This window comes from Mesoplodon mirus (assembly GCF_964341445.2).
Source record: "Mesoplodon mirus genome assembly, chromosome: 9".
NCBI classification, from domain to species: Eukaryota; Metazoa; Chordata; class Mammalia; order Artiodactyla; family Ziphiidae; genus Mesoplodon; species Mesoplodon mirus.
In genome coordinates, this window is record NC_138985.1 from 76,982,769 (window position 1) to 78,019,195 (window position 1,036,427).

Sequence of the window (1,036,427 nt, forward strand, 5' to 3'; positions counted from 1 at the left end):
ATGCCCCTTGTCCTACCCCATCGCTGGGGGTTCCTCCTGTCCCCTTAGGTGTCCGTGGTCCCCCACAGGTGCCTGGTAGGATTCCACGTCCTCCTAGTATGCCGTCTTGACTCAGCCTTTTTTTCTTTCATTTTTAAAATGTTGAAAACTTTCAAACCTGTAGAAAAATTGGAAGAACAATGCAATGGGTCTGTATATGCCCCTCATTTATATTCAAGGATTTAAACATTTTTGTAGAATACTTTAACCTGATATACTTCCACATATATTTCCTAAAAATAATTACATCCTCCTACATAGCCAGAATATGTCTATCACCATTGTCATTATATTGATGGTTGTGGGAGTGGGTGTAGAATTAGTCTCATTTTTCTATTCTACAAAAAAGATACCTCACTAAAGAAATAAGTGGTGCTTGGTGCTTTACATTTAATTAAAATAAAAACTATAATAGGAAATTCAGGTTTCTTCACTCAATGAATATTTTGGAGTGATCTTTTCTCTGGACATAAGATTTGAGAAGATTGTTCCCGGTGATTTTGATACTCATATGTAGTTTTGAAAAGTCATAACTGTATTTTCCTCTCCATTTTTTTCCAGCTTCATTAAGGTATGATTGACAAATAAAAACTATATATTTAAGGTGCACAATGTGATGATTTGATATACATTGTGAAATGATTACCATAATTAAGCTAAACACATGTAGGACTACATCAAACTAAAAAGTTTCTGCAGAGCAAAGGAAGCAATCAACAAAATGAAAAAGTAATCAATGGAATGGGAGAAAATACTTGCAATGCAGTATTTTTCTAGTTGTGATTCTCAGATGGCTCCAGGGCTCAGAGCAGCCTGGGCAGAAAGCTTCCTCTCTCCAAGGCTCAGGGATTGTCAATAGAATGATCATAGACAGAAGAGGTTGAAAGATCCCTGGAGGATGCTCATAGTTAGAAGTTGACAAGGTGAGAAGGAACCCACCAAGGCTACTGAGTAGGAATTGTTAGTGAACTATAGGGATACCAAGAGATAGTCAATCCCCAGGAGGCAAGTGAATAAAATATATAAGTGAGGGAGTGGAAAGCAATATCAAATGTTGTTGAAAGGTCAAGTTAAATGAAGGCTGGGCATTGACTTTGGCATATTGGAGGTCTCTGGTGACCTTAACACAAAAAGTTCTAGTTGAGTGGTAGGGGTCAAAGCTTGAATGGATTTGGTTTCAAAGGGAATCAAAAAGGAAGAAATAGAGACAGAGAGTGTGGGCAACTCTTTTGAGGAGTTGCTTTATAAAAGGAGAAGGGATTGAAGAGAGTGAGTAGAGTACAAGGGGGCATGTGTCAAGGGAAAGAGTTGTCAGGTGGGAGAAATTACAGCATATTTATATGCTGATGGGAATGATGCATAGAAAGTGAAAATTGGTAATGTACAGAGGGGGGTCAATTACTAGAGTAATTTCCTTGACTAGGTAAAAGGGCTTGGATCTAATAAAAAGTGGACATAAGAGAATTCTTATATATACATTTTAAAAGTAATTTGTACTGCAGTCTGGAGATATATATATATATATTTTTATGATAGTCTATTTTATTTCACAGATTTGTTCAGACTGTTTTGTTCTGTAGTTGATTTGCAGTGAGTTACCATGTTTTAGTCAGAAGTTGCCTTTCTGAGTGCTGACAGAATCCATTGCCTTTAAGTTGTTTTTTGCTTTTTGCGGTACGTGGGCCTCTCACTGTTGTGGCCTCTCCCATTGTGGAGTGCAGGCTCCGGATGCACAGGCTCAGCAGCCATGGCTCACGGGCCCAGCTGCTAGACGGCATGTAGGATCTTCCTAGACTGGGGCACGAACCTGTGTCCCCTGCATCAACAGGCGGACTCTCAACCACTGTGCCACCAGGGAAGCCCAGTCTGGATATATTTTCAGATTTATCTTCCTAGTCATAGATTCAATTTTCTGAAATGGAAAGGTGCATTTTAATAAGTTTATCTATCAGACATTCAGGAAGCAGAATAAATGGATACAGGTACACATAGGCTATTAGACATGGTTATGGCAGACTGAGGAAGTCCTCTTCTTATTCCTTATATATTCTCATTAAATTGGAAGCAAAATCATTAGTTCAGGGAGAGCATTAGGAGAAGGTGTAAAAGTGGAGAGGGTATGAATTAATCTTCGAAGAAGGTGAATAGATGAATTAGATAAATATACTGGGAGAGGGATAGAGACATGTTGTGGTTTTGAGTCTGGGCAGTGTTTTTATCTATGACATCACCCAGAGAGAGTAAAGCTCTGTATAAAGACCACAGAAACTGCAACAATATGAGAAAATTGGAGAAGTATTTTGTTCTTTCAAAAAGGAGGAATGGGGTTAGGATGATCTGAGGGGAAAATATGTATGCTTAGGGCTCCCATGCTCCTTGAAGAAGTAATGTTTCACCCAAAATAGAGGATATATGTTTTGTGAGAAAACTGAAAAGAGTAGAACTAGAGGCCTGCTTTGGAGAAGGTCAGTGGGACCTCACTTCTTGTCAGCCCTTGGATGCTGTGTTTGGATATGAAACCTCTTATTAGAGTCCTCAGGTTCTTTGTATGTACTCCCATCTCTCTAGTGGGTGGATCTGGACTCTTTGCAGCTGAGGATTGGACACCACCCTGTTAGTAGGGCTGATTAAAGACTTGCTAATCTTGTGATTTAAAGTATATAAAGTAATGAAAAAATTACTGTAGCTTCAACTTAAATGTCAATAAGATCAAACTAATGTAAAAGCCCAAATTGAATCTCTGTCATCGTGTAAACTAACATAACAAATTCCTCCTGAATTTGATATATTTTCCTAGGTGAATTTGATACCCTTCCCATTTTGCCGTGCCAGGTGAAAGTTTCCATTCTATAGTCTTTCCAACTGTCAATATACTAGAATGGTTTGTAACGTTGTCTTTCCTATTTGAAGATCAAAAATTAAGTAATCAGGGCTTCCCTGGTGGCGCAGTGGTTGAGAGTCCGCCTGCCGATGCAGGGGACACAGGTTCGTGCCCCGGTCCGGGAAGATCCCACATGCCGTGGAGCGGCTGGGCCCATGAGCCATGGCCGCTGAGCCTGCGCGTCCGGATCCTGTGCTCCGCAATGGGAGAGGCCACAACAGTGAGAGGCCTGCATAATGCAAAAACAAACAAACAAACAAAGTAATCAGCTGATTTTGAGACTGAAATGCATATGAAATTTGTTATCAAATTTTGGAGATAGAGACCTTAACCTTTGAAAGAGAGGCATGATAGTCTTGACTCAAAGAAGAGCTAACTCAGAGACAGTCCTTTAAGCTATACTAGGAATCCTTCACTGTAGGAATCTCTATTAATTAACCTATGTTAGTTAAGGGAGACTTGGTTGTGTTAACAGACTTCAACATCTCAATGACTTTACAGAATAGAAATGTGTTTCTTGCTCACTTAATAGTCCAGGGAAAATGTTTCAGTTGTGTTGGCCTTTTTTCAGATAGTCACTCAGGGACCCACATATTTTCCATCATGTGCTTCTGTTACCCTTAAGGTCTTATAATCATAAGCCTCCCACTGGAAGACATGGGAAGAGGCTGGAGGAGCCCATGAAAGGTTTTATGTGTCAGGTACATTAATCATTTTTAATCATAATATGAGTTGGCAAGAACTCAGAAACATGGTCATAACTAACTGCAGGGGAACCTGGAGAACATAACTTAGTGGTATTTCTAGGAAAAAGAGGCAAATGATTTTGGTGAGCTGCTTAAAGCCTCTGCCATACTAATGAAGGAAAGAGTGACTGTGGCAAAATAAGGACATTGCTGAGGATTTTGTTTATTGGAAGTCAGTTGTAAGAGAGATGCTCGAGAGATTTCTGACTTTTAAAATATAAATTTTTAAGAGCTTTATTCTCATGTGTTTAAGAAGGAAAACTGGTAGTGTAGGAAGGCAGCTCTTGGTGAGAAATTTATAGTTTGGATCACTTTCACTTCTTAAATTTAGCAGGAGAGGAGAGAATTTAAAAGATAACAAGAAATCAAAACCCAAATTGGAGAAATGGGTGTCTCCAAAATTTTTTTTAATTGAGGTATAAGTGACATATAGCATTATATTGGTTTCAAATATGCAAAATGATGACTCAATATTTCCATGTATTATGAAATGATCACCACAATAAGTTAACATCCACCACCATACATAGTTATAATTTTTTTCTTGTGATAAGAACTTTTAAGATCTATTCTCTGAAACAGCTTTCATATATGCCATACAGTATCATTAGCTATAGTCACCATGCTGTACATTGCATCCCCATGACTTATAACTGAAAGTTTGTACTTTTGACACCCTGTATCCATTTCACACTTCACCACTGCCTGCCTGCCCCCACCTCTGGCAACCGCCAATCTGTTCTCTGTATCTATGAGCTTGTTTTTTTTTTTGTCTTTTTTTTTTTTTTTTTTGGTTTTCACATATAAGTGAAATCATACAATATTTGTCTTTTTCTGTCTGAATTATTTCACTTAGTATAATGTCCTCGAGGTTTATGTTGCCATAAATGACAAGATTTCCTTTTTTTAAATGGTTGAATAATATTCCATTGGATATATATACCACGTTTTCTCTATTCATCTGTCAGTGGATACTTAGGTTGTATCCAAGTCTTGGCTATTGTAATAATACTGCAATAAAAATAGGGGTGCCTATATCTTTTTGAGTTAGTATTTTTGTTTCCTTCAGATTAAATACCCAGAAGCAGAATTGCTGGATCATATGGTAGTTCTAATTTTCTGAGGAATGTACATATTGTTTTCCATAGTGTCTGCACCAATTTACATTCCCACCAACAGGGCATAAGAGTTCCCTTTTTTCTGCATCCTTGCCAACATTTATTTCTTTTCTTTTTGGTAGACATTTTAACTGGTGGTAGGTGATATCTCATTGTGGTTTTGATTTTCATTTCCCTGATGATTGTGATGTTGAGCCCCTTTATATGTGCTTGTACCTGTTGTTCACCCATATGTCTTCTTTGGAAAAATGTCTATTCAGAGCCTTTGCCCATTTTTTAATTGGATTTTTTTGTTTTTTGCTGTTGAGTTTTATGAGTTTTTAAAAAAATATATTCTGGATATTAAGCCCTTATCAGATATATGATTTGCAAATATTTTCTCCCATTCGGTAGGTTGACTTTCTCTTTTGTTGATGGTTTCCTTTGCTGTGCAGAGCTTTTAGTCTGATGTAGTCCTACTTGTTTATTTTTGCTTTGGTTGCCTTTGCTTTTGGTGTCAAATCCAAAAAATCATCACCAAGACCAATGTCAAGGAACTTACCACCTATGTTTTCTTTTAATGGTTTCAGATATTACAGTTAAGTTTTTAATCCATGTTGAGGCAATTTTTGTTTATGGTGTAAGATGGTGGTCCAGTTTCATTCTATTGTGTGTGGCTGTCCAGTTTTCCCAACACCATTTATTGAAAAACTGTCCTGGAAACTATTGTATATTCTTAGCTCCTTTAGTCATAAACTAATTGACCATATATGCATGGGTTTATTTTGGGGCTGTCTATTCTGTTCCATTGATCTATGTGTCTTTTTTATGCTAGTACCATAGTTTTGATTACTATATCTTTGATATATAGTTTGAAGTCAAGAAGGATGATGGCTCAAGCTTTGTACTTTCTCAAGATTGTTTTTGAATATTCAGGATCTTTTGTGGGTCTTTATAAATTTTAGAATTTTTTGATCTATTTCTGTGAAAAATGCCATTGAAAGTTTGATAGGAGAAATGTTCTAATCTCATTTTTTCACATGTACCTGTCCAGTTTTTCCAGTGCCACCTATTGAAGAGACCTGTCTTTTCTCCATTGATTAATTGACCATAAGTGAATAGGTTTCTGGGATTTCTATTATGTTCCACTGATCTATGTGTCTCTTTTTGTGCCAGTACTGTACTGTTTTGATGACTGTAGTTTTGAGTATAATGTGAAGTCAGGAAGTGTGAAACTTCCAGCTTTGTTCTTTTTTCTCAAGGTTGCTTTGGCAATTCAGGCTCTTTCATGGTTCCATATGAATTTTGGGAGTATTTGTTCTAGTTCTGTGAAAAATGCCATGCATCTTTTGATAGGGATTGCATTAAATCTATAGATTGCTTTGCGTAGTATAGACATTTTAACAATATTAATATTTCCAATCCATAAGCACTGGATATCTTTCCATTTATTTGTGTCTTCATCAATTTTTCCCATCAATGTCATATAATTTTCAGTGTGTCTTACGTCTCAAGTTAGTATCTTGTAGGAAGCCTATAGATGGGTCTTTTTTTTTTTTTTTTAATCCATTCAGCCACTCTATGGACTGAATTCTCCAATCAAAAGACATTTACATTTAAAATAATTATTGATAGGTTTGTAGTTATTCCCATTTTGTTGTTTTCTGGATGTTTCATAGTTCCTCTGTTTCTTTCTTCTTCTCTTGCTCTCTTCCTTTGTGACTTGATGATTTTCTGTAGTGGTGTGCTTAGTTTCTTTTCTATTTTCCTTTTATGTATCTAGGTTTTTGCTTGGTGGTTATCATGAGCTTTACATAAAACAATTTATAACAATTTAAGTTTGAATGCAATCTACAGCTTTTTATATTTTTACTCCCCCCCATGTTTTATAGTTTTGATGTCACATTTTACATCTTTTTATCTTGTGTATCCTTTAACTAATTGTTGTAGCTATAGTTATTATTACCATTGTCTTTTAACCTTCATACTAGCTTTATAAGTGATTCAGCCACCACCTTTACATTATTCTGAATTTTACTATATATTTGACTTCTCCCATGATATTTATACTTTCATATGTTTTCCTGTTACTAATTAGCACCATTTCATTTCAGCTTAAAGAAGTCTCCTTAACTTTTCTTGTAAGGCTGGTTTAGTGACAATGAACTCCTTTATCTTTTGCTTGTCTGGAAAACTCTTTACCTCTCCTTCAACAACTTTGCCAAGTGGAGTATTCTTGATTGGAAGTTGTTTTTTTTTGTTGTTGTTGTTGTTGTTTTCTTCCAGCATTTTGAGTACACTGTGTCACTCCCTTCTAGCCTACAAAGTTTCTGCTGATGATCTTATGGGGGTTGCCTTGTGCATAACATAACAAGTTATTTGTCTCTTGCTGCTTGGATTCTCTTCTTGTCTTTAACTTTTGACAGTTTAATTATAATGTGTCTTGGTGTGGGTTTATTTGAGTTCATCTTTTTTGGAACTTTCTGGGTTTTCTGGATCTGGATATCTGTTTCCTTCCCCAGGTTAGGAAAGTTTTCAGGCATTATTCAAATGAGTTTCCTCCTCTCTCTTCTCCTTCTGGGACCCTTATAATGAAAATGTTGGTCTTCTTGATGTTGTCCCATAAGCCCCTTCAACTATCTCTACTTTTTTTCGTTCTTTATCCTTTTTGCTGCTCATATTGTGTGAGTTCCACCACCCTGTCTTCAATTCCATTGATCCTTTCTTTTGTTTCATCTAGTCTGCTGTTGAATCCCTCTAGTGTATTTTTCAGTTCAGTTATTATATTCTTCAGCTCTGTGACTTCTCTTTGGCACTTTTGTATATTTTCTGTCTCTTTGTTGAAGTTCTCACTGTGTTCATTCATTCTTCTCCCAAGTTTGGTGACCATCTTTATTACCACTATTTTGAAATTTTTTTCAGATAAATCACTTATCTCTGTTTCATTATTGACTTTTTCTGAGGTTTTATCTTGTTCTTTCATTTGGAATATATTCCTATTTCTTCATTTTCCTCGACTCTCTGTGTTGGTTTCTATGCACTAAATAAAACAACCATCTCTCCCAGTCTTAAAGGAGTGGCCTTGTGTAGGAGATGAACCTTATTGTTCTACTCTGCCTTAGCTCTTGGTTGTCTGTCAATCCTTTGTGATTGTTCATGCAGCCTGTTTTATTTTTAGTGTCTCCTTGTAGTTGAGGGTGTGCCAAGACCTGTCAGTGGAGGGGAGGATCTCAGTGAGTACCTAGATTCAAGTGGTTTGGAAGCCAGGCCCTCAGGCAGCAGCTTTTAAAGTATGTAAATACATGTAGTCCACAAGCATAAATCTCCTGGCCACCAGAGCCAGGAAATCTAGAGGAGTCTTCTGGTGGCAGTTACAAAAATCAGGGTGCCAGAAAAGCTGTCTTCTGGGACATGCTGGTAACCTGAAATGAGGCAGGGGGAGAGCACAAATATGGCATCCACCCCCCTCTGTCCATGCTGTTCTTACCTCAGTAGGCCCCTAGATGTGTGCTAAACCAGATCCCTGCCCTCAGAATAAAGTTCCAGGTCAAGCAAATAGGCCTCTGTCACAGAAAGACTGGGTGCAGGTTTCAGTCTCCTGACTGTGCAGTGCCCTGGGGATGGTAGCCAGCCAAGAAGTGACTCTCCAATTATTATAGTCCCATGGGATACATGAATGCCAGCCCTGCTGGCCACCACAGCCTGTGATCAAAGGGTGTCCCATGGGTGGCAGTCACAAAAACCAGGGCACCGGACATGCATAAAGCTCTTCTCTGAGAGATACTTGTGCTCTGCAACATGACAGAGGGAGAGTGTAAAGATAGTGCCTGCCCTCTGAGGTCTCTGGAAAGGATTACAGTCAGCCCTTATATGTGTGTTTCATTAGAATCCTGTCCCTCGGGTCATAACTATGAATATAAGCTAACAGGCCTTTTACACGGAAAGACTGGGCTCCTGGGTCTGTTGCCTCTTGCTGGCCCTGGGAGTGTTGACAATTAAGAACTCTTTCTTGGTTGGTTAATAGAGTGATTGATGCACTCATGAAAGTACATACTAGGTAACACAGTTATAAACTCTACCTGGAGTTTCATCTTTGAGGAGGTAGCTTATGAGCTGAGTTGTTCAACAAGCATCAAGAATTAACTCTGCTGGTGATATGCTAGATGGCTTGAGAATACAAAATTAAATAGAAGGAGCATTTGTCTCCTGTCTGAAGATTTACAATCTTGAATTAATAGTTTGAATAGGAAGACACAAATAGTCAATAAGGTAGTAAGGCTAATAGCCAATTTGCTGAACTGTTAAAATACCAAATTCTTCCATACCAGGGTAAGTAGTAGCTAATCCAGGTACCCCTTTATTTGTTCTCTACTCTGTCCTGCCTCATTATCACCCCCAATCCTGTCTTCCATAGTCCCCGAACTTTCCTGTGTTCTAGTAACTAAAGGTTTAATACTCTTATGCATGCAATATTTTACATATAATCCCAGGGGATGCACTTCACCAAGGGGTAAAAAACTTTCAAGCCTTGAAATATCAATGAGAATTTGGTGATCTGCAGTTTAAGACCAAAGTGTGAAGTTCAAGTTGGGGAAGAGAGGGAAATGGAAATGAGGAACTCATAAGGATAATATAGATCCACGGAGAGATATTAAGCAGATTTTTTTTAAATGATGATTTTGACCAACCTTAGTATATAAGTACTCATTGATGTGTGTTGAACTAGCTATTATGATGCTAATGAATTATTATTAGTAACATATACTCTTAATTTGCATATTTTTTTTGCTGTTGCTCTTTCTGTTCCTGCCAGCTAATGAGTTTGCATCCACATTTGCAAGATAGCTAATCCTTGTTTGGGATCTTATCTGCAGATGAAACAAAAGAAAATGAGACGAGGCACACAGATGCTAGAGATGTAGTTTCCATAAGCACAAACCTCCAACCAATGGGAGGAAAAAAAGAAAAGCTTCATACATATAAACTTGCATGCAGGGAATTTACCTCCTTAGCTATACAATTATAAAATCTATTATGCCAATGTTACTCCACTTTTCAATAGGTGATTTCAGATTTACAGACATGAGCACTGAAAAATCATTGGGAGGGGAAAAAAATCAAACTTGGTTGATCTGGAGTGATTTTTCCATTTCACTCAGAACATTTTACCATTTCACTCAGAACAGTACCTGAGCAAATTAGTGTTTTATTTTTACATCATAGTTTACTGTCCTTCCTAACTGACAGTCACTGCATTGTAGATACTGTCAATTATAATTCCTAACACTATGTGTATAATGTTTCTTCATCTTCCATCTTAAGAGTAACTGAGTAATGTTATTTACTTCCATCACATATTAATCTTCATATTCTTCCAGCAGCAAGCTCCAAAATCAAAACCTATCAATAGAATATGTATGCATAAAAAATCCAAAATTTATCCCCTTTGAGACATATGGGAATAAAATTTTCATATTCCCAAAGGTCTGCATTTTTTTGGCATTGAACAGGGTATTACAATTTAACACAAAGTCAGGTAACATTTAGTACTGTTTAATATTTTAAAACTTTCTCTACTAATACAGATCATCTTAATGTGATAGAAATGTTTCTTGCACAGCATCATCTTGGGGGAAGCTTTGCCCCTATGGTGTTCCTCTTCTCCATCCCTCTTCCTGGGGTTGGTGGTGGTGCCTCCCCATCGCAGCAGCTCAGGGAGATCCATGCAGGCAGTCCTCTTCACTCTGAATGGGCAAGCGCTCTGGAGGAAGAACAGATTCCAATTTCTGCCAGCGCTCTGGAGGCCACAGGATGTGAGTAGCATGACCATGCAGGAGTCCCAGGGAAACCTGAACTCATGAGACACAAAGTGAGAAAGATGTTCTTTTATATAGGATCATCATTAATATCTTGGAAACAGAATTTGATCCAGGCCTGATGTTCCATGGAAAGATAATTATGATGATTAAGAGAGTAAACCCTTAGTGGCATTTTTCCTAGGTGCTTTATATATGTAAATTCCTTTAATACAACCATTTGAGGTAGGTACTGACATCCCCTTTTTGCATAAGAGAAAACTATGCTCAGGGAGGTTAAAGCACTAGCCAGAGGTCACATAGCTCTCAAGCCACAGAGGCTGGCTTCAAGGCTGAGTAGTCCAACTTCAGGGGCTGCCCCCTTAACCTCTATCTTCAGTAGACTGGTTGCATAACCCCCGGAGGCATGAATCTGGTTTACATTCTCAGAATTTCCTCCAGCGTTCCCAGCATCTCTGAGAGGCTTTTTCTTTTTTTGGTGGAAAATCAGAGATCCCTTAAAAATATCTATATTTTGTAAAAAAAAAAAAAAATACTGTCCCACATACTGGATGAGCAGCAGAAGTTAGGTGTGAGACTGTGTAGGGTGCCTCCACCGAAAGTACACTGAGCAATTCGGATCTACTGCTCACGAAGAGAGGTGGGAAACCAAGGGGAAAAAATCCAGTATATGGTCTTCTACTGATGATGGTTCGACTTATGACTTTTGACTTTATGATGGTGTGAAAGCAAGACGCACTCAGTAGAAACCATACTTCCAATTTTGATCTTTTCCCAGGCTAGCAATATACGGTATGATACTGATACTTTCTTGTGATGCTGGGCCGTGTCTTTGAGCTGCACAATTACAAGGGTAAACAATTGATACACTTACAACCATTTTGTTTTTCACTTTCAGTAGAGTATTCAATAACTTACATGAGATATTCAGTACTTTATTATAAAATAGGCTTTGTGTTAGATAATTTTGCCCAACTGTAGGCTAATGTTAAATGTTCTGAGCACGTTTAAGGTAGGCTAGATGAAGCCATGATGCTTGGTAAGTTTATTAAATGCATTTTTTTACTTAAGATATTTTCAACCTTCAGTGGGTTTATCAGGATGTAACCCTATCATAAGTGGAGGAAAATCTATATGAAAATCACTGCAGATGGTAAAAGACATACCAGGATGAAAGAGGAGGCAAGGGAAGGGAATTTTTCCTGGAGGATATAAGACTGAGTCCTGAGAGGGAGGGAGCCCTTAAAGACATGTCAGGGCTCCCTAGGGACATGAACTGCAGTGCTCAAAAGAATGTAGCAAACCGGTTTAAAATGCAGATCAAGGCCCTATACTCAGAGATTTCCAGGCCCTCCCTCAGACCTGTGAAGGGTAATCTGTGCCTTTTGTTGTCGGTGCTATCAGGTAATATTTTAATGGTATGTAGAAGCTTACAAAACACACTCATATTTAGTGCCATCTATAAACCAGATACTGTGTGTCCATTTTATTTTCAAATGTTTTTCCTATAAATTGGAGCTCCATAGTGATTAACATATGACACTGCTTTCATTAAAGTTCTTCTATTTATATGCATTTGAAAAATCACACTGCCCAGAGCCTCAGAGCTGGATGTCAAGGGAGACACTTCCAAATAGATAACCAGAAACATTTTAAAAAAAAAGTAAACATTCACAACAACTTGAAATACAAACAAGATAAGCCCAAAGGGTACCAAGAAGCCCATGGGCCCAATAAAGGAATTTTTCAACTTGTTACTGTAAAAATCAAACCTACAGAAAATTGGAAAATGTTGTATAAAAAGCAGCTCTATTCACCAAAATTCACCAGTTATTTACATTTTGCTGCATTCATTCCCCTCTCATATGTGTATATATGTATTTCTACTTTTTCCTGAAACATTTGAAAGTTGTCATCATGCTGAATTTATCCCCAAATACTTCAGCGTGTATCACCTAAGACACTTTCCTACATGAACACAATACATTATATGCAAGACATTTAATATTGATACAATATTACTTAATATACAGCCCACATACAAATGCTTTCAATTGTGCAAATGTGTTTCAGAGCTATTTTATTTTTTAAATTTTCAACTGAGGATCACAAATTGCATTGATTGTCACTATGATGCTTCAGTTTACATTTGACTTAATCTAGAGGTTCTACATCTGTAATTACCCGATTTTTTTCCCCTCCTGATTAGAGTCAAGTGTTCTTGGCAAGAATACCATATAGTTATTATATTCTTACCATTTTATCACATCAGGAGGCACAAAATATCAGTTCATCCCATGTCATGTGAAGTTTGATCATTCGATTAAGGTGATGTTGACCAGGTTTCTCTTGTAAACCAATCATTTTCCTTTTGTAATAAGTAATCAGGGGGAGGATATTTTGAAATGTAAATATCCTGTATATCAACAACATATCATCTCACTGTTCTCTGAAGGAAGCTGGTTTCTAAAGCATCTAAAATAATTTTAACAACTATTGATTATCCTGCCTGAAACAGGATAATCAATTATCCTTTCTAAATTTGTTATTTCTTTTACATTTATTAGCTTCCCTTCTCTTAAGAAGTGCTGTCCCCTCCAACCTCAAATGCCTATATATATATATATATTTATACACACGCACATACACATATATATATATATATTTTTTTTCTTCTTAGTTGTGGCACATGGGATCTTTTAGTTGCAGCTTGTGGGGTCTAGGTCCCTGAACAGGGATCAAACCCAGGCCCCCTGCATTGGTAGCATGGAGTCTTAGCCTCTGAACCACCAGGGAAGTCCCCAAATGCCTATATTTTAACATAAAAGATCCCTTTTTAAATTCAAAATCTTACTATCATTTGGTTTGTTTGATACTCAGATGTCCTACATTGGGCCAGTGGGAGTCCTCTGTTCATTTTTGGATATGTCTCCATGAATCTTTGAGCACTGCCTAACTTTTTGGTACCACTAGGTGTTGTGGGCTTACCTTGTACTTTATACCTGTTCCTTCTGAAATTAGACTTCTTTTATCAAGGAATGCTATTTAGAAATCAAGATCTGGTACTAGACATGCTCATTGCTCCTGGGGGTGTCAATCTTCTATGCCATTTCAGGGGATAAACATAAAAAGCCCCAAACCACAGGATTCTCTCTTACCTTCCTCCATTCCCTATTTCTATCTCCCTTCTTCCAGAGTGAGCACTCTGTCTCCCCATAACAACACATTTACACTATCCTAAAATATACAAACAATAGTTTTGAGATCACTATACTGTAAATACTACCAACAACAAATTTCCTGAGTAAAAATCGAGATTTCTTTGCAATTATTTTGGTCCTTAAAATCTCATTTTAAGGGTGTATTGGCAGAGTCCTGTATTCAAAACTTAGTTGAATTCAGTCTTTTTTTCTTCCCAATATACAGTTATATTTCTATTCGATATATAGTTAGGCCTATTTGTTTTTATTTGTATTCAATTTTAGAGTTTGCTTTTGTTATCCTTTTTGATTCAATTTAACTTGTATAAATATTTAAATGGTTTAAGAGTAAAATTATTCTTAAAAGGTATGACATGCAGAATAATGTCCCCACACAAACTCCAAAGATGCATATCCTGATCCCCAGAAGGTGTGAATATGTAATGTTCCAGGGCAAAATGGGAATTAAGATAAGGAGACTATCCTGTAGGGGATCCCATGGACACAAATGTAATCACAAGTGTCTTAAATGTAGACCAGCTAGGCAGAAGGGTCAGATTCAGAGAGATATTTGAAGATGCTGATGCAGAACAGGGCCATGAGCCAAGGAATGCAGGTGGACTCTGAAAGCTGGCAAGGAAACAAATTAGCTCCTAGAGCTTCCAGAATAAAGGCAGCCCTGTGATACCTTAATTTTAGCCTAGTGCCCATTTTGGACTTTTGGCCTCCAGAACTGTAAAATTATAAACTTACGTTGTCTTAAGCCACTAAACTTGTGGTGATTTATTACAGCAGCAATAGGAAATAATAAACTAATAAAAAATATACACAGAGAAGTTCCACTCCCATCTGCTACCTTACCTCTCTAATAGGCTAACTATATTAATTAGTTTCTGGTTTATCCAGTTTTTTCCAAAAAAGAAACCCAAATACATATTTTTATCAATTTTTATCTATTACATTCTTATTTCCCTTTTTTCTCACACTGAAGGTATATATTCCCTTTTGCTTGGTACTTTTATTCTTTTTTTTTTTTTTTTTTTTTTTTTTTTTTTTTCTTTTTGCTGTATGCGGGCCTCTCACTGCTGTGGCCTCTCCCGCTGCGGAGCACAGGCTCCGGACGCGCAGGCCCAGCGGCCACGGCTCACGGGCCCAGCCGCTCCGCGGCATATGGGATCCTCCCAGACCGGGGCACGAACCCGCATCCCCTGCATCGGCAGGCGGACTCTCAACCACTGCGCCACCAGGGAGGCCCTTGGTACTTTTATTCTTAACAGCATATCCTGGAAACCACTTCCTATCACTTCATAAAGATGGAGCCTGTGGCTTTTACAAAAGCCCTATCTCACATCCAAGCGATTCTGATTAACCCCACTAGAAATCTAGATCTGAACTTTCCACTTGGCTTCACACCAAGAAAAGGTAAACCTAACCAACTTTAAAAACTCTCTTGAATATATCTGGAACTCCTAAGTAACCATTCTAACCATATTAACTGCAGAAGCCTAGATCTAAATGGTCTGTCATGCTGCCGTTTTTTTAATCTATTTTTGTTCTTGTCTGGGTTCAGCTGAGCTAGAGAACAGCTGGTCCCCATCCCCTCCACAATAACCCTTTTTAGGTTTGATAGCTGCTACTCAGTTGTTCCTCAAGCCTTTATTTGCTTTTCCAAGTTGTTTAACTTTTTTCATAAGGTTGATCTGCCAATCTTTTAACTGGGCTGAACTCTTGCCAATATTTTTGCCTGATTTCCTAGTTTCGGAGCTCAGTCTTAACAGAGTGATTCAATTTTTTTAAATCAACATTCGGTTTACCAAAACCTACTATAATTTTATTCCAAATATTTATTAGAGATGCTACTCTAACTTCCTGAAAAAAATGATTCATCTTCATAATTATAAATAATGGTGAAAATTCCCACAGATGGATAATGTCAGTATCATTTTAAAACATGGTATGGGAATGCAAAATATAACTGTTTTTTAAAGATTGAGATTAAGATAGAGAGTGCCTAGTCACTCTCTTAGCTATCTTGTCATGGATCTTTTTTTTTTTTTTGGTTGGTATGTACATAGACATGCAAAGAACACAGTGAATTTAAAAGGGCATAAAAATCCAGAAATATATTAAACTTTAAACAAATTAGAAGTTCTCTTCAGGTACAGCATTGGTGTCCACACATACTGCGTTAGGCATGGTCTTCCAGAGAAACAGAACCAATAAGATGTGTGTATATATAGGAAGAGATTTATTTTAAGGACTTAGCTCACACAATTATGGAGACTTGGTGAGTCCAAAAATCTGATGCAGAAGACCAGTAGGCTAGAGACTCAGGAAAGAGCTGTAGTTTAAGTTCAAAGGCAATCTGCTGGTAAATTCCTCCCTGGTTGGGGGAATGTCAGCCTTTTGTTCTTTTCAGGCCTTCAACTGACAGATCTGCAGTACGTGAGTGTGACTTATCCAACCTGCTTTCAAAGTCCACCCATCTAAATGTAAATCTCATCCAAAACCACTCTCGCTGAATGATGTTTGACCAAATATCTAGGCACCTTGGCCCAGCCAAGTTGACACACAAAATTAACCATCATACCTACAAAAATATAATCAATCACCTCTGACAAACATATTTCCTCTGTGCTTACTCAACGTCACACACAGTTTTCACTATATTTGGGGTGATGTTCCAAACGACTTACTTATACACACTGACTCATTTAATTCTCACAATAACCCTGACACAGGTACTATTATTGTCTCTACTTCATAGTTGAGGAAACTCAGGTATAACAATACATTTTTTGAGCTGAGGCTTTAATACATGCCCTCTGGCCCTCGAATATCTATATCAGGATCATCACCATACAATTTATCATACAAATGACACACTTCTGACAGTCATTGGGGACACTTTTAAAATTAAGTCAGGATAATAACTTGTCCAAGACTGTCCTGGACAAATTAAGATACGGTCACCCTAATCATACTACTTCTTGATATTCCTAGGTCCCACATACTTTCCTGAAACAAGTAGATTTATCAAAAGGAAATGCACATTATGGGCAGAATTGTGTTCCCCCCAAATTCATATACTGAAGCCCTAACCCCTAGTACCTCAGAATGTGGCTGTGTTTGAAGATAGGGCCTTTAAAGAAGGGACTAAGATAAAATGAGGTCATTAGGGGAGGCCCTAACCCAATCTGATGGTATGTTTGTAAGAAGAGGAGATTAAGGCACACAAAGGGGTAACTAACAGGGTTGCATGTAGACAGGTGAAAGACCATGTAGGGACACAGCAAAAGGACAGTCACTTGCACACCAATGAGAGTGGCCTTGGAAGAAACCAAACTCACCAACACAGTGATCTTGGACTTCTAGGCTCCAGAACTGTGAGAAAATTTGTTGTTTAAGCCATACAGTCTGTAGTATTTTGTTATGGCAGCCCTAGTAAACCAATATAGACATAAAACAGGAACACTGTGCTGGAAGCCAGGTCCTGAGATGTCCCAATATTCACACAAAATAGGGGAACAAAGGAAAAGGATGAGAAAAAAAGGAAAAAAAAGTCTGTTATTAAAGAGCGAGAGAGAAAGAGAGATGCTTACGCATGTATGGAATACAATTCTTTTCAATAGCTTAAATACTTTGACCAACCAACCTAATATTTTATTGGGACTCAACGCTCCCCTCTTTGCTCGTTTGTGTCCCCTGTGTAGATGTGTCTCCTCCAATGGATTCACAGTATTTTTAGGCTTGAGGAATTCACTTTTACAGTAAATTTTAAAACACAACACCAAAAACACATTAAACATTATAAACCCTTAGCAGATCATTGTACTTTTAGTATCTACTGAATGAGAAAGTAGGTCCATTTACATGTATTAATGAGCCTCTTATAATAACTCTTTTGCCCAAAGATGGGGAATCAAGGATCTAGAATATTTGTCACCAAACTATTTTGATTGTATACCCCACTAGCAAAAATACTTGAGAATTCACCTTTGTATTTATATATTTAAAATTGTATTATATAATATATAAATATAAAATTATATAATATATAATTTTATAAAAGTATATTAAAATTATATATACATATGTATTAGTATTAACACTCTATAAAACCAAATGTTAGTAAAGCTCAAATTCTTATTTTTCAGATCCAAAGTTCTAATTATTTATTTACTTTTTTTTTGCATCCAAGGGATCACTATAAACACCCCCTATATATTTCTGCTCCCTCTTTAGAAATCCCTTCTCTGGCAAACACCAAAATTACTGTCTGGAAAGTGATCAGTGCTATCAGGCAACTGGTTTGTTTTGTCCACATGATGCCAAGGAACCACATGGACTAAATTTACAGTGAACTACCTGTCTTTGATTGAATTGGCTCCATTAAGAAGTTATTTTGGCATCTGGCAGACACAGCCTTCATGGGCCCAGCCTTTGCTTCAGGTGCCAGGGGCACAGGTGTGTGTTACTGTGGTTCCCTCCACCCATTTCCACAGGGCTACAGTCTACAGAACACGCTTCTGATTGTTGGCTTCAGGGCACCCTCTGTTGAAGGAAGAGCTTGCAAGGACAGTCTGTGAGTACTGTGGTAAAATAATAAAAATAAAACCAGTTACTTTGTACTGGTCATTGCTGAGCAAGGACAAACATAAGCACATGAGTCTAGAGATAGGACAGAGGGGGAAAAACACAGAAAAGAAGTTAAGGAAGAAAGAAGATGACTGTTAATGGGAGCAAACTTTTTTAAGAAGATGTTCAGAACTAGAGCCAGGGTCAGAAGAGGACCAATGTGAGAAATCAGATGAAGCATAAAACTTCCAAGTTTATTTGATTAAAATGTTTTCTGAAAAGGATAATGTTTTATCCAAGATTAGGAATTACTTTTCAGCAACAAGTATTTGTTGAATGAGTGGATGTTCATTAAGGAGGAAAGCTAAAATCTGGAAATGCTATATTTTCTGGTCTGGGCTTCAAGGAAATTCCCTAACTTATCTTAAGAGAAACATCCGTAGTTTGCTGGAAAACAATATTAAGTGACATAAGAGTTTACAAATGATGTGCCACAGTGGATTGACCACAAACTAGTGCTACCAAAAAACTGTGATACAGTTCTTGATACAGTTCTTTGGCCCAGTCTCACAAGAATTTTTTAAAGTTACAGTATGGAATTTAAAACATATACATGAAATACATAGATTTTAAATTTTTATATTTACTGCTTCTTCAGAGTTTTAAAATATATTACACAGGCAAAGAAAATTGGTTTGGATTGCCTCTGGTGACCACCATTTACCTCCAAAACAAATGAACAATATTAGGGAGGAGAGAAATGTATAATGACTGGTCCTCAGTCTCCTGGGATGAGTACCATTGGTTTTTGAGTAACAGATCAAAATCCTGGCTACTTGTCCTCTTCCACACATTAAACTTTTCCTGAATACAACATCCACATCAGTCTGCTCACAGCGGCAGCCAGGGAACACTGCTCCCTGCTGTATTGACAGATTCTTTCTGGACTGGAGTACCACAAAAGAGGATGTTGTCTTGATAACTACTGATAAGACCAGAGATCGGAGTGGTACCTGGAGAGCAGGACACTGGAGAGAAACATGGGACTTCACTCAGGGCCCGTGCTTTGGTACTGTGCATTCAATATGATGCTGCAAGTGGATCTGTGCACTGGTGATCAATCCCGAGGGAGGAGAGCACTGTACACCAGTTACGAATCCCGTGGAGGAACTCCAACTAAATGGAGGACGGCACAGATCATCACAATGCCAGCCACAAGGAACAGACGTCTAACATCTCACCCGCTGCATCGTGGTGTCAGTCCCCAAGGAAGACACAACGCCATCAAGCACTGGATGGAACAGTGCATCGCTCCCACAGAGAAGAGACAGAGCAACACTGGCTTCCACTGTGGGTGTTGCTGGTACTCTGCTCCACAGAGAAGGACGTCCTGATAGTGCAGAGATTTGCCTTCCTGGCCCTGCCTCTGTGGTCACCATTTTCTGGGAATGTCAGTGTTACACAACAGCAACACTCAAGGCAAGTACTTAAAAACAACCTAAAAGACTAAGAGAGAGGTTGAGGAGAACAAAATAATTCCTTTATCAGAGAGCATAAAAGTGAGCTCTCTTGAAAATATGAACAAAAGTAGATGCGTGGTCTAAGTGAATCAAAAAGAATTAGAAATAAAGACAGACATAAACATACCATATGGAAAAATAAGCAACGGCACTGTTCTAAAATATTATGAAAAGGATATTTTTTATAAGCCTGAAGGATAGAAATGATAGCACCTACTTTATTTTTACACATGGGTTAACATACACAAATTTGAGGCTTTCATTAACATTGTTTGATACAGTAGACAAGGGTCAGAAAGAGGATAGTAGTGGCCTGTCAACCAGCACACATTCCCAAGATGCTTATCTACACAGTGTTGAGCAGATAAACACAGTCCTCTAAACAAAAACATGTAGGGAGACTGCTTGCAGTCTAAGCAAGCACTGACTGGCATCTACTCAAACACAAACTAGTAATGGCAAAGCTTTGGTTGTAGAGGTGAATGAGAGGCATTGCTAAAGAATTATGCAGAAGACAAACAAGGAAAGTATTAACACTCCTAAGACCTAAGCTGGTGAGCAAAAGAATATATAGGAATAAAGGAGGGGAGAGGAAAGCTCTAGAAAAATGGAGAAATAAGTTAGAACAGAGGGGAAGCAGCAGCAGGTAAGGTAAAAGGCACAGAGGCAGTGGTGGCACACTGAGAAAACTTTATTTGTGGGGAATGGACCACTTCCATTGCCCCCCTTCCACAGGGACCCTAGTAGCAGCACCAGTTATGAGAACACGTCACCATCCAGAAAATCCCAGCGCTGTTCTCTTTCTCCTCCCTGAAGTGACAAGAGTAAGAGTCCTTGTACCTGGGAATATTTCCCTTGGATGAGAACGCTTTCCTTCCTAAAGATGTATAATACAGGCTCACAATACCTTATCTACAATTCCAAAATCCAAAGAGCTCCAAAAGTTCAATTGTTTTGTAACTCTCTGGTAGCAAAACCAGACATGACCTAAACTGTTAGAAAATCATACCCTTTATTTTTCCCCTGCAGTGTGCCTATTCATAATTTTTGCTGCAGAAGTATTAACGTGCTTGATTATAGAAGTTGCCCCAGACGCTGCTGGGAGCGTTATGTTACACGGTATAGATATTGTTTAGATGCTGTGTATAGACACTGATACCACCTTTCCAACATCCAAACAGTCTGATTTCTGAAACATATTTGCCCTCCAAGTTTTAGATATAGTATTACTATCTTTAAATATCTGCAAAGATGAATATTTACCAAAGAGGATAAATGTAACCAGAGTTTTGGGCTCAGTCCTAGGTGGGATGGGACCCCATCTAGGATCTCACCAACTGGCAGGAAAGACAGATGTTTAAACACAGCATCAAAATACAATCCAATACGACAGACATATAAAGGAGCCAAGTGCCCTGGGAGCAGAGACTGCGGTCAGGCCTTGGGAAGGTTCCACTGAGCTGATGCATCTAAGCTGGCTCCCAGGAATGATGGAGACTTCCCTCTCCTGAGGGTAGACCTTTACCCAATGACATCCCCTGCCAGATTTCTGTCTAGAACATTCTCCTAATCCTCCTTGCCCCCCACTGAGTTGCAAAATTGAGACAATGTGATAGGTTGATACAACCCAGTACTTTGCCATCGAAAAGGAAAGCCATATGCTTTACAAAAGATTCAAAATGAGATTCTCTCTTCTAAAGACCTCATTCTAGGACAAGTGTTTTCCTTCATTATCAACAATTTTAACTTTAATCATTTCAAAGCAATTTTCCTGTTCAAGACTGAGCTTTAATCAGAATGCATCTTCAGGTCACTTCATGGCCTCTTCAGGATTCTCTCTAGATAACTACAGAATCATGCATAATCATTCCCGTCCCCCCCCCAACCCCAGCACCTTCAGTAAGTAGTTAGTTCAACGTGTTATGCAGAAATAGATACAAAACAGGCCTCTAGGGGTATCTCCAGCTAATTTTCATGAATTAATTTCTCAGGATTAATGTTTATGCACCAGTCTCTTCACCACATAATCAAATCACTGGAGTTGAAGAGGTCTAACTCCTTATTTTGCAGCTTGATTAAGCAGGTGATGAAATACTTGAATATAATTTGGATAGTTAGAAACTCACAGTATCAACAATTAACCACAGTGGAGGATGACATTACTGATGATGTCTCATTGCTTACTTGTGTTCTCTCTAGTAGCTCGTGTCCCACAAGCTATTTTTATGTAGGAGATAAAACAGTTCATATAAATACATGAGGGGAGAGGCGTAAAAGTCTTTATTGTTGTTGACATTGCTTTAAACCATATTTAGGCCACTGGGCAGACAGCTGCTGAGACAAACCAGACTGCCATTGGTAGGAGAGGATTTGGGACAAGGTATTCAGTAGCCGTTGCCAGACCTGCTGCTATGGTGGATGCAGCCACATCCCTACCATGGTTACCTCTGTTCATTTGGGTGGTTATCTGGCATCCAGTCTCTATCTTACCATCTCTCCCTCCTTCCCATCCCTCTTTTATTCTTTTTTCAAAAAAAAAAGAAATCGAGGAGGCTTACAAAACAACCAACCAGGAACAAAAGAAGATAAATAAAAGTGACAACTACAAGAGCCAAGATAGTTGCTGTGGAGAGCACACTTGGTACGTAGCATGTTTTCTTCTTCATGGTGGCTCTCAGATAGCTAGCTTACACAGCTCGCATAGGAGAGGGGGAAGTGTCCCAATTTTTAAGGGAAGCTAAGTTTTTAATCTGTTTAAATTTCTGCAAGCTATTTCTCACATGGGCTCTGTCACAGGATACTCGAAGCATCAAAATGGACAATGTCCATGGACGTAGGTTCCCCCTAAAAGACAGTAGGACAGTTCAGCTTACTGGCAATTAGCTGTTCTGCCAAATGATTAAGGCGATGTCGTCTTGTATGGAATCTAGAGACCTAACTTATTCCAATGATAAGTACTTAGATTACCTGGCAGCACAGATATATAGAATGCCCTTTAAATGATCTTTTCTAAATATTTCTTTCACCTGTGTTTTTGATATACAAGATCTGGTCTGTGTTGTTTGTGGCTGGAGATAATTCCTGATCCAAAAATCTGGCTGTGTATCTACAAACGAAGGATGAGTTGGAATTGATGATCTACTGCACTCAGCCCTTCTCCTCATCCCAGAACAATATCTTAGTGGTCAGAGCTATAACTACTGTTCTTAAACTTAAGCTTACCAAAATCCAAAGAATTGTGTTGATAAGGAAAAAAGAAATTATGCAGTATAATAAAAGGTATTTGAAAGAATGGTCTAAACCCTAGCAAAACTGGCTTCTCTAGAAGAAATATCCACCAGGTATTTGAAGTGATAAAGGTACACATGGTGAAGCAGGATCTTAAGGATTACTGAGATCATTAGAGGTATGGGTGTGGCGTGCGTGGGTACCGCCCATCTCAACCACCTTTTTGTGTCTGTACAAGTCTTGGTGAGAAGAAATGCCTTCATCCACTGCCTACACCCCAAGCTGGATGATCCAGATATTCCTTCTCTCCACTGCCAATAGCTGAGGGTAGGCACATGACCAGGGCTCAATCAATTAGATACTCACATCCAGGGCTATGAATGTAGAGGGAGCAATGCAAAGACACAGGAATAGTCAGAGATTACTGGCAGAGATGAGAGTGCCAGGAAGTGTGCAGTGACACCAATTGCCAAACCCGTCATCCTGCTCCTATGTGTGACATAAGGGTGTCCTATGTTGCTAACTGTCTAATTCCCAAGCCTTGTTTTCACCCCATCCATTCAGTGATATCCAATATCGATATCCTTCCAATGACATCTTTTCTACTTAAATTAGGATGAGTTTGTGTTATTTGCAACCAAGATACCTGATGAATACACTGCCATGGAAATCCTTACACATGAATAATGTTTATAAGGATATTTAGAAATTAGGTCTCATCCCCAGTCCCACAGGTGAGGAAATCGAGGCTCAGAAGTGCTGCCCAGTCAGTTAGGGCTGGGACTCAGCACTGGCTCCTAGTTCAAAGTCGTTTTCACCATACCTGTTAGCGATACAAAGTGTAGAGCCCTGGAAATTGTAATGTTTGGCATGGGGCCCTGCATTGATGCTTTCTAAACCTGCTTTCTCCCCAGGGGAAAGTGAGGCCTTTCATTTTCTGCAGGAAAAAAACCAAACATTGCACATGAAGCTTTGTACACATCCATGCCACTTTGGGAACTGTTGCTGATTTGTAGCAGCAGAACACGTTACAAGTCACTGGGCTTTAAGGAATGCTTGCTGGCGGTGACAAGAAAGGCAGTGCTTACTACAGCAATGCGGTTATGTGCATGTGCATAAAAGAGCCTGGAAAACGAAGAAGTGGGGAAAGACTCTAAAAGACACTCCCTTTACTCAACACCATAGATACATAAAAGCCTACAAAAAAAAAGAAAACTTAATCATAACTATTATTCTTAATATATTTACTCTTCAAATTAATAAAGGACTTAAATATTTTTTTAAAAGCCTACTATGTGCAGAGCACAGGGCATGATGTTCTAAATGTACCAAGATGTATGAGCCATAGACTCTGGCCTTGAGGAGCTTACAACTCAGATGGGAAGACGGTTGTCACAAGCTTGATCCATAGGATGTGTCTGGCAGAAGGAGATGAGAGTGATCTGATGAGCAACACAGGCCACTGAAGGATTAGGAGGAGATATATGTCCAACCCTGTAACAGGGGACACCACCTCTGCCCACAGTCGAAGGAAAGAAAAGGCAAGGCAAGGAAGTGGAGAGCAAGAGAACAGTCAGGAGATTTTTTGCAATGGTGCTGCCAAGAGATATGATTGTGTATAAGAGAAAAGAAAAGAAAAGGAGCCTTCGGGAATGGAATCCACATTTCCTAGCACGGTATGTCTGGTCCTTCATTAATGGACCTCCGCTTTATGTCTCAGTGCTCCTCAACTTGTACCAGAATCACTCTCACACCTCTGCCCATTTGCACATACTGCTTTCTCTGCCTCTCGAAAGGCTTTCTTTCACTGTTTACCTGGATAACTCCCCTTCATCCTTCCAGACATAGCTTACATGGTACTTCCTCCTGGAAGCCCTCCAAGCCCTCTTGCCATTCTCTGCAGTCTGGGCTTACTTATGATAACTAGTAATTACCACCCTGTACAGTGAGGGTCTATTTAGTTCTTTGTATCTTACTAAGTATGAGCTTCTTGAAGCAGGCACTGTCATATTCTAAATCAAGGGAATGAAAGTAGAAAGAAGCTGAAAAAATGTTGACTGATTATATTAATGAAACAGGAGATGATGTGGATTTAGACTAGATACAATTTAGCAACTGATTGGACCTGGGAGCTGAGAAAAGAACAAGGTGTAGAGATGGCTCATTTCTCACCAGCCTGGGAAGATGGTAATGCTATTAATAATAGAGGGATCACAGTAGAAGGAGCAGATGTGGGAAATGATGAGTTCAGTTTTGGATTATCAATCTGAGGATCCTGTTGAATGTCACAGGAAGACATCCCGAATGCAACTGAAAATTCTGTGCAAGAGTCCAGGCAATGGTGGCAAGTAGAACTTAGACATTCAGGAATCACCCAATTGTACCCACGGGAATTAATGTGCTCACCTAGAGAAGAAGAAAGTAAGAGTGCTAAGGACACAGACCTGGGGGGACATTGCAGTTCAAAGGTAATGCTAGGAAGCTGTCAGCTACATGCAAGAATCAATACATTTTGCTGAGCAGTAACACACCCACCTCCAAGGCTTGTGAGACTTTTGCACAAGTAGAGACATACTGCTCTCAGCTTGTAAAAAGGTGAGCATTGACAATAGAGCAGAGATTAGGGGAGGAAATAGTTGTAAGTCACCTTTAAAACTGTAGTTGCTATTTTTTTTTTGACTGTGCTTAGAGAACATGTAAAGATACAGAAAAAACCTATTAAAATTCTGAAAATGATGTTCACCTAGTGTGGTTATACATTTGTATATATGTATGTAACTCATGGACTAAATATATAATATAAAAACAAATCAGCAGATTGATCAACATATCTCCTCTAACGGAAATAAATGTTTTGTTACTTTTAAACATTTTTTCTTTCAGAAGGGTAAGTAAAATGCTTTCTAAGATTTTGAGCTGAGTTTTAAATTAATTTCACACTCTTAATACCACTTTGGTCAGAAATAAATTGTGTGAACCAAAAATGCTACTTAAATGGCTGTATTATTTATGAGGAATAATACTATTTATGGAGGGTAATTATAAATCTTTTAAATATTATGATCTATTTATTTTTAATCAGGTTCACTACTAAGTAAATAAAAACAAAAGAAATGTAAACTATTGAATAGATTTTTGCTACTTTTATTAGTTGTAAAGGATCTTGTTGCCTTCTTGAGAAGTCATCTTGTTAGTATAGTTTGAAGCAACAAAGAAATAATGATACTGTGATCGTGTTAAAAGCACACACACAAAGAAAAAGTTAACTATGTGAGGTGGTGGGTGTGTTAATTATCTGGATCTTGGTAACCATCCCACAGTGTACATGGGTATCAAACCATCCCTTTCTACATTTTAAACATATACAATTATATCTGTCAGTTATCCCTCAATAAAGTTGGGAGGGGGAAGCATATTGCCCAATGTCAATTCTACTATTGATATTAAGTTCCTGAATTGCCTCTATGGTTTTTTTGGTTAGATTTTGAGCTCCTGCAAATAATAGTTTTCTTGCTTTTGTACTTTGATTACAGTAGATAATTCAGAGAAATCTCTCGAGGGTTATTTGACATTCAATCAATAAACATGCTAGCACAATGCCAGGAGCTGGAATGCTCTGTATGAGATAGCAATTGCAGTATATTGAAATTAGGGTAAATTTAGTCTTTTGACTTTGAATATGCACAGTTATTGTCTGAAAGTTAATTATAGATGATGTTTAAAGTTCAAGTTTATGTAATGATAGATGATCCCTGTCAAAGATGGCATAGCAACAATAAGAAAAATACTGGTCGGATTACTAAGAAACAAAAAGAATTCCTGAGAGCTAACTATGGACAGTGTGTGGCTTATTTACAGAAAATTTCTATATTCCAAACTATCTGCTCAATTAGATTGAATGATTCGAAGTCATATCTCTTCTCTCTCTATTGGCCGTATACACACACACACGCACACACCTTGGAAAAGGTTGATAAGTTCAGTAGTAGCCTAAGGAAAATATAACAAGGGCAAATTTATTTTTCCAGCGCAAAGTTACAAATTATCTTTGATCTGACACTATGGATTATACATGACTTTACTCCACTGACTCAGGTAACTGAATGCTGGCTCTAATTTATAAATTCTAAGTGTTGTACCAAACAATTAGGTTGTTTTACATATAGGTTAATGTTGAGAGTACAATAGGTTGATACGTACTGTTAAAACTCTTGGTGCTTTATAAATTCAGAGATAATGTTAAATTGTCAGGACTTCAGCCCAAAGAGAGACTGGGCTTAGCCTTGTGGCCCCACTGCTGGAGACACTCACTGCCCTGGGGAGAGGAACAGAGACTTGGCTGATGATGAAGGTTTCCACATATCTGGTGCTCTGTCTTCATCTCTGTGCCAGCTTCCCAGTATTAAGAAAGTGGCATCAATCATTTTCCTTACCAGAGTGGGCGTGGAGTGCACAAAGCACCAGGAGTAGAACCTGCCCTGCCTTTGGATGAAGCCTTTTCATGAGGATTCCTGGCCATATTTAGCCCACTGTAGCCAGTACTAACAGCATTTGAAGCAACAGTTCCAATTAGCTTTCCCTTTCCTTTTAGCACTTCCCCCCAACCCCGCCTCGGCTGGCTTTTCCATGAAAAGACAACTGCTTCATTACTTAAAAAAATTTTTTTTAACACAAGAAGTTGGAGGGGATATCTCAATGCAAACAAATTTGTTAAAGACAGACTCCAAAGAGATCCTCTCTAATCATCAAAAATCCTGATGATTCAGTATCAGTAGCACGCTGTCCCTGTTCCTGAAATAACATGATACACAGATGGTCCAAGGGAGAGGTGTAGAGTAAGTAAGCATCAGTAGCAGAGTGCCAAGAGAGCATAAGCTTTGGAGTCAAGAAATCACAGTGGGATCCAGACTGGAAAAATGAAGAGCTGCGCCACCTTTGGTTAAGTTACTCCACTTCTTTCAGCCTTACTTTTCTCAGTGTCGAAATGGGAACAAAAATATCAACTTTGCAAGGTTGCCACAAGAATGAAAGGGTGCAAAGTGCACAGCTCTAGGGCAGAGCCTCGATACATACTAATTACTATGCTACCCCACAGTAAATCAGGTGCAGAGGAAGCCTGAAGTATAATAAAATAACACCAAAAGAGAAGAAAATGAGGTGTTGAAAATAGCTACATTATATTGTATCCCATTGTTAACCGTGAATAGTGTCCAATTAGGGGTTATGCCTTTGAGAAAAAATGTTTTTGGTTAGCTTATGATGTCAGTTTATAAGTACAAAAATGATTGCAAGAATTCTTGTTCCAATAAAGTTCCTTCTTAGGAGCTCTATCAACAATAGCAATAAAACATGGGTGCTGTTATATTTCATTTTTTGATACAAGGCTAAACTTTGAAGGAGCTTTTCTATATACTGAGATGAGCTCAATAAAAACAAAATCCTCTGGATTAAGGTAACATCCCTAAGAAGCATCTAGCTCTGGTAAAGGCATTTGCAGTAATGAAAAACAGAGAACCAGAGGACTCCATTGTTGCTTTAAATTACATGTGTGACAGATTACAAAGAATTGCTTTTAGGTAAATGAGCAATATTTTCTTGATTTTCTCCCACTCTTTAACAGCAGTTAAAAGGTCCCCAAGAAGTATGAATTTTCTTAACAAAATAACACTGCACTATAAATGGTGCCAGTTCCTGACCACTGACTCATTCCTTAACGTTTCCTGACTTCTGTTTACACGATTCTGTTAAATAGTGACCTTAAACATCAGTGGCCTGCCTTCAGTCTCCATCTTCCTCTGTAATTTTCAACCCTGCTGATCATTCCCTGCTAGAAAGTCACCCCTGGTGATTAATCTACTTCTCTTCCTAGTGCTCTAAAGGTACTCCAGTTTTGCTGGCTTATCATCATCCCATTTCCTGAATCTAGGTATTCCCTGTGGTTATATTTTTTCTCTTTATATGCACTCCCTTGGTAAGCTCATCCACTGCCGTATCTTGAACTCCCACCACTTTACCAATAACCCTCAAATCCCTATTTCCAGCCTTACCCTTTTTCCTGACATCCACACTTCATTCTCAGTGGCCTGTTGGACACTCCCAACAGGGAGTCCTCCTCATTATGCAAATATGATGTACACGACACACCAGCTCATCAGCACTTCCCCACCAGTGAGCGTCTTACCCTGGTTTTGTGATTTGGGGGGCTCCTTGTTGCCCAGTCTTAACTGCAGTCTTAGAGCCATAATTAGACTTCTGGCTTTGCTTCACCACCATCTTACTAAAATTAGTTGCCAGATTCTTCCTTGCTTGAATCCGTCTGCTCCTTCCCATTCTCACTGCCATCATCCAGAGACAGGTTCTGATTTCCTCTTCCCTGAATGAACACAGTAACCTCTATTCCAAACTCCCCAGTTCCAACCTTGTTTTGCCCCAGCTGCTATACATACTGGTACCAGATTAATTTTCTAAAGCTTGGCTTCAATCAGATAATTCCCAGGATTATCACACTTCAGTGGTTCTTCACTGCCTACTCGTGTAAGTAAAAGAGGAACGGCCTAGCAGGCAAGACAGTAAGAGGCCCACTTACCTACCTTTCCGTTCTTTTCTCTCACTGTTCCCTTATCATGTACCCTACACAAGCTCCGTACAGGTTCTCCAGGGTGACTTCAGTGTCCATCAAAGCTGGAGAACTAATGCCCTAAACTACCTAAACCACCAAAGTGAAATGGTCACAACGATTTCCTGGCTCCTCTGCACCTACGGCTTTACTCTTGCCACTCCTCTAAGCATCCTTCATCACCACCTCCACATCCTCATTCTACCCCTCCCTTGACTTCCAGCAACATTTTCTTTCTTTTTTTTTTTAATTTAATTTAATTTATTTATCTATCTTTGGCAGCGTTGGGCCTTCATTGCTGCGCAAGTGCTTTTCTCTAGTTGCGGTGAGCGGGGGCTACTCTTCGTTGCAGTGCAAGGGCTTCTCATTGCGGTGGCTTCTCTTGGTGCAGAGCACAGGCCCTAAGTGCATGGGCTTCAGTAGTTGTGGCTCACGGGCTCTAGAGCACAGGCTCAGTAGTTGTGGTGCACGGGCTTAGTTGCTCTGTGGCATGTGGGATCTTCCCGGACCAGGGCTCGAACCCGTGTCCCCTGCATTGGCTGGCGGATTCTTAACCACTGCTCCACCAGGGAAGCCCTCCAGCAACATTTTCCATACAGCTTTTTAAAAACGACTCTCTTCCATCCTCAATGCTATAATTTCTCTCTTGTTACCTTATTTATCATTACATATTATGCCCTATCTTCCCTAGCTGACTATATGGTCCTCTAAGGCAGACCCGTCTAATATGTCTTTTTATTCCTTACTCAGTGTAGCATTTTATCCATGATGGGCACTCAACAAATACCTTCTTCATAAACAAATAATACAATGTCAAAAATAACCACATTCCCTTAGACAAGACCAGTTTAGGAAAGAACCATTAACTGTGTGGCTGACAACATGGACCTGTTTATTAATTGTAGCATGAAGTACATTTCACAACATTGATTACTTCAAAATATAGATCTTTTATTGAGCAAAGAACTATATCTTTAGAAATAAGATTTTAAGATTTTATACTTCTTGGCAAAATAGTCAAAGCTTGTATACGTAAATGAGTCTAATTATTTCTTTATGTAAACAAACTACCTATGGCACATTGTATTTTTCAAAGATGACCACAAAAGTACCTCACAACTCAAATGCTCTTCTGCAATGTAATCTTTCCACCCCACTCTCCCTTTAAAAGGTAAAGTCTATTTCTTCATCTGGTTGGGAGTGGGTACCTGTGACTGCTTTGATCAATTCTGGGCATAGCACTTAAGTGATCTGGCAGCTTGTGCTTCCTAGAAACTATCCATCATATGAGAATTGTGACTCTGTGAGATCACCAAGCTGTGAGAAGCCCAAACCACACTGAGAAGCCTCGGAGAATGAAATGTCACATGGAGAGTGAGAGAAAGAACAAAGAACACGGAGGCACCAAATATCTCAGTGAAGATGTTGAAAGTGGGTCCTCCAGCCCTTCCCACTACAGTTGATGCCACGTGAGTCAAACACACACCACCTAGCTGAGTCCTTCCCAAATTCCTGATGCATAAAATTGTGGGTAAAATAAAATGGTTGTTTTATACCAGTAATTTTGGTGCAGTTCGTTACACAGCAATATATAAACACTACTATCACCACTTTGGATATGTAGAACTGTGTCCATGCAAATACAAAATTAAACTGGTATGCTGACAAAGCAGACAGCTAATCTTACAAATAGTAAACTTATATGTTACACAACCTAAATGCTGAAGAAAACCTAATACTGATCAATTTATGAATTCCCCTTTAATTATGTCCTTAGCAAAAAATTAATATGAAAAATGGATTACATATCTCTAATATTTTCCAAATCAAGCCTCCATTATGGAAGGTATACTAAAGAGTACGTTAAAAAATAAGCTGAAGACTATAAAAGAAACATAGGATATAAGTAAATAATTGGAAAAGTTTGCAAACATGTATTCTGGTAAGTACATTATTAGTTTATGTGAATTATGATGTATCCCAACACTAAAATTCTACATAGCCATTTAAAATGATGATATAGCTATACTGACAGTAAAAATGTTCATAATATGTTAAATGGAAAAAGCCAAGTACAAAACTGTGAATAACACAATCTCATTTTGGGTTATTTAAAAAAAAAGTTATGTATTTGTCCCCTCTTCCCTCTTCCCTCAACCCCCAACACACATACACATATTTTTTCCTGCGGGGAAAAGAAGACTAAAAAGGATGCATATTGGGCTCCCCTGGTGTCACAGTGGTTAAGAATCTGCCTGCCAATGCAGGGGACACGGGTTCGAGCCCTGGTCCAGGAAGATCCCACATGCCACAGAGCAACTAAGCCTGTGCGCCACAACTACTGAGCCTGTGCTCTAGAGCCCATGAGCCACAACTACTGAGCCCACGTGCCACAACTACTGAAGCCTGCATGCCTAGAGCCCGTGCTCCACAAGAGAAGCCACTGCAACAAGAAGCCCACACACCACAACGAAGAGAGTAGTCCCCGCTTGCTGCAACTAGAGAAAGCCCGCATGCAACAATGAAGACCCAACGCAGCCAAAAATAAATAAATAAAATAAATTAAAAATTAAAAAAAGAAAGATGCATCTCAATGTCATTATCCTTAGGGGGTTATATTACAGTTCATCCCTATTTTCTTCTCTTATTTTAAGGCAGTAATTCTTAAACTATGCTCCCCAACCACAGAATCAGTATCACTTGCGAACTTGTCAGAAATGCATATTTGTAGCCCCTACCTTGGTCCTACCAATCAGAAAGTCTAGTGTGGGGTTCAGCATTCTGTGTTTCTATACCCCTACTGGTAATTCTGATGTATGTGAAAGCATGGGATCTACAGCTTTACTTCTATTTTCTAATTTTTAAAAAGTGAATGTGTTTCCTTTATAAAAATTTTAAAAGGCCATTTTAAAAAAAAAAACTTAGGTTCCATTTGTTTATTTTTGTTTTTATTCTCATTATTCTAGGACGTGGGTCAAAAAAGATCTTGCTGAGATTTAAGTCAAAGAGTGTTCTAAGTTTTCCTCTAAGAGTTTTATAGCATCTGACCTTACATTTAGGTCTTTAATCCATTTTGAATTTATTTTTGTGTATGGTGTTAGGGAGTATTCTAATTTCATTCTTTTACATGTAGCTGTCCAGTTTTCCCAGCACCACTTATTGAAAAGGCTGTCTTTGCTCCATTGTATATGCTGGCTTCCTCTGTCATAGATTAGGTGACCACAGGTGCATGGGTTTATCTCTGGGATTTCTATCCTGTTCCATTGATCTAAATTTCTGCCAGTGCCATATTGTCTTGATTATTGTAGCCCTGTAGTATAGTCTGAAGTCAGGGAGCCTGAACCCTCAAGCTCTGTTTTCTTTTTCCTCAAGATTGCTTTTGCTATTCAAGGTCTTTTGTGTTTCCATACAACTTGTAAAAGTTTTTGTTCCAGTTCTGTGAAGAATGCCATTGGTAATTTGATAGGGATTGCACTGAATCTATAGATTGCTTTGGGTAGTATTGTCATTTTCACAATATTGATTCTTCCAATCCAAGAACATGGTATATCTCTCCATCTGTTTGTGTCTTCTTCGATTTCTTTCACCAACATCTTACAGTTTTCTGCATATGGGTCTTTTGCCTCCTTAGGTAGGATAGACATTTCTCCAAAGAAGACATATAGATGGCCAACAAACACATGAAAAACTGCTCAACATCACTAATTATCAGAGAAATGCAAATCAAAACTACAATGAGATATCACCTCACACCAGTCAGAATGGTCATCATAACAAAATCTACAAACAATAAATGCTGGAGAGGGTGCGGAGAAAAGGGAGCCCTCTTGCATTGTTGGTGGGAATGTAAATTGATACAGCCACTATGGAGAACAGTATGGAGGTTCCTTAAAAAACTAAAAATAGAGCTACCATATGACCCAGCAATCCCACTACTGGGCATATACCCAGAGACAACCATAATTCAAAAAGACACATGCACCTCAATGTTCATTGAAGCCCTATTTACAATAGCCAGGTCATGGAAGCAACCTAAATGCCCATCCACAGACGAATGGATAAAGATGTGGTACATGTATACAATGGAATATTACTCAGCCATAAAAAGGAATGAAATTTGTAGAGATGTGGATGGATCTAGAGACTATCATACAAAGTGAAGTAAGTCAGAAAGAGAAAAATATCATATATTAACGTATATATGTGGAATCTGAAACAGTTGGTATAGATGATTTACAAAGCAGAAATAGAGACAAAGACATAAAGAACAGATGTATGGATACCAAGGGGGAAGGGGGGGGCGATGAATTGGAAGATTGGGATTGACATATATACACTATTTTTCTTTTGAATTTTATTTTTTTATACAGCAGGTTCTTATTAGTTATCCATTTTATACATATTAGTGTTAACACATATATACTGTTGATACTATGTATAAAATAGATAACTAATGAGAATGTACTATATAGCACAGAGTGCTCTGTGGTGACCTAAATGAGAAGAAAATCCAGAAAAGAGGGGATATATGTATACATAGAGCTGATTCACTTTGCTGTACAGTACAAACTAACACAACATTGTAAAGCAACTATACTCCAATACAATTTTTTTAAAAAACTTAGTAAAAGAAGGTTAAAGATGGTATGTACATTAAGTTTTTCTCTCTTTTATATTCTATTTATTTCTTTTATTCTCCTTTTCACAAATTTTAGCTTTTCTTATTTATTTTTAACTCATCTCCCTGTACTTAGTTCCCAGTTCACTGATTTTTTTTTTTTTTTTTTTTGTGGTACGCGGGCCTCTCACTGTTGTGGCCTCTCCCGCTGTGGAGCACAGGCTCCGGATGCGCAGGCTCAGCAGCCATGGCTCACGGGCCCAGCCACTCCACGGCATGTGGGATCTTCCCGGACTGGGGCACGAACCCGTGTCCCCTGCATCAGCAGTCAGATTCTCAACTACTGCGCCACCAGGGAAGCCTGATTTTCTTTTTAGCTTTGTCAAATCAGCCTATTTTACCTGTCCATTAAGTTTTAATTTCAAACTGCTGTATTTTTCATTTCTAAAGGTTCTATTTTGTTCTCTTTCAAATCTATCTACTTTCTCTCATAGTGACCTCATTTTCCTTTCAGGGTGTATCCCTTCTTTTATGTCTTTAATTCTTATAAGCATACATTTTTATTAGTCTCTTTGAGATCACACGTGGTTTATAACTTTTGATTTTGACTTGATCTTTAGAGAATAATTGTTTCATCTGTACATGTCTCAAGAGATAGGTTGTACAAGTGTTTCAACATGGATTTGCATATATTTTTGCCAGGTACCTGAGGAGTTTCTCTTGTCTAAACCACTTTGTTCCCTAATTTCTAAGTATAGAATCTCATGCACCATGCATGCAGTGTAAATTTAGACTATACTCTCTCCACAGCGAGAACCTACGCCTTCTTTTCTTTTCTTTCTTTTTTTTTTTTTTGTTGTTGTTTTTTGTTTAATTGTCATTCAGAGTCCTGAGACAAAACAAACTACCCGAAGTATAAGGAAACAACTAACTAAAGTTTGCTTGTTAGACTTTCCCTGAAGGGGTCAGGCCTTTAAAGCCCAGGCCTTCTGCAGAGGTTTCTGTCTCAACTCTCATGCACACCTCAGCTCACACAAAGCCACATCTACTGTCATAGGATGCTAGGACCTGTGTCTAGTTTGGTAACTGCCCAAACTGCAACAGCTTCACATCCTGAGTTCACTTCTCTTTGTTTTCTCTACAATTTTTTTTCTCAAGGTCAACTTTGTATTATATTCGGCGTTTTTAAGTGTTTATAGGAGGGAATTTAACGTTCAGTCTGCCATATTGATGGAACCTCCACATTTTCTTTAATTTTGTTACTATATTGCTCTTGCAATTAATTTTAAAAAACCTCAGTTATTGAAAATGGGCTCCACTTAATATAGTACCTTTGATTCTAAGCTATAGATTATTAAATAGAACCATTGCATTGATTTTAGGAATTGAAAAGTCTTTTATTAAAGAAAATAAGTCTCAAAACTTGATGATTTTATAAGATTTGTTATTTAATTTTCTTGGTATAGATTATCATTGGAGGTATAAATAGCTCTTTTTAGGAAGAAAACTCTGAGGAATCTGAACCAGTGTGAAAACAGCTAGAAGCAGGAAATTAAAATATTGCTTATTCCTATGAAAGGCAGGAGATCCCGTTACATAATGTAAGTGCCAGTGTAATCAGTTAGTGATTTATTAGTTGCTAGCAATATGACAATCTATTAGTTTAGCAATATAGTACAGAGGAACCAGCACAGTTCAAGAAATAGGACAGAGTAGGTTTGAATCCTATATCTGCCTGTTACTAGCCATGTAAATTCAGACAAAACTTTTAACCTAATATTAATAATACATTCTTTTAAAGTTGTGATGATCAGAAGGCAGAAGTTGCTTAATAACTTATTTTATTACTTTTGTTATTGATAGCAGTCTGGGACTTAGGAGAGACTGAAGCTAAAAGGAGTGTTTCTCAAAGTGCAGCCCAAGACATCTGCATAAAACTCTCCCAGAGTGCATATTTGAAGGTCCATTTTAAACAATTCTTACTGGTGATGCTGCTCCACTTTCAAGCTTGAGATCAACTGGTTAAGTATGTAAAAGAATTTTTGTGAGAAAATACAAGGCATGTCAAAAAGAACTGAAGTTCCATTTGAGACCAAGAAGAATGAAAAGCAAAGGCACATTTTATGAACTATAGGATATGCACTAAATGGTCTGCTTCTCAGGAAGGGCAGGGGTTTTGTGTGCTCTAATGCAAAGTGATCTCCCAACAGAAGAGAGCAGAAAAGAAGAAAAATCACAGCTATCCCAACCACTCTAGACCGAGACACCATCATCTTATACTAGGACTATTTCATTAGTCTCCTTTGGTTTCAAAGGTCACCTTGTCAGAAAAGCTTTCTGTGACTTCCATATTTAAAATAGCATCATCTGGTTCTCCTTATCCTGTGCTACTTTTCTTCAGAGCATTTATCAATTATCATATGAGATTGATATATAGCCACTCACTAGATTATAAAACTATGAGAACAACGACTTTATTTCGTTAACTGCTGTATCCCTAGTGCTTAGAAGACTGCCTGGCACACGTCAAGGGTCAAGAAATACTTACTGAATAAATAAATGAATGGGCTTAAGGAAGTCCTCTCTTCCTTTTGGCTTATTAGAGAGGATAGGGGATTCCTAGAGAGAACAGGAAAATAATCCAGAGAAGGACCAGAAAGGAAGATGTCTTGTGGATGTTGGGAAAACCCAACCAGGGTCATGAGTTTGATGTGGAGAGGAATCTCACACCAAAGGGAGAGAAAGGAAGAACTTCTGCCCTCCTGGAACTCTTTGACAGAAATCAGTTTCTTGTAATATTAGGTTAAACCAGTCCTTCTGGAATAACAGCAGTAGCAATGATGCAAGGGAAGCTATAGAGACCCTAGCAAGTAGGAGGTCATGTGCTCATTATGGATGCTTCTCTTTTGAGGGACGATGGGTGGACCATCATCACAATCAGGTGCTATGTTTCCTACGGGATGAGTATCCCAAATATAGAAGAATGAAGGCATCACCATTCCTGATGTCTAACCCTGCAAGAAAAAAAATATATAAAACCATTTCCCTAAAGATTTGTGAAATGCTTGGATACATAAGAATTAAGTTTTTTTCTTTCTTTTTCCAGTTCAAGCTCTGGCCTTTGATAAAAAATCACATGTAAGTGAATAGCTGGCTGAAAAAGAGGAATAGAGTAGAATTTGTTTCTCTGGATGGTGACTTCTAATTTTGGAATGATTGGCTCCTGGCAGGGACAGAGCACAGTCGCAAGAAGACAAGGAAGAAAGTGTTTGGCAGCCTTGCCCACTGGATAAAGATGTTCTAAACCCAGACAAAATCAGATACAGAAGAGAACAATAGATGTGATACAGAAAAAAGAACCACATGGCAGAGAGTCTAGTAAGTCTCAGGGGAATATTAAGGGGAAGGGAAATTAAGTCTAGTATTTAGGTCCTTATCCGTCTGTGAATCAGAGCATAAATTCTGACACAGAGGAGTAAATGTGATCTCTTAGATATTATTAAGGCTTTATGAGAAAGGCACTCAGGACTGAACACACCACTGATTGAGAGAGTGCGTGTGTTTGGTAGTTCCTCAAAAAGTTAAACATAGAATTGCCATATGACCCGGCAGTTCCCCTCCTAGGTATATATCCAAAAGAACTGAAAACAGGTACTCAAACAAATACCTGTGCATGAATGTTCATATCAGCACTATTCACAATAGTCCAAAGTGGAAACAACCCCAAATCCACCAGTGAATGAATGGATAACCAAAATGTGATATATGCATACAATGGATTATTCGTTATAAAAAAGAACGAAGGACTGATACATGAACATGGATGAACCTAGAAAGCATTGTGCTAAGTACAAGAAGCCAGACACAAAAGGTCGTATATTATATGGTTCCATTTACATGAAATATCCAGAATAGGTAAATCCATAGAGATAGAAAGTAGACAGATCATCTTGCCAGGGTGGTGGAGGGGAAAATGGGGATTAGTTCCTTAATGGGTGAGTTTCCTTTCAAGGTGATGAAAATGTTTTGGAATTAGCTAGGTGGGCTGATTGCACAGCACTGTAAATGTACTAAATGCCATAGAATTGTTCATTTTAAAATAATTTCAAGTTATGTGAATTTTATCTCAGTAAAATAATAGTCTCAAAGGTGAAAAATATTTCTTAAATAAATTTTTTAAAAGACAGTGAGGGGTGGGGAGGGGAGGAGAGGGAGTGGCAGGTGGTACATGATAGAAAGGGATATGCTTATAGGAATAGCCCAGACCTAAGTGTAGCAGCATAACGTGAGGTACTTCACAAGGCTAACAGCGTAGAGACACGCGGAAGCCACCAGATGATCAAAGGAAGACACAGACAACCCAGCCAGCCAGACCATTAAGAATAATGCTTTCTAATTAAGAATGCAAAATATAGAGACAAAAGATGAATGATGTATTCCGATGGCGACATATACGCTGAACACTGCAAAGGTTAACTAGGGGAGCAGACCCAGATGGATTCAGAGTGGACTGAGTAATCGTGCCTGAAACACATCTATTATGACATGACCGCAAACACAGGAGAACCTAAAAACGCATAAACTTTACACTAAAATGTCCATTACCTTAAAGGAATGTCTTATTTATCTCATTTAGTGGTTGAAAGGAAACTCCAATAGAACCCTACCAAAATATTTTGTTGGCTTAAAGTGCTATTCCATGGTCTGGAATTTTAACTAAAACTGAACACAGAAATAATTTCTAAGAAATCATCTCGAATAAGATACTTGTTACTTGTGAGTATTATTTGGAAGGAAACTGCTAAACACAGCATGTTGTCTTTGTACAGTGTATACATGTAAGTTTTCCTGTTTAATAATCTGGAAGGCTTAATTTTTTTTTTGCTAAAATACCATGGCTAAATGTACATGTCACTATATGTTAATCTTTGTCAAAATATTTGTTATAAAAATGTTGCCTCTCAGTATTCTGCCTCTCAGAATCATCAGCAATTTCCATTTGAAGAATTTATCAGTAAAATTCCATGAGGAGTCATCAGGGCCTGGGAATTAAGCACAAGGGAAGATGCAGAGATTGAGTTCCTATCCAAACTCTCCACCATAAAGTCACTGACTATGTACTGGAAGGAAGAGCCAATATATAATTTGCAAGATACACTGAAAATAAAGTATTAGAAAAGTGCCTAACAAAGACAACATGTTCTCTGCAAAGAGAAATCCATCATCCATAACTGCTGCCTAATGGAATAAATAGGTTTAGTCTTTGAGATATTAATGTTATGTCTCAATATAAAACATAAGTTACATTATCCCTTACTAATGGCACTTACAAAGTAGTTACCCCTAAATATATGAGTCATATTATATCATTATAACTCTACCTTTAGAATCCAGAATTGTAAAGGATAAATGGATGGATAGATAAGTAATCTTCTCCCCAGTTTAGACACCACTACAAGATCAGAGTTTACAGTATGTGGCAGAGACTGCTACTTGCAAAATCAACACGCTTCCTCTCCTTATTACAATAACACTGATTTTCTTCCTGTGGCAATATACCAGTAAAGACTGCGTTTCCCAGCCTCCTTCATTACCAAGTTTGGTCAAGGAGATGAAAATGGAAGTTAATGGGTAAAACTTCCACAAATTAAAAGGGGGCTGAGAGGATACCATCTCTCTTACCCTCTATTGCATTCCTCTTTCATCCTTCCTAGAATTCAGAAGTGATGGCTGGCATCAGAAACTCAGCAGCCAGAGAAATGGACATAGAAATTTCAGTTGCCTGCCATTAGGACTAAAAGTTGTGCTCTAAGGATGGCAGGGCTGGAAGATAGATGGAGTTCTGGACTTCTTATGAGTGGGAGAAAGCCAAATACGGTTAACTTTAACCACAACTAATACACACGTTATGTATCCAGTATTCACCTTCTCACCTTCTCACTCCACCATTCTAGGCATAAGATGCTGCGTAATTCAAAGCTATAATGTTTGCAATTCATTCGAAGGTTTTCACAAATATCCAAGTATGGAAAGACACCAGCACGTGCCTGGATAGTCTGTGGCCTTGTGTCCATCTAAGCTACTTCGAGAAATACCTTGAATTCATATATTTTTAAGTAAATGCGAATAACATAGTAATTGTTCTTACATATTTGCAATGAAGGGTGAAGTGCTTTGACAGCTGTCAGTAAAGTGTTGAATAGACTGTGGCAGTGAAAGGTGAGGAGATTTAAAAGCCCTTATTCTGGGCTTCCCTGGTGGTGCAGTGGTTGAGAGTTCGCCTGCCAATTCAGGGGACACGGGTTCGTGCCCTGGTGTGGGAAGATCCCACATGCCGCGGAGTGGCTGGGCCTGTGAGCCATGGCCGCTGAGCCTGCACGTCCAGAGCCTGTGCCCCGCAACGGGAGAGGCCACAACAGTGAGAGGCCCGCGTACCGCAAAAAAAAAAAAAAAAAAAAAAGGAATGGCAGAGAAGAGAAGGAATAATAAATAAAAATAGAGGAGGAAACATTAGTGAGAACTGTTTTTTGTAAGTTGGGGGAGATCTGAGAAGGTGTACGTGCTGGGAAATAAGCCAAAAGGAGGAAGAATGGAAAAGGCCAAAAAGGGCATACTTGATAAAGTATGGTCACTGGGACATGGAGGAGATAAATTCTACAGCAGAGATGGAAGAATCAGTCTAAGACCAGAGGCACGTCCCCTCTATCCATTTAGCAATTAAAAGTCAAGAGTGAGGGGAGAGAAGAGTCAAAGATCACTCCCAGGCTTCTGGTATACGGCGGTGGTCCATACCTCTTACCTCAAACCTCCATCAATAGGTAAGAACAGGGGCAACTACAGGCATGTTAATTGGTGTAAAAATAGGAAGTTTGAGGGCACTTATTCCTCAGATTTCTCAGTGAAGCAGCAATGAAGCCATCTTTTTAGAAGGGTTAAGGGTAAAGTAGGGATTTTGAAGATATTTGGGGCAAACTCTGACACCAGATTAGGGAAGTTAACAGGGATACATGGAAAGGGCTGCCACTATGCAGCTGAAGAGACGATACATTTGGGTTGACAGTACCAATTGGATTCAACGGTTTGGTTTTCTCCACTGGCATTCAGCAGTCCTGGTATAGGGACCAAAAGGTGAAGGGCAGGTTTAATCCAAGGCTGGACGTTGGCAGAGAAGTATGATAGGATGGGTAAGAGCTGGGGACTTGACAGTGCTGAAATCGACACACTTGAAAGTTAGGCTGCATGGTGAGAGAGAAGTTGTTAGTATTTTAGGTTTTAAAAGGAGGGGGTGGAAGTGATTAAAGGACTTCAAGAGTATGAAGGGCAAGAGGAATTAGAGGGAATAAGGGAGTGTGGAAGCCTCAAGGATAAGAAAGAATTATGTTTCTGAATCCTTCCCTTAGGGAGGGAGAGAAAGGGCCGGGAATAAATGGCAGACTTATCTGGATGTGGTTACAGACTGAGACGGGCTCTTCAGTGCAGACGGTAGGTCAGCTCAGGGCTTAAATGAAAAAGGCAGAAGCAGCAAGAACAGGACGATGGGTGTAAGCACCTAAGGGCAGTCAGGACACACATTAAAAATGCTAATATTTGTCTGGCACCCCTGAATAAAAGAACGAGGCTGCCGGAAGCTGTCAGTGACTGCTGACAAGGCGTCCTACTCTGTGACACACATCCCAGACACCTATCACTCATTCCAATCTATTCACTGTCTGGGCAACAGAACACACTTGATTTAGGAAAACTCTGCCTTAGGAAACATTGAAGGTCAAAATCAGGGAAATCAAATTACTACTGACATAGCTCAGAAAGGTAATGATGAGAGGTTCAAAACAAAGATAATAGGATCTAAATCCAAGCAAACACTGAAGTAGACCTAGGAGAAAAGAGCAAGGATAGGATATAAAGTAAGAATCTATGACTGTTGTACTGATGGCCTTGTGTGCCATCTGACGCGGGCCTCGTGGTGCAGGAATGAGTCAGCACAGAAGTGAGCCCAACATGGAGGTGACATTTAGAGTCCTTGAATTCAGGAATGAGTATTTCAAGGTGGTAAGAAGTAAGGCTTTCTCCTAATTTTAATTACTCATATAATACACAACCAAGTATTACAGGCAATCAGGAATTTTTTTTTAAGATAGGTAATTTAAAAGCTGTAGAGTTTTTACAAATGAAATAATAGGGCTCTGGAAAAAAAATCCAACCCATTGTTTAAATACAAAAGTTCACTTCTCAAAATATATCCTAACATTTTTCTCTTTGGCAATTGCACAAACTAACAGAAAGTTCTTTCAAGTCTGGGATGCTTATAAGAATAACGTTTTTTGTGTGTCAGTATAATATAAGATGCTTTATTCTGCTTGAAAATCTTTGAAGGAATGATCAAAGAAGCAGAATGGTATTGGTATTGTCAAATGACCTTGGTCTGTGATCTTCACAGAAAACAAACAGCTTTAAATGAGAAAAAGCTATCAATTTGGCCATATTACAATACGAGAGCTCATCACATGCTCTATCCTGTGGTTCGGAATTATAGCACTCTTTTATGTAGTTACCCTGTAAATCACTACCCACTATTTATGGTATTTTGGCACCTCTGGCCAAAATATCCAGTAAATCAAATTGAAGATGAAATATTTTTGGCATAAACCAATTCAATATGTTCTTGCTCCTGACAGCTGTAAAACCAGAGAGTTATTTTACATTTCAGGGTTTGAAGTGTAAAAAATCACAATTTTGGATGACCGGATACATTCCAACTGAAATCCTGGAAATCTCATGATGTCTGGGAAATTAGCTAAGAGGGCCATAAGCAGATCATTGTTACTGGATGAAACCCACAGGAGAATCATAGTAAGGGGCCATTGACTAAGAAGCCAAAAGTAAGAGATTATAAAAAACAAAATTTTAAGAGATACCCAAACTGGAATGAAGGCTATTACAGGATGATAAAATACAGATATATTGGTTTATTCTAGAAAGTCAGCTAAGGTGAAAGAGTCAGAGTCCCTGGTGAGTCTGGTAATTATACTAACAAAACATTTATGTAGAAAGTAATCACTCTTATTTAAGCCTGTTGTAACAATTAGTAAAAGAAATAAAAGAGGACAAAAGGGATGTGCTAAAGCAAGAATATAAACACTAATGAAACAGTTCAGCACCACAGGGGAATACTGTTATAATTGTTTGAGGTTTTGTAAATAAAAATGACTGTCAGTATTATTATCTGAAAATAATTTAATGAAGCCACAGGATGATTTATACACATGCACTAAAACAATTTAAATTCTGGAAAATAAGATGTAATGTAGTCTTTGCTCTACTATTAATGGCTGAGAAATACACTGACAGCAACCAGAGGTGGAGAGCTGGGCCTGTGGCCCTTCTGTTTTTATGTGAGCTGTCTTGTATTGATGGGAACATAACCCTTGGAAACTCAAAATTTATGCTGAATATTTCTGAAATCTTTTAAGTGCATTTCTCTTAGTGGTTGTGACTACTACTTTAAAACAACACAGAAATATTTTTTGATTCATGCCACCCTGGTTTTCCAGAATTGGTGGCATCCAAAGGTGAACTTGCGTTAAGTACCTAGGAACCCAGATTTCTACTTCTGACTCTGGATTGGCTGCAACTGTACAACGAACTGGTGCTTTGGGAGGGCTTAGCCCTCCCTCTTTCTCCCAGCTGTCTCACTGCCCCCCCACACCCAACACTAATCAAGATTAATACACGATACATAAAAATAGTGTCTGTTATGCAAAATCAGTTTCAGGAAGAGTTCTCTTGCTTCCTGTCCAATGGAATCACTATCCTAGACCCTTCCTATATCTGGTGTCATCACTGAGTGGCAGTTGTAGTATACTGGTCAAATACATGGACATGGGCATCAGATAGACTCTGGCCTATACCAGAGACAAGCTAAAAGGGACCGACACCATCTCTTTCTATAAGTGTGTGACCTTCAGAAACTTTTTTTTTTTAAATTAATTAATTTATTTACTTTTGGCTGTGGTGGGTCTTCATTTCTCTGCGAGGGCTTTCTCTCATTGTGGCAAGTGGGGGCCACTCTTCATCGCAGTGCGCGGGCTTCTCTTGTTGCGGAGCACAGGCTCCAGACGCGCAAGCTCAGTAATTGTGGCTCACGGGCCTAGTTGCTCCACGGCATGTGGGATCTTCCCAGACCAGGGCTCGAACCCGTGTCCCCTGCATTGGCAGGCAGATTCTCAACCACTGCGCCACCAGGGAAGCCCCACTTCAGAAACTTTTAACCTCCCTAAGTCTCAGATTGTTTAGGGTAGTTGCAAGGACTAAATGAAATAATGCTCTGTGAAGTGCTTGGGCAAGTAGGAAGTACTCAATCAAAGCCAGTCATTTTTAATATTACTGTTACCAGTATTATTCATGTTTCTTGCAATTTTCCCTTGCAAATTGTTTATCCAATGAAAAAATTGACAATAATAACCATGAAAAATTATAGGAAATGAAGATATAAGGTTTTTTCTTACTAATAAGCAGTACACAGTACCCCACAGTTACTCTTATTCTATTACTCACTTTGAAAATTTCATGTGTGAGGAATCATAGGGCCATAAGTTATATTATGATGAGGGGGACTAATAGGAAATGAGGTTTTCTGGAAAACAAAAAATTCTGATTAGAAAATGAGTTGTCATCTGTTATGGACTGAATTGTGTTCCCCCCAAATGCATATGTTGAAGTCCTAACACCCAGTACCGCAGAATGTGACTATATTTAGATGTAGGGTCTTTCAAGAAGGGATTTACTTAAAATGAGGCCCTCAGGATGAGCCCTAATCCAATCTGACTGATGTCATTTTAAGAAGAGATTAGGAGAGACAGAGAGATACCAGGGGTACATGAGCCCAGAGGGACAGCCACATGAAGAAGCAGCAAGAGAGTAGTCATCTTTGAGTCAAGGAAAGAGGCTTCAGAAGAAACCAACCCTTCAAGAACCTTGATCTTGGACTTCCAGCCTCCAGAAGGATGAGAAATAACTTCTGTTTAAGCCACCCAGTCAGTGGTATTTTGTTACAGCGGCCCTAGTAAATTGATACACCATCTATGGGTAACCAACTAGCAAAATAACAGTATGACAAAAATCCCCCCACAATTCTAAAACATGTTGAAGGTCATTTGATTATTTAGAGAGTATTTCAGTCTCTTATATTGTCTTAGAGTTATCTGTATGACCATCAATTTTCATTTTACCAGCAAAGAATGGAAATCCTTGCTATTAGAGAATTCTGGATAACTATTTATTTTAATAAGTATTGATTGAGTTGTAACCAAACAGAAAAGTTTTGTACTCACTGGTGAGGATTGTATGTAACGGGAGAGAATAAAGATAAGTAAGAAAGTATTCAAATACTTTACAATATAATGAGAGAGAGAGAGTTGTAAACAACCATAAGATAAGAACAAATAAAAATGCTATAATAAATGTGAAGACCTAGGGATTTGAAAGCACAGCTGTGTGAAGGATTGATTTTACCTCGGTACACTGATGAAGATTTAGTTGAGAAGACACATTTCAGCTGGTACTTAAAAGATGAATAGGATTTCAACAGGTGAGAAGGAAGAGAGCATTCCAAGGATAAACAACAGGATAAAATTATTTTGGGATATTGGGAAAACATAGGTAAGGGCAATGGTCAGATAAATAGAATAGGGTGAGGATGGAGCAATGGAAAGCCTGAAGGGTTCTGAGTAGCATGGTGGACTAATAACAGATATTAATAGAGGGGGGATCCTTCAAGATGGAGGAGGAGTAAGATGTGGAGATCACCTTCCTCCCCACAAATACATCAAAGATACATCTACATGTGGAACAACTCCTACAGAACACCTACTGAATGCTGGCAGAAGACCTCAGGCTTCCCACAAGGCAAGAAAGTCCCCACGTACCTGGGTAAAGAAAAAGAAAAGAGAAAAAAGAGACAAAAGAATAGAGATGGGACCTGCACCTCTGGGAGGGAGCTGGGAAGCGGGAAAATTTCCACATACTAGGAAGACCCTTCACTGGTGGAGATGGGGGTGAGCAGCGAGGAAGCTTCGGAGCCACAGAGGAGAGCACAGCAACAGTGGTGCAGAGGTCAAAGCGGAGAGATTCCCACAAAGAGGATCGGTGCCAACCAGCACTCACCAGCCTGAGAGGCTTGTCTGCTCACCCACTGGGGCAGGTGGGGGCTGGGAGCTGAGGCTTGGGCTTCAGAGGTCAGATCCCAGGGAGAGGACTGGGGTTGACTGCGTGAACACAGCGTGAAGGGGGCTACTGTGCTACAGCTAGCCAGGAGGGAGTCTGGGTAAAAGTCTGGACCTAAGAGGCAAGAGACCATTGTTTCAGGGTGAGCGAGGAGAGGGGATTCCTTTCCTGTTTGCCCACAGAAGGCAGAGCACCATCTAAACAAGTTCCAGAGACAGGCGTGAGCCACAGCTATCAGCTTGGACACCAGAGATGGGCATGAAACGCTAACGCTGCTGCAGCCATCAAGAATCCTGTGTGGAAAGCACAGGTCACTATCTACACCCCCCTGGGAACCTGTGCAGCATGCCACTGCCAGGGTCCTGTGATCCAGGGACAACTTCCCCGGGACAACACACGGTGCACCTCAGACTATTGCAACGTCATGCTGGACTCTGCCACTGCAGGCTCACCCCACATTCCAATTATAACTACCACACCCCTCCCTCCCCCTGGCCTGAATGAGCAAGAGCCCCCTAATCAGCTGCTGCTTTAATCCCATCCTGCCTGGGTGGGAACAGATGCCTGAGGGTGACCTACACACAGAGGTGGGGCCAAAACCAAAGGTGAACCCCAGGAGCTGTGCGAACAAAGAAGAGAAAGGGAAATTTTTCTGTGCAGCCACAGAAGCACTGGATTAAATCCCCACAATCAACCTGATGTACCCTGAATCTGTGGAATACCTGAATAGACAATGAATCATCGCAAAACTGAAGCAGTAGACTTTGGGGGCTACTGTAGACTTTGGGTTTGCTGTCTGCAACTGATTTGTTTCTGATTTTTATGTTTAGCTTAGTTTAGCTTTCAGCGCTTGTTATCATCAGTGGATTTGTTTATTGGTTTGGTTGCTTTCTTCTCTTTATTATTATTATCATTATTTTTTATTTTCATAATTTAAAAAATTTATTTATTTTCTTTTTTTCCTCCCTTTTACTCTGAGCCATGTGGCTGACAGGGTCTAGGTGCTCTGGCCTGGTGTCAGGCCTGAGCCTCTGAGGGGAGAGAGCTCAGTTCAGGACATTGGACCATCAGAGACCTCCTGGCCCCACATAATATCAGTTGGCAAGAGCTCTCCCAGAGATCTCCATCTCAACACTAAGAGCCAGGTCCACCCAATGGCCAGCAAGATCCAGTGCTGGACAGCCCATGCCAAACAACTAGCACCAGTAACACAACCCCACACATTAGAGACTGCCTAAAATCATACTAAGTTCACAGACACCCCAAAAAACACCACCAGATGCAGCGCTGCCCACCAGAAGGACAAGATCCAGCCCCACCCACCAGAACACAGGCACCAGTCCACTCCACCAGAAAGCCTACACAAGCCACTGAGCCAACTTCACCCACTGGAGGAAGACACCAAAAACAATGGGAACTACAAACCTGCAGGCTTCGAAAAGGAGACCCCAATCACAGTAAGTTAAACAAAATGAGAAGACAGGGAAGCACACAGCAGATGAAGGAGCAAGGTAAAAACCCACCAGACCTAACAAACGAAGAGGAAATAGGCAGTCTACCTGAAAAAGAATTCAGAGTAATGATAGTAAAGATGATCCAAAAAAATTGGAAATAAAATGGAGAAAATACAAGAAAGGTTTAATAAGGACCTAGAAGAACTAAAGAGCAAACAAACAATGATGAACAACACAATAAATGAAATTAAAAATTCTCTAGAAGGAATCAATAGCAGAATTACTGAGAGAGAAGAAGAGATAAGTGACCTGGAAGATAAAATAGTGGAAATAACTACTGCAGAGCAGTATGAAGAAAAATGAAAAGAATTGAGGACAGTCTCAGAGACCTCTGGGACAACATTAAACACACCAACATTCAAATTATAGGGGTCTCAGAGGAAGAAGAGAAAAAGAAAGGGTCAGAGAAAAAATTTGTAGAGACTATATTTGAAAACTTCCCTAACATGGGAAAGGAAATAGTCAAGTCCAGGAAGCAAAGAGAGTCCCATACAGGATAAATCCAAGGAGAAACACCCCATGATACATATTAATCAAACTATCAAAAATTAAACACAAAGAACAAATATTAAAAGCAACAAGGGAAAAGTAACAAATAACATACAAGGGAATCCCAATAAGGTTAACAGCTGATCTTTCAGCAGAAACTCTGCAAGCCAGAAGGGAGTGGCAGGGCATATTTAAAGTGACAAAAGGGAAAAACCTACAACTAAGATTACTCTACCTAGCAAGGATCTCCTTCAGATTCGACGGAGAAATTAAAACCTTTACAGACAAACAAAAGTTAAGAGAATTCAGCACCACCAAACCAGCTTTACAACAAATGCTAAAGGAACTTCTCTAGGCCGGAAACACAAGAGAAGGAAAAGACCTACAGTAGCAAATCCAAAACAATTTAGAAAATGGTAATAGGAACATACATATTGATAATTACCTTAAATGTAAATGGATTAAATGCTCCAACCAAAAGACACAGACTGGCTGAATGGATACAAAAACAAGACCTGTATATATGCTATCTAGAAGACACCCACTTCAGACCTAGGGACACATACGGACAGAAAGTGAGGGGCTGGAAAAAGATATTCCATGCAAATGGAAATCAAAAGAAACCTGGAGTAGCAATTCTCATATAAGACAAAATAGACTTTAAAATAAAGACTATTACAAGAGACAAAGAAGGACACGACATAATGATCAAAGGATCAATCCAAGATAAAGATATAACAATTGTAAATATTTATACACCCAACATAGGAGCACCTCAATACATAAGGCAAATGCTAACAGCCATAAAAGGGGAAATCGACAGTAACAGAATAAGAGTAGCAGACTTTAACACCTCACTTTCACCAGTGGACAGATCATCCAAAATGAAAATAAATAAGGAAACACAAGCTTTAAATGACACATTAAACAAGATGGACTTAACTGATATTTATAGGACATTCCATCCAAAAACAACAGAATTCTCTTTCTTCTTCTGACATATATACACTAATATGTATAAAATGGATAACTAATAAGAACCTGCTATAAAAAATAAAATTTCTAAAATTAAAAAAAAGAAGAAACAAGAAAAATCTCAAATAAACAACCCAACCTTACACCTAAAGCAATTAGAGAAAGAAGAACCAAAAAAACCCAAAGTCAGCAGAAGGAAAGAAATCATAAAGATCAGATCAGAAATAAATGAAAAAGAAATGAAGGAAACAATAGCAAAGATTAATTAAATAATTAAGTGTCCATCGACCGATGAATGGATAAAGAAGATGTGGCACATATATACAATGGAATATTACTCAGCCATAAAAAGAAATGAAATTGAGTTATTTGTAGTGAGGTGGATGGACCTAGAGTCTGTCATACAGAGTGAAGTAAGTCAGAAAGAGAAAAACAAATACCGTAGGCTAACACATATATATGGAGTCTAAAAAAAAAAAAAACTTAGGGGCAGGACAGGAATAAAGATGCAGATGTAGAGAATGGACTTGAGGTCACAGGGAGGGGGAAAGGTAAGCTGGGATGAAGTGAGAGAGTAGCATGGACATATATACACTACCAAATGTAAAATAGATAGCTAGTGGGAAGCAGCCACATAGCATAGAGAGATCAGCTTGGTGCTTTGTGACCACCTAGAGGGGTAGGATAGGGAGGGTGGGAGGAAGATGCAAGAGGGAGGGGATATGGGGATATATGTATACATATAGCTGATTCACTTTGTTTTACAGCAGAAACTTTACAACACTGTAAAGCAATTATACTCCAATAAAGATGTTAAAAAAATATTAATAGAAACAGCAGTGGGAGCAGCAGCAGCAATTTGTCAGGAATAGTAGGACTAGTTAAGTAGCTAATGCTTATTTAGTTCTCACTACATGCCAGGCACTTAATAAGAGTTTCATGTTCCTGATCTCAGTTATTGCTTAAAAACCCCTCTTTTCGATGCAGGGGACATGGGTTCATGCCCCGGTCCGGGAAGATCCCACATGCTGCGGAGCGGCTGGGCCCATGAGCCATGGCCGCTGAGCCTGCGCGTCCGGAGCCTGTGCTCCACAACGGGAGAGGCCACAACAGTCAGAGGCCCGCGTACCGCAAAAAAAACAAAAACAAAAACAAAACACTCTTTAAGATAGATACCATCTCTGACTTTTAAAATGAGAAACCAGGTTCAAGGGAGTTAAGAAACTTGCCAGAAGTGATACAGATAATAAATGGTAAGTTGGGGTTCAAACAGATCTCACTGACTCCAAAACCCATTTACTTAATTCACATGAATATTTTCTCTTTGATATGAAAACTAGGACATCATATAATCCATCTTCTCCACATAGTTGTATCTACTATTTTTTTCTTTTCTTTTTTTTTTGCAAATTACAATTCTATACATTGTAATCAGTCTGAGAATATATTCCAACTTTTGTTTTTATGAAAAAATGTTATTAAAAATTTAAAAGGCAAACTTAAAATATATCCTTCTTTCTGGCAAGGAAATAAAGGCATACCTTCTAGGTCCTTGCTACAATGAGAAGAGAATAGATCCTAACTCAGCCAGTTTTTCCTAAAATAACCAACTGGGATGGTTTGAAGATATAAATGGTAGGAGGTTGGGTTAGGGCGTTGGAGCACAGAAGTGTGTGGGCAAAACAATTTTCTGAAAATAAAAGCTTTTCATTCTTCACTATTTTGCTTCTCATGCCATTAAAATCTGGAATTTGGTACAACCTGAGCAGAAAATACCCAAGCTGGGGTGCTGGCAACCTTGGTAAACCTGTCAAAGCTCTCTTTAGCTGTGTCCTACTCACCAAGTCCTCCTTAAAAGGAAGATTTCCTGGTACGTAGTATATCGCAGTGCTTTTCTAAAATAGACATACCAACTGAAAGCTGAAAAAACACTTTTTAAAGTAATAAATAATAAAATGGCCGATACACTATAGTCTGAAACTTTAGTCATTGGACCATAAATGGGGATGCCAAACTGAATTACGGTGAGGCTTTTGAGGTATTCACAGATAGGGACACAAGTTATGCACGTCCTCCAAGCAGGAAGAATGGCTGGAAGTCACTGTCACACCAGCTAATGGAATAAGCCACCACCAGTCTGATACAAAACCCTGACCCAAGACTTTGATCCTATACTTGGTATGTACCTGCCACAGGACAATCCTACTCACAAGCAAACTGAAATCCACATGTGTATGAGTGTCCAGTTTTTAATTTTTTGAGATTGATATTTTCACTGACCAAAGGGAATAAAAAGTAACAGGTAGTGACTCATCCTTTGGGGTTATTATTATTTTTTATGCTCTTAATGAATCTCTGTTGATTAGCAATTGAAGCAGTTCTTAAAAATGACTGATGGAGAAAGACACAGGCCATACGTCTGACAATATGTTTAAAAAAATGCTTTCTGTCAAAAACATATTTAAAAACACCCACAGCATTGAGATATACTTACTGGAACCTTTATTTTATAGTCTCTGGTTATGGCCATGGAGACAAATGAATTAGAAAACAGAGGTAATTATAGAGATAAACCATGGAACCCTCAGCTTCAATCTTGAATGATTCCCACACCCAGGGATATTCTGGATTAGTAACAACAAGAAATTTAGGAGGGAAACACTACTTAGCAAATATTTAGTGCACACACTTGCAAATGATTAGTAGAAAGGACTTATAAATAATTTATAGAATTATAATAGTAACTGAAGTGTTTATGCTACATTTTGGTATCTTTGACTAATATCATTTCTAGTTACTTTTTGTTCCTTATGCAATTCTTATTAACAACCCTCAAAATACTGTAGAACTCATGATATTTGAATTGATTTGTTGTTGTCAAAATATCTTTTCATATGTTAAGCATGCATAGTATTTTGATATTTATAACTATAAAACAGATTTCAAACGGTCACTGTTTATTTGGTTCGAAGTTTTTGTTGGTGCGCTATTCCATGTGAAATAGAATTATGCTTCAGTAGTTTAAGAAGAACTATTAGCTAGATCCTTCCCATATCCAACTCCCCCAAACTAAGCTTAATGGGTAGGCTGGTGGAGGAACTACTGTCAGACTCATCCCCGTAACTTCCAAACTGATTCCTGTCAATGACATCTTTGGCAAAGCATTCCTATCAAAAAATTTTACTGAGTTGCACTCAGAAATATTCTGGAAACAAAGTGTCTGTTTGTTGCAGTGTAGGAAAGCAATTGTCAGGGACACTGATATACAATAGTATAATAGTACACTGGTAAAACTTCTTTTAGAGTAATATTGCAGATTCCCTGAGGAATAGTGGTGTGGACTCTTCAAGGTTGCTAAGGATGAGGGGAAAATGTCCTCATCCTTTTTTTGTGTGTGTCAAAAGAGGTATTTTAAAAATTAGATTCAGAAAAGAAAAAAGGCATTCCAATAATCTCAATAGTTTCGTAAATGTGTTTTCAGAAATAGACTTCTTACCCCTCAGGTTCTTTTTTAATGACTACCAAATTCACAAGAACTAAGCCTCTTTGCAATCAATGATTGTCTGACCCCTCCCTTTTCACCCCAAAATTATTAACATTAAGGGCATCTATACTTGTGAGTGGCTTATCATGACTTGGCTGTGAGATGTTAAAACCTTCATGACCTTGACTCAAGTGAAAGCATTTCCAAGTACAAGCATTTAAGTAGACCATTATACTGGATGACAGGGCTGAGACTGAGGGAGTTTGAGAATAGTAAAGCTCCAAGCCCCTTGGAGTAGACAGATAAAATGAGGCAGAACCTGGGGCTTCCCTGGTGGCGCAGTGGTTGAGAGTCCACTTGCCGATGCGGGGGACGTGGGTTGGTGCCCCGGTCTGGGAGGATCCCACATGCCGTGGAGCGGCTGGGCCCGTGAGCCATGGCCGCTGAGCCTGCGCGTCCGGAGCCTGTGCTCCGCGGCGGGAGAGGCCACAACAGTGAAGAGGCCCGCGTATCGCAAAAAAAAAAAAAAAAAAAAAAAAGAGGCAGAACCTGTTTAAACGACACATTTGTTATAACTAGTTGTGGTGTTTTCAAAGTCTTTGTTCTGGAAACTATGCTGATTACGCCAGGGTTCACCTTATCACTGCTGCCACAAAAGCATTTCAGGCAAAGATCAGACTTGCCCATCTCTGCTTTATACGGAGAAAACCAAAGATGACAATATGTATAAACAACTGAATCCAGGCTCACATTTTTCATTAACATGTGCTCAGTTACTAAAGACATTCTTGTTCTAAATATTTTGCTTTTCTATTTTCTTTAAGAAGCCAATATTTTGGTAAATGTTGGCTTTTGTTACTATATGTACAAAACAGAATGTTTTCTTGGTCTAATATTGGTTGCAAATATTTGGCAGACATTATTAATAATTAGAAAATTCTTTTCTTTTAACTTACATGGTATTTGCCTTCTACACACATTTTTAAACGACTATTCCTATTTTATAATATTCTTTAAATATTATAAATTAAGTTTTAGATCTTAAGAGTTAGATTAAACTATTCAACAAAAACGAGAGGGGAAAGAAATTATCGTTTGTTGACCATGTCTGCTATGTTTAAGCACTGTGCCCAGAAAGAGGTACAATGACCTTGAAATGAACACTGGCTAGTGGAGAAGGCAATATGCTAGCACTAACCTGGGTACCTTGCGACAAGGCTGGCAGCAAAGCAAAGAAAGTGCTGTGAGACCACAGATTAAAAGCTAGCCTATTCTGATTGGGATGATACCCCAAGAATTCAGAAAGTAGGAGATATTTAAACTGAATCTTAAAAGAGGAATAGTAGTAGTAGTGGCAATAACAATAATTACAACTACTGCTACTACCCCTTACATAGTTCTTGCTATAGGCCAGCATTGCTCTAAGAGCCCTATGTATATTATGTCATTTAATTCTCACAATAATGCTATAAAGCAAGTGCTATTATCCCTATTCTTCAGATGAGGAAACTGAGGTTCAAAGAGATTAAATGACTTGCCCAAGGACACCCAACTAATAAGTGGTGGGGCTGGGATTTGATCCACATGATCCAACCCCAGAGTCTGTAGTTCACAACTTGTATAGCAAACTGCCCCTCCTATAAAAAGTCACCAAGGAAGAGAGTCAACAAGCCAACCTAAACACAGGGAATAGTAATACAGGATGAGTTATGAGATAAATGATGGTGCTGTCTTCAACCACTGGAACATCTCCCTCGCCATGTGAGTGGATATGTGAAATATACAGCACTCCCTTATTCCTCACACCATATGCCTCCAATTCAGTTCTCGATAGGAGAGAGAGAGAGAAAGGGAAGAAAATGGTTGAAGAAAAGAAAGCACGCAATGGAAATCCAGTTTATCGGAAAGTAATTATTATATACATAACAGAATATTAAAATAGGAGTTTTGGGCTGAAGCACCAACACGGTAATTAACACATTCCAAAGGAGGAGTTAGACCATATGCTGAATTCCCAAAGGAGGATTCTAAGAACCAATTATGCAATTCTTAAATGCCACATCCCCATTCGACTTCTAGAGCTGGAAATTAGGGAGGAGAATTTTTTTGGAGAAAGTTATTGGTAAGCTGTGAATTCAACTCTGGAGGATAGGAGATGTCTACCCTTTACCTCAGACTGGGGAGAGACTTCAACAGGACCTCATGGAGACCTCAATATTTGTCCCCTACAGTTTGAAGGGCATGTGGATTGGTGTCTGACTCATGCACAAGATACCTAAATGCCAAGTGATTGGTTAGTTCCATTTATGGTAGAGCAAAAGGAAGATTGCTAAGTTAAGAATTACCAATTCCCAGCATACACTGGGGTTCCTATGTGTGAGTGGTTTCTTTGGACTAGATGTGGGCATTCTGGAAGAGGGAATCAGAATGGGTCATATCCAAGAAGACCATCTGGATAGGGTCAACAGATCTCAAAAACTGGACAGACCACTTCCTTTCTTAGCCAGAACAGAGATGTTTTGCCCTATTAAAACAACTGCAGCAGGGAGAGTCTACACAGAACCAAGGGAAGCTTTCACAATGAAGTCGCTTTAATCCCACGTCCCCAAGTTCAGAGAGCAGGAATGCTAGACTAACACTATGGCATTTATTAAGGAAGAACTTTCCTATCCTTCCCTCCATCCCAGTGCTCCAAACCCAGAGGAGTCAGAACCCGATATTACCAAACAGGATGGAGAAGCAGAAAGCCAGGTGGTGAAACAGACAGGAGACCACAGCAGGGAAGGGGATAGTTCCTGTCTCTGGGAGCCCTGAGCTTGGAGCTCGAGCAGAGAAACTTTAAATAAAGTTTAGAATATTAAATATTACATGGCTTGGAGATTTAAATTATTAAATTGAATCTGTGATTTTACCTAAAAAGTACTATAGGACATATTATTATCCAAGAGTGTCCAGAAAAGTCACGAGGCCTGCCTGAACATGTATCAATGGGCAAGGAAAAAACTTGCTGCATAGAGTGGACGTAAGGGGATTTAAAGAAAATTTGTTTTATAATTACATTTAACAAATTGTGCTTAGTCAACTAGGCAGCTACATATGTGACAACCTCTGCACTGAGCACACGTACACATGGAATTCTGCTCACTTCTATTCACAATGTAAAAGGTGGCACAAAGAGCTTCAGGGTCTGAGCTCTGGAGCCAATTTGCCTGAGCGTGCCTCAGTTTCTTTATCTGTAAAACAGACGTAATAACAGTGTATACTTCTTAGTGCTGGTGGGAGGATTACATGAAGCAATAAGTGGAAGCATTTAATGCAGTGCATAGTAAGCACTCCACAAATGGTATTTGCCATGCTACTTGTCGTTATCATGATTAACAGTAAAAGGTTCTTTTGGACCCACCTTACCTGCAAAGAACAGCCAGAGCAGGAAGCTCACCACTATCATGTTTTATCTAACCTTCTAACCACTTGCGAATCAACAGACCCAAATACTGCCACTGCCGCCCCTCCCAACCAAGACGGTAGTAAGTCCAGCCACAAAAAAACAAAAATAAGAATACTAACTGCTAATGTTTACTACGTGCCTGCTATCACCACACATTGTACTATGGGCTCTGCACACATTCTTTCATTCATTCCTTCCCCACCCCTGGAGGTGGCTACTCTTATAATTGCATTTTCTTCTTGAGAAACGAAGACTTAGAAAGGTTAAGAACCTTGTCCACGGTAACAACTGTGTGTGGTTGATCCAGGATAAATGGTTATTGTCAACATTTTCGTCAATTTATGGTAATCAAAAATTATTTTGCTAATGAAAACTAGTTTCTTTTTGGGGCCAGATATGTAATATGCTACATGTTCATAGGGATTTCACTAAAGACTACTAGTAACTCAAAATAAAGCAATGCAACTTTTATGAAGAAGCAATCCTTCTTTAGTCATATCAAATAAGTATCTTTAGAATATATCGGACATGATGAAGCAAAATCAAACAGACTGCCCTTTAATTTCAAGTGAAAGGTTTTCATGTTAGAGCACATACAAAACCAAACAGTAATTAAACACATATGGTAACTGATCGGTTCACTATTTAATGGGTGTGAATAAGAAGAGGTAGTAATTTAAATGAAGTTAAAGCACAATATCCCATCAGGTAAACCGTTCAAAAAAGTCATTTTTCACTTCATGCCTTCTTTTAACCTCTCTTAGCCTCAGGTCCCTGATATTTAAAATGGGGATTATTTAAATGAAAGTATATATATATATATATACATATAAAAGGAAAGTATTATGTACATATAGAGGAATTAAAGTATGTATATACATATAAGAACTACTTTTTTAGCTGTAAAAGGCTGTAAAATGTTAGCATTTGTTTATTATGAGACACTACTGTATTTTAATATACAGAATATCATCAAAAATTTAAATATAAATATTTAGCTGCCCAAATGTATACAATGCTTGAGATACAGAAGGTGCTTCAAATGTTAATAAGTGCAGATGCTCTTAGATCCTTACTAATGGCACGAACGCATCTAGCATTCAGAAATGAGGTGAACAGTGACTTCATACATTTGTTATTATGATAATGAGCTCTACCTAGAGCCTCTGTAGTTTAAGGAAACACAGGAGAGAGAAGCTTACAAAGACACACAATATATACAACGGTTCTGAATCTGGAATTCAAACTTGTGTTACTGTTTTTGTAGCTTTTATCTTCTGTGAGCACACTGGCAAGTGTACAACTACAACCATGAAAAGTGACATTAAAAATAATACCTTGCAATATTAGGTGAAGGATTATTGACATGCTCAAATATTATGGTGTTTATGTCTTGAGTATGAGATGGAGAAACCTATTCATGAGAATGAGAGAGATAAAAGTGCCGTCACTAATAATGTATAATGTATTCATCATTCCATTGCTATTAAGTATCTACTATGTGCCAGGTACTAAATTAAGTGCTGGATAAAAGAGTGGCCCCTTTGAGGAGTTCTCAATTAGTGAGGAACACACACGATCAACCAGCACTTAGGAAAGAGTATGATATCTGCTGGGAATGGGTAAGTTCTGAAGGCCATAGGAACCCATGAGAGGGATTTTTTGGAAGAGGTCCCTGTGCAAAGTGATGTCAAAGCTGAGCCTTGGATGGTGGGGGAGGAGCGCTGTACTGGGAGAACATGTACGATGGCAAATGTTCAGGGAGCTGGACAGCATGAAGAATTCAGTGACCTGGGCGAGTGTGAGTGGCGAGGGGCAGGCAGAAGAGGTAACCAGGGACAGATTATAAAATGCCTTAGGTGCCATGACTCCTCAGGAAACACTTTAAGAATCCTGAATAAAAGTATTTCCCTGTTCGTCAAACATATTCCTTTCTTGCCTGCTATTATTATTAACAATAGCTAGTTGCTTTTTTAAAAACTTCAAAATTTAATCAAAAAGAAAGAGTGTAAGACCTAAAAGAAGCCATTCTAAATCCTTTTCTAATCAACAATAAAGAGATCGTTAAAACTGCATCTTGGGCTTTCCTGGTGGCGCAGTGCTTGAGGGTCCGCCTGCCGATGCAGGGGACACGGGTTCGTGCCCTGGTCCAGGAAGATCCCACATGCCGCGGAGCGGCTGGGCCCGTGAGCCATGGCCTCTGAGCCTGCGCGTCTGGAGCCTGTGCTCTGCAATGGGAGAGGCCACAAAAAACTGCATCTCTCCACTTTTGGCAATGTACATTATGATTTGCGAGCTTGGAAAATGGTACTGATTTCACCTTCTCTTAGAAAGAATGGACAGATAGCAGAAAGGAGCCTTTTCCTTTGGCCTTATACTAGTGTGCCTTTATAAAGATTTTATACTCTGTCCATGAACACCAGGAACTCATGGAAAAATTAATGTTCCTGAAGCCAAATCATGGACTTTTAGAAACATCGCAACAGTTTCAATTTATTGATAGACAATGATTTCCTAAGTGCAGAACAAGCACCTACATTCTCCCTGCCTAATAAATGGCTCAGGCATCTGGTATAAGAGTTGTTAAATGGAAAGGAGAAACACTCGAGTACAATGGACTCCAAATCTTTGATACCTTATCAATTAAGATTGGATTTGCATGCAAGAAACAGAGCCCCCAGCCCCCAAAACAGTGGTTTAAACAAGATAAAAGTTGTAATTATGCTGGTGGGTGCTAGTATGACAGCTCTACAGGGTTATCAGGATTTAATCTCCTTCCATCTTAATTTTCTACTAGGGTAGGTGTTATTCCCCTCATAGTCACCTCATAGTCCAAACTAGCTGCTGAGATGCCAGGCATCACGTCTGGAGTTTAAGATGTAAGAGGGAGGAAGAAGGTGAGGAATGGCATGCCTTCTCCCTTTCAAGGCACCCTCTGGGAAGCTGTACACAGTTATGCTGAAATTTTATTTGCCAAAATTTAGTCATGAGGCTCCAGCTAACTACAAAGAAAGTCCAGGGAGTGCGATTTTTTAGACATGTGGCAAAGTGCTGAACTGAAAAAGTGTGTTTTTCTAAGTAAGGAGGAAGGAAGGAAGGATAGATGGATTTTGGAAGGCAATTTTCAATCTCTGCCATAGGTACACACTCATGAGTTTAAAAATGTGAGCATTTAACCCCATTATATGTTTATTTATAAATTATATACACACTCTATTATACTATTAGTTTATAGAATTTATAAAATCTGGACAAAGAATTTTGTTAAAAACTAAAATTAAAAATATAAATAGAATTTCCTATACTGTCTTTTAAACCTCAGGGGATTGTAATGTATACATCACTTTAAAGACTACTGCTCTACAAAGTAATCAGTAAAAACACTTAGATTCTACTTCTTCAGATTGTCAAGGAAATAGTCACGGAATCTACAAAATCTATATGGATATGAGCTATTCCCCAGTTTATTGAGGAAAAGCCTATCTCCACTGAGAAAAGTGGCCACTCAGACAGCTGGGCTAATTCTGAGCACTGGCAAGACTAGAAAAAAGCCTAAGCATCACTGCAAGAATCAGAACGTTAGCATGCAAAAACGCCAGTCCTACAGAACAATGTGGAAAGCAGAAACAATATAAATTACTAGGTGTTAGTACACGAAGACTTTGAGGTTATTTTTGTATATTTCTCTAAATGGGGACTTGTTTCTAAAAATGCAACTATACCAATGCTTTTGGAAAGTACAATGGCAGTATGTATCCAAAAGCCTTACAAATGTTTTTACTTCATGAATAAAATTCTAAAAATTAATCCTAGGGTAAGAATCTGAGATGTGGTGATATATTTATAATGCATTTATAAATAAAGATGTGCATTGAAAACCAATGTATAATAACAATATGATAATTAGAAACAGCTTATAAACCCAAAAATAGGCAAAATATAGTTAAGTGAATTATGATATAGCCATACAATGAAACATTCTGCAAGTACTAAAAATTGTACTTTCAAAGACTATTTTATGACATAAAAAATACACGATATAATATTAACCGGGGAAAGAAAGTTATCTTGAAAGAAAAGGTAAGCATGTAGATTCTCATAGTTAATAAATATTAAAAAGAAACCTATAGGTTTATAATGCTAGGCAATGGAGAGACACATGGCTTCTGGGTCGGAGAAGGGGTAGTTTAAAGGACATTTAGAGAGTCAATTTTACTTCACGTGGCAGGAAATGTCTAAATTATAATTTAGATAGTAATCATTCATATTGTAGTAACAGTGTATTATCAAATAATGCATTTGACTCTGAATATGCAGAAGCCATACCTATATTATTTCAAGGTAACTTTCAGAGCATTAAGTAAAAGTTCATCAAAATAAGGTATGCTATTTATTTAAACTGTTATATCAAACAACAGCCAATATGCTAAACTTCAGATCAGAGCAAACCTTTTGCAGCTAAGATTCAGCTCCAAGAAAGTAATGGTTTTACTTAGAAAAACTGCTAGGACCAAACTATAATAGCATAAATATATCATTAATATAAAAACTTTTCAATAGCTAAACACTACAAGGATTACCTGGCTTAAGTTTCCAAGTGCAAATTCAATCTGAAATGATATTGCCAAAAATCTGTGGTCTAAAGGATTTTTTTTTTTCTAACATCTACAAAGAGAGTGTACAGTTATAGCTTCTACTCACTGATCTGGGCCTTCAGAAACACATCAATACATGCAGTACATAAGAAGCAGCTGTAAGAGATATTTTTGTCAATACAAAGCAAGGTCACTGCATTATAGGAAGACTCAGCACTGTTTATTTCACTTCCAAAAGGGATTGTTCAAGGGCAGATTCTAAAAGAATGATTCTGAAGAACACTGAAACCCCTGGAAGAACAGACAACTTTGGAGAAAACTCAGAATATCTATTGGGATATTTTTGGATTATATTACAAATTAAAGCAAAGAGTGTATTTTAAAATATATATGTTTTGCATATATCTTCACATAATTAAAAGTCCTTATTTCACAATAGAAAGAAATATAAATACCATAAAGAAAATAATAAATCAGTGGCAATTACAGTGATTCATTCTGGAAAATGTAAGATAACACAAAATAAGGAAAACTTGCAACTAAATGCTGACCAAAACGTCAATTCAATTTAATGAGGTTCTGCCCCACATTAGATACCTCGCTGGTTGCTGAGATACACTGTTAATGCTTCTTTAATACTGTGCTTTCTCTCTACAGAGCATATTACTAATAGGGAATAGGGCCGGTCTAGGGTAAGGCCACTTAGGCATTTACCTCGGGCACCAAATTTAAGGGTCATAAAAAATGCTTATTAATCAAGATACACGATACTTTAATGAAATATTAAAAAATAAAACTAATGCAAGAAATGCATGATAAAAATATCCAAATTTTAATATAGATAAGACCTGTCAGAAAGCATGTACCAAACACTACTTATTTCAAGTGGAAATGATAAAAAAAAAAATTGCATGTCGGGCTTCCCTGGTGGCGCAGTGGTTGAGAGTCCGCCTGCCTTTGCAGGGGACACGGGTTCGTGCCCCGGTGCGGGAAGATCCCCCATGCCGCGGAGTGGCTGGGCCCATGAGCCATGGCCGCTGAGCCTGCGCATCCGGAGCCTGTGCTCCGCAACGGGAGAGGCCACAACAGTGAGAGGCCTGCGTACCGTAAAAAAAAAAAAAAAAAAAAAAATTGCATGTCAAAAAATGCTTTTAGGTACTAACTTCCAGTTATAAAATAAATGTCATGGGGACATAATATATAGCAAGGTGACTATCATTAATAATAGTGTAATTCATATTTGAAAGTTGATAAGAGAGTAGACCTTAAAAGTTCTCAACACAAGAAAAACGTTGCACCTATGTATGGTGACAAATGTTAGCTAGACTTACTGTGGTGATCATTTTACAATATACACAAATGTAAACATTGTGTATACTGTTGTGTATACACAAAATAGTATACACGATGTCAACATCAAGTCAGTATGTTGTATACTTGAAACTAATATATGTAATACAATATTATATGTCAACTATATTGCAATTAAAAAAGAATTTAAAATTATAGGAAAAACGTTCTTAAAATGAAGAGAAGATAAACCTTTTTCATAGAATGTCTTTAAGACTTTAGGATCTTCACATAATTCTCTCTGGAGAACATCAAGATAAAACACCATCTAGAATATTTCAGCTTTGTCCCTCATTAAGAGACAGAAAGGAAACCATGTGTAAGATAAGGTGGGTCTTCAGAAGAAAGCCATTATGGAAAAATAACACATTGGTATTTACAAAGCAAATTTCATTATTTATGATGGATGGTTACAGAAAGAGAAATTTTTTTTAGAAATCATTATGATACTCCTTTAGAAACATGCATTTAATATTTGGCTAACCTCCTTTTTTTTCATTGTCTAGACATTTCAACTTATTTCCCCATGCTTTTCACAAACAATCCTTTTGAAAGCCAACATTCAAGCCACTCTGAGAGGCCTTGAGGAAATAAGATGAAATATACACAAGAAACAAAAGTAAGAACACTGACTAGAAAAAAGAATAGCCCTGATAAACAGCCAGTGCTCCAGGAAATTTTCTCTGGAACACTGAAACAAGATCTAGCTGTAACATAATATGTTATAATAAGGTAAAGAACGTAACCACACAGCTGTGACATATTAAATTAAAAACTAGGAAACTGATATTTAGTGAACTAAAGACTAGTTCGTTTAAACCTGTACTATATTCTTTGAACGAAAATGGTCACTTCCAAATGATTCAGTGATTACATGTAACATTTAAATACTTCATTTATATTAAATGTTGGAAGATTTGTAAAAGTAAATTACTACTATTTTAAAATAAATGAATATATGAATATGACTTCAGATGATTATACATATCCAAAAAATTGATTAACCTCTGAGTCGCTCTATTCCACTCTAGATTCTCATCTGATAAATTCTCATCTCCTTGATGAGGTAAGATTATTGAAATTGCTAATTCCTAATTCCCATATCAAATTTTCTCAATCAGTATCTCTAGGGTTAGGACACGAGAAACTACACTTTTAAGCAGCACCCCTGGCAATGCTTATACATCCAAGTTTGAGAACCATTGCTGAGGGTAGAGTTTTAATTTGGATTTTTAAAAATAGGCATGATGGAAATAGTTCATGGGACAAATTCTGAGGTTTAGTACTATAGAAATGGTCAGCTACAAAGCATTTTATAGGATTTAAGATCTCTTCCTCTGATTCAGTCGTACTGAGGTTGACTGATGGTAATTACAAGAGCATAATTGGCCATTATTGCAGGGAAAAAAAAAAAACAACCCTAAAAAGTGTGTTCCTGTGCTTCACTGTCTTGGTCTTGGAATGTCTAAGTAGAGATTACAGTGTTTTGGTGATTTTTTTTTTTAATGTGTCAGTGTCATACATTATGAAAGCTTATGATTACTAACTTGTTCACTATTTATATATAAAATAATTTTATTTATATTTTTAAATCTTGGTTTCAATTCTGTTAAAAAACAGAAAATGACTGGGACACTCACTGTTAATGTTGCTATTGTTTTCAAATCTAATATTTCAAGATCTTTGGACCCTCAGCCTTCCACTGCCATGGCAGCATGGTTGTTTTAGCAGCATGAAGATCCTCTGATACACACTTGGCCAACACTTGAGGGAGGCACTGGTGGAGGCAGGCGGGCCCACCTTTAGCCAGTCAAGGAGGAAAGCCCCACTGCGAAGAGATGTGTAGGAGAGAAGGGACAGCTTGTCTAAAGAGGCTGGTAGTGCATGTATGTCTATGCCACTCTCTCACTTCGTCCCAGCTGACCCTTCCCCCTCCCCATGTCCTCAAGTTCATTCTCTACGTCTGCGTCTTTATTCCTGTCCTGCCCCTAGGTTTTTCAGAACCATTTTTTTTTTAAGATTCTATATGTGAAAAAAAAAAAAGAATTAACAAGATATCCTGAATAAACAATGTAAAAAAAAAAAAGAAGAGGCTGGGCTGAGAATACATCCCCATCCATCAGTGGGAAACAGAAGGAGAACAGAATCTGAAGCAAATCAAGCATCATAGATTATAGACTACTAATGCTAGAACGGATTTAAGGGAACATATAAATAAGGCCCTTCATTTTACCAATGAGAAAGTAAAAGCAGGGAGCAGTTAAGTAAATTGTTAGATCCTTTAAAAGAGAAGATCTTATGGATCACCACAGTAACACTGTTTCTTACGGTCTCCATGAAGTCTCTTTAACCCATAATGGAATATGTAAGCTTTCCCTCCATAGTAATTATACTCTATGGGCAATGCTTGATCAATCTTGGGAAAGTTGAAGGTAAAGGGATGAAAGAAAAGACTGCAAATGTTCCCTAAACGGATCACTTTTTTTGTAAATCAAGTTACATTTTAAATCTCCGCGAATCTTTCTACCTCAAATAGTCTACTTAAGGAGTCAAATTAGCTTTCAAACTACCTACTCAAATAAAAGACTACCCAAAAAGATCTTACATGTTAGAAAAGGAATAGGAGGAATTATAAATGATCCATGATGGCTTCCCTCGATCAGAATACTTTTTTCATTTGCTAATTCATAACCAAAAAGCTGAGATTCAGTTTATTTTCATTACTGACCCCTGCAAATGGGCACTTGCCATCTGACATTTAACTCTTATGACAAGATCCCACACAATGTTATAATGGAACAATATATGAAGAAGCCCATGCTTCAGTGAAATATGGAATCCTAAACTATCAGAGCAACGTCAAGATATCTTAATTTTCTAACAACCATACACAGGAATCATAACTTATTCATGACTGATGGCCCTTAAATGGACATGCATACTGGGACATACCAAGGACATGTGATAGCACATCATGTCTGATTTTTCAAAGAACAGCCAAAGGGAAATGGCCACAGAGGTGAGAACCTTTTGTTTGAAAGTTTATTTATGTGTGTCAGTGTGTGTGTGTGTGTGTGTGTGTGTGTGTGTGTAGTTAGGGAAACAAGAAGAGAGATGAAATAGAAGAGAATGTGAGCAATAGAAGAAAATCGTGTCTGAACATCACTATAATGAATAGTTCTTATTCAGGAGAGTTGAGTCACTTTACAATGAACGTGGAGAGACAGATGGAGGCCCAGCCATCCCTACTTCCTGTCATAAAGGCTCTGGAGTGCCATCCAAGCTTCCCAGTAGACTGGTATTGAGTTTCTTTCTACAAAATTTGGTGCATAGAATAAAACCACCATCACATGTATTACAGTATCAGGGAAATTTTTCCAGCTACCTTTTTTCCAAACCTTCTCCAAGCTTACACATCCCTGTCAAGTAATGTATCTCTTTTTGAAGCCTGTCTTTAAAAATGGGGTCAAAGGGTAAAAGATATCAACAGAAAAATAATGTAATGATTTTCCAGTTCTTTTTGTATATTTTACTATGTTTTAAATAATCATTATTCAGTTAATATAATCAATGAATATCACTGCTACTCTAAGATGAATAATATCTTATTTCAGAGATGACTAGGGTTAGCTACACTGTGTTTGTTCAGAAAGTTCAGATTTAATAGCCTGTAGATACAGTTTTTCCATCTTCGAACTGCACTTTTTGTAGAAATCTGTCAGCTTTACTCAGCAGCTATCTCTACCCAAAGGCATATCTATTCTGGATTAAATGTCAGTCCTCCCTTCTCTTCTCCCTGCTTTTCTATGGGTATAGAAATAGTATATAGAAAGTGAAAAGTTATTTTTGGATCTAGTGATATTAACTTGGATTTTGAATTTTGGTAATTCAGTTTAGGATCCTTTTCAGTGTACACATCTGCTACTGCTCAGTATAAAGCTAATAATAATCAAGCTCTTAAAATAATGTGTTATAAAAACTAATATATCTCTAAAAAAAACTAATACACAAAAGGAAATTTTCATGGTACCATAACATATTTGCAATAAGAGCCTTTTGCTGGTAATTGGAAGATTCGGCTTCATTTCACTGTTTAATTACCCACAAAACTGTTTATTGCCCTATATATTCCTCCAACAAGAATATAATCCTTTTAATGGGCCCCTCAGAAAACCAGGGAACATGGCATGGTTATAGCACATGCTATTCTTTTCAAATATGAGAGCCAAATTTTAATCTGACTTTCAGGCTCTGACAATACATTCTAAAATTAGTATATATCTGAACTAAAAGGAGTTATTATTTGAAGCAGAATGACAAAGCTATGGGGTTAAGACATAAATAATAATTGCAACATAAACTATGTGTCTAAAATATAAACTTTTAATTAAATATGACTGATACTCAGTTTAGTCTTTACAACTATACTTTTATAAACTCTTGAAATATTTTGTTCCTAAGTGTGATTAAATATTGTGTACTTGTGTATATACATTTGAAGAGATACTGTATTTTCTTTTTGAAGCTTATAAACAAATTTGACAGTTATAAACTACTAATTTTTTGTTTAAAAGGTAACTTTTTCACAGTCATTAAGAAAAAAATAAAATTAGCTTCCTTTAGTACTTTCTAGGCAAAAATCATTACAGAGTAGTTAATAGTTACTTAGAATATTGTTTAGAAGACTTTAAGACTTAAGTATTTCAAATTATGATTGTGTAGTTCTAGACCTGTGGTTTAAATTTATGCACACATGCACACATATGAACATTGTGTAATAGCGAAAATGGAAATGTAGCATCTGTTTGTCTCATTTATTTAGCACTTACTGTGTGCTGGTCACTGTGCTGGACATGGGGCTACACATATAAAAAGATGTCTCTTCTCCAAAGGAACCTAGAATCTAGTGGAGAGCCAGATATCTAAACCAACTGTCACAATGTGAGATGCAAAGCTGTAATGGGCTCATTACAGTGTGCAGGGGGCATAGAGGGAAAGAGGTGGGTTTAAAGGAGAAGCAGAAATTTGCTGGGTTGGATACACTGGGGAAAGTATTCTCTGTAGGAGGAACAACACTGGGTGCTAAGGCAGGGAGAGACATTAGAGACCATGGAAAAGATTTGGCTGGATAAGTACAAGTCACTCATTAAAGTATCATACATTGGCAAGACATCGAGGGAGATAATACATGGGAGGATTCTACTCGCCATCTAAAGAAGCTCAGGTTTTACGTTATAGGTGAAGAGAAGCTACTGAAAAAATAACAGAAGAGACATGGTAAGATCTACATGTAAGAAGCCTGCATTAGCAGCATTGTGAATGACAGATTTAACAGCATGGTTAAAGGCAAGAAGGCTACTTAGGGGACCACTGTCAAAATGAATTAGGGTAACAGATGTGAAGATGAGAAGGAGACTCAGATATGAGAGGTATTTAGGAGGTGAAAAACAATAGGCTGTTGGGCTAATTAGATGGTAAATGAGGAAGAGGGAGATGTCAGCAGAGACTCCTAGGTTTCTGGCAGGGATCATGAGGGATGAAGATACTGTTCTCAGAGGCAAAGCAGGAAGAGCAGGCTGGTGGCTGGAGTGGGAGAAGGGAGATACAGCGACATCCGTTCTGAGTGGGTTTGCTATCCCTATGAGACTTACAAGTAATGATATGTAGTAGGCAGTTGGACTGTAGCATACACATTTTGAAGCCCAGGTGGAAGATACAGGCTGGAGATCGTGTTTGTGCCTCATCTACTTTAAGTGCTATTTTGATTCACTGGCTACAGATGAGTTTGCTGCGAAGTGTGTATAATGAGAGAAGACGTAGGCCAAGCACGGAACTCTGAGAAACAATCATTCTAGGATAGGCAGACCACAAAGAATAAATATTAGCTAAGTTCATAACATGGAAATAATCCTTAGAAAACTTAAAAATTATACTCATGCACACATTTCTATTCTAAATGCCAACTGTTAATTTAAGTTAGAGGTCTTGTTTTGATTACTTCCTCTATATAAGAAATTATTAAGGCAGATGATCTTAAATACTGAGAATTTTAAAAATTATCCTTTCCAATGAGAGATACTGGCCTGCACTCAGCTTTGGGTTTTGGCTTATGAAGAGAAGGGCTATGGAAAGGGAACCAAGCTAAATCAATAAGTGTGATGATCCCTTTCTGTGGCCTTTCTTCTTCCCTGTTCCAGGAGAATTGTATATATTTACACATATTTATTGCATTTACTATGTACCAGGGAGTGTTTAAGACATTATATGCAGCATGTAACTAAAGAGATTAAAATCTCTGCCTGGGGGCTCAAATTCAAGTGCAGCAGAGGGATAATAAACTAAACAAATCAGTTAAATTATATAGCATGTGAGACTGAGACAGGTGTAGTGGAGAAAACAAAGTAGAGAAGAGGAATAGGGAATTCCGTGCTGGGGAAAGGGTTGAAATCAAGGCTGGCTTCATGGGTGCGCAGCCTATGCAGTTACACAGGGCCCCAAGATCAGAAGGGCTCCATGTTGGGTGCAATGCTTCACTCCCACTGTCTTGAACTTCTTAATTTTTAAACAAGTGGCCCCTTAAATGATACACTTGGTCCTGGTTGTAATTTTCAATATGGTGGATGAGGAAGCCCCTTGTGAGTATTATCTTTCCTTTGGCTCATCAGATATACTCTCCACCTTTCTCTGAACTCTTCTGTCCCAGGAGGCTGACCACATGGACTGTATCAGGGACCTCCTTTGCCCTGTGGCTGAAGATTTGGTTCCAATGATAGGGCACCCAAGCAGGAGTTCAAGAGGTCACTGCCTCTCTCAAGATATCCTGGCTACCCACTTCTCTTGTCCTAGGTGCTACAGCTGCTTCTACTCCTTGTCCATCTAAGGCCCATCTGCTTACCAGGCCTGGCATATACATATGCCTCCTGGTCTACCTACTCCCTGCCCATACCTTCATTAGACCTTTCTTAAACTTTTCTCATTTGAGTATGCCATGTGTGTCCTGCCAGTACTCAGGTTGAAAAACACCTCGTTAAGAAGGTGACACTTGAGTAGATTCTGGTGAGAGGTGAGGGGGAAGCAATGTGGCTATCCGGAGAAGACAATTCTAAGCATTGGAAACAGCCAGGATTCTAAGGGAGGGGTTACCTGGTGAATCAGAAAGGGTCTGCAAACCACAGCCTGTACACAAATCCAGCTGCTGCCTGTTATTGTAAACAAAGTGTAATTGGAACAAAGCCACATCCATTCATGTGTGCATTGTTTATGGCTATTTTCATGTTACAATGTCAGAGTTCAGTAGTTGTGACAGAAACCACATACCCACAAAGCCTGAATTATGTACTATATTTTCCATTACAGATAGTTTGCTAATCCCCAAATCAGGGGAACAGGAAGGAGGCCAGAGAGAGTGGAGTTTAGTGGGTGAGGGGGAGAGTTATAGAAGACAATGCCACAGAGGAAATAGGAGGACAGATGATTTGGGGCCTTATGAGCCTTATGGAATGCTTTGAGGCAAGAACTTAAATTTTACCAAGATAACTATGGTTATTGCCTTAAAAGTAGTCTTAAGCAAGGATAAAAGCTGAGAGATGGGGCAGGGGGAGGGGACACCACTGCAATAAGCTAGGAATCAAGTGATGATAGCTTAGTAGCAGCAAAGCTGCTGAGAATTGGTCAGAGTCCACCACAGTCATGACAGAGCCAAATTAATTTGCTGACGGATTGAATGTAGAGTGTGAGAAAAAGGAGCTGAGCCACAATTTTCTTTCATGAGGAACTGCAAGTGTGGAGCTCTCGTGAACTGAGGTGGGGAAGTTGGTGGAAGGGGAGAGGGATATAGGGTTAGGGGTGGGAGTCAGAGTGGCTTAGCTCATGAGGTCAGACATTATGAGCTTTAAAGTTTGATTAAACATCCAAGTAACTGTGAGATAGGAGGAAAATATGTTGTCCTCCTATCTCATAGGAGAGGTAAGGAAGAAAATGTTTCAAGAAGGAAGGAAGGTGGCTCTACTAGAGCAGGAGAAGGCTCTACTGCATTGGCCTTTTACTGCTCAGTGCAGCTGCAGGTCCATGACGATGAGGTTGAAGAAGGGACCACTGAAGTCAACAACTTGGAGGTCACCGATGACCTTCACAGGAGCAGTTTCTGTGGAGTGCTGTGGGTGAAAAGCCTGATGGGAGTGGGCTTAAGAGAGAATAGGAGGAGAGGAAACACAGACCAGGAGTACAGACCACTCCGAGTTTGGCAGTGATGAAAATGAGAAAAATTGCTAGAGTTAATCTCTGCACTCAGCCTCTTTTTTTTTTTTTTAACAATGGAATAAAAACCAGCACGTTGGTATGCTGTTAGGAAAGATCTTATAGACAGGAAAATATTGGTGATGAAGGAGAGGGGGAAAGAATTGCTCAAGCTATGTCCTTGTAGGTGAAAGGGGATGAGATCTAGTAAGTAAGCACCAGCCTTAGCGACCTGCAGGGAGACATCTCAGGGCATGTGACACTGTGCTATTTAGTAAATACTCAGTCAATCAATATTGACTTTCAGTCTTCCTACAATTAAACCTTCTAATACTTTGTGAACAGTTAGGGCATTAGTATATAACCAAGAGCTTCAAGTTCAATTCACGGTTTTGTCACTGATGAGCTCTGAGACCCCCCCAAACAAGACATCCAACCTTTCCTTGACTTAGTTTGCTTTTAATTATGAAATACAGCATCTACTGGTCATTGTAGTGCCTGGCAAATTAATAAATTATCTAAGTAAGCCTAGCCAGGCACCAAATCTCTCTGATTCTTGCTTCTGTAGAACTCCAGATAGAGAGAAAAAAAAAAAAAAAAAGAAAGGTACTTGTAGACTTCAATGTCTACCTAGCAATAGCCACGTACAGGTCTTTTCATAGTGCATTATTCCCACTTGTATATCTTAAATTTCCTCCAAATGAAAGATATTTACTCTCCATGTCTTAACACCCACTACAATTAAGTTTAATTTCTTTGAAGACTTATCTTTTATATAAACAACATACGTTTACAACCTTCTAGTTGCCATTATTTCCACAAGGCTCTCACATGCTGAGTTGGACTACAGATTCTAAACATACCCTGTTCATCCTTGGAGATACAGCTTAAGTATCACCACCACTGGGAGGCATTCCTAGGTCCCCTTGAGGAGACTATCTCCTTCTCTGTCCCCACTGCACTCTGTTTACACCTGTGCTATGACACTGACCAGGCTGTAATCTGTTGACATTTCTGTCTCCTCTTCCAGATTATAAGCACCTTATCCTATTCTTCCCTGAGTTGTCAGTGGCTGGCACAGAGCAGATAGGAGATAAATATTTGCTGAATGAATGAATTTCAATGTATACATTTCCGAATGGACGCTGATCAAATAACATGGCATGATACGCAAGGAAGGAAATGGAGTAAATGGGTCCTAAGATAGGAGACTTGTGTAAATGTTCACAAGAAAGGGAGACTCGTGGTACATATACTTACCAGTTCAGAGTGTGTTATGAAAAGACTCTAGTTTTCAAGGACTGCTTTGGTAAAGAGTCAGGAGACATTTTCTTGACTCAATATTAAAAAACAGATTTCTGACCTGTTCTACTTCCTCTCTTGGTAACTACGTTAAACAGACTTAGGGGTTTATTTCCTTAAGAAAATACACAAATGCCTTTGACCACCTTTTATTTTAGGAGAATATTGACAGCAATGAACTATTGAAGCCATAGCTCTAATACTCTCAAATAAGAAAGGATATAAATAAATTGAGTTTTCATAATGTGAATTTTCAGCATTGAACTTCCTGGCAGAAGGAAAGTTGACTTATCACTATTAGATTCACTCTTTCCCAGCCTAGTTACTCTCTTTGCCTTGCTGTGAGGTTTCTGTCTTCAAATTCTCCATTAGGCTTTTTAATAGACAATCTGCTTCAGCATTTTCTGAAGGAAAAAAAAAAAAAGCTTCATTTCCCCCACAAAATGGCAGTTAAACCTTCCATTTAATATGAAATCAAGTGGAGACATCTGTGCTTTGTCATCAAATAAGCAAACAGTTTTATTTTTCTCATTATTATCTATTTATCAGCCTTGGGGTAAGAATTCACTTGCCTTTGTGCCACCTTGAGAATTCAGTCTTAATTCCCTCACGTCCAGGCCTAAGATAGATTCATTACCTTTCTGTTAGTGTTTATCTGCATCTGCCTCAGACGCATGCTGTTTATATCCAGTATTGAACCACCCTTCACATTGTTTAAATTGGAAACATTTTTTTCCCAGTGAAGATAATCTATATCCCACTAGTCTCCAGGAAATATAATTATTCAGCAATAGATGAAAATGTTTCAGAGCCATGAAGGGTTTTGAAGCTGATGTCTTCCATTTACAGAGACTTGTGGAGGTAAATACACTGAAGGTCAGAAATGAAATGCCCACACTGATCACTAAGAAGTCGGAGGCTCTCATCTACTACTTACTGCTTTCAACTTATTAAAAAAAAAAAAAAAAAGAGCTTTTGTTGTCCCCATCTCCCAGGAGGGCAACTCCTGGGAAGGAATTAAGTGTCTAGAAGATACCAGACCACAATGAAAGGGAGAAAAGAAAGCTCTGGTTTTGTTTTCCTCCGAACACACCACAGAATTGGTTTTCTGTGTGCACTTTATTTTTGTTCTGTGACATGATAATTTGAAAATCTCTCACAGCACTCCGTACCTCGGAAATCTGCAAAGGTCTGTTGACTACTGTAACAGCTCTGACTAAACACCCATTTCTTAGGACAAGTGTAGAACACTGCATATGGTAGTAGCAATCAGTGCCTCACAAGCGTCATGCAGACCCCAGAGGAATTCTGGGCCCAACAAACCATAGCAGTCAGACCCGTAAGACAAACCAGATTTCTATGTTACATAAATGGGCCTACTGGGGTGAAGGAAAAAGTGACAGCAAATATCGCAATGCAGTAATAGCAAGGAAATTAGCAAATTAAGAGCATTTGCTGGTGGATCATGGAGAAGGTGAGCTGTTGGTTGCATCAGAACAGCGCTCTCTGGACAGCTGAGACTAAGGTAGTCCACTGTTCAACCAATCAGATTTTAAATTGTTGGTCTCTGCAAATACCTCTAACAATGTGAGACTCCAGATTAAGTGGTTTCTCCATCTGTGGAATACTAGCACTCCACCAGAGAAACAAGAGACTGCTTCGTAGAAATCATGATATCTGGAGGATGGAGATGGTTAAAAAAAAAATAGAAAGAAAGGAAAAGGAAAAAAAGGAAAGTATAGCCATTCCTCTTTATCTACCTCACATCAAGCCCTGAATAAGTACATGCTGAATAAGTACAGCATGAAGCTTTCCATTGATCAGTGATGCCATTTCCATGACAGAAAAATGTTGAACTCTCCACCTAGATTGAGATATAGAATTAGACCCATCTACACTAGTTATAAGAAATCAAGAACAATATAATAGAATCCTTCAAAATGATCTCCAAAATTCAACATATTCTACTGGGTGATCCATATCGCCGTAAAGCTGAAGTAGATATGCATCCACTTAGTACCTCTCAAGAGATTTTGGATTTTTACAAAAGTAACTTTCATATTTATCAGATGCTTACTCTATGCTGGAACATACTATGTGTAAATGGCTAACCTAGTTTACACATACTGTCTAATTCCATCATTACAACTACCTTATGAGGTAAATACAATTATGAATCCAATTTCACAGATGAGAAGGCTGAGGCTTAAAGAGTTTAAACAAACACTTAACCATTAATTGGAAGGCTGAGCTCTTAACCTCTGTTCCATGCTATCAGTCACAACCTGTTCATTTCTCTAACTTCTGATCCCTGGTGTCACAAGGACAATTGTCAGGTCTATGTAGCATACCTCGTGTTGTTTGTGCCAAAGCTAAATACTGCTCCTGGCCAACAATGGGTCCACACCCCAACTCCTAGCACCTGACACACTCCTGAGTTTCTATCTAGACCAAGGTCCTAGACTCAGAGAATGTTTTGAATTCTGTCTCCAACAAAGCTATTGTCCTTTTCTTTCCAAAGAATCAGGAAACTTGACAACTATCTTAACAGCTATTTTAAGACATTTTGAAAGATTTAATTGCAGCTCATTTTGTTTGCTCCTAATGCATTTCTAAATTTCTTTTCTCCTAAAAGTTGTAAAATAATAATAACTTTTCAGAGGTTTTATCAGGAAAAGAGACTTTTGGTAAACATACCATTTTTTCTTCCATCATTGATGTGCTTCAAAGTGCTACAAAATGGACAAAATACTTGAAATAGAGTACAGCTGAAAAACTCTGAACTGTTAAACTTGTGGGTTTACAAAAACAATAAATCCTGATCACTCAATCCATGTAAGAAAAAAGATCACAACCACCACAGTAGGATCATTACTGGCTGCAAAGTGACAGGGTCTGGGGCTGATGCATAGCTTATCACATTGCCTCAACATCAAGTCCCCTTCAGACTTGCCTCGGTGTCAGGGTTACCTTTATTCTCAAAGTCACCTCTGCTTCAAAATCTTGTGTTTGTCTTTCACTCTTTTGTATCCTTCTTGACCTCCACACAAGCACTGAATCTTATAATTTTTTCTTTAAGTAGCTTTGTCTGGGAGGGCACAGGTCAGAGGCAGGTTGGTAGGAATGGACTAGTGGAGTCTTCTGGAGGTCTCTACGGAAATCTGATCTGCTGAATTGAGTTAAAGTCCACTTGTATTTTGGACATATGCCCAGAAGCTAGTAGACAGCAGCGTCTTTTAAAAACAACACAATTACCACAAACACAAAGCAAAAAATAAGGGTAATGTTTTGCCCTTATTTTTTGCCCAATGTTTCGCCCTTAGGAGAGAAAGGGAGACCATAAAAATGCATTGTACTCCACCATGTATTTGATTTTAAAAACATTTTCCCCATTTCCATTATTAATAAGGATTTTTTTTAAGTTTAGTTTTTATCATTCTCTTTTCCTGTAACACTATGCAATAAAACCATCCTTTGAGCTGGGGAATAGCTCCATGGTAACAGATTCTCAAACATCAGCTCAGGATGGAGCTTTCAGTGTGTGATCACAGTTCAGAAAAGGAGGATAAGGAAATGATGAGTTTCTTTCCTTCCTTGGGATAATATCTTGAGAAAGAAATCTGCAGTCTCAGGAGGTAACTGGGAGGCGGGGAAGGAAAATATGGTCAAGTGACAGATCATGCTTAAAATGTTATTAAACTAGTTATGGAATTTCAATGTTTGAAATAAATCCTTTATTTTAGTTCCCTAGAGAGATGAGAAAAGCCTTTCCTACTCAAGAGAGCAGAAAAGAACTCTCTACCATGATGCCACACTTTCCAGCACATACAGAAATAGACTAATTCATTCACTCGCTCAAAATTCACATGCCTAGTATTTGCAAGCAAAGCCCCGTGGTAGGTAGCGTGCTAGGGTCCAAGCCTGTGGGTTTTTATATGACAAGTCTTTGTGAAAAATTATTGTAAAGTGTATCCAGACAATGGACTATTATTCAACGCTAAAAGGAAATGAGCTATCAAGCCATGAAAAGGCATGAGGGAAACTTAAATGTATATTACCAAGTGAAAGAAGCCAATCTGAAAAGGCTGCATACTGTATGATTACAACTGTTTGACATTCTGGAAAAGGCAAAAGTATGGAGACTATAAAAAAGATCAGTGGTTGCTGGGGCAGTGGAGAGCAATGAATAGGTACAGCACAGAAGATTTTTAGGGTAGTAAAAATACTTTGCATGATATTATAATGATGGATACATGTTCTTATAACATTTGTCCAAACCCATAGAATGTACTGCATCAACAGTGAACCCTGAGTTAAACTACAGACTCTGGCTGATTATAATGTAGTAATGTAGGTTCATTCTTGGTAAAAAAAAATGTAGCATTCTGGTGAATGATATTGATAACGGGGTAGGCTTTGCTCGTGTGGAGACAGGGAGCATATGGGAGACTTCCGTACCTCCTTCTTAATTTTGCTGTAAACCTAAAACTCCTCTAAAAAACTGAAGTCTTTAAAATTTGTTTAAAACCTTTAAAAAGTATTATACGCAGAATGATTTGAATGTTCTCATCTCTAACTGACTGTTCTAGAAGCTGGACACCAGAAGTCCACCTGAACATTGCTCATTGGGAAGGATCATCTCCACTTTGGAATCACTTTATAACACTAACAAGCAACCTAGTCTTTACACAAACTTAATAACTTGTTTGTCAAGTTCAACCTAGCCTCAGGGATTTGGAATAACCGGGTTTAAAGCAGGGGAATAGTGAAGTAGGGGACTATTCCAAATAAAGGACATTTAAAATTCTCATCATTGTTGCTGGACAGTGATCCTGCTTTAAGAAACTCTGGGAATATTTTATATTTTGAGTTGAGATAGGCCTTAAGTATATGGGTGCTCTTCTAAAGTGCTTTAGGGTGTTTAATACCATTTGTTCTTCCAATCTTGTTTGCACTATTAATTTGGTTGTTGGGTTAGTAATCCTTTCTTTATAGATACCAGGAAAGGAAATTTCAGCCCAGCACTTTTCTAAATTATTACATCCTCTGAACAAATGGGGTACAGATTAATGAGGTTTTACTCAAAGCTTTGAATTCACAGGAGGCTTAAATGAAGCAACACATCCTCGTTTCCATTTAATGAAAATAACAATCAGGAAATGTAAATCTGACTTGATTGCAGGGTAACAGAGCTGGATAATTACGTGCCAACATTGAAATCACCTTCGAAGTCTAACCCCTGGCAAAATGAGAGGGCTCTGACCATCCACTGACAGTGCACCTACAAAACCGTTTGAAGAGGAACAGAAAGTCACATATTCTCCTTTCTCATGTGCAGTCAGGCTCACACTATTACGTAAGTACTGATAACCTTACGGCATATTAACTAAAGACAGTTTCTGATTGTCAGGGCTTTAATTCATTTAGTCATAAAACAGCATAAGAACCTCTCCTCCTCCAAAATGCCAAAAATTCCTATTTATATGATTTCACCAAAAAGAAAATGAGTAGATGAGATAATATAGTTACACAAAATATTTTCTACCGCATCAGCATAACATGTTTAAGCTTTTCAATAATGCATTGGTACTGGGAATCCTCATTACAAGGCACAGCTAATTTCATTTCAATAAAACTTGTGTAAAAAAATGTGAACTTACCAAATCAACAAACATCTATTTTGAAATGATTGCTCATAAAGTAGCACTTAATTACAATAATAAAAATTCAAGTGTAGGAGAAGTGAGTATGTCAGTGAAAGAGAGTTATGACTCCAAAGAGGGAAAACAGATATCCAGCTTCTTTTCTGTGTTACTAAATTACTTGGGGAGAAAATGTTAGTATTTAAATGTAGCATCACTACCCCCGAATGTGATACTCATAAATCCATCAAACTCAAAACAAATGCTACTATTATTTTACTTCTAATCTTCTAGCCAAACAAGATGTGATTAAAAACATTAAAAAATGACATAATATCTTTGTGGTTTCTTGTAAGGATCCAAGGTGACAACAGGAAGAGACTGAAAACTGCACCATTTCAGTAAAGGCTCAAATCCGAATCCCAACCTCTATGTTTTCACCTGTAAAATGAAGAAATACTGCTGACCTAGACATTCTACTGGTATAATCTTAGTCAGCAATCTGAAGGGAAAAGACTTAATGTCTGTATTATAGCGCAAGATCAAGGTGCCAGATATTCTGTAGATTTGAAGGGTGCATAATTGCTATGCAAAACTGGGTAGAAGAAGAGGAACAGTTTCCTCTTCCCTTCATAAAATATTATATGCCTACAATAAGTCAAATCACTAAGGTTAGTGATGAACAGAAGTTTCTGACCATAAACATTATCATAGGAAATTAAATACTTATAGAGGAAAGTGACAGACCTGTTTATACCCCAGAAGAGAAGGCAAGATTTCTAATGAGATCCCAAGTTTGCAAAAATTGTTGGGTAGGCTGAAACAGTTATCATGACTCTCAATACATGCCCATTAAAAATGATGTTGGAGGGAGGCAGTATGGACAGAAGAGAATGCCAAATATTTTTCAAATGACTTTCCCCAACCCGACATTACCGTGATTACTTAAGAGTATAAATTCAGTATTCAGTGCTTTGCCTATAATTAGGGTATGCTGTCACTAGATGGCAGTAATGGTTAGGTCATTACTACTGGGGATAAAATTCATTCATTCAAGAAATCTCTAAAGTACCTACTAAAAATTCTGTTTATATTATATAAAGCTTACTTTTATATAAATCTTTACATGACAACTAAGCTGTATTAAGACAACAAATTCCATAGTCGTGGAGAACACATTTTTTTAAAAATCTGAATAATGAGATTTACCTTATTTCTGATTTAATCCCTAATCATTCTTATACGTTAATCAGAATATCCTTAATAACTATTTTGAAACTTTTTTTGGATTTTGGCCCTTCCTATGGTTGATTCTCAAATCTGGGAACAGTCCTGAGACAGTGTATTTTGGTGTCATAAGCAGTTTCTATCAATAACATTATTTCTTTGAAGTATTCTTCCATTTTACCTACAGGATTCTTATACTGCTAAAATTGTTATATTAATTTGAAAGGAAGGGGTTTATATTTTAAAGCTTCTTAGGAAGTTTAAATATATATACTTTAATTTTATAATACTTGATATATAGTTTTTCACTTATTTTTATAATATTTGGTATAGAGCATACGAATAAAAAGAATACCCAAGGCCTCATCAATATATATCAGAATTAGATAATAACAAATACTGTTTAGGCTATCTATGCTTCATCCCGATTCCATTCTTTGCTGCTCCACCAAGAGGCAATCCGTATCCAGCCTTTTGTGTGTATCATTTTTTGATTTATTTTTTTAAATGTTGGTTTTTAACTGATTTTAGCTCAATTTCATTTACTTCCATTGCTGATACATGCTGATTTTTTCCAGCATCTTCGTGTGCATGTGTGTGTATATGTGCGTGCACACACTTTAAATCCATTCCACCTTTCCTGTTTTTCTATGTTTCTCCCTCTTGGTTCTTTCGCACTGATTATGTTGTACAATTTCACTTTTTTCTTTTACTGGCTTGGCAGTTTACATCTACATGTACTCCTTTAGTGATTTGCATAGAAATGTAACTATGCATATTTTATTGATTTCTCCCTTTCCAATTCTTTTATTTCATTCCTTTTTCTTGCCTAAGTCCTCTGCTACTAGGTGAACAAAAGTGATGGCAACGGATATCACTTTCTTCCTGATTTTTAAGGGAATGTTTCTAAACTTTTACCTCAGAGTAGTATTTGTTGTTGGCTTTTGGTAGATACATTTTATTAGGACAACAGGGCCCCCTTCTATTCTTAGTTTGCTTGGAGAATTTTTACAATAATGAATCAAGGTAAAATCTTAGCAAACATTTTCTTCATCTAATGAGAAGATCACATCTTTTTCTCCATTAATCTGCTAATAAAGGTGAACTACATTTTATATTTTCTAATGTTAAATCCTTTGTTTATGTAATAAACCCACGTGGTCATGAGAGATTACTTTTTTTTTTTTTTTTTTGGCGGTACGTGGGCCTCTCACTGTTGTGGCCTCTCCCGTTGCGGAGCACAGGCTCCGGATGTGCAGGCTCAGCGGCCATGGCTCACGGGCCCAGCCGCTCCACGGCATGTGGGATCTTCCCGGACCTGTCCCCTGCATCGGCAGGCGGACTCTCAACCACTGCGCCACCAGGGAAGCCCGAGAGGTTACTTTTTATTTAGCGTTGGACTTGGTCTACAATATTTAAAGAATTTTAAAATTCTTTAATAATTAAAGAATCTTAAATATGTTTATGAATGAGATTTGTTTTAATCTGTGGAAATCTCTTACTTTCTTCTAAGTCTAGATGGCATTAAAAAATAATTTTTGGCGCACTTTTTCCACATCTAGTTGTAGTGCTATAAACGTGCTTCAGAACTTACAGTTTCCTACAATTCCAGAAGAAAAACTCATCAGGGAGGTTTTTGTTTTTCAATTTCTGGCTTTTCTGCTCTTCCTACAAAGTTCATGGCAGAGCAATTAATGTCATAAGACTGTACAGTAAAACTCCATCATTATTACTTGGTAAAAAAGAAACATTCCATTCGGTATACTATCCTTTCAGAAGTAGAGACCAAAAGAATCCCAAAGATCATTTCCTAAGATTCTTTTCTGGGGGCTGGGGGAAAAGTCTATATTATAAATATCTCAAAACAAATCTAAATTTACTACAAAAAGGAAAGTTTATCAATTAAATCTAGACTTTTTTTTCCCCCTAATTGCTCTGATTCACAGTGAGGAAATGCCCCAAGGGGATCCATCATTTGGGGATAGAACTAGGACCCATCTGGATGTTTTTGGAGACCTAACCTGCTCCTTTGAAAAAAGCCTTTGGTGCAAGGTTGACCAGGATGACATCCTCTGGCTGAAAATGGGGATATTCTCTAAGGAAAGGCCTTCTTGGTGAGGAGTGAATGTAGCCAGTTTGGAGGGCTGACTGTCAAAAGGAGTTTCATTTAATCATAACAACATAATTTATGGAGCATTTTCTGTGGGTTGGCTACTGTGGCAGTGTCTTCTCCACATTATCTTTTCTAACCTTCACAACAACGTAGGAGACAACTGATGCTACTTGCTCTGTTTTAAGGATAAGCAACAGACAGCGGGTTACAGAAGTCGTGCAACTTGCCCCAAACAACCCAAACTGGAGGAGGATAACCCTGGACTTGAAATCAGGTAATTTGTCTCCAAAGGTGATGCTGTTCCTCTCTCAGAAGTCAGAAATTATAAACTTATTATTTATAATTTATTATAAATTATAAATGATCTTACCCAGAGATCATTAGGGTAAGAACTTTACAGCTTTAGCTCTATTTTATGTATCAATTTGAGCCTCCATTATATGTTACATATATGTGGTATATGTTATACCAGTTACTCAAATGCAGGTATAGTTTCCTCTGCTATGGAATGAAGTCAGAAAAACATGGATGTAACTTTGTTTCATACACAATTTTCTAACATTTTCCCCAGCAAGAATTAGCAGCTAAACACATCTGAATACAATACTGTGCACCCAATCATCTCATTCAATCCTTCCTAACTCAGGTTGGCTACACTACCTATGGGAAGGGCTTGCTGTTTACTTCTCCCACACACTGCTTCATTTTGTCTTTTTTCATAGTCGAACAGCCTCAATCCTTCCTCTGCCTCTTCCATCAAGCTACCTTCCATATTTCTTCCACACTAAGTCCTAGATAAACTATAATACTCATCTATTTATGAAACTGGAATTTAACATGCCTTTTCAACTGGGCTGGTATTTTTACTAGATTTTTAAAAAATTGTTTTTGGTAGTGTTCTGGTTGCAAAGTTTTCAGTGGTCTATCTTAAGTCTATTTTTCCCCATAAACTTTGCTATTTTTGGTGTGTGGTCTTACAGATTGTGGGTATTTTCAAGCCTACATATATCATGCTATGGCAGAAATTCTGTATTGCTTGGCTATAATTTATGTGATATATAATTATTGGTTCTGATAATTGTATTAAATGCTAGAATTTGTTGTGACTGTATTGGCTATTGAGTTATCTACAAATAGAATAAATTAAACATTTCCAAATAACATGGAAATTATTTAAATGAATTAATTGGTGAAACACAAGCTACAGATAGGTTATTTCCAACTATTTTCTGGCTCTTAATAAACATATTTGACTCCAATCCTGAAGGGCTTTATTTGCCAAGTATTAGTGAAACAATATAAATGTATGTGACCTAGAAAAGTAGTTTTTCATTTCTTATTTGGGAATAGGAGATTTTATGGTGGGGATGGAGATAGGGAATAAAAATCACACTAATTTTTAAATCCCGTTAAACTATGTTTCCCTTATGAAAATTGAGAATTTACATTTGGTTGTTTAGTTCTTCAAGAGAACATGCTTAATATCTTGATTTCTAGTCTTCTATAAAGAAAACACAATCATAACTAATTAGAAATTCTGATGAACTTGGCGAGTTGTAATCAGAAACTTCCAGCAATATGTATTCAGAGGGTAGGACCTGGTGTCTGAGTTCCCGGTGCTCATGATGAAACTTCTGGCAGCTTTCATGCTTAATTGGGCCACTGGATCCTGTCTGTATGAGAAGAGGAAACAAGGTCTTGCTTGTTTGGCATTTAAAATGATTTGATTAATGATTACCTGGAAGCATTAGAGTATTATGATGCCATCAGTATTTCCTGTTTTTCTTGTGCTAATATTTATTTTGCAAGATGCAAAACTGGCGTTTCAGTCTGTCACATAATTTATTTATCCTATTAAGCCATACTGTTGTTGCTTATGAGTCAGGGAGACTTACCTCAATGTAACCTTACCTACTAGAGAACAGGTTGCCTATTTTAGCGAAGTTAACAATTGACCAGAGACACAAGCAGGCGGAACTAGAAAGAGACTTCACACAAAGGAGAAATTTCTAAAATGTAAATTTTAAAAATGCTTTTGATATGGGCTTAATTTTTTTTTTTCAATTTGATTTTGGACTTACATGTGTACCTCAGAATTTCAGCCTTAACCCTCTCAGTCTCATTCATGCCACCCTCTCCCTCAGAATGATCTCATCCATTTTCGTCTCTTTGCTGATGACTCTCAAATCCAGATCTCTTGTTACATCTCTCTCTCTCCCTCTTCTCAGTTATACAAGAAAAACACCTAAATATCCCTAAATATAATCTTGACTCCTCTTCCCTCCTATGCTTATCCAATTAATCAAGTACAATATAAAGCTGACCTTTGAACAATGGAGGGGTAGTACTGCTAACCCTCCATACAGTGGAAAATCTAAAGAGGAGTTTACAGTTAGCCCTCCATATCCATTGTTCTGCATCCACAGATTCAATCAACCACAGATGGTGTAGTACTATAGTACATATTTGGTAAAAAAAAAAAAAAAATCCACATATAAGTGGACTCATGAAGTTCAAATTCATGTTGTTCAAGGGTCAACTGTATTTTGTTTCTACCCCACTCTATTTCCAATGCCATTCCCTTGGTTCAAGTCAGCAGTTAGAATGGGGAGAGGACTGGAACAATCTCAGCACTCTCCTAACCAGTCTTTCTACTTTCATCCATCCCCACATTTGTGCTTTATGATACTTCCAGGATGACTTTTCTAAGGCACGCACTTGTGATAATGCCCCTACTCTGCTTAAAAACCTAGAATTTTCGGTGTAAAGCCCTAAGCATGGTGTATAAGGCACTTTATGGAGTTGATCTATGCTTACTCTCCTATCAGTGCTTGAGGAGAATTTTATTGAATACATATTATGTGCCAAACACTGTTCCAGATACTGAGAATACAGCAGTAAATTGGTATATAGTCTCTGCCCACCAAGTCTCACTGTTAGTGAAGAAAGGTAGAAAACAAATATACGAACATATATTTTCCAATTTTAGGATTGATAGGTGTTATGAAAAAATAAGACATTACAGAGAGTGGGTTAGAATGCTGGTTTATTATAGACTACTTGGGGAAGGCATCAAAGAAGGGGTGGTATGTGAGTGGAGTCTTGAATAATAAGCAGAAACGTGAAAACCAGAGAAAATCCTGATATAAAGACTCTGGGGCTGACATGAGCTTGATATATTTAAGGGACAGGAAAAAAAAAAAGCCAAAACAAAAAATATGAAGTCAGAGTGTTAAAAAGGGGCCAGATGCACAGGACTTTGAAGGTCATGATGCAGAGTTTGAATTCTATTCCACTTGAAATGTAAAACCACTGGAGGGTTTTAATTAGAGAGAGGGGTGACCTGATTTACAAGATTAAAAGTTTTCCTTATCTATATACCCAAAACTGTAAGACACTGATGAAAGAAATTGAAGATAATGTAAATATATGAAAAGACACCCTGTGTTCATGGGTTGGAAGAGTTAATATTGTTAAAATGTCCATACTATTCAAAGTCATCTATAGATTCAATGGAATCCTTATCAAAATTCCAATGGCATTTTTCACAGAAATAGAACAAACAATCCTGAAATTTTTATGGAACCACAAAAGACCCCAAATAGCCAAAGAAATCTTGAAAAAGAAGAACAAAGCTGGAGGTATCATGCTTCCTGATTTTAAACTATATTACAAAGCTATAGTAATCAAAATAGTATGGTACTGGCATAAAACAGACACATCAACAGAACAGACTCAAGAGCCCAGAAATAAACCCATGCATATATGGTCAACTAATATTTGACAAGGGATCCAAGATACTCAATGGGAAAGGACAGTCTCTTTAATAAATGTTGTTGGAAAAATTGGACAACCACATGCAAAAGAATGAAACTGGACCCATAACTTACACTATTCACAAAAATTAACCCAAAATGGATTAAGAACTTAAATGTAAGACCCCAAACCATAAAACTCCTAGAAGAAAACATAGAGAAAAGCTCCTAGACATCAATCTTGGTAATGACGTTTTGGATATGACACCCAAAGCATAAGTAACAGAACCAAAATCAACAAGCAGGACTACATCAAACTAAAAACCTTCTGAACAGCAAAAGACACCATCAACAAAATGAAAAGACTATCTATAGAATATGAGAAAGTTTTTTCAAGCCATATATCTGATAAGAGGTTAAAATCCCAAATCTATGAGGGACTCACATAGCACAATAGCAAACAAACAAAAACAAACAAATCTGATTAAGAAATGGGCAGAGGAATTAAATATATCTCTAATAGTTTTTCCAGAGAAGATACACAGATTGCCAATGGGTACATGAAAAGATTCTCAACATCACTAATCATCAGAGAAATGCATATCAAGAAAGTCAAAACCACAATGAGATCACCTCACACCTGTTAAAATGGCTGTTATCAAAAAGACAAGAGATAAGAAGTGCTGGTGAGGATGTGAAAGAAAAAAAATTTTTTTGCACTGTTGGTGGGAATATAAATTGGTACAGCCACTATGGGAAAAGTATGGAGGTTCCTCAAAAAACTAGAAATAGAATTAACATTTGATTCAACAATCCCACTTCTGGGTTTATATCTGAAGGAGGTGAAATCACTATTTTGAGGAGATATCTGCACTCCCATGTTCTTTGCAGCATTATTAACAATACCCAAGATGTGGACACAACCTAAGTATCCATTGTCAGATGAATGGATAAAGAAAATGTGATATGTGATCTTTATATGTTAAATATAAATATGATATATAATGATATATATGTGAAATATAGTGATATACATACATATATATTTAAAAATGGAATGAATATAAAAGAATATTATTCATTCACAAAAAAGAAAATCCCCCATTTATGACAACATGGATGGAACTTGAGAGCATTATGCTAAGTGAAATACATCAGACAAATACTGTATGATCTCATATGTGAAATCTAAAACATCAAACTCATAGAAACAAAACAGAATGGTGGCTTTCAGGGGCTAGCGGGTGAGGGAAATGGGGAGATGTTGGTCAAAGGGTACAAACTTTCAATAATAAGATGAATAAATCCTGGGGATCTAATATACAGCATGGTGACCATGGTAGTTAACAATAGTGAACTGTACACTCGAAAGTTGCTCTGAGATTAGAGCTTTAATGTTCTCACCTTAAAGATGACAAAATGATAATTATGTGAGGTGAAGAATGTGCTAACATTAGGTGGTAAACATTTCACAATATATATGTGTATCCAATAATCACATTGTGTACCTTAAACTTACACAATGTTCTATGTCAATTATGTCTCTATAAAGCTGGGGAAAATTTTTTTTAAAATATCCCTTCAGCCTTTTCCACTTCCTCCTCTCTCCTCATATGATGCTGTAGCCATGCTGAACTACTTTTGGTCCCACAAAGCTCCAATGCTCTCTCTCCAGGCTTGTGTGCATGCTGCTCCCTCTGCCTAGAATATCTTCATCCACACCTGCCTTCCTCCATCTCTTCCTGCTGGCTTCCATTTATCCTTTGGACCTCTCAGTGCAGACATTATTGCCTGGAGGAAGTCTCTGCTCCCTCCCAGAATGAGACACGTATCCCTCCTCTATGCTTTCAAACTTCAGTTTCATAGCAGTTATTCCAACACGTTATTCCAACACGTCTCTGTTATTCCAACAGAGATTCCTTAGCTGTCAGTCTCCCTCACTAGCTCATCAGCTTCTTGAAAACACACATTGCCTAGGCAATTCCTGTTTATTCTGCACCAGCACAGAGCCCTGATGTACAGCAGGCATTCAAAACATTTTCTGAATGAATATAGTGACTTTTTAAAATAATAGTGGCTATTGAGTGCTTACAGGTAAAGATGGCTTTATGGAAACAAGCATAGAAGTAGGTATGCTTAAAATGTTTCAAAGAAAATAAACAGAGTATGCTCCAAAACTCCTTGTAAATGTCCTGGTTCCTCTTTGTCTCATAGCACAGTTTCTTAAGTACGTCAGTACCTTTGGTCCAACCCTTTGAATGCATTTTCATTTTCTCAGCACACATTTCTAAAGTGCAACTGTATTCTCCAACTCTTCTGTACTATTTTTCTAAATTATTCCTTGATTGCCAGTGCTCTCTCCTTGTTATTTCCTTTACCTTCCTAGACTAGTACTCACTGTTTCCTGGTTGCACCTCTCATTTTATGTCCAGCCTCTTAAGCTCATGAACTGCCACGCTCCTGAGCCATTCGGTATCATCTGGTGTGGCAGGAATGACCTCCAGCACAGGGAACCCTCGCTTGCCCCCTATCACCCTTTGTTTGCATACAGGCTTGTAATTCAGTAGTCAGCTAATTCCTACGTAAGGTCTCCTCCTTCATTTTCCCACTTCACTCTCCATCTTCTGGCCACAGCATGTTTGTATTTTCACTAGATAATATGAGGTGAAGAGAGGCAGTGAAATGCAAGTGAATCCATTTTGATCATTTTGAGCAGCCCTCATAAAAGGATTTGATGGAAAACAAGGATGAAATAATTGGTTTAATGGAGAATTATAAACTGTCAGTGGATGTCATTTATCCATGTTATTTCTGGCCATGATTTAACGTGGATAATTGGAAAGAAAATGGACAGAAGGGAGAAAAATTCAGAGATAACTGAAAAGAGAGAGCAAGAAGTGAGAGAGAAGTTATAGTACAATACAGGTCAACCAAACATTGCGTGGAGACTGCCCTGGGTTTGAAGCAGTTTCCACTGTGTTTCCTGATGGGGAAACAGTGCAAATCTGTGGATAAGCATCCGTCTGATGTTATATTTATCTGCTGTACTGATTATCTAGTGCACTATAGACTAAAGAGCCAACAGGTTGACTGTCTGAACCATTCTGCTCTATAACGGTCTTATTTGTTCAAGTAGATATGAGCCATTGAAGAGTCCCCAGTCCCCAAACGCTCACACAAACAGATGCACACACATACACACACAACTATATGGCATGTACGTAGTGTTTTCCTAATCCCAGAGGGACCTAGAGACGAATTTTTTTCTTAAGAAAACCTACAAGAAAAATCGAATAGTGCTATGAAGTCTCAGGCACTTTTAAGTAAAGCAATAGCTAACTATTTTCTGTGAAGAACTCAGAGCATGGAGGGTCTCATCCTTAATTCCCTTATAGCTAATATGAAGCCATCTGTATTTATGCAGGGTCATTCCTGCATTAATGCAATCCTCTGTGTGCAATGTGCCCCTCAATATAATGGTACTCGTTAGCAAACGTACACGTCTGTGAATATATTAAAAGGTTTAAAAAAATTAGCCTTTGTTTATAATTAGAAAACATCAGTGAAAATGTATTTCATTTCATGTACTTTTATGAATACATTAAGATTAACAATGAAGTATGCCCTCTCCCACCTCCCCGTCAAACCTCATAGAAGTTCAAGTCCTTACACTGTCACGCATTGTCTTGTTCCTGTCAAAATCTTTTTGATGTGTTTGGTGGTAGTAGATGTTTCCAGAGTTATTTTTATATATACAATATGGCAAATGTACCTTTTGAACTGCTCTGAATCTTCAAAGGAAGGTATTGAAAGCTGTGCTTATTTGGGTAATTATTACCTTAGGGATATATAGAAAAAGGCCATTGTTGGGTGAAGGAAGTTTACCTGGAGGCATTGTGTTATCAGGTGGATATAGCATTCCTGGAATATCTGACCCTACTGAAGATATTCCAGGAAGATTTGGGGCTCCTGTGCAGCACACATCACTTTATGGTGAAAAGAATATCCCTCTGGCAAAACCACCATGTAATTAATGACTCCCACAGAGCCAATTTGTCCTTGGTAATATTTACACACTTGCTCCGTGGGCCTGTGCTATACTCCTAGGGTCCATCAGGGACACCTAAAGTTGGCTTAACCATTGAGACCTGGGCAGGAGACTGAAATGCTGATAGTAAGAAGGGGAAGAAGACATGACAAGGGCCAGGGAAACTTCATCTCTGGAGGATCCCAATGGTAAATAACTTGAATTTCCCTAAAGAAGGGATTGCTGTTTATGTGATTTTATGGCAGAATTACTTCAAGTTGGGAGGTGAGATTAGGTCAGGAAAGCCACTGTGGGACTGAGATACTGGAAGAGAATCTCATGAGTAGATCCAGCGGAGTATAACTGTTGATGCTGTTATTAAGTAGGATGAGGGAGTTGCCCCGGGCCTCCTCGCTAGGGAGCAATACCTCCAACCAATGAGGCTATCTATACCTTTGAGAAATAATGAGAAAAAAACCAAGGCTGATCCTAATAGGGGAATATGGGGCTGCTAAATAAATAGAAAAGACCTTGGAAGTGGAGATTTAGAATGGCAGAATGGTGAGGAACAGGGACCACCAGACTGCCTGACACCCAGCTCTGCCACTTAGCTGTGTGCCCTCAGGCGAGTTACTGAACTTATCCGGATCCCAGTTTCCTCATCTGAAACAAGGACTAACACTGGCAGCCACCTGCTTCCTTAGCCCACAGCTGTTCCACAGCTCAAATTTCTATCATCTCACCCCTCACTGGCCATGGCCAGCTTGGCTGGGCATCCCATCAATGAATGTGATGCTGAGGAGTCAGCCAATTCTCTCTCAAAAGGAAAGATGCTGCTTTAACATTTGTGGTTTCTGCCGGAGGGGGCATTCTGTTCAGGATTCTTGGCTTTGGACAAAGCTCACCAAGGTTCTATGCAATAGCCAGGGCCTCTTGACTACTGTGAGATAGGACCAAGTCAGTCTTGATTCCCTTGCTCCCGTCGTTTGTAAGCACCACACAACCCCTAGGGTGTAGATCAGTGGGAGGGGAAAACTCAGACTTCCAGTCTTCACACTCTTACTGGTAGGAGGTCTCAAGCACAGCATTCTAGGGACTAACTGCTGTACATTATTTGCATTGAATTGTGTCCAGGGAAACCCTAGAACTAGAACTATCTGCCATTCTCATTTCTTTCTTCCTTTGTCCTTTCAAATGTGTGTTACTCCTGAAGTAATTACAAACATAGAATCTTAGAAAGTAATTCTACTAACGTGTGAATATACATATATATACATATACACACACATAAATGTGAACACATACACATATGTACACATATATGTGTGTGTGTATATATATATATGTACATGTACATAGACAGTCCCAAGGCAATATATATATTTCAAATAACAAAACCTAAAAAGGTTTCTGGTCATCTTGGAGCAAGGTTTCATATGAGACTGCCAAGCAGAAAAAGTGGCATTATTAGTATAGTAGGTGTATGATAGAAAACCAAGGATTTTCAACTGTATAAACAAATGAAAGTTTGAACCTTTCAATATTTCAAGGTCTCTATACTGACAAAATGTTCACAACCTGCCTGAGGCTATAATCTTGCAACTGCTTTAAGCCAACAGTGCTAAATCTACCTCTTAATTGGCTGAGACACACAGAAAATTCCGGTATTTCAGAAAACAGTTAAAATGATTCATTAGATCACTCTTTTCTGAAGGTAGCCTGAACCAGCATATCAATCGAATATTATGGAATACTTTACATCGGAGGTCTTGTCTTTAAGGTTAAAAAAATCAGTCATTAAGTGTCAGGTGCAGAAATAGATTAAATTTGGAAATCTGGCCAAATGCTGTCTTTTAATATATTGCTGTACAAACCATTTTCCTTCGACTCTATTTTCAAAGAGCTATAAACATAAAAACAACAACCACAACAAAGAAGCTATGCTAATATTATTACACAATCTAACCTGGTTGTCCAGAAATGTATCTAGCAACCCAGCCTAAGAGTTGTAGGTGAGAAGGACCAGCATATTCAATCATCCATTTCACCTGGGAGTTAGATCATCCTGGAGGCTAATCAGGCAACCTCAATGGCAACTGACCAGCCTGCTGTTTTTTTCAATTTTTTAATTTTCTAAAGATTCTGCACTCGTAATTTTAAAACTTTTTCACTAGAGTTCCAAATCATAACATTGGGGAAAATAATTTAAAAATTTCTATGAGTAGTCATTTTAAAAAGGGTAGTATTGGAAACATTTATTTTCTGTATCTTTTGAAATGAAATTACTTCCTTTTTGTCTTTGATAACTGTTGCTGTTTGAGATGGTTTGTATTTAAATGACACGTGAGCCCCACAAAAATATTGTCTAGCAGCTTGTAGTTTCACCAAGTTTAAAGACAACTAGTCTACAGAATAGTGGAAAGTGCTTTGCAAGGGAAAAGAAAGTGGAATCAGTGATTGGTAAACCCTCGGTTACCCAAAATTCGATCATGCTCTTTGGTTAGCTAGAAGTCGAAACTGATAGGGACAGAGTAAAGGGACAAAGTAGATGACTAAATAGTTAATCCCACTAAGGGATCATAAGTAAAGAAAAAAGTATGGAAGACCCCTGTAAGTTAATGATCACTCAAGGAAGCAGGCTTGCCTAACAACAAAACCATGCAACAGAAGCATGAGACATGCCCCCAAACAATAAAATAATTGTAAAATGAGACCCACATCCTGTCAGCGAGGTCAGTAAGTTAATGATTCCCAGGACATACTCCTCTGCCCACACTAAAAACAAAAATATAGGGAAAAGATGTCATTAGACTAACACCTGAGATGATTTCCCATTTTTAGCATATGTTACCACCTTTTTGTTCATTTCCATTGCGCTATAACAGTCCCGGCTTGACCATGTAGGGACAAGAAAACTCCCCCACCTGCTGCGGAGGAGGAGCTGATGATGGAAGCCTGCTGTCTACTCAAAATTGAGGAAGGAGGTGGTCTTCTCCCCCTCTCCATTCCTCCTTTGATTATGAAACTGTAGCCCACTAAGTTCTCAGGGCAGCATCCTCTTGCCCACCCACTTGTAAGCCTCACAAGCATCCTATTCTAATAAATCACTTACTGTCTATCGCTTTGCCTCTCTCCTAATTCTTACCGCACTGAGACATAAAGAACTGGAGCTCCTCAGAGCCCCCCGAGACACATTTCTGTGGTTTCAAAACTGCTTTTCAGCACTGCAAATCTCACCAAGCAAGGATGGAAAGGGCAAAATTCCTATGTAAATGTGGCACTAAATGAATACTCCCAGCTGCCTTTCCACATCCCAAAGCAAATGATCACCTATAAAAATATTATTTTATCTCTAAAGATAATTTTTATTACTTTTACTTAGATGTAAACAAATTAACCATCATTGCATCATAAAATAATTTAAATCTGTTTTAAAACCTTTGTTTACATTTATGCCCTTGTCTTTAGAGACTAAATTTTAAATTGTAAACAAAAATTCAAAGTGTCAAGAAAAACAGCAAAAGAGCTAAATAAATCATGGAAAATCCATAGGATAGAATATTATGCAGCCAATAAAAACGATACCTCCTTCACTGATTATTTCATGATATAAGAAGATGCCCATAGCAGGTCAAATGGAAGACATAAAACTTTATATGATGTATTACAATTTTAAAATAATAATGCATGCACATAAAAAATACTAGGAGGAAACATTAGTGTTAACCATTTCTTGATAGTGAGATTATGCATGTTTTCTTATACTTTTCTGAATTTTCCAAATTTTTTACTGTGAGCATGTAAAGCTTAAGTCAATCATGTGTACGTGTAGTTCTGATTTAACATTAGCTTGTGTTTGTTGCTTAAGTGTGAACAGTTTCAAATACAGAAATGACAGAGGGTCAAGTTCATTGTTAAGGTTAATGTCACCTGAAATAGAAATACTCTATTTAAATTCCAAGTAAATACCTGAGAGAATTGGAAACCTAAAGAAGGAGGCAATTGTATGAAATGTTTTCTAGACCTAAACTGGATAGAGAAACCATTACTAGAGAAAAGGCCATGCAGGTTTCATTCTGTCATTCCACCCTATAAAAATGTATTTTGAATTTAAACTCTCAAACACATTTGTCTTTAGTTCAAAGCCACTCCTAGAGGAACCCTCAAATACTTTCCATCTTGTTCAAGTGCTATTCTTTCATAAGTGAAAGTGCTGAAGAAAAAGATACTCTGTTTTTGCTGTACCTAATGTTATTCTTCTTTACTTGAAAATAAAACATTAAATGTAAAGTAAATGTACAGTTAAAGTAAATCAGCTATCAGAGATGAAAAGAACTCAGCTCTCTCCTACAGAAAAAAAAAATATGGAAGCTGCTCTTGAGAAGGAAAGCTATCTCTCCTTTAGTATACCCTGCCCACACATCAACCTGGTTTTGCACAAGCCCAGAGCAACAAAGTCAACTTGCTGTTGAAGAACAAAAACAAAGTACACACACACAAACAACAACAACAAAACACCCACGAAAAAATAACTTCTTGAGGAAAGAACTTATAAACCCCCAAACAGAGTTAAAAGTCAAACTCTGGCCAATAATAAATTGTGTGTAATTTACAAAAAAAAAATAAACAGTGACTGTGCACGTGTAAATTATCTTTAACCTATACCATGTGTAAGTTTAATGAACACCTAAGTACTCTAATCAGAATGCACACTCCGTAGTTAGCATCTGAAGATCATTATCAAGAGTTCACAGTCTAGGGATGGCTGTGTCATACACTTCAAATATCACCAGTATATCTGTACCACAGGGTCAGAGTAATGTTAAAAATAACTATTCTAATAAAATGAGTGGTATTTGAGAGGTGGTTTCCTGGAAAAATTATACAGACATCTCTGCCCTTCCACATACGAAATTGAAGAACTCAGCGGGACAAGTAGCGCTCAAGGTGTAGAATCTCTTGTAGCTGTGTGCCCCTTTAATGGAGGACCCTATCATCTATCTGAGAAAACAGAGGGCCTGTGATCTTGCCACCTTTAATATCTTGCATTTTCTTCCGAGGGAAGCTTGCATTAAAGCTAATTGTTAGGAGTTCCTAAGTGGGCAAGGAGTAGACTGTTTTTATGCCTGCATGATAATAAAAGTATGGCAGGACTCAGACTAAGATTTGCTTTCATTTTAATATAGGGGGAAAAACCTGTATCTCCCATTTACCTTCAATTTCTGGAAGTTACTGGTATTTAACACAAAAGCCTGACAACTACATAACTCAGCTCAAGGGTCACCTTCTCGGCCAACATTTCCCTTTTCTCCTTTATGCTTCCCACGGTACAGGGTACTGTATTTATTATATCATTCTGCAGAGCATTGGCTCTTTCTTTTTGGCATGTATGTCTTTACTGATTGTGTGTTTCTTTACACTTAAAAGTTTAGAGTAGGGACCATTTTAACTTCATCCCAGAATGGTGCACTTTAATATTTGTAGTTATAAATTTGACAGTGGCTCTATGTGAAACTTTAGTTAAAAAAAAAAATAGTGAGGGCTTAGCATCGCTGAAAATTCCTGGGAATGTCTCAAATCCTTTTCCACGTGCCTTCTTTTCATCAGCACACCATTCTGAGCTGTGGGCTTCTTGGATAAAAACTCTGTATCCCTGTGCAAATATCATAGGAGCCCACCTCACTGCCTGACAATCACCTGGTCAGGCCATATTTGTAAGATACAGACAACAAATACATGAACGCAACCCCTCTAGGCTATTGCCACCCCACAGGCTATTGTTTCCCATGAAGGGAAAAAATGAGTTTGTAGCAATACTAATAAGCAAGACACAATTATTTTGGAGACTTTGGGAGCAATCAAACCTCCCACCCATACACATTTCCTACACTATATTTTTTCCTTAGAAAAAATAGTTTAAATCTTGCTGCTCCAATAAGACCCCATAAATTGAATAGTTTCTTTAGCCCGTTAATTTAGTAAGAACATTCTATACCAAAAATAATATTGAGGAATGCTGCTGAGAAAGCTGCAGAGCTAGAGAATGAACACTGCTTCTAGAATAGGATGTCTTATATAAGCTTCATTCTATATATATGTTTGGCAGAAGTGTCATTCTGCATTATTTTTGCTACAATATGTGTTATTCTGAGGATCTGTTATAGTGGTGGCTTGCAGATCCACTATACTAAAATTTCCATATTGACAGTTACAAGAGAGAAAATAATCTTAATACCAAATAAACTGCCAAAAAAGATATGGTTTGGTGGTTGTGGGTACAGTCTCTTATTTTAAAATGAATATATTATTTTAATTTTAAGAGGCAGAAAATAAGTCTTTCCTGTTCTAGAGTTTGACTTGTTTTTCATTTATTGTTCTGCTAGTCTAAAAAAGGAAACCTAACATTTTCTAACTGATGGACAGCAGTGAATTCTTTTACTGAAACACCCATACTTAAAACTTCTTGGCAGTTTTTAAGGCAAGGCTGGGTTAGAAAGAAGATGATGAGAGTATGTCAACTTAACTAAGATGAACATCTGGCTTCTAGAGGCACCAAATGAAGGCAAAAATGTAGGATGTAAAAAATATTTTGTCATGTAAAAGTTTTTTGGTGGAGAAACCTAATGGACAGAGAATCTAAAAGCTTTTGTGGATTAAAAAAATAGAGTTAAAATTTGGTGTTTTTACAAGTGAGTAAATATAGATCTTAAAGAAACTAGTTTTTTTTAAACAAAATTAGCACATAGAAGACATTGAACAATTCAGAATGTTGTCTTCTATTCAAGAAACACCTACTTAGCACCTATGCCATATACTGAAAGCAGCCTTGGAGATATAAAGATGAAGACAATCTCTTAGGATATATATACATCATCATTTACTTCTGTTGTAAGTTAGTCAATGTTTTTTGTCCTCACTGCTCTGATATTACTCTTATCAGTTATCCTTTTTCAATGTAAAAATAAACTAAAACAGAGCAAAGCAAAATTATTTTTATTTCCTCCATAATTTAGAAACCTCTAAGACAATGGTTCTCAAGTTTTAGTGTAGAAAATAACTTACTTGGACAAAAGAACCCTATTGAGAGAGTCAGGGGTGGGACCACAGAAACTACAGTTTTAAACAAGCCCAGGAGAGGGCTGTAACATAGGTGCTATAAGAACCACCACTTGAGATACCACCACTGCCCTAAGAACTGTAACAGCGTCTATTCTTTTCCAACATGTTGGAGGTTCAGACACTGATCAGGGTATGACTTGGAATGAAGCATGGCACAGGAAATATTGTACTTCTAACTCATGGGCATTTTTGGTCATGTGCTACTCTATGTAGCTAGCTCTGAAACTCTGAACAGTTTTCCATGGGCCGTGGTAACAGCAATAATTACTATTGTTCTTTCCACAGTAAAGGAAACAGAGGAATAAATTTCCTAGAGAACTTTCTACCCAAGAAGTTAGTAGCAGATCGGAACTTTGAGGTCAATCGTTTTTTAAACCACAGGTTGGCTGTAAAGGAAATACATGGAATGAGTATTTCCTACAAGCTTTTTAGCATGAGTACTATTAAGAGCATATCCTCTAATGCTAATTAAATAAAATTGGTAGGTCATATTTTTCTACTTTTTGTACTGTCTTTAAAGTCATCTTTGATACACGATTTATTTATCTGGCTGGCCTAGATATGAATCTCTTTAGGAAGCTCTGAGATCTCCTTGTTCCCTTTCTACTTCATTGTATTTTGAGTGCCTTGCACCAAAGCTTCAGAAGCAAAGTTGATATAAATTAGTATTCAGAAAATTAAGTGCACTGTTTAATTCCTGTAATTGAATTAGAAGCTGACTCTCTGGATTATTTCTCTATACAATAGATGGAAAAATGATATTGTGTTTAAAAACACCAACTGTTATGGTTTACACTGGTGCTATAAAGAGATGTGACAATTCACCACTGGAAAAAAAGAAAAGTACTACTTTAAAAAACCATCTTCCCAATGTCTTTCTCTGCAGATGTAGAACTAACTCCCATGTAGACATCAAGAGTATATTCAGAGGTAAACTTTCAGAAATCGATCGATCCTATTATTTTGGGCACCTCCACCCACTCATTTCACAATTCTTCAAGCCCACAACCTGCCTACCCCCTCACAATACCTCTCCCCATTGCCAGTGCCCCTTCTCCATTCTCACTGTGGTTTGTTCTTAATTAGAAGTCAGTCAATTGATTCCTGGTAAAGTGTAAGTTGATTTTTTTAAAAGTCTGGAAGTCTTACCTTAAACCTATCTGCATTTAAATGTGACTTTTATTTACCTAAACTCAAGTGTACCTATCTTATTTAGAGAAGGAGGCTGCCTTCACCACACCCTTCTAGTTCCTCACAGCAAAGAGGCAGGTGCCAGGCTTCTGCAAGAGTCCCTACCTCTTATGATTTGGCTTCTCTGTCTCCTGAGTTTACAAGCTGCATAAGACAGTAGCTCCACTAGTGTGGGCTTATTACGTGTTAATGCAGGATTTTCGGTAGGAGACTAAAATGTTCGAAGTTAGGATTTATACGTATACACCATTTGTTAACCTTGCAGAATGTAAGAATAATTTTGATCATGATTTTATAGGAACTCATGGATCGCTGAAGAGGCTTTTAGTTATATATACCAGGTTTGACATTAATACAGGGCAAACCAAAAAGTTATACACTTTCCTCAGTAATGTATATGATCCTGTGCTACAAAAATCATCCATTTATTAAATTAGCAGTTGAAGAAACGTGCTCCTTTCTTTTCTCCAATAATGTAGAACATCTGTATTCACTAAACTAAGTAAAAATTCTCAGCCTAGCACCGCCTATATTTTGTTCCACATATTGCAAATATAAGCTAAAAGATGTACATTTTTCAAATAATTTTAAATGAATTAAATGCATTGCTTTTCCCTTAATCTCCAGCTTCAGAATGGTAAAAAATAAGTTACCAAATTTTAATTTGCCATTATGGTATTATTAGTTATCAATAACATCAAATATTAGTTCAATATATTATTTTTATTTCTAAAATAAAGATATTTTATAATTTATTTCAAGCAAATCATCCACAGGATGTGTTCCCAAAACGGAACTAAAATATTCCTTTTCCACATTCAAATAAAATTTAGGCAAGATATAAATGGAACTTATCTGACAACACATTATGAATTGTCAAAAATCTTGATCCAAAATAAAACAGACCCATATAAAATATTAACAATAGCCTTTGCCTGAAATAAAACTTTTAAGAGATAATTATAAGGGAAGTCAGCCTAATTATACTTATTTTAATAACAAAAAGTACATATAAAGTTTCATTATAATTATATACCTGAGGTGATCTGCTATATAGCCTTTAAACTTCTTTGGAAAATTAATAGGCAATAGAAATCATATTCTTTCTTCCAATAAAGGAGAATAATCCCTTTATTCAATTAATTTAAAGGTACCTTCTTTGAATATGAAATGGGAAAATATTAGCTTGTTATCCAAGTTTCTTTCTAACCTGGTTGTGGGTAGAAGAGATGAGACCTGAAGATTAATTTATAGGGTTGAGTCCACCCAATAAGGACCTAGATGGGGTATGGTTGAGTCCAAGGCAGAAAAATCTCCACTCCATTCAGCCTTGTTTCAGTATGACTCCTTGGCCATCTCTGGCCTTTAAATCCAGACATATACCAAAAAAAAAAAAAAAAGATTCTGAGACACTCACTGGACTTATAATTTATGACTGCAAACATATTTTAAGCCTGAGGCGGACAGGGTACAAACTTCAATCCTCAGGAAGATTATATATTCAAAAACAGACAATAGACATGACTACTTTCAATTAGAATTAACAATAGGGGGAAAATCAACAAACATAATGTCTCTTCAATTAAAAAAAATATATGAGAAAGTTCTGTTTATATTCATATAGACTCAACACTTAAGCTAACAATAGGTACTCAGCCAGATATCTAATTTGTTTAAGAGCACCAGATCCTCCAGAAATTCTTGGTTTAGACTTGCATTAAATCTTGAGTGATGTACAAAACTCTCACTTGCCTTGGATAGATAATATGGCCAGGTGGTATTTTCAGGAGTGTGGAGATTTGTTGCCTCCTGGGACTAAGAGAATAAAGAGTGTTGCAGAACAGAGGTATAGAAAGAACAGAAGAGACCCTGAAAATAAAACTTCAGAAAAGATAACAACCCAGAAGCCTTAGTGAAGATAAATAAATTTCAGTGCATAGGTTCAAGTAGTAGAAGAGGAATAAATAAGGAAGAATCGTGATTTTTCCGGGGAGGATATGAGCTAGGGATGGGAGCAGTGGAGTACATTGGGGTTGGCATAGGAACAGTGAATTTCAGAGGAGTATATGCTAACATGTTTTCTTGTTCCCTATCTTGGGTCTAACTAGCTTAAACTCAGCTATCAGGGGATATACAGAACAGGGAAGACCATAACATGCTCTAACTCTGGAACAAATAAATCTTTTCTGCACAAGGACCTTAATAAATCATGAGGCTGACAATCGAAGAATTAACCCTCCAATTTGCCTTTCCCCTGGATGACTTAGGCGACAAAAATAAAACAGGTAATATTCCTCTTCAATGATAAAATTCTTAAACTCCTACAGTGTTTGTTAATGAATAAATACTTAACAGCAAAAACCTATAAGCTCCTTCAGCAATGGAAAGGTCTTATTGTACATTTTTAAGTATCTGGATACACAGACTCAAAACTCATGATATGCAAAAACTTTCATATTTGCCTTTTAAGATGCTCTCTTCATAATCTTCCTCTGAAATGGAGAACAGAAAATACAAGTGTGCAAAGTTTCTTTCAGATCTACAAAATGAATAAACAACTCATAAATGATAGCACAATTTAACTATCAAAGTTTTATCATTTATTATCAGTAGCCAAGCTATTAAAGTTTCCAATTAAAACTAACAATGCAAAAAAAGCCATGTAAAAATCATGTAACTTTTGCATCTTTTTTTGCAGCTTCCTCCATCGCACTGAATAGCATCTCTCCCCTCCCACTCCACATTCAATCTGTAATCAAGACTCTTTATCTTCTAAAAAACTCTTGATTCCATCTCTATCTACCATGAAGTCATTATCTCTGAACTGGGCTACTGCCAAAGCCACCTAAAGGATCAGCCAGCATTTTTATCTACTTTTTTCCCTCTCATCTGTTCTCTGTGATTTCACCAGAGTGCTCTTATAAAAATGTAAATCCAATTATGCTGTATCCCTGTTTAAAACTCTTTAAAGGTTTATCATTGTTCTAGGATAAATGCAAAACCCCTCAACAAGGTCCCCAGTCCACACAGTGGTCCTCATACTTGACTGCACACTGGAATCGCTCAGAAAATTTTAATAAAAACTCTGATGCTTAGGTCACACCCTCAAAGATTCTGGTGTAATTAGTCCAGGATGGGCCTAGGCAGCCAGATTTTTACAAGTTCCACTGAGAGCTCTCCTGTTCCACCAGGGCTGAGAAGCAGTGTTCTAGAGTCCAATCATCCGATGTGGTAGCCACTTACTATATGTGGCCATTATGCACTTGAAGTGTGGCTGGTCTGAATATTGACATGCTGTGACTATAAAACATATACTAGATTTTAAAGACAGTGTGAAAAACAGTAAAATATCTCAGTAATTTTTAATATCGATTACATGTTGAAATAATATTCTGGAAATACTGAGTTAAATAAAACATTATGAAAAGTAATTCCATGTTCTTCCACTTTTTAACATGACTAACAGAAATTTAAAGATTACCTATGTGGCTTGTATTCTATTTCTATCAGACATCACCACTGAAGAGCCTTATCGAGCACTACACTCCCCCTCTCCTGCTTTGCCCCTCGCCTTCTCTTAGTTTCCGATACTTTCCTTCTTCTCACCACAAGGTCTTTGTATGCTCTCTGCTGAGCTTTATTCTTTTCCTTCTTTTTTTTTCTAGTTAACTCCAAGTTATCCTCCAGATCTCATCTGAAGGGATAATACACCACACACCCTTAATATGGGCATCTCTCTCTCCCACACACATATTTCAGAGACTATATAATGTCTTCTCCAATTAGTAAGCTCTGTAAACACAGGTTAATATCTGCTTTTGCATGACTCAGATTTAAATATCTGCTGAATAAATGACATAATACCAGAAGCAAAAGTATAGAAACTATCATATTAGAAATACTGAATCTACAAAACATTTGTCCATGTGCCAGACAGTCCGTTGCTAATATGTAAAATAAACTTTAGATAACTTTGTGGATTAGAACACATATACTCTTCACCTCCCACAGTGATACCCTGGGAGTGTAAGCTAATAATGTACACATATATTCATATATACATACACACATTTCTGTACATATATATTTACATGTATACTTGTGTTCTTAAGGTTATTTTTCATATTTTTATATTTTATTGCTAAAATCTATTCACAGGGATAAAAATCTGCTTTATCATGGCAATAGAAACTTTATTTTTTATAAAGATACTAAAGAAAAATACTACTTTCTATATGAACAGAAGGAAATATCTCAAAGAATGCTGTTGATTCTTCAGAAAGTCTGTCAACATTTCAGAGTGGAAAGCATATAATTCTCCAACATTTTAACAAATAATCCTCTTTGCCTGAGTAAAATTTGCTCAAGAGTACCTCCCTCTATGTTCTTTTATTTTTTTATTATTATTATTTTTTTGTGGTACGCGGGCCTCTCACTGTTGTGGCCTCTCCCGTTGCAGAGCACAGGCTCCGGACGCGCAGGCTCAGCGGCCATGGCTCACGGGCCCAGCCGCTCCGCGGCATGTGGGATTCTCCCGGCCCGGGGCGCGAACCCGCGTCCCCTGCATCAGCAAGCGGACTCTCAACCACTGCGCCACCAGGGAAGCCCTATGTTCTTTTTTAATGTGAATCATTGTTTAGCTTTGGAGTTTACTGCCAAATAAATATATATGAGTTCTATTTTATTATCTTTTGAAGAGGCAATGATGATACTCAATGCAAGAAGAGACTTGAAAAAGAGCTAACGTGACCCTCGTCCCCGGTCTTACTCTACAAACCAAGCTGAGGAGTCTCCATCAGCTCCTTGCTCTGCTAAACTGGGTCTCCCTGAGGGAGGCCAATGAGGTGTAAGCCTTCTTCATTTTCTTCCTGATTTGCCCATTACCAAGATCCAATTTTTCCTATTTTAAGAGTGTGTGATATAACTCCCAAGAGGGTGATCAAGGCAAAAGTATCAAACTATATGGTCACTGACCTAGTTGGAGAAATACTTTGTCCTATGTAATCTCCAATAACTGAATTCAAATTCTCTTCTGAAACAGCAGAAAAATTAACCTCCCCTCATTCTTCATTAAATGAGATTCAGCTAACTATGATGATTTAGGTCAGAAGTCAGTGAACATTTTTCATAAAGAGTCAGATGGTAAATATTTTAGGCTTTGGGGGCCCAATGGTCTCCATTGCACATATTCATCTCTGTTGTCATGGCATGAAAGCAGCCACAGACATCAGGTTAATGAATGAGCACGGCTGTGTTCCAATATAACTTTACTGCAATATAGGTGGTGGGCTGGGTTTGGCCTATGAGCTATTGTTGGCTAATTCCAGATTTAGAAGAAAAGTAAATGGCTCTAGAAAAGTAACCATGGACTCATCAAAAGGCAACTATGCAGACAACTTCCCAGCTGAAATTTTATTACAATATTTAATTCTTAGAGGTCAATGTTTTTTCTTATAACTGCATCTTGCTTTACATATGCTTGCATATATGTTACCTGATGACTTCTAACAAGAACTCTGTAAGGTAGCTCTCACTGCTTCCCATTCAGTAATTGAGGAAATTGAGGTCAGCTATATGAAATGATTCCTTAATATCATACAGGCATAGAAAGCAGAGCTGGAAGCCAGACAGTTCTAACTTGAAGTTTAGTGTGTGTGTGCATGCATGTGTATTTCTCCACTGGAAATCTTAAAATTTTAATTATATTCTCCTGTTAAATAAAGTCTTAATACTTCTTAAATAGGACACGTAACCATATTTGTAATATATTTTCTAATACATGAAATTAGAAGTTATATTTTGTCAGAACTAAAGTCAATTGTAATTTGTCATTAATTCCATGATATGTTCTTTTTAGAGGATTAGATTCAGATATAATACATAAATTTTGGTATTAAAATTACAACAGGTAGCAGAAGAATTCAGAATGTTCAATTATGTCTGAGGTCCTTTTGACCCAAAAGCTATTGGTAAAGAGATTAAAAGTGAAAGCTGTGTTTTAACCAGACAAATATCCTTGAAACAAAACTTACCATCTTTTAAAAGTCTGCATCAATGTAATCTTCCACTTATCACTTTGTTATTTTTCAATAGTATATCTTCGTATTATATATTTCTAGTTCTGTTGGTGGTGATTAAGCATTAACATGACTGGGCTTAGAAATGGTTCCTGTAAACTTGAAAATCAGATGTTCTCACTCTCTGCAGTGGTAAAGAATCCCATGGATCTTTTCCAGTATTAGAACTATACAATCAGTTGGGAGAGCAAAAGTGAGCTCTAACACGCAACTTCCCATTTTATTACTAGATAAATAATCAGAAAATAACTGACTTCTACTATATATAAAATAGATGATTAATAAGAACCTACTGTATAGCACAGGGCACTCTACTCAATACTCTGTAATGACCTATATGGGAAGAGAATCTAAAAAAGAGTGGATGTATGTATATGTATAAATGATTCACTTTGCTGTACAGCAGAAGCTAACAAAACATTGTAAATTAGCTGTACTCCAATAAAAAAATTTTTTAAAAAAGAAAAGAAGTGACTTCTTTAAGGCCACATAGCACAAGTGGTGAAGCAAAGATAGAATCAATGTCTTCCATCCCCTATTAGTCTTTTCAAGATAATACCTTGGATCACCAATGACAGAAATGCATATTTATCAATATAAAGTAACTATAAACCATATAGGCTTTATTTTATTGGGGCAATGTCTTATGTGTCCAATAGGCTGTATCACTAGGTACCTATCATAAGTAAAAACCTTTAATGATGGAAAGTACTGCAACAAAATGTCTTTACTCTGATCTGTAATAACACCTGTTTGGTTCCACATAATTTGTCAACTGTACATTGATATTTCTCTTTTTCATACGTTTGTACCTAGTTTTTCAAAGATACTTTATATTCCTTGAAAGAGAGAGGCTATCTTGTGTTTTTTTTCCCCACATTTTCCACAAGGCAGCCCAGACCTTGGCACATAAGTCCTTTTAGAAATGAAAATGATGAATTCAGAAAAAGGATACTTATTAAAAATATTGTCATCATGCACAAAAATAAACTCAAAATGGCTTAAGGACTTAAACATAAGACATGACACCATAAAACTCCTAGAAGAGACAATAGGCAAAACATTCTCTGACATAAAACATACTAATGTTTCCTTAGGTCAGTCCCTCAAGGCAATAGAAATAAAAACAAAAATAAACAAATGGGACCTAATCAAACTTACTAGCTTTTGCACAGCAAAGGAAACCATAAAAAAAAAAAAAAGACAGCCAATGAGAAAATATTTGCAAATGATGGGACAGACAAGAGCTTAATCTCCAAAATATACAAACAGTTCATACAACTTAACAACAAAAAAAACCAAATAACCCAATCCAAAAATGGGCAGAAGACCTTAATAGACATTTCTCCAAAGAAGACATACAGATGGCCAAGAAGCACACGAAAAGCTGTTCAACATCACTAATCATTAGAGGAATTCAAAGCAAAATTACAATGAGGTATCACCTCACACCAATCAGAATGGGCATCATCAGAAAATCTACAAATGACAAATGCTGGAGAGGGTGTGGAGAAAAGGGAAATTCCTAAGCTGTTGGTGGGAATCTAAGCTGGTAGAACCACTGTTTGCATGGATGCAAAACAGTATGGAGGTTCCTCAGAAAACTAAAAATAGAATTACCATATGATCCAGCAATCCCACTCCTGGGCATATACCTGGACAAAACTATAATTCAAAAAGATACATGCACCCCTATGTTCACAGCAGCACTGTTCACAATAGCCAAAACATGAAAACAATCTCAATGTCCATTGACAGATGAATAAATAAAGAAGATGTGGTACATATATACAATGGAATACTACTCGGCCATAAAAAAGAACAAAATAATGCCATTTGCGGCAACATGGATCCAACTAGAGATTATCACACTAAGTGAAGTAAGTCAGAAAGACAGACAAATACCACATGATATCACTTATATGTGGAATCTAAAATATTGCACAAATGAACCTATATACAAAACAGAAACAGACTCATTGACATAGAGAACAGACTTGTGGTTGCCAAGGGGGAGGGGAGTTTGGGGTTAGTAGATGCAAACTATTACCTTTGGATTGGATAAACAACAAAGTCCGAATGTATAGCACAGGGAACTATATTTAATATCCTGTGATAAACCATATGGGAAAAGAATATTAAAAAAGAATGTATATATCTGTATAACAGTCACTTTGCTGTACAGCCGAGATTGGCACTATATTGTAAATCAACTATACTTCAATAAAAAGTAGTATTAAATAAAAACAAAACAACAAAAAGAAATAATGCTGTATTTTTTTGCACATTACCTACCAATATATATTTAACTACTGTAAGTTTTTATATTTGCTCAACTATTCCATGATGGAAACAGCCACATAAAAAGAAAGTAATTATTTTAGTCTAATGTTCCTAGAGTTATTTTTCTAATAAACTGTATTAAGTATAATACATGGTTACTTGAATCTAAAAGTATATCTTTCAGTAAAAAGATCAGATGGATTTTTAGTTGCAATTGGACATTTAAAAACATTTACATGCTAGCTAAACATTATAATTTGCAGGAGTATTATGGCTTTGGAAACACATGAGAGTTCAAATAGGATCTGTTCTATCTTCTTCCAGAGTGAAGATGCTAAAAATAGTGTGGGCTTAAGCTGGGCCACAGTTTTGTGAAATTGCTATCACTTCACTGGAAAATGGAGGAAATGAAACAAGTCTGTTGGGTGGGCAGGGAGGGCCTGTGTAGATGATGGATTGGTACTCATACATCACCGCTTCAGTGCTGTTATACCAAAGGCCTTTTACAGCTTATAGTTAAATTTAACACTAAGCGTAATCCAAATATACGACACCTCATTGTACTTGTATTACCGTATGCAAATATAAATAGTTACCACAAATTGGTGAACAATTAATGAGATTCATTGCAGGGATATTTCATCACTGAACGCTGTTTTCCTGCCAACTGAGACATGATGTATTTAATTTAAATGACACCACCTGCTCCCACCTCTAAGTGAAATGAAAAAGCTGCCAAAGGGCATGTTGGGAATTTACTTGCAGACTTCCTTTTAATCAGGCATTTCTCCATAATACTGAAAGCCAAAAACATCATGAAAAATAACACAGCTTTGTAAGTCGATAGTTGAATTTGGAGTGCTCGCCAAATAAAAGAAACTCAGGATATACAGGATGATATTCTACAACAATACTATTCTTTTCTTGCTGTGAAATTACTTTCTTACTCTAAAGAAAAAAAAAAGATGTGTATGAAAATACAGTACTGCCTGACATGACAAATCAATAAGAAGTGACTTATAAGAGAGGAAAGTAGAGTGAATGTTTTCATTTGTCATAGTTACCAAGATAATGATACTGTGAACTTACGACTGTCTGAGGAAAATGTTTCCCTAACATTAATTGGAAATGTCTCAATACCCTCTTCACCCAGTGAACTACCAACATGTTATCATGCACATTTTCCTAGCAGGTAAGATGAGTTAGAGGATGGACAGGTACTTTTCTAAGAACCTTGCAGGACCTTCCTTATATCTTTCCTCTTGATATTCAGTTCCCTCTCCTGAGCAATTGAACTGCTATTTAACATGAACACTGGGGGGTGTAGGAGGGTATTAAACAAGTGTATATGACAATTTCTTATCTAGGGAGTCTGTCAAATGAGGATCCATTTTCCAAAGTCATCAAGTTGCTACGGATAAGTATTATGCTGTATAAAATCTGCCAAATTATTTTCCCATTAAGTCATGCTTTCATTCCTAGAAGTCTCAAAATGATGTCCTAATTAAAAAGTGATGTCAAAATCACATTTGAACTGCTAATGTTTATAAAATAAATTTTAAAAAGTACTAAGCCAAACAAAAAGATTCACATAGAAATACACACTCTTCCATTCATTCAGCAGTCATTCACTCCAAACATTTTTCTAAATACCCTCTACACGCCAGGTTCTAGATGCTAGGAATAGGTCCATGAACAAGACAGGCAAAATCCTTGCTCTCATAGAGCTTACGTTCTGATGGGTGATAGGAAACAAATGTCTAATGGCAGAATGCCATGAACAATAGAGCAGGTTGAGAGAGAAGGGTATGAGCTTCTACATAGTATTTAGAGCAGATTTTTCTGAGGAGGTATCTGCATGAGCTGAGGAAGGGAAACAAGCAAATATTGATTATACTGCATGCCATACCCTCTTGCCTGCTCAAGGACTTCACTCTTGCAGATGTCCCCTCTCTATTATTTATTCCACTTTCTTCCCCACTAGCATACAAATATGCACTAATATCTTCCATCCTGAAAATAAAAATAGATAAATCATATTTATTTTTGACCTAATAGCTCCCTCTAAAAACCATTCCACACCATTCATCTATTTCCCTTTGCAGCCGAAATCCTCAAAATAGTCCTTTCTACTCAAAGTCTTCTTTTCCTCCAATTTGTTCTTGAACCCACACCAAGCTGGTTTTGAGCCCCACCACTCAAGGAGATAGCTCTTCAGAGTCATCAATAACTGTCTTATTGCAAAAGTCAATCCAGTCTCCATCTTCCAACAGCACTTGACACAGTGGATTCTCTTGAAATTTTTTCTTCTTTTGGTTTTGAGCACACCACCCTCTTAGCAGGACTGACTACCCATCTCAGTCTTCCTGGATGGTTCCTTCTCATCTTTCTGACTTGGAACAATGAAGTGGTTCAGGCCTCAGTCCTGGGGATTTCTCTTCCCTATATACACTCACTCTGCATCATCCAGGCCATGTTTTTAAGTAGATTAATGACTTCCAAATGTACCTGCAGCCCACAGACCATCTCCAGATTCAGGTATCCAACTGCTTACTCAACGTTTCCACTTAGTTGTCTAATATGTATCACAAATAAAATGCTTCTAATTCTTAATTTTGAGATCCCACATATACTTACTACTCTCACAGTCTTCCCCATTGCAGACTGTATTGCAAAGATGGCTGCCACAATATCATCCACCAGATGTGCTCTTCTTGCCTTGACATGCCTTCCATTGAGTGGTAATGTGTCTGTCCCCTCTTCCTTTAATCTGGGTGGAACTTTGTGACTGCTTTGTCCAATAGAATATTGGGAAAGTTGCCTTATGTGATTTCTAAGACTAGATTATGAAAATTCCATGCACCTCCATTTGGTTTTCTTGGGTCACTCTCTCTTAGAACCTAGCTGCTTTGCTGTATGGAAGCCCAAACTGGAGACTACCTGGAGAGGCCATGGGTAGGTGTTCCAGCTAACAACAAAGCTGAGGCCCTAACCAAAATCTAGCATCAGTTGTTACACATGTGAATGAAGGTACTTCCAGATAACTCTAGTCCCCTATCATTAAGTTGTCCCAACTGAGGCTCCAGATATTGTGGAACAGAGACGAGGGCTCCCTCCTTGGCCTTGTTTGAATTCCTAACCCATTGAACCTGAGAGCAAAATAATATGGATATTTTAGGTCACTAAGTTTATTACAGTAGTAACTAGGATGGATTTACCAACTGCTGAGGCCAAAATCCTTAAAGTTGCCTTCCATTTTTCCTTTCTCTCATACCCATGCTCAATCTATCAGCAGACCCTGTGAAATCTAGGTCTTCCTTTGAAATACATCCAGGATCTATGACTTCACACCACTATCCCTCTTGTCTTGACTATTACAGATGCCTCCCAACTAGTCATTTTTTGCTTCTATCTTCCCTCTTATACTGTCTACTCAACAGAGTAGGAAGATTACTCTTCTAAAAGTTTAAGTAAGACCATGTCACTTCAATGCTCAAAACCTTCCCATGGCTTTCTTCGTGATATAGCTTAAAAGCTAAAGTCCTTAATGGCCTACAGAACTCTTCATGATCTGTACCTCCACCACCTTGCTAATTCTGATTCTCCTGCCACTCTCCCTGCCTTGCTTGTTGCATTCTAGGTAAACTGGTCTACCTGCTCTTCCTTAAAAGCATCTAGCACTCTCATGCCTCAGGGCCTTTGTACTTGCTGTTCTGCCTGGAATACGCTTCCCCCAAATAGCCACGTGGCCACTCATTCTTCCCTCCAGGTCTTGCTCACGAGTCATCTTGTCAGAGAGGTCTTCGCCAAGTAGTTTACATAAAATAGTGTCTTATACCTATAATTTTCTATTCTTCTTATCCTGATTTCCGATCTCCTAAATTATTATATATTTGGTTTTTTGCTTATTGTCTGTTTTTCTCCTATTTGATGAAGGCTTTCTGAGAACAAAAATTTTGTCTTGTTGAAAGCTCTAGTTCCCAGGACTGGGGTAGTCCCTAGTATAGCAGGAACTCAGTAAGCATTGCTTGTTGTTAAAGACCGTTCCAAGCAGAGGGACAATGAAGTGCAAAGACCCTGAAAGAGAAACTAACTTGACTTGTGTGAGAAACAGTGTGACCATGACAGAATGTGTATGGGGGAGAGTGAATCAGATGAGGTAACAGAACAAATCAAAGGCCAAATCAGGCAGGTCCTTATAGGCTATGATAAAGACTAATGGGAAGAAACTGAAGGACAATGATGCGATCTAATTGGCCTTTTAAAAATATAATTCTGAATGTCTGCAGAAAATAGTCTGTATGAAGAACAAGAGGGGAAGCACTGCTAGGGAGACTAGTCCTGAGGCTTTTGCAGTAATTCAGACAAGCAAGAAATGACAGTACCTTGAACTGTGATAATAATGACAGAGGACTCCAAGGTGGTCAGATACAAGATATATTTTGAAAGTAGACTTCAACAGACTTGATAGTTTAGATACAAGATAATAAGAACAATCAAAGATTACACCTAGATTTTTGGCCTTAGCAAGTGGTTAAACAGTGGTATTGTTTTAGGAGTAGTTTTACTTTAAACAAGGGTCCTATTTTCATAGGATGGATTCAGAGTTGGCAAGCAAGTTCCAAAGCAATGTTCAAACATATGATAGTTTAGATGAACAGTAGTTCTAAGAACTGATGGGTAAATTCTTTGATTCTCAGAGACCCCTGGATACAATACCTAACTGGAATAAAAATATACCAAGAGATTAATAGTGACACCCACACATAACAGAGACCTGTGTGTGCCACTGTCTTGAAGAAGCACCCCTGACACCTGCATGCACAGATGGCCTAACTGGACACCCTGAAGACCGACAGGATTTATATCTGGCAGGCGAGCCATCAAGAAAATTTCATAGACAGACTTCTGTCCACAGAGACACACCTCTTCAGAACATTTACAGATACTCTGGGGGAAAAAAATCACACTAAAACCCTAACATGAAACCACTCATACAAAGAACTAAGTACTCACATGTCTTTCTCCCAACATGCACATAAAAGAAAACAAATTTGTAGGGCAGCTGCTGACCAGGGCTAAAAAGGAATGTAAAATATTGAAACATCATAAGAAATACAGCTCTGTAGGGAGCAGCCATTAAAATGGGCTCTGCTGACTTGGTGTTACCCCAGCAGAAAAAGCAAGCTGACCTCAACATCCTTTCTCTTCTCTTCCTTTAACGTATTAGTCATTCAATTTCCCAAAAATATTTTGGCAGTGATATTTCTCCTTCAGAAGTAGAAATGAAAATTATTACTACATTATCTTTAGTGATAATTTTATATATAAAATTCATAAATATATGTATACATCTATATATGAATTTTTTTTAAAAACATTGATCCTCTGGACTTTGTCCTGCTTATTTCTGAGGTTTCCAGTAGCCAAAAAATAAAATAATTTTCTTTTCCCAGTTTGAAACCAGCTGAGAGATAGACGAAGAAGATCAAAATGTCAGCTTTCTTACTGACAAAGCTGATCAAAGAATGTGGCTTAAAGATGCCACCCTAGTGATCCCTCTAATACCTTCTAATCCCTCTGAATTGCAGTTTCCAGCAATGTTGGACAATTGCCAACCAGTCCCTCAGGGGAGACCCTGGACTGAAAGCTCCCCGAAAAGCAGAGAATGTCTGTATTGCAGAAAAGAGTGATTTGGGCACAATCATTTCCTTCTGCCAAACTCCACTATAAAAAGAAGCCATTCCTCCTGTCCTGGAAGGAGCAAATAATGAGGTGGAGAGAAGAACACACCTTCCTCACAGGTACTTCCCTCCTGGAGAGTGGAGTGGAAATTACCTTCCTCCATGAAAACATGAGGAGTTAGGAATAAATGTTCCACCTCACCCTCCAAAGTTGGAGGAGGGAACTAAATTTTATCTTCAACTGTAGAGCTGGATTTTTGCCAACATCTACATAAAGCTCCCCCCTTTCATTTTTCTTCACATACATGAATGAGGCAGCTGGTTGGGCAGAGACACGGAGTGGTTTGAAACCTACTCCCTCCATCTACAGCTTTATGAAGTTCAGCAAATAAACTGTCTTCCCAGTATCTTTTTTTTTTTTTCAACCTGAAAAGCGCCTATACTATCTCCTAGGGTTTTGTTAGAATTAAATGGAAATAAATTTGAAAGGCTTGGCATATGAGTGCTGAATTAATACCACTTTCTTCCTTTTCCTGCCTGATTCAGTACTAGGACAGGGATTAAAATTTGTACTGAACCAAATTCCACAACTTTATTCTAGACTGTGTCACTTGGTTGACGTCCATAGTCATCGGGACTAAACCTTAGGCTTATATAGTCTTGTTTTCAGTGCTGATGAAAGATTACCTTAAAAAAGAATACATCTTCCATTTTTCTCACCTAGTGCTTAAATTCTTTCAGCTATTTCTTCTTTTTTTTTTTTTTTTTTTTTAGTTAAGACATTTAAGACGTGTCTTTAAAGAAAACGCAACAACAACAACAAAACAAACCACTACCACAAAACACACATCCTCAGCATCCTGATGACTCTACCACAGTAGATGACCATTGCCATTTCCATCTTGGGACACAGTACTTTCCAGGTTTACTTATAGTGGGCGTGTGGAAAGGAGAAGAATGTTTTGATCATAAGATGAAGATCCTACAGAATCATACATATTGAATTAGAAAGAACTTTATAATTTCAACCCTGTAATTTAAAAAATTACATACATATAAAGTTTAAATGAGTTGATGTTACACAATTAGCAGTTAACAACAGGGCTTGGTCTTCTGACTCTCAGCTCAGTGTTCTTACCTCTGGTTCAGACACAGGGAGAAAAACATGGAGGAGGGGATGCACTTGGGACTCAGGGGTGACTAGAGACAAGTGCTTTGAGAACAGAGAGAATGAGAAAAGAGAGGACTGCAAAAAGTGGCCAGAACATTCTGAAAACAAACTTGCCTAACTTTGTGATGGGGTCCCAAACAAAATATGCTTTGTGATTACATTGTGCTCCTGAGTTTGCTATTTGTACCTGGCCCTGCTTCTTATCCTGATCACAGAAGCAAGCTAGTACAGTTGCCTTGGCTGTTGACTCAACATTTGTCACAGGATTCCATATTCTTCTGCTTTGCGACTAAAAACCTAAAGCAAGCATACCATTTGTAAAAATCAGTATCCTAGGATGGGTTAAATAAGAGATATTGAGCAAGTGGACTAGAAATAGGCATGGGACTTCCTTTCCTGTATGAGTAATGATGAACACTGTCATACAATTGTCTCCTGAGGGCAAGGTAGTGTGCTGACAGTGCTTTTTCCTAACAGCCCTGATAACCAATTCAAGCATAGGCATAGCAGCCATAGAGAAACATCTGCTGAGACAGAAATATGAAGACACATTAAATCTATGACCAAAAGAGAAGACAGCTCTGGAAATACAGGCACTCTGGGATTCAAGTCTATATCCTGCTTTTTAGCCCCAGAGCTGATGCTCTGTGCATTGAATCAGGGGATCAGTCTAAGACTGGTTATGCATCTGGGAATTCAATAGTAATTAACTAATATTCAGGAAGCAGCTACTAAGTTCCAGGCTCTGGGATACAGAGGATGAGGCACCTTTCTTACCCTCAGGAACAGCACTACAAAGCAATGCTTAGTCTTGCAGTGAGGCAGAGATAGATGGGCTTAGAACTCATCCAATGCTCCCCCTAGAAGCCAAAGTACAGAAAGATAATGAGTTCAAGGCAGTGGCAGAAACAGAACTCGAGTCTCCTGACTCCTGGCTGAGCGCTGTTTTTAATGCACGAGCTCAAAATGAAAATACACTCTATTTGACCATCTTTTCTTTTCTTCAGGGTTCAAAATCTTTGTTTCTGACTTTTAAAGAAGGTTTGCTAGCCAAAACTTTTTCACTGAACCATGTCCTCACCCTATGATAACTTAAAACAATTTCAATTTGAGAGGTTCCCCCCAATATTAAAAATATACCCTATGTTATATCACATAATATATTTAAAAGGGAGAGGAAACCATTGAAGCTAGATATGAAAGAACTTGAACAGATTCTGCATACCAACAGGAATCTGATGTCACAACCCACAGCTCTTGTTACAGGTGAAGATCACAGGTGAAAAGACAAGATCACAGGTGAAAAGACAGGGTTTCTTCTTTGAATATTTGATTAACATTATCTATTTATAGGGTGTTACCCAAGACCTCCAGAAAATATTGCATTTGCAAAATATACATAGCAGAGCTAAATGCCTTAACCCACATTAGCTGCTCTCTTAATGAGAATTGGAAGCTCAGCAAGTAATGAGTTAATTTATTACAAGCCCCTCTCCCAGAAAGGTCCCCTTCAGTATCTCATTTTCCTCACCCCCTATAAGTAAACAACTCCTAGGTAAGTATTAAAATGCAGGGATCTAGAGAGCTTGACTTCTCAATTTAAAAGGTAAGAGCAAGGTTATCTTTCATGATCCTTTTGCTCAGGGAATAAGCTCTGTCTTTGCTTCTGTCTCAGCTCATGCAAAAAAAAAAAAAAATGCTAAGAAACTTAAATTACCGTTATCTTTTTTCAACATACTGAAACATCTAAATGAAAAAAACAAAAAACACCACCTCTAAATGGACCATCTCACCTAATTTGAATCCTCACCACAATCATATGATATGCCATACGCAAAATACCAGAAGCAGCTTGAGGGGGGAAATAATGTTAGTTTTAAGAAACTGCCATTATATAAGGATAAAAAGCTATGAGAAAAAAAGTTCAAATTTTTAGTGTGAATTAAAATATACTTTTTATATCTTTCTTGTCCTTGCTTTAACTAATTCAGAAAGATAAAATTCATCTTATTTTGAAACATTCAAGTAAATCAAGCCTGAAAATTAGTTAAGAGAAGAAGCAATCAGTTAGACAACACATTTCTGTTGTGCTAGAGAAAGCACATGCCTGTAAGTGTGAGCACACTAGGTACTAGCGTAAGAATGCCTAACGTTTTACACACCTATATTATACATTAGGAACTAATTTATTCATCTGATATTTATTCATTACTCACCATTTGGAAGACACTCTGCAAGGCCCTATGGGAGAGTCAAGTTATAAGATAATCCTTGACCTCTTAGAAGCTGAGATCTACTAACAGAAGTAAAATACATATGTGAATGCTTACAGTGCGTGACTGTGTAAGTGTCATGTCTGCCTCAAGAAATGCCAAATCACCTAACATAGGTTATTTGTTTTGAAATGAATTCCTCCATTTGCCTATGAAAATTAAATGACCAGGAAGACAGATTTAAAGAATAACTACGATCCCTGAAGTAACAGAAGGGCAAACAATGGTTATTTAAGCAAAAGAAATATCAAAGTACAAGGTATGCTTTTCAATTAATCACAAAGTCTTAAGAATTCTTGGACGTCATGGAGTTTATGCCTAATTTTTATTAAGCAAGATATAAAATATTGTGTTTGATTCTAACGATACCATGACACAATACAGAAAAAAATGCACATATATTTTAAAGTTTAGGTGCTATAATTAACTATACAGACTGGTGAAAATTCATCTTATTTTGAAACACTCAAAGAAAGCAAGCCTGAAAAATAATTAAGAGAAGAGGTAAGCAGATAACACAGATCTGTTGAACATTCACCCTGTGCCTGCCATTATGGAAGGTACAGAGAAGAATCAGAGGGGAAGCTCCTTGAGGTAGGGAATATACCTCATCCACAAGTCTATCCATAGTGCTTAGCACTGGCCCAAAGGAGATAATCAGTTAGTACTTTTAGGAAATAAACTTAGAGGAATGAATGACTGACTGAATCCCTAACTTCTGGCATTTATGTTAACTTATTTTCAACGTATTCCTAGAAAAATAGCTTTCCAATTGCAAGTTGGTACAATAAGGTCAATGCTAAAAAATATTAGAACCCAAAGAGAAAGGAAAGACAAAAAACACTCAGAGCTGAGGAAAGATGGTTAAGTAAACTGAATATCATCTCTCTTTCTGAGATACCTAGCAGTCAAGGAAAAAGGGAAGTAATTTTGCAGTTCTTATTGTCTGACTAAAGGAAAACACCAGTCTTCAGAGAAAGATATTTTCTTGGAACTATACTATAAGAAAATTTTTTCTTGTGGAAAAGAAACTCTGGGTAACTTAATGGGCAATGATGTCAATACCTTCTTGCAGATGGAGAAATGCTCTTCCTGTGGTCCATTGTTTCAAGTGTCTTTTGATTAAAAATTAAAAGAATGGTAATAAACTGTAATCCAAATAAAGCATTTTTATTGGTAGCTAAGCTTGTTGCTTTCTGGTGGTGGTTTTAACATAAAGTTGGGGAAAATGTAGAGGAATAAGTGGTGATTGTGACCCCTCTCAAACACCAGTAGTTTCCCTGTTATTCTATTGGCAGGAGCTAGACAGTAGTCACTTCAAGGTTGAGGTCTTGGTGAAGAATGCTCAGAGAATAGGCTCCTATGCTTGTTCACTGAATAAGCTTTAAACATACACGTGGTAAGCAGAGTTGGGAAATAAAGGCCTGAATTTGAGGGTGTTAAAACCAGTTTTTTTTAAAAGGGAACTCTTTCACTAAAACCAAGTGAAAAGGAACTTTAAAGATAATTCAGTACACTTTAAATGAACAACTTGCTTTTATTTCTGAAATTCAGGTTGGAACATATCTTTGAGACTAATTTATTGAGGATATCATAAAACCAATTTACATTAAGGTTTTTTAAAAGATATTAAAACTTTTCTATTTTTATATCTTTGAACTTATTTTTGGAAGCACTTCATGTAAAGTATGAATTATCATCCATGTTTAACTATCTACATAATTTCCCAAATACTTTAGTAAGGAGGAACATAGTAGAGTGACATTTACTCAAGGAACTAGAATATATAATTTCTAGAAGAAAATATTGAAAATGACAATTTAGTTTTTCTTTACTTTCAATAATTTTATTACACCAACTAAAGATAGAAAATGTTCAGTAGTAGCATGTGCAGGCAAAGTCAAGGCACCATAGGCCAAGGAGATTGGCAATATTGATGACTTTGTCTGAATTACCAATTCTACTGGTTGAAGCTTTGCTGCAGTTAACCCAAGAGTCTCTAAAATAACCAACTTAGCAGCAATATATGCCAGTCCAACTCCATTGTACATCATCCAATGACAATGAGGGTGGATTCTGAAATTCATTTCCATAAAAGTTCCCTAAAATTGTGCTCTAAATTATTTTAACATGAAATTGACCTTAAAGATTTGCTAAAATATTAAATGCATAATGTTTAAAATATTTATTAATCATTTTTTCTTTATTGCAAGGTCATATCTGTTCAAATAGAATTCACACACTTGAAAGAGGAATCTGATGGTTTCTTCTCTGATCCCTGTTTTCTTATAACTTCCAAGTTTCTAGTTTGTTGTGGCTGTATATTTCACAGACAAAGCATTTATCTAACAGAGAAGATCATCAGGAAATGTGAGGAAGTATTAAGTGAGAAATCTGAGGAAACAGATACAACTGGAGTATTAGAAGCAGTTTGAGAATGAATATGACATTACAGAGAGTAAATAATCAAGCTCCCTCCCACCCACAGCTGAATGGCATGTGCATCTGATCTAATGATGTCTCTTTCCTGTGTAAACTAATTTTTAGATTTTCCCATAGATCTGTAGAGAATTTTTGAATAACCAAGTAGGAATGAGAACAAAACCAGAAAACTTGCAGACACATCTTAAGCAACAAAAAATATTAAATCTACAAAATTCATAAAGTGTCTCCTGTGTATGCATACCCACCAACTTCTTGATAAATTATAAAAAGAATGAACTATGGTTTCATCCCACAAAATTCATATTCATGTTTGAATGAAAATATATTTATATAAACCATTCTTCTCATAAGAAATTTTCCCTAAGATAATACTTTTAAGATTATCATAGTATTTTTACTCACTGTCACAAAGGGCATCTGTACATTTTCTTGAAAACAATGACAGGTTAGCACCATTTGGCCCCAACCATTGCAAGACTCGTGTAACTGGATATTAACCAATCATAACTTCTTTACATGATGCAGTTAGTAAGGGTAGAATGCCAATGATGTAGGGTGAAGGAGTGGCTCCCAAGATGAACCTGGTCTGTTCCACAGCCTTAGACCACTATTTCATAAATGGGAGCCACTGGGCATAGGGGGGTACCTTAATAGGGAATATGAATCAAGTATTTTTAAAAATCCTAATCAAACAAAATCAAAGCACATGGCTTACAGTCCATGATTTGATAGATTCGTTTTTTATGTATGGATGGCAGCAGGCTATTATCTGTGATTCCTTTAACTCATTGACTTTGCTGTACACAGCTGAAAACAATGCCAGTCCTAGGTTTCTACCAGCTTTCTAGATCTGGCTAGAAAATCAAAAATATGCACATCTGACACAGAGACCACACACATATTAGCATGTTCTTTCTTATGGGCCATAAAAACCACCAACTATATACAAAGTTCCTTTATTCAGTAAGTGTTAATGGAACATCTGCTTTCTTCAAAGTGCAGCACTAAGAACCATGAGAACATAAAGCTAAAAAACAAAAGCTTGTCCCTGAGGGACATGTAAAGAGAATAAAGTGCAAAGATATGTAAGGAGTAGTAGTAGAGAAATTACAAGGCAGCACGAGCACACTGAGTGGCCCCGTGCAATAGGACACACTTGTGGGCCACTTATCTGTTCATGGATAACTAAAGGTATGATCCTTGCCCTCAGGGAGTTCACTGTCTAGAAGGATAGACAAATGAATATTAAAAATGTTCATTTTTCAATACCACATAATGTTATAGAAATATGCACAAGTACAGATTATAAACGTAATTACTAGGAGATTCTCAAGATCAGCTCTACAGTGCTTTAATAGGGAAGGCTTCTTGAAATAGGCAAGTTTGGATCTGAGCCTTGAAGGACACATAGGATTTGGACAGGTAAAGGGACAGCTCTGCAGAGGCATTTTGGGTGTTAAGAACAAAATAGATAAAAACCCTAAGGCAGGGGCTTCCCTGGTGGCGCAGTGGTTGAGAGTCCGCCTGCCGATGCAGGGGACGCGGGTTCATGCCCCGGTCTGGGAGGATCCCACATGCTGCAGAGCGGCGGGGCCCGTGAGCCATGGCCACTGAGCCTGCGCGTCAGGAGCCTGTGCTCCGCAGTGGGAGAGGTCACAACAGTGAGAGGCCTGCGTACCGCAAAAAAACCAAACCAAACAAAATACCCTAAGGCAGGAATCCATAGCAGGAGCTGTGCAGGGGATGGTGAGATCAGACAGACAGGAGATGGGGGTTAGAAAGTGGCTGTGAGCCATGAGCTGCAGAGCTTAGGGATGGTTAGTTGAAGGTCAACCTTGAGTATCAACTCAGAGAGTGGACTCAATTTGATGGGCCACAGAGAAACACTGTGGGCTGAATCATTCCTGTTACAGACTGAGGTCTCTAGAAAGAAAGACTCTGAACAGTCTGGTGTTCAGGGTGTTTATTAGAGAGTGCCCTTGGGGTTAACACTTAGACAGGAAGGAGCAGAAAGCAGAATGAAGCCCAGGGAGAAGTCAGCTGACTCCATAAGGAGCTCTGGAGCTGAAACTGGTAAAATGGGTGTTTGAAAGATGAGTGAGTCACTGAGTAAACTAAAAAAGAGTGTCTCATTTCCCAGAGTTCTACAATTAACTTCTTAGTTGTACTGCTGTGAATATACATGTAAACTCTCTAAAATTAATGAAATAGGAGATACCCTCCCTGTTTTATTATCTACATGCTAATAGACTTAAATATTCAGGATTTGGGTGGTAAATGCTCACTTATGATCATGTTGTTGGAGATTTAATATTCATTTAAATGCTAGATCCTTCTTCCACCCCAATTACTATTTTCAGATGAAAAAAACATCCGTGCAGCATTCCTAAAAGAACCTTCTCGACACTGAATATCTGCATAGCAAATGTTCATATCACGATGAACTCTGGTCCTAGGCTACAGGAGCAAAACCTAACTTCACGGAGTCTCATGTCTAGAAGAGTAATAATTCACCTATCCCCCGTAGGATTGACAAAACTGAGTCAAAAGCCCCAGTATTTTGGAACTCTGATTTCTGACGTACACTGGATCCTCCTGTGGCACACTAGTTGTCCTCCAAATGCATTCTGCTATTATTCTTCCTGGGCACATGGTGGCTCATCTGGAGACTACATGTCCCAGCCTTTCTTGTGATGTGGAGTAGCCATGAAAGTGTGGGTCAACAGGATATAAGAAAAGTGAAGCATGAAACTTCTGCTTATCTTCAACTTAAAGACAATCAGTGTTCCCTGAAACTCCTCCCTAACTCACTCCCATTAGGGGCTGGAATGCAGATAAGGTAGCAGTCTAGTTTCAACTAGGCAGATGAGGACAGTTTAGAAGAATGGAAGTACAGCATGTAATGAACTGGGCCTCCAAATGACCTAAATGTGCAGAACAAAACTGTCACTCTAGGACAGAACTGTTAGGTGAGGGAGAAACAGACGTCTATTCTTTTTGTTTGACTGCTTAACCTTTATTCTAAATTGTACATTTATGGCTGTGTCAGAAAAAAGTACTTATAATTAAATAAGGAAATAAGGTCATTGATGTCCTTCATGCTCCTTAACTGCTTGGAAAGAAGTTCAACTTAATTTTAAGTATCATCATAGATGCCATATGGAAGTATTTCCTGTTCTCGAAGAGAGTGCAAATTAAGTCAAACCAGTTTTAAGATAGGTAATTCAGATGAATAAGTAACAAAAGTATGCAGGAAGTGCTTTATCTATTACTGACATAATGTAAATTACTTAAAGTTTAACAGAAAACTTAATAGAAATTTTCTGTAAGTAGAACATTTATAAGACCAAGCCTTACCAGCATGGTATCTGATAACTTTTGGTTAATAGTATAAATCACTACCACAAGGTAAGCTCCATGAGAGTAGAGAATGGTTTGTTTGCCAAATACACAGAACCTAGAAAATATTCCTGGTACATAATAGGCAGTGTATAAGATTGCCAAATGAATGAATGATTTCTTTCATGGTCTAACATTTGTAAAAAACCAGAACAAATACCTACAGAGAGAGTATTGAAAGATTTTCATCTATCCTGAAATACATTAAATCTTCTCAAAATCAACCACAGTCTATTTGTTTAAATTACATAAAGAAAAAGAAATCCCATGATTCTATAATTAACAAAACTTTTGCTATTGGACTTACTGATTAAATTCAAGATTTATGAGCAGTTGTGTCATTGGAAAAAGGAACTCCTAGAACTCTTAAGAAAAATGTAGTAGAATATAAAATTGTATTCTATCAAATAAACAGTGAATTCCCTTATAATAATGGACTAACACTGGCCTTACAATCCTGGCTTGTTTTAAACATGGCTTTTACTGTATATACCTATGTTTTAGAGAGAATATTTTGAAACTTTTCTTAAATCTACAAATGAATGAAGTGGTATAATGCTAAACCCAGAGCACATACTTTATACCAGGTAAAAAAGATCAAAAAGACTTTAGGTTCCGCATTACCTAGTCTATTTTCAGGGCTTCAGTGAACTACTCTAGTAGGATCAACCCTTGCTAAAGTGGGCAAAAACATTAATTCAATAAGTCAATAAGTGAACCAGTTATCTTTGTTCCATTTTAAGCCCAAAGAATACACTCAACTAGGAATGGTTGCTATTGATCACAGAGGGATCCTATGGATAGGTAAATCTATAAAATTATTAGGAAAAGCTCAACCCCATTGCTCTGTTTAAGGTAATGTGCTCAAGTGTCAGTGTAAGTTTAAAAGAGTTAGCTCACATAGCACAGGGAGATCAGCTCGGTGCTTTGTGACTGCTTAGAGGGGTGGGATACGGAGTGTGGGAGGGAGACACAAGAGGGAGGGGATATGGGGATATATGTATACGTATAGCTGATTCACTTTGTTATAGAGCAGAAACTAACACACCATTGTAAAGCAATTATACTCCAATAAAGTTGTTTAAAAAAAAAAAAGAGTTGGCTCATGTTCTGGCTCTGAGGTTCATCATTCATCATTAGACTTCACTATGCCATAAGTTTTCAATATGTTTACTGCAGACTTTATTTCCCATCCCTTAACTCATAGGAACATTAACAGAATAACAGGACAAAATGCATTAAAATAGAATAGGGACTATGGAAGAAAGAGATGGTATGGATCCAAGATAGCATTAAACCTATTTTATTACTGAGAAGATTTATCCAGTTTTAAAAGTATTCCATGTCTCAGTCATTGCTTCTGTGCTTTAGAAGATAATGCTCTTCATTCTAAGTTAAGCATGAAGAATTTTTAACAAATTTTCCAAAAATAAAAAAGAAGAAAGAAAGAAAAATGGTCTGAAAAATATGTATCCAATTCAAGGGATACTACACATTAAAATAGCAATTGATTATGATAATAAAATACTTCTGTGCTCAGATCTATGACTGCCAATGTCTGGTTAACTTCCCAATACAGAAATATGCTCTAATTCAAATGCCTTTTTTAACCCCCCCCCTTCAAATATCCTGGCATATTCAGAAAATATTAATCTTGCCAGAAAGTATAATGGAATCTTAGAAAGTACTGGGTTGGCTAAAAAGTTTGTTCGGGTTTTCCCTTGACATCTTTTTCATAAGATATTATGGAAAAAACCAAACAAACTTTTAGGCCAACACAATAAGAAGCATTCAGAAAAAAATGTTAAATATTTTCTTAGGATGAATTGTTCTGATAATCAAGTAGTCTCCATTCTCCGCATCACTTTTTGGTCACTGTTGATAAGGTTTATTCTGGGTCTTAGTGTTAAAATTTTGCTGGTGTGTACATTAAAGCCAGGAATGCTCTAATTTTATACACTCCTTGTAGATACTTACTTTGGTTTCCCTCTTCTCAGCACCTTTATTCTTGGAGCTGATTCTTCTAGTCATCATGGAGTTCTGCCCAATTTTAATGCTGATACAGTTAGCTGCATTCTGTCTAATGCATCCTCTTTCTTACTCTCAACCTAGGAGGACATTTCTCTGTTTGGCCATAGAAAAACCAATTTGAGCTGATGATCTCAGTACACTTGCTGTCATCCAATACTTCAAATCTTTAGCCTATCTGAATTGTCTGTGTATTAGAAAATCCTCTGGGTTTTTGTTGTTGTTGTTTTTTTATTCAAACAGAAAGTCACAAAAATCATAATCATCCTCATCAGTTCACTCAGTCCCATGTCCTGTGTTTGTTTTACCCATCTCCATCTTGAACAAAAAAGAAAAAACACCCCCATCTCTTCCTAATGACTTTCCTTTGTTAGTGGCACCTTCCTTCTTGTAGTCAACCAGACACAAAGACTAATGTCTGCCAAGTAAGTATAAGAAAATTTGAAATAAATTACTTAGGACTCACATGAAAGCTACTGGTATTCCCTAAACAGTTATTCAGGAAAATCATTTAAATACATGTATACTTATGTTTTAAAAATGATTAAAACTCTATGTATAGAAATCTAAATTTATCCTTTGAACACTACCTTATTAATCTTATAGTTAGTTATTAAAGGTGTCATCCTACCTAGGAAAAAGTAATTTTTAATTTCATATGCAAGTCCTGTCATCCTCACAAAACTGACCCCCAGCTATACCACTGACTCATTCTGGACCTTCCTTCAAACCAGATATAAGTCACAAGAAATCAGTGTAACTTCTGCTCCAGTTGATGGTATGCATTAGCTTAATATCTGTGTGTTATGACTACAATGGTTTCTAAAGCTGCACACTGCCTAGAGGCTTTTGCTTAAGAAAAAGTTACAAGCGAGTTGGGTGTAATATTTTCAAAGCGTTTTAATTTTACCTTAAAAAAAAAAAAAAAGATTGCCAAGGTAAAGATGGCAAATTGTAAAATAATGAATTTTCACTATAATAATGACATTTCACTATACATTCTTCACTCAAGTCTGCTTAAAATATATATTTGGATAGAGAAAAAGCGATCAAGATACAGTCAAATTTCATTTAAATATGTTCTGTTAATAATTTCATTTTTATTTTGTGCCAATATCTTACACACACCTAGGAATTTGACATGGTGGCAGAAGGCTGTATAAGCCAGAGCATCCACCAGGAGCTGATGATCTCAGTACACTTGCTGTCATCCAATACTTCAAATCTTTAGCCTAAAATTATAATAGGGGCAGGGAATCAAGGGTTTCGTTATTTTAGGCAGCAGTCACTAAAAGGCTAACTGTATCTTCTGAGCTATTAATTGACTTAGCTCCAGGATGACTGTATAAAACATATGGTGTAAGATCCAAGCAACTGTCCAGGGCTATGCACAGGGGGCATTTGGCTTCTTTTTGAAAAGAAGAACCGAAGGTAATCCCTTTGCAGCTGCAGTGCAGATGGTTTTCTTTACACCATTTCACTGAATACTAAACAGAAACTGGAAAAAGTTTGAAAACATAACAAACAAACAGCTGAGTGTTAGCTTAAATGCTCTTTGCATCTATCAGAGAGAAGCATTCAGAAACCCTGGATGTTTACCAGATAGTTTAAAAGAAAAACAGAGATGTGAAAACAGAATAAAATGATTTGGAAATTGTACCTAAATATGGTTCTGTGTGGTTTTCTTCAAAGTAACAATATAATTAAATCTCTCTGAAACTTCAATTATGGGTGTCATGATTCATAATCCTCGACATCATCAAAAGCTTAGGTTTCCCTGAAAATATGCTTAGATGAGTAAAGCTAAAATCACCTTGCCCTAAAGGAGGTACTTGAAAATCATGGCGACATCTGTTAACCTTCATTCTTTCTCTTTGGTGCGGCAGCATAACGTACCGACTTCCTTTTCAATAAAAATGTACCGTGAAGCTCGGTTACCATTTCAACTTCGCATCGTCTATTCTACTGTGACAGAAAGAAAATACTACACTGCAGACTGGTCAGTAGGCAGGAAGAGAGCAAAGTCATGTCAATGACTGGGTTTGGCCTGTTAACATGCTAGGAAATAATAATAGTATATTAAGTCCACTGGAAAGCACTAAGATATTAACACTAAACACAAATCCAGTTATCTGAACATGCTTGATACTCTTCTAGACACCTGGGTTGCAGCAGTAACAAAATACTGTCATGCATATAAATACACATGCATAGTATTTCATACATAACTAGAAAGAAGAACACCAAAATACTACCACTTTTAGTTTCTAATTATGGATAGGATTATGGTGAGTATTTATGGATAATTTTTCTTAACTAACTTGTTTTTGGTCTGATGCTGTCTGGACTTTCTAAAATAAACAATTCACTTTCATAGTAAAAAGTTATTTAAAAAACTATGTCGGGCTTCCCTGGTGGCGCAGTGGTTGAGAGTCCGCCTGCCGATGCAGGGGACACGGGTTCATGCCCCGGTCCGGGAGGATCCCACATGCCGTGGAGCGGCTTGGCCCGTGAGCCATGGCCACTGGGCCTGCGCGTCCGGAGCCTGTGCTCCACAACGGGAGAGGCCACAACAGTGAGAGGCCCGCATACCGCAAAAAAAAAAAAAAATAAAAAAAAAAAAAAATAAAAAACTATGTCATATAATTTATTAATAATAAGCAGGTCCCAACCAAAAGGTGGTATTACTTTATGTAAAAGTAAGTTATGCATTTGGTAAATAGAATACTTTGTGTTTCCAAACTTCCTCAAAGTCAAGTGTTAAAATGAAGAGCTCCTCATAACTGAAATAAACAATTGCTGCATTTCTCTAACAGAGCAACTATGCAGTTCATCAGTTGGACAGTTCTCGAGTTGTAAACAGCAAAATGATTCAGTCAAATTATGTTCTGAAGCCCTACTATCCAATGAGATCAAACCCAAAATAACCTACATGAGAACGAACTCTTCCTCTTCTCCACTGCTCTGCTCTTCCCCATATTTGTGTTTCATAAGCTTTTCACACATTTTGGCAAATAGCAATAGACTTGCATTATGAAAAACAAGCAAAGACAAAGCACGCCAACGCCAGCTCTGAATGGTTGGTCGCTGGTGTGATGTCTTTTTTCCTAAATGTCTGCCATCTGGAGCCGGCATCCTCACTGCTCTGCCTTGCCAGCATCCATCTCATTCCCAACTTCCAGCTAAAATTGTTTTGCTTATCCCTTGTTTACTCCTCTTAAGTCCTTTCTTCTCACTTGCTTGCCTTTCGCTTAACTTGGTAAAACACTACCACGACTGCATTTAATTATCTTATCAATGTTCAGCTAAAAAGGACTATACAGAATTCACATATGCCTGCTGCTATCAGTTGCAGCCCAATGAGTAAAAAGATGCTTCACATTTGAATCCTTCAACCAGAAAAGTTGTGCTATAACACACTGAAGAAATCACTGATTAAAATTTGATAGACTATGTTTCCAAAGAAGCTGGGAAGGTGATCTTAATATACTGGGAGGCATAGGATCCCTTTTTGGTTACATTAGTTACTAACCAGCCTAAAGAGAAATGCTGAATTGTTGACATGGGAATTAATGCTTAAGTCTAATACACACGGCTGCTTGTCAGTCCCTTGGCCATGAGGAGGGCTTTAATGGGCCTCAAATATCCTAAGGCTGCTAGTGCTTCTCAGCAGAACTTGAAGCTGGAGGAGAAAGAGTCTATGGCCTAATTCAGCTTGAGAATGGATTAGTCATGATGAGAGATACCTTAATTCATTACATAGTACTGGGAAATTATTTGAGTCTCAAATATGTGGTTTTCTTCAAAATAATAATATAGTTAATCTCTCTGAAACTTCAATTATGGGTGCCATAACTCATTATTAAAAGCTTATGTTTCCCTGAAAATGCACAGAGATGGGTAAAGTTGAAACCATTTCCATTTCTGTCAGGTCTGCAACACAGAACACCTTGTACCTACCCTAGGATGACAGGAGAAGCTCAAGTGAGGGCACAGGGAACAGAGCCTGGGGTGAATGAGAGACTTTCCAGACAAGTTTCTGATGATGCCACGCACCATATGCTTGGATAGTTTTTACTTGCTTGGCAGGTAATGATGCTTAAGTAATGAAACCAGTAAAATTTATTAGTTCTTTGTTAGATTGTTAGTCCTTTTTCCTAAGGAATGCTATTACTTTTTAAGCAATTTTCTCTATTCCTAAAACATTGCAAAATACTTTAATTTTTGCATGAAATCCAAAAGCACCATAAGGTTTAATGAACAGAAAGACTCTCACTTTGCCAATTCTAGAATAACCTTATCTACTAATAAAGACAATGTCACAGGAAATCCTAAAACTCACATCTACATGGCCTTAATGCCAAACATCAGTCTAGTGAAAAATGTGATAAAGGGTAATATATTCATAAACAAATAAGGGGTGGCAATTTATTACAAATAGCATATTGGGCTTATTCATCAAAGTGTCTATACAGGTGAAAGGTGGGTGTACAAAAAACTTTTCCTTTTCTTTACTGTTTATGTTTATTCTTATGATTTGTCATAAGTGTTAGTTCAACGTGCATAAAAAATTTACTTCAAAATGAAAATCTTCTGTGTATTTTTTGTTTTATATATATTTTAAGATTTACCCTATGAACCCTTTGACTGCTATAGTAGTACACAAATGTTATAAACAAAGCAAGAAATCCGGGGAGAGTATTATCATGCACAGCTGCTGTATTGACTGTTCAGCATTGATTGTCCCTTCTGGAAACAGCCTCCTGGTGTTGCTCATGGAAAAGCCACCCTTCCCCAGCTGTTAATGCTTGTGGTTTGGGTGGACCACCTCCCGGCTTTAGGGTGAGCACACCTAATAACAGTACTCTAATCCTCTGGCCAAAGAGACTGGCTCACATGTAAGCCAATGACATAAGCCATTTAACAAGATTCAATTTTGTAACTCTGCTGCTTCTTCTGCCTCTATTTCCATTCTCCAGGTATAATCATCGATATTAGTTTGGTATGTTTCCATCCAGACTTATTTCTCTGTCACATATATTTGTCAATAAAATAAGCCTATACATACATATGTATATATACTGATATTTATGTATATACACATATAAAGTTTCTCAATAGAGTGGTAAAGTATGTGAAACTAATTTACTTCTTTTACTTAACATCTTTTCATTTTAAGGCAACACAGGTAGCTTAATTTGCTTAATCACAGATAATATTCTATCATATAGAAAAGACATACTTTATAACATAACCAGTAGGGTATTCTATCCCACAGTGAGCTATGATAGGAGATAAACACTGGCTAAAGCAATAACCTCCTTTCTGAAGCACTATCATTACTTGGCACCTCAGGAATGCCATAAGATTTAGAAGTAGTCAATGCTGAGGGGAGAGAGTCCTGTTGAATAAATTGGGCCTGAGAAAAGGTAAAGAAACTCAGTAAAACTCAGGGAAAAAAAAAAAAAAAGATGTCATTTGCACCCAGTCTCACTGCTATCTTCCTCAGATTCCCACCCAAGAGAGCAGAATTTAACATCAGAAGGCTTTATTTAGCAGGAGGACAAAAAAAATCTTACTTTGCTTCTAGTAAAACCAGACTTAGGTTGGCCTTGGAACTGAGCCCCAACTCCTGAATCAGGATTGGGAGTTTGGGATCAAGATCTCAGTTGACTCAAAGGAGATGGAAGTTGGTGGTGAATGAATGCAGGATCCAAGGAAATTATAAGTATGTAAAGACTGAGACCTAGGGGACCACTGGCTGTTCATAGGCTCACATGTAAAACATGTGAGTTGGCCTTATCAAGTCCAAAACTGCATGTGTTCATCTAATTGATCGTTAAACAGAAAGTTTCTGTATGTGAACCACAGCAACTAGTATATCCTAAAGTATTAATTCCTTAGGTCAGGACTCATGTTTACTTAATATTCACAAAAATTATGTTTTTACGTACACACAATATATTATATGCAGAGCAGTTACTGAAGGTTGATATCCCTCACCCTTTACTTTCTCATACTTACTGAAAATTTAATTAACTGCAATGATTTGCTTAGTCTTTAGTTTATGAGATTAAGTTCCTTTGGGACAGGAACCACATCCATTTTATTCTGTAGTATATCCCTGGCACATATGCCATGTGATTGGCCTAACCAATACATTTGGTTCAATGTTATCTGTGAGCAATAATGAGTGGGGGAAAAAGGAGAAGAAAAGAGAAAAAGGGGAGAAGAAATGAAAAAGGAAATGGAGGATAAAGAGCCTAAAGAAGAAAAGAAAAAACTCATTTCAAAATCAAGTACATTAATCCGTAATACTATTCCATGAAGATGAGCTCTTTTTTGCAAAGTAGCTAAGAACAGGATAGTTTGAAGGAAGGAGACTATAATGGTTCCATTTTGCTTTTCTTCTATTCTTATCTAAAATTCTATATATAGACCATATTTCCTTACACATTTCTCCCTTCTCAAAAAGGCAGATCAAGCAAAATGCCAATTCTATTTTTATTATATCAAAATGCATGTATACTCATGTAAGTGGTATTTTCAAATGGTATTGAGTTTTTCTTGTGCCAGCTAGTTTACTTAATAAACCCCTCAGGAGACCTAAAGCACCATCAAACTGAGAAAGCGTTATGTAAAATCACTCTGCAGTAAAGTGTTTTTCCCTTTGCTTTAGCACTATCCTCTCTTTTCAGGATTAAGTACATTGTAAAAAAAGTTGTCATAAAAATCAAAGGATATTGAGTAAAAAGAAGTACATGAAGAGTTTTTCTAACTTTCTAGATCATCTTATTTTTCTACCTTATTCAATAACTAATTCCCATTCTAAGTGGAAACTTCTCTCATTTGAGCAAGAGAAAACGAGGTCAAACTTTTGTTCCTTTTTGATTGAACCATTTTAGCAGGAAAAATTTACCATTTACAGCATTTACTTCATGTCTGTACTTGGTACGGTAATTCTTAATTGTCTGTAGATTTTGGATTATCTAAAAACATCAAGTTTAATCAGAATGGAGCTGCCAGGGAGAATGGGAGAAGAATGTATTACTGCAGCTAATTGTAGCTCTGACATAAAGAAGCTAAAGATTTTAATTCTGCTTAGAAAGATCAGAAATTCCAAGTAAATACTCAGGAATTTAATCATTTCCATATAGATACTGCCCCAGGCTAATTTAATATTTATTAAGTCCTACTAAAGTACATTTTTAGTACTTTTTAAACTGAGTTTAAGATAAAAAAGAACACTCTAAAATTACACCCAAAGGGAAGTCATTTTACTGTGCTGTTTCCTCAGATAAAATAATTTCATCGAAACTAACTTCCTAGACAGAAAAATATTTTCTATACTTAATTCAGAACATAAACTATCTTTTATGCTTTTGAGTGTAGATTAATTAAAGGCATCAATCCCCAAGGAAACAAATAGCACAAGTCTGTTCATTTGATGGGCCAGATTGGGCTCTCTGTGCTTGTGCAATTAGCCAGGAAATTGCTACATTTCAATTTCACTATATTCTTTTCAGGACCAGTTCTTGATGGAGAGTCAAGCAACATTCCAAATTCCATTCTACTTTTCCTCTAAGGGGAATTTTTCCAGTGTCAGAGAAATGATGGTGTATAATGTCTTTATATGCAATTCCTGTTTTTTTTTTTTGGTTTTTTTGGTAGACAACAAAATCTTTGAGGGCCCACTTGAATTTTATATTGTGATCAGAGTCTTGCATATATTGGCATCTAAGTATACTTCCTTATGACTAAACAAAAATTAAACGCATCTACTCTCAATTTACTCCTCTCTAGGATTAAAACATCCATGACTTTGAGAAAACAGTTCTATGTAGCAGAAAAAAAAATTATCAGAGTTAATATTCTAAGAATTAAATCAGGTAACGCTTTTGTCTAAAAATGCTAACACAAACCAATAAACTATCTTGGTTGTTAGTATATGTCCTGTATTTACCAAAAAAAAAAAAATTCTGATTTCTTTTTCAACAAAAAAATTTGTCAAGTATTGCACTATATATAATTAAAATTTAATTTCATGTAGATTTCTAGTAATTTATTGCTCAGAAAAATTTAATCTCATTATAAACGGGTATTGTAAATATATAATGAACTCTAAGACACAATGCAGTCACAGTACTTAACTTGCTAACAGGCATTTATTATGAAGCTTAATCTATTATGAAGTTTAATCTGTCTCTTCCTCACTGTGCTGGGTACTATGCAGGTTACAGAAATGAAACACATGGTCCTTTTCCTTTAGAAGCTTAAAATATAATTGAGATAATAGCAAGCCTCATAAAACCACACTGAATAATAATTGCTCAGCTGTGAGGTACTGGTAAAAAGTGCTCTGGGAGTATGACACAGTAAATCAACGTGGACTGTAGGAGTCCACAGAAGGTTCATGCAAGAGCTGAGACTTGTGTGGGCCCTTGATGGAAGGAAGGGTGTAGGTGAGTGAAAGAAGAGAAGCAGCTTGGTGTCTGTCTGGGGAGGCTCAGAGGGCTGGGGTGGGGTGGGGAGGGGAATGAGGCTGAGGTGGAACTGAGCAAGGCCTTCAAGCTGAAGCAGCTGCTGTGTGATCTGGACATTACTCTACCTGCAAATGTGAGGCACACATTTTGGCTCATCGGCAAAAGTATGTCCATTTGGGAGCAGGTGAAGAGTGCTCAGGAGGTCTGGCAAAAACACGGCAAAGGCAAGGAAAGGGACTCGATAAATGTGTTGAAGGAAGGGTTGCTTTTATCCACTTGCTTTCCACTGTTTCATCCACTTGGTCAAATCCAAGGCCCCAAGATCAAAAGTAACAAAAGCAGTGACCACAGCAGGTGAGGTTGTGAGATATTCATTACGAACTTAAACTACCCAGGATATTTTTTTTTAATAAGCAAGGTCCCAATGATCTTACTAAATAAAATGCCCCACTGCAAAGAATCCTGTGAATTTTAGAGCTAAAGGAGCTCAAAATGAGAAAGAAATGAATGATAGTGCAAATTAAAAGGAAGAAGAGGGTGAAACTCCTAGTTAAATAATTATAAACTCCACTTTCCAAGTAAAACTGTAATCATTCATTTTCATGGTGTGCTTAAATTAGACTGGATAAATGTGTGTTACTTAGATCAATTCCATAATATCCAATATTATGAATAGATAATTCTGACATACACACACACACAACCATAATAGTTAATGTCTAACTTGAACTAATATCCACAGTGAACTTCTGACCATTAGCAAATTCATTAATAAAGAATAATATTTTTATTCTATCGTGTGTAACACATACAAATTATCAACTAAAATTACACATTTTCTTAACCTACTCATGAAGGCACAAGGTCCTATTTAACAAAGGGTGACAAGAAAGACACTGAGCTGCGGTGCTTTGTGACTGACTGGAGGGGTGGGAGGGAGGGAGATGCAAGAGGGAAGGGATATGGGAACAGATGTATATGTATAACTGATTCACTTTGTTATAAAGCAGAAACTAATAAAAAAAAAAAGAAAGAAAGACACTGAGCTGAGCAGTACTAGATCTTCAGGCCTGTCTTGCGCTAGGTGTTCATGCTTGAATATATCTTACCGATTGCGGGCTTCCTCTTTCTCATCTATAACACTGATAGGATTACTGTATCTCCAACATCCCCCTCACTGACTAAAATCCTGCCATTTTATGATAATAAATGATTATGATGCTGCTACTGCCTCTAATGATGTCAATTACACACTGAGGCCTTAATTATTGGTCAGCCATTATCCTATATACTTTATATATACTCATTTAATCTTCACAGCAACCTGTGAGGTAGATACTCTGGTTATTTCTATTTTAGAACAGAGGTTAAACAACTTGCCTGAAGTCAAGAGCTAATAAGTGGCTGACACTCAAACACAGGCAGTTTGACTGGGAGCCCACACTCCTAACTGTTATGCTAATTTACAATATCTGATCATGCTTTTCAGTGTAACTATTGAGTCCTTATCAATGAATTTACTAATAGTTCCATTTCTGCTGATATTAATCTAATTTAAATCTTTAGGTGCTACAGCTATAACTCTCTACTTATATATGCAACATTTTACAGGGATTTCAGTTGTCAAAAAATATGTTTCTTAAAACAACCTTGTGAAGGATATTTAGTGGTTTTTTACATTTTCATTTCATTTATGAGAATTTAGAGCTAAGACCTAGACATTTAAAGACTTCCAAATTACAAAGTTAAGCTGCGTTAAATCTGTAATAGAACAAGGAAAGGTAAAACGAACTAGTCACAAAGCCAATGGACAATGCAGCTCAGTTAGAAACTTCAGATTCCTGGCTTCTACTCTCGCCTAAATGTTTAGCCCTCTCAAATTGTTTCTGCAAGGTAGGTCTCTCTCCTGCCTAAGGTCCTGACAGATCAGAATTGATAAAATGAAATAAAGTATATCATTTTCTCCTCAAACCTACTTTTTCTCCTAAATGCCTTCTTCTGGTTAATGATATCAACAATTACTGACCCAAACCAAAAATTGGGAAGTCTATTCTTACTCTCCATCAATCCCATGTTGTCACTCAATTCCACAAATCCTACCTTGAAAATACTGCTCACATCTGGTTATATGTCTCATTCCCATTGCTGTTGCTAAAAATCTTGAATCATTTGCAGGCTACGAAAGGTCCTCTGTGATTGAGGACCATAAGCTCACCATCCTCATTTCCACTCTTCTATACCCTAGGCTATAACCTCACCAAACTATTCCTTAGATTTTAGCACAAGTTCCATGCTCCTGTGAGTGAAAATCACTCTGCCTGGAATTCTTCTCTTGGTTATGAGCACCTCCTTATCTTAAACATCTCCTTCTCTAAGAAATTTTTCCTTTTCTGTCCCCATCCCCACATGAATTACTCTTTTTTGTCCATGCCCATATTATGATACCGTTCATATTGTAGTTTTAGGGTAATATATTCCATTTGATGAGATTTAGTTCTAGGCCTTGTGTTTTGAATATGTTTTCTTCAATCCATAAAACAGCCATGCAATGAAAATATTTTCCCATTTTACAGATGAAATTCCTGAAATACAGAGAGATTAGAAGGCTATATAATTCAGAAGTGAAGGCCAGGTTTAATATTTGTTGATATCTCCAAAATCCCATGCTCTTCCAATTTTACCATAGCACTTTATTATTTGTTTATATGTCTGTCTGCACCACTGGCCATTGAACTCTTAAAATACAAGAAATATGTCTTATTCACCATGGAGGCCTCAGTACCTGGTACACAATCTGGCACTCAACAAGTATCTGGTGAGTAAATGAATGAGCCCATGAATTGTTTGCCTCACTATATAAAACCTTGTTTTATTAAATATCATTTAAATAGAAATGCCAGTTTCATAAATGTGACTGATGGGGAAAGAAGATTTGAACAATGTTTGAGTTTTTAATGTACTTTTTATTGAGTTTCTTATATCCTAACTCATTAATAAAAGAAATAAAGAATAATATTGGTATGCTTCATCTCCCATTATTCAAATTGGCTTTTTTCTTTCTATAAGATGTTTGGGATAAATTATTACTCTGTTCTTCCAGAAAGGTAAATCCATTTTTCACACAACGACCTAAGCCCTGATTTATAAAAACATATTGCATATACAGTCTATATGTGCAATCATATTTTGACTCTTCAAAAGGCAGTACTGGCCATCAGTAAGTAATTTTTAAAGGAATACAGTAAAATCTGGAATGTTCTCTATTTTAAGAAGGCAAATTGTGTCATTTTTTTCTTACCCTCAACCTGTTGTAAAATAAGTTTATCCTGAGAATGGGGGCATTCTACTAATAAATTCTATTTTATGGAATTGGCAATTGTGAGACAAGTACACTAAATTCTTGTCATAAGATTATAAAAAAGCACTTCCTGCCATGGCATAGTACAAAACTAAGAGAATATTGGCGTATTTGTCCCAGTGGCCCCTCTATTCTTTGAGAACAAAATTGAATGGGAAAAGTGAATGCTATGACAATTAATAGCCGCAAATGAAATTCTGAAAAATTTTAAAGTTGCTCAGAGATCTGAAAGACATTTGGTATAGAACTTTCATTTTCAAATGTTATGGCTATTCTTTCATAAAAAGGCAGGATCAAAGGTAATCAGAATTCAACCCTAGAGATCAATTATGCAGAATTCTTTATGATATTTCTATCAAGCTATCCTTCAGTAATTGCTTGGAGAATGGTCTATTGATGGCACCACACAAATTCATGAAGCAGTCTTTTACTTATACAACCAATACTTACAGAGCAATTTACTACAGGTCAGGAGATTAAACATTATCTCTACTAGTTTTCATTACAATTACAAGTATTATCACCTCAATTTTTTTTTTTTTTTTTTTTTTTGTGTGTGTGTGGTACGCGGGCCTCTCACTGTTGTGGCCTCTCCCATTGCGGAGCACAGGCTCCAGACGTGCAGGCCCAGAGGCCATGGCTCACGGGCCCAGCCGCCCCGCGGCATGTGGAATCTTCCCGTGTCCCCTGCATCAGCAGGGGGACTCTCAACCACTGCGCCACCAGGGAAGCCCTCACCTCAATTTTTTATACAAAAAATTGAATGTAGTAAAAAAAAAAAAAATCAAACTTGGAAAGGTATGAAATGAAAAACGAAGGCCTCCTTCCACCCTTCTCAACCCCTAATCATTTTTTCCCCCAATAAAATTCTGGTTTCCAGTTTCTAGGCATTTATCTCTACAGAGATCCACTAATTATTTACACATAATATCATATTCAAAATAATTTTCTGTATCTTTAAAAAAGTACTTTAATATCTTGGAAATATTTTCATAGTTCCAAAGAAGTATATGAGAATATCTGTTTCTCCACATCTGCTCAAGACCTCTTCCTACTCTTAAAAATGGAGGAACTTAAAGAGTTTTCATTATGAGTTGCATCTATCCAAGTTTACCATATTAGAAGTTAAAGTTGAGATATTAAAAGTTTAACGTTATTATTCTTTTCCATTTTAACCATTTTTAAAATTTAAGTATAGTTGATGTAAGTGTTATATGTTACAGGTGTACAATATAGTAATTCACAGTTTTTAAAGGTTATATTCCATTTATGGTTATCATAAAATATTGGCTATATTTCTCATGTTGTACAATATATCCTCATTGCTTATTTTATATCTAATAGTTTGTACCTCTTAATCCACTATATTGCCCCTTTCCTTTCCCTCTCCCCACTGGTAACCTCTAGTTTGTTCTCTGTATCTGTGAGTCTGTTTCTGTTTTGTTATATTCACTAGTTTGTTGTAGTTTTTAGATTCCTCATATAAGTAGTATTGTACAGTATTTGTCTTTCTTTATCAGACTTATTTCACTTAGCATAATACACTCCAAGTCCATCCATACTGCTGCAAATGGCAAAATTTCATTTTCTTTTTTATGTCTGAGCAGTATTGCATTGTATGTGTGTGTGTGTGTATATATATATATGTATATATACACACACATATATATATATATATGCCACATCTTCTTTATCCATTCATCTGTTGATGGACACTTAGGTTGCTTCCATATCTTGGTAATTGTAGATATTTTTAAAATATTTTGAATTATTTTTAAATTAAATATTTTAAATATTATATTTTCAATTAAATATTTTTAAATTAAAATGAAGATCCCATTACATATGAACATAAATAACATTTTGATAAGTAATCATAATCTGAACTTTGAATTGAAGTTCAAAGATTAAGTAACCTACACTAAACAAAACAAAATTAGTGAAGCTAATGGCTTTGTTTTACATTTTTTATAAATCTTTTTAATGTTTACTTTAAGAGATGACAGCTGAATTTCCATATCTGGTTCTGCATTCACTCTCTTGCAATATGTAGTTTTGCTTGAAGTATATGAAAAGAAATTGGCCTCACATAGCAGGTATATAGTTGGAAAAGGGAGGTGCACTTTAATAGTCTTTTTACATAATTGCAGATATTCTTCTTTGATAGAACACCAAAACTTGACAGTGGTAGTTTTAAAGAATAATTGCAATGTAGAATGTGAAATCCCACCAAAGAACTTAATGTAATAGCTCTGTTACATTAAAATTTATTTATTGGTCTCGAGGCATCCATATTGTAACATGTACTTTGAATGATCTTTACCTATGCATGATTTTAATGCATACTTTTGTAACATCATGTACTGGTCATTTGGAAATCCCAGTTCACTATATTATGCAGATCTTCCAAATGCTGTTTTATTTCATTATATAATATTTTAAAATAATCTATAACATCACTGATATTTTCACAGAAGTCCTTAAGAATTGAGCAGCTCTAAAGCTCATGGTGAAAGATATACGTTTTCCAAAATTAAAAATAATGCTTAGAAGCATAATTCAATCATTGGAAACAAATACTATTAGTCGTTTTCCTTGAAATGATAGGTTCACTTCATCAACTTTTGGGAAGATATCTGTCAAACACCAAAGTCTGGATAACCATACTGTAATTTATCAGTGAATCAAGTAAAAATGGTGTTACCATGTACAGTAGTGGCTAGTTCAGCTGGCAACTCAATAGCACAAGTACTTTTCCTCAAGATAGCCACTGTACTTCAAAATGTAGCAAAAATGTGTACTTTTGAGTTCATCACACAGAGTATTAGAAAGGACATTGTACCCAAAGGTTGAGACTTAATAAAATTAGTAATTTTACTCCTTCATCCAGGACATTCTTAAATGAAACTGGCGTACTTTTTTTTTTCTGCCAGTGTATAATGAAGAAAACGTTAATACTAGTTCAACTTTGTGCCTTGATTTGTGCTAAAGCACCAGTAGTTTTCCCACCATCGCTTTTGCACCATCAACGAAACTCAGCGAAAAAGGTAAATACTGCCTTAGCATTCTTATAAAAATAGTTTTGACCTCATGGACATCTTAAAAGGGTCTTTGGGATGCCCAGGGGTCTGCAGACCATAGTTAGAAAACTGGTGCCTAAATCATCTCTATTTCAAAAGTAAGGAAACTACGACATTAAGTAACCTACCTAAAGACAAATAGTAAACAGGACAGCAGAAATTCAAACCCAGGCCTTCTAACCCCAAGTTCCGGTTTCTGATGACTATGCAGCACTGCTTAGGACATATTGTTGCCAATATTGTCACAAAGTTCTTTTCACTGAAATTTCACATTGGCCCTTGCTTTGCCTTTCCTCTGATATCATAATATACATTCATTCATCAAGTATATAGATTGCTTCTACTATGAGCCAGGGACTGAGCCCCATGATGGGGATGCCAAAATGAATAAGGTATAGTCCTCACTTTCAAGGAGTTCATAATTGACTGGGGAGATAAATGTGTAAACAACTACCTGTAATGTGTGTGATAAATGCTATAGTAGTACTCCGTACAAAGTATTTTGGAAGCACAGAACAGTGATTAATTCTGTCCAAAGAAGGGAGGAGGAGGAGCGGGTGATCAGGGGCTTAAGTGCATTTGAGTCAGACTTGAAGGACAAATACATCTTCTAATCCTTTTATTCACAGGACAGTCCTTCATGTACTTGAATACAGCTACTGTGTGTCCTGCATAAGTTTTCACTTCTTTGAATTAAGTATTTCCATTGCTTGAAGAATGTATTATGGATGAATATAGGAAATAAATCCCCGTATTATGGGAAATGTCTTCTAAAAATATGTATCTATCATTCTTTTGCAAATATATTTTCCTTTTAAAAAAAAATATTTTATTTATTTATGGCTGGGTTGGGTCTCTTTTGCTGCACACAAGCTTTCTCTATTTGCGGCAAGTGAGGGCTACCCTTCACAGCGGTGTGCGGGCTTCTCACTCTGGTGGCTTCTCTTGTTGCGGAGCATGGGCTCTAGGTGCGGGGGCCTCAGTAGCTGTGGCATGCGGGCTCAGTAGTTGTGGCTCGCGGGCTCAGTAGTTGTGGCGCACGGGTTTAGTTGCTCCGCAGCATGTGGGATCTTCCCAGGCCAGGGCTCAAACCCGTGTCCCCTGCATTGGCAGGCGGATTCTTAACCACTGTGTCACCAGGGAAGTCCCAAATATATTTTCACATTTGTTAACATCAGCCTGTAAATAATCATGAGAGCCCGCTGATTTTGCCTAATATCTAAATAGCTTATGCCAAACCACAATTAGGGACAAATGCACAAACTAAAGAGACTGTTTACAAAATGCCCCAACCAGACTTTTTAGCCATCTTTCCTCTAATCCAGAGGTCAGAAAACTTTTTCTGTAAAGGCCCAGACAGTAAATATTCTATGCTTTGTAGGCCAGATGATCTCTGACAGAACTATTCAGCTCTGCCTTACAGTGTGAAAACAGCCAGAGACAATATGTAAATGAATGGACATGGCAGGGTTCCAATAAAACTTTATTTACAACACAGGCAGTGGACCACATATGGCCCACAAGCCATAGTTTGCTGACTCCTGCTCTAAGCCATCTTTCCTTTTATGCCCTCCTCCTTTTCACTGTATAATGCAAAGAACATTAGATTTGGAATCAGGAGAACTGGCTTTTAATTCTACCTCACTCATAACCAGCTGGGTGATCTTAGGCAAATTGCTTTACTACTCTGGCCCACGTTTTTTCTATCAAATCAAGGATCTTTAGATTATATGATCAATAATGGCCCTTCCTAAATTCCAAAGAATTACCTCAAAGTAACTCTCTTCCCCACAGTATTCCTAATTCATTCCATCATGAAATAAACAGTGTGACCTTCAATGATATTAATAGAAACGTTTATCTCAAATGAAAAGAGGGCAGGTCTACTTCACTCTATAAAGGTAAAGTTCAATTATGAGTAAAACACTAACAAGACTGTCCATAAGAAAGCAACCAGGGACCTAAAAAACTCTGGAAATTTTAGCAAATCAAATAGGTTTGAAAGAACTGTGTAAAGAGTAAAGCAGAAATATAGTAGGCATAATATTCTTCTTCAAATGCTTGGAATCAAACAAAGATTAGAACTTAAAACATCCTAGGTCTGAATGATATTTCTGAGTCCTTGGTTCTGACCAATTTTAAGTTCTGTGCCTTCTGAAACTTTGTAATATCTTAAGTCTGTAAAGTCATTGCTAGTAATAACGTTGAAGTAATATCATTTAGAGTTTATATCCCTGTGTAGTATATCATTCGAGCTCCCTGGCCCTATGAAATTGTCAAAGGTAAATACTATTGCCTTTTTACAAATAAGGAAACCCAAATTCAAAAGGATTGCCCTCCACCTAGAAGACTCTTGACATGTCATAAAAAGGGGAGGGGCTAAAGCTAAGCTCCCAAATCAGCTTAGACAATATATACTGAACACTAAAAAACAGACACCAAAAAATATTTTGTAAAGCATCACCTCCTTTGTATTCTAGGAGGAAGGAGAGCTTGGGTGAGTGGGATTTAACAGCTTACCAGCAACAAAGCACTGTAAATTTGGAAATAGTTGCCTAGCCTTTTGCTTTAGCTCTTAGCGTTCAATTTACCTAGCTTTTCTAAGTGCTCCAACCAAATGTAAATGCTCATAAAACGTACGATGGAGAGAAGGGGTGTTCTATATTAAAACAACCTCGACTAGGAAGGATGTTAAAAGCAAAGAATATTCCTTTCAATTTGATTGGCTTCAAAGACAAAAGCCATATTCTTATAAAAATAAAATACAAGCAGCTGTGAATAATTCAAATCACTAAATGGCATGAATGGATTAATATTTTAATGTTATACTTGTCTTTTATCCAGACACTACTTTGAACATAATAAATTTGGTTTCAGAACTGAAACCCTCAATATTCTGAGTTTGGTTTCTTTTTTTTAATATGTATAATTAAATTCATCTTTGAAGACTCCTGAAGGTCATAGAGGTCAGAGAAATGTATTTTTATTCAAATGAGTCCATCTGTGGGAGGCCGCCACAGTTTCCTACAAAGAAAACTACAAAGAGATTTGAGAAAGCAGCAATTCGAAGCTTGGTTATCCAAAGAGAAAGGCTAATATGGATGAGGAAATTCATCTCAATCAGTTTATTTTCCCTGGGTTTAGAGGATACCAAGGGGGGAACAGCACTGGAGCAAATCATATGTATGCCTGGCTCTCTTCCGTTTCACTCACTCTCCAACTGTTCACAGATTAAATCTGATTGTTTACCACTAATGTCCCAGGTTACCTTTTATGAGAGAAAGGTAAGAAAGGAATACTTTGTGGAATCCTTGGAAAGGAGAAAGGTACATTCATTCCACTCTTGTGTGGAGCAAGTTGGGGGAATTCATGGGCTGACTGTGTGCACATGAGTCAAATGACTTCCTAAGCAACAGAGAGTGAGGCTACTCCACTTTCCTGCAACCTGCCTCCCACTAGAAGCTCAAGTTCTCCTAAGGCTGTGGCCAGGAGAGGTAGCACACAGGACAATGGTTGTATCTCACGTGGGAGTTGGTTTCTAAAATCAGCCCGTTAGGCAAAAATAGCCTGAAATCAAAATACCCTTGAAAATCCCTTATACTTTCTTTAAAGTACAGTAGGTATGGTTTTCCAAACATAACCCTCTAATTACACATAAATACAATGTACTCGATAGTATACAGTTTATAATCAAGAAGTCCATCTTGTACCCCCCAAAAAGCCATTGAAATATTTAAAGATTAGAATCAGTCTTGTGAGAAACTAATACCATCAGGCATGCAAGAAGCCACTTGGGGTCACAGTCTCCTGAAAAGGAATGCAGGCGAAAGTGCCTCCACTTTATAATGTTAGACCCCTTCTCTCCTCCTTCTGCTTTAATTCTCTCTTTCCTCCATTCAGCCACCCCTCTCCTGACTAGTTATAGTCGAATTCAAGTCACCCTGGGCACTAAGGCACTCCTAGGAATGCTGAGCCTTACGTGTATCAGTTTTTTATCGCCGCTCTAACCAATTACGCAAACTTAAAACAACTTATCATACACAGGCGTGAAACAACACAGATCTATTACCTTACAGTTCTGAAGGTCAGAAGGTGGGTCTGGTTGCTCTGGGTTTCCCACAGCCGAAATCAAGATGTCCGCTGCCTGGCTCTGGGGGAGCATCCACTTGGAAAATGATTCAGGTTGTTGGCTGAATTTACCTCCAGGCAACTGTAGGACGGAGGTCCTACTTCCTCGCTGGCTGTGGGGCAGGGGTTATTGTCAGCTTCTAGAGGCTGCACTTTGTCTCCTGGACCCCTTTCTCCATATTTAAAGCCAGCGGCAATGAACTGAGTCCGTCTCATGTTCCACATCTCTAGACCTCTCCCTCCGCCTCTGCATCCCTCTAACTGATTCTCTGGTCTTCCTCCTCTGATTTTAAAGCCTCATGTGATTATATTGGACCCACCTGGAAAAACCCAAGCTCCTTGCCCTCTTTTAAGATCAGCTGATTATTAACCTTAACTGCCTGTAAAGTCCTTTCACAGCAGTTCCTAGGGGAGGGTTTGATTGAAAAACGTCCTCTTGAGAGGATACCTTTAGTATTCTGCCTACCGCACTGTAATGACAAATTCTTAGCCCCTCAAACACATTCCTTACATCCCCTAAATTATATTGCACATTTAGCCAGAAGTCACAGGCGGCCAGGTTGGCAACTAAGATCTCACTGCAAAATGAAGAACCAAATGAAAACATATCAAAGAGGACTATTACAAGACGTTACAAATATTTGAATAAAACTTAAAAGAGTTGAAGTAGCAAGTATGAAAATAAGCATGCACTAAAGGAAGACTGACAAAAACTCTAGAGGGAAGGAGCCTTTAGAAGTTTCATTTGCTCTTTAGACATTTGGGGTCACTGATTTATTGAGAGGTGCCCAGATGTTACTTATTGCCAGGCGAAATCTAAAGTGCTCAGCGCTTTGAAACAAAGACGTTTAAAGGCCCAGGTGAAAGTCCTTAACTGAATCTAAAGATTCCAGCTGGGGGTTGAGATGCTGCCAAACTAACTTGACTTCAAAACCACTCTGTCATTCTGATTTGAGCCAGTGTTTGCACTGTACTGCCTTTATCCTTGCATATTCTTGGGTTTTGCTAAATGACCTCTGAGCAGAGTCAGCCATCCTGGAAGTCAGGGATTCCCAGGAGCTAACACTTCCTTTGTCTGGAGCCAGTGGTCAGAGGTTTCGCCACTGTCTTCAGCAGACAAGCTGGCCTCTTTTAATTCTTTCACAGTCTGAAAGGGGACTGCTGGTGGCATGTTTTGTAGTTTCTCTGTTGCTTTACCTGGTCTGGGGACCTTGGGTTGGCTCAGAACATTGTGAAACCCAAGCATGCTCTGTACCTCCTCCCCACATCTACCAAGAACTGAGTTTATATCACATGACCTGCCAGTCAACCTTAAACAGGCATTTTATAGGTATTTGACACAGAATGGTGAAAATAGTGAAAAGGTTCTTTTTCCCCTACAAGTACCAGCAAGCAACTTAGAATTTTTCATAGAAATTCTAGAGATCAAAAATCACTGAGCAGTAAGAAAATGGGGGAAGGGAGCAGGATTCAGTTTATTCTCCCCATCTAAAGGACATAACCACGTATGATGTAAAGATGACTTTCTGACCTGAGAAGCTGACGTTAGGAACCAAGTGAGTAGGAGAAAGGACTAGACGTGTTTTCTTTGCTCCTTCCGGTGCATTCCTGACCCGTTTTCCTCTGGGAACTCTACAGATGATGTACAATGCCTGCCTCATCCCCGCTATCCCCTATCTCCTACACAAGATGTAATCAATACACCTTGAATGGCGCTGCTCTTATTTAACTGAAGGGCCGCAGAAGGTTGTTTTTTTTTTTTTTTTTTTTTTGCGGTACGCGGGCCCCTCACTGTTGTGGCCTCTCCCGTTGCGGAGCACAGGCTCCGGACGCGCAGGCTCAGCGGCCATGGCTCACGGGCCCAGCCGCTCCGCGGCATGTGGGATCTTCCCAGACCAGGGCACGAACCCGTGTCCCCTGCATTGGCAGGCGGACTCTCAACCACTGCGCCACCAGGGAAGCCCCACAGAAGGTTTTTACACTGCTAACTCAAAATCATGGGAGATATTCCCTCCAGAATAAGGGAAAGTGGGTCTCTTAGAAAAACTCTATCACTAAATGGAAGTATCCTTAATTATGTCCTTCCACCTACTGGCATTCTTAGACCATTTGGGGGCATGTCTGATTTCTAGCGACTTCATAGTATATTCATTAAGGCAAAACAATAACATTAAATCTTCAGCTTTTTCAGAGGTTCAATATTAGAAAGACCTTTTATAGCAACAGCCATTTCTGTGCTCTTTCAATAAAATAATTTATACATTATCCATTGCATTTTATATTACAGAATGCCAAAGAGACAGACCTATGTGGTAAATTTCTCCTGGATTTCAATTCTAGCTCAGGAGTTATTAATTGGTATCTATCCCTATCCCCACCTCTGGTTTTATCTGGCCAGGAAAGACTCGGTTTTGGTTTGGTTTTAGTTTGAATTTCTTTGCATGGGGCAAACACAAGCTGTACCATTCTCTACGGTTCACACCAAGCCTCTTCACACCTTTACTTACCGGCCTGTGCACTGCGGACCCCTGAGACGAATATGAAAGCTCTCTTGAGTTCAACAAGGAGAACTAGGTAAACCAAAGTATTTTCTTTTTTTTACTTTAGTTGCCAGTAACTTCAGAGTCAGGTTTAGTGCTCATCCACATTAATAAATCCATTTGAAGTTGCTTCTAACTTTTCCTCCATATAATTTCATTGCTTGTTCTGAGTTTATTTTGAATTTCCTAGTTTTTACTGCAATTTATTTATAAAGTTTCCTCAAGTTTTTATTATAAATAATACATCTGAATGATATTTTGTAAATAGGGGCCTCCAAAGAAACATACCAGATGTAGTTACCTCTGTAGTACACTCAATTTAGTACAGCCCTTCCCAGCCTAGCACAGCAGTCTATTGTTTAAGAAATGGCCACCAAACATAAATCAGGCCTCATCTGCCATGTTAACACAAAAAAGTTAAGAGGGGCTTAAGCCAATGTACACATTACGTACCTAAAGGGATCAGAACGTGCCACTTTGGCATACTGATTATTTTGAGCTAAAGGCACTTAAGAGACAGCAGATGTAGGAAGGGCTCTCTCTTCCTCCTTTATACTTAAAAGCAGGTCATACAATTTCCCAAGCAAGAGATGACCTCCCTCTACCAGGAAGAGAACATTCTTATCACTGGAAACTGGGAACCTATGCAGAAATGGATCTATACAAACAAATGCACTAAAATAACCCTTGTCTTCCATTAGTTTCCCCCATACACTTCCTAATCATTTCCCCACAATTTACTGCCCCTAACTGAAACCCCTTTGTCTTGTCATTTCTCCACAAATTTATCACTCTTTGTTAAAAAAGTATATAAACTCTCAGTCCTAACTGCTTCTTTGAGTCTTCCCTTTTCTTATGAGGACTCTCATGTGACCATAAAGTATTTAAAAACTTTCTCTCATTAATCTGTCTTATATCAATTTAATTTTCAGGCCCAGCCACAGAACTTAAGAGGATAGAAGGAAGATTTTCCTCCCCTACAATGAATGCATATACAAATTAGCCCAAAACAGTCCTGCAAGGATGTTTCTAATCGTTGTTCTAGCAACTGATCATAAGAGAAACCAGTGGCAAAATAGCAGACAGTCACAGGGAGGAAGAAAGCTTTGTCTTCCTTCCTTCCAACTGTGTCACCATTATTGGAACAAAGAACTAAATATTTATGTTTACTGCTTTTGTAGTTTAGTATTTATTATATAATGAAAAATTTATCGCTGAATTCCAGTCAGGTTAAAGGAGAGAAACTTATGGCTTGTGACAGCACAGGCTATGAAAATAGACTAGGGTTGAGTTTGTCTCCTGCTACAAAGAGAATTATAGGGATTAATAAAACCTTAACAGAAAGCAATAGAAGAACTGATCACAGTAGGCAATGGTGAACCTTTCAGAGATCCTAACTTATTGAAGCAAACCAGAATATGGTTCCATGACACAGGTGCCTTTTGCCACCTGCCAGAAGTCCACTCCCTTACCATGTAACCAGTCAGTCTCAGAAGAACAGATGAGAGGTAAACACTGAGAGCCATCTGCAGGGTGGGCTTCAGGTGGAAATACTCATCCGGAAATTTCTTCCTGACTATGGACTAGTCATCTGTGGCATGTGAGCTCATAATGTCACCACAAGACACCCCAGGAAGGAATAATTATGTAAAATAGGTAACTAAATCACCTCTAGGGCTCAGAGCAGAAGAAGCATTTGCTTCACCAAAGAAACAAAACAGAACAAAAGAAAACAAAAAACAAAACAAATCCTTATTGCAAAAGTCTCAAAAAAAAGTAGGGCTGAGGGACCCATTTTAGGGGTGATGTGAAAGGACTTGTCTGGATGGGGGTAGTATGACTCTATTATTGTATGCTGAGGAATAAAGGTGTTTATTACCTGAGACCAAAGATCTGATCCACCAACCAAATATGGGGTATGGCATACAGACTCTGAAATTTTTGTCCTCAAAAGTCTCAGATTATCAAGCACAGACTCTTAGGAAGCTGCCAAAAAGTCTCCCCAAACATTCAGAGAGCCTTGGGACCAAGGAAAACCAGAAAGTGGAGAAAACGACCAGGGGTAGCTGAGCCAGGAAAATGAAGCTGTTTGGTTGTAAATTTCAAATTATTTCTCCTAACTGACATACTTGCCTTTGTTCCCTAAAGATAGTTCTGAGCTAAACTTAGTAGCTATATTTTTATTCCTAAATCTTTTTTCTTTCTTTGTGAATTTAACTGGGCAACAATAAGATCTATTATTATTGCATGTATGAAACTGCATTCAATAAATGCTAAATAATAGAAGATTTAAAATCTTTTAATAATCCTGTGAATTACTCTCATTGTCTCTTTTCTCTTGCTCTTCTCATTTAACAAATCTTTCTTCAAATATATCACATTAGGGGGGTTGCTGTCTACCCTGATGGGTCATTGACTTTGTAGAGCATGGCATATGCTGAATTGAACACTGTAATTACATTTAGACCCAGGGCAACACCCAATTGTTCACTCTCATTTGTAGCTGGAAGCACCTACAAATGACATGTTTTAATGAATTACAGATCCTGTGGTGAGTTAATAGGATAACAAATCTCAGTCAGTATTGCATAAATTGGGGTGAGGAGAAGCTGAGCTCTTTGTAAACATATGACTTGGTAGGATGGAATTCCTCTAGAGACAGTTAAGAAATGATAAGGTTGAATTAATATTGGCCCTTGTATTCTCACTGTTCTGTCAGCCTACTCGATTCATATGTTCCAGTTGACTGTTTCCCAGAATTTCTCTGAGGGTAAGACCTGAATATACAAGTATTGTTGTAATTGGGAGGGGGGGGGTACATGCATAAACACACATGGCAAAATCCTCTCATGCATCATCAATTATTAGAGAAAACCCTTAAAAACTTCTGTGATCCTAGGCCTTCTATTTGTTGCCCTTGTACCTCAGGTAGCTGGTGTGGTATAATGAAACATAAAGCATTAACGAAATTCTATTTTATTTTTACCTGTCAAATTGGAAAAAATGGAAAAGATTGATAACATCCAGTATTAGTAAGGATGCCTAGGGATGAAGGGAAACTCACTTACTGCTAATGGCCATGTTTATTGCCACCACCTTTCTGGAAAGTAATAGGATAATATACATTACAATTTAAAGGTAAAGGTACCTTTTGAATTGGTAATCTAAATTTGGGGGATTTTTTTCATACACATTTAAAGGAGCATACATCAGGATTTCTGTACAAAGGTGTTTATTGCAGTATTGTCAGTAGAGGCACAAAGCTAGAAACAACCTGAATGTTCATCAATAGAGGAATGATTAAAGGAAACATGCTACCTCCATATTATGGAATATCATACAGCTATGAAAAAGAATGAATTGCATCTATAGGTATTGACATCAGGGGAATGAATGTGAAACATTGTACAAAAAGGAGCAAGTGACAGAATATATGTAAATTGTATCATTCCAGTTTAGGAAAGGGAGGGAGAAAAAGAGGGAGGGAGGAAGAAGAGAAAGGCAGGCAGGGGGTTGGGGGAGAGAGAGAAGGAAACAGGTAAGTGAAGGGAAAATGCAAAAATCTGTTTCGGTGGGTATGTATCTATCTTTAAATGAGCATAGAGAAGGGATGCTATGCTGCAGCTAACTATCTAACACTGGCTACTCAGAGGAATGAGATGAAGAAGCAAAGGTGAAGTTGTTCATTTGTCTTTACATAGATAGCTTGGTACGGTTTTATTTGACACAGAGAACAATAACTGTTGTTGCCCACCTTTGTTTAAAAAAAAAAACAGTAATACAATCTAAAGAAGATAGAGTGATTTACACCATGTAGGGACCTCCAGCTACTTTTTAGTTGGTTGAAGCTATAAGATGATTGGGGTGGAGTTGAGGGTGAAGACTAAACTGTGCTTTCTTTCCCAGCAGGAATTCCAGCATGGTTTGGACATGAAAATGCCCAGAAGGCCTGGCAATTCAGTCTTCAATTTCTACCTCTCAATTCCAATTTATAGATTGGGGATGACTCATGGTGACAGATCAACAGACTATAAACATACTGGTTTTGGGGCCTAGACTAGGGGGATCCATTTTGTTTTTTCCTAATAAATAAATCTCTGGAAGAGTAAATGTTACTGTTGTGCCAGAAGAAGCCTTGGCTTAAGACATATACTTATGGTCTTAGGTGGAAATAGTAGTTACAATTTTTAATAGACTAATTCTTAGCCTCCTAAATCATCAGGTTCAGTCAGTAGTTATCTGGGCCTTCAATCATATATTCCTAAAGAATCTCTGAGCATGCCCTCCTAATAAATGTAAATTTATTTATAACCAATATATATATTCTACTGTTGATCAACATTTTGACTTAATTTTTGATGAAATTAAATAGAAGTAGATATATTATTAGTTTTTCTTAATGCATCCCAATGGATTGTTCTTTGTGTTTCTTGTGATTTGTATACTCCTCTTTGGGATCTATGGTTTTATAGGTCCTAATGATTTATTTATTAAATGCATTTATAAGTTCCATTAGAAACATGAAACAGTTAGTTCGAGCCGGAAAAAACAAAAAATCACGAGGAAAAATCTCTGTCATCAATTAATGTAGCCTTAAATGTTTTAAGATCTAGTAATTTTATTTCCCACAAATACCCAACACTTTAGGTCTATTAGATGTCCTTATTAATATGACTGATTTAACAACACAATCAATATCACTGCATTCTTCAGTTCAACAATTCATTTCAGTGTTGTTGCTTGTCCCTTAAATCCCTTGACTTAAGCCATTTTAATATACGAACATACAGACGTAAACAAAAGATAAATTAGGAGATGTTGATTCACATAATGAAGGGATTATTTTGTTCAGTGAAAGACAGATCTTGGAATATCTTTAAATAACTAACTCCATTAGTTATTTGCAAAAGTATGCTATTTATATGCATTAGTTATAGATAGACATCAGCAGAAACATCAAATGAACAAAGTAATCATTAGGACTTGTAAACAATGCTTAGCCAATCAATCAAACAAACAAAAAACAGAAGGCATATTAGACTAATACAGGCTGTGCTAAAAGGTTAATTCATTTTCAACTTAGGTTAACACAAATTTCATTCTCTGTTGACCTGGGTATAGATTTACCAAAACTCATATTTATGACAGAAAAGATCAGTCCTTAAAAGTGTATGTGGGGTATGTCTCCCTGAACTGCTGCCTTCTCTTACAGCTTTCCTCTTACCCAAGTACTCAATTATATATACACCCAGATTAATGGTTTGAGAGAGTGCAGTGAAATTTAAGCACCACAATTAAGCAAACATATCTGAGTTAAAACATGACTTCATCATTGTCCCACTCATTAACTGAACACCTTCTAAGACAGACATTCCCTGCTTGCACACAACCCTCCTTCCCTTGTTTCCATCTACTCTTTACCTTTCTCCATCTTTCTGTGTGCTTGTGGATGCAGTCTTTGATAGAGTATATTGATGGACTTCTCTAGTCCCTGGCTTTTGTTTGGGTTTAGCCAGTAATAGGCCAGTGAAAAGCACTGAGAAGGCATAAGGGAATGAGGCTCTATTTCTGCTGGGTTTCACTTCTGCCATAGCCTGAACCCCTCAAAAGGCCACAGCTCTTGCCAGCAGTTTTCTCCTACAGCTACAATCTCAGCCACAGCTCTTTTCAGATCCTAGTAATCTCTCCCCACTTTTGGCCCTCAGACCTAGGAGTGATAATAGCTTCAGGCTATTGCTAGCCCAAGAGTGCTTCACCATCTTTGTTGTCTCTCCCTTATCCCTGCTCATATCTTTATAACTAGTCTCCTTACTAAACACTCCACAATTACACCAATAAAGTGTACCATCTCTTTCCTTACGGGATCCTGACCCACACATTGATATGCTAATAATCTATTAAGAGCTCTATAACATATAAAAATAAATTAGAAATTGATTCTTTTCTCAAACAATTTACAGTCTGGTACAGGAGATAACTGTGGTTCATCCGATATTGGTTGAGTTCTGTTTAGATATGATTGAGAAGGGGAAAAAAGAAAGGTAGAATATTCCATGGGATGACTTGTTATCTATATGCTGGCTTGAAATAATTTAAATTTACATGTGAAAGAATGAAACTGTATTTAGAAACATTATATCAAGACTTTAAAGTGTCTGTCTTTTATAATTTGTGCACATACAATGTGATATTTGAAAGGGCAATTAAAAATTATGTGCCCTCGCCCCAAATGATTATTTCACATACACATTCATCTTAAGAAAAAACTTCTTGTTTATTTTCTATATGCATTTTTTTTTTTTTTTTTTTTTTTGCAGTACACGGGCCTCTCACTGTGTGGTCTCTCCTGTTGCGGAGCACAGGCTCTGGACGCGCAGGCTCAGAGGCCATGGCTCACGGGCCTAGCTGCTCCGTTATATGCTTTTTTTTTTAAACTTCTGCATACAAGCCCACAGACTAAACTTTCCTCAAAGGATACTTAAAACTATCTGATATTAATGGAACTGTTAATTACACATTTTAGCAATCTGGTGGGGATAAACTCAATTTTGGTAATATTTAATTATAACAAACAATTGGCTGGGTTCTAGCAGTGAGAAGGCACTAAGTGTTCAAGCAAAAAGGATACTATGTAATGATGTTTATTTAATTCAGGGGTCCATTCAATAAAGTAGAAAAAGGTAGCACTTTTACATGTATAATTAGCTTTAAATTTTAAAGCCCTGGATTTTAAAGTCCATACCAGATGGATTAACAAGCATTTAATACATGCTTCTCAATAGAACATTTACTTCAAAAGTTTTGACAAAAGGGCTTCCCTGGTGGCGCAGTGGTTGAGAGTCTGCCTGCTGATGCAGGGGACACAGGTTCGTGCCCCGGTCTGGGAAGATCCCACATCCCGCAGAGCAGCTGGGCCCGTGAGCCATGGCCACTGAGCCTGTGCATCCGGAGCCTATGCTCTGCAACGGAGAGGCCACAACAGTGAGAGGCCCGCGTACCGCAAAAAAAAAAAAAAAAAAAAAAAAAAAAAAAAAGTTTTGACATTTATATGTTCTCAATATATAAACAACAGATGAGATGACTGAAAAGAGATAGCTCTTATCCTTAAAGTTTATAATGAGAAATCTATGCATGAAAATTAACAATAGATTACAAAGCAGGATCTTTTCTCTATAGGTATTTATTTCTAGATAACTAGTAAGGCTAATCTAGAATCACTTAGTTTAATTAGACTTTAGACAAATATTCCCACATGAATATGTTCATGCTTGCTTTATAGCTTCCTGGCTTTCCTTCATCATAACAGATTTGCCATTCACACTGCATTTCAAATCAAATTTTACATGACTTCAGGAGACATATTATAGAATTAACAAATATTGAAACACTATTGCTTGAAGTCTTCTTTTAAGAACTGGGGTTTAGGGGGAAATTAATTTGTAGGTAAGAGCTACTGAGTACAAGTTGGATAATATCTGGATTGGCAAACAGAAGGTGCTTAAGCATTTGCAGAAGTAACCGGAAAGAACAATGAGTCCATTTTCAAATTACATCTAAGAACAGATTTAAGACTTTAAAATTTGCCTCTATCCCAATGGCCTACTTTTCAAAAAGGTACAAACATAAATATGTCTTCGTCAAAATAAACACTAGGTCAGTAAATCTCAAATTCATAAAGTACACTCAAAGCTTTGAACTGTAGAGCCTCAAGTGATACATATATACAGACATATATTAAAGCACTTAGCATGAAAACCGTCTGCTGTAAAATAGGGCAGAAACACATTAAATATTCTTATCAATCTCAAGTCCAAAAGGGTTACAATTTAGAACATATGCAGGATCAGTTATGCAAAATGGACTCAATAGCTTCTCCAATAATTTTCTCACTATTCAGAGATTTTTTTCTCCTATACTTTTGAATCTGATGAACAGGGAGAACAGAAAGGAAATATTTAAATAATTTAGTTTTGTTTATTTGGCTAGAATAGCAAATCACGAAACACTCACAGAACATAATTAGCTCCTCTGCACTGTGATTCCAAATCTCTTTGGATGCGGGGCCAGCTGACCAGATGGTGTGCCGCAGCATAATGCCTTTGAAATGGAGGCTTGAGTTCAGGTCCACAGGCCACAGGACAACAGAGGCAGATTGTGATGGTGAAGTGACATATTCAACTAGGAAGGCCTGGGGCTGGCAAGTGCTGCTGTACTCTGCAGCCAAAGGGCAAACCACAGGCCACCTTCCTCAGCCCCTGCCTCTTAGTATGTGGTCGCTACTGTGTTTTAACCTTTAGTGGGGGTTGGAGGGACAGGCGATTTTGAGAGGTCAGAGACACAAAAGAGGTGAGGAAGAGGAGGAAGAAAAAAGTTTCCAAAATACCCGTAACTGGCCATGCTGAACAAAGGATATGTGGACATTTGCAAAATGACAAGTCATTCCTCTAAATTACCTTGTATAAAAGGGAATTTCTTAAAAAATCTTCTTCTGCTCTTAATTAATGAGACTGATTGGCTAGCAGTTTGCTTTATGATGAAGTCTGACAGCGTTTAATGGAAGAGAAGCTTAATTGCAGAAAAGCAATGGAAGAAATTCATTAGAGAGGCTTGAAACCTGAAAATTATGGGCAAAGCAGACTACCCAAATGGAGATGGAGCAATTTAAGATGTCTTAATTAGATTTAAAACCAGAGCTTAGAAAAACTAAATTAGCTTTATTGAATCAGATAAAAAAAAATCTGAGATAAAATGCATGGTTATTATTGGATTACTCATGATGGTCTGTACAGCATTGTACTGGTGAGGCTAAAAGTCAGCTTTTATGAGGAGTAACAACAATAACAAAAAGACAAAGAGGATAGTGAGCATGACCTTTAAATAGTACTGCATTCATTCCTAACATTACAGTAAAGGTTTTAAGAAGATGGTTTAGCAACTGCCTTCTGCCATATCATCTTGAAGAAATCCAAAAAAGGTAAGCAAACAAAAGCTTAATTTCAAGTTTGTTGGGCAAAATATTAGAAGAAACACACCAATTTATTATTCATCTGAGAGCTAGAAATTTATATAACACTGTGTGATTCAAAGGTGATAATAGTATGGATATGGAGGGGGCGAGCCAAACAGTTAACAGAATACTATAATTATTAGATAAGTATGGGGCATTAGGGTTAAAAATAAAGAGAGACTAGAGGAGGAGAAAAATATCTATAGTAAGTACAATCCTAAAGCTTGTTACTTATTCATTCATATTTATTGGACAAGTAAGTCTCAAGCACTATGCTGGGAATACATCTTAGAACAAAATATACAAGGTCCCTGCCATAGTGGAGATTAAAGGCTAGTAAACAGGATAGACTTTAAACAAAAATGACAGAGATAAATGTAAATTACACATTGAAATAAGCACCATAAAATGTATAAAGCACCAAAGTGAGATGATGCTAGGGAAATAGGATTTGAATAGGGCCTCAAGGAGGAAGTGGTATCCACACTTAGACCTGAAGTTGGAGGAAGGAACAGCTAACGAGTGCCCAGGGAAGAATATCCCAGGCAGAGGGAGCCAGGACAGCTGAGGCCTGCTGACTGGTCGGGGAAGGTGAGGAGAGACAAGCCTGGAGGAGGAGGAAGGGGAGACAGGCCAGTAAATATTGTGGATTTCACGCCAAGGCTTAGGATCTAAGTGAAGCATGAAGCCTTTGGATGGATTTAAGCAGAAAAGTGACATGATTAGATTTGCATTTTTAAAAGATTGCTGTCATTGCTGAGCCAACACTATTTCCAGAAAGGTCTCTGGATCCCTAAAGCACACCAGTTAGTGCATTCATTTAATATCCATTTGAGAAACATTTTTCCACATCTATTGTTTGCCAGTTCCACTGAAGAGGTGGGAAATGCAAAGATGAAATGGGCTTAGATTTTGCTTTCCAGAAATATAACAAATTATTAAATAAATATGACTTATTAGAGGTAAATGTGTATTTAGAGGCATGTATAAAATGCTAAGGGAGGGCTTCCCTGGTGGCGCAGTGGTTGAGAGTCCACCTGCCAATGCAGGGAACACAGGTTCGTGCCCCGGTCTGGGAAGATCCCACATGCAACAGAGCGGCTAGGCCCGTGAGCCATGGCCACTGAGCCTGCGCTCCGCAACAGGAGAGGCCACAACAGTGAGAGGCCCGTGTACCAGAAAAAAAAAAAAAAAAAAAGCTAAGGGAAACAAGGGGAAACGTTACAAAAATGATAAACTTTTATTTGATAAACATTTTTTTAAATTAATTAATTTGGGCCTCCCTGGTGGCGCAGTGGTTGAGAGTCCGCCTGCCGATGCAGGGGATACGGGTTCGTGCCCTGGTCTGGGAGGATCCCATATGCCGCGGAGCGGCTGGGCCCGTGAGCCATGGCCGCTGAGCCTGCGCGTCCGGAGCCTGTGCTCCGCAACGGGAGAGGCCACAACAGTGAGAGGCCCGCGTACAGCAAAAAAAAAAAAAAAAAAAAAAAAAAAAAAAAAAAATTAATTAATTTTATTTATTTATTTTTGGCTGCATTGGGTCTTCATTGCTGTGCACGGGCTTTCTCTAGTTGCAGCGAGTGGGGGCTACTGTTCTTTGTGCACACGGGCTTCTCATTGCAGTAGCTTCTCTTGTTGTGGAGCACGTGCTCTAGGCGTGCAGGCTTCAGTAGTTGTGGCACACGGGCTCAGTAGTTGTGGCTCACAAGCTCTAGAGCACAGGCTCAGTAGTTGTGGCGCATGGGCTTAGTTGCTCTGCGGCACGTGGGATCTTCCCAGAGGGCTTGAACCCGTGTCCCCTGCATTGGCAGGAGGATTCTTAACCATTGCACCACCAGGGAAGCCCAAAAGTAATAAATATTGAACTGTGTCTTATAAGGGGAAAATATTCCAGCCAGTAGCAACTGCAAAATAATGGAGGCATATAAGAGTATGGAATGGAATGGAGACAAAAGAAGTTCAGCAATGCTGGACTTAGAAAAAAAGTAAAGGCTGGGAAAAGTAAACTTGTGACAAATGCTGAGAAAAGTAAACCTGTGACAAATGGATGGGATGGATGGGACGATTTTATGTGCTAAGGGATTTGAACCTTATCCTATGGTTAATGAGGACACTTGGATGAATTCAAGTCAGACTAGACATTGTATTTTAGAAAGATAATTATAGACCCATGCAGAAGAGTAATGAGGAGGAAGGTACTACTGTAGTAACACAGAGGATAGTTAAGAAAATTCTCCAGTAGTTCAGAGGACAGATGTTGTTATGGACTGAATGTTTGTGTTCCCCACCCCCCACCCCCACCACCGATTCATATGTTAAAATCTAATCCCCAGTGTGATGGCACTTAGAGGTGCCACCTGGGAGGTAATTAGGTCATGAGGGTGGAGCCCCCATGAATGGAATTATTGCCCTTATGGGAAGAGGCAAGAGACCTGACTAGTTCTCTTTCTGCCATGTAAGGACACAAAAAGTCATCAGTCTACAACCTGGAATGTCTTCACCAGAATCTGACCATACTGGTACCCTTGATCTCAGATTTTCAGGCTTTAGAAATGTAATAAATTAATTTCTGCTATTTATAAGTCAACAAGTCTGTGTTACTTTGTTATAGCAGCCCAAGCTGACTAAAACAGATGGTAAAGGCATAACCTACCACATGGGAGAATGTGGAGACACCAAGGATGGAAAGAATTGCTCTCCCGATTCCTTTATACTTCTATCTTTGCTTCTCCCACAACCACCTATGGCCAGGAATTTTACTGGAGAGCCACGGGTTTCCATTATATGCACACCAAAGATAATATAAGAACCTTTGGAGTCAAGATGCAATGAGGAAGATTAGAAGAGGAGTCCCAGAAATGGAGGCCAGGGAGCCCCAGGCACAAATTTCCCTACTTCCTCATTTTGTCTAGGAAATTGGATGGCTTGTGTTTCTACCTCCGAACTCTCAGAAGCTGAAATTTTAAAGTAACATGTGCCATAATTTTAGCATTTCAGCCTAAAATCCAAGAGAGCAGCTGGTTCTGCACCAGAACATGCTCAGACCTCTCTCTCTCACCTTTTTTTCCCCCTCTCTCTCATTCATTGTCTTATATTATTTATTTGCATATCAGTCTTCCTTAGCATCTAGCACAGTTCTTAGCAAGTAGTACACACTTAATATCTGTTTAATGTTCATTTATAATGGTAGCAATTGATGAATGAATAGATGAATGAAAATACATGTTCATTATTTATTTTTGTTTCAGTCTGAGAGCTTTGGAAAAGTATCAGTTCCACTTCCCAAGCCCCAGATTCAGAATTATCTTGGGTGGGGCCTGGTCACTGGTATTGTTAAAAAGCTCCCAGGTAATTCTCCTCTGTAACCAGGTTAAGAACTCTTGTCCTATAAACTCCTGTTATGTTGCATTCTCAAATATTGCATTTCTATATATTTCACAACATGGGCACAAAAAATGTTGCTTATCACACATACTCAGGAAATACTTGTTGAATTATGCCAATTTTTAAGAATTAAAATACATTCTATTAAACTAAAGTTATAGGATTGTTTCAGTAAGATTTAGAAAATTTTTGCCAGTATACATTAAAAAGGTTTGTTATAGAAATAGACTCACAGACATAAAACAAACTCATGGTTACCAAAGGGGCAAGAGGGGAGAGAGATAAATTGGGAGTTGGGATTAAAATACATACACTACTATATATAAAACAGATAATCAACAAAGACCTACTGTACAGCACAGGAAACTATACTCAATATCTTGTAATAGCCTACAATGGAAATGAATCTAAAAATTATATATATATATATATATATATATATATCACTGAATCACTTGGCTGTATACCTGAAACTAACACAACATTGTCAATCAACTATATTTCAATAAAAAAAAGGTTTATTGTAAAGCTTTTAAAAATGTACAGCATGGGTGGGGGAAAATGTAATATAATACATGTAAAGCAACTGACTTTCTGCTTGTATTTTTGTACTAGCAACATATATTTTATTCTAAATATATTTCTTTTAGCCTGATTATAATAAATGTAACACATACTTACTTGAAAAAATTTCAGATAATAGAGAAAGTACAAAGAAGAAAGTAAAATTCATTCCTTTCTCTATTAATCACTGTAATATATTTTGGTATATATGGTTTTCCAATTTTGTTTCTCTGTAACAGGGCAAATGAATGAGTCTTGACCCAGAATTAATGACCAGGGCTGAAAGTTGAGGTTAATGAGATGCTAAGTTCCCAAGGGTATATCAACCCCACAGCAAAGGAGAAACCAAAGTGGAAAAAAAAAAAAAAGAGCTGAACTAATTGCAGGACTGAGAAATTGGAATGGAGTAATCTTAAATGATTATTACTACATGAAAGAAGCCCATCTGAAAAGGCTGCATACTGTGATTCTGACTAGAGGTGACCCTTGAAGAAGTAGTGTTTGTCTAAGTCTGCACATATGTTTTTCATTTCTCATTTCTCTTTTATTTTAATTTTGTTTTTCATCTTTTATCAAACAAAGAATAAAAATCTATCAGTGTTTTGCTTTTGTTTTCTATTAAGCATTCAATTTTACTTTTTATTATATTTTCTAATTTATCATACCTGGTATATATCATTTTTTTTTCTTCCCGAATTTATTGAACTGCACAGGTCCACTTGCATGTGGATTTTTTTCACTAAATACATACTATGGTACCACATGATCCAAGATTGGTTGAATCTGCAGACGTGGAACTGCAGTTAAGGAGGGCCAACTATAAAGTTACAGTAGGATTTTCCACTGAGTTGGGAGTCAGCGCTCCTAACCCCACCTCCACCCCCAAGTTGACTCTTGAACACCCCCCTCAGTTTTTCAAGAGTCAACTGTACTTTACATTCTGGAAAAGGCAAAACTATGGAGATAGTTAAAGAATCTGTGGTTGCCAGAGGTTGGGGGGAGAGAGGGATGAATAGGCAGAGCACAGGAGATGTTTAGGGGAGTGAAACTGTTATGAATGTACCACAGTGGTGCATTCATGTTATATATTTGTCAAAACCAATAGAAAGGACACCACCAAGAATGAAGCCTAAAGTAAACGATGGACTTTGGGTGATAATGATGTGCTAATGTAGGTTAATCATTTGTAACAAATACACCACTGTGGGGCAGAATATAGACTGGGGGAAGTTGTGCATGTATGGAGATAGATGGTATAAGGGCACTGTCTATACTGTCTCCTCAGTTTTGCTGTGAATCTAAAACTTCTCTAAAAATAAATGCTATTAATTTAAAAAAATCAGTGTGTTTATCCATCTGACCTTTTGATGAAAGAGAATCTGCAAGAACCAAAAGAAATCAGAAAGGTATAATAATGAAGAGATTTGACTTTACTAAAACAAAAAGTATATTTGTCTATGAAGTTAAAATGCAAACTACTATGTAGGAAACATACTTGCCCCCAAGTATAACTCATGATTGATTAATGTACTTATTATATAAATGAATATTAAAAAGAATTGAAATTTTAAAATGGACTAAGTTCATGAAAGAAAAAAATCCTAGATGAAACACAAATCACAAATGAGCATATGAGAACATATTCCACTGTACTAGGAATCAAAGCAAAATGTAAAATAAAACAGTAATATTTATCACTTATCAAATTAATAAAAATTAAAATAAGCGATAGAACACAGTGGTAATAAAGTACAAGTGAGATGGACATTCCCATACACTGTCACTGGAACTAAATAGCAATAAACACTTCTGGCAAGCAATTTGACAATATAACAATATGCATTAAGAGGTGTAAAACTGGTCCTACTTTTAACCCACTAATTCTGCCTCTAGAAGTTGGTTCCATGGCAATTTTCAGAAATGTAGAAAAGATTAATTTATAAAGACAACTATTATAGCATTACTTATAAATGTTAAAAAATACTAACAAACTGAGGGTCCAAAATTAGATTATGGTACACAGGTAGAAAATAATTCATGAATTTAAATTCATATTTTTAGTGGTCTGAAAAAATTTTCATAGTGTAATAATTTAAAAATATTAAAAAAACTGAAAATATGTACATGTAAATATATAGAGAAAATAATAGTATTTAAAGCTGATATAATTATCTAACTAGAAATTCAAAGAAAATCAATGGGAAAACTACTAGAAACAGATAGTATAATGTCTAATGAACAAATAAATTCAGGGGAAAAAAAGATATTTACCAGGCATGATAAATTAGAAAATATAATAAAAAATAAAATATAAGATCGATGGGCTTCCCTGGTGGCGCAGTGGTTGAGAGTCTGCCTGCCGATGCAGGGGACATGGGTTCGTGCCCCGGTCTGGGAAGATCCCACATGCTGTGGAGCAGCTGGGCCTGTGAGCCATGGCCGCTGAGCTTGAGCGTCCATAGCCTGTGCTCCGCAACGGGAGAGGCCACAGCAGTGAGAGGCCTGCGTACCGCAAAAAAAAAAAAAAAAAAAAAAAAAAAAAAAAAATATATATATATATATATATATATATATATATATGATCGAATGCTTAATAGTCAGAAAGCAAAAGACTGATAGATTTTCATCCTTTGTTTGATAGAAGAGATGAAAAACAAAATTAAAATAAAAGAGAAATGAGAACTGAAAAACATATGTGCAAACTTAGACAAACACTACTTCTTCATTATCCACATAGCTAAACTGTCAAAAAGAAAAATGAATACCCTCTATGAAAAAAATTTTAAAAATATGAAAAACAACTTACTAAAGGAAAAATGAAGATAATCCATAAGCACGGAAAAAGATGTTCATCCTCAGAAAACAAATCAGACAGAAACTAGGAAAACAAAAAAATTCTTTTTTCCTTTTAGATTGTTAGCAGTTAGGACATTGATTAAGTCTAGAATATGAGATTAAGTTCTCTGATTCCTTGGTAGAGTATAAATTGTACAGGGGGAAAATTAGTAATATTTGTCAATAGAAAGCAAAATTTAAAATGTACATGTGATAATCTTGACATTTCAATTCTGTAACTTATTTTAAGGATATAATTTGGCAAGTACACATGAATTTATGTAGACAGATGATCTTTATACCAAAATTCAGGACATGTTAAAAAAATATTCAACATCTCTTGTAAGTACTTCATATTTACTGAGTCTAAGGTAGAAGTGGCAGCTCCCAAGCACACACGTGATGCAGAGAGGAAAGGATGTCCCACGAGAAGATTTTGAACAGTGTGAGATGGGAGTCAGCAGATAAATTACTCTCCCTTCCTTCCTTGTCCTGAGACAATGTTTATATCGCCTCTTAGAATATGGTTCTGCAAGACTGAGTGATCAATTGTGCTGGATAGTGAGCAGTGGGCAGCTCAATCAATCATCCCCATTTTGGCTCTCCTGCCATCCTGTCTCACTCCCCTTTTCTCTCTCACTAACTCCCTACGATTGGACAAACCTATAATATTATGGCATATAAGTCTTTGCTTTACACATTACTATCTTAGGAATCCCAAGCTAAAGGAAAAGTGGAATTTCTCAGTGTCCATCAATAGGAACTTAAACTATGCAGAAGTTAAACAGGATGAGATAACTTCAGTTGTACTGATACACAACTTGTATTGATCATATTGATCCAAGTTGTATTGATATTTCCAAAAATGTGCCAGCAATATTTCTGGTCTCACATTTTCTTCCAGAATCTTACCACTCTCCTATTAAGAGTTTGTGTCTACTTCCTCTAACCTTGAACCAAGACAGGCCCTTGTGAGTGATCAACCAATGAAATCCATCAAGACTGACATAGCATGGCTTCTGACGCTATTATATTCAAAGTGATACTTCTTCCACCTAGTTCTGTCTCTCTCTAGACAATTGCCTTTTGAACACAGTGACCACTTTGTGAGGAAACTGTTGTTAGATACTGTGAAGGGAATGAGATTTAACCTTATCTGCAAGTAAATGATTTAGACTGCCACAGTATGTATGTATTTATGTAGCATGTACATACATAAATACTTTTGAGTACTATCTCTCTCTCTCTCTCTCTCTCTCTCTCTCTCTCTCACACACACACACACACACACAGAGAGAGAGAGAGAGAGAGAGAGAGAAAACGTGAGGCCTCAGGGATAGAAACAAAGCTAGTTTATTATTCACAGTAAAAGCAGCAACCAGAGCAACATCTTGCATGAGTTTCCCAAACCCCCGTCCCTTCAGGGTAACATGGTGGAGGCCAAATGGTACCTGCCCATGTAGTGGGGTGCACTGTAGGAGAAGAACCCACACATTAGGAAACTCTGATCTAATATAGGGCTGCTGGTGATGTCCAGTCCTCCCCTCGGGAGAGAGGGACCTTATCTCTAGATAAGGCTCTAGAATGTAAGGAAAACTTCTGGGGAAGGGAAGGACAGGTTTTTATTTTCACTATCTTGGACTGTCTCCAGGGAGGGAGATGTCTCTAAGCTTTACCATCCTGGAATATCTCCTTATAAAATATTCTCAAGTTGGCTGTAAATGCCTTTGTTCAGAAGACCTGGACCATGCAGAAACATGAAATATTCATGGAGAATTGTCTCCCAACAGGAAGCCAGGCCACATGGAGAGCACAAGTGGAGACATTCCAAAGGACAGGCCCAGCCAAGAGCCAGCATCAATTGCCAGATACATGAGTGAACAAGTTTTCCCATGATTGCAGCCCCCAGACTTCGAGCCATCTCAGCTGATGCCAAGTGGAGCATAGATGGGCTGTCCCCAGTAAGCCCCGCCCAAGATTGGAGATGCTGCTGTTGTTTTAAGCCACTAAATTTTGAGGTGGCTTCTTATGCATTAATAGATTATGGAACAACAGGGGAAAATGTCTGTGACAAATTAAATCATACAAGCAGTTGTAGAACAAAATTATAACTTGGTTTCATTTGAAGATATATCTCTGGGTACATACATGCATACAGAGAAGTAGGAAGAAGACAAACACAAACATATACAAACACAAAAATATTATGATGATATACCAAAATTGTTCATTCTGGTGGGATTTGAAAATTCTATTTTATACATATATGTATTAGTTGATTTATTTTTAAAAAACCAAAGATATGTATTAGTTTCATTAGAAAAAAATTTTTGCTTTTATAAAATAGTGTGTATACACCTTAATCTCTGGATTATGAGTTCATGAATTTTTATTCTTCCTTATATTTTCTTCCTTCCTCCCAAAGTTTCTATAAACAGTAGGCATTGAGTATATCTATAGTGATGTGAGGTAATCAGGATAGCAGTGGGAATGCTTTCAGACAGTAAAAGCTGGCTTCTTTTAAAGTAGAAATGTCAGGCCATTTTCTATAGCATACTAGATGATAGGACCTTTAGGGGACTTTTAAAGAAGAAAGTGCTCTGCTATACATGAAGATAGATATGTCCTGTTCTATCATTATTTTGACACTTGATCTTGACTATCATGTTCCTGTTTTTCATTTCAGAAGTACCTGGTTAAAGACAGATTTAAGAAAATGCTAAAAATTGAAATTACAATTGTTAAAAATAAAATGGTAGACATAATTTTATCTAACTTTCTTCATGAAATAAATATTCCATTAAAGAGAGTTTCAAAGCAAAAGAGTCAATAATGATTAATTATGTAGGTTATCTGGCTTTAAATATGAAATAGCCGAAGAAACTATAACTTCCATAGTAAGTAATAACCACAAAAATCTATTGACTTTAATACATATTAAAAATGCTATTCTCACATTAGGCAGAATAATTTTTCTGTTTAAAACTGTGGGCTCAATATTTACTAAGAATATTATTAAATCAACTAAAGACAAGACTGTATTTCTTATAATCATCAATAAATAGCTCCAAATTCTTAAAATGAATTAGTGTTACTCAGTGCATATATCTTTTAAATATATGCATTCTAATATTCTACAAGTATATAAGAATAACATAAATTTAGAAAGTAATAGTAACTACCTACTTTTTTCATTTAGCATATTTATATTTGCCTTTTTAAAAAAATTTTGACAATTGTTATGTATCAGCGGGAAACATAAAGGACAAATTTAATATTAAACCCACTATACTTTACTAAATCCCTCTGGAATGAATCTGGAATAGTAACAGTGAACACATACTTACTCTGAGTAATTTTTGAAAATCCATAGGAAAGAACCATGTAGTCTTCTTTTATTATTAATATAAAATGCTGGTCTTTAAAAGTGTTCTGCTTTAAAATATATTGTTTCAAAATAATACAAATGTGTATTTCGCTCATCCGTCTTAATCATGTTGTAACTTGAAACATACACTTAAAACGTTACTGAATAGAATGCCGTATGACTAGACCTTGGGTCTCATGACAAATAGCTAATCTAGCCAAATGAAATAACAATAAAAACTAATTGATATGTGAACACATTAAAATCTCAAGATTATCACTTTACAAAACATATCTAACTCACACAAACTCTGAAGACATTTACATAAAAATCAGCTAAAAGGAGTTTTTATCAAATGGTCAGACCTCAAATTGCATGCCACATTCTTGAAATAAAATGGTTTGCCTGTCTCTAGCAATTGTCTGCTTACTCATTCATGTCTGTCCCCTACTAGACTGTAATGTTCTAGAAGACAGTGGCTGTCCACATACAGCTTTGTATTCTCAGAGCTTAGACAAGGCCTGATATATGGCAAGTGTAAAACAATCTGCCCTTGAATAAAGAGAAAAGAAAGTGAGGTTTCTATAGTTGTGGGGCTTTCTCCCCTAAAGAATATTCATCATATTCCAAAATCAAATCCATGTTAACAATAAAACCTAAGAAGGGACATTTACATTTTTGAAGGCAATTTCCATCATGATTTAAGAAAACACACCAACATGAGACAGCCCCAAAACATTCAGTCAATCTGAGAAGATACACTTAGAAGATAACAGGCAAAATATACCAGTGTGGTGGAGAATCAAGGTCCATCACAATTTAGAAAGAGATCTTAAATGAGTACCAAAGTTTCTGCCTAAGAAGAAATAAGATTGTAACAGGAAAAAAAAAGGGGGGGGGCAATTGAAGTTACATAACCTAAAGCCCTCTACAATAGACACTTCTATCTTCTCTATAAGACTACAATGTTTAGGATAATAGAGACCTAACCCCCAGGGGGTGATACAGTACTGCAATGCAGCATAATAAACTCTATATTAGAATTGGGCATTCTGGCTCCACCTCCACCACTGCCAGTAGTTTGGGCAGGGGGGAAGTCAGATCACTTCTCAGGGCTTTGTTTTATACCGTGCAATGTGCAAGATGAATGAGACAATCTTTCAAACACCCAATTCTACACTAAAAACCATTCTGAGCAGAAGCAGACTCTGCAAAAGAAGGAAGATAATTCTTCATGATCCTAAGGGAACATTTGGTATCCCTTGTACTCTTAGCCATCTGTCTATTCAACTTGAATGATATTTCTATTTTCCCAGTCCAAATCTGTCCCTCCTCTTTCTTTCAAAACTCTGCCAAAACTCATCTTCTCCAAGGTTCCTTGCCAAACATCTCACCTTTATTTGATCATTATAATCAGTCCCACAATAATGCAGTTAGATATGCCACTCCTTAAAGTTAAAATTAGACGTGAACTTGTCAATCTATATTTTAATTTATATATGGGTACCTATCTGGGTAATCTCTTTACAACTTATACTTAATATAGGAGCATTGACTAAACAATCAACTCAAGGCTCATAAAATAATGTGACAGACCCATCAGTGGAAAACGATATGCTTATAGTAAACTATATTTTTCCTGAAGTTTTAGAAAAAGTTTTGAAAATATGTAAAGTCTCGATCTGCTTTTTTCACATAACTCTTATAGGCTTTGAGCAGCTCATCCACTAAAGCAACTATTCTTCTGACTAAATGTACTTTCTTCCAAAACTACCAAATAATTGAACTTTCAGTTAAAAAAAAAAAACAGTGAGAACTGGATCAAGACTACCACTTAAAAACACTCATCATCAAGTCTGTTAAAATGAGATTGTACAGAAACGCAGGTTAAGGGACTTAATCTACCTTTTTAAGGCAAGGGTTCCTTTTCATGTCAAACTTTTAAAACAGTCCTCAGCTAAAAAGCATGTACAGATTTTAAAAGGTTATAAGTCTACTTAGTTAAGGGCAGAGTGATGCCACTGCCAAGATAGATAGACAAAATGATGTTAATTTCTAAAAGGGAAACCAATCACCTACAACATGCCCACTTAGAAATGAAGGCAAGACAGAAGCAGCCGTCCATAAGCCTGCTGATGTATAGTGAACGTGACATTATTTTATCTGCTACAAATTCATGAAAAGGGAAAATCAGGGTGTTTTCTTATAAAAGATCAAAAATTATATGTATCTTGAGCAGCTAGCAAGACCTGACATGTCCAATCACTTTTCTACTTAAGAGAAATTGATTTGGAAAAGGGAGAATGTCCATTTTCTCTTTCTTTCTGGTACAAAAATAAATAAATAAAATAAAATAAAAAATTAAAAATCAGTAACGTATGTGAAATGAAGATTTATATGATGATATTCTTTGGAATGTTACCAGTTAACCAACAGAGGCTGAGACCAGGGGCCTTTAATTAATAAGGAAAAAAACCCAAAAAACCTCAGTATTTTAGGTCTCCTAAATGCTAATGAAACGGCTTGATGTTCATTAAACAGGAGTGGTCTTAAGAGGCAAGGAGTTCTGGGATCCACCAGCTGTTTGGAAGAATGACTCTTCATTAACCTTGATGTAACAAAAACCACTGTCACTGGCAGACATTCATCTGATCGATATTAAATCACACCACGTAACAGGTCAATGTGTTCAATTGTCTGGGGAACATTTAGCAGCTCACTCATCCCGGCAGACACATCTGGACACCTGCACAGGGTCATATTAAGGCTTTGTGGATAGCTATGGTGTGACATTGGTAAAACTTTCTTCAAAGATTTCCAAATAAAAACTATCTCGGACTTGTTCTAACTTGACATTTGAGTTCATCAGTGACCCAAGTGCTGGAGCAAACTCAAAACTGTTTCTTGAGGAAAATCTGGCCTTGACCAGAAGAAACCTTTGGGTGGCTGGCCTGTCTAGCCTAGGGTACTGGTCTCATTCTATAATTTTCATAATAGAATGAAAGCCCTACCATCTGTTTGATCACTCATAGTTTTGCCTTTAATCAGTACTATAGAATATCTGCCATCTAGGCTGTCTCCAGATTGTATAACATTGAGCTAATCGTTATCCAATTCCTATAAAAAATTTAACTCACATAAAAGAAATCTGAAAAAGAGAATCCAAGACAGTAGTTCTCAAATGCCAGACCAGTTGCATTAGAATCCTACCACGGACCTGTTAAAAAATCAGATGAGGGACTTCCCTGGTGGCACAGTGGTTAAGACTCTGTGATCCCAGGGCAGGGGGCCTGGGTTCGATCCCTGGTCAGGGAACTAGATACCACATGCATGCCACAACTAAGAGTTTGCATGCCCTAACTAAGGAGCCTGTGTGCTGCAACTAAGGAGCCAGCGAGCCACAACTAAGGAGCCCATGAGCCGCAACAAAGAGGCCCACCTGCCACAGCTAAGACCCAGCGTAACCAAATAAACAAACAAATAAATAAATAAACATTAAAAAAAATCAGATGACTTGATCTCATCTTGAACTGCCTAAATCAGACATTCCAGGAATAGAGCCAAAGAACCTGTATTTTTAACAAGAACTTTATATGATTCTTATGACTGACCAGTCTGGTCATGAAAATGACCAGTCTATGGGATTCAGAATCCAGTCAGTCCTCAGGGTATGCAAGGCTCTTATGTCTTTGGATTCATTAAACCTCTGCTGAGATTAACTACAACTTCACCATATGAAATATTAGCTTGATTTACAAGTGTTTCTTTCAATGTTACATCATAATCTTTTATTTTGATCACTATCACAAACAGCTATGTGATTTCTTCTTCTGCCTTTACCATAAAAATGTTAAGAATGACACTGCTAATACATCACTCAGGGTAAACTCTCTCTCTTTATAAGAAATGGTATGAATTTATTTTCCTGATTATAAAAACTATGTTATTCATAATATCTCTCTTTTCTTCTGGGCTGCCAGGAAGCTCAAACCAAACTGATGACTAACTATAGCAATCACACTCAACTTCACAGTAAGCATATTTGTTTCCTCCCTTCTCTTCTATCTCTTTACCCTTTCAATGACGTTTGTATTAATAGTTTTTAGGCAAAAACAAAACAAAACAAAAAACTCCCAAAGTTCTTTTGGAAAAAAAGCAAGATATGAAAAAAATCTCAAATAAAAATTATAGTGGTTTTATAATTTTTGTCCTCTTTCATTTAGATTATTAATTGGTATCAATTTGGGGATGGGCTTGTTCTATTTTTCTCCATATATTTACCTGTACAGAAATGTAGTAGGTCTAGATTAGTCACAAGCCATCCTTAGTCACTAAGAACTCCAGAGAGATGATTACTGTTTCCAAACTAAAGGTTTTGGAGAATTCTAAAAGAAATAAAATTCCTTGAAATAGCAGAGGGGGAGAGAATGAAAAACAATTATTAACCAGTTTGAAACCTATGGTCCATGGCCAATCCAAAGTCATGACTCAGAATTCAGCTTTGTGTATTAGAAATACCTGGAACCCACAGGATTAACTGAAGCCTGTTAGCCTAGCTAAAAGCCTGTACCAATTTGGAAGAACTCTGAAATCACTGTTCTGCTTTCTGATCACATCCAAGATCATTAGATCAAATATTTTGGTGCACAGATAGTCCACAACACATAAACAACTGGCTCATGTTCTTTTCCTTTATTGTTTCTTTTTCATTTAACTGGAAATGACTAGTGGGTTACCTCCTTTGATTAATGTAACAGGGGAATTTAGAATTCTTTAGGCCAAAATGACAATTTCATAATAAAACTGAGAGTGCTTATCAAAATTCTGTGGATTTCAAGGTCTCTTTAAAGGCTTTTAACTGAAATAACTGTACTATTAGAGAATTTAGAGTTTTCCAAAGTCTTTTTTCAGTCTTTAACTATGGTAGTCTTGTATCTTTGCCACACAGAAAAACCTAAATGCAAAATTTTAGAAATTCAGGCAAAGAAAATTCTTAGAAAATATTTCAGAGCCAAAAATGAGATTAAAATGTTTAGTGCACATACTGTTTTTTGCCAATAAAATTTGATATGTCAGTAAATGGTGCTGGAACAATTGAATATCCACATGCAAAAAGGTGAATCTAGACCAGACCCTATACTATTTACAAAAATTACCTGAAAATGGATCATAGACCTACATGTAAAACACAAAACTATAAAACTCCTTGAGGACAACACAGGAGAAAATCTAGATGGCTCTGGGTACAAAGGAGGACTTTTAGATAAAATATGAAGCCCATAACCCATGAAAGAAATCATTGAAAAGCTGAACTCCATTAAAATGAAAACTTCTGCTCTATAAAAGAAACTGTCAAGAGAATGAGAAGACAAGTCACAGATTTAGAGAAAGTATTTGTAAAATACATGTCTTATAAAGGACTGTTATCCAAAATATTGAAAGACCTATTAAAGCTCAACGACAAGAAAACAAACAACCCAATTTAAAAAATGGGCAAAAGACCTCTCAACAGACGCTTCTCCATGAAGATACATAGATGGTAAATAAGCATATGAAAAAATTTGTACATTACTTGTTATTAAGGAATTACAAATGAAAACAGCAATGAGATACCACTATACACCTAGTAGAGTGGCCAAAATCTAGAATACTGACAACACCAAGTGCTGAAGAGGATATGGAGCAACAGGAACTCTCATACATTGCTAATTGAAAAAAAAACAAAAATGGTACAGCTACTCTGGAAGATAGTCTGGCAGTTTCTTATAAAACCAAACATACATTTACCAAACAATCCAGCAATCACACTCATTGGTATTTACTCAAATTAGTTGAAGACTTGTGTCCACACAAAAACCTGCATATGGATGTTTATAACAGCTTTATTCATAATTGCCAGAACTCAGAAGCAACCACGATGTCCTTCACCAGGGGAAAGGATAAATAAATGGTGGTACATCTAGACAATGAAATTTTATTCAGTGCTAAAAAGAAATGACCTATCAAACCATGAAAAGACATGAGATAACTTAAATGCATATTTCTAAATGAAATAAGTCAATCTGAAAAGGCTGCACACTGTATGATTTCAACTATATAACATTCTAGAGAAGGTAAAACTACAGGGATAACAAAGAATCTGTGATTGTCAGGGATTAGGGAGGAACGAGAGATGAATTTGGTAGAACACAAAAGATGTTTAGGGCAGTGATACTATTCTGTGTGATACTAAAATGGTAAATACAAGTTATTATACATTTGTCAAAACTCACAGAATGAATGTACAACACCAGGAAGTGAACCCTAATGTAAAACAGACTTTGGGTGATAATGACGTATCAGTGCAAGTTCATTGATTGTAGCAAATGTACTACTCTAGTGTGGGATTTTGATAGTGAGGGATATGGCACAGGGAATATAAAGGAAATTTCTGTACCTTCTGCTCAATTTTGTAGTAAACCTAAAACTGCTCTAAAAATTAAAGTCTACTAAAAAATATGTATTTTTTGAGTAAAATGTCATGCAAATAAAATCTTAACCATCTCCTTTCCAAGGGGTATAGTTTTTCAGTTTGAAACTTAGAATAAACAAAGTATCCAAGTTATTAGAGACTGTTCTTCACAACCTTACAGAATTCTGAATTATAAATTTATTATTTGATCTTATCTATCATGGACTTAAATGGCTGTTATATTTTTAGCCTAAAATATTAATATTAGGAATTCATGAACTAATCTGCAACATGAATCACTATTTATTTTTGCCATTGTTATAATCAACATTTAGTCTATTCCAAATTGATTAAGTAGAGATCAACATCAATGTTTAGGCTGGTCAAAATAAACAAATCAACTGCTGGGCAGCATTATGTTCTATTGTGTAGAATAAGCAAAGTAAACAAACTAGATTGGGGGAAAAAGGAAAATACAAGAAGTTTAAACCACCTAACTTATAAGTAACACATTTTCCACTTTCCCTCATATTTGTAAAATATTCCATATATGTGGCACATATATACAATGGAATATTACTCAGCCATATAAAGAAATGAAACTGAGCTATTTGTAATGAGGTGAATAGACCTAGAGTCTGTCATACAGAGTGAAGTAACTCAGAAAGAGAAAGACAAATACCATATGCTAACACATATATATGGAATTTAAGAAAAAAAAATGTCATGAAGGACCTAGGGGTAAAGCAGGAATAAAGACACAGACCTACTTGAGAATGGACTTGAGGATATGGGGAGGGGGAAGGGTAAGCTGTGACAAAGCGAAAGAGAGGCATGGACATATATACAGTACCAAACGTAAGGTAGATAGATAGTGGGAAGCAGCCGCATAGCACAGGGAGATCAGCTCGGTGCTTTGTGACTGCCTGGAGGGGTGGGATAGGGAGGGTGGGAAGGAGGGAGATGCAAGAGGGAAGGGATGGGGGAACAGATGTATATGTATGACTGATTCACTTTGTTATAAAGCAGAAACTAATAAAAAAATAAAAAAATAAAAAATAAACCACCTAACTTATAAGTAACACATTTTCCACTTTCCCTCATATTTGTAAAATATTCCATTCATTTGAATGTGCTATGACTAAAGAGGTAAGTTGATAGTAAATATTATCTTCCATAGAGAGGCTTTGCATATATAGTGTGTTCTTGGATTCCCTGATATTAGTTAAAATAAAATGCCAAGTTGAGGGTAATATTTTTTATTGGCGAATTTAACGTTGACAGACACACTTATGAGTTGAAAAATGTACTTCCTGGAAGCCAAAGAAAAAGTTTCTTATTCCCTGAAAGCATGTCTGTCACTACTGTATAGTTAGTACAATAAAAGTATTATCAGAAGCTTGGTTTTGAGCTTTAACTGGATTAGAAGTGATGTCATTTTCTATACAAATGGAGGAAAAGAATGTATCCTTTCACTGATGCTACGACTGTACTGACAGTTCACTAATACAGAGATTCAAGTTATAGTACCTGCCTTTACATCTGTCATCAACAGCTCCAAAATCATAATGTGCTCTCTTTTAAACAAAGTTTGTAAGTGAACTTACCTACTTCCTTTGCATTTCTTAAAGCCATTTTGGAAAAAAGAAAACCTAAGAAAACTAAAACAGAGGTTAACTAAATTTCCTTGTTTGTTTAAAAAAATCAGAGTAGTGCTTTCAATTTTGAAAGCTCAAATAGACACACTTACATGGAATTAATCAAATAATATTAAGGAATTAATCAAATAATATTAAGTCATAATTTTGGGATTCTAAGAACTATGTCAAGCAACTCCATTCTTACCAAGTCTTTTTACCCTTAACTATTTTCTCTTCAATTTAATAATCCCATGTGCCTTGATATACCGACCACATCCCTCCTTTTTAAACTGCCTATATTCCGTTCAGGGGATATTTTCTAAATTATCTAAGTGTTTAAATATCTAAATATTTAATATCTAAATGTTCACCTGTTATTATGCAATTTATATAATATTATTTGGGATATTCAATTGTTTCACTATTCTTTTTTTGTTTTAATTAATTAATTTATTTATTTTTGGCTGCATTGGGTCTTTGTTGCTGTGCGTGGGCTTTCTCTAGTTGCAGTGAGCGGGGGCTACTCTTTGTTGTGGTGTGAGGGCTTCCCACTGTGGTGGCTTCTCTTGTTTCAGAGCACGAGCTCTAGGCCCGTAGTTGTGGCATGCGGGCTCAGTAGTTGTGGCTCACGGGCTCTAGAGCACAGGCTCAGTAGTTGTGGCTCACAGGCTTAGTTGCTCTGCAGCATGTGGGATCTTCCCAGACCAAGGTTCAAACCCGTGTCCCCTGCATTGGCAGGGGAATTCCCAACCACTGCGCCAGCAGGGAAGTCCTGTTCCACTATTCTTATCCATGTTTAATGTAAGTGCTTTTACTTCAGTATTTGAAATTTATATATTTAAAAGTAAATTTTAGCTATATCCTGTATTACTTATGAGACTTTAAGGACAAGAAGTGCGTATTTGCGTGCACACACACACACACACACACACACACACACACACTCTCTTTATTCATTGTTGGGTCCAGTAAGTATTAATTGAATGAATGAAAAGACAAATTAAAACAAACCCTAAATTTGAACCATCTTCTTAAAGTAAAAACTAAGACAGACTTTTCTGAAATTTTTCCAAAAAGAAATGTAAATATACTTCTTGTCCTTCAGCATTTTCACATCTTGTCTCAACTCTCCACTGTTATCCTTCATTTCATTCTTATCAACTGCATTCAGTCGGCATTTACTCTGAGTTCTATTTCTTAATTATAAACAATTGTTTGAAGCTCTAGCTATGGCTGATGTATTTTTACCTTACAAATGCTATTCTCTTGAACTTCCTGCTGGAAGAATGTTAGTAACAGATGGTGGAGCTTCTTGAGATATAAAATGGGACTTTACATATCAGTGCAAATCTGACAAGTGACTTAATCACAAAAGACACTCTCCTTCAAAAAACAATCAGCTAGGCAGCAGTGATGAACCCAAAGAAAAAAGTCATCTTAGATACACACTTTTCTGTATTTTTCTCTTTTCATTAATTAAGCAGGCTCACAGTTAAAGCAGGTTTCTATTTATAGGATTTAACTTGATTTCAGCTTCAGTTTTCATGGGGGAAATAAAGCAAGAATCCTGTACTTATTCCTCAAATTAATTGTTTTTCAAGGAGTATGTGGGCATCAGTGCACTTAAGTATAGAATAAAAAATTTATACAAGGCAGAATTACTTCAAAAATCATCTAGGGGGCTTCCCTGGTGGCGCAGTGGTTGAGAGTCCGCCTGCCGATGCAGGGGACATGGGTTCGTGCCCCGGTCCAGGAAGATCCCACATGCCGCGGAGCGGCTGGGCCCGTGGGCCATGGCCGCTGAGCCTGCGCGTCCAGAGCCTGAGGCCCGCGTACTGCAAAAAAAAGAAAAAAAAAAAAGCATCTAGGCATGTCAAGGTGCATCTAAGTATTCAGAGCTACGAGAATAAAGGGGTAGAAAAAAGGCAAAAGTATCTCTGAAAAAAAACCTTCAAATGATTCTGAACAGCAAAGAGATTTCTATAATTTTGGGGTAATATTTTAAGAACATAATTGACATGCTTTAAAAATTGTGGTTTCTTCCAATAGCAAAGCCTGATCACAAATCCTTATCCATGAGTATCTATTATATTTGTTGTTTTGGTTCAAACTTAAGGCTCTTTGCTATTATTGTACTTTGGGGGATTTCTTAGTGGCATAAAGAGAAGAAAAGATGAAAATCATTAATTTCAGCAAGAAGCCTAAGTGACAGGAAGGGAAATGGAGGTAAGCACAGTGCTAAGAGTCATGTAAATATCTGGAAGATGAGAGCAAGGATTAAAAACACAAAGGCAGTGGTTGGAGAATATTCACAGTATAAAGTAGAGGCAGAGAGAAGAAAAATCGAGCCACAGAGCAGACAGAACAGAGCATCTCCTCCTCTTGGCATAGTCCAGTCACTCTGTGCCAACAGGCTCTCCCTTTGCCATCTGAGCTCTCCCGTGGGTGCTCTTCCCTCTAATACCCCACCTTCTTTGTGAAACCTCCCTATTCTTATCTCCTTTTTTTTTTTTTTTTTTTTTTTTTTTGCGGTACGTGGGCCCTCTCACTGTTGTGGCCTCTCCCGTTGCGGAGCACAGGCTCCGGATGCACAGGCTCAGCGGCCATGGCTCACGGGCCCAGCCGCTCCACGGCATGTGGGATCCTCCCGGACCGGGGCATGAACCCGTGTCCGCTGCATCAGCAGGCGGACTCTCAACCACTGCGCCACCAGGGAAGCCCCTTATCTCTTCTTTATCAGAGTCTTAACCACCACTTCTAAAATAAAAACTTGACAATCTTAAAGATTACTCTATGCTGAGAAAAATATTAGTGAAGTATCAATACATTATTCTTTGAGGGATATTGACATTTGACTGAGAGTTTCCCTGAGACACAAAGCCTTAAACCTAAAGAAATGAATCTCACATCTTGGGCATTTCACATCTATTGACTGGTTCTTGGGAGATTCCAGTGTTCCCTAAATCAAATCATACATGTGCCGCTGCCTGTTTTTCTGTACACTGGCCATGCAGTATTTTACAAGATGTTCAAAGAACCCAAAGTGAATGAAAAGAACCTCAAGCTACAATTACCAATTGCAAATACAATGATAAATTTTCATCTACCAGAAAAATTACACTCCTATATACACTAATGGTTAAAGGAAATTTTATTTAGATGAGATCTTTTTATTCACACCTCCTCAACTAGTAACCTATTCCTATGGTAACTAATTATTACCATGTGAGTGCATTAGTCTGCACAGGCTGCCATAACAAAATACATAGATTGGATGGCTTCAACAATGGAAATGTATTTTCTCACAGTTCTGAAGGCTGGAGGTCAGAAATCGGGGTTGGATTTCTGGAAGTCAGAAGTTCTGGTCAGGTTCTAGTGAGAGCTCTCTTCCTGGTTTGCAGATGGTTGCCTTCTTGCAGTGTCCTCACATGGCAGAGAGAGAGAGAGCAAGCTCCAGTATGTCTTCCTCTGCTTATAAGGGCACTAATCCATTCATGAGGGCCCAACTCCCATAATGTCATCTAAAACTAATCACCTGCTAAAGACCCTATCTCTAAATATAATATAATCACTTTGGGGGATAGGGCTTCAACATATGAATTTTGGGAAGTCACAATTCAGTCCATGACAGTGAAAGAACACTCTTTAAAATAAAAATTTTTTAAATGTATGAGCAATAAAATAATGTATGTGTATGTGGGGAGATTATTATCCCCAAAATCTTACCATGTATTTTTTTTTAATTTAATTAATTTATTTATGACTGTCTTGGCTCTTCATTTCTGTGCGAGGGCTTTCTCTAGTTGCGGCAAGTGGGGGCCACTCCTCATCGCGGTGCACGGGCCTCTCACTATCGCAGCCTCTCTTGTTGTGGAGCACAGGCTCCAGACGCACAGGCTCAGTAATTGTGGCTCACGGGCCTAGTTGCTCCGCGGCATGTGGGCTCCTCCCAGACTGGGGCTCGAACCCGTGTCCCCTGCATTGGCAGGCAGATTCTCAACCACTGCGCCACCAGGGAAGCCCCCATGTATTTTTTTAAGAAGAACTTTCTGTGAGTTTAACTGTTCCTGAGTATCTTTTCTTTGCCTTCATCTCTAGATTTCACTTCGGATCAAGCTGAATGGCAAGGCCATTCCTGTGCACATGGAAGCAACTGTCAATCCAGTTTCCTCCAGGCTTTTGTTTGAAAGCTCTTTATTTTAGCAGGTGAGCCTCAAGCTCTTAAATTTCAAAAATGAGCATGACTCCACTCAAGTACCATTCTCAGAAGCTGGTTGGTTTCTGAAATGCCTGAACTCATTATCCTCATTTTGAGGTTTCCGAGACTGACATTTCTCAGCCCCTCACCCGCACTGCTCAGTCACAGCTCTGTCACCCTAGGAGCTCCCCGTGGGTCCTTAGGGCTCCAGATGAAAATAATCAACATACAGAACCAGAAAACAGAGCAATTAACTAAAGGCAGCTGACCTTCAAAGAGACACAAACTCAAACTGAAAAGTTTCTATCCGGAGATCTTTTTATTTTGAATACGAGATTCTTGTGAATTAAAAAAAAATGTGTAACCGACTTTAAAATTCAGTGACAGATACAGACAAACATGAGGTATTGGATGAGCAAGACTAAGTCAAGCTGAGGAAAAGAACACCTGGTGTATATTATGTTGGCTAAGGGTTTCTTTGTTTTTCTTATTCCCCTAGCCCATTTTTCTGTTTGAAACAAGAGGCATGAAATTTGTTGATTCAGTCATTACAGCAAGAGTAGCTATGTGATAGTGGGAAGCAGCCGCATAGCACAGGGAGATCAGCTCAGTGCTTTGTGACCACCTAGAGGGGTGGGATAGGGAGGGTGGGAGGGAGGGAGATGCAAGAGGGAAGGGATATGGGAACAGATGTATATGTATAACTGATTCACTTTGTTATAAAGCAGAAACTAACACAATAATTATACTCTAATAAAGTCTTAAAAAAAAAAAGAGTAGCTATGTGAGATCAAGACAACCCCCTGAGCTAGTTTTGCCACAAGAACCCAAATCAATCACCCCAAGTATAACTGTAACCTTGTAGGTTATATCGTTATAATTTTGATCATCAAAAGGGACTAGGGTTCAAATCATAGTACAATGATTGCATATTGTATTCCAAACTGCAGTGGTCTAACCTAAACATGCATTAAACCTGTGAGTGTTAGGATTTGGGCTGCGCAAAGAGAACAGACACAAAGGTTACTCAGGCATGTTTTATCTTCAGAAAATCTCTAACAGTAGTATGTATGAACTGGCATAGGGCAGGCACTGCTCTGTTTATGCAAGCAGTCAGCTAGCCACTGTCTTTAAAGGAATAATTAAATGCACGGAATACCCACTAAGCACTGTATTTGGTGCTTTTTACACATACAATTTTCCTTGAATCAACTAGCCTATCTCCATTATTCTTCCTACAGTCTAATCAATTTTTGTTTTGGAAAATAGCCAAGTTTTAACAAGCTCTGAACTGAATATAAAAATAAACTTTAAAAAAAGAAAACAAAGGGACTTCCCTGGTGGCACAGTAGTTAAGAATCTGCCTGACAAGGGAGGGGACACGGGTTCAATTCCTGGTCCGGGAAGATCTCACATGCCATGGAGCACCTGGGCCTGTGTGCCACAACTACTGAGCCTGTGCTCTAGAGCCCATGAGCCACAACTACTGAAGTCTGAGTGCTTAGAGCCTGTGCTCTGCAACAAGCCACCGCAATGAGAAGCCCGCACACAGCAGCAAAGACCCAACGCAGCCAAAAATAAAATAGAAATTTTAAAAAGTAAAAAAGAAACAAAATGTCTGGAAAAAAAATTTTTTTAATAAGGAAAATTTCAATTATTTTAATAGTCTTGACTAAGAAGCTCTAAGTTTTTCTAAGATAATTTTTTTTGTAGAGTATGCAATCATGTTTACAATTTAAATAGTTTCTTCAGTGGTCATACACAAACCACTTACACAGATACCAAATAGTGGAATTTCTGCTCCCAGAATTCAAAAAATCATGTGGGTAGAAGCAATTGTATGTGGGGCCATTAAAACTTCTAATAAGAGAAAATATAACATACTTTCTCATTTCTCCAATCTAATTTTATAATTTAAAGTCTGATTCTATAAATTCAAATAATTTGTAAGTTATCTGAAACTCATTACATTTTTCAAAACTCAACCAAAAAAGAAAAAAGGCAGAGTATGCATAACTGTAATAAAAATGAGAATGTTTGAGCTTTAGAATGAGACATGTCTTAGAGTCCCACTATATCTAAATAACCAACAATTAAAACAAAATGAAACTTCAAGCATTCACAACATTTTTGAACTACGTCTAAATGCTATGTGACAATAAGTAAAACTTTGGGCTCCTCTAAGCCACTGTTTATCAAGACATGGCTTGACCTTACACTAGAACAGCATTAGTTTGACTTGGGGAATACTTGCTGAAATGCAGCTTGCCAAAACTCACACAAGTACTACCAAATCAGTGTCTCATGGAGGATGGGAAATCTCTATTTTTAATCAAGCACCACAGGTGATTTTGACACACTAAACTTTGTAAAACGGTGCTGTAAAATTTTAGTTACGGATAACAAGGATTCGGTTTAGAGAGCTTCAGAATGGAATCAGAAGGTTTGGCTCTATCCCTCTTTCTATCTTCTCAGGGAGATGTGTTCTTTTAACACCTAGATTTCAGGTCATTCTGTACTAAATGAGACTTTGTATTCTTAACATCCCAGTAATACCTTGATAGCACCAATTTCTTATAATCCTACTTCTGGCTCTCTATATAAGGAAGGCATTTTTTTGATGTCACCAAAGATTCCTACCACCCTTATCTATACTATGTCCTTCTTCCAGGTTTCAGCCAGCCTGGTCCACTTACCTATGATAAAAGCCTTGTGCTCCATCTATGAGAAACCTCGGCTGTTTCTCCTTGTCCTGTTTGCTTTAGTTAAATCACTTTTTTTTTGATCAGCTTCTTTTATTGTTAGTATTAGAGTGTGAATGTTTTAGAGCAAAAACCTACTTAGTTGAGCTTTATTTTATTTTCCCTATCATCCTTTGAATTAAAAATTATTTTCAACTTTGAGGTATAACTGACAAATAAAATTGTAAGATATTTTAAGTGTACAATGTGATGATTTGATATACATATTGTGAAAGGATTCCACTCATCTAGTTATCAACACATCCATCACTATATATACAGTTTGGGGGCTGTGGTTGATGAGAACATTTAAGTTCTACTCTCTCAGCAAATTTCAATTATACATACAGTGTTATCACCTGTAGTTACCATGTTATGCATTAGTTCCTCAGACCTTACTCATCTTATAGGTAAAAGTTTGTACCCTTTTACCACCCTCTCCCTATTTCCTCCACCCTCCAGCCCCTGGCAACCACTTTACTACTCTGTTTCTATGAATTTGACTTTTTTTCTTTAGAATCCACATATAAGAGATACCATGCAATATTTATCTTTGTCTGATTTATTTCAATTAGCATAATGCCCTCAAGGTCCATCATGTTGTAGCAAATGGTAAAATTTCCTTCTTTCTCATGGCTGAATAATATACTTGTGTGTGTGTGTATGCATGTGTACATATATGTGCGTGTATATATATACATGTGTGTAGATATATATATATATATATACACATTTTCTTTATTCTTCATTTATCCTTTCATGGACACTTAAGTTGTCTTCATATCTTGGCTATTATGAATAATGCTGCAATGAACATGGGAGTACAGATACCTCTTCAAGATAATGGTTTTGTTTCCTTTGGACATATACCCAGAAGTGAGATTGCTAGATCATCATTTTGTTTTTAAGATGGAATACATATCACTCTCTCATGACATAGTTCCTGGAAAGTGCATCATGCCATGAGCCTAATTCCAACCTCTAATAGCCACTATAAGCAGACAGTCTCTTTTTTTCAAAGATGTCCTTGTATATGTTCCACTAACTTCTTATTTCTGAACCAGGAGGCACCATTAGAGCTAAGCTCATTCACAGATCAGAAATCCACTTATCCATTTTAAAAAGATGTATTAAGTGCCTGTAATGAGGCAGGCACTGTTTCGTAGCAGTGACCCCAAAAGACATGGTCCCTGACCTCATGAAGCTTAATTTCTATTAAAGGGGATTAAAAAAAGAAAGAAAATAAAAAAGTAAAATAATATAAGATAGTGATAAGAGTTATGAAGAAAATAACAGTAATGATAGTGATGTGTGTGTGTGTGTGTGTGTGTTCCATTTTAGATTGGGTGCACAGAAAAATCTTCTCTGAAGTGGGGAAGATAGGAGCCAGCTATAGAAAGATCTAAGGGAAGAGAACTCAAGGAAAAATATCCAGCTAATACAAGAGACCTATGGCCTATTCAAGGAACTGAAAGACCTGAGTGGTGCAAAGCATAGGCAGGACTGAGATACAACAGCTGCATGGTGTGAGACCCCTGAAGGCCATGGTCAAGTGAGTCAGAGAAAATACTGTGGGGGAGACTTTTAATTCTAAGAGCAACAAGAGGCCACTGAAGTGTTTCATGTAGGAGAGGGACCTGGTTTGAGGGTAAGATGACCCCAGCTGCTATCTAGATACTGGAGTTTAGAAGATGAAGAAGGAAAGGCTGTGGGCCAGTTAGGGAGCTCTTGTGGTGAGACACGATGATGACTTGGGTCAGGGAAGCAGCAGCAGAGGTGGATGAAAGTGGGCAAGTTTAGGATATGATGGTGGTAGAACTACTAGGCTTTGATGGTGGGTTGCAGGTGGGAGTGATAAAAAGTAAGACATTAAGGATGCCTCCTAACTTTTTGGCTTGAGTAACTGGGTAGACGGTGATGTCATCTACTAAAATCTGGGAAATCTGAGGAAAGAAGACAGGAGTGGGAAGGAACAAAGAATTTCTATCTAGACATGTTAAATTTGAGATGCTTATTGAATATCCAAGTGTGATAAGATCAATCTGGAGATATAATTCTGAGCACCAATGCATAAAAACATCTTTTAAAGACATGGGATCCATTTTCTTAGGGAGAGTTTAAATAGGGATGAAAGATCAGGGTAGAGCTCAGTGGCAGACCAAATTTAGAGGTCTCACAGAGAAAGATGAAAGTGAAAAAGAGACTGAGAAAAAAATGGCTGGTTGTACGGGTTCAAGAAAGCTAAGAGAAAAGAATTCTCAATATGTTTTAAAGAGGAAGTGGTCAACTATATCGAACATTGCTGAAAGGCTGAATAAGAGGAATACCTCGGAAAGATCACTGGTTTTGGCAACACTAAAGTAACCCTGACAAATCCTGAGACAAATGAGTGAATTATTTCTTCAAAGCCTAGGCATCTAGCTGGGCTGCAAAAGAAAATGATCGAAGAAAGGTAGAATGGTAAAAAGGAAGGAGATACAAAGAAAATCTTAGCACAGGTTCAGACCCTTATCAGATTTTAATCTTCAACTGTCATACAAGAACAACAAACAATAGAATTAAAAACAAAACAAATATAACATACTATCTGGCACATGCCTTAAATCAGTCCAAAGATGGAGCTTAGAATTTATCAGCACAGGATAAAAATGTTATTGCTCCTAATTCAGGAGACATAAGGAGATTTTTGAAAAGACTTCTAATTAATTATTGAACAAAGAATAGCCAAGCAAAGTCTACTAATGCACTGCATCTGTGTAAGTACCCCTAGGAGGACTTACCACTCCACCCTCTGCCCAGAGTGAAACTCCAAAAACCTGATGATTAATACTAAGCCCCCATTTGTTAAACAGCCCAAATCACCCTGTCATTTAAATTGCACTGAATTTGAATCTGCATAGATTGCAAGTAAAAAAATGGAATCTTGAAGCCACATAAAATAATCACACTTTGTCTTAAAACAGAACATATTAATCTTTTCTGGCACTGCTCCCCCACTGAAACCACATATCTCAATGCTATTCTTCGGGTGAGTCACGCTGTAAAATTTCCAGTTGACTTATCCACAGAGAGATGGCACCACCTGAAATAGAGCCCACGGAAACTTTAGAGGGAAGTGAACCTTCGTGTCTTCACCTTCTGCTTTGGCTCTGACTTCAGGATATATTACACCAAGACCAGGGCGGAAATCCAGAGCTCTGAAAGCCCAGCAAGTTGCAAGGGTGAACCAAGGCTCTTTCATACTCAATTCTTAAACTGATTCTCCAAATTATATCCCAAGATCTGCTTTCCTCAAAGTGTGGTTCTTTTGCCACATCCACCTGGTCATTGGTGCTTAAAAAAAAAAAAAAAAAGCAAATCCCAAAGCCCCACTTCACATACACCAAAATCTGCAAGGGGGAGGCAAAGGCAGCTGCATTTCTAATAAGCTCCCTTAGTGTTTTCTAGGTACTCTGAAGCCTGAGAACCCTTATCCTAATTTGTGTACTGTGAGATGACACTGCAGGATTTTTGTAGGGTAAGTTTTTTCACCTTTTGTTTCATTCTCCAGCTCATTTTACACCACACTGCCAGATTATTGTTCCTAACTTGCTGTTGGAATCATTTCTCTACCCTGACCAAAAGCCTTCTGGGTGCTTCATGAAGAATAACGTCCAGACTTCTTTTTGTGATGTTCAAGGTTCTTAGTCATAGCTTCAGAATTTCCCCTTCCCACAGTTGAATTTTCACCCAAATAAAATTGCTCAAATACCCAGTACCTGTCCTACAGGCTTCTACCTCCCTGCTTCTAACTTGCTCTTTACTTCTAGAAAGTTACTTTCCCATTTGCCCACAAGCCCGAATCCTGTCTTTTCTTTGAGGTTGAACTCATGGAAGCCCATCCATTTCTTTCCTGCTGGAAGTAATCATTTCTATGAATGTCACAGTGTTTTATCTCTGTCTCTTGCTACAGGGTGTATGATTTCTACCTTTTATTATATAATAGTGTGGATTATTCCTTTGTCTGCCCAGCACCCTGCAGAAGCTGGGAACAACAGCCCCTTTCTCTATGTTGGCATCAATAAAATAAGGTTTCCATGGGACTGTCACAATTTCTATGTAATACTGCCTTCAGGCCACATTAGTTGATCTAGAAGTAGATGCCTGATACAAACTATGGATCCATAGTGTTCCACCCCTTGACAATGATTGATTGTTCCAGGATGGGCACCTTGGGCCAATCATAGCCCTTTCTCATCTAGATTTTGTTCCACAGGTCATAGGTAATTTGTTCAGGGTTGGCACATGACCCAAACTGAACCTCTGGATTGAGAGTCTGAGGTCAGAGTATTCTCTCCTCTGGCTCCAACTGTGCTGTGTAACACTGGGAAGCAGTCCACAGCTGTGACCATGGGATTGGGCTTCCCCCAGTTTAGAAGGCCTTGGGATGGGGGAGACAGGCATCTAGTCAGGGTGAGGCTGGAGGCCACTTCAAAGTGTTATTCACCATCATCCTCAGGGACAAGCAAGGGGACCTTGTGACACTTTGGGGGAGCCATCACCACACAAATAATTCCTCTGCTTGCTAGCTTATTTCTACTGCTTTATTAGTTTTTCTTTGCATGGTGATGTGAAGTGGAGGCGAAAGGTTCATGCTACATTTATAAAAAGTTGAAAGTAATATTTGCAAAAGATAGTATTTATTTTCCCCCAATTTTTCCTGATGCCTCCACACTTTCTCTGTCTTTCTTTTTGTCTCTGAAAAGTTATTAGATTGCCTCCTTTGGGGAGGGGTAGGGAAGAGAATTTTGAGAGCAGGAGAGATCTGGATTGCTACGGCAGAAGGAGGGGCTTCTACTGTGGGTTAAAAGAAATAGGGGCTAAGAATATAGAATGTATAATGAGCTTTGAAGACATTATAATTTACTCTAGGCCCAGTTTATTTTCAATTGAGCAGGAAGAATATATAGAGTATATTTCCCATACATCTGTAAATGATTCTGCTTTGCATGATTCATGATGTTTTTGGTTGGTTTATTTTTAAACCAGACTGAAGTTATAGAAAAGCACATTCAAACAGATATACTCATCAAAGGATCATGGTAATAGTCCCCATAGCCATGTTGGAGCCTTTCAGGAATTAAAAAAAGAGAATATGGAAAATAACTTCATAAAGAAGGCAATCTTCCTAAACCTAAAGGATAATGATATATCAATTTAGGGTACTGTCCTCATACACAGGCATATCCTATTTAAACCCTTTTCATAAAGGGGCCTTTTATTCATATTCTTCCTTAAAACCAAATACTAAATTTCCTTTGGTAAAACAAACAAAAAAGGTGTTATGGACAATGAACTCCAAAAGAATGAGGAGTGAGACAGTTACGGGTAGTGACAGAGTGAAGAAGAATATAATAAAAATTCACATTAATACAATATTGTTATGTGAAATACATAAAGGCTGTAGAGAGACTTCCCTGCAATCAAATAGTAGTTTCATCTAAAGGGAAAAATACTTCAGCTAAAGCATGGTAGGTTTTTGGTTTTTTTTTTTCCAAATTAAAATATAAAGAAGTATTGTGTGACTATAATAAAATCAAATGAGAACTCACTCTTAAAAATTGTTTAAAGTTCTTATAAAGTATACTTTTGTGACTCTACAGTATAATACTATTTGAAAAGATGTAACAGTTAACCAGCAATGCCTATCTGGGCAAAAAAAGGTTATTTAAATACCATGCGCTTTGATAAATGACCTTTAAATGGCCTTGCCCATTTTGTACTATTAGTTTTCAGTCATTTCAGGGTAATGCACTGAATCAGAAAACAACAGCCCACTGAAACCATGCCTTTAGATGTAAAGGATTTGTTCATTTAATGGCATTACCATTCCCTATGCAGTACATAAATTTTCTTTGTTTGAAAGACTGAACAAATACCTTTTTTTTTTTTTTGGTTTGTTTTTTGTTTTAATGTCAAAAGAGGCACACAATTCAGTTTGTTTTAAAAGCCTCTGGACCAAATATTTTAAGATTAGAACTTTTCCTTGACCAGAGACTAGATAATTCCATAATGACTTGGAGAAATGACATAATCTATAATCTTATTAGTTTATTTTTGAAGTGAAACTTAATTTAGTGAACAACCAAAATAAAATCATGGCTCATTTGAGAGGAATCTTTCATTTTCCTGCAGCTTCTCAGCAAATACTAGGCAGATAGAGTTTAAAGCCTCTGCAGGAAATAGGCAAATACATTTCACAACGAGGGAGATTTAAGTAGCTTTGAAATGGTTCAGTTAAAGCTCTTCAACTATAAATAAAATCACTGGAGGTCTATGTAAAACTTTAGCCTAATGTTGTTAGTCTAAAGTAAATTCTAGTTAATAATTATTATCTTTCTGAAAATCAGGTTTAGTGATTAAAAAAAGACTAAGCCCACAATTCCACAACTTGATGAAGGCTTATAATTTCCCCTTTCCTTACACTGATCATAATACCATTATATTTATTTTAATATTATAATTTTATTTAAAGGGAAGATCAGTTAATGTAAATTGAAATTAGTGCAAATATTCTACATCATTCCTTCAGTGAAACTAAAAATTTCTTTTTGCTTTTTAAAACTATTTAAATTTTGAACTATATCCTACATGTTTACATTTTAAATAATAATATTAAATAACAACAGTGAAAAAGAAATTTTTAAACTTGCTTTTCTATCAGTGAGTTTAACAGTCAAAGTATTTACATAATTTATTTCCTTCTCATTAGCCTCTGCATTCTTGGATTCACCTGTCACCTTTTGAAATACGTGAGAACTTTAGAAAAAGAGCAGAGAAGGCCTGTGAAATCGATGGGTAGTGGATCAGCTGACATGGATGCTAAGTGTAAGAGAACAGAATTTTCATGGAATAATACCTGCCTTTAAGCTTTAATGAGTCATGAGCAAGGCTCAGTTCTCTCTCCCAAGGTCAGAACAGCAAGTCTAATCAGTATGATGCAGCACAATTCTCACCAGATAGCCAGGCTGCCCGCTGCAATGTCTCTACAAGTACTTTGCAAACTAAAGAAGCTTGGAGACATCATGTTGTCACTTCTTTAGGTCTTCCACATAAAGGTGATGACAAATATATCATTGTGATTTAAGCTTATCATGCTTAATTTTAAGGTTTGATCCAACATAGGTGAACGTGAAGGCAGCTCAGTATTTCAGCTGGGGAACTTGTCTAACATATGGTGAGTTAATTCCAGTCAGTGGAATCTAACATGCATCCAATCAATTCTTGGTTCCTAAGAACTCTCAAATCAACACACTTCTTCATATTTTTTATTATTGCCACCTTAGGCTGGGGACTAATCATCTCCCACTTGAACCAATAATATCATCGAGTAATTGCATTCTCTACCTGTAGTCTATTTGCAATCTAATCTTTCATTCATAATGTGCCCAGATCAGTCTTGCTGACATGGCTCTTCTTAGTCATTACCCTCCTGAGCAAAAAATTTAAATGGCTTTTTAATGCCTCTTAAATTTGCATGTATGTAGTTCAGGATATGATATGCATAAAGCCTTCTACAGACTCTTTCTGTGGAGAACTATATGGAAATTGAATCCTCAAACTGTAAAAAGATTTACTTTTATAAAAACATGTAATAAGATTTAATCCTTTAAATACTTAAAAATTCAGTTCTATTCAAATAATATTTATATAAGTTTTATGTTCATTAGCAGTTATTTTATTTTGCCTTTTGATTTTAAAAGGTACTTTAGATATTTTACAAAAAAATTTTACAAAAATTTGAAAATATTTATTTTCCAATTTTTTTCATTTACTTTTCATTTACATTTCAATAAATATATATTCAAATTTTCTATACTCTAATTCAATTAAATATTTTAATCCTTTATATAATTATTAAAAGTAAAATGCAAATTATGTGAAAATCTTTATTATAGCAAGATAGTGATTTTGCTAAAATGGAGGTCAGAAAAATTTTATGAATAAACATATAATAATTTATGAATTACATGTGCTTTTATATTACACTTCCAAACATCCCAAGCCTTCCAGCAGAATATATAGACTTACAAAAATTAAATTCAGTCATTTTTGATATGTTTGCTGCTTTTAGCCATGTGTAGGTATATTTATCAAGTGAAGAGAAAGGAACACATTTAACAGTTTATAAACTTGATTTACAGCTATAAAATATTTATATACGTGGTAAGTGGACCTCCATGCCCTAAGCCCCACAAATATTAGAAAGAGACCTGCTGTGAGTAATGTGTAGTCATTGAGGCCAACTTTTAATATTTTTATGTAGTTATTAAAAATATTCTATTACATTTCAGACATAAATGGTATACAGAATATAATGAACAGCTATATACTCACCAGCCTGCTTAAGATTTGAGACAGTACCAGTAATCTGGTGTCACTGTACACCCATCTCCAACAACATTCACTCCCATCCCTTCCAAAGGTAAGCACTATCCTGAGGTTTTTTTTTTCCACATATATATATATAATTTTATTGGAGTATAATTGCTTTACAATGGTGTGTTAATTTCTGCTGTATAACAAAGTGATTCAGCTATACATATACATATATCCCCATATCCCCTCCCTCTTGCATCTACCTCCCACCCTCCTTATCCCACCCCTCTAGGGGGATACAAAGCACGGAGCTGATCTCACTGTGCTATGAGGCTGCTTCCCACTAGCTATCTATTTTACATTTGGTAGTGTATATATATCCATGCTACTCTCTCACTTCGTCCCAACTAACCCTTCCCCCTCCTCGTGTCCTCAAGTCCATTCTCTACATCTGCATATTTATTTCTGTCTGGCCCCGAGGTTCTTCAGAACCATTTTTTTTTCTTTTTTTTAGATCCCATATATATGAGTTAGCATACGATATGTGTTTTTCTCTCTCTGACTTACTTCACTCCATATGACAGTCTCTAGGTCCCTCCACCTCACTACAAATAACTCAATTTCATTTCTTTTTATGGCTGAGTAATATTCCATTGTATATATGTGCCACATCATCTTTATCCATTTATCTGTCGATGGACACTTAGGTTGTTTCCATATCCTGGCTATTATAAACAGAGCTGCAATGAATATTGTAGGAAATGACCCTTTTTGAATTATGGTTTTATTAGGGTATATGCCCATAGTGGTATTGCTGGGTCATATGGTAGCTCTATTTTAAGTTTTTTAAGGAACCTCCATACTGTTCTCCTTAGTGGCTGTATCAATTTACATTCCCACCAACAGGGCAAGAGGGTTCCCTTTGCTCCACACCCTCTCCAGCATTTATTGTTTGTAGATTTTTTGATGATGGCCATTCTGACTGGTGTGAGGTGATACCTCATTGTAATTTTGATTTGCATTTCTCTAATGATTAGTGATGTTCAGCATCCTTTCATGTGTTTGTTGGCCATCTGTATATCTTCTTTGAAGAAATGTCTATTTAGGTCTTTTGCCCATTTTTGGACTGGGTTGTTTTTATCATACTGAGCTGCAGGAGATGCTTGTATATTTTGGAGATTAACCCATTGTCAGTTGCTTTGTTTGCAAATATTTTCTACCATTCTGAGGGTTGTCTTTTCGTCTTGCTTATGGTTTCCTTTGCTGTGCAAAAGCTTTTAAGTTTCATTAGGTTCCATTTGTTTATTTTTGTTTTTATTTCCATTTCTCTAGGAGGTGGGTCAAAAAGGATCTTGCTGTGATTTATGTCATAGAGTGTTCTGCCTATATTTTTGTTTTCCTCTATGAGTTTTACAGTGACTGGCCTTATTTTAAGGCCTTTAATCTATTTTGTGTTTATTTTTGTGTATGGTACTAGGGAGTGTTCTAATTTTATTCTTTTACATGTAGCTGTCCAGTTTTCCCAGCACCACTTATTGAAGAGGCTGTCTTTACTCCACTGTATATTCTTCCATCCTTTATCAAAGATAAGGTGACTGTATGTGTGTGGGTTTATCTCTGGGCTTTCCATCCTGTTCCATTGATCTATATTTCTGTTTTGGTGCCAGTACCATACTGTCTTGATTACTGTAGCTTTGCAGTATAGTCCGAAGTAAGGGAGCCTGATTCCTCTAGCTCCGTTTTTCTTTCCAAGATTGCTTTGGCTATTCGGGGTCTTTTGTGTTTCCATATAAATTGTGAAATTTTTTGTTCTAGTTCTGGAAAAATGTCATCGGTAGTTTCATAGGGATTGCACTGCATCTGTAGATTGCTTTGGGTAGTACAGTCATTTTCACAATGTTGATTCTTCCAATCCAAGAACATGGTATATCTCTCCGTCTGTTTGTATTACCTTTAATTTCTTTCATCAGTGTCTTATAGTTTTCTGCATACAGGTCTTTTGTCTCCTTAGGTAGGTTTATTCCAAGGTATTTTATTCTTTTTGTTGCAATGGTAAATGGGAGTGTTTCCTTAATTTCTCTTTCAGATTTTTTATCATTAGTGTATAGGAATGCAAGAGATTTCTGTGCATTAATTTTGTATCCTGCTGCTTTACCAAATTCATTGATTAGTCTTAGCAGTTTTCTGGTAGCATCTTTAGGATTCTGTATGTATAGTATCATGTCATCTGCAAACAGTGACAGTTTTACTTCTTCTTTTCTTATTTGGATTCATTTTATTTCTTTTTCTTCTCTGATTGCTGTGGCTAAAACTTCCAAAACTATGTTGAATAATAGCAGTGAGAGTGGGCAACCTTGTCTTGTTCCTGATCTTAGTGGAAATGTTTTCAGTTTTTCACCATTGAGAACAATGTTGTCTGTGGGTTTGCCATATACGGCCTTTATTACATTGAGGTAAGTTCCCTCTATGCCTACTTTCTGGAGGGTTTTATCATAAATAGGTGTTGAATGTTGTTGAAAGCTTTTTCTGCCTCTATTGAGATGATCATATGACTTTTCTCCTTCAATTTGTTAGTATGGTTTATTACACTGATTTGCATATATTGAAGAATCCTTGCATTCCTGGGATAAATCCCACTGGATCATGGTGTATGATCCTTTTATTATGCTGCTGGATTCTGTTTGCTAGTATTTTGTTGAGGATTTTTGCATCTATGTTCATCAGTGATATTGGCCTGTAGTTTTCTTTTTTTGTGACATCCTTGTCTGGTTTTGGTATCAAGGTGATGGTGGCCTCGTAGAATGAGTTTGGGAGTGTTCCTCCCTCTGCTGTATTTTGGAAGAGTTTGAGATGGATAGGTGTTAGCTATTCTCTAAATGTTTGATAGAATTCGCCTGTGAAGCTATCTGGTCTTGAGCTTTTGCTTGTTGGAAGATTTTTAATCACAGTTTCAGTTTCAGTGCTTGTGAGTGACCTGTTCATATTTTCTATTTCTTCCTGGTTCAGTCTTGGAACTTTGTGCTTTTCTAAGACTTTATCCATTTCTTCCAGGTTGTCCATTTTATTGGTATAGAGTTGCTTTTAGTAATCTCTCATGATCCTTTGATTTCTGCTTGTCAGTTGTTACCTCTTTTTTTTTATTTCTAATTCTATTGATTTGAGTCTTCTCCCTTTTTTGCTTGATGACTCAGGCTAATGGTTTATCAATTTTGTTTATGTTCTCAAAGAACCAGCTTTTACTTTTATTGATCTTGTCTGTCGTTTCCTTCATTTATTTTTCATTTATTTCTGATCTGATATTTATGTTTTCTTTCCTTCTGCTAAGTTTGGGGTTCTTTTTTCTTCTTTCTCTAATTGCTTTAGGTGTACAGTTAGGTTGTTTATTTGAGACTTTTCTTGTTTCTTGAGGTAGGACTGTATTGTTGTAAACTTCCATCTTAGAACTGCTTTTGCTGCAGGTTTTGGATCATCGTGTTTTGGGTCATCGTGTTTTCATTGTCATATTTTTCTAGGTATTTTTTCATTTCCACTTTGATTTCTTCCGTGATCTCTTGGTTATTTAGTAGTTTATGTTTAGCCTCCATGTGTTTGTATTTTTTACAGTTTTTTTCCTGTAATTCATATCTAGTCTTATAACATTGTGGTCAGAAAAGATACTTGATAGCATTTCAATTTTCTTAAATTTACCAAGGCTTGATTTGTGACCCAAGATATGGTATATCCTGGAGAATGTTCCATGAGCACTTGAGAAGAAAGTGTATTCTGTTGTTTTTGGATGGAATGTCACATAAATATCAATGAAGTCCATCTTGTTTAATGTGTCATTCAAAGCTTGTGTTTCCTTATTTATTCTCATTTTGGATGATCTGTCCATTGGTGAATGCAGGGTGTTAAAGTCTCCTACCATGATTGTGTTACTGTCGATTTCCCCTTTTATGGCTGTTAGCATTTGCCTTATGTATTGAGGTGCTCCTATGTTGGTGCATAAATATTTACAATTGTTATATCTTCTTCTTGTATTGAGCCCTTGATCATTATATAGTGTCCTTCTTTGTCTCTTGTAATAGTCTTTATTTTAAAGTCTATTTTGTCTGATATGAGAATTGCTACTCCAGCTTTCTTTTGATTTCCATGTGTATGGAATATCTTTTTCCATCCCCTCAGTTTCAGTCTGTATGTGTCCCTAGGTCTGAAGTGGGTCTCTTGTAGACAGCATATATATGGGTCTTGTTTTTGTATCCATTCAGCCAGTCTATGTCTTTTGGTTGGAGCATTTAATCCATTTACATTTAAGGTAATTATTGATATGTATTTTCCTATTACCATTTTCTTAATTGTTTTGGGTTTGTTATTATAGGTCTTTTCCTTCTCTTGCATTTCCTGCCTAGAGAAGTTCCTTAAGCATTTGTTGTAAAGCTGGTTTGGTGGTGCTGAAATCTCTAAGCTTTTGCTTGTCTGTAAAAGTTTTAATTTCTCCGTCAAAGCTGAATGAGATCCTTGCTGGGTAGAGTAATCTTAGTTGTAGGTTTTTCCCTTTCATCACTTTATATATGTCCTGCCACTCCCTTCTGGCTTACAGAGTTTCTGCTGAATGATCAGCTATTAACCTTATGGGGATTCCCTTGTATGTTATTTGTTGTTTTTCCCTTGCTGCTTTTAATACGTTTTCTTTGTATTTAATTTTTGATAGTTTGATTAGTATGTGTTGTGGTGTGTTTCTCCTTGGAATTATCCTGTGTGGGACTCTCTGTGCTCCCTGGACTTGATTAACTACTTCCTTTACCATATTAGGGAACTTTTCAACTATAATCTCTTCAAATATTTTCTCAGCTCCTTTCTTTTTCTCTTCTTCTTCTGGGACCCCTATAGTTCGAATTTTGGTGCATTTAATGTTGTCCCAGAGGTCTCTGAGACTGTTCTCAATTCTCTTCATTCTTTTGTCTTTATTCTGCTCTGCAGTAGCTATTTCCACTGTTTTATCCTCCAGGTCACTTATCTATTCTTCTGCCTCAATTATTCTGCTATCGTTTCCCTCTAGAGAATTTTAAATTTCATTTATTGTGTTGTTCATCATTGTTTGTTTGATCTTTAGTTCTTATACGTCCTTGTTAAATGTTTCTTGAATTGTCTCCATTCTATTTCTGAGATTCTGGATCATCTTTACTGTCATTACTCTGAATTCTTTTTCAGATAGACTGCCTATTTCCTTATTTGTTTGGTCTGGTGGGTTTTTACCTTGCTCCTTCATCTGCTGCATATTTGTCTGTCTTCTCATTTTGTTTAACTTACTGTGTTTGGGGTCTCCTCTTCACAGGCTGCAGGTCTGTAGTTCCTGTTGTTTTTGGTGTCTGCCCCCCGTGGGTGAGGTTAGTTCAATGGCTTGTATAGGCTTCCTAGTGGAGGGGACTGGTGTCTGTGTTCTGGTGGATGAAGCTGGATCTTGTCTTTCTGGTAGGAAGGACCACATCCAGTGGTGTGTTTTGGGGTGTCTGTGACATTATGAGTTTAGGCAGCCTCTCTGCTAATGGGTGGGGTTCCTGTCTTGCTAGTTGTTTGGCATGGGTTGCCCATCACTGGAGCTTGCTGGTCACTGAGTGGAGCTGGGTCTTAGTATTGAGACGGAGATCTCTGGGAGTTGGTGGCCCAATGTCCTGAACTCTGCTCTCTCACCTCAGAGGCTCAGGACTGACAACCAGCTGGAGCACCATGACCCTGTCAGCCACACGGCTTCAGTCACTGCTCTGCAGCTTCAACTTCAATAAGTAATTTCCAATGTTTTCCTTCAGATTCATCTTCTATAACATAAGAGGAATTATCTTATCTTGAGGGTCTTTTTTATTTTTATTTTCCAAAAATAAAGAGAACACTTTACAAACTTACTCAACCCGGAGCAACTCGCTGCTCCATACACCAGCAGGCAAGGCCTCGAGTTGGAACTCGAAGCCACTACCAGCCCTATCCTGAGTTTTTTATTGCTATTTTAAATATCAAGTTCTTTAAAAGTGTGTTTTCTGTTTGTTGATGAAGTCTAGACCTGTTTGATCACTGTATATGATTGCTCTTATACTAATAAACTAGCAGAACTGTCTTAGTAATTCTGCAGATGCTTCTTAGATTTTCTTTTTTTATTATTAATTATTTATTTTTGGCTGCTTTGCGTTTTTGTTGCTGCATGCGGGCTTTCTGTAGTTGCAGCAAGTGGGTACTACTCTTCGTTGCAGTGTGCGAGCTTCTCATTGTGGTGGCTTCTCTTGTTGTGGAGCACAGGCTTTAGATGCACAGGCTTCAGTAGTTGTGGCAGGCAGGCTTAGTAGTTGTGCCTCATGGGTTATAGAGAGCAGGCTCAGTAGTTTTGGCACACTGGCTTAGTTGCTGCACAGCATGTGGGATCTTCCCGGACCAGGGATCCAACCTGTGTCCCATGCATTGGCAGGCGGATTCTTAACCACTGCACCACCAGGGAAGTCTGCTTCTTAGATTTTCTAATTAGACAATAACATACTTGAGAGAAAAAAAAAGAAACTTGGAATTTTCCTTTCCTATTGCCACATCTCTTCTTTCTTTCTTGCCTTAATGTGCACGGGCAATGATCTTTGGCACAATGTTGAACAGAAGTGGTAAGAGAACCTTCTTGTTTTGTCTGATTTAAAAGGGAAAGCCTCTTGTCTTGTCTGATTTAAAAGGGAAAGCTTCTAACATTTCTTCATTAAGTATGATAAGTGCTGTAGGCTGATGATATTGTTTTAAGAAGTGTAATGATGTGATCAGAATTCTTTTCAGAAAAATTCTTAGCAATAGGAGGATGAGTTGGAACAGAAATACCTAGGAATCATGTTACAGGAATCAATGTTTTTCAGTGAAAAAGCCATGGGGCCTGTGATGCCCTATCAATAGAACACACCACATGGTTCTAATTCTGACCACTGAAATAAAGAACTGCATTTTCACTTGCTTGGTTCACCAAGTTAGAAAAATTTTAACATAACACAAACCCACATGGGTCTTCCCATGGATAATATATAAAACTGTGGTTACTGTGATTCATTACAAGCTCCATTACACAGAAAAAAGTCATCCAAGTCAATGACAATCAAACTGATCTTTTAATTCTCTTGTAAGTTTTCTTTTTCAGGAAAACAAAACAAAACAAAACCAATAAGATGCTGACACAAAGCAAAGTCATTTTTAGGATTACCCAACAAAAGCTTTAGGAAAATTAAAAATTTCTAAAGAAAATCATCTCCCAGAAGCTCAGTCGAAATACAAAGTCATTTCCATAGTTTTGTGCTTGCATATTATGAGTAGAGCCCAATTACTCAGTAAATATTTCATAAGTAAATATCTATTTAAATGAGGAAATTCAATCTCATACCTTGAATCACTGTATATTCAATAGCTGATTTTTTCTCCTTGTAATGTCTAGGCTAGGCAGTAGAAGATTTTCCTTCTCTTTTGGGCTCCTTATACCTTCCATTTTATTTTTCTATGTAGACATGTGATGTAGACACTGATTATATCTTATAAATAATAAAATAAGGATTTCAATCCCACTTAAAAAAATTTGAGAACTTATAAAATTGCTAAATTAATAATACTGAATATATTTCACTAAATCTTGTTTCCTGACCCACTGTCAGTAAATATAACATTTCTGGTGTAATGGACATGCTTAGTTCTAGCTAAATGGCCCAAAGGAACAGTATCTGCCATAGCAATGAAGTCTAATGACAATTCTGCTGACATCTCTCCTATCTGAAAATGAAATCATGTGGAAAATAATTTCTACACTAGCAGAATAATTAAGACAGAAACAATAGTTGATTTGGTAGAAATGGAAGCTTAGTTTGTCTCTGTGTTCTCTAGTTGATATTATGTTTCCTTGCTCTTTTTTAAAAATCTTATATATTTTTTGATGTTCTAACTGTATTGTAATTAGAACCAACCAATAGCGATGCTAAACCTTAGGTACTTTTGTGGTTTCTTGTTTCCATTTCTTTTTTTCCTATATGAGCATTTCTTTGTTTTGAATATTGCTCCAGAGGATGGGCTCTTTTCTGAGACTTAACTATCTTTGGATATACAGATATTTTAATTATTATGGCATTTCTTTTCATTGCCTTTGGCCTTTTTATGGAATGCATGCCTTTGTCTACACCAGCCAAATAAGAATTATACCTGAGTAAAATGTGTGAGGTTGCTAGGTTCTGGCACTGTTTAAAGGAATTGTGAAAAACAATTGAAGGAAAACCCCAAGGTAAGGTTTTATGATTTTAGGAACCAAGGGACTTTTGTCACAAATATTTCTCTATAAATAGAGCTTGCTTTAGTTCCTAACAAAATTTTTAATGAACAAAAGCATGTACCACAAGGAAACAAGAAAATACAATCAATTAAAGTCCAAGTAACGTTTTAGAGAAAGTGTGAACAGAACACTTTCCTTGGATTCTGTCAACATAGTCTAATGACCTTTTTCTTTATTTGAAAATGGCTAATTTTAAGTAAAAGTTATTCTAGCTGCTGAAGAGAATTTACACAAGGAAAATACTACAGTTCAACAGTACATAAAATGAAATGTCAATTCATTCTCATATGTCCACAAGATTATTTTGCACTATATAAACAGAGTGTTTTTAATGCAGCTGAAACATATTAACCACTCCAGGCATAAACCACTTCATTCACAAAACATGCAGCATCCAGAGTGTTTTATGCAATACAAGATTGTACCAAATAGTTATTATTTTCACGGATTTCAGAACACTGTTCTACCAAATCCTCCCAGAAGATTTCATAGGTTTTTCTTATGAGTTTTCAGTACACAAATGTCTATTCCTCTAAGAGCCTCTGACTTACACCTCTACTTAGACTGCTGTGTTGGTTGTGCCCTATTATTTGTCTGCCTCCTTGCAGGTAGGCCTTATATACCTCAGTCACTGTTGTATCTATTGACCATGTTATGATCTTCCTAGGCATCAGGGCATCTCTTGATGACAGTGGGAAAAGGACTGGGAATACTCACAGGTGTAGTGCACTCCTTATTATCCACAACTTGAATCTCTGTCCTTATACTCTCTGAATCTTTTAAACATCTCCCCAAATTCCATTCCAACTCAACCCTTTGTCAGTTGGTCTCAAAAATGTCATAACTTCGCTTCCCTTTCTCTTCCTTTCAGCCTCCTTCTCTCTCCAAGAATCTTGTTTTGCTACCCTAGTTAATGTCATACTGTATTTCGTTTTTACCAAAAATGTGTAACATAGGGAGAAAATTCAAAACAGGCATGACTAATAAACCTCTTTGGAAGTTCACTTCCCACACATTACCTAATCTAGCACCCTCTTTGTAGTTAACACAATCCTCATCTCTCCTGATCCATTCCACCCATTGGAATCCTGGCCAAAATCAATTTGGATAATTGGTAGATGCTCAAAATGTGTCTTGAAGACATAAATGAAAGGTCTGAATGATATGAACTCATAAAGTTTACTTTTGCTCTCCTTGACTTTTTCAGTACTTCTTTAAAAAGTAAAAAATGTTTTGAACCTCACTAAGTTCAAAAGGAATTCTATGGAATGTTAATCTTAATTTCAATGCTTTCTTATAGATTATCATTTTCAGATCATTAGCTCATTTAATTAACAAACAATATTTCTAATACTCATTTATTTGAAAACTATCATCTATTAGGCATATTTCATTCAAGAAAACATTCTAGGGGTCTAGTATTTCATTTAATTAGGCATCTATGAAATAAGAGATTAGGGTAGCTCTTTTCCAAATGATTTGGAACTAAAAAGAATTCATATTTTGTATAACTCCCAGTTTCCACTCTCAGATAGAGGCAGTATATCATGCATAGTTTCTGCACCAAATTGTTCAGTCCTGCTTCATGGTTCCTACACACAAATTGTTAACAAGGTGACACTAAGACCACAAACTTAAAAACCAAAATACTTTTATACAGCATGGAAAGGTTATCTTCACCATGAAATGTTTAAGCCAAAAGTTTTTTTTTCCTAAATATACTTTGCTCAATAAAGTAAAAATAAATTATTTATTTTAGATACTAAAAACCTAGAATTTCTATTATGACATACATCAAATCATTATACAGCAAGCAGTGAACATATTTCAGTGGTTTGTGACTTAAAACTAGATTAAAATAATAGAAAAAAATCAAAGATAGGAAATGTACAAGATAAATGGAAGCCATGGAAAGGGTCCATCTGTGTTTTCACCAAAAGGAATGGAAATCTATGAGACCATTTCAAATATAAGTAAATAAATGAATATTTATAATAAATGGAAGAAAGAACTGCTGCCTTCACTTTTAATTTATGAAGAGTCTGCTAATCTGAAATAGTTAAGAATCACTATTTGAAAATTCACAGCTATGGAAGATGGTGGAGTAGAAGGACATGAGCTCACTTCCTCTTGAGAGAACACCAGAATCACAACTAACTGCTGAACAATCATCGACAGGAAGACACTGGAACTCACCAAAAAAGAGACCACACATCAAAAGACAAAGGAGAAGCCACAATGGGATGGTAGGAGGGGCAAAATCACAATAAAATCAAATCCTATAACTGCTGGGTGACCGACGCACAAACTAGAGAACAATTATACCAAAGAACTCCACCTGGTGGAGTGAAGGTTCTGAGCCCCATGTCAGACTTATCAACCTGGGGATCTGGCAACGGGAGGAGGAATTCCCAGAAAATCAGACTTTGAAGGCTAGTGGAATTTGATTTCAGGCCTTTGACAGGATTGGGGGAAACAGCGACTCCACTCTTAGAGGGCACACACAAAATAGTGTGTGCATCAGGACCCAGTGGAAGGAGCAGTGAACTCATAGGAGACTGAACCAGACCTAACTGCTAGTGTTGGAGGGTATCCTGCAGAGGTGGGGCATGCCTGTGGCTCACCGCAGGGACAAGGATGCTGGCAGCAAAAGTTGTGGGAAGGACTCCTTGGTATGAGCCCTCCCAGAATCCACCATCAGCACCACAAAAGAACCTGTAGCCTCCAGTGGTGGGTCACCTTATGGCAAAACAACAGGGAGGGAACTCAGCCACACCCATCAGCAGACAAAAGGATTAAAGTTTTACGGACCTCTACCCAGCAGAGCAACAACCAGCTCTACCCACCACCAGTCCCTCCCATCAGGAAGCTTGCACAAGCCCCTTAGATAGCCTCATCCACCAAAGGGCAGACAGCAGAAGCAAGAAGAGCTACAATTCTGCAGGCTGTGGAACAAAAACCAATTCATAGAAAGACAGACAAAATGAAAAGGCAGAGGACTATGTACTAGATGAAGGAACAAGATAAAACCCCAGACAAACAACTAAATGAAGTGGAGAAAGGCAACATTCTAGAAAAAGAATTCAGAATAATGATAGTGAAGATGATCCAGGACCTAAGAAAAAGAATGGAGGCAAAGATCAAGAAGATGCAAGAAATATTTAACAGAGACATAGAAGAATTAAAGAACAAACAAACAGAGATGAACAAACAATAACTGAAATGATAAATACACTAGAAGGAATCAACAGCAGAATAACTGAGGCAGAAGAATGGATAAGTGACCTGGAAGACAGAATGGTGGAATTCACTGACACAGAACAATAAAGAAAAAAGAATGAAAAGAAATGAAGACAGCCAGCCTAAGAGACCTCTGGGACAAGAATAAACGAAACAACATTCATATTAGAGGGATCCCAAAAGGAGAAGAGAGAGAGAAAGGACCCGAGAAAATACTTGAAGAGATTATAGTTGAAAACTTCCCTAACATGGGAAAGGAAACAGCCACCCAAGTCCAGGAAGCACAAAGAGTCCCAAGCAGGATAAAGCTAAGGAGAAAGATGCCGAGACACATAGTAATCAAACTGACAAAAATTAAAGACAAAGAAAAATTATTAAAAGCAACAAGGGAAAAATGACAAATAACATACAAAGGAACTCTCATAAGCTTAACAGCTGATTTCTCAGCAGAAACTCTACAAGCCAGAAGAGAGTGGCAGGACATATTTAAAGTGATGAAAGGGAAGAACCTAAAACCAAGATTACTCTACCCAGCAAGGATCCCATTCAGATTCGATGGAGAAATCAAAAGCTTTACAGACAAACAAAAGATAAGAGAATTCAGCACCACCAAACCAGCTCTACAACAAATGCTAAAGGAACTTCTCTAAGTGGGAAACACAAGAGAAGAAAAGGACCTACAAAAACAAACCCATAACAATTAAGAAAATGGTAATAGGAACATACATATCAATAATTACCTTAAACGTAAATGGATTAAATGCTCCAACCAAAAGACACAGGCTCGCTGAATGGATACAAAAACAAAACCCATATATTTATGCTGCCTACAAGAGACCCACTTCAGACCTAGGGACACATACAGACTGAAAGTGAGGGAATGGAAAAAGATATTCCATGTAAACGGAAATCAAAAGAAAGCTGAGTAGCAATACTCATATCAGATAAAATGGACTTTAAAATAAAGAATGTTATAAGACACAAGGAAGGGCACTACATAATGATCAAGGGATCAATCCAAGAAGGAGATATAACAATTATAAATATATATCCACTGAACACAGGAGCACATCAATACATAAGGCAAATACTAACAGCTATAAAGGAGGAAATCAGTGGTAACACAATAATAGTGGGGGACTCTAACACCTCACTTACACCAATGGGCAATCACCCAGACAGAAAATTAATAAGGAAACACAAGCTTTAAACGACACAACAGACCAGATAGATTTAATTGATACTTATAGGATATTCCATCCAAAAACAGAAGATTATACTTTCTTCTCAAGTGCACATGGAACATTTTCTAGAATAGATCACATCTTGGGTCACAAATCAAGCCTTGGTAAATTTAAGAAAACTGAAATCATATCAGGCATCTTTTCCAACCACAAAATTATGAGATTAGAAATAAATTACAGGGGAAAAATGTAAAAAACACAAACACATGGAGGATAAACAATGTGTTACTAAATAACCAGGAGATCACTGAAGAAATCAAAGAGGAAATCAAAAATTACCTAGAGACAAATGACAACGATAGTGTGATGATCCAAAACCTATAGGATGCAGCCAAAGCAGTTCTAAGACAGAAGTTTATAGCAATACAATCCTACCTCAAGAAATAAGAAAAATCTCAAATAAACAACCTAACTTTATACCTAAAGGAACTAGAGAAAGAATAACCAACAAAACCCAAAGTTAGTAGAAGGAAGGAAATCATAAAGATCAGAGCAGAAATAAATGAAATAGAAACAAAGGAAACAATAGCAAAGATCAGTAAAACTAAAAGCTGGTTCTTTGAGAAAATAAACAAAATTGATAAACCTTTAGCCAGATTCATCAAGAAGAAGAGGGAGAAGACTCAAATCAATAAAGTTAGAAATGAAAAAGGAGAGTTACAATGGACACCACAGAAATACAAAGCATCCTAAGAGACTACTACAAGCAACTCTAGGCCAATAAAATGGACAACCTGGAAGAAATGGACAAATTCTTAAAAAGGTATAAACTTGGGAGACTGAACCAGGAAGATACAAAATATGAACAGACCAATCACCAGTAAAGAAATTGAAACTGTGATAAAATCTTTCAACAAACAAAAGTCCAGGACCAGATGGCTTCACAGGTGAATTCTATCATTTAGAGAAGAGCTAACACCCATCCTTCTCAAGCTTTTCCAAAAAATTGCAGAGGAAGGAACACTCCCAAACTCATTCTACAAGGCCAGCATCACCCTGATACCAAAACCAGACAAAGATAATATAAAAAAAGAAAATTACAGATCAATATCAGTGATGAATATAGATGCAAAAACCCACAACAAAATACTAGCAAATAGAATCTAACAGCACATTAAAAGGATCATACACCATGATCAAGTGGGATTTATCCCATGGATGCAAGGATTCTTCAATAGACACAAATCAATCAATGTGATATACCATATTAACGAAGTGAACAATAAAAACTATATGATCATCTCAATAGATGCAGAAGAAGCTGTTGAGAAAATTCAACACCCATTTATGATAAAAACTCTCCAGAAAGTAGGCATAGAGGGAACCTACCTCAACATAATAAAGGCCACATACAACAAACCCACAGCAAACATCATTCTCAATGGTCAAAAACTGAAAGTATTTCCTCTAATGTCAGGAAGCAAGACAAGGATGTCCACTCTTGCCACTATTATTCAACACAGTTTTGGAAGTCGTAGCCATGGCAATCAGAGAAGAAAAAGAAATAAGAAGAATACAAATTGGAAAAGAAGAAATAAAACTGTCACTGTTTGCAGATGACATGATACTATACATGGATAATCCTAAAGATGCCACCATAAAATTATTAGAGCTAATCAATGAATCTTGTAAAGTTGCAGGATACAAAATTAATGCACAGAAATCTCTTGCATTCCTATACTCTAACAATAAAAGATCAGAAAGAGAAATTAAGGAAACAATCCCTTTTACCATTGCAACAAAAAGAATAAAATACCTAGGAATAAACCTACCTAAGGAGGTCAAAGACCTGTACTCAGAAAACTATAAGACACTAATGAAAGAAATCAAAGATGACACAAACAGATGGAGAGATATACCATGTTCTTGGATTGGAAGAATCAATATTGTGAAAATGACTATACTAATCAAAGCAATCTACAGATACAATGCAATCCCTATCAAATTACCACTGGCAATTTTTACAAAACTAGAACAAAAGTCTTAAAATTTGTATGGAGACACAAAAGACCCTGAATCGGTAAAGCAGTCTTGAGGGAAAAAAACGGAGCTGGAGGAATCAGACTCCCTGACTTCAGACAATACTACAAAGCTACAGTAATCAAGGCAATATGGTACTGGCACTAAACCAGAAATGTAGATCAATGGAACAGGATAGAAAGCCCAGAGATAAACCCACGCACCTATGGTCAACTAATCTATGACAAAGGAGGCAAGGATATACAATGGAGAAAAGACAGTCTCTTCAATAAGTGGTGCTGGGAAAACTGGACAGCTACATGTAAAAGAATGAAATTAAAACACTCCCTAATACCATACACACACACAAAAAACTCAAAATGGATTAAACAGGGCTTCCCTGGTGGTGCAGTGGTTGAGAGTCTGCCTGCCGGTGCAGGGGACATGGGTTCATGCCCTGGTCTGGGAGGATCCCGCATGCCGCGGAGTGCTGGGCCCGTGAGCCATGGCCGCTGGGCCTATGTATCCAGAGCCTGTGCTCCGCAATGGGAGAAGCCACAGCAGTGAGAGGCCTGCATACCGCAAAACAAAAAGGATTAAACACCTAAATGTAAGAGCAGACACTATAAAACACTTAGTGGAAAAGATAGGAAGAACACTCCTTGACATAAATCACAGCAAGATCTTTTTTGACCCACTTCCCAGAGTATATGGAAATAAAAACAAAAAGAAACAACTGGGACCTAATGAAACGTAAAAGCTTTTGCACAGCAAAAGCAACTATAAACAAGATGAAAAGACAACGCTTAGAATGGGAGAAAATATTTGTAAACAAATCAACGGACAAATGATTAATCTCCAAAATATATAAACAGCTCATGCAGCTCAATATTAAAAAACAAACAACACAATCCAAAAATGGGCAGAAGAGCTAAATAGACATCTCTCCAAAGAACACATACAGATGGCCAAGAAGCACATGAAAAGCTGCTCAACATCCCTAATTACTAGAGAAATGCAAATCAAAACTACAATGAGCTATCACCTCACACCAGTTAGTATGGGCATCATCAGAAAATCTACAAACAACAAATGCTGGAGAGGGTGTGGAGAAAAGGGAACCCTCTTGCACTGTTGGTGGGAATGTAAATTGATACAGCCACTATGGAGAACAGTATTGAGGTTCCTTAAAAAACTAAAAATAGAATTACCATATGACCCAGCAATCCCACTACTGGGCATATGCCCAGAGAAAACCATAATTCAAAAAGACACATGCACGTCAATGTTTTTTGAAGCACTATTTACAATAGCCAGGTCATGGAAACAACCTAAATGCCCATCGACAGACGAATGGTTACAGAAGATGTGGTACATATATACAATGGAATATTACTCAGCCATAAAGAGGAATGAAACTGGGTCATTTGTAGAGACATGGATGGACCTAGAGACTGTCATACAGAGTGAAGCAAGTCAGAAAGAGAAAAACAAATATCATATATTAACACATATATGTGGAATCTAGAAAAATCGTACAGATGAACCTGTTTGTAAGGCAGCAGTAGAGATATAGAGAACAAACGTATGGACACCAAGCGGGGGACAGTCGGGGGTGGTGGGATGAATTGGGAGATTGGGATTGACATGTATACACTGATGTGTATAAAATAGATAACTAATAAGAACCTGCTGTATAAAAAATAAATACAATAAAATTCATTTAAAAAATAAAGAAAATTCACAGCTATGTACACACACATAAAAATATAAAATTTGACTTTTATGTGATTTCCTTTTATAGCAAGCAGAAAATGCATCAATATTAATTGTAATCAGTTACTTTTGGGTGCTGGCAAAGAACATGGCCACAATAGAAATGTATTAATGTCATCTACATGGAAGCAGGGATGGTAAAGGGAAAGGCTAATGTCTTCCACATAGCAAAAGAATTACTAACAGAAGTTGTTTCTGAATTTTCTAAGCAATCATCAGATATCTTTAATACCCAATCCAGTGACATCAAGTAGTAATATGCACTGAAAAACACTTCTAGACAACAATCTTAAAGGATACTAACAAAATATATTTCTCAAACTAGAAATCTGAGCTAAAGTCATACATTAGTGAATCCATATTATGATGCAATAGGACATTTTCTATCATTGTGCAATGATGATATATTCAAGAGGTTTGGCACAGAGATCTTCCATGGAGACAAATTCATAACTGAAACATTTCCTACCCAATCACATCTGTGATATTTTTCCCTCTGGCCATAGCACCATAAAACACTTTAACAGAATTTAGTCAGAATAAAACTTAGAAGTCATTTACTTTACTCACCTTTATCTTATTTTTTTGACTAATTTGTTTTCTTCTGATTATAAGGTAATAAAAATTTGTTGCAGACCTTTTAGAATATAGAGAAGTACAAAGCTATAAAAAAGAATTGACCATAATCATAACAACTGGCACAATTAACATAATACTGTGTATTCTCTTCTTTATTTTCACGTATTCACCTAAAACAATATCATGAACATGATGTTATTAAAATTCTTCACATATATAGATTTTTAACAACTGCATAATAGTTCATCCTCTGGAGGAAACATAGTTTAATTGTATTCCTATTTTAGGTTGCTGAGGATGTTCATTAAAACCTTTCTAGGGCGGGGCTCCCCTGGTGGCGTAGTGGTAGAGAGTCCGCCTGCCGATGCAGGGGACACGGGTTTGTGCCCCGATCCGGGAAAATCCCACATGCCGCGGAGCGGCTAGGCCCGTGAGCCATGGCCGATGGGCCTGCGCGTCCGGAGCCTGTGCTCCGCAACGGGAGAGGCCACAACAGTGAGAGGCCCGCATACCGCAAAAAACAAAAAAAACAAAAAAACCCACAAACTTTTCTATATACATAATCAAAAGATTTTATATATATTTTTTAAAAATATATATTATTAAATTTTTAGTAAACATCCTCAGCAATGTAAAATAGGAGTACATTAAATAAATTATATATTTATATATGTGTGTGTGTGTATATATATATATATATATATATATATATATATAATATATGCCCATTTTATTAAATAATCATTCAAGATGAATTCAGAGGAGAGGAAATTCATCCTTTTATACATGAGGAAATGTAGACCCATACAAGTTATGTGACTGATGAGGTCCAAAACTAAGGTTATCTGATTTTCTGTTTTACTATATCCATGTTCATAAAGGAGTCTACTAGTTTATTTCCATAATGTCATCCTCTACAAGTTAAAAGCGCAGATGTAGGATCTTATTCTGTTGTGATGCATTCTATTACTATAACTTAACATTGGTATCTTTAAATTCATAATCCATTATTCATCTTTCACTCATAAAACTCTTTAATTCCCTCTCCAGCCTACATATAGTGGCAATAAACCAAATCAGAAAAGCAAATCAAATATTAAGAAATACATAGGAAATATTAAAACAAACTAGGAAAAAAAGAGTAAGATATTCTTTTCTTATTTTTCACTAGATTACAAGTAAAAATCTACTCAAATATGGAAAAAGCTCCATTGTGATTACCCATAGGCAACAATTTAAAATACACTGATGAGATGCTATGATATAGTATAATTACAATTCAAAGAGTTAAAGCATATTAAACAGATTTGGATACAATTCTGAAGTTATTTGGGAGGGATATGAAGGGTAAAGGCTTCAGTGAATTTCTACAAAGTCAAGATAAGCATTCTGGAACAATGCGGGCTGATTTTTAGATAGGATGTTTACTTTCTGGAAAAGTGCATTCCCTGCTTCCAAGGGGAGAAATGAATCAACAATCCAGAAAGCCTGAAACTTAACTGACCTTTCACAGACAATCTCCAAATATATTGATGGATAAGCCAAAAAATACAACTGAGAATTCCTGGAAAAATATAACAACTTTCAAGTGTATATGCAGTGTAAGATTCAAGATTATTCTGGTTTTTTTAGAATTGTAAAACTTGAGTTTTTATTTCTGAGAATTATAAAAATATTAAAATAATTTAATGATTCAGATAACCATTAATTAATAAAAAATAAGAAATCTCTATACTCAAACATCACAACTTAGCTTTAAATAAAAATTGTAGGGCTTTAATTCAATTTTTTTCCCTCTGTCCTTTTGAAACTTATTTGGGAGCATCATTATTAATTATTTTTCCTAATCATAAATGTTACTGGAACATAAAACATGAGAGCTCACTGTAAGGGTAAAAATATATGTACTAAAACTCATCAAATACAAGTAGGTTAGTATATGATGTGACAAATGTTTTCCTTCACCCTAGTACAGGTTCTTCATTTAATTTTGACAAGTAAAAACAATACGAATTAAGTGAATGGAAATCTATATTTAGTCCAACTTATGAACCAAAAGCCATTCTGCATCCATATATTTATATCCATTTAAAAAAAAAAGAAAACAACCACTAAATTTCAAAATGGTTTTGTGTCTCTGACTCATATTACTGGTTCAAGTTATAATTAATGAGTAGATTTCTTTTAAAAACTTGATGTAAACCAACGGCATTAAAGTCCTGCACAGAACGTATTTGTCAGTGCTTTGCATATCATAGTTTCTTACTGTAATAAACACAATGAGATTGGCCTTCCCACATGGTTCTCACTTTTTCTTTTTCTTTTTTTTAAGATATAAGTGAGAGAGGATATTTCCATACGTGATATATTTTCAACTTTCATGTGTCTACTTATACTTCAGTGGTTCATAATACTATTATTAAGTACACAGCAGGAAAGACAGCCCAGAAAGAACTACACAATAGATATGATATTGAAGGTTATGTGCAAGTCCCAATATTCTGGCTATCAACCTTATCATTTTTCTCTCCCAAATAAGAAAGCATCTGGAATATGAGTGACTGACAATTATACAATTATATAGATAAGATTGCACTAGCTTTATTTACTAATAAAGAAAAAGCAAAGCAATCTCAAACTTTAGTACTTTATTATTAGTAATTATTTACCCCACACCCCACAACTAATAACAAAACAACAACATTTTTAGCACTTCATTTCAGAGTCACTATCCTACCAATGAAAACCCAAACTAAAGTTAACATTTTAATGTGGACTTGGCCAACATGCTACATTTAATAGATTTAATCTTATTGATGAGAGAGAAATAAAACTGCTTTTAGGTGATTTATTTTCACTTTCAGGTTGCTACTAAGCTTCTTCATGACAGTCACTTCTACTATACTCTCTAAGTGATCTACAACATTTCCAATCTGTTCATTCCATCTTTAATATACCCTACAACGATTCAATTGTATTTTTATAATAAGTACTACTCAAAAGCAAGAAAGACCTTAGATATTTTTCTTATCATCACTGCAGCTAGAAAAAAGAAGTAGGGGTCATCACCTAAAGTTCCCTTCCACTTACGCACAATACTTATCCAACCTCAAGTCTCTTGCTATACTTTTAGCCAAAAGTGAGTCAAGTGACTGCTTCTCCCGTGACAATAATAGTGGTCCCTCAGGATAGGTGAAGGAAATTGTTTTATAGAGACCACCAACATTTAGTTTTAGACAAAAGGATGTGGCTAACTTTTTTTGCAAACCTATCTAAAGGTGCTCAATATTAACTTCTACATACATACAAGTATGGCTACATCTAGATGTAGGAAAATCTAATGGGTTGAAGATCCAAGTTTTTAAAGAGACATAGGTGACTAGAAATCAGGTGCAGTTTCCATTAACTAAAATATTCTTCACTTCATATAATTATTTGTTGCAGGGGTTCATAAATAGAGAATTTCTGTACATATTCAAAAATGAAAAAAATTATATGAATTTAGTCACATATTTTATGGAATGTAAACATGGTATAAGGAATGTGGGCATTTCTGTTATAAATTAAAAGCTGAAAAATGTTAGTTACCAATATGATTTCTATTATACATGCCTTTTTAACTAATTACTTAGAAAATTGATGTCTATAGGTCTTTTATACATTATTTCTGTTAAATACTAACTAAAAACATAAAGTACAAAGCATTTATGTGAGGAAAAAACAACCATTGCCACTGGGATCGGGTAGTCAGCTGAAAGCATCTTTTGGCATTTTATTGAGTTGTCGAAGTTCTTTTCTAGATACACACACACACACACACACACACACACACACCCATTGACAGCTTACATTATCTATATGATATTTAAAAGGAAATTTTCAAATATAATCTATTCCATTATAAAATTCACAACTACTCTTGGCTGGGCTACCTGAGCAACCTGTGTGACATACTTTTGTTCCTACATTTGAAATCCAATCATATGAGTAATATGAAGACTTACCGGCCCAAACGAATTACTGTCAAAACTGTGTCCATGATGATCACCTTCAACCCAGATGTGACCACGGGGGACTTTGACATAGCGGTTTTTGTGTCCAATAGTTCTAGAAATAAACAGCATAACCATTGAGAAAAGATCAGAAAAGAGAGAGACCAAACAGCTAAGCATACAAATTCAGGAAAGGTAAAAATACTACTGTAAAGATGCAACAGATTATTATAGGTTACATGTAAGGCTACTCTAGAATTTTCTTTTTAAATAAGATGTGGTTAAGACCCTGTAAACCTACCCACAGTATTTTTTTTCATGTTTCTGTAGGTAGGAATTTTGTGCTTAAACAAGATGCACTAGCACCAGATAATGGTTTGCTACTTAACTTAATTCATAATATCCTATGTTTTTATAAAACTCAATAAGCCCCAACAAAATGCAGATCTATTTTATTTCTGACATCTGCTTTTACCTCAATGGTCAACTTGGCCAGCTGCAATCTTCATTTTTTTAGTCAAATAAACTTCTCAAACCAACTGACAGAATTTTCATAACCTCTTAATACTTTAAAATTCAGAATATATAAGAAAAAAAAACCCTAGATGATCTCTTGTCAAATATAAGCTATCAATGTCAACTGAAAATTTTTGATTAGCACCATTCAATTTCATAAATAATTTTTTTTTTTAATTTTTGGCTGCGTTGGGTCTTCGTTGCTGTGTGAGGGCTTTCTATAGCTGCAGCGAGCGGGGGCTACTCTTTGTTGTCCTATGTCAGCTTCTCATTGCGGTGTCTTCTCTTGTTGCAGAGCATGGGCTCTAGGTGTGCAGGGGGCTCAGTAGTCGTGGCTCGTGTGCTCTAGAGCGCAGGCTTAGTAGTTGTGGCACATGGGTTTAGTGGTTCCATGGCATGTGGGATCTTCCTGGACCAGGGATCGAACCCATATCCCTGCATTGGCAGGCGGATTCTTAACTACTGCACAACCAGGGAAATCCCATAAATCATTCTTGAAAATGAGAAACTTTTCAACAATTTTGAAGACAATATTTGGAGAGCAATGATCGACGATATACATTTAGTGGAACATTCTGTCTTCTTAAGGCTGACAAGGAAACCAAGTAAGGAAAGGCTCTCTTGTACTGTGTTGGTGGCAATGTAAAGTGATACAAGTTTTTTCCTATTTTGACATTGGGGGCCCATTTTTGTCAAATTTATTAATAGACTAAAATGTATGTACCTTTTGACCTAGTTATATTACTGATAGAAATCCATTCCAAAGAAATAATCAGAAATATGGACAAATATTTATTACCAGAGATGTTCAACACAGGCCTTTTGTAACAACAACAAAAAATTATCTTTCTAAATAATCAACAAGAGATTGGTTACATAAATTATAATATAACTAATTAAATAAAAGGGATGGAATTAGATTAAATATTATCCCAAGCTTATAATAATAAAGTCTTTTCAGGGAAGAGACTATTTTTTTCTTCTTTCATTCCCCAAAGAATTCCAGACAATGTCTAGCTTAAAGAAGCTTCTCAATAAATAATAGTTGAATGAATAAATGTTACCCCCAAGTCTACAGACTTAATCCCAGAGACTGAGCTTTATACACTGTTCTTTGAGGTGGAGTCCCAATCAGACCATTTCTGTTAGTTACTAAGTTGTATATATGCAGAAGAATACATAAAAAAGGAAAACTGCACATAAGTTGGTGCTATAGAAATTGAAACTATTCATTATCTAGAATGGTTTTTAGTTTTCAAGATAATTTCAGTGTTGAATTGCTTTGCTTTAGATCACTCACTCATGCAAGGTGTTGTGACCACTAGAAGCCCACAGTAAGTAAATGACTGCTGTTTATTTTTAATTACTACTGGGAAGAAGAGTTTCAGTTTTTTAAAGAAAAGCAGAAATAGTTGAATACATCATACTGTCATATAAATGTTCTTCAATTAAAATCAGTCAATTAGTTGCTGACATCACTAGTCATTTTATCATGAGATTCCTTCTAAGAACTAATATCCCACATCAAGTATTAATGATGGGGAGAAGACCCTTTTACTTAACTGTTGGCAAGGCACATTCTCCTAATAAATCCAAATATTTGTTTACCTTATTAAGCTGGTTAGTTTGGATAAGTACTTAGAAAGGAAACAATTACCTATTTTGTCTCCTCAAATAACCATTCAAGCAGAAATATGAAATAAAACCAATCATTTCTGCAATGAAATGGTAGGTTCTAAGTCAAGCATATTCTTCTGGAAAGTGAATCTGATATAAAACTCAGATTCAGTTTCAATGTCATATAAATCAAGGAGTCAAGATACTTGTGATAGAAAATAACAGTATCATAAAATTACCAGTGACAGTTGCACATTTCCTTGCATTGACTATCTTATTTTAAATTTTTAAATATATCCAACTTCCCATCATTTTCTAGCCCCTTGCAATGCTTTATTTTTCTTCATTGCACCCACTAACATGATATTTACTTCCTAGTTTATTGGTTTACTGCCTATCTTTCCTCCACTAGAATGTAAATTTTGGAACTTTGTGTTTCATGTTCACGAGAGTATTCACAGAGCGCAAAAGAATGCACCATACAAAGTGCTCAATAAACATTTGTTAAATGAATGACCAAATGAATGTATAACTGAAGAATGAAAAACACTTTCACAAAGGTTGAATAATACAGTAGAAAGTGCATAGATTCTGGAAACAGACTAAACCAGTTTTAATCTTTATGCAGTTATAAGTAATCTTGTGCAAATTACTTAGTTTCTATCTCCATTTGTCTACCTTTGAAATGGGATGGATTAGACATGCCCTAACTGGGTTGAGATGCAGGTTAGTAGTTAGATGAGAATATAATGGAGAGGTTGTCATAGAGCATGGTCTCTGCAATCAGCCTGTCTTGGCTTTGAGGTCTGACTTAACACTTCCAAGTTTATGTAATCTTGGACAAGTTGATAAAACTCAAGCATCAGTTTCCTCATTTGCAGAATGGGGCAAATAATAGTACCTAACTCAAAAAGTGGTTCTATGGATAAAAGTGGCATGTATTAAACACTTGATAAATGGATTCTCTTACAGTTGAGACTTTTTAAGTAAAGCACTCAATCTAGTTCTTATGTACAGTAAGAACTCAGTAAGCTATAGTTATTATTGCTATTATCTTCCTTTGTCCACTGTTTTCTTTCATTTTATAATTCAGAATGTGTTCAGCCTCTACTGTCTATTAGCATCAGTCTTTTAAAATTACCTGAGTTATGCTTCAGTGATTTCTTTCCCTCACATTTGCACTGGGGCTATAGACTATCTTTAACGATACAGTGAATCTTATTTTTCTTTTATTCTTATGCCCTTCTGGGATATTCTAAAACTTACATGTGAAAACACAATCTATCTATTTGTACATATACAAGCATGCAGAGAGTAGCAGGTGAAAGCACAATCTATTGGTTTTCACTTACTAATCACTTACATATTTGAATGTTGCTATGCTAATAGAGAATGGTTCACCTAGACACTAGACAGGGTGTGAAATAACTCTTTGAGCTGTAGAACCCTGCTAAAATTCATGCCATATACACATATTTACTTTCTCAGGCTTCAATCTAACTTTTAAAAAAATAACCCAAAGTAGCTTTAAAATATATGACGTTAAAATATTGAGCTGGTTCCTTTTAGGACTGCCAAAGAAATATAATACTTCTAATAGAATCTCTCTAGAGAAGGAATTTTAAATAGCTTTGTGCTCCTGAATTCACATAAAAGAAAGACAAGGTAATATTTTAGGTGATTTAACAGTTAAGTGAGGTGTCAGCCTACAAGGCTGTATGTATCTATGGCTTGCAAATAATTTTGGTTTTGACTGTCAAAAATGAGTTCTGTATGGTATTCTAACTACCTGTCTACAAAAAGGCATTTTTAGTACTAGCTTTACCAAGACAAGTTACCTAGGTCTTATAAATGGAGTGAAGAATGATTTTTTCCAATTTGATTTGACCTTGAAAACAATGGTTTGTTGTTTTTTTTTTAGGTCTCAATGTTTTGAGTGTCATCAGTTGAATACAAAATTGTATATGTAATCCTTGATGTCACAAGCAGGAAACAAATTCATATTTAAAGTATTTCCCAAATACACACACACACATTCTTAACATAGGTAATTAGTATTAATAATTCATAATTGATTAAGGTGCTTTTATTTATTTTTCAAACCATTCTATTGAATTTTTTTCATTGTCCAAAGTAGTGGCTGCCCTGAAGGCGTTTACTGGACACTCCCTGGATCCTAGACCCTCTGGGTTTTCATTGTCCAGAAGGGATCAGGAGTATAGAGCTCAGGATTCAGTAAGATCAAGAGTTGGAACTAGATCTCTTTTATCATCATTAATAGACTGACTAGAAAAAAGTAATCTACCATCAGGAAAGGAAAATGAAAAGGACATTTGCCTATCTAGGGTGACCTCTGGAAGGGAAAAATTCTCTTGAGAGTCCACATCCTGCTCTCAAGGTGAGACGGGTTCAAATTCACATTGCTTATGTGGTCTGGGATAGTCAAGAATTAACTTTAATTGGCTCCAGGAATCTGGCAGAAGGAACTATAAATCTCTTCAGTGATAATCGCTCAATTCAGAGTTTTCAAGGTTTCTACAGATAAGTCCTAGTCAATAGGCACTCACAATCCAAAAAACAGAACTCACAAGGAAATAACCAGCATTAATGAGTCAGAACTCATTAACAAACAGCAGAATTTGACCACCAAGGACTTAAACTGCTAGATTTCTCAAACATAGAATATAATTTATACAAATTCAAATATTTTTAAAAATTAAAAAAAGGGAATGAAAAATATGAACAAGGAACAATATACGTTTTTAAAAGACAGATATTTGAGAAAAAATCAAACAGAGCTTCTAAAAATTAAAATATACTATTAAATAGGTGGATTAAAAAGCAGATGAATATAAATGAAAGAAAGAGGAACTGGAATATAATCTAAAAGATTTACTTAGACTTTAGCACAGAGAGGTAAGGAAATGAAAAGTAGGAGAGACGGAGAATATTATTAGAAAATGTAATATAAGTGTAATGAGAGTCCCAAAGGAAGAGAATAAAAAGGAAGAGATAACATTTGAGAGATAGTGATAGAGAATTTTCCAGAACTGATGAAAGCATGAATTACAGCTTCAGTAACCAAAGTGAATCACAAGTAAGATAAATAAATGGAAAGAAATCACACCGTGATATACTGTAATGAAACTGCAGAACACTAAGGAACCCTTCTTCCCTAAAAAATTTTTGAAAAGCTGCCAGAGAAAAAAGAGTAGATTATCTTCAAAGGAATAGCAAACTGACAGCAGAGTTCCCTTGTTAGGAGATAAATATAATCCAGCAATTTTAAGTGTACAGTTCAATGAGTTTTAAAAATCTACCCAAGCCCATAATCACTAGATCAAGATATGAAACATCCGATCACCCAGAAAAGGCCCCTCATGCCCTTCTGCAGGCAGACCTGCCTCCCTTCATCCTCAGCTCCCAGAAACCACAGCTGAGCTTTTTGTCACCATAGTTGTGCCTCTTCTAGAATTTCACATAAATGGGATCATGCTATATGCATTCTTTGATTTCTGGTTTTCTTTCTTTAATGTAGTTTATTTGCTTTTGAGATTAATCTGTGTTGTTGCACATGTTAGTCATTTGTTACTATTTCTTAATAGTCTACTGCTATAGAGATATACCACAATTAGTTTATCAATCAATAGTTCAAGGACACTTGGGTTCTTTCCAGTTTTTGGCTATTATCAATAAAGCCACCATGAACCTACAGGTATTTATGTGGATACATGTTTTCATTTCTCCTGGGTAAATATCTACAAATGAAATGGCTCAGTCCTATAGTAACCAAATGTTTAGCCTTGCAACATGTCAGACTGGCTTCCAATGCAGGTGTACCAATAATGTGTGGGTTCCAGTTGTTCCATACACCATTAACACTTGATAATCGCCATTCTTTTAAATTTTAGCCATTTTAGGGGCCTACCAAGATTATAACTTATACCATGATTCAAAACATAAGCCACAAAGCAGTCTATTATATATATATATATAACAGATAACAGTCTAAATAAACTACCATAGACAAAATTTCACAAGCTGGAAACATCTGCAAGAAAATAATTGGTGAATGGAGGAATAAATAAATGAACGAATGTCAAATGTTGCTAACTGCAGAGGTGTTCAAAGGATGATATTGTTTTAGGCTGGAATAGTCAGAAAAGGCACTATGTATATTTGAATCTAGATATGAAAAACAGATAAAACCTAAAAGGTAAGGAAGATAGTGTGGGTTTCAAATCCCATTCGCTTATAGAAAAAAAGATTTCTTTTTCCTTAGTACATTATTTTCTGGAGATATACCACTGTAAATTAAGGGAGATATTTCATAACTCACTTTCTAATGCGGACATTCAATTATTATAATTGTATAGAAAAATTAAATATATTTAAATTATTTTATTCTAAAAATGTATTATTGATTTTTCTCTTATATATTTTATTTGTTATTACAATATACCCAATATTAACTTAGATCATATTGAGTCAAAAAGTTTAAGGTAACTATATTATTGAATTATAGCATAATTATAAACATTATGTAAGCTATCTAAATATATAAAAGATAACTCCACAAAGTAAATAATGTATCTAACTTACATATATTTATAATTAGTTTTTGCTAAAATGATCACCAATTACATGACATGTCAAAGGTGTAAATACCATAATCAGTTTACCTATTGTTAACTGGATCTTATCATGTAATATATATAGTGATTCATTCCATGCATGGCTTCCTAGCAAACAAATTTAAATAGAACAGTGAACTTGTAAGGCATAATTTTATTTTTCAAAAAAATCAATATGTATTATAAATGGTATTGTTGTGCTTATTTACAAAGTTCTCTTTCAAAATGATTTCCTGGGTGTCCACATCATTCATCGTTTAGTTCCACAGGTTTTTCCCACATGCTAGTTACAGAAGGGGGTGGGGTAAACATATTTCAGTGCTTTCCTAACGTAAGGTCCAATAATACTTAGATATTAGAGGAACTATGAACAATTTTCCATCTGTTTCCTCTTATCCCAGTCTTATAACTTTAACTTTTTAGTATTAAAAGGAATGGTTACTATTCTCTTTATTTCCTACAAACAAAATTAATGAGCCTTGGATTAATTACTAGTAAAACAAAAAATAAATGCCTCAGAGCTAAAGAGATCACCAAACAATGGCTCTTCTTTAAAAATATATCTTTAGAATAGGAATAATAGACAATTTTGAAGGTGGAAAGCAGTGTGGCAGAGAGAAAATTAATATAGGCTTTCAAACTAGCCAGACTCCGACTGAATTCCAATTCTGCCACTTCCTACTTGTATGGCCTTGAGCTCATCAGTTGTAATAGAGGATAACACGATCTGCTTCATAGAGGTGTGATGAGATATGAGATAAGGCATGTAACATTTTTAGAATAGTGCCTGGCAGAATAGACCCTAATAAATGGTAAACTTCATTATCAGAATTAGTGAATAAGCTTAGCTGTTCTTATAATACAATAATTAAGGCAGCTAGAAAAAAAAACTTCTCTAATTCAAATTAATTCCACAAATATTTATTAAGTACCCAGTGGTATCAAGAACTGTTAGGCACTAGAGATGTAAACATAAATATGACACAGACCTACCCTGGGAGAATTTTTAGCTTAGCTAAGTAAATAGACTATTTTTTAAGCATAGAACTTCAACTCAAAGTGGTAAGTCAATGTTACAGGTGCAAATAGGGCAAAATAAGGAGCTGGACAAGAGATATCCAACTCAGCTAGGGTTACAGGGTAGTCTTCAGGGAAAGGTAATACCTTTCATATATTATAACCATATTTCTGAAATTATCAACATCCATGTATTACATGATGAGTATAAATTATCAGCATCCCTAAACCACCAAATTTAAGCCAAGGAAAAGGTACATAATATTGCAACTGTGAATGAAGAATGTCACCTGCCATATCAGTAAACAAAGGGTTTTGCGACCATCAAGCCATCATCCACTATAGCCACTCCCGGACTGTGCACCCCGAGAGGATTCAGGGTGGGAAAGCAGGATACTGGCCCTAGTTAGATAAGGTACATATCAAAGGAATGATTTCAATGAGCCCAGACAGACTCTGGTATCTTCCCATACATATAAAAGCTCTAAATTCATTAACTTGAGATGTCTGGCTTTCTTTAATTAACAGTAATCTTTTGATGTTCTGACTGCCTGGCTTTTGTTGCAAAAACTCCTATATATCCGGGCTCCTCCCTTACCTCTTGGGAGCCATCCCTCAGCTCTATCTGAGAGGCTGCCTCCATGTTTGAGTCCTCAGAAAGTCGGCCAAAGAAAACATAATTCTTAAATTTTAGGCTGTGCATTTTTTTCAACTGACACAACCAATTAAAAAAATCAGTATTTAAAAAAATAAAAAAAAATCTGAAAGCTTCATGTACAAGCTAGGACTGAGGAAAGCCTTTTTAAGCAAGACTAAAAACCAAAAGTTATAAAATATACAAATATCTGAATATTTAAGAATTAAAAACATTTTTGTACCATACAAAGTCAATACACTAACACTAGCTTTGGAAAAAAAAATTGTCCAAATGACATACAAAGGGAAAATATCTACACCATAAAAATATCCTCACAGTCACTCACATTAAAAAAAAAAAAAGACAAACAATCCAACAGAAAATGGGTAAAAGATATAAATAGGCAAGTTACAGATGAGACATATGAAAAACCACTCAAATTTGCTAGCATTCAGGAAAATACAAATTAAACACAAGATACTACTTTACAACCAACAGCTGAAAAATTAAAAAGAGCTTTAATACCTACTGCTGGCAGAAGTATAGGAAAAGTATACTCTTTCACATTACTGGTAGAAATATGAAGAGTTATAATCTTTTTGGAAAGCAATCTGGCAACATCTATAAACTTTTAAAAATTCATTTGCCTTATGACTAGCAATTCCACTCCTGGGATTCAATGCCATAAAAATAATTGCATAAGGACACAGGTACAACAATGTTTATTACAATGTTGTTCATTATGGCAAAAAAATTGGAAGCAAAGAAAATTACTAAAAACAGAGGAATGGTTTAATAAATGATGGAGGGCCCATACCATGGAATACTGTACAACCCATAAAAAGAACAAAAATAAAGCCATTAACTGACTTGAGAGATTTTTCAAAAAGTATTATTGAATGATAAAAGTAGAAAAGTACATGTGATATGTTTCCACTTTTGTGAAAAAAATGTTGACAAAAAGTCAGTATACATATAAATGTGAATATAGGAAGCACTGTTTCAGAATAAAGAAAATCATATTGGGGATACACAAGAGGCTATAGATCTGAGTGAGGGATGGGGAAATTAATATAAGAGAAAGGAGAAAGAAGGAAGAGCAAAGACAAAAAAAAAAGAAAAAAAGGCATTTCTAAATAAGGCATTATGATATTACCATATTCATGCCTTCATGTAAATTTTAAGTTGATTCATATCAAAGCTAACTACAATAGACAAAATACAAATATATTTATATGTACATATATAAATGCAAAACATAAAATAAACATTTAGAGAAGAGTTAAAAAGCATGGCTTCATAGCAGTGAAACTAGATAAAAAGTAACAATAAAGAGTAAAATAAATACTATTTTATAAAAGCCAGAAGTGTTAATTGGGTGTAATATTTCCAGGGGTCCTCCCATCTCGGGTCTTTCCTCTTAGGCTGCATGCATCAGCAGATAAATGTTGCAGGGGGGCAGGGAAAAATGGTATACCAGTTTATGGAAATATCCTTCATTTTGTTATACCTAAGTGTCCTCAATTAGCCACTCACTGCACTAAGTAAAGGATCTGTCAAATCTTAGTTCCAGTAGGATGCCAATTAACATAAATTATTTCTATTGAAGTAGTGGTTATGAAATGTCTTCACATTTAGAAGTCCAAAAAATTTGGATTCAGTCCACAGATGCCAAAGGTATAGTGCAGGCAAATTTTCACCTCTGTCCTCTTAGAATTTTCAGCTGGGCCTGAGAAGTAAACTGACAGAAACTGATTAACTGGAGAAAAGCAAGGTTGGCACCAGATGTGGAGGGCCAACTGTACTGCACCATCGTATATAAGGGACTTGAGCATCCCTGGATATTGGTATTTGAGGGGGGTCCTGGAACCAATTCCCCTCCGATACTGAGGAATATACTTGTATAAATATATACAAATTTATATAAACTTTATGTTACACAGGAGCCCTCATAAGGAATGAAGACACAAAGAAAGGCAGAATCTACATGATTTTTTATAGTTGGCTGAACAAAGAGAGGTAATTATGGAGAAGTAAATGAATTATGGGCAGAGGCTAAAGGAAGATAAGAATTATTATAGAAGGTCCATTTGTGTAGAATTCTCTGGGTCTCAACTTCTTGTCCTTGATGATAAGAATGTTACTTTGCTTCTATTACAGAGGACATAACTCACATGAGAATTTCATCTCCTGCTTTTAAGAAAAAAAAGGGAATAGGATTTGCTATTTTTCAAGTCCTTTTAAATCAAAATAATCCTTATGCCAAGGTGGCATATTTTAGAGTGGCATATTCTGCCACCCTTCACAGGCAAAAGCAAAACACAAAAACAAACAAAAAATATAAAACACAACAAAACCGCCAAACCAAATACGAACAACAACAAAAGAAACCATGTTCTTGACTTCCTGAGAGATGGCTCCCCATCTGTGATTAAAATTAAGAGAGAAAGATATAAGAGTGGGGGGTACCTACTGATGGGCTGAGGCTGCTCTGGTCCTCCCTGACATAAAATTCATAAAGAATCAAAAGAGAGCCTCTAGCTGCAAAATCAGTTGTTTTTCCTGGGTTCATTTTAATGAAAAAACTTAGCCACCATTCAACATAGTCATTAGAATGAAACTTATTATCCTCTGTGGGGTGGAAAGCTCTGGAAACCTTCTGCCTCTGCACTCCTGTTTCAGAGTTGATGACTTAATGTTTTTAAGCCACTGTTTAGGCCTTCTAGGACACAAAGAACAGTCTAATCAAGGCATATGAACTGACCAATTTGCTTTCTTTTCCTCTATTCTTTGTGGGGGCCTGCAATTTTATTTTTTAAGAATCTGTTCCTCTGTTAACTCTACTCATTATTTATTGCTTACAATGGTTATGAAAATATTTGATCTTCAAAGTGTAGCATGATGCAGTATCTTTATTTTTTAACATCTTTATTGGAGTATAATTGCTTTACAGTGTTGTGTTAGTTTCTGCTGTATAACAAAGTGAATCAGCTATATGCAAATGTATATCCCCATATCCCCACCCTCTTGCATCTCTCTCCCACTTTCCTTATCCCACCCTGCTAGGTGGTAGCAAAGCACTGAGATGATTTCCCTGTGCAATGCAGTTGCTTTCCACTAGCTATCTATTTTACACTTGGTAGTGTATATATACTACTCTTGCACTTCGTCCCAGCTTCCCCTTCCCCCACCACCTGTGTCCTCAAGTCCATTCTCTATGTCTGCATCTTTATTCCTGTCCTGCCCCTAAGTTCATCAGAACCTTTTTTGTTTATTCCATATATGTGTATTAGCTATTTGTTTTTCCTTTCTGACTTACTTCACTGTTGGACAGACTCTAGGTCCATCCACCTCACTACATATAACTCAATTTCATTTTTTTATAGTTGAGTAATATTCCATTGTATATGTGCGCCACATCTTCTTTATCCATTCATTCATCGATGGACACTTAGGTTGCTTCCATGTCCTGGCTATAGGAAATAGTGCTGCAATGAACATTGTGGTACATGACGTTTTTGAATTATGGTTTTCTCAGGGTATATGCCCAGTAGTGGGAGTGCTGGGTTATATGTTAGTTCTATTTTTAGTTTTTTAAGGAACCTCCATACTGTTCTCCATAGTGGCTGTATCAATTTACATTCCCACCAACAGTGCAAGAGGGATCCCTTTTCTCCACACCCTCTCCAGCATTTAATGTTCGTAGATTTTTTGATGATGGCCATTCTGACGGGTGTGAGGTGATAGCTCATTGGAGTTTTGATTTGCATTTCTCTAATGATTAGTGATGTTGAGCATCCTTTCATGTGTTTGTTGGCAATATGTATATCTTCTCTGGAGAAATGTCTATTTAGGTCTTCAGCCCATTTTTGGATTGGGTTGTTTTTTTTTTTTTGATATTGAGCTGCTTGAGCTGCTTGTAAAGTTTGGAGATTAATCTGTGTCAGTTGCTTCGTTTGCAAATATTTTTTCCCATTCTGAGGGTTGTCCTTTCATCTTGTTTATGGTTTCCTTTGTTGTGCAAAAGCTTTTAAGTTTCATTAGGTCCCATTTGTTTATTTGTGTTTTTATTTCCATTTCTCTAGGAGGTGGGGCAAAAAAGATCTTGCTGTGATTTATGTCATAGGGCATTCTGCCTATGTTTTCCTGTAAGATTTTATAGTGTCCAGTCTTACATTCAGGTGTTTAATCCATTTTGAGTTTATTTTTGTGTATGGTGTTAGGGAGTGTTCTAATTTCACTCTTTTACATGTAGCTGTCCAGTTTCCCCAGCACCACTTACTGAAGAGGATGTCTTTTCTCCATTGTATATTCTTACCTCCTTTATCAAAGATAAGGTGACCATAGGTGAGTGGGTTTCTCTAGGCTTTCTATCCTGTTCCACTGGTCTACATTTCCTGTTTTGGTGCCAGTACCATACTGTCTTGATTTCTGTAGCTTTGTAGAATAGTATGAGGTCAGGGAGCCTGATTTCTCCAGCTCCATTTCATTCTCAAGATTGTTTTGACTATTTGGGGTCTTTTGTGTTTCCATATAAATTGTACACTTTTTTGTTCTAGTTCTGTGAAAAATGCCACGGGTAGTTTGATAGGGATTGCACTGAACCTGTAGATTGCTTTGGGTAGTATAATCATTTTCATAATATAGATTCTTCCAATCCGAGAACATGGTATATCTCTCCATCTGTTGGTATCATCTCTAATTTCTTTCATCAGTGTCTTATAGTTTTCTGCATACAGGTCTTTTGTCTCCTTAGGTGGGTTTATTCCTAGGTATTTTATTCTTTTTGTTGCAATGGTAAATGGGAGTGTTTCCTTAATTTCTCTTTCAGATTTTTGATCATTAGTGTATAGGAATGCAAGAGTTTTCTGTGAATTAATATTGTGTCCTGCTACTCTACCTAATTCATTGATTAGCTCTAGTGGTTTTCTGGTGGCATCTTTAGGATTCTCTATGTATAGTATCATGTCATCTGCAAACAGTGACAATTTTACTTCTTCTTTTCTGATTTGGATTCCTTTTATTTCATTTTCTTCTCTGACTGCTGTGGCTACATCTTCCAAAACTACGTTGAATAACAGTGGTGAGAATGGGCAACCTTGTCTTGTTTCTGATCTTAGAGGAAATGTTTTCAGTTTTTCACCATTGAGAATGATGTTGGCTGTTTGTTTGTCATATTTGGCCTTTATTATGGTGAGGTAGGTTCCCTCTATACCTACTTTCTGGAGAGTTTTTATCATAAATGTGGTTGAATCTTGTCAAAAGTTTTTTCTTCATCTATTGAGATGATCATATGGTTTTTCTTCTTCAATTTGTTAATACGGTGTATCACATTGATTGATTTGCATAGATTGAAGAATCCTTGCATTCCTGGGATAAACCCCACTTGATCATGATGTATGATCCTTTTAATGTGCTGTTGGATTCTGTTTGCTAGTATTTTGTTGAGGATTTTTGCATGTATGTTCATCAGTGATATTGGCTTATAGTTTTCTTTTTTTGTGGCACTTTTCCTGGTTTTGGTATCATGGTGATGGTGGCCTCATAGAATGAGTTTGGGAGTCTTCCTCCCTATGCTATATTTTGGAAGAGTTTGAAAAGGATAGGTGGTAGCTCTTCTCTAAATGTTTGATAGAATTCACCTGTGAAGCCATCTGGTCCTGGGTTTTCGTTTGTTGGAAGATTTTTAATCACAGTTTCAATTTCAGTGCTTGTGATTGGTCTGTTCATATTTTCTATTTCCTTCTGGTTCAGTCTTGGAAGGTTGTGCTTTTCTAAGAATTTGTCCATTTCTTCCAGGTTGTCCATTTTGTTGGCATACAGTTGCTTGTGGTAATCTCTCATGATCCTTTGTATTTCTGCAGTGTCAGTTGTTACCTCTCTTTTTTCATTTCTAATTCTGTTGATTTGAGTCTTCTCCCTTCTTTTCTTGATGAGTCTGGCTGATGGTTTATCAATTTTATTTATCTTCTCAAAGAACCAGCTTTTAGTTTTATTAGTCTTTGTTCTCGTTTCCTTCATTTCTTTTTCATTTATTTCTGATCTAATCTTTATGATTTCTTTCCTTCTGCTAACTTTGGCATTGTTTTGTTCATCTTTGTCTAATTTCTTTAGTTGTAAGGTTACCTTGTTTCTTTGAGATATTTCTTGTTTCCTAAGGTAGGATTGTATTGCTATAAACTTCCCTCTTAGAACGGATTTTGCTGCATCCCATAGGTTTTGGGTCATCGTTATTTCATTGTCAATTTTTTCTAGGTATTTTTTGACCTCCTCTTTGCCTTCTTTAGTGATCTCTTGGTTATTTCATAGTGTATTGTTTAGCCTCAGGTGTTTGTATTTTTTACAGTTTTTTTCCCTGTAATTGATATCTCATAATGTTGTGTTCAGAAAAGATACTTGATATGATTTCAATTTTGTTAAATTTACCAAGACTTGATTTGTGACCCAAGATATGGTCCATCCTGGAGAATGTTCCATGAGCACTTGGGAAGAAAGTGTATTCTGTTGTTTTGGGGTGGAATGTCCTGTAAATATCAATTAAGTCCATCATGTTTAATGTGTCATTCAAAGCTTGTGTTTCCTTATTTATTTTCATTTTGGTTGATGTATCCATTGATGAAAGCGGGGTGTGAAAGTCCTGTACTAATTTTGTGTTACTGTTGATTTCCCCTTTTATGGCTGTTAACATTTGCCTTATGTGTTGAGGTGCTCTTATGTTGGGTGCATAAATATTTATAATTGTTATATCTTCTTCTTGGATTGATCCCTTGATCATTATGAAGTTGTCCCTCTTTGTCTCTTGTAATGGTCTTTATTTTAAAGTCAACTTTGTCTTATATGAGAATTGCTACTCCAGCTTTGTTTTGCTTTCCATTTGCATGGAATATCTTTTTCCATCCCCTCAGGGCAGAGGATTAGCCAACAGGCTTCCCAGTGCCTAAGTGGACAGGGAAAGCACTGGCCCCATTCCCTTCTGTTCCTTCACACCCCTCCCCCTATCTCCCCCAGGGTCTCCCTGTCACCATTGGATCCCTAACCATGGGTGGGTCCCGCTGGGTGTAGGAACCCCTTCCCTCCCCCAGCCACCCTTCAGGGGTCCTGGTCCGGAGAGCTGGCCTTTACTTTTGCTCCCCCTTCCCTCTGTTCCACTCCCTCAAGACCCCCATGGCTGGAGGGGGCCGAGGTGGGCAGAGGATCAGGCCTGGGATCTCAACATGTTCCTGGGAGTCCAAGTGGGCAGGGGACACCTGGCCACGCTCCCTTTTGATCCTCTGCCCTCCCAATGGACCCTCAATTTCCCCCTTTGGGGGTGGGATCCCTTCACCTCTCCCAGCCAACCCTGAGGGGCACCAGTCCTGTCCCGCCTCCACTTCTCCTCCCCCTTCATTCCCCCGACACCCCATGTCCTACCCAGTCACTGGGGGTTACTCCCGTCCCCTTAGGTGTCAGTGGCCCCCTACCAGTGCCTGGTAGGTGCCCTAGTTGTCATGCAGTGTCTTTTTGTGTGTGTGTGTGGTACGTGGGCCTCTCACTGTTTGGGCCTCTCCCGTGGCCTCTCCCGTTGTGGAGCACAGGCTGTGGATGCACAGGCTCAGCGGCCATGGCTCACAGGCCCAGCCGCTACGCAGCATGTGGGATCTTCCTGGACCGGGGCACGAACCCATGTCTCCTGCATTGGCAGGCGGACTCTCAACCACTGCGCCACCAGCGAAGCCCCATGCAGTATCTTTTGAAATAACTTTACATTTAGGTTATTTTATCACTGTTTTTTTTAAGTGTTAATTACCTACCAATAACATTTCAGTACACAACTATATCACAAGGACCAATTGGATTTTGGTTAAATTCAAATTGAGATCCTTCTGTTTACATGATCAACATTGCAAAATAGTAGAACTAACTAATCAAAGTCAGCAGGGATTAGTTAGTCATCAGTCATTTTCCACCTAAATATTCCTTAATATGTCTTTATTTAACACTTTCATTCAAACAAAGTACTACAGAGAGAGAATATAATGATTTCTTAAAAGAATTACCATATTAGATTACACATTCGATAGCTATAGACTATTCTTCCTAAAATATAAATATGAATAAAACAGGTTTTATGAAGTACAAAATAAGGAATCTTGCTAATTTCAGTCCCAATTGCTTCAGCCTACAAGAACCTGTATTATAAATCCAAATTATAATGTTTAGAATGCCAGCATTAATATATAAATAGGTGAGTGAATTGTTGGAAAGTCACAAAAGATGATGTTTTTCCTTCCCTAGTCATAGAACTATCACATGGTGGCAGAGCCCTTACCTGGGAATTCTCTGGGCTGCAAAGCATGAACGAGGTTATGGGTCGAATACCTGGAGGCCAAGTGGTTTACTGTAAACATAAAGTTTACTTAAGGCTTCCTAGGATATTTTGTTTCATAATTACCTTTGAATATTTGCTACCAATGACCTAAGTTTCAAGGAAGTACACAGCAATTTTATCAGCTTCCAAGGAATGTGCTCTGGAGTAGAAGCCTGACTTTTCCATTGTGAAAGAGAAAATACAGGGAATGTTCAATTCAGGTAGAAAGAACAGGAAATCACTTTTAATGAGGTCTTATTAAACTTCTAATGCAACCCAGAATAATATTAAGCAGCATAAAATTGACTTCTATATCCAGAGTTCATATGGTGAAGGCTGACCTGTAAGAAACTGGATTCATGTGGATAAAGTAAATCTTAAAAAGATGTAATTTTTTTCATCTTGTTGTGAAGATATAAATTGACAAGTAAATCCTCCCTCCATAGACACATCCTCTTGATGTTCTGCCATGTAGGCCAATTGCTATCCTCATAAAGTAAATTTTTAAATAATATAAATCACCTTGTGAAACTTTGAAACCAGATGGAAAAGCCACAGCTAAAAGGAAAAAAAATCATTTTTATTTATACCTGGGGTCCAACAACTACTTGCGTCCTCCTTAGCTCCCACACTGGTCCAAACCACCAGCATCTCCTTCCTGGACTCCCACAGTTACCTCCTCACTGGTTTTCATGTCTCTACTCTCCTCTATCTTTAGTCATTCTCCATACAAGTCTAATCATGTCATATTTCTGCCGTGTTGAAAAATTTCCAGGGGCTTCCCCTCACACTTAGAATAAAGTCCAAATTTCTTACTGTAACCTACAAGCCCTTACATCCAAGATTCTGGGCCTTGGAACTATAGATATTTTGAACAAGATAATTCTTAGCCATGAGGAGCTGTCCTATGCAATTTGGGATGCTTAGTAGTACCCCTGGCTTCCACCCACTAGATGCCAGTAGCATCCCTTTCACAGCTGTGACAACCAGAAATGTCACCGGGCATTGCCAAATTGGGGGCATTGCCAACTTGGGGGCAAAGTCTCCCCCTCCAGGAATCACTGCTCTGTGTGATGTGGCCCCTCACAGCGCCTCTGTCCTCATCTCTGGCTCACTCGACTTCAATCACAGAAGCCTCTTCCATGTCCCTCCCACAGACCAAGAGCCCAGTTGACTCCGGCCCTTTTCTGTACTTCCTGTTCTCTGCATGGAATGCTCTTTGTGTTCTATGTCCCTGCTTAAATGTTCTCCCTCTTTCCCTAAAACAGCTCCGCCTGCCACCCTCTACCCCTTAGCATACTTTTCCGCATAGCACTTACCTGCTCCTTAGCTTAATAATCTATCTCACTGTTTACTTGATTTTTGTCTATCTCCCTGACTTGACAAAATTCCACAATGCCAGAGACTTGAACTGTTTTGTTTAACACTGTCTCCCTAATTTCTAAAACAGCACCTGTCTATATTTTCTATAGGTGCTCAGTAAATATACACTGACTAAATGGATGAATAAGTGTGAATTCTGGTAGTAGTCCTCTTTAGAATACTGTAAACAATTTGTGGTTGCTGTCCCTCTCATTTTGATAATAGCTTCATATAATATCCTAAATTGAAGAGGATTTTAGAAGTCTTCAGGTAACACAGTCATTTTACAAGTAAGAAATTTGAGGCCTGGAGAGGTTACTTTGTCAACAATGATTAGACTTAGTTTATCTTAATTGATCTTTAAAAATCAAAATGATGAAAACCAAAATTTTTCAGGGCTTCTCTTATAATTTTCCTTTTGGGTATTTTACTCCCATTAATGGACACTTCACTTACAAACTAAACTTTTAGAAAATCTGAACTGAATGTGGATATAGGCATTGAGTATAAGATCATTATTTAAGAAGGTTATTAGTTGCCATCTTATTAAGTAAAGACGATTTGTCTTAGATATTTAGATAGGAAAATCACTCAGTAACATATCAGATCGTAAAAGGAATCAATGAAAGAATATCAATGGCCTACAGTTCATAGAAATTGCATTAATTTATGGTTATAAACTAAAATAATTCAGAATATGTAAAGCATAGAATTAGATACTTGGCATAAGCACTATTTGAATGGATTCATTTTATGGATTTTATAGACTGATTTGCATCAAAGTTGTAGGACTACATGGGAAATAAACATTACTGAAACAAACATGCACTGTAGTTTATGATAATTTTTAACGTGAGTAGTGAGATTCATTCCTATCAATTCAACTCAATTTACATTTATTAAAATGAGCATCTAAAACATACACTATTTTGGAGGGTTCAGGAGGATTAAAAAGCTAAGAATGGCAAAGTGTATGACCTAAAAAACCTTATAATATAATATAGTACAAGAGATGAAGTAAGTACATGGAAACCACAACACAAACAGAATCTGATAAATGCTGGATTTGAGACATAATAATGATGATAATTGACTACTATCTGTTGAGTCCTTATTATGGACCAAGTAGTAGACTAAATGATAGTAATTTAGACTTTCTCAAGCAAAGAAAATAGTAAAAGATTTGAACACAGATACACAAAAACCTGTGTACTTAACTACTATTCTGCACTCCTTTAAGAAAAAGATTAATTCTGACTAGGCTAATCCTGATCTGGGAAATTAGATGATGATAATTGCATATCTACTACTAACAGCTTTCCCTCCTACAAATGATCAGCCTATAACCATAATACCTAAAAAAAGTAAATAAAAAACAAAAAAACACACAAGTTTTTGGAGCTGATTATTCCAAAACCAAAATTCTGCATGATTCCCTTGTTATAAACAGTCTATCCTTAGCACAATATTATTAATCTTTAAGTCATGGTCAAGTCTGTGATTGCCCTGTAAATTTATTTTGGTTAGGATATTAGGATTAGAAAAGTTTCACTTATTACTTATCCTTATATTTTTTAAAACTATCCTATTACTTCTTTCCCATAAAAGAAACAAAAGTAAAAAGGATGAATACATTCATCATTTCCCCTAAATTTTCAATTACAATAAATTTTTTCTGGGTAGTTGTTTCTAACAGACATTTAGAGGAGCACACAGCCAGTCTTGGGAGATCTGGAAAGGTATTGCAGAGCAAGTAATATCTAAAACTAAGAGACGAATCAAAGGTAGCAAAAAGAATGTTAGGAAAAGGCATTTCAGGCAAAAGGAAAGCATGTTCAAAGGCAGGAAATGAGAGACCAGAAAGTGCCTCATAGGTTAATATTAGAAGAACTCTGAGTTCTGTGGTTTGTCTGGAGCATGGGTATGATGGTACATATGGTACCATATTTCAAAGAGATTAGAAATCCTCTCATCCAACACATTCCAGATTGATAAGTGTCAGGTAATCTTTTTTAAGTTGGCAAGGCAAGGAATTATACCAAAATCTCATACATTCATTTCTTAATCATATCATTGTATTATAAAACATATAATGCCCAATTAATTCACCAGTCATTTGAGATAAGAAGTCGTTCTCTTTGGGTATAAGTGCACAAGTTGAAATTCTGAGAAGTCTTTTATAAACCATATTCATACTACACTGTTTATAATTCCCAGTTTTAGTTTCTTTACATTGGAGTAAAAACTTAAAGATATTTGTGACAAAATCTGAATACAGAATCCTTCCAGACTTTTACAAATTTTCCCCAGGCTTTCACAGTTGTCTCACCATATTTGACAGCCATTTAGAAAAGAAAACTCATTACAAGTTAGTCTTTAAAAACATCTGACAGTTTTTTTTTCTTTTCCACGTTTCATCAATTTGTATAACATTTAATTAAATTAGATGTGTATGATAATAGGTATAACTAGCATAAACATGCATGGGAATAAACACAACTGATTTCTTTTAGGCATACATTTTAGCTGGTAGGAACGAAAGTACATAGTATTATAGAGTATAACCTTTTAGCTGTGAGTATTCTGGGTTACAGGGCTGAGACAAATGTTTTATAGAAGGAATAGAGAGCTTGAGTGAATCAAGCTTGTCCAGCTGAAGGTTTCATTTAAGAGAGCATCTGTTTAGTTCAGTGTGGCAGATCAGCCAGACAGGAGGATGCAACACCAAGGAAAATGGAGGTTGGAGAGAAGAGCCAGTTGAGCCTTGCTCACGGGGCTTGTGAGCAAGCCTCTAGAACTAGGGAGCTTATTAGGAAAGGCAGTAGGAGCAGTGCTTCAGAACATGCACTCAGGAGCTAGTCTTCCCGAGTGTGAATGCTATCTCTTTATTCATTAGCCATGTGACTTTGGGCAAGTTCCTTACACTATACAACTCTTAATAGTCAATCAGTCCCCACAACTTTAAAAAAAAGTCCTTATTCCTGGGATGTTGTTAGGATTAGAAGAGCTAATATTGTAATTATGTGCTCAAAAGAGGCACTCAATTAACATCACCTTTATTATTATTATTATTATTTTTTTTTTTTTTGCGGTATGCGGACCTCTCACTGTTGTGGCCTCTCCCGTTGCGGAGCACAGGCTCCAGATGCGCAGGCTCAGCAGCCATGGCTCATGGGCCCAGCCGCTCGGCGGCATGTGGGATCCTCCCGGACCAGGGCACGAACCCACGTCCCCTGCATTGGCAGGCGGACTCTCAACTACTGTGCCACCAGGGAAGCCCTCATCAACTTTATTATTATGCCAAAGTGTAGACCAATAAGTTTCTAGATATACTGTCCCAGGGCATAGTCATGACTTAATATGTGCAAAGTACTTTGAATAGGGCCTGGCATGTAATAACATTGGTGTATTAATTTGTTGTTACGAGCCATTTAAAAGTTTTAAATGAAGGAGTGATCAGGTTTGCACTTTAGAAGGAACCATGCCAACAGTGAGAGGGAGAGATTGGGGAGTGAGGTGGGGGTCAAATCAGGAGAGAACGCTTGGTAGGTGATAGGTGCTGAGCTAAGACACTCCGAGGGCAGACAGGTAAGAGGACAAGTAGGAGTCAGGACTTACTCATGTGACAGAACTGGGAGTGCTGGCTGCCTGACTGGATGCAGCTTAGGAGCGAGAGGGAGGAACTGAAGACATTTATCACAGATGCTTTTTTCCATGCAGCTGCACTCAAATACTACATCTCTTTTGGTTTATAGGTAAACTCAGGAAAGTAGTAAGAAAGTCAAAGCAGGTATTTCTAAGAAATTCACAAAATCAGCTACAAAAGGAGCAAAAGCCTTATTTTTATCAACAGTCTCTCTGCAACCTCAGTGACCAGAATTAACTAACCCCTTTCTTATTAAGCCATCAAACTTCTCTCTCCCCTCCAAAATTATTTATACTTTAGGATCACTAAACCATGCAGGCAGGCAGTCTTTGAAGATCTAGACATGAGAAGTCTTGTGGAATAATTCTTTGAACATCTTTCTTTTAATATGAACTTGCTGGATAACTGATTTAATGTTCATTCTGAGAAAACTCTGTACAACAAAGTCAAGTAGTAAAATCATTATGCTCCCTCTATTGAAATGTGAAAGCTTTTCAGGATGTTTCAGATTTTTCGGTGTATAATCTTCCCTAGAATTAGGCAAATATTTATCCTTAAAGTGTAATTAAGTTTTCTAAAAACCACACAGAGGGAGAAACATACCCTAACCTTAAAGAACTGCCAACATGCCCTCTTTACTATGTAAAAGACAAAAACTAATATTTGGCTAAATAGGTAACCATGTAACTACAGAAGCCCTGTTTTCAAATTTTTATGCATAGAAGGCTTTTCATATGTATTTGGATTCCTTTGTGTTTTAGAGAGTTTAGATAATAGGGTAACAGTTTACACAATAAATCTGGGTTTATGGAGTAGTAAAATAACTGGATTCACAAGTGAAATTTAAGTTCTCAGTTCACTTAATTTAATAAACATTTATTGAGTACTTTGTAGGTGCCATACACTGGGACATAAAAATGAACAAAGACAGATACAGTCTATTTTTTCAAGGAACTTCAAATTTAGTGGGAAAGATGGACATTAATCAAGTAATCATTTAAAATGTAATATCATGCACGACTGACAAGTGATTAAGTTCCAAAATATACAAACAGCTGATATAGCTCAATGAAAAAAACAACCCAATCAAAAAATGGGCAGAAGACATAAATAGACATTTCTCCAGAGGCATATAGATGGCCAACAGACACATGAAGAGATGCTCAACATCGCTAATTAACAGAGAAATGCAAATTAAAACCACAATGAGGTATGACCTGACACCAGTCAGAAAGGCCATCATCAAAAAGTCTACATATAATAAATGCTGGAGAGGGTGGGGAGAAAAGGGAACCCTCCAACAGTATTTGTGGGAATGTAAATTGGTGCAGTCACTATGAAGAACAGTATGGAGGTTCCTTAAAAAATACTAAAAATAGAGTTACCATATGATCCAGCAATCTCACTCATGGGCATATATCTGGAGAAAACTCTAATTCAAAAAGATACATACACCCCAATGTTCATAGCAGCACTATTTACAATAGCCAAGACATGGAAGCAACCTAAATCGACAGATGAATGGATAAAGAAGATATGGTGTGTGTGTGTGTGTGTGTGTGTGTGTGTGTGTGTGTCGATATATAATGGAATATTACTCAGACATCAAAAAGAATGAAGTAATGGCATTTGCAGAAACATGGATGGACCTAGAGATTATCATACTAAGTGAAGTAAGTCAGATAGAGAAAGACAAATATCATATCACTTATACGTGGAATCTAAAAAAATGATACAAATGAACTTATTTACAAAACAGAAATAGACTCAAAGACATAGAAAACAAACTTATAGTTATCAAAGGTGATGAAGGTGGGGATACAGATACACACTACTATATATAAAACAGATAAACAAGGATCTACTGTATAGCACAGGGAACTATATTCAGTATCTTGTAATAACTTATGATGGAAAAGAATCTGAAAAAGAATATATATACATATATATATATATGTATATAACTCAATTACTATGCTGTACTCCTAAATCTAACACAACATTGTAAATCAACTATATTTCAATTTAAAAAGATGTAATATCATAGCTATGCTAAGAACTGTAAAAGAAAGGAACTTGAAGCCACAAATACTTATAATAGAGGAATCCGACCTAGTCTGGGAGAATGAAGGGAGGTGTGAAGAGAAAGTTATCTTCAGGCAGATTGAGAGCATATGCAGAAGTCCCATGTCCAAGGAAATCCAGGACATGTGGGAGACTGAAAGAAGGCCAGAGTAGCAGGAAGGCAAAAGGAGTGGGAAAGGAGAATAAAATGATGAAAGAGTGATGAGAAGGGACCAAACTGTGCTGCACTCTGCTGGGAGAATTAAGAATTATTGTCCAATGATTTTCTTTATTCAGTTGATTAGGTGCCTAAATAAATAGTTTAGTTAAGGTAGATGAAATAACTCCATATTTAATCACAAGAAAATGAGTTCATGCTTCATAGAAATGCAGTTTTTAATGGCCCTAAAAGAAGTACCTGAGCAGAGAGGACTGTGCAGCAGGACAGGGTGTAATGAGGTTACAGGACTTTCACCTAAAGGTACTGGAGAAAATTTCTAATGCGCTGACACCCAGAGAACAGTGCCATGAAATTACTCTACTTCTACTGCCCAGGAAACACGAGGCTAGGCTCTGTTAAGGTAAAATCCTGAAGAAGGAAACATTCACCTCTATAGCCTTTTGTTGGTGAACATTCTTCTCTTTGAGAAACCACTCTCTGGTCTAACATGAACTATCCCCACCTCCAGGCCCTCTTGAGTGCCTCTCTGTCCTGACGCAGCCCTCCAAAAACAAACTCTCACTCCATTCATCTAGCATTCCATCCCTCTCCATCTTCCACCTGCAGACGCCCAGGGCTTATTAACTCCATCTACCATTCCCACTATTCAATCAACTATATCTGTATTTTCCAAGGAAAGGGAGGGGTGGGTTCTTACTCTCATGAGTTTGGAGAAGAAGCCTTACCTTCAAGAAAAGTAGCAGTGCTAAAAAAAGAGGGATACAAGAGCTTCCCTGGTGGCGCAGTGGTTGAGAGTTCGCCTGCAGATGCAGGGGACACGGGTTCGTGCCCCGGTCCAGGAGGATCCCACATGCCGCAGAGCGGCTGGGCCCATGAGCCATGGCCGCTGGGCCTGCGCATCTGGAGCCTGTGCTCCGCAATGGGAGAGGCCACAACAGTGAGAGGCCCGCGTACCGCAAAAAAAAAAAAAAAAAAAAAAAAAAAGAGTGATACATTAAATCAATCAGAGTGCTAAGGAAGAAAATACTAGTATGGGCCAAAGCTAAGAGAACTTTTAAGTATGGAAACTTGAGTTAAGTCTTAGGCTTAGAGAAGGAGACTGAACACTCTGGGTCATTCTAGAGTAAGTAACCCAGGCATGAAAACACAGAATAAAGGAATGATGCATGTCAGGCTTGGGATAAAGCATGAAATACTAGGGAAAATTTAAAAACTACCATGACTGCAACAGAGCATTTACAGGGAGAGTAGTGATAACAATAAAATAAGGAGAGCAAAATCTTAAAGAGCCCCAAACACTACAGTGAGGAGTTTGGTCTTTTCCCCTGTTTTTATCTGAGATCCATAGGGAGTAACATGATGAGAGCTGTATTTTAATAAACTACAACAATGAACCTTGTAGTGTTTATCCATACATTCAATACATATTTATTCAATTCCTATAGTGCCACCAAACACAGTGCTACGGGCTAGGAGGATACACAATAAACCAGTAAGGAGGATATTCATTAACGTAAGTGTTGAAAAGTCTGATGTAGTGATAGAAAGGAGGCATCCAAGAGACTGTGAAATTTTTATCATAGATTAAATCATAGAGTCAAAAGAGGGGAATTAAAGGTGACTCCACTGTTGGAACTCTGAAATGATGAAACTATTGTATCAAGCAGAAAACTGGGTCATATTTGGGAGAAAAGTGATTAATCTCATCTATAAAATTTGAGTTTCAGGTGATGAGTGATTTCATCAAGTGGGGAGGTCCCACTGACAAATATAGAACCTGATAATCCTCTCTTTTCACTCATTATTTTTGGTTGACAATGCATAATGCCTTTACATCAATATCCTGCCTGCGTGTTCATGTTAATGAGGTTTAATAGAGAAGGTACCTAATGGGAGGATTGCAGAATGTGTGAAAATCAAAGATATTTAGGAAAGAACATTTTAATTTACTCTTAAATATATGTGAAGTATGTTTATGTGTTTATGACTATATAATCACATATATGCATATATGTAAATAAATGTGTCTGCGTACACACACACAAAATATATATATTCATGTCTGTACATGTTTCTTTCAACAGATATGTAGATGGTGGAGCTTTTCAGAATCCAGCAGTGGAAAAGACCCAAACATTTATTCAAGACTCCATCCAAATTCCATCAATAATTCCACATATACTTTTAAAAGGTATTTTTACATACTTTTTAATTATTTAAGACAAGTCATAAACATGGGTTTTTATGAGCAACTAGAAATTAAAATTATAATATATACAAAGCCACAAAAGAGGAAATGACTCAACTAAGAACTGCAGGCTTTCTAACCACCATTTACCTAAACTATCTTGCATAGCAAGATAAATCTAACAGAAGTTATAAAAATGAATTCAAATTCAGCCTTAAAAGTAAAATTAAAAATACATTACAAAATGTAAATCAGACAGCATTATTTTATGCTAAAATTGCCTTTCCCTCCAAGGATTTTTAAGCACGCAAAACCCTGATTTTAGCAGTCATGCTCTAATTTCAATTGAATTGAGAATTATTCTATCTTCATGAACACAAAAACAGAAGAATAAAGAATAAATGACCTGTCCCTGATTTAAACAGTACATCAGAAACTGAACAAATAAAGTGATTCATACTTGTAAATACTAAGTACTTCTAATAAACCAAACTGGCTAAAAGACAGTGAAAGGGCAGTTTTGAAAAATCCTCTGGGGGTCGGGTATCAAATGGATGCCATGAAACAGAACTGCATATGTTTTTACTTACCTATCTTGACAGCAATATCCCTATTTTCTGTTCTGGCAGTACAAACAAAATATTTTATCTAGCTTCAGCCACATTTATCAAGGAATAAAGAGGCAAATATTACTGCTATCTACTTTAACCTGTCTAATTCTTCAAGTTCTATTCAGGACTTCCTGAAAAATTCATGTACTTATTTTCAGGCACTTGATGGAATAGTAAATATGTATCAAAATAATTTCCTCTTCTGAAATCACAGTAAATGCACTTAGAAATTTCTTCTCCTGGAAGGTAGAAAAAGTTCCTAGAAGAAGGTGGCTTTCTATAGCACATACAATGTTACAAATTACAAACATTGGTTAGGCAACCACATTCTAAAATGGTAGGTCTAGCCTTTCCTGAAACCCAGTTAAAATGCAAAAGAAGAAACAAATATACAAACAAACCAAAGACAGAAACTCTCAAGCACATGGAAAATGAAAGAGGGCTGAATCATTTATTCCTCTCCTCTTTTTTTAAAATATGCAAGTTGGCCGCACATAACAGATTTTAACATGTGTGAATCTTTTGACCCAGCAAATCTGAAATTCTATCTAGCAGAAGGAATTGCAAAACTGCATAAGGACATACGTATGAACATGGTCACTGAGACATAATTTGTAATAGCAAAAAAAAAAAAAAATGACAGACAATGTAAGTGTTGAACAATAAATAAATGGCTTAAAAATTATAATACATTTAAACTGTGGAATGCTGGGCATGGATTACAAATAATGAGTTAGATTTGTGATGCTATAGATAAAGTTCATGATGGATCTCAGATTGGAAACATGGAGTTACAGAAAACCCACGTTGTAGATTAAAAAAAACCAAAATACACCCAGGTACATACCTATGGGTTCTTATGAGAATTAAAAATTATGGAAGGAAACACATTTAAATGTTAAGATTGTTCATCTTGTGGGAGTAGGATAACGGGACATTATTTTAGGAAGAAAACCTCTTACATTTCTTTTATACAATTCAGTATTTTGAATTTTTTTGAAATGTCATGTACGAACAAGGAAGCAAAAAAATATGTTGACTAAATGCCAGAGACTGTCTGGGAAGTAGTTGCTATTTGCTCCTAGATGATAATCAAGGTCTACCACCATCTGAAAATTGAGGCAAACACCTTGCCTACTGCCCTGGTACCCTGAGACATCAAAGCTGGGGCCCCTCCCAACCCACGCTATGAGTCTGTTATTTTGCATCCATTTACTGACTACAATTCCCAGCACATGGCAATGGCAGGGAGAACAAACCTGGATAGAGAGGGAATGGACAGGGTCATAGGACATTCTGGAAGGCTGAGATCCTCTCCTGATAAAGACATGCAAGTGAGGGGAGTCAAGAAGAACTCTGGGAGCACTAACGTCTGGAAGTTGTAGTTTTACATGTTCTGTCACCAAAGACAATCTCAAGTCTGACTTAGGATGGCTAGGATATGTCTAGTCTTCCTCATAGTCTTCCTTATGGTTCAAATAACCATAAGAAGGAAACAGGAGCAGATGTCTTACTTCTGCCTAGGAAGGTCCTGGTAGATGAATAACCACTGGCTAATGGACAACAAGTGAGAGGCTATACACAGAGACACGAAGGAGCACAACACATAGAGAAGAGAGAAGGCAATGTAAAGAGAGTGGCAGAGATTAGAGCAATACAGCCACAAATCCAGGGATGCTGATGACCAGCAGAAGCTGGAGGTGGCAAAGGATAGAATGTCTCCTAGAGCCTCTGGAGAGGGCACAGCGCTGTAAACACCTTGATTTCAGGCTTCTGGCTCCAGAATTGTGAGAGATGACATTGCTGTTGTTTTAAGCCACCAAGTTTGTGGTAATTTATTTGTTCTGGCAACCCTAGGGAACGAATCCAACATTTTTTTCTTTTCATGCCCTTCCTTTCATTCGAAGGTGATGAGTAATGATCATCACCCTCACCAAGTACTATTTGTATGTCAGAAATAGTGATAAATTTTTTTACAGTCTTTTTATTATTTAACTTCCTAACAACCCTGCGAGGATGACATTATTATTAACTCATCATAGAGGAAGAAACTGACAACTGGAATTCAGACCCAAGTCAGTCTGATTTCAGTCTATCATCCTCCACTAAAAATACTAAAGAATAAGGGAGAGTATAAAGTAAATGAATACTTCCTTACCTGCACATGCATTAATAAAGTCTCTGGAAGAAGGGGGGAGAAGGGGGAGATGGAAGGCAAGGTGAGAGGGTATCGTCTATTCTATTACATTATTAAAAATTTCTGAATCCTGTTAATGTACTGTATGGATATATTAAAAAATATCCAAAGCAAATAGCAGTTGCCTAGGGAAAAAAGTTAAATCCCCAAACGAATAACAAGAAATTAATAAAAATATAAATTTATGAGCAAAAGAAACAATTTTGAGAATAGAACTAAAATCATACTGGACTTAGAATACAAGGAAACAGGTCCAGAAAGTATTAGGTGACTAGCGGAGTTCTGCTGACTTTTTGTAGTTATTTAAATAAAGTCAACTCTTTCCTACAATATGTGCTAATTCCCTGCCTTCTGCTCCACTCAGAAGTATCCACTGACCATATGCCAAGAGTGGCCAACAGTGACTAAACATCCCAGTGTTCAATGCACAGGTCTCTCCCTCAGGCATCTCTCTGCTGTCCTTTTGCTGTAATTCTTAAAAGTTTATGAACATACCCTAAGAGAGTGTAGAAATTAAGGGTCTCAAAACATAGATTATGAAATTATTATCAAGGGAGTTATAAATCTGTATTCTTTGGATGTTAATTAAGAAAACTGAAATTTTCTGTCATAAGTGATTTTCATCTAGACTTAGAATTAGGAGACGGGAATATTTCTGATCTCTAATAGCTATTCCTGAACCTACAATTCTAAAATTTTAGTGCCTTTCACTGTAATCCTGCTATCTGAAATGAGTAAGCTACAAAAATGCCAACAAATTGGATTCTTATTGTTATATTCCTCTTCCCAGGATTCTTCCTTACTAAGCACTTTTTTCATTAGAAAAGAATTTCTCTAATAATTTTCAAAAGAACAAGAAAATAAATTTTTATCAAAACAGTGACTCAGTTTTTCATTATTATCAATTAGCATTTTATCAAATCTTTACAACTACTCAATATGCCACCAATCATAGCCGGTGCTTCATCTTTTCCAGAGACACATGCAAACCCCAAAAGATAATTGAGTAGATTAGAGTGAACACCAATAAAATCTAGGTCAAACTTAATAACCTTCAAACAGCAGCAACCACGATGCATACTAAATGCACCAACCATGAACAAGATGTCTTGATGAAGCCAAAACCAATTCAGGGACTTCCGAGAATGATGTATTTCCATATGGTGACTTTTGTACGACTTTCTTTTTTCAGTATATTTACTTGCAAATGTAACCCTTATTTCACTATTTTCAATACAGTATTTTAAATGACAAACTGATTACTGATCATTAATCTTTGATTGACTTGCCCTATTATGACCCACTGAAATGAAACATTAGATACAGAAACTGGCTGGGGTGGAAAATTGTGGCTAAGGTACAGTCAACAAACCTAAGCCTTCAAATAACCAGGATTTTAATATTAGGAATCACAAACGGAACTGAGAAAGGGCAGAATCAGCAAATAAATTGAGCCTATACTACCCAGGGCTTTCTCATAGCGGCGCCAGTTGTTTTCAGAATCATTTACATCTAATTCTATGGAGCAGTGAGGGTGTGTTTTCAGCACCCTCAGGATGGCAAGGGCTTCTGTGAAGTGTTTATCTCATGGCTGTTCCTCCCGTGAATTCTCGGGAGGACCCTGAACCAAAGGTGCTCTTACAAAAACGGTTTTACCATGTATACATTTTTTTTCCCCACAATTCACTGATCCCCTGAAAAAAAATATTCTACAAGTACTTACTATGGACTAAGGTATTAGTGAAGATAAACAATTAGGTGCCTGTCTTGCAGAGTGGGTCCCCCGGTTAGGGACACTGTGGGATGTGCTAAGTGGTGGCAATGTGTGAAGCCAGGGGCCTACAGGGGACAGGGTAGCTGATTTGTTCTGGAGAATTCAGAAATTTTCACAGATGTCTTAGACAGAAAGGCCATTCAAAAGCTATTCTTTTAAAGGTTTTAGAAGTAATAATGGCTTTTTGCTTTCAGATTAGGTATCCCATAATTTACCCTGTATTATTGAGGTGACTGCCAGCTATCAGGTAAATTTGAAAGTTGGAATGCTAGGAATTGATCCTATGAGTTCCTACATTTTTGAAATAGTATTTTCATATTTAATATGCTTTTCTAAGCTTCTAGCTCTCATTATACTTGTAGGTTTTAAAAAAGAAATGATCACTATGGGGTATGTCGCATTAATTATCATAGTTCTTACCCATGCCACACCTTTTCCCCAGTAACCAGTCTGAGTTGTTGTTAGAAAAAGTATTTTTACATAATTATAGAGTTGCAGTTAGAAAAACAATAGAGAGAGTACCCATATACCTTTCACCCAGATTTCCCTAATGTTAATATCTTACATAAACATAGTACAATTATCAAAATAATTGTATCAAAATAAGAAATCAACATTGGTTTAATACTATTAACTACAAACTTTATTCAGATTTCAACAGTTCTTCCACTGATGTCTGTTTTCTCCTCTGACATCTTGATGCTTTAAAAACTAATTTAGTGAATGACCAGTTATTTGAGAAACAAAAAGGAATAGGAATTAGAATTGTCAGCTTCTTAAATGAGACATACATGATTAAGAGTATTTTTTGTTTTATGTTTGAAATATAATTGTTCAATGGGATAAGCTTTGTTCAATGTTATTTTATGTGTTACTTATTATATAACCTTGGCTGAACTCTGACATAATAAATAGATGCACAAAAATATATTTTTCACATTCTCTACTCTTCCCTGTTATTTAAAACTAAAGGTAGTTCGTTAAACTGGGGATGGAAAGCTAAGTCCTGTCTGGCAAGGTTTCACAAGAGTGTAGCATCTAGAAGTGCCCCTCCTAGTAGGAGAGGGGTAGCTGCAGACACCCACATTGAGATCCACATCTGCTAAAAACACGAGCTCCTCCTAACATCAAAGCGAGGTGATTTGCTACTAGCACCTATGCACATCCCTCTTCTAACTGTGCATTAGCTCTTATCCAATTAGCCAATAGAGGCCAATGTGCTTTGCTTCAAATTACTATCCCTTTGAGGAATTTCAATGTAAAGGGCACGTAAGAATTCTAGAAAACCAGGCCAGGGAGAGAACGGCCTGGGATGACACCCCCTGCTTGTTTCTTCTTCTGTTCTCCTTTTCAGACTGGGAGCACTGGCTGGGATCACATTATATTTTCATGTATTCCATAATGTGAAAGCTTGAATCTTGGAATACCAAATGTGCTTAACTACCCATGGCATACCACCAGGAACATTATTTTGACACATATGAAAACTGGAAGTATAAATTGCTCTGGTACGAGGAGGACACTCCATCTCCCCTAGAAGTTAACAGTAGATGACTTCAGTACGACTGGTCGGGGAGTCACTTTTTACTAATTCTCCAGAATCCTCGGCATTAGTCAGAAATTATCTTTTCTTGTAGTGTCATTCTAAAGCACCTGCAGCTCTACTGAAACTTGGAGCCCTATTATAGATTGGGTTCATTAGGTAGAAAAAAATATTAACAGCTACAGTATTTATTTTGGTTAAATAAGAATAAAGTTCAGTCCATTAGTATTTTCCACCACTCCCATACAACACTCACAGTGCCCAGATGCTATGAAAATAATAATTCCACTCTGCTCTGGAAATAGAAGCATTCATAAAATTGTGGAAATAATTGTTACTTACTTAAGAGGTTGTTAGGAGGCCTAGCACTCAGGAAAGAAGGTATGTGCTCATGTTAATGAACTGTACAAAAGTATGCAAACTTCAGGCTTAAATGCAGTTCTACTTCTTCCATGGATAGTTGCATATAAAAATCCTAAAATGTTTGTCAGTTGTCTATTGTCTATTGTCTATTTGGTCCAAAGGACCCTGGTAGTAAAAATAGATGCCAAAGTTATAAATTACATTTAAATAAACACAGTAGAAACATATATACAAGATATAAAACCCTCAATCAACTTGGAGCTTGCTATAATTTATCATATTTTAGAAGGTTATTTTAATATAATTTACGTGAACCATCTAAATCTGTTTGACATATTCATATCCCTAGAAGAAGACTTTAAAAATAAATGGCTTGGGACTTCCCTGGTGGCACAGAAGTTAAGAATCTGCCTGCCAATGCAGGGGACACAGGTTTGAGCCCTGGTCCAGGAAAGTCCCACATGCCACAGAGCAACTAAGCCCATGTGCCACAACTACTGAGCCTGAGCTCTAGAGCCTGTGAGACACAGCTACTGAAGCCCAAGAACCTAGAGCCCGTGCTCCGCAACAAGAGAAGCCACTGCAATGAGAAGCCCACACACCACAATGAAGAACAACCCCTGCTCGCTGCAACTAGAGAAAGGCTGCATGCAGCAACGAAGACCCAACACATCCAAAAATAAATAAATTTATTAAAAAAAAATTAAATGACTCAAAACCTGTAATAAACGTTTGAAGCTTTAAAATGTCATTTTTCTCCTCTTCACTTACTCTGTTGTTTGGGTTAGGCTGAGGGGACCACAGAAATTAGAAAGACTCTGGTCTAAAACTGTGTCCTGTTTTATATTCTTCAAGCAGGATTTAGAATTATGAAAAATTCTACCACCCATTGTGAGAATACAAGGTGGCTCTGGTGCTTCAGATGTATAATATGAGCAAGCCATGTGATTTCTTGCTAAATTCTGGATGTAATGATTTTCTCATCAGTTTGACAGTCAAGACTTTCATTTAATGTGTAACAGGGTAGAAGTTGTAAACTGGTGGAAATGGACTGATTTTCTGATTTGCCCCATTGCATGGCACAGTCAATAGATTAATTGTGTCAGTTTCAGCATTCCAAATCTTCACCTGGGAAGAGGCAAGCCTGGGGCAGTTGCTATGGTGACCATGTCCATGGCTAGGCCCCCAGGCATAAACACACTGCCCCACCAGTAACCATCTCTTGAATTTTAGTTATTTGACTATAGTAAGGACAAAGAATATATAAATGATGAATCATTTATTGATCATGAATCAACTTTACCTGATGAAGAAACAATGAATACAACTATTATTCTAGATTTTATTCTCAAGAATAAGTAATTCTTGTACTAATGGAGAAAATTTTGATTGCTTGACCATAAATACAAGAAAAAGACAAATTCTTGTTATAAAGTACCATTCTGAGAATTAATTAAAAGAAAGCATTTGATAGGGTCACTTACCAGCAAATTACCTTTCTATATAAAATCAAAGTACATGTGCATTTGGTGTCATTAATGCCATGAAAAAAGAGAAACAAATAGAAGATAAACTTTCAAAAGAAAAAGAACATAGAAAATGAACTCATAAAAAATGAATTCTTGAATACAGATATTACCTGAAAGTAGGCTTTACTATCATTTCACTTTTAAGGAAGATTCTACCTTTTGATGACTAGTGTAACCAAGCAGGACCATATGGGGCCTTCCTGGGACAGACCCCTCCCCCATATCCTCTGTATACCTAGATAGCAGTATCAGATGCACATTTCCCAAGTTGATTTACAGAGGCTAAAACCCCCACCAAATGGAAGAATTAACTACTTGATGACTGTGAGCACATAGCCCCCAGGTCTACTTGAGCCTTAGGATTGATAATGTTAACCCCTGTGACACCACCCTGTTACCTCACCATGAACCAATCAGAGTATTGTGCATAAGCTGATCACACACCCGGGGATTCCCCTCCCTCATTTGGCCTTTAAAAATGCTTTCCTGGCTCACTACCTCTTGCAAGAACACCAGAATCACAACTAACTCCTGAACAATCATTAATAGGAAGACACTGGAACTCACCAAAAAAGATACCCCACATCCAAAGACAAAGGAGAAGCCACAATGAGATGGCAGGAGGGGCTCAATCACAATAAAATAAAATCCCATAACTGCTGGGTGGGTGACTCACAGACTGGAGAACATTTATACCACAGAAGCCCACCCATTGGAGTGAAGGTTCTGAGCCCCACGTCAGGCTTCCCAACCTGGGGGGCCGGCAACGGGAAGAGGAATTCCTAGAGAATCAGACTTTGACTAGTGGAATTTCATTGCAGGACTTCAACAGGACTGGGGGAAACAGAGACTCCAGTCCTGGAAAGCACACACAAAGTAGTGTGCGCCTCGGGACCCACGGGAAGGAGCAGTGACCGGATAGGAGACTGAGCCAGAACTACCTGCTAGGGTTGCGGGTCTCCTGTAGAGGCAGGTGGTGGCTGTGGCTCACCATAGGGACAAGAACACTGGCAGCAGAAGTTCTGGGAAGTACTCCTTGGTGTGAGCCTTCCCAGAGTCCTCCATTAGGCCCAACAAACACCTGGGTAGGCTCCAGTGCTGGGGCGCCTCAGGCCAAACAACCAACAGGGAGGGAATCCAGCTCCACCCATCAGAAGAGAAGAGGATTAAAGCATTACTGAGCTCTGCCCAACATAGCAACACCCAGCTCTACTCACCACCAGTCCTGCCCATCAGGAAACTTGCACAAGCCCCTTAGATAGCCTCATCCACAAGAGGGCAGAAAGCAGAAGCAAGAAGAGCAACAATTCTGCAGCCTATGGAAGGAAAACCACATTCACAGACAGACAGAAAAAATGAAAAGGCAGAGGACTTTGTCTCAGATGAAGGAACAATATAAAACCCCAGAAAAACAACAAAATGAAGTGGAGATAGGCAGCCTTCCAGAAAAAGAATTCAGAATGATGAAAGTGAAGATGATCCAGGACCTTGGAAAAAGAATGGAAGAAAAGAGAGAGAAGATGCAAGAAATGTTTAACAAAGACCTACAAGAATTAAAGAACAAAGAAACAGAGATGAAAAATACAATAACTGAAATGAAAAATACACTAGAAGTAATCAATAGCAGAATACCTGAGGCAGAAGAAAGGATAAGTGAGCTGGAAGACAGAATGGTGGAATTCACTGCCGTGGAACAGAATAAAGAGAAAAGAATGAAAGAAATGAAGACACCCTGAGAGACCTCTGGGACAACACTAAATGCAACAACATTCACATAATAGGCGTCCCAGAAGGAGAAGAGTGAGAGAAACGACCCAAGAAAATATTTGAAGAGATTATAGTCAAAAACTTCCCTAACATGGGAAAGGCAATAGTCACCCAAGTCCAGGAAGCACAGAGAGTCCCAGGCAGGATAAACCCAAGGAGAAACATGCAGAGACACATAGTAATCAAACTGACAAAAATTAAAGACAAAGAAAAATTATTGAAAGCAACAAGGGGAAAATGACAGATAACATACAAGGGAGCTCCCATGAGGTTCACAGCTGATTTCTCAGGAGAAACTCTACAAGCCAGAAGGGACTGGCATGATATATTTAAAGTGATGAAAGGGAAGAACCTACAACCAAGATTACTCTACGCAGCAAGGACCTCTTCACATTCGACAGAGAAATCAAAAGCTTTACAGACAATCAAAAGCTAAGAGAGGGCTTCCCTGGTGGCGCAGTGGTTGAGAGTCCACCTGCCGATGCAGGGGATACAGGTTTGTGCCCTGGTCCAGGAAGATCCCACATGCTGCGGAGCAGCTGGGCCCGTGAGCCATGGCTGCTGAGCCTGTGCATCCAGAGCCTGTGCTCCATAATGGGAGAGGGCACAACAGTGAGAGGCCCACGTACCGCAGGAAAAAAAAAAAAAAGGCTAAGAGAATTCAGTGCCACCAAACCAGCTCTACAACAAATGCTAAAGGATCTTCTCTAAGTGGGAAACACAAGAGAAGAAAAGGACCTACAAAAACAAACCCATAACAATTAAGAATATGATAATAGGACCATACATATCAATAATTACCCTAAATGTGAATGGATTAAATGCTCCAACCAAAAGACACAGGCTCACTGAATGGATACAAAAACAAGAGCCATACATATTCTGTCTACAAGAGACCCACTTCAGACCTAGGGACACATACAGACTGAAACTGAGGGAATGGAAAAAGATATTCCATGCAAATGGAAATCAAAAGAAAGCTGGAGTAGCAATTCTTGTGTCAGATAAAATAGATTTTAAAATAAAGAATGTAACAACAGACGAGGAAGGACACTACATAATGATCAAGGGATCAATCCAAGAAGAAGATATATGCACTCAACATAGGACCACAATACATAAGGCAACTGCTAACAGCTATAAAAGAGGAAATTGACAGTAACACAATAATAGTGGGGGACTTTAGCACCTCACTTACACCAATGGACAGATCATCCAAACAGAAAATTAGTAAGGAAACACAAGCTTTAAATGACACAATACACCAGAGAGATTTAATTGATATTTATAAGACATTCCATCCAAAAACAGAAGATTACGCTTTCTTCTCAAGTGCGCATGGAACATTCTCCAGGATAGATCACACCTTGGGTCACAAATCAAGCCTCAGTAAATTTTAAAAAATTGAAATCCTATCAAGCATCTTTTCTGACCACAACGCTATGAGATTAGAAATGAATTACAGGGAAAAAATGTAAAAAGCACAAACACATGGAGGCTAAACAGTATGTTAATAAATAACCAAGAGATCACTGAAGAAATCAAAGAGGAAATCAAAAACTACCTAGAGAAAAATGACAATGAAAACACAATGATCCAAATCTTATGGGATGCAGCAAAAACAGTTCTAAGAAGGAAGTCTATAGCAATACAAGCCTACCTCAAGAAACAAGAAAAATCTCAAATAAACAATCTAACCTTACACCTAAAGGAACTAGAGAAAGAAGAACAAAACCCAAAGTTAGCAGAAGGAAAGAAATCATTAAAATCAGAGCAGAAGTAAAAGAAATAGAAACAAAGAAAACAATACAAAGATCAATAAAACTAAAAGCTTGTTCTTTGAGAAGGTAAACAAAATTGATAAACCACTAGCCAGACTCATCAAGAAAAAGAGGGAGAGGACTCATAATCAATAAAGTTAGAAATGAAAAAGAAGTTATAAAAGACACCGCAGAAATACAAAGCATCCTAAGAGACTACTACAAGCAACTCTATGCCAATAAAATGGACAACCTGGAAGAAATGGACAAATTCTTAGGAAGGTATAACCTTCTAAGACTGAACCAGGAAGAAATAGAAAATATAAACAGACCAATCACAAGTAATGAAATTGAAACTGTGATTAAAAATCTTCCAACAAACAAAAGTGCAGGACCAGATGGCTTCATAGGTGAATTTTACCAAACATTTAGAGAAGAGCTAACATTCATTCTTCTCAAACTCTTCCAAAAACTTGCAGAGGAAGGAACACTCCCAAAGTCATTCTATGAGGTCAGCATCACCCTGATACCAAAACCAGACAAAGATACTACAAAAAAAGAAAATTACCGACCAATATCACTGATGAATATAGATGCAAGAATCCTCAACAAAATACTAGCAAACAGAATCCAACAACACATTAAAAGGATCATACACCATGATCAAGTGGGATTTATCCCTGGGATACAAAGAATCTTCAATATATGCAAATCAATCAATGTGATATACCATGTTAGCGAAGTGAACAATAAAAACTATATGATCATCTCAATGGATGCAGAAAAACCTTTTGACAAAGTCAACACCCATTTATGATAAAAACTCTCCAGAAAGTGGGCATAGACGGAACCTACCTCAACATAATAAAGGTCATTTATGACAAACCCACAACAAACATCATTCTCAATGGTGAAAAACTGAAAGTATTTCCTCTAAGGTCAGGAACAAGACAAGGATGTCCACTCTCACCAATATTATTCAACATATTTTTGGAAGTCCAAGCCCCGGCAATCAGAGAAGATAAAGAAATAAAAGGAATACAAATTGGAAAAGAAGTAAAACTGTCACTGTTTGCAGATGACATGATAGTATACATAGAGAATCTTAAAGATGCCACCAGAAAACTACTAGAGCTAATCAATGAAGTTGGTAAAGTTGTAGGATACAAAATTAATGCACATAAATCTCTTGCATTCCTATAGTCTAATGATGAAAATATGAAAGAGAAATTAAGGAAACAGTCCCATCTACCATTGCAACAAAAAGTATAAAATACCTAGGAATAAGTCGACCTAAGCAGACAGAAGACCTGTACGCAGAAAACTATAAGACACTGATGAAAGAAATTAAAGATGATACAAACAGATGGAGAGATATACCATGTTCTTGGAGTGGAAGAATCTACGTTGTGAAAATGACTATACTACCCAAAGCAAGCTACAGATTCAATGAAGTCCCTATCAAATTACAAATGGCATTTTATACAGAACTAGAACAAAAAGTCTTAAAATTTGTATGGAGACACAAAAGACCCCGAATAGCCAAAGCCGTCTTGAGGGAAAAAAAATGGAGCTGGAGGAATCAGACTCCCTGACTTAAGACTATACTACAAAGCTACAGTCATCAAGACAATATGGTACTGGCACAAAACCAGAACTATAGATCAATGGAACAGGATAGAAAGCCTAGAGATAAACCCATGCACCTGTGGTCAACTAACTATGACAAATGAGGCAAGGATATACAATGAAGAAAAGACAGTCTCTTCAGTAAGTGGTGCTGGGAAAATTGGACAGCTACATGTAAAAGAATGAAATTAGAACACTCCCTATCACCATACACATAACTAAACTCAAAATGGATTAGAGACCTATATGTAAGTCAGGACACTATAAAACTCTTAGAGGAAAACATAGGAAGAACACTCTTTGACATAAATCACAGAAAGATCTTTTTTGATCCACCTCCTAGAGTAATGGAAATAACAAAAATAAACAAATGGGACCTAATCAAACTTAAAAGCATTTGCAAAGCAAAGGAAACTATAAACAAGATGAAATGATAAACCTCAGAATGGGAGAAAATATTTGCACATGAATCAAGAAAGGATTAATCTCCAAAACATATAAACAGCTCATGCAGCTCAATATAAAAAAAACAAGCAGCCCAATCAAGAAATGGGTAGAAGACCTAAATAGACATTTCTCCAAAGAGGACATACAGACGGCCAAGAAGCACATGAAAAGATGCTCAACATCACTAATTATTAGAGAAATGCAATCAAAACTACAATGAGGTATCACCTCACACCAGTTAGAATGGGCATCATCAGAAAATCTACAAACAACAAATTCTGGAGAGGGTGTGGAGAAAAGGGAACCCTCTTGCACTGTTGGTGGGAATGTAAATTGATACAGCCACTATGGAGAACAGTATGGAGGTTCCTTAAAAATCTAAAAATAGAATTACCATATGAACCAGCAATCCCACTACTGGGCATACACCCAAAGAAAACCATAATTCAAAAAGACACATGCACCCCAATTTTCATTGCAGCACTATTTACAATAGCCAGGTCATGGAAGCAACATATTGCCCATTGACAGATGAATGGATAAAGAAGATGTGGTACACATATACAATGCAATATTACTCAGCCATAAAAAGGAACAAAATTGGGTCATTTGTAGAGATGTGGATGGATCTAGAGACTGTCATACAGAGTGAAGTAAGTCAGAAAGAGAAAAACAAATATCGTATATTAATGCATATATGTGGAATCTAGAAAAATGGTACAGATGAACCGGTTTGCAGGGCAGAAATAGAGACACAGATATAGAGAACAAACATACGGACACCAAGGGGGGAAAGTGGCGGGGGGTTAGGGGGGTGGTGTGATGAATTGGGAGATTGGGATTGACATGTATACAGTGATGTGTATAAAATGGATAACTAATAAGAACCTGCTGTATAAAAAAATAAATAAAATAAAATTCAAAAATTAAAAAAAAAATAAAAATGCTTTCCTGAAACCCACAGGGGAGTTTAGGTTTTTTGAGCACTAGCTGCCTGGACTCGTTGTACAGGGCCTTACAATAAATGCTGCACTTTTCTTCACCACAACCCGATGTCAGTAGATTGGCTTTATTGTGTACAGGCGAGTGGACGCAAGTTTGGTTCAGTAATACTAGGACATTTAAAAATAATTCACCAAGCCTGCTATATTTAAGCATTACTTTTTCATAAAGTAAAGTTTATCAAATAAACTTCACACATAAATATTTTGGCCACAGTTAATTTTTGGGTAATAACTGAAATATACTGTTAACACATTGTTAATTTGGTCTATATTGTGACTCAAAAGATCTCATTTTTTAATTAGAACATTATTTCTTATCACTATAACATTACAGTCTTTATTTAAGCTATCCTTTGAGGAAGACTGAAACCGATTTCCCAGAACTTAGGTTAATGAGAACTCCATATCCCAGTGCACTGCAGATTATTTCACATTGTAGCCTTTTTTCTAGTGATTGACAACAGAAGTGCAGATTCACACTTGCCTAGGAATAGTCCCCCCTGGATGGATGTACAAGGGAATTAAAAGCCTACCCTGTTCAGTGGCTTTAAGGTAGCATTCAGCTCACCTTGTCACTTGGTGGCAAGTTTACCTAACTGATTCTTATGTGTGACAAAGTAACAGTTCACAGGATTACTTTAAATTCTGTCTCCTAAAACTTTTTTCCTCTCACTTTGTGATTTTACATGGAACACTGCTTTATTTGAACAGTCAGCCTTTATCAGCATGAAGCCAGGTTTTGTCCGATGAAGACAGGGACAGAGCTGCTTCTCTTTCTCCCCAGCGTTTCTTCAATCCACTTTATTAAAGCAAAATTGAGAAGAGGTTTCTGGTGACAACATTTGTAGTTCTTTAGGCAGATAAAAATGTGTACGTATGGATCAGGATTTATTCAGTTTTATTTCTGCCTGAATATTGTAGAATCAATATTAATTCTCAGGGAAAAGATCGCTGGGATGTGAGAAGGCCTCTGGAGGTTCCAATTTGGTAGAACCTTTGCCAAAGGATTCCTGCAAAAGATGCACAAGGGCACCATCGTCTCGTGTCACAGGGTACTCTGGCTGAAGGTATCACATTTATCATATGTATCTGTCACGGTGGGAAACCAGGCGGGTTGGTTTTATTTTAAATATCAAATATTCGAATAATATTAATAAACGATAGATAGTAAGACCCTCACTTGGAGAACAGGATTCTCAAGTTTGAGAAAAATATAAAGATAGGTGTTGGTTGTTTCACTTTTTTTTTTTAAGATTTTTTTTTTTTTGATGTGGACCATTTTTAAAGTCTTTAGTGAATGTGTTACAATATTGCTTCTGTTTTATGTTTTGGTTTTCTGGTCGTGAGGCATGTGGGATCTTAGCTCCCCGACCAGGGACTGAACCCGCACCCCCTACATTAGAAGGAGAAGTCCTAACCACTGGACCTCCAGGGAAGTCTCTGTTTCACTTTATATCACATCTATGTGTTATAATTATTACTCCAAAATAGAACTGCTATACAGTCAATTAAACAATTTGGAGAAATGCTTTTTTTATGCCTCTGTCCCTATACTGCCCTACAGCCTTTCATATATATATTTCAAGAAAAGGTTAAGGATATCTTCTTAAGAGAAGAAAAAACAAAAGGAACAGTTGAAAAATTTTAACTCCATCTAACCATTCATGACTATACATGATAATGAAGGCAAAGAATAGAAGCTGGCAGGGAAGGAAGGTCTTGTAAAACTTGTATTGCTGGGGTAAACAAATCATGGCACAAGATGTGGGAAAAACAATTATAAAAAATATTTTCAAGCTAAAGAGGAAGAGCAAAGGAAGACCAGCTTTTATTTTCTATACAGAGCTATTCAAATAAGTAAATTATGTTGTTTTTAGTAGGTTGAATGAATGGAAAATAAAGTTACACATAAGTTCAGATATTTGGTCTTAATCAGCAACTCTCACTTCAAGGGCATGGCCTCAAACAAGGACATCAGTCTTTACAGGCCTAAAGAGTATATGAGGAGCTATCTATAAAAATGAAAACAAACTCCAAAGGGTCCCACCCCCAAATACTCTCATAGCTCCACTTTGCTGTAGACTTTTAGTGCAGACACTGTATTCAGTTTCCATGTAGATCTACTGACCTTATATCTGTGATAAAATGGTGTTAGGTTATTTGACAGCATTCAGAAGTTCTTTGTAATTTCCTGTTTTATTAGGTAGCAGTAGGGAAAAACATAACAATAATCAAGTATGGATACTTAAATGAAAGAACATTAAAAAGCTGGTGAACTTGGCTTTCTATAAAGTATGCCATGTAATTACCTTTTATTCATTCATTTCACAGTCTGTGTCCTATATTACTTAATTGCAAAGAAAAGAGCAGACTGCTCATGTGTACACTAACTGTAAGTGATTGAACGATCCTGTTCTCAATTCTTGAGAGAAAAAAATATATTAATGAAGACAATATAAAGAAGGCAAAAATAGGATATAATCCACAAAAATATATACTGCCCTCTTAGAAAAACATGATTTAAGAACAGATAGTCTAAGAACTAAGTTAGTTAGCTCCCACACTTGATCTTACTCATTTTATTCATTAATTTTATTCTAAATTAAAAAAAATATTTCACATCAGATTCAAACATCTGCAAAGAAATATTAATGATGAAAAGCCAATTATTATAATCATTTTATGTGCAAGGATGGGAGCCCAAGAGTAGCAAATGGACATTTGCTAAAAGGCTGTTCCACTGAAACTTGAAAACAACCATGTTCAAGGTGATATGTTTTCATCCTCCATATATTAAAAATGGTCTGTGTTGATTTCTGTCTGAAATTGGTGATTACATGAGGAGGAGCACAATTTATTGATTTCATCTAAGAACTCAACACCAAAGTAATTTAAAAACCTAAAGACCTGCCTTTAGCCACAAAGATTATTCTTACTTCTGGTTCTTGTCAAGAAATACAATCATGATCTCTTTGATGCCCAAGTCTTTTAAATGTTTTATCATAAAATATAATATTCATGGAGGATCAGCTGAAGGATGCATAGTCCATTAATTTTTCTGTAGCCTTTAAGTTTTTGCCTGGATTCTCTTTAGTCCATTAGAGACCTTGGAATAACTTTAGAAACGTGTACAATTTTTTTTTCCCAAAATGTACTTTGGTACTAGCACCTAGAAATGCCATAAAAAATATCTCTATGAATTTTATCATCACACTTTTTTTTTGTACAGACATTGGTGAGGCCATCATCTTTTATTTCACACATAGTGTCCTTTTATGAGACCCATGAAAAAAATATTATTTACTTGTTATCCCCCAGAAAAGCTGTTCAGGGGACACTGTAAATATTTTAACTGACTGTGGTAGTGTTAAAACATGTGTGCAAATTCTTTGACATTCCTTCAATCTAATTTCCCTCTCTTGACTATGGCCTTGCTTTAGTGTCTCAGTTCTAGTCGGCAGAAAGTGACAGAAGTGATGCTGCATGATTTGGGAGGCTAGAATATAAAAAGCAACACAACTTCTACCTATCTCTTTCTCTTTCTCTCTCTTTCTCTCTCTCTCTCTCTCTCTCCTCTCCCTCCCTCCCTCCCCTCTCACCCTCATGCCTTGGAGACCTTAGCCAACATACAGATGTTCAGCTACCTGAGCCACTGTGCTGGAGAAACCACATGGAAGGACCAAAGAGACAGACAGAGATGCTCAAGGAATGCCAACTGTTCCAGCCTCTGCTCTTTGAGTCATCCCAGTATCAAATGCCAAGTTTTTGAGTGAGAAAATGCTGAGATGATTCCAGCCCCAACTTTCCACCTAAACTGGCTAATGCCAGGTAGTACAGAAATGAGCTGCCCACATTAAGCTCTGTCCAAATTGCAGATTCATGAGCAGAATAAATGTTGTTATTCTGGTGTGATAGGAATAGTAATGGCCCCCCAAAGATGTCCATATCCTGCACCCTGGAGTCTACAGGTATGATAAGTTATATAGGAAAGGAGAATTAAGGTTGCAGTTGGGATTAAGTTTGCTTGAAATTAGCTGCCCTCAAGATAGGGAGATTATCCTGGATTATCCAGGTAGGCTAATGTAATCACAAGGGTCCTTAAAAGGGGAGGAGTGAGGAAGAAGAAGAGAGTCAGAGGGAGATGTGAGTACAGAAGAATGGTCAGAGAGATGCAACATCACTGGCTTTGAAGATGGAGGTAAGGAACCATAAGCCAAGGAATGAGGTAATCTATAGATGTTGGAAAAGGCAAAGAAACAGATTCTCTGCCAGAACCTCTAGAAAGAAATAGGGTCCTACTTGATTTTAGCCTGATAAAATCTATGTGAGACTTCTTTCATCCAGAACTTTGACAATAAATTTGTGTTAAGTCACTAAGTTTGTGATAATTTATTATCGTAGCAATAGGAAACGATATACTCTTAAGTCTCTAAGTTTAGGGGGATTTCTTATCATTAATTCTATAATTAGAACAGAGACCTTGCTTAATTCTCAGTTTTGGCCTATAGGAAGTTCAAACCCAATCAATGAGCCATCTTGGACCACTCCTCAGGATCTCATATCTCCACTCTAATTTTCCCTTTCTTTTGCTATGTTTTCTCCCTGGTACTATGCTTATTTTTTATATACTACCTCAAATCCTTTTAGAACAGGGCCAGAAATAAATAAATAAGACTGACTAAAATAATATATTTACCATGACCTATCACAAGTAGTGAAATAGACAGAATGAAAAGTATCTTGTCTCTAGCAAAAGCCAAACCAAACCTCTAAAGCAGATCAACAGCTATGGAGGGCATCAACACAAGACAGAAGCAAACATTTAATTTAATTTAATGTTTTCTAAAATTAGAGAAATAAAGTATTTAACTCTTCTGTTTTTCAATTTAAGAACATGAAATAAAACTTCTTACTCAAACTACAATAAAAAACTATATATGTGTATGTATATGTGTACATGTAAACACACACTTGATATATATACATTTCAGCTTTGTATTGTATCTGCTTAAGAGAGTATAAAAAAAGACAAAAATCAGGAGTTGACAGAGAAAGACATAGAAACAGAAGGAAAAACGAGATGATTAGAAAAAAAAAAGTATGGTGGGGAGAGAGAGAGATCCTCACAGAGACACATAGGAGATAGTCAAACAGAAATTTAACAAAAAGAGGTACATTCAGAAAGAAGAAAAAGGCACTTTCATGGCATAATTAACACTCCCAGCATATGCCTTTTCTTGATATTCTTACTGAGGATTTCTGATATTACACTGGGTTTTAACATGATATCTCTCTCTCTCAACAATTACTCTATAAACCTGGTGCATCTGGCCTTTCTCTGGTCTTCTCAACTTCAGAAACCAAGTTCCCTGAAGGAAGCTGAGCCTCTCCCAGTTCCTGAGCCAGAGGTAACCAGGGCAGAGTGCGGAGTAGCAGCAATCACCTGACAACTAGGATCCTTCCTGTTGCTTTAGGTGACTCTTCTGTACTTGTCTGCTCCACTACCTGCCTCCTGGCTGCAACCATCTTTGCATGGACCACATCCATGTCACTAAGCTTCTGCCTCCCTCAGTTGCCCTCACCTGCCCTTACTCTTACCTGCATATGTGGTCTGGACAACCTTTTAAATGTGTACCTCTGTCTCTCCTATCTACTTAATGTTACTGGCCGGAGTCCTGCTCCAAAACATAGGCATTAAGCAAAGCCACTGTATGTAATGACCCAGCCAAAGACTCCACCTGGCGGCAATTTTCTACTCCCTTTCAATATTATAATTTGTAATTTTGGACACCTTATTGAGATCTCTGTAATTTTACCCATAAAAGAAACGGCAGAAGATTCTCCTCACATGGAAGCAGAAGCAGAGTTACACTGCTTGTCAACTACAAGCCAGAAAAAGGAGAAGCAAAAATGATGCTTAGGTGTACGTATTGTCCCATCTCTGCAGAGTCCCTTGATTTAGCAAAGCTATTTGCCTATTGGGAATCAGTGTGTAAGGAGAACAAAGTCTTGGGAATTCTTAAGGATTGTATCTTTGACTTCCTTGTAACTCTGCAATGGTTGGTATTTAATGCCCACAAGATTTAATGACTACTGAAATTGCTCTCATTACCATAATCAACACAACGTGGAAACTTGTGAAGCAGTGTATAGGATTAAGTAACACTAAGATATTTACCTCCATTTGAGAAAGTAAGGTCTCCTTTAATCTTGGACATCTGTAGGAATTCCTCATTATCCTTGAGATAGGTTCACCCATGGTCACATAAATGCTGCCTATAAATTCTATTTTGTATCAGAAGAGTGCTTCCCAGTTTATAAAGCACTTGTACGTTAATCATATAGAATGAAGTCTCTTTCTGTTCTGGCTGTTTCAGTATAAGTACAGAGTATTATTTGGAGATGATGTGCTTCACTGAGCCTGCACTGAATTGTTCACGCAACAGCTGTAAATCAAGATTGACTTTTTGAGCCTAACTTTGCATAATTCAACAAGTTCCTCAACATCTTTTGCCTAAGCACGCTCATGACGTATAAGAATCTGCAGAGCTAAATAACTACCCATGACTGTCTCAAAATGATTAAATAAAAAAGGTTTTGCATTAACAAATCAGGAATGAGTCACTGTCTGATTCTTCACTGATCAAGAAGTGACAGAGAAGGTGCCATGTACAAAGAGAAATGTCATAGAATGATTGAATTGTGAATTTCTTCTAGTTCCCAAAAATAAGAAAATGACCACAAAAGGAGGTGGTAGATGGGGGATGATAACTGCTATTAAATACTGGTTTGTCAAGAGAAATATTTATCAGAGTCTTGGTGATGGATTTAGTCTTAGCTCTGGAGAAGTAATCAGTTCTGGAGCCATTGAGTATACTGCTTTTAATCATTTCACTCTATTTAGGACTGAGCAAAGTAAATCAGAAACCCCATTAAGTCAATATATAGTTAGTAGGTGCTTCAACATCGCACGATAATAAAACTTCATTAGTGTGCTGAAACCTTTACCTCCTTTTCCTCTGTGGTACAATTATTTGGAAAGATGGTGACCAACTCCTGTACCAACCAGATTCCTTCATTGTCTCCTACTTCTTTTATCTTCTTTTACCAAGGTCATTATCCTTCCACTGTGACCTGGCCTTCGGAGATAGTAAACCTTTTGTTACCAGTTGGCCCATCCTCAGGCAGCCTGTACCTGAAAAAGCTTTGTTGACACCACTCATGCCAGCAAGGGATAATGGTGATATCACCAGGAGGAGGAGAACAAATGTTCATTTAGTTCTCACCATGTGTCAGACAATTTTTTCACATTTTTGTCACAAACATCATACAGAGGGTTATATTATTATTCTCTATTTTACAGAGGAGGACAGTGAGGTTTAGAAGACTTAGGAAACTTGCCAAGGGTCACAGGAAGTGACACAGTAAGGGCTTAAACTATTACTTAAAACCCAGTGCACTTAGTCATCACACTAGTAATTTGCACTACTAGTAAAGTTTGAAGTCATAAGAGGAGATCAGAATCATCACCATGTCACTCTCACCATACTGAAGTATGTAACCATACCATGCTGGATGATCATCTCAGCCCTGTGCTTTCCACATAAGCCAAATTACCTAGTATCATTACCTAGTTATTTCATAGGAATGTGTTTATATCTTCAATTATATTCTAAGTTTATGAGGAGCAACAGCTATGTTTACAAGTTAAAATTTCTTCTTTAGTGCCAAACACAGTGTTCTTCATAAAATTGGTCAGTATACAATGATTGAATCAATGGTATATTGTATAATCTCAAAATACCCTCTGAGGGCCTTAAAGGGATAGGTTCCTGAAATCTGACGAGTGCAATTTTTCCAGGGAGGGGAGGTGCTGAGGGACAGAAACAAGAGTTACTGTGGTCCAGGGAAGGGAGAGGGTGGGGGGATAAAAGGTGGGGCACTATGCTTAGGAAGAGCTCAGACAGACAAGCAGATGATGGCAAGTAGAGTATCAAGACTAGGATGAGAGCCCTGGATTGGAAATACATAAGAGACATAGTTTATTTCATTCTGTGTTTTACAGGAGTGTTCCAAGTGTTTCCTTGGGGACAAAGAAGAGCATCAGGAATTTTCCTGGCCTGAAACATATGGAAATGAAAGGATGTCATTAACCCCGAAGACAGGATGTCATTGGCAGCAGCAAAACTAACTCTTCTTAACTGAGTACAGTGTTCAGGTAATTTATACCTCATTTCCATTGACCCTTATTCCTGTCTAACTTATTCTCTTCCCCACCTTGAATATCCCTTCTCAGTAACCATTCCTACCATGTACCTAGTTGTTCAGACCAAAAGCCAAGCTTAGGAACTACCTTCCATTCCTCTTTCCCTCAGTCCCTATATCTAATCATTATCAAGTCTTTTGACTTGATTTTCAAAACATATCCAGAGTCCTTCTACAGCAGTTTATTTCCATTTCTTTTCTATCACCCTGGTTGAAGTTGTTATCATCTCTTATCTGGATTATTATAGCCCCTCACCCCCACTACCTAGCTTCCTGCTTCTATTCTTGCCCTCTCCTGTTAAGTCTGATATATACCAGCCTCATGATCAGTTAAACATATTAATCATATCACATAACTCCTTTGCTTCAAAGGCTAGCACTGCCATGGCCCACAGGCTTTAAGTAGTCTGACCCTATCTCCTTCTCTGGCCTCATTCCACTACTCTCCATACCCTGTCATAGGACCCTGCTTTGCCTCCCTTATACATGCTGAGCCCATTAATACCTGAAGGTCTTGCCTTTCCCTCTACCTTAAATACATCAACCCTGTATCTTCGCAGGACTACTCCTTTCTATTCATCAGGTCTGGGCCACCTTTCCTGACTGCTTAAGTGCTCAAACACTCCTACTCTACTGAATCCAGTCAATGGATGTCACCACACCCTCTTCTATATCTTCATAGCACCTACACCTATCATTTATTTATTTATTTACTTGCGTATGGTCTGTCTGTGTGTCCTATTTCTAGATCCCACTTCCTTATGTAACTGAGCAGGACCCTATGGGGCCTTCCTGGAACAGACCCCTTGCCCCAGGTCCTCCTCCTTCCTCTTGTCTGTAGAAAAACCTTAGCCTCTTAGGCCTTCCCTGAGTTCCAAAGAGTAAATTTAATCAGAGAAGTGAGACAATGCAGAAGAAAGGAAAACAGTCAAGCAAGACAAAAAAAATAGTTTAGCCATTAAATAAAGTCAAGGACCTTTAGCTCCACTTCAAGGGCTATAGATAATATTCTGAGCCATGTCCTTCGAGCTGTTTTGCTGACACTGAAACCCCCACTAGGTGGAAGAAGTTAAGTGTGTGCTGCCCACAAGCACACAGACCCCAGACCAGGTGGAATCAGAAGGTTGATGGTGTTGACTCCTGATTACCTCACCACCAACCAATCAGAAGAATGTCCACAAGCTGATCACACACCCCACAGCCCCCCTTCCTCACCCTGTCTTTAAAAATCTTTCCCTGACAGCCTTCAGGGAATTCGGGCCTTTTAAGCACTAGCTACCTGGACTCCTTGCTTGGTGTCTGCAATAAACACTGCACTTGCCTCCACCACAACCCAGTGTCAGTAGATTGGCTTTACTGCGCGTGGGCAAGCAGACCCAAGTTTGGTGTGTTAACACTTATACCATAGTTCACACAGACTCATGAGAGTAGGGACACTTACTAATTTATCCACATTACTTAGAACACCAGTTACATAGTAAGGCTCAATAACTATTTCCAGAATAAATAAATCACATGAAAAGTCTTTTGTGCTTAAGCCTTCTCTGAAATTGCTGCTTAAGAATTTACTTTAAGGGCTTCCCTGGTGGCGCAGTGGTTGAGAGTCTGCCTGCCAATGGAGGGGACACGGGTTCGAGCCCTGGTCCGGGAGGATCCCACATGCCGTGGAGCAACTAAGCCCGTGCGCCGTGACTGCTGAGCCTGCGCTCTAGACCCCGTGAGCCACAGCTACTGAGCCCACATGCCTAGAGCCCGTGCTCTGCAGTGAGAGAGGCCACCGCAATGAGAAGCCCACGCACTGCAACAAAGAGTAGTCCCTGCTCGCCGCAACTAGAGAGAGCCTGCACGCAGCAACGGAGACCCAACACAGCCATAAATAAATAAATGTTTAAAAAAAAAAAAATCTTAAAAAAAAAAAAAAAGAATTTACTTTAAGCATGTTGAATATTTTCTTACATTCTCAGATGATAGCAGAGAAAATATCTGATATATTTGCCACAGCAAAAAAAGGGAGGACATGTCTCCTATAGTTTTCTTACACACATATTTTGAGTACTGTGGTCCTTCCTATGGGAATCTAACCTTAGAATTATAATGTAAGGATGAAAGAGATAATTGAAATAGTGTAAAAAATTTCATGTTGCCTTTCTGGAGAATGCAATAGCATTTTCTAAAATGACATATTACTATACATGCCCTCAGTAACAAGGGGAAGCTGCAAAAATGTTATTTCAGAATATTATATCAGGGAAGAGCTCTAACTCTCTTCACTTTTGCCACAGGGTTTTTAAGATTGCTGTTACCATGCTTACTTGAAACAATCACAAATAAGAAGTGTGTGGAAACAACAGCTATATTAACTTTATCACGTACAGTTAAGTATTCCACACACTTGAAAGCACTGCTCCTTCGTTTTCATAGTGTGCTCCCTAGAGAAACAGACTTGGAGGAAGGGTCTGGTGGAGACAGAGCTGCAGTAAACTTGAACGGTACAGCCAGATGCCCATAGACTGGAGGCGGGTAACGAGGCATTGATCAAACACTGGGTTTTCTGGCTCACACCACAGGGATCAGATGAAATATCTAGAAGTGCCCCAGGCAGATGACCCAAGGGAAGGTGTGGTTAAGTCCACAAGGTTTGTCTTTGCATAACTTCCACCTCATTTTAAGAAATCCTCCACCCCACCTATTTCTCCCTCTACTCCAAGGTACTTTTCTTTGCAGTAGATACAAAGGGGAGAATTCCCTGAATTAAGCCTTCTTGTGATATCAGAAGAGAGAAATTATATGATGCTTTTGTAATAAGTACGTGCTCTTTAAACACAGGACTCTTAAAGGTTTTTAAAAAGCCTTCAGCCTCACTCCGTGCTTTTCATCTTTGATGCTAAAATTCCAGGCTGTATGATTATTGGTTCAGGAGATGTTTTCAGTCTTTCCTCAAATCTTCCCCCATGGATTAGGCCCTTCGGCCTCGACTATGTATAAGGCCAGCCCCGGCCCTAGAGGCTCTTTTTCAATAAGGAGAAAAAACAGATTCTCCCTCCTCAGACTTCTGTTCCTAATTAATGATGAAAACAAACAGAAAAAGCAGATGGAAAGAAATGGCATATATGACAAAGGTCCCCTCTCTGGCTGTGAATGCTGGTATTAAGAGGAGTGGGCCCCAGTCTGCAGGATGGGGGTGGAGAGACTCGCAGAGTAGGGGACTCCAGCTGAGAGAGTTACATATCTGAGGACAGGTTCAGAGTACTCTAAATTTCAGGAGGGACTTATACCCCTGAGACTTAATGGCAAGAGTCTCTGTTGAATGATTCTAGTCGTTCTAACCCTGAGGTCAGGCAATTGCTCACACTAGACTATTTTACTTCTAAGACGGCAGTATCATTTGGTTCAACCACATACAACTAAGTGTAAGAATGGGAGTGGGAAGAAGGAGTTCACTTTCAGACTTGTTACGCTTTGCAAAGCCAGTTCAGTTTAGCTCCTATAACCGGTCTCTCACTTGTGGAGGTACAAACTCATTTTATACTTTATCCTATGTCCTGGCAGAAGGGACCTTTGATGTTCTCATAATAACTCAGCCTCTGGATCCTCCTTCGGTGATTCTTGTCTAAGTGTCAACTGTACCAACAAGGATGCATACAGAGCCCCTGCTCGTTTCTACAAGAAATCCACATACATTTGGATTTTAAAAAGGCTTATTAAAAACCTGGGAACCCTAAGGAGTATCCTCCTGCCATCTGAGCAGCTCTCTTTATCTCACCGGCCCCCTTGACTCTTTCCCGCTCCTTTTCCTGCTCGTGTGCCCTCCCTTCCAGGCCTACTCCAGATCTGTCTCCTTCTTTTATGGTATCAGTTCAACTCTTCCTGGCTTATGATCTCCCAATTTCCATGTTATCATCTATTAGGCAGATGGCAAAACAATTCAACAGGATCTACTCTCTCAAAATGCAGTCCGAGTTATCAGTACATGAGTCAACACACATTTATGGCCTATTAATCTACTTGTCTGTGGTCAGCACTATGTTAGGTGCTAGCAGGGAGGGAATCATATGAAACAATGGCTCCAAAAAGCCTCATGGCTGAGGAATTCAGTCTGGTTGGGTAGGCAGACATTTCATTAAAAAAGCAACTCAGTCAAGGGACAGGGGATATTTTGACATTTGTGACATCTGTGACATTTTTTGAGCCAGACTGACTGAGAAGAAATAAGACAGGAAACACATATCTTTACTGAAAAGATACACCCAATGAACACCTTACTTTAAATGAAACAACAAGAAATCCAAACAGTCCCTCTAATACGAATTCATATATGTATGCCAATGATGGCTTACACATTTGAATAAAGTAAGTGCTGATGGAGTTTTGATCGAAAAAATTATTATTTTTTCTAATGGGAAAGAGGAAGAATATCCTTAAAATATAATACTTAGTTACTACTAGAAGATGAGATAGCAGAGAGACAGAATGGAGATCTAAATGTTAGATGATTTTATATGCAAATCACTTTCCTTGAATCTATAAGAAAGTCTAAATATACCACTAAATTTAAGCTTCCGATAGTACAGATTCTGCAACTGGCATGGAGGTTACCAAACCACTTCACTCAGGAACACACAAATGATAGTCAGGGATTCTTTTATTTGCTCTTGAAGAGCAAAGCTTATACAGCTAAATCCTCTAAGCAAAAAATGCTTAAGAGATGGAAGAAAGCTTAGAGCCTTGGTTTTCAACCCTGGTTACATATGAGAATCCCTTAGGGAGAGCTTTTAAAATGCTGGGTCCTGGGGCATCACCTCCATTGATTTGGATTTAAATGGTCTGGCATGGAACCCAGCCTTTTTTGTTTGTTTGTTTTTAAAATGTCCCAGGTAAGCTCTTAAGAATTACAGATTCCTGGGCTCCATTCCTGAGTATTTCCAATTCAGTTGATTTGAAATGACTTCCAGGAATCTTTGCTTTTAAAAGTGTCCCAAGAATCCACCTGCCAATGCAGGGGACACAGGTTCGAGCCTGGGTCCAGGAAGATCCCACATGCCATGGAGCAACTAAGCCCGTGCGCCACAACTACTGAACCTGTGCTCTAGAGCCTGCGAGCCACAACTACTGAGCCCATGTGCCACAACTACTGAAGCCTGTGCGCCTAGAACCCATGCTCCACAACAAGAGAAGCCACCACAGTGAGAAGCCCGCACACCGTAACGAAGAGTAGCCAGCCCCCACTCAGCACGACTAGAGAAAGCCTGCGCGTAGCAACGAAGACCCAACGCAGATAAAAATAAATAAATTAAATAAATAAATTTTAAAAATAACCTTTAACAAAAACTTTTTTAAAATAAATAAATAAAAGTGTCCCAAGAGCTTCTGTGCTTAGCCAAGTTTTAAAAACCACTGATCTAATGCAGAATTGCAGAAAGTGGAGTTGGTTGGTTCCAAAAGCATAAAGCTAGTACACAGGGGTCAAAATGTAATGTACTGGGAATTCTTTTGCTATCGGACAAAGGCTGTCCTAGGGCCCCTGAAGGCCTCATGATTTCCTGGGTTACCGGGAAAGTAATGTTCACAACACTATGAAGCAGTGAGTAAGCCTCCCCTTCTTGAACCCTCAGCTCTAAAAAGGTAGACCAAATGACTTCTCCTCTGTCCCTACTTAAGGGAAGACAAATCTATCTCCCTCTAGAAAAGCATGCCCACAATAAGCAGCCATATAAACAGGCATTAAGGTACAGCTCAGTGATTGAATAAAGTGTGGGCATCTCACTGTACTCATTGTATCAACAGAGAATGATCCAGTGGGCTGTTACTGAATAGAAAAGCTGCCACCCCAAAAGCATAAGTGCAACAAAAGAAATTTTACACAGAAAAGACCACTGATAGTTTTGACACAGACACTCAACAGAGGGGAATCCTCTGCTGAATTTTGTTGAAAGGTGAAACAGAACCTGACATTATAAATTCAATCGGACAAGATAGTAGTACTATATTATGAGCCCACAATTGGCCCATAGACTTATTTGGAAATAAAGGAGATCTAATTTCAGAAATATCACAGTGGAGGAACCATCAAAAAAGTTAAAAATAACATAAATATTGTGTAATAATATAGACAAAATTTCACATATGCATAGTTGGTGGTTATTCATTAGAAATCACAAAATTACAGTATCTCAGGAATACAAGGGTCTTCAGAGATTCAACTGCCCATCAACCCAATAGAACAAAGGACAACTGTGGTGAAGTTTACAGATTTCCAACGAGTATCATCTGATCCAGCTAGACCAAGGGTTAAGGGAGTTGAATAACCTACCCACATTTAATTCATTAGCTAGCTACATAAACGTGGGCAAGTCACAAAACTTTTCAGGTTCCGATTTCCTCATCTATGATATGAGTGAACTGAACTTGATCTTTGAAATTCTTGGATCCAGTTATGCAAATGTATTTCACTAAGTTTTAGTAATTTAGTCATTAAACAAAGAAGACAAACATCTTTAGATGTGTTGGCCCACCCAGCAGGTGACCTATAGAAGTCTGACATCCTGGAGTAACTCTCCTGACTATCAGGAAATGTCTCAGGTGTCATGAGAAAGAAAAACCACAAGATTATATTTTAGAGTACTAGATGGCTTAAGGAAAAAATGGAAGAACTTAGAAAGTCTTTCTGACTAATATGCTTATAAGTGGGGTTTTAATCATGACCTCATCACATGTCGACAGTGTGCTACATGAAGAAAGCAAACCTGATAAAATACTTAGGGGACCAATCATCACTGTTGCCATTCATCCAGCATGACAGAGTAAACTGCTACTATGGAGAATTACATCCAGCATAATCAGTGATAATTCTGTCTTTAAAATGGAAATCAGAACCTAGAGTAACAGCCCCCTTTTAGATTGAATGCATCTCTCAGAAGAGTGGTTTGTGCATGCCTCATCTCCAACAGAAGTAAAGTATTTCATTTTATCCAGAAACCTACTAGGAGAAACATCCCATTTTCAGAGATATTCTGTTGATGACAGTATTATGGCTACACAATATATCAACTGAAGCACCACCAGACAACATGCCACACAATGTACGTTGCTCAGCATAATGTTTCTAAATCTTTGTTTATTTGCAGCTTTTGTGACTGTCTGGAAGAACTATTGATGGTCTCAAATATCTTCCTATTCTCTGGTGGTCTTTTGAATGAACAGTGCCTGTGATCCTTTTGCTCAACACAGCAAAAGAGATCTTTTCAGTTATGATTAAGTAATAGTTTGAAATTCTCACAATTATATTAATGCATTTAAATATACAGTCAATGCTTAATTTATTGGTGATAATTCTATTTAGAGAATAAAAGAGGACACATCGTTCAAAGAGAAAAAAGAGCTTTCAACTTGTGAGTAATGGAAAAAATCACAATTTGGTTTTACTTACTGCATTCATTCCCCGCAGGCTTAATTTAAACACCTTTAAGCTTTGAAAGTTTTTCCTGTACGCCTTCCTCATTGAGAAGGTAAAATCTAAATCTTAAAAAGTGTTTCATCACAGAGTCCGTGCACAATAGAATACAAAGGAAAACATAAACTCAATTTCATAACTGAATGTATCTGCAGGTTTCTTAGCGTCCAACAGTGAGGCAACAAGTTCTAATTCATTAGGTTTATTTTGTTCCTCTTCCTTCACAGAATTCTGAGTGCACTGTTGAGCTCAATTTTTTTGTTAAAATGGCATAGCTACCCGTTAGTAATTTTTTCAAAAAATCATAACTTGTTGAAAAGACTTAAGAATAAGTTCAAAAACACCACTACTGAATATTAAATCTGTTTTATCAGTCTTGTTTTGGCGCACAGAATGTGTCAGTAATCAAATAATTTTTTAAAAACCTGTGGGTTACTCTGGATTATTTTTGTGGATAACATAACAAATTCTACTTCCAAGGTATAAATTCACTGTTTATTTTCACTGATGAATTGCATTTCATTCAAGAGTTAGGTTTCTTGCAATAAATATTAACATAATTAACATAATGTTAATAAATATTAACATAATGTGGGAAGATCTTATAATTTTTCAATGGACTAGGAATCCTTGACATCCAAATGCTGAACTGAAATTGTAGAATAACTCATTAGGAAACAAGCAATAGCAGTGTCAAGATTTACAACAAATATACTGGATGTGTTCTAAAAATTAATATTAAGCTGCTATGCTTGGCTTAATTACTTTTCTTCTTCATTTTCAAAGCATATCTGTCTGGTTTTATGAAGTTGGTCTCCAATCCCCTCTCCTACAAACCTGTTTAATTAAAGTTTAACAGCTGTGTACACTTTAGAAACAGAATAATGATTTTTCTCCCTTGAAATACTTAATCCTTTCCTAAAATATGATCCTTCTGAATATATATTTAAAAAGCAATGGACGTGGAATAGACTTCCAAGAGGAAAACACTGACAGCTTAGGGTATCAGCACCATGTATTCAGTGGGTAGACAAGAAAGTAATTCCCAGGCCAGAAAATCCAAGGCCCGCATGGGGCACAAGCAGATCTCTTCCTTCAGAAATAAAATGAGAGCTACACAAAACAACAAATAAGTAAAAAGAAAATTAAATAAATAAGCAGAAGGTAAAAAATACTCTAAAATATAATATTTAATGGTTTTTGTAAGATTTCTGGATATGACTCTACACATCCAACACCCAAATAGTATGACTAATAAGGTAACACCAGCTATTTTGATCAGCGTTACCACTTTATCACCACACATGCAAATATTTATTAAATAATTATATATGTGTGTGTATAACATAAATTTCTGAAATGATGACAAGAATTAGAGGACAAATAGACGTGATGAATCCTTGAATAGTACACCTTTACATGTGAAATTAAAAAATAATAATACAAAAATCTGTTCAGATATCAGTAGCAAATGCATACAATTTCACACTATCAGCTTTCTCTCCTCCAAGTGTTCTTCCCAGCATACTGAAGTGACCACTGCAGAGGCAAGATCACATGTATTTTTAGGCCCTTCTGATAGATCCTTAAAAAGAGTCTGATTTCACCTCACACCCTGCCATTGTGCTCTGTTTGTGGTGCACATTCAATTAATGTGTGTTGAAGAAGCACATTGATGCAAGAGCAAAACCAATTCATTTACAAGAGAAGAACTCTAAAAGAGGCTTTAGTAGAGCATGTTATTGTTCAAAATATTTGCTTCCCACCCCTGAGGAATGGTTGTATATACCCACCCTGCTGAAAACAGGCATGGCCATATGACTTGTTTTGGCCAATGACATGTGAGTAGAAATGATACGTGCCTCTTTGAAATAGAAGTGTTAAGGTCCGTCCCATGGTTGCACCATGCTTCCTCTTCCATCTCCCCTGTGACTATAAATACCCTGTCAGCCTGAGTCCCTAAGGGAAGGAATCATGGAGCAGAGCTTCATGGAGCCGAGTGAGAAAAAAGCTATTACAATAAACCATTGAGATTTGGGGGTAGTTTGTTATCACCAAGTAAGTCAGCATAAGATGACTGACACAGGGCCTGTGCAAGCCTTTTCAATAATAAACAAGCACATCCTCATCCCTCTTGCTATGCAGGGACAATCCCTGCAGCACTGATGCTGCTGGAGAGAGTAAAGGAAAACAGATGGCTGGGACTCATGTTCTTTACCACTTGCTTTCCTTAACCTTCAGCAACATGAAAAACTAATGTTCAGCAATTTACAGAGTTTACATTTTTAAAGATAAGGAGCTGGGACTGATGCTAATTGGACTAAGTTGAAATATTTCCGGAATAAATAGAATCATTTCAGAGAGTGAGAGGCAGGATTGAAATTTTATAAATATTGCACAGGAGCCTTCTGCAGTCATTAAATATGACAAATCCTTGCTGAGCACATGTCTCAGTATGCTAGATTTCAGATGACTGGACCCTGCTAAATGCTGGGCTCCAGACATGAGTTGTTGCCCTTGACTTCAGGGTGCTCACAGGCAGAGAGACATATGTTCAAATGGTTGTAATACAATTAGATGCATTGTATACCTGTAAGATCAATAAAGTACTATGGCAACAGAGAAGAGGACAATCATTTCTGTCACAGAAAGGGTACAGGATTTTGTTAAATGGGTCGGGGATGGGGAGGTCTGCCAAGCACAGGATAACATGTGAGTGTATGTAGAGAGGCAGCACATTTTTTAAAAGTCTGGAATAATACAACTCTAGTACACTGTGTGTGTGTGTGTGTGTGCACGCGCGTGTGAGCATGCGCATGCGCACATATACAGCTATCCTTTTCTTTTTAATTGTTCCAGAGTGTTTTATTTTATGACTGTACCATCATGTCCTTAACTATACTGACGTACCTTTAGAAGGCTGCAGTCTTTTGCTATTATAAACAATGATGCCTTGGAAACACTCCTTTTCACTCATGTGCAAGTCCATCTCCAGATGAATTCATAGAAAGGGAATTGCTGAGTAGAAGTTACCCAGGCAAAAACAAAAGGAACAAGACAAAAGGAAGGGTGCTTCCTACATATGCAATGGTATGTGAAAAGGTGCATAACTGCCAGGAAACTGCAAACTACCAGGGTGGCTAGAACTTACTGGAGAAAATGCAGCTGGAGAGACACTCAGGGGTCATCAGATCATGAGGGGTAGTACATGCCGTGCTCCTGAGTGTGGGAGATATAATAAGACTAACATTTTAATGAAATCATTCTTGTGGAAGTGTGGGGGATGGATTGGCAAGGGTATAATAGGGTAACCAGTTAGGATACAGGCACAGTAATCTGGGAGGAAATAACAAAGGCCTGGTAAATCATCTTTTGGGCACTGTGAAAGAAGGGTCTCCCTTGCTTGCCTCTTGTGCTTTCTCCTTTTGGGCACATCACATCCAAGGCCAATGTCTAAGATGCCTCAGGGTAAAGCAGCAGCTGTAGGGAATGACCCAGTGTTGGGATCCACCCTTCTACCCTGGAATGGGGAGAGATTCTTTGGGTGCTAATCCATCTACAAAAAGTTAGGTACGGACTGCTTCCTTCTTTTCTACAAAAAAAATACCTATTATAGAATTTAAGAGCTGGAACACATGTCAGAAATCTTTGAATCTCATTTAGTCCAAGGGTCCTCAAATTTATTGTGAGCTGCTTTCCATTTTCCTAAAGGTGTGAGATCCTAGGGAGGTCATTACAAAGAAAGTGGAAATGAATTCCTAAAACCTGACACTAATGTTGTCATCTGGAGATCACACTTTGAGAAACATTCTGCTAGAACAATGCCACCCTCCATGTGGTAGCTATGTTGCCTACAGAAAGTACATAGACATATGTATGGTCTTCTAGAATACAATGTTTCTAGATTTTCATAGCTTTAAAATATTGAGAAAAACATGTTGGAAACTTTATAGTGAACTCCCATTTCTCTATATTCATTAAATGCATAGATTAGCATTAACACACTAATAGCGTTAACTCATAGTAGATAAATGTATAAAAGTTATTTCAAAGAATTCAGGTTCTAAAGTTCTGTATTTTGGACCTTTAATCGTCAAAAATAAGATGAAATAACTTTAAAAAAACTTATCTCCTTCATCTATGAGAATGAATTAAACTAAAAGGCAAACCACAAACTGGAAATATATTTGATCTAAATATGACAAGGAGCTAACATACATAATATATTCAAACTGAGAAGAAAACATTTACTACCCTTTTAAAATGGCCAATTCTGGAAAAGACAGTTCTTAGAAAAGGAAATGAAAGATTAATAATTGTATAAAATGTTCATTCTTTTTAGTAATAATAATAATAAATGAAAACAACAATAAGAAACATTTTTTTCACTTTTCTATTAGCAAAGACTAAAATGATGTTAATACTCGTTGCTGGCTCAATGCACAGTGAAATTTTTATACTTTGCTAGCAATGCGAAAAGTAAAACTTTCATATAAATTTTCTTATATACTCCTTGATTCCCTCCACTTTATAACTAAGGATACTGCAAGTTTTAATAAAAAAGCATGATTTTTTTGAAAGTCCTGTGAGAATACTAGAGCTCAGAAACATTATAAAGTTAGGAGTCATTTCAATTCCCATCATGCAGTGAGCATTCTCTTGATTTTAATGATAGCTGTATTAGATTTAGAATTCAGGCTTGATTTACATAATCCCCCAAAGACGGTCCCAGAAATCCATTAAAGGTCACCTTAGTTTCCCATACATATACCAAATTCTAATCCGCTCATTCACTCCCTCTTCTATTATCATATTCCATGGTTTTGTAAAGCCTACTGCTTATTATACTTTCATCTCAAATAGAAAATCCTTCAGTTTGGCTTTCCATCTTACTAAACTCCATTCCAGTATATATTACTTACTCCTCTTCATGTGAGAGTAAAAGATTAAATAGCCATTTACTTTTTAATGTAAAATTACATCGATTATGTAAAATTGAAATTCAGACTGCAGAAATGTTCCTTGGAAGTATCAGTACACCTGGAGATGCAGCACCGTGGGACTCAGTGTTTATCACTTCCTGCTCCAGGCTGCATATTAAAATCAGGTATTGCATAATAGTCAGGAAGTAGAATTTATTTGTGTAATAAGCAAAGTGGAAAACCTCCTGGGTTCCCAGGTGACCAGTTGCAGAAGCCTGAATTTAATGACTTGCTATTCATCATAAACCAAACATACAAGTTTCATCACACAATTTCCCCTTCTGAAAGAAAATATCAACAACTATCAGGCTCCTAATAATTAATAAATTTTTAAGTATTTTCACTCCGATTCTCATTTGAATCACAACAAGGATGATCAATTTCAAAATCTTATTAGTTCTGCTAGCATGAACCATTCAGATTCTCACACAGGATCACTCTGCAGTAAAAAAACTCGGAAGACATCCCTTTTTAGTTTTTATTTTTTTTTGTCCACACCACTGGGCATGTGGGATCTTAGTTCCCTGACCAGGGGTCGAGCCCACGCCCCTGCAGTGGAAGCTCGGAGTCTTAACCACTGGACCACCAGGGAAGTCCAAGACACTCCCTTTTTAATGAATAATTTACAATTAATATTTCTGATAAACAAATATTTTCCAATTTTATAAAACTGCATAGACTTCAGTGTCAAAATCAACATTTTAAGTAAGGGAATAATTACTGCTTGTGATTATGATGCTATTATACACATCGGTATCTATCATAATGAGTTAGATAACATTTGAATGTTTTCCATAACACAACGAAATGAACTGAGGAACTAAATTACTTAAAGGAAACAGATCCCCTAGGTTACTACCTCCTTCTCTGGACTCTCAGTTTGGTCCAGCATAGGCAGACTGAGCTAAAATTAAAGCCAAAAGATAATTGGAATTCTATGTTGGGCTTATAAGATGAGATATAAATAGCATGAGGGTAATATTCTGATACAGAGCTTTTCCAACTGCAGGGCTGTTCCTTTTGTATTAAAAGAAACTATCTGGGCAATGAAATTTATTCTACTCTTTTATGAGCATTGGGACTGCTCTCCAGTGAAGATGTTTTGCAAGGTTCCTATAGTATATTAGCTCTTCCCCATCCAGCTCAAGACAAATATCTTTCTTTTTTTGCGGTATGCGGGCCTCTCACTGTTGTGGCCTCTCCCGTTGTGGAACACAGGCTCTGGACGTGCAGGCTCAGCAGCCATGGCTCATGGGCCCAGCCGCTCCGCGGCATGTGGGGTCTTCCCAGACCAGGGCACGAACCCGCGTCCCCTGCATCGGCAGGCGGACTCTCAACCACTGCGCCACCAGGGAAGCCCAAGACAAATATCTTCATTGTAGAGGTCCACCCATGAGGCTTCTAGCAATTCCGCAAAGATCTCAAAGCAGCAACTCAGTATTTTCTCTCCCACTGCCCTCTGCCTCATCCAACAAATAATCAAAGAACCCATGACTTTTAGGCTAATTCTTCTCTTCTATTTAAACTATTGGCCAGGACTAGAAATAAGTTTTGTATTTTCTATTGATTTCCAAGTTAAGGGAATAAAAGTAGATAACACAGACCAAGGGTTGGCAAACTATGACCTATGGGCTGAATCTAGTCCAACATCTGATTTTGTAAATAGATTTTTATTACACCATTCATTTTATGTATCATTGAGAGTCGCTTTCTTGCTACAATATCAGTGTAGAGTATTTCTGACAGAGACAGTATGGCCTGCAAAGCCAAAATTATTTCTTATGGGCCTTTTACAGAGAAAGTATACTGATCCCTGCTGTAGGTATAATAAGAAACAAATATCACAACTGTGAAATATCTTGCCAACAGGTAACAATGTGCAGGAGGAAGCAGGTCAAGATCCCAAAGATATAGTATAGCCAGCCTTTGAGTACTTGCATGGAAAGTTTTAAAAGTGTTTTTTCTTCCACCTCTTGGATTCACTAAATATGGAGCTATGTCTTAACCTAGCAGTACAATCAAATTATTTCAACAATGACAAAAATATGATAATCTAAAATGGGCAAGACATTCTGCTAAGCTCTGGGTTAACTCTGTGCTAACCAAATTATATCCATTATTTCATGCAGAAAATTAAATTACACTAAATTTTGATAGTGTGTTGAAATTCACAAAGGATTAGTACATACATTAAGTTACCTCCTTTGGTCTTCAAAATAACCCTGAAAATAGGGAGATTTAAAAAAAAAATCAAAACTCAGAGAGGTCAGTAACTTTCCCAAGGTCACCTAGCTTGTAATCTCCTATTATCTTAGCTCAAGTGTAACACTCTTCTACTTTATCATGCTACCCCTTATTGTTCTTAGGCATCTTTAAAAAAAAGATACTTTTATAAGAAAAAAATTAACAAAAATTTTAGAGCAACCACAACTAATTAAATCAATACCTCAAACACATCTGCTCCCTACATGAAAATCTTCCTTCAAACATTTTAAAGAGAAACCACGGTCAATGTTAAGTTTAAACAAGGTTAGCTGAAATTGCACAAAAATAGAAGAACTATCTGTTCCTTAATTATTAAGTAATTATTCAGCCTGAAATATTCTTGAATCTTCCTGGCATGCTTCTTAAACTTAGTTAAAAAGGTACTTTAAGACAATCTTTTTAGTTTCCTACTGAGATAATTATACTTATATGTCTTTTCAAAATATTTGACAGACTTACATTACTGTGAGCAGAGGAAAAAAATCAATATTTAGTTCAAAGAAGTGTACAAAAGTTAGCATTTGTCTATATTTTAACTTGGAGTCCACAACTTCAGAAAGTAATACTACTAAGAAAGGTAATTAAGCCAGCAGCAAAGAAGGCTAATACACTCATGCAGCAGCCAGCTTCAGATGTGATGTACTTCCTGCCAGGAAGAAATCAGATTCCAAAAGAGCACTTCACATAATCTATCTGTACTGGGGGAGGGGGATGAGACTAATGGCAGAACCGAGGAGCAAAGTCCCAAAGCCAGCCCAAGAAGAGAGAAAAGGAGGTTAGTGAAAAGCATAAAGTTAGAAACTGACTACTATCTTTGAAAGAGAAACAAGGAAATGTGGACGAGGATGGAGCCAGACCACAGTATCCTGCTAGGCTTTCTGTTGCAAAGATTTTCCCTAATGAAGCTAAGCCAATGGGTTTCCTACCTGAAGCACCCCAGTTATTTCAGTCCATGAACTACCTAGAGAGGCCATGACAGTGCTAATATTTCCTTTTAGATATGGCGAGTTTAGTTTGAAGAACATTAAATAATGAGGATATCAGTTAATAATTATTTTCATGTTCTCCCCTTTAGTTTTCTATAAATGGTTTTGTCTAAATCATAAATCATTGCTACCCAATAATACGCCTATGGTATCTTTGTGTACGTTACTCCTAGGACTGTTACTTATTATTTAGGACTTACTAAATAAGCAATTCTGGAATTGTCATGTTTACAAATAACTACCTAGTATAGACATATGAGTATACTAGTATAACATAACATACACACTGGGAAACATAAATACTTACAGATATATCTCAAGTATATGTTTTTCTTTATGGAGTATTCAAGGAAAAAACTGCTGAAAGATAAATATTTGACAAATCCTTTCAATATCCTACTATGAGACACAGATTAGAAGGATATACACCAGATATACCTCTGGGAATTCAATTAGGGCTAAGAGAAAAAAGGACCTTTCCTTTTTTCTTCATACGTTCCAGTATTGTTTGTACTAACCCTGTATTATTTTCACAATTAAGGAAGAGGCTGGAGATGTCCTCTTCATCTCAAACTTCAACCTGAAAGTTGTCTCTGACACAGCCCAACTCCTTAGGTCGACCAGATGTTCCTCTTCCAATGTTCCAGGGACATTTGGCACATCTCCATGGTGGCAGTTCTTTCATTATGTTGTATTTTTTTTGTTTGTTTGTTTGTTTTTTGCTATTTTTGTTGTTTTCATACCAAACTGTAAGCTTTAGAAGGCAAGGACTACCTATGGCTTTTTATAATCTCAGAATTCTGCACAATGTCTAGCATATAGTAAATATCTTAGGCACTCAATAAATGATTAAATCATGATGCCTACTAATAATAATATCTAATATTTACTGAACACATACTTATGTGCCAAGCGCTCTGCTAACCAAATTATATTCACTATTGCATGTAGTTCTCAAGAAAACTCTACAGAGTATGTACTATTATAATTTCTGTTTCACAGACAGATGAGAAAAATTAAGTTTAGAGAATTAAGTAATTTGGCAAAGTAACACAATAAGAAGCAAAACTGGGAAACGAATCAAGGAAGTCTGAATTCATAGTTTGTGCTTGTAACTTCTACATCATAGTGAATGAATAAATGAATGACTATGCATGAATGAATAAATGTGGAAGAGTTTCATATCTAAAGAAGACTCCTGGGCTTCCCTGGTGGCGCAGCGGTTGAGAATCTGCCTGCCAATGCAGGGGACACGGGTTCAAGCCCTGGTCTGGGAAGATCCCACATGCTGCGGAGCAACTGGGCCCGTGAGCCACAATTACTGAGCCTGCACGTCTGAAGCCTGTGCTCCGCAACAACAAAGGCCGCGACAGTGAGAGGCCCGCGCACCACGATGAAGAGTGGCCCCCGCTTGCCACAACTAGAGAAAGTCCTCACACAGAAACGAAGACCCAACACAGACAAAAATAAATAAATAAATAAATATTTAAAAAAATAAAAAAAATAAAAAAATAAAGAAGACTCCTCTTCAAGAGACAAGATGACTAAGGTAGAAGATGAAACCAGAGAACCACCGATGGGGGTGGGGAGAATACCACAATAATAGATGTTATCACTGTTGGAAAAAGCAATTCAATCTAAATATTCTAGTAACTTCCAGCAAGTACTGCATCCTCCTAGGTGGAGGTATACATACTATGTTTCCAGAGGTAGTACCTCTGGAAATCTCCCTATATTGCTAAATTGATGACAGAAACGATCTCAACTTTAGAAAACCAAGATCAACATTTCTATATGTAAACTTAAGGTAACTATCACTTTGATAGTTAGAAAGAAATACCTATTGCTAGGGCATAGAGCTTTTATTAGCAATTCCATTTTTATTCATGGATATAGCAGTAGTGTGATAAATAATCATTTATAACTACATAAAAGAAAGAAATATTTCCAAAAAGGTATGGGTTACCTACCAATCCCTAATTCTTGATTAAAGAAGAATTAAAATTCTTTAGCAAGAAGAAGGTAAAAATGTTCAGAATATATTAATAATTTTTCAGGTTCACATCAGAGGGAAGCTGATGATTTTTCACAAATGTCTCTTATTTAGTGGTAAATAAACCCTTGGACAGACTCTGGGACACTTACTTTCACAATTCAAGCCCTTACCTATTAACTAACAGCACTGGTTAGATCCTAAGTACTAAGCAAGGATGTGCCATGCTATTTTGCTTTGGAAAAATTCAGGGTTCAAATTAAACCAGGCTAAAGGGCCTTAGAGCATTCTGAAAACTTGCTGTTCAAGTTACCAACAGCTAGGACCCAGTGTGTAAATATCCTTCCGTCCTCAGAAGCAGCCATCTATCTGGCTCCCATTTGAGAAGTATAAAATAAAACCATTATTTTTCATGCTCTAAAACATTGCCTTCACCAATCTTTATCAGGGTCCTGGACACAAGCTTCTTTTCAAGTTTCTTTTTCATTCTATTCTTCCTTTTAGGACAGATACATTCTTAATTACTAATCTACCAAAAATGCCATAAATCAATGCATGGTCTTCAAAGAGAGCCATATAGACACATTAGACTTCTATTATTCAGAGCTTCTGCACCAACCATAAAAAGAAGTTATTAAACAGGCATCATTTTTAGTTTTACTGGGGAAAACTCAATTTAGTTCTCTTTTTCTTCCTATAAAGCTTCATCATTTGCTGGAACATAATATGTTTCAACCATCTGTGGTAGGTTAATATTGATTTCCCTATCTTTCCCTATCTTTCCCTAATAGCACATTTAAGATCAACAAGCTTTAAAATGTTTAATTTCTAGTGATTCAATGGATTTTTTTTTGTTAATAGCAGAAAGTTATCTTTAATAAATCAGGATGTTTTGACATTTCACAAAATAGTCTCTGGACTTGAAGAGGAATTATTATTTAAATATTTTTCAGTGAGAGAAGTCTCATGATTCTCTACCTCAGACTACTTTGCAATATCAATACTTGTGAGAGAAAGTCTTGCACTGTACTTCGCAGCAGGAAAATCACTGTGCTGTGAGCACAACACCATTGATCCCACCAGACTTAATTCCTCCCGGAGGCCACAAAGTGATTGTTTTCTATGAACACTTCTTGGAATTCTCCTGAACAAAGATGGCCACAAACAAAACAAAATCAAATTATATGAAGTGAATTAGAAAGTAGATTACATTTACTGCTAGGGTGACCATTTGGCTCAGTTTGGGCAGTTCAGTTTATGCTGATTATTCCAATGTAATAATTAATATCATCCCCTTTCACTCTCGAAAGTGTCCTAGCTTAGGTGATGAATTATATGGTTTCCCTCTTCACTGGAGACTAAAAAGACTACTCATTTACTTCATTGAGGTTGCTAACTACATGGAAGCCTAGATTCCAGATGTCTGTAAAGTGTATTTCATCAGGGACGAGGAGAAATGATGCTAGATTTCATTTCTGACTGGGCTGACAAAATCTGTGAAACAAAAATACAAGTGTCCCAATAAAAAATGCTGATGCCTTCGAAATTTCAACTGTGGTTGATTCATATTGACTTGCTGCCGTTTAGTGCTTTGTATTCATTTTATGCTTTTCTAAAACAGGGCTTCTCTGTGAGTCATAACAAATTAATGAGAAAAAGCAAATAACTATGAAAAACATTTTGGTGGAACTAATGGGTCTAAATATTACTTTCATTAGCTTTTGACTGTTCATGTTATAGATAAGTATCCCCATTTGGGTTAACTTTATGATGATAACTAACATTCCTAGCTAAGCTATCCAGAGAATCAAGCAATTGCCTTGTGATTTTAATCAATGTTGACATCAAGAGAGAACATTCAGACCCCTGAATGTCTCCTCTTTTACTATATTAGAAACAGTCATCTGAATTCTTTGAACAAATACTTCAACTCTACTTTTCACCTTGCCAATATAATCATAATGACGGTGATTACAAATAATGTGACTACTTTTATGAGTCACTCCGAAAATAACAAAATCAAAGTAGTCATCATTCATGTCATAAACAAGGACACTTAACTACTGTTAGAAGAAGCTAGATGTCATTTTTCTCAAGAGAAAAATACTTTGACCAGTTAATTGGGTCAGATTGCCTCGCTTTAACCTATTCTCACAGCAGGCAGAGTGAGTCTCTAAAAACACCAATACAGACCTACTAGAGAATGGACTTGAGGACACAGGGAGGGGAAGGGTAACCTGGGACAAAGTGAGAGAGTGGCATGGACATATATACACTACCAAATGTAAAACAGATAGCTAGTGGGAAGCAGCTGCATAGCACAGGGAGATCAGCTCCGTGCTTTGTGACCACCTAGAGGGGTGCGATAGGGAGGGTGGGAGGGAGGGAGGGATATGCAAGAGGGAAGAGATATGGGCATATATGTATATGTATAGCTGATTCACTTTCTTATAAAGCAGAAATTAACATACCATTGTAAAGCAAAACCAAACAAACAAAACACCAATCAGATCATACTGCTCCATGGCTCAAAACTCTCCACCGGCCTGCCATCCCACTAGAGTAAACACCTGCCATCCTTCCTATGACCCACAAGGTTCTGTGAACCTCTCAGACCTAATCTTCTACTTCCACGGTCTTCCTTCCCAAAGGTGCAACATGCTGGCTGGCATCTTGCAATTCCTTATACTCACCCAACCAATGTGTATCCATCTCAGAATTGCATTTGTTATTCCTTTGGGCTGAACTGTCCTTCCCCAGATTCTAGTATGGCTCTCTTTCCCCTCCCCTCCCTTAATTTAGAAGTCTGCTCCAATATCTTCTCATTAGAGAGGTTAACAGTAAATATCCTACCTAAATATCCTACCTAAATAGCAATCCCAGACCCTACCATCACCCTACACATCCTTTCCTACTTTATTTTTCTTCACAGCACTTCTAGCTCATGATATTGCATTATGTGCTGTATGTTTGTCTGTTCATTATTAGCTTCCAACCACTAAAATGTAAGCTCCATGAAGGCAGAGACTTTGTCTCTTTTGTTCAACTACATCTCTCCGGTGTCTGGACTAGTGTTCTAAATGAATAGTTCTAAGGCCTACACTGTCAGTGAACTGATTACATTAAATATAACCTAATCATCTAGAACTATTTCTAAATTTTGTGTTGCCATGTTTTGGTTCCTGAATCTGAAGCCCACAGCTTTCCCACTGCACATGATATTTAAATCAATTTCCTCTGAAAGGGTATTTCATGCAGTGTTGGTAAGAGTATAAACATACACAAACCTCTTGGGAGGGAAATTTGGCTGTATATATATTAGAACTAAAAACAACAACCACAGCAACACCAAAACATATGTCGACTGAATATTTCCACTTCTAGATGTCTATTCTGTAAGAATAGACACACAAGTGTATGAAGGCATGTGTACAAGGATGTTCATTAAAGCACTTTGCATTTTTCAAGCTTATGTTAACTTCTATAATTTAAACAAACAAAATATCTTCCCTAGAGAGTAAGGTCTAAGCAACTACTAAGGAGAGCAGATTACAGTCTAATTGAAAGTGAGGTTTTGGGTTCCCCTGGTGGCGCAGTGGTTAAGAATCCGCCTGCCAATGTAGGGGACACAGGTTCGATTCCTGGTCCCGGAAGATCCCACATGCCGCGGAGCAACTAAGCCCGTGCGCCACAACTACTGAGCCTGCGCTCTAGAGCCCACGAGCCATAACTACTGAGCCCGTGTGCCACAGTTACTAAAGTCCGCATGCCTAGAGCCCGTGCTCCTCAACGAGAGAAGCCACCACAGTGAGAAGCCCAAGCACTGCAACGAAGAGCAGTCCCCACTCGCTGCAACTAGAGAAAGCCGGCGAGCAGCAATGAAGATCCAACACAGCCAAAAAAATAAAATAAATAAATTTAAAAAAAAGAAAGTGAGGTTTTGAAGGGTAGTGCTGAGTAAAGGGCTGCTAATCTCACTGCCAGAATCTGGGAGGCCTCAGGGTACCTGCCATAACTACAAGCTCTTTCCAAGAGGTTCCTTATAATTACAGGGTTTGTACCAGGTAAATGGCAGGCCTAGACACAGCTGACTGGACCAGGGAAGGGCACCTATCCCAAAGGCACCTGATCAATTGGTTGACAGTGGCCTGTCAGGTGGACAGATTCTAGATCTATACCTCAAAGGGGCACGCTCAGATTTCTCTCAGGTAGTTTAAACATGGGGCACACCCAAGGAAGTCAGCAGTTGACAATGGGGCAAAAGCCAACTGAAACACAGACAAGACAGGCAGAAGCAATGTGACAGCAGACAGGGCACAAATGTACAGAAGCCGGAAGTGCTGCACTGCCATTCCTGTTCTTTAGTGAGGCTAGGCTGCTCCTGGGCTCTATCACCCTTCCTTCCCTAGGTAGCTTTAAAATGAGTGCTCTTTAAACTATACTTTACTCTCTATTATTGTAATCTGAAGGAGTTTAACTAAAAGAACATTAAATTGAGGATGGATTAAGCCTTTTAAGGGCTTAACCTTTGAAAAGATTATGGTTCCCTTTATAGCCTCTAATTATGTGTAATTCAAAATAAAAATAATATAAAACCCACAGTAAGTATAACCAAGTCCTGATAAGTCCAATTTGTTTTTCTTTGGTCATTTAATAAAATAACAATTTTTTGCAAAAAAATACTCTTCTAGAGACCTACATCAGTGCTTAGCTTGCCTGCTAGGTAAACCAGTATTAACCAAGACAAAGGTGGGACTGGAAAGTCCTATCACAGACCAAAGCACCTTGTCTACTACAAGTTAGGACACCAGCCGACTAATGACTTCCAGTGGTAGACAGAGAGCATATTAAAAAAATTTTTAATATGTTCTTATATTTTTAAAAATGGGTCACAGAGAAAAGAAGCACATGAGTAAACAGTATTTTATTCCCTAAATGTCCCTTAATGTTTTTCAATGCTGTTAGAAAATCATTATAGGAATATATTCAATTATTAATTGAAAGTCCAGGAAGGTTAGGATATTTAGGTACCAAAGATTCAGAGAAATGAAATTTAAAATTTTCTTTTAAAACACCAAATACAAAGGTAATTTTCTTCTAATCAATTATTTACTAGTCTTTAGAGGCCACACAGTAGAAAAGTCTTGAGCCTTGCCACTTCCATTCTTTATATTATTCATTGCTGCATGATAGAGGCATAGTGAAGGGGCCAGAAAGGGATGCATGTCCAAAGTGTCAGTTTGCAGGATGGAACAAAGAAGCTAGACTTTGCACACGTGGGTTGCAGCAGTGGGGAAAAAAGGTGTAAACCTACTACATTCCCATATCCCCTTTTCTCACCCTTCAATCCTGTACCATTAGCCCTTTTTCTAGCTCAGCCTCTCCTCTGTGAACCCAATATTTACATTTACTGAGGAAAGCAAGAACCCATCCTTTTTTTCTGAGAGGTCTGTTGTAGGACTTCTGATTGCACAGAGGTTTCTTTTTATTTTTATGTCTGAACAAGCTTTGCAATCTCACATTGTTGACTGGTCAGCTAGTGAGCAATAATGATACATCTGAATGAAATTTGTGTTACCTTTGGATTATACTATAAAATGTATCTCTTGACATTCCTAATCCTGTTAGATTACTTTAGATGAAATTTTTGCCTACTTTATTGATCTTTCTTTTGTTTTGTTTTTTAATAGCTTTACTGAGGTGTAACTCATATAACATGATTTACCCATTTGAAAGGTAGAACTCATTGTTTCTAATATATTCATAAGAGTTGTGCATCCATATGATGGAATGTAATCAATAATATAAAGGAACAAACTACAGGTGCACAACACGGAGGAACCAAAAAACACTATGCTAAGTGAAAGAAACCAGGTACAAAGGACTATATGTTGTATATTACCATGTAAGTAAAATTTCTAGAAAATGCTAACCTATAGAGACAGAAAGCAGATCCATGGTTGTGTGGCACTGGCAACGGGGAATGATGGGAACCAGAGTTAAGGGCAAATCAGGTGAGGGAATGTTTGAGGGTAATAGGAAGACTCAAAAACTAGATTGCAGTGAGGGTTGCACAACTGTATACATTTATATTAAAGCTCACTGAACTGTATATTTAAAATGGGTGAATTATATATATGTATGTAAATTATACCTCAATAAAGATTTTTTTTAACATCTTTATTGGAGTATAATTGCTTTACAATGGTGTGTTAGTTTCTGCTTTATAATTGAATAAAGATTTTAGAAGAAAAAAAGACCAAACAAATACTCATGGATATAAACTAAACATACCATACCTCGATAGCTCCATTGATACCATGCAGGCTATTAATGATTACTTAATCTGGACATGAAAATGTTTGCCATTCATTACTGCATCAGCAAGTTCTCAAACTGTTTGGTCTGAGGACACCCTTACACTCTTAAAAATAACTGAGGTCTCAAAGAACTTTTACGTGTATATTAGATGTCAATATTTATCATATTAGAAATTAAAATGAAGAACTAAAAAAATCTTTAGTGATTCAATGTAAAATAACAATAATAAACTTGTATGTTAACACAAAGAACATATTTAATGAGAAGTATAGTTGTTTTCCAAAACAAGAGAAAAAATAGTGAGAAGAGTGGCTTTTTTTTTTTTTTTTTACATGTTTGGCAATCTTTTTAGTATCTGGCTTAATAGAAGACAGCCACATTCTCTTATCTGCTCCTGCCTTCAATCTGCTGCAATATCATACATCATGTAGCCTCTGGAAAACTCCACTGTACACTCATGAGAAATGGCAATGAAAAGGCAAATAACACCTTAGTATTACTAGGAAAGTAGTTTTGATCTCACAGAACCCCACAAAGGGTCTTGGAAACTCCTAGTGGTCTTTGGACCATCCTTTGAGAACTGTTGGTCTAGATTCTGCTCTAGATCATTTTAATTAAGGTTCATTTTAATGAGATTGCTTAAACTGTATTGTCAGTAATACAAGCTTTTTGGGAAAATAGGATTAAAAAACTTTCTGAATATAGTTTTCAAAGTATATTTAATCCCACATTGTATAGACTTGGCTGTAAATTAAAGTAAGCAATCAGTATGAGACATATCAGGCTACATGAATATTTACTTGTTGAATCTCAAACATTATTCTAGACTTATCAGCAAGTAGAATAAATAAGATGTTACTACACATTGTTAGAACACCTGATTGTTACAATGTTATTTTTTAAAGCTACTGTTTTTTTCACTGAATCAGAAGCTTCTGTTTCACATTCTTTTCCATCTTCCCCCATCTCTATTAATAATAAAAGCTCCCCCTTAGTTCCTGTGTTTGCTTCTAAAATAACAAAATGTTATTGAATTTTTTCTAAAATGAACCTTGACATCATAACCTAAAACAATCATACTAATTTCAATACCTGAAAAACAGTTATTTAATGGTCTTTTTATAAAATGTGGTTAATTTCAGCTTAATTAATATTTATTTCTCTTGTGCTTCCCAGTAAAGGGTAACAATACCATCAGTCAGTTTATTTACCTGTTATATCCTGAAATGGTTGATGATACTCACTAAAGATGTACCAGTTCATTTTGAAAGTCTCCAAAGGTTTGAAGACTTCAGAGACAACTCTTTGGACTGAAATGTACTTTCCATGTGATGTGATTTAAAACTCAACAAAAATCTAGATATTTACAACCTAAAATAAAAAAAAAACCCCAAAAAACAAAAAAACAAAAAACCCAAAAAACAGTTTAAGTTCTTACTTTACAATATCTCCTTCGAGAGCAATCACTCTCTTAATGATCTTCTGTTCTGGGTTTTTAGGAGACCTAGAAAAAGATAAGGTTATATAATCAGTTGTGTCTCTTGTTTTAAGAAAATGAGAAGAAATTTTACAAGAAAATACACTATATTAAAGTCATTATAGGATCCTTTGCAACTGTGACATGACATCAGTCCTACTTAGGTCCCAAGTGAGATAGAGCTAAGAGTGAAAGAATCCTTATTTTAAACCTCTGAGGGAAAAAGATCACACTGAAACTTTTCAAAAATTAAAAAAAAATTAATAAAAACCCAGAAGTATAAAGATTTTCATTATAAATCTAAGTACCTGTAAGAAAGAGGATTCATACATAAAATAATTAGGCATTTCTTTAAAATGATAACATACTTAAGTTTCTTCATTTTATTTAAAATAAACAGAGGAGTTTGATTTAAACAAAGAAAACAATGAAGAGAGAAATTTTTTTGAAAAAACAAACAATTAGGAAATTCTTTTTTTTTTTTTTTCATGTTGGTTTATTTCTAACAAAGCACTTAGACCAGGCCCATCCAGAGGAGGGGATGTCACTTCCTCAAGGACTTGAAGTTTGGGGCTGTTCTTAACCCCTTGGTCCCTTGCCACATTTCCTACTTAAAGCTGCTTCTGACCCTTGTGCAGAAGGATCAGTTGGAGAGGGGCAGGGCCCAGCCTTGCTGGAGTATTGTCACTTGCACTCGCATCATTCCACAGAAGCACAGAGGACACAGTGTTTGAGATCCCCCTAAACTCTGTGTTTTCCTTCCTCCAAGACCCTACCCTCTTTGGGGCATAATACTGGACAAGGGGAAGAAATTCCTCCCCTTGTCCCTCCAATCCCGGAGGGACAAGGGGAGGAAATTCTTTTAAAACACAACTAGGTTTAGCCATTTAAAGATTATGTAATTCAGAGTGCTAAAACAAGACTAAAAGAAATTGATAGGTTGTGATACACTTAATGCAGACATCATTTATTTTAATCTATGATTAGTAGCTTATGGTAAATGTTTACTTAAGGTAATACTATTTACTCAAATAAATACTCCCCTCCCCTTCTCTTCCCTCCTCCCCCCTTTACTCTATCTCTGGGATTCCTCACTCTAGGAGAAGCCATGTCTGTTTCTCAGCAGTCCTACTGAGAAACTCATTTAGTGAGGAACTAAGGTTGGCCAACCTTCATGTGAATGAACGTAGAAGTAGATCCTTCAACACACTCATAGATAGAGAGAACAAATGGGTGGTTGCCAGGAGGGAGGGGAGTGGGAGGTTGGGTGAAATAGGCAAAAGGGATTAAGAGGTACAAACTTCCAGTTATAAGATAAATAAGCCACTGGGATGTAATATACAGCAAAAGGAACATGGCCAATAATATTTTCGTACCTTTGTATGGGTACAAATGGTTACTAGACTTATTGTGGTGATCATTTCCTAATGTATGTAAATGTCGAGTCACTAGGTAGTACACCTGAAACTAACACAATATTGTACATCAACTACATTTCAATTAAAAACAAACAAACAAAAAAACCCCAGTAGATCCTTCAGCCCCAGTCAAGTCTTCAGAAAGTGCAGCTGTGGCCAATAGCTTCACGGCAACCTCATGAGAGACCCTGAGCCATACCACCCACTGAAGCTGCTTCTGGTTTCCTGATTCTTAGAAAAATGTGTGAGATAATGTTTGTTGTTTTAAGCTGCTAGAGGTTACACAGCAATGGAAAACTCAATCTTAATATGTTCAATTTCCTGCCAATAACAGTTTCAGTCTTTTGATTTAACATGTGTTTCAAGAAACAGCTCACATATCACATAAATGATCACTTAAGATGTACTTAAAAATCAGAAATAGATAATATTTTCAAGTCACATTTTGAATTGAATTACCTTTAAAAAGGAATGTAAATGCACAAATACTAAAAAGATGAAATACATTCAAAATGTAATACTTCATCAAAGGAAATATGCAGTTTCAATAAGATTTATATTTCACATTATATCTTGTAGAGAAAACAAAATCATCTAAACCATTTGAGTCTACTTGTGAAACTTAGTGACATAACTTTCTACTAAATTAACTATTAATATTCTTTATTTTAAAAGGAAATTTGATCAGAGTTTTTGACTGAACTGTCCCCTTCACTGAATTGACTAACCATTATATTTATATAAATTTAATGTCATTTATTTACAGAGTGAGGGATCTGGGCACATTCAAGATGACGGAATTCATATCTTCTGTGCAGGGTTACTTATAGATCTTTAGAAAAATTTGCCCCCATGTCTCTCTGTTTAGATAACCAGAAATGTATAAAAAAAAATTCAACCTCAGTGATCACCAAAGAATTGTATATTAAAACAATAGGACACCATTTTCCTATTATATTGACAAAGAAATAGTAATAATACTATTAATACAGTTTGTTGTTGAGCATTTAGTACGTCCTAAAGTACGTGATCATGTAACATACCTTTTGGTAAATAGGTTAAGATTTTATATTCTCTTTAACATATCAATTATGCTTTTAGGAATGTATCCTTATGAAATGGTTGTGGATGTATACAAAATTTTAGCTACATGGATGTTGTCTATTTTAAAAAAGAGAGAAAAACTCAACAAGAAAAGATTGGTGAAATAAATTATAGTCCATCCACATTATAAAATATTCTTCAATCATTAAAAATGACATTATAAAAGAATTTTTAATGATGTGGAAATATCAACAGGATACAGAGATTTAACATGTGAGCTAGAAAATTTATGTGTACCATGACCTTGCTTCAGTAATTATAAAGAGAAAACGTGCATGCAGCTGTCCTGGGAAAAATTAGGAAGGATATAAAGCAAAAGTTGGGGGCATAGTTCTGTGTGTGATAAAAGACATGCCTGGATTTTTGGTTCAGATTACTGGGAAGTCCATTAGAAAATGACAAATATTTGTGTCACATGATGTTAACTGAGAAGAAATGTTCCAAGACAGGAGTGAGACCTGAACTAATTATCAAGTCTCCCCACCTAATATTGATGCGCTATTAACATTAATGAAATAACATGAAATGCAACCCTTATTAGCGTAAAATAGTATTTATGCCACAACTTTTAAGCTTTTGAGATATACTTGAAAAGTATTTTATATTTTAAAATAACCTACATAATAAGATCATGAGGCAAAATAGAATATACAAAGTGAGCTACATATATAATTAAAGTCTTATGAATTACTACTTCAAATGTATCTATAAATTTTAATGTAATATTAATCTCATGAATCTAATCACATGATTCAAAAATTTTTATAAAGGCTATTACTAACATTAATCCCATTACTGTTCAAAATCTATATCTATATTTTAATCATTAGGCTGTTGAATGCATTACTTGGATGTAAGTACAAGTGGTACGAGAGTTATTACAGATTTATACTGTGAAAGTCACTGAACTTCCCTTTGTCTACATTTTCTTGGCCACTTGCCTGTCTTCTAGAAGTAAGAAAAATAACAAGTGAAGGATTATGCCTTAGTTTAGGGACACGATGTATGCTGCCCAATAAAATTTGCATTTACATTTGAAATTTTAGTGTTTTCATAATAAGCATTGCTTTACAATATTTATTTCTGGAGTCTGAATTTTAAGCATTCTGTTTTATGCCGAAGATTTAATTAGGCAAGGTTCTCCAGAGGTTTGGACAAGATGCCTAGAATCGTCTCTCTATTGCATAGGTCTCAGAAGATCAGTTTGTTGTGGCAGAACTTATCTCTAACAAGAATGGTTGTGGGGAAGGGTGAAGGGTTAGCATAGGCATAATAAGATTTCTGTGATACGTAATGTTCCTCTCCTTGAATTTCACTTCCTATCTTGATCGAAGTGTTGCCATTTTTACCCTGTGACAAGCCAACAGAGCCATGTCTTCAGTCTCATAACCTTTGTAGCTAATTTCATGTTTGTGTATGTTCCCAAAAGGTTGTTATTTTGATCCTGTTTGGAACACTGGGAAGGTACTCTGGAAAACTCAAGAGAGACCCTCTTGTGTTCTGTGGGAATGAGGAGATTAGCAAGTGTACCACCCTCTCTGTTGGTACACTTGTGTTCATCCTGATGTCAGACATATACCTGAACCCTGTGTCTGAGCACGTTCACCCTTCTCCCATTTATAGTAAAATTCTAAAACCTCCCTCTGTGGGTTGTGTAGATTTTTATATTTATATGGTTCAGGATTGGCCCAGATTATTACAGAATTCATCTCAGGATTAGAAGTCACCTTGGCATATATCACAGAAAGGTCTAAATTTTAACTCTTCATTAATGAGGTAAAACTAAGAACTCATATTCTAGGAATGACCTATAGTAGATAGACTATTTTTTATACTGTCAAAAGGATGGACATGCATTAAATCAACTAATTTTACATCATCAAAGTGGTAAAAAAAGAAGTATTGGTGCTTTATTATCAAAATGAAAATGAAAAGTCCACACAACAGAATAAAAAGTCATGAAAAACCTTAGCAAATGATAGCTTCTCTTTTCTTCTCTCTCTTTTTTTTAATTTTGGAAAATATTGCCTGGGTTTCATATGAGTTTCATAGGTTAAAGCTAGAAAAGGCCTATGAGTGTACCTAGCCCATTCCTGGCAATATTCAGTCTCACCCATTCTCCATGGCTTAAGCATTTCTGCTTGGGCGCCTTGTGTCCTACAAATGCATGGACTTGGGGACATTGGAAATGGAATCCACGATCACTGTTTCACCTTTGGTACAGACAGCTGCTGACTGTAGGCAAGCCCTGTAAACAATCTGGGTCTCATTTTTGGAGAGATAAGGCTAGATCAGAAGTCCTAAACCAGAAGTCAGACAATCAGATCTAGCTTGTAGAAATGTTTTGTTTGGTCCACACATCATTTATTTATTTATTTTTAAATCTGGAGCTGGCCAAACAAATAGGAGACTTCACATAAAAATTCTAATTTCTTGTTCCTCTTAGAAAAATACAAAGATCTGGCACCCCAAGCCTACATTCTTCCATGGATCTGAGAAGCAGATCCTGAGAAGTTGCCCCAGTGCCAACAGCTTGTTTCATGTGGGTCTCAGTGTCTGAGGACACATGAGTTTGGGAACCCCTAGAAATCTTGATGATCTCTTCCACCTCTAGCATCATATAACAACTGAGAGAACACATGAAAACTCCAGCAGAGGGTCTAACACATAGTAGGAAATCGGTAAATCTTAGAGGCATCTCTTCCTAAAATAAATTCATAAAGGAGATCAATTAACTGGATACAAGCAAATCGTTAGGATTTTTTTTAAGACTTACATAGATAGAATATTTATTTCAAAAACCCTCCAATAATTTCAGAGTCTGTTTCATTAGAGGGCAAGAAAGGCCTTTTTAAAGGTTTGGTCAAATTTTATTACACAATTAACTAAAGAAACATGAAAACTAAATATAACTCTATTCATATTGGAAAGTCACAGGTCAGTTTTAAATTAAATGGGTGTTATCTATAAAATCATGATAAAAATGACTTTTTTCTATGTTGAATTCTGTATTCTTGCTTCACTATCAGTAGTAGCTCAAACTTTGTGCAAACAGCCCCTTTTATAATGATCTATTTTCTAAATTCAATGCAGTTTTATTAATTAGCACTCTAAAAGTTCTTACTTAGGTCAGCATTTCAGCTACATTTTTGCCCCTTGCAGACTTCTCTTTGTATCATGTGAATCTTTGAAACTTAAACAAAAGAAATTATCAAGACTTTTTTGTTGCTCTTTGGGTTTATTCTTGAAATCTTCAGAAGTGTGAAGTTTATAACTTCAGATACAGTTTCAGAAAAGTGTATGTATGGGATTTCCCTGCTGGTGCAGTGGTTAAAAATCCACCTACCAATGCAAGGGACACGGGTTCAATCCCTGGTCCGGGAAGATCCCACATGCCATGGAGCAACTAAGCCCATGCGCCACAACTACTGAACCTGAGCTCTAGAGCCTATGAGCCACAACTACTGAGCCCTTGTGCCACAACTACTGAAAGCTGTGTGCCTAGAGCCCATGCTCTGCAACAAGAGAAGCCACCACAATGAGAAGCCCAAGCACCACAACCAAGAGTAGCCCCCACTCACCGCAACTAGAGAAAAACTGTGTGCAGCAACAGAGACCCAGTGCAGCCAAAAATTAATTCATTCATTTAAAAAACAAACCCAAAAAACCTATATGTCATAGAATAACCTTTAAAAAAAAGTGTATGTATGTGTGTATATATGCAATTCCTAACAATTACTCTTGCTCAGATATCTCATAAAATGCTCCAATCCAAGGGCCTCATTGTTAGAAAAGTGAATTACAGATGAGGTGGCAAGAACCCAGATTAATGCTTTAAATTTTTCTTCTATGATACCATATTTTCTTACATAGGGAACAGGTGTTGGGGGAAGGGAAATCCTGGGAAAGGATAACCATCAGGCGGGGCAGAGGGTTGTTATGTGTGTAGAAAATCCTAGTGGGAAGTGAGTAGAATTTCAGAACACTGGGGACAGTGCTCTTGGGCAGACATATTTTGTGGGTGGGGATGGGGTATGGAACGGATGGCTTATTCTCTCAAAGCAAACCCTCCCTGAATCAGGCTCCTGAGCAGTAGCAATATGATCCTATAGAGACCCTGAGAGATTCCAGTCAGGGTTCTAGTGATCCAAGAATGTAGCAGCAGGAACAATAAGCTTATGTTTCAGATTTATGGCAGATAATTCCTTATACAAATAAATGTATTCTAATAGTACTTATGAAACAACAAAAGCATGAACTTTAAAGAATTAAACTGTTGTCTATTGATAAATATTTTCTTGGTTAAATTTAAGAGTTGTCTCACCGTCACTAACTACGATTAGAAGAAGTTTAATACGCAAATAGTGACAACGTGTCTTATTAGTAAATCAGCCTTGATTATACAAAATCAATTAAATGTGTATTATGACTCTAACTTCTGTAACTGAAAAAGCTGAAATAGTTTTGTAATTGACTGTTTTGATTCTGAAAAATAAATGTCTTCACTTAACTGTGAAAAATCTAAGAAATTTAGTATAATCATAACAATGAGCTAATTTCTACCAATGTTTATTAATTCAAGCATTTCAAAACATAGAACACTGCAATCTTCAGTTGTGAACATAACTGCACTTACACTTCACTGTCTAGAATTGTATGTAAATGAACATATATAGTACATACATAAAATATATAGCACTTATGTAACACACATATGTGTGTATGTGTGTGTATTCCACCATACAATATGGAATCATACTATTTAAAGAAACTCCTCTGAACTATAAAGAAACTTCTGGGCTGAAAAATACATTCTCTCATTTATTTATTTTATAAATTTGTGTTTTCACACATTGAATATGCTTAAAGTTGACCATATCTGTGGAAGTGGAGGAGATGCATACCTAACATAAATATAAATATTGACTATTCTTTCAGTATAGACTCTCAAAGTGCAGACATTCGTATAGAAATACTACTACTCTGTCTCCAAAGTATACACTCAGGAGTGTCTGAGCGGTTTTTGCTGTACTCAAGACAGGTTTTACCCCTCTAGCCGCACTATCTCATTGAGTATGGCTTTTTAGTAGAGTAGCACTTAAGGCCATGGAATAAAACAAAATTAACTGGTCTTCAAATGAATTAAAGCCATCAGTCTAGTCTCATAACCCTAATATCATGAATAAGCTAACTGGATTTATACTTTAAGCTTTAAACAGGTTGGGAAATAGTGCCACATACTTGTGGTAGGCTTGAAGAATATACAAACAACAGAACTTGAAAGTGCAAGGTATTGATATTTTCCATATCAAGCCATATATATATGCATGAATATGGCACAGAAAAAGCAGACCAACTGAAATGCAAAATGAATAAATTCAGTTCTCTGTATCCCTGGGTTCTGCATCCACAAATTCAACCAACCACAGGTTGAAAACATTTGGATAAAAGAGAAATTCCAGAAAGTCTCAGAAAGCAAGACTTCAATTTGCCGTGCATTGAGCACTACACTAAACCCACTGAATCGAGTGATGTGTAGGCTGCTGCAGCCTCCTGCCATTCCACAGACACTCAGTCTCTCTCCAGTACCTACTCGTTTGAACACTGTTCACCTCGCATCTTGTTCGTTGGCTGCTGATGCTGTAGGCACCCTTTGTTTCTGTGAAGCAAATGGCTCCTAAAAAGCCATTAAGTGGTCAAAGCATCCCTCCAAGGTTAAGAGGGAGTGTAAAGTGCTTTCTCTCGAAGAGAAAATGAAAATCCTAGATCTTTTGAAAAGTGGCATGTCGCTGGCCAAAGTGGGCAGTAAGGTCGGTAAGAACGAACTGAGCATTCACACCATAAAGCAGAAAGAAGCTAAAATTTGCACAAGTATTAGTGCTTCACCTACAATTGCAACAATAGTCTCTCTGGTTGATGTTAAAGTGCTTGCAAAGACTGAGAAAGCATGAAGTGTGCGGCTAGAGGACATGTCACAGGAGCATATCCCTGTTGATGGCAAAGTTATGCGTGAAAAGCACTTCGTCTCTACGAGCCTTACTGTGAAGGGGCTGGGGAGAGCGAGAGGAAGGAGATGAAGGCTGCTGAGGGATGGCTGGCGAGCTACGAGAAGATCATGGGAGAATCAGCATTGACTGATGCCAAGCGTCATCAGTGCCCCCAGAAGAGCTCAAGAAATTCATAGAAGAGAAAGGCTACCTTCCAGAGCAAGTCTTCAATAGTGATGAAATGTGATGAAAGCCCCAGATCGCCTGCCTGTGTTCTGGCAACACAACAAGGAGGCTTGGGTGATGGCCATCTTGTTCTTGGGATAGTTCCATCAGGGCTTCATTCCTGAAGTGAAAAAAATACCTCAAAAAGAAGGGGCTGCCATTCAAGGGCCTCCCCATCATTGGCAATGTTCCCAGCCACCCCACTGTCTCTGCTTCACCGACAAGAATGCAGAAGTAATGTTCCTCCCTCCTAACTCTATGTCACTGCAGCAGCCACTTGATCAAGGCATCATCAGGTGCATTAAAGCAACTTACACTTGCCTCACCTTCAGGAAGACTTGTGGATTTATGGAAGAGCTTCACAATTACAGAGAATGTAGATGTCCCAATGCCCAAGACAGGAGTGCATGTTGGCAGCCATTATGGACTGAGGTTGTCTATGATTTCAGGGGCATCCCCACTACTGATGCAAAAGTCAGGAATGTTCCAAGGGAAGTTAGTGGGGAAAGCTTCTCTAACATGATCGAGGACAATGTTGAGGAATACCTAGTAGCATACAGAAACTTTTACCAACAAGGAACTTAAAGATCTGCTGAAATCCTCTACAGACGATGATGATAGTGATGCAGAAGACTTAGAGGAGGCAGAGCTATCAGTTTGGATGCTTGAAAAATCTGCAGCAGTTTTTTTTTTTTTTGACAGTTTCATGCATTAAAAAGGACACGAGCTTCAAGTATGATTCTTTGATGGAATGAAGCCTCTGTATTACCTGAGGGATAATGATGCACCTAGAACCACTGCAAGATTTGTTTGATGATGAAAAGAAAAGAAGAAACAGCTTCCTATAACAATGTTTCTAACTAAAGCACCTGCAATTGTGAAGCTCTAGCCTTCAAGCTTGAAGATCCTCAGCCCTCAGCCTCTACAGATCCTGACATTAGTATCACTGAGCCTCCTCCAAAGTCTCAACATCTGCAACTGAAACCCAGTTCATCCTTCTGACGTCCTGCCAGAAGGTTCAAGTTAGCCTGGTGTCTCACCACTTACCTACAGTGCCAGACATCTCATCCCCTCACCCCATCAGCACGGTACAATAATACAACAATCATCATTGTCGTCGTCATCACCATCATCATTATCATCATATGAGGGTTATCAAGAGAGAATAATCAGGGTTTTGATGAGGGTTAACACAGTGTGTGTGTGTGAGTGTGAGAGAGAAGTGAATTTATATTTTCTCTGTTTATAATTATATTTTCTATATGTATTTGTATTTTAAATATTCTGTGTTTTATTCTATATATTTTTCTTTCAGGTCATTAAATGAAAGCAACCTGTAAGTATTCAAAGAAGGAAAATGTTACGTTTTTGCTGACGTGTACTGTGCAGTTAGGCCTGCCATGGTTGCATCTGTAGTGAATGTATACAGATTTTTCTTGTATATAGATTTTTCTTGTCATTGTTCTCTAAACAATATGGTATAACAACTATTTACATAGCATTTACATTGTATTAGGTATTAGATGTAATCTAGAGATGATTTACAGTACACAGGAGGATGTGCATAGTTATATGCAAATATTACCCCTTTTTATGTAAGGGACTTGAACATCCGTAAATTTTGGTATCTGAAGTCCTCCTCAGATACCGAGGGACAACTGTCCTAGTATGTAAGAGCTGAAGTGAGGACATTTACACCGATGCTCATACAAGACGTTAGTGGTACCTGCAGTCACCTGAAAAAGGCTATTGGAAAATGGCACAAGGATCATCCTGTCTCTAACTTAGCTCACTCACAAGTTTGCCATGATGTTGGTCATATTGTGAAGTGTGAGATGCCAAGCTCAGGGCAGGGGACATCCTAGTAAAAGTGAGGAATAAAGACAGTCTCGACCATTTTACCTGCAGCCAGCACTTAGCACCCACTCACTTTTTCACCCATAATTCATTTCTAACCAGAATGAATAACCAAATATCTGGAATAAATGAGACAGAATTTTTATCCTTATAAATACAAAAATGAATACTTTACCTATGGTGCATTAAGCTTTTGAAGTTTGCCTAATTGAGCCCAACAGGTGCTTGCAATGGACAGAAGCTGTTAAATTCACACGTGCCCATCAGAGGTGTGCCCTCCAAACAACATGGCCAGAATGTCTTCAATGTAACTTTCTATGATCAGATAAAAAGGTGACATATAAACTGATGTACTAAACCCCAGACCTTTTGTCTCATGACTGTGGTTACCATGTGATACTTTTCAGGGTCAGGCAATAAATAAATAAAGAGTCGGATGGGAATGGGGGTATTTCAGTGGATACCAGCATGAGAGCAGAGGGTGATGGGTTGGGGGGTGGGTTTACAAGTGAGAACCAGACAGGCCAACATACCTCTCAGTAGATACCAGCATGGACTGAGGTCAAGCTGTCCTTCCCCTGATTCTATCACAATATAAACGCCCCAATGCCAAGATGCTACTCTGACAAGACACAGAACCATAAACAGACTTAATTTGCTCTGAATTGCCTCAGAAGGCTCTTAAGTTTACCTCAGCTTGAAAAGACTAGGTTTCGTTAGCAATAAGAAACTTAAATCCAGAAACGGCAAAATAAAGGTATATACTTTTGCATACCTGGTTTTTATGGCCTGAGAATTTGCACCCATTCCATTTTCTTTTGTCTACTGCATATATCTGTGGATTACCATTTCTAGTTACTCTGATGACATGCATTATTAATGTATCTACTGTGCTGCAGATTCAAAATTTCCTAGTAAAATTGAGTTAGGTATATGCATGAGGAGAGGTGAAATTCCACACAATCATGGAAACTATCCTAATTTCTCTAAAATGTTCGATTACATGGAGGAGGTTGACAATGTAGAAGTTAGAATATAAGTACAATATGAAGCTTCCTGGCTCATTTCTGTTCTAACCCTGTTGGACTTATTAATTTTTAAAATACAGTACTATTGTTTTGAGGAGGAATTCTGTTAGGTTCCAATAACTACACACAATTTGCTCCCTTGAAAGTGTCAACATTATGCCCCCAGTAGTACACTGAATAGCATTCATGAACTGTCTTCAGAAAAAATACATGAGGTTTGGGATTTTGCAAAATCAACTCAACTGGTCACCTCTGAAACCAGCATTATCATTTACTTACTCAGCTTGATAGCCACTTATATAACTCTAGTTTCTAAGTTATCAGAAACTTTTTCTTAGTATTTTATTTCCTGCAATTTGTACTGCAATAACTTGTTACTATGAGAGTTTATTTATGAAGCTTTAAACTAAAAAAAAAAATGCTACGATTAAATCAGATGTCTAACTCCTATTTGTTTCTAAGCCTCCTAGTATTACCTCTTTCCTCTCTGCTGGATGGAATACACAGAGTTACAGAAAGGGTAAGAGTTTAGTGTCCGATAAGCTAGAAGGGCTTAAATTTAAAATGGGTTTTTAGTGGCTGAGAATAAATGTCTGATAAAAGGAGGCAGGTTGAGAATGGTACTTTGGAGGGGTTAAAAGAATTGTGAGAGATTGTAAGGGAATTTTGGGGACAATAGAAGGAAAAAGGGGGAGAATATTTCCAAGGACTAACAGAAGTTACCAAGTTATTAGGGTAAACCAAGCCACAGAGATACAGACCAACAGGTAAGTAGGAAGAGAGTGCAGGGCCAATAGATTCACCAAAGAAACCACTTGAAGACAGAAGACCCTTAGAGTTGCTAAATTTGGTTTCTAGCCAAATTGGTTTAACAGAGCCTCAGAATCCGACAAAGTCAGTTAGTTATGCTGTTGTTACCATCTCGTGACTGTCCTTTCCCATTTGGTTATCCTGGAAAAGTATTATCCTTTGTAAGAAAATTCAGAGGTCAAAATATCCCTAGTTGCAACTGTTCTAGATACAGAACACCAAAAGAATCCCGTTTCAAAAATTACAACTATATCTCAACCTGTGATGCATTCTTTCACAAGGCTAAAGATCACCTTGCTATTTTTAGTTGACTGTATACAGTCAGCAATAACTATAAAATATGTTCAGGTATGTCTTTTTAAATAAAAACTGAGTATGCTGAGGCTACAATTTGCCAGATGATTTACCCTTTTCTATCATTCTTTAATATAAATATATGGTAGACACTTTTTTCTAGTCCATAAAGTTTCATTGCAAATAATGGAGACCCACTTAAAATGGAATATACAGTATCTACCCACATGTGTTCTTCCTTACAGAAAACCACTTCGATTCTACTTTAAAAGACATTGATTAATATGAGAAGGCTTGCCTGCTTTTGTGAGCCTCAGTCCTCTAATTCTGTACACACACAAAATGGACTCTAATCTCTCCAGCTGTCACTTTGATGCTCTTCGTGAGCTGTACATTTCACAGGCTCTGAAACCACTCTACAGCTCAAACATGATCAACGGCTTTCCTCAAAACCAGAACAGCAGTGAGAGATTATTAAGTCAAAATGGAAGCAAACTCTCCTCTTCATGTGTGCAGGAAATTCATAGGGGGCCTGATTTCCATATGGCTCCCACAGATGAAGCTTAATGAACATCTTCCAGACACAGGTATAACCATTAATAACTCTCAAATACCTCTACAATGGAGTAAAACAAGGCCAAATAGAATTAAGGGAAATAATCTCCAACTGGTTTAACATGCCTATCAGTTAAATGCATGAAGGAGGCTTTGATTTAAATAAAATCAGATTCTCAGAAACATATGCTCACCACCCACCATTCTTCATCTGAATGGTAGAAATTTATGAGTTTCATTTCACTGTAGCAGGGGAGCTTTGCCAAGAAACAAGAGCACAAACATCAGTGATTAAGAAAGATCTCCAGTATAGAATACGTTTTCAGGGGGCTAATCTTCTGTAGAGTGGGTTTATAGGCAATGGCATCATGTTTTGGACTGACCACATGGAGAGATGTTTTCACTAATGCAACATTATTAAACTTTGTTTGGGACTTTTAACTAACCTAAGTCAACTCCCTAAAATAAAATGCCTTTCTTGAAAAGATATAACAAAATCACAAACATACTTCTCACAAAAATCCTCTGATTCAACTTCCTTTAAAGATGTATAGCCCCAAAGCCTTACTAATGCACACCACCGTATCTCTCCCACCTTTTATCAGCTCTTTCTTGCCACTACCATCTGTTTGCTTGCTTTTTTCCAGCGCATTGCCCATCCCTCAAGGCTGTTCACTGGCACTCAGATGCCTCCCTCTAATTCTCCATCGCACCATCCAAGAAATGCCCCAGGTCTTTTCCAATTCTTCTTCCCAAAGCTTTTCTTCAACACTACCCCTGTATAGTTTGGACACTATCCTCCTCAGATATAATTTTTTCAATGACATAATACCTAAGTTTCTTCTGGCCTTCTTTTTCAAACACAATTATTTCCTCTTACACTGTTTTGTGTTATACATAGGAGGAAAACTTCCTAAACATCTCATCTTTTACAATCACCATTCCCTAAACTCTTATCATTCCAGGCTTTAAAGGTTTAAATACAATACTCAGAGAAGGTATATGATGAAGATGTAGCTAATTCAAGTGTTTCTGGAGATAGCCTCATCCACCAGAGGGCAGACAGCAGAAGCAAGAAAAACCACACTCCTGCAGCCTGTGAAACAAAAACTACATTCACAGAAAGATAGACAGGATGAAAAAGCAGAGGGCTATGTACAAGATGAAGAAACAAGATAAAACCCCAGAAAAACAACTAAATGAAGTGGAGATATGTAACCTTCCAGAAAAAGAATTCAGAATAATGATAGTGAAGATGATCCAGGACCTTGGAAAAAGAATGGAGGCAACTATCAAGAAGATGCAAGAAATGTTTAACAAAGACCTAGAAGAATTAAAGAACAAACAAACAGAGATGAACAATACAATAACTGAAATGAAGATTACACTAGAGGGAATCAATAGCAGAATAACTGAGGCAGAAGAATGGATAAGTGACCTGGAAGACAGAATGGTGGAAGTAACCTGGAAGACAGAATGGTGGAATTCACTGCTGTGGAACAGAATAAAGAAAAAAGAATGAAAAGAAATGAAGACAGCCTAAGAGACCTCTGGGACAACATTAAACGCAACAATATTCGCATTATAGGGGTCCCAAGGAGAAGAGAGAAAGGACCAGAGAAAATATTTGAAGAGATTATAGTCGAAAGCTTCTCTAACATGGGAAAGGAAATAGCCCCCAAGTCCAGGAAGTGCAGAGAGCCCCATACACGATAAACCCAAGGAGAAACACGCCGAGACACATAGTAATCAAACTGGCAAAAATTAAAGACAGAGAAAAATTATTAAAAGCAGCAAGGGAAAAATGACAAATAACATACAAGGGAACTCCCATTAGGTTAACAGCTGATTTCTCAGCAGAAACTCTAAAAGCCAGAAGGAAGTGGCATGATATACTTAAAGTGATGAAAGGGAAGAACCTACAACCAACATTATTCTACCCGGCAAGGATCTCATTCAGATTCGATGGAGAAATCAAAAGCTTTACAGACAAGAAAAAGCTAAGAGAATTGAGCACCACCAAACCAGCTCTACAACAAATGCTAAAGGAACTTCTCTAACTGGGAGACACAAGAGAAGAAAAGGACCGACAAAAACAAACCCAAAACAATTAAGAAAATGGTAATAGAAACATACATATCAATAATTACCCTAAATGTGAATGGATTAAATGCTCCAACCAAAAGACACAGGCTTGGGCTTCCCTGGTGGCGCAGTGGTTGAGAGTCCGCCTGCTGATGCAGGGGACGCGGGTTCGTGCCCCGGTCCGGGAAGATCCCACATGCCGCGGAGCAGCTAGGCCCGTGAGCCATGGCTGCTGAGCCTGCGCGTCCGGAGCCTGTGCTCCGCAATGGGAGAGACGACAACAGGGAGAGGCCCGCGTACCAAAAAAAAAAAAAAAAAAAAAGACACAGGCTTGCTGAATGGATACAAAAACAAGACCCATATATATGCGGTCTACAAGAGACCCACTTCAGACCTAGGGACACATTCAGACTGAAAGTGAGGGCATGGAAGAAGATATTCCATGCAAATGGAAATCAAAAGAAAACTGGAGTAGCAATACTCGTATCAGATAAAATAGAATTTAAAATAAAGAATGTTACAAGAAACAAGGAAGGACACTACATAATGATCAGGGGATCAATCCAAGAAGAAGATATAACAATTATAAATATATATACACCCAACATAGGAGTACCTCAATACATAAGGCAACTGCTAACAGCTGTAAAAGAGGAAATTGACAGTAACACAATAATAGTGGGGGACTTTAACACCTCACTTATACCAATGGACAGATCATCCAAAATGAAAATAAATAAGGAAACAGAAGCTTTAAATGACACAATAGACCACAGAGATTTAATTGACATTTATAAGATATTCTATCCAAAAACAGCAGATTACACTGTCTTCTCAAGTGCGCATGGAATGTTCTCCAGGATAGATCACATCTTGGGTCACAAATCAAGCCTCAGTAAATTTAAGAAAATTGAAATCATATCAAGCATCTTTTCTGAATACAAAGCTATGAGATTAGAAATGAATTACAGGGAAAAAACGTAAAATACACAAACACATGGAGGATAAACAAGATGTTACTAAATAACCAAGACATCACTGAAGAAATCAAAGAGGAAATAAAAAAATACCTAGAGACAAAAGACAATGAAAACACAATGATCCAAAACCTATGGGATGCAGCAAAAGCAGTTCTAAGAGGGAAGTTTATAGCTATACAAGCCTACCTCAAGAAACAAGAAAAATCTCAAATAAACAATCTAACCTTACACCTAAAGGAACTAGAGAAAGAAGAACAATCAAAACCCAAAGTTAGCAGAAGGAAAGAAATCATAAAAATCAGAGCAGAAATAAATGAAATAGAAACAAAGAAACAATAGCAAAGATCAAAAAAACTCAAAGCTGATTCTTTGAGAAGATAAACAAAATTGATAAACCATTAGCCAGACTCATCAAGAAAAAGAGGGAGAGGACTCAAATCAATACAATTCAAAATGAAAAAGGAGAAGTGACAACAGACACCACAGAAATACAAAGCATCCTAAGAGACTACTACAAGCAACTCTATGCCAATAAAATGGACAACCTGGAAGAAATAGACAAATTCTTAGAAAGGTATAACCTTCCAAGACTGAACCAGAAAGAAACAGAAAATATGAACAGACCAATCACAAGCAATGAAATTGAAACTTTGATTAGAAATCTTCCAATAAACAGAACTCCAGGACCAGATGGCTTCACAGGTGAATTCTATCAAACATTTAGGGAAGAGCTAACACCCATCCTTCTCAAACTCTTTCAAAAAATTGCAGAGGAAGGAACATTCCCAAACTCATTCTATGAGGCCACCATCACCCTGATACCAAAACAAGACAAAGACCACAAAAAAAGAAAACTATAGACTAATATCACTGATGAATATAGATGCAAAAATCCTCAACAAAATACTAGCAAACAGAATCCAACAACACATTAAAAGGATCATACACCATGACCAAGTGGGATTTATCCCAAGAATGCAAGGATTCTTCAATATATGCAAATCAATCAATGTGATACACCGTATTAACAAACTGAAGAAGAAAAAACATATGATCACCTCAATAGTTGCAGGAAAAGCTTTTGACAAAATTCAACACCCATTTACGATAAAAACTCTCCAGAAAGTGGGCATAGACGGAACCTACCTTAACATAATAAAGGCCATATATGACAAACCCACAACAAACATTACTCTCAATGGTTAAAAACTGAAAGCATTTCCTCTAAGATCAGAAGCAAGACAAGGATGTCCACTCTCACCACTATTATTCAACATAGTGTTGGAAGTCCTAGCCATAACAACCAGAGAAGAAAAAGAAATAAAAGGAATCCAGGTCAGAAAAGAAAAAGTAAAATGATCATTGTTTGCAGATGACATGATACTATACATAGAGAATCCTAAAGATGCCACCAGAAAATGACTAGAACTAATCAATGAAGTTGGTAAAGTTGCAGGATACAAAATTAATGCACAGAAATCTCTTGCATTCCTATATACTAATGATGAAAAATCTAAAAGAGAATTTAAGGAAACACTCCCATTTACAACTGCAACAAAAAGAATAAAATACCTAGGAATAAACCTACCTAGGGAGACAAAAGACCTGTATGCAGAAAACTATAAGATACTGATGAAAGAAATTAAAGATGATACCAACAGATGGAGAGATATACCATGTGCTTGGATGGGAAGAATCAATATTGTGAAAATGACTATACTACCCAAAGCAATCTACAGATTCAATGCAATCCCTATCAAATTACCAATGGCATTTTTTATGGAACTAGGATAAAAAATCTTGAAATTTGTATGGAGACACAAAAGACCCTGAATAGCCAAAGCAGTCTTGAGGGAAAGAAAATGGAGCTGGAGGAATCAGACTCCCTGACTTCAGACTATACTATAAAGCTGCAATCAAGACAATATGGTACTGGTGCAAAAACAGAAACACAGATCAATGGAACAAGATAGAAAGCTCAGAGGTAAACCCATGCATCTATTGTCAACTAATCTATGACAAAGGAGGCAAGGATACATAATGGAGAAAAGACAGACTCTTCAATAAGTGGTGCTGGGAAAACTGGACAGCTACATGTAAAAGAATGAAATTAGAATACTCCCTAACACCATACACAAAAATAAACTCAAAATGGATTAGAGACCTAAATATAAGATCAGACACTATAAAACTCTTAGAGGAAAACATTGGATGAACACTCTTTGACATAAATCACAGCAAGATGTTTTTTGATCCACCTCCTAGGGTAATGGAAATAAAAACAAAAATAAACAAATGGGACCTAGTGAAACTTCAAAGCTTTTGCACAGCAAAAAAAACCATAAACAAGATGAAAAGACAATGCTCAGAATGGGAGAAGATATTTACAAATGAATCAACGGACAAAGGATTAATCTCCAAAATATATAAACAGCTCATGCAGCTCAATATTAAAGAAAAAAAACAACCCAATGCAAAAATGGGCAGAAGACCTAAATAGCCATTTCTCTAAAGAAGACATACAGATGGTCAAGAAGCACATGAAAAGCTGCTCAATATTACTAATTATTAGAGAAATGCAAATCAAAACTACAGTGAGGTATCACCTCACACCAGTTAGAATGGGCATCATCAGAAAATCTACAAAGAAGAAATTTTGGAGAGGGTGTGGAGAAAATGGAACCCTCTTGCACTGTTGGTGGGAATGTAAATTGTTACAGCTACTATGGAGAACAGTATGGTGGTTGTTTAAAAATCTAAAAATAGAATTACCATATGATCCAGCAATCCCAGTACTGGGCATATACCCAGAGAAAACCATAATTGAAAAAGACACTTGTACCCCAATGTTCATTGCAACACTATTTACAATAGCCAGGTCATGGAATCAACCTAAATGACCATCGACAGATGAATGGATAAAGAAGATGTGGTACATGTATACAATGGAATATTACTCAGCCATAAAAAGGAACGAAATTGGGTCATTTGTTGAGACGTGGATGGATCTAGAGACTGTCATACGGAATGAAGTAAGTCAGAAAGAGAAAAACAAATATATTAATGCATATACGTGCAACCTAGAAAAATGGTACAGATCAACTAGTTTTCAGGACAGAAATTGAGACACAGATGTAGAGAACAAATGTATGGACATCATGGGGGGAAAGCGGGAGGGGCATGGGGGTGGTGGTGTGATGAATTGGGAGATTAGAATTGACATGTATACAGTGATGTGTATAAAATTGATGACTAATAAGAACCTGCTGTATAAAAAATATATATTATTCAAGTCAAAAAAATAGAATACAATGAATACATTGTTCAAAAAATAAATTAAATAGGGCTTCCCTGGTGGCGCAGTGGTTGAGAGCCCGCCTGCCGATGCAGGGGACACGGGTTCGTGCCCCGGTCCGGGAAGATCCCACATGCCGCGGAGCGGCTGGGCCCATGAGCCATGGCCGCTGAGCCTGCGCGTCTGGAGCCTGTGCTCCGCAACAGGAGAGGCCACAACAGTGAGAGGCCCGCATACCGAAAATAAATAAATAAATAAATAAATAAATAAATAAATAAATAAATAAATTAATTAAAAATACTACACCTAGGCATTTCACATTCAAGCTAGAGAAAAGAAAAAAACATAAAAGCAAGAGTGTTTCTGGAAAAGTCTTATTTCCTTTTTATTAACTTTTAATACATAAAAGTCTAACTGTTCATAGTTACACTGATCTAATCACATAATCAATATCCTAGAGTAGAACTATTAGTTACAGATTTAAAGCAAATATGTAACATAATTTAATGAAAGAAAAAGCAAGGAAATGGAACTCAATGGTCACAACTCTACAGAACAAATGAGAAGACAAAAAGTAAATGATCATCTCTTACAGTATCTTTCAAACTATATTACTACCTTTCTAAGTTAAAATCTCATTTTAATGAGTTCCCAACAATGCAATCTAATCACTTTCAAGTCAAAGATGCAGCTGTTTAGAATGCAGGCTGTGTGGTTGCTGTGGGCATGTGTACTTGACCTCCTGCCTGTTAACAGAGACTCAATTAATTATTTGCTGTTTTGAATGGTGATTTCATTTCACCTCCACCTTTCTTTGAGTGTTAAAAGGCTCAATTACTTTATCACCTTAACCTTAACTTTGGAGAACGCATGCAGAATTTCTTAACTGCCAACTAATAAACCATCTTGACAAAGAGAGCTAATTTTCAGGACCATAGCTCCTATATGTCTTATGCTGGAGTCAGCTGAAGTAACATATTGACCTGGTGGCACATCCCCTTCCAAGAGAGCCCCTTTGATTTGAACGGCAGCTTGGTGCTAAGTTGTTTCCTGGATATAGGTAAGGAGACAAAACTAGTACTGCAATGGGTTTTATTGTCACAGTTACAGTGAAACTCTGGTTTCATTAGAAATATTACCAAACACAAAAATGGAATGCTCTCAGTGTAAATGGAAGGTATGCTGATTAACAGCGTATTGGTTTTTCCTGTGTACTTTTAGTTTTTCCTATATGCTTTCAGGTTACATTAAGCTCAGTTGTGTAATCTCATATTTAAATTCTGAAACACCAAACTAGAACATAACAGCTTCAAAATAATGTAAAAATGGCTTTTGCAATGTATAGCTAGAGCTGATACCATTTAAATTCTAAATGTGAAACACTACCCATAAAGCCAAAAGCTAGTCTGGAATCTATCAAGAATATTCTCGCTCCTCTTAAATTCCTTTAATATTGATACCATGAAGCATTTTAGAAGTTCCCATTTGCTACTTATTTATTTTTAGATTACTTGGTCTCCACAAGTCGAACGGAAGATATGAAAGTAGTGATTGTCTGAACTTTCTCATTGTCAACAGTCCCAAGTCAGTTACTAGGGCTTAAAAAAGAAACAAGTAGTATTTCATAGTGATTAGTTTATAAGAAATATACCAAGAAATTGCTACTAGGTATCCCATATAAGTAAAATCATACAATATTCTTTTGTGTCTGGTTTATTTCAGTTAGCATAGTGTATTCAAAGTTTATCCATGTTGTTGCAAGTATCTGAATTCTGTTCCATAATTGTCATTTTCATGACTGATACTAGTCCTTGCTCATGAATATTCAAAATGATTTATTAACCTAGTAGCAATATCTTGGTATATTTCTTATGATCTAATAAAAAATGGCAGCTGAAATTTTGAAAAAACTCATAATTCCTTAATTCTTTCCAAGAGAATTTATACTGACATGAAAATGAATGATTCTATATAGTCTATAGATCTTAGTCTATGGATTAGTGGTTCTGAAACTTTAAAGTCTAGGGTTGAATCCTAGGAATGTGAAATCCACATTTTAAAAAGCACATAGATGATTCTGATGCAGATGTTCCTAGCCCACCTTTGACAGACACAGCCGGAAACCTTCACATGAAGACTCTATGAAATTCAGCATACTGGATCCCCACACATTCAATAAGGACATAAGCCACAAAGAAAAGCCATAAAATATTTCCAAAATGAACAAGACAAAAAATATTGATTTCAAAACATGTATAAAATTGTAAACTAGTGGGAAAACAAAATTTCCTACTAGGAAAAAAACCAACATTCTAATAATTCCATATTTAACTCCAACCTGGAATTGATCTAAAACTAGTATGGAACAACATAACTCAAGTAAGAAAGAACAAAACGTTCCATTTCCAGGGTTCCTTAGAATATAAAAACCTCACCCAGAGTAGACATAATGATGAGAAGCTATGATGTAACAGAAAGGCTATGGTATTAGATATAGAAGAATTTATTTCTTACAATCATTAGTTCATTCAACAAATGTTTGCTGATCTACAACCAGGTACAAGGCACTCTGCATGGCACTAGTTTACAAAACAGACCTTATTATAATTTACGGCACTCATGGTATTTTTAGGATTCAGGCCCAAATGTGAGCTGTATCACCTCGATCAAGTCATTTACCTCTCTTAGCATCTATTGTGTCATGAATGAAAAGAGGTGATGACAATTGGCACTGCTGACCCCCAAATCTTGCTTCAGAGATCAAATGAATTACTAAACAAAAGCTTCTGAGCATCTGCTTTTTATAAAATGAGCCTCAGGAGATAATAAGTTGTATTGACAGACCCCAAGGGTCCAATTCCTACTTAAGGAAAGAAGTTATAATCTCTGAAACTGAGACCACAAAATGAACTTCTCACCGCAAAGATCAAAATGAAACACTCAGTGAGGTGTGTGTTGTGGTCTATTACATGTAATGATTCTGCTACCAAGGAGAAAGCTTGAGTCAACTTCCAAATAAATGTCAAATAGCTTCTCTCTCTCAGCATCCCCAGCTCTCTCCCTGCCTTCCTCCTTCTTTCTACACTCCCTCCTTCCCTTCTTTCCCTTCCTACCTTCCTTCCTTCTTAGAACCTTCTTCATAAAACCTGTTAATAACTGAAGATGGTATAGAGAGATTAAGCCATTTTTAGGCCCAGTAATTTGTTGATTTTTTTCATTAGTTCATGAGCTGTTAAATTTGTAGCTAAATGTATTCTTACTGGGCAATTTAATTGCTCCAGTGAAATGCAAAATTTCAATCAATCAACTCTGTGCGGAAAGCGAAGGGAATCTAATTGTTCTATGTGTTGTGTATTTTAATTAATTGTTCCTCACTCAAAAACTAGGTAACAAAAACAATGATATTGTATTAAAAATGCTCAGGAAATTCAGCAAATGGGTCATAAAGCATCCTTAAAACAAGCACAAATGGAGAAATCCAAGGCCTAAGAGATTCAGAATAAGCCACCAGAAAGTTGACACATGACAGGCATTTGTCCACCTTTTAGTCTCATGTTTACTGTTTCCTGTCTAGGATAATGGATTATGCCATTTATTAATATATTTTCTAGGCTTTTATCCTGAGTATTTTAAAATGTCCTAATTGACTTAATTATTTGTAAACTGAAATAATGGGTACCTATATTTTACAATAAGAAAGGTATGCCATAGACAAATAAATGTTTTCTAAAAAGCACAAACCAGATTGTTAGAACTCAGACCAGAACCATGTGTATGAGACTCTTCATCTATTAGTCAGAATACTTAATTATAATTTCTCATGGTTGCCATTATTATTTGCAATGGGATTTCATTTTTAAGAAATCAGTATAAAGAAATGTATAAGTAACACCAAAGAAAAATTGATGGTGATAGTCTAAAATTATTTTCATTCTTTCTAAAAAGTTGTATATTCACAATGAATTTTGATATGAAATAAATAGATCAAACTATTAATTGTTAAAAGGGACAAATCCTACTTAAAATAAGATTATCATCTATACTAAACGTTCCATATTTCCAAGTGAGAAAGATAAAAGTATTTAATCCCAGTATGAATAGATTAATGATTGATATAAAGACCCCATAGAAGCCTCCAGTTAATTTTCTAATGCTTTGATTTCTAAAGTATTCTTTGATAAATCTTTCTAAGGTGTATATAAAAAACACTAATCCCTCTTTTAAAAAAAGAAAAATCTATAATTTTGCTAAAACAGTTTACAATTTATGACTTTAAAAACATACATAACAAAAAAATACATATAACTTTAAAAAAATCGATATAACTTTTCTAGAATATATGTACAACATGTATATCCACACGAATCCATGTAGCATATGCTAATTTTCTCTGGGGCAGAAGGTACAATGTTGTCTGGCTATCACTACAAATTGCTCCAAAGACTTTTCTAGTACTTTCAGTTTCCCACTATTTATTTTTAAAATTTTTTTCTGAAAACACTCTTTTCCCCATCACCCAGACATAAGTGCTAGTAAACATTTTGGTATTTACCTTTTTTCATTTTTTCTAACTCTATACATACTTAACTTTTAAAAAATAGAACTGTATATACTGTTTTGTAACCTTTTTTCAAAATTTCATAGTTTATAATGACAAGATTTTCCAATTCTTAACTCGCAACAGAATGAGAAGTTTCAGGTGGGACTAACACAAATTAAAAGTGATCTGTGATTATCTGATTAATTCTATCAATACTGGTGTTCAATGAGATAATAACCCAAATTAGAGCTTCGAGAGAACTGAATTATTGGGTTTGGCAGCAGTCACACTGTTAAAATTATGTGGGTAATTAACAATTCTTGCCTACAGTTAGGTTTATATTTGGCAAATCAAAACAATTGGTCATGCTTTACACAGCATTTAGGAAAACCTTGCTAAACTTACAATTAAGATCAGAACTGACAAAATAAACAATTAAAACTACTTTCCTGGGGCATGACAAAGTGTTTAAAATAAAATTTGAGGACTGTCTTACTAACTTTTCACTAACTTTTTTTCCCTGCATCTGGTCCTCTTCCACTTCTGCTGCCCTCCTTATTTTTGCTCTGTCAAGACAAGCACTGCACAAAATCAACACCTGCCACTTTCTCAGTTAGGAGAATTGAAACAACTGTATTCAATGTCTGGAATAATAACTACCTTCTCTTAACCTTTGTTCTCTCGTTTCTTGGAAAAAATGTATGCAGAAACTAAATATAAAGGTATTAATTAAAAAATGATAGTAGGACATTTAAGGTGAAACATACATTGCAAGACCTTTTTCAAAGACTTTTCAAAATGTCCCAGTGAGGATTGCTCATGTATAAACTGGGAAAATTTATTAATACCTGCATCTGATTTCAGGTTCTATTAGAAAATCTGAGACAACATAGTGATTTCCCCTATTTAATTCTCATGTTATCAAAAATAACACAGATACATTTGAGCTACTGTCTTCCAAAGCAAGACCCTGCTGCGTCATTGAGGCAAAGGTATAAAACTGAATTAGGTCACATATCCAAGTATATACTCCATGAAGGAGCCATTGATTCAGAACTCCCTATTTAGGGCAACATTTTGACCCTGGCTAGATCACTAGTTACTCAGAGTCAAGTAGTTTTAGTTGAGTTCTTACTGCATAAGTGCTCATATTAGGAGGAAAAGGATATACAGAACATCAAAATTTGCACCTCTGTTGGCAGTCTCAGTAGAGAATCCTGGGGCTGAATAGACATGAAGACCTAGCAACTCTCTGATCCCTGGAGGAGGTCCCATTAGGTCAAAAATGAAGCAAATTGGTGGGCACCATGAAGAAGCTAACACAACAGGGTCCATGAACTACCTAAAAAGACTCTACTGTCACTGTACAAGTATGCTTTGTGAGGACTAATGGATATTTGAAAAGATATGAACAGCATATACCAATCATATTTATTTTTTCTTATAAATTAAGGTTTTCTTAATTATCATAAATTAAATAATCTAGTTTCAACTTCATCATGTAGATAAAGGTATTTTTTTAGATAGGATTTTTGCAATTCAAGTCTCTTATGGAAATGGTAGTTTGTGAATTTCCTTAAGTCATATAATTTTTCTCATCTAATTTGAAAAGTCATAAGATAGAACCATTAACTATGACCCCTTAATCACCCAAAACAGAAAGCCATAGGTGAAAGATCATTAACCTCTTAACATTAACTATAACCTCTTAACATCCTTCCCCCTCAATTTAGGACCATATTTTTTAAATTATGCTTATTGTCATTAAACATCACACATGCATAATTTTGATTCTATTTATCAAACAAATCCTCTTTGAAGTGAAAACATCTGATAAACTCCACATAAGCAATTTTTATAAAGAAATATAAATAAATTGGTCAGCTCTGTCATTAAATAGAAGTTATTGGCAGTTACTGTATACAAAACAAAAAGTTACTAAGTTTTGAAAGGAAGTAGAGAAGCAAATTATTTGACCCCAGACTTCAAGGAAGCCTAAGAGCCTAATTGTCCAGGTAATGCAGACACGAATAAAAGATCTGTCCTCCTTTCTAAAAATAATAGTCTATCTAGTCCTAATGCTAAGACTTCCTAGGTCTCTTGCAAATCCTGCCAAAGAGATTGTCCTCTACTGTCCCCAGAGTGAAGCCTGTCCCAGCTAAGAGAATTTTTAAAATATAACTAAGAAACAACATAATATAGAGGAATGAACACAACTTCAAGTAGGGGAACTTAGTTTTGATTCCTGCTCAAATCTCAGAGCCTCTCTGGGCCTCTGCTGGCCTGTTTGTAAAACACAATCTCCTCAACACCCCCTCCAGGGCTGTGACACTATGATTAGGGTAGGGTGAAACACATCTTCACACTTGATTAAAAAAAAAAAATCACACAATAATAAATTTTCCCCCCCTTCAAGAAAACAACTTAGGACTTTATATAATGCTTCACATATTTTATCTTTTAATTATTTTTCCTGTTAGATTACCTATTTTCTTAAGGAGAGATAAAGTACTATATAATGTTATGATTGGGACCTCCAGTTACTCCCAGTGAAATAGTAAAAAATTCTTAACCCAAATGACAAACAGCAGAGTATGAAAAATATACATCAAACTAGTGGAAAGGGAGAATAAAAAATTAAAAGTTATCATAAATGTTTCTTTTCAAGATCACTCCATCATTTTTATATATACCTATAACGTATGGGCAGGTAACAAGTTGAAATTCAAGAAGAGACAGGTTGAAGAATGTACTTAACTGAATTAAATAATCTTTAATATTTATAAAGATGTCAAGAAAGAAAATAATATTTGAATTCTCACAAAAGCAAGTGTTTTTGTTATTTTTAAACTCTTGACAGAGAAAAGGATAATCAGAGTTGACAGGTCTTCACAATGCACTGTATTCCACCCAATAAACCTGTTTGTGAAAATACAATGACAACTCTATTTGAACTGGAACAGTTATCTTTTTAAAACTACATGCAAAATTTTAAATGTTCCTTTCCATTTGCTTTTTTGTTAATCCTTTCAAAGGTTTCTTTGACTCTAATATCCTGGGATGGTATTTCCCAAGCTGTGTTTCATGGAACACTAGTTGTATTGATTCCAAGATGTTAATGGTAGAACCTTAAGGCAAGGCTCCTATGGGAAACTAAGCTTTGGAAACACTAGGTTAGAGAAGGGAGATGAGTTTCTTTACTGCAAGGTTTCTTAGAGCCTTTCAAATGCTAACATGAACTGCACGTTGCAAACAGATGGGTATAGTAAGCAGGTGTCCAAAACGTCTTTAAGAATAGAATCTCTTTTATGCCTAAAATGTGTTAACATCTCACAGATGGTATGGATGACACTGCTCTATGATTTAGTTAAGAAGCATTACATTCATTTAAAGATATTAATTAAAAATTATAGTTGTTCCTGTCAACTAATGTCCCTAATCTCCCAGAATATTCCATTAAAACAAAAATACTCTTGAGAAAGATGGAATATTACCCCATTATCAATCTCTAACAGCTTGGTTCTAGATCAGTTTAACAGAGAATGCCAGAAAAATAAATGGGAGAAAGGAAAAAAGAGATACTTAAGAAGTAGGGTAAGTTGAATATGTAGGGCAAAGCAGAGCCTCAATTCTCAGTCTTTGGAGGTTTAAGGAAGAAGCTTTAGGGTTACTATGAAGTGTAGGCTGTTTTAACAAAGTGACCCCATAATGTGTCATGATTCAAACCTAAGCAAAGTTCATTTATGGCTCAAATAACAGTGGGAAGTGCTTCGGTTTGGTAGGAGTCATGGGGGGTGTGCACCTCAACTCTGTTTGTTGTCAATGGCTCTTCCATTTTCAACACATGGCTTCCAAGGTCACCCTTGGGGTTGCCTCCATCCCAGTCAGTGGGAAAGAACAGAAAATAGAGGTACAAGCATGGGGGATATTTTGAGCCAGACCTGTACTTTATGCACATCACTTCTACTCATATTTCTTTGGCTAAAATACAGTCATGTAACCACAATAACTACAGAAGAAACTGTGAAATGTGGTCCAGCTGGTGCACAGGAAGAAGAGAAAAACATACATTTTAGTGAACAAATAGTAGCCTTTGCTATATATGTGTAAGGAAAAAGAGGTTGAATGATGTACAGTAGCGAAAAGTCACAAAGCACAAGGACAACAAAAACAAATGTGGTCTATACAGTTGCCCAGTGTTAGAATTGTTTCTACCATCAAAAACAAACAAACAAAAAAGAACATAAAAAGCTATTATTGAAAAAATATAAGTTAATCCAAACATCAAAAATGGAGCAATTAAATGAAGTATAGTATTCCTGTTCCTAAAGTAGAGTATCATGTACTCAATAAACATCATATTGTGAAATGTCATAATGTCTGAAAATCTACAGAGGATTTCACAATATTAAGATGTACACATAGAGTAAAATATATATGGTAAAATATAGAGTAGGGGCTTCCCTGGTGGCGCAGTGGTTGAGAGTCCGCCTGCTGATGCAGGGGACACGGGTTCATGCCCCGGTCCAGAAAGATCCCACATGCCGCAGAGCGGCTGGGCCCGTGAGCCATGGCCGCTGAGCCTGCACGTCCGGAGCCTGTGCTCCATGACAGGAGAGGCCACAACCGTGAGAGGCCCGCGTACCACAAAAAAAAAAAAAAAAAAAAAAAAAAAAAAAAAAAATATATATATATATATATATACATATATATATATATACATATATATATATATATAGAGAGAGAGAGAGAGGGAGGGAGGGAGTGAGAGAGAGAGAGAGTAAAATATAGAGTAAAATATATATGCTCATGCATATGGAAAAAAAGCCTGGAAAGACAATCATTAAGATATTATTTCTGAGTAGCTATATTTGGGAGTTGGAATTATAGATGTTCGATTTTTAAATTTTTATCTGCAATTTCTTCTTTTTGAAATTAAATATGTAGTATAGTTATAATAAGCAATATTTCTAAATAAAAATATCAATATGTAACTAAATACGTACCAATGACAAAATTCTGAAGCTGTTTTATAGTAAAAAGCAAAGACAAAATTAAAAAAACATATATTTGATCTCTTTCCACACACATCTGATGGGCACATTCTTTTAAGACATGAGGAAAAAATTGTAAAAGTGATTGTTGGTAGGGAAAAAATTAATAACTTCAACTTTTATTGCAATCTTTATTTTATAACTTCAACAAACAACAACAAATATTTCTGAGCTTTCACTATGAACCTATAGAGACAAAGACCAATGTTATTTTGTGCCACCAATTATCTGTGTTGACTGATGGACAAGCAATTACTTTCCATCCAGAGCCCTGCTCAGTAAAAACCCATACATTATTTTCTGCTTATTGATTCTGATGAGAAGCATACAGCAGCACATACGGCTTATAAAGCAATGATTCAAATATATACATATATATCTACATAGCCACATGAATAAGGAATTTTAGTAATATATATTGTGACAATATCCTTAACACTTTGTAATTATAAGTTAATTTATAATTATCTCCCACAATCATGAAGAGATTAAGTTATATTTAAGTAACTATATTTGTGAACTTCTTTCAGAACACTGTAAAATTCATGGCCATTGCCTTCACAAATAATACCAGGCAAAAATTTAAATTTAAACATGTTGATACAATAGATTAATAAGAAATATGAACAGGCCATATTTAAGGTCACAGGATAACTATTTTCCCACCTACATCTATCACCCGTGCTGTACTCTGTACTTCTAGTTAGCCCCATTCCTCTAAATACTTAATCTCCATTATTTTAGTTATATCCTAATTACATGGTAAGTACCAAGAGGATAGAACTCGTACGTATTTTTCACAAGCAACCTGGAATAGTAGAAAGATCACAGGCATTGGGGGCATTGAGGGCAGGATTTTTTGCCTTGGAAAGCCTCCTTCTCCTTGCCACTTTCTAAATCCAGGCCTTTATTATATGACACCTACATTACCGCATAAACCTCATAACCAACCTCCCTAACTCCAGTGCCGATGTTCTCTTGGCTACCATACTACCAAGAGATGGCTGTTAAAGACATAAGCCTGGGGACCCCATTTCCTACTTGAGAACCTTTGTTGATTCTCCAGTTATGTGATATATAGAAAGTTAGATCTATTAGACCTGACCTTACTTTCCTTGGCTATACAATCTTAACTATGGCAGATTCTGATGTGTTGCTGGACAAGAGTAGACTCATAGTCATATGTGGCACATTTTTATTAATGGCGCATTTTAAAGTTTTTTCTTTTTTCTCTCTTGGATAGGAAAATTTTCTAATTTTCATGCAATAAGATAAAAATGTGTATTTCATAATTAAAAGTAAATTTCATGAGTTACACTGGATTAGCACAAATCCTATGAACTGTTTACATAGTACTGGTATTTCCAACCACATCACTTAGGATGATCAAAGCAAAGTCTACAGAAGATTAATAAATGACAATGTTCTGTACATACAAGAAAATGTTATAGCCCTGACACAGTCTCTCAGAAGTTGAGAAAGGATGAGGCCACCTTCATTTTTTGAGCCTCTCAGCATATTAAAAAAATGGAGAAGGGCCAAAACACAACTACGTATAGTATGGCTTGTTCTAAGTGTTTATATTCAACAGATTAATGCGTTCAACATTTAAAAACGCAATGCCATACAACTGTGCTACTCGTAAATTAAGATTCAGTATCATTACAATGAATATTTCACAGTTTACTAAAGGTGGTGTGGCTCGGTAATAGGAGCAAAGCTTAAAGTTTTTTGATGATCATCTTTTTGCAATCTTGTCAGTGTGTCTTTATCACTACATGATAACATCAAAATCACCCACTTAGGCCTCTTCTGAATGGGAACCTGGGTCCACAGGGCCATCCTGGCCCTCCCTGAGATGTTTCTGGTTCTTGTCCTCAGACACAGACTATTAGACCCTGCTAATTGCATAGGAAATGCATGGCTCTAACAACAATAATAACCACCACCACAATGGCTTCCTATTATCTGTGAACTGAAATACTCCTAAGGACCTTCTTCTAGTGAACATGCTTTCCACAATCACTCCCTACTTATCACACTTCATGCTTACCTTTTGCACCTGGCCTATCTATTCAACTCCAGATTTAGATCCTGCTATCCTCTTTGTTTCTGCTGAAGCTGTTCATTCTGCCCTTCCCATTTCTGCCACCAAAATCCCACTCATCAGCCAAGCCTCTTCTTAAATATCTGCTCTTTTGGGAGGGAGGGAGAGGGAAGGGATGTGGGAACAGATGTATATGTATGACTGATTCACTTTGTTATAAAGCAGAAACTAATAAAAAAATACTGAAAAAAAATATCTGCTCTTTTATGAAACTGTCACCTTCTGCTTTTTTCATCCTTGATTGTATTTCATATATTTTTCATTACATAAGTTATGTGATACAATTATATGCACATTTATTTTATTTCTCTAAGAGATTATAAGTCTACTGAGGGCAAGGAAAATCTTGTATGCATCTCTACATTCTCTGTGTCCCCTGGCCTAATGTATTAGACATGGTAAACATTTGATAAATATATATTAATTAGAAATTACAATAGCCACAAGATTTTGGCAACAAGCTTATTCAAGTAAATATTTCTGGTGGTTTCAGTAACTTAAATACCCAACTATGTACTTAACAGCTGCGTTATTAAATAACATGTATAATAATTATAGATTTACCACCCATTTCAAATATAACAGGCATAAAGTATGTACTTCATAAATATTAAACAAAGAAGAAAGTATAATGATAATGCATCAACAATGCTATCAGCCCTCAAAATTTAGATGAATCATAATCATAATCTAGCTTAATTTTCCAAACAGAATCTCAGCCATATTTGAAATTCAAATTAAAGATGCATTACTTTTTTTTTTTAACTTAACTGAGTTCCGAAATGTATTGGCAAGAGCTTTATAATATACAACAGATTCATTAGGATGTTTAATCAGATCACTCAAGCATTTGTTCATATGGAAAATTCATCCAAATGTATCAAAACTCTTAGCCAATATCAATATAACTATAATTAAGAATATATTCAGAAATAATGCCATAATTAATGCTTTATTCAAATTGCCAAATTCTTGGCAAATAAATTAATGTTGCCCTTGTAGGCCACTTGTATTCAGTCCCTGGAGTTAAAGCAACTTGGCTGGACTCCAACGACGAATCACTTAGGAGGGAAAAAGATCATTTCTTTAGTGAGAATTGACTGCATCAAATGGGACACACCATGTAGAAAATAATAACCTACTTATACTTACTGAGTTCTCAACCTCATCTTGTTATATAAAAACAAAAGCATATACTTTAAAATCACAAGGAGAAAAATGCAATTGAGAAAGAAATGGTATTACAGTATCTTATCAAATAATTTAAAGAAAAAGGCCTGGTTTTCGTAAGACTTTCCTGCCTTTCAACCTTTCAACATACGTCAGCTCCTTACAGCTCACAATCACAGACAGACACATGCCACGTGAACAGCCTAAATGAAAAGGAAAGGAAACATCAGCACAGCATCCTCCTCTCCTTCCTCCCGGCTGCCAGCTCTGCACATTAGTTAATTGCACGGCTGGGGCTCATGCTCCTGTCACTCTACTAAAACTAGTCTCTTAAAAGTTATAATGATTTCCCGATGAGTAAATCAATTGGGCTAATTTCCTTGTCCTTGTTTTCTCTAAAAACTCTACCCTGGTGACTGAGCCTCTCCTTCCTGAAAAATCTTACCAACATTAATGAAGATCCATGGATTTGTTGTTTTCTTTTTGAAGTTCCCTTTCCAGACCTTCTTGCCATCCCCCAATAAACAGGTCTTCCCCAAAGTTGACCTTTTTCTCTCTTTGCCCTGGTATTCTCATGTCTTCAACTACTGTATTAGATCTATTAAAAATGACAGGAGGATCGAAAATCTCTAACCCTCAAAGTTCCAGAGCTCTCCTTACTTCCTGTCCAACAGTGTGACTTTCTTGTGAACATATAATCACCTGGGTGTTGCACTGATACCTCAGACTCAAACAGTCAAAAACAAAATACACCTCTCTCTCTTCTTCCCTACTGCCACAAACCACAAGCAAAACAAACCACAGAACAGAAACCCTCCTCCAGACTTCCTTATTTCTCTTGCTGAAGACACTCTCTTTCTAGAGAACCATGCGGGACATTACAGTCAGATTGGACTTTTCCGGTTCCTCTCTGCCCATTTCAGGGGACCCTGCCTCGCCAATGTCTCTGCTGTCTGTCCTGTCTCTGTCCTTATCACTATATACACTCCAGAGCTAGTTCTCACTGGCTCTTACCTGGAATAAAAAGAAAACAAGTCTCTTATTTGTCCCTCTGCATTCCATCCCTAATGCCAGTCCCATGTTAATACGCTGGGGGATAGCTGTGAGTATTCATCCATTCCCTAAATATTCACTATTATCCTTGTGTCATGTCATCTTGTGTAGAGAAACCACACACCTGGCTTTCTACTGACAACCCCAGGTGTATTTGTTCAGGTCCAGATCAGTTTCCTATGATCTCTCATCTTTTGCTGCAAGCCACAGGAAATCATCCTACATTTAACTCTCTTCTTGGGGTTATTTTCCCCACCTCAAACCAAAATACGAAATAAGATAAGTTGTCCCTGAATGTCTGCTCTCACTTTCGTCTTTTTATCAATAGGAAAAGTGCAGTCCTCAGCTAAACACTACATTTCCTAGCCTCTCTTTTTGCTAAGTGTAACCATATGACTATATTTTGGCCAATGGAATATGCGCAAAATCACACATACAACTCTCAGGTCGTGCCTGTAAAAGTAGGCCCCCCACTTCTTTCCCCCTTTCCACCTTTGATCATGTAGGTGCCAGAAACACCTTAGAGGCTGGAGACCAACAAGGAGTCTGGTTCCTGAACAGCCTCTTGAAGCAGTGCCATGTTCCCCCATCCTCCTTTTCTGGACCGGTTGTAATTTAGATGTTTGTTTGTGAGAAAAATAAAGTTTGCCCTTGTTTAAGCCTTTGTTATTTTGGTTTCTGTTAAAGTAGCTAATACAACAGGCTATCAAATACATAGACACAATCTCTTCAACACCTCTCCTACTTGTGAACAACGATGACACATGTGGTTCATGAGATACTGTATAGCAAGGAATCAGGCAGTCACTGTTCTGAGCTTCTAACGCCAGGAGAAAGGTTTAATTGGTATTACACAGAAAGGAACATAGTGCAAGAAATAGAGGAACATATTTTCAGTTTGGGCTCAAATAAGAAAATACATCTTCCTAGAAAAAGGTCCACAGCTACAGTACATTCGATGTAGATAGAAAATTAGAGAGCTACAGCAATCACACCATTTCTATTAGAAAGAAAAGGAGACATTTTGAAGAGCACAACAGAGGGAAGTAAAACTAACATGAACATTAGTCATTGGCTCATACGAAGACTCAGAACTTGGAAATGAGAATCAGGAGAAACAGAAGCTACAGTCCGAATGAAGACTAACATGGAGTTCGAACATTACCGGGTCTATTAAAGAGGAGAAATGGAATTGGAAAAGCCCAAGAAGAGGAACTTAGAGTAGATCTGAACAGATGCTAGAACCTAAGATAAAAGTTAAGACAATTTCCGTAGAAAGGAAAAATCTTGAGTTACCTGAACTCCACTGAAACCCATTTATAGTCATCTAGTTACTGATAATACTTGTACTTACGTTAAAGAGTAGTTGTAAGCAAACTTGTTTTCCCCAGATGCTGATCAGCAAGAGGAGAAAAAGTCATCAGGGACACAGATAAGGAAGTGAGTTGCTGTTACTGAAGTTTGATTCAATGACAAGGGGAGTCCAACCTCCACAAAGAGTCCTTGAAATGGACAGGTCTAGTGCATAGATTTTGTATTTCAGTTCTTTCTGGTTCAAGTTTCTAAGGATTAGGTGTTTTCCCATATCTGGCAAGGCTAAATATTCTTGCATCATCACAAGCAGGCCTGAACCCCATTAAGGATCCTGGATAAAGAAAAACCAGGTTAAGATGTGCTACATCTCCTCCCTAGTTTCTGCCAGTCTTTGTATTCTTAGCCAAATGAATCACAAGTTGCATGTGTGTGTTTTCTACCTATCTATAAGCCGCCAGAAATACTACAGTAGTAAAGAAATATAATCCTACAGGTTAGGTGATTTTCAACAAACCCTTATGCAGCATTTATAAAATCCCGAAGTAAGAAATCCCTCTAGATGTAAAACATATAAGATGCCTTAGAGCATAGTGGTAAAAGCATGGGTTTCACTGTCAGATGGACCTGGGGTTAAACCCCAGCTTTATCATCTTAGTAGGTGTGTAACTCATAAAACGTCTCTAAACTTCGGTATATTCTACTGCAAAATTAAGATCAAGTAACAACACAGACAAGCATACAACTGCATGTATAATAAGCGCTATGAGGGGACTTCCCTGGTGGCGCAGTGGTTAAGAACCTGCCTGCCAATGCAGGGGGCACGGGTTCAAGCCCTGGTCCAGGAAGAGCCCACATGCCGTGGAGCAACTAAGCCCGTGAGTCACAACTACTGAACCTGAGTTCTGGAGCCTGCAGGCTGCAACTACTGAGCCCACGAGCCACAGCTACTGAAGCCTGTGTGCCTAGAGCCCATGCTCTGAAACAAGAGAAGCCACCACAATGAGAAGCCCGTGCACCACAAGGAAAAGAAGCCTGCGCTCGCTGCAACTAGAGAAAGCCCACAAACAGCAATGAAGACCCAACACAGCCAAAAATTAATTAATTAAAAAAATAATAAATGCTATGAACAGTCAAAATACTGCAGGAAGATGTAACAAGGCAGTTTGGAGAATCTGGGAAGGCTTCTTGAAGAAGTGATATTGCAGCTAAGATCTGAAGGATGCAAAGGGTTAACCAAGGGTTGATAAAGAGTGTCCTAGGCAGGAGAACGCCAAGGCAAAATGGCTCCTGGTGGGAGAAAAAACAGCTCACATTAAAGGCAAGTCTAGCTGGAGAACAGAGGGTGAGGGATAGCTCAGTATAAGGAAGCTGGAGGTGTATGCAGGTGCCAGACAATACGGGACAGCATAAGCCATCGTTCAACGAAGGGTTTGAACTAGCAGGTGACGTGCACGTACTAAGTATTCAGTAAATGTTACTTCTGTCATCACTGTTGGGAAGTAACACCTGGGCTGGGGAGACACTGCCTTATGGTCATTGATTCTGGGACCAGGAGAGAGAGCATTTGTAAGCAGTCTCTTCTTAGAGAATGGTATCTTTAAAGCCTCCTTCTCTCTGAATGGGCTACAAAGACACACAGGCCTTTTTCTTATTTTTCTCAATTTAAAAATTTTGAGATAATTGTAGACTCACATGCAGTTGAAAAAATAATAAAGAGAGGTGCTGTGTAGCCTTCATTCAGTTTCCCCAATGGTAACCTCTTGCATAACTACAGTACATTATCACCACCACAATACGGCCATTAATATAATCCACTGAGGGCTTCTCTGGTGGCGCAGTGGTTGAGAGTCCACCTGCCAATGCAGGGAACACGGGTTCGTGCCCCAGTCTGGGAAGATCCCACATGCCGCAGAGTGGCTGGGCCCGTGAGCCATGGCCGCTGAGCCTGCGCGCCCGGAGCCTGTGCTCCCCAACGGGAGAGGTCACAACAGTGAGAGGCCCGCGTACCGCAAAAAAAAAAACCCAAAACAAAACAAACAAACAAATATATATATATATAATCCACTAACTTATTCATATCTCACCAAGTTTACATGTCTTTGTGTGTGTGTGTATGTTGGTGTGTATACTGAGTTCTATGCAATTTTACCACACATGTAGATACATGTGGCTATGGCCACAGTCAAGATACAGAATAGTTCTACCACAAGGGGCCCTCATGTTAACCTGTAATAGCCATGACCACCTCCCTCTGCATCTCCCTAAACACTGGTAACCACTAACCTGTTCTTCATCTCTATAATTTTGTAATTTCAAGAATGTAATATAAATGGAATCATATAAAACATAGCTTTTTTGGATTATTTTTACTTAGTATAATCCTTTTATGATCCATCCAAGTCATTCCATGCTTCAGTAGTTCATTCCTTTTATTGCTGAGTAGTATGCCATGGTATGGATGTAGCAGAGTTTTGTTTAACCATTCACCTGATGAAGGATATAAAATTTTTTCCCAGTTTTTGGCTATTACAAATAAAGTTTTGTTATACATGTTCAGGTTTTTGTGTGAACATAAATTTTCATTTCTCTGGGATAAATGCCCAAGTGTACAACTGCTGGTATGTAGTTGCATATGGTAGTTGCATGTTGTTATATAAGAAACTGTCAAATTGTTTTCCAGAGCAGTGGTATCGCCAATAATACATGAATTGTCCAGGGACTCTACGACCTTGATGACATCTGATGCTTTCACAATTATTAATTTTAGCCATTCTAACACTTGTGTAGTAATATATTATCTTGGTTTTGATTTGCATTTCCCTAATGACAAATGATGTTTAATATCTTTTCATGTGCTTATCTATCATATGCATACCCTCTTCAATGATTTTTTCTTCATGTCTTTTGCATATTTTCTAATTGGATTGTTCGGCTTTTTTTTTTTTTTTTTTTTTTTCTTTTTGTGGTATGCGGGCCTCTCACTGTTGTGGACTCTCCCGTTGCGGAGCACAGGCTCCGGACGCGCAGGCCCAGCGGCCATGGCTCACGGGCCCAGCCGCTCCGCGGCATATGGGATCCTCCCAGACCGGGGCACGAACCCATATCCCCTGCATCGGCAGGCGGACTCTCAACCACTGCGCCACCAGGGAGGCCCTGTTCGGCTTTTTTAACTGAGTTTTGAGAGTTCTTTACATATTCTAGATACAAATCCTTTGTCATATATGTGTTTTGCCATATTTTAGTCCAGTCTTTACCTTGTCTTATCAGTGATTATAAACAATAATCATTATGAAGAAGCAGGGAATTAAAAAGTAATATACATGTGGAACACTCAGAACTTGCAAAGTTCCTTAAATACTGGACCCCATCAATAAAACTATAGTTTCTGACATGCTCCAGAAACAGAAAATGGAAGCTTTGTTGCACTTTAACCTGTGTTTCCCCCACTACCACATCTGCCTAATGTTCATGTGGACTCTTTCCTTCCATAATATATCATTATTCTTAATGAGTAATCAATATAGGTGGTTGCATATCTCCTTGCCAAAAACTGATGTTTGCCAGGATATCTGCCTAGATGAGTCTCAGATCACTGGGCTTTTGCCATTTTCTCAGTATGACCAGAAAGAGACCTTGCCTTCTGCTTACCAGCTGAAAAATCTTCAGGTGTTCCCACTGCCTACAAAAAAATACGAATTTGTAAACCTTGTGTTTAAGGGTCACCACATAATGACCCAAGGTACCTCTTTATTCTTACTTCCTCTGTCCTAAAATTTCTACCACAGTCATTATACCCTGCAATTTACTTCCAAAAGTCTAATGTTTCCTGATACTAAAGACTGGACTTGCTCTACCAGATTGGGGCTGTTACTAGAATGAAGAGCAGGTGGAGTTACATAACACAAGGCACATAATCCTCTTACTATGAAACTGAATGTCTCTCCCATATCTACTTTCCCCAGCAATTACAAGCTAAACATTGCAAAGTAATAAATATTCATCTAAGTAAATAAAAGTTCACTTACTTGGCAATATATATTCTGCTCTAACAAATTTCATATGTTTAAGTTGTTTTCCATGAAAATCTGGTTAATTCAAATATGGTATCACTCACATTCCCATGGTAGGGATGACTGGAGGGCTGGGCTCAGCTACGATTTTCAACTAGAATGCCTAAATGGGGCCACTTCAAGAAGGCAGGCACAGGATAGTTGGACTCCTTACATGGAGTTCTCAGGGGATCTCGTAAAGAGTTTTCCAAATGATGGGAAATGAAAGCTGGTAACTTCTTAAGGTCTGAGCTAGGAAACTGGCACAGTGTCACTTCCACTGCACTCAACTGCTTAAAGTGTTCATAAAGCCCACTCAGATTCAAGGGGGAGGGGATACAGGATCACATCTCTTGATGGGAAGAATTTACAGTGACCTTCACTTCACCACATGATTTGCTGGTGGATTAGGGGAGAAATGTTCTGAGTTTTTAGATACCTGAACATGTCTTCAGTCTGCCATTATAGAAGGGATGGTAAATACCACCTAAATTTGCAAAAGAGATTTTCCCTCATAACTTTGAAAACAATGCTCTGTCTTCTGATGTTCAGTGCTGGGCCTGAGAAGTCAGATGCAAATCTGATCTATGATCTTTTTAAGACATTTTTTTTTCTTCTCTTGAAACTTTTATGATCTCATGTTTATCTTTGGTGTTCCAAAAATTCAGTATCTTGGTGTAGATTGCTGTATGGGAGCAATCAAATGAGAAATTTCCATCTTCAGATCTAGGTTATTGTCTTCTACTATTTTCTTACTAATTTTTTTTCTCAGATTCCTATACTGTACCTCCTTTATTGGTATCTATGCCGTATAGCTTTATTTTTCATATTTTTCATCTATTTGTCCTCTTGCTCTATTTTCTGCATGATTTTCTCAAAATTGTTTTCTAACTTTATTGATATATTTCCATAATCATTTTCTCTACTCCTCTAATGTGTCCTTCATCACAGTATCCTTAATTCTTATTTTACAGATACAATATGCTCTCAAGTATTTCTGAATATATCAGATTAAATTTTAAAAAAAGAGACAGGTTCCCTGAATTATTACATTGTCATCTGGAATCAACTTTCTTCCTTCCTTTTTTTTTCATCTTTTACTTTCATGTTGTTGGGTCATAAGATGGAGTTGCTAATATAGGTTTCATCCATTATTGTTTAAGAAGGACTTTTCCCTAAGTCTTTTCCTTGAGTGGAAATTCTGACTGGGATATTTGTGTGGGGTAGGGCAGCATCATGGGAAAGAATCAAAGGCAAAGAGCGAAATTTGCCAACTTGCAGGTTAAGGTAAAAGCGCAGGGAGCCACCAGACAGATTTAGTCCAATCCCCTCAACTGACAGAACAAGAAGACTTTACTCCCTTTAATCTGGAGCATCAATAACCATCTAGAAGCCTTAGCTTTCCCAAGTCGATGCCTTCAATTTCTTTACAGAAGAACCATCGGTTTTGTTGTTGTTGTTTTAACTGAACACCTGCCACATGACTTTGTTCTAAGAACAGAAATTAGGGAGAGGGATGGAGGTTCTCTCAATTAATCTCTGTTTATAGCCACACTCCTTACCAAAACCTCTGTGGACCTTGCTAACTTTCAGTCCAGAGTTCCTCTCTTCTGTTAAAGGTTTATCTTTTTAAAAATATTTCACTAGGGATGGAAGGCAAACACATATTCCTGTCTACTGCTTCTAGCTAAAAGTTCTTAATAGTCAGTTATGTGTAGTCTCAATTTAGCCATGGCAACAGCTCTTGCCTTTAGAAGAACAAATTTCAAAGGATCACCAGAAGATGATATAATAGAAAATGCAATTAGGTGATAATATATTTGGATGAAGGGAGACTTCATTTTGTAAATACCTTTTATTATATACCATTTACAATGTATCTGTTATTAACAAATGTTCATTAGAAAACAGATGGGTGATTCCCCTGTGGTAGGCTGAAAATATGGAACTTCTCACCAATATTTCAAAACATTTTTGTTTGTCTGGCAAATATACAAAAAAAAAGGTAATAAAAGAGCTAGAAAAGCCAAAGTTAGTAGCAAGAGCACTGAACAAGAACTACTTATAGACATTCTACATAGACAGTGATATTCACTGGCCAATTCATCAACATGTCACAAGACGGTGGTAAGGCATGAACAGAGCATTATCAATGGAACACAAGTAACCTTATGCATGTAGAATCACAGCATAAGGATTCCAGTGTCACAGAGGATTTGCAAAGACACCCTTTTTAAATTTCTAACACTGGTGCCAAAACACCTATCAGTTGTTCTTGTACAAAGGATTACTTTGCTCCTATAAAATAAAATAATGTAATGTTAATTATTTCAAACATCTTTTTAAGCCAGTCTTCTATTAGGGTCCCAATGTAATTAAAATCCATTGACGCATAACTTCAACTTACATATTTTTCATACCTTATATGATTGTATTCAATCATGTATGAAAGTGTGATAAAGATATAAAACTATTAAATAAATATAGTGTCCTTTATAAAAGCTTTGACAGATTAGTTCCAAAGACATTAAAGAAAACTTGAGAGGGCAGGTTAAAATCAGCTGCTTTTATGTCAAAAGGGAGAACTTGTTTCATTATAACTAAGTATTTGAATAAAAACTATTATGAAATTTGGAAGGTCGTTCATTATATCTCACATAGCTCAATTAAAGAAACATTTATTAGAATTTCTCAATACTCTGACAAAATCCTTCATTTCTAAAACATAATGAAAATGATATTTAAGTGTCAGGCCAGGTTCAAATATGAACAGTGAACAGTGAGCATTAATGGTAAACTAAAGTCAAACTATAATTCCCAATTTGTAATAGGATTAGACTCTTTCCTCACCATGAGATTTCAGTCCAACACCACTCCCAAAATCAGTGATCAAGAAAAACAGACAGGGACTTCCCTGGTGGTCCAGTGGTGAAGACTTCGCCTTCCAATGCAAGGAGTGCAGGTTCAATCCCCGGTCGGGGAGCTAAGATCCCACATGCCACGTGGCCAAGAAACCAAAAGGTAAAACAGAAGCAATATTGTAACAAATTCAATAAAGACTTTTAAAAAATGGTCCTCATCAAAAAAAAAAAAAAAGAGAAACAGACATACAATCCATTTCGACATTTCAATGTTTGTGAGAAAGAAGTAAGCAATTAGAGGTAGAGAATTTACAACAGCTAAGGGTTACAAAACTGACCACACCAAAGTTCTCCAGCAATGCCAATATAATCTAAGGAATTACAATTGAACTGAGCAAACTAAAATTGAACTTCAGTACCCACTGGTACATAAAACATTAAGTGAACTTCCTAACACTATGAGAGTGAAGTACAGGCAGAGAAGAATGAAGATGAATGAAGAGACCTTGTGAAGCACCAGCAGAATTCTGAAAATAATTTAAAGATAATCAGCATAGAGGATACGTAAGATATAGGTAAAAGTTACCCTAAAGTGACAGAATTCTTTTCAGGCCCAAAGAGGGAGGATCAAGGCTTACTATTATCCAATAGAAGGCATAAACATCTCAAGAGAAGGAATGCTTAACTACCAATGAGGCTGGTCAGAAAAAAGAGCAAGAAAAAAGTCAGGGAGCAACCAGATTGGCCAAAGTTTCATCCAGCAAAGTCCTCAGGGAAAGAGATGATGAATTTTGGGGGAGTTGGGCCACCTGCCACTTTCATGAAAGATACATATCTGTTTTAAGGTAGAGATACTTCTTTATAATTCTCTAGAGTACAAATAAGTGGTTTCAAATCTTAGGGCTTGAGTTCTTGTAGCCCCTTCAGAAGCTGCAACAAGCAGGGGTGAGGTGCAGGGTATGAAGATACAAGCACAGTTCTGTGTCCATCTGTTATACATTTGACCAAGGGATCCACGTCTTTTAAAAAATGGGAAAACTCCTGGCTTAGTTCAAATTGTTTCTGCTATTCTGACTGCAGGTTCAGCACATGGTATTCCAGACAGTTTTCCAGTTTCCATGCATCCTGACTCTGGAAATTACCCTGGACAGCAGTCTCAAGCAATTCAGGTCACTAGAAAGGAAGAGTCCTTTTGGAAACAACACAACTGCACTCCGATTATTTTGTTTTGTTTTCATGGACTCTTGTGAGTTTGCCGAGGGTGAGTCAGGGCCCAGGAGATTGAATACAGTAGCTCGGGAAATGAGGGTAAAACCAAGTTTCCCAAGCTGCACACTCCAGGACTGTGGTAATGACACCATGCAGGTAATGCTTCCATATATGTTCTCCTGAGAATCCAGAATACTCTCTTGGTGACAAAGACATTCTGTCTGGAACCCTCATACCATAAATGACCTTTGGGAGGATTTTTCTACTACTGTATCATTATTGTTACTATTGTAATTAGTTTATGTTAGCATTTTATTATATACTGAATCAGAACATACTGGGTTTAGTCTGGTGCTAAAAATTTATTACTGATAACTTTTCTTAACTGTAAGTGGAGATAACACTAATCCATATCCTTTCCTCTCCCATCTTAGATACTTGTATGATACAAAGGCAAATAACATATTCTTTATAAAACAATATATAAACTATAAAACTACTTATCCATTACTTAATTACATATTCACCCACTTACTTAATTGAAATATCCCTTAGATAAAGCCAGAGGTATAACAAATTCTTTTGTAAACTATAAAGTACTATGCAAATAAAAAAATTGTTACTGACAGAAAAAAGTTAGTGTTCTTAATTTTTTTAAATCTCACATAGATTAAAGTATCAAAATAAACATTAAATTTGGTAAAATAAGAAAAAGATATTTGGGTGATTCACATAAAGCAGATTTTCTGAAAAATACATACTTAATATTATAAATTGAGATATACCACTTCATATATTCTCAACTAATACATATTGATAAATTTTAGAAAGAAAGCAATAAATCATTGACAAACATCATGGATTAACTGAATGAAAGGGCAGGAAACAGTGAGAATAGTGTACCCCAACACAGCTTAGTGGAGGCTATGAGTCTGGAAGCAGACTGCCTAGGTTTGGAAGCTTGATTTTACTGCATATTACCTTAAGGACCTTATGCAAGTTTTTCATAGGGCTGTCGTGAGGCTTAATTCTCACAAAACACTGAGGTCAGTGCTTGTCACTGAGTGAAGATCTGGTAAGTGTTAATTAATATGATTGTTATTACATTACAGTCTCAAGTTTCCACTCCTACCTCCTTGCAAAAGGGGTGTTCTATGATCTTCTGAGAAACAAGTCATTATCCCCAGAATAAAAACAATACCATGGCCCCTAAAATCTGATCAGAGCTGAATAAAATACAGAGAGTCCTCAGCCAGCTGTCCCTTTCAAGGGATGCAAAGCTCTGCATGAAACATGTGTTTCTGCTTATATACTCAGCACCTGCTGGATCTGGGCATGGTTATTCCTTCAACATATGCTATATGAGCCGTTTATTTCCTTACCTTCTAGAAATAAGTCCATTAATAAAACTAGGCATTTAGGAATACAAATAAAAGTTGGATTTTGAAACCTCAGGGTAGATGTACACGGAAAACAAAAATATTCTTACTTATCACATCAAAGTTATTAAATAAGTGTAGCTCAAACTAATTCAAACTGTCCCAAGTTGCAATAAGATCCAATATATGGTACAGCTACTAAGTCATGAACAGCTTGGGAGCCCATCCTATGGGAAGTTACTTTTATCATGAGAAGGGCTGGAATATGTGAATTTAATAATCCAAGAACTTGTGCCCATATTCCTATTTATGTGGCTGTCACTTCAGCGCTTCATTCTGTTGCTTTCCCAGTCAGTAGTTACATTTAGAATCCCACCTGCCTTACTATAGGTCTGCTATTGGTCCTCCCAGAATGACTGGTGTATATCCAGTCAAAATTGTTTCATCATTATGCTATCTCTCCCATAGGCTGAAAAAGAAGAAAACCAGACACAGTGTCTCTTATTAGCAATAATACTTCTACTGTTTCATAAAATAGATCTTGGAAAATAATGTTTGGACCTATATGTCAAGCTAAGTAAGACCCAAATCACCCAGAGAGAACAAACATATGCAAACATTTGCATACCTTGCTATGATAAAGTTTGGGGAAACTATTTAAATCCAGCATATACATCACCAATGTACAAAACAACTAATCACATGCAATCAGAGTCCTGAAACTGCAGTTGCCTCAATTAAACAGATACTTAGTCTACATAGTTCATCACCTACTAATGTCCCTGTAAAGAGAGTCAAAATTATGAATGGCCTGATTAGTTTCTGTTCTAGAAAATCTAGTCTCCTGCAATTAAAGAGTTACTAAAGGACTCCTTTATTCCTTTATTCAGATTCGATATTAAGACAACGGCTCAGTAGAGTGCAACTGCAGTCTTTGAAAACAAGGTCTTCCTTTCTAGTCACTAAATGCTAAAGACTGCCCTCCAGGATAATTCTTTCTAGCTTCAGGATGCACATGAACTGAACTAGCAGATGGATCACTGCTCAGTGAATGACATAATATGAGGCAGATAATGGAAACTAATTTCACCTCGGGTAGTGGTTTTTCCAATTTGTTAAAGTCATAGACCCCTTGGTCAAGTGTAACCAATGAAAACTGAGTTGCTCTTGTCCTTCCACATACCCTTTCCCTAATACCAACTCTCATGGAGATCATCTGGGCCTGGGAGGCATGCACATGCTTTAGGGTGAATTTTGCCTATAACTCACATGTGGTTTAGGAAAGACTTAATTGTTGCTGTCATAAATACATACTAGTGATGATATACAGATTTGACCTTGAATGCCAACACCAATCAAAAAGTAGTGACTGACTGACATGAAATAGATTCTAAGGACAACTCTTGACTCAATGAGAAAAAAAAACCTACAATGATTGATTTGCAATGATCGATAAAGATATAACAAAGGAAAAATGATGACATTTGTATGATATATTTTTGTCTTTGCATTGTGTAAAGGGCTTTTTTTTTTCATATGCTCATAGACTTTTAACACTAAAAGTGATTTAAAAAAAAAACAAAACAAAAACAAAACCACCAACCAGTTTAATCCCCTAAAGCAAAAGCACATTTTCCCACAGTAGCTATTTACTTTAATATTTATTCATTTACAAGACATTTATTAAGCACAAATCTTTAACAGATGCCATGCTGGGGGAAGCATATTTGCCTGTTTTTCTATTTCTTTCAAGAGCAATAGTTTTATCCAGTGTGCTTACATTCCAAAGTCCTCGCTGTCATCAGGTGACTGTGCCACCAGTCCCTTTGAGAATCTCAACATCTGATTGTTTCAGCTGCTTCCTTTAAAAGCACTGCCATCAGGCTCTCACATTTTGAGTCTACTTTCCTCTCTATTTCTGAAACCCCATCGTAATGAAGTAAGCTCCCTGAGATCCACCTACCATCAGGGAAATCACTCTATCACCTCTATCACAGTCAAGGAAATCACTCTATCACCTCTATCACTTTTGCTCCATCAACTTCTCTCTCTCTGCTAGATTATCCCTATCAACACAAAAATAGGCTCTCTTGACCCCATATCTCTGCCATATTTCTGACTTCCCCAGTTTCTTGTGCTTTTCTCTTGAACTTAAGTCACTTAGACTTTGGTTCCTACCACTCCATCAAAATAGCTCTTACAGAGTCAGCTCCGTTTGGCACAGCTGATCACTCCTTGGAACATGTACTTCATCTGGCTTCTGAATTACAATCGTTGCTTAATTCTCCTTCTGCCTCATCAGCTGTACCTTTTCAGTCTCCCTTGCTGATGTGCCCTCCTCTCCCTGACCTCTAAATGTTAGAATTCCTCAGGACTCAGACCTCACACCTCTCTTCATCTACACTCACTTCCCAGTTAACTTCGTCCTGTCTCATGTGTCTAAATGCAGTTCATATGTATAATGTATGTGTATACATATATACATACACACATTTGTCAGTGCATACATACACATGTATGCATGTATGTAATATATTCATTCCCAACTTCTCTGAATTTAAAATTCATATATCCAACTGCCTATCTATTATCTCCACTTGGATGTATCCTATGCATCGAAAACGTAGCATGCCCCTAACCAAAGCCTGACTCCTCACTTTCCACCCTGTTCCTCAGTCTTCCCAGTCTTCCAAACTGCAGTTAATAACAACTCCATCCCTCCAGACTAAAAACCTTAAGGCATTATTGGCTATTCTCTTTCTCTCTCACAAAATCAGCAAATCCTATTTGCTCTCTCTTCAAAATTTATCCAGAATCCAACTACTTCTCACCACCTCTCCTACCATTGGCCCCAGCCATGATCATCTTTCTTCTGGACTACTACAATAGTCTCCTGATCCTTTTTTCTATTTTTTTCTCTTGCCCTTCTCTATTCTCAATTCTCAACACAACACCAGTGTGAATCTTTCACCAGGCCAGATTTGTATATTCTTCTGCTCACATCCACCAATGGCTTTTAAGGCCCTACACATCATGACTCACCTGATACTTGTCTGAAGTCATCTTCCATCTTCACCTGATCTAATCTTGCTGTTCTTTGTGCAGAAAAAGACTGCTACTGTCTCAGGGGCTTGGCAATTGATGGTTCCTCTGTCTAGACCACTCTTCCCCCAGATGTCCACACAGTTCCCTCTCTCATTTCCTGCAAGTCTCTGGTCACATGTCACCATATTAGAAAAAGTCTTCCATGACAATCATGTAAAAGACGCCTCCTTCCAGGCTTCTAGGCACTTCTTATCCCTCTTGTACCTTATTTTTCTCCATAACACTCATATATATGGAGACACACACACGCGCGTGCACACACACACACACCGCTGCTGTTACTGTTTATTTTTGTTTCCTCCCCCATCTCCACATACACACAAAACAGTGTCGGTTGCACGTTGACAGGGACTTGGATCAGGTGGGTTTACTGCTGTATTCTTAAGGGCTAGAATGATGCCTGGCACAAAGTGAGAACTCAAAACTATTTGTTGAAGTAGTAGTGAATAGGAAATCATACAGGAAGGTCCAGCAAAGTTACAATGAAAAGATCCAATAATGGCCTGTTGAGTTACAAAGAGTAAGTTGGAGATTTTCAGAAATGGAATAGAATATTCTAAGCAAAAGCAGGGAATATGTGCTGATCTTCTGCCACTTTGGGTCACCAAGGCGGTCAGTTATTTATGAATACCCCTCCCCCACTGACTAGTCTCAGCTTATAGTGATTGTTCTCATACAGAAATTTCTTTGGCATGTGTGATCTATAACACAGAATCTAGTATTTACTTCAGTATTATTTAATACTTTTTTCTGGTTGTTCTTTTAATAAAATCAGTAAGTATTTATTGTTTATCTACTATGTGCCTGCCATAACAATCTGCCAGGGTAACTTCTCTCTGAAAACAAAACAAAACTTGAATATCTGGCCTTATCAGACTGTTCTAGATAAGAAAATTGTGCCTGTAAGTAACTTTACTGTTACAAACCATTTCTTTAGTTTAGCCAAAATGGGTGTCCTTAATTTAGTAAAAAACTGTAATTGCAATGATTTCATTAACACTGTATTAGCAAGTCAAATAATTGCAGATTATGCAGAGCAGATATATATTTCTCAGTCTATTTTTTTACTTTAGTTTTGATCTTAACAATTTTTCTAGGACTATAAATTCTACGAGGGCAGAGATGATGTATTGCTCAGGGCACCTAACAGAGGACCTCACACATAGAAGGCACTAAAAAAATGCCAGCAATGATAAACCCTGGCATGAAGCACAGGTAAATAAAAGTATCTTGCTGATGAAATATTTCCAGTTTAAGTTGTTAGTATGTGAAACATTAAAATTTTGACAAACTGAAAAGGCACGTGTTATATTTGGCTTTAACCATATTTAATTTTGTTTTTGTCCTCAGGCTGTCTCCAAAGTGAATAAAAAGAGAAAGTTGACTTTTGGCAACACTGTAAGTGCAGTCCAAAAGCTCACAAAACCACTCGCATTCATATTCATATTCCATTCTGGAAAAAAGGATTTAGGGTTCTTGGAACATCCTGAGTAGAAGTTATAAAACAAATGCTGTGGTTTTGAAAGTACTGCAAAACTGTTGAAGAGAAATTAAACAAAAGCGCTGAACCTTATTTGTGTTCTGTAACACTGTTCAAGGTAACATTTTTATTTTTAAATGTATGTCCTCATTTACTCAGGAAATTAAGAAATGAGCTCCCTGTGTCAGTGTCGCTGCTACTAAAACAACCTAGACATGGGCTGATTTACAATGGAATCCTAATCGAACAGTTATGGTTTTAACTATATCAGCATATCTTCAGGTTCTTTAGATAAATATTCCAAGCATTTCCCATAGATTTCACAGGCAAAGTAAAGAGTAAAGAGAGCCTTAGAGCAGACAAGATTCTCTAGAATACTTAGCATATCATTCTGCTTATTTTTCTTAGTTATATCTGACCCATATTTTCTTAGTTATTTCTGACACACAATTTCAAAGACCTGCTATTCAAACTATAAATGTTTTCATTAACACCAAAGAAGAGGTTTTAGAGAAATCATAGAGTCTTATGTCTTCAGTAACGTAGCAGATATTTTAGTTTAATGATTATTTGTATGGAGACAGAACTTAACTTTCTCCCTGTTATACTGGTTCTTTTTCCTTCTACCAGCAATAGTCATCTTTAAACATTCTAGTGAGTTCCTCCATTTACATGGCAGTATATTCACTTAGATGCCTTCAGACTAGAAAAAAAAAAGAAACAAGCAGCACGTGCTCACCGGTATAAGGGGTCAAAAACGGATACTTTATATTAGTGCTATAAATAATTTATAATTTGACTCATAAGCATGCTTACCTCAAAAAGACTCTTACTACTGATAAAGTTTATAAAATTTTAGAGTTGGAAGGGCGCATACAGGCTCTGGCCAGACAACTATCTGACACAGAAGGAGACTGTGGTTTGTGGGCATCTGATGGATTTCTTAAGGTCACAGAGCCAGCTGGGTGTTCAACCACAGGTACACTGAGAGAAATCAAATGAAGCTCATTCTAGGGCATAGGGTAGGCTCTGTGAGTACAAAAGGAGAGAGTTGCAAGAATAGGCTGTATTTCAGACAGAGAAAGAACGCTCAGGGCTCAAGACTATAAATGTAGCACAATTTCAACTGAAGACAAATTGCAGGAATGGCTTCAAAGTTGTCTTCTTAATGAGGTTGTCAGAGTTAAAGCCAAGTTGCAGGCCCAGGTGTTGAAAGTGTCCGTAGGATGAGATGTGTCAGGTGCCCATCACCACGGAAGGCAAGAGAGTGCTCCAGAGATCAGTAGATGAGGGTGACAATTAGGAAGGGAAGTGAATGGCACTGATGAGAGGTAGAGATGGGAGAATGGGCAGTGACTGAGGAGAGAAAGAAAAGTATCCACCAAAGAGGATTTTCAAATTCATGGGTCCAGTCGCCAGTGTAAAGTGAATCTGCAGTGTGCTGGGTTAATCACGTTGTGTTACTGAAACTAAATTTTAAATGGACTTCCATTTGCTGAGAGCAGTATTCATTAATACCTAATTCAGTCTTAACACTTATAAATAAGTGTTGGCCAAACTGTATACCTGGAGAAATGCTGCTCTTGCCCTTTTCCTGAAGCCACGTGCACCCAAAATGGGTAGGTGTATGTGCTATCATTAAAGAATAAAATATACATAAAAACACATGTTCAAGAAACATCTTCCTTCAGGGATGCAGCACATTTGAAAAACAGTTTGCTTGTGTTGTCATCCCTCTGAAAGGAAACCTGGGAGAGGGAAGTAATAAAGGGAGAATCTGTGGGATCCTTTATTCTTTTTTTTGTGGGCCAGGATCATTTCCAATGGCTCAGTAATTATACTCCAAGCCAAGACATTTCCTTGGCATGATCTGACAGTCTGCAACTTTGCCGCTAGACAAGGAATGAATTTTGGCACCGTCTTGTGTTGAAGACTGAAACAACTATGAAAGAGTGTCAAGTGATTAAATTCTCCATAAAAAATGAATGCATGAATAAGCAAATGAACAAAAGAAGAAACTGTCCATTGCTTGCGTGATTTGGGTTGGTTATGGATCAATTCTCACCAGGAAGAAACTATGCTTCGCGTGGGGAAGGGTACGACAAAAGCTTGGAATTGCTATGTCTTTGGTAGGAGAATCAGAGGAAAATCTCATGGTCAGTACTCCCTTTCATGCCACATGTCCCTCTGGGACTTTGCAGCCTGGGAAGCATATAACTGGAACTCGCTTTTCTAGTCATTTCTGCTCTTGCGTAGGATGGCAAGAGAGCAAGTATGTCAATTCTTATAGTCTCCTGCCTATGCTGGGTTAACTCAGGTATTGAGTGAGTTAGAGTGGGAAAAGATATGCAAGGAAAGAAGACTCTATTAAGAAAGAAGATGAAATGTGATGTAGATCCAAGGTACACAAATAAAAGAAATGTCTATGGCTATTTCAGTTAATATTCGGTCTAGCTAATTCTAATACACAACAATTCTGATGAGCTGTACAAGCATGAGTTTTCCAAAGTAAACAATGCAATTATTTCCATTATTATTTTGAATTTATATTATGTTCTTCCTTTAGGGAACTTCAGTGTCTCATACAATATGGCAATTACCCTCAGAAATACCTCACTACAGTGGTAATAGTACATCATATTATGCAGCTGGTAAAATAAAAACAAATACATATTTCATATAGGTAGGAATATATTCATTTCCTCTATTTTACAGTTTCTCAGTTTACAATGAAGGTATTCACATATAGTAATCTTTACATGATACTAACATTGAGACAAATCAAACATAAGTTGAAAAAGACATATTTCACACTGGAAAAGTTTAAACAAACATTAATAGAGATTAAGCTTTAGAGGTTAATAGGTATAGAACTACCACATATATAAAATGTTTAATAAACTTTATTTTATAAATATATATACATATATATAAATATATGTGGTAGCTACTCTGGAGTTTTGGTAAAGTTAGGTGGCTATGTATATATAGGATCACAGCATTGAATTTCATGGATGATCTGGCCCAACCCCTTTAGATTACAGATTTATCTGCCAAGGATTTAGCTTTTATCTTACAGAGGAGGAAATGGTGGCTGAAAGGATTCACTGTATCTTATTTCTTGAGAACTTGTTCAAGCCTCCTTGGAAGAAAGAAACTAGTGAATACACTAAGTTACTGAAAGAAAATTTGCAATTAGGAAGAGGACAGGGGTTCCATATAGCTTACACGCACTGCTGCTTTCATTCATTCAACACACTTTCATTGCATGCCTAATGCATTGCACGTTGTGCTCGGTAGGCAAGAGGGCTACAGCAGTGGGCTAGACCACAAGGTTCTGGACCTCAGGGAGCACACAGTCCCCTGAAAGATACAGACAAGTAGAGAGGCAGTTAGAAGAACCTGAGATAAAAGCTATAAAAGGGGTAAGTAAATGACAGCAGATGAGATTGTTGGGGTAAGCATGTGCCAGACTGCAGAAGGCTTGTGAGCCATGCTAAGAAGTTTAGTATTTGTTCTAAGAGTGAGAATCATGTAAGAGCTTTAAGAAAGAGATAGACATGAGCAAATTATGTATTAGAAAGTTGACTTCTGATTAAAGAAGGCAAGTCAAGGCAGGCAGATAAATGAGAGAAAGGCTGCCACGGTGCTTTAAGGCACAACACGACCCCCTGCACAAGGAAAGCAGAAGCTGGGATAGAAAAGTGGTCTTAGATTTTTGAAGGTAAAATTGAAATAATCTGGTGACTGACTGGATGTGATGTGTGAGGGAGATGAAGACTGAGGAATGGTGTCCAGGACCTTGTTTTAGTAAGTGGGTGACAGTAAGTCATTCACACATAAAAAGATAGAAGGAGAAAGAGCAAGCTTTGAGGTTAGGATATGCCTCATTCCAAACTAACCCCTCCCACATACACACTCACATAAACACCCCTGCTGACAAGCGGGAAACAGAATTCATTTTATAGCAAACTAGCCTAAGTCCCTGTAACTTGAGCATTATTATAGAGTTAAACCTTAATTATGCATATCTTTTATTTGAGTTTAGTTTGCAGCCTATCTCAACAGATTAAACAAACTAGTCAGCTTACATTTTTTTTTCTTTTTTTTAATAAAACAAATCAAGTTTACTTCTTTGTACAGTCTGCGTCCTACCAAGAAAATTCTTTGAAAGAAGGATATGTAAAACATTCCCTCAGGGGGTCAAGCCATGAAAACCAAATATATTTCCAGCTTTTCTTGATCATATAGTCATATATTCACAATAAAGCTGCAATTACCTTTTAGAACTCATAATCAGATATAAATATAAATTGCATTTTAAATGTAAATATAAATGACTCCTGGATTAAGCTTTGTTTGAATGACTGACCTCAGTTCTTATAATCAAAACTTGGCTATATATATATGAATTTGTAAAAGGCTTTTGGAATGACTTCTTGAATAGAGCACTTGTAGCACAGGAAACAAAGCAAAAATTAACAAATGGGACTACATCAAACTTAAAAACTTGTGTATCAAAGGGCACAATCAACAGAGTGAAAAGGCAACCTAGGGAATGGGAGAAAAAGTCATATATCTGATAAGTGGTTAATATCTAGAATTTAAAAAAAATTCCAACAACTCAACAACAAAAAGTCAAATAATTCAATTTAAAATGGGCAAAGAACTTGAATAGATATTTCTACAAAGATGATACAAAATGGCCAACAAGTATATAAAACATATACAAAAAGCTCAACATCACTAATCATTAAAGGAATGCAAAACAAAAGAACAATGAGATACCATTTCACACCATTAGGATGGCTACAATAAAAACAAGCAAAGAAAATGACAGGTGGTCATGTGGATGTGGAGAAATTGGAATCCCTGTGCACTACAGGTGGCATTGTAACATAATGCAATTGCTATGGAATAACAGTATAGAGGTTCCTCACAAAATTAAAAGTAGAACTACTATATGATCTAGCAATGCCACTTCTGGGTATACATCCAAAATAACTGAAAGCAGGGTCTCAAAGAGATATTTGTACATCTGTTCATAGCACTATTCACAATAGCCAAGAGGTGGAAGCAACCTAAATGTTCACTGGCAGGTGAATGAATAAACAAAATGTGGTATATACATACAATGGAATATTATCAGCCTTCAAATGGAAGGAAGTCCTGTCGCATGCTAATACATAGATGAACCTTGAAGACATTATGCTAAGTGAAATAAGCCAGTCACAGAAAAGCAAACACTGTATGATTCTGCACCTCTCAAGTAGTCAAATACATAGAAACAGAAAGTAGAATAGGGGTTACCAGGGATCTCGGGGAGGAGGGCAAAAGGGAGTTGTTATTTAATGGGCATAGTTTCAGATTTGCAAAGCGAGAATGTTCTGGAGAACTGTCTCACAACAGTGTGAACATACCTAACACTACTGAACTGTACACTTAAAAATGGCTAAGATTTTCTGAAACTGTCAATGTTAAATTTTGTGCTTTTTACCACATTAAAAAAAAAAGACCACATATTGTATGATTCTATTTACATGGAATGTCCAGAATAGGCAAATCTATAGAAACAGAAAATAGATTAATTGTTGCCTAGGGGTGGGGAGATTGACGTAAGTGGAGAATGACTGCTAATGGGTATAGGGTTTCTTCTGAGGGTCATGAAAATGCACTGGAATTAAATATTGGTGATGGTTGCACAACTCTGAATATGTTAAAAACTGTTGAAATGTACAATTAAAAACAGGCTTTTGACGTCTAGTGATTGACACACTTGTCTCCCTCTACACAGCCTCTTTTACCTGCCAGACAAAGGCTATTAAGCAATTTCAAACCATTCAGCAACCCCTTCAAACACTAAGAAATATTATAAAGTAGTTCTTTCAGATATCTCAATAATTACTTTCTTTGAGTCACTGCATTCAACTCCCTAGGAATCCTAAGGCAACAAACTAGAATGCAGCATTAATAATGCTGTGCTAAAAACAGTGCCATAATGCCAGAGAATTTCAAGGATAAAAATATGAAATCCCCTTGCCTGAGATTGAGTGTGCATTGCAAAACACAACTGTATGGATCTGTCACCTTGAATAACATGTTTTGACATCTTATCTCAGCATCTAAAATTAAAACTACATCTTCAATTTGCACTAAAAGCCTTGTGTTTCATCTAGGTTAAACTCAGATAAGGATTTAGTACGAAGAAGATTAGTTACAAGAATACTTATTTGTCTTCTTTCCCCCCCTCAAATTTGAAAAAAATAAAAGAAAGTTCAATACTTTGTAAATCTCTCAGAGTAATATAACTGTTTTGAAGATGTATTATGTTTACACTTTTAATAACATTTTGAGCAGAAAAAATAAAGTAGGGATTTCACTAAGATGACAGCATTCACTTCATCTCAATAGACATTTCATAATGATGATAATCAATAGAACTTCAAATTCTATTTTCTAAATATATTTGCATATCTGTAACTCTATTGCTGTTACTTATTTTCCAGTAATCTCAAAAGCCCAGGATAATGTAATACCTCTTGCTTTTAACAGAAATGGTCATGTGGGTTGGCAGGAAGGAGGGTTAGGTATATCCCAACCTTGTGCCTTTCATCCCGAAGACCATGGATCAGTGAGCAAAAAACAGGAGGCTAAACACCCCGGTCCTGGTTACAGAGATTTTCTTAGATCCTCTTACTTTTACACTGTCCTTTCTTTTTACTCCGCATTCAGTTTACTCTCAACTGGCCTTTATGTTTGATACGATTCCTTCTTTACCAGTCCTACCATAGGTGGAGGTCTCTCTGGTTCTGACCTTTGATGCGGTACTCATATTCTCTCCCCCAAGAGACTCAACTCAGACCCCAGCACAAGTCCTCCACCCAGGGTTCAGGAAGCTTTAGACAAGCCCCCTAGAAGGTAGACAGACATAGCAGGAACCTCCAGGAGAACAGACCCTACAGAAACAATGCCAAAGAAAACACTCATTGAGCAGAAAGAAAGGTTCCTGACTTTACAAAAAGATGTCATTCTGAATTATACAAAGGCTTATTTTTCCAAGGCAAGAAACCCACTTAACAATATCTTCTAGACAAACTATTATCTTGCAAAATGAAAGAGATGTGTATCTTTAGTGCACTTAGATTCATATGGAATATCGATCACATGCAAGTTACAGCTATTCTTAAACTGTCTGCTTTTCTATTTTTCAAATCTAAGGCAGCATCATTATTCTACTATTATTTGAACTCAAGTTATTTCTCAGAAGTAGGAAAAATCTAATAATTGTCTACAAGCACATTATTCTGAAAGGTAGCAAGACAATTGTCATTGATGCAGAGCCAGCTTGGGTGTTCATTAAAAGTACCAGGCGGAGCGTGAGACCCAGTATTAATGGGACACAGTGTTAGCAGGTCTTCAGAAACAAGCATTGATGCTGATTGCAAATTGCACATGATAACATATATTGGAATCTCTAGATCTTTCACTGATGAAGTGTGAAATTGTGTGTAAGAGATAGGGCACTGAAACACAGGGCAGTTTCTAAAGAAAAGAAACATTTTCTCTTGTTCAAATGAGGAATTTAACTCCAGGCTGTTCCATGGTTAAGACCTTAAAAAGTAGACACACTTTCAACAGTGACTAACATTTGTATAGCACTTGGTATGCACCAGCCACTGCTCTAAGTACTTTGCATATACTCATTTAATCTTCAAACAATCACCCCAACAATCCCAAAAGGTAGGTAACATTATTGTTCCCAATTCACAGTAAAAAACTGAGGCTCAGAGAGGTTCAGTGACTTGCCTAATACCACACAGCTAGCCAATGGAGAAACTAAAATTTGAATTGCATAGTTTGTCTTCAGAGTCCATGCTCTTAATCAGTAAAAAAAAAAAATCAGTGTTTTTTTTAATAAATATCCTTTTCACAGTGGCATTGATTTTTTAAAAAAATTACATAGGCTGGGCTTCCCTGGTGGCGCAGTGGTTGAGAGTCCACCTGCCGATGCAGGGGACACGGGTTCGTGCCCCGGTCTGGGAAGATCCCACATGCCGCGGAGCAGCTGGGCCTGTGAGCCACGGCCGCTGAGCCTGCGTGTCTGGAGCCTGTGCTGGCAACGGGAGAGGCCACAACAGTGAGAGGCCCGCGTACCGCAAAAAAAAAAAAAAAAAAAAAAAATTACATAGGCTGCACTTACATATACATGGCTCAATCTTTCCAATAAACGTGCTTGGTTAATTAAGATCAACTGCGTTAGTGAACCCGCTCAGACTAGCAGGGGTGTAGACAAGTCAAATGATGGAGTCCATTGTGATGACTAGTTATTTTCTATCTAGATACCACACTGATAATTCTCCTCTTTCAAAGAGGAGATTACTGTCTGTATTCTGAGCACCTAGTATCAACGCTCAATAAATGTGGATATTGAATGAGGATAAAAGGTAAATAAGTCAACACTACATAAAAGAAATGTCTGGAAGCACAAAGGGGCCAGCACATTAGCGCGGGGGTAGGAAGGGGAGACAGAGGTGATGGAGAGCTCCTCCTTGCTGCCTTGGCTTCCCTACTCTCTGCAGAGCTCCACAGCCTAGGCGCTGCATCCTTGCTATACTGGGAGGGAGTTCAGACTGCAGGCCAAGGGGCCGGGGAAATGAGAGAGGGTCCCACGGCAGGGAGGCGGCGGTGGCTAGAGTCACACCCGCATCTGGGAACACGCGCCGGGGAGGCATCCCGGAGGGGGAGTCAGGCAGCAAGGGGCCCCCCACGTCTTTTTCAAAGAACCAAGAAGTAACTGAAAGAACAAGGATTTCGCCTTCTCTTACTCAGGGTCTTCTGTCTTCCTTTGAAAATGATGTTAGAAAAGAAAAGGCAGAGTTGAAATGGAACACAGAAGAAAGTCAGATTCATCCCTAGAGAGTTAACACATTTTCAGAGCCAGTGTAAATCAGCAGTTAATGTCTTTGGAAGGAACATGCTACCGCAGGGTACTAGAGACTGGCCTGCTGACACTATTAATTATTCCCCGAAAAAAAATTATTGCAAGAAGGGCATAAATAGAAACTCAATGACCTTCCTTCCCCCTGCTTTCCTGATTCATACCTTCACCTTTTTCTGAAACACTGCCACACATCTCCATTTTGTTGCCACCAAAATGCCATCTTTTCCATGAAACCTTTCCTGATCACTGGAATGACACTTGGTCTAGAAAGCTCTTAGCTGTCACTTGTGTATCCTATTCACTTATTCAACATACATTTATTGCATGCCTGTCACGTGCTGGGCATCCTTCTAGACACTGGACATAAAGTGATGAATAAAGCAGACACAAATTCCTGCATCCAGGGAGCTTACCTTCTATTTACTATAGTATATCTTAAATTATGGTTGTTACACTTTGTATGACATAGCTTATAAGCCTCTTACTGGACAGTAAGCTTGTAATAAGCAACCTTTGTACTGCTTACACTTTCGAATTCTCACCTTGCCTAGCAGATTGTCTTGCACAGAGCAGGCATTACCTTAAAAAAAAGAATTGAGTTCGACCTTTTTAAATCAAAAGGAAATCTATATTTCCCCATACAGTATTAGAACATGCTACCTTTGATGGACTTTCAGGAGAATATTTCACCTGTGAATTTGGTATAAATTCTCATATTTTACCACATATTCTAGACATTAAAAAGTGGATACACACACACTTGGTCAGAGAAAAGAAAAACTTCATTCCTCTTCCCAGTGTACTAAAAATGATGTGACAAAAAAATTATAAAGGCAATATTATTAAAACTATTTCCGAAAGGGGTGTTTATTAAAATAAGTTAAAGGGAAGGGGAGGAGGAAGCAAGTTTAAAATCAGTGACTGACATAATTCAAATTATTTTCAAAGGAATCTTAAAAAGTGTGTCACGAGGTGTTTCTTAAATTCCTGTTCATTTTGAGAAAGCATGACAATCTGTAATAACTAGAAGAGATGGAGTACTTCCTCATCTGACTTTAATCTCCAAAACAGTCAAGTGCATTGAAAGAAACTGCAACATAATTAATACCTCTAATACATTTGACTCACTCATAAATCATTTAGTAAGTGATCACGCTATTGAGAGAGATACTGTTTGATCAATAAAGATGGTGAGTCTACAACACACTATTATTTACACCAGGAAATCACCATCAAACACTTAAGTTAGTGGTCACCCAATTCCTCAGGGGAGATGAAGCTCTTTCCGTGACCCAACCCATCTTTCTTCCTTCTCTTCTCTCTCTTCTCATTTCCTTTTCTATTCTATTTAGCAAATATTTAATTTTTCATAAGCCTTAGGAAATTCTATCTGAAATCAAGTAGAAGTAAATAATAACTATTTTTCACAATTTGATTCCTCAGTCACCCTAATCCATCAACAGTATTTCTTAAGTAGAATGATTTGCTCTAAGCATTATGCTACCCTCCTTCCAAATGAACTAAAGCTCATCCTGTTCACCCAACAAAACCCAGTCTGAAGATAAAGCCATCGTCTAAATCTCATTTCCCACCTCAGTACAGGTGAGACATGGCCTTAACTTTAAAAATTTCTAAGGAGACTAGGGTGATAGGGATAAAGATAGGTTGGCCACAGCAGAAACTGCAGCTCTCTGGCATCATAATTTCAGGATTTAAGTGGCATCCTTAGAATGAAGTCCCCCCACTGACCCAAGAAAGGAAACAACACCTAAGCTTAAAGCTTGGTTTACGTCACCATTCTTTTCTGACAGATTTAGTGTCACGAGTCAATCTACAAGTGTTTTTCCCATCTGGGGGTATGGAGATGAATAGGCTCTCCAGAGCATTGCGGGGTGGGGGGGACTTTTTAAACTCTTTTCCCTGCAGACATTCTGAGACGCCCTGTTCCCTTAATAATTTAGGCATTAGCTGCTGTTGATGGGAAGGTGTCATGCCCCTAGTGGGTGTTGGGGGGAAAAAAGAGAAACACAGAACTGCACTCACTAAAAACCTTGGCCCTCCTCAAGGATGATCTATATCCCGTAGCTCCAGGACTAAAAACAGAAGCAGAGGGGTCACCAATTCGTATCATGACATCCAATTTCTGGGTCACCAAATCAGCTGACCCTTTCCCCAAACCCCTGTGTAAAAGACCTGTGATGGTCTTTAAAAACATCCTGGAACTCTGACCAAAAATAAATTTTATTCATTTCTAATGTTGAACTTCCTTTTTTTTTTTTGATGGGAAAATGTTGCAAAGCTGAATGAAAAAGACAGCAAATACACAAGGCAGATCCAACTCATTTCTGAGCTCCGAATCAGACACAATACAAAATCACCCCTGCAGCTTTGTACCAACTGCTCATGCCCTCAGTAGAAGAGAGTCATACGTAATGTAGCAGTGAAGCTGTTGACAGGGCTACATGGTCACAGAAGACCCTGCAAATTTGTTGCTGTGGACATGAGGATGTGATATGTAAAGCCAGCCTGATGAGATTTCACATCTCTTTTAACAGTGTCCTGGAGGCAAGTTCTTGTTGTTTACTTAGCATCTGCAGTAATGTAAAAGCTTACTGAAAGTAAACTTTTGAGTTCACACATTTTCTGTATCAGCTAAACACATGTGCACACAAAATGACATCATTTCCTTGTTAAATTGATAAATATTCAAGTGTTTATGGCCTTGGTAAATAATATATAGACAAATCATCTAGATTATTATATTTCAAAATGCTCTCTTTCAAACAGATATAAATTTGTAACTTCATTCAAGTCATGGGTTCTTAAAGTCCGTGACCATTATGGGTGGGGTGGTTAGTGTATGGACTTTAGAGGCTTATGAAACCATCAGGAATCACATGTGCATGTCTATGGGCCAAGAGTCCATGACTCTGATCAAATTTCCAAGAGGGTAAATGACTTCAGAAAGGTTAAGAATCACTCATTTAGAGATATGGGTGAATAGTCAAGGGTATTTTCAATTGCAGAGAAATACTGACATTTTGGTTACCTATAAATAATCCTCATCAAATTATCAGATTCTCCAAATGGGAATGAAGATAGTTCTGAAACCTCGCTATTGTCACTTCCAGATTCATCTACGGGATCTCTTCAGCTCCTTCCATCCCATCACCACTCCCACTCTCCCACCACACTCCATTTTGCATATCACTCTGAAATTTGTCAATTATACCACATGGGGCTTGTGTGATCTTGATCAAACCACTTGTCAAAAACTCATAAGTCTACGGGCACCAGGCAAGTAGTGTAAATGATCCAGTTTCATTGTCTATAAGATGTGGTTAGTGATGCTATTGATACATGAGGATTAAATGACAAAAAGGTTTCCTTTGGTAAATCTCAAAGTTTTATGCCAATACTAGTTATTTTTACCCATAAGAATTAGGAGAGTCAAACCAGCTATTTTTCATGGTATAGCCTAGAATTTTAGTGTTGTACATAACGTTTGTAATCCACAAAATTCAGAGTGTCTTGCCATAAATACTAACAAATATGTTCTTTGATTTACATTGAATTGTTGTACTGCCATCCTTTTGACTTGATTTTCTGAACTGGTAAAAGTATTGTTAAAATAGTGTTTCATCTGTTAGGAATAGGGCCAAGAATACAAGTGACCCTTGAACAATACAGGTTTGAAATGTGCAGGTCCATTTATATGCAGATAAATATATCAGAAAAAGTTTGGATATCTGCGGCAATTTGAAAAAACTTGTAGATGAACCACACAGTCTAGAAATACCCCCAAAATTAAGAAAAATATAGGTATGTCATGAATGCATAAAATACATGTAGATACTGATATATTCTTATGTAGGCTTAAGGTGAGTGATATTTAATATAAAATTAATAATGTTAGTTTTCTTACTGTTATATAACTTTGCTTTCAAGGAATTATATTACTATACAAATGCCTCTCTCATAATTAGAGAAACTGTGTATCAGCCTATCATCACAGGTAAGTGGTTTTTAAAAAAAAGTAATAATGTTTCCACAACTGTATTATGAATACGACTGTAACTCTGTATGCCATAAGCATTTTATAATGATTCATTCATTAGTGTATAGGTTAGGCTACCATGAAGCAACCACATCAATTACACTAGGCTACCATACAGCAATCATATTGCTCCTTGTTCATTATTAATGTATGAATTGTTACTCCTGTAAAGAAATATAAATTTATTTTTTACATTATCTTTTCATTTTTGATGTCTGGTGTTAATAATGCATATAACATCTATAGTGTTTTATTTCATATAAGACAATATTGATGTAGGTACTGACAGATGATTCATCTTGTAAACAGATGACAAATTTACAGTATCAGTAAATACAGAATAGTACTGTAAATGTATTTTCTCTTCCTTATGATTTTCTTAATAGCATTTTCTCTAGCTTTATTGTAAGAACACAGTATATAATACATATAGCATACAAAATATGTGTTAATCAACTGTTCATGTTATTGGCAAGGTTTCTGGTCAACAGTAGGCTAGTAGTAGTTAAGTTTTGGGAGAATCGAAAGTTATACTGGGAATTTTGACTGTGCAGGGGTTGGTGCCCCTAACCCCTGCACTGTTTGAGGGTCAACAGTAAAATGAAAAACCTGTAGGCAACAAAAATAAAATTTGCAAAGAAGATGCATTTTATTTACAGGAGAAGCCATCTTACTTTATAAAGTGTCTCTTATATTGAAAATAATTGGAATAATTGTAGTAACCCTAGGGAACTTGTATCCATATCCATGAAGAATTAGAAAGAATAATGGGAGGAGCAGAGGAAGCAGAGTTCTGCTACAGAAGTGGACACACTAACTAGCAAGAAGATAGTCTTGTAGTCAAAAATGAACTACAAATCAAAATCAAATATAATAATTCAGTAATCAGTAATTCTAATAATCTAGGTTATTTAGATGTTGAATTCCAGGTCAGTATAATATCTAAAACCATGATCCTGAGAACATAAAGAAAGATTATAGCCAATACTTTCCATTTAGGGGTCATACATTAGAAAGAGATCCAACTAAAGCATGCTGTGCTTAAATGGATAACTATTAACCATCTAGAAAAGGCAAATATTCAGAACCATGCGGTTCTTGAAAATGGGAAACACCTAAATTTTTAATGTAACTTTCATTCAACTACATACTTTGGTTTACAGTTCTAATTACAAGAAGGTTCTCTATATGAGGGCCACGTGAGTTTCCTGCTTGCTCTTGTACTCCCAGCATCCAGCCCACTGCTTAGGCCTAGTTGGGCATGATATTTACTGAAGGAATGGATGAATGGATAAATACCTGAATGGATGGCTATATGGCTGCATTGAATAATAAATCTCATTTTAACTAATTTAGTAAGAAAACTTTTTTAAAATATTGCTTGCTCCAGAATGCAATTTGGGACTCAGGTATTTTTTTCCTCAGGGACTTTGAAGTTTAAACATCCCATGATTTATAACAGGAATATAACAAGTTCCCATGGTATTTAACATAGTTAAATGTCCTTGTCTACCTGATCAGTCTTTTTGCTAATATTTCCCCCAATAAACACAAATTAGGAAAAGTGCAAAACCAGAAAAGTTGTTTCAGTACCATTGTCACCAAAGTCTCAAGCAGCACATATTTTTAAAAATAAAATAAAATTCAATAAAACAGTCTATCACAGCCAGAACAATTGTGCAATTTTACTTTCATTATACTACCTGAAACAAATAATTTGAATTCCTATTCCTAGTAGTTAGAAGTTAATGATATCTTTTTGCTCTCTATAAAACCTGGCAGCTCTGTCTAAGATGGTGTGTCATAGAAAAATTTCAGCATTTAATCCTTAAAACTAAGTTTACCTATTCTTTCCCTTATTGCAAAAGAGAATGATGTTGACATAAGGATCAAACTGTTTGCCCTCAAATGCCATTATGAATGTATAACAGAGAGGAAAAATAAATGTACAACTTAGAGTAGATTACTGGGCTTCTAGCAGGCCTTCCCTGTGCCAATTACAGAAGACTTTCATTTACATATAAATAGCTCAGAAATTCCAACACAAGTGTACTTGAAAACACTGAATCAAGTAGTTCAGAACATGGACTAGGTGCATTTCAATTTAATTTTAAGGTGTTACAGCAAGCATGTATTCAAGTAAATAAAAGAAATGGAATCAATGTTTATTACAGCAAGCAATGTCTTTTTAAATTATTGAAATTTTTCCCACACTACTCTTAAGCCCTTCAGTCAAGGTTTCTTTTAGCATGCTGTTAGGTTTTTTTTTTTTTTTTTTTTCTGGAAAAAGAAGAAGGATTGAAGATTGTACAGAGTTGTGGTGTCACGTTTGGGATTATATACTGCTGGTTTTTTGTTTATTTTTTTTCTCTTAGGTTTTTCCTGTCTACATCAGAGACCGTTCTTGAGCTGGCTAGCACCTTACAAAAGATATAAATGAAACAAGGTGCATTTGTCCAACTTTAGGTGCTTTTATCTTTCTGTTTAACTTGGTTTAAATTTTCAATCCTTGTCTTGCTCTCTCTCACTGGAAGACATTTTTTAATGAGTATAACCTCATTAGCAGTCTCTAACCACTAACTCACCACAGATTAACCACTCCATTTACTGATCCGGTGCTTATAAAGAGCCACTTCAACTTCTACTGCAGTTTCACAGTTGGATTTGATAGATGGTATAAACAAACAACTCAGTGTGGCAGAGAACAAACAACTCTGTATGTGACCAATATGTGCAGATTTCTCATTTTCTGAGTTTACTTGTGGATCTAGATAGATACATAGAGAAAAGGAGGCTACTTTTGCTAACTATTCATGCACTGAAATAACACTGGTGATGTTTTATATTTTACAAATGAGATTACAATGATTTGTTTTGTGTAAATACCTGAAAATATTAATTCACTGAATTTCACAGATAAAATGACACAAGCTAAAATGGCTAAAATGTCTCCTCCTAGTAATGGGGGGTATGTGTGTGTGTGTGAAGAGAGGAAGAGACAGAGAGAGAGAGAGAGGGAGAGACGGAGAGAGAGAGAGAACAAGAGCTGCTGAGCATTCTGTAATCGAGATGACTGAGGGTGTTTAGTGGGAAGCCCTTGGTCCAGGGAGAGCTTCTGGCCAGTGCACAAGGAGGAAACACTACTGATCTACAGACACAGTTGAAGGACTTGCAAAAATGACTACTCTGATAAGTTTCATCTTCAGCGGATAAACCACATACATTATTGAGTATCTACCATGTGCAGGGAATGCTAATACTGTTCATCTATGAGTTCAACAGTATTCAGACACAAACACTGATACATGTATAGGAAGGACCAAAAAATCTAACTTTATATTTCATGGGATAGAAATTCAGAAAAGGAATAAATCTAAATTCACAGACTAAAGCAGGATTACTGTTATTTATTTATTTTTTTACCACAAAAGCTTCTCGATGTAGAAAGACAGACTAGGAGAAATGATTTCTTAAAAATAAAAGGCAGAGGCAAAATTAAACACATATTTGGCTAACAGATTTGAATACATGGGGGCAAAAATAAGTCTTATGTATTTTATAGAATTAATTTCTTTTTTTGAATTTTATTTATTTTTTTATATAGCAGGTTCTTATTAGTTATCTATTTCATACATATTAGTGCATATATGTCAATCCCAATCACCCAATTCATCCCACCACCACCACCCCCACCGCTAGAATTAATTTCTTAAAGCTTATAGTTTAAAGGTCCATGTTCTTAAAAATTTAAGAAACTCGAAAACACATAGCAGACAAATATTAAAAAAAAATAAAAGTACAACAATTGTTAATCAACCTCTGTTGTTTCTTTCTTATTACATACATCTGAAAAACTCTGAGGGGTAAAATTAATCTTTATTAATGTTTGCAAACAAGTCACCAAATTCAGCATGAAAAAATGTGATTTTTTTTGGTAACCTTAGCCAAATCTTGGTAAAATGAATTTGCACTGTCAAGTCCAGTAATCATAAACTCGGCAGCTCTGCCATTAGCTTCCACATCAAACAAACTCATACTGAACACCAGGGTCAGTGACAAACTGAAAATACATTGCTTGGCATGTGTTTTTCTCTTGTACTCTACCACATTCTGTCTCTCTTGCTCTACAAATTATACAAATTAGATTTTGTAATCAGCATAGAGAAATCTCTTTGTCTGCCATTACTGCCAAATATACTTAATAATCACCTTCTTTCTAAACAAAGATAACAGCAAAAGGCTATGATGAGATTTTTATGCAATGGAAAAACTATGTAATTTATTTTTAATGAATATGGTACAATTGTCTATAAAACTGCTTATTAAATATACCATCAAAAAGAGATTCTCTGGGAAAAAATAACTATACTGTTTTTCAATATGGGCCTCATTATTTGAGAACTCATTTCTCTGATATGTACTAGATGCTGCTAACATACTAAGTTTTTTGTTAGTTTTCCTTGCTCTCTCTTATTTTCTCTTAATATCACAATATGTTGCCAAGGAAAAACTATGTATTAAAAAAAAGAAATGACATATATTTGTAAACTAAAATGATTGGGTTTAGAATAGGGAAAAATATCTTACGTGTAGCAATGTGGAAATTAAGTTATATTTTCTTCAAATGTCCCTGGAATCTGAACCTTCCTCCTAAGAAAACCTGAGCTAACCTAATGGATTAGGATACACTGTACATCAATTAAAATTATCTGATCTTGACATAAAGTAACTACTACTCTTTAATATTCAAGGGGAATGTTTAAATCAATTTTTAAAGTATTTCATATAAAATTCTAGTAAACAGTTTTTATGAAAGTCTTCTGAAAAATCACTATTTAAAATATATTAAACTACACAGAATGATTTTAAAGTAAGAAATATGATTCTTCTAAGTAGTTATAGCCGATCAGATGTCATTGTAAAAGGATCACTTAGGACAAGAGTTTTCAGCAGATTAAGAACTCATGGGCATTGATCCAATCGATTGGATCCATTGATCCAATTTTCATACAGCAGTGGCATAATGTAGGTGCAATAATAGAGTTTAACAACTTCCATGGGACATAGTTCAGGGAAGGTCGAGCAGAGAATTACATCAGGGAGAGCTGTGGTTTCAGCTCACTCCTTCCTCAGGGCCAGCTCAGAGCAGAGGAGACGATGTCTCCACACTTTCCGAAGTGCTCTTCTGAGCACTGGAGTCCTCTGGGGAGGTACTCTCTCCATTTTAGAGGTGAAAAAATGAACTACAGAGAGGTCAAGTAATACAATTAGAACAAGCTACCAGTAAGCCTCCAAAGAGAAAGAGCTACCTGTCTCTCCACATCAGGTGGTTCTGGCCAGACAGGAACGAACCTTCTCAGACTTGTTCCATCCGAAGAACCAAAGGTTGTAATTAAAATCACTTAGCCTCAGCAGAGAACTAAATACCCCAAATTAACCTGTCATATCTGGAGTCCACTAGTAACTAGTTTGAGTCCACTCAAATGCCTTAGGACTCTTTTGTGGTGAATCTAAAAGCATATATAAATCTAAGCCTACCAGGTTAGAAAAATAAATTAAAATGACTCTTATACTTGGAAAATAAGGTATTTGGGCATTTCAATTTACTGCTTGCCACTTTCCACAGCAGCTATAACTTGAGCCACTTCAATACAACAATATATTTCCTACACAGCTGAAAGAAAGAGTGAAACTGATAGTCCCGATTTTTAAGAAAACCCTTGTTAGTCAAAAAGAAAAACAGCTTTAAAAAAATACTGACAGCCTGAGAGTGGTTTCAGGCAAGATTCCAGATCATGTTTCACAGGCAATGTAAAAAGAGAACAAAACGGCAGTCATTCCAACGGGATAGTGACAGAATCACAATCACAGAATTTTAAAACCTAATCTGCCAGAATCGATTCTTCTCCCAAATTCCCGATTCCTTCAAGGAGGCCAGAATGTAGCTAATTCCAGCTCATCACTAAGTTTAGATCCTGCCAGGTACGATTCTACCTCAAGAGCCAAATGGCAGTGAAAAAGAGGTTCAGAGTTTTGGATTGAGACTATTGCATCTAATCACTGTAAAGAAATTAGAGTTCAGGCAATTACTTAAAAAAAAAATCAGTCACATTCTACAATATCATCACCTAAAATGAAGAAATATGTGAAAAAAAAACCCATAACTGTGCTGAAAAATTTGCCACTTAATTTTAAAAGAGTTTTTGTTCCTTTCACTAGACAAACTCTTATTTCCCAATTTTCCCATTTACGTGTGAAAACATATAATCATATAATGAATGTCAGTAGATTATGAAATTCATTTTGTTACAAGGAAATATCTTTGCTTCTTTTCCTTTTCTTCACATGGGCTTTGTACAGTTGGAATGATCTACAGAACAAACACAGGGAAGTCACAGACGATGCCAATTTTGACTTGGATTAAACATTTAGTTTTGCAGCTCCTAAAGAAATCACATTGAGTTGTTCTCATTAAGACTCAAGCCCAGAAACTCCCTGGAAGTGGGGATGGGCTACTGAAGTTATCACTATGAGTAGCTGTTAAGAATAATATTAACATTATCTACATTAGTAAAAAATTATTAATTACATAGTTACCCATTGTATTTACTATATTATTAAGCAAAAATATATGGTGAGAAAAGATGAAAGCTAAAGAAAGTCATCAGTGATACTATTCTGTATAAAATGAAATTCATGCTGAATTACTGACTTCATAAAACAACAACATAGAAATATTGATAATATTAGTGACAATTGGATAACTACCTCATATTATCATAGTACTTCCCAAGGGAAAATGCATTTTCTTGTACATTTTCTCACTTGCCCAAACAGATTTCTACTTCTCGTTTGTATATTTTGTATAGCTGACCCTAGAGTAAGCTGATAAATGAAGTGTATCAACTTACAAAATGTCCAAGAACTTTGGAGAAAAACGGCATCAAAATGAAGATAACAACAAAACTGAACATATACACACACAAAGATACACACAAACTGAACAATTAATAAATGAAAGATGGTGGGAGCCAGATATTATTACTGTTGGAGTGGTAGGTCAGGGACAAACAAGGGAGTAGTGGTGATTAGAATGATACACATGGGATAAGCAAGAAGAACTACAATCCTGCAGCCTGTGGAACAAAAACCACATTCACAGAAAGATAGACAAGATGAAAAGGCAAAGGGCTATGTACCAGATGAAGGAACAAGATAAAACCCCAGAAAAACAACTAAAGGAAATGGAGATAGGCAATCTTCCAGAAAAAGAATTCAGAATAATGATAGTGAAGATGATCCAGGACCTCGGAAAAAGAATGGAGGCAACAATCGGGAAGATGCAAGAAATGTTTAACAAAGATCTAGAAGAATTAAAGAACAAACAAACAGAGATGAACAATACAATAACTGAAATGAAGAATACACTAGAAGGAATCAATAGCAGAATAACTGAGGCAGAAGAACGGATAAGTGACCCAGAAGACAGAATGGTGGAACTTGCTGCCATGGAACAGGATAAAGAAAAAATAATGAAAAGAAATGACGACAGCCTAAGAGACCTCTGGGACAACATTAAATGCAACAACATTCGCATTATAGGGGTCCCAGAAGGAGAAGAGAGAAAGGACCCAAGAAAATATCTGAAGAGATTATAGTCGAAAACTTCCCCAACATGGGAAAGGAAATAGCCACCCAAGTCCAGTAAGCACAGAGTCGCATACAGGATAAACCCAAGGAGAAACACTCGGAGACACATAGTAATCAAATTGACAAAAATTAAAGATGAAGAAAAATTATTGAAAGCAGCAAGGGAAAAACAACAAATAACATACAAGGGAACTCCCATAAGGTTAACAGCCAATTTTTCAGCAGAAACTCTACAAGCCAAAAGGGAGTAGTAATGATATACTTAAAGTGATGAAAGGGAAGAACTTACAACCAAGATTACTCTACCCAGCAAGAACCTCATTCAGATTCAATGGAGAAATCAAAAGCTTTACAGACAAGCAAAAGCTAAGAGAATTCAGCACCACCAAACCAGCTCTACAACAAATGCTAAAGGAACTTCTCTATGTGGGAAATACAAGAGAAGAAAAGGACCTACAAAAACAAACCTAAAACAATTAAGAAAATGGTCATAGGAACATACATATAGATAATTACCTTAAACTTGAAAAGATTAAATGCTCCAACCAAAAGACACAGGCTTGCTGAATGGATACCAAAACAAGACCCACATATACGCGGTCTATAAGAGACACATGTCAGACCTAGGGACACATACAGACTGAAAGGGAGGGGATGGAAAAAGATATTCCATGCAAATGGAAATCAAAAGAAAGCTGGAATAGCAATACTCATATCAGATAAAATAGAATTTAAAATAAAGAACGTTACAAGAGACAAGGAAGGACACTACATAATGATCAAGGGATCAATCCGAGAAGAAGATATAACAATTATAAATATATACGCACCCAACATAGGAGGACCCCAATACATAAGGCAACTGCTAACAGCTATAAAAGAGGAAATCGACAGTAACACAATAATAGTGGGGGACTTGAATACCTCACTTACACTAATGGACAGATCATCCAAATAGAAAATTAATAAGGAAACACAAGCTTTAAATGACACAATAGACCAGAGAGATTTAATCGATATTTATAGGACATTCCATCCCCAAACAGTGACTTACACCTTCTTCTAAAGTGCACACAGAACATTCTCCAGGATAGATCACATCTTGGGTCACAAATCAAGCCTCAGTAAATTTAAGAAAATTGAAATCATATCAAGCATCTTTTCTGACCACAACGCTATGAGAGTAGAAATGAATTACAGGGAAAGAAATGTAAAAAACACAAACACATGGAGGCTAAACAATATGTTACTAAGTAACCAAGAGTTCACTGAAGAAATCAGAAAATGCCTAGAGACAAATGACAATGAAAACATGATGATCCAAAACCTATGGGATGCAGAAAAAGCAGTTCTAAGAGGGAAGTTTATAGCTATACAAGCCTACCTCAAGAAACAAGAAAAATCTCAAATAAACAATCTAAACTTACACCTAAAGGAACTAGAGAAAGAAGAACAAACAAAACCCAAAGTTAGGAGGAGCTTCAAGATGGCGGAAGAGTAAGACGCGGAGATCACCTTCCTCCCCACAGATACATCAGAAATACATCTACACGTGGAACAACTCCTACAGAACACCTACTGAACGCTGGCAGAAGACCTCAGACCTCCCAAAAGGCAAGAAACTCCCCATGTACCTGGGTAGGGCAAAAGGAAAAAGAGAGACAAAAGAATAGGGACGGGACCTGCACCAGTGGGAGGGAGCTGTGAAGGAGGAAATGTTTCCACACACTTGGAAGCCCCTTCGCGGGTGTAGACTGTGGGTGGTGGAATGGGGAGCTTCGAAGCCGCGGAGGAGAGCGCAGCCACAGGGACACGGAGGGCAAAACGGAGAGATTCCGACACAGAGGATCGGTGCCGACCAACACTCACCAGCCCGAGAGGCTTGTCTGCTCACTCACCGGGATGGGTGGTGGCTGGGAGCTGAGACTCGGGCTTCAGAGGTCGGACCCCAGGGAGAGGACTGGGGTTGGCTGCGTGAACACAGCCTGAAGGGGGCTAGTGCACAACAGCTAGCCAGGAGGGAGTCCGGGAAAAAGTCTGGAGCTGCCAAAGAGACAAAAGACTTTTTCTTGCCTCTTTGTTTCCTGGTGTGCGAGGAGAGGGGATTAAGAGCACTGCTGAAAGGAGCTCCAGAGACGGGCACGAGCCGCGGCTATCAGCACAGACCCCAGAAACGGGCATGAGATGCTAAGGCTGCTGCTGCAGCCACCAAGAAGCCTGTGTGCAAGCACAGGTCAGTATCCATACCTCCACTCCTGGGAGCCTGTACAGCTTGACACTGCCAGGGTCCCATGATCCAGGGACAACTTCCTCCAGAGAATGCATGGCATGCCTCATGCTGTCCTCTGCTGCCGCAGGCTCACCCTGCATCCGTACCCCTCCCTCCTCCCAGCCTGAGTGAGCCAGAGCCCCCAAATCAACTGCTCCTTTAACCCCGTCCTGTCTGAGCAAAGAACAGACACCCTCAGGCGACCTAAACACAGAGGTGGGTCCAAATCCAAACCTGAACCCTGGGAGCTGTGTGAACAAAGAAGAGAAAGGGAAACGTCTCACAGCAGGCTCAGGAGAAGCGGATTAAATCTCCACAATCAACTTGATGTACCCTGCGTCTGTGGGATACCTGAATAGACAATTAATCAACCCAAATAGAGGAGGTGGACTTTGGGAGCAATGATATATATATATTTTTCCCTTTTTCACTTTTTGTAAGTGTGTATGTGTATGCTTCTGTGTGTGATTTTGTCTGTATAGCTTTGCTTTTACCATTTGTCCTATGGTTCTGTCTGTCCGTTGTTTTTAACTTAAAATTTTTTTTTGTAATAATTATTTTTTATTTTAATAACTTTATTTTATTTTACTTTATTTTATTTTACCTTCTTCTTTTTTTCTTTTCTCCTTTTTATTCTGAGCTGTATGGAGGACAGGCGCTTGGTGCTCCATGCAGGCATCAGGGCTGTGCAACTGAGGTGGGAGAGCCAAGTTTAGGACACTGGTCCACAAGAGACCTCCCAGATCCATGTAATATCAAACGGTGAAAATCTCCCAGAGATCTCCATCTCAACGCCAAGACCCAGCTCCACTGAATGACCAGCAAGCTACAATGCTGGACACCCTATGCCAAACAACTAGCAAGACAGGAACACGACCCCATCCATTAGCAGAGAGGCTGCCTACAATCATAAGGCCACAGGCACCCCAAAATGCACCACCAGACGTGGACCTGCTCTTCAGAAAGACAGGATCCAGCCTCATCCACCAGAACACAGGCACTGCTCCCCTCCAACAGGAAGCCTACACAACCCACTGAACCAACATTGGCCCAACCAACTGGGGACAGACACCAAAAACAACGGGAACTACGAACCTGCAGCCTGCAAAAAGGAGACCCCAAACACAATAATTTAAGCAAAATGAGAAGACACAGAAACACACAGCACATGAAGGAGCAAGGTAAAAACCCACCAGACCTAACAAATGAAGAGGAAATAGGCAGTCTACCTGAAAAAGAATTCAGAGTAATGATAGTAAAGATGATCCAAAATCTTGGAAATAGAATGGAGAAAATACAGAAACGTTTAACAAGGATCTAGAGGAACTAAACAGCAAACAAACAGTGATGAACAACACAATAAGTGAAATTAAAAATTCTCTAGAAGGGATCAACAGCAGAATAACTGAGGCAGAAGAACGGATAAGTGACCTGGAAGATAAAGTAGTGGAAATAACTACCACAGAGCCGAATAAAGAAAAAAGAATGAAAAAAGAATTCAGACACAGTCTCAGAGACCCCTGGAACAACACTAAATGCACCAACATTCAAATTATAGGGGTCCCAGAGGAAGAAGAGAAAAAGAAAGGGACTGAGAAAATATTTGAAGAGATTATAGTTGAAAACTTCCCTAATATGGGAAAGAAAATAGTTAATCAAGTCCAGGAAGCAGAGAGTCCCATACAGGAAAAATACAAGGTGAAACACTCCAAAACACATATTAATCAAACAATCAAAAATTAATTACAAAGAAAAAATATTAAAAGCAGCAAGGAAAAAACAACAAATAACGCACAAGAGAATCCCCATAAGGTTAACAGCTGATCTTTCAGCAGAAACTCTGCAAGCCAGAAGGGAGTGGCAGGACATATTTAAAGTGATGAAGGAGAAAAACCTACAACCAAGATTACTACACAGCAAGGATGTCATTCAGATTTTATGGAGAAATTAAAACCTTTACAGACAATCAAAAGCTAAGAGAACTCGGCAGCACCAAACCAGCTTTACAACAAATGCTAAAGGAACTTCTCTAGGCAGGAAACACAACAGAAGGAAAAGACCTACAATAACAAACCCAAAACAATTAAGAAAATGGTAACAGGAACATACATATCGATAATTACCTTAAATGTAAATGTATTAAATGCTTCAACCAAAAGACAGAGATTGGCTGAATTGATACAAAAACAAGACCCATATATATGCTGTCTACAGAAGACCCAGTTCAGACCTAGGGACACATACAGACTGAAAGGGAGGGGATGGAAAAAGATATTCCATGCAAATGGAAATCAGAAGAAAGCTGGAGGAGCAATACTCATATCAAATAAAATAGACTTTAAAGCAAAGACTATTACAAAAGACAAAGAAGGACACTACATAACGATCAAGGGATCAATCAAAGAAGAAGATATAACAATTGTAAATATTTATGAACCAACATAGGAGCACCTCAATACATAAGGCAAATACTAACAGCCATAAAAGGGGAAATTGACAGTTACACAATCATAGTAGGGGATTTTAACACCCCACTTTCACCAATGGACAGATCATCCAAAATGAGAATAAATAAGGAAACACAAGCTTTGAATGATACAATAAACAAGATGGACTTAATTGATATTTATAGGACATTCCATACTAAAACAACAGAAGACACATCTTCTCTAGTGCTCTTGGAACATTCTCCAGGATAGATCATGTCTTGGGTCACAAATCAAGCCCTGGTAGATTTAAGAAAATTGAAATCATATCAAGTATCTTTTCGACCACAACGCTATGAGACTAGATATCAATTACAGGAAAAAATGTGTAAGAAATACAAACACATGGAGGCTCAACAACACACTATTTAATAACCAAGAGATCACTGAAGAAATCAAAGAGGAAATCAAAAAATACCTAGAAACAAATGACAATGAAAACACGATGACCACAGGGAAGGTTGGAGGGAGGGAGACGTAAGAGGGAAGAGATATCGGGATATATGTGTATGTATAGCTGATTCACTTTGTTATAAAGCATAAACTAACACACCATTAAAAAGCAGTTATACTCCAATAAAGATGTTAAAAAAAAAAAAACATGATGACCCAAAACCTATGGGATGCAGCAAAAGCAGTTCTAAGAGGGAAGTTTATAGCAATATAATCCTACCTCAGGAAACAAGAAACATCTCAAATAAACAAACTAACCTTACACCTAAAGCAATTAGAGAAAGAAGAACAAAAAACCCCCAAAGTTAGCAGGAGGAAAGAGAGCATAAAAATCAAATCAGATATAAATGAAAAAGAAATGAAGTAAACAATAGCAAAGATCAATAAAACTAAAAACTGGTTATTTGAGAAGATAAACAAAATTGATAAACAATTAGCAAGACTCATCAAAAGAAAAAAAAGGAGAAGACTCAAATGAAGAGAATAATCAATGAAAAAGGAGAAGTAACAACTGGCACTGCAGAAATACAAAGGATCATGAGAGACTACTATGAGCAACTATATGCCAATAAATTGGACAACCTGGAAGAAATGGACAAATTCTTTAAAAAGCACAACCTTCTGAGACTGAACCAGGAAGAAATAGAAAATATGAACAGACCAATCGTGAGTACTGAAATTGAGACTGTGGTTAAAAATCTTCCAATAAGCGAAAGCCCACGACCAGATGGCTTCACAGGCGGATTCTATCAAACATTTAGAGAAGAGCTAACACCTATCTTTCTCAAACTCTTCCAAAATATAGCAGAGGAAGGAACACCCCCAAACTCATTCTATGAGGCCACCATTACCCTGATACCAAAACCAGACAAATATGTCACAAAGAAAGAAAACTACAGGCCAATATCACTGATGAACATAGATGCAAAAATCCTCAACAAAATACTAGCAAACAGAATCCAACAGCACATTGAAAGGATCATGCAGCATGATCAAGTGGGGTGTATCCCAGGAATGCAAGGATTCTTCAATATACGCAAATCAGTCAATGTGATACACCATATTAACAAATTGAAGGAGAAAAACCATATGATCATCTCAATAGCGGCAGAAAAAGCTTTTGACAAAATTCAACACCCATTTATGATAAAAACCCTCCAGAAAGTAGGCACAGAGGGAACTTACTTCAACATAATAAAGGCCATATATGACAAACCCACAGCCAACATCATTCTCAAGGGTGAAATACTGAAACCACCTCCTCTAAGATCAGGAACAAGACACGGTTATCCAGTCTCACCACTATTATTCAACATAGTTTTGGAGGTCAGAGCCACAGCAATCAGAGAAGAAAAAGAAATAAGAGGAATCCAAATCGGAAAAGAAGTAAAACTGTCACTGTTTGCAGATGACATGATACTATACATAGAGAATCCTAAAGCTGCTACCAGAAAACTACTAGAGCTAATCAATGAATTTGGTAAAGTTGCAGGATACAAAGTTAATGCACAGAAATCTCTTGCATTCCTATACACTAATGATGAAAAATCTGAAAGAGAAATTAAGGAAACACTCCCATTTACCACTGCAACAAAAAGAATAAAATACCTAAGAATAAACCTGCGTAAGCAGACAGAGTTTGACCCCTATCAAACTACCAATGGCATTTTTCACAGAACTACAACAAAAAATTTCACAGTTTGTATGGAAACACAAAAGACCCCGAATAGCCAAAGCAATCTTGAGAAAGAAAAATGAAGCTGGAGGAATCAGGCTCCCGAACTTCAGACTATACTACAAAGCTACAGTAATCAAGACAGTATGGTACTGGCACAAAAAGAGAAGTATAGGTCAATGGAACAGGATAGAAAGCCCAGAGATAAACCCACACTCATATGGTCACCTTATTTTTGATAAAGGAGGTAAGAATATACAATGGAGAAAAGACAGCCTCTTCAATAGATGGTGCTGGGAAAACTGGACAGCTACGTGTAAAAGAATGAAATTAGAACACTCCCTAACACCATACACAAAAATAAACTCAAAATGGATTAAAGACCTAAATATAAGGCCAGACACTAGAAAACTCTTAGAGGAAAACATAGGTAGAACACTGTATGACATAAATCACAGCAAGAACCTTTTTGATCCACTTCCTAGAGAATTGGAAATAAAAACAAAAGTAAACAAATGTGACCTAGTGAAACTTAAAACTTTTGCAGAGCAAAAGAAAGCATAAAGAAGAAGAAAAGACAATCCTCAGAATGGGAGAAAATACTTGCAGATGAAGCAACTGACAAAGGATTAATCTCCAAAATACAAGCAGCTCATGCAGCTCAATATCAAAAAAACAAACAACCCAGTCCAAAAATGGGTAGTAGACCTAAATAGACATTTCTCCAAAGAAGATATACAGATTGCCAACAAACACATGAAAGAATGCTCAACATCAGTAATCATTAGAGAAATGCAAATCAAAACTACAATGAGATATCACCTCACACCAGTCAGAATGGCCATCATCAAAAAATCTACAAACAATAAATGCTGGAGAGGGTGTAGAGAAAAGGGTATCTTCTTGCACTGTTGTTGGGAATGTAAATTTATACAGTCACTATGGAGAACAGTATGGAGGTCCTTAAAAAACTAAAAATAGAACTACCATTCGACCCAGCAATCCCATTACTGGGCATATACCCTGAGAAAACCATAATTCAAAATGAGTCATGTACCACAATATTCACTGCAGTTCTATTTACAATAGCCAGGACATGGAAGCAACCTAAGTGTCCTTTGACAGATGAATGGATAAAGAAGATATGGCACATATATACAATGGAATATTACTCAGCCTTAAAAAGAAACGAAATTGAGTTATTTGTAGTGAGGTGGATGGACCTAGAGAGTGCCATGCAGAGTGAAGTCAGTCAGAAAGAGAAAAACAAATACCGTATGCTAACACATATATATGGAATCTTAAACAAAACAAAACAAAACAAAACAAAACAAAACAAAAAAACTTCTGAAGAACCTAGGGGCAGGAGAGGAATAAAGACACAGATGTAGAGAATGGACTTGAGGACACAGGGAAGGGGAAGGGGAAGCTGGGACGAAGTGAGAGAGTGGCATGGACATATATACACTACCAAATGTAAAATAGATAGCTAGTGGGAAGCAGCTGCATAGCACAGGGAGATCTGCTCGGTGCTTTGTGACCACCACGAGGGGTGGGATAAGGAGGGTGGGAGGGAGACACAAGAGGGAGGAGATATGTGGTATATGTATATGTATATGTACAGCTGATTCACTTTTTTATAAAGCAGAAACTAACACACCATTGTAAAGCAATTATACTCCAATAAAGACGTTAAGAAAAAAAAAAAAAGGCATTGGCTTCTCCAAGTGTACAAAAGTGAGTATTTTACTAGAACTACTACTACTTCTTTATTCTGTATCTTTTGCATCACTTAGACCAATAATGCTCGTTGATGCCTAAAATTGGAAAGACAAGGACAAGAATAAAATGGTATCATCAGTTAACCCTGTTGACATCTTCTCACATAAACAGCTGGTGTTGAGTAAACTGAAGTGAAAAAGCTAAATAACATTTTCTAAAGCAAGCAAGGAACAGAAGAGACACACAACTGGAAATAAAAATATGGAGTATTGTGTATTAGTAGTTAGCCATAAATGCTTTCAAAGATGGGGTTGCTTAGTTAAAATGACACCTTGAACCCTGGACACTCAAATTACTAACTGTTTGCAGCTGCAGAAATATTGCACACCATCATTTTATGTAACAATAAGGAGTTACTAGGTTGCTTTTTTTTTTTCCCCTCAAAAAATTTTTTTCCCTGGAGAAACCCTTATCTCTATTCATCAACATAGTAGTTCTTCTCCTAAACGTAGTCACCTGACATTGACTGGGCTGGTCATTCCACATATACATACTCTTATAACATTCCATGTTTGATATTGGGCAAGTTACTTCTCTGGGCCTCAGTTTGCTCATCTGTAAAATGGAAATGAAAACAGCACTTACCTCATAAGGTTATTGTAAGATTAGATGAGCTAATGAATGCAAAGTGCTTAAAGGAGAGCCTAGTACATAGGAAGTTCTGTAAATTTTAGTCCTATTGTTCTTACTACTTTTCATTGTTATTTACTCCTATTATTCCCTCTTTCATATCAATCTAAACCAAAAATATGGAATTTTAGAACTAGAAAAACCTTAGAGAGGACACAAGAAACCCAAATCTCTAGATCTAGCTCCTGCTGTTTATAATGTTATTTCCTTTAAGCTCAAGATTTACATTTTCTAGAAAGCCTTCTCCTGCATAAACCAGCCCCCTTAAGGACAGTCAGAAAACACTGAATTAAATTCTGGGCTCATCTTTACCAAGTACTGCCAGTGAGCCCCAGGTAAATCACCTTCCATTTAGTGGCTTCAGCTTACTCATCCCTAAAATAAAGTGTTTGCACTTGAGAATTGCTAAGGTCCCTTTTAGTGCTAATATTCTGATTCAGTAAATCCGTTAGTGTTCTTTAATGTATTTATATGACATTATAAATTTGACATTTTGACACTTTAGAATTTATCTCTAGACACTTTGGATTATAAGCATCAAGATCCTCTAGGGCAGGATCTTTATTCTTCTTTTCCTTTCTCTCCACAGCACTTTGGTCATTCAGAAATTAGATGATTAGCCAAAAAATGTCCAGGGACTGAAAAATAAAGGACTGATACAGCCATCAGTAGTTCCAGAAGTAATCTAGAATTTTACTGATATTACACTTATCTTTTACTAATACTACTAGTTACCAAAAAGCTGTTCAATTCTATCATAGAAAAGGGCATTTTTAAGGGCAATACACCCAGTTATAGGGTATATTAAGGGTATTTTACAAACCAGATAACTTTATTGTTTCTGTAGTTTTGGATAGGTAAGTAAGGGGCTTAATGTGTTCAAAATCAGTAGCCACATATTTTCCTAATGCATACATTAAGATTATAAGCTTCTCCCTAATATCATAAGAAATCACCATGTGGGAGTTTTGTCAATAAAAGGAAACATTTTTGTCTATTAATGTTTTCAAGTGATACAGTATTTTGCAACAGAATAAATATGAATAGGAACTAAATGTCAAGAACCAATAATAAGCAGTAGTAACTCCTGAGTAAATCCCTTGCTCTTAGTTAGTAACACTGTTGTGTAAGCTCACTCAGACTGAAAATGAATCTTTTTACAAGGAAAAATTTAATTAACATTTTGTCATCATTACACTGTTTCGTTGTAAGGTGATTTACCTCATCAAGGTGTTAGGTGCTTATATACTTAAAAGGCTAAGATAACCTTAAACTACCATATCTAGTATAGAACATTAATCTTAAGAATTAAGTGCTCAAATTTGCACAGGTCTAAAGGATTTCAAGGCAGCTGTAAACACACAGTCTTTCTGAAGTAGAGGTTTCTAAAAAATCTGGAATGCAACCAGTAAGATACATTGTAAAGTCAGAGAAGAAACAAGAAAAGTAAGCATAGTTCAAGAGAATCGCAAGATGTAACTGAGGCCAAAAGCAAGAAGTCATTAATTTCACAACTATGCCTTGGATGGTTTTAAAGCCACTTCAGATACATTAGTAGGATATCATTTTCTATTTCAGGAGGAGGAATATCAAACCGAGGCAGCTTTGTAGTAAATGAATCCTACAGCTGTATTTTGTGAAAAGGGGTCATTTTAATTTCAGGGTCTTTATTACCCAGTAAGGTAACTGACTGAACTGTGAAATAACATTTACAATGTAAATAAACTCAGTTGTCTTCAGAGCAGGTAGTTACTATTCAAGTATTTACTTTTTGGGTTCTCTCATGTATCAAGATTTACATAATAGAATCTTGGCCTTTTCAATATTAGACAGAAAGTAAACTTTACAAAAGCAACTTAAGGTACTTAATTGTGTATAATTTAAAATATTACGGGGGGGCTTCCCTGGTGGCGCAGTGGTTGAGAGTCCGCCTGCTGATGCAGGGGACACGGGTTTGTGCCCCGGTCCGGGAAGATCCCACATGCCGCGGAGCGGCTGGGCCCGTAAGCCATAGCTGCTGAACCTGCGCATCCGGAGCCTGTGCTCTGCAAGGGGAGAGGCCACAACAGTGAGAGGCCCGCATATCGCAAAAAAAAAAAAAAAAAAAAAAAAAAAAGAAAGAAAAAATCTATCACAGAAAAACTCCCATAGGTCAGCATGAGATTATTAACAAACTGGTACATCAACCACACCATAGTTATCAAGTGTTGCAATGAAGAACCCTAATTTGAAGTTAAAATATTTTCTCATGATCAGCAGTAGGTATTTGCATCATATCCTAAGTTAAGAGGGTAGCTCGTGTCAATCCAAAAGGACTTACAAAATTTTAAAGGCAAAGAAAGAGAGTAAGGGTCCAAAGATCCTTATTTTTATAAAATCCAAAGTTCCTTGGTGGCAGAAATGGAAAGATAGCAGTAGATTAGTAGATAGTGATCTGGAAGAGCAATAGAAAGAGAGTTAATACACAGCGCTGTCTGGTTCAATTATTTTTGAGAACTTTATGTTCATCAATAACTAAAAGTAAAAGGGAAGGAGGGGAAGGGAAGGAGTGAAAATCATTCTCTTTTCCACCCTGCTAAAGCCATCTGCTGGTTGGAGACAGACACGGTGGGTTCAAAGACCCTAACCTAGGTTAGCAAGCTTACCAAATACAACTGTGACCCTGAATGGTGTGCACCAAGCAGTCGCAATGACCTAGGCACCAGCAGTTAACTAAAACGGTGAGGTAAAGAGTTCTAGCTCGTTCAGTAAAATGAGTGCTTGGGCATACAACTACACCGCTTCCAGCACTCAGTGGAAACACAATGAACAGTAAAAAGGGTATACTGGTTCTTCAGTATGTACAGAAGAGAGTACCATTTCTAATACTTTTCTGGAGCCAATGTTTTATCTGAAATAAGTTGAAATGAAGCACAGTTTAAAATCAAAGGGGCTCATTCTCATAGATCATGCTATTAATAGAAAACAAGTTTAAAACTCTGGGGAACAGCATATTGGTAAATTTCTCATAGTATAGGTAATAGTTAGGTCAACCTTGGGAATGATAACTCACTAACTGAAATAAGGCTTCCACTCATGACCTAATATAAATAAGAAGGTAATTGAAACACATTTCTAAGCCTTGGAATTCAGGGAATTGTTTTCTTTTTCATCTCAGATTTAAAATATTTGGGAAACTGGTGTCATTTCCTTTTGAATGTAATTTCTATTCCAAATTCTGGTAACCGCACTATACAGAATAGGAGAGTATGCAATTAGTAACATGAAGATAATTTTGATCTCATATTTTTCATCATTATTTTTTTATATATGAGGTCACTGCATCTGTTTCAACCATGAATTCAGTATTTCATTTTAAATTTGGAAAACATAAAATCTCAAATTAGAAGGCTCAAGTTTTAGAATTTATTTATTGACTCACTTTTTCATATGCCAACTGGGATGAAAAAATATAGTGGGGTGTTCCACTTTAGGAATCATAAAAATTTTCAAAACAGCTGATTTATTCTTTAATAAAAGTAGAATATACTTCTCTAAACATATTATAAGCAAATCTACTAACCTTTATGATTAACATAAATATTATACTTATGGCACTTTAAGGAAGGTATGTTTAGATCCTATGTTTGGCAATGCTCATTAGAAGGCAGGTGTGTTACCTGCACAGTAAAACATTATATTTAGCATCAAGTATAGTGAGCCCAATTCAAAGAAATTTATGGAAGTTCAGGTCAGTGAGCTCTCCTCTTTGTATCCCCTATTTATTTAATGCCTGTATAATCAAGTATAAACATGGTAATGATTTTTTAAAATAGCAACAAAAACTATCAAGTTTTACTGCATTAATCCAAAGTTCACAAAACTATGGAAGTCAGGAAATAATTCCAGCTGCTCTGCTGCTCTCTTAATCATGTGCAAATATCACCTAAAGAATGTTTTTCCATTTCTCCATGTATGCTACCAGCTACCATTCCAGACCAACAATCTATCAGCCCAGTTCTATACGCCAAGGCCCACCTATAAAAGGATACGGTCACCACACTAGATGGTTATTTCCAACAATGAGAATTTAAGCCAAATTCCCTAAAATAATTTATTTGAAGAGAATTTGATACTTCCATTAAGGAACTAATCTCCTTACATAGTTACAGGAGTTACCAAAATGACCAACAACATTTCACAAACTGGCAAATGTCAGTATACTTAAAGTGAGAACAACAGTGGCATTGAAAACTTAATTCAAAAAACTTGAGTTTTCATTCTTAACTGAAGCCAACGACCAGTTTAGGGGACTTTCCTCCCAAGTTTAAAGAAATGTATCATATTAAACGATTATAGCAAAGAGTATTTAATCAAATTTACCTAACATTGGATTATACATCCTGGCTTATCTTTTAATCTGAAACTCTCTCTTCCTTTATTTAAAAAAATCTATTACTGCTCCCAGGTTTTCAGGACATATTCTTCAAGAATGACACATAACAAAGATGTATAAGACTTTAACTACAGCAGTAAAGCACTGTATGATAAATCAAGTTCTATTTACATCAGAAAAGATCATAAATTAATACTGATGCCATTATTTGGCTCAAATATTGCACTGAAGGGAAATATTCAAATTGCTCACTTTAGCATGTATTCAATTACAAATGTATAATGTCATCATGTAATTCTGGTTGTTCTGAATAATGATTCACAACTAGTATTTTGGTATGATAAATATTCCAGAAGATAATCCTGCTTAGGGATTAGTAGCTAATTCTGATGGCCATGCACCACCTAAGGAAACTTCAATTATTGTTTTCCTGAGGCTCAAATAAGCTTATTTTTTTTAAAAGCCTTGAAATCCACTGAATTTGTTTTGAAAATGAGTAATAAATATGTTTAAATTAAAAGTGTAAGCATGTACTTATGTTTTCTTAAAATGTGTCTTTGTGGCATTTCATTTCTATCTTCTTCGCTAGAAACATCCAACTCTAGCAAAAGGCATCAATGACCTCAACTGCCAGATACAGCATCTTTTTCAGCCTACATTCTTTTAACCTCTCAGGGGTATGTGGCAAAGTTAAACTCTTGTTGAAAGTCTATCTTCCCTTGGCTTCCAAGATACCATTTTCCTGGATTGCTTCATTCTCAGTCAACATTTCTGATTGTTCTTTTTTCACCAGTCACTTAAATGTTGCTAGATCCCAGTGCCACATACTTGAGAATCCCCTTTCCTCATTCTATCTGTCCTCTCCTAATGGGATTTTATGTACTCCCATGGCTTCGACCACCATCTCTATATATGTGAATTCTGATCTGTTCTCAGCCCAAGTCTTTCATATGAATTTCCAGTCCATACATCCTACTGGAGCATGGACATGTGGATATCCCATGCATAATTATAGAGACATAAGGCAACCTATTTTAGTTAAGGTTAAAAGCATAGATTCTGGAGCCAGAATGCCTGAGTTGGAATCCCACGTCCACTAGGTGTACGAACCTAAGCAAGCCATTAATCCCTCTGTGCCTCAGTTTCCTTATCAGTAAAAAAGAGATACTAATAATAATTTACCTTATAGGGCTGCTATAAGAGTAAAATGAACTTAGAATGGAGCCTGTTATATAATAAGGGCTACATAAAGCATTTGTTAAATAGAATAATTAATACTATAATTTAAGATTCTTAAAATATTCCCTATAATTCTCTAAGTATACTTGTATCTGTAAAACCACCTGTCTTGATTTTTAATATGGCCATCATATATAACACTTAGATATTTTATCTCCTGTAAAGGTCAACCTATTGATAATATCTAAGCTTGAGGCACTTGGGAAAACAATAAACTCAAGCAGGCAGATAGATGCTGGCAAGAGTCATGTGGTCCCTGGGTAGGCAAAAAGAAACAGGGAGGTAGGGCAGGCCAGGTAAGAGAATGATCTATTTAATACTCTGACAAGGATCTTAGTGATGACCAAGACGCCCTGAACAGCATGGTTTGCCCTGCTACAACAGACAGCTAACATCTAAAGTGGGATTTCAGGGTTTGAAAGAAGCTTACAAATCTCAACTTTCCTCTATTCCCTCTAATCCATGACAACCTTATTTCTTCCCATGAACTGGTTTTCCAAGGCTAGGAAAAATGATAAAGAAATGAAAGATGGCTATAAGTTTCAAATGGGGTCCACATCTTGTTCACTATACCCCAGCACCTAGCAGAGTGCCTGGCATATAACTGGAGTTTAATGAATATATCTTGAATCAAAGAATAAAAATCAAAAGTGAATGAGGCAAAAGAAGTTAAATTCCTAGTTCTATAGCTGATTCTACTGACTATACTTTCTTTCGAAACAATCACATGCCACAGTCCTATTCCACCTCACTCCATCCACATACATTCCTATAATTCTTTTTTTTAAAGATTTATTTATTATTTATTTATTTAATTTATTTATTTTTGGCTGTGTTGGGTCTTAGTTGCAGCACGTGGGATCTTTTGTTGCAGCATGCAGGCTTCTCTCTAGTTGTGGCATGCAGGTTTTCTCTCTATGGCTGTGGTACACGGGCTCCAGGGCGCGTGGGCTCTGTAGTTTGAGGAATGCAGGCTCTCTAGCTGAGGCATGCGAGCTCAGTTGTTGTGGTGTGTGGGCTTAGTTGCCCCATGGCATGTGGTATCTTAGTTCCCTGCCCAGAGATTGAACCCACGTCCCCTGCCTTGTAAGGTGGATTCTTTACCACTGGACCACCAGGGGAGTCCCTCCTATAATTCTTAATGGGAGCTGTGGTAAGTGCCAAGGGCATTCTATCATATCCTCCTTTAATTGTCAAAAGATGGTTTCTTAAAGGTCTCTCAAATTAAACACACACAAAAAGGTGATTTTTAAAAAGCTGTGAGAAATTGACAAAAAGTATTAATATAGTACAGTAATGTGGAATTATAATTAACTCAACCAAGAAGCCTAGAATTTCATGGTTACTTAATGTCTCACTTTCTTGTTCCTCCTCCCCCCAACATTAACATCTTAACAGTTTATTTATACAGTACCCCAAAATGCCTGTAGGAAATACATGAACATTAAAGGACATACAAATTCGATATCTGCCAGTTCAGTCTTGCAGAACTTTATATTCTCCATCTTAGTTGAATTTGAGATTATTCTTTAGGTAGAAATTCATTCCTTTATAAATGTTATGGGTTAAAAATTAGGTTTTTTAAAAAAGAGAACAAACAAAACAGTAAAGAGCAGTGTTTCAATGCTAGAATATGCTAGTACTATTGTGTGATATAGTAGTTTTTAGTCTAAAACAAATAACTGTATCTGTGGCCTTCTTCATGCCATCTTTGCAGAGGCATAATGAAAAAGTCTTAGTTAATATGTACTGGACAAGAAAGTTGCATAGAAGGAAATGTTTGAATTGCTAAATATGAGACAAAAAACCGTTGTGGACAGGAATATTAAATAGAGATCATTACTCTACCTTCAAATATGAGAAAATGACTAATAATTTGTCAGCTGTTTTGTCAGTGAAGGGATTTGATAGGGATGTGTAAGAAAGTTCATAGTCCAAGAGGTAGTGATCCTTTAACAAAAGAATAAAACACTGAGGCATTCACCAAGTTGATTCTTGTCATTTCAGTATCAATCAAAAGATGTCATGTCAAGCAATTGTGTTCTCTGAACCATTTTTAGTAGAGTGAACCTACTGTTCCCTAGATGCCTTCTGATCTATTTGGAAGTTTCCTCACCATCATCATTAAAAGCAACATTACCATCTCATCTTTACACAGCATAGGATCGAAAGAATGGATAAAATTAAATCAACAATGCCTTTGACTTCTACAGACTTAGAATCTAATATTGTAGTCTTGGATATTATGAACAAACTAGATCAACCATTTGTCAGTCTATTAATGTCTTATTTCTTAACTATTCAAAATTGGTGAGTGACAGAACAATAATAAATTTAGATAGACAACACAGATGCAAGAAGGAACAATAACAAACAAAAACTTAACAATTGATCAAATCTGATACTTTTTTGTACCATCAGCAAGTTAAGGGGTGTGTGTGTGTGTTACATAAAGTAATGAATGATGATCATTTTAAAGGTTACCTATGTGGACAGTTGATTATTGAAAACTCAGGTTGCTATCTGATTATGATTTATTTATATTTACTTATAATTTATTTATGACCTACCCTGATTCAAGGCAGCTTACAGAGATGTGAATAATATAATGAGAAAAATAATTTAAAAATGAGAAAAATGAGGTAGAATATAAACAGAAAAGTAGTAAGGAGATAATAGTATGACGAACATACAAATTTCTGTAATGAAACCCTGCTAGAAGAAATTGCTAAAAGCAACTCACAAACTTCATTCTTTGCTTCCAGACACAAAGATCACAATAGCTATAGTAAAGCAAAACCTGCTTCTCTGTAGAAGCACAACTATTTGGATGAGGAGAGAGACAAGATGGCAGAGTAGAAGGATCTTGAGCTCACCTCCTCTCATGAGCACACCAAAATCACAACTAGCTGCTGGACAGCCATTGATAAAAAAAAGACTGGAACCTAGAAGCGCAAGTATTTGGCTTGCTCGTTAACCTATTCAGCCAAATCAACAAGAGTCAGCCATGATCTTTCTTCTCCCCTCTCTTTCCAGATTTTTCCATTAGTAAACCCTGTAGGCTTATTGCCAAAATATATCCTCAACATATGATCACTCTTCTCCATTTCCAACGCTGCCACTCTACTCCAACATACTACCCTCTCTTATCTAGATTATTCAAAAGACCTACTGTCTGGTCTCCTTACAATTTATTCTCCACATAGGAGCCAGGGGGGTCATTTATAAAACACAAATCAAGTCTTGTCACTCCTCTGTATACAACTATCCATGGCTTCCTAATGTACTTTCAATGAATTCCAGCCCTTTCCCATGACCTTTGTGATCTGTACCTCGACTTCCTCTTAGAACACTTCTCCTGTGACTCTCCCCCTGGCCCACCATGCTCCAGCAAATTCTTTCTCTTTTTCAGTATATGCCACACTCATTTATGCTTCAGAAGCTTTGCACTTACCCAGAACACTCAGTCTTTGAACTTCAGCGTGACTAACATTTTGCCAGAACTCACTTGAAATATCACCTCCTTAATGAAACCTTGACTAGAAACCCAAATAAATGTGTGTATGTACACACTCACACCCATACAGTCATATAACCCAGTTTTATTTTCCTTATAACATTTCCTAATGAAATCATCTTATTCATTTCCTTGGCTGTTGTCTGTCTCTCCGCCCCCAAATAAAATGTATGCTTCATGTCAGGAGAGAACCTGTCAGCCCCATAACATGGAATCGTGCTCAATACAATGAAAATTCCAGATACTGGGATCAAAAAACTTCTCCACAATAAATAGAATTTCCCTAAAATAGAGGCCAACATTTATACAACAGCATATAATTCAGTAAGGTAGCTGTATAGGAGAGGTGAACACCAGTGCATTTAATCCCTGCATTCAGCTCCCTGTGGTCTGACGTAATCAATGAGTAGGTCTTAAGAGTATCTAGAAGGAGCTGTGAACTGTATACCCCCCCCATAAACTTCTTTCTCTCAGCCAAGACTCTGAAAGGAGCAGCAACGAGTTTCAGAGGCTGCTTGCTTACCAGACATGAAAAGAAGCTCCTCTAATCAGCCAGGTAATGGCAGAGATGGTGCAGTAATAATTAGTCACACTAGTGGAAATTCAGAAAAAAATCTAATTTAACTTCCATTCCTAGTTGAACCAAAGGACTGACAAATATATTTCTTAGAAGGTAATTTGGGGAAAATTTCCAGCCAAGATGACACTGTGATTTACTCTTTAAGGCCATGTCTATGTGACAAACACAAAGCCACAAAAGGTAAATATGTGAAGAAAAACTTAGAAATTTCTGCATTTAAAAAATAATCTCAGAACAAGTCAACCCTCTTAACCCTTCCACCTATACAAACATTTTTACCACCAAAAATAATAAGCTACACAGCTTAAATGTAAATGGTGCCCCTTTTGAATTGTCTAACACAGCTTCCACGAACAGAAACATCAAGTAGTCAAAGAGCCTGAGGTGCTACATTACTGGCCTCCAAACTCAGAAGCATGTAAAGGCAGCTGGGACTTACAGACTGCAAGACCCAGGAGGCTGGCTAGAGGCAAATACAAATTATTTGCAAAATAATTTGCAAAAATAGTGGTGGTTGTATAGCAGACAGGATAATGCCCTCATCCGCCAAAGATATCCATGTCCTAATCCCTGGAACCTGTGAAAATGTGACATTTCTGGGCAAACACTTACTACGTTGTACATAGAATTAAAATTGCTAATCACATGACCTTAAAACAGGGGAACTATTCTGGATTACCAGTCAGCCCAATATAATCATCTAGGGTCCTTAAAAGTAAAAGCAGAAGGCAAAAGAAGAGGCAGGGTCAGAGTGATGTGACATAAAAAAGACTCATCAGGGGCTTCCCTGGTGGCGCAGTGGTTGAGAATCTGCCTGCTAATGCAGGGGACACGGGTTCGAGCCCTGGTCTGGGAGGATCCCACATGCCACGGGGCAACTAGGCCCGTGAGCCACAGCTACTGAGCCTGCGCGTCTGTAGCCTGTGCTCCGAAACGAGAGGCCGCGATAGTGAAAGGCCCGCGCACCGCGATGAAGAGTGGCCCCCGCTTGCCACAACTAGAGAAAGCCCTCGCACAGAAACGAAGACCCAACACAGCAAAAATAAATAAATAAATTACTAAAAACTCCTACCCCCAACATCTTCAAAAAAAAAAAAATTAAAAAAAAAAAAAAAAAGACTCATCAGGCTTTGAAGATGAAAGGGGGCCACGAGACAAAAATGCAGGCAGCCTCCTGAGACTAGAAAAGGTGAGGAAACAAATTCTACTCTAGAGCTTCCAGAGGAATGCAGCCTTACAGACATCTGGTTTTTAGTCCAATGAAACACATGTCAGACTTCTGACCTACAGAACTGTAAAATAATAATCTGTGCTGTTTTAAGCTACTAAGTTTGTGGTAATTTGTTATAGCAGCAATAGGAAAATAATACAGATTGTAATTAAAACCTCCCACATGAGATAAGAACAAAGTCAAAAATTCCAAAATACATTTAAAAAAAATAAGGAAAGCAAATAAAATAAAATGTGGGATATTCATCAGAAAAAATAATAATATAATCTAAAATGATTTGAACATAAGAATAGCTTTAAAACTCAAAAAGATAAAAGGAATAAGTCCATAAAATAGAACATAAAAAGTTTAAAACAGGTAGAAATTAATCAACACCAAGTATGTATGAAAGAACTAATTAGAAATTTGGGGGGCTTCCCTGGTGGCGCAGTGGTTGAGAGTCCGCCTGCCAATGCAGGGGACACAGGTTCGTACCCCAGTCCGGGAAGATCCCACATGCTGTGGAGCAGCTGGGCCCATGAGCCATGGCTGCTGAGCCTGCGCATCTGGAGCTTGTGCTCCGCAATGGGAGAGGCCACAACAGTGAGAGGCCCGCATACCGCAAAAAAAAAAAAAAAAAAAAAAAAAGAAATTTGGGGATGAAAATATATAGTTACTGAAATAAAAAAATAGATTGAATAATCTGTAAATTTACTGTAGTCAAAGAGAGATTTAGTAATTACTAATTCCAGAGAGTATTGAGCAGAGACTCAAAATGCATTCCAGGAAGATAATGCAATAAGAAATATAACAGAGTACTTAAAGGACATGGAGGAGAGATTGGGAAGTTTCAACATACATCCAGTAGAAGTTATAGAAGAAGACAAAGTGAGAAACATAGAGAAAACTAGGAAAGAAGGTGGATAAGAAGTTTCCAGAACTGAAAAAAGTTGTGTGGTAAACTATACACTGAAGACCAAACAAGAAAACAAAAATAAATCAACCTGTAAAACCACCACAGAGAAACTGTAGTACACCAAGATAAAGAGAAAAGCTTAAATGCTACCAGAAAGAAAGGACTGTCTATAGAAGAGAACAATTAGACTGGTAGCAGATTTCTCATTAGCAACATCACAGAAGACTACTAAGTATTACCTTAAACATGTTGAAGGAAATAGAACTCAATACTGCCTAAATTATTAATCAAGAATGAGCCAACCTATTCCCATAAAAATGTACTTTAATTCTTTGTATATAAAAAAAATTACTGTAAAGTTTAACTTTACTCTTAAAAAAAAAAGAATGAGCCAGACTTAATATAAACTAATGAAACTTAAATATAAACTAATGAAACTTAAGCTGTAAACCTTCACATTTGCACAGGGCTCTACCCTATTATGCTGGAAGTTGTTGGAAGCTGAAGAGTGTTCCAGACAGAGAGGGAAAATATATCAATCAGGCATTTCTGGAAAACTGCCTACAGAGATTTCAAAAGGAGTCTTCAAGTACTGGGTCTTCTTTCCCTGTTTTTAAAAAAAGACACTTCCATTCCTAACTTTGTATTTTATAGGGTTGGCCAAAAAGTTCATTCAGGTTTTTCTGTAAGATGTTACGTTTTGGCCAACGCAACATTAAAAGAAGGTCTCAGAGTGTATTAGCTGCATACTCCACAAAATCAGATCTGCCCTGGACTTCAGCAACAAGAAAAGTGAACCCAGAAACAGGAGTTGAAGTAATAGTAAACATAGAAATTGGTAAAATGTTTTCAGAAGCTGAACTGATATTAAAAATAAGTAATTTTATAATAAACAGACTAATCAAAAATTCTAATTGAGATTAACATGGCTAGTTATTATACTAAAGTCCTTTGTTAAGGAAAATAGTGTAAATGTATAAAATCATTGGCCTCAAAAGTCTAGGCTTACAGTTTATATAGCAAAAAATCTGACACGTCATTAGATGGGATAGCTATTAACTGAGTCTTTTTATAATCTGGGGTAATGAAGAATTGCTCCCTTTCTAAATGAGATTCTTGGCTCTGCACCCAAGAATGCTGGGCCACACTCTTAGCATTGGCAATGGGAAAGTAGTTAGCAAGGCTCAGCATCGACTTTTAGGAGGGAATCCTCAAACCCTCAAGAGGGCAAAACAGCTTCCCTTGGTGCTTGTTCTGCTTAAGATGGTAATAGCTGTATAGTATAAAGGACCCACTCAGAATGGTCTGGAAGCCCTTCATATATTATATGAAGGAAGCTCTACATAGAACAAAGTCTTACATTAACGACTTTTCAAAGTTTACGTCATTAAATAGAAAAGACACTGGACTGTAAAAAAGGAAGCTGAGTTTTACCCCACATTCTTTAACATCTGCTATATATTTTTTTTAATGTAGATTCCTGCTATTCCTATCTAGAAAATGAAATGAAGATAACCACCTCAGAGGAAGTATTATAAAATAAATTAAATGAGAATCATAAACTAAAGTGAGCCTAGCATTTCAGAGAATATACTCCATTTGCCATTTAAGCTGTACACAGAAAATGTGTGTGAACCAACATACTAATAGATAGCAATGCTACCAGTGTTGAGATTATATTTAAGTCTCTCTCCTCAGGGGACTTCGGATCAGTTTAAGGAGGAAAAGGGATACAGGAGGGTTATGCATATCTCTGCATGAGGACAGTGAAGTAACCTGCTGAATCCAATTTCAAAAAAGGAACAAGAGAACAAGTGTTCATGGCCTGCTGAGCCACTTTCCTAGTGGTCACGTCAAAAAAAAAAAATAGGTAATTGGCATCTGTATTTACCACTTTCTTAGCATTCATCATAATGAATTAGAATAGCCTGTGAGTCCCTTGAGGCCAAGGACTATGTTTTATTCATAAATTATATTCCCAGTACCTATCACAATACACGGTACATAGAAAGTGCTAACGACACTTGCAGAATTAATGAACTGAATCTCTAGGTAGCTGGAAAAATCCTTGGTAAGGAAGGGTGGTTGCTGACTACAATACATTTGGTCACAGGTGATTCTTGAGCTAATTCAACGTGGGGGAGGATCTATAAACCTCTAGCAACATCTATAGCCACAAGTCAGTGGCACTTCAAGAGATGACAGGGAGTCCAGCAAGAGAGACAGTTATTATAATGACTATAAGCGAGATACCCAGCAGCCAGGAAACCCAGCTCTCATGACTTGTCAATTGTTTTTATTAGGAAGTATTAGTGAGCCAACCCATACTCATTTTCTCTAGGTTACTTAGAGATAGGATGGATAACACACATTCTTAATTAATTGCATGTTTATCTAGAATGCTTAGTAAATTAAGTCATAGACCTAACTATTTAGAAACTATTCAATAATTGACCGAAGGACTAGTAAATAAATTACCAGTTTAATTGAAAGCCTCCGTTTTCAAGAAAGATATCAACTTTTGAGTTTCCCTGAAGCAGTGGTTGGCAATCTTGGCTATACTCTAAACTTAGCCTTAATCCCAAATGTTCCAGTTTGATTGGTGTGAGCTGGGGTTTAAACATTTAGTATTCTTCAAAGCTCCCTAGATGATTCTAAGGCAGTGATCCCCCAAATTGTCTGCATATTGGAATTACTTGGGTTCTTTTTTAAAATTCCAAACCCAAGCCATACTCCCAGATAATTAAACCACCCTCTGGAAACGGGGCCCAGGCATCAGGATTTCTTGAAGCTTCCCAGGGGATTCCAATGTGGAGACAAGTTTGGGAGCCATTTATACAAAGAGCCTAAATCCTGGTGAAACTTTCCAACCATTTAATCACTAAACTGGTAACTCACCAGAGACCTACTATCCCCAGAAATAGTAATGCTAAAGATAAGGACATAGAGCAACCAAAGGAAATAAGATACATAAGAAACGTTTCAAGTGTCATGAAGAAATATTTTTATGAGATTTTAGTAGAGGAGATGGAAAACAGCCTGAGTATAAAGAGTTATTCTAAATGTTTCTGAGAGTTGGTATCATTAGGTAGTACAGACCTGTTCAGCATTTTATTGGAAAATACTATATATAAGCAACTGTTCTTCATTTAAGTCTGAAAATCAGGACACGCATCTGATGAATATTTTGCCAGTTCCCAGGTGTCATTTCCTTAGAAATTTGCAAGTGGGATTCAAATGTCAATGTCCATCCAAGGAAAAGGAGAGGAGCGAGGAGAAGATGGCCAATATCACAGAAGTTGACAAAAGGAACAGGAAAATGATATGCAGGCATATTTCACCTTGCAAGTTATCTGGTTATTTCCCATAGGACAACAATGAGTTGGTATTGACAGTGATCTCATGGCGGGAGCTAAGTGACTAGTCCCTTATTAAAAGATCATAAATGATTCCTTTGTTAATTGAGGAAACCATGAGGCACAAAGTGAGTTGGGATAATGCTGACCAGAATTCCCTCCCCAGCTCTTGAGAGTGGGTTTACAAATCAGCAGGATACCCAACCCCCAAACTGTAATCAGGGAGGACTGCCCTGACGTCTGTTTAAGCTGACAGTCAGTTGCCCCACAGAATAGAATCCCAATAACTTCATCTTCTTAGTCTCACTCAAATTTAAAACTTTTACCTTTTCTATTCTATGTTGGAAAAAGAACATAGATTCTTTTTTTAAAATGACTATAGTAATCTTAGAAAAAGGGTAATTGGGGTAGAGCTATGTAATGAAGTCTGTCAGTTTTTTATTAAAAATATACTTCTCTAGGCTCATGGATTTAATCAATTATAAGCAGTATAAGCTAAAAATGCTGCTACAGCCACTGAACTGATATAACAGACTGATCCCAAGACCCATTCTTGGGCAGTGAGACTCTGTAAGCTGTGCCCCTCTTAGACAAGCTGGTAAATGCCACTAAAAGGGATCAGAATATTCCAATACTATATACATCAGTTTGAAATCAAAGAAAAATCATCTAATAAGTGGACCAAGAATTGTTACATTGGCATGTTCACAACCACTAGCAGACACCAACTTAAATATATACCGTTATATCTGATAGCCAAATACCTCCAGGGCATCTTATAAAATTACAATACTAAAGAAACTGCCCTGTTTAAAACTTACGGTATTTATCTTTATGATACTTTAAAAAAGTGTTATAGGATATCGTGACTTCACCCACAGTTAACTGACGTTTTTATCCCTTTAAAATTCTGATAACCAATCACTCTTAGTAAGAAGCTGGAACAGTTTTTCCCTTTGATCCACCTAAATTCTGTATTACTTAGTAAATTTTCTTTCTTTGTAAAATGGTGTATAACAACAAGATAGTTAATTGGCTCTCTTTGTCCCAGTTGATCTGAAGCCCCAAAAGGTTGAGAACAAAAGTTCCCAAAGTACTTCCAAGGTAAAGTCAATACTTTTAAAACAAACTCTAAAGCACAAGTAAAATGCTAGCTCACGTTTGCAGAAGTTGCAAAGAAAAGTAGTCAAAAAATGCTTTTGCAGTTCAACACCCACCTTGAGGGTATAAAGGTTTCAACCCTTTGGAAGGACTAGATCCTTAGGGAAAGTTTACTGAAGGATTGGGAATCAAGGAACCACTGCAATACGCCATTGGGAGCACAGTGGACATAGTGGTCTGTCCCCCACCTAGAAACCTAAGGGACATAACTCATCTCTCCCTGGTCAAAGGTTTGAGTGTTGAGTTTTCCTTGGACCAGGTATGAGGAAGATTGATTGGGTGGAGGTGGGCGGATCCCCAAATCCTAAGATTTATTTTCATTCCAACCATGCTAGTAAAGTAAAATGACTGTGTTCCAACAGTTCCATTTCTAGGAATAAAGTATATAATAAGCATTCAATAAGCACTTGTTGGATAATCCTGAATTGCCCATTCACAAAAACCTTTTTCTAATTCCCCCAAAGCTTTTACTACAGAAAAATATGCTGCTGGGGGCAATAAAAAACCTTACCTATTTTGAAGCTAAATTCACCATATTTCAAGTAGTTACTGTCATCTCTCCTTTCTAAAACTTTGGGGGAAATTAAATTAACCTCTGTAAGCTCAGTTCCCTCATCTGTAAAACAGGGATAATAAAACCTAATTGAAGTTGAGTTGTGTCAAACAAAGAAAACAACCAATGTGCGGCATCCTCATAAAATGTTAGCCCACCCTCTCTCACCTCCTTTCTATTGATACATTCTTTCTTTAGGTGTGTTAATGTTATATAATCTGGATTAAAGTGAAAATCTCTGTTTTCTACTTTTTGTCTGGCAGATTGCCAGTCTTTTTAAAGTGATTTTGCCAGGTGTGTGAATTATCTACTGTGTGTGGATTTAAGTAGTTTAAGTCTACTTTGAGTTTATAGATGACTCAATGTTGGGCATAATTACTGCTTAACTATTGATGCAAGCCTAAAAAATGCACCCTTTTGGGTTCAACCACATTTTTGTCTACTATGTACCATATCCTTTCAAAAGTTTTTTTCCCCTCTCATAAAAACATGCATCTGTGGTATCCATGGGATATGTCCAACAGATTTAAGAAGTAGGTTAGGTGAGTTGAAAAGCACAGGATATACTCAATCTGTTTTAGTCATCATGCCTCTTGGCTGAAAAACCTCAGTGAAAGCAGAGTGAGCTGATGGCAGGAAAGGAAATTAACAAGTGAGAAAGCTGACTTAAGAGTTATGGGGAAACAATGGATAAAAGAAAAATATTCAGCATTCTACAAAGGCAGGATATGGGGTAGTGGTTTTTTTTCTGTTTTTGTTTTTTTTGTTGTTGTTGTTGTTTTTTTTTTTTTCCTTTTTGCGGTACGCGGGCCTCTCACTGCTGTGGCCTCTCCCGTTGCGGAGCACAGGCTCCGGACGCGCAGGCCCAGCGGCCATGGCCCACGGGCCCAGCCGCTCCGCGGCACATGGGATCCTCCCAGACCGGGGCACGAACCTGTATCCCCTGCATCGGCAGGTGGACTCTCAACCACTGCGCCACCAGGGAGGCCCTGTTTTTGTTTTTAAATGGTCTAAGTGCTTTTATGCATCTCCTCTACTCCCCAAACAAAGGCAAAGAAGGGCTAGTATGTCACTGCTTATTTCTATTTTGTCAGCATTTTTACTAAAATGATGCTTTGGTTTTTCTCCTATGTCGCTAAGTTATTTTGTCTCTGAGACCACTGACTATTTCCCCTGAGGAGCCTGAGAAAGCCTCCAGGAACTTTCCTGACCACATGCTTCCAGTGAATGGAACACAGGACAAAGAAACCTGAGGTCAGTCTTGGATCTGTGCATTCTGACGAGTCACATCTATTTTCATTATCATCAGGAAACATTTCTAAAGTGTTTTAGAAAGCCTTAAATACAATTTTTGCTACAAATATAAGGCTGCTGAGGTCAATATAAAAATTCTCAGAGATTCACAAGAACTCAAGCTTTCATACTTTAAAACCTCCTAGGAAAAAATATTTGAGATAGGTCTACGTTTTGAGATATAAGTTGGCTATAATAAAAAAAAGTAGATTCACTCTAATTGTGACTAATCACATAAGGCACCATAAAAAAATCTTCAAAACAGTTATATATTGAAACACCTTTTTTTTAAAACCATAGTTTGTACCATTTTAAGAAGAATCATGATTGATTATACCACAAGTGGCCTCTTTTTCAGAACAGGTAACAAAGAGTATTGGTAACTATCAATAGCCTCCATAGAAAGGAGAAAGTGTTTATGGTCTGGTTCCCCCTTCTAAATAGGTGCTTCTCCAGCTCTAGGGTCTAAATAAATAACCAGCTTCTAAGTTTGGTCATTTCCCTGCTCTTTCCCTCTCCTCCTACTGGGTTTCTGTTTTCTCCCACCAAAATTCAGCACCATAGAAGCTTAGCTCTGTATCAGAGAACAGACAATAAAATGTAGTCAAGAAAGAATCCTAAGAAATGCAGCTTGCAGAGAAAACTCCATTCAGTGCCAGTACACCAAATGATCTTCTGATAAATAAGTGTATCACTGTTGAATCAATTCCACAAGACTTAGCAAGAGGGAACTATATCAAACTACAGAATATTAAAACCTTTAATTGCTAAACAAATCAATAATTTTGTATTTAGTATTTTAATTCAAATCAATCAAGGTCTTTATGGTAGTGAGGTAAGGTAATCCAGGAAAAAACAAACCTTTTTAAGGAGAAGTTAGATTTATGTGACTTGTTACTAAGAGAGGAATCAGTGAAGTGGTAATTTGTACTAAAAAGAAAAGAAAAAAATGGGTCACTAGGGAAAGAAGCAAATCAGTGCACTAAAATCTTTAAAACCATCATCATCTTGGTGAAAACACATCTTTAAGACTGCACTTAAAAAGAATCCTATTTGATGTATTTTAATATATAGGCATTTAGAAATTCGACTATACATAGATACCTCGGTTTTTTAAAAATCTATGCCCTAGAGACAAGATTTTTTAATCACTCTGTTGTTTTGACTTTTTAAATGTCCTTTTCTCTCTTTCAGCTGTTTTTTTTTTTAACCATAAGAGCTTCCCTATCTTGAAGACATTTAAAAATACTTCATTTTGAAGAAACTATCAAAGGGACATCAGCTGGCACGTATGCTTGGCATCAGGGCACACCAAATGGCCCAATTAAACCACTTGCAGTCTTTGCAATATGCAATTTAAATGCACCCAAGAAATGTCAAATGGTTTTTCATGCAGAATTATCTTTACCAATGTGCTATGCCTCAGGAATCGAGCACATAAATCCCTGCAGATGTTTGCCTCAGACACACACTGGGGGATGTTAGTTACCACACAAGAGAAGAGACTTTTCAAGCTGTACAGGATGGCAAGAAATGTCTTCTTCAGGTGAAGCAGTGTGGCCAGGGGAAATGACCAGCACCTCTCTCTATTATAAATAGTATTCCCTGCATCAGGCCCTAAAAAACAACAGCAGGAAGAAAGCCTCTATACATTTTCCTTTCTCCACCAATTCTTCAAAAGTCTTCTCAATGTGATAAATTTGAAGGAGAACATGGTAAAGGATAAAAGAGAATGATTAGTAAAATTACAGTCTCAATGTACAGGTTCTCTATTTGAAAAAAGAAAAATGGCAATAAATTAACAAAACAAAATAGCTGGGCTGGCTCAAAAGGGGCCACTGAGAATAGCAGAAGGGCACTGACTCCACCCTCTCTCCTTTCTCCAGTCGAGGGGTTGGCCTATCTCCTAATGTGGTTCTAAGCCAGGAAGCCCCTACCTCAGAAGGCAGGAGCTCTAATTAATACCTCACTGCCCTTACTTCCTCTTTGGAAGCTTCTTTCTGTAGCTAAGATACCTGTCAGAAACCCTACATAACTTGTTCCCAAGCTGTGCCTGGATCTATGCTCTCAGCTGTACTATCTGCCTTTCTGCTGGGGGCTGGTTCCAGTTTTGTTCAGACCCCTGCCTGCCTTAGTGAAGCTCAGCCACTTTATTGGATGGGATCCTGGGAACACAGTTCTATGCGCCTCTGCCCAAGCTTAATTATTGTCCATGGTTTGGAATGTATAACAATGTCTGATGGAAAATGATCCATTAGGCTTCAAAGGACAAAGTGAGCAGAGGAATGAGGGAATTCAGGGGAGGGAGAGGATGACCTGCAAGGCTCTAAGCACCAGCCTAACCAGCAGATCCTGGTATTTAAACATGCCTTCTTATAACCTTGGGATATGATGGATAAATTCTAGGGGCTTATACATGTAAATATCAGACATTTATTAGATTGATTTTTGTGTGGGAATAACATGCTTAGGCTGGTGCTTTGGGAATTGGCACGTTTAATAATAGCTCCTGACACAACTGTTTTTTAATATTTATATGATTTATATTTTATCAATTATTAATCTAATTGATCAATAGCTGTTATTTTTCATTCATCTCTAATTTTATATTTAAAGATGCATTTCAGAGTGAGCTGTTTATTTTAAAAAGTAATGTGTCTTTAGCGCCTATTAAGATGGCAGAGTAGAAAGACATGTGCTCACTCCCTCTTGCAAGAGCACCAGGATCATAACTAACTGGTGAACAATCATCGACAGGAAGATACTGGAACTCACCAAAAAAGAGACCCCACATCCAAAGACAAAGGAAAAGCCACAATGAGATGGTAGGAGGGGCGCAATCACAATAAAATCAAATCCCATATCTGCTGAGTGGGTGACTCACAAACTAGAGACCAATTATACTACAGAAATCCACCCACTGGAGTGAAGGTTCTGTGTCCCATGTCAGGCTTCCCAACCTATGCGTCCCGCAATGGGAGGAGGAATTCACAGAGAATCAGACTTTGAAGGCTAGCAGGATTTGACTGCAGGACTTCAACAGGACTGGAGGAAACAGAGACTCCACTCTTGGAGGGCACACACAAAAGTGTGTGTGAATCAAGACCCAGGGGGAAGGAGCAGTGACCCCATAGGAGAATGAACCAGACCAACCTGCTAGTGTTGGAGGGTCTCCTGCAGAGGTGGGAGGTGGCTGTGGTTCACCACAGGGACAAGGACACTGGCAGCGGAAGTTCTGGGAAGCACTGCTTGGTATGAGCCCTCCCAGGATCTGCCATTAGCCCCACAAAAGAGCCTGTAGCCTCCAGTGCTGGGTCGCCTCAGGCCAAAACCAGTAGGGAGGGACCTCAGCCCCTCCCATCAGCAGACAAGAGGATTAAAGCTTTAATGAGCTCTGCCCACCAGAGCAACACCCAGCTCTACCTACCAGCATTCCCTCCCATTAGGAAGCTTGCACAAGCCTCTTAGGTAGCCTCATCCACCAGGCGGCAGAGAGCAGAAGCAAGAAGAACTACAATCCTGCACCCTGTGGAATGAAAACCACATTCACAGAAAGACAGACAAAATGAAAAGGCAGAGGACTATGTACCAGATGAAGGAACAAGATAAAACCCCAGGAAAACAATTAAATGGAGATAGGCAACCTTCCAGAAAAGGAATTCAGAATAATGATAGTGGAGATGATCCAGGACCTTGGAAAAAGAATGGAGGCAAAGATCGAAAAGAAGCAAGAAATGTTTAACAAAGACCTAGAAGAATTAAAGAATAAACACCTAGAAGAATGAAAGAACAAACAAACAGAGGTGAACAATACAATAACTGAAAAGAAACATACACTAGAAGGAATCAACAGCAGAATAACTAAGGCAGAAGAATGGATAAGTGACCTGGAAGAGAAAGGGTGGAATTCACTGCCACGGACTGAATAAACAAAAAAGAATGAAAGGAAATGAAGACAGCCTAAGAGACCTCTGGGACAACATTAAATGGACCAACATTCACATCATCCGGGTCCTATAAGGAGAACAGACAGAAAGGAGCCAAGAAAATATTTGAAGAAATTATAGTGGAAAATGTCCCTAACATGGGAAAGGCAATAGCCACCCAAGTCAAGGAAGTGTACAGAGGCACAGGCAGGATAAACAGAAGAAAAAACACTCTGAGACACATAGTAATCAAATTGACGAAAAGTAAAGACAAAGAAAAATTATTAAAAGCAACGAGGGCAAAACAAAAAATAAAATAAAAGGGAACTCCCATAATGTTAACAGCTTGTTTCTCAGTAGAAACTCTATGGGCCAGAAGGGAGTGGCATGATATATTTAAAGTGATGAAAGGGAAGAACCTAAAACCAAGATTACTCTACCCAGTAAGGATCTCATTCAGATTCGATGGACAAATCAAAAGTTTTACAGACAAGCAAAACCTAAGAGAATTAAGCACTACCAAAAAAGCTCTACAACAAATACTAAAGGAACTCTCTAAGTGGGAAACACAAGAGAAGAAAAGGACCTACAAAAACAAACCCAAAACAATTAAGAAAATGGTAATAGGAACATACATATCAATAATTACCTTAAACGTGAATGGTTTAAATGCTCCAACCAAAAGAAACAGGCTCACTGAATGGATACCAAAACAAGACCAATATATATGCTGTCTATAAGAGACCCACTTCAGAGCTAGGGATACATACAGAATGAAAGGGAGGGGATGGAAAAAAATATTCCATGCCAATGGAAATCAAAAGAAAGCTGGAGTAGCAACACTCATATCAGATAAAATAGACTTTAAAATAAAGAATGTTACAAGAGACAAGGAAGGACACTAGATAATGATCAAGGGATCAATCCAAGAAGAAGATATAACAATTATAACTATATATGCACCCAACATAGGAGCACCACAATACATAAGGCATCTGCTAACACCTATAAAAGAGGAAATCAACAGTAACACAATAATAGTGGGGGACTTTAACACCTCACTTTCACCAATGGACAGATCATCCAGACAGAAAATTAATAAGGAAACACAAGCTTTAAATGACACAAGACCAGATAGATTTAACTGATATTTATAGGACATTCCATCCAAAAACAGCAGATTACACTTTCTTCTCAAGTGCACATGGAACATTCTCAAGGACAGATCACATCTTGGGTCACAAATAAAGCCTTGGTAAATTTAAGAACACTGAAATCATATCCAGCATGTTTTCTGACCACAATGCTATGAGATTAGAAATCAATTACAGGGAAAAAAACATAAAAAACACAAAAACATGGAAGCTAAAAAATAACATTACTAACCAAGAGATCACTGAAAAAAATCAAAGAGGAAATCAAAAAAATACCTAGAGACAAATGACAAAATAAAACCACGACAATCCAAAACCTACGGGATGCAGCTAAAGCACTTTTTTTTTTTTTTTTTTTTTTTTGCGGTATGCGGGCCTCGCACTGTTGTGGCCCCCCCCGTTGCGGAGCACAGGCTCCGGATGCGCAGGCCCAGCGGCCATGGCTCACGGGCCCAGCCGCTCCGCGGCATATGGGATCCTCCCAGACCGGGGCACGAACCCGTATCCCCTGCATCGGCAGGCGGACTCTCAACCACTGCGCCACCAGGGAGGCCCTAAAGCACTTTTAAGAGGGAAGTTTATAGCAATACAATCCTACCTCAAGAAACAAGAAAAATCTCAAAAAAACAATCTAACCTTACACTTAAAGGAACTAGAGAAAGAAGAACAAGCAAAACCCAAAGTTAGTACAAGGAAAGAAATCATAAAGATTAGAGCAGAAATACATGAAATAGAAATGAAGAAAACAATAGCAAAGTTCAATAAAACTAAAAGCTGGCTCTTTGAGAAGATAAACAAAATAGATAAACCTTTAGCCAGACTCATCAAGAAGATGAGGGAGAGGCCTCAAATCAATAAAGTTAGAAATGAAAAAGAAGAGTTACAATGGACACCGTAGAAATACCAAGCATGCTAAGAGACTACTACAAGCAACTCTATGTCAATAAAATGGACAACTTGGAAGAAATGAACAAATACGTAGAAAGGTATAATCTTCCAAGACTGAACCAGGAAGAAACAGAAAATATGAACAGACCCATCACAAGTAATGATATTGAACTTATGATGAAAAATCTTCCTACAATCAAAAGTTCAGGGCCAGATCGCTTCACAGGTGAATTCTATCAAACATTTAGAGAAGAGCTAACCCCCATCCTTCTCAAACTCTTCCAAAAAATTGCAGAGGAAGGAACACTCCCAAACTCATTCTACAAAGCCACCACCACCCTGATACCAAAATGAGACAAAGATATTACAAAAAACCAAAATTACAGAACAGTAACACTGATGAATATACATGCAAAATTCCTCAACAAAACACTTGCAAACAGAATCCAACAACACCTTAAAAGGAACATGCACTATGATGAATGGGATTTATCCCAGGGGTGCAAGCATTCTTCATTAGATGAAAATCAATTAATGTGATACACCATAGTAACAAACTGAAGAATAAAAACCATATGATCATCTCAATAGATGCAGAAAAAGCTTTTGACAAAATTCAACACCCACTTATGATAAAAACTCTCCAGAAAGTGGGCATAGAGGGAACCTACCTCAATATAATAAAGGCCATATACGACAAACCCACAGCAAACATCATTCTCAATGGTGAAAAACTGAAAGCATTTCCTCTAAGATCAGGAACAAGACTAGGATGTCCACACTTGCCACTATAATTCAACATAGTTTTGAAAGTCCTAGCCATGGCAATAAGAGAAGAAAAAGAAATAAAAAGAATACAAATTGGAAAAGAAGAAGCAAAACTGTCACTGTTTGCAGATGACATGATGCTATACGTAGAGAATCCTAAACATGCCACCAGAAAATTATTAGAGCTAATCAATGAATTTGGTAAAGTTGCAGGATACAAAATTAAAGCACATAAATCTCTTGCATTCCTATAGTCTAATGATGGAAAATCTGAAAGAGAAATTATGGAAACACTCCCATTTACCATTGCAACAAAAATAATAAAATACCTAGGAATAAACCTACCTACGGAGGTGAAAGACCTGTACTCAGAAGACTATAAGACACTGATGAAAGAAATCAAAGATGACACAAACAGATCGAGAGATATACTATGTTCTTAGATTGGAAGAATCAATATTGTGAAAATGACTATACTACCCAAAGCAATCTACAGATTCAATGCAATCCCTATTAAATTACCAATGGCATTTTTTTACAGAACTAGAACAAAAAATCTTAAAATCTGTATGGATACACAAAAGATCCATAAAAGCCAAAGGAATCTTGACGGAAAAAAACAGAGCTGGAGGAATCAGACTCCCTGACTTCAGACTATACTACAAAGCTACAGTAATCAAGAAAATATGGTACTGGCACACAAACAGAAATATAGATCAACAAAACAGGATATAAAGCCCAGGGATAAACCCACACACCTGTGGTCAACTAATCTATGACAAAGGAGGCAAGGATATACAATGGAGAAAAGACAGTGACTTCAATCAGTGGTGCTGGGAAAACTGGACAGCTACATGTAAAAGAACGAAATTAGAGGAGGAACCACGATGGCGGAGTAGAAGGACGTGCTCTCAATCCCTCTTGCGAGAACACCAGAATCACAACTAGTTGCTGGACAGTCATCGACAGGAAGACACTGGAACTCACCAAAAAAAGACAACCCACAACAAAAGACAAAGGAGAAGCAACAATGAGATGGTAGGAGAGGCACAATCACAGTAAAATCAAATCCCATAAATGGTGGGTGGGTGACCCACAGACTGCCGAACACTTATACCACATAAGTCCACCCACTGGAGTGAAGGTTCTGTGAACCACATCTGGCTTCCCAACCTGGGGGTCTGGCAATGGGAGGAGAAATTCCTAGAGAATCAGACTTTGAAGCCTAGTGGGAATTGATTCCAGGACTTTGACAGGACTGGGGGAAACAGAGACTCCACTCTTGGAGGGCACACACAAAGTAGTGTGTGCATCGGGACCCAGGGGAAGGAGCAGTGACCATAGGGGAGACTGAACCAGACCTAGCTGCTAGTGCTGGAGGGTATCCTGCAGAGTCGGGGGGTGGCTCTGTTTCACCCTGGGGACAAGGAAACTGGCAGCAGAAGTTCTGGGAAGTATTCCTTGGCGAGAGCCCTCCCAGAGTCTGTAATTAGCCCTGCCAAAGAGCCCAGGTAGGCTCCAGAGTTGGGTTGCCTCAGGCCAAACAACCAACAGGGAGGGAACCCAGCCTCACCCATCAACAGTCAAGTGGATGAAAGTCTTACTGAGCTCTGCCCACCCGAGCAACAGTCAGCTCTACCCACTACCAGTCCCTCCCTTCAAGCCTCTTAGATAGCCTCATCCACCAGAGGGCAGAGAGCAGAAGCAAGAAGAACTACAATCCTGCAGCCTGTGGAACATAAACCACATTCACAGTAAGACAGACAAGATGAAAAGGCAGAGGGCTATATACCAGATGAAGGAACAAGATAAAACCCCAGAAAAACAACTAAATGAAGTAGAGATAGGCAATCTTCCAGAAAAAGAATTCAGAATAATGATAGTAAAGATGATGCAAGACCTCGGAAATAGAATGGAGGTAAAGATTTAGAATATGCAGAAATGTTTAAGAAAGACCTAGAAGAATTAAAGAACAAACAAAATGAGATGAACAATAAAATAACTGAAATGAAAACTACACTAGAAGGAATCAATAGCAGAATAACTGAGGCAGCACAATGGATAAGTGACCTGGAAGACAGAATGGTGGAATTCACTGCTGCGGAACAGACTAAAGAAAAAAGAATGAAAAGAAATGAAGACAGCCTAAGAGACCTCTGGGACAACATTAAATGCAACAATGTTTGCATTATAGGGGTCCCAGAAGGAGAAGAAAGAGAGAAAGGACCAGAGAAAATACTGGAAGAGATTATAGTCGAAAAGTTCCCCAAAACGGAAAGGAAATAGCCACCCGAGTCCAGGAAGCGCAGCGAGTCCCATACAGGATAAACCCAAGGAGAAACATGCTGAAACACATAGTAATCAAATTGGCAAAAATTAAAGACAAAGAAAAATTATTGAAAGCAGCCAGGGAAAAACGACAAATAACATATAAGGAACTCCCATAAGGTTAACAGCTGATTTCTCAGCAGAAACTCTACAAGCCAGAAGGGAGTGGCATGATATACTTAAAGTGATGAAAGGGAAGAACCTACAACCAACATTACTCTACCCAGCAAGGATCTCATTCAGATTCGATGGAGAAATCAACAGCTTTACAGACAAGCAAAAGCTCAGAGAATTCAGCACCACCAAACAAGCTCTACAGCAAATGCTAAAGGAACTTCTCTAAGTGGGAAACACAAGAGAAGAAAAGGACCTACAAAAACAAACCCAAAACAATTAAGAAAATGGTCATAGGAACATACATAGCGATAATTACCTTAAACGTGAATAGATTAAGTGCTCCAACCAAAAGACACAGGCTTCCTGAATGGATACAAAAACAAGACCCATATATATGCTGTCTACAAGAGACCCACTTCAGACCTAGGGACACATTCAGACTGAAAGAGAGGGGATGGAAAAAGATATTCCATGCAAATGGAAATCAAAAGGAAGCTGGAGTAGCAATACTCATATCAATAAAATAGACTTTAAAATAAAACATGTTACAAGAGACAACGAAGGACACTACATAATGATCAAGGGACCAATCCAAGAAGAAGATTTAACAATTGTAACTATATATGCACCCAACATAGGAGGACCTCAATACATAAGGCAAATGCTAAGAGATATAAAAAAGGAAATAGACAGTAACACAATAATAGTGGGGGACTTTAACACCTCACTTACACCAATAGACAGATCATCCAAAATGAAAATAAATAATGAAACAGAAGCTTTAAGTGACACTATAGAGCAGATAGATTTAATTGATATTTACAGGACATTCCATCCAAAAACAGCAGATTACACTTTCTTCTCAAGTGCCCATGGAACATCCTGCAGGATAGATCACATCTTGGGTCACAAATCAAGCCTCAGCAAATTTAAGAAAATTGAAATCCTTTCAAGCATCTTTTCTGACCACAACGCTATGAGATTAGAAGTGAATTACAGGGGGAAAAAAGTAAAAAACACAAACACATGGAGGCTAAACAATACGTTACTAAATAACCAAGAGATCACTGAAGAAATCAAAGAGGAAATCAAAAAAAACCTAGAGAAAAATGACAATGAAAACATGACAATCCAAAACCCATGGGATGCAGCAAAAGCAGTTCTAAGAGGGAAGTTTATAGCTATACAAGCCTACCTCAAGAAATAAGAAACATCTCAAGTAAACAATCTAGCCTTACACCTAAAGGAACTAGAGAAAGAAGAACAAATAAAACCCAAAGTTAGCAGAAGGAAAGAAATTATAAAAATCAAAGCAGAAATAAATGAAATAGAAACAAAGAAAACAATAGCATAGATCAATAAAACTAAAAGCTGGTTCTTTGAGAAGATAAACAAAATTTATAAACCATTAGCCAGACTCATCAAGAAAAAGAGGGAGAGGACTCAAATCAATAAATTAGAAATGAAAAAGGAGAAGTGACAACAGACACCGCAGAAATACAAAGCATCCTAAAAGACTACTACAAGCAACTCTATGCCAATAAAATGGACAATCTGGAAGAAATGGACAAATTCTTAGAAAGGTATAACCTTTCAAGACCGAACCAGGAAGAAACAGAAAATATGAACAGACAAATCACAAGTAATGAAATTGAAATTGTGATAAAAAATCTTCCAGCAAACAGAAGTCCAGGACCAGTTGGCTTCACAGGTGAATTCTATCAAACATTTACAGAAGAGATAACACCCATCCTTCTCAAACTCTTCCAAAAAGTTGCAGAGGAAGGAACACTCCCAAACTCATTCTATGAGGCCACCATCACCCTGATACCAAAACCAGACAAAGATACTACAAAAAAAGAAAATTACAGACCAATATCACTCATGAATATAGATGAAAAAATCCTCAACAAAATACTAGCAAACAGAATCCAACAACACATTAAAAGGATCATATACCACGATCAAGTGGGATTTATGCCAGGGATGCAAGGATTCTTCAATATGCAAATCAAGCAATGTGATACACCATAGTAACAAATTGAAGAATAAAAACCATATGATCAACTCAATAGATGCAGAAAAAGCTTTTGACAAAATTCAACACCCATTTATGATAAAAACTCTCCAGAAAGTGGGCACAGAGGGCACCTACCTCAGCATAATAAAGGCCATATATGACAAACCCACAGCAAACATCATTCTCAATGGTGAAAACCTGAAAGCATTTCCTCTAAGATCACGAATGAGACAAGGATGTCCACTCTCACCACTATTATTCAACATAGTTTTGGAAGTCCTAGCCATGGCAATCAGAGAAGAAAAAGAAATAAAAGGAATAGAAATTGGAAAAGAAGAAGTAAAACTGTCACTCTTTGCAGATGACATGATACTGTATATAGAGAATCCGAAAAATGCCACCAGAAAACTACTAGAGCTAATCAATGAATTTGGTAAAGTTGCAGGATACAAAATTAATGCACAGAAATCTCTTGCATTCCTATACAGTAATGATGAAAAATCTGAAGGAGAAAGTATGGAAACACTCCCATTTACCACTGCAACAAAAAGAATAAAATATCTAGGCATAAACCTACCTAGGGAGACAAAAGACCTGTATGCAGAAAAGTATAAGACACTGATGCAAGAAATTAAATATGATACCAACAGATGTAGAGATATACCATGTTCTTGGATTGGAAGAATCAATATTGTGAAAATAACTATACTACCCAAAGCAATCTACAGATTCAATGTAATCCCTATCAAATTATTGATGGCATTTTTTACGGAACTAGAATAAATCATTTTAAAATTTGTCTGGAGACACAAAATACCCTGAATAGCCAAAGCACTCTTGAGGGGAAAAAACGGAGCTGGAGGAATCAGACTCCCTGACTTCAGACTATACTACAAAGCTACAGTCATCAAGACAATATGGTACTGGCACAAAAACAGAAACATAGATCAATGTAACAAGATAGAAAGCCCAGAGGTAAACCCACACACCTATGGTCAACTAATCTGTGACAAAGGGGGCAAAGATATACAATGGAGGAAAGACAGTCTCTTCAATAAGTGGTGCTGGGAAAACTGGACAGCTACATTTAAAAGAATGAAATTAGAACACTCCCTAATACCATACACAAAAATAAACTCAAAATGGATTTGAGACCTAAGTGTAAGACCAGACACTATAAAACTCTTAGAGGAAAACATAGGAAGAACACTCTTTGACATAAATCACAGCAAGATCTTTTTTGATACACCTCCTAGAGTAATGGAAATAAAACCAAAAATAAACAACTGGGACCTAATGAAAGTTCAAAGCTTTTGCACAGCAAAGGAAACCATAAACAAGAGGAAAAGATAACCCTCAAAATGGAAGAAAACATTTGCAAACAAAGCAACGGACAAAGGATTAATCTCCAAAATATATAAATAGCTCACGCAGCTCAATATAAAAAAACAAACAACCCAATCCAAAAATGGGCAGAAGACCTTAATAGACATTTTTCCAAAGAAGACATACAGATGGCCACGAAGCACATGAAAAGCTGCTCAACATCACTAATTATTAGAGAAATGCAAATCAAAACTACAATGAGGTGTCACCTCACACCAGTTAGAAGGGGCATCATCAGAAAATCTACAAACAGCAAAGGCTGGAGAGGGTGTGGAGAAAAGGGAACCCTCTTACACTGTTGGTGGGAATGTAAATTGATACAGCCACTATGGAGAACAGTATGGAGGTTCCTTAAAAAACTAAAAATAGAACTACCATACGACCCAGCAATCCCACTACTGGGCATACACCCTGGTAAAAACCATAATTCAAAGAGTCATGTACCCCAATGTTCACTGCAGTTCTATATACAATAGCCAGGAGATGGAAACAACCTAAATGCCCATCGACAGACGAATGGATAAAGAAGTTGTGGTACATATATACAATGGAATATTACTCAGCCATAAAAAGGAACAAAATTGAGTCATTTGTTGAGACGTGGATGGATGTAGAGACTGTCATACAGCGTGAAGTAAGTCAGAAAGAGAAAAAACAAATATCATATATTAACGCGTGTATGTGGAACCTATAAAAATGGTACAGATGAACCCATTTTCAGGGCAGAATTTGAGACACAGATGTAGAGAACAAACATATGGACACCAAGGGGGGAAAACCGTGGTGGGGTGGGGATAGTGATGTGCTGAATTCAGCGATTGGGATTGACAGGTATACACTGATGTGTATAAAATTGATGACTAATAAGAACCTGCAGTATAAACAAAGAAACAAACAAGGAAACAACTAATACTAAACTTTCTTTGGGTTATTTGTATGGAAATATGTTAATATAAATGTTTCAGGCATTACATGACATGTCTAAAAATCTTATATGTTCTGGTATAATGTTATAAGTCATAATTCTACTTATTACTTTAAAATGTATATCTCAGAAATAACTAAATTTCCTTGTCAATTGCATTATTATGAACTTTTGTCAAATCTTTAACCATGGTCATTTTTAAGTCTTTTGTCATTTACACACAGTTCTGAGTATACTGTGGTGTTTTTGCAAAAATGTTCCTATAAAAGGGTTTCATCTTCAAGGAATTCATGGAAAAGACTCTGAAAAGTATAGGTTTCTGGTAACTGACTATACTGTTGAACTGAATGAATAAGCATTTTCAGAATTCTATTGGAAAACTGATGAATTCATAAAACTGCTAACAAAAGATCAAGATGAAAAAGAAAATTCATTACATGGGACTGAGTGAACTGATGAGGATGATTATAACTTTTGTGACTTTCTCTTTGAGTAAAAAAGAAAAAATCCCACAATGACTCCGAGGCAAAAAATATACAAATCAATTTTCACCTCAAAGTAAAGGAGCTGTTACAGTGGCAGATTAGTGGACTGAATGTCAATATTATGACATAGTATAAGTGTGTTTCATGTTTGGTAATTGCAATCATTGTTGCTTTTGTTGTGGTCATCCATTTACAATGCTTGGTGTCAGTTTATTTATCTCTTGTAAAAATAAAATACAGTGTGTGTGTGTGAAAAAAAAAGAATGAAATTAGAACATTCTCTAACACCATAAACAAAAATAAATTCAACATGGATTAAAGACCTAAATGTAAGGCCAGACACTATAAAATTCTGAGAGGAAAACATAGGAAGCACCCTCTTTGACATAAATCACAGCAAGATCTTTTTTGACCCACCTGCTAGGGTAACGGAAATAAAAACAAAAATAAACAAATGGGACCTAGTGAAACTTAAAAGTTTTGCAGAGAAAAGGAAACTATAAACAAGATGAAAAGACAGCCCTCAGAATGGGAGAAAATAATTGCAACTGAATCATCGGACAAAGGATTAATCTCCAAAATATATAAACAGCTCACGGAACTCAATATTTAAAAAACAAACATCCCAATCCAAAAATGGGCAGAAGACCTAAATAGACATTTCTCCAAAGACATATAGATGGCCAAGAGGCAGGTGAAAAACTGCTCAACATCACTAATTATTAGAGGAATTCAAATCAAAACTACAATGAGGTATCACCTCACACCAGTTAGAATGGGCAACATCAGAAAATCTACAAACAATAAATGCTGGAGAGGGTGTGGAGAAAAGGGAACCCTATTACACTGTTGGTGGGAATGTAAATTGATACAACCACTATGGAGAACAGTATGGAGGTTCCTTAAAAAACTAAAAATAGAACTACCATACGACCCAGCAATCTCACTACTGGGCATATACCCTGAGAAAACCATAATTCAAAAAGACACATGTACCCCAGTATTCATTGCAGCACTATTCACAATAGCCAGCTCATGGAAGCAACCTAAATGCCCATCGACAGACGAATGGATAAAGAAGAGGTGGTACATATATATAATGGAATATTACTCAGCTATAAAAAGGAACGAAATTTGTTCATTTATAGAGACATGGATGGACCTAGAGACTGTCATACAGAATGACGTAAGTCAGGAAAACAAATATCGTATATTATCATATATATGTGGAATCTAGAAAAATGGTACAGATGGAATGGTTTTCAAGGCAGAAATAGAGACACAGATGTGGAGAGCATACATATGGACACCAAGGGGGGAAGCGGGAGAGGGGTGGTGGTGGTGGGATCAGTTGGGAGATTGGGAATGACATATATACACTATTATGTATAAAGTAGATAAGTAATAACCTGCTGTATAAAAATAAAATAAAATAAAATTCAAAAAAATAAAAATAAATAGAAAGTAATGTTTTTGAGTACATTCATACCAATTTAGCATGCATAGCATTTAACAGAATTAATGTTATTAATAAGAGTCTTCTCATAAAAATAAAGTGAATAACACTAATTCAGGCTTTATCATGTATAGCATACTCAATTACATAAAACATTACAGTAATGTCATTCTGCCAACCACATAAGTCTGGGCCATGGCACTAATGATTTTGCTCAGTGGTATCTTCTTCCTGCCTCTTAGACCTGGAGTTAAGATGAAGCCCGAGCTAAAAAAGTAGAAGAAAAGGAAACTCTTATATTTGTATACTATTTTAACTATTTACTTGGAAAGACATTCATAGGGTTAAATATCTCTAAATATATTGATATTATCAACATTGTTCCAAATAGCTATAAATTTTAGTTATTTAAAATGTTTAATATGAAACTCTTTTATAATCATTACAACAGAACCCCATATCCATCAATACTTAATAGAGTTTATTGTATTCAGCTGGATTTCACTGCCAGGTGTAATTACCTTGAATTCTATCATTTTTGCTCACTCACAGATATAATTTTTCCAAATTGTAAATAACATTCTTTTTTGACTTCATAAAGGACATGACATTTTGACTTCCAGGAGTAGTTAACTAATTTAAGAATGTTCGCTCCTGAATCATATTTCCCCTTCTCTGCATTTTCCGGAGCCCACTTCCTAGATTTGATTCATTGACATAGTACTTTCATCTAGTACAGACTGATGCCTTCCATGAGGTAGGCATTAGCCATCTGCCTCTTTCATCTCTCCAGAAGGTTGGAGGGACTTATATTGCTTTGAGTCAATCATCCTCAGAGCAGAAAAGCTGATACAAAGTAGACCTCAAAATAATAAACTTTTTCAATTGTAATTCTTATTCATTATAGCTAAACACTAAAACAAGTCTCACTGAAGAAAAATTTAAGAATTAAAAAAATAATATGACAAATAAAATGGATCTCTTGGTTAATATCTTATAGACAGTTATTTTAAAGAGGGTTTAATAATATTTACCATTCATAGGAATCTGCATACATATTAAATGGTAACTGAATAAATGGTAACCTATAAGTCAAGACTTTTCAGTGAAATAATACTTGTCAGTGGCACCAGTACCTTTAAATCTAATAAATGTATCTTTTGGGATCATAAATCCCTCAGGTTAAAACTCTCATCAACTGGATGTTCATTAAGCATTATTTGGTCCTTTCAAGACAGATGAAATGCCACATTTACTCAGAAACAGAAAGAAACTAGTCACTGTAAAAACTTCCTTCTTTAATATAAAACATGTGTAACTGTAAAACATTCTTATCCATGAGAAATGTCCTCGGTTCTGTACAGCATATGTGTGTATATTATATATATTCTAAATGAAAGATTATTCAAACTACACATTCTTCAGCAGATTCTCTCACCATCACAATATACAAGCCCAAAGTAACTAACATTTCCATTTCTGCAAAAGGCAGAATTTGGTCAACTAAAAATTATAATGCCTTGAATTTCTGCAAAGAAATGTAACTCCTTTCTTCTACAAAGTCATATAAAAGTATACACAGGCACCCCAAAGGGAGAGTAAAGCCACATTCTTTCTAACTCAGGCTGTCACTTCAATCAAAGGTAACTTCCAGTTATTATGAGTTCGAATAAAAGACAATAAAAATGTATCTATAAAAATTTATACCGGGACCTCCTTGGTGGTGCAGTGGTTAAGAATCCACCTGCCAATGCAGGGAACACAGGTTCGAGTCCTGGTCCAGGAAGATCCCACATGCCACAGAGCAACTAATCCCATTTGCCACAACTACGGAGCCTGTGCTCTAAAGCCTGAAAGCCACAACTACTGAGCCTGCATGCCACAACTACTGAAGCCCGCAAGCCTAGAGCCCATGCTCTGCAAAAAGAGAAGCCACGGCAATGAGAAGGCTGTGCACTGCAACGAAGCGTAGCCCCTCTCACCACAACTAGAGAAAGCCCACGCACAGCAATGAAGACCCAATGCAGCCAAAAATAAATAAATAAATTTATTTTAAAAAATTTATACCATGACTATATAAAATTATAATGTGTATTTTAGACTTCTTTCTTTTTAAAAAACTTTTAACCTGTTTTTAAAATTGAAGTATAGTTAAGTTACAATGTTGTGTTAGTTTCAGATGTACAGCAAAGTGATTCAGTTATTATATATATATATGTATTATTTCAGATTCTTTTCCATTATAGGTTATTACGAGATTTTGAATATACTTCCCTGTGCTATACAGTAGGTCCATGTTGTTTATCTATTTTATATATAGTGTGTATATGTTAATCCCAAACTTCTAATTTATCTCTCCTCACCACCGTTATCCCCTTTCATAACCATTAAGTTTTCTGTCTGTGAGTCGATTTCTGTTTTGTAAATAAGTTCATTTGTATTATTTTTTTTTTAGATTACACATGTAAGTGATATCATATGATATTTGTCTTTCTCTGTCTGACTTACTTCACTTAATATGACAATCTCTAGGTCTATCCATGTAGACTTATTTCTGAAATGTGCTGGCTAGCCTATTTGAAATAATTCAAACTTCAGATATGAAAGAACAAACAGTTCTTGTAAAGAATAAGCTTAGGTTAAGAAGAGTTCTTTGTGTTTGTAGGACAGTCTGTACCCAGTAAATATGAACTCAGAAAGGAATCATAAATAGTATTACAATTAGAGGCAACATGATTCTTTATGTTATATATTTTTTAAAGTTAAGTTTTCAATACATATGAAAATAGATAAACAAAAGATAGACAACTAAGGGCAGAAGAGTAAATCTACATAGTTCAGCATGCCACACTACCTCTTAACCCATTTTTCTTAAGTGTGAAGCTTTAAGAACCCCTAAAATACATCAGCATGTAGAAACCCAAGAACTATCAAAATTATTGTCATCTTCTCTACCCTTCAGAGAAATTAACCAAAGTCTTAGGGAGCAACGCATCTTCAACAAATGACCCAGCATATACTGACTTGAGCCCTACTACCAAATTTCTGCTTTAAAAAAACTAAACCCTTGAAAACTGAAAAATTGAAATCATTACCTTGATTTTTCTTTTAAAGAATTAATTCTATTTTCTCACCTTGATGCTCTCTCACCATGTTTCGTGTCCCCTTTCTCACAGCTTATCAGTGGTCATTAAACAGGCAGTACCTTAGCCTTATAAAATAGGACCATAAACTGAAATGAAATTAACTATGCTGTTTAAAGTATTTGAATTTATATATTTAAACATACGATTATGGAAAACTTAACCCTTCTCTAATTGTTCCAGGGAAAATTTATTTCTCTTCTACAGCCCACTGTAACAGTCCATAGTACCCAGCTTCTAGTTCCCTAAATATTTATTTACAGACCTATCTCCCCTGTTAGATTAGACATTTCATGAGGGGAAGACTCTACCTTATCATCACCTCTCTGCTCCCAGGGTCTAAAATAGTGGCTAGAACACACAGGGCACTCAATAAATGTTCAATGAATTGACTTTATGTACTTTGGCCCAGATACTTGTCATTTACATATTCTGCTGACCATGTGGGATAGGCATTGAGCTATACTGCTCAAAATTTTAGCAGGAAATCACAGAACAAATTCTCCCCAAGGGTGATCAATATCCTTGCCTTTTTCATGTTGGTGACTTCAAGTATGTAAAGTTACAGCCTTCTATATACCATAAGAAGGTAGAGCCTCTTAATTCAGAATATGTACACAAATATATTTTTGACTCTGTAGCATACAGTAATAACTTTAAGTTTAAATAACTAATGGTGAAAAAAAGAGCTGTTCTTGCCAGAATCCAAGTCCTCTGAAAGTAGCCAATGCTGTCTTATTAATTAGTAAGCTAATGCAAATGTTGCCAGAATTTCTTTCAGCGTCTAGAAAACGGAGTCTGCAACATGCCAAGTCTTCAGTGATTTGTTTTTGTAAATAGCGGTGTAATAAACCCGAGGAGGCCAAAAAAACCAAATTTAAAAAAAATAAGTATTCATTTGTTATCAAGATGGATATGGCCTTTTTACCCAAGCCTACTACTGACAATCCAGAAAGACTATGTGAAGTAGTCATTCATTTATCTTAATTGCATTTGCAGGTACTTCCACAACTTGAGGTTTAAAATGCCCTCAATTTTGCATCCCTGTGGCTTTTCTATAAGGAATCACATTATTTTACCCACATACTTTATTATTTTTCTGACCTTTCAAGAAAATTCAATAATATAAATCTACAAAATGAAATAATACTCAAGAATTCTACCTTCCTCCCTCAGCGTGCCTGAACAAAAGCTTCAGATTTACATTCATTGTATTGCATGGGGATTTTATGAAGAGGCACCATTGTGGTGTTCAGAGCTGCGCATGCTCTGAAGTCAAACTGTTTGAGTCCTGGGTTGGAGCACTGACTGGTTTTAAGACACTGGGGCAAGTTATCTTAATTTTCTAAGCCTCAGTCTTAAATCTACAACATGGAGATCATTTAGCATCCATCACATTGTTTTCTTCAAGTGACTAAATGAATTAATTCGTGTAAAGTGCTAGGACAATGCTTGTGACACAATAAGAACTCAATGAAAGTTAATTAGTGTTATTATATATCAATATGCATCACTGATTTAAAATTAAGCTGCTTGGGAAAATGAATATTGTATATATTTTCAAAGCCTGCTTTCTCTGTTTTGATTCAGATACTGTCTTAAGAGTTTAGGTATTTTACTTAGATGAATTTCACTCTCACAAAGTATAAGAAATCTATGGCATTAGGTTTCCAGGATTCAGACTAAGTCAGGACCCAATGCCCTTTTTTAAAAATCTCGAAATTTCTGTAATCTCTTATGCATGATACAAGGTTAAAAAACTTGAAATATAATGGTGCTTATTTCCATGTATCTGGTTACATTCCTGCAGTTCATGCCTACTAGTCTTTATATAAATATTTTTAGTCTAGTTCTTTAATTACACAGGGAGGGTCGGGAATGGGGGAAGAGTTTCATGCAGGGGATGGCATATCACTTAGTTTTCAAAAACAAATAAGATTTCAATGTTAAACATGGCAGATAGTCTGAGCTAAGTCAGGTTCACAGACTGGAGAGAAGTGGGCAAGCCATTCAGAGCGTAACAACTAATCAGACTGCCTAGTGAAGCATATACACTAGTGAAGAGGTGGTCAATAAAGCAGGAAAGGCCAGGACCAAACCACAAAGGGCCTTGACTAACTGGCTGAGTCTGGAATTCATTATCCAGGTGACAATGATTGTTGGTCTTGGATAGTTGGAATTTCAGGTAGGATTGTCTAGAGACACTGGAAATGATGATGCTCTGATTTTATGGGGAATTCCCTTCTAGCACAGGGACTGGTATCAACTTCTCAAAGAGAGATGGGGTGAGTAATATGGGTGGCTGGGAGTCATGATCCATTCCTACCCCTCCTCCATGTTCCTCATCTGCAAGTCCTATCAAACCTACCTCCAAATATATCTCAAGTCCACAGGCTTAGGACTCACCATATTCACTACCACCTCAATGTCCAAGCTACTAGCATCTCTTTTACTGCCCAAATAGAATTCTAAGGGGTCTTTTGGATTCCAATTTGCCCTACTCCTTTCCACTTTCTAAGACTTGATGATTCTTCACAGTGCAACCAACATAATATTTTAAAGTGTTAACTGAAGGCCTTTTAACAATTTGCCTGTGACACTTCCATTAAAATCTATGTTCTTCTTCATAGCTCTTCACTCACAATATATTCTACCCACCTATATATTTTTTCACTTACACTTCATACCGAGCTCTTTCCTGTCTCAGGAAATATTATTCCTTCTTTATGGAGTGTTTTTCGACCACCACCCAAATCATTTCAGAGCTGGCTCCCTTCCAGCCTTAGCATCTCAACTTTAAGATTTTCTCCTTCCCCATTCAGTGGGGTTCCAGTGCTATTCTCTGACATAGCACCTTTTCTTTTCTTTAAAGGACTTTCTGCAATTTAGAGCTATTCTATTTTTTGTTTACCAGTGTGTATGTTAAAGTGTATATATGTCTACATGTGTGTGTGTGTGTGTGTGTGTTTTGTGTGTGATTGATTGATTGGGGTTTTTTGTTGTTTGTTTCCCATACTAAGCTATAAATTCTATAAGGGCAGAAACCACATCTGTACCAGAATAAAGTAGGCACTTAATAAATACTTAATGAATAAAATAGATGAACAAAGACTAAAAAAATGAATGAGATTTTAAAATATGAGAATCATTAACAAAACAAAGGAGAAGTCATAGGAACATATGCTATTTTCAAAGTAAAAGGAGAAAAGGAACAAAGAAACTGCTTAGGAAGATAACACTTTAAATAGATAAGAGTCATGTTCCAGGTACCACAGGAGGTGATTTACATTGGTTATTTCCTTTAATCTTTGAAGTAATTCTTAAAGGCAATGGGCCTGATAGCTCACTTTTGCCCCTCTAGATCCATTCTCTGTTCTTTTCACTGTGTAGTAAAACTCTAACCTTGGCCTTTGCCCTTGGCTTCTGGGAAGTAATCTCTGTGCCCTGGAAAAGTTAGGAGTATCTTCAATTGCCTGGGAGTCTTGAGTCATGCTGGATAGTCTAACTATATGATTTAGGGTAGGGGTTGACCATGACAGAAAAACAACAATGGGATTTAGGGTGGGCACTTTGGGTCACATAGTCTCAGTCAACCCAGAGACTGAGACCAACCACTTGGGCAATCAATCAATCTTGCCTATGAATAGAGACTCAATAGGAATTCAGAATGCCAAGGCTCCGGTGAGCTTCCCTGGTTGGCAATACTATGCGCATACTGTCACACACTGGTGCCAGGAAAATAACGTGTCATAATGTGACTCCATAAGGACAAGATAATAGAAGCTTTGCATTTGTACTTTCTCAGACGCTGCTCTCTGTGCTTCATCCATGGGCCGATTTTAATCAGTATCTTTTCCCTATAATAAACCATAACTGTGAGTATAAGAGCTTCCAGTAGGTTATGTGAGTCCTCCTAGCAGACTATCAAAGCTGAAGGTAGTTTTGAGAACCCCCTCCCCAAAATGCAGTTGGAGGCAGAGGTGCAGGCAGTTCCCTCGGACTCTGTAGTTGGCTTACACTCTTGCATCCACCATGATCTCTGACTTGGGAGCTGAACTGTATGGATTACACAGATGAGCTCAATCTTTAACTGAAGGTTGAGTACAGCCAATGAGGAGCCCAGATGAAGGCTAGAGAGAGGGAGGAGAGAGAAGCTGGTATTTATTCATGTGGTTCCCTCCCAGCAGGACTGCCTCAGATTGGCTGTGTCCTTGATAGAAAGTCACTGCTTCTCTTAAGGCAAAATGTTCTACATGATTCCATTAACTCTTCCCTCCCTTTCTCCCTTTGGCTGGAAAAGGAAGATGCAGAAGTGAAGGTGAGTGACAGCAGTTTCAATGGATTCCTGCACATCCTCCCATTGTTACTCCCCCATATCCCACATACTTTCATAATTAGTCTTTCTATAAAAAAATCCTTCTCAATTTTTCCTAAACTGAGGAGGTCTTTTTTTTCTTTTCCTGTCAGGAGCCTCACTCATACAGGAAAGCACTATAACATTTTACAGATGAAAAAAACGAGCCTCAAAGAGGTAAAAAGAACTTGTTTAAAGTCACATACTAAGGGTAAAAGTGAGACTGGAACCTGGGTTTGTCTAACAGCAGGGCACATGCTCTTTCCATGACAACAGGCAGAAGAAAAACTGACAAAGGGGATAAAGAAGGAAAAGCAAGGGAATAAGCAGAGAACCAGGAAGATGCATGGTTCACAGTTTCTAACAGAATTTTAGCAAGAGATTGAGGATGGGGTGGGGCTCAGTGTGAAGACATAAAATCCTTCAAAGAAGACTGAGCGCTTAGTAAACCCTGAACTAAACCAATGTGACACCAGGACATTTGAAGAGTAAAAAAATAAATACATAAAATATAAATAAATAAACAAAATTATGTAAACATTATGCCAGTCAATTAATCATGAAGAATAGAGTGTGTGAGTGTGTGTATGTGAATCAGTATATGCACACATACTTACCTACATACATACAAATGCACATACATAAAGAGACCACAGGGAATATAGAATATAGAATAAGAGAAGGAAAGTGTGTGAGAAGGCAGATGGCAAAATTTGTTTCATGTATCACTAATAATTTTGTAGAAATGTCTGTGACTGATGGGCAGCATTTTTCATTGTGGAAAAGGAACGTTTCATGATAAACTTTGGCAGAGAAAAGTGTATTCTGTATGAAATAATTTCTCACATTTCCAAGCTGGTTTAAATTAATATGCAAAAAGCAGCAAGAAAAAAAGATTGATTTTCATATTTTTATGAAATCAATATGCAGCTTAAATTTGTCACTTTATTCGTATTTTGTAAAACAGTACTACTTTCCAGTTCCGGGGGTAAAATGACAGAAAGCACAGGGTATAGGCTCTAAAACTGAGCAAAGATTCTGAAATGAAACAAAAAAAATGTTTAAGAAAAAACATCAAACAATAAATTATGATCTCTCCAAGTTATTATTGTTTTTATATTTTTAATAGCGTATATATCAACTTCAGGCAATTGAAAGATAAATCTTAGTGCTATCAAAAGCAATTAAAAAGATCCCTTTAATTTCCAACTAAAATTTAATATAGACGATAGCAATGTTGAAAGACACCCTATTCTCCAAACTTTAAACTTCCCAGAACAAACCATGAGGCCATTCTAATTTTAGAAAAGACATCTCAGAAGTCTAACTCAAATCCCTTTTGTTCTTTTGTTCATTGAATTAATGGGCTAATCAGGCGGTGAAGCCAGCTATCTCTCTGCCCATAACAATAAAACAGGAATTCCTTGAGAGACTAGTTTTTTACTCAGCTTTCAGTCTGGTATTCAGCCATGACAGAGGCTGGGTGCGTGGATACTCTCTGGCAAAGTAGAATGGATGCTATACCAGGAGGCAAGAGGTCTGCTCAGCAAATGATTTCTTTTGCAACCTAAGCAAAGAACCTCACTATTGTTCTTCTTTAATCTCTTCTTTAAATTGAAGGGACTGGACTAGATCTGGTAAAGCAAATAGATTCCTTACCTTTTACCAACACCTTTTTACTGGTAATGACGGCTGAGCATGTAAGAAGAAGGCTTTGTGCTCAGTAGGAAGGAGCACTTTGATCTATTAGCAATGTCTGCGGATGGGCAAGCTGCAATAGACATGTTGTTTAGTTCCTAGACAATTGTTAGATGTCCTTTGAACACAAACATTTGGTATAATTAGGATTAATAATGAACTAGTCTATAACAATAGGCCATAAAGAACACTGGACTTGAGTTTTTTTGTCTATAAAATTAGAAAATTATAGTGAATAACATAACATCTAAGGTCTCTTATAACTAGAACATTCTGTGCTTCTAGGTAGAAAAGATTCTGAAATGTGTCTTAATTGCTATTTGGAGATTAATAATTATAATGAACACTGATGATTATATTGACCAATGTTAAGTAGCATTTAGATTCTAAACATATAGATATACAAAGCAGTGATTCTCCTGGGACCCTTGCTGTACTTCTCACTAATCCCCTCCCAGTTACCATTTAGGGCCCAGATGTCCAGGGGAAATGGGGCCATCTGGAACTGGTCTCCTTCCTGGAGAGATAGCTAAGGTGGAAAGACAGCCGCACCAATTTCAAAGAAACAACCACGAGGCTCTCTTCACATCTGTCTAGAATGTACTATTGAACGAGTTTCCGGGGCAAAGACAGGACAATGTCCCAATAAAAGTTCTTTTCTATTTGCAAATATATGATGAAACAAGTCACATTTCTGTCTCTAGTACAGCCATCCTGGAAGTTTCACATCCAGAATCTCTGCCACCCCTACCCTTCTCCAAAGATAGTCCATATGTAACAGAAGAGAGGTGATAAATATTACCCAGAAGCTCACAACACAGATTTGTAGGTTGAAAGGAAAACAGTTTTTAGCAAAAGTGGTTCACATTTTTGTCTGAAATATAAAACTAGATGTAAAACTATAGTGAAAAAAACACCTGCCAATGGGTAAAGTCAAAGAAACTTTGAATAATGAAAAGAAAGCTATAAATTCCATTGGAAAAAATAGTGAGCAACATAAAACTGTAAAGGGTTGCAGGCTCCACCTCAAAAGGCAGCCTCTGCATCTGAAAATGACAGCATTGATATGCTGCAAAACATTCCACCAAAGTTTGAAGCAGCATATCCCATGGTGGCACTGCTGATAACTGTCAGGGCAAATAGTGATTAGCATTCAGTTGATGAATAATAGTTTAGGGAAGTAATTATATATGGAGGTGATGGTTAGAAAAATCTGTTTTTTGTTGTTAAATAAAAACATTATCTGACTAGAAAGGAACTGGTGATTGGAGAATTTTTATCAAGAAAATAAGAAAATTTGGTCAAAACTTAGCCAGAGTAAGTTGTTTTTGCAAACTAGACTTTAACATGTCTGCCACATTGAACCTCACTGGGGAAATACTGAGTGTAAAGTGATTTTCCCCAATGAGTTTGGACTCCTGATTCACTGGGGATTCTAAAAGTCTCTGCTGCACCATCATAGCCACACTGAAGGAGTCTTGGACAACAGGCATATCATATAATATTTTAACTAAACCCCAGATAGAACAAACCTACATTTCTTGGTTGTATATATAAATAGACTTATTTTCAAATTTCAGTTAAGCAATTAAAAATGATTACCTATTTGACGTTTTTCTTGACACTATTGTTTTTTTTTTTTTTTTTTTTTTTTTTTTTTTTTTTTTGCTGTACGCGGGCCTCTCACTGCTGTGGCCTCTCCCGTTGCGGAGCACAGGCTCCGGACACACAGGCTCCGCGGCCATGGCTCGCGGGCCCAGCCGCTCCGCGGCATGTGGGATCTTCCGGGATCGGGGCACGAACCCGTGTCCCCTGCATCGGCAGGCGGACTCTCAACCACTGCGCCACCAGGGAAGCCCGACACTATTGTTAATTCAAGTCCCACAACTTAAATTTCAGATCAGAAAAAATCATGAGTTTAAAAACATTTGTACTTTTTAGTTTTTAAGTAAATGATGTTATGTATTACTAAAAGTTTATAACATATAAAGAACTCTTACAACTCAACAACAAAAAACCAAACAACTCATTTCAAAATGGGCAAAGAACTTCAATAGACATTTCTGCAAAGAAGATATACAAATGGCCAAAAAGCATATGAAAAGATGCTTAAAATAATTGGGCATTGAAGAAATACACATCAAAACTATAAGATACTACTTCATACCCACTAGAATGTTGAGAATCATAAAAATGAAAATAACAAGTGTTTGCAAGGATGTAGAGAAATTGTAACCCTCACATACAGCTAGTGGGAATGTAAACTAGTACAGCTACTGTGGAAAACAGTTTGGTGGTTCCTTAAAAAGTTAAACATAGAATCACCATGTAACCCAGCAATTCCACTCCTAGCTATATACCCTCCAAAACTGGAAGTAGGTACTCAAACACATACTTGTACACGAATGTTCATAGCAGCACTATTCACAATAGCCAAAAGGTAGAAACAGTCCAAATGCCCACAAGTGAAGAATGAATAAAAAAATGTAGATATGCATACAATGGAATGTTATTCAGCCATAAAATGGAATGAAGTACTGATACATGCTACAATGTGGAGGAGCCTATAAAAAATTATGCTAAGTGAAAGAACCCAGACACAAAAGGTCACATACTGTATGATTCCATTTATATGAAATATGCAGAGCAGGTAAATTCATAGAGATAGAAAGCAGATTGGTGGTTGCCAAGAGCTAGAGCAAAGGGAGAACAAGGAGTGATTACTTAATGGGTTTGGGGTTTTCTTTTGGAATAGTGAAAATGTTTTGGAACTTGATGTAGGTGGTAGTTGCACAACACTGTGAAGGCACTAAATGCCACTTACACTGGACACTACAAAATGGTTAATTTTATGTTATATGAATTTAACTTCATTTTTTAAAGTTTATAGCAGACTTCCCAAGACTTTGTTGATGATAAGTACCCATAAAAAATGATGGGGTCATTACAAATGAGTGAAATAATTTTAAAAGGAAATATTGCCCACTGCCAAACCTGGGACAATGAGAATCATGATGAATAATGATGGTTATGACTCACTGTGGGGAAGATGAATCTACTAGTCCTTACTGGTACTAAACAAAAAGGGAGAAGAGAAAGCTATTCCTTATAAGAGCTAAGGGCCAACTAATAAATATACTGTTGGCCCTCTGTATCCACGGGTTCCACATTTAGAAGCCATGGTTGGTTGAATCCCTGGATTATGGAACCTCCAGCAACTTGAGGGCCAACAGTGCTATGCCATCTTATATAAAAGACTTGAGCATCCACGGACTTTGGTATTTGTGGGGTGGGGGAGGGAGGTCCTGGGACCAGTCCCTCATGGATACTGAAGGACAACTGTAAAAGGAATGATAGAAATGACCATTGTGCAACATCATAATACTACTTGATTCAGGCAAGAATCGTCAATGAATGCTAGACCTACTGCATAAGAGTTTATAAGGAATAGACTATTTAGACAAAACATATTACTTAATACCAAAAAACAGTTAATGCTACAGTGGATAAACCTGGCAGATACTACCTTTGCTAAGGGATGAATCTTGACATCACTAAAACTGAGGCAAACTGACATTGTGTACCTCCTGATATGAGGTACTAAAGTTGTATTACTTTCAAAATGCAAAACCTCAATCCAATCATGAGGAAACATTAGAAAAACCAAAAATAAGGGAAATGATACAAAATTCAAAACATGTCAGTGTCATGAAAAACAGTGGAAAGAGACCTGACAACTAAAGGCAATGTGTGATGCTCAATTGGATTCTTAGTTAGGACAGAGAAATGGCTAACATGAACACTATTAGAACAATTGATAAAACTTGAATATGGACTATACACATTAGATAATAGCATTATGCTATTGTCAAAAATCCTGAATCTGATAGTTATACTATGATTATATAAGAGAAACAAACGCTTCTTAGAAAGGACTTAGCGCTAAAGGGTCATCATATCTACAATTTACATTCATGTTGGTCAGCAATAATGATAGCAATAAAAATGACAATATATGTGTGTGTGTGTGTGTGTGTGAGTGTGAACGTACATATACAGAGAGAGGGGGCAAGCCAAAATGCTATCAATTGTTGTGGGTATTTGGGAATTCATTGTACTATCCTTGTGGCTTTTCTGTAAGTTTGGAATTTTTTACTTAAGAACTAAATTTTTAAAAATTGTGTTTCTGGGGCTTCCCTGGTGGCGCAGTGGTTGAGAGTCCGCCTGCCGATGCAGGGGACACGGGTTCATGCCCCGGTCTGGGAAGATCCCACATGCCGCAGAGCGGCTGGGCCTGTGAGCCATGGCCGCTGAGCCTGCGCGTCCGGAGCCTGTGCTCCGCAACGGGAGAGGCCACAACAGTGAGAGGCCCACATATCGCAAAAAAAAAAAAAAAAAAAAAAAAAATTGTGTTTCTGAAATAACTTTAATTTCATTCAAGCCTATATGCTTACACAGATCAGAGAATATGTTCATAGCCATACTATCTCTTAATTGCCATTTTCCTCTTAGAAGCATGGCAAACGGAAATGAGAAATCCCATTTGCTTATCAAGTCTATCTGCTTGCCAGTGCGAGATTATTCCCCATGGCATCACTTTTACTGCTATTTTGGATCCACTTTTAGGAGGCTCTAATGTGTGGGATTCCACCATTCCCTTGAGAGGTATCTTCTGTTAACTGTCGCTTGCTGAAATAGAGGTCTTCCTTAAATGTTTCCTTAGTTGTGCCACCAATTATGTAGCATAACTTGCCGCTCAGGAAGATAATTCTTATTTCCAATGGTCTGCACACCAACCTCCTTTAATTATTAACCTCTGGCTTCTTTGTGATTTTGACTATTGAACTATAGTCTCACAAAACATCAGAGCTGAAAGGGACCTCAGAGACAACCAGGTTTAATCCCTTCATTTTTTAGATAAAGCACAGGGTCCAGAAAGTTTAAATGACTTACCCAAACTAAGACATTAAGTTTAGGTCAGAGCGAGAGTAAGAAACCTGGTCTATTCATTCCCTGACCTGTAATCTCTCCACCTACCACGATGCCTCATCAAAGCGTTCAGGGTCTTTCTTTTAACTGATTTCCGCTTTAAATGTCTGAGAAAAATTAGAGAATACTAATTTGCTTTTCATAAACACTACACGTACAATAATCTTTCAAAGCAAGGTTTATTTCTAACCAAGCTGAAAGAGCTTTATTTCTTAAGGTTCAGAGCAAAACCCAGTTAATCCTGGTCCCATGTAAAATACATGGGCCCATGAAGCATATCTTTAGTTCTCTCAATTTTGAACATAGTTCTGCCTAAATGCTTGTTCCTCTGCCAGCTATCTAGAATTCTCTGAACAGCATTTATCACACTCTGGAAAGGGAAGTTGGCTCATGGAGATTTCATCCATACAGGCACTGCTGGAAACCAACATCCTAATATTCTTGCTAATGAGGCTTGATTACAAAAGAAGAGGGTAACAGAGTTCCAATTTTTCTTAAAATACAACGTTTTTTTACTTCCAGAAACATTTGAATGTTTGTTTTTCCTTCCACTTCTGATTCTGACCAAGATTGTAATCCCATATCAAATTTCAGCAATAAGGGTAGTCTTGTAGTCCTTTTTGCTACAACCAAAAAACAGAAATGCTGAAGATCTCAAGAAAACCTATTCGTATAAAATCTGTAAAAAAAAAGAAATCTGGGGGAATTCTGGGGCAACATACAGGTGACTGATAAGAACTATGCAATGGAAGGACAACAATCAAAGGCCAATTAGAGTGGAATGGAAAGATTAGGGGAAGTCAGGAAGTAAAGACAATGGCTCTAAGGCAATATTCTCAAGAATTTTGATTCTACTGGGAGCAGAAAATTCTAGAAGTTATATTTTTAAATAGCTTGCTTCCAAACTCTTAAAAGTTTTCTTGATATACATCACAAATCTCTGTTAGTAGTGGCCAAATCTGATGGTCAATATTTTGTTTTCCTAATACTTAAAATCGCATGAGCATTAAAACAGCTAGCCACTCCATTCTTCTTTGGGTTTCCCTAACACTGAGGTCTTCTGGCTGCCTTCTTGCTGGTTGTTCCTTCTCCTCCTCCCTTGGCAGCTGTTCCACTTTCGGTGCACATTAAATGATAGACGGCCTCAGGTCAGATCTCCGGACCTCTTTGTCTCTGTACACTCCTTCCCCAGGAAGTTTCATCTAAGGACAAGTGGATGACTTCCAAATTTGTATCTTCAACTCTGACTTCTCCTCTGGGCGCTATGCTCATACATCCAAAATGTGATGTGGCCATTATCTAGCTAAAAGGCAACCCAAGCTTAACTGACTGTTCTGGAAAGCACAGAGAAAATAAATGAATGCAATGCTTTTATTTACAGCCAATGAAATTGTTCTCCCCAGCCTTCTACCTGCTAGCTAGAAGAAAATCACATGAACAAAACATCTTACCTAGTTTAAACTTGGCCTAGTCTGATAGTTGGAGAGATCCTTCAGATAATATTTAATTTCTCTCAAGGAGAAAAAAGAACACTTGATTCTTCAAATATCTGCCCTCATGACATTGGTGGGAGGGGTCCACTGGCTTTCATGATGACCCTTTTATGTACTAGCTCCTTGTTACTCAAAATGTGGTCTGTGACCAGCGGCATTGATATCACCTGGGAGCTTGTTGGAGATGCACAGCCCCGGTCTACACTCCAACCCTACTGGATCAGGATCTGCATTTTAACCAGATCCTTAAGTGATTCACAAGTCTGAGAAGCACAGCAGAGCTGGCATCCACTCTGGATGCCCCTGGATGCCTCTTACCCTGATGATGTTCTGAGCTGCAATCTATGATTGCTACAATTTTTGTGGGATTTTGGTTGGTTGGCTTGGCATTTTTGTGTTTGGTTTTTTTTTTTGGTTTGTTTCCATCTGTTCGCTCAGAGCCTGGCAGTTCTGAGTAGCCCAATCATCCTCACCCCAGCTCCCACTAGTGGCAAACTCTGGAATGACTGACTTGTCCTTCATTCAGTGTGTAGCTCAGGCACCAGCCCAGCCTCTGATGTAGGGACTCTGGCCATTAGACCACTGTCGCTCAACCCAGCTCCTGTGGCTCAGGAAAGCTAATTCTTCTGGCCGACTGTGTGGTGTGGTGAAATTGTTGTGGCATGGTGTAAGAGAGATGGGAGAGCAAAGAGGTGATATGTTACCAGAGACATAAGCAATGATTTTACTTACTTAATTCATTCACCCATCTCCAAGAGGGCACTTTGGAAGACACCTCTCCAACCACCTAATTGTCATCTCTCTCCCCTCTTTTCTTCTTATAAATCCTCAGACTAGATCAAAGAAAAAGCTTTTCTTTTCCTTCCATGACATCTTATTTTTCTTCCTTCTGATTTACCAAATAGCAGATAGTCTCTTCCCAACTTGGGAAAAATTATGTGAGCTGAGACACTTGAGCTCAGACGGAATCAGGGAAATCTTATCTCAAGATGAAAGCCTAGCTTGCCATATTTGGTCTAGAAATCCACACCTTAGGGCCTTTGTACTAATTGTTTCTTCTGATCATTGCATAATTATATATCTATCTCCCTTTAGGGAAGTGAATGAGTAGAACCAATGAGGGCAACATTTTTTTGGTTTTTGCTTTATGCAGTTGAGCAAAATATGAAAGCATTTTAAGCATTTTGCAACATTATGCCTCCATTATATAGGCCATACAGAACTCTGGGGGTGGGGCAACTCATTCTTCCTGCAGAATCCCACATCTCCCTTAATATCATCACCATCCATCCATCAAGATAGTTGTACCACAACGTAGGAGTCATGCTTAAATCATCTTTTTCTATATCCTTTACATACAATCAGTTAACAGTCCTTTTATGTCTAAATTTAAAATATCTCTAGAATCCAACCATCTCTCACCATCTATTCAGCTCCCATGGAAGTCTAGCCATTAGCGTCTGTTTCTCCCCTTAACTCCTATCTTCCTCTCACTAATTGTGAATGCAGCACCCTTATGATTTTTGAAACAGTGAATGAAAATGATATATCCAATAATATCTCTCCCTTAATAAAACCATTTAATGGCCGCACATTACAATGAAAATCCAACTCCTTCACGTGGTTTGTAAGATCATAGATGATCTCAGCTCAGGACACCATTTGGGTTTCATGTCCTACCAATTCCTCTTTGTTTATTACACTTAGGCGCACTGGCCTTTCTCTATCCCTAGGACACGTTAACCTCATTCTTGTCTTAGGACCTTTGCATGCTCTGTTCTTCTGCCTGGAACACCACGGCCTAACTGACTCTCCTTTCAACATTGATGTCCAAGCTCAAATGTCACCTTCTCAGGAGGAACCACTTTAATACTGCATGTTAGATATCCCTCTTTGTTATTCACCATGCTATTATTGTTTTAACTTAAAAAAAAATTCATACCAATCTCTGGAATCAACTTATTACATACTTGCATGTTTATCATTGCCTATTTATCATCCATCTCCTAAATCTCCCCAACAAGTAAAATTTCTAATATCAGTGACTTTGTTTTTCACCTTTATATTCCCAGCACCTAGAACAATACCTTAGTATTCAAATATATTTCTTAAATAAATGAATGAATGGATGAATGAGTGAATGAATGAATGCTGGCATGGGCATGGTAGGAAGGAGATTTACACATTGCTGTGTGTGGTTTCAGGAAAGTTAGCTCTAATACATATCAGGAGTCTTAAAATGCCCAAATCCTTTGGTCAAAAAGTTTCTTATGGTAATCCTATCCTATGATGTTTACCATAGCATTATTTACAACATAAAACAATGAAAAAAAATTTAACAAATATCCAGTATTTGGGGAATGGGTCATCTATATGGTATTAATATATGCACTTGAAATAATAAAGATTCTCTTATTTTTATGATATAACTTTTTTAAATGGAATATTTTCTGATATGTAGTAACAAAAAAGCATACCAAAGTATACACCTCCTTTGAGGGCAAAGGTTTTTTCTCCCTTCTTGATCCTTTCTAAATTTTCCAAATTTTCTAAAGTATACCTGAGCTATTTTGTTAATAAACAATCTTAAACAGACATATATTTAGTTAAACAATGTAAAAGGAATAAAGAATCAATACAAGTCTCATTCAGTTAAAAATGGCATTAATTTTTTCTAAACTCACTCTTTCTAAGTACAATACTACATGGATGGGTGTTTACTTATATTTAACTTCACTATGTTTTAATCACCCTCACAATGTTATCCGTCCTGTGAAGTTGTTTTGACTTGGGTGTTAACACAATGTCCTAAATCATATATGAGATACTTCAAGATTCAAAATGTATGTATGTTTGAAGATGCATAGTAAAGACTATAACTTCTCTAAAAAATTACTAAATGAGCTTCTAACTTTACCAAATCATAGATATGTACTAGTAATTTTAACAAGAACTATAAATTCTCCATTCCTGTTCAAATTAAAATCTCTTTGGTCTACTAACAAATTTAGGTCTTCTAAACAGGACTTTCTTCTCCAAATAAAATGATTCTTGGTGTTAATGGAAATGTATGATTGTTACAACAGACTGCAAATATATGGCTGCAGGCAGAAACAGAATTATAATGAATATCTGATGACTTGCGGTAACTGGAGACGTTTTGAGAACTCACCCATTAAGAGAATGAAATACAAATATAACCATGCATGCTTGAAACAAAGCAAAGGCTGTATGACAGATTTGATTCAATACTTTCAGTGAAATTTTATCACATTTATATACACACAAAAAATATTTCAAAAAGGGCTATAGGTGATTGAAGGGCCATGGAAAAACCAGACTTTATTAGCTAAATGTTAAAGCAGGTTAAACATTTGATGTTTCCATCATTTCACACTCAGTTAGGCCAGGCTAAGAGTCATTAAAAATGCTGAGTTTGCTGTATTTTTCTCATATCAAATAATTCAGTTCAATCTCCTCTGCTGAATGCTTGCTTTATGCCAGGCCTCATGCTGAGTACTAAGAACAGGAAGATGCATACATCCTGATCTCTGCCAAACCTTGAGGAGATAAACTATAAGGAACCAAATGTATATTCATTTTGAAAACAAACTTCATAATAAGTCTGAGTATTAGAATTCTCTTGTCAGCAGCCACAATAGCTAAAGTGCTAAACATACACATTTACTATGGAGTAAATACTCCATAGGCACCTCAGACTAGAAACAGCTGGCAGCTTCAGGCTGTTTGTTTCAAAATGAATTGAAGGCTCGTAATCAGAACTAGTGAGGAGATTACTGATAGGGTAAGTATTTACATACTTTCATAAGAATAAGCTTTCTTTCAAATCTAGGGCCATTTAAGTGGTGTTGGTATGCAATTGAATTCTAGAAAACATTTGTTGGTATTTCTTAAACTTGGTCAGGCAGGAAATCTGTAAAAGACATCTACTTGAAATACATGTTTATTAAACATGCATGACTGGTGAAAAAGGAAAGTTCTATAAAAACAAGACCTGACAATGCTGTTGGTTTTGTATGATTATTAAGGAAATAAACCTGTACTCGCTTTCTATGCTTGTTTCTAGGTCTTAGACTTGATCGCATCTCTTTGTAACACTGGTATTCCAAGGAGAGTCCTCAGTATCCTCTGTCCACAATGCAGAACTAAAGTGCGAGGCTACAAGTCCAATACCTCATTTAGCCACTGACTCTTGTTCAGACAAGTTATCTTACTGCTACAAGCATAAGCAAAACAGTAAAATGGCAAGGAATCTATAAATGTATGTTAATTTCTGCATTTGTGGATTAGTTGATGTACTGATACACCTCTTGTTTGCTGAAAAGGTTAAAGTAGGTCAAAATGAAGATAACAATGCCTTCCTTCCTTGCAGTGGTGGCTCCTGACTTTCTTTATGGGTTTAGAGGTGGCAACCTCTGCTTAGGGTGTCTGTACAGTGCTTTACGTACATTTAAGAAAATGTCAATAGCCCTTATCAAAGAATGGGGAATGGGATGATAAAGATTATATTGTAATCGAAGCCCCATAAACCCTACTTTCCAGGGTGAGGAAGAAAGAAAGATCATCTGATTGTCCAGCAGGAGCTACTTTCTTTGCTGTGGGTCGCCAGAAGCTAGAGAAGGGGGCAGGAGCCTTCTAGAAGCAGGGTTTTGTCACTCAGAAACTGAACTGGAGTCTCAGTAAAGAACAACAAGCACCACTTTGCAGTAGCCATTCTGAATTTAACAGCGACAGTTTGGAGGCTGCAAATTCAGAGGTCTGACTTTGAACATGCGTTTGTTTATTGGCACAGAGCTAGCACCATACATTTAGTTACAAAGCACAATGGAGCAAATCTAGATTAATATAAGAATCCATATTTTGTTCTTCCTATGCTATATGTCACACGTCTGAGTGAGACCCTAACAAGAGCAAGAATTAAGAATAGGTCAGAAGAACATCTGCTCTGCTTATTTTGATTACGTGGGCAGGCAAAGGAATTTGCTTTTATAACACCAAAATAACTTGGAATGCGGCAAAAATAAATGCACCTTCTGTCTCGTGGAATGTTATTACAGTACGACGCTTTGTGAATGCTTGGTGGCATTTTCAAACAGTTTTTGTTCCCCTCATTTCTTTCTCAGCTCCATAATGCAATCCTCATGGTTTGAGCACTAGACTTCAAATGAGACATCTATTCAGAGCATGTTCAGACAAAACGAGTGGTTTCCTTAGTGATGGGAACTATGTGAAAGCGCTCAGCACAGCCCGTCCGTCCAGGCTTCTTCCAGCACTGCAGTCCACACATAGGCTCTCAGTGAGCATTATACAGCTGGGGAGCACTCCCAGAGTCTAAAATAGCTAAAACACTGACTATTCATTGCATTTCTAATAAAACATACCCTTTATAGAAGGTTAAGGATGTAAGAAGAACTCTTACTATTGCGGGTTAATGTACTCATGTTTTGCATCATGTCTACGGAATGGAAAGAAAGATAAGGGATTTCACAAAAGAGACACATTTTGTTCATTCATTTGAATGTATTTTAAAACATTTTCTTACCTTAAAGCCTAAGCTTGCCTTATTCCTTTTCTGTCTATGCCTAAAGTCTGCTGCTTCTGATTTTCCAGTTTTCTGCATAGCAGTCATCTTTGATAAAGATTTGAAATTCTGTTGTTAGGGAAAGGTGTAAATTTTGCCTTTTGATAGTCTCAAATATATTTTTAAAAATAAAATAGTAAATTAGTTTTATGTATAGCAATGTTGAAGTTTTATGGAGCTGTTTCTATTTATCCATTGACTTATCCATTTCCAGGCCAACACAACAATTAGAAAAAGAGCTGGCTTCTCTAATACAACTGTCATTAATCTTAAATATTGACTCTAAAAGGCAGCCAAATACAGACACTACCCTAGAGTAATAAAAGCCAACATGAAAACTTTTAAAAAATTATCTGAGTTGATATAATGCTTGCTTTTGAGGATACTTGTTTATAGGTATCGCCACAATACGATGAAATCATCCGGTTAGGAAGACAGGAATGCAGTCAAAGATTCTGAAGTGAGAAAAGTGAGATACAGCTAAATTACTGTTAGCATTCTGCTATGAATGTGCTGTGTCAATCTGGTTACAAATAAGCAAATACAAGAAGCACAAGCTGTTCTGTAAACATGCAAAGAAGAAGCGAATGAGAGCCTCAGAAGATACCTAGAGGCAAGAAGATAGTTTTAGGAGTGTTGGCTTTGGAGCTCGACCTGTATTCCAGCCCTAGTTCCTCGCTGCCTCGATGACTGCAAACATTTACCAACCTCTCTGAACCTCAGTTTCATCTTCTGTGAAAAGGGGCAGGTGCCTGAATGTCTCACAGCATTGTAAGAATAAAACTGAACCTATGCAGAGTTAACCACACTTCAGTGTCTTGCACATAGTTAACTCTCAATGAATATTATTCATTATTATTCTAGGTACTTTTATTATCTCAGCACACATAATTTCCACATGTGTAGAGCGACGTATTGCAAATTCTGATCTATTCCCTTGTGTTTTGTGGAGAGCTCAAGGAAAATCATTTGTATTTCCTTAACCAACAACAATAATAGATATAACAACAGGCTTCCCTGGTGGTGCAGTGGTAAACAATTCGCCTGCCAATGCAGGGGACATGGGTTCGAGCCTTGGTCCAGGGAGATCCCACATGCCACAGAGCGACTAAGCCTGTGTGCCACAACTACTGAGCCCACGTACCACAACTATGGAAGGCCACGCGCCTAGAGCCCGTGCTCCGCAACAAGAGAAGCCAACGCAATGAGAAGCCCGTGCACCACAACCAAGAGTAGCCCCCGCTCACTGCAACTAGAGAAAGCCTGCGTGTGCAGCAACAAAGACCCAATGCAGCCAAAACTAAATAAATTAAATAATAATAGATATAACAACGATATTAAATTTGCTATCAAAGAGAATATTACATCCCTGTCATTGATAGGTGTGAGCTCTTCTTTTTCTCTGCCCCCCCCAAGAAATTGTGATGGATTCCTCCTCTTGGTTCATATTCGCACAGTGGTTCTCTATGTAATTAAGAGTAGATAACTCTGACCCATTAGCAGTGGATTATGGCTTAACTGTCTCACACAAGAACCAAAGAATAACTCTGCTCTCATTTATACATGGCTACACATCCACAATTATAGATTTAAAGACTTAACGCTGCTGTGCTTAAACACTTTGCAATTTTACTTTCTTATCCATTGAACCTCTATTCAAATTTCACTCAACCATTTATTCAATAATACATTCTGAGCAATTATTTTGTACTATGGGCCCAGCGGCAGAGCACTAAACCCAGCCTCTTTTGGCAGGGGACAAATTTGTCACAAGAAGGAATATTTAAAGTGAGCATTAAAGGTGAACCGTGGGAGGCAGTCTTGCTAAAGGAAGTTGTGTGCCTGACTGTGTTACAGGTGGCAAGCGCTCCAAGTGTCCTGGATGGAATCAGCAAAGACACAGAGGAGAGAAAAGCCAGCATGGTGCTTGAAGAGCAACAAACGCTGTACATGACTGGAGAACAATGCGACCAGTAAAGAGTATCTGGATCCAAGAGGCAGGTTACAGAAGGACCTCAACGCTAAGGAGCTTGGAATAATATTCTGTTTGTGATGAGAAACAAATTGGTTGTTTTGCAGAATGGACTACAGGGAATGAGAATGGAAGAAGGCAAGTTTGGAATGATTGCAGCGACCAGGGCAAGACAGGCTTGAAGGCCTAGCTGATAGAGAATGTGATTTAAGAAAATCTGAGAGTAAAATCAGCAGAATTTAGCAAACGGTTGAATGAAGGCTATAAGAGAGAAGGAGGCTCAAAGATCCTGGTCTCCTCCAGGTAACTGGGTACTGCTACTACAACTAAAATAATTTTTAAAAAAAAGGGGGGGACTTCCCTGGTGGTGCAGTGGTTAGGAATCCACCTGCCAATGCAGGGGATGTGGGTTCGAGCCCTGGTCCGGGAAGATCTCACATGCCACAAAGCAACTAAGCCCGTGTGCCACAACTACTGAGCCTGCGCTCTAGAGCCTGTGAGCTACAACTACTGAGCCCATGCGCCACAACTACTGAAGCCTGTGCGCCTAGAGCCCATGCTCCACAACAAGAGAAGCCACCGTGATGAGATGCCTGTGCACTGCAATGAAGAGTAGTCCCCGCTTGCCACAACTAGAGAAAGCCTGCGCACAGCAATGTAAACCCGATGCAGCCATAAATAAATAAGTAAGTAAGCAAGCAAGTAAAGTTGCTAAAAAAAAAAAAAAGAAAGAAAGAAAAATCACTTTAGAGACAAGCTTAAGACATCAGTTTTAGACATGGAGAGTATGAAGTGCCCATGCTCATGCAAGTAGAGACATTTATCAGACAGTCTGAGGAGCATATCTAAATGGATATGGAGGAAGTATTTGCAAGAGCAGGGATATACATTGGAGAGTAATGAATATATAAGTAGAAGAGATTATATTATCTAGGAGAATATGAAGAGCAGAGGCAAAAGACGAAACCTAGGATAAATATTTAAAAGGTAGATGAGCCCACAATGACAGCAGAATGAATGTGTAGGCAAGACTGGGAGGCTTTGATGTACAAGAACCAAGTTGGGAGGGCACTGATGAGATTCCAAAGGGAAATTTTGGTAGCATGGCTAGAGCAGAAGTCAGAAAAACATGAGCTGGAAAAGTAAGTAGAAAGTGATGATGAAGTAATCTCAAATGCTGATAGCTCTCTTGAGAAAATTCTATGAGGAGGACAGATATAGAGTGACAGAGTAGGATTAAAGGTTAAGAGAATGTTGTTATTAATTTAGTATGAGTAAGAATTAAGCATGTCTATGAACTTCATGGCAATTTGTCAATTACAGGGTGGAATGGGGATAAAGGCTTCTAGAAACGAATTCCTGTGAACACAGAAGTAGATGAATTTGAGGGAAAAAAGGGAGGGCTGTAGAGAGAAAAAGTCTCATCCTTTAAGACTACGAAAGAAAGATAATGATGAGTGTGGATAAAGAGTCATCAGTATGTTGCAAGGTTGTGAAATAAAGGGAGTTCACACCTCCAGGCCTGAGTTCAATGAAACTAAAATCAATGGCATGTTCCTAAGAATATTCAGAGAGTGACAAGGGATGCTGAAGAGGCTGCAAAATTTGGAGTCCTCTCTGAAGATAACTGGATAAAGAGCTGACTTAGGACAAATACAAGAATGGGAGGCCACTGCTGAAGACCCAGCTGAAACAGGACACTCTGCACTTACTATGATTTCCTCCACGACCAATTTACCTCTTGGAGACAAGAGCAGAGAACAATCATGGTGTTGTTCAGAGGTTCTGACTGGGCAGGTATGGTGGGAGACCAGAGCAAGAGACCCAAGGTGACTGAATGGTGAGTAGTTTAGATGATCAACCTTGGTGGGTAGGAAAGGAAGAGAGATAAGAATGACTAGGAGAGAAATGGCCTCAGAAGATCTGAGGTCTCTATGGTGTCAAAAAGCAGACATAGGAGGAGCACAGCTCTAAAAGAGCCAGATAGATAGAACTTTAATGGTAGAAAGCAGGACACTCAAGTTCAAGATTTCCAAGGTAGAATAATTCCAGTTACCAACGTCATCAATGGAGCATACCTGGGAGTGGCTTTTTGAAATGCAGGGAAAGTGAAAGTTATTTTCATTTAAGGAGATTTAATAATTTGGGGCTGGTTTTATGCTTAAAAATTGAAATTTCCCAGTATTTTAGCAGCAGCCTGGGTGGAAAAGCATATCATTTTCCAGATATCAAGACAGGACTCTAGGGCTTCACTGGTGGCACAGTGGTTAAGAATCCACCTGCCAATGCAGGGGACACGGGTTTGAGCCCTGGTCCGGGGCTGATGGTTTGAGCCCTGGTTCAAGCTCTGTTCGAGCCCTGATCCCACATGCCGTGGAGCAACTAAGCCCGTGAGCCACAGCTACTGAGCCTGTGTACCACAACTACTGAAGCCCGCACGCCTAGAGCCCGTGCTCTGCAACAAGAGAAGCCACCGCAATAAGATGCCCACGCACCACAACGAAGAGTAGCCCCTGCTCACCGCAACTAGAGAAAGGCCACACGCAGCAATGAAGACACAACGCAGCCAAAAATAAATAAATAAATTTATTTTTTTAAAAAAAAGACAGGCCTCTACTGAGAAGTAGGTGAGTGATAGCCAACTGGGCAGGTAAGGAATGGTGTGCGCCTTACAGAAGAGTTAATAATTAGTGGCTTGATATTGGTACTGGGAAGCCAAAGGAGGTGCAGAAACATGATCCTCCATCAATATGCACACATATGCATGTGCACACACACATACACACACACAGCCCTGAGGGGTGGGAAAATGAGTGGTCTCCAAGCAGAGATGGCCATAAAAATAATCAAGTCCCGAAAGGAGATTAGATTTCAGCTGAAGCAGGAAATAGAAGAAGAGGTCTGGGATATCATTGAAAGGATGGGAAATCTGCTTACAAAAGAAAAATAGAAAAAGCGGAAAGAATTGGGAGGATTTGTGTAGAATGAAGCATACAGCAGCTGGATGATGGTATGCGAGAGGGTGCTGGAGCCGTGTTATCTGTGACGAGAAAAGTACGTGGAATGAGAGGCAGGGTGAGGAGAGACCTACCTCATATAAGGATGAGTCTCAGAGAGTGACTTGCTGAGAATCCAACAGATGGCGAAGGTTACAAAACTTTGATCTCAGTTAAAGGCTATTCACAGTTCAGAGGACCGGAGGGAGGACATGGTTCAGGCCAGGCAGGGGCTCCAGTGCCCACCCTGTCTGACTCTTAACAGTTCCAGGGAGGACACAAGGTGTTCAGCGGGTCCTCAACCACTGGCACTGTGGCTACTGATGGCAGGAAGCATAGCCTGACTGGCTGTCCAACACTGCCATGCTGAGGAAAAGCGTTAAGTGTGTGCTCCATGGACACTGCTCTAAGTTTCATTTGATAACCACGTGACACTTAGCACAGTGAGTGGTTCCAGACTCAAGCTTGGGAGTCAGATTGATGTGGATTCCAACCCTGGCTGAGCCATTCACAAGCCATGTTATCATAGGGAGTGAAGAAATCTGCTTCCTCTTTATCTGTAAAAGGAGGAAACAGTATCTGCTTACAAACTAACTCTAAGACACTAAAGAGATGCTGTAAGCAAAGCGCTTATTTAGCTCAGCATCTGGTAGACAGCACTCCATAAATAGTATCTAATATTATGAAGTCCTTATTGCTTACCTAGTGGACACCTTCCTTTTCCTGGGGAACTTCTCCTTGTCCTCTACCCTTTAATTTGGGCAGGGATGACAGAATAGTGCTTTATCCAGGAATAAACATGTGGCCCAAGTAGGAATTCCCTCCAAATTTTTCACATTGGAACTAAGAGAAAGGGATAGTCTCCCTGGTGGTAAAATTGCGAGATGAAGAACATGAGAGCTGTTGGTGGTCATGCTGTCAGACATGTAAAGAAAGCTGACCAGCAGTAGAAGAGAATAAACCCAATGCTCCAAGAAAAGCAGACACAGGAGAACAGAAAAAGAATCTCCTGGCATCATGTGAGTTCACGGCCAATTTGTCTCTGAGGTCCAGTTTCTCTCCCGCCCATATTATTGTTGCATGTAAGACTACACTACCCTGCCCATAACCCCACCTTATAACTTGAGCTGGTTTAAACCTAAGCTAATTTTAACCTACGCTAGTTAAAATAGCATTTGTCTCCCTGGCAGCCAAAAGTATCCTGATTAACACACACACTTAGTATGAACAGCTACTAACAGTTTTAAAATAGAAGACACTGGCAGGGACAGTCTCGTAATTCCTTGAAGAATTCTCTATACACACTCAGAGGTCAACAAATGCCACCGATAGACAAAACTCGAATTCTGTCAGGCAAAGTCTGCACATTTATCCACCTGCATTTGACTAGATTTCACTACTTCTTATATTACTCAGAACTTCTTTTACCCTCCCCAGCTCCTGAATCAGAAACCAGCTGATGAACAGGCCAAATCCAAAGAGAGCCAGGCCTGACTTAAATATACAGAGTGATAATAAATGAAGCAGTAACTGTCAAAAATAAATAAGTATGGAGTGTCCAGAATCTGCTCAGAACTACCTTTACCTGCTCATCTTATCAACTCATTTCTGAAAATATTCTAAAGACCAAAGGTTGGAGTAGAATCCACCGCCCCAAATAGTCCTAGTAGAATAGAGTAGGATTATAAGATAGAGTTGAAGAAAATTGTAAGATTTAAAGCTGAAAATTCAGCAGTGGCATCAGTATAAGAAGTAACTACAAGAATCTCCCATCTCTTCCGCCATCGTTGCTAGTTGCAGTAAATGGCTTTCATTCCTGAAAACACCTTCCCTACCCTAAAAGGAATAACTCTGCGAACAATCACTAAAAGATCAGACAGAGAACTTTGGCTCTGGGCCTCCTGTATGCTCCATCAATGAAGGAAGAGAACCAGATGAGAATGATAACAGTCACCTTTGTTCTCCCATTTAGTAGAAGTCAAGCAAAAGTGACATAAAATATTCATGAAAATTCAAACAACTCTTTAACCTCTATGGTGCAATATAAAAGGATGCTTAAATATTTTACTGACAAAAAAAGCTTGTTTTCTCTGGCTCAGAAATCACTGCCTTGATCTCCTGCTTAGACATAAAAAACTGATAACTTTCATTAGCCCACCTTACAAAATAACTCATGTAAAAGCAAGAAAATACCAGCAGATTTTGCCTAAGAATATTGCACAAAGTGTTATCTCATGCCATGTTGGTTCTTAATTTTTGCCTAGAATTCTTTTTTTTTTTTTTTTGCGGTACGTGGGCCTCTCACTGCCGTGGCCTCTCCCGCCGCGGAGCACAGGCTCCGGACGTGCAGGCCCAGCAGCCATGGCTCATGGGCCGAGCTGCTCCTCAGCATGTGGCATCCTCCCGGACCAGGGCACGAACCCACGTCCCCCGCATCGGCAGGCAGACTCTCAACCACTGCGCCACCAGGGAAGACCCTGCCTAGAATTCTTATGAACCTACCTGCCATTTGGTTCTTGGAGTTTAATTTTTGCCTAGAACTTACGTGAATCTTAGTAGTTATATGAACACAACTGCATTTAACATGTACTAATCAAAGAATAGCAAAAGAGGAAGAAGCTAAGTCAAGAGACCCTCTATTCTCCCATAAATAACAGCTCTCTTATGAATAGTCTCATGTGTAACTGATCTGACAAAATCTACCACCTTGAGAGGCAGGTTTTTTATTAACTAAGCAATTCTCTGATTTTACTCAAATGCTTGGAAGAAAACCAGCACACGCGTGAGAGTAGTAAATTATTCCTTCAGTCACATGATGGGATTTAATTAATCAAACATTGACCTTTTAATATGTAAAATTCACTACTGAATATACAAAGCAAATAGGACATATTTTCTGCCTTCAAGTTGCTTACTATTTAGGCACAAATAAACCATAAAAGATAATATGTATTAGAGTGAGAGAAATACAATAATAAAAGGTAAATTTAAATTATGATAAAATAAGGAAATACTTATCTCATTGAGATGGAGGGGGGCTTCTTAAAAGATGGGATTTTTGAGCAGAAGCCTTGTAGACCTGATACACTTAAGAAGAAATAAACTGTGAAGAATCCAACAGACAAGATTTGTTCAGGAAATGATAAGGCATTTGATGTAGCTGAGGGATGGGATGTGAAATAGGAATACAGAGAATGACTGGACAGCGATATGGGAAACATATCAGAGTCAGTGTAGCACAGTGGTTACAAGTGTTAGCCTTAGACTCAGACAGACTTTGGTTTGATTGCTGACTCCACTAATAAGCAACTAAGTGAGTTTTTGCACACTCAGCCCTCAGTTTTCTGATCTGTAAAATGAGACTAATGGTTACCTGGTATTCTAATAGGGAGGACTGAATGATACAGTTCATGAAAAACTCTTAACAGACCACTTGGCACAAGACAAGAACTCAATAAATGGTGTCTACTATTATTACTGTTGTGTTTCGATTTAAATTATTATATCATAGATAGAATTGAAATTAAGTTAAGAAAGTTAGATGTTTTACTAAACAAAACAGCTCCAGGTATAGAAGTAAAATTTTACCCCAAAAGAAATTCATATCTTTTTTTCAAAAATAGCTATTATTTCTGATTATAAAAATACATATTGACTGCAGAAAGTCTGAGAAGCATAAAAAGAAAATTAAAAACCACCCATTATCATGTAGAGAAAAGGGAACCCTCTTACACTATTGGTGGGAATGTAAATTGGTGCAGCCACTATCGAGAACAATATGGAGGTTCCTTAAAAAACTAAAAATAGAATTACCATATGACCCAGCAAGCCCACTCCTGGGCATATAGCCAGAAAAGATGAAAACTCTAATATGAAAAGATACATGCACTCAGTGTCCATAGAAGTACTGTTTACAATAGCCAAGACATAGAAGCAAACTAAATGTCCATCAACAGATGAATGGATAAAGAAGATGTGGTGTGTGTATATATATATATATATATATATATATATATATATATATATATATACATACACACACAATGGAATATTACTCAGCTGTAAAAGAATGAAATAATGCCATTTGCAGCAACATGGATGGACCAAGAGATCATCATACTTAGTTAAGCAGAGAAAGACAAATATCATATGATATCACTTAAATGTGGAATCTAAAAGAATGATATAAATGAATTTATTTACAAAACATAAATAGACCCACAGACATAGAAAACAAACTTATGGTTACCGAAGGGAAAAGGGTTGAGGAGGGATAAATTAGGAATTTGGGATTAACAGATATACACCACTATATATAAAATAAACTACAAGGTCCTACTGTATAGCACAGGGAACTATAGTCAATATCTTGTAATAATCTATAATGGAAAATAATCTGAAAAAGAATACACACACACAGAACTGAATCACTTCACTTTGCTGTACACCTGAAACTAACACAGCATTTCAGCTATGCTTCAATTTTAAAAAATGATGTCATATACAGGTCAGCACTTTATCAAAAACAAAACCAAAAACGAAAAACAACCATTATCCCATCAAAGATAACTACTACCAATAGTTTAGAATATTTTCTTTTTCTTTCTTTTTTTTTTTTGAGGTACGCGGGCCTCTCACTGTTGTGGCCTCTCACTGTTGTGGAGCACAGGCTCCGGACGCGCAGGCTCAGCAGCCATGGTTCACGGGCCCAGCCGCTCCGCGGCATGTGGGATCTTCCCAGACCAGAGCACGAACCCGTGTCCCCTGCATCGGCAGGCGGACTCTCAACCACTGCGCCACCAGGGAAGCCCCATATTTTCTTTTTTGATAGATTTCTTTCCAGTTATTCCTGTGCAACCTATGAACTACCTATCTGGCTACTTACCTATCTATTTACCTGTATATATTTTCTAAAAATGTACTTTACTATTTCACTATTTTTTACATGGCTAGAGAAGAAGTTAAAGTCAATCCTCTGAAAGGGAAGACAAAAGGGATGAGCAGAGAGAAGCCGAGATGAGAGACAATTTTAGACTTAGAGAAAGACAAGGAGGACGAGAGGGAAGAAGAGAGGAATCTGAGGAAGAGACAGAAAGACAGAGATTTATCTCCTTGACTTCTGACATCTTTCTCATTTTTGGTTGTGAATTTCCTCAAGGGGTGAAATTACTTTTGTCCTTCAACTGGAGTCATATCCTGTATTAAAAAACAAGACCTAGGGCTTCCCTGGTGGCGCAGTGGTTGAAAGTCTGCCTGCCATGCAGGGGATGCGGGTTCATGCCCTGGTCCGGGAAGATCCCACATGACGCGGAGCGGCTGGGCCCGTGAGCCATGGCCTCTGAGCCTGCGCGTCCGGAGCCTGTGCTCCTCAACGGGGTATGCCACAGCAGTGAGAGGCCCGTGTACCGCAAAAAAAAACAAGACCTATAGTTAAATAAGGATCTCATTTTTTTTTTTCCAATTCTACTTTTCAAAACTCCCTTGAAAAAGAAAATGAGAACACTGCTCCAACTTGCTTTAGTTCAACATTCTAACAAACAGCCAAGGTTCCTCACTTTACATCCTGTTTCTAACTTACGAGCAAATCTGGCATCAGAATCAGACGAGGACGGACAGTGCCACTGAAGATCTTCTCAGCTCAGTGTCAGCCCCTCTTCATCAGTGGCCATTCACATGTATTTAACATGTCAGTTCATCTTTCTAACCAGGCACTGCATCTCTTCAGAGCTCTATTTCCCAAATGGTGCCAGCAATAAAAATTCTGTCATTAACACTGAACCAACAGTAACTATATAAAAACATCCACTGTCGAGTGCATAAAATTTATTCCTTTTTTAAAATAGTATTTTTATTTTTAGCATCCCTTGGTGCTGACTACATTTAATTGGTTGACTCAGTCATCAATCAAGCATTCGCTTATTTTACAAATGAATACTGAGTGCCCTGTGCAGTAAAAAGAGCCTTGGCTCTGTAGGCAGACCAAACTGAGTTCAAATTTTAGCTCCATTATTTAATAGTTTTGGGACACTGGGCAAGTAACTTAACTTCTCTGAGCCAATGTTTCTACACTGTCAAATGGGGATAAAAATATCTATCTTATTAAGATGTTGTGAAGATCAAATAATTTTTAAAACAAACAGTATGCAACAAATGTTTTTTTCTCCATGTTTTTACATGCTATAGATATTAAACATGATTAAGACACAGACACCTCTCCCCCATGCAGGAGAATCTTAGAGACTAAAAAGGGTCAAATTACAGAAACAGTTGTAATATATTAAAAAAAAGTGATAAGTGATAGCAGGGATAAAGAATGCTAGCGTGGGTCAAATGAGAGCTCCTATCTTGTTAGAGGATCAGAGAAGATTCCGCAGGGGAAGCAGCATGTGAACTGAACTAACTTATTTCAGAGTATGTAGACAAAGTGAGAGGCAGGGACTTAGAATGGAAGGTAGAAAGGAAACCCCAAACAAAGGGGATAGTTGGAACAAATGATGATATGATGACAATGACAATGATAATAATGAAAATAATAGTGATGTCAAACATTCATTCAAGCTTACTATGTTCCAGGTACTTTTCTAAGCTTTTAAATATATTAACTACTTTAATCCTCAAAACAATCCTAGGAGGAAACTGAGATGCAGAGATGTTAAGTTCTTGCTGAGGGTCACAAAGGTAGAAAATGGCAAGGTAAGCGTTCAAACCCAGGTTGTCTGTCCCCAGAACCTGCACTCTGACCCACTACCCAGACTACTTCTCTAACAAAAGCGCAGAGGCAAACACTGCCTAGGATTCCACGAAACAGCAATAAACCTTCACAAATGAGTAGCTTTAACTTCAACCATTAAATCAACAAATACATATTTATTGCACCCTTATATTTTCTTATTTGATGATCCAGGCAGAACTCTTTCAACATAATTTAAGGGCTGTAATTACTCATTTATGGTTAAAAATCATTTCAATACATTTTCATTAGAACTGAGTACTCATTCAGGAAACCCTGTAGATATTTATTACGAGGCAGCTGACATGCACATCCATGTAATACACTGTATTTGCAATGGATTCTAAAGGAAAAAAAAAACTTGGAAAGAAGAAGAAAAGGGAAGGAGGAAAAGAAGAAAAAGCAGAGACCTATCAATCATAAGAGGGTGATATAGCGGAAAAATCTTGGAAGACCTGTGGGGTTCTAGTCTTGCTCTCTCTGACCAGCTGTGTGCACATATCACGTTTCTTGAACTTTTAGGACTCAGGGCATTAGAGTTTTAAGACTTTGTTTCTCATTTGATGACCATTCACAATTGTACTAATTCAAAAGCCCCCAAATCCTCATCCTGTCACAATTTAATGTCTTCACATGGTACTTTATTATATAGATATGATAATTAAATAAGTTCTTAACATATTTTTTGGAGGGCTACCTTTCATTACTAACAAATGATTGACCTGATGCAAAAGTAAAAAATCACCTGAAACATATACTGCTTCTACTCAGCTGCTGGTGCTCTTGTATCAAAAGGAAACTACAGCCAAAGAACAAAACCCTCACTCTTTTTATCCAAAGGCAGAGTTATTTTCTCTCTCACATTGAAATCTCATTTCTAATGTTCCATGATATTAAATTTATAAAAATGAGTATGAAATCTTTTGAATTTATCATGTGCCTACACCAAAAGGACAATTGCAAGAAAAGCTATCTCATCTCCCATATGCCAGAAAGAGGTAATCACAGGAAGTTAAAACAACTTCCTATGATAGAGCATAAGGTAGCATTTAAAATATTCCACTCTCACGGAATTAAAACTTAGATTTTTATATGATTTCTGAAAGAGACTGAAATTTATAATATTAGTTATGACTGTTGGTTTCATTTATAAACCAAGAAAGTAGTTTAATCATCTATCTGTTTGATTATCACCACTTCCTTTCATTATGGGAGTCCATTATAATTGGTTTGATAACTGGATTTGTCAATTATACAGTCAACACCAATCAACCACAATGAAATGCTTAAGGAACCAATGGTATAAAACTAAAATTCCTTTTCCACGTAGTTATCACAATTTTAATATAATTCTTCCATATGCGGAAATAAAAATCTGCCAGTGGTGAAATTATTTGGAATAGGCAAGAAATTGGCGCTGGAGAGAGTAAGATTGGGTGAGTTACTATTATCACAAGTACATTAAAGTAAATGTAGACACAGTGCATCACAACGTTCCCGACACTGGACCGTAGGTGCCTAACATTTACGGTGTAAGTGCTAGAGTGTCTAGTAAAGAACTTTCTTTCTTTCTTTCTTTCTTTCTTTCTTTCTTTCTTTCTTTCTTTTTCTTTCTTTCTTTCTTTATTATTAGTTTCTGCTTTATAACAAAGTGAATCAGTCATACATATACATCTGTTCCCATATCCCTTCCCTCTTGTGTCTCCCTCCCTCCCACCCTCCCTATCCCACCCCTGCAGGCGGTCACAAAGCACCCAGCTGATCTCCCTGTGCTATGCGGCTGCTTCCCACTATCTATCTACCTTACGTTTGGTAGTGTATATATGTCCATGCCTCTCTCTCGCTTTGTTACAGCTTACCCTTCCCCCTCCCCATATCCTCAAGTCCATTCTCAAGTAGGTCTGTGTCTTTATTCCTGTTTTATCCCTAGGTTAGAAGAAACTCTTACGGTAGCATTCTGAAACAAGTGTTACTAGGTTAAACAAGATACTACTTATGTCTTGAACTTATTTTTATTCAAAAGGTTAAGAACCATTTGAATAAAGTTTTATAAAAGAAAAAAATAAAGCATTTGGGAACATTTTAAAGAAAACCACAGAGAGAAAACTGGTATTATGATTATAATAAATGTAAACTCTTGGTCTATATCATTTCAATAAATACTTAAGGAATAATTAGATGTGAATGTTTTTTTCCCCTCCCCAAGTAAATCCAGTAACATGAAAAAGCCATTTCTTTTTACTCCACTAGAGGGTAGTCTCTCAAAACCAGGGCTGGAGTCATGAATCCAGCCTGTTTTTGACCTGTTGATAAATTAATCCTCATGTTCTGTCCTTTTCAACAAGATGTTTCTCTAGGATGCTAATTAAGGTTGTAAAACATGCATTTTTTAAAATTGCTGCCTATTTACTCACAGGTGTCCTTGCAGAAACATACATCACTATGCTTTTCTGTGTTTCTTTTCAAATTTCTGATAATTCAGTGGGTGTTTTGCATGTGGTGTATATAGTATATTTTCCTGGTAAATATAAATTCTGAGTTAATAGGTCTAAGAACAAAGAGAAATCATTTTCTTGAGGGTTTAATTTTATTGCAGGTGAAATTCTTCCCCAGAGTTAGTAAAGCATGCACCCTAAAACACACACACAGATACCCACTAACACCCTGACACACGTACCCATTCATATGTGGCTGGCAAATTAATTTCATCACATAAGGAGAAGTGAGTGAATGTTAACTGAAAAAAATATATTTTTTAAAAATACCCTCTTAATATGCAATGTTGTGAATTATAGAGAAGCAAATATATGCTTAATTTAAAAAACTGGTCAGTCCAGGTAAGAAATGTCATTGCTTTAAAAACAAACAAAAAAAGTGTTATTAAACAACAAGCACATATGCTAAATTAAGTAGGACCTACAAAAAACCAAATGCCACTCAAACAGTTTTAAGCCGCTCTGCTTAACTAATACAGCCCTTGGTGAACTTCACAGAGAAGGAGTCGGAAGCTCTGCATCCCTCCCAGGTGCTTTTAATATTTGGGAAATCCTTATTAGTAATGTGCCCTGCTATTTTCAGAGAGAAAACACAGTTTCTCTGAATGACTGAGAATCCAAAAATGGGAAAACTTGTCAAAAATTCCTCCCCCTCAAAAAAAGGAAGGAAGAAGGGAGGGGGGGAAGGAGGGAGGGAGGGAGGGAGGGAAGGAAGGGAGGAAAAAAGGGAGAAAAGAAGGAGGGAAGGAAGGGAATGATACCTAGGAAAATAAGCAAGGCTGTTCCACTTATTTGTATCCTAAGTAGCAGTGTCATAGAACAGACAGGTTGTTTCAGCCAACCAGACGGGAGCAGCTGCGAGCGCTACATCTTGGCAGTCCGAAGCGATTGGCCCCTCTCTGGGGAGTGGAGGGTGTTCAGTTATTAATGACCGCTGAGCAGGCAGCACCATGTCAGTGTGACAACTGATCGGGTGAACGATGCACCACTAACCACCATGGAAACAAGGAGAAATAAAGCCAGCTCCCAGGATCTCTCCTCACTGGATTGAGGGCTTCAGCCTGCCGACTGAGAGAAAGAGTTCCAGGAAAAAGAAGGAATCCTAGCTGTAGCCTCCCGCCTTCGTTTACATTTTAGAATACAGAGATAAGATTGCTTGCATGTGTGCATATCTATAGTACACGTTTGTGTATACTTTAGTACACACACGTATGCACCTATTTACACCCGGGCAAGAACACAACCATGTGATTATAGCAACTAAGGAACTGAGGAATCCAGCACGCAGGGACACAGAAGGTGGTGTAGCACAGAAACTGCTTTTACAGGGTAAGTTTGAAATATGCATTTCTATATAAATACGCTCTATTTCTTGTTTAGTGGATGCTCTTTTTTTTTTTTTTTTTACACCTAAATTCTCCTCTGATGTTCTCTTCTGGTCTGAGTTCTGAGAGCAGTTTTCTTTCCATTTCATTTTTGAGAGGAAATTCAAATACAAAAGCCCTCCGGCTCTGTGTATGCCTAGCTGTGTCTGTGGGATTCTCCAACATGAATTTTACTAGCTTGAACGCCCATCAGAGGATGTGAGTGGGAGAGAAAAAGCAGTGCTGGGGTGGGGGGGAGGAGGAGAGAAAGGAGGGACAGAGAAGATGAGGGGACAGTGGGAGAGAAGACCAGAGGAGAAAAGGAGAGGGAGAGGGGGCGAGGGAATTTTGCTTTTTCTTCACAGTACTTGTAATGAAAAGCAGATCACACATCATTCTGTGTTTTGAAAACAACCTCCCAAATGGGGCATTTTTCTCCCTTTCACCTAGTGGTTGGAGATTTAACACAAATGCTGCTGTATGTCAAGAGCCAGAACCACTAAGCAGAGTGGCAGAATAAGCATATCACAAACAGTTATTGAATTTCTGCCAGGCTACATCTTACGGATTGGGGTAAATGACTTCCCTTTAATAACATCCCCTCGCTGGTCTGAAGGGACAGTGCAAATGTCTGATTGCTGCTTATGCAGCTGCAACCCTAGGTAAAAGGATCCCATGAACCAGAAGACTTCTAATCTTTTTTGGTAATTAACAGGATCACAGCAGGATGGCTTTAAAATACATTTCCTATTTAAGAAGATTGTTTGTTCAGACCAGCAGCTATATTCCCTTTGCTGTTACTGAGCTAGAAGGCTTAATTCTCCTCTAATTTATTCATTTTTAACAATATGTCCTTGTTTCCGTGCATCTAATTTTCGTGAAAGCAAGCGAGGAGAATGAGTCGAACCTTCCTCATTTAGTGAAAAGGGGACAATGTGAAAAAAAAAAAAAGAAGGATTCAAAATATCTATCTAGAAAGCAGTGTGCCCTGGCACTATAAATACTGTTTATACCCTATATTTCTCCTCATTAGCCTCAGAAGCAATGTCTTTGAGACAGAATTACTCTCAGTAAACTATGAGCATCTATGCAGCGATGATTCATGGTATACAGTGTGGGTTAATTTATACTTCCAGTCGTGTGAAAGGAAGCCAGCTACTTAGAATATGCTTTCAAACAGACAACGTCAATTGAGGATGTTCATGGAAACATTGACGACCCCCTTTAATGGATCCTGTAAAGATATTAAAACAAACCAAGTATTTACATTTCATCTTCTGCAGCTCCCTCCTCCTTTCCTTTAGGTCAACTAACCAAATAGTTAATGGAGACGGCTTCTTTCGAACTGCACGTTATTTTTTTCTACAACTGTAATTTCAGAGTTTTTATTGGTTTTCTAGTTTATAAATATGAGCCAAAACCAAGAGACAGTAACCAGCCACTTAGACCCTGCCACTTTCCCATAAATGTGTCAAAAAATGAGTCACTTTACAATATGTAATGTAAGAGGTCAATTAATTCCAGGGACCTTTGTAAATGATGACAATAAAGCAGCTCTGACAATACGCCATGGGCTTCGATTTTCCCTCTGTAAAATGAACAAGTTTAAGAAGAGGTTTCCTGCTCAGAGTGAAAAATGAAAGGTGCTGAAGCATTCGCTCAAAATATTGGCAAGTTTGTTCGCTCTGCCTCAAACGCCACACGCAATCTATAGGAAAACAAAATGATTCATTACAAGGAGGAAAAGGTCTATTTGCTCTTCTGCTATTCATTAGAAGTATGCCTTCTGTCACAGAACAGATGTGATATTTTTGAGGCACCTCCTAAGTTCCTAGCCAAGAGAAAAAGCTTGAAGCAGATATTCAACCTCCGGATTTCAAACTCCTGTATAATGTAGCATTGCAGTATTGATTTCAGTTTTTCCTAGACCTTTTCTGGGGAAACTTTCCATACCAAACACACACACATTCTTAAATCCTACCCAACCTATTTTAAAATTGCAATCAATGACACCTAAGAACAGTGGATTCACTCTTTAACCTTGGTAAAGCTCACATACATATTTTGTGGATTACAGAGATCAATACTGTGCCCACTTGAGTCTGAGAAATACAATCACTCCAGAACCCTGGGGTTGTCACTCATTGTGTGCCAGGGAGTTTGGTGATCTGATCAGCATCTACCAATGCCAGATGATGGACATATGAGCGTGCCTGCAAGACTTAACCACAGTCTCCCCCAATCATGAAGCTATACCAGAAATAATAGCTTTCTGGCAAGACAAGCTTCAAAGAACCATGTTTTCAGAGTGTTGCTTTTCACAGGGAACATGCTGAGTTAGAATGCTGATTAGTAGGTGGAATTTTTTTCTTTGGTTATTGTTGCTGCTGTTAATAGCTTAAAAACAGTGATATCAGCTTTCTAGCCCAGCAATTTATGGACTTATGAAAATAGTAATCAACTTATAATTCACTAACTGTATTTTATTATTTTTGATCTTTTTTACACCTACTCCTTTTTTTTTTTTTCTGGCCACAAGATGGGTTCAATGTTTTACTTTCTTCCCCCAACTCTGAATTTTTTCTGGTGCAAAATGCCTATGTAAAATGACACTGTGATATTTATTACAAAATAATTATGTTGATGAGAAAGGTTTGTAATCTGAATTTAAAAATAACACTTATGTAAGTTAAATAGTATTACTTAATTAGCAGCCCCTGAAGATGGTCACAGATGAGACATCTGTTGGGGAATCTGAAGGAGATCATTTAAAAGGAAGCTAATAGCATGCTAAAAAATGAGTCCCACTTCTAGCCTCAGTGAGGATGCCCCCGAAGAATGATTTAAAATAATGTAGCTCCAGCCAATCTGGAGAAACACTGGACACATCTGCAGCCACTTATAATGTTCCATGGAGACCTGGTTCTGAGGGTGTAATCACTTATGTATCACTCCTCGGTCCCATGCAACTAAATAAAGCAGGTAAACATGGGCAATAGATCAGTATATCTTGTCAGGGCTGCCAAAAGTAAAGCTCTTTTATGCTGGCTGCGAGAGCAGCACTTAGGAAAGCTTCCCAGCGTAGCAACTGAACACAGGTCCCACGCACTGTACAGTGCATGCCTCCCTGGCTCTCTTCTGATGAAGTGATGTCTGGTTGGACACTTAGCAAGTAGTACATGACAGCAATCATTCCCTCGGCCACAAAGTAAAAGGAAATCAAACTTCATATAAAGAAAGTAGGTGGTGCCAGAGGACAGAAAAAGTAACACGGAGAAATATAAATGTTTCTTTAACCTGATGGGAGGGGTAGAAATAGATCTCAGTTGGCGCTATTTAGAAGTCATTAAGTCAAGGGGAGCAGAGATGACAAGATGTTCCTCTCAAATTTTGTGAAGAAATGCAGTGCCCACTGGGCCATCTACTGTATTTGCATAATTGTCATATTTGTATATAACTGTTTGCTACTATGTTAATTTATCTTTAGGTTGTGATGAGGGAGGGCTAGTTTTTAAGGTGCCATTCATAAAAGCACATTACACAACCTCAGCGTGGGGAAATGAAGAAGGGGAAGAGATTTTCGTATAATAATAGAATTGTAGGATTGAATGGGACCTTTGGTAAATGGTCTAATATGCTCGTTTTTTTACTGGGGAAGAAACTGAGGCCCAAAGGGTTTAACATCTTTACCCCAAATCACCCAGCTCTTTATTGGAGGCCTAGGGTGCTCCCTCCAGCAGTCTGTTAAAGGTCTGCCTGCTCACTCTTCCAAAGATAATATTCTTTAATAAGTAAAAGAAAAGACACATAGGTATATGCAAAAAAAAAAAAAAAAAAAAAAACTTAAGGAGGTGTTTATCCAGATAATCAAGCACTCTAAAAGTAAAAGCAGACATTCAACAATAGAAGCAATATGATTTGTTAAGTACCTCACAATCAAATATTTGTCTTTGGGATGTAGTCTACTATATTCTGTAATAAGTCATAAAAATTAGAGATTTGCCCTGTTTTTAAAACATCTTATAATAATACTGCTCTCCTTCACCTATAGAAATTCAGCTATTGATCAGCCACTGTAAGTTTCCCCAGGAATTCTGAAGAGACTCTCCAATCCTTTTTTACTGGGTTTACCAGTAATATTTTAAGGCACTTAACATGTGTCTTCTTTATATGCAGTGTCCATTCTCATGCTTTGCTTCTACACCTCACAGAGGAAACTCTCAGAATAGCAATCCCTACTTTCCTCTCTCCATCTCCCCCATTCTGCCTTACCCTTTCATTTCCAAAGTTAAAAGTAAGAGCCTTTGTAGACAGTGACATACCTCCTTAATTTCACAGCCCTATTTTTTCTTCTTGGCAAATTTCTCTGTTTCTAAATGTGCTCTCCACATTTCGCTAAGATAATAGCAATGAACTGACCCAAAAACTTTGGGGAAGTAAAGGAGGATACAAAATTAACACAGTAATTGTGACTATTTGTTTAAGAGCTACACTGTGTACAGAGTAAATGACATTTGCTACTCCCAACAACCTGCTAAGGGAGTAATGATGATCACCTCTCTTTTAAGATTGGAGAATTAAGTTCTGTGAGGTTAGAGACTTGTGACAGTCAGGGAGCTAACGTGTGGAGGAGTTGGGTAGCCTCACTCCAAAGACGGTACAGCAATGATCATAGTACCTGGCACTTTGTGAGCCCATTAGTAAATATTCATTCCCTTTTCCCTGAAATCCCACTCTAGCCTAACCCTTTCAAGTTTTATGCCCTTTGTACCATACCACACTATATGTGGATAGATTTCTTCAATTAAAAATCTGTACTTCTTAATTTACATCACAGCTAATAATATGCCCAAGTTAAATTTTAAAAAACAACAACAACGACAACACACAACCAACATCTATTCTTGGATAAAAAGATTCATGTCTTCTACCTACTCATCCATATGTTTGTCTGACAGCATTAGCACTCTGATAAACAGATACTTGACAAAGGTCTCAAACATTGGATAAAATGGGATGAGTAAATTATTCAGGCATGTTCCAGGTTGTTGGAAAATTAAGAGCAAAGTCCTCAAAGTCATTTGAAGCACCACCAATGGATAAAGTTTACTAGAAAAGCGGCTTCTTTGGCATCTCCTTTCTAGTTAATCTTGGAGAGAAAATGGCACACAAAGACCTCAAAATGCCAGTAAATTTATTCAGATTATTCTGAGGGCCCTTTCTAAGGGAGATTTTATCTTTCAAAAGTAGTGTCATCCTTGGAATAAATGAAAATCCCTGAAACACATGTTCTAAAGGTTACCATGTAAAGCTTTACTTGCAGAAGGTGAAGCATTCTACAGATAATCAGCTACTCTGTTTAAGAAGGGTTACGTAAACATCACCACTCTTTTCCATGTCTGCATTGAAAAGGCCCATGGACTCCCCAGTGCCCCACTTGAAAGGCTTAGCATCAACAAGCAATATTTTCTATTTCCAGAGTCCTGAAACCCCTGGGATTTAATTCCCTGAGAAGTGAGAAAGGAGGCAGTGTTTCCTGACTTGTACAAAGCAGTGACTCCAGGAAGGGGAGAATGTATAACTCCTGGAACTGAGCCTGCTAACGGGCCATGGCTAAGCAATGGCCTTCAGCAAGTCTCAGGACTTTCAACACTTGCCAATGACATGAATAATACTGACTATTTTGATTACAGAAAATACTTAAAGAGGCCTCATTTGCATTGTGATAGAGAGGACTGAATGTGCTTTATTACAAACGCTTTCTAAAATTAGGAAATTAAATTAATAAAATGACTATAAAGGAACAAGGGCAAATATTCTAGTAGATTCATTCCACTGGTAAAATTTGCTCCATAATATCTTACAGTCTCATAACACTGAAAGGTCAGGGCATTTAAATTACATTGTCAGAAATTTACTTTTGTTACGAAAAACTAAAAACTCAAAAAAATGCTAACAGCAGACATGTATTTTCAGAGGTACAATTCATATTGGCCTCTATGTCATTAGAATAGTTTTCTCACCGCTATATTCATATTCCCAAGACATACTGGTCTTATCATTGTTTGCTAACAATGTCTCTGGGCTCCATGTTTAATTCTATTGTCATCAAACAATCAGTCACTCAGAAACACCAAATACTGAATATATTCTACAGAGTATATGGGACCACAATGGACTTTTCTGAAATTTCAATAGTTGCAGGAGGTAATTTCAATATACATCTAGACAGATCGTATTTTGATTTCTACAAAGACCAAGGGGTTAATGGCCTTACACTGCACATGTTTAAGGCATTGACAGTAAAACAATGGAGTGGATGAAAATGGGCCTGAGTGTAAGTTGCAATGCTGTATCACTGAAGAGAAAGTGCACTAGAATGGAATGAGTAAAACAATGCTACAACCATATATGAAAAAGAAATATATTCTAAGCATTTAGAAAACTTGGAAGCTCTTTTCCTAATAGTTCTGGAATGAAAAACATGTAAAATGCCATTATAAGATAGAGCTTAGATTGTATTCATTCAACAAGTCAATTCTTTGTGTGAATAGCTGAACTGATTCACTTACCAAACATACAATTTATATTTGTTCCTCTTACCGTAGTTTATCACCCACGCATTTTTTACACAAACACTAAAGCGGCTCAAAGAGTGTCATAAGGTGATGTTCAGCTAACTTTTTAAAATCAATGAGGCATTTGCCAACGTACCATTTCCTTAATCAGTTACTTTACTTTTAACAAGCAAGCAAATTCCATGTAAATATCAAAGTCTCATTTTTCATTTACACTATAAACTGTGTCACACTCTGCTGCTGTTGGACAAAATGATCAAAGAAATGAAGAATTACATGTTTTATGATATAAAATACTGTTAGCAGAGACCTTATGAGTTCAAATCACATTATGTCTCTTTGACAATCCCTTATTGGCTAAGGGAATGATCACAGAATTAGCAGATCTCATTTACTACATACCGGCATTTTCCATGCCCAACACTGCTGAACACTTCATGTGAATTTTCTCATTTAACCCTCATAATAATCATATGAAGCAAGTTTTTTATTATTATTATTTTAATAGTAATTATTATTAATCCCATTTTACAAATGAGAGAAATAAGGCTTAGTGAAGAAAAGCAACTTGCCTCATCTAATTAAAGGCAGAACTGAATAAAGGAACCAGGTCAGTTTGGCCCTAAATATCATGCCTTTGTACACCAGGCAACACTGCTTCCCTGTTGGTATTACCTAAATATAACTAGTCTGTACTGCCTTCCAGGAGTCAGATTCTCTATCCGAATACAATCAACTCACTTAGCATTTCATAGCATGCGTTCTTCTCATACTAGGATATTATCTCTTGGCAGGATTTATTCATATTTTCTTCTTTTCTTGGTTTCTGAGAAAAAAGTGATGATTTACTTAGTTGTACTTGAGTATCACTATCCATTTGATTAACTAAAATGATTTCTGCAGTTCACTAGGCCAACCTTTGACTGGTGGCTTGTAGGCTTACAGACTTCTTCCTTCACCATTTTTCTGTCAAGTAGAATTCAACATGTTTCTTTAACCGAGGTCGCTCGGCGCAATAACTGACACAAAGGAGAAATGCAAAATTTAGCCCACAGGTCTCAATTTCCATTATTTATAACAATCCTTCCTGGGTCCAACTCCAATCTGTGGATCCTTCCTTTCCTCATGCAATCTCCTTTAAACAAGGAAGGTGAAAACAATCTGAATACTACTTCACTGCTAATATGATTATCAATTGTCAATGAAATGCATCAATCCTCCTCATTATCAATAAGCTTCCAGCTCTGTAAAGATAATTGATGAAAGCCATAATCCATTTTTCAAAAGGAGCATGCTGAGGAGCCAAACCTAAAACTTCAGCAGAACTGTTCTATCCCAGCTGCTTGCAAAACTTCAGCATTTCTCGCTGAGTGACCTCCTCAGAGAACTATCAGGGGAGTCCTTCAATCTGACTGTCCTACATAGAAAAAGCTGAATGTGAAATTAAGGCCAAAATATTACTGAGGATTCTTCCAAAGATAAGGAATAGGGTTTAGAGAGCTCATGCTCAGATGTCTTTTCTTATCAGAATGAAGTGTTTTTTTTAACCATTATAATTAGGCAACTGAAAAATGAATTCAAGCTGAGGGTGATAAAAGGTTAAAATATCTGTGCATCATGAATAACCTAACTCAAAGCAGGTACGAAATAAAGAAAGACTTTCAGAATTTTAAATTAAACTTTTTGATTGTTTTATTCCTGCTATTTCTTACATTCATACATAACAGTGAGGCAGAGGAGAAAAAGGGGGATGCTGGACAACAGTTATTCAACATGTACCACAACCTGGACCCTGGTTAAGCTTTTTACACGTCTCATCTCACCTAACGTCACAGCTCTGTAAGGGAGCAGAGGCTCAGGATGGGGAAGCATTTGCCCAACTTCCCATTGTATCAGGGTCCTGATTTGAACCCTGAATGTCTGACTCCAAAGCCCATGCTATTAAAATCATGCTATTTGCCTCCCATGTCATATATATATATTAGAATAAGCATAATATATTTCTCCTTTGGGAAGCATTTTACTTTTCATACAGAAGCATCCAACAACAGCCTCTTTCTATAGTTGTAAGTTTCTCAGCAAAGTTCAGAAAGCTTGTATAATAATTAATCAAACTTCAGTTTTACCACATGGAGCAACCTGATTAGTATTTCATGAATAATATAATGAACACTTAATATAATACAACTAATCTAAAAGAAAAGTATTATTTGTGGATTTTCTACTTGAACATTGCCATTAATCTGTGTAATTTCAGAAGTGTAATGAAAAAAAATGATCATAGTTGAATTCCAAAAGGACTTGTGAATATCTAAGATCTTTACCATATATCAGGAATAAAATGAGGAACGTTTTCCAGGCCACAAATTCCTTGCAAATTGAACATGTAGAACAACGTTTTAACCCGATCCTTCCCCACTGAATGTAGCTCACCAGATTTAGGAAATATTTGAAACTTCTTTATATTTTTCTATATTGTGTTCACCTAGGAAAGACGACAAGCACTTATAAGCTCAAATCTGCTCCATAAAGAATTTTTTCCTATCTAGAATAGTAACTCCTCCTCGACCACCACATCCTGACCCCATCCTTCCCACACAACACTGAAAATCATAGTATATTCAGTTCTTAATTTCATTTAAGCATGAGGTTTTCCTTTTGAGATAACTATGTTTAATTATAAATCAATGTGCTACTCTGTACTTTACTTGATAGAGAATTCTATGAATCTTTGAAAGGAAAGATATTCTACAATAATTTATCTTTTAGTCATTCATTTAGACATGTCCCATCATGGTTATTTAATCAATGACTGTGGATACATCCGAAATCAATGAAAAGAACCTTGAGGTATTGATAAGAAATGATGTATAACATCTATTTGCTGATGTATAATACAACAAATAGAACCATATCTATCTATCTATCTATCTATCTAAATTTTCTCATCTTAACAGGTGCCATTCTATCAAGATTTTCCAAGGCATCATATTCCAAAAGTATTGCGAAACACATTGTCTAGATGTAATATATCGATATATATATGTTTGTACATTTTGACTCATTTTCAACATTAAACAAAGTTTATTAACTTGTAAGTACGATGATCAACATCGAATTCACAGTGCTTATTTTTAATACAGAATCTCAATCTATGAGAGTGACACCTAATTATTTTTCAAAGTTTCAGAACTTGTGGTTAAAGATTCAAGTCTTTTTTCATTGTCCATTGTCTGCCATTTTTGTTTTAGGTTTAGAAAAATTGCTTATTAGCGATGAACAATTACTTGCTTTATACAGAATATGCATACAGTAGGAATACTGTGTTGTATTTTTCCCAAGAGAAGACCGGGAATAGGGTAGGGCTAAATGAGATAGGGGTTTGACTGTTAGGGATATGACTGAGATATTTAAGTGGATGTTCTTAGTTAATATACCTGTGAGACTATGGTAAGAATAGTCCCTAGTCTAAAGGGGACCACCACCTATAGTCATTCTTGGCTCTCAGATGATGTCTATATGGTGGTAGATCAGGTATCCTTAGGAGGAGTGTCTACCAGAAATGGACAAAACCCTTTTTCCCACATGTTCATGAACTCCTGTTTTCAAATGCTATATCACATTCTACATGGAACTCAACTGATGGTTACCCAGAAACCACCACTGGCATCATTAATGAATGAATTCTACACTGCCTATTGATTTGCCTTCAAATGCCATTGAATAATACAAGTCAGACCTGGTATAACAGAATCGTGAAACTGAGAGAAATTTTACAGATATTAAGTCACTTGCTCAAAGTGACCTCACTACTTAAATACGTAATTGGAACCAGAAACCAGGTGATTCAATTCTTGCCCAGCAGTTATTGCACAGCACACTGACTGTGATGGCAGAGCTTCAAAAAGATTGGACCACATGCTCCTATCAAATCATTCCTTTTCTTAAGCACCATTATGACCAGAAGTTCCCAAACTCAACCTTGTAGAGAAATTCAGCAGTGTCTTCCCTGTGAAGGGCCCATATTTGTACAAGTGTTAGCTGCTGGAGTCTGGCAGAAGCCCAACCCTCTATCATCCAGTCACTCTTCAAGATGCCTCTTTAGATTGACATTTTACTGACATTAATGTGTTGCTGCTTCTCTGCATCAAGCATGTTAATTAATTGAGACCTGGGTTTTGAATTTGTGCCGTAAAGTGGTTTTAGCTGAAGAGTTGTTTTGTTTCATTTTTAAATCAGTCACATAAGAGAGAGAGAGAGAGAAATTATTAAATGGAAAACTCACAAATTAAAAAATGGCAACCATACAAAAAGCAAGTTTCATAATTATCCAAAATAGAAATAGAATGATACAGTTCTCTGTGCTATTCTATTGGAAATTTCTACGCCTCTTGGATATTCCATCCCAAATTTAAAAGCCTCTGAGATCATTCTGCCTTAATCCTCTTTGCTGGGAACATAAGAAGCCTTATAACATACAAAATAATTACAATTTTTGAAATTATAAATCTCATTTCAGTTATTTTTTTAACTTTTTATAAAAATCCTGTCATAAGTTTTCTCCCAAAAGAATGCATAATATAGAATAATGAGCACTAGAAGCTCTGAGTTGCTAAATTAAAACATTTAAATTGCTGATGATAACATGATCTTCTTTTAGAGTGTAGAGTTTCCATTTATCAAAATGACTTCAGAGATAGTTTTATTTTCTCTCATTTGAAAAATCCTTCTTGCAAGTACTAATGAAAGATGTTTAAATAACATTTTAACTATCTCTTTAAGATTTATTTCCCCCCAAATGTAACTATATCTCAAGAAATGACAACTGTCCTATCCCATCATCTCAAAAAAGTTATGCTATCACTTTTGTAGATTTATATAGTTAACCATTGTACCTCTATAGCTCTATCTATTTCAAGGCCAACTTAATACAAGCATGTAGGCATACATGTATACACTTGCACACACACAAATACTGGATTTTTCTTAACACCTGTCAACTGTTAATAATTCTTACCAGTGTATAAATATTTCAAATAAGTCTAGCCACACTTACCTGTACCTGGTTTCCAATAATTTTTCATCTCCTAAGACATGCCATAGAACTGAGATGACAAATACTGTGGTGTGTTTTAAGAGTTATTCTCACAGAAATAAGCAAAAAAAGAAAAAAATCTACAAGGCAAGTAAAATTCTACAACCTTTTATGCAAGTCAGTCAAATGCCATTCAAGTAGCTCTATTTTGCTCTTCCACTTCTGTTCTCACCTCACCACCTCCAAACTAAGTTACAACAAATTCTAATAAATTTGACCATTATTATGACTATTATTAATTTGATAGTGATTAATATTTAGTAATTACTTTGTTTCCTGTTCAGTTAACATTAAGAGCTCTTTTTTTTAATACTAAGAGTTTTTAATGCATTATTTAATTTTCATGCCATCCCTCTGAGGTAGGTACTATTATCACCCACCATTTAATAGAGGAGAAATCAGTGACAGATGAGGAAGAAGAACTAGAGTCTGTGTCTGATCCCTTAACCACTAGACTGCCTCTAAGGAAAACCACTGAGAGTACTGGAGAGCAAGAGAATACAACAAAGCATTTGCATTGGCTACTTAAGACGTATTGGGGTTAAATGTGGGGCAAACTGGGAACAGTAAAAAGTGATATGTCTGTAATACAGGTTTGGTGGAAAGGCTACAATTTCACTTTCACTTCCCAAGCATAACACCACTCATATCTCTGGGTTTGGGTCTATATTCAGGCAACCGTTCTGAAAACCAAATTTACTGGAGAAATGTCTCCTGCTGTTGAAGAGTTCCATCTTTCCTTCCCTTCATGCATGCACATACACACCTCCACTTTTCACAGCTTGAGCTAGTTTTGTAGAGGGGAAATGATGAAACCCCAGGTAGAGAAGAGACCGTAGTCATACAATTGTCTTTCTCCCACTCCCTCTTTCCCATAAATATATAATTCTATAAGCCTTAATTCAATATTATTCTAGAGAGTGAAACAATTTCTTCTGTCATCTGCTTTAGATTTACCAAATGCCATCTTTTGTTCTAGAAATGTTTTCACATCTGTTGCTAAAGCTCCAAGTTTATATATTTCATGTATCCTTATGCTGTCAGTGTAGCAACAAACACCATCACTTTGATTGCTGCTGATAACAGTTTTAAAAGGAAGGAGGGGATATTATACATGAAACTACTCAATATGGTTGTCAACAGTAGTTGAAAATAGTTCTAAATACTAGAAATGTCTCATCATGAATTCCTCTGCCTAGTCTTTTCAGGTTTTGGCTTTTTGGAACAAATGTTAACGAAAGATTCTTAAATGTAGGGGAAAGGAGGGTTGTTATTAGGAATAGAAAAGGTGGAGGACTTGCCAATGGGCAGCAGGGGAAGAGATACTAGTGTATCCTAATCAGCTGTAAGCTGCACTACTCATCAAATTTAAAAATACACGCACATCCAGGATCTCATTCCATTGGAAGCAGGGGCAAAATCTCTTTGGGAGGAGAGGATCATGACTTCTGGAATAATGGGGAAGAAAGTAAAGGCAAGCAGAGGGAAGGGGAGAGTCTTATACACAAGAACAGAGAAAAGATAAAAGGAAGGAAGAGAAGGTGCAAGTACAATAGCTGTTAGAAGTGAGTTGGGCCCAAAATGTGGGTCCACTTCCCAGGACACGGAAAGCAAAAGCATGGCCACAGACTTCCAAACGTTCCCAGTAGAGAGCAATTTCAATTTCCACGGCAAACGAATCATGGAGACAAAAGTGCACTCATCTCTGTAGACTGAAACTATGTATTTCCAAATAAAATAATCACAATACCTTTTAAGGTGCCCTTTAAAAATTAATTTGACTCTTTTCCATGAGATAAACCAAGGAATCCATGTGTCAATATGCTGAAAAAATTGATGTCAAATAACCTTCATTTTGCAACAAAACCTTCTGTGATTCTGACATCTAGTTAGTCCAGTTGACATCATGTATGAAACTCAGAAATTATGCAGCCAAAGAACAGAATACTAATTCCTGACAGTATGTGGAAAGGAACAGATGAGAACAAAACACCACAGAAGTTTATAAATTGACCAAATAAGACTACATATGTTACCATCTTCTGTGATAACAGAAATTTATTGACTGACAATTTACATTTGATTTGCTCCCTTATTCTGCAAATCACAAAAATGGGTTGCTGTGGCAACTGCTATTTAGCTTGCTGGGAAGAAAACAACAACAATAACAACAACAACCCTCCAAGCACCTTCTAAGACACAAATACAGCATGTATTTTTTTTTTTTTTTTTTTGCGGTACGCGGGCCTCTCACTGTTGTGGCTTCTCCCCTTGCGGAGCACAGGCTCCGGACGTGCAGGCTCAGCAGCCATGGCTCACGGGCTCAGCCGCTCTGCGGCATGTGGGATCTTCCCTGACCGGGGCACGAACCCGTGTCCCCTGCATCAGCAGGCGGACTCTTAACCACTGCGCCACCAGGGAAGCCCCAGCATGTATTTTTATTGTTCCTCCTACCCCAAGAGAACAAGTCTCATGACAGAAACTATTTTTTCATAGTTTTAAAACTGGGCTTGCTTTCTGTCATTTGCATTTTTAAAATTATGTATACTACCAATTTATGCAAATGAGAAAGAAAAAAATCCATAGAAATATAAAAGAGATGGATACAGATTGCCTGAGTCACATGAATGTGATTGGGCCATTGTCTTTTTTTTTTTTTTTTTTTTTTGCGGTACGTGGGCCTCTCACTGTTGTGGCCTCTCCCATTGCGGAGCACAGGCTCCGGACGCGCAGGCTCAGCGGCCATGGCTCACGGGCCCAGCTGCTCCGCGGCATGTGGGATCTTCCCGGACCGGGGCACGAACCCGTGTCCCCTGAATCGGCAGGCGGACTCTCAACCACTGTGCCGCCAGGGAAGCCCTGGGCCATTCTCTTTTACAGCATCCCCACTTTTATAATCGACAGCTCTTTTAACCAATTTAACTCCGTTGATGTATCAAATCTGTGCATGATACTCCCAGGAATACACCGAGAGCTCAATGCTTAAAGCATCAGCAAGAGCAGTCTTATTTTTCTGGACCAAAACCAAAAGCAAGGTGCAAATAGGAGATCATTAATTTTCTGGGAAGCATATTCTTAACCTCACAATAATGCACATCAGAGTCTGTTCACAAGGAGACTGTGCAGGACCCTAGAATACATCACGCCACCAACATCTGTGCACAGTGGAGAAAGCAAATAAACATCTCTACTCTGAATAAAATGGGAAGAAGAACACTCATCCTTTACCAGCTTACTTCTCCAATGGGACCTAAAAGAATGGACACAAATTAGTTGATCCTTTAAGGCCTTGAAAATAAAAACTTGAGTTATTGTTGTCCTTATTCAGTGGCAAGTTTGATAAATTTTTAAACTCCCCTGATGCTGTTCTAACTGGGAAGGTCAACTTTTCTTCAAAGAGCTCAATTACCAGCCCTTGAAACAACACAAGTCTCTTCTTTCTGGAAGTTTACTGATTCTGAGAAAGCTCTTTTAGAAAAATGGCCTACTTAAAAAGCAAAGAAATAAAACAAAGCAGATATGTCCTCTTCCACCACCACTACTGCCATATGAAAACTCTCTCTCTAGGGTTTCTCACCACCCAAGGCTTGAGTTAAGGGCTGACTATTTTGAGGCAGGGACTCAAAGAGGGTAAGGATTGGTGAGGTATGGCAGCTAAAAGATACTAGAGATTTATAATATAAATAACAAGATAACAGGAACTAAAGTCTCAGTGTGTGAAAACGCTATGTACCCAAGATGCAGATAAAAGTGTTCCTTACAGATCTTGGAGGCAAAAGTTCCTGACTGTATATATTAGTCTTCTGTCGCTCCAGTTAATCACACGAAAGATTAAATGGAGTGAACACACAAATAGATTCTTTTTTCACTTTTCCTCTGGCAACAATAGAGAACAATCATTTTAAAAATAATTGGAGAAATCTGTTTTGTTCATAAGAGAAAAGGAAAACATTCATTCAACAGTACCACATAGAATCATTTGCTTAATAGCATTTCTAATATGTTATGCATTTATTCAATCTACTTCTTACTACATTAAAATGCAAAAACAATTACTCTGGATGTAAATCCTAGAAAAACAATCAAAGTTTCTATTAAATCAGAGAAGAGACAGTTAAGCTGAAATGTGATTTGCAGAAGCTCATGAATAGACAATACTTGGAGTTTCTCACTAGAAAGTGAAAGAGTGGTACAGACCCAGATTCCTTCCCATTTTCCCTTCCCTCCTCTCTCCCTCTTTTTTCCTTCTCTCCTTCTCTTCCTTCCTTTCTTCTTGGACTCAGACTAAGGAGAGTCTTTATTTAAAGCCTAAAAATTCAAATTATGTAGGCATGTAAAATCATCTTATGTTATAATACCAGCCTTAGCAGATAGAAACTTCCTTTCACATTCTGTTATAAATAGTTTACATTCAACTGAAGAGTCACAGGGGAATATGGGCAGCTTCAACCTTCTAGGTCCATTGTTACACACACAAAAATTCTTGGTTTGTTCTTTGTATACTTATATTAAAGCCATTTCTGTTCATTAAAAACTCAAAATAAGCATGTTAAAGAAAAGGCAACTGAACGTGAAGCAAAGAATAAAAAGAATCTGCATGTATAACAAGCATTGTGCACTTTACTTTGTCTGAAAGGAATTTTTTAAATCCACATGCTTTAATTGGGGCGCTTCTGGAGTAATAATCTCAAATATGAGATTCAGTAAATATGTTCATGCTCTGATTAAATGTCAAAGCCATAGATTTGTTATTTCAGATATAGTGAGCAATAATTTTGTTGGATAATAATGGACTCCCAAAGATTTATTTGTAACACTCGCTGTCCATTTCAAAGCTCTGAGTTGTACTGTAGAGTACTTCCAATTCTGCTGATAATATTACAGAATCTGGTATACAGAACTGACATTTAAGTAAATTTTACTCATTTTTACATGTGCTGCATGGATTCTAAGTACTTCTGCCAAAACTTGGTACCAACAATCTTTGCACATCTTGACTAACAGCAGATATTGTTTTGGTTTGCATCAACTTTTTCCTTAACAGGGTATATATGAATTTCTTTACAACAAGGGTTTTTTTTATGCCCCGAAGTATTTAGGGAAACACACTATTTTCTGTAAGTACCATTTTCCAGCAGATTCTTTACTCCAATCTAGGCTTCCCTAAAGATGCAAACTTCACAGATTGTTGATGTAAGGACCACTTCCAATTTGATCACTATCAGCTGGCCATGAGCAAGGCCTGCCAGCCACTCCAAACCAGTTTTCTAGAGAACTTTTCTCAACACTTACATTCAATTATCTTAATGTTTATTATTATTCTTTTTTATTGTTGTTAGAGCATTTTAATTTTTTTAAGTCTGTGACAAGTCCAGATATTAAGAACATACTATGACCAAATTTACATGGTTTTCTCCGTTCTCCAAGTAGAAATGCCACAAAATTTAAGAAATTAATCCACATCCCTTACACCCTCATTACACTATACTACTACTACAGACATAATCTATAAAAATCAAATGAAAAAAACCTATCTCATTTTCACAAAATGTTATCTTCATTAGTTCTCTCCAGACATATTTATTCAAGATACAATTATGAGGGTGAAGATTGGATTAGAGGTATTCTCATGATTAGATTTAAGCAATCTGTATTTAACTATACTTTTATACATGCTACTATTTATAAGTGGCTTTTGCTACAGTTTCCTTAGTCGCTCAAATTATAAACACATACATATTTATTTCTCAGTTTGCCAAGTTTATGTTATTCAATATTCCACTCATAGAAGCTATTGTCGGGAACTCAGCATTCATCAGCAAAACCAAGATCACGAATGAGTGTCTTACACACTAAATATTTCTTATAATGCTATTTCGGGAATCTACAATTAAAGTCAACTGATATGAATTCATTCATTCAATACTTTCTTAACTAGCCAGGCATTATTCTAGCTAGACATTGGAGACATAGCCATGAACAAAACAGGAACTCTTTAATAAAGGTAACTTTCTAGTTGGAGGTGGTGGGAAATAGGCAATAAACAAAAAGTAAATAAATAAATAGGTTCCAGTGGTCCTGAATGCTATACAAGGAAAACAAAACAGGGACTCGAAGCAGTACTTTTGGTAAGGTGGTCAATAAACATCACCAAATAGGAAAATTAAAAGCCAAATTAAAGAACAAATGTCTAAAATGCCTAAAATAATTTCAGTACAATGTAACATGTTCATTGCCAACTATGTGATGAACCATTAACTTTTCCTTCATAAGTTTTAAAAAGAACTATCATCTAATTTTATCATACAAAAAAAGGAATATTCAGCCTTGTGTATGCTGATGAAGTAAATAAGACATTGGTGTAGACCTGGAAGTACTTTATTAACAACTAATAAAGGGGCTAATCAAGCACCTATGCATCTATAACACAAAGCTTCATGCAGTACAGCTTAACAGAAAGATGACCGATAATGGAATCGGGAATCTGGGATCAAGCTCAGGAGCCATCACTTACCAGCCCTTAGACTTTGACCAACTCGTTAAATTTTTCTGAGCCTCACTTCATCACTGTTAAGCAGGTATAAAAGCACAAGCTGACAGGATTATTCTGGGACATATCTGAAAAATGAATTTAGGTTTTTTTTTGCAATGTAGCATATTATGACTGCTATTACTTTCACTGTTTTGTTATTTGTTGCTATTGTTATATGATAGCAAAAAATTCATGGAAATGACAAAGATCTTTAAGAAATGTTAGGATCAGAACTACAGTAAAATATGAAAGTAAAGCATCAAAGACCTTATCTGCCCATGGATATTGGAATTAAGTCTACATTAGAGAAAATTATATTCTTTAATCTATGTTTCTCCATATAATTGCTGGGGATCAGTCATTAAAGAAAATCACAAAACTAGAATTTTCAACTCCGTATCTTTCATCATTCTGACACAGTTTAATTATTCTTCTCATACACTGAGGATAGCTTTCATTCACTGAAACAAAACTATACCTTCCAAGAAAACCTACACAACGCCAGGAGTAATGACAAAGATATATCTTACTAACCAGGGTCATGTATTACAATTTTAAAACATCATGAGAAAAAAATTAGTTTACTTGAAATTTAGATCTTAAACTCCAACTCCTTAGTGGTTTAATCTAAACTTTACTACATGGCTATCTCTGAAGAAGACATCTAAAATGTAAATATGATATAAAAAATATAAGTATTAAATACAAAAATTCTTAAGCTTCAAAGAAAGTTTCTTCATAATATGAAAGTAATATTGAATAATTCTTGGCTGAACAATGTGAAATATTCCTGCAATACAAATTAATGGTAAATCAACTTTACTTCACAAAATAATTTTGTTTGGGCACATGGGAATAGTAAATTTTGGTGAATGTTCCAGATCAAATTTAAAGGATTCTAGGTTTTGAATCATGCAACTGCGTGAAGGGAAAGTTTTTTCTCCTAACTCAAATTCAGGAATCAAAAACAAAAACATATTAAATCTGACCCTGTGAAGCTGTTATAACATAATGTAAAACTATTTGCTTCTCTTAGCTTAAAATGATAGTTTTAAATGAATTTCTAAATTTTCTGTAGAGAGTTTATCACTAAGAAATTCTTCCAAACAGGTGATATGTCACCGAGTTTTTCACCTAATCCATATATTAGATGAATACCAGGCTTTTAAGTGTAAAGTGGATGCAAATTTACAACCTTGTTTTGAAAGAATCCTTTCTCCCAATTAAGATTTAGAATCCTTTCCATGACTGGTCCTCTAGCCAAAGTGAAACCTCAAAAAAAAGCTTAAGTTGGCATATTGCCCAAGCTCCTCATGAGGTAGCTGTTGTAAAAGAAGTAATGTTAGCAAGAGCCTATACTGCCTGCCTATTAACACAATATCAAAATTTGTAGGCATCACAAATTGTACTACTTTCCCTTTCAAAGAAATGGCCATTTTGTCTTTTTTACTTCCTCCTTAAACTTTGATCGTTTTTACTCAACACTTAAAGGCAATACATGCTGCTTTATTTATGTCACCGTTTTCGGGCATCTCATATCCCCCAAATGTTCTTTACCAAAATGTAGCCTAATCCTTAAATGGTATAGTGGTTGAATATTACTGGAAACTTATTAAAGTAGAATTAATCATAAAGCCTATTATGAGCAGGTAGAATATGAATCAAATCGTGTCCCCTCTGTCAAAAATAATATTAGGGCTTCCCTGGTGGCGCAGTGGTTGAGAGTCCGCCTGCTGATGCAGTAGACGCGGGTTTGTGCCCCGGTCTGGGAGGATCCCACATGCCGCGGAGCGGCTGGGCCCGTGAGCCATGGCCGCTGAGCCTGCGTGTCCGGAGCCTGTGCTCCGCAACGGGAGAGGCCACAACAGTGAGAGGCCCGCGTACCGCAAAAAAATAAATAAATAAATAAATAAATAAATAAATAAATAAATAAATAATATTAAATGAATTCAAGGAGGTTTCAGGCAACGAAATTTCACAAGTTGTTTACTTAAGGTAGTCCTACAAAATTAACTCCAAGTAAAGAGCAATTGGGAGGCTACTGGAAAGTTAAGTGGCTATAAGTTGTTAAGTGACAGGAAGAAGGAAACTCAAAGCTTTAAGTTGCATATAGTACCTTTTACTTCCACACGAGATAAATAATAAAGCTTCACTGACTTAGGGTGCATCAAGAACTAACTCTGTCTGCCCCTTCAGACTTCCTCTAAGTACCACCAGATCATCTCACAATGATCATTTGTCAACACAAGTGTTAAAGAGCACACGACGTGTCCAGTAGCGAGCTTCTTCTTACTGAGAGATGCACAAACATGCACACAGGCATGAAAACTCCCCCTATACCTTGTTTAGATGATTACTTTTGAAACTCAAAATCGTAATTTGGAAAGGTTTTCTCAAACTTTCAAATGAGTTTTTATTATTGCTCTATTTTAAAATCTTTCTTGTAGTCCCTGGACTCAAAGATAGCACTTGTCTTAAACAGTTTGACAAGAGTATAAGGGGGAAATCACAGAGCATGAGGGAAATCCGACACGCTTTTCAAATAAAAATATACAAGCAATTCCACGCTCATTATAAGGAACTAATAATGCAGACCTTATCTGTATTATCAGCTCCCTCAGTTACAGTAACAGAAAAGCATCATCCATCACTGAACTCACTGGCAGACAAGCGCTGACCCATGGCACACCTGAAATGTGATGCTATGATTCATCCCCTTGTTCACTGCATTTGAAGAAATGAGTTGACCATAGGAGTTCATTTTATTTCAGTTCTTTTCAAAATGTGTTTTATTTTCACAATTCTTAGTAAAAATATAAAACTCTGGTATTTATGCTGTTTTGTTTAATAGCAATGAAAACCAATTTTTTTATTATATGCAGAACAGAAGCTGAACTACCCAGAGACCCTGCACTCTGAGTTCCTGTCAGAGGAACATTCCTTTCTAAAATGTAACTTTCAGTTTTCTGTAATAATATTGCAACTAAAATATTCTTCACTCTCTATCTACAGTACATCATCGGACTCTTGTTCAGAGGCATCCTTATCTTCTTTACAAAACAAAGACTTTCTGTTCTGCCAAGCTGAGCTAATGAAAGAACACAAACATGATGAAAATCTTTTTCCTGTCATCTTTTATGGCATGTCTCTGCTTCAAAAACCAACCCTCCTGAGATCAGGATGAAAGCATTTACTTGTACTTGTGACAATCAATATAGAACACACTTTTTTCTTTTTTTTTTTTTGTTGGGGGTGGTATATATGCCTATCATGTCCTCCCATGTATAAGATGCCAGGGAGAGCAGTGCTTGTGATCAGAAAGCACTGAGCAGCATACGTGTACCTGGTCAACTCAGGCTGGAATCACTCTATATTTCTTTTAACTACACCCGGGAGATGGACAGTCTTCAGATGACTCAAAGAATGGAGGCTTCAAAGACAGGTTAGGGTATTTGGCTGCCTTATAATGAAGAATAAAATATTTAAAAATTGTTTGAATTGTCTGGAAAATTACCCCAAATGTTTTCATCAGAAATGGAGGGTAATTGAAAGTAGGTCTACATTGAGACATGCATTTCCAAACCATCATACTGCAAGGTACCATATAAGTATTTCTCCTGTCACACAATCAGGGGAATTTGCTAGAGAGACTGTCTCTAAATGCAGCTGGAAAATGCCTCTTAAGACAGAAGGATGGCATCATTTACAAATCGTCCCACTGCACTACCCAAATAAACTGGAACTGGACAATAAGAACAGGCTTTCAGAAAACAAAAGTATCAAGGGAAAAAGGAAAGTTTATTTAGGCAGACTTGTCCTCTTTATCCATGTGAAAGTTTTCAAATACAAATCAATGCCTAACTAAGTCAATTACCCAAAACTCTACTGATAGGAGTAAAAGTTGGAACAAAATGGGAAACCTTAGTACATAAGTTTAGTCAATCACACTGGGAATTTTCTGAACTAATGGATCTTACACATGTGCATGTACATGAACATTTTGCAAAGAGAATAATTATTTTTTACACATATATAAATTGTTCCTGACACACAAGTAAAAAAAAATCTCCAAATTTCCTATGAATTGTACAGGTCCTAAGAATCCTTTTATAGACTACTTCTGATCCTAGTAAAATTCCCACCCTATCTATATGCCACAGTTTGACACACATGTAAAAGATGTGGATAAACATCATGAAAATCTGAAAATATCATGAAATATCCATGTAAATTCTGTCACTCTCTGTCAGTAATATGTTATATTTGCTCAGGAAATATATTTAAACAGTTTTGAACTTATTTAAGATTATTACAAAAATTATTTAATTATAGAGCATGGAGGGACCTCTCATTTTAGAAATCAAGTCACTAAAGGTCATGAGGTCTTCTTCTAATTTTTGGGTCTACATGCTTTCACAATACCCTGCTGCTAAATTACTATTAATCACCCAAATAGAGATCTATAGTTTAATTATAACTTGAAGCAAATTTTCCATTATTCTGTTTTCTAATTTGGAAAATAAGATAATTATACTTCAATCTAAGATGAGTGAATGTTAAGGATAATGCATAAATGAGTGCTTTTCCCCACAGACACCTACACTTGGGACTATACAAATGCTAAATAACAAGAGAATGATAAAAAGGAAGTTAAAAAGCAAATCAGACAGTCAAATTCCATTGGCTCTCACACAATATTGAGTGAAGTACTGTTATGCTATGTTATAAATTAGAGCTCCCCAGTACATGGAATGATTCTCACTGAAGAAATACAAGCATAAATAAACAGAACACGTTCCGGCTTAGAAATATCATTTGTTTGGCTAATTACATACAAAAATCAACTTCACAAATAATGCTATTAATGAAATGCTCAGTTGAACAAAAACTGTAATTAAAAATAAATACAAATCAGAATTTTTTTCATGATAAGAAATGACAGAATCACAACAACCTTTTTTTTAATTTTAGAATTTTACTTATTTTTTTATACAGCAGGTTCTTATTAGTCATCCATTTTATACACATCAGTGTATACATGTCAATCCCAATTGCCCAATTCATCCCACCACCACCACCACTACTCCCGCCGCTTTCCCCCCTTGGTGTCCATACGCTTGTTCTCTACATCTCTGTCTCTATTTCTGCCCTGCAAACCGGTTCATCTGTACCATTTTTCTAGGTTTCACATATACGCATTAATATACGATATTTGTTTTTCTCTTTCTGACTTACTTCACTCTGTATGACAGTCTCTAGATCCATCCATGTCTCTACAAATGACCCAATTTCATTCCTTTTTATGGCTGAGTAATATTCCATTGTATATATGTACCATATCTTCTTTATCCATTCATCTGTCAATGGGCATTTAGGTTGCTTCCATGACCTGGCTATTGTAAACAGTGCTGCAATGAACATTGGGGTGCATGTGTCTTTTTGAATTATGACAACCTGTTATTTTTAAGTATACAGAAATCACTACACCAATATGAAACACTCCTGAGACTCAGAAGGCATTCCCCACTCTCTAAAAGAATATTATAAATGAGGAATTTCTGCACTGCGAATTATCCTTTCTGATCGTAGCTATGCTATAACTAGCTGCCACAAATCTGCTGTTTTGGGGTGCCATGTTTAGCATTATTTTTTAAAGAAAACTATCTTGATCCTTTTTTATTTTATCCCTATGGATCTCCCCACATAGCACAAGCCCCAAATTTTGAAAACAGCAGAAGAAAAAAGATAAAAAATCTAAAGACTACCTCACAATCTGCCCAAAGCGTATTTTAAGAATCGGGAGGAAAAAAAGAATTGTGCTGTTTAAGTTACTCCTGGTTTCTCTAAAAGAAATTCATTGCAAGGCCTACATTTTAATCTAAGGGAGTCAGCTGAGCCTAGTTTCATGAGGGATGAAAATAGTACATGACTTGTTTAAGATCTGCACTAATATTCTCTGTTCAAATAGAATGTCCGGAATGTGACAAGGACACAAAATAATATCAAATCTCCTCTCTTTTTTTTTTCTTTTTAGCTACAGCTATTCCTATCATAATGACAAAAGAGCATGTTATCCAGTTTGAGAATCTCAAAATATCTGATTTGAGATTCTCAAAATATCAGAATCTAAGGAAATCATCCTTAAAAACAGTATCCACTAAATATATGGGTAACAACATACATTTTAGCGCATAAATTCTGTACAATAACAAAAATAATTTTGCTCTAAAAGAGATTTCTGTATAATGGTAACTCTATAAAAAATCTTTATGGGATTTCCCAGAACATTAACAATCAATTTGGAAATAAGAGTGAAAATTTTGTCCAAACCCCACATTTTGTGGGAAACTAAGATTCAGAGAGCAATATGATTTATCTGAATCACACAGCAAAACTAGGCCTAGAAAAAAGTTTTTCTTATTCTAGCTCCCTTCTGCAACACTCAACTGCCTTCTAAATTTCATCTGAGTAAAACTTTTCTATCAGAGAAGGAGAAACAAACAACAAAAGCCAGTGTACTCATCCAGTTATAGGAAATACATTTCTGAATAGTTACTAAGATGAGTGGTACTATGTTAATAAACATTTGAGAGGAAGTAGAGCTTAGTGGTAGTGAAAGATAAACTGAGGATTATTAAGATTTTAAGAGTTTGAGCAAAAATCGATTCGAATAGGGTAGAGCCAAACTGGAAGTGGTTAGGAGGCTCCATTGGCAGGAGCTCAGAGAGAGGCTTTGAGAGAAAAAATGTGGAAGCAAAAAAATGGAGTTATTGATTGGCTATAGCTTAAAGTCTAGTAAGCTATTTGCCTGCTTGTCCTTAGCATTTTGATTTTGTAACCTTGAGGCATTTACAGGCTGAGATTTTGGTTTCCTTACATAGGTCACCATAGAATTAGAGTCCTATCAGTTAATGGCCTCCTTGTTTAATTAATTTAACAGTGGTTCAGAGGCAAAATAAAGGGATTTGAATCTGAGGGGGTATAAACTGGCAAGTCATTTAACCTCTTTGGCCTCATGTGAAAATTAAGGACGATATTAGCGTCTACAAAAAGAGATGACATGAAGAGTACCTGTGAGAATTTACATGAGGCATGAGACCAGTGGTACATGGGACATGCTTGCCATTGATGTATTGTTACTAACTGCTCTTATCATACCCACCCTCCTCCAGAGCACTTCCTTCTTCCTTGCCCCATCCCTTACTTGGCAAATACTTACCATGGAAGCTGAGTGCTATCATAACACACTTAGGGTTTTTTCACTTGAAAGGAGAAAGACCAATTAGGATTCAGTCAAGGTCAAGGGAAAGAGACCTCACTGTGGCAGGTCTATAGACTGAGATGACAGTGGGGGAATTTGTGTTAGAAAGAATGCCTAAACTCTCTCCAAATTTTCAACACCGTTTTAGAATGAACCACTTTGTACGAGTCATTTCACTCTGAGAGCCTCCTTTACCTCATTTCTAAGAGAGGATGGGAATAAATGGATGGTTCAGAAAACTGAGGTCTTTGGAGCCTCTTCAGGATCAGATGTTATGGGCAGAAAGGCTAAGCTGGGTACCATCTAAATCTTTCCAGAACCACACTCTCCTCCACCATCCCACGTCCCATGCTAACCAGAATAGATCTTCCTTTCTATGTTTGACTTCTTCTGAATCTAGGTGAGACTTTATTTGAACAAAGGTTTTCACATTTGAGATGAGGTTGAGAATCAACAGATCTGTATGCCCATTTCCAGATAAAAAATTTTATGGCATCAAAAATATGCTAATTTTATATGATACTAAATTTACTCAGGTGGCTGGAACTTGATATTATTAAAAATCCATATCTTTCAAATTAGCAAAAATATCATATTGAATATATTGTTCATATGTCAATATTAATACTTACTGGCAACTCATTTTTGCCTCAGTTATTCCATCAAGGGACATAATCCAGGCAATATACTTAACCAGTGGAGTGTGCCTCAATATGATGACTAAAGTAACTCTCTTCCTCATTTACTACCAGCTAGATGTAAACGTAAAATGAAATAGGAATAATGGCAGGTAATTAATCTGATAGCATTTAAAAGCCCCATAATGACTAAAATTCAGTGATCCTAATGTGTCTATGACATAGGGTTACAGCACTAAACATAAATTAGTGATCAATTAAATACAAAGGTTAAAACTGAATAAGTAAGCTTACCCACAGCTATTTTTTGGACATCTTTTAAAATATGTTTCATGTTCAGAGTAGTGTCAGTTTAGAATATGAAGAAACCTTAACTATCATATAACCAATTTCTAAATTTTAATGATCAATGACTTGAGGCACAGGAAAGTAAAATGTCCTGTCTACAATCACACAATCGCCTAGTAAACCTGATCCATATTTCATAATGCAAAGCAAATTTTCTTCCCCTATATCAATTTTTTATTAACAGATAAATATTTTAAGATAGTATCCATTAAACTACTATAGTCATCATTATCCACTCCCTGAAAGTTGACTTAGATATTTAGACAGTTAATTCTGAAAAACTGGAAAATAAGTATTTCTCAAGGAAAAAAGAATAGCCTTTCATAGGGATGCATTTAGAATAATGTAACAATACCTTTGGGATATGGAACCTTCAATTAGAATTGAAGAAAGACTGAGTCTTACAACAAAGGAATATAAAGTCAGATAATGGGAGAATAGAATTTAAGTACTTTATACAAATGAACTTAGCTAGCAATTTGCTATAGAGAAAAGGAAAAACTGGGCTTTAATGTAGCCATAGCAACCTCCTATCTTGAACAATTTTTTATCTTAGGCATCCAAATGTTTCTCTTCTTCAGACTCTGTAGTCTATATAATACACATAATGAGGTATGGGGAAGGAGCCACACTTTGTTCTTAAGCTTTAGGATTGTAAAAATTCACCTGAAAGGTACTGGATTTTACATTTTCTTACCCATGTGTTTCCCCACTACTTCAGTTGATTTTTTATAAGCATCATAAAAGAACACAGAACATTCAGGTTACTTCCACTGGATGGATAGAACTAAGCCTCTTCCTTTGTGCATCCATAGAGTAGTACACATACTACTATTACAACAAGTCAACTCTACTGTGCATCATCCTCTGCTATTTTCTCCTTCAGTAACTCAGAACTTGGTGAGCAGATAGCTCACCTTATTTATTGTTGACTTTGCAGTAGCTACAACAGTGCCTGCCAAAAAGGAGGTATCTGGTCAATGTTTCATAACTGTAGAAAAACAGAATAAGCTAAAGAATTAAGATCTTTTTACCAAGAAAAAAGTAGCTTTTGCTCTCAAAAGTTGCATACATAATTATATCTAAAAATAATGTCTATTTTTATTTAAAGAAATCTAAAGTTACGAGTGTCCACAGGTATTAAAAAAATATAAGATATAAGAATTCTTAAAATTGTTTTCTTTTAATGGCCTAAACTGGGAGGTTTCATGCTGCTGGTCAGAGTCTAATTATACATATATTACTTGTTTAATTTAAAACACAGAAAACACTTTAGATCTTTGACTCTCCCTTAGGCAAAATCTATGTGGGGAAGCCAACAAAAAAATTAAAGACACCATGAGAAAAATTCAGAAAGCACAAAAGGACATATGTATTCGGAAAATTCCACATATTAAAATGCTTTCTAAATTAAAAAAAAAAATTTGAATTTACCACCCACACCCCCAGAAAAAGGGCCTTAAGTTCACTGCCAATTATTCTGTCAAAGAAAAATCACTTTTAATCTTTCAATTCTTAAAAATCTTATAAAATGTAAAGATTAGAAATGCAAGCACAGTGACTGATGCAGTAGGCCCTCAGCAAATATTTATTGACAGATCAAATGGAAGAATAAATGAAAAACTAGATAGATGATAAGCTCTATATAAGGGTTGATTTTGGACTGTATGAGTCATTCATGCAAGTCATTTAAAAGAGCCTTTATATAATACATTTCGTTGATATGTCAGTTTTCATTCCTGGTGACATTTCATTAACGTTGTCTTTTGAACTTGTATAATATTCAATTATAACTTATTTTGCTTTAATATATGATTCTGTTGCCTTTAAAACTAAAAGAAGGGGGACTTCCCTGGTAGTGCAGTGGTTAAGAATCTGCCTGTCAAGGCAGGGGACACGGGTTCGAGCCCTGGTATGGGAAGATCCCACATGCCATGGAGCAACTAAGCTCATGCGCCACAGCCACTGAGCCTGTGCTCTAGAGCCCATGAGCCACAGCTACTGAGCCCGCATGCCACAACTACTGAAGCCCACACGCCTATATCCCGTGCTCTGCAACAAGAGAAGCCATCACAATGAGAAGCCTGCATGCCATAACGAAGAGTAGCCCCACTCAAGGCAACTAGAGAAAGCCCACGCATGGCAACGAAGACCCAATGCAGCCAAAAATAAATAAATAAATAAAAATTTAAAAATAAATAAATAAAAATAAAAGAAGGTACAAAAATAACCTTATAAAATAGTTCTAGATGAAAAAACAACTGAAAAGAGCAATAGTTAGTTATGAGTTGGTCCTTAGCTCCTACATATGACTATATATATGAATGTGTACCCTAACAACAAGAAATCATTTAATGAAAATTCATCCACTATTAAGATTTACTTGCATATGGCTTAACTTATTTTAAAGAAGAGAAGCAAAATATTTTATCTACATGTTATCTACTTTACATCCATCCATCCACCCATCCATCCATAATATAATATTTATTTGAAGACTTATTACGCATCCATCCATAATATAATATTTATTTGAAGACTTATTATGTCCCAGTCCCAATGCTAGGCTCCAGATCATCTACCCAGGCAACAGGCCTAAAACCTTCAAAACCTAAGTTGAAATATTGACTTTTTGAAGTATAGTTTTCCTACTCTTTAGAAGAAAAAATAATCCCAGCAAATTGATGGAGTATGGGAAATTATGTAAGTATATCAATAATTACACAATACAAATTTTCTAAGTTTGAAAACATTTTTCAGAGAGTTTATTTTTTTCATTATATTCAAAAAGTAAAAGTAGAAGAGGGAAAGATGAGGGAGGATAGAAGTGAGAGGGTTTAGGGCACATGCATTAAAATTCTCAAAAAGTGGCTGGTCCATCTATTTTTTAATGACATAGTTTATTTTAAAAAAAATTTTACACCAATGCACATAAAAAAACAAACGACAATATCTCCTTCTAAAATCAACATGACCATTATCACTGTTACCTAGCCCAAATCTCAAAATAGCCACCAGCAGAAACCATTTTCTCACTGATAAAGCTAAAGTGTACCTAAAGAACAGCTATGTTTTTAAACTGGTGCTGGTAAAGTGAACCACTTTCTGTTTTGCCAGTGGAAAAGTGGCAGTATAACTGTGTTACTTCTACTTTCTTTTTTTTAAATAAATTTTTATTTTATTTATTTATTTATTTTTGGCTGCATTGGGTCTTCGTTGCTGCACACGGGCTTTCCCTAGTTGAGGCAAGCAGGGGTTACTCTTTGTTGTGGTGCACAGGCTTCTCATTGCAGTGGCTTCTCTTGTGGAGCACGGGCTCCAGGCACGTGGGCTTCAGTAGCTGTGGCTCGCAGTCACTAGAGTGCAGGCTCAGTAGGTGTGGCGCATGGGCTTAGTGACTTCGCATCATGTGGGATCTTCCCAAACCAGGGCTCGAACCTGTGTCCCCTGCATTGGCAGGCGGATTCTTAACCACTGAGCCACCAGGGAAGTCCCCTATATCTACTCTCTAACCACCAAACAATAAGAAAAATATTCTGTAAAAATCTGGGAGCATATCTTTTTCTCTTTATTTTTTTTCTATGTTGTTAATTTTAAGTTACTTAAGAAGGGAAACAGTCATTTTAATCATTATTCCATATTCTATCATCCAACATGAATTATAGAAAGACACAATTGTGAGTTAGCATGCAGCAAACATTTGTTTAATGACCTATATACTGGCCTAGGTACTAATCAACCGATCAAATGTACTAATATAATCAAAAGTAAGCTGAACACAGTTCCTAATAATAATAATCTCATAATCTAGTAAGAAAATAATAATCTAATAATCTTATATCTAGTAAGGAAATAGTCTAATAATCTAATGTCTAGTAATAATCTACTGTCTAATAATTTTATGGCCAGTAAGGGAAAAAAGAAGTGTAAACAAATGATTATCATGACACAGATGAGAGGTGACCAAGAATGAATCCAGGAAGTTTCCCAGCATAGATGTTTGGGGGTTGAGGTCATGCTAAGGGCCATGAGACTCAAGAGGTCCAGTTTCTGGCGACGATATACTCTTTACTAAAGCAGGTATGTCAGGCTATCATTTCTGATGATGATGATAATTAAGAAGTCTAACCTAACTTCCCTGAACCTGACTCTATAATTACAAACAAATTGCAGATTCATAATTTGTATTTCCAAGTAGATTTTTTAAACGGAGCAAAAGCACTGACCAGCAGATTCAAGTATTTGTACTCTCTTGACAGTCATATTTCTCATTGTAATGTATTGGCATTTGGGTTTTGTCCCTTGTGAGTTTGGTTAGTGTGAATCACACCCTAGTGACTATTAGTAGGTTGATAAAATTAATTTTCTAAATTTGAAAAGCTGAAGTCAAAGGCAATGCCAGCCCTTCCTAAGAAAAACATCACTACATTACCTTCTGTTAAAATAATTTCATAGCATCTCTATATATGTATGCAAGCCTAAGGATAAAACCTGGGTTCTAATCCCACCTCATCAATTATTAGCTGTGTGATTTCAGGCAGATAGGTGTCAATACCCTTACAAATAAATAAATAGTGGTTAAAATCCCTCTCCAATCTGTTTCAAGGCCACTATTAACATAAAATAATGAATAACAAAGGGCTTGGAAAACCACAAAGCTCTAAGATATAAGATATTATTACTGCCTTACTATCCTGCAAACAATCCATGCCAAATAATCCAATAGTGAAAGTATCATAATAATTTTCAAATACATGAGAAAAAAATCAATATTACAATAAAGGCAAAATTTACATATCCTCTGTTGTACTTCCCATACTGACAATTTCTTCCTACAGACCTGGAGAAATAAAATTTGAATTTGTTCACCACTTTAAGAACTCTCCTTATTTTCAAAAGCTTGCAGAATAAATATAGTTCAGATAGGGTTGTTTCTGGCATATGGCTATGCCAAAATGATGAAACGAGGTCAGAATAGAGTTTCTAATTTAAGAAAATACAAAAATTTTAAAACAAAAAGTGGTATTATTAGGTTAACATCCCCCCAGAAAGAATGTTTCACCTTGAACATTTCTAATCTTCTAGTTAACATAAAGGAGAATATATAGGAGTCTTTTTGCTCTGCCAGAGAAAGTGGATATAACTGGTTATTTGGCAGAAGTTATGATTGCTCAGTTCTCAACTGAGTGATTTATGGCAACATGCAGAAATTTATACTTTGTACCTAGGTTTTTCTCTTCATTTTGAGAATAAAGAGGCAATAGACTTCTATTTTAAGTTTTATCCAGATGCCTCTCCTATGTGCTCCCATTTCATCTCTGACACTGAATTGTAACCATCTGTTTACCTGTGTCTCCCCAGAAAGACTGAAAACTTATGAAGGGAAGAGACCATATTTAAGTCATCTTTTTATCCTCCAACTATTAACCCAATAACTGGCACAAAAAAGGTGTTCATTAAATGTTGACTGGATAAATTGAGGAATAAACTAAGATATAATATTAGATTGACTTTAAAGTCTAGTTCCTTTGTATTACACTCAAATTTAATCTTTGGATTTTAGTAATAAAGGTAACACACATTCTGTGTAACTAATAGATTTACCCAAGTTAAACCAGTTGAATACTAAAATTAGGAAATCAAACAAACCGAACTGCTTAAATTGTATGTAGCAAACATGAATATGTACATTTATTAAGTAATATAACTCATTTATCAGTTCACTGAAAACATTTCTTGAGCATCTACTATGTTCTAATTACCATGCCCAGGAGCTGGCAGGCCTCCTCAGGCTCTCAAGGAAGTGAGTGTCTGGTGGAGCAGAGAACCAACTAAATATTCTGACAGAGGTGTGTGCTGGGGCCACTGAACGACCTCAGAGGGCAGCTAAAGTGCAACTGGGGGGAGGGGTTATATGGAAGGATTCACAAAGAGGTGATGCTTGAACTGAGGGTTGATAAAACAGCAATAATTAATGTAAAACAAAGAAACAGGCAATCCAGGCAGAGAGAAAAGGGTGAGGCACCCACAGTTCTACTGGCAGAGAGAAGGCTGCATGCAGAATGGCAGAAAATGACAAGAAACACAGAGAAAAAGAGGAGGGACCCCAGATCGTGGAGGGTTAAGGATTTATAAAACATCTTCAGGGAAGAAGCAGTTATATTAAATTCTTTCCTCAAGGGGCTTAGAGCTTACTTAAAACAGATTAAGAGTAATAGGTGAACAGTATTTAAGAAAGGAATTTTGATCAGCGAATAGGTGAAGTAACAAAACAAAACAAACAAAAAAAGCAAAGACACTTAATTCAAGATAACTTAGGAGTTATCTGAACTTCATGATCCAGTTTTATCACATCTCTTAAAGGATAAGAGGAGAATTAGGTGTGACTTTGAACTATAAATATTCCAACAATTTTGAAAACCAAAGAATGTTTTAAATTAAAAAGAAAGTGTTTTATCTCTCTGTAGAGACCATATCTCCAAATACATTGATCTCTGTCACTGAAGTACCTACCTTAGAGTCACTCAACAATGCCATTATGAATTTCAATATTGGGCAGAGATGAAAGAAAAGAACAGTATTCACAGACTGATTATTCAGCAGACCATTACTGCTGGTAGGCAAGAAGTCTCAGAATGAACAGTCCAGCCGTGCTCCAGCTGTCCTGCACACCTGCGGGGAGAGCTCACCGGCAGTCCAACGGATGGAGTGTACATGTAAAAGTAATGTGGTATTTTACAATACAGCACATATCAAAATTGCAACTTGGTTTCAGATTGCTTATTGTTATGATAAAGACGTCAGTAACCATTTAAAAGAAGGTACATCTAAGTGTCTGTATTAGCGATGTAATCAGTTACTTTTTCATTGTTAGTAACTAATGGAATGTAAGTTATTTTCAGGGAAAAATAAAACAGTCTAACATTAATCTGAATTTCAGTTAAGTATGACAATATACAGGTACATCTACAGCAAGTTAGACTACCTTTTCCAAATGCTGCAAAATTCAAGTCACTTTATACAAAGGAGACTATGGAGATAAATATGAATTAAAATGAAAAATTCAGCAAAATTCCATAATTTCTAGTTCATTTTATAATTTTGTTTCTAAATGTCATCTCCTGGGAACCTGAGGAACCACAGCCTAACTCATTTGATTGTAACTGAACAGTATTATTTATTTATAAACTTTTAATTTTGCCTCTCTAAGAGAAAATAAAAAAGCCATCACTGAAAGGTTTTCTTTTTTTTCCCCTATAACTAATTGTCAAAGAGAACGACAAATAATAAATAAAATTACAGGCTATAAACAAGCAACTATTTGAAAACAAAGAAAAATTCTGGCAGCACAATTTTTACATTTAATGCAACTTCAGTCTTCTAAAGATCCACTTTCGCAGCGATAAAAAAGAATGAAATAATGCCATTTGCAGCAATATGGATGGACCTAGAGATTGTCATACTGAGTAAAGTAAGTGAGACAGAGAAAGACAAGTATATTGCTTATATGTGGATCTAAAAAAATGGTGCAAATGAACTTATTTACAAAACAGAAATAGAGTCACAGATGTAGAAAACAAACTTATGGTTACCAGAGGGGAAAGGAGGGGAGGGATAAGTTGGGAGACTGGGATTGACATATACTATATATAAAATAGATAACTAATAAAGACCTACTATATAAAACAGGCTAGTCTACTCAATACTCTGTAATGGCCTATATGGGAAAAGAATCTAAAAAAGAGTGTATATATGTATATGTATAACTGATTCACTTTGATGTACACACCTGAAACTAATACAACATTGTAAATCAACTATACTCCAAAAAAAAAAAAAATCCAGCCTATCCAATGTCTGGGCCAATAACTATTAAGGACAGTCATAACAAGGATAAAGTCATCAAAACATACTGAATTAACTGTAAACTAAGAATATTATATATAAGATAATCAAAATTAGTTAATGGATATTGTGGGTTTTTCCCTTTGGACTAATTATTTTTCTCTTTTTTCTTTTATATTTTATTTTATTATAGTTAGCATCATGCTGCTATTCCTGCAAGTACTGAACAAGCATGGGATGTGAATATTACACCGTTAAATAAATGAATTGCTTAATTTCCTGTGACCATCTATACATACTCCATCTTCAAAAAGTATATCAATATTCTATCATAAAGGAGATAGGAACCTTTTCTTCAACATGCATGACATTTCTGGACAATGCAATTGTGGCACTGGCACTTATCTCCATGAAGAAAATCTTTGCAGTTCTATGGCATTCATCATTTGACAAAAGCAACTATTTTCCTTATCTATCAGCTCTTACTGATCTTACTAGCAGTGACCGTGGAATCCTTAAGGACCCATTAAATCTCTGAAGAAGAAAGCTAAGATGAAGGACCTGCCACTCCAAATTCATGTGCTACTTGGCCTAGCTATCACTACACTAGTACAAGCTGTAGATAAAAAAGCAGATTGCCCACAATTATGTACATGTGAAATCCGGCCCTGGTTTACACCTAGATCCATTTATATGGAAGCATCTACAGTGGATTGTAATGATTTAGGTCTTTCAAATTTCCCAGCCAGATTGCCTGCTGACACACAGATTCTGCTCCTACAGACTAACAATATTGCCAAAATTGAATACTCCATAGACTTTCCAGTAAATCTTACTGGCCTGGACTTATCTCAAAACAATTTATCTTCAGTTACCAATATTAATGTAAAAAAGATGCCTCAGCTTCTTTCTGTGTACCTGGAGGAAAACAAACTTACAGAGCTGCCTGAAAAATGTCTGTCTGGACTTAGTAACTTACAAGAACTCTATATTAATCACAACTTGCTTTCTACAATTTCACCCAGAGCCTTTATTGGCCTACATAATCTTCTTCGACTTCATCTCAATTCAAATAGATTGCAGATGATCAACAGTAAGTGGTTTGAGGCTCTTCCCAATCTGGAGATTCTGATGATTGGGGAAAATCCAATCATCAGAATCAAAGACATGAACTTTAAGCCTCTTATCAATCTTCGAAGCCTGGTTATAGCTGGTATAAACCTCACGGAAATACCAGATAATGCCTTAGCTGGACTTGAAAACTTAGAAAGCATCTCTTTTTATGACAACAGGCTTATTAAAGTGCCCCATGTTGCTCTTCAAAAAGTGGTAAACCTCAAATTTTTGGATCTAAATAAAAATCCCATTAATAGAATACGGAGGGGTGATTTTAGCAATATGCTACATTTAAAAGAATTGGGGATAAACAATATGCCTGAGCTGATTTCCATCGACAGTCTTGCTGTGGATAATTTGCCAGATTTAAGAAAAATAGAAGCTACTAACAACCCCAGGTTGTCTTACATTCACCCAAATGCATTTTTCAGACTACCCAAGCTGGAATCACTCATGCTTAACAGCAATGCCCTTAGTGCCCTGTACCGCAGTACCATTGAGTCTCTGCCAAACCTCAAGGAAATCAGCATACACAGCAATCCCATCAGGTGTGATTGTGTCATCCGTTGGATTAATATGAACAAAACCAACATTCGATTTATGGAGCCAGATTCACTGTTTTGCGTGGACCCACCTGAATTCCAAGGCCAGAATGTTCGGCAGGTGCATTTCAGGGAAATGATGGAAATTTGTCTCCCTCTTATAGCTCCCGAGAGTTTTCCTTCTAATCTGGATTTAGAAACTGGGAGCTATGTTTCCTTACACTGCAGAGCTACTGCAGAGCCACAGCCTGAAATCTCCTGGATCATACCTTCTGGTAAAAAACTCTTGCCTAATACTCTGACAGACAAGTTCTATGTCCACTCTGAAGGCACACTAGATATAAGTGGCATCACCCCAACAGAAGGGGGTTTATATACCTGTATAGCAACTAACCTGGTTGGTGCTGACTTGAAGTCTATTATGATCAAAGTGGATGGCTCTTTTCCCCAGGATAACAATGGATCCTTGAATATTAAAATAAAAGATGTTCAGGCCAACTCAGTTCTGGTGTCTTGGAAAGCAAGTTCTAAAATTCTTAAATCCAGTGTTAAGTGGACAGCCTTTGTCAAGACTCAAAATTCCCATGCTGCCCAAAGTGCTCGAATACCATCTGATGTCAAGGTATATAATCTTACTCATCTGAACCCATCAACTGAGTATAAGATTTGTATTGATATCCCCACCATCTATCAAAAAAGCAGAAAACAATGTGTAAACGTCACCACAAAAGGTTTGCACCCTGATCCAAAAGAGTATGATAAGAGTAACACCACAACATTTATGGTCTACCTTGGAGGTTTTCTGGGGATTATTGGTATGATATGTCTTTTCAGCTGCCTCTCTCAAGAAATGAACTGTGATGGTGGACATAACTATGTGAGAAATTACTTACAGAAACCAACCTTTGCATTCAGTGAGCTTTATCCTCCTCTGATCAACCTCTGGGAAGCAGGCAAAGAAAAAGGTACAGCATTGGAAGTAAAAGCAACTGTTATAGGTGTGCCAACAAACATGTCCTAAAAACAACTAACTAAATCTACTTCAAAGAAAACTCAAAACTGTGGTTGTACTTTAAAAAAAAAAAGGCAGAGAAATATTACTTTGTAGAAGGAAGTTTAAGCTTCACCAATGCTGCTCCTGACCAATGGACATATGTACAAGTTCAGCATTTTAATTAACTGGCTTCGAAGGGTACTGTGGCAACCAAATAAAACAATTCCATTTTCTAGAACTTTCATGTAACTTTTATGTCTGGACTACAGTTAAAGTGGACAAAAACATTTCTGTATTTTTTTTAAATATATAAGAGTAGCTGAACTGAGCAATACCTCCTCCTGTGTTGTATTACACATGTTAGCCACGAGTTTTTGCATTGACCAGATAAACTTGAATTGACACGTGGTGTAATAAAATGGACAAATTCTGTAGAGTAGACACAGTGAATATGTGGACCTCTTTTATAAGGAAAAATACATTTTGGATTAAAATCAATTGTTTTTGTCTTGTTTTTGTTTCTAAATAAAGAATAATTTCTGGGAAATATCATTTGACCAGATATCATTTAAATGACAATGTTTTCAAAAAGTGTTTTTCTATAATGAAATTTGGAATGCTAAGAGTAAGACACTTTTACTGGGTGATGTAACTACATTTTTATAATGCACAAAAATGGATTTTAGAAGGCACTTTATCAATATTGAAAGGCAATAATAACATTGTACTTAACACTTTATTGACAGAAACAAATCCTCTTGGAAATTATGTATTCACTTATAGATTTTCTTTTCTTAACAAGCAGCTTTTGGAGTGGATTTAATTATTAAGTTCATATAATGTAAACCCAATATCTAAGGAAATGAAAGTCTTATTTTAATAATTGGTAGTGGCTCAACATTAGGCTGCTTGTTTTGCAGAAAATATCGCCAAATTTCCGTAGGACTTATGATCTAGGTGTAATTTTCAAATCTTGCTGTGATTGTAAACACTTAATGAGCTTCACTGCAATAACAAGCAAATAATCTAATAATCTTCTATGTTGCAAATACAGCAAGGAAACATGTTCTACATGACCCCCAAAGAAGGAGGTTTATATACTTGTATAGCAACTAACCTAGTTGGTACTGACTTAAAGACAGTTATGATCAAAGTGGATGGTTCTTTTCCCCAGGATAACAATGGATTTTAGAATTTTAGTAAACTAGAATTTTTAAATTTTATTTTAAGATATACTGAATTCATAGTGGAAGAAGCTCCAGAGTTCAATAGAAATTTAAGAGGACAGTTTTGCTCATGAAAAGCTTCTGAGACTTAGAGTAAAAGAAAAAAATTAAGTGCAGTTTTCCATGACTGTAAGGCACCTAAATAACACAGCTTAGAAAAATTGAGAATCACTGAATTGAAGTGCTAATAACATTACTAATTATTTTAGAGTCTTATACAGAAAATACAAGAATTTTACCTGGAAAAAACAACCAAGATTTTTAGGGCTTTAGTCATATTTACAAACAAAAACCCATAGTCCTACAAAACCAATGTATTTGTGTACAAAGAAAACATCTTGAAACACTAAAAAAAAATTTACAGAAGGTAATAAGCCTTACTTTTTATAGGCAAATTGCTTATCTCTACAAAGCTACAAGTCTTCCATGTTAACTGCTACTTAATCTGTTCATAATCTAGTGTTTAAGTTCTCTTACCATAGCTTTCTGCATATCATCAACATGTCACTGGCCTGTAAACATTTCTACCACTGAAATCATATCAGTTTATTTGTTAATACTAGACATTTGCTTTTGTGATAGCACTAACAGTTTCTAATTAAGTATTAGCTGTTTTTGACAATGTTGGAAAGTAATTGTTATGAACTCTTTAAAACGAAAGGACAACTGTGTTAATTTTAACACAACCAAAATATGAAACTTGTTAATTAAATGTGTTTCCCAAACACAAACTTTACAACCTGATGAATCACTATCACAGAGAGGCTGACATTAGAATTTATCAGTAAGACATGCTCATACATCCTAAGAGGTTTCAGCACCACGGACAGAGCTTTTTAAAAGAGCCAGGCTATTTATCAAAAATATAGGAGCTGAAACATGACCTATTAGGATGCAGGTATTGTATAGGTCAGGAAGAACTTGCTCAGATTTCTTGTATGTTTCTATCTTCATGAAGAACTATATCAAACATATGGTAAAGCTGAGAATCCACTTCAAGCTACATTTTTCTTAGAGAAATTGCAGTAAATAAGTACTTGGAATAGATACCTAACAGTGAGCACTAAAATGAAGTATTTTTGTTACAGCGGAATAAATAGAGATACTTAAAGCAAATCATGATCCTATTTACTTGCTCAAATTTTAATCTAAATTGCCAGTGAGAAAAAGAAAAAAAAGACATTTGTTTCAACAACAGAATGTCATTTCATACTCCCTATATTACCTCCTAAACCTCACATAAAATTAACTAAGCACTGGTTAAAGTACTCAAAGCATGTAACTTACAATTTGGTGATACCAAATGGATACAAAGGCAAACTTTGCCTATAATAAATAAAATTCTAAAGTTTATATCTCTATGAATGCCACATGTTCCCCTCACATTGCATGAAGGAAAACATTTTTTTAGAAAAAAATAATTTTACAAGAATTATATGTTATAATTTACACTACAAAATAAATCCAAATTTTCTATAAATAAGCATGTCTAGTTGAATACAAAAATGTATACAATGTGAAGCAAAATGTGCAACTGTCAGCAAAGCCAAGTAACAATATGCTGCCAGTCATATGTAACCATTTTACTTAGAAAGAAATGACATAGATGTATGGTACATATGTCAGTCCATTGACACTTACTGCAGTTCTTAAATTTATTCTAATTAGGTAAAAATTTCTTAAGCAACACTATATAACATCAAGCATAATTTTAACATTATAATTCCTTAGTCTATTCATTTAACTATATTTTCTTTTGTTTATATTCAATATATATGTATTGTATGGCTATTAGTCACTGGGAAAATAGAAGTGAACAGGACAAATTCCCCACCATTAAGGGGCTTATATTCAACTGGTTTGCATTCTGGTTATGTATCACTGATTTCACAAATATGTGTTAACTATGTTACCTAGTGGAGACCCAGCTTCAATCTATAGTTTCACAGAATGGTAATGTTCAGAAAATCAGATTTTTTTTCTTTGGTCTAAAATATTTTATTTATCACAACATGTTGATATAGGAACTTAATTTAAATTTATTATTGATTTTATTCATAGATAGATAGATAGATAGATACTAGCCTAACACCATCCTCAGACTGGTTAAATAAACAGGCATGTCTACTTACCAAAAATTATTTCTAGGCACAAAACATGGATAACTATTATGTTTCCCCTATTTTCAACATAGAATGATCACCCAAGAAATATAAGTTAAATTCAAGAAGGTAATCTAGCACTGCTAAAATGTTTATGTATTTTATGAGGAAGACCAACTTACTCTATCCACTCTTATAAAATCTTCCAACAACTATGAAGAAAAACTCCACAGATTAGCCTTTTACATGAAAAATTAGAAGTGATAGGTCAGTAACCAATAAAGCAAACAAAACAACTAAAAGTTTGAGCATATATTTGCTAAAGAAAGAGAAAATTCCAATAAAATGTTCTCACAGCTGTCATAAACAGCAAGAAAAAATTCTCATTGTATATATAAACATAAAGTAACATCTTTAGCTTCATCACAATGCTGACTTTCTAGGAGACAGGGAATTATAAATAGTAATTATATTGTGGCTACATTTTCTTTGATTCAATGTCTGTCTCTCTTGTCTCTCTTTCTCTACCTTTCCAAAACAAATGATAACAAATAAGTAAAAGATTTTTCAAAGAATATGGTTGTTATAGGTATGTTTAGTATACCAAGCATCCTAAATGGTCATTTGGGGATAAATCTAAACAGAAAGACTAAAATGATCTTCTCTTTCAAATGGTAGTATCTGCACCCTGAGTTCTATAGCCCCCACCTTTATAATATCATTTTACCCTGACTAATGCATTGTTAACTAGGCTGTGCTTGGGAGCATGGCAGTATTGTACTGGAATGAAAAAGCCATGCCTGTCATGGAGTTCTGGAAAGTGAAAGAAACTGACTCCAGTTTCAACACAATAGTGGCTACTTTCGTGTGTTAATTTGAAAAGTGAGGACTTTATTGTTAGGGGTGACCACCAATTTGGTTTATATTATTTCTCTGAAGCAAGGGAAAAATAAAAACACTGTTTGTACACAGGAATAAAATGGCAAAATCTGAGTTAATTGTAATAGCCACATATATCCAATTCCAAGTAAAATTATTAAAATACAAGCTTTAAAGAAGAATATTCTAGTAAAATATAGATTTTTTCCAAAATCTGGCCTAAACATTCCATTAATGATATAACAAAGGTGCTTGTGAATTGACTAGTAAGCGTTCAGTATTCTCAAGTGAGAAAATACATGAAATAGAACACAATTCCTTTTTATTCCTACTGAAAATAGACAAGCCCATAGAGATTTGAACCTACCTATTCTAGTTCACTTTACATATATATCAGAGGGCTCTTAGCTTACCTTTGAATAAAGCCATATAGTCAATACCAAATAAGGGGTCATGTATATAACAGATACATCGATACAGTTTTCTCTTAAAAGCAAAGTGAGGTATTTAAATAAGTAATAAATTCAGAGCAAATTTATCACATATGATTTCAAAATTATTGTAGTGTGGTCCAGAGTAAGAAAGCATAGCAAAAAGAATTGTGGTTAACCTTGGCAAGTCTTTCAGAAGAGTGAACTACAATGGCATTTGAAGACCTCACAGTGCTTTGTGTCTTTATCTTTTCTAACTCTAATACATCTTCAAGAAACTAATACCATTATGTGACCATTGTAAGGAAAATCCAGCTTCTCATTAAAATATATGGTTTGGTGTCAAGTCATTGATTCAAAATCCAATTGTGATATCCATTTATAATGTTTATCAGCCTCTGCAACAAACAATGGAGTAAACTTAGGACATAAATTGACCCTCCTAATCCTAGCACTGAAAGAATCAGAGTGTAATAAAATAACTTCCCTGTCAGTTGAGGTACCAGATTCAAGGTTGGTAAAGACAAACAGTTCTTAAACCATCAGAGGTGTTATCACTACAGGAATATGATCAAACACACTGAAAGAGTTCTTCAAAAGAATACTATATAAAATTGAAATTCACTATCAAAACTGGGATTAAAGACAGATACCTCTGGTAAACATCTCTTTAATAATGATTGCAGAGAGGAGTCATGTAGTCAATAAAGAACAAAAAAATCATGTCCCCAAAATAACTTTAAGGCTTCTGGGATTCCCACCCCTGTTTCCTAGTCAATCAACAAACCAACATTCCAATATATGATTTTTACATTAAATTGTTTATTTTATTAGAATTTAAAAACACATTTATGTACAAAATGCATGAATTTATATAACTATGTGATTCTAACTACCCAATTCAAACCCTTGAGTGTAAAAATAAGAATCCTTCAATAGAGAAAAGGTATAATAAAAAAACATTTATTTCTTTTTTCTGTCAAAATCCGTATCTATATATACTCATATAGATTTAATAGACTGCATTGAAAAAATGAGCTACATCAAAAACAACCGTGTTAGATAAGGGGAGTTAGGTTCTTCCATCCAATGGGTTACGTGCATCTCAGTCCAGGCTCAGGCCTGAAGTCATAATATGATGCTTGAGAGATTTTCTTGGCACATATAATGTATAGCAATTAATAAATATATTATCAACATTATTATATTTGAATAAATATACATTCATATTTCCTTGAGTAACAAGATAAAAACTAGAAAGAAAGGAAACAAACACTTACTGAATGCTGAATATGTGCCAGACTAAAAATTTGCTATGGTTGTAAGAAATCCACTACAGATCTAAAGGAGAAGGGGTGTGGGAAAAATGAATATTTACCATCTTACTATGTGTTAGGCATACTGAGGAATGTGCTTGCTCACCCTCCTGGTCTCTGTTTCTCTATATGCACGTCTCTCTCTCACATGCGTGTGACACACTCACACACTTATATTAATTCAATTTTCATGAAATCCTTGTGGGTTCAGTGTTAACACTCTCATTTTATACATCAGTCTCAGAGAAGTAATTTTCTTTCCCAAGATAATAATATCATAGAACAGAAAAACCAAAAGGTACAACATCATGAAAAATAATAATACCCAGGTACTTTTCTGGCATGCCATACAAAAAATAACTAATAGGTGGTATTTTAAGGAGGGAACACTCCATCAATAATATACCAGATTCATTAATTGTGCTATTGTCTTCTAACTATCTCCATCAACATGTTCACTTATAATATTCCTATGTCGGTTCTGCATGAGGGATTGGGGTAAAGGGCTCCAGTTTGCCAACTTTCAGTTATTACTTGCCAAAGGCACAACTGTGAGCACTGGTTTAGCAAACAAACAAACAAACAAACAAAAAAATACACACACACAAAACAAAACAACCTCCAAAAACCTGCATATATTATAAACTGAACTTTTAAAATAAGCATATTCACTAAGTACTCACTGGCTGCAAGGTACTTCTAGAAACTTATAAAAGAGTCTTCTGTAATTATTTCCAAGCATCCATTTCACAGTCCCCATGCATAATGCTCTCCTGTTTTTCTATCCCATTACAGAAAAGTAAAGGATAGTCAATTACCTGTTTTACTTGTTTTCTGACTCTAGCTTATATTTGTCATACATGATAATTCTGACCTTAGAAGGAGGTGCATAAAGAGTAAGGACTGAGGGGAAAATTTTTTCCCTTCAACTTTCTGCCAGCATCCCCATCCTTGCATGTATTGGTGCCATAAAAACTAACAGCTTAGAGGGTCATAAGTCAGTGCACTCTGACACAGTTCAGTGTGTTGGACGACTTGTAGTCTATTACAAATGGGTTCTGAAAAGTTCCAAGTTATGAATTGGAGTTTATGAATTGATTCTGAGGAGTTCTAATAAATGAATTTGTTCTAGAAGAACAAAACTAATTAATATAGGATAGATAACATGGATTATTTGTTCATAAATGGGGCAGCAAAAAATATTAAATAAAAACTTGACACCATCGAACTTATCCCTGAGATTAAAACCTCCAATGCCCATATAGGAAGTTGATTGTCTCTATGTCCCCGTAGAAGAAACAAGGTGGTTCATTAAAACAAGCAAACATTTCCACAGACTAGTAAGCTTCTATGAAATTAAATTGGCATGCAGATTTTATGTGTAGAGAAGTATCTCAGTATTTAATGAGTACTAATTTTTGCTTGTTAATATTTCATAGTCACTATGCTGAATCCTGTTCTCATTCAGAAGATACCACCCCATCTTGATTTTTTTTTAATGAATCATTGATATGGCAGAACTCCTTTGCTACTATTATTTGGAAAATAATAGTAGTAAACTTCCTAAACAGAGAAGCAAGGAGTGGCCCATGTTTTCATTCATACATGATTTTTTCCCATGCGCTCTTCATTTATTGAGGATCTACTATGTGACAGACATGGTATTAGCTGCTAGAGATGCAACACTGACTGTGATAGACAAATTCCCTGACACCATAAAGCTTAGTCTACAGGTAGATACCAACAAATGAATCTGGTAATTGCAATATAAGTTAATAGAAATATGATAGGAATGAGGATAGCTTACCCATATGCTGGGGTACAGGTTATTATAAAGGATCCCAGAAAGGGTTCTAACAACTAAGACTGCCTTTACACAATCTCCCAATTAAAAAGCTGAGAAATGTTGGGAGCAGGCTAGGGATAGTGTGAAGATGACAACAAGCTGAAGAATTTGAATAGCAACAGCATGCTGAGTAACTGGGAGAAAGTTCTGAAGAAGGAAAAAGCCAGAGCTGGCTTCAAAAGATAAATGAAGATATGGGTAAAAAAATCAAACTTTACTTGGTGCTAAACATGGTGGAAACTAATGTCCCAGGGAAAATGACTAGACCAAATTCAAAACACCAGGACTAATTTATAAGGCTACAAATATTAGTTTTCCATATTTCACGCCTGTCTCCCTCTATAACTAAGCCCCAGTTTCTCATCCAATCCCTAGTCCTCCATAGTTGGGAATATGAGAAGTGGGAAATAAAAGAGAAAAGGAAATAGATACGGCACACTCTATACACTACTGCTCAGGTCTCCCCTCATCTGAAGCCACATCCCACACACACACAGACTCTCAAGACCCTTAGAAGCATACACTCAGACACAAACTATTCATGTTCAGAGTAAGTATGGTCCATTATATGTAAGATATCCTATTTTCAAATATTAAAAAAATACACCTCCCATGAAGTTAACAGAGGGTCAAAATGTTACTCCAGCTCTCCACTATTTCCCCAAAGAGAAAATAAATGAAAGAGACCTTAGGTATTCTGGCCAGTTTTGTACATTAAAACCCATGTAATGTAAAATTAGGGTCTATGTGTTTGAATTTAAGACCGATCTAGTTCTATTTCCACTGTTAATTGTATTTTTCTTTCAGAAATTTCACACATATGGTACATAGAGTTTAATAAGTATGTAAGTATAAAAACATATTTAGAAACACCAGGAACAAATAGTGTGTCTCATTTCCTTGGATTATGTTTTCTACCATACCAGACATAGTTCTAACTGGATCTCACAGATATCATTTTCCTCAGATAATAGAAAATAAATTGCTCTCTTATGTTTCCAGTTGAGATCCTGAATTCAAAATAACTTAAAATAAGAAAGAGTAGAATAGGTAGAAGTACTCACCCATGAATAGGACACTCACTCCACATTTTTTATGGTTTCTCAAAACTGAGCTCTCTTAAGAAGAAAATTTTATTAAGATTGTCTAACACAAGTCTAATATAGATTACTAAAGAAGTATATTATGTTAATAATTTAAAGTTTAAATTTGAAGATGTACTTAAAAATTAATAGAGGAGATAAGCATTAATAGACATAAACATAATAGACATAATAAACTTAACAGAAAAGATAAGCATTAGCATAAAAATTTGGAAATACTTTTGCTATTAAATTTTCTCAAAAAGGTTTTGGGGAACTGTGATACAAAGACTATTAAATTAGTTACTTTTCAATCCTTCAAAATCTTTTGTTTGAAAGGTCTGTTGGAGGTTTTTACCTGAAACCAAGGGGGAGTGAAAGCACATCCACCTTCTCATGATATTTTAAATGCTGGGGTCTTGGTATGCCCAGAAAGATTCCTACAACACTCTGAAGTGAGCTCCTAATTGTGTAGAGGACTACAATTCACCATGGCAAGTGTGTCTGTTCCATTTCACTCTGGTATGAATAATAGAGAAGACTTTAGACAAAATGATACTAAGTAAATGTAAAAACAGAGTGATTTTTGTTTTACTGATACGAGTAACTCTGCCCCAGCACTAGGCTGTAGTACTCAGGTCAACTGTTTTTCAGTGTGACTACTCACACCAGGTAAGAACATGTATGTGGCTCAGCACAAACTCTCATCTCATTCCGGAAAAAACAAGTCAAGTTTTAGGTTCACTGAAGCCAGAATATATAAAATACTAGAAGGTCTATGAGATCAGTAGTCCTAGATGTCGAACTAAAGTTACAATCTTAAATGTCATAAACCTCTGATTACACATTTGTCAAGTACTTTCTAAGATATAAGACATTTTTACATATGTCTGATATTTGAATATATCCTCCGTAGCTACTCTGCGATTTCAGAAAAATCATGCTAACCTACTTTGATGAATTATTGGTCCTGGCAATGGAAATATCAAATAAAATTATCATCAAATTTGCAAACGCACTGAATCTTTCCCCTGCTCCAAAGTGAGCACTGTCAAACACCTGTGCATGCTTTCACAGGGGTTATCAATAAAGATTTTTGCTATAGTGGGAAAAGCCAACCCTATGATCTTTAAATAACCTGGTTTCAGAAATGAATTTTTATATTAAACCTCTCCTAAAGATCTCCTTGACTTGAAATTCCAAGCTTAAAATAATGATGTCACATTATTCCTTTAAAATATATTATTTTAAAGTACATAATTTTATATTATTTTGCCTTAATATACTTTACTACTAAAGTAACGTGATTATTATACAAAATCAAGAAAATACAGAAAAGAGAACCCCACATTCTTCCTGTCCCCTTCTTACAAAGCCTGTCATTCTGTCTTCCACGAAGTTTATATTATCTGACTCTACTACCTTCACTCTTAGTACAGACTAGAGGTGCCCAGACTGTAAAATTGGCATGAAAGACTTCCAATCTCAGGATGAAAGAAGACTTCATTGCTCACCCCATCATTTCCTCACCCAGCCCCAAAGCTCCCAATGACATGATTGACAGATATTACCATCCTCTAGTATTATACATCAGTCCCTTATGTATCAGCCTATTACATTTTTGCAAAGCTTTAGGAGTAAAAAGATTTTCACTCTCATGTTCAGCTGAGAATTTGCTTCTTTCTATTTTTCACTAGTTTTATTTTAGGGAGCAAAAAAGGAATGAATTTAATGTATGTACTACAGGGCAGCCCTGCAAGTTGATCATGTTATCATGTCCCTATATGTTCTTTTTTTTTAAAATTTATTTATTTTTTATTTTCGGCTGTGTTGGGTCTTCGTTTCTGTGCGAGGGCTTTCTCTAGTTGTGGTAAGCGGGGGCCACTCTTCATCGCAGTGTGCGGGCCTCTCACTATCGTGGCCTCTCTTGTTGTGGAGCACAGGCTCCAGATGCGCAGGCTCAATAGTTGTGGCTCACGGGCCTAGTTGCTCCGCGGGATGTGGGATCCTCCCAGACCAGGGCTCGAACCCATGTCCCCTGCATTGGCAGGCAGATTCTCAACCACTGCGCCACCAGGGAAGCCCTGTTCTTTGCTCCACACTGAAGAAGTCCATGTCCTTAAAGCTATTCAGGTCACTCTTCTCTGAAGATGATCCAAGTCATCAAAGTCTCTCTTAAAATACAGTACCGGAAACAGAATGCCACCCTGTAGGTGTGCTAAGCTCTCTATTTGGTTGGGGAGCAATGCTAACAAAATTCCTGCACTATTTTCAATCGAAAGCAGAGCCAACTCTAAGCAGACAAGGGTCTTCATACTTGACGCCAAATCTTGGGGTTAGCAACATCACCAAGACCAGCATCACCAGCACTTAGTAAATGCTAAGCCCTAGCAGACATATAACCTAATTTAACCCCTATGAGGAAGGTTCTATCAGTAGCCACATTTTATATGACAGGTGAGAAAATTTAGGTTTAGAAAGTTTAAGTGACTTACCAAGATTTTGCTAGTAAGTTTTTATGGGTAAGAGGGTTTTGGTCTCCATGTAAAAGCAAATTGACAGGTTGTTAGTTTGCTAACACCTAATATAAACCTTGGAATTTCTCATATGAACTGATATGACCTCTTAGATAAAAGTCACTCAGCAGGTAGTAGGGGTGGGTATTATGAAAACTTAATTAGCATCAGCAATTATCACAAGAGCAGAAAATTAAGAATCTCTATAGTTAGAAATACTATTTCATTGATAGCATGCTTTTGGAAATAAAGCCTGACACCAACTAAGAACCGGAAAACAGAAACAGAGCAATTACACCTCCATGATGCTATGGTCATTAGAGAAATTGATAGAACTACAAGGCTTTCAGTCATCAAAAGAAAGACAATCTAAAAGGAAAAACTAATGAAAGGTATTCCCATACATCAAGGTTATTCCATTGCTTAACTTACTAACAGTAGTCTAACCCCATCCTGAGTTAACAGGATGCTGAGGAGAAAAGTATAGATGAGAATAACTAAAGCTTGTTTTTGTTTAGCTGTTGGCTTCCAAACTTGTTTTTAACTGTGCTCCACATTAAAGTAAATATAATACATTGTGACACACACATAAACAGAATTTTAAGTTTCACAAAAAGAATTCTAACTGTGCAATTCAAACTCAGTATATTTTCTATTCTATTCTAGTTCTTTTTTTAAAAAAATGCTGATATGATCTATTAATTGATTTTATTAACTACCAATTAGTCATAACCTGCAATTTGAAAAACATTAAACACCTACCAGTACCCATGGTCAGAAATAAACCACTAGTCAAGAAATATCTGTGGAATTGCCATTTAGCTCCTCTTTTTGTAGTTATTAGTTCAAAGCTTAATATTATTTTTTTTTCATTCCAACACAATAAGGGAAAGTAGAAGAGAGGAAAAGATGGCCACAGCAGCTACTGAAGAGGTGCTTTGTGAAGGGGAAGAGGAAGGAAGAGCATGTTACATACATATTGAGGCTTAGAAGAGTAGAATAACTTGCCCAAAGAAGGGCTGGGATTAAAACCCAAATCTACATGATTCCAAAGTTTGTAATTTTTACATAGGTTAGAGAATAGTCCACAGGAATATAGTTAATATTTCTAAAATGCATCTGTCTGATGATACTACACTAAAAACCTCTCAAAGGGTAGAAAAAAAAACTTAAAATAATTAAATCAGGAGATTATCAGATAAACTTTTTATAGATTTCTAAATAAGAACGTATGGTAGAATGGTAGAGCAACTAGGCCCGTGAGCCACAACTATTGAGCCTGTGCGTCTGAATGGTAGATTCCCAGGCTGTCAGCTGGGAATGTTTTCTTGAGTTCCATTTAAGGAAAGGAGGAGTCATTTCCTAGGGCCGCCTTAAGAAAGTACCATACAGCCTTCTCCCCTGTGCCTATACCCAAATCTCCCACTTTCTCTTATAAAGGAACTAGTCATTGGACTAATTTGATTATTCTGCAGAGACCTTATTTCAAAATAAGGTCATATTCACAGGTATTGGGGTTACGACTTGACTATGTCTTTTCTAGGGACACAACTCAACCCACTACAAGCAGATAGAAATGCATAAATCTAGGATGTCAGCTATATAGTTCTCAAAAATTGTAAAGTTACAAAGATACACAGCAGCTCAGTTCAACTTCAAATGGCAACAGGGAATGGATGGAACAGTGTTAAACCTCCTCCATCTCAGTTCTTTGATAGCATTTACAACAGTATAACAAAAAGGCAAACCAAAATAAAGTAAAATTAATTTTCAAGGATTCATTCTGTGTTCAATTTATACTAATTATCATGCTGAAAGAGCCATTTAGATGCCTTATAAAATTTTTTTTTCTGTTTGAAGAAATTTTTTAAATCAGTCTTTATTTAGTTGCTGATGATCCATTTCACCATTCCCTAATCATAGCAAAAAAAGGTGTTAAGCCAGAATTACAGTTTTCCATCATGCAAAACAAAACTTATACAAAACACTGGCATATTCCTTTATAAACTTAGGAAGATCAATTTTTTTCTATTTCACACTTTCAGACCACACTGCTCAAAGTAAGAAAAGGCAAATGTAATCAAACTTGATAAGCCAAGAAGCAGACAAATGACACGAAAAAAAATAATTTGAGGAGTAAAGATATTAAATTACCACCACAATGTTCTGAATAATAAAAGCATGGAGTCAAAAGCAGTTCAGTTTCTTAAGATCAAGAGGCATTTCAACAGCTTTACCAAAGACCAGAAGTCAGTGTTTATTTTTTGTAAGAACTTTAATGTGAATGAATTAAGAAATTATACTTTTTAAAATCTCACTTCGAAATACAGTTGGAATACAGATGGATTCTCTGATACTTCGTGCCCTACATTAACTCGTGGGGCCAGAGGACCAAAGTAAGAGGGAAATAGTGTGCCTCCCTGTTTAGTTGTGGTAGCTACTTTTTATTACATGGGCAATATAATTCATTGTTTCTTATGTAACTGCTAACCTATCTTAAATTTTAATAGCCATCCATAAACAAACAAATGATATCACTTGTTCCAAGTTAGGTGTAACTTACAGATGGAAAACCCTGCAAAATGACTTGCAATAAATTAAAATAATCCTGAAGGAAAAGTGGAACATAGCTAGAAAAAGATTAGAGATAAGAGATAACTTACTTGTAAAACCCTCTAACACAAAAGAGAACTGCCTGCATCTATATTCTAGGAAGGAAAAATCTTGAAAATTAGGATGCATTCAAATGCCACAAATATATCAGAACATACCATACTGCTAAAAATGTTTCAGTTAACATGATTTTAAAAATTTATCTCCATTGAAACCTTTATTTAAAATTGTTTGGCTTTGTGGAAAAAACCAGCAAACAAATGAATATGGTGTCCATTTGATGTCAAGTATTTCATGAACAGAGGGATAAATCTGGAATTTTTATCTTTGCCCTATATACATTGTACATTGAAGAAAATTTTTTGGAACTGAGCTAATAAAAGGCTAAATTAAGACACAATTTTAGTGCTCTGGGAACCTCAGCACTACTACCCAGAGGCAAAAAGCCTAAATGATTCCATGAACAGGTAATAAATGGTAACAATGGCCAGAGACTGGACTAGGTTGATATTTCTTTATTCATTGGTATTTACTATGAAATTAAAATGTTAGAAGCTGCAGGATATACAAGTTTGAACCAGATATGTACTTGCCCTGCAAGAGTCTAGAGGATTATCTATGATGGGAAAAACTACACAGGAGGAAAGAGAGTAAGAAATGCTACAGCAATTAAGTAGCTTCCAGATATATTTTGTGAAAATTCCAGATAATAGTAATTAAACTGGCCCTGATATGCAAGATAACCATCTCCCCTATCTAAAAAGTTGTTTTTGTAACAGAAGACACATAAACTAGTGCCTGTTCTCTTTATAAAAATAGGAATAAATCTTCATTTTCTAAAACAGAAAAAAGTACATTTTCTTCTGAATTAAAAAATCCTATTTTAAGCTAGGAAAAGAGAACACCTATTAAGATATATTTAACCTGCTACAAATGTGGTTCACCTCACAATTCCCCAGCAAAAGGAAAAACTAGGATATTCTTTCTCTGACAAAATTGCCTTATGCTGTTGGCATTGCTACTTCGAAAACTGAAACTCTAATTTTATTTCTACAGCTACCTTCCAGCTTTCTATTGTCTTATCTACTAAACCCCAGTTACCATTACAGTTCAATTTCCCAGTTACCATTACAGTTCAATTTCCTAGTTTGTTATTTTCTCCAAGAAAAATGAACAGGAGCAAAAAAAAAAAAAAAAAGAGCAGAAAAGAAAGGAGGAGAGACAAGAACAGAACACATCAACCCTGAAAAAGTGAGACGCAAGAAACTAAAAAGCAAGGTAAGAAAAAAGGAACAGACAACGGGCAGAGTTGGGGTGAGAGAGGCAGACAGAGAGTCAGGAGGCGTTAAGAGGTCAAAGCCCTCTGTCCACTTGAAGTGTTAGCTTATTTGCCCTCGTTAAATATTGCCTTGTCTCTGTTATCACCCGCTCAATACTGCCCTTTAGAAAATTGGTTGGCAAAGGCAGATATGACACGAAGTGGCAATGACCTGGCTAATATGAACCTTTTGGAAAGGAACACATATTCCTGAGCCCAGGTGAGTCATATTAGATGTTTTCTGCTTGCACATTCAATCTACAGGGTTCTAAAATCTAAACAAAATTCAAAGTCCTAGCTGTGTGCCTTTCAAAAATACTAGACTTCACTTAATATTATAGATTTGCTGTTGAATAAACAAAAGCTTGGAACACAAACGATGAGAAAGCTAAAAAATATAATTGGGCAGGGGTGAAATAAGTTAACAGGGCCAAGGCATTTTGGCCAGATTGCATTTTGCAATTTGGGAAATATCTGAACTCTCACAAATGTCATAGGGTGTGAGAACTGAAAATATTTCCATCTGCCTAAACGAAAGGAACTATTGCTCCTCATTCATATGCTAATGATAATTCCATGCTGTTCTCCAAGTTATTAAGACTATTTGGCTGCTTGAGAAGAAAAATTGTCTATTCTTCCCCTGAAAGGGTAATTTTAAAGCCACTTGGGTAAATGGCTGAGTGACAAAGCAAAGCAAAATTTAATATCACTGAGGGAGCTACTAGAAATTGTCTCTTCTTGTCTACTCTACTTACAACAGAGGAAAATATCTATGACACATAGTATAGAACTTGGATGATAAAATGGTGTAAGAATCATGGAACATTATGCCTTTTTCATTGAAAAATACATGGTTCATTGGTGGCAGAGTAGGACTAGCACACAGATCTTCTGACTGTTAATCCAACAGTCTCTACACTGTGCATCAGTATCCACAAATTCTGGCATATTTGGGACTGAGAGAAAGCAAAAGAGAGAACATTAACTCAACTATTGTTTCTGGTGGTACTACCGCATTCCAAACCTATACCACTAATACTAAATATTAAAGTCTTAGATACAATTTACTGACTAGAAATAATATTTTGAAGAATGAGAATTTAGTTCCCTTATATACTTCCACATTTTCCCTCTCAATCTTTGCTCAAAATATAATTTTACCACAAACTTTTTGTTAAATCAACACTCATATACACATATTATAAACTCTGAGTGCTAAACCACATAGTATACTATGACTATGATTACACTGTTTCCTGTACAGTTTTGGATTCCCTACAGATAATCATTGCCTTTTTTTTTCACTTGCTTAATTTTCAATGTACCTAGAACATTTCATTCTTAAATTCTGTACAGATCTATAAATCTGTTAACATCTCTTGCTTAATATAGTATTCTTCCCATTCTCTTTATCATTGTGGGTTGACGTTTTCTTTTTATTCCTTATTGCTATTTTAGTGACATTTCAAGAAGAGAAGATAAATGCATGTGTTCAATCAACCATATTTAACAAGGAGCTAGAGATTGATTTTTAACACCTGTATGCAGAGATTGATTTTTTTTAACGCCTGTATGCAATATTGAAACATTAACGATGTTAACAAATGCCCAAAGTCATGAAAGACAGTACCATCACAGTAAGTAGGTGTGGAAGAATTTACCGATTACAGATTGATTTTGATTATTGAGGAAAATAACAGGTCAAAAATATAAGTCAGAATTTTCATCTTCATTTTTTCAAGAGAAGGGTTTGGATTTTAGTTTAATATAAATCTTTCTCATCTCCAAATTTTAGATTAATGTTTCTCAAACTTTACTGTGCTTATGACTCATCCTGGGAGCTTTTTACACTAAAGATTATGTTTAAGTCTTCATTTCTAACAAGCCCCCAGATGATACCAATGATTCTGGTCTAAGAACTACACTCTGACTAGCAAGGCTTTAGAAAGTATCATTTAACCATGTTACAAGAAGGGTAGAAACTGGAGGACACCTACTCAAACACGGAAAATATTCTTAGCACATACCTTAAGTTTTCCAATTCATGTTTCTAAGCACAAGTTCCCTACCAGAGAAAGCACAGTGTCACCCAAAGGAAGAGGAACAGGCATTCCAGGTCAATGCTCACAATCCATGGTCAACTTGACTCACAGTTGACCAGTTTTTCTGCACCAAATCAGCTGTCAACAAAAAGATCAGGTGGAGTACTGGGGAACTGCATAGCATGTATGTTTCAAGGCTTCTATTCTGACACCAACCCCAACTGGCATTTTGCAATACATTTCAAGTCTGACGCTAACCACTCAAAGTTAGTACAGACCCCACAAGTTAAGGTCTTCAGGGCTCCACAAGTCTGCTGTCACTTCAGAAGCCAGCCACAAGTGGCCTCCCAGGTCACCGGCATATCTGACTAAATAGCTAAATATGGGGGCTTCTAATGACCACCCTCAGGATTGATAACTCTATAGAATGATTCACAGAATACAGAAAAGTACTATACTTACAATTATAGTTGTATTATAAAGAATACAAACCAGACCATCCAAATGAAAGGAAGCATGGGGCAAGGTCCCGAAGGGCCCCAAACAGTTTCTGTGTTCCTTCCCCGTGAAATCCGGGCATGTTACCCTTCCAGCACATCAATGTGTTCACCAACCAGGAAGCTCCACTGAGCTCAGTGTCCAGTTGCTATTGGGATTTTGGTCATGTGATTGAACTCAGTCTCCAGGGAAGTTGGGCTGATATCATGTGGCTCAAAGCCCTAACATTCTAATCACATTGGTCTTTTCTGCTGACCAGCCCCCTCCTGATGCTATCTAGGGGCCATCATCAGTCACTTTATTAACATAAACTTAGACGTTGTCCAAAGGGCTCATAAATAACAAAGACATTCCTATATATCCATAGCCCAGGACAAAGACCAGTCAAATTACTATACAACAGCTTCCATTCATTATATTTGGTAAATTTCACTGCATTCCCTTTTACCTTAATTAAGATATAAATACATTCTTATTAGAAATGAGTTAAGAGAGAAAGTGAGGTGATAAAGACAAACAATTTTAAAAACTGAATTCTAGTTTGTCTCCTCACTAACCTGGCAAAATGTACATGACAAATCACTGTATCTCACTGAGTCTTAGTTTCCTCCCAATGTCAGTAAGGGACTGAATCGAATAACCTCCCTAGCACTTTCTGACTTTAATATTCTATAATCCCATGAGCTTACAAAATCTGCTTTATTCATTTGCCCAGTTATAGAGTGATTTTGCTAGCTGCCAACAATATCACTTCCTAGGCTGGTCAAAATGAGGGCTATTAGAAATATCTTTGTGGTAATTATAGTAAAATGATACTCCAACAGTCAAGTCAAATGATGGGGGAGAAAGAAAGGTTATAGTATCAGCTTGCCCTGAGCTGCATAATTTAGAGAATAGGGCTTAGAAAATTATCTTCTTCCCTAACTTTAAAAACTAAAAATTGGGCTTCCCTGGTGGCACAGTGGTTGAGAGTCCGCCTGCCGATGCAGGGGACACGGGTTCGTGCACCGGTCCGGGAAGATCCCACATGCCGCAGAGCGACTAGGCCCGTGAGCCATGGCCGCTGAGTCTGCGCCTCCGGAGCCTGTGCTCCGCAACGGGAGAGGCCACAACAGTGAGAGGCCTGCATACCGCAAACAAACAAACAAACAAAAATTAACTCTAGCAATTAATTATGCAGATTTAGGAATACATTTATTATCATTTTCTAGGACTTTACTGCAGACATTATGGATTTGGAGTTAAAGCCAAATTCCATACCTACCTGTGTCAAGGAAGGCAAAACAATATGAAGCTATTTAATCCACCATAAATTAAGAAGAACATAAAATTAGACAGAGCCCTCTAAACTTATCAGTTATCCTTCATCTGTCTTTCTCATTCCAACTCTATTGTTATTTGAACAGCAAGTATCTTATTATATGAAATAAGAAACTCATGTGTTATCTCTAGTATCAGAAGTATGACAAAGCTGTCTGCATAATTCCAATAAATGGAACAATTTTACACACATATTGAAGAAATCAGAAAAGGTACAACATTCAGGGTTCATTTTGCTATTTCTCTTTCCTGAGCAAGACAAGCAGATGACTACAATGAATATCTACTGTGAATTTACAGGGATTCAGTTGGAAAATAATTCATGTTAAACAGAGGTTTTCAACATCATTAACAGAGACTGAGAAACTGGGCCAGCGTGCATGAGAGCAGACATCATAGAGGTCATGTGTGTTAATGAGAAAAAGAACATTTATTAGCCTGCAATTTAAAATATAAAGCACTTCTCCCTCAATGGCTTAAAATGGAACAATATCCTGTACCTGAGGACAGGAGAAGGCAGTGCCCTCAATTAGATGAACAACTCTCCTGGTCCCTAAACTTTTATTGTTGTAACTGAAATTTATCATTCTGATTTTATTTTTAGATTGTGACCTCTTTGTTGTTGTGGACAGAGAGCAGAACATAACCCATCCTATATTACTGCCTACACAGGAGAGTTGTGTACCTTTTTTTCTTTAAGTTTAAAAATGGACACATTTTCTAATTACTCAGTAGCTGAAGCACCCTATTTCCTAACTGTTGTGTGAGCTCTGATCAATGTTTTATGTTTGCATGTTTGTTTTGAGATCAAAAAAGACAGAAAAATGTTTTCAAATATAATTTTAAAAAATCAGAGTGTCTTAAGAAAGATGTCCATTAGAAACTGCTCTTTTATTATACAAATGAGAAATAAGAAAAAGCACTGATTTTAAAAAGAGGTGACATATTACACAATTATGGTAATATATAATAACTTCATAAGTTACCAAGAAGTAACTTACTTTTCTGATACATCCCCCACCTATTCCCCCAACCCCCTCCCAGGCTAAATAAGTGGAATAGATAGCCATGACTCCAGACCACACAGCAGTGACTCTTAGGTCAAAAACTCCAGGAATAACTCTGTGACACCATGGGTTACCCTTAAAATACTAAGAAGCTATTCCCTGTAAAAGGGCAACAATTGTTGGATTATATGTTTTAAAAGAAAAATACAAACGCTCTATCCTGTCTACATTTAAAAAATCTCACCTTGGATAATTTTACAAATACTTATGTCTTAGGAATTTATTTCCTTTGCTTCCAAGTTTCTTGTTCCACTGATTTCAAATGAAAGCATTCTTTACAGACACTTCTTACTGAAGCTAAGAGAAGGAATAATACCTTGAATGAAAATGGCTCTCACAATTGAAGGACACCAAAGTAAGCTGAAACCACACCCAATAACTTTCATCAGGGCCATTAGGAGACTCAGTATATCTATCTTGCTCTCCACTGTGGGAAAATACACTCTTGTTTTAAATGATAACAGTAGTAATCATGTCATGCCTTAAGAGAAACCAACTCAGATACTGTATATTCAAAGCTGCTCTTATGCACAAACTAATGATTTAATCAAATCTTTAAAACAGTTTTATTTTATTCATTCTTTACCCTGACTTGTTTTGTAAAACTTTTTAGAAATTATAATTTCTGTTTTACTGTCATAACATATACTGCAACCTTGTCAAATGAGGAGATTTAATTGCTGGACTAACAAAACCTCCACACTGTAAGACAATTTTGCTTGCAAGGCAAACCCACCACGTTATGATGAAGTCCACAATATTTACCAGGCAAAAATAGCCAAAACTATGAGCGCAAATAACACTTCTTTATGCATCTCCACTATTTGCCTTTAGTGACAATGTGCCAGTGTCCCTGAATAACTGTTTATTCCTTTTCCTACAATACTTCTAAGTCAATACACAATGCCTCCACAATCAATTTAAATTTCAAGTTAGCAATATTTATTTAGTGCCTATTTGCCAGGCACAATAGTAAGCGTAGTCTGACCTCTATATCCACGGGTTCCACATCTGCAGATTCAACCAACCACAGATCATGTAATATGTTTACAATCCATGGTTGAATCCCACGGATAAGGAGGCCAACTAAAGGACTTGGGCATCCATGAATTTTGGTGTCCGGGGGTAGGGGAGGAACAGGAACCAATACCGCCCCCCTGATACCAAGGAATGACTGTACTGGGGATAGAAGCATTGAGTAAGACAGATGACAATTCTGCTCTCATGGATCTTAGAGGTGAAAAGCCATGTAAGCCAAAAGTTGGATATACTTGGAGAGTTTGCAAAGGAAGAAATCATGCCTTCCATAGAGAAGTAGATCATAACGCTGACTGGTAGAGTAGCTTAAATACAACTTGTCCACCCCCAGAATCATCCTTTCCTTGTGCTCCCATAGTTTTCACTTCTTTTCCCCCTTTCTTACTATTCAAAATACTTACCACTGCTTATTTGAGGGTTGCTTAGGGAAATACATTAAACCCACAGAGGGTGGAAGTTCTGGAGGGCTGGCTGTGTGTAAAGTAACAGCAGACAAGAAAGAAACTGAATGGGTTACTTGGAGAGGGATGCTTCCCAAAGGCAAACTAGCCCTCTCAAGCTAGCACTCTCAAGTGTTTATCCACTATTCATGGGCTAACACTGAATAACAACATTGAGCAAAATACAGCCCTAAAGGCACCTGTAGTCTTGCAAAGGCGAAAGAAATTAACCAAACAATCACTGCATATATAAACACAAACAGTGATAAATGCTATGAAGGCTAAATATGAGATCCTGTTTCAAAAGGGTCAGATCTGGACTGTGGGGTCATGAGGATTCCCCCGGCAAAGTACGGTTTAACTTGGAATATTAGAGCTGAATGGGTACACTATTGCTAAATGAAGAGAAAGAAGAAGAACCTTCTGGTAGAGATGTGCACAGCGTGTGTAAAGAGTTTGGAGAAAGCCAGGCAGGGTCAACAACTGAAAGAAAGGATGAAGGCACAGCGTGGTTAGAGGCAAGGGGACTAAAGAAAGTGCTGAGAAACACAGCTAAGGAAATAACACTCAGGCAAGTACTTCAAGCAAGTCCTGAAAAGCCAATTTACAGATTTAGGTCTTACTCAGTAAGAAGCTGTTTTGCTAAAATATACACATGGTATGTCTGAAGGGAATACAAGTAGTGCCTCTGAAGAGAGGAACTGAGGGGCTCTGGAGGACAGAGGTCGGAACGAGATTTACTTTTTTTTTTTTTTTTTTTTTTTTTTTTGTGGTGGAATACATTTTCTTTTCTATTTTTTTCAAAGCAAAGGAAACACATTTTATTTTATTTTATTTTTGGCCACACTGGGCAGCACATGAGCTTAGTTCCCCCAGCCGGGATCAAACCCATGCCCCCTGCAGTGGAAGCATGGAGTCTTAACCACTGGACCACCAGGGAAGTCACTGGAATCACACCTTCATCAGCCGCTCCTCCATTTGCATTATATGAAATTTTATGTATCTGTCTTTGGAGAAAAGCATCAGTGTCAAATCTAGCAAGGAAACATTTGCCCTCAGGACATGAGTCTGAACTAGCACTTGAAAATGTGACAATAGAATTTTCTGATCACGTTTTAACAAAGGATTTACTTACTGATCACTAAGAAGTAAAATTCAGAAAACAGTTCCCCTCCCCCACTGCAAGAATAAATCTATAATAAAACATTTTCAGTCACCCTCTCCCCTCTTCCCAAGGTGTGCCCTTTCATGTGCACTTCATCGTAGAGCCAACTGACATCCAGAAATACTCTGAAAGGCACCTGGCACTGTCGTGTTGCTCATGCCTCTGGTACACCTCCCTGGCAGGCAAGTGGAACCTTTTCTGTAGCTTCCCACTTTCAATAGAAATTTATTGAAAAATTTTCTTGATAGCAAAATACTTAAAGATTCCTTTCCCCTGCTCATCCTTCAGTTATCTACTGGAAAATTACAGAATTGAAAAGGTTTTTGCCCCCAGTTGTGACCAACACATGGAATATTGGAGAACATCTGGGTTACTCTAAGTTCTTAGGTTACATACGTAGGTATATACAGAGGAAGTTGAACCCCAAGTTCTATTCCTTCCCAAAATGGGTAACAGAAGAGAGGATTTGATTAGAACAGCTGAAAACACCTGATACTCATTCTACGATGGAGCAAAGCAGGCTTTTTCAACCATAAACTGATACCACCTTGTTGGTCATAAACCCTTCAGAGATCCAACAAGATGAGCCTCAAATTTCAAAGAGAGTCAGCAGAGAATGCTAAGATATATGAACAGAAGAGAATGCTGCTAAAGGCACAGAGCAAAGAATCCCAAGGAATTTTTAGTGCCATTTTCATTTAATAAGCCAGTAGTATAGCGACCTAAAGACCTTGGCTGTGATCACACCAGGATGTTTTTATGGTACTGCTGCAGGAAAACATGATGGGCAGCTGGCATCCTCTGGCTCACGGTGCTCAGTGAGCAGCTCCAGCACCAACTCTGTGGAGAGCCTACGGCTGGGGGGTGTAACGGAGGTATTTCTTGCCAGATGGGAGCTCTTTGGTGAAGACTCCTTTAGGGAAAAGTTTTTTGGCTTCCTCTTCAGGGATGGTTGGAATGACCATCACGCTGTCTCCATGCTTCCAATCAACTGGGGTGGCAACCCTCTTTTCTGCTGTCAGCTGCAGAGAGATAACTACTCGGAGAATCTCATCAAAGTTCCTGCCAGTGGTAGCTGGGTAGAGGATGGACAGTTTTAGCTTCTTATCAGGACCAAAAATAAATACCACACGAGCTGTTACAGGCATGCCCTTTTCGTCCTTCTCTGCTGGGTCCAGCATGCCCAACTGGATGGCAAGGTCCCGATTCTTATCATCAATGATGGGAAAAGGTAACTTTTCTGTGGGCTCATCACCATTGTAAGCATTGATATCCTTGCTCCAGGCAAGATGGTCTTCAACACTGTCTATTGAAAGGGCAATCATCTTAACGTTCCTCTTGGCAAATTCTGGTGCCAGCTTTGCTGCTCTGCCAAGCTCCGTGGTACACACTGGGGTAAAGTCCCGAGGGTGGGAGAAGAGAATTCCCCATGAGTCTCCCAGATAGTCGTGGAAACGGATGCGGCCGATGGTAGTATTGGCCTCGAAGTTGGGAGCCTCGTCCCCGAGAAGGAGCCCTCCGGGCATGGCGGCAGCGGTGACACGGAAGGAGGACTAGGCACAACGGCTACAACCACCACCTGGCTGGTTCTGGCGTGTGTGCTGGGGAGCGGAATAAATGGGGCTTCGAGATTTACTTTTCACTGTACAGCCTGTTGTGCCTTTTGAAATTTATCTTTGCACTTTTATTATGTGTTTAAAGGAAAACAATGTGAAATATATTGAAATCACTGGCTCTGTTAGGAAGAATTGATGAGTGGGAGGGTGAAGGCTAAGAGAACAAACAGAAGGCTACTGGCAGTGGCGTGTGTAGGGTTGGGTGGCAGTGGAGATACTAAGATCAGAATGATGACAGCTTTACAAGAAGAGGTCAACAATTCTTTCTCACGGATAGCATAATGGAGGTCAGAGAGAGAATCTGTCAAAAATGAATCCTACATCTCTGACCTGAACCTGTATGGATGGCAGTATCACATTCACTCTGAGGAAACACTAAAAGACAGATTTGAACTGAAAGTCAGCTTGGCACATGCTTCCACTTGGGAGGCCTTTAAGGAATCCAAATAGAGAAGTCAAGTATGGATACTGGGAGTGCAAAGGAGAAAGCTGGGCTAAAGCCACACCTCTGAACCATTAACATATAAATGATAACTAAGCCATGGGTATAAATGGTATCACCTAGAGCCATCCCCTATTGCAATTTCTTTTAACATATTAGCATTAAATTGAGAAGATCTATTTCTTTTTCCAAATAACTACATTTTAATAATATATACTGATCTTGGTAAAGTCTTATCAAAAGTAAAGCAAAGAGGGGCTTCCCTGGTGGCGCAGTGGTTGAGAGTCCGCTTGCCGATGCGGGGGACACGGGTTCGTGCCCCGGTCCCGGAGGATCCCACATGCCGCGGAGCGGCTGGGCCCGCGAGCCATGGCCGCGGAGCCTGTGTGTCCGGAGCCTGTGCTCCGCAACGGGAGAGGCCGCAGCAGTGAGAGGCCCGCGTACAGCAAAAAAAAAAAAAAAAAAAAAAAAAAAAGTAAAGCAAAGAAAAAACAGATGTAGGATCTCTTGAGCAACACAAAATGGAACATGAGTCAGCATGGGACTGACTTTTTGGACATCTGGATCTAATTATAGACAAGTCACGGATGGCAAATATCCACTGTAAGTATTAACGTGAAAGGAATCACCCAGGATGGATATATGAGTCAGCTGGACCACCTAAACCAGGAATTGACAAATAAGAAGATATCATAGGAATGGTGTGTCTCCTAGATGAGTCATTACGTGAACTCACCCACTCAGTCTGACGGTGTCAAATGAGCATCAGGGCAAATGCTTAGTCTGGTAATCACAGACATTAAAACAATACTAATGCACTATATGGATTATGAGCCACTTCTTATTAAAGAGCATAATTCTGTGAAGCAAAGTCTGGGGTAGTGGGAGAAACAATGTTAAAAACTCACAGGCAGGGCTTCCCTGGTGGCGCAGTGGTTGAGAGTCTGCCTGCCGATGCAGGGGACACGGGTTCGTGCCCCGGTCTGGGAAGATCCCACATGCCGCGGAGCGGCTGGGCCCGTGAGCCATGGCTGCTGAGCCTGCGTGTCCGGAGCCTGTGCTCCGCAATGGGAGAGGCCACAACAGTGAGAGGCCCACATACCGCAAAAAAAACAAAACAAAACAAAACAAAAAAACTCACAGGCAATTAAAAACAAATTAATAAATAAAAACATAATTCCAAAGGATGGCTCTGGAACATGCCATTAGAGCAAATGCAAACGGGCAGCTGCTATCTGGACATGCTGGCTCTATTGTCATTTGAAGTCAAGTCAGAGTAGTTACTGAATAGTATGAAAGCCAGGACAGTTGAGTTGCTAGGAGAGATTAAAGGAATACCAACCAAAAATAATTTTTTCTAAAGAATAAAAAAAATCAGACGAATAGAAAAAAAAAATGAAGAGAGGTTACAATGTGATATACCCACAAATGAGTTTAATAGCTAAAAATAGCTTTCAGGTAGCTAAAAATTTTAACCAAAACTTTTAACTAAAAACATAAAAGGCTATTAATTCAAAATGAGTGGATCTGGACCATCCTTGTTACTATAACAAATCCTTTTATGAGAACTGGGGAAGCATGAGAACTGGAAGCATAACATCAATGTGTATAGGAAAAATCAGAAAACGCATTGGTAGCATTTATGAATGTCCCAACAAAAAAAGATCTATCCTATGGGTCACTGCAATGCATGCTTTCCTTAGGCACAGCTCCTATCTCCTCTCTTTTCTCTCCTATTATGAGGTTCAGAGACACCTCAGTCTTAATCCTGCCTTACTCTCAGGTACTGAAATCACATTAGAGGCCTTACCCCTCCCCCAGGCCCATTTTTTTCCAGGAAACATTTATGGAACACAAAGTAAGGACCTCTGAAAACCTGCTTTTCCATAAAAGCAACCAAAACATGATTGTTAAACTCTTTCACAATTCTACAAATTAACCAAAGGTTTGAACTAATCTGAGAGGCACCTACTGAACAAAAATGGATGAATCTTGCTAAGAACCGTGAACTTAGTGGCATTTTAAATTGCCATTTTGGTAAACAATCTGGCAGTTCTTGAAAATGTTAAACACAGAGTTATCCTATGACCCACCAATCCCACTCCTAGGTATATACCTGGAGAGTTGAAAACATAATATCCACACAAAAACCTCGACACCAATGTTCATAGCAGCATATTCATAACAGGCAAAAGGAGAAATAACCCAAATCTCCAGCAACTGATGAATGGTTAAGTAAAATATGGTACAGCTATACAGTAGAATTTTATTCGACAATAAAAAGGAATGAAGTTCTGACACATGCTACAATCTCAGGAACCTTGAAAACATGCTGAGTGAAAGAAGACAGTCATAATAGGTCAAATATTGTATGATTCCATCTATATGAAGTGACCAGAAGAGGCAAATCCATAGAAACAAAGTAAAAGTAGATTAGCGCTTGCTAGAGCTGCAGGGGAAGAGAATAGGAAACGAATGCTAAAGAGCATGGACTTCTCCTTGGGATGATGAAAATGTTCTGAAATTGCAGACTGGTGATAACTGACCAACTTTGTGAATATACAAAAACCCACTGAATTATACACTTTAAAACACTGACATTTATAGTATAAGAATTGTATCTCAATAAACTTATTTTTAAAAACATTTCAGTAGATGACAGTTTTCACCTGAGGCAAAAATACCATTTAAAGAAGACATCTTAACGTGAAAATATGAAGACAATTATGTATTTTGAGTTTAGCAGAAGTCACCTGACAGATTTATTGGCTTCCAACTTTATTCATTCTACAAATTCCATCTGGGAAGATAACCTCACAATAGCAAGCATTGTGGGTGGGGGAGAGAGAGAGTGTAGAGTGGTATTATTACCAAATGCTTATATTAGTTTATTATCAAATGCTTACACTTAGTCATCAAACACATAGTTTTTTTAAGTGTTTCACATGGAATAACTCAATGAATTCTCAAAGTAACTCTAGCTGGTTGGTCCTGTTATTAACTCCACAGGGAAACAAAAACAGGGTTAACTAGGCCAAAGTCACAAATGTAGTAACTGATGGGGCTGAAATCTGAATCTAGGCTGACTGGCTCCAGAGCCTGTGCTTTTAATGACATGCCATGCTGCTTCTGTAATAAGAACTTTTGAGGAATATGTTAAAAGCAATACAATAAGCAATTATGTTGAAGACATCACAAATATATAACACAGGAAAAATTTAAAAAAAAGAGAGAGAGAGAACCAAAAACAATTTCCTAATGTTTTCTAAATAGGTTCTCATAGCTTGGGATATAATTTCCAATTAGAACATCATGTGTAATTCAACTTAGACAGAAAGGAAGATCATGTGCTCTGAAAAACTCTGTTAAATGACTTGGAGAGGGGCTCTAATGATGAAAACACTGATGATGAAGATACATGTAAAAAATTGAAACTTTCTTCATGACAGGTAAGAGCAGAAAAAAGAAATAAATTTAAAATAATAAATTTTACATGTGATTTTAAATAACTATTGTAACAAAATTAAATTGTTAAGTAGACATTTGAGTCACCTACAGTTGTGTCTATGAAAAAACAGGAGATCACTTTATGTTCAAGGTTACTTTCCTTTGAGAGACTATATGGTATAAGTAGCTAGTCACTTTTCTATTCAAACCATCCAAACAACTCCTGGCTATTCTCATACTCCATGAAGTAATACACTGTTAGTTCACCAGTAAATTTGGATAATGTCAGAAAGCCAAACCTTAGCAGTACTTTATTTCACTTATTTTTATTTTATTTTCAGTACTACTTTGTTTTATTAATTTTATCACACCTGCCCTTATCAAGTGGTAACTTTCAAGAAATCTTAAAATCTCATCCATGACATGGAAACGATACAATACAATAATCCCTTTTCAGGGTTAAATATTGCATTCAAGTTTGACAAAGGCGCTGATATAAACCATCATAGATACATGCTCTCTATTTTGAATTTTTAAAAAAGGCTTCTCATGTCTTCAAGTAATTCCTTAAACTCTCAGTCATCTCCAAGACACACAGTGTGTTCTCATCCCTAGGCAGTCAGTCCACGGGCCCTTGTTCTGACAGGCTGACAAACCTCCCTCTGTAGCTATATGCTTTCACCACAGGCAAATGAACTTCCTGGCATTAAAGAGTACATTACCTGCCGTTACCTTTAAGATGATGTAACAAACCACGCATCTTGACGGTACCATCTTGGACCATACCTCTGACTGAGTCCTTAGGACTAAGTCTGACAGACTTTTGCTTTCATTGGCTCTGCCACTGGGCTGGCTTTGCATGTTGCAAACAGGAAACAGAGCCAACTAAGGAGAAGCAAGGTTTGGATATTTTCTGTGCTTTGTTTTACTGCCAAATACTCAAAATAGTTTTCATAACTTTGCATTCGAAGTAAAAACAATACCTATATAAATATTTATGTATGTGTGTCTACAGACATACCTATGTATATATTCATTTTATGGCATAAAAGCAAGCCTTATTGCTAATCCCATCTCAGAAAAATGATCCTATTTATTTCAATCACTCTCCTAATCTTTCTGTGGTTCAGTTTTCTCCTTGTGGATGACTTGAGGTTACCTGTTCTTCTGTTTGACTTCCATAGGACCAACTGTGCCATTTCATTAGTCACACTCCATTCCTGATGCCTGAAGAGATTATAAACACTGATGGCTTTCATGCCTTAGGAAAAGCTGTTTCCCACCAGAGAGCTGCTCTGTCTGCCTATGTTAGGGTCAGGATATTACAGAGAAAATAGTCCCAGGGAGTCTTGAGCAATCTGGCCAGCATTGCTCCTGTATAACAGGGAATGATTATAAGCACTTGAAAACAGAACTTGAATTTTATTGATGTGCACAATGCCTAGGCCATGTGTCAGAGGACCTCAGCATAGAAAAGATTCAATCAGCATTTGTTAGACTTAAATAATACTTGCGAGAGGGAAGGCCTCAGTTCTACTGACACTTAGCTGGGATAATCCAGGTGATTTTTCATTCATTTCTCCAGATCTTTAAAATGTCTAGAAAGATCTAACTACTAGCTTGTATGAAATATAGGGCACTGAGAATTAGGTTCAATGACCACATAGGGATTTAATCAGCAAAATCCAACATGTGAGAAACTTTTCACAGGACAACTAACTTGGTTTCTTCAACAAATTAATTGTAATGAGAGAGAGAGAAAAAAACGAGAGAGAAAGAAAGAAAGAAACTGACCAATCTATGGATTTTACAATCTATGTAAAGAACATAAAGTTCAAAATGTGGATCTTTTTTAGGATCCTGATTTGAACAAACCAAATGTAAAAAACCAAGCTAAACAAATATTTACAAGGCAATCATGGAAATTTGAACACAATATTTGATATTAAGAAATTACGCCCAACATTTTAGAAGTGACAATGGTATGATGGCTATGTTTTGGAGACCTTATCTTTTATGGATACAGACAGAAATATTTACAAATAAAATAATGTTATGTCTGGGATTTGCTTTAAAATAATCTTGGAAGGGAGGAAGCAAGTGGAGTGATTGAAGCTGGAGTATTAAGTACTCTCTGAGTACTTAATGTTACCACCACAGTGTCTTTATTTACACCACCTGGCCTCTTATGTGTAACTTTTCCATAGGTTCCTCCTTAATTCAACAAAGTGTGGTGCTTGTTCCTCCCACTGCATCCTGCACACATTTTTACTGCATGCATCATACTTTAGTGTGGTTAGTGTCTCATACTGGCAACTTCTTCTGCAGAAAATATTTTGGCAAAGTCAATCTTAATTTACCCTGGAATAGTAAAAACCAACAGCTACCCAGAATCATTCCTTCATCATCCTCACTAACAAAAAGGATTACCACTTCCTTAACATTAGCTCTGCCCATCAAACTTTCTGTGAGAACACAGCAGACACTAGCAGGATGTTCTGCATTCTTTATCCATAACTCAGCTCCTCCTCACTAATAGGCCATTATTTCATCCTCTCTGGGGTTTAATTACAAAAATCATCTATCCCTATTTTCTTCTAATCCCACCTCTTCAATTTCTCTTTTTAAATTATTATCTCTACTGGATTGTGAGCTAACAAGTTAGGAACCAATTGTTACTCTTAGTATCCCATGACAAGAACAAAAAATATATTTTTTAAAAATTTGGATGAGGCTTCCCTGGTGGCGCAGTGGTTGAGAGTCCGCCTGCCGATGCAGGGGACACGGGTTCGTGCCCTGGTCCGGGAAGATCCCACATGCCGCAGAGCGTCTGGGCCCGCAAGCCATGGCCGCTGAGCCTGCACGTCCGGAGCCTGTGTCCCGCAACGGGAGAGGCCACAACAGTGAGAGGCCCACGTACCGCAAAAAAAAAAAAAAAAAAAATGGATGGATGGATATCAAGCTCCAAAGTAATATTCTGTGTGTAACTTAGCTAAATATAAATGCATTAAAAACCTGTAGTTTTACTATAAAGAATTCTGAAGGTCCTCACATAAGCCAAAAGAGAATATCTTACAATGAGAGAAAATAATCATATCTCTTTAAAATAGCATTTTATGTGTTTGGGAGTACTACCTTATGACAAATAGCTAGTTTTTCAACTTTTTTTAAAAAGCTCTTATCAAAGCACTATCTAAAAGTCATGATGAATCTGGGAATTTGAAAGCAGATTAATTCACAAGTACTCAGATTTCTCTGTCATTAAAATGTCAACACGAGGCATTATACCTATTAAAGGTAAATTATTTGTTTTACGAACTGTGACATCCTCTAACGATAAACACTACGCTACTATGTAGAATTAGTGCTGCACTTTTATTTCCAACACAGTCAATAAATAGTCTAACGTTCTGATGAGTAATCTGCGCTTTGTAACCTTTTCAACTGCTAAAGGATGTCTTGATTTGAAATATAAACTAAACTATAACTAGCTTCTCTTGCTAAGGATGGAAATCAGCCAGTTTATTTATAAATCCACTCATGACTAAGAGAAAAGAGTAAACTCTGGAGCCATGTTATTTCTCTTTACCTACACTCTTCTTAGAAACATAGTAAGAATATCTAAAATTGCAAAAGAAAAATGTTCGCACTTTTAACAAATATCTATCAAATATAGGAAAAAAATGTATTCACCTTTTAATGAGAGCTATATATTTTCTTTATGGTACTTGCACAACAAGCACACAAATCTCCAAAAGTTACCAAGTCTAGGACACTATAAAAATCAATTTTTCATTGAATGACTGCTCATAACCATTCAGCATGAATTATTGCCTTATTAAATACCAGAGACTTTTTCTCCCTAACTGCACACCCCATTGTTCCAAATCTAGTTAGATGAAGCAGAAACAAACTCATATTTCCTAACACTTATTCAAATTCTTTGGACTAGAAACTACACTGCAGATAGTCTTCACATTTCATCAAATTATTCTCTCAGTCAGATCCATACTAACAAGGCTCTGATGTATCACTGCTTTTTGCTTTTTATGAAAAAGAAAAGAATCCCCACTAATTTCACAGTACAAAGATTCATTCATTACTTAATCTTGTTTCTTAGTCTATTAAAATTAAAGATGCATATGCCCTTTTGTGCCACAGTGTTATATTCAATAGTTGGCTAAAAAATATGAAAAATGAAATTAAAACTATTCTACAATATCTTTAATGGCTATTTCTAAAACCCTTCTGCCTTATCTTTCCTGATTTATCCTGGACTGACTGACTGGCTGGCTTTCTTCTCACTGAGATTTTTAAAGTTATGTTAGAAAGATAAATCACAGTAGATAGACAGGCATTAGCATTTTATCTACCATGTGTATATATATATATAGGATTTGCCCAGTGAGGATTATAAGTACTACATTAACAAATACAATAGAATTTTGTTTTTAAAGTACAGTAAAAAAACACCACCAAGAAAGTCCGCACTTCAACATGGGGGGAAAAGAATCACTTTTTATCATTCAGGTTGTTGGATCTGACCTACAAATTAATTTCACAAAGGACAAAAATGGTGATGCTGGGCCAATACAGGTAATATCTACAAAAAGGAATTTTAACTGGAATACAGACCCTCATTCTCTGAATTCTAATTGTTGTGAACTAGGGATAATCAATAAACCCCTTAGTAGCAGCTTTAGTTTACACTTCACTCAGGACACTGTGAGGATGTAAAAATCACTGTAAATTAGACATCATTAAAACTCTGCTGGGGGAAGAGATATATTCAGAAGTGTATGGGCAATAATTCTGCCTTCTTCTCCAGGGTCAGGATGAATATGGTCTTCTGAATTTGTTTCAAGAAACAGAAGACTCCAAAGTTTGTGATAGTTTCTTGTGCAGAAGCAGATATCAGTATATGCCCTTTCTTTGGGGTTGGTGACACAAGCCCTGAGGATAAAAGGGCAGTTGCAAAGCTGGATCATAACCTTCAACACTGGCTAGCTCTGCCTAATGGTACAATGTCATTGGCAACTGCGTGTCCACTAAGAAGCTAAGGGGCTAAGGAATATCCACTCTAAAAGAAACCGTGTTTAGACCTGTTCTAGGTAGGCATTATCTTTCTGTGAAGTCCTATAACTTCAGCTAAATAAATTGGGACTTTCTCACGATAGTGAGAAACTATCGTCTCTTCCAACCAATCCCTAATTGACCTGAAGGGACAAAGTGTTCAATAAAAATTGTTTTACTAGAAAGCCTTGTGCTTATATTCTGTCTCTTGGTCTGTATGTATATAATTGTATATTATTTTCCATCACAATGCATGTTTTCCACTGAACTAAAATAATATATACTTTTTAAAGCCTTTCATTGTTGTATAACATAAAAACTATAAAAAATTTTAACACAGCTTGGATGGATTTTCATGAAGGGGACACATTTGCAGACACCAGGAGGTGTATGCCCCATCTCAATCATTACCCCACTTCTAAGGTAACAAAAATTTCTATTTTTGTTAAAAAATTTGTTAAAAATTTCTACTTCTAACATCCCAAATTAACTTTGTCTGTCTTTGAACTCATGTAAATGGAAATACGTTATACACACTCTTTTTGTTCCTGACGTCTTTTGCTCTGTGAAATTTATACATGTTGTTTGGGTTGTAATAGTTTACTCCTTTTCATTGATCTATAAAGTTTAAATTTATATCCCCAATTCACTTGTCAATTCTATTCTTAACAGTAAGTTCAGTTGTTTCCAGCTGTGGGATATTTAAAATAATGTTGTTTATGAACACTCTCATACAGACTTTTTGGTGTGCTTACATACATTTTTCTGTTGGGCATATATCTAAAAGTGGAATAGCTTGGTCATAGGGAATGTTTAAGTTCAGTTTTAAAACACAATACCAAAAGTTTTCCAAAGCAGTTATACCAACCTACATTGCCGGCAACAGCTTAAAAGTTCTAGTTGTTCCATAGCTTCCATTTCTAACACTTGATAACTTTCAGTTACTTTATTTTTTAATATTAGGCCATTCAGGTGGGAATTAGGTGTCTCTCTTAGCTTTAAGTTACATCTTCCTGAGAACTAAATTGCTGATTACCTTTTCATATGCTAATTGACCATTAGATTAGCTTCTTTGTAGAATGTTTACTTATTTCTCCCATTTTCATTATATTATGTTTTTCTTATGGATTAGTAGGAGTTCTTTATTCTAGATTTGACTTCGTTTCAGATATACATAATTCTGTGGCACACATTTCCATTATTTTTCCCCACACTATATTTCAGTGATACTTTGTCAATAAATCAGATGATCACAAATGAATGGGTCTATTTCTGGATGTTTTATTCTGCTCCACTGATCTCTTTCTTCATACTTAAACCACTATTACATTCTATTACTGCAACATTATAATAAGTTTTGGTATCTGGTAATGTTAATCCACCCACTTTGTTACCTTCTTCAAGACTGACCTAGTTATTCTTGACATTTGCATTTCCATTTGCGTTGCAGAATCAGTGTGTCAGCTTCCCCATAAATCCCTACTAGATTTTTAATTGGGATTGCAGTGAATCTATAGTCAGTTTGCAGCACTGACATTGACACAATACATAAACACATGGTATATCATTCCATTTATGTAAGTTTCTTTTCAAGCCTTTTGCTAGATGTTTTTCTAACTTTTTTTTTTTAGCATTTCTTCCTTACATAATGGAAAGATACACTGGTGAAGTCTTCTCCTGAGGTTTGTTCTGTGAGGACATTTTTATTTATGGGTTTTCTTGAACAAACATCATGATTCAGATTTTCCATTTCTCCTTGTATCAGTTGTCATAAGTAGAGTTTTTTCAATAAATTTGTCCATTTCACTCAAATTTTTAAAACCCTTTATTTTCCCTTAAGGTTTATAGGATTTTTAGCATTGTCCTTTTAAAAAATTCCCCATACTATCAAAGTGTACTTTTCTTACCTGCTTTAACTGTCCTATTAAGGGCTCATCAATTTTAGTAATCTTTTCAAAGAACCGTTTTTTTTTTTTTTTTGGCTTTCTTGATGTAATGTACATTTGTTTCTGTTTCATTGTTTTTAACTCCTTATTTCCTTCCATCTAATTTCTTTGCCATTTAATTTGCTGTTCTTTATCTAGCTTCCTTGAAAAGAATACTTGGATCATTAGTTTTCAACCTTTCTTCTTTCTATTATGTTCTTTTAAGGCTATGAGTTTCTCTCCAAATCTTTCTTTCCCTATATACCACTAGCTCTGATGTTTTATCTTAATTCTCATTCAATTAAAAATATTTCATAATTTGTATTATAGCTTATTCTTTGACTGAGGGATATTGAGATTTGGATTGTTATATTTCCAAAAAGTAGGACCTATTTTAGTTACTTTTTTGTTCTAGAATTTTAGCATGATTCCACTATACTCAGTGTACATATTCTGTATAATTTCAGTTCTTTTATATTTATTGAAATTTGGTTTCTGACCTAATATATGGTCTATGTTACTAAAAGTTCCATGTGAACTTGATAAGATATACATTCTACAGTTACCAGTTGCTGACTGTAATGTGTGTATTGATTTAATCTTGTTAATTGTATTGTTCAAATCTTCTCTATTATTGTTTGTTAACTGTCTTACTGTGAAAGCTCTGTTTAAATCTCCCATGATTGTAGGGGCTTTTTCTAGATTTCTCATTTTAGCTCTGTAAAATTATGCTTTATCTCATTTGAGATTTTATAATTAGGTACATACAAATTTAGAATTTTTATATCTTCTTGAATTGATCTTTATTATTATGAAATATCCAGTAATACTTCCCTTAAGGGCTACATTTTTAATATTATAGATACATCAATATCTCTTTCCATCCTTTTACTTTCAAATTCTGTGTCTTTATTATTTAAGTAGTATCTCTGAGTTAGCAGCAAATAATTCTTTTAATTTTAATCTAGACAATCTCTGTCTCTGTTAGATTACTTTTAACAAATTTAATTATGAATTAAGTCAACCATTTTACTATTTCTTTCAATTTATCACTCTTTCCTTTCTCCTTCCTTATTTTCTTTGGATTATGTATTTTTAATTATATTATTTCCTACATCTACTTGCTTGTTACTAATACTTTTTTTTTTTTTTTTTTTTGCAGTATGCGGGCCTCTCACTGCTGTGGCCTCTCCCCTTGCGGAGCACAGGCTCCAGGCGCACAGGCCCAGCGGCCATGGCAACTGCTCCGTGGCATGTGGGATCTTCCCGGACCGGGGCACGAACCTGTGTCCCCTGCATCAGCAGGCGGACTCTCAACCACTGCGCCACCAGGGAAGCCCACTAATACTTTTTTTAATCTTTTCAATATTACTTTAGGGATTACAACATACATTAGTGACATTATTTGAGTTTAATCCAAATTAGTGATTTCAACATTTCCTAGAATATTAAAAAAAAAAAATTCACAACATTTTAATACTGTTAATTTTCTTTTGCCTTTAGTTGTTACATTTTAAAACCCAGGACATATAATTATTGTTTTATAAACATTAACTTTGTTAATATTTTTTATGGCTGGCCTTTCTTCCATATTACTGTGTTTCTTTCAGGAATGATTTCCCTTCTGCTCACAAACTGCCTTAATATTTCTTTAAGCACTGGTCTACTAGAAAAAATTTCTCACAGGTTTTATTTGCAACTATATTTTACCTTACCCTTTCACCACTATTTCCCATGGGTACAAAATATTGCATTGGCAAATATTTCCTATCAGCACATTAAAGATGTCATTCCATTGTCATGGCATGGTTTCCATTTTTCTATTGAAGTGCCAACTAACAGCCTCATTGTTGCTCTACTGAAGGTAAAATATTGCTTTTTCACTATGGCTGCTTTTAAGGTGTTTTATTTTGTTGGACTTTGAATTTCAGCAGTTTTACTAGGATGTGTCTAGGAATTAATTATTCTGTTGGCTATTGAGAAACCTTTCCTGATCTCTAGCTTGGTATCTTTCATTAGTTTGAAAAATGACAGCCAGTACCTTTTCAAACATTTCTTCTGTCACATTCTCTCTTTCCTCCCCATTTGGAACTCTAAATATACAATTATTCAATCTTTTTACCATGTCCTTTATATCTTATTTGTATTTCTTATTTGTATTGTCTAAACTTGTTTCCCTTTGCGCTCAACGTAAATATTTCTTACTTATATTTTGTAGTTGTAAAATTTGCTTTTTATGGCTTTTATAGAGTCCAGCTTTCTGGTGACATAGTCAATATTTCCATCTATTTTCTTATCATATTAACAATAGTTATTTTAAAGTCTGTGTTTGACCTTTCTAACATCAGGATCATCCTTTGCTATTGCATTATCCTTTTTCGCCATATTTCCAGGGCATTACTGGTAATTTTTCAAAGAATGCTAGACAGTAAACATAAAAACTATAAAGACTCTGTGTGATATTATCTCCCTAAAAAGATGATATGATATTTTTTCTGGCAAGTAGATAGAAGACTGAAAATTACCTTGGAGGGGCATGATTTCAAGATGACGGAGGAGTAAGACATGGAGATCACCTTCCTCCCCACAAATACATCAAAATTACATCTACATGTGGAAAGACTCCTACAGAACACCTATTGAACACTAGTAGAAGACCTCAGACTTCCCAAAAGGCAAGAAACTCCCGACGTACCTGGATGCCCTGCCTGGATACCCTCAGGTGACCTACACACACAGGTGGGGGGAAATCCAAAGCTGAAACCCAGGAGCTGTGCGAACAAAGAAGAGAAAGGGAAATTTCTCCCAGTAGCCTCAGGAGCAATGTATTGAATCTCCACAATCAACCTGATGTACCCTGCACCTGTGGAATACCTGAACAGATAACGAATCATCCCAAAATTGAGGCGATGGACTTTGGTATTAACTGTAGACGTGGGGTTTGCTTTCTGCATCTTATTTGTTTCCGGTTTTACGTTTATCTTAGTTTACTGTTTAGAGCTTATTATCATTGGTAGGTTTGTTTATTGATTTGGTTGCTCTCTTCCGTTTTTTATTTTATATATATATTTTTTTTCTTCCTTTTTCTCTTTTTGTGAGTTTGTATGTGTAGCTTCTTTGTGATTTTGTCTGTATAGCTTTGCTTTTGCCATTAGTCCTAGAGTTCTGACTGTCTGTTTTTGGGGTATTTTTAGTATAGTTTTTAATGCTTGATATAATTGGTGGGTTTGTTTTTTGGTTTCACTGCACTCTTCTTTCTCTTTTTTTATTACTTTTTAATTTTTAATAATTTTTTCCTATTTTAATTATTTTATCTTATTTTATTTATTTATTTATTTATTTATTTTCTTTCTTTCTTTCTTTCTTTGTCTTCCTTTTCTTCTAGGCATGTGGCTGACAGGGTCTTCATGCTCTGGCCAGGTGTCAGGCCTAAGCCTCTGAGGTGGGAGAGCCAAGTCAGGACATTGGTCCACCAGAGACGTACCAGCCCCACATAATATCAAACAGTGAAAGCTCTCCCAGACATCTCCATCTCAACGCTAAGACCCAGCTCCACTAAACGACCAGTAAGCTACAGCGCTGGACACCCTATGCCAAACAACTAGCAAGACAGAAACACAAATCCACCGATTAGCAGAGAGTCTGCCTAAAAATCATAACAAGGTCACAGACACCCAAAATCACACCACTGGATGTGGTCCTGTCCACCAGAAAGACAAGATCCAGACTCATCCACAAGAACAAAGGCACCAGACCCCTCCACCAGGAAGCATACACAACCCACTGAACCAACCTTAGCCACTGGGAGCAGACACCAGAAACGGGAACTACGAACCTTCAGCCTGTGAAATGGAGACCTCAAACACAGTAAGTTAAGCATAATGAAAAGACAGAGAAACACAAAGCAGATGAAGGAACAAGGTAAAAACCAGACCAAGCAAGTGAAGAGGAAATAGGTGGTCTACCTGAAAAACAATTCAGAGTAAAGATAGTAAAGATGATCTAAAATCTTGGAAAGAGAATGGAGAAAATTCAAGAAACATTTAACAAGAACCTAGAAGACCTAAAGAGTAAACAAACAATGATGAACAACATAATAAATAAAATTAAAATCCTCCAGAAGGAATCAACAGCAGAATAAGTGAGGCAGAAGAACGGATAAGTGACCTGGAAGATAAAATAGTGGAAATAAGTACCACAGAACAGAATAAAGAAAAAAGAATGAAGAGAAGAATAGAGGACAGACTCAGAGTCCTCTGGGACAACATTAAACACACCAAAATTCGAATTATAGGGGTCCCAGAAGAAGAAGAGAAAAATAAAGGGACTGAGAAAATATTTGAAGAGATAATAGTTGACAACTTCCCTAATATGGGGAAGGAAATACTCAATCAAGTACAGGAAGCGAGGAGAGTCCCATACAGGATAAATCCAAGGAGAAACATGCCAAGACACATATTAATCAAACTATCAAAACTTAAATACAAAAAAAAAAATTAAAAGGAGCAAGTGAAAAGCAACAGTTATTAACATACAAGAGAATCCCCATAAGGTTAACAGCTGATCATTCAGCATAAACTCTGAAAGTCAGAAGGGAGTGGCAGGACATATTTAAAGTGATGAAAGGGAAAAACCTACAACCAAGATCACTTTACCCAGCAAGGATACCATTCAGATTCGACCGAGAAATTTAAAACTTTACAGTCAAGCAAAAGCTAAGAGAATTCAGCACCACCAAGCAAGCTCTACAACAAATGCTAAAAGAACTTCTCTAGGCAGGAAACACAAGAGAAGGAAACTGTTTGTTTTACAATAACAAACACAAAACAATTAAGAAAATGGTAATAGGAACATACTTATAGATAACTTATTAAATGTAAATTAATTAAATGGTCCAACCAAAAGACATAGACAGGCTGAATGGATACAAAAACAAGACCCATATATATGCTGTCTACAAGAGACCAATTTCAGACCTAGGGACACATACAGACTGAAAGTAAGGGGATGGAAAAAGATATTCCATGCAAATGTAAATCAAAAGAAAGCTGGAGTAGCAATTCTCATATCAGACAAAATACACTTTAACATAAAAACTATTACAAGAGACAAAAAAGGGCACTACATAATGATCAAGGGATCAATCCAAAGAGAAGATATAACAATTGTAAATACCTATGCACCCAACATAGCAGCACCTAAATACAAAGGCAAAGGCTAACAACCATAAAAGAGGAAATCGACAGTAATACAACCATAGTAAGGGACTTTAACACCCCACTTTCACCAATGGACTGATCATCCAAAGTGAAAATAAATAAGGAAATAGAAGCTTAAAATGATACATTAAACACGACAGACTTAATTGATATTTACAGGACATTCCATCCAAAAACAGCAGATTACACTTTCTCAAATGCTCATGGAACGTTCTCCAGGATAGATCATATCTTGGGTCACAAATCAAGCCTTGGTAAAGTTAAGGAAATTGAAACCATTATCAAGTATCTTTACTGACCACAACACTATGAGATTAGAAATCAATTACAGGGAAAAAAACGTAAAAAACACAAAGACATGGAGGCTAAAGAATACACTACTAAGTAACCAAGAGATCACTGAAGAAATCAGAGGAAGTCAAAAAATAACTAGAAAAAAATGACAATGAAAACACAACGACCCAAATCCTATGGGATACAGCAAAAGCAGTTCTAACGGGGAGTTTATAGCAATACAATCCTACCTCAAGAGACAAGAAAAATCTCAAATAAACAACCTAACCTTACCCCTAAAGCAACTAGAGAAAGAAGAACAAAAAATCCCCAAAGTTAGCAGAAGGAAAGAAATCATAAAGATCAGAACAGAAATAAATGAAAAAGAAATGAAGGAAACAATAGCAAAGATCAATAATACTAAAAGCGGGTTATTTGAGAAGATAAACAAATTTGATAAACCATTAGCTAGACTCATCAAGAAAAAAAGGAAGAAGACTCAAATCAATAGAATTAGAAATGAAAAAGGAGAATGAACAACTGACACTGCAGATATACAAAGGATCATGAGAGATTACTACAAGCAACTGTATGCCAATAAAATGGACAACCTGGAAGAAATAGACAAATTCTTAGAAAAGCACAACCTTCTGAGACTGAACCAGGAAGAAATAGAAAATATAAACAGACCAATCACAGCAGTGAAATAGAGACTGTGATTAAAAATCTTCCAACAAAGAAAAGCCCAAGACCAGATGGTTTCACAGGCGAATTCTATCAAACATTTAGAGAAGAGCTAACGCCCATCCTTCTCAAACTCTTCCAAAATACAGCAGAGGGAGGAACACTCCCAAACTCATTCTATGAGGCCACCATCACCCTGATAGCAATACCAGACAAAGATGTCACAAAAAAAGAAAACTACAGGCCAATATCACTGATGAACATAGATGCAATAATCCTCAACAAAATACTAGCAAACAGAATCCAACAGCACATTAAAAGGATCAAGTGGGGTTTATCACAGGAATGTAAGGATCCTTCAATATACACAAATCAATCAATGTGATAAACCATATTAACAAGTTGAAGGAGAAAAAAATATGATCATCTCAATAGATGCAGAAAAAGCTTTTGACAAAATTCAACACTCATTTTTGATAAAAACCCTCCAGAAAGTACTCATAGAGGGAACTTACCTCAACATAATAAAGGCCATATATGACACACCCACAACTAACATCGTTCTCAGTGGTGAATAACTGAAACCATTTCCACTAAGATCAGGACCTAGACAAAGATGCCCCCTCTCACCACTATTATTCAACATAATTTTGGACGTTTTAGCCACAGCAACCAAAGAAAAAGAAATAAAAGGAATCCAAATTGGAAAAGAAGTAAAACTGTCACTGTTTGCAGATGACATGATACTATATATAGAGAATCCTAAAGATGCTACCAGAGAACTACTAGAGTTAATCAATGAATCAGGTAAAGTAGCAGGATATAAAATTAATGCACAGAAATATCTTGCATTCCTATACACTAATGATGAAAAAATCTGAAAGAGAAATTAAGGATACACTCATATTTACCACTGCAACAAAAAGAATAAAATATCTAGGAATAAACCTACCTAAGGAGACAAAAGACCTCGATGCAGAAAATTGTAAGACACTGATGAAATAAATTAAAGATGATACAAACAGCTGGAGAGATATACCATGTTCTTGGATTGGAAAAACGAACATTGTGAAAATGACTATACTACCCAAAGCAATCTACAGATTCAATGCAATCCCTATCAAACTACCACTGGCATTTTTCACAGAACTTGAACAAAAAATTTCACAATTTGTATGGAAACACAAAAGACCCCGAATAGCCAAAGCAATCTTGAGAACGAAAAACGGAGCTGGAGGAATCAGGCTCCTGGGCTTCCGACTATACTACAAAGCTACAGTAATCAAGACAGTATGGTACTGACACAGAAACAGAAATATAGATCAATGGAACAGGATAGAAAGCCCAGAGATAAACCCATGCACATATGGTCACCTTATTTTTGATAAAGGAGGCAAGAATATAGAATGGAGAAAAGACAGCCTCTTCAATAAGTGGTGCTGGGAAAAATGCACAGCTACATGTAAAAGAATGAAATCAGAACACTCCCTAAAGTCATACACAAAAATATACTCAAAATGGATTAAAGACCTAAATGTAAGGCCAGACACTATAAAACTCTTAGAGGAAAACATAGGCAGAACACTCTTTGACATAACTCACAGCAAGATCCCCTTTGACCCACCTCCTAGAGTAATGGAAATAAAAACCAAAATAAACAAATGGGACCTAATGAAACTTCAAAGCTTTTGCACAGCAAAGGAAACCATAAACAAGACAAAAAGACAACCCTCAGAATCGGAGAACATATTTGCGAATGAAGAAACTGACAAAGGATTAATCTCCAAAATTTACAAGAAGCTCATGCAGCTCAGTGTCAAAGAATAAACAACCCAATCCAAAAATGGGCAGAAGAGCTAAATAGACATTTCTCCAAAGAAGATACACAGGTTGCCAACAAACATATGAAAGGATGCTCAACATCACTAATCATTAGAGAAATGCAAATCAAAACTACAATGAGGTATCACCTCACACCAGTCAGAATGGCCATCATCAATACATCTACAAACAATAAATGCTGGAGAGGGTGTGGAGAAAAGGGAACCCTCTTGCACTCTTAGTGGGAATGTAAATTGATACAGCCACTATGGAGAACAGTATGGAGGTTCCTTAGAAAACTAAAAATAGAACTACCATATGACCCAGCAATCCCACTACTGGGCATATACCCTGAGAAAACCATAGTTCAAAAAGAGTCATGTTCCACAATGTTCATTGCAGCTCTGTTTACAATAGCCAGGACATGGAAGCAACCTAAGTGTCCACTGACAGATGAATGGATAAAGAAGGTGTGGCGCATATATACAATGGAATATTACTCAACCATAAAAAGAAACAAAACTGAATTATTTGTAGTGTGGTGGGTGGACATAGAATCTGTCATACAGAGTGAAGTAAGTCAGAAAGGGAAAACCAAATATCGTATGCTAACACATATATACGGAATCCAAAAAAAAAAAATGCTTCTGAAGATGCTAGGGGAAGGACAGGAATAAAGACACAGAAGCAGAGAATGGACTTGAGGACACGGGGAGGGGGAAGGGTAAGCTGGGATGAAGTGAGAGAGTGGCATGGACATATATACACTACCAAATGTAAAATGGTTAGCTAGTAGGAAGCAGCCGCATAGCACAGGGAGGTCAGCATGGTGCTTTGTGTCTACCTAGAGGGGTGGGATAAGGAGGGTGGGAGGGAGATGCAAGATGGAGGAGGTATGGGGATATATGTATATGTATAGCTGATTCACTTTGTTATACAGCAGAAACTAACACACCATTGTAAAGCAATTATACTCCAATAAAGATGTTTAAAAAAAATTACCTTGTATCCATTTGAAGTTAGTATATTTCTGATTTGCCTTGATTCCCAAGAAAAACTCTTTTCAGAGGATTCCATGAAAAGTCTGAGGTGTTAATCAGGACTCCTCCTTGCTCGGCCTAAAATCTACTTTTTATGTCCTATGAAGCAACATGAGCTCTACTTGGTTTCTGGGAGTCTCACTCTCCATATACGCACTAAGTAAGTAAATACTTCAAAAAGATATTGTAAACTAAACACTGGGTTGCTTTCCCCTATCTTTGCTTTTTCTCTAGGACCAGTAGGTTCTGGCTGTTTCAGAACCCTCTACTTCAATTTTTGATCTCTAAAACCAGTGCCTTTCCTGCTACAAGCCACTGTTTTCTATTCCTCCATGCTGCCCTATGATGAGAATTTCCAAATGTCCTTGGGCAAAAAGCTGCTGAGAAGGCAGTGCTCACACATCTACCCTGCTCTTTTCTCCACAACTTTGGATGTCTTAGTTTTGCTCTAGTGCCTTTAAACAGGTTCTTCTTGTTATTTACCCTGTTATATTTTGGTTCCTTTAGGCAGGAAGGAGAGACTAGTACCAGCTCCTCCATCACAGCTGATTCTTTCACAATTGTATTTAATGAGAATAAAATCTAAACCAGAAGGACTATTAAAACTTTAAGTCTATATGAGCACTAAATGGAGTAAATTTAGGAAAAAAGTCAGATGATTCTTTGTTCAAAGCCCAGTGTAATCACTATTTACTGTGTGATTTTGGGCAAGAGACTTAACACCTTTGGAGTTGAATTCACTTACATGCAAATAAGGAATCCTCATATTTCTTCACATATTTCATAGAATTAAGTTAGCAAGTACCTTGCCTTAGGTCCTGTACCCTGATGGCTCATCATTAATAATTAACCTTAGAAATACAGTCGTTTCACATCAAAAACTTTTACCTATGTGTGTCACTATTTTCTTTTGTATTATCTACAAAGAGAAAAAAAGAGATGGTAACAATTCTCTGTGGTGTAGCTATAATAAATTTATCTGGAAAAGAAATATATATAGGCTGGCTATCCACTTGTAAACTTTTTTGTTGTTGTTGCTTTTATATAAGAAAAGAAAAGTTTTTGGCCCAAGGGTTCTATCTTATTTTTATTTGTATCCTCCCAGGACATGACATATAGTAGGGAAATAATTAATAACTCCTAAAGAGAAGAGGGCATAAATGTGTTTTATGAAATATAAAGAGGAAGCAGAGACTTACAATTCAAGATCCTAACCTTTAAGAAATTCACAGTAAAATGAACTAGAATCTTGCTTTCACCATCAAGGGCTAAGGCCGCCCAGTCGCCTGGTGACTGAAAATGAAATGCAGAAGCAGCACAACCTGTAAGAGCTTTTGGTTTTAGAAATAATACTTATGGTGACTGACTCTGATTATAGAAGTAACTCATAATCAATCTAAACAAAATTTCAAAATCAATCAGTCAAAACAAGAAAATATTAAGCATGCTCCTATTGCCTCAAGATAACAAATCCCATATCAAGGTTGAATAATTAGGATATATTTGGTGCAATTTTTCTCATATAAAATTGACACCATACAGGATATATTTATGGTTAACATTTTATTTCACTTGGCATTATGTACCATTTTTAAAATTATCAGGCAACCTTTAACAGGACAGTATTAAATAACCACACAGTAATCCATTACATTAGAAGTCCTTTATGTTTTTTAAATCAATCATGACTTTTTTTCTGGAAGTTATATTGTTTCCAAGTGCTTACCATTTAGAAATAAATGAAATATAAACACTATTGTATACTAAATCTTTGTATACATCTTTGATTATTTCCATAAAATAAATTTCTAGAAGTTAATATTAATCTTAATGATATTGCTAAACTCCTGTCTAGAAAAATTGTACAATACCAATTTAGTCTGGAGAACATTTTGGATTAAAAAGAGAAGCAGACTTGCAGTGAAATATTACGGTTTTAAGTTTAAAATACCAAATTATGACAAATATTTTGCACATATACGATGCTCTAAATCACAAAAATGTTTTCTTGCCTTGAAAGGGTTTGATCTCATGGGTCACAGATACACTATGGAACAAAATATCAAATCATTGTCTTATACGAATTCAGCCCCATAGCACTAAAAATATAAAAAGACTCACACGTACAAGTAGTTTAATATTTTATAATTATTTATATAACAGATCATAGAAGCATGTAAACCACTTATTTTTCATTATAAATAATGCAACAGGTATTTTCTTCCTCTCATGCATCACTAAATACTATGCATATGATAAGACTTTTATCCTCTGACAGATTTACCCTTCTATAATCAAAATAATCCTGCAGGATATTTTAATGTCCATAGAACTTTGAATGTCAAAACTTCTTATTGATAAGACCCACAAATTGCTATCCTTAGAAATAAGTAAGAATGGTCAGAACGCAATCTGTCTTATATGTGGATTCTCTGCTCTGGCTGGAGGAGTGGGCTTTGGCAAAATGCTGTGATTCTGAACAATTACTCAGAAGCATCTGTGATGCTGAATTCTGCCCAATGAATCTGTATCTCCTGGAGAAAACTGTTTTAAATTTCTCTCTATTATGAATAATCTTAAGCACTCATTACTGAAAATTGATTTTTCCCACACGGCAGAACACACTTCACAAAGAGGGGGAAAAGGTAAAAGTTTATAAAGTGACAGAACTCTACCTCTATTTTTGAAACAGCATTCAATTATAGAATTTTAAGTTCCAATAAAAGAAGAAAAACATAATTTAATAGAAAGCACATCTTCTAGAAACTACTGGTTATTAAACACATATTAATTTATTCTGCTACACAGTAGGACAAGTAGGGGAAAAATCTGGCCTCAATGATGACAACATTAAAAGGAATTACTGCCAGCACCGCTTGTCAGAATTTATATTACACTTTTCTAGCCTGTAAGTGTTCTCTGGTCCCCTATTCTATTTACAAAATGAACATTTTATTTTAGCTTTTTACTATTCAAGAAGCAAACATGCATTATGGCACATAATTAGACAATTATAAAATAAGATTGCTGCATTTTTTCATGTGAAAGAAAACACATTCCAGTTTCTCCAGCTCTGCAAAGTATTCTGATGATAGATATAGATACATAGATAGATAGATAGATATAGGTATACAGAGATACACACACACACACTCTCCAAACAGTGTTGCATTCAAAATAAACCCAATACCAATGACAGTCAACACAAAATGCATAAGGGTGAGATTTTTTAATTGTGTAATATAATCCATTATAGCACTTAACAACTAAACACTGTTCGCTTCATACAGAAAGTAGTGGCAATTAAGCTTAGAGGTAATTATATGCTTTTACAATTGCTAAGTGTAATTTTAGAATGAAAAACTGCTATGAAATGCAAATTTAACTTCTATCCAAAAATGCTAATTTTTCAAATCACACTGCTTTCAGTTATTTCAGGGCATTGCCACATTCACAGATGCTATACAACACTCTGTGATATCTTTTCTAAACAGGTAAGAAACCACCCTGTGGACGTATTTTCTCAAAGATCCACACATAGCTATGTTTCTCTTGGTTAATGTAGATATTAAATAGAATTGTTTATTCCAGATTTCTTGAATTACCAAACAAAAAAACAATGAAATTGTTCTGTAGAGTAGAATCTAAGCCTCCACTTCAAACTATTCGGTCCATGGATAACACAAAATCTAATTTGAAATCAGAAGCTAGTTTAACCTTTCTTCAAAAGATAGTTTGTGGATACACCTAAATGTATAACGGCAATGAAATAAGCATGACCAAAATTAAATTGAGACTCTTTTATCGTATGTGCTTAATATCTAGACACTTAATTCACTCAGTGTCATAATGTAACTTTAGAAATTCTAAACTTGGTTGCTTAAAATTAAAGCTATTTTGAAATTTAAAATATTTCTGGAAGCATTCTACTAAGAAAGACTATTTTCTGTTCATACTGTTGCTTACAATGTTTATGATTTAAAACTTTTATCTGGTTCATGTGCTTTATTTGAGGAAACAATAGCCTTTATTGTGGTGTTTTATAACTTCTCCAAATTAAGCCAGCAAAAATAAACTCACGGGCTTCCCTGGTGGCGCAGTGATTGAGAGTCCGCCTGCCGATGCAGGGATACGGGTTCGTGCCCCGGTCCGGGAAGATCCCACATACCACAGAGCGGCTGGGCCCGTGAGCCATGGCCGCTGAGCCTGCGCGTCCGGAGCCTGTGCTCCGCAACAGGAGAGGCCACAGCAGTGAGAGGCCCGCGTACCGCAAAAAAAATAAAAAATTTAAAAAAAAAATAAATAAATAAATAAATAAACTCACTAAACAAAAAGGAAGAGAAGAAAATAAGTTGCTTTTTGAAATTGTCGAAATGTTTTAGGGAATCAGTAGGTTTGTGCTTTGTTTCTAAATTCCTCACTAGTTGGCGCTGAGGTTTACATAGAGAAATAAAGTCTTAGACCAGCACTGTCCAATAGAAATTAAGATGAGCCATATATTAAGTTTTTAAATTGCCGCATTAAAAAAGTAAAAAGAAACAAAATTAATTTTGATAATATATTTCATTTGATCCAGTATAAACAAAGTATTGTCACTTCAACATGTAATCAATATAAAATTTATTAATGAGATATTTTATATTCTTTTGTTCATACTTTTTTTTTTTTTTTTTTTTTTTTTTTTTTGCGGTACGCGGGCCTCTCACTGCTGCGGCCTCTCCCGTTGTGGAGCACAGGCTCCGGACGCACAGGCTCAGCGGCCATGGCTCATGGGCCTAGCCGCTCCACGGCATGTGGGATCTTCCCGGACCGGGGCACCAAACCCGTGTCCCCTGCATCGGCAGGCGGACTCTCAACCACTGGGCCACCAGGGACGCCCTAATTATACTTGTATTGGAATTTTTCCCTAAAATCATCTCGAGAAGCAATGACCTCAAGTAACCACACACTCTTCACAGAGTCATACAGGATAAGTAAGTTTGGCATGATGAAAAAGAGAAAATGTGGCATTTTAAAATGTTGGTGAACACAGCACAAACAGATAAAACTTTGTAAAAATATGAGAGTCACCAAATGTGCTCAGCTAAAGAAGGACAAAATTTCCAAGGGGATTGATTAATTTATCATCTGATTTTAAGTTGCTTTTCCCTTTATAGTAGCCATGTCTGTGAAGCTCAGAAGATTCTAGATGTTGAGTTATCATACTCTTTCTTACTCATTGTGGGTGCTCTCCAAGCTCCAATGCTGGCATGCTCTTGCCCAAGACTTCCTCCTTTACCAAACTATAGTCAGGATTCTCTGAGCCCTCTTGTCAACTAGGCCTCAACCTTGGCCTATAAAAACAGCACTTTGGGCATAAATGATTTTGTCTACCCCATGCACCCTGCCACCCACTCCCCCACCCATACACACACTGAGAGACTTGAACAAATATTAACATCATTTCTAATAGCTCAAGCGCACACTCCAGAATGACCTAGCCCCCCTCCCTTAAAATGCCTGCCTGAAAAAGTTCAACACTGCCAGGAAAATTTACTAGTATTGAAAAATAAAGTTTTCTTCTTTGTAAATTCATTTAGGCATATTTAAGGAGTACCTTTACAGTGAAATCTAAAACCTGATTTTCTGTTGGATATGCTTTCTGTAAAAATAGACTTAATTCTGAGTGTTAGAGAATTATTTATGAATATAGATTTACCAAAAAAAAAAAAAAGCCTTGAAAAAACTATTTGCATATGATATATGATCTAATTATCTGTGATTGGTTTTCACTTGTGGGTTTAAGTTCTTCCTCTTTTTTTTTTTTTTCCATCTGAATTTGGCTTTTATTTGAACAATCCAAACTCATTTAGCTGGAAAACCAAATTCCCTGGGGTCCCATTAAGTATGTTGCTAAGCAAACTACCTAACAGCATCTATAAACAGGAGGTCTGGATGTGAGCCAGTCTTGTAAGTTGAGAGCGGGTCAGTGCATTTTAAACCAGCACATCATTAAAGAAGAAAGGAGTTTTGATGCTTAGCCAGCTTACATTTCTTCCTGGGCCAATATACACAGTTATCAACCTATGCTAAATTTACTTTGGTTTTGTACTCCTGCCTTTGAAGCATCTTCCATGTTGCTGTATAGATCTGACTTAACAAGTACTTCCTTATTTTGAAAAACAGATCTAAAGATAATCTTCAAGATCTACTTGTATACCTTTCAAGCAAGGTTGTAAATGATAGTGGAGACTTTCCCTGCATTCTTTCTACAGGAAATAAATTGTCATGAGAAAATAACCTAGATTTTATACCTGACACTAAAAGTAAAGTAAGTTTTTAAATGGATATTAGATTATCTGTTACTGAATTAAATCTAATTAGTCTGCTAGGGGTACTGTAACAAAGTACAACAAACTGCCTGGCTTAAACAACAGAAATTTTTTGTTTCTTTATGCATACATTCAGGACTTGTTTCAAAAAGCAACCCAGGGTTTAACAGCGAAACTGCTAAAATGGAATCATTGTATTTTGGCACTTATTATGAATTAGCATTAGGAAGGAAAAACTAATTCTAAGAATGTTTTCCTAAAAAAGAAACTAAGGTCTTTTTCTTTGTTAACTTGGGTCCCCCAAACCCACAGAAGATCCAACAACTAAACTAAGAAGAAATCAAGGACCTTCCATGCTGGGGAATTTGGATATGCAGCAAACAGATGGATTGGCAAGGAGACCAAGGCCAATTTAAGAACAGAGTTGTCTGTTTCTGTAGTTTCTCCAGATGATCCTGGCAGGGGCAAAAGTCCACAACAACTGTCAGGAACATAAAGGCCAGAAACACAGTTGTTTGAAAGAAGGCTAAGGCCTGAAGAGGAGCCCATGATAAAAGAGTTTAGGCGAGTACATTTTAAGAACTACAGCCTAGGGCACCCATTTCCAGAAGAAATTGATAGCACTGGAAATAGACATAAAAGTAGAGAATGTAGACAGGATAGCTCCAGCAAGGACAATCCTACAAACCTACCCACTAACTGGCATGTCTAAATAACAAGTTCTGAACTATGGAAAACACTATGGAGGTTCCTCAAAAAACTGAAAATAGAACTACCACTTGATCCAGCAATTCCACTCCTGGGTATATATCCAAAGAAAATGAAAACACTTAATTGGAAAAGATACATGCACCCCAATGTTCCTAGCAGCAAGACTTATAGCAGCCAAGATACGGAAGCAACCTAGATGTCTGTCAACAGACAGATGGATAAAGAAGATGTAAGATATATATACAATGGAATACTATTCAGCCCTATGAAGAATGAAATCTTGCATTCTGAAACAACATGGATGGACCTGGAGGGTATTATGCTTAGTGAAATAAGTTAAACAAAGACAGACAAGTACTGTATGCCATCACTTATATGTGAAATCTAAAAAATATAACAAACTAGTGAATATAACAAAACAGAAACAGACTCGCAGAAATAGAGAACTAGTGGTTATCAGTGCAAAGAGGTGTAGTGGGGAGGGGCAGGATAAGGTTAGGGCATTAAGAGGTGCAAACTACTATGTATAAAAATAATAAGCTACAAGTATATCCTTGTAAAGCATAGGGAATATAGCCAATATTTTATAATAACTTTAAACAGAATATAATCTATAAAAGTATTGAATCACTATGTTATACACCTGAAACTAATATTGTAAATCAACTATACTTCAACCAATAAATCAACAAATAACAGGGTCTGAGGTTTCCCATCACTGCCTTCCTAGCTCCTGGTCACCAATGGTATCATTTCACCTTCATTTGTTTTCTTGTACTTGGAAAGATTCTTAAAACAGAAAAACAAAGCTTCAGACACATGATCATAATGTACTAAAAGACAGTGATTTTATCTTATAATCAGGCTATTCAGAAAAGTTCTGGTTGCTCAGAGAGCAAGAGAAAAGTTCTGAGCATGTGTTTGATATGCATCTGTATTTCATAGGTCCAGTTTTACTTCCAGGAATCAGTATAAAAATCCAAAACTTTTCTAAGTATCCAGCAGTGAATGAAATCAAATTTTTTCACAAGCACTGCAACAATCGTTTTCTGAACAGAAAAATATGACTACAAGACAGATAGACAGACTGATAGACAGACAGAAACATACACATACACTGAGGGAGAGAGGAAGGAGCAGAGAGGGAGAGAGGCAGAGAGTGAGGGTACCATACGACATACATTTATATTTTAAATTACCATGTATTAAATTTTCCCACCAGACATTTTCAATACTGTACCACCTCACAATTATTCGAAACTCATAGGGTAACATAAAATCAATGTTGGGGATCACTGATCTCAAGGGAAATACTCAACTCTCCTAATTTTATACATATCACAACAACTATTTAAGTATTTGCCTTTAATGACCAGAGAGGCAGAGAGAACCATAAAGAGACAACCTGTAGAGAATAAATAACTTCAGCCTTTCTTGCTTCCATTCCCAAGGTTCAAGATTCTTCTGCCTCGAAAGAACATGATCAGTCAAACATCTATGCTAAATACATTGCATAACATTGAATGTTTAAAGACTACAGTCATATAGTTTATAATAAAGGAATCTGAGGGAAAAAGTGCCTAAAATCCTGAAGGAAAATTACCAATTTCCTGATCAAGCTGGGATTTGCTTAGCATATGTCTTAAGATGCTCTTTAGACAAGAAGCAACATGAACAGTTTTCCTTTTCCGTGATAATCCTGCTGCTTCCAAAAACAACAGCAACAACAACAAACCTTCAGGTAGCTTACACTAAAGGCAGATAGAAATGTAACTAACAAATATATTCAATCAAGAATTAAAAGATAAGGGCCGGGCTTCCCTGGTGGCGCAGTGGTTGAGAATTTGCCTGCCAATGCAGGGGACACGGGTTCGAGCCCTGGTCTGGGAGGATCCCACATGCCGTGGAGCAACTGGGCCCGTGAGCCACAACTACTGAGCCTGCGCGTCTGGAGCCTGTGCTCCGCAACGAGAGGCTGCGACAGTGAGAGGCCCGCGTACCGCGATGAAGAGTGGCCCGCGCTTGCTACAGCTAGAGAAAGCCCTCGCACAGAAATGAAGACCTAACACAGCCAAAAATAAATAAATAAATAAATAAATAAATTTAAATTAAAAAAAAAAAAAGATAAGGGCCAATGAATAAAGTAAGGTTGGGGTGGGAAACAGAACAAGGAATCAGTAACTTGAAGGAAAGCATGAGTGAATATTGTGGGCTTGATGAAAAAGGGCACAGGCATTCAGTAATTTCTTTTCTGGTTTAATAGAAACCAGTATTAATCTCAATCAAGAAAGTAATGTATGCCCAGAAGAATGTCTTCAGTATTCTGAACACAAGCACTGCTGAGACTGTTTTGAAGATAAAGAAATCATGTATGTCACTTGCTAAATCTGCTTGCTGAACGGTATAAAATGTAAGGGACTTTTGTAATACAAGTAGCATCGTGGTGCTGGTTCCTAAGCAGAATCCGCTCAACTTCAAGCTCTCTGGAAAAAGAAGAAATGAAACTTCACAGCTTTATTTAGTACTGATATCAAATCCATATTAAATTTAATCTACAAATTGAAACACTCTAGGAGGCGATTTCTTATCTCTATCAACATTTCTTCAACGTGGAGTTGTATGTGGAGTATTTTTTAAAGGCAACATACCATTAAATTAATAAAAATCAACTTGAAGTTGACAAAATGACAGAGAATGCATGGTAAAATGTTGGAAAAACCACTGTGCGATAATCTATGTAAACAACAGAACTACTCTTCTCTATATGGCTAAGAGGGAAATGTAACCTGCTAAGGGACTGTTACTGCACCATATGCTACAGACAAATGAACAATACATGAAGTCAGTAAGAATTCCAGCAGAGAATAACTGAGAGTTTCAGTCATAAAAGCCCCAGGAGATCCTAATCTCCTGGAAGTAGAGCTTTCTCTCAGAGCCTTAACATCTCTACCAAATTGCTGTAGTCAGAGAAAGGGGATTTTTAATAATTGAAGTTTCTTTTTCAGAATTTAACATAATTAGATAATTGTAGCTGAAAACGTGTTCTCTCTTTAGATAAAATACAAGTCTATTTGTCAAATAGTACATTTTTCCGATAATTTTTTTACAAAATGACTTTTTGAAAGACATTTCTAAAACAGCTTTTCTACATGAATAAAAATTTACATATTAGGGCTTCCCTGGTGGCACAGTGGTTGGGAGTCCGCTTGCCGATTTGGGGGACGCGGGTTCGTGCCCCGGTCCGGGAGGATCCCGCGTGCCGTGGAGCGGCTGGGACCGTGAGCCATGGCCGCTGAGCCTGCGCTTCTGGAGCCTGTGCTCCGCAATGGGAGCGGCTGCAGCGGTGAGAGGCCCGCGTACAGCAAAAAAAAAAAAAAAAAAAAAAAATTACATATTAACAGAAAATTAGTAACTGATTCGAGAAGGAAAGACAAAACAAAAAACAATCTAGTATCTAACTGAGACTCATTAGTGTTACATATGCTCACTTAATTTTTATTGTATTTAATCATGTTATATTGAACTGGCAATTAAGAAGTATTATACATTACAAAATATGAGCAAAATAATCCCTTCACTTTATAGACCTAGAGTCTTATATCCACACAACAAATTAACTTGCCAAAGGCCACAGTGCTCACCACTAGGCTGTAAACTGCTCTGACATTGTATTAATCTCCATTATGTGTCCTATGTTCAGAATAGTTCCTGGTATCTAGTCGAATCAAGGCAGGATTCAGCCAGCTCTCTCACTCCTCAAGCTACTTAATCAGAGAAAGAATGGCAACACTAACATCTCCACCCCCCACAAGAAATCTTCCAAACAAAATTTAAACTGAGAAACTGGAAAGGTGCCATCATCTCTCTCTCCCACATGGGCAGACACTCTACTGGCTACAAACACTCACAATTGTTGACTGGTACGCCCCATGGTCTAATTTCCCCATTGATGACATGTATGATAACTCATGTTTTCTAAGTATCGTTTAACTTAACGAATGATTTGATGAATTGACCAGAAAGGAACATAGAACAGTAGTTAAGAGCTTGGACTTTAGAGAGTTTACCATGTAGCTCTGCTACCTGTGTGAAAAGTTAATACAACACCTCTTTGCCTTAGTTTCCTCATTTGTAAAATAATAATAAACACATCATATGGTTATTATGAGATTAAAGGAGCTAATATTTGTACAATACATGGGACATACCTGCCATGGAAGCACTGTGGATCAAGTGCTACAACATACATACTATCAGGGGCACACTGTCATGCCTATTATTAACAATTTCTACAGAAGAGTTTGAATAATATCCTATAATAATTTACAAAGGATTGAGTACAAATGCTGACAAGGGAGAACACATTACTGTTGCAAGAAGTAAATTGAGGTCACCTAAAGCACTGAATACTCATCCAGACTTTGGCCTCTTACACTCATTCTCTTACACATTGATTATGACTTACTTAGTAAACTTTCTAAAGATGCTGCAAATGGTAAGTCTGTGTCTGCAGGACAGAAAAAAGCACCACAGATAAAGTCTGTGATTTTTATACATGGCTTGAACCATCAGTGACCACAATGGTTTGGGGATACACACAGTAATTCTTTTTCTCAGGGTTGGTAAATAGTGAACTATACTCTGTATGTGCCCTATCAGAGGGCAAGAATGAATGAATTTCAGGTGTAACAGTGTAACTTTCAATCCCTAGCAGAATAGCAGATACAGTGTGCCTCCTGGGATGTTTATCGTACTATCAGAAGAACAAGCCAGGATTGAAATGTAATCTTTATGTTAAATGGGAGTAAGAAGAATTTAAGATTTATTGATTACAGAGAATATCTATCAAGAAAATGGAGACGAACTATGACAAAAAAGAGCTTCTAAGATTGTTTTAACTTTTAAGAGAACCACAAGCAGCAATCAGCCTTTCTCTGTTTTAGCATTTCATGATCTTCTCATCTCCAAAAATAAACACACCTAAAATTTCAAACTTTTCTAAAAACATCTGACTTACACTGAAGTTAAATATATTAATGTAACAAAGTTTACTTGTAACTTTAAACATCTCTTAAAACGAATTCTAAACATCAACACTTCTCACAAAATGAACCTCCGCTGGGCATCCATCTGTGTGGAATATCTTCCTTCAATTTTTTCTACCTGCCTCATATCATAAAGAAAACTTATAGACACATACACACATTCATGTAAGATTTTTTAAAAATCTTGGGACCCTGGCCTCAGTCTCATTAAAATGATACTACAATCAACAGTGAACTGGCTATAATAACAATACTATTTCACAATTTAACAACTCTACAGTTTCCAGCCCTTTCACATAGTAAATCTCATTGCACAGTTAAAAATGAGGTGAGGCAGGTACCAGGAATTAGAAAACTGAGGCAAACAGGGATTAATGGCTTCCTATAGCTGACGAGTGACAAAACCTAGTCTTCTGATTCCTGGTTCAAGGCATATTACCATGCACACACACAGATACACACACACTGCCTAGAGCCATAATCTATATTTTTATTGTACGTAATATTTTTGAAGCTATTACCTCACCCAACGCAAAAACATATTGCTGGTTTCAAAGTTCACAGTGCTTACAGAAAATACACAGCCTAAATCTTCTGGCCCTTGTTTGCATATTTTTAAATTTCACAATTACATTCTCTCTGCTTCAGAAAATTCTATTACTGTATGAAAAACTATTAACCAGCCTCATATCGACTCTGGTAAAAGAATTATTGAAAAAAAGAACATAACCCCATAAAGCATGTACATGGCAACAAACATAATCCCTTCTTGGCACAGATGCACAAATTTAAATTGCTGGGAAAGAATGTGAAAGATGTTTTGGAATCAATGCAATAAATGTTCAGAGAGAAAGATGAAAAGCAGGAGAGGTATACATATATAAAGTTTAACATTAAAAGAATTCCTCTAAGTGGGATGGACTTTCCAATAGAGAATAAAAAGCCAACAAATACTAAGCATACAGTAGGCACTTAATAGCTTCTCATTGCCTTAAGGAGCCTTTACATTTTATAAAAGCAAATAATGAGCTCTATTAAACTGAAAAGTGTTTTTGTTTTTGTTTTTAATCTACCAGAAATAAAGTCAGAATAAACTACTGCCTTAATTTCGGAGTCCTCCTGATACTATGTTTTCCAACTCTGTGCAGGCCAGTTCGGATTAACTAGCACACTAGTAACTTCTTGCTTCCACATACAACTCATTCACTGTGAGGGCCCGTAGAAGGTCAAGGAAAAGGTTTTACTGAAGCAGCCAACATTTCCCCCCAAGTGTTTTGTAATGCAAAGCCCCAAAAAAGTGTAATGCAAAGGATGGGGAATAAACAGCAAAATCAAGCACTTTCTGGTAACCTTTCCCTCACATAATGATCATCACTGCGTTATTCTCAGAATTTATGCATTTGAGTTTTATTTTTTGAGGTATCTGAACTGTATTACATAACAGTTACTTCAAATCATTTCACAGAAGTTTCTTTCCCTGATGCACAGACTGTAAACTCACTGAAGTTTAACTAGACTGTCTACTATTTTAATTCCTAAGTTGTACTATATATACACTTTTGAGTAATAATATAACATAGGGGTGGGTAGGAAAGACCATCCTAGGTTCGTTGTGAAGAGGAATCTATAATTTGTTTATGCTAAGTACATACTCCATTAGGGACCACATGATTCATAATATCAGAAATTATCTGAAGAAATGCAATACGGATCTGCAGCTTGGAACTTTAACGACAAAAATGCACAAAATAATTTAAATAAGAGGTGGAATATTTTTCAGTGTAAGAAATATTTTTTTTTCTTTTATGAAAAGCAGAGTATTTTACTTTATATTGTGAAATACATTTCTACACAAGTCAACAGAAGAAATGTATTTGCCTCATTACAAGCAAAAAGTATCTTTCACTGTTGAAGTGTCATATATGCGTTATATATGAAAAGAAGGATCAGAAGATTGAGTTTTGTCATATGGATGTCATTTGTTGAGTCTACAGCATATTGTAAATCTACTCACAAATGTTGATGGACAAAAAAGCATCATACTCCCACCTTTTGCTAATTCATGAAAATTAAAATATGCTGCTTAAAAATAATATAAAATCACTTAAATCATAAAGAAAAATAAATGATCCATTGTGTGGACAATCTTATTGCCTATGGCTTCTCAGTGATTCTCTTCTAGTTATGGAATATTGTTTAATATAGTTTATTTTCTACACATAGTGAAAATTAGAGAGCAAGTAAGAATGTGTCCCCTTAATATCTTTTCCTTTATTCATACAATTCTTTTCATCCAGAATATGCACTTCATTTGATGCCTATCCATCCTCAAGTTCACTGATGAATGTGGATGAAAACAATAATAGGAAAAATGTTGAATCTTCAAAGTACCCCATGAAAAATTCATAAGAAAATGGTCAGGGAAAGTTTGTTACTACAACAAAAACCTGGTTTAATTACTGAATTTCAAACTGCCCCACTTTTTGAAAATTTATCCTCTTTTCTTCGCCCTTCTGTTAATTATTACTTTCTGTCTTTCCACATCTCCAAATTTAAAAGGTGTAGATATCAAATAGAGTAATAGAGAGAATATAAAACTGAAGATCAGTTAATGTTGCTATATACTAATTGTAGATCCTTTAGTCCATGAAGTAACTAAAACATTGTTACAAGGACCTTTGGAGATGACCCATAAATTTAATTTACCTAGATTAGTTTTTGCCATAAAATATTCACTGAAAGTTAAGTACCTGTGAGATTTCTTTTATTTACATGTGGGTACATCAAATATGACAGGAAGATGGGGTTTCCTGTTACAAAGAGTGGAAAGGGCCTATAAGGTACTTGGAATCAGAGGGCAGAAAGTTGAATCCTAGCTTCCCCATTCCCTATGTGTATTTGCCTGGATCTTCACTTTCTTTTATTGTAAAAATGGGGTCCTACTGATGATCAAAGGAAACAAGAAAGCACCTAATACCATGAGAGGGACATAGTATGTGATTGAGTATGCTAAGTGCTCTTATATTACTATTTCCAACTAGCTAGCAGACAACTACATACTCCTAAGAACCAGCAAGCATCTTTCCCATGAACCACAGAACCAAATAATAAAATTGTGCTGAAATGAAGATACTAATTACTTTCAATTCAATTATGCATACATATTGACAAAACCTCTACTTTTTCATTCTGGCTGCTCCATTTAAGACACGTGCTTCATTTTATAAATTAGGAAGAATTTTGACATACTGTTTATTAGGTTCTTACGATGTTTACAGGATAGAAAAAATGCTATTCTTTAAACTTAAATCCAGCACACCAAAAAAACATATTATAGTGCTTAGTTGATGCTACTGAAAAAATAAAATAATACTTAGATTTTACAACCACCAAATATCATACCATTATTTCTATAATATTTTTCTATCATACAATTATGACTATATCAGCTTACCATTATTATCACTACATGTAAACCTATTTAACTACAATTAGGAGTATACATTACCTGATTTCCTTATTACCATACTATTTTCATTGCCAGTAAACAAACTGCACCTATGTTTGAGATCCACATAATAAGAATGTCTTAAAATCACTGAGCCCAATTTCCCCTGCTGTGATTTGCTGGAGAATAAGTAAAGCAATATCTTCATGTGATTTTCCAAAGTAGGGATGGATAACAGTTCCCCTAACCACATACTATAAAACATGCTTCTAACGAATAGTCTTGTACCTTTGTCACCCTATCACCATGCTGATACTTTCTTATTTATGTTTGGATAATAGAATGTAACCTCTGTGAACTGGGATCTTGCCTGTCCTGTTCATTGTTATATACATACAATCCTCTACATACTCCCTGACATATCATAAGTGCTCAATAAATAGATTAGAGAAAGGAGTGAATCATGTACTGGAGCCCCTTGAATTGCTGAAATAGGTAATGGTTTGGAAAAGAGATATGGAGGAACTAATACACACATCCTATGGGTGCCCCCAGCTTGATTCATAGGCTGTGGCCCAACATACACAGCTAATATTTGGCAGCACGACAATGAATCCAAACCCAGATGATCAGTAAGAGGCACAAAGGAAGGCTCTGTTGCCCTAAAACACACTGTTGCACTTTCCAATTTTGAAAGTGGATACTGGGATAAATGCAAAGGTTTTATATAATCCTAAACAAATGACCAGCATTATTTAATCTAGTTGCATGCCACAAACAATAACAAAGAATTGCCCTTAAGGCTTTTCAATAGCATGATAAAAGCTAACACAAGAATAAAGTAGTATACTGAGGGCTTCTTATCGTTGCTTCCATGCTGTTGATTACCTCTTACAGCTAAAACCTATAGCTATAAATTTTGTAACTAGCTAATCTGTCACTTTAGATATGCTCAAACCTTACTTACATATAGAACAAGTATTGAACACAATTCTTTGGATTCAAAAGCTTTAAGAATAAACATTTCAATACACACAGTCATTTCTTACTTCAAGAAAAGAAATAAGCATAAAAAAAGGAGACTTTTAAACTTCTTTCCCCTAAGTGGCAGAAGAGGGAATGAGTGTAGAACTGAAATATATAATACAGAATCTTATTTATTTCCTTCTGAGTCTCATTCTCAGTATAGTCAGTTCTGTTTAGGTGCCCATCACCTTTATGTTTTCAGGACTCAGAGTGCGGAACTCTGGGACAGAATTCCCATTTACCAAGCTAATAGCACTAATGGAACTAAATCCATTGTTTGTTTTCTAGTTCTACTACCACCAGGTGTTTACACTCCTTTGAGCTTATTAGATCTAAGGAAGTCAGAGGCTGTCCCAAGGCCTCAACATGATTCAGTCACAGAGGAGGCAGGCTGCACCTGAGTCCAGTCCCCCCACCCTCTGTGATAGATTCCACTGAAAGGAATCCTCACATTCTTTGAAAACTCAAGAAAGCAGTCATCTTGGATTCAAGATAGAGTTTGTCAGTTGATTTATCAATTGAAAAGGAAAATAATAAATTTGAAAAATTATAATTAGGAAATAGAGTATAAAGTATCCCCAGTGATGAAGTAGTTAAGAAAATGACTTAAGGGGATATGAAAACTTAAAACAAAAATCAATCGTGCTCCTCAGAGAAAATAGCTGGGAGTGGAGGGTAGAGGTGAGAGTGTGTTGTGAGTTGAGGACAGTCATCATTTTAAGAATGGATTTAGGCACAAATAAGAAAGGAAAAAAAAAACCTGATCCAATAGATATACTCAATGGACCTAGAAGCAGAGACAAGTACAAGAAAAATAAGATAACTCAGGATAGTTTCCAAATAGTTTGGATTCTCTCAAGAGTTTATGTAAATTTAAATTTGGAAGTCAGCAATTCATTAATCAAATCAACCCTAATTTGTACCATGATTTGAATGATAAATCTTACAGACATAGATTGGCTTGGCAGCTCTCTCTTAAACTGGTGCCTTGCTAGATTACATAAACTTTTATATTCATTATTATTTTATAACAGAAATTTAAATGATCATTTATATTAAATGCTGACATTAAGTATTAATAAATGCATCTTAAATGTTTATTTTGTGGCTGCATCTAAACTAAAAAATGAAGAAAAGCCATTATGTTCTGCTTAACCCCATGCTGCCTGAAGATGGATGATGTGATATTCCAAATCAGTAATAATGTATAAACACCGTGTTTTTGTGAAATGCATGTGAAAATTATGCCAATAAAATATCTCCAACCTGGAATGGAAGTAAACCATTTTGATGCATGTTAACATAAGACTTTATAAGGGATATTAGTCATATACTCAAATTTAGTTCTGATTACCAAACAAAAATATGCTGGAAATTCCATAAAGATCAAACTAATTAAAGTACTTAATTGCCTCTGACTAATTATGGAAATTGGCAAGCTCAGTAAGGAAACAAGTTTTTAAAAAGAGTTTATATTTTAGGCCATAGCTTCCTAGGCTTCACTTTACTGGGAGCCACTTCTATCATCTCACATCTGATACTGCAAACTCTGTCCATAGAGAGTTATAAAGGGAAATGACTACATATGCATTCAAAGCTTAACTGGGACAAGCAGAAGCTATATTCTCAGACTTAGTCAGAAGTTGTGTTGGCACTTTCCTCAACAGCTATATTATGTCTTGTTTCTCATTAGCATGACCTCTCATTTCTAAGTTTTGGTTGTTGTTGTTAAAAGAGCACTTCCTTCTATGCGGCATATTTGGAGATCATTGTGGGTCTTTTAACTCAAAAGAGCAAAGTGCCTGAATCAGGAAATTGCAAATCCCTATGAAATATTTGCCATGAAACAAAAGACAGAATTTTAGACATAAGGAAAGAAGATGGACTCTGGAGTTCAAGTGATAATGGTTTTTTAAAAGCCAGTTCTGCCTCTTAATAGCTATGCCCGTGAGAATTTGAGGAGGTTACTTGATTTCTCTTGGTCTCATTTTCTGCATTTATAAAATGGAAATAATAGCACCCAGTTTGCATTGTTGTCACACTAATAGGGAAACCATAAGGGGTGTAGCTTATTTATGAAAATAGTAAGTGCCCATGAATGGAAGTTCTTATATTTTAAATCCAATGAAACAATTTTTCTTCATATGTTTGGTTCACTCCTTATTATAGGTATATGAGCAGCCAGGAAGAATCAAAGAGTACTCTGGGGTATTCCTGAGAGAAATTATAATTCTGCCTTAGGAATCAAAGAGAAATTGGGGGAAAAATAGTGAAAAAGGAGTCAATAAATAAAGTAAATAAGTAAAGTAAATGTTCTTCTATGTTTAATCTTTACTTAAAATTATTTGCAGTGTCAATTTCCACATAAAATGATAGCCTCCATTTATAGAAAACTACATTACATAACGTGAATTATGTACAGTATTCTATAGTAAGTATGTATTAATAATTTGAAGTCAGTGACATAGTAAAAATATTCAATTTCTCCAAATTCTGTTAAACAAGGATATAATCCATTCACTCTCTCAAGTACTGAAAAAGCTTCCCTGCCCTCTCCTTCTCCAAAGCTTCTGGTCTTACTACAGAGACCACGAGACACACTTGTCGCAAGCAGTACTGCAAAGGCAATTCTTTCCACCCTGCCTCAAGGAAGGTATAAACACACTGTGGTGAGGAAGGTTGCTGTGCTAACGGTAGAACTCAAGGAACAGTGTGACTTTTGGTGCTACCCCAGCAGGCCGCAGACACTGCCTCTTAATGGCTATGCCACCATTCAGAACTAACCATAGATGTGTGTGTGTGTGTGTGTGTGTGTGTGTGTGTGTGTGTGACATAAAATCTGAATATAGGAGTATTTAGTTAGTATATAGGAAACCAGTACATCTGTATCTCCCACCACCACCCCAATTACCCCACAATAGTATCTGTATAAAATTTTTTAAATGTGTCAATATGTGAAAAAAAAAAGGTTTGAATCCAATAAAGACAGTGTTAACAAAGATGCTCTTTTTCAGGCCCTATCACAATAAGTATATATTAAAACGAGAAGTCTCTTTCTAGATGGTTGATGGTTTGTTCTCTTTTAAGTAGCTTTATTGCCAATCTGTACATGAATGTCATCAGTGAATGGAAACAGTCCAAGGACTCATATCACTCCCACTAGAAGGAGAAGCTTCAATAAATCTCTACAGCTATGGCGGTGGTCCAGTCCCTGTGCCATATGGCACTCCACCTGCCCCAAGAAGTTTTGTTAACATCCTTTAAAGCTCCACATAAAAATACTGAGGCATAAACAATCAAGTCTGCTTTGCAGTTGGGTTTTTTGAGCTCTGTGTGGTAGCTGCAAAAATTCCCCATGCTGTGCGTGTTAATGAGACCCTCCATAGGCACTGTTAATACAAAAAAGCAATCACCCATAACTTACAGGCCTTTGCCTTCTGACTATGTCTGACTGTGTTCATTGCATTTAGCAACTGGAAATAAAATAAACCGGGAGACGTCAGTCTGGATGTCAGGAGGCAGGGGGAATGAAGATCTAAAGGTGACAACAAAATTTCAAAAATCTAGAGCTTCTTGGCACATTACCTCCAAGGATTTATTTCTAAAAGAACTTAGCAATTAAACATAAAAATATATTAAAATCAACATATAAGTAAACAGCAACTAGTGAAACTGAAAACTCACTTTATGTGAATTCTTGGGGGTCAGAACAAGAATAGAAAATTTCAGTTTCTATAACCTAATGAAAAGAATAGCAAGGAAATTAGAGCCAACTGATTGCCATATCCCTTTGGATTACTGTCCAATGACTTTGCTCATTCAAATATTTATTTCAATAGTTCTAAACATTTTAGATTAAATAGCATAAGTACAAACAGAAATGAGTGATTAGCTTGCCTAGTTTTTTGAAATGTAAGGGAATACACTTTAATCTAAAAACTATAATGAGAACTACATATATATATATATATATATACACACACATATTTGCGTGTGTCAGAATAGAAAAATACAATCCTAAGAGAAAAGAAAAATACAATCCTAAATTATCTCTTATTACAATATTACATATTCAATGTTTAAGTTAAAAAGATCATAGGGTTCTATAAATTTTACAGGTAAGTCAAGGTACTAATACGGAAAATGAAAAGGCCCTGAAGTTTGAAGAAAATCTTATTAAAAAATCATACACCTTTGATTTAAAAAAAAAATCCAAAATGGAGGACAGGTTTCCTTTATCATAAAGCCTATCAACAAACAGAATTTTCCACTGTCTTCATAGTATCTAACGTAATACCTCTCACTCTGGCAGTACTGCCTTCCGTGCTGCTTCTAAACAGGAGTTCTCAACCTGGGGCTCATGGACCCAGGGGTTCACACATAGAATTCAGGGATATTTGTAAACCTGGGCAGAAAAAAAATACATCTTTATTTTTGCTAACCTCACCCTCCAAGTTAGCATTTCATCCTACTGTGAATGTATGCAAAAAAAAAAAAAAAAAAAAAAAACACCACTACAGTAATACTAGCAATTCCTGTGACTTGGTCACCTACATATCTTGAAGTAATTTTTTCCTTTCAACGCCACCTTGAAATTATAATCATTTTTACACTAAATGTTAGATCACATCATTTAATACATTTATGAAGAAGCACATATATAGTACATACAAATTTTTTAAATTTTTGATAAATGTATTCTATACATATAACTGGTTTCCCTTGTAATCCTGTATATTTTATTCATTTAAAAATTTATTCTGAGCTTCCCTGGTGGCACAGTCATTGAGAGTCCGCCTGCCGATGCAGGGGACACGGGTTCGTGCCCCGGTCCGGGAAGATCCCACATGCCGCGGAGCGGCTGGGCCCGTAAGCCATGGCCATTGAGCCTGTGCGTCCGGAGCCTGTGCTCTGCAACGGGAGAGGTCACAACAGTGAGAGGCCCACATACCAAAAAAAAAAAAAAAAAAAAATTTCTTCTGAGAAGGGGTCTATAGGCTATAGAAGATTCCCACCAAAGGAATCCATGATACAAAGAAAGGGTACAAGTATCTTTTTTAAAGAAAACGTCACACAGTGATGCCAGTGTATATGCTTCTGACACACAACTGTCACCACAGCTGAAGTCACAACCATGGGACTACTCATTCCCTCATGCCTACTTAGGCCTTCATTATTCCTCTCTTCTGCCTACTATATATCCTAGTATCATTCCACTCTATTGTTTTAAGCACCCAGGACCGTATCTCATCTTTTATCAGGCAGGTTGAAGAGGAAATCAGTTTCAATATATAACCTAAGAATGGTTCTTACTGCCCAGTTCTTTGAGAACCCCCGGGATTCATGTATCAAGGACAGGGTCAGACCGAGGCAACACTGGGAAGAGGCCACATACGTTTTCTGGAAATCTCCCCTTATAATTTTCTGTAATTCTACCCTTTTTTTCAGTTTTAGTATCTTCTTGTCTCCCCAATAGAGTATAAATTAGTCCACTTATCTCTGGGAGTAGAATTTGTAGTAGGCTCTATTTTCCCCCTAAATGTGTACACTTTTATACAGAAAAAAAAAAGACTCAAAAAGTATGGGAAAAATACAAGTAAACAATAATGTTGGAGACCACTGCACACGTGTGATGTGTGACATAAAATGAAGTAGGAGAAGGGGAGTAAGGTGGGGCTCTTCCAACAGCCTGTGGGTCCCAAGGAAACTAGGTCCTTTCTTTGCTGGTTAAAGGGAGTCTTAGCCCTTAACTCATCAGCGAGTCTCTGGCAGCAGAGTAACTCCACAGAAAAGGGGGAAGTTTTGCTGCCTGTGGCTATAGGGCCACCAGGCTCTCCCAATTAGGATCAGCTGAATATGATCCTGTCGCTTAGCAAGAGCTCCCAGACATTCAGGTCAATACTACCCAAGCCCAAATTATGCACTTTACCTTTAAGAGTGTGAATAAAAACCATCTGCACTCTTAGATTTCAAATGCAGTATTGGGACAGAAATTCAGGCTGCTATAATATAATTGGGTTCGGGTCATACTCATAGTATGAAGCCTCCTGGGAATGAGACAGACTAACACGCCTAGCACATAGTATGCTCTTAATAAATATTTGTTGAATGAGTGATTGAATGCTGTATTCAATAGGACAGAAGAGCGTGCCTTAGACTTCTTTCAGGATTATATTTAAATCATCAATGATAATAGCAATCACTTATAAACAGCTTATCATATGGCAGATATTGTTTTAAAGAGCTTTACAAATACTAACTCAGCCAACTCTCTTTATAAGGCTCACAAGGGCTATTTACAGAAGAAGTAACTGAAGCACAGAGATCTTAAATCATCTGTCCAAAATCACTTCATCAGTAACTACAGATCCGGGAAGCAAATGCAGGCAGAGTCTGGGGTCTTAACTACTTCACCATACTGCCAAGTCAGAATACGGTTTACCTCTATGTTGATGATATTGCATTGAGAAGGAAAAATTAAAATATTTTTTAAGGGGGTGAGAGATGAAGGAGACCAGGTTGATGTACACCTGTCAGAGAAGGAGAAGCTACATTAGGAAGGGCTGGGGCCTGCTGGGCAGGGTCCCTCTGGAGAACACAAGTCGCAGCCGGTGCTTGTCCTCCCCTGCCAGCTTCTACTACTCTTTCTCCCTCTGCTGCTCTCGTCAGCCTCGGTTTTACGGGTGTGACTTAAATTCTCTGTTGCTGTTTTAATAAAGGCTTCAAATAAAGGTGGTATTCCACATTTCAGGTCAGTTCATGGTGCTCACCAGCAGGATCTGCCTTAAGTGGCTGGTTCCTGTAGCTCAAGGGAAAAAACTATTTGGTCCTGGGAGGAGCTAGGGGTCAACCTCCTGATGTAATGGAGAGTCAGGCACGTGTGAGTGATGGGAAAGGGCGCAGAGAGTGGCCACTTGACAAACTTGGCATTTCTGGCATCCCCTAAAAGAGGGAGACTTAGGGCATTACTCACACTAGCTTGTACTTTAGTTTTTAATCCTGTAGAATAATTGCTACTCATTTAATAGGAAGATTTCTGATTTTTAAACCTATTTTTAAGCCAAGAACCTCATTCCAACTGGTTAACTTCAAGTAAGACCAGACCTATGAAGACAGCTTACAAAACAGTTTCTCGTGTTCAAGCACCATTCTTACTTTATATTTATATAGTACCATGCTACTGACAAAGCACTTTGACACACTGACTGGGGGAGGGGTGGGCAGGTATGCACAAGATGGAAAAGAGAGATCAACAGTTCCGCTGAAGAGAATCCAGTACAAACCAGTGAGAAGTCCTTCACCAGAAAAATTAAGAGTAGTGCTTCCTACAAACATCTGCCAGCTATCCTAATCACACTGACTAAGAGTACCGTGGAGAGAAAATTGCCCTCAAGCAGCAAAGGGGAGAGAGCTCTAGTAAGTAGTCTATATGCACCATAAACTCAAGTGTGCCACTTGAAAAAACATGAGAAAATTCACATTTTATTGTGGCCATTTCTCTAATCAAAGCTCTAAAGGCGTATCTCAAAATCAAGGCTTATCTCAGGGGGGATAAAAAGAGCAGAGAAACCTGTCTCAAAAGCAGAAACTCCGCCTCTGTGGTCCCAGAGACCTGAGAGTCCTCTGCTTCGATTTTAACTATTGTAAGACATTAATGCTTTCACAGAGCCCACCTTTTTAATGAAAAAAATGAAATACTGCAAGGGCCTGCCAGAAAGGAAATTAGCTCAACATTAATGACCAGGAAAACCACGCTATTGCTTAATAAATATGGCAGAAATATTTTCTCAACAGCTTTCCTTTAACGTTTCTACATTCTACTCATGGACTCTAACTTTCCTATCGCTGAGAACCCACGTATAGAAAGTAATCAGAAGAAGAAAGATGTATTGGTCCACATTCCCCTAAACCCTACAAATATCGAAGAAATGATGGCATCCTTCAGCAAAGAACTAGGGCAAAGATAAGGTAAGAGAATAAGGATGACATTTTTAATACAGTGAAGTTTCAGAGAATTGCCATTCTTCATACCTTTTATGATCTTGCACTGACTTGGCTTAAGGTGATTTCTCCACCTCCAACCCAGCCCAGTGATGGAGAAGAGACGGGCTTGGGGGTGGGAAGCGAAGACTCACTATACATTTTAAGATGAAAGGATGCCTTTCCCAGTCTAAATGCTTATTCAAGCAAACTGCTATCATAGATTATCCTTAATATATCTGTTCAAGTATAATAAGGTTTTGTTTACAGGACAACCCAGTGTGGGGCGAGGGGTGCTGATATATATGTTCATGAGATAATTTCAGTTGTATTACAAGTGCAAATTAAAGTGGCCAGTTGTCAGTATGTCAAAATAAATAATGACACAAAAACTGTCTGCAGATACACGTTTTAAAGCATTGTCTCACACCATTTTTTACGTAAATTAAATGTCTGGCCAATAGCTAAAATCACTGATCACTGAGCTTGTAGGTATATGCTTTATCATTTCCTTTTACTTCAGGGCAGCATGATGGTTATTATTTTTTATTCCTCTAAGCTTTCTAACGACTTGCTCTATTTTTCATGCTCAAGGTAAACAATGACATCTAAGAAAAAACAAGGTTTTCTCTGATTCTACTAGACCTTCAGGCTCCAGTGTAAAGTTAAATCTAGCATCACCATACTACCAAATTCTAACTACAGATCTTCTTTATCATCAAATGTACTTTTAGACTCACCAAAAGTGAAAATAATTTTTGTTTGGCATAAAATGTGACATACATAACAGAAATATAGGATTTTAGGAAATATTTCACTCTTTCATGTACTAATAGAATAAACAGAAAAGCAGGGTAGAGAGCAGTGATTGAAAGGAGTTGGAAGAATGGGTACTGGAGTCAATCACATGCAGGTCTGAATCCTTTTAGTAGATATGTCACTAATGATATGTGACCTTGGGCAGGTGACAATCTCCGGAGCCCTGGTTTCCTCAAGTAGTCTGGCTTCAAAAGCTAAACTCTTTGCCACTGAGGGAACACTACTTCTTTACACAAAACAGGATTATTAATCTACCTAGGTAGGTAGGTACATATATATGTATTTGTGTGTATCATCATGTGATGTAAATAAATTTCATAACAAACTTGACTAGACAGTTTGACTAACTAGAATTTGAAGCTGGGGAAGGAGGGCTGGTGTCACAAGTTTGACTGTCATCTTAGTTAACTAAATGAAAATACAAGTAAAACTTCTAATAAAAAGGCTGACACATAGTGAACATCAATCATGCTACTCCCTTTTCCTTAGAGCAGGCTTTGAAGAATAGAAATGGACTGACCACAGCAGCCCTGAAATGAGAGATAAGAGAACACTATAGAGACGGGTAAGGGTGAGAAGCAACAAAAGCATACTGCCTTGCTCACAACTTTTTCCAGGGCTAGTCTGGCTTACAAGTTTTCAGTTTAATATTGTTAAATGACTTAATATAATTTACAGTGTATTATTTTGCATTCTCAATGATATTCCTTTTTTTAAAAAATATTCTTTGCCATATTCCTCCCCTAAACTGCAGGTAAGAAGACTGAGGCAAAAATAGAGTAACTGTTTTACTTAGCTTCACAGAGCAATTTAAATTTCATTACTGCATGTAAGACGCATTCATTACATCACAGTTACATTTGCTAACAGAATACTTCCAGAAATACAGTTAAAATCTCCAGCAGGGTAAAATGCTGCTGTACACACACAAACACACACACACACACACACATACTCCACCTGCATACTTTTACTTCTAAGCAAAGTGCCCTGACTGGATCTGACTTGTAGTTCACTCTTAAAAACAAACACCCTAAAGGCAAGTAACTGTATATTCCTTCTTCCTCACTTGGAAGTGTTTTAGGTTAGTAGCACAATCCAGTTTCTTAAGGTAAGGAGATTCCAGTATCTCTTACCCTTAAACATGTCACAGGGCTAGTGAATGCCTTTAGAAAATGAAGTCAGGCCAAAAAATAGTTGATTTTCTATGACCTAAGCAAGAAAACCTTTTTTAAAAGCCACTTCACGTTTCACATTCTTTCTGTACACATCCCCCCACCCTATCACATTACCCTAGTTCTCCATTGCCGTTCAAGGATAAATGTACTTATTCTGCAACAGAGGGCAGCTTGGTTCTCTTTCTAAAGCTAGGAACTACGTGGCATAAGGAGGTGAGGGGGATTATCGACAGAGGCAGAGGAGGGAGGGAGCCACACAGAAGTCTGGGTTCATCAAGAGCTGGCAAAAGGCAACTGGAACAAATAGAAGTTGCACTTACACAGAGCAACCTCATGTCTGGTATCACCTAGAGTTTGGCTGATCAACTATGTATCCAAGTAGAAGAAGTAATTTTCTCTCAGACTTACCCAGAAGCCAACAAATTCAGAATACAGCAATGAACTTTCATAACACCATTCAACCATGATCAAATTACCTTAAGCCTTGAAAATACCATGAGGTCTCATGCCCCGATGTATTATTGAAAGCCAAAGACAAATATTGCAAAGTAAAAACACTACACCATGATGTAAGTATAAGGAACTGCACCAAATTCCTTGTTTCCTAGGACAACTTTTAAAAATATCCTAGGTAAATTTCTTTTAAAAAATTGTACTTTTTGTTTCCTGCTTTACTAGTGCCCTAACTTTGTATTTAGTCTGCAAAATGAACAATCGAATACTGCCACCAACCATAATTCCTTCCCTTCTTCCTCCAATAAAACTTAATATGTAAAATATTTCATATTAATAAAATTGCATGAATTGTTTGTTTTGAAAGAGAGAAGTCTCAATTCTAGTTAACAGCAGATATAAATCAGTGAAGGGTTGGAACATTCCAAGTTTGAAGTGCCTGGTCCATCCAGATGGAGCTATGAGTCTGGAACTCAGGAGAAATCTGGACTGGATTTGAGAGTCATTTGGGCAGTTTAATCAAAGAAAAGTGGATGACAGCCCAAGGGAGTGCAAAGTATAAAAAAGAAAAGATCAAATACAGAACTCAAGTGAATAGCCACATTTTTAAGCAGGATAAAGGGAAAAGAAACAACTAAGACCAAAAACAAGTCACAGAGGTAAGAAAAGGGGAGTGGTAGCTGATGAGGCAAGGGAGGAATTTAAGAAGGGATGGCTGACCAGGTAGATGGGGCAGTGACCAAGTACAAAAGGAGAGGCTGAGTCTGGCAACCTGAAGTCCATGTCAGCCTTAGCGAGCTCTCCTGCAGTCAAGTCGATGGTTTGGGCAGTGGATGGAGTATTAATAGGAAATGCATAGAGATGGTGAGTGAGAACAGCTATTTAAAGATGGAGGTAGAAAGAAAAAGGAAAAGTGCGACAGGGAAATATGTATAAGGAATTTCCTCCTTTTTTTTTTTTCTTTTCCTTTTTGAAGGATTTAACCTGTTTCAAGACTAAAGGGAAGAAATTAAACTACAAAAGGAAGTTGGTAAGAATCAGAGAGTGACAGATGAAGAACGTAGGAGGAAGCTTTGCTTTTCAATCTGAGTTTGTGTGCCTTTCTCCCACTCCAGGAATGAGGGAGGTAAGAATGAGTAAACAGATCAACAAATTTAAAGGCCTAGTAAAAATAAAATTGAGCAAATTTATGTCCAATGGTGGAAAAGTGTGATAGAGATTTGCAATGAAAGACCTAGAAATGTTCTTAAAAACAGAATAAAACCTTGAGCAAGGGCTTCCCTGGTGGCGCTGTGGTTGAGAGTCCGCCTGCCGATGCAGGGGACACGGGTTCGTACCCCGGTCCGGGAAGATCCCACATGCGGTGGAGCGGCTGGGCCCGTGAGCCATGGCCGCTGAGCCTGCGCGTCCGGAGCCTGTGCTCCGCAACGGGAGAGGCCAGAACAGTGAGAGGCCCGCGTACCGCAAAAACAAACAAACAAACAAACAAACAAACAAAAAAAAACACCCTTGAGCACACACCTGCAACCTTTTTTAAAGAAAAAAATAGTTTTTATTTCACCCAGGTTTTAGAATTCTCAAGAGTGATTATTTGAGATGAAAGAGAAGAGGGGTGTTCAATACAGTTCTGTGCATGGGAAGTCCTCAACAACCAGAGATCTTGACTAGAGAGCTGGGGCCAGATTAGGAAAAGAACTCATTTACATGGGCAATGACTTAGAGATCAGTAGGGAATCTCTTTAGTAAATATGTTGACTGGTAAACCTAGTTAAGAGATTCTAGATGAGATAAGCAATAGTATCTGTAAACAGCATAATTTTGATTCCTTTTGATAGCACAGTTTGTACCTATTACTTTGACACTTACTTTGGCCTTACTATGGGTCAGCTTCCCATTATTTAAACCGTACCCTATTCATTAACTGACTTTAAGCCTTCAAGACTATGTCACATATGTTTTAAGAATACTATTAATTTCTTAAAATTTCTCTCCTCTCTCATGTCAGTTCTCAAGAGGCCGAATTACTTACAAACTCACAGCTGCTCTTTGGGATTCAGCAGTTATGCTCTGGCCTGGTCAGAAGGCAGGAAGTTCCCACAGCACCGTCACTCCACCCCTGCCCTGGGGCACAGCTCCTGCACATACATGCCAGACTGTGAGCTCCTTTAGAGCAGGCACCGGACCTTGGCAGCTTTGTAGCCCCTCGGTGGCTAACACAGGGACTTAGCCCTTGTAGCTATTCAGTAGACATCTCATGAACTGACTATTGTTCTCCTTCTACGTTTAGTATTTGTTCAACACTGAAGTAAATATTTAGCTAATTTCAGTCTACTTATGATCACCATTATCCCATTTTGCTGTTAACACTCTTATTTATCATGCTTCAAGCACGGCCACTGGGAAGAATTCCTGAGATCCCCAACAGAATCAATTCCTCCTTTGTCCCACTACATCTGTTAACCACATTTGTTACTGTATATCATAATTATTTGCTTTTAATGCTCCACTCCCTTTTAACAAAGAGCTCTATCAATGCCAGAACCTCATCTTATCACTATACCCACTGCTGGCACAATGTGTAGTAAATACCAAGTACTGAATAAATGTTTGGGAATGAATAGTTCTTATCTCACAATCCAATAAAACCATATGCAGTTGATAAAAATATTACTCAGTATTTGTTTCTAAATAAAAGAGTAACACCGAAAACGCAGTATTTCCTTTATGAAATTTCTTTTACAAATTATTCTCACCAACTCTGTGAGGCAGGAGATTTACCATTATTTCCAACCTTAAATCACAAAATCACTGATACAGAACATAACTGTCTAGCTCCAGTCAGTATCAACTTATAATTAGATTTAAGCATGCAGACACTAAACTTCCAGTTTATTTTGCTATACACTTAAACTGCCCCCCCACAATAAAACAATTTTTTACTTATTATTTTCAGAGGTAATATTTCAAATGCAGAAATAGATTTTTGTAGGTATAATAAGCTTCAAATAATGCATTTTAGTGAATTGTTAAAATGAATAAATTATTTTAATAAAAAACTGCTGATGTTTGGTATGTTATTTACTATGTCAGTTTTTAAACATTAATTGGCACTACATAAAACTTACATTGTAAAGTGTATGAAAGATCTACCAAGTAATAGATTTTTGGCTTCCATTTATACTTACATAGAATTACAAAGATTTTTATTAAATCTGATGAGTTAACAGCATTTCTCTAATTTAAAGTAATAAGGACAGTAGAAACCTAAATCCCATTAATATCTTTGGAAGATGGAATGAGAGGCTAGAAACATTTTTTTTTAACTTATCAGTTCTGTTTCAAGTGATGCCAGCTTCTGTGAACTCATTACAAACTGAGCTGACTTTATCAATTGCTTTTGAAGACTAATCTCATCAAAGCATAAAGTTACAAGGAATAAAAGTGAGACAGGCTGGGAGAATATAAGAGGCAACACTAGCCAGAGAAGTCAATACATTCAAAGTAAAGAGTCAAAAATCAGTGTAAAATTTTAATTGCATCACTTTACCAATTGCCACACTACCTTTTACACTGTATATGATTTTTATCATGAATGAAGTTTTGTTTCTAAAAGTAGATGCATACAACTATTTTTACTGAAGGTCTGTTATGTGGCCAAGTCTTTCTTCAGGGTACTTTACATATGTTATCTCGCTTATTTTAATTTTAACCATCCTATGAGTACTTTTTACAAATATGTATGATTTCAAAATTCATGTTCCTTCCAGAACATTATGAACTTAAGGTTTAGAAATTATAGAAAAATGTGAAATAAATTAAAATTAACCCACTCAAAAAAGTTTGTCTGAGTTGTCTCCAAAACTGTAAATTTAGTTTGGCAATGTGGATAGAATGCTGCAGTGTTCAATCAAATTTAATTTTTTAAACCAAGCTTAATTCTGGCCTTACAAGAACTAACTAATCAAGATAATTAATATTTTAGAATGAAGTAAAAGATTACATTGTTCATTCTGAAGAACAAATTGCTTTAGGGTAGTGACCTTTCACGGGACACCTTATAAGCAGAGGCAGAGCTCTACTCTTCATTTTCAGAATCAAACTGTAAAAGCAAACTAAGAAAAAAAAAAAAAAGAGTTCAATAAAATGACCTACTCAACACTAGAAGTTTCAAATGAAAATCAACATGGCATTTTTCTTAAAGCTTTCGTGACAATGATCGGAAATTAGAAGATAATTTTCATTCAAAAAGGTTATGGAAGACACCAAAAGAATAGTCTCCTATTCATTGTTTCCTAAGTAAATGGGTACTTTTTAAAAAAAGTTTTCCTGTATTAAAAATAAAACCTGCTCATTAGAAAAAAAAAGGCATAGAAACAGAGGCTAAAGAAGAAAGAAAAAAAAGAAAAATCAAAGCAGTGCAGAAAAACAGGAAATTAATATGAAAATGCAAATTATTCTCATTTTTCCTAGTTTCTTTCCCCAGAGTAACCATTGTTAATGTTTCTCAGAAATCATTTAAAATTTTTCTCTGTATATATGTTTGTTATTTACATATCTGTACAGCTTTAGCTTTACATAAGTGCACTCAAACTATTTGCATTCTACACTTTACTCATTTTCACTTAATATATACCTTAGACATCTCTCTTTAACAGTACATACAAAACTAGCTCATTAATTTTCATAGCTGTGTAGTATTTTATTGAGCGGGTATTTCACAATTTATTTTGCCCCTATTGAGGATGACTTGAGCTGCTTCCACTTTTTCACTATTACAAACAAAGCTACCCTAAATTTCCATGCATTCTCTAGAATTCATAAAGACTACTTAAAGTAATGAGTTTTTTTTTAACATGACCTGAAGAATACTGAAAAGGTTGAGGAAATACAGCAGCCATCAATAAGTTCCAATAAGCCAATCAATTACTTTGTAAATTAACTAAGCATTTATAGGAAAATAAATCTCAGAGCAATATAGTTAATTATCTGATGAAAAAAATCTCCATACATCTTTAAAAAGACAAAAAAAGAGAAAAATAATTATGGAATAGGGGTTCAACAAACCAAACTGAAGTATGTCATCAGTTAAAAATGAAAACGGTACTTCTCAAATATAAACCCCAATTCCAAGAAATTTTAAAGGAGGTGTCAGCTGGAAGGATAAGAAAAATAATCATATTAAAAACTCACCAGAACTAGTACACCATATGATAGCATTCAATGTGCTTACTTAGTACTGTTACATTCTATCAAATGATAAATTGACCTAATGCTGAAATTGAAGTTTCAAAAGTTTAAAATGATTTTGCTCCCCTGAAAAATTATCTTGCTGCCAAATCATGACTTTCAAATTAGAAGATTTCTCATATTTTGGAATTTTCACACATTAGAAGAGATTTGGAGACAAATATCTGCCTTACAGTAATAACAGCAACCAACAAGAAGGAAAAAACACTGAATATAATTTAGAAATTCAGACAGATGACATTAAACAGAGTAATGAAGAGTTTATAGATGAGTTAAGATTAAGGATATTTAGGATTTAATTAAAAACTTTCTCCAAGGATTCTAATACATTTTGGGGCAAGTACTCTTCTCTTGTTCTCCAGGACACAAGAACACAATTACTAATGGGAGAATAAACAAGGCTTTCCTTCTACTCATTTTTTAAAAAAGATGAAAATGGGGACTTCCCTGATGGGCCAGTGGTAAGGAATCCGTCTTACAATGCAGGGGATGCAGGTTCGATCACTGGTCAGGGAACTAACATCTCATGTGCTGCAGGGCAACTAAGCCCGTGTGCCACAACTACTGAGCTTGCGCACCTCAACTAAAGAGAGAAAACCCACAGGCTACAACTAGAGAGAAGCCTGCGCACTACAACCAAAGATCCCACATGCCTCAAGGAAGATCCCACGTGCTGCGACTAAGACCCAACGCAGCCAAAAATAAATAAAAATAAATAAATCTTTTAAAAAAAAGAAAAAGAGGAAGAAAATGTTCTCTCTACTCTGCATAAACTGGCTGAAGGTTTGGCCTGACATGACAATTCCTCTAAATATGGCTCCAGATCTGCCCTTAGAATCAATCATATAATTAATTTATTTCTTTGTGGGATGCGTTTCAAGAAAGCAATTGGAATGAACACACTTAAAATGTTTGCCACCATTTACCAGAAACCTTGCCTTATTTTCTGAATAAATCAATACAACCTATGCATGTTAACTTAACTACTTCAATTCTCTCATTTAAACATGCAAGTATCTCTGTTTAAAGTTAGTTGATTCTAAAGCTAAGAGTAACTGGACAAGCTAGCTGTCATCATTTTTCCTTTTGAGCTTTAAAAACACCTCATCAATATAACTATAATCAATTTAAAAATATGGAAATATGTGTATGGAATATGCAAAATAGAACCAAATATGAAATATGTAGAAGTGAAAAACATTGAAAAGCAGCCAAAGACTAAAAGAGAATGATTCTCCTGTAACACATTAAAAACAATACTGTACCTGAAGGGAAAAAAGAAAGGTCAATGGTAATCACTAGAAAGTTGATATCCTGTGACAGTGTTAATCTATATAATTTGACTTGACTAAGAATTTTACAGGATGATAGGATGATGTAACACACCAACTAGTAGAAACATAAGCTTTATCTTTCACTATTGTTCTGTTTCTTCAAGGAACATAGAGTAGTAAGTAATTTACTACGGTCATTAACCTGGTCTGGGTGCATTATTATCAGAAACTGCAAACTCTGCTGAAGTAAAAATTCCAGTCTTTTAACATGAATGGTTATCCATTAGGGATCCAGTTAAAACCACCAACCTCATTTCAGTAGATATCTTATCTCACAGAATGTATGTTGCTAGACATAAAGTGTCACTGGTTTACCTCTAAAGATCCAGAGCCTTCAGGAAACTGGGTGTAGTTTTAATAAAATGGGACTCATAAGTTTTTATTATATTTATAATGAACGCTTTTCAGTTTTATAGGCTCTTTGAAGGAGCAATTTAGTTTATTAAAAGATGACTTTACATCCTTCACAACTCTCAGGTTTTCAATTTTATGTTGCTACCCCTCTAAATACAAATGAAGATATTGAAGTTTTAATAAATGTAGTTATTTTTATTGACGTGTATGGGATGCAAGTTTACAAATTACAGAGAAAAGTACAGAAGGTTAAAATCTCTTTCTAGTCTGATTCTTTCAATATCCTTTCTATCATACAAAACTTCTCAAAACCAACCAATGGCTATACAAGGTATATAACATTTAGGTATTAATAAAGCAGGATTCATGATACTGCCTTTTCAGAATCAAGTATAATAAAATCTTTTTAAATTGACTTACTGATGCAGTGGAGAGTATAACTGTTTAACTTGGTGGATCTTTAATCAGTCTCTTTATTATATCTAACACATCCATATGAAATTTTCAGACATACTGGCTTTATTTACACCATCATACTCTAATTCAAGCCCCAAAGTAGGGATTATTACAAGTGAACTAAAGGTAGACACAGGAAATTTTGTCTGTTTACTTTCCCAGCAAAAAAACCTACAATATATGGGATCCTAATCAAGGAGCTGATTAAAATAGTGACTAAGGCATCATCTCTGCCCCAAAAAACCTCACTATCTGCTGGAAAAAAGAGACATAAAAATAATTATAATACATTACAATATGGCTGTAATAGATATAATAGATATCTATATTTATAATAGACAATTCCAAGCAATAAAGGGATCACTGAGAAAGAGCTACCAACTCTGCTTAGCAGAGAGACGAAGACCTCATGGAGGTGATGTGCCACCTGGAACTTGAAAGATAACTAGGAGTTCACCAAAGAGATAAAAGACACAAAGGCATGGCAAACAACAGAAAGAACACTATGTTCGCATGATTGCTAATCAAATGTAGTACCCTTGCATAAATTAATATTTTAATTAATATTTACTTTAGTCAACAACAATCTCAACAAAAATATAGTATTACAGCGGGAAAAAAAAAAACTTCCTATATATTTTCTTCCACAAGGGAAAAATCAGATCCTAATCATGAAATCTTGATTCCCATCTTAGCTTGTTCGGATATTCAGGAACAATTCTTATCTATTCTTCTAAGAAATTCATATGAAAAATCTAGCATCACACATAATTTGCTTGGAGGGCCCAAAGACATCATTTAAACACAAACAGTTCATTAAATGAATATGCAGAGCATGCCTACGTCCTACAGCTACAAAATGAAAATCAATGTGTTGTCCCCAAGCAACATTTATCATGTCAAATCCACAGGCAATTGCCTCAATTTTAGGAATTCAATCTTCATGCAATTTTTGGAGATTTACACTACCCAATCTACATGAAAAACTAGATAGTAATCTCAAAGCACATCTTTAGAGAAGTAGCTTCTTTAACTTGACTAAACATGTTTCAAATGTGATAAATGTATCACTCCTAGGATAAAGCAGAATTGTCACTGAGAAACAATCAGAAGCCAAATGAAGGATTTCTACTGACTTTTCTTTTTTTTTTTTTTTTTTTTTTTTTAAAGAAGATGTTGGGGGTAGGAGTTTTTATTAATTAATTAATTTATTTTTGCTGTGTTGCGTCTTCGTTTCTGTGCGAGGGCTTTCTCTAGTTGTGGCAAGCGGGGGCCACTCTTCATCGCAGTGCGCGGGCCTCTCAGCATCGCGGCCTCTTGTTGCGGAGCACAGGCTCCAGACGCGCAGGCTCAGTAGTCGTGGCTCACGGGCCTAGTTGCTCCGCGGCATATGGGATCCTCCCAGACCAGGGCTCGAACCCGTGTCCCCTGCATTAGCAGGCAGATTCTCAACCACTGCGCCACCAGCGAAGCCCCTCTACTGACTTTTAATACCAGGTTATTAACTTCCATGATCCCCACTCTTGGCAGAAAAAGTCAGTGCAATTAAAATCCATTAATGGAACTTAAATTTGTCTGGAAAAGGGAACTATCAACTGACGTGCTGGCCCCAAAGTCCACCTGGCTGATAATTCTCTGATGACAAGTTTCAAGAATTAAGAATAACCTAATTTGTCACACACTCAGAGTTTCCCATCATGTAGAATTCATTGTTAGAGAAGTGCCTTCCTTTATCCCATGGAGACCCATCATTTAAAATGATCTACTCCAAATATACCCAACGGGGCAAAGATGAGTGTCCTCACAGTTAGTTTCACTTGATGAACCCAGCCAGCAATTCAATTGTCGCTGCTTTGTTCTAGGTGGCTGCCCTCTAATGATCGACAGTAAAGAGGATATGTAGAATTGACTCTTCACAGACACTAGTTGAAACACGGCTAAAAAAATAGCATCAAAGGAAAACATTACACGAGCAAGAAGGGAGTTTGGGGAAATGGACTACTTCTCTATAGGAATGGGATAAAGAGATAATAAGCGATTTTACTCTTGAACTCTAGTTAACCCAACACTGATCGATTAGTAGAGTAGAAACAGAGATGAGTGTGTATGGAACTTTGCGGATTCAGAGACAGCTGGCCTCCTGAAATTCATTTTGGAAAATGGTGGGTAGAAACAAGCAAACAAGTAAGCAAACAAAAAAAGAAATCCATAGGTGCCCACCATTTTGGGAGACCAGGCACAGTACAGACGACTTGAGAGCTGGTCTCCTGCCCCAAACTGCAAACACTGATAATCGTGGGGAAGCAACCTAACTTTCTGCAAAAAGGCCATTTGCTATCTGGAAAGTGAGAAGTAAAAATTAAAACCTCCCGAACTAGAACTACATATTCAGACAGATACCAGGAAAAGGAAATGGCTAATGTTTAAAGGTATATTTAAGATGAATTGTTCTTGAAACAAATGCTTTCATAAAAAGAACTACTCAGTCATACAAAAAAGCAAGGCATAGGTTTTCTTTTGTTTGTTTTGACTTCATTCATGCAATAAATATTTATTGCCAGCATCCTATGTGTCAGGTGCTATTCTTGGCACTGGAATACAACAGTAAACAAAACAGATACATGGTCCCACTCTTGCACAGTTTTTATAATAAAGGAGACAGAAAATAACAAGAAAAATACATAATATGTCAGATGGCAATAGTGCTATGTAGAAAAATAAAGAGGCCCAGAAGGATAGGGAACATTGGGGACTGTGTTATTTTAAATAAGGTGGTCAGGGAAGGTAAGGCATATGTTTTTAAAGAAAAGAAGAAAAGTAATAATGTTTGGGAAAAAATAGGCTAGGATTATATTACTTTTTAAAAAACTATTGGTTCTTTTAAAATTAAAATTGAAAAACCAAAGAAACCCAAGAAATTAGATTTGGAGTGCTACTTGTTCTGCCTCTGTCACTGTCACACATGAGGTAAAATATTTTATCTCTGGCTTCCTCTTCTCCATTTTTTAGAAGGAGCAACATGGGTTTGACACAAAAAAACATAAAAACTAAACGAATTCTCAGGATATCACACAGTACAATCAGTAGCAGAGCAATGAAATGCCCGAAAGATAGCTCCCAATTGTTTGAAAAATCACTAAAATCTAAAACTTCTCTCGGAAATGATTTCCATGTCTTTGGAACCACATTACATGTACTACCCTTGTAAGAACTTTGTTAGAAATAAATTGTAAATGGTTGCTTTAATAATGCCAAGGATCTAAACACTATAGAACTGCTGAATAGATGAGATTCACTGATCAGTCATGCTCTTAAAGTCTAACCACTCCAGTCTACACTCAGAAAGGAAATAAATCTCACTTTAGAATAGTCATCTATCATCTTTTACAGGATCTGCATTTTAAAATATTATTCTAAAATAATATCATTTCTCTAGTGGATGAGAAATTATTATGTCCTGTCCAAGAATTCTTCAATGACTGAGACAAATCTTCCTGTGAGTAGTTTTGAAAATACTTTCAAAAGTCCACAGTGTTCAGTGGTGCAAATGTCTCATGAGAGGTATCTGCTTTAAAATGCAATTTAGAGCCCCCTTCTGTTTAAATAAATTACAATATGAACTGCGAGGCATAAAACAAAAATCTCATTTTAGTCTCTAATTAACCCCAGAGCATATAGTCACCTCTGCATTACAACACATATTTTTAAAAAATCTGATTAAAATATAATATTCAGTACAACTTTCCATGCATACTAAGTATTCAACAGTGCTGATATACATTATGATTATTAGCACACAAAGTAGCTATATCTAATAATACTGTAATGATTGATAAGCTCTTTTTTCCCATGAAAATTCTATAATACTATACTTTGCTATTTAGGTTAAAAAATAACAAGTAATTAAAACACACACACACATACACAAACACACACAACTTCTTGGCCACCACCAACATTCAGGTAACATGTTGAATACTTTCATAAAGTAAGTCATTTAGTCTTCACAACAGCCTGTGAGGTATGTTTTGCTACCCCTGTTTTAAACATAAAGAAACCGAGGCTCAGAGAAGTTAACTGACCTACCCAAGATCACAGAATAAGAACCTAGTATTCCAACCCCAGTTTTTCACAGAGTCAACTGCTAGAATCCCTCGAGGAAAACAAACAAACAACCAACCTTAGATCAGAATTATATAAATTGATGCTATTTTCTCATAGAAATAAAATTATAATATGCAATTATAATCCTTACCAAAGGCCTGATGCTAAAGGAATCCGGAAACATAGAAGAACATGTTTAATTACCTACTGCATACACTATAGTTCAGAGACATCTATAAATTAACCTAAAAATAATCATCTCTGTGCTACGTGTCTTTTACCACAATAAAAAACTAAAATGTAAAGTATGTAAAAAGAAAAAACTAATAATAGTCTAGATTTAATTCTATTTACTTTTCCATTCCAAGTTTCCACCAAGCTACTACTGCCTTCTAAAAGTCCACCTGACCTATTTTTATAGAAACAAATAGAGGAAAAACGTAAAACAAACAGACAAAAATACTGCAAGACCACAGAATTTAGAAAGGTTTTTGCAGAGATATTTTGGGAGTCAGATATTTATTGAACAGAAGTATTCTGAGCACCTCTCTGTACCAGGTACAACGCAAGGCAGGAAAAGCAAAAAAAAGATGAAAGCAAGGCTCTTACCTTTGAAGAAGTCCTTTTTGACATTAAAAAAAAGGCAAAAAAACAAATAATCACAACATAAAATATGAAGTGCTGTCTATAAGTGTAAGGACAGAACGCTTTAGAGGAGATTCTGGGTGAAACAGAATCCCTGTTGATTTTTCTTTTCTCTTCTTTTTTTTTTTTTTTTTTTTGAGAAAACCTCCTTAATGGTTTGTTGTAGCACTCTCATTTTCCCAAGTAAGTTTCTCTGGACGAAGAGCTAATGTCCTGCAGTGTCCAAGCTGCCAGGTCAGCAGCGCTCGAACACTCAACTTGCCCTTTACTGACATGCAAGAGCTTTATGTGTGAATCAATCCTCACTGGCACCGAACTGTCCTTGTTCTGAGCTCTCTCATTATTTCTTCACAATGTAAAAACAAACAAACAAACAAACCTTTAAAGCTGTGACTTGAATAATGGCAAATACCAAAGGTACAAAATGGACACAATCAAGTCTTTCTATCCTAGCTAAAAAAATCCTTTTATTAGTGTAGTCATTATTGCTGGGAGATCTGTTTATATTTTTATTTGGAGGGTAGATTGGGATGTGAGGTGTGACTATACAGTGCTGAGACTGAATTCTTTTCATAAATACATCAAATATAATACATACATGTAAGACATCAAGATCTCACACATCAAATGAGTGCAGCCTTTCAACGTATTTTACTGGACAGCCTATATATTTGCTTCAAGGGCACTGTCGTTGCCACTTTTAGACCTTCTCTATGGGAACTGTCACAGAGCCAATTTACCAACTCCTCTGGGAAATCAGTCCCACTGAAAGTCACAGGACATTATAGGTCAAAGAGGTCTCTTCTGCTAGCCAAACACATTTTTTTCTCCTTCTATCTTTACCTCTTTGATTTGATTTCACGAGCGAAATTTATAAACTAACCATTTTGGTACAAAACAATAAATAACACTAAGTTACAGAAAACAGCAACAACAACAAAAACACAAGGAGGTTTTATACTAGAAAAAGAAAATCACCTCAGGAGCTGTGTGGGCACCCTGCTATTTTGCTCCTGCTCTGCACTCTCTCGGCTGCTGCAGCTCTGGAGCTGGGTCTAATCCTGTCCAGGGTTTCACAGAGCAGCCCATGGGGACAAAGTAAGGCTGCCGATGAGGGGGCCTTATTTGATTCGCATCAGGAATCAGACTAGCTGGGGCAAGTTCATTTGTGCCCTGCTTGCATTAAGTGCCATTGCACAATAACACTGGTAAAACTGGCTGGAAGCCTTTCTGCATCGTCTAGAAGCACAATCACCCTAAGTAGAGAACTGCCTAGACAGCTCCCAACTCAAGCACGTACAATTAAAACAAGCTACAATACATAGTGTTAAATCTCCAAAGACGCTCCAGGACACTAAATCTGTTTTCCTAATGGTACACCAGATTGCTTTAAAACTACCCCATATACTAGCCTATTCTTACCCAATTGTGATTTTTAAAAAATCAATAAACTCCTTCAGATCTCACTATTAGTAAAATCCTGAGGTTTTTCATTACCTCTACCCTAGAACACTATATCGTGCTTGCTTTAACTTAAGCCTATTTCTTCTCTATTCATCCTGAGGAAACAAACAAGAACATGTTTCTTTTAATATCCCTTCATGCAAGTTAAGTCCCCCTTAGCTTTCCAGCTGTAAGCTACATAAGCCCAGACTTGCTAGGCAATTTTCCAGTCTTTCCGTTTGTTCCCGCAAATCAGCTTCTCAAACTGCAGTAAAGGTAGGGTCTACGTTTATGTCCTTTCTGGTGTGTAGTAACACAATCAGTGACTCCGATCTTCAGATTGTTTCAAGTGAGAGCATAGCCTTAGAAGCTTATTCTCATCTCACAAGCAAGAGAAAAAGAAAACAAAATAGAACAAAACAAATAAGCAGACAGTAAGCCTCACTGGGGGAGACATCTTTGCTGAGGTGTTACTCTTAGGGGCCAGATGGGCACAACAAGTAAACATTTCAAGTAAGTACATAAAAGAAGACCAGCACTTGCCATCTACCATTCTTTAATTGTTTCTGGAAAAAAATAACTTTTACAAAATTTTTTTTTTTTTTTTTTTTGTGGTATGCGGGCCTCTCACCGCTGTGGCCTCTCCCGCTGTGGAGCACAGGCTCCGGACACGCAGGCTCAGCAGCCATGGCCCACGGGCCTAGCTGTTCCACAGCATGTGGGATCTTCCCAGACCGGGACACGAACCCGTGTCCCCTGCATCAGCAGGCGGACTCTCAACCACTGCACCACCAGGGAAGCCCTACAAAAAATATTTTTAAGGCACTTCCCTAGTGGTCCAGTGGTTAAGAATCCACCTTTCAATGCAGGGGACACGGGTTTGATCCCTGGCTGGGGAGATCCCACATGCCACAGAGCAACTAAGCCCGTGCACCGCAACTACTGAGCCCCTGTGGCCTAGAGCCCATGCGCCACAACTAGAGAGCCTGAGTGCTGCAACTACTGAACCTGCGCGCTCTGGAGCCCGTATGCCACAACTAGAGAGCCCGCAAGGGCCACAACTAGAGAGAAGCCCACATGCCACAACGAAGAGCCTGCATGCCACAATGAAAGATCCCGCATGCTACATGAAGATCCCACATGCCGCAACTGAGACCCAACGCAGCCAAGTAAATAAATAAATAAATATCAAAAAAATATTTTTAAGATTGTCAAGAAAAATCTATTGTATGAGTTAACCTTGGCGGTGGGGGGGGGGTCTCTCCCTGTTATGGGATATCTAATGTCAAACTTTCTACAAATCCCTATCTCTCCATTTAGTAATAGCCATTTAAAAACTATCATTAAGATACAGCGCTGGGCTGAAATGTACTTAAAGCATCACTACCAATTAAATTTCCCTTGGAAGGGACATACAATGGTAGCCAAACACTCGGGCTTTGGAATTGGGCTGCCTGAGTTAAACACCTCAGCTCAGTCACTTAATAAAGTAAACTTTGTGCCTCAGTTTCCTCATGGGAGTCTGACCTATTTCACAGGGGTGTAAGAAGAATTGAGTTGATAGACTAAAGCACTTACTGTAGCCCCTAGAACAAAATAAAAGCTCAATTAATGTCAGTGATCATTATGTTGAGTTCTAAGTCATTGCTCACCCTTACCATTCCCAGACTTCAAATGTAGCTTTAAAACTATACAACCAACCAATTAATTCCTAGCAAAAGACAGAGCTTTTTGTTTTGTTTGTTTGTTTTCTTTGTTTTGGGGAGTCGTTTGTGGTTTTTTTGTTTGTTTTTTGGGTTTTCTTTTTGTTTGTTTTTTTTTCAGCCAGGCTGCGCAGCTTGCAGGATCTCAGTTCCTCAACCAGGGATTGAACCCGGGCCACAACAGTGGAAGTGCCAAATCCTAACCACCAGACCACCAGGGAACTCTGGAGCTTTTCTGTTTTAAAAGACTGACTTTACTACATCACCCTTCGGTTTGCTCTCAAAACTAACCCTTTCCCAGAATGACCACTAGTTAATCCACACCTCATCATTACAGTACCCAGCACTTCACACACTTGTCTTCCTCCTGCTGCTCTCAGCTCAAAGGACTCCCTACCAAACAAACTATGATTAGCCTCCAAAATTCAATTTTGCACTTTTTTTCAGTCTTCGATCAGGAAGTAACGGCTTCCAACAGAGTCCATTACAAAGTTTTATACATTGCTTGTATCACTCAGCTTTGCTTTTAAAGACTCACAGCTAAACATTTTGTTCCTATCTAATATGTTGATATTTTAACAAGACTCTCTCAGGAGATTAATCATTCAGAAATAAAGTAAAACTTTTATTGACACAGTTTCATTTAATATTTTTAAATCCAAGTAATGGAAATGGTAAAAGCAAGAAAGATTTTGTCCATAACACAGCTTGTTACTGATTAGAATTCCAAAATCAAAGCAAGTACTCAATTAATAATCCCTTTTAAATTACTTTATTTTGCGGCTGAATTACCACACTGATACTTATTTAATTATGCCAGGGCCCAGAGAACTGAAATTTTTACTGGCAGGTTATGAAATGTTTCTTAAAGCTGTGAAGTCCAATTACAAAAGCCTTCTTTCAGAGGTTCAACAAAAGGTAGAAAAGAGGGAGAAAATTATTTCCCTGGTGCCAAAGGAAGCGTTATAAAATAAATGAAAACAAATAGAGTGAAATCAGATGAATGAAGCATAGTGTAGGTGTTTAGTGTCCACACGTATGAGAGGCTGGGCACAGAATACAGAGTAGAAAATGGAAAGACTGGTCTGGTGCCATCCTTTAGGTCTTTGTATAAAATACTGTCAACATATTTACTTTTTTTTTTCTTCAATGAGGTTGGCTGTAACTTAAGTTTCATAGTTGCTAATATGTGATCATTACTCAAAAAAATTAGACTTGGGAGCAATAGATATTTTTAATTAGCTATCTCAAAGCAAGTACCATTATAAACATCTAATTATCCTTTGAGGCACTTTACGTACAGGGGTGCTGGCTCCATGTTTATAGTTTAAAACTAAGAGCGTTTATGAAAATACAGTGATGAGAAGGAAAAGAGCGCAAATTTCTTAAGCAATTTAAAAGTTAGTTTCAGAAAGTAAGCAACCACTAACTACATTTAAACTCAAAAATTACTACGTAACTTCAGCTGTTAAAACTGGTACAACTAATACTCATGTTCCATTTACTCGTATACCAATAAAGCCTAAAGGTATTTCTTAGCCTGAAAGCCAAAGGTTTAGCTATATTCAATCAACAAGATTGCTTATCTAGATAAATAATTACCACCTTTATCACGGTAAGATGCCCTCCAATAATAACACAAAGTATGGTTCAATCATCCCTTAAGAGCAAATGACTTTTTGGAAGATATAATTGTATTAAACAAGTCTTTAGAGATCACACCTCCTTATTACTCTAGCAATAATACAGAATGGTATTTGAGCTATAAAATAGCCTTTCTTCACTTATCTTTATTGTAAGCACAAGTATCTCATCCAGAACCTGCCCAGAAATAGATAAGGAGGACACTTATATGTGGGCCTGAGGGTTTGGCTCAGGTAGAGAAAAACGACCCAGTGTTCCTGGTCTCTAGGCCCCATACTACCTGCCTATCAGCCCTGCTGCAATCTGCAGAGAGACACCTCATGTTCTCCCTGTCCGTTCAGATTCTAAGAGCTAACAATCAATCCCGTCTCCTTTTCCTCCCTTCCAAGTAACGCCTTTTGGCTGAGACTTTGTTTTTTATGTTCTTGACTCCCTGCCTCATCTTAATTAAAATGACCTCAGCCTCAACAGTTCCATAGGAAGGGACCCCTGACGTGAAGATTACTAGAGATTTCGGTGGCATATTTGTCTTAAAAATTAAAAAGTTCTTCTTTACAGATAGAGCATATTTCCAACATAATTATGTGGCTCTCTCTACCTTGTCAGTTTGAAGTTTTCAAGCTGGGTTTGTTTGTTTCACACATAAACTGCAAGCTGTAAAAACTTATAAAATTCATCTAATCTACTCTGCTGTTTCTAGATAGAAATCTCCTCAACCAGGCAGACTCTAAGGACTATCTGCAAACCTACTTGTAACCCCATTAAGGTGTCTCCTTACTGCCATAGGCAAGAAATATTTCCCTTTCTCTATGCCTAATATAGTTAAGTATCACCCATTTTAAAGTGTGTTTCCTTTTCTAGGCTCACCAACTGGTAAAATATAAGAAATATTGCATCCACTTATACTCTTACTCATAGTACTGCCATTTAAGGAAAAGTGTAAAAGAAAATAAAAAATTGCCATTGTACTATTATAGTATTTTGAGTATTGAAGGGAGAAACCCAGTTAAGAAATCTTCAAATTTACAAAGAAGAATGTTTTCTTAGAGTGAGAAGTGGAACACTAGTCAAAATAGGAAATACCAAAACTTGAGAATCTTGTGATTTGTCCTCCAACTGTATAGATATGGACAGGGACTCTGGCCTTCTGTGCACCTACCTTGAATGAAAAGGGGAAAAGACAGAATAAGAAATTTAACTTAGGCAGAAATTATATCCTTTTTTATAGGAGGAAACAAATATTCAGTTCAGTTACTCTCTCCAACAATTAATTTAACACATATTTATTAAGTGTACTCTTTATACAAGACCTTATGTAATACATGAAGGATATAAAGAAATATAAGAAAACTACAAATACTTCAAAGCAATGACAGAGAGAATGAGTGCTTCAGAGACCATGTATGATTGGTCTGCATAAATATGAAAGCATTTCAGATAGGCCCTACAGCATGAATTGGATTTTAACCAAAGGAGATAAGACAGAGAACATTCCAGGGACTGCTTCAATGTGGAATTACAGGAGCAAAGGTGTGCAAAGAGGATAGCAGTGGCTTGTTCATGAAAAGAAAGGAAGAAATGAAAGAAGGAAGGAAGACACTTTGAGTTTGAAGCATGGAGTGATTCAATGGGAATAGTAGAAAATGGAGCTGAATCACAGGTTGGGCCAGATCAACAAGGTGCTGAGAATTAGGCACAGTCTATTTTACTCTGAAAGTAATGGGGAACCTGAGGCTTTTGATGAAGGGCACATCAACAGAAGCTTGGCAGAGAAATATAGTTTTAAAGCATATTATGTAACAAGGGGACAATCGGAGGGTTATTGAAACACAAATCTTAAATTGAAATTAGAAAAGAAAAATTTGTAATATTCAATGATCTGGTTCTTGGACTGGATAATGGGTTCATGAATTTTTATTGTGTTACTATGCCTCATATACGCATATACACAAACACACGAAATTTATACTGTGTGTATCATGTATTATTTTGTGTGTTTAAAATAATATATATAGTGCTATTTAATTTTAGCTTAAAGTTATTTGGAACACATTTCAGAACTGACATAACTGGGAAAATAAATAAATATTAAGGGATATAGAAAAATATGATAGTGACTCCAAGGTATTGCCCTTGTGCCTGGGAGGTCATACGCATTAGCTGAAATCAAATAGAAGATGTTTGGTGAGGCATCAATGAGGTAGAATAAGCACAGTTTAAGAAGCTGAGAGACACCTAAAAATAAGGAAGATATATTAGATATAGGCAGTAAAAATAAGGGAGAGAACTCATAAGAAAGATTAAGGATGGAAAAATATAGATTTAGCAAAGTTCAGCAGACTACCAGCATAGAATCGATTTTTTTAAAAGGGATGAGATCAAAAAGGAGAAAACAGAGAGACAGAAAAAAAAAAAAAAACCTTGGAGGTGAATCTAGGAAATCAGGAAATCCAAAACAGATTTCAATCAGAAAGATGAGCAAACAGGGAAGTGAAGGAAAGGAAGGAAGTGGACCTAGGGAGCCTGAAGCCAAAGAAAGTTGAAGCAGAAAATGCTGGGCAATAATGTAAACATCATAGAGAGTTCATGGAACAAAAGCAGCAGGAAAAGGCCACTGAACCTGACCATCTGTGACCTTCAAAAGCAAACACTGCAGTGGAGAGGCGAGCATAGAACCAGATGATCAGAACGAGAGGGTGCAAGAGGAAGCAACTCCCACAGCTGCCTCCCCCCTTCCCTTGCAGAAATCTGATAGTGAATGGTAAGGTTGAGATATGAAGAGGTTTTGAGATAAAGGGGAGGAATTCTGTGTATTGACTTAGAGAAAAGGAAGCAATGGAAGATATAGGAGTGAGGGGAAAATCATTTCTTAAACAAGATCATGGAAAAAGGTGAAAGGAATAGGCTAAAAGGTCCAGGGAAATTTCTTAGGAAGAAAAGGGATGGTGAAGGATGTTAAACCAAAATGCTTTGCTGCTTTTTAGACAACGGAAGAGGCAAGATGGTCCACTATGGAAGAGTAGAGTATTGGAACTTAGAGAGAGTGGAAAGTGTTGGAAGTAGCCTTTGTGAGATATGGAGAATAATTTCTCAAGAGGACACATTCCAAAGAGCAAGAATTAACTAGATACATCACAGCATCCCTGGACTAATTTTTCTGTCATCCATTGTCATGTAGAAGTAGTCATTAGCCAATATGGTGAATGCAATGGGACTTAACATTCTACATTTTAGAAACTCATGCTCTTGGAGAAGGTTTTTTTGATCCTCAGGGATATTGACAGAATCTGCTTCAATCAAGTTATTGAGAGGGACAAGAACACCAGACAGATAAGTCTGGAAACAGTAAAGGAAAAGCCCAGAGTACAAACAGGTAGGTAGTCTTACAATAAAAGAGCAGTGGGAAAGCCCTGCTCACCTTCCAGGAGACATGAAAATGAAGGAGACTGAGCAAAGAGAGGTTCAAAGTTTCAAAAATCCAGACTAGAAGGCTGAAATCCTGCTTAATGCTGTCCTTGTTTTTTCTTATCATCAACAGAACTGGGATAATCACTAAATCATCTTAACCATTCATACCTCCGGTCTTCATCATGCTGTATTGAAACAGATTCTCTCTCTCTCTTTCTCTTAAATTTCCAGGGAATTGTAACAATGAGTCAGGTCTGGGAACCCTTATCTAGAAGGTTAATTTCACTTTATAAAATAATACATCACAGATTTTCCTTTAAAAAGCAAGCAACTTGGGCTTCCCTGGTGGCGCAGTGGTTGAGAATCCGCCTGCTAATGCAGGAGACATGGGTTCAAGCCCTGGTCTGGGAAGATCCCACATGCCGCGGAGCAACTAGGCCCGTGAGTCACAACTACTGAGCCTGCGCGTCTGGAGCCTGTGCTCCACAGCAAGAGAGGCCACGACAGTGAGAGGCCTGCGCACCGTGATGAAGAGTGGCCCCCGCTTGTCCCAACTAGAGAAAGTCCTCGCACAGAAATGAAGACCCAACACAGCCAAAAATAAATAAATAAAAAAAATTTTAAAAAAAGCAAGCAACATTTGTTCCCTAATTATGTATTACTCCTGCCGTCAAAAATACAGATGCTTTAATACACTCAATGGATAAATAAAATGATGGTAAAACCCAATTATAAAAGAATATGACTATTACACATATGAAGGTTCAGGTAAAAAAGCAGAGCAATGGTGCTGAAAGTAAAAGACAATTCAATGTGAGATTTGTGAATACCAAGGGACATCTGCTGTTTGTGTCTGCCTGGTGCCATCCCCATTTTCTGCTTTCTCCTTGGGTGGACTTCCCATTCGGGTTCTCAATCCCTATACTTGAATTCTGCCAAGGGCCTAGCCAACTACATATCTTTGAACCCTTATCCACAGAGTCTAAGCCAACAGTTGGCCAGAAGAGCAAAGCAAAGTCAATTAGAGTTGTTCCCTGGGATTTTATAAATGTTCAATGAGAGAAAAAGACTGTCTTCTTTCTGGGGAACTGAGCTAAGGCAATGTATGTCTGAAAATAATTGCCACCATGTGTCCCTCTAAACCTTGCCTCATGTAGGGAAAAATAAATAGAGAGAAGCATAGCTGAGAAAGTTGGGACAAAGAGGAAGAAGAATGTGACAACACCATTTGAGTACCTCAACTTCTGAGGTCAGTTTCACCCCTGGACCTCCCAGTTTCATGCATCAATACACCATCCTCCAAATCCCTTAATCCGTCCCTTTTCACTGTTAACGTAAGCTAGATTGACTTAGATTTCTGTCATCTGCCATCCAAAAACCCCTGAGAGACAAATATATTATGATGGCCAACCCAGAATAAATCGGTCTGTGCCATCTAAATATCATCTCAGCTTCTAAGAACCTTGGTGGTAGAGGGGCTGTGGTCAAGAGGGTGAGGTGAGGGGGACAACTGACATTAGATTCGCCAGAGAAGATGAAAGAAACGTGGTATCTGCTAGGGTATCCATAGTCCCTGTTTCAGGCCACTCTCATTTTTCCAAATTCATCGAGAAATTGCATATTATTAGACATTGCCTGTATTATCTCACCGAAGGCATACCTTCAATACTTAACTACACAGACTAAAACTGACCAGTGCTTCTGTCTAGGCAAACACATTCTGCACAGCACACTTCTCAAGGGTCAACTGGAAGTCACATTTTGAAACTGAAGTGAATTCTTCAACTTGTCCTCATCTTTGCTTTTAATCTAGTCATTCAGGCAATTATGAAAAAACAGCCCGTTATTCCTGAGAAACACAATTAAGTACACAGGCTAAACCATGATTTGGAAGGCATTCTCATTAATGGAAGTGATATAAGAGAGAAAAGACATCAAAGGCTCAAATGGAAAAAAATAAGCACAGATCTTACCTTTACTCTAAGGAGCTTGAAAATTCAGTGTTAACGAAAAAGTAGCCATCCTTACATTGAGATTTCTTTCATGAAACTCTTAAAGCCCCAAAGGAAACTGCTCAAAATTAGATTAAAATGGTTCTATGGTTATTGCCTTAATACCCAAGCCCAAAATGAAGTAGAGAATGCCTTAATTTACCAACTCACTAAATCTTTACTCAATTAAATAATTTATAATGCTGGTGATGAGTCTCTCTGTTACTTTTCTTTCTTTTTGTATATTTGCTGACTTATGAAAAAAATCCCTCCCATTACATAAAATGTCTCTGACTTTGACAATCTATAACAATAACAATATTTATTAAGTACTTACTATGTGCCAGATACTATCCTATGTATTTTCCATGTATTCATTCATTCAGTCTGCCTATAAGGTAGGCACTAATTATTTCCTTTTTACAGATGAGAACACTAAGGCAAAGGGAGGTTGCATAACATCTCTGAAGCCTCAGAATAAGAAGTAGAGACAGAACTGTTGGAATTCAAGCAGTTTGGCTCCAGGACCAGTGCTCTTAATCACTGTGCTTAAGAGAAGTGTAAGATTAAGCTCTATTCTATTTCCTTTTCTATGTGAGACTGTATGTGTTATGAAAAACAAAAAACAAGCAAATCATGGCAGAATGGAAGAAGCAGCACCCTAAAAGACAGCTAAAAAAAATTTATGGGGGTAGGGGGAGGAGGAAAGCCAGAAGATGGTAATGGAATGAAGAGCGGTACTGGGAAGGAAAACAGTGGAAGCAGCCAGTGGTTTAATTTGGTGCCCTCAGAATCCTCACGGGTGAGTACTGGTCAGAAAAGGTACAGGAGACTAGATCCTCACTTTGGAAAGTCTGCAATATTAGGCTTAATTAAATTAGAGTTAATTAAGTATCAATTAGAGATTTAGTGATAATTTTTGAGCAGGGTGATATGATTTTCTCCTTTACTTTATGAAAAAGGATCTGAAATTCTGGATAGGGAAAACTGCAGTTAGAAAGTTACTTCGAGGCTAAATCCCATGATCCAAATGAGATAATGGGGACCCAACACTGGGTCAGATGGGATGGAAAAAAGGGAAGACTTGGAGGCTGTAAACATGTCTGACAGGGTAGAAAGAGGGGAAAACTGAGAGATCATAAGAAGGGAAGGGTCAAAAAATAGAGATGGAATCAATTCCAGGAAGGTTTAAAAACATCCCATGGTTTTGGAAAAAAAAAAAAAGGAGGAGGGAGTCAACAAAGGTTTCTAGAAGGAAAAGAAATCTTGAGTGAGACTTGCTGAATGAGTAAGAGCTCGGCATAAAGGGAGTGGGAGAGAGTAAAGGGGTGAGGGGAAGGAGAAAATTGGATTAATTGAAGAAGAAGGACCAGTGTGAGCACCTAGGGACAAGAGAAAACTCTGTGATGGAAGAACCAAGAAAGAGCCTTGACACAAGAATGGATCAGGTAGTGAAAGGATATAAGGGAGCTTAGAGACTTCAGCCTTGAGGGTTCATGGATCTTTGTCCTGGTTCACTGCATTAATACTGCCCAGCTATTCCTCATCTGCCTGCTCCCTGGAGTAGGAATTTTTTATTTTGTCTTGGATTCTTCTAGAACACTCCTGCCCCTCACATTCTGCATGTTTTCATTTCTCTCATATAATGTCTTCATCCTCATCTTATCCACAGTTTGTTTTATCATAAAGTTTAGGCTTTCCATGATCCCTCATGGCCATCTGATACTCCATGGCATTCTTTCAGCTTCCTCTCAAATGTTAACTCTTTCTCTTGATCTGTCTAATCCACTACTATCTTTTAATCAGGCTGTGTCACAGGACAAGTGACCTATAGCTTGATGATCTTTGGAACAGGTGCCCACTCCAAAAACAATCACCTGAAAGGGTAATTTGATTCAAATCATCGCAGCTTCCTCTATTTCTAGAGTTTTCCCTAAAACCAAAAAGTTATCAAATGACCAGAATAAGTTATTATTCTTAATTTGCAATTCTATGGCCAAAAAATAGTGGGAAAAATAGAAGGATTTGAATCACACAAATAATGAAGAGTTGTAAGTATCCATATTTTTCCAACATAAAACGCATCATCAATAGTTAACTTTGGTAAGCCTGAGAATAGAGACATATTTTTAAAAATACATAAGTCAATTTAATAGTGAGATAATGATTTTATTTTGAAGAGACTTTTTAAAAAATAAATATTCACCATCTTTTACCTTTGAGTGTCCGTAGGACCTTTAAAACATATCTTTTCTTGCTTATTTAGAAAATTCTGTAAGAAACACTGATGACAAAGTTTATGGTAACAACTCAACAAAATTAAAGATATGAAATCAGTCATCCTTTCCTTTATAGTCCTTCCCATGCTTCAATAAAATGTGTACTATTAGGAACCTTACTTTCAATCCCATAATATTTTTTTCCAAATTTATGTAAAGGTTTAAACATCACCTAAATAAAATATAGGTTATTAGGAATTTCTTGGAATATAATTCAACATTTTAAGAGAGTCTAGTACAAAGCCATGCAACCTATCAGGATCTCAATAAACATCTATGAAAAAACAGATTAAAGAAGAAGATCTAAACTGTAGCCATAGGGCACATCTGGCTCAAAGACTTGTTTTGTTTGACCCACACCAGTGTGGCAAAATTGTTTTTTAATTAATTGCATATGTGTGTGTGTTTCTGTGTGTGTCTGTGTGTGTGTGTCTGTGTGAAATTTCACTGAAAAAATGCAAATTTCAGGGTTCTAAAAATCAAAACAAAACAAAAACTGGAAGTTCTGGCAAAACTAGGCCTGCATTCTCACATGTCAACAATCACCTTAAGTTAAAAACTACACTCTTTAATCTGGCGTTCGGATCAGTTTGTCACGGTCCCCACCACTCTTCATAGTTTACCATTGGTTAAAACAGTCTGTGGTTGCCTCCTCACAGAGACATTGTAAGTGTAACAGAAAAAAGAAGTACTATTTCCTCTGCACTGTAGGTACTTTCCAGATCACCTACAAGAGCCATTCCATTCCTTCGAGAGTCTCCCATCCATACTTCTGAACATACCCTTCTATTTAAAGTCATTACGTATCTCCCTCAGACTCAAAAAGCTGCTAAGTCACAGACTTAACTTTAATCTGCACGTTCAGACCCAAAATCCAGTGCTTATCTGGCCTTGGCACAGCTAATATGGCTAGCAATGAGTAAGACTCATTTTTTCAAACGGGAATTAGGAAGATGCTCTTATCTATATGAATATAGCCATTTTTACATCTGAGATTAAGTTTACTACACACAATAGGCAAAATAAGAAAGACATCCATTTAGTTTAACTTCAAAAACCATATATATTCTCTCCTCTCTGAATTCTCATCTTATTTCCCTCAATAGTAAAAGAAAAGTCAGATACAGAAAGCATCAGACTACCCACAAATAGGCAACTATGAAAGAGAAGTATGTCAATCTTCAGAGAAGCCTCAGAAGCAAACTTTGGCAAAACATTACTTTTCTCCTCCTTTCAGAAACTTCTCTGTTCAAATTCTACTTTTATTCTTTCTAATACAAACCTAACATTGGCTCTCACACAAGTCATCCTTTTGTTCCTTCTACATTTCTCATCTGTAGAAGTGCTCATCAGCTTGTCAGCCAAGGCTGTGAGAATTTATACTTAATCCTCACATTCCCTCTCAGCTGAAATTTTCTCCCAAACCCTTAATAATTTCCTATCTTGATTACTATAATTTCTTTTTTATTGTCCTCTTGAAATTCATACTCTTTAAATTATGTACAACCAGAATATGTGGCTAAAATAACATTTCCCCCCAACTGTCTCTTTTTCACTAATGTAACTTCACTCTCTGGGAAAATTCCAGTTTACCTCTAAATTACTCTGGAGACCTTGCTGCAATTATCTTCTCTGTCACTGGAGTGTGGAGTCACACATCACTAGTTTTGTCATCTCACCTTCCTTCCAGAAAGCCCCAAGCAGATATTCTTTGAGGTATTCTCTTTTTAAGAGCATTGTTTTAAAAAGTTGCCTATCAAGATGAAGAGCAGGAAAACATGTGAAGGACGACCTATATCTGTATTTTCCTTCTTCCCTAAGAAAAAAAGGAGTGGTTCAAAGTGTATCCCACATTTTACATTTGCATTGAAATTTAATTTTAAGGATATAATTTCTAATAAATCGAAATTTGCAAGTAAATGGTTTCACAGATTCAAACATCTTTTGGGCAAAAGATGAGAAGTCCAATTCTACCATATGAGGCACCAAAAAATGTAAATATTAGAAAACTAACTATATCATCAAAAGAACATCATTTTAGGCAATAAGCCTTTCAACTTCAGAAGGCTTGGCTTTATGACTTTATACCCAGTCAACCACATTAACATTCTGAAATTTTTCAGTAAGAAAAATAAGCATCTTTGAGGGGGAGCGGAACAGAAAAAAGACATTTTATCAAAAGCATGCAGATGATTTGGTTCATACAGGCCTTTAAAGTAAAACCCCAAATGGCATATTTTAATTTTTCCTTTGTAAATTTCTGGGAAAAAAATGCAAACGTACATTCTTACCAAGATGTTCCTCATCTACTGATACCTGTCTCTGTCATTCTCTCTTTTTCACACACACACACTCACACACACATACACACAAACACAGTGGAGTTACAATGTTCCTGGTTGGGAATGTTTTTCTCTGCTCTTTAATCCACAATGAATGTTTATCATAAAGCTAGTTCTCCCTTTGGTATTAGGATGCAGCCAGTAGCCCAGCAGGAGAGAAAGGGAATCAGTTCTGGAAGGTCTCCAGGTGAAGATTAGGATGACTTTTCCAAAAAGGCACCAGGAGCACTGCACTTAGCATCAGTAGGCTAAGTGTTCACCTGACCTTTTTCAGATGAAACTGTTAGAGGTACAAAAGATGGTGTTGGCTTTAGACAAATCAATCCCACTCCTGGAGCTGGGATAGGGCTCAGCTTCTCCTGAAGCATTTGGCCTACAAGAGAGCAGAACAGCTGCATGAAGAAAATAGGAGTACTGTAGGGAAAGAAGCAAAGTGAAATGGATGCTAAGTAGACATCTAACCAAGGTCCATTGATCAGAATCAAAGGTGTAACTAAATTGTTCTACTTCCTTTACTTTTTCCATTTAAAAACAACAACAAAGCCAGCTATATCTGATTAGAATCAAACTATAATAATTTCAGGAAACCCTTCACCTCAAAATCATGAAGGTGAAAAATAACCACTACGAATGAAATTCTAATACAAGGCAGAAAAAGTATTAGAGGTGTAATTATCGACCTTCTCCATATACTCTAGAAATCATATATTTAATATAAAATTAAATGTAATATTTTTGACATGCTTAGATCTCTACTATAAATTGAAGGCCTTCAGTACTTCTCTTGGGGCCAGGGTCTTAGAATGCTGAGACGCAACAGTATTTTTCATTTCTCACTTTCCTTTTCAAAATAATGAGCTACAGAAATGCTATTGCCTCTTTGTACTTTTATAAGCAGTAAAATTCAAAGGACTATGGTGGACAGAAAATTTGAATCATAAACACAATAATAAGAATTTTCTCTTAGTCATCCTTTCCCTATGTGAAAATAGTTTAGCCTAGCATCTATGATCTTATAAACACCAAAATATAAACAAATGTTCCAAGCTGGGAACTAAGTCACTGCTCCTGTTCTAAAGTTGTCTTGCACAGGTCATCAACCAGGCATGGTAAAGCAATGTTTTACAAGTCTTACCAATTTCTGTGCACACCTTTTAAGCTGTACAATCCTTATAAATGGCACGTTTCTTATGAAAATAAATGTTTTCCTCTTGAAAGAGCTGCAAATCAAGAATGCATGTACCAGTGCTATTATTATATGCTACATTTAATAAAACAAAGGGGTAAACTTTCAGCATATTTTCAGAAGTTTTATCAGTTGTTTCCATTACAGTGTCCAAGAGAACTGCAGCAATAAATCCCAGGCAACAAATAAAATGTCTCCCATACAGTCTTAAGAGAAATCACAGAACAGTACAAGGCTTATACATTCAGTTATACCTAAAATATTTTCATTAACCAAACAGCCATTGTGAAAGTCTCTGCTGATGGAAGATTTCCAATAAACCTACTTTATAAACTGTAAGGTTGGTATTCAGTGTTACTAAAATAGTTGTTGTTTTTGATTATTTCAGGCTGACCAGGTGTAGGCCAGAGCTATGTATGTCAAAGTCACTCACTTAGTTAACAATGACACCAGTGGAAATTACTTTCTATGAACAGTTCTGAAATCTTGGCCCCTGGCTAAAGCCAGTTATTGCAAAAGAGGAATAAATCTTGGAAATTGGTGGCCTGTCTCTTCTAATCCAAAATAATGAATATTAAAAAAACAAACAAACAAACACCTAAGGTTCTGCTTAAAAGGTGAAATAACAGGGCTTCCCTGGCGGCGCAGTGGTCGAGAGTCTGCCTGCCAATGCAGGGGACACAGTTTCGTGCCCCAGTCCGGGAGGGTCCCACATGCCGCGGAGGGGCTGGGCCCGTGAGCCATGACCGCTGAGCCTGTGCATCCGGAGCCTGTGCTCTGCAACGGGAGAGGCCGCAACAGTGAAAGGCCCACATACCGCAAAAAAAAAAAAAGGTGAAATAACAAACACTTCTACTTGGAAAATGTACACAAGTTAAAAAGTCATGTATGTTGAGCCACTAAAACTAATGAAGTTAATAAACTAATGAAAAAATAAGGAGGTTATGAAAATACTAAGGAAGTATGGGTATTAGGCTGGAGTGGTAAAAGACTATACTACTGACTTACTAAATCGACTACTGGTGTATGCTCTAATGGTTCAGTTTAGCTATTTAGCTGTTTATTTACTACCCCAAATTATTCATTAATAGGAATTTCTAAGTTATTATACTGTAAATATGAGACTACTGGAAGAATTTTACAAGCCTCTTTATAAAGTCTGCAATACTGACTTGATCACAATAAAATCACAACTTTTGTGTTTTTCTTTGAGGTACTGTTTCTCATAGTGTGATCTTAGGATCACCTGTGATGTTCCCAGGCCCTTCCCAAGACCTAATGACCCAGAATCTCTGAAACTGAGACCCAGGACCCTAAGTGTGAAACAAAAGTTCTAAGTAAGTCTGTACTGGTTGGAGCTATTGTTTTTACCAGTGCATAAATTTTCAATAAATAGAGCTAGTACAACACAAAAATTAGCCCTCCTGGTGACATGAAATTAAGTTATATGTTATTCAAATTAAGTGAGCTTCTATTCTTGCTTATATATATTTTATTAAGCTCTTATAAGATGTTTTGTCTTATGAAACAGTGAAATCACATGTAATTTTATATGGCTGTCTCTTTGGCTTAGCTGCTGATTTTCTATGATCCAAACTCAATGTTCAACTATAATGATTAAACAGTACCACTAAGTTAATCATGATTTTTACCTTTTTTGTCCTGTTTTATTTTTTTTTTTTTTTTTTATTTTTTATTTTTTGCTTTATAACAAATTTAATCAGTTATACATATACATATGTTCCCATATCCCCTCCCTTTTGCGTCTCCTTCCCACCCTCCCTATCCCACCCCTCCAGGCGGTCACAAAGCACCGAGCTGATCTCCCTGTGCTATGCGGCTGCTTCCCACTAGCTATCTACCTTACGTTTGGTAGTGTATATATGTCCATGCCACTCTTTCACTTTGTCACAGTTTACCCTTCCCCCTCCCCATATCCTCAAGTCCATTCTCTAGTAGGTCTGTGTCTTTATTCCTGTCTTACCCCTAGGTTCTTCATGACATTTTTTTTTTCTTAAATTCCATATATATGTGTCAGCATACAGTATTTGTCTTTCTCTTTCTGACTTACTTCACTCTGTATGACAGGCTCTAGGTCCATCCACCTCATTACAAATAGCTCAATTTCATTTCTTTTTATGGCTGAGTAATATTCCATTGTATATATGTGCCACATCTTCTTTACCCATTCATCCGATGATGGACACTTAGGTTGTTTCCATCTCCGGGCTATTGTAAATAGGGCTGCTATGAACATTTTGGTACATGTCTCTTTTTGAATTATGGTTTTCTCAGGGTATATGCCCAGTAGTGGGATTGCTGGGTCATATGGTAGTTCTATTTGTAGTTTTTTAAGGAAACTCCATACCGTTCTCCATAGTGGCTGTACCAATTCACATTCCCACCAGCAGTGCAAGAGTGTTCCCTTTTTTCCACACCCTCTCCAGCATTTATTGTTTCTAGATTTCTTGATGATGGCCATTCTGACTGGTGTGAGATGATATCTCATTGTAGTTTTGATTTGCATTTCTCTAATGAGTAAAGATGTTGAGCATCCTTTCATGTGTTTGTTGGCAGTCTGTATATCTTCTGTGGAGAAATGTCTATTTAGGTCTTCTGCCCACTTTTGGATTGGGTTGTTTGTTTTTTTGTTATTGAGCTGCATGAGCTTCTTGTAAATTTTGGAGATTAATCCTTTGTTTTATTTGTTTTATTGTGTTTAATTTGAAAAGTTTTCTCTAATCCTTAACAGAAGTGAGGTATAAATTAATCAATAAGTGATCTCAGAGTAGTTCTAGATTGATTCGGGCAATGGGAATACCATTTTAACGTCTATTCTCAGAAGCCAACAAATGGCTAATAGGAAAATAAATTTCACAAAATAAATCCTGAATCTAATATTTAGACTAAGAATTCATGCTCACAAGTATTTCTTCAAGTTCAACTAAAGAACTACGTTACTATGTACAGAAAGAACAAAGGAATAATTCAGTTAGAAAATCACAATTTTCCAGCTATAGTAGTAAAACGTGATTCAGGCAAGCATGATCAATAGATGCTAAATCTAAGGGGAAAAGGTTTAATTACAAACAGGATATTTAAAACATCTCAAAGTATTTCCCTATAAATTACTTAAATTTCCAAAGGAAAAAAGTAAATATGGTAGAGAAACTGAATGACTCTTGAAACAAATAATCAAAATAATGCCAACAATAATACTTTTAAGTTTTATTAAAAATGAAAGAAGTCCAGAAGAACAACTTATATGCAACTAAACAATGTTTTAAGTGGCTTTCCTATTCCTATTAAAGCTTTATATTTAAAATGTCTACATGATATGTGCTTCACAGGCTTGAGACTATCAAACTTTACCACCCATGTGACTTTAGCAGTTTTATTGCATAACGACCCACATAACACTGCATATTTGTCTAGTTCAGCCTATGTCATAAAGTGCTATTCATAGGGGGGAAAGTAACAAAGCTTACTAAGCACTGAAATTCTCCAAGGTACTTGCTACTTGGGTCAGGGAAAAAAAGCTAATTTAGCACTACCAGCCTGAATAACAGATTTCCATTTATAGGTACATGGATATATATATATATATATATATATATATATATATATATATATATATATATATATATATAATATAATATTTCCATTTATATATACATGGATATATATATAATATAATATATATATTCATATAATATATGAATCTGAATTCCATTTATATATATTTATATATATATCAAAAAAAGAACTAAGAGTTTTAGTCAATTAAAATATGTCAAAAGCATCCCAAAATAGTTAATTCTATTAATGCTAATGATTAATCCTTGAGAAGGATACATCATCACTAAAACATTAGTTTTATTCCAGCCAAAGCTGCATAATCTGAATCTAATCATGAGAAAACACTAGATAAACACAAATTGAGAAACTTTTAACTTCCTCTATTCTTTAGAAACATCAATGTCACAAAAGATCAAGAAAAGCTAAAGAATCGTCCAGATTAAAAAAGCCTAAAGAGATGTGAAAGGTAAACGCAATGTCATCCTTGACTGAGCGGTGCGGGGGAGGACTGCTCTAAGGACATTACTGGGACAACTGACAACGCTGCAGTACGGACTGCAGATTAGATACAAGTATTTTCAGTGTTAAACTAGACTTGATAACTGTACTGTGGTTATGTAAGAGAAGGTTCCCAGTTCTAAGAAAGACACACTGAAAGATTAAAGGGTGAAGAGACATTGTCAAAGCAACCTACTCTCAAATGGTTCTGGTGGGGAAAAAAATACTTTATACACACACACAATATAAAGACAAAATGTTAAGATCTGGACAAAATGTTAACATTTTTTAATCTGTGTAAATGGTTTATAAGCATGTTTTTGTACTATAGTTACAACTTTTCTATAAGTAAAAATTGTTTCAGACTTCCCTGGTGGCACAGTGGTTAAGAATCTGCCTGCCAATGCAGGGGACACGGGTTCAAGCCCTGGTCCAGGAAGATCCCACATGCCGCGGAGCAACTAAGCCCATGCGCCACAACTACTGAGCCTGCACTCTAGACCCCGCGAGCCACAACTACTGAAGCCTGCGCATCTAGAGCCCATGCTCTGCAACAAGAGAAGCCACCACGATGAGAAGCCTGCGCACCACAACAAAGAGTAGCCCCCGCTTGCCACAACTAGAGAAAGCCCACACACAGCAACGAAGACGCAATGCAGCCAAAAATAAAATAATTTAAAAAAAATTTTTCAAAGTAAGAAGTAAAATCTGATTTTTTCAAATTAAAAAGAAGAAAGAAAACAATTTGGCAGTAGTACTCAGTAAAGCTGAAGAAGCATACATCCAGACTGGGCAGTTTTACTTGTAGGTATATACCTTAAAGAAACTCTTGACCATATACAGAAGGAAGTATATATAAGAATGTTTCTTGTGACTCTGTTTCATATAGCAATAATTGGAAGCAACCTAAATTGCCATCAATCATAGAATGTATATGTGAATTACAGCATAGTCATTAATGAACACTATGCATTGAATACCTCCATCAGAGCTACACATGTTAAAATGAATAATCCCAAAAGCAATGTTGAGGGAAAAAACTCTTGCCAAATGTACATAATGATACCACATTTTTAAAGTACTAAAACACGAAAAATCTTAGATATTTATCAATGCAAATACATGTGTCAAAATATAAAAAGCATTATGAAAACTGAATAGCAAATTCAAAATAATAATGAACTCTGGGGGGTGACCAGCGTAACCTAGGAGGGGTACAGAGAGAGCTTCAGTTGTCTCATAACACTATTTCTGTAAGAAAAGAAGCAAACAGCAAAATGCTAAAATATGAGAAAACTGGATGGTGGCTACATGGATATGTATTATTATTCTCTATCGTTTGCAGTGTTTCAAAAATATTACCTAACAAATTCTTTTTTAAAACTTTAGAAGTTCTAATTAAACAAAATGAATGCTGAGAAGCTCAGTTCAACCCTCTTGACCAAAAAGGAGGACCACGATGAAATATAATAAACTAGTGTTCAATTAATTTTTACAATATGCAAACACTCTTTGCTATTGTAAACTCGTCAAAACCCTTTTTCATTAACTCACACCATGTACTTCAGCCTTTTGTATTACGAATCCCAGTGTATGATTATAGATTAGTCAGTCACGTTTATTTTGTAATATGCTTAATTACCCAGTAAATCTCCATTCTCTGTACTGTTTTGCCTTACACTGACTGATTGCTTTCTGTGGTTTCCCTTGCAGGTGAAAATTTCATACCTGGGTTGGCTGATATTTATTAAGGTTAAAGAGGCATTAACCTTCATGGTTACAACAGAATTCTGAGCAGCATCAGGCCTCCACTGAGACCACAGTGCCTATGGTAGTCACCATTTCTTCAGCTGCACAGTATTTTTATCAAAGTCAGCCTGTGCAGGCATCGTATGACATAAATGATAACAGAAATGTGCTGCATAGACCAGGGAGAAAAGTATGAAATGCCTTTTAAATTGTTACAAGAAAAGAAACAGTGCTCTACAGTGGAGGAAACTGGAGATCGATAACAGAGCATCTCAGTTTTGTTCTGCCACTCATTCCTTGTGGCCTTAAGCAACCCACATCCCCTCTCTCAACCTGGGATTTCTCATGCGGAGATAATGACAACGTCCTGCCAACCTCCCAGGATTGGTGTTAGGCCTGAAAGAGATGACACATGCAGAAGTGCTTTGTGAAAGATAAAGCATTCAAAAACCACAAAGTGTGATTGTCATTATTCTGATCCTTTCAGAACCAAAAAATATCCTTGCAAAATGAATACAATAAAATTCTCAGAAACAGATAAGGAAAATTAATTTGGTAGTTTCAGCAAGCTATGCTTTGTATGTGAGTGAGTAGACCTGCTACAAGAAAATCTCCAAGAGAAAATAAACAACTGCTAATGATATTTTAGTATGGAACTCTGTTCAAAGTAGGAGTACACAAGGAAGTTGAAGGAAGGTGTCTGAAGTACTCTCTTCCAAAATTACTTAAGGACTAATTGGTGATTGCAATTTGTGTGTAAAAATTAAAATGGACACTAGCTGAAAGGGGGTGGCAAGGTGGAGAATACCAAGAGTTGTTGCCTACCTTAAAGCAGTGGTTCATTAAGTGTGCTCAATGGACTCCTAGGGTCCCTGAGAACCTTCCAGGAATTCATGATGGCAAAACTATTTTCATAATAATATTAAGATGTTATTTGCCTTTTTGCCGTGTGGTGCAAAAGCACTGATGGGAGAATTGCTGGTGCCTTAGCACAAGTCAATGCCATGGCAGCAAACTGTATTAGTTGTCATTATACTCTTCACTGCCACATACTTGCATGCCTTAAAAGAAACAAACAAAGCTTGTCTCATTTAAGAATGCCCTTGATGAAGCAGTAAAAAAATCTTAATTCTGTTATATCTCAACCCTTGATTCAATTTTTTTTATTGTGTGATAAAATGGTAAATAAAAACAAAGCAATTGCTACATACTAAACTGTAAGAGGTGTTTCAAGGAACAGCACACCTGTGTGGTTTTTTTTTAGTTGCCAGCTGAACTAGCCACTTTTTTCATGCAACACCATTTTTACTTGAAGGAACAACTGACAGACAACCTACAACTTTTCAGACTTGGGTAATGGGCAGGTATTTTGCAAAAATGAGGGAGGTAAATCTTTTAGAAATTTGAAAAACTTCTAATGGCCTCTGGGAGCATAAAAGCTTCCCGGTGCAATTTTTTATGATTAGATCTGTAGTAATATTAACAAATGGGATTTGTTTATGCTGTATAATGAAATGCATCAACATTTGGAAAATCTATGAAACTCAGTGAATTAACATTTTCTAAATGACCAATAGTTGATGTTACAGTATTATGCCTGGGTAAAGTATTTGTTCAAAGTGCATGGTAGATCAATGGATTTTAAAATAACAAAATACAAAAAATTCATTAATATGTTTATAACTATTTTTTAAGAAATTACCACTTATTGAATTTCAGTATATTACTAAAGAAGAATGTCCACAGTTATCCAATAGTGCTATGAAAATACTCCTCCCTTCTCTAATCAATCAATGAAGTGGGCTGCAACCAAAGAAAAGAGAAGAAAATGATGTAGAAAGGAGTAGAGTTATGGAGTGGAAAGGAAAGGAAATTATCTAATTCTATCACAATTCTTCAACAAGACCTGTGCACATTATAATACATATTGTGCCTCTTACACTTCAGTGTAATTTTGCTTCAAAAAATAGCACTCATAAATGTTGTTCTGTCCTAAGGCTAACTAGAGCCCTTTTGTCCAACTGTGGCAAGCATCCACCTTCCCTTACCCTGTAGTCCTGTGGTCCTTAGTCAGTGGTTGACAGGTATGGAAGTATAAATGTCCAGTTCATTGAACTTGGGTTGGAACAGTGGCATAATTCATACTACAGAACTTCCATGAAATTTTAAACTTCAGCTGCACTTGGACAGACTTTGCCTGAAATTACACCCCTTCTTTCCCTTCCCAGTCCTGCCTTTCCCATTTATTACTCCCTAACTCGTTTCTCACTTTATTATTTGCAAATAAATCCTCATCTTAGCATCAGCTTCTAGGGAATCCAACATCAAACAGCTAGTTAAGAGCCATTCAATTATTTGATCAATGCTGCTCTTTGAATTCCTGGTATATGATGATCAACTTGATTATCACAGTAATAGGAAGGTTAGGGTACAATTTCATTTTATATCAACATAATTCTAGCTAAATATAAAGTGAATGAAATGTGAAGGAAGAAATTTTAACTCTGCCAACAAAAAAAAACAGGCAAATTTTGGTTATGATCTTTGGTTCATTTTCCAGAAAGGGCATGATCACATGTGATATTTGAGTCCACAGCATTGTAACATTCTTTTAGAAAATAGGCTACAAGGAAAAGGAAATAATAGAGCAACACTGTGATGGGATAGAAGGGACAGGACTACATAGAACCACATGAGCAAGATATGGGTCAAGATATGTGTGAAGATAATAATCAGCGGAGAGGAAATGACTGGAAAATGCCAACTTCCAAGGGTTAGTTGACTGGTGAATTGATATCCCTGATGAAACGGGAGGGGTCAGGATAAAAAAGGAATGTAATAGATGAGAGGGCAAATGAGCACACAGAAAATGTTGACATGGAAAAAAGGGAGGGGAAGGAGAGATGAGGTGAGCAAGCAGCATTCGAAGGTTCCAGACATCTTTTCTCTGGCATTGGTAGCACAGAAAGCAGCACTTACCGGACACTACTGCCAGTTTCAAGGTACAAACAGCCACACCACCATGTCCTTCTCAGCAGTACTACATTTAGACCAGTGTGCATTTTCTCACGCTATTCTGCATTATTCCATTAACATTGCTTCTTTATCTTCTTCCCTTTTTTCTACATTTCAGTTGCTCCCCAAATCATTATGTTAAGAGACCACAAACTTTCTGCCTCTGGTCAACATATGTTCCCAAAAATCAATAAGCAAAGAAGGAAGTGGGATATATTACACACTTTCTATCTGTTTTCTTTTAGGCTTACTGTAAGAGCCAGGTTTTTTTTAGCACCCAAGAGGAAAAAGCGCATATTAGAAACCTGTTCTGAACAAAACCATATCTACCTACAACTTCCTTTGCCAGTCTCTAAGGACAATGGTAAAAAGGAATCCCAAAGCATATATGTGTCTATAAAGTCACTGCCTAAAAAGACAAAAACTGAATAGAAACCTTCAGTAAGTCTGCTCTCATAATTCTGCATAAGTCAGGAATGAATCACTTTTAATACTGCAAGCACGTAACAGACATCTGATGATGAGTATGTATGTTTGTCAATACATATCTCTTTACATTTAAATATGTTAATAATAAAGCATTCTTATAAGCAGAATTCTAGCACATACAAGAAAAAAACATATCACATGGTAGCCCATTTTAAAGTTAATCCAGACTAGTATTTATAACATTTCAAGTGAATCAATACTTTGAAAATTTCTTTTTTGAAAATTTCTTTCTACTATTAATCTGTTTTCTTATTAGTTGTATTTATTAGAGAGTCTAACATGACAAATTTTGGTTTCAACAGCACGTAGAGATTCCTAAACCGCTTCTATTGAAATATAACACTAGGCCACAGAAATCTATCAGAAATAAAGTCAGGATTGGCTTCTTTGGGTTCACCAGAAATCCTCTCATTAAGAGATTATCTGCTGTTGAAATAGTTTCATCTTTGCACTTTATAAAAAAAACTTTATTGAAAACAAAATAATTCTCTTCTCCTGAATTTAAGAGTAAGTACTAGCCACATGATGCCAGCATATAAATAAAAGTCACAGACCTAAAAAGCTGTCAAGGTGGGGACAGGAGCATTTGGGACGTGTGCCAGGATACAACATGTGTCTGGCATCAGAGTACTTAATACAACTAAGTCTGTTTCAATCAATTTGTATCGGGAGAACATTAGGTTATCATTAAAAAAAAAATCAGACTCTACAAGAAGAACTTTCCTTTTATGGGGGCAGGGGGGCGGGGGGAGTCATAAAGCAAAAAGGTCTCTATCTGGAAATATCTTCCAAAAGCCAGGCAGCATGGAGCTTCAAGCACAAGAACCAAGGTAGCTTCCTAATGATCCTGGGGACTAAATGGCCAAGACCAGCACATCCCACAGGTCAGCTCTCAAGTATGTGTTGGATGTACAGAGGACTGGGGAACAAGTTGAAGTTCACAGCTGTATCCATTCCCAGAAACCGACCATATATTGAGCGAGTCCAGTGAATTTTGTATGAGATTTCCTAACTTGAGCAAGGGCAGCTTTTCTGCCCCTGAAGCTTTGTCCAAACTGCATAAACATTCTATAGTTATTTACAAAAGAAAGACTATGATTAAATATAGCCGCTGCTCTTACAGTTAGCTATCAATTTTTAAAAAGAAATTTAACAAAGGGCTTCAGCCATTTTAGGAAAGAGGCAATTTATTACATTGTAAAAAATATGGATATACGTAAAAACAAAAGGGTAAAATAATTTATACCTTTGAAAAATGACCAAGACATAACAGTAAGCATTAAAGTACAAAACAGGTAAGTCAACAAGTACTAGCAATGCCAGTTTTTCTTTTAATTACCTCTTAACAATCCCATATATCTGAAATACTAACAACTTGCCAACACACCAACAGCGCACAAACCTTCAGTGCTTCTACTCAGTCACCTTTATTATAAAATAATTTCTCTCCAAATTGATGACAGATATATTCCAATGGAAACAAAATCAATTCTTAATAATTACATGTTTAATTCTTAAAAAAACTATTGATTTAAACAATGCTTAATTTCTGTTTCAAAGAAAATACTGAACATTATTTCTTAAGAATCCTTTCCCTTTTTATATTGAAGAATATAGTTGACTTACAATATTATTCATTTTATACCTAGTAGTTTGTACTTCAAATACGGCAATTATTAAAAGTATGTAAACTATGGGTTAGAATAGTGATACATATGTACCAGCTATGATTTTATCAGCTCTGGCTATGAACATTACAGTCAGGCAATCAAGGAAACCACTTTTCCTTAGAGTTGAAATCCTCCCTGGTTTCTGATAGGAAAGGTCCTGCTGAATGTGCTACACATGTTCCAAATGCTCCCATATCACCTCACCCCAGGCCCCTCCCAGCCATCTTCCATCTTTCTAGGATAACATGTGTCATTTAAGTGCTTAATTTATCATGGGGAATGACCTCAACGAGGGATAAAATCGGATTTAATGAGGAATTTCCAGGGTGTTTGACTAAAAGAGAAAAGGAATTATTGCATATATTAAAATACTCCATGCCATTAGGGTGCACTAGCCTTTTGCATTTCAAAGGCAAATGTTTGATAAGGTTCAATTAGAAGCATTTTTTCATTTATTATGTCTAAATATACAGGAAATGTTACATTGGAGAAATGCTCAGAAAAAACCCAAATATGAAGACCTGAAGATTATGTAAGCTTTGGTAAAAATCTCTGTGTTACATTTTCTCAGCTCTTAGATGTAATTCCAAAAAGGACCCTGGATAGTGTAGGATGGCTAGCATATGGTTTATTTTGAGTTTTATGGAACAGGGATTTGCATGTTTTAATAAATTTCTAACCATAACCACAGAAGATCTCTTTGGATTTCACCAAATAGAAACCAAACAATAATGAGTTGATGAAGTAACCAGGTCTTTGTTATGATGGCATAGAAAAGAGAAAGGTGTGCTGAGGGCATTGTTTTAATGATGAAAGTGGGGTACCTGGTGCTCAGTATTCTTCAACACTGGATCATTCTACAACCAATTTAATACACGTGAAGGATAGCTTCTTGTCTTGTAAATAATTCACTTCTTCACTTCATAAGGACCTACTGAGGTCTGATATCAACTCAAACATTAGCAAGGTCCTCCATACTCTAGATCACATAGGGATCTGAGGAATAAAGAGATTGAAAAGCAAAGAAATGCAGAAGGAAGATCAACGAGATCAAATACTTATTTTACCCTTATTTTTAAAATAGTTTTGATGACACTATCAATATATTATAAAAGTGTTGTATAATTTCAAGAAACCTTACACTTCATAGCTTATCTTGAAAGAAAATGAATGTGGGACAATGCTAGCTCTGTTTTACAGGAAACTTTCGGCTGAGGTAGAGTTACATTTACTCGTTCATTTCTTCACTTTTCTTTTTTCACTAAATAATTGCTGTGCACCACTCAGATGCCAAGCTCTGTGTCAAGCCCTAAAGATATTATAATGCTATGATACCCTTTCCTCAGTTTAGTGAGTGGGTGCGGGAGAGAGAAAGAGAGAGAGAGAGGCAGTAATCAAACACATTATCAACTATGCAATTACAAAATAAGGTACAATCTAAAGAAAGGAAATGTAGACCTAGGAATATCTGGAATAAAGGAAACTGACTTGGGCTTGGGGTTACTGAGGAAGGGGGACAAAGAAAGCTTTATTTGGAAAAGAAATGCTTGAGTTGGGAGTAAAGAATGGGCAGATGTTAACAGGGCACAGGCGAGATCCGACAAAAGCAAGAGAATCCCTATGATGGGCAGGGATTGGAGGAAGGGAAAAACGAGAGATCACCAAGGAACAAATATTAACAGTCAATGAAGCTGGAATATAGACAGCTAAGTAAGCAAAGGAATCTGAAAAAGACTTTCATCTCAGGTTACATAGGGACTAACTCTTGAGGAGACCTTCAATGGTCATACAAGTAGACTCAGTTACAAAACAGTTTTAATGGGGGCTTTCCTAGTGGCGCCGTGGTTGAGAGTCTGCCTGCTAATGCAGGGGACACGGGTTCGAGCCCTGGTCTGGGAGGATCCCACATGCCGCGGAGCAACTAGGCCGGTGAGCCACAACTGCTGAGCCTGCGCGTCTGGAGCCTGTGATCCGCAACAAGAGAGGCCACGATAGTGAGAGGGCCGCACACCAGGATGAAGAGCAGTCCACGCTTGCCGCAACTAGAGAAAGCCCTCGCACAGAAACGAAGACTCAACACAGCAAAAATAAATAAAATAATTAATAAACTCCTACCCCCAACATCTTTTTTTTTTTTTTTTTTTTTTTTTTTTTTGCGTTACGCATGCCTCTCACTGTTGTGGCCTCTCCCATTGCGGAGCACAGGCTCCGGACCCGCAGGCTCAGCGGCCATGGCTCACGGGCCCAGCCGCTCCGCGGTATGTGGGATCGTCCCGGACCGGGGCACGAACCCGCGTCCCCTGCATTGGCAAGTGGACTCTCGACCACTGCGCCACCAGGCAAGCACCCCCAACATCTTCTTAAAAAAAACAGTTTTAATGCACTGCTGGTAAGGGAAATCTCTAAGTAAGGAAAATCAATCTCTCTCTCACTCTCTCTCTGATCATGCTATTTGTTTTTGTAAAGCAAAGGTTTATAAAAATACAAATACCAGGATAGTGTTTACATCTCAGCAGGAAGACATAATGATAATAAAGATAATGAAGAGGCACCCACAGGGAGATGCAGTGAGTGAGTTTTAAGTTGGGGGTCAGATTCGTGGTTGTTCAGTTTTTTGTTTGGTTTGGTTTTCTGGTGTTTTTGTTTGTTTGTTTTACAACTTATAAGTTTTTTTGCATAAATTATTTTATTTCAAATCTTACATGAAAATGGGGAGGGTGAGGCTAGAGAGGCAGGCAGATAACAGACTTTATGGGGACATTTAGGCTACCTTATATAACTACAGTCTTCATCTTAAAATAAGTGAAGGTGATGAAGGCTATTCACATGATAGTAAACTTGCATTTTCAAAAGATCACTTTGGATCAAGTGGGACAAAAGGTTATATGAAGCTGAGTAGATGAAGAGACACAGGTTAATCAACGCCTGTAGCCGTCCTGGACTCAGATAATGTCACTGGAGATGGACGGCAGTGGACGAACATAAGATCAATAGGACTTTGTGGTGGAAGCAATATGAGGGATGAGGTAGCAAGAGGTTTCAAGGATAAATTTGAGACATGGCGCTTATACAACTGGATGTGTTGTGGTTGTTCTTCACTAAGATAGAAAACACTGGCAGAGAACCTGGTCCAGTCTGCAGCATGCTGAGTTTGAGGTGCCTTTGAGACATACAGGTGGAGATGGCAGGCAGATAATTAGATGCAGATGTCAGGAGCTCAGACGAGGAATTCGGCACAGCAATCAGATAGGATAGCAGAATGGCAAAAAATGCCATTTATTTATTTCAAAATAAAAATTTTGATAGAGATTTTCTTAAACACTTTAATAAACAATACAAGATTTCCTTAAAAGGAAAACAGCTAAATAAGTGGTATATGGGTGTACATGCAAAACCAAAGGAAAAATATTTATAAAACTAAAACCAAGAATTGTTCACAAGTCCTACAGCAATCAAATTACTTGGTCTGTCTACCTTTCCAAGTATTTAAAAACTGACAACTAACATAACACGAAGCTGTCTCCATTTTTCAAATGGTTAAGGTAAATTATTCTGATATTTACACCATCACATATTTCCTACTACTATAAACAATGCATGAAAGCTTGGCAAACTTCACTTCATGCTTGGAAATGAAAATCGTCAAATGGCAAACCCCATCTTGCATAACTTTAGCCTTTACTCTAACTTCCACACAGGTTTTCTTTGGTTCTTCCAAAAAGGCCAGTTCGTTCCCTCCTTAGGGTACAGTCCTCCCTCAGTATCTGTAGGGGGATTGGTTCCAGGACCACTCACGGACACCGAAATCTGCAAATCTCAGGTCCGTTATATAAAATGACACAGTACAGTCGGCCTTCCTTATCCCCAGATACAAAAGCTGTGGATACAGAGGGCTAACTACATCTACATAGCCTTTCTCCCAAATCTTGATGGAGCTAAGTAACTCTTAAGCATCCATCAGATCTCTGCTCAATTTTACTTCCCCAATGAAGCCTTCCCTGCTTGCTCATTCTCAAGTGGGTTGCTGCCTCTCTCATAACACACTGTCCTTTTCCTCACACCAGTTGTCAACTTAGTGTGTTTATTTGTTTAATCTGTCTTCCCCAACACAGGATAAGTGTCATAAGGGAAATATATCCATTTCATCTGCCAAGAGCAACACATATGTTAGGGGCTTAGTAAGTATTTATTAACTGAAAATTAATGAATCAACAATGACTGAGTAAATGAGCAAAATAAAGTAAGTCAGAGAATCATGAATAAATATTACTATAATGCTCATTAAAAAGTTTTTTAAGTGGAGACACTTTGAAAATAACTGAGGCACTCCTCTGAGAATGTCTCATAGAATATCACATAATACAACTGTCAAGTATAGTAATTTTTTCTATAAGGAATACTGCCAAATTTCAGAGTGCCTTCTAGAAAGTCAAGTTGAATCGTAAGAAAATTCAAAATGGAAAACACCCCTCAAAAATAAAAACCCCGAATAAACAAAATCATTTTCACACACAAAAAGATTCAATATCACACATGATACAAAAGAAATAATAAATGTGGAATGAATGAATACATGCCTAATATTCCTACAACTATTTTCTTCACAGTTTTAAGTGTAGACCAAAAAAACGTGAATTTACATAACGACACTTCAATTATCCTTCTTATGAAATTTAGATAGAAGCTAGAATGTAGAATTTTTGCCAGTGTGTTTCTTTCTGTGGACCTAGAAGCAGTTTAGAATGTCAGGAACAAAGAATCTTCAATTTAAAGCATTCACAAACACCAATAAAAACAGCTTACAAATCTCACAGAAATGCATACTTTTTTCCTAATTAATTCACCATACTGACTCATTTGGGGGGCTTTTAAAAAAAAAAAAAAAGAAAAATCAAGAGGCGTAGAGTTGGTGGGGTGGGATAAACCGTGCTCCCGGTGGAAGCAGAGGAGCCCAGCGGGAACCATGGTAGTTCCCATGGTAGTTCCCATGGTAGTGGGAACCAGTACAGTGGTAGCAGCTGAACTGACCATTGCTGCTGCAGGATTTGCAGGCTGTTTGTTACGCTTTGCAAGCCATGAAGCATATGGAGCCTCAAGTAAAACAAGTTTTTCAAAGTCTACCAAAATCTGCCTTCAGTGGTGGCTATTACAGAGGTGGGTTTGAACCTAAAATGACAAAACGGGAAGCAGCATTAATACTAGGTGTAAGCCCTACTGCCAATAATGGAAAAATAAGAGATGCTCATCAATGAATTATGCTTTTAAATCACCCAGACAAGGGAGGATCTCCTTATATAGCAGCCAAAATCAATGAAGCTAAAGATTTACTAGAAGGTCAAGCTAAAAAATGAAGTAAGTGTATGATGAATTTTAAGTTCTTACTCATTTATGTATATGAGTACCAGCTTTTTATAATAAAATGCCTCAAAGCTAAAACAAAAAGAAAAAAGAAAAATCACTTAGTTGTATATGAACTCAGGAGCCACCACTTGGGAGACCTGAGCTCAGTGGGAAAGTAACACAGCCAGCGCACCAGAGATGGAGTGGTAAGGTGGGTTCTGAAGTAAACCCAATCTGTCTCTGAAATGTTCAATTTCCCAAACTAACAGATTTCTTTCTTCCTTCCTCTCCCTTTTTCTCCTTCTTCCGTAATTTATTGATTTAATACTATATATCAGAGCCTTATATATGGCACACACTCAATAACTTAATATTATAAAAGCCTGGAAGATTGGAGACGCAGAAAAGCATCACTTGCAAGCTGGTAGAGACAGATAAAACAGGGCAGGGGTGATTCCAGAGTCAGTCTAGGAAAAGAATCCAGCAGCTGCCTGCCTTTTAAGCCCCCACTCCAAATGACCTAAAAGAAGAATATGAGTGATAAAGATCTATTAGAAGGTAAAATAGTCATGTGGGAAAATAGCTTTTATGATGTAAGCTGAACTGAAAGCTGACCCAATATAGACATGTTACAGAGAAAAATTATTCTAATTTTTTTGATAATTTGTAATAGTGGTGGTGGATGGAAAAGTCAAGGTTTTGCAATCAGACCTAGTTTGAGTCTAAATTTTGCCAATTATTAGCTGAATGACCTTGATTAAGTTCTTTAAATTCTCTGAATCTTAATTTTCACATCTGTAAAAATAAGAATAACAACTACCTTTCAGAATTATTCTGAAAATTAAGTGGGAATGCGTGCAATACTTGCCATAATTGCAATAACTGTAGCTTTCATCATCAGAGTGGAGGAGGAGTAGAGAAGATCAAGATGTACCCCCCAACCTAGCTGAAGAAGATGAATCAGGCTTGTTGTCATTAAGCCCAAAGCAGCAGCAACCCTTCCAGGGCCTCTGCCTCAGAACATCTTCCTCATATGCAAATTTGGACTCATTCCAGGTCTCTGCCAATTGGAATGAGAATGACTGGCTCAAATCCCCATTAAATTCAACACTATCCCATAGCCAGTTTGCTATCCAAGCTACAGCTGTGACTAAATACTACCTACTGTCCCTGAAACCACCCCCTTCATTTATTTGCCTTACACAAATAGACTTTATTATGTACAGCATTCAGTATGATCAGACCCTGAAGCCAATATTCAATATCCTAGACACTAATTTCAACAAGGCCTAATTTATGCAAATTAAACACTGTACCCCTTTCCACTGTTAATTTTCACAGACTTAATACAATTAGAATCTAAGGTTCTGACACTTAATGACAAGACAAAGACAAATCAGGCAAGAATTATAAACACCTTCTTTGTTGAATCCACCGTATTTATCAAAATATGGAAAACAAAAATAACTCTCTCTTAAGGCAAGGGTTCTAAAATTAGGTCTAGGTGATTGTAACTGAAAACAGATAATTCGTAATGCAACCTATCAACCCGTTAAGACCAACTCTTTTTGTAATCTTTCCCTCTGATGACCCTCTATGAAATTCAGAAAACTTAATCTCCCACATTTTCAACTGCTTATTTTTTACTGCCAACTCCCATCAATTTGGCAAGTAGATGAGAGCAGTAATCACTGGAGAAAATGTAGGAGAAAAAAAATGAGCCAAATCAACTGATTTTGTTTCGATAGTCTATTTAATCCGCACAATGAGTCGGCCCACGTGTTCCTACTAAATGTAATTAAGTGTATTTTGTAATTTTTCCTTTAAAAAAAGAGGTCTTGTGTATTTTAAAACACCTTGTGTCCTTAAAGAACAGTGGTAGAAACAGTTGCTAAGGTGATAGTTTGGGATTAGCATCTTATTTTCACAATAATGAACGTTTTGACTTCGACTATGCAATAGATTTCCTTATCAGCACAACCAAAATTCAATTTGAATAAAGTTTTGGTAGTGGCTTTTAAGGAGACAAAGTACATCTATAATATAGAATGTTTCCTTAAGGATACACAGTTACTGCTATGTTTCCATTTCTTCTAGTCAAAAATCAATGTCACACTAGGCCATAATGAATGGCTGCTTGCCAGCTGCTCTTAACTGACTGAAACTCATCATTCCTTTAAAATCTATTCTTCTAGCAAGAGTAATTTAATAACTTGACTTAAGTTTGTGATTTGATTCAGACATATAATCTAACCATGGTATGGAAAGTAAGGGAAAAAGGTTGTCTTGATTAGTATTACAGATGCTTACAACATAGCCAATTTTTAAAGGAAGGACAGAAACTACAGTCATTTATTAGATACAGATTCACAACTGTTGTCTGTCATGTTTCAAACCCCTAGGTGTGAGATTTAGTCAAGGCAAATGAAAATGAAGAAGGACGAGCTGCAAAACATGATTTTGTTCTCATACGGTAATTAAAAGGAAAAACTGCACAACGTGTTGTATCTATGACAATCCCATTTTTTCATGTCAAGGACAGTTCCATTTTCTTTTAACAGATTTGTGTTGCTGTCAAGTCTGTTATAAAGGCTAGTACTCACAAGTCTAAGCTATAGACCTAATTAATAGTATTGGTAGTCTCCAATTAGCTTTGCTAAATTTCTTTCTGAAGCACACTAGTGGCGTCAGAAAAAGTAAACATCATCATTCCCATTCCAACCCCCACTCCTAAGTCTCTGCCACAATGAACTGTTTATCAAAGGCACATTAGACATCAGACCTACTCAGACCTTATACCTTATGAACACTAAATGCTTTTAAAAGGTAAACCATAGAGCACCTAAAACACATGTGGTACAATAGTAACAGCACATCAGCACAGGTCAACCCTACAGTGTTATGTGCACATTCTTGCTCAAAACACCTTAAGGTAACAATACCTTATGTTTTTATGTTTGAATTAGGCAAACATTTAATTCACATTTGCATCTTATTTTCTAAAACTATTAATTTAATATGCTTTTGAATATTATGAATAGGAGTGTATTCATCTAAAACATGTTAATATACTCCAAGTCACCATGGGTGTGCCTCATTTGAGGAAAATAACAATTCTAATTTATAAACAGATCTTTCCAAAAAAAAAAAAAGGTCGCTTTAAACACATTCACCACTGTTATCTATCATGTATCAAATTGAAAATACGATCTGCTTTGTCAAAACTTTATCTCTATACGAGACAGTGAGTAGAAAGGAAAGGTGAAATACATAAGCTTTGGAGCTAGACAGAGATGTAAATTCTCGCTCTACAACTTACTAGCTGTGTGGTTTGAGGGTAAGTCAGTTAACAGTTCTAAATATGTTAATTTTTTCACCTGTAAAAAAGGAGATAATATTTACTTCAAGTTAAGTAACACACGTAAAGTGTCTCGCAAGAAAAAAACAATGTATAAGAAAATTAATGCCAACTTAGCCTACTTACATGAAATGATTGTTACTGACAGTATAACTGACCACAGTAGCATTTATGAATCAAGGAAGCAAAGTGCTACTTATTATGGCATTTATAGTTAAGGACCAAGGTCTAAGCAAATGTATGCTCAGTTTTCACTTCTATCTTTATATGTAAGTACAAAGTACATGCCATATGCACACACATACATACATACACACATATATATTTTCCACCAAGGAGGAAACTACCAGATTTTCTATGTCTCCAGATGATTTATGCACCAAATAACTTGAAGCACTTTAATGGACACTTTAATAAATACACTTTAATGGACAAATATATATATATATATATTTTTTACAGTCAATGAAAGGAGGTGCTTACAGGTATTGCTTAGGTATTTGAAGCCTGTAGCAAAAAACATAATGTTAAATTTCAAAATGCCCTAACATTGTATGTGGAAAATATGATTCACCTAACCCAACCATGAAAAATGCCCTTAACCAATCTATGAAACAGGTTTTTTCCCCAGATCATGAAGAAGTATTCACTGAAAGGTTGTGCATTGTAGAACTATTTTGGTGTTTTTTGTTTGTTTTTTAAGTGGAGGCTAAAATGAAAAGAATAATTCAGAAAATAGAATATTTATTTCCCTTACCATAAACTTTTGCTGAATACACTTTAGGGAATTAGAGACAGCAAAAGAGAGCAGGATGAGGACAGGTGTATGTTGCTCAGCTATCACTCAGATCATCAATAAATCAATCCCTTTGAGATTTTGATTTTAACATACAGCTGAAGTATATCAGCTAGGAAAGAATCCAATCTCTTCCAAGATTATTTATAACAAAGCACTCTTAACTGAAGTCCAATTTGTTTGTGGAATTGCAGTCATTCTGATTCAACTAAACAATAAATGAAGCTGCCTTTAATAGCTCCAACTCTCGAGCATAAAAGAAAACAAAAGGGAACTGCAAGACAACAATACTTCACAACCCACGGGCCCAGATGATTTTCATTTCCAAGCAGTTACTGAAGTGGAGAAAAAAATCTAACAGGCCACAGAGAACAATTCATTCACCTGAACTGCCTGTGTACTTTGTGCATCAGCTGTATTTCACCTAGTGAGCCATTCATGTTATACAAATGAGCTGGCTGGGGCTTTTTTTTTTTTTTAACCATTTCTCTTAGTTCTGAAGGCCTCACGCATCACCAAATTTCCAGACATGTCAGATGACCACTCTAAATGTTCCTCCAACTCAACCAAAGCCAAAAGCACAGCTAGACCATGACTACTGATTGAAGGAGAGCAAATTTGGGAGGCTAGGAACAGGAACATGCTAGAATTTTTCCAAAAAGCAAAGAGAAGTAAACGTATAAATATTCCTCAATGAATTAAGTTTGGGTTCTGACATACTATTATCTTCCATAATGATTCAATTATTTAGAAACAACCTATCATCCTGTCTTCCATAACCATTTCTTATTTTGTTATATTTAGTAAGCTGTATTTTACTAGGGAAGAAAAGAGGACTGTATATTTTTTTGTCCTATAACAAATCTTTTTGTGCACTTTTCTTCTGACTCAAGTGTCTAAAGTTGAAAAATACTGTTACCGAAAAGCCTGCCTTATTCTTTTTATGCCAAGTAAACAGCAGTTCACTTCAGAATAAACAGCATTTTTTAAGCTTGATGTTGCCTTGTTCACTTGCCATTCAATCATTCCAGAAATATTTATTATTCTGAATATGAAATATATATTAATATGTTGAATTATGAAATACTTATGCTGAAAGTGTTCACCATCACTAGTAATTCTCCATCTAAATCTCTTATAGAATTAAAAGCTGCAGTATAACTGAAGCAAACTGTCAGGAACAAACACTGCACTAGCAAATTCTCAAGTTGTTAAGGTTGATATTCTTGCATGGAGAGTAGACATTTCAACAACAGATCTTAAAGTCCTTCATGTATTGGGCTATAATCCTATATGACAGGGAGCTTACATCCATTACAGAAGTAAAATTTTCAACTTCAGAGAAGTAAAAGACTTAACTCCGTACATCTGCTTCTTGTTACTAAAAATTTACAAACTGCTTCTAAAGATAAAAGCTATCCATTTGGGGGAACAGTACTATTTCTATTGAACTTCCATCTTACATCTAAAAACATAATGCCACTCTGTCACTGCTTTCTTCATGTGTTTTATTCCCTAATACAAGATCTGCTCTGAAGGTCCACATAGTATACTCTCTTCTAACAAAACACCTCATATCTGTGAAAGCTATGACAAGAACAGAAAAGAGAAACAGAATTTGCTTTAACAAAGGAAGAGAACATATCTCAGAATCTTACCAATAATCGCTTTTTTTTTAATTTATTTTTTTATTTTATTTTTGGCTGTGTTGAGTCTTCATTGCTGTGCACGGGCTTTCTCTAGTTGCAGCGAGCGGGGCTACTCTTTGTTGTGGTGTGTGGGCTTCTCATTGTGGTGGCTTCTCTCATTGCAGAGCATGGGCTCTAGGCACGTGAGCTTCAGTAGTTATGGCACGTGGGCTCAGTAGTTGTGGCTCACGGGTTCTAGGGCACAGACTCAGTGGTTGTGGTGCACGGGGCTTAGTTGCTCCGTGGCATGTGGGGTCTTCCTGGACCAGGGCTCGAACCCGTTTCCCCTGCATTGGCAGGCGGACTCTTAACCACTGTGCCACCAGGGAAGCCCTCATTGCTTCTTAAAGTAGGTCATTCAAGAGTATGAAGAATGATCTTCCTCTCTATCCCAAACTCTCATGAAGGATTCTCTCCCTCAGGAATGGGTTCAAATGAAGCAATGGTTTATTCATCTGGTGGTAGGGATGATCATATATCACATAAAAGGTAAGCATCATCAACAAACAAGAGAAAGTCAAATAGTGTGTGTGTGTGTGTGTGTGCATGCACATGCGCACACCCGCATTTATGAATGGGTATGGGGCCATTAGAAATATGCCAATGAAAAAAATTCTGAATTGAGCAGTATCAACTCAGACTTGGCAAACAGATTACAGAGATATGAAAGTATTATGACAGATGAGCAAGCACCCTAAATGTTGTCACAAGGGTATTTTAAATAGCTGTCATAAGATTTGAGAAGATAAAGGTTAGTGGACATTGCCATTGGAAAAGGGATAAAGGACAGGGAATAACTTGAGATGGAGGGCAGGAAAGGAAACGAATACCAGCCTCTAAAGAATAATACGTGACTCCAACATTGCATTAGGCTTGAGCCAACACTAAACTGGGCATTTTGAACATTTAAATTAAAATTAAATTTTTGAGAACCCGTGAAGAGTCTATTTAAAATTAGTAATATTGGCACAATATGAAGATAATTATTCAGAGATATCTTTTGATATTGTTTCAGATTCATGAACTTGTGTTTTCCAAGTCCCAATCATTAGAAAATGGTGTCTTCTATTATTATTCTAAAACCTTAGAGTCTCGCTGGAAATATATTTAAAGAGTTACTAGTTTCTAAGATCGACAATGTCATTATTTACAAGAACGGAGATTTAGTTTGAGTCTATATAAAATGTTTTCTAAAGTAAAAATGATATGATGAGCATTAAAAAATTTCACAAATTTTACTAATGTTGCCTAGGCTTCCTCTAATTTCTACAAATGTTTCCAACTTTATTATAAGTGGAAAATATGGTAAGAAAGAGAATATGGAAGATAAAAGACATTGTAATCCAATAAAATTCTATGCGATAAAAGGTCTCGCCTAGAGTATTTACAGGAAGCAAGAAGAGGAGGGGTAGGGGAGGAGGTGGGGGGATGTGGTGGGACATGGTTGGGGGAGGTCTATCGTTCCTCCACTAAAATGAAACACTTCCCTAAATGTAAACTACCTAAAGGTCAATGCCAAGAGGGAACTATGACTCATAAATAACACGAGAAAAACTTAAGAATCATTTACTAAATGAATATTCACCTGCAGTGAGTGGGTATAGAATGCAACAAAGATGGCGCCTGTCAGGTCTCAACGCGCCCTCAGCCAGGCATGGTGGGCAAGCTAAGAAGAGGGAGTGTGAGGAAGGCTGTCCAGGGAGGAGGAGGACAATGTGAAGCCAGATGAACGAGGGTGGGCGAGTGCTCCAGACATCAGAACACACGAGGCTCAGAGGTAAGAAGCTAGACGTGATTCTGCTTGGCTGTGGGGACTGCCAGAAAATAAAGCCCTTTACAGAAAGGCAAAGCCAAGGTCATGAAAAGCAACATCAATGATATATGGAAGGAACCCCTCCAAGAGCTTTTGTCAGGGGAATCTAAAGGTTGTGTTTCAGCAAAATCATACAAACTAATTGGGGTCAACGTTAGCTACCAAAGAATCACAAAATATGTATCAACTTGTATTAACACTCTCAAAACCTGCTACAAACAACTTTATCTAAAGTCAGACAAGTATTTAGGCCAAAGCTCATGAAGTCAAATGCTTTCAAAAGCCAGGCAAGTAATATAAGCAAGTGAACAGGCCCAGTGGTGCCCTTAGTGAACTCAGAAGGACTTGTGATAACTCAGCCCCCAAAACCACTGCCAGGCAGAGTTTTAGGTGCAGCATGCCCTGATATAACATTTAAAGAAAACCAGAAATCAAGACTCTTAGGTGAAATACATTAATTTTTAAACAGCAGCAACTAAATCAATGTTTCTCAAAACGTTAAAGTACCACACAAAAATATTTGCAGAAATTATGTAACTCCACAGATAGCAAGATCATTTAGAACAAATTCATTAAGACACAAAGTACAGGTATCAAGTCATCTCAGATTTGAGCTAAACATTTTTTCCCCAAATACCTTCATTGGAAGAGATTTCTGAGTGATAAAAGTTTGCTTTGGTGGCTATTAATGGTAGAGAAAAGTAAGTTAACCTGTTCTCATTTGGGCAGAAATCTGTTTGCCTTTGTTTGGTTTGAATTTTCTCATCTCAAAGTAAAGTGGATGGTCCTAAGCATTCCAGAATGATCCTAAAAGTCTTTGAATATATGCAAATCTGCAAAGAGGAAAGCTTACAAATATAGACCATAGCCATTATGGAACATTTTTTAATTCACCTACCAATCTCTGATCTGGTAAACAGAAATGAACAAAAGGATGCTATTTCATGGATGACACTCTGAAATAGGACATTTCACTGCCCAGTACTGTACTCAGAGTACTACTTCAATCTTCATGGTGGACTGTCAGTATATCTAACACTAGTTTATTGGATAATTGATGAGCCCAATGTGTTAACATTTTATAGACAAAAAAAAAAAAGAAAAAAAAGAAAAATCAAGCTACATACACAAATGCTTATCTAGTGTGTATACTTTGTTTCTGGAAAATAATCTTCAGCTCTTATCAATGCTAATTTACATAGTAAACTTATATGCAACTCTCAAATGAAATTCAAGTAATATGATATAAAAATTTTTAATTATCCACAATCCCATATCCAGATATAACCACTTCCTATTTTTAATCTATATTCCAAACTAATACATCAAGTAATTCTAGACTGATGAAAACTTCTAGTTATGTAAGCAATTCCACCTGCACTCCAGCAACCCCTACTATTATAATCACTAACATCAGTGCATTTTTTTCCATTTCCTCACATTTTTATTTTTAAAAACCCCCAAAATAATAACTGGATAGATTTATTTTGTAATATATGTCTACTAATGGGAACAGTGGGATTCTTCACTGGGAATTAATATTTTGCCTAACTGGGAATCAAAGTTTGTTTTACTTATAATCATAGTTGACTGCAAATGTAGCAATCAAGTACCCCAGTATTTACCCAAAGTAATAAAAACTTATGTCCACACAAAAGCCTGCATGCAGATATTTACAAGAGCTTTATGCATAACTGCCAAAACTTGGAAGCAACTAAGATATCCTTCAGTAGGTGAATGAATAAACATACTGTGGTACATCCAAACAATGGAATATTATTCAGCACCAAAAGACGTGAAGAAAACTTCAAAGCTTATTACCAATACGTTTTTAAAGCATTTCTTCCCATAGTGATCAACATGGGTTGGGTGCCAATACTGAGAGACTAATTTCTCTTCCAAAAGTACTGCAAATATCATAATTAAAGAAAATAATTCAACCACAAATTGAATACCGTATTTTCCTTGAGGCTAGAATGTGTTCTCAGACATATTACAAGTGCAATATTGACAGATACAATTTTAAACACAGTGTCTGAAAATTTCAGAGTGTAAAATTAGTGGAACAGAGGAATGGTGGAAAGGAAGGTGTAGATCATTCATTTTACAAAAAAATTCTCCACTTAAAATGACTCATTATGAGATATCTTTATAGAGCACCTTCTAATAATAATAACATTATTTATTTATTTATTTTTGGCTACGATGGGTCTTCATTGCTGCACATGGGCTTTCTCTAATTGCGGAGAGCGGGGCATTGCAATGCGCAGGCTTCTCACTGCAGTGGCTTCTCTTGATGCAGAACACAGGTTCTAGGTGCATGGGCTTCAGTAGTTGTGGCATACGGGCTCAGTAGTTGTGGCGCATGGGCTTAGCTGCTCCATGGCATGTGGGATCTTCCTGGACCAGGGATCAAACCCGTGACCCCTGCATTGGCAGGCGGATTCTTAACCACCGTGCCAACAGGGAAGTCCAATAATATTATTATAGTGTATAATTAACAAAAAATTTCACATGTATGTCAACTTTACCCTAATAAAACCCTGGGGGTTATGAATTATGAATACAAGTTTACAAGTGAAGAAAAAATCAGCAAGAAAGGTAAGCACTATGTCCAGGATCTTAAAAATAAAGGAGCCATGGATAGATGAGCCAGGATTTGAAATGAAGTCTACTAATTCCAAAGCTCACGCTCTGGTTAATGTGAGCATTTCTAGAACAATCAGAGTACAGAGAGCATCTGTAGTAATCATTGTCCAAACCAAAAGTTTTAACTAAACATTAAAATTCTTTTCAAGAAAAGGTTATCTATCTATATGCTGTTTCTAACCAGAAAATAACTCCCACATACCAGCTTTATCTGCTTTCTATTATTCAAAGCCACTATTACCAAGGAATGTTTCTGGAAACAATAAATGCTTTTGACATTTTTCTTGTATTTTTTAGAGATATTCAATACCTCTAACAGTCTAAAGCCTCGTCACTGAAAAGAATAAACCATGAAAAATTTTCTCTCTGAAAGGAAACTAAAGCGTACAGAGATTAAACAACACTGCATGTTATTTCTTTGGAAAAGTGAGATTGGTTTTGCTTAAAACAAAAGAGTTAGTTGCTTGATTTAGATAATATTCTAGCAAGCTCATAAAAAAATAGCTTCTGCTCTTCCCGTTTTAAAGTATTATGCTAATTAAGTTTTTGAATACAAAAACATTTATTTACCGAAGTTTCAGAATAACAAAATGGCATTTATCAAACTTCATTTTGCCTTTAAACCAAACATCTCCAACTGATGCACAAATGAACTATAGTAATTTTTGAATTTGTAAAATAATGTTTGAATCTAATCAATATTTTCTAAAAATACCATACTTTCACAACTGTGCAGAATTCAGATGTAGAAATATGATAACATTCCTAACACTAAAGTGGTTACAAGTGTGATGTTACGGACACATTTTGGTTCATTGTATAAGATGCTACATGTTATTTCTTCTTCTAATTCAGTTTGGAAGCCAACTCCAAATGAATAAGATATATCAAGGAAACCTCCCATTGAAGGAGGATTAAGACAAAATGCACTTCACTTTTACAAATAAGCGATTTCATTTTTTTTTTTTTTTTTTTGCGGTACGCGGGCGTCTCATTGTTGTGGCCTCTCCCGTTGCGGAGCACAGGCTCCGGACGTGCAGGCTCAGCAGCCGTGGCTCACGGTTCCAACCGCTCTGCGGCATGGGGGATCTTCCCGGGCCGGGGCACGAACCCGTGTCCCCTGCATCGGCAGGCGGACTCTCAACCACTGCGCCACCAGGGAAGCCCACGATTTCATTTTTTAAAAATACTTGCAGCTTCTCATTATCACACAGATGTTCACTTTATGTACACTGTTCACAGAGGACCAGGCTGCCTAGAGTGAAAAGTTTTTTGAGTAAAAGTGTAAAGTGTCTTTCCGTATCTATCACAGGAAACTCATAAAACTGAGTGCCCCTCAAGTGGTGCAAAATGGCCCTTCAATAATTCAGCTCTCTGCCCTGAATTGCCCAAATTATCATACACTGAGTTCACACCCTCTGAGAAAGAAGTTTTCAAAATACCTGAATTGTGATGCCTCTAAAAGACGGAAAACACAAGGGCAAGAAGCAGTTTCAGGTACTTAACTAAAAAATATCTGGGTAGGGTTTCCCTGCTGGCTCAGTGGTTGAGAGTCCACCTGCCAATGCAGGGGACACGGGTTCGTGCCCTGGTCCGAGAAGATCCCACATGCCGCGGAGCGGCTGGGCCCGTGAGCCATGGCCGCTGAGCCTGCGCGTCCGGAGCCTGTGCTCCGCAACGCAAGACGCCACAGCAGTGAGAGGCCCGTGTACCGCAAAAAAAAAAAAAAAAAAAAAAAAAAAAATATCTGGGTAGATCAACAACTCCAGAGATCTTTCTAAATATGACACGAGGCCATCATTTTAACTTACTCATCTTAAACTACCTATAATTTATAAAAGTAGACTAGACTCACACAATTATATTCCAGACAAATACCAAAACAAGTTTTTCCTTCAAGGGATTTATTAGATTATGATCTTAATATAATCCAACTAGAAAGAAACACAAATCATTCTCAGATTCTCTAATGAAAAAAACCAACCAAGACTTAATTTGGCTGGCAGTGTTTCATGTGGAACTTAGAATATTTCCCCTGAAAGATGCCATATCTCTTACTAAAAAAGAGTAATATAAAATAGTCCATATTATATATTAATAAGGGTGGTTGTTCAGTTACCTTGTTTTAACTGAAAATTAATCCGAAGCCTGTCATTCTGTAGGACAGACTGATTCAGGTCACCCGTTACAAAATTAAACATGTTCTGCTTTCACTGCATCTCATTAAACATGCTACTGCAAGTATAAATAACTCAGTGCTTTCATTTGCACAGTCACCCATTTTGCTATTGTTTACAGCAACCTAATTTGGCACATAATAATTCAGGCAGCATTGGTTTCATATTACACTGAAGTATTAATTTTTAATATAATTGCATTATTTCATCCAACAAAAGCTAGTTCAGTGGGGATTTTACTCAAGTGAGTCTTCAATTATTATACAAGGCAAATTCTTCTAAGACTTTGCACCTTCATTGTCCTACTGATTCATTTCTCTATAAATTAAAAACTTGCTATGAGATTATTTAAACTAACTTATTTGCTTAAACAACACAGTGAATGATTACACTGGTACAAAGTATATGCCCTATACATCTCTAAAACACCTTTTTCCAAAGGACATTTGAATCAATAATTAAACAAAGCATGTTTTCTTTTCCAGCACTATAATGTATTATTACTAAACCCCACAACTTTGCATGAAGGCTAATAAATAAATTGCTGGAACATCAATAAAATAATGATAAGAAGCATATAAGATGTGTTCCTATATGCTTCTTGCTATCACAAATTTGAATGAAGCAGATATTTGGAGAAATGAATTGAAGATCAGTTAACTTGTCATTCCTCAAATGTGGGGTGATCACAAAGAAGTACAATGTACATACTTGAAAAGAAAAAAGGTGAATCGATTGAAAACAGAAGGTCAAGGGTAAAATACAAATATTGGTTAACAAATGTTCACAAAACAGCATGAAGGCCTTCAATTAATCACTAAGCATCTTCTCATGTTTGTGTATCTTCTATGTAATGGCTCATATTTATAACAATCCCCTCTGAAATACTGGCTTTATGAATAAGAGTATATTTTTAAATTAACATGTTAAAATTCCATTTTTCAACACTTATATTTATGGTTACTAGCAGATAATTGAGGAAGCAAAGTAACTGATTACCTAAACTGTAAACTGAATTCTGCAATACTGAGATCAAGCTCTACTAGCCCCATGGCCAGTTCTCTACAGAGCAGAAACTAGTAGTAAGGTAGGTCATTTTTTGACTTGAACTAAAAAGACTGTGTTTAACTAAAGAAGCAAAAAAGACTTGATATTTTGGGGGAACACCTATAAGCCAAGTGAAGATCTATATTAATAAGAATCTTTTCATAACAATATTTTTCTATACCTTATAAGTCTATTTCTCAAAACATTTTAATCATAATAGATTACATTTCTTAAAAATATTTATAAGAATTCGTTGTTTTTATGTGAAATATATGAGGAAGGGATTGTTTCCTCTAAAGAGCTATGCAATTGCAACAGGTATTACAAATTACAGGAATATAAATTATGTTTTAAAAAATACAGTACAATATAGAAATTTTCAATTAACCCTATCAATAAGGTTTCCCTTGTGTACAAGTTTAATAAAAAACATACCAGCCTAAATTAGTATATCAGTAGATAAAAATAGTAATTTAAAAATTATCATTTATTAATCTTTGATTTCAGTGTGAACACACATGGGGATGATAAAGCATGGTGCTGGAAATGACAAATTTGGATACTTGGAATGAAGAATAAAGATTCTAAGAAGTCAAGAGTCGTGAATCTCAGTGGAAAATGTGCCCCTCTCTACCTAACACTTGACTCGTAGTATAATATAACAAGATCGTGGGTCAAAAAATTCCCATTAACTTCCTTAACTTGACCTATATAATAAAATGACAAGGATTTAATTGTGGCCAATTTTTCCTGAGCCTTTAAGGATGGGGTAAAGATGAGCAAGTCTGCTCCTCATTTACTTTGAAGTAAATGCACGGCATAATATTCCCTGTGCATTCACCAACTCCAGCAATGTCATTTCCCTCTCAGACTTGACCCTCGGAGGGGTACCTACTTAGTTGCTGCTCTCTGCGTATACTACCTTGTGTATACCATGAGATCTGATTAGGAAGATAGTCTTCTGGGTCTTGTGTAACCAAGTCAGAACTATTTTTTAAAGCTACTACTTAATCTAAATGCCCCTTTATCTTTGGTTTAGAGCTTCACATAATCAACACATTTTGGGGGCCTACTATGTATCAAATTACCAAATGTCTTAGAGATACAAAATGAATAGAACTCAAGAAGCTTAAAGTCTAGTGAATAAGACATATACATTTAATGACAATTATTACGTAATGTATAAATGCTACAGCAGAGACAGGCACAGTTGCTATTGGAGAAGAACATTTAATCCAGACTAAGGGGAATAAGGAGAAACATTACAGGAAAGAGCCTTAGGCTAAGTCATCAAGGAACCAGTTATTCAGATGATTCAGATAGGCATTTCAGGGACAAAAATTCAGGAACAAAATGAGGGGAAAAGCACATGAGTGAAAGAAAGACTGCAGTGAGGTTGGAGAGTTAAGCAGGGCCTTGGGTGTCATGCTAAGAACTATGGAATTTATCCTGAAGTCTATGGGGAGCCACTGAAGAATTTTAAGCAGGAATGCGATATGACCAAAGAGCAGCTTTGCGTTTTAGAAAGATCACGTTGGAAACAATATGTCAGAAACCTTTTAGGAGATGACGGCAGCAATCGATGTGAGAAATGATGAGGTCCTCAGCCATAGGAGTGGTAGTAGGGAAGGAGAAACGGTAATCCATTCAACAAGCACAGAATGAGAACCCATCATTGTCAGGTCCTGTTCTGGGAACTAGGGATACAGCAATAAGCACAAATCTCAACCCTCATGGAACTTATTTTCTAATGGCACAAACAATCTATAAACGAGATGAATAAGTGAAATAATACTATTTTATACAGGAAGAAGTACAGAAGGGAAAAGGCTGGGAAAACAATGTATCTGGGAGTGGGGTTGAAATCTCACCAAGAAGGTCAGTACAGAGCTGAAGGAAGGTAAGGAGCAGGCTATGAGAATATCTGGGTCCAGAACATTTCAGTAAGAGAGAAGATCAAGTGCAATGACCTATAGCAGGACTGTGCTTGCATGAGTGGGAGGAAAGAGTTGGGGGGTGGGATGGGAAGGGCTGGATGAAGGTAACAGAGAAGGCAGTTAGCTATCTAAACCCTTTGCTACCTAGACTTCTGAATAAGCAGATGAATGATATTCACCCAGGAGGAAGAGACAATCTCTGAAATGCCTGTAGCCAGAGGTCCCTAGTTCAGGATTATCTATAGTAACTAGAACCTAGGATTTGTGAGGTATGTCTCCTTGTATAGTATTTTATCAGATATATAGCATATCTGTATCATATACAGATATAACTCTCTAGAGGTTAAAATGGAGATGTTTCATAATTTCAATATTCCTTCTCTCTGGGGTAATCTCATGAACCCCACTTGGATATCTCATCTATTCTAAGCCAGAGGATCAGGTCCAACGTGGGAAGGACCTTGAGAGTTTCCCTTGATATCCTGGACCTCTCTCTAGTTTGCCTAAGCCCTTTGATTGCCTGTATGCTTGACATCACTTAATAGAGTAACGCTGGGTAAGATCTCTGATTCACATTTGTCTGATTTGACAGTCTAGTCCTATTTGTTTGCTCAGAGAGGAATAGCAGGGAGGCCAGTGTGCTGAACATTATGATTGGAAAGAGAGTCATAAAAAGGTGAGTTCAGAGTGGTAAATGTGGGGCTGAAATTATAGTGCCTGATAAGCCATTGTAAGGCCTTTCCCACTTACTGAGAGATAGGAAACCACTGAAGAGTTTGGAGTGAAAACAATGACATAGTAATTGTGAGTTGTGTTTTGAGAAAAGAATGGGGTGCCAAGGGCAAAAACAGGGACACCTGTTATTATAATAAGTAGGTGAAAGATAATGGTGGCTTGGAGAGGTAGAGGTAGTGGAAAATATTTATATTCTGGATATATTTTGAAGATACAACCAACAAGATTTGCTGACAGATTAGCTGAGGAGTATAAGAGAGTAATTAAGCATAAACCCAAGTTTTCTAGCCTAAGAACCCGGAAGGATAAAATAGCCATTTACTGAGATGAGGAAGACGATGGGAGAAGCAGGTTTCACAGGAATGATCAGGAGGTCTGCCTTGGATATTTTGGACTTGGAATCAAATCAGACATCTAAATGGAGATGAAAGTGGACTACTGGATATATGAATCTGCAGTTCAGGAGAGAAGTCTAGAATAGACTTACAAGTTTGGGCTTCATCAGCATTAGATGGTATTTAAAACCATGAGCCTGGATGAAATCACCAAGAGACAGTGTTGTTAGAGAAGAGGTCCAAGCACTGAGCACTGGGAGACTCCAGTAATTAGAGATCAGAAAGAGGAAGACGAACAGGAAAGAACTGAGGAGTGACTAGGGAAATGGGGGGCGGGGGGACACCAGGAGAGTGTGGCTTCACTGGAAGCCAAGTGAAGAAAGTTATTTCGAGGAACAAGGAATGCTCATCTGTGTCACCTCACCTTATAGTCAAGAAAAATGAGAATTAAGATTTGTCCATTGGGGCCTCCCTGGTGGCGCAGTGGTTGAGAGTCCGCCTGCCGATGCAGGGGATACGGGTTCGTGCCCCGGTCTGGGAGGATCCCATATGCCGCGGAGCAGCTGGGCCCATGAGCCATGGCCGCTGAGCCTGCGCATCCGCAGCCTGTGCTCCGCAATGGGAGAGGCCACAACAGTGAGAGGCCCGCGTACCGCAAAAAAAAAAAAAAAAAGATTTGTCCATTGGATTTAGCAACATGGAAATCACTAGTGACCTTAATAAGAAGAGATATTTAAGAGGTAGAACACACAGATTTTTATCTAAAAATGATTCCTTAGGTTCTGGCTATGGTGATTGGGTCGGTAATAGTATATTAACAGACGGACATAGTAAATACAGTCATGATTCTCCACGCTCAGCTTCAAAGTTTAATAAAAATCCCCAACTGCAACTCTCACTAATAAAGTATTAATACTTAAAGTGAAATATCCACATATTAACACAGAAAACTTGAAAAAAAGGAGTTGCAAAGGCTAATAATTCATTGCTTTTTACCTGTCTCTTCTTAAAATGAGATTTCTTAAACAGATCTCATTTTAAGAAGAATGGTGCTTAAAGAAGAAGGGCACTGAGTTAAGTCTATCATCAAATTTATGCAGGATTAAAAGGCCTCATTCACCTAAGAGAAGAGATCCAGATTTGGGTCTATTAGCTTGCCCAACACAGTCTAATCCTTGAGGTAGGAAAGATGCTTCCAAATCATTTCTGCTGGAAACAGCAGATGGAGATTTTGTTTGTTTTGTTTTGTTTTATATGTTCCCTCTTGGCAAGTACATTTCTGGAAAACCTGCCCAGAAGAAACTAATCCTCGAAGCAGGAATTTGTTTTTAGGTTTCTGCCCAAGAGGAATTTAGTTATGGATGGGAAATTTAGGACTAGATACCAGCTGTAGCCATGAATTAATTACAAACCAGAAACCGCAACTGACAGACCAGAAGTTGACCAACTAGTTACAGAGAAGATTAGCTAGTAAGGTTAGCATCCAGGGAAAATTCATGTGGCCAACAGGGAGGCTACCCCTCCACCCTACTGCCAGGACACTGTGTATAGAAGCAACCGTCCACCCACCCCCAGACTCCATCCACTAGTGAAGCAGCAGCTCCTAAGTCGTGGTAAATGTAGATCAGGTAGAGAAAATAATAAATCTCCCAGGGACAAGTCTTTGGTACCCATAGCTGTGCAGCATGATACTCAAGGCGGGAACCAATGGGCGAGGACACAGATATCCTGAATTGACCCCATCAACTTCCAATCTTTTGTTATCTAAGTCTTTTATACAAATAAGTAAAAGGGTTAATTGTTTAAAGCAAGCTTGTTTACAGATAATTGGAAACAATTATTAACTTGATGAGCTTCAGAGAGCTGTGAGATAATTTAGCACTAACCTAAAGATATAGATAACATTTCTCAAATGCTGCTTATTTTAGCAGAAAACCGTTTAAGGCAGAGTCATTTCCACATGGCTTAGCTGACAGCCTGCTTCCCACGTTAAGTTTGTGGGAATTCATTCTCTCCAACTGTCCCTGAACATAGAACAGGCTATATTTCTGAAAGCCTCTTTCTGTTTAAAATATATTCTATTAAACATTTTTTTCTCCTATGTCTTGGCTACATTTTCATGAGCAGTGTATTTTCATGAGCAGCAGTGAACCCAGACTGCAATCTCAACTTTTTGTTGAGATTTCTGATTCTCAGTGGAAACTGATAAATATCATTCAACTTGATTCAACAAACCCTCATGGAGCAGTTACTATGTACCAAGAGCTGTGCTAATGAAAAGCTGATTAAGAGACCAATTCTTACCCTAAAGGAGGGAACTGGAACTCTTTTCTTTTTTTTATTTGCGGGGGTGGGGTGGGGGGAAGATCAGAAGAAAACTTTCTGGAAAGGGACATCGTTTGAGATGGACTGTGAAAGATGGTCAGAGTTTCAACTGGCAGAAGAGCATTCAATGAGCAAAAACAGAAAAGTGGCCTGTCCAAGCAGGAGGGAAGGAGGGCGGGAAGAGGAGATGCGGCCATATCACAAAGGCCTTGAATCTCCTGGTGGCCAGGCTGTGCTTAATGAGGAATCATGGAAGACTTAAGAGGTGCGTGGGGGTGAGAGGACTCAGGTTTGATTTCTTCAGGCTCGGGGCAGGATAATGGATGCCTTAGAATATGAGACAGAGAGAATGTGTGGTCAAGAAAAGATGCAATGGGAGCTTTCTGTATCTATTCAGTGAAATGGGAAGAGAAATACAGACATTGTACGCATTAAGGAGTAGACGCTACATGATGACTGAGGAAACGACTGGATACCCAGTCAGCGAGGTCTTCCCTGACCACCCTATTCAAGATTACAGCAGTCCACTCACACACACACAACCCCACTCCTCTTTTCCATTTTATCTTTTTTTGTGGCACTTACCACCATTTAACATACACAAATTTAAATATACTTTAAATCATATCTTACTCATTTAGTTTATTGTCCGTCTTCCTCAACCATAAAGTAAGGTTCATGAGGGCAAGGACTATGATCTGTTTTGTTCACTCTACCACTGCAGGGATTTACTAAGTATCTGTTAAATTAATGAATACATGAATAAAGACCAAAATGACTGAAATCTGATGGTGTCATGAACAGAAAATTAATGGCTTTAATGGGGTCAGGGTTTTCTTTTCCAAGTCATGAGGCTATAGATGATTACGGCAGGATCAACAGACCTGGGTTCTATCTCCAGCTCTGGCACTAAGGTGATCTGTCAGTTTAGACGAGTCATTTTTCCTCCGTAAACTGGATTTCCCTCATCTGTAAAACCGAGGTTTAATTAAACTTACATTTGCCTACTGTAGGAGTAAACGAAGCCCCCATTTAATCAGCCAAGGATATGGGACCTTCCTGCCAGATCTGTGAAACAGCCAAATTCTTGTCATGTCACTACCCTTTTATACATTTGGTGAAAATAATTTACCCAGAAAGAACTTATGCTGCTATAGACATGTTTCCATTTAAAGGAATGTTTACAAACAGCAGCTTTCCTAGTTCTTGAATCATACTCAGTGTGGGGAAGGTCACAGCCTCTTCCAGATGGAGAAAGCAGAGCAGGGCCCAGGTGTCCTTGATCAATCTCTCTGCCCTAGCTTTCCAGTGTTCCAGAAAGCTTGTTTCTCCAAAGGCCGCCCTTAACTGATTTAATACTCTGCTTTCTGAGTGGCTTTGATAATGAGTTTGGTCCAAGGATCCCAATTACAAATTAATTTCCTCCCAACCTCCAAGATCCCTTTTAGTGTTAATATGCTATATTTCTATAAACTTTAATAGGACCTCACCCAGTGGTGGAGCTGATAACCTTTCTTCCTTCTAAATACAAATTCACCATCAGAGTATATATGGTCCCACTAGATAGCAATTTCTTTAAGCATTGAAAAGAAGTGTAGTGATTTGGAATGAGAGGAATTTTAAGTAGTTTGAATGGGTTATAAATATAACTGTAAAGTCCTTTGGAAACAAAGTTATTGAGATATATTCACTGCCATGATTTCAACACAGCCTAATTTGTTATTATTTAACATTCCTATCCCACTTGGTTAGCATTATGGCTCATGAGCTATAGGGTAATGGGGGAAGCATGCCATCTGCTTCACTGCTAGGAGCGCTGGTCTCCTGAGGTCACTAACTGTGATTATAAACGTGGCCTTAAAGTAAACAGTGACTCCATGCCCTAAGAGGCCAGAAGCTCAGATGATTTACCAGGCAACTTCTCAGCAGGAGACTTAACCTTGAGCTATCTCTTTAACCTAATCTTTAACAGACTTGATAAGGGCAATATTCTTTTTTCCCTCTCAAGCTTTCAGATTAGACTACGTTTTTTCTATATACCATTCTGCAGGGATAGATATTACTTATCACCCACAAAGATGTTGGCTGGGTTAATTAAAATATGATTCCAAGATAGACCACAAATTGAAATGCTAAACAAGGATCATTCCCTCATGTATATGAGTTCATGAGCCATTGCATAAAAATAGTCTCAATGCATTCTTTCTATCATTACAGAGTATCTGCTTCAAAGAAGAATAAGGAAATGCTAGCCCATTCATGCCTGTATATTATCATATTTAAGTATGGTAATTCAAGGAATTTTTAATTAGCACTAATTATTAATAACCCCAGCTTTACAAAAAGAGCAGAGGAAGCAGTCACTTATACGTTAGCTTTAGAATTAGAAGATCTCTGCCCCCAATTTTCTCAATCATCAACCCCCCCACAAAGACGTTTTAAATTTTGCCCTTAGAGATTTATTCCTTTGTGTCATATATTACTCCCCCCAGGTAGTCTCTTAAAAGAGACTTACATCCTTGGAAGATGTAAGATATTAGGATGCAATCAATCACTAACACTGGGTAAAGCCTCCCAGGCAGGAGGAACTCAAAAGTATTAGGTGTTTGGGAGCTGGCAGAGTTAGAAAAGGGAGGAAGCAGATCTAAGACAAACTTCACCTATTTCACGGTTTTGCCCAGGGCAGGCTTCCACTAATAGGTTTTAGCTTTGTGGTGGTAGCAATGGGAAAATACAGTGGTAACTTGCTGGTTTCAAAATTCAACCTCACCAAAAAAAAGAAAAAAAAAAACAGAAAATGGTAACTATACCCCTAGGGTAGAAATATGAATAAAACTTCAAATTTCTATACAAACTGCTATCTTTGCTGGTCCTTGGTAACTTGGAAGCATCTGCAAATCTTGCCCATTCTTTATTGCTTCTAAAGCAGGTGCAGCAAGGCCCAGTGGCCACATAAGGCACAAAAGCCAGGACCACAGAGGAAGAGAGGACTCCAGACTCGGGACCCCAGCATCAAGAGTGTGCTCCGTCTATCTGCAAAGCTGCCAGTGTCTGCAATCACGCACCCAGGCATGATTTGATTACATGACAGGGCAGAGTTTGTGGAGATGAAGGAGGCTTTCATGTAAAATTTATATCAAAAGCAGAATTTGTCCATATAAGAAACACCTTTACATGATTCATTTCCTTGTCAAAACAAATAACAACCTTTAAGTTTTTGTATTTTTACATTGTCTCATCATCCTAAAAAAATACATAAACATTAAGAAATGCAATCTGTGTATAAAAAAATCATTCCTAGGAGAAGACGGAACAAATGATGAGTTTTTTAAGCCAAATCAAGTACATATTATCTTGAAAAACATGCAGTTACACAAATAATTGTAAAATCAAGTAGCAAATACAACAACTATATGTGTTTGATATATACTTTGGCCTCTCTCTTCTGAGAGTCCCTTATTTCATCTTATAGTTGAAGAATAAAAAGACGTATTTACTTAAAATGATTGTTGTAAATAATTATCTTAAGTATCCTACAGTGAATTCAGTATTTTCTCCTCTATGTGTATGATGATGTTAGATACAAATTTTAAATTTCTCAGAGTGTGTATTACAGTTTAAAAAAACAAACCAATGTTGACATCATGAAAGAAGAGGTAAATTATGGAATTCTATTATCAAAATCTGGAATTATGTGTTTAAATCCAGCTAAGCCCCACTACCTCATCTGAAAGAAGACTTACAGAACACAAACCCACCAAACAGAAATGCTTTCCTAAAGAGTATAATCAAAGTCCCCTTAGAAGCTTACCTGGCGCCACACCATCCTTGGATACCTTGGCTACTTGCACCTTCTCTGAGAGCAAGCACATCTATTTTTTTTTTATCACTGACCCACCACCTTGGTGCTGGATGCCATCCAATCTACTTCCCTCAAGGACTGTCATCCATCAATGCTTCCTTCTCTCCTCTGCATCTTTAATCTCTCTCCCTACTGCACTTTTACCTAACCACATAAATAAGCTCAAGCCTCCTGCAATTGAAAACCACTCCTCTCACATAACACCGCTTCCTACCAAACTATGTCCCTTCTTCCTTTTCTGCTCAACTTCCTAAAGAAACGACTATACACCTCAACTCTAATTCTTCAGCGTTTAAGTAGTGTTCAGCTCTCAACAATTCCACATCTGCCTAACCCGGAGAACCCTCTCAAAAGCGCACTCTTCAAACCAACTGGTGACACTCCCTTTAGAGAATCTTTAGCCCTTATTCCATGTCTAACATTTGAGACTGTGGGCCACTAGTTCCTATTTGAAACTCTCCCCTCTCTTCACTTCCGAGTCACGCCTACATCTACAAACATGTTCTTCTCTTCCTCCTGTGTGATCAGCACTTCTCTGTGATTTTTCCTGGGTCTTTTCCCAAGTCTGTAACCTGTACAAGCCTCAAGCTTTGCTTGAAAAAGAAAAAAGTGGGCAAAGAGATAGTCAAACTTACTGCTTGAAACCAAAACCTAGGAGCCATCCATGCCTATCTCAGGCTGGTCCCTTCTAATATACTAACAAAAGATTATGCAGGGATCTTTCTAAAACACAAATCTGAGTGTATGACTTCCTATTTTGAAATCCTTATATGGAAACCCAAAGCTTCAAGATCAAAGTCAGGATTCTTAGTGTTGCACAGAAAGGTATTTGCCATCAGGTATCGAGCTATTTCTCTAGCATCACTGCTGCAGCTCCTAAAGCACCCAATATTCTGATTATGCTATCTTGGACAACAACACGTCCCTGAATATGGCATGGTCTTTAACACCTCCATCCATCCGCCATTTCCACACACTGTGTTCTGATTCTAGAATACCTTTCTCCATACTGGCTAACTCTTCTTGTCCTTCAAGATTCAGCTCAGGCATCATTGATTGGTATTTGCATTTGAATCTGTGCAATTCCTATTCCTACCATCTGTGTTTGTATGTGTATGTGTCTTCCCCACTGATCTGAAAACCACCAGTTTGCTTTTTCTAGTGCCTACCATGTAGCTGCCCATTAAATGGGGGCAGGAGGAAGCCAGCTTGCCTTTTACATTAAAAAAACAAACAAACAAACAAAAATTCATTCAAAGAAAATGTGTCAAAAGTGAATGTACTATAGCATAGCTTCCATTACTTGAAAGTTATCATTACCTGCCTCCCATTATGATAAATAAACTTCAGTGCTGCCTTAAAGAAACCTCTTCTACTGATCTGATTTTCACTTTTTCATAATGTTCCATATTATTCTTGAGCATAGTGACAGAATGCAATACCAGAACTGAAGAGTCTAAATTCATTCCATTTGTCATGAGTATTGTATTTATCAAGTTGAATTATTTTTATGCAGATGTAGTCCATCAATTAACTCATCTATTTATCAGAGTTCATTATAAAGGAAAAGAAATCTCTTTAAAAAAATATGAAGCACAAGAGGAGAAACCTTACTCTATTATGTGAGCAAATTAGCTGTCAAAAGCAATTTTAAAAGGCTTACCAAATAGCATCCTACCTTTTCGAAAGCATTTTCCAAGGTCAAGAGTTTAATCTAAGTAACTTCTACACAATACCTGTATTTCAACAATGTACGGACTGTAATTTTGACCTGAAGAGACCTCCATCTAATAAAAACACAAGTATTTATCTGCTTATTTTCTTACTCAGAGCAGTTTTTCCTCAGTCCTCCAAAAAGATACAACAATTGAATTTCGCTTATGTTATACATACAAAAAGGGCATCTCTGAAAAGAGCACTTATCTCTTACCTTACATGAACAAGTTCAAAACTCTTAATGTAAAGTACAGTTTCAGGACCACATAGCTCCTATTAAAACTGTTGCATTCTCCACAGACACACCCAGCTGATGGAATGGTCAAATGTAGAGTAACAAAGTTCATCACAAACTAAACTGCTTTTGGAGTAAAATAACAAATATATTGAATACATAAGCCCTACACCTGCTTTTTTCCCACCTCAGTCTATCTTTCATTACCTTAGCTAGTGGTTGTTAAGCTTCCACATACATCAGGATCATGTGAAAGGCTTATTAATACAGATTGTTGGGCCCTACACTCACACTTTCTGACACAGTAGGTTGGTGTTGGGGCCTGAGAATTTGCATGTCTAAGTTCCCAGGTGATATTAATGTTGCTGGTCTGGGGATCACACTTTGAAAACCACTGGCCAGGTAACTGCATCCACCCAGATGCCTTCCATGAGTCATCCGACCTTATTATCAGGCCCATTTAACCAACTGCCCATTTGGATGTCTTGAGGCGTCCTGAGTGCACAATACCCTGCACTGAATCTCTATCCAAAACCTACATCAGAAAAAAATGGTACCACCATCTATCAAGTTGTTCAAGTGCAAAGCTTAGAAGTCATTCTTAATTATTCTCTCTCTGGCCACATCTAATCAATGGGCCAAAATTGTCTAATCTATTCCTACACATCTTTCCAATCTATACACTTTACTTCATTCCCACTACCACCCTGATCAGGGCCAGCATCATCTCACGCTTGATACAAAGTAATAGACTCCCTAATCAGACACTCCATTTCTTTTGCCCCCTTACGATCTTTTTTGCATAGTGTAGACAGAGCAATCATCTTAAAACATAAGCATGGTGATGTTAAAACACTCCAGGGACTTCTAGGCCTTTTAAAACAAGGTCTAAAGTCCTTCCTGTGGTTTCTCATAGCCTCTAAATAAGGCCCCTAACTGTATCTCTTCAGGCTCATCCAGTGTAAACTCTCCCATAACCATGCTGACCTTCCGCCGCATGTCTCTTTATCCTACCTCAGGGCTTTTGCTTATGATGACACCATTATACATCATCCACTTTACTTTTTCTAGCAAATTCCCCATTCCTTGAATCTCAGCTTAAGTGTCATGTCTAATAACAATCTTCCTTGATTCACGAGAATAAATTAAATCACAACCACGTCCTCCCAAGTCACTGTGCACAGTCCCTTTGGTATGATTAATCACATTTGAAATTGCTTGTTCCTTGTACATTTACCTCACTGGTTAAGCTCCATAGGAACCATTATGTCTTGTTCACCATTTTAATCCCAAGCGTTGTTTACTGCTTATTAACAAGTAGTAAAAGTCCCAAACTAAGCACTGATAGGCTGATATGTAGGCAACTGCAAAAATTGTGGTATGTTAATAGAGATGGGGAATGAGCAAAAGTAGAAAGTGGCTGGCCAAGCTCGCTGTAATGTCTGGCCTCGGCTTGCTCTCACAGAATAGCTCCAACCTTTTCAACAGGTCTCACTTAGCCCTCCTTTCTGTCCACACACGCCAGAATCCAAACCAAGCCTGGCCATTGGCAGAAAGAATATAAAGACTCCAAGAAAGCATCTCATTTGCTCAGCAATCCTCTTGCACTGCCTAAACGTTCTAGCCCAGCTTTGCAATAGCCAAGCTTCCATACAGTTGTTGTGACTATTTCCCTTATTCTGCAACTCTTTACCAATCCTCCAAGACTGTGTTCCAGACTGATATGTTTATTTATGGACACCTATGCAGAATCAGTATAGGCCTTCCACAAGAGCTACACTACTAGTCCTTATCCCCACAGAGTCATCTCTTAAGTTGGAAGCTATCAACAGAAGCTTTGCCATAAAACTCATGTCTTGACTTTGCCAAGGTTTGTACTCCTGTCTTTCATACGGCCCATGGGGTATTTTTAATCTCTGCTCTTCCATCCATTCATTCAAACACTTATTGGGAACCTACTGTGTGCCAAATACAATGCTAGACATGGAGGATACAATAATAAATAAGAAATGACCTTTGCCCTGTAAAGAGACCACTAAGATTATAATACAGAAGTATGTACTGAGATGCCATAAGAGCCCAGAGATCAGCTAACTGATCTAGATATCTTCCTGGAGGAGGTGATAATGGAGTCTTGATGGATAATCAGAAATTAACTATGTTTCAAAGAACATTACAAGGAGCACCTTGAGAAAAGTGCAGAATTATAAAATATCAAAGGCCTTATCGTGAAATAAAAACAGCTCAGCACTGCTGGAACGTAAGGTGTGAAGCCCCAAGTAGTGGGAAGTTGGGCTGGAAGAGATGGACGGGGTCAAATCATGGGTGGCCTTATTTGACTTGACATACTAAGGAGGTTAGACTTTGTTCTCATGGAAATGACACCACTGTAAAGTCTCATGGAGGAGACTGGCACAGTCAGATATGCCTTATGATGGATACTTCTAGAGGGCTGTGTGGAGAAGAGATTCAAGGGCACAAGACCAGGGGCAGGTACAAAGGGGTCACTGCAGCCATCTATGACAAACGAGGAGGAGCTCAACTAGCAAAGCAACAGTAGGAATGAAGAAGAAATGCATGGGAGGAGTTGGAACTCATAGCCTAATGGGGAAGATGTAGAAAACTAAATGTACTACAGAGTAATAAGCTCAAAATTAAAGGACATGCTAGGGGACAGAAAAACAGTTATCTTACCTTGGGAGTGGAGTCCTCATGAATAGAGCTTATGAGCTTCTGTCTTGAGGAAACAGGAGGTGCAGGTACATTGTTGTGGGACTTCAGAGATAGAGGACATTCATTCTGTCTGATTAGGGGGCACTTCTTGAGGAAGGTGGGTCTGAAGGGGTCCCAAGCTTTGGTCATTTGGAAGTTAAAGTTCGGAGCATTCAAAGCTGAGGGAAAAATCACACCCAAAACCTCAAAGGTGCACAAAATAGTGTGAGAACTAATAGTTATGCTTGGCTGGAGCACAAGTGGCATAAAGAGAAGCAGTGATAGGGTGGAACTAAAAGTAGGTTTGAACCTAATGCTGGAAGGATGCATATAGCTGAGTCATCAGTTTGATAACAAACTCCATTTTGCTTTAAGTACTATATGTATTTCTTGAAATTTTAAAAAATTAGTAACTTGCCTAGAGCTTCCTCAGCCAAAACCTAATTTTGAAAGTCTTTTCATGGGAAGAAAATGTGCTTCTCTAGCTTTTCCTTTATATACTCTACTGATACCACCCAAAAAGTATTACTTGTGCCTGGTTTTTACCTACACCTATTTTCCCCAACAAAGAAAAAATTAATGAAAGTCAAAATATGACATGGTAGGTAGATCTGAGATGTAAAATTAGTGAGACTAGCCAAGCAATTCCTACAGGAAAAATTTACAAGTCTCTGATTGGGTAGGACAGCCTTTTAAAAAAGCAAAATCCATCATTTCATACTATGAAACCTTGACACTTCCATTAAAAGGAAGGTTAGAATGATCCTTAAATAAGATGCACTCATACTAAGAATTTTTTACAGTAACTGAAAAGAACCTTAATTATTTTCCTTTCTTTACTTGAACCTCTCTAGAAACCGTATTGCCAGTAATTTAGGCTGATGAATGTCGTCAATAAAGAAGAGCCTTGATTTTAACACTCCTCCCTCAAAGCCTATCCCTCTTGTGGTTTTCCAATAGGCTATTGTTAGATTCAGTTACAGTAAAATAATTACCAGTTCCCAACGCCAGACACACTGTGGGTTATCTATCGTCCCTTAGAGGACTGTTGGACTGTTCTTAACAAGCATTCTAAATTACAGTAGCAGCTTTATTGCAATTAACAAACACACAAATCACCAATCCAGTTATACCTCAAAAGAGAGAAGGGTTTTCTGAAGTAGACTGCCATGGTTGTTTTCTCAACAACTGTTTTGCAACCCAAATTTCAAAGACCAGTCTTTAAGCAAATAGGCACATGTCCCAGCAGCAGGGGATACAGAGAGATTGGCTTTTCTTGCTATTCCCAACAGAAAGAGTAACACTACAACGGTTTAGAGAATTAACAGAGTGCAGACATGAACAGACACCAACATTCCCCATCAGCATGTAAAGCACTCACGCATCAGCATTTACAGCTCTGTCCCCGGTCACCCCTCAGTCTCGGATCCAAAGTGGTAGCACCTAGACACAACTCTGCCTCTCCATTTACAACATTCTAATCTTGACATGTGTCAGAATCAAACTTGGCAAGTTTCCAGCCCATGTGAATTCCTTCGTGTTGGGGGAAAATGCAATTGCTCTGTGCATATTTATAAGAATCCCATGGAGGCTCTCAGAGGATCTGCTCAGAAGGACTTGGGGACCACAGGTCAGTGCCTGAAAGTCAGTAAGCCCACATTGCCCACTAATGGAGCAGCGCCCTCCAGTGAGACATGGACACAGCACGAATGCCTCTTCCTCTGCAAATAACAGAAAAGCACTCTCACATAAACAGTTCTATCAACAAACTCCAATATATCTGAGGGGCATCAGCTTGTTAAAAAGGACGGTTATATTCTGGAATGAATTCTAACCGGCTTTGGAACAGAATTCTTGTCCCTCCACCTCTAGCATTTCTAACTTGAACTACTTCCCATAACTACCCCATACTCCAAAAACACGTGTGGGAGACCGCTGAGGGAAGCAAGTAATTACATTGAAATTTTAATAATAAAGAGTCCACTTTTAACAAATCGATAGACCTTAATTAGACTGGTGTGTGTGTGTATGTCTGTTTATGTGTGTGTGTGTGTGTGTGTGTCCATGAGTGAGTCACAAGGCAATACAATTAAGTCTTAACATATATATTATGCACTGCTTCCCAACCTTTTCTACCCTGGGGCATATGGAAAATAATTGTGTTCTTTGTATGGAACATGGGTAAACATACAAACATGCTTGTGCAGACAGAGGTCAGTGGCCTGGGGACTCCAGCCACTACCTAACTCTTTGTGTCCCTCATCACAAGCACTGTGTTTGTAAAATGACACCTTTATACTGTAAAAAAAATTCTATCAGAACTGATGATTTTAAAAATCAAAAATCACCTGAAATCCCACCAACTCAGAGATAAGCACTGTGAATGCTTCAGTAAACATTACTCCACTTATCTCTTTAGGCATATACAGAAACATATGACTCACGCACATTGGGTGTGAAACTCTGTAATAGTGCATGATTTATATGTATTTGTATTAAATCTCTAACTGAATGCTTTCTCATCTTTAGGCTATGAATTTGAACATGAAGAAGGAAAACATAATGAAGCATGGTCTCTTACTCATAACTCTTTTATCATTTTCTAGATCATGTGCATTGGACTTACTCTTTCTCACATATACCAACAATGTAGTTTTTTTGTGACCAAAACTATTTCCTTGGAATCTATGCCTAACTTGCCCCCAGCAATTAGACCTAAAACTCTACCTCCAGTCCAACTTTCAAGATGTCTCATTCTTCTTAACAGAATTAGAAACATTCATTTCTAACAGTTTCTGGGTCACTGAAACAACTTTCCCTGAGAATAAAATATTTGTCCTAAACATTAAGAAATAGAACATGGAGAAGGGGACTTGAACTCCCTGAATAATCAATAAAAGGCAAGACACATAAGTAGTCTGTTGGGAACAAGTCACCTGTGTTGTTTTTATATTGAGTCAAAAATATTTCTGTATTTGATTTTACTTGAGGAAGAGAGCAAATCGCATAGAGTAGGAACTATTTTACAGAGGTGATTGAACCAACACAAAAAGACTTAAACCAGACTTTTACAAGTGGCTAGGTTTTACTAAACATTAGAATAGGCACAAAGCTGGTCCTATGAGTGGTCTCAGGCAACTGCAGTGAGCTGAATGGTGACCCCCTCCCAAGATGATACGTCCGTGTCCCAACCCCAAGAAATTGTGACCTTATTTGCAAAAGGGGTCTTTATGATTAAGCTAACGATGCCGAGATAAGAGCATCCTGAATGAAGATTGGCCCTAAATTCAAAGACAAATCCTCAGAAGAAAAGGGGAAACAAGCAGGAACACAAAGGGGAAGACCACGTGAAGATGGAGGCAGAGATCAGAGCTCCTTCTACAAGCCAAAGAACGCCAGTGATCACCAATAACCACCAGAATCTAGGAGACAGTCATGGAACAAATCCTCCCTCGTGGCTCTGGCAAGAACTAACCCTGATGACACCTTGATTTCAGACTTCTGGCCTCCAGCATTATGGGAGAAAGAAGTTCTATTATTTTAAGCCACCCTGTTTGCTGTAATGTCTTACAACAGCCCAAGGAAATGAATACACTAATCATCTACTGAACACTTACCGTGGCCAAGGGTTTTCCAAACACTTTACATGAACTTATTTAATCCTAGTAACAACCCTATAAGTTAGAAATATTACTGTCGCTATTTTACAGATGAAGAAACTAAGGTACAAAGAGTGTCCGATCTGAGATCACATAGGAAGGGAAAAAGCCAGGATTTGAGCCCAGAAAGTCTGATACCACAGAATGTGGTACTATATTATACTCACTTTTACTTGAAGAATAAGTGTACCTTTGGGTATAAAGGGAAATAAACAGACATATGAAGAGGCCAGGTTACAGAGACCATGAAAAACACAAAGGATTTTGTCCATGATACAGTATATAAACAACAAACAGGTCAGGCTTTCAGTGCATTGCCAAGTCTATTGGCTCAACCTCCAACATGTATCCTGCACCTATATGCTTTTATCCACCTTTATAAGCCACTCCTCTAGAATAAGCTACCAGTATCACTCGCCTAGAACAGATACCAACCTCCTAAGTAGTCTCCTAGTTCTACTCTTCCCTATTTAAAGCATTCTCCACATAGAAGCCATATTTACCTTTTAAAAACAAGTCATCTCACTCACCTTAAAATCATCAGTGACTTCCCAGAGCTCTTAGAATAAAAACTCCTTGCCATAACTTAGCAAGGCCCTACATAGTCTGCCTTCCTCTTCAACATCATCTCATACTGTCATTCTTAACACTTGATTACAATGTAGCTACTATGCACTGCTTTGTATTTCATAAATGTGTCAAGCCCTCCTCTGTCTTTGGGCTTTTGCACTTGGTGTCCCCTGGAAGCCCTCTTTCTACTTTCTGAGTGGCTACCTCATCCTGATCCTTTAGGTCTCAGCTCATATGACATCTCCTCAGAGAGGTCTTCACTCACCACCTACCTCATGTGTTCCCCATAAGTTACCCCCTCATGATGCTCTTTACTAGCATAGCACTTATCACAATGTGAGAATCTCCTTTATTTACTTGTTTACTACACATTACAACACAGAATAGAATGCCCAAGAGGGAAGGGACCTTGTCTAGCTTGTTTACTACTAAACCACAGCACCCAGAGCAGTGAATGGCTCATAACAAATATCAGAAAACATCTGTGGTGAGCATTAAGAAATGGTGTGATGGATTGGTACTTAAAGAAAATTGTTCTGGGTAGGAGAGTATAGGAGGGCTTCCAAAAAAGACACAAACTACAGAAAGAGACAAATTAGAAGGCTATTACTACAAACCAATGAGGAGTGTTCAAAGGTCTGGATAAGAACTGAACCTAAGGTCTTACAGACCTCTAGAAGATAAAGGCAATAAAATTTACCTATTGGTTAAATACACAGGATATGAGGAATAGGAATACTGAAAGTCAAGAAACTGTCCCAAGCCTTATAGCTTAGGTTACATGGAAGACTTCTATAACATTTAGAGTCTACACTTCACAATTTAGTTTTTGATTTATCCAACAGTAACCGAATGTGGACTAAGAATCCAGCAGAGATACTCAGTAGGCTTAGTAAACTTCAGAGGTTTCATCCAATATGACTAATGTGGGAAAAGTTATTTTTGCCAAAACTAAGTGGATGTATTATTATATCCTTGTTCAACAGAAAGAACTATGGGCTGAACATTGTTAAAATACGCTGGCTTTCAGTATTATATAAATAGAGATACTAAGCTACAAGTCAGGGATAGCAGTTGATGTCTAGTGGTGCTAAAAACAAACAAAGCAAACAAATGAACTAGATTTCATAAGGTTATAAGGTAGGTAAGTCAAGGCAGTAAGCAACTCGTCTCTGAAAGTGACAGGTTACTAGAAGGAGACCATAAAAATGGTAGGACAACTGTGGTTCTTTTTATGGGCACTATGGGATGCTGTTAAACAACCAGTACATGCTTCATAATTGCTAAGTTATTTAACGTTATTTTCATCCTTTTAATACCTTCAAATGCACCACCAAAAATTTCAGCATTCAAAACTGTGTTCAAAATAGAAAATGTTTGAGAATCACTGACCTGCAGTGTTTCAAGCATCGTGGTAGGTACCGGGCAAATAAATATGAATAAATCATTGCCTCATGAGGCTTGTAAAACTCATCAGCTATTAAGGAAAAGAAACACACACAAACAAACACACACACACACACACAAATGATAGAAACAGGCATATGGATTAACTTCTGGCATAGCAGAATGAAAAGCTCTGCTGATCTGGTCTCCAGTGAAAGTGGTAAAAAGTATTTTTTAAAGAACAACAACAAAAACATATAAAGTTTCAGGAAATGGTCCTAAGGGCAAGCAGCAAATGAAAACAGTATCTGTTCCAGAAAATCTATGAGAATTCAAGAAAGGCAAGAGTCTGTGGTATTTGAACCAAGACTTTTCCCTCTGTCCTCACTCCTAGTTCAGAGATAAAGGGTACACTTTTATAATGACAAAAGGATCAATCTATCAGGGAGATACAGCACTTTTAAACACATATGCAGCTAACAACAAGAGAAAGAGGAGCTGCCACTGAGGAAAGAGGAAAAATGCCCAGAAGGAGAGCAAACAGCAGGGGTGAGACTAGGGAAAATGAGAATGGAAAAAGAAATGCAAACGAAGCAGTGTTATCATAAGAGAAATCCTTAACTCATTTTGTATAACAATGCTCTGGAGATCATAATATGTAGGGGAAAATATGACATACTCCTATTTTCATGAGGATAGGTGGGAGTAGGAGAGTCATCCACTGAAGAGTTTATAGAGAGAAGCAGTCAAGGACAAATGTCAGAAGGTATAAGTCAATTATTAAGGAAGCACAGGAGAGCCCTCCTTTGTGTAGTCAGAGACAATAGGCATACTTACTGAATTGGCCATGTTCCAGCGAAGACTACTAAAGAGGCATTTTGAAAAAAGAATACCACGTATTTATGCTAAAACTAGAATTCAAGTTAAGCTAGCTTCAGGAAAATGATGCAATCTAAATCAATTTCCAGATTTTAATGTTCATAGCAGTCACCAGGGGATCTTGTTAAAATGTAAATTCTTATTCAATAGGTCAGGGATTGCACCTGAATGTCTGGATAGGAATAGAAAATAAGCTCCCAGATGATACTGATGGAGACCGCTAGGAGTAACAAGAACCTAGATTTCAGTACCTTCGAAATATGCGTGACGTGTATGTGCACTAGAGGAACTTTTCTCAAACTCTCATGTGCACAGAAACCACTTTGGAATTTTGTGAAAAGGCAGATTATGGCTAATAAGTCTAAAGTGGGACCAAATAGTCCACATTTCTGAATATCCTAGGTATACAGATGCTGCTCGTTCACTGACTACACTATGAGCAGCAAGGAATTACAGAGCTCACAATTAAACCACAGTTGTGCTTAACATAATTCATACTGGCTGGACATATTTCCTATCATCCAAAATCACTTGGATAAAGCAATACAGACGCAGTTTTTCCTGATATTTTTCCAAAACCCAAAATGTTTGCAAGAAAATAATAATAATATAATCACAAAAGTAAAATTATATTTGCCTAATTATACACTGCATAGGGAAAACATCATAAAATAATCTCACCATAGGGCTCTGAGTCATTGCCTACCTTTGTAAAAATATCAGGAGAGTACTAGATGTCTAACTATCAGTGAGAATTAAAGCCAAAGAACCATTTGTGGAAACCAGATGTAGGAATTAAAGAATTTGCAAATAGTCCTGCTTTCTAGCTTGCTGTAAATTCCCACAGCTTTACTAAGAATTTCTTCTGATCTGCAAAATAATTGAAGGCAAAAGACAGAACCAGTTATTAGATAAATTTGCACCCAATTTATGGTGAACACATACATAAGCAAAATACAAAAATAATTAGAATACATTTTTCCTATTAGTATGTGAATCTCAACCACAGATACCTACATACATAAACCATGGAGGGAAAACCTAACTTCCATAAGAAAACATGATATCTGACCAACCTACTCGAATTTCCCAAGGGGGTATCCATAGACAGAGAAACATCACATCAAGTTTCACACTAAAAAGATTTTTTTTTAATCCGGTTAACGTGAGATTGGAAGTCTTTGGCAGCATACAAATAGGTGAGGGCTTTGCCTAACATTATTGAGGGTGGCCAGGATATAGTTGCTGTCACCCAAAATCAATATGATAAGACAGGTTCAGAGTTTTTTTTAAAAAACTAAAAACTAAATTTAAACCCACAACATTTAACAATATTTTCCTAATTCTCTATTAGTCACTTATAATTAATTTAGGGAGAAGAAAAAAAAAGGCAGTAATGAACAGGAACTTTTCTGACAAAAATAGTTTAAACAAGTGCTCCTTAGAGACACTTTCTAGTACAGTGATTATTTAACATGTTTACAGATAAGTGCAGAGGGGAATCTCCAGCTCAAGCATGACAATAAGCTCTGTGAGGCAATGAAAGGTCAAGAGGTTTTTCATATACTGCAAGACTGTGCATCTTTACAGTTAGACAGGAAACTGCAAATACAGAGAAACTCACTCTACCAACTATTGAAGAAAGTCAAATAAAATGCAGCCCTGGCCTTCTAGGAGCTCAAGTCTAACAGAGAGGGAGAAACGTAAATCACTACCTGCAATCTGAGGATTGATAGAGTTGTGTGTCTAGAGTCATGAGGTGCAAGGATGAAGTGACTGTGCTGAGGGATCAGGAAAGGCTTCACAGGTGAATGAGCATCATGAAGGATGGGGAGGAATTTGCATAGACAGCATGAGGCAAAAAGGGCCTCCCAGGGAGAGACAGCAGCTGACCCTATGACATGAAACAGTATGGCTTATAAGAAGCCAATGAAGGCACACAGGCTGAAAAGGTCATCAGGATGGAGACCACCAATGGCCTTTAATACAGTGCCATGACCTGAAGATCAACCCCTCAAATCATAGGATCTTCTAAATAAGATGCACTGTGAGAAAAATAAAAACAGAAACAAAAATTATAAAAGAAGCAGAAATCACCATGTATAAAATCATGGCTTAGACAATGTCTCCTTGGCAAAGACCTAATAAACGTGAGAAGATCCAGAGAAAAGCTTTTAAAATGATGAGAAAATGAAGGGAAGAGGTTAATATATCAAGACAAACTGCAAAGATTAAGGTTCTACAGTTTGGAACTAGAGAGGACTGAAGTCTGTACAATCATGGTATCAAGGGCTTATTCTCTAAATTTCAGAACACAAGCTTAAAGGAGAATCCTTGAAGCTTGAGGGAAAACGAAAGTGATTTTGGATCATACAAGAATTATATAAATTTCCCATACAATTCAATTTTCAATGCTAAGAATCCACTTGTCCAAGGTAGTCTCCCCTGGTAAAATCTCACTCACCCTTCCAGAACCACTTAATGTCAACTCTAGAACCACACTATTGGAACTCATTTTTTCCTCCCCAGGACTTCTACAGCATATGACAACTTTTAACACAATCTTCCTTTTTTCTCTCTGAATTGTAAATAAATTTCCTAAGGCTATGGACCATAGCTTACTCATATTTGTATACTCAACAGCATCTAGATTCAATAAACACATATTTATTTAACGCAAAAAATATTCATGGAGAGCCTGTTAATTCGAAGCACTGTTCTTAATACTTCTACACAATCAAGAAGTGAGAGACACAATATCTACCCTGAAAGACCTCAAATTTTGTAGGCAGATTAGGTAAGGAAGTAAGTCACTATGATACAAAATCAAGGAAGAAGGTACAATCAAAGCATACATTGGTGTAATTTTTAAAATTCATTCCCAAGCTCATTCCAAAAGCATTTTTGACCACTTATAGAAATACACCATAACATTTAAAAAGATTATAAGTTATTGGCATAAAGGAAAAGTAATAATAATTTTTTTAAAAATGAGGTCAGTGTAGTTGACAAAAAGTTTAACAGAAGTTTAGTTAGAGTTGGGCATCGAAAACACTAGTCAGAGGATTCTTAGCAACAGTTGCTCCCGAGAAGTTCAGCCTCTCCTGACACTGAGAACTTTGAGAACTCTCTTCTATGAATGCTCATAAAGCAAACACTGTGTGTTGTATGGACCCTCTCCTTACCCACACCACTGTGATGAATCCAATAATGACTTTCCTGAGGATGCTTATTAATAATGACCCTCAATCTGGCCAATAACATAACACCACAGTACAACTCAGTAAAAGCAATTCTCAAGGGAGGCAAAATGTAGCTCTGTGATGGTCTGGCTTGAATTAAGGAAAAAGATCTAATCTCTAGCAGAATGGATGGATTACATATTCCTCAGTAATATTTCACAAATACTATCGCTATTTATCACGACTGAGTTCGGGTAAGAACAAAGCAGCACAGAGTTTGAAATTGTGATCTCTGAGAAGAAACGGGAATCAGTTAATGGCATACTGAACTTCCTCATCAGCTGACGAACAACAAAGGCTGCAATGATCTCATGAAAACTTTACAGCTGTATCTGGATATTATCCCAAAGGTAAGCAGAGGAAGACTATTTCTCTCAGAAAATGGTCACAGGTCCTCATTAACACATTCATCAATGGGTGCTTGAGGTCCCAGAGACATGGAGCCTGGCCCCAGTGATTTTAGGACACCCAATTTTCAGAGTAGGCATTCCCAATCACTTTCAAAGACTTGATAAGATACCATCTTTAAAATAATACATGGTAGGGAGTGTTTCAAGTTATCTTTCAAAATAAACTGGCTGCAAAACATATTCTTGTGGGATGAGTGAGATAACTTGCTCTACAGGATTATCAGCTACAAACTAATAGAATGTTAAAGGGCACCTGACATTGATTTTAGAGAAACTTCAATGACACCATTCTTAAACTTAATGCCAATAATTAGATATTAGAAACAGTTTTCTTTAAAGACCACCACCACCCACCTGCCTCCCAGTTTGTGGTAATAAATTCAGAATACCAGCATAAGAAAAGACCTGATTTTTCTCATTTCTAGGTAGGAAGAAAACTGAGAAGAGGTATACATCCTGCTCATGTAGAAATCTATCAAGCTATTAAGATATAAAATGGAATTCCAAACATATTTCCTGTTTTACCTACTCAAAAGTATGTATGAAGCTGTCAAGAGAATATTTACAAACCCTGGTTTTGACACTGGTATTAAGGACCATAAGCATTATGTACAGGCACCCTAACTGCGTGGAAGAGATGGGGCACTCATATCACAGATACAAATGTAATTTAAGACTCTTCTGTTCCCCAAAATCAAGCCTTCCCCAATAAAAATAATTAATAAATAAAGGCTGTATTGAGAGAGTCCCAGGCAGGATAAACCCAAGGAGAAACATGCCGAGACACATAGTAACCAAATTGACAAAAATTAAAGACAAAGAAAAATTACTGAAAGCAAAAAGGGAATAACGACAAATAACACACAAGCGAACTCCCATAAGGTTAACAGCTGAGTTCTCAGCAGAAACTCTACAAGCCAGAAGGGACTGGCATGATATATTTAAAGTGATGAAAGGGAAGAACCTACAACCAAGATTACTCTACCTAGCAAGGATCTCATTTAGATTCAAAAGAGAAATCAAAAGCTGTACAGGCAAGCAAAAGCTAAGAGAATTCAGCACCACCAAACCAGCTCTACAACAAATGTTAAAGGAACTTCTCTAAGTGGGAAACAAAAGAGAAGAAAAGGACCTACAAAAACAAACCCAAAACAATTAAGAAAATGGTAATAGGAACATACATATCGATAATTACCTTAAACGTGAATGGATTAAATGCTCCAACCAAAAGACACAGGCTTGCTGAATGGATACAAAAACAAGACCCATCTATATGCTGTCTACAAGAGACCCAATTCAGACCTAGGGACACATACAGACTGAAAGGGAAGGGATGGAAAAAGATATTCCATGCAAATGGAAATCAAAAGAAAGCTGGAGTAGCAGTACTCGTATCAGATAAAATAGACATTAAAATAAAGAATGTTACAAGAGACAAGGAAGGACACTGCATAATGATCAAGGGATCAATACAAGATGAAGATATAACAATTATAAATATATATGAACCCAACGTAGGAGCACCTCAATACATAAGGCAACTGCTAACAGCTATAAAAGAGGAAATCGACAGTAACACAATAATAGTGGAGGGCTTTAACACCTCACTTACACCAATGTATAGATCATCCAAAAAGAAAATTAATAAGGAAACACAAGCTTTAAATGACACAATAGATCAGATAGAGTTAATTGATATTTATAGGACATTCCATCCAAAAACAGGAGAATATACTTTCTTCTCAAGTGCACATGGAATATTCTCCAGGATAGATCACATCTTGGGCCACAAATGAAGCCTCAGTAAATTTAAGAAGATTGAAATCATGTCAAGCATCTTTTCTGACCACAACGCTATGAGATTAGAACTCAATCACTCAATTAGAACTCAATTAGAAATATAGATCAATGGAACAGGATAGAAAGCACAGAGGTAAACCCACACACCTATGGTCAACTAAACTATGACAAAGGAGGCAAGGATATACAGTGGAGAAAAGACAGTCTCTTCAATAACTGGTGCTGGGGCCTCCCTGGTGGCGCAGTGGTTGAGAGTCCGCCTGCCGATGCAGGGGATACGGGTTCGTGCCCCGGTCTGGGAGGATCCCATATGCCGCGGAGCGGCTGGGCCCGTGAGCCATGGCCGCTGGGCCTGCGCATCCGGAGCCTGTGCTCCGCAACGGGAGAGGCCACAACAGTGAGAGGCCCGCATACCGCAAAAAAAAAAAAAAAAAAAAAAAAAATAACTGGTGCTGGGGAAACTGGACAGCTACATGTAAAAGAATGAAATTAGAACACTGCCTAACACCATACTCAAAAATAAACTCAAAATGGATTAGAGACCTAAATGTAAGACCAGACACTATAAAACTCTTAGAGGAAAACATAGGCAGAACACTCTTTGAGAAGATCTTTTTTGTCCACCTCCTAGAATAATGGAAATAAAAACAAAAATAAACAAATGGGACCTAATGAAACTTAAAAGTTTTTGCACAGCAAAGGAAACTACAAACAAGACAAATAGACAACCCTCAGAATGGGAGAAAATATTTGCAAATGAATCAATGGACAAAGGATTAATCTCCAAAATATATAAACAGCTCATGCAGCTCAATATTAAAAAAACAAACACCCCAATACAAAAGTGGCCAGAAGACCTAAATAGACATTTCTCAAAGAAGACATACAGATGGCCAAGAAGCACATGAAAAGCTGCTCAACATCCCTAATTAGTAGAGAAATGCAAATCAAAAGTACAATGAGATATCACCTCACACCAGTTAGAATAGGCATCATCAGAAAATCCACAAGCAACAAATGCTGGAGAGGGTGTGGAGAAAAGGAAACCCTCCTGCACTGTTGGTGGGAATGTAAATTGATACAGCCACTATGGAGAACAGTATGGAGGTTCCTTAAAAAACTAAAAATAGAATTACCATATGACCCAGCAATCCCACTACTGGGCATATACCCAGAGAAAACCATAATTCAAAAAGACACATGCACCCCAATGTTCATTTCAGCACTATTTACAAAAGCCAGGACATGGAAGCTACATAAATGCCCATCAACAGACGAATTGATAAAGAAGATGTGGTACATATATACAATGGAATATTACTCAGCCATAAAAAGCAACGAAACTGGGTCATTTTTAGAGACGTGGATGGATCTAGAAACTGTCATACAGAGTGAAGTAAGTCAGAAAGAGAAAAACAAATATCGTATATTAATGCATATATGCATATATTAATGCATATATTAATGCATAACCTAGAAAAATGGTACAGATTAACCAGTTTGAAGGGCAGAAATTGAGACACAGATGTCGAGAACAAACGTATGGACACCAAGGGGGGAAAGTGGTGGGGAGGGTGGTGGTGTGATGAATTGGAAGATTGGGATTGACATATTTACACTAATATGTATAAAGTTGATAATTAATAAGGACCTGCTGTATAAAAAAATAAATAAAATAAAATTCAAAATAAAGAGAAATGAAAAGACCAAAATTAATTAATTAATTAAGAAATCAATTACAGGGAAAAAACATTAAAAACACAAACACATGGAGTCTAAACAATACATTACTAAATAACCAAGAGATCACTGAGGAAATCAAAGAGGAAATGAAAAAATATCTACAGACAAATTACAACAAAAACATGATGATCCAAAACCTAAGCGATGCAGCAAAAGCAGTTCTAAGAGGGAAGTTTATAGCAATACAAGACTACCTCAAGAAACAAGAAAAATCTCCAATAAACAATCTAACCTTATACCTAAAGGAACTAGAGAAAGAAGAACAAACAAAACCCAGAGTTAGTAGAAAGAAAGAAATCATCAAGATCAGAGAAGAAATAAATGAAACAGAGACAAAGAACACAATTGCAAAGATCAAAAAAACTAAAAAGCTTGGGTCTTTGAGAAGATAAACAAAATTGATAAACCTTTAGCCAGACTCATCAGAAAAAGAGGGAGAGGACTCAAATCAATAAAATTAGAAATGAAAAAGAAGTAGTTACAACGGACACCACAGAAATACAGAGCATCCTAAAAGAGTATTACAAGCAACTCTATGACAATAAAATGGACAACCTGGAAGAAATGGACAAATTCTTAGAAAGCTATAGGCTTCCAAGACTGAACCAGGAAGAAATAGAAAATATGACCAGAGCGATCACAAGTAATGAAATTGAAACTGTGATTAAAAATCTTCCAACAAACGAAAGTCCAGGACCAGATGGATTTACAGGTGAATTCTATCAAACATTTAGAGAAGAGCTAACACCCATCCTTCTCAATATCTTCCAAAATACACTAATATGTATAAAAGAGATAACTAATCAGAACCTGTTGTATAAAAAAATAAATAAAATTCAAAAATTCAAAAAAAAAAGACAAGTGATAATGTTGGAAATAAACTGAAAAGTCAAGCACCAAAAAAAAAAAAAAAAAGGCTGCAATGTTCAGAAGGGATTTCCCTCAAGGTACTGAATATTTAAACTGCAAAAGCAGCTTGCTAGTTTTGTTCAAAGTTGGCATGCATTTAAAAGCTGCCATATGTTCTGATTTGTGTCCAGAGTTAGGAGGAAAGATGATCACTCTTCTAAAAAGTGTATAGACTCTGTGTCCAATCACAGAGAACCAGAAATGTAGAGCCAACCAGTGTGAGCAAAGGAAGCCAGCTCTTTGAAATGGTCTTCAAGCAATTTCACAGACAGGGAAAATTCACTGGGCCGCCTCCTACATGAGGGATAGCTACAAGAAAGCAAGAGAAAGACTTGGCATCTATCAAGTCTGAAACATTTGATTGTGGTCCATGAAGCTGACAAATGTAAACTATCCAAATTTCAAAAAAATAGAATCTAGGTTTCCATAAGCACAATAATCAAATTCTTTCCATAGGTAAACATATTGAAAATTGCTCACATTACATTTCAAAGAGTCACTTGAAGATTTCCCTGCAATTTATTTTGGATTTTTTTCTTATTGCTTTTGTTGTTACTGTTGTTTCTGAAGCACTGAAATATGTATGTTAAGAAAGAGTAACGGGAGTTTCAAAGAAAGAGGACATCACTTCCAATTGCAGACAAGTAGCCATAAGTAGGAATAAAGATGTGTAGTGGGGGACACTAAATTTTGTCCAAAGTTCCTTTCAGAAAGTATTCTGAAAGAGGCAATTCCTGTTTGCCCAGACTTAGGTAATTTGTTTAGAAGTAGGGAAAAGCCTGGAAAGACAAGTTAGTGACAAATTCTAAATAGCCTTAAATGTTGAGGGATGGTTTAAGCAATGGTGACGGTGTTGAACTGAACCTGGACATTAAATTACCACACCATGTAAGTATCCCATGTTATTCTTTCAGTGATTTCAAAGGGATATACAATTCAGAAGACCAATTCTGGAAATTTTAGGAAAGAGATCAAACTATATATTTCAGAGCTCGGGAAAGAAATAGAAAATACAGCCACCTCCCTTATCCTTGATTGTTGTGTCTTTGTATTTAAGCGTTCTGTACCCACAGAATTCTGGTGTTGACACAGCTCCAGCTGTTACATTACTTTAAAGGCCAATTGAATTGGAATTATATTAATGAACATAGTAACTATTAGCAGAGTTAAGTATCTCCTAATATCCACCACCTCAAAAGTAAAGCTTTGAACTGGGTCACATCCTATTCAAACACACCTACTGCAAATTACTAATTTATACTAGAATAGCGATTACTGCAAAGCCCTAACCTATACCCTGTCTCTTATTGTCTTCCCTTCCCCAACTCACCACTACACAAAAAAGTCAAGGATATATAGTTCAATCATTTCCTATGCTTACAGCAGTAATTCCATATCATTCTTAATTTTGTCTTACAAGGCTTCTCTTTTTTTTTTTTTTTTTTTTTTTTTGCAGTACGCGGGCCTCTCACCGTTGTGGCCTCTCCCGTTGTGGAGCACAGGCTCTGGACGCGCAGGCTCAGCGGCCATGGCTCACGGGCCCAGCTGCTCCGCGGCATGTGGGATCTTCCCGGACAGGGGCACGAACCCGTGTCCCCTGCATCGGCAGGTGAACTCTCAACCACTGCACCACCAGGGAAGCCCAAAGGCTTCTCTTTTAATATAAAGGTTATATTGACCCACGATCAGTGGATCATGTGCATTAAGTGGTTTTTCTGGGAGTGGGGCTGTTGAATCCTTTCACACTCCAATGCCAAGTGACCTTTGCAAAACTCACAATTGTAAAACACAACATGAGATGAAATATAAAGCGAGGAGACACATTTCTCCCATATACTGAAAGAGATAAAAGGACTGCTTTATGACTGTTAAATTCTGGCCGTATTTACAACCATTGGGATGTTTTAAATGTCTTCAGAGGTAATTTTTAAACATAATTAGCATTTATTAAAACATGATGGACTTTCTTTTGGAAAAAAAAACAGTAAATGACTTCAATCCTTCAGACTCTATTTGTACCAGAGGTCCGCAGTCCTGCAGAAGTGATGTGCCAAGCTTCTGATTCCTGTTTCTGGCAAGCAAGCGCAGAAAGAAGCTAAAGCCCAGAACAGGCAGCTCAAACATATCCATGATACCTAGATAGGTGGGGCCTTCCTGACACACCTATTTCAAATTGAACTTTGGGTCCTGTATAATCCCCTTTTTGTGTTCCTTCGTTCCCCCCAATGGCATATATCACCATTTATCACACCGTATATGTTATTTTTTAGCCACCTCTCCAGGGCAGATAGTTTTGTCTGTTTTGTATCCCCAGTGCCTAGAACAGTACCTGGCACCTAGCAGGCTTTCATGGGAGGGAGGAAGGAAGGAAGGAAATCCAAATAAAGATCCCATAGGAGCTACTTACCTACGTTTCATACATTATGATGTCCCTTTAATTTGAAACCAACCCTCTCTTAAAACCTAGGTGAGACTAGCCACTAAGGAAAAGAATGTTTTTCCAGATATAAAGAGGCAATGAAGAGGCACAGATAATATTTTTCAATCTGGGGAGATTCAGTCAGAAAAGAGCTTTTAAGGAACAACAATAAAAACAAGGCAGAGAAAGAAAATGAGATCTTTGCAGGTGACCAATGTCACAGCAGCTTACACCATCTGAAAGCCCTCTTTCTCAAAGATCAGGGTCTTCCTGGGCCTTAGCTCACAATCAGAAGGTGCCTAAGTGGTTCTACCAAACTGAACTAAAGCTTAGAATTATAACATGAACATGTCTATCATCCAGGCTTATTTTCGACAGGTGTCTCACACTTTTACAGAGCTCAGAGAGAAGGGATCTAAAAAATGTGTATTTACCTTTAAACCAGGAAAAAAGGGCAATGCAACTTTTCTCTTCCTTTCAGTCTAAAATCCATTCCCTAAATTCCAGCAGCATACACACAAAATTAAAACTCTTCAGGAAGAAAAAGTCTTTACTGAAGGAATCTCCACCAGCTTCCAAGGATAGTTGAAAAGGTCTCCCTAAATCACTCCTGTGGTGATTTAACCTCTTTCTTGCCTGTCTCCCTGCAGTGAAGAAAGAACAGCTGTTCATCATCACTCATATGATATCCTTTCATGCACAGTGAAAACCAAGAAAACAACCACATTCGAAAGTTCCTGTCAAAAGAGAATTCTTCTGGGAACAACTCATGGCTTCTGTGTCTATGATTTCACTGAACTTGAAGAGTGTAATTAAGTCCCTATGCAGACCTCACTTCTCGAGGCTAAATAAACCCAGTTCTTGAGATTTACAGAACAGATTTCTCAAACCTTTTAACAATTTCTGTTGGATTCCTCTAGATTCTCTCCAAATTCTATATAATAAAGAAAATCATTATATTCTTTATTCATGACTAGAGCTGCAGGAGAAAAGGAGAATTGCCTGGCAGCCTCTTAATTTTTCACTCTTGCACTTGTACACTTTGTTTTCCTCCCTATGGGAATTACACTGCATGCATCTCCACTGAGCTATAGTCTGTTTACAGTTACTAGTTCTTGCCAATTCGACATTTTTTTTGAACTGTAATCCTTTTCTTGTTTTTCAGCGTACTGGAATCTTAGCCTGGTTTGGTGATATTGACATATAACATGTCATTAATGAAAGTGAAAAACACCAGGGTTAAGGACTGTGATCTGGAGAGTATTATTCAGTAACCACTTCCACAAACTTCCCAGGAGGAGCCTAAAATAATGTGAAAAACACACTACTCAGTTTACATCTCAACACTGTCATCTTCTAGAACTATTCTGAGGATAGCAATGCCTATCATGAGAAATGACTTAATAATGGACAGACTATACATATAGCAGAGTAGGACTTCCCTGGCAGGCCAGTGGTTAAGACTCCACGTTTCCAGTGTGGGGTGCGCAGGTCCAATCCCTGGTCTGAGAACTAAGATCCCACATGCCATGCAGCCAAAAAAAAAAAAAAAAAGGAATATGGCAGAGTAATAAGTACTCTGCCATAATACTGATACATATTTATTATTTTACCTTCATGGAACAACCATCCAAACCATTATGAGCTACTTTCACTGCACAAACCATTATGAGCTACTTTCACAGCACAATGGCCAAAGTCAAGAGGGCTCATTACTCCTCAGAATGAAACTCAATGTGGAGGATGCAAGGCTTGTCAAACTAACAAGTCAAAGGACTTAACTCTCCACATATACCTCACCATGCCCTGCTTTTCATGTAAGACAGCAGTAATGACATGTAGAATGGGATACAGACAACGATGCACAGGTAAGAAACACAGGGAAACTCAGAAAACAGTAACCTGATACAGGCAAAATAAACTTAGAAGCCAAATATCTGAATTAGATTATTTACCTCAGTTATTATTGAATATTAGACCAAAGGCTGCTCAGATATAAATTTAACACCTCATTTTAGACATGAAGTCAATAGCTTATTGTTTCAGTGATAATCAAAATATTAATGCTTTTTGCTTTACAAAAATAATTTTTGATTCTAATATTTCAAAAAGGCATCTATGTTTCAATGTCAAGAGGCCACAGATTATTTTAAACGCAAAACAAGATGAAAAATTTTCTAATTTTTTTTAAAGGTTCAAATGAATCCTAACTAGAACAGGGCAAGAAATACCAAAATAATGTATTTTCTCTAATGACATCCCTTACATTTGACCACTTAGTGAGGAACTCAACTCAGCTGGAAAGCCAAAGATTTCCCTCCCTCACAGGAGTAGTATAAAAACTTTACTATTTGACAAAGCATTTATGGATATGCTTCAAAACTACTGACTGACAAGAATATAATTTTATCCATAATTTTAAAAGGTTTCTCAATAATGTGGCAAAAACTTTTAATCAATTATATTCTGTGTAATAGAATTTTAGAAGAGGAAAATCATGCTTATGGTATAAATAAATAATGAGAATAACTAACACACAGTATGCTCTTCCATTCACCAGATACTATATGAAGTGCTTTATACAGATGATCTCATTTAATCCTCACAGCATCCTTACCAGAGCTGGATGAAGAAATGGAAGTTTATAGAAGGTAAGCCACTGTTCAGGGTCACACAGCTAAGACTGATACCCAGGAATATCTGAATCAAGATATGAATCTCAACCCAACTCAGTTCTGGTCATGAAATCAAGTTAGTAGGTCATGACCAGCATTTTGTTTAATAGGATGTGATAGAACATGCTATCAATAATTACACCCAGAACATAGGTATAAACCTGAACCATCCTGAGCAAAACAGAATGTATAATATATGGCTTTAGAAACAAACAAAAATTTGTCTATCAAACACGGTGGGGCAAAAAGTTATGTTCAATGAAAGTCATTTTTTTTAAACAAGGCAGAACAGTTTGAACTTATATATAAATCAAGTAATAGTCTTTATATCTATGCTGTGATTTTTTTCCCTTTTTTTCAATATTTACATAATTTAAACACTAAGCTACCAAAGAAATAGGAGGAAAACAATATACACTTTATGCATAGCAAAGAAACTATCAGGACTTTGTCAAAGGTGCACTAAGATTTCTCAGTGTTTTCCAGTTTTGACACCAAAACTGGCAAGGACAGGTTCAAACTAAATTGCTGATACTGTGAAATAATGTTCACCAGATGGAAGCAACATTTAATGCAGGTGACAGTTTCTATAATTCAAAGCTAATATTAGTATTCAAAGAACTTAGCAAAGAAAACTTAAAAAAGGAATCTTTCATTTTCACATGTAATTTTTTCAGTCGTTATTTCAGAGTGGAGATTAGTCCAGGTGTTTCTGTTATGTAGCAGTGAATGAACTTTTCAGAGAGAAGACAACTAATATTTTAGCCTATAAAATCATCATGTAAATTTAACTGGTTTATACTACAGCCCTTAAGACTTGAAACATCTGTTCAACACAAGTTTTTCTTATAATCATAAAGTTTCAAACTGAATATTACAGCATTTTCCAGTATATTTTTAACATGGTGGTTTTGTCCTTTACTAGGTAAAAGACTTTTAAGGTGTGACCCATGTTGAGGTACTGAAGTAATTGCTCACATCACCATCTGCTCATAGATATTTTCACCTAACACTATATAGCCTTCATAACTATATTAAAAATTATCTTCACACAACTTGGCACTTCATTATATGTATTAATACCTAACTTATCCGAGGTCACTAGTTCAACATCACGAAAAATAAAAACCAAAGATGAGAATGAAAAAGGAGATAAAAGAGTGGTCAAGTTGACAAAACACCTATCATAACACCTATGCACTGAACTAATGGTACAGAACCTTAGGCCTTCCCTCTCAGCCTATGTACTCATAATTTAGACACAATTTGAACTGGGTAAGAGTATTGGTTTCCCCTTCCCTCCACAAAAGATCAGAGTAAGTGAATTAGAAAAGAGTCACAGATTGTCATAAGGAAGCATGCTGAGAACAACATAATATAAAATCTGAGTTTAGAAGCGAAGGAAAAAATAATTATTCATAAGAAGTAAAAATAAAGGAAACAGGGACTCACTCTCCCACCATGCTGATGGGAGTGTAAACTTGTGTAACCATTGTAGATAGCAATTTGCATACACTTAGTGAATTGAATATATGCCTTACCAGCCAGAGATACTTTTCCATATAGCCACAAGGAGCCATACGTGACAGTGTGTCATCAGTGTTATTTATGCTAGTAAACCTAAGTAAAAATCAATAGGGGATTGGATAACACAAATGTGCATATGAACAAAAATTAACTCCAAAATAGAACTTAGACCTAAATGTAAAACATACAACTATAAAATTTCTAGGAGAAAATGTTCATGACATTTGAGTAAGCAAAGATTTGTTAGAAAGGATGTTAAAAAGCACTAACAATAAAAGAAAAAAATGGACAAGTTGAAATTCATCAAAATTAAAAACTTCTGCTCCTAAAAAGAAATTATTTTTAAAAAGAAAAATGTGAGCCACACAATGGTAGAAAGTATTTGCTATACATGTAGCTGACAAAGCACTGGTATCTAGAAATAGAGTTCTTATAACTCTGTAAGACAAATAAACCAACTTGAAAAAGAGCAAAACCAATATGAAGAGACACTTCATTAAAGAAGATGTAAGAACCACCAATAAACACTTGAAAAGATGCTCAACATCATAATTTATCAGGAAAACAAAAATTAATATCACAGTGAGATACCAGTACACTCCATTAGAATGGCTAAGATTAAAAACTGATAATACTGTACATTTCACCAGAGAGGATATACAGATGGCAAATTAAGCACATGAAAAAATGTTCAATACCATTAGCCATTAAGGGAATGAAAATTAAAACCTAAATGAAGTAGTAGTACTCAACTATTACAGTGGCTAAAATAAACAATAATGTCAATAGCAAATGCTGGCAAGGATGTGGAGGAACAAGACAAATCATGTCTTGCTGGTGAGACTGTAAAATGGTACAACCACTCTGAAAAACAGTCTGGCAGTTTCTTAAAAAATAACAACAACAAAAACTTAACGTACATTACTGGGCATTTATTCCAGTAAAATGAAAAGTTATGTCTGCAGAAAAGCATATACACAGTAGTTCATAGCAGCTTTTTTTGTAAAAGCAAAAAAATGGCAACAATTCAAATGTCTCTCAACAGGTAAATGGTTATATCCATATCACGCAGCAATGAAAAGGAAAATAACTACTGATAAACACAAGTCAACACCTTGGATAGATATTAAGGGCATTCTGTTGAGTAAAAATAGCCAATCTCAAGGGACTATATACTATCTTATTACATTTATATAGCATTTATGAAATGACAAAATTACAGAGATGGTGTACAGGTTAGTTTTTTCCATGGTTTCACAAAGGGTGCAAGAAGAGGTGGGGGAAGGGAGCAAAGTGGGATGTGTGTGGCTGTAAAACGCTAGCATGAAGAATCTTTGCAGTGATGGGACAGTTCTGCACCTTGACTGCAGTAGTAGTTACATGAATCTAACCATGAAAAAATTCCATGGAACTACATACACATGTACACAGAAATTAGTGTATATAAAGCTGAACAACAAAGGTGAAATCTGAACAACTCTGTGAACTGTACCATATCAATTTCCTGGTTTTGACATTGTAGTAAAGTCATACAAGATGTTACCACTGGGGGAAATTTGGGTGCAGAGTACAAAGGACCACCTGTATTATTTTTGCAACTATGACTCTATAATTATTTCAAACTAAATAGCTTTAAAAAAAAAGGGTGACAATACCAAGAGTTTTCAAGAATGTGACAGAAACTGAACTCTTATTCATTACTGGTCAGAGTGTAAAAATGACACAACCACTTTGTTAAACATTCTGACAGTTTTTTATAATGTTAAATATATCCCTATCATAAGACCCAGGAAGTTCATTCCTAGGTATTTACCTAAGAGAAATAAAAACATTTATCACTACAAAGACTTATGCATAAATTTTCATGCCAGCTTTACTCATTCTAGCCAAAAACTGGAAACAACCCAAATGTCCATCAACAGATGAATAGATAAACAAATTATGGTACATCTATCCAATGAAAAACTACACCATAGTAAAAAGTGAACTGCCAATTCAAGCAACAGTATGAATGAATCCCAAAATATGCTGAATTTTAAAAAAAGCCAGAATCAAAGAGTACATACTGTATGGTTCCATCTATTAAAAATGTAATACAGGAAAAATGAATCCATTGTGACACAAAGTTTCTTGGGCCAGGGGTAGGACTGAGTGGGAAAGGGTACCAGGGTATCTCCTGGGGTGAAGGAAATGTATATATTGATTGTGACATTGATTACAGGAATATATTCATTTGTCAAAACTCAGTAAACTATATATTTAATATGAGCTTATTTTATTATATGTATATTATACCTCAATAAAGTTGATGTTTGCAAAATGTGGTATATGCTCATAACAAAATACCAAGTAGCAATTAAAGGTCATGAATTTGATGTACAAATGGCAGCATGGAAAAAAAGGGAAAGAACCAAGTGAGATTTACAGCACCAACGTTTTTGTGACAACAGGGTAAAGAAAATCTACCTCACAGAGCTGTTGTGAGGATTAAATTAATTAATGTTGGAAAAATTTAAAACAGTATCTGAGATATGACAAGTGCTATATAAGTGTTTGTTAAACAATAAATAAATACAATGAAACAAACAAAATAGCATAATCCTTTTTCAAGGATACATATATATCAAAAAAAGCTAAGGGAGAGCTAATTGTAGGGACATTCATTAAAAACTTTATACAGATACTTATAATGGAGGGACAGGAATGCAGGTAGAAGGAAAAACATAATAAAGTGAAATAAAAGAGGGGCTATACATTGATCAATAACAAGAATCGCCCGGAGCAAACAAATTTTGTGCACTTGAAGTCATAAAGGGGAAAAAGTATAGTCAAAAGGCAAAAGTATTTGGATCACACCTGATTCAAGGAACAGCCTACAGACTTCCACTATTTGTCCTGAATTACTAGAACCATAAATAACAGGTGTCTAATGATGACACTGAGACTTTATCAAGAGGACGAGAGACATAGGCAAAAACAGAGGGCATCAGGCTAGCGCACCATTACACACACACACACACACACAGGTGCCAAGTAAGTTTGAGAAAGTATCCATCACATCCAATAAATGGAATGTTATAACAAGTCTTTTTTTTAATGATTTTTCCTGTAATCAATACATTTTATTTCTAAAGACATATAAAAAGGAATAATAAGTTTATGATGTAAAATTTTTCTTAAATGCTTGTGGAAATTGAACACATTCGATGTCTAAATAAAAGGAAACAACAACTAGACAACTGGACATGAGGAGGCCCAATTTCCTTGTTTACTACCAACCAGCTATGTGACTTGAGAGTCACCTAAAGAAAGTACCGTTCATGGAGCATAGATGATGTACAGAATGCTTTACAACTGCCTTGAATTTTTACAGTAGCTTTATGAAGTAAGAATTATCCCAATGTTACAGATAAGACACTGAGATTCATTAACTATTCAAGGTCACACCATAAGGAAATGGTAGAGCCATGTATAACAAGTCTTGAATCATTCTCATTATTTATATAATGAGAATATATATTTATATATTTTTTGAAATATATAAATATATATTTATAATACATATAGTATTAACTTCATACACTAAAATGAATTGAAGAAACATTATTCAAAAACAAAGAATGGCCTTTGGAAAACTCTGCTGCCTAAAAGGATTTAATGGTCAAAGCTTGCCTGGGTTAGTACCATGAATTAAACTAATGAGAGGATGAAGATATTGTTAACAGAAGGGAAGCTCTCCTGAAATGCTAACCTTGCCATTTCTGTCATGTGATGAGAAATCAATGTTCAAGTAATACGTGCAGATAAAGCTATTACAGAAAATAAATGCCACAGTATTTATGAAGATAGCTTTTTCCAAAGCAAAAACATACTAGTGGTGGTAGGGTGGAGAAAGAGAAAAACAGTAAATGTTGTTCCACAAACGAAAATGAAATTAATGCTCTGAGAATAAATTGTAAAGAATCAAAATGTAATGTTCAGCCATTTGTATAAATATTGTGAGTCAAAATGTATATACATTTATATATACACACACATATATACATATATGCACATATGTGTATATAAATATATATTTATGTATAAATTTTAAATACACATTTTATTCAATATATTACAATTATATATATAATATATATGTATATTTTCTGAAAAAGTCAGGAAACAGGAGGTTAAACTATCTGGACATCAATATCCAAAATCAAAATCACACACACATAAAGCATGATAGAAGGAACATATTAAATAAGAAAGCTTAAACATGACCCTTCTTGTTCTCCTTAAATAATTTTTTAAAAAGTGTGCTCCAAGAACAATGATCTACATGACATTTATAAAAGGAAAGCCCCAGAAATTAGAATTTGAAAGTATAACTGTCTAAGAAAGAAAGAGTCTTCTGTTGAGGAAGGTGGCTCCAGATTGCAGATGTTAGTTGTGAAAGGAAGGAGAACAGGAGAACTCCATGACAATTATAAGAATGTAGGAAAAAAAATCGTTCTGCTTTGGGAGGTTGTTTTCTTCTGTTTTGCTATGAAATGGGGTCTCTAGAGGGTGGCGAGGTGGCAGGGGGAGAGTGGGAAGTTGGCTATGGAAAAATCAGAGTATGAATTTAGCAAGGGAGAGGGCCAGATTATTGGAAAAGAATTGGCATTTTGGCAGCAACTTAGAACAGCATCAATAGGTTTCAGGGCTTCAAAAAAATCCACTTCCTTAGGGCTAAACTAGAATGGCAAATTAATAAAAAATTAATTAATAAATACAGGTTTATTCGTTTCTTTGGTGGGTCTAGCCCAGAAAGACTGATGAACTTCTAGACACTGAAGAATCAACTTTCAGTACCTGCAAAGCTGAGAACTGAATCCCAGAGATTGGTCCTTGAAACAACAGCCTCCTTCTGAGACTGTCACTACCCTAGATGAGGTCTCCATTCCATTGGTCTCTCTCTGCAATGTTTTACACAAAAAGTAGTTGAGAATTAAAGAAGCAGTTTCCTAGGAAAAGTGGTGAAAGAAAGAGTAGGGAGGAAAGAGTATGGTAGATACCTTCTAAAAAGTATCAAAAATTTCAGGCATATATAGATCTCTAAATATCATGAAATGTATGATAAAATAGTATGCCAAATTTTCAAGTATTACTTTGCTGTACTTATTTAAATAAAACTGACTTAGATCAAAATGTGTGTAATGGCTACTTTTTCTTTTTCTTCTTCATTCTATTTTATATTTCTAAGTTTTCCAAAGTGAACATCTATAAGTTTAATATGAAAAAATGATTAAAAAATCTAGCACAGATCTCACTTTATCTGGCATCAGCATCAATACATTTTCAGAAACACTTAAAAGCTTTTCATTTTTCTATAGGGAATCATACTGATGATACTGGGATGGAGACTGTTTTTTCTCCTTTAATTGAGAAAAGAGGTTACTGACTGAGGTGCTGTAATGATGTGCTCTTCTGATAAAATAATGTGGCCAAGCCAATCTTCGGAGTGTAATAACTCAGTGATTGGGGTCTCATACATAAAGAGGTATATAATGGACAAATAATACGTCTAATCTTCAGCCTAACTGATTAACTGGAGAAACCTAAAAGTGTTTTATTGTTGATTCCCTTGATACTCTTAGAACTAATGTCTTTTCATAATTGATATATCTTTTAAAAGTATTCTTCCCTTCACTGTTTTAAAACTAGCATAAAAAATAGAGCTTTTTATTTTATCCCTCTCAGTCAAAACTACAGAGATTGCTATTCTTGCTAAAAAATGTCCCTCAGTTTGATGCCCCCAAACTACCTTCTAAGCAAAAGGCCTGTTTCTGACATATAGGCCTACTTTCATTGTGATAAAAATCTAAACACAGGAAGCCAAATTTGGGCCTTCACAAATTTGAATCTTTTCCTTACAAAGAATAAGATTACATCATCCATTCTTCACCAGGAAAAATGATCCTAAATATTTTTCACCTCTTTTTTAAAAGGGTACGTTGTATTTTATATAATTTTACCTCAACAAAGTTGACTTTCAAAGATGAGAAGACATTAAAAAATATCCATTGAGAGAAGCAAATTTACAAAAAGAAAAAGTTAATCACCTAGAATTTTTTCCTTAGCACTATGTTTCTAACATTACTGCAGCACTTACCACATTGAACTGTGGTTTGTTTTGCATTATCTGTCTCCCCCAGTTCAACAGTGAGTTGGGAGAAGGCAAGAAATGTACTTCATTCACCTTTGTAGACACACTGTTAAAGGGACTGGAACATGGTTATATCAATTTACCTAGAATTTTCAGAGGTAATTTCAGTTTCAAATATATTACTCGATCTTCACAGAATGTATCAGCTCACAAATTAGTATTACTCTTCTACTTAAAATTCTTTAATATTTCTTCCACCTGTTCACGTGATGGCACAGGGTCCCCTTCCCCTCTCTTCCACATGCTGACCTACACAGCCTTCAAAACCCAGGACTGGGCTTCCCTGGTGGCGCAGTGGTTGAGAGTCTGCCTGCCGATGCAGGGGACACGGGTTCGTGCTCCGGTCCGGGAAGATCCCACATGCCGCGGAGCGGCTGGGCCCGTGAGCCATGGCCGCTGAGCCTGCGCGTCCAGAGCCTGTGCCCTGCAATGGGAGAGGCCACAGCAGTGAGAGGCCCAGCCCGCGTACCGCAAAAAAAAAAAAAAAAAAAAGAAAAAGAAAACCCAGGACTGTACCCTGTACAGAGTACATGTGTGTGCCTGTATGTGTGTGTGCATGCATGCATGCGTGTGTTTTCCCCATTATCTGCTTACTCCTTGAGGGCAAAATCCAAGGGTTATTCATCTCTGTATTCCTACCAGAGTACCTAGCACATAATAGGCTACCAACATATGTTTATTGAATGAAATGACAACTGTTATCTAGCACTTTTGCCGTTTGTTGAGCTTGATAAAAATAGAGCCAATTATTCTCAGTTGTGTAAAGCGATTTTGATGTGAATTTTTGGGAACTGGACAAAGCACAATAAACTGCCAAAGTTTATTACTAGTTTCAAGGTGGCTCGTTAAGATCAGAATCTACAATCTCATGACAGCATCTAGAAAGAAAAAGCCAAATGAGATACAGCCTATCACCCTGTTGCTATGTGTCTTTTATCATTAAGTGGAACTCACAAACAGCTGGCTATTTCTTTGAACTATGCTCTAAACAACAGTCACATTTGGATGTTGAATGCTACCTGTCTTTTATTTCAGGGAGTAATGATCAAGCTCTTGACCCAGTTAGTCTATCAATTTGCTGATGTCTCCTAACTTTTATCCCTCAGGCTGAATCAGTGAAAATGAAGAAGTTAATAGGACTAACAGCCTGCTACCCTCAGCAAAATGGAGGGAAAACCTGTATGAATTATCAATATATATTAGCATTATACTTTTAAAATGTATGCTTATGGAATTGATTGCTCATTATTAAAAGAGCTTTTCTGATATTTAAAAAACCGATTAACTGTAAGAAGTATTTTTTTAAATACATTTTTTCATATAGTTCTTAGTTTATCATTTCAGCCCATTTTTCACATGTGAATAAGATGGAAAACTCAAAAAAGGAAAAGAAATAGCATATAACCATCATCTTAAATTATGTTACAAAAACTTAATACCTTATTCTAATTTTTTTTTTTTTTTTTTTTTTGAGGTACGCGGGCCTTTCACTGTTGTGGCCTCTCCCGTTGCGGAGCACAGGCTCTGGACGCGCAGGCTCAGCGGCCATGGCTCACGGGCCCAGCCGCTCCGCGGCATGTGGGATCTTCGCGGACCGGGGCACGAACCCATGTCCCCTGCATCGGCTGGTGGACTCTCAACCACTGCGTCACCAGGGAAGCCCCCACCTTATTCTGATTTTTAACCCTAAATAGTCTTTTATCCATATAGCTCACAATTTAGAGATTTTAATTTTTTTAAACATTTGCTTATTTGGCTGAGAGCTGTTATCATAAATGTTACCATTTGGTTTTTTATTCTTATTTTATTAGCATTTACCATTACTTTCAAGTCACTGAGTTTTGATTTTTGGTTCCATTCATTCTAATTTCACTTCAGTATTTTAGTCCTGAATTTTGTCCAAAACATGTTCATATATGCTATATTCAATTATAAAAAAACACGAAAAGCTTTGATTATCTACCTCACAGCAGGTCAAAATATACACGGTCCCAGAGTAATACTCAGCTTCCCAAATTCTACATACTATATACAGTACATAAAGTTTAATTCTGTATGAAAATTTAATGTATTACTATAAAATGTAACTATACCTATAGTATTGTTTATTAATTCAAAAAAATAACTATCAAGTCACAGTTTTTCTTAAGTTTTACCCATAGTCATAATTTACACAGCATATCTTTACTCTTTGACAGATTTATTTTTCTTACTTATAGCTGTTTCCTATACGTTCTCATTGCATTTCTAACTTCCTTTAAAAACCCATAGCAGTACGACTTTTCTTGGTATAACAGTTCCTAGGACAGTGCTTCTAATTGTTAGATTTAAATCTAGTAATAAGACAAAAACATAACAATTCTACCTAATAAAAAAGAGTACAATCAACCAAAATCAGGTCTGATATCCAGAGAATCCAGAATAAATATACAGAATATACTTGAGCATTTTAAGCAACACCACACATTCTAGGAAAACAGAGATGCAGACTGAGTTGTTTTACCAAGTAGAACAATTACACTGGTGTACTTCAACATAGTCTTTGAAGTTATAAGTATGTTCCTGCATCTCTATTCCTTATCTTTCCAATCTCAATTGTGATCACTGTCTACAAGATCATATGCTTAAGTTAGTAAATAGACAGCAAAGAGTTCCACAAAAAAAAGCAGATATAAGATCTACACATGGCACAGTGTCCTACTTCACAAAGGTATTGTGATAAAATGGTACCATCTGATAATATTTATAGTACATTTCATGAAAAAATGGAAGTTACGTAAATATAAGGGTGAATAAAATCATGAAATTGTACGAGACAGTTTTATTTGGTACACCTGATAACAAATGTAAAAGGAAAGGAACTGATTGTTATTGGTGGTGTAGTAGTTGGGGGCTGGATCAGACAGGCAGTGAAGATGAGGCAGCAGTGAAAAAAAAGTCATAGAAAATTATTTTAAATTTCCATCTATTGGTTATGTTTTAAGTCAGCATTTCCATCTGTATACAAAGAGCCACAATCTTTTCTAGGTAGAAAAATATTATAACCTTGATAATACAAAAAAGGAACTACTAGTTTTAAAACATCTGATTTTTCCAGGCCAATCTTACTTTAATGGTATCATTATACGGAAGAAAGAAAATTATATGGAACAAATGAAATAATGTACCTCTGTCATAAACTTTGAAACATAACATTATAATGAAAAAAAGTCTCAGGAGAAATTTTGGGGAGAAAAAATGTATTCTTCAATAATAATTTAACTTGGCCTGAATTCATAAGAATATCCCTTAGTTTTGCAAATTGCCTCCGGTTTGCTGAGAGCCATTCTTTTATGCCGGCTTAAAATAAGCAAAGATTACACAAGTACCATGTGCTCTCCTAAATAAGGAAAGAGGCAAAAAACAAGTACAATATGGTATTTAAACAGCTGTGTGAAGATCACTGGTTAAAACAAGAATCATTTTTTCAGCTGAGCTTGTTAGGCTTCATTTTGCTAAATATAAACTAGTGCATCATTAAATTAACCACTGATTTGTAGACCAAAGCCCAGAGCCCCACCTGCAAATAATCCAATAAACATAATAATTTTTCAAATGCTAGTGAAATTGTCATAATTTGGGACTGAAAATGTGGAGAAGGAAGAAGAAAATACAGAAATTATTTTGTAGCTATAGTGGTCAAAAATGCAATTGTTTTCATTATGTGCAATTTTATTTGAGTGAGCTGACAAATGTATAAAAAGAATACTTTTGTAAATACTCTAGTAAGAATTTCACACCAATCAATTAGTGCAGATTATTACAGAAACTCAATCTTTCAGAAATAAACAAAAATTTTAGATATTATGCAGTCAGTCTACTTGAGCATTAAGTAAATGAGCTTGAATCAGTTGACAAAATGGAGGAAAACAGCATAATCTTGAAATAGTTTTACTTCAAAAGGTCCATGAGGCACCATCTAGTATATTAGAGGAGTTAATTTACTATGTGGTAACTCACTGACCAAAGAATTACTACTTATTCACATTGACTCATTCTGGTCTCCACTTTCCATTATGTTAGAGTATTTTATTTCTCCATACAGTAAATACAGCATTGTGGTAAAATATATGATTAAGCAAATACATTCAAAAGATAATAAATATTCCTTTTTTCAGGGCCATTGTGTTACATAAACAGCTTCTGCTCTAAATAGATTTAAGTGAGATTCATGTACCCCTCCCTCATCCACCAAAAAGTTCAATAAAAGGACTTGGGGAGCAGGGGATGAAGGGATAATCCATGTATTTGGATGGAAAAGAGACCATACATTTATTTTCACTCACATCCAACTAAATGTTTAAATTGCCCTCTATTAAGAATGCAGACAATAAATGACAGTAGTATTAGAGTACCTGTGACCAGTAATCACAGGTAATATGACAGATAATTTGACATATTGTTATACTCATCACTAACTCCAACATTAAAATACTTATTAGAAGTAATACTAATTTTTACTTATTATTACTATACATGTGTTACTGTACTGGAGATTTTAAAATATTTTGTTGACTATATTTCAACTAATTGACTTGCTTTATAATCCTATGCAAGCTATTTTGTGCATTTGAAAACATTCTGTGACATCCAGACTTCACCAGATTGCAAAGGAGTCCACTGAACCAAAACAAACAAACAAAAAACTGTTAGCCATCTCTCATTTTTAGTCTAAAAAGGTAAGGTGAGGGAAAGGGTAAGAAGACAAGAAATTCTGGGGCTTAAAATTACACTTTGTGTTAACGTTTTGTTTTTGTTTAGTTTTGCTCTACTTTTTAATTCTGGAAGAACAATCGTCCTAGCTGAAGTCAATCAAATAAATACTCCTTTAAGCACTAATTCACACCTTCCTCTTCCACCCTTTATTGGTTCTAAGAAATGCTCTTTGGTTTAAAATTTTACAGTAATAATGGGAAAAGTATGAATTTTTTTTTTTACCCTTACTTGGCCATTTAAAAAATAACTTCAAGGTATACTAGATTACGATAGCAGATTTTACATAACCCTGACAGTAAAGTATACTGCTTTCTATGCCAGGTGAGTGTAAACAGCTTCTTGTAATCCTGGCTGATTGATGTGGGTGGGAGAAAGGATTTGCAAGATCAATAGCTGTACTACACCGAAGACCAGAGACCAGGATGACTGGCTCTAGTAAAAACATCACATCTGGAACAGCAGTTGCAATTGGAACCACAGCCTGATTCAGCTTATACTAAAACAGCTTCCAAGATCCGTTCTCCTTGTGCACAAGCCAAGGTGAGTAAAATGAGCATGTGATAAAAATCTCTACTTTTGAATTTCTTGAATATTTCACGGTGGCTCTAATCTCTGCAATTCCTGTGATACAGTTATTATTTTTTGATTACTCTCCTGGATGAGAGAACACTTCCAGGGCTTTTCGCTTGGCCCCCTTCCATAATATCCCTCATTCCATGACTCAGAGACAATGTAGATGTTCTTCAGGGTAAACACTGAAGAGCTAGGTCAATGATCGTAAGGTAGATACACAGTCTCCCTGGAACTACAGTGAGATAAACTCAATCTAGAGAAGGAGGGAGGGGGAAAGCGAAATAAATCCATCATCTGCTCACCATAAGGCCTCATTTTTCCAAGAATGACAGTAGTGTTTTGGTTCCCTCAAAAGATTAGTATCAAGTAAGGGCCATGTCTAGTAATCCTTAAAAGAGCCGAGAGTTTCCCTTTCCATAATGTTCAGTCACTCTGGTAAACAACTGAGATTCCCCCTAGGGAGAACCTAAAGGAAGATTTTCAGTATATATTTATAGCAATAGTTTATCCTCAAAGGGATCTAGCTCTCCCACTTTATTTAAGGGCTGTGGACTTGTGAACTGGCTCAGGTCTGGAAACGTAGTGAGAGGCCATGATGGTGACTGAAATCAGGTTTCTGCTCACGTGACCATAAGTTTCTGTACCCTAAAGGCTGTACTTTAATGGTTTAGCCACCACCAATGATAACAACATTGGGGTCACAAAATTCTGACTGTCACTCTGGCTCTTCTGCCCATTAGAGTAACTGTACGCCTCTGGCAGTTACACCTAGATGCCCAGCCTCTGTCACTCCAGGATGCCATGGTTCCATTTAAATGAGAGAGCCCATTTCAATAGTGGCACATAACATATTCCAAGGCAATCAGAGCATAGGCCTCCCACAATTTTTCCAGGATTTGAGTGCTCCCTTCACCAATGCATTTCCCAATGTCTCAACAAAGGGAGTATTTGTGAGTCACACATGATACATCCACTCTTCTCCCTAGATTTTTTCCTAGCAAGGTTGAGGCCATTATGTGGTCTTCAAGCTGGGAAAAATTAACCCCCTCAGGGAAATAAGGAGGGGCTGGTTCCACAATAAAGCATAGGTGAAATTGCAAATGAAGCACAGAGAGAACTGAGGTTTAAAATTCTCAGATTCATCTAAGTTTACCTAAGTATATTCATTTCAATTCTCATGATCCCATGTCTACCCGATCAATTCTTATCTTTTACATCAAAAAGCTTGGGAGGCTATGAATTCAACTTAATGTGTGATTCTACAACTCTCAGGGTCAAATTTGGGGTCTTATTTTCAGCTTCGTCAGAACTGCAACAGTAAAAGACAGGACAACCCATCATGGAGCTCTGTTTCTCTCACTATACCTGAATTGAGAGTTTAAAGCCCTAAACTCATTTCCTTGCTAAAATTTTTCTGTGCAGTCAAAAGCAGCCAACCCACCCAAGAGTCCTAGAAGGCATTATTCCCACCATGATAGTCAATTACAACTTCCATTTGATTTCCTAAAGCTTTGACTTTAGAGAACACTTCACTTTCAGTAAGAAAGCTGATAATCTAAGTAACTAAAAGTGCATGTCAGGGCACTTCTCCACTGGCAATAAGACCCTACTGTGTTCAATCCCAGTCAGTTCAGGTAAGTAAATTCTCATCCTTGAAATCTGCTTTCTGAGACCACTCCTGATTATTATCCACTAGAATGGAAGTATTCTAGGTATTTCAAGCATAGGGCAGTTAATACAGGAAATCTATTATGCAGATGTTGAAGGGATGAGAAGAACAAAAAAGGAGAAGGGGGCATAACCAGAGGCATACAACAAAAACAGGGCTGCAAATCACAGCCAGGGTGCTACTATGCTGGGCTGGGGCCCACAGCCTGCGATCATTGTTCAACATCTGGAAACACTGCCACAGCAGCCACTGGGACTGCTCTGTTTTTGTTCAGTGGAGTCCGTATTACTCTACAGAAGTACAGACAGAGATGCTCATGAAACCAACCCCAGCGCTAGTGAAACGTCCAGCCACCTGTGGTCACCGTCAGCCATCATCTACTCCTGCTGCATGCTGAAGTACACCGTCCAATAAAAGGAAATAAACAACTGCTCTTTCCCCTCACCCTCCCATCTTTCACCACTGCCTTCCTTTGGCTGTACCTGACAGAAAACTTGCTAGCAGTGGTGTCTGGCATACGTGCTTTACACGTTTTGTATCTCTGCAGTGGAGTGTAATAGGGCAGGCATGGAGCTGAGAGATAATTGCCCTAGCTGGCGTGAAACCAAACACTAATGGCTAAATAAAGTATGACCATTTTATCCTTCTTCAACCATATAAAAAGTTAAATGGCAAATTAAGAAATGTAAAGAAAACCAAGTAGCACAGAAGTACTCAAAATGCTATTTTCATTCTATCTTAGCTTTCTCAATATTCAACAAGTATTTACTGTGTTTATTGAACCTGATTTTGCATCCAATGTTGGAGTTAAATATGCAAGATCAACTACAGGAGTTTTTCCTCTAGTTTGAGGAAAGAAACAAAATACAGTGTCACAAGAACTAGGCTATGTGTATCAGGCACAGAGAAGAGAGAACCACGACTAACAGATAAGTCAAGGAAGGCTTCAGGAAAGAAGTGACACTTGGAAGAAAATTAGAGCTTGGTCAGGATACAGGAAGAAAAGGGTATTCCATGTCAGAAATACAGCATGTGCAGAGGCATACAGACATGACAAAGCATGCCTGGAAAGTGGCAGAATTTTGTGTGGTTGGAATATCAACTGAGGAGTTGGGGGTGGGGAGAGCAGTAAACTGGAAAAAAAGGCTGGACTAGTTACAGTGAGCAGAGTATGATTCTGCATCTCCTACAGCTGATCAGATGGTGTTTTTGGGCTTTATACAGTAGCACTGTCAGATCTGATTTGCATTCTAGAAAGATAACTGCCAGAGGAGTGGAGGATTGATTAGAGAGAATAACACTCAGGGAATGGAAGAGTAGTTCTCTATTCTAGTGAGATAAACGAAAACTAAAGGTGCAATAAAGTGAAATAATCCCCACTTGTCCTATATTCATAGTCTAAGAAAAGCCTGGCTCTCCTCATTCTTCCTTTTGTAAGTTCCCCAGCTTCTAATCAATCTGTCAGTTAAGCTCATTTCAAAACTATTTATGTATTTTCAGTGACCACTTTAATAACCCTATTTCTCTATAGAGATTAATAAAATTACCCTATAGATTCTTCTAAACAAAAGATGGAAACCTGTGGAATGTAACTGAAAAGAGTAGCTAGTAAAAAGTAATCTGAAGTAAGTGTGGCATATATTCTATTTTTTATTTACCTATTTTGTTTTAATTCTTTTACAGCAAATCTACCTCTTAATAATATTATATTATTTAGGTTATCATTTAAATTCTGCCATATTCCCTCATACATAATCACTAGAAGAACTAGAAGTTGCCCAAAGCAAACCAAGAGGAAAATATTTTTAAAGTACAGTGGCAAATCCCACCCATAGAAAAATTAAGAATCGATTCTTGGGGCTTCCCTGGTGGCGCAGTGGTTGAGAGTCCGCCTGCCGATGCAGGGGACATGGGTTCGTGCCCCGGTCTGGGAAGATCCCACATGCCACGGAGCGGCTGGTCCCGTGAGCCATGGCTGCTGAGCCTGCGCGTCTGGAGCCTGTGCTCCGCAGCGGGAGAGGCCACAACAGTGAGAGGCCTGCGTACCGCAAAAAAAAAAGAAAAAAAAAATCGATTCTTATTGTTTTTATGGTCACTCTCCCTCAGAACAGCATTGACTTTTTTATATCATAATAAAAGGCAATCATTTGTGATGCTATCACAGCCTGTTTTATATTGCCAACCAGAAAAGAGGCCATCTTCAATTGTAATCAACAGTTTTGCACAAAACTTCTTTTATTAAATTCTTGCTATGGAAGAGGTCCAAACAACAGGGCAAGAAATAGAGAACTAGCCTTGACAGGTGAGAGGAAAATAGAACACGGGTGTTTCTTTAGCATCCTGCTTATACTTGTATCATAGTACTTAACGATACTTGACCACAAAATTATCTAACTGAAGAGTAGCCTATGAAAGCCATTGATAGCAGAAACAATTATTATTCATTCTTGTCTTCATTGCACAAAGCACAAGACTGACACACAATAAACACACAATACATGTTTAAAGAAGGGAAGTGAAAAGAAGTGGTGAAAAGGGACAGATACTGAAAGACGAAGTAGGAAAAGGTCAAAGACAAAATATGCCTACTACTCTGTATTGCCCAGGGCAATCCAATCTCTAACAATACATATATTTTTTTAATAAGCTAGCCCGTTCACAGTTATCATCACTCATATGTAAATATTGCTTTTCCTTTCAAGTATCAAAGATTAAGTTAAAATTTCTTCAGTGGGATTCTGGACATAATGCATTCCTAAAAAGAAATGACTGATTTTTAAACTATTTCTGAGAGTCTTAGGTTTCTTAAAAACTTACACAGACATTTTCTGGGGTCAGGGGGTGGAGGGTGGAACGTTGTCAGATTATTTGCATATACAATGTAGTATACTCCCCCCAGTTCATCCCAACCCAGCTTTAGAGTTAAGCTCTGTTTAATCTAAACCGATCATGGTACTACCTCTTCACCACCAACTAGTGCTTCAGAGAATGACACTAAGTCAGTTTAGGCAAACAATATATAAGAAAAGGTATCGGGGCTTCCCTGGTGGCGCAGTGGTTGAGAATCTGCCTGCCAATGCAGAGGACACGGGTTCGAGCCCTGGTCTGGGAAAAGCCCACATGCCGCGGAGCAATTAGCCCCGTGAGCCACAATTACTGAGCCTGTGCGTCTGGAGCCTGTGCTCCGCAACAAGAGAGGCCACGATAGTGAGAGGCCTGCGCACCGCGATGAAGAGTGGCCCCCACTTGCCACAACTAGAGAAAGCCCTCGCACAGAAACGAAGACCCAACACAGCCATAAATAAATAAAATAAATAAATAAATAAATAAATAAAAATCCTAAGAGCCCCTTCTAAAAAAAAAAAAGAAAAGGTATCTTACAGTTTTTTAGAAAAAAAGGGGGAAAAAAGTCTTTCTTACTATTCAGCTAATACAAAAATGTGTTAGAGCTAATCATTCTGTAGGAATGTAAGAAACAGAATAACCACTCTGGCCACAGTAGTCTGGAAAGACGTGGAGGAGGTAAGACTCACACCATGCCCCATGCCTTACTGATGGGAAAGTACCTTGAGTGGAAAGGAATTGCAAGAGGGTGGATAGTATAAGCAAAGGCATACGAGACATAAAGTCTGGAAGGTGTCGGATGTGTTCAAAGCACAGGCCAGCCACCCTAACTGAAAGATTTATAGACAAAGAGAAGACACGGCAAAAAGTTAGTAGGAACAAGAATCTAAAGACCAGTATACATGTTTCATTGTTGTAAGAGCCAACAAAGTAAAATTCTTTGTTGTGATCTGAATGTATCATTTAGGGATAAACACATCAATAGAGATAAAAGACAAAACTCTTCAAAATTGCTAGCAATGAATAAAATTATACCACTATAGTGGTTCTTATTATTCTTTTAAGCCTCCATTCTGAAGGGCTACAGCTTAAAAGACTCCAGCTACCAGGGACTTCAACTTAACAAATTCCTTTATGAAGGAGTAGAAAAAATAAGCAAATTTATTTTAAAAGATGGAAGAAAGGGAAATGAAGAAATGAATGAGTATATCTGATAGTATGTATTATCTCATATATTTATATGCTCAAGTAAGAAAGATTATATCCTCATATTTATAAGCAATTATAAAGGTGCATTTGTAATGGACCTCACATATATTATCTCTGAATTCTCACAACTTTGAAATGGAAGTATTGTTGGAAAAGAATCTAAAAAAAAAAGAGTGGATATATGTATATGTGTAACTGGTTCACTTTGTTGTACACCTGAAATGAACACAACATTGTAAATTAACTATACTCCAATAAAAATTTTTTTTAAAAAAGTATTGTTGGCTCTTTATACAGGTTTGAAAAGTGGCTCAAGAGGTTAAATGGACATGGAAGACCCAGATTCTTACTCAGGCCTCAGACCCTCAATCCTTTACCCACTCCAGGATTTCATCTAAGAGATACATATGATACAAAATTCAACAATGTCTAAAGCCATTCTGATCTAGAGATAAATGAAGAGTCCAACTGTCAGTGCATCATTATTCAGACCTAATGAAGAAACAAAGATTTAGCCAAGCTCAATGTGATTTGGCTGAATGCAAGATTTGTATGTTAAGATCCAACATTAAATATGCAAAGAATATTACATGACTCCCTGTAAATTGAGGTTTATCACTCAGAGACCCTAGATATTCAGTATTTTGAAGAACTAAGTAGTAATGAATCAGAGGAATAAGCTAATATAAAATATTCAAAGGTCTAAAAATTAAAAGCAAACATTCTTAGCAAAGAGTGTATGGGATTTTATTTAACTCTTAAATTTGGAACTTTTAAAAAAATCACAAAAATCAACAATTCATCTTCAATCTCTCAAGTCTAATTATCATGGCCCCAAAAGAGACCATTATAAGGCTGCTTGGAACAGCCTGTCAGTCATTGATTTCATGAGGTTAGTAAAGGCTGTTTATTTTGTTGTCAAATTAAGGAAAATTTAAGACCCTCACACAGTTCTTTAAACCTATTAAAAATAAGATTTTTTTAAGTTTGTGAATTTAACATTTCATTACTTCCTAATCCTCTCAGAGTTTAATCAAGCTTTAAAAATGTCAGGAAAGGCTGAATAAAATTTGTTATAGGTTCTATATGTTCCTTTTTTTTGTTGTTGTTAAAGAATATCAAGTAGGCAGTTACATTTTTTAAATCTTCATTTTTTCCACCCCACCCTTTGAGCACCAAGTATGTTAAATAAGCATTTACAGAATATAAACAGTACTTATAACACAATCCTTATAATACTATACTTGACCAAACTATGGAGGATTAGAGAAATAGAAACCATGTTGGCTTTGATTTTGCAGTTAATGCTTTCCAATATAGGCCAGAATCTAATAAGTTAAAGTGTGAAAGAGGACCACAGGTGGCAGGAGAGGGCCTTTAAGGGGCCTGAATATCAGTGTACAGATTGATTCTGTCCACAAAGCAGATGGCAGCCTTTCCCCAAGCTGCCTGGTTAATACAGATGGGAGAGCTAAGAGGGTACTTGGGTTCCTTACAAAGACCAGCAAAGGTTTTGAGCACACAAACAATATTCCAGGTTGAGCACAAGGGAAGGGGGTTGAAGTCTGGTGGTAACAGATAGCAGGTACATACGGATGTCCGAAGGATACAGAGAAAGGGAGGCCTGGGAACCCACTCCCCATGAAAAGATTTTACCCCAAAAGCTACCACAAGAAGCCTCAGATCAGATGCAAAACTACATTAGGCCTCAACATGACTAAACCTCAACCAAAATATTTATTGTGAAACACTGGTATGGCTCAGATCAAACCACAAAATAGTTTTCTAGTTCTGACAGAAAAGAAACTAGAAAAGTGACAAACTTGGAAGACAGCACTCTTTGAAGGCAATACCTTACCAAGCCACTTTAAGACTAAATACAGTCATCCCACAGTATCCACAGGAATTGGTTCCAGGAGCCCGTGTATACCAAAATCCACAGATACTCAAGTCACTTACATAACACGACGAAGTACAATTAGTTCTCTGTATTCACAGATGTGGAACCCATGGATATGGAGGACTGACCACAACTAACTATAACGTAATTAAGAAAGATTTCTCTTAGTTAATAGACTCTTTTAAAAATATTTCATTACTAAAGCAAGACTATTAAATATCTGGTGTTATTTACATTTCAAGTATGTAAATAATTCTTTCAAACTAATTACAGAGCAAATATATTGTCTGTTCTTCACAAGATTCAGGGTTACCCAGACTGTACTGAATGACTCAAAGATTAGTCTGCTAATTAGCCAGAGGTTAGCCATCTACAACAATTATTTCTCTGTATCATTATCTTAAATTTTGTTCACACATTGTGGTAACAAATATATCCCTCCATACCATCATGGTGATCAAAAAATCACCATATGCCTTAAGGTAAGACTCCATTAGACTGAGAATCTGAGTGGAAGCTACCAAATATGTCTGTGGGAGGGCAAAGCTGATGGCATGCTTACACTTTCAGGAATTCGTGCAGAATCATTTGTAATTATGTAACACTCAACAATGAAGTGCTGAGAGCATTCTTTTTTTTTTTTTTTTGCGAGGGGGTGGTACGCGGGCCTCTCACTGTTGTGGCCTCTCCCGTTGCGGAGCACAGGCTCCGGACGTGCAGGCTCAGTGGCCATGGCTCATGGGCCCAGCCGCTCTGTGGCATGTGGGATCTTCCCGGACCGGGGCACAAACCCGTGTCCCCTGCATCGGCAGGCGGACTCTCAACCACTGCGCCACCAGGGAAGCCCAAGAGCATTCTTTTTTTCACCCTCACAGAATCCAGAGAACTGTTCAGCAGTATCAAGTCGTGACCCTGATGTTTTATGGCATAAAGACCATAGTTTAAGTCCTCATAAGCACTAAAAGCCACCTCTACACAAGAAGTAGAATATCCTTCTATACTAATGTGCTACATATTATAGCCTTCTCCAATATGTTCCAAATGTGATATGGTGCTATTTTCAAAAGAGTAAAAAATTCACAGAAAATCAGATCCAAGCAGGACTCATTTTGCCAGTGAGATGGTGGGAATGGATCACGGAAGGAGGTTAGGAAGCAGAGGCAGAAGAGAATGTTACCAGTAAACTACCAAAATTCTCATTATCTACCAATGTTATATATTTGATTGTCCCAGGGACCAGCCCTCAAGAATAATCCCATAATCTGTTTCAAGGGAGACTATATTCTATAGGGATAGGTACTATTTTAAGAAAGAGACAGTTTTAGTTCCAGTGTAGATCATTTAAAACCTAAGTTTTCCTAGAAAGTTAAATAGCATAAAGTGTAAAACAAAGGAAACAAACAGATTAAAGGAAGGCCAGAATGTTGGCTGAAAACATACCTTCAGGGCACACTTCCAGGCAGTGCCCAAGGCCTATTAGGGAATAACTAATGGGTAATATTTCAGGTGCAACATTTTATAGGTGATAGCAATGACTTATATGAAAATTGCTTCTATTTTTCTCTTTCATCTATATTTTTAATTAAGTACTATTAAATGAAACTCTTTCCTCCCTCATAAGCTATTCATTACTGTTTATTTCTGTATATAAAGGCCTCTTTTAAAAAGTACCCTCATCACCACAGCATCCTCCATCCTGGGAAGACATCTACTCAGAAAGAGAGGACAAGTCATTGATCCTCAGGCATAAGTCATGTGAGGCTTTGACAACAGCAGATCACACCTGGCCTGAACACTGCTGCCAAGTGGAGAACATCTGCTCAGGGAGTCATTTCAGGACAGACGCTAATTCTATAGTATGAATCTGAACAACTCCAGGCCCCCAAACTGCCTTCCACGCATTCACCTCAGTCAACGTCATCACCATACATCCACCTTCTCACCCAAATCAGAAGCTTGGGAGTCATGCCTGCCTCTTCCCTTTGATCCCACAGTCAATCAGTCCAAATTCTTGTTAGCTCTTTAATCGCTTCATTTCTCTCCAACTGACTGCCTCAGTGTTTGCTTAAGCATTTCCAACTCAGGTTGCTTAATCAGTTTCTTAACTCTTTTCTCTGCCTCTGGTTTTATGACCCCAAAATTCATGCCTCAAAACACAGCCAGGGGCTTCCCTGGTGGCGCAGTGGTTGGGGGTCCGCCTGCCGATGCAGGGGGCACGGGTTCGTGCCCCGGTCCGGGAGGATCCCATGTGCCGCGGAGCGGCTGGGCCCGTGAGCCATGGCCGCTGAGCCTGCGCTCCACGGCGGGAGAGGCCGCAGCGGTGAGGGGCCCGCGTACCGCAAAAAAAAAAAAAAAAAACCACAGCCAGGGGCTTCCCTGGTGGCGCAGTGGTTGAGAGTCCGCCTGCCGACGCAGGGCACACGGGTTCATGCCCCCGTCCGGGAAGATTCCACATGCCGTGGAGTGGCTAGGCCTGTGAGCCACGGCCACTGAGCCTGGCATCCGGATCCTGTGCTCAGCAACGGGAGAGGCCACAACAGTGAGACGCCCGCATACCGCAAAAAAAAAAAAAAAAAAAAAAACACAGCCAGAGTAATCTTCCTAAAACCTTTAAGCGGTTCCCCACCACCCTCAGATCAAGTTCAAACTCTTTACCACAGCTTACAAGGTCCTTTATGATCTGACTGTTTACTCTCAAGCCTCCTCTCTTACCACTGCTACTTTTCATACCCAACAATACTAAAATTTTGGAGTGCTTAAATTGATAGTATATTGAGAGTAATCCATACTCTCTCAGCACCAAGTCCCACCATTCCTTATTCCTCAGGGCTTACTTCAGTTTGTAGTCCTCCAGGAAGCATTCTTAGACCTCTCATATTTGGCCCATCTGTGTGCTCCAAAAGCACCCCGAGCTTACAATTATCACACTATATTGTACTGTTCACATTTTTTTCTCCCTCTCTCCATCCCTAACTATAAGATCCTAAAAAGTAGAAATAACATCATTCATACATGTATCATGATGCCTAGCCCAGTACTTGGAACCCAGGATACTCTCAATAGATATTAACTGAATAAAAGAATGCATAAATAAATATGGGGATGGGAGGGTACACAAATCTTTGCTTCCGTCAAGAAAAAATGGCTACCAAAATGTACATGAACTATGCTAAGCTACTCTCTAGGTCTGCCCAAAGAAAAAAATAACAACTAAGAATTTGTCTGAAATTCCAGGACACTCCTAATAAATCCAGGAAAGTTTACTGATGGAGAAGCTATCAAGTGATGCTGGCCTTTAGTTCTGACTTACCCTTGTTTGTCTCACCATCATACCAAATAAGCACCTGTCCATACTATGAGAGTTTAAGTCAGCACCCAAGTGGCTCTGTGTCAGCAGATTACAACCTCTACTGAAAGAAAAGGATTTTAGTCAAAATCCTGCTTCCTTACATGATTTAATCACTGCACACTGATTAAATAAATGACAGTAATTATAAAGGATGTTTTCCATCCATTCTAAGTGCTCCTTGTAAGCTCACAACTGCTCAGATCTCTGATTTGAGATAATGTACTCAATGCCTTAAGTTAAATCAAATATTCTCGACTAGGGAAAAAAACATACAAAAATCTTTTTTTCCTAAATTATTTATCTTTGAAATTGAGCTTTTCAGGTATTTGCAACGTATCCTGGAGGTGATAAAAAATAAGTCCTTAAAAAATCTGCAAATCAAAATTGTAGTCCTAAATCCAAACCCTGTTGTTACTATGTAACTATGCCCTAAATCTTTAAATTCAGAAATCCTTGAATTAATTCAGTATCCTCTTAGACTCAAAAACTTCAAAGTCCAAGAATAATGGGAAAACAATAGCAGTTTATTTAATTAAGAGATGTAGAACTGTACAGTAATTAGTATAGAAAGGCTTTTCAAAGGCTGTGTAAAACACTTCTAAAACTATACTTTCATGTTTGCCTTTGTGACTAAGTAACTTACCTTAAAATACCTGCAGATATGATGATATAAATCCTTAAGCCTAAAATGCCTATGTTAAAACCCAAAGTATGTTAAAATCCAAAGCACAATAAGCAGCATTCTTCATTCACAGTACTTAAAAGTACATTCCTTCATTTTTGAAACTTTATAATTTTTTTAAGTTTTATTTATTTATTTATTTAATTTATTTTATTTGTTTATTATTTTTGTCTGCATTGGGTCTTCGTTGCTGTGTGCAGGCTTTCTCTAGTTGCAGCAAGTGGGGGTTACTCTTCATTGCAGTACACAGGCTTCTCATTGCAGTGGCTTCTCTTGTGGCGGAGCACAGGCTCTAGGCTTCAGTAGTTGTGGCACGTGAGCTCAGTAGTTGTGGTTCGTGGGCTCTAGAGTGCAGGCTCAGTAGTTGTGGCGCACGGGTTTAGTTGCTCCACGGCATGTGGGATCTTCCCGGACCAGGGCTCGAACCCGTATCCCCTGCACTGGCAGGTGGATTCTTAACCGCTGCACCACCAGGGAAGCCCGAACCTTTATAATTTCAGCAAGAGAAAACAATGCCAAGAAATATCCCTGTAGGAATTTAAGATAAAGGCTTGCAATTTGTAGTTTTGCCTGAATAATTGACCTGAACGTGGATGCCATGACTCTGGGACTTGATATCTACTGAGCAATTACTAATAAATAAGAAGCTGTCTCAGAAATTCCTTTATGCCTGACGCACTGGAATAGTATGTGACAAAATAACAGATTCTCAATAAATATTCACTGAAGTCGAACTGACCGGTTAGATGCAGAATTTTAGTTTACATTGTAAAGATACCCTGAAACTGAAGAAAATACAAGCATAACTTCAGCACAATTTTACAGTGGATTATGCAGACAGAATTATCAATTTCTCCTGCAAATCAATGAAATGCTAAGGCAGAGGGGATAACAAAAGAATTTTGGGATATAGACAAATTTGAAACCAAGGGAGAGAAATCTCTGGGTGCCAACTTTGAAGAAGGAACTCAAAGTCTGGTTGGTAACAAGAACTGAATCCAAAAATTTAGAAATATACCAATAGGGCTTCCCTGGTGGCACAGTGGTTAAGAATCTGCCTGCCAATGCAGGGGACATGGGTTCGAGCCCTGGTCCGGGAAGATCCTACATGCCACAGAGCAACTAAGCCCATGAGCCACAACTACTGAGCTTGAACTCTAGAGCCTGCGTGCCACAACTGCTGAGCCCACGTGCCACAACTACTGAGGCCCATGTGCCTAGAGCCCATGCTCTGCAACAGGAGAGGCCACCGCAATGACAAGCCTGCAGGGAGGAGTGGCCCCCGCTCGCCACAACTAGAGAAAGCTCACGTGCAGCAACGAAGACCCAACACAGCCAAAAATAAATAAATAAAATAAAATAAATAAATTTATATAAAAAAAGATATATACCAATAGAGGCATACATTGTTTTATCATGCTTTGCTTTATTATGCTTCCCAGATATTACACTTTTAACAAACTGAAGGTTTGTGGAAACCCTGTATCAAGAAAGTCTATCTGTGCCATTTTTTCAATAGCAGTATTTTTTTTTTTTTCCACGTCTAAAATCTTTTTTTTTTAATTTATTTTATTTTTTTGCTTTATAACAAATTTAATCAGTTATACATATACATATGTTTCCATATCCCCTCCCTTTTGCGTCTCCCTCCCACCCTCCCTATCCCACCCCTCCAGGCAGTCACAAAGTACCGAGCTGATCTCCCTGTGCTATGCGGCTAATAGCAGTATTTTTTAATTAAAGTATGTACATTGGCTTTTTAGTCATAATGTTATTGCACACTTAATAGACTACAGTATAATGTAAATATAACCTTTCTATGCACTGGGAAACCAAAAAAGTTTGTGTGACTTACTTTATTGCAATAGTCGCTTTAGTGCAGTAGTCTGAAACCGACCCACAATACCTCTGAGGTACACCTGTACTAATATTAGTAAATACTGATACTATATTTTAGTGTATTAATACTGATACACAAATACACCAATAGTGTTCTCTGATCACCACATAATAACCAAAAAAAACCCTAATTAATAATAATGTAAAATCTTTTCACCTGGAAATTAACAAACAAGCTATTAAACAACTAATATTTATAGATCATAGCAAAAGCACTTCTCTGAAAAAAATCTGTAGCATTAAATGTTTACATACATAAATTTTGAAAAAAAAAAAGGTGATTTAAACATTCCACTCCAAAGCTAGAAATAGATCAACAAAGTAAAACAAAGTCAGAAGGAAGAAATTAATGAAAATAAAAACAGAAAAGCTGTAAAACTTATAAAGAAGCTGGTTCTTGTTAACAGACACATGGATCAAAGAAAAAAAAAAGAAGAAGAAAAAGAAAACAAAAGAATAGAGAGCCCAGAAATAAACACAAACATGTATGATCAAGTAATTTACAACAAAGGAGGGAAGAATATACAATGGGGAAAGGACAGTCTTCTAATAAATGGTGTTGGGTAAACTGGACAGTCCCATGCAAAAGAAATGAAACAAGACCACCGTCTTATACTATATACAAAAATCAACTCAACATGGCTTAATGACTTGAATGTAAGACCGGAAACCATAAAACTTCTAGAAGAAAGTACAGGTCATAAGCTTCATATGACATAAGTCTTGATGATTTTTTGAATCTGACTCCAAAAGCAAAATCAAAAAAAGCAAAAATAGATAAGTGGGATGACATCAAACTAAACATCTTCTGAACAGCAAAGGAAACCATCAACAAAATGAAAACAACCTACCAAATGGGAGAAAATATTTGCAAATCATATATTCAATAAGGGGTTAATATGCAGAATACATAAAGAAGTCAAACAACCCAACAGCAAAAAAAAAAAAAAATTCAATTAAAGAAATGGGCAGAGGATCTCAATAAACATTTTTTTTCCAAAAAAGACATACAGATAGCCAATAAGTTCATGAAAAGGTGCTCAACATCACTAATCATCAGGGAAATGCAAATCAAAACCACCATAAGATATCAACTCATCACCATCATAGAATGGCTATTATCAAAGGGACAAGAAATAATGTGTTGGCAAAGATGTGAATTAAAGGGAACCCTGTGCACTGTTGGCGGGAACATAACTTACTGCAGCCACTGTGGAAAACAGTATGAAAATTCCTCAAAATATTAAAAGTAGAACTGCCACATGACCCAGCAATTTACTTCTGGGGATTTAGCCAAAGAAAATGAAAACACTAATTCAAAAAGATATATGTACCCCCATGTTTACTGCAGCATCATTTACAATAGCCAAGATAGGGAAACAACCTAAGTGTCCATCAATGGATAAATGGATAAACAAGATGTGATATATATACACATAGAATACTCTTCAGCCATAAAAAAAGAATGAAATCTTGTCAATTGTGACAAACATGGATGGAAATTGATGGGATTTTGCTAAGTGAAATAAGACAGAGAAAGACAAATACTTTATGATATTACCTATATGTAGAATCTAAAAAACAAAACAAAGAAAGAAAACAAGCTCAAAGATACAGAGAACAGATTGGTGGTTGCCTGGGTGTTATGTGTGTTGGGGGCAGGGGGGGATTATTATTAAAAAATAAATACTCAGCATCAACAACTACCTATTTATTGACAAAATGTATTTGCACTTAAAAAAAAAGCTATAAAAGGTAAATAAACCAAAGTCAAAGTGCCAAAAAATAACATATTAAAGCTGTTTTTTGGAATACTATGAATCTACTGGAACAATTGTTCAACATTTGGTTGCTTCACAATCTGTTTTTTTTAATCAAATATGACTAGAATAAGCCTGTAACATCCATGAAAACATTAACTGAAATTAATATGCAAATTATGGTGCCTGTGTGGGATGCCATTTCATTAATTTCATTTCACTGACATAATTGTGTTCTCTAAATATATGAGTTTTGCAAATGCTATCCCATAGAGAATGCAGTATTTGGTGAATATTATTTTACTGGCATAAAATCCAACAATAGCTTAGTCAACAGGAAAAAATGGTAATCTGAGATTTTAGTCTCAAAATAAATTACATGCATTTTTAAAGATGTATATTCTTTGAGCTAATTGTGATAGCTTTTTCAAACAAATATATTTTTACTTTTAAAATAACACCTGTTAATGGCAGAAACTTTCAAAGACTCAAGAAAGTACATAAAATGGGACCATTAAAAAAATCTGTTATCTTTAAATTATAAGTAATAATTGTTAACATTTTGCTAAATTTTACTTCAATAGTCTTGTATGGAAATAGATATATATTTTTAAACAATACAAATGTGAAAGCAAGCAAAATAAATATAATTTTCTATTCTATTTTTTTCATTTAATATTATAGGTATTTTACTGTATCAGTAAATAAATTCCAAAATGTCATTTTAAATAAATGCATATTGTGATAATCATTTGGACCTAACAAAATATTTTTAATCATTCCATTATTTTTCAGTGTTTATGTTTTTGTTTTAATGCTTTAGTACTATGAAACCTTCTGTAATACAACACTTCATGTAATTATTTGTGTAGCTCTCTGATTACTTCTTTAAGAAAAATTCCTTGAGGTGGAATTACTAGATCAAAGGATGTAAATCTTAATGCATATCATCTAATTCCTTCCAAAAAGATTTAAGAATTTTACATTCCCACTACAAGGATATAACTTCTATTCCCTTGAACCCCTGCCCATACTACATATTATTGTTCAGCATTGTCAATGTGGTAGGTCCAAATAGCATCTCACAGTTGATTCATTTGTATTTCTTTATTAGAAAGGTTGAACTCCTTGTGAAATTTTACTGTAGTAATAATCTACTAGAATTTGAATTTAAACTATAATGTAGTTCTGCCTATACCTGAACTGTGAGCAACACTGCTATTTTAAATTTATTACTGCTTGAAGTCACATACAGTAAAACATGGTGTGCTTAAATTATGTACAGTACTTTTTTTTTTAAGTTACATTTCATAAAATCTCCCAAAGCAAGTAAGAGTAAATGTCTTATCTCCTCACTTCTAATTTCTTTCAGGTTTATACAGATATGAAGAAAATTTTACTTAAGAGTTTTTCATGTATTAGTTATTTTAAAAGCAATTCGTCCATCATCACAGCTCAATTAAGAACATGAATTATCCATATTTAACAGTGAGATTGCAAAAAAGAGTGCTTAGCCAATAATTGTTAAATTTAATGAAGGTTTTTAAGTTTTCAAAACCACAGCAAACAGTTTTTAATGAAGACCAAAGAAATAAAATACCTCTTCATTTTAGACAAAGTTATAATAATTCCAAAATTGTAATACATAATCTCCCTCCAGAAGTAAATATTACAAGATAGCTCAGTTTTCAGTTGTCTCCTATACTGCCCGATTCAAAAATTCTCATAGCCACATTTAGTCTCCAGTAACATTCCTGCTTCATGAATATGGAATAGCACAAGTCAAAGGGCAAAGTGAAAAGAGAAGGAGAGGAAAGTTGGAGAGGGGAGAAAAAACAAAGGAGGCAAATGATACGGCTTCCTCCAAGGTTAATTCCATCTCCATCAACAAAGGAGACTAGTCAAGGGTTTCAGCATTACATGCCACAGTGATTTTGTGGCAAACACTCCCAACCTATTTTTTTTTTTCCAGAGAAAGAATATTCACTGCAAGAGTGCCACTTCTCTTTGTCACAGTCACAGCTATCAAACAGAAAGCACTGGATTTGATTCAAGAAGATGCATAAGACTTAACAACCTTATAAACTTTCACTGGTCTCAGTATCAGAAAAAAAAATAAACTACCAAAAACATTTTGGGGGAAAATTGTGGACCAGATATCAGACGATATTACAGAGCTACTGTTAATTTTCTTAGGTGTGAAGAGGTAATCATAGTTTTATGTAGAAGAATGGCTTTATTTTTTTCTGTAAGTATGAACATGTTAAGTATTGGTCTTCAAATGTCTAATCCCAGGGCTTCCCTGGTGGCGCAGTGGTTGAGCGTCCGCCTGCCGATGCAGGGGACGTGGGTTTGTGCCCCGGTCCGGGAGGATCCCACATGCCGCAGAGCGGCTGGTCCCCGTGGGCCATGGCCGCTAAGCCTGTGCGTCCGGAGCCTGTGCTCCACAACGGGAGAGGCCACAACAGTGAGAGGCCCGCGTACCACAAAAAAAAAAAAAAAAAAAGTCTAATCCCAAATTGCCCTGTTGAAAACCAAAATTAGTTAGAAAGAGTAATAATATTCACAGAGTGGTGAAAATGAAGATTACTCTTATCTTGCATATGAGGGGAGAGGACCAGTATAAATGTTTAAATTAGTTAATATTAACTCTAAAAGCCATAGTCTAAATAATATTAAATTATACATAGACAACTACAGATTACTGTCTTATCAAGTAAACTGACTTAGAAAAATTTAGAAAGGTGATCCCCATACCTGAATTGTTAATTTGCAATTCTTTAATCCTCCTAAATTAGCTGACAAATGGTAAACATTCTGGGTTCACAATGGCATTACAGGTTAAACTTTACCTTTTTGCAATGTATTTCTTATCCCATTTTAAAAGAAGGTACTGGTACTTATTACGGACATGATCTAAAATAATCTATTCCAAACCCCATATTCCAATATGTGAATAAACAAAAGCTAAAGAAATATGGGAAAACTTAGCTCATCAATGTACTGTTTCTGAATACAAGAGTAAAATATTTAACTATTTTCAGAGCTAAGTTAGAAGCTAGAAAGCAACCTTACGTTATCTTGATAACTTAAATGCTATCATAAAGTCCTCTGGTTTACCCAAGATAAATGCAGAGGAAGAAGGAGAGAGCCACAAATTGTTTGAGGTCAGAAATGGAAGCAGAAAAACATGGAGCATATAATATGAAAAATTCTGAACTCTCCAGATGTCTACATATGAAAAAGCTCCTGATCTCAATGTGAAAATGGGGTTTAACTACATACATTATCACCTGTTTGGAGAGGAGAGGTAAATATAGCCATATATGATATATGGAGATAAATACAGGAATAAAGCACTATTAAGCACAGGAACCACTCATATTTTTCCATCTTTTCATTGCTAGGCTGGAGAATATAAAAGCGAACTGTGGTAGCCACTTGATGACCTCTCAGTCATAGTAGAACTAATGAAAGTACAATGATCCAATCTTACTTAGAGAACTTGTATTAGTTTTAAAAAGAGTACCACTGGAACAGCTCTCTCAGAATACTTTCCTATAACCTCTTAAAAGTTATTTTGAAAATTGTCAATATGGCTGGGTTCTTTTCAATTCAGCTGCAGGTTACAAAGGAATATTATAGATGCTTTAAAAATTGATATAATGCAAGAAAATTTAAACTATATTACACCAATTATGACATGTTACAATGAAATCCATGGCACCTAGAAATGAATAGGAGCTCACAGAATGATAATTAGAAATGCATTTACAAGATTACTCAGTTTTCCCCAGTAGGAGAATTACTGTTCCTTCTTGCTCCTTATTGGTACAAAATTTATGGCAGGGGCCACAGATTCTTTTTTTTTTTTTTTTTTTTTTTTTTTTTTTTTTTTTTGCGTTACGCGGGCCTCTCACCGCTGTGGCCTCCCCCGCTGCGGAGCACAGGCTCCGGACACACAGGCTCCGCGGCCATGGCTCGCGGGCCCAGCCGCTCCGCGGCATGTGGGATCCTCCGGGATCGGGGCACGAACCCGTGTCCCCTGCATCGGCAGGCGGACTCCCAACCACTGCGCCACCAGGGAAGCCCCACAGATTCTTAAAGTGTTACAAAGTCTGAAGAATACAAAAAAAATTGGCCATCAAAAAAATTAAGGCTTCAGATTTACAAGACCCAGTGAAGCAAGATTTAGCTATACAAATTAGAGGTGTGTTATGTCTTAGAGTAGGTAACAGCTGGATGCTGTGCAGAATAAATGTGCGTACCAATGGGTGGGATGTTCATAATGCTAAAGAGCAAGAGAGAGGTGTACAGCTTGGGAAGTGATGTGGATAATTACTTAGTAAACAGCAGAGTAATTGCTTCAGCAAATTCCCATGTAACTATTCCACATGAAACTTCAATGTGCCCTTGGACTTACTAAACACACATAGTTGTCTCAGATAACCTTAGCAAAAAGAATCAGCAGTGAATCACAGTTAAAAAGAAGATCGCTGTTTTATTATTTAGTCCCACAAAACACGTTAGGGACTCTAAACATTAATAACACAGAGACAAAAAGCCATTGATTTTTACATTAGTAAGACCTTGGTAAGACCTCAGAATCCATTTTTTTCTAACCTGCTCAAACTATGTGTCTGATAAAGCCTATAATGTATAAATTTAATTATTTAAAATATCTTCTCATCTTTTGGAAAGTGTTCATATATATATTCAATACTTGAATTTCATACAAAGTAATATTTTAAAACATTTAAGTTGCTACAGGATACTGAGTGATATCAATGTATACAGAAGATTCTGGGTTGCTGAAGCAGTGGGAATGATGTAAATCTCAAAGTTGCAACATATCCGAAGAAACAAAAGAACAAAAATAAAACAAAACGGAAACAGGGAGGACCAATAAAACTACACAAACTCGTGACTCAACATAAATGGAAGACAGAAACCTCACAACTTCCAATTACTTGTAAGTATAAAGGTAAACATTAAATTCCAGCATGCTCTCTCTGGTGCTCCTGCCACCAGGCTTCATGGAAACCAACAGCAATTCAGGAGAAATACAAGGAAATAAGAGGGGAGCTAATGGCAGACCTGAATGTGATTTAAAACCACTGCCAGAAAGTCGATCCTATATGTGAAAATACTGAAAGTCAACAGTTAGATACGAGCACTGACACAGAGAAGGGACTTGAAAAGGTATATTAGAGATGACAAGGCAACCTCAGAAGGCTTTCATGTTGAAGGGAGAAGAGAGCTAGCACAAAAGGAAAGGTTTCTTTGGGAAATATACATAGAGAAGAAAAGAAGCAAGGGGAAATATTTAGAATCCCCTAAGAAAAAACAAAATTTTAAAATCCAGTGACACATAACTATTCTAAAGCCATGTCATCCAGTAAAGAAGCAATACTTTGTCTGAAATGACAGAAGAGAGTGCTCTTGAACTAGGAATGTCATAACCATTCCAACACACTGGAAAAACAAACAAACAAAAACAAAAAAACTGCTATAAAAAGAAAATTGAGAATGATAAGCCAAATAATTCATCTGATAGAAATTCCATCCCCTCCCTACAAATTGCCAAAACAGAAGGAAACTATAACGTAACACTCAAACCTTAATTAAATATACTCAAACAAGCATTTAGGTAGATGAAACAGAAATTTAAAACTAAGAGAAAATGCATGATCAGAAAAACAAGTGAGTTGATTAAACTCAAAAAAAAAATAGAAAAATACAAAACTATACCACAAATAGAAACTACATTACAAAATTCTAAACCAAAAATAGATTTCAATGAAAATATAAAAAGGGATAGTAGAAAAACAACAAAAACAACTAAGGGAATAAAATGAAACTGAGAAAAAAAATTAAACAGTCACAGAGAAAGTGATTGAAATGGAGGACAGGCAAAAGAAAATCCAATTTACATATCAATTGAATTCCTAAAGAAGACTTTTTTAATGGAATAGAACTAATATTTGAAACTCTACTTCAATAAAGTATTAAAAAATGAAAGATCTGAATCTATACACTGAAAGGGGACACTGGGTATCAAGGGAAAAGGACCTCCAATGATCAACTCCTAGTAAGACTAGTAGACATTAAAGGAAGAATTCTCAGGGTATCAAGGCAAAAAAATTCAAATAATGTACAAAGGAAAGAGAATTAGATTGGCAAGAGGTTTATCAAATACAAGACTCAGTGCAAAGTACTGATGGGCAGCATTTTCTTTTTTTTTTTTAATGTATTTTTTTAAATTAATTAATTAATTAATTAATTTGGGGCTGCATTGGGTCTTCGTTGCTGTGCGCAGGCTTTCTCTAGTTGTGGCGAGCGGGGGCTATTCTTCATTGCGGTGTGCAGGTTTCTCACTGTGGTGGCTTCTCTTACTGCGGAGCACAGGCTCTAAGTGCACAGGCATCAGTAGTTGTGGCACACAGACTCAGTAGTTGTGGCTCGCGGACTCTAGAGCACAGGCTCAGCAGTTGTGGCCCACAGGCTTAGCCGCTCCGCAGCATGTAGGATCTTCCCAGACCAGGGCTTGAACCCGTGTCCCCTGAATTGGCAAGTGGATTCTCAACTACTGTGCCACGAGGGAAGTCCCAATGGGCAACATTTTCATAAAATTCCAGGAAATACAGTGGAATCTAAACATTTATATCCAGCCAAGCTACCTTTGAGTATCAAGCTTATAGAAAAACTGCTTTAAACATGTAATAGCTCAAGGAATTCTGTGTCCACAAGTCCTTGAGAAATCTATTAGAAGATGAATTTAATCCAACTAAGCAATTATTGGGAAAGTTAGGCCAAAAATCAACAGTGTGCATTTATATATTTATTTGTATATATAAGACAAAGACAGGGTAAACACAGGAAAATAACATGCTATATGATATACACAATATATTATGTACTAAATGTTCTCACAAAGTAGAAACAATGCTGATAAGACAATGGAATAAGAAGGAAAGGGAAATAAAGTAGAATAAATTTGTATAGGCAATAGGTAGGTATACTATAAAAGCTGACAAACCAGACATTAAGGAGTTAAATTTTTAAGTTGGGAATAAAGCCATAATTACAATGTGACTACTAAAACAAAAATAAAACACTGCTAGAAAAGAAGTTCAAATAGAGAGACATAAGAGAGAGATAAAAACTCATGTAGTAAAAGAAACCCAGCAAATATACCATAAATGCAGAATGATTATAATATGAAATAATATGATAGAATTAACACCAAACATAACATCCTTTCCAATAACTTTAGAGGCATTAACGTACCTATTAAAAGGAAAAGACTTCTATTCTGGTTCATAAAGCAGAACCTCACTTTATACAATATATAAGGTATATACCTAAAAGAAAATGAGTCAAAAGCCTAAATATAAAGAGTTAAACAAAAATATACCATGAAAATTTTTAAACAGATGAGCAGGGATAGTAACACTGATAAAGTAAAACACAAAACAAAAACTATTAAATGTAAAAAAGGAAGATACTGTTTAATATTAAAAACCAAAAGTCTCAATGAAGATATAATAAGTATGAATATCCATGTAACAAATAACACAGCATTTCTCTTTGTAAAGCAAAATCTCAGAGATGCCACGAGACACAGACAGAGCAAAACCAATAGGAGACTTTAACATACTACTGACAGATCAGGTGGACTAAAAATGTGAAAACACTTTTTAACCCTACAAATAGAATTATGAAGACTCTATGAATATATATTAAACTTTACACCCTGGAAATAGAAAATAAACCTTACTCTATATGGAACATCACAAAAATTAATCATGTATTAGGTCACAAGGAAAATTTCAGAAAGTTCTATAAAAGAGATATATTATAAGCAACACTCTCTGGTTTCAATGAAATAAAACTAGAAATTACTTAAGGAGATTTGTAAAGGCCCCTTCCTACTTGGAAATTTAAAGAACTTTTTTTTTAAAGCAATTCTTGGGTAAAAGAGTAAATACAAACAAAAAATGTCTTTTAAAAATAATAATGAAAACCCTACATATCAGATATTTTTAAAGCACTGATCAGAGGAAAATTGATAGCCTTAAACACTCATTTTAATGAAACTGCAAGAGTAAAAACTTATGAATTATCTGCAGAGCCAGAAATCTCTCATACTTTATATCTCTCAAGTCTCTCATACTTTATATCTCTCTCATCTTCTATACCAGCTCTGACCCAGTCTGAAAAGGCTCTCTACTTTGAAGGACTCATGTTATATATAGACCTCTAACAAGCAGCTTTCCTTGTCCTTGCACCCTGTGGCAGGAGCAGGTTACAAGCCAATTCCCATAAGCTCAGCAGAGATTCACACTTACTAATACACTTCTGGAATCTAAGCTTTTAACACATGTATTGTACAAGAAGCAAGGGAGACAAGAATGGCCTTCTAATAGAAAAGGTAGAAAACTAGAGCAGTATTTTAGCCTCCCTTACCTTCTCTTTTTAATGGATATCTTAAATATTTAAAACCATATTTGATAAAATGATGCATATCTTTACATAAGAACAATTTTAAGGAGAAATAAACTACGTACATATACTATGATATAACCCTAGAGAGTTGTAAAAACTCAGTGGACGGCATGAAAAGGCAAAGTGTCTATAGAAGAGAAAAACCCCAAGCTAAATGGCAAATGGACAGGAAGAAAACATTTAGAGCACATGTAACAGATAAAGGTTACTATTTAATATATAGAACTCAAATAGGTAAAAATTATCAATATCAAATAACATTAAAAACAAAAATTTAAAAGATTTCCAACATCACGAATAATTTAAGAAATGTAAGTAAAATCAGGATATCCTTGCCATGAAATTACAATTTTAAGAATTTCATAATATCCAGTATTAGTGAGAATATGAGAAAATAGTCATTCTCTTAAAATGTTGGTGAGAACGTAAAATTACACAACTTTATTGGAGGGCAACATTGCCAACACCTATCAAAATTAATAATCTACATACCATTTTATTTCCATATCTAACCATCTATTATTCTAAACACTCATACTTAATTACAAAGACACTTTTAATAGTGTTTTGTTTTGTTTTGTTTTTTTGCGGTACGCAGGCCTCTCACTGTTGTGGCCTCTCCCGTTGCGGAGCACAGCCTCCGGATGCACAGGCTCAGTGGCCATGGCTCACAGGCCCAGCCGCGCCGCGGTATGTGGGATCTTCCTGGACCGGGGCACGAACCTGTGTCCCCTGCATCGGCAGGCGGACTCTCAAGCACTGCACCACCAGGGAAGCCCTTAATAGTGATTTTTTAAAAGGTGTGTAATAATATGAACACTTTCATGTCTCTTACAAAAAATCAGATTATATATTTCTACATGTGTATATATTTTCATATAAATAAAGGAATAAAGGTCTGGAATGATATAAACCAAATGGATAGTGGTTACTATGGGGTGGGAACTGTGCATGGCTAAAAGGAGCAAAGAGGTACTTTTACCTTTTACTTCAATATATTCTTACCTGACGTTTGAAATTTTACGTCAAGAATGTTTTCACACATACTTGTATAATTTCCTTTTGTTATTTTTAAAGAAAATAGTAGATTAAAAAAATGAAGATAGTGTGTGTTTAGAATGTTTTAAATACTTTTAGTTATAACGGCACTTCTCAACCTATTCTTTGGTCTCAGTATTTTTATACTTGCCTATTTTTTTAATCTATCTTTGATTTTGATATGGATTCCACAATAATATCTTCCAGTTCAAAAATTCTAACGGTGAATTTTCTAAAAAGTTTATCCTGTCTATAATGGTATTTTACTTTTAGTGACACCATTTTTCAATTCTTCAATTTCTAATTAGATCTTTTTTTTTATATACACCTTCATATTTGGTTCTGCCTGTTTGGTTACATAATTTCTTGCTCTAGTCCAATGGAAGTTATTTTTTCACTTATTCCCATGAAAAAAAATCAAGCATACTTATTTTAAAGTTTTTAGCAGATCCATCCATTACACTAATTTTATATAAAGCAAATTCCTGTTTGTGCTATTTATCAAGTTGTCTTTCTCAAAAGTAGATTTCTTCATGTTTTTTTATGTCTTTTATAGTGGATAAGGTAAGTGACCCAACAGAAATTAGATCTGATGAGGTTATCACTTCACTTAATACTGTACACTGTTGTGAGGTATTATTACTCTTGTTTTATGGATAAAGAAACCCAAGTTTGTAATATTGCTTACTCATCAATGAGAGAACTAGCAATAGGTCTGATTCCACAGCCTCATTCCTTTGCCATAGCATTGTGTGTGTTTGTGATTTTAAAAAATCTGTAGTTGGCAACAAGCTTTCACCAAAATAAATTCAGTCAATGTGACTATTCATCCAGAGTGTCAAGAATATTGTCCCAGAAGTCAATGACCACCTTTTTTCTTGATCACAGTACACTACAGGTGAGTTCCTCTAGATTTTACTTGTACAAACAATCCTTCCTTCAAACTAAATTACAGTGCAAACACTTGCCACAAAGGAAATTGCTAACAAAATCATTATCCACCTCAGCACAAACTAATGTTATTACCTCCAGGAAACAGAAGCAACTGAGTTACATAATAGAAATATTAATTTAAAGGTCACTGGATGTCAGAATGTATCATTTTAAAGAAGTCTCCTGAGTCACCATTCATTAGAAATCATAATGGTTAGAACTCCAAGTTCAATGCCATGAATCAGCAGATCTCTCTCCTCCCTGGTTCATTTAGCACCAGCTATGAAGATCTGGAAGGGGGAGGATAGTTATTCTCTCTCTGAAATATTTCCTTTCAGTTGTAAGGAAGAAGAAAGAAAACCAGAGAACCCTTCCTAAGCAACACTTTATTAAATAACACATCTAATACCCTGCATTAATATATAGAGCACACACACACAGAAATTAGCTCTAGAAGGAGTCAGCTTAGTCCCATGCCCTCATTTAACAGATAATGAAACTAAGACTCAGTAAAGGGTTTATCCAATCAAAGCTGCAGAAATACTGATTGAAAGAACCACAAACAAAGAGGGGTAAAAATATTATACCACTTCTCTCAGCTAGATAAAAACCATTCGGTACAACTGAACATGAAACAAAGATATGAAAGTTACCGATATTTTCATTCTTCTATGTCATTTAAAAACTTCAACTCGGGGCTTCCCTGGTGGCGCAGTGGTTGAGAGTCCGCCTGCCAATGCAGGGGACATGGGTTCGTGCCCCGGTCTGGGAAGATCCCACATGCCGCGGAGCGGCTGGGCCCGTGAGCCATGGCCGCCGAGCCTGCGCGTCCGGAGCCTGTGCTCCGTAACGGGAGAGGCCACAACAGTGAGAGGCCCATGCACCGCAAAAAAGAAAAAACGAAAAGCAAAAAAACTTCAACTCAACTTTTTCTTCTGGACCTACACTTGCATAGTAAAGGAATTTGGTGAAAACTGAGTAATTAGCCTCTGCAATACATCAAAATACTTTCCAAACACTATACTTAATGTAACTGAGGCTGAAGTAGCATTCAATAATCATATTAAGATAAGGATGCCTATGTTTTAAAATGCATGGTGAGACCTGCATATACCCTCCAAAGTGCTAATTTGGGATTAAAAAGCAATTATAATTGCCAAAGAGCATAGGTTGATCACTGATACTACCATTCTGTATACAGAGTACTATAGACACAGCTCATTGTCTGTAACATGTTAAACATAACCAAGAAACTCTGGTAGAGGGAAACAAATAGAAAGAAAATTTTATTGCATATCAAATGAACTGAAATCTTCAAATTTTTCTTTTCCTGATTTCAAGTCCAAGAGTCACTTTTTACAGTATATATTGGGCAAGAAAAACCATTAGTACTGGGCATCAAGTACATCTTTGGTAAATTAATATGTTCCCTGAACATTCTTTTTTTTTTTTAAGTTCCATTACAGATCTCTTTGTACGTCAAGATTACTACTGCAAGATAATATACTTATCCACTCAAGTTTTCTCTATATCAAATTGAAAAGTTGGTACAAAGTATAAAAGACATTATTCTAGTTGTTTTTTAAAAATTATATTCTATTTAGATTTCTTAAAATTTAAAACTGAATATTTTCTACCAATATGATTCCTATTTCATCACAACACATCTCTGATATTCACCATATTCTAATACATAAAATATAATACAACCACTTTAGAATAATCTTTAGCTATATCTCCTAGAGCTAGACATACGTATACCCTATATCCCCAGCAATTCCACTCCGAGGTCGATAGCCAAGAGAAATTCATACATATACAGGAAAATTTAAGCAGTTATCTGTAGTATCCAAAAGGTAACAACCTAAATGTCTATTAACAGTACAACTGAAAAATAAATTGTGGAGTAACCTTACAAAGGAACACTTCACAGCAATAAAACTGAACTTCCACTACACACAGTGTGAATGAGTGTCATCTACATAATGGTGAGTGAAAGAAGTTAGACACAAAAGAGTACATACTATATAATTCAACTTACATACACCTTTAAAAACAGGCAAAACTAATCTATGGAGATAATAATTATCTGAGTGAGATAATGACAGGAAGGGAGCATGAGAAAGTTCATGTTCTTTACCTTCATCTGTGTGGTGGTTTCATGGGCAACCACCTTGGAAAAGTTCACCAAGCTGTACTCTTAGGATGTGTACTCATTTCTGCTTGAATGTTATACTTCAATTTAAGATCATCACTTCAAACACTAGGCATACATTAGAATTTTTCTAAGATTATATCTTGGAGTAGTGAATTCATCTTAGCAGTATTAATCAGAATAATAATATTCTAGTAATGACTTTCTACTAACTAACTATGTGATCTTTAACATAACTTCCCAGTGATAATTCTAATAGCCAATAAATCTCAGAGATCTTCTGGAGATTTTTTTGAAAGACTTTAAATCATTTTTATTCATGTAACAAATATCCATGTGAGCTTACTATATGTAGGACAGTGTTGTAGGCACTTATTGCTCTTACTCTAGTGGAAAGAAATAGAAAACACGCAGAGGAAGGAAGGAAGGAAGGATGGAAGGGAGGGAGGGAGGAAGATGTAAACTGTAATCGGTAATTAGAACGTATAGCTATATTAATAGATATATACACACCAAATGAAACTCCATCCAGTGTGAACACATCTGAACACACAAACACAAAAGGGAACCTAGCTTTAAATAACTATTTCATTATGCTGTGAAGTAAATCCTCTCCCAGGGTTAATATTCCAGCATAAATCTTCATGAATAAGTCTTTATAACACATGAAATATTTAAGCATTTCCTTAAAACCACAGAGGACAGAGCTGGAACCAAAGAGGCAGATTTTTCAAAGAAAGAGATTAGGTCAGTAATTAAAAAGGAACTTTAAACAACCAAAATATTTTAAAAGGCAGTGTTAAAAGAGAAACTTGATACTGGATTGTAGCAAGAAATAATTTGTATTTGGGAAGGAGGTTAGATTTGACCTATAAGACTCTTCTAGGAAGGATTTAATTCTAAGAACAGGAATTATCAATTAGGAGTTTTGAAAATACATTAAAATACGGCATACTTTTAAATGCTTACTGTGTATATACAATAATAAAAAGAATAAGTCATACACAATCTTATATTCATAATAAATTGACATTTAAAGTACTCTATTATCTTACAGATCTAAAAATGTTATTATAATTATACATATATGGTATAATTATAACAAAAATAAAATTTTATATTCCTTTTTTAGTGAGCATTATATCTCTAAGTATTTTTAATATGTTAATTTTTAGTGTAATTCTAGCTAGGTTAATAAGAATGTTTATATCAGTAAATACATGCTTTTTAAGTAGAAAAAGATACATACATTTCTAAAAAGCAACATAATTCTTTTAATCTGCTTTAACATCCTTCTAGGACAAAAATGCAAAAAACAAGCAAACTGAAAAAAATACTTATGTATGTATACATTAAAATCAAATTGCCTGAAAATTCAAATAACAGAATAAAATAGCAATGAAACTTACTGAGGCTCTGTTTATGCCACTCCCTAGTGGCTTCAAATTATCTTTCATCAGTTAAGCGCAACCAAGCTGAAAATCCTTGCAACTGCCTATTATACACACTAGACATTTGTAGAATATTACCAACAAATATTTATTGAGTGGTTGTAGCCTTTTCTAATCCATTCTCCACACTACAGTTACAACAGTCTTTCTAAAATGATAATTTTATAAACTCATGCCCGTTCTAAAAGACATAAATGCTTTCCCTGCTACCATAGCATCACATCTAAGTTCCTTAAAAGGACTTTTGAGGTGGCATGCCCTGGTTACTTGTGCAGCCTTACCTCTCCCCACTCTATCTGAACTTAGTTTTTCAACAACATGGCTGTAATTTCAGGTTCTCTGAACGTTTTGGAGTCCCAGTTCTAAACATGAGCTGTCACTTCCGCCTAGAACACTATTTCCTGATCTCTCACCCTAACTTCTACTGAGTTTTCAATATTCACCTGCAAGAAGGAATAATCCTCATGGAGAAGACCTTCCTGGTTCCCCACATACCAGTGCTTCACCCCTACAGCAATCTCATGCTGGGTTATACCACTCAATGGCCTACCTTCCCCCCAAACAGCAAGACAGAGATCATTTCTCTGTGTCACCACTCTGTACCCAATGACACCTAGAAAATTCATTATCTGTTGGATGAGTGAATGATATAAATGCCAGTATTTGATATAAGTAATATGAGTTCTAGGTTCTTAGAACACTACACACAATAAAATATTTCCCACACAAATAGTTTCCTAGTCTGGGCATTTACTTAATTTGAAAAAGCAGAGTAGAAGAGTAGGTGACCTTGGGCAAATTACTCAACCTCTTCAAGCTTTATCTTCCACTACTTTAAAGAGGGGGACCTTCACCATTTCATCATATGGTACAACCATCCACTCACTGATCAAACCAGAAAACCTGTCATCACCTTTGTTTCCTCTCTCTCCCTCTACTATCATACCCAATCCAAACCAAGTCTGTGTATCCACCTCCAAAGAGATATTCCAATTTGTCTGCTTCTCTCCATTTTTTTTCTATCCCTACAGTAATCCAGCTTCTCTATTATATTTTCAAGTACATTTTCCCATTCTTGCCCCATCCAACTTATTTATCACAGAGCAGTCAGAGAACCTTTATCAAACTATAAAGTGAACTGTCACTCTACTTAAAATCTCCCTCAGTGACGTCCTACTACCCTATTAAATGATGTGGCCCCTAACAACATCTCCAAACTCATCTCATCCAACTATGCCCCCAAAGTTCCCAACACACGACACACTGGCCTCCTTCCAGATCTTGCAACTTATCAAGCTTCTTCCTGCCTCAGAGCCTTTGCATATGCTGTTCTCTCTGCCTAGCACACTCTTCCCTTTGGTTTTCGTAGGGTTGGTTCCTTTATCTCCTTCGGCTGCAATGTTATTTCTCTTCAGAGAGGTTTTCCCTGAACACTGTATGCAAATTGTTCCCTCAGCCTGCAATCCTGTTATTCTCTATTACCACACTTTCCTCCTTCCCTTTTCAGCAAATTCCCATCCTTCTTCCCTTTTCAGCAAATTCCCAATGTGTAGAGCCATGGCTCAGCACACAGCAACAGACTAAATATGTTTCGGGAAGGAAGAAAAGAAGGGAAGCTGTACATGGGCAGAACATGTGCAGTCTATTCTGATGTGAGCATGGGTTCTCTGTTTTCTCTAAATTTCACCTTCAACAGTCTGACATCCATCAGTAGAGTTAGATAAATGCCTTCTGTTATGAAGACAACTGGTTTTTTTTGTTTTTTTTTTAATTCTCTTTTTTTGGGGGGAGGGGTCGTGTTTGTTTTTTTAAATTTATTTCTGGCTGAGTTGGGTCTTTGTTGCTGTGCGTGGGCTTTCTCTAGTTGCGGCAAGCAGGGGCTACTCCTTATTTATTTTTTATATTTTCTTATGACAAGAATTGATTACTTTTGTAAATGAAAAATAACTTTACTGATCAATTTTATAGAGTTAAAACAATATGAGCATTTATATATAAATGTTCACATTATAGAAATTTTTGTGAAAATACAGATAAAGAAAAAAAGACAAGTCTTATCACTCAGAGATTCTATACTTTCCAGCATTTCAAGCATACATATTTATAGAAATTTGCATTTTTTAGTGTATGCGTTGGGGGGCTACTCTTCATTAGGGTGTGCGGGCTTCTCATTGTGGTGGCTTCTCACTGCGGAGCAGGGTCTCTAGGCACACGGGCTTCAGTAGTTGTAGTTCGCAGGCTCTAGAGTGCAGGCTCAGTAGTTGTGGCGCACGGGCTTAGTTGCTCTGCGGCATGTGGGATCTTCCCCGACCAGGGCTCGAACCCGTGATCCCTGCACTGGCAGGCGGATTCTTAACCACTGCACCACCAGGGAAGCCCAAGACTACTGTTAATGCATAAGTTACCTGAGATAAGGCAAGGGTTGATATAATTGGGTCAATAAAAGTAGATAGCTATTACCTCAGAAAGGATGAAATATGATCGTGAGAAATAGAAAATAAAATACTTGACAATTTTGTTTTTGTTTTTTGCGGTACGCGGGCCTCTCACTGTTGTGGCCTCTCCTGTTGTGGAGCACAGGCTCCGGACGTGCAGGCTCAGTGGCCATGGCTCACGGGCCCAGCCGCTCCACGGCATGTGGGATCTTCCCGGAACGGGGCACAAACCCGCTTCCCCTGCATCAGCAGGCAGACTCTCAACCACTGTGCCACCAGGGAAGCCCGACAGTTTTGATAAGAGAAATAAATCCAGAAAGTTCTGAAAATGAAGTGCCACCTAAGGGTGGTGGCATCAGGAAGCCACCACATGATAAGGTTTTGGAGGAAAAAATGAGGCAAAACAACATTCGAGTCCCAGAAACACATGATTTTAAATAGGAATAATACTGATGGGAACAGACAGAGTAACAAAGATAAACCCTCATTATCTCACATTTCACGTATGTCTTTTTCCTAGAATTTTCCCTGCACAGAAATATTAAACGTGAAAATTGGAAATTTCATATAGGATCACCTAGAATGTAATCCCAATTTTATGAGTCAATCAATTCCTTTATAACTCCTAGGCCAGGCTAATATTACTGAATGTGTAATATTACTAACTTGAGGTCGGGTAAAAATGCCAAGCAGATCTACTCACAGCAAATTGTTTCAGTTGTGCTCCATGAGAGCTGGATGCACTCAGGTTTATTTTACGTCATTGGTCACCAGAGGTACAATTTGCTCCCCACCACTCTGCAATAAGCAGCTGTTTGCAATAAGCCCCATGTTGCAGACAACATTAGACCGTCTCCTGGGGCTTACAGAATGTTGATTCCTAAAGGCCAGATTTAACACTTTGGGGAAATATAAAAGCCAGCAAGCAACTACAGAATGAGAAATAATGCATGTTGCTTGATTATTTGAGGACTGCAACTTATTACAGGGATTGGTTACCACAAAACTATGATCTGTAAATGGCTCAAGTGGGATATGCTGAACAATAGCATGTTGTGCAAAAACTGAGTTGACTCACAGAACAGCAGAGATGAGAGGCACCAGGCGGATTAGCTGGTGGTCATTCTGACTAATGGTTAATGGGTCTGAATCGCTAGTCAAAGGGCTAATGTCCCATTTGACAACCCTGGCCTCTACCAGAACACCTGCGGTACTGGGCAGATTGTTTTAAGGCAGCTCTGTTATAGAATTCTTTATATTAAGTGAAAATCTACCTCTCAACTATTTAGTTTATTCCCATTCAGTAGGTTATACTCCCTAGAACCAACAGAATAAATCAAATTCACCTTCCACATTCCTACAAAAATTTGGAAGAAGCTATTACATACCCTCATGCCTCATTCTCCTTGTCTTCAGATTAAACTGCTGTAGCTTATTCAATTGTAACCTTGGTTGTAGGGCATGGTGTTGAGTCACTTTCTTCTAAATATGTTGCTATCGCTATATTTCAACAATCAAAGCCAAATGCACTAACCTAACATTAAGAACCAACATAAGGGGCTTCCCTGGTGGCGCAGTGGTTGAGAGTCCGCCTGCCGATGCAGGGCACACGGGTTCGTGCCCCGGTCCGGGAGGATCCCACATGCCGCGGAGCGGCTGGGCCCATGAGCCATGGCCGCTGAGCCTGCGCGTCCGGAGCCTGTGCTCCGCAACGGGAGAGGCCACAGCAGTGAGAGGCCCGCGTACTACAAAAAAAAAAAAAAAAAGAACCAACATAAGGGGCTTCCCTCGTGGCTCAGTGGTTAAGAATATGCCTGCCATTGCAGGGGACACGGGTTCAAGCCCTGGTCTGGGAAGGTCCCACATGTCACGGAGCAACTAAGCCCATTCACCACAACTACTGAGCCTGCACTCTAGAGCCCGTGAGCCACAACTACCGAGGCTGCATGCCACAACTACTGAAGCCTGAGCGCCTAGAGCCCGTGCTCCACAACAAGAGAAGCCACCGCAGTGAGAAGCCCCCGCTCGCCGCAACTAGAGAAAGCCCACATGCAGCAACGAAGACCCAACACAGCCAAAAATAAATAAATTAAATAAATAAATTTAAAAAAGAAAAGAACCAACATAAGTACTAAGTGTTTTGCATGTCTTGTTCCACCAAATCCTAATAAGGATGGAATTATAATCATCATCGTAAAATGAAGATATGGAGGATTACAGAAACAAAAATTCCTGCTAGAGGCTATATAGTTAGAGACAAGTATGGGAATTGAACACATGTCTGACTGCAAATCCTAACCCCTGTCCTGCACTACTTACTTCAGATGAGACCTGAGCAGAGTGGAGGGGGGATGGGGGTAAGAGAAGCTTCTGAACATCTGTTAACTCCTAATTATGTTATTTAATACACAAACTGACTTGAACCATCTATGTGTTCAACATAACAACCATTTTTCTCCAAGTAATTGAAGAAAAAGGCTAAACCACGCAAGGTTGAGGATGGAGTTATCCAAATGCTAGAGGAAGATGTCTGAACTTACCTTAGGGTTATGGGGCCATTGAGTATTTTAAGTGATAGAATTATACATTTACTGAAGTGACTTTAAAAGTTAACTCGAAGAGGTGATATGTATGGATGGATGGAAAGAAAGCTACACTGGAGGCTGAGAGCAGTAAGATAACTCTCCCAATATTCCAAGTGAACCCTGCACAAGAGTCTGAACTAGATAAGTCACAGGGAGATGGAACAAAGTATATGGTTTCAAGAGATTTTTAAAAAGCAGAATTGACAGTACTCAGTGATGGTTCAGATTATAAGCTGTAGTATACTACAGGTTTAGAATGTGGGCTCTGGTCTGACTGGGGTATGAATTACAGCTCCACAATTTAATTTGTGTGATTGACACTGTACTTCAGTGTCTGCAACTGTAAAAGAGGTACCAGAGTACCTAACTCATGGAGGTGATGGTAACATTAACTGTGATAATAGATGTAGAAGGTTTATAAAAGTCCCTGTCACATAATAAATGCTCACTAAATGTTAGCAATGACAAGGAGGGAGAGGAGAGAGACAGAGAAGGTAGTCTACAATGGCTCCATGTCTTTGCTTAGGTAACTGGATGAACTCAGAGATGGAACACAGGCAGAAAGTCAGGCATGAGAAGGAAGGTCAGGAGTTTACTTTCAAAGATGATGAGCCTGAGATGTCTGAGCGTTAGCCAGGTAACAATGTGTTGAAGAGTAAGAAATTAAATGCCTGGGCGTAGTCTAGCCTTTTAAAGAAATTTGGCTATGAGCGCAAGTAGAAAGGATGTAAAAGCCAGGGGAGGAAAGTAACTTATTTTTGATGGATGACACAAGAATTAAGAGTTTGAAAGAGAAGAGCCTGGAGACAGGGAGGGACTAAAGGTACAAAGGATTAAGGGGTTAACCTGGTGAAACTAGTTTCCAAGCTGTTGGAGAGAAATGGGTCCACAGCACAAGGACAAGCCTCAAACAGAAATAAGAGTTCCTCTTTCTCCTAGAAAAGCAGGAAACAGGCAAAGTAGAGATTCAGATTAAGACTGGAAACTATAAAGCTCCTAGAAGGAACAATAGGCAGAACACTCTTTGACATAAACCATAGCAGTTTGTTTTTGGAAACTGTCTCCTTAGGCAAAGGATACAAAAACAAAAATTTTTAAATGAAACCTAATTAAATATAAAAGCTTTTTTTACACATCAAGGGAAACGCACCACCAACAAAACCACCAACAAAATGCAAAGACAACCTACGGGATGGGACAAACTATTTGTAAATGATATAATCAGTAACAGGTTAACATTCAAAATATATAAACAACATATACAACTCAACTCAACATAAAAAAACAAACAGTCTGATTTTAAAAAGGGCAGAAGAACTGAACAGACATTTTTCCAAAGAGGAAATGCAGATGGCTAACAGGCACATGAATAAATGCTCAATATCACTAATCATCAGGGAAATGCAAATCAAAATCATAATAAGATATCACCTCACATCTCTCAGAATGGTTATCATTAAAAGAACACAAATAACAAATGTTGGTGAGGATGTGGAGTAAACGGATTCCTCATACACTATCGATGGGAATGTAAATTGGTTCAGCCACAATGGAAAGCAGTATGGAGGTTCCTCCAAAAACTAAAAATAGAAATACCACGTGGTGACCTAAATGGGAAGGAAATCCAAAAAAGAGGGAGTATATGTATTCGTATATCTGATTCACTTTGCTGTACAGTAGAAACTAACACACCATTGTAAAGCAACTATACTCCAAAAAAAATTACTTAAAAAAAATACTATATTACCCAGCAATTCCATTTCTGGGTACATATCCAAAGAAAACGAAAACACTAATTCGAAAAGATACATGCGCTACAATGTTCACAGCAGCATTATTTACATTAGCTAAGATATGGAAGCAACTTAAGTGTCCATCAACACATGAATGAATAAAAGGGTAAAGAAGATGTGATATATATACATACACACACAACAGAATATCACTTAGCCATTAAAAGAAATGAAATCTGCCATTTCCAACACCATGGATGGACCTGAAGGGTATTATGCTTAGTGAAATAAGACAGAGAAAGACAAATACTCCTGTTATCACTTATATGTGGAATCTAAAAAATAAAACAAGTGAATGAATAACAAAACAGAATCAGACTCACAAATATAGAGAACAAATTAGTGGTTACAGTGGGGAGAAGGAAGGTGGGAGTGGCGAGATAGTATTATAGTTTGTACTTCTTAATCCCCTACCCCTAAAATAAAAAAGCTACAAGGATATATTGTATAGCACAAGGGATATAGCCAATATTTTATAACAAATTATAAATGGAGTATAAACTATAAAAATATTCAATCACTATGTTGTACACCTGAAACTAATATTGTAAATCAACTATACTTCAATTTTTAAAAATTTATAGATGCAGAGGTAGATATGTCCTATAACAAGAAATTGAGGAAGTTTCTCTCCAATTTCATATCTTGTAATAACCTGAGGTCAATTTCATGGGAGTAGAGGGAGGTGGGGGGAGTAGGGAGTTGAACTTGAGTATGGCAGCAAAGCTTTAGGATATTATTTGAAGGGAATGGAGTGAGAATGACAAGGGAAAGGCGTTCCTACAATGAACTTCAACTTAACTTTCAGAGCCCAATTCATTTGTTGCCTGTGAAATTTCCCCCAACTTTCCTCTCATAAATGGAACTTTTATCTGTCATACAATATTTGGTTCTAAATTTTTATTAAAGCACTTATTATGATAAAAGTTATATGTTTATTTTCCCACTAGATCATGTTTTGTTCAATGCTAAAATTCCCAGTCATTCTCTAAAACACAGTAGATGCTCTTTTTTTCTTAAAAGAAGCAAGCCAGTTATCAATCCATCTAATTATACTGTAATCCCACATACTTCTCCATGTTAGAATGTTAGAAACCAAACAGTGCAGTTTTTTAATAAGCAAACTAGAGAAAATTTGTATTTTTCTAATAGCAAATAGTTCACATGAATCTACCCTACAAATAAGGTCACTGGGTCCATAGATTTTTTTTTCAATATGCCCAAATGGTATTAATAGTATCATTAACAGAACTAGAATTGTGGGATAGTCTTTGGAAACTATTAAGATAGCATTAAACTATGTCTCACTGCCCCTAGATGTTCTCCTTGTAGAAACTAAACCTCTGCCATTTACTAACTAGCTGACTTGCCATCTAAAGGTTCTGATATCTGAAAGCAAGGAATACTTTTTTCTGTCCTTCTTATGTATACATATCATAAATTCCTAAGGACCTGCCTAGAATGAATTTAAACTAGCAAAGAAATCTTTTCTTCATCAAAAATCCTTTTGACTATTTATTTTCTTCCCAAGTAGACTGATTTCGGTGTATACCAGTTAATACTTTATTAGCTTGGTCTTGCATGCTGAACACATCAGAGGCTTTTCCCCCCAGATACAGTTTTCTTGCATTCTTAGTAGTATGCCATAAGGAAAAGACTGATTTTTGAGCTACAACCATATTATCAAAGTAGAGGAGCCTCCTAGAACCCTAATTTCCAGAATCAGACATAGAATTACTATCTCAATTCTATTTTTCTCTAAAATTTAAGGAAAACCACAACCAAAAAAGATTAATTGCTAATATTAAGAATAATAAATTATGCGACATATATGAATGAGCACCTATGTTGGGCAGCTGCTATGTTAGGTACTGGGATGGTAACCAAACTGCAGGAAATGTTATTCCTGCCCTCCAGGAATTGTACAGGCAAGTGGGATGGAAAGTACATGAGAGAACAAAATAGTTGAAAGACTTTTGAGCAAGAAGTCAACAAATGCAGCCAGTTAATTTACAACAAGGTGCCTTTGTTTTCAAATTTCAAATGTTAAATATCAGCGTTCCCCCCCTAAACTTCAGTAAAGCAAATAAATTTGCCTTGACTTTCATAAAGCCACGTGAGCCTTACCTACGTAGGTGTTAAAACATTAACAGATAATCCTCTGCGATAGGCTTTAACTAACAAAGTCTCTAGAAGAAGGGTGGTCATCTGGTGCCAGGGAGGGGAGCAGAGGGCGGTCCCGGACTTAAGGAGAGAGAAGCACCGCTAAGGGAAACGGAAGGAGAGGCAGGCCAGGGAAATCCACGGGTGTTTTCCAGGTAGGGTCAGACTCTCCACCCTCCCAAATCCATTCCTGGGCCTCTCCCTCTTCTCTCCTTAGGTCACACAGAACCCTCCCCACCCCTCAGTCCAAATCAAAATGAAGTTTCTGCACCCAACCCCCCTCAAATATCATCTACTCCATGTGAATTGATTATGTTATTTATTCAAAGATATTTCCTTCTTAAGGGGAACTCCTGATACCAATTGTTAAAGTAATAAAATATATTCCATATCATTAAATTTGCATATATAGCTATATTGCTGGACTTATTATTTTGTACTTATTAATAAACTGTATTATTATAAATTATTAGGCAATGAACTCCTTGAGGGCAGGGTCATCTTAGATCCCCAGAGTCTAGAAGTACATAGTAGATGTTCAATACATTACAATGAGAAAATATTCCTCCCACAACTAGGAGGGTCTAGATTATTAATTATCTGAATCTTACACAATTATTCTCCATAAGTAATCATACAACAGAAAATTTTTTTATATGAAGTGGCTAATTGATTAGGAGAGAAGATTTCAGCTTCACTTTACCATGGAACATTAACTCTTTCACTTCCTCTCTGCAGAATATTTTATAGTAAATAGAAACAGAATTTAACACTTTTTCAAAAATAATCCAAAACATCTAACAGTTTATTCACAGTCACTATGAAGATTTTCACCTTTTACACCTTTGATCTATTTTTAATTTTATTTTATTTCAGTCCACACTACACTAATTTCCTCACAGAGCTTCTGTTTACTTAGAACAGACGATGAACACTGTAATTGTCCAGGATGATGAGACAGGTGAAAAATTGGCTGTGTATGTTCAATCATGACATTAAATATTATTAGGTTAGATGGCCAACTATTACATCCTAAGAGATTAAAGTACAACACAAATTGATGAGGAAATCATAATCTTAAAATTTTCAACAACAGTCTGGTATTGATTTTGATATAAGACTAAAAAGCTTACTTAATACATTTTTTACTCAATTCACTATTGTATGTGTGCTGGGGGGAAAAAGAATTGTATCTTGTATTCTATACCAACCTATTAAATCAAAATGAATGAGGGTGGCATCTATTTTTCTTCCACTGAACTGTAGATAACTACCAATTCAAGAAGATAACTAACAATGGGAACAATTCATCACCAATGTCATTCTGTCATCAAGTTTTGCTTCCATTCCTGACCAACCAAAAATATATATATATTCCTTTTGACATATGTAAGTTTCAAACAGGTGTCAGAGATAAAAATTGCTAAATGAGTAGCTAGAGTAACATGAGACTGCAAAAACAGAGGTATCCTCTCACTATTCTTTATCAGTTTATCTAATTATTTCATTATGATGTTAAACTTTAAGCCATCCTTTTGAGATGAGTAAATGCAGACACACTGTCCCATCTCAATTTCATCCATGTTGTACCACGTATCCAATGAACCTCCCTTCAGGGAGGTTCTGACCTGTGTATTTCAAGACAGCTACTACAGAGTACCTCAATATATTTCATTTGATATATTAATATAAAACTCAATCTGATTAGGCTTCAGCTTTTCAGTGAAATGACATTCACTTAAACATGGCATTTGACTGGGAATAGTTCCTTTATCTGTGTCTTTTTTTTTTTTTTTTTTTTTTTGCAGTATGCGGGCCTCTCACTGTTGTGGCCTCTCCCGTTGCGGAGCACAGGCTCCGGACGCACAGGCTCAGTGGCCATGGCTCACGGGCCCAGCCACTCTGCGGCATGTGGGATCTTCCCGGACTGGGGCACGAACCCGTGTCCCCTGCATCAGCAGGCAGACTCTCAACCACTGCGCCACCAGGGAAGCCCTGTGTCATATTTTTTAAGTAGCATTTTTTTATCTGTCATTAAGACAACAAATGTGTCCATATCACCAAGACTTATGAGTAAAACGTATAAATTCAATCAATCAGCTAGATGTTTGCAATCATGAGCATAAACATCCTAGGCATGACAAAGCCTACATGAATTGTAATGCTTGGCAGGATATGGAAGAAGTGTTTAAAAAATAGACAAAAAGTATATGAATACTATAGAGGTGACAAAAATCTGGACATGCAGTTAGAGGAGAAAATGTAGAATAAAGAATTTAAAATATATGGCATAGGGAAACATAACACTTGATGAATGACTGGCTCAAAAATGCTAGGGTAAGATAGACTCATCTGTATCTATAAATTTGGTCATTTCTCTTAGGAAAGAAAATTAATAATCTTCTCAACCTTTGAAACTCATTCAAGAGTAAGAAAAAGACAGTAAGTAGAAAAGAAAATTATAGGCTATCTCCACACAGAAGTCCCCAATGACATCTGGAATATAACTATCCATCTAATCATCCACCTATCCAAAAAGTGTTGAGCACTTAATATGGGCAGGATATTAGAGTGGACAATGTACATATCTCTAATCTTCACAAGTTCTTATGAGTTAAACATTATTATCCCAATTTTATAAATGAGGAAAGTAAGACTCAAAATTTGAGAAACAGAAGGGTCTTCCCTGGTGGCACAGTGGTTAGGAATCTGCCTGCCAGTGCAGGGGACACGGGTTGGATCCCTGGTCCAGGAAGATCCCACATGCCGCAGAGCAACTCAGTCCGTGCGCCACAACTACTGAAGCCTGTGCACCTAGAGCCCGTGCTCCGCAACAAGAGAAGCCACCGCAATAAGAAACACACAGCAACAGAGTAGACCCCGCTCGCCACAACTAGAGAAAGCCTGCGCCCAGCAACTAAGACCCAACACAGCCAAAAATAAAATAAGAAGAAATAAATTTATTAAAAAAAATTTGAGAAACATACCCAATGTTATACAGGTGCCAGTCAGATTCCAGCCTCCAATACAGGTGCTGGCTGTAGTCTAAGCCAATGACTGTCAAACATTTTGGATTTAGAACCCCTTAACATTTTTAAGTTACTACAGATCCCCCAAAGCCTTTCTTTTATATGGACTGTATCCATGAGTTATAACATATTAGAAACTAAATTTGACAATCCAAAACTTTTGTTATTTTTAAACAAATTAACAATAGCAAACCCATTACATGTCAACACAAATAACACTTTTTTGTTTAAAACTAACTGTATTTTCCCCAAAAGAGTTTAAAGAGTGGCACTGTTTTACATTTTTGCAAATCTTAATAGAGACAACTGGATTCTCATATCTGCTTTTGAATTAATCTGTTGTGATATCACATGTCTTTTAGTCTCAGCAAAATTGCACTTACATTCATAAGAGAATGAGAGTAAAAAAAGGCAAATAAATTCTTAGTATTATTATGCAAATTGCTTTGACCTCATAGACGCCCCCCCCAAAGTGTTTCAGGGATCCATCAGCATACCCTCAACCACATCTCTCACATGTTGAGAACACCACTTTCTGAAGTATATTACTGATACTGCATATGCATTACTATATAAAATACAAATTCAGATATGCAAATATAGAATTTTTGTTTTCTGCAATGGAACTTAATACTTATTGCTCAAGATCCTGTTCCACCTCAAGTCAGAAGACATAATCTAGTCTTTTCTAGAAACTTAATCACTTCTGGGTTTCCTCAGTAATTTCTGTATAAGGTCAATTCAAGATTTCAGGCCTCCTCATCTTTCTTGTCCCTGAGGTGAGGGTTACAGGCTGAGGTGCAAATTCACCCTGTGTCATCAGTGGGAGGCATCAGATCTGCAATGCTCTGCTCAACGTCATTTGTGCAGTCTGGTTTTCAGATGTATCTGTAATCCCGCTGGCCTCCAAGCATGTGCCCTACACTGCAATTCTTGGCTGTATCCCCCTCATCATAACTGAGAGCACTGGTTCTCTGAGCGAACTTCCCTGTTCTGGAATTTATGAAGTTCTAGCTGCCTCCCTTGATCCACAGAAAACCAGGGATTAATAATACATTTTCTTTGCCTCCAGGCTCCTCTCATAAGCATCTCTACTCTACTGACCCCATGTCACTTTAATGTGGGACACATCCATGAGATTGTTGCCTCATAAAGTTCCAGAAGGGGCAGGGGTTCAGCCATTCCAATGTTACTGTTACCACACCCATGGTCATACAGGACCATGTACGCTTTTATGTAAGTCTTGCCATCTCCCTGGCTTTCACCTAGAGAGTGAAGCTCAAATATCCCCTACTCAAATCTTCACCTAAAGGAGTTTCTATCATCATCCCTCCCACACCTCAGCCTGAAGAGGAAAGGAAAGTAAGGTACAGGGCCGCTGTGTCTACTGAATCTCACTTCTAACACAAATCTCTTTCTAGCGAAGACAATGTTTATTTAACATTATAATAAGATCACCTCATTTTTTTAGCTAATTTCATTCCAATCTATTGTTTAAATTTTTTAAAATAAATAAATGTATGCACTGGTATCTTCAGAGCTTTGCTTTAAAAACAAGACCTTGTCTATCAAATACAGTCCAGCTCCTGCAACTCAAACAGCTTGGATTTCAAGACTACTGCATCAACTGTAAATTTCAGCAGTCTACCTAGAACACAGAAAATAAGAATTTAACTCTTCTTTAAAAGTTTAACTCTCCTCTCCAACATAAAACTGTAGTAATGGTAATAAGCTTCAACCTGATTTAATGGGAAAAGGGCTGTGGATATTAAAAACAAACGAATATTGATATACATATGTAAACCAAAAATAATTTACTAAAAAGAAACTGCACAAATTAATATATCAAAAGACAATCTTATTATCATTTGTATTATGATAGGTTCCATAAACACAAATATATTCAGTTATATGTATTACATTAATTATGGAAAAAAATTGGTTTTATCCACAAATTTTGATAATATTCCTTCTCCTCCTCCTCCACCTTCCCCTCTTTCTTTTTCTGGAAACATCTGAAATATCAAATACTGTTTCCTACAGAGAGTCTTCTGGTAGGATCCTAGGTGGTAAGATGGTACAGGTAGACATGTAACTGGAGTGGTGAGAAGGGGTACTATTTATAGAGAATATAAAGTTAAGGATAGAGCATAGAGCTTTAGATTTATGAGTAATAGAGATATAAAACTAGTCTATCTCTGATATCAAAAATGAATAAACATACCAGAAAAATAAGACCCACAAATGCTCATTCAATACTACAGATGCAAAAACTCCAAATAAAATCTTGACAAATCCTGTTGCATATTTTAAAATAACCCCTCATGACCAAATAGGACTTATCATAGGAATGCAAGACAAATAAATTTAAAGATATCTATTTATATAATATATCCACCATACTAACAGATAAACACAACACATAGCTATTGCTATCTCAATTGACCCCTAGTATCAAAGGTTGAAATACTTACAAGTACTTAAAATCTAACCTCCCCTCACTTAAGATAAACATTTAACAACCAAAAAACAAAACAAAAAACCCAAAAAGCCTCTTAACCAAATGAGAATAGAGGAAAAAACATGTCCTTGATTCCATACGATGAGCCTAAGGCAAATATTACAATCAATGTAAATAGTAGAAGGGCTTCCATAGTGAAGAGTAAACAGAGTGGAGGTTGTACTCTAAGGAGAAAAAAAGAAAAAAATGAGATGATTTTGCTTATGCCTATCTAGAAAGACAGATACAATCAACTGAAAAGGCATTAGAGTGAATAAGAACATCCAAAAATGTGGCCAGAATCAGGGTCAACATTAATGACTCTCCTGTACACAGAAATAATTAATTGTGAATTTTTTGGAAAAAAAAGATTTCTTAAGAGATAACAATAAAAATATACAGAATAAGTAGGAATAAATCTAACAAGAAATGTGCAAAGTTTGTGAAGAAAGCTATAAAATTTTACCAAAGGACATAAAAGAAGTTCTGAAAAATGAAGAGATGTCATTCATTTGACATTGAACAAGTATAATATAATTTAATTTAAAAAATTAAATCCCTACCTTGTATCAAACTTCCCCCTCCCCAAAATTCCAGATGTCCTAAAGATCTCAACAGAGTAAATAAAACAGTGTAAGTACTGCAACAAAATATAAGTGAATACAGAGAAGCTGGGAAGGAGCCCATTCTGGGAAACTTGCCAGTGAATTCAGTTTTCCCCACGATAATCAGCAACGACAGTTCCATGAATGTATTATTTTACACTAAACATGATACTTTTTACTAAATACAAATAACAATGGTTGCCTCTGAAAGGCGAAATTAAATATTCTTCATACAATTCCCATGTTTTCTACAAGGTATTTTTAAAAAATCAAAATAAAATCAATTTCTAACAGTTAAACATATATAAGGTAGGTGATAATACTAATGCATAAATTAAGTTTGGCAAAATGTTTTCTTTTCATAAATTATAAAAATAAGTAATTTACACACTCTGAGTCTTTAACCAGAGGCACTGTGCAAATGCAAAGTGCTCTGAGTCTTCAAAACTTTTCAATGTAAACTGCAGTGCTGCGTAATATTACTTAATTTACACAATCCATGAACATCCTCTTAATTATTAGTTCAATATTTTTCCAAACTTTCTTGCTTTTCTTCAGTTTCCTACACAAATTTCCTTCAGCATTTTATAAACCATTTTTGAAAACCTACCCAAAAAAGAAAAATAGTTTTTAAAATAGGAGAAAAAATTTAAAACCTCTACACACTCATAAGACGTACAAAAATGTTGACAGTAACGTTTTAAACTTTCACCTATAGAACAAGTATAATCTACATTTTGTAATACAACAAATCACCCTCATTCTGAAGAAGGATTGAAACATACCCAAAACAAAATTTTTTAATTAAGGAGAACATACATACAGTGTAATCTATTTTAATTTTGCTTTATATTTCAAAGATTTGTATTTATTAATAGTACTTTTCAAGTTATTTTTCTATCAATAGGTCTTTAATCATCTGAATATATTTAATTCTGTTAGAAAATCTTACAACTCTTAAAATACTTGTTTCCATGAGTATTTTTAACAATGATTATCTGAAAAACAAACTCCAAAGGACAATAATTAAGCCACACGGGATTTAACACAGAATTCGGGAAATCAGACACACATACTACACACATACACAAAGCTATATTTTATTTATTTTTTTTTTAATTTTTTTTTTTTTTTTTTTGCAGTACACGGGCCTCTCACTGTTGTGGCCTCTCCCGTTGCGCAGCACAGGCTCTGGACGCGCAGGCTCAGCGGCCATGGCTCACGGGCCCAGCCGCTCCGCGGCATGTGGGATCTTCCCAGACCGGGGCACGAACCCATGTCCCCTGCATCGGCAGGCGGATTCTCAACCACTGCGCCACCAGGGAAGCCCAAAGCTATATTTTAAGTAAAATATAATCAGTTATAGAATAAATAGACCCAGATTCTTTTTTACACTAATTAATTGATTCATTCAACATCTTTAAATAATGCCTTATTTGATATCAAATCCAGAATGTTTGCTTTCTAACACAGAATTGAAAATTTGCAGACTTCTCTCATATAAGTAATACTGAAACTGAGTGGGGCCCTGTGGGGCTCCCAGGCACTGAAACCGAATGGGGCCTGGGCACCGAGTCCTCCTTTTGTCCACCATTTCTCGTAGGCAAGACTCCAGCCTCCATGACCTTCCCCAAGTTCCAAAGGGCAGATTTGAACAGTTGCTAATCATGGGAGGAGCAGCCAAAAAAATCACCTGAGGAAAGATTAAAGGGACCAGAGAAACTCATCAAGATTAAGAGATGACCACCACCTGAGGGCTTCCCTGGTGGCACAGTGGTTAAGAGTCCACCTGCCAATGCAGGGGACGCGGTTTCGAACCCTGGCCCGGGAGGATCCGACATGCCACGGAGGAACTAAGCCCATGCGCCACAACTCTTGAGCCTGCACTCTAGAGCCTACAAGCCACTACTACTGAAGACCTTGTGCCCAGAGCCTGTGCTCCGCAACAAGAGAAGCCACGACAATGAGAAGCCCGCGCACCGCAAGGAAGAGTAGCCCCCGCCCGCCACAACTAGAGAAAGCCTGTGCACAGCAAGGAAGACCCAACGCAGACATACATACATACATACATACATACATACATAAATAAATAAAATTAAAAAAAAAAAAAACAGGGGCTTCCCTGGTGGTACAGTGGTTGAGAGTCCACCTGCCGATGCAGGGGACATGGGTTCGTGCTCGGTCCAGGAAGATCCCACATGCCGCGGAGCGGTTGGGCTCATGAGCCATAGCCGCTGAGCCTGCACGTCTGGAGCCTGTGCTCCGCAACGGGAGAGGTCACAACAGTGAGAGGCCCGCGTACCGCAAAAAAAAAAACAAAACAGAGATGACCACCTGAGATGAGATTAAAGGAGCACAAGCCCTGCTCACACCCTAATCTTGTCAGGACTCCCTGACAAGTTGAACCACTGTTATAAACCCCTCATCAAATCCTCTGGGGTGGAGATACATAGTTTTTCAAGGCAGAAGCCCAGTGTGTCTCCCTTGCCTAGCAAAGCAATAAAGCTATCCTTTTCTACTTCACCCAGAACTCTGTCTCTGGGATTTGATTCAGCACCGGTGTACAGAGAGGCCAAGCTTTTGGTAAGGACGCTATTTATGAGTAAATTAATTAACATTCTGTATTAGCTGGGATTAAAAGAATCTTGACTTTAAAAGATAAAATATCTGTTAAAATGTCAAATCTTTTTTAAAGCATGTATGTACAAACCACAAGATTATTATTAAATGGTACAGTACTTCATAAACTGTAAACTCACCTATGCCATGGGATTAATCACCAACACTTGAGAAAGATTTGGACACAGACTGGCCCCAAAGTGGTATTTAAGTTTTTTGCTAAACACACACCTCTGTGTTTTTCTGTTCAAAAACTGACAAGATATAAAACACATTTAAAATCTTTTTTTAAATACCATGCAGCAACAATCCCTTAGAGGCCGCATGTTAGATGGTGCTTAAAAAAATAATTTTTTAATTTTCTTTAGATTCATTTACAAAGCCTCACCACACAGCATGAGACATTATCCTGGTAAGCAACTATAAAGCAGAATTAACTATCCTCAAATGACTATGAAATTAAGTCAACCATATCAGATTAAGATGACCATAACTGCAGTTAAAAACATGCTAATTTACACAGCCCCCTAACCATGTTTAATTGCCACATTAAACATCCTAAATGCATCCTAAAATCCTAAAATCCCTTCAGATGCTGGTCTGTGCTTTTACAACTCAGAATTGTGTCAACTAAGTTAACTTGTTTTGTCTCAATGTTGCACTTGGTTTTTAAATTTATATTACTGGTAACATTCACCAGCCCTAGCTATTATGTCGAAATATTTTTATTAAACAAATTAATGTAATTAAATCCATCAAACTGATTGTCATGAGGTAAGCCATGTGTTAAAAAAAAAAAGTCTCTTACCCTTCTACAGCATGAGTCATCATGAAGAATGTACAGAAAAGATATACATAAATGCTGTTGTCCATTTCTATCTGTACCTTTAACCATATGGGACATACTCATCTTCTCATGAACTAGGAAACTGAAGATAAGCAAAGGCACTATCCAGTGTTAGAATCACTGCTGTACCACTCCTACACACGCCCACCCCTCCCACACTCACTGATCTCTGTGGTCCATAAAATCCCTAAGCTTTTTACCGTAAGGCAATCCAGACCCTTTGGACACCCTACCTCAGCTCTGGATACCCTTTCTCTACTGGCCTGTCAACCACTTACTTTTTTATTCACAGTACAAAACCATTTGGCCTGTTTCTGCTACACTCCCTGGGTGCCTCACTCTCTAGAACCATTTGATTTGAAGACCCAGCATGTCTGGATTTGGCTTCCTTCCTGAACAACTGTTTCACCTTTCCTCACCTACACAATAAGGACATTATCTTATTACCCTCTATTCCCTTGTCACTCAAAGACCAGGATGCCACCCAGAGTTGAGGACAAATTATTTACTCCACCAGTTACTTAGGGCAACCCCCAAGCATTAATGAAAGTATCTTTTCCCATTATATGCCATACAGAGTCTTCAACAGGCAGCAGAACGTAAGAGATAAAAGAAATTGTGACCTGCTCAAGAAAAAACTACAAAGCATAAAATCACCTTGATTTCCTCCATGACATGATATACCATAATGCCCAAGCTCAGTTAGGCGTTAGAAAGCCAAAGCATCCACAGCTGGCAGCAAAATGAGAATGATCTAGACTCATTTCAACACGTACAGTAGTTGCACTGAAAGGCTCCTTTAGCCAGTTCACTGTGTGACCCCCATCCCCATGAGAACTATGAAAAGTTCTCAGACTAGAAGTAGTCTTCCTGCAGCTGCTGGAAATGACCAATTCTGTTAGTCTTATGGTCTTACAGCAATGAGGGGAGATACTGTACAACCAGGGGAGAAAGGTGAAAGTTCTTTTAAAGTGAAGATTGACATGGATGAGGACAGAAATCAAGACAGTAAAGGAAGGAGTAGGTGCTCTGATTTAATAAGCCAGAAATATTCGCTGTCAACATTTTAAAACATTTCATTTTAGGATTTTTTTTCTATGTATACAGATTGGTTCCCTCAACTCCATTCCAGTTGCATTCTTTAATGCATGCCAATCTAGAAAGCTAAGCTAGAAGGCTAGAGTTCACTTCCTGAACTCCCTGACAGCTAGACTTTGGCACATAATCCAGCTCTTGCCCAGCAGACGTACAGACAGGACTTTAAGTCAGAGTTAAAACACAGTGAGGCAGAGGCCAGGCTGGCTGCTGTGGCTTCTGCTATTTTTACTTGCAGAATCAGTCAGAGAGAAGTTTGATTTTTCTGCAGAATAGATCCTAATGTCCAGTTTCCACTTTCAGGAGTGTCGAGAGCCAGGGCCAGCTATCCACTTAACCAGTGTGAATCATGGCAGAGATGATGTGGTCCTAGAGCCAGCAGTTGTGAGACTGTTCCTCAACTGCGCAAAATGCAGTTCCCCAGCTGACCGGCCACCTCTCTCAATGAGCAGCCCCTCTCCAAACAGAAACACGCTCATTAAATGAAGCAACAAATAAACTTCTGAACCACTGCCCATTTTCTTCTCTTTGTTATACAAGCTAGTGCTTACCCTAACCTCTAAAGATTCCAACAAATATTTATTGAATGAATTTTGCAGAGGAAGATGGAAATGAAAGAGAGAAGACTCAGGAGGGAAAGCTGGAAAGAACTGAAAAAGATGGACAGATGGATAGAGATCTAGATTAAAGGATTTATGGGATAAACACTTTCCTGAAGTTTAGAATTCTTTGGTATCATTACAACTGCGTTAGTTAATAATAATATATTTAATTTCTTTTCTATTGATTTTTCTGATTGAGATAAACACTTGTTCAAAATTCCCTTCTTATAGAAACTTATATTCTAATATACCCCATAATTTCAGTTAAATGTTTTCAGGTTAGGATTACAATTTTGTCATAAACTTAATTACACATCTACAAGTTAAAAGTCTTCCATAATACATGAAGCTAAAATCGAATGCAGACATCAAAATAACACATATGCACAAACTGTACTATTTTATCATGCACATACAAATTATGAAGGTGTAATATAATGCTTATGACAATATTTTAAAGCAGCACTTCTCATAGTGTGGTCCAAAGAACTCTGGTGATCCCCAAGAACCTGTCAGGGGTTTCACAAGGTCTCCGTTTTCCAAGTACGTATCTGTGTAAGGGTAGATTTTCTTCATGTACTTCAAACAAAACAACATATGTCGGATTGAATGCAAGAGCAGATCCGGGAACCCAGCTGTGTCTATTAAGCTACACATTAAAGAGATTTACAAAAATGTAAAAAAGTCCCACTCTTCTCACGAAGTGTTTTTGTTTTAGGAAAGAGTTATTTATATTAATATATAATAGGTTTACTATTTTTATGAGTTTTTAATTTTCCCAATTTTAAATTCTAATATGCTAAATACTGACAAATCTAATCCACGTAAACAAAAGCTCTTTGGGGCCCTCAATTTGTAAGATTTTTTTTAAACTATAAACTAATTAGCAAAATCCTGTAACGCTGCCAGAATTTCTTCTAATAAACAAACTGTATTAAATTTAACCAGCTTGCTGTATGTATAAAATACTAGGAAGCCTTTCTAATTGCTGTAGTAGAAAAAACATGGTATCGTATACATGGGTTTAAATACCAGTTTCACAACTTATTAGCTATGTGGACATCTGGTCCCTATCATTCTCAATTATACCAATATGACAAACTCAACAGTAAGCATATAAAAACTAAAATTATTGCCTTTTGCAAGCATTCTTGAACATTGAATTAGGATTATATAGTGATTTCTATATAATTATATTCATTAATTCAATTATCTGAGAGTGTATTTCACAGCTAACTCACTGTTAAGAGTTATACATTCCGTAGTAGCAGTTGCAGCATCATGAAGTATAGCTGAAGCCATCACAAAATTTTTCCTAAAATACCTATCTGGTTTTATGGAGTCTCGACAAAATGCTTAGTTGTTCAAACGTCTGCATGGATCCAAAGATTTCTTTCTCAGGAAAATTTGGTGTTGCCTACGGATACTCCTACCTTTCAGTGAAGAAGCGTTCATCTGAGAGAGTTGTCTAGGACCCTCATCTTTGACAGCAGAAGATCAACTTTATCACAACCTCTTCATCAGGCATCCAAAGCCTAGAAATCTGCTCTCTATTACTAACAATTTAATATGCTCTCAATGAGTATGATCAATTCTTTTATCATCTAAATTTTATGAAAAGCCTTATTAAGGAAAGTTAGGGTCTGAGAAACAAGCTCCAAAGCGGGAGACGCCATTTCCACCCCCCCAATGTTCCCAAAAGAATTCTCTAAAATTTTGCAGTATGCTTTCTCAGTTGACATTCAAAATTTTTCACAAGTTTGAACAGTTGCAAAGAATGTAATTTCGAGTATGTTGCAAATATTCTCATTTTTAAACACAACCATCACATCACTCTTTTAAGAGTACCAAAGGAACCTAAATGTCACAGCCGTTTGATACACACCATCATCCATTATTAAAATACAATATTTAATAGTAAGAAATTTTACAGGGTTCACATTTTTGCTTGAACTCATTTATACTTACATCCCCACTGAATTTTACCCTTATGTAATACATTTCTTTATTTCTGAAAGTTTTTATTGATCACTCTATCATACTTTCCTACAATGAAAATATTCCTTAAAATCTTACATCTAAACTGTTAATTTTATTTCCTAAAACTGTAAAGTTCAAACTAGAAATATATATTGGAAATGCATTTCTTGATGAAATGGATGGGGCTAGTTTTTTTTTTTAATTGTTCATAGGCCTCTGAATGAACATTACTTATTACTAGTATGAGACAAGGTTACGCATCAATTTTTGTTCTATTCTTTTCTCTTTTTATGAAAGGACTGAAAAAATCCTGTTTATTTAAATAATAGATGAAAAGGGACAGCATTTTGTTATAGCAATGTTAATTCCTCAAAATCACATAATGAATCATACATATATTTTTAATAATCAGCTGATAACTCAATTACATCTTCCTACAAGTTGAGAAACAAAGAAATTGGAAACCACATGAGTTGCAAAAGAATTTGTTGCCTAGTGTTTTTAAGTCATTCACTTTCTCAGTACCGATACCAATATTTCTAACTGATCCTCTGCTTGATGCAAGGGGCATTTTCCACCCTGGAAAAATGCACCATAGTAAGAAAAGGAATGGGTGAGAGGCCTGTCTGCATTTCTTCTTACAACATGAAAGAGTAACTGTGAGAAGGCAGTTAGTAAAGGAGAACCTGCTAGAGAGATGCTTTCTCAGGTGAACCAGTTTTAGGCAAGACTATGGAAATTTAGGACTTAGAAAGGGATTTCTTCAAAATCAACTGTGTGTCCCTTGCAAAGTAATCATGTACCAATTTGAAGACCTCAGGTCCAAGGGGCACACTATCCTTTCACTCATCTTAGAATCTTAAACTAATCCCCCTTTCCCAGCTTCTCCCTCACCTCTCTCCCCTTCCTCCCCACCTCTCTCTCACACACAGAATTCAAAGCCCATTCATAGAAAGTAATCATATGAAGATCACCTTTGTATTTATTATAAAACTACTGCTGGTGGCACAATCATCTGAACACTAAATATGATCTAAATCCCTGCTACTCAAAGTATGGTCCTCAGAACACAGCACAAGTATCATCTGTGATCTTGTTAGAAATGCAAATTTGGGGGCCCCATCTGACAACTACTAAATCAGAATTTAACAAAATCCCCACATGATTTACATGCAGATAAGCATATAAACACTGATGTAAGAAGGGGAGAAATACTTTTTGAAAGTTTAATATGTAGAAAACTATTTTTCTTTTGAAGAGATAATGTTTCCCCCTTTCTGATCTTAAGAACTAGATACCCTTGTGTTTCTTGTATAAACTAACCAGTTTATAAGACCATAAACCTCAAACTAAATATACTGGAAACACATTTCTTCCTCATTTTCCTCGACTTCGGAAGTGTCCTTCCTCCCTTCAACCTATCCCCTCCACAGCTGCAAGAGTAGAATCTATTTAACAAATCTGACCATGGCACTCCCCTGCTTAAAAACCCTTCAAGTGTCTCCAACCCAAAATGAAATATTACAAGTACATGAGGACCTGATAATCTGGCTCCTATCTACCTCTCCAGCCTCATCATGCAACCACCTTCCATCGCCTACTGTAATTATTTTAGCTCCCTGCACACACCACGTGGTAACTGTCCATCATGCTATCCCTTGCAAGAATACCCTTGCCCTATTTATTCTCTGGCTAATTCCTACCTGTCCTTTGAGGCCCCACTTAGCCATCTTCTCCTCCAAGAAGCTTTCCTGTGTGCTGAAACAAACACACACACACACACACAATGGGTAAAGTTTATTTGCTTTGTACTCTCACATCACTTATTTTATATTCAAATAATCTGTCTCCCTAAATAGACAATAACCTCCTCCAGGGACTAACAAAATTAACGGCATGAAACAGGTGATGAAGACTGAGTCAAAATGAATAAATTGAAATTTAATTCTTAATCACAGCCCTGTAATAGCTCTTGCAATTGGTATATTTGCTTCTTCCCTGCTCTTACGCTTTAGTGTTTTTATGTCAGATGATACAGTAAAACCAAGATATAAAAACTATTTTTTTAAATAATCTACCTCAATTCCTTTTTTTCAACTCGGCAGGGCCTGACTACATATACAGAACATGGCTATGTGACTTTGGCAAAATTACATAATCTGTCTCAGTTTCTTTTTTTTTTCTTTTTTTCTTTTTTGTGGCCATGCTGCATGGCTTGTAGGATCCTAGCTCCCTGACAAGGGATTGAATCCGGCCCTGGCAGTGAAAATGCTGAGTCCTAACCACTGGACCACCAGGGAATTCCTGACAGTTTCTTTATATTGATTAAATAGCAACTGCAAGATCATATTAGGTAGGAAGTATCAAATCAGGGTTGCAAATTAGGATGAAATGTTTTATATAAACTATACACATTATATACATAGTATTTTTATTTAAATCATATTCAATATCATAAATTCTATGGGTTACAATGTTAAATCAACAGGAAATTCCTTAAGAAATAAATAAAACGTTTTTTAAAAGTTTATTATTTATTTGTTTTATTGGCTGTGTCAGGTCTTAGTTGTGGCATGGGGGAATCTTCATTGTGGCGCAGGATCTTTTATTGTGGTGCCTAGGCTTCTCTCTAGTTGTGGCACAAGGACTCTAGTTGAGGCACACAAGCTCAGTAGCTGTGACATGCGGGCTTAGCTGCCCCACAGCATGTTTGATCCCTGGCAGGGATCAAACCAGCATCCCCTGCATCGTAAGGCGGATTCTTTACCACTGGACCACCAGGGAAGTTCCAAGATAAACTTTAAATGAGAAGATCCTAAACCTTTGTACTGCTGAACTTTAAAAATTTAATTCAGTATAGTATTAATATCCTGGAGTGGCCTTTGCACAATTCTTTATTTCCTTAGTTTCCTGTACTTCAAGAAGGGTATAGAAAAATAAGTGATTATGTGAAACTATTCAGCTTCTGAAACACAATCTGCTATCATGAACATTTCATTTGTTGAAAACTTTCATGCTCATCCTTTTCAACAACCCCACATCATTATTGCTTTATTTCACCTGCCTGAGACAGGTATCATTACTAATCCCACACAGCTGTTCATTTCACGCCACACTAGGGCAGCTATTGGATGTCCTACAACATGGTGGCTAATCCTGTCAGTCATGAGGAATACTATCACAAATACGTAAAGGACTATGAAAAAGGCAAGGAAAATTAAAATGTCATAGATTTTGAAGGATGTATCTTAAGTCAAAGAAACTCAATAAATAACCAGTTGGCTTAAGGCTGAAAAGAAAAACTGCCAACTGGTTTAAAACCACAGTTTAATCAACTTACAAAGACAGTAAACCTAGCACCCAGATGCTGCTTTTTAATGCCATTCCTCACTAAAGAATCGTAGCTCCTTGGAGAAAGGGCTGATTCCAGAGCTGAGCAGAGAAGGTACACGATGAGTCTGGAGCATCTTGTTACACTAGAAATTAAGGAAATGCTCAAAGAATGAGAAGACATGTCACAAGGACTCAAAATTATAAATTGCTGGGGGGGAAACAGGAAAATAATAAATAAAGATAGAAATGGGGAAGAAAGAAAGGTTGATAGAATAGAATGCTGAGAGCTGATGGGTAAAAGTAGACTTGCTGCTGGCATCATTTTCCAACCACAACAATAACACTGGGTTCAGGCAAGAATTATCAACAGATGCTAAATCAAGAGGAGAAATTTTTACTAGGAACAGGACATATATATATATATATATATACACACACACACATACATACACACACACACACACGCACACATGGTCTCAGAATGTCTCCCCACTGCCTGCTCACCAGCAACAAGGGGAAAATTTGTAACTATAAAAGGGAGAAATTGGACAACACTTTGACCAGGTGGACACTGAGTGCTTCCAGATATAATACCTGGAAAGGAAACATCACTTTTATAGTATTCTGTCTGGGAGTTTGAAATCTGCAACTAAATTGTGACAAAACATGAGACTTAAATGAGGATCATTCTATTAAAAAAAATAGAGGGAGAACCCTGTATTCTTCAAATATGTCAATGTTATAAAAAGACCAAAAAAAGCTTAAGAATTGTTGCAGATTATAAAGAGACTAAAGAGACATGACAAACAAATGCAGTATGCAGCCCTCTACTGGATCCTGTACAAGAGAGAAAAACAAAGATGTATAAAGTACATCATCAGGTTCACTGACAAATTCTAATATGGATCGTAAGTTAGATAAAATTAATCAATATTAAGTTACTATGGTCATAAAAACATACCTTATTCTTAGGAAATCACATTGAAATATTTAACAGTAAAGGAAGGCAATGATATCATCAACTTACTCTCAAAAGATTCTGAGAAAAGGATGAATGTAAATCATCACTCTACATATGTGTGTGTGCAGTGTATACATAAGTGTAATTAAATACATACATACAGGTATTCTCTGTACTACCCTTGCAACTTTTGTGTAATTTAAAATTATTTCCAAATAAAAAAAAAATTTTTTTCAAGCAGGAAGAATGATAAACACAAACTCCAACTAATGTGAGAGAGGCAGAGGAATCAGATAGGGGAATCAGGCAGATGGATGTGAGGTATAATATTTTCCACGACAGATGCATGACTGTTCCTCTTTTTACTATGCTTTATAACTACATATATGTTACTTAAGCTCACATGTATAGAGTAGCATATTATGAAGGAGAATAAAGATATAATGCTCTGTAAATTATTTTAATAATTCATTCAAAACTACTCTAAGAATATGAAGAACAAACAAAGCCCAAAGTTAGTAGAAGGAAGTAACTGAAATGGAGACTACAAAGACAAGAGAAGGGCTTCCCTGGTGGCGCAGTGGTTGAGAGTCTGCCTGCCGATGCAGGGGACATGGGTTCGTGCCCCGGTCCGGGAAGATCCCACATGCTGCAGAGCGGCTAGGGCCATGAGCCATGGCCACTGAGCCTGCGCTCTGCAACGGGAGAGGCCACAACAGTGAGAGGCCCATGTACCGCCAAAAAAAAAAAAAAAAGACAAGAGAAAAGATCAATGAAACTAAGAGTTGGTTCTTTGAAAGGATAAACAAAATTGACATACCTTTAACTAGACTCACCAAGAAAAAAAGAGAGGGGGCTCAAATAAATAGAATCAGAAATGAAAGAGAAGTTACAACTGATACCCCAAAAATACAAAGGAGCTTAAGAAGCTGCTATAAATTATATGCCCAAAAAGTTGAACAACCTAGAAAAAGTGGATAAATTCCTAGGAACATACCATCTTCCCAGACTGAATCATGAAGAAATAGCAAATCTGAATAGACCAATTACTAGTATGGAGATAAAAAAAGTAATCAAAAGCCTCTCCCCTTCCCACTGAAAGAAAAAAAAAAAAAAAAAGCAGGACCAGACAGCTTCATTGATGATTTCCACCAAACAGTCAAAGAAGAGTTAATAACTATCCTTCTCTCTAAATTTGGTCCAAAAAATTTAAGAGGAGGGAACATTTCCAAGCTCATTTTAGGAGGCCAGCATTACAAAAACTAGACAAGGACACCAGTAAAAAAGAAAACTAAAGGCCAATATCACAGATTAACATAGATACAAAAATCATCAACAAAATATTAGCAAACTGAATTCAACAACATTGCAAGAGTTGTACATTATGATCAAGTGAGATTTATTCCAGGGATACAAGGATGGTTCAACATAAGCAAATCCATCAATGTGATAAACCACATTAACAAAATGAAGAATAAAAATCATATGGTTTTCTCAGGAGATGCAGAAAAAGCAATTCACAAAATTCAACATACATTTATGACAAAAACTCTCAACAAAGTGGGCAAAAAGGGCACATATGTCAACGTAATAAAGGCCATATATGACAAGCCCATAGCTAACAACAAACTCAACAGTGAAAAACTGAAAGCTTTTCCTCTAAAATCAGGAAGAAGAAAACGATGTCCACTGTCATCACTTTTATTCCACATAGTATTGGAAGTCCTAGCCAGAGCAATTAGGCAAGAAAAAGAAACAGGCAACCAAACTGGAAAGAAAGAGGTAAAACTATCACTACTTGCAGATGACACTATTTCAAATATACAAAATCCTAAAGACACCACAAAAAAACTGTGAGAATTAACAAATTAAAGTTTCAGGGTACAAAATCAATTTACAAAGATCTGCTGTGTTTCTATACACTAATAATAAGCTATCAGAAAGAGAAATTCAGAAAACAGTCACATTTAGAATTACATCAAAAAGAATAAAATACCTAGGAATAAATTTAACCAAGGAAGTTAAAGACCTGTACAGTGAAAACTATAAGACATTAATGAAAGAAACTGAAGACACAAATAAATGAAAAGATATTTTGTGTTCACGGATTGTAAGAATTAACATTGTTAAAATGATCATACTATGCAAAGTGATCATACTATGCAAAGTAATCAACAGATTCAATGCAATCCCTTTCAAAGTTCCAATGGTATGTTTCACAGAAATAGAACAAACAATCCTAAAACATATAGAATATAAAGCCATAAGGGGATGAAATTATATAATCTTATTTAGTATTTCTTTGGATGACTTCTACTATTTTCCATTAGTTTGGTATGTTGGAAAATATGCTAGCCAAAGAATATGAAGATTTAGAATCTAGTCCAGGCTTTCATTTTAGCAGGCTATAACACTTCAAGTGTGAATGCACTCATTCTTAATTTTTTTTTCTCATCTGTGAATGCAGGTGGTTTGAACTGCAAGTTTTCTTTCATTCATAAAATATCATGTTTTGTGAAGAAGATCAGATTCTTAATGACAACACCAAAAATATAGACCTTCTTTAAAGAATTTAGCACATGGTTAATTGTTGACTTTAGTATTACCCATTCTTTTTAAAATATTTTTTATATAAATAAGATTTATAGTGGTTTCTAATAAAAAGACTAGGAATCAAATACTTTCAGACTATTTCCCTAAGGGAATAACATCACATGTCTCAGAAGATATAGCTATAAAAAATAAATAGGTTTGAAATATTATTACACAGTAAATACTATTATATTTTTAATATCCACAGGCAAAACAATGCAACTTTTACAGATTTTTACATTTTCTAATATCAAAATATTCTCCTGAAATGTGCTTTCCTTCAAGTTTTCAAATGTTGTATAAACACCAACCTTACCTAAAAGTTTCAAGTTCAAAAGAACAAATAATTCCTTTCAAAATTCGTTGATGATTTGATAGACATGTTCTGTTAAATGTGTATAAAATTCACTGGTGCACTTACTAAGGAATATATCCATAACAATACTAGAGATTCAATTTTCCAAAGAGGTCTAAAATTACTAGTGTCAATGTCAGCTGAAATGTTTTAAACTGTATTAATCACAGATTGATGAGAATCTGAAACAATGGGAGGACATACCATCAGGTCACAAGTGTTAGTATTGAAACCAAGACATCCATAGCAAAGTACTATTATGAATTCTTTAAAAATTACAAAGTCTTCCTAAAAAAGCCATTCAAACTGAGGAGACTATCATTATGTCTACAGAACCATGATTATTTAATATTATCATTTATCAAGCATTCACTGTATTTGAAAGGCTATGAGATTCTATTCCTCTCATCAAAGTTTTCTCTCTCTAAACCTAACCTTGGGGATACTATTTGTTACTAACTCTCAACACAATTCAACACACAAGAACTCCATCTTCCATGTAAGTCATTACACTAAATTCTAGGGTAACAAAGAGGAATAAGAATCGGTTGCTGGCTTTAAGGCACACATAGCCATGAAAACCGACTCAATATAATGTCATACATACTAGAAAAGAGATGGTATTTAGTGCTATCTGTCAAGGAAGCAATTAATTCTATTTGGGGGCACAGAAAGAGCTACAGAGAAGGTAACATATTAAGCCTTTAGAAAAATATCAGAAATGTGAACAGTAACCTCTTATGTAGATACTGGACTTCACAGTCATTCACACCTGAGTTTAAACCCCAGCTCCACCCTCCTGTTGGCCACGTGAAACTGATCAAGTTGTTTGGAAACAGAAAGTAGCCTTCATTCTGACACTAGTTGTGATCTTAGGCAATTCACTTCACCTCTCTAGGCTTCAATTTCCTAATCTATGAAGGGAGTCATGGAGTCATGCTTTAAGGTCTTTAATTTCCCCTCTGATTCTAACATGAGTCTATATTTTATATTATAGAAATTCCTATCTCTGTTGGATATCTTCATTTAGCAACAATTTATCAAGTACTACCCACAACATATCAGGCACCATTCTAGGCACATGGGAGATGTCAGTGAACATAATAGTCCAAAATCACATGGAAATTACACAGAAAATATCTACTGAAAAACTTATAAATGCTTGGTTGTCTCCTTGTTCATACATCATTTCCCTGGAAGGTTGACATGTGTATTTGAAATAGTTACCACTGGGAAACAAATAACCAAACATTAACACACAAAGAGAAATTTAAATGAAGATGAAGTATAGTTGGTAACACTGCCATCAAGATGATAGTTTCTCTAAATTCACAATCAGTGAGCCTTAGCAAGCTGACAGAAAAGGCAGTATGTTAATGAGACCTCTTAAACCAATTTAGTATATAGCCATCTTTTCTTCCTCATTTAAACTATTACCTGGTTATATCATAGCTCTCAAGAAACTATGTAAGTTTTACTTACAGATAAATAAAACCTGTACATGGTAAGAAATAAACACAAAAACCTATAATATCACTCCTTTTTCAGATATTTCACTTCTGTATCTGGTATTTGGGGCCTTGTTTTAGACCATCTATGTCATTACGTAAGGTCTTTATTTAAGAATCATATTATCACTTTTCAAAAATTGATTTTTTCTTAAGTAAGCAATTTTAAGACATCAGGGGTTTCAGGCAGCTCCAGAAACTCAGAAGACAGGGAATTTGGGGGGTGAGTAGGGGGGGAGGATGTGGATTGTTGAAAGGATACAAGATGAGGTAAGAGCAGAATTGACCTGCCCTCAGAATACACAGTGACTTGAGGAGTCACATGGCAAGTCAATTTGGACTCCTCTTCTGGGTCTGCTTCTCTTCTTCACTAATCTACTAATTTCTCAGTATGCCTCTTCCCATTATCTCATGGCAATGTCTTCTTTATGGCTGCTATAGCCTCCTGGATTCTGCTGCCTACCTCTCTCAGAAGATCTGCACACTTCTACATCATTCTATTAACGGCATCCCTCTCCTTAGGGGAAACGATCTTACAGGGGTTGTGCTCACTTTCCTGTAGAGAGCACCCCGTGGAACAGAGTTCTTATGTCCAGCCCCTTCCATGATTATGCGCCTTTGCCTGTCTTCCTATAGTCGGTTGTCAGGATAATGGGGTGACATGATAAGACAGACAACTTGGTACTATATGCATAAGGCACGCTTCAAAAGAGGATTATGGCACAGTAGGTAACATGAGGTTTCTAAGAAAGATACACCATAACTGCCAGTCACCTGCAATGGACTGTTCATTAAGTAAAGATAGTCTCACCACAGAGACTATATGTACAGAGACTGAATTCACAAGTCATGTCCACGAGGTAAGGCCACTTCTTTAAAGACACAGGAAGCAAATATATATGGCATATACTTGGAATTTAAAATTTTTTTTAAAAGTGTAAAGAGGTGGGTATGTGTTTCAGAATAAAAAAGCTCAGCCTGGGAAACTATTCTTTAAAGCAAAACAAAAGAAACATACATACATACACTCAAAACAAACTAAAATCACTAATTTTAAAGATGAGCCTGTCGGCATCAAATTTGCACTGCAGAGTGGCACGTCTTAGATTTTGACTACTCAAACATAAGTCTCCAAGGTGTGCAGCTCAGAGTACATTAACAAATGGCTACCACTCTGGGTGAGAGAGCCATCAGCCTGTCTTTTCCCCAGCTTCAGCACTCCACTTTTACCAGCAAGGGGCAGCCAGCATTGCAAGACTGCTAGCCTGAGGGTCCTGTCCTAGCCTCGTGTTTAAAAACTGCAAGCAACTACAAAACAAAACAATGAAAAAAACTATGGGTTACAATTTGTTTATAAAGATTACTTCAATAAATGGAGGCTTAGAAAAGACAAGGACACCCATCTATGGTTCTCTTTCTGATGGTGGGCAGGAAAAAGCCCATCTGTAAGGTGATGTCCACTGCCTCAGAAGGAAGCAGATACCGAGGAAGGTAATGAAGAACTATGGAAATGGGACTTTGGTGACCCGATCAAGGCACTGATCAAGGCTCACACACACTTGCCCCAGCTCCCGTCTTCTCACTTACGTTTGTCAAAAAAGATCCTTGGGGCTTTCGTACTTTGGATAAGACATCACCTCCCTTGACTCCTTGGCCTCCATCAGCACAAATCAACGGGAGAGCCCAGCAGCTACAGACAGAACCAGTCCTCCCCAGTGTCTAGTTCCTTTAGCTAGCATTGTATATCTTCTACATACATCAGAATCAACTAGGTTGCTTGTTAGAACTGCATATTTCCAGGCCCCCCTCTTCCCCCACCAATTCATGAACAAGCCAGTTGAGTACCAGGCCTAGGAAACAAAATTCTAAGCAAGTAGATTGAGAACTACTACTTTGGTGGTAGACATCTATCTCACAAGGTCAGTATTCTGTTGGATGCTTTTTCACCCGTTTCCTGGTAGCTTTTATCCTTTGATCTGTCTCTACTCTTTGTAGCAACACTCAACAAGCCTATTCCCCTTTGATGCTTGGTAAGCATGGCTCTGGCATGCAGAAAGACAGGACATTTAGTCTGCAGTTTGATCCAGGAAGTTCTGCTGAGTTAATTATTGAGTTAAGAATCTCTTGCTCAGCACCTTCTGAATAGATGGGTGACAGCACCACCTCTGCTATGCATGACCTCTGCTATGAAAGAGGCAAAACTCTGGTAGGAATTTTAAACTTTAACCAAAAATACTCAAATCTTCATGTTTGAATATATCTGATGTGAAAGTTTCTTGATTTCTTCGATAACAAAAGTCTAGTCTTAGTGATAACAGTTCTACCTGATTTCGTGTAAGAAATTTTCTGAACAGTGTGATAGCTACAGCTAATATCAGGTGCAGCATCCAGTGTCTTTGTACAAGTGATATCGCCTGCACTTTGTTTTCTCACTTGAATTGTCAAGCTAGGAGAGAATATTATTAAAGGGTCAGACTCATGTGTTCGGGCCCTATTAGCTTTTGATTTATGACCAAAGCCATTTCACTTACATCCTTACTTGTTTGACTCTCAGGAGTTGACTGTCCTTTGGTTTTAACTTGATAAGAACTGTATGGATGTCATTCTTGCCTCTAACACTGTGAAAAATGCAAGGAGCCTGATAAGTTGTGATTGTCAGATAAAGGACAATAATAATGTGGGGATAGCATGGACTTGGTAAAGCTCATCTTGTACAATTGTTAAGTCCTGTCACTTTTTTCTAATGTTGGATTTTTTTTTTCCTCCTGGGAACTGGCTTTTTATTACCAATTTCTAAAGCTTTTTCTTAGTCATTCCCCTAGGATGCATTTCTTTCCTTTCCAGTTTTTTTTTTTTTTTAATTGTCATTAGCCAAGTTTCGGATCTTATCAGCTACAGAATGATCAATACTGGAAAAGGTTAAAAAGGTCAGATGTGAATTTATTACATGCCTATTCACTTGATTTATGCAGATGAGTTGTCAATAGGTGACCAATTTACATTATTTGATATTGTTTATAGGCACTTATGATGATGTCAAACTCTAGCCTGTGAGCAATTTTTAAAGACCTGTTTTGTGCTTAGTACAAAGCAGCTCCCATTAAATAATTTGAAGTAACGATGATGATGAAGGTTTGGTTTTTTTTTTAGGAATGAGGTCTTTACTGATGACTAAAGTAGGAAGAGTCGAAGCAAACCTAGAATTAGAAAGAAGTATTTGCATTTTTTCCTTCATAATTAAAAAAGCAGGGGATGAAAAAGCATTTTGTAACTTTGAATTGATTCAAAACAGTGTTTTCCAAAGTGTAAGCCATTCTTGTGATATGTGAATTCCTTACCTTAAAAGTGGGTTCATTTCAATCTGATGTATTTCCCCAGGTTCTCCATTCATGCTTAGGAGGTAGGTGATTTATGAGGTACTGTACTCAGCAGAGGAGAAATTAATTTGGCACAAAATATGTAGAACCAAATCTTAGCCTTTTTTTTTTTCTTGGTGTAAGAATTCATTCTACCCTCACCACCTCATCCTTGAAGGCGTTTTCCTTTAGTTCATAATCTTCACTAACCCATTTGTCTCCTGTAGGAACTTATAAGCATCAGCAAAGCTTATAACCAAAGTTGTCAAGAAAAATGGACAAGTGAAGATCTCTGTCTCAGTAGAGCTTTACAAGTGGCAGCACGTGGAGCACCATGAACTGGCTTGTTCATGAATTGGTGGGGGAAGTGGGGGGCCTGGAAATATGCAATTCTAACAAACAACCTAGTTGATTCTGATGTAGGTAGAAGATATACAATGCTAGCTAAACAACCAGGCCTTAGCAAACCTGTGGACAGATTTATGCATTTGGTCAAAAACAGCATATGATGAACTACGAGGTCCCTTTGATATTTGTCTTTGTTTCTATGAGATTATGAAGGCAAGTAAAACAAAATAACAACAATACAGTAAATTGAGAGTATATATAACTTGAGATGCACTATCATGTCATGTTTAAGACATCAGCTTTGGATTTAAAATAAGCCTGCTTTCAAATCCTATACCACTTACTAGCTTTGTGGCCTTGGGCAAATTACATACTTTTTCTAAGTCTCAATTTTTTTATGGGTATAATACTCAGCTCAGAGAAATTATGAGGAGTAACTAACTTTTGTGTTAAACACTCACAAAAAATGATAAAGAATGAAAAGTAAAGGTAAGAAAAAATGGACAAATCTGATACATTCTTAGTTAAAAATTATGAAAGTAAAAAAATTCATTATCTCATTACTTTAAGATATATATATAGCCAATAAGCATATAAAAAGATAGTAAACATTGCTAGTCATCAGGTAAATGCAAATCAAAATCACAGTGAGATGCCACTTCACACCCACTAAGGATAGTTAACATCAAAAAAACATTTAACATGTTGATGAGAATTTGGAGAAATTTAAACCATCCTACCCTGCTGGTGAGAATGTAAAATGGTACAACAACTTTTGAAAAACAGCTCGGCAGTTCCTCAAATACTTAAATATGAGTTACCATATGATCCAGAAATTTCACTCCTAGCTATATACCTAAGAGAATTGAAAACAAGTATTCGAACAAAAACTTGTACACAAATGTTTATAGCAGTATTTTTCATAAGAATCAAAAAGTGGAAACAATCCAAACGTCTATCAACTGATGAGTGGATAAATAAAATGGGGTATTATCCATATCATGGCATATTATTCAGCCATAAATAGAAACCGAGTACTGATACATGCTGCAACATGATAAACCTTGAAAATATTGTGGTAAGTGAAAGAAGTCAGTCACAAAGAACCACATATTGTTTAATTCCATTGATATAAAATGTTCAGAATAGGAAAATCTATAGAGATAGACAGCATATTAGTGGTTTCCAGGGGCAGAGGTGGGGTGGTGTGGAGATGATGGCTAAGGGGGTAGTAGGGTTTCTTTTGTGGGTAATACAAATATTCTAAAATTGATTGTGCTGATGAACGCAAAACTCTGAATATACTAAGCCACTCAATTATAAACTTCAAGTGGGTGAGTCATATGGTATATGAATTAAATCTCAAGCTATTTTTTAAAAAGATTTATCTAAAATAAGAAGGAAAACATCCCTTTATGCCCAGCACCGTTTCCTTTGATGAACTGCCACTATCCCCATTCTCTGTAATTCTAGTGGGCTGTCAATTACAAGAAGTCCTCAAACCCCACTCTTGCCACAGTAACTGCTCACAATTTTCTGCCACTTAACTCTGGAGTGGTTTCTATTTCTCTACTTCCTGAGACCTACTTATTCAACTCTGCTTTCCATTCTGTGATGTACCCGCACTTTATCAAATAACCCCCCCCCCATTTCTTTGCTTAATCTCTCATTTTAGGTTGCTTGTAATCACAACACCCTATTTAGTATATACTTTACACTTCTCCAATCTCTTCTCTAGAAGTAATTACATAAACAATGGGCTATAAATCCTAACAATTTTTTCTATGCATATACAGTTACTTGTCCACATATATAAATGTATGTCTTAACAGCGTACTATGCATAGTATGATTACACTGTAATCAATTTTGTCATTCTTCCATGAATAGTTAATTGTCTTATTTATCCATTTTCTTTTAATATCAAGGGGAGTAGGGAGAATCCATTAAAAATGTATCAGCTTAAAATCCAACAAACATTTACTGAATATACTTGGTGGTTGGAAAAAAAACTTTTTACATACTTTTAGATGAGAGGAAGCTGAAAAATAATTTCTAATCAATTTTTGTTTACAATTTAGTTTGACAGAGAATATATAACAATTACAAAACAATTACACATCAGGAAATAAGCAAAATTGTAAGACAATCATCTTATACCAGCTGAAGCCATGCAAATTCAATTCAATTTTATTAAATGTCAACTATGTAATATTTTTCAATGTGCTGATTATATTGTCCTTCAGGGCATCCAAAAAATAGTTTACAGCTTGGTATACTCATCCACTAGTCAACATTTTGTAATTGTCACATATACAAAGGTTGATAAACAAAATTTCCAGCAAAATTAAATATATTTAGGACAAAAGTTTAGGGTTTTGATTATTGTGATTATAATAATCATCTACATCTTTTAGTACTTACTAAGTCTTATTATCTCATTTATGTCTGCAATCAATCCTAGGAGGCAGGTACTGTTATTATAATCACCCAAGGGCATTACGATAGTTTTAACTGGCAAATCTCAGATTCAAAGTCAGGTCTTTCTATCTCAAAAGTTCCTTTCTTAACCAATACCTTTGTAATATCTTAACAATGATTTTAATGACTAGCTAAAGAATTGAACTGAAGAGTTTTTATAATATTACATCAAAACATCTTTATTTACAAAAATCTTGCAAGCAACAAATTACTTTTCTGAATCAGCACAGTTATTAAACCTGAGTTCTTTACTTCTTGGCACATGAAAAGTTACAATATCAATTTCTTCAGCATTCTGATAAAGGTGAAATCATATTAATTCAAGCTACCTACTTCATAGACTTGTGATTTTTTACAAACACAGAAAACAGGTTAGTCTAGACTCTTAATGAAATAATTATTCTGCATGAGAAACAGGTACACAATTCCATGAGAATACAAAATAATATAGAACGGATCGTAATTACTGCATTGTTAAACAGTAAATCTTTCCATATTTATGCATATTTAATTAAAATGATATTTATCAAAAGGCTAATGAGACCATTTTGAAACCCATTTACTGAAAGGCTAATGAGACAGTAGAATACAAGCTGTTTATTAACTTAAGAACAAGATATGTGACATCTGTACAAAGTCAGAGAAGACTGAAATTAAAAATAAAGTATCACTGAAAGCTTCTCATAAACCTTACAGTAAAGAAGTCATATCACAGATAAGAAAGACCATGTACAATGTCAGCTTCCCACTTAAACTGATAGGTAAAGGCAAATTTATATTCTAGTCAAAGAATTTACATAATGAGCATATATAAATTAGATATAATGAGAATATGTAAATTATATATCCATTTTTCAGGATTACAGTTGTTATAAGTATTTAAATACACGTCTTTTTAAAATTGCAAGATAGGCCATAATGGGGACTTCCCTGGTGGCACAGTGGTTAAGAATGCACCTGCAGGGCTTCCCTGGTGGCGCAGTGGTTGAGAGTCCGCCTGCCAATGCAGGACACACGGGTTCGAGCCCTGGTCTGGGAAGATCCCACATGCCACGGAGCAGCTGGCCCCGTGAGCCACAATTACTGAGCCTGCATGTCTGGAGCCTGTGCTCTGCAACAAGAGAGGCCGCAATAGTGAGAGGCCCGTGCACCGCGATGAGGAGTGGCCCCCACTTGCCACAACTAGAGAAAGCCCTCGCACAGAAACAAAGACCCAACACAGCCATAAATAAATAAATTAAAAATAATTTTAAAAAAAAGAATCCACCTGCCAGTGCAGGGGACATGGGTTCGATTCCTGGTCCGAGAAGATCCCACATGCCACGGAGCCACTAAGCCCTGTGCGCCACAACTACTGAGCCTGTGTGCCACAACTACTGAAGCCCGCATGCCTAGGACCTGTGCTCTGCAACAAGAGAAGCCACTGACGTGAGAAGCCCACGCACCGCAACCAAGAGTAGTCCCCGCTCGCCTCAACTAGAGAAAGCCCACGCGCAGCAACGAAGACCCAACGTGGCCAAAAATAAATAAATAAATTTATTTTTTTAAAAAAAGATAAGGCATAATGCTTACATGATGAAATAAAATTTCATAATGTTGCACCTTAAGACAATCTCACGTTAGATTACTGCATCTCACAAAAACACTGTTTATATTTCACTGAGCCAAAAAGTAGTTCCCTAATCATGTGAATATAGTAGAAAGACACCATGCTGAAAGGCAAGTAAAATGCCAGTCACTTTCTTGAATAATAATGGTAATATTCATAACAATAATATATATCTGAAGGCTTTCAGCTTCAAGAACAGAAAACTCCAGAGATATCAAAATGGCACATATCAAACTCTAAATAACAAAATTACTTAACATTTAATTGCAAACTCTCTGCTCATCAAATAAACAGGAACTCATTTTAAGATTAAAAAAAGTAGCAAGTCGGTTCAAGTCGAATTTTTAGATGAAAGAGCATTCATAAGCAACTTTCCAAGCCAGGATCTTGGTTACATTTTTTCCTAACATTAATAACAAGATTCACAAATACATGGTAAGTTTAAGCAAAAAATAAAAACCATATGTATTGCAAGTGGCAACTGTTCTCTTCAAGAGAATTTAGCATTATAAATTCCCTGAATAAAAATCAAAAGTGAATTACCAGAAGATAGTAAAAATAACCCCAGCAAAAACTTCTGTATTTCTCAACATAAATTAACATGAAAGTCACTCATGACTAATTTATTTATCAAGAAAAAAAATGATACTTTATTATTGCACGTAGATAATTTGAAGGTACTTCACTGTAACACGTTTTTCTGTTATTTATCCAATGATATATTTATTAGTTGTCATATTAAGGTCCTCCCAAGAAAGTTTTTAAACATTTACTAAGAAACACCGTCTACAGTCAAAATGAGATTATGCTTAATATCTTCAAAGAATCTCTAATAGCCTGTTATTTATTCATTGGCTCCTAGGACATGTTCCAGCCAGATAATGATCTTTTGTCAAAATAAGACCAACCCACTCATGTGGTCCTCTTCACACAGACTGACAGCAATGCTCAGAATGTAATCAAAGCAAAATTATTCACCTAAATGGTAGTGACAGGACTAGTTCGAACTGCTTAGATTTTTATTCTTCTTTAAAATTTTAGTCCCTTGAAATTTAACTGAAGTTAATACACAGCTATTAAAAAGGAGCAGACTTATAATCAATACCTTTACTAACAGCTATTCCCCAGGCTCTCTTAAATAGAAGCACCAGAGTTATGCAAGATGGAAAATACCCAATAAGGTTTTCCTAGACCAATTAGCTTGTCCAGCTATTGAATATTTTGACAATAAATACATTCACACTCTTGAGTATGTAAGAGAAAAGTTATCCCTTTAATTAGCAGTAAAACTAGTCTAGAAACAAGTCATCTGGCATATCTCTGATATACCCTGGGATTGTATTATGTCGCCAGAAATTTTTTAGAATACCAGGCATAAATTGCTAACCTCAGAGTACAAACTTAAGTTCAGCTCCCTTCACAAAAAGTAAAAAACAAAACAAAACAAAAAAATCCAACTGTTTCTTTTAAGTATCTGAGTTGATTTTAAGTGAAAAACATCAATTGTTCTCACTGCTATCCACTTTCCATAGTGCCAGAAGGAGAGAACAGATCTGAGCTCCTTGTTCAGATACAAGTGGATCTGGGAATAAAGGGAACCATGTTTTCATCCAGGTGCTTGTGTTTCAGTCAGCCAGTGCTGAGACAACACTGTACAAACTGTTGTAGCTAGTTAACTTGGATGGTTAAAATATTGCCTTTGAATGCATGTGAACAACACTTCTGGACTTGAGTCATCCAATATTTATATTGAGCAGGCATGTTGCACCAGGCATTGGATTTGTCAACAGAAACATAAATGTTTTTTTTAAGATTTAGAGTCTGGTGAGGAGATATATGCAAAAAATTAAATAAAATTTAGTGTAGCCTGGTAAATGAAGTAATAAACTTATGTATAAGTTTGAAAAACATGGGTCTACACTAGCAGCAAACTATGGATTATGACTTATTTTGTGAGCCATGGAATCAACATAGTCACAATCTTTTTTTTTTAATATAATAGCATAGGATACAAAACACTAAAATGTACCTCATGAAAGAAAACACTGTTTTAAACTTTTGTTCCAGATTTACATTGATACAGATTTAGATGTAAACATAGAGACAGATTTCAGTATAGCTATAGACAAAAATATAGAAGTATATATTTATCTCTATATGTGTGTGTACATACATTTATCTGGGTCACCATGTAAAATACTCTTCCTAGGTATGGTCAAAAATCTTTGAAAGTCACAAGTAGATGAAATTTGCCTGAATAAGTCAAGGTAGGCTTCATCAAGCATTCAGGTTAATACTACATGAAAAAGTTTGTTCAGTAGAAGGATAGGAGGCTTCCAGACAAGAAGAATAGAGTCTGTACAGATTGAGCACACTGAAATATGACTAGGGCCACATGTTGAAATATTATTTTGGATATACTGGGTCAAATACAATATATTAGCAAAATCAACATCACTTCTTCCTTATTTTTTAATGTGGCTACTAGAATATGTAAAACTATATATACGGCTTGCATAACAAATTTTAATGGACAGTAATGTGGTAGATGATGAACTGGAGAAAGGAAAACACACTAACAGTGATTAGGTCAAAGTTAGGCTATTGAAATAGCCAAGGTGAGAGAAGACGACAGCCTGATCCACAACAGTAGGAATGCAAAGGAATAGGAGAGAAAAGTTAAGAGGATAAAAGAAAGTAGAAGAGACAGGACTTGGTGACTAACTGGTTATAAGAGATGAGCTGCTGCAACTAAGGCCCAGTGCAACCAAATAAATAATAAATAAATAATAAAAAATAAATATTAAAAAAAAAAGAGATGAGGGAGATGAAGTCATGTATTCATTCATTCATCCAAACATACCACTGCATGCCTAAGATATGCTGGGTCCCATGCTGGTTGTGCTACGGGGAACTAGCACAATGCTTATCAAAAGCATCAAAAATGCTTATCAACATTCTGGAGTGGGAAATGGAGTGGAGGTTGTTACCATCCACTGAAATAGCAAATGAAGGAGGAGGAAATTTTCTGTTATCAAATACATCAAGAATGAGATGCCGGGCTTCCCTGGTGGCGCAGTGGTTGAGAGTCCGCCTGCCGATGTAGGGGACGCGGGTTTGTGCCCCAGTCCAGGAAGATCCCACATGCTGCAGAGCGGCTGTGCCCGTGAGCCATGGCCGCTGAGCCTGCATGTCCGGAGCCTGTGCTCCGCAACGGGAGAGGCCACAACAGTGAAAGGCCAGCGTGCCGGAAAAAAAAAAAAAAAAAAAAAAGAATGAGATGCCTGAAGGATATTTAAATGGAAGTACCTGGGAAAGCATTTGGATTGCAGGGTCTGAAGTGAAGAGAAAGGTCTAAGCTGAAGCTACAGAGTTTGGCAGCAGATTCTTAGGCGGGGTTGAGATTGCTCAGAGAAAGGCTGGAGAGGGATAAGGGCCACAAGGTCCAAGGGAAAACAACAATACCAAGGATGCAGAAAAAGAGAGCAAGTCCACTAACAGGGAGTGGCCAGACATGAAGGAGAAAACGCCATAAAGGGTAGAGTCACAGATGCCAAAAGAGAAGAATGTTTTTAAGTAAGTAACATTCCATAAAATCAAACTGGAAGAATAATTTCAGAGAAGCACTGGAAAGAGTACAAAATTTGCTAAGTCGGAGATCACTGATGACTTTTATGAAGGTGATTCCAGCAGAGTGGGGGAAACGAGCAAGACTACAGAAGGCTGAAGAGCACAGGGGAGGCCAGGAAGTAGAGAGGCCAGGCAGAGACAGCTGTTTCTAAAACCCTCAAAGAACAATAAAGTAGTGAGCACAGATTTGAGGGAGGGTTTGGGGTGCTTTCATCTTTGTTTTTTGATATGAGAGAGACTTGAACATGTTCAAAAGCTCAGAAAAGTAGTGCAGAGAGGGTGGTTAAAAAGGCAAGAAATGGAGTAACTAATGGATCAAAGGCCTTAGGAGCTGGGCGAGGAGAAAACCTAGGACACAGATGGACAGGTAACTTTGACGAGGAGAGAGAACATCTCTTCCCCTAAAGATGGAAGAGAAGATGGCTTAAGAGACAACGATCAATTCTGATGCAAATAAGGACTCTAGTTTCTATATTAAAATATTACTCATGTTATAGAGGAATCACTGGGCTCCTCTCATTAATGGTAACTGCAAATGTGGCTCCACAGTTCCAAGTATCTGAGTAATACTTATGTATAGCAAACGTTCTAAAGCCAAGGACACAGAGTTATCACAGGGCAAGTCAACTTCAGTCTACTCCATGACCACTGACTTAATAGGTTCTAGTACCTATTAGCTAACCTCTCAGAAATGACTGTCAGTCTCAAAGAGGAGTGGGGGGACAGGGAACCTTTCTATCCCTCTAGGGTTTCCACCTATGTACATGTGGAGTGGAAGGTGTGGGAGAGTGTCTATCCTCTCTGCCTAACCCCTCACTAGCTCCTTCCCAAGTAAGAGTCACATCTGTCACTGAGCCACAGTTTAAACCTTGTGGGTGGAGTTATTGTGCCTTCAAGACAGGAACCCAGATTCCCTCTACCTCCACTCTTCCCATTTCTGGCATTGGAAAGGTGAGCATGCATGCCCAGGCAGAATCTGGACCTCCAGGCAGAACGGTCATGATCATTTTGTGTGATTTTAAAAAATCAGATCTGGCCTTCCTCATCTCCCCTCTGCTCCAATTCTCAACCTACAACTGGGGAGATAAGTGGGACTGCGGCTCCTTGGAGTAGGAAACACAGTTTAGCCTCCAAATCCCTCACTGGAAAAGCCAGACATGGAGGGTTACCAAGCATCCATCCAGCTATGAAGCAGCACTTTATTTCCCTGCTGGTGGGGGAATAAATCAGTCTTCAGTCCAGAACCCCAGAACACAGGAAGGGTAAAAGTGGAAGATGAAAATATCAAAATACCACCTTGAAACTCCCTCATCCAAAAGCCCTCAGCAACAGACAAACTAAAATTTGCACTAAGTTTTTCTGCCTATTTTTCACTTTTCTTTTCCTCAGGCTGACCCTCCTGAAGTCCTCTCCCCTTCTACTACCACATGTTCAAATCCATGAATTATGTATGTCATCTTCTCAAGGAAGTCTTCCCGACCTGTCCAGTTAGATTTAAGTATCACCACCTCATTTATCCTCTCATAGGCCTTATTTATATATCTATTAAGCACTTTGTTATAATAAGTTATTTAAATGTATCTTCCCTAGTAAATCAGATAGAGATTGCTAAATTCAGCTGTGTATCTCCAACCTTGAGCACATTGTCAAGGTTGGTCTCTGCTCTAAGTCACACCTCATCTCTCCTTCCTCTGAACTTCCACAACAATTTGTGGGGCTGCTACTGGACCCAGTAGAGTACAATCACCACTATCCCTCTTTTTTTTGCAAGAAAGAAAGATCCAGAAGGATTCTGTATCATGGATAAACAATCTGAATTAATCTGACTGCCCAGACAGGAAGAACTAAAGGAGCAATCTTTTGACTCATCAGCCAGTCAGTGCTCCATTTGGCCTGGAGCTATGGAAATTCTTAAATCATCAGGCTCAAAGGAGGGTCCACAGACAGTAGAAATCAGTCATGAGTCAATGGGGACTGAGGCCAAAAAGACAGCCAGCAGTCGAGGTTGTCCCTTTGCATTTCACAAAGAGTGCTCAACATGCACTTTCAACCTGGCTAAGTAAGTTAGGAAGTATACAGATTGTGCTTACTAAATACTGAGTTTCTAACTTTGATTATTAATAATGGCAAAGCACCTTATAAAGCACACCTTAGAAAGCACATGAAGTACTTCTAAATACTTCCATTATACACCTGAGGAAGTGAAGTCTTAGATAAATTGGGTGAGTTCTGTAAGGCCTTATTCATCAACAAATATTCAATAAATTCCTCCCATATGCAATGCACTGGGACTGAAGCAGACCAGCCCTTGCGGAGCTTTTTCTTATGGGGGAGACATAATAAAAGAAGTAAAATATAAAATATGTCAAGTGGTGCTAATGGGAAAATAAGGCAGGCTAGGCAGAAGGTAGGGGTTTTGATGGCCCAGGAAGTCCTCAATGACAAGATGCATTCGAGCAGAGACCAGAATGGGGAGGAAAAGAACTTAAGTGGGTGGTGTCCCAGTCTGAACTGTAACCCAAATCTTGGATTCCCACTACTTATGCTCTTTCAAAATACAGCAATTTGCCTCTATGAGAAGAAGATGTTGACATTCAGGCAAGTAGCAGGAGAAACAGAGCCCTGTTCTTAGCATTTCAGGCACATTAGGAAAGTAGATCAGAAAAAAAAAAAAAAAAAAAATCCTGAACAAGGCACAGAGCACACTATCCTATGCCCACAAGGGTCCCCAACCACACAGCTGGATACTCCAAAAAGATGCCAAGGGGTAACTGTCATTGACAGGAGTAGCAGCACCACTGCAAATAGCAAAATGTTAAAGTTGTAACTAGAGAATGTCTGATCTTTTTATTGCTGTTTTTAAAGGCTAATGTCCTAAGTGCTTTGTTATGGTTCCTATCATACAAAAGTCGTTTGACTGTATTCTGAGTTACTTGGCTGTCACAAGACAGAAAATGGGCTGCAATAAAAAGAGCTTATTCAGAGGAGGGAAAAGTACAAATTCTGGTCCCGTATCATGTCTTCACCCAAGGCATGATTTACCTTTCCCAGTGAAATTTTTGTCCAGCTCAGTTAATCACCCCCCACCAATCACAAGTAAAGTACCATTCAGAAAGGTGAGGTAAAGGAGCAGACAACCTAACAGTTGTTGCATACAGTTACTAAGTGACCTAAAGTAACCACCTCTACAACAAATAAATAAATATTCACTGCATGAATGATGTCTCCATGAGACTTTGCCCTTTTCCTTTGCCCAATCTGCACCTGTTCTTAAAATCACTTCTGGTTTGGAGCTCATATATATTCACTTAATGAACTGCGCTGAATACCTACAATAAGCCAAGTACTTTGAGTGGTTAACTACTTGAAAACAGTATGTGCATGTGTACACACACACATACACAAAAGCACACACCAATTATATACATAGGTCCTGTGTGAGCTCCATTTGGGAATATTTCTATACATGTCAACTATGTAGATTCAAGTGCAAATGTATGTGTATATACGTGTGAGTGAGTCTGTATCAGAGAGAGAGGCAGAAACAAAGCAACAACTAAAGTTACATTAGACGAGGACAGGAGAAATCCTAAGGCTCATGAGAAAACACAAATGTATTTAAAGAAAAAGAATGAGGGCTTCCCTGGTGGCGCAGTGGTTAAGAATCCGCCAGCCAATGCAGGGGACACAGGTTTGAGCCCTGGTCCAGGAAGATCCCACATGTCATGGAGCAACTAGGCCTGGGCGCCACAACTACTGAGCCTGTGCTCTAGAGCCAGCGTGCCACAACTACTGAGCCTGTGCTCTAGAACCCATGTGCCACAACTACTGAGCCTGTGCTCTAGAGCCCGCGTGCCACAACTACTGAGCCCTAGAGCCCGTGCTCCACAGCAAGAGAAGCCACTGCAATGAGAAGCCCGCGCATGGCAACAAAGAGTAGCCCCCCTTTGCTGCAACTAGAGAAAGCCCGCGTGCAGCAACGAAGACCCAATGCAGCCAAAAATAAATAAAATAAATAAATATAAAAAGAAAAAGAATGAAGTGACTTCACTCACTTGTCTTCCCTGTACAATCATACTCACTGCGCATCAACTGCTTTGCCCATATCCTGTATGCTCCCTGTGTTCCTTACAGGTTAAATATAATCAAGATCTACCTTTACAGCTACTTGCAAAAACATCTCTCCCATTAACTTTTAGCTGACAAGTAATTATATTTTATCCTTCAAAAGAAAATTAGGCATAAAACAATCCCAAGAAAAATAAGAACTAATAACCTTGATCCACAAAAGAGGCAAAAAAAAAAAAGATTTAACCAAGATAACACCTTCAGTTTCTGTCCTGCCATCCATTAATTTTAAATTTGATTTTTCTTTACATCACAAGGCACTTATTCAAAAATAGGAGAAGAATCCCTATATCCATATGTTGTCCTGCAAAAAGAAAACACTATTAGTTGTATTTCTTGTTCAAACACTGTAAGAATAAAGGAACTGTTTTTAGAAATGATGAGGTTCCTGCAGATAACATTTACACACAGGATTTGAGGCTTTTTTGTGACATAAAGTGCAGAGTACTTTGAGGATGGTTACAGATGCAATGGCACAGAAAAGGCTTTTAACTTTGGCTCATTTCCTCTGACCACCATGCCTCCATTCTACATTATAACCTCTCAAAGCTACAGATCCTTTAAAACTAGCTTTTAAACTGCCTTTCCTTGGTATCATCACAAAATAAGAACACTTTGTTGTTTGAAAATAAAAGCACAAAATTATTGTGACTCAATAACTGTGCTCATTATGGCAAACCAATAAACAAGGCTCAACAGAAACTGTTCTTGCCAATAGCTGTTGCTTATTGAGCTGCCAAGAAATAAATACAAAAGAAACCAAAGAAAGATCTGCCTTTACAATATAGACGGTTTCTTATTCAGAAGCTATCTTTAATATCAGAAACTGCTAGCACATATCCCACTGCTATCATTATCACCCACAATAGAATCGTAAACTAAGCACTAAAGCCTTGTCATTCATACCTTAGAATAATGATTAAAAAAAAAAAAACTAACAACAAGGACATACTGTATAGCACAGGGAACTATACTCAATATCTTGTAATAATCTATAATGTAAAAGAATCTGAAAAAAGTATATATGTGTATAGGTATAACTGTATCAGTTTGCTGTACACTTGAAACAAAACATTGTAAATTATACTTCAATTTTTAAAAAATTAAAATACTAGAGAATTCCATTTTTAACCTAGTAATTTCTTTTTTGATATAACCCATAACAAATGCTACCCTGAGTAGAATCAATTTTAGAGACCATATAGCACTTTATATCCAAAGGAAAGTTAATAACAGGGCGGGGAAACATAAGAAGCATCAGGGCCTCTTCCCCTTGTTTGAGGCAGAAGAATTAGCTGGCATGGTCACCAAGGCCAAGACCAAATATTCAACAGTGCTGGTTGGAGATGGTAGGGCCAAGCCAAAAGAGGTGACCAATCAATAAGAGATTGGTTACATACAGGGGGAATTGAGCAAGTAGGTAAACATACTGAGGATAATGGGAGCCAAGGTTTTCAGCACTGCAGAAGGAATCTGCAAGTAGAAAAATGGGAAAGGAAGAATAAATCCTGCTGTTCGGGGTTGGAGTTGGAGATATCAGTGTAAACCTATTTTTTTCACATAGATCTATAGATATATACATACATAGAGATATATACGTGTATATGGCATATATATACACACACACATACATGCATACATATATACATACACACACATACATACAAACCTCTATTTCCTAAGTTTATTTACTAAGAAGATCTAGAAGCAAAGATATCCTAATAGCAATGACACCTCTAGAACCCTCTAGAAACCCCTTGGTTTCTAAATGTCATTTCCACTCAAAGGAACCAGAAAGCCTAAAATTCCAAGGCTGAGGCAGAAAAAGTATAAGATACACCTGGACCACCTTTTAACATGATGAATTGAGAACACAGCACCAGTTCTGTGGTAATTCTGTCTGAAAACATCATCTGAAGCTATTCATGAGTAAACATCAGATAAACCCAAATAGAGAAGCATAATTTGGCTGTATTCTTCAAAAACGTTCAGATCATGAAAGACAAGGCAAGACTAAGGAACAGTTCAGTTGAAGGAGACCAAAGGGCAGGATAATAGATACAAGGCATGATACTGGATGCTGGACCTATAAATAACATCACTGGGGTGACTAGTGAATTATGAATGGGATCTGTGGGTTAGAGGGTAATATTATATCAATATGCATTTCCTATTTTGATGATTATATTACGGTTATGTGGGAGAATGTCCTTGTTTTTAGGAAACACTGAATTACTAAGAGATTACTAGAGCATCATGGCTGCAACTTTTACTCTCAAGCCAAAAAAAAAGAAAAACAAAATCTTCAAAATCATCTGTGAGAGTTAAGGAATAGAGAGAGAGAAGACAGGGAATATGATAAGACAATCGTAATAAAATGTTAATACTAGGGGAATACGAGTGAAGGACATATGAGAGTTCTTTGTCCTATTCTTAGAATGTTTCTATAAGTTTGAAATCATTGTAAAATTAAAAGTTTAAAAGAGAAAGAAATGTTTGGTCATAAATGTTCATATACTATTAAGAAAAACCTTAACTTTCTATGAAGGGCCACAATCTGCTGTAAATTTAAAAAGTAAAATAAAAAAAGGTATGCTGTGGCTACAGACAAAAGGTGGCCTACATAATTCTAAAAGCACTCAAACAAAATAAGACATTAAAAGGGCTTTTATCATCAATAAGTCTAAAAAATGTGAACTGTATGGGACTTCCCTGGCAGTCCAGTGGTTAAGATTCTGCACTCTCAATGCAGGGGGTACAGGTTTGACCCCTGGTCAGGGAGCTAAGATCCCACATGCTGCACAGCGTGGCCAAAAAAAAAAAAAAATTGTAATTCTTATGCAACACTTGGCTGATTAAAGGTGACATATTTTATGGGCATTACAAATATTTTAAGGATAAAATTGCAGAAAATCCCTGCTATTCATGAAATAAGATGACCCACGCAGACAAAGAAATATGTCACCCAGATCCTGCTTCAAGGATGAACTTGGGGGAATTGTGGTCAGTAGAGGGTCTCCAGGTCAGCCGACTTGAACATGTGTCTCAGCTGCAGAGAGCCCTGCCCTGGGCATTCCACATCCTTCCACAGAGCAGGGGTGACCTGAGACAATGCTGAGGGAAATACCACCTCAAACCCCTCCCCTGCCACTGTCCTGGCTGGGGCTTTGTCAGGCTTGCGTGGAAGTTTGGCTTCTGTCTCTACCCAATCCTGTAGCTTCCCCTTCCTTTCACAGCAGTTGATCACTGACATACATCTTGCATCCCTATTCCATCTCAGTGATTACTTCTGGGGAACCCAACCTACAACCAGGCCCTCCTTTGCTATTTGTTAAAACATAGCTTGAAATGGACACATTTTATAATTTTGTCTTGTGAGGGAGTAACATTATTTCTGACTCATAAGAGAGGTATGAATTTTCTTAAGGTGAATTCTGCCTCTAACTCCCATCCATTTACCTTCTCATGCTGTGTGACAGAAAAACTGTACTTTCCCCTTTTCATGTTAGCCAAATATAAAAGATAGTGATTGTTTAAACAGCAAATTTCCCTCTTACGGTCCATTAGCTCCTGCGGCTTGTTCTTGTAGTGGAATTGAAATATAACAAAATGATTTCCATGGCAATAGAGAATAATCTAGTAAATGTGAATTCTGACTTAGCAACAGAAGAAAATAAGAGGAGATTACGGGACTGTAGTGGGACTGTTTTTAATTTCCATGTGTGTATTCTTAGTATCACATTTTGAAACAAAGAAAACAGACAAATTCATACACACAGAACTAGGAAGAGTGAAACTCTAATTATAGGATAAGTTTAAAAACTATACCTCAATCATCAGTTTGTATTATCACTCCCTACCATTACTACCAAAATACATTCAACTATCACAAAAAATTTTTACTTAGAAATTTGAGACCTTTTTACAACTTTTACTTGAAACTCTATTATCTACTATAATTTCAGTTCCAGTTACTAATGTCTCCCATTATGTTCATTTTTGCTAATAAAAACAAGTATGGGGCTTCCCTGGTGGCGCAGTGGTTGAGAGTCCGCCTGCTGATGCAGGGGACACGGGTTCGTGCCCCGGTCCGGGAAGATCCCACATGCCGCGGAGCGGCTGGGCCCGTGAGCCATGGCCGCTGAGCCTGCGCGTCCGGAGCCTGTGCTCCGCAACGGGAGAGGCCGCAACAGTGAGAGGCCCGCGTACCACAGAAAAAAAAACAAAAAAAACAAGTATGGTTTATGGCTAATATGTAAGTGAAAGATTCTCAAAAGACTACAGAATCTTTAGAAAGCACAGGAATAGAGGAACTGCAGGGTTTGTGAGCATCACAAATACGATAGCAGATCTCTTGCCTCATACCCAGTTAGCTGGCCCTTTCTGTTCAGAAGCCCTGTGAAACATGCAGGCTGACGCCCTTGGGCAGCCACTCTCTCTACCATACACCGCTTTTCTCCCCACCCCCCAACCCCCTGAGGTGTACACTCAAAGGTGGTTGTTTTGGTCCCACACTTATTATCAGTTGTTCCTGTTGCTGTGTAATTTAATTAAATTGTTCACAAGCTGATGAAATCAAAGAGCAAAAAGACAAGAATTATTGCATCTAAGAAAAACAAGTACTATGCATCACAAAGATTTAATAAAGATGAATTACTAAAAATATAAACATATTGGGTATGAACAAGGCTAGACTGGACAATTAGAAAAAAGTTATTCAAATCTAAAAGGATTCTACACTCAGAATGCTTTGTGTCTTAAATTTCTCTTCTTGTTAATCAACCAAACTAAGGTACTGTAGATAACCCATTGTGTCTGTGCCTTATACAAGAACGATTATGCAAACCTCCAGACTTTTTAAAGGAAAGCGCTTCAGCCTTACAACAGAAACTGGAAAACACATAAATAGTGAGATAAGCGTAGGAGTTCAAGGAAGCCTGGATCGGATTCTTTAACATTAAGCAATCAACCACACCTCTCTTTCATTTGCCTCCACTCTCTAGGTGGGATTCCCGCCCTCTGTTCTTAAGGATGACATGGAGCACTGCTCCCTCATCCCTGACCTGCGATAGGCATTGCTTCCATCTCAGGCTAATTCTTCCTGGTTTGCAGTGAAGGCTCAGCAAGTGTTCTTCGCCTGCTTGCTTCACAGTCCTTGCCTTGCTTTGTATATATGGATTCTTCATTAGCAACTAGATTTCACTTGTGTCCAGCATATCCCACCTGCAAACTGCATTTTCCCTTTGGACATCTGCTCCCCAAGATGCAATTCAGACAAGAATTTATTCTTGACTCCACAGCCACGTGGGCAATTACTTGATTAGACACATTTCCAGTGCTTTAAGCACCCTTGCCAATGCATATATTAGCTAACTAGGAAAAAGGGTACCCGGACCACTGAAGCCTTTTTATCTTCTGCCACATTTTAACGGTCAAAGTTCCCTGCCCACTGGAAATGTACAAGAGCTACCATAAACTGAGTTTTCTGCTATGGGCCCAGTATTTGTAGCTTTAGCTCCTAAAGCATCTAATCTATTTTTTTACTTATTCTAGCCTATTGTCTTACATTCCTTAGCCACCACTCACCTCATTTCCTACCAACCTATGATATCCTTACCTCCCTCCTTGAACTTTTTGGCCTGTAACTTGGTGCTTCCCTTATTATTCTTGAACAGGTTTTGCTCACACTGCTTGTGACATCAAATGAGAGGTATTTTTCCTCCTGACACCAACCAGTTGTAACACTTACTGGGTGTCCTACAATTCTAGTCAATTCTGACACTAAGTTCCTGGGGTTAACGTCAGGTTCCCCACAAAATGTTCTCACTTCAAATGCCAGTCACAAGTATCAATTCCCCGGGTTACCCACATTTCTGTCCAACTTGGCTACAAAGTCAGGGGGTTCCCACAATTGACTCTTACTGCAAGAGTCAACAATTCACCAGAACAGCTCATTAAGCTCTGGAAAACACTTTACATACTATTGCCAGCTTATTATAATGGATACAAACGAAGAGCCAGATGAAGAGGTACATAGGGTGAGGTCCGAAAGGGTCCCAAGCACGAGGATTTACATCCCCTTGGAGATGGGGTGTGCCACCCTCCTAGCATGTGGGTGTGTTCACCAAGTGCAAAGCTCTCTGAACCCTGTCATTTAGGGGATTTTAGGGACGTTTCATTACACAAGCAAGATTGGTTAAATCGCAGGCCATTGGTGATCTACTCAATCTCCAGTCTCTCTCTCCACTAGCCAGAGGTTGTTGGGTGGGGCTCAGAGTTCTAAGTTTCCAGTCAAGGGTTGCTGTCCTTTGACCAGCCCTATGCAAAAGCTAGATAGGGGCCCATCAAGAGTTATTATTAGAACAAAAGATGTTCTTATCACTCTTACCACTCAGAAAATTCCAAGCGTTTTAGGAGCTCTGTGCCAGAAAGTGGAGACAAAGACCAAATCTCTCTCTCTAGTACCATAATACATTAACTCTTTCTTCCTTTTTCCATTTTTCCACAAACTACCTTGTAAGTAATAGCTCTCTACTGTGACCTAGTCCCTTTAACAGCTCCTCTCACACTACTTCTTATAAGAAACTTCTCCCATTTCTCCTTCCCTTCCCTCTACCTTTCCCAAGTTTGTACCAGGTAACAGGCAAGATTTAGATCATTACACATTTTCAATTAGACTTACTCTGTTGTCTGCTCTGCTCAGACTATCTGCTGTGTGTAAACTCTGCATGCTAGAAGTAGCTATTTAATTTTGCTCCTGACATTTTATGTAGGAAAGAATTGCTTACAGGTTCAGTGTCTCTAGAAAGACCATTCCTCTGGGAAGAACATATCTGTTGCTCAATGTTCATTGACTGTTTTACTTGTAAAATCCTCCCATCACCATTCCTGACGGCCAAGGGTACAACTTCACAGTCTAATATCTACAACTAGTGAAAATTAAAGCTTAGCCTCTACCTACATAAAAAAGTATCCCTACCTGAAGACACTCAGTCCCCTCAGAATCCTTTTGCTCTGATTCTCTGTTCACATAAATAGGTTCTATATATGTAACCTTTTCCTAAAAAGAAGACACCCAAAGATAGCCAAGAGATGCAGGGTAGACAATTAAACTTCATTCTGAATTGAATCACCAATGTCTTTTATTGCCTTGTTCTCACATTTTCAAAATTTTCTCCTTTCAGTGATAATAACCTTGTTAAAAACTGACCTTCAAGATAGGGAACAGCAATTGATCAGTTTGCTAGTCCACTCTCCCATCCACCAGCCAACGTATTTCATTTACTAGGATACAATTTTTAAAATATTCTGTCATCTCTGGAATCAGGATTTATTTTAGTCAATCACAGCATAGTTTAAGTAACAGTACCTTTTTCTTTCTTAGTGGTATATAAAAATAAGGATGTATCTTAGATTTGATAATAAGTTCCTCTCCCAGCAGCCTCTGGCTGACCGCCAGAGATAACCCATGTAAAGCACTTAGCATTGGATATGGCATACAGGAAGTATTCAATATATTTGCTGTGCTCATCATCATGTTTCTAAACAAATAACAGAAAATTTAAAAATAAACATAGATTAAGTTAGAGTTCTGATGCATTCTCCTTATTCAACTTTTTCTGAGTGCCTTTGTTTATTTGTTTCTGTCCTAATTTTCTATACTTTGCATTCGTCTCCATGTGCGACACCACTGGAAAAAAAAATCTGATGCAATTGCTAAAGGTTGTGCTAAATGATCTGGCTCAGAGTATCCAAGCCTGACAGATTAGGATCTTTTCATATCAAAGGACTTTAATATCCTTTGAGATCTTGTAAGATCCTTTCACTAGCTACCAAATCAAAAGACTATTTGGATAACAGACTATAAAAAAATCTCACTAGATAACAGACTATAAGACAATTCCACAGTTAGGAGTCTTTGAAAATGGCTCAAACTTTTTTTAAACTAAAAGTACCAAGTCATAATTTCAAATGATATAAGTTATTTTTCTTCCACACTCTCCTACACTTTGACATTTTTTTCTCTCTGTCTCCATACACAGTAACCTGAAATGTATTTCTACTTAAATCAGAGAGCAGTCAATTAAATTTAAAAATTCTAGCCCAATTTTGTTTGCCTGATCACACATTACTTGTACTCATTTTTACTTTATACTGTATCATACAGTCATTTCAGCAAAATCATTTTACTTCTTGTTAATGAATGTGCTAGTATAAGAAATATCCACATTTTAAAAGAAGCTCAGCATCGGTAATTATTAGAGAAATGCAAATGAAAACCATGAGGTATCACCTCACACCAGTCAGAATGGCTATCATCAAAAAGTCTACAAATGATAAATGCTGGAGAGGGTGTGGAGAAAAGGGAACCTTCCTACACTGTTGCTGGGAATGTAAATTGGTGAAGCCACTATGGAAAAGAGTGTGGAAATTCCTTAGAAACCTAAAAATAGAGCTACCATATGACCCAGCAATCCCACTCCTGGGCATATACCTCAAAAAGACAAAAACTCTAACTCGAAAAGTTACATGCACCCCAGTGTTCATAGCAGCACTATTTGCAATAGCCAAGACATAGAAACATCCCAAATGTCCATCAATAGATGATTGGCTTAAGAAGATGTGATATATATACACAATGGAATATTATTCAGCCATAAAAAAGGAATGAAATAATGCCATTTGCAGCAACATGGATGGACCTAGAGAATATCATAGTAAGTGAAGTCAGACAAAGACAAATATTACATGATATCACTTACATATAGAATCTAAAAAATAATGCAAATTAATCTATATACAGAACAGAAACAGAGTCACAGATACAGGAAAAAAACATATGGTTACCATAGAGGAAAAGGAGGTAGAAAGGGGTAAAGAAGGAGTATGGGATTAAGAGATATAAACTACTATACATAAAATAGGTAAGCAACAAGAATTTGCTGTATAGCACAGGGAGCTATATTCAATATCATGTAATAACCTATAATGGAAAAATAATCTGGAAATATATATTATATATATATATAACTGAATCACTTTGCTGTACACCTGAAACTAACAAAATATTGTAAATCAACTATACTTCGATAAAAATGTTTAATAATATCCACATTTTAATGAAAAATACAGTACAGCTACAATATTTCTAAAAGAAAGTAATACAGACAGTACAGTTTTATGGTATTTTATAGATGAAATTGTTCCTTTATTTTGCTGTTCATTTTAACCTTTCCCCTATTTAAAATAACTTAATTGAAAGCATGATATAATTTCACCTCTGGTATATCAAAAATACACAACCAACTGTGGTAACATTATTCTGTAACATTCCTAAGTGAAAACTATTAAATATTGATTGAATCTGGACCCAAGCCTGAACAATGTTATTCAACAAATTTACATAAACCATAATTCTAACTATTTAATGTTGATGTATCATGTAGCTCTAAGAATAGAGAAACATTGGTTAGCAAATTATTTGTATAAATAAAATATAACTCAATATATAATGCCAGTCGTTATGTTTAAAGCTACAGAAAAATAAATTTTTTTCAAATTACAAACCACATTTAATAGACATATCCACAATGTCTACATATTATATATATTCCTGCAGTCTTTTTCTACACATATATACCTTATTTTTCAATCATTGGGATTATGGTAACATTATGTAGCTTGCTTTTTTTTTAATTTCACAATTTAACAGCAGCAAATTTCCCTGAAGAGTATTCAAAAACATAGGAGTGCGTAGTACTGTAGTGTTATTGAAAAAAATCCGCATGTAAGTGGGCCCACCAGTTCAAACCTGTGTTGTTCAAGGGTCAACTGTAATTACAATAGTAAACAAGTCATTTAACCTTTATAGGCCATGGTGTCCAATTCAGAAATGGGTAATTTCTTAACAAGATTATCTATTAAGTCTGTTCAACTTAAAGATTCAACGATGACATGACCTCTATTTCCAGAATCCAGTTTTACACTCCCTGCTGCTGCACCTCCACCTTGGTGGTATTCCCTTGCTCCCACCTTCCACCCTTGACCTTCTCCACCTTACCCCACTGTCCATTTAAAATGTTCCTATCCTGTTCTCTTTCAGGCTTTTCTATGTGATCAACCATCTATATATGTAGTCTAAATGACAGTAACTTTTAATGTACCTTCTTTGTGCTAAATTTACATTCAGGTACCTTGCATGGCTCAACGGAGAGATATTAGTGACGTGGAACATTCAGGCACGGAGGCTTGGGGAAGAGCTCTCAGCCTATCTGCTTACATCTTTGGAAAGCATATGGCATGAGGCATGACTGCATTTCTACTCTGAAATAATATGTCTGTAGTAAAGATTATTAATATCATTTTATAATTTTACAACTCTCATTTCCATAATGATCACCAGTAGAAATAACACAGACATTTTAGAGTCACAACCCCCCCAAAAAAAAAAAGTTATACTGTTAAGTCCTTCTCAAATATATTCTGATGAGGAAAGGTTTATGTTGTTTGGGGGTGGAGTTTTTTTTTTAATTGTGATATAATTGACACACATTTTATTAGTTTCACATATACAGTATGATAATTCAATATTTGTATCTATTGTGAAATAATTACCATAATAATTCTCATTAACATTCATCACCACCCGTAGTTAAAATATTTTTTCATGGGATGAGAACTTTTAAGATCTCTCCTAGCAACTTTCAAAATACAATACAGTACTATTAACTATAGTCACCATGGTATACATTACATCCCCAGGACTTACTCATTTTATAAGTCTAAGTTTGTACCTTTTGACTACCTTCACCCACTTCACCAACACCCTACCCCCGGCCTCTGGCAACCACCTATCTGTTGTCTGTATTAATGAGTTCAGTATTTTTTGTGTTTTGTTTTTTGGAGATTTCACATATAAGTGAGATCATACACTATTTGTCTTCCTCAGTCCAATTTATTTCACTTAGCATAATGACCTCAAGGTCCATCCACATTGTCCAAAATGTCAAAAAAAGAAAAAAAAAAAAAGGTTCTGTTTTTATTTTTGTATTTTCTGCTTTCCTTGCACTAGTCTAGTTTTTCTCAAATATTTACATAAATTTATGTAATAACTTCATTTTGGACTGAACAGATTTGCTTTTATTTTCTAAGGATTTGATGACATGTGTTGAGATTATCTCACTGAGATGCAATAAAATTTAGCTTATGTTCCAAATGTAATCCACCAAGATATAACATGATTTAAAATGAAGTCAGTAAAATAAAATTCCAATTTTCTAGTGAATATGTACAATTATTAAGGATAGGATCTTAAATATTTTCTGATTGCCTACCTGTGCTGAGAGTTATAGGGGAGCAAAAGCAGTTAAAACCAGTTTTCTGTCCCAACAAGTGTACATGCTGGTAAAATAGAGAGACCTGTGCTCACCTAACAATAACACAAGGTAGAATAAAATGGTTCTTTAAAGAAAAATAAATGAATTCTGTAGCGGCACAAAAGTTTTAGCATTAAAGGATATACAGATAAATAGAGAGGATTAAAACTGTAGCTCCAATACCCTTTCAAATTTTAAGGTACTTCTTTGAGCAATAAATAAGGGAAAAACTACCCAACCATGTCCTTTCAAAGGTACACTGGAGATTATACTTCCTGTAGCACTTCTGTACAAATGAGCCCTGACTAGCAGTGGATCACTGCTTGCTGTTGAGGAGATTCCTCAAGTAACTGTGAAGACTAAAATGGAAAAACACCAGGCGAGGCATGGTCATACAGAGCAATTCAATTGGTAAAACATGGACTAGATAGCTACATACAAGGTCAGGTGGAAGGAACAACTTGGAATGCTATTAAGCAATAGAATTATGAAAATTACAGTTTTGTTATTAAACCAACTTTTATTTAGAGCCTTTGTGCAAAACACTAGATCAGTGAATAAAATCCAGGAAACATGTACTCTGGGAGACTGTCTCCCATGTTATATATTCATGGTCTAAAAATAATAATAATGAATTCAGAGAGCAATCCTTCACTCATTCATCCTGTAAATGTCCCATGTATTCAAAACAAAACAAAGCAAAAGCCTTCTGCTCTGAAACGACCTTTATAAAACACCTCAGCTGGTATTCCCAGTCCCTAATATCAAGTGCTTTTTCATATCTATAGATTATTCACATAATGAAATGCAATCACCCATTTCCTTAATATGTTTCTTTTATCACTTTTTTGGTCAAAAGCTTTAAAACTTCCATATACTACGAAATCAAATTGAAACTTCACAAGGTGGTATTCAAAACCCTCCATCTCTCTAAACATCCAATTTGTTTCCTATTACCTTCCCAACAGGAATTTTCTGTTCCAACCTCAATGCCCTCCTGGTACTACAAGCACATTATCTTCATTTACATCTATTGCCACCTGTTTTTCTACAGTCATCTTAACACAACAAATCCTTTCCCCACTACCCAAACTTCTTCCAGCTCAACTGGAGCACCATTCCTTCCAGAAAGTCCTCCTGGATCATCCAAATCCATACTACTTTCTTCCTTATTGTGTATCATTCATTTTGGTAATGAATCTTATGTTTCAAATTACTATCTGCTGTTTTCATACCAACTAGGTTAGAATTTTTAAAGTCAGATGGTTTATCGTTTATTTATTTTGTACTTCCTAGGATATTTAGTATACCAGTTGTTGGATAGTAAGTATTCAAAATGTATGTGCTGTTTAAAATTCATCAATAAAATCATCTGGTCTAACAAATTTCTTTACACATGAAAAACAAGACAAAAAAAAAAAAAAAAAGGACAAAAAGTTAAATAGCTATTGCAAATCACAAAGAGTTTGAGAGCCAAGTCCGAAAGCTAGAATTCTGTATTCAGGTTACCAAGAATCCTGCAGACAGTCCCTAAAAGGGTACAAGGAAAGATCCCTTATTTTTCATGTACTACTGTTAAAAGTTTGGATCCTATGATTTAAAGTAGCTTGAATTCAAAATGTGAAATGACCATCATAGTTAAATGTAAGGTAATATTTGGGCAAAATTAGCTGTTTTGAAGCCTTCTGAATGGTTTATGTTTTGGTTTTTTTAACCAGCATATTATTGTAAGGGCCATACCTGCAACAACTCCAAACACATATACTAATTAATATCAAATGACAGTGTGACATAGAAGGAGTTTTACCATGGAGGCATGACATACCCATCATGTTTTGCTCTATCTCACAGTACTCTATCTACTTAACTAGAAAATAAAAGGCCACATAAATTCACACTAGTCAATCTGTTTTCTAAAATATTTTGGAATAAAGGACATAAATTCATCTGAGAAGATAACCAGTACACAAAAAATCAGGTTCAATGTGATACAATTAAAATTGCTTACCACAAAGAGCTGAAACATTAGGAGTGTTAGAAATTACAGAGAGCCTTAGGAGTATTAGGAGTTACTGAGAGCCTTTTAGCAATAGAGGGCTTGCCCAACTGCTATTGTAATGACAATGAAAAATTTTATTTCTTAATGATCTCATCTGGAACACATTATATTTGACAGCATATAAATGCTGTCAAATATAATAGGCACATAAGGAATACCAATTATGACCGCCCTCGCCCACAAATAAAAAATGACTTGAGCACAACTCCATTTTTAATGTTTTGGAACTCTTTTTCCATTTAGGAATAATCTAGTACATACAACAGTTCATGGAAAACTCAAACACTTAACTATCTCAGTGAAGAGAGGTAGAAAGAAAGTCTATAAACTTCACTTCTGATTCATTTGAAAAAATTTAAATTTGGAGAGAAAAAAATCAATTCATTCTTAAAAGTTCCTACACACTAGAAATAAAATTCATTCCACACTTTCGTATTTGACAAAGACAATAATATCAAATAGCAGCCCACGATTCCCAGAAGGAGTCATGTCAATTGCTATTTCTTAAATTAATTCAGTAACCTATAATAATGTGAGTTCTTTATACTTAATGTCTATCAGTAGGCAATGCAAAAATTTCAGAATCACTTCTGGTGCCGAAGCTCCAAAAAGATATGTCTAAGTAGTTCCTTAATTCCTACTTCACCTTGTATCTGCTGCTTATTGCAGTATCAGAAAAATTAAAATTATACCAATGGGCTTCCCTGGTGGTACAGTGGTTGAGAGTCTGCCTGCCGATGCAGGGGACGCGGGTTCGTGCCCCAGTCCGGGAAGATCCCACATGCCACGGAGCGGCTGGGCCCGTGAGCCATGGCCACTGAGCCTGCGCGTCCGGAGCCTGTGCTCCGCAACGGGAGAGGCCACAACAGTGAGAGGCCCACGTACCGCAAAAAAAAAAAAAAAAAAATTATACCAGGTATAGCTTGCAAGAACTCCAATTCCACAAATTAAATGCAAGTTTAACCAAGATTTCTTGTAATATCTTATCAGTCATGTTTCTAAGCTAAGACACTACAAGTCTGTGAAATTCCTTATACCAACTATAGTTTAGTGAGTTCACATGTGCTTACACAGTTCGTTCTTTAGTTACTTAATAGGAAGTGTGCAACAATATTCTTTAAGACTGCAAAGGTCCTTAAAAATGGAAAATGCTCAAATTTAAAGGATTTATCTGTTATTTTCAAACTCTCTTCCTCTACTTTCACTATTTCTGAATATGTAGGTGCCCCAAACAAAAAGACTGGCTGAAAATTCAGGAACAGGAAACTCCAACCATATCATCTTAACAAATAACACCACATATCAGAGTATACCAAAAAAAAAAAAAAAAAATGTATTTGGAACAATGCACTAAAAATTTTGATTAGAGCTTCACACTCAAATGTCTAAAGAATTCTGAACATTTTACATGATACTACTCCATAAATTCTAGAGAATGATTAATGAAGTATAATATTAAAGAAATAGTATGTTTCAGACCAAAAGAGATTAGAATATTTCATATTTATATTTTTACATTAGTTATTTATCCAATTACAAATGTAAGTTAAATTAAGGTAAACATAAATTGTAACCTAAACACATTCTTTGAATTTTCCTTCTACATCAGTGTCTCCTTCCAATCTCCCTGGCTCTACGTGTTATACTACCCCAGGGCCCAGCTAAGGGAAAAGCTAAGATCTCTTCTCTTTCTCTATTCACTATCTGACTCAGAGGTCAGCAAACTACTTCCTGCAGGCCAAATCCAACCTACCACCAATTTTTATAAACAAAGATTTATTAGAACATAGCCACACCCATTTGTTTAACTATTGTCACAGTACTTACCAATACCAGGGCAGAGTTTAATGATTTCAACAAAGACAACATGGTGCATCTGAACCCCTGTCAGGAGGAACTCACTCAGATCCACGACTTTGTATGTGTACCCTGAGAGCTCCTCAAACTCTATCTTCAGTCTGGACCCAGACGTGCATTCCAACTTTTCAGGCCAATCTACTCTCATATTTCTAATAGGCATGCAAATTTAATATGTCTAAAACTGGAAATTTGATTTCTACTCACCCCCACCTGCTCCTATGCCTTTCAGGTCTCAACACACTCATCAGCATTCATCCAATTGCTCGGGCCAAAGTCTTCAGAATCATCTTTGATTCCTCTCTTTCTCTCACATTTCTCTCACATCCTTAACACAACCACCAAAAAAATTATACTCTCAAAATATACTCAGAATCTGGCCACTTCTTGCCCACTCCAATGCTACCACTCTAACTCAAGCCACAACTATTTCTCACCTGGACCATTACAATAGCTCCTGACTGGCTCCCTGTTGCTGCTCTCAGCCCCTTACATTGTATTTTCACAAAGCATCTGGAGTGATCATGGAATCCCACTGCTGAAAATACTTTAAAGGCTACACAGGGTATAACCATCAAAGCCCTTCAGGATCTGGCTCCTTTGGTTTCTCCACATGGGCCTCCTTACTGTCAAGCATGGTCCTGCACAGTTTCTTTGCACTTACTGTTCTCTCTGAAAAATTCTTCCCTCCAGATACTAAGTTGGCATGCTTCTGCATTTTATTCAGGTCTCTGCTCAAATATTACTTTAAGCTAGAGACCACCTTCCTCAATCACTCTCTCTGAATTAGTGACTCCTGTCAACTCTATATCCCTGTAGTTAGATGCCTTGGGAAACAGACTCCAAGACTGTGAGATTTGCATGCAATTAGGGGAACACTTTCAGGAACAACATCTGGAAGGGAGTGAAGAAAGTAGGACAGGTAGACAGAGAAGTTGAACTACAGTGCAGTTGTAATGGAGGCTTTGGTCAAAGCCACTGGAACCTTGAGTGGGAATGGCACTTCAGAATTTCCCAACTGAGGCAAGAACCTGAGAGGTCTTTGAGTCCACATATTGGTGCATTATGAGATGCAGGGTACTTCCAGAGAGAGGGAATAATCTTGTGTAAAACACATGAGAACATGCTTTAGGGAAATTAGGGAATGTAATACTACATTACACAGTGACAGAACACCTATAATTAAAAAGACAGAAAATAATAAGTGTTGACAAGGATGTGGAGAAACTAGAACCCTCATAAATTCCTGGTAGAAATGTAAAATGGTACTACAGCTGCACTGGAAAACAGTTTAATAGTTTCTTTAAAAGTTCAACATAAACTTATCACACAATCCAGCAATCACACATCTAGGAATCTACTAAAACAAACAGAAATATACGTTTATGAAAAGACTGGTAAAGAATATTTATAGCAGCATTTTGTAATACCTAAAAACTGCAAATAAACCAAAGGTCCATCAAATGGCGAATAAATTTTAAACATGGACTACATCCATACAAGGAATACTATTCAGCAATAAAAAGAAATGAAATACTGGTATCTGCTACAATATGGATGAGCCCCAAGAACATTATGTTCAGTAAAAGAAGCCAGACACAAAAGACAATTTACGATTCCATTTAAATGAAATGTCCATTAAGGGCAGAAAGCAGATTGTTGTTTGCCTGGAGCTGGGGGTAGGAAAGAGGAGTGACTGCAAATAGGCATGAGGAATATTTTGGCGTTCATGGAAATGTTCTAAAACTGGATTGTGGTAATGGCTACACAACTCTCAGAATTCATGAAATATCATTGTTTTCCACACTTACCATGCATGAATTTTATGGGATGTAAAGGAAGAGGACAAAAAAGATTGTTGACTAAGTAACTCTTAAATTAACTAAAGTAATAGTGTAAGGATGGTAATAGCTAATACTCACTGAGTTTGCTAGGGGTCAAAAATTGTTCTATGAACTTCAGTTGTGTTAACTCATTTAATTTTTACTACAATCCCATTAAACAGGACCTATTTCACCCTCATTTCAGAGATGAGGTAACTGAGGCTCAGGGAAATTTAAGTAACATGCTCATACCACAGAAGAAAATATATTAATTGACTCATACTCATAAAAATAAATCATTCTACCTTACAATGCTAAGTAACAGCCTTTAGCTAACTTACCAGCAAAACCAGAAAACAGAACAATATGTACAAAATGTGTATAAACACGGTAAGTTTACCATAAACAGCACATTTAAGATGGTCCAATAAGTGACCATGTTGCAACTCTTCTAATTATCTCCACTAGCCATTGAAACCAGTAATGAATATGTCATTATAGGACTGTTTGGTCAGTAACTGGTGCATATTCAGTGAGAGAATTATTGTAAACAAATACAAAGAACACCTATGATCTTGTCTACTGAATCAATATGTTCATACAGATACAGAAATATCACTATAGTTCATGTAAATATAACTTTATTCTCTAAGAGTCAGGCATAAACAAACACACACTGGATCACATACACTCTATAATAAAAATTCTAGTGCAACGTGTCACAAAACTGAAGGCATATCATTGCCCCTATAACTGAAAAGTAAGAGACAAGATGAGATGACAGTGTGTTTTATCTTTTTCATATGAAAGTTTAGTTATAAATTTCACAATGCAGTAAACTTGAATGGAAAACTTGGGGACAATAACTTCTCGTGCATCTTCCAGTAAAACATTCTCAAATTTAGAGATAGCTCTAGATAAGAAAGCTGATAAATGAACTACCTTGTTTGTAGTTAGTATTTTTTTAAATTAAAGCACCTCATATAAATGATCACCAAGCCCACATATTTGACAATTTAATTTTCCAGCCACACAATCCTCAGAATGTGGAGGAAACAGGATGTGTAACTAAAACCAAATTCACCTTCAATACCTTTCCAAGCTAAGACAAAAATCCACGTCAGCTTTCTGTCTAAATGATATATTGATATATTCATGAAAGCTAGAATAAAAATGGTGCTTAAAAATGTGCCATTTATAACTGAGAATAAATGTTTCTAAGCGCTGACAAGCTTCAGTCAGTTAAATGGCTTTTACATGGAAATATTTTTCCCAAAATGTTTTCTCTAGTATTTTTAATAGAAAAATTTGTAATTAATGTTCCTAACTAATAATTAAACAACTCTTTTTGTGTATTGGCTATACAAATTAGTAATGTGAATATATAAAGCATTCATTTAAAGTTGAAGAAACCATCCCATAAGAGAAATGTAATTCCTATCTTTAATTCTCTTAGAGTGTAACATCTTTGCCTAGAAAGCTATGCATCAATAATAAATTTATCATTCAATATGGATATCAGCCCATAGCTAAAAATTTGCAGATCTATATAACCAAGCACATTAAGTAGTCCTCCTGGGTAACATATAACCATGAGTAACTCTCATAATTCAACACACACTATGGTAAGAAACATTACAACAGCATGTGTTCATTTTGAGTCCCAATCCAATTTTCTAAGAACCTGTAGATGCTGTCAATGTAATGAATTAAACAACCAGTGTGCACTAAAAGGGTTGGGGGTGGGGGGCAGGAATGACCTAAAGTGTATCTTAACCTCTATAAAACCTCTGTTGGTATTATTTTAAGATACTGGTATAACTTTCATTAAATAATCTTCTGCTATCTATAAAAATTCTTCAAAATCTCTGAAAATAATATACCACAAAAGCTTGCTTCTGAAAGTAACCAGATTCAATACTCAGGTTTAGAGCAACTACATTTACCACAATGAATTTAAGTGGGAAAAGTAATTATGCTGGACTGCTACAAGATTGCTCTCCCAATTCTGTATATAACTAGAAAAGTGAGCAAAAATACATAAAGCTATTTCAGATATTGAACAAAAGGCAATACAGGCCTGTGAAATTAGAGAAAGGAAACAAATCAGGTGCTAAGACTGCCCATATTTTATCCTAAAGGCAAAGTCCAATCTGTGGTATAAGGATGGGGAACCCAAAAAGAACTCAGAGACTGCCTAAGTTAAGAAACAAAAGTTACTCTTTGGGGAGGCTGAGATAGCCAGAATCTGTGGGCCTGGTAAAAAAAAAAAAAAAAAAAAAAAGGTGGGGGAGCTTTGCAAAAAAAAAAAGGCTGCAGTAATTGGCATTAATCCTGACAGGCTTTGAGTCTGTGCTGAACAGGGTGAAACTCCAAGAGGCCAAGTGAAGAACAACAAGAAAGGAAAGAGCAATTTCAGGGGAGCTGTAAACTTAACAATTTCCAGAATATAGAGACCTTGTTTATACCCAGAGCATTCTGTAAAGACTCTAGAAAGGTCTACTACTCTTAGTAGTGAGGCTAAACTAGCTCTAGAGTAAATAGTACCATAGATCATGGAAATATAAAAAGCATGGAAATGAGCCTCAAAATGATTAAACTGATCTGTAAATAAAGGTTAAACCTTATTTAAAGGAAACCATACAATTCAGCTAAAAAATATAAATCCTAATGCTCATTACCTATCTAAAAAAAAAAAAGAAACAGGCAAAAGGCAGGAAAACGTTACCTATAACCAGGAGAAACATCGGTCAATAAAGATAGATCCAGAATTAACACAGATAAAGTTAACATAAAAGGAATTTAAAATAGCTATTAAAATAGGCTTGATAAGATTAAAGACTTAAAGGAAAATAATAAGAGAAAGGGAAGATACCAACACAAACCAGATTAAATCTCTAAAGATAAAAAATATAGTATTTGACATAAACATTTCACAGGATTGGATTAACAGCAATTAAGCACTGAAGAAAAAAATTATCAGAGAACTGAAGACATAGCAATATAAATTGTCTTAACCAAATATGAAGGGAAAAAAAGGCAAAGAAGTGAATACAGCCTCCATAAAATGTGAGACAGTATCAATTAGCTAACGTTTGTGTAATTAGAGTCCTAAAAGGAGAAGGAAAAGAGGGTTAAAAAAAATTTAAAGAAACCATGTCCAAAATTGTTCTAAATTTAATAAAAACCATCTACCTACAAATCCAAGAAGTTCAAAGCCCAGGCAGAATAATTATAAAGGAAAACAAAAAACAAAAAAACCCCACAAGATATGTTATAACCAAATTGCTAAAAGCCAGTAATAGAACACCTTAAAAGCAGTCAGGAAAATATAAAGATACATTATGTACACAGGAACAAAGATTAAAATATCACAGACATCATGTCAGTAACTATGCAAGCCAGAGGAAATGGAATGCCATTTTTAAAATGCTCAAAAAAAAAATGAAACTAAAATTCTATATCTAGCCCAAATGTCTCTCAAAAATAAACAAAAAATAAAGGCAGATATGTTGTCGTCAGCATACCTATATTTTTAGGAAACACTGAAAGAAGTTCTTCAAGTAAAAGAAAAATAATACCAAGATAGAAACTTGCATCTACATAAAGGCATAAAGAACAGTGGAAAGAATATAAGTGTGGTAAACCTAAGACTTTTTCCTAATTTTTAATCTTTTTAAAAGATAATTGACTGTGTGTAGCAAAAATAATGTATTGTGGAGTTTATACACATGTAGAAGTAAAATGTATGACCACAATAGCACAAAAGATGGAAGGGACTACTGGAAGTATACTAATATAAGATAATTATAAGTGAAAAGGCATAAAATTATTTGAAAGTATACTATAAAGTGTTACTAATACATACCATACATAAGGTATTGATGTACTAATATATATTAATCCATGCTGTAAACTTCAAAGTAACCACTAAAAAAGTAAAAATATATAGCAGTAGTGGAGATAAAATGGCAAATAAAATGTACTCAATTGTCTCAAAAGGCTGCAAGAAAAGACAAAATTACAAACATCAAAAACATAGACAAAGAGAAAAAAACAAACAGCAAGATGGCAGATTTAAGCAGTTACCTTATACAGAAACCTAAACCAGCCTCTCTAGCAGGGCTCCCCAAAAGAATTAAGCTCTAATGTCCTAAGTAATTTATTGTATGCAGGAAATTAACTTCTCCTCTCTGCACCTACAGTGGGACTTGCTTTGTCCCACACCCAGGAAAATTGGGAAAATATCCATTCAAACCATTTTCTGTAGGCTTATTCCTCCTGCAGAAGTCTAGCTGAGTGAGGCTAGTATATATTCAATTTAAAGGCACAGATTGTCAGATTGTAAATAAAACAAAACCAAATATATGCTAAGTTAAATAAAATGAGCCCAAATATATGCTAAGTTAAACCCAAGTTAATTATAAAAACAGATGTTAAAAAATGATTTTTTTAAGATTTATCATGCAAACACTAACCATAAGAAAGCTTAAGTAGCTACATAAAGATCAAAGTAGATTTGAGAACAAGTGATATTACCAAGGATAAAGATGGGTATTTTATTATGACAAAAGAGTTAATTCAACAAGAATACTTAACAATCCTTAATGTATATGCAGCTAATAACAGAGTATCAGGACACATGAAGCAACAACTAACAGAACTGAATGTGAAATAAACAAATTTACAGTAATACTTGGAGATTAACACACTTTTCACAGTAATTCACAGAACAAAAAGACCAAAAAAATCAGTAGGTATATAGGATACTTGATTAACACCATCAACACACTTGACCTAATTTACATTTGTAGAATACTCCATCCAGTGATGGCAGAAGACACATAATTTTCCAGTGCATGTGAAAAGTTAACCAGGAGACATCACATGACAGGCCCAAATAGAAAAGGTCCAGTAAATTTTAAAATGTTGAAATCACTCAATACTTTCTTTGATCACAGTGGAATTAAACTAGAAATCAAGAAAAAATAAAGAAAAAGAGAAGCCCTGAAATATTTGGAAACCAAACAGTATGCTTCTAAGTAACCAATGGAGAAAAGAAGAAAATCACAAGGGAAATTTTTTTTTTTTAATGTGTTAGTATTTTTATTAGTATTGTTTGGGGTTTTTTTTTTTTTGGTTTTTTTGCTGTATGCGGGCCTCTTACTGTTGTGGCCTCTCCCACTGCAGAGCACAGGCTCCAGACGTGCAGGCTCAGCAGCCATGGCTCACAGGCCCAGCCGCTCCGCGGCATGTGGGATCTTCCCGGACCTGGGGCACGAATCCGTGTCCCCTGCATCGGCAGGCGGACTCTCAACCACTGTGCCAACCAGGGAAGCCCACAAGGGAAATTTTTAAATATCCTGAAGTGAATGAAAATGAAAACACAACCTATCAAAATTTGTGGGAGAAGCTAAAGTAGTGCTCAGAGCAGTGCTTCACAGAATGTGCTACACATTAGAATCAACTAGAGAGTTTTTAAATATCCCATTGTACCCCATATCTATTTCAACAATTAAATCACAGTGTCTGGGGTTGGGAAAAAGCCATTAGTATACTTTAAAGACTCTTAGATCATTTTCATTTACAACAAAACTTCAGAGTCACTAGTTTAGAGGAAAATTTGTAGCTGTAAAAAACAAATTTCTACCTTAAGAAATTAGAGAAAGCAAAGCAACTTAAAAACAAAGTACACAGAAAAGAGGAAATTGTTTTTACAAGAGTAAATAATCAAAGACATTGAAAACAGACAAACCAAAGATGCTTTTTAAAAGAAAAAAAAATTTAAGTGATAAACCACTAGCTAGAATGACTCAGGGAATAAAAGAAGGAAGACACAAATTATGAATACCAGAAATAAAAAAGGATTCATTCTACAGATGCTTCAGACATTAAAACAATAAGGGAATATTAAGAATAATTTTAATCCGATATCCTTGATAACAGATTAAATGGATAAATTGCTTGACAGATGCAAAGTACAAAACTGATTCAAAAAGAAGCCCATCATCAATCTCAAAAATTGAATTTATAACTAAATGTCTTCTCAGAAAGAAGATTCCAGGACCAGATGGCTTCACTGGCAAATTCTATCAAAAATTTAAGGAAGAATTGAGACAAATCCCATACAAACTTGTTCAAAAAGAGGAAGAAGGAATACTTCCCAGCTTACTTTATGAAGCCACCAAACCTCCAAAACCAAATGGACATTACAGAAGAAGAAAATGATAGACCAATATATCTTATGGATACAGACAAAGATATTTAACAAAATATTACCAAATCAAATCTAGCAATATAGTTGATTCTTGAACAACATAGGTTTGAACTGCCCAGGTCCACTTAAACACAGACTTCTTTTTCAAGAGTAAATATTACACTACTGTAAGATCTGAGTTATTGAATCTAAGGGTGCAGAACTGGGGATACAGAGGAACCAGGGAGACAGAGGGCCAACTATAAATTATATTTGGATTTTCAACTACTCAGGGGATCAGTGTCCTTAACTCCTGCATTGTTTAAGGGTCAACTATATATAAAAGGAATATTAACGCATATATGTGGAATCTGAAAAAATTGGTATAGACGATCTTATTTACAAAGCAGAAATAGAGACTGACGTAGAGAACAAAAGTATGGATATCAAGGGGGAAAGGGGGAGTGGGATGAATTGGGAGATTGGGATTGATATATATACACTATTGATATTATGTATAAAATAGATAACTAACGAGAACCTACCGTATAGCACAGGGAACTCTACTCAATGCTCTGTGGTGACCTAAATGAGAAGGAAATCCAAAAAAGAGGGGATATATGTATACATATAGCTGATTCACTTTGCTGTACAGTAGAAACTAACACAGTATTGTAAAGCAACTATACTCCAATAAAAAAAATTTTTAATGTTATTACATCAAGTATGGCTTATGCAGGAAAGCAAGATTCCTTTAACATTTAAAAATCTAATTAATGTAACTCACCATATTAACAGATTAAAAGACAAAACCTTATGACTATCTTGATATTGTAGAAAAGCATGTGACAACATTCAATACTCACTCTTGATTTAAACAAACAAAAACAAACTCTCAGCAAAGTAGAAACAGAAACTGTATCAGTTATCAACTTCTTGCCCGTCAGCTCCAAACTGTCCTTCTACCCTTCACTGCCTTGCTTTGTGATACTGAAGCTGGACCCTGTATCTTTTCATCTTTGCCAGTAGCCATAACATTAAGCTTTATTGGTAGAGGGTGCTAGAGGAACATTGCTCGAGTAAAGGACTTCTCTTGCTGGTTCCAGTATGCTTTATTTTCTTCTTGCTCATGTGGCAGCCACTAGCATGGGGGCACCCAGTGGCACTCACTCCCCAGCAGCTTTCAGCCACACCCCCATAAGCCCACTGAAGCAAGTTCCACCAGCACCCCAGGTAGTTTCCCCAGCAAGTCTCACAGATGTCCCCAAACAGCAATCTCCCAGAGAGTTTCAGTAGCACCCCATGAGCATCTTCCCAGTGGATACTGTCCACTCCTCAGGGATTGGCTCACCTCCACACACATCACAGGAGCAAGAGAATAAAGCACACTGAAACCAGAAAGAGAAGCCCCTTCCTCCTAACCCAAGGAGGCCTCCCAGGGAGCTTTAGTGACACCTCTACAGGCTAATTCCCAGCAATCTCAATAGGATCTAGAGGGTGGCTTACTGGATTAAGCAAATGGTGGTATGTCCATACAATGGAGTATTATTCAATAATAAAAAGATATAAGCTATCAAGCCACAGAAAGACATGGAGTGACATTAAAAGCCTATTAAGTGAAAGAAGCCAGTCTGAAAAGGATATTTATTTTGTGATCCTACCTATATGACATTCTGGAAAAGCAATACTATTAGAGATAGCAAAAAAACCCCAGAGATTGCCAGAGCTTCAGGGGAGGGAGAAGGGAATGATGAACAGGTAGAGCAGAGGGGATTCTCAGGGAGGTGAAACTATTCTGTTTGATACTGTAATGGTAGATACATGATATTATGCATCTGTCAAAACCCATATGACAATATGAGGAGTAAACCCTAATGAAAACTATGGACTTGAGTATTGGTTCAATTTTAATAAATATACTACACTAATGCAAAATAAGAATAATAAGGGAAACTGTGTAGAGGGAGAGGGGGTATATGGGAACTCTGTACTTTATGGTCCATTCTTCTGTAAACCTAAAGCTGTTCTTAAAAATATAGTCTATTGGGCTTCCCTGGTGGCGCAGTGGTTGAGAGTCTGCCTGCCGATGCAGAGGACACGGGTTTGTGCCCCGGTTCGGGAAGATCCCACATGCCGCGGAGTGGCTAGGCCCGTGAGCCATGGCCGCTGAGCCTGCGCGTCCAGAGCCTGTGCTCCGCAATGGGAGAGGCCACAACAGTGAGAGGCCCGCATACCACAAAAAAAAAAAGTAAGGAAAAAAAAATATATATATAGTCTATTAATTTTCAAAACAGATACACTTTAAAATTGTCACCTAACTTCTGTGTGGTTGGCAGTATTCTAAGATGGCCTCCATCTTAGAGGATTCCTACTCCCTGGTGTACACAGTCTATCCCCTGAGTGTGGGCAGGACTGTAAATATGTTCACTCCCTGTATTAGATGACATTTTATGACAGAGGTAAAAGGATTTTACAGATGTAATTAAAGTTACAAAGTAGTTGACTTTAAGTCTGTCCAAAGGAGATTATTCTGGGCTAATCAGTTGAGTTCTCAGAAGGGACTAGGACTTTACTGAAGGAAGAGCCTCAAAGAGGCTCTCCTGTTGGCCTGAAAGGAAAGGGCCTCATGAGGGGGTCATGTAGCAAGGCCCTAAGAGGACCTCTAAAGACTGAGAGCAGTCTCCAGTCAACAGCTAGCAAAAAAATTAGGACCTCAATCAGACAACCCCAAGAAATTGAATTATGACAACAACAACACAAATATGCAAGAAGACCCCATGAGACCTCAGCCCAGGTAAGATCTTGATCTCAGCCTGTGAGATCCTGAGCACAGAATCCAGCTATACTGGACCCATACTCTTCACCCATGGAAACTGACATCCGTCATTTATGTTTTTTAAGCCACTATGTTTGTGGGAACTTGTTATTTAGGGATGGAAAACTGATACAGCCTGTTACTCACACACTGACAAAACACCAAAGTCAACAAATTAGACTAAAAGAAGTCATTTGAGGCTTTTGCTTACTCTGAAAAATGAACTGAATTTTACAGTCATAAAAATGTAAATTACTTTATTTTGCATATAGCTGGCATTTGACATTTTGAAAAGCCAAATTATAACTAGCATATATGACACAACCACAGCCTGTTAAAAAAAAAAACCCACAACCAAGAAAATATGCAAGAACAAATCCATCAGGAAGCAACTTTTTAAGATGCTACTGAGAACTTTGCAAATGGTTACCACGTGATAATTTTTTAAAAACAAACAGACAGGTTCTGACCCAAAAAAAATGCCAAGAGAAAAGTTTTAAAACTCTGCAAATAAAACATGTCATGAGGTAAAAGGATGTCATGATTTCTGAATAGAAATTTACCATAAGCAAAGTCAATGTTCATGTCTTTCTATGTACCAATCTCTAGAATAGAAAAGTGAGGCCCAGCGTAGTGGAACAAAAGATTAAAAACAATGAGCCCTTACAAGATGATGCAACACATCTTATATCACAGAATTTAAAATTCTGGTGAAGCTCACCATTTTTTTAAAAAGTCTATATTCACTGATATGAAAGAGAATATTAAAAATTTAATATCCCGGGCCTCCCTGGTGGCGCAGTGGTTGAGAGTCCGCCTGCCGATGCAGGGGATACGGGTTCGTGCCCCGGTCTGGGAGGATCCCATATGCCGCGGAGCGGCTGGGCCCGTGAGCCATGGCCGCTGAGCCTGCGCATCCGGAGCCTGTGCTCTGCAACGGGAGAGGCCACAACAGTGAGAGGCCCGCGTACGGGAAAAAAAAAAAAAAAAAAAAAAAAAAAATTTAATATCTGGAGATTTTTATGACTTTTCTTTTATGATTGGTGGATAAGAAGGATGTTTGATTTTATTGTTTACTTTCTTATCAAATTATAGTTTAAAAGATTATCAGTTTCATAGATCAAGTTTTATCTTTCTTCCAGCTTTATCATTCTATGATTCATCAGACTAAATTCAGAGCATTTGTATTAGACTATCTTATTAACATTAAAAAATAATTTCAAAGGAGGTTTGTTTAGCACAAAACAGTGTGTAAAAAATTAATGAATGGGAATGGGACTGAGGGTAAAAACTGAAATACTGGTCATATTTCATTTCAACCTGAAGAGTATTGAATAACTAATTATAAACAAGAGTTTTTATGGTCAATCAAGGTTTAGAACTGATTAAGAAAAATTACTTAAGGACTTAGTTTCAATTGTATTTAAAAGTTATTCTACACATCACTGTTAATCAACTATACTTCAATTTGAAATTTATTTTAATTTATTTAAAGTTATTCTAATGGATGAATGGAAAAACAAAATGTGGAACATCTACAAAAGAGAATATTATTCAACCTTAAAAAGGAATAAAATGCTAATACTTGCTACAATACGGATGAGCCTTGAAAACATCATGCTAAAATATGAAAGAAGCCAAGAAACAAAGGTCCCTGTGTTGTATTTTATTTCATTTATATGAAATATTTGCAATGGTTATATCCATTCTGGATATGGGAGACTCCTTTGGTGATGATGAAAATGCTTTGGAACTTAACAGAGGTGACACAACATTGTGAATGCCAATGAATTTTATAATTTAAAATAGTTAACTTATATTATGTGAATTTTACCTCAACTAAAAAAGTCAATCTAGTAAATCTAAATATTAATTACAATTATTACATATAAATGTACAGAAAATATCTAATCCCAATTTCTATCAACCCTCAGCTGTTCAAATAAAAGTCACTAGCACATTAACAGAAAATCATTAAATATACCACTTCAGTACACATTGAAACTTTATACACAAATTTTGAAAGGTCACCTGTACACTGCAGCAACAATTACAAAAATGCTCCATCTTGTGCTAGTCATATAATGAATAAAATATGCAAAATCTCAGAAACTTATAGGTAATGATACACCATAGAGGTAGTTCACATAATTCTACTGAACAATATTCATGTTTTCTCTTTTTTCTACCAATTTAAATATTCATGAATTACTGTCAAATGCCAAATTATAGCAAGACAAGATCTAGCCCAAATCTTGGAATCTGGTTTGGAGCACGTGGATTAGCAAACTAATCAGTCAAATGTAATATTAAGCATGTCAACCAAACATTCCACTTTGCCTTTGGAAATGCTCCATTAGATTTCCAAAGAGAAAAATAAAAGACAATGCTTCATACAAAAGGTTTTAACCCCTGCTTTGAAAACACACATTTTAACACATAATTTAATATTTTAATATGACTGGTTCAAGATAATTTTCCAGCAAGACTCAAAATATCCCCACCATAAAAAACACTTTAAAGTTGTTTTTCAGTTTAATTTAAATCGATCTTCAAATATAAAACTTCTCTATAATTTTGAGAATTGCCTGCTTTGCTCAGTAGGCAATATCATATGTAATAAAGAATTTAGGTTACAATGGAGGTTTATATGTAAATAAACTAAGTAAAGCAGAATATGATACAATACATAGTATCTTCAAGGGAATTACATAAGCACTAATTTCACATAAAATAATAAAAAAGAAGATGCTAGACCTATACTGTCCAATATAGTAGCCATTAATCACAAATACCTATTCAACTTTAAAGTAATTAAAATTACATAAAATTAAAGATTCAAAATTGGTTCAAGATGGCGGAGTAGAAGGACATGCACTCACTCCCTCTTGAGAGACCACCGGAACCACAAATAACTGCTGAACAATCACTGACAGGAAGACACTGTAAGTCACCAAAAAAGATACCCCACATCCAAAGACAAAGAAAAAGGCACAGTGAGATGGTAGAAGGGGCGCAATCACAATAAAATCAAATCCCATAACTGCTGGGTGGGTGACTCACAAACTGGAGAACACTTATACCACAGAAGGCCACCCATTGCAGTGAAGGTTCTGAGTCCAAAGTCAGGCTTCCCAACCTGGTGGTCTGGCAATGGGAGGAGGAACTCCCAGAGAATCAGACTTTGAAGGCTAGTGGGATTTGACTGCAGTACGTCTAGAGCACTGAGAGAAAAAGAGACTCCACTCTTGAAGGGCACACACAAAGTAGTGTGCACATCAGAATCCAGGGGAAGGATCAGTGACCCTATAGGAGACTGAACCAGACCTACCTCCTAGCTAGTGTTGCAGGGTCTCCCACAGAGGTAAGAGGTGGTTGTGGCTCACCACAGGAACAAGGACACTGGCAACAGAAGTTCTGGCAAGTACTCCTTGGCGTGAGCCCTCCCACAGTCTGCCACTAGCCCCACCAAAGAGTGGGTTACGCTCCAGTGCTGTGTCACCTCAGGCCAGACAACCAACAGGGAGCAAACCCAGCCCCACCTATAAGCAGACAAGCAGCTTAAAGATTTACTGAGCTCTGCCCACCAGAGCAACACCCAGCTCTACCCACCACCAGTCCCTCCCATCAGGAAGCTTGCACAAGCTACTTAGATAGCCTCATCCACCAGAGGGCAGACAGTAGAAGCAAGAACTACAATCCTGCAGCCTGTGGGAAAAAACACATTCACAGAAGGAGTGACAAAATGAAAAGGCAGAGGATTATGTACCAGATGAAGGAAAAAGATAAAACCCCAGAAAAACAACGAAATGAAGTGGAAATAGGCAACCTTCCAGAAAAAGAATTCAGAATAATGATAGTGAAGATGATCCAGGACCTCAGAAAAAGAATGGAGGCAAAGATTGAGAAGGTGCAAGAAATGTTTAACAAAGACCTAGAAGAATTAAAGACCAAACAAACAGAGATGAACAATATAATAACTGAAAAGAAAACTACATTAGAAGGAATCAATAGCAGAATAACTGAGGCAGAGGAATGGATAAGTGACCTAGAAGACAGAATGGTGGAATTCACTGCTGCGGAACAGAATAAAGAAAAAAAGAATTAAAAGAAATGAAGACAGCCTAAGAGACCTTTGGGACAACATTAAATGCAACAATATTCACATTATAGGGGTCCCAGAAAGAAAAGAGAGAAAGGACCCAAGAAAATATCTGAAGAGATTATAGTCAAAAACTTCCCTAACAAGGGAAAAGAAATAGCGACCCAAGTCCAGGAAGCACAGAGAGTCCCATACAGGATAAACCCAAGGAGAAACACGCCAAGAAACATGGTAATCAAATTGAAAAAAATTAAAGACAAAGAAAAATTATTGAAAGCAACAAGGGAAAAACGACTAATAACATACAACGGAACTCCCATAAGGTTAATCGCTGATTTCTCAGCAGAAACTCTACAAGCCAGAAGGGAGTAGCACAATACACTTAAAGTGATGAAAGGGAAGAACCTACAACCAAGATTACTCTACCCAGCAAGGATCTCATTCAGATTTGACAGAAAATCAAAAGATTTACAGACAAGCAAAAGCTAAGAGAATTCAGCACCACCAAACCAGCTCTACAACAAATGCTAAAGGAACTTCTCTATATGGGAAACACAAGAGAAGAAAAACAGCTACAAAAACAAACCCATAACAATTAAGAAAATGGTAATAGGAACACACATATCAATAATTACCATAAGCAAGAATGGATTAAATGCTCCAACCAAAAGACACAGGCTTGCTGAATGGATACAAAAACAAGACCCATATATATATGCTATCTACAAGAGACTGAATTCAGACCTAGGGACACACACAGATTGAAAGTGAGGGGATGGAAAAAGATATTCCATGCAAATGGAAATCAAAAGAAAGTTGGAGTAGCAATACTCATATCAGATAAAATAGACTTTAAAATAAAGATTGTAACAAGAGAAAAGGAAGGACACTAAATAATGATCAGGGGATCAATCCAAGAAGATAAAACAATTGTAAATACATATGCACCCAACATAGGAGCACCTCAGTACATAAGCAAATGCTAACACCTATAAAAGAGAAAATCAACGGTAACACAATAATAGTGGGGGACTTTAACACCTCACTTACACCATTGGACAGATCATCCATACAGAAAATTAATGAGGAAATACAAGCTTTAAACGACACAACAGACCAGGTAAATTTAATTGATATTTATAGGACATTCCATCAAAAAAACAGCAGATTACACTTTCTTCTCAAATGCAAATGGAACATTCTCCAAGAAAGATCACATCTTGGATCACAAATCAAGCCTCAGTAAATTTAAGAAAACTAACATCATATCAAGCATCGTTTCTCAACACAATGTTATGAGATTAGAAATCAACTGCAGGGGAAAAAACGCAAAATACACACACACATGGAGGCTAAACAACACATTACTCACTAACCAAGAGATCACTGAAGAAATCAAAGGGGAAATCAAACATACCTAGAGACAAATGAAAATAAAAACACAATGATCCAAAACATGTGGGATGCAGAAAAGCAGTTCCAAGAGGGAAGCAGCAAAAGCAGTTCTAAGCAATCCTACCTCAAGAAACAAAAATCTCAAACAATCTAACCTTACACCTAAAGGAACTAGAGAAAGAAGAACAAACAAAGCCCAAAGTTAGTGGACGGAAAGAAATCATCAAGATCAGAGAGGAAATAAATGAAACAGAAAGAAAGAAAACAATACCAAAGATCAATAAAACTAAAAGCTGGTTCTTTGAGAAGATAAACAAAATTGATAAACCTTTAGCCAGACTCATCAAGAAAGAGGGAGAGGACTCAAATCAATAAAATTAGAAAGGAAAAAGGAGAAGACACCGCAGACACTGCAGAAATACAAAGCATCCTAAGAGAATACTACAAGCAACTCTATGCCAATAAAATGGACAACCTGGAAGAAATGGACAAAGTCTTAGAAACGGATAACCTTCCAAGACTGAACCAGAAAGAAACAGGAAATATGAACAGACCAATCACAAGTAATGAAATTGAAGCTGTAATTAAAAATCTTCCAACAAACAAAAGTCCAGGATCAGATGGCTTCACAGGTGAATTCTATCAAACATTTAGAGAAGAGCTAACACCCATCCTTCTCAAACTCTTTCAAAAAACTGCAGAGGAAGGAACACTCCCAAATTCATTCTACGTGGCCACAATCATGCTGCTACCAAAACCAGACAGAGATACGACAAAAAAAAAAAAAAATTTACAGACCAATATCACTGATGAATACAGATGCAAAAATCCTCAACAAAATAGTAGCAAACAAAATCCAACAACACATTAAAAGGATCATACACCATGATCAGGAGGGATTTATCCCCCAGATGCAAGGATTCTTCAATATATGCAAATCAATGTGATACACCATATTCGCAAATTGAAGAGTAAAAACCATATGATCATCTCAATAGATGCAAAAAATGCTTCTGACAAAATTCAACTCCCATTTATGATACAAACTCTCCAGAAAGTGGACATAGACGGAACCTACCTCAACATAATAAAGGCCATATACAACAAACCCACAGCAAACATCATTATCAATGGTGAAAAACTGAAAGCATTTCCTCTAAGATCAGGAACAAGAGAAGGATGTCCACCCTCACCACTATTATTCAACATAGTTTTGGAAGTCCTAGCCATGGCAATCAGAGAAGAAAAAGAAATAAAAGGAATACAGATTGGAAAAGAAGAAGTAAAACTTTCACTGTTTGCAGATGACATGATACTATACATAGAGAATCCTAAAGATGCCACCAGAAAACTACTAGAGCTAATTAATGAATTTGGTAAAGTTGCAGCATACAAAATTAATGCACAGAAGTCTCTTGCATTCCTATACACTAATGATGAAATATCTGAAAGAGAAATTAAGGAAACACTCCCATTTACCACTGCAACAAAAAGAATACCTAGGAATAAACCGACCTAGGGAGACAAAAGACCTGTATTCAGAAAACTATAAGATACTGATGAAAGAAATTAAAGATAATATCAACAGATGGAGAGATATACCATGTTCTTGGACTGGAAGAATCAATATTGTGAAAATGACTATACTACCCAAAGCAATCTACAGATTCAATGCAATCCCTATCAAATTACCAATGGCATTTTTTATGGAACTAGAACAAAAAATCTTAAAATTTGTGTGGAGACACAAAAGATCCCGAATAGCCAAAGCAGTCTTGAAGGAACAAAACGGAGCTGGAGGAATCAGACTCCCTGACTTCAGACTATACTACAAAGCTACAGTAATCAAGACTATATGGTACTGGCACAAATACAGAAATATAGATCAATGGAACAAGATAGAAAACCCAGAGATAAACCCACACACCTATGGTCAACTAATCTATGACAAAGGAGGCAAGGATATACAATGGAGAAAAGACAGTCTCTTCAATAAGTGGTGCTGGGGAAACTGGACAGCTACATGTAAAAGAATGAAATTAGAACACTCCCTAACACCATACACAAAAATAAACTCAAAATGGATTAAAGACCTAAATGTAAGACCAGACACTATAAAACTCTTAGAGGAAAACATAGGAAGAACATTCTTTGACATAAATCACAGCAAGATCTTTTTTGATCCACCTCCTAGAGTTATAGTAATAAAAACAAAAATAAACAAATGGGACCTAATGAAACTTCAAAGCTTTTGCACAGCAAAGGAAACCATAAACAAAATGAAAAGACAACCCTCAGAATGGGAGAAAATATTTGTAAACAAATCAACGGACAAAGGATTAATCTCCAAAATATATAAACAGCTCATGCAGTTCAATATTAAAAAAACAAACAGCCCAATCCAAAAATGGGCAGAAGACCTAAATAGACATTTCTCCAAAGAAGATATATAGATGGCCAAGAAGCACATGAAAAGCTGTCAACATCCCTAATTATTAGAGAAATGCAAATCAAAACTACAATGAGGTATCATCACCTCACACCAGTCAGAATGGCCAACATCAGAAAATCTACAAACAACAAATGCTGGGGGCGTGTGGAGAAAAGGGAACCCTCTTGCACTGTTGGTGGAAATGTAAATTGATACAGCCACTATGGAGAACAGTATGGAGGTTCCTTAAAAAACTAAAAATAGAATTATTATATGACCCGACAATCCCACTCCTGAGCATATACCCAGAGAAAACCATAGTTCAAAAAGACATATACACCCCAATGTTCATTGCAGCACTATTTACAATAGCCAGGTCATGGAAGCAACCTAAATGCCCATCGACAGACGAATGGATAAAGAAGATGTGGTACATATATGCAATGGAATATTACTCAGCCATAAAATGGAATGAAATTGGGTCACTTGTAGAGATGTGGATTGACCTAGAGTCTGTCATACAGAGTGAAGTAAGTCAGAAAGAGGAAAACAAGTATTGTATATTAACGCATATACGTGGAATCTAGAAAAATGGTACAGATGAACTGGTTTGCAAGGCAGAAGTAGAAACACAGATGTAGAGAACAAACGTATGGACACCAAGGGGGAAATGGGGATGGGGGGCACAGGGGGACTAACTGGGAGATTTGGATTGACAATATATACACTAATATGTATGAAATAGATAACCTGCTGTATAAAAATAAATAAATAAATAAAATTTAAAAAAAATAGAAGCCACAAGGGAAGGCTTCAGAAAATTGAAAAAAAAAAAATTAAAGATTCATTTCCTCAGTGGCATGAATCACATTTCAAGTGTGCAATAGCCACATGTGTCTAGTGGCTACCATATTGGACAGCAGATTTTCCATCACTGTAGAAATAGCACTACAGAATCCACAGAGGTGGATTTACCATAAATTTGCTGCATGAAGCTTAGGCTTCAGGGTTCTTTTCTCTTGTGTCAAGTGGTATGAGTCACAGTATGCACCTTGAGGGTGCAGCAAAGAGGAAGGTAAATTGGTGGTACATTCAATTTGGGTTTAGTGAAATATATGTATGTGGTTCTCACTTATTTCCATGTGTACTTAATTATTGCCATCTGATCCACTGTAGGAATGGCTTCAAGGAATACACCTTTTTACGCACTGCTCCAATTCACCTGGAGTCATTAAATGGAAGTACAGAGCCTGAGGTCCATGGAGACATATATGTGTCTCATGGAAAACAGAACTACAGGTATGTGATAAGTGGAGGAGAAAAAGTCTGAAATGTACACAGCTAGAAGCTAGTCTATGGTAAATTCTTCCATTCATGATATATGAAATAGTATAAGCAGAGAATTCAGTTTTTAGTCAGTGCCTAGTCAAATCAGAAATTCTCTTTTATTGGAGTATATAGTTGATAAGGCTTATATAATTATAAATGCATCATACAGTTCTTTTTTCTTTTTATGGGACTCCTATGAAATAGAACTTCTCAAACTCTTTGTAGAGCACAAACCTGTAGCAGTTCTACAAGCAACTGAGTATGTCTTTGAGTGAAGCTGCATGTTTTATACGCTTCAACTATCAGTAATAAAAAAAAATTTTGTAAGCCAGGCTACAGGAAAGACTAACTTATCTTTCTAATCTCTTTCCAGGTAATCATATTGTAATAGCCTTGTCACAGGGAGAGGCAATCAAAGACTATACATCCTACAGATGTAAATTTTTAAGAAGTATTTTTAAAGTGTTATTAGTTCTAAAATGTCCACTTTTCTAAATATTATGATTATGTCATTGGCCACCTTTTAAAAAATCTGTCATCTGTTTTCTTTTTTCATTCTAAGTTTTAACTTCTGTACATCAATTCGTAATTTTGTACTTTCTTTCTTAAAGAGGACTTGCCCTCATAAAAAGAGTAAATTTCAGGTCCCCAACAAAACCTTAATGCCCCTGATGCTAGGAAATTATGTCCTGATCAAAATAAGTATTTACCAATTAGCAATCTCTACATTTTTGTTTCTTCACTCCATGAGTTACATTTTATAACCCAGTTACATCACTGTCATTGAATCCCAGGATTTAAAAAGGTTAATTTGAAACACATGTGTTCCCCCCACTCTGGGCCTTACCTGATATCTCTTCAACCTTCAGTTCCAAAAAAAAACAAACAAACAACAAAAAAATCCTCACATCTCACTAGCACTAAACAAATGTCATTCCTGGTAATTAGGTTACAATGAGTGCCTTTGAGCTTTGTACTGCTAATACCAGTGAAATTCTTAATATAATTACAGTTACGAGTATTCAAATGACTAAGACTTTTCTTTTAGTACACAATATATTGAACCAAATACTGGCCTGAAAATACCAATTCATTTAAGAAAATGAAAAACAAAAATTTCAATCATCTAATTACCTTGACAAAATGTTCTAAATGATACCAACATTAGTAAAACTACCTTCATGTATTATGAAAATACACTTACAGTATAAATATAAAAATGCCCAATAGCTAAAGACCTTTTATACAAATATTCCCTAGGTTACATTTTATTTATGTTTCATTTCATACCCTTTACACTTCATTAAGCCATACTTCAAATAACCTGATTTCTAATTATTGTATTGCAAAGATATTCTCAGCCTGAAATTACATCAAATAAATTGTAAAGCAAACTTCTCAAAGCCATACCACAGGTGGAAATCAAATGAAATGCCTAATATCATATAAATGGCTAAAGTTTTAAATGGATTGCATTTGTACAATTGCCTAGGCACACTTGTTTCAAAGTGTTTTTGTTATGCCTTCCACAGCTGTAAAAAAAAATTATAGGTTATGTTAAAAAATTAAAGAACTGAATTTAGACTTGGAATGTAGGTATTCTAGTAGTTAACCCTGATAGATACAGTTACGAAAAAGAAAAACACTTCTTAACCAAGTGGAATGGAAAGAGAAAACTTAGCATTCTTAATCAAAACATTTGTTCTATATTCCTAAAGACAAAAGATGGAACAGTGGTTTCCAGAAGCTGCAGGGAGGGAGGAATGAGAAGTCACTGAGTTACTGTTTAATGGGTACAGACTTTCAGTTTGGAAGTTTGAAAAATTCTGGAGATGGATGGGAGTGACAGTTGTGCAACAAGGAGAATATGTTTAATAACACTGAAAATGGTTAACGTAATACATTTTATGTATATTTTACCACAATAAAAAAAGTTTTAATCATGCTAAAGTAGTTATACTTATATTTTTATATACACATTTTTTTTTCTTTTCTGAGATTCAGCCTGAATTGGAAAGTACTTCATTATTAATAATAGCAACTAAGCTCTTAAGTTGTCCCAAGTCATAGCTAATAAGATGGAGAAAATCGGTTTCCTGACTTCTGGCTCCATGAACTTTGTTCTCTAACACTATGCAAATTGAGAGATCACATAAGAAATTCCTAACTCTAACCAAGAATAGTTCTTTTAAAACATATAAAAAACTATTCGTACAAGTAAAGGCACAAGTGAATCTTTTTTAAAGTAAAAGATAGCTAAATGTACTGATGACTACAATGAGCATAAAGAGTTGATGGGGCAGGGCAGGTGTCAATAATAAATCAAGTCCAGCGTTTCAGTTGTGAAAAGAAAACAATTACGTCAACAGTACAAATATTCAATCAACTTCGAAGAATCTATCTTTATCATGTATACCATCATGTCCTATATAATACAAAACCTACTGACAAATTCTAAGATGCATGATTATTTTTAAAGGGAGTTCTGATTCATTAGAATTTAATATTTACAAATCTAAGTACCATCTGTAGAATCTGATTTACACTAAGATACTTTCCACTCATCACAGTATCTCCAGCATCTTACACGGTGTTACACAGTTGGTACACAATAAATACCTTTTTAATTAGCAGGGAAGGAAGGAGAAAGAGAAGGAGAGAATTAAGGGAAAAAAGGAAGAGAGGGAAGGTGGGTGGGTGGGGAGTGTATGGAGTTTGTTAGAATTTACATACCATCATTTTCTAACAAACCATCAGCTAATATTCAGCCTTTATGCAAAAAGTCAGAGAGGCTAGAGACTAGAAGTAATGATAAACTGAGGATCAGTTCCCAGAGTAGGCCATGCTATTTTACAGATTTTACTGGTGATTTCTTTCTCTATTGCCTGGAGTTCAGAATTTAAATATATTAGTGATAGATACAAAGTACCTGATTAATGCCTTTGATCCATTACACCTGTATAATTTGTGTATGATGTATAACTACACTATTAAAATTATATTTTAAATGCAGACTCTTAATACAAAGTGATTTTATATATTCCAAAATATTTTTCTTCATTGTACAATTAAAACTTTATATTTTCACCATTTTATAATAGATCATTTTAAAAGCCAAATATTAACCAACTCTATTACAAAAGCAAAACACCTGAAACAACTGCCATATTTCAACTTTATAACCTTTGTAAAAATATGTGCTTATTTGGGTCATAGAATTATGTCACTTTTGCTGACTAACAGGCAAAAATCTCTGTCAAGGGACTTTCAGGTTTATATGGTCTGATGCCATTATAAGGAAGTTCAAGGCTCAATGGCCGCTAGTTGTGTGTACTTCTGGCATTGCCCTAAATTTGTGTCATTAGTCATTTCATGAAGTCCTCCTAGCTTTCCTTCATCAACTGCCCTCTCAGGTTTCCCAGTTGTCATTCTTAAGATCAGTTCACACAATAATTTGTCACCTTGCTATGTTTTTCAGTTAAACATTTACATACTTTGATTCCTTAAAGATTTCATGTTTTGGCAAAACTAATCAGGAGAGGGAAAAAAATCACATTGTTGCCTATGGCATGTGAGGGTAAAGGCTGACTGGTAATAGACAAGAGGGAACTTTCTGGGGAGATGGTAACATTATCTTGATAGAGGTTTGGGTTAACAGGTATACATATCTGTCAAAACTCAGCAAACGTTCACTTAAGATTTATGCATGTCCATTGTATTTCAATTCACCTCAAGAAGAAAAAATAATGGAGACTATTACTGAATTCTAGATGATATGCATGCTGAAGTATTTAGGAGGAAATGCCTGCAATGTACTTTGAAATGCATCATAAGATTGATTGATGGATGAATAGAGAGATGAACAGATACATAATTGAAAAATGTTCGCTAAAATAAGTGGTAGGTAAACTGGTATTCACTGTAAAATTTTTCCAACTTCTCTATGTTTGAAAATTTCCATAATAAAATGTTTTAAAATTTAGAAGATCATTATTCATAATCCTTTTTACTTTAAAATTTACCCAGTAAAGAAAGAGGAATCAGCAAATGTTCCCAAAGACTCTGAACTATGATCTTAGTTGCTTGTTTGCTTGAACATTTCAGGTATTTATATAAATTGATCCAAACAGTTAAAACTGGTTAAAAATCTTTTTAAATTAATTAAATGTATCTGAAAGGGCATCTTCTGGACCATGAAGGATAAGTGAAATTTTTCCAGATGGAGGAAGTTCATTCTAGACTGTAGAAAATTGTGTACATAAGCATATAATACAAAAAATTTACTTTACAGCAAAAAGCAACATATTTATGGTAGCTGCTTCTTGAATATATCAAGATATTTAAAATAAATGTATATATATTAGATCCTCCTTTTACGATCTAATATACTGCTTTTGAAAGATTCTGCAATCTTTTCAGTTACCAGTATAATCTAGGTGTCTCTTGTTTACCATTCAAACCAAGCTGCAAGTATTTTAAGTAATTGAAAGTATGACCACAGCTGACTTTATTACTTCTTTGGGATTTTTTTCCATAACAAATTTTACCTCGAACTCACTACATGAAACACTGCCCTAAAGTGTTAAAATCCCAAGAGTGAATACCCTGGGATTAGAAAGGTTTTCTAGACCAGACAGCAAATAAAAATGCAAGTGTCTCACATAGCAACTTAGCCCACTATAAAATGCACAAAGGACAAATATCCAAAGTACTGTCTCAATTGTCTATAATCTACTTAGATATTTTAAATATTTTGTATCTTCCTTTTTAAGGCATGTGGATGGTCCCATTTCCTTTAATGAGCAGTTTGCCTCTCTAACCAACTCCAGCAAAATTCTAGCACATGTGGGTTTACTTCAATGTACCTTATCTACAAAATGTAGGTATCACTAAATACTCACATGCTTAATATGAGGATTAAATGAGATTTCATTTAAAAATAAAAGCAGTTAGGGCTTACTATTCAATAAATAATAGTAATTAATAATAAAAATGTTTATCCACATGCATATTCACACAATTGCACAGACATGCTTTTTTAATCTGGGCCATGAGCCCAGGTGAGCCAGAATTCATTTTATCATTTCAGTTTAGTTACAAAGTCCCAGCTCTTAGTCTCATTGCATTACTGATCACTTCAGTGTCATGACAGTTTTTCATTTGCTCCCTTTCAGATCCAAACTCCTTACTTCACTGCTCACCCAAGACTGGAACTCTTTACAGAGTTCACTAGCAAAGACCTTAAAATTCTTTTATCATTTATCCATTAGTGGCTGAGAATAGAAATATCACTGGACCTTCACCTCAAATAATCCTCTAAAAAAATTCTGAGTGACTGAGTTGGGCCAGAGGTTCAGACTCAAGATGCTTTGTAATTTGTTTCAAACCATTTTCTATAGGTACTGTCAAATGATCCCCAGGCTGAATGAGATGTTTTTTGCTCTTAGGGAAAAAGTCAGGTCGGAAAGATAACATTAGGAGAGTTCTTAAGACTGAACACTGCATTATTAAAGGAGATGCTAAATATTCAGAAATTCTAGGGGAAAGAAATTTCTAGGACAAAAAAAATGAAATAGAAAGGCTGATTTTGTCCATCAGTACATATAATAATGACTGTTACTATTTAATAGAAAACTACATTATCACTTGGAGATAGAAAATGATCTTTACTATTGATCAGCTTATTAATCTCCATGCTTTATTTCCACTAGGGAAAAAGTATTTTTTATATTTACAATTATTAATCTAGCTCAATATACCATAAAGATTTCAAAACAGTTAAATCTTCCTTAATGCCCTAAGAGCAAAGACAGAACCTAAGGCTTACTTCTATTAGGCAAGTCCATAACACTGACATATTCTTCTCAATAAACATGTTTAAGATATAGGTATGAATCTTTTTTGCTAGAATGTTAATTATACTCGTTTAAAACCTGAATGCTATTAGTCCTGATTTGCACTTTTTCATATTTCATGATATGCTCTTGATATAAGTGTAGGCTGTGAGCAACCGCACTCAGGCTACACTCCTCATTGGCTAAGACCCGTGCAACGGGAGAGGCCACAACAGTGAGAGGCCCGCGGACCACAAAAAAAAAAAAAAAAAAAAAAAACTTAGGTGAATCCCTACAATCCTAAAAAAATCTTTACAAAATGATTCATATGTGAACTAAACAAATCTACCATTTCAGAAAGAAAAGAAACTTTTGGTAAAAGTAAAATCTTCATTAAAAACTTTTTAAAAAATACTGTGATAAAGTACCTTTCTAAAGAAATGGCCAGGTGCCTTGTGATTTGATTTTTACCCAAGAAAATCTTATTCTGCTTTACTGACAATGTGCTTTATTTTAAAACTAGAACAGAACAAAAAGTTCAAAGGAATACTTTCCAAAGTACAAAAAAGAGTTGATGATAAACCAAGCCACAGCTAAAATGACTATCTATATAACCTTCCCAAATCTGTAAATGCTTTAAAAAGTATAGTATTATACAATCACAAACAAATATGTACGTATTCTCTACTTGAACAGCTTTACAGTTGCCATGAATCATTCTTTCACTTTCTACAAGTACTTAGAAAGCAGTCTAGTTCCTGATTTAAAAGGAAAGAAAAGAAAGGAAAAGCGGAAAAATAAAACACAAAGTGTTTGACAAAAAGAAAGTATCCACTAAGACATGGATAGATGGGTGGGTGCATACATAGGTAGATGGATGAAGAGATGCTCAAGAAGGACAGGTAAATGAATAAATAAGCTGCTTTCCATCCAAGGGGGGCAATAAAAACCACACACCGTCTTTCTTTCCTCCTTTTACTTAAGTAATACCTGTGGAAGTCCTTAATCTGGAGGTTGTCAACACACTTCAGGAGAGGATTTATGAATCTCCAGGAACTGTGAAGGATGGGGATGCATGGTGATACAGGTACACACATGAATGGGGTGGGGGGGTGAGTGTGTGTAGACATCCATTCATGCATGTATCTCTGAAGTAAATTAAGATCTTCTTAAAGGGATCATGACCTAGAAGAAGATTAAGACCCACTACTGTAAAGTGTTCTGCTTGGTTAATTAAATGGTACAGCAATACTAGGTAGTCTTCTCAAAGCTGGGGAGCCATGCTAAGAATTTCAAGCAAACCTAAAGACAGACTCAAACTCAGGGCTCTCATTAACCAGAGCTCTTAGCTACCCTAAAGAGGTGAGAAATTGCATTGTTTTAACATGAAAAGCATTTTTTAAAAATGAAATTAAAATCCTAAATGGGAAAAAACTTACATTTAATGTTCTCAAAACTTATTTTTAATGAGACTGAAGTTAGGACACAAAAGTTCTCAAGTGTCAGCATTCAGTACTTTGTGCAGGGAAAACTCTTCACAGCATGGCCTGAGTTCCCACAATGTGCCTGAAGATAACATGCAGGCACACAGAAACAAATTAACCTACTCTTTTTTAAAAGTCTCCTTCATCAGAGTCTTTCACCTGTCACCAAAAGCAGCAAGGCCTGAGTGAAGAGGCTGACTAGGCAGCTTGAACAAGCCAAGTTCCCATGCACAGACTAGGGAAGCTTTGGCACTCACAGATGGTGCTAGGCATGGGACCTGAATCAAGAGCAGCAGGATACTATCTACCTAGTAGATAACAAAAGCACTGAAAGTCAGCTTAAAAAAAAAAAAAATTAACACAACATCCCTGATTTCATACTTATTAAGCATCATCCTTTCACAATAGCCCAGAAGAATTAAGAATTTAAAGATTCACATCTAATTTAACTTCAACCCAGATGAAACAGTTTTTTTAAATTGAGACTTCAACAGCTAAATCTTGCCTTTCAATGGCAACAGAACTTTAGAGAAATGATACCTTCCCAGGGGTCTTTTCAAGCTTTTCACAAACATTTATAATAATGGCATATAATTTCATAAGTTTCTTTAATGGACAGGTCAGCTCACACTTTGAGAAATGCAGACTCAAGAATCAAATTCACAGAGGAGAAGGGAAACATGGAAAGCATGCTGGACCAGAATCACATTAGAAGGCTTAGGGTCTTAGCTCTAAAACTAGGTGGATGGACATGAGTTTCTGGACAAGAACCACATGTAGACAAAGCAAACATAAGGTAACACATTATACTCGAGTCACTCTACTTCCTGTCTGTCTGGCTTTATCTCATAAATAACAAAGCCCTGTTTGAGGTCCTGATTAGAACATTCTAATTGGGGGAAAAAACAAGTGAAATCAGAAAATACATAATAAGGTCAGGATATTGGAAATTAATAATAAGATGAAGAAAATGTATTTGATATTTTCACAATTTCTGCAATATGCCTCCTAAATAAGCTAAGTGACATATGTCCGAAAACTACTGCTATTTTATCTAAAAATAATGCACACTAAAATATTATTCTTCCTTTCTTTCCTGGTAGGAAAAAAAAGTTTTTAAAGCATGTAAATATAAATTTTTAGGGAAAGCTAGATATCGAGTATGCCTTTTAACCTGGTCCAATTTTTTTTTAAATCTGAGTTTATAACAGATCTATAACTCTGAGAGTATCTGTTGCTGCCAGCCTATGGAAGAGATAAGTAATTGAAGATAAAATTTTTGTACTTTACACCAAAACTTGCTAAAATACCAGATACTCCATCCTCAAGCCAAAATCCTTACTTAAGCAAGCCAAATAATATTAGTCACTTAGTTATCCCACTTTCTATTTTAAACTCTTCATTTAAAAAAATTATATATATATATATATATTTTTTTTTTTTTTTTTTTTTTTTTTTTTTTTTTGCCATGCCTCTGTGGCATGGCACGTGGAATCTTAGTTCCTGGACCAGGGATCAAACCCATACCCCCTACAATGGAAGCACAGAGTCTGAACCACTGGACCAGCAGAGAAGACCCTGAACTTTGTTTGAAAGGATCTAAGCAGGGTAACCAAGTATTTCCTGGATGCTGGATGCACAAAATAAGAACCTTTACCAGCTCATGAATATTTTTATTGTTTTCTCTTTTACTCCAGGAAGTAAACAAACAATAGACACTATTAAATTTAATTACACCGTGCCCTATTTTATGTTGAGGACAAAAAATGCTCCATCTCAGTAAGAGTTACTACACATGCAGCACTCCCATAGTGTAAGGCCAGGATTTATAGTGCTTTTGTTAGATAATAAAATACAGATAAACACGAGAAGAAACACAATTCGTTGCTTGGTAACGTCCACCACTAATGCACTTTAGACCTTTTCATGATATCACTGGTCAATGGAAAAGGAGAATGTTGTATCCTCATGAGCAAGTCACTTTGCCTACTGGATCTCAGGTTCTCATGTAAAGTATTTTACTTATTAATTTTATTAACCTATAAACTCTTTATAGGCAAAAGACCATAGTATCCTAATACCCACCCACGCAGAATAGGTGGCCAGAAAAATAACGTTCAAACTGCAAGAGGACAAAGGCTCTCTCCAGTCTACTTAATCTTCAGTCTAAGACTTTTTAAGTCTGACCCTTGGGTGGGTAAGTCCATAAAATGTAGTAGAAGAAATAAGAGTGTGGGAGGTCCATAAAAGTGTGGTAGAATGAATTGAAGACCATTAGAGAAGGAAATGACTTGCACAGTTGAGGATTAGCTGAAGAACTATCTGCTTTTATCTTTTTTTTGTTACTAGAAAGTTTTAGAGGATCCCAAAGGCAGAAATTAAGACATGAGCAGATAAATTATATCAGTTAAACTTTAAAATTGTTTTTTGATAAATATACGTGGTTCTAAGCTTTGATTACCCTCCTAAAGTGCTGCCGCCATCAGACTTTACCAAAACTATACCAAAAACTCTAGTTCTAAACTTTGTAGAACAAAGTATAGTTTCTCTTTCAGAAATATTGCTTTGTTTTTTTCTAGTTAAAACCCTCATAGAATGGCTAATCATAATTTTTAATAATCATAAAATCAAAACTTCCTTAATTTCTATTAAAAAATGTTTATGCTCTTTTGGCAACAAAGGAATTAGTACTTAGAAATTCACATTTGGACAATCTCCCTTAAGATATCCAATATGCAGAAAAATATCTGTAAGCTACAAAATGTCTACCACAGAATTACTTATAACAGCAAAAGTCCAGAAAAAAATTATTAAAATAAGAGAACGATTACATAAATTATGGCATACCAATTTGATCTTCTATTTTGAAGCCATTTAAAATGATGGACGTAAAACCCAAGCAGCAACATGGAAACATTTTGTTTGGAAAAAAAAAAAAAAAAAAGATAGAAAATAGGCTGGAAGGAAATACATTACCCCCTAAAAAAACAAAGTTTTAAACAAACAATGTAAGAATACAAAAACTAAATTGCTCATAACATTTCATAATGACAGTAGAAAAGTTAAATAAAGATGCATTTTTAACTAAGACAGGACTAAATTATCTTCCAAGTCTTTTCTTCTCAAGCTTAGGTATACATATCACTGAATACTTAAAAAAGAATTGTTCTCATTGTGTAAAAACACAAAGTTACTCAAATTTTTCAAAACCCTGTTTTATACTTGGAATCTTGTCACAGAGTTAAACTCAAAGAATTTGACATTAAATTACATAGTTATTCTCTATTTATGAAAAGCCAAAATAGATCTTTTAAAAAACACACCCACTGCTAAAACAGTTTGAAAAAATCCAGAGTGAAAACAAAGAACTGTGACAGACTCAGTATCCTCAGCAATAGGAAGTATAAAAATCACAATCTCGAAAGATGTATATAAAACAATTTTAATTGTGCCACTTATTAAAGATTTTTAAATTGTTTCTTTTCATTTTATTATTTCTTTCTGACCACCTAATCTAAACTAGTTATTAGGCCACTACCACATCACACTTTTTATTATTTGTATAGCACTTATTTTTATCTGATATATTTGACAGAAATATCTATTTATCTACTTTTTTATTATCTATCTGGCCCACTAGGACGTAGACTTTAGAAGTAAGGGAGTATTTTCCATCTTGTTCACCCCCAGAGCTGCCTCATACAGACTTGTAAGCTCTACATACATCACTATAGTTATGCAATACACAACCTGCACAACTGAATATGACCTGCTTATGAATGATTAATTATATACATGTCATAAAGCACCAGGATCTTAACAATGTCATTATCTCTGATGATGCAACACCACTCTCAGCATGTATGCCAGAAAAAGCTGCTCCTCAAAGTTTTCAACTCCTAAGTTTTCTTTAACATTATTTCGCATGAGCATGTATGAATTTGTTCCTTGTTATTCCATGGAATTTATAAAAGCAAAATATTCCTGAGGCAGAAACCAATCCACAAGATTGGTAAACCAATCCTTTACCTATTAAAGGCCAATCATAATGAGTTATGATAGTATTAAATGTTTTAAAGTATCTCTCAAACAAAAAAACACTCAGTTTCTTAGTACTGGGTAAGTCTCATTATTTTTAAAGTGACTTCCTAGTCGTTTCAAAGAATACTGTTTATATATAAATACACACACACACAGTCTAATCCATTAGAATTTTTAAGCATAGAAAGGGATTTTAAACAATAAAGTTATACAACTACTTATAAAACTAATTAGAATAAGACATTTTAGTTTAGTATTTTATTCAGGAGTCCCATACTCACTCTTTCCAAACATGGTTCTTTTCATAATAATGTCTGGAAATCCTCTAGAAAACAAAAACTCAAATTTTAATCAAAAGTAAAAGCTAGAACTATCTCCTGGGAAGTCTAATTCAAGGTAAACAACCTCTCCTTTACTAGACTGTCCTAGTCACATAAAACTGTGTGGCTAGAAGAAATGATAATGGAATATAAAACCTTTGTCTTCTAGGTTGTTGTTTATAATCTGGATGAAGCTGATAGTCGACAAAAAGCATACAAAGGCCAATGTGAAAAGAATGTGTAGGCTTGGTCATTCATCTTCCTAGAAGACAGATGCTCACCAGTAAGGTGATCAGCTACTGAATAATAACTTTCTCATCCACACACACACACACACACACATACACACACATACACACACACACATAAAATAGAAATTACAACCCTTACTCCCCACTTGGAAAATATGAACTACATTCAACAATTTTTTAATTTGTCCACTATGTGCTAGGCAACAATAGGATAAAATATGACTAGGAAACACTATTTGCCCCCAGAGGAGCTTCGCACTCTTATGAGGACATTATTTGGCAACAAAGAAGCAATGGACACATTATCAAATCAAGGTGGGGTCCAGCAGTTAGAAACAGCCTTGCTATGCCTAGACCCAGGGCTGACTCATCTCAAACCATGCTGTCCTGCACCCCCGTATCTACCTTTCTTCTGGAACTGCTTCCCCCTGGAGCTTATCTCCTTGCCTAGCTATTGCATCTGCATACTCCACAGCTAATCCTCTCATCTCTAGTTTTCAAAAGTGATTCTTCCCAATCACCCCTTCCAATCTCCACTCTATCACCCTAGGGTCCCCATCTCAGGCACTCTTTCTGACTCAACTATTCTCACACCTCCTCAAAACTGCACTCCCAGACTTGACCACCCGTGGAGAGCAAACCTGTGTCTGCATATTATGTCAGAGAAAGACAAGTACACAGCTACCTAGAACACAAGGCAGGGTGAAAATGCATAAGAGCTCTGCAGGTACTGTCGTCTGAGCTAGTTATCTCAGGAACGTCTAACGATATATAGTTAAGTGTTCACTGCAGAGTACAGATTCTCTTCTGGGAGCCACCTACCATGTTCCACAAATCAGTCCCAAGATAGTCTTATTGCATTTTTTCTACCGGAAGTTTTATCAGAAACTATTTCAAGTTTTTGCCTTTTCAAAATTGGTTTCAATCACTGGAAGTAGCTTTAGAGACATACATTTGAGAACTTCATCATTTGCAGTTGACTGATTTTCTAGACCTTCCAAATACTGGATTTTACCCCTTTAATGGCCCTCTGCTCCCAATATAAACTTTCATCAATGCCAGGATATTGGACGAAATAACCCTGAAACCAGCCATCAGATTAAGGATGGCTACAAGGTACACCTCTAATCTTCAGTAGTGGCCTGTGCTAAGTAGAAGGCCCAGGTGTTCCTTGCAATGTATGTGTAGCTACCTCAAAAAATTGCCAGCTACCAACCAAAAAACTCTGGTACAAATAAAGTAGGACTGGATGCATCTAATGAAGCACATAACACTGCAATGCTGAATGTAAATACTAACAAAATTTTCTAAAGTTATATGCGAGGAGGTCCTTTGTAAATCATAGGAGCAAAAGTGTTTTTAACCTTAAGTTTTCCCATACAATTAACCGGTGTTACCCAAGCAAATCCTTTGAACCGAAAAGCCAAACTGAGCTGGCTTGGTCCTAGTTATAATTACCATTTAAATACAACAGAACAAAAGCCTCTACGTTGACAAGAACATCAAAGCGGAACACAACCATCTAGAATGTCTCAATTACACATATGCTTTGGAAGTACTGAGGATTTTTCACTTCCCTTTTCTTTCCAGAACATCCAACAAAACTTTTAAATCAGTTAGTGAAAATATATACATGTAATAGCATAGATTTTTTTTTAAGATGGAGATCTGAACATGATCTCATTCAATCCCCTTTTAAAAGTGAGAAAATGAAACCTAGAAAGTGCGAGTCACACAAGACCACACAATATATTAAACAAAAATTTTCCTCTGTTAACTATTTATACCTATGCCCCATAACATAGCCCATTTTTCAAATACAATAGAATAAGTTATTTTGTGAGTCTCGAAGTACCAGGCTACCTTCAAAACAGTATTATGACCACGGTCACCAGAGGAGGAAACCTGAGTGGGCTGGTAAAGGACGCAGAGGACACAATCATGGAGAGCTTAATGGTGTGAACTTAAGTCCCAGGAAACCTGAGCACGTAGAGCTCAAACATGTATCAAGTCTCCTCTGAACAATTCTCAGTATGAGGACATCTTAGTGTACTGTTTTACATTCCTTCCCAGTCCAAGTTTCACATAACAGTATTCTCAAAATATCTAAGTGAGACTTCACAATCTACTTTTTCAAATGTTCTGACACAACACTGAAAAGGCTGAAATTATTAAGGTCTCAAAAGCTATTGGGCTGGCCAAAAAGTGCCTTTGGGTTTTAAGTAAAAATAAAAGACACATTTTTCATTTTCACCAAGAACTTTATTGAACAATGTATTCACCCTTTTGTTCCACTACCTTCTGCCATTTTCCAGGCAACTTCAGAATTCCATCTTCCCAAAACTTTTTACCTTTTTCAGCAAAGAACTGTTCCAGGTGCCTTTTACAGTCTTCCAGGGAATTGAAATTTTTTCCATTAAGAGAACTTTGTAAAGACCAAAATAAATGGAAATACAAAGGTGCAATGTCTGGTGAATACGGCAGATGAATCAGAACTTCCCAGCCAAGCTGTAACGGTTTTTGCCTGGCCATTAATGAAACGGTCTTGCGTTATCCTGATGGAAGATAATGCGTTTTCTGTTGATTAATTCTGGTCGTTTTTCATCAAGTGCTGCTTTCAGTTGGTCTAACTGGGAGCAGTACTTGTCGGAATCGTTTGGTTTTCCAGAAGGAGCTCATAATAGAGGACTCCCTTCCAATCCCACCATATACACATCACCTTCTTTGGATGAAGACTGGCCTTTGGTGTGGTTGGTGGTGGTTAATTTCCCTTGCCCCACGATCTCTTCCGTTCCACATTATTGTACAGTATCCACTTTTCATCACATGTCACAATTTGTTATAAAAACAGAACGCTTTCATTACGTTTCAGTAGAGAATCCCATGCAGAAATATGGTCAAGAAGGTTTTTGTCACTTAACTTATGTGGAACGCAAACATCAAAGTGATTCACAAAACCAAGCTGGTGCAAATGATTTTCAACGCTTGATTTGGGTACTTTGAGTATGTTGGCTATCTCCAGCGTGGTAAACGTTGATTGTTCTCAATTAATGTCTCGATTTGATCGCTATCAACTTCAACTGGTCTACCCGACCACAGAGCATCATCCAGTGAGAAATCTCTAGCACGAAACTTCACAAACCACTTTTGACACATTTGATCAGTCACAGCACCTCCTCCATACACTGCGCAAATCTTTTTCTGTATTTTGGTTGCACTTTTACCTTTCTTGAAATAATAAAGCATATGCCAAAAATGTTGTTTTCCTTCCATCTTCAATATTAAAATGGTTACATAAAAATTCACCAATTTTGATGTCTTTTTTTAAATGCACAGCTGTCACAATAGAATCTAACAAAATTGTTTTGAAAGAGTTAAAGACAACTAAGTGCTACTAGAGCCATCTTATGGAAAAACCCAAACAAACCTTTTGACCAGCCCAATATTATATTTAATGTGTTCAGCTACTACCCATTTTCCCTCTATTTTTAAATGTGTGAATCCCTGTAAACATTCTAAAACTTATTTTCAATTTTTTCTACACAGGCACAATGAAAAGAAGTGGGGGAGTTAGAAGGTGAGTAATTTGATTCTCTAATTATAAAGGGAGGAAATTTTTAAATGCATTATAGATGTGAAAATTTAAGTGTAAAGAATATTGTGTGTGCATCTTGACAGTATCCAACGTGTGAAAGATAAAAAATGTTTAAATAGACTTTTAAATTACTTCTTTGTAAATATTAAAGGTATAGCCTTAATTTCTATGAAAGTAATTCTTAAATGCAGCCGTTTTATTAAAAAAACCAGTTCCCTCATCACTTGGTAGAAGTTTAAGTTTGTTATTTAATTTTCTGTTTCCATACTATCTGACTCGAATTTGTTTTTTTTCCATTAATTGTAAGGTCCTTTCTCTTATGTTTTAAAATAACCTGCATATTCATATATCTGTTAATACACACACACATTTTTATTGTAGCTCAGCTAATGCACTGGCAAACATGTGTATGTACACACACACACACACACACACACACACTAGTTTAAAGCACTTTAGGCTTCAGAGGAGCAACACCATACAAGGTCATGGCAAATAAAAAGCAAAAATTTGAAGACTAAGAATAATGAAACTTTAAAGTACAAATAGAGAACAGGAGTTCAAGCACGCTTAAGATATCACGAGCATTTTCAAATAAGTTTTAGAGCTCAAATTAGATGATCGTTTTTGTGGAGTGCTGAAAGAGTAGAGGTTGAAAAACAGAATTAATTGAACAAAAAGGAGCAACAAGAAAACAAAGTAGGAAAGAAAGGAGGAGGAAATGCAAACTGATTTAGTATTAAAGGAAGAAATGCTATCAAACAGACCAACTGCGTAAAGGCCACAAATTAACAGAGCTTAATTAGTGATTGAAACACCGTATTGCCAAAACAAAATGCCTGAATGCTACTTAATCAAGAAAGAAATCCTACATTTTCTCTGGACATATCACTAGTAGCATAAGAAATCAGTAAATGCTTTTTTAAAAGGAAGGCTTAAGCAGAAGAGAAAATATATAGGTCACGGGAAATATAAAACTAATAGTGTCTTTCCATACAGACAAAACAATTCTAGTCACTAATGGGCAGTGGGTCTGAGGAATGAAGATACTTCTAGGAGATACTACATTCTTATATTATTCACAGGGCAGGGATCCATATCATTTTGTTCACTGACCTATCCCAAGTACCTAGAGCAGTGCCTGACACATAGCAGGTACTCAAAAATAATGAAGGAGGGGACTATTACTTGCCTGAGGCTCTATCTGTACCAAATCCCCCATCTGGGGAAGCACTTACTAAACCACATGCTGCTCCAATTCTGATTACTTAATTTGCATTTGACTTTTCTCACTCTATTGTCTTTATCATGGGTAACAGTCTGCTGCTACAACAATTGGAAGTGATATCTGTACAGATCAGCACAATACTTCTGTTCTTGGCTGATTTCATTTTATGGCCATAAAAACTTGAAGCATCTAATCCTTTAGCTTGTTTCCTTTATGCCTTCTCCCCACCTTTACAATAGATCTACTCCTCTGAATTTTCCCTGATCAAAACAGTCCCTCAATGATCTCCATAAAAGCCCATTAGTAAAAAAACAAAAAAAAAACAAAAAAGGTAATTAGGATGAAATTAAATCATTAGGGTGGACCCGAATCCAACTTGACTGGTCTCCTTATAAGAAGAGGAAATTTGGAAGGATTCTTGTGCGCAGAGGAGACACCAGGTAAAGACACAAGGAGAAGTCAGCCATCTACAAGGCAAGGAGAGAGGCCTCAAAAGAAACCAACATTGCCAACACTTGGATCTCAACTTCTAGCCTCTAGAACTGTGAGAAAATAATTTCTGTTGTTTAAGATCAAAAAGTTCAGGGGCTTCCCTGGTGGTGCAGTGGTTGAGAGTCCGCCTGCCGATGCAGGGGACACAGGTTCGTGCCCCGGTCCGGGAAGATCCCACATGCCACGGAGTGGCTGGGCCCGTGAGCCATGGCCGCTGAGCCTGCGCGTCCGGAGCCTGTGCTCTGCAACGGGAGAGGCCACAGCAGTGAGAAGCCCACGTACCGCAAAAAAAAAAAAAAAAAAAAAAAGAATCTGTTGTTTATATCTTTTCTGAGAAACATTTCTATAAACTATTGCTAGAATTTTTTAATTTGTACAGTTTTATTATTAAGAATTAATTCTTGGGACAAAATATGATTTTAATTAGCTGGGCTTTAACAAGGTATGTGATCAGTAAGTATGTGTCAATTCTTAATTTACAAGTTTTGTTTGTTTGTTTGTTTGTTTTGCAGTACGCAGGCCTGTCACTGTTGTGGCCTCTTCCGTTGCGGAGCACAGGCTCTGGACATGCAGGCTCAGCGGCCACGGCTCACAGGCCTAGCCACTCGCGGCATGTGGGATCTTCCCGGACCGGGGCACGAACCTGTGTCCCCTGCATCGGCAGGTGGACTCTCAACCACTGTGCCACCAGGGAAGCCCTCATTTACAAGTTTTTAAAAAAATTTTTCTCTACCCCAAAATACAATCTGGGCTACATTCAATCTACTGACCCAAAGATACGAGAAATTCAGAATTAGTAACATTCTAGAGTTAGAATTCTGGCCTTTCACTACTTTGACCCAGTTTCAATCCCTGGTCAGGGAACTGAGATTCCTCAAGCCATACAGCACGGCCAAGAAGAAAAAAAAAGAAAATTAGTAACATTTCAACACAGCTAGATGAGTAGTGAGTGATGCAAGAAGAAGCCGTAAGATAAGGTACTGATCTTTCTAGCATGCTCTGAACACAATCCTTCCTAAGAAGTTAAAGGTCAGTAAAAGGCCTGTTGGGAAACCTTCCAAACACTAAGATTTGTCAGAAAATGTGAAAGAGGTTAAAAGATGAAAAAAGAAGTATTAGTGGGTATCCTATCAGTGTACCCATCTAGGTTATCCAATTGTAACAGGGCTTTTAAGCCTTTCACTGTCTTTCGGCTACTTCACCACTCTTTAAGTTGTAAAATACATATTAATAAAAATGACTTTTTTCCATAGAAATGTAAATAAATTGTGTCCAGTGGGGGGGGGAATAATTGATGCTCATGATCTACAGGATCATTGTCCTGTGGATACTGATTACTTTGGCAGTACGTTCATTTCAATATCCCTGATTGCCTGTGTATGTGTGCTCTTTTAATTCTCCTGTGAACAAGTCGTATTATCTTACTGGTTCCCTCATCATCAATGAGCTAAACAAAATCTTTGACACATTCATTTTATATTTGAATAGGACTCAAGATTCTTTTTAAAAGTAAACTTTAACAGAGTCTGTAAGTAAACATACAACTTTTGAAATGACATTCACTTTCCATGAACACACCTTCTTAAAATTTCCTCTAGGTCATTAGTCATCTCATTTAAATTACTCAAGCTAAAATAACATAGTATGCTTCAGTGAACCCAAAACACCAGCATTATATGACGTACCTTTATTATGTACCACCAAGAAAGAAAAAAAGCGACCAAGTATGACACAACGCTTTCTTATCATTTAATAGTTGTTTGTTTTTTAAAACTCTGTCATATATATTCCACTGCTCTGCTTCCATGCCTTTATATATGTACAATTTATCTTTCCAAGGCCAAATCTTAGGATTTGGAAATTATGGTGGTACCTAAAATACACAAAACTCAATTAAACCATTGACACTATAACCACATTCACACACGCACAGACAATGATAAGTTCATCAAAACCACCAGACAGCCAACAAGGAACTTAAGAAGCTATCAATTTAAAGATGTGTCCTAATTTCAGATATATTGAAATATGAACAAAAATGTGCATTTCAGAAACCAGAATAAAAACTTATAAATGTAGAAATATTTAACACGATTATAAATGAAAAACAACTTAGAATCAGAAACCCTAACATTAGATGGTCATCATTTGCTTAAATATTAGCGCCAGTATAGTCCATAAAGATTGCCAGCAGTATATGAATCTTAAAATTGAGACCCCCAAATCTCAGTGAAGCCAAATAATCCTTTAGAGGTTAAAAATAAAAGATGAGGTCCTTGATTGAAGCACAATTATTCAATCTCTTGCTGACTCAAAGAGTAGTAATAGTGCTTTGGTCTCTAGTAGAAGAACAAGAAAGATGTTACAGCATAAAATGTATGGTTTAAAATAAACAATAAAAAAAAAGAATTACCCCCATCCCTCCTAAGCAAATAATCTTCCTCCTCCTTTTTGATATATTGCTGACATTCATTTCCCATCTTCAATCTAATATCAACAGTTTGTAAAACTGCTTTAAAAAAAAACTGCTTTATTATAACAACAATCTCTATCAACACACAGCTACAACTAGTTGTAATCTCCTTGAGGATAAAAGGAGACAAAGTCCTGTCTTGAATAGTCAGGCTTGTAACTTGGAAAAAGTACCTATTATTCTAAATACTTATCAATGATATCGATCAGATTTCCTGGCCAATTTTACTTAATTTTTGACCTTTCATAATATGTTACAAAAGTTTTAATTGTCTCCTTTATTACTGGGGTCTGCAGTACTGCCTGGAACATAGCAGTAGTCGTGAATATTGGTAAACTTAACCTTGATTCTCATAATAGCTTGATTTTCACAATTAATCTATGAAGTAAGTATGGCAACAATCATGACTCCCATCCCATACATGAAGAAACTTTACAGAGTTTAGGACTTTGCCCAAAGTCACACCATTAGTAAGTGGCACCATCAAAACTGAATCCCAGGCCCTCTGACTCTGAGTCCTGAACGTTTCTTACTATCACAGACTCCATGTCCCCTACCTAGGAGCTGTCCTTCCCTTTCTCCCCTTCCTTTAGATAACAAATGGTACTTGCCCTATGGATATGGCTTGCTCAGTGACTGACTGAAACCACATCAGTGAGTTCATCATTATCCATGAGGAAATTCTCTACCTAGTTACACCAGCATTTTAGCACTGATATTGTAAAATTAGGTACAGCCAAGACTATTGGAAATACCTAATAGTGACAGATAAGGCCAGGTTCTAGTAGGACTAGAACACTTAATTTTCCTGTGCCTCAAATTCTTCATTTGTAAAAGTGAGGTAAAATGTAGAGGATCCAAGTCTTTCCCTAATCAAAAACCTAATATTCTAAAACCTTACCAGTGATACCAAGCAGATCTTGCTAATTTTTACTTCTTAATATTTAGCCTTTCATAATGTGTTGAAAGAAAAGGAGGAAACTATAGAAACCTAGCGGTTAGATTCTATAGTGGGAGAAGAACATAGAATCCATCAACAAAACTTCAAATACATTCCAGCCATACTACCCGACTAAGAAACCTGTACTCATTTAAAACCATAAAGTTTTGAGGATAAAAGAGGTCTACATAGATACAAGTGTTACAGCAGCCCTTCTGGGTATGCAGTATGCTGTTACGTTTTCCTAGCTTATAGCACTTTTTTGTACAGTTTTCTCATTGCAAATGCCCTAGTTCTTCCTACAAAGTTACTGTAAAGTCTTCAAATGTCACTAATTTGCCCTTTAAAGCAAACATAGAAAATACTGTGTCATGAAAAATAGTCACCCTGTCCTCTAGTTGCTTCAAGATATAGCATATAAATCACTGAGTTGCTGAATAGAACCGTTACTACCCAGATATTTTTGCCTAAAAGATTTTTAAGATTTCCCACCTTCTGCTTTTCTCTTTTACATCTTTCAGACCACTGAATCTGCTCTGATCTCGGAGACACTAATTATTTTTTCAATATGTGAATAAGGTTGGTATTTTTGACCACTTGGTTAGCATAAAGCTTTGTATGAATTTTGCTTGTATGAGTACTTTTTCTTTGCATGAGTAAATGTCTATTAAGATGTAAATTATTTCTGCTTCATCACTTGAGCCTTTTACTCAAAGTAGTTTTAAAGTGGACAAAAACCTTTGGTCAATTTTTATGGAATGGTATTATTACCATCAATAATATGATATGCTTCTATTTTAACTAATAAGTAATCTACCACCGTACCACCCTGTTACCAAAAAAAAAACTGCTTGAAATGACCAATAAAATTACCCCCCCAATCTCTTTCTCCTTTGCCTCTCAGCTCTATTGCCCTCCAAAAAATTCTTTCCTTAAAAATTTCCCAAAGCTGCATGTTTTTCTGGTTCTCCAGTCCCTCTGGTCTTTTCATCACTTTCTTCAGGATCCGCTTCATCCTTTCTCCCACCACCACTTACCTTTGATTCTCTGCCTGCATTCCTCTTCCTCTTAATTCACTTCTTGGTAGCTCATCTACCTCCCCAAGTTCAATTAACATTTCTATACTGATGAATCCCCAAAGAACATTTTTAGCCCTAATCTCCAACCAATCTCTGATCCCAGATTTCCAGTTGCCTTCAGGATATGTCTACATGAATGACTCGATATCTTATTAGAATTTAAAACATCTAGCTTCTCTCCATAATCCTCACCCCCCTGTCCATAAACTCATACTTGGGGACATCTAATCCTTCTATGTAGTCCTAATAATTTAAAGTCCTCACCATCTTGCCAGTCCAAGCCCAGAATCAATTATGTTACCTGCTTTATTTAATCACAGGATGCTAAAATGGTCACCAAGTTGCCACTTAAAATGTAACAACTGTTTCAATACTAACTGATGAGTTCAGAATATTCTATGAGTAAATTTTTTATAGTTCACTATTTCCCTACTGGACATTTGTTTCTAATTTTTCAGTATATACAAATCAAGTTACAATATTTATCATTACACATAATTTTGTATTTAAGAATATCACTTTACCATAGCAATCCAGAAGTGGAATTATGGGGCCAAAAGACAGAAGCATGGTTAAGATTCTTGATTAATACTGACAAGCTGATTTCCAGAATAGTGCTATCACAAGAATGTTGGTTCCAGGAGAGCTGAGATATTGTTTGTTTTGTACGTATTACAGGCACGGTAATACAACAATGAAGAGCAAAAAGGACTCAGTTTAGTTAAATAAATTAATCAACCAATCATACCTATGAAAGTACTCACAAATACTTAACATTCTTTTATATACTCACTATACTTTTCCACTCACCTTTAAAAGTGACCATGTCATTTGCTTTGACCAATAAAATATGAGCAAAAGTGACTTGTGATACTTCTAGACAAAAGTTTTAAGAGCCATTTGTCATATTTTTCCCTCTGTCACAGCAACCAAAATGACAGGCAAAAGTTTCTATTACTCTTATTATTATTATTAATCATCGTTATTATATTTCATATGGTAAAATGTAGTTTTCTTCCTTAAAACATATCCCCTTTATTGAGCAGAAAGTCACAGGGAACTCCCTTACAAAGAGCTCAATGCAAGGAGGCCCTGTGATAAGAGGATTGCAGGTGTGCAGTCCCCTCTAAGATAAAATGTGGAGCAATAAAGGAAATTGCTAAAACCTAGAAGGCATCGTCGAAATCAAGCTGACTTGGAAAATCAGAGAATTCTAATCAAGTTTTGATAGATTTCAGTGAAATAAAAATGCTTCATAGCACGGCTCTAAGATAGCTTTACTGCAGCGCTACAGGCTCCAAAAAGGCAGCTAGAAACCAGGCAAAATGCTTCATGTTACACTTCAGCTGTATGGGCTGAAATGTCACCCCAGCATAAGGGTAGAGGGGGGTAAAGGAGAGAAAGCAGCCAGAACCTCAGATACAAAATGTAACTCAATATATTTCCATTGCAATGAATAAAGCAAACAGAATAAACATATAAAGATGTGGGCATGTAAACTGAGTTTCTAAAGACATTTTAACTGCTACTATCTAAATCCTATTAGATAAGGAATATTTCTTCTACAAATACAGCTAAACACATTGGAGATGACAAGTTTTAGTGGCAATTTCAAGACCTACAAGGAATTAGAGGAAGCCCAATCAGAAATGAGAACCAAGTTTAAGGCCAATCAACATTTCAGAAGTTAGACAGAAGAATGGGTATTTTATCATTTTTTGTTTGTATTTCATAAATAAAGGTGTTTGTGGGAGATTTTTAAATAAATGTTTGCCTTCTCTCCTTTTTTTTAAGTGGTAAAGGTAGAAAAGTTAAGAAAAGGAGGTAGTGAGAGCAGTCAATTGCAAATTTTGCAATCCAGAAAAATCCTATTAATATCCTTTTGTGATGGTATCTGTTCTTATAATTAGGTCCCACAATTACCATAAATGCTTAGAGCCAGGTAGTATGATTATCAAAAGCCGAATATGATGTTCCTTGTTTTTAATCACAATTCAAGTTTATTGTATTTTTCCCATCATAAAACTAATTAATCAATATAGAAGATATGGAACATACTGAAGAGCAGACAAAAGGGAAAATAACCCACAACACTGTGAGCCAAGTAAATCATTATTTCATATTTGGTCTATTTCCTTCTCATGATTTCCCCAAGCCAAGTTTTTCCTTGCTTATTTTATTCTATCCACTTTTTCAATTCTCATCATTGAAACGTAAGCTTTTACTCATGTTACCTACAACTGTTCACAGGCTTCACTTTAATACAGCATTCCATCAAATGGACATCTTACAATTTATACTTTGCCTTAGTGCCAGAGAGCTGCTCTCAATTTCTTCCACCATTACAAATAATTCTCTAAGGAACACAATGGGTATAAAGTTTTTCAATCATTTCAAATTCCTGTAGTAGACTATATTCCTCAAAACTGAACTACTTATCAAAAATAATAATCAAAGGGCAATATGATGTCTGGGATTTGTAACAAAATTATACAGGGTAACAAAGTAGATGGGAGTTAGAGATGAAACAAGATTGTATACATTTAAAATTTTCCAGAACAGTATGTTCAAACAAAAACAAAAAGCAGATAGCATCCTGAGGGAGAAAAAAATATATTTTATATATATATACAAAATTATATAATACTAGCAAAGATGAAAGTTTAAGGCTCTTTCTGCACATTGCCAAACTGCTTCCCTAAAGGGCTGTAATCATTTTTACTCCCAACATATAGCTTAAGGTTTTATTGTGAAGTCTTCTTTAACTTTGAAGTCTTTGTTTATACACTGACTTTGGCACATCTCTCCAACCTACTGAAATTTTTTTCTATTGAGATATGCTACTGAGTTTTCACTTATTCTGGACACAGGCAATTGCTTTTTTGATGCTCTGCTGTTTATCATGCAAACATGATCTTATGCAGAACAAGAATTGGTAACAATGATTTACCTACAGGGATGTTTATCATATTGTTTGTTGTTTACATCATATTAACAAGAAAATGTTGGTTCAAAAATGAATTAGGAACATACCAACAAGGCATAATTAATTAATGCCCCAAAATTAATTATTAGGATATTGAAACCTGTAAATTTATAGTGACAAGGCTTTTCTTACCTAAAAATTCAGTGATACAATGTCTAGATACACACTTTACCTGTATGGCCCAAGCTCTGACCTTGCCAATAAAGTTTCGTGACCTTGGGCAAGGCTCTCATCTCCAAAATCAGTGTTTTACACTAGCTCATTTCTAAAGTCTTTGAACTCTATGATTCTTTATAAACGTAAAAGAAATGAAAACCAAAGTTGGTCAATAAGAAACTTTATCATGATATACAGTATATTAGTTTCCTGGAGCAGTTGTAACAAAGTACTAAGAACTGGGTGCCTTAGAGCAACAGAAATGTATTGTGTCACAGTTTTGGAGGTCAGAAGTGTGAATAAAGTTGTCAGCACAGCCATATTCCCTCTGAAGAGGCTAGAGAAGGATCCGTTCCAGGCGTCTCACATAGCTGCAGTTACTCCTTGGCTTATAGATGGCCATCTTCTCCCTGGGTCAACAACTTCTCCTTCTGCGTATGTCTGTGTCCAAATTTCCCCGTTTTATAAAGACACCAGTCATACTGGATTAGGGCTCAGCCTTACAAGCTCAGTTTAATTTGATTACCTCTGTAAAGACCCTATTACCAAATAAGTTCCACATTCTGAGAAACTGAGGTTTAGAACTTCAACATATGTTTGGTTGGTTTTCTTTTTTTGGTTTTTTTGGGGGGTGAGGAGGAGGTTGACACAATTCAACCCATAGCAAATAGCACACTGGTTAATCTGCTGCCCTCCAGATCCACTTCCTGATCATTTCTGACTTCTACCCCAGAGGCTGACATCTGTGAACTACATTACCCAAGCTTCCTTGACTTCTAGCTTCCAGGTGGGTTCAGCCAATGGGAGGCACCTGCAGGAGATCACAAGCTAATAGAAAAGAGAAGGTGGGGAATTTGTCACCCCTGACCTCCCACCAGGACACTGTTTTGGGAGTCACTACATTCAGTCACTCAAGGTCCCGATTCCTGTCCACTGGCCCCTCTCCCATGCTTCCAGCTCTCACCAGTACAGGTAATTCCATTTCCTCTCCTTGACCCTCCGGCATAAGGCTGTCATGACTTCCCACTGTTACTAGTCCTTGGGTGCTTCAGTATTTCTTCCCAGTTGAATCCTGCCCACCCCTTTGTGAACAGCCCCTTCATTAACCTCTCTTCATCACCCTCATTCATGTACCATCTGTTTCTCACCAAGACCCCATCTGACATATAGGGATAAGCCACTTCTTTACTTCAGATGATCTACATCATTTGTTTTTCAAAACTCTAAACAGAAGTGTAACCTCAGGCATGGAGGCCTCCAATTGATACTTAAAATAATTGGTAGTAAAGGTACCACTCTGTATCATATACACATTTGTGACTCTTTGGCTCTCATTTCTATCTTCCTCTAGAGAAGCAGTATGACAGAGGTTAAGAGCATGGATTGTGGAGGCAGACTACTTCACTTTGACTCTTGCCTCCACCACTTACTAGACTGTGGTAACTGAGCAAATCACTTAAACTTGCTGTATGTTAATAAAATGGACATAAAAATAATAGTATACAGGTCATAGGGTTGCCACGTGAGATAGACATCAAATTATTGATACTTGCATTAATTTTATGGTAACTAAATCAGTTAATATAGATCAAGTGCTTAGAACAATGCCTGGCTTATACAAGTGTTCTGTATTAGCTGCTATTACTATTATTAACTTTTCCTTTGATGTTTTGTGCTTGATCTATGCTTTAAGTCAATCTAGCCTCATCATTTTATGGGGACCCCACCTGCCCAGTCAAAGGTATGTTAGGAATATATAAAAGCACAGCCAAGCATGTAACTTTTACTACCCAACCTACCTGTCCTTCAAAAGGGCAATAAGACCTGTCCCTCCTGCTATACCTGGCTCTCTGACCCCTGTGGCAGTACATTTTAAGTCGTCAGGATTTTTATTGCCTTACAATTCATTTTTGATGATTTCACGTGCTGTCAGACAAGTCTGTGATGTTCATCAATCCCCCACCTGGACTACTCCAGGCTACAGGTGAGACACCACACTCCACCCCCTACCCCAAGCTCTACCCAGCCTTTTAAACAGTTACCAAACCCCTCCTTCAGCCAGAGACAGCCCTTAATAGTGATTTTCATCCCAAGATGTATATGCTTGGTTTTGTTTAATTGTGGAGAAGATGTCACTCCAAAAGGACATGAAAAATCATCAAATTCAGCAGCATTTTAAGAAAGGGTAAGTAATTGGGGAGGGAACCTGGGAAAAGAAACCCTCATTGATCTTTGCAAACTATAAGCCTTCTTTTTAAGTTAAAAATAAACAAAAAACTTTAGAAAAAAATCCATTACTTGACTTAGCCAAACACATCTCAACTCAATAACTAATAACTCACATCTCAATAACTAATTTTCAAAAAGTATTTACTGTTACTGTATTAAATGGCTTTGAAATACATTTAAATGTACTGTATTTGTGTGTTTATATAAGCATTTATTTACCAATACATCAAAATATCTTATCTACATCCCAAGAAAGCTTCAACTTAGAAATGAGAGTACTAGCTATGAGTTGAGTGGTAGCTATAGATTTCATTGTTATAGAAGCAGATTGACTGGCTGGCTGACTACGTGACTACGAAGTTGGCAGAAGAGCCAAGCGACCAAGAGCACAACCCTGAGGTGAGAAGGCCCTGGTCCAAATCCTCACTCCCACATTTACTGAATGACCCTGGGCAAGTTAAAACCTCCATGGGCCACAAGGTCCTTATTGTAAAATAACTGTTCTTACCTCACACGTCATTGGGAAGATTAAATGACATAATATATACAAAGCATTTAGAACTCCTGACACAAAGTAAGCCCTCAACCACTTCTAATTCTACAACTTCCAACTGTATATAAATAGTCCAGAACTATGTAGTTCCATAAAAGATCATTTTTATAATATTCCAGACAGCTCTTCCAATCATTAGCTGAGAATCTGGGCCGGTTCGTTGACTTCCCTTAGCCTCAATGCCCTCATGAGTAAAACAGGAATAATAGAGTTTCAAGGGCTTCTTGTGATGTTCAAATGAAACAATGACTATATAAAGCCCAGGATGAGTACAGTGAATCATTCTCATTGTTACACCCTAGTCTCTGGATGAGGAAGAGCACGTGGTGGTGATAAGGAAATCATGGCGGATCTAAATTTCCCAGTAATAGAGCTGTAAGTAATGGGAGAGGGACTACCTGAACGTCAACCATTTTACTCATTTAACATCCTCATGCTTAATCCTCCACAGGAAACCTGGCACACAGTCTGGGGGGGAAAAACGCATTTTTTTTCCTTAAAAATTAACAGCAAAATGGCACAAAGAGCTTAAACTTTGGAGTCATATTTGAGTTAAACCCAGCTCTGTCACTTACTAGGTAAATGGAACCAAGCAAATTATTTCTCTAGGCCTCAACTTAAATACCTCTAAACTGAAAATAACAATAGCTGCTTCATGATATTATTTGAGAACTAAGAGGGATAATGTTTATGAAGTATTTAGCAGAGTGTGTAATAGATTGTATGTGCCAAATAAATGGTAGTGACTGTTTTTTGTTTCTTTTTTTTAAAGAGATCATTTTTACTTTAAAGGAAATATTTTGTTGCAGTTACAGTTTGGGGCTTTTTTCTCCTACTTATGAGTCAGACTGCTCATACTTTAGCACAATATTAGTGATTTTAGAGAATAAGTTTTCACTGATGACCCATCTTTACATTAAAACAATATGCTGAATCCTGAGTTCATGTCTAGACTTGCTTGAAATTACAGAGATGAGAAGGTTAATTACCATTTTAAATATGATGATTGGCTATTACCTTGTTTTCCTTTTGAGAAAAGGGCAAAACAGTTTTACTATATGCAAAAATTTTCCTGTTGACAATTTATTCATTGCTGTTTGACCTCTAGTTTTCTTTCAAATCAAGCAATTAGATTTTAAACGAACTCCCATGAAATAGCAGCAAAAATGACTTCCTCAGCATATTCAGTACTTCTTTAAGGTCTCCCAGAAGTAACACCTTCCAATTAATATTTACCCTTTTCCTCCCACAGCATCAATGGCTATGCTGCCTAAGGGAAGCCCATTGCCAGCTAAGGTACATGAGGTTAATAATAATAGGACTGGGCTGGATGAAATAAGACATTGCATTATAAAGAACTAACATCTCATTCAAATGAAATATGCTAGGAGAATAAAGAGGCCAGAAGACAACCAACTGTAAAAATATTAGAAAATAGGTAACAATTAAAGTCATTCTTTCTCAACCCAACCAGATGTACTAACTGCCAGAGTTACTTTCTACTTACATTAGTATTACCTCAGGGGATCTATTGTTTTCCTGTAAAACTCAGCCAAGTTGTGAACCTTAACTAAGATATTTCTCTATATTAGTTTCCAAGAACAGAAAGTATATCTGTAAATAAGACATACATCATTCATTGTTTCCAGGATGCTATTAATTCTTGCTGCTCGGAAACTGAAATATCTATACAGGGCTTCTTTTACAGGGAAATACAGAAATCTGCTTGCTAACCTAGCTATGAGTATCACATAAGCATACATACCATATATTTCCCCATTTCTTATGAGCATATGAATGCTGTCAGGACATACTATCCACACTTGATGACTAGTTTCTTCCACTAATCGTCAAAAAGACTAAAATTTCATCTTTAAATTTAGGCCTTAGAGGTTTTCAGAGGAGAGGAAAATACTGAAGAGAATGTCTAGAGTTAAAGATAGAATAGTAGCCTAGGATTTACATGCCACGTAAGAAGAGGACAAATGGAATCGCTGTAAGTTTCAAACAGGAAAACAGTATTATCCAACTGTGTTGGTAAGTACTCTGGTAGCAATGTCGAAAATGTATTGGAGGAAACAGAGTCAAGAGGCACCATGTGGGATCTTAGCAAGGGTGAGGGGAACATGAAGTGAAACACTGCAAAAAAGAGGAAAGAAAAATGTTCAGAATGTATTTCACAGGCAGACCCAAAAGGATTGTGTATCTAATTGCATGTAGATGGTTAAAAAAAAATTGGAAGAAGTTAAAAGATTATGGTAAAGTCTCTAACTTTGACTTGTAACCAAATATGGCAATGTCAAGAACCAAAATAGTAACACAGAGAAAGAAAACAAGTTTGGTATGGAGCAAAGGCTAGGTTGGGAGAATCCACAGAATATCATCATATGTCCAATAAATAGCTAAAAGTACAGGCATGATTCTCAGACAAGAAGTCAAGGACAGAGGGCAAAGGGAAAAGAAAAGAGATCCAAGAAAAGAATCAGCAAAACAGAGAACTCAAGGAAGAACCAAGAAAGGAGTGTAATATGATGAGGGACAAGGAAATTTCAAGGAGGAAGTATTTACAGCGCCTGAGTTTGCTATGGCATCAGGAAGCATTCATATTGTGGCCATTGTATTTAGCACTGAGAAGGTTTGGGAATTTTTTCAAGGAGTTTCTGTCAATTACTGAACACAGAAGTCTGCTTTCATAAGTTAAGGAATTGAAGAGAGCTCAGGTTACTCTTTCTGGATGTTTGAAAATAAAGAGAAAATGTGCTGATTCAGCTCTAAATCCTGACAGATTCTAGGAAGTGCAAGTCTGTCACTACTGAAGAGAAAAGGGGAGAAAACAAAAGGAATTAAAGGTGACTCCAAAGTTCCTAAATTTGATTGATGGGTAGTGATTATGAGGATCCAGTGACCTCCGGCGCACAGTCCAATACAGCAGCCATAAGCCTCAATGAGGCTACTGAGCACTGGAAGTAGCTAGTCCAAGTTGAGATGTGTTCTCTGAAACCCACACCAGATGTTCAAGACTTAGTACTTCAAACATGGTAAAATGTCTCATTAATAGTTTAATATTAATTACATATGGAAATAATATTTGGGATATACTATGTTGAGCTAAAGTATATTATTAGAATTAACTTCACCTATTTCTTTTTACTTTGTTAATGTGCCAAGTAGACAATTTAAAATTACACAGAGCTCACATTATATTGCTATTGGACAGCCCTGATCTAGAGAATGAACACTGGAATTGGAATAAGAGCAGGATTCAGAAAGGTTCTGTCGAAACCAGCCCTTCTGAATCACATTAGGGTAAAGTTTATGAAGAGGTCACCCAGGAAAACTTCATGATGGTATAGCTTATGAAACTAAGGTCCTAACTGATTAGGTGGCTTACTCAGGTCCTCTGGCTAGTTAGAAGCAAAACCCAAACTATAACTCACCCATGGGTATTACCTCTATTATTCCACCTCTTGAAACATAAGTGAAAATTTTAAAGTTTGAATTTAAAAAAGGTAATAGTAGCTGGGCTGTTATATACATCCATCTCATTCTATGCCATGTCCAATAAAATCACTTGCTTGTAGCAAAAAACACAACCTCCAAACATATTAAAATCATGACATCAATAAACAGAGTGTCCTACGTTCACCGCTCAACCTATATTGTAACTAATCTTTTAAGGTAGCCATGCTAGGTTTTGCTTTTGTTTTGGACATATATATACTCTGAACGACACAACTCCACATTAAAGACAGTATCATCCATTCAAGCATATGTCTCTTAAAAAATAGTTTTAAGAAAACATTTGAAAAAGTTCAAAGAATTCACTTCTCAACTCTTGTGTTGCTGTCTGCCGTTCAAGATTGGTAACTCACTAAAATATCAGGGCTTTTTATACTCATGAGAAGTTAAAAATTACGAAGTTCAGGGACTTCCCTGGTGGCGCAGTGGTTAAGAATCCACCTGTCAATGCAGGGGACGTGGGTTCGAGCCCTCGTCCTAGAAGATCCCACATGCCGTGGAGAAACTAAGCCCGTGCACCACAACTACTGAGCCTGCGCTCTAGAGTCCACAAGCCACAACTACTGAGCCCGCATGCCACAACTACTGAAGCCCACGTGCCTAGAGCCCATGCTCCACAACAAGAGAAGCCACCGCAATGAGAAGCCCGTGCACCACAACGAAGAGTAGCCCTCACTAGTCACAACTAGAGAAAGCCTGGGTGCAGCAAGGAAGACCCAACATGGTCAAAATCAATCAATCAATCAATCAATTTATTTTAAGAAAGAGCTCTATTTTTTAAAAATTGCTAAGTTCGAAGTATAACTACAGTATATATTAATATATATTTCAAATTCTTGCAGAATTTAAAGTCTGACTTTGCCCAATGAAATCTTCAAAGCTCACTCAACCTCTATGTTACAGGTCAGCCACAGTTTCAGGATCTCCAATAATTATAACCAACCAAAACTCTCTGGTTGTAATTTCTTCAATATTCCAAGCTACTATAAATCTGTTTAAACTTCACATGTAAAAAAGGGCACAATTAGGTTTTTAATGACATTTTCTTTTCAAGCTAATTTTCCATGAGAAATTGAAAAATAAACGTATTGCTTTAAACTGTACATAGTACTTAATTCTGTAAGATAGTTTCATAAGCTATTAACTACCAAAATTATGATAGTTATTTTCATTGTAGAGTTACTGCTCCAAACTACAGTGCTGAAAAATGAAAAGATTGGGCAGCATGTTTATTTCTTTCTGTATATATACACTCTGCATTTATTTTAATAAAACTACTATTGGTATTCCAAAATGACATTATTGAGAGAAACAAAGAATACCAGCTTCCATTTCTTGACTATGTGCTGCCATCTCATTGTACCACACTGATAAAAGGCTGATACAATCTAGCTAATGGAGTCAGGCATGCACAGCGATTGTGTTTTACAAAGAGGTGTTTTCAATTTTGAACCACATGTTTTCGTTTCTTTGCCTGCTGTTTGTGACCGCTCTTCACATAACTGGAGCTAGTGTACTCATCTATTTTAAAGGTATTCCATTCCAGATTCCTATATGGCAGCCTGTCCACTGGCTGCTGTTAGTTCCCAGAAGTACAGATCCAGGTATCTCATTTAAAGCAGAGCTTCAGCACATTTTTAAAAGATTTTCCCAGTTTTCCCTGCTTGTACTGGCCTCTTTCAGCTTACTACACATACTAGGTGTTAGGTGTCCCACTGTCATCTACCGTAATGCAGCATGGTGTTACAGACAGTCACTGCTCCTTCAGTGCTTGCAGACCCAGTCACAGTGCTCTTTATGTCAACCTGCTCCATATTAAGAGTAACTTGCAGTTCACGGTGAGGAAATCACATAAATATCTGTGGTACATTCAGTATCAGTACTCAAATTTTTTTTACCACAGGCAACATTTTATAGGCCTTCAGTTGGTATAGAGCCTATAATCTACTATAAAGGATTTTTTTATTTCCTTAACTCTCAAAGGATCACTAAGAGATAAGGTCACAAAATTCAAAAACAGTCTTCCATTTTTCACTGCTAGCGAAAACGTGGCCATGTTTAAGACTTGGCTGGTACAGGCTAACACATGATTCAGACATTGTCACGCTCCTACGAGGTGAAGCTTTGACACCTTGTTCAAGATCAACAAACCTACTTAACCACTTCTCCCACACAACTATTAACTCTGGCCTCAGAACTGTTACACGTGCCATCTCTGAAACTCTCGCTTCTTCTCTGGTCAAGCATGGACCACCCCATCTTTAAAATCAGATTACAAATTCACACCTATTTTTCTTTCAGCTCCTCTCCCTTCACTAACTCATTACTTTCAGTATCATATCAGTAGTTGTTCATGTGGCTCAATAAACTCACACACCAGGTGTGCGGATAGAAACTATGGAGAGAAATTATGTCTGCTAGTTCTGTTGTGCCACCTGACAACATTTACCACCAAACTATTTTAATAGCATAATTTTAAAATTTTTAACTGTAAGCCTGGATGTGAAGTGTTTGCCAGTTTTCATGATATAAATACTCCCACCATGACTGACTTCAAGCGACAAAAATGAAGTTGCTGAATGCGGGAATGGGAACATGTAGGCAAACTGACTCTTGGGAACACTGTACCATGCTTGGCACAATTGCTGATTTACTGAATATCAAGCTTCCCTTCTAATATGCCCACCTGTTACATTTTTGACGAGTTTCAAAAATGTCTCTTTTCAATTTGGCTCATTCTAGACACATCTATCCAGTGGAATAATAAGTTCCATGAGGAAAGGTGCTTTTCCTGTCTATTTTCTTTACTACTGTATCACAGTAGATAGTTCTGTACCCAGAGTAAACACTTGGAAAATATTTGCCAAATGAATAAACTCTCAATAATTTAAATATAAGAAAATACTATAAGTATCCAATAGAAGCTGTGATATGCCTCCCATCTTAAAATAAATTTAACTTACACATGTGGGAAATAAAATCATAGAGAAAAGAACTGTAAAATTAAAAGTTATCTTAGAAATTATCAGGTGCAATCCCTTCGTTTTATTAAAAGGGAAAACCTATCCACAGAAGTTAATTGACAAATTAATTGACATAAAGTCTCACAGTGCCAGAGAGAGCCTAGAACCCAGGTCTCTTGGTATCTGGTCCAAATCTTTTTTGGCTAGATAATCATTAACTGTCCCTTGGGTTATTACCTATTTGAGCTATTAACCTGTTGGGAAGCTGCTAACATTATGAAAAGCAGATTTTTTCATTGGTTTTCAACATTAATATACAGTGCAGAACTGCATTTGATATACTATCTAATAAAAGAAAAGCCAAGCTAATCATAAGATATCAGTGACAAAGAGAGACTATAATTATAAAGTACAGTTCTCTATATATCAAATGACCTTTTTCTCAGCAAAGCATCATAGGAGCTGAGATTAGCTCAATTTCTATATTCACAACATCTTTAAATTTGGAATCATCTATGAACTCAATTATCTTGGTTATTATTCCCTCTAGCTGATCATTAGTACAGAGGTCATATAAAATTAGTCCTTATAATGATTCTAGAAAGATTCCAAGATCTTCTCTTAATTCAGAAGCATAAGAAGCTTAAAAAATGGCCAAGAATCTACCAACATCTTTATAAGATTTCAATTATTTATATATTTTATACATACAAGTATACATATGTTATATATATATTTTATTGGGCTAACTAGAAGTGTATCTCAATTAAGATCTTATTAAAAACACATAAGTAAAAATCCCAAATATTGTCTAAAGAAAGATTTTTCTTCTAAGAATCATAATATCCTGTACTGAATTTCTATAAATGAGTCAAGTAGGTTGACAGTCTCTAAAGTTGTTTCTATTATGAAACAGATAAGTAGAATCCAAATGTAAACAACTGACCAATAACATATACACATAGTGAAAATTACAGTATTTTAACAAATTACATGTTAGATATTTTTCTCATGAGAAATTCTTTCTCTATTTCATTATTTGCTACCATTTTTAAAATCCACAAAAAAATAAATGTGCAAAAGAATCATAACTCCTTGAAAATGACGAAGAACATCACTCCCTCTGTTTCTAGAGCAAAGTGAATATTCGAAGATAACTTCAGGAGGTTAAGTTCATTAGCCAATATTCCCCTAACACCTAAGGCAGTTCTCTGATATTTTTCAGTATGATCTTATTACTGTCTAATTATCCATATTGCTTTTCATCCTTTTTGTTAAACGGAAATTCACAGAAGCAGTTTAACCTTTCATTCAGAATCATTAAATACACCCCCTTTCACTGATAATTGGCCTCTCTCCTTTTTTATTTTTATACCATCTTTATTGAAGTATAATTGCTTCACAATGGTGTGTTAGTTTCTGCTTTATAACAAAGTGAATCAGCTATACATATACATATATCCCCGTAACCCCTCCCTCTTGTGTCTCCCTCCCACCCTCCCTATCCCACCCTTCTAGGTGGTCACAAAGCACCGAGCTGATCTCCCTGTGCTATGCGGCTGCTTCCCCCTAGCTATCTATTTTAAGTTTGGTAGTGTATATATGTCCATGCCACTCTCTAACTTCGTCCCAGCTTACCCCTCCCCCTCCCCGTGTCCTCAAGTCCATTCTCTACATCTTATAGCAGGTTTCTTAAAAGGACTTTATTTGAATGTAGTGTCTCTGACATTGTCCTCAATTCTTTTCATTCTTTCTTCTTTATTCTGCTCTGCTGTAGTTATTTCCACCATTTTATCTTCCAGGTCACTTATCTGTTCTTCTGCCTCAGTTATTCTGCTATTGATTCCTTCTAGAGAATTTTTAATTTCATTTATTGTGTTGTTCATCATTGTTTGCTCTTTAGTTCTTCTAAGTCCTTGTTAAACATTTCTGGTATTTTCTCCATTCTATTTCCAAGATTTTAGATCATCTTTACTATCATTACTCTGAATTCTTTTTCAGGTAGACTGCCTATTTCCTCTTCATTTGTTTGGTCTGGTGGGTTTTTACCTTGCTCCTTCATCTGCTTGTGTGATTCTCTGTCTTCTCATTTTGCTTAACTTACTGTGTTTGGGGTCTCCTTTTCACAGGCTGCAGGTTCATAGTTCCCATTGTTTTTGGTGTCTGTCTCCAGTGGCTAAGGTTGGTTCAGTGGATTGTGTGGGCTTCCTGGTGGAGGGGATTAGTGCCTGTGTTCTGGTGGATGAGGCAGGATCTTGTCTTTCTGGTGGGCAGGTCCACATCTGGTGGTGTGTTTTGGGGTGTCTTTGGCCTTATTATGATTTTAGGCAGCCTCTCTGCTAATGGATGGGGCTCTGCTCCTGTCTTGCTAGTTGTTTGGCATAAGGTGTCCAGCATTGTAGCTTGCTGGCCGTTGAGTGGAGCTGGGTCTTAGAGTTGAGATGGAGATCTCTGGGAGATTTTCGCCATTTGATATTACGTGGAGCTGGGAGGTCTCTGGTGGACCAGTGTCCTGAACTTGGCTCTCCCACCTCGGAGGCACAGGCCTGATGCCTGGCCAGAGCACCAAGACCCTGTCAGCCACACAGCTCAGAAGAAAAGTGAGAAAATAACAAAGAAAGAAAACAATTTTTTTAAGTTATTAAAAATTAAAAAAAATTTTAAGTAATTTAAAAAAAAGAAAGAAGAGAGCAACCAAACCAAAAAACAAATCCACCAATTATAACAAGTGCTAAAAACTATACAAAAAAAGACAGACAGAACCCTAGGACAAGTTGGTAAAAGCAAAGCTATACAGACAAAATCACACAAAGCAGCATACACATACACACTCACAAAAAGAAAAACTGGAAATTATATATATATAGATATCTATATAGATATATAGATATCTTTGCTCCCTAAGTCCACCACCTCAATTTCAGATGATTCATTGTCTCTTCAGGTATTCCACAGATGCAGGGTACATCAAGTTGACTGTGGGGATTTAATCCGCTGTCCTGAGGCTGCTGGGAGAGATTTCCCTTTCTCTTCCTTTGTTCGCACAGCTCCTGGGGTTCAGTTTTGGATTTGGACCCGCCTCTGCGTGTAGGTCGCCTAAGGGCGTCTGTTCTTCACTCAGACAGGACTGGGTTAAAGGAGCAGCTGATTCGGGGGCTCTGGCTCACGCAGGCCGGGGGGAGGGAGGGGTACGGATGCGGGGCGAGCCTGCGGCGGCAGAGGCCAGCATGACGTTGCACCAGCCTGAGGCGCGCCATGCGTTCTCCCAGGTAAGTTGTCCCTGGATCGTGGGACCCTGGCAGTGGCGGGCTGCACAGGCTCCCGGGAGGGGAGGTGTGGACAGTGACCTGCGCTTGCACACAGGCTTCTTGGTAGCGGCAGCCTTAGCGGCTCATGCCCGTCTCTGCGGTCCACGCTGATAGCCGCAGCTCGCACCCGTTTCTGGAGCTCATTTAGGTGGTGCTCTGAATCCCCTCTCCTCGCGCACCCAGAAACAATGGTCTCTTGCCTCTTCGGCAGGTCCAGACTTTTTCCCGGACTCCCTCCCGGCTAGCTGTGGTGCACTAGCCCCCTTCAGGCTGTGTTCACGCAGCCAACCCCAGTCCTCTCCCTGCGCTCCGACCAAAACCCAAAACCCGAGCCTCAGCTCCCAGCCCCACCCGCCCCGGCGGCCGAGCAGACAAGCCTCTCGGGCTGGTGAGTGCTGGTCGGCACCGATCCTCTGTGCGGGAATCTCTCCGCTTTGCCCTCCGTTCCCCTGTTGCTGTGCTCTCCTCCGCGGCTCCGAAGCTTCCCCCCTCCGCCACCCAGTCTCCGCCCGCGAAGGGGCTTCTAGTGTGTGGAAACCTTTCCTCCTTCACGGCTCCCTCCCACTGGTGCAGGTCCCGTCCCTATTCTTTTGTCTGTTTTTTCTTTTTCTTTTGCCCTACCCAGGTATGTGGGGAGTTTCTTGCCTTTTGGGGGGCCTGAGGTCTTCTGCCAGCGTTCAGTAGGTGTTCTGTAGGAGTTTTTCCACATGTAGATGTATTTCTAATGTATTTGAGGGGAGGAGAGTGATCTCCACGTCTTACCCTTCCGCCATCTTGAAGGTCTCCCTGGCCTCTTTATTAACTGATTTCCGCCCTTGATTTACTACAAATCTTTTTTGTATGCATTTTGTTAATAAATTCTTTACCTTCTTTCAGTTCAACACACTGTCACTGTTAGCAAAGCTTTCCTATTATTTCTTCAAATTCTTACTGCTCTTTAAAGATCCTTTAGTAGAATAATACATTTTTAATAAACCTGGAATATTTTAATGATTCATATTTAATTCTACAGTACAATTTATGTGAGACATACTACTCACACTTAAGTACTTCCTATTGTATTGTCTTTGTACTCTACGGTAATTTTCCCGCAATCCAAATACACAAATCTTTGCAATGTAACTTATGACCTCTAAAAACCACAGTGAGCCGTATTACAATTATCATATCCGTAGCCAAATCAAACTGAGTCAGCTTCTCTGTCAGCAATTTCAAGAGCTATACAATTTTTAAGAAAGTGAAACCTATACTTATTGTGCCTTCAGTAAATATAAATGTGACCTCCGAATGTGAGTAAACCTGTCACTAGATTATGCAAAGAGTTACCTTTCATAATAATGGGTCATTGAGGCGTCTCATTAATGTAAATAAACAATTACCAAAAAAAAAAGTATTCCTGTTCTTCTTGGAAAGAATGTTTTCCTTAACTCCAAAACACTGATAAAGTTTGGCATCGCTTTAAGCCCTTTCCTTTTCTTATCAGCCACAGACACATTTCCCAACAACTGCCACCCCCTCTCCAAAACAGTGCCTTTTTTTTTTTTTGTAAAAGGGAAAAAAAAAAAAGTGGGAAGGTAGCTACTGACCTTAGATCAAATAAGGTGATATTTAAGTTTCATTTTGAGATTTCTTTCACATTTCCGGGACCTAAGCTATGGAACAGAATATGGGATCTAGGATCATTTCTTTTCTAAGAACAAGTGCACAGTGTTGACTGGTGGGAAATGCATCTGAAGTTGACAAAAGAGATGGAGATAACCAGAACAAGATTAACCATTAGAGCCAAAAACTCAACTCCCAGAATAAACGACAAGAGATAAGGAAATAAGGTTTCTATAGCTTTCTTATTTTGAATAATTTTAAACAGAAAGGAAAGGATTTCGTGCTCATCCTCTTATAAAATACCTGCCAACTTTTAATTTTTTGATTTTCAATAACTTGAATAATTTCAACCTTAACAAGCACTATTCATCTGATCCCTTTGACTAAAAAAACTCTGGTGTTCAAAGTCTCCTTATCTATTCTAAAATTTCTGTTTAATGTACCAACATGACTTCTCTTCTTTACAAAAATGTCAAATCAATTTTGACTCCAGCTTCAAAAGTATGGAACAATATTTTTTCAGTATTCTGAGGGACTGATTCTTATGTCTAGCTCTCTAACAATTCCATCTGGATTCTAAAACTATTTTCATGCAATTTTTTAAATGGAAGAGACCTTAGAAATCAACTAGTCTATACCTCTTACTTTGCAGGTGCTAAGACTTGACCCTAAGCATAGTTAAGAAAACTCCTCCCAGGTCATTCAGCCAGTTAAAGTGATAACAGCTGAAAGTAATAAGACTTCCTGAAGCCTACTCCTATATTCTTGCACCAAGGAACTGGCAGGTAGAGGCTTACAAATTTGTTTTATGTAAAAGAAAATAATAACTTTTAATTAGTTAGGCAAGTAACTTAATAAAAGTGTTTTTCAAATGCTTAATAAGAATCTTCTGTAAAAGTTCATTTCCTTATACATTCTAAGAGTAGTATTATAACTGTTTGTATCTTTTCATTGCTTAACACAATTTTCTATTGCCACTCTAACAAATTAAAACAAACAAAGGGGTTTAAAATTAAAACAACAGCCATTTATAATCTCACCATTCTTCAGGACTGAAGTCTGTCAGGTTCGGCTGGGTACTCTGCTTAGCGTCTCAGAAGGCCAAAATCAAGCTGCCGGCTGGTCTGGGCCCTTATCTAGAGACTAGGGGAGAGTTCATTTCCAGGATCGTTAGGTTGTTGGCAAACTTCAATTCTGTGTAGGACTGGGGTCCTCATTTCTTTGCTGGCCTTTGGCAAAAGTTCATTCTTAGTTTCTAGAGGCAGCTTGCTTTCCTCTGCTCATGGCCCAGAATCTCCAAAGCCAGCAAAAGCACATGAAATCTTTCTCCCGCTTCGGATCGCTCTGACTTGTTCCACTGCATCTTCCCAACTTCCTCCTCTGCCTCTGCTTTTAAGGACTCCTGAGATTACATTGGGCCCACCTGGATAACCCAGGCTAGCCTCCTCGCTGACAACTGAAGGTCAACCTTAATTACAACCACAAAGTCTCTTTGCCAGTACGAGTTAACATATTCATGGGCACAATATCTCATCATATTCACTGTTCTGGGCATTACGGCATGGAATCTTGAGGACCAAAATTCTGCCTACTACACTTAGCACCTGTTTTATTGACATAACCTTAAAGATTTACTTTTTTTTTGAACAGATCCTATTGTTCAAACTTAACAACTCTAACAAAAATGTAAATTTTCACCCCTAACATTTATACGTCCATTTCCAGGAATGGCTCAGATTGGCCCTGCTTGGGTCCAATCACAGGGCCAGCTTTGTAGGGATATAACCAGTGCAATCACCTATGGGCCTCGACTCAGAAAAGCCCCACACTTGGGGCTTAATTAATACTCTTCAGGTGCTATCTTGACATTCTTAACACTTTGTTTTGTAAGTAAATTCCTATAGAAAATGGAGCATGTACTGAGGGTTTGTTTGAAAAAGAGTATATTTCTCTTTCATTTTTGCAGAATAGTTCCAACAGGTACAAATTCTAGGCTGGGATTTTTTTTTTCCTTTAGCACTTTAAAGATGTCATTCAGTTCTCTCCTGTATCCCCCCAATTGAAGAGTCGGCTAATATTTTTGCTTCTTTGAAAGTAATATCTTTTTTTTTTTCCTTTTACGAGGTTTCTCTTTTTTTTGGTTTTCAGTGGTTTGACTACCTACCCTGTGCCCTAATTGTGGTTTTTCACTGTATTTATCCTGATAGGATTTGTAGTACTTCTTGATTCTGTAGGTTGATATCTTTCATGAGTTCTACAAAATTCTTAGCCTTTATTTATTCAGGCTATTCCCCTCACCCATGGCCTAGATATTTTCTAACTGACCTATCAACCAGTTCACTATCCTCCCCACAGCTGTGTCTAATTTGCTGTTAAACTCATCTACTGAGTCCTTCACTTCAGTTATACTAGTTTTCATTTCTAGAATTCCTTTCAATTCTTTTTCTAGATTCTGATTCTCTAATGAAATCCATCTTTTCATCAATTTTTAATACATTGATTATAATTATTTTATAGCCCATGTCTGATAATTCCAAAAGCTAGAACACTATGAGAATGTTTCTAATGATTGTTGTTTTATATTTTTTTAATCTTGGTCCTGGCTTGCGATAGGCATGGTTTATTTTTACAGAATGTCAGATACTGTGTTTAAAACTTATAGACTCTGCATGATGTCTCTTGTTTCTGGCAATGACAGACAGTTAAAGGAAAGGCAGATCACCTTAAAATCAACTGAGTTTATCAGAGGCTGCATTTCAATTTTTGTAACTTAATAGTCTATTTCTAGTTCTCTGTAACTCCTAGGATGTAGCCCTTCAGGGGTCCCAATTAAAAGTTTAGAGTGTTTTACCAGGGTCCTGCATCTTCCTCCCTGAATTCTAGTTTGTGACCTCTTAGCAATGTGAAACTGCCAAAAATTATGCTCAGCATCTCCCATCTTAGCTGCCACTGCTTGGCTTCTCAGCCTCATAGCCCGTACTGTCATTAAGTGACAAATAACCCAAGGTGAAAAGTGGCACTGAATACAGGGCTCACCTCAGTGTGTTTCTCTTCACTCTGGGATCTTTGCCCTTTGGTAGTACTACAATGCCTGTAGATATTCTTTTTAATATAGCTTTTTCATTTTTTCAGTATGGGCCTTAGCTTGAAATAAACTAATCTATCATACCTGAAAGTGGAGATCAGATGTTGCTGATCTTAGTGGCCTCGCTTTATGTATGCATCCATATCTTATCTTCCAAAAGTATTAAAGACAGGTTGACATACCTATGGGATAGTTTATTTTTCTGTTTTATCTTCTGCTTGAAAGCTAAACCATTTACTTCTTAAATTTTTCAATTATTTCTCTGTTAGAATTATTATTTCAACTTATATTCAAAATGTTTCTCCTTAATAGTTCAAGCTGGCTCCTTATGTATAACATATAAGGTGTATTTGGGAGCATTTGGGAGCACCTTCACTATAAATGCTGTCTTGCACTTTTTTTTTTAAATAGGGTAACAGTGTTCACAGAGACTGGATTTTTTTCACAATAAGTTACGTAAGTACCCACTATTTCAAAGAATGCTGCATGTATAACTGTTCTTTGACAACTTCTAGTCATCTCTCAAAGCATATAAGATTTATGAAACGGGTTGAGCAGAAGCTATGGATATCTCCTATAGTTACATTACCATAAAATCTCAATAATTCAAAATTGAAGTTTATGATCACTGAAACATTTCTATGCTATAATTTGAGCCTGAACTAAGAAAATGTTTTATTGTATAATTAAATATATAAAAATTGTGAAGGCAGTTTATCCTACTCAAGAAAGGAAATTGCTTTTAAGGACTACCTTAAGGGCACCAACTTTCTGTATGCCTCTGAAGAGTATTTATAAAATCATTTAATCTATATCAGACAATAGCAACAATACTTACACTATCTCATTTTTTAAGTATTATTTGTAAATATACTTAGTAATGAATGCAAATTATTATGTATAATTGAAAGTGCCAAAAACTAAATCTATCATCAAAACAAATTGCAGCCCAGGATTTCACTCTCCAGCATTTTTACTATCAATTAATTAAAGACAAAAAACAAAAACCTAGGCACTTCTTCCTACCTATAGAACCTTTCTTTGAAAGTCATGTTATTTATAAATTTGTGTTCCTGAAATGTACGATATTAACTACAAACTCAAAAAAAAAAATTTGGCTCTAAACCAAAAAAAAACTAGGAATAAGTATAGATAGACTAGTATGACACTAGTAATCACAATTATATTCTCCCAGCTCAACAGATTAACTGGCTTTTAATACAATTATAGGTCATTATTCAGTATTATCATTGCCCTGGGCATTTGTTTCAAAACATGAATTTCGTATTTTAGCAGACTGCAATTAATTTCCCTTGGTGGGCCAAGGGACCTTTAAAGATTTATGAGCACTCAAGACACAAAGGAACTAACACCTTCCCCCCCCACCTGCACCCCAAGGGCTCTATTCTATTTCATCTATTTCCCTGGCACAGTTCTTCATAACTCTTTGCTCATATTTACTGCTACAGATGTAGCCATCACAGTCAGAAAATGGCAATTAGTTTAGCATGTTGCAAACCAGCTGTCAAAATTGTATGCAGCCTGTATGTTCATAATAAAGTATTATTGCTATTAATAAAGAGACAACATTTCAGGAACCACTGTATCAGAAATTTCATTACAGAAATGGGGATAATCTGATAGATGTAGAGATACAAGGGTCTGCATGACTTCTTTGCTAAGAATGAGTAAGTATCCTCAACCAAACCATCACCACAGTATACAAAGGCTTTATAGTTTGACAGTAAAGAACACTGGATTTGATGGGAAGCCCTTCAAACCTTCGCTCTTCCATTTACCAGCCAGCTGTATGTTAACAAGCAAGTTACTTAACCTCTCTGTACCTCAGTGTTCTCATCTATAAAATAGGAATAACAACAGTACCTACTTTACTGGGGTTTATTTTAGTGAGGATTAAATAAAAATGAATGTAGAACTAAGCCCAGTGACTGGAAAATGATAAAGTCAATAAATATTAAAAACACATGGAAAGATGCTCAACATCACTAATTATGAGAGAAACGCAAATCAAAACTACAATGAGGTATCACCTCATACCAATCAAAATGGCTATCAACAAAAAGTCTACAAACAATAAATGCTGGAGAGGGTGTGGAGAAAAGGGAACCCTCCTACACCGGTAGTGGGAATGTAAATTGGTGTACTCACTATGGAAAACAATATGGAGGCTCCTTAAAAAACTAAAAATAGAGCTACCATATGATTCAGCAATCCCACTCCTGGGCATATATCTGGAAAAGACAAAAACTCTAATTCAAAAAGATACATGCACCCCCATGTTCATAGCACCACTATTTACAATAGCCAAGACATGGAAGCAATCCAAATGCCCATCAAGAGACAACTGGTGAGATATATGTAAGAAGATGTGAGTAGAAAGATACACAAACACACACACACACACACACACATATACATACACACAATGGAATATTACTCAGCCATATAAAAAGAATGAAATATTGCCATTTGCAGCAACATGGATGGACCTAGAAAATATCATACTGAGTGAAGTTGTCAGAGAAAGACAAATATTATATGATATCACTTACATGTGGAATCTAAAAAATAATACGAATATTGCAAAACAGAAACAGATTCACAGACATAGAAAACAAACTTATGGTTACTAAAGGGGAAAAGGAGGTAGAAAGGAATAAATTAGGAGTATGGGATTAATAGATACAAACTGTATACATAAAATAGGTAAGCAACAAGGATTTACTATATAGCACAGGGAACAATATTCAGTAATAACCTGTAGTGGAAAATAATCTGAATCACTGTGCTGTGCACCTGAAACTAACACAATATTGTAAATCAACTATATATCAGTAAAGAATAAATAAATAAATGATTTTTTAAAAATAAAGGGACTTCAGTACTACAAGAAAAAAAATATTGTGGTTACTTTTTTTTCTCTTTGTAGATTGCATGTCTTTTTCCCTTTGCCTTTGGACTTGATCATCCCAACACTCTCACCAACACAGTGTTTTCCTGTCTTTGGGAGTCTGCTTTGCTTCATAGGAGATACATTAGTATTTTTCCACCTCAGACTTTAGGATCTCATCTTAGTTCACCTTAGACACACTCCAGGAAAGCAGCAGTGTACAATGGAAAAAGGTTTAGACACAGAATTTGTCCAACTGAAACGTAATGTATGTCACATAGGTAATTTCAAATTTTCTATGAGCCACATTAAAAAGGAACAAGAAACAGGTGAAATTAATTATAATAATATATTTTATTTGACTGAACATATCCAAAATATTAACATTTTAACAAGCGGCAGTAGCCACACTTCAAGTGCTCAATAGCCACATATGCCTACTATATCAGGCAATAGAGATTTAGAGTCAAATGGACCTGGATTCAAATTCTAGTTCTGCCAATTACTTGCCATTTACCTGCCAAATCTCAGTTTCATCACATTAAAAATAACTATGTCCACAAGATTTATTGTATACAGAAGTAGCAATATAATGTTGTACATATGAAACATATAATGTTATAAACCAGTTACCTAAATAAACAATAACTTAAAAAATAAATGTCTACCTCCCACAAAAATAAAATAATAACTATCTCCAGATACTGTTATGAGAATTAAAATGGCATACACAAAGAACTTAACGCAAGGCCTGACATACAGGGGTGCTCATTAAGTGAGAATTCCCTCACCCTAACCTTCTACTGTAAAACTGAATGCTGGCTCAATACAGAATAATCTGTGCCCTAGCCTTATTTCCTTCCCTTCTACCCCTACTACTAACTATAGCCTTTTGCCCCACCTTCACAGCTCTACCTCCTGGCTTCCTAGTATCTATAAACTTCACTGTGTGGACTTCTAGAAGCCATGGAACCTCTTAGTCATGACCTAAGTATGTGGTCCTAAGAAATGAAGAGACCTGTGCCTGAAAACTTCCTTCTCCTCTGACCCTGTCTCATCCATCTCCCCAGCAGTTGCCACTGCTGCAGCTTCCCCGGCAACTGCCATCAACAGCAATGCTTCCTCACCAGAGACAGACTGACCCTCCAACACTGAAAAGGATTATTCTACAAAATAACTGGCCAGACCCTCCAAAAGTGTCAAGGTCAAAAAAGATAAACAGTGACCAAGGAACTGTCACAGATTAAAAGAGACTAGAGAGACACGAAAAATAAAAATGAAGTATAGGATTCTGGGTAGGATCTTGGTATAGAAAGAGGACATTAGTGGGAAAATCAGTGAAATTCAAACAAGGTCTGTAGAGTAGTTAATAGTATTATATCAATGTCAATTTCCTGGTCTCCATAATTGTCCTGTGGTTGTGCATAATGTTAAAATTGGGGGGATATAAGATGAGTAAGGTCTGAGGAGCTAATGGATAACATGGTGATGATAGTTAATAACACTGTATTATATAACTGAACTTGGCTAAGAGAGTAAATATTCTCACGGAATGAAATTTCTTACAATAGAAGTCTGCTCTGCTACATCCTGTGTTCCTGTAACATGAATTAGCTCATAGGCAACTGGTGAGAAAGAATGGAGAAAGAATTTTCAGTGTAAAGCAGAAGCTGCACTGGTTCACATCCAATTTTCTTCCCAGATCATTAATGTTTTGCCTCATTAATAATAACAGCTGAAGGCTAAGTACACTAAAGGCAGCAAGCTAAGAAGGAATCAGTATTATACATTCAACCTTCCTCCTAGAAATGCTTAAAGCAAGGTTAACCGGGATCTTTGTTTTCAAAAAAGAATAAAGTTATAAATAAATAAATAAAACAAAGTAACACAAAACAATGAGCTGAGCATACATCTCTGGGATCAGTACATTTTATACAAAGCTTGCAATCTTTCCTCTACTTGCAACTTCTGATAATAATGCCCCTGGCCCTTGTAAATATAGATAGCCTCAACCCTTCTTTATATAGTCTTCCATCAAGCTACCTTCACCTTTTTTGTTTTAAGTAAAATCCGACATTTACTGCAGTGTTTGTTTATTAGAAAGTTCATATGTCTTTTAAATGGTGCTATTGGAATTGGTGTTATTTTCATTAGTGCTCTGGTTACAAACATGCATAAGCCCTAGTAACTTAAGTATGAATTTACGAACTACGTTTTCCAGAAATGCATATATAATATTATCGTAAAAATGCTGCATTTCCACATAGTCTGAATACATAAAATGCTATCCGAGGATAATTTAAAATATAAACTGTCAAACTACCTTGTTTCCAAAGATTACTTATATATCAATAAAATGTGTTATTAATACCAATATTATATTTATCATATTTTATATTTAGCCATAAATTCAAAATTTAGTCATGCATTTCCGTATTAGTCACACATTTCTTACATAGATAGGATACTCTAATGTAAGGACATGTGTCTAGAAAGCATTTTTGTTCATAAAACTAAAAAGATACTTTAAACAGTGTCTTTTACTATATTACATCATGCTAAAGAAGATTTTAGTATAAGACTTTTGGTTCATAAAAAGAAAGCAACAATTACTGCTTAATGATTATTTGTTATTAAATAACATGATACCAATCACTAAGCATTCTTATATGTAAATAGCTCCTGCTAGCAACAAGCATTATGAAAGAAAATTTGTGTTATTTGTACATGACAGAGATATAGCACAATTAACTCATTAAAAATACAGTTCAACTGAAGTAGCTACAATTCAGTATATCAACCTCAATTTGAATACACTATTTCTGAAATTAATTTATATAATAAATATCAATTACTTTAATATTTACATAAATGAATAGTGTTCTCTTTTTTACATAGTCTATGATATGCTAGGGTACTGTTATGGACCCATGCAACCCTGAATTTTAAGGAGCCTTTTTTTTTTCTCCCAACTACCTATTCAAATTCACTGTGTTAGAGATAGTATGTTTCTCATAGAAAAAAGTTACTGCACGATTGTCTGCTTATAGTGTGACCTCTTTCACTTGGGTGGGTATCCTCTCCACCACTAAGCGAGGATGTAACCTTGTCAAACCAAAGGCAAAAGAATAATGAGTGCACGACAGGCTAACCCAGCATGGAAAGGTTGTTAAGGAGGTTGCATAAACAGTTCCCCGAATGACAAAATAAAAGTATACTCCAAAGAGTAGGTTAATATTAAAGAAAGCACTCAAGAACATGAGAAGCATTTAATTCCCATCCTTGGATGGCTGCCATACAAAACTTCACTCAAATTTATTTCATTAGTTACTGACCAGATTTACTTAATATGTTTTCAAATCTTGGTAGAACAGGTTTGACTGAGACACATTTAGAAAATATCTATTTCCACAAAGTACTAGCCAAAGGTAAGTATGAACTAGTAGATAACGTTTTGCTTTTACCAATTATAAATTATCACCCAACAAAAGACAATCATTCCAATTCAAGAATCAGAACTATAAGTTGGAAGTCTTCACCAAACAGGATTTTACTATCATTAAAACAAGTAACAGTAACTGCTACATTAATTGCCACTCCAAAGCACTACCTGGCATAACAGGGAATCATATTAAAACATTTTTATAAGTAGCTGAAACCAGCAGAAATTAGGCAAGTTCTGTTGCAGTCTTCTCAATATAAATTTACTTTTAAAATAAACAAACAAATCTCAAGCATGTACTAGGACTATCATTGTGTCAGTTATGTACATTTTGACATTCCTTTTCTACACTATGATTGGAATGAAATTTTTGTTCCGGACCAGTCTTAATACTTTAACAGAGAAACAGTGCCACCTTTTGGTCCCAAACAAAAGCCTCCAGTCTACTAGTCTTCCAAACTTCCTTTTTTCAGTTAAATTACCGATATATATAAATGTCACTGAATTTCATGTCACAATTATCATCGTCTAGAAATATTTTGTAGCTACACAAGCTAATAAACCACGAGAATAACTTAAGAGTTGCTTCCAAAATGTGGAATTTCAAAATTACCCAAATACCAAGTTCATGTACTCTAGATCATCAATATAATAATTTCTAATCAACATTTCATTAAACACGTTCTGCCAAATCCAGGTATGTCAGTCAACTAATATATTTTAAGTATAAAAGAAAAATCCTTTCTTATAGCACTTACATTTCAAAATTGATTTTGAAAAATGCATTATATCAATATTTTAAATGGACCTATTAATTTCATAATTGACAATATGGTAGAAACAGTGAATTGCTAGTTAAATCAGATAATTATAAATAATTTTATATATGAATATAGTATGTTTCTGATTTACTTACACTAATGACACAATGTCACCACGTTGTACTTCAAAATTCCTCACTTTCCAGTGGTTCAAAAGCACCACATCAGATGACTGGCTCCCCCCAGGATTTAAAGAAGGCTAAAAAATAAGATGAAAGAGACACATCTATCATTTGTATTTTTCATTCTTCATGGTTCCTTGCACTTCATAGCTGTAGTGCAGTGCAATAAAACATTTCTAATATGGTAGCTTTCAACAAATTGCTGTTCTAAAATAACTGTAAATGATGAGTTTTCAAAAAGGCTCGTTGGGATTCTTCACAGAGAACCAGAAAAAAAAACTACATTACCAATACTTATTTGAAAGGAAAACGTGCTAGATTTTCAAATCTTTACTAAACTCCAACAAAGAGCATGGAAACCTGTAAGAAGAATTAAAAGGAAAAAGTGAATCCAACCTCCCAACAAAATATCCGGATAGGATCTAATTCCACAGTAAGTACACATTATCGTTCCATCTGGAGAAAAGAAGAAATAATCTCAAATCAACCAGGAAAATACCCATATGAAGAAGTAAAGGGACCAGAAGAAACGAGTGATAGGATAATCTTGGAAAATATGGGAATTTGCCGATTTGACCTCTTTTCTCCAGGGAGCATGCAACAAGGGTCCTGGCTCCAGTTTAAGCCTAATAAGTAACCTTCACCTTAGGATTCAGACAAGTCTAGATGTGCCTAAGGATTGATGGGGCAAAAACTGAGAAACATTTCGTGTAAGAATTCACCTTAAGGTCAGGAATCATCTAGCCATAAAAAACTGACTGAGGAGCCATAAAGCCAACATACCTGTCACCTGGACAGGGGTGCAGAAAAAGCCAATGGATATCAAGTCTGAAACCTGATGGTGGACAAAAGAATGAGAAAAAGTAGGAGAGCTTTTTCACCATTGACCCTCCAGGGTCTCTGAGAATGTCATAGGGGAAACAGCAATTTCTGCGGTGGTGGGAAAGGTACCAAACCACAGCTGAGGCACTCCACCTTCACAGATGGTGGCCGCAAGAGGAGACACAGCCACAGCAACCAGGGCAGGAGCGAGGAAAACAGTGCATGCCAGACAACAGCCCGTCCCTGGAGCAGTAGTGACATACTCTTTTTTAAAGATTCCTGGTATTACTTGTAGGTTCTACAAAGCAGATGTGGGCAAAGCTGTAGAAATTCTGCATGGGGGCTATTATCATGATCTTATTTTTGACTCCCCAGATTTTTTGTGGCCAAAAAATATTGATTATCCTTGGGAGTCTCAAACCCTTCTACAGCTTCTGCAACTCCTTTATGCGATAATGCCTAAATATCTCTAACTTTAGTTTTGAATTCCCTGCTAATCATCACTTGACTATCTGACATAAAATTCAACATGATTAAATGGAATTTGTCATCATTTCCTACCAAAACAATTTTCTTCCTTATTTTCTTACATCCTATTTACCATTTCCCCAGTCAACCAACTTAAAATCTTAATTTATCTTTTTACTTCATTTTCAACCAGTCACCAAGCTAAAGGGATTTTCTTTTCATAATATTTTTCACTAATGGCCCATCTTGTCTCCTCTCTACCAACATATTTCAAGCACCAGTCATCATATAACTTCATGCACCTATACTAGTCAGTCTCTCATCTCCAACTCAAAAATGCATTATTCTATTTCTTTATAACTATAAAATCTTAAGTTACTTAACTTTATTATACTCCAATTTCCCTACTAGTAAAATGGTGATATTTAGTAACTATTCTCTAACTAATAATTAAATAATAATAATAGCCAATACTTGCCGAGTACTTACCATGTGCAAGACATTGTTCTAAGGGCTTTACAAATATTAACTTATTCGGTGAGATCATGCATTTAAAGTGCTTAGAATAGTTCTTAGCCCATAGTTAAGCTCTCAATAACTTCTATTATTGATATTACTAAATCAAAACTTTAATTAGAGGTAGTTTTGTACCCTTTCCCCAGGTTCCTCCTCTGGCTCTATCCCTAATAAGGAACAGAGCTGATATGGCAGGATAAATCCAAGGGGCTTTGTTGGGCCATGGTGCTAGGGTATGGAGCTTTTGCCATCACACAGTAGGGTTAAGCTAAAAGTCACGCTTCCATAGGGGTTTATTCTTTCTCATCCATATTTCTCATTCATATTCTCTATTTCTTCCTCTCCTTCTCTGTCTTTGAGTTCTGTATCTTGCAAGTCCTTTCCCCTTATTTCTTTGTATTTCTCTTCCTACATAATTGATGTGGCAAAGGTGGCCTAGGGGGAGACCACCTGCACATAAAGAGAAAATCTCCTTTCCATTGCACTTGCACTGGGCCCGTTTCTTTTCCTTGCCATCAGAGTAGTGAAGAACAAAAGTGATTTAATTATTTCCAACTGCTCTTCCTTAGTGTCCTTTATTGTTTTTCAAAAGTTTGTGATTACAACTCTTAATAAGAAAGGCATTTTACACTTTACCCAATACACACATGCACGAATACACACATCTGAACAAAATGCCACAAAATAATAATTACCTTTGCTTCAAACACCCTGATATTTTCTTTCTCTCTTAATCTATGTTTTTAAAATTCTGTCTATAGCCAACCATATTAATTTCCCATCCACTATTATTGATTTGCAACCTACAAATAAATTGTAACCCGCAGTGCTAACACCATAGCTTTACATGATTCTTCTTTAACCATTATCCTATGAAGGCTGCTTTCTTCTGGAATTCTACCATCAGTTCTTTCATCTCTGCTTTATATTATTTCCTTAGAAAAGGTCATCACTATTCTCAGTTGCAAATACCACCCATATACCTATGACTGTTAAAAGTAAAGTCCCAAATCACTTCCTCCTCTATACTCAATACATAGCACTGCATACTACAACACTTTGCATACTGTGATGTCAGTTTTATTTACCTGTCTCCACATCTAAACGGGAAGCACTTTATCCATTATTGTGACCCCTAGTTAAATTTATACCCTACCCCCCAACTGCATTTCTGAAATTCTAGAACATAATTCTAATTGGTTGCTGGGCATCAAATTTGATCAAGCTGTTCCCCTACTTAAAACCCTTCACTAGCTTCCTGACACTACCAACATGACTGTCTTCAACATAAAAATGAAGAGACAGGGCTTTCCTGGTGGCGCAGTGCTTGAGAGTCCACCTGCTGATGCAGGGGACACGGGTTCGTGCCCCGGTCCGGAAAGATCCCACATGCCGCGGAGCGGCTGGGCCCGTGAGCCATGGCCGCTGAGCCTGCACGTCCGGAGTCTGTGCTCCACAACGGGAGAGGCCACAACAGTGAGAGGCCCACGCACCACAAAAAAATAAATAAATAAAAATCAAGAGACATATGATCTGCAGGACCCTACCAATCCCCACTTACATGGTTCCTACAAGTTATACTAAACCACAAGCAGTGCTCTCTACACACAGGTTAGTTCCTCACACTCGCAAGGCATCATCTAAGCAAAATTCCTGCCTGAAATGTTTCCCCCCCTTTCCCTCTTCCCACAATCTGTTTAACTCATACTTCAAAACAACACTTGAGGGCCCCGCCCTGTCGCCACGTTGTTCCCTTGGTGCTGGACGGGAGCAACTGCAGTCGGACCTGGGCAGTGCCGCCGACGCCTCCTGCCCGCCGAGTCCTCGACCCTCTCTTTCCTCACTGCACCCGGACGGGCTGGCCCGGAGCTCCCGGGCTTCCTCCGTGTGGCCACGAGAAACTCCCTGCACTCCTATATTGAGCCTGGCACAGTGGTGAACGGCTTTTCCTGCGGTCCGTGTCCAAGTGGATCTTCCCGACAGCCCTAGAGATAATGATGATATTTGAACTGAACAATTAAGGGTTCTGAAATCAGACATTTTGAGATTAAAAATGGCAGGAAAATCATTACTTTTTAAAGTAATTCTCCTTGGACATTGGTGGAGTTGGGAAGAGTTCTCTAATGAACAGATATGTGTCTAATAAGTTGGATACCCAGCTCTTCCATACAATAGGTGTGGAGTTTTTAAATAAAGATTTGGAGGTGGATGGACATTTTGTTACCATACAGATTTGGGACACGGCCGGTCAAGCGTGACTCAGAAGCCTGAGGACGCCATTTTACAGAAGTTCTGACTGTTGCCTGCTTACTTTCGGTGTCGATGATTCTCAAAGCTTCCAGAATTTGAGTAACTGGAAGAAAAAATTCATATATTATGCGGATGTGAAAAAGCCCGAAAGCTTTCCTTTTGTGATTTTGGGTAACAAGGTTGACATCAGCGAGCGGCAGGTGTCTGCAGAAGAATTTCAAGCCCGGTGCAGGGACAACAGAGACCATCCTTACTTTGAAACAAGTGCAAAAGATGCCACGAATGTCACAGTGGCCTTTGAGGAAGCAGTTCGAGGAGTGCTTGCTACCGAGGATAGGTCAGATCACTTGATTCAGACAGACACAATTAGTCTGCAACGAAAGCCCAAGCCCAGCTAGCTCATCTTGCTGTTGAAGTTAGAGAGGTTGCCTGTGCGATCTAACCAGCTCATACACTTGCACAGATAAGCACAGGGTGGAGACGAGAATTGGTGTTTGCAGCGATGGATCATGTACTCATAAAATTAAACTAACCATATTACTGCCTTGTTAGTGGGTGGGAGAAGGGACACAACCACTCACAGGAGACTCTATTTACTCAGTAATGGCACCTTACATTTATAAGTTGTAACGGTTGTCTAATAATGTTTAATTTAAATATGTATGTTACAGAGCTAATAAATGAGATGACCAAGACTTTATAATTACAACAAAACACTTGAGTATTCTAGAAGTTACTGTTTTTTCCCTGGGAAAATGGAGAACTACTTTTTCTATGTGTATATTTTTATGTAATTAGCATTCTGTTCCTGGTTCAGGGAAAACATGTCCTAAAGCAATAATGTTAGATATTAAAATCCAGAAACAAAAAAAACTTGAATTCCGTGAGGCAATCTCATAGGAATTCTTTCCTATCACTCGTTATCTCTCCTCTCCGTTCCCATCTTCAGTCTCCATTAGGTGATCAAAACCCCCAAGTTCCCCATCAAAACCTGTGACTGCTGCTATCATAGCAGTTTTAAGCACATATTATAATTATTGGATGGTCTCTCTCTCCAAGAGTCTATAAGCATTTTGAGAACAGATTATTTCTTATGTCTGTGTTCTTGATACGTGGGCAAGTAAGGATGTTAATAAATTTTAGTGGAAAGAATTTTTTTAAAATCAATTAATGAAATTTCCAAAGACTCCCCAAATCAACATGCCCAAAACAGAGACCATATTCCATCCTAGCCCCAAAATATACTTCCATACTCTCCTCCTTAGTTAACAGTTTCACCACTCACCTTATCCCCCATACTACAAAACTCTTGAGTCCTTCTCAACTTCTCTCTCCAAGAATTTCCCTCTTCCCAGAATGCCTTTTCCCTACTTGGAAAAATTCTGTTTATCTTTCAAAGCCCAGCTCAGATGATGGTGACTTCTCTGTGAAGCCTTAAAACAAAACACAACAAAACTTGAAGTTCCCTTGCAGAAATTAGGAAATTACATCCTGGTGCTCCATGTTTAGGGACAGAATAATCCCTATTGACTCAAATCTTGACACTTGCATTCATCTTTCCCTTACAGAATCAATCATCTACCAACTTTTCTAATGTTAATTGTTAGAACCAAAAGCTAATGCATTGTAAACAAAAGATTTATGTAGGAGAAAAAAAAAAAAAAACCCAGAAGGAAGCACGTCTAATTTCAAGCAATAAAATATTAGAATCATTAGTCAACACCTGGAAGACCTTGTTTGATTTTTACAAAGGAAACAATAGTTTTCTTTTTTACCTTTCCTCTCCTCCACAAGGCTAAATTAATCATTCCCCCACCTGTGCTCCCTTAGCAATTTAGGTAAACTTCAGGGATAGCTCTTAAAACCTTATTACAGATATTTGCCTATACATATGACTCTTTCACTGTAAGTTTCTCAATTGAAGGAACCATACTTTATTCATTTTTGTATGCCCAATCCCAGAACAGTGGCTGGAAAATAGTATTTCTATACTTTGAAGTTTAAAAGATTAAAGGTGTTTGAAAGTATATTTAACTAAGATGTTTCCCAAGCAATGTACGTTATCTAAACAATGTATACATCTCTTGGACTTCCCTGGTGGCACAGTGGTTAAGAATCTGCCTGCCAATGCAGGGGACACGGGTTCGAGCCCTGGTCTGAGAAGATCCCACATGCCGCAGAGCAACTAAACCCGTGCGCCACAACTACTGAGCCTGTGCTCTACAGTCCGTGCTCTGCAACAAAAAGAAGCCACTGCAATGAGAAGCCCACACGCCACAATGAAGAGTAGCCCCTGCTTGCCGCAACTAGAGAAAGCCCACGTGCAGCAACAAAGACCCAACGCAGCCAAAAATTAATTAATTAATTATTTTTTAAAAAATAAACAATGTATACGTCTTCCAAGAAAATATACTCTGGATGAGTAAGTTCAGTAAAAAAATTTTTGTGTTGCATCAAGTAGGCAATTTAAGCATTAGGAATAAAGTTGGACAGTGCTTTGTTAGTATCCATAATAAGATAATGTTAATCAAAACAGAATAAAATTTTCTTTACAATTCATTTATAAATGTAAATAACACTTATGAATATTAATAACACTTTTCATAAAGAGAAAATTTCTGTAATTGGGAAACTGTTCCTATAGCACTATAAAAACCATAGTTGTTTGTACTTCAATTAAAATTTTTTTAAAAAATAAGTACACTTTACTTCTTGAGTTTTCTAAAACAACTTTTCAGGAGAAAAATAATGCACTAACTTCAAAATGAAAATTTTATATAAGAAATGAAGAAAACTTCATTTGGATGATGCAATTTTAGAAAAATTAGTAAACCATGTTATTTCTTGGAAATTTTACATCTTGTTTTTCCCTGTGGTAAGGGCAGTTTGCTTCAGACAGAGCAAGCAATCTTTTCAAACCAAAGAAGGTATACACATGAAATCTAAATTAAAAGTCATAAACTTTGGGAACCCAATGTAACCAAAGAGTCCATATTTTCTTGTCATGTTGTTAATATTTTAAATCCTAGATTCCCAGAGATTACATCAAAATTATAACCAACTGAAAATAACAATGTTTTTTGAAGTAAGAAACCTCAGAGAATATTTAATCTAGGAGTTTCTTTTTTTGTTTTAATTGAAGTAAAATTGATTTACAATGTTGTGTTAGTTTCTGGTATACGGCAAAGTGAGTCAGTTATATATTTTTTCAGATTATTTTCCATATATATAAAACTGAATGTATTCTTACTGAATATAGTTCCCTGTGCTATACAGTAGGACCTTATTGTTTATCTATTTTGCATGTAGTAGTTTGTATCTGCTAATTCCAAACTCCTAATTTATCCCTCCCTGCCCCTTCCCCTTTGGTAACCATAAGTTTGTTTTCTATGTCTGTGAGTCTGTTTCTGTTTTGTATATAAGTTCATTTGTATCATATTTTAGAGTCCACATAAGTGATATTATATGATATTTGTCTTTCTCTTTCTGACTTACTTCACTTAGTATGATAATCTCTAGGTCCATCCATGTTGCTGCAAATTACATTATTTCCTTCTTTTTTATGGCTGAGTAATATTTCTTTGTGTGTATGTGCGCACGCGCACGCACGCACACCTGTGTGTGTGTGTATATATATATATATCTCACATCTTCTTTATCCATTCATCTGTTGATGGACATTTAGGTTGCTTCCATGTCTTGGCTATTGTAAATAGTGCTACTATAAACATTGGGGTGCATGTATCTTTTCGAATTAGAGTTTTCTCCAAATATTTGCCCAGCAGTGGGAGTGCTGGATCATACAGCAACTCTATTTTTAGTTTTTTAAGGAACCTCCATACTGTTTTCCATAGTGGCTGCACCAATTTACGTTCCCACCAACAAGGTAGGAGGGTTCCCTTTCCTCCACAACCTGTCCAATCTAGGAGTTTCTACCTGTATCTCAAAATGTGTGACTGTGTCAGATGTTCCTGCTTGCAGTCAAGGAGATTTCCAGCAGCAAGGGGGAAAACACTGCTAGTCATTGGGATTACCAACAAAGAAGAAAATAAACCCAAAAGCAGCTCTGCCCTTCTTTACTTCAGTCATTTACATTCTCACACAATCAATTCCTTAGCTTCTACTGTGGAGCACTAGGATTAAAAATCAAACAACTTAGATAAGTCTTTTGGACTTGTACACACTGTTGTATTTAAAATAGATAACCAACAAGGACCTACTATATAGCACAGGGAATGCTGCTCAATGTTCTGTAATAACCTAAATGGGAAAAGAATTTGAAAAAGAAAAGACACATGTATATGTATAACTGAAAAAAAGAAAGAAAATAAAAAAAAATCAAACAACTTAGATAAGTCTTTTGGATAGCCCTTGCTCTAAAGACAGAAAACTATGTTCAAAACTGGACTCCACTTGCTTACTAGCCAGATTACCTGAAACAAACTAACATTTCCAAACCTGATTTCCACATCTATAAAGTGGGGATTGCAGTACCACCCACCTCATAGGGTTCTCATATGAGAATTAAATCAGAGGATCCAGGAAACATTCTTAATAGTGCATGATACCAGTCAACAAATAAGATGATAATGATGACTATAGCAACAATAGGACAAAGGGAAACAAAATCAAGTACAATATCCTTTCCGTAAGATTAAGCCTTTGCTGCGCTTCCCTGGTGGCACAGCAGTTGGGAGTCCGCCTGCCAGTGCAGGGGACATGGGTTCGTGCCCCAGTCCGGGAAGATCCCACATGCCGCAGAGCGGCTGGGCCTGTGAGCCATGGCTGCTGAGCCTCCATGTCCAGAGCCTGTGCTCCGCAACGGGAGAGGCCACAACAGTGAGAGGCCCGTGTACTGCAAAAAAAAAAAAAAAGATTAAGCCTTTGCTTATTGCCCTGAATGTTTTTCCTTTTAAAAACTGGCATACCTCTTTTTATTGCTCTTCACTTTGTGCTTCACAGATATTTTGTTTTTACAAATTGAAGGTTTGTGTCAACCCTGCATCAAGGGTCTATCGGCTCTATTTTTCCAACAATATATACTCACTTCGTGTCACATTTTGGTAATCCTAGCAATATTTCAAGTTTTTCATTTATGATACTTGTTATGGTGATCTGTGGTCAGTAATCTTTGATGTTGTTATCATAATTGTTTTGGGGCACCACAAACTGTGTCCATATAAAACAGCAAATTTAATTGATAAATGTTGTGTGTGTTCTGACTGCTCCACCGCCTGGTCATTCCCCCCACTCTGGCCTTCCCATTCCCTGAGACACAACAATATTGAAATTAGGCCAGTCAATACCCCTACAATAAGTGTTCAAGTGAAAGGAAGAGTTATAAGTATCTCACTTTAAATCAGAAGCTAGAAATTAAGACCATGAAACTCAGATTGGGACTTGAACCCATGCACCAGGACTTGAACCTGGCCAAAACCCAGACTGGGACTTAAACCCACATTCTTTTAACTGAGATCACACACCTGGCCTCAGGACTTACTGAAGCTCAGGTTCTTGATGACTCATGGCAGAAACAATTCAGTGAGAGACAAAGTGGTAGGTAAAAAGTGGATTTATTTAGAGAGAAACACACTCCATAGACAGAGTGGGGGCCATCACAGAAGGCGAGAGAGGCACCAGGGTATGGGGTTGTCAGTTTTCATAGGGGCAGGTAATTTCATAGGCTAATGAGTGGGAGAAGTATTCCAGTTATTTTGGGGAAGGGGCAGAGATTTCCAGGATTGGGAAACTGCACACTTTTTGATCTTTGATGGTCAGCCTCAGAACTGTTATGGAGCTGGTGGGTGTGTCATTTAGCATATGCTAATGTATTACAATGAGTGTATAATGAGATTCAAGGTCCACTGGAAGCCAAATCTTCCACCATCTTGGACCTATTTGGTTCTAATCCGTTTACGTCGTGTCCTCGGGCTATGTCATTCTTTTAAAGGTTGTGCCCTGTCCCCTTCCCTCCTGTTTCAAAATGATTAAGCTTAGTGACTAAAGGATGTGGAAAGCCAAGAAAAGCTGAAAGCTAGGCCTCTTAGGCCAGTTAGCCAAATTGTGACTGCAAAGGAAAAGTTATTGACAGAAAGTAAAAGTGCTATTCTAGTGAACACACAAATGATAAGAAAGTGAAACAGCCTTATTGCTGATATGGAGAAAGTTTTAGTAGTCTAGAGAGAAGATCAAACCAGCCACAACATTCCCTTCAGCCAAAGCCAAATCCAGAGCAAGGTTCTAACTCTCTTCAATTCTGTGAAGGCTGAGAGAGGTGAAGAAGCTGCAGAAGAAAAGTATGAAGCTAGTGGAGGTTGGTTCATGAGGTTTAAGGAAGGAAGCCATCTCCATAACATCAAAGTGCAAAGTGAAGCAGCAAGTGCTGATGTAGAAGCTGCCCAAATTATCTAGAAGTTCTAGCTAAGATAATTTGTGAAGGTGGCTAGACTAAGCAACAGATTTTCAATGTAGATGAAATAGCCTTGTACTAGAAGATGCCATCCAGAAATTTCATAGCTAGAGAAAAGTCCATGCCTGGCTTCAAAACTTCAAAGGACAGGGTGAGTCTCTTGTTAGGGGCTAATGCAGCTGGTAACTTTAAGCTGAAGCCACTGCTCAATTACCATTCTGAAAATCATAGGGCCTTTAAGAATTATGCTAAATCTACTCTGCCTGTGCTCTGTAAATGGAACAACAAAGTCTGAATGACAGCACATCTCTTTACAACATGGTTTACTGAATATTTTAAGGTCTGTGGAGACCTACTGCTCAGAAAAAATATTCCTTTCAAAATATGACTGCTTATTGACAATGCATTTGGTCATCGAAGAACTCTGACAGATGTACAACTGGACTAATGTTGTTTTTCTCGCCTGCTAACACAACATCCATTCTGTAGCCCATGGATCAAGGAGGAATTTCAACTTTCAAGTGTTATTATTTAAGAAATAAATGTTGTAAGGCTATAGCTGCCATAGTTAGTGATTTCTCTGATGAATCAGGGCAAAGTAAATTGAAAACCTTCTGGAAAGGATGCACCATTCTAGATGCCATTAAAAACATTCATAATTCATGGGAAGAGGTCAAAATACCAACATTAACAGGAGTTTGGGAGAAGTTGATTCCAACCCTCACAGATGACTTTGAGGGGTGTAAGACCTCAGTGGAGGAAGAAATTGCAGATGTGGTAGAAACAGCAAGAGAACTAGAATTAGAAGTAGAGACTGAAGATGTAACTGAATTGCACAATTTCATGATAACACTAAAGGATGAGGAGTTCCTTCTTACTGAGCAAAGAAAGTGGTTTCTTGAGATGGAATCTACTCCTGGTGAAGATGATGTGAAGATGGTTGAAATGACAACAAAGGACTCAGAATATTACATAAACTTAGCTGATAAAGCAGTGGCAGGGTTTGAGAGGACTGACTCCAATTTTTTGAAACAAGTTCTACTGCTATCAAATAGCAGTGCAGGCGACAGAGATATTCCTTGTGAAAGGAAGAGTCAATTGATGCAACAAACTTTATTTTTGTCTCATTTTAAGAAACTGCTACAAGGGACACAGGTTCGAGCCCTGGTCTGGGAAGATCCCACATGCCACGGAGCAACTAAGCCCATGTACCACATCTACTGAGCCTGCGCTCTAGAGCCCGCGTGCCTAGAGCCCGTGCTCTGCAACAAGAGAAGCCATCGCAATGAGAAGCCCGTGCACCACCGCAATGAGAAGCCCGTGCACCACAACCAAGAGTAGCCCCCGCTTGCTTCAATCAGAGAAAGCCCACGTGCAGCAACGAAGACCCAATGCAGCCAAAAATAAATAAATAAAATAAATTTTTTTAAAAAAAGAATTTTTTTATAAAAAAAATTCTTGGTGCATTGTTTCATTTCAGCTAAGCAAATAAAATAAATTTATTTTTAAAAAGATGGAAACTTTATTTTCTAATATGAATATTTATTGTTGTAAAATTCCTCCTAAGTGATCTGTTACCTATATACCACAAATGTTGCCATGTTATATTTTCATTTTTGTTCTATTCAAAATATCTTCTGATTTCTTTCGATAGTTCTCTTTGGCCTGTGGATTATTAAGAAGTATCTGTTTAATTTCCAAGTGCTTGGAGATTTACCTGTTATCTTTTTATCATTAACTCCTGGTTTAATTCCATAATGGTCTGAGAACATACTTTGTGTGATTTCAGTTCTTTTAAATGTAATATTTGTATTATATTGGTGAATATTCTGTGCAGACTTGGAAAAATGTTTATTCAGTTGTTGAGTTTAGTGTTCTCTAAATCGTATGTAGTTTGTTGATGGTGTTATGCAGTTCTTCTATGTCCTTGCTGATTTTTTTGTCTACTATTTCTACTATTGATATAGAAACATATATGCTGTGGGAAAAAAAAAGAAATTGCTAGAGCCACCCAAACTTTCAGCAACCACGACCCTGATAAATCAGCAGCAACAACAATGAGGCACAACCCTACACCAGCAAAAAGATTATGACTCACTGAAAGCTCATAAGCTGGTTAGCAATTTTTAGCAATAAAGTATTGTTTAAGATATGTTCATTGTTATTTTTAGACATAATGCTATTGCACTTAATAGACTACAGAATAATGTAAACATAACTTTTATATGCACTGGGAAACGAACAACAACAAAAAAAACCATGTGACTTGCTTTATTGTGCTATTCACTTTATTGTGGTGGTCTGGAACCAAACTTGCAATACCTCTGAGGTACGCCTGAACTAAACTGGAAGTCCTCAGGCTGAAATTTTTACCACCATTACCCCCCGACTACTAAATTCTTGGTGCATTGTTTCATTTCAGCTAAGCAAATAAAGTAAGCATACTTCTATTTTGGATCTCAATTGTTCTGCCTCTAGGAAGTAATCCAGAAAAAATTTCAATGTGCATAACTATTGAAAAATATCTTCTAGAAAAACATGATTTCTGGGCTTCCCTGGTGGCGCAGTGGTTAAGAGTACACCTGCCAATGCAGGGGACACGGGTTCAAGCCCTGGTCTGGGAAGAGCCCACAGGCCGCGGAGCAACTAAGCCCGTGCGCCACAACTACTGAGCCTACACTCCGGAGCCCACAAGCCACAATGACTGAAGCCCGTGTGCCTAGAGCCCATGCTCCACAACAAGAGAAGCCACTGAAACGAGAAGCCCGTGCACAACGAAGAGTAGCCCTTGCTCGCCACAACTAGAGAAAGCCTGTGTGCAGCAACGAACACCCAACGCAGCTAAAAATAAATAAATTTTTTAAAAAAATCAAAACATTATACCCATTTTTTATTTATTTATTTATTTATTTATTTATTTATTTATTTATTTTTACAAACTTAATCAGTTATACATATACATATGTTCCCATATTCCCTCCCTTTTGCGTCTCGCTCCCACCCTCCCTATCCCACCCCTCCAGGCGGTCACAAAGCACCGAGCTGATCTCCCTGTGCTATGCGGCTGCTTCCCACTAGCTATCTACCTTACGTTTGGTAGTGTATATATGTCCATGCCACTCTTTCACTTTGTCACAGCTTACCCTTCCCCCTCCCCATATCCTCAAGTCCATTCTCTAGTAGGTCTGTGTCTGTATTCCTGTCTTACCCCTATGTTCTTCATGCCATTTTTTTTCTTAAATTCCATATATATGTGTCAGCATACAGTATTTGTCTTTCTCTTTCTGACTTACTTCACTCTGTATGACAGACTCTAGGTCCATCCACCTCATTACAAATATCTCAATTTCATTTCTTTTTATGGCTGAGTAATATTCCATTGTATATATGTGCCACATCTTCTTTACCCATTCATCCGATGATGGACACTTAGGTTGTTTCCATCTCCGGGCTATTGTAGATAGGGCTGCTATGAACATTTTGGTACATGAGTCTTTTTGAATTATGGTTCTCTCAGGGTATATGCCCAGTAGTGGGATTGCTGGGTCATATGGTAGTTCTATTTGTAGTTTTTTAAGGAACCTCCATACTGTTCTCCATAGTGGCTGTACCAATTCACATTCCCACCAGCAGTGCAAGAGTGTTCCTTTTTTTCCACACCCTCTCCAGCATTTATTGTTTGTAGATTTTTTGATGATGGCCATTCTGACTGGTGTGAGATGATATCTCATTGTAGTTTTGATTTGCATTTCTCTAATGAGTAAAGATGTTGAGCATCCTTTCATGTGTTTGTTGGCAATCTGTATATCTTCTGTGGAGAAATGTCTATTTAGGTCTTCTGCCCATTTTTGGATTGGGTTGTTTGTTTTTTTGTTATTGAGCTGCATGAGCTGCTTATAAATTTTGGAGATTAATCCTTTGTCAGTTGCTTCATTTGCAAATATCTTCTCCCATTCTGAGGGTTGTCTTTTGGTCTTGTTTATGGTTTCCTTTGCTGTGCAAAAGCTTTTAAGTTTCATTAGGTCCCATGTGTTTATTTTTGTCTTTATTTCCATTTCTCTAGGAGGTGGGTCAAAAAGGATCTTGCTGTGATTTATGTCATAGAGTGTTCTGCCTATGTTTTCCTCCAAGAGTTTGATAGTGTCTGGCCTTACATTTAGGTCCCTAATCCACTTTGAGCTTATTTTTGTGTATGGTGTTAGGGAGTGATCTAATCTCATACTTTTACATGTCCTATCCAGTTTTCCCAGCACCACTTATTGAAGAGACTGTCCTTTCTCCACTGTACATTCCTGCCTCCTTTATCAAAGATAAGGTGACCATATGTGCGTGGGTTTATCTCTGGGCTTTCTATCCTGTTCCATTGATCTATCTTTCTGTTTTTGTGCCAGTACCATACTGTCTTGATTACTGTAGCTTTGTAGTATAGTCTGAAGTCAGGGAGCCTGATTCCTCCAGCTCCATTTTTCGTTCTCAAGATTGCTTTGGCTATTCGGAGTCTTTTGTGTTGCCATACAAATTGTGAAATTTTTTGCTCTAGTTCTGTGAAAAATGCCAGGGCTAGTTTGATAGGGATTGCACTGAATGTGTAGATTGCTTTGGATAGTAGAGTCATTTTCACAATATTGATTCTTCCAATCCAAGAACATGGTACATCTCTCCATCTATTTGTATCATCTTTAATTTCTTTCATCAGTGTCTTATAATTTTCTGCATACAGATCTTTTGTCTCCTTAGGTAGGTTTATTCCTAGATATTTTATTCTTTTTGTTGCAATGGTAAATGGGAGTGTTTCCTTGATTTCACTTTCAGATTTTTCATCATTAGTATATAGGAATGCCAGAGATTTCTGTGCATTAATTTTGTATCCTGCAACTTTACCAAATTCATTGATTAGCTCTAGTAGTTTTCCGGTAGCATCTTTAGGATTCTCTATGTATAGTATCATGTCATCTGCAAACAGTGACAGCTTTACTTCTTCTTTTCTGATTTGGATTCCTTTTATTTCCTTTTCTTCTCTGATTGCTGTGGCTAAAACTTCCAAAATTATGTTGAATTAAGAGTGGTGAGAGTGGGCAACCTTGTCTTGTTCCTGATCTTAGTGGAAATGGTTTCAGTTTTTCACCATTGACGACGATGCTGGCTGTGGGTTTGTCATATATGGCCTTTATTATGTTGAGGAAAGTTCCCTCTATGCCTACTTTCTGCAGGGTTTTTATCATAAATGGGTGTTGAATTTTGTCAAAAGCTTTCTCTGCATCTATTGAGATGATCATATGGTTTTTCTCCTTCAGTTTGTTAATATGGTGTATCACGTTGATTGATTTGCGTATATTGAAGAATCCTTGCATTCCTGGAATAAACCCCACTTGATCATGGTGTATGATCCTTTTAATGTGCTGTTGGATTCTGTTTGCTAGTATTTTGTTGAGGATTTTTGCATCTATGTTCATCAGTGATATTGGCCTGTAGTTTTCTTTCTTTGTGACATCCTTGTCTGGTTTTGGTATCAAGGTGATGGTGGCCTCGTAGAATGAGTTTGGGAGTGTTCCTCCTTCTGCTATATTTTGGAAGAGTTTGAGAAGGATAGGTGTTAGCTCTTCTCTAAATGCTTGATAGAATTCACCTGTGAAGCTATCTGGTCCTGGGCTTTTGTTTGTTGGAAGATTTTTTATCACAGTTTCAATTTCAGTGCTTGTGATTGGTCTGTTCATATTTTCTATTTCTTCCTGATTCAGTCTTGGCAGGTTGTGCATTTCTAAGAATTTGTCCATTTCTTCCAGGTTGTCCATTTTATTGGCATAGAGTTGCTTGTAGTAATCTCTCATGATCTTTTGTATTTCTGCAGTGTCAGTTGTTACTTCTCCTTTTTCATTTCTAATTCTATTGATTTGAGTCTTCTCCCTTTTTTCTTGATGAGTCTGGCTAATGGTTTATCAAGTTTGTTTATCTTCTCAAAGAACCAGCTTTTAGTTTTATTGATCTTTGCTATCGTTTCCTTCTTTTTCATTTATTTCTGATCTCATCTTTATGATTTGTTTCCTTCTGCTAACTTTGGGATGTTTTTGTTCTTCTTTCTCTAATTGCTTTAGGTGCAAGGTTAGGTTGTTTATTCGAGATATTTCCTGTTTCTTAAGGTGGGATTGTATTGCTATAAACTTCCCTCTTAGAACTGCTTTTGCTGCATCCCATAGGTTTTGGGTCGTCGTGTCTCCATTGTCATTTGTTTCTAGGTATTTTTTAATTTCCCCTTTGATTTCTTCAGTGATCACTTTGTTATTAAGTAGTGTATTGTTTAGCCTCCATGTGTTTGTATTTTTTACAGCTCTTTTCCTGTAATTAATATCTAGTCTCACAGCATTGTGGTCGGAAAAGATACTTGATACAATTTCAATTTTCTTAAATTTACCAAGGCTTGATTTGTGACCCAAGATATGATCTATCCTGGAGAATGTTCCATGAGCACTTGAGAAAAATGTGTATTCTGTTGTTTTTGGATGGAATGTCCTATAAATATCAATTAAGTCCATCTTGTTTAATGTATCATTTAAAGCTTGTGTTTCCTTATTTATTTTCATTTTGGATGATCTGTCCATTGGTGAAAGTGGGGTGTTAAAGTCCCCTACTATGATTGTGTTACTGTCGATTTCTCCTTTTATGGCTGTTAGTATTTGCCTTATGTACTGAGGTGCTCCTATGTTGGGTGCATAAATATTTACAATTGTTATATCTTCTTCTTGGATCGATCCCTTGATCATTATGTAGTGTCCTTTGTCTCTTCTAGTAGTCTTTATTTTAAAGTCTATTTTGTCTGATATGAGAATTGCTACTCCAGCTCTCTTTTGGTTTCCATTTGTATGGAATATCTTTTTCCATCCCCTTACTTTCAGTCTGTATGTGTCTCTAGGTCTGAAGTGGGTCTCTTGTAGACAGCATATATATGGGTCTTGTTTTTGTATCCATTCAGCCAATCTGTGTCTTTTGGTGGGAGCATTTAGTCCATTTACATTTAAGGTAATTATCGATATGTATGTTCCTATTCCCATTTTCTTAATTGTTTTGGGTTCGTTATTGTAGGTCTTTTACTTCTGTTGTGTTTCTTGCCTAGAGAAGTTCCTTTAGCATTTGTTGTAAAGCTGGTTTGGTGGTGCTGAACTCTCTCAGCTTTTGCTTGTCTGTAAACGTTTTAATTTCTCCATCAAATCTGAATGAGATCCTTGCTGGGTAGAGTAATCTTGGTTGCAGGTTTTTCTCCTTCATCACTTTAATTATGTCCTGCCACTCCCTTCTGGCTTGTAGAGTTTCTGCTGAGAGATCAGCTGTTATCCTGATGGGGATTCCCTTGTGTGTTATTTGTTGTTTTTGCCTTGCTGCTTTTAATATGATTTCTTTGTGTTTAATTTTTGACAGTTTGATTAATATGTGTCTTGGCGTATTTCTCCTTGGATTTATTCTGTATGGGACTCTCTGTGCCTCCTGGACTTGATTAACTATTTCCTTTCCCATATTAGGGAAGTTTTCAACTATAATCTCTTCAAATATTTTCTCAGTCCCTTTCTTTTTCTCTTCTTCTTCTGGAACCCCTATAATTCGAATGTTGGTGCGTTTAATGTTGTCCCAGAGGTCTCTGAGACTGTCCTCTGTTCTTTTCATTCTTTTTTCTTTATTTTGCTCTGCAGCAGTTATTTCCACTATTTTATCTTCCATCTCACTTATCCGTTCTTCTGCCTCAGTTATTCTGCTATTGATCCCATCTAGAGTATTCTTTATTTCATTTATTGTGTTTTTAATCGATGCTTGATTCATCTTTAGTTCTTCTAGGTCCTTGTTAACTGTTTCTTGCATTTTGTCTATTCTATTTCCAAGATTTTGGATCTGGGAGATAGAATCTTGGATCATCTTTACCATCATTATTCTGAATTCTTTTTCAGGTAGACTGCCTATTTCCTCTTCATTTGTTAGGTCTGGTGGGTTTTTATCTTGCTCCTTCTCCTGCTGTGTGTTTTTCTGTCTTCTCATTTTGCTTATCTTACTGTGTTTGGGGTCTCCTTTTTGCAGGCTGCAGGTTCGTAGTTCCCGTTGTTTTTGGTGTCTGTCCCCAGTGGCTAAGATTGGTTTAGTGGGTTGTGTAGGCTTCCTGGTGGAGGGGACTAGTGCCTGTGTTCTGGTGGATGAGGCTGGATCTTGTCTTTCTGGTGGGCAGGTCCACGTCTGGTGGTGTGTTTTGGGGTGTCTGCGGACTTTTTATGATTTTAGGCCACCTCTCTGCTAATGGGTGGCGTTGTGTTCCTGTCTTGCTAGTTGTTTGGCATAGGGTGTCTAGCACTGTAGCTTGCTGGTCGTTGAGTGAAGCTGCGTGCTGGTGTTGAGATGGAGATCTCTGGAAGATTTTCGCTGTTTGATATTATGTGGAGCTGGGAGGTCTCTTGTGGACCAGTGTCCTGAAGTTGGCTCTCCCACCTCAGAGGCACAGCACTGACTCCGGGCTCCTCAATTTGGGATGATTTGTTGTCTATTCATGTATTCCACAGATGCAGGGTACATCAAGTTGATTGTGGAGCTTTAATCCGCTGCTTCTGAGGCTGCTGGGAGAGGTTTCCCTTTCTCTTCTTTGTTCTCACAGCTCCTGGGTCTCAGCTTTGGATTTGGCCCCGCCTCTGCGTGTAGGTCGCCGGAGGGCGTCTGTTCTTCGCTCAGACAGGACAGGGTTAAAGGAGCAGCCTCTTCGGGGACTCTGGCTCACTCAGGCCGGGCGGGAGGGAAGGGCATGGAGTGCGGGGCGAGCCTGCAGCGGCAGAGGTCGGCGTGACATTGCACCAGCCCGAGGCGCGCCGTGCGTTCTCCCAGGGAAGCCTCCCCTGGATCCCGGGACCCCGGCAGTGGCGGGCTGCACAGGCTCCCGGAAGGGCGGTGTGGACAGTGACCTGCACTCGCACACAGGCTTCTTGGCGGCAGCAGCAGCAGCCCCAGCCTCCCACGCCCGTCACTGGGCTCCGCGCTTTCAGTCGTGACTCGCGCCCGTCTGTGGAGCCCCTTTAAGCAGCGCTCTTAATCCCCTCTCCTCGCGCACCAGGAAACCAAGAGGGAAGAAAAAGTCTCTTGTCTCTTCGGCAGCTCCAGAGTTTTCCCGGACTCCCTGCCGGCTAGCTGTGGCACATTAGCCCCCTTCAGGCTGAGTTCTCGCCGCCAGCCCCAGTCCTCTCCCTGAGCTCTGACCGAAGCCTGAGCCTCAGCTTCCAGCGCTGCCCGCCCCGGCGAGCGAGCAGACAAGCCTCTCGGGCTGGTGAGTGCCGCTCGGCACCGATCCTCTGTGCGGGAATCTTTCCGCTTTGCCCTACCCAGGTATGTGGGGAGTTTCTTGCCTTTTGGGAGGTCTGGGGTCTTCTGCCAGCGTTCAGTAGGTGTTTTGTAGGAGTTGTTCCACGTGTAGCTGTATTTCTGGTGTATCTGTGGGGAGGAAGGTGATCTCCGCGTCTTACTCTTCCACCATCTTACCCGGAAGTCCCCCATTATGTTTTTAAGTTTCATTTTTAAAACATACATACATATATAAATAAAGGTATACAGTAAAAAAAAATCTTAAATTAGCTCTATTTGATGAGATTATAATTTTCTCTTTTTTTTTTGGAAAAACTTTAAGTTACATTAAAAAGAGGTTATATGCTTTGCTCTGACCTAAGTACTATATCATTCACTCTAAGAAAGACAATATAAGTCAGCAGATTTCAACAGATGTTAATAAATTATGTTAAACCTTGAAATGGCAGATATCAAACCTGCTTTTGAAACAAATATAACACAGGAGTTGAACTTTAACGTTCTCTCTGATCAATCTGACGGATTTTTATTTCTCCTACAAACAAATATTATTGTCAAGGTATCCTAAATTCTCAGCTTGTGTCTAAGTTCAAATCATATGACAGTTTGGGGGAAATATATGTCTTGATTTAGGAAAATATAACTCCCCTAGAGAATTAAACAGAGACATGATAGATTTCTCACCTTGTAAGATTTAGCCACAGCCAAATAATAAACGATATTATGGTTTTGATTTTTTCTATAAATTTCTTATTAATTTTTTCTCTCATTCACTTTTTATTTAAAACAAAAGAAGTCCACAGCCACATTTCACTACCTATAGTCTACCAATAAAGCCCGGTTTTAACCTCACATCTTTGGGAGCAGTACTGTCAATCTTTTCAGACCTATAACGAGCACTACCCGCCCTGACTATATACAATCTAAAATGTTTAAATAGTATTTTGTGCTTTTCAATAAGGTAGTCCCCAGTGGCAGCCACAGGAACCAACAGCATCCCCCAGACTTCTTTTGAAGAACCATTATTTTAGAGAACTGATTGGTGGGGTGAGGTGCAGTGGAGCGGGACTATTAAAGTAAGAGAAGAAACTGAAATAATACTTCATTGTAAACTTTCTAACATTGTAGCACTAGCCAGCAAGCAATGAGGTACACTTAAAATAAGTATATTCTGATTACAGAACAATTATTATTATTAGATGCCATACTTTTGAAAAACCATGCATAAAATTGTGTAAAATGTCATCTTCCTTCTCTTGCTATTCAGGTGTCTTATTGTTTGCATGGCTTCTAGAGTTCTCAAACTTGTCTTACAAGGTGTGCATAATAAAATGGACTATACTGTACCCAAGTCTGCATGAAGCTTTAAGTTGGAAGTGGAGCATTCTTTCCAGGTAAAGGGCACTTATTACCCATAGCCCTGAATACTTGACCCCCTACAATGACCATCCATCTAACTCAAAATTTATTCAAACTTTTGACCTCAGGGCCCTTAACCTGGCAAGGTGGATTAAAACCTAGACTCACACATACATACTCAGTTACACTTGAGCGCTAAAAGGAAGAAATTCATATCATAAAGCATCTCAGGAAATGTATACTTATTCAGTCCTAGTTACATGTGACACTTTATTAATAAGTTTAGAATAATGGGCTCCTCACACTTGCTCCAGCTTCCAGAGGCCCCCACAGGAGCATCTGGCAATACCAGGAAGTCCCCATTAGAAACCTCGCCGCTTCACAGAGTCGCTTTAGATCTCTGGCCTAGACCAGTCACTCCACCTTGACCAGATAATCCTGGCAGCCTCTCTCTGCTCACACGTGTACACTTTGGACAGGTTTCACGTGAGCTGGAACAGACATATATTTTTATATGCCCAACTTAAAAGACAACAAAGGATGCCTTTGTTAAGGAAGTGAAGTTATAAAACTTAATTCACGTTTTCTTTTACTCATTCATTCCTTCATCGCTGAAAAACTCCTGATTTCCAATTCTGCTAGGCATTGTGCTGGACAATGGGATTCCTCACCCTTGAAAATCCAAATATGATTCGAATCACATTTTAGTCAGAGATTTAAGAGCCTTTTAAAAAATATTCACTTTAAATTGAGGTGAATACTTTCTCATCCTTTTGTTATTTCTGCATGAAATTTTATTCACTGAAAAATAATGTATATTTCTGTACATACTAAATTTCTTAACTTTTCTTTAAAAAGCAAGCCTTTAAAGCTATATTAATAAAATTTTTAAATGGACATATACCATTTTAATTTAACTTGGAAGAATAGTGAGTTGCTCATTTTTCATTCTTTAGATTGTATTTTCTATATATATATAGGGATATATCAAAGTTTTACAGGCACTCTCATATATTGCTTGTACAAATACAAATGTTTACAAACTATCTGAAAGGTAATTTCCCAAAATGTATCTAAAGTCTTTAAAGTGGTCTTATCCTTAGGCCTGGAAATGTCATATTTAGAAACTTATCCTAAGGAAATAATGAAAAATATGTACAAGGATGCTCATCACATATTATTTATGATAGGTGAATAACTGAGCCAACCTAAATACCAATAATAGAAAACTGATTAAAATAGTAATGGTTAAACCATATGATATATGGATACCAGAAGCCATTAAAAATCACACTGCAGAGAAATATTTAAGGATATTTGGATATGTTTGGCAAAATAAATTAGGTGAAAATGTGATAAATGGAAAAAAACAAATTGGTGTGATCCAGCTTAGAAAGGGAAGGGAGGCAGGGAGAGAAGGAGGGAGGGAAGGAGGAAGGAAAACTGCAGAAAGGTATGAGAAGAACTTATAATGGTTTAGAAATGCAAACTTTTAGTCAAAAGTCTGGGCTTAAATCTGTGTAATCTTCAACAGATTAATCTCTCTGCTCCTGTTTCATCATCTGTAAAATGGATTAGTAATAGTACCTTCATCATAGGATTTCCGGGGATATTAAACAAACTATTATATTTAAACTGAATACTACACTATAATGCCTGGAACACACTGATCACTCAGTACTTTTTAACTATTAGTATTATACAATAACATCGTAAAGTAACTAATTCTGGAAGGTGATGTAGATTATTTTTATTTGTGTATTTCTCTATATTGTCCAAGTTTTCTTCAATCAAAATGCAGTGCTTTAGAGAATGAAGCAATTAACTTTTTAAAGGAAAAAAAACATCTGATTTTTTTTAAATAAAGGAGTATCTAATTTTATTTTATTTATATTTTTTCACAATTTTATTTATTTATTTTATTTATTTATTTTTGGCTGCATTGGGTCTTCGTTGTTGCACATGGGCTTTCTCTAGTTGCGGCAAGCGGAGGCTACTCTTCGTTGTGGTGCGCGGGCTTCTCATTGTGGTGGCTTCTCTTGTTGTGGAGCATGGGCTCTAGGCGCGTGGGCTTCAGTACTTGTAGCACACAGGCTCAGTAGTTGTGGCTCATGGGTAGAGCGCAGGCTCAGTAGTTGTGGTGCACAGGCTTAGTTGCTCCGCAGCATGTGGGATCTTCCTGGACCAGGGCTGAACCCGTGTCCCCTGCATTGGCAGGCAGATTCTTAACCACTGTGCCACCAGGGAAGGCCCAAGCATCTGATTCTTATATCTTTTTATTACAACTATTTTTGAAGTTTGCTTTCTTCTTAAGTTCTTTAGTGTTTAAGCATCCCCTTTATTCACATCACTGTAACTAGACTGCAAGGTTACAATCTGCAAACTTTCTGGTTCAATGCAATAATGCAATTACTACAAAACACTACCATTAAATATGTGTATGGTGTTTCCCTGCTAATAAAACATATTGAGACAGCTATTCAAATTAATAGTTCTAATTAATCACAAAATGAAACAGATGATGTATAATTAATGAAATATCAAATTGAAATAAACATTTCTACATAGTAACAAGAAGACAGATTACTATATGTAATCTAAGCCAGCTACATAGATACATCTATGTACTGACACCAAGATACATCTATATACTGATGAATCTTTAACGTCCTCATAAAACTGAATAAGGCCTTCTTATTCACTACTACGTCCCTCTCCATTGCCCAGAAGAAACCACATTTCCCTCTGATGTGCCCTCCTGACCTAAAAAGAAGTTCATAGTAAGATGTGTAGCAACAGAAAGAAGTTGGTTCAACAAATTAAAAAAAGGTTTTTAGGAGGCTGCTGGGATGATTTCCCCAGGTGTACATAACTCCAAAGAGGCCAAACTCCCAAGTAGGTGCAGTGCACAGCAATCTATTCACTTCACATGTACAATATTTATAAACAAAGCTGTGAAAATGAGACCATGGATTTTAAATCCTTCAGCTCTTCATTGCTGAACCTGATACTGCATCATATGAAAAAAAAAAGCCCCCATTCTAGCAGTACAAGTGGGTATAAATAGAAATTTTAGTCCATGGGACCTCTGAATTACATAAATCAAAGCTATTAGAATTCAAGGGATCAACTGTGTAGAAAACAGTCTATTGAAAGAAATCAAAAAGCATTGTGGCAGATAAAAGGGACAAAAGCATACAATCCTTATATTACTCATCTACTGCTATAAAACAAACTACTCCAAAACTTAAAACAGTAATCAGCTATTTGCTCTTGATTCTCTGCATTTGGGCTAAGCTAAATGACTAACCAGGTGGTTAGCAAGCTAGTGTGAGCTGAGATCATTCAGGCAACTGCAACCATAGAGATAGCAGTGATCCCAGAGGACAAGCTCCACTGTGTAAGCATCTAACAAACCTCTGTAGACATGTTCGTTATAATTCCACTGGCCAAAGGAAGTCATATGGCCAAGCCAAGAGTCAGGGTAGGAGTCTACAAAAGAGCTTGAGAACAAAGAGGCATGGCTTATAGGAGTTGGGGGTAGGGGAGGGGATGTTAATGTAACAATCTATCAAAGTTCTGCCCTCTGGACCCAATGAATCATAACCCTCCCACATGCAAACACATGCAATCCTTCCCAGGATTTCCAACATCTCCTCTGACTTTTGCAAATGGAGCAAATTTTATTACCTCATAATATGCATCAGCTCCAAATATGGATGAGGGTACAACTTGAACGCAGCTCATCTTGAATCAGAAGTTTACGAAGCAAAAAGAAAAAATTGTCTGTCCCCCAAATATCCAACATGCAATGGAAAGACGGGGACAGGAATAACTACAATAGATATTAAAAGGGAATAGGAGAAACACAGAAGTCATTTATCCATACAGGTCTAAAATCCAGCAGCACATGTTGTCAGAGCCTCCTAACACAGGGACAGGAATGTTCTTTTTTTAAAGATTTTTTTTTTTTTTTTTTTTTTTTTTTTTTTTTGTGTGTGGTACGCAGGCCTCTCACTGTTGTGGCCTCTCCCATTGAGGAGCACAGGCTCCGGACGTGCAGGCTCAGCGACCACGGCTCATGGGCCCAGCCACTGCGCAGCATGTGGGATCTTCCCGGACCAGGGCACGAACCCGTGTCCCCTGCATCAGCAGGCGGACCCTCAACCACTGCGCCACCAGGGAAGCCCAGGAATGTTCTTTTAATTAGGGCCCATTTCTGTTATCTGGAATGGTTTCCTAATCTATTCTCCATGGCTCTTTGCTCTGCCCTCTGGGCTTTGGGGTTCTTTTTAAACAGAAATGCTCCTATTCATAGTAAATTGAGGCCAAGAGGCCTCTTTTTAAACTGACCATCCCTTTTAGTATAAGCCAATTCTAATCTCTTAAAACTTTGTAGACTTCCTATGCATCTAACTGAGGTTCATTCTATTCCCCCTAAAACTACATCCATAACTCTTTCAAACTAAATCTTTCTCTAATTTGGAAGTGTTAGATTGTTAGGGCACAAAACCCTTAAGATTCTTATCACCTTATCATCTCTTTCATCTAGCTAAAAGGATCTACCTTAAATCTTTCTAAGGTCTTAATAAAGAGTACTTGATATTTACTCCAGGCCACTTTTTACTTTAAGAATCTTTTGCCTGCCAGAGACTACTAAAGAAACAGTTTTATTTTCCAATACAGAAATTCCTGGACACCCTGTATTTCCTCTAATTTCTGCTTTAAGTTCATTTCTCTCTTCCCATACCTTATACAAAGCTATCAGAAGCCAGTTGACAATTTCAATATTCTGCCTGGATCCTTAAGCCAGATCCACAAATTCAGTACATACATCTGTATTCTAAGTTCCTGTAAGTGACAGTTTTTAAAATTGTTTCAGAACCATAAAAATGCATCAGCATCATTCCAATCTCCAATAACAGTTTCCTCACCACCTCTCCAGATTCCATTAACAGTTGTTTGTCATTTTTCCAGCCTCTCACCATTTTTCTAGACCTCAACTGCCACCCAGTCCCAAAACCAATGCAACATATTTTAGGATTTTGTTATGGCATCACCTCACTAATAATACCAATTTTAGTTTCAGTTACCTATTGCTTCATGACAAACCATTCCAAAACTGTGCCTTAAAAGAATAACCATTTATTTGATCATGATGCTGCAATTTGGGCTCCACTCAGTGGGGGCAGATCCTCTGCTGCTTTCTCCTGTGGTCTCTCATGTGGTTGTAACCATATGGGGCTCAAATGGGGCTGGAAGTCCTAGATTGTCCTAGTCATATGTCAGGCATTTACCTGGGGATTGTTGGCCAGAATGTCTCATTTGTCCTTCAATGTCCCCTCTAGCAGGACAGCCCGAGTTTCTTGCATGTTCCCAGTTCACAAGTGCTCACCATGTTTCCACTTGAATAACATCTGCTGATGCCCCATGGTTAAAGCAGTCACATGGCCAGAGTCAATGTGGGGGGAACTATACAAATCAATGAGGGAGTTATGATTCATTGAGAAGCCATTACTGTAAAAATCTACAAGTCTCCCATCCTAAGTGAACGTGCCATTCTCTCAGCTGACACTCTGTGCTTCCTATTGGTCATTTTAAAAACTACAGAAATAAAAGATGGTTTATATTGTAAAAAAGAAAGAGAGGAAGGAAGGAAGGAAGGGAGGGAAGGAGGAAGAAAATTAGCTGGTAAAATAAGTAAACTAAATAAAGCAAAAAAATTAACAGACATTCTTAAAATGTCTTAAAAAATTAAAAAACATTCTTAAAGCTACAAAGTGCAGAACACACATTTTAAAGTTTTAATAAAGTAGAAAGATAATATAAAAGTAAAATTAGGAAGAAGAAATAAAAACAAAGTTCATAAACTAGTAAGAAAATCTACAATGAAAATAATATAAATTGATAAAACAATTGGTATGAGATTAGAAACAAGAAAATAAGCTAAAACTAGCACAGATATATGGTAAATAATTCAACAGACAAAAGGATGGGGAATAAAAAATATATTTTTAAAAAAATACTAAGAGTTAGAATTCAAAAGCTTAACAAACCAAGGCAATCAGGACTTTTCAAGCAAAAGTTGTTTGCATTTTGGCAAATCCCCCAACAATCTGTCATACCCAAGAGCTGGGGCTCTCTGTAAAAAAACAGTTCTCAAACTTGAGCATTTACAGAGCTTGTCACAATGCAGATTCCAAGATCTTAGCACTGATTCTAATTTCATAGAGCTGAAATAGGGCTCGGGTACACAGAGAGTGTTAATAAAAAAGGCCCAAGAACCACACTAACTGCAAAAGGGCTTTCTCAGACCATGCGCCTCCTTATCCTTTGTGTTGCATTTACTGCTTGAAGCCGTTATGACAAGCCCACATTTAAAATTTCAGAATGAAGAGCTAACATGCTCCACTCCCTTAGTTATAGCTCAATTTGAGCAGCTTCACCCTTTCAATCCTCCCTCCAGCAATAAAGCAGCATTTTTCATATTACAGGCCATGACCAGTGAGTGAGTCGTAGAATCAATTTAATGGGTTGTGACCAGAATAGAAAATATCAGAGGGCATTGCACATAATGATGGTAATTACAGTTTAAGCACTGTTACATAAAACTTTTGTTTCAGTCGTGTGTCTGTGTGTACAATGAAAACCTATAATATGAGTCATGGGCAAAAAGGTTTGAAAATTTCTGCTATAAAGAATATGATGGATTCATCAAGGAGCTAAAAAGTTTTTCAGGTGCAAAGCGCAGAAACACCCTCAAATTTAAAGGAAAAAAATTTTAATGATGATAATTTCATTTTATCATATTGCTGTAGGGTTTAATTATTCAGGCACTTCAATGTTTCAAAGAACAAATTTAATATGCAGTTATTCACCATCCCCTTGAACAGGGAGGTGAGAGAAATATGGTCCCTTTCTTTTAGAAGCTTACAAAGTAATTAGTATTAACCCATAGTTAAGATGATTAGAGGACAATACAAAAGAATTTATAATCATAAGTTAAATTTACAGGGCTGTAGGATTTCAAATAAGTGAATGATGGAATTAGGGAAAGTTGTGTAAAGAAGATAGGACTTGAGTTTAGCCTTAAAGGAAGTGTAAGATAAAGAAAAAGCAGACAGGAAAAAGTATAGTATTAAGTCTTGTTGTATAGTCAAACTAGGCTAACTGCCTATAAAAAGAATCTCCAAAGCTCAGTCTATAATACAACAGTGAGTGGATTTACTCCACCCACTATTGGGTGTAGTACAATACACCCAGTACTACACCCAGTCATTGGGAAACCCAGGTTCTTTCTATCTTGTAGATCCACCATCTCCTGTGGCTTCCAAGTCCTCAACTGGATCCTCTGCATTCAGCCAGCAGACAGAAGAGAGAGCATGGATTACAAAGAAGGCTTTATGGGTCAGGCCTGGAAATGGCACCTCATTTTTCTGGGTTTTTTTCACTGGCCAGAACTCAGTCACATTTGACTACTAGGAAAGGTAAAAAATACAGCCTAGGACCAAAATGGTGTACCTCCATTCATTACTAGCTCTAGGACCAAAATGGTGTACCTCCATTCATCACTAGCTCTCTCTCACAACTAAAACATCCCAGAGGTAATTAACAAATACAGGAAGACTCTGAAAGATGTAAGAAGATATACTGGAGGCTAGGAACCTTAGGACTTGAGGAGTGACACAGTGGCGAGTTCCCTGGATTTTCCTTTTGCTTCCCGTGCATCCTAGATGAGGTGCTAGAGAAGCCTGCACCCAGGAACCACCAATAGTCAGGACAAAAAAACCTGAAGAAGAGCCTGTTTTTTACCCAAAAGACTGGAAAAGGATGGCCAAGTGCAAAAAAAAAAAAACATTTTTTATAATACCTGTCCTAATCCAGCCAAACACCAAAGGAAAAATTGGCCCAACACCGTCGTGTCGGTGGGCTGAGCAGGGATCTAGACTTCCAGCCTCACCCAGCAGCAGTGAGACTGGGCAGGGTCCCTTCACTTCCCCTGACCGGACAACAAAGAGGGAGAATGAGAGTGCAGGCAGTGCTAATCAGCACACTTTCTCCTACCCCAGTGTTAGTCTGGCAATTTCTTTAAAAATTAAACATAAATGTACCATACAACTTAGCAATTCCACTCCTAGGTATCTGCCCAAGAGAAATGAAAACATGTTTATACAGAGACCTGTACACAAATGTCCATAGCAGCATTATTCACAATAATGAAACTGTAGAAACAACCTAAATGTTCATCAACTGGTGAACAGATAAACAGAATGTGATATATCCATACAATGGAATACTATTCAGCAATAAAATTATACTGACTATTGATATATGGTACAACATAGATAAACCTCAAAACACATTATGGTAAGTAAAAGATGCCAGACAAAAAGACCACATATTGTTCGGTTCTATTCACAGGAAATGTCCAGAAAAGGCAAATCTATAAAGCAGATCAGTGGTTGCCTAAGGCAAGGCGGAAGCAAGAATTAACTTCAAACAGGCATGAGGGATCTTGGAAACTTTCTAAAAGGTGATGACTGTGCAGTGCTACAAATTCACTAAAAATCATTAAGTCACTCAGAATGGGTATAAACCTGTTTTTTAAAAACCAGCCAGAATAAAATAATGAACTACCATGTTATCCATCATCTAGATTCAACATTATGAACTCATGGCCAATCTTGTTTCACCTGTAACCCCACTCCACTTTTCCTCCTCTAATATTAAAATAAATTTCAGCTATTTTATATATATATATGTATATGTATTTATGTATATTTCATTGCAAATTTTATTAGATTCATAGAATAGAAGATAAGGATTTTTAACCTAATCACAATATCATTTTTATATCTTAAAAAATATATTAAAGTACACTTTGCTTGACCATTTTAAATAATCTTTTGTTGCTTTCTCATATTTTCAGTTTCCTTTTTTATTTCTTTAAACATACTACATTTAACAGCTGATAGTTCTAATATCTAAAGTCTTTAAGGTCTGATTCTACCACGGGTTGTTACTGACTCTCGCTTAAAGCACTCACTTCCTCGTATGATATTTTTTACTGTGATATCATGTTCATCAAACTTTGCATGTGCCCAGGAGGACTGGCGATAGCTTCTGCCAGGTGCCTGAGGCTGCCCTAAACCACTGTCCACTATATATTACTATCTCTGTTTAGGGTTTTTCAGTTACAGTGAAAGTGAATTCAAATCTCAATTCCACATTAGGGCTTTTACTCTATACTCAGAGACTTGACAATTTTTCTCTCATAACAGATTCCGGTTTTAGTTTATCAGTTCCCTAAAGATGTGTCTCTTCCATGATCCTGAATTTATTCAGAATTTCTGTCCCAACTCCCTACCTTGTATCAGTCCAGGGTTGATCTCATGTGGCCATTAAAACCAAAACTCTAAGTTACCAGGAAATGACAAATGTCCAGAAGACAGCTGATTATTTTAATCTGTACTTACTACTCTAGAAATGTATTCCACCTTATGTGTGGTCTCTGGTCATTTCCCTTACTTTACTGCAAGGCCACTATGCATTTTTAAAGATTTTTAATGTTTTATTTTGACTTTTTAATGAGTTCTGCATGGGAAATATTTTCAAGATGTCTATTCTGCCGTATTTCCAGAAACTGAATTCTAATTCCTTCTTAGAAAATCTATAATGTTCAGTTTAACATAGGGTGTCTTCCATCGACCTGAGTTTCAAAGTTTAAAATCTTTCATCTCCCATTTATAATATAAGCTTGACTGAGCTCTAACCACCAGAGCAACAGCCAGCTCTACCCACCACCAGTCCCTCCCATAAGGAAACTTGCACAAGCCTCGTAGATAGCCTCATCTACCAGAGGGCAGACAGCAGAAGCAAGAAGAACTACAATCCTGCAGCCTGTGGAACAAAAACCACATTCAAAGAAAGACAGACAAGATGAAAGGCAGAGGGCTGTATACCACATGAAGGAACAAGATAAAAGCCCCAGAAAAACAACTAATGAAGTGGAGATAGGCAACTCTCCAGAAAAAGAATTCAGAATAATGATAGTGAAGATGATCTAGGACCTCGGAAAAAGAATGGAGGCAAAGATGGAGAAGGTGCAAGAAATGTTTAACAAAAACCTAGAAGAATTAAAGAAAAAACAGAGATGAACAATACAATAACTGAAATGAAAAATACACTAGAAGGAATCAATAGCAGAATAACTGAGGCAGAAGAATGCATAAGTGACCTGGAAGACAGATGGTGGAATTCACTGCAATGGAACAGAATAAAGAAAAAAAGGAATGAAAAGAAATGAAGACAGCATAAGAGACATCTAGAACAACATTACACACAACAACATTCACATTATAGGAGTCCCAGAAGGAGAAGAGAGAGAGAAAGGACCACAGAAAATATCTGAAGAGATTATAGTCTCTTCCCTAACTTCCCTAACATGTGAAAGGAAGTAGTCACCCAAGTCCAGGAAGCACAGAGAGTCCCATACAGGATAAACCCAAGGAGAAACACGCCAAGACACACAGTAATCAAATTGGTAAAAATTAGAGACGAAGAAAAAATATTGAAAGCAGGAAGGGAAAAATGACAAATAACATACAAGGGAATTCCCATAAGGTTAACAGCTGATTTCTCAGCAGAAACTCAACAAGCCAGAAGGAGTGGCATGATATACTTAAAGTGATGAAAGGGAAGAACCTACAACCAAGATTACTCTACCCGGCAAGGATCTCGCTCAGATTCAATGGAGAAATCAAAAGCTTTACAGGCAAGCAAAAGCTAAGACAACTCAGCACCACCAAACCAGCTCTACAACAAATGCTAAAGGAACTTCTCCATGTAGGAAACACAAGAGAAGAAAACGACATACAAAATCAAATGCAAAACAATTAAGAAAATGGTAGTGGGAACATACATATCAATAATTACCTTAAACGTGAAGGGATTAAATGCTCCAACAAAAAGACGCAGGCTTGAGATTCTCTGGTGGCACAGTGGTTGAGAGTCTGCCTGCCAATGCAGGGGACACAGGTTTGTGCCCCGGTTTGGGAGGATCCCACATGCCGTGGAGCAGCTAGGCCCGTGAGCCATGGCCGCTGAGCCTGTGCAACCAGAGCCTGTGCTCCTCAATGGGAGAGGCCACAACAGTGAAAGGCCTGTGTAATGCAAAAAAAAAAAAAAAAAGAAAAAAAAAAAGACACAGGCTTGCAGAATGGATACAAAAAAAAAGACCCATATATATGCTGTCTAAAAGAGACCCGCTTCAGACCTACGGACACATACAGACTGAAAGTGAGGGGATGGAAAAAGATACCCCATACAAATGGAAATCAAAAGAAAGCTGGAGTACCAATATTCATATCAGATAAAATAGACTTTAAAGTAAAGAATGTTACAAGAGAAAAGGAAAGACACTACATAATGATCAAGGGATCAGCCCAAGAAGCAGATATAACAATTGTAAGTATTTATGCACCCAACATAGGAGCACCTCAATATTAAGGCAACTGCTAAAAGCTATAAAACAGGAAATCGACAGTAACACAATAACAGTGGGGGACTTTAACACCTCACTTACACCAATAAACACATCATCCAAACAGAAATTTAATAAGGAAACACAAGCTTTAAATAACACAATAGACCAGATAAATTTAATTGATATTTATAGGACATTCCACCCAAAAACAGCAGATTAAACTTTCTTCTCAAGTGCACACGGAACCTTGTCAGATCACATCTTGGGTCACAAATCAAGACTCAGTAAATTAAAGAAAACTGAAATCATATCAAACATCTTTTCTGACCACAACACTATGAGATTAGAAACCAATTACAGGGGAAAAAAACGTAAAAAACAAACACATGGAAGCTAAACAATATGTTACTAAATAACCAAGAGATCACTAAAGAAATCAAAGAAGAAATCAAAAAATACCTAGAGACAAATGACAACGAACAAACAATGATCCAAAAACCTATGGGATGCAGCTAAAGCAGTTCTAAGAGGGAAGTTTAGAGCTATACAAGCTTACTTCAAGAAACAAGAAAAATCTCAAATAAACAATCTAACCTTACACCTAAAGGAACTAGAGAAAGAAGAATAAACAAAACTGAAAGTTAGGAGAAGGAAAGAAACCATAAAGATCTGAGCAGAAATAAATGAAATAGAAACAAAGAAAACAATAGCAAAGATAAATAAAACTAAAAGCTGGTTCTTTGAGAAGATAAAAAAAATTGATAAACCATTAGCCAGACTCATCAAGAAAAAGAGGGAGAGGACTCAAATCAATAAAATCAGAAATAAAAAAGGAGAAGTTACAACAGACACGACAGAAATAAAAAGCAGCCTAAGAGCCTACTACAAGCAACTCTATGCCAATAAAATGGACAACACCTCGAAGAAATGGACAAATCCTTAGAAAGGTATAACCTTCCAAGACTGAACTGGAAGAAACAGAAAATATGAACAGACCAATCACAAGCAATGAAATTGAAACTGTGATTTAAAAACTTCCAACAAACAAAAGTCCAGGAACAGATGGCTCCACAGGTGAATTCTATCAAACATTTATAGAAGAGCTAACACCCATCCTTCTCAAAGTCTTCCAAAAAACTGCAGAGGAAGAGGCACTCCCAAACTCATTCTATGAGGCCACCATCACCCTGATACCAAAAACAGATAACTATACTACAAAAAAAGAAAATTACAGACCAATATCACTAATGATCTGTAATTTTCTGCAAATATTATATGTGATATAATATCACTGCAAAAATCCTCAACAAACAAGTAGCAAACAGAATCCAACAACATATTAAAAGGATCATACACCATGATCAAGTGGCATTTATCCCAGGGATGCAAGGATTCTTCAATATATGCAAATCAATCAGTGTGAAACACCATATTAACAAATTGAAGGAAAAAAACCATATGATCATCTCAATAGATACAGAAAAAGCTTTTGGCAAAATTCAACACCCATTTATGATAAAAACTCTCCAGAAAGTGGACATAGAGGGAACCTCCCTCAACATAATAAAGGCCTTATATGACAAACCCACAGCAAACATCATTCTCAATGGTGAAAAACTGAAAGCATTTCCTCTAAGATTAGGAACAAGACAAGGATGTCTACTCTCACCACTATTATTCAACACAGTGTTGGAAGTCCTAGCCACAGCAATCAGAGAAGAAAAAGAAATAAAAGGAATTACAAGTTGGAAAAGGAGAAGTAAAACTGTCACTGTTTGCAGATGACATGATACGATACATAGAGAATCCTAAAAATGCTACCAGAAAACTACTAGAGCTAATTAATGAATTTGGTAAAGTTTCAGGATGCAAAATTAATGCACAGAAATCTCTGGCATTCTTATACACTAATGATGAAAAATCTGACAGAGAAATTAAGGAAACACTCCCATTTACCATTGTAACATAAAGAATAAAATACCTAGGAATAAACCTACCAAGGAAGACAAAAGATCTGTATGCAGAAAACTATAAGACACTGATGAAATTAAAGATCATACCAACAGATGGAGAGATATACAATGTTCTTGGATTGGAAGAATCAATATTTTGAAAATGACTGTATTACCAAAAGCAATCTACAGATTCAATGCAATTCCTATCAAATTACCAATGGCATCTTTTATGGAACTAGAACAAAAAATCTTAAAATTTGTATGGAGACACAAAAGACCCTGAATAGCCAATGCAGTCTTGAGGGAAAAAAGCAGAGCTGGAGGAATCAGGCTCCCTGACTTCAGACTATACTACAAAGCTACAGTCATCAAGACAATATGGTACTGGCACAAAAACAGAAATATAGATCAATGGAACAAGATAGAAAGCCCAGAGATAAACCCATGCACCTATGGTCAACTAGTCTATGACAAAGGAGGCAAGGATATAAAATGGAGAAAAGACAGACTCTTCAATAAGTGGTGTTGGGAAAACTGGACAGCTGCATGTAAAAGAATGAAATTAGAACACTCCCTAACACCATACTCAAAAATAAACTCAAAATGGATTAGAGACCTAAATGTAAGACCAGACACTATAAAACTCTTAGAGGAAAACACAGGAAGAACACTGTGACATAAATCACAAGATAATTTTTGATCCACCTCCTAGAGTAATGGAAATAAAAACAAAAATTAACAAATGGGACCTAATGAAACTTCAAAGCTTTTGCACAGCAAAGGAAACTATAAACAAAATGAAAAGACAACCCTCAGAATAGGAGAAAATATTTGCAAATGAATCAATGGACAAAGGATTAATCTCCAAAATACATAAACAGCTCATGCAGCTCAACATTAAAAAAACAAACAACCCAATCCAAAAATGGGCAGAAGACCTAAATAGACATTTCTCCAAAGAAGACAAACAGATGGCCAAGAAGCACATGAAAAGCTGCTCAACATCACTAATTATTAGAGAAATGCAAATCAAAACTACAATGAGATATCACCTCACACCAGTTAGAATGGGCATCATCAGAAAGTCTACAAACAACAAATGCTGGAGAGGGTGTGGAGAAAAGGGAACCCTCTTACCCTGTTGGTGGGACTGTAAATTGATACAGCCACTATGGAGAATAGTATGGAGGTTCCTTAAAAAACTAAAAATAGGGCTTCCCTGGTGGCGCAGTGGTTGAGAGTCCGCCTGCTGATGAAGGGGACGTGCCCCGGTCCGGGAATATCCCACATGCCGCAGAGCGGCTGGGCCCATGAGCCATGGTCACTGAGCCTGCGCATCCGGAGCCTGTGCTCTGCAACAGGAGAGGCCACAACAGTGAGAGGCTCACGTAGTGCAAAAAATAATAATAATAATAAAAACTAAAAATGGAACTACCATACAACCCAGCAATCCCACTACTGGGCATATACCCAGAGAATACCATAATTCAAAAAGACACAGGCACCCCAATGTTCATTGCAGCACTATTTACAATAGCCAGGTCATGGAAGCAACCTAAATCCCCATCGACAGATGGTACATATATACAGTGGAATATTACTCAACCATAAAAAGGAATGAAATTGGGTCATTTGTAGAGACGTGGATGGATCTAGAGACTGTCATACAGAGTGAAGTCAGAAAGACAAAACAAATACCATATATTAATGCATATATGTGCAACCTAGAAAAATGGTACAGTAGAACTGGTTTGCAGGGCAGAAATTGAGACAAAGATGTAGAGAACAAAAGTATGAACACCAAGGGGGGAAGCAGGGGTGGTGGTGGTGGTGGGAATGAATTGGGCGATTGGGATTGACATGTATACACTGATGTGTATAAAATGGATGACTAATAAGAACCTGCTGTATAAAAAAATAAATAAAATAAAATTCAAAAAAAAATAAAATAACATAAGCTTAATTTCTATCTTTGTTTAAATGCCAAATGTACTATGAAACCATCCCCAAATTAAATAACTTATTAATTACATCATTCAATAAACCAAAACAAAATGGAACGAAATATCTCTGTGAACAGGAATACTATCAGGAGGCATTATAGCACAGTGATAAAGCACAACTTTTATTGGTTATTATTTAGTAAAATGGAAAGCATTATCAGAGTTGGTTCAAATCACTTCTAAAACCTAATGGCTATGTAAGTTATTGTAAATCATCTCAAATGTCTGGCCTCAGTTTTCTCAAATGTAAAGTTTAGAACTTGAATCAATATCTCTTAATGTATAAAAAATTCTAGGCATATGAATCTGAATAAAATGTTAAATTTAAATTTTTTAATGTAAAAATCATTAATACACCAATCAGCAAGCATCATGAGTATAATCAGCAGAGTATACAGAAGTACTGTTAAAGGGGCATGATGTATACAGCCTACTCTCAACTGGTTCAATAACAACGTTTGTGGGTACATATACTCACACATATATATGTGTGAGTATTTATTTGTGGGTACATATACTCACACATATATATGTGTGAGTATATATACATAGAAACATAGATGCATATATTATATGTTACATGTTGTCTATTATATGTTACATATGGGGGGAGGAGAGGAAAGAAGGAGAAAGAGGAAGAGAATAAAATCAACATGGCAAAATACTGAGAACTGGTGAATCTGAGTAGAGAACACATGGGGGTTACCTGTACTACTCTTAAAACTTTTCTGTAAATCTATAATTACTTCAACAAAAAAGAGACAGTGTTGTGAAGTCACTGTTTAAACAACAGACCTAACCCTGGCTATATAGAAGAGAAGCTCACTGCTATTCTATCATGGGACATGAGGCAAATCCATGAAGGGATATTATAAAGTTATCACTCACTCACTGTTTCAGTATCACATGTTTGTTGCTATAAATACAAACTGATCTATTTAAACTCTCTGTTAATGACAGGCTGCAGAACTACATAAAAATGCTAACATCCTAAGGGGTAAAAACCTCAGGTGAGATTTTTGAGCGAAAAGTAATTTGGGAAGAAAGCACACGTGTAAGCTAATAAAGCCTTCCAACATTAACTCCTGGCTTCCCTCAAAGTCAGCCTCAGCCAACCAAGGGGAGTAAGAGCACAAAGCAGTCAGCATCACAGGAAATGTGTGCCCAGCGGTTCCCAGCATCTTAGAAGCGAAAATTCAGCAGGTAACGTAAAACTCCCTAACTCCACCTTAAATTCTGGCATATAAATCACAATACATCTCTTTTCTTGAGAGTCTATATGTATCTAGCTTCTCAGCATGTCAAAATAATAGTTACAACCACTATAACCATTGTATATTAAGCCCACTATAGGTTTAAATTTTTTTTAAATAAAATAATGTGACAGAAAGAGAGAAAGAGCATCAGCCTCTTTGCTTGCTTTTTTTTTTTTTTTTTTTTTTTTTTTTTTGCCGTACGCGGGCCTCTCACTGTTATGGCCTCTCCCATTGCGGAGCACAGGCTCCGGACGCACAGGCTCTGGACCCACAGGCTCAGCGGCCATGGCTCACAGACCCAGCCGCTCCGCGGCATGTGGGATCTTCCCAGACCGGGGCACGAACCCGTGTCCCCTGCATCGGCAGGCGGATTCTTAACCACTGTGCCACCAGGGAAGCCCTGCTTGCTTTTTTGATAGAACTTTTAATTTTAAACTTAGCAGGGAACAAGATAATGACGGCAAAGAGCCAGGTAGAAGTCGAAGAGGTTTATTACAAACCAGTTTCTTCAAGATCATTTGCAGGTAGCTGAAAGTCAAGGCAATTTTGAACCAATGAATGTGTGGTATTGATGAATAAAGACCTAAATGCTGATTAGACTCTATTTTCCCTCACATTCTCTAATTTTCTAATCTATTCTTCGTAAATCCTTCCCTGAAGTCTGAGCTAGAGAGACAGTACTGTGTAATGTTTTCAAGTATTTTCCCCTCGGGCTACGCAAAATGGAAAAAGGAAAAGGGCATACTACCTAAAAATTGTGTGGCAACTGCAACAAAAACAGGACAATGTCACTTACAATTATTTCTTTCACTTATTTTTTTTATATCTTAAATCTTAATTTTACATGTAGAAGGCATACACCTTTTATAAGAACCAGTGACCCTGCTGCAGGCATTCTCACTCAAATAAAATCTAAAACTTTGGTGTGAGGCCATTAAACATTTCCTAGGGTACCTTTTTACTCTAGAAGTCTCTGTAAGCTATTGAACTCCTAATCTGAGTAATTTCATCTCACCTATATAAATTCCCTCTGTAGTTTCAACTGTATGCAATATCAGTTTTTGTTTCCTGAGTTAAATTAATGTTGAATAACATGGTGCTTCTTTAAAAAAAAAAAAGTGCATCTACTTTCATGGTAACCTTTCAAGCAACCAGTAGAAGTGATTCATGTGCATGAGACGGGAATAGGTCAGTATGAATAATCATTAACCAACAATATCTGCTAGTGTTCCTTGTGTGCAGAGCATTGCTAAAGTTACATCTCATCCAATAAAAGGGATATGCCTATATGACTTGATAAAAAAATCAAATATTTAATAAACTGAATCCTATTTTTCATTGAATTATATCATTAACTTTATTTGCATTTATGACTTACCTTCAACTAGCTGTGACTCCCCATGTTTGATCACCTCTATCCTTCTAGTCAGATACCTAATGAATTTGTAAATTAATATCGGAAAACCTAACCTCAAAAAAGAACCACTGAGTAGTGTTTAAAAAGTAAAGAATTATTTCTTTTAAGAGGGAATCCTGAAAATGAGCTTGTCCTATTAAATCTCAAGCCAACAGAATTTTTTTAAAGACATAAAAAGAGTTCTAATGCAAAATTTGTCACTCAAAGTGAATTTCCAGTGTTGTTATAACAGCATTTATTCAATAAACTCCAAAGGATTGGTATTATATGTCCTTTAAATGAAATTCTAACTTTCATTTCTTGGATTTTCTTAAATAACATGTCTACAAGTTGCAGAGTGACATTTTATAAAAGCCACACTAAAGTAATGAACCAATTGGCCCTGGGCTATTTCCAACCTAACGGCATCTAAACTGCATCAATCCATTCCAGAATTCAGTGACTTAGAATTTCAATCTATTCCAATTTTGTCGGACCTGGACTACAAAGACTAGGGTCATTCTAGGTAGACTCAAAGGTAAATACAACTTTTTAGATTACCTCTGAAATCAATCATGTGTCTTTGGCATCTTAGTGGCTGTGGTAGATGTACTTACCTATTCACAATTCTTCCTTCCCTCCCCACCTTTGTCATGACTTCCCTGTGGGTGGAATAAACTTCCAACTAATTGCTTTGGGGTTTGCCATGTGACTTGTTTTAACCAATGGAATGTGGACAGAAGGGTAGAAGTTCTGAACTGAGGCTTTAAGACATTCTGAGTGTTTCCACTCACCCTCATGTGTCCTGCTATCACCCATGAGAAGAGTACGCCCCAATCTGTCACTATTCCTTCAGCAGAGTCTCCACAGTGAGAGATACAGGAAGCAGACTGATCCAAGCCCTTAGTCTAGAGTGACTACAATCAATCTACAGACCCATGAGTAAGAAATAAAGGTCTGTTAAGTAAATCACTGAAATCTTGGGGTTGTTTGTTGCCACAGTAACAAACAAACTTAATACAGTGTCCAACCATAAAAAGTATTATTTTTCTGGTACCACTCTGTCTCAAATTTAAATTTCCAGGTCCATTCCCTAAAATAGTATGCTAAACCAATCAAGTTTTTTCATTTCTGGATGTACCGGGCACTGGCCAAACATTTGTCTGACAGCTTGATATCTTCTATATTAAATCTCATCTGAAGATGTATCCATCATCTAGGATTAGTAATTCTTGAACCTCCTCCGCTAAAGCAAGAGTACCTTGAAGACAGAATCTGTAACTGATTCACCTACCCCTACCCCTATAGCACTTAAAATCTTTTACACATACTAGCCATTTGATAAATGACTCCCTATTCCAACTCTCAGTTACCAGTGCTTATTATTATTATCCATATCCCAAAATGACCCCGAGTCACAAAATTACTCATATATTTGAAATGACAGAAATGACTAGATATGATCTTTCTACCTGAATACACAGGGGAACTAAAGTACTATGCAATGAATGATGCTCAAGACTGATAACCTACGCCAGTAGGAATTCCCTCAAAATGGCACACAGATTCCTTTAATGAATACTGAGATTTAGAACTGATAGCTGGATAATGAATCTCACAGTGCTACACACAAACATGTAGCAGAGATGGGTCAGCATTCGAGGGTACAATTCCAAGGGAGTTTCCAGAAAGGGGTCTGTGAGCCCCTTCACTGGAGCACTTTTCTGTCTTGAGTCTGTTCATCACTGGTCCTCTGTGCCACTCTGTCTCCTGCTCAGTGTCCCAGTTGTCTTATTTTCTCTATCACCCAACTGATCTTTTATTTTCTTTCCTCTTCTTCACATTTTTCTTCTTTCTTGCCTATTGCTTTTTCTGCCTTCCTTTCATACTTTTAAGCCTTGGTACAAGAAGACATCACCATGGATCCAGAATACTCCTTCTGTTCCACAACAAATCAACCAACTGCAATAACCTGGATATAATTTTCAGGCCTCAGAGTCAATAAAAGCAGATGTGTTCCTTGAAGGAAGCTCAGGGGCTTCCAGAGAGCTCCACACACCTTGCCAACTATTTAGTACTTGAATCATTAGAGAAATTTGAAGACAAGAATTTTTTCGAATTTTTTGTCAAAAATTCTGCTGAACCCCATGGTCTAAACATGTTCAGTTATCAAAGCTGTATAGTAGCAAAGATCTCTTCAACTATGCTGAATTAATTAATCACCATATTTCATTATTGCACTTTTGGCTCCTAAATACTTTTACATATGACTTAGTGATATCTAATGAAAGTATAAACAAGTTATATATTATATTTAAAAGTGGTCTAAAATTCCTAAAATATAGGTCAAACCGTAATAAACATATATTTTTTTCCTTTCTTCCCAGAATATCCTTTCCCCTTTTATTCCAAAAATAGCACTCCCTCTTCTTCTGGGAAGTGTCACCCTTACCTCACCATGAAAACCCACAATGTGATTCAAATATACGCTGTCATTTTCTCACTCCAACTAGCCACAGGCTAGGGATGTGCACCTGTCCAAAGCTGGGCCAATTATGGCACCCTAATCTTCTGGCCAAAGTTGATCTGTATTTGTATGGTTAAGGGCATATGGCCCAAGATGAATCAATCACAGTCCTTCCTCAAGATTTTTCAAAGTGAAATTAAGGCATGAGGAGAAGTCTCTCTCAGGCGGTGATGAAATTGGCATCTAAAGGCATGAGAGCTGCCAGCTGCCATGTGCCCGGCATTGAGAAGAAAGCTGGTCTGAGAGAACTAAGCCAAGATGCAGACAGAAGCAGACGTTGAAACAGAAAAGACTGAGCACCCTGGCAGCATTCAAGTCCCTGGTTCCAGTTGTCTCTGATGATTGCCACACTCCTTCCTTTCTCCTAGGTACATCATAAGCCTTCCAATCAATTCCCCTGTAGATCTAAGTCAATTCAAGCTGTTTTTCTGTAATGCATAGCCAAGGAAATTCTACATAATCTACCAAACAAACTACAAGTTAACAAATTTGACTTATTGGGGGTAGTGGTTCAGGAATACTGTAAGAAACCCTAATGTATGTGCAACAAACTTACTATTTAGTCAACAGACCTGGCATTTAAGGATGACACTATTTAACACTTTCTTCACTGCCTTCTTCACTGGGGATAAGGTTCTCTTTTCATAAAATGGTCGGTTCCTTGCATTTTTTTCCTCTGAGCACAAGCCATGAACATAGATGTTCATAGTGGGTATATACTGGGCTACAAACATGAAGATTGGGATACTATGATTGCCATATGATCCTCTGGAATGTCATGAGATCCCAGGTTAGGAGGCTTTGTGTTCTGGAAAAATCCATCTCAGGACAGTGAGGGTTGGGTAGCAAGATAGTACTAACTAAACTGGAGAATAATCATTATTCACATGATTATTTGTTACCAAAGGATAATACCTATGGATGGGTTCAAAGGGATGAAAGGGACCAAAAAGGAATTTGGATGGCGGTGGAGAAGGCAGTTTTAATCTCAAATGAAGGATCTGACTCAAAAGCTCAACGAAGAAAGTTTAGCTTTCCCTAAGAATTCGGTCTAAGATGAGGCTGCTAGGAATTCAAAATTAAAGAAGCAGGAAATGTAAAATCCCATCTGTGTTCAAAGTATTAAACTGCATTTAGAAATAAAGCCATACACCTGTAAATCCCTCTTCTTATGTCTACTGTACCCCATGCAATACAATATTTTTTCATTCAACGCAAGTGACCAGTTTGCTTAGGGCTGGTGACCCACCCTAGAGGGAACCTGAGAGACAGAGTTGAGCCCAATAGAAGGCCCTAAATCACCCTCAAATGATGAAAGCAGAAGTAAATATTCAGACAGCCCTGCTTTAGAACCTTAGCTTCACCCAAAGAGCACACACTCTAAGGATCTCACTGACCACCTGAACTCAGGAAGAGACCTGATTCTCAGTACAATACTTACGATTTTAAAAAGCAAATTCAGCAGAAGCGGGAGAAACAGAGAGATGGCAGCGGGAGAAACACCTGGCCTGCCAACGCCTACTCTGCAGATGAAGGGGCCACAGGCCAAGAACTACAGGTGCCTCTAGATGCTGGAAAAATAAATGAGTCTCAAGGGCAACAGCCACCTCTACTCACCACCAGTCCCTCTCATCAGGAAACTTGCACAATCACTGAAGACAGTCTCATCCACCAGAGGGCAGACAGCAGAAGCAACAACTACAATCCTGCAGCCTGTGGAACAAAAACCATATTCACAGAAAGATAGCCAAGATGAAAAGGCAGAGGGCTATGTACCAGATGAAGGAACAAGATAAAACTCCAGAAAAATAACTAAAGGAAGTGGAGATAGGTAACTCTCCAGAAAAAGAATTCAGAATAATGATAGTGAAGATGATCCAGGACCTCAGAAAAAGAATGGAAGTAAATATCGAGAATATGCAAGAAATGTTTAACAAAGACTTAGAAGAATTAAAGAAAAAACAAACAGAGATGAACAATAAAATAATTGAAATGAAAACTACACTAGGAGGAATCAATAACTGATTGAATAACTGAAGCAGAGAACAGATAAGTAACCTGGAAGACACACTGGTGGAATTCACTGCTGCGGAACACAATAAAGAAAAAGAATGAAAAGAAATGAAGACAGCCTAAGAGATCTCTGGAACAACATTAAACACAGCAACATTCACATTATAGGGGTCCCAGAAGGAGAAGAGAGAGAGAAAGGACCACAGAAAATATCTGAAGAGATTATAGTCAAAAACTTCCCTAACATGGGAAAGGAAATAGCCACCCAAGTCCAGGAAGTGCAGAGAGTCCCGTACAGGATAAACCCAAGGGGAAACACGCCAGACACACAGTAATCAAACTGGCAACAATTAGAGACAAAGAAAAATTATTGAAAGCAGGAAGGGAAAAATGACAAATGACATACAAGGGAACTCACATAAGGTTAACAGCTAATTTCTCAGCAGAAACTCTACAAGCCAGAAGAGAGTAGCATGATATACTTAAAGTGATGAAAGGGGAGAACCTACAACCAAGATAACTGTACCCAGCAAGGATCTCACTCAGATTCAATGGAGAAATCAAAAGCATTACAGGCAAGCAAAAGCTAAGACAATTCAGCACCACCAAGCCAGCTCTACAACAAATGCTAAAGGAACTTCTCTCAGTGGGAAACACAAGAGAAGAAAAGGACATACAAAAACAAACCCAGAACAATTAAGAAAATGGTAGTAAGAACATACATATCGATAATTACCTTAAACGTGAAGGGATTAAATGCTCCAACAAAAAGACACAGGCTGGCTGAATGGATACAAAAACAAGACCCATATATATGATATCGACAAGGGACCCACTTCAGACTTAGGGACACATACAGACTGAAAGTGAGGGGATGGAAAAAGATATTCCATGCAAATGGAAATCAAAAGAAAGCTGGAGTAGCAATACTCATATCTGATAAAATAGACTTTAAATAAAGAATGCTACAAGAGAAAAGGAAGGACACTACATAATGATCAAGGTATCAAACCAAGAAGAAGATACAACAATTATAAACATATATGCACCCAACATAGGAGCACCTCAATATTAAGGCAACTGCTAACAGCTATAAAAGAGGAAATCGACAGTAACACAATAATAGTGGGGGACCTTTGACACCTCACTTACACCAATAAACAGACCATCCAAACAGAAAATTAATAAGGAAACACAAGCTTTAAATGACACAATAGACCAGATAGATTTAATTGATATTTACAGGACATTCCATCCAAAAACAGCAGATTACACTTTCTTCTCAAGTGCGCATGGAACATTTTCCAGGATAGATCACTTCTTAGGTCACAAATCAAGCCTCAGTAAATTTAAGAAAACTGAAATCATATTAAGCATCTTTTCAGACCACAAATCAATGAGATTAGAAATCAATTACACGGAAAAAAACATAAAAAACACAAACACACTGAGGCTAAACAATACATTACTAAAAAATCAAGAGATCACTGAAGAAATCAAAGAGGAAATCAAAAAGTACCTAGAAACAAATGACAATGAAAACACGACGAGCCAAAACCTATGGGATGCAGCTAAAGCAGTTCTGAGAGGGAAGTTTATAGCAATACAAGCCTACCTCAAGAAACAAGAAAAATCTCAAATAAACAGTCAAAACTTACACCTAAAGGAACTAGAGAAAGAAGAACAAACAAAACTCAAAGTTAGCAGAAGGAAAGAAATCATAAAGATCAGAGCGGAAATAAATGAAATAGAAACAAAGAAAACAATAACATAGATCCATAAAACTAAAAGCTGGTTCTTTGAGAAGATAAAAAAAATTGATAAACCATTAGCCAGACTCATCAAGAAGAAGAGGGAGAGGACTCAAATCAATAAAATTAGATATGGAAAAGGAGAAGTTACAACAGACACTGCAGAAATACAAAGCATCCTAAGAGAATACTACAAGCAACTCTATGCCAATAAAATGGACAACCTGGAAGAAATGGACAAATTCTTGGAAAGGTATAACCTTCCGAGACTGTACCAGGAAGAAATAGAAAATATGAACAGACCAATCACAACTAAAGAAATTGAAACTGTGATTTAAAATCTTCCAACAAACAAAAGCCCAGGACCAGATGGCTTCACAGGTGAATTCTACCAAACATTTAGAGAAGAGCTAACACCCATCCTTCTCAAAGTCTTCCAAAAAACTGCAGAGGAAGGAACATGCGTAAACTCACTGTATGATGCCACCGTCACCCTGATAACAAAACCAGACAAAGATAATACAAAAAAAGAAAATTACAGACCAATATCACTGATAAATATAGATGCAAAAATCCTCATCAAAATACTAGCAAACAGAATCCAACAACACATTAAAAGGATCATACACCATGAACAAGTGGGATTTATCCCAGGGATGCAAGGATTCTTCAATATATGCCAATCAATCAGTGTGAAACAGCGTATTAACAAATTGAAGAATAAAAACCATATGATCATCTCAACAGATGCAGAAAAAGCTTCTGACAAAATTCTGTACCCATTTATGATAAAAAATCTCCAGAAAGGGCATAGAGGGAACCTACCTCCACATAATAAAGGCCATATATGACAAACCCACAGCAAACATCATTCTCAATGGTGGAAAACTGAAACCATTTCCTCTAAGATCAGCAACAAGACAAGGATGTGCACTCTCACTACTATTATTCAACATAGTGTTGGAAGTCCTAGCCACAGCAATCAGAGAAGAAAAAGAAATAAAAGGAATACAAGTTGGAAAAGAAGAAGTAAAACTGTCACTGTTTGCAGATGACATGATACAATACATAGAGAATCCTAAAAATGCCACCAGAAAACTACTAGAGCTAATCAATGAATTTGGTAAAGTTTCAGGATGCAAAATTAATGCACAGAAATCTCTGGCATTCTTATACACTAATGATGAAAAATCTGACAGAGAAATTAAGGAAACACTCCCATTTACCACTGCAACCAAAAGAATAAAATACCTAGCAATAAACCTACCTAGGGAGACAAAAGACCTGTATGCAGAAAACTATAAGACACTGATGAAAGAAATTAAAGATGATATCAACAGATGGAGAGATATACCATGTTCTTGGATTGGAAGAATCAAAATTGGGAAAATGACTATACTACACAAAGCAATCTACAGATTCAATGCAATTCCTATCAAATTACCAATGGCATTTTTTACAGAACTAGAACAAAAAAATCTTAAAATTTGTATGGAGACACAAAAGACCCTGAATAGCCAAAGCAGTCTTCAGGGAAAAAAAAAAGGGAGCAGGAGGAATGAGACTCCCTGACATCTGACTACACTACAAAGCTACAGTCATCAAGACAATATGGTACTGTCACAAAAACAGAAATATAGATCAATGGGACAAGATAGAAAGCCCAGAGATATACCCACGCACCTACGGTCAACTAATCTATGACAAAAGAGGCAAGGATATACAATGGAGAAAAGGCAGTCTCTTCAATAAGTGGTGCTGGGAAAACTGGACAGCTACATGTAAAAGAATGAAATTAGAACACTCCCTAACAGCATACACAAAAACAAACTCAAAATGGATTACAGACTTAAATGTAAGACCTCACACTATAAAACTCTTAGAGGAAAACATAGGAAGAACACTCTTTGACATAAATCACAGCAAGATCTTTTTTGATCCACCTCCTAGAGTAATGGAAATAAAAACAAGAAAAAACAAATGGACCTAATGAAACTTCAAAGCTTTTGCACAGCAAAGGAAACCATAAACAAGAGAAAAAGACAACCCTCAGGGGCTTCCCTGGTGGCACAGAGGTTGAGAGTCCACCTGCCGATGCAGGGGACACGGGTTCGTGCCCCGGTCTGGGAAGATCCCACATGCTGCAGAGCAGCTGGGCCCATGAGCCATGGCTGCTGAGCCTGTGCGTCCGGAGCCTGTGCTCCGCAACGGGAGAGGCCACAACAGTGAGAGGCCCGCGTACCGCAAAAAAAAAAAAAAAAAACAAAAAAAAAGACAACCCTCAGAATGGGAGAAAATATTTGCAAACAAATCAAACGACAAAGGATCAATCTCCAAAATATATAAACAGCTCATGCAGCTCAATATTAAAAAAACAAACAACCCAATCCAAAAATGGGCAGAAAACCTAAATAGACATTTCTCCAAAGAGGACACACAAATGGCCAAGAAGCACATGAAAAGCTGCTCAACATCACTAATTATTAGAGAAATGCACATTAAAACTACAATGAGATATCACCTCACACCAGTTAGAATGGGCATCATCAGAAAATCTACAAACAACAAATTCTGGAGAGGGTGTGGAGAAAAGGGAACCCTCTTACACAGTTGGTGGGATTGTAAATTGATACAGCCACTATGGAGAACAGTATGGAGGTTCCTTAAAAAACTAGAGAACTACCATACAACCCAGCAATCCCACTACTGGGCATATACCCAGAGAAAACCAAAATTCAAAAAGACACATGCACCCCAATATTCATTGCAGCACTATTTACAATAGCCAGGTCATGGAAGCAACCTAAATGCCCATCGACAGATGAATGGATAAAGAATATGTGGTACATATCTACGATCAAGTATTACTCTGCCATGAAAAGGAACGAAATTGGGTCATTTATAGAGATGTGGATGGATCTAGAGACTGTCATACAGAGTGAAGTAACTCAGAAAGAGAAAAACAAATATTGTATATTAACATATATATGTGGAACTTAGAAAAATGGTACAGATGAACCGGTTTGCAGGGCAGAAATTGAGACACAGATATAGAGAAGAAACATATGGACACCAAGGGGGGAAGCGGCGGGGGTGGTCGTGGTGGTGGGATGAATTGGGCAATTGGGATTGACATGTATACATTGATATGTGTAAAATTGATGACTAATAAGAACCTGCTGTATAAAAAAATAAATAAAACAAAATTCAAAAATTTTTTTAAAAAGCAAATTCACTCTAACTCTTCAGAGCTGATGTCTATGCCCTCACCTAGTTCTAAGACAAAAAGAAAAAAAGTAAGCTATTTATTCTCTGTATAATTTTAAGCTTTTAGAAGCTTATACATTCATTTTATTTATGTTTTATACACATATTGAGCACAATGCATGAACTTAATATATGCTAATAACAGAAGAAAACAAATTATATTACAAAATGCAAATTCTTCTTACTTGAATAAACTTACTTAAACAGCTAGGTTCCAGACATCAACTTTAGAATAATTGAGTTTTCTCTAAGTTACTCCAGAAGACAATTTGCATATAACTTTTGGAAATCTTCACTCCAAATTTCTTTCAATGTAAATAGCACTTAATCTTTTCAATCAGCAACAGGCTTAAAGAATACACTAGAATATCTGAGATCAGTGCTCTAAACTTTTCTACCTATCGGAAGTGTGTGTGTGTGTGTATGTATGTATGTATGTATGTATGTATGTATGTGTGTGTGTGTGTGTGTATATGTATGTATGTATGTATGTATGTGTGTGTGTGTGTGTGTGTGTGTGTGTAACAATAGAGTAACTGAATTTGAGCCAAATCCATCTTGCAGCTGTACTGATAATTTGATCCTAAAAGGATAGTTAAGTATGGATTCAAATATGGATAACTTAAAAATCTTAAAATCTCAAGCCACAGCCACAAAAAATGGTATCATGTAGTAAAATTTCTTTAGAATCTCCATTTACAATTCCAAAAAAAAAAAGCCACAGATAGAGAGAACTATCTGATAGTTAATTTTATTCACCTCTGCTCTGATTTTTTTTTTTTTTTTTTTTTTTTTTTTTTTTCGTACGCGGGCCTCTCACTGCTGTGGCCCCTCCCGTTGCGGAGCACAGGCTCCGGATGCGCAGGCTCAGCGGCCATGGCTCACGGGCCCAGCCGCTCCGCGGCATATGGGATCCTCCCAGACCGGGGCACGAACCCGTATCCCCTGCATCGGCAGGCGGACTCTCAACCACTGCGCCACCAGGGAGGCCCTCTGCTCTGATTTTAATATGACTACATTAAAAGACCTTATAAAGAAATTTAGCAACATTAAACTTCATTTCAAGGCCTTTTTAAAACCTTTCAGTTCCAACATAGAGATAATACACAGAAATATCATTTCTAATGCCTGAGAAACAGTGAAGCATGTGCTTTAAGGAACGAAGTCATATTAGTCTCACCTGCATTGATGCTCCTTCCACTCTTGCCACACAGGCAACCTGATCCAGGAAAGTCACTGCCACAGGCACCGCCACAAAGAAGCCTTTACAAAAGGCCTTGAAGTATCTCTTCACCCAGCCTTGAGACAGTGCCATACCTAAAAGCACAAATAAAACAAATATGAAATTAGCCTTAATAAGATGAAAAAGAAAAACAGCCCAAGAAAAATAAGAGTTAAGAAAAAGCAACCTCATTTCAATATGTTTCACACTCATCCCTATAACCATTGGAATAAATTTGACTTAAAATCCCAAAGGCAAATACATTAACTTAGGTTAACTCTTTTCAGTAGCTCAAGTAGCTCACTAATTTCAATAGAAAACTTCTGCTCACAAAGCAATGAGTTAGAAAAAAAATAAGCATTCCAAAAGTAAATCCTTTCCTGTTGCTCACTATGGTGGAGATGCTCCTTAAAGCCCTGATATCTGTTCTCTTCTGCAATAATAGAAGTTCTAGTGGGACACATAGCTGCCCAGCCTCCCTTGCAGCTAAGTGTGACCATGTGACTATGTTTGATGAATGGCATATGAGCAGAAATTACATACTTCCACACTGTGCCCTTAAAAGAAGTATGCCCTCCACTGTTCCCATTTTGTGATACCTGTGATAAGGACGTGGTTGTAGGAACAGGAATAGCCATCTCAAGTTAAAGATGGCAAAGCAACAAAATAGAAGCGTCCTATGTCCCCAGCACCATGCAGGCACTGTCATTGCCCTGCATCGCTTACACTCGAGCTGTTAATTAAGAGGTAAATCATTTTCCATCATGTTTAAGCCAATGCTACAGGGCCTATGTTATAGCAGCCAAACTGACCCTAACTAACACAACAATGAAATCTATGAAAAATCAAGAAAAAAATCACTGCATATGAATTCAATACAGAAAATTATCAACCCTCACTTAGCCCTGTAACTTGATTAATTTTCAGATTTCAGATTGCCTAGCTAAGGCAATTCCTAAACTGTCTCAAGCAATGAAAAACAAAATAGTGAGAGATCAAGAAATGCTACCCTAGCAGACCCAATGGAGCCAAACTCAGTCCAACAAATGAAGAATCTTCCTGGCTGGAAAAGACAAATGACCAGTTTGTTCACCAGTTTCTCAAAACAATACTTATTCATACTGTGTAATAGACTATAATTTCTGTTTTATTTCTTGAACAGGACTAGATAGATACAGGGAGACCAGATTATTCTAGCGATCCAGGGCAAGAGATGATGGTAGGATGGATTATGGTGGTGGTGGTGGTGGTGGAGAGGGACCAACATGGGCAAACTTATACCTATTTTGGAAGTTAAACTGACAGGATTGAAAATGGATGGGCAAGGGCTGGGGAGAAAGGAGGAGACAAGAAAACTGTCAAGGGGTAGTTGTGACCTATCCAAGCACTGTTATTTTGTCATTCCCTTGGATTACATTCCAAAGTACTAAAAACATGCTCATAATTCAATTCCTCAAACTTCTAATAAGTGCAAGGTCATAAGGTGGGTGCTAGGGATACAGGAGTGAAAAGTAGATACGGTCCTTGCACTCAAGGAGTTACAAAGTGCCAAGGAAGACTGCCCTTAAACAAATATTTCCAATGGAAATGAATATTAAAATGGGCCAATGTCTCTGGAGCATGGGAACATGGAGCAAGGAAGTCTATCCATCAGAAAATGATTCAGGAAGGTCTCTCAAAGGAAATGGCATTTGAGGTGAGACCTGGGCTCTTCGGGCAAAAGGAGCAGCATGTATGAAGTCTTCAGAGCAAAATAAAATATGGTTATTATAGAAACTAAAAGAAGTTCAATCTGGATGGAGTATACACAAACTTTACTTTGTTAATTCTCAATTTTTAATTCAGTAAACATTTATGTATTGCCTGCTAAACACCAATGCTAAGTGCAGAGGATATAAAGACAGCTACATATACAGTATAATATCATTTAAAAACTCTCACTAAATATATTTTCTATATAAATGTATGCGTATAAAAGCATTTTAAATAGTTATTTGCAGTATTGTTTTAATCATTTAATAAATACCCATATGTCACTTGAAAATTATTAAAATATAGAGAGAGACAGAAAAAAGCAGGTTTATCAAAATGCTAATAATGGTTCATTCTAGATGCTGAGAAAGTAGATGATGAACTATTTGCTTCTTTGAACTTCAGTTGGTTTCTAATATTTAAAAAAGAAAGATGGTCCTCAGAAGTCACTTTAATATATAGATACTATGGGGTAAAACTAGTCTTGCTCTCTTTCCCATCACAATAAACAAACCACACTTTTGCAGTCTAGTCCCTGCTACTCCAAGTAGAACATGTAAGATTCTTCCCTGTTTGTTCACCGATCAATATATTATAACTGACTGCAATTCTTTTATGTAGCCAATTCAGACTATGACAGAATATTACATACTTTTGAAAACATCTTGAAAGTCTGAAGAGCCTTGGAAATTCTTACGTTTCTACTCACCCATAGTAAGCACTTTAGTTCAAACAGGAAAAAAATACTGACAATTCACATAACAACTAACCTGACCACTTGACTATTTAAGTAATTAATAAACTGGCTTTAAACACACAAACCTATGCTTGCTTAAATATATTTTAATAATCAGGTCAAAGAGACTTAGATAACCAGAGGATTTAGACTCAAAAAAAAAATGGATAGAACAAATACAAATAGAAAAACATGCATCTATATATCTGTGGCTCTTAGAATAAAAGTAGCAAATATATTGACAGAATGAAAATATAATGTGTTCTCTTTGCTGTTCCCTGTGCCCTGCATGCCTGGACCTTCACCTTCACTAAATAACTAGGGATAGCAGCAGGATAGAAACTAGGAAAGCTTCAAATACGATGACGCCACAGCTATCCCAGTTGTAAGGTAGCATGCATGATTAAAATGTAAATTAAAGGGGAAAAATACATGAACATAAGTTGCATTAAATTCAGGTTCCCAGAATTTTACAACTCCACTTCTTTTCCAATATAAACTCCCCCCTATACTGCTACTCCATTCAGTCACTGTGGCACCCAGGAAGGAGCGTGGTAACGAGAGTCAGGGCCCCTGAGGTGGCGTCCTCTCTATGTCTACAACTAGCTGCATGTCTTTGATCAACTCACTTCTGTTCCTCAGTTTCCTCATCAATAAAAAGAAAGGGGTTAGATTCAATTTCTAAGATCCTTTCTAGGGCTAACATTCTATATTCCTATACATTTTTTGATTGTTTCTCCAGGACGTTGAGAAGGTACTAAAATTAAGAAAAGCACTTAGATTATTATTGACTAGGAAGAAATGTTATGTTGCTTTTTAGGTTTGAGATTTTTTTTAATGTTGAAATGGAAAAAATCTTTGCTTTTATTAAAGAAATAGTTTAAAAGGGAAGCAGAGAGGAAGTTGGAACTAGTGCAATTTATGTGAAAGGCCATTTTAAATACAGGTAAAGACCTGAAAGCCACTGCCCTTTCCCTTCTCACGCTCACAACTCCACTGCTGATCAGGGCACGGGTGCCATCTCCTGCACAACGGTAAGGACAAATATCTTTCTACTGAGAGATTCTCAAAGAGCATGTGGGAGCTGTGCCAACCTGAAGGTGTGCAGATTCTGCCCCAAGACAAGGGGAAAAATAAAACCTGCCTTGCAGATAAGGGGTCACTATTTTCAGAGGCTTAAAAGCAAAGTCTCAGTACAGTCCTGTCCTACCTGAATTGTGAACCACACCTCTACCTCATAATAAAACGCCTTTAGAAGCTTCTCACTATCATTAGAATACTAAAGCTATACATAAATGAAGAAATGAATATTATACTTCTATGTCAAGTCATATCAAATAAAATGTTTAAAGTGCTATGGCATTCACACTTCATTAAAGTTAATGTATTTCTTTTTCTATAAAGAACCATTGGGATGATCTGGTCTTTTGTTCACACCTTAAATGTTTAAAACTACCATACTAATAAGCACCTAGCATCCACTTCCTCTGACAAAATTTCCTTTAAGCAATAATAATGTGACCATCCCCAGCAAAAAAGGAATAATTTTTATTCCTACTGAACTAGTGAACTCAATTCTTCTAGTAACCACACAAGTCATTTAGGTTCAAAACACTGCTCTTAAGAAAATTATTGCTTAAGCGGTAGGCACACCTGGTTCATTGCCAAAGTACATAAACTGAGAATATTTTTAAATAAGCTTTCAGAGTTCACTGAAATCATATTTGCCACCTGGTATAAAACACCTGCGAGTAAAAGGTTTTTTGGTGCTACTGACCTCAACCACATTATGACTTATACTCTAAATACCTCTCTTTCCTCTCACAACTTGTTATGGCTTGATCATACATGAATTCTTCTAAAATCATTCTTAAACTTGCATATATTTTAGTTTATACAAAGTCACTAATCACTCATCCATAGCAACCAGGTGAATAAATACAACTCAAGTCATCCGAATTATAAAACTATTTTAAAATTGTGTGGCAGGTTTGAAGAGGAAAACAATAAATTACAAAGCAGTATCTTATATAAAATGTAACCTTTCCATCACAGAAATCAGCCTGCACATTTGGATAGCCAAATCAAGATTTTATTTGTAAATTCAAACTATGAACATCAGAGAATAAAAGAGCAGGGACCCAAACAAATCTGACACCCATTTCCTGAGTCAGTCAATATATATTTACTAATCACCTACTATGTAACTGTGCTAAGGGGTGAGCACATAATGCAGAACCAGGCAGGCTTGGTCCTTGGCCACGTGGAGCTTACATTTTCATTCTCTCTACATTAAGTGCCTACTTTGTGCTACTCACTATGCTAAGATACCAAAAGTAAAAAGGCACACTGAGTCATAGTTCCTTCCCAAAGGACCTGTGATAAGATCACAAGAAATGAGTAGATGACCACACATGATCAGGCTACCCTCCTCCATGTATCTCTCCAGGAGCTCCTGGTACCAATAAACTCACTCTGCAAACAAAGCATAAGCATGTGCAATAGGAGGCAGGAGGCATTAGGATACGTTTACACTGAATCAAGGGAAAAATAATAACTGATGAACTAGAACAATTTTGATTTCACTGGAAGCAGATCTGGGAAAGTAACTGATGAATACCAATTTGAAATAAATTTCAGGGCCACCTTCCTCTTTTCAGATTATAAATAAATACTATAAAAATAGATAATTGGTAATGTTTACAATGTGAACTCCAGCATGAAATTATTTATTTTTTAACTTGTGTGACTTAATAGTTCTCACTCAAAAATGTGCAGAAAGGACAAAATGGCAAGAAAAAATAAAGTATGAAGAAAAACTAGCCAAAAATAATAAAGGAAAGAAAGCTGGGCTTCCCTGGTGGTGCAGGGGTTAAGACTCCGCCTGCCAATGCAGGGGACATGGGTTCAAGCCCTGGGCCAGGAAGGCCACACATGCCGCAGGGCAATTAAGCCCGTGCGCCACAACTACTGAGCCTGTGCTCTAGAGCCCACAAGCCACAACTACTGAAGCCCGTGAGGCACAATTACCAAAGCCTGCACGAGAGCCCATGCTCCGCAATAAGAGAAGCCACCGCAATGAGAAGCTTGAGCAGCGCAACAAAGAGTAGACCCTGCTCACTGCAACTAGAGACAGACTGTGCGCAGCAACGAAGACCCAACACAGCCATAAATAAATAAATAAATTTATTTTTAAAAATAAAAGAAAGAAATGTAATGGGGTTACACATAGAGTGAATCATGTTCTGGAAAAGAAACCCAATTTTAAAAGTCCACACTGGGAGAGGACTGAGGTTGGCTGCGTGAACATAGCCTGAAGGGGGCTAGTGTGCCACAGCTAGCTAGGAGGGAGTCCGTGAAAAAGTCTGGACCTGCCTAAGAGACAAGAGACTACTGTTTCGGGGTGTGGAAGGAGAGGGGATTCAGAGCACCAACTAAATGAGCTCCAGAGATGGGCGCGGGCCACGGCTATCAGCGCAGACCCCAGAGACGGGCATGAGATGCTAAGGCTGCTGCTGCCACCACCAAGAAGCCTGTGTGCGAGCACAGGTCATTATCCACACCTCCCCTCCGGGGAGACTGTGCAGCCTGCCACTGCCAGGGTCCCATGATATAGGGGCAACTTTTCTGGGAGAACATACGGCGTGCCTCAGGCTGATGCAACATCATGCTGGCTTCTGCCGCCGCAGGCTCGCCCCACATTCCGTACCCCTCCCTCTCCAAGGCCTGAGCGACCCAGAGTCCCCTAATCAGATGCTACTTTAACACTGTCCTGTCTGTGCAGGGAACAGACGACCTCAGGTGACCTACATGCAGAGGCGGGGCCAAATCCAAAGCTGAACTCCAGGTGCTGTGTGAACAAAGAAGAGAAAGGGAAATCTCTCCCAACAGCCTCAGGAGCAGCAGATTAAATCTCCACAATCAACTTGATGTACACTGCATCTCTGAAATACCTGAATTGACAACAAATCATCCCAAAATTGAGGCGGTGGACTTTAGGAGCAACTGTAGACTTGGAGTTTGCTTTCTGCATCTAATTTGTTTCTGGTTTTATGTTTCTCTTCATTTAGTATTTAGAGCTTACTATCATTGGTAGATTTGTTTACTGATTTGGTTGCTATCTTCCTTTTTTTTTTTTCCTTTTTCCTTTTTCTCTTTTTGTGAGTGTGTATGTGTATGCTTCTTTGAGTGATTTTGTCTGTGTAGCTTTGCTTTCACCATTTGTCCTAGGGTTCTGTCTGTTTTGTCTTTTGGGGGGTTTTTTGTATAGTTTTTAGCACTTGTTATCATTGGTGGATTTGTTTATTGGTTTTGTTGCTCTCTTCTTTCTTCCTTATTTTTTTATTTTTAATAATATATTTTAATTTTTATTTTAATAACTTTATTTTATTTTATTTTACTTTTTCTTTCTTTCTTTTTTCTTCCCCCCTTTTCTTCTGAGCCATGTGGCTGACAAGGTCTTGGTGCTCTGGCCGCGTGTCAGGACAGAGCCTCTTAGAAGGGAGAGCCGAGTTCAGGACACTGGTCCAACAGAGACCTCCCGGCACCACATAATATAAAACGGCAAAAGCTCTCCCAGAGACCTCCATCTCTAAGCTAAGAACCAGCTCCACTCAACAGCCAGCAAGCTACAGTGCTGGACACCCCATGCCAAACAACTACCAAGACAGGAACACAAACCCACCCATTAGCAGAGAGGCTACCTAAAATCATAATAAGGTCACAGACACCCCAAAACATACCTTGGGATGCGGTCCTGCCCACCAGAAAGACAAGATCCAGATTCATCAACCAGAAGACAGGCACCAGTTCCCTCCAGCAAGAAGCCTACACAACCCATTAAACCAACCTTACCCGCTAAGAGCTGGCAGCAAAAACACTGGGAATTATGAACCTGCAGCCTGTGAAAAGGAGACCCCAAACCCAGTAAACTGAGCAAAATAAGACAGAGAAATACACAGCAGATGAAAGAGCAAGGTAAAAACCCACTAGACCAAAAAAATGAGGAGGAAATAGGCAGTCTACCTGAAAAAGAATTCAGCGTAATGATAGTAAAGATGATCCAAAATCTTGGAAACAGAATGGAGAAAACAGAAGAAACGATTAACAAGGACCTAGAAGAACTAAAGAGCAAAGAAACAATGATGAACAACACAAAAAATGCAATTAAAAATTCTCTAGAAGGGATCCATAGCAGAATAACTGAGACAGAAGAACAGATAAGTGACCTGGAAGATAAAATAGTGGAAATAACTACAAAGCAGAATAAAGACAAAATAATGAAAAGAATTGAGGACAGTCTCAGAGACCTGTGGGACAACATTAAACACACCAACATTTGAAATATAGGGGTCCCAAAAGAAGAAGAGAAAAAGAAAGGGACTGAGAAAATATTTGAAGACATTATAAAACTGAAAACTTCCCAAATATGCGAAAGGAAATAGTCAAGTCTGGAAAGTGCAGAGAGTCCCATACAGGATAAATGCAAGAAGAAACACACCAAGGCACATATTAATCAAATTATCAAAAATTAAATACAGGGCTTCCCTGGTGGCATAGTGGTTAACAATCCGCCTGCCAGTGCAGGGGACACGGCTTTGAGCCATGGTCCAGGAAGATCCTACATGCCGCGAAGCAACTAAGCCTGTGCGCCACAACTACTGAGCCTGCACTATAGAGCCCATGACCCACAACTACTGAAGCCCGTGTGCCTAGAGACCATGCCCCGCAACAAAAGAAGCCACCGCAATGAGAAGCCAGTGCACCAAAACGAAGAGTAGCCCCCACTCGCCGCAACTAGAGAAAAGCCCACGCAGCAACGAAGACCCAGTGCAGCCAAAAAAAAAATTTTTTTTTAATTAAATACAAAGAAAAACTATTAAAAGCAGCAAGGGAAAAGCAACAAATAACATATAAGGGAATCGCCATAAAGTTAACAGCTGATTTCTCAGCAGAAACTCTGTAAGCCAGAAGGGTATGGCAGGACATATTTAAAGTGAGGAAAGGGAAAATCCTACAACCAAGATTACTCTACACAGCAAGGATCTCATTCAGATTCAACAAAGAAATTAAAACCTTTACAGATGAGCAAAAGCTAAGAGAACTCAGCACCACCAAACCAGCTTTACAACAAATGCTGAAGGATTTTCTCTAGGCAGGAAACACAAGAGAAGGAAAAGACCTACCATAACAAACCCAAAACAATTAAGAAAATGGTAATAGGAACATACATATAGATAACTGCCTTAAATGTAAATGGATTAAATACTCCAACCAAAAGACATAGACAGGCTGAATGGATACAAAAACAAGACCTGTCAACAGGCTGTCTACAAGAGACCCACTCAGACCTAGGGACACATACAGACTGAAAGTAACGGGATGGAAAAAGATATTCCATACAAATGGAAACCAAAGTAAAGCTAGAGTAGCAATTCTCATACCAGACAAAATAGACATTAAAATAAAGAATGTTACAAGACACAAAGAAGGACACTACATAATGATCAGGGGATCAATCCAGAAGATATAACAATTATAAATATTTTTGCACCCAACATAGGAGCACCTCAAAACATAAGGCAAATGCTAACAGCCGTAAAATGGGAAATCAACAGTAACACAATCATAGTAGGGGACTTTAACACCCCATTTTCACCAATGGACAGATCATCTGAAATGAAAATAAATAAGGAAAAACAAGCTTTAAATGATACATTAAACAAGATGGACTTAATTGATACCTATAGGACATTCCATCCAAAAACAACAGAATACACTTTCTTCTCAAAGGCCCATGGAACATTCTCCAAGATAGTTCATATCTTGGGCCACAAATCAAGCCTTGGTAAACTTCAGAAAAGGAAATCGTAACAAGTATCTTTTCTGACCACAACAGTATGAGACTAGGTATCAATTACAGGAAAAAAACTGTAAATAAAACAAACACATGGAGGCTAAACAATACACTAGTAAATAACCAAGAGGTCATGGAAGAAATAAAAGAAGAAATCAAAAAATACCTAGAAACAAATGACAATGAAAACACAACGACCCAAAACCTTTGGGATGTAGGAAAAGCAGTTCTAAGAGGGAAGTTTATAGCAATACAATCCTTCTCAAGAAACAAAAAACATCTCAAATCAACAACCTAACCTTACACATAAAGCAATTAGAGAAACAAGAAAAAAAAAAACCCCGAAGTTAGCAGAAGCAAAGAAATCATAAAGATCATATCAGAAATAAATGAAAAACAAATGAAGGAAACAACAGCACAGATCAATAAAATTAAAAGCTGGTTCTTTGAGAAGATAAACAAAATTGATAAACCATTAGCCAGACTCATCAAGAAAAAAAGGGAGAATACTCAAATCAATAGGACTAGAAATGAAAAAGGAGAAGTAACAACTGACACTGCAGAAATACAAGGATCATGAGAGATTAAGACAAGCAACTATATGCCAGTAAAATGGACAGCCTGAAAGAAATGGACAAATTCTTAGAAAAGCAGAACCTTCCAAGACTGAACCAGGAAGAAATAGAAAATATAAACAGACGAATCACAAGCACTGAAATTGAGACTGTGATTAAAAATCTTCCAAAAAACAAAAGCCCAGGACCAGATGGCTTCACAGGCGAATTCCATCAAACATTTAGAGAAGAGCTAACACCTATCCTTCTCAAACTCTTCCAAAATATAGCAGAGGGAGGAACACTCCCAAACTCATTCTACGAGGGCACCATCACCCTGACACCAAAACCAAACAAAGAGGTCATAAAGAAAGAAAACTACAGGCCAATATCACTGATGAACACAGATGCAAAAATCCTCCGCAAAATACTAGCAAACAGAATCCAACAGCACATTAAAAGGATACACCATCATCAAGTGGGGTTTATCCCAGGAATGCAAGGATTCTTCAATATATGCAAATCAATCAACGTGATAAACCATCTTAACAAACTGAAGAATAAAAACCATATGATCACCTCAATAGATGCAGAAAAAGCTTCTGAGAAAAGTCAACACTCATTTATGATAAAAATCCTCCAGAAAGGAGGCATAGAGGGAAATTACCTCAACATAATAAAGGCTATACATGACACACCCACAGCCAACATTGTTCTCAATGGTGAAAAACTGAAACCATTTCCTCTAAGATCAGGAACAAGACAAGGTTGCCCACTGTCACCACTATTATTCAACATAGTTTTGGAAGTTTCAGCCACAGAAATCAGAGGAGAAAAAGAAATAAAAGGAATCCAAACTGGAAAAGAAGAAGTAGAACTGTCACTGTTTGCAGATGACATGATACCATACATAGACAATCCTAAAGATGCTACCAGAAAACTACTAAAGCTAATCAATGAATTTGGTAAAGTAGCAGGATACAAAATTAATGCACAGAAATCTCTTGCATTCCTATACACTAATGATGAAAAATTTGAAAGAGAAATTAAGGAAACAGTCCCATTTACCACTGCAACAAACAGAATAAAATACCTAGGAATAAACCTACATAAGGAGAAAAAAGACTTGTATGCAGAAAACTACAAGACACTGATGAAAGAAATTAAAGATGATACAAACAGATTAAAGATGATACAAACAGATGATACAAACACATACTTGGATTGGAAGAATCAACATTGTGAAAATGACTACACTACCCAAAGCAATCTACAGATTCAAAGCAATCCCTATCAAACTACCAATGGCATTTCTCACAGAACTAGAACAAAAATTTCACCATTTGTATGGAAACACAAAAGACCCCGAAGAGCCAAAGCAATCTTAAGAAAGAATAATGGAGCTGGAGGAATTAGGCTCCCAGAGGTCAGACTATACTACAAAGCTACAGTAATCAAGACAGTATGTGACTGGCACAAAAACAGAAATATAGATTAATGGAACAGGATAGAAAGCCCAGAGATAAACCCATGCACATATGGTCACCTTATTTTTGATAAAGGAGGCAAGAATATACAATGAAGAAAAGACAGCCTCTTCAGTAAGTGGTGCTGGGAAAACTGGACAGCTACATGTAAAAGAATGAAATTAGAACACTCCCTAACACCATATACAAAAATAAACTCAAAATGGGTTAAAGACCTCAATGTAAGGCCCGACACTATAAAACTCTTAGAGGAAAACATAGGCAGAACACTCTATGACAAAATCACAGCAAGATCCTTTTCGACCCACCTTCTAGAGAAATGGAAAGAAAAAGGAAAAGAAACAAATGGGACCTAATGCAACCTAAAAGCTTTTGCGCAGCAAAGGAGACCATAAATAATACGAAAAGGCAACCCTCAGAATGGGAGAAAATATTTGCAAATGAAGCAACTGACAAAGGATTAATCTCCAAAATTTACAAGCAGCTCATGCAGCTTAATATCAAAAAAACAAACAACCCAATCCAAAAATGGGCAGAAGACCTAAATAAACATTTCTCCAAAGAAGATATACAGATTGCCAATAAACACATGAAAGGATGCTCAACATCACTAATCATTAGAGAAATGCAAATCAAAACTACAATGAGGGCTTCCCTGGTGGTGCAGTGGTTGAGAGTCTGCCTGCCGATGCAGGGGACACGGGTCCATGCCCCGGTCCAGGAAGATCCCACATGCCGCGGAGCGGCTGGGCCCTTGAGCCATGGCCACTGAGCCTGCGCGTCCGGAGCCTGTGCTCCGCAACGGGAGAGGCCACAACAGTGAGAGGCCCGCGTACCGCAAAAAAAAAAAAAAAAACTACAATGAGGTATCACCTCACACTGGTCAGAATGGCCATCATCAAAAAAATCTACACACAATAAATGTTGGAGAGGGTGTGAAGAAAAGGGAACCCTCTTGCACTGTTGGTGGGAATGTAAATTGGTGCAACCACTATGGAGAACAGTATGGAGGTTCCTTAAAAAACTAAAAGTAGAACTACCATATGACCCAGCAATCCCACTACTAGGCATATACCCTAAGGAAACCATAATTCAAAAGGAGTCATGTACCACAATGTTCATTGCAGCACTATTTACTATAGCCAGGATATGGAACCAATGTAAATGTCCATCAACAGATGAATGGATAAAGAAGATGTGGCACATATATACAATGGAATATTACTCAGCCATAAAAGGAAACAATATTGAGTTATTTGTTGTGAGGTGGATGGACCTACAGTCTGTCATACAGAGTGAAGTAAGTCAGGAAGAGAAAAACAAATATCATATGCTAACACATATATAAGTAATCTAAAAAGAAAAAAATGGTTCTGATGAACCTAGGGGCAGGACTGGAATAAAGACGCAGATGTAGAGAATGGACTTGTGGGCACAGGGAGAGGGAAGGGTAAGCTGGGACGAAGTGAGAAAGTGGCATTGACATATATACACTACCAAATGTAATAAAATAGATAGCTAGTGGGAAGCAGCCGCGTACCAGAGGGAGATCAGCTCAGTGCTTTGTGTCTAACTAGAGGGGTGGGATAGGGAGGGTGGGAGGGAAACGCAAGAGGGAGGAGATATGGGGATATGTGTATAGGTATGGCTGATTCACTTTGTTACACAGCAGAAACTAACACACCATTGTAAAGCAATTATACTCCAATAAAGATGTTAAAATAAATAAATAAATAAATAATAAAAATAAAAGTCCACACTGGTGGGACTTCCCTGGATTCCCTGAGAATCCAAAAGACCTCAGTACAAATCATGATTCAATCATGTGACTTTGGAGAAATTACTTCATCTTCCTGAGCCACAATTTTTCCATGTGAGAAACCTTGTGGGGTGTTTTGGAAGTTCAGAATGTTCAGACGTGTGGCATTTTTTTAAAAAACAAGCATTAATATGAAGGAAAAAAAACCCATAAAACTAGCATCTGAACATATTATGTGTAATGTATTAGAGAACAACGGCTAGATCATCAAATAAAAGATGTTTCTTCAGATAAAAGCATTAGCCATGTCCAAAGAAAAGGACTAGCAATAACAAATCAAAAAAGGGCAAGAGACTTAACGATGTCCATTACATACAATAAAACCTATAAAGCCTATCTTCTAAATAATGGGACACCTAATATCCAGAGTGATAGTTTTGTTCTACTTTGAATCTAATCTTGTTCTAAGATTTGATGGGTTAGGGATGATCATCTTTCCTGATGCTTGCCAAATAACAAGAATTATGGAGTCCCAACACCAGCACTGTCTTAGGTGTTTTGAGAATTATTTTTAAGCAGAATATCAGAAATATATGACTTAGCAACAAAATTGGACCAGAGGAATAATTTATATAATAGACATTGGGAAAAAAAGAAAGGAAAAATAAGAGCTGGAATTGCAAGAAAAAAAATTCATGCAAAAAGCTGAAAAGAAAAAAATGAATTAGAATGTAGGTGGTAAGTTTAAGAATGTTCACTCTAAAATTCTTACAATTTTTCTGTATGTTTAAAATTTTTCATTAAAATGTTGAAAATAAAAGAAGGATAAATTACATTTGGTAAATTTCTCAGACAAGAGGAAAATGTGATAATGAGAGTAAAGGTACATAATGGCCTATTTCAGATAGTAAGAATACCAGCCAGACCAGGGAACAGGAGATATATTAAGTGCAGTGAGCAATAAGACTGGATTTAATGCTTATTTTTTATTTTGCTTTGTTTTGTTTCTTAGCAATATGGAAATCATCATCCCAATGTTTTTGGCAACCATATAAAACAAAATCCACATCACAACAGTTCCCCTCTCTAAGAGCTGGCTCAGGCCACCCTAATCCTCTAACCTTATCCTTTAAGTCCATGTAGACAACATTTGACTGCATTTACAAGTAAGGCCCAATCTCAAATTTCAGTTATTAAGATGCCATAGATTCTACAAAAGTAGTTTACCATAAAAATTAACAGGACAGAAAATAGCTTTCTATGAAATGAGGAAAACTGTATTAAATGATGACCATTAGCAGGGAGAAGCTTGGTAAGATTTAAACTCTAATAACCACAAAATTTAGATTTCAACACTGTACTCTATTTTTTTCCCAATGTAATAGAAAAGCATAACTGCTGTCATTAAGTAGAAGCTAAAGGCAATGTGGATATTAAGCTAACAATGTAGCAACTTAAATATATGTGTAAATAAAACAGACCAGGTACTTATCTACACCCCAAAGAAAGTTATTAGAGGACTTTGGACTATTTCACCATAAGCCTATTTATTCCTGAAGCAATAATATTTTGAATTAGCTAAAGAACGTATTGCCGGCATCAGAATACTTGCTGAACAGCTAAAAAGAAAATACAGCATTATTTATCATTTAGACTGTGAGTGAAATTGGCTTTTAAAAAATTAAGAGAGCCTGTAAACGGAAAAAGTATGCTTTCCAAAAACAAAATCTCAAAACCCTTCAAAAATCAAAACTAAGCAATAGAAGTCAGAGGAAATAAGGAAAAGATGATAACACTGAGAGCCTATTAAAAGAAAGGCACAAGATCAATAAGAAGAATAATAGGAAGTAAGCGTCAGGCGATAATATGAGTTTCCAGGGAAATGTCCCCTAAAACTCCATGTGACACACAGTTCCCGGAGCACAGCTGTCCCTAACCTATCTTGCTACATCCGATCCTGGCCTACTGTCTAATACTACTTCATACTCGCTTCTCCTAGTTACTTTTCACAACACCTCTGCTTCTGCCCTATTTTTAAATGGTACAAGGGTCTCCAATGGGTTGGGCAGTAAGTGGAATAGGCAATTTTTTTTAAATACATGATTTTAGGGTCTCATGAAAATCCTATCCTGACCCCTATCCCTCATGCCTCAAATGTGTTGCTTTCTTTAACCAGACACAAACTCAAATTCATTCCAAGAGATAAGGAATAAAAACATGGCTTTTCCTTTGATCAGGATTGAGAAGAGGAAATAGGAAGGTTTCTCAAAATAGCCAAGCCCACCAGCCCGCAAAGGGGCAAAGATGGGAAGGTAAGGTCACAAAAAAGTGAGACTGGGAAATAGAATGTAACCAGCAAAACTTACAGCCAGCCCAGGGACTGATACTACTCTCAAAGAAAGATAAATTTAAAAATTAGAAACACAGGCTCCCCCAGCAGGGGAAGCACATTAAGGCTCTGATTAGTCCGTCAAAAATAAAGCCTGTCCAAACTATGGTTGGAAGTTTTGGAAGGCTGCCCACAGCCCATCTATGGCAGCTGCATGTCCACGGGGAGCTCAAATAGTGGCAGTGCAGGCTCAGTACTGGATAAAGACTCAGCCAGATGAGAAGATTTACGCGATTTAAAGTGAAAGCAACAGTGACCAAGGTCTTTGGAATGAGTGGTTGTGGTCCTTTAAACTTACAAGTGTAAGCCCACACTTAGGCACATGCACTTGTTGAAATGGCAACAAAGGCCAGGCTGGCAACATGTTTTTAACAACAACAACAAAAAAAGGCAGCCAAGAGGTCAGAGTACAAAGAGGCTCCTTCTGTACAGCCTGGGGACTAAGGCAGATGGAGCACAGTACTCTCTGGACTCAAGTGACTGCTGCACAGAAAGTCCAGGGATCACAATGAGCCCCTGGTGAACATTACAGCATATGGAGCTGAGATGGTTATTTAGATTGCTCCTCACACATAAATGCCTTATTTTGATTTTGCCTACTTGCTGGAATATTAGAAGATTCTGTTTAAGATACCTGTGACATTTCATTAACATGTAATGCCCTCAAGTTACAATGTATCTGCCTATCAAAGTATTTAAAATTACTCACAGAAATATGAAATAGTATAAAAAAAAACTGTTTAATACTGTAAGCAGGTATCTGCAATGAAATACAATGATCCCTACTATATAATTCCAAAGAAGTATCAGAAGTTGGGGAAATAAAGCAACTTAAATGTCACCACATTATTATCAATATTATTTTGTGAATCTGTTATTAGATACTTGACCAATAAGAGTCAATGGCTCTCACATACAGTCGAGCATAGTATTATGGAACAGTCCATCAGTTCAATATTAGACTCTTTAAATGAATTAATGTGATATTAGTGCAGAAGTAGTCAAATACATGAATGGAACAGTCAAGGGAGCTGTGGTGGTTTAAAAATATTCCTGCAAACCCCTGACAGCCCTCCCTTCAAAACGAGGAGCCTAACTCCCACCTTCTTAAGAGTGGACTGGACTTAGTGACTTGCTTCTAGCAAACACAATGTGGCAGAAGTGATGCTATATGACTGAAGCTAGTCAAAAAAAAGATAGCTTCCTCCTGCCTCTCTCTCCCGGATGACTACTTCTAGGCAAGCCAGCACCATGTCCTGAGGACAGCTAGCCCTGGCAAAAGCCCAATTAGAGAGCAATTGAGGCCTCCCTCCCCGCAAGAGCCAGCACCCCCTGACCAGCCATGAGTGAGCCACCTGCAAGGTGCAAGACCCTCCCACCTCAGTTAAGCACTCAGATGACTGTGGCTCTGGTTGAAATCTTTCCTTCAACCCTAAGAGAGACCTTGAACTAGAATTGTGGAGCTGAGCTGCTCCCAAATTTCTGACCCGTGGAAACTGTGAGAGAGAATAAACGTTTCAAGTCACTGAGTTTGGGGGTAATTTGTTTTGCAGAAATAACTAATACAATAGTAAACCCAGAAATAAATCCAATGACACAGAGAAATCTGGTATATGACAGAGAGGTTCACACTGATGGGGAGGAGCCTGAATTAACACATGATGTGAAATAACTAACCACAGTTTGGAGGGAGAAAAAAAAAAACAAAGGTGGATATTTTACTAATTATAGAAAGATAAATTCCAGATAATTCAAAGGTTAAATGTAAAAAATAAAAACATAAAAGCAACAAAAGAAAATAAAGGCAGACAGTATTTTAGGAGTGGAAAGAGGCATTTTTGAACATTTTATAAAATCCAGGAAACATAAAAGAAAAAAGACTGATGGATTTAACTTCATAAAAATCAAAACATCCCATAAATAAGGTTATAAGATAATCAGCATGATATTAAAAATTGCAATATATATTAATCCCAAAGGTTTCTCTAAAATTATACAGTTCTTAGAAGAAAAAAGGTAAATGTTCTGAGAGAAAAGTAAAATACATGAAAGGCATTTCACCGAAAGCAAAATATGGATAGTATATAAAGACATAAAAAGATGTTCAACCATATTAATAATAAAACAGATACAAATAAAAACAAAATATCACCTTTTTAACCTATCAGACTGGCAAAGATTCAGAAAACTAAAACTACCCAGTGTAGGAGCATAGAATTTATCATGCTCTCCTGGGAGTGTAAATGGGTACAACCTTTCTTGAAAGTAATATTGTAATATGTACCAAAGTGTTACATGAACACACACCTCTGATGCAGAGACACCACTTCTAGGGCACAAAGATAATGATCAAGAATTTTCAGTACGCCACTGTTTACAACAGTGAAAAACTGAAAACAGCCTAAATGTCCATGAAAAAAAAAAAAAAGAAATAAACTATGACACGCATACAGTGAAATAATTTTCAATCATTAAAAAGGACATTGTAGGGCTTCCCTGGTGGCGCAGTGGTTGAGAGTCCGCCTGCCGATGCAGGGGACACGGGTTCGTGCCCCGGTCCGGGAAGATCCCACATGCTGTGGAGTGGCTGGGCCCGTGAGCCATGGCCGCTGAGCCTGCGCATCCGGAGCCTGTGCTCCACAACGGGAGAGGCCACAGCAGTGAGAGGCCCGTGTACCGCAAAAAAAAAAAAAAAAAAAAAAAAAAAGGACATTGTACAGCTATACTGTTTGACATTCTGTCTTGAAAAAAAGTTGGAAAACTATAAGTATAATATGAACTCATTTATGTGAAATTTTATACACACACATCATCATCATCAAAAGAGGTGGGGCGAGGAACAATAGGCACACAAATGATGACAGTGGTATTTACTGGCAGTCAAGAGATTTTTACTTTCTTCTTTATTCTTTTCCATATTATTTAAATTCTCAATAATGGGTCTATATTATCCTTATATACTAAAGCAAATTAACATTAGCCTTTCCTGCTACAACAGATGTTTCTTTAATGTAAATTAGTTCACATGCAGGAAAGCCGCATTTCCTGTCTTCAAGACTCTCCCCTATGGTAAACTATCCAAGGAAGCTGAGAGTGCAGATGAAGAAATGCAAAAGATTTCCCCTTGTGTTTAAAATAAAAGTAAGTCAACACCCTGGATCAGATTTTTAACTTTGATGAAATTGATCTCTGTTAGAAGTGGGTGACTTTAAGGACCAACAATTCAAAGGAGGAAAACCAGGATTTAAGGCCAAGGACTGACTGTGATGCTGGGTATAAATGCCAGTTGAGATATAACCACGTTGTTGTTTTTATTACAATTGTCATTTTTTGGTGCCGGGTCTGTTTACAAAATTCTACTGATTTCAAACCATCTGTTCCTCACCCTATTTCCTCTAGAAGCCCTATCACTTTTAGCACATGATTTTGCAGAATTAAAGGTTTTTCAGAAATGCAAACATGGCAGAAAGAGAGAAATGCCTCTGCTGTTCTGAGAAAAACGCAAAGAGGTAGAGAAACATTCCATAAGTAAAAAAGGAAAACAAAAAGAAACATTAAACTTTATTTTGCTTCAGCAATAGTTTCTAATGAAAGATGTGAAACACAGGACAAAACAATCGCAATAATCTTGACTTACACCACAAATTTATATATATATATATATATATTTATATATATATATATATATATATATAAATACATACATACACACACACACACACACAGAGGGAAGGAAGGAGAGAGAGAGAAAAGAGAAATGGTCCTTGCCCCCACTAGACACTTAAAATCTAAGCAAGACAGAGAATTAAACAGGCATCAATTGTGGTAGATGAAGGAGGGATTAATCAAATTAAATTTTTTTTTAAGTGGCACAAACAGGAAAGAGATTTATTTCTTTCTCATATAAAAAAATTCTGGAAGCGGGAAATTCAAACTGACCCTGTATTGTCCACCATGGCAATTCACCTGCCTTTTTTTTTTTTTAACTATTTTATTAAGGTATGACTGACATACCAAATGCTGCACATATTTAATGTATCCAACTTGATGAGTTTGGAGATAAGTATACACTCATGGAACCATCACCACAATATATTCCATAAACATACCAGACACCTTCAAAAGTTTCCTCCCACGCTCTTTTAATCCCATTAATTTTTGAACATCGTATTTAATTATATATACTCAATTTAGGTAAGTGGAGGAGAAATGCAAACAATGAGGAAAGCAGGTCTGAAACTATTTTAGATACATTGTAGCATTGAGCAAATGGGAAACCCTGTTAGCTGGGAGCCAGGATGCTCTCTATGGAAAAAGGGAGATATAAATACACAGCAGGGGGCTTCCCTGGTGGCGCAGTGGTTGAGAGTCCGCCTGCCAATGCAGGGGACACGGGTTCGTGCCCCGGTCCAGGAAGATCCCACGTGCTGCGGAGTGGCTGGGCCCGTGAGCCATGGCTGCTGAGCCTGCGCGTCCGGAGCCTGTGCTCCGCAACGGGAGAGGCCACAACAGTGAGAGGCCCGCTTACTGCAAAATAAATAAATAAATAAATACACAGCAGGGAGCCAAGGAAGAACCGTCTGGAGACATAAGAGCAAAGATACCCCGGTAGCAATGACTATATCTAGTACCTGGATCTTAGGTTCTAATACCATTCCTCACAATAGGAAACCAGGGCTCTTCAAGAAAGGGTTGATTCCAGGGCTGGGCAAGCAAGGTATAGAATGAGCCTGGAACATCTTGTTACGTGAAGTGCTCAGAAAAACAATGGAAGCACATGAAAAGGACACAGGGGCCTGCTTGAAGGTGTTCCTACAGGTTAAATATGAAAAAATGTGACCATCTAAATAAATAAGGTCAGTAATGATTATAAACCACTGAAAAATACCTGTGGATCTGCTTATCTTCTGAAATTGGGCAATATTAAAAGAACTGGGTATTTAGCCTCAAAAAGTAAACTGGGTAATGCTAATTTAATTTCATATAAGTAATTAATACCATGAAAGTATTCTATAAACTGTTGTTTAATAAAATGCAAAATAGTGTTTTCCTTTGTGCTCATTCTCAGACATACGTTTAGAAATGCAGTTTCCTGGCAGGGAAATTTTTTTCAATTCATAGTATCCTTCTACATAATTTCCAAAGTATAATTGTTGACCTGACTAAATAAAGTTTTCCACTGCTCTTTGATTACTATATCAGCACATCCAACTGTCAAGTGAATTGGAGATTTTGTGAATCTGAACTATTTAAAAGGTACAGTTTTAGTAATTATTATTAGTACCAGTAGTATACAATGATTGGACCTTTGCAGGTTTAAGAAACAGCTGATGTTAAAATTATCTAAACCTAAAGAACATGAGGCCAGGGCAGGGCACCAGAGTGATGATTACCACAAAAGAGAACTGAGTTGGCATCTCTTCCTTCAGTATTTACTCCTTTCATGTCAATAAACATTTATTGAGTACCTGTTGTGTGCTGGGCATCATACCAGTTTCTATACTGAAAGAGTGAAGACATATCTGTGCATCTATATAGATACTGAACGTTAACCATTGTTCTTTTGAATTACTCTAGCCTTGTGAGGGCCATAAAAATAAAATAAAGATGGATTTCATAAGAGACAGACGCAATTGGGGATGTTATGGAAAGACAAACTACACAGTATTCTATATTCGGCCCATCTACTCTCAGAGAATGACTCCATCATCCAAACAGCTGCCCCAAGGTCAACATGGTAGTTAACCAAAGGGCCCTCTCCTGAAAAAATACAAATCGTAACTTCTCTGGCTTGAAATTCTTCAATAACTTTCCACTTCCTATAGCACAATATCAAGCTCTTTACATTTAGCATACACAGCTAATTATGATTAGGTCCCTAGTTTCATTACTTCTACTCTTTCGTTAGCACGTCACACTCTAACCAAACCCAGCAACACACAATTTCTAGATTGTGTCATGCTTTTACTTGTCTCTGGGCTCTTATACATGTTCTCCCTTTTGTCTTCATCACTCTCCCTACCTTTCTTGTCTTGGCTACCTCTTATGCATCTTTCAGGTCTGCTTGGATGTTACTCCACCGGAAGTCCACCCTGACTCTTCAAAGCTGAGTTAGATGCCCCTCCTATGTGTTCTCACAAAAGCCTATGTGCCCCCTAGTGTAGTATTTATCACACCTGATTTTCCCTTCCTCACCTCCAACTGGCTGTGAGTTCTGTGAGGGCAGGGACTCTTGTTCGCTGCCATACCTCAGTGCCTTGCACTGAAGTGTTCAATATTCAATACAGTGTTATTAATGAAATTAACAAAACATTTCCAATAACATTACTAAAAATAATTCTTTAATTAACGATTTTGGTAAGCTAACCTCAAAATTTCCTGTCCATGTAAACTATCTAAACATTAGATTCAGAATGTGATGGATGTGGGGGATGCATGGGTTGAGAAAAAGGCATTACCCAATCACACGCAACAAACTGTGTGTGTGTGTGCGCACATGTGAGCATGTGCATATGTTTATCTGATTATCCCCATCTCTCACCTGATAGTTCTACTTGGTAGTTGAAGATATTTACGGAGAAAGTGGTTTTCTAAAAAAAAATTTGTGTGCGTGTGTGTGTAACTTCAAGAGGTTTTTTTGGGTTTTTTTCTGGTGCTTTTTTTCTTCAATAAATCATAGCACAGCACTCATGTCTAAAGGCAGTAAAGATGGGTAACAAGGATCAAATAACTTCACAACCCATTCAACTACAAGGCATTATGAATTTTCTTTTCAATTAACAGCTTACTTTTAGAAAGTACTTAGCTTGTTTTTCCTTTAAAAGCAGTGTTTTTCAATCCACGCTCCATGGTGTCCTGAGGACTCCCTAGAGGCTTTGGGGCCAAAAGGAGCAGGCACTAAGTGAGCAGAGCTTTGAGCCCCAACTCCCTGCTTCAATCAGAGCTACTCTGCTTTTATCTGTTGCTTTTTATAATAATAGAATTCCAAAAAAGATTTTCCTTGAAGAAGAGTTCACTACATTAAAATACGAAGAAAAGAAAAAGGTTAAAAATCACCACCTTAAAGAGTCAGTGGTGGATTGAGGCTCACACTCTATAATTCAAGTCCTTAATGTCTTTCATATTTCTTGTTTATTTCTTGTACATTCATCTCTGTCAGGTTTATTGGCTGGTTTATTTCTAAAATGAGAAATACCATTTGAATACAGAAATATCCAGGTAGAGAGAAAACAACATGAGTTTTGAGAAGTATATTTATTCTCTGATGCAGCTGTTTCTAAATTAATTTATCTTATAATGCTTAATGGCATAATTTATGTACCAATCTTCAAGCTAACGATTCATAACACAGAACACCAAAATAATCTAATTGAAAAACAGAAAAGCCCACTGTAAATGCCAGCTGCTGCTATGTTTTCATGTACTATCAACAAATATCTCATCTTGCTTTAATATTGTCTTAGGAAAAAGACTGTCTTAAATGGAAAACCCCACCAAACTCACATTTAACTAGCAACTTTAGCTATTTTACCAAGAAACAAAAGGGGAACAAGGTAACTGAAACCAGGGGGTCCTCCATCATGCAACATTCAGAAGACCAGTGGGGAGAATTTGATCTGCTGATGAACACTCTCATGGATGAGAAGGAGAAATGGGATTCTCTCAGACAGAAACCTTCTGCTGTCCTATGCACACCAGCACAGGGATTGTGGAATGGTACTCACTGGAAAACACCTGATAAACACCTGCAATCAAGTCCCAGCTCTGTAACAGTAAGTTGGGTGAATCCGAAAACTTTAGAGGTGAACACATATAATTATTCATAAGATATACTGAGCTGAGAAGGGTTAAAAGATAAATTGAGGCATATTAAAATGTTAAGCATTTATCTGAGCAAATATCAATTCAAATAGGGCAGTGCCGAACTGGAAGTGGTTAGAAGTGCTCCACCAAGAGGAGTTCAGGGAAAAGGAGGAAGCAAAGAAAGGAAATAATTGATTGGCTATAGGTGAAAGCCTAGTTGGCCGTTGGTGATTGGTGGTCCTTAGGTTTCAACTTTGTAACCTTGAGGCATCTACAGGCTTAGATTTCGGCTTAAGTAGGTCACCCCATGGCATTAGAGCTACCTCAGTCTAATGGCCTCCTTGTTTAATTTAACAGAACAACCAATCTAATTTTCACCTCTTCCAGGAAAACTTACATGAGTACTCTGACCTACAGAGCCATCTTTCACCCTCAAACTCCTCTGGCATGTACTGGCCACACCCACATTTGCCAGCCAGTATTGTCAGTTAACTTTTTGTAGAAGGTCCACTCTCTCCAACTAGATTGTAAACCACCAAAGGGTGGTATTCCTCCCAATACACCCTAAAGATATGAGAATTTTACTGAGCATTTGCAGGTGCTAAATAAATACTTTTTGACTGCTTGTTTCATTTTAGATATGGTTTATATTAATACCCACTTACAATGTTGACGGAAAGACAGCTTGGTATGGCTGTGTCAGACACTCCATTCCTTTAAATGACAGTCAGGAGCATAAGGGAAAAATTGGGTGGCCAGAGCAGTCTGTTTTGAGAGCCACCCAATCCATCTGAAAGTACCTCCATGCATGTGTCACCCCCAAAGAACAAAGCACCCATCCTCTCCTAGAGCTAAACCTTTCCTCCTCTTCCCATGCTAGGGACCAAATTAGAAATCAGAAAACTTGGATTCAAGTCTTAGTTATGCCAAGGACTAGGCAATTCATTTCATCTACTGGAGTAGACTGCCTCTAAGGTTCTTTGCTCTAACTATCTATGATTCTATGAGACTAACTTCAAGCCTTTTCCTTCTATATCTGAAATCCATGGAATGGCCCATTTCTCCCAGTACTAAAATTACCTGTCTTTCGTGATACCACCCATCGTCATCATTGTTGCATCTGTGCTCCAAGACCTTTCTGACTTCTGCTGCAAGGTTAACATACTCATGAAAGTATGTTCGCTTCTAATGATGACACTTAAATATCTCATCTGATCTTTACTTCATACCTGTGCTCATTTAACAAATACACATCGCGTGGCTAATTGGATAGCACAGGACAACACACACACTTGGGGAAATTTCTAATATATTCCTGCTTTCAGCAGCAAAGACAAGTACGACCCTATTTACAAAGAAGTACCAGTAATAATAAATAAAATTAAACTATTTTCATGTTGGTCACGAAATAGGTTATATTCAACTTAATCAACAGCTCAGTGGCCCTGAGAATAATTCCCTGACCTTTCCAATTTTGTAAGAAACTTATTTTTATTGTCTAATCAACATCAAATGATATTAGGGAATGTCACAATGGTTGTTACAGTAAATGGCTTAGAAAGAAAATCCAGTAACAATTTTCATAGATTTGGGGGAACATATGAGCTAGATAAGAATATATGAGCCATACAGAAATTCAAAGCAATTTAAATTAATATCTATCAGTTTTGAATAATGAAGAAGTTTTTCAGAACCTAATGTAGTTTTGTTCTGCAAAAAGACTAGGCATATCACACAAAGACCTTTCCCTAGCCAAGTAACTTGTTATCCAATTAATTAAAAAGGAAGGTGGCAATTTCACTTCTTCTTGTCTAGCAAAAACAGCCATGATAAAATCACAGATGAAAAGGTCAGTTTTAGAAGTGAGATGTAGGTAACTGAATCCTCCAGGAAATATTTAAATGTTATTTTTCCTTGGCCAAAATTAGACCAACATTTTGCTACATCTTGGGTGTTAACCCTAGTACCAATATTAAACAGTTGCATAAAAAATTTTGACTAACAGAACAATGAGGTTTTGCTTCATTTTTAACAAAGATAGAGTGATTGGCCACTCATACAAAATCAGCCAAAAGTACTCTTCCACAAATTATTATCAAATCTATAAACTCTGAAAGAAGCATTAACTGGAAAGAAAGAAAAACTGTAAAAAAACAATTTTGTGAAACCAATGAAATAAAAATTTTAGTCTAGTGAAGAAAATTCATTTTGTATTGTCTAAAATAGTATATCGGGCTTCCCTGGTGGCGCAGTGGTTGAGAGTCCGCCTGCTGATGCAGGGGATACGGGTTCGTGCCCCGGTTCAGGAAGATCCCATATGCTGCGGAGCGGCTGGGCCCGTGAGCCACGGCCACTGAGCCTGCGCGTCCGGAGCCTGTGCTCCACGATGGGAGAGGCCACAACAGTGAGAGGCCCGCGTACAGCAAAAAAAAAAATAAAATAAAATAAAATAAAATAAAATAAAATAAAATAGTATATCACTATATCAATGATATTACAATAAACATTTCTGTTATTTTAATTACATCAAATAATCCCTACACTAACTCTATTTTAATCCCTAAATACAGATGTAAACTTAGGCTCAGCGTATTTGAGTAATCTTCCTAAGGTCACACAGATATTAAGCAGCAGAGCTGAGTCTAGATTTTCTGGCCAGTGGCCTGCACACTTAGGCACTATTCTCCACTGCCTCCCAGTTAGTCACCACTCCCAGTAAATATTCACCACTCCCGGTAAACACAGAGCAGGATGAGTTATTGATTCCATAACTGCCATTATAGCATTGAGATGCAATTTATATGAAGTGTCTGCATACACAATTAGTTCAATCCACTATATAAAAGGTAAATGCTTAAGTCTCATTCATTTCTAATAAATTTTCAAATTGGGAAAGGATACAAAAGGAAGAAAAGTACAAATCTATATATCATATCAATTAACAGAAAAATATAATTAGAGTTGTCTTTGGACTTAGCAAGTATTGAAAACCCTTACTGTCCTGCTGTCCTTTCAGCCCTTTGAGTTGCCTGTTAGAATTTGACATTTCACTGCCGAAACAAAAGAAAGGTGGAAGATATGTGCATTCCAAAGCATTGTACCCTTCTGCAATTTCCCTTCCATATTTATTACCCGGATCTTTAAAACATTCAACTAGAAGCTAAATCAATTCAAAGGTATGTGTAAAATGTAAAATTGGAAATGCTGCAAAATCAACGTGACCTTTAAAGTGTAACATTCCCCACAATCATTTAGTTAATACTAGAAAAACATTTTACAGTGTTTAAAGCATAATCTTCATGTGTAATATTTGAAGCAAATATAAAAGCAAATACAGAACAAAGTACTTAAAAATCAACCACATTTTTAAAACAAAAACTGCAATTAATTTTAAACTACCACTTTTTCTGTAGTAGGTACATTATATATATTTTAAACATTCATAACCTATAAGGGTACTCTGCTTTTCAAATACAAAACTGATGAAACCACTGTCACCCTACCCCAGTCACCTCCTGCAACTGGTAGGGCCTAGTTGTATGACTAATTCTCCCCCAGTTTACCCATATTAGTTTGCTTGAGAACAAAACTATGTATCGGGCAAAAGGCCAAGATGGGCCCTCTCTGCGAGCCAATAAGACCACACTTGATTAATCCCCAAGGCACTGGTCTCAACAGCACATTTTCAAACCAACCAGACTCCTCAGTCAAAGATACTTTAAGCAAAGATAATAATTAGGTAGTCGATATTATCATAAAATTAAATTTTGAATGAGAGCAAATGTAGTCTTCCATCTTCAGATCCAATCATACATTTGTTAAAAGTAAAGATATGCAAATCAATGCTAATAGGTTGGCAAAATTTCCCTAAGAGAGAATCACACTTCAGATAAATTGCCATTCATAATTTTTTTTTTCATAATCAAGTAGCAACCCTTGAGAACCTCTCTTTCCCTTTTGACTACTTTGATTAAGTATTTTCAATAGAAGCTGATCAGAAAATCAGCTGCACCTCTCCTAGCAGTAGAGAAAAATTAGCAAGAAAAATGAATTCAGAATCCACCCCATTCCCATTTACTAAACAGTGTAGCTGTGTATATCCCATTGCCTTTAACACCTGAGAATTAGGAAGAAAAAGAGTTCAAGGAAACAAACTGAGCAATCTAATATCTGGCTAAAGGACAAATTCTATCTTTAAAATTGAATACAGTTTCTATCAACTCTAGGAATTCAGTTCATATTTCTTTAATGCAAAGAGTGAAAGAAGGTTACAGCATGAAGAGACAAAACAGTGAAACATCAACCAAGCAACTAAATTAGATACCTCACCTGTCACAGAGAAAATCAATAAGGCTCAATGAATTTATATTGTACACAGACTTACTTAAGGAAAAACTTTGAAATATAATGTCTTTAGCTTTTTGTGTACTAAACATATTCTGCTCCATTGGCTGGAAGAAAACTTTAAGAAGATGGCCTCTGGGTAGAGGGCAAATAGGACTCAAGCTATACTTTAACAGAGAAGCAAAACGAGATGGGAGAAAAGCAGCTGGGGAGGGAAGGTTTATATGCCACTTATGTAAAAATCATACACGTTGGCTTTTTACTGGGAAAGGAATGTAACCGGCAACACTAAGAATGAAATAGGCGGAATCACCTTGGCAAGAAACAAAACAGCAAGAGGATTAAGTAGGCCTGAGAGCGGTTTACACCCGCAAACAAGAAAAGAGTGAGACAAACTCAGGTAGGAAAAAGACAAAACCCCAACCTCCTCTCTTACTCTGTGAGAGAGACAGAATAAGACACACCACCAACAACAAAGAAGTCTCAACCTAGAATTCAGGTGCTCTGGTTCTCTCCCTCCCTCCCTCTCCTTCTCTCTCTCTCATACTCTCAGAGCAAAGGGACAACATATTTTACAACATTAACAGAAAACCAAGAAGAAAACAGCTATGCCTGGTTGGTCAGCTCTGCCCACAGAGGCTTCCTACAAACTCCATGGAACCTCTTTTGACCACATCTTCATTTCCCAGAGTCAACCACAGAATTTGTCCCATTTTGTCTGACAAGAGAGGGATTCATGGCCACTGTGGTAAAGCAAAGGCACAATCCTGCAAAATGGCTACAGTTAAGGAGTCCACAGAATCTCAACAGGCTCCTAAGTAATCTCCTTACCTCCCATATGACACTCTATCCTTTCTAAAAATATGCCTTTCTCAAATGTAGACCATGATACTACTCAATTCAAAATCTTTCATGACTAGATATCGAAAAAGTCCAAATTCTGTGACCCACCATTCAAAGACATTGAGAATCTATCCTGATTCTTTTCCAGTATCATCTTGTTCTGTTCTATGATAGTATCCTTCACCTTCCCTGTTTTTTGCCTTTACTTGTGCTACTCCTTTAGCCTAGAATTTCTTTCCATCCTCTCTACCGCATAAGTACTGCATTCTAACACCAGCTCAAGATATCACCTCCTATTGTGCGAAGTCGTAGGCAACCTCCCTTAGCTACATCTCATTCTGTGCCACACCAGAGCTTTGTTTATACCCATTTTAGACACAGATTATATTCTGAATCACAGCCATTTATTTACATATTCATCTTCCCTACCTCCATACCACAGGGTTCTGGGGGGTGGGGGGGTGGAGTTATATTATCTTTTTTTAAATTGTGGTAAAGTACACATGGTATAAAATTACTGTCTTAACCATTTTTAAACATACAGTTCAAGTGATAAGTATATTCACATTGTTCTGTAACCAATCTCCACAACTCTTCATCTTGCAAAACTGAAACTCTTTACCCAGTAAGCAACACCTCCTCCTATTCCCTCCTATCCCCAGCCCCTGGCACCCAACTTTCTACTTCCTGTGTCTATAAATTTGACTATTCTAGGTACCTCATATAAATGGAATCATATAGTATTTGTCTTCTCATGACTGACTTATTTTGGTTACCATAATGTCCTCAAGGTTCATCCATCTGCAGCATGTGTCAGAATTTCCTGCCTCTTTAAGACTGAATAAAATTCCATTGTGTGCATATACCACATTTTGTTTATCCATTCATCCACCATGGACACTTGGGTTGCTCCCACCTTCTGGCTATTATGGATAGTGCTGCTATGAACATGGGTCTTCGAGATCTTGCTCTATTTTAAATTCTTTAGGGCATATACCCAGAAGTGGAATTGTTGGATCATATGGAAACATTATTTTCATTTTTTTGAGGAACTGCCTTCCAAAGCACCTGCAGCATTTTACATTCTCATTAAGAGTGCACAGGTTTTTCCATTTCTCCACATCCTCACCAACACTTGTTAATTTCTGTGTTTTTTAATAATAGCTATCCTAATAAGTGTGCATTTCCCTAATGATTAGTGATTTTGAGCTTCTCATGTGCTTATCAGCCATTTACATATCTTCTTTGAAGAAATGTTTCTTCAGGTCCTTTGCTCAATTTTTAATTGGACTGTTTGTGCTTGTTGTTGTGTTGTACGAATTTTTATGTACTCTGGATATTAACCCCTCATCAGATATATGAACCAGAACTCTTTTTTTTTTTTTTTTTGCGGTACACAGGCCTCTCACTGTTGTGACCTCTCCCGTTGCAGAGCACAGGCTCCGGACGCGCAGGCTCAGCGGCCATGGCTCACGGGCCTAGCCGCTCCACGGCATGTGGGATCTTCCCAGAACGGGGCACGAACCCGTGTCCCCTGCATTGGCAGGCAGACTCTCAACCACTGCGCCACCAGGGAAGCCCCAGAGCTCTTTTTTAATTCACTTTTCTATTCCCTAATTTTTCAGAGTTGGCTATAAGTATTACAGAAATATATTTTGAGTTGAAGATGTTTCTTCCTTTTTTAGGTTTTCTTTTTGGAGGGGGTCGGGGGGTATAATACAAAATTCAGGATATCCAAAAAGGGGTATACAGTGGAAAATGAAACCTCTTCCCATCCCTGTTATCCAGCCACCAAGTTTCAACCCCCAGAGGCATTTTTCATTTTCTTATAATTCCCTCCAGAGATACTCTGTGCATATACAAGAAAATACGTATCTTAATTTAGTCTCCTCCAAAATAATAACCTACTAATACCCACTGTTCTGTACCTTGCCTTTTTGACTTAATAATTATTCCATTTCGGTGTATATAAATTGCTTTATTCTTTTTAACTACTAAATATTTCACTACATGTACCATAATTTATTTAGCCAGTCCCCTAAGGATGAGCACTTGTTTCCAATTGCTGCCAAGAATATCCTTAAATATACATTATTTCACACAAAATATCCTTAAATATACATTATTTCACACAAGTAAAAGATTTGTGGGTTAAATTCTGGTAGGGGTATCAAACGATATGTGTATTTTAAGTTTTGATAACTATTTCTAAATTGGTCTCAATGAAAACTACAAAAATTCCTACATCCATTAGCAATAATGACATTGCCTATTTCCCCATACCCTCAGTAACACCTCATGTGTTCAAAATTTGTTTCTTTACCAATTTGATAGGTTAAAAAATGAGTATTCACTGAAGTTTTATTTTGCATTTCTCTTTTATGAACTGCCTTTCATATCCTTTCATATCTTTGTCCATTTTTCTGATTGTTAGTCTTTTTCCCACTGAGTTGTTGGTATTTTCAATATATTTATGAATTAGCCCTTTTCCTACAGTATGAATTTTCCAATTATATGAATTAATATATTTATGAAATTAGCCCTTTTCCTATGATATGAATTGCAAATCATCCTAGTTTGCCGTTGATTGATTGATTGATTCACTTATTTATATATTTGTTTGTTTGTTTGTTTGTTTGTTTGTGGCTGTGTTGGGTGTTCGTTTCTGTGTGAGGGCTTTCTCTAGTTGCGGCAAGCGGGGGCCGCTCTTCATCACGGTGTGCGGGCCTCTCACTGTTGCGGCCTCTCCCGTTGTGGAGCACAGGCTCCAGATGCACAGGCTCAGTAGTTGTGGCTCACGGGTCCAGTTGCTCTGCGGCATGTGGGACCTTCCCAGACCAGGGCTCGAACCTGTGTCCCCTGCATTGGCAGGCAGACTCTCAACCACTGCGCCATCAGGGAAGCCCTGCTTTTGCTTTTTTTTTTTTTTTTTGCGGTACGTGGGCCTGTCACTGTTGTGGCCTCTCCCGTTGCGGAGCACAGGCTCCGGACGCGCAGGCTCAGTGGCCATGGCTCACGGGCCCAGCCACTCCGCGGCACGTGGGATCCTCCCAGACCGGGGCACGAACCCATATCCCCTGCATTGGCAGGCGGACTCCCAACCACTGCGCCACCAGGGAAGCCCCTGCCTTTGCTTTTTGATATAGTTTTTTTTTAATCTGTTTTTGGCAGTGCAGAATTTTATATAGTCAAGTTTTACTATTCTTCTCTTTTACGGTTTCTGAGCATTTCTTACTTTCTATTCCCACAATTATCATAGTGAAAATCCTCACTACCTTGTAAGTAAATTACAGCTTCCCAACTGGTCTACTTTTCATTACTCCCTCTACCTTCCAACTGATCCTATACACTTGTCAGATTAATCCTCTTAAAATACTGTACATCAGTAGAGACACAAAAATTTGAGATTACAATATAATAAAGATGTCAACTGTCCTGACAGGAAATGACTATTACAGTTTTGTCTTGTACTAATTAAGCTCTCTGGAGCATTCTCAAACTCAGAAGTGTAAAGTTTTCTATAATTTTAATTCATTAGAATGTCACTGACCACAGGTCTAAGTATTATAAAAGAGAAGGACATTTTGATTGAAAACTAGGATTATATTCAATACACCAACTGCCTCAGGATTTCAACTTCACAGGACTACTATTTTTATGCTTTCCCCCCAGGATCTTTCTACCAAACTCTACCCTGCCTTAGTGGCTTCAACCACACAGAGGCTGGTCATAAGAGATTTAGAACCCAGGTTTTTCTCACCATAAACAGGAAATAATGTGTCTCTGACTCTATACAGAATGTGACACTATAATTCATGCTTTTGGAAGGAGGACTAACATTTCAAGCTGACAGCTAGGTAATAAATATGATTAGGAGCCAAGCACGCAAGCAGAATATCCCAAAATGTACACCTTTCATAAGAAGACACAAGCAGGCTTAATCAGTAAGACAAATTCAGATTAAAAAAATGCAGTTCCCCACCACCACCCCCGGCCCCAGGCACAGCTAAATAAGCATCTTTTCAGCAGTACTACCTTCTTAACCCCAAATCATTATTTCCCTTGAGGACTCTTCTACAAAACTAAAAAAAAAAGAAAAAAAAATTTAAGTTGGAGACAGTAACCAAGTACGACTCATTAACCAAATAATTTTTCACATTTCTTTGTAATGAGTTAAAATTTACATAGGTTTCAAATAAACAGCTTAAATACACAGTCCTCAAAATTAACCAATGAAGTACATTTTAATCTCCATTTTCCCAAAAGGAAAATGAAATTCAGAGATCAAAAGTTCATGTTCACATAGCTGACAGTAGAGCTAGCACTTGAATAAAAAGTCTTCATAACCCCATTCCATATTTTTGTCACTATACATCACCACTTTAATGTCTAGAAATTTACATTTAATGCCTATTTTTAATTTCAAAATAAAAGTTTTAATAAAATGTTTAGAGTATTAACATTATGCAGCCATATACACCAGATATGCCTCAAACTATTAATCTTCTAATGTGTTTTCATAACCCATTTGTTCAGATTATAGTACTTCTCTTACCCGTAAAACATACCCATTAAAAACACAAGCTAATTCGTTTATAAAGTGCTTCAAACTACTCTTAGATAATAACAACACTAAATTGTTAATATTTAACAAACCAAATAATAGTTATTTAGTATCTTAATCTGACACTAATAAAACTCTTATTAAAGTAACTATTAAACAAATAAGTTCTTGGAAAAATACCAAAATACTTAGTAAATAATCTGCTACCACAGGCAAACTAAAAATTCAGGCATACATATGTGTGTGTGTGTGTGTGTGTGTGTGTGTGTGTTCCAAGTACCTGATATTCTGGAAAAGGCAAAACTATGCAGACAGTAAAAAGATCTGTGGTAGCCAAGGGTTAGGAAAGAGGGATGAATGGGTAGAACACAATGGATCTCTAGGGCAGTGAAACTACTCTGTGTGATACTATAATGGTGAATCCATGACATTACACATTTGTCCAAACCCATAGAACGTACACACCAAGAGTGAACCCTAGGGGCTTCCCTGGTGGCACAGTGGTTGAGAATCTGCCTGCTAATACAGGGGACACGGGTTCGAGCCCTGGTCTGGGAGGATCCCACATGCCGCAGAACAACTAGGCCCATGAGCCACAACTACTGAGTCTGTGCGTCTGGAGCCTGTGCTCCACAACAAGAGAGGCCGCGATAGTGAGAGGCCCGCACACCGTGATGAAGAGTGGCCCCCACTTGCCACAACTAGAGAAAGCCCTCGCACAGAAACGAAGACCCAACACAGCCAAAAATGTAATAAATAAATAAATAAATAAATTTAAATTATAAAAAAAAAGAGTGAACCCTAATGTAAACTATGAGTATTAGGCATAATGATGTGTCAATGTAGGTTTATCAATCGTAATAAATGTACCATTCTGGGAAGTAATGTTGACAATGGGAGAGGCTCTGCATGTGTAGGGGTGGAGAGCATGTGGGAAATCTCTGTACCTTCTACTCAATTTTGCTGTAAACCTAAAACTACTCCAAAAAATAAAGTATATTTTAAAAATTAAGGTAAATTATCTGTGGCAGCTCTAATCTGTTCAATCATTGCTTCAGAGGTCCACTTTCACCTGTTTAGGAAAGAACACCCTTGGCCATCAACCCTAACCTTCAGAGACATTCTGCCTCACACACCCACCGCTCCTCCCAATCCTGCTCTGCCCCTCGTAGCCTGCTCAGCATCTAACATGACATTGGTAGACTAAGTCCAAAGACACAGAGAAAATTAAGTATAGACAACAGATGGAGAAGGCAGGTAGTGGCTAAGAAGGTAAAGAATTCCGAAAGAGGGAAATCTGCAGAAAAATCCACAAGAGAGCACAGAAAACAATCCTGAGATGCTCTGAACTTACTGGTCTACATAATGTGAAAATCATATGAAATTAAATTGTCCTAAAATACAAAACATGATATTACAAGCATTTCCCTTCTTTAAAAAATGTCTTTGCTGAACATGATTCCAAAACTAGACCTTGATAATGTGTTTACAATGTGTCCTCCAGCCACAAGATGATTTTTCAAAAGTTGACCATAAATGCTATAAACATTTTTCAACAGAAAGATATATAAAAGTGTGTGTGTCAAAGTGCCATTACAAAGACCTGGCTCTCAGAATAAACTTTTGGATAAAACTGCAAAATTTTAATTTTTATGATATATTACATGGAAGAAAGATGTACATTTTTATCTTCTAGGTATTCTTAATCTCAGACGTCAGAAACACGCTATGAGTTACCAAACTGAGCAGGAGTTCACTGAGATCTTGAAACAGTCACACGGAATGACTGCAGTGGGGTGGGGGGGTGCTTGTTTGCTCTGTTCATCAACGAGGAGGCCAGGCTAAGCACTGGCAGACCAAAACACCTGAATCATTTGGGAGAGGCTAAGGACTCCGGTGGCAAAACAGGGATCCGTAAGACAGGCTTAAGAATGGTTCTGGCAGGAGTCATCACCACCACCACCACCTGAGCAAAAATCAACCTTCTGTATCTAAAGTTTCAGGGGAGGCACAAAGGCTGGAGTTTCACCAGCAATCCAACTCAGTTCAGCAAATACCAAGTAAGCACCAACAAAGTACCCAGTGCTAGGGTAAAGGTGCTGGGGGACACTGAAGAGAACTTGGTCTCTTGGTATGGCACTCTGGGGAAGCCTGAGTGAAGACAGCTCGTGGAGAGGAACCAACTTGCCAGCACCGACTTGCCAGCCACTATGGAAGTGAATCTTTTAGCCCCAGGCACACCTTCCACTACCTGCACCTCCACCTGGTATCTGCTGACAACCTCAAGAGACCCTGAGCCAGAACCACCTGAAATGCAGACCCATAGCAACCATGAGATAATAAACGATCACTGTTGTTTTCAGCCACTAAGTTTTCGATATGGTACAAAGCAACAGAGAACGAACGCATCCAGATTTTACATAAAAGGCTCAGAGAGGCTAACTTACCTACTACCACATAGGAGTGAGCACTTAAACCACGTCGGGGGCTTCCCTGGTGGCGCAGTGGTTGAGAGTCCGTCTGCCAATGCAGGGGACACGGGTTCGTGCCCCGGTCCGGGAAGATCCCACATGCCGCGGAGCGGCTGGGCCCGTGAGCCATGGCCGCTGAGTCTGCGCGTCCGGAGCCTGTGCTCCGCAACGGGAGAGGCCACAACAGTGAGAGGCCCGCATACCACACACACAAAAAAAAAAAAACCACGACGGGAACCCAGTCTCTAGGCTTTAGATTGAGTTTCCTTGTCATTAAATGACACCACTTCTCAAGTAAAATAGTTATAATACCGTAAGAATGATCATTTCTATATGATTACACGACCGGCACTAACACACCAGGCTTTCCACAGCACAGAGATACAGCACATGTCCCCGCATACTTAACAGACATGATGAGACCTGCAATATAATTGAATTTGTGACTGTTCATGGTACTTTTTGGGGTTTTTACTATCTTCTGAAAGAATTCTGGTTTTTTTTTAAGTGTACAGATTTTGAAAATAAAAATCTAACATATTTATAGCATGTTAATACTAAACAATTACATTATTGACATTGAGGATATTTATACACTTTACAATCTTAATCACAATAAACATTTGTGTAATTTTAAACAGAATTAATATGTCACACTAAGAAAAGTTCCACTGCTCATTGTTTCTTTAAGGATTTGCTTTTTTTTTTTTTTTTTTTTTCCCGTACGCGGGCCTCTCACTGTTGTGGCCTCTCCCGTTGCGGAGCACAGGCTCCGGATGCGCAGGCTCAGCGGCCATGGCTCACGGGCCCAGCCGCTCCGCGGCATATGGGATCCTCCCAGACCGGGGCACGAACCCGTATCCCCTGCATCGGCAGGCGGACTCTCAACCACTGCGCCACCAGGGAGGCCCAGGATTTGCTTTTTTGCTTTAAGTCTTCAACTTTTAGCATTACACAAACATAGTAAAATATATTATCAAAACGCTCATGATGGTGAAATCTTAAGTCCCGATCCATAAAATGGTTACTATCTTGCAGGACAAGGTGGCTGGCTCTTAGACTGTCTACTCCTAGAGAAAGTCAATGGAACATTTCACTGTTACAATCACATCTGCATGTAAATGTAACTTAACTAAGGACACACTGTTATTAAAAGGAATTGCAAGAATTCAACCTACAATTTTTTAGCTCCAAACCTGACACTTTTCTTCTGTACCATGTTTTAGCCAGTGGTTCTCTACTCTGAATGCCTAGGGCACTGTGAAAATTACCCATACTTGGACATCATCCCCCAGAAATTCTGATTTAATTGCTTTGGTCTGTTTTAGCCATCTAATATATAATAATCCAGTGGTGATAAATTCACAGAAAGTTTATGCCACAAAGGGAGAAACTGTGGATAACCCTACATGTTAGCTAAAACATCTTTATCCCCTAAGACAAAGATACCTTGCAATAAACAAAGCAGAACAAGAAGGAAGAAGAGATGGGAAACTCAAACCCATTCTGCTGCTTTCATGGAGCCACCAAGGAATATTTTATTCCCCTGATTCCTCTCCCTGAACCCCATCACCCCATACCTTAACTCCACTGCAAGCTTTAACTCAAGCATCACCTCCTCCATGAAGCCTTCAGGATCACACAAAATAAAGAAGCCCATTTTTCGGCATCCATCTTACCCTGAACTCTACCTCTAAATAGCACATACTGCACAAGGCATTTATTTACACATCCATTTCTCTTACTGGCCTGAGGGCTCCTTAACGGTAGGGTCCCTATATTATTCATCCTTCCCATCTTATATATCTTTGTATCCAGAGCCTTGAAGATAGATAGTAGATATTAAAAAGTATTTGCTGAATTGTATGGTTTTTTTTTTTTTCTATGTTTGGTATGGTTATTTCCCCCTTGGCCTCCTAGTAGACACTCTTCTGAAATTTTTCAACTTCTCATAAAAGAAAGGGGACTCCCCCTCCCCCCACAACTGGATTAGGTTAGAGAATAATGTATGCAAAAAGGCCAGACATGTTGAGAGCAAGATAGCAGTGGAACCCTAGGCCAAGAAAGAAGAGGATAAATGGGGTAAAATGAGATACCCGAAGGTAAGATCAGGTATGAATTTTTTTTTAAGGGAGATTAGGCAAACAAAGGGACAACTTGATTTTTATTCACAAGGTGTGACAAAGAACACTGATTACAGGCAACCGTATTTTCGTATTTTCGACAGAGCTTTTAAAATTCTGAACTGAGGACCAATGAAGCCAGAAGCTCTGAGGAAGAACCCAGGCCTATCTACTCTAGCCTCACTCCCTCCCCTCCTGTTTACCCCTTCACCCAGGGCAGTTCACTCCGCCCCAAACCTGAAAAGTTTTGCTTTCTCTTTTCTCCCAGCCTCTCTGGTCACTCTCCTTCAGCATCCTTACATCTTTTTCTTGGTTTGTCCCTAAAATGTCAATATCCTCTAGGACTTACTTTCAGCCTTTTTCTCTTCTCTTTCTATGCAGTTCCTCTGAGAACTTTTATCCTTACCCGTGCCTTCAACCACTCTCCATGTGGCAAGCACTCAGAAATCTGTATCTCCAGCCTCCCCAGCTCTTGTGATGCTCCAAGACCGTATCAGCTGCCCCCTAGATGTCTCCAACTCACCAATGACATGCCCCACCAGCACGTTAAACACAACGTGTCCAAATCTGAACTATCACCTTCCCCCTCAGAACTGCTTCCTCTTCTCTTTTCCCTCCCACTACCCAGAAACCTGGCAGGCATTCTAGTCAGCCTCTCTCTCCCATTCCCTTTACATTCAAACAGTTGCAAAGACCAGCCAGTTCTCCCTCCTGCTAGATATTCTCCTAAACATTCTCACTTCTGAGCACCCCTACTACTTCTGCCTTTGTCTGTGCTCTCAACCTCCTATCATCCACGCTAACTGCACTGTCCACTCAGGCTCCCAATCTTACCCCATCCTCACCCCCACTGTACCCCAATCTACCCAGCACACTGCTTTCAGGGTGATCTTTCAGGCCATTCACATTTCTTCAGTGGCTCACTACAACACATGGGATGGGAAATGCACCCTGAATTAGCTTTCTACTTTCATCTCCTCTCACTCCTGACTTTGCCCTTCACACTCTAATATAATGACCTACCTACAGTTCCCAGAACACACTATGCTCTCATAATACCACACGACTATTCATGTTATTAGCTCCACCTGGAAATGCTCTGTGCTGCTTGTCACCCTGCCCAATCCTACTCAGCTGTCAAGACTCGGCTCAAACACAACCACGGCTAAAGCCCTTCTCTGGCATTCCTGTCAGGGATCAAGAGCTTCTGCTAGGCTTGTTTTGCATGTGTAGGTATCTCCATTAGAGCAAATAGCAAACAATATTTGAACTGTTGGTCAAGATGTCCTCTGTCCTATAGACTGTAAGCTCCTTGGCCAAGGAAAGTGACTTTTCAACTTTCTATCCTCAGCACTAGTTCAATGCACACAGCATACAGAAAATTTCAAAAAGGCATTAATGTATGAACTGTAGGCCAATGAAAGGAAAAAAGATCAACTGGACTTTAAGTATAGAAAAAAATCTAGATCTTAAAGAAGTACAGACATCTATTATTAAGTCCCACCCATTAAAAAAATAGAAACATATGGTTATTAACATAGTACAAAGGTGACAAAGAGAAAATCTGTCATTGGACTAAGCAGGCAATAAGGAGCTAAGAGTCTCCAAGGGAGCAGCTGACAAAAGATTAGCAGAAAGGTCAGAGACAAAGGTGGTTCTTTCTCTGAGTCAAGTAATTCATCAACCTGAGTCCATGGACTGAGCAAAACACTGGCACCTTCCTCTCTCAGTTCACCACTCCTCCCTTTTGTCACGATTCTCCATACCCCTTTCCCAGTCCCACTACCAAGTCCCAGCTTCAGTGGGTAATTCCCTTCAGCTGGAGCCACAAGCCTGGGATATAAGAGATGGGAAGTCTTTGTTCTCGTGGCCAGGACCTAGAGGAAAGAAAATGAAACTGCTATTTACTGAGAACCTATTTTGTACCAGACATTGTGCTACTTTAAGAACACTCACTGGGACTTCCCTGCAGTCCAGTGGTTAAGACTCCATGCTTCCACAGCAGAGGGTGTGGGTTCTATCCCTGGTCAGGGAACTAAGATCCCGCATTTCTGAGGTGCGGCCAAAAAAAAAAAAAAAACACTCCCTAAATCTCACAGTAATCATTTATAATTAGTACCCCATTTTACAGATGGGAAATTTGCGTCCAAGGTCACACAGCAATGACAGAGCTGGCCCAAGAACCCAGGAATATTTCTCCAGAGTATTTCTACACCCCTGACCACCTCAAAATGGAGAGATGTGGTCCAGCCATTCTAGGTTGCAACTCAGAATACATTATTCTCTAAAACACTATTATAAGTGTTGGTTACAGTCTATAGTATCACTAATACACAAAGGCACACAATGAGTTAGCAAAGCTTTGGGGTCCTAGCCTGGAAATCTAAATGCTATTTGTTATTTTATTTGTTCAACATGACAAACAAAAGTGGTCTTGAAAATTTATTTGGAGAATACAAGGAGTTCTTAAGTGAGGCTTTTCCTTAAGAATATTTTCTTCCACAAAAAATCACCAAGGATAGAAACTATTTCACCTTGTTAACTTGTAAGAACCATGACACTAGAAGACACCTGTGGAAAATATGCTCATCTGACCAGGTGCTCATTTACAGTGTGCTGTCATTTGAATAAAACATCATACTAAATCCTACAGACCACAGCTTATGATAGAAATGCCACAAACTACAGCAGTACAGCTGATATGCCTGTAATCTACTGACAAAAATGTAGTCTTTAGCAAAGTGAAACCAGATGTCTGGTGTGAAATCACATGTCTGTGGACTTGTCTTTCTTGGCTTCCAGAGCAGTATTAGCTACACTAAATACACAGCTTAGCTGTATATTAAACCCACGACTTGGCAAAATCATGACAGTTTGGACATGAAGCATCAGAATTTTTATTGTAATTCTTATAAACCAAAGACATTTCTGAAATAAAAATCCTAACTTTAAATACTCAGCTAAATGTGGCAGTATGTCTTTCTCACTGTGGGAACAGTGTCAGAGCTTTTTAAACACATTATGGAAACCCTTCCCCTTCACTTTTCAAGCTGACACTCTTTCTGCTGTGGAATGATCTGATAGAAGGAATCAGGTGTCAGTCCTTGTCCCAGAAATTCTAGGATCAGATAGAACAGGTGATCACCTGTGAAAATGCAAATACCCAGGAAGCTTAGCACCTTTAGGAAAGCAAGTACTAGACTGCTTTCCACAATCACAAGCCAGATCAAAAGAAAGTGGGTGACCCGATAGAGAAACAGGGAGGGAAGTTAATAGTATCTGTGTGCCAGGCACTGTTTTTACACTTTCTTTTTAATATACTCATTGTTCTGTCTTGATAGATGAGAAGTTAGGGGCAAAGAAGTTTTAACTGGCCTACAGTCGCAGAGCTGATATAGTAAGAGCCAGGATTCACATCCATGTCTGAAAGACTATAAAAGCCATGCTACTTCCACACAGGATTTGGAGTGGAACAAAGGGCAGTGGTAAATAGCCAAGAATATGGAGGTAAAAGGCAGAAACCTACCATTTTTACCCAGCAGTGGTCGTCTGAGACTGATTTCAGATGAGACTCACATTCTACCTCTTATAACCTTGCAAGATTTAATTTTAAGTAACTTTGTTTTTACCTTATATAACTTTTGTAACCAAAAAAAGACAACTTGTTTCACTTCAATTAAAAAAAAAAAAAAAAAAAAAGAGGTTATGGGAATTCCCTGGCAGTTCAGTGGTTAGGACTCCGCACTTCCACTGCCGGGGGCTTGGGGGTTCAATCCCTGGTCAGCAAACTAAGACCCCCACAAGCCACTCGGCACGGTCCAAAAAAAATTGGGATTGACATATACACACTACTCTATATAAAACAGATAACTAATAAGGACCTACTGTATAGCACAGGGAACTCTGCTCAACACTCTGTAATGACCTATATGGGAAAAGAATCTAAAAAAAAAGTGGATATATGTATAACTGATTCACTTTGCTGTACAGCAAAAATTAACACATTTTAAATCAACTATACTCCAATAAAAATTAAATTAAAAAATAAATTTAAAAATTAAAAGAAACAAAAAAAAGTGAGGTTAAATGTAAAGAAACCCACACAAGTGCACAGCCTACTTTAGCATTTATTTTCCTAAGTGCATCATCCTTAACATTGCCCATGCTTTCTAATCTTAGGTCATTTTTCTGGAACAATTCAAAAAATTATCCTCATCTAATTATAATGCTGGTTCAAGACATTTATTACACTGGAAAATGACTATAACTTTACTACGGGACACAAATCACCATGGTCAGTCATCCCTGAAAGTTCATTTCTGAAAGTATCAGTAAGGCAGGAAATAACACTGTTCTCCCACACCACTGCTACCACTATCAGCAGTACAGTGAAGGTCTTCTACATTAACACTTAACTATTCAGAAAAACCACAGAAAACCGGTAAAAGGCCTGCCCCCAAATGGCCATCTCCAACAGTCCCCTCATTCTCACCACCTTACATCAAAGTGCTCAGCACTCTGGTAAAAAAAAATATCTACTGAATCAATAAATGAACCTATCACCAATAAACAACTATTTCCTGTTTTTTTCAGAAAGTAAGTTATGTGGCCATCTGCCAGTTGAGCACACACAAATAAGAAAGGTTCGGGACACAGGCAGCCAATGTCAAGATGCCATGGAGGGCAATTCTAGTTTTCCTGTGTAAGTATCCAAGAATGTGATTTACAAAATCCTTGCCTGTGGCTTACCTGAATTTTAACTAATTCAAAACATTTCTTTATATGGGACACAGAGGATGCATAAGGTGTTTCCAAACTTCTGAGAGCAGTTGTGTCTCATTTCACTAATACTAGGGGAAGAGGGATCATGGAAAAGTTCCAGAGAAGAACCGTTAAAAGAGCCCACACTGAAAAATCACAGCAAACCTTCAAAGACTTCAATATGCTGTTTGGCAACGTTTCAGAAGTGAACAGAATGCTGGTGAGGAGGTATCAAAGTGAAAGTCAAGAAAAGGCCCAGTCTGGTCATTTCTCCCTCCCAAAATACCTTTCTCTATGAGCTTAAGAGAAGATCCCAAAAGAACTTCAACACGTGTAACACTGTTATTAACTTTATGCTTTGGAGTCCTAAAGGATTTTTACAGGAGTCCCCTTTTAAAGTGTAAAGATCCTTGGGGGGCGGGGAACTTCCCTGGTGTCGCAGTGGTTAAGCATCCACCTGCCAATGCAAGGGGCACGGGTTTGAGCCCTGGTCCGCGAAGATGCCACATGCCGCGGATCAACTAAGCCCGCACGCCACAACTACTGAGCCTGCACTCAAGCCCTCAAGCCAAAATTACTGAGCCTCCGAGCCACAACTACTGAAGCCCGTGTACCTAGAGCCCGAGCTCTGCAACAAGAGGAGCCACCGCAATGAGAAGCCTGAGCACCGCAACAAAGAGTAGCCCCCGATCGCCGCAACTAGAGAAAGCCCATGCGCAGCAGCAAAGACCCAATGCAGCCAAAAATAAATAAATAAATAAATTTATTTTTAAAAAAAAAGATCCTTGGAGGGGTTCCTGTTCATTATCAAGGAGAGCCATGATGCTTTAATTTCAGTCTCAGAGATTATTCCAAGTTAGCTAAGAGATGGGGGCCTGAGACAGACAACTACAGGACAACTACAAGACAGACAACTGCCGAGAGGTAAAGGGTAATGACAGTTTTCTGCCAGGTCAAGTGACTAAAAGGGACCTATGCCAGCTGTCAAAGTCCCAGCCAACTTACGGACTCCAAAACACCTGGAAAAAAAAACCTCTTCGACTTGGAGCCTGTGACCCTTGAAGGTGGGCCTTAGGTTCCTGCTGAAAACGTACAATTTGGCCCCAAGATCCAAGGGCAGTTCTGGATCTAGTCCTTCTCTCTCTGGCTCGCTCTCTTTCAGGATAAAGTGCTAGCTCCTTCCACCCCTAACCATTCCTTACTTACCCTTTCTCCCGTTCCTCCTCGGTGAGAAGGGGTAAGTGGTTACTTTGTGCCCTCTCCCAATTTGGCCAAAACCTTAAAAGTAAAAATGACAGAGACAAACACGTGTTTTAAAACCCTGACGTTCAAGCCTCAGAACTCCCACCACTCGCCCAACGTGTCTAGACAGAAGGCAGCGCGTCTCCACAGCGCTCCCTCTCGGCCAGGACTTGGGCCGGAGTTGTCCCCTCAGGTGGGGGGCACGAAGAGAGGGCGCGACCTGGGGTAGCCTGGCCAGCGGGGAGGAGCGGGTCGGCTCCGGGCCTGGCGTCCCGGTCTCCGGGCTCCGGTTTCCGACCCGCGTTGGCGGAAGGAGGAGGGGTCCGGGGTTGGCCGCCCCACGGGGCCTCAGATAAACACGCGCACGCACACACGCTCGCAATCACCGCAGGACTCACGGCCAAGCAGCCCTCCGCCTCCCAGCAATGCTCGTCCCCTCTGGGGCTAACTCCGGGGTAAGGGGCCCAAGCCCTGGGGGCCACCAAGGGTCGGCAGCGGCACCCCGCCTGCCCACCCCAGCCAACCTCACAGCCCCCTACCTACCCCCAAACCCCCGCCCTCCGCACCCGCGGCGCAGCTCTGCCCAAGAGAAGTCCCCGCGTGGGTTCCGCCCTCCGCCGGCGGCAAGCTCCGCCCCCGCCCCCGGAGCGCGGGAGCTTCGCGAAGCTCCGCCCCCAGCGGTAAAGCTGCACTTCCGAACGCCTGCGCGGGTTAGGCCCAAAACCCGGCCTGGATCTCAAACGGATCAAAAACAACCCTCGCTTAGCAGGCAATTATTGAGCACTTGCCCTGAGCTCAGCGCTGTACTAACGGCTGAGGGAGGGCAACAAAGAGCTGAAAATCTGTGAGACTGTGACTTCATCCTCTCCCCTTGTTTTACAGATGAGGAAACCGAGACCCCAGCAGTTGTTTTGAGTGCACAGCTACAGTGGCAAGCTGCCTTATTGGGGCTCTCCCCTCTGGACTCGTCCTTTCGGCGTTTTTTCTACTAAAGTGGGTACGGGAAAACTATTCGATGTTGCTGCTTCTAAACAAGTCAGAAGGAATAACCCAGAACAAGTGGTTTACTTTGGAGAAACTGGAATTTCATACCTAAGCTTTTGCATTCAAATGACACAAACTCTTAACTGGGTTATTAAAACCTTCGAAGAAAGTGAAACCTACAACTACTTTTTTTTTTTAACCCTCCGCCAATTATATCCTTGATTGTGTCTGTCTTTATCGTCCTTCTGGATACTGACAAGCTATTCTGTGCAAATCATTCAATACAAATCTAAGTACCAGACACTCTGGTACTTTGTGTTCAAAACTAATTCTAAAGTTTTAAAAACCTAGTCAGAGACTTAAACAGTCCTGATAACTAGAACTATTAATCTCCTGAGGAGAATAAAATTGCTCTCCTGTGAAGGGGTTGTGTAGCAGTTTTGTAGTTTTTCTTATTTGTCACTGAAATAATTACTGTAAGGTAAGCTCTTCCCTGCTAGTTCTTAAGGACTTAATTCCAAGAATACTTAGCTTGGAAGACCACCCTCATGGAATAGCAGTGGGGACCGATTTGTAAATTGGACTGGGATCTATTGGCACTAATAATTAATATTAATAATTAATTAGGTGGTCCCAAATTAAATAGATGGAGTTCCTGGCCACCAGGAGCTGACTGTGTGGAATGGAATGCATGTGGAAAAACAACAAAGACAGGTATGTGTGATTTTTATTATAAAGGATTGTAAATAAACATACAAAAAGAGTTGCTAAGTCTGACCAGACTTTGTCTCTAAGATTCATGAAATGTACTTAGGAAGCTGAGGTAATCTGAAAAGGGTACAGTACACTATATGACTCCAACTATCTGACACTCTGGAAAAGGCAAAACAATGGAGACAGTTAAAAGAGCTGTGGTTGACAAGGGTTATGCTGGAAGAAGGGAAGAATAACAGAGCACAAAGAATATTTAGGGCAGTGAAAATATTCTGTATGATACTGTCAGGGTGATGCATGTCCTCATACAATTTGTCAAACCCCATGGAATGGATAACACCAAGAGTGAAACTTGATGTAAACTATAGACTCTGGGTGATAATGATGTGTCAGTGTGGGTTCATCAGTTGTAACAAATGTACCACTTTGATGCTGGGATGTTGATAGTTGGGGAGGCTCTGCAAGTGTGGGGTCTCTGTACTTTCTCCTCAATTTTGCTGTGAACCAAAAACTGCTCTTTAAAAAAAAAAAAAAAAGACTTCTAAAGAAAAAGAAGCTGGGGTAAAACTTCAGAACATCCCATATTCTTCAAATTCATCAGTTAAATTATAAACTGAATATTTGGCTTTATGTGTGGAGTTGAAACAATGAGTTGTTTCCTTAGATGAGAGCAGCATTCTGTTTGGCATTTATGCCATCAGGAAGAAAATGAATCATCTATTCCTAAGGTACAAAATTGAACTGTGGTTAGAGATCATGGCTAATGCTCAAGGAGATATTTAAACAAAGTTAACTTGAAATAAAGTTTATAAATTCTATGAATACATTTATATTTTGAATCTATTCCTATTCATATATACTTACAATTAGTAAGCAAATAGTGCAAGATATCATAGAATAAAGGTTTTCAAAATTCTTGGTCTCAAGATCTCTTTACATTCTTAAAAATGATTGAGGACTTTAAAGAGCTTTTGTTTGTGTGGTAACCATGTCGATATTTACTGTATTAAAAATTAAAACAAAAAATTTAGATGTATGTTTATTAACTCATTTTTAAATAATAAACCCATTTCATGTTTACTATAAAGAACATTTTTTTGAATAATGAATACATTTTTAAAAAAATTAGTGAGAAAAGTGGCCTTTTTCACATTTTTTTGCAAATCTCTTTACTCTCTGGCTTAAGAGAGAGTGTTGGAAGCTCACATTCTGCTTCTGCATTCAATCTTTTATGATATGTTGTTATAGCTAAGATATTATGAGGAAAACTGGCCCTCATTCAAATCATGGTTGAAAAAAGGAGGACCTTGCAAATCCCCTAAAAGGGTCTCAGAAACCCCCAGGGGTCCTCAGACCTCACTTGGAGAATTGCTGCCAAATAGCATTTTGCATTTCATTTATTTGAATATCATGCATTCCCACATCAGAGTTTGCTAACACCTGAAATTATAGCCCTTCACTTATTCCAAGCTAAAACTCAAACTTGACAGCTCATGTCAAACCCATCACATTTCTGAAAGTTTTTTCAAGGCTTTTACTATAGCAACTCTGATTAAATTGATATTCTTTTTGAATACATATAAAAACATTTAAGATTTCATTTATATCCCTCATTTCAAATGTTTTTGGGAAATTTTGAATGTAAATTGTGCCACCTGGAAAAATGAAACATTGGTATATGGTTATTAACCAATTTTAGGTCTACTTATAATGAATGATGTACATCTCCTTTTACATAAAATAATTTAAAAGTCAGCTTAAAATAAAAATAAAACAGGCAATTACACTTTTGTTTATTACCTAAATAAATACTAGGTTCTAAAGTTATTGCCTTGGAATAAAACTTTATATGTATAAGCTTTCATTTTTACTACAAATGAAATAATTTAAGTCATGCATTTTGGATTTTTTAATACAATTTCCAACTAAAAGAAACCAGGGCCACTCAGAGGAATGTCTGATTTCAGGTCTGGGGCAGGATATATATAAGACAAGTGTGGGATATCTTGTGACACAAAACAAGGAATCCATTCACAATAAATAAGTGTGTCAAAAGGTAACAGAAACCAAAATCAAAGGATCTCTTTGGTCAGAGATGGGACAATCAAAAAAAGTAATAAATACAGTTGTTTGAAACATACTGAATATATAAAAATCCATGAATTCTTAATGATGCTCCAAAGGAGGGAGACAAAAATCAACAAAAACAAAACAATTCACTGGACACTATTGCAAGTAACTAGGGCGCACACCCCTTATTCTAAAATTGTCAATTGTGGGGCTTCCCTGGTGACACAGTGGTTAAGAATCCACCTGCCAACACAGGGGACACAGGTTCGAGCCCTGGTCCGGGAAGATCCCACATGCCGTGGAGCAACTAAGCCCGTGTGCCACAACTAACGAGCCCGCACTCCAGAGCCCGCGAGCCACAACTACTGAGCCCGTGTGCCACAACTACTGAAGCCCATGCACCTAGAGCTCGTACTCCACAAGAGAAGCCACTGCAATGAGAAGCCCGCACACCGCAACGAAGAGTAGCCCCTGCTCGCCGCAACTAGAGAAAGCCTGCATGCGGCAATGAAGACCCAACGCAGCCAAAAATAAACAAATAGAAAATAAATTAATTTAAAAAATTAAAATAAAATAAAATTGTCAATTGAAAGAAAAGAATTAGAACTTACACTACCTTTCCTGATTTAACTGTATTTCAGAAAGCCAAATCGTTGTTGAGGGTAAGTTGTTTTTTATAATATAGAAAGAAATATCAGAATTGGAAAATTGCCATTTAGCAATCCTTTGTGAAATAAATGATTCAGGCAACAATCATCAATGGATTAAACCATTAAATGGAAGGCCAATAAGGTACTTTACAATGGAGATCAGGGTGTCACTACCTCAGCCTAATACTCTTAAGTATCACTACAAAAGGGACTCCATTGTGTGCTTCCTGATCTAATGCCATCTGAAGCACTCAGCACACCTATGAAGTGTTCTTCCCTAAACAAAACAAAGCAAACCAAAACCAAAACAGTCTAATCAAGCCTTAGAACTGACTTCCCACTTAAAGGCTTACAGGAAACATGAGGATTAGAGGAACAAGTTAAATGACACGACAAAGAAGGTAACAGATAAAGTCTAGAATGTGACACACTCTATAAAACAACTGACACTACTTCTGCAGCAAGTTAATAACAGGGCAAAAAGGAGAGAGGAGGTGAGGAAGAGCTCTGGATTAAAGAGATATAGCAGCAAAATGAAAGGTGTGACCTTGTTTAGTTTCAACTGTTGTGATTCAAACATCACAACAGTTAAAAAACTTTAAGACATGCATGGACATTTGAGTATGGACTGGTATTAGACAATGCCAAATAAATATTGATATTTTATTGGGTGTAATAATGGCATTGTGTTTATGTTGGAAAATGTCCATTTTCTTTGGGGAAACATTCTGAAGTGTGTTGAAGTTAAATGACATACTATCTGGGATTTGCTTTAAGATATTTGAACCAGTAGGATTCATCCCTGGGATGGTTCAACATATGCAAATCAATTAGTATGATACATCATATTAATAGAATGAAAGAAAAGAATCATGATCATCTCAATAAAAACAGAAAAAGCATTTGACAGACTTCAACACCTATTCATGATAAAAAAATAATCTTAGATTAGGCATAGAAGGAATATATTTCAACATAATAAAGGCCATATATGACAAGCCCACAGCTAACATCATACCCAATGGTGAAAGGTTGGAAGCTTTTCCTCTAAGATCAGGAATGACAAGATTGCCCACTCTCAGCATAGTACTGGAAGTCCTAGCCAGTGAAGTCAGGAAGAAAAAGAAACAATAGGCATCAGAATTGGAAAGGAAGAAGTAAAATTTTCTCTATTTGCAGGTGACATGATTTTATATATGGAAAATCCTAAAGATTCAATCAAAAAACTGTTAAAACTAGTCAACGAATTCAGTAAAGCTGCAGGGCACAAAATTAACATGCAAAAATCAACAGTGTTCCTATACACTATAAATTTTGAAATCCTGAGAAAGCACACCAAAGCAGGAGACATCACACTTCCTGATTCCAAGCTATATTATAGTCATTAAAACAATATGGAACAGACAAATAGACCCAGCGAACAGAATCAAGAGCCCAGAAATAAACCCAAGCACACATGATCAACTAGTATTTGACAAAGGGGCCAAGAATACTCAATGGAGAAAAGCCAGTCTCTTCAATAAATGATGCTGGGAAAATTGGAGAGTCACATGTAAAATAATAAAATTTGACCACTGTCTTACACCATTCACAAAAATTAACTTGAAACAGCTTAAAGACTTAAATGTAAGACCTGAAACCGTGAAACTCCTAGAAGAAAACAAAGGACAAATGCTCTTTGACATAGGTCTTGGTAATGATATTTTGGAAATCACTCCTAAAGTACAAGAAACAAAATCAAAAATAGACAAATAGGACTACAAAAAACTAAAAAGCTTCTTCACTGCAAAAGAAATCACCAACAACCAAGTACTTAGCTCCACGAAGGAAGGAAACAGTTACCTGGAGGACCCTGGCCTGCCTCACATTTTGCTGTTTTTTAATTTGCTTTTGATTGACAATTCTGACATATCTGAAGGAATTGCTTAAATTTTCTTATGAATTAGCCAGATAATAATTACAAACCACAAATCCATAATAACTACTTATGGGAGAAAAAATTCAAAATAAAACTGCACACAGTAAAAATTTGTTAAAAGGGAAAATAAACAAGATCCATATCTTGTTGGTAACTCTGAAAGCTAAAAACACTGAACTGTAGATTTTAGTAGGAATAATCAGTACAAAATGATGAAGCAATGGCTAAAACTGCACATGATTAAAATGTATAATTGACAAACTCTGTTTTCCTTCATCTGAGCATATCTTTATTTCCCCCTCATTCCTAAAGGATTATGTTCACCAGATATAGAATTGACAATTCTTATCTCTCAGTATTTGAAAAATGTGATTCCACTTCCTTCTGGCCTCCATTATTGCCAGATGAGAAATCTGCTCTCATTCAAATTGTTGTTCTTCTATAAGTAGTGTGTTGTTTCTGGCTGCTCTCCAGACTTTTTTTTATTTGTCTTTAGGTTTCAGAAGCATTGGGATATTTTGGCATGGATTTCTTTTCTTTTCTTTTTCTTTTTTTTTTTTTTTCCTACTTAGGGTTTGTTCAACCTCTTAAATTGGTAGGGTTATGCCTTTCGCCAAATTTTGGAAGTTATTAGCTATTATTTCTTCAAATATTCTCTAAATCTCACATTCTTTCTCTTCTCCTTCTGGAACTCCACTGACACAAACGTTAGCCCTTTTGTTATTGCCCATAGGTTCCTGAGACTCTGTCCATTTTTTTGCCCCAGTTGATTTTCTCTCTGTTGTTCAGGTTGGGTAAATTCTATTGATCTGTCCTCAAGTTCACCAATTCAATCCATAGTCATCTCCAATCTATAGTTGAACCCATCTAACAAGTTTTTCATTTTGTTTTTATTTTTTTAGTTCTATAATTTTCATTTGGTTCTTTTCTTATATAACATTTATTTCTTTGCTGAGATTTTTTTCATTTGTATCAAGAAAATTTATAGTTGTTAATTGAAGCATTTTTATAATGGCTGCTTTAAAATCTGTGTCAGATCATTCCAACATCTAATTCATCTTGGGTTTTACATCTGTTGATTTTCTTTTCTCATTCAAGTTGTGATTTTCCTAGTTTTTGGTATGATGGGTAATGTTCAATTATATCTTGGATATTGTGGCTATTATAGGACTCTGAATCCCACTTATTCTTCTTTTTTAAACAGACAGTCCCCCCTGTTGAAGTATAGCAGGAAGCCAGGGGATTTTGTATGTTTAGTCCCCCACTGGACTCCACCAACATCACCCAGGCAAAAGTGGAGCACTCATTCACACTGCCCTAATGTCATGGTTGAGTCTGACACCTTCACCATAGAAGTAAGGCACTCACTCACACCATCTAGATACCTCTTAATGGGGGTGCCACCAGGGAGCTGGGAAGCAGACACCCTATTGACACCATTGTGTTGATGCAGAATTGAGTGGAATCTCAGCTCTCAATTCCTCATTGAGCCTCACTGACACCAGGGAAGGAGAGGGCCATAAACAGAGGGCCAACTAGCCCTACCTCTGGGAGTGGAGGCTCAGAACCCATTGGGCTAAGGCACAGCTTCCATGGGGGAATGGGGGGCTGGAGGAGAAAGCGGAATGTGGCTAGACTTGAGTCACACCTTCTTCTTCAGTCTTGTTGATGATGGCACTGGGGGTGGCATGTGAATTGAGACATAGTTGTGACAAACCCGCATCCTACTGCCTCATTAAGTCTGGTTGCTGCCAAGAGTGGATGTAAGCTCAGCTCATTGCTGGACCCTGCTGACACTATCCTGGCAGGGAATTGAGGAAGACCTGCTTCTGCCAGACTGAGAACAGCTGTCCCCTCAACCAGTCAACACCACCCTGTGTGAGAAGCAGAGTGCTGCTGCCTGCTTCCAGTGAGTGTAGTGGAAAATCAGCTTTCTGCTTGGCCTCCATGAAACCTCCAGAGAGAGAGGGGTGTGGTTTTTCCATTGTTGTTTGACTGGAGTAGGGCGGGTATTACCGAAAATTTTGGCTAAACAGGCTTTTCTTGGAGCTTTTTTGGTATTTGTCTGTTGCTGCTTCCAGGTTGGAAGCTTCTGCAGGGCCTTGTCTAGGATCTAAGGGAGGCAGCAAGGAAACTCAGGGAACCTACTGCCATCTCAGTCCTCAAGTCCCAAGGTGTCTAAATTGTCCACCTTCTTTTGAGACTTCAGAGACTTCCTATGCTTGTTTGTTGAGTTATGGCCAGGCTTTTTCATTCTAAGAAGGAGGACCTGGGTGGAATGAGGCTATTTCAGTTTCACCAGAACCAGAAGTCATCTTTGTAAATACTTTAATAGAAGAAATGCAAAAATATGAATTGTTATGAAATATTCCAGCATGAAATTAGAAACTGATCTAATCTCAATTATCGAAAGCAATATCAATTTCCAAAAGCAAGGCAAGCAGACAAAATAAAAATATATAAGGGTGCTAATATGACGTTATATGTGCAATAATACTCAACTTCAAGATGCTTTTAGACACTCTTAACAATTCAACAAGTGTTAATGCAAAATAAAATTTTCTACATCTAGAATATTTGTTACAAAACAAAGATAAAGATTATCAGGGCAATTTATGTTTTCTGTATTTTAATTTTTTTATTTTAAGAATGATAACTTTTAAATAAATTTCAATTTTTAGTCAGCTTCATTTGGTGTTTACTATTGGTGTTAATTTTCTCATCTCAATTTTTTATATTATCAGGTAGAGATCATTTTTATATGTTATTCAAATATATACTCTTGTAATATGCATTTGTTCTCTTTATTTTTACAGAAAACCTCTAAAACTTTTAGAATAACCCTATTATCAAAAAATGATACACTCCTTATTATTATGGTCACCCATCATTATCTAAAAACACATAAGTACATTAAAAAATACATATTAACTTATGATTCCTGGAATTCCTATTTATTTCCTTAATCATGAATGTATCTGTTGGGAATTTGAAATCACTGTAAAAATGTGAATACACAGACTAATTGCATTATTAAAAAGTCTTTTTTTTTTTCAATGATGTAGACCTTAATCAAAATTTTTTCTCTCTCCAACTCATATATCCAAACTTACTTGGTCATTGTAGGCACTCTGATGCAGGGAAATCATGACATATTCTTAAACAACATGAGAATATTCAGCCTTTAGAAGAAAAGGCTTAGGTGAGAATTTGATAGCTATCTTCATAAACTTCAAGGGCTGTCCTGAACAAGAGAAACTGTGTTTATTCTTTAAGACCCAAGAGGATAGAATTAGGATAAATGAGATGGAGTTACAGGGAAGAAAATCTTGATTTTATATGTATACTCATTTTCTAGCAACCAGAGAACTCTGAAAAGAGTACCTCCAGAAATAGTGCATCTTTTTGCACAGATATTCAGTGAGTTGTCCAAGACCAGAGAGGAGATTAATATCAGAACCCTAAAAAAAAAGTCTTAGTAATCAATGTTGAGTTTATTCTTTTATTCTTTTATCCTTAAGATTAATTTTAACTTGTAAATTAATAATTAGTGGTGAAAACTACAGTTTTTTAATAGAAAAACCAATATAAGCATTTCAGAATCTCAATAATCTATTCTTCCACCAAACTTAGAAAACAGTTTAGAAGAAAAAAAGGCTGAATTCAATTCAACAACTCAGTTCTTTCAAAATAACTTGTTACTTAATCAAACTTTACTATTTCTTTCAACTATGTAAGCGTATCCTAAACACTACTATGCTAACACAGGACAAAGTAATGAATTACTGATTAAACACATAGTTAATTGAAAATTATGTTTACAATATTCTAATATGTTCCATCATGTAATATAAAATAAAACTGTGTGGTCTAAGTTTATCTCTTTTTAATGACCTATTTGATTTCTGTGAGGGAGATAATTTTTGAAATTGAGCAAAATTAAAAAGGGAAATAATGACTTGAATAATCAGTCCCAAATAAACAAGAGTTACTATTTGTATTTTACTGTACAAGACTAAGATTAGATTAAAAATTCAAAGTAAACCAGGTATGAAGCACAGAGACTATCGTTGAGCATAAATAACTAAAATTAACTAAAATCTTAAACTGAGAACTCCTAGACTCCTGAGGATGTGAAGGAGGCTATTAGAAGTCTGTAAAGATTTCTCCTACTCAAAGATCTTTGGAACCCAAAGATCTAGGAGGAGCTTCAAGCTGTGACTAGACTCCCAGTGGACTCATCAAAGCTTAACCCAAACTGGACCCTGGAGTCTCCTCCAATGTTCATCGATGAAAATTCCCAGGAAGTTCCAGCTGCCTCTCGACCTATCTCTGAAGTATTAATAAAAAACCTTAGTAAGTTGACTCTCAATCCTAGTACCAAATTGCCTTCCTTTCTACCAGAATATCCACTTCAACAGAGTGGACAGAGACTTGGTAAAGGCATACTCTATAGGAGGAAAGGTGTGAGGACATTGTTAACTGCTTGGAAAGAAAGGGGGAAAAAAGACCCACTATGAAGTAGGTACTATTATTTTTTAATTTTACAGATTAGGGAACTAAAAAGAACCTTTCCTAAGGTCATGAAATTAGTGTATGATGGACCTGGAACACACAAACACAGGTCCGCCTGACATCAAACTTCATGTTCTTAGCCACTCTGCTATCTTCTGCCTCATTAAATATATTGTTCTGTTTTCAGAGAGCTCTAACTACTAAAAAGTTGCTCTTTTATATTCAGTGAAATTATTTTCCCTGTAATTTTCAGTTACAGATCTTAATTAGGCCCTTGAACACACACAAGATAAATATAATATTTCATAAATTAGATGGTACAGTAAAAGTGCCTAAGAAACAGCATGTGTTCAATAAGAATTAATTTAAATCATCCCAGCAATGGGCATAACAGTCATTAATAAAATATTAATTAAGGCAGGGCCAGCACTAATTGTAGTCTCATCCAGTTTGAATTTCTCTAATTTATACAGAAAGTATAAGAAAAGAATAAACATAATATTTAACTCCAGCTATACAGATAAACTGTTTTACAACATTTCCTTAATCTGCTAGTTGAGTGACCTTGTAGACAAGTTCAAAAAGGGAAATGACTCCTAGATTGGATAAGCAACAGACAATTAGAATGTTTTGGCGGGGCAGGGAGGGAGATAAGATGAGAGGACATTAAATAAAGTTTCTTAAAATTAATAAGCATTTATCTTATTAATAGGTAAATAGGCAATACTGACTTTATAAATGTTGACTATTTTATAAGTGGAAAAGACTGAACTTGTTCAACGGTAAAGTGTTGCTTACATTAAAAATTTACTTAAAGTGACAAGAGAACTAAGTACATAATCACTATTGATAATAAGAAGGTTGTTAAAGGATGATTTTCAAAATGGTAAAATACTAAGTGAACATACGTTAAAGATTTTATTTAACTTATTAATTAATGAGGGTAATCTCGGGTGGCCTCTGCCTGAAGTGGCTTGAAGCAGGATTTCAGATCCCTGGTCAGAGATTCAAGTCAGGCCATGGCAGTGAGAGGGCTAAATCCTCCACTAGACCAGTGACCAGTGACAAGGACCCCGCCTGTCAGTTTTGTGGAAATAAATTCCTGCAAAGAGACAGAAAGTAGTAAAATAAGTAAAGTGTTTATTAGGAGGAAAAAGAGTACATGTGTTTAGAAAAACGGATGGGCTCAGAGAGAGAGTTGCGCCCTCGTGGTAGTTTGAATCACTTATACGGGGCATTTCTTCCAGGTTTCCTTTGACCAATCATCTTGCTTTGCCTGGTTCTGAGTTCATATTTGGTTTATCTCAGGGTCCCCCTGTGTGTGTGCATGCATCTCTTAGCCAAGAAGGATTCTAGCGAAGAGGCCTATGAATAGGTTGACATCACTCCCTTTTTGACCTCCAAGGAGCCTCTCTGTGCATGTATAGCCAGGAAGATCTCCTTGACCTTGAGAATGAGAAACATGTGGTCTCTGTCTTTTATCTGGGCAGGGTGCAGCTTCTCTCTGCTCCTGCTATTTTGGAGTATCTGTCCACAGGGGACAAACCGCGACAGCTCAGCCTGAGGCCCAACTATCTCCTGCCTCAAGGGAACCAGTAAGATATTGCAACAGGTTCGAAAAAGAATCAGAACAGACATATGTAAGGCAATCAGGAATCCTGAAGTAAATTTACTAATAGATGCAAAAAATAGATCCTATAGGCACTAAATTATAATGCTAGAATCATCTTTTCTACAGAGAGGAAATCAGTTGTTTTTCTATGACAAAATTTATTTACATGTCTACAAACAAGAATTATTTGCATTTTACTATCATTTGGTTTTCTATAATGTTCTGAGTTACAAAATAGCTAAATCAAGGACAGTGCAAAGCACAGGCCCCAAGAGAATCAGATAACCTGAAGGGAGAGCCAGGCAACGTCAGAGAGTCCATTGAAAGGACACCCAGTAATGGTGCCCATTTCAAAATCTTTCACAATTCTTCCTGATGGGGTTTCCTAACAGGATATGAAGGAGAAAAACTGACGAAGTCTTGGGTTAAATGAAAATTTACAATGCCTGAAATATTTTATAATTTTTTTAAAAAACATGTGAAAATCTATAAGAAATTGAATAATCCAGAAAAATCATAAAATTATTTTCTTAGATTCTTCTTTGTCACATTCTTCAAATAAACCTGGTTACTCACTATACACAAGGTAAGATGGAAACTGGAAAAAAAGAGAAAGATAAAGAAAAGTAATAAATTCTATTCATATACCTTCTCAATCATCTGCCAAAAATTATATTTAAAGTAGTGTTATATAACTTATTTTATATGTCCATATGATCAACGACAAGCTGAAGCGTTCCCTGATCTTGTGTTAAAAGATGATTGGTTGGGAGACCTTCAAGATGGCAGAGGAGTGAGACGTGGAAATCACCTTCCTCCCCACAAATACATCCGAAATACATCCGAAATACATCTACATGAGGAACAACTCCTACAGAACACCTACTGAACGCTGGCAGAAGACCGCAGACTTCCCAATGGTAAGAAACTCCCCACGTGTCTGTGTAGGGCAAAAGAAAAAAGAATAAACAGAGACAAAGAATAGGGACGGGACCTGCACCAGTGGGATGGAGCTGTAAAGGAGGAAAAGTTTCCACACAGTAGGAAGCCCCTTCACTGGCAGAGACGGGGGGTGGTAGAGGGGAAGCTTCAGAGTCACGGAGGAGAGCGCAGCAACAGGGATGCGGAGGGCAAAGCGGAGAGATTCCCGCACAGAGGATCGGTGTCGACCAGCACTCACCAGTCCGAGAGGCTTGTCTGCTCAGCCGCCGGGGTGGGTGGGGGCTGGGAGCTGAGGCTCAGGCTTCGGAGGTCGGATCCCAGGGAGAGGACTGGCGGCGTGAACACAGCCTGAAGGGGGCTAGTGCGCCACAGCTAGCCGGGAGAGAATCCAGGAAAAAGTCTGGAGCTGCCGAAGAGGCAAGAGACTTTTTCTTGCCTCTTTGTTTCCTGGTGCGCGACGAGAGGGGATTAAGAGCGCTATTTAAAGGAGCTCCAGAGACGGGCGCGAGCCGCGGCTAAAAGCGCGGACCCCAGAGACGGGCATGAAACTCTAAGGCTGCTGCTGCTGCCGCCACCAAGAAGTCTGTGTGTGAGCACAGGTGACTATCCACACCTCCCCTCCTGGGAGCCTGTGCAGGCCGCCACAGGGTCCAGTGATCCAGGGACAACTTTCCCAGGAGAACACACGGTGCGCCTCAGGCTGGAGCAACGTCACGCCGGCCTCTGCCGCTGCACGCTCGCCCCGCATGCATGCCCCTCCCTCCCCCCGGCCTGAGTGAGCGAGAGACCCCGAATCAGCTGCTCTTTTAACCCCGTCCTGTCCGAGCAAAGAACAGATGCCCTCAGGCGACCTACATGCAGAGGCGGGTCCAAATCCAAGGCTGAACCCCAGGAGCTGTGCGAACAAAGAAGAGAAAGGGAAATCTCTCCCAGCAGCCTCAGGAGCAGCAGATTAAATCTCCATAATCAACTTGATGTACCCTGCAACAGTGGAATACCTGAATAGATGAATCATCCTAAAATTGAGGCAGTGGACTTTGGGAGCAACGATATATATATATTTTTTCCTTTTTCTCTTTTTGTGAGTGTGAATGTGTATGCTTCTTTGTCTGATTTTGTCTGTATAGCTTTGCATTAACCATTTGTACTAGGGTTCTCTCTCTCCGTTATTTTTGGGAGGGGGTCTTTTTTTTTAGTATGGTTTTTAATACTTGTTATCATTGGTGGATTTTTTTTCACTTTGGTTGCTCTCTTCTTTCTTTTTTATTTTTAATAATTATTGTTTATTTTTTATTTTAATAACTTTATTTAATTTTATTTATTTATTTATTTATTTCTCTTTTTCTCCCTTTTCTTCTGAGCTGTGTGGTCAACAGGGTCTTGGTGCTTGGGCTGGGTGTCAGGGCTGTGGCTCTGAGGTGGCAGAGCCAAGTTCAGGACATTGGTCCACCAGAGTTCTCCCAGCTCCACATAATATCAAATGGCCAAAGCTCTCCCAGAGATTTCCATCTCAACACTAAGGCCCAGCTCCACTCAACAACCAGCAAGCTACACTGCTGGACACCCCATGCCAAACAACTAGCAAGACAAGAACACAGCCCGACTCACTAGCAGAGAGGCTGCCTAAAATAATAATAAGGTCACAGACAGCGCAAAACACACCACTGGATGCGGTCCTGCCCACCAGAAAGACAAGATCCAGCCTCATCATCCAGAACACAGGCACCAGTCCCCTCCACGAGGAAGCCTACACAACCCAATGAACCAACCTTAGCCACTGGGGGCAGACACCAAAAACAACGGGAACTACAAACATGCAGCCTGCAAAAAGGAGACCCCCAAACACAGTAAGTTAAGCAAAATGAGAAGACAGAGAAACACACAGCAGATGAAGGAGCAAGGTAAAAACCCACCACACAAAACAAATGAAGAGGAAATAGGCAGTCTACCTGACAAAAAAATCAGAGTAATGATAGTAAAGATGATCCAAAATCTTGGAAATAGAATGGAGAAAATATAAGAAATGTTCAACAAGGACCTAGAAGAACTAAAGAGCAAACAAACAATGATGAGCAACACAATTAATGAACTTAAAAATTCTCTAGAAGGAATCAATAGCAGAATAACTGAGGCAGAAGAACGGAGAAGTGACCTGGAAGATAAAATAGTGGAAATAACTACTGCAGAGCAGAAGAAAGAAAAAAGAATGAAAAGAATTGAGGACAGTCTTAGAGACCTCTGGGACAACATTAAATGCATCAACATTCAAATTACAGGGGTCCCAGAAGAAGAAGAGAAAAAGAAAGGGACTTAGAAAATATTTGAAGAGATTATAGTTGAAAACTTCCCTAGTATGGGAAAGGAAATAGTTAACCAAGTCCAGGAAGCACAGAGAGTCCCATACAGGATAAATCAAAGGAGAAACAAGCCAAGAAACATATTAATCAAACTATCAAAAATTAAATACAACAAAAAAATATTAAAAGCATCAAGGGAAAAACAACAAATAACATACAAGGGAATCCCCATAAGGTTAACAGCTGATCTTTCAGCAGAAACTCTGCAAGCCAGAAGGGAGTGACAGGATATATTTAAAGTGATGAAAGGGAAAAACCTACAACCAAGATTACTCTACCCAGCAAGGATCTCATTCAGATTCAAAGGAGAAATTAAAACCTTTACAGATAAGCAAAAGCTAAGAGAATTCAGCACCACCAAACCAGCTTTACAACAAATGCTAAAGGAACTTCTCTGGGCAGGAAACACAATAGCAGGAAAAGACCTTCAATAACACACCCAAAACAATTAAGAAAATGGTAATAGGAACATACATATTGATAACTACCTTAAATGTGAATGGATTAAATGCTCCAACCAAAAGACACCAGTTTGCTGAATGGATACAAAAACAAGACTGGTCTATAGGCTGTCTACAAGAGACCCACTTCAGACTTAGGGACACATGGAGACTGAAAGTGAGGGGATGGAAAAACATATTCCATGCAAATGGAAATTAAAAGAAATCTGGATAACAATACTGATATCAGATAAAATAGAATTTAAATAAAGAATGTTACAAGAGACAAGGAGGGACACTACATAAGGATCAACGGATCAATCCAATAAGAAGATATAACAATTATAAATATATGCACTCAACATAGGAGCACCTCAGTACATTAGGCAACTGCTAAGTTATAAAAGAGGAAATAGACAGTACAACAATCATAGTAAGGGACTTTTAACACTCCACTTTCATCAATGTACAGATCATCTGAAATGAAAATAAATAAGGAAACACGAGCTTTAAATGATACATTAAACAAGGTGGACTCAATTGATATTTATAGGACATTCCATCCAAAATCAACAGAATACACTTTCTTCTCAAGTGCTCATAGAACATGCTCCAGGATAGATCATACCTTGGGTCACAAATCAAACCTTGGTAAATTTAAGAAATCTGAAATCATAGCAAGTATTTTTTCCAACCACAACGCTATGAGACTAGATATCAATTACCGGAAAAAATCTGTAAAAAATACAAATACATGGAGGCTAAACGATACACTACTAAATAACCAAGAGATCACTGAAAAAATCAAAGAGGAAATCAAAAAAATATATAGAAACAAATGACAATGAACACACGATGACCCAAAACCTATGGGATGCAGCAAGAGCAGTTCTAACAGGGAAGTTTATAGCAATACAAGCCTACCTCAAGAAACAAGAAACATCTTAAATAAACAACCTAACCATACACCTAAAGCAATTAGAGGAACAAAAACAAACAAACAAAAAATTAGCAGAAGGAAAGAAACCATAAAGATATCAGATCAGAAATAAATGAAGAAGAAATGACAGAAACAATAGCAAAGATCAATAAAACTATAAGCTGGTTCTTTGAGAAGAGAAAAAAATTGATACACCATTAGCCAGACTTATTAAGAATAAAAGGGTGAACACTCAAATCAATAGAATTAGAAATGAAAAAGAAGTAAAAACTAACACTGCAGAAATACAGAGGATCATGAGGGATTACTACAAGCAACTATATGCCAATAAAATGGACAACTTGAAAGAAATGGACAAATTCTTGGAAGCACACAACGTTCCGAGACTGAACCAGGAAGAAATAGAAAATATAAAATGACCAATCAGAAGCACTAAAATTGAGACTGTGATTAAAAATCTTCCAAAAAACAAAAGCCCAGTACCAGATGGCTCCACAGGCGAATTCTATCAAACATTTAGAGAAGAGCTAACACGTATCCTTCTCAAACTCTTCCAAAATATAGCAGAGGGAGGATCACTCCCAAACTCATTCTATAAGTCCACCATCACCCTGATACCAAAACCAGACAAAGATGTCACAAACAAAGAAAACTACAGGCCAATATCACTGATGAGCATAGATGTAAAAATCCTCAACAAAATAATAGCAAACAGAATCCAACAGCACATTAAAAGGATCATACACCATGATCAAGTTGATGCAAGGATTCTTCAGTATATGCAAATCAATCAATGTGATACACCATATTAACAAACTGAAGGATAAAAACTATATGATCATCTCAATAGATGCAGAAAAAGCTTTTGACAAAATTCCACACCTATTTATGATAAACACCCTCCAGAAAGTAGGCATAGAGGGAACTTACCTCAACATAATAAAGGCCGTATGTGACAAACCCTCAGAAAACATCATTCTCAATGGTGAAAAACTGAAACCATTTCCACTAAGATCAGGAACAAGACAAGGATACCCACTCTCACCACTATTATTCAACATAGTTTTGGAAGTTTTAGCCACAGCAATCAGAGAAGAAAAAGAAATAAAAGGAATCCAAATTGGAAAAGAAGAAGTAAAACTGTCACTGTTTGCAGATGACATGATACCATACATAGACAATCCTAAAGATGCTACCAGAAAACTACTAAAACTAATCAATGAATTTGGTAAAGTAGCTAGATACAAAATTAATGCACAGAATTCTCTTGCAGTTGTATACACCAATGATGAAAAATCTGAAGGGGAAATTAAGGAAACACTCCCATTTACCATTGCCACAAAAAGAATAAAATACCTAGGAATAAATCTACCTAAGGAGACAAAAGACCTGTATGCAGAAAACAATAAGACACTGATGAAAGAAATTAAACAAGATACAAATAGATGGAGAGATATACCATGTTCTTGGATAGGAAGACTTAACCTTGTGAAAATGACTATACTACCCAAAACAATCTACAGATTCAATGCAATCACTATTAAACTACCAATGGCATTTTTCACAGACCTAGAACAAAAAATTTCACAATTTGTATGGAAGCACAAAAGAGCCTGAATAGTTAAAGCAATCTTGAGAAAGAAAAACAGAGCTGGAAGAATCAGGCTCCCAGACTTCAGACTATACTACAAAGCTACAGTAATCAAGACAGTATGGTACTGGCACAAACACAGAAATATAAATCAATGGAATAGGATAGAAAGCCCAGAGATAAACTCACGCACATATGGTCACCTTATTTTTGATAAATGAGGCAAGAATATACAATGGAGAAAAGACAGCCTCTTCAATAAGTGGTGCTGGGAAAAATGGACAGCTACATGTAAAAGAATGAAATTAGAACACTCCCTTATACCATACACAAAAATAAACTCAAAATGGGTTAAAGACCTAAATGTAAGGCCAGACAGTATAAAACTCTTAGAGGAAAACATAGGTAGTACACTCTATGACATAAATCACAGCAACATCCTTTTTTACCCACCTCCTAGAGAAATGGAAAAAAAAGCAAAAGAAACAAATGGGACCTAATGAAACTTAAAAGCTTTTGCACAGCAAAGGAAACCTTAAAAAAAAGACGAAAAGACAACCCTCAGAATGGGAGAAAATATTTGCAAGTGAAGCAACTGACAAAGGACTAATCTCCAAAATTTACAAGCAGCTCATGCAGCTCAATATCAAAAAAACAAACAACCCAATCCAAAAATGGACAGAAGACCTAAATAGACATTTCTCCAAAGAAGATATTCAAATAGCCAATAAACACATGGAAGAATGCTCAACATCACTAATCATTAGAGAAATGCAAATCAAAACTACAGTGAGGTGTCACCTCACACCAGTCAGAATGGCCATCATCAAAAAGTCTAGAAACAATAAATGCTGGAGAGGGTGTGGAGAAAAGCAAACCCTCTTGCACTGTTGGTGGGAATGTAAATTGATACAGCCACTGTGGAGAACAGTATGGAGGTTCCTTAAAAAACTAAAAATCCAGCTACCATACAACCCAGCAATCTCACTACTGGGCATATACCCTGAGAAAACCATAATTCAAAAAGAGTCATGCACCACAATGTTCATTTCAGCTCTATTTACAATAGCCAGGACATGGAAGCAACCAAAGTGTTCATCGACAGATGAATGGATAAAGATGTGGCATATATATACAGTGGAATATTACTCAGCCATTAAAAGAAATGAAATTGAGTTATTTGTAGTGAGGTGTATGGACCTAGAGTCTGTCATACAGAGTGAAGTAAGTCAGAAAGAGAAAAACAAATACCATATGCTAACACATATAATATGGAATGACGCAGATGTAGAGAATGGATTTGAGGTCACGGGGAGGGAGAAAGGTAAGCTGGGACAAAGTGAGAGAGTGGCATGGACATATATACACTACCAAATGTAAAATAGATAGCTAGTGGGAAGCAGCTGCATAGCACAGGGAGATCAGCTCAGTGCTTTGTGACCACCTAGAGAGATGGGATAGGGAGGGTGGGAGGGAGAAACAAGACAGACGAGATACAGGGATATATGTATATGTATAGCTAATTCACTTTGTTATACAGCAGAAACTAACACACCATTGTAAAGCAATTATACTCCAATAAAGATGTTTAAAAATAAAGATGATTAGTTGGAATTCAAAAATGGACAAAGAAAATATTAAAATGGCCAATAGGCACATGAAAAGATGTTCAGCATCCCTAGTTATTAGGGAAATACAAATCAAAACCACAATGAGATAACATTTCACACCCATTAGAAGGCTATTATCAAAAAGGAGAAAATAACAAGTGTTTGTGAGGAGGATGACAAAAATTGGACGCCTTGTGCTTTGCCGAAGGGAATGGTGAGCCACTGTAGAAAACAGTATAGTGATTCCTCATAAAGTTAAACATATGATCCAGCCATTCCACTTCCAGGAATATACCCAAAAGAATGGAAAGCAGTTCAAACAGATACTTGCACACCAATGTTCATAAAAATTGTCGACAAAGAAAAAGGCACAATGCCAGAGTTGTGGGTTTCTGTTTTATTCAGGGACCTTTCTGAGGACTATAGACTGGGAAATAGCCTCTCAGCTCTAAGTTTATGCTCCTACAAGGTAGGAGGGGAACCATATGTATATGATTTTGGTTAGGGAGTGCTTGCAGTCAAGCATACATCTCAGTAAAATGTTATTGCTAGTCACAAGAATCAGATATCTCAGTTAATGATTTTAGTGCTTTTCTATGTATGGGGAGATTCAAGAATCTGGGTTCATTAAAACTTTTTCCAGCAATATCTCTAACAATCTAAAGGGTCTGTTTTTCCCAAACACAGACTGCCTTATCCTGTTTTTCATCCTGAATTTCTCTCAGGGTGCACTGTCAGTCAGCTACTGCAGTGGCTAATGACTTGAACCTTTTATCCTTATAGAACTGGATGGTGGGCAACATCTTTGCTTTACGCAGCATTATTCACAACAGCCAAAAAGTAGAAATAACCCAAGTGTACATCAACAGATGAATGGATAACAAAATGTAGTATTGTAGGAAAACTTCCTTTTACTTTTGTAGGCTCTGTGGCTGGGCCTAAGAATTAAACTGACAAAACAAATCAACTGGAGAAAAACATACAAATTTTATTTCATATTTTTTCATGTACACAGGAAATCTTCAAAAGGAAAATGAAGACTGGAATAAACCATTAGGTTCCAAAACTTAAATACCTTTTTAAACAAAGAATGAGAAATTGTGCAGATGTGACAAGACAAAGGGGTTTGGGGTAGGGGCAGTAAATCGTGGAACAGTGACTTGAAAATATATGAGGGAAACTAATGGAAGTTATTTTAATAGGTTTGTTTTATTTTAGTAGATTTGTTTGTATAGATCCATTTTGGTGTAGGTTCCCAGTCTCCAGTGATAAGAATGTTCTTCTGTTCTTGGTACAGAGAGGGTACCTCTCTTGTGGGAAATTTTATGATCCACTTTTAAGTAGAAAGAGGGAGATCAGAGATCCCTTCGTGGGACTTCCCTGGTGGTCCAGTTGTGGTCTGTGGTTCCATTGCAGTGGACACAGTTTCGATCCTTGATCAGGGAATTAAGATACCAGATGCCAAGCAGCACAGCCAAAAAAAAAAAAAGACAGAGAGAGAGAGAGAGAGAGAGAGATCCCTTCCTGCATCTGTTTCTTCTCAAGTGCTTTCAGCTCAAAATAATTAATATGCCAAAGCGGCATACGTTGGGATGATATGTTCTGCTCCCCTTCAGTATATAGATACTGTAAGGGAGAAACACTTTTCATTCTACCCTTCTAGGGTTTTTTAGCTGGTCTAATAATCAAGTTGGCATAAGACAGATTAACAGGAGAAAACCAATTTAATTTTGTACATACAGGAGTCCATAAAAATATGAGACCCCAAAAGCAAGTCAAGCAGTAGAGACTTACATGCCATCCTGAGCTAAGGAATGGGATAGGGCCCTGGGGCTTCAAAGAGGAGGAAGGTGATTCACAGGACAATAAGAAGAGCTGATGTCTGATGATTAGATGTTTGCCCTGCCATATAGGTAGGTCATTCAGTTTAAAAGTTGTCTCTGGAACCATAATTCAAAAAGAGTCACATACCACGATGTTCATTGCAGCACTATTTACAATAGCCAGGACATGGAAGCAACACTAAGTGTCTATTGACAGATGAATGGATAAAGAAGATGTGGCACATATATACAATGTAATATTATTCAGCCATGAAAAGAAATGAAATTGAGTTATTTGTAGTGAGGTGGATGGACCTAGAGTCTGTCATACAGAGTGAAGTAAGTCAGAAAGAGAAAAACAAATACTGTATGCTAACACATATATATGTGGAATCTAAAAAAAAAAAAAAGGTCATGAAGAACATAGGGGCAAGATGGGAATAAAGATGCAGACCTACTAGAGAATGATCTTGAGGATACGGGGAGGGGGAAGGGTAAACTGGGATGAAGTGAGAGAGTGGCATGGACATATATACGTTACTAAATGTAAAGTAGATAGCTAGTGGGAAGCAGCTGCATAGCACAGGGAGATCAGCTCTGTGCTTTGTGACCACCTAGAGGGGTGGGACAGGGAGGGTGGTAGTGAGATGCAAGAGGGAGGGGATATGGGGATATATGTATGCATAGAGCTGATTCACTTTGTTATACAGCAGAAACTAACACAACATTGTAAAGCAATTATATTCCAATAAAGATCTTTTTAAAAATCAAATTAAATAAATAAAATATTTTAAAAATTAAAATCACCCTAAAACTTAGTGCTTAAAAAAAAAAATTTGTCTCTGGTGATAGCTCTCTCCCTGAGCTAGGCCCCCTATCTAAATTCTTTTAGGTAGTTAAGGGGGGGAAGTTTCAAAAAAAATGCTGCCTGAGTTTTAGAGGCTTTGATTATTCTCAGCTCAAAATAATCTACATGCTAAAGTGGTACATTTTAGGTAGACTTGTTCCTAATCCCTTCAATACAATGCAATATGATTCAGCCTTAAAAAGGAATGAAATTCTGATGCATAGTATAATGTGGATGAAACTTGAAAACATTATGCTAAGTGAAATAAGTGAAGTATTGTAAGATTCCACTTATACGAGGTACCTAGAGTTGGCAAATGCATAGAAACAGAAAGAATAGAGGTTTCCAGAGACTGAGAAGAGTGGAGAATGTGGTTATTGTTTAATAGTGATGGGGTTCAGGACACACTACTCCAAAATAGGACAACTTTGCATATTGAATATTTCAAGCTGAAGGAATCTTAGAATGACGTGTGCAAAAAGGACTTTCTGACCTACCCCTGACAAAGTTTTAAAACTCTCATGTGAGAGGTATCATTCCTATATCTGGAGAAAAGGAGCAGCATCCTTATCTCTAAGAAGGAAGGACACTGAGAAGAATCTGAACTAACTGGCCTTGCTAGGTTTCCCCCAGTTTACCACACTTGGCTCACCTTTGTCCTATCACATCTTCCCACAACTTTTCCTTTTTCATCACTTCTGGCATGAAAACGCTCAGGTTTAGCCATTTCTTTGAGTCTTCATTTCCTTATGAAGGCTCCAATGTCATATGCTTACATTACATTAAATTAGTTACATTAAATCAGTTTGTATGCTCTTCTACTGTTAATCTATCTTTGTCAGTTTAATTTTCAGACCTATCCAGGGACCCTAAGAGGGTAGAGGAAAACTTTTTTTCCTCCCGTACTATATAGGCACAGAGTTCTAGAAAGTTCTAGAAAGAAACAATGGTGGTGGTTGCACAATGATGTGAATATACTTAAGGCCACTGAATTGTACACTTCTAAAAAGTTAAAATGGTAAATTTTATGTTGTATATATTTTACTGCACACACAACAAAGAAGATCATTGGGTGGAAGTCGAGTAGGTTTTAAAGCTTTTTCAGAGCTCCAAACACTCCAAACTGTCTTCCTTTTTTTCTCTCAAGTTAATTGTTAAGCATTTATTGAGAGCTTTTGTACTAAACACTGTGCTAGGCACAGCAGAAAATTCAAAATGAGGCATCTTTCTTTCCCTGAAATCCATCATTTAGTTTTCCTAAATTAAGATGAAAGGAAAGCTGTTCAGTTTTTAATATAGTTTTGTGTTCTTTTGTTGGGAAAGTGTTGTTAATAGGGGTGCTGAGGGGGACAAAAAAAATCTTTCTTTTTACAAATAAATAATTAAACAAAGTTAAATGGATTTTTTAAAACGTGGGACTTCTTTAATATGCTATTATGTATTTTGAATCTCCAAGACAGGGACTTAGTAAAGGGCATTCCTAAGCTTATTTTTTTTTTTTTTTTTTTTTTTTTTTTGCGGGCCTCTCACTGTTGCGGCCTCTCCCGTTGCGGAGCACAGGCTCTGGATGCGCAGGCCCAGCGGCCATGGCTCACGGGCCCAGCCGCTCCGCGGCATATGGGATCCTCCCAGACCGGGGCACGAACCCGTATCCCCTGCATCGGCAGGCGGACTCTCAACCACTGCGCCACCAGGGAGGCCCCCCTAAGCTTATTTGATCAGGAATTCTTTGTCCTCTTAGAGCCCAATTAATTAATATCTCCCTTGTACTGTGTGTACAGAAGCTGAGCTACAGGTGTATCAGCTATGGGGGGGGGATTCTCTTTATGCAGGGCTAGATATGTTATGCAAGCTGTAATTATGATACGAATGTGCATTTTATTTTATCCCTAAGTGTTCTAGCATGTGTACATGATTATTTTTAACATTTTTTTAAATTAAAAATATAGATTAAATGTTAAATAGAGACAATAAAAGTAATTTTCTAAAGTAATTTCTTACCTCAACTTAGAGTTCACTGTCTCCTTTAGATGGCTTTTAATGTTCTTTTTAAAAAGTTATTTCCATTTTTGCGAGAAGGGCTTGCTAATGGAGATTTTGCAGAAAATGTGATGCTGACTTTGTGGTCTGTAACTTCTAAACATTTTTAATTAACAAAAAATAAAGCACAAATTCTCATTTTTTTCTTGATAAAAGTACAATATTTCTACTAAGTTGTATTTCAATTAACAGCTATAAGGACCTGTGATATTATCTGTGCCTTTGGATAATTGCACTATATTTTGCAGCTTGTTCTTAATCCATCATTTAAAATCTGTCTCCATTTCTCCCATTACTAGACCTGGACTTCAAGTCATAACCTTCAACAATATACTCCCGCATTTTCTACATATTCTCTAATTTTGTACCATTTCTTCACAATTAAACATGGTGGACCAATTTAAATGAAATGGGTATCTGATTAAAGCCAAAGATACAGCAAATCTGAGCCCATTTCATGATTTTACTGTTGGTTCCAATTATATTTTCATTAGTAGTATCACTTTCATGTTTATAAAATATTGACTAAATGCATTAGGATATTCAAATAATTACATGCGCATTACAAAGGGACGGGATGATGAAGCTGCCAAGATTAAACATTTGGCTGTCAGGTAGAAGGCCCTTGTGATGGTGTGAAATGTTTATCAGTGAAGGATGAAAGTGTACACTCAGCATAGGAAAGGGTATTTACCTGTGTAAATGCACAGTGGATGGAGGTGCAAGTTTTCTGAAAGTAAAGCATTCTAAAGCTGGCAACTGCCTGAAACAGAGGAAAAACATCTTATGTGAGTTCAAGGATTAATTCCTACTGGATGACTACAGAGGCCTTCATGGAGGAGGACATATTTGGGCTGGATTCTGAGGGATAAATAGGATTCCCACAAATTATTCCAGATGGAGGAGAGAGGCTGAGATGTGAAAATACATAGTACGTCTGGGAAAGTCATTTGGTGGCGCAAAGGGTAGAGCGAGTGAGGATATGGAAGTGAAATGAGACTAGAAAACAATAGATTGAGGTCAGATCATTAATGCTGACAATTTTAGACTTTATTCTCTAAGTAATTGGGAGCTGAGGAACACTTTTGAGCAGAGGACATGATCTGTGTTTCAGAACAATTACTCTAGTGGACCCACAGGGAATAGATGAGTCTGGAATAAAGCAGGGAGGCTGGGAGCCTAATTAGGATGTTATAATTGTCTAGTGAGAAATGATGAAGATTTGATTGAATGGAAAGGAAGCAATAAATAGGAGAGACATTTCAAAAGAAAATTAACTGAGTTTGGTGAGCAAATCAATTAGAAATGAATTTGGATGCAATAAACAGAATTTCTGCTGACTAGGGCTTAACACATAGGGACTTATTTTACTCAAGTAAATGCAGGTGGCTGCTGGTGTTGGCGCAGAAAATTGCCAATTGTTGGGCTGCAACCCACAGGCCTCAGGAGGCCTGTGCTTGCCCAGCTTCAAGACCAAAGAAAGAGCCTGGAGTCAGCAACAGAGACATCAGTAGTTTAATGGATGGGGGAGAACTTACACGTCTGAAGCAAGGTCCTTGAGCGACACCCACATCCTGCACCATGGAAGGCAGGCAGGACATGGTGGTAGGCTTTCCTCCTGGGGGGAAAGGGAGATCTCCAGTTATAGGGGAATTGGGTCAGGTAAGCTCATTAGTTACCAGGGAAACCAGTAGAGGGGCACACCCCTCATTGCCCCTTTGATAAGAATAATCACTAACTGGAACCTGGGGCAAGTATGTAGGAAGGTCAGTCACGTGTGTAGGGTGTAGGTGAAGCAGACACTGAGTGGGCAGGGGATGTACAGAGAGCAAGAGAACAGCCATCTTGAGTGGCCTGACCATACACCAATATCAGGGACATTTCTCAGTTCTCTCGGTTTTTGCCTCATGCAAAAACAACCCTCTCTTTCAAAGCCAACTCTAGGTGTCGTTGGCCAGAGCTGGCTCACATGGCAGCCTCTACCTGCATTGGAGGCTGGGGAAGTGGGGGACAGGAGGGCCTTGATTGCCTAAGGCTGCCCATGGTCCATAACTAGGAGCTGATCACAATGTCTTTTTGGAAAAAGAAAAAATTAGTATGGAATAAATAAGCATTAGATATTAGGTGGACAATTAATAGAGTTTGCCACAGTGACTAATTGGATATAGGGGGTGCAGTGGATTGAATAGTGTCCCCCTAAAATTTCTGTTCACCCAGAGCCTGAGAATAAGGCTTTATTTTAAAAAAGGGTCTTTGCGGAAGTAAATAAGGTACGGATTGTGATGAGAACATTACTGGATTAGGATGTGCCCTGTATACAATGAGAGTGTCCTTGTAAATATCAAAGATAAAGCCAGACAGTAGTTAAAGTTTTAAGGACAGACTTTAATCGGTAATAAACTATCACAATAGGGAAGAGGCTCCTTCATGAACTGAATTCAATTTGTGCAGAGGTGACTGGGTGTTCTACAGGCAGAATGACGGAGTAGGGAAAGAGAAAGGTAGGGGGGTGAGAAGAGTCAAGGAAGCAGAAATTTATAACAAGTGTGAAGGGGGAGGGAGATTTGGTCCATGTGAAATTCATCTGGGTTTGTTAACCGGCATTTATCAGAGTTAGGCTCCTACCCTCACACAGAGCCTGGGAGAAAAGGCCCTATCTTCAGGTGTTGGCTGGAACAAACAGTAAATTCTTTTGGCAGCCTTGAGTTTTCTGAGGCAGGAATTTAAGAGGGCTGGACTGGTCATTCTAGGAATTCAACCTTGAACTGTTAGAAACTACACTAGTGTTTATTCAAGTCTTTGTGTGTAGGTGGGAAGGGAGGATGGAAAAATCATTTGTGCTGAGCCTGCAGGTTTTTTTTTTGTGGTACGCGGGCCTCTCACTGCCGTGGCCCCTCCCGTCGCGGAGCACAGGGTCCGGACGCACAGGCCCAGCAGCCATGGCCCACGGGCCCAGCTGCTCCGCGGCATGTGGGATCCTCCCGGACTGGGGCACGAACCCGCATCCCCTGCATTGGCAGGTGGACTCTCAACCACTGCGCCACCAGGGAAGCCCTGAACCTACAGTTTTAATAGACCCTGGTAGAGGCCTGGTCAAGAAGAGGGCTTAAAGGAGCCTGACTAGAGTTTGGTAAAAGAGAGAATTTTTGTAGTAAGAGACAGACACAGTGAAGAGGGCCATGTGAAGATGGAGAAAGAGATCAGAGTTATGCTGCCCAAACCAAGGAACACCAGGAGCCATCAGAAGAGGCAAGAGGCAAGGTAAGATCCTCCCACAAAACATTTGGAAGGAGCATGGCTCTGCTGATATTTTGATTTTGAATTTCTGGCCTCTTGAACTCTGAGAAAGTCAATTTCTGCTGTTTTTTTAAAAAATAAATTTATTTATTTTATTTATTTATTTTATTTATTTATTTATTTTTGGCTGCATTGGGTCTTCATTGCTGCGCACGGGCTTTCTCTAGTTGTGGTGAGTGGGGGCCACTCTTCGTTGCAGTGTGGGGGCTTCTCACTGTGGTGGCTTCTCTTGTTGCGGAGCACGGGCTCCAGGCGCGCTTGGGCCTCAGCATTTGCGGTGTGTGGGCTCCAGGGCACGTGGGCTTCAGTAGTTGTGGCTCACGGTCTCTAGAGCACAGACTCAGTAGTTGTGGCGCATGGGCTTAGTTGCTCCATGTCGTGTGGGATCTTCCCAGGCCAGGGCTCAAACCCGTGTCCCCTGCATTGGCAGGAGGATTCTTAACCACTGCACCACCAGGGAAGCCCAACTTCTGCTGTTTTAAGCCACCTAGTTCGTGGCAATTTTTTCCAGCAGCTCTAGGAAACTAATATACAGGGTGAAGGAGAGAAGCTTCAAAGCATAGGAGCCTGGGAAGACATTAATACCATGGGTTGAACATGGTGACTAAGAGACATCTGGGAAATATTCATGAGGGGATGTTAGGCAGGGATTGGGGTTATGGATTAAGGCTTGAAGAGTGAAGAATAAAGCGACTGCTGCTGAAAGAAAAGTAAATTTCATCAAACAATAGTTTAAAACTTAGAACATAAGTATAGTACTGAATTGCCCACTTCAACACAGTTGTTTCCCTCCCATTTCCAAAGTCTATTTCTGTATGTCGGGGGTAGAGAGAAAGCTAGCATCACTGAGGGTTAGTGAATCTGGTTTATAAGGACCAACAAATTTCCACAAGTTTGGTAAGAGTCACTAACAGTGCTTGAACTTCCCATTTGCCCTAGTAACAAATTTAGCAGCCCTTTCTAAACTTCACCATGGATTACGGTCTCTATTAGTTTTTTGTTTTAATAAGAAAACACTAAACACTAAACATAGCATTGCTATATCCTCAGTGCTCGTAATGTAATTTGTTCATATTTCTAGTATTATATTTGTCCCACTGCGTTGTAATTCTCATTCTGTCTCCCACTCTAAATTGTGAGTTTCTTGAGAGCAATGCACCATTTTAATTCATATTTGTATCTCAATTGCCTAGTGCAATATTCAATACTTTAAGTAATTTATGTAATAATTGTTGCATGAATTGCAATAACAATAGTAGTTAAGGGCCAGGCTCTGGAGCTAGGCCACCTAGGATAAATCTTGGCTCTTACATATTATCTTTGTGACCTTGGGCACATTACTAAACCTCTTGGTGCCTCAGTTTCCTCATCGTAATCTGGAATAACAAGACAATCCTCATAAAATTGTTGTGATGAGTAAATAAATTAGCACATTTAAAGCACTTAGAAAAGTACTAAGTATATGGTAGATGCTCAGTACGTGATCAATATCCGTAAATATGGTATTGAATTATTAAGTAGAATAAAGCCTTCTGACATTCCATACTGCTATCCAAAGTAGGCCTTCTGTATTTTCTTTTACATCTTCCTATTTCCTTCATGACAATATTATAATCTGTAGATTCACTTACTTGTCTACTGACAAATCCCATGAGGGTCTGTTTAGTTTTCCACGCATTCCATGCTTAACCCCTCATCTGCATACAGTAGAGATTAGCAACAGTTTGTTGAAGGAATAAATTGATGAATGATCCATTTCATTTAATGATCATTGAATGACTCATCTGTAAAGTCTGATTGAACTCTTTCTCACATAGCTAACCTTTGTCGACTGAAAAAAAAAGAAGCACAACCTAAAAGTTGAGGGTTATGTGGGTTTTTTTGTTTTGTTTTTTTTGTGGTATGCGGGCCTCTCACTGTTGTGGCCTCTCCCGTTGCGGAGCACAGGCTCTGGACGCGCAGGCTCAGCGGCCATGACTCACGGGCCCAGCCGCTCCGCGGCATGTGGGATCTTCCCGGACCGGGGCACGAACCTGTGTCCCCTGCATCGGCAGGTGGACTCTCAACCACTGCGCCACCAGGGAAGCCCGAGGGTTATGTTTTATTAAGCGGACAAAACTGAGGACTTAAGCCCGGGACACAGTATCTCAGATAACTCTGAGGGACTGCTCCGAAAAGGCAAGGGGAGAAGCCAGGACATATAGGAGTTTTTGCAGCAAAGACCAGGTAGTTGAAACATTGGAAGATTATTGTTAATTAAAGAAAACCAGATATCTTGAGTTAAGGAATTTAGTGGTTTTCTATGTACGGGAAGATGCAAAAGTCTGGGCTCACTGAAATCAACCCTTTGATATGCACCTCAGCTATCTGGGGCCAGTATCCTGTGCTTCTCATCCTGAGTCTCCTCAGGGTATACCATCAGGGATGGCTGCAGTGGCTGACTGCTAGATGGGGGTACAAATCCTGCGTCCATCCTGAGTTCCCTCAGGGCTCACCATCAGGGTGAATGTAATGTGATGGCTTGATGGCTGCAACATCCTTTGTTTAGTGATATGGCAGGTGGCATTTTTAGTTCACACACTGAAACTCCTTCTAGTTTGAAGTTCAAAGAAAGGCAATGTGCCATAACAACAGACCTTCAGGCAAATCTGAGAAAGAAGGACTTCCTCTCATTTCTAGGAATAACTACCTGAAAATAAGATAATATCTTATATCACTATAGGAACATACTCATTTTGTCTCCTGTTTCTGCTCTTCAGGGCAGTTTTGACATTGAAACAACTAGTAATAATATTATGTTCTTAGAGAAAGACCGATGACTCACGTGTGAGAGGGTTCAGGACAGGTTGAGGGGAGCAAAATTTGCCACTCTTCATCAAACCCAGCATGAAAACACTCAGGTTTAATCATTTCTTTGAGTCTTCATTTCCTTATGAAGGCTGCTGTGTCACATAAACCTTACATTAAATAGATCGTTATCACTTCTGGGTAAGATGGCAGAAGAGTAAGACGTGGAGATCACCTTCCTCCCCACGGATACACCAGAAATACAGCTACACGTGGAACAACTCCTACAGAACACCTACTGAACGCTGGCAGAAGACCCCAGACCTCCCAAAAGGCAAGAAACTCCCCACATACCTGGGTAGGGCAAAGCGGAGAGATCCGCACACAGAGGATCGGTGCCGAGCGGCACTCACCAGCCCGAGAGGCTTGTCTGCTCGCCCGCCGGGGCACGCAGCGCTGGAAGCTGAGGCTCGGGCTTCGGTCAGAGCGCAGGGAGAGGACTGGGGCTGGTGGCGAGAACTCAGCCTGAAGGGGGCTAATGTGCCACAGCTAGCCGGGAGGGAGTCCGGGAAAACTCTGGAGCTGCCGAAGAGGCAAGAGACTTTTTCTTCCCTCTTGGTTTCCTGGTGCGCGAGGAGAGGGGATTAAGAGCGCTGCTTAAAGGGGCTCCACGGACGGGCGCGAGTCGCGACTGAAAGCGCGGAGCCCAGTGACAGGCGTGGGATGCTGGGGCTGCTGCTGCCGCCGCCAAGAAGCCTGTGTGCGAGCGCAGGTCACTGCCCACACCGCCCTTCCGGGAGCCTGTGCCGCCCGCCACTGCCGGGGTCCTGGGATCCAGGGGCGGCTTCCCTGGGAGAACGCACGGCGCGCCTCGGGCTGGTGCAACGTCAGGCCGACCTCTGCCGCTGCAGGCTCGCCCCGCACTCCGTGCCCCTCCCTCCCTCCCGGCCTGAGTGAGCCAGAGTCCCCGAAGAGGCTGCTCCTTTAACCCTGTCCTATCTGAGCGAAGAACAGACGCCCTCCGGCGACCTACACGCAGAGGCGGGGCCAAATCCAAAGCTGAGACCCAGGAGCTGTGAGAACAAAGAAGAGAAAGGGAAACCTCTCCCAGCAGCCTCAGAAGCAGCGGATTAAAGCTCCACAATCAACTTGATGTACCCTGCATCTGCGGAATACATGAATAGACAACACATCATCCCAAATTGAGGAGCCAGGAGTCAGTGCTGTGCCTCTGAGGTGGGAGAGCCAACTTCAGGACACTGGTCCACAAGAGACCTCCCAGCTCCACATAATATCAAACGGCGAAAATCTTCCAGAGATCTCCATCTCAACACCAGCACCCAGCTTCACTCAACGACCAGCAGGCTACAGTGCTGGACACCCTAAGCCAAACAACTAGCAAGACAGGAACACAACGCCACCCATTAGCAGAGAGGTGGCCTAAAATCATAAAAAGTCCACAGACACCCCAAAACACACCACCAGACGTGGACCTGCCCACCAGAAAGACAAGATCCAGCCTCATCCACCAGAACACAGGCACTAGTCCCCTCCACCAGGAAGCCTACACAACCCACTAAACCAACCTTAGCCACTGGGGACAGACACCAAAAACAACAGGAACTACGAACCTGCAGCCTGCAAAAAGGAGACCCCAAACACAGTAACATAAGCAAAATGAGAAGACAGAAAAACACACAGCAGGAGAAGGAGCAAGATAAAAACCCACCAGACCTAACAAATGAAGAGGTAATAGGCAGTCTACCTGAAAAAGAATTCAGAATAATGATGGTAAAGATGATCCAAGATTCTATTTCCCAGATCCAAAATCTTGGAAATAGAATAGACAAAATGCAAGAAACAGTTAACAAGGACCTAGAAGAACTAAAGATGAATCAAGCATCGATTAAAAACACAATACATGAAATAAAAAATACTCTAGATGGGATCAATAGCAGAATAACAGAGGCAGAAGAACGGATAAGTGAGGTGGAAGATAAAATAGTGGAAATAACTGCTGCAGAGCAAAATAAAGAGAAAAGAATGAAAAGAACAGAGGACAGTCTCAGAGACCTCTGGGACAACATTAAACGCACCAACATTCGAATTATAGGGGTTCCAGAAGAAGAAGAGAAAAAGAAAGGGACTGAGAAAATATTTGAAGAGATTATAGTTGAAAACTTCCCTAATATGGGAAAGGAAATAGTTAATCAAGTCCAGGAGGCACAGAGAGTCCCATACAGAATAAATCCAAGGAGAAATACGCCAAGACACATATTAATCAAACTGTCAAAAATTAAACACAAAGAAATCATATTAAAAGCAGCAAGGCAAAAACAACAAATAACACACAAGGGAATCCCCATCAGGATAACAGCTGATCTCTCAGCAGAAACTCTACAAGCCAGAAGGGAGTGGCAGGACATACTTAAAGTGATGAAGGAGAAAAACCTGCAACCAAGATTACTCTACCCAGCAAGGATCTCATTCAGATTTGATGGAGAAATTAAAACGTTTACAGACAAGCAAAAGCTGAGAGAGTTCAGCACCACCAAACCAGCTTTACAACAAATGCTAAAGGAACTTCTCTAGGCAAGAAACACAAGAGAAGGAAAAGACCTACAATAACGAACCCAAAACAATTAAGAAAATGGGAATAGGAACATACATATCGATAATTACCTTAAATGTAAATGGACTAAATGCTCCCACCAAAAGACACAGAGTGGCTGAATGGATACAAAAACAAGACCCATCTATATGCTGTCTACAAGAGACCCACTTCAGACCTAGAGACACATACAGACTGAAAGTAAGGGGATGGAAAAAGATATTCCATGCAAATGGAAACCAAAAGAAAGCTGGAGTAGCAATTCTCATATCAGACAAAATAGACTTTAAAATAAGGACTACTAGAAGAGACAAAGAAGGACACTACCTAATGATCAAGGGATCGATCCAAGAAGAAGATATAACAATTGTAAATATTTATGCACCCAACATAGGAGCACCTCAATACATAAGGCAAATACTAACAGCCATAAAAGGAGAAATTGACAGTAACACACTCATAGTAGGGGACTTTAACACCCCACTTTCACCAATGGACAGATCATCCAAAATGAAAATAAATAAGGAAACACAAGCTTTAAATGATACATTAAACAAGATGGACTTAATTGATATTTATAGGACATTCCATCCAAAAACAACAGAATACACATTTTTCTCAAGTGCTCATGGAACATTCTCCAGGATAGATCATATCTTGGGTCACAAATCAAGCCTTGGTAAATTTAAGAAAATTGAAATTGTATCAAGTATCTTTTCCGACCACAATGCTATGAGACTAGATATCAATTACAGGAAAAGAGCTGTAAAAAATACAAACACATGGAGGCTAAACAATACACTACTTAATAACGAAGTGATCACTGAAGAAATCAAAGAGGAAATTAAAAAATACCTAGAAACAAATGACAATGGAGACACGACGACCCAAAACCTATGGGATGCAGCAAAAGCAGTTCTAAGAGGGAAGTTTATAGCAATACAATCCCACCTTAAGAAACAGGAAACATCTCGAATAAACAACCTAACCTTGCACCTAAAGCAATTAGAGAAAGAAGAACAAAAACATCCCAAAGTTAGCAGAAGGAAAGAAATCATAAAAATCAGATCAGAAATAAATGAAAAAGAAGGAAACGATAGCAAAGATCAATAAAACTAAAAGCTGGTTCTTTGAGAAGATAAACAAAATTGATAAACCATTAGCCAGACTCACCAAGAAAAAAAGGGAGAAGACTCAAATCAATAGAATTAGAAATGAAAAAGGAGAAGTAACAACTGACACTGCAGAAATACAAAAGATCATGAGAGATTACTACAAGCAACTCTATGCCAATAAAATGGACAACCTGGAAGAAATGGACAAATTCTTAGAAATGCACAACCTGCCAAGACTGAATCAGGAAGAAATAGAAAATATGAACAGACCAATCACAAGCACTGAAATTGAAACTGTGATAAAAAATCTTCCAACAAACAAAAGCCCAGGACCAGATAGCTTCACAGGTGAATTCTATCAAGCATTTAGAGAAGAGCTAACACCTATCCTTCTGAAACTCTTCCAAAATATAGCAGAAGGAGGAACACTCCCAAACTCATTCTACGAGGCCACCATCACCTTGATACCAAAACCAGACAAGGATGTCACAAAGAAAGAAAACTACAGGCCAATATCACTGATGAACATAGATGCAAAAATCCTCAACAAAATACTAGCAAACAGAATCCAACAGCACATTAAAAGGATCATACACCATGATCAAGTGGGGTTTATTCCAGGAATGCAAGGATTCTTCAATATACGCAAATCAATCAACGTGATACACCATATTAACAAATTGAAGGAGAAAAACCATATGATCATCTCAATAGATGCAGAGAAAGCTTTCGACAAAATTCAACACCCATTTATGGTAAAAACCCTGCAGAAAGTAGGCATAGAGGGAACTTTCCTCAACATAATAAAGGCCATATATGACAAACCCACAGCCAGCATCGTCCTCAATGGTGAAAAACTGAAACCATTTCCTCTAAGATCACAAATGAGACAAGGATGTCCACTCTCACCACTATTATTCAACATAGTTTTGGAAGTCCTAGCCATGGCAATCAGAGAAGAAAAAGAAATAAAAGGAATAGAAATTGGAAAAGAAGAAGTAAAACTGTCACTCTTTGCAGATGACATGATACTGTATATAGAGAATCCGAAAAATGCCACCAGAAAACTACTAGAGCTAATCAATGAATTTGGTAAAGTTGCAGGATACAAAATTAATGCACAGAAATCTCTGGCATTCCTATATACTAATGATGAAAAATCTGAAAGTGAAATCAAGGAAACACTCCCATTTACCATTGCAACAAAAAGAATAAAATATCTAGGAATAAACCTACCTAAGGAGACAAAAGACCTGTATGCAGAAAATTATAAGACACTGATGAAAGAAATTAAAGATGATACAAATAGATGGAGAGATGTACCATGTTCTTGGATTGGAAGAATCAACATTGTGAAAATGACTCTACTACCCAAAGCAATCTACAGGTTCAATGCAATCCCTATCACACTACCACTGGCATTTTTCACAGAACTAGAACAAAAAATTTCACAATTTGTATGGAAACACAAAAGACCCCGAATAGCCAAAGCAATCTTGAGAACGAAAAATGGAGCTGGAGGAATCAGGCTCCCTGACTTCAGACTATACTACAAATCTACAGTAATCAAGACAGTATGGTACTGGCACAAAAACAGAAAGATAGATCAATGGAACAGGATAGAAAGCCCAGAGTTAAACCCACGGACATATGGTCACCTTATCTTTGATAAAGGAGGCAGGAATGTACAGTGGAGAAAGGACAGTCTCTTCAGTAAGTGGTGCTGGGAAAACTGGATAGGGACATGTAAAAGTATGAGATTAGATCACTCCCTAACACCATACACAAAAATAAGCTCAAAATGGATTAAAGACCTAAATGTAAGGCCAGACACTATCAAACTCTTAGAGGAAAACATAGGCAGAACACTCTATGACATAAATCACAGCAAGATCCTTTTTGACCCACCTCCTAGAGAAATGGAAATAAAGACAAAAATAAACACATGGGACCTAATGAAACTTAAAAGCTTTTGCACAGCAAAGGAAACCATAAACAAGACCAAAAGACAACCCTCAGAATGGGAGAAAATATTTGCAAATGAAGTAACTGACAAAGGATTAATCTCCAAAATTTATAAGCAGCTCATGCAGCTCAATAACAAAAAAACAAACAACCCAATCCAAAAATGGGCAGAAGACCTAAATAGACATTTCTCCACAGAAGATATAGAGACTGCCAACAAACACATGAAAGGATGCTCAACATCTTTACTCATTAGAGAAATGCAAATCAAAACTACAATGAGATATATCATCTCACACCAGTCAGAATGGCCATCATCAAAAAATCTAGAAACAATAAATGCTGGAGAGGGTGTGGAGAAAAGGGAACACTCTTGCACTGCTGGTGGGAATGTGAATTGATACAGCCACTATGGAGAACAGTATGGAGGTTCCTTAAAAAACTACAAATAGAACTACCATATGACCCAGCAATCCCACTACTGGGCATATACCCTGAGAAAACCATAATTCAAAAAGAGACATGTACCAAAATGTTCATAGCAGCCCTATTTACAATAGCCCGGAGATGGAAACAACCTAAGTGTCCATCATCGGATGAATGGATAAAGAAGATGTGGCACATATATACAATGGAATATTACTCAGCCATAAAAAAAATGAAATTGAGCTATTTGTTATGAGGTGGATAGACCTAGAGTCTGTCATACAGAGTGAAGTAAGTCAGAAAGAGAAAGACAAATACTGTATGCTAACACATATATATGGAATTTAAGAAAAAAAAAATGTCATGAAGAACATAGGGGTAAGACAGGAATAAAGACACAGACCTACTAGAGAATGGACTTGAGGATATGGGGAGGGGGAAGGGTAAGCTGTGACAAAGTGAAAGAGCGGCATGGACATATATACACTACCAAATGTGAGGTAGATAGCTAGTGGGAAGCAGCCGCATAGCACAGGGAGATCAGCTCGGTACTTTGTGACCGCCTGGAGGGGTGGGATAGGGAGGGTGGGAGGGAGACGCAAAAGGGAGGGGATATGGAAACATATGTATATGTATAACTGATTAAATTTGTTATAAAGCAAAAAAATTTAAAAAAAAAATAGATCGTTATGCGTTTTTCTTGTTAATCTTTCTTTTGTTAGAGGCGTCCCAACAGAGAACTTAGAAAGGTAGAGGAAAAAGATATTCTTCCTCCCCTCCACTGGAATAAAGCTTATTTTATGTGAATTTTCTCTTCTTCTTTTTTTTTTTTTCAAAGAAGATGTTGGGGTAGGAGTTTTTTTTTGTTGATTTATTTTTGCTGTGTTGCGTCTTCGTTTCTGTGCGAGGGCTTTCTCTAGTTGTGGCAAGCGGGGGCCACTCTTCATCGCGGTGCGCGGGCCTCTCACTATCGCGGCCTCTTGTTGCGGAGCACAGGCTCCAGACGCGCAGGCTCAGTAGTCGTGGCTCACGGGCCTAGTTGCTCCGCGGCATGTGGGATCCTCCCACACCAGGGCTCGAACCCGTGTCCCCTGCATTAGCAGGCAGATTCTCAACCACTGCGCCACCAGGGAAGCCCCTAATTTTCTCTTTTTTAATGTGATTCATATAGAGGGGAATTCAATGATGAAGAATTGGCTGTTTTTAAAATCAATCCCTCTTTTGGGACTTGAAAAGGATGTGGGAAATAAAAACTAATAGAATCTTTACAGTATTAAAAGTTTCCAAACCAAAATGCAAGCTAGTCTTATTTACCAGAAAGCCTTTCCCATTGCTTTGTTCTGACGTCCTTCTATACATTTGTCCAGAGAGGACAGCAACGAAGGAAGAATATGTAAACATTTTAATCATTTCTAACTTGCCATCTGTGACAATTCACAGTGCTGAGATCAGAAAGGATGGGATCACTTTTCCATTTCTTTAAGGTCACCAAGGACAGACAAGCTCAGGACATACTGTATTTGTCAGAAGCAAAAGAGATGACTGGGGAGGTGGCAGTGACAAATCTGTTCTAGGCTTAGCTCATTTTACTGAAGAAAGTGTGTCCCCTTCTGACATTTATCAAAAGAAATTCAGTTTTATAAAAAGAAGGATGTCAAATAATAGTACATAGCTAGCAATCATTCTGTGGCTCTCAGAAGGCCAGATGGGGCAAAAAGGAAAAGGGTGGATGGAAGAGAAAGTCATGCTGGCAAGAAACAGAAAACCAGATAGGGTGGAAGGTCAGTTCTAATATACTTACACGCTTGAATACATTTCTAATTAAATCACCTAGTTTTGAGATCCATATTAATGTCTGGTTCACACTTTGGAATACTGTTTTTCATTTTCTTCAAATACAAGGAATGACACAAAGTAAAGGTTTTGTGTCTGTGTCTGTGTGTGAAGTTTTGGGTTTTATTGTTGCTTTATTTTATTTTATTTTATTTCTGCTACATCAGGGAAGAAAGCTAATGAAACCTGGTAAAATCCCATAACACCAGGTACAATGAAATGCACCCCGTGGGCAAGCAATCAATACTTCTTACGGTGATGATGATGATTTTTCTCTGGCAGGAAAGGATATTCTGGGTCAAAGAACAAAACCAAAAGTTGTAACAGAGGTAGTAGAAAAAGAGAAGTCAGATTAAGATCAAAGGAAGGGATTCTATTAGGAGGCTAATGATGAGACTGACAAAACACTGTAACAAGTGATAGTGTTTTCCCATACTGCATAAAAATATTGGATTCAGCTACAAATTAAATCTCTTTCTCAGTGAGGGGTTTCTGCAGGACATAAACAATTAGGCTGCTGTCTAGAGAAGGCAGGAAACTTGATTAACAGATCCACAAAGACAGCATAGGGAAGATGGGTTTAACACCAGGAGGTGAAACACCAACTGTTATGCAAATTGACTTTTCCCAAAATGTTGTATAATTTCAATCAAGGACTGAAATACACTTTTTTTTTTTTTAACATCACTGTTCTCTGGCCTTAAACTCGTTAAAGGAGTTTCTTATTAAGTAAATGCTACTGATGCATGTGTCACAGTCTCCCAGGATGAGTACTGAGGCACTACAGAAGATTTAACCATGAGACAGGTTTTTGCTTCTTTTCTGAATTTTCAAATATTCAAGGTGTTCTAGCTAAGGATGGCTGAGCAGGCAGCTTCTGGGACACTAGCTGTGAAATGTTTGTGTCTGACCTCTTTGAGTCCCGTACTCTCTGTAAGTTGCCTATTCAGTGCAGTCCAAGGTAGCCTCATTTAGAATAGGGACTCTAAGAGGTGACTAAAATTTGTCAATGACAAAATACTTCTGTGTATTTCTCCCACAAATAAGGCATTGTGCTAAGGCCAGAGACATCACACCAGGAATCCAGGAAAAATTGTAACATTATATTCAACCCTCAAACTCGAGATTTTCAAATTCAAGGTCCTAAAAGTTACTCAGAATATTTTAAAATGTATCTGTAATCAAGTATCTTTCCTTGAACAAAAATAAATCAAGCTCAATAGCATATAAACCAGATCTTTCTGCTCCTTCTTCTTGGAAGATGTCGAGAAGAATCAATGTCACGTAGATGCTCTTTTACATGGCGTTAATATAGTCATCTTCATAAGTATTATTACCAGCACAGCTTTCAAGGTTTAAAAATTTTCATGGGACTGGCCACACACATTTGCATAAATCCTTTTGAATCAGGGAATAAATAATAAATGATCAAATAAACTAAATAAGTTAACATACAAATTTTTAACTCTTCGTATCAGGGGTTGGCAAACTTTTTCTCTGAAGGGCCAGATAGTAAATATGTTAGCCTTTGCATTCCAGACACACTCTCACAACTACTCAACTTTGCTGTTGGGACTCAAAAGCAGCCATAGGCTCTACGGAAGTGAACGGGCATGGCTATGTTCCAATAAATTGTTATTTACAATAACAGGCAACGAACTTTTGCCTGCAAGCCTTAGTTCGCTGACTCATGCCTCATAGCATCATTTTTTCCCCTTCATTTCTTTTCATTCATCCTCTATCACAAAATCACAGCCTTGCACTCAAAATGCAGAAAAACTGGTTACAGACCAAACATTGTAAACAAAGATTGCAGGAGGGACCCTGAAAATCAGTTTTAAAAAATCTGTGCTAAAGTATTAATAGAATATACACTGGAAAACATTAGCGTTAACAATCCTTTCCCCATCCTGCTGCTTGAGACCTCTTTCTAAAATGCAGATTTGCTCTTGGAACTCTCTAGCTTAAAATGCTTTACCTGCAGCAGACAGCCAGCTCTTTAGCTTGTCACAGTTGGCTCATCCCACAGCTGACCCTGCTTCTCTCCCAGCCTCATCTCTTGCCATCCCTTCCTCTCAAATTCTATGCTCCAGCTACACGGAGGGAATCACAATTTCCACAATGCTACCTGCTTTCTTGCCTTCCAACCCATGCACTTGTTTACTCACTTTGCCTGAAACCTTTTATAAGCAACCCTGACCTTGCTAAATAACTCCTAGAGGACTGAGCTTAGGTGTCTTAGGCGACTTTGATTCCCAGGCTGTGCTCTCAAGACACCCTTTATATACCTGCATTATAATAGTCTCACCACTATCTAGAAATGATTATTTCCTTGTCTATTGCCCCTGATAAATATTAAATTCTTGAAAGCTTAAAGCATGGTGCCTAGCACATGAAGAACAATCCATAAGTGATTATTCAATCAATCAATCAATTAAATGAGCTTTGGGCCCTTCCACTTTGGCCTATAAATTCAATTATTCCCAACTATGAGCAATCTCTTTTCTTTTGCATATTATCTATAAAGGATGCCCAAACAACTAATAGAGAAATTTTTTAAAAATCAGTTAAACCAGTACCTCAATATCATATAAAGGAGAAAACTATTAATAAAATTGCTTTGCATTTACCACATAAATAGGAATCTTTTCTCAACTGCTAGCCATATGAGAACAAGGTTTTATTTGAAGAGCAATTAAACATTTATGGGGTCTGCAGGAGACATGAACAGATGCTATATGAAGACATCCAGAAGAACAGACTGTAGAAAAAAATAAATTTGTGTTTCAGTGGAAAACTATACATTATCTACACACAGCATATCCTTCTGGGTTATTAGGTTTTAGTCTTTCACAATCTTTGCACTATTTTACAACTCTTTGTAAGTTGATACACATTCACATTCTGTCTGGTCTGGAAGAGTTTCAACTGACTTCCCTCCATTCCTTTACTCCATAGAAATTAGTGCCTTTTGACTTTTCCTTTAAACCAGTTATACCGTCTACCTGGTTCCCTCACTGAATGAGTAAAGTAAAATCTTCAACACATGTTCATTTTTAAATCCATATGAGAGTCATGATTTTACCTTTTCCAGAAAATTATCTTTTAACAGTTTTGGAGGTTCCATTGAGATGCTCAGTAGGTTCACGTACCAGAACCAGGAAAACTTCATAAGGAGGGAGGTACACTCCATGGGCAGCTTATGCCCACGGCAGCCTTCTCTTGGCTCCCAAATGTGAATCCAAAATGGAAATAAAACTTTGCTTCCTCTCTGCTTTTCTAGTTTTAATTTTCCTCTCTACCAATTTTATGTTTTGTGTTTGGATTGTTTGGGGCCAATAAGTTATTTCCCAGTAATTGTTGAAAATTTGGTTTTATGACCTGATCATTTGACCATCTCTGTAAATGGATTAATAGTTAATAGAGAACTCAGCTGGCTGCAAAACAGCAGAGAATCTGGTGTGTTAGTCTTTTCTGTTTGCCTATTTTGAGACCAAATCAATTAAGAATTTCTTGTTCACTGGTGAGTTTTATATTTCTATGTTTACTCTTGACCCATGGCTAAAATTTTAGAATGAAAGCTATAAGCTTTCTCGCTCTCTCTATGTATATTTGTGTATTTGTATGTGACTATAATTTAGAAAGGCTTTTACCTCTCATCATATTACTCCACATAGTACTAATAAATTAAATTATAAAATATATCTTAAAGAAATAAGTACTTATATAATTAGAATATTCCTAAAATAAGGAAATTGAACTTCTCATACTTTCAATGTGCCAGATTTAAAAAGTATTCAGCCCAGAAATGTTTTAAGAATTCACTTTCACATAATTTAGTTAATGAGACAAGTTTAATATTATTGGTTTTATAAAAAAAAGTTATGTCATCTATGATTTGTCAGTGTTAAAAAGCATAATACATAAGTATAGATTTCTACTTTACTTGGATATGTACTTCATAATCTTAAATAGATTTGCTGATTGAATAAACTTAACATTACTTCTACTTAATATTTAAGATTATGAAAAATGTAAATTTGTGTTTACCCAGATTAAATTATTATTCTGATAAACTTATGTCAACAATAATTGTTTTGTCATATGTCAGTTTAAAGACAATTTCTAAGATCTCTAGGTAACTTAAAACCTTGGGCTGACACTAAGTTGAGTTAATTAATGGACTTTCATATGATAGTAAGTATCTTAAGTCAGTAAGATAGAGTACTGAAATACTGATTACTAATCATAATTTTAAGTTAATATCCATCTACTTCTCATTGTTATGACTCTATCTCTTGAGTCCGTAATGGATGTGCTCATTTTCGCCACTTTGAGAGGCAGATATAAATGATGTGTGTGGCCTAGAAAACTGTGTTAGGTGTGTTCGTGGCCTCTGCAAATGTGCTACAGAATGCTGGTGTGTGGCAGACAATTATCCACTCCCCAGCTTCCTCTGTGAAATAGAAGTTAGCGACTTGGGGTAAAAGTTATAAATACTATATGGTTTAGACTATACTTAGGAGTCATCGCTTCAGAGAAATACAGCTGCACATGTACTTCCATTTTTTGAGAAAAAGAGTAATTTTGTCCTAAAGGAGTCAGGTATATGTGGTCTCCAACCCCCTCTGGGATCATCAAGCTTCTTGAGGACCTCAGAGAACTAAAACTGTCTTTGAGATTTTCCAGAGGGCTCCTTGAAAATCACAAAGATTTGTTCTTTCACCTTATAAAAAGAGAGGTGCTAGAAAAAAATCAGGTTTATTTGATATGTTATTATTGATGAGTCACGTAGAAAGAGCTGTCAAATCAGAAGAGATGGCTAGCCTACTCTAGGTTAAATTTATATGAGTAAAAGCTTGTTAGTACAACCACTTCAGAAATTAAAACCTAAATGAAACATTTCTAGAGATTTGTCAATGCCCTCACTGTCCATGATGTATTTCCATTTATCGGAGTCCTGCTGTTTTGCTTAATATCAGACAAGAGTATAATGTTATAGGTAATAATTTTAGTTATTATTTTTTATCCAGCTTTATTGAGGTATAATTCACATACCATACAATTTAAAGTATATAATTCAATGGTTCTTGGTATATTATGAAACCATCACCATATCCATCTTAGAAAAATTTTATCACCTTAAACACTGTACCCATGAGCAATAATTCCCCATTTCCCTGCAAACCCACCAACCCAGATTTGCCTGTTCTAGACATTTCATATAAATAGAATCATACAATATGTGATCTTTTGTAATCGACTTCTTCCCCTTAGCATAACATTTCAAAATTCATCCATGTTGTAGTATGTACCAGGATTTCATTCCCTGTAATTGTCAAATATTATTCCATTGTATGAATATAACACACTTTATCCATTCATCAGTTGATGGACATTTGGTGTTGTTTTCAATTTTTTTGAATGCTGCTATAAACATTCATGTACAAGTTTTTGTGTGGACATATGTTTTCACTTCTCTTGAGTGTATACCTAGAAGTAGATTTGCTAGGTCATATGATAACTCTGTGTTTAACTGCTTTTATGGTGACTGTATAAACACACAGTCACCTGACAGACTGTTTTCCAAAATGGTGGCTATACCATTTTACATTGTATACAGGAGTGTATGAGGATTCCAATTTCTCTACATCTTTGTCAACACTTGTTATTTTCTGTCTTTTTGATTATAGCCATCCTAATAAGTGTGAATTAGTATCACCCTGTAATTTTGATTTACATTTCCCTGACAGGTAATGATATTGTACATCTTTTCATGTGTTTATTGGCCACTCATATCTTTTTTTGAGAAATCTTTATACAAATCCTCTGCCTATTTAAAAATTGAAATACTTGTCTTTTTATTATTGAGTTGTAAGACTCCTTTATATAGTCTAGATACAAGTTCTTTATCAGATATATGTTTTGCTAACTTTTTCTCCCATTCTGTGGGTTGTCTTTTCATTTTCTTAATGGTGTCCATTGAAGCACAGTTGTGATGAAGTCCAACTCATCTTATTTTATTTTATTTTATTTTTTTGGTCACTTGTATTTTTGGTGTTATATCTAAGAAGCCTTTGCTTAACCCAAGGTCACAAAGATTTACCACTTATATTTTGTTCCAAGAGTTTTATTGTTTTTGCTCTTATATTTAGGTCTATGTTTATTTTGAATTAATCTTGTGAATAATGTAAGAAAAGCATCCAACTTTATTATTTTGTATGTGGATATTCAGTTGTTATATTTGAGAATGATGCTAATTTAGTCAAATATGACCATGTATTTTAATCAGGTAACATTTTAGATTTTATAAACAAATATTTACAAAGCTCTCTTGGGTAAACTGGACTGGTACTTGGCTTACAGGGCTCCCAACCTTCCAGGTGAGTGTGGAAGTTTACTTCCTGGTAGGCCCAAGAATCTTAGAATATTTGGGAGAACTGGAAAAGAAAAGAATTTGCCCACATTTATAGGTAGTGCATGAGAAATCTGGTGGTGAGTTCTTACTTTGGTCTCCTAACCTCAGAATAGCACATAACAAGAGGCTTTTAAAAGTTCATTCTGAGATTCCTTATGAAAACCTCCAGCAAAGCCGATTTAAGAAGGCTTATATGGCATAGTATTCTTGCTGCATCTATATAAACAATCAGACCAAATCCATTAACAACAATCTAATTTTGTTTTTGTTAATTTTTAAAAGTTTTTTTTTAATATCTTCATTGGAGTATAATTGCTTTACAATGTTGTGTTAATATCTGCTGTATAACAAAGTGAATCAGCTATATGTATACATATATCCCCATATCCCCTCCCTCTTACGTCTCCCTCCCACCCTCCCTATCCCACCCCTCTAGGTGGTCACAAAGCACTGAGTTGATCTCCCCGTGTGCTGCAGCTGCTTCCCACTAGCTATCTAATTTACATTTGGTAGTGTATATATGTCCATGCCACTCTCTCACTTCATCCCAGCTTACTCTTCCCCCTCCCTGTGTGCTCAAGTCCATTCTCTATGTCTGCATCTTTATTCCTGTCCTGCCCTTAGGTTCTTCAGAACCTTTTTTTTTTTTTTTAGATTCCATATATATGTGTTTGCATACGGTATTTGTTTTTCTCTTTCTGACTTACTTCACTCTGTATGACAGACTCTAGGTCCACCCACCTCACTACAAATAACTCAATTTCATTTCTTTTCATGGCTGAGTAATATTCCATTGTATATATGTGCCACATCTTTATCCATTCATCTGTCGATGGACACTTAGGTTGCTTCCATGTCCTGGCTATTTTAAATAGTGCTGCAATGAATATTGTGGTACATGACTCTTTTTGAATTATGGTTTTCTCAGGGTATATGCCCAGTAGTGGGATTGCTGGGTCGTATGGTAGTTCTATTTTTAGTTTTTTAAGGAACCTCCATACTGTTCTCCATAGTGGTTGCACCAGTTTACATTCCCACCAACAGTGCAAGAGGGTTTCCTTTTCTCCACACCCTCTCCAGCATGTATTGTGTGTAGATTTTTTGATGATGGCCATTCTGACCTGTGTGAGATGATACCTCATTGTAGTTTTTTTTTTTTTTTTTTTTTTTTTTTGTGGTACGCGGGCCTCTCACTGTTGTGGCCTCTCCCGTTGCGGAGCACAGGCTCCGGACGCGCAGGTTCAGTGGCCATGGCTCACGGGCCCAGCCGCTCCATGGCATGTGGGATCTTCCCGGACCGGGGCACGAACCTGTGTCCCCTGCATCAGCAGGCGGACTCTCAACCACTGCGCCACCAGGGAAGCTCCTCATTGTAGTTTTGATTTGCATTTCTCTAATGATTAGTGATGTTGAGCATCCTTTCATGTGTTCGCAATCTGCATATCTTCTTTGGAGAAATGTCTGTTTAGGTCTTCTGCCCATTTATGAATTGGGTTGCTTGTATTTTTGATATTGAGCTGCATGAGCTGCTTGTATATTTTGGAGATTAATCCTTTGTCAGTTGCTTCATTTGCAAATATTTCCTCCCATTCTGAGGGTTGTCTTTTTGTCTTGTTTATGGTTTCCTTTGCTGTGCAAAAGCTTTTAAGTTTCATTAGGTCCCATTTGTTTATTTTTGTTTTTATTTCCATTTCTCTAGGAGGTGAGTCAAAAAGGATCTTGCTGTGATTTATGTCATAGAGTGTTCTGCCTACGTTTTCCTCTAAGAGTTTGATGGTATCTGGCCTTACATTTAGGTGTTTAATCCATTTTGAGTTTATTTTTGTTATAGTATAAGAGAGTGTTCTAATTTCATTCTTTTCCATGTAGCTGTCCAGTTTTCCCAGCACCACTTATTGAAGAGACTGTCTTTTCTCCATTGTATATTCTTGCCTCCTTTATCAAAGATAAGGTGACCATATGTGTGTGGGTTTACCTCTGGGATTTCTGTCCTATTCCATTGATCTATATTTCTATTTTTGTGCCAGTACCATACTGTCTTGATGACTGTGGCTTTGTACGATAGTCTGAAGTCTGGGAGCCTGATTCCTCCAGCTCCATTTTTCTTTCTCAAGATTGCTTTGGCTATTCAGGGTCTTTTGTGTTTCCATACGAATTGTGAAATTTTTTGTTCTAATTCTGTGAAAAATGCCAGTGGTATTTGTATAGGGATTGCATTGAATCTGTAGATTGCTTTGGGTAGTATAGTCATTTTCACAATGTTGATTCTTCCAATCCAAGAACATGGTATATCTCTCCATCTGTTTGTATCATGTTTAAGTTCTTTCATCAGTGTCTTATAGTTTTCTGCATACAGGTCTTTTGTCTCCTTAGGTAGGTTTATTCTTCGGTATTTTATTCTTTTTGTTGCAGTGGTAATTGGGAGTGTTTCCTTAATTTCTCTTTCAGATTTTTCATCATTGGTGTATAGGAATGCAAGAAATTTCTTTTTTTGTTTTTTAAATAAATGTATTTATGTATTTATTTATTTATTTATGGCTGCATTGGGTCTTCATTGCTGCACGCGGGTTTTCTGTAGTTGCAGCGAGCAGCGGCTACTCTTTGTTGCGGTATGTGGGCTTCTCATTGAGGTGGCTTCTTTTGTTGCAGAGCATGGGCTCTAGGCATGTGGGCTTAAGTAGTTATGGCTCACAGGCTCTAGAGTACAGGCTCAGTAGTTGTGGCACACGGGCTTGGTTGTTCTGCGGCATGTGGGATCCTCCTGATCAGGGCTCGAACCCATGTCCCCTGCATTGGCAGGCAGATTCTTAACCACTGTGCCACCAGGGAAGCCCAGGAATGCAAGAGATTTCTGTGCAATAATTTTGTATCCTGCTACTTTACCAAATTCATTGATTAGCTCTAGTAGTTTTCTGGTAGCATCTTTAGGATTCTCTATGTATAGTGTCATGTCATCTGCAAACAGTGACAGTTTTACTTCTTCTTTTCCAATTTGGATTCCTCTTATTTCTTTTTTTCCCTGATTGTTGTGGCTTAAACTTGCAAAACTATGTTGAATAATAGTGGTGAGAGTAGACAACCTTGTCTTCCTGATCTTAGAGGAAATGGTTTCAGTTTTTCACCACTGAGAACAATGTTGGCTGTGGGTTTGTCATATATGGCCTTTATTATGTTGAGGTAAATTCCCTCCATGCCTACTTTCTGGAGGGTTTTTATCATAAATGGGTGTTGAATTTTGTCAAAAGCTTTTTCTGCACATATTGAGATGATCATATGCTTTTTCTCCTTCAGTTGTTGATATGGTTTATCACATTGATTGATTTGTGTATATTGAAGAATCCTTGCATTCCTGGAATAAACTGCACTTGATCATGGTGTATGGTCCTTTTGATATGCTGTTGGGCAATCTTATTTTATAATCAAAATAAACTTTTGAGATTCATTTTGATCAAAAGGGAATACATCGTAGAAAAAAATTTGTGTTTCAATGGAAACTATGCATTATATGCATATAGCATAGCTTTCTGTATTAACAGATGCTAGACTTTCATAGTCTTTGAGCTATTTTAAAACTTTTAAAAAGTTGATAGACTGCCATATTCTGATAGAGTTTCAACTGACTTCCCTCCTTCCTCAGGAAAAAACACTTTTTCCTCCATTTGCTATTCCATTCCTTTACTCCATATAGATTTGTGCCTTTTGACTTTTCTTTGAACTGGTATAACATCTACCAGTGTCACTGAACAAATGAGTAAAGTAAAATCTTTAACACATGTTCATTTTTATAACTGCATGAGAGTCATTATTTTTACTTTTTTTTTTGAAAATTATCTTTTAACAATACATTTCAGAATGGGATGGAGACAAAATCAAGTAAGAGAGAAAGGGACAAGCAAAATGCACAGGTTTTGAATGTGTCTCATTTGGACAATGTGCAGACAGTGAACAAAGCCTCAGGGAGATTGACTTGCCCAAAGTGGTAGAACAAGAAAATGGGGATGAGATAAAGGTAAAGGGTAAACAACAATTAATGGAAAAGATAGTAAAATCACCAAAAACATGTGAATAAATGTTCAATCCCATAATGGTCTCAAATCTACTCATCTAAGAGAGTGGCAAAAACTTAAAAGAGTGATACTACCCAGAGAAAGTAAGGTGTTGCTGGAATAGGTACACTCCTGCTCTGTGAGTGAGTGTGTAAGTTATAAACTCTTTAGGTGGCTATTTAGTAATATTTATTAAAATTTAAATGCAGCTACTCTTTAACCCAGTGACTCTACTTTTAGATATTTAATCAGTGAAAGACTGGCAACAGTATGTGATGATATATGTTCAAGGACACTTATTTCTAGTATTGTTATAACAGAAAAGTTTGGGAATACCCTACATTTTCATAAATAAGGGGTTGCTTCAAAATAGAGTACATATAATGTATTTTTTAAAAACTCATATATATAAAGTAGTTATCTTAGAGGGCTGCAGTTATGGAAGTCCGCCAGTAGACATTTTTTGTTTTATATGTTTGTATTACTTTTGTAACACGCAAAAATAATCCAGTGAAGATGTAACTATAAGAGAATCCAGTCTTTTAAACTTGATGCAGTGTCTTGTCCACTATTATGTGATGGACCGTATCATACAAATTAACTCATCTTTTCAATGCTTCAGTGGAAGTTTATCAGCAGGAATGGGGAAGGTTGTAGAACAGCATTCTTAAATTGACCTACATGGGATGGAAAGAGGTCATTACTCTCTGAGATTTTTCTATGGATGTGCACAATATTCAGACTAGGATCTAATAAAGATCCATACACCCTGCCCAAAATAATCATACCCTTTACCTAACTGTTTGTCTTTGGGCAAATAAGCATGAGAATTTTACCGAAATGATTTTGAACAACTTACGGACTATGAAATATATATGTATGAGTGTGTGCATCTGTATGTGCATGTACGTATGTGTGTATATTTTTTTTTAATTGGAAATGACTAATTGTCTTTTGACTGTGATACCCAGGGAAGAATTAAGTTGCCGGAAGATGAATTAATGTTAAATGATCTGAATATTCATCATGTAAATAACCACTTCCAAGTGAATATTATACAGATAGAATCAATATATTTTAAAAAGTTATTTGTGGAGTTAATTGATTTCAAACTGCATATACTTCCAATTTCAAAACAGGCTAATTTGAAGCTGACCCTTATTAGATGAATAACATATTATCACTTTAAGAATTTAGATCATAAGTTACACTAAACTGCTATAGGAAATAAATTTGATCAGGTAACCAAACCAATGTCATGGTCCACTACCCATAAATACCATGGCAAATAATAATTAACATTTACCACAGGCTTAGTGCATTGAAATTACTTCTGTCAGTTGTGCATCCAAGCAACCCAGTGAAGTAGGTTATGATTATCCTGGTTTAACAGGGGGTAACTAGGGGCATAGGACAAGAAAATGATTGATTCCAGATAAACCAGTGTGCAGACCAATCTCCTGTAGGACAGCTCCATAATTTTGTTAGTATTTATGAAGCCATATTTTGGAGTCTTTTACTTATTGAAAACAATTTTAGAGAAATAAATCAAACACAGACACATATAAGTCCCTCAACAAGGCTGTGTATATAGGCGAGATAACATAATAGTCCCCGATAGTTTCCATCCCAAATTTATTTTTTGTTCAATATACATGGTTTCCAATTGCTTTCTATTTACACTAATGCTACAACAAGAGGCAACAGGGATATTGTGCAACAAAAATCATGCAACCAGGGCTTCCCTGGTGGCGCAGTGGTTGAGAGTCCGCCTGCCGATGCAGGGGACACGGGTTCGTGACCCGGTCCGGGAAGTCCCACATGCCGCAGAGTGGCTAGGCCCGTGAGCCATGGCCGCTGAGGCTGCATGTCTAGAGCCTGTGCTCCGCAGAGCGAGAGACCACAACAGTGAGAGGCCGACATACCACACCAAAAAAAAAAAAAAATCATGCAACCAGACTGTTTAAACTTTTTGGCAATGGTGATGTTTAGCTTTGTCATCTGTAGTCTAATTCTCACATTGCTCAGGACTGGGCTCTGAACATAGTAAACAACCAGTGGGTGCTACTGATAGAGCAAGAATATTACAGTGGGTCACAAAGGGATCCTGGATACTCTATTTCCCAGGAGGTGCTCAACAAATATTTATCTGTCCAGAGTGAATTGTTGGTGTGGAGGCCACAGAAGCTAAACCACTGACAGATGACACTTTCAGGACTATAATCCTTGAGAAAAAAAAATTTTTCCCCATTCATGGTTGGTTATCTAAATAGTTAAATATAGCCTCTTCTGATATAGTACTTGTTTGCCACCCTCCCCTTTAGAGAAACTGATTTCTGAATAATGTCTCTTGTACATGCATTTTAAAGGTGTGTAATTAACTGGTAACAGGTTGTTAGGTAGCTGATGAGGTGTGAACCAGCCACTAATTTGTTTTCTTTATTTACAACTTTCTTTGCACTTGAAGATAACAGCGTGGTGTTTTTCATTCCCTGCTTACTTCACCAGATTAAAAAGTGATTTGTGAAGCCATTTTTAATTCCTCAAATTCCATTAAAAAGGAGTATCCAGGGGAGTCTTAATCAAGACATAATAGGCACTAAAATGTGATCACACAACAGCACTTCTAATGTGGCCCTATCAGCTAAAATGTTAAGGGATTGCCTCCCGTTAACTGAATTCAGCCCTAACACTGACCTACAACTTCTGGAACAACCTCCAGGCACTTGGCACTGGCTTTATTGCAAGTGTTTGCAGCTAACATATTTTATTGCTTTAGAATTTATCATAGAACCCACGGGGATAATTTGTTACAAAAGTATAATTATTGTATTATCACTAAAATAGTTTTCTTTCCCCTTCAAATTGCCTTGCCTCCTATTTAATAATACATATTTTTTAAAAATTACTTTGAGAAGAAATTAAAATAGAAACATAGGGCCTCCCTGGTGGCGCAGTGGTTGAGAGTCCGCCTGCCGATGCAGGGAATACGGGTTCGTGCCCCGGTCTGGGAGGATCCCATATGCCGCGGAGTGGCTGGGCCCGTGAGCCATGGCCGCTGAGCCTGCGCATCCGGAGCCTGTGCTCCGCAACGGGAGAGGCCACAACAGTGAGAGGCCCGCGTACGGAAAAAAAAATAAAATAAAATAAAATAGAAACATAGTGGAATGAGAACTGCTAAAAATACAAGACTGGAATATTGAAAATGCAGCTAAAACAGAAATGGTTAAATGTAGAATCAGCAGGTAACCAAAAGGGGTAATTTGGAACCAGGGAGAATATTGAGTTATTAGATGAGTTTGAAAAGACAAATAAGAATAAATACCCTGTCCTGGCCTTTTAAAAAAATATAACCAAAAGTTAAGGTAGAGAATATGTGAAAACATATGTCCAGAACTGTCCATAAGTCTTGGATAGACAGTTAACCAACATGCAACAAAGCACAGACGTTGGATAAGTGGCAACATTCTCCTTTCTACCTGTCAAAGCCCCATCAGTACTTACATCTACAACACTGTGGCCTCCAGGATCTATTTCTTTCTTTCTTTTTTTTTTTTTTTTGCAGTACGCGGGCCTCTCACTGTTGTGGCCTCTCCCGTTGTGGAGCGCAGGCTCCAGACGCACAGGCTCAGCGGCCATGGTTCACAGGCCCAGCCGCTCCGCAGCATGTGGGATCCTCCCGGACCAGGACACGAACCCGCAATCCCTGCATCGGCAGGCGGACTCTCAACCACTGCGCCACCAGGGAAGCCCCAGGATGTATTTCCAAATGCAGCTATGTCTTGGAGCATCAACTCCAGAAGCTGCTATAATGATTACTTTTGTATGATATTAACAGCCAACGTTTTTTGAGTACTTGATTTATAGCAGGCATTTGTGTGGGGTTTTTTTTGAAATTGTAAAAACATATGTTATTTAACCAAATATATCCAAAATATTATTAGTTTAACATATGATTAATATAAAATTATTAATAATGTATTTTACATTTTTTTCCAACTATATCTTCGAAATCCAATGTGAGTGTGACATCACATCTCAGTGTTGACCAGCCTTATTTCAAGTGGACAACAGCACAGTGTTGAACAGTGCCTTAGTGGCTACCAGCAGGAGATAGTCCCCTGCCCAACTACCTAAAACAGCCCAGCTGCTCATCTACCACATTATCTATTTTGTCTTCTTTGCAGCCCTCACCAATACATCAAATTTTATTATTTGCTTGCGTGTTTTTGTCCCTTAAGACAAGGACTCACCTTGAACAGCGCCCAGCACAGGGTAGGCACTCAATATACACTGTCTCTGTCTGAATCCATGTCCAGGGATGGAGGGAGGCCCCCGGGACCCCTTCACCCTTGCCTGGAGCTGCTCCTCTGCCCACCTGGGCCACCCCTCACCTTTCCTTCTCCAGGGCCATCCCCAGAGTGTAGGTGTGCCTGGGAGAACTCTGCCCCACCTGGAATTTCCATGTGCCCTGCAGGGACCGCAGCTGCAGACCACGGAAGGCCCCACGTGAGCTCCTCCCTGGGAGCTGCGGCTCTAGGACCCGAGCAGCACGTGGAGCTCTCGGTGGCCGAGCTCTGCACTTGTGACAGGGAGCCCTCCACTGCTTCCCCACAGGTTCTGCCTGAAGTTCTTTATGGTATTAATTCATTGAATCTCCCCAGTGACTCCAGGGATAGTACTATTAGGATGCTTATTCTATAGTCAAAGGAACTGAGGCATGGTTTACAGTTAAAAGTAACTTGCCTAAGTTTACAGACTGTTGGGGAAACATAGTTAAAATGAAATCTGCCGACCCAGAAAACCTCTCCATAGAGAGAAGAGAAAGAAAACAGTTTTATTATCAAATAAGCATCAGACCAGAATGTGATGCACATCACAAACAATCCGCTAAGAGATTGATTGCAAAGACAGAAGGAAGACTTACTTTTTTTTTTGGTAGCCATAAATATTTAACTAGGATTATTTGGTATGTTCAATGTAATCATTTGTAATTGTGATTATTGTAACCAAGTTTCTTTATCGATTACACTGTAATCAGATGTTTAACCATGCCTTTTAAGTCTTTTGTCATTTATGGATATTTTTGTACTCTGATACTGTTATAAAAAGTGCTTCATCATCAAGGAGATTCATAGAAAGGCAATGGAAACAATTACAACAGTTCTACAACAAGATGATGGCTATGCGAGGATTCCAGCCCATACTGACTTAAAACAGGGATCTGCCCTGCCCCTGGGGCCCTAGATCAGGCATCCAGAGATTTTGACTCCCTGACAGGCAGAGTCGACTCCCCTACTCAGCCTTGAAGCAGTTGCAGAAGACAGACCATCACCCTTCTGCTTCCCATAAGAATATGGGAGTAAAATCTCTGAGGGGTAATGAAACAGGAGGGAGGGAGGCAGGGCACAACCTCTGAAAGAATGACATAGTCTGAGGACATGACATAAACTAATTAGAATCAAATGGGTCCAAGATGGCAGACAAGTTGACTTCCGCTAGACCTTGAGCCTCAGTATATGCTCACGTCAGCAACCTATCTGACGCACCCACAGGCTCCATGACAGTTCCATAAGGATCAAAAAGTGGGTGGTGGCCCAATTCCTGGAAATCCCCACCCCTTCCTAAAATAGCTGGACTACTCCTCCCACTCATTAGCCTATGAAATTATCCACCACTATAAAAACTGACAACCCCACACACTTGTGCCTTTTCTCACCTTCTAGGATGGCCCAAACTCTGTCTGTGGAGGGTGTTTCTCTCTAAATAAATCCACTTCTTACCCATCACTATGTCTCTCACTGAATTCTGTCTGTGATGAGACATCAAGAACCTGAGTTTCATTAAGTCTTGAAACCAGGTGTGTGATCTCAGTCGGAAGACTGTGGGTTTTGGCCAGGTTTAAGTCCCGGCCGTGTGGATTCAAGTCCCCAGTCTGGGTTTTGGCTGGGTTCAAGTCCCAGCCTTGTGGGTTCAAGTCCCAATCTGAGGTGCATGGTTTCACTTCCACTCCTCTCCCTCACACTTTGCTTTTCTCTGGTCATATTCCATTCCTAGGTTTCCCCCCACCAACATTTAAACAAAAGGAAGCAAAACAAAACTAAACAGAGCACTGGAATTCCAACCCATCTCCTCCAGTTCAAATTCACTGCTCATTGGAAGAGAAGTAGCCTCAGTTTGTTGGTTTGTACTGCTCAGCCAGCAGTGATCATTTTCTGATTAACAGCTATATTAAAGACATAAATAAAGCCATATGAATATTTTGACATTTGGAATCACAGTGAAGTTCTGGAATGAGGTAGACAAAAAGTAAGATAAAATCTGTCACTGTGAACTACTGGTATAGATAAGAAACCAATGAAATATTAAAGAATAAAATACAAAATTAATAAGAATGAGTTAGAATTTAAAATATTAATTGGCAGTGCCCAACTTTAATAGTATTTTAATGCAATAGTTAGTACAGAATGTTAAATATCCAAAGTGATTTTTTCTAAAATTTGAATTCGATATTATCTGTGTCATTGAAAGTCCTTCAGATAGCTTCCCATCCTATTACAGATAAATAATAAAGAATTTTAAGAAACTCAGACTATTTTTCTACTTTCATCTTGCACCCATTGCCCTTGCTCAGGATTTGAGGAGCGCATCAAGAGCAAATTGCATCACTTTACTGCCCCATCCCACGATCGCCCAGTATAGCATCCAGAACAGGTACATATCCGTACCTGTTCACTTCCACTCCTCTCCCTCACACTTTGCTTTTCTCTGGTCATACTCCATTCCTAGGTACATATCAGTGTATTGGCTGGAACTCTCCAAATTGTACCTCTACTCTCTCTAGGAAGAGCTATTCTTAGGGCTGTAATCTGGAGCTCATTGTTGTGTGGGTTGTGGCAGGGGTTTTGTTTGTTTGTTTTTGGCTTTTTTCTCTTGTTAGGAAAGACTAGTCTATTGTGTGAGTCCATATTTGATGGCTAACTCCACCTATTCAGGTTGATGTGAGGGAGTAGGCATTTGCCTCTTACTAAATGGAAAAGTGCCTCGAAATGTCGGCCTCCCTGTGCTATCCTAATTCCTAGCATTGAAATCAATTCTTTTTTTTTTTTTTTTTTTTTTTTTTTGCGGTACGCGGGCCTCTCACTGTTGTGGCCTCTCCCGTTGCGAAGCACAGGCTCCGGACTGAGCCATGGCTCAGCCGCTGAGCCATGGCTCACGGGCCCAGCCGCTCCGTGGCATGTGGGATCCTCCCGGACCGGGACACGAACCCGTGTCTCCTGCATCGGCGTTCGTGCCCCGGTCCGGGAGGATCCCACATGCCGCGGAGCGGCTGGGCCCGTGAGCCATGGCCGCTGAGCCTGCGCGTCTGGAGCCTGTGCTCCGCAACGGGAGAGGCCACAGCAGTGAGAGGCCTGCGTACCGCAAAAAAAAAAAAAAAGAATATTCAAGAGGAAAAAACACAGTTTCTTTCCATTTGTTTCTAAACAATCAAATAATAACTGTTCACTTATTTTGTTATCTAATATATATATGTGTATATATATATAGTATTACACAAAAGTATACATAAGGCTAAAAAATGTCAATGCAAAATGCTTTTAGATATATCTACCATTTTTCATATTTTCTTAAACCTTTTCATATTTAATTAACAATGTATATCAGACATAAATCTTGCTTGTGAATATAACAAATCTCCATTATTTAGGTTCTTTAGCCTGTTGATATTTTTGCTTTATTTATTGACAAGTTGCTACAATTTGAAGAACATTTAAGAATCTAAGACACCTGTAGATGAGAGGCAATTAAGTTTTTCCTCTCTAGTATTACACTAACTCTTTCAGACTATAAGAATCCCATTTTCTAGATTACCTTTTCTAATAGACTTCCCAGTACCCTAGAACCAAGGTTAGTGACATTTCAGGAAGTGATTGGGAACACCAAAGAGCATTGTTAGAAGTCTAAGAATCAATCAAGAAATCACTCACTTATGAGTTGTCAGGTTCAAAAGACATTTGAGTTCAGCCCGAGCTTGCCGGTAAGAAGCCAGTAAATTGCTCTCTTTCGAGAAGGGTATGATTTCTTTTCCAGGACAATTTGAACTGGTATAGTAAATTACTTTATTTAAAAAAGTAGAACTCCTTAACTAAAGTTCCTTTGAGTAACATTCTAACAGTGAAGTTAATGAACTTCTAGACACCCCCCATCTACCTTCAAAGGGGACCCCTGTATGGACCCTGCCCAGAGTTGATGAGACTCTGAAGAATTTTCTAATAAACTGCCACATTATTCCCTTAAACAGCCAAGGGACTCGTAAATTAAAATTAATGAAAAACCAGAGTGTGCAGAAGGCTCTGGGAAAACTGTCAGAAGCCAGTAAAAGTAAGAATTCTTACCAGAGCAAGCACTCCCAAATCTCTGTCTGTAATGCCCAGTTGTGAGAGGGAAATAAAATTTCACACTGTCCCTCCCTTTCCAAATCCAAACCCATCGTTTATTGATCCTTTCTCTCCTAGGGATAGTTATTGCCTTCTTGCTTGTCTTGTTTTACATCCTAAGTACCTGGACTTGGCTTTCTGCCTGCCTGGGCCATGCAAGTTGTCAGTTCTTTCTTTTGGCTACCTTTGGGAGTGACTCTAGATCTTGCAAAGACAATATATTTTGCACCCTTTTGGGAGACACCTCTTGAGTCCAAGAGGTTGTTTAATATTGCCAGAAATAACCATTGCTTGTCCCAGCTGAGACCTGACAAGATATTTAAAAGGATTTCATAACTTTATAATCAGAATTCTGGCCAAATTGAAAACTGATATTCAGAGGCTGAAAGAAAAAAAATTTTGTGACCATCTCCTCTTAGTTAAATGTAACCAGAGAGAAATATTCCAACATAGGTGGGTGGGTGTGTCAGCCCTTTAGCACCCAGGCTACAACCCAGTTCTTTGAGGAACTGAGATCAATTGTCCTTATCTTATAAAACTTTATGTAACTAGAAATATAGCTCTAGGAAAGAAAAAGGGAAAAGGGGACTATTATGAAATATGAACTGCTATAGAAGCACCCTTGCACAAAAATCTAACTCAAGGAAAATATTAAAACAAAAACTATAAGATCTCTGTTTACCTTTGTCTATATGTTCATTTGTGTCTATAAACATGTTGTAGATGTGTGGTATTTTTCTACCCTCAGATGATACTGATAAAATAAATTTGTAAAAGAGCTCTATTTAATTGGTTGAACAAATTAAGAGCTTTTATAAATTTAGTATTAAAACTAACCCAAATGCTTTTCAAGTTTACATGATCTGAGATAAACTTTAGTAAAAAAAAAAAAAAGCTAGTTTAACTTCGTTGGTTTAATTAAAGGGATATGTTTTTAGAGCTGCCAACATTGAATATAATGCAGGCATACAACTTTTTTTTCTACCTGATTTAGTAGTCAAATAAGTTCACATTATCTCTTACAAAATTTTCTGCCATAAAAATAACCTAGAATGATAACTGACTTTGTCTAATGTCTCATGAAGTTTTGTGTGTGGTCTAAACATAATTTTTGAGAATAATTAAATGGGTGTAAGGGAGACAAAAGTTTCTAGGTGAACTTTTGAAAATAGTTTTCCTAAATCCTTTTGGTAAGCTGAAACCTTAAACTTTTGCTAAATTAACTTAAATGATGGATAGTCATTAAATATCTAGATCACTTCCAAATAAGATAAAATACTGAAACATCAAGTACTGAACATAGGTTTATCCATGTTTTACTTCCTTTTACAGAGGAATTAAAGATAGTTTGGTCTATTAGCAAACATGTTTAATGTCATCCTGAGAAGCATGTTTCTAGAAACTATAAGAGTATAAGTCTGCCAATCCACAGAATGCTAATTTAAAAGTTCATAATTGATTACGTCTTAGTTTTCACTAGAAACTAAAGGTTTCTAAGGATTAATAATTCTAATATATGTAATTAAAATTACTAGAAATAATAAGGAAAAGAAATTTTATGTGTGGTGAGGACTGGATAAAATTGGAATAAATTTAATTAAGTAAATGGGTCTTAATATCAAAAGTTATCTGATGGGGACTTCCCTGGTGGCTCAGTGGTTAAGAATCTGCCTGCCAATTCAGGGGACACGGGTTTGATCCCTGGTCCGGGAAGATCCCACATGCCATGGAGGATCTAAGCCCGTACACCACAATTACTGAGCCTGTGCTCTAGAGCCTGTGCGCCACAACTACTGAAACCTGCACGCTCTGGGGCCCGCGTGCTGTGAATAGTGAGCCCGTGTGCTGCAACTACTGAAGCCCACACACCTAGAGCCGGTGCAACAAGAGAAGCCACCACAATGAGAAGCCTGCGCACCGCAACAAAGAGTAGCCCCCACTTGCCACAACTAGAGAAATCTCACGTGCAGCAACGAAGACCCAACACAGCCAAAAAATAAATTTAAAAAAAAGTCATCTGATGCAAAATTGGAATTTGTTTTTTTCTCTGTTAAAATGACAAAGTTTCTTTTTTTTTTTTTTCTTTTTTAAACTCTTCTCTTGATAATAGGATCTTATGGAAGATTTTTCTTTACCTTTAAGTAATCTGCCTAGGAAAAAAAAAAGATCTTGTGTCTAATCAAAATAATCACCTATGTTTTATGTTGTTTTTATTAGATCTTGTATTACTTGAATTAACCCAATCCTCTCAAAATTAAAAGAGCTAGGTTTTGCTCGGTACTGTGTAAGCTTTTATATTTGCTATGAAGTCTTTAACTGTTATTTTAGTTGAAGAGATAACTAAGTATTGTTTCACAGTAAACTATGATCCTATTTGATCAAGTGTTATAAAACATTTTTGACATTTTTGACACCCTTCCCACAAATCAAATTCTAAATGAAATCTTTTTGACCTTAAATTAACTTAGAAATTTTCCAGAGGATCCCTGGAAGATTTTAAAAGATTTGTTCTCCCTCTTTATAAAAAAGAGAGATATTAAACTAATTAGGCTTATTTGATATGTTAAATTATATGGGAAACATTGCTGAATAAGAAGTACTACAGGGCTTCCCTGGTGGCGCAGTGGTTGAGAATCTGCCTGCTAATGCAGGGGACACGGGTTTGAGCCCTGGTCTGGGAGGATCCCACATGACGCGGAGCAACTGGGCCCGTGAGCCACAACTACTGAGCCTGCGTGTCTGGAGCCTGTGCTCTGCAACAAGAGAGGCCGCGATAGTGAGAGGCCCGCGCACCGTGATGAAGAGTGGCTCCCGCTTGCCACAACTGGAGAAAGCCCTCGTGCAGAAACGAAGACCCAACACAGCCAAAATAAATAAAATAAATTAATAAACTCCTACCCCCAACATCTTCTTAAAAAAAAAAAAAGAAGTACTACAAATCCTTCTTCATGTTGTATTTATATAGGTATACATTATAAGTATTTCAGAAACTATGAAATTCCTAGAAATCTGATATGTCCTGGTATAATGTTGCCAGATGTAATTCCAGTTATTATCTAAAAACATTGTGTGTCACATAAATAAATAAATTTCCTTGTCAATTCCATCAGATCTTTAATAATGGGTATTTTAGGTCTTTTGTCCTTTACAGAGAGTTATTATTCTACTCTGATGCTTTGGAAAAGTGTTCCTACAAAGGTGTTTCATCTTCAGAGAAATACAAGAAATTGGCTTTTTGACAAGTACAAGTCTGATCATTTTAAGGTCATAAAACTGAACTGGCAAGAGAAACACTGCCCTTGAGTCTCCTTGGAAAGGACTACACCATATCCTCCTCACCACCCAGATGGCAGTCAAACTTCTGGGATTCGAGCCTTGGGTACACAGTTCACAGCTAAAGAAGAGTCCCCTTGAAATCTGGTCACATATAAATGCTGGAGACTTCTAAATCAAATGGACTAGGAAGAGAAGAATCTGACATCAAGGTAGACTGCTTTCTCCCAAGACATCAGATCAAGACTTGATACTTTAACCAAACATGAAACATTCTCTTCTCTTTCTTTTCTTTACTCTGGCATCGGCCTGGAAAGACAATGCCATTGTTCATATCTCCCAGGCCATTGCTAAGGGGAGCAACCTTCCATACTGCTAGACTTGTCATCAGAAACGTGATCTGTTCATGATGCTAGAGACCCCCTGTTCTGTTTCCCTGTCTCTGCTTAACACCCTAAACTTGGGGAACTTGGTGTCCAGGCAAAAAAGGAACACAAGGCAAAAGTAACCCAAATAAAACTACCTCCATGGCTGTCATCTTTCCAGTCCTGAGCCACAGATTCAAACAGAAATTATCAGGAGGCATTCATGACGCAAAATTAGCTTCCTTTGACAGATCCCTAATTCCTTGGTTAGGAGTAAATGTAAATAAGGCTATGATCAGCAATCTATTGTTAACTCTTGAAAACATTCCAGAATCTGCTTCTAAAGCGATAACTGCCCCCCCAAAATCCTTAGACTCTCTGGTGAAAGCTGTTATTAATAATAAGATAGCACTTGATTATCTTCTAGTGGAGTAAGGAGGTGTCTGTGCTGTGGCCACTACCACCTACTGCACCTGGATTAACACTCCTTGGAAAGTGAAATGCAATTACATAAGGTCACTAAGCAAGGCAACTGGCTTAAAAAAGTGGCTCCTTCAATGAGGTCTTTCTTGGACTTATTTGATTTTTTTGATTGGCTTCGTTCTTGGGGACCGTGGCTCCAAAGTGCACTGCAAACATTGGGAATTATCCTGCTTATTATAATCATAATAATCTCCCTGCTGCACTGTATTCTCTCAACAGCTTTAAATGTGTGTTCACAGCCACTAACTACCAAGCAATGATCTCTTCAAAACTGGAATGTCAGAAAAGGAATGAAGAAATTGACCAGCTTAAAGACTGAACCTGAAGCCATGGCCTGTGAATATCACAGGGATTAAGCAAAAACATCATGACCTGTGAATACCACACAAGGGAAAACAAAGCTGAACTTCAGAGCAGTAGCTGAGAGTGGTGTGAAAGCCTTAAATTTTTTTTTTTTTTTGCGGTACGCGGGCCTCTCACTGCTGTGGCCTCCCCTGTTGCAGAGCACAGGCTCCAGATGCGCAGGCTCAGCAGCCATGGCTCACAGGCCCAACCACTCCGCGGCATGTGGGATCCTCCCGGACTGGGACACGAACCCGTGTCCCCTGCACTGGCAGGCGGACTCTCAACCAGTGCGCCACCAGGGAAGCCCAAGCCTTACGTTTTTATTTTTATTTTTTTTGCGGTACGCGGGCTTCTCACTGTTGTGGCCTCTCCCGTTGCGGAGCACAGGCTCCAGACGCACAGGCTCAGCGGCCATGGCTCATGGGCCCAGCCGCTCCGCGGCATGTGGAATCTTCCCAGACCGGGGCACAAACCCGTGTCCCCTGCATCGGCAGGCGGACTCTCAACCACTGCGCCACCAGGGAAGCCCAAGCCTTAAGTTTTGATTACATCTCTCAGTTAAGCTGAGAGTCTGATCAAAAGGGGGAAATTGTTAACAAAGAAACAACAGGCCCCAAATGGAATCACTTGTGCTGAAATCAAGACTGAATACCTAACTTAACTGCAGTTACAACCTTCCTCAGGAATGTAATCCTAATTGGCCAGTTGGTGTGGAAATTTCTGGTCAGCTCCAATGAAGAAATCTGTCACATGGGCTCTCTCCATTCCCCAAAGGATGATGAGGTAATCTGCCACATTCACCCCTTCCATCCCCCATAGGTAGGTTACCTAAGCCTGAAATAAACTTTTTTGTTTATGGCTTCCTTGTCTTGCCTTTAAAAATCTCTCCCTTTCCGTAGCCATTTGGAGAGTCCCTCTGTTCACTAGATGGGGTGCTGCCCAATACATGAATCATTCAATAAATCCAATTAGATCTTTAAAATTTGTTCAGTTTAATTTTTGTCTTTTAACACTACCAACTGACTTTAGGGCTTGAAATTTCCATCTTAGTTCAATCTTTGGATTAAGGAAACAAAGGGTTCCTGTTACAATGCAATTCAGCTACTGGTGCTTTCATGCATATAGTTTATCAGATTGGTCCAAATCTCTAGTAGAGTGAACATTTGATGAGGAAACCAAGATTCTTCCCAGGCAGAGCTCTTTGTTGAGGGCAGCCTCGGGTAAGGCACCACTAAAAGGGATCCCAGGCAGCTGTGGAAAAAAAAAGGTTGGAATGCCCTGAAAAAGGGGTGGCTTGTGCCCCTTTTTTGTTTAGAGCTATGACATTTGAGCAATGCCTTGAAGGATCAACTGGGTTATATGTGGCAGACTTTTCCGCTTGTCCCCAGGGCTCCAAAATATGTCATCAGAGATGGAATTAAGTGGAGCTAGCTGATCAGGATTTACAGCTCGCTGCAAATCTGCCTGGCTCTTTTTTGTGCTGTCCGCTGTGTTTTGCTAAGTCAGTTTTCTGGCAGACGTGAAGCATGACAGGCTGATTACTATGTTTGCCAGCATATATTCTGTCTTCCTTTTGACCACAGGACTTACAAACATTCTCCAGGCCAGAGAAATGGCAAACACAGTATGAATCATAATGCAGAGAATTGACTCAGGCCCTCCCCGGAGTCTTGTGTATCCCACTTCACATTGTAACACATTTTGAAAAGTTTGAAGAAAACCACACTCTTATAAATCAAATTATATTCTGCCATTGATTTTTCATTTTCTAAGATATATATTCCCTCACAGCATAAATCTTAACTTCAAAAATATTGTGAAAGACTCATATTTTAAACTGAAAAATAAAACTTTATAATAAAATAATAGCATTAAATGAACATGATTTTAAATATAACTGCTGTCCTAATGAAAAAGTGGTTGTTGTCAGTGAAGAATAGGAAAGAACACTAAGCATTTTTTTTTTTTTTTTTTTGCCGTACGCGGGCCTCTCACTGTTGTGGCCTCTCCCGTTGCGGAGCACAGGCTCCGGATGCGCAGGCCCAGCGGCCATGGCTCACGGGCCCAGCCGCTCCGCGTCATGTGGGATCTTCCCGGACCGGGGCACGGACCCGCGTCCCCTGCATTGGCAGGCGAACTCTCAACCACTGCGCCACCGGGGAAGCCCCCACTAAGCATTTTTTAAAGGTTCTCGAAGAACAGTTTTTCTCAGAGTGTGCTTTCTTGTCTCAGTTTTTAAAAATAGGTTGGTTTCCTTCCAGTAATCTTTAAACTAAAATTAATAATGGCCAACAAAAATAACAACAAGGGCTTCCCTGGTGGCGCAGTGGTTGAGAGTCCGCCTGCCGATGCAGGGGACACGGGTTCGTGCCCTGGTCCGGGAAGATGCCACATGCTGCAGAACGGCTGGGCCCGTGAGCCATGGCCGCTGAGCCTGTGCGTCCGGAGCCTGTGCTGCGCAACAGGAGAGGCCACAGCAGTAAGAGGCCTGCGTACCGCAAAAAAAAAAACCCAAACCAAACCAAATGACAGATAGCTCCCAACCCCAATTAGCATTTGCTGTGTGCAAAGCACTGTACTAAGAGATCTACATGGATTATCTAATTTTATCCTCACAGCAACGTATATTATCATTACTGCTGGTGAAGATATCCAAGACCTGCAGAGGTATGAATTTGAAGTATCAATTAGTTGCTCTGCAGTATTTCTCAAAGTATATTGCTCAGACTGCCTGTACCAGAATCACTTGAGACCCCATTAAAAATTCATTTTTTTAGGCTCCCAACATGCAGAGGTTTTAACTCAGAGGTTTGAGGTAGTAATCTGGAATTTGCTTTTTAATAAGCACTTCAGGTGATTCTGGTGCACAGTAAAGTTTATCACTTGAGAATATTCATTTTTAATGTAATTTTCATACATATTTTAATAGAGACACAAAAGAAAGTAAAAATGGCCCATAATTCTACTCTTGTTATAAAAATTAAAATGTGCATTAAATAATTCCAGTAAAATAGAAAGTTAGAGGTAAAATCCCCCTCTGTACCACACCCTTCATCACCAACATCCCCCCAACACACATGTAAACACTCCTGCTCCTCCAAATAACCACTCTCAAGTTTCTTGTTATCCCCCAGAAAAATGTTACCATATATATGCATATACCTTGTATTATGCCCAGAAAGTGAATCATACTATGTTTATTGTTCTCCATTTTTTTTAATGTATCACTCAAACTCTCTATACTGTATATAGGGCTCTACCTCATTCTTTTAAACTGCCGCACTGTATTTCATTAAATATATGCACTAAAGTTTAATACATTTTTATCTATCCAGTTTTTATTATTATAAACAATATTGCCCTGGATATTATATATGATATATATTTATATTTATATAATATGTTGACTGTGCTGTCTCTTTCAAACTGTAAGTCTGGCATTAAAATTACCCAGGTAGAGACTTCTATGTTTTCTAGAAGATTTAGATCCCTCTTTTAATCTCATTTCTGCTAGAATGAAAAGAAAGATTCTTAGTAAGCATGGTTCATATTAAAGAAGTTAGTGTTTTATTTGAGTTAAACTTAATTACACTTAATTGTAGAAGCACATAATCCTATCATTTATTAACTTAACAGGACCACAAATGCAAAAGAAAGAATCAACTAAATTGGAATATGGCAAAATGGAAGAAAAAAAGCAAACTTAGCAAAACTAAGAAGGCAGGATTAAAAGAGACTCAGAAAGGAAAACTTAACTCAGTAACAGAGTTATTAAAAGGAAGACTATTCAAGCAGTAGTGATCATTTCAAGCATACATAATAACTTATTTCAGTGAAAGGTAAATGTATTCATTTGTTCATTCATTCATTTATTCAATAAACATTTATTGTTAGGCACTGTGCTGAGTTTGAGGCTGTATGGAGGGAAAGATATAGATAGGTCCTACCCTCAATGAGCTTACTGTCTAGGGCAATACAGATACAAAATACATATACAGATCAATACAGGGCAATTGCTTTTAAAAAACAATTTAAAAAAATTGCTTTTAGAAAAAGTCAGAGCTGTTTTTAGAAAAGGGGTTTCCAGGTGGCATAGAGGAAGTAACATGTGAAGTCACTGAGGATTATAAGAGCAGGCAGTTTAGGAATCAAAGTGTAATTCATGTTGCTGGAGTGGAAACTGCAAGGTGAGAACTGTAGGAACAAGAGATGAGACTAGATAGATGACAGTAGATAGGGAGATGGGGTGATAGCATGAAATGTCTTACTTGTCACGCTCACAAGCTGAGTATTTATACTATGTGCAATAGGGAACAGCCAAGAATTTCCAATGGGAATATCACCTAATCAGATCCTCAGGAAATTGGATGGAGTTGAAATAATCTAGTTCACAGATAGCGAGACCGTGATGAGCTACAGCAATTGTGGTGGTAGGGCTGGAGATGTCAGGACTCTTCATGGGTAGAACCAACAAGTCTTAGCAATTAATCATCTGAAGAGAGGAGGCAGAAGGAAGAATTTATGATGTTGCCAAAATTTCTGGCCTGGGCAAATAGGTGTCTGGTATTCTTTGACATAGAAATTAATGAAAGGGGAACAGATCTTTCCAGAATCTCTTTCAGATGTTCTCAGTTTATCAAGACCCAACACACTTGTTTTACAGTAAAAAAAAATTTGTAATATCCCCTGCATACACTGAAAATGTATGGATAATATAACCTACTTATATAGAGAATTCTTAAACTTTTAACATAATGGCCCAACAGTAAGATGAAGTATAAACTAAAGGAAAGTAATTGAAGACAAAATATCTATATCAATATGCAAATGTTCAGGCATGGCTACGTAAAACCATTAAGAAGTAGTCAGAGGTTTAGACCTATTTGTGAAGTCACTGTCAGTGACACAGCCACACACATAGATCAACACACTCCACTACACTTCCCACTACACCACCATGTTCCAGAATGTTAGAGGAGAGTTCATCTTGGCTGCAGTATTGGAGAGGGCTTCATAATGCTGGTGGCATTTCAGTTTGGCTTTAAAAAGAAGAATAGAATTTTGAAATGGAGATCTAGAAGAAGAAGAAAAAGGCATTCCCAATACAGAGAACCGTACAAAGTCGGCATAAAAAAGGAAAATACAGGACGATCTTTGGCTTTGGCTGTGGCAGAAGCTACATGGAGTTGGTTTATGAAGCTGAAGAAGTATGTTCTGGTTAATTCAGAGAGAGCCTTGAGAGTCTACCAAAGAGTTTAAACCTTAATAATCTCAGTTGAACTTTTAGCTTGCTTTGGTAAGTTATTGGCATTAATCAGCAGCTGGAATAATTTTATTTCCCCATAAATATTGAACAGATCATCTTTAAGCTAACCCTGCCCAAATTATCTCAGATTCCAGGGTGATGAAGTACAAATTAATGAGATTTTATTGTCCAAACTGATAAAGCTACATTAAAGAGAGTTTGAAGGTAATGAGTGGATATAAAGATAGATTTCTTGTCTTTTCATTTAATGTCAGGTTTGAAAGGATCAAATGAGGTATTCTGTACTTTTTCTTCTGGATAATAATCTAAGAAGCGGACATTTATGACCTCTGCTGGCAGTGATGTCAAGATAAGAGTAAAAATCACGTAGGGGATAAGTGCCAGCTTGAGAGAAGAGAATGAATTCTGTTAAATAACTTCCTAAGAGAGGGCCCATGTTAACATTCTATCATTTAAATCACAGTTTTCTTTTTAAAATATAAAGATGTGCTACATAATAATATCTAACAGTTCTAAGAGGTTTGTTAATTATCCTTGCTAGAAGACAATAAAAGATAAGTTCTATTCAAGCAATATTCTTCTGAGAAAAATTAATCTCTCTTTTTATTATTTTTAAATTTTACTTTATTTTATTTTTTGCCTGAAATATCCCATTAGGTTTTCAAAGCCTTATCTACCTACCTTCTCTTCAAACATCCATTTGGCTAAGGAGTCAGCGCACAGAAATCAGGAATAGGACCGTTAAACTACTTCCACACATTTTAAATCTCATAAATAATTGAGATAAAATGGACGGTTGCTAGGCTGCAGTCGATTTCATCCTATCCATTATAATGTAATTTAGGTTCATTGGGTTGTTGTTTTTTTTGTTTGTTTTTCTTGTTTGTAAACCTACGGGGAAAAGCTTTTGGTGATTGAACTGCTATATATATAATAGTACCTATTCTAAGGCAATGACTTTGAGGTATTCATGTCATTTCTTCTCATATCTTTGAAAAAAGAATGTAAAGAAGTCCAATGCTAGCCCCAGCAATGTCAAAGTCAGAGAATGAGTAAAGCCTGAAACTTGCTCTCCTTGGTCCCAAAGTGACTTTTAACTTCAAGACACTCAGAGGAGAGGGCCCCAAACTAAGTTAAATCAGCTCCTCAGGTGGAAATCAACACGTGAAAGGAGTCAACACTTAAATGTTGTAGCATCATGTACTTCAGCCCAGGAACACCAGGTAGGTCCCATCTTCAGACGGCAACTCTGATTGGTGGTAAGTATTTAGAGCAGGCACCTGCAAACTACAGCCAGTAAACCACAGGACTATAACCCATAGGCCAAATCCAGCCAGCCTGTTGTTTGTATATAATGTTTTATTGGAACACAGCCAGGCTCATTCATTCCTTATTGTCTGTGGCTGATTTCACCCTACAGGGGCAGAGTTGAGTAGCTGCAACAAAAACTGTATGGTCCGCAAAGCCTAAAATATTTACTGTCTTGTTTGTTACAGAAAATGTTTGCTGATTCCTGGTGTAGAGTATTATGTTGGGAAGACTGCTGCGGCCTCAGCTAGTCTTAGAAGGAAAGAATGCTAAGATTGATTTTTTTTTTTTATGTCTGCTATGTTCACAGAGAAGAGTGTCGTATATTGATCAGCCCTGCTCTGTGCCCTGCCCAGAAGTCAGAACAGCGTGACGGGAGGTATGAGATGGAAAAGAGTAGCTTCAGTGTCAAATCCAGAGCCTAATGATCTCCACCAGAAATGTGAGGATGTTGAATAGGAAGTCAAAAAAGTTGGTAACAAGGAGGGGGGAAGTGATGTCAGGGAAAAGAGATGACTTGTCAGTGGGGATGATAGAAAACATAAAACCAAGTCTATCATTCCAAATATAAGTGCATTAAGTTTAGTTTTCTATTCTGTGGATTGAATTATACTCATTGGTGATATAGAAAATTTGGAGGAAAAATCTTTCTGAGTTTATTTAAGAGAAGGAAGCAAGGCATCGTGGTAAGGAAGAATTCACCTTTCCTTGAAAAAGGGTGGCTCCTTTTCCTCCGTACCATCCTTCACATGCACACACACACACACACACATGCTCAGTCCTCCTCATCTCACAAAGCTGACTGATTTCATACAAATAAGAACTCTTCTTGGTCCTGAGATATTGCAGTCAGAACTGGACAACCCGGGCTTCCCTGGTGGCGCAGTGGTTGAGAGTCCGCCTGCTGATGCAGGGGACACGGGTTCGTGCCCCAGTTCGGGAAGATCCCACATGCTGTGGAGTGGCTGGGCCCATGAGCCATGGCCGCTGAGCCTGCGTGTCTGGAGCCTGTGCTCCGCAATGGGAGAGGCCACAGCAGTGAGAGGCCCGCATACCGCAAAAAAAAAAAAAAAAAAGAACTGGACAACCCTTCTCTAGTGGCCAGTACTTATTTTTTTTGAAATGACCTTAAATACAGGACTTGTGAATGGACAGAGGGAATATTTTCACTACTCCCTGGATCCTAAGGGCTTATTCCTATGCCTCATAGAATCAGAATAGAAATTTAATGAAAGACAGTCTAAAAGTGTCCAGAGATTTTTAGAACATGGCGTTAGGGACGCTTGCAGTTGTCATGCAAAAACCTCAACTTGTGGCAACATGCAAACAGTCCATTGACTGGCAAATTAACAAAATAACAGGTGTTGAGTAGTCACCTACATATCTTTAGGAAGGAACCAGCCAAGGAAGTTTAATTTCTTTCTTTGACACACTGACAAAGGAGAAGTAATAGATATAATATATCCAGACTTCAGTAAGGCTTTTGGTACCATTTCACATGACATTTCTTTTCAACAAGCAGGTAATACATAGCTTAGATCACTGTGCTGTCAAGTGGCTGAAGAGTTGCAATCAAAAAGGAGCTATCAGTGACTTCTTGTCATCCTGAGGACATTTATCAAGTGGTGTCCATCCATAATGGCTGGTTGAGGGCCAGAGTCATCCACAGGGTGATGGAAGTGAGCATAAGTTCAATAAATTTGCTGGTAACACCAATCTGGAGCAGCCTCTTACACCTGGCAAGATGTGAAGAGTTTTCAATGACCTTAATTAAGTCGGGCTGATAGAATAGAACAATCTCAAAGCCAGGATGCCAGGCCAAGACACAGTGGGCAGATTTCCTATTCAGGAGGGCTTATGGCATGTTACAGTATAATGCGGCAGTGCTTTATTTTGAAAATTTTCTGAGGCACTGTAATTAATTAACAACTCTCCATGATGCCAGTGGTTTAGAGCTACTTTTATTGTACCAGTTTTCTAATTTGCAAAATAGAAACTCAAAGACATGTCTCACCATATTCTTTTAAAATTTAAATAACTCCTGGAAAGTGCCTGACAGATATTGGATGCTAAATGTTAGTTTCCTTCTTCCTCCCTGTTTTCCCACACTTGTTATAGTGGAACCAGCCCCAGGAAGAGAAAGCCCTGAATTCAATATAGAAATTCAAAAGGAAAAAAGGATCTTCCAAGAAACAAAAATACTGGTATTGAACCTTAAAGCACCCTCTGGCACATCAAAATGTTACCCCTTAATAATATTTTAATGATCAAGTAGAATACTTTTCCAAGGATGAGCAGTTATATGAGTAGTTATAAGAATTTTAAGAAATTTACCTTCAGCAACTGAGTCAGAGAATTATTGCTTCTTTTACTTCACGGATCTTATAAAAAATTAGTCCCATGCATACAGTGAGTACTCAACAGGTACTTGTTTTATTTTCTTTGTAAGTTGTCAGGAGAAATGAGTTTTTAAAAATGAGTGCTTAATAATAACTCCAAAGCAGGTGTTCTTAAGTCCTTTGGGGATTAGACTTTCCTTTGAGAACAAGGAACAAGTAACAAGAGCCAGTTCAGCACCTATAACAAGTTTTACTCATAAATTCTTTTCTTTCCATTTTAAAATGTATTTTATTCAAGTATAGTTGATTTACAGTGTTGTGTTAATTTCTACTGTGCAGCACAGTGAGTCAGTTACACATACATATACACACTTTTTCATATTCTTTTCCATTATGGTTTATCCCAGGATATTGAATCTAGTTCCCTGTGCTATACAGTAGGACCTTGTTGTTTATACATTCTATATATAATAGTTTTCATCTGCTAATCCCAAACTCCCAGTCCATCCCTCCCCCAACCCTCCTCCACCTTGGCAACCACAAGTCTGTTCTCTATGTTTGTGAGTCTGTTTCATAGAGAAGTTCATTTGTGTCATATTTTAGATTCTACATATAAGTGATATCATATGGTGTTTGTCTCTTTTTGACTTAATTCACTTAGTATGATAATCTCTAGGTCCATCCATGTTGCTGCAAATGGCATTATTTCATTCTTTTTTATGGCTGAGTAGCATTCCATTGTATATATATACCACATCTTCTTTATCCATTCATCTGTCAATGGACATTTAGGTTGTTTCCATGTCTTGGCTATTGTGAATAGTGCTTCTAAGTTTCCATCTTTATTGCTAGAAAATGATAGCCTGCTGGAATTTCATAAAAACATATCAGTGACACACTGCGTATGTTTCCAGAGCAGAGTGGGCACATCTCTGGTCAACATGTATACTAAATGACAGTCATGCTCAAAGTCTCAGCCCTTACTTGAGCAAAAAAGTTATTATTCATCAGAAAGGTACTGCTAACAGGACCACTCATAAATTCTTATCTAGGTTGAGATAGAAAAAGTCAAGTTTGTATTCTCATTAGTAATGACACCGGAGAGACCCTGGGGCTTGGAACAGTGAAAGGCAGGTTAGGCAATGAGAAAGCTGGCAGGTGTTCTTGGTCAATCTCTTTCCAAAGTAAACTCAAAGATGTTCTCAACTGTAAACACCTTCTGCTTGTAAAGGGTTAGATAAAAAGTCTCCTTCTCCCAATTCCTTAAATTCAACTACGGAAAATAGAGAACCACTGTCAGAAAAGAAAGTTTCTGGCATTTAACATCTCTCCACTTATCTTCTTTCTTGGCTTACCACTTTTATTTCACTGAAATAAATTGGCCAGTTAAAAGAGAGCTTCCCCACACTTCCACCAACAAATCTACCAACCTCTCTGCATCTTTGCCTCTTTTCCTATCTAATCCAACCTTGTGCACTGATTCTATTCCTTTTCACCCCTGCCTTATCAGTTGCCCCCTAGCCCCCCACCACCCTGATCATCCCCATTAGGTTACATGCATGTCGTTAAGTCTCTAACCTAAAAAAATTAAAAATCCAAAAAACATTTTTAAAGAAACCCTCCCTAGATCCCTCTCCAGTTAACATTTCCAGAACTCCACTCTCTGTTCCTTTTTAACTCTTGGTTGAGAAGCGTTGCCTATATTTTTGTCTATGCTCTTCTCCTCTAAGTCACTCTTGAATTAGACTCTGATTAGGCTTTTTTTTCCTCTACTGTACTCAAATTCCTATTAACAGGATTCTAATAAACATCCACATTGATAAATCCAGTGTTTAAGTCTCTGTCCCCATTATACTTGACCTGTCTGTTGATCACTTTCCTTTATCTGAAACACTTCCTTCACTTGTCCTCCAAGACCTCACTTTCTCTGAGGTTTTCTTCTACATCTTTGGCTGCTCCTCCTCAGTCTCCTTGCCTTGACGGAGCTCCTCTTCTGACCTCTAAACACTGGAGTGTCCCAAGACTTTGTCCTCAGACTTTTCAATTTCTGTATTTATCCTCACGGGGATTTCATCTAATCTCATGGCCTTTATAAACAACCTAAACACTGACAATTCCCAAATATATATCTTGGGCTGAGACCTCACCCCTGAACCTGCACTCATGTGTCTAACTATCTTCTTGACACTTGTACTTCATTGCCTAATTGACATCTCAAATGCAACATGTCCAAAACCAGATCCTTAATGCATTCTCCTGTGCCTCCACTCACCACACCCCCCATTGCTCCTCTCCCAGATGTTTTGGTCTCAATAAAGTCAACTCCATTCTTCTAGTTGTTCAAGTCAAAAAACATGGAGTCATCCTTGACTCCTCTCTCTTTTCAGTTCTGTCAGCTCTACCTTTGAAATATATCCAACTCTACTGTTCCATTATCATCATTTCCTGGTAGGATTATTGCCATCGTCTCCAGCTAGTCCCCTTCTTCCACCATTTCTCTCTCTAACCTTTGCAAATGCTCTACATACACACATACTCTGGTCTCCAGAATAGCTTAAGGGAGCCTGCTAAAGCTTAAGTTCAATTACGTAAAGCTTCTGCTCAAAACATTCCCTTTGTTTTCCATCTAATTCCAAACAAAATCCTCAGTCATCTCCATGACCCACAAGGCCCTACATGATCAAGTCCTGGGAACTTCTCTGGCTTCATCTCCTATCACGCTCCCTTGCTCACTCCTCTCCAGACACACTGCCCTCCTTGTGTTTCTCTAATACCCTGGACACATTTCTGCCCACAGCGCTTGCCCTTGATGCGCTCTGTGCTGGGATCTCTTCCCACTCATCAATCTGCTCAACTCTCTTTCACTTCATTTAGATCTCTGCTAAAGTGTCACTTACTGGGCTTCCCTGGTGGCGCAGTGGTTGAGAGTCCGCCTGCCGATGCAGGGGACACAGGTTCGTGCACTGGTCCGGGAAGATGCCACATGCCGCAGAGCGGCTGGGCCCGTGAGCCATGGCCGCTGAGCCTGCGCGTCCGGAGCCTGTGCTGCGCAACAGGAGAGGCCACAGCAGTGAGAGGCCCGCATACCACAAAAAAAAAAAAAAAAAAAAAAAAAAGGTCACTTACTCCAAACACTCCATATAAAATCCTACACACACACCTTATCTCATCACTCTCCAGCCTAAAGCAGGGTAACTATTTTAGTTCAATTCTCTGTACTTATCACCACCTGACTAATATAAATTTGTTTCCTTTCTATCTCCTTCCATTAGGATATGAACTCCATGAAAGCAGGGATTTTGGTCTCTTTATCCTCTGTTTTATCCTCAACATTTAGAACAGTGCTTTGCATGAAATAGGTATTCCAAAAATATTTGTCACGTAAGTACTGCCTAGTGCAATGGCTCATAGCTGCAACCTTTGCTTTAGGAGATTGAGCTGAAGCTAGGATTAGTTAGAATACTTTAAAAACCAATATATAACACCCAAAATTTTCTCTAGAATAATTCTTCAAAATAAGTGTGAATTCTTGGCCAAGATTTTTGTTGTGGGTGTTACTTCTACTAAAATATAAAAATGGCTTTGGTAGTATATTCATTAGGGTTATCCAAAGAAACAGAACCAACGGTGTGTGTGTGTGTGTGTGTGTGTGTGTGTGGAGAGAGGGAGAGAGAGAGAGATTGATTTCAAGGAATTGGCTGATGTGATTGTGGAGGTTTGGCACGTCTGATGGGGGAGGCCAGTAGGCTGGAGACTCAGGGAAGAGTGTAGATTGAGTCCCAAGGCAGTCTGCTGGCAGAATTCCTTCTTGCTCAGGAGAGGTCAGTTGTTGTTCTATTAAGACTCAACTTTTTGGATGAGGCCCTCCCACACTATGGAGGGTAATGTTCTTTACTTGAAGTCTACCGGTTTAGACGTTAATCTCACCCCCCAAAAAAAACACCTTCACAGAAACGTTTGGAATAACATTTGACCAAAATCTAGTCACTGTGACCCAGCAAAGTTGACGCATAAAATTAGACATCACAGATAGGTTATTCTGAATGTATATATATATATATATATATATATATATATATATATATATATATATATATGTATTGGCTTTGCCTGCTTTGTCTCTTCACTTATTTATAAGCTCCCTGGGCACATTGGTTTTCAGGAGAACAGGTGATTGATAGATGTGAGGTGACTTTCATATAATGAGGTCAAGGAAACATGGTGAATGACAATCGAAAATTTACTTTCACCATGAGGGGTCTCCATCATGTTGGGGAAACTCTTGCTAAATTGCTCAGTCAGTTGTTTTTCCAAACAAGGTCATATTTGATCATTTATATCCTTTCACAAGCTAAGAGGTGAGTATGGAAAGTCTTCCAACATCAACACTTCCACTGCAGGTGGCCCAACAGAGTCTAGGTTCTTGACAATGGCCTAGAACATCAATGTTACATACAGCTTTTCTTCGCTTGGATGAAAATGTGAAGCCATAAGCCCAGGTCAAAAGCCACACAAAATGTCCACAAAGAGGCTATGATCATTGCAAACTGCAAAAGCTTAGCAACCGTTATGATCAATGCAAACTACATGGCTTTGGAGATCATTGTAAAACATGTTGATTCAGAAAATAAGAGGATGTGTGTGTGGGTGTGTGTATGTTTGCGTGTATGGTGGGCATGTGTCTTTTTATTTTATTGAAAAGAATGTTCTTGAAGAGTGAACACTGATGCCATGTGGTATTTTGTAGTTAACCCCTAAAAGGTGACCTGTCACAGGATAAGGCAATGGTTTGTAGTCATTCAATGTGCCAGCATAGATTTGGAAGTCAACAGATGTTTGACAGTAAACAACTAATTAAATAAACCATTTTAAAGCCTTCATGTGTGTAAATCTAATGCCATGAACTGCATTTTCCCGGCTGTTGGTACAGTGTTTCAGCAATGGCTGTCTCTTATCAAAGAAAAAATTTGAGGGATCTTTTAACAGACTTGAAACTCTTACTCTCTGTTTAGTATGGATTCAGCAAGAACTACCAAAATATGGGTTCCAGAAAATACTAACAATAAGAATACAGCTCTCTCAACAGAGACACCAGTAGCTCTAATTTCATATTTCTATTTTTTTCACTTGGATCCCTGATAAATTGTAATTCAGATATCAGCTGAGGTCATCCGGCCCTTTCAGATTTAAATAAAATTGGTCTAAGTCTTTTTGTTCTGCCCTGTGGGAAGTCTAATGCTTTCCCTGATATTTTCACAAAGATCTTAGAACTCACATTTCTATGGACGTATCTGCTCTGAGTTCCCACTTCTGCTGACTTCTTAGTGTCACTTTTGTCTGGTCCCCACCCTCACTCCTACTCCACTTTTTTCTGCTGAGTATTGACCCAGATGTGGACCATTGCCCCATTTCCTTCTTGAGAAAATCTCACAGGTGGGGAATTTGGGTGTGTAGCAGTCTTTATCGATGATTTGGAGAATTGGTGGTTAAACCACAGCAGCAAGGCATGCAACTTTACCTTTCTCCAGCTCTAGCCATCTAACATGGCTTTTTCCTCTTGTATCCCCTAACCCCACCTTTGCTTCCTTCCCTTCTCTGCTTTCCCTCACCACCAAATTTCTGTTATTTCTTATTCAGAGCAGTTCAGCCTTCTTATAGATCACACCATCAGGGCCTTATCTTCCCTCTGAGGGTGATCTTTCAGTGTGTACTCTTTTTTTTTTTTTTTTCTTTTTGCGGTATGCGGGCCTCTCACTGTTGTGGCCTCTCCCGTTGCGGAGCACAGGCTCCGGATGCGCAGGCCCAGCGGCCATGGCTCACGGGCCCAGCCGCTCCGCGGCATATGGGATCCTCCCAGACCGGGGCACGAACCCGTATCCCCTGCATCGGCAGGCGGACTCTCAACCACTGCGCCACCAGGGAGGCCCTCAGTGTGTACTCTTAAACCAACAATAGCAACACTGCCTAAATGGTCTTGTGCCAGCTGTTAAAAATCAATTTTTCCATCTATATCTGAAAAGGTGACATGAGAAGTTCCAATTCCAAATCTACCTCTGTCTCTGAACTTGTTTCTTTTTTTTTTTTAATTTATTTTTACTTTTGGCTGTGTCAGGTCTTCGTTGCTGCACACAGGCTTTCTCTAGTTGAAGGGAGCAGGGGCTACTCTTCGTTGTGGTGCGCAGGCTTCTCACTGCGATGGCTTCTCTTGTTGCGGAGCACAGACTCTAGGCGCACAGGCTTTGATAGATGTGGCATGTGGGCTCAGTAGTTGTGGCTCACGAGCTCTAGAGCACAGGCTCAGTAGTTGTGGCACACGGGCTTAGTTGCTCCACGGCATGCGGGATCTTCCCGAACCAGGGCTCAAACCCCTGTCCCTTGCATTAGCAGGCGGATTCTTAACCACTATGCCACCAGGGAAGCCCTGAACTTGTTTCTTCATGCACCAAAATACTAAAGACTTCCTGTATTTTTTTGCAATTTCATCCTTCTCCTGATTCCATGATAAGCATCACCTTGTAAATATTGAATGTGCTTTTAAAAATTCTACATTTATACTCCTATACTTATAAGCAGATCATGATGTAAACTCTTTGTAAGCTGAGAAGCAGCTAATGCATCTGAACTGATTTATAGATGGACTTTCATTAGAAATATTACCTATTCTACCATCACAGTTCTCTGCTTACATTATTTAAATCATTCTATATCCAGAAAACTAGAAAGCAGAGTCTCAGTGTCATATTAGAAAATTTCAGAAGCATCAAGTTATAACATAAAGATGCTTGAATTTGAACGTTCCTCAGTTAGTAGGTGGGGACTGTTTGGGTACCTCCAGCAGCATCACTAGCAACTGTTTATTGGTAAATCCAAAGACCTTAGTTTAATAGTTGCTCAAAATAACTTTTTCATTGGAGCAAAAAGTGCATTTTAGGAAATAACTTGGAATATTTGGATCCAAATGGAACTTGCAGTTCCTCAGAGGATCCATTTCCTTTGTTTTGGCAAAAAAAATACATTTACGTGTTTACTATGTGCCAAAGACTGTGTTAAGAGGTATATGAATTAAATAATTCCATCGTCATCACTGCCCCATGAGGTAGCTATTTTTATCTCCATTTCAGATATGAAAATACTGAGGTTTGAGAAGGTTAAGTAACTTGTCCAAGATCATGAGATGCTGGCACCCCAGGTGTATCAGACAGGGCTCTGGCCAGACAAGGTTGGCACACCTAAACAAGATAATGGAGGAGAATTTAATGGAGGAGGTGCTTGTCGTAGATGTGGGCAGGGACAGGCAGGATCAGCAATGGGAGCCATGACAACTCCTCGGCCTCCAAGGCCAAGGGCAGGGAGCACTCACTGGAACCTGGAAAGATCCTGCAGCTGCAGGAGAGGGGATTCCCAATAGACTCTGCCATCTTAGGGAGAGGAAAGCAGACACCGCCCAACTGAGCCCCAAAGGGATGGAGACTGACAGAATCTATTCCTCGAGCTCTCATCAAACACTCTGATCCGCTAGTGCATCCCATTGTCCAAACTCAACCCTAAGGCAGAGGACAGAGGCACCTGTGAGATACAGTCCATAAAGGTGAGACTTTTTTAAGAGTAGAAACTTAATGAATGTAAACTCCTCTTCCTCTTGGATTGTGCATCGTGTGTTTCCCGACACATGATCTAAAAATCCCCAAATTTTACTGTTGAGAGAAGGGCCGCAGCTTTGTAACCACGGCAACAGGGATTTCATCAGTCTGTGCATGATTTGGGATGTAAATCTCTAACAGTAACAGCTGATGAGAGTAGACTGCAGTCATCCTGTAAGCTCTCAATTACCTGTGTTTTGGTAAAACAGGAACACTAGGAGGTCGTTATGGTGCTATAAACTGAATGTTTGTGTTCCCACAGATTTATGCTTTGAGATCCTAACCCCCCGTGTGATGATATTAAGAGGGGAGCCTTTGGGAGGTAATTAGTTCATGAGGGTGAAGTCCTCATGAATGGAATTAGTATGCTTATGAAAAGACAGGAGAGAGCTTGCTTCCTCTCTCTCTCTGCTCTTCACCATGTAAGGATATAAGAAATTGGCAGTCTGCAACCCAGGAGAGGGCTCTCACTAGACTCTCACCAGGCTGGCACTGCTATCTCAGACTTCCAACCTCCAGAACAGCGAGAAATAGATTTCTGCTGTTTACAAGCTACTCAGTCTATGACACTTTGTTATAGCATTCCGGGCAAACTAAGACACATGGCGTATGCAATGAGCCCGGCATGCTTCTGTATAAAGGCCTGTGGTAGGCAGCATAAATGCCCCCTAAAGATGCCCACATCTTACTCCCTGGAACCTCTGAATTTTTCTTACATGGAAACAGTGACTTTGCAGGAATTGTTAATGTGAAGGACCTGGAGAAGGTGGGAGGAGTCTGGATTATACAGGTGGAAGCAATCTACTCGCATGAGTCTTTAAAAGCAGAGAACCACTCTCAGTGCTGAAAACCAGGGCGCATGAGTTGAAGCTCTCTTGCTGGTTTTGAAAATGGAGGAAGGAGGCCATGAGCTGAGGAACGTGGAAAGTCTCTGGAAGCTGGAAAAGTAAGGTAACAAATTCTATTCGGGAGCCTCCAGAAAGGAATGCAATCCTCCCAACACCTTGATTTTAGCCCAGTGACAATTATATCGGATTTCTAACCTACAGAACTATAAGATAATAAGTTTGTGTTGTTTTACGCTGCTGCAGTTGTTTGTTAGGGCAGAAATAGAAAAGTAATACAAGGCCCTTTATCTTTTTGTTTTGGGTTAGAAAACAAGCCTCTCGGTATATACATTTCTGGATGTGTGATGACTGACATCAAGGTGTTCAATAAGCCCCAAGCATCAATCTTTAAGCATCGGATCTATGCAGACTCTAGGGTAGAAGCTGTTTTCAATTGCATACCAGGGTCCCTTGAGAGTAGGCTGATGCTTCACCCTGTTGTTTTTTGAAATATCTACCTCATCATTAGAAAAAGTTTTGTTTTGGGTGTCAGTAAAACAATCAGGGGAGAGTAGCCTTTGAAAAATAGTCCCAGAACTAGTAGCCTAACTCCTGGCCATGTGTAAATAGAAGAACCAAAACTCTAAAAAAAACCACCAAGTGCATCACAAGGCCGTCAGTATACAGCACACGATTTCTGCACCAAAGTCATTGCGGTTTGCATACACTCATGCCTGTGGGGTTCCTGATCAATCTGTGTTCACCACGGAGGAAATGAAATGCCAATGCTCCTCAGGTACCAGGGACTCTAATGGTTTTATGGAGCCACATAGGAAGTGTAAACTGAGTTAAGCCCAAGCCACCTGTGTCTGAGGGGTAATAAGAGTAAGAAGGGTTTGCGAAGACCTGAGTTATCCAGGTATGAAACCTTAATTCTTCTCCTCTTGGTGTATATGTGAATGTAGCCCTCAGACCTTCCAGTGTCCTGAGAGGTAACTGCCACAAGAAGCACATTCTGGTGTTTTAGCAACTGCAGAACACTCAAAGCATGATTCACTCCATAAAACCAAGCTCATTTCCAGATTCTTCCCTCTGTTTTGCAAGTGGAACCACCTGAAAGAATGAGAATCTGTCTTGATATTAAGCTCCCTTTGTTATTTTTGCTTCAGACACAATTTCTGAGTTTGAAGTCCCAGGATTTTAGATGAAAAGAATTCTTGAATTAGTTAAGGGGTGGGGGGAGAGTCACTACATGAAAACGCCTGTTTCCAATCTCACTGAGTGACCACACGTTGAGGGCCTGATTACAAGAAAACAAGGGCCTGAAAACAAGAAAATCCATCGGGAAGGAGGATCAGAGTTTCACTGTGGTTGACGCCTATTTATTTTGTGTTTGTAATCAGTTTCTCAAGGGAGAAAGGGGAAATGTGTCACTCTTATCCCAACATTGTTGCACACCGGTCAGGGCAAAATGCAGGAGTATCCTGCAGACAAACGGAGCAGGGACACAAAATGTCACCCTCTGTACCTGTGTATCTGGCCGTTCATCTGTATCCTTTATCATATCCTTTATAATAAGCCAGTAATTGTAAGTCAGTGTTTCCTTTGAGTTCTGTGAATCATTATAGCAAATTATTGAACCTGAGGAGGGGGTCGTGGGAAACACCAATTTGTAGGCAACCTGGGAACTGAGTACTTGGCATTGGCATCTGAAGGAGGGAGAAGTTTTAGGAGACTGAACCCTTAACCTGTGGGGTCTGTGTAATTCCCTGTGCATAATTGAATTGTAGGGCACCTAGTTGGTACCCAGACAGTTGGAGAATTGGTTAGGGTAGGGAAAACCCCCAAGCACTGGGTGTCAGAATTGTTGTTGAGAGGAGAGGAAAGGAGAGAGTTTTCCCTCACTTTCTTTTAACTTGAAATCATGCGTGTGTGTGCGTGTGCATGTAGGTCTATGCAGTTTTATCCCATGTATAGGTTTGTGTAATCATTACCAGCATTAAGGTAGAGAAATTTTCATCACCACGGAAGAACTCCCTCTTGCTATTGCTGTATATTTTCACCCAATCCCTCTCCCCATCCCCTGACAAGCATTAATCTGTTCTCCATATCTATGGTTTTGTTATTTCAAGACTGTTACATAAATGGAATCACACTGAGTAAACCTATTAAGATTGGGTTTTTTTCACTCAGCATAATGACCTTGAGGTCCAGCCAGGTTTTTGCAGTAGCTCATTCCTTTTTATTACTGAGTAGTATTCCATTGTATGGGTATAAATCTTGTTTGACTTTATCTGTTGAAGGTCATCTGAGTTGTTTCCAGTTTGGGGCTATTAAAAATAATGCTGTTGTGAACACTGATGTACAGGCTTTGGCAGGACATAAATTTTCATTATTCTGGGATAAATTCCAAGAGTGCTCTTGCTGTGAAGTATACTCTTTGATTCAATTCAATATCTAATATCAGAAAAATGCAAAACTTAAAAAAAACTTCATTTTCTGAAAAAAGATATGATTATTTAGTTTGTTTTTACACAGAAGTTTTTCTCCAGGTTTACTGAGGTATATTTCACAAATAAAATAGTAGGGTTTTTAAAGTATACAATGTGATGATTTGATATATTTGATAAATGTATATACATTGTGAAAGAATTCCCCTGTCAAGTTAATTAATACATCCATCAAGTCACATATTCACTTTTTGTTTGTTTTGATTTTTTGAGTTTTATTTTTTCTTTATACAGCATGTTCTTATTACTTATCTATTTTATACATATTAGTGTATATATGTCAATCTCAATCTCCCAATTCATCCTACCCCCACCCCCACCCTTGCTTTCCCATCTTGGTGTCCATACGCTTGTTCTCTATGTCTGTGTCTCTATTTCTGCCTTGCAAACAGGTTCATCAGTACCATTTTCCTAGATTCCACATATATGCATCACTATATGATATTTGTTTTTCTCTGACTTACTTCACTCTGTATGACACTCTCTAGGTCCAGCCACATCTCTACAAATGACCCAGTTTCGTTCCTTTTTATGGCTGAGTAATATTCCATTGTATATATGTACCACATCTTCTTTATCCATTCGTCTGTCGATGGGCATTTAGATTGCTTCCATGACCTGGCTATTGTAAATAGTGCTGCAGTGAATATTGGGGTGCATGTGTCTTTTTGAATTATGGTTTTCTCAGGGTATACGCCCAGTAGTGGGATTGCTGGGTCATAAGGTAATTCTATTTTTAGTTTTCTAAGGAACCTCCATACTGTTCTCCATAGTGGCTGTATCAATTTACATTCTCACCAACACTGCAAGAGGGTTCCCTTTTCTCCACACCGTCTCCAACATTTGTTGTTCGTAGATTTTCTGATCATGCCCATTCTAACTGGTGTGAGGTGATACCTCATTGTAGTTTTGATTTGCATTTTCCTAATAATTAGAGATGTTGAGCACATTTTCATGTGCCTCTTGGCCATCTGTATGTCTACTTTGGAGAAATGTCTATTTAGGTCGTCTGCCAATTTTTTGATTGGGTGGTTTGGTTTTTTTTAAATATTGAGCTGCATGAGCTGTTTATATATTTTGGAGATTAATCTTTTGTCTATTGATTTGTTTGCAAATATTTTCTCCCATTGTGCGGGTTTTCTTTTTGTCTTGTTTATGGTTTCCTTTGCTGTGCAAAAGCTTTGAAGTTTCATTAGGTCCCATTTGTTTATTTTTGTTTTTATTTCCATTACTCTAGGAGGTGGGTCAAAAAGATGTTGCTGTGATTTATGTCATAGAGTGTTCTTCTTATGTTTTCCCCTAAGACTTTTATAGTGTCTGGCCTTAAATATAGGTGTTTGATCCATTTTGAGTTTATTTTTGTGTATGGTGTTAGGAAGTGCTCTAATTTCATTCTTTTACATGTCACTGTCCAGTTTTCCCAGCACCACTTACTGAAGAGACTGTCTTTTCTCCATTGTATATCCTTGCCTCCTTTGTCATAGATTAGTTGACCATAGGTGCATGGGATTATCTCTGGGCTTTCTATCCTGTTCCATTGATTTATATTTCTGTTTTTGTGCCAGTACCATACTGTCTTGATTACTGTAGCTTTATAGTCTGAAATCAGGGAGTCTGATTCCTCCAACTCCATTTTTTCCCCTCAAGACTGCTTTGGCTATTCGTGGTCTTTTTTGTCACAATACAAATTTTAAGATTATTTGTTCCAGTTCTGTAAAAAAAAAAAAAAAAAAAAAAGCCATTGGTAATTTGATAGGGATTGCATTGAATCTGTAGATTGCTTTGGGTAGTATAGTTATTTTCACAGTATTGATTATTCCAATCCAAGAACATGGTATATCTCTCCATCTGTTGGTATCATCTTTAATTTCTTTCATCAGTGTCTTATAGTTTTCTGCATACGTGTCTTCTGTCTCCCTAGGTAGGTTTATTCCTAGGTATTTTATTCTTTTTGTTGCAGTGGTAAATGGGAGTGTTTCCTTAATTGCTCTTTCAGATTTTTCATCATTAGTGTATAGGAATGCAAGAGATTTCTGTGCCTTAACTTTGTAACCTGCAACTTTACCAAATGCATTGATTAGGTCTAGTAGTTTTCTGCTGTCATTTTTAGCATTCTTTATGTATAGTATCATGGCATCTGCAGTGACAGTTTTACTTCTTTTCCAATTTGTAATCCTTTTATTTCTTTTTCTTCTCTGATTGTTGTGAATAGGACTTTCAAAACTATGTTGAATAATAGTGGTGAGCGTGGACATCCTTGTCTTGTTCCTGATCTTAGAGGAAATGCTTTTAGTTTTTCACCATTGAGAATGATGTTTGCTGTGGGTTTGTCACATATGGCCTTTATTATGTTGAGGTAGGTTCTCTCTATGCCCACTTTCTGGAGAATTTTTTATCATACATGGGTGTTGAATTTTGTCAAAAGCTTTCTCTGCATCTTTTGTGATGATCATGTGGTTTTTATTCTTCAATTTGTTAATATGGTGTATCACACTGATTGATTGGCATATATTGAAGAATCCTGGCATCCCTGGGATAAATCCCACTTGATCATGGTGTATGATCCTTTGTTTGCTAGTATTTTGTTGAGGATCTTTGCATCTATATTCATCAGTGATATTGGTCTGTAGTTTTCTTTTTTTGTAGTATCTTTGTCTGGTTTTGGTATCAGGGTGATGGTGGCCTCATAGAATGAGTTTGGGAGTGTTCCTTCCTCTGCAATTTTTTTGGAATAGTTTGAGAAGGGTGGGTGTTAGCTGTTCTCTAAATGTTTGATAGAATTCACCTGTGAAGCCATCTGGTGCTGGACTTTTGTTTGTTGGAAGATTTTTAATCTCAGTTTCAATTTCATTACTTCTGATTGGCCTGTTCATATTTTCTGTTTCTCCCTGGTTCACTCTTGGAAGGTTATGCCTTTCTAAGAATTTGTCCATTTCTTCCAGGTTGTCCATTTTATTGGCACAGAGTTGCTTGTAGTAGTCTCTTAGGATGCTTTGTATTTCTGCAGTGCCTGTTGTGACTTCTTTTTCATTTCTAATTTTATTGATTTGAGTCCTCTCCCTCTTTTTCTTGATGAGTCTGACTAGTGGCTTATCAATTTAGTTTATCTTCTCAAAGAACCAGGTTTTGGTTTTATTGATGTTTGCAGTTATTTCTTTGTTTCTATTTCATTTATTTCTGCTCTGATCTCTATGATTTCTTTCCTTCTACTAAATTTGGGGGTTTTTTTGTTCTTCTTTCTCTAGTTCCTTTAGGTGTAAGGTTACATTGTTTATTTGAGATTTTTCTTGTTTCTTGAGGTAGGCTTGTATAGCTGTAAACTTCTCTCTTAGAACTGCTTTTGCTGCATCCCATAGGTTTTGGATCGTTGTGTTTTTGTTGTCATTTGTCTCTAGGTATTTTCTGATTTCCTCTTTGATTTTTTCAGTGAACTCTTGGTTATTTAGTAACATATTGTTTAACCTCCATGTGTTTGTGTTTTTTATGTTTTTTTTCTCCTGTAACTGCTTTCTAATCTCATAGCATTGTGGTCAGAAAAGATGCTTGATATGATTTCACTTTTCTTAAATTTACTGAGGCTTGATTTGTGACCCAAGATGTGATCTATCCTGGAGAATGTTCCATGTGCACTTGAAAAGAAAGTGTAATCTGCTATTTTTGGATGGAATGTCCTATAAATATCAATTAAATCCACCTGGTCTATTGTATCACTTAAAGCTTGTGTTTCCTTATTAATTTCCTGTCTGGCTGATCTGTCCGTTGGTGTAAGTGAGCTGTTAAAGTCCCCCACTATTATTGTGTTCCTGTCAATTTCCTCTTTTATAGCTGTTAGCAGTTGCCTAATATATTGAGGTGTTCCTATGTTGGATGCTTATATATTTATAATTGTTATATCTTCTTCTTGGATTGATTCCCTAGATCATTATGCAGTTTCCTTCCTTGTCTTTTGTAACATTCTTTATTTAAAGCCTCTTTTATCTGATATGAGTAATGCTACTTCAGCTTTCTTTTAATTTCCATTTGCATGGAATATCTTTTTCCATACCCTCACTTTCAGTCTCTATGTGACCCTAGGTCTGAAGTGGGTTTCTTGTAGACAGCATATAGATGAGTCTTGTTTCTGTATCCATTCAGCAAGCCTATGTCTTTTGGTTGGAGCATTTAATCCATTCACTTTTAAGGTAATTAGCGATATGTACATTCCTATTACCATTTTCTTTATTGTTTTCAGTTTGCTTTTGTAAGTCCTCTACTTCTCTTGTGTTTCCCACTTAAAGAAGTTCCTTTAGCATTTGTTATAGAGCTCATTTGGTGGTGCTGAATTCTCTTAGCTTTTGCTTGTTTGTAAAGCTTTTGATTTCTCCATCAAATCTGAATGAGATCCTTGCCAAGTAGAATAATTTTGGTTGTAGATTCTTCCCTTTCATGACTTTAAATATATCATCCCACTCCCTTCTGGCCTGTAGAGTTTCTGCTGAGAAATCAGCTGTTAACCGTATGGGTGTTCCCTTGTATGTTATTTGTCATTTTTCCCTCGTTGCTTTTAATAATTGTTTTTGTCTTTAATTTTTGTCAACTTGATTACTATGTGTCTCAGCATGTTTCTCCTTGGGTTTATCCTGTCTGACACTCTCTGTGCTTCCTAGACTTGGGTGGCTATTTCCTTTCCCACATTAGGGAAGTTTTCGACTATAATCTCTTCAAATATTTTCTCGGGTCCTTTCTCTTTCTCTTCTCCCACTGGGACCCCTGTAATGCAAATACTATTGCATTTAATGTCCCAGAGGTCTCTTAGGCTGTCTTCATTTCTTTTCATTCTTTTTTCTTTATTCTGTTTCACAGCAGTGAATACCACCATTCTGTCTTCCAGGTCACTTACGCATTCTTCTGTCTCAGTTATTCTCCTATTGGTTCCTTCTCATGTATTTTACATTTCAGTTATTGTATTGTTCATCTGTGTTTGTTTGTTCTTTAATTCTTCTACGTGTTTGATCTTTAATTCTTTTATGTCTTTGTTAAACATTTCTTGCATCTTCTCGATCTTTGCCTCTATACTTTTTCCGAGGTCCTGGATCATCTTCACTATCATTATTCTGAATTCTTTTTCTGGAAGGTTGCCTATCTCCACTTCATTTAATTGTTTTTCTGGGGTTTTATCTTGTTCCTTCATCTGGTACATAGCCCTCTGCATTTTCATTTTGTCTGTCTTTCTGTGAATGTGGTTTTTGTTCCACAGGCTGCAGGATTGTAGTTCTTCTTGCTTCTGGTCTCTGCCCTCTGGTGGATGAGGCTATCTAAGAGGCTTGTGCAAGCTTCCTGATGGGAGGGACTGGTGGTGGGTAGAGCTGGGTGTTGCTTTGGTGGGTAGAGCTCAATAAAACTTTAATCCACTTGTCTGCTGATGGGTGGGGCTGTGTTCCCTCCCTGTTGGTTGTTTGTCCTGAGGAGACTCAGCACTGGAGCCTAGAGGCTCTTTGGTGGGGCTAATGGCAGACTCTGGGAGGGCTCAGCCAAGTAGTCCTTCCCAGAACTTCTGTTGCCAGTGTCCTTATCCCCATGGTAAGCCACAGCCACACCCTGCCTCTGCAGTAGACCCTCCAACACTAGCAGGTAGGTCTGGTTCAGTCTGCTGTGGGATCACTGCTCCTTCCCCCTGGGTCCTCATGTGCACACTACTTTGTGTGTGCCCTCCAAGAGTGGAGTCTCTTTTTCCCTCAGTGCTCTAGAAGTCCTGCAGTCAAATCCCGCTAGCCTTCAAAGTCTGATTCTCTGGGAGTTCCTCCTCCCGTTGGCTGACCCCCAGGTTGGGAAGCCTGACATGGTGCTCAGAACCTTCACTCCAGTGGGTGGACTTCTGTGGTATAATTGTTCTCCAGTTGGTGACTCACCCACCCAACAGTAATGGGATTTGATTTTAATGTAATTTCGCCCCTCCTACCGCCTCATTGTGGCTTCTCCTTTGTCTTTGGATGTGGGGTATCTTTTTTGGTGAGTTCCAGTGTCTTCCTGTCGATGATTGTTCAGCAGTTAATTGTGATTCCAGTGCTCTCGCAAGAGGGAGTGAGTGCATGTCCTTCTACTCAGCCATCTTGAACCAATTTCCACATGTTTACTTTTTCTCTGGTGAGAATATTTAAGTTCTACTTGTTTAGAAATGTTCAGTTATATAATACAGTGTTATCAACTATAGTCACCGTGTGATATATTAGATCCTCAGACCTTATTTGTTTTATAACTGTATAACTGAAAATTTGTACCTTTTCACAAACATCTCCCTATTTCTCCCATCCACCAGCCCCTGGCAACCACTTTTCTACCATTTCCATGAGTTTGACCACATTTTTTTTTCATATATCATATTTTCTTTATCCATTCATTTGTTGCCAGACACTTAGGTTGTTTTCATACCTTGCCTATTGTGAATAATGCTGCTATGAATATGAAGGTGCAGATAGTTTTCTGAGATGATTTCATTTCTTTGGGATGTATACCCAGAAGTGGAATTGTTGGATCATATGGTACTTCTAGATAAAATTTCTTCAGGAAACTCCATACACTTTTCCATAGTGTACCAGTTTACATTCCCACCAACAGCATACAAGTGTTCCCCTTTCTCCATATCCTTGCCTTGTTATCTTTTTTTAAATAATAGACATCCTAACAGGTATAAGGTGATAGCTCATTGTGGTTTTATTCTGCATTTCCCTGATGATTAGTGATGTCAAGCACCTTTCCATGTACCTATTGACTATTTGTATGTTTTCTCTAGAAAAATGTCTAGTCAGATCCTTTGTCCATTTTTAAATTGATTTATTTGATCTTTTTTTGCTATTGAGTTGTATTCCTTGTATATTGTGGATGTTAACTGCTTATCAGATGTGGTTTGGAAATATTTTCTTCCATTTGTTGGTTGCCTTTTAATTTTGTTGATTGTTTCCTTTGCTGGGCAGAAGCTTTTAAGTCTGATAGAGTCCTACTTGGTTATTTTGCTTCTATTGCCTTTGCTTTTGGTGTCAAATCCAAAAAATCATTGCCAAGGCTGATGTCAAGGAGCTTACTCTGTTTTCTTATCTCTCTGTGTGATACCTCCAGCTTTAGTTCCTCATTCTCATGATCCCTTAGGCAATTCAGGTTCTTTTGTGGTTCCATACAAATTTTAGGATTGTTTTGTCTATTTCTGTGAAAAATACTACTGAAATTTTGATAGGGATTTCATTGAATCTGTAGATGGTTTTGAGTAGTATGGACATTTTTGCAGTATTAATTATTCCAATCCATCAGCACAGAATATCTTGCCATTTATTTGTGTCTTATTCAATTTCTTTCATGAATGTTTTATAGTTTTAAGAACACAGATATTTTACCTCCTTGCTTAAATTTATTTGTAGGTATTGGTAAATGGAATTATTTGCTTCTCTTTCTGTTAGTTTGGTGGTGGTATATAGAAATGTGAATAATGTTATATTGATTTGGTAGCCTGCAGCTTTACTAAATTCACTTATTAGTTCTGACAGTTTTTTGGGGGGGTATTGTCTTTTGAGCTTTCTATATTAAATGTCACGTAATCTACAGATAGAGACATTTTACTTTTTCCTTTGCCATTTGAATGCCTTTTACTTTCTTTTCTTGCCTAACTGCTCTGGCTAGGACTGCCAGTAGTGTGTCGAATAAAAGTTGTGAGAGTGGTTACCCTGATTTTGTTCCTTATCTTAGAGGAAAAACTTTCAGCACTTTAGCATTGAGTATGATGTTAGCCGTGGGCTTATCATATATGGCCTTTACTATGTTGTGGTAAGTTTCCTCAATACCAAGTTTGCTGAGAGATTTTATCATCAGTGGATGTTGAATTTTGCCAAATGCTTTTTCTGCCTCTATTGAGAGGATCATGTTACTTCTATCCTTCATTGTACAGTATTAACATGATATATCACATTTATTGATTGGTGGATGTTGAATCACTCTTGCAACTTTGGAATCCCACTTGATCATGGTATATTATCCTTTTAATCTGTTGTTGAATTCAGTTTGCCAATATTTGTTGGATTTTTGCATGGTCTTCTATTAAGGGCTTCTACTTGAAAACAAAGTTAGGGATAGGTGTGCATGATACATCTAAGGTGCATTTAAATTTAAAGTATTAATTGCTTTTTAAAAGTTAGGCCTGATGCTTTTTACATTTGTCCTAGGATCAAGCTGGCAATGATATTTGTTTTAAAAACATGATCCTCTCTAAAAAAAAATGTGGTGATGAGATACTTTCCAGCTAAAATTATATATCCCCTACACAATTTTTGCTATGTATGTGTGCTAACTCTATTATTATCTCTTTAAATCAACTCACATTTGCTTAAATGTAATTTATGAAGCTCTAAATCACTACTGTAAACTGGATAACGTTATTGCTTGTCATGAGGAAAAGATAAATACAAATAAAAACTGTTCTTAAATTCCAGCTGGTTACCATTGCTTCCTAAATTTTTTGTTAGAAACAGATATTATCAGTACCAGAAAGATGTTACAGACTTAGTAACACCAAACTGAGTCTTCCACCTTGGGAAATCAGAAGGTAGAATTAAAAGAATTTTGAATATTAAGAAAACTGAAAAAGAATAGAAAAATTATTATGATAATTCAACATATACATAATGCCATTTCAGTGACACCACCTAAAACCAAAAGGAGTATCAAACAGCTGTGAAGCAAAATGTCCCCTCTTTTTTGCAACTAATATTGTACATCTTCCTCCATTAAAACTCATGTAGAAAATCTGACTTATCAAAAGATTTATGTAGGGGATAGGAGTAAAAAATGTCTTACTTCACTAAAAGCTAATCTAGGTAACATCTTTGGGATCATCCCAACTGACCTGTTTTGCAATATTTCTGCAATCTGTATTTATAGTGTGTATCCCTTGACCCATTGACCTATATATATTACCACAGCATCTGCCTTCTGCTCTTCAAAGCTAAGTTCATTCCCCTCTGCAATACTCCTTTGGCTCAACAAGGGCTCTAGGCACCCAAGCCTGGAATATCATCATGGGGGTGGCCAGCAAAGCCTGAGATGGGCACTAGGAAATGCCCCAAGTATTACACATCAGCAAGAACACACATTGGCCTCAAAGGTGAGAACAGATTCAGCCCAGGCAGTCCTTCCCTACCACTGGCCAATGTTTCAAGCCAACAAACAAGTACTTGCAACATGAGAAAGATGGAAATCATAAAAGGCAACATGACAAGCACAAAGACTTTAAAAGGTTTTAACAGCAGACATTTCTGAGAATTGGTCACATAGTCATATCCTGCAGGAGAAGCTTAGCAGCTTCACCTGATTCCTGGGAAGCTCCACAGTTGCTCCCCAAGTGGCATTAACCAGGGCTGCAGTTATCAATCACCTGGGGGCATTTAAAATGCCCACAGCCAGCCTCATTCTTAGAGACTGTTTTAATTGGTGGGGAGTAGCTACAGAAGTATTTTCAAAGAGCTCCCCAAGAGATTATGAGGTACAGTCAAGGTTGACAGCCAAGAAGTCATCATACTTAACAGACTGTGTCCACTTCTGGGGCTTTAACAGCAGTCAAGGACCCCAGCCTGGATTGGGGATGGGAAGGTGAAGCAGGCTCCTCCAGGGTTAGATGCCAAGACCATGCTGGTAGCTTGATTAGGCCAGCTGTGTTGTCTGTCTACTGAGAAACAGGAAGCCTAGATTCCTGGGCCAGGGGTGGCCACTGTAATAATTGGTAAAACAACATTGGAAAGAAAGCTAAAAAAGAATTCCCATGTAAATTTTAACTTAGCTAAACAAGTTAAGGATCTAGTTGTTTAAGCATCTTGATCTCTTCAGTTCACATCTCATGGCTAGAGAAGGATCGATTTATCCAGTTAGTACCTTCTTTTCTTTGTTTCTCCATGTGCCTGTTTTTTTTTTTTTTTTTGGTGTTTTTTTGTTTGTTTGTTTTTTGCTTTGCTTTGCTTATTCTTTTTTATATTTATTTTTTAATTGAAGTATAGAATCTGTCTTTTTCAGATTCTTTCCCTATTTAAGTTATTACAAAATATTGAGTATACTTCCCTGTGCTGTACAGTTGATCCGTGTTGTTTAAGTGCCTGTTGTTCTTAAGCTAAGGTTATATATGTACTTTCAAAGGTGGGATGAGATCCATGTGTATCTAGATACAGACACTTCTCTAACTATGCTCTGTGTAATTTAGTTGGTTGCATAAAATTTAAAGTGGTGCTACTGAAAACATATCTATGAATAGAATGGTATAGGTAGAACATTGAATTTCAGCTGATTTCAAAACATTAATGAAAAATCAGATCAGTTATAATCCTAGATAAAAATAAATCTTTATAAAAGTGAAATGATTTAATAGGAAAAGTCACCCCATCTTCCCGTTGGAGCCAGCAGAGGCATCATAGTGTCATTTGTAATTCTGGCAGAATCAGCACATCCTCTCCTCCCACAGCTTAGAGATCCATGTGCTGATTCTGACTGACAGGAACAAATGTCATCCAACCACCCTCTCTGCAGGAGGAGGACTCCTGGGTATGATGCTGGTCTTCTTCCCTGCTGGGGTACTGCAAAGCTTGATTAATGTTTGCAAAACACTTGGAGGACCTTATATAGATATTACTATGTAATTGCAAAAGATTACTGTGAGGGAAAATGTTAGTAAATCTTACTGGGAAAGGAAGAGGATTTAATTGGTAAATCTTATGCTTTATTTTGAAAATTATATCAGACAGAAGTGAATTGATGTTATAAGCACCCAGGAATAAAGGGAGTTATCTTAAGAATAATGGTCTATAAATCCAAAGTATTGTCTCATGGCTCAGTTTAATTTTGTTTAAATTCAAGTATTAGTACAAACCTAACCACCTACATTAAAACCATTTGTTACAGAGATTAAGATCTGCTGTTTATATGATATCTGTCTCCTAAAAACGTGCTTGTGCATAAGGATCTTTAGTTTTCTATGAATTTGAACCAGAAAACATACCCCAGCCACCAAGATCGTAATTGGATTTACTTTGAGGTCTTTCTTTCTCCACATATCTTTTGGATGTCTGTCAGAGCTGCATATTGTGTTTGTTGGATTACTTCTTGGGAAACTTCAGCAACATCAGAAGTGACTTGCATTTTATTAGTTTCAGGGTTTTTTTGAAGCAGAACATCTGAGCTGAATTTGTTTGTCTGATAACACAACTTCATAACCATGTAACTTGTAGTGGTTTCCCCACCCCCCAGACCATTTTATGGTACAATGTTAATCTTATCTGTTGATTCTCATTTCAGGGCTAATGGATTAAGTAGACTCATTACTCAAGCCAATTCATAGAAACCAAGGTTTGCAAACCCCAGTTACTGTGTGGCTCAGGGCTTGAATGGCTGGGAGTTGAGCACCCCAACTCAAACGGTGCTTCCTCTTGGGTCCAAAGCCACTTCTGCTTACACCCCAACCTACAGGAGCTGGAGTCTAGATCCCAAGAGCCAGCCCTTGCCCAGGCTGTGGGACAGTGCCCCAACTGTTGGGAGAGCAGCTGGGTTGCTGCAGCAATGCAGAATTTACCAATAACTTTCTTTACCCAGGAAGGGCTGTTGATCCAAGACATTCCTGGAATGGATTAGAAGTTATGGCCAGGTGTGAGATGGAAGGGAGTGAAAAGATAATGTTCTCCAAGAGAACAGGTCAAAATATGGTGGTGATTTTGTTAGGCATTGAGGTTTCAGGTGTGTGCAAGTCTCAGGGCAAGAGGTAGGAACTAGAGACCCCTGGTCATCAAACTAAGACATGTTGCTTGGAGTGGGATCCAGAGAACCCAGAGATGATGTCAAAGACCAAAGTGTTGCTGAATTGAACTTGGTTCTGCTCTCCTGCCTCGCTGTGAAGCCAATTTATTGACACCTGGCCGTAGTGAAGGAAAATACAGCGTTATTGCAGGCACCAAGCAAGGAGAACAGGCAGCTTATGTTCAAAAGACCTGAGATCCACTATGGCTTTCCAGGAAGGATTTTTAAAGGCAAACTTAGGAGTGAGGGCTGCCGGGTCCATGGCTTTCTTCTGATCGGTTGGTGGTGAGGTAACAGAGTGATGTTTCAGGAATCTTAATAATCAACCTTCTGGTTCTAACCAGTCTGGGGTCAGCATGTAGTCACCATCTTCCACCTGGACCAGTATCTTAGTTTCTCAGAACATTCAAACATATGAGTCAGATTGTTAGGTATATTCCTTGAGGAGGAACTAGGATTGTTTTATTGCTGAACTATCATCAGTACTTCTCTTGATAGAGAGGTTAATCTTAAACTTTGCAGGGGAGCTCAGTTTTAGGGGGACTCGGTTTCAAAAGCAAGGAACAGGGGCCAAAGGCAAGTTTTTCTGAGGGGGCAAGTAATGGCAGCTGGGTTACTTGTACTGTTGCTCTACAGCACTCACCTGATTAGGTCTCACTCCTGCTTACAAACCTTGAGTACCTTGAATATCCTCTGTGGTACAACCAGGGTCAAATCTGACAATCCTGAACTCTGTCTGGGTTCCATGCTACCCAAGGCAGCAGTGGTAGAGAAACCACCCTCCTATCCTTGTGATCCTTCTGTGTTCTGAGAAAAGACTCACTGAAGGACTAGCCTGGCCTTGCATGGTCCCAGATAAGACCCACTTCCACCTTTCCTCAGGGACTTGCCTATTTTATAAAACCTTGTTTTCTCCCTCTTTGAGACCGTCTTCATTAATGAATATTCTCTCTATTGAAACTGCCTGAATAAAATCATTTCCTTAACTGTTGGATGCATTTTCTTTCACAAGTCCAAACTCTTTAGCATTTCACAGAAGACCCTTCATGGTCCAAGTCCAGGCTCCTCTTCTGCTGCTCTTCCAACCCTGTGCTCAGCCCCATGGTCGATTCACATCTTACAGTTAGCACCACATTCTCCTGGGTCTCTCAGCATTTACACAAGCTACACCAACTGGGCAGAACTCCTTGCCCACTTCATCTTTCCAGCTAGTCCCAAGTCATCCCTCAAGACTAAACAGAGCTATCCCCTCCTCTCTGGAAGCCTTCCTCAATCCCCTCCACAACTCATGGCATGTTGTATACCTACATCAGAGTACTTACCACACTAGTTTGGATATATTGTGTTATAAGTCTCCCATTTACTTACCTTAAAAGAGATAAAACACTATTAGGCTCCAAGGTATGTGGTGTGTGGTGAGAAAGTACTTCATAAATATTTGCTGGAAAAAAATCTGACTGATTAATGATCATAGGGTTAAAGTGGACGGGCTATGGCAATAACCACCTTTGTGCTGTTTATGTGGGAATGAGCATTGCTGCTGTTCTGATTTGATTGATAGCTCTCACCCTTTACAGATGAGAAGCCCTAATTAAATGTCAAAAGAGACTAAACTGCAAAGCATGAATTGTCTCTTAATTAAAAGGAGAAAGCAATTGAATTATATGATCTGGTAATTGTTTAAAGTGACCATGCTGAATTCTTAGACTCATCCTCAGTTTCTTTCCGGCCTCAGCTCCAGATTAGAGCTGGGGGGCAGGCATTGCAATGTCAAAAGCAGGGCCCCGAGAAGGAAACCTTGGGCTACCTAAATGAGAGTCTCCCTCCCTACATTCTTTTCTCTTTTGCCTTCTTCTTTCTTTCTCTTTCACATTTTAGTTCACTCTTGGCCAAATTTTAGTCATTACCACAGAGGATACTTTAAAAATTTCTGCCACTTTTACATCCCATTTATATTTTTATGTGGCTCATGTCTTATTTTCTCATTTTCTCAATGCACACAAAAGGTAAACTTGATCGTTTGGTAACTGGTTACTGTTACCTTAAATAGTAACCAGTACTGCTTGTCATGACCCAAAAGTCACCCCCAAAATATATAACATATCCTAGGTTTCTAGCCTGCCAGGAAATCTGCTCCACCCTGATGGAGCAGAAAAATTCAAACGAGGCCCCTCCCTAGGATCCTGGTTACCTCTAGAGGATTCTCTGTTTTGCATGAGCTGGAAAGGCTGTGTTTAAAATTACCATTCAGGTCCTACCTAAAGCCAGGTACTTACAAGTCACCATTTTAAGGCAAGGCAAGAAAAATTTAAACAAAATTTTTCTCTGCCTCTTTGGGCCTCCTCCCTCCCCTCTAGTGTGCCTTGTGCATCTGCATTATGTGTTAACCAGACCTCCTCAATGGCAGAAATACCTGCTCAACCATGAAGATCAGTTTTTCTCCTTCTGGTACCAGCCATGTAACTCCTTAGATGATAATATTCCTTTCTAAAATCTGTAAGGGGTTACAATGGCCCAGCACTCACCTTAAACATGCAGACATCTTTGGTAAACTTTATGTAAAATGCCAATATATCATTGTACTTAAAGACAGCAACTGGGGCAGAACAGACTGGTCAGATGACCCGGGGAGGTACTGGGCCTCACCTAATGGAAGTTCTTAGCTTAAATACTTAATTATGACCTATTCACATTAGTTGCTATATTACTGGCATTCTGCCTATTTTACAAGATTGTTTCTTACATTACCAAATGTGTGACTGAGCCTCAGATAAAATTAATGATTAGGTGACTTGAAACAATTGACCAAATATATAGTTCTATAAGATCAATGATTGTAATAGTGTAACTTTAGATATAGGACAAAGCAACTAGAGGGAAACCATTTCCTGGACCATAAAAGACTAGTAAGACAGGTGGTTGAGAGGCTTTTGGCTACTGTTAACAGGACCTAGTCCAGTAATAGCACATTGAGTGGCCCATCAATGAAATCCTTGCCTGACCTGGGAATGAGCATTCCCAGCACCATGGGACAAATTGGTCACGAGATGCTTCCCAAATTTGGTTGAAATTAAGATAGAAAGGGAGGGGATTGTGGAATAATGTTGCCCACCATTCAGTTCTACAAGAATGAAGCCATTAGCCACTACAATCGTTGACTTACAATACACCCTGAAAGGAATTCAGGGCAAAGATCAGGATGAAGCACTCTGTGCTCTAGGAAAACTGTAAGAACAGGGCTTCAGATAGTTAGATATTTTCAGGGGCTACTTTTTATGAACCTGGATTCTTGCATCTTAGAAAGTACTAAACCTTTAAGCTATCTGTTCCTAGTGTCAGCAGCAATCTTCTTCTGAGATTGCATGTACTCCTTTGCCAAAATCACATATATACTGACCTCCCCCTTTACGTTTTTGTAACAGTTCTCGGAACTCTCTGAGAGACTCTCTCCCAGGTTATAATCCTCAGTTTGACTCGAATAAAAATCCCCATTTTTTCTTTAGATCGACCATTGATTAATTTTTTCATTGCCATCAATGGTGTCATGGACCACTGCTGATACATGTACCATACTTTGGATGACATTGCTGGAGCTTTCAGTATCAAAATAGTTGAAAACCTTGTTATTATCTGTGTCGAGTAGTACAGATATTTTTCACTTATGTGCCACAAACAATTCTGATTACTTTAACATCTTCCCTATTTTACTTTCCATCCCTTTTAACCACTTCAGCTGTGTTGCTCTGGGCCCCTCTCCATGTCCCTTTAAAAATTGTGCAGTTAGAATTTGGAACTGACATTTAGCAAGCACCTATTTTAAGGTAATTTACATGGTCTATCTCTACTAATCCTCATAACAAACTTGAGAAATAGGTATCATGATCCCTACTTCACAGGTGATGTGAAAATTCAGCTGATCAATACAGAGCTAGGATTTAACTGGCCCATTTGTTCACCCCTACTCAGTGCTGCCTCTGAGAATGAGCTGGAGTTTTTTCGGTAGTCAAGTCATGGCTGAGGATCATGGTAGCCCTGCCTCAAGGTTCCTACTTGCTATATTCCAAGTGATAAAATCAAATCAGTATGCCCATGACTCATTTTCAGTTTGGGATCACTATGACCATTTCATTCAGAGATGACAGATAGGTTTCATCTGAATGTCAATGCCAAACAACAGGCAGAAACTACCTAGGGCTCTGCATTGGGAGACTGTTTCAGGGTTTCTCAGGAAAAGATGATTAATTAGAGATGTCTCCCACAGGCTCTGGTGCAGGGAGTGGCAGCATGAGTACTATGCATTTGCTACGCTTACTGTAATCTTTTCTGGAAATACATATGTGCTTGGTCATTTCCCAGTTAGCCTTTACATGCTTTCAGTTTTCTCCCCTTATTTATAATGTAGCAGTTGTCATTTTGGTTTCACATTACTTCTTGGGCTGCCCAAGTATGAAATTTAAATTCAGTTTTGTGAAGGTGCTAGCAAACCTCATTATTTCTCTTCTTTACGTAACCCAATATTATCTACCTACCTAAGGTGATATAGCATAAACTAATACAGGTACCTGAGAGGGAGCAAATTATGCCACTCCAAAATGTACCACTTTGGCATGTGGACTCTTTTGAACTAAAGGCAATTAAGACCAAGCAGACTCAGGAAAAGCCTCTTTGCCTCTCTTAACTGCCTAAAAGAATTTAGATAGAGGGCCTGTATCAGGAGAGAGCTAGTACCAAAGATAACTTTTTATATCAGAAAGACTCATCGGCATGGCTGGGCATACATTTGTTTCCCAAACATCTGCTCTTGTCACCTGCCTCTGATTTGTCTTCTTTCCCTTTGAAGCCCCAGAGTCCTCTTCCATTTTGTAGCTCAGCATGGCACATAAGCATCAATTGCCTGACTGCCTTTGAGTCTGATATTTTTATGGGACTTCAGTATTTACAAAGAGTTTTTTTCTCCTTCAATCTGTATTATGTCAAATTAATTATTAGGCCAGCCAAAGAACCTAGAAGGTGTCAGAAAGGGAGAAATTATCCTCTACACTTCTAGGTTCTTCTGGCTGGTCTATGAATTAAATTGACATGAGACAGATTAACAGGAGAAAACCAAACTAAAGTATAATGACATGTATACATGGGAGAGACTCAGGAAAACTGAGTAACTCACTAAAATGGCTGAAACCCTCACCTTAAATACCATCCTCAGCTACAGACAAAAGAGGATGTTGAAAATGGGGAGTCAGTTAGGGAGGTTACCAGGAAAAGCACAGTAAATGAGGGTAAGTTTGTTATTCAGGTGTAAGTCCTGGCCTTCTCCATTGTTAAGTTCCTGGAGGTTCAGTTACCCTCCTCTTCCAGGAACAGGGAGGGAGACACCCTTACAAATGGAGATTTCTCTTATAAGTGTTTCTTACAAAATGGTAACTCCTACTTGGTTATCAGTTTTTCCCATGTCTATTGTTTCTTAGAAAATAACCAGCTTAAAATAATTAATATGCCAAAGAAACATATTTTGGGGTGGCAAATTTTGCTCCCCTACAAAGAGAAGAAGGGAAAGTTTTCCTGCCTTACATACTTCACAGAAACAGAAACTAGAACTGTATGCCTCCATGAGATTTTATAATCTGTTAAAAATAATTTTCACAAAATACACAATAAGGTTTTGCCAATTTTTGTGCTTGTGATTCCTTAATCCAAAATTGTTTGCCTCTGACTGCACAATTCCAAAATTAAATGGATTACATAATTCATTTCCAATTTCATAGATCAAATTTTTCCAAGTTGAAGACCAGTTTAAATGTTCAAAAACAGCTTTGGTCATTTAAGAATTTTACCATTTAATTTGTTAACTGGAATTCAGTAAAAGTGATTTTGAAATTTTATCTATGGTTTTTAAAGCACCAAATCACCATTTTTCTTCCCTTTTAAATGTAAGTAGTCCCCAGATAACCAGTTTGGAAATAGATTTCCAATGAGTATCTAAGAACATCTTATTTTCTAATATTCATACAGAGAAAATAAAATTCTTTTCCCTGATATAATTTTTTGATATAAGTATGGAATATATATGAAAGGGAGTGAAAACATACACATATTATGGTTGAATTTAAAATTCTTGTGTTCTAGAGTAGGGAAAACATAGTAACTTTTTCCCTACAAAAACCATCTTACTCATAATTTAAGAGGATGAAGTTCTAAGAACTATTTCATCTTTGTGAGTTATTCATAATTAGAATATTCTAAGCTTTGTATTTGCATACTGATTCTTAGTTAAAAAAAAAAAATGTTGGTCCTGGCAACTAAAATTACCTGCTCCAAATTATAGTATTTTCTCTGAGAGTTTTACTTTTCTGTTACCCCAACCAAAGGCAAATGAAATAAGAGACAGCACAGTCATATGGCAGCCTCAAGAGAAAATTCATTTTAATTGCATTGATCTTACTTCATAAGGTTAAATACAATTGTTTCCCAAGTTGTATATCATTTTTATTGAGGTTAATGTTGAGTCAAGATCTAATTTCGGCAGCTCCTTAAAGTTATTTGAACTGTTTCCTCCAGCTACATGATGATACTTATTGTTCATCTGAAATTCCAATTCACGACATCTTATTCCATTCATATGTAGTTGGATACGATTTTAGTAAATTGTGTTTAAAAATAAGAGTATGTGCTAGTCAAGTAAAGAAACTTAAGAAGACTTCAATTTCTGAACTATGGTAAACATGATAACATAAAATAAGCTTGTGGTTGTTTAGAAAGCTTTTACAATATGGCCTCACATTCTTTGAATCTCCTCCCATTAAGAGGTGAAGTATATACCCCTCCCATTGAATTTGTGTAGGTTTTGAAGATTTCAGCGATATAGTTCAGCAGTGACATTAAATGATCTATGAAAGCCTGAAACTTGTTTGCTGGCAAACTTGCTCTTGGAGCCCTAAGCCACATGTAAGAAGTTCAGCTCCCTGGAGGGCATCATGCTTCAGAAGCTCCCTGTAAGTTTTCTAGCTGACAGTTCTGGTTGAGTCCAGCCTTCCTGCCATCTGCACAAAGCCTCCAGACATGAGTAAAGATGTCTCCATAGAATTCTGGTCCCCAGTCCTTTGAATCACCTCCAGCTATTTACATCTCCTCAGCTTGAGGTCCCAGACATCAGGAAACAGAGACAATCAATCCTTACCATGCTCTGTATGAATTCATCACTTACAGAATCCATGAGCACAATAAAATGCCTCTAAGTTCTAGGGTTGTTTATTATTCAGTAATAGTAACTGGAAGGTAGCTTGGTACCTGAAAAGGGGGGACTATCGTAATAAAACCTTAAAATGTTGCATTGGTTTTGGGGCCAGGGAGCAGATGGAAGCTTGATGGACATTGAGGGACTGAGGGGAAATATTGAAGGAAATTGAGAGATATTTTGGGAAGTTGAAGGAAAGAGGATCCTTGTTACTCTTAGTGGAAAGTTTGGTAACACTGTCACCTGTGGTAATATGGAAAATGGAAAATATACCTAATGAACTCAGTGATCTAGCTGAAGAGAGTTCTGTGCAGAATACCAAAGGTATCTCCTGGCTTCATCTATCTCCTTGTTTAAAAAATGTGATAAAAGAAGGATACACTAAAGAGTAGAGTTTGGAAAAAAATGAAAAAGACACAAGTGAGTTTTCCCAGCTAGTAAGTACAGTGTTCTCAAAGTAAGAAAGGACCTCAGGAGAAAGATCAGATCCTAGCTGCTGTCAGGAAAATGGGAACATGGGGAAAAGACAGTACTCAGGGTGTGATTTATAAACCTCTGTTTAAAACTCACAAAAATTTAAGGTGGGGCCTCACAGACCCTTTCCAAAAAAAAACCCCAAATATTCTAAGGATCTTAAAGGTGTGCCTTACAGACATTCTCCATTAAACATAGGCTTTCTAAGAAGAACAGCTGAACGTAATGACAGACAAACCTAAGAACCTTAAAGGCATTGTTCCACAGCAGGCTCAGAGGAGGCCCAAAGTAGAGAAAGGCTTCCTAGGAGAGACTTCTAGGTATGTCTAATGAAATGTAAATGGATAAACAGGAAACATAATTTTTAAAGAAATTATATGTGCTTGGAATAAAAGGGACAGAAATAATATAAAATGAAAGGAGAGCTTTGAACCCAGGAACTTCTATGGGCAGGAAGCAAATTGAGAATACTTAACAGATGCAAAATTGGGTGATTTATTTTGGGAAAAGGAGGATGACACAGAAAGTGAAACCATGAACCCAGAGTGTGGAGCCTAGAATCATGATGATCCATTTCCAAGAAGACCCTGATCAAGGAACTGGCAACATGGGCTTGACTGGTTTCAGAATTGCTATGAGCCAGTGACTGCTGTGTGCCTCTGGTTCTCCCCCCTACCCCTTTTTTTAATTGATGTGTGGTTGACTTATAACATTATATTAGTTTCAGGAGTACAACATAGTGATTCAATATTTTTAAAGATTATACTCCATTTAAAGTTATTACAACATAATGGCTATGTTTCCCTGTGCTGTACAATATATACTTGTTTATTGGTTCCCCTCTTTTTTTTTTTTTTTTGGTTCCCCTCTTTTTGATCAAGAGTATCACAGTAATTCTAGACCTGTCCTGCCTCTGTATGCTTTCTATATAGGGGGCAGATAACTTGTCCCTTTAGTTCACAGGGTTTTTTTTAATTAATTAATTTTATTTATTTATTTTTGGCTGCATTGGGTGTTCATTGCTATGCATGGGCTTTCTGTAGTTGCAACGAGGGGGGGCTACTGTTCCTTGCAGTGCACAGGCTTCTCATTGTGGTGGCTTCTCTTTGTTGCGGAGCACAGGCTCTAGGCTCGCAAGCTTCAGTAGTTGTGGCTCGCAGGCTCTAGAGCGCAGACTCAGTAGTTGTGGCACACAAACTTAGCTGCTCTGTGGCATGTGGGATCTTCCTGGACCGGGGCTTGAATCCATGTCCCCTACATTGGCAGGCGGATTTTTAACCACTGCGCCACCAGGGAAGCCCCAGTTCACAGGTTTTTAAACCAGAAGAAATTATATCTGAGGACCCCAAGGGGTCTCATCAACATCTGGACCTGATTTAGATAACAAGATCCTAGACCTCAAACCTGAACTTAATATTGTAGAATCATGGGACTTTTGTGAGTTCTTGACAGGGAGTATGTTTTGTATGTGGGAGGAATGTAAATACTTATGGCCACTGGGCCAATTGTGGCAGTTTAATAACTTGGCCACAAATTCTTTGACACTTTTCTCTTTAAAAGGTGAGGTGCCATAGACTTCCAATCCATGAACACAAATATCTTTTCATTTATTTGTGTCTTCTTCAGTTTCTTTCATTAATGTCATAGTTTTCAGTGTATAGGTCTTTCACCTCATTGGATAAATTCATCCCTAAGTATTTTATTGTTTTAATGCTATTGTAAGTGGGATTGATTTTTTATTTCTTCTTTGGATAATTTATTGCTAATGTATAGAAACACAACTGATTTTTATATATCGATTTGGAAACCTGCAACTTTGCTAAATTTGTTTATTAGTTCTCACAGTTTTTTGGTGGAGGCATTAGGATTTTCTGTATAAGATTATTTCATATGTAGATAGAGAAAATTTTACTTCTTCCTGATTGTTTGGATGCCTTTTATTTATTTATTTTTTCCTTGCTTGATTGCTCTGGCTGGAACTTCCAGCACTATTCTTAATAGGAGTGGTGAGAGTGGGCACCCTTGCTTTGTTCCTGATCTTAAGGGAAAAGCTTTTAATCTTTCACTATTGGATATAATGTTCTAGCCATAGATCATAGAACATCTGGTACTATGTAGGGTTGTCATATATAGCCTTTATTATGTTGAAGTATGATCTTTGTATACCCAATTTGAGAGTTTTTATCATGAATGGATATTTAATTTTGTTAAATGTTTTTTCTGCATCTATTGAGATGATTGTGATTTTTATCTTTCATTTTATTAAGTGATGCATCACACTGATTGAGTTGCACATGTTGAACCCTCCTTGTATCCCAGGGGTGAATCCCACTTGATCACAGTGTATGATAATTTTAATGTGCTGTTGAATTGGGTTTTCTAGTATCCTGTTGAGAAGTTTTGCATCTAATTGATCAGAAATATTGGCCTATAGTTTTCTTTTCTTGCAGTGTCATTATCTGGCTTTGGTATCAAGGTAATGTCAGCCTCATAAAATGAGTTTGGGAGTGTTTCCTCCTCTTTGATTATTTTTTGAGGAGTTTGAGAAAGATTATATTTAATTATTCTATAATTGTTGGATAGAAGTCACCAATGAAACAATTTTGTCCTGGGTGTCCTTCTATGATGGGCTTATTTCACTTAGCGTAATATCCTCAAGCTTCATCCATGTCGTAGCATATGACAGAATTTCCTTTCTTGTGTAATTACATATAATTTCCATTAATATAAATACCACATGATTCCACTTATATAAGGTATCTAAAATAGTTGAACTCAGAGAAACAGAAAATAGAATGGTGGTTGCAAGGGCTGGGAGAAGGAGGAAATGGGAAGTTGCCATTCAATGGGTTTAGAGTTTCAGTCATATAAGATGAAAAAGTTCTTGAGGTCTGCTGTACAACATTGAGCTTATAGTTAATATACTGTACTGTACACTGAAATTTTTGTTAGGAGTAGATCTCATGTTACTTATTTTACCACAATAAAAATAAACACATAACTAAAATAAAATCAGTACATCCAAAAAAAATGGTTAAGGCACTCAAAAGCTGCATATATGTCTGGAATTCAGATTATTGCAAATAATGGTCTCTCTTAAAATGTGCCTAAATGTATATGATATTCCAGATCCTCTCAGAGCACACCAGAACCTCACTTTGGTTCTGAGCACACTGTGGAGGAGATGATGTTAGAGCTTGTCTCAGAGTACTAAGGGGTCCTGGATCCATGGCACACAAAATGTTTGAAGGAATATATAGTCTGGCACCAACCCGACTAAGTTGTATTCAAACACATGAAGAGTTGTCCTTGGGCAGAGAGAGACTTGTTTGCCAAAGAGCTAGACTTTAGTGGGCTAATGTTGCAGCAAGAAAGCCTTTTGTTCTGTCAAAGTGCCCCAAAGCTCCTCAGCGAGAGAATGCAATGTCTCATGAGGGGGTGAGTTGAGTCAAGTAGCGGCTGGGTGGCCATCTGCTAGGGAAATCATAGGAAAGTCCCTTCAGGCTCTGAAACTCATTGACTCAATGACAACACTTACCAATTAAATTAACAACTTATTCTATGTTAAGCACTGAAGGTTCAACAAGGACTCCCCCTACTCATTCTCTGCTTTGTGATGAATATTAGTTGTGACTCAGAACTTGAAAAAAAATGTTGAAACCTTCTTTAGAGACATCTGTGTGCATTGACATGGTGCCCTGACACTCGGGCTTTCTGGCCTCTGCAGTTGGGGCAAATGTAACCTCCTGCTTGGAGAATCGGGCTCTAGTGTCTGTGAATCAAAGAAATTTACTTCAAACCAGCATAGGAAAAATGTGGAATTTTTCTTAAGAGTTGTTTATTTGTTTGTTTGTTTTTATACTGCAGGTTCTTATTAGTCATCAATTTTATACACATCAGTGTAATCATGTCAATCCCAATCACCCAATTCAGCACACCACCATGCCCACCCCACCACGGTTTTCCCCCCTTGTTGTCCATACGTTTGTTCTCTACATCTGTGTCTCAACTTCTGCCCTGAAAACTGGTTCATCTGTACCATTTTTCTAGGTTCCACATACATGCATTAATGTATGATCTTTGTTTTTCTCTTTCTTACTTACTTCACTCTGTATAACAGTCTCGAGATCCACCCACGTCTCAACAAATGACTCAGTTTCGTTCCTTTTTATGACTGAGTAATATTCCATTGTATATATGTACCACTTCTTCTTTATTCATTTGTATGTCGATGGGCATTTAGGTTGCTTCCATGACCTGGCTATTGTAAATAGTGCTGCCATGAACATTGGGGTGCATGTGTCTTTTTGAACTATGGTTTTCTCTGGGTATATGCCCAGCAGTGGGATTGCTGGGTCATAAGGTAATTCTATTTTTAGTTTTTTAAGGAACCTCCATACTGTTCTCCATAGTGGCTGTATCAATTTACATTCCCACCAACAGTGCAAGAGGGTTCCCTTTTCTCCACACCCTCTCCAGCATTTGTTGTTTGTAGATTTTCTGATGATGCCCCTTCTAACTGGTGTGAGGTGATACCTCATTGTAGTTTTGATTTGCATTTCTCTAATAATTAGTGATGTTGAGCAGCTTTTCATGTGCCTCTTGGCCATCTGTATGTGTTCTTTGGAGAAATGTCTATTTAGGTCTTCTGCCCATTTTTGGATTGGGTTTTTTGTTTCTTTGATATTGAGCTGCATGAGCTATTTATATATTTTGGAGATTAATCCTTTGTCCGTTGATTCGTTTGCAAATATTTTCTCCCATTGTGAGGGTTGTCTTTTCATCTTGTTTATAGTTTCCTTTGCTGTGCAAAAGCTTTGAAGTTTCATTAGGTCCCATTTGTTTATTTTTTTTTTTTAATTTTTTTGCTGTACGCGGGCCTCTCACTGTTGTGGCCTCTCCCGTTGCGGAGCACAGGCTCCGGACGCACAGGCTTAGCAGCCATGGCTCACGGGCCCAGCCGCTCCGCGGCATATGGGATCCTCCCAGACCGGGGCACGAACCTGTATCACCTGCATCAGCAGGCGGACTCTCAACCACTGCGCCACCAGGGAGGCCCCCATTTGTTTATTTTTGTTTTTATTTCCATTACTCTAGGAGGTGGATCAAAAAAGATCTTGCTGTGATTTATGTCAAAGAATGTTCTTCCTATGTTTTCCCCTAAGAGTTTTATGGTGTCCAGTCTTACATTTACATCTCTAATCCATTTTGAGTTTATTTTTGTGTATGGTGTTAGGGAGTGTTCTAATTTCATTCTTTTACATGTAGCTGTCCAGTTTTCCCAGCACCACTTACTGAAGAGACTGTCTTTTCTCGATTGTATATCTTTCCCTCCTTTGTCATAGATTAGTTGACAATAGGTGCATGGGTTTATCTCTGGGCTGTCTATCTTGTTCCATTGATCTATGTTTCTGTATTTGTGCCAGTACCATATAGTCTTGATTACTGTAGCTTTGTAGTATAGTCTGAAGTCAGGGAGTCTGATTCCTCCAGGTCTGTTTTTTTCCCTCAAGACTGCTTTGGCTATTTGGGGTCTTGTGTATCTCCATACAAATTTTAAGATGATTTGTTCTAGTTCTGTAAAAAATGCCATTGGTAATTTGATAAGGATTGCATTCAATCTATAGATTGCTTTTGGTAGTATAGTCATTTTCACAAAATTGATTCTTCCAATCTAAGAACATGGTATATCTCTCCATCTGTTGGTATCATCTTTAATTTCTTTCATCAATGTCTTACAGTTTTCTGCATACAGGTCTTTTGTCTCCCTAGGTAGGTTTATTCCTAGGTATTTTATTTTTTGTTGCAATGGTAAATGAGAATGTTTCCATAATTTCTCTTTCAGATTTTTCATCATTAGTGTATAGGAATGCAAGAGATTTCTGTGCATTAATTTTGTATCCTGCAAGTTTACCAAATTTATTGATTAGCTCTAGTAGTTTTCTGGTGGCATTTTTAGGATTCTCTATGTATAGTATCATGTCATCAGCAAACAGTGACAGTTTTACTTCTTCTTTACCAATTTGTATTCCTTTTATTTCTTTTTCTTTGATTGTCATAGCTAGGACTTCCAAAACTATGTTGAATAATAGTGGTGAGAGAGGACATCCTTGTCTCATTCTTGATCTTAGAGGAAATGCTTTCAGTTTTTCACCATTGAGAATGATGTTTGCTACGGGTTTGTCATATATGGCCTTTATTATGTTGAGGTACGTTCCCTCTATGCCTACTTTCTGGAGAGTTTTTTTTTGTCAAAAGCTTTTTCTGCATCTATTGAGATGATCATATGGTTTTAATTCTTCAATTTGTTAATATGGTGTATCACATTGATTGATTTACGTATATTGAAGAATCCTTGCATCACTGGGATAAATCCCACTTGATCATGGTGTATGATCCTTTTAATGTGTTGTTGGATTCTGTTTGCCAGTATTTTGTTGAGGATTTTTGCATCTATATTCATCAGTGATATTGGTCTGTAATTTTCTTTTTTTGTAGTATCTTTGTCTGGTTTTGGTATCAGTGTGATGGTGCGTCATAGAATGAGTTTGGGAGTGCTCCTTCCTCTGCAATTTTTTGGAAGAGTTTGAGAAGGATGGGTGTTAGCTCTTCTCTAAATGTTTGGTAGAATTCACCTGCTAAGCCATCTGGTCCTGGACTTTGTTTGTTGGAAGACTTTTTTTTTTTTTTTTTTTTTTGCGGTACACGGGCCTCACACTGTTGTGGCCTCTCCCATTGTGGAGCACAGGCTCTGGACACGCAGGCTCAGCGGCCATGGCTCATGGGCCCAGCCGCTCCGCGGCCTGTGGGATCCTCCCGGACCGGGGCACGAACCCATGTCTCCTGCATCGGCAGGCGGACTCTCAACCACTGCGCCACCAGGGAAGCCCTGTTGGAAGATTTTTCATCACAGTTTCAATTTCATTATTTGTGATTGGTCTGTTCATATTTTCTGTTTCTTCCTGGTTCAGTCTTGGAAGGTTATACCTTTCTAAGAATTTGTCCATTTCTTCCAGGTTGTCCATTTTATTGGCATAGAGTTGCTTGTAGTAGTCTCTTAGGATGCTTTGTATTTCTACGGTGTCTGTTGTAACTTTTCCTTTTTCATTTCTAATTTTGTTGATTTGAGTACTCTTCCTCTTTTTCTTGATGAGTCTGGCTAATGCTTTATCAATTTTGTTTATCTTCTCAAAGAACCAGCTTTTAGTGTTATTGATGTTTGCTATTGTTTTCTTTGTTTCTATTTCATTTATTTCTGCTCTGATCTTTATGATTTCTTTCCTTCTGCTAACTTTGGGTTTTGTTTGTTTTTCTTTCTCTAGTTCCTTTAGGTGTAACATTAGATTGTTTACTTGAGATGTTTCTTGTTTCTTGAGGTTGGCTTGTACAGCTCTAAACTTCCCTCTTAGAACTGCTTTTGCTGCATCCCATGGATTTTGGATCGTCGTGTTTTCATTGTCATTTGTCTCTAGGTATTTTCTGATTTCTTCAGTGAACTCTTGGTTACTTAGTAACATATTGTTTAGCCTCCCTGTGTTTGTGTTTTTTACGTTTTTTTTCCCTGTAATTCATTTCTAATCTCATAGCGTTGTGGTCAGAAAAGATGCTTGATATGATTTCAGTTTTCTTAAATTTCCTGAGGCTTGATTTGTGACCCAAGATGTGATGTATCCTGGAGAATGTTCCGTGTGCACTTGAGAAGAAAGTTTAATCTGCTGTTTTTGGGTGGAATGTCCTATAAATATCAATTAAATCTATCTGGTCTATTGTGTCATTTAAAGCTTCTGTTTCCTTATTTATTTTCATTTTGGATGGTCTGTCCATTGGTGTAAGTGAGATGTTAAAGTCCCCCACTATTATTGTGTTACTGTCAATTCCCTCTTTTATAGCTGTTAAGAGTTGCCTTATGTATTGAGGTGCTCCTATGTTGGGTACATAAATATCATGGTGCCCTGACACTCGGGCTTTCTGGCCTCTGCAGTTGGGGCCATGTAACCTCCTGCTTGGAGAATTGGGCTCTTGTGTCTGTGAATCAAAGAAATTTACTTCAAACCAGCATAGGAAAAATGTGGAATTTTTCTTAAGTTTTAACAGAGCTATTTCACGAAATACAAGGCAGGAAGTACAGTCATGTATGATGGAATCCAGACTGGGAGAGCCATCAGGCAGCCACTCTGTTTCTCTCCATGTCTGTCTCTCTGTATATCTTGAACTCTGTGGCCACATGGTCTTTTTATACCTGTAATCAGCCCATTAGCTTCATTCTTATGTCAGCAGATGAGCTATCTTGGCTTTTCCACACAGTGCTGCCTCACAGGTCTACATGCAAGCTTAAAGCCATTTCCAAATTTCTAAATTTCTTGCAAAGATTTTTGATTGGCTGAGCTTGGATAAGGTATGCATACATGCTCTGGATGGTCAGTGGTGTGTGGTATAAATGTGGTCTTGGGTTTTGTCTCTATAGGTAGAAGTTAGATCTCAGAAAGAGAGCAGTTAATGAACAGAGCAGATACCTAGGTGACAGAAAGTTTTATCACAGTACTTGATACACAGTAATTGCTAAATAAATGTTAGATTTAGATTAATTACAATTAATTAATTATAATTGTATAATTACAATTATATAGAACATAATTACAATTACAGAGGACAAAAATGTTGACCTGAGATAGGGGTTTTGCATGGGATGAACTAGGCTCGTATATTAGCTAGGTGACTGGAAGTTCATGGAATTCAAATTTGTGTCTTAGCCACAGAGAACAGACTTGGTTGTTGAGGGGGGAGGGAGAGGGATGGATTAGGAGTTTGGGTTTAACAGATGCAAACTAGTATATATAGGATGGATAAACATCAAGGTCCTACTGTATAGTACAGGGAACTATATTCAATATCCTGTGACAAACCATAATGGAAAAGAATATAAAAAAGAATATATGGGGCTTCCCTGGTGGCTCATTGGTTAAGAATCCACCTGCTAATGCAGGGGACATGGGTTCGAGCCCTGGTCCGGGAAGATCTCACATGCTGTACAGCAACTAAACCTGTGCACCACAACTACTGAGCCTGCACGCCACAACTACTGAAGCCCACATGCCTAGAGCCCGTGCTCCACAATAAGAAAAGCCACCACAATGAGAAGCCCTCACACCGCAACGAAGAGTAGCCCCCACTCAACACAACTAGAGAAAAGCCCACACACAGCAACAAAGACCCAACACAGCCAAAAATAAAAATAAAATAAAATTTTAAAAAATGAAAAAATAAGAACGTATGTATGTGTGTGTGTATATATATATATATATAACTGAATCACTTTGCTGTACAGCAGAAATTAACACAACATTGTAAATCAACTATACTTCAATTTAAAAAATTGTCTTAGCAAAGTTCCAATTTATAATATTGCAAACTTCCAAGATCACTATTAATAAGTCAAGTTGGATTTTTAAACTCAGTAATGTCAGAGATATAATTCTCTCCTAGGCACATCCAACTTATAAAAAAGAAAAAAAGCCAAGAGTTCAATAGGCAGTTCCTAATATGTAACATTGATTTTTGGTCAAATAAGATAGAGCTAAGCTACTTCCTTGAACACTTCAAGTTTGTTCCCACATAATGACCAAAAACATAATTTAAAAGTAACAAGAAGAATTGTTGAGTATGTTACAACTTTGAAGTCATTTTTGGAAAGTATTAGGTAAACTTCAATATTTTACTTACAATCATCCATCACTTCTCAGTAAAACTTTCACTGGAAATATTGAAACTATCCCAGTGGGGTTAAAACAGGCCCAGAGGCTCAGAAATTTGCTTTACATGAAAATATAAATTATAGAGCTCTAAGGTCTGAGTTGGTGTGATTTTTTTTATATGACAAAGCCAATTATAGACGTATTTACTTTCTACTTACTGAGAGCTAATTTAAGCTAACATCATTTCATATAATATTCCTTGGGAACTAAATCCTTTGCTTCTTAGGTAAGTAAAATTGTTTTTGACTTCAAAAGGAGTTTTGCCCATCTTAGAAACAGGATCATGTTTCTAGGCATATTACCCTCCTGTTTCTCTTTACTTCTTTTTAGTTCCTTGATGTCTGAAAATTCTGGTGGACTGTGTATTAATGGATAGGTACAACTCCCATGATAGCTTGCATTAATGTCTCTCCTCTTTGCCTCAACTGCATAGATTTTAAGAAAAATTCTGTTGGTGTACTCCTGACAAATTGCACATTGTAATACATATAACAACTTAAAAATATACCAACATGTATTTAAAATACTAGGGTATGTGTTTTATAAACAACTATACAGTCCACAGCATTGGCAGAATGCACAGATAAGATACATGTGTTCTGTTTTTGCTCTGTTGCACTAGTAAATTGCTTTTGAAATGCAGGTATTGGTCATGTAAGAGGGTAGAGAAGCTATACCAAGGGTTGAATTTTACCAATTATTTGATATCTCTAAGAATTGATGGGGCTTCCCTAGTGGCACAGCGGTTAAGAATCCTCTTGCCAATGCAGTGGACACGGGTTCGATGCCTGGTTAGGGAATATCCCACATGCCGTGGAGCAACTAAGCCTGTGTGCCACAGCTACTGAGCCCACATGCTGCAACTACTGAAGCCTGTGCACCTAGAGCCTGTGCTCAGCAACAAGAGAAACCACCATGATGAGAAGCCCACGCACCGCAAGAAGAGTAACCTCCACTCACCACAACGAAAGAAAGCTGGCACGTAGCAACGAATACCCAACACAGCCAAAATTAATTAATTAATTAATTTTAAAAAATCAACTGATTAAAAAAAAAGAATTGATGAGGTACTTCCCTGGTGACACAGTGGTTAAGAATCCACCTGCCAGCTCAGTATCAAAAAAAACAAACAACCCAATCCAAAAATGGGCAGAAGACCTAAATAGACATTTCTCCAAAGAAGATATACAGACTGCCAGCAAACACATGAAAGAATGCTCAACATCATTAATCATTAGAGAAATGCAAATCAAAACTACAATGAGGTTATCACCTCATACCAGTTAGAATGTCCATCATCAAAAAATCTACAAACAGTAAATTCTGGAGAGGGTGTGGAGAAAACGGAACCCTCTTGCGCTATTGGTGGGAATGTAAATTGATACAGCCACTGTGGAAAACAGTATGGAGGTTCCTTAAAAAACTAAAAATAGGACTACCATATGACCCAGCAATCTCACTACTGGGCATATACCCTGAGAAAACCATAATTCAAAAAGAGTCATGTACCACGATGTTCATTGCAGCTCTATTTACAATAACCAGGACATGGAAGCAAGCTAAGCGTCCATCGACAGATAAATAGATAAAGAAGATGTGGCACATATATACAATGAATATTACTCAGCCATAAAAGAAACAAAACTGAGTTATTTGTAGTGGGGTGGATAGACCTAGAGTCTGTCATACAGAGTGAAGTAAGTCAGAAAGAGTAAAACAAATACTGTATGCTAACACATATATATGGAATCTAAAAAAAAAAAAAGTTTATGAAGAACCTAGGGGCAGGACAGGAATAAAGACACAGACATAGAGAGTGGACTTGAGGACTCGGGGAGGGGAAAGTGTAACATGGGATGAAATGAGAGAGTGGCATGGACATAGATACACTACCAAATGTATAATAGATAGCTAATGGGAAGCAGCCGCATAGCACAGGGAGATCAGCTCTGTGCTTTGTGACCACCTAGAGGGGTGGGATAGAGAGGGTGGTAGTGAGATGCAAGAGGGAGGGGATATGGGGATATATATATACATATAGCTGATTCACTTTGTTATACAGCAGAAACTAACACACCATTGTAAAGAACTTATACTCCAATAAAGATGTTAAAAAAAAAAAAAAAGAATCCACTTGCCAATGCAGGGGACATGGGTTTGAGCCCTGGTCCAGGAAGATCCCACGTGCTGCAGAGCAACTAAGCCAGTGCGCCACAACTACTGAGCCTGTTCTCTAGAGCCCGTGAGCCACAACTACTGAGCCCACACGCCACAACTACTGAAGCCTATGCACCTAGAGCCTGCACTCCGCAACAAGACAAACCACCTCAATGAGAAGCCCATGCGCCACAACAAAGAGTAACCCCTGCTCAATGCAACTAGAGAAAGCGTGTGTGCAGCAACAAATACCCAATGCAGCCAAAAATAAATAAATAAATTACTTAAAAAAAAAAGAATTTATGAAATACATCCCATTGACACTTGGAATTCCTTTCAAATGAAAATGCATAATCAGTCTTCCTTGCTTCTCTGAAGAGAGAGCAGGTATCAAGGTTTCTCTCTTGGCAAGTCAAGGCTAATTTCACTCGATGGATTTATGCAAATTGATATTTTAGATGAGGATACCTAAAGTCAAGGTCAAGACCACGCCCTAAACTGCATTTGGTTTCAGAGAGCAAATGGGAACTCCAGAATCATTTGTTTTCATCAGTATTTTGCTGCCCACACAATACACGTCATAATCAATTTCAGTCTCAGCAGAGAACTTTGACCATAGCTCCCTGATTTGTAATGGTACCTGGCTCTAGAATCAAGATATATCCATATGACAAACATGCTCCGTCCCGTCCAGTCCCCCTCCTTGCTGTCAGTCATCACTTCATTCCTGTTGGGGAAAGTAATGCCAAGCTCAGTTATTTGAGTTGTTTTCTTAATTAATTGAGGTTATGTGATCATAACAAAGATTTTGGCAGCAATGGCTAGAACAGACTTAGTAATGATGATCTATTATGACCAGGTGGACTTTTTGACAGCGGATTTTTACCTGACAATGTGTGTAAAGCCTTTAATTAGATAAATATAGCTAACAAGCTGACCTCACCATCTGCTGTCATTTCTCTTCCTGGATAGAGCATATTATGCTCTATGAAATGTTTACACTGTTTAGTGCAGGCCCCTTCAAGCAGCCCTGCACAGAACTTACAGTTCATCTATCAGTATAATCCGAGGCTGCCTACGTCTCAACCTATTTATGGCCCCCTAACCAGAATACAATTTTCCAAAATCAGTTGGTGGGGATCTAAACAATTCCATTCTTGCTCCAAACCCAAGGAAGTAAATTAAGCCCCTTTCTCTTTTATCCAGTCAATGAATCACTGCACATCAAAGAATTCTGAAGCTTGAAGTGCTTGCTTTGCTGTGATGACTGGCGCCAGCTATGGTGACATGGTATAATAATGGCAGTGAGGCAATGAGACAACAGGCAGAGTAGTGGAGCTGCTGTACCTGACTTGAGTCCTTTTCAGGACTAAGCTGTTCATTTCCCCAGCTGCTGGGAGTCTGGGCAGGGATGGCTCACAGATGTGTTCTCCTACCTCCCCCAGGAACTGCCCTTAGTCAAAGGCAAATGCCTGGCTCTGTTACATGACCTCTGCTACAGAGCTCCCCATGGAATCAGTTCAGGCTCTTTGGCAAGATTATCTCAGTTCAACTTCTCCCTCTGCCTAATCTTGCTTCCCTTACCCCTTACAACATTGTTCCTGAGTTCCCCAATAAAATCCTGCACCCAAATCTCTTTCCCAGAGGCTGTTTCCTGGACACCCAAGCTATGACATACAGTTAGGTCACAAGGCCTTGCTTGCAGAAAATGTTGGACTTGTACCAGGCTGATTTTGTTTGTTTGCCGTAAGACTTTCTCCACATTTTTCTGTCTCCTTCCTGTGGGTAAGAGAGATTGTGGCTTTATTATGTGCTTCATTATGGATAGAGTATGGTGAGGGCTACATCTTATCTGGATTCACACACACTCTCCCAATGCATAAGCCGTATCAGATACAACTAAAGCACTCGTGCATTCAGTCAAGGATTTCAAGGGCACAAATTGACCTTGGAATGTCACCTGTGTACATCTTGTCCGTTTCTATGGAGCATCCCTCTATTTTCTCCCTCCCCGATGGTCACCTACTCAAACTCCTAGCAGCTCTCCTAAGCTATAGTTTTGCTCCCAGTAGAGTTTGTGTATTTTGTGTGCTTCAAGAGTTCGGTTTTTGGCAAACTAAACCTAAGACGCTTCTAAGATATTCAAGAAGAGATTTCAAGTAGGCTATTTGATCAAGCAATCATGAACTTGGAAAAGAAATGCTGATGTTAGTATAAAAGTGCTATATGGAACCATGGGAACAGGTTGAGGATATTCTAGGGAGTGAAGAAAGACAGAGAAGAGAACTTAGGATGAGCTTGAAATCTCCTTTTAGAGGCCTGGCAGAGAATGTAGGACATGCAAAGGAGACTGAGAAAGAACAGCCACATAGAGAAAATTAGGAGGTGGTGGTATGCTGGGAGCCAGAGTGCTTCAGGAGGACTGGGGTGGTCAACTGAGGGTTTTTTTTTAATAACAGGTTTATTGAGAAATAATTCACATACCACAAAGTTTACCATTTTAAAGTATACAATTCAGAGACTTGAGCATCCATTATCACTATCTAATTCCAGAATATTTTTATCCCACCAAAATGTGAATTGGCCTATTCTGGACATTTCATGTCAAGGGAATCATAAAATATGCAGTCCTTTATGATTAACTTCTTTCATGTACGTTTTCAAGATTCATCATGTTTTAGCATTATCAATACCTTATTCCTGTTTATTGCCAAATAATATTTTATCACATAAGTATACCACACTTTGTTTATCTGTTATTAATCAGTTGAGGAACATTTGAGTGGTTTGATTTTATGGCTATTATGAATAATGCTGCTAGGAACATTAATATATAAGTTTTTGTGTGGATATGTGTTTTCAGATCTCTTGGGTATATTTGGAAGTGGAATTGTTGGGTCATACAGTAGCTGTAGTTTAACTCTTTGAGGAAAGGGTAGACTGTTTTCCAAAATGGCTTCACTATTTTATTATTTATACTATTTTACTCTCCCCAGCAGCAGTGAACGAGGGCCCCAATTTCTCCACAACCTCATCAACATTTGTTATTGTCTATCTTTTTGATTATGGCTATCCTAGTCTATGTGAAGTGGCTTTGATTTGCATTTCTCTGAGGATTACTGATGTCGGGTATATTTTCATGTGTTAATTGGCCATTTGTAAATCTTCTTTGGAGAAATCCTTTGGCAGATTTTTAATTGGAGTATTTGTCTTTTATTATTGTAAGAATTCTTACAGTCTCTTACCAGATATATGATTTGCAAATATTTTATCTCATTCTGTGGGTTGTCTTTTCACTTTCTTAGTGATGCACTTTGAAGCATAAAAGTTTTTAATTTTGATGAAGTCCAACTTAACTGTTTTAAATTTGGTTGCTCATGCTTTTGGTGTCATGGTCAACTGTGCTTTGCCTGCTGGGAGAGATCAGGTAAAGCGAAGACAGAGAAATAGCCACAGGTTTGGCAACAGGAAGTCATTTGTGACCTTGGAAAAAGGTTTATAAAATGCTGAGGTTGGACTCCTGCTGGAGTAAATTGCGAAGGACTAAGGAGAACACCTAAGCCAAGTCCTAGTCCAGAAGTCCATGGGGTATAAGAGAAAACAGCCTCCACTTGACAGGGCTGCAACTTGCAAGGGAGATGTCCTGAGGTGTCAACTTTTTACTTAAGAGAGCGAGTCAAGGGAATGTTCAGGAAAGAGGTTAAAAACATAAGACAGTCTGTTGATCAGTGTTGGAAAGTTAGAGAAGGCACAGGGAAGGGTTAAGGGACTGTGGTATGACTGGTAGATTGGGCCACTTTGAAAGGAAGCCTGAATGAATTCTAAATGTATCCTTTGTCTTTGCATCACTAGACCAAGACTCAAAATTCTGAGACGATCCATCCAGTTAAAGAGACCTCTTTCTCCCAGGGAGCAGAGAGAAATAAGGTCTAGCACTCCTGGCTTATATAGTGGGAAACTGAATACTACCTCCTACCAATACTACCCACAATGGAGTCATCCACAATTGGGAATGGAAATTGGATTCTGGGTTGCTATTCCTCCCCAAACAAAAAATACACTACATAGACTATTTGTTAAATTTTTGTGTCTACTTTAAAAGAATGTTTTAGAAAAATTCTCTTGGCTAAGTGACAGATTCAATATCAAGTCAAATTCACATATAAATATCTGATTTGCTGTCACTTGTAACTATAGGCTTGGTCTAGATGGTTCGAGGTACGAATTAGATCAGCCTAGATTGTGGGGGGAGAGTGTAATCTTCAAAAGTATTTTTAAGGCATCATATGTTCCTGGAGTTAAAGTATTTTCAACCCATGCACCCACGTATAAAGAAGATTCATTGAAAATAATCTTTCCTGTATATGTAAAAATATGCTAGGCATCTGCTTTGATTTTTCCCATTCTACCTATGGCTGCTTGCTGCAGTATAAAAATCCAACAAGAAGCCCTTGGCAAACATGGTTTAATTTTACTGACACACTTGCATCAATTCTCTAATTTAAATTCTACATGTGTTGGTTAGGGTTTAGCCTAAGCTGCTTAAGTTCTGTGGATTAAATTGGATAGTTTTTTTTTTCCTTTCTCCCCACATAATAATCCAAATATTCAAGGATGGGTAAATGGCTCTGCTCCATACTAGTAATCTTTGCTCTCAATGTGTGGTTTCCATCTCCAGACCCAAGGCCACTGCTATAGTTCATCCCATTTCCAACTGGCAGTGAGGAGGAAAGGCTGTGGTCCAGGGCAAGCAACTTGTCTTTACATTAGAGTTGCCCCAGAATTTGCATTTGCCCCAGAATTTACATCACTTATGATCACATCCCATTGTCCTGAATTTAGTCACATGGCTACTCCTAGCTGAAAAGGAGGCTGAGAAATGTCTTTGCCATGAGCCCAGCTAAAATAAACAAGTTCTAGTCCTCAAGGAAGAAGGAAAAAATGGATACTAGTTTAGCAACCTTCACCAAATCAGGGGACAGCTAATGTGTGAAAGTTTACCAGTTTTTCCACAGTTAACTCAATTCTTGTTACAATAAAGTGCAGAGAAGAATGTCCTATTGAACAAGGAAACTCTTCCTGTCTGCTCTTTAGAGGGAAGAAGCAATTAAACATTAGAGTCAAGAGCATGGGAACACTCTGGGTTGATAATTCAAATTTTGTTATGTACTGGCACTGAGACTTTGAGTAAATGACTTCACTTTTTTGTGCTTTATTTCCTCATAAGGATGATAGAAATGAAAAATGCTTGGAACGGTGCCTCGGTTATTGCAAGCATTCAGTTGATACTAGTTTATATTCTAGTAGCCACTGGGGGTAATTAATTGCTTTTTAGCTAACATTTTTAATTATTAAAATATCCTGAAACTGCTGTTTGTATTAATATGAACATATACTAGGCTCCTAATAATTGTGAATGAATGGATAATAAGTCACTAAGACCAGGGAAACCCAGAGGTCAAAGTAAAAACAGGGCTTTATTTTCAGAGTCTGTCTTCTGAACAGCTTCAGGGAGTGTGGTCTGGTTGTAATTGATAAGGAAAATAGGAGTCTGTGATTCTTTCCAGTGCTGTCTTGTCTGATTAACATCATGATTCATGGCTGTAGTTCCATGGGGGAAAAATGATCTCAGCATTTAAGCTAGTAATTCCAAATGTGACACAGATGACCTGGACACCTCATGGTAGAAAATAGGAAAGAAGCTTAAAGTAAAATCCAATCTTTGAGGCCTTTTGTGGTCACCTCTTCTACTCAGAATCCACTCAGGCCTGATGGGCACCACATCCTGGGTTTAATGCATGTATCTGGTTGATCAGATGTTTCTGGGATCATTATATCTGATGGGGTTCCCAAGGCTCTGAAACTAAGCTGCTTTGGGCTTGTTTTTGTTTTTGTTTTTTTTAATAGGGAGAGGAAACAAACATTTTCATCTTCCTGTTGCTGTTTTTAGTGGAATATCAACATTTTGGGGGGTCATATTTGAAGTGATGACTAGTCAGTGAGAAAGCACTGGAGCATGAAGAAATGCATAGAAAAGATGGTACAAAGAAACAGCAAATTATCATCTAGAGACTAAAAATATAGGTGGAGGGGCTCACTTAGGACTAGTTCATGAAGAGAGATACCTCTGAGATTGCATCTCCATGGGCTTGAGTCAATAAAAGTTCATTTGATTCACTGTCAGTTCTTTGGAGATAGAAATGTTCGAAAACTTGGCTCATTTCCACTGAAGAAGAGTTTTTCAGCAATACCAAACAAGGGTCCCAGAGTCCAAAACTTCCTGTGATGAATCTGTCAAGGTGTTACAAAGAAACTTCCCAAATGTAGGTTAAGGTCTGAAGAAGTCTACTTTAGAGTGTGTATCAGTGAGTGAGCCAGGAAACTCCACCTCGTTCCCCCCGCCACTCCCGCCTCCCAGAAATTCTGACTCTACAGAATAGGAGGAATAATTGAGTGTTCTGACCAATGGAAAATAAAAGCTCTCTAAAGACATGAGCAATAGTATATTTTGGGTAGGAAATTGTATTAGTCTTCAAATAATAAAACATCAAAAGTAAAGTATTCCAAGAAAGACTGCATCAAGGGCCATTATAGCAATCTACATTAGAGCAAACATTAGGGTTATATATTGTGCTGTGTTTTGATTTCTGACTTTCACTTCCCCTTAATATCAAACACTCCCTTCCACTGCATCCTATGGACTGCTGATCCCCCAGAACTGCTCTGAAATAACCCCCAATACTCTACCCTTGGCCCACCACTTCCTCTCCTTCCAGTTCTCACTCCTTCCACATCCTCTCTTTGGCTTTATCTAAACCTCCAGTCACATTCCTCCAAGTCTGTTAGACCTCCACAAGTTTTTACTTCCTTCCCTGCCTGGCCTAGCCCAATGACCCATTGCTTTACATGTGTCTTTGGGCTTTGGTCTTTCATGCCCTACTAATCCTCAACTATGATGAACCAGGATAAAGGCAACTTTCATCTGCCTTCCTGGGAGCTAGACTTTGGCCACTGAATGCCCTTGGAGAAAGTTACAAAATTGCACCAACTGGTGCCATCACAAAATCAGGATCTCTAATCTCAGTGGGCCCTCCACTGGCTGGTAATTCTTATACAAATTTGGCCAAAACTTCACAACTCTCCTCAGGCCTACTTTACCAACTCACTGTCCTTACTCTCAGTAAATAAGTCTCTTCCTGCTACATGGATAAAAGAGGGCCACTAGTAGTAAACTGTATAAACTCCTACTACATCTCTACTTTTCTATATTCAGCATCAAGAGTTCGAGATGAACAGGCATCCCTCCTTTTCATCCACCCTCTGGATTCCTTCTCATCCTCAGGAACATCTTCACCTACCCTATAGGCCAAAGATTTCTCTCTCAGATGCATCCTATTGTTTCTGTTGCAGACACATCTGTTCTATTTGTCCTTCCTGCTTCTCCACAATTCTGCCTTAAGTCAGACTGCGCTTACTGCAAACCCCCATAGGAGCCCCTAGCTGGTCTTCCAGCCTCCTCCATTCTTTGCTTCTTCCAGTCTATCCTCCTCACCACTGTGAGGAATCTTGCACAGCAATCTTTCTAAAACCTAAGTCTGAGCATGCTTTCCTCCTGCTTGAAATCATTTAGAGGCTCCTCATCACCACTAGAAAAAATGTCCCAAGATCCCTGGCATGACAAACCATGTTTTTCATCATCTGTCCCTGCCACCTCTTTAGCTCCATCTCTCTACTCTTGGTTTGCTACCAGGTGCTCCTGCAGTCAGAGTCCACTTAGCATCCCCTAAACACTACATCTCTGTTGTGCAGGTCTCTGTTGTGCAGGTTTCTCTTCCTGGAACGTCTTTGCCCTGTCATGTCATTCCTGGTGGTTCTTCAAGTCTTTGATCAAGAGCTACCACCTCTGTGATGTCTGCTCTGTCCTACTTTACCCCAGTACCCCTCACTCTAGGTTAAATGCCTCAAAACCACCATAGCATCCTCCTCATGATTCTTTTATAGGCCTTATCATGCCTTATCATTTATTCATCATTTTAACTAGTTATTTTTTACAGAAGTAAATCAATCATAGAAAAATTGAAAATACATATAAGCAAAAAGAGAAAAATCCAAACCTAAAATTCCTCTACCCAGATTTAATCAATACTAACTTTTGGGCGTATACTCTAGAATATATTTCCAAGTATGTATGTGTAAATAATTATTTGATAATGGGCTTATATTGTATATATTATACTACACTTCTAAAAAATTTTTATTTATTTATTTATTTATTTATGGCTGTGTTGGGTCTTCATTGCTGCTCGGGCTTTCTCTAGTTGTGGCGAGCAGGGCTACTCTTTGTTGTAGTGCATGGGCTTCTCACTGCAGTGGCTTCTCTTGTTGTGGAGCACAGGCTCTAGGCGCACGGGCTTCTGTAGTTGTGGCTCGTGGGCTCTAGAGTGCAGGCTCAGAAGTTGTGGCACATGGGCTTAGTTGCTCTGTGGCATGTGGGATCTTCCCTGACCAGGTATCAAACCTGTGTCCCCTGCATTGGCAGGCGGATTCTTAACCACTGCGCCACCAGAGAAGTCCCTGTACTACACTTTAAAAATAAAAATTTTATATCATAGTTTTTGAGTTAGCAGTGTTATAAATATATTACCATGTCAAAAAAATATACATATACATCATAATTTTTAATAGCTGCTGAGAATTACTGTATACATATTTTATTAAAGCTATTCCCTACAGTTAGCCATTTAGAATATTTCAAATTTTTATTATAATCAGTGTTGCAATGATTATGCATAAATATTTGTGTACATCTCTGATAAGGGTATTTTCTTAGAATAAATTTTTAGAAGTTCAATTTCTGGATCAAGGAGAATTTTAGAGAGTGTTGGTAGTTATTTGCCCAATAGGAAAATCATCTTTTGTTTAAAGATTGGTCTATTTCTCTTCCTTCCCATCAGGGTAGAGACTCCTACAGGCTGGAAACATTGTCTTGTTATTTTCTGTGTCCCCAGGACCACACTTGGGAGTATCACTGCCTCACATCAAGCATGTCAGATTCATGCCATCTGGCTGATCGCCCTTTTCTAGGAATAAGAAAACACAAAACAGGTCAAGATCATTAGCCCTAGACAAACTTAGTTCCAGTGTTTTCATGAAAATAAATCAACCCCACAGTATGATAAACAGGGTATTTGAACCTATGTTTTGAATGGGATGTATATCATGTAAATTCTGAATCTATGGGCCTTGCCACTCATTTGGTGATCAATCACTTGTTCATGCTCTCCATGGCACTTCTTGTGATTATTTTTACTAATTAACATACATACCTCCATTTTTTTCTCAATTAAGAATAAATTCCTGGGGCTTCCCTGGTGGCGCAGTGGTTGAGAGTCCGCCTGCCGATGCAGGGGACATGGGTTCGTGCCCCTGTCTGGGAAGATCCCACATGCCGCGGAGCGGCTGGGCCCGTGAGCCATGGCCACTGAGCCTGTGCGTCCGGAGCCTGTGCTCCGCAACGGGAGAGGCCACAACAGTGAGAGGCCCGCGTACCACAAAAAAAAAAAAAGAATAAATTCCTGGAAAATGGGGATGATTATATTTCTTTGTATGTCTGTAAGTTTGTGCCCTCAGTAGGCCCTCAATAAATATTTTTTAATTACCCCAATAAATCTAATCTTGATCATGAAACTGCTAGGGAGAGGGACATGGGCCTCATTCTGCTAATGTTTTCACCCCTCATAAAGGGCCAAATAAGAGAATTAACTACCTTTCACAGTGAGCCCTCAGCACACTCATTAAATATAGTTGGAGGTGACTCTCTGCTCAGTGTCACTCATGGGTGGTAATGAGTGGATGGTCTTGCCTGAGGCAGCTGGTGGGCATTGCTAGGAGTCACATAGGAGGTCAAGGACAATTTCAGCACCTCAAAATAAATGCATAATTACTGTTGTCACCCAGCCCCCACCCTTCAGCCCACTAGTTTCTTCACTATGTTCCTCATATATATATATATATATATATATATATATACACACACACACACACACACATATATATATAATTTATGGCTGAGTTGGGTCTTTGTTGCTACGCATGTGCTTTCTCCACTTGTGCTGAGCGGGGACACTCTTCACTGTGGTGCATGGGCTTCTCACTGTGGTGGCTTCTCTTGTTGTGGAGCACGGGCTCTAGGCACATGGGCTTCAGTAGTTGTGGCACGTGGGCTCAGTAGTTGTGGCTTGCGGGCTCTAGAGCACAGGCTCAGTAGTTGTGGCGCATGGGCTTAGTTGCTCCACGGCATGTGGGATCTTCCCAGACCGGGGCTCAAACCCGTGTCTCCTGCATTGGCAGGCAGATTCTTAACCACTGTGCCACCAGTGTTCCTAATATTTTAAGCATCTGACTTGAACAAATTTTCTGAATAACACACAGCCTTCCGCCAATTTAAAGAATATGGGAATGTTCTTTAAAAGCCAGTAGCAGGAATATGGGAGCCATTACTCCCCATCAGGTTGCTCAAGTGCTTTTGACTTGAAATCTGCAGCAATCAAGCACTCAAGGTTCAAAATGAACCCCACGCTCTTAGTCTAGAAAGTCTCTGAAATCACAGCTGAGCATGATGAGGAAGAAGTAAAACAGGTTGAAACTTACTAAATAACATAAAATTACTATTAAGAGGCTACATCTCACTAAATACATGAGGTCAAGGTGATAACTAATCAGCTCATTTCTGTAAATTTTGACTTATTTTTTAATTTTTTTAATTGAAGTATATAGTTGATTTACAATGTTGTGTTAATTTCTGCTGTACAGCAAAGTGATTCAGTTACACACATGTGTATATATATCTATCTATATAGATAGATAGATACATTCTTTTTTAATATTCTTTTCCATTATGGTTTATCATAGGATGTTGAATATAGTTCTCTGTGCTGTACAGTATGACATTGTTTATGCATTCTATATATAAAAGCTCACATCTGCTAACCCCAACCTCCCACTCTATCTCTCACTCTATCTCTCCAACCCTCTCCCGCTCGGCAACCACCAGTCTGTTCTCTATGTCCGCGATTCTGTTTCTCTTTCATAGATAAGTTCATCTGAGTCATATTTTAGATTCCACATATAAGTGATATCATATGGTAATTTTAGATTCCACATATAAGTGATATCATATGGTATTTGTCTTTCTCTTTCTGACTTACTTCACTTAGTATGGTAATCTCTAGTTGCATCCTTTTGACTCTTGGATTAGGAGTATTAAAAGTAGTTTCTGGGGACTTCTCTGGCAGTCCAGTGGTTAAGACTCTGAGCTTCCAATGCAGGGGATGCAGGTTTGATCCCTGCTCGGGGAACTAAGATCCCACATGCCATGCATCCAAGAAGAAAAAAAAAAAAAAGGTCTTTTCTGCGTCTGTCCCATCTTATTTCATCAAGAGTAACGGAAGCCCCAGCCCCTAGTCACCTACCCACACCCAAACAATGCTCCACTCAGAGAACTGGGCTTCCACCTCCACTCCTCTTACCCTACTTCTCAGCCTTTGAGGTTTCATGAAGCAGTACAACAACAACAAAAATGGGGGGACAGTGATAAGGTTGTTACCTTTTCATTGTGCAAGTAAAGATATTTGGGGGAAAAAAACCTCATCTACTACCACTAACAGTTCAAACACAGAATACTGTAACACCCTAGATAAAGAAGATCCCACAAAGAAAAGTTCTTCGCAAGTTAAGACAATTGGAAATTTAAGCCAATATATCGATATCATATTGTTCTTATTTTTCTCATTTTACAAAAAATGTGTGAAAACTTCATAGTGGAGCAATATTGGCGTTTGAGAAGCTCCATTAGTCCGTGCTGGCATGCTTGCCACTTTTCCCAACCACACTCCTTAACGTGCTTTCTTTCTGTTTCCAGTCTATTGTTCTGGGCCACCACTCTCCCGCTCCCCTCCCCAAGTACTTCTCCTCCTCTGCTTACACATCTTTTTTTCTTGAAGCCCATGGAGCACTGATTCTATTGTGGGCCAGTGCCCCTTTTTCTTGCCTCTTAACTCTATTTCTCCCCAGTCCTCTCCTTTAAGTTGCATCCCAGATGTCCTGATTACACCCCATTGCCAGGGGACCCCAGCATTACTGAGTAGGAGGAATCAGTGTATCCCACTCACTTCTGGGAGATTGATGAACTTGACCAGATCCAGGCTCCCACTTCTCCTGATCCAGGATTTACCCGTTTCTAGATAATACTCTAAGTTGGTTGTTCCTTGGCCTTCTCGTCTAATTCCATTGAAACTTAAAAATATATATAAATATTTGTTCATAAATTTACAAAATTCAAAATAAAGACGTATTGTCACCCATAATTTCACTCCTTAAAACAACTATTACTAGTATCACTTTGGTGTATTTTTTAAGTATGCATCTTTGAAAACACTGCTGTAATCATAGTTTGCATATACTTTTATTTATTTATTTATATCTTTGTTAATCAATTATACTCCAATATAAATAATGTTGTGTTAATCTCCTGTGTACAGCAGAGTGGTTCAGTTATACATATATATGTATCTATTCTTTTTCAAATTCTTTTCCCATTTAGATTATTACAGAGTATTTAGCAGAGTTCCCTGTGCTATACACCCACACTTTCACAACTGTGGGACAACTTCTGTTGTATAATTGTTTTCCAGTTTGTGGGTTGCCTACCTGGCATATATGAAATTTGATTTTATCGCGATTGTGACTCTCCTACTGTCTTGTTGTGGCTTCTTCTTTGTCTTTGGATGTACGGTATCTTTTTTGGTAGGTTCCAGCACTATTTTGTCGCTGGTTGTTCAGCAGTTAGTTGTGATTTTGGTGTTTCTGTAAGAAGGGACGAACGCACATTTTTCTATTCTGCCATCTTGTCTCCTTCTCCTATACCACCAATGTGCATATATTTTAAATCTTGCTTTTTTTCGTTTCAAACACTATTAGTTTTTCCTTCTTGTTCCTAGTCCTCAAATACATTTTTCAAATTAGTATATACCATTCCTTTTTTTTAAAAACATCTTTCTTGGAGCATAATTGCCTTACAGTGTTGTGTTAGTTTCTGCTGTATAACAAAGTGAATCAGCTATATGCATACCTATATCCCCATATCTCTTCCCTCTTGCGTTTCCCTCCAACCCTCCTTATCCCACCCCTTTAGGTGGTCGCAAAGCACTGAGCTGATCTCCCTGTGCCATGCAGCTGCTTCCCACTAGCTGTCTATTTTACATTTAGTAGTCTATATACATCAGTGCTACTCCCTTACTTTGTCCCAGCTTACCCTTCCCCCTCCCTGTGTCCTCAAGTCCATTCTCTATGTCTGTGTCTTTATTCCTGTCCTGCCCCTAGGTTCAACAGAACCTTTTTTTTTTTTTTGAGATTCCATGTACTGTGTTAGCATACAGTATTTGTTTTTCTCTTTCTGACTTACTTCACTCTATATGACAGATTCTAGGTCCATCCATCTCACTACAAATAACTCAGTTTCGTTTCTTTTTATGGCTGAGTAATATTCCATTGTATATATGTGCCACACCTTCTTTATCCATTCATCTGTCGATGGACAATTAGGTTGCTTCCATGTCCTGGCTATTGTAAATAGTGCTGCAGTGAACATTGTGGTACATGACTCTTTTTGAATTATGGTTTTCTCAGGGTATATGCCCAGTAGTGGGATTGCTAGGTCATATGGTAGTTCTATTTTTAGTTTATTAAGGAATTTCCATACTGTTCTTCATAGTGGCTGTACCAATTTACATTCCCATCAATAGTGCAAGGTTCCCTTTTCTCCACACCCTCTCCAGAATTTATTGTTTGTAGATTTTTTGATGATGGCCATTCTGACTGGTGTGAGGTGATACCACATCGTAGTTTTTTTTTTTTTTTTTTTTCTTTTTGCGGTATGCGGGCCTCTCACTGTTGTGGCCTCCCCCGTTGCGGAGCACAGGCTCCGGATGCGCAGGCCCAGCGGCCATGGCTCACGGGCCCAGCCGCTCCGCGGCATATGGGATCCTCCCAGACCGGGGCACGAACCCGTATCCCCTGCATCGGCAGGCGGACTCTCAACCACTGCGCCACCAGGGAGGCCCCACATCGTAGTTTTCATTTTCATTTTTCTGATGATTAGTGATGCTGAGCATCTTTTCATGTGTTTGTTGGCAATCTGTATATCTTCTTTGGAGAAATGTCTATTTATGTCTTCTGTCAATTTTTGGATTGAGTTGCTTGTATTTTTGATATTGAGCTGCATGAGCTGCTTGTATATTTTGGAGATTAATCTTTTGGCAGTTGCTTCACTTGCAAATATTTTCTCCCATTCTGAGGGTTGTCTTTCGGTCTTGTTTATGTTTTCCTTTGCTGTGCAAAAGCTTTTAAGTTTCATTAGGTCCCATTTGTTTGTGTTTTTATTTCCATTTCTCTAGGAGGTGGGTCAAAAAGGATCTTGCTGTGATTTATGTCAGTGTTCTTCGTATGTTTTCCTCTAAGAATTTTATATATAGTGTCTGACCTTACATTTAGGTCTTTAATCCATTTTGAGATTATTATTGTGTATGGTGTTAGGGAGTGTTCTAATTTCATTCTTTTACATGTAGCTGACCAGTTTTACCAGCACCACTTATTGAAGAGGCTTTCTTTTTTCCATTGTATATTCTTGCCTCCTTTATAAAAGATAAGGTGACCATATGTGTGTGGGTTTATCTCTGGGCTTTCTATCCTGTTCCATTGATCTATATTTCTGTTTTTGTGCCAGTACCATACTGTCTTGATTACTGTAGCTTTGTAGTATAGTCTGAAGTCCGGGAGTCTGATTCCTCCAGCTCCATTTTTCTTTCTCAAGATTGCTTTGGCTATTTGGGGTCTTTTGTATTTCCATACAAAGTGTGCAATCTTTTGTTTTAGTTCTGTGAAAAATGCCATTGGTAGTGTGATAGGGATTGCATTAAATCTGTAGATTGCTTTGGGTAGTATAGTTATTTTCACAATGTTGATTCTTCCAATCCAAGAACATGGTGTATCTCTCCATCTGTTTGTATCATCTTTAATTTCTTTCATAAGTGTCTTAAAGTTTTCTGCATACAGGTTTTTTGTTTCCTTAGGTAGGTTTATTCCTAGGTATTTTATTCTTTTTGTTGCAGTTGTAAATGGGAGTGTTCCCTTAATTTCTCTTTCAGATTTTGATCATTAATATATAGGAATGCAAGAGACTTCTGTGCATTAATTTTGTATCCTGCGACTTTACCAAATTCATTGATTAGCTCTAGTAGTTTCTTGGTAGCATCTTTAGGATTCTCTATGTATAGTATCATGTCATCTGCAAACAGTGACAGTTTTACATCTTCTTTTCCGATTTGAATTCCTTTTATTTCTTTTCTTCTCTGATTGCTATGGCTAAAACTGCCAAAACTATGTTGAATAACGGTGGTGAGAGTGGGCAACCTTGTCTTGTTCCTGATCTTAGAGGAAATGGTTTCAGTTTTTCACCATTGAGAATGATGTTGGCTGTGGGTTTGTCATATATGGCCTTTATTATGTTGAGGTAGGGTCTCTATATGCCTACTTTCTGGAGAGTTTTTATCATAAATGGGTGTTGAATTTTGTCAAAAGCTTTTTCTGCATCTATTGAGATGATCATATGGTTTTTATCCTTCAATTTGTTAATATGGTGTATCACATTGATTGATTTGTGTATATTGAAGAATCCTTGCATTCTGGGGATAAACCCCACTTATTCATGGTGTATGATCCTTTTAATGTGCTGTTGGATTCTTTTTGCTAGTATTTTGTTGAGGATTTTTGCATCTATGTTCATCAGAGATATTGACCTGTAGTTTTCTTTTTTTGTGACATCTTTGGTTTTGGTATCAGAGTTATGATGGCCTTGTAGAATGAGTTTGGGAGTGTTCCTCCCTCTGCTATGTTTTGGAAAAGTTTGAGAAGGATAGGTGTTAGCTCTTCTCTAAATGTTTGATAGAATTCGTCTGTGAAGCCATCTGGTCCTGGGCTTTTGTTTTTTGGAAGATTTTAAATTACAGTTTCTATTTCAGTGCTTGTGATTGGTCTTTTTATATTTTCTATTTCTTCCTGGTTCAGTCTCAGAAGGTTCTGCATTTTTAAGAATTTGTCCATTTCTTCCAGGTTGTCCATTTTATTGGCGTATAGTTGCTTGTAGTAATCTCTCATGATCCTTTGTATTTCTGCAGTGTCAGTTGTTACTTCTCCTTTTTCATTTCTAATTCTATTGATTTGAGTCTTCTCCCTTATTTTCTTGATGAGTCTGGCTAATGGTTTATCAATTTTGTTTATCCTCTCAAAGAACCAACTTTTAGAGTTACTGATCTTTGCTATTGTTTCTTTCATTTCTTTTTCATTTGTTTCTGATCTGATATTTATGATTTCTTTCCTTCTGCTAACTTTGGGGTTTATTTCTTCTTTCTCTAATTGCTTTAGGTGTAAGGTTAGGTTGTTTATTTGAGATGTTTCTTGTTTCTTGAGGTAGGATTTTATTGCTATAAACTTCCCTCTTAGAACTGCTTTAGCTGCATCCCATAGGTTTTAGGTTATTGTGTTTTCATTGTTATTTGTTTCTAGGTATTTTTTGATTTCCTCTTTGATTTCCTCAGTGATCTCTTGGTTATTTAGTAGCATATTGTTTAACCTCCATGTGTTTGTATTTTTTACAGTTTTGTCCTGTAATTGATATCTAGTCTCATAGGGTTGTGTTTGGAAAAGATACCTGATATGACTTCAGTATTCTTAAACTTACCAGGGCTTGATATGTGACCCAAGATATGGTCTATTCTGGAGAATATTCCATGAGCACTTGAGAAGAAAGTGTATTCTGTTGTTTTTGTATGGAGTGTCCTGTAAATATCAATTAAGTCCATCTTGTTTAATGTGTCATTCAAAGTTTGTGTTTCTTTATTTATTTTCATTTTGGATCCTCTGTCCATTGGCAAAAGTGGGGTGTTAAAGTCCCGTACTATTATATTGTTACTGTCAATTTCCCCTTTTATGGCTGGTAGCATTTGCCTTATGTATTGAGGTGTTCCTATGTTGGGTGCATAAATATTTACAATTGTTATACCTTCTTCTTGGATTGATCCCTTGATCATTATGTAGTGTCTTTCTTTGTCTCTTGTAATAGTCTTAATTTTAAAGTCTATATGAGAATTGCTATATCTGATATGAGAATTGCTACACCAGCTTTCTTTTGATTTCCATTTGCATGGAATATCTTTTTCCATCCCCTCACTTTCAGTCTGTGTGTGTCCCTAGGTGTGAAATGGGTCTCTTGTAGACAGCCTATAGACCAGTCTTGTTTTTGTATCCATTCAGCCAGTCTATGTCTTTTGGTTGCAGCATTTATTCCATTTACATTTAAGGTAATTATTGATATGTATGTTCCTACTACCATTTTCTTAATTGTTTTGGGTTTGTTATTGTAGGTCTTTCCCTTCTCTTGTGTTTCCTGCCTAGAGAAGTTCCTTTAGCATTTGTTGTAAAGCTGGTTTGGTGGTGCTGAATTCTCTTAGCTTTTGCTTGTCTGTAAAGCTTTTAATTTCTCCATCAAATCTGAATGAGATCCTTGCTGGTAGAGTAATCTTGGTTGTAGTTTTTTCCGTTTCATCACTTTAAATATGTCCTGCCACTCCCTTCTGGCTTGCAGAGTTTCTGCTGAAAGATCAGCTTTTAACCTTATGGGGATTCCCTTGTATGCTATTTGTTGCTTTTCCATTGCTGCTTTCAATATTTTTTCTTTGTTTAATAAGTTTTGATAGTTTGTTTAATATGTCTTGACATTTTTCTCTTTGGGTTTATCCTTTATGGTACTCTCTGTGCTTCCTGGACTTGATTGACTATTTCCTTTCACATATTAGGGAAGTTTTCAACTATAATCTCTTCAAATATTTTCTCAGACCCTTTCTTTTTCTCTTCTTCTTCTGGGACCCCTATAATTTGAATGTTGGTGCGTTTAATGTTGTCACAGAGGTCTCTGAGACTGTCCTCAATTCTTTCATTCTTTTTTCTTTTTTCTGCTCCCTGGCAGTTATTTCCACCATTTTATCTTCCAGGTCACTTATCCGTTCTTCTATCTCAGTTATTCTGTTACTGATTCCTTCTAGAGTATTTTTAATCTCAGTAATTGTGTTGTTCATCCCTGTATTTTTGCTCTTTAATTCTTCTATATCCTTGTTAAATGTTTCTTGTATTTTCTCCATTTTGTTTCTGAGATTTTGGATCATCTTTGCTATGATTACTCTGAATTCTTTTTCAGGTAGGTTGCTTATTTCATCTTCATTTATTTGGTCTTTTAGGTTTTTACCTTACTCCTTTTTCTGTAACAAACCTTTTGTTGTTTCTTTTTTTTGTTGTTGTTATGGATGGTTCTGTATTCCTGTCTTACTGGTTGTTTGTCCTGAGACATCCAGCACTGGAGTTTGCAGGCAGTTGGATAGAGCTGAGTCCTGGTGCTGAGATGAGGACCTGTGGTAGGCCTTACTCCTATTGATATTCCCTGGGTTCTGAGGTTCTTTGTTAGTCCAGCAGTTTGGACTCAGAGTTCCTACCACAGGAGCTCAGGCCCAACCTCCGGATTGGGAACCAAGATCCTGCAAGCTCTGTGGTGCAGTAAAAAAAAAAAAAAAGGGAAGAAAGGAAAAAAGGAGCAGTACAATATCAAAGACTAAAAAACAAAATAAAATTAGAAAGATAAAAAATACATTAGGAAAAATAAAACTATAATTGAAACAATTGCAACAAGGTAAAATAAAACCACAATAGAAAAAAGAAAGAAAAAAAAAGGGGGGGGGAGAACAAGCCAAAAGGAGAGATCACTGACAAAGTATAAAAAATAAAATAAAATTAGAAAAATAAGATTATTAAGAAAAATATAAAAGAATCAACAAGGTAAAACAGAACCCCAATCTAAAAGAGGAATAAAGAGAAGAAAAAAAAAGAAGAAAAGCCTTGGCTATGGGGGCGGAGTTTATGTGGGGGGTGGAACTTAGGCAAGGCCAGGGTTTTGGGTGGGGTGGAACCTAGGTGGGTTGGAGGGTGACCTTTGAGAATGGGGAGGGGCCTCTGCTTAGGACCTGTGCAGAATGGGAGTGGCAGCACATTGAAAGGAGGGCCTCTGGACTGTGGGTTTCTGGAGTTTGGAGGTAGGGCTCTCAGTGAGGGTGTGTAGATAGGGTTTAGGCCCAGCTTGTTGGAGGGTGTCTCCGAGTGTAGAAGTAGGGTCCTGGGAGGGGGTGTAAGAGCGGGTCTTGGGCTCTGTGTGGCAGGAGGGAGGCTCTGAAGGCAGAGGATTAGGCCCAAGACCCCAACAGGCTTCCTGGTGCCTAAGTGGACAAGGAAATCGCTGGCCCCTTTCCCTTCCATTCCTTCATTCCCTCCCCCACTGTCTCCCCCAGGGTCTCCCCCATCGCCACTGGACCCCTAACCATGGGTGGGTCCCACTGGGTGTAGGAACTCCTTCCCTCCCCGCAACCACCCCTCAGGGGTCCTGGTCCCAGAGGTCCGGCCTTTACTTTTGCTCCCCTTTCCTTCCCTCCCACTCCCTCAGGACCCACATGGATGGAGGGGGCCTCGGTTGGCAGAGGGATCAGGCCTGGGATCTCAACAGGTTCCTGGGTGTCTAAGTGGACAGGGGAAACATGGCCATGGTGCCTTTTGATCCTCTGCCCTCCCAATGGTTCCCCAATTTCCCCTTTTGGGCATGGGATCCCTTCCTCTCCCCCAGCTGCCCCTCAGGGTCACCAGTCCCGACCCGCCTCCACTTCTCCTCCCTCTTCACTCTCCCCACACCCCACATCCTACCCAGTCGCTGGGGGTTCCTCCCATCCCCTTAGGTGTCCATGGTCCCCCACCAGTTCCTGGTAGGTGCCCTAGTAGTGAGGAGATGTGAATTCCGCATCCTCCTAGTATGCCATCTTGACTCCACCCCCCATTTTTTAGATTAGATGTTATATTTTATGTAGCCATCTCCATACTAACATTTCTATGACTTTAAATTTTTGCCTGTTGTTTCTCCATATACCCATGTTGCATTTTGAATTATTTTCTTCTCATAGATTTTTAGTCATGAGTTACAGCTCAAAGGACATGACCATTTTTTAGATTCTTGATCCATACTCCCAAATTGCATTTCAAAAAGGTTATCCTAATTTAGTGCCACCAGCTATATCAATGAGGACAACTTGTCACCATACTCTTCCCAGAATCGGGTGCTGTCATTTTATACATATAGCTAATTTCATAAGCAACAAATGTTACTTTATTGTTGTTTTCATTTGTTTTTCTTTGATTAGTAGTTCAGTTAGTTATTTTACTATGTTTGTTTATGGTTCATCTTTTGTAAATTATTTATTTGCCTACTAGCATATTTTCTCCCTTCCTTTCCAATACTTATGTCTCTTAACAGTCTTATTATTTTTTAAAATCAATTTAGGTGAATTCTTCATAAGGATATTAACTGTCATATATGGTACAAATATTTTTTTAGTCTGTTTGCTCTTTTATCTTGGCTATATTTTTCTCTGACTTACGTAAGTTTTGAAATTTCATGCCAACTTGTAAATTCTTAAGCTCAGACAGTTGCCTTACCAAGAGGAATAAAAAAGGGAGAAAAGTTAACTGAAGTTGGTAAACATTTAGTTATATTTGATCTTGTCTTCAGGCCCAGCCATCAGATCAGTTGCATTAATTAGGTCAAAGGTCACAGCCAGATTCCCCCTCACTTCCTCATAGATATGGAAGGATTCAGAGGGAGGTGAGGTGGGATCAACTCATGGGTAGAGAACATAATCCTGAAGAGGGGAGCCCCTTTTTCTGGGTTTGGAACAAGGACTTGGGTAAGTTATAGGTGGTGAGGCAAGAGGTTGAGGTACAGTGAGGAGAGGGATGATGGATGTACCAGGAGACCCTCTGCCAAGTTTCATTACAGGCTTGAAGTTCTTTTAATGCTGTGTATTTACCTTTTTAAAAAGAATTAATTATTTTCTAATAAGCTAATTTTCTCCCTCTTGGATGGAAATAATGTGGGACTGTTGCCTCTTGTTCCCAAGTCAGTCACACTAAGACCTGTGTGTGCTTTTTTCAGGATGAGAAAATTCACATTATTGACTCAAACAGAACTTGTAGACTGGGGATATGTGCAGAATTCTTTTCAGACCTGTCTAAAAATTTTCTATTGGCTGCTTAGTGCTGCTACTAAAGAACAAAGAGTAGCCAGCCCCTTAAACCTATTGCAAATGACTTAACAGATGGGCTTTACTCATGAATGGAATTAAAATTTGCTTGTATTACTGCCAACCACTTCTCCCAGAGGAGTTTCATATAGGACCAGAAACTCCTCCCCTTCACTTCCTACTATCTGCCACATCCATGCCTTTGAAGTAGAAATCTCCTGGCAAACTCTGTATGTGCTTCGCAAAGAGCTCCAAATCCACATCTGTTTCAGATTTGGAGGGAAAAAAAGTAAGTGAAACCAGTGTGGTGGTATCTGAATGAATGTTGGAGAAATCATTTTTTTAAACCTCTTAAAATATATCACAGTCAAATACGCATATAGTTGTTTAAACCATTGTGAAAAACAGGAGTTTCCTGCAACATTCCTGTCCTGCAGCCATTTTCACTCCAGAGGGGCCATCATTTTCAAGTTATTTCTTAACTTTTGCTCTTATATCTAAATTAAAGTATATTAAATTGCTACTTTTTGCTTGTCTTTAAATTTTAGGCATTACTGATTGACATCCCTATATGGAAGATGAGAATTTGTTATTCTCCACATACACAGATTCCTTCCTTACCCTCATCCTTCCAATATAATTTGGAGTTAGACCAACATATATTTTGCATTTCCATGACTATGTAAATATTATGTATAGCTGACCCCCAAGGTATACCTTACTTATCTAAACTTTTTTTTTTTTTTTCTGGAGTTCATTTTTTCCCCCTTGACTTGCATAGCTTTCCAGGTACCTCTCTTATCCATCCCTCAACTATCTTATGAAAGTGTAATCTCCTCTTGGTAAATTCAAACATACCAAGCATTTCATTAGTCTCATCTTCTTTGGGACATTGCACTCAGCTGACAGTGGCATTTATTATGGTTGTTCAGGTCAGTGTCCTCACTTCTAGGTTTTTGGCTTCTTCACTGATTGTGAATGACAGGGGTAAACTGGATAAGTGAGATGGTACTTGTGTTCAGAATGTTGGGGATTTTCTAGTATTCTATACAAATAGAGAATCTAAAATGCCTTCCTAGCAAGCTCTTCTCTGAGATGAAGTATTTTCAGTAGGCGCTATACTGTTAGTGCCTGTTACTTTAATGTTGTCTGATTTCTCCTTTTCATTTTCTTTGTAGGATATCAACTTCCTTACACACAATTCTGTAAAATACTTAACTGGTTTAGTAACATTTTCTCAAAGTTTAGGTAAGGCAGCAATATTTTCTTCCCACACAGCAAAAAATCACTCCATCAATATCCAATCTTGGAAAAATATTGCTGGTGGCACTAAAATTGGTACAACTCTTTTGGGAAATAATTTGCCAGTATGCAAGATAACTACAAAAATCATCCTTCCCTTGCCTTTGCAATTTTAGTCTAGGACTCCATGCTAAAGAAATAACCCAAAACATGGAAAAAGCTGTATGTCAGAAGAGTCCCAGTGGTATTATTTGTAGTAGTGAAAAACTGGAAACAATATCATGTCCATTAATAGGGGAATGGCTAAGTAAATGGTGGGAATACATACTTCGCTTTTTATGTACATGTAATAACATGAAATACTTACTGTAACGTTAAACAAAAAATAAGAGTAGTCCATCCAGGTACACTGTGATTAGCACTATGTAAAATACACATGTTGAAAACTGAAACCATCTACTCTATACAGCTTATGTCTACATGAACATGACCTCACTATTCCAATGTTTGCTGGCATAACTTTACTCTTCCAGGAGTCTCTTTGCCAGGTAAGTTTATTTTTCATAACGTAATTTCTCAAGAGACCCATCAAATTGTCAATAGAAAGTATCAGTTAACAGAACCCCTCAATCCTGCTGTTCCTAACCAACCCTCAACAATTATATCATGATCTTTACCCAATCTTAAGGTCTGCTCATTGAAAGATCTACCTTAAACAAAACTCCAGAAGTTCAATAAAATCTGATTTTGCCCTTGCCTCTCTAAGACACTGCCAAAGCTCTGTTGAGGTGGTGCTCCCCCTTATGGCAGTGGGCAGTGATCTCAGCCCTGTATTATCATTAGATTGTGTTGGGATACTTGGGAAACCAGCACTCAACAAAGTAGGAAAACTATGCCATATATGCATAAAGAAAAAGACAAAAGGAATATGTAAAAATAATAGTTATGTTGGGGGATTGGTATTCTGTCAAATTTTCAAGTCTTTTTAACGATATCCTTATGTAATGAGGACAAGGTTTATTTCATTCAATAACTAAGAATTTATTTATTCTGATGATAAAGCCATCTTTTAATGTGTAAAGATCAAATAAAGGCAAAGCTGTATAACATGTTATTTTCTTTGTTGTGTTTTGTAGAGAAAATATCAATCTGAAGAGAAGACTACTAAGGTAGGAAAAGAAGCTATTCATATTGTATTGAGGCTTGTAG

At 37.4% G+C, this 1,036,427-nt stretch overlaps 3 protein-coding genes and 2 pseudogenes across 5 annotated transcripts; 3 read left to right on the top strand and 2 right to left on the bottom strand.

The window, feature by feature from the left end:
* Nucleotides 1-9,810: 9,810 nt before the first annotated feature.
* On the bottom strand, nucleotides 9,811-899,625 carry IMMP2L (inner mitochondrial membrane peptidase subunit 2). Its single transcript, XM_082631606.1, has 7 exons — nucleotides 899,570-899,625; nucleotides 898,968-899,039; nucleotides 855,278-855,414; nucleotides 805,276-805,379; nucleotides 282,147-282,212; nucleotides 207,626-207,728; nucleotides 9,811-10,612 (listed from the first exon to the last, which is right to left on the bottom strand). The coding sequence occupies exons 3-7, from the start codon at nucleotides 855,410-855,412 to the stop codon at nucleotides 10,475-10,477; spliced, it is 546 nt and encodes a 181-aa protein (XP_082487732.1). The 5' UTR covers nucleotides 855,413-855,414; nucleotides 898,968-899,039; nucleotides 899,570-899,625; the 3' UTR covers nucleotides 9,811-10,474.
* On the top strand, nucleotides 430,946-469,048 carry LRRN3 (leucine rich repeat neuronal 3). Its single transcript, XM_082631604.1, has 2 exons — nucleotides 430,946-431,541; nucleotides 466,067-469,048. The coding sequence occupies exon 2, from the start codon at nucleotides 466,426-466,428 to the stop codon at nucleotides 468,550-468,552; it is 2,127 nt and encodes a 708-aa protein (XP_082487730.1). The 5' UTR covers nucleotides 430,946-431,541; nucleotides 466,067-466,425; the 3' UTR covers nucleotides 468,553-469,048.
* On the bottom strand, nucleotides 492,104-493,044 carry LOC309809977 (peroxiredoxin-6). Its single transcript, XM_082631605.1, has one exon. The coding sequence runs from the start codon at nucleotides 492,948-492,950 to the stop codon at nucleotides 492,276-492,278; it is 675 nt and encodes a 224-aa protein (XP_082487731.1). The 5' UTR covers nucleotides 492,951-493,044; the 3' UTR covers nucleotides 492,104-492,275.
* Nucleotides 583,861-584,422, top strand: LOC309809979 (mitochondrial import inner membrane translocase subunit TIM14-like; annotated as a pseudogene). Its single transcript has one exon. The product of its transcript is annotated as a mitochondrial import inner membrane translocase subunit TIM14-like (transcript).
* LOC309810325 (ras-related protein Rab-9A-like) lies at nucleotides 808,945-809,756 on the top strand (annotated as a pseudogene). The gene has a single exon. The product of its transcript is annotated as a ras-related protein Rab-9A-like (transcript).
* Nucleotides 899,626-1,036,427: the final 136,802 nt, after the last annotated feature.

What these genes read in the sequence shown, in the direction of transcription:
- LRRN3 (XM_082631604.1), top strand. Translation starts at nt 466,426, where the DNA reads ATGAAGGACCTGCCACTCCAAATTCATGTGCTACTTGGCCTAGCTATC.
- IMMP2L (XM_082631606.1), bottom strand. Translation starts at nt 855,412, where the DNA reads ATGGCACTGTCTCAAGGCTGGGTGAAGAGATACTTCAAGGCCTTTTGT. An exon ending in TGGAAGGAGCATCAATGCAG is followed by an intron (nt 805,380 to 855,277) that starts GTGAGACTAATA and finishes CTTATTTTTTAG; the next exon opens with CCTTCTTTAAATCCTGGGGG. An exon ending in ACAGTAATTCGTTTGGGCCG is followed by an intron (nt 10,613 to 207,625) that starts GTAAGTCTTCAT and finishes TCATGAGTTCAG; the next exon opens with GTTTCCCTGGGACTCCTGCA.
- LOC309809977 (XM_082631605.1), bottom strand. Translation starts at nt 492,950, where the DNA reads ATGCCCGGAGGGCTCCTTCTCGGGGACGAGGCTCCCAACTTCGAGGCC.